This window comes from Pristiophorus japonicus, chromosome 1 (genome assembly GCF_044704955.1).
Source record: "Pristiophorus japonicus isolate sPriJap1 chromosome 1, sPriJap1.hap1, whole genome shotgun sequence".
In the NCBI taxonomy this organism is placed as follows: Eukaryota; Metazoa; Chordata; class Chondrichthyes; family Pristiophoridae; genus Pristiophorus; species Pristiophorus japonicus.
The window spans coordinates 14,317,132-15,391,526 of NC_091977.1; the positions used below are offsets into that span (position 1 = coordinate 14,317,132).

A 1,074,395-nucleotide genomic window follows, 5' to 3' on the forward strand; every position below is an offset into this window, starting at 1 on the left:
AGAGGTGGGAGGTGGGGAGAGAGGTGGGAGGTGGGGTGAGAGATAAGAGAGAGGGGGAGAGAGGTGGGAGGTGGGGAGAGAGGTGGGAGGTGGGGAGAGAGGTGGGAGGTGGGGAGAGAGGTAAGAGAGAGGGGGAGAGAGGTGGGAGGTGGGGAGAGAGGTGGGAGGTGGGGTGAGAGATAAGAGAGAGGGGGAGAGAGGTGGGAGGTGGGGAGAGAGAGGTGGGAGGTGGGGAGAGAGGTAAGAGAGAGGGGGAGAGAGGCGGGAGATGGGGAGAGAGGTAAGAGAGAGGGGGAGAGAGGTGGGAGGTGGGGAGAGAGGTGGGAGGTGGGGAGAGAGGTAAGAGAGAGGGGGAGAGAGGTAAGAGAGAGGGGAAGAGAGGCGGGAGGTGGGGAGAGAGGTAAGAGAGAGGGGGAGAGAGGTAAGAGAGAGGGGGAGAGAGGTAAGAGAGAGGGGGAGAGAGGCGGGAGGTGGGGAGAAAGGTAAGGGAGAGGGGGAGAGAGGTAAGAGAGAGGGGGAGAGAGGTGAGAGAGAGGGGGATAGAGGTAAGAGAGAGGGGGAGAGAGGTGGGAGGTGGGGAGAGAGGTAAGAGAGAGGGGGAGAGAGGTAAGAGAGAGGGAGAGAGAGGCGGGAGATGGGGAGAGAGGTAAGAGAGAGGGGGAGAGAGGTGGAAGATGGGAAGAGAGGTAAGAGAGAGGGGGAGAGAGGTAAGAGAGAGGGGGAGAGAGGTGGGAGGTGTGGAGAGAGGTGGGAGGTGGGGAGAGAGATGGAGGGGGAGAGAGGGGGGCAGGAAGAGGGAGGGTGGGGAAGCTTTTCGGGTGTAGGTCGGTGCGGGGACCGGGAGGGAGGAGGCCATTTGGCCTGGGATAGGGGCGGGGGAGCAGACTGGCAAGGCACTCGGGGCTGGGGGAGTTGGAGCTGGACTGGCAAGGGGCTCGAGGTGGGCTAGGCAAGCAGACCGGCAAGCCCTTGGGCCTGGGATAGGGGCGGGGAGCGGGACTGGCTTTAATAATTGGAGGTAAGTTGTTGCAATGTGTTTGAATGTGTTTTTAAGTTGATGCAATATGTGTTGGGAGCTGGCTGTATGTTCCACTTTCCAGCCTCAGCCCGCATTGTGTCCCTGGTTACCGTGGCAACCCGATCTTTTTGGCGCAGATCAAGGCTCCACCCCCAAAACTAAAGGACAGGTTAGGCTGTGCCAAAATGAAGAAATCCAACGGGGAAACTTAGAACATTGTTTTTGGCGTACTTGGGCCCCCAAAAAATGGGCGTAACTCTTCAAGTACGCAGGAAAAAAGCTTTGGGGAAAATTGAGCCCATAACTTCCCTCTGGAATGGCCTTGCGAACCACTCAGTATAAGGCGGCTCACCACCACCTTCTCAAGGGCAATTAGGGATGGGCAATAAATGCTGACCTTGCCAGCGACGCCCACATCCTGCGAATGAACAAAAAAAAGGAGTGAGCCATTCAGCTCCTCGAGCCTGTTCCGTAATTCAATGGGTTAGATTTTTACACTTTTGTGCAGATCGCCCAAAAATGGGCGTTATTTCCAGCGTGGGGGGGGGGTAAAAATGGGTTTTCAGATCGCCAGCTGCTCGCCCATTCTCAAAGCACCTAGTCTCCATTTTTGAAATTGGGCTTTACCGCGAGCGATATGAAATGGGCGGTAGCATTAAATGTCTCCGACCTTCTGCCGTAAAGTGTCGCCGTCCTTAGCAACGGCATGGCAACGCTCGATTCCCGTGATTCAGGAGGTCAAGGGTCATCATGACATGCGCAGAAGAGGAGACAGAGAGGGAGGGAGCTGAGAGAGACTGAAGGCGTGTCTGCTTTAGGAGGAAGGAAGGGAGACTTTAGAGCTTTAAAGCAAATTGGGAAACAAAAATTAGCTGTTGCCAGCCACATATTTGCCCGAATTTAGCCTATAGTGGAGAGAGAGGAGGAGGCGACACAGCACGCTGTGGAGACTGACGCTGGAGAGAGAAGTGAGGTGGGAGAGGAGCACATTGGAGGGCGCAAAAGAGCCAGGAGGTTCTCAGACGAGGAAAATGCCTCCCTCCTGCAGGAGGTCAAGTTACGCTGGCGTGAGCCCACCCCAAAGGCATACCAGAAGATATGGACTGAGATAGCAGAAGTGGTCTCGTCGGCGACCAACGAGTTGTGTGAGGGCAACCAATGGCGCAAACGATGGAACGACCTTGTGGGATCTGCAAGAGTATTACATTTATTTATATGAACTTATGTATTTATATAATTTGATTTGTAAGAGTCATGAGTGACTATCAGCAGATATGAGGTCTTTCACTTTTACCAGGAATGTTTTACTCAAAGCCTGCAGTCACGGTGCACGTCTTTAGGTAAAGAATGCTAATTATCATAATAATGATGATTACATCTGTCGGTTATGTGTTGTATCAGACTCTGTGACAGTACCTAGCAATGATATCACGCAATGATCTCATGCCATGTCGTCCTGTCACCAGAAAATTGTCCCAGAAATAATGCTGGCCTAATGAAAATCATTTCAATGCACCATGTGTTGATGGTCATGAAATGCGATGACTGTGATGAGTTTGATAGCGGTGGTAATTTTGTCGTGCATATGCTGTGTGTAGCGCTGGACTCATCTTGTAAGCCTAGCACCCCCTTCTCCTCTGAATAACCTCATTTGTGTTTTGCAGCTCAGCCAGCAGTGCGTCCCAAGGCAAGACCACAGTGGGGGCGCGGGACCGGACTCTCCGGACGATCCTACATCAAGTGCTGAGGAGCTCCGATTCTCGCCCGTCAATCCACTGGGTCTGTTCTCTACGGATGAGAGCGCGGACTTCGAGGAACCTGCATCGCCACGCTCCAGAAGCCATTCCACCCTAAGGCCATCGAGTGGTCCTCCGGTCATTCCCACCTCCACTCTGGAGGTACCGGCCCCAAGTACCTCACCACAGGGCACCCCATTTGTCCTCAGGATGGCGCCGACCCCGCGGAGGTTTCGTGGACGCGGCAGGTCTATCCCACGAGCGCCACATGACAGCGGAGAGATGGTACAGTTGTCCAGGAGGACTGTAGATATTGGTGACCAGCTCATCGAAGCATTGGGGGGCATATCCCAACAGCTGGCCACCACGACTGAGTACGTTCCACGGATGGCGGAGGCCCTGGATGCGATAGCCAGGAACACTGCTGGCACAGGCCACCCACTGGTCCCCGAGCGAGGCACTCCACCCCTAGGTTCCGCACCACCACTGCGAACGACAAATGAGAGCAAGGACCAAGATCCTGCTTCTGCATCAGAGAATGTTGCCCCCTCAGCATCCCCCGCTCCCGTACCCGTGCAACCACCGCCTCTGCCTTCATCCCCCCCAATGAGGCACCGCCTGAGGAGCTCCTCGGCCAGGCACCGTGGAGTGAGGAGAGGAAGGGGTAGAGGTGGGAAGAAGGAGAGGGGGGAAGGAAAGTGAGGTGCATGTCCGCAGGTGTTGGTTGTGTTATATCTCCATCTGGGTGTATGCAATTTGTTGTAATGTATGGGGGGAGGGGACCACACTCCTGCTTTGCCTTTGTATTCTGTGTTGCTGGACATGTTGAACATTTGATTGATGCCAATGGTGGAAAAAATGGGCTGTGGGCGGGAGTTGGGTGTTATTGGCTGTGATACTTATGATTTCAGACCAATGTTGGTATAAATTTTTTTTATTGAACATAGCATTGTCTCAGATAGCTGGACCATTACACACTGGTGATTCCTTAACATGAAAGGGTTAAATAAAACTTAACCAATCAATGTAAACTTTAACTGGCACCAAGGTGATGGGCACCATTGATGTCTGAGCTGCACACACACAGCAGTGTGTCAGCATTGTCACTCACAGCAATGTTCTTTCAGGCAAATCGTTCAGATATCAGCTCCTCACATAAGAGTCTTGCAGCTATGTAGCCACCACGGGGCCCTTTCCTGCGGTCTGGAGGGGGCCGTGGGCATGGTTGTATAGCCAGCCTGATTGTCTGGCCCTAGGTCAGCGTCCAGCCTCTCATCATCCTCTTCCTTTCTCTCCTGAGGTGGAGCATCAGTCCCTTCTGGCAATTCTTGGCCCCTCCTGATGGCCAGGTTGTGCAGCATGGAGCACACGACCACGAATTTACCTACTTGCTCCCCTCCTGAGTGGTCCAGACATCTGAAGCGCTGCTTAAGCACAGTTATTGTTTTCTGGACCACATTACGTGTGTCTCTGTGGCTCCGGTTGTATCGCTTCTCGGCCTCGGTGTGGATGTCATCAGCCAGGTGGCTAGGCCATATCGGTTGTCACCAATCATCCAGCATTGTCCCTGTGGCTGACTCTTAAAGATGTCAGAATCAGCGCTCTCATGCATGATGTGAGCCTCATCGAAGCTGCTCGGACATTTGACATTCACTGCCATTATGATCTGTTTGTGGTCGACAACTAGTTGGACCTTCAGGGAGTGAAATCCTTTTCTGTTACGATAAAGCTCTGGGTCCTGAGAAGGTGCATGGCGATGTGAGTGCACTGTATAGCTCCCTGTACCCTGGGGAACTTAGCAATGCAATAGAATGCTCCAGCCCTGTCAGTCTGAGCCTCCGTGGTCATGGGGGAGCTGATAATGTCCATGACCTGTGTAATGCAGTGATGGGTGGCACGGTAAGTCATAGAAACATAGAAACGTAGGGGTCAAGTTTCGGGCCGCGCCTAGAACGGCGCAGCCCCGACCTGGACGCCTGTTTTTCGCGCCTAAAAGCATGACAGAAAAATACCTCTTAATTCTCCAGCTCCTTGCTGGTCCCTGGGAGCTCGGCGCGGCGCGCACACACCAGCGGGGGGCAGAGCCACAGAGTCACGGCGATTCTGCAAGTGGAGGGGCCGGGGCTAAGTTAAATGAGGCAGCGTCGTGCCGGAAGCCCTGCGCGTGTGCGTTGGAGCGCGTGTGCATGTGCAGCAGCCCTGAAGCATTGGCACTCGGCCATTTTTAAAGGAACTTAAAGAAAAGTGCTGATTTGTCTCGTGGACCTCTGGAAAGGCTTGGGATTGAATTTTGGTGATTTTTTGGTGTCTGAAGGAGTGCTAAATCACCTGCTGAAATCAGTGAGTGCTGCTTACAGCAGGCGGTTAAGAAAGCAAATGGCATGTTGGCCTTCATAGCGAGGGGATTTGAGTACAGGGGCAGGGAGGTGTTGCTACAGTTGTACAGGGCCTTGGTGAGATCACACCTGGAGTATTGTGTACAGTTTTGGTCTCCTAACTTGAGGAAGGACATTCTTGCTATTGAGGGAGTGCAGCAAAGGTTCACCAGTCTGATTCCCGGGATGGCGGGACTGACATATCAAGAAAGACTGGATCAACTGGGCTTGTATTCACTGGAGTTCAGAAGAATGAGAGGGGATCTCATAGAAACGTTTAAAATTCTGACAGGTTAGATGCAGGAAGAATGTTCCCAATGTTGGGGAAGTCCAGAACCAGGGGTCACAGTCTAAGGATAAGGGGTAAGCCATTTAGGACTGAGATGAGGAGAAACTTCTTCACCCAGAGAGTGGTGAATCTGTGGAATTCTCTACCAAAGAAAGTTGTTGAGGCCAATTCACTAAATATATTCAAAAAGGAGTTAGCTATAGTCCTTACTACTAGGGGGATCAAGGGGTATGGCGAGAAAGCAGGAATGGGGTACTGAAGTTGCATGTTCAGCCATGAACTCATTGAATGGCGGTGCAGGCTAGAAGGGCCGAATGGCCTACTCCTGCATCTATTTTCTATGTTTCTATGTTTTCACTGCTAAACTTCCAGAACAGGTACTGCATAGGTGCATGCAAATTAAGGACTGTATGTTTTGAAAAATAAGATTGTCAATTCAATACAGCAATGGAACAACGTCCACCAAGAACAAAGAATTTCTTGCATGAGGAAGTGGAGATATTAGTCAACGCCATTGAGCAGAGATGGCAGGAGCTAGATACCAGCAACAGAGGTCGCATAAAAGTGCCACCTAAAGAAATGAAGAAACGCTGGAACCAAGTTGCAGTAGATTACTGCGCAGTGGTGCATACCAGGAGATCTGGAAGCCAGTGTAAAAGAAATGGCACGACCTTGGTCAAGTAGTTAGTGTAAGTAATGTCTTTATGTCCCATCCTGCAGAAAGACGCACTCTGTAAAAAGTTATATTTTACTCTTGGTAGAAGAAATTGGCCCATAACAAAAGGGAAGCGACTCGGACAGGAGGAGGCGTGCGCAATCTGCATCCACTGACACCCTTGGAACAGAGGGTAGCTGCTATGATGAGTCGTACATGGAGAAAAGCAATCGGTACAGCACAAGCTGGGCCCGCATGCGAGGAAGAGGGTAAGTCCTGAAAATGCATCGTGGCCCTTCAAAACAACCTGCTGCCTGGCCTGCTATGTGTGAGAGTACTCATGCCACCCATCCGGCCCCCTCCCTTGCTGTTAAACATTTGACTGTTCTGATGTATTTTGCAGAACATGATGATGATGATGCTGCCAACCCTGAGGATCCTGAAGATCCAGAACAAGAACCAGTACAACCAGATGCGTACGATCCAGACTGGATGATGGTGGCGATGACTGAAATGTCGACAGGGGAGAGCTTCCAAATTAATGTTTATGAGCCCCCATTAAGGGGCATCAGAGTTTCAACCCCTTGCATAGGTTCTGGTTCCACCTTCCATGGTTTTGATGCCCATGTTGCGGGTCCCAGTGGTGCTGCTGGTGTAATGCAGCAGTTTACAGCCAGTGCCCCACCGTCCGAGCCTGTGCCTCCCACTCGCATAGGTTCTGGTTCCACCTTCCATGGTTTTGATTCCGACGTTGTCGGTCTCAGTGGTGCAGGTGATATCATGGAGCAGTTTACACCTATTCACCCACCATCCCAGCCCGTGCCTCTCTATCTAGTATTGCTGTCTGGAACACCAAATATCCCACCATCCCAGCCCGTGCCTCTCTCTCTAGTACTGCTGTCTGGAACACCAAATATCCCACCGTCCCAGCCCACGCCTCTCTCTCTAGTACTGCTGTCTGGAACACCAAATATCCCACCGTCCCAGCACACGCCTCTCTCTCTAGTACTGCCGTCTGGAACACCAAATATCCCACCGTCCCAGCCCGCGCCTCTCTCTCTAGTACTGCTGTCTGGAACGCAGAATATCCCACCGTCCCAGCCCGCGCCTCTCTCTCTAGTACTGTCGTCTGGAACACAGAATGTCCCACCGTCCCAGCCCGCGCCTCTCTCTCTAGTACTGTCGTCTGGAACACAGAATGTCCCACCGTCCCAGCCCACGCCTCTCTCTCTAGTACTGCTGTCTGGAACACAGAATATCCCACCGTCCCAGCCCACGCCTCTCTCTCTAGTACTGCTGTCTGGAACACCAAATATCCCACCGTCCCAGCCTGCGCCTCTCTCTCTAGTACTGCCGTCTGGAACACCAAATATCCCACCGTCCCAGCCCGCGCCTCTCTCTCTAGTACTGTCGTCTGGAACACAGAATATCCCACCGTCCCAGCCCACGCCTCTCTCTCTAGTACTGCTGTCTGGAACACCAAATATTCCACCGTCCCAGCCCGCGCCTCTCTCTCTAGTACTGTCATCTGGAACACAGAATATCCCACCGTCCCAGCCCACGCCTCTCTCTCTAGTACTGCTGTCTGGAACACCGAGCGCCCCACCGTCCCAGCCCGCGCCTCTCTCTCTAGTACTGCCGTCTGGAACACAGAATATCCCACTGTCCCAGCCCACACCTCTCTCTCTAATACTGCCGTCTGGAACACAGAATATCCCACTGTCCCAGCCCGTGCCTCTATCTCTAGTACTGTCGTCTGGAACACAGAATATCCCACCGTCCCAGCCCGCGCCTCTCTCTCTAGTACTGCTGTCTGGAACACAGAATATCCCACCGTCCCAGCCCACGCCTCCCAGTGTAGTGGTGCCACGAGGCAGACCCAGGCAGAGGAGGAGGAGATTGGAGACACGCTCTGCTGAGAAGCAGCGTGCAACAGATGCGACTCAGGTTGTGGCATTGGGTATGGAGACCAATGAGCTTACCCGATCACTCATCAATACCGTCAGTGCAGTAGGTGAAGAGGTGACGGTCCTGACGGGTGAAATAGCAGTAATGACACGGGAACTTAGGGAGGAAATGTCCGAGGGAGTGCAATCGATGGCACAGGCCATCAGGGAGGGCATGCAAGTGACGGAACAGGCCCTCATGGAGGCAGCTGCTGCAATAAGGGCACACAGCCCAGCCAATCAAATGACACCCCCATGAAGAAATGAACATTCACTGAGATATGGATGAGACATGGTTGCAGCCTTTCTTTGCTGCTTTTGTTCTTGTTCTTGATGTAGCTGTAGTAGCATTTTTTAAATTGAAATTGTTTTGTAAGTTTTACAACTTATAAGTGATCTTAGGGTTTTTAAGTGATTTTATAGTGTAAATACTCTCACATTTTGTATCTTATTTAATTTTGCACCTAAAAAGTGATCCTTAAGTCTAAGTGATCCAAAGAGTGTAAGATTTTTCACATTGAAATTGTTTTGTAACTTTTGTAACTTTACAAGTTTATAAGTGATCTTAAAGTTTTTAAGTGATCTTCAAGAGTCATATTAAAAAGTAAAGTTTGATACAACAAATATTTTATTACAGTGACATTAACTTTTCAATAAAATATTTTTTCATTAAAACTGTTTCATCTTCCATTAACACAACACAACGTAGGAACAACTGCAAAGAATAAACATGTCCATGTGCAACAGTGGTCGCAGAGCCCTCAGGCATCAGTAGTTGAAGCGTTCACGGATGGCGCAAGTCTCGAGCAATTGTTAAAGGGGCACGATGGACGGCCCTCCTCCGACCTCGTGCTCCGGCATCAGGCACTTGCATGCTTTCCTGATTGTCGTTATCATCCACATCCTGGTCTTCTAAATTACTATCATCAGGCACTGGACCCTCACGTAGGTCTTCTGGTTCCACTACCAGCTCCTGCTGCCTCATGATGGCTAAGTTATGAAGCATGCAGCACACAACAGTGAAGTGACCAACAATCTGAGGAGAGTATTGCAACTGTCCTCCGGAATGGTCCAGGCATCGGAATCGCTGTTTCAATATGCCAATGGTCCTCTCAATGATGCTGCGCGTCGCAATGTGCGCCATGTTGTATTGACGGTCAGCTTCTGTCCGTGTCATGCGTATGGACGTCATGAGCCAGGTGGTCAGGCCGTACTCTTTGTCTCCCAGTAGCCAGCTCTGCCCTTCTGGCTGCTGCTCAAACAGGTCAGATAGAACACTGTCACGTAGGATGAACGCATCGTGGGTGCTGCCAGGGTATCTCGCATCGACTGACATGATGCGCTGCTTGTCGTCACACAAGAGCTGCACATTGATAGAGTGGAAACCTTTCCTATTTCGGTACTGCTCAGAATCCTCCACAGGTGCTCGCAAGGTAATGTGGGTACAATCAATGCAGCCCTGTACCTTTGGGAAGCCGGCAATCCTGAAGAAGCCCACAGCCCTCTCATGGATCGCTTGTGCGGTCATTGGGAAATTGATGAAGTCATTCCTTCGCGCATACAGTGCAGCCGTGACCTGGTAAACGCAGGCATGTATTGCACGTTGAGAGATGGTGCACACATCTCCAGTTGTAGCCTGAAACGGTCCTGAGGCATAGAAGGCAAGTGCAGCTGTTACCTTCACTTCAACAGACAAGGCAGTTGTCCTTCTGCTTCTGGGCTGCAAATCTGCTCTCAGCATATCACAGATCTCAACGACAACTTCTCTGCGAAAACGCAGCCTTTTGACACAATCAGCCTCGCTCATGTCCAGGCACGAGCACCTGGCTCGATATTGCCGACATGGGTAAGGTCTCCTGCCCATCAGCCTACGGGCTATGATGTTCCTGGTGCGGTGAGCTCCAATCAATTCTCTCCTATGCAGTGAATTGCTGGCGAACCATTGCATAATCCGTGGTGTTGACAATGCAGCACCCATTCTGCAAATTTAAGTTTCAAACTGGCTATCTGGCTGTCTCTCCCTGTCCCTGGCCGAATGGCCTCAGTCTCCCTCGCAGCTCGAAGGCTGCTTGCTGTGTCTTCGGCCCCGTCGAGTCACTGACGCCGCTCCTGTCTCCTACAGGGAAGGCCTGCCTGAAGCACTGCAGCTCGAAGGCTGCTGCTGCTTTACACAGGTAGGAATATTCAATATTTTGTCTTTGCTTTGTTTATAATTTTTTATTTAGGATGGCTCTTTATTTGTATAAGTAAGACTGTTGACTGCTTGTAGAATTTAATTACTTCCCTTCCCCCGCCACCCCCCCCCCCCCCCCCGTTCTCTACGCCTGATTTCTAAGTGTAGGCAAGGTTTTTCTGAGTGTACAAAAATCTACACTTACTCCATTCTAAGTTAGTTTGGAGTAAGTTTTCACTGCCTAAACTTTCAAAACAGGCATAAGTGTCTGGACACACCCCCTTTTGAAAAAAAAATCTGTTCCAAAATGAAACTGTTCTAACTGACTAGAACTGGAGCAAACTAAATGCCGAGAATTGCAATTTCTAAGATACTCCATTCTAAACCAGTTGCTCCAAAAAAATAGGAGCAACTCAGGCCGAAACTTCACCCCATAGAAATTAGGTGCAGGAGCAGGCCATTCGGCCCTTCGAGCCTGCACCACCATTCAATAAGATCATGGCTGATCATTCAACCTCAGTACCCCTTTCCTGCTTTCTCTCCATACCCCTTGATCCCTTTGGCCGTAAAGACCATAGCTAACTCCCTTTTGAATATATCTAACGAACTAGCATCAACAACTTTCTGCGGTAGAGAATTCCACAGGTTAACCACTCTCTGAGTGAAGAAGTTTCTCCTCATCTCGGTCCTAAATGGCTTACCCCTTATTCTTAGACTGTGACCCCTGGTTCTGGAACTCCCCAGCAACGGGAACATTCTTCCTGCCATTAACCTGTCCAATCCCGTCAGAATTTTATATGTTTCTATGAGATCCCCTCTCATTCTTCTAAACTCCAGTGGATACAGGCCCAGTTGATCCAGTCTGTCCTCATATGTCAGTCCAGCCATCCTGGGAATCAGTCTGGTGAACCTTCGCTGTACTGCCTCAATAGCAAAAATGTCCTTCCTCAGATTAGGAGACCAAAACTGAACACAATATTCCAGGTGAGGCTTCACCAAGGCCTTGTACAACTGCAGTAAGACCTCCCTGCTCCTATACTCAAATTCTCTAGCTATGAAGGCCAACATACCATTTGCCTTCTTCACCGCCTGCTGTACCTGCATGCCAAACTTCAATGACTGATGTACCATGACACCCAAGACAGAGGGCAAATCTCGACCGTAGAGGCCTGAAAGGGACCGGATGCATAGAAAGACAGTGCCGCGGTGACCTTGACCTCGACCGACACTGATGTCCTGATGGCAGGCTGCATATGTGGCCTGATTCGCTCACATATTTCATTGATCACCACCTTGTGGAAGCGCTGTTTCCGAAGGCAGGCGTGGTTGGAGACCTCTTTTCCCTTTACGTGTGGGGTGTGTATGGTCTGGCCCTCCTCCTCATTGTTGCACGTTTTAAATTGGGGACATAATGATGTGCATCACACATTGAGCCATCTGCACTCTGCAGCATCTGCGTATTACTTGATGCAGACTGAGAAATGGCTGGCCCCATTGGAATGAAAGTACAATAGCGATTGATCAGAAGCAATAATTTCTCACTAAAATACACCAAGAGTAAACCCCCAATAGTCCAGAGTCTGAAAATATGTCTGTTGAGATGGTCACTTCACCTGAGAAGAACTCCAGAGTCAATCCAAACACCTCCGAAGTTGAAGCAGCCTTTTGAATGAAGCGATCTGTGATTTTAGCAATAGCACCCACATTGCTGGCTTTAGTTCAGAACAGTTCCACTTTTTCAGAGCGGTGTTTTGGGCTCGCGATATTGTGGCCGATATGTGTGCGAGGTGGTGAAAGTGACAGCGGGCGATCTCCTGGGCGTTAGTTTCGGCAAATGTGATCTTTACGACAAAAAAAATATGGGCGGGTGGTATTATTGAAACTCGGCGTTAATTCCGTGCGGAAACTAACACTGGGCGATATTATGGGTGGGCGGGTGGTGATATTTTTTCCCGGCGTAACACACATGGGGAAAGTAACGCTCGACGATAAGTTTACGAAAAATGCCCGTCAGTTTCCATTTTGTGGCTAAATGGGCGATATAAAGTTGGAATCAATCATTAAGGATGAAATAGCAGCGCATTTGGAAAGCAGTGACAGGATTGGTCCAAGTCCACATGGATTTATGAAAGGGAAATCATGCTTGACGAATCTTCTGGAATTTTTTGAGGATGTAACTAGCAGAGTGGACAAGGGAGAACCAGTGGATGTGGTGTATTTGGACTTTCAAAAGGCTTTTGACAAGGTCCCGCACAAGAGATTGGTGTGCAAAATTAAAGCACATGGTATTGGGGGTAATGTACTGACGTGGATAGAGAACTGGTTGGCAGACAGGAAGCAGAGAGTCGGAATAAACGGGTCCTTTTCAGAATGGCAGGCAGTGACTGGTGGAGTGCCGCAGGGCTCAGTGCTGGGACCCCAGCTCTTTACAATATACATTAACAATTTAGATGAAGGAATTGAGTGTAATATCTCCAAGTTTGCAGATGACACTAAACTGGGTGGCGGTGTGAGCTGTGAGGAGGACGCTAAGAGGCTGCAGGGTGACTTGGACAGGTTAGGTGAGTGGGCAAATGCATGGCAGATGCAGTATAATGTGGATAAATGTGAGGTTATCCATTTTGGGGGCAAAAACACTGTAAAGTCCTTACTCAAGGTCACTCTATGACCTGAACCTTTATTCACATGACCAAGATGTGATGACCCTCCCTTTATATACCTGAATGACCAAGTAAGGAGTGTCTCCCACAAGTTCACCCCCGTGGTCAAGGTGTGCATTGCTTAAGTATATACAGTATTGCAGTGGTGTTACATAGAGGTTACATACATGACAAGCACGAAGGCAGAATATTATCTGAATGATGCCAGATTAGGAAAAGGGGAGGTGCAACGAGACCTGGGTGTCATGGCTCATCAAGCATTGAAAGTTGGCATGCAGGTACAGCAGGCAGTGAAGAAGGCAAATGGTACGTTGGCCTTCATAGCTAGGGGATTTAAGTATAGGAGCAGTGAGGTCTTAATGCAGTTGTACAGGGGCTTGGTGAGGCCTCACCTGGAATATTGTGTTCAGTTTTGGTCTCCTAATCTGAGGAAGGACGTTCTTGCTATTGAGGGAGTGCAGCGAAGGTTCACCAGATTGATTCCAGGGATGGCTGGACTGACATATGAGGAGAGACTGGATCAACTGGGCCTTTATTCACTGGAGTTTAGAAGGATGAGAGGGGATCTCATAGAAAAGTATAAGATTCTGACGGGACTGGACAGGTTAGATGCGGGAAGAATGTTCCCGATGTTGGGGAAGTCCAGAACCAGGGGACACAGTCTTAGGATAAGGGGTAGGCCATTTAGGACTGAGATGAGGAGAAACTGCTTCACTCAGAGAATTGTTAAGCTGTGGAATTCCCTGCCGCAGAGAGTTGTTGATGCCAGTTCATTGGATATATTCAAGAGAGAGTTAGATATGGCCCATACGGCTAAAGGGATCGAGGAGTATGGAGAGAAGGCAGGAAAGGGGTACTGAGGGAATGATCAGCAATGATCTTATTGAATGGTGGTGCAGGCTCGAAGGGCCGAATGGCCTACTCCTGCACCTATTTTCTATGTTTCTATATGGGCATTATACATCATTTCAGTGGTAACATTTGCGTTAAACGGGCGTTAAGCATGCAAAAAATTTGGAAAATCTAGCCCAATGAGATCGTGGCTGATCTGAGATCTAACTCCGTATACCTGACTTTGCCCCATATCCCTTAACACCTTTGGTTAACAGAAAGCTATCAGTCTCAGAGTTAAAATGAACAATTGACCTAGCATCAGTTGTTGTTTGCGTGGAAGAGTTCCAAACTTCAACCACCCTTTGTGTGTAGAAGTGTTTCCTAATTTCACTCCTGAAAGGTCTGGCTCTAATTTTTAGATTATGCCCCCCAGTCCTAGACTCTCCAACCAGTGGAAATCGTTTCTCTCTATCTACCCTATCTGTTGCCCTTAATATCCTGAAAACTTCAATCAGATCACCCCTTAACCTTCTAAATTCAAGGGAATTACCCTAATTTGCATAATCGCTCCTCGTAACAACCCTTGAAGTCCGGGTGTCACTCTGGTAAACCTACGCTGCACTCCCTCCAAGGTATCCTTTCTGAGGTGTTCCTTCGGGTTTCTTTATTTATTCACGGGATGTGGGAGTCGCTGGCAAGGCCAGCATTTATTGCCCATCCCTAATTGCTCTGGAGAAGGTGGTGGTAAGCCGTGTTCTTGAACCGCTGCAGTCCGTAAAAGGGTTGCCAGCCCTTGAGGGTTGCCCTGGAGTCTCCAGAAATGTACGACTAACCTCCCGGACACTCCCGAAAGAAAAGTCATAGGCACGTTAGAAAATTGTGTTTTTTAATGTTCTTTCAACACCTGTGTTTGCTAGTTACACAAAGTTTTTGGACTTGGCGGAACTAAGCTTGTTTGACCGACAGCCGAGAACCATCCAATCGGATATCGAAGAATCTGCTCGCTTCCCGATTGGCTGTGGGAAGGTGGAGTGCCTTGAGGATGGAGGTGCCGGCAACCAATGGCACCATTTCAAAGAAGAGCAGGGGGGGGAGTTCTCCCCGGTGTCCTGGCCAATATTTATCACTCAACCAACATCACTAAAACAGATTATCTGGATATTTAGCACATTGCTGTTTGTGGGAGCTTGCTGTGCACAAATTGGCTGCTGCGTTTCCCACATTACAACAGTGACTACACTTCAAAAAGTACTTCACTGGCCGTGAAGCACTTTGGCACATCCTGAACGCATGAAAGGCGCTATAGAAATGCAAGTCATTCTTTCGTATTTCATCTTTTCATGGTGCTTGAGACTTCATAATGACTTTATACACAGAGAGTCTGTATCGATTGTGGCGTGCTACATTTGGGTGTGAAACACGGACCCTGCAGGCAGTGACACTGCCAAAGACTGGAGATGTAGAGTCACAGGGCCCGAGTTTGGTCAAACCTAAGTTCCGCCCAAGTACCTTCGAAAGGACCGTTCAGATCCTGACGGTACTTTGGGCCGGAGTTTGGTGAAAAACTGGGGGGAAAATCGCCTGGTGGAAAAAAATGGGCCTTGCGCGCCGATTCTGGACAGCAGTGGGCGGTAGGTCGGATTCTGGGCGGCAAATGTAATCCTTGGCAAAGTAACGGCGAGGATAGAGTCGGGCCCAGGGAGGGGGGAGAACGGGAAATCATTTTTTTTTTTTCAAACAATTTTTAAAACCTACCAGAAACCCTTCCGAGGACCCCATCCACCTAAATCTCTGCAAAATAAATAACCTTTCCTTCCAGGTCTTCATACTCACTGTTCAGGTAAGACCTTCCTCCACGGAGCGGTCTATTCTGCTGCCGGAGCAGAGGACCACACGGACCAAACTGGGGACTCAGCGGGCGGGAGGACTCTTGTTGGCGTTGCACACCAGCGGACACTCCCCAGCGGTCTTCTCTCCCCCACCGGCGCAAGGACCTGACCAAACTCGCTCGGAGGGGAGAGTGCCCAGAAAACATCGGGACCGCCGAGTAAGTCGACCAAACTCGGGCCCTTAGAGTCTTAGAGTCATTACGGCACAGAAGGAGGACATTTGGCCCATCGAGTCCATGCCGGCTCTCTGTAGAGCAATCCAGCCAGTCCCCTTCCCCCCCGCTCTATCCCCATAGCCCTGCAGGTTTATTTCCCTCAAGTACCTTTGCAATCTTGGATCACCTCTGGTTTACGTAGGGTAGAATGTGGGAGGCCAACCAGGAGTGCATTGGAGTAGTAAAGTACATTGGAGGTAACAAAGGCACGGATGAGGGTTTCAGCAGCGGATGAGCTAAGGCAGGGCCGGAGACGGGCGATGTTACGGAGGAGGAAATAGGCGGCCTTAGTTATGCTGAGGATATGTGGTCGAAAGCTCATTTCAGGTTCAAAGATGACACCGTGGTTGTGAACCGTCTGGTTGAGCCTCAGACAGGAGTTAGGGAAAGGGATGGAGATGGTGTATCCGTGAATATTAAGCACCCATTCCTCACCATTTTCAAGCCATGTTTCCGTTATTGTCACTACAGCATATTCCCACACAGCTAATTGTGCTGTAGCTCACCAACCTTATTCACCACACTTTGTGCGCTTACATACATGCACTCTAACCCTGTCTTTGTATTCCTCATAGTCCTTCTTAGTCTGCTCCGAACTAATATACTTCTCCAGTACAATCCAACACACTCACTCCTTTATGCACCCTGTTCCTCTTTTCTACTTCGATATGCTGTTGCCCAACCCCTGCCAATTTAGTTCAAACCCTCCATCTGAACGTAAAGGCAAGTTCTTTAAGCGATTGCTCCAATACCATGTGAGAGAGGTGTGATATATGTAGGCACCTTTGGTAATGACTCCACGAGGCAGTGTATGGTACTTAAACTGTGGAGACTGTAGTCCTTTATTTGCCGCTCCTCGAGTGAGGACACCAAGCTGTGAGCTTCCTTTTATACTGGGTTACCTGCAGTGTGCAGGTAACCCTTAGGTCTCCAGCAGCAGCACCCTCTGGTGTACAGGTAAGGTGTGTACAGTGTAAGGGTACATTCAGTGTTACAGACATCACACAACAAACAAGCATGCATACATAACAACACTCCCCTCGAAGCATTTTTAATATCCTTATTGTCATGACCTGGGGAGGTGATCAGTGGTGGGCTATGGGAGGTTGTGGTGAGGGTTGTGTGGGTGCCAGGTGTGATCCCTGTACTTGAGGCTGACCTCGTATGTTTCCCCCCCCCCCCTCACGCACAGATCATGTGGGTGTCACTGTTGTGGGATCCCTCAGGGGGCTAGCCATAGCAGCGGTGGGTAGTGGTGCATAATCTGTGATGTGGGTAATTGTGTGGTGGTGGGCAGGGCCATAGGACTGGGTGGGCTCCTTGTCCTCCAATTGGGATGAGAATCTGGTCATCCCAGGGTTTGCCAGGAAAACTGGAGGGTATTGGCCTCTCGCTCCTGGTGTTGGCCCTGGTGGCCAGGGGGTGTAGGGCTGGTCCGGGGCAGGTTGCCTGTCCCAATGGGCTGTGCTGCCCATTGACCACTGTCCCTGTAGTGGGTCTGCTCCCACTGGGTGTGTGTGGGTCCTTCCAGGGGCATCACACTTGTTCCAAAGGTCCAGGCTACATGGTCTGGTAGCTAGCTGGACCTGGGGGTCTCCCACAGGGGGATTCGTCTAGCATTTGCATGGCCCCTGTGGAACCCAGTGTCCTTTAGCAGTGTCCTACCTGTATACATGACACCTTGGCTCTGATCACACATAGTCGAGCCTGCATTACTGACTGCCTTTGCATCATAAATTACAGCATTTGTATCACTTTTTGGTGTCATGGTCTCACCAGATATGGTTACATTAGGCATTTCAAACTCTCTGTCATAATCATCAAACATACCAAGCTTGTTCTTAACCTTACTTACACAAGCATTCATCTCATTTGTCACATTAGTTACACCAGTGTCACAATTCATGGTAACATTATCATACTTGCACCCTTTTACTGCATCTGTAGCTTTAAAGTCCTTGTCATCATTGAGTTGAAACTGTCCCTTTAAATTTTTTTTGTTACCGGTCCTCTTTAAGGGAGCCTTCCAGTCCGATTGGCTGCTCGGTGCCACGTGTCGCTCCTCCAACGCTGCCCCTCATGGTGCGGCCGCCATCTTCTGGCTCTCCTCCAGGTAGGCTGTGGTGGTCTTTTCTTCCTCAGGTTCGGCCATGGGCGTCGGGAATCCACTTCTTTCGACGATGTTCACCTCTTGGGAGTCCTGCCCCGGCCCGGAAGGTGGAGTTTGGGCTTTCGGTCCTGGAGATTTCATCGCGGTGTTGTAGAGTCGTCGCCGCGCAGTCGAGCTGGATGGTGGGATCTCTGGAGGCAGCGATGGATCCACGTTTGATGTCGATTGCCGGAGCCCGGAGGCCGTCGTCACTTCGACCGAATTGGACCAGGTTCATCCAATTCCTTCCCAGCAGCGTGTGACCTTCACCAGCAATGATCCACAGGAGGACTTTGTTCAACAAGCCACCCCGGGAGACCTGGACTTCCACGTTGCCAACGACCGGAATTTTACCTTTGGTGTAGGTGAGCAGCTTCACTTGGACAGGATGCAGTTTTGGTCGATTGGCGGGATTTATCCCAAGTTTTTCAAAGGTCATTTGGCTCATCAGAGACTGGCTCGCCCCTGTCTCGATCTCCATAGAAACTGGGACTCCGTCGAAGTCTACTTCCATCGTCCATGGAGAACTATCGGTGGAGCAGATATAATCTCCATACTCTTCTTCCAGGGGTTGAGCAGCTTCACCTTTATCTGTGTCAGAGCCCCGGTGATCAGCCAACTCATCAGAGATGCGATGAGTAGAGCTTTTTCTGCACATTCTTTGAAGGTGCCCTTTCTCTTTGCAGCCTTTGCAAGTGTAGTCTTTCTAGCGGCACTGGTGGGTCCTGTGGTTTCCCCCACATCGCCAGCTCGGGGCCATCCGGTTTGCCCCATGTACCGGACTCAGGGTTGCGGGACTCGGGGCAACATTTCTGCCTTTAGAAGTATCTATGCGGTGCACTGCGTTCGCCGGTTTAGAGTCCTGGGTCAGTATTCGCCTGGAGTCACCGACCGAAACCATGTGGGCCTGGCTCACTTGAATTGCTTTCTACAGGATAACTGTGATGTCTGCAGAGAGCAATTTGTGTAGGAGGCCCTCGTGGCCAATTCCAATGACAAATATGGCCCTTAGTGCTTCATTTAGGTGGTCTCCAAACTCACACGGTGCAGCTAGTCTTAAATGTGCAACATACTTAGCAATTTCTTGGCCTTCGGGTCGCCGGTAACTGTAGAACTGATGCCTGGCTGTGAGGATGCTTTCTTTTGGTTTTAGTTGCTCCTGTATAAGTGTTACAAGTTCCTCATAGCTCTTGGTGGTTGTCTTCGCTGGGACTAGCAAGTCCCTGGCGAGACAATGGATGATGGGCCCACAACTGCTAAGCAGGATGGCCCTGCGTTTGTTCGGTCGTGTAGCCTGTGTGTCCCCGTCCAGGTCGTTGGCTATGAAGAAATGTTCCAGTCTTTCTACAAAAGCATCCCGATCTTCCCCATCGGTAAATTGCTGGAAGTTGCTGAGATTCGACATGCTGAGCGTGTAGTTCGTGACCTGGTATCCTCGTCGCCAGTTGTAGTATATGTAGGCACCTTTGGCAATGACTCCATGAGGCAGGGTATGGTACTTAAACTGTGGAGACTGTAGTCCTTTATTTGCAGCTCGTCGAGTGAGGACACCAAGCTGTGAGCTTCCTTTTATACTGGGTTACCCGCAGTGTGCAGGTTACCCTTAGGTCTCCAGCAGCAGTGCCCTCTGGTGTACAGGTAAGGTGTGTACAGTGTAAGGGTACATTCAGTGTTACAGACATCATACAATAAAACAAGCATGCATATATAACAAGAGGAACATTTATTTGCCTCGCTCCGCTGTAGACAGATCCCAGTAGTGAGATATTGGGTGAAAGTACCAAATATCTCAAATGGTTTCCCAAGCAGGCAAGGAGAGTTCTCGATGCTGTTGTCAGCGTTGTGACACCAGTTCCATTTCCCTTCACTCTGAGTCTGTTTGGCAGCCCCTATCTCTCTCGCACACACTGTTATCATCATAGGCAGTCCTTGAAATCGAGGAAGACTTGCTTCCACTCTAAAAGTGAGTTCTCACGTGACTGAACAGTCCAATTCGAGAATGACAGTCTCTGTCACAGGTGGGACAGACAGTGGTTGGAGGAAAGGGTGGGTGGGGAGCCTGGTTTGCCGCACGCTCCTTCCGCTGTCTGCGCTTGATTTCTGCGTGCTTTCGGCGACGAGACTCGAGGTGCTCAGCGCCCTCCCGGATGCACTCCCTCCACTTAGGGCGGTCTTTGGCCAGGGACTCCCAGGTGCTGGTGGGGATGTTGCACTTTATCAAGGCGGCTTTGAGGGTGTCCTTGTAACGTTTCCTCTGCCCACCTGGGGCTCGCTTGCTGTGTAGGAGTTCCAAGTAGAGTGTTGGCTTTGGGAGTCTCGTGTCGGGTATGCGGACAATGTGGCCCGCCCAACGGAGCTGATCGAGTGTGGTCAGTGCTTCGATGCTGGGGATGTCGGCCTGATCAAGGACACTAATGTTGGTGCGTCTGTCCTCCCAGGGGATTTGCAGGATCTTGCGGAGACATCGTTGGTGGTATTTCTCCACACTGTGACCACAACAGCTCACCACAGGGTTTGTCGAAAGACCCATCAAAGAGTCATTCTGCCTCCTGTTGCCTACACGTAGCCACATGCAAAGCTTCCAGCAAGCAGCGGCCTCAGCCCTTTGCGCCGATCTTACACTGACATGGACAGGACTCAAAGCGACTGAGGCTCTTCTCAGCATTCTCAGCAAAACACGGTAACCTTTTAACCACTTCCCCTGCAGGGCCGGGCGCTGTAACAAGTCCCACTCCAAACACATGAGCACAAAAGGATAACAGAACTGAGAGGTTATAACCTTCAGGAAAGACTAAACAGGCTGGGGTCCTTTTCTCCAGAATAGGGAAGGCCGAGGGGAGACCTGATCGAGGTCTTTAAATGATGTGTGGAAATGTATTTGCATCTAAGCTGATACCATACGGTATTTTTGTGCCCCTTGCAATATATTACAAGAGGGAGTCCTGGTCCTTCCAGAACTTTCTGCATAAAATCAGTCAGCTTGCGTAAACAGCTAAACCTGGTTGGAGATGACTGATGGCCAGCAGACAGCTAGGAGACAAGTCATGCTGAGACAAGCACCCCCCCCCCCCCATGGTGCTCTCCTATTGTCTACACGGCAAGAGTTCCATGTCACTCCACCCTTTTCTATGTACTCAAACCACCAGCCACTATCTCTTGTAGAGACCTCATCCTTTTGATGTAAACGATAAACTGACCAGGAAATTGAACAATCCTGACACAATACAAGACATGTGATAGCCCATTACCTCATTCTCATGGAGTAATGGCCGGCTGGCCAACTGATAACCCTGACAAAAGGAAATATCTGTAAACCATGTCAGGACCAGGATATAGTAATTAACTCTTTATCTGTATTCACTGACTGTGAGACAGAGCAATACACAGGGAGAGGCCATAACTTGGGTTTTACTGTATAAATATCTTGTCAAACTGTACCATTGCGGAGGTGTTCACTTAGCCCTTGACTAAGTGTAATCTGCCCCTTGCTAGCAAGTAAATTAAAGAAACTTCTGTCGGAGCTGTAAGTGTCGGAGTCATTCTTTTCGGAGGTCGAGATTTCGACAGTTACTTCTTGGAGGTTCCACCGAGATGCATACTCTCTGCCCTGTGAGTAAAACGGATACAGGCATAGTGCCTCTCCAGTGAAAGGCTTCAGTGGCCAAAACAAGGTGAGCCTTTTGCTCACAAGAAGGTTTCTTCACTGTTGAATCGCATATGTAATCTGTTGTCCACAGGGGAGGTACTGCAATCTACAAGACTCGACATTTAAAAGCTAAAGTTATTTTTTTATAACCACTTCTTTCTCAGCTCACCAGCAGAAGAGAACGGGTTCTGAAAAAAATCTCGAAACAGCCCGGGGAAGGTTTCAGTAGGTAAGGGAGCGCTAGTCGATCGAAAAAGGTTCCTGAAGGTTCTTATATGATAAGATTTTTATTGTTTTAAAGGAAAAGCGCTAATCGATCGAAGGTTCTTATGTGATAAGATTTTTATTGTTTTTAATTCAGAAGGGGTTCTTATGTGATAAGAGTAGAGAAAAAAAAAGAAAGCGCAATCGATCAAAGGTTCTTATGTGATAAGAGTTTGGGTATGGAACCATAAGTTTTATCAGTTTTTTTATTAGGATAAGTTAAGGACTCGGTCTGTAGTGGCGTACAATGCAGACTGAGAATTTGTTTAGATAAGGTGTAAGGTTATGATTTGTGTACTCGCGGGAATATTGTTTGTTGTCCTTGTTATACTGTTGTGTGCAATATCTTTGTGAGAGATTGCCATTAGAGAAACGGGAAGAGTCACTATGGAAAATTGTGAGGGAAAAAAAAACAAGGATTGATTAAGAAAAGAAACAGTGACTGATTGATCAACTACGGTTGGTTCGTGCCAACATATCTCACACACCCAGACTGAGCCCGAATTAAGAGCCTTTTCAGGCCACGTAACGGCCAGAAGTGGGCGTAGAGAACTCGGTTGGCCGAAAGGATTGTGAGATCAGAAACTGTGGAAAATCTTAATCATCCAGAATGGGGGCTGGAGCAAGTAAACCACCACCCAAAAGGGACCCCAGCCCAATTCATGCTCCAGAATTGTGGTCAGTCTTCAATTGACCACCTAAGAGAATGGGTAAAATGGACTAAGGGTGAAAACAGGCCATTTCCACCCGATGGTTCATTTAATTTAGAGAGAACAACATGTCTTGATGAGTGTCTTATAAACAGAGATCCAGGTAGAAGAGGAAAAAAAAAGGAAAGTAATAGAAAAGGCCTGGGTTCCGATTCTTCAAGCCCATTAAAAATTAACAGAGAAGGAAATTTCAGGGGAAGAGGGAGAGAAGATGCAGGGTGGGAACAATATGATACCTGTTACAATTGTGGTCAGATTGGACACTGGGCTAGAAATTGCCGGGCAAAACAGCAACAACCAAATTATGATTGGACTCAACAGGCAGGTAATAGAGCACCCCCTCCCCCTCCAGGACCCAACCCGTATGCGACCCAAGTCCAGGTACATGCTAGACCTCAGACTCATTTCTCTGTTCAAGATCCATTTGGATCACAGAATCAAAAGCAATTCGGCCAACAACCAAATTGTCCGTATAATGATCAATGTCGCCCAATCCCAGACCCGAGTGCTGCGAACAAACAGCTACCCGTCGTTTCGTTAAATGCCATAAGAGAACCTGATAGTGACTTATGGATTAAAAAAAAAGAGAGAAGCTTTATTGAATGGAGAGAGACTTTTGTGAATGTCTTGTCTTTGAGAGTGCGTGAATGTCTTGTCTTTGAATGAGTGCTTCTGTGTTTTTTTCTCGTGTCTAGAAACCTGTTTGGAAAGGTTGTGGAGCTGCCTGTTTGTTTTAGCTCCACCCACTTTTTCAAACAAAGTGAAGTTTTTTAACCCTTCATAGTGTTGTCCTGTATGTGGGAAGTTTAAGACATTTTAAGTTAGAAGCGCAGGTGTGGATTTATTCGGATGAGAAGTTACGGAGCTAGGAAATGCACAAAGGATAGGTTTGTTGAGACCGGTGGTTAAAAGTTGTAATGCCTTGGGAAGTTGTAATGCCTTTTTTTTTTAAAAGCCTTTGTGGGTCTCTCGAGGTGCAGGCTGGGGGAGTACACTCTCATTGTCCTTGGTGTAAAATCTTGGTACAAAAGCTTCTAGCTCAGTAATAGGATTTTTTTTCGATAAAGAGTGGCAGTACAATATTTGAATTGGGATTTTGAGATATTTCAGGTGATCTCCTTGATCAACATTTTGGGTGTATTGGAAAAATCTTGGGTTTGGAAGCCTTTTAATAAGATTAGAAAACAAGTACTTTACATTCTGTGATCTGTGAATCACTATAAGCATAAATGAGAAGTCCGTGTAACACACAGATTCTTCCAGTTCAGAAGCCCACACAAATGGAGGTTTGTCCATGACCTACGAGCTGTGAATGAATCTACTATATTCTCACAATGCTTAAAGAAGGATGTGGAATGAAGTATCCCGGAATGCTTTCCAGAGTCTTAAGCAGTCCCTCACTTCAGCACCAGCACCAGATTACACTAAGCTATTCAACTTATTTGTGCATCACAAGTCGGGTTTTGCACAATCTGTTTTGACTCAGTTACATGGGGACAGGCAGCGACCGGTAGCATATTTCAGTACCCAACTAGGCCCAGTGGCACGCAGACTACCAGGATGTCTTCCTTCATTGGCAGCAGCTTATTATGCTATGCAACAGGCTCAGACAATAACTCTAAATCATCAGACCATTTTGTACATCCCACACTCTGTCGAGATTTTACTTACTAAATGTGCCACCCAACACCTAACCTCCGCAAGAACCACTAAATATGAGGTCGAACTGTTATCAAATCCGAACCTTGTAATTGCTCAGACCCGCCACCCACTATTAATGACGCGCTGGCCTTTCAGACACAGGCCAGTACGGAGGTGGTGGTGGCCTGGACAAAGGATCAATGTTATAAAAATCCAGAAGGAATATGGGTTCACCACGACGGCCGCATGGTGGCTCCCAAATCCTTACTTCCATGGATTGCCCGATGTGTTCATACATTCACACATGCAGGCAAAGGGGGATTGGCAGATTATATTTTGGCAACTTGGTATGCACCAGGTATTTCGGCAATTGCAAAACAAATCTGTGAAAATTGTGTTACCTGTCAGACAATGAATCCGGGTAAGACGGAAAAAGTAGAATCTGCCTCCCACCCAAATCCAGTCGGGCCTTTTGTACATTTACAAATGGATTTTATTGAATTACCTATGTGTATGGGATTCAAGTATGTATTAGTTATTGTAGATGTGCTCTCCAGATGGATTGAAGCCTTTCCATGTAAAAAGGCCGATGCCACTACTGTTGCTAAATGTTTGTTAAAGGAAATCGTACCGCGCTTCGGAATCCCTGCTAAGCTTTCTAGTGATAACGGGTCACATTTCACGGGAACTGTTATAAGAGAAATGTGTAAAGCTTTGCAGATTAATCAACGTTTTCATTGCAGTTATCATCCACAATCAGCTGGACTTGTTGAAAGATATAATGGAATGCTTAAAAATAAGCTGGCAAAACTATGCAATGACACTGGACTGAAATGGACAGAACTGCTGCCCTTAGCTTTGATGGTAATGCGATCTGCAACCAACAGAACAACAGGCCTGTCACCGCATGAGATAGTTATGGGACGTCCCCAACGACTACCTTTTACAGCACCATTTACTGCAAAACAAATGGACATCCACAAAATGGAGGAAAATATGTTGAATTATTGTATTGCACTAACCAAATGTATTTCCAGCTTTCATTCACAGGTAAAGGAAGCTCAAGTCAAGCCAGCGGAAGGGAAGTGTCATAATCTGGAGCCAGGGGAATTCGTTTACATCAAGATTTTTAAAAGAAAAAGCAGTCTACAGCCAAGATTCGAAGGACCATACCAGGTCTTGCTGGCGACCAATACTGCAATCAAGGTAAAGGAAAGACCAACATGGATCCACGCATCCCATTGCAAACGGGCACCCGACCAGGAGGAAGGGAAGAAGGAACCAGAGGAACAGAAAAAGGAAGACTGAATAAGGAACTGTATGGACTATGGGGACTGATGGTGCTGGGCTTGACAGGGTTTTACTTTACATTATTGATTACACCAGGGGTACAGACCCGCCACCGAAGGGAACTGCAAGTAAATTTATTTATGGCACTGAGTCATAAGTATGCTCAAGAAAGAAACTTGTCGAGTTGTTGGATATGTTCCCATGTACCTGTCCACTCCAGGGGGGGTATTCCCCTGAGATCTGTCCCCTTTAACGAATCAGAAATGGTAGAATGGTTGACAGTGCAAAATAGGACAAACCTAACTAAGGGGCCAGAAACGAAGGAGCAAACAGAATGGAGGTCGGCAGGGTGTAAACTTACAGCCTTCCAGGGATGGTACCAGCCCAATTATGATAATAACCATCAGCCTTCCTTCCTAAGTATTACTCCCGGAATAGGAAATCCTGAAGGTATAATATGCCTAGTGAGTAATGAAACTAAAGCACCAGAAATGGGATGCAGCAAGTGTTCCCAAATGACTAAATGGCATGCCACAACTAATCCCACTGAGAGAAAGATAGCAACCGTTGGCTGGACAACGGTCCATAACAAAGCCCCAGGTAAAGGGTGGGAAGGTGAGACCACTCGAGTAGGGACAGTGCGAAAGGACCAGGAGCTGACGTCCTATAATTGCACCTACTTTATTTGTGGCCATAAAGCCTACCCATGGTTACCAGCCAACTGGACAGGGTCATGTTACTTAGGATATGTGGTACCCTTTATCAGATCAGTAAAGACTCTAAGGGATGCCTATGGAAGCCATAGATTTAAACGGGATTTGAAATGGCTAAACGGAATATTCAAGGTAATGGTGCCACCCTATGGAATAGCATCGACCGAATGGCAGTTACGCGAACTGGCTAACTTAGTCGAATCAGTAGCCAATGCAACTTCCCAAGCCTTTGAAGGGATAAATGACGAAATGGTAGCTATTCGAACAGTGGCTCTCCAAAATCGTATGGCCTTAGATCATCTCCTAGCCAAGGAGGGAGGGACATGCGCATTAATAGGTGAAGAATGCTGTACGTATAGCCCAGATAAATCAGAAGAAATCGGCAGTCTAGCTGAATACATCAGGAAAAAGGTAATAGAGTATAAACAGACAGTTGGCCAGGACGGTATCACCTTGTGGGGTTGGGCATCGGGATGGTTGGGAGCCCTAGGGAAATCTGTGGGACAGGGTTTGATCATATTCCTGCTGATAGCCTTCGCCCTGTATCTATTATTTGTCGTCATTAAGTGTTGCTGTGCCAGGGTGGGAGAAACTATGTTACCTACCGAGACCACGGCTAGAGCTATGGTAGCAACAACTGCTGAAGGCTCTTGTGTGGAAATGGAAATGGAGAGACTGTACAAGATCAGAATGGATTGAGTTGTCCTTGTGAAGGAAAAAATGGGGGAATGTGGAAATGTATTTGCATCTAAGCTGATACCACACGGTATTTGTGTGCCCATTGCAATATATTACAAGAGGGAGTCCTGGTCCTTCCAGAACTTTCTGCATAAAATCAGTCAGCTTGCGTAAACAGCTAAACCTGGTTGGAGATGACTGATGGCCAGCAGACAGCTAGGAGACAAGTCATGCTGAGACAAGCACCCCCCCCCCCCCCCATGGTGCTCTCCTATTATCTACATGACACCAGTTCCATGTCACCCCACCCTTTTCTATGTACTCAAACCACCAGCCACTATCTCTTGTAGAGACCTCATCCTTTTGATGTAAACGATAAACTGACCAGGAAATTGAACAATCCTGACACAATACAAGACAGGTGATAGCCCATTACATATGATTCATGGAGTAATGGCCGGCTGGCCAACTGATAACCCTGACAAAAGGAAATATCTGTAAACCATGTCAGAACCAGGATATAGTAATTAACTCTTTATCTGTATTCACTGACTGTGAGACAGAGCAATACACAGGGAGAGGCCAGAACTTGGGTTTTACTATATAAATATCTTGTGAAGCTGTACCATTTCGGAGGTGTTCACTTAGCCCTTGACTGAGTGTAACCTGCGGCTTGCTAGCAAGTAAATTAAAGAAACTTCTGCCGGAGCTGTAAGTGTCGGAGTCATTCTTTTCGGAGGTGGAGATTTCGACAGATGTTTCGATCGGGGTGATGTGGAGATGATGTTTTAACTTGCAGGCGAGACTAAAAATAGGAGCCATAAATATAAGATCATCACTAATAAAACTAATCGGGAATTCAGGAGAAACTTCTTTACCCAGAGAGTGGTGAGAATGCGGGGAGTGTTTGAAGCAAAGGTTCACCAGACTGATACCCGGGATGATAGGACTGACATATGAAGAAAGACTGAATCGACGAGGCTTATATTGACTGGAATTTAGAAGAATGAGAGGGGATCTCATAGAAACATATAAAATTCTGACGGGATTGGACAGGTTAGATGCAGGAAGAATGTTCCCGATGTTGGGGAAGTCCAGAGCGAGGGGTCACAGTCTAAGGATAAGGGCTAAGCCATTTAGGACCGAGATGAGGAGAAACTTTTTCACTTAGAGAATTGTGATCCTGTGGAATTCTCTACCACAGAAAGTTGTTGAGGCCAGTTCGTTGGATATATTCAAAAGGGAGTTAGATGTGGCCCTTACGGCTAAAGGGATCAAGGGATATGGAGAGAAAGCAGGAATGGGGTACTGAGGTTTCATGATCAGCCATGGTCTTATTGAATGGTGGTGCAGGCTCGAAGGGCCGAATGGCCTGTACCTATTTTCTATGGTTCTATGTATCGATGCGCTTAAGGGGAAGCTGGATAAACAGAGGAGGGAGAAAGGAATAGAGGGTTATGCTTATGGGATGAGATGAACTAAGGTGGGAGGAGGCTTGAGTGGAGCATAAACACCGGCACAGAGCAGTTGGGCCTGTTTCTGTGCTGTAAATTCTATGGGTTAGAAATTCAGCTGTTCAGTGCAACCAATAGCGCCAGCGAGAGGCGCTAAGAGGCTGCTAAACCCCTCCCACCCGAGCTCCGCACCGTCAGCGCCTGCCCCGACCTTCAGTGAAGGTTTAGCCGACAGATTGCGCTGCGCTCGGTAGCCCCGCCCACTCGGTGATGTCACCCAGTGCGCCATGCGCCCGTATCGCCGCAGTTGCAGAATTCACTCTCTCGCCTGCCGTAGCGCCCAGCGTTGAGACTGGCCGGGGGGAAAGCAGTCGGCCGAGCACAGTATTGGGGAGGGGCTAGTATTGGGGAGGGGCCAGGTCCAGTATTGGGGGGAGGGGCCAGACCCAGTATTGGGGGGAGGGGCCAGACCCAGTATTGGGGGGTGGGGCCAGGCCCAGTATTGGGGGGGAGGGGCCAGACCCAGTATTGGGGGAGGGGCCAGACCCAGTATTGGGGGGAGGGCCTAGGTCCAGTATTGGGGGAGGGCCCAGTATTGAGGATGGGGCCAGACCCAGTTTTGCGGGAGGGACCAGACCTAGTATTGGGGAGGGGCCAGTATTGGGGGAGGGACCAGAATTGAGGTGGCCCAGTATTGGGGAGGGGCTGAGCATAGTATTGGGGGAGGGGCATGATTGAATTGAGTTAGTGCTCGGAGTTAGACACCGGAGCGATGTTTTATGTGGATGTTAAATCCACGTGGAGTGCCTTGTTGATCACTGAATCGCACTCTTGCTGCCAGAGACAGCGGGATTTATGCATCACTCATTGCTCATCATAACTTTGCTCAGACTGGTTGGATTCAAACCAGAAGGTTGCTAGTAACTGCTAGTAACTGCCGGTTACCCCGCACAACTGGCTCAATCCCGGTATGGGCCGGGTTTCCAGGAACCTGGTTAAGACGATCCTGGATAACTTCAGGAGCTGGTCCGGATCTGGATCCCACCCTTGTTCTGTGGCATGTTTGGTACGGGGCCGGTGGGGGTGGAAAAGCAGTAAAATAGGGTTAGAGTAGGAAGCTCTTGCTTGGGGGAGGGGGGTTGTGGGGCTAGCAGCAGCATTGGTACGGTGGGCTGAAAGGTCCCCAATTCCGTGGGCCAATATCTACACTGTCGGAACCTTGCGGGTCGACGGACGAGAGATGATTTGGCGGGCTGGCCACCACATGTCAAAACCCAACCCGTGGCTGGCCCTGTAATCTCCTGCGCTTTAACCTGACCAGCGACTGGGACGTGAGAAATCGGGTGGACGAGAGGTTGAGCTTCCTGCACACATGCTGTAGCTGACCCCGGCTCATTCCGTGAGATGCCACTGAACTTTTCAACCCAGCATCCTCGTTCCAATTGTTCCCCAAGACCCGCCCGGCAGGCTCCTTGAGGGCCTATTAATGTCCTCTCCTGCCTGCTCTTAATCAAACGTGCAGATCGCTTCCGATTTTGCATTTCCTCCCCCTCCCCTCCGCTTTCCTCTATTTACAACAAGGTTATCATAGTTCATGTATGATCACGGGTTAATCAGTAGAGTCAATTGTGCATGTACATAAGAACATAAGAAATAGGAGCAGAAGTAGGACATACGGCCCCTCAAGTCTGCATCGCCATTTAATACGATCATTGCTGATCTGATCATGGACTCAGCTCTACTTCCCTGCCCTCTCCCCATAACCCCTTATTCCTTTATCGGTTAAGAAACTGTCTATCTCTGTCTTAAATTTATTCAATGTCCCAGCTTCCACAGTTCTCTGAGGCAGCGAATTCCACAGATTTACAACTCTCTGAGAGAAGAAATTTCTCCTCATCTCATTTTTAAATGGGCGGCCCCTTATTCTAAGATCATGCCCCCTAGTTCTAGTCTCCCCCATGAGTGTTGTTGGAGCTGCACTCATCCAGGCAAGTGAAGAGTATTCCATCACACTCCTGACTTGTGCCTTGTAGTTGGTGGAAAGAATTTGTGGTGAGACATTTTCTGCAGAATACGTAACCTCTGACCCGCTCTTGTTGCCACAGTATTTATGTGGCTGGTCCAGTTACGTTTCTGGTCAATGGTGACCCCCAGGATGTTGATGGTGGGGGGTTCAGTGAGCAAAACCGGGGAGAAAATACCTAGGGATATTGCAAGAAAATTATGTGTTTTCATTTTCCTGAACACTTCTGTATATTCATTATTAAAATATTGGAGATGGGAAAAAGTATCTGCTTGACTGGGCGGGAGATCGTGTGATGAATATCTCCCACTGGAGTTGGTAACCTGTAATATATTCTTCACCACATCACAAGCACACTGCACACAAGAAAGCTCGACAGGCACTTGTCATCATGTGACTTGCATGAACTTTTTATTGTGTATGCAGTTGCATTACCACAGTAGTCCACTAGGTAGAGCAGTAGTCCACAAGGGAGAGCTCTATACTGGATGCGTCTATTTGTAGGAACTGAAATGCAGCCGTTTCTCTGATTGGCTTTCCAGACGTATTGCTGATTGGTCCCCTTGGAGAATAAGCCACACCCTGAAGTTCCTCTGGAATGTTTAACTGGAACCGTCCAGCCCAAGTTCTGAGTGAATTTCCAATTCGTAATTCGATCCATTTTGACTTCAGAAGCCACAGAGGATAGATCTCCCCATGTTCCAGCCGAAGTCCCTTACCTCAGCACAAGTGCACCCTCCTCCCCAACTGAAGACCCTTACCCAAGCGCAAGACCTTATCTCCCCCCCGCCCATAGATGGGGCAATGTGCGCGGATTGTTAACAGGTTTATTGGGCATGAAGTGAATAGTGACAGTGTCATGACTTCTGGATTTTCTCCACTCCAACAAAGCAACCATCTTCAACCAGAAGTGCTGAGTGGATGATCCATATCGGCTTCCTCCTGAGGTCCCCACCATCACAGAAGCCAGTCTTCAGCCAATTTGATTCACTCCACGTGATATCAAGAAACATGAGCGCACTGGATACAACAAAGACTATGGGCCCCGACAGCTTCCCGGCTGTTGTGCTGAAGATGTGCTCCAGAACTAGCCGTGCCTCTAGCCAAGCTGTTCCAGTACAGCTACCACACTGGCATTTACCCGACAATGTGGAGAACTGCCCAGGTATGTCCTGTCCACAAAAAGCAGGACAAAACCAATCTGGCCAATTACTGCCCCATCAGTCTACTCTCAATCATCAGCAAAGTGATGGAAGGGGTCGTCGACAGTGCTATCAAGCGGCACTTACTCACCAATAACCTGCTCACCATTGCTCAGTTTGGATGCCGCCAGGATCACTTGGCTCCAGTCCTCATTACAGCCTTGGTCCAAACATGGACAAAGGAGCTGACTTCCAGAGGTGAGAGTGGCTGCCCTTAACATCAAAGCAGCACTTGACCGAGTGTGGCATCAAGGAGCCCGAGTAAAACTGAAGTCAATGGGAATCGGGGTAACTCTCCACTGGCTGAAGTCAGACCTAGCACAAAGGAAGATGGTTCTGGTTGTTGGAGGTCAATCATCACAGCCCCAGGATATCGCTGCAGGAGTTCCTCAGGGCAGTGTCCTAGGCCCAACCATCTTCAGCTGCTTCATCAATGACCTTCCCTCCATCATAAGGTCAGAAGTGGGGATGTTCGCTGATGACTGCACGGTGTTCAGTTCCATTCACAACTCCTCAGATAATGAAGCAGTCCATGCCCGCATGCAACAAGACCTGGACAACATTCAGGCTCAGGCTGATAAGTGGCAAATAACATTCGCACCACACAAATCCCTGGTAATGACCATCTCCAACAAGCGAGAGTCTAACCACCGCCCCTTGACATTCAACGGCATTACCATCGCCGAATCTCCCACCGTCAACATCCTGGGGTCACCATTGACTAGAAACTTAACTGGACCAGCCACATAAATACAGTGGCAACAAGAGCGGGTCAGAGGCTGGGTATTCTGCAGCGAGTGTCTTAGAACAGAGGAGGCTGAGGGGAGACCTCATTGAGGTGTATAACATTTTGAGGGGCCTGGATATAGTGGATAGCAAGGGCCTATTTTCCTTTGTGGAGGGGTCAATTACGAGGTGGCATAGTTTTAAGGTGGTTGGTGGAAGATTTAGAGGGGATTTGAGGGGGGGGGCTTCTTCACGCAGAGGGTGGTGGGGGTCTGGAACTCACTGCCTGGAAAGGTGGTAGAGGCAGAAACCCTCACCACTTTTAAAAGGTGCTTGGATGGGCACTTGCAGTGCTGTAACCGGCAGGGTTACGAACCTAGAGCTGGTAAACATAGAAAACATAGAAAATAGGTGCAGGAGTAGGCCATTCGGCCCTTCTAGCCTGCACCGCCATTCAATGAGTTCATGGCTGAACATGCAACTTCAGTACCCCATTCCTGCTTTCTCACCATACCCCTTGATTCCCCTAGTAGTAAGGACTTCATCTAACTCCCTTTTGAATATATTTAGTGAATTGGCCTCAACTACTTTCTGTGGTAGAGAATTCGACAGGTTCACCACTCTCTGGGTGAAGAAATTCCTCCTCATCTCGGTCCTAAATAGCTTCCCCCTTACCCTTAGACTGTGTCCCCTAGTTCTGAACTTCCCCAACATTGGGAACATTCTTCCTGCATCTAACCTGTCTAACCCCGTCAGAATTTTAAACGTTTCTATGAGGTCCCCTCTCATTCTTCTGAACTCCAGTGAATACAAGCCCAGTTGATCCAATCTTTCTTGATATGTCAGTTCCGCCATCACGGGAATCAGTCTGGTGAACCTTCGCTGCACTCCCTCAATAGCAAGAATGTCCTTCCTCAAGTTAGGAGACCAAAACTGTACACAATACTCCAGGTGTGGCCTCACCAAGGCTCTGTACAACTGTAGCAACACCTCCCTGCCCCTGTACTCAAATCCCCTCGCTATGAAGGCCAACATGCTATTTGCTTTCTTAACCGCCTGCTGTACCTGCATGCCAACCTTCAATGACTGATGTACCATGACACCCAGGTCTCTTTGCACCTCCCCTTTTCCTAATCTGTCACCATTCAGATAATAGTCTGTCTCTCTGTTTTTACCACCAAAGTGGATAACCTCACATTTATCCACATTATACTTCATCTGCCATGCATTTGCCCACTCACCTAACCTATCCAAGTCGCTCTGCAGCCTCATAGCATCCTCCTCGCAGCTCACACTGCCACCCAACTTAGTGTCATCCGCAAATTTGGAGATACTACATTTAATCCCCTCGTCTAAATCATTAATGTACAGTGTAAACAGCTGGGGCCCCAGCACAGAACCTTGCGGTACCCCACTAGTCACTGCCTGCCATTCTGAAAAGTCCCCATTTACTCCTACTCTTTGCTTCCTGTCTGACAACCAGTTCTCAATCCATGTCAGCACACTACCCCCAATCCCATGTGCTTTAACTTTGCACATTAATCTCTTGTGTGGGACCTTGTCGAAAGCCTTCTGAAAGTCCAAATATACAACATCAACTGGTTCTCCCTTGTCCACTCTACTGGAAGCATCCTCAAAAAATTCCAGAAGATTTGTCAAGCATGATTTTCCTTTCACAAATCCATGCTGACTTGGACCTATCATATCACCTCTTTCCAAATGCACTGCTATGACATCCTTAATAATTGATTCCATCATTTTACCCACTACCGATAATTCCCTGTTTTCTCTCTCCCTCCTTTTTTAAAAAGTGGGGTTACATTGGCTACCCTCCACTCCATAGGAACTGATCCAGAGTCAATGGAATGTTGGAAAATGACTGTCAATGCATCCACTATTTTCAAGGCCACCTCCTTAAGTACTCTGGGATGCAGTCCATCAGGCCCTGGGGATTTATCGGCCTTCAATCCCATCAATTTCCCCAACACAATTTCCCGACTAATAAGGATTTCTCTCAGTTCTTCCTCCTTACTAGACCCTCCGACCCCTATTATATCCGGAAGGTTGTTTGTGTCCTCCTCAGTGAATACCGAACCAAAGTACTTGTTCAATTGGTCCGCCATTTCTTTGTTCCCAGTTATGACTTCCCCTGATTCTGACTGCAGGGGACCTACGTTTGTCTTTACTAAGTGGGATTAGACTGGATAACCTCTTGTTGGCTGGCGCAGATATAATGGTAAGTACTGCAGGGCATCTAATACGGCCAGGGTGATCTCCTGGACTAGTTTCGATCACCTGGATGGGTCGGAGATGAATTTTCCCAGATTTTCTTTCCCCAATTGGCCTGGGTATTTTTTGGCTCTCCCAGGAGATCGCATGGCTCCGGTTGGGGTGGAGTGTAAAATGTTGCGATACATGGGGTGCAGCAGTTGTGTGGGGCGGACTGGTTGAGCCGGATGCTCTTTACCTGTCCGCCATTGTTCATTGGTTTTTATGTAACCTTCAGGGGCTGTTGACCGAGGGCCGTGTGACACGTTGTCGGTCGGCCCGGACACGATGGGCCGAAATGGCTTCCTTCTGCACTGTAAATTTCTATGTTTCTATGTTTGGGATGGGCAATAAATGCCGGCCTTGACAGTGACGCCCGCATCCCAGGAACGAAGAACAAAAAAAGGAGATGTATTGGAATGGTACCAGGGATGAGGGATTTCAGTTATGTGGAGAGACTGGAGAAGCCGGGTTACTTTACTTACAGCAGAGAAGGTTAAGGGAAACTTTAATAGAGGTGTTCAAAATCGTGAAGGATTTTGATAGAATAGATATGGAGAAACGGTTTCCATTGGCAGAAGGGTCGGTAACCAGAGGATACAGATCTAAAGTAATTGGAAAAAGAACCAGAGAGGAGATTAGAAGTTTTTTACACAGAAAGTTGTGGTTATCCGAAACGCGCTGCCTGAAAGGGCGGTGGAAGCAGATTCAAAAGTAACTTTCAAAAGGGATTTGGATAAATACTTGAAAAGAAAAAAATTGCAGGGCTCTAGGGGGGAGTGAAGAGAGGAGAAGGGGTACTAATTGGATAGAGCCAGCACAGCCACAACGGGCCGAATGGCCTCCTTCTATGCTGTAAAAGACTATGATCCTTACTTTGTTCAGGACGGACAGTGGACTGGCAGGGAGGCTGTGTTTTGAGGAGGTGTCAGCCTGAGTTAGTGTGAACACAAACGTATGGCCCAGCTCGGTGCTCTGACCTCTGATACAGAATGATATGGGCTCAGGTGACACAATCCAGGCCGACACTCCCGTGCAGTATTGAGGGAGCGCCGCACTGTCGGAGGGGCAGTACTGAGGGAGCGCTTCCCTGTCGGAGGTGCCGTCTTTCGGATGAAACGTTAAACCGAGGCCCCGTCCGCGCTCTCAGGTGGACGCAAAAGATCCCACGGCACTATTCAAAGAAGAGCAGGGGAGTTCTCCCAGTGCTTAAGTCTCGAATTGCACTCCCTACCACTGACATCTCTCGCCTTTGGAAGCAAAAGTGAAAATATTACAATCAAAAATAACTTAAGCAGCGAGCTAATTTTTGCTCCCAATTAAAAAGATTTGAATTCTCTCTCACCCGCAATGTCTTTCTGTACAACAGGCGGAATTCAATAGTGGCTGAAGGGAAACGTAGCTGGCAGGCACTAGGACCCGGAGAATGCTGGTTATTTCTGGTTAAATCCTGACAAATTGTTTGCCAAGAAATTGTTAAGCTTGGGCCAGTCATTCCGTTTATTGCGGGTTAGGGAATTTTTTTTTTAACCAATTCTCTGTACCATTTATTCAGCATTTCAGTCTAACCAACAGAGAGCACTTTATACACCAAGTAAAATCTTTCCCTCATTGCAAGTTATTCGAGTCGCAGCTAAAAGTGTTTTTAATGGTGATGAGAAATTAAAACCTGGATAAAGGCGAGTCCGGTTTCAGACCTCTGGGACCTGGGTCCCAGCACAGCAAAGATGGAACGGTCCCCTGGATCCAGACGTTCCCACCCCAGCTCCTATTCCAAGTCTGGCACAAATTGCCTCTAATTCAGAACTAATTAATAATCTCATTCACCGTGTAATCTCGCACAGGGGGTGCTGATGTGGGAAAATATCGCATTAATGCACTGCTCAGAGGCTGGTGCGGGGTAAGTTGCAGGTTAGAATAAAATGTGCCGAGCTCACAATGTAATCGCGCCACACCTCAGCCTTTCCAAATTGTTCTGGATGGTGGACCACCATCAAATGCTAACTCATGCCTGGGTACCCCCTGTGAATCATGACACACCCCTGGGAACTCCCTGTTGAATGTTGGCACACTCCTGGGAACCTCCTTTGAATATTGGCACATTCCGGGGAACCCCTGTGAATATTGACACACTCCTGGGGACCCCCTGTGAATATTGGCACATTCCAGGGAACCCCTGTGAATATTGATACACTCCTGGGAACCCCCTGTTGAATGTTGGCACACTCCTGGGAACCCCCTGTGAATTTTGGCACATTCTGGGGAACTCCTGTGAATATTGGCACATTCCTGAGAACCCCCATAAATATTGGCATATTCCTGGAACCCCCTGTGAATACTGGCACATTTCTGGGAACCCCTGGGAATATTGGCATATTCCTGGGAACCCCCTGTGAATATTGGCACATTCCTGGAAACCCATCTGTGTTTTGTCTGTAATGCACTTATGAATGACTCCACGAGGCAATGTGTTGTACTCAAACTGTAGTGACCTTGGTCCTTTATTCCTAACTCCAGAGTGAGGCATAAGCATGGTGGGCAGCCTTTTATACTGGGCCCTGCACACCTATGCAGGTGACCCTCAGGTCTCCCACTGCAATGCCCTCTGGTGGACAGTCTCTGCCACAGGGGCAGGAAACCCCAGTCTCCACCAGCTGCACCCTCGAGTGGTGCCAGCATAGTATATACACAGTGTAAACCTTATTGATAGTATATCAGGTAACAAGTCTCCATTTTATGCAACTATACAGTGACTACACAGAGAGTATATCTATAGTCTGCATATATAACACTGTGAATATTGATACACTCCTGGGAATCCCCTGGGACTATTGACACACTCCTGGGAACCCTCTATGAATATTGGCACATTCCTGGAACCTCCTGTGAATATTGACATACTCCTGGGAACCCCTGTGAATATTAGCACACTCCTGGGAACCTCTATAAATATTGGCATATTCCTGGAAACCTCCTGTGAATAGTGACATATTCCAGGGAATCCCCTGTGAATATTGGCACAATCCTGGGAACCCCCTGTGAATATTGACACATTCCTGGGAACCCCCTGTGAATATTGGCACAATCCTGGGAACCCCCTGTGAATATTGACACATTCCTGGGAACCCCCTGTGAACATTGGCACAATCCTGGGAACCCCCTGTGAATATTGACACATTCCTGGGAACCCCCTGTGAATATTGGCACAATCCTGGGAACCTCCTGTGAACAGTGACATTTTCCTGGGAACCCCGTGTCCTAACTTTTAAAAGACAATCTCAGTCGGTGGTGATATTTTTTACAGGAAATATGTTTTGATAGTTTTCAGCCGTCGAAACATGTGCCAGTAAGGCAACACGCACAGAAAGATACTGAAATATGATGACCCGGGGGACAGTACGACAAGCAGTGAAATACCTGGTGTCTGTGAGTGCTAAGTGCCGACAGTAGGTGACTGAAATGTAAAACACAAGAACATAAGAAATAGGAGCAGGAGGAGGCCACTTGGTCCCCGAGCCTACTCTGCCATTCAATGAGATCATGGCTGATCTTCTACCTCATCTCCACTTTCCCGCCTGATCCCCATATCCCTCGATTCTATTTTCCCTGTTGGGCACAAGATTCACAACATGGTAAGAAATAATCCACAGTCCAAGAATATTGTGTCTAACAATGACTGGTCAGAAAGACTGCAATAGTGAGATATCACAATGTCGCAGTGGGCCAGAAATAGTACAGGTTGAACCTCTCTGGTCCGGGACTCTCTGGTCCGGAAACATCCGTGGTTCGGCATTAGTTTGTGGAACTGTCGCTTTGTAAGATTCTGCAAAACAACCACAGAGACGTGTGGCAGGGAGAATGAGAAGATGTCATGTTTAAAATGACCAACTGCAGCCAACAGCAGAGGATGATGGGACTCTGGCCACCCTGTACAGTACCAGTAACTGTACAGTGTTGCAGGGGCACGGAACCGGACGCGGGATGAGCCAGCTACCGTAAGGGGGAAGAGTGTACATGTGGTTCTTCCAGGAAAATGGATACAAGGCAACTTTATATTTTAAAAGGACATTTCTCCAGCTTTTCATGTAAAACCCTCACAGAAGAGGCAACATGTCCAGGCAAAATCTCCCCAGTAATACACAAGGCAACACAAAGGGTATCACTTTGAATAATTAAACAAAGTCCCACAGGTCTGATGCAATCATTTTGGCCAGCCCAGACAGAGTGGCACCTCTGTCGAGATAGTGAACAATTCACCCCATCAGCGAGCGACAGGATACAGGAGGTGTGGCTAATCTCCCATTCCAGACAGATTGATACACATCGAACTGCCAGTCACACCCCATTTTATTCAAGGAAGACCCAAGACAATGGCTTGCAGTTTTGGCGCGAAGATGAACGGACTATAAGAAAAAGCTGCAAAAACACACAAGGGTGTTGGAGGTTGGAGGTTGGAGTTTGGAGGTTGGAGGTTGGAGTCAGCTTTTTTGCACTGAGTTGTAGAGTTGAGTTAAGAAGGTGGGAGTCAGTTTTTGTTGTGATTGAGTTGAATTAAAGCGGAGTTGAGTCAGCTCTTCACAGGGCCCTCGCTCTGGGGAAGGTGTGCTTAACTCCAGCAGCTTTTTGCTTAGGAGCCAACCAAGAGGCAAATAGAAGAAACCGACGCAACATCGAGGAGGAAAACCGAACCGACCAACAATGTAAAACCCACCCCAGAGGGACCCCGAGCTGAAATAAGTGCCCCCAGAACCCCGGAGTTGATGGGATTGTGAGTATAGCCGAAACCCCCCTCACAGGCTCAATTTAGGATATGAATTGGTAAGAAGGGTGGAAGTGGGAGGTGGGTTTGTGTGTGGGTGGAATGTTTCAACCTCTTATCTTCCCCTTCCCTGTTGCGAGAATTTTTCGTGTTGTTGAGTGAGATTGTATCATTACTGCTATTTACGACCTCTTCCTATGCCCTCTATCTTGATGGTTACTATTCTAAATAAACAACATTAGCCATTTTGCACTCTTACCCACTGTGTCTGGTGCCACGTTACTCACCCATCCTCATAAATCACACGTACAGAACCCCAGGGGAATGTGGATTCGAACCCACACCCCAAGCTCCCCCTTACAGCTTTGCGTAGGTGGCGAAATACATGAGGCAAGTCAAACTGCAAGATTTGTTCAAGAAGGTAGCCCAGGAGAGCGGTGAACAGCAGCCTAGACTAGGTGTACGCTTATATAGCGTGTATCAGTGTAGTCATGTACTGACCTCCCGTGGGTCGGAAAATTCTCCGGTTCGCCACCAGTCAGATCCCAAGGTGCCGGACCACAGAGGTCCAACCTGTACAACATACAAGCATCTCAAGGCACTGCCCACAAACAACGTCTGTTCCTTGCTCAGTCCTGTATCCCATCCCTCATTCCTCTGACTCCAGCCCTTTGTGCATTTAAGGCGTATGGTAACACAGTGGCTATGTTACTGTTCCAGTAATCCAGAGGCCTGGACTAATTATCTGGAGACGTGAGTTCACATCCCACCACAGCAGCTGGGGAATTTAAATTCAGTTAATTAAATAAATCTGGAATAAAAAGCTAGAATCAGTAATGGTGACCATGTAATTACCGGATTGTCGTAAAAACCCAACTGGTTCACTAATGCCCTTTAGGGAAGGAAATCTGCCATCCTTACCCGCTCTGGCATACATGTGACTTCAGACCCACAGCGATGTGGTTGACTCTTAACTGCCCTCTGAAATGGCCTCGTGAGACACTCAGTTGTGTTCAAGAAGGTAATTAGAGATGGACAATAAATGCCGACCTTGGCAGTGACGCCCACATCCCGTGCTATAGATACACGCACTACATACTCCTTACATCCAAGTGTTAGAATTCACTACAGGAAGGCCAATGGTTTGAACTATTGCAATAAAGCGAACATAAACAAATAATCTAGCATATTGTAACTAGCAGAATAGATAAGTGGAAACCAGTGGATGTAATGTATTTGGATTTTCAGCAGGCATTCAATAAGGTGCCACACAAGAGGTTATTAAACATTAGGGCTCATGGGATTGGGGGTAATATACTAGCATGGATTGAGGATTGGTTAATGGACATAAAACAGAGAGTAGGAATATACAGGTTATTTTCGGATTGGCAGGCTGTAACTAGTGGGGTGCCGCAAGGATCAGTGCTGGGGCCTCAGCTATTCACAATCTATATCAATGATTTGGATGAGGGAACCAAATGTAATATATCCAAGTTTGCTGATGATACAAAGTTAGGTGGGAATGTAAGTTGTGAGAAGGATGCAAAAAGGCTTGAAGGGGATATAGACAGGCTAAGTGAGTGGGCAAGAACATGACAAATGGAATATAATGTGGAGAAATGTGAAGTTATCCACTTTGGTAGGAAAAATAAAAAAGTAGAGTATTTTTTAAATGGTGAGAGATTGGGAAATGTTGGTGTTCAGAGGGACCTGGGTGTCCTTGTACATGAATCACTGAAAGTTAACATACAGGGACAGCAAACAATTAGGAAAGTAAATGGTATGTTGGCCTTTATTACAAGAGGATTTGAGTATAAGAGTAAAGACATCTTACTGCACTTATATAGGGCCCTGGTGAGACCACACCTGGAATATTGTGTACAGTTTTGGTCTCCTTCCCTAAGGAAGGGTATACTTGCCATCGAGGGAGTGCAACAAAGGTTCATCAGACTGATTCCTGGGATGGGGGGATTGTCCTATGAGGAGATATTGAATAGACTAGGCCTATATTCTCTAGAGTTTAGAAGAATGAGAGGTGATCACATTGCAACATATAAAATTCTTACAGGGCTTGACAGGGTAGATGCAGGGAGGATGTTTCCCCTGGCTGGGGAGTCTAGAACCAGGGGTCACAGTCTCAGGATAAGGGATTGGCCATTTAGGACTGAGATGAGGAGAAATTTCACCCTGAGGGAGAAGGGGACTGAGAGACACCAGTCAGTGTACAGATATCTCCCTGTACAATTACGATCTCCGCCTAGAATTGTAATTTATTTACAAGCAATGCAATGTCTTCAGGGTACCTTCAACAGGAGAGGGGAACAAAACCAGAAATCAACAACGACTTGCATTTATATAGCACCTTTAACGTATTAAAATGTCCCCAGGTGCTTCACCGTTTCCCATTTTGATATAACGGCAGCTTTGAAACTGTTCTGAAACACTGTTGGGATAATAACAGGCAACTCAAAATAAAAGACCACTTTATAACTGTAAAGTCCTGTCCCCTCAGTACAGATTCACACGAGGCATGTAGTGAAGTCAAGGTCACTCTGGACCTGCACCTTTATCTCCAAATTTGCGGATGACACTAAGTTGGGTGGCAGTGTGAGCTGCGAGGAGGATGCTATGAGGCTGCAGAGTGACTTGGATAGGTTAGGTGAGTGGGCAAATGCATGGCAGATGGAGTATAATGTGGATAAATGTGAGGTTATCCACTTTGGTGGTAAAAACAGAGAGACAGACTATTATCTGAATGAGTAGGAAAAGGGGAGGTGCAACGATACCTGTGTCATGGTACATCAGTCATTGAAGGTTGGTATGCAGGTACAGCAGGTACTTAAGAAAGCAAATGGCATGTTGGCCTTCATAGCGAGGGGATTTGAGTACAGGGGCAGGGAGGTGTTGCTACAGTTGTACAGAGCCTTGGTGAGGCCACACCTGGAGTATTGTGTACAGTTTTGGTCTCCTAACTTGAGGAAGGACATTCTTGCTATTGAGGGAGTGCAGCGAAGGTTCACCAGACTGATTCCCGTGATGGCGGAACTGACATATCAAGAAAGACTGGATCAACTGGGCTTGTATTCACTGGAGTTCAGAAGAATGAGAGAGGATCTCATAGAAACGTTTAAAATTCTGATGGGTTTAGACAGGTTAGATGCAGGAAGAATGTTCCCATTGTTGGGGAAGTCCAGAACCAGGGGTCACAGTCTAAGGATAAGGGGGAAGCCATTTAGGACCGAGATGAGGAGAAACTTCTTCACCCAGAGAGTGGTGAACCTGTGGAATTCTCTACCACAGAAAGTTGTTGAGGCCAATTCACTAAATATATTCAAAAAGGAGTTAGATGTAGTCCTTACTACTAGAGGGATCAAGGGGTACGGTGAGAAAGCAGGAATGGGGTACTGAAGTTGCATGTTAAGCCATGAACTCATTGAATGGCGTTGCAGGCTCGAAGGACCGAATGGGCTACTCCTGCACCTATTTTCTATGTTTCTCTGTATCTATGTTTCACAGTTCTGGAATGCTGCACTTGCCTGAGACCTGTCCTTATATACCTGTCTCTTGCAAGTGCACCCCTGGTGGTAAGGTATGCTAGTGGTTACAGGTCATATCTTATTACAGTCATGTATAGCTTGATAGGATACAGTTATATATAATAATGTAAGATACATGACATCACCCTCCCCCAAGGTCTTATTGTTTTTATAGGTTCAGTCTCTCAGGAGGCGGTCTACGCTCTCGCGTGCAGCGTCTGAGTTGTGGTTCAGTTGTTTGCCTTGATGTCTGTTTTTCTTTGGGTGTGGTTGCTGGTATCTCGCCTGGGCTGTCTGTTTCGATTGGTGTGATTGTTGTTGACTCGCCTGGGCTGCCTGTTGGGATTGCCCTTTCCTCAGGTTGTTCCCTCTGTCTGTCCACCAGGTGTGGTGCGAGTTCCACATTGTAGCCTGCCTCTGGTTCTGCAGTGTTGTTGGTAAATCTGCTTTTGACTTGGTCTACATGCCTCCGGCAGGTTTTGCCATTGTCCATTTGTACTACCAGTAGCCTGTTTCCTTCCTTGCCCATTACTGTCCCTGCAAGCCATTTGGGACCCCTGCCATAGTTTAGTACAAACACTTTGTCCCCTATCTCATTCCATCTCCCCCTCGAATTTCTGTCATGGTACACAGTCAGCTTACGACGCTTTGCCTCAACGATTTTGTGCATGTCTGGGAGGATTAATAAGAGCCTTGTCTTTAAAGTCCTTTTCATCAACAGTTGCGCGAGGGGGATCCCAGTCAATGAGTGTGGACGAGATCTGTATGCCAGCAGCAGCCACGACAGGCGACCCTGCAGTGTGGGACCTTGGATTTTAAGCATGCCTTGTTTAATGATTTGCACTGCTCTCTCTGTCTGGCCGTTGGAGGCCGGCTTGAACGGTGCCGTCTTGACGTGATTGATGCCACGGTCAATTATAAAATCTTGGAATTGTGCGTTGGTGAAACACGGACCATTGTCACTGACCAATATGTCAGGGATTCCGTGCATTGCAAACATGGTTGCGAGGCTCTCCACAGTGGTGGAGGTTGTGCTCGAGTTTAAAATGGTGCATTCCACTTCCACTTTGAAAATGCATCTACAACTACGATAAACATTTTGCCCATGAATGGGCCCGCATAGTCTACGTGCACCCGCGACCACCTTTTGGTAGGCCAGGGCCAGGGGCTCAGTGGAGCCTCCCTGGGGGCATTGCTGAGTTGGGCACAAATGGTGCATCTTTGGACGCAGAGCTCCAAGTCCGCGTCAATACCAGGTCACCAGATGTGGGATCTGGCTATGGCCTTCATGAGAACAATCCCCGGGTGGAGCTCCCGGACAAATGCCTCTCTGTCTCGCAGAGGCATGACTACACGGCTGCCCCACATCAGGCAGTCTGCTTGTAGTGATAGCTCATGCATGCGCCTGTGAAAAGGTTTTAATTCCTCGGGGCAGGCATCGTGAGCCTCTGCCCAGTCACCGGTTAGGACACATCTTTTTACAAATGATAACGTGGGGTCGCTGGCCGTCCAGGCTCTGATTTGGCAAGCCGTCATGGGCGAACCTGTGGACTCAAAGGCATTGATTGCCATGACTATCTCACAGTCCTGTTCGTCAGACCCTTCCGTGGTCACCAGGGTAGCCTGCTGAGCGCGTCGGCACAGTTGTCTGTGCCTGGTCTGTGCCTTATGGTATAGTCGTAGGACGCCAGCATGAGTGCCCACCGTTGAATTCGTGCCGAGGCGTTGGCATTTATTGCCTTGCTCTCAGATAGGAGGGACGTGAGGGGCTTGTGGTCAGTTTCTAATGCGAACTTGGCCCCGAAAAGGTATTGGTGCATCTTTTTGACACCGTACACTCACGCGAGCGCCTCCTTCTCTACCATTCCGTACCCGCGCTCTGCCCGCGAAAGTGACCTGGAGACATAAGCTATGGGTTGTAATTTGCCCGCACTATTGACATGTTGCAAAACGCACCCGACCCCATATGCTGACGCATCGCATGTGAGAACTAGCTTTTTACCTGGGTCAAAGAAAGTCAAAACACTGTTGGAACACAGAAGGTTGCGTGCCTTATTGAAGGTGCGTTCCTGGGCGTCCCCCCAAAACCAATCGCATCCCTTCCTGAGTAGCACGTGGAGAGGCTCCAGCAGCGTGCTCAAGTTCTGCATAAAGTTCCCAAACGAATTGAGTAGCCCGAGAAAGGTGCGCAGTTCCGTGACATTCTAGGGTCTGGGTGCTAGGCGAATTGCTTCTGTTTTGGACTCTGTTGGGCGGATTCCATCAGCGGCAATCTTTCTGCCCAAAAATTCAACCTCGGGCGCGAGAAATAGACATTTGGATTTCTTAACTCTTAGGCCTAACCGATCCAACCGCTTTAGTACTTCCCCCAAATTACGGAGATGGGAGTCGGTGTCCCTGCCCGTGATAAGTATGTCATCTTGAAACACAACTGTCCCCGGGATAGACTTGAGCAGACTCTCCATGTTGCGCTGGAATATGGCAGCTGCCAACCTGATGCCGAATGGGCATCAATTGCACATGAAAAGGCCTCAATGTGTGTTGATGGTGGTGAGTAGCTTGGATTCCTCGGTCAATTCTTGTGTCATGTACGCAGATGTGAGGTCTAGTTTTGAGAATAGTTTACCTCCAGCCAATGTGGCAAATAAGTCCTCTGCTCTGGGCAGCGGGTACTGGTCCTGTAGGGAGACTCTGTTTATGGTAGATTTGTAGTCCCCACAGATTCGTACGGATCCATCAGGCTTCATGACTGGGACGATGGGACTTGCCCAGTCGCTAAATTCCACAGGTGATATAATGCCTTCCCGCAGAAGCCTGTCTAGTTCGTGTTCAATCTTTTCTCTCATCACATAGGCCTTGTGATGGACCGGTCTAGCATCCTGTGTGATGTAGATTTTGACTTTGGCCCCTTTGAAAGTGCCCACACCTGGCTGAAAGAGATGTTCAAATCGCTTTATAACTGTTGAGCAGGAGGTCCGTTCCTCGAATGACATGGCATGGACATCATCCCATTTTCAGTTTAGTTTTGCCAGCCAGCTTCTCCCCAGCAGTGCTGGGGGGTCTCCGGGGACAATCCACAGGGGAAGTCGGTTCACTGTCCCTTTGTGTGTGACAGAGAGCATGGCGCTGCCGAGGACTGGTACAATTTCTTTGGTATAGGTCCTTAGTTTGGTGTCGACCCTTGTGAGTTTTGGTCTGTCTCTTTTATGCGGCCACAGTTGTTCAAATTGTTGAGCGCCCATGAGAGATTGACTCGCTCCCGTATCCAGCTCCATGTTGACAGGTATCCCGTTGAGTAGGACCTTCATCATTATAGGAGGCGTCCTGTTGTAGGAGCAGCGGCCATTGATCGTGTTGACCCGCTGTACATCGGTGTCCTGGGTACTGTCCCCACCGTCTTCTGGTCCGCTTTCCGACCCATCCGATTCGTATACCAGCCGAGCTGTCGTTTTTTTGTACATGCGGGCCAAATGCCCTGTATATTCACAGTTCCTGCAAACAGCCTGCTGAAATCGACATCCCCTTGATGAGTGCCCACCCCCACACCTCCAGCACAGACTGCTTGCAAAGAATGAGCTGCGTCTGGCTGATCTCTCTTGAGCTTCTCTCAGTTTGTAGTTGATTGCTCGCATTGTGGGTTGATGAGGTGTGAACGGCCGTTCCTGTGGCCCTTGATGGCTTCTGGCACCACTGCCTGCTGTCGAGAGCCTATTCTCCCGGTTTTGTCTGTGTGTGGGGGTAGCAGCTTGTTTAATGCTGTGAACTTCTTGTTCCAATATTTTGTTAGTTGTCGTACCTGCATTGTAAATCAACCTCGTTTCTTCTTCCCCTACCAAGAATGTCTGTGAAACCAGTGCTGCTGCCTCTAAGGTCAGGTTCTTGGCCTCTATGAGCTTTCGGAATATGCCTGCGTGGCCTATTCCTTCAATGAAAACGTCTCTCAGCATTTCTCTCCTCAGTTCATCGGAGAACTTACATAAACTAGCCAACCTCCGAAGTTCCGCCACGAAGTCAGGTATGCTCTGGCCCACACAGCGTCTGTAGTTGTAGAACCTGTGTCTGGCCATGTGTAGGCTGCTCACTGGCTTCAGGTGGTCTCTTATCAGTGTGCTCAATTCTTCAAATGACTTGCTTGCTGGTTTCTCGGGTGCCAACAGATCCTTCATTAAAGCGTATGTTTTTGAGCCACAGCTGGTCAAGATATGGGCTCTTCTCTTGTCTGCCTTATCGTCGCCTAACCAGTCTTTGGTTGCAAAGCTTTGCTGGAGCCTTTCTATAAAGTCCTCCCAATTGTCTCCAGCATTGTACTTTTCATCTGATCCGTTATTCGCCATTCTGTGGATTCTGTAATCCTGTAACTTGTCGTCACTGTAAAGTCCTGTCCCCTCAGTACAGATTCACACGAGGCATGTAGTGAAGTCAAGGTCACTCTGGACCTGCACCTTTATTTCACAGCTCTGGAATGCTGCACTTGCCTGAGACCTGTCCTTATATACCTGTCTCTTGCAAGTGCACCCCTGGTGGTAAGGTATGCTGGTGGTTACAGATCATATCTTATTACAGTCATATATAGCATGTTAGGATACAGTTATATATAATAATGTAAGATACATGACAATAACAAGCCAACGAGCTTGTCACCAACTTTAACACGTACACTTTGCAGCATTAGTCTGAAATATCACTGTCCCTTTAACCATATACCACCTGTGTAATCTTATCCACAGCAGGCCTGACATGTTGGGACAATTTCTCCTGACCAGTCACCAGCCTTAGATACAATCCATCAAAATTGGAACAGGCGTTCAAAAATGAGGGGCTTTGTTCGAGTAAATAGGGAGAAAGTGTTTCCACTGGCAGGAGGGTCGGAACTAGAGGACGCAGATTTAAAATAATGAGCAAAAAGTCCAGCGAGAAGATGAGATTTTTTTAATGATCTGGAATGCGCTTCCTGAAAGAGCGGGTGATTGTTCCAAAAGGGAATTGGATCAATACTTGAGAAGGAAAACAATATCCAGGATTATGGGGAAAGAACAGGTTTTGGGGGAGTGGCACTAATTCTTTCAAAGAGCCGGTACAGGCACAATGGGCCGAATGGCCTCCTTCTGTGCTGTAATTCCAAGACAGCTTTGCTTTGTATCAGGAAGTTTCTGAATATCGACATTACATGAAATGCCTCCCTTTTCCATTAGATGTCAGCCTTTACCATCAATGCAGCAGGATTATTTGAACTCGACACCACTCATCGTCATCAGAAGCAGTCTCTCGGAATCGAGGAAGACTTGCTTCCACTCTTAGCATGAGTTCTTAGGTGGCTGAACAGTCCAATACGAGAACCACAGTCGCTGCCACAGGTGAGGCAGACAGTGGTTGAAGGAAAGGGTGGGTAGAGAGTCTGGTTTGCCGCACGCTCCTTCTGCTGCCTGCACTTGATTTCTGCATGCTCTCGACGATGAGACTCGAGGTGCTCAGCGTCCTCCCAGATGCACTTCCTCCACTTAGGATGGTCTTTGGCCAGGGACTCCCAGGTGTCAGTGGGGATATTGCACTTTATCAGGGATACTGTGAGGGTGTCCTTGTAATGTTTCCTCTGCCCTCCTTTGGCTCGTTTGCTGTGAAGGAGTTCCGAGTAGAGAGCTTGCTTTGGGAGTCTCGTGTCTGGCATGCGAACTGTCATGTATCTCACACTACTGTATATAACTGTATCTTACCACGCTATACATGACTGTAACTAGATATGACCTGTAACCACAAGCATACTTTACCACCAGGGGTGCACTTGCAGGAGACACTGCATACCTGTTCCACACAGGTATATAAAGGCAGGTCTCAGGCAAGTGTGGCACTCGAGAGCTGTGAAATAAAGGTGCAGGTCCAGAGTGACCTTGACTTCAGCATGTGCCTCGTGTAACTCTGTACTGCAGGGACAGGACTTTACAGTGGCGACGAGTTACAGGATCACAGAATCCACAGAATGGCTACCAACGGCTCAGATGAGAAATACAATGCTGGAGACAATTGGGAGGACTTTATAGAAAGGCTCCAGAAAAGCTTTGTAACCAAAGACTGGTTGGGCGACGATAAGGCAGACAAGAAAAGAGCCCATCTCTTGACCAGCTGTGGCTCGAAAACATACGCCTTAATGAAGGACCTGCTGGCACCCGAGAAACCAGCAAGCAAGTCCCATCGTCCCCGTCATGAAGCCTGATGGATCCGTACGAATCTGTGGGGATTACAAGTCTACCATAAACAGAGTCTCCCTACAGGACCAATACCCGCTGCCCAGAGCGGAGGACCTATTTGCCACATTGGCTGGAGGAAAACTTTTCTCGAAACTAGATCTCACATCTGCGTATATGACGCAAGAACTGACCGAAGAGTCTAAGCTACTCACCATCAACATACATCGAGGCCTTTTTATGTAAAATCGATGCCCATTCGGCATCAGGTCGGCAGCTGCTATATTCCAGCGCAACATGGAGAGTCTGCTCACGTCCATCCCGGGGACGGTTGTGTTTCAAGACGCCATACTCATCACGGGCAGGGACACCGACTCCCATCACCGTAATTTGGAGGAAGTACTAAGTCGATTGGATCGGGTAGGCCTAAGAGTTAAGAAATCCAAGTGTCTATTTCTCGCGCCCGAGGTTGAATTTTTGGGCAGAAGGATTGCCGCTGATGGAATCCGCCCAACAGAGTCCAAAACTGAAGCAATTCGTCTGGCACCCAGGCCCCGGAATGTCTCGGAACTGCGCGCCTTTCTCGGGCTACTCAATTACTTTGGGAACTTTATGCAGAACTTGAGCACGCTGCTGGAGCCTCTCCACATGCTACTCAGGAAGGGGTGCGATTGGTTTTGGAGGGATGCCCAAGAACGCGCCTTCAATAAGGCATGCAACCTTCTATGTTCCAACAGTGTTTTAGCCTTTTTTGACCCAGGTAAAAAGCTAGTTCTTACATTTGATGCGTCAGCGTATGGGGACGGGTGCGTTTTACAGCATGTCAATGATGCGGGTAAATTACAACCCATTGCTTATGTCTCCAGGTCACTTTCGCGGGCGGAGCGCGGGTACGGTATGGTTGAGAAGGAGGCGCTCGCGTGCGTGTACGGTGTCAAAAAGATGCACCAATACCTTTTCGGGGCCAAGTTCACGTTAGAAACTGACCACAAACCCCTCACGTCCCTGCTATGCGAGTGCAAGGCAATAAATGCCAACGCCTCGGCGCGCATTCAGCGGTGGGCACTCATGCTGGCGGCTTACGATTACACAATAAGGCACAGACCAGGCACAGACAACTGTGCTGACGCGCTTAGCGGGCTACCCCTGGCAACCACAGAAGGATCCGACGAACAGGACTGTGAGATGGTCATGGCAATCAATGCCTTTGAATTCACAGGTTCGCCCATGACGGCTCGCCAAATCAGAGCCTGGACGACCAGCGACCCCACGTTATCTCTAGTTAAAAGATGTGTTTTAACCGGTGACTGGGCAGAGGCTCGCGACGCCTGTCCCGAGGAGATCAAACCTTTCCATAGGAGCATGCATGAACTCTCACTACAGGCAGACTGCCTGATGTGGGGCAGCCGAGAGTAGTTATGCCCTTGCGAGGCAGGGAGGCGTTTGTCCGGGAGCTCCACCACGAGCACCCGGGGATCGTCCTTATGAAGGCCATAGCCAGATCCCACGTCTGGTGGCCTGGCATTGACGCGGACTTGGAGCTCTGCGTCCGGCGGTGCACCATTTGTGCCCAACTCAGTAATGCCCCCAGGAAGGCCCCCCCGAAGCCCCTGGCCCACCAAACCGTGGTCGCGGGTGCATGTAGACTATGCGGGCCCATTCATGGGCAAAATGTTCCTCGTAGTCGTTGATGCATTTTCAAGAAGGATCGAGTGCACCATTTTAAACTCGAGCACCACCTCCACCACTGTGGAGAGCCTTAGAATCATGTTTGCAACGCACGGCATTCCTGACATATTGGTCAGTGATAATGGTCCGTGCTTCACCAGCGCAGAATTTCAAGATTTTATAGTTAACCATGGTATAAATCACGTTAAGACAGCACCTTTCAAGCCGGCCTCCAATAGCCAGGCGGAGCGAGCAAATCATTAAGCAAGGCATGCTCAAAATCCAAGGTCCCACGCTGCAGAGCCGCCTGTCGCGACTGCTGCTGGCATACAGATCTCGTCCGCATTCGTTGACTGGGGTTCCCCCCGCGCAACTATTGATGAAACGGACCTTAAAGACTCGGCTCTCGTTAATCCTCCCAGACATGGATGAAATTGTTGAGGCAAAGCGCCGGAAGCTAACTGAGTACCATGACCGAAATTCAAAGGGGAGGTGGAATGAGATAGGGGACAAAGTGTTTGTACTAAACTATAGCAGGGGTCCCAAATAGCTTGCAGGGACAGTAACAGGCAAGGAAGGAAACAGGCTACTGGTTGTACAAATGGACAATGGCCAAACCTGCCGGAGGCATGTAGATCAAGTAAAATGTAGATTCACCAACAACACTGCAGAACTAGAGGCAGACTACAATGTGGAACTCACACCACACCTGGTGGACAGACAGAGGGAACAACCTGAGGAAAGGGCAGTCTCAATAGACAGCCCAGACGAGATACCAGCAATCACACCGAAAGAAAAACAGACACCAAGGCAAACAACTGAACCACAACTAAGACGCTCCACGCGAGAGCGTAGACCACCTGAGAGACTGAATCTATAAAGACAATAAGACCTTGGGGGAGGGTGAAATCATATATCTCACACTACTGTATATAACTGTATCTTACCATGCTATACATGACTGTAACTAGATATGACATGTAACCACAAGCATACTTTACCACCAGGGGTGCACTTGCAGGAGACACTGCATACCTGTTCCACACAGGTATATAAAGGCAGGTCTCAGGCAAGTGTGACTCGAGAGCTGTGAAATAAAGGTACAGTTCCAGACTGACCTTGACTTCAGCATGTGCCTCGTGTAAGTCTGTACTGCAGGGTCAGAACTTTACACGAACTATGTGGCCTGCCCAGCGGAGCTGATCAAGTGTGGTCAGTGCTTCACTGCTGGGGTGTTGACCTGGACGAGGATGCTAGCATTGGTGCATCTGTCCTCCCAGGGGATTTGTAGGATCTTGCGGAGACATTGTTGGTGGTATTTCTCCATCGACTTGAGGTGTCTACTGTACATGGTCCAAGTTTCTGAGCCATACAGGAGGGCGGGTATTACTGCAGCCCTGTAGACTATGAGCTTGGTGGCAGTTTTGAGGGCCTGGTCTTCAAACACTGTTTTCCTCAGGCGGTCGAAGGCTGCACTGGCACACTGGGGGCAGTGTTGGATCTCGTCGTCAATGCCTGCTCTTGTTGATAGGAGGCTCCCGAGAGATTGGAAATGGTCCACGTTGTCCAGGGCCGCACCGTAGATCTTGATGACTGCGGGACAGTGCTGTGTGGCGGTGACAGGCTGGTGGAGGACCTTTGTCTTACGGATGTTTAGTGTAAGGCCCATGCTTTCGTACGCCTCAGTAAATACGTCAACTATGTCCTGGAGCTCAGCCTCAGTATGTGCACAGACACAGGCGTCGTCTGCATACTGTAGCTCGACAACAGAGGTTGGGATGGTCTTGGACCTGGCCTGGAGACAGCGAAGGTTGAAAAGGTTCCCACTGGTTCTGTAGTTTAGTTCCACTCCAGCGGGGAGCTTGTCGACTGTGAGGTGGAGCATGGCAGCGAGGAAGATTGAGAAGTGGGTTGGGGCGATGACACAGCCCTGCTTGACCCCGGTCTGGATGTGGATTGGGTCTGTGATGGACCCATTGGTAAGGATCACGGCCCGTATGTCGTCGTGGAGCAGGCAGAGGATGTTGATGAACTTTTGGGGGATCCGAAGCGGAGGAGGACGCTCATAGACCCTCGCGGTTGACAGTGTCAAAGGCCTTTGTAAGGTCGAAGAAGGCCATGTATAAGGGCTGGCGCTGCTCCCTGCATTTTTCCTGCAGCTGTCGCGCTGCAAAAATCTACACCACTATTCCCTGTTCGTATCCCCGACACGGGAAACACACAGCAGGTACCGGTCAGTAACCCGAAGTCATTCTTTTTAGATGCTGACTCACTCTCTTGTATTTCCACCACTTTATCCTCTTGTTTCAGCTTTCCAGTATTTGTTTTATTTCCTTCATATTCATAAGTAGGGTGTCAGCCATGGCTCAGTGGGCAGCACACTGTCACAGGTTCGAGACCCACTCCAGGGACTTGAGCACATAATCCAGGTTGACACTCCTAATGCAGTGCTGAGGGAGTGCTGCATTGTTGGAGGTGCCGTCTTTCAGATGAAACATGAAACTGAGGGCCCGTCTGCCCTCTCAGGTGGATGTAAATGATTCCATGGGCACTATTATGAAGAAGAGCAGAGGAGTTATCCGCCGGTGTCCTGGCCGATATTTATCCCTCAACCAACATCACTTAAACAGATTATCTGATCATTATCACATTGCTGTTTGTGGGAGCTTGCTGTGCGCAAATTGGCTGCTGCGTTTCCTACATTACAACAGTGACTACACAACAATAATTTGTATTTATGTAGTGCTCTTAGAGTACTAAAATGTCCCAAGATGCTTAACAGGAGCGTTAGCAAACAAAATTTGACATTGAGCCACTTAAAGAGATATTGGGGCAGATGACCAAAAGATTGTTCAAAGAGGTCAGTTTTAAGGAGCGTCTTAAAGGAACAAAGAGAGGTGGAGGGGCGGAGAGGTTGGGAATTCCGGAGCTTGGGGTCTTGGCAGCTGAAGGCATGGTCACCGATGTTGGAGCGATTAAAATTGGGGATGCTCAAGAGGCAAGAATTAGAGGAGCGCAGACATCTCGGAGGGTTGTGGGGCTGGAGGAGAAAACAGAGATAGGGAGGGGGGCGAGGCCATGGAGGGATTTGTAAACAAGGAGGAGAATTTTGAAATCAAGACATTGCTGGCTTGAGGAGATGAATGGCCTACTCATGCTCCTATTTCTTATATTTGTAAAAATGTTTTTACGCAGCGAGTGGTTAGGATTTGGAATGTACTGCCTGATAGGGTGATGGATACAGATTCAATAGTAGCCTTCAACAGGGAATTGGAGAAAAAGTTGCAGGGATATGGGGGAACGAGCGGGGGAGGGGGACTAACTGGATTGGTTTCTGAAAGAGCCACGCAGACTCGATGGGCCGAATGGCCTCCTTCTGTGCTGCACGATTTTTTGATTCTGTGATCTCATGGCATTCACCATTAGTTAGACATTTTCTTGCAGCCTCCAGCTCGCATATAATTCATGCTGTAACTTGCTGGGCGTGCGAGCTGGTAACGGTGTGGCCAGGGCAACGGGACACTTGGGGCCTCAGTGAGTGATGGAACCAATAGTCTGTCACCTCAACCAATGGGGTTTGAGGATTGAGAAAGAAACAGGAACAAAGGAGAAAGTTTAAATTGCTCCCTCTCCTGGGCCGGATTGGCATTGCATTAACAATTATCATGTTGTTGAAAGGGTACTCGCATTGATAATTGTGAGCCTTAACTTTCTGCGGCGAGTTTAATGGGCAATTAATGTGGAGATCCAGCAAGTTCTCAACAATAACAGGGACGATGACGGCGAGATACTGTTTTTGTGAGGCAAATGGTGGATCGGCGTAAATCGACCAGAAAGTTGTGGGGATTCACAACTCACAGCGTATCTCTGCTTTGCTTGAATTTGCTGGCCGATTTGTGCATTAATAATGGCATGTGTCACTAACACGCCATTATATTCCCAGATTTGGCTTGTAGGTTTATGTATACATTGCACGAAGGAACGATGAGATAGATTCACCCCTACAATTTCCAACTCTTGTTGGGTCAGTGAATAATGGGAAAAACCAGTGGATGTGCCCACCTGCATTGTCAATGTTGGTTACATCCTAGCAGAGATTGAGCCAGAACAGGTCACCTCGCCAATGGAAACGCTACATGGTACCAGAGGACTCAACATGGAGAGGGAGAACACCACCACCAAACCATTGTAGAGGCTTGAGACAGCTGAGTGAAGTTCATCGTGCTGGAGTCACATATACACCAGCCTGGGTAAGGATGGCAGGATTCTTTCTCTAAAGGACATGAGTGAACCAGTTGGGTTTGTACAACAACCAATTGGGTTTGTACATAAGAGAAAAGACGTCTTACTGCAATTATATAGAGCCCAGGTGAGAACGCACCTGGAGTACTGTGTACAGTTTTGGTCTACTTACCTAAGGAAAGATATACTTGCCACTGAGGGAGTGCAACAAAAGTTCACCAGAGTGATTCCTGGGATGGGGAGACTGTCCTATGAGGAGAGATTGAGTGGACTAGGCCTATGTTCTCTCGAGTTTAGAAGAATGAGAGGTGATCTCAGTGAAACATACAATATTCTTACAGGGCCTGATGGGGTAGATGCAGGGAAGATGTTTCCCCGGGCTGGGGAGTCTAGAACCAGGTGTCACAGTCTCAGAATAAGGGGTCGGCTGGCTGTGGAGGCTCAGTCATTGAGTATATTTAAGACAAATAGATTTTTGGATATCTATTTGTCTTAAATATACTCAATGACTGAGCCTCCACAGCCGGCCGACCCCTTATTCTGAGACTGTGACACCTGGTTCTAGACTCCCCAGCCCGGGGAAACATCTTCCCTGCATCTACCCCATCAGGCCCTGGATATTAAAGGAATCAAGGGATATGGGGATAGTACGGGAAAGTGGAGTTGAGGTAGGAGATCAGCCATGATCTTATTGAATGGTGGAGCAGGCTCGAGGGGCCGAATGGCCTACTCCTGCTCCTAATTCTTAGAATCTTATGTAATCCAACAGCTTCATTGTTACTACTGCTTTTTAATACTGAATTCAAATTCTAAAACTGTCATAGTGGGATTTGAACTCATATCTCTAGACTAGTAGTCTAGTAACATAACAATCTTACCCCGGATCCTAGCATGCAACTACCGAAAAGCTTTCGATAAGGTCCCACATGGCAGACTGGTCACGAAAGTAAAAGCCCATGGGATCCAGGGTACAGTGGCAAGTTGGATCCAAAATTGGCTCAGAGGCAGGAAGCAAAGGGTAATGGTTGTGGGTGTTTTTGTGACTGGAAGACTGTATCCAGTGGGGTTCCGCAGGGCTCAATACTGGGTCCCTTGATTCTTGTGGTATACATCAAGGATCTAGACTAGAATGATTCTGTAGTTTAGTCCCACTCCAGCGGGGAGCTTCTTGACTGTGAGGTGGAGCATGGCGGTGAGAAAGATTAAGAGGATTGGGGCGATGACGCAGCCCTGTTTGACCCCGGTCCGGACTTGGATTGGGTCTGTGATGGATCCGTTGGTAAGGATCACGGCCTGCATGTCGTCGTGGAGCAGGCGGAGGATGGTGACGAACTTTTGGGGGCATCCAAAATGGAGGAGGAGGCTCCATAGACCCTCGTGGTTTACAGTGTCAAAGGCCTTTGTAAGGTCAAAGAAGGCCATGTATAAGGGCTGGTTCTGCTCCCTGCATTTTTCCTGTAGCTGTTACGCTGCAAAAATCATGTCCGTTGTGCCCCATAGGGGATGAAATCCTCACTGTGACTCTGGGAGGAGTTCCTCGGCCACGGGAAGAAGACTGTTGAGGAGGACTCTGACGACGACTTTCCCAGTGGCTGATAGCAGGGAGATTCCTCTGTAGTTGCCCCAGTCGGACTTGTCCCCTTTTTGAAAGATAGTCACGATTACTACATCCCTGAGATCCTCACAGTCAACAAGCTCCGCGCTGGAGTAGAACTAAACTACAGAACCAATGGGAACCTGTTCAACCTGCGCCATCTCCAGGCCAGGTCCAAGACCACCCCAACCTCTGTTGTCGAGCTAGAGCACGCGGATGACGCCTGTGTCTGCGCACATACAGAGGCTGCACTCCAGGACATAGTCGACGTATTTTCTGAGGCATACGAAAGCGTGGGCCTTACGCTAAACATCCGTAAGACAAAGGTCCTCCACCAGCCTGTCCTCACCACACAGCACTGCCCCCCAGTCATCAAGATCCATGGTGCGGCCCTGGACAACCATGGACCACTTCCCATATCTCGGGAGCCTCCTATCAACAAGAGCAGGCATCGACGACGAGATCCAACACTGCCTCCAGTGCACCAGTGCAGCCTTCGGCCACTTGAGGAAAAGAGTGTTTGAAGACCAGGCCCTCAAATCTGCCACCAAGCTCATAGTCTACAGGGCTGTAGTAATACCTGCCCTCCTGTATGGCTCAGAGATATGGACCATGTACAGAAGACTGCTTTGGGTACTGTTGAGGGGGATGACTCATCAGGGCAGGGCAGCAGCAGCCATCTCCATGGCACCATGGGTGGCTCTGCTGCACAGAAGGGCAGGAAAAAGAGTGGGAGAGCTATAGTGGTAGGGGATTCTATTGTAAGGGGAATAGATAGACGTTTCTGTGGCCGCAACCGAGACTCCAGGATGGTATGTTGCCTCCCTGGTGCAAGGGTCAAGGATGTCTTGGAGCGGGTGCAAGACATTTTGAAGGGGGAGGGTGAACAGCCAGTTGTCGTGGTACATATAGGTACCAACGATATAGGTAAAAAATGGGATGAGGTCCTACAAGCTGAATTTAGGGAGCTAGGAGTTAAATTAAAAAGTAGGACCTCAAAGGTAGTAATCTCAGGATTGCTACCAGTGCCACGTGCTAGTCAGAGTAGGAATCGCAGGATAGCGCAGATGAATACGTGGCTTGAGCAGTGGTGCAGAAGGGAGGGATTCAAGTTCCTGGGACATTGGAACCGGTTCTGGAGGAGGTGGGACCAGTACAAACTGGATGGTCTGCACATGGGCAGGACCGGAACCAATCTCCTAGAGGGAGTGTTTGCTAGTGCTGTTGGGGAGGGGTTAACCTAATATGGTAGGGGGATGGGAACCTATGCAGGGAGACAGAGAGAAGTAGAATGGGGGCAGAAGCAAAAGATAGAAAGAAGAAAAGTAAAAGTGGAGGGCAGAGAAACCTAAGGCAAAAAGCAAAAAGGGCCACATTGCAGCAAAATTCTAAAAGGGCAAAGTGTGTTAAAAAGACAAGCCTGAAGGCTCTGTGCCTCAATGCGAGGAGTATTCGTAATAAGGTGGATGAATTAACTGAACAGGCAGCAATTAATAAATATGATATAATTGGCATCACGGAGACATGGCTCCAGGGTGACCAAGGCTGGGAACGCAACATCCAGGGGTATTCAACATTCAGGAAGAGTAGACAGAAAGGAAAAGGAGGTGGGGTAGCGTTGCTGGTGAAAGAGGAAATTAATGCAATAGTAAGGAAGGACATTAGCTTGGATGATGTGGAATCTATATGGGTAGAGCTGCGGAATACCAAAGGGCAGAAAACGCTCGTGGGAGTTGTGTACTGACCACCAAACAGTAGTAGTGGGGTTGGGGACAGCATCAAACAAGAAATTAGGGATGTGTGCAATAAAGGTATAGCAGTAATCATGGGCGACTTTATCTACATATTGATTGGGCTAACCAAACTGGTAGCAATGCGGTGGAGGAGGATTACCTGGAGTGTTTTAGAGATGGTTTTCTGGATCACTATTTCGATGAACCAACTAGAGGGCTGGCCATCCTAGACTGGGTGATGTGTAATGAGAAAGGACTAATTCGCAATCTTGTTGTGCAAGGCCCCTTGGGGAAGAGTGACCATAATATGGTAGAATTCTTTATTAAGATGGAGAATGACAAAGTTAATTCAGAGACTAGGGTCCTGAACTTAAGGAAAGGTAACTTCGACGGTATGAGACGTGACTTGGCTAGAATAGACTGGCAAGTGATACTTAAAGGGTTGACGGTGGATAAGCAATGGCAAACATTTAAAGATCACATGGATGAACTTCAACAATTGTACATCCCTGTCTGGAGTAAAAATAAAACGGGGAAGGTGGCTCAATCGTGGCTAACAAGGGAAATTAAAGTAGTGTTAAATCCAAGGAAGAGGCATATAAATTGGCCAGAACCTGAGGACTGGGAGAAATTTAGAATTCAGCAGAGGAGGACAAAGGGTTTAATTAAGAGGGGAAAGTAGAGTATGAGAGGAAGCTTGCTGGGAACATAAAAACTGACTGCAAAAGTTTCTAGAGATATGTGAAGAGAAAAAGATTAGTGAAGACAAACATAGGTTCCTTGCAGTCAGATTCAGGTGAATTTATAATGGGGAACAAAGAAATGGCAGACCAGTTGAACAAATACTTTGGTTCTGTCTTCACGAAGGAAGACACAAATAACCTTCTGGAAGTACTAGGGGACCGAGGGTCTAGTGAGAAGGAGGAACTGAAGGATATCCTTATTAGGCGGGAAATTGTGTTAGGGAAATTGATGGGATTGAAGGCCGATAAATCCCCGGGGCCTGATAGTCTGCATCCCAGAGTACTTAAGGAAGTAGCTCTAGAAATAGTGGATGCATTGGTCATAATTTTCCAGCAGTCTATCGAATCTGGATCAGTTCCTATGGACTGGAGGGTAGCTAATGTAACACCACTTTTTAAAAAAGGAGGGAGAGAGAAAACGGGAAATTATAGACTGGTTAGCCTGACATCAGTAGTGGGGAAAATGTTGGAATCAATTATTAAAGATGAAATAGCAGCGCATTTGGAAAGCAGTGACAGGATCGGTCCAAGCCAACATGGACTTATGAAAGGGAAATCATGCTTGACAAATCTTCTGGAATTTTTTGAGGATGTAACTAGCAGAGTGGACAAGGGAGAACCAGTGGATGTGGTGTATTTGGACTTTCAAAAGGCTTTTGACAAGGGCCCACACAAGAAATTGGTGTGCAAAATTAAAGCACATGGTATTGGGGGTAATGTACTTACGTGGATAGAGAACTGGTTGGCAGACAGGAAGCAGAGAGTCGGGATAAACGGGTCCTTTTCAGAATGGCAGGCTGTGACTAGTGGGGTGCTGCAGGGCTCAGTGCTGGGACCCCAACTATTTACAATGTACATTCATGATTTAGATGATGGAATTGAGTGTAATATCTCCAAGTTTGCAGATGACACTAAGCTGGGTGGTGATGTGAGCTGTGAGGAGGATGCTAAGAGGCTGCAGGGTGACTTGGACAGGTTAGGCGAGTGGGCAAATACATGGCAAATGCAATATAATGTGGATAAATGTGAGGTTATCCACTTTGGGGGCAAAAACATGAATACAGAATATTATCTGAATAGCGGCAGATTAGGAAAAGGGGAGGTGCAGCGAGACCTGGGTGTCATGGTACATCAGTCATTGAAAATTGGCATGCAGGTACAGCAGGCGGTGAAGAAGGCAAATGGTATGTTGGCCTTCATAGCTAGGGGTTTTGAATATAGGAGCAGGGAGATCTTACTGCAGTTGTACAAGGCCTTGGTGAGGCCTCACCTGGAGTATTGTGTTCAGGTTTGGTCTCCTAATCTAAGGAAGGACGTTCTTGCTATTGAGGGAGTGCAGTGAAGGTTCACCAGATTGATTCCCGGGATGGCTGGACTGACATATTGGGAGAGACTGGATCGACTGGGCCTTTATTCACTGGAGTTTCGAAGAATGAGAGGGAATCTCATAGAAACATATAAAATTCTGATGGGACTGGACAGGTTAGATGCCGGAAGAATGTTCTCGATGTTGGGGAAGTCCAGTACCGGGGACACAGTCTAAGGATAAGGGGTAAGCCATTTAGGACTGAGATGAGGAGAAACTTCTTCACTCAGAGAGTTGTGGCATTCCCAGCCGCAGAGAGTTGTTGATGCCAGTTCATTGGATATATTCAAGAAGGAGTTAGATATGGCCCTTACGGCTAAAGGGATCAAGGGGTATGGAGAGAAAGCAGGAAAGGGTACTGTGGTGAATGATCAGCCATGATCTTATTGAATGGTGGTGCAGGCTCGAAGGGCCGAATGGCCTACTCCTGCACCTATTTTGTATGTTTCTATTTTTCTCAGACACCTCAAGTTGCTTGAGAAATATCACCAACGATGTCTCCGCAAGATCCTACAAATCCCCTGGGACGACAGGCGCACCAACATCAGTGTCCTCATTCAGGCTAACATCCCCAGCATTGAAGCACTGACCACACTTGATCAGTTCCGCTGGGCAGGCCACATAGTCCGCATGCCAGACATGAGACTCCCAAAGCAAGTGCTCTACTCGGAACTTCTTTTTGGCAAATGAGCCACAGGTGGGCAGCGGAAACATTACAAGGACACGCCCAAAGCCTCCCTGATAAAGTGCGACATCCTCACTGACACCTGGGAGTCCCTGGCCAAAGACCACCCTAAGGGAAGGAAGTGCATCCGGGAGGGCGCTGAGCACCTCAAGTCTCAACGGCGAGAGCATGCAGAAAACAAGCGCAGACAGCGGAAGGAGCGTGCGGCAAACCTGTCCCACCCACCCCTTCCCTCAACGACTATCTGTCCCACCTGTGACAGAGTCTGTGGCTCTCGTATTGGACTGTTCAGCCACCAAAGAACTCACTTCAGGAATGGAAGCAAGTCTTCCTCGATTCCGAGGGACTGCCTATGATGATGATGATGATGAGACTTGAATATAGAGAATATGATTAAGAAGTTTGCAGATGATACAAAAAGCGGCTGTGTGGTTGATAATGAAGAAGAAAGCTGCAGACTGCAGGAAGATATCAATGAACTGGTCAGGTGGGCAGAACAGTGGCAAATGGGATTTAATCCAGAGAAGTGCGAGGGAATGCATTTGGGAAGGGTTAACAAGGAAAGGGAATACACATTAAATGGTAGGTCTTTGAGAAGTGCAGAGGAACAAAGGGACCTGGGAGTGCATGTCCACAGATCCCTGAAGGTAGCAGGTGGTTAAGAAGGCATACAGAACGCTTGCCTTTATTAGCCGAGGCATAGAGTACAAGAGCAGGTGGGTTATGCTTGAACTGTATAAAACACTGGTTAAGCCATTGCTGGAGTACTGTATGCAGTTCTGGTCACTGCATTACAGGAAGGACGTGATTGCACTGGAGAGAGTACAGAGGAGAATCTTAGCTATGAGGACAGATTGGATAGATTGGGTTTATTCTCCTTGGAACATAAGAGGCTGAGAGGAGACCTCATTGAGGTGCATAAAATTATGAGGGGCCTAGATATAGTGGATAAAAAAGGCCTATTTCCCTTAGCAGTGGGGGTCAACAAGCAGGGGGCATAAATTTAAAGTTTAGAGGGGATTTGAGGGGAAATTTCTTCATGCAGAGGGTTGTGGGGGTCTGGAACTCACTGCCTGAAAGGGTGGTAGAGGCAGAAACCCTCACCACATTTAAAAAGTACTTGGATGTGCACTTGAAGTGCCGTAACCTGCAGGGCTACGGACCAAGAGCTGGAAAGTGGGATTAGGCTGGATAGCCTCCTGTTGGCCGGCGTGGACACGATGGACCAAAATGGCCTCCTTCCGTGCTGTAAACTTCTATGATTCTCTGATTCTATACTGATTGAAGGTTGGGCAGGAGTAACTGTTCCTACAAAAGGGTGCATTTAGATAGGCCCAATGACCTTTCTCTTCTGTACTTGACTTTGGAGCCCTCGGTTACAGAAAGACAGGAATAATAATTGATAAGAATGCCCAGAACTGAGAGGTTATAACTAGCAGGAAAAGACTGAACAGGCTGGGACTCTTTTCTCTAGAATAGAGAAGGTGGAGAAGGTGACCTGATCTTTAAAATAATGACGGGGTTTGATGGGGTAGGCATAGAGAAGATGTTTCCACTTGTAGAGGAGACCAGAACTAGGGACTATAAATATAAGATAGCCTCTAATAAATCCAATAAGGAATTCAGGAGAATCTTCTTTACCTAGAGTGGTGAGAATGTGGAACTCACTACCACAGGGAGTGGTTGCGGCGAATAACACAGATGCACTTAAGGGGAAGCTGGATAAACACACGAGGGAGAATAGAACATAGGAACAGTAGATCATTAGCCCCTCGAGCCTATTCCACCATTCAATGATCATGGCTGATCTATGACCTAACCCTAAGCAATGTCACGCATCATACCAGGGCAGTCTGAGGTGGTCACAACATAAATTGGACCATTTAACGTGAATTGCTGAGCATTTCAAACTTCATGCCCTGAAACGATTCATTAAAACAAAATTAAAATGTATCCCAGTCTGCACCAAGTTACCTGATCTCAGCCTCTCCTACCAGCAAATGGTAAGGCATGCTACAATTGGGGTATGCTGATAGGGTTAAATGAAGTAGGTTGGGAGGAGGCTTGTGTGGAGCATAAACGCCGGCATGGACCAGTTGGGCTAAATGGCCTGTTTCTGTGCTGTAAATACAATGTAAGACTCTGCTACAAATAGTGCTGTGGCATCTATTGTTTGAATAGTCCTGGAAGTGAGCTCAGCTGGATGACAGGATTGTAAAGATGTTGATTTCTGGGCTCTGGCTTTAACCCAGAGAAACTCCAGAGCAAGTGAGATTGTTTTTGGGGGTTAATGTCCATGTTTCACACATGGGATTTTAAGATATTCAGCATTAAACAAAGGCAAGCAAGTCACGCAACCTGCCAGTGGCAGTCTGAGATAGTTACAACCTAAATTGGACCATTTAATGTGAACTGCTGAGTATTTCAAACTTCATGGCCTGAAAGGATCCATTAAAACAAAATTAAAATGCATCCCAGTGTCAGCCGTGGCTCAGTGGGTAGCACTCTTGCCTGTGAGTCAGAAGGTTGTGGGTTCATAATCCCACTCCAGAGACTTGAGCACAAAAATCTAGGCTGACACTCCAGTGCAGTACTGAGGGAGTGCTGCACTGTCGGAGGTGCCGTCTTTCGGATGAGACGTTAAACCGAGGCACCGACTGCTCTCTCAGGTGGATGTAAAAGATCCCACGGCACTATTTCGAAGAAGAGCAGGGGAGTTATCTCTGGTGTCCTGGCCAATATTTACCCCTCAATCTGGTCATTATCACATTGCTGTTTGTGGGAGCTTGCTGTGCGCAAATTGGCTGCCAAGATTCCCACATTACAACAGCGACTACACTCCAAAAGTACTTCATTGGCTGTAAAGCGCTTTAGGATGTCTTGAGGTTGAGAAAAGCACTACATAAATGCATGTCTTTTTTTCTTTCAGCCTGCATTTGAGTTACCCTGATCTCAGCCTCCCCTACCAGCAAATGGCAGAGGGTGTTATAATTGGTCTTTGTGGTTAGAGAAAGGAAGCAAATATCAGATAGGGCTCCTGCTCCTGGTTGCCCACACTCACTAACTAGGTTCGCATATGGATAGCGGGCCACGTGAGCAAGGTGTCCGCAGGGTGACAGGCACCCACAGAGCTGGACCCCAGCAAAGAGTCAATGGCATCTTGGAGAGGGGACGAGGAGAAAACCGGTGAAAATGGCAAAAAGGTTGTCCCGAGTGGGACAATCGAACTAGCTCCGCCAGCCAGGTACATATCTGTAGGCTGGAGCGTTCATGATGATTATACCCAGGGTTCTTTCCCCTCCCACCCTGTTTGCACTTAATCAGAAATTGACCCTAATCTCAGTCAACGGGAACAAGTCCAGTAGTGACCAACTGTTACCTTGGAAACACGAGTGAGATTGGCTGGCGCCATGGCAGACAGCCCTATCCACGGGACACCTCATTCAGTTGCATGACTGGTCGTTATGGAACTCAGTGGACAAGTGACTTTCTCCCAGTACGACACCAAATGGGAGGAGGGGAATGTAGTTAATATTGAATAAGGCTGCAACAAAATACAAGACGATTTACTTGTCGTACGGGTGTGTAAATGGAAAATGAATTTCGCTGTAGGAAAGTGTGAGGTGGTGCATTTTCTTGGGAAGAATAAGGAGGTCACATACTCCTCGGAAAATAAGTGTCTAAATGGGCTACAGGAGCAAAGAGATCCAGGGGTACCAATACACGAAGCATTAAACATAGTGATGCATTAAACAGGGTTTGATAGGGTCGCCGTGGAGAAAGACTTGGATTTATGTAGCGCCTTTCATGACCACCGGACGTCTCAAAGCACTTTACAGCCAATGAAGTATTTTTGGAATGTAGTCACTGTTGTAATGTGGGAAACACGGCAGCCAATTTGCACACAGCAAGCTCCCACAAACAGCAATGTGATAATTGGGAGGATGTTTTCACTTGTGAGGGTTTCCAAAACTATGGGCTATAAATATAATATAATCAACAATAAATCTAATCGGGAATTCAGGAGAAACTTATTTACTCGGAGTGGCTAGAATGTGGAACTTACCATGACATGGAGTGGTTGAGGCAAATATCTGATAGGGTGAGATGTAGGGTGGGAGGATGGTCCTGAATGGACTGTTTCTGTGCTGTAAATCCCATGCAAGTTGATGCTTCAAACAGTGCAGTGGGCTGTTACTTCCACCTAGACTAATAGGTTAACAGCTCTCATACAAAAGACGACACCCCCCAAGACAACGCAGCACTCCCTCAGTACGGCACCAAGGTTGACTCAGCCAGCCTGCAGAGCTATACCCAACATATCACGGAGATAGCCACAGTGCACCTGTTCCAGCTGCAGACAACTCTGTCTCCTGTTGCCATCTGGGCAACGAATGGGAGTCAAGATAGGTGTGTAGAAGTTACAACACAATCGTATAGGAGAGGCTCGACCGACCAGCTGGTCTCTTCCTGTCCTTCGTTTTCATATGTTCCTATTAACACAATCCTTAGCACAGAGGGTATAGATTCAAAATTGCAGATGAGAAAAGGTGAATATATAGCTAAGAACAACTTCTTCAATAATCCAAGTTAGGGAGGCAGCAGAACTGGAGGATGTTATACCAATGGCGACTTGTGTGGGAAACAGAATTACTGAAGCATTCAACAGATGAACCTTAAAATTAGGTTAATATCAAGAAGCATCTCTTCACCGAAAGTGTTGTGGAAAACTCTCCCACAAAAAGCTAGGTCGATTGAAAACTTTAAAACTGAATTTTTTGTTCGGGAAAAGTATTATGGATCCAAGGCGAGTAAATGGAGTAGGCCGGCCCACACTGCGATATGTGAGCAGGTCTCCAGTCATCTTGGATAACCCTTGCCACTGGACCAAGACCTAGCTCTTTCAAGCCAGTGTGGTGGTTGGTGTGCAATGGCCACCACACGTTAAAAAAACACATGCACAGGCACCTTTCACCCTTCAGGATGTAGTTCGGGACCTGAAATATTAGGTCCTTCATTGAAATACCTGTGAACTCAACCTTTTTTGGCGTGGAAGCAAGTCATCCTCGCTTGGAGGGACTGCCTATGATGATGATGTAATTAAATGGTTGAATGGGCTCGACGGGCTGAATGGCCTCGTCCTGTTCCTCTGAAGTGGGATGAGTGTGTAGTGGGTGGAAAGTCTTTGCCCATGTTCCTGAAAATAAATAGCATGTCAGAGAGGGGGTGTCCGTTTTCATTTAAGTCATGGCCATGGGTACTTGTGGACTGCAGTTGCCTGAAGGAGCCAGAGCAATTTCCTCGGGCTTTACCCTGAAATTAGCCTTGGATTTTTTCCTCCTCGCTTCCTCCCGGTGACTGGGGGGATGGTGTATGAGGTTGCAATATCGAGACAGGACAAGCACTGATGGGTCTGATGGTCCCGCCTTTTTGTGAGCTTATAAACAATGACCGTGGTGTGAGCAAAATAATTCAACCTGTCCCATTGACTAGATTTATCGCTCTCCCTGGTGTTCTGGCCAATATTTATCCCTCAGCACCTAAAAAAGCAAGTGATCGGGCCAAACGTAGGTCCCTTGCAGTCGGATTCATGTGAATTTATAATGGGGAACAAAGAAATGGCACACCAATTGAACAAATACTTTGGTTCTGTCTTCACGAAGGAAGACACAAATAACCTTCTGGAAGTACTAGGGGACCGAGGGTCTAGTGAGGAGGAACTGAAGGATATCCTTATTAGGTGGGAAATTGTGTTCGGGAAATTGATGGGATTGAAGGCCGATAAATCCCCGGGACCTGATTGTCTGCATCCCAGAGTACTTAAGGAAGTGGCCCTAGAAATAGTGGATGCATTGGTGATCATTTTCCAACAGTCTATCTGGATCAGTTCCTATGGATTGGAGGGTAGCTAATGTAACACCACTTTTTAAAAGAGAGAGAAAATGGGTAATTATAAACCGGTTAGCCTAACATCAGTAGTGGGGAAAATGTTGGAATCAATTATTAAAGATGAACTAGCAGCGCATTTGGAAAGCAATGAGAGGATCGATTCAAGTCAGCATGGATTTATGAAAGGGAAATCATGCTTGACAAATTTGTAATTTTTTGAGGATGTAACTAGTAGAGTGGACAAGGGAGAACCAGTGGATGTGGTGTATTTGGACTTTCAAAAGGCCTTTGACAAGGTCCCACATAAGGGATTGGTGTGCAAATTCAAAGCACATGGTATTGGGGGTAACGTACTGATTGGTGAGCAAATTCAAAGCACAGGGTATTGGGGGTAACATACTGGCGTGGATAGAGAATTGGTTGGCAGACAGGAAGCAGAGAGTCGGGACAAACAGGTCCTTTTCGGAATGGGAGGCAGTGACTAGTGGAGTGCTGCAGAGCTCAGTGCTGGGACCCCAGCTCTTTACAATATATATTAATGATTTGGATGAAGGAATTGAGTGTAATATCTCCAAGTTTGCAGATGACACTAAACTGGGTGGGGGTGTGAGCTGTGAGGAGGACACTAAGAGGCTGCAGGGTGATTTGGACAGGTTAGGTGAGTGGCAGATGCAGTATAATGTGGATAAATGTGAGGTTATCCACTTTGCTGGCAAAAATACGAAGGCAGAATATTATCTGAATGGCAGCAGAGTAGGAAAGGGGAGGTACAACGAGACCTGGGTGTCATGGTTCATCAAGTCATTGAAAGTTGGCATGTAGGTACAGCAGGCTGTGAAGAAAGCAAATGGCATGTTGGCCTTCATAGCTATGGGAGAGTTATAGGAGCAGGGAGGTCTTACTGCAGTTGTACAGGGCCTTAGTGAGGCCTCAGCTGGAATAGTGAGTTCAGTTTTGGTCTCCTGAGAAAGGACGTTCTAGCTATCGAGGGAGTGCAGCGAAGGTTCACCAGACTGATTCCCGGGATGGCTGGACTGACATATGAGGAGAGACTGGATCAACTGGGCCTTTATTCACTGGAGTCTTGAAGGATGAGAGAGGGGATCTCATAGAAACGTATGAGATTCTGACGGGACTCGACAGGTTAGATGCGGGAAGAATTTTCGGGATGTTGGGGAAGTCCAGAACCAGGGGACATAGTCTTAGGATAAGGGGTAGGCCATTTAGGACTGAGAGGAGAAACTTCTTCACGCAGAGAGTTGTTAACCTGTGGAATTCCCTGCCGCAGAGAGTTGTTGATGCCAGTTCATTGGATATATTCAAGAGGGAGTTAGATATGGCCCTTATGGCTAAAGGGATCAAGGGGTATGGAGAGAAAGTAGGAAAGGGTTACTGAGTAAATGATCAGCCATGATCTTATTGAATGGCGGTGCAGGCTCGAATGGCCTACTTCTACACCTATTTTCTATGTTTCTATTATCGCACTGTTGGTTGTGGGAGCTTGCTATCAGCAAATTGGCTGCTGCGTTTCCCAACCTTCAAATGAGCACACTTCCTAAAAAATGTACTTCATTGGCTGTAAAGGCTTTGGTACTTCAGTGAAAACAACGCTGAAAAAGGTAAAAATTGGGCAATACCAGACATTTGAGTGTAAAACTGCTGAGCCCTGCCGAGAACACTCTATGGCACCAGATGGCTTTTACTTTTAGCACTGCCAAACTCCTTAATTGAAGCTATATTGCACCATTAACTGATGCTCACTGGGGACCATGTTTAGATTACATGGATGCTTTTCATTTCCCTCAACGGCCATTACAGAGAAGCGATCTTTTAATCGCCATTTCCAGAGCAGGGCTCGAACCTGGGTCCCTCGAGGGTAGAAGCAGGATCTGTGTCTCCTGGACACGTTTTAGTTTGAACTCAAGTCCGTGTCATCGTATGGAGCTGTGGGGCAACTTTAACAGCCCGTTTCATTCAAAAGCACCCAGGAGTCCACTTCATTTTTATTTTTGCTTTGTTGAAAAGGGACCAACGAGGGCAATGAAAGACACAATCTCACCTGAAATCTGAAAATCGCCATATAATACTTCAACCATTTTATTTAAACACCAGAGGTAAAAGTCAGCTATTACAATTCACCGAGCAATAATTCATTAAAACTGTACCATTTATTGTGCTTTTCATCAAAGTCCTCTAGATTTTATTTAATTTGTACCATATATGAAACTACTGTATTTAAGATCTCAGATAGGTGTCATACAGCATTATAATTCAATGAAACTTAGTAATAGCATTTACAAAATGAGACCAAAGAAAGCCTTGAATAAATAGTTTACAATCCATTAAATACAATTCAAATTATACAGAGGAAACCAAACTTTGTGCATTTTATAATCAAAGTTATCGTACTTTCTTTTTTTAAAAAAAAAGCTCTTGTATCGATATTTTTTCTAAAAAGTAAAAACGCATTGCAATGTATTCAAGTGAAGCCTGAGATTATAAGCTCGATCACATAGCGTTAATGCATGGTTATTTGGTGGCTTTCCTATAGCATTCATTCCAATAAACCACAGCTGGCCTTTAGCAGTACTCTGCTGGTCCATGTGATGTGCCATCGCCTACAGTAACGGGTGGATGAGCATCGCTGTTAATTCAGCAACAGAACTGTACTTTGTTCATATGGCATTCAAGGGCAAGGGTAGCTTGCTGAAGTTTTGCAGCTTGCTTCCAATCTGATCTGAATTCGGGAAGCTGTGCCAAAAAAGCCCACCCTGTGGCAGGACGGGGCCATGACACATTGGAGCCACACTGGCAGGATGGGCTGTTACTTCTGCAAACCCCTTGGCAGCACAGGGGTCTTGGAATGAGCCGGAGACTGGAGTGTTTGCAATAGGTCGTGAGCAGGGAGAGCAGCGATACCCCGGACGGAGGAAACCATTGCAGGCTCGCCACCCTGCAGGAAGGACAGAATCGATCAACTCGCCCGTGTCCAAACCTCCTGGTGCACTTCACAGGGAAGTTCATTAATTGTATTTGGCAAAAACCCTGCCAATCTGTTCTTTGTTGACATGCCATAGCCTCCTTTGCATTTGGAACTAGAGTTCAGCCACTTGGCATCTGCCTGTCGTGAGATCCAATTTAGGGGGGGGGGGGGGGCCTAAAATCCCACTGCAGACCAACGAGGGTCTTCAGGATTCAGAGGCTTTTAATCCTGCAGCAGGCAGTAATGGTATCAAATCTGAAAGGCTTTTGATCCACCTGAGCCAGAAGTAAGGAAGGTGACATGACTTTCCCTTATGGGGAGGATATTCCAGCCCTGGAAAAGGGCACTGCCCAGCTTTACCAGATTGATACCAGCAATGAGAAGTTATAATCAGAAGGAAGGCTCAGAAAATCTGGCACTTCTCTCATTGGAATAGAAAAGGGCAAGGGTAGGGAAGGTTCCTAAAGCGGCTTCCAAAATGTTTTTAAAACGGTAAATAGTGAGAACTGATTGGCAAATTAGTGGCATGACCTGAGGACTACCACCAAAAGTTAAAAGAATCATTTTCATAGAGGGTTATTAGAATATGGACTACAAGTGAGTATTAATACTCATTAATCTCATTGGAATCATTTAAAATGGAATTGGATACATAAAAATGGAATTGGATAAGTATTTGAAAATAAATGTATAAAAGGATAAAGGGAAATAGGAAAATGGGAGGAGAGCAGAACTAACGCTAGAGTAGATATGGTCCGAATGGCCTCCTGGGCTGATTTCTATAACAAACAAGACTTTGCTTATTCTTACATACGACATGGTCCCCGTCACAAATTTACCTACCAGCTAGAACCGATGGAAGTACAGCTAATAGCCTATTAATCGTCATATTTACCAATTATTTTTTTTAAAAACTGGTCCCAAATTTCCCACCTGAGGTTATTACTGATCCTGTTCAAAGTACACCTTCAAATTCTTTACCCCTCAGCTCAGGAAAAGCTATGCACACACCGATTTTAGCTTTCTGTTTTTAATGGAGTAAAGTTAAAGCCAGTGATGTGGTGGAGCTGCCATCTGTGCCTGCGTTAAATAGCACTCAACTGGCACCTACAGGAATACTCATTAATGCGGAGCAGCGTGCTCCGGAGACAGGAGTGTTTTGTTTGGGAGTAAACCATCACCATTACCATGCGCATTGCCTCGCTGCTCACAGAATCTGCCCTGAGTGCTCGGCTCGGGCTACATTTCCCTTGGGTTTAAGACTGCTACCGATGGCTGCTTCACCACTGAGGAAATGGAGCATTTGGTTAAATGCAGGGTTGTCTAATACATTAGGCACAAGTGGTTAATTTGGGAACCCAAATATGGCTCATTGCATTTTTGATCAGTAAATAAATGAGGAATAGACATCATCAGGAGGCATGTGGTCTCAAGATAAATCTTATTGCACAAGATAAAAGTTCACGGGGTTGGGGGTAATATGATAGGGGGCATGGATAGAGGATTGGCTAACGAACAGAAAACAGAATGTCGGGATAAATGGTTCATTCTGGAGTTGGCAATCAATAGCCAGTGGGGTGCCGCAGGGATCAGGGCTGGGACCCCAACTATTTACAATCTATATTAATAACTTGGAAGAAGGGACCGAGTGTAACGTAGCCAAGTTTGCTGACGATACAAAGATGGTGGAAAAGGCAATGTCTGAGGACACAAAAAATCTGCAAAAGGACATAGACAGACTAAGTGAGTGGGCAAAAATTTGGCAGATGGAGTATAATGTTGCAAAGTGTGAGGTCATGCACTTTGGCAGAAAAAAAATCAAAGAGCAAGTTATTATTTAAATGGAGAAAAATTGCAAAGTGCTGCAGTACATCGGGACCTGGGGGTATTTGTGCATGAAACACAAAAGATTAGTATGCAGGTACAAGCAAGTGATCAGGAAGGCCAATGGAATTTTGGCCTTTATTGTAAAGGGGATGGAGTATAAAAGCAGGGAAGTCTTGCTACAGCTATACAAGGTATTGGTGAGGCCACACCTGGAATACTGTGTGCAGTTTTGTTTTCCATATTTACGAAAGGATATACTTGCTTTGGAGGCAGTTCAGAGAAGGTTCATTAGGTTGATTCCAGAGAGGAGGGGGTTGACCTATGAGGAAAGGTTGAGTAGATTGGGCCTCTACTCATTGGAATCCAGAAGATTGAGAGGTGATCTTATCAAAATGTATAAGATTATGAGGGGGTGGATGCAGAGAAAATGCTTCCACTGATGGGGGAGACTAGAACTAGGGGACATAATAGAATAAGGGGCCGCCCATTTAAAACTGAGATGAGAAATTTATTTTCTCAGAGGGTTGTAAATCTGTGGAATTTGCTGCCTCAGAGCTGTGGAAGCTGGATATTGAATACATTTAAGACAGAAAGAGACAGTTTCTTAACCGTTAAGGGAATAAGGGGTTATGGCGAGAGGGCGGGGAAGTGGAGCTGAGTCCATGATTGGATCAGCCAAGATCATATAAAATGGCAGAGCAGGCTCAAGGGGCTGTATGACCTATTCCTGATCCTATTTCTTGTGTTTTTATATTCAATACTCATTTGCACGGCTTATGCCTGTAGACTTTAACCTTTTTCTGCGTTTCTTGGTAAAATAAGACAGACAAACAGCAGAGTGTGAAAGTATTTTTTGATCATTTTGTCCGCTTTACTTTATTTGTTAGTCCTAAATGGCCGACCAAAAAGCAGTGAGATGAGGAGTAATCATCTTCACAGAGGGTTGTGAATCTATGGAATTCTCTACCCTAAAGGGTTGTGGATGCTCACTCGTTGAGTATACTCAAGGCGGAGATCGATAGATTCTTGGATTCTAGGGAAACGAAGGGATTATGGAGATCGGGCAGGGAAGTGGAGTTGAGGTCGATGATCAGCCATGATCTTATTGAATGGTGGAGCAGGCTCGAGGGGCCGAATGTTCTACTCCTGCTCCTAATTCTCATGTTCTTAATCTGTTGAAATAGTGTGTAACATGGGTGAAAACGCCAGACTTCCGATTGATGGAAACACCAGCAACATTATATGGAGACGGGACCGGTCAACTTGACCAATCGGAATAACCGCTCCAGGCCAGCAGAAGAAAGCAAACTCAGCCAGTAATGAGCAGTTCCAACGCAGTTTCAATGGTGAAGCAGCCACTTAATTGGTTGCAGACTAAAGGAAAGGAAATGTATCCCAAGTTGCGTTTTCTCAGCAGATTGTGTGAGCAGTGAGGCAGCCATAGCAATGGGCAGGTAGTGTACAGCCATATTCTGGATGGACAGTAGGGGAGGGCCCGATGTGGATGGAGAGCAGGGGATGGGTCAGACATGTCCCGTTGAGAGAGTTAACATTCTCAGCAATTGCTCGGAGATGAATTTAAAGTACTGCTCGCAACTGCTGGTCAAAAACAGAGAAGCTGCACCAAGATGAGAGTGTCGGGTAGAATTCCAAACACTGATGAAAAAGACAGACTGTAAAGTTTTTGTACCGAAGGGTGGTCCTGTACTTTACATAAAAGCGCGATTTACTAAAATTAGCAAACGGTATTTCCGTAGCCTCACCCGTGGCTAGTCAGCGATTTCTGTTGGACAACACTGGTTAAATGGAATGCATGTGAAATTAGGGTTTGACTACTCAATCTAGAATGCAGAGAAACCGATTCAGAAACACTTTTCAGTTAATATAAAGACATTTATGTGGAACATAAGGAGCTGATTGTGGGAAAAAAAAAAACTTGAGGACCTCGGATGATGCAGTAATTAACAATTCCCTAAACAATTGCTTACAGAAAGGAAAACACAAACATCCTTTCTAATTTGCAACAGACCAATTTTGATTTAAAAAATCAAAATAAATATACTGTGTTCTATTAATTCAAAGTCACTTAATTCACATTATTTGAATTCAATTTTTTTTTGCGCAGGAATAAAGTCGACTTGAGATTATTGGGAGTGGACTGTGTACTTGCCGTTTTCTTAAACTGCACAGACATGCTCACACAAGGAGGTGGAGCTACAAGAAACACTGTCCTTATGGGACAACTCTACTGGCCGGGGAAGAACCAACAATGAACCAGCACTGGAATGCTCACTGAGCCTCAAACAAGCAGTCCAAAATTATATTTCATTATATTCAAAGCTTTAATTGTCTGGACAGGGTAGATAGAATCGGTTTCCACTGTCAGAAGGGTCGCGAACCAGAGATTTAAGATGATTTTCAAAGAACCAAGCAAGAAAAAATCCTTTTTGACGCAGCGAGTGGTTAGGATCTGGAATGCACGGCCTGAAAGGGTGGTGGAGGCAGACTCAATTTTATCTTTCAAAAGTGAGTTGGATAAGTTTTGCAGGAAAAGGGCAGGAGAGTGGGACTAGCTGAGAGGCGGCATGATTTGAACAGGCCGAATGGCCTGCTTCCGTGCTGTAACCATTCTGTGATTCTATGAAAATATGCAAAGGCATCTGCTGGACAGCGCACTCTCCCCTGTTTTGTTCTTTTTGCTCCCACTGTATTGGACAAAGTGCAGCTCAGTGATTCGGACATGGCACAAATATGTTTTACCACCCGCACAAATTAGCCTGTGATCAAACCCCAGTTAGTCCATCGGATGCTGAAGGAAAGGGATTTTCCCATTTGTAAATATCAAATGTTGTACACTTGAAAAATCAAGTAGCAAGGTTAGAAATCTGAGTTAATGCTGAAACAATTAACACAGCTCAATGATATAGTGCTCGATTTGGGGAAAGGGCCTCTGATCCGTCTGAACAGCACGGTCGGTCAAAGTCTGCCTCCTGGGTGGGGGTGGAGAGAACATCTGTACAACGTGGAGTGAGTTTTCAAAACTGTTACCAGCGCTGTAAACTATTGGAGAACAGGAATTCGGCTGCATCCCAGGCTCCATGGTAACCGCTCCAAGCCATATATTGGACAGGATCATAACAGTCAGCCTACATCCGTTCCCAGAGAAACATGTCAGTGCCAAACAGCCCAACCTGCAGCGAGCTCAGCGAGTGGGTTTACAAATACGGGTGTTAATGTGACAGGCTTTGCGAATTCAGAAACCAAAACACTGGAAACAGATTCTGTTGGGTTGCTTAATATCTCAAATGTGATTACTGACAAGACGTGTCACATACTTTCCGGTCACTATTCCAAAATTCACTTGCCACAACTGTTGTCCCGAAGCAGTTTACAGGAGATTACCGGAATACAGGTACATGAGCTGCCAACAGGCAAATCGATTGCTACTCATCTATCTCTACAGGAGCAAGAGCAGGGCATGTCACAGAAAGAAACGGGGCAGAATCTGGACCAACAGATCCAACATAATTACAGTATTTAATTTGTAGAAAAGTCACGATAACCAACACTCAAGTCAATTACGATGCCAAACACAATAAAGGAGTGGTGTGGATGGTTGATGCCTCAACAGTAAGAGAAAAGACTACTGGATTGTGCCCATGATTAGCCCCATATTCCAGTCACCCTAGCCAGGGGAGGGGGAGGGGGGGCAGGGGGGAGAGGGGCAAGGTAAACAGTGGAGATGAAATGGTCAACTGGTTTGTCCCATGATTACTCGATCTCCCAGTATCCCAGTCACAGCACTGGAATGAGATGGAACCCTTGCAGTGGCGATGGAAGAAAGGGTGAACCACCTTCGTCTAAAGGCTTAATAGCAATAGAAAGGATAATGCAAGTTCGTCTAAAGGCTTAATAGCAATAGAAAGGATAATGCAAGTTCGTCTAAAGGCTTAATAGCAATAGAAAGGATAATGCAAGTTCGTCTAAAGGCTTAATAGCAATAGAAAGGATAATGCAAGCAAATTTTAAAAAAACTTCACACCCATGCCGATATTCAACATATGGCCCTTGCTTCTTAAAGCTCTCGCACCACTGGGGGTTTTCCTCGCCTCGTGTGTGTCCTTTTGTAGACTAATTGGTAGAGATTGATTGCTGTGATGAGTGACCATCTTTAAAAAAGGGACAAGTCCAACTGCGGCAACTACAGAGGAATTTCCCTGTTATCAGCCACTGGGAAAGTCATCGCTAGAATCCTTCTAAACCGTCTTCTCCCTGTGGCTGAGGAGCTCCTCCCGGAGTCACAGTGCGGATTCCGTCCACTATGGGACACAGTGAACATGATCTTTACAGCGCGACGACTGCGAGAGAAATGCAGGGAACAGCACCCACCCTTGTACATGGCCTTCTTTGACCTCACAAAGGACTTTGACACTGTTAACCACAGGGGACTATGGAGCGTGCTCCACCGTTTCGGTTGCCTGAAAAAGTTTGTCGCCATCCTCTGCCTGCTCCATGGCGACATGCAAGCTGTGATCCTGACCAATGGATCCACCACAGACCCAATCAACATCCGAACCGGGGTCAAGCAGGGCTGCGTCATCGCGTCGACCCTCTTCTCGAGTCAATTAGGGGGAGGGTGGCAAAACGGGAGAAAAGCAGAACTTTGAAAGTTAGCTGCCTGAATATATTAATCTAGGCTGTTTCCTTGGAGGCGGGGGGGGGGAAGGAAGAGAGGAGTGGAAAGAGGAAAGGGAAGGAGATGTTTTTGAACCGTCGTTGCTAAACTTGTGTACAACACAATACTGCCAACAGAACGCCCTGCACTCCCTGAAGAACGTATGCTTTTACATTGCCTATGATCTGCATCGGAAACAGATGGGAGGTTGGAATTAACATTTACTTTGGGATAATATTCTCAAGGCTTTTGTTTCAAAGGGGCGGGGAGGAAAGTTGTCACATTCCCTTCTTCCCAAGGTTATCAAGTGGTGATAAGTCTTACAACTGCAGCAAATCCGTGGAAAATGCTTCCGAAGGTTCTCTCCACCCAGCATACTTGTCCTGTACACAGCCAAGTCCTTACAAACAAGTTTGGGAAAGGAGTTAGATATTTTTCACAGATTAAAATCCCCTACCATTAGGATTTCAGGATACACTGACTATATTGCACTAAATACAAGCCATTTCCAGCAATCTGTCTCAACATTGTCATTAACCTCCAACACTCTTCAGATGTCTGTCCCCCACAAATCATTTAAGCCACGCAGTTGTTGGATTCATGCAGTGATTGGTCACAACTGGTAAATGGATCATTGTTTTGTTGTATTATAATTGGCTCCTACAAGATTCTTTTGTTTGTTCTTAAGACAGTGTCAGTCTTCTGTCAAGTACTTTGCTTATTTTTGCAATAGAAATTACTTACAAACAAATAAAATGAGATAGGAAGGTGGTTAATTTAATGTTAATTATATGGAACTGGGCTGAACTAACTCAGACTTATGAGCTCCTTAATGGCCTAATGGGCAAAGGCACTGCCCAGTGCAGTACTGAGCTATCCAAGGCAGAACTTCCCGGGTTCAATCCCCGGTTTATGCTGAATGAGCCGATCCCAGCTGCAGTGGCAACAGTAGGGATGCTACAATTGTTTTCTCAGCTGCACAGCGCAGAGGTGGGGAGGAGGATGAGAGGAAACCCTTGCTGTGTGAAGTTTGTGGATATCAGTCAAGAGGAAGTTTGCGGTTCCGTGCTATGCCATCCAGTCAAAAAGCCAGCCAACACTCATGGTATCGGCTGACAAATGGAGAGTGGTTACTCAGGTGTGTTACCGCGTCAATGACCGTGGAACTGTATCCAGCCAAGACCAATCATCTTCAGGGGTGGGAGAACATTTTGGGTGGGGCAAGATTTCAGGCCAATGGTTCAACTGGTAAAAGCAGCATGTATCTGAGCCACGTGTGGTCACCACAGCTTTGCTTGCTGAGTTTATGCTGTTAGTGCTCAGCCACTCTAGCAGTAAGGGGCACATAAATGGTTTTAGTACCCTTTGCCTAAAGAAAAATAAATACTGTATATACTGGAACTAGACAAAATGTAAAGTTTCCAAGTTAACCATTAATTGTGCATCTGAACAGCAAGATTTTGGTTACCCATTTAAATACTGCAGTCACACACAAGTAACTACCCAACATCAATACCTTATTTAACTTCATTTCTAAACTCTTAAATTACTCTGCCAACTTTTTCTTTCCTGTTCCCAATGTGTGCGCAGCAGCTGCCATTGGGCAACCTGCTCCCAGGTTCCTGAAAGAAGGGAGCTGTCCAGGGTCCCCCCCCCGCCCTCTGATCTTTCCAGTGAGGTGATGTCTGGTGTCTGCTCAATATCCCCACCACAGCACAGTTCAGATCATGAACTCTGCAGTGTGGGCATCCAGTCACCACAATGCAGCATCAACCTGCCACACACACAAAAGGCAATGGCATCACTTGCTCGTCAAAAGTGAGAGAGAGAGAGAGAGATCCAAATCAACCGCAAAACTCAACAGGAATGTTAAAGAAAAGTGTATAGATCTCGTGTCACTTGACGCTCAGGGTGGGAGGTTTCTGCTGAAGGCAACTTGAACAGCGGCGTTACTGCAGCTCGACAGAAAATGGCATTAACTTTGAAGCAGTCCAGATAGAATTTCCCTAGAATCTCTCTCTCCTGATCGCCAACAGAAATCCAGATCGTTTCTGCTGCGATTAGATGAGCATTACCACATGAACAGTCATCAGCGTACAGAAGTAGGAACGTAAGGAAGGCCAGTATCCCAAGCCCTCCAAAAGGATCTCCCCCCCCACCCACCCCGGACTGCCTTCCTTCAGTTCAGGATATCTTTAGGCTCCGATACAAATTTGTGGAAGACCGTACCATAGCGGAACAGCTATGGAAGCTCAGTACTTCCTTTTAGCAGCTCATTATCAAAATGCATTTAAAAAAAGGTCAGTACAAAAAATTTGCACTTGGAGTAGAAGCGTCTCTCTCAGATCTACCTGGTTGGCTCTGTCGAGAAAGGCTTATCCAAATTTCCATTCCAACCAAGATAAAACCAATGCCAACCCATCTAACTGGTGGCATCCAACAGCCGCTGCGCCCATGTTGAACTAGTCCATGCGTGCCAGAACCAGACCTCTCACGCAGCAGTTATCAGATGCTAGCTTTGTCGCTGTAGAAGGGCGTCACGTGGAACATGTAGCAGTGTGTGCAGACCCGGACTGGTTTCATCTGGCCGTATCGAGGTAAGGGAGCAGAATGAGAAGAGCAACGTGAGCAGAAGATCTGTTAAATGAAAAGGCATTTAAACTTCATACACGGAGCAGAAATAGGTTAACAACCGAGCTCTGGAGGCTCCAGTAACACTTAAAATGAAGACGCGGACATACATAAATTTACATGGAATTTACAGCTGAGTCAGGCCATTCGGCCCAACTGCTCCACACGAGCCACCTCCCACCCTACTTCATCTCACCCTATCAGCGTATCCTTCTATTCCTTTCTCCCTCATGTACCTATCTAGATTCTCCTTAAATACAACCAGTCTATTTGCCTAAACTGCTCCATGTGATAGCATGTTCCACATTCCCATCACTCCATGGGTAAAGAAGTTTCTTATTGGATTTATTAGTGATATTATATTATATTTATGGCCCTTTGTTTTGGAATCCTCATATATCCATTCTGGAGCTACCTTGCCTTTATTTTTTTTTTTAAAAAACATCCATTCATTGCAACAGATGTTTCTTCTTCCACAAATCATACAATACTCTTTCATCGCAGAAGCTCGCAAGCACCATGTTTTTAGCTCAATGTGCTCAGAAGAATTGACATTAAAAAAATTCAGCTAGGCTCTAGCAGTGAGCCACAGTCTCTCCCCCCCCGCCACTCTCCTCATTTCGGTAGTTGCAATTTCTCATGTAGCATTAAAGATGCTAAAATATTTTCATTTCGAATTGTATCCTTGAACGATTTTCTGATATTTGGTTCCACAGGGGGCTGGGTGCTGGACAGTACTTCGCCCAAGTCACCATTCTTCACGTGCAAGCCCAGACAGAATGCGCAACCGGGTTGTTTTACCCATGGGAGCATCGCAGCCTAGCGGCCGCATCCGCTTCTCAGCTGGGGTTTCTAACAAAGGGTCATCGACCTGAAACGTTAACTCTGTTTCTCTCTCCACAGACGCTGAGTGTTTCTAGCACTTTTTGGCTTTTATTTCAGATTTCAGCACCCGCAGTATTTTGCTTCTCTAAATAGCAATCGGGAACCTCCCACCTGCCACAACGGCAAAGGTATGGCAGGGCCCATACCAGAGATCGGCGAACTCAGTACATTGCTAACGCGGGAGAAATTATAGCTGTTTGAGAACGGAAAAGGAGCAGTTTAAGAAAAAAAAAAAGAGTTGGGTTGATTATGCAGAACTGAAATGTGAAGATTGTTGCCGTTGGAATTTGAACTCGCGTCTCTGGATCATTAGTCCAGGCCTCTGGATTAGCAGTCCAGTAACACAACCACACCCGCTGACTCCTGATCAAGACTCCTTCGTTTGGATTCCCTCAACCAGAGAAAATAGTTTCTCTGTATCTATCCTATTGAATCGCTTTGCATTCTAACCCTCTCAAAATAAAGGTCAACACTCCATTAGCCTTTTTGATTACGTTTTGTGCCTGTGCACTAGCTTTTAGTGACTTGTGTACAAGAACATCCAAATCCCTTTGCTGCATCACAGATCTTAGTCTCTCACCATGAAGAAAATATTCCGATGTGTCTTTCTCGGATCCAAAGTTGATGATCTCATACCTGTACATTGAACTCCCATCTTTCTTTGTTCACTCACTTAATTAGTCCATGTCCCTTTGTACCTTCCTGCTCCTGTCTACACAATTTAACATCTCTTCTAATTTAGAGTCATCTGCAAACTTGAATATATAAAACTCTATTCCTTAATTCAAGTCATTAATATATAGGGTAGAAGTACAAATCCCTGAGTAACACCACGTCACCTCTGGCCAATCAGAAAAGGATATTATTATCCCTGGCTTCTACCCAATGTCCAATCCATGTCACAAGGTTACCTCTAATTCTGGGAGTTTCAATTTTTGCAAATCTCTGGTGCAGAACCATATTAAATTCCCTCTGGAAGTTCAAATAGACAACATCCATAGAGAATCTCCGATCCACCATACTCGTGATCTCCTCAATCAACTGGATTGGACAGCCATGACCTACTCTTCTCAAAGCCATGCTAACTGACTTTGATCATCTCATTCTTGTCCACGTGCTCAGTCACTCTGTCCCCGATGACAGGTTGGAGTAACTGCCCCAAAACCGATGGGTCTGCAGTTAACTGGGGTCTCTCTCTCTCTCTCTCTCTCTCTCTCTCTCTCTCTCTCTCTCTCTCTCTCTCTCTCTCTCTCTCTCTCTCTCTCTTTTGCAATTTTACAATCCAGGGGCACAATACCTGAACCTAGAGAGCTTTGTAAAATTATGACGAATGCACCTGCAATTTCCTCATTCAATACTTTTAATATTCTCAGTTGGGGTTGGGGGGGGTGACAAAGAGAACCATCAGTTCTTGGACATTTGGCTATCTTAAATCCAATAATTTTATGTCCTCAAAAATCTTGCGCCTGAAAAAGTAGGTGCATAGCCTATTTTTACAAGCGCAAATGTTTTAAAAAAACACAAACATTTCAAAATAAAGTTATTAAAACATATTTTTATTAAAAACCCTCCCCACAATGGTAAGTTTATTGAAGGAAACTTAAAAAAAAACAGGAAATTATTTTGTTTTAAGACATCAATGACTAATTTAAATGAAATAGTATAATTATTTTCTATTTTTTTTATTAGTGTTTTGGGTGTTTGGGGCTGTGTTTTGGGTGTTTCGGGCTTTATCACAATCATAGTAATATGAGGTTAGGACTCTGTGGAACTCCTATTACTATGATACTTTATCTGATTGGCTGCCCAGAGCCATGTGACTCCAGCTCTATGCCTGCACACGTGTCGACATGCACGCGCTGCGAATCGCAGCTGAATGAGGCCTCAGCATCGGAAAGTCGAACGTGGGAAGCAGCTTAAGGTAAAGTGCGTATTTTCCTCTAAAATACCCGCGGGAAGGCCAAAACGGAATTTGAGGGCCAATATGTTCATCCCACTATATTTAATATGTTGCTAACATTGACCAGAGGAAATCATGTCCTACTCTCCCCTTGCACAGTGCCCAAACTAAAATCTCTTCACTCTTTTAATCTGCTCTTGGGATGTGGGTGACTCTGGCAAGGCAGTATTTATTGCCACCCCTTGCTTGCCCCAAGGATATTAAGAAGCCAATCAAGTAGTGTGGGGCTGGAGTCACATGTAGGCCAGTCTGGGCAGTGAGAGTAGATTCCCACCCATGTTGTGTAGAGGACAGAGAGGCTGCAAAGAGATTTAGATAGGTTAAGCGAATGGGCTAAGGTTTGGCAGATGGAATACAATGTCGGAAAATGTGAGGTCATCCACCTTGGGGAAAAAAACCCAGTAAAAGGGATTATTATTTGAATGGGGAGAAATTACAACATGCTGCGGTGCAGAGGGACCTGGGGGTCCTTGTGTATGAATCCCAAAACGTTAGTTTGCAGGTACAGCAGGTAATCAGGAAGGCGAATGGAATGTTGGCCTTCATTGAGAGAGGGATGGAAAACAAAAGCAGGGAGGTCCTGCTGCAACTGTACAGGGTATTGGTGAGGCCGCACCTGGAGTACTGCGTGCAGTTTTGGTCACCTTTCTTAAGGAAGGATATCCTAGCTTTGGAGGGGGTACAGAGACAATTCACTAGGCTGATTCCAGAGATGAGGGGGTTACCTTATGATGATAGAATGAGTAGACTGGCTCTTTACTTGTTGGAGTTCAGAAGGATTAGAGGTGATCTTATAGAAACATTTAAAATAATGAAAGAGATAGACAAGATAGAGGCAGAGAGGTTGTTTCCACTGGTCGGGGAGACTAGAACTAGGGGGCACAGCCTCAAAATACGGGTGAGCCAATTTAAAACCGAGTTGAGAAGGAATTTCTTCTCCCAGAGGGTTGTGAATCTGTGGAATTCTCTGCCCAAGGAAGCAGTTGAGGCTAGCTCATTGAATGTATTCAAATCACAGATAGATTGATTTTTAACCAATAAGGGAATTAAGGGTTACGGGGAGCGGGCGGGTAAGTGGAGCTGAGTCCACGGCCAGATCAGCCATGATCTTGTTGAATGGCGGAGCAGGCTCGAGGGGCTAGATGGCCTACTCCTGTTCCTTATGTTCTTTTGTTCTTATGAAGGACATTAGTAAATCAGTTGGGTTTTTAGAACAATCTGGTGCCGTTAAGTGTCTAATTTTCTGGTGTTAGCCCAAAAATCAGCAGATTTATGAATTTGATTTCACACCTTGCCATGATGGGATTTGAACTGCTGGGTTGCACGTTCAATACCACAACCAATAGGATGCTGTACTTCGTAGCTAGGTCATGAAACAAGTCCGTCACCTAGCTCTCAATTCCAATCAGCACCACTGCCAGTGAGGGACCCGAAGATAGATCAAGTGAAACCAGATTGTTCTTTTAATGGATTTCAGAAAGAGATATTCTATTTACTTTTGTGCAGGAAACCCATTTAATTTAAAAGCTTCCATCCAAGAGCAGCGCTTAATCGATTACCTTTCCACAACTTCTGCAGTGATGCTTTCTTCGGATCACAGTGAATGGCGCCTTGCATGCAGTACAGTAGCTGCAGACTTCATCTGGTACCCATTCTGGAGGATCTATCACAAACAGGAAAAGGGGAGACTCCTTCAGTAACAGTTTTCATTCACCCAACAATGACAGCAATTTCTCCTCCCCAGCCACCACTTACTGGTGCAAACTAATGGTTGTAAACACAACATAACTACATTGCTGATCATTTAAAACTTGCGCAATCATGTAATTTAATCTTAGAATTCATCAAGTGGGACACCGCTGAATACAATTCCTTTGGAATATCTCAGGTGTCCAAATTAACAGTACGCGCCAATACATGATACTTAAAGGAGGAAAGTACGGGCGTGCGTGTGTGTATGTTGTGCATGTGTGTGTGTGTGGAGGGGTAGCGTCAGTGGAAATATACTGAATGGAATCCCTCCTATGGTAGTCAATGTAATACCTGCTCACCTCACAACAACCTAGAGTTTGAAATAGAAACCAATAATCAAGTTCTGGGGCTGCTCTAAATTGCTCACTTGGCAATCTCTGGTGAGATTATACGCCGCTTACAACGGTGAAAAGTATGCCTGGAGCAAATACCGCCCTCTCCCCACTCCCAGCTGCACTTACTTCAATTCATTTTTATAATGGACTTATTTTCATCCCTTATTTCAAAGAGCTGCTGTTCCAATACTTTCAAGATTTTCATTTGATCAGGTTCAAGTGGCGACATTCCCGTGCTGTCAGTCAAGAGGAGGGCAATCTCTGGGCCGAACAGAGTAGTGGACAAAAAAAAAATACACACAAACAAAACAGCTTTGTGCACATCTTCAGTGTTAGGGGCAGTCCGCATCCTTCACACACAGTGCCCATGTGTTTCCAGTGAGTCTAACAGTGAGCTCAAGTTATCTGGAAACAGTCCCTCTCAAACATACACAAAGTGCCTCAGTGACAGATTTGCGGTAAAATGCTGCAGATATAAAAAACAAATGCCTTCAGTGCACACAGCATACAAAACTATGGGCACAATTTTAATTTTAGTTCACAAAAGTGGAATTTCATGCCACAGTGCACATATAGCAATGCTCTTTGTTGCAATTTTTCTGTTCAATTTCCAGCCTTCGAAGCCTAAAATATTCCTGACCAAATACTCAGCATTCACAGGGGCTCCTTCAATCACATGCCTCAGTCCGCAGAATGATTACAATACAACCGAAACTGGTGCTTCAACTAAAATAACTTCTCAATCACTGCACAAAGGATCAGATTTCTGCACTCCCAAGCTCTCAGTCCAACGCAACACTAATGCTCAAGGCATCACCATTCTCCCAAGGTGGCAAGTTCACTTCTGCTAAAATAAGTTAGTCAAATGGTTTCACAGTCAGAACCTTTCACCCAAACATATTTTTTCCTGTCAATATTCTCTCCTTGTTGAGCAACAGACACTGGATTCCCTCTGATGCCTCGGCATGACATTGGACTGTTTGGGGGATTGGGGGGGGGGAAAGATTGTCACTTCCTATCCTGCACATCCTGAGGGTCGCCATTGACCAAAAACTTAACTGGACCAGCCACATAAATACTGTGGCTACAAGAGCAGGTCAGAGGCTGGGCATTCTGAGGCGAGTGTCTCACCCACTGAATCCCCAAAGCCTTTCCACAAGGCACAAATCAGGAGTCTGATGGAATACCTTTCATTTGCCTGGATGAGTGCAGCTCCAACAACACTCAAGAAGCTCGACAACATCCGGGACAAAACAGCCCGCTTGATTGGCCCCCCATCCACCATCTTAAACATTCACTCCCTCCACCACTGGTGCACAGTGGCTGCAGTGTGTACCATCTACAAGATACACTGCAGCAACTCGCCAAGGCTTCTTCGACAGCACCTCCCAAACCCGTGACCTCTACTGCCTAGAAGGTCAAGGGCAGCAGGCACATGGGAACACCATCAGCTCCAAGTTTCCCTTCCAAGTCACATATCATTCATTCGTCGTCGCTGGGTCAAAATCCTGGAACTCCCTATCTACCTGTACTGTGGGAGTACCTTCACCACACGGTGGTTCAAGAAGGCAGCTCACTACCACTTTCTCAAAGGCAAGTAGGGATGGGCAATAAATGCTGGCCTTGCCAACAACACCCACATCCCAGGAATGAAAAACCCGCAGAACTCTGCTGACACTCCCCTCCCTAACTCAGGAGCTGTGAGGCCAATTTTATCATTTACAAGGATACCACCAGGAATGCGACAGTATACAGATCAGGAAAGGATGGACAGGCTGGGTCTCTTTTCTCTTGAAAAAAAAGAAGGCTGAGGGGTATCCTAATAGAGGCCTTTAAAATTATGAAAGATTTTGATAGAGTGGATACAGAGAGAATGCTTCCACTTGTGGGGCATAGCATAACTAGAGGCCATCAATATAAAATAGTCACCAAGAAATCCAATAGGGAATTCAGAAGAAAATTCTTTACCCAAAGAGTGGTGAGAATGTGGAGCTTGCTACCACAGGGAGCGGTTGAAGTGAATAGTATAGATGCATTTAAGGGGAGGCTAGACAAGTATATGAGGGAGAAGGGAATAGAGGGTTATGCTAATAGATTTAGATGAGGAAAGACAGGAGGAGGTTCGAATGGAGCATAAATGCTGGCATGGATTGGTTGGGCCGAATGGCCAGTTTCTGTGCTGTATATCCGATATAATTCTATGTAATTCCTTCCACCATCTTGGCTAAGATCAGCTAACTCAGTACTGGTCAGACATCAAACCTGGATCATACCTGCTGTGGCTCAGTCACCATTTTAATCATAAAGCAGTTGAACCAGTGGGAGAGCCTAAAATATGTCCACACAATACAGTTCACTTTTAAACTCCTAAAAGACTAGTTCCCAATTTTTATTCTGTGTACCTCTTCATTACATGACAGTGGAGGCTGTTCTATAAGACTATGACACTCAAAGTTTATAATTGGGTCAGGCGAGACAAAAGAAAAGATGTGTTTTGAAATTAAAACAAATGTAAAGCTCCTGTATAGATTATATTGGTATTGGTGACCATCGTTAGTTTTAAGGTGAGATGTGTGCATCACTGGAACACACATGGCTCAGCTATTGGAGGCTGATCTGCATCCACTGAACTCGTAACTCAACAAGAATGTTTCACGAGAGGAGGAGGAAAGGAGAAGAAAATTGGCAGAGAAAGTTTGATAAGTGACTGAAAAAACAACCCAATGCACTTCTGGATGCAAATCAGTGCATAGTATTCGGTTTGGCCAAGCTTCAAAATGAATGGTGGTGTTATAGATACCCTAAAGATTAGTTGAGACTTAAGTTGAATATTACAAATCGGATATATAACGGAAATACACTGGCATATAATAAAAATGACTGTGCTCAGGTGGAAACTGCGCCTGTCTAGCAGAACAATCGCATTAAATTCAGCCCGAATGACCATTAAGGGTGATGCGATGCTCAAAAGGATGCTGGGTACGTTGATATTTCAATTTTCTTTGAATCATGTGACTTTCTTCAACAAATAATTGGATAGAGAGAGACCAGTGTGATCCGTGTGCTATCATGATGCTGCTCATAGACTTGCCTGGATACTATACAAATTTCTCACCTGTTGGTTGTATTCATTGCCTTAATGGTCAATCAAACCACCGCCCATGAGTTACACTTAAAATACCAGCACGGGAGATAGTTTTATGGAAGCATTGGAATAGCTTTAAAAAAAAAGAATTCATTGGATGTGGGCGTCGCAGGAAAGGCCAGCATTTATTGCCAATCCCTAATTGACCTTAGAAGGTGGTGGTGAGCTGCCATCATGAACTGCTGCAGTCTACGTGGTGAAGGTGCTGTTAGGGAGAGAGTTACAGGATTTTGACCTAGCAACGATGAAGGCGATATATTTCCAAGTCAGGTTGGAGGGGATCGTGTAGGTGATGGCGTTCCCATGCGCCTGCTGCCCTTGTCCTTCCAGGTGGGTGTTTAATTACATCAGAAATGGCATTTACAGTTGTGATTTTATATCTTGCTAAACTCTTTGTTTGACAATTAAACTGCTCTGTATTCCAGTCGACCAACTGCTTCATCATTAATTACAAGGCAAACACTGAATCTTTTGTATCTTGCTGGAACAGCCAGTAAGTCTCCCTTTATCTTGGTGAGATCCTAATTAAATATGGGGTAAGTAGTTTGAATACTATTTAAACATTAAAGCAAGAAGAGGTCACAGCAGTGTTTGAAGTTTTTGCAGCCTCAATCGGATCATGTGTAATAAATAATTGGACTAATAATGTGTGTCAGTAATGTGGATTCAAACGAGCATTAAAACCTTGTGTGTAATTATACACTGGACACTCTGGCCTTGGAACAAGCCGAGGGACGATTCACCACAAACTCACGGATGGAGGGATTAAGCTACAGGAGAGACTGGGCAAATTTGGGCGATATCCTCTGGAGGTGAGCAGATTAAATGAGACCCGACTGAATTGTATGAAGCAATGAAAAATCCCTCCAGTAGGCAAATCTAAAACAAGGGGACATAATCTTAACATTCATATTAAGCTGGCTAAAGGCAAAGCCTGAAAAAACTACTCTGACACAAAGGGTTGAGAAAATCTGCAATGCACTGTCCCAGGCACTCAAAGATGCAGAATTAATTGGCGGGATTCTTTGTAGTGCATTTGGCAGACAGCACTTTAAGAGCTGCTTGATCTGGATTTATATCTGGCAACCTTTGCTCAGCTCACCAGTCAAACAGGGTCAGAAAGAGAGCCACACACAGACATGCAATGTGACGGGGGGGGGGGGGGGGGGCGCGTGGGAGCGAGAGCGAGAGGGGGGGCGCACGGGAGCGAGAGCGAGGGGGGGGCTCGGGAGCGAGAGCACGTGTACAAATGAGAGAGAGAGAGAGAGAGAGAGACACACACAGACATGCACACAGAGTACGAGTGAAGAGAAAATGTTCAAGTGTGAGTTATCATTTAGGGGAAGAGAGTGTGCTTCAGAATGCATGTGTACAGACATGCACACATATATACATTGAAGGTAAACACCCTATTTCAATTCCAGATTTACATTGAGTTTTAGTGCGACTCTCTATTTTGCTAATGCCACAATTAAACCAAGAGTGCTTTGTGTTTTGTGCTGAAACTGCTGAAAAATATTGCCGTAGTGAATCTTCTGTAGGCAGTCATGCAAAAGTCACTGCCCGAAGGAGCTCGTACGCGTCAAATATTGAATTCCTACGGAGGGAGTGGATGCCTTAATATGTCTTTTTAACTGAAAGGAATTAAATTAGTCAAGGTCAGCGAAGATTAATGCAGTGATAACCGGTGCAGTGATCCTTCCCCTCAAAAATGGTTTACTTTATATAGTCAAAGCTGGCAAATCTGAACTATTTAGCAGGGTCAGTTCAACACCTCACTCCCCACTAAACAATACTTGCCAACTTTTCCACTGAACGACACAAGGCAAGCAAAGTGACGTGCATTTCTATGAAATCGGTCAATTGATGCCAACATTGAATGTTTGAAGGCAGTTGTCGATCCATCCATCACCAACTGTTAATACTGTGTTAACCAGTGCTTCATACTTCACCTTCAAGGTCCTCATCTCTCGCCTTGTCAGCAAGTTCAGAGGAAGAAACACTTTCTCGACATAAAGCACAGTCTTCCAGTGCAGGACTTCTCAATGTCTGGTCACCTGGAATAAAGACGCCAAAGCATTGGAGCAAACCCATGTATTAACACAAACACAATTTATTGCCTTTCTGGTCGCAAATTCAAGGACAGAACAGCTCTTTGCTGCTAATGTAATCCAGAGGCCCAAGTTTCCCCATCGGTTAACCTGCAAGCTTGTAACACTGCAATCAGCACTGGGGAACAAGAGTCTGCACAATTTACCTTCTTTGCACCTACTTCCTGCACAAGTTTCCCATTTAATTTATGGCTGGCTTTTGGAGATCAGAGGTAGGGTAAAAGAGGCATTTTTCACTATTAATTCTCTTGTAGCTAGCTTCCCCCCACTTTCATCCCTTCACGTTACCTGGATCAGATGTGGGGACTCGGTCAAGTGAAGTTGGAAAAAATACAAGTTTTAGAAACTTTTAGCCAGTCCCTTTGCAGCAGCTGAAGCAAGTGAGGAATGTGCCTGTTCAGCACCAGGAATACCTTTATGAGCGGGCCTTGCGGAAGAAATGAAGGCCAGCGCCTGCTGCCCAAGACAGCCTCAGCATACTTAGAACCACTGGAGAGGGGAGGCTTCTTACACCATGAGACAGTGTAGCATAAAAGGCAATGATATGCTTCCTCCCTGTAGGAATTCCACTAGTTAAAGGTGCCCTCTTGCAATGGCTCTTAATTAAAGCAGATCAGCCGCACAAATGGGTTTGTTCAAAACTGAAACCATATAATTTTCATAATGATTCACAAACTATTGTAGGGGTGCTCCTATTCCAATTACAGGTTGAATCTCCCTTATCTGGAATCTCAGGATCTGGCCTGTTCTGGATAAGGGATTTTTCTGGACGAGGGGTGGTCACGTTAAATTGGATGTTACAGGTACTGAGCAAGGGGATATCGGGGCTGGCTTGGGGCTTGGAGTGCGGCAGAGAGATCATGGGTAAGGGGGGGGATGCGAGGGATCAGCCAGCGATTGCGGGAGTCGGCAGCGAGGAAGGACGTCAATTTGTTCATGTCAGAGTTCTGCGCATGCGCCACCCGGTGGCCGGGAATGGTTCTGGACGAGGGGTGGTTCCGGATAAGGGAGCTCTGGATAAGGGAGGTTCAAGCTGTACTTATGCCTCCAACAGAAATCATTTATGCAGACTTAGAAAGATGTTTTATTGACTATTAATATTGATTTAGGTTGCTAAAAATCAATACATTTCAATAGCCACTGCTGGGTTACGAAGTGCATTTTAGGAATATGTTTAATGTTACACTATCCAGGAAAATATACCTAAACTCTGGAACACTCTTGCAGGTCAGTCAGCATCTGTGCAGAGAACAGACAAGTTAATGTTTCAAGTGTAAATCCTTCACCCAAATTGGCTCATTACCTTTCTTTTCTGTCCTGCTGCCCTCGTATTCTAACTTGGTTGCCATGACCTCAAACAGGGTTTTAAGGATGCTTCGCAGGTCGCTTGCATAGTTAGTTTGTAGCTGATCAGCAACACCTATGATGTTGAGAGATTTTAAAAAAATATTAAAGCAAAAATAATTTTCTGCGCAGGACTCGGAAAATAAAGAACACGGCACAACTTCTTGCTGATCAAATAAAAGTGTAGGTTATCTACCAATTTGTGATTCCACCAGTGCAATGGATCCCATCACAATAACCGTATTATTTTAAATGTCACACATGCTGTTTAGATCCAATTTACAATAGTGTATGATCCACAGACTTGCTGCCACAGTACCAAGGAACAATGCAATGCAGTAGCTAAACATACATTAAATTCGCTGATCCTAAACTAAACAACACTTTTTGTATTTATATTGCACCATTAACACAGAAGATAACATCCAGGGCACTTTTGGCACAAGAAAAAAAATGAATGTAATTCTGTTTCTTTGAAAAAGATAAAGCATATAATCTGAGCTCTACCGTTTTAACCGTCCAAATATATAACTAATAAATATTTTTAAAGTGTCACATTCTTATAAACTTGTACTACTAAAGGGTTTGGGCAGAGATTGAACAATCAAGTCCTATGATCATCAGTGATACTTGATTTTTTTTCTTCAGTAAATGCATTTGCCAAACATCTGATTTTTTTCACCCATCATGTCGTATATGAGACGCTCAACATCCTGAGAGAACTCCAAAGAAGCGGAGGTCGCATCTCATGGAGTATATACACCCTCCAGTGGGAGGGGGGAGGGTTGAGGGCAGAGGAGCTGTTTAGCAGGGGAGCTCCCTAGGGAGCTGCTATCCCGACGGCCGCCATTAAATCTTTACCAACGGATCCATTACAGACCCAATTCATGTCCGGACCGGGGTCAAGCAGGGCTGCGTCATCACCTCAACCCTCTTCTCAATCTTCCTCGCTGCCAAACTCCACCTCACAGTTGATAAGCTCCCCGCTGAGGTGGAGCTAAACTACAGAACCAGTGGGAAGCTGTTCAACCTTCACCGTCTCCAGGCCAGGTCCAAGACCACTGCAACCTCTGTCGTCGAGCTACAATACGCGGATGACACAGAGGCAACTCCAGGACATAGTCAACGTATTTACCGAGGCGTATGAAAGCATGGGCCTTACGCTAAACATTAGTAAGACAAAGGTCCTCCACCAGCCTATCCTCCCCCCCCAAACATCAAGATCCACGGCGTGGCCCTGGACAATGTAGACCACTTCCCCTATCTCAGGAGCCTCCTATCAACAAGAGCAGGCATTGATGATGAGATCCAACACTGCCTCCAGTGCAGCCTACGGCCACCTGAGGAAGAGTGTGTTTGAAGATCAGTCCCTCAAAACTGTCACCAAGCTCATGGTCTACAGGGCTGTAGTAATACCCGCCCTCCTGTATGGCTCAGACGTGGACCATGTACAGCAGACACCAAGTCGCTGGAGAAATACCACCAGCGACGTCTCCGCAAGATCCTGCAAATCCCCTGGGAAGACAGATGCACAAACATTAGCGTCCTCGCCCAGGCCAACATCTCCAGCATTGAAGCACTGACCACACTTGATCAGTTCCGCTGGGCAGGCCACATAGTCCGCATGCCAGACACGAGACTCCCAAAGCAAGCGCTCTACTCAGAACTCGTCCACGGCAAACGAGCCAAAGGCGGGCAGAGGAAACGTTACAAGGACAACCTCAAAGCCTCCCTGATAAAGTGCGACAGCTCCACTGACACCTGGGAGTCCTTGGCCATAGACCGCCCTAAGTGGAGGAAGTGATTCCGGGAGGGCACTGAACTCCTTGAGTATCGTCGCCGAGAGCATGCAGAAATCAAGCGCAGGCAGCGGAAGGAGCGTGCGGCAAACCAGGCTCCCTGCCCACCTTTTCCCTCAACGACTATCTGTCCGACCTGTGACAGAGACTGTGGTTCTCGTCTTGGACTGTACAGCCACCTAAGAACTCATGCTAAGAGTGGAAGCAAGTCTTCCTCGATTCCGAAGAACAGCCTATGATGATGATGATGATGACACCCTCCCCACTAGAACGAACCGACGCCAGATTTCAGAGAACTTGGGAATAACCAAGGCTTACAAACCCCCACATGCTTATACATGGTTACTGCTGGTGTTTGACCAGCTGAAACAGTCTAACTTACAAACAGAGCACTGGTTTTAATGCTACTTTTACCAGCTAAATGACCCGATCTGTTCAAGCATTGGCTGGAGCAGAAAGGGGAGAATCCCACAGCACAGTGACAGATCTACCCATCAATAACGCAAGTTGTTGGTCATTCAACAGTGTCCCGGAGTAGTGCAACCTGGCTGGCTCAGTTATCAGCTTACCAAAACTGCCATGGAGGACCAACACACTTCAACCTCTCATCTTTCAGAGGAAGAAACATAGAAAATAGGTGCAGGAGTAGGCCATTCAGCCCTTCTAGCCTGCACCGCCATTCAATGAGTTCATGGCTGAACATGCAACTTCAGTACCCCCTTCCTGCTTTCTCGCCATACCCCTTGATCCCCCGAGTAGTAAGGACTTCATCTAACTCCCTTTTGAATATATTTAGCGAATTGGCCTCAACAACTTTCTGTGGTAGAGAATTCCACAGGTTCACCACTCTCTGGGTGAAGAAGTTTCTCCTCATCTCAGTCCTAAATGGCTTACCCCTTATCCTTAGACTGTGACCCCTGGTTCTGGACTTCCCCAACATTGGGGACATTCTTCCTGCATCTAACCTGTCTAAACCCGTCAGAATTTTAAACATATCTATGAGGTCCCCTCTCATTCTTCTGAACTCGAGTGAATACAAGCCCAGTTGATCCAGTCTTTCTTGATAGGTCAGTCCCACCATCCCGGGAATCAGTATGGTGAATCTTCGCTGCACTCCCTCAATAGCAAGAATGTCCTTCCTCAAGTTCGGAGACCAAAACTGTACACAATGCTCCAGGTGTGGCCTCACCAAGGCCCTGTACAACTGTAGCAACACCTCCCTGCCCCTGTACTCAAATCCCCTCGCTATGAAGGCCAACATGCCATTTGCTTTCTTAACCGCCTGCTGTACCTGCATGCCAACCTTCAATGACTGATGTACCATGACACCCAGGTCTCGTTGCACCTCCCCTTTTCCTAATCTGTCACCATTCAGATAATAGTCTGTCTCTCTGTTTTTACCACCAAAGTGGATAACCTCACATTTATCCACATTATACTTCATCTGCCATGCATTTGCCCACTCACCAAACCTAGCCAAGTCACTCTGCAGCCTCATAGCATCCTCCTCGCAGCTCACACTGCCACCCAACTTAGTGTCATCCGCAAATTTGGAGATACTACATTTAATCCCCTCGTCTAAATCATTAATGTACAATGTAAACAGCTGGGGCCCCAGCACAGAACCTTGCGGTACCTCACTAGTCACCATTTACTCCTACTCTTTGCTTCCTGTCTGACAACCAGTTCTCAATCCATGTCAGCACACTACCCTCAATCCCATGTGCTTTAACTTTGCACATTAATCTCTTGTGTGGGACCTTGTCGAAAGCCTTCTGAAAGTCCAAATATACCACATCAACTGGTTCTCCCTTGTCCACTTTACTGGAAACATCCTCAAAAAATTCCAGAAGATTTGTCCAGCATGATTTCCCTTTCACAAATCCATGCTGACTTGGACCTATCATGTCACCTTTTTCCAAATGCGCTGCTATGACATCCTTAATAATTGATTCCATCATTTTACCCACTACTGAGGTCAGGCTGACCGGTCTATAATTCCCTGTTTTCTCTCTCTCCCTCCTTTTTTTAAAAAGTGGGGTTACATTCTACCCTCCACTCGATAGGAACTGATCCAGAGTCAATGGAATGTTGGAAAATGACTGTCAATGCATCCGCTATTTCCAAGGCCACCTCCTTAAGTACTCTGGGATGCAGTCCATCAGGCCCTGGGGATTTATCGGCCTTCAATCCCATCAATTTCCCCAACACAATTTCCCGACTAATAAAGATTTCCCTCAGTTCCCCTCCTTACTAGACTCTCTGACCCCTTTTATATCCGGAAGGTTGTTTGTATCCTCCTTAGTGAATACCGAACCAAAGTACTTGTTCAATTGGTCTGCCATTTCTTTGTTCCCCGTTATGACTTCCCCTGATTCTGACTGCAGGGGACCTACGTTTGTCTTCACTAACCTTTTTCTCTTTACATACCTATAGAAACTTTTGCAATCCGCCTTAATGTTCCCTGCAAGCTTCTTCTCGTACTCCATTTTCCCTGCCCTAATCAAACCCTTTGTCCTCCTCTGCTGAGTTCGAAATTTCTCCCAGTCCCCAGGTTCGCTGCTATTTCTGGCCAATTTGTATGCCCCTTCCTTGGCTTTAATACTATCCCTGATTTCCCTAGATAGCCACGGTTGAGCCACCTTCCCTTTTTTATTTTTACGCCAGACAGGAATGTACAATTGTTGTAATTCATCCATGCGGTCTCTAAATGTCTGCCATTGCCCATCCACAGTCAACCCCCTAAGTATCATTCGCCAATCTATCCTAGCCAATTCACGCCTCATACCTTCAAAGTTACCCTTCTTTAAGTTCTGGGCCATGGTCTCTGAATTTACTGTTTCATTCTCCATCCTAATGCAGAATTCCACCATATTATGGTCACTCTTCCCCAAGGGGCCTCGCACAATGAGATTGCTAATTAATCCTCTCTCATTACACAACACCCAGTCTAAGATGGCCTCCCCCCTAGTTGGTTCCTCAACATATTGGTCTAGAAAACCATCCCTTATGCACTCCAGGAAATCCTCCTCCACTGTATTGCTTCCAGTTTGGCTAGCCCAATCTATGTGCATATTAAAGTCACCCATTATAACTGCTACACCTTTATTGCATGCACCCCTAATTTCCTGTTTGATGCCCTCCCCAACATCCCTATTGGAGGTCTGTACACAACTCCTACTAATGTTTTTTGCCCTTTGGTGTTCTGCAACTCTACCCATATAGGCCTTCAATCCCATCAATTTCCCCAATACAATTTCCCGACTAATAAAGATTTCCCTCAGTTCCTCCTCCTTACTAGATCCTCTGACCTCTTTTATATCCGGAAGGTTGTTTGTGTCCTCCTTAGAAAACCTGCTAAAGACAGGTAAGGACATTGTTTATCCATTTGACAATGAACAAGTCCATGTTTGAGCCCTCAGTAGGCAGTGTACAATGTAGAACAGCCGTCCTATTCATTCGTAGGTTCAGATGCAACAATCTCTTGTGGCTTAAATTTTGATATCACACCCACACTTGGCTAGCCACCCATCACCTCATTTTCTTGAGTGTGCAATGTCACAAAAGCTACGAATCAACATGGTGTTGATGGGAATTAGAGCTTGCATCCATAATATACCCACAGACAGCATAACACAAGCTACTGAGAGAGTGCAGGTTTCAAATGAAAAGGTTACTGCCACTGGGGTTAGCAATATACAGGGGGAATGAACGGTCGTGTCAAGTACAAATCAAGTTCCTCAAGGACTGTCGGCAAGAACGTGATGAGAATGCATGCAGCATAGTCCTCTCTCCAGCAATAAAAGGTAGCTGAGACGCATCATTTTCGATGTTATTCTGGAGTTTAATAAGATTTCATATTGTTTCTTCTGAACTCAGTTATAAAAGTTGATGTCAGCTGACTTCCACACATTTCTTTAGTTATAGGTTTGAAGTGAGAAAGTGAAGGCGAGGGTAGGTTTTCCAAACAGATTGCAAACGGTACAAGAGTGATGAATCGCATTAGGCAGGTTAGGCTGCACAACAGATGCTTTGCACCGATCTTCCGATACCCACAACTGCAAACAGAGGTGAAAATATCTTGCTTTGGAAGAAGAATAGTCCTAGAGGAAGCTCCTCTTGCTGAAGAAAACTGTAACATTTGACCCGATAGCTTTATGAGGACGTGAGAGTGCCTCACTAACTGCAATATCGGATGTTGCCTTAACACCACCACAATCACAGCAAGTCCTACTTTCAGTAGCAGTGCATGAAAGGCAGCCAAAGCCTTGCCAGGGGTATTGTGAACTAACCCTAACTGATGAGTTGCAGCCATACCCACAAAGATGCCAAGCATTCCTGTAGCCCCTGGCAATAACTGGGAACGGTTTTCTCGGGGTAGACTATCCCATCGGCTGCAAGGACCTGCAGTGCAGAGCTGGCACACGCAATGATCGGAACAGCTGAAGCTTAGCTCCACCACTTTCTAGGCAATCTGCAATGCTGATTGTTGGGAACAATACCATCAAATACAAAGAGCAATCCTTCTCATGCAGCAACACCTCCACTTCAACAGGCAGAGAGGGAGTTGAGGGCTGGGCTGCTCTGTTACATGCTGCAGACTCTTCCATTTCTGCACCCCTCTTAAACCTCTGCTCCTTCAGCTTTGGCAATGACTGCTGAGTTAAGATGTCTTCTGAGGCTCTCCAAAATCTCAGAATTTTGGCCTCCAATTGTGGCACCAACCATGAGAATTAATGGCAGTCCATATATTTTACTTGCATGCAATTTTTCGCCGCTCTCAACATCTGAAGTTACACTAATGAGCGGATCTAGGAAAATTGGGTGTAAACAGCCCATTTCCACGTAAGCCTGTCCAAAATCTGCCAATTGCAGTAGTTACACCAACAAAGGAAAATCTAGACTACAGGGTTCAACTTCATTGTTGGAGAGATCAATTGTGGTTGCTGGGGGTTAATCACCTCAGCCCCAGGACATCACTGCAGGAGTTCCTCAGGGAAGTGTCCTGGGCCCTACCATCTTCAGATGCTTCATCAATGACCTTCCCTCCATCATAAGGTCAGAAGTGGGGATTTTCACTGATGATTGCACGATGTTTAGTTCATAGAAACATAGCAAATTAAGGGAAAGTCGTGTCTGACTAACTTGATTTAACTTTTTGAGATGGTAACAAGGAGGGTCAATGAGGGCAGTGCGTCTACATGGATTTTAGCAAGGCTTTTGTCAAGGTTCCACATGGCAGGCTGATCTAAGGGACAGTGGCAAAATGGATCCAAAATTGGCTCAGTGGCAGGAAGCAAAATGTAATGGTTGATGGCTGTTTTTGCAACAGGAAGGCTGTTTCCAGTGGGATTCCGCAGGGCTCAGCACGTGATCCCTTGCTTTTTGCGGTATACATCAATGATTTAAACTAAAATGTAGGGGGGGTATGATAAAGAAATTTGCAGATGCTACAAAAATTGGCCGTGAGGTTGACAGTGAGAAAAGCTTTAGACTGCAGGAAGATATTGGCTTTTTGTGGTATACTTTAAGGATCTAGATTTGAATATAGAGGGTATGATTAAGAAGTTTGCAGATGGCACTAAAATTGGCTATGTGGTTGATACTGAAGAGGAAAGTCATGGACTGCAGAAGGATATCAATCTACTGGTCGGGTGGGCAGAACAGTGGCAAATGGAATTTAATTCGGAGAAGTGTGAGGTAATAAGGAAAGGGTATACTTAGAAGTGCAGATGAACAAAGGGACCTTGGAGTGCTTGTCCACAGATCCCTGAAAGTGGATAAGGTGGTTAAGGCAGCATACGGAATGCTTGCCTATATTGGCCGAGGCATAGAATACAAGAGCAGGGAGGTTATACTTAAATTGTATAATACACTAGTTAGGCCACAGCTAGAATACTGCATGCAGTTCTGGTCGCCATATTATAGGAAGGACGTGATTGCACTGGAGAGGGTGCAGAGGAGATTTACGAGGATGCTGCCTGGAATGAAGAATCTCAACTATGAGGACACATTGGATAGGCTGGGTTTGTTCTCCTTGGAACAGAAGAGGTTCAGAGGAGACCTCTGAGGTTTATAACATTTTGAGGGGCCTGGATATAGTGGATAAGTAAGGTCCTATTTCCCTTGGTGGAGGGGTCAATTACAAGAGGGCATAGGTTTAATGTGGTTGGTGGAAGATTTAGAGGGGATTTGAGGGGAAGCTTCTTCACGCAGAGAGTTGTGGGGGTCTGGAGCTCACTGCCTGGAAGGGTGGTGGAGGCAGAAACTCTCACCACATTTAAAAGGTGCTTGGATGGGCATTTGAGGTGCCATAAACTGCAGGGTTACGGACCTAGAGCTGCTAAGTGGGATTAGATTGGAAAACCTCTTGTCGGCTGGCACAGATACGATGGTAAGTACTTCAGGGAATCTAATATGGCAAGACTGATCGCCTGGATGGGTCGGAGAGGAATTTTCCCCAGATTTTTCTCCCCTAATTGGCCTGGGTTTTTCCATCTGTTTTTTTTGCCTCTCCCAGGAGATTGCATTGCTCCAGGTGGTGTGGAGTATAAAATGTTGCGATACATCGAGTATCACAATCGTGGGGGGCCGTCTGTTTGGGCAGGATGCGGTTTACCTGTCCGCCATTGTTCATAGGTTTATATGTAACCTCCAGGGCTGCTGACCGAGGGCCGTGCGGCTTTTTGTCGGCCGGCGCGGACACGATGGGCCGAAATGGCCTCCTTCTGGCTGTAAATTTCTATATTGATGAACTGGCTAGTTGGGCAGAAAAGTGGCAAATGGAATTCAATCCGGAAAAGTGTGAGGTAATGCATTTGAGGAGGGACAACATGACAAGGAATATACAATAAATGGGAGGATACGGAGAGATGTGCAGGAACCTTGGAGTTTATGTCCACAGATCCTTAAGGGTAGCAGGACAGGTCGATAAGGTAGTCAAAAAAGCATATGGAATGTTATCCTTTATTAGCCGAGACATAGAATACAAGAGCAGGGAAGTTATGCTAGAACTGCATACAACACTATCTAGGCCACTGCTCGAGTATTGCACACAGTTCTGGTCACCACATTACAGGAAAGGTGGGATTGCACTAGAGGGTGCAGAGGAGATTTACAAGGGTGTTGCCAGGATGGGAAAATTTTAGCTCTGAGGAAAGATTGGATAGACTGGGGTTGTTTTCTTTGGAACAGAGGAGGCTGAGGGGAAATTTAATTGAGGTGTATAAAAGTATGAGGGGCCTAGCTAGAGTTGATAGGAAGGTCCTGTTTCCCTGAGCAAAGGGGTCTATAACCAGGGGGCATAGATTTAAAGTAGTTGGTAGAAGGATTAGAGGGAAGATGAGGAAAAATGAATTTCACCCAGAGAGTGGTGGGGGTCTGGAACTTATTGCCTGAAAAGGTGGTAGAGGCAGAAACCCTCATCACATTTAAAAAGGACATGGATGTTCACTAAAGAGCTGTGATCTACAGGGCTACGGACCTAGTGCTGAAAGGTGGGTAGCTCTTTTTCGACCTGCACAGACACAATGGGCTGACTGGCCTTCTTCTGTGTCGTAATTATCTATGATTCCTCAGAAAATGAAGCAGTCCATGCCCGAAGGCAGCAAGACCTGGATGACATTTAGCCTTGGGTCGATAAATGGCAAGTAACATTCGCGCCACACAAGTGCCAGGCAATGACTGTCTCCAACAAGCAAATATCTAACCACTGCCCCATGACATTCAACAGCATTACCATCGCCGAATCCCCCACCATCAACATCGTGGGGGTCGCCATTGACCAGAAACTTAACTGGACCAGCCACATAAACACTGTAGCTACAAGAGCAGGTCAGAGGCTGGGTATTCTGCAGCGACTCTCGCCTCCTGACTCCACAAAGCCTTTCCACCATCTACAAGACACAAGTCAGGAGTGTGATGGAATGCTCTCCACTTACCTGGATGAGTGCAGCTCCAACGACACTCAAGAAGCTCACACCATCCAGGACAAAGCAGCCTGCCTGACTGGCAGTACATCTACCACCTTAAATGTTCACTCCCTCCACCACCGGCGACCGTGGCTGCAGTGTACACCATCTACAAAATGCACTGCAGCAATTTGCCAAGGCTTCGACAGCACCTCGCAAACCCATGACCTCTACCGCCTAGATGGACAAGGGCAGCAGACGCATGGAAACACAACCACCTCTACGTTCCCCTCCAAGTTACACACCATTCTGACTTGGAAATATATCGACCGTTCCTTAATCGTCGCTGGGTTAAAATCCTGGAATGCCCACCTACAGCACCGTGAGAGTGCCTTCACCACACGGACTGCAGCGGTTCAAGGCGGTGGCTCAACACCACCTTCTCAAGGGTAATTAGTGATGGGTAATAAATGCCGGCCTTGCCAGCTACATCCAACCCCTAGGAACGAATATAATTTTAAAAAGATAAAACCTGGGTAATTTGTGCAGCAGCGAGAAAATCAGCAGGACCAATTTGAAAAACATGATATATTTTACTCAACGGTCCAATAAAAACAGATAACGGGGCAGCTGCAATGCAGCATATTAATATAATGGGGAGGAGGTGTAGAAAGTAAAGAATGCATGAAAGGAGAGGGCAAAGACAGGGGCAATGCAACAGGTCTGTAAGGTTATCAGATATTGGGTTTTGACTGAATAGCACAAACTAAAGTAATATTTTTGCAATACTATAAGAGTATAGATTCCCTATGAGTAGTTAACATGGGCATTTTGAAGTTCAGGCAGTGTGTCCCCAGGCCTGCAGCAATATTTGCAAGGGATCCTTCACATCATACGTTCAAAAACTCATGCTCTAACCAGCAGTCCTGAAGCACTGCAGGACACTGACATTGAGCTCAATTTTGCCCAAGTCCGTTTTCTGGCGTATTGCCGCTTATTTAGGTCCAGAAATGCTACAGAAAAACATGTCCGAACTTTCCTCAATGTTTGTACTGTAATCTGGAGCTGCGCAACGTGGCCAGTCGCCTCGGGTGGGGGGGGGGGGGGGGGAGGGGGGAGAAAAGAGGGGAGAGCCTGCGGCCTGCGCCGGAAAAAGCAGCCGGGCCTTCTGCGCATGTGCGGGGAAAGAAAACCTGACATTCTTGACGTCGCTGAAATGGCCCCGCATGCGCAGTAGAACTCCGAATTGGTAATCGGCCATTTTTAAAGAGCAAGTTGTGTATGTGTGTGCCAGGAGGAGTGCTAGTCCTACGGTCCCACTCCGTTGGGGCTCCCCGAGTGAGTGCCGATCAGTTGGCTCCCTCCCCCGCCGAGCCTCTCCGGTCCCGAATGAATGCCGGTCCAGATCCGCTTCCCGCCCCAAGCCCAGGCCGAATGGCCTCGGAATTACTTAGCTGCGCCAATTTCTTTAACTCTCCGCAAGGTCTTTCTCGAGAGGCCCAAGCAGAAATGGAGTAACTATCAGCTGGCCAAAGTTCCCTAAATGGCCAGAATTGGCGTAAGTGGCTGGTAACGCCCCCTTTTGAGGAAAAAAGAAACGTACCGAAAAAAAACATAACTAAAATGAGTTACGCTGGTGCAAATTGATTGGGGAAACTGGGGATTTTTAAGCTCGGCCAGAAAAAGCAGCCTGCTCCAAAAAAAAGCGCAAATCACTGGGGAAAATTGAGCCCCATGAAAGCAGGCCTCTCCTGTTATAGTTAGAAATTACCGGACAAATTAAAATATATTTCCCCTTGAAGTTTACCTTATTCGTCCTGGTAAAAGTAATTTCAAGCACAAGTAAACTTAACTGGTGTGAAAAGGAGGGACGGTGGGACTACAGATTTCTACAATACCAATGCGAAGGAGGAAGGGTTTCAAAAGATAATGGAAAGGTAGTCTGCCATCATGAACCACCGAGTTAGTGACTTATGATCCGATTAGGAAATAGAACCTGCTGCATGACAATCCACCATGCCATTAATTTCTGGTTTTTATACCAAATTCTCCACAAGCATGACTGTTTCACTGATCACCACACCTTTGCCAATGAGCTAACTTCCATGGTGCCTCTTCCCCTCTTCTCATTCTTAGAGAAAGTTTATTATTGTACATTTATCCATATAAAAGTCCATCTACTGTTTCTTCGTCCACTTGCATAAAATATATTTAGAAATTTGTTGGCATCAAACTGTTTAACCAAGCAATCAGTGGAATTCAAGAACATTGTTGGAACCAGAAGAGCTTATTGCACAGGAGGCGGCCATGCAGCAAAGCGGGCCATTCTCTTAGTTAAAATAAAAGAAAGAGAGAGAGTGTGCAGATACCTGCAATGCACACGAAAAGTCTGTGAATAAGATCACTGCTGCTATGGAAACGGGCCCTGATCTTTTCTCTCGTGGCAACTTTGGCAGCCAGAAGCGCAAGCTGGATCTCCTCTTGATCGACATCCTCGGAGGTGTAGGAACTTGTAGTTAGACTGCCAACGGGGCTGTAAAAACAGAGCATGTGTTAATACTGGCAAAAAAAAAACTCAAGGCCAATCATCAGCTTGGGTTTACAGCAAAGCATAATGCTGAATACACGTGCCTGCACATCAGTTTCCCTAAAGGCTTCAAACACCAGAGGTGCTGCTATTAAACATTATTAAATTAAACCCTCGACCAGAATGTGTGACTCCTACAGAAGACCCAAGAAAAGACTGGACAGCCAATCAATTCTTAGATAAAGGAGTCTAAATATAAAATTTAAGAGAACACACACTTATTTTAAAGGACCATCCCATTAAACTGAGCAAGTGGCTTCATTCACCAAGTCCTGTTCACCCATCACCCCTGTGCTCACTGATCTACATTGACTCCCAGTCCGGCAATGCCACGATTTTGAAATCATCATCTTGGTTTTCAAATCCTTCTACGGCTCTTGCCCCTCCCACCCCTCACCGAGATATCTACGCTCCTCTAATTCTGTCCGCTTGAGCAACCGATTTTAATCGCTCAACCACTGATGGACGTGCCTTCAGCTGCTGAGCCCTAAGCTCTGAGATTCCCTCCCTAAATCTCTCCACCTCTTCCTTCCTTTAAGACGCTCCTTAAATCCTCTCTCTTTGACCAAACTTTTGGTCACCTGCCAATTTCTCCTTATGTGACCTGGTGTCAAATTTTATAACATTCCTGTGAAGCTATATAACAGCAAGTACTTGTTGTTGAGATTAAAAAAAACAGAATCTACTGACCAGTAGACAAGAGCTTGTATTCAACATACTCTGAATTTTAGATGCCTTTATACTCCTTTGATCAATTCTTCATCAACATTACATGGCATCTTACCTTTATATCCTAAATCCTTAAGATCTCACGAGCCAATGTTATTTGGTTTTCTGACAGGCACCTGTATTTTTGTGACCTTGCATTATCTCCTCTTGCCCCCTCCTGTTTTTGTTACATGTTCTGAAACCATGGCAGCACACTTCTGAACAAATCTAATAGTTAAATGAAAGGGTTGCTGCTGCTTGGTCTGAGCATTGTTTCTTGAAATGTTCTTGCAACTGTCCCAAGTCTCTATTTTAGTTTCACCTCCAGAAACTGCGAGAATCGGAACGCATTTTAATAGCTCTCGTCCTTTGACTATGTCTTTCCCCAACACAGGATGTAGTTATTAATGACTGCACATTAACTTAATTGGAGAGTTCATATAATTGTTACACTTCTTTATTGCTCTACTAAAAATACTAATGAGCATACTGCATTGATCAAAAATTCAATATTGTACAACCCCAACATTAATCATTTGTATTGTGGAAATGTGTGTAAATGAGCAAATGATGCATTACAGTACAACTCCAACTGACTCCTTCACCCCATTTTCTCTGTATACTACAATAGGAAAAAATCCCCAAAGTGCTGTACCAAGAAGATTACACTTAGGGATCACATTCATTCCACTAATGGAACATTACTCTTTTAGAAGGTGATATTCCAGCTCGGTGTTAAAGCGTTGTCCTTAGATTGCTGTTTTAGTTTGCCACTAAATAATTACCACAGACCCAACAATAGTGCTTGAATATTAGCATGGTAAAATCATATTTGATGTGACTGGAATCAAGTTTTTTTCCAATTCACAGTAAAATATTTCAATGAACGGTGCTGTCAAAAAATAGTGTTAACAAAAAATACTCTGTGGATCCAGAAAATGAGTGAAATGACAGTATGACAAATCTCTGGTAATTTTATACTGCAGATTGGCCAGGTTTCAATAAAAAAAATGAAATGACTGGCTGCAGATGTAATGAAGAAATGAAAGCCTTGTGTGGCAGAATTCTGGGGTGGCGATAAGGTGAAAAATGTCAGAACATGCTATCCCAAAGAATTGCATACTTGCATATTTATTTCAAAGCTGCACAGGATTTTGTACTTAAAAAGTAAACAAAGGTCAAGACAGAAACAACGATATATAATTTGTGAACATTCAGGAGTAAAAGCAACACTGACAAACCTATTAAGACACTGAACCAGTAGCAGGTGCGTGGTGGAAACTGCTTCACAAGTTTGAAATCGACACCCACATCCCAGGAACGAAACATATTTTTTTAATAAAGTGGAGAGTATTCCATCACACTCCTGACTTGTGCCTTGTAGATGCTGGAAAGGCTTCGAGGAGTCAGGAGGTGAGATACTCGCTGCAGAATACCCAGCCTCTGACCTGCTCTGTCGGCACAGTATTTATATAGCTGGTCCAATAACGTTTCTGGCCAATGGTGACCCCCTAGGATGTAGATGGTGGGGAATTTGGCGATGGTAATTCCGTTGAATGTTAAGGGGCGGTGATTAGATGCTCCCTTGTTGGAAACAGTCACTGCCTGGCAGTGGCGCGAATGTTACTTGCTACTTATTAGACCAAGCCTGAATATCGTCCAGGTCTAGCTGCAGGCGAGCATGGACTACTCCATTATCTGAGGAGTTGCGAATGGAACAGAACAATGAAGGAGGAAAGGGCATTGATGAAGCAGCTGAAGATGGTTGGGCCAAGGACACTGCCCTGAGGAACTCTGCTAGCGACGTTTTGGGCCTGGGGTGATTGGCCTCCAACTACCACAACAAACCTCCTTTGTGCTAAGTATGACTCCAGCCAGTGGAAAGTCTTCCCCGGGGTTGGACAATGAAATCTGGCCTTGCCAGTGTTGTCAACATCCAGAGAACAAATAATACATTTTAAATAAAGCAGGAGAAAGTTCCCCTGACATGAGAAGTGAAGAAATTTGTGCTGATTTAGTGGAGAATGGGCAGAGGCTGGGATTGACAAACAATTGGAGCACAGTAGAATGAACTTTACTTGGGACTGTTCAACTCTGACTTTGCGTGCCAAGGAGCCTTCGTTCCTCAATACCAGCCCCATTTGATGTAACTATTTTTTTTAATTCTTAAAAATGATTGGTAAGTAGGAAACAGCACTACAAGTGGACATCTTTTCTGTGGAAGACCCAACCAAAGACTGTCTTTGTCTCATGTTCTTCACTGAACCCATAAAATGACCATCATTTGAAAACTTCCAACATGCGTCAATGCCAGGTAAGCTACAGATTTTAAAGACTACTTCCTATTCTGCCGTGTTCTTTTTGCTTCTATGCTCCAGAGGTAAGAAATCCAATTACAACCAAGGACTCAGTTATAATAATGCCTTAACTGGCAGGAGGAGGTGTCAATTCATTTCCTAACTTATTAATGGGCTGTCAAATTTGCTGGTTCTTTGTCTACTAGCTAGTAATAGTGACAGCAGTTCACATTGATATCAATTCTTCTGATGAACTTTTATAAAACACTGGCTCGGCCTCAACTGGAGTACTGTGTCCAAGTCTGGGCTCCGCACTTGAGGAAGAATGTGAAGGCCTTAGAGATGTTGCAGAAAAGATTTACAAGAATGATTCCAGGGATGAGGTACATCAGTTACGTGGATAGCCTGCAGGAGCTGGGGTTGTTTTCCTTCGAACAGAAGTTTGAGAGGAGATTTGATTAAGGTGTTCAAAATTATGAGGGGTCCAGACAGAGTAGATAGAGAGAAACTGTTCTCATTGGCAGAAGGGTCGAGAACCAGAGGACACAGAATAAAAGTGATTGGCAGAAGAACCAAAGGCAACATGAGGAAAAACTTTTCTACGCAGCGAGTGATTAGGATCTGGAATTCACCGCCTGAAAGGGTGGAGGAGGCAGATTCAATCATGATTTTCAAAAGGGAATTGGCCAATTGCCTGAATGAAAAACAAATCCCAGGGTTACGAGGAAAGGACGAGAGGGTGGGACTAGCTAAAGTGCTCTTGCAGAGAGCCGGCACAGGCTCGACGGGCTGAATGGCCTCCTTCTGTGCTGTAACTATTCTATGATTCTTCAGAGCATAATTTTGTATATGATGCAGCAAAATTGATTGTATTCAGTATCAAGACACTATTACATGGCAAAGTTAATAGCATGAATGAGTTTCTGGAAGTGGTGTGCCAAGGACGAACTGACAATTCTGACTGAAAAGCAGGGAGAAAAGGACAAACTAAGCTGGGAACTCCAGATCAATTTGCTACATCAATTTTTGGGAACAGGTGATGGATGGAACAGCCATTTAAGTACTCAGTATCAGCATCAAGTGTTTTCACGTCAGGTGTACCACAATAAATGCAGAGTAAAGCTTCCTCTACTGTGCCCCAATGTCATTTAATCCCAACCCTGTTGTGCATGTGAGAATGTTTCTTGTTTCCGACATCAGCCATCCTTATGACCAAGAGTGATGATTTTTGGGCCAATTTGACATGAATTATAGGTAGTTATACGCTGTACACCTTTAACCACTGGGTACCTAGCTAAAACTGGCTCAACTCATTTTAGGCAGAGCCCTTGTATTATCTCAAAACTCTGAACCATATTAAATTCCTCAAGGGTGATTGGAATTGCTGGCCTAATATTGTCCATAAGGATGGCTGGTATGAGATATTGAAAATATTCACTCTGATGCGCTTATGCAGAAATAGTTAAGTCACTTTATTGTGGCAGAGAAGTAACAACATCTCTGTATCTGTGCTATATCTAAATTGGGGATACTCAATATTTACACTGAGCACCAAATATGGAAAATGCTCCAAAATCTTGCACTGATTAGCACAAAAATTTATAAAATGGTATAAAGGGGAAAAAATGCTTCAAGTCACTTACGGGGCATGTCGTTTACAGGGCTTGATGTAATACTAATGCTTTGATATCTATTGCCAACAAGAAATAGGAGTGACAAAGACAAAAAGTAGTCCACAGTTTTGATCAATGGCCTCAATTGGTATCAAGCTCCAGTTTATAAAATTTTTTTTTTCTAAATCCTGAATAGTGAAACCAAAATCCATAAATGGTATTTCCCCCTTCCCTCATACAGAAATATTTCAACTGCATGCATAAAATGCTCTTCGAAACAGGTCAGCTCAGTATGGACTTACACCAAAGGCCAAACAGTCTGAAACCTAGGTCCCAGACTGGCTGCTCAGTAAAGCTGCAAATTGTCATACTCAAGATTTGTATGACCACGAGCGACAAGTTTGGTGCCAATTTGAAATGAATTGTGTGTAGATATATCCCACACACCCTTAACCTTTGGGAATCAGGCTTCAACTAGCTCAACTCAATAACTGGGTTGAATCTGGACAGCACAGCCTATGCTAACCCAATTTTCACTTTCCGTTAATTCTTCAGCTTGAACAGGACATTCCCTAAACGAATTTAAGAAACAAAATAATTGAGGGGGGATCAGCCCACACTCTCTGTAGAGCAAGCAGAGGAATTCAAAATCATAGGCAGGACACGAGGAAACTCCTCTGTAGATATAAAAAGACAAAGTACTGCAGATGCTGGAATCTGAAATAAAAATCTCCTCTGTAGATATAGTTGATGTAGAATTAATTTTCAGGAGTACTGGCCAGTGCCAAAGAGTAACTCAGAAGTTCAACAATATTACAGGTATTTAAATAAATTAGGAAATGTTCCTGCTCTATTCCCTTGCTCCGCTCTCACTATTGAAGTGTCCGGAAGAGGTACAGATTAACCCCATTCGCTAGACACCAAAAAAAAGTTCCTCTTTGGCACTGCTCAGCACAAAAGGCAAAAAAGGCAACAGAGGGCAGGAATAACAGTGCGGCATACAACTTACGCAACTCAACAGAATATTAACACGTTGTTATCTCGTAATAAAAAGCAACTCAAAGTTTGATTAATGACCTTGGCTAGTATTTTTCTAACAGCTGCTTGGTGTCAATTACTTGCATTTATAGATGCAAACACATGCAGAAAAATAAGTGAATCACAAGGATTCCTAATCACAGGTATGCATGCATCGCCGTAGGGGCCCATCTATACTGCGGATTCTTCCAGTAGCACCGAATTAAGACTAGAACACATACATGCAGTTCACCTTACTCACAGCTGTAGGTACTTTTTTTTTCTGAAGTCTCATTACCTCGGAGTGTATGTGCTGGAAAGACTACAGGTTGTGACAGAAACACTCTCACAGTCACTGCTGGATATGGAGCTGATGGGGGAATCTTGGATGGGATCTTGAGAACTGGAACCACATTAATGAAAACACAAGGAAAGTAAACTTAGAAAGCAACATTTTACAGCCACAGCAAGACCTGAGCCAAAAAGAAAACACATGCATCTGTGTGAATAACAAATGAAACAAAAATCTCAGTACGGAAAAGAATACAATCTCAAATCGCAATCGCAAGAAGATGAACGCATAAGCTTGCAAAGAGGGGACAGTTTTGCTCGTTGATGGAAGTCAAGTCTGCTTTGGTGGAAAGAAACTGCAAAACACATTCTTCCAATGTGCACGAAGGAGAGAAAACCATTAAACTGGGTCTGAAATTAGAAGCCATATACACCGAACAGGTTCTCAGATTTTTCCTACAGAACAACAGGTTACTTCAAATAAGTTAAGAGTTTTCTTCAGCTGTCCGCGGCAACATGTTCGGCTGCATGTGAAACCAATTAAAGAAACCTTTGTCTGAATATCGTGTTCTTTAGCAAAGGTTTGAGTTGACAAATGCCAAACGTGCAAAATGCCATGTTAAATGCCAAACGTGCAAAATTGCCGGGCAGGAAAAGATCACCTGGACCCATCAAGCTTGCCTGCACCATGATATGCTGGAGTATCACGACTAAACACTTCTTCCCTCCAGTTATGTAATCTCCTGGGAGAGGCAAAAAAAAAGATACACACATCCAGGGCCAATAAGGGAAAAAATACTCGAATATTCCTCTCCGACCCCTTCTGGCGATCACATTGACCAATTGTTACTTATAAAGACGCTTACCTTCTACATGGCTATATTGTCTATACAAAGCAATATAATTCACCATCCCCTGCCAATTCCCCTCCCCTCCCAAGTGAAGCCACACTGACCCAATCACTGCACCAGCATAGGATGTGCACCGATCATGTTAATTATTAACCCAATTATCGTGCCCCACTGTTGTAAAGCAGATCACAGACCAGGGAACAAACCTGGGACTCTCCTGGTCTGTCAGGCTCAGTTCTGCACCATGCAGTGAAATGACTCACTGGGAGAGCCCTGATTCGTAACCCAGAGATTTTTTTACTTTTATGAGAAATTCAGAGCACATCACTGAGATCTGGTCAATTTTAGAGTAAGAAAGGCAGATTTTGGGTGGAGGTGTGGCAAAGTAAGATAACTGGCAAAAGAAACAGATGCAAGAGGAGTATTTTTTAACGCAGTGAATTGTTATGCTCTGGAATTCAATGCCTGAAAGGATGATTGAAGCAAATTCAATAGTAACTTTCAAAAGGGAATTGGATAAATACTTGAAGGGGGAAAACAATGGTCTGCTTCTGTGCTGTATCATTCTATGATAATACAGAAGCTCAATGCTTATAGAAAGATGAAAATTAAGACCTAATCGCACTTGGAATTAGAACAGATGTTATCATGGTGTGCAGTTCAGCAGCAGGGACAAGGGTCCAATCTAAGTCCACAATATTGACCCCGAGCTTCTTGTTTTCGTTCTCTGCCCCACTCCCACTCGAACTGGTGTCCTCGGCCTCCAACACTGTTCCAAGGAAACTCGAGGAACAGCACTTCGTCTTTCGATTAGGCACTTTATAACCTTCTGGACTCAACATTGAGTTTAACCATTTCAAATCATAACCACTGCTCCCATCTTTTTCGGACAACAGGTACTGGTAATCGTGTTGTTGCCATTTACACCTCCTGTAGACCCATCTTTTGTTTCTTTACTTATCCCATCATCTCTCTTTTGCCATTTAATCACTCCTGCCTTCCACCCAATCAGACCTCCCCTTTTGTTCTTTCCTCGACCCCCATCTCCCGAGCTCTGCACTTGGTTAAAATCTGGTACATCTCTCTACGCTTTCCAATTCAGATGCAAGGTCATCGACCTGAAATGTTAACTGTTGCTCTCTCCACAGATGTTGCCTGACCTATTAAGTGTTTCCAGCATTTTCTGTTTTTATTTCAGATTTTGCTTTTGTTGCAATCTGCTCCAATGCACCTACTGGCAACTGGTTACACAGCGGAATTGGCAGAGGTCCGGCAAATATTTGCCCATCCTCTGTGTTAGGGGTGGCAGTGAGGAAGTGGGATGGCAATAGCTTTTTGAAAATGAACAGGAACCTGGACTAGTTAATCTGAACAGAATTATTTTATTGGCCATGGATTCCCACCATCATTTGCAGAGATCCTCACAAACATATTTTAAACTGTAAATATTGACTTGGAATTGAATTGTGAACATTTTACAAGCATGCAATTACTGCAATAGGTTTTGCACAGGTTAACCATTTACTTTTGCAGACTATATACGCCACAATAAAAGTTTAATAGCCCTTTATAGCACATGACTGAATACACAGGCTGAGATTTTTGTCACTCCAGTAATAAATTATAATTCGCAGCTACAGTCAAGGGTCATCCTGCCCAGGAGGAGGAAAAAGGAAACTAGGTTAACAGCCTCCAAGTGATTTGATTACTGTATAAAATAGCTATTTGTAAGTATCACTGCAATGCTTCCACTGGCTTACAAACTTACCAAATGAGTCACAACAGTTGCTGATTTCCCTCATCGCAGAGTAATTTGAATATCTACTAAATCTAAAGTTGCAGCCACCATATAATTAATCACCAATGAACACATAAATTCAGAGCTTGTGATAGTAATTCTGGGCTGGGGGAGGGAGTGAACATTTCAGAGATAGAGTACAGCCAGTCCATGCCAGTGTTTATGCTCCACTTAAACCTCACTCTCTTCTGCCCGCCCCCCACCATCCTCCTTCATTTAAATCTATCAGCATAACACTCTATTCCCTTCTTCCACATATGCTTGTTTAGCCTCCCCTTAAATGCATCTATACTATTCGCTTCAACTGAGGACAATGTAAAATAGAGGACAATCTCTGATGTGTCGTAAAATCTTTTCTAAATCTGATAGTGACACTAACCATATGGAGAGTCAAGTTTGAAAAAAATGCAAGGGATGAAATGCTGTTATATATTTGCAACAAGAAAATTAAGGCACATCAAGGAACCATAAAGCAAGATACCCTCCAATGTTCATTTGAATCACGTTACACTTTGTATCTTTTTTCTCAGCTCTCTAAGTTATGCCAGTGAGTGGGCAGACTACTCCAGTGCTGCTCTTCATTGATTGCTGAGTGGCGTGCAAGACTGACCCAAATGTGCCATTATCCCTTGTCCCCTGGAGGGAAGCTCCTTGATCGATCTAAAGTTGTATGAGAGAGATCAGGGACTATCTAAAGAGAGAGATTAATGGAAGGCGGGTTCAGCTCTGCATTTCACCACTCTATAGTGCAGTGCATTACACTATACCATCCCACTGCTGCCCCAGATTTTCTTCAGTTTTGAATTGCACATTGACACAATGCCACTCCAAATTGTTTCTAGTCCCTACTGTCTGGCTAATAAGGGTTCAAACCTGCTTTTGTCACTTGTCTAATGCCCAGTTGTGGCTATCCCACCCAAGTAAGGGGAGGGTGGGGGGAAAGAGAAGGGTTAGTGTGAATTTCCAAAGTCAAATTTGCTCCAAGGTGATGGAAGTTTGGAACTAAATCAATCCTTAAATGAGTCAGCAATCGAGAGTCCTGTGCCAGGCAGCTCACAGTACTCCAGTGCAGTGTTACGATTAATCAGCCAGCCTAATACTTTGAAAGGACCTGGGGCTGGGAGTATTTCCACTATACACCAAGTGACCATGCAAGCCAGTGCTCCTAGTGCAGGCGAGCCTAGCTGGACAAGCAGCTAGGTACAACCAGTGCTGTTTGGCAGGCAGTGCCGTTTCACTTGTTAAACTTGGTGCGTACTTGGGGAGTCCTGCCAACCTGCACCTACACTCTGGATTTAGATAAGCGGGGCGTGTCACTCCTTGAAGGAAGTGTGTACTCCATAGCACACAAACAAATGCTACTTGTATATTTCTCAGTAGTTTGGTTTGGAGACACTTAAGCATGGTGAGAGAGTCAGACAGATGGATTTCTGAGACAGACTCTCAGCTGACATAAAAAAAATGGTGCAGTTAAATCTAAATCTTGCTCCTGATCCACCTCATTAAATCTACACTATTTCCTGTTTAGCACCAACTGTATTACATTACACAGCATCAAATTCCAGCTGACATTCATCTGTCTGATTACATGTCTGCTCAGTGTCCTGTACCCCGATGCAATAATCTTTTGCAAACCTATGCAGTGCCCCCAATGGATTCTCAGAGCAAGCTGGAACCATTCCAGTTACACAATAGATCAGCCCAAATGGTTTGAGCATTGTGAAGTACTGAATTTTCAACCCTGTCTGCACGGATGAGCCAGCTGCACCACAACATCATTAAATGTCAATAATGGAAATGTCGGTGTCAGCCGTTGCTCAGTTGGTAGCACTCTCGCTTTTGAATTAGAAAGTTGTCACTGCAGAGACTTGAGCACATAATCGCCAGTACAGTACTGAAGGAGCTCTGCACTATCAGGATGAGATGTTAAACTGAAGCTCCATCTGTTCTCTCGGGTGGGCGTGCAAGATCCCAAGACACTATTTTGAAGAAGTGCAGGAGAGTTCTCCCCGGTGACCTGGCCATTATGTACTCCTCAAACAACATCACCAAAAACCCGATTATCTGGTCATCATCACATTGCTGTTTCTGGGACCTTGTTGTGGGCAAATTGGTTCCTGTGTTTCCCACATTACAACAGTGACTACACTTCAAAAAGTACTGTAAAGTGCTTTGGATGCCTTGAGATCATGAAACGCACTACAAAAATACAAACCAATCTTTCTTTCTTATTCATAGCAAATCAGGTGGGAGAAATTTAATTTCAACTTTTTCTGAATGATTTAGCAGCAGACCATGCACAATGGCAGGTCTACCTGGGTCAGGTTGCTATCAGCCAACTGAGAAGCACCTTACTCAGCAAGTGGACTGCCGGGGGGAAATTTGAAAAAAAACTTTGTGGTTGACACTGGAAAGGTTGCATTTCTTAACCATGTCCTGAAAAGGTGCTTAGCAATTCTGTTTTATTTACAACGGAGTGGTCACTTCAGAGAACATAGCATCAAACATAGTGCGTAGGCTAGAACAGGTTGAAGTGGCAGGCTAGTTACTCTGAAGGGCACTAGTCACTCAGTTGGGTTTTTATGTTCATCAGGCAGCTTTCTGGTGTCAGCCCACAAATTACACTGCTTTGGAAGGATTTGAACTCTCAACCTCTAGGTTTCTAATCCAGTACAGAAACTACTGCACCAGAACAAGCCAATAATCAGTGCGATGGCGGCCAGTTGAAATATGCTCATTGACATTATTAAGAGCAGCAGAGATGCAGGAACTGATCTGGGGAACACTGATTGCTACTATCTAATTAGAACTATTATTGATAAGTGCCCTCTGTAGACAATTCATTAGCTAATTTACAACCTCCTATTGATTTGAGCTTCACTTAAGCAGCAAGCCCTCTCATGGGGGACTTTATCAAGTGTGTTCCAAAAGTCCAAAATATATCACCAAGTACATTACCACTCACCAACTGAGTTACTACAATAAATATACAAGGCATGACCTCCCTTTCATCAACCCTTAGATCAATTGCCTTTTCTCGCAGATAATACACCTTAGACAATATATTCCTAAGGCAGATGTTGAACTTTGATAAGTAGGGCAACTATATACAACAATAAAATGTTATTTGCAGTTGGTGCTTGGCTCAGTGTTGACAGATGACATTCAGAGCTGCTATGTGCAAACCCGAAAGCACCCAACAGCCACAAGTGTCTGCAGTAGATGTGACTACTACTAGCGGAATAAAAAAAAACTTGACTTCAAACTTATTTTGGGAAATACCACAGAGAAGGGAGAAACCTCATGTATAATTTGGAGCCTGCCCTGGATTAATTCATTACAAGACTATTTCCCTTAGGTTCCATTTCCTTGGATGCTTTATACATGTGGCAGTTTCGGGCGAGAGAAACAGTTCCAATTTAAACATGGACAACCTTATCCGCTGCTGACAGAACTATGGGCTCAATTTTCCCCAATGCTATTTTTGGCATATTGCAAGAGTTACAGCCGTTTTTTTTGGCCCCGATTACTCCAAAAAAATAACTAGCAAGTTGCCCCATTCTATTTTTTGAAATTGGCAGCGCGCAACCCGTCCTTTAGCTTTGGGGAGTGGGGGGGGGGGGGGGGGGGGTGGTAGGCTGGAGCCTAATGTCTGTGCCGAAAAATCGATGGCACTCCCCACCCCCTTCTGTACATACGCTAAAAAAGACTTTTTTTACAATACAATATGCAATGCAGCTCAAGGACATAGAAACATAGAAAATAGGTGCAGAAGTAGGCCGTTCGGCCCTTCGAGCCTGCACCGCCATTCAATAAGATCATGGCTGATCATTACCTCAGTACCCCTTTCCTGCTTTCTCTCCATACCCCTTGATCCCCTTAGCCGTAAGGGCCACATCTAACTCCCTCATGAATATATCCAATGAACTGGCATCAACAACTCTCTGCGGCAGGGAATTCCACAGGTTAACAACTCTCTGAGTGAAGAAGTTTCTCCTTATCTCAGTCCTAAATGGCCTACCCCTTCTCCTAAGACTATGTCCCCTGGTTCTGGACTTCCCCAACATCGGGAACATTCTTTCTGCATCTAACCTGTCCCGTCCCGTCAGAATCTTATACGTTTCTATGAGATCCCCTCTCATCCTTCTAAACTCCAGTGAATAAAGGCCCAGTTGATCCAGTCTCTCCTCATATGTCAGTCCAGCCATCCCTGGATTTAGTCTGGTGAACCTTCGCTGCACTCCCTCAATAGCAAGATTGTCCTTCCTCAGATTAGGAGACCAAAACTGATTACAATATTCCAGGTGAGGCCTCACTAAGGCCCTGTACAACTACAGTAAGACCACCCTGCTCCAATACTCAAATCCCCTAGCTATGAAGACCAACATACCATTTGCCTTCTTCACCGCCTGCTGTACCTGTATGCCAACCTTCAATGACTGATGAACCATGACACCCAGATCTCGTTGCACCTACCCTTTTCCTAATCTGCCGCCATTCAGATAATATTCTGCCTTTGTGTATGTATTTGCCCCCAAAATGGATAACCTCACATTTATCCACATTATACTGCATCTGCCATGCATTTGCCCACTCGCCTAACCTGTCCCAAGTCACCCTGCAAGCCTCTTAGCGTCCTCCTCACAGCTCACACCGCCACCCAGTTTAGTCTCATCTGCAAACTTGGAGATATTGCACTCAATTCCTTCATCCAAATCGTTAATGTATGTTGTAAAGAGCTGGGGTCCCAGCACTGAGCCCTGCGGCACTCCACTAGTCACTGCTTGCCATTCTGAAAAGAACCCGTTTATCCTGACTCTCTGCTTCCTGTCTGCCAACCAGTTCTCTATCCACGTCAGTACATTACCCCCAATACCATGCGCTTTGATTTTGCACACCAATCTCTTGCGCGGGACCTTGTCAAAAGCCTTTTGAAAGTCCAAATACACCACATCCACTGGTTCTCCCTTGTCCACTCTGCTAGTTACATCCTCAAAAAATTCCAGAAGATTTGTCAAGCATGATTTCCCTTTCATAAATCCATGCTGACTTGGACCGATCCTGTCACTGCTTTCCAAATGCACTGCTATTTCATCCTTAATGATTGATTCCAACATTTTCCCCACTACTGATGTCAGGCTAACCGGTCTATAATTACCCGTTTTCTCTCTCCCTCCTTTTTTAAAAAGTTGTGTTACATTAGCTACCCTCCAGTCCATAAGAACTGATCCAGAGTCGATAGACTGTTGGAAAATGATCACCAATGCATCCACTATTTCTAGGGCCACTTCCTGAAGTACTCTGGGATGCAGACCATCAGGCCCCAGGGATTTATCAGCCTTCAATCCCATCAATTTCCCTAACACTATGTCCCACCTAATAAGGATATCCTTCAGTTCCTCCTTCTCACGAGACCCACTGTCCCCTAGTACATTCGGAAGGTTACTTGGGTCTTCCTTCGTGAAGACAGAACCGAAGTATTTGTTCAATTAGTCTGCCATTTCTTTGTTTCCCATTATAAATTCACCTGAATCCGACTGCAAGGGATCTACATTTGTCTTCACTAATCTTTTTCTCTTCACATATATACAGAAGCTTTTGCAGTCAGTTTTTATGTTCCCTGCAAGCTTCCTCTCGTACTCTATTTTCCCTCTCTTAATTAAACCCTCAGTCCTCCTCTGCTATATTACAAAATTCTCCCAGTCCTCAAGTTTGTTGCTTTTTCTGGTCAATTTATATGCCTCTTCCTTGGATTTAACACTATCCTTATTTTCCCTTGTTAGCCACGGTTGAGCCACCTTCCCCGTTTTATTTTACTCCAGACAGGGATGTACAATTGCTGAAGTTCATCCATGTGACCTTTAAATGTTTGCCTTTCCACCGTCAACCCCTTAAGTGTCACTCGCCAGTCTATTCTAGCCAATTCACGTCTCATACCATCAAAGTTACCTTTCCTTAATTTCAGGACCCTAGTCTCTGAATTAACTGTGTCACTCTCCATCTTAATAAAGAATTCTACCATATTATGGTCACTCTTCCCCGAGGGGCCTTGCACAACAAGATTGATAATTAGTCCTTTCTCATTACACATCACCCAGTCTAGGATGGCCAACCCTGTAGTTGGTGCCTCGACATATTGGTCTAGAAAACCATCCCTAATACAATCCAGGTAATCCTCCTGGCATTGCTACCAGTTTGGTTAGCCCAATCAATATGTAGATTAAAGTCGCCCATGATAACTGCTGTGCCTTTATTGCACGCGTCTCTAATTTCTTGTTTGATGTTGTCCCCAACACCTCGACTACTGTTTGGTGGTCTGTACACAACTCCCACTAACGTTTTCTGCCCTTTGGTATTCCGTAGCTCCACCCATACCGATTCCACTTCATCCAAGATAATGTCCTTCCTTACTATTGCATTAATTTCCTCTTTCACCAGCAATGCCACCCCACCTCCTTTTCCTTTCTATCTATCCTTCCTAAATGTTGAATACCCCTGGATGTTGAGTTCCCAGTCTTGGTCACCCTGGAGCCATGTCTCCGTGATCCAATTAGATCATATCCGTTAACTGCTATCTGCGCAGTTAATTCGTCCACCTTATTCCGAATACTTCTTGCATTGAGGCACAGATCCTTCAGGCTTGCTTTTTTAACACACTTTGCCCCTTTAGAATTTTGCTGTAATTTGGCCCTTTTTTTTTTGCCTTGGGTTTCTCTGCCCTCCACTTTTACTTTTCTTCTTTCTATCTTTTGCTTCTGTCCCCATTCTACTTCCCTCTGTCTCCCTGCATAGGTTTCCATCCCCCTTCCATATTAGTTTAACTCCTCCCCAACAGCACTAGCAAACATTCCACCTAGGACATTGGTTCCAGTCCTGTTCAGGTGCAGACCGTCCGGTTTGTACTGGTCCCACCTCCTCCAGAACCAGTTCCAATGTCCCAGGAATTTGAATCCCTCCCTTCTGCACCACTCCTCAAGCCACGTATTCATCTGAGCTATCCTGCGATTCCTACTCTGACTAGCACGTGGCACTGGTAGCAATCCTGAGATTACTACTTTTGAGTTCTTACTTTTTAATTTAGCTCCTAGCTCCCTAATTTCAGCTTGTAGTACCTCATGCCGTTTTTTTACCTACATCGTTGGTACCTATATGCACCACGGCAACTGGCTGTTCACTCTCCCTCTTCAAAATGTCCTGCACCTGCTCAGAGACATCCTTGACCCTTGCACCAGGGAGGTAACATACCATCCTGGAGTCTTGGTTGCAGCCGCAGAAATGTCTATCTATTCCCCTTACAATAGAATCCCCTACCACTATAGCTCTCCCACTCTTTTTCCTGCCCTCCTGTGCAGCAGAGCCACCCACGGTGCCATGAACTTGGCTGCTGCTGCTGCTCTCCCCTTATAGAAACATAGACATTGAAACATAGAAAATAGGTGGAGTAGGCCATTCGGCCCTTCTAGCCTGCACCGCCATTTAATGAGTTCATGGCTGAACATGCAACTTCAGTACCCCATTCCTGCTTTCTCACCATACCCCTTGATTCCCCCTAGTAGTAAGGACTTCATCTAACTCCTTTTTGAATATATTTAGTGAATTGGCCTCAACAACTTTCTGTGGTAGAGAATTCCACAGGTTCACTACTCTCTGGGTGAAGAAATTCCTCCTCATCTCGGTCCTAAATGGCTTACCCCTTATTCTTAGAATGTGTCCCCTGGTTCTGGACTTCCCCAACATTGGGAACATTCTTCCTGCATCTAACCTGTCTAACCCCGTCAGAATTTTAAACGTTTCTATGAGGTCCCCTCTCATTCTTCTGAACTTCAGTGAATACAAGCCCAGTTGATCCAGTCTTTCTTGATAGGTCAGTCCCGCCATCCCAGGAATCAGTCTGGTGAACCTTCGCTGCACTCCCTCAATAGCAAGAATGTCCTTCCTCAGGTTAGGCGACCAAAACTGTACACAATACTCCAGGTGTGGCCTCACCAAGGCCCTGTACAACTGTAGCAACACCTCCCTGCCCCTGTACTCAAATCCCCTCGCTATGAAGGCCAACATGCCATTTGCTTTCTTAACCGCCTGCTGTACCTGCATGCCAACCTTCAATGACTGATGTACCATGACACCCAGGTCTCGTTGCACCTCCCCTTTTCCTAATCTGTCACCATTCAGATAATAGTCTGTCTCTTTGTTTTTACCACCAAAGTGGATAACCTCACATTTATCCACATTATACTGCATCTGCCATGCATTTGCCCACTCACCTAACCTATCCAAGTCGCTCTGCAACCTCATAGCATCCTCCTCGCAGCTCACACTGCCACCCAACTTAGTGTCATCCACAAATTTGGAGATACTGTATTTAATCCCCTCGTCTAAATCATTAATGTACAGTGTAAACAGCTGGGGCCCCAGCACAGAACCTTGCGGTACCTCACTAGTCACCATTTACTCCTACTCTTTGCTTCCTGTCTGACAACCAGTTCTCAATCCATGTCAGCACACTACTCCCAATCCCATGTGCTTTAACTTTGCACATTAATCTCTTGTGTGGGACCTTGTCGAAAGCCTTCTGAAAGTTCAAATATACCACATCAACTGGTTCTCCCTTGTCCACTCTACTGGAAACATCCTCAAAAAATTCCAGAAGATTTGTCAAGCATGATTTCCCTTTCACAAATCCATGCTGACTTGGACCCATCATGTCACCTCTTTCCAAATGCACTGCTATGACATCCTTAATAATTGATTCCATCATTTTACCCACTACCGATGTCATGCTGACCGGTCTATAATTCCCTGTTATCTCTCCCTCCTTTTTTAAAAAGTGGGGTTACATTGGCTACCCTCCACTCCATAGGAACTGATCCAGAGTCAATGGAATGTTGGAAAATGACTGTCAATGCATCCACTATTTCCAAGGCCACCTCCTTAAGTACTCTGGGATGCAGTCCATCAGGCCCTGGGGATTTATCGGCCTTCAATCCCATCAATTTCCCCAACACAATTTTCCGACTAATAAGGATTTTCTTCAGTTCCTCCTCCTTACTAGACCCTCCGACCCCTTTTATATCCGGAAGGTTGTTTGTGTCCTCCTCAGTGAATATCGAACCAAAGTACTTGTTCAATTGGTCCGCCATTTCTTTGTTCCCCGTTATGACTTCCCCTGATTCTGACTGCAGGGGACCTACGTTTGTCTTTACTAACCTTTTTCTCTTTACATATCTACAGTGGTTGTATCTGTTTTGCAGGGGGATGACCGCAGGGGACCCCTGCACTACCTTCCTTGCACTGCTCTTCCTGTTGGTCACCCACTTACTATCTGGCTGTGTACCCTTTGCCTGCGGTGAGACCAACTCGCTAAACGTGCTATTCACGTCATTCTCAGCACCGTGGATGCTCCAGAGTGAATCCACCCGCAGCTCCAGTGCCGCAATGCAGTACGTCAGGAGCTGGAGGCGGATACACTTCCTGCACACAGTCGTCAGGGACACCGGATGCGTCCCACATAGTACAGAAAGAGCATAACACGTGTCCGAGCTGTCCTGTCATGACTTAACCCTTAGATTAACTTAATTTGGCAACAATGCTGAAGGTTACTTACTGATATTGAAAAGAAAAAGACAAACTACTTACCAATCACCAGCCAATCACTTACCCCCTTGGCTGTGACGTCACCTTTCGATTTCTTTCTACTTCTTTGCCTCCCTGCTGCAGCTGCACCAGCTGGCCTTTATAGGCCTCCCGAAATCCCCGGATTCGCACTGCTCCGAGCTCCCGCCTCTCCGACAGATTGCTCGATCTCCTGCTGGCCTTTACAGGCCTCCTGAAATCCCCGGATTCGCGCTGCTCCGAGCTCCCGCCTCTCCGACTGATTGCTCGATCTCCTGCTGGCCTTTATAGGACCAAGAATTTCTTACAGGATCATGTGGAGGCACTAGTTACTGTAATTGAGGCCAGATGGCACGAACTGGACACCAGCAGAGGTCACATAAAAGTTTCACTAAAAGAAATGAAGAAACACTGGAACCAACTTGCAGAAGATTACTGTGCAATGGTGACCACCCTGAGGTCTTGAGGCCACTGCAAAAAGAAGTGGCAGGACCTTGGTCATCTTTGCAGAAGAAAGTGGCACACAACAAATGGGAAAGAACTCGAACTGGAGGAGGCCCGGCAAATCTGCACCCAGTAACATCCTTGGAAGACAGAGTCGCTGCTTTAATGCATCCTGCCTGGAGAAAAGCATCCACCATTGCACAAGCTGAGCCCACATTCGAGGGAGAGGGCAATTCCTGCAAATTCCACAGTCTGACTTTGCGAAATGTTAAGTACTGTATGGGCTAGCCATGCTTCGGTTCATGGGGATAGCTCCATCAGCTACGCTTCGGTTGATGCAATGTGCTATCATTCATCGTGATCCTTCAAAATGAGCCTGCTGCCTGTGCTGTGTGAGTCTACTCATGCCACCCACCCTGCCCCTTCCTCTGCTGCTAAACATTTGTCTGTTCTGTTATATTTTGCAGAACTTGAGGCCAACCCCGACGAGGTTGAAGGCGATGCAGAAGCTGATTCAGACGCGGACGAGCCTGAAGAGAGAACATCTTCCAATCCCACCTTCCAGACCAAGAGCATGGGTGGAGGGGGGGAGGTGATGGATGAAGCCCACACTGTTGTACTCACACTGGAGGAGGTGCAGGTGCCACCCATTGAGGTGCCAGGCCCTTTCCTGAGTGGTACGAGTGTTTGGACATTCCATGGTTTCTCAGTCCGAGGCTGGGGATTCCAGTGGGGTGCAGCGAGGCACACCCAGGGCCCACCGTCCCAGGCTGCGGGTTGCAGTGGGATGCAGCGAGCCACACCCAGGTTGAAGAGGGGAAGGAGAGCTCGACAGCGCTCTCCTGAAGTGCAGGATCTAACAGATGTGAAGGAAAGAAAGGAAACAGAAGGAAAAAGATGAAATAAGAGATAATGAAAGAAAAAGTTGCATTAATATAGTGCCTCAATTCCATCTCAAAGCTGTTCACGTACAAATTACTTCGAAGTACAGTTACTACTTAACTTATAGAATCTTGCAGCACAGAAGGAGGACATTCAGCCCATCATGCATGTGTTTGCTCTTTGAAAGAGCTGTTCCATTTGTCCCACACCCCTGATCTTTTCCCATAGTTCTGCACATTTTTTCCTTTTTAAGTATATATCCGATTCCCTTTTGAAAGTCACTACTGAATTTGCTTCCTCTACCTTTTCAGGAAGTTCATTAGAGATCATAAATCTTCAAAATAAAATCTCGCTTTGTCTTTTTGCCCATTACCTTTAATCTATGTCCTCTGGTTACTGACCCACCTGCCTTATTTACTTTTGGTTAAACATGAATGAGCAAGCGATAGTTTTTTTTTTGAGATGTTGTAGAGGGAGGGATGTTGGCCAGGACACTGGGAAAACTCCTCAAACTTCTTTGAATAAAGTACTTGACCACAAATAATGTAGCAATGCTTCTCACGCCCCCCTTTAGAAGTGTTCCCCTCCCCCTCACCCAAAAAACGGTCTTTAGAATGAACTTTCTGCAACTAGGTGAAAGATCTGTGTCTGATTAAGGCAAATACAGTAACTCTGGATTTTGGCTGAATTCTACTGATATTGGCGCAGAGAATCAGTTTTTAGTACAACAGGATTGTACTCCACCAAATCTCAGTACACCCAAACTTTCGCTTTGTCGAAGGCCTCCAAAACTTGTACATTGGAGTTGGGAGTTCAACTGCCGCAAGAACAAAATAACTGGGCAAACATTCTTCTCTAACACTCTTTCTTCTATAATGTAAATGTAAATCTGGCACTACTAATTTCTTTGTAGCATACAAACAATAGAATTTCAGATTTAATATTTGTGCTTGACCTTTAAACTTGTTGTACATCACATTTTTGAACATGAATAATGAGAAAGTACAATTAGTACTCAACTAAACAGAATTTTATAGAAGAGGTGGCCATTCAGCCGCACCCATGTCATATCCCTTTAGTTCAATTCCGGTGCCCTTTTCCTGCAGCTTTTAAAAAAAATCAAAAATTATCCACTTCACTTTTTAAAAAGCTGTTAGATTCTGCATCCACTAATTTCTCATAGGGAATTACATGTCCTAACAACCCTCTGTGCAAAAAGTTCTCCCAACCCTTCATTATTTGATGACAATCTCAAATCTATGCCCACCAGTTAATGAATCAGTGCTCTCCTATTACCGCCCACACTGGACCAGCTGTGCTCTCCTATTACCGCCCACACTGGACCAGCTCCGTTGAGCGGGCCACATCGTCCGCATGCCCGACCCGAGACTCCCAAAGTAAGTGGTCTACTCAGAACTCTTCTACGGCAAGTGAGCCCCAGGTGGGCAGAGGAAACGCTTCAAGGCCACCCTCAAAGCCTCCTTGATAAATTGTAACATCCCCACCGGCACCTGGCAATCCCTGGCCCAAGACCGCCCAAAGTGGAGGACGAGCATCCGGGAGCACGCTGAGCACCTCGTGTCTTGTCGCCGAGAGCACGCAGAATCCAAGCGCAGGCAGAAGGAGCATGTGGCAAACCCGGCACCCCACCAACCCTTTCCTTCAACCACTGTCTGCCCCACCTGTGACAGAGACTAATTCCCGCATAGGACTGTACAGCCACCTGAGAACTCACTGAGTGGAAGCAAGTCTTCCTCGATTTCGAGGGACTGCCTCGGATGATGATGATGGTTCCCCTACTGGCAAAACCGTGGCCAAAAAGAAGCAAGTGGACATGCCAACTTTAATATCAAAACTGGACTCCAATAACCAACCGCAAAGAATATTTATGGGAAAGATCACAGGCGGCTAGATAAACAGAGTTTCGATAGCTATTAATTGACTTTTTCTCAGTTTCTGACACATTAGTCATGTTGCAATCTATGCTTTGTTCTCTATAAATTAGTCAAATAATGGGGCTCTAACTAGCACTTGTGAAAGCGATCTTCATAATGCATCAGTTTGACTTCAGTTTTCCGGCTTTATTTTTTATTAAATCTCACCAAGCAGCAACTGCAGACAAATTACACTAAGTGGCAACTTTCAGTTGAATTCGGTTAAAAATCTGCAGGGGATTGATGAAATCCGTGGGTCATTTTTCCATATGATTTTTGTGTATTCTTCCCTCTTTCAGTAATAAAACCACCTATACCATTAGCTTCCAATAGTAAAAAGACAAAAGGGACCAAAATGCAAATAGTAACTGATAGCTTAATTTCTGTATCCAAGATGTTGCATGCAGATAATTTGGAAAATAAGCAAATCCTGCTTATTTTCACTTTCCTCCCTCCCTTGTGTTCTTGTCTCTTGCAGGCTGATGTCATAGTACCAGATGTTATGAATATCACAAAGTATTTGTGATATTCATAACGTCTTCAAAATGACACAGAATTACATAGTACTTACAGCACAGAAACAGGCCATTCAGCCCAACTGGTCCATGTCAGTGTTAATGCTCCGCACCAGCCTCCTCCCATGCCACTTCATCTCACCCTATCTATATATCCTTCTATTCCTTTCTCCCTCATGCACTTATCTAGCTTCCCCTTAAAGGCATCTAACGTTATTCGCCTCAACTGCTCCCCATGGTACCGAGTTTCACATTCTAAACACTCCTAGGGCAAAGAAGTTTCTCCTGAATTCCTTAGTGGATTTATTAGAGACTAGCTTATATTTATGGCCCCAAGGTTTGGTCTCCCCCATCAAAGGTCACAGCCCACTCATGCACATGCAATTGAATGGAGGCCGACAGTAGCACATGTAGGTTGTTTTCCAGAGACCCCAGAGTAAAGGTATCTCAGTCTTTCCCACCAACAATGCTCACATTAGGGACTTTGCCCTACGTGAAGTTATGGGCCACGTTCCAGTCACACTGCTATTTGGAACATGGTATTAGAGCAGCTAAGTGCATACAGTAATGGGCACTGAACAGAATTAAACTAGGACAATTAACTTGATCAATATTTGGACAATGTAATGACCAGTTGGCTTGGAGGGGCAAATGGCCACTTGAGAATGGACAACCAGTTTAAAATGTGGCATTTTGGGAGATTAAAACCAGACACACTCAGTAGCTCTTTAGTTTAAATACTCAAATATTCAGGAAATCCACATGGAGATAAAATTGTCTATTTACTCATTGCTCATGCAAAACCGCAGCCATATTTCCTTTGAAGGCTTTTACTTCAAAGCGTGGGTGAGAAAACGTAATTAAGACATTCTAAAATTATACCCAAAAAGCTAATTGGCTGATTACATTTTTGAACCCAAAAGGCAAGGTTTCTGAACTGCCAGCAGCACCTTGATGTGTACAATTTAATGTTTTTATTGCTGCAGGGAACACTAAATAACTCGCATAAATTCACATGTCTAAACTGGCCCACTAGTGCCAAGCTTCTTAAATGCTGATCTCAGTTACCCTCCAACGTTATAAACATTTATTTTGTTTTACATTTAGCTGGTCTGTAAACATAGAAACATAGAGAGAGAAAATAAGTGCAGAAGTAGGCCATTCGGCCCTTCGAGCCTGCTCCACCATTCAATAAGATCATGGCTGATCATGCAACTTCAGTACCCCATTCCTGCTTTCTCTCCATACCCCTTGATCCTTTTAGTCGTAAGGGTCACATCTAACTCCCTTCTGAATATATCCAACGAACTGGCCTCAACAACTTTCTGTGGTAGAGAATTCCACAGGTTCACAATTCTCTGAGTGAAGAAGTTTCTCCTCATCTCGGTCCTAAATGGCTTACCCCTTATCCTTAGACTGTCCCCCCTGGTTCTGGACTTCCCCAACATCGGGAACATTCTTCCTGCATCTAACCTGTCCAATCCTGTCAGAATTTTATATGTTTCTATGAGAACCCCTCTCATCCTTCTAAATTCCAGTGAATATAAGCCAAGTTGATCCAGTCTTTCTTCAGACTTTAAATTTGACTTGGCTCACTGCAACTTAATATCAGGAAGTTTTTATATGGAAAGTTCATGCTGCTCGATAATGAAACATCCAATTATGCACAATCAGCTTACCATGTTATTTTCTGATCTGGTCAGCAGACGAGTCGTCTTTTCCATTACTTGGTACCACAGCATGAATTAACCACAACAGGCACACAAGGCTAGCTCACCCCACTCAAGTTCCTGTACACCATGTATAAATAATATCATTTAAATGGAAAAAAATTGCAAAGTGCTGCAGTAGAGTGGGACCTGGGAGTCCTGGTGCATGAAACACAAAAGGGTAGTATGCAGGTACAGCAAGTGATCAGGAAGGCCAATGGAATCTTGGCCTTTATTGCAAAGGGGATGGAGTAAAAAAGCAAGGAAGTCTTGCTACAATTATACAGGTTGTTGGTGAGGCCACACCTGGAATACTGCGTGCAGTTTTGGTTTCCATATTTAAGAAAGGATATACTTGCTTTGGAGGCAGTTCATAGAAGGTTCACTAGGTTGATTTCAGAGATGAGGGGAGTGACTTATGAGGAAAGGTTGAGTAGGTTGGGCCTCTACTCATTGAACATAAGAATATAAGAAATAGGAGCAGGAGTAGGCCATACGGCCCCTCAAGCCTGCTCTGCCATTTAATACGATCATGGCTGATCCGATCATGGACTCAGGTCCACTTACCTACCTGCTCTCTATAACCCCTTATTCCCTTATCGTTTAAGAGACTGTCTAGTTCGATCTTAAATTTATTCAATGTCGCAGCTTCCACAGCTCTCTGAGGCAGCGAATTCCACAGATCCACAACCCTCAGAAGAAATTCCTCTTCATCTCAGTTTTAAATGGGCGGCCCCTTATTCTAAGATTATGCCCTCTAGTTCTAGTCTCCCCCCATCAGTGGAAACATCCTCTCTGCATCCAACTTGTCAAGCCCGCTCATAATCTTACACGTTTCGATAAGATCACCTCTCATTTTTCTGAATCCCTATGAGTAGAGGCCCAACCTACTCAACCCTGCCTCATAAGTCAACCCCCTCCAGAATCAACTTAGTGAACCTTCTCTGAACTTCCTCCAAAGTAAGTATATCCATTCGCAAATATGGAAACCAAAACTGCACGCAGTATTCCAGGTGTGGTCTCACCAATACCCTGTAATAGTGTAGCAAAACTTCCCTGCTTTTATACTCCATACCCTTTGCAATAAATGCCAAGATTCCATTGGCCTTCCTGATCATTTGCTGTACCCGCATATTATCCTTTTGTGGTTCATGCACAAGTACTCCCAGGTCCCGCTGTACTGCAGCACTTTGCAATCTTTCTCCATTTAAATAATAACTTGCTCTTTGATTTTTTTTCTGCCAAAGTGCATGACCTCACACTTTCCAACATTATACTCCATCTGTCAAATTTTTGCCCACTTAGCCTGCCTATGCCCTTTTGCTGATTTTATGTCCTCCTACACATTGCTTTTCCTCCCATCTTTTTTCATCATCAGCAAACTTGGCTACGTTACACTCGATCCCTTCCTCCAAGTCATTAATATAGACTATAAATAGTTGGGGTCCCAGCATTATCCCTGTGCACTCCACTGGTTACTGATTGCCAACCCCCAACCCGAGAATGAACCATTTATCTCTACTCTCTGCTTTCTGTTTGTTAGCCAATCCTCTATCCATGCTAATATATTACACCCAACTCGGTAAACTTTTATCTTCTGCAGCAACCTTTTATGTGGCACCTTGTCAAATGTCTTCTGGAAGTCCAAATACACCACATCCACTGGTTCCCCTTTATCCACCCTGTTCGTTACATCCTCAAAGAATTCTAGCAAATTAGTAAAACATGACTTCTCCATAAATCCATACTGACTCTGCCTGACCGAATTTTGCTTTTCCGAATGTCCTGCTACTGCTTCTTTAATAATGAACTCCAACATTTTCCCAACCACAAATGTTAGGCTAACTGGTCTATAGTTTCCTGCTTTTTGTCTGCCTCCTTTTTTTTTATAAAATAGGGACTTTACATTTGCAGTTTTCCAATCTGCTGGGACCTCCCCAGAATCCAAGGAATTTTGGTAAATTACAACCAATGCATCCACTATCTCTGCCGCTACTTCTCTTAAGACCCTAGGTTGCAAGCCATCAGGTCCAGGGGATTTATCCACCTTTAGTTCCATTATCTTACTGAGTACCACCTCCTTAGTGATTGTGATTGTGTTAAGCTCCTCCCCCTCTATAGCCCCTTTACTATCCACTGTTGGAATATTGTTAGTGTCCTCTACTGTAAAGACTGATACAAAATATTTGCTCAGAGTTTCTGCCATCTCCATGTTCCCCATTACTAATTCCTCAGTCTCGTCCTCTAAGGGACCAACATTTATTCTAGCCACTCTTTTCCTTTTTAATATACCTATAGAAACTCTGTTTTTATATTTCATGCTAGTTTACTTTCATAATTTTCTTTCATTGGAATTCAGAAAAAAGAGGTGATCTTATCGAAATGTATAAGATTGAGGGGGCTTGACAAGGTGGATGCAGAGAGGATGTTTCCACTGATAGCAGAGACTAGAACTAGGGGGCATAATCTTCGAATAAGGGGCCGCCCATTTGAAACTGAGATGAGGAGGAATTTCTTCTCTCATGGGTTGTAAAGCTGTGAAATTTGCTGCCTCAGAGAATTGTGGAAGCTGGGTCATTGAATACATTTAAGACAGATAGACAGTTTCTGAACCGATGAGAATAAAGGGTTATGTGAAGCGGTCAGGAAAGTGGACCAGAGTCCATGATCAGATCAGCCATGATCGTATTAAATGATGGAGCAAGCTCGAGGGGCCATATGACCTACTCCTGCTCCTATTTCTTATGTTCTTATTTGTTTGAATTGGAGCCTTCCATGAACACACGTCAGTGTAAAACTAGAGTGAGCGCATACGCTGTAGACTCTGGTTCTGCACTGGTGTTACATCTGTATACCGTCAGAGTAAAGTGATGACATCAATGGCAGTATGAATTTACAGTACAATGCATACAAAACCTGAGGTTTCCTGAATAGGTTAATTTTGTGTACTGAATACAGCAGAGTATTTTCCTTGGCTGATTTTCCTTTAGCAGTCTGTAGCTAACGCATTCATTCGTATTACTAAAAATAAGGTATATGGCATTGAACGGCGTCCCTGAAATCTTGACATCTGAGAGTGGTGGACAAACTACATGAGTTGACTGTGGAAACTAATGAGGATCTACCCAGGTCAGTTTTGAGGCTAGGCTGCCTCTCCTTTCATGCTGCCAGAAAGCATTGCTTTAATGTGCAATACCATGCCAGCATAAAACCTGTATATGAAATATCCACTGCTGCGACGTGCTGGAATGCCGTCTGTGTTCCTGCACAAAATTTGCAAGTATAAACAGGGTATGAGAACACCAGTTTAAATTTCATCTTGTGTGTGTCAGCTGTGGCTCAGTGGGTAGCACTTTTCCTATGAGTCAGAAGGTTGCAGATTCAAGTCCCACTCCAGAGATTTGAGCACATAATCTAGGCTGAACTGTTGGAGGTGCCATCATTCAGAGGAGACATTGAACCGAGGCAGTCATCTGCCCCCTCAGATGGACGTAAAAGATCCTATGGCACTGTTTAAATTAGAGCAGGTGAGCTTTCCCCAGTGTCTTGGCCAATATGTATCTCTCAACGAACATCATTAAGAAACAGATCATCACATTGCTGTATGTGGGACCTCACCGTGTGAACATGTGCTGCTGCATTTCCTACATTACAACAGTGACTATATTTCAAAAATATATTATTGGCTGTAAAGCACTTTGGGACAGCATGAGCAAATTTGCATAGGGTAAATAAGATCAGAGAGTTAAACACGTGGCTGAGAGACTGGTGTGGGAGAAATGGATTTTGGTTCGTTGGACACTGTCACCAGTACTGGGGTAAGAGGGAGCTGTTCCATTGGGACGGGCTCCACTAAGTGCTGGGACTCGGGTCCTGACGAATCAAATAACTAGGGTTGCAGAGAGGGTTTTAAACTAATTAGTGAGGGGGGGTGGCTTCAGGTGAGTGGAAATTTAAAAGGTCAAAGAATAAGGAGAAGGCAATAGAGCAGGGTAGCACTGGGGGTAGTGAAAACCAGAGCGTGACAGGAAAAGTTCAAAATGTAACAGATTATTAAGGAAGTGTGGGGGTCGTGAAAAGGGGGAGCAGAGGAAAGAACAAAAGGGAAGCTCTGATGGGGTGGAAGGCAGGAGTGATTTAAGAGACAAGTCTATAAATAAAATATCTCAGTCCACGTACTTTGGTGTCACTTAGCTGAATGATGCTCAGGGTATGTTGTATCTAGCTCTGATTGGGTGTTAATGGTTCCCAGGAAATTTACTGCAGGAATATTGCTTCAGCTGTAGCAGTTTAATTTTTCAGGCTCTTTGCATTCATTATTTTATCACCTATTGTGGGTAGTGTTTGGCCATGTTTTCAATCAATATTGAAGGTTTGTAATGAATCAAGTTATGCAACTGGTTTATGCCTTGTATTGTGTTTGGTCAGCATAATCTAGTTATTAAACAATTGAACCACCTTGCACAAAAAATGTAGAGTTTATTGGAAAGTGTACGGCACTGAAGGGCTTTGCTCTGGAGAAACAATGTTGCCCTAACATTTGTGTTTTGAAAAGATTGATTATATTAGCTAAAAGCAGCACTGCTAGCTCGAAAGGTAAACATGCTGATTGGAAATGTATTTTTGTTGCTAAAGTACAGTGCAGAGCAGCTTCTTGAGGCCGGGAGACAGGGGTGACGGATCTCCGTCAAGGTAGTCAGCTCCTTTTGGGACCTCTGTGGATTGTGCTGGATGTTCCATATCCGTGAGCAGCTGAGCGAGAGCTGCCGCAAGTACCAGAGACAACACCAGATTCCCCCCAGGTACTCACTCAGTCACTTGCACTGGGCAAAGCTATCACAATATTCGTAACTATTTCGGGTACCTGGTGACCTGTGCTCTTCAAATTGCAGTTGATCACAGTGCCCAGTTGTGTTCTGGTAACTACCAGTTGTGTCCTGTGTGAGGGAGCTCCGAAACAGCTCAGTGCTACTGACAGGGACTGCCTGAACTAAACACATGCCCCAGTGTGTTCAGCCCAGGAGAGTGCTAACACATCCACTGAGCCCCTAGCACGAGAGTTGGGCTTGATGTTTACTGATTGTCACAGAGGCGATACAGAGCAGGTCCACAGGACTGATGCCGAGTCGTGAGGACACCGATTCACCGTGATTGGATGAAGGGAAGGAACAAGTTATCCAAGTCTGTGGTCACCACACAAGTAGCAGCAGAGCTGGTCTCCAGTTGTCTTGGTTGATCCTTGCCATTGAACCAAGGGCTCTGTCAAGCCCGTGTGGTGGCTGGTGTGCAACGGCCACCACACGTTAAAAATATTCACGCACAGCCATCTTCCACCCTTCAACATGTAGGTCAGAACCTGGAATATTAAGTCCTTCATTGAAACAATTGTGAACTCATGCCTTTTTGGTGTGGAAGCAAGTCATACTCGATACGAGGGACCGCCTAAAAAGGAAGGAAGGAAGGAAGGGACAGAATGTATAAACATAAAAATGTGTCAGAAAGTGGGTTCAAAGCAGGAAAAAATGGCATTAAAACAAATTTATAAGTTCTTTATCTGAATGCACGCAGCATTCATAACAAAATAGATGAATTGACGGCACAAATAGATACAAATGGGTATGATTTGATGGCCATTACGGAGACGTGGTTGCAAGGTGACCAAGGCTGGGAAATAAATATTCAGGGGGTATTTGACAATTCAGAAGGACAGACAGAACGGAAAAGGAGGTGGGGTAGTAAAAGATGAGATCATTAGTGATAAATGATATTGGCTCAGAAGATCAAGATGTTGAAACAGTTTGGGTGGAGATAAGGAATAATAAGTGGAAGTCACTGGTAGGGAGCCTATAGATTACGCCCAACATTAGTAATTCTGTTGGCCGGAATATAAACCCAGAAATAGTGGTGCTTGTAAAATAATCATGAGTGATTTTAACCTTCATATTGATTGGACAAAGCAAATTGGCCAGATTAGCCTTGAGGAAGAGTTCACAGAGTATCCGGAATAGTTTCCTTGAACAGTACATTGCAGAACCAATCAGGGAGCAGGCTATCTTAAATCTGGTACTGTGTAATGAGACAGGATTAATAAATGATCATCTAGTAAAGGATCCTCTAAAAATGAGTGACCATAGCATGGTTGAATTTCAAATTCAGTTGGAGGGTGAGAAAGTTAGATCTCAAACCAGTGCCCTAAGCTTAAATAAAGGAGGCTACAAAGGTATGAAAGCAGAGTTGGCTAAAGTGGACTGGGAAAATAGATTGAAGTATAGTTGGTTGATGAACAGTGGCAGACATTTAAGAAGATATTTCATAACTCTCAACAAAAATATATCCCAATGAGAAGGAAAGACTAAGAAAAGGGATAACCATCCGTGGCGAACTAAGGAAATAAGTGATGGTATCAAATTGAAAATAAGGGCATACCACGTGGCCAATACTAGTGGGAGGCCAGAGGATTGGGAAACCTTTAAAAGCCAGCAAAGAATGACAAAAAAAAAAGAGGGGGAAGATAGATTATTAAAGTAAACTGGCACAAAATCTAAAAACAGATAGTAAGAGTTTCTACAGGTGCATAAAAAGGAAAAGAGTGGCGGAAGTAAATGTTGGTCCCTTAGAGGATGAGATTGGGGAATTAATAATGGGGAACAGGGAAATCGTAGAGACTTAGAACAAATATTTTGTATCGGTCTTCACAGTAGAAGACACTAAAAATATCCCAATAGTGGACAAATCCCCATGACCCGATGGCTTGTATCCTAGGATCTTAAAAGAAGTGCCTGCAGAGATATTGAATGCATTAGTTGTAATCTACCAAAATTCCCTGGATTCTGGGGAGGTCCCAGCGGATTGAAAAACCGCAAATGTAACGCCGCTATTTAAAAAAAAAGAGGCAGACAGAAAGCAGGAAACTATAGACCAGTTAGCCTAACATCTGTTGGTAAAATGCTGGAATCAATTAAGGAAGCAATAGCAGGACATTTGGAAAGCATAATTCAGTCAAGCAGAGTCAGCATGGTTTTATGAAAGGGAAATCGTGTTTGACAAATTTGCTGGAGTTCTTTGAGGATGTAACGAGCAGGGTAGATCAGGGGGAAACCAGTGGATGTGGTGTATTTGGATTTCCAAAAAGCATTCGATAAGGTGCCACATAAAAGGTTACTGCACAAGATAAAAGCTCACGAGGTTGGGGATAATATATTAGCATGGATAGAGGATTGGCTAACTAACAGAAGAGAGAGAGTCGGGATAAATGGGTCATTTTCTGGTTGGCAAACAGTAACTAGTGAGGTGCTGCAGGGATCGGTGCTGGGGCCTCAACTATTTACAATCTATATTAATGACTTGGATGAAGGGACAGAGTGTAATGTAGCCAAGTTTGCTGATGATACAAAGATGGGTGGAAAAGCAAATTGTGAGGAGGACACAAAAAATCTTCAAAGGAATATAGACAGCCTAAGTGAGTGGGCAAAAATTTGACAGATGGAGTATAATTTTGGAAAATGTGAGATTATCCACTTAGGCAGAAAAAACAGAAAAGCAAATTATTTAAATGGAGAAAAATGTCAATGTGCTACAGTACGGAGAGATCTGGGTGTCCTTGTGCATGAAACAAAATGTTAGTACGCAGGTGCAAGTAATCAGGAAGGCAAATTGAATGTTGGCCTTTATTGCAAGGGGGATGGAGTATAAAAGCAGAGAATTCCTGCTAAAACTGTACAGGGTATTGGTAAGGCCACACCTGGAATACTGCGTAGAGTTTTGGTCTCTGTATTTAAGGAAGGATACACTTGCATTGGAGGCAGTTCAGAGAAGGTTCACTAGGTTGATTCTGGAGATGAGGGGGTTGACTTATGAAGATAGGTTGAGTAGGTTGGGCCTGTACTCATTGGAGTTGAGAAGAATGAGAGGTGATCTTATTGAAACATATAAGATAATGAGGGGGCTCAATATGGTGGATGCAGAGAGAATATTTCCACTCAGGGAAAACTAGAACTAGGAGGCATAGTCTCAGAATAAGGGTTGCCTATTTAAAACTGAGATGAGGAGAAATTTCTTCTGAGGGTTGTAAATCTGTGGAATTCTCTGCCCCAGAGAGCTGTGGAGGCTGGGTCATTGAATATATTTAAGGTGGAGATACAGATTTTTGAGCGATAAGGGAATAAAGGGTTATGGGGAGTGGGCAGGGAAGTGGAGCTGAGTCCATGATCGGATCAGCCATGATCGTATTTAATGGCGGAGCAGGTTCGAGGGGCCAAATAGCCAACTCCTGCTCCTATTTCTTATGTTCTTATGAGATCATGAAAAGCGCTATATCAATGCAAGTCTTTCTTTTCTTTCATCTAGCATCCTGGTTTAGGTTAAAAGGTGATGGGAAAGGAGTGTGAAGGGTGGAAGGTAATGGAGAGGTTTAATCAACTCAAATCGGACAAAGGCGGAAAAAGATGTCTCTTCTCGTGTTGCTCAAGTGAACAATCCTGTAGGATCAATCCAGGAACAATAATCACATCATCAGAGGAGATTCTAATGGGGATTAACCCCAATTCAATGACATGCATTAGGGGGAAAATACTTTAAGGGTTGGGAGAATACTTCAAGTTCTATTTATGTACATTTGTTTTTGATCATCCCCCTCCCTCTCCCGTTTGCAATGCTTGAGTTGCCCTGTGGCACACACAGTCACTACCTAATCTACTCCCTGGACTTGATCAATCTTTCTCTGAAACCAGCCATTACAGTAGAAGACACAGAACACATCGGAAAGAGTGGGGAACCAAGGGTCTAACGTGGAACTTAAATCTAATTAATAATAAAGAAAAAGTACTGGAGAAATTAATGGGACTAACACCCAACAAATCCCCTGGACCTGATGGCCTACATCCTAGGATTTTAAAAGAGGTAGCTGCAGAGATAGTGGATGCATTGTTTTTCATCTTCCAGAATTCCTTAGATTCAAGAACAGTCCCCGTGGATTGGACGGTAGCGAATGTAACTCTGCTACTGACGAAAGGAGCTAGAGAGAAAAGAGGAACTATAGGCCAGTTAGCCTGACATCAGTCATAATGTGTGCATGTCAGGTGTGCACGTAATGCACAAAATCATGCATGAAAGGTTAAAAAATGCTGAAACTCATCATAAAATTTCTTTCGTTTAAATAAAAACAGTGCATGTCCCTTTGGAGCAGGCTGATTGGCCCATGTACACCACCCAAGCACTGAACTCCCCAAGTCATTCGTCACAGATACTCTTCTGACTCGTCATTGCTAAGCTTGTTTAGCAAGGGCCAATCAGATCTGCAAATCATTTCAGAACAAGTACAGAAGGAAGCCATTGCACTTTCATAACCAGCCAATTATTTAAGTAACCAAGCAAGCTGAAATAATCAACAATTTAGAAGCTGATAGTCTGGAGTTGGGTTCTGGGCAAAATTTGCATATACCAGAGATGGAATATGAGCAATCCCAGTTACCGATTTCAGTGGCTGGAGCTAACCCAATGCTAACTTTTTAAAAAAATTGACCTGTGAGCAATACCACAGATTAATGAGAAAATCTACAATGTTGTATTTTGTTTGCATTGATCGTATCAGAGATCAGACATCTAAACTTTCAGCCACTTCAAGAGGTTGGGCAGTGATCAGGCAGTCAGCCGGCTTCCTCAATTTTCCAGTCATTCACGGTTAGCTCATGCACAAACAAAATGAGAATATTTAAATGGTATCAGAAAAAAAATCAAATGTGTGGTGGTAGAAATCCAGTATTAAAAAAAGGAAGACTGAAAGTTAATTATTCACCTTTAAGAAGCATGGATATATAAAGACGCTCTGCCAACAGTTGGAGGATATTCATAGCATGCTGTACAAAAGGTGTTAAAGGCTACTGACAGAATTGCTTTTCAATGCCAATCACCGTCTGTGAGGCAACCTGTTGGAAAATCATGAACTGGAATTTGGTTTAATCGTTTCCAACCTTGAATTGGGTGCCTGAGCACTCCATCTGCTGCATCATACGTTAAATATTAATCTTCAGTCACGACAAAGAAAGTATGATCAGCATCAATATATAAACCTATAAATAAACCACATCAAAGTAGGATAAGCAGCATGCTGAACAACAACTTTGGATCCCGGAGAAGGACTTTTGATCCAATACAGGTTAAATCCAAAGTCAATTATATTCCATAACAGTGTCCACTTAACTAAAAATAATGTAGAAAATCAATATAGATTTAATTTAAGCAAAATACAAATAGGCAATTTGTTGTTCAGTGTTCGAAACATAGAAATTTAAAGAGCTGGCACTGCCCTCAGTCAGCAGCCCTGTATAAACTTTCTGTGTGCACACTGCCTATAATGCATAGACCTGGATTGATTCTGTTCCATAATGGCTAATGCAATGACTGTGCACTACAAATATTAATCCAAAGCACATGAACAATCCATGGACAAACTCCTTACCCCACCCAAAAAAAAATCCAACCTACAGTTGGAGCAGTTTGAAGCGGAAAGTACAGTTACCTCTGCTCAGTTCTGCAGCCCTCCGGCAGGTCAAAAACAGCCTGTACCTTCCCATCTTCCTCCGATTCGTCATTTACTGCGTGGCTTTTAACTTGCGGCTCCTCTTTACTTTCCTTCCTCCCGATTGGCTGCCTCCTCTTTTCCGGCTTTCGCTGCTGGCAACATGCGTCCGTTTCGATTTGTTGCTCTCCTTCCTCTGTCTGTTTTCCTGAGGATTGTGCCAGGCACTTGCATTTTGAGGTTTTGTGCTCCCGTTTGCTGATGGCCCTTTCTGTCCATGATCCACTCGGGCTCTCGCTTTCTATCCTCTCCTGTGAAGCTGATACACAGTTGGGTTTATGTCGCTGACCCTCTCCTTTACATGAACTACAGTCCCGAACATCTGCAGGTTCCTTCGATGAACTGACGTCCACTGGTGCAGAGCTGTTGTCAACTCCACCGTCCGGAGTGGCAGTGCAGTGCACACAATGATTCACTCCATTTTTCACATGAGCCATGCATTGCTTTGGGGACTCGTCTGAAGAAACCGGACAGCAGATAGAATCGCAATTTATTGCACTCTCGACTTCAGAGGAGCAAGATGCACATTGGGATTTGGGGTTAAAGATAACAGTTGCAGAAATTTTCATTCCACCAGTTCTATGTGCTATTTTTTCTGCGGTTTCACTGGGTTGTACATCATCAGTGCCTGCATTCCAACCATTGATGTAAGCATTGGATTCAGTTGTATCCAAACAGTTACAATATATTTCTGCTGTGTTCTTTTCGTTTTGGTTGGCTTGCCCTTGCAGAGGTAGTGAATCGTTATTGCTTGGTCTGTGCCGTACCTCTTTTGCTTCTACGTTTTCCTCTTTGCAACTATTCCTCACCACGCTTGCATCCTCTTGTTGAAGAGGCAACTTGCCTTCCTGATCAGGTGGACAAGAATTATCAACCCAAGCAAGTGTTTCTCCTGGTGCGTCCATTCCAGCTGAGACCTCACCTGCTCCATCCAAATCATCCATGAAAAACACTCGCTCCTCTTCAGCTTCTTGCCTCACGCCAGAAAGCTCAAGGTATGATGCATTAGCAGAGACCCCTGGGTTAGAGTTGTGCTTTGACACAGTCTTGTGAGCTGGTGACTGGCACACACTCGGCGGAGAGAGCAGACAGGACATTTCATCCCCTACCCTGTGAACCATTAAGTTAAGCTGCTCCAGCTCCTCCTCGTCGTACTGCATGGAACATGCAAGTTCAGCCTCGGTATTCTCAGCTTTTACACATAGTTTATCTTGGACAAGTTCATCAGGAACTACAGACGGAGGAATGGCCGAGGGTACCTCTGGATCGGCTGTAAATTCACCGTCCTGGGATATGCAGAGGTTACGTTCAAGTGTATGTAGCTCATCCTCTGTCAAGGTCTGTAATAGGTCCCTAATTAGGGAGATGGGGGGAAAAAGAAGAATGAAGAGTGAGATGGCATTACACAAAATAATTCACTGGTTTTATCAGAAAACAGTGTTAATGGCACGAAAAATTAAATCCTAGAGGTTGAGCACTTCGAATGTCCTTGCTATACTTATCCTAGTGATGTAAGTGAAGCTCATTGATCATGTCACCTCAGTTATGCCCATCAGATTATATTCCCCGTGTATCAATGAGTCGTGGCCTTGTCTTGAGGCCAAGTAGCACTGAGCGTGCACAGAGATATATCCATCGCACCATATATTATGTACACATTCAGTGGTACACATTACAATGTCTAATAAGGTCAAATTTGCACTGGGAAGTAGCTACATGAGGCAGTTCCATTAGGTTAAGATATTTGCCAATCTTTCCAATTCTTTGTCAAATCACAAACGCCAGAGGTCACCTTGCACACATCAAGGATCACTCTGCGCCAATGCTCTTAGCCAAAAGGCCGAGAGCCACTGCACCGTTCCTGAAAGTACTGCAATACCAGGTTCGTGCCATGGAGGTGGATGGGTCAGGCCCCCCACACACCTCCGTGGAGGTGGATGGGTCAATCCACCCCACCCACCTCCTATTCCCACTGCAAACGCTATTTTGCAGCTGCCGCTGTTACTGCACAACGAGATCATCATGGATTTAACAACTGGAACCACTTTGGATGTGACAAGTGTCCACTGGGATTTTCCCATTTTATTCGAGCACTTGAAGTATAAACATAATACATGCTTATATATGGAGTTAGTTGCAACATAGAAACAGAAAATAGGTGCAGGAGTAGGCCATTCGGCCCTTCGAGCCTGCTCCACCATTCAATATGATCATGGCTGATCATGCACTTCAGTACCCCACTCCCGCTTTCTCTCTTGATCCCTTTAGCCGTAAGGGCCACATCTAACTCCCTTTTGAATATATCTAACGAACTGGCCTCAACAACTTTGTGGTAGAGAATTCCACAGGTTCACAATTCTCTGAGTGAAGACCTTTCTCCTCATCTTGGTCCTAACTGGCTTACCCCTTATCCTTAGACCGTGACCCCTGGTTCTGGACTTCCCCAACATCGGGAACATTCTTCCTGCATCTAACCTGTCCAATCTGTCAGAATGTTATATGAGATCCCCTCTCATTCTTCTAAATTCCATAAGCCTAGTCGATCCAGTCTTTCTTCATATGTCAGTCCTGTCATCCCAGGAATCAGTCTAGTGAACCTTCGCTGCACTCCCTCAATAGCAAAAATGTGCTTCCTCAGATTTGGAGACCAAAACTGTACACAATATTCAAGCTGTGGCCTCACCAAGACCCTGTACAATTGTAGTAAGACCTCCCTGCTCCTATACTCAAATGCTCTCGCTAGGAAGGTCAACATGCCATTTGCCTTCTTCACCGCCTGCTGTACCTGTATGCCAACTTTCAATGGCTGATGTACCATGACACCCAGGTCTCGTTTCATCTCCCCTTATTACTATTCAGATAATAATCTGCCTTCCTGTTTTTACCACCAAAGTGGATAACCTCATATTTATCTACATTATACTGCAGCTGCCATGTATTTGCCCACTCACCTAACCTGTCCAAGTCACCCTGCAGCCTCTTAGCGTCCTCCTCTCAGCTCACACCACCACCTAGCTTAGTGTCATCTGCAAACTTGGAGATATTACACTCAATTCCTTCATCTAAATCATTAATGTATATTGTAAATAGCTGGGGTCCCAGCACTGAACCTTGCAGTACCCCATTAGTCACTGCCTGCCATTCTGAAAAGGACCAGTTTATTCCTACTCTTTGCTTCGTGTCTGCCAACCAGTTCTCTATCCACGTCAGTACATTACCCCCATGTAGCCTGTGACAATAATTTTTCTGACATAGTACAATTACTATCGCAACGTCTGATAAATAGCAGAGTGAGCTTGAAATCCAGAACTAGTTTTCTCACAGAAGTATCAGCTTCCAATGGCAGAAGGGTCAATAACAAGAGGACACAGATTTAGGGTGATTGCCTAAAGCACCAGAGGCGACATGTGCAGAGTGGTTAGGATTTGGAACGCACTTCCTGATAAGGTGGTGGATACAGAATCAATCGGAGCCTTCAAAAGGGAATAAAATGAAACATTGAAGGAGGAACAACTGCAGGGTTATGGGAAAGAGCAGGGGGAGTGGGACTAACTGGATTGCTCCTCGAAAGAACTGGCGCAGACTTGATGAGCCGAATGGTCTCCTTCTGTGCTGTGCGATTCTATAATTCTTTGATTCTATGAAAAGAAATACATCAAAAAATACAATGGATCAGAAGTGTCCAGCAAGTACAAAACTAAAGCACTGGGGTAAGGAGCGAGGAAGCTGTGACATGGAGGGAAGCTATTCTTTCCCATGTTGCTCAAGTATACCACCCAGTGGGTAATAAAGTAATGGCATTAAGCCATTATACAGTGAGGGGTATATAAATTAACTCACCCATGATACCAATCTCTTGATTGAGAAGCAAACATCTACCACTTGCAAGTATATTTAATTTGAGCTGTAAGTTTCCAAAGCAGCACAGTTTAAATGACCCTAGGGATCAGTCAGCTCCTCTCAATAACCATGCCATCAAGCTGGAAGGGATTGTACTCATTTGAGAATACAACTGCTTATATTTCTATACGGTTCATTACCATGAAGAAATCATAGGGTAGTGGAGAACAAAAGGTCACCGAGTGGGGAATCAGAAAAGGGCAAAGTGCGGTTGAAAAGGAGGTTTTGATGGCAGAGACAGTGATGGGAAGGTGAAGCTGCTGACTACAAAGCAAGAAAGACAGACTTGCAGGGTGGTAAAAATGACTTTAAACGAATAAATAGTAAAAATAACTAAACTAATAAATGGAGGTGGGGTGGGGGCAGGGCTCAGTCAGGAAACAAATAGTAAAAATTATAGTTTAAAGATAAAAGAAAAGGGATAAGACCAGAGGTCAGATCACAAACAGTGATATAGATACTCCGGGTGAAGGGAATACTAAAATAACTGAAGTAGTTACAGCAGCAGTGACAAGAGAGAAACATATTAAGTTAAACGGTGCGAGAAGGGTAGCCTCAAGGCAGAGGACAGATTAGGGTCATTTGCCAAATAAGAGATGTTCTACTAACGCACAGAGTACAAGGAATAAACTGAGTGAATTCGAGAATCAATTACAGCTTAGAGGGTACGACATGGCTGCAAGCTGATGATTAGCAGTTAAATATTCCCGGTTATAAAAGGTCTTTAGAAGGAATAGGGAAACTGGAAGAGGAGGAGGGGTAGCCTTATTGATTTATTACACTATTACAACATTAGTGAGAGAGGATATTAGGTAAAGGAAAGCAATTAGCAGAGACTATATGGTTAGAATTGTGGAATAAGAGAGGACTTAAAATGGTAATGGGAGTTGTCTACAGGCCACCTGATAGCAGCAATGAAGTGGTGGAATGTATTAATTCAGACATGAGGGGGGCTTGTAGCAAAAGCAAAGTTGTTTCAATGGGAAGACTTCAATTTCTATATAGTGGGAAGAGCAGAGTAGCTCAAGTCAGAAAGGTGGTGAATCTCAAGTGCATTCAAGATAGATTTCTGGAGCAATATGATCTAGAACGAAGGCGGCAGGCCATACTAGATTTAGTAATGAGTAATGTGCCAGACTTGGTTAATAATCTAACAGAAAGGGAACATTTAACTAACAGTGATCATAATATGATCAAATTCAATGTTAGGTTTGAAAAGGAGAAACTTAACCATTAGTAAGATTCTAGTTTTTAAGGCGGCGATATTTTGATTCATATGGCAGCAGGCATCAATAGGACAAATTTCACCATGAATGTTCATCTTCTAGTGCTAAATGAAGGTGTGAGGGGAAACCAAAGTAGATGGTTTTTCATATTTTGGCACCGATACCAAGGAAATTACTTAGTAAAAACATAACCCACTAGCAAATTTTTTAATAGCATGCACCATCGAACAAAAAACAGAAAAAAGGGGACACAGTAGCTAATATGGCTAAAATAGTTGAGCATATGAAAAATAGCAATTTAGTCTCTACGAATGGACCAAGAAAAGCCTAAGTGGAGTCAAATTTACCTTGAGATGCATTGAGTGGCGCAACAGAGTGCCAAATTTACAAATGCACTCTGCTGGCAAAGCACATCAGAAAAATGTAGGTGGTCTCCCCACAATTTTCTGCCCACTAATCATGCCTGAGATTTCCTGTTGTGTGCTCCTCGGCAGTGAGGTTACCCAGGGAGTGAGCGTGCCTTACTATAAATCAGCCCTCGGGTGCCAAGACATGCAAAACTAACAAGAATCAAGACCAGCAAAAAAAACATGTGCCAGATTTGACAGCACTCATTTAAAATAGCCGACTGCTTGAGAAAAGTTGCAAAACTGACAGGGTCATCTGTCAAAATCTACATTAAATTGGTAAATGGAAGGTTAATGGAGATGGAACTCAGTACGGGAACAAAGCATTTGAACAAGTTGACATGAAAAGCGCATTTTGACTGACAGCATGAAAACGGGTCTAGAGAGCAAATCGTATAATGAAAATACAAGTTTAAATTGCTCATGGAAGGGCAGTTCAAAGCTATCCAATGTACAGGAATGGAGTTTGACTGGTGTCGACCAAACATGTTTATACACTACAGCTCTCTGAAATGCTCATGTGGAAATAATTTCCTTTGAAGAATGCAGTGTGCCCTTTTGGTAGAGCATCTAAATTGATGGTTTTTATATTAATCAGCTCTGCCATCTGGACAGTTTAAGACAACAGGTAGGCAATCCATAAAGAGCGGGAAGGTCGTAGGTTAGATCCCAGAAGGTGCTGGATTAGAATCATAGAATGATACAGCACAGGAGACCATTCAGCCCATCGTGCCTGTGCCAGCTCTTTGCAAGAGCTATCCAATTCGACCCACTTCCTTGTTCTTTTCCACAGCCCAGCAAATGTTTCCCCTTCAAGTATTTATCCAATTCCCTTTTCAAAATTGTTATTCAATTTGATTCCATCACCCTTTTAGGCAGTGCATTCCAGATCATATCAACTCAATTAGTTGATCCCACTCATAGCAAATGGAAGGAGTACATGCGTTATAAACTCAGTACTCTTGGGTTCCCACCCACTGCCATCAAGTGACCCCAACTAGATCGTGCAGGTTTCAGGCAAGGCCAAGATCGGCTGCAATAGTTTCTGCAGTCAAATAGACTGTTCACACTCGCATGAAGTAATGCACAATTAGCCAGGGTAATACATAGCATCTGACACCTGCAGAACTGCGTGGCAGCAATGAGCTGACAGCTACAAGAGGAGGCAGCAACAGAAGGGAGAACATTGGTGGAAAAACCAATTAGTGGAAAAGTACACTCAAGATCTACTTTGATGCTATGACGTCTACAATCCATCGCTCCCAACGTGAGATGTCCAACCATACTGGTCAACCACCACTACAATCTTGCACATTGAAGAAAATGAGGAAGCCTCACTTTAAATATGTTCAGCCACCAACAAAGACCAACTTGGAGAGCTGCCCATTACACAAGTACCTTTGGAACCAAGGGGGGAAACAATAACAAAATCAGCAGCCTGGTGTAGCAGGATGAAGGTTAAGAAAGGGAAGAATTATTCTATTGCATTCTGATTAACAGTGGTCACTGGTTTGAGATGTGAAGGGACTGATGAAATACTCTTTTGCTCATGGACTGATATATGTAATGGGACAAAAATGTAAATTAGAAAATTAGTCTTCACACCTTTTTTGCGTAGATGATGCAGATTACATTCAGTGCAACAATGGTTTACTGTTAAGAACTGGAACACGAGGCAAGTAAGACGTTTGTTAATCCTACCTTATTTTTCGCAGTAATGTGCGAAATGGTCTAAACAGGTCAGACATATCTTCTGGCTTGCGTTCCAAGTTCAAAGGTCCCTCAGGGAAAACCAATAAACCACTTAACAAAAACATTTCGGGGAGAAGATACACACAAGCACCATTAGAATTTTAAAAATGTTTGAAAATGTTACATTGCACTTAAAACAGATACATTCAATTCATGAGAGATCCAACAAATTTAAATAACCTGCACATCAAAACAGAAGATTAAATGTTGAGCAACCTGGTTATGTAATATATTTGAACAGGAATATTGATGCATGACAAGTTTTTTTCCCTATTAATTATTCATCGGACAGGTGGTTTGGGCAGTGACATTGTTGTGTATCTAGGCTCTGGCTTATCAGGCATAGCGATGTAAAATGCTGTATTTCAATATAAAATACTTCGATCATATTTCACTTTCCTCTCCATTCTCTTAATTATACTCTTCAGCAGCACTTCCTGTCTGATAGTTAAAAAAAGAAAATGTTGCAAAAATACATTTACAGCTTGGGTTTGGACAGTTAACATCATCTGCATGTAACGTTTCAGGCAGGGATATTTTACAGAGTAAGCTGGCAAAGCACCATGTGCATGGGCAGCATTGCTGCTCAAGGGGATTAGAGCAGGTTTGTTGGCAATTGTTTTGTATATCAGGCATCCTGGGCTGGATTCTCCACCCTCACACCATTCCCCCACCCCCGCACACCAGCAACCCCCCATATCTTGCTCTCCAGGGATGGAATATAGATCTCTGCCACTTCAGTTACAGAGTTCTAATCCAACATCATTGTATGGGTCAGGGGGAATTATCCAAGGCTTCGAGAGTTGTTTTGCTTCTACATGAATATCAGCAGATGCACTCATTTGGTTTCATATTTTTCCTTCCCCAGTCGCTGTTTCTCCCCTCCGATCGTCTCAAAAGAATTGAACCCTGTAAAAGGACACCATTCCATGCGAAGGGGGTGCCCCGCAGAATATCACCGAGGTGGCCAATATTTGTATGCAAGCCCTCAGCATGTTGGCAGGTTATTAGTCCAACTGAGCCTGACCTGGTGCTCGAATGATATCCACAAAAATCATCCTTCCAGCAGGGGTCAATAAATATTCATCAGAATGTAGCTCAGGCCTTACTGCAAGTGCCCTGGGGTGTAATCTGGCTGAAATGAGTCAACTCAACATAGAGCAGAGATCAAAACTGTGACGTTCCTGGTCTTCACAGCTCAGTAACTCACTGGATAAACTTACTAACCCTACCGAGCATTTGCACATGCTATGACAATTCTCCTCCACACTCCTCAAATGGCCTGAGCCCCAAGGGACAGAGCAAGTAAATTTAAACATGGCTGTTTGTGGAGATGTACAATATAGAATAGTTGAATCCTATGTCAAATGGCAGTAATAGTGGTTTCTAACCACAGAAAGTTTTGAGCCTTTATCAAAAAATAAATTTACTTGGGGATAGGTGAAATCCAGACCCATGTGATTCTATCTTTCTATCAGTGCCTGCTTTCTGAAAATATTAGCTATTCTGGTGTTCAAATGGAAACAGAAGCAGCTAACGGACTTGATTAGCAATAAGTCAGATACAAACAAGGGGCTTTAAAGATTTCCTGTGGCACAAGAGTTCAAACACTGACAGCTGGGTATGTGTTAAGACAGCTGGAGGTTTCACTGAAAGAATTGCATGTTAATCGGCGTTGCGATTCTGTGCCTAATGAAATCGTCTTTTTGGCTATTGCAAGAGTGCCTCGCACTGCACAACACAAACAGAATGTGTTGCCTGTCACATGCATGCTGATTCATGACATTATCTAATACGGCAATGTAAAGTGAGAACCCTTAATCTAAAAGGAAACAGGGCTCCAAGCAATGGAAACAAAGGAATGTACAGTATTGACCCTAATTCTGTAATCTGTGAGCACAAACCTTAACTAAAACACAGCAGGCTAGGGATTTTGATAGAGTAAATAAGGTGAAACTGTTTCCATTGGTAGGCAGTTTAGTAACAAGAGGACACAGATTTAAGGCAATTGGCAAAAGAACCAGATGGGAGATGAGAATTATCATCTTTTTTCTTTTAAAAAACACAGCAAATTATGATGATCTGGAATGGGTGGTGGAAGCAGATTCAATAGTAACTTTTAAAAGGGAAGTGGATAAATACTTGAAAAGGAAAAATTTGCAGGGGAAAGAGCAGGGAAGTGGAACAAATTGGAGAGCTCGTTCAAAGAGCCTGCACAAGCACAATGGACTGAGTGGCCTCCTTCTGTATTGTATGATTCTATGAACTCGGCGATGGACTGAATGACCTCTGGGACTGGAGTCTGAATTCAGTCCAAGACTTTGCAGTGAGGGCCCTGTAAAATGAATTGGGACAATCTTCCCGAGTTTCAAATGGGCAATGCCTCACAGCACACAACTGAACTTCACTCAGCAATCTCATTCAGGGCTGGTGTGATAAATGTAAAAATATCAGACTGCAAGAGCGGCTAGCACTGAACAACACAATCATTCAGAAACGGGCAAAGGAACACCATTCCGCATCAGCGATCTGAAGCATTAACGCTACATTTCTCTCTCCACAGATCCTGCCTGACTGGCTGAGTGTTTTCAGCATTTTCTGTTATTACCTGTATTTCAAAGCATCTGCAGTATTTTGCTATTCTGTATCGGTCTCGTCATACCCAACCTGAGAATGCTGGACTGCCAGCTGCCCAAAATGGGCAAAAATGTTCCATTCCTGGCACCAACATCCTTCACCTCGATAAGCACAAAATTACATTTTACAAAAAAATTATTATATTGGATTTATTAGTCAGAATGGTTTCAATGCCAGGGTAAATTTTATAGGAGTTTCCATTATTTAAAAAAAAATCTCAAAACTAGAACTCTTCCAGGGAACTTTTTTTGCACTAATTAGCACAGCTCATTACATGCATTATATAAAAATAGCATTAATCAATGTAGACAGGCACTTGGTAAATTGGGAGTGAATAGATTCCAAGAGCTGTCTCTCATAGCCCGTCTGGAGCGATGACCCAAGCAGAGATCTAATTACTTTCCTACAGTCTTAATGCAATATCTAGGAAAAAAAATCACCCTAAAAGTTGAAATAGATGGATGCTCCCATGTCTCAAGCTGAGTATATTTATATAGATAGTGAATCAGATTCTCTGTGCATGTATTTTTTTGTTGCCCAATAGATTGCGAGGCTAGCTTGTGCTGGGGTAGATGAGGAGGGTTGGGGGGGTGGGGGCTGCAGGTAGAGTCCTGATATGCATAAGTTGCACCGTGACAGTATGGATGGACGCGATGGACCAACTGGTCTTTTCCCCATCTGTCATCTGCATACGTTCGTGACCAGTAATGAAGGAGAGGTCTGGCTGCTCAAATGGAAGAGAAACCAGCTGACTTAATTGGCAACAAAACCAAATATGGATGAAGATAGCAAACAATTCTGAGTTCAATTTTTTCAGGCATTAGGAGCTTACCACAGCTCAAAGGCTCTATCGTGTCGAAAGAAGGGCCTTTGGTTCTTGCTCTCCTTTTATGTTGTTTTCAGGTTTACTGGTTTGGTGGTGCCCAAAGTCACTGTCGGATTGCTCTGATCAAATATTGTGCAGTTCTAAACCAGTCAATTTCTCCAAAACACATGGTAAATTTCAGGAATCTTTGAGATTTTATTCCTTTACCAGCTTGCTTGTCTAAAATTCTGCTAATCTCAGCGAGTCAGGCAGCACCTGTGGAATGAACAGTTTCGGGTCTGTGACCCCTCGTCAGAGCTGGAAAAGTTCGAGATGCAACAGATTCTTAAGGAAGTGCAGGGACACTGAAAGGGGGATGGGGAGGAAAGAACAAAAAGGGAAGGTCCCATTTTTGCCCATCATCCCTTTTGTCTCTCCAATCTCTCCCGCCTTCCACCCCATCACAGACCTTCCCTTTTGTTCTTTCCTCCCCATCCCCCTTTCAGTGCCCCTGCACTTCCTTAAAAATCTGTTCCATCTCGAACTTTTCCAGTTAACTCTAGTTTCTCTCTCCACAGATGCTGCCTGACCCGCTGAGATTTCAAGCATTTTCTGTTTTTATTGCAGATTCCAGCATCCGCAGTATTTTGCTTTTGTCTAAAATTCTATTGTCTTCTATTTTAGCGGCGTTGTTAACTGATTTATTGCAAAATAAATGTCTCTGCTGCAGGAGAGGAATTTCAGACAACCACGTTAAGTGTGGGTTTGCTCTTATCCCCAGATAACTTGACTACAATATCGTGCACATATATTAATATACAATATGATGGCATTATATATAACCCTTACACAGTCTAATAAAATTAAAATTGAGAATTAAACAGTAGGGAGTGAAGAGAAAACGCGTTTAAAAATAAAACACAATATTGTTCACTAAATTTTGTCCTAATATTTGTTGCCTTTCTTCCCCACGGTCCCCTCAACATGTACCACTCTTCAAATCAGGAGGCCTGCAAGCAACTGTAATCAACTCTCTGCCTCTTGTTGCCTTGCACCTAGATGCCAAGTAGTGCACTGGGGGGCACTCTGCTTCTGATTTTTTAATCATCTGCGAGAGCAATGCCTGACTGGCTGGATGACTCAGCTGAAATCATCAAGCACAATACTGATGGTGCTACATAAATTCAAATTGTTGTTGGTAGGTGAGATCCAGGAGAAATCTGGTCTTAAGATTATAGTACAGCATTTTGTGAAATGACAACAATTAGAACTTGCCAAATGGACTAGAACCAGCAATAGTTGCAATGTTGTAAAGAAAGCACACGTTTATTCACAACAATTATACTGTTACTTTTGCGATACATACCAGACAATGGCTAGTCTAGGAATTGTAAACATTAACGCTGGCTCGTAGTCATCAATCAAATCTTGTGTGAGGTATCCAAGCTTTAAGGCCCTATGGATAATTCCAGTTAGATTTTTGAAATACAATATAAAGTGAACAATTAAAACAGTCAAGAGCATTTCACCCCAATGTACACACAAAGGCTTCAGCTGAACATTTTTATTTCTCCTTCCCTTAGTTCTAAGCTTAATTTCAATCTTTGGAGATATTTGTAAACCAATCCCGGTGAATGTTCAAGATCTTATGGCACGATCTGAAGTGGAGCAGGAAGTCCTTGTCGTGTTCTGACCATTTCTTCACCCCCTCAAATATCACCAACAAAAAACTGACAGATCAACTGATCATTCATCTCCATGATGGTTGTGTGATTTTACTCGACCACGGGTTATGGGGAGTGGGCGGGGAAGTGGAGCTGAGTCCATGATCAGATCATGATAATGACCTCACATTTGTCTACATTGCAGTCAATGCACTTCAGTCATTCATGACATATGGCACTTTAAGCCATTTGAGAAACATGACGAGGCCTTTTCAAAACAAGTTTTTTCTCTCCCTACCATGCTTGTATTAGCCAATCAGTATCTTTATCAACCCAACTCAAGTCTGCAAAGGTGAACAGTACCTTCGAGGCATACCTTAAACATGCAGCATGTTATTAAAAAGAAAACTTGGATTTATACAGCACCTTTCATGACCCCAGGACATCTCAAAGCGCTCCAAAGCCAATGAAGTACCTTTCGAAATGTAGTCACTGTTGCAATATAGGAAACACGGCAGCCAATTCATGCACAACAAGCTCCCACAAACAGCAATGTGATAATGACCAAATAATCTTTTTTTGTGCTATGTTGATTGAGGGATAAATATTGACCAGACATAATTCCCCTGCTCTTCTTCGAAATAGTGTCATGGGATCTTTTACGTCGTCCTGAGTGGCAGACAGGGCCTTCGTTTAACGTCTCATCCAAAAAATGCTCACTACGGCACTGGGCGTGTCAGCCCAGATCTTTACCAACATTTTCCAACATTCCATTGACTCTGGATCAGTTCCTATGGAGTGGAGGGTAGCCAATGTAACCCCACTTTTTAAAAAAGGAGGGAGAGAGAAAACAGGGAATTACAGACCGGTCAGCCTGACATCGGTAGTGGGTAAAATGATGGAATCAATTATTAAGGATGTCATAGCAGTGCATTTGGAAAGAGGTAATATGATAGGTCCAAGTCAGCATGGATTTGTGAAAGGGAAATCATGCTTGACAAATCTTCTGGAATTTTTTGAGGATGTTTCCAGTAGAGTGGACAAGGGAGAACCAGTTGATGTGATATATTTGGACTTTCAGAAGGCTTTCGACAAGGTCCCACACAAGAGATTAATGTGCAAAGTTAAAGCACATGGGATTGGGGGTAGTGTGCTGACATGGATTGAGAACTGGTTGTCAGACAGGAAGCAAAGAGTAGGAGTAAATGGGGACTTTTCAGAATGGCAGGCAGTGACTAGTGGGGTACCGCAAGGTTCTGTGCTGGGGCCCCAGCTGTTTACACTGTACATTAATGATTTAGACGAGGGGATTAAATGTAGTATCTCCAAATTTGCGGATGACACTAAGTTGGGTGGCAGTGTGAGCTGCAAGGAGGATTCTATGAGGCTGCAGAGCGACTTGGATAGGTTAGGTGAGTGGGCAAATGCATGGCAGATGAAGTATAATGTGGATAAATGTGAGGTTATCCACTTTGGTGGTAAAAACAGAGAGACAGACTATTATCTGAATGGTGACAGATTAGGAAAAGGGGAGGTGCAAAGAGACCTGGGTGTCATGGTACATCAGTCATTGAAGGTTGGCATGCAGGTACAGCAGGCGGTTAAGAAAGCAAATGGCATGTTGGCCTTCATAGCGAGGGGATTTGAGTACAAGGGCAGGGAGGTGTTGCTACAATTGTACAGGGCCTTGGTGAGGCCACACCTGGAGTATTGTGTACAGTTTTGGTCTCCTAACCTGAGGAAGGACATTCTTGCTATTGAGGGAGTGCAGCGAAGGTTCACCAGACTGATTCCCGGGATGGCGGGACTGACCTATCAAGAAAGACTGGATCAACTGGGCTTGTATTCACTGGAGTTCAGATGAATGAGAGGGGACCTCATAGAAACGTTTAAAATTCTGACGGGGTTAGACAGGTTAGATGCAGGAAGAATGTTCCCAATGTTGGGGAAGTCCAGAACCAGGGGACACAGTCTAAGGATAAGGGGGAAGCCATTTAGGACCGAGATGAGGAGGAATTTCTTCACCCAGAGAGTGGTGAACCTGTGGAATTCTCTACCACAGAAAGTTGTTGAGGCCAATTCACTAAATATATTCAAAAAGGAGTTAGATGAAGTTCTTACTACTAGGGGAATCAAGGGGTATGGTGAGAAAGCAGGAATGGGGTACTGAAGTTGCATGTTCAGCCATGAACTCATTGAATGGCGGTGCAGGCTAGAAGGGCCGAATGGCCTACTCCTGCATCTATTTTCTATGTTTCTATGTTTACACTCAAGTCTCTGGAGCGGGACCTGAAATCATAACCTTCTGACAAAGGGATGCGAGTGCTACCAAATACAACAGCAAATGTTCACAAGATTTATTTCTGGGATGAGATAATTGTCCCGTAACTAGTGGAGTGCCACAGAGGATCAGTGCTGGGGCCTCAACTATTTACAATCTATATTAATGACTTGGATGAAGACACCGAGGGTAGCCAAGTTTGCAGATGATACAAAGAGAGGTGGGAAAGCATGTTGTGAGGAGGACGCAAAGAATCTGCAAAGGGATATAGATAGGCTAAGTGAGTGGGCAAAGATTTTGCAGATGGAGTATAATGAGGTTATCTACTTTGATAGGAAAAATAAAAAAGCTAATTATTATTTAAATGGGGATAGATTACAAAATGCTGAGGTACAGACGGTTCTGGGTGTCCTTGTACATGAAACACAAAGTTAGCCTGCACGTAGCAAGTAATTAGGAAGGCAAATAGAAACATAGAAACATAGAAAATAGGTGCAGGAGTAGGCCATTCGGCCCTTCTAGCCTGCACCGCCATTCAATGAGTTCATGGCTGAACATTCAACTTCAGTACCCCATTCCTGCTTTCTCGCCATACCCCTTGATCCCCCTAGCAGTAAGGACCTCATCTAACTCCTTTTTGAATATATTTAGTGAATTGGCCTCAACAACTTTCTGTGGTAGAGAATTCCACAGGTTCACCACTCTCTGGGTGAAGAAGTTCCTCCGCATCTCGGTCCTAAATGGCTTACCCCTTATCCTTAGACTGTGACCTCTGGTTCTGGACTTCCCCAACATTGGGAACATTCTTCCTGCATCTAACCTGTCTAACCCCGTCAGAATTTTATATGTTTCTATGAGGTCCCCTCTCATTCTTCTGAACTCCAGTGAATACAAGCCCAGTTGATCCAGTCTTTCTTGATAGGTCAGTCACGCCATCCCGGGAATCAGTCTGGTGAACCTTCGCTGCACTCCCTCAATAGCAAGAATGTCCTTCCTCAGGTTAGGAGACCAAAACTGTACACAATACTCCAGGTGTGGCCTCACCAATGCCCTGTACAACTGTAGCAACACCTCCCTGCCCCTGTACTCAAATCCCCTTGCTATGAAGGCCAACATGCCATTTGCTTTCTTAACCGCCTGCTGCACCTGCATGCCAACCTTCAATGACTGATGTACCATGACACCCAGGTCTCTTTGCACCTCCCCTTTTCCTAATCTGTCACCATTCAGATAATAGTCTGTCTCTCTGTTTTTACCACCAAAGTGGATAACCTCACATTTATCCACATTATACTTCATCTGCCATGCATTTGCCCACTCACCTAACCTATCCAAGTCGCTCTGCAGCCTCACAGCATCCTCCTCGCAGCTCACACTGCCACCCAACTTAGTCATCCGCAAATTTGGAGATACTACATTTAATCCCCTCATCTAAATCATTAATGTACAGTGTAAACAGCTGGGGCCCCAGCACAGAACCTTGCGGTACCCCACTAGTCACTGCCTGCCATTCTGAAAAGTACCCATTTACTCCTACTCTTTGCTTCCTGTCTGACAACCAGTTCTCAATCCATGTCAGTACACTACCCCCAATCCCATGTGCTCTAACTTTGCACATCAATCTCTTGTGTGGGACCTTGTCGAACGCCTTCTGAAAGTCCAAATATACCACATCAACTGGTTCTCCCTTATCCACTCTACTGGAAACATCCTCAAAAAATTCCAGAAGATTTGTCAAGCATGATTTCCCTTTCACAAATCCATGCTGACTTGGACCTATCATGTCACCTCTTTCCAAATGCGCTGCTATGACATCCTTAATAATTGATTCCATCATTTTACCCACTACCGATGTCAGGCTGACCGGTCTATAATTCCCTGTTTTCTCTCTCCCTCCTTTTTTAAAAAGTGGGGTTACATTGGCTACCCTCCACTCCATAGGAACTGATCCAGAGTCAATGGAATGTTGGAAAATGACTGTCAACGCATCCACTATTTCCAAGGCCACCTCCTTAAGTACTCTGGGATGCAGTCCATCAGACCCTGGGGATTTATCGGCCTTCAATCCCATCAATTTCCCCAACACAATTTCCCGGCTAATAAGGATTTCCCTCAGTTCCTCCTCCTTACTAGACCCCCCGACCCCTTTTATAACTGGAAGGTTGTTCGTGTCCTCCTTCGTGAATACCGAACCAAAGTACTTGTTCAATTGGTCCGCCATTTCTTTGTTCCCCGTTATGACTTCCCCTGATTCTGACTGCAGGGGACCTACATTTGTCTTTACTAACCTTTTTCTCTTTACATATCTATAGAAACTTTTGCAATCCGTCTTAATGTTCCCTGCAAGCTTCTTCTCATACTCCATACAATGGAATGTTGGCCTTTATTGCAAGGAACATAGGAACATAGGAAACAGGAACAGGAGTAGGCCATATGGACCCTCGAACCTGCTCATCCATTCAATAAGATCATGGACTCAGCTCCACTTCTCCGCCCACTCCCCATAACCCGTTAAAGTATGGAAGCCCTGCTACAACTGTACAGGGCGTTGGTGAGACCACACCTGGAGTACTGCATACAGTTTTGGTCTCCATATTTGAGGAATATACTTATATTGGAGGCAGTTCAGAGACAGTTCACGAGGTTGATTCCTGAGATGAAGCGGTTGTCTTATGAAGAAAGGGTGAGCAGGTTGGGCCTATACTCATTGGAGTTTAGAAGAATGAGAGGTGATCTTATTGAAATGTATACGATTATGAGGTGGCTTGACAGGGTAGATGCAGAGAGGATGTTTCCCCTCGTGGGGGAATCTAGAACTAGGGGACATAGTTTCAGAATAAGAGGCCGCCCATTTGAAACAGAATTGAGGAGGAATTTCTTCTGAGGGTCATGAATCTTTGGAATTCTCTATCTCAGAGCTGTGGAGGCTGGGTCATTGAATATATACAAGCTGGAGATAAGACAGATTTTTGAATGATTAGGGAGTCAAGGGTTATGGGGAGTGGGCAGAGAAGTGGAGTTGAGGTCAAGATAGATCAGTCATGATCTTATTAAATGGCGGAGCAGGCTCGAGAGCCTGCTCCTCCTGCTTCTATTTCTTATGTTCTTATGTCCTATGAGGAGATACTGAGCAGAATGTGCTTATTCACTGGAGTTTAGAAAAATGAGGTGATCTCATTGAAACAAAACTTAAAGGGCTTGGCAGTGTAGATGCTGGGAGTCTGTTACCCTGGATGGAGTATAGAACTATGGGTCATAGTCCTAAATGGTCGACCCCTTAACCTGGGACTGAGTTGGAGGAATTTCTTCACTCAGGGTTGCAAAGCTTTGGAATTGACTACCCCAGAGTGCTGTCGATTCTTGGTCATTGAGTATATTCAAGACTGAGATTAATAGATTTTTGGACATTAGGGAAAGCAAGGGATATGGGGCGAGGGTGAGAAAGTGGAGTTGAGATAGCGATCAGCCATAATCTTACTGAGGGTCCATATGGCCTACTCCTGCACTTATTTCTTATGCCACATAATGTTCATATGTCCATTCTATCAAAGAACGACCCGTTTGCTCTTTGCTCCCCTCCCTCTCCCTGTCTCTGCACTTGCTTAAAACCTGTAACAATTAATTCCAGTTCTGACAAAAGGTCATCAACCTGAAACGTTAACTGTTTCTCTCTCCACAGATGTTACCTGACCTGCTAAGTCAGGTATTTTCAGCATTCTCTGTTTAGATTTTTGAGTTCCAACATCTGCAGTATTTTTCCTTAAAAGTCCCTACACATGACCAAAATGCCTGTGCTCTTTCATAGCAAAAATAATGAGTGCAAAACTGTTAAAAGCCAAAAGACGCCTCAGACAGTTCCTTTGGGCCCAAGTTTCCACACGCGCCTAGAACGGCGCAGTCCCGACCTGGACGCCCGTTTTTCGCGCCACAAAGTGCGCCTAAAAAAATCCTCCGTATTCTCCACCTCTCTGCAGGTCCTCTGGCCCTCGGCGCAGCGCAGCACGAGCTGTGGGGGGGCGAAGCCAGGTCCCCGAGCCGAAAACAGTGCCGGGACCTCTTCACATGCGGGCTACAGTGGGCACGCAAATGCAGTAGCTCCAGGCGCCGAACTGTGTGGGAGGGGCCCGAAGCAGGCAGCCCCTAGCCGAATGGCCTCACTGGGGCTGCGTGAATAAGGCTCCTCCCACGGCCAGCTCCTGCTTCCCCCCCCGACCCGACACCCGCTCATCCCCCCCTTGCCTCCGGACCAGACCCGACACCCGCTTCCCCCCCCGCCCCTGGACCAGACCCAACACCCGCTCCCCGCCCCCCCTGCCTCCGGACCAGACCCGACACCCGCTTCTCCCCCCGCCCCCCCTCCCTCCCTCCCCCCCTCCCCACTGCCTCCGGACCAGACCCGACACCCGCTTCTCCCCCCGCCCCTGGACCAGACCCAACACCCGCTCCCCGCCCCCCCCGCCTCCGGACCAGACCCAACACCCGCTCCCCGCCCCCCCCTGCCTCCGGACCAGACCCGACACCCGCTTCTCCCCCCACCCCCCCCTCCCCCCTCCCCACTGCCTCCGGACCAGACCCGACACCCGCTTTCCCCCCGCTCCCTCCCCACTGCCTCTGGACCAGACCCAACACCCGCTCCCCGCCCCACCCCCCTGCCTCCGGACCAGACCCGACACCCGCTTCTCCCCCCCCCCCCCCATCCGCCTCCGGACCAGACCCGACACCCGCTTCCCCCTCCCCCCCCCAGACCAGACACCCGCTTCCCCCCCCACTGCCTCCGGACCGGACCAGACCAGACACCCACTTCCCCCGCCCCCCCCCCCACCCCTCCCCTCCCCTCCCACTGCCTCCAGACCAGACACAACACCCGCTTCCCCCCCTCCTCCCCTCTGCCTCCGGACCAGACCAGACACCCGCTTCCCCCCCCCACTGCCTCCGGACCAGACCCGACACCCGCTTCCCCCCCCCTCCCTCCCCACTGCCTCCGGACCAGACCCGACACCCGCTTCCCCCCCCTCCCTCCCCACTGCCTCCGGACCAGACCAGACACCCGCTTCCTCCCCACCCCCCTCCCTCCCCACTGCCTCCGGACCAGACCAGACACCCGCTTCCCCTCCCCCCCCACCCCACTGCCTCCGGACCAGACCAGACACCCGCTTCCCCCCCCCACTGCCTCCGGACCAGACCAGACACCCGCTTCCTCCCCACCCCCCTCCCTCCCCCCTGCCTCCGGACCAGACCAGACACCCGCTTCCTCCCCCACTGCCTCCGGACCAGACCAGACACCCGCTTCCCCACCGCCCCCCCCCACCACCTTCCTCCCTCCCCACTGCCTCCGGACCAGACCAGACACTCGCTCCCCCCCACCCCCCCGGCCTCCGGACCAGACCCAACACCCACCCGCCCGCCCCCCCCCCCCCCGTGCCTCCGGACCAGACCCTACACCCGCCCCCCCCCCCCCCCCGCCTGGACCCAACCCGAGTTCCCGCCCCCCGACTGGACCCGACCCGACCCACGCTCCTGTTCCGCCCCCCAACTGGACCCGACCCGCGCTCCTGTTCCCGCTCCCCGACCCGACCCGCGCTCCTGTTCCCGCTCCCCGACTGGACCCGACCCGCGCTCCTGTTCCCGCTCCCCCGACTGGCGCTCCCGCCCCCCGCACCCGGACTGGATCCAACCTGATCTCTCTCTCTCTCTCTCTACCGACGCCACCTACCTGTAAATCTGGTGCTGGGGACGGGCCCTGCCCGAAGTCTCGGGCCGGCCCGTTCAGCCTTCGGTCCCGAAAGGCCTGCCTGAAGCACTTTCACACAGGTAGGAAGATGGTTTATTTAATCGCTTCTTTGCTTATAAATGTGTATTCAGTTTGGATCTATTCGTATAATATTTGTAGAAGTATAAATAAGGATTTATTGTAGAATTTAATGAGTTCCCTTCCCTTCTCCTCCTCCCTCCCTCCCTCCCTCCCTCCCTCCCTCCGCCGCCCCCCCCCCCCCCCCCCCCCAGCTCGTTCTGGACGCCTAATTTGTAACCTGCGCCTGATTTTTTAATGTGTAGAACAGGTTTTTTCAGTTCTATAAAAATCTTCACTTGCTCCATTCCAAGTTAGTTTGGAGTACGTTTTCACTGTGGAAACTTTCAAATCAGGCGTCAGTGGCCGGACACACCCGCTTTTGAAGAAAAAATTCTGTTCCAAAGTAGAACTGTTCTAACTGACAAGAACTGCAGAAAAAAAAGTGGAGAATTGCGATTCCTAAGATAGTCCGTTCTCCACCAGTTGCTCCTAAAAATCAGGCGCAAATCATGTGGAAACTTGGGCCCATAGTCTTTGCAATGAGTAGCTAAGAACAGTACAGGAACATCACATGTCTGAACTCCGGCTGTGCTGTTAGCTAACCTCAACCAGAGCACTGCTAGGAGCCGACAATTAGCAGCAAAGTGTGGGCCAAGGAGAAGAAAACAGATCAGCCATGGTCTCCGTTCCTGATCGTTACCCAGCAACACCTGCAGGAAAGTACAGACAGTGGAAATTTGGAGAGAATAGGATCAGGCTCAGTTGTCATACCTTCTGTGGTTAGACAAGCTGCTGATAACTCAGGTCAAAGCTCGTGCATAAAAAATGGGTGAAGTATTGGCAATATCCAACAACCAAGCAAGCACCTGCACCTAAGCATGGTCGCCGATTGGAGCACAGGCGGGTTCATCTGGTGTCGGGACCAAGATGCAGGAGGAGAGGCGGCGGGCAGCAGAGGAATGTTGGGGGGTCCGTGGCCCAGGAGCGGCGGCGGGGGTCGTGGCCCAGGAGCGGCGGTGGGGGTCGTGGAGCCCACAAGTGAGGCAGAGACCCAGGAGCGGTGCAGAGTATAACAATAGCGGGGTTGGAGCCCAGGGAAGGTGCGACACACGCCAGTCCACACTGCGATCTATGGACAGTAGGAGTATGCGTGTGTACTAGGTCTGTGCAGCAGAGCTTGGCCTCCAGTCGTCTTGGTTAACCCTTGCTCTATCAAGCCCGTGTGGTGGCTGGTGTGCAAGAATTCACACAGACATCTTCCACCCTTCAGGATGCAGTTCAGGAAACACCTATGAACTCATCCCTTTTTGGTTTGGAAGTGGGTCACCCTCGACACGAGGGACTGCCTAATACAAAACCTAGCATGGTCCAAATAAAACATAAGACAACTATTTTGATTTTCCCCACATTTGATCGTTTCCTACATTACAACAGTGACTTCACTTCAAAAAAACTACTTAGTTGGCTGTAAAGCGCTTGGGGACTTCCTGAGGTTGTGAAAGGTGCTATATAAATACAAGTCTTTCTTTTTGATACGTCTGATTTTACACAATAATCAAAAATGATCAAAATTCCAAGGAAGAAAAATTAACCTGTTCTATTTGGAAGTCACAGCCAGTAGAAATAAATTTGTAGTGATAATTTCTTATAAACTGACCAGCAAGTTTCATGCTGGGGCTCCGGGCATGGAAAAGAAGACTGCAAAGGCAGAGACTCACTCCAAGCATGGCAGATTTTTCAATAAATCTTTGAAAGTGTCACTGAACATGAATTAGGTTCCACCACTGAAAATTAGAAGGAACCGTTGAGACTGGGAGTCAGCACTTGGCATTCTATTTCAAGGCAGAGCGAGTTCTAAAAATAATCCACTTTGACATCAAGACACTGTACAGATGGAAGCATGCACATGTGTAACCAGTCAAAGGTACGGCAAAGTGGAGAGAGAAAACAACATTCCCAAGGAGAGCGTGTAACATTCCACAAATAAACAGCACTTGAGATATGCCAACTGGTATAAATTACTCCTGTGGTGTAAGGCAGATGAAACTCAACTCCCCATTAGAATGCCAAGCATTTTCAAAGTACACTAGCAAACATTTGTTTGCACAGGGGTAATTCTCAAATTATTTTATTAATGGACTTAAATGGCAACACGTGAAGACATATTTTCATTAACCCAAAATATGGAGTCACCCATGGGAAATGGTGACCATAATCTAATTAGATTCACATTGAAACGATAAAGAAAAGTAGGAGTCTAAGACTGGATATTAGCTTATTTCAGTGGAAAGAGCCTAGCCCAGATTGGAAAATGTCAGAACCAGCCAGCAGTGAGGAGACAAGATTTGTAAGGTACATTTCCACTAGGAAGTAAAAGTGGTAATGGGCAGAAAAGTTGGCGCAAAATCAAGACTTAAAAAAGACAAGATGTAGAGTCAGTAATATATAAATTAAAATGAATAATGGTACTCGTCAGTCTTCCGTGACAGAGCACAAAGGGAGTGAAGAACATGTGCAGTTAGAAAGTAGAGGATAACAGTGCCAAGGCAAGTGAGAGGGTGGGGGAAGATAAAGTGAATGCAGTGGCTATTGTACGTAGGGCATTTCAGAAGATGTGCAATAAGGTGCCACATAAAAGATATGTTACAAAAATGAAGGCATGTGGTATTAAAGTGAATAATGTGATGCACAGGTAGAAGAATAGCTGGGGAACAGAAAGCAAGCGAGCAAATGGATTTTATTTTTACTTTTGCGGGATGTGGATAGTAGCACCCCAAGTGGCCTCTTTTGTTTTCAATTTGTACAAGTTATTTGGACATGTGCACAACAGGAATAATCAAGTTTGCAGTATCAATTTAGGAGGCATGGCAACTGAAAGGAAGAATGGAGGAGGTTACACAATGATCTCGACATGTTGGCAGAGTGCAGATGCAGCTCAATGCAGAAGAATGCGAAATGTGGGAAAAGGAACAGTAAAAAGAAGTATTCCATTGGCAAGATTCTTAACCGAGTACGGAGACAATAAAAATCCAGGGATGCAGGTGTGTAGATCTTCCAAACGTGAGTGTGCAGATGAGAAAAACTCAGACAATGGAGATTCTTGGTTTCATTCACAAGGGGGTTGGACATGAAAGTAAGGAAGTATGTATCTTGAATTTGTACCAAACATTAGTTAAGCCCTCTTATGTGCAGTTCTGAACATTCCATTATAATATTAAAACTATAAACCATTTACAGCGAAAATTCACTGGAATCAACTCGGAATGAAATGCAGTTAAGTTACCAAACAGGCAGGAAAAATTGGGTTTTTTCCTCCTCCAGTAGAGCACAGGAGGCTATGGAGGAATCTAATATAGTTTTTCAAAATGATAAAAATACTTGGATTTATATAGTGCCTTTCACAACCACCGGACGTCCCAAGAGCTTTACAGCCAATGAAGTACTTTTGGAGTGTAGTCACAGTTGTAATGTAGGAAGCAGCCAATTTGCACACAGCAAGCTCCCACAAACAGCAATGTGACAATGACCAGATAATCTGGTTTTATGTTGATTGCAGCGTAAATATTGGCCAGTACAAGGGAGATAATAGTGCCATGGGATCTTTTACGTCCACTTGAGAGAGCATATGGGGCCTCGGTTTAATGTCTTATCTCAAGTCCCTGGAGTGGGACTTGAACCCACAACCTTCTGACTCAGAGGCAAGAGTGCTACCCACTGAGCCACAGCTGACACTGAAGAAGATGGTTTTCACTGGCTAGTGAATTGATAAGAAGGGGTGCAAGACTGAGGATCATCAATCGAAGAAAAAAAAAGGGAAAATTAGAAGGCGTTTTTCCAAAGGATTAACATAACACCAATGCCTGGATCACCAACATCTATTGAAGTAGAGTTAACTGGTTACATGTAAACAAAAAAGGCAATGACTGTGGTTGCTCCAATTGAACAGCTAATATTGGCACAATAGGCAGAAAGGTTCCATTTGTGCTGTAAATTTCACTATATAATTTCGTGAAATAATGTGTGCTTTTTTTCTTTCTATTATTATAGGTAAGCGAAGGAGTTGGAAACTGAAACTAATTCTTTCCTAAAATTCAGAAGTGCACGAGTCAACCAGGATTGGAATTTCTCATTATTCTACCTTGAGGTATCACGGTGTTGGACTTCCAAGATAAAGGCTGGAAGGCAACAAATTTTTTTTTTTATAAATTCATTCTCGGGATGTAGGCATTTATCGCTGATCAACAACTGAGTGGCATGCTAGGATACTTCAAAGAGCAGTTAAGAGTCGACCATTTTAGTGTGGGACTGGAGTTACATGTAGGCCACACTTGGTAAGGACAGCAGGTATCCTTCCCGAAAGGACATTGATAAACTAGTTGTTTTTCTTTTAATGACAGTCCAACAGCTTCATGGTCACTTTTTACTCCAGCTTTAAAAAAAAAATGAATTCAGGTTGCTAGTGGGACTTGAACTCACGTTCTCTGGATTATTAGTCTAGGACTGTAGATTACTGATCCAATAACATAACCACTATGCTAACGTACGTGTGATCAACATATGTGAAGCCATCAATTTCACAGAAAAAATTGGTAACTGTACATTACATATAAGCCCAACCATGGCTCTGAGCCAACGCCTCCACTAATGCTCCTTTCCTTAACATGTCAAGAAACAATGGCCTCTACCACAACCCTTGACTGTGAAAATGAAGACTGAGTCACTGTCATTGCAAAACAATTCTTTTTTCAGTTATTATAAAAGCATAATTGCGCAGTTACAGATACTGCATACAGTTTTGGTCTCTGTATTTAAGGAAGGATGTACTTGCATTGGAGGCAGTTCAGAGAAGGTTCACTAGATTGATTCCAGAGATGAGGGGGTTGACTTATGAAGATAGGTTGAGTAGGTTGGGCCTATACTCATTGGAGTTCAGAAGAATGAGAGGTGATCTTATCGAAACATGTAAAATAATGAGGGGGCTCGACAAGGTGGATGCTGAGAAGATATTTCCACTGATAAGGGAAAGTAAAACTAGGACATAGTCTCAGAATAAGGGACCGCCCATTTAAAACTGAGATGAGGAGGAACTTATTCTCTCAGAGGGTTGCAACTCTATGGAATTCTCTACCCCAGAGAGCTGTGGAGGCTGGGTCATTGAATATATTTAAGTCGAAGATACAAATTTTTGAGCGATAAGTGAGTCAAGGGTTACGGGGAGCGGGCAGGAAAGTGGAGCCGAGTCCATGATCAGATCAGGCATGATATTAAATGGTGGAGCAGGCTCAAGGGGCCGGGTGGCCTACTCCTGCTTCTATTTCTTATGTTCTTATGTAAACAAAACATGAGGTGCCTATGTAATGAGTTTTAAATCCAAGCTATCATTAACATTCTCATTTTACAATGGTAAGCTTGTTGGGCAGGAATTTTTTTTTGCCATACTAAAATTTACTCAAGTCGTCTTGAATGTTGGTCCCTAATTATATTTGAAGCCAATAGTAATTTATTTAGTGTGGAAATGATGTCTTACATGAGTAATCCAAAACGCATTTCAGTAGGAAAGAATACTTTGCTAATAATATATAAACTGACTCCCATCCTTTACGTTCCAATAAGCCAGTGAATTATTCAGCCTCGGATATTAAAATCCTTCAGGGATGAAAGTGCTTTAACAAACTGCTAAACAATGTAGAGATACGTACCCTTATATAGTTCTGAATTCTCCCTTCCTGCTTTTGGAGTCATAATTGTAACAATTTGCATTTATGAAGTGCTTTTAACGTAGAAAAACATCCCAAGGCTCTTCACAGAAGCTTAATCAGACAAGAATGAACGCTGAGCCAAAGAAATAAATATTAGTAAAGGTAACCAAAAGCTTGGTCAGAGGTGAGTTTTAAAGTGGGGGAGAGAGAGAGGGGGAAGAGAGAGAGAGGGGGAGAGAGAGAGAGGGGGAGAGAGAGAGAGGGGGGGGGGGGGAGAGAGATAGATAGATAGAGATAGAGAGATAGATAGAGATAGAGAGGGAGATGGAGAGGGAGAGGGAGAGGGAGATAGGCTTATGAAGAGAATTTCAGAGCATAGGATGTAGCCAGCTGAAGCCATGCTGCCAATAGCGCATCAAAGGGAGTGGAACACTCATAAGGGAGCAGAGTTAAAGAAATGCAGAGTTCACAGAGGGTTGTGAGCGGTGAGGAGGATGCTAAGAGGCTGCAGGGTGACTTGGACAGGTTAGGTGAGTGGGTAAATGCATGGCAGATGCAGTATAATGTGGATAAATGTGAGGTTATCCACTTTGGGGGCAAAAATGCAAAGACAGATTATTATCTGAATGGTGACAGATTAGGAAAAGAGAAGGTGCAACGAGACCTGGGTGTCATGGTTCATCAGTCATTGGCATACAGGTACAGCAGGCAGGAAAGAAGGCAAATGGTATATTGGCCTTCATAGCTAGGAGATTTGAATATAGGAGCAGGGAGGTCTTACTGCAGTTGTACAGGGCCTTGGTGAGGCCTCACCTGGAATATTGTGTTCAGTTTTGATGATCTAATCTGAGGAAGGATGTTCTTGCTTGAGGAGTGCAGAGAAGGTTCACCGACTTATTCCCGGGATGGCTGGACTGACATATGAGGAGAGACTGGATCAACTGAGCCTGTAGTCACTGGAGTTTAGAAAGATGAGAGGGGATCTCATAGAAACATACAAGATTCTGACGGGACGGGACAGGTTAGATTCGGGTAGATTGTTCCCAATGTTGGGAAAGTCCAGAACCAGGGGACACAGTCTTAGGATAAGGGGTAGGCCATTTAGGACTGAGTTGAGGAGAAACTTCTTCACTCAGAGTTGTTAACCCGTGGAATTCCCTGCCGCAGAGAGTTGTTGATGCCAGTTCATTGGATATATTCAAGAGGGAGTTAGATATGGCCCTTACAGCTCAGGGGATCAAGGGGTATGGAGAGAAAGCAGGAAAGGGGTACTGAGGGAATGATCAGCCATGATCTTATTGAATGGTGGTGCAGGCTCGAAGGGCCCAACGGCCTACTCCTGCACCTATTTTCTATGTTTCTATGTTAACGATTAAGGTGGTGAGCCAACGAAGGGATCAAACACTGAGCTGAAAATGAAACATCTGAGGCTTTGGGGAACTCAGAGCTATTGTAGGTCAGCGGGTTCAAGGGTGATGGATGACCAGAACTTGGTGCAGGATAGGATGCAGCATAGTTCAGGATGCGCCAGCCAAGAGAGCACCGGAATAGTTGAGTCTGGAGATGACACAGGAATGGATGAGAGTTTTAGCAGTAGGTAGGGCAGAGGCAAAGGCAGCCTTTGTGATGAAGATATGGGGTTGGAAACTCAGCTCAGGATCAAGTAGGAAGTCTATTAAAGCCAAGCGATTTAGGATGGAGAGCATGAACATTTTTTTTTAAATAGAGGTCTGAGAGACTGTCAACTCTAGTACCGGAGTTAGAGATTGAAGCAGGAATCGTGTCAATATTTAAGAATAGGTTATATAGGTGGCTGATGGAAAAGGGAATGGAGGGATTTGGGAACAGAGCAGGCACATGGGATTAGGATAAACATCAACATAGATTGTTTGGGCTGAATAGCCTGTCCTTGCTGTAATTCCTATGTAATTGTATGCTTTCAAGCTACTGGTTAATGTCAAAGTACAGACATTTTGAAACAAATCTGAAGTGAAATCAGGGTGTGTTGTCCACTGCCCTCAAAACCTAAGAGCACACATGCCTCATAACTACCCCTGGCCAGAGGTGTCTGTGCTCCTCAAATTCTGCCCTCGAGCATCCCTGATTAAAGTCACTCAACCATTAGTGGCTGTGCCTTCAGCTGCCTGGGCCCTAAGCTCTGCAACCCCCTCCCTAAACCTCTCCAGCTCTCTTTCCTCCTTTAAGATGCTCCTTAAAACATACCTCTTTGACCAAGCTTTTGGTCATCTGCCGTAATTTCTTCTTGTGTGGGTCAGTGTCAAATTTATTTGTTTGGTCTTAGAACACTCCTGTGAAGTGCCTTGGGACGTTTTACTACATTAAAGGTGCTATATAAATACAAGTTGTTGTTGTTGTTTGCTAGAATTAACACCTGCTGCAATCAACAGTGTGAACATGCACAACACTGATAATGGAGATGGACATTTCGGACTAGCCAGTCAAGAATTGCACCCCCCCGCCCCCCTCCTTATTTTGCTGTTTAATTACTAACCTTTTGGATGAGATCTTAAACTGAAGTCTCGGCTGCCTGTTCAAATGTATGCAAAAGATCTTGTGGCATTTACGAAGAGCGGGAGCGCTCCCAGTGCCATAATCAAGATTAATCCCTCAATCAACCTCACTAAAAAAAAAATATTGACTGGTCATTCATTTATTTGCTATTTGTGATACCTCGCTGTGCACAAATTGGCTGCGACTACACTTCACAAGTAATTCATTGGATGTCCCTGAGGGTACAATGTGAATTGAAGTTTTTGGAAACATAGAAAATAGATGTAGGAGTAAGCCATTCGGCCCTTCAAGCCTGCACGACCATTCAATAAGAACTTAGTTTTATCCATTTTCCTCAGATTTGCATCCTACGACTGGTGTAATGTCCATTTATCCGCTCCAAACACGTGCGCCTTCTTGTTGGACTAAGCCTTAGGAGCACATGAACATCTTGAAAATCTTTTGTAGCGTAAATTCCAGAAATTAATGCCCAACCCTACGAAGATTGGAGCTCAATACACCTCCTTGCCTTAGACCTTAGTGAGATCCTCACTGCAGTACCTTCAATCTTGTGATATTTCAACTTGAGTTAAATCGTGCCTCAGATGTTTGACTTAATAATTTGTACTCCAATGGATGCAATAGTGATCTAGAGTGTGGTGTTGCCATTTGTTTTCACAATTTGTATTTTTGCTTGCTTGCCACCTCCATTTTAAATGTTGTAGCTACTGATGTGCAAATCAAAAAGCTAATAAATAAAAAAAAGATCAAAATTGACAAGAATAAGTACCCCACCCCTCGAGCTTTCCAGGCAGTCAATGAAGGCTATAAAATAAGTAAAGTATTAGTTAAAAGCCATAAGCTTAATCTTTCACAGACCACATGTAATTTTCTCATTATGGTCCCGACTCAATTTATTTAATCTTGAGGGAGATGGCTAACCACAAATCAATCTGAATGGAGATGAAGTGGTGAAGTTTCTCTCCAACCTCCTCCCCTGAAGTAACTTAGCAAATCTCCAGCATATCAAGGATGATAACTTACAATGTGCAACCTTGATCACAGAAACCTTTTCCAACAGGTCAGGAACGGAATTTCGTGTAGTGTTTGATCATCCCAAAAGAGGCGAGGGCCCAGCGGCAGCACGGGCCAGCCCACACTGCGATATGTGTGCGCACTAGGTCCGTACAGCAGAGCTGGTCTCCAGTCGTCTTGGTTAATCCTTGCCACTGGACCAAGACCTAGCTCTGTCAAGTCTGTGTGGTGGCTGGTGTGCAACAGCCACCACACATTAAAAAAAATCAACGCACAGGCATCTTCCGCCCTTCACAATGTAGTTCAGGACCTGGAATATTGGCCCTGAAATTCCAGCCTCCCCGGGTCTGTACGAAGTTTCTACGGACCCGGGAAGGCATCGGAAAAGATGGTTTTCAGCTGGAGCTTGTCAGATCCTCCGTTTCTCAGGAGCGGGATTTACCCATATCTTGCCCAGCAAATGTCTTCAAAATTCTTGCGTCCTGAAAAAAGCAGGCGCATAACCTACTTTTAAAAGGGTCAGAGTTTAAAAACATACAAATACATTAAATTTTAAAAAACATAAGTTTTTTAAATTATGGTTAAAAAAACTTAATGCGGAAAAAAAATTCAGATGTTTATTAACTTGAATTTCAATTAATTTTAATTATGAGGTGTTTATTTTGTTAAATGTGTTGAGTGTCTGTTTTTTTTCTCATTAATAGCAATGAGAACTCATAGATACGGAGTTCCCATTGCTATTAATGAGAAAGCTGTGGAATACTGTATCTGATTGACTGAGCAGTCACAGAAGAGAAGGCCTCCCCACCGGAATCGTAAACTCCTCCCAGACCACCAGGTGCTTTCATAGAAATGTTTCAGGTCGGAGGCAATTGCCCGCGGGAAGCCTCTGACCGCAATTTCTGGGCCATAAGGTCCTTCATTGAAACACCTGTGAACTCCTCACTTTTTGGCATGGAAACAAGTCATCCTCGACATGAGGGACCACCTATGATGATATATTTTTGCATTTTCAAGAGTTTACATTCACATATACTTCAAAAAACCATTTTTCAACATTACACAGTCTTTAAAGGAGCAGTACTTTGATGCATTATGAGCCTTCAACCTTGTTGAGCTTGCAGTGGGAGCAAAGCAAGCTTGTGGACAAAAGCAATTTATTCCTGGTCTCAGGGTGCAAGCGAGTTGCGAAAGAAGGTAATGCGTAGTCGTGACACTCTAAGTTGCATTTTTTTTTCTTGGGCTGCGATTAGAGTTGCTTGAACACATTATTTATCCAGCATTTTTTTTTTGAAAAGGTTAAAGGGCTACATTATCCACCCAAAATGAACTGTCTTGGGGCAATAACCAACATTTACATTCGTCTAAAATTTCTCCCTCGTTATTTTAGAGGAGGCATTAACTTTGAACTGGGTAATAGCTTTTGCTGGGAGTCTATTCCATATATCAGTAATCTGTCGGGACAGTGGGAAAGAATCTATTCTGTTCACTAGTCCTGCTGATGCTCACACATTTTGTCATTGCAGTTTGTTAAATAACTTGCTTGTCCATTATCCATTGCTTTTTATATTTGAGGATGGAATCATGATCCCTCACATGTTTTCTTCAATTAAGATACACCATGGACCAATAGCTCAAATACTTGATGCATTCATCTGAAAGTCTTCTCTCTCTGCTATTTTAGCAAAACCATTAACCAGTTCCAAATACAATGAGTTGGTGCCGCCTGTAAAATACCAGAGAGGGAAGTTTCACACTAGCATGTTAAGCTTTTGAACGCTATTACCACACAGCATAATTTGAAGACTACAGTTTCTCATGTCTCCACCTAACCTCGAGGCACAAGCACCCCCACTTGAACCGATGCCAACACATCCTTTTTAAGGTAGAGTGCCTAAACGTGCATACTACCTACTAAATTTTGAGTTTGAATGTCAGCTGTGGCTCAATGGGTAGGCACCCTCGCCTCTGAGTCAGAAGGTTATGGGTTCAAGTCCCACTCCATGAACTTGAGCACAAAAATCGACACTGACACTCCAGTGCAATGCTGAGGGAGTGCTGCACTGGCACAGGTGCCGTCGTATGGATGAGACGTTAAACCGAGGCCCCTTCTGCTCTCTCAAGTGGATGTAAAAGATCCCATGGCACTATTTCGAAGAAGAGCAGGGGAGTTATTCCCAGTGTCCTGGTCAATATTTATCCCTCAATTATCAACAGATTATCTGGTCATTATCACATAGCTGTTTGTGGGAGCTTGCTGTTTGAAAATTGGCTGCCTCGTTTCCCACATTACAAGTGACTACACTCCAAAAATACTTCATTGGCTGTAAAGCGCTTTGAGACATCCAGTGGTTGTGAAAGGTGCTATATAAATACAAGTCTTTCTTTTTTAAATGTAGCTCTAAAGTATGCAGTTTTAACAGTTGAATGTTTTGGAGATGTATTCAGACTGGATACTTTCAACAAACAATAACCAAATAAATTAATGTTAACTTATAGCAACAATATAATTGCTACATGTAAATTTAAAATAGCATACCTAGAAAAACACAAATTCTCAGATCTTACCTTTCCACTGTTTCACAGAAGAGAACAATGACCTCTTGCTGTACATAATATTCTTTAGGTGATTTCACAGGTACCATCGCAGAGACATAACTGAAAGACGAACCAAAATAATCAGAGCCCATTCTTCTCATCAACTCAATGAAACAAAGTATTAGTTGATTAGAGAGAAAAACAGGTAAAATCACACGTCAGAGGTTGTGGTGCTTCAGTTCCTTCTTATACCCATCACCATTGCACATTGAAAGTAAATTTAACCGTCTTTTAATCAAGACGTAAGGCAGTCTTCTGCTACAGTGCATTAGAAAGTAGCAAACTACTTACAGGGAAGAGACATCAGCCTTTGGAGTGTTGGGTTTCAATTACACATTGGAACGATTATGAAAGGTCCTCAAGCTGTCAACTAAACCAAACAAAATTGTTTTGGGTGATTTCTGTCCCTGCTTTCCCCCAGGTGAAGAGAGACACACTGTGGCTGACATCCAAGAGACTTGCATCAGGTGTCTTTATTTTCAAAATGCTCATCATGTAAACCCCCCCACCTCCCAAATGTGATTGTAGGCCCCCAATTCCAGACGACTCCTCATCTGACTGGCAGTTCCGGGCTTTTGTATAATGGAGATCTTTTTACCCAGCATGCAGAGCAGCGGAGAAACCTCTCTATCCCCATGATAGAGCTGTGCAAACATTCAATCCCAGAGATAGAGGGGTTACTCTGTTGCTATGAATGCTGGGTAAAGAGATTTCCATTTCCCAGTCGTTTCTTTCCCCACCCACTGCAGCCTCGAACTTACCTGCGTGCCAGTGTTTTAAGTTGTAAATAACGGTGCATTGAAGGCTGTCCGTAGCTTGTGATTTTAATGTCCCTGGTGTCAAGGGGCAGTTTGTATCTATTATAATTCAACTTATTTGAGATAGTCAGTAAGTGTCCATTTTTTGCAGGAGTCGATTTTTTGGGATGTCTGTTTGTACAGGTGTCACTGTACTTCCATACCCATTTGGTTTCATTTTAGTTGACTTGATGCTGTAAAGCATCAACAAGGATTAAAACTCTTGTGACAAAGTTAAGTAGAAGATAATTTAAACTCTTAACCTACTAATCTATCATGCTACTTGAAAGATGTTTGAGGATATAAATAGAAGGAAATCACTGCAAATTTCTAAATACTGCATACACTCAGGATATCTTGCCCAGATCAGCCAAACATACAACTGTTACTTTGCTGACACAAATCCAATCAGACCACAACTTCTCAAGTTCCCACAGAAGCAGTCAACTGCTGACCTTCAGATTTAAGTTGACTTTTTACAAATGCGATTATTGGGTCGATAGATGATTTGGAGCGGTTTACAGATAGGCTGTTAAAATCAAACAACCTGGGTTTCTCCAATGATTCTCTGTGCTTACCCATTCGTACCAGGAAGATGGCTGAAATCGTACCTGGATTTCAGCCAGGGCAGTGAGCAACCCTCGGTTGCGGGTGAGGGTGGAGTTGAACAACAACAACAACAAATATTTATATAGCACGTCGAAAGGAAAGCAGCCAGGGTTTTTGCTTCTGATTGCTCCAGAGCACCCTCTTTAAAAAACGTATGCACATGGCAGCATCAGGCTCAGTTGTGATGTTCCCATCAGTTGGATAACATGCCAACATTCAATGCAAAGATTTGCAGGTAGATAATGGTCCCTCCGTTTACAGCACAGGAGGAAACCATTCAGCCCATTGTGTTTGTGCTAGCTCTTAGATAGAATAATCTCACTGCCCTGCTCCCTCTGCATAGCCCTGCATCTTTCTCTGCTTCAAATATTTATCTGCTTTTCAAATAAAGGACTCGAGGTCTCTGCCTCAACTACTCCTTGCAATAAAGCACTTAATGCTGCAACAATCATCTGCGTAAAGAAATTTCACCTAACTTCTCATTCACAGTGACAATTTAAAATTGGTGACCCTTTACCAACTTCCACAACCTGAGGAAATAGCTTTTTTCCATCAAAATCCTCCAGAACACCCCTCATCATTCTCTGCTCCAGTGGAAATATCCCCAGTATCTCAAGTCTCCCATTGTCAGTATAGTTTCCCATCTCTGGAATTATCCTGATGTATCTATGCTGCACCCGCTCTACGGTTTCAAATATCCTTTCTATAATGGCGCACCCAAGACTGCACACACTATTCCAACAGTGGCCAAACCATTACCTTCTACAAATTTATCTCTTCTCTCTTGCACGCTATGCCCCTTTCTATAATCCCAAAATGGTCTAGCCTTCATGTACTGTTTCAGGGAATTATGTATTTGAACAGTTAAGTCACTCGATTCAGCGACACCCTTTAGCGCTTTCCTCTCATTTCCTCATTCTTCTCTACATGAAACTGCGTCTTTCCCATTTCCTTAACCTGTCTTAAGGCCTCCTAAAATCTACCTCACTCTTTGCCAAGCCCCTACTTTTGTGTCATCAGTAAAATGCAAAATTCTGTCCACGTTCAAACCAGGTCTTGGTACATAGAATAAAAGCAGACCAGGATCAGACTTCTGAAGTACACCACTGACACAATCTTTTGTTTCCCACCCACCAACCAACTTCCTATCCATGCTGCTACATTTAGACTTTTACCATTCGCCTGGAATTTTGAGAGGCGAACACCTTTCAAAAATCTATATACACTACATATATTGCATTCCCTTTAGTCATCCAAATTCATTACTTCTTCAGAAAATTAATAAATCCATCAAACATGACTTGCCTTACAGCTATGGACTCTTAACCTAAAGTTTACATGAGAAACTTAGAATGGGGAGGGATGAGGGGAAGGAAGTATTTTATTTGAAAGATGTGGCAGCTTACACCTAAGCAAGTAGCACACATATGATTCTGATAACAGCACATGTATCAAGATTGTGTTACCATAGTTCAAACTCTGCAAACAAGCCATCAAATTGTTTGAGAGACTCCTTCATTTTGTCAGTATAGATATTCAAGTCTCTCAGGCACTGGTCACGGATAACATTTCGTACTTCTTCTAGGCTGCGGGTTAAGTCTTTGGCCAAAGGTCGCATCGCCATGCTCTCTATTTCACGATTCATGATAATTGAACCAGCAGCTAAACACTGGATTTAAAAGAAATGAACAGTAAGACACTTTCCACAACAGCTTGAGCACAAATATTACATGCTTCAATAGTGATTCTTCAATTAAAATTAATGATTTGTCTAGTAAAGTTTCTGTCATTGTATTAATTACTTGTAGATAACCACAGTAATAGTCTTCAGGTCCATTTGCTTTCCTAACCAGAATCACCAGAGCACAACCACAGACTGGTCGGTATCCTGTAGATTAATCACCAAGGACATTAAGAGGTCAACTTTGGAAATGTTTTCCATTTGCAACATGCTTTCTGTCCTAAAGCTGTATGTTATTTATTCAGGACAATATAGCTTTAAAGGACAATGTTGTGGGGAGAGAAGAGATGGAAGGCAAGCTCACTTGTATATTAAAAGGCCAGTAATTTTCAGTGGCTGTTATCCTGATTAGAGGACTATTTCACCAAGCAGAGTGAGTATCCACTCATCACCAATTATTCTTAGTCATTAGATAATGGAATTATCTGTGAAATTCCCTACCGCAGAAAGTTGTTGAGGCCAGTTCGTTCGATATATTCAAAAGGGAGTTAGGTGTGGCCCTTACGGCTAAAGGGATCAAGGGGTATGGAGAGAAAGCAGGAAAGGGGTACTGAGGTTGAATGATCAGCCATGATAATATTGCATGGTGGTGCAGGTTCGAAGGGCTGAATGGCCTGCATCTATTTTCTATGTTTCTATAATGAAGATATGAATATCTACTTTCTATACAAACTGTTTTTTTTTAAATGCATGGACCAAGATAATCGGCAAACATTTTAACTGAGATACAACGACCAAGAGATGAATTACAAGGAAACAACTTACCTCGGCTCCAAACCAAAGCTGTCCTCCCAGATTATCATGCCGTATTTCCTCTGGAAACTTGACACAGAAATCCCGGTTTGCCCGTTCATTTGGGATGCATTCCTGCATGATCTGGTTGATTATATTTAACACATTATCCTATTTTTTTTTTAAAAAGAGAGAGAGCATGTCAACATATATTAACCTGCTTTAAAGTTGATTAGAAACAGATCTTCCAAAATGGATCAGCATTATAGCATCAAATTCTATTAGACAATACGTATGATATTTGTCATGTATCCCACATGGCTACTGTTGGTACTATTACAAGGTATGCCACCAGAAGGCACAGCAGTGGGAGACTTGTCGGTTACCTGTACAGGTGTGCCTGGCCTAGTATAAAAGGCAGGTCACCAGGTGTGATCCTCACTCTGGAGTTAAAAAATAAAGAACTAAGGTCACTGCAGTTCGAGTACAACATATTGCCTCGTGGAGTCATTACTGCGACATCTAAGGACACAATATATCAGTTCCTAATAATTGTATCCTTTAATATTTACAAGTTCCTGTTGTTTTTTTGTGTGCTACACGATGGCCTGCAATTCACCAGTGGATAAGACAGTTGTTCTGCAGCTTGTTATATTGCATGCTTACTGTTGGTGCAGCTTGATCTTTTATATCACAGCGACCCAAGATAATGCCAGAGGAAAAACCAAACCATCCACTAGGGTTCATTTCTAGAGGGATAGAATTTAAAAGCAGAGAAGTCATGCTAAACCTGTATAGAGCCTTGGTTAGACCACACTTGGGAGTACTATGCAGAATTCCGGTCTCCACATTATAAATAAAGGATATAAAGGCATTGGAGAAGGTACAAAAAAATTGAGGCACTGGAGAAGGTACAAAAAGATTGACTAGAATGATACCAGAAATGAAAGGCTGAACAGACTTTTCTCTCGAATGGAGAAGACTGAGGGGGTGACCTGATAGAGGTCTTAATTATGAAAGGGTTGGACAGAGTAGATGTAAAGATGTTTCCACTTGCATGTGAAACCAGAATGAGGGACCATAAATACAAGATAACAACTAATAAATCCATTAATAATTCAGGAGAAACTTCTTTACCCAGAGAATGGTTAGAATGTGAAACTCGTGGTTGAGACAAATAGCAGAGATGCATTCAAGGACAAGCTGGATAAGCACATGAGGGAAGAAAGGAATGCGTTGATGGGGTTAGCTGGAGAGATGGGAGGAGGCTGTTGTGGAGCTTAAACACCTGCATAGCTCAGTTGGGTTGAATGGCCTGTTTCTGTGCTGTAATTAGGTGGGTGGGGTGGATTGACCCATTCACCTCCACGGAGGTGTGTGGGGGGCCTGACCCATCCACCTCCATGGCACGAACCTGGTATTGCAGTACTTCCAGGAACGGTGCAGTGGCTCTCGGCCTTTTGGCTAAGAGCATTGGCGCAGAGTGATCCTTGATGTGTGCAAGGTGACCTCTGGCGTTTGTGATTTGACAAAGAATTGGAAAGATTGGCTACGAATTTAAAAAAAAATTATGCTGTAAAGTGCTCTGGAAATTAGGAGAGAGTATTTTGAGCTCCATGACACTAGGGCAAAGTTCAGATGGTTACAGGTCTGGTACTGGTGTTGGTAGAAGTGGGAGCAATTCAGGTGACTAAAGGACATCACACACAGAGCTTACCAGTATAATTTTGGAATGTTGAAGTCGGGCGCAATTTTTTTTCCATAAACATACTGGTACCAATACATTAAATATAGTAACAACTTTGATCTGTAACTGTGCAATATATACAACTAAACTGTCAGTTTGTGTCACCCACAAGAGATTTCTAATGGTTGGATTTGCTTCCCTTCTATCTCTCCCATCACCTCAACTACTGAAGATGGCGAGAACAGCTAGATCATGGAACCACCATCACCTTAAAGTCCCCTCCAAATCACACACCATTCTGACTTGGAAATACATCACCACTAATGAGATCAAAATCCTACAATTCCCGACCAAACACGATTTGCGGGAATACCATCACCACAAGGATTGCAGCAGTTCAAGATCAAGGTCCACCAACACCTTCACGGATGGGCAATAAATATGACCGTGTCAGCATCGAGAACATCCCAAGAACAAAAAGTTATTGGCCCGCACGTGATTTCATAAATGTCACTGGTGATCAGAGGCCAGAGATTCCATAGAGCTCGATTTTCTCTCGAGCTCTGCCCACAACTAGAGTGATACCAGGTCAGACAAACAAGTTTGTAATGCTCTCTGAAATATTTCCAACAGCATACGTAACACCTGGCACAGTGCAGCAGAGGCATGTAAGCAAACAAACACACCTCCAGGCATGGCTGTGGGCCACTCTACTTGGTTTACACTCCAGTGTGGCTGAAAATAAATCTGTGTCAAACAGTCGAAGACACTTGCAACGAACAACATTCACCTTTGAACTTCAAAAACATGTGTTTTATCTCTTTGCACAAATCTGCATGTAGCAAACAAATTGACAGCACCAACATTAACCTAACTTCGGTTTGTATTCTCGGTTTTCCCTCGGCTTCCTGTGAAAAAAATGATAAAGACTATATTGAACTGTACAGAGTTAACATAAGAACATAAGAAATAGGAACAGGAGTAGGCCACACGGCCCCTCGAGCCTGCTCCGCTATTCAATATCATGGCTGATCTGATCATGGTCTCAGCTCCACTTCCCTGCCTGCTCCCCATAACCCCCTTATCATTTAAGAAACTGTCTATTTCTGTCTTAAATTTATTTAATGTCCCCAGCTTCCACAGCTCTGAGGCAGTGAATTCCACAGATCCACAACCCTCAGAAGAAATTTCTCATCAGTTTTAAATGGGCGGCCCCTTATTCTAAGATCATGCCCTCTAGTTCTAGTCTCCCCCACCAGTGGAAACATCCTCTCTGCATCCACCTTGTCAAACCCCCTCAATCTTATAAGTTTCGATAAGATCACCAATCTGCCTATGTATACTGCACTAGCAATTCAGTGTGCAAAAGATATTTTGATGTGAAAGACAGTATAGAAACACAAGTATTATTTACATTATAAAAAGCATTTAAATAGTTTGGTTAACAAAAGAAAACTTCAAGAACAACTATCAGCTAGAAAGAGTTAGCTGTACTTCAGCAGAAAAAGCTGACAATGCATAGCAGGTCAGTCAATATCTGAAGAGAACAGACAAGTCAATATTTCAGGCTGGGCCCTTCTTCAGAACTCAAGAATCAAGACTGACTAGGTGTGTTTGCGCAGATTTGTACTTGTGTTTCAGGTTTCCAGGAGTTGAAGTATTGTGCTCAGTTCAAGCTTGCTATGTGACCACTGCTGCTACATCACAACAATGACTACACTTCAAAAGTACTTCATTGCTGCAAAGCGCTTTGGGACATCCCGAGGTCGTGAAAGGAGTTATATAAATGCAAGTTATTTTTTTTAGTGTGTGTAGATAAAAGATTTCAAACCAGCAACTGGAGTATATATTGTGTCAATATACTGTGTCACAAAGCAGTCAAGTGCAATACTACAGCACCCAATTTTCCAATACAGTATGAAAAATTTCAAAAAGCAGAATATATACTAACTAAAACCATTTGTAAAAAATGTTTCGCAAATCTAACCACATTTATTGCCCATTCCAGGGAATCTTGCTAGCTCACATCATAACGCACTGAGTCAACTACATAACATAGACTAGACTGGATAAAAGTGACTGATACCCTTCCCTGAAGGACATTATTGAAGCAGTTGAGTTGTTTTAATAATCCAGCAACCTTCATGACCAAGGGTCACAGTCTAAGGATAAGGGGTAAGCCATTTAGGACTGAGATGAGGAGAAACTTCTTCACTCAGAGTTGTTAACCTGTGGAATTCTCTTCTGCAGAGAGTTGTTGATGCCAGTTCGTTAGATATATTCAAGAGGGAGTTAGATATGGCCCTTAGAGCTAAAGGGATCAAGGGGTATGGAGAGAAAGCAGGAAAGGGGTACTGAGGTGAATGATCAGCCATGATCTTATTGCATGGTGGTGCAGGCTCAAAGGGCCGAATGGCCTACTCCTGCACCTATTTTCTATGTTTCTTCCAGATTAGTTCAATTCTACAACTAGCCATGATGGTTTTCAAACCTCTAAGTTGCTAGTCCAATACAATAACCACAACACTAACATTCCTACAGTTCATGCTTCCACTGATCAACTCAAGCAATCTTGCAGATTTGAACTCCATTTACACATATATGGAACCAGTTATTGACTCGTCCATTCCGCTCATCAATTATTTAGTTTTGTTTCAAAGGCGTACTCGACCAAAGTTAGCCATTAACCCAGACAAAAAGAAATTATTGCAATCTCAACACAAATCAACTGGTTAATGTTGCACCACTGAGTAGAAGAGATTAATGTGCAAAGTTAAAGCACATGGGATTGGGGGTAGTGTGCTGATGTGGATTGAGAACTGGTTGGCAGACAGGAAGCAAAGAGTAGGAGTAAATGGGGACTTTTCAGAATGGCAGGCAGTGACTAGTGGGGTACCACAAGGTTCTGTGCTGGGGCCCCAGCTGTTTACATTGTACATTAATGATTTAGACAATGGGGATTAAATGTAGTATTTTCAAATTTGCGGATGAAACTAAGTTGGGTGGCAGTGTGAGCTGCAAGGAGGATGCTATGAGGCTGCAGAGTGACTTGGATAGGTTAGGTCAGTAGGCAAATGCATGGCAGATGAAGTATAATGTGGATAAATGTGAGGTTATCCACTTTGGTGGTAAAAACAGAGAGACAGACTATTATCTGAATGGTGACAGATTAGGAAAAGGGGAGGTGCAATGAGACCTGGGTGTCATGGTACATCAGTCATTGAAGGTTGGCATGCAGGTACAGCAGTCGCTTAAGAAAGCAAATGGCATGTTGGCCTTCATAGCGAGGGGATTTGAGTACAGGGGCAGGGAGGTGTTACTACAGTTGTACAGGGCCTTGGTGAGGCCACACCTGGAGTATTGTGTACAGTTTTGGTCTCCTAACTTGAGGAAGGACATTCTTGCTATTGAGGGAGTGCAGCGAAGGTTCACCAGACTGATTCCCGGGATGGTGGGACTGACCTATCAAGAAAGACTGGATCAACTGGGCTTGTATCCACTGGAGTTCAGAAGAATGAGAGGGGATCTCATAGAAACGGTTAAAATTCTGACGGGTTTAGACAGGTTAGATGCAGGAAGAATGTTCTTAATTTTGGGGAAGTCCAGAACCAGGGGTAAGCCATTTAGGACTGAGATGAGAAGAAACTTCTTCACCCAGAGAGTGGTGAACCTGTGGAATTCTCTACCACAGAAAGTTGTTGAGGCCAATTCACTAAATATATTCAAAAAGGAGTTAGATTTGGCCCTTACTACTAGGGGGATCGAGGGGTATGGAGAGAAAGCAGGAAAGGGGTACCGAAGTTGCATGTTCAGCCATGTACTCATTGAATGGCGGTGCAGGCTCGAAGGGCCGAATAGCCTACTCCTGCACCTATTTTCTATGTTTCTATGTTTCTAAAATGTTCTGCTATTGATGGAATGAGTCAATCACATTAGTCACCAACGGTTTTAAACACACTCTTGCTATGCAACAAGTGATGCAACACAAAGAATAGAAACTGCTTTCCAAGTGTTAACTGGTTGTGAAAAAAAAAACTAAGCACCATGGCAAATCCAGTGTTAAAACATTGGTCAGTAGTGTATGACACGTGCAGAAACCATGTTGAAGAGTCTCCAAATAAAGTTACTAGCAAAATTACACCAACCTTTAGGGCTTCTCTTTACCCAACATGGTGCACACTCTCTCCCTGCAAGAGGTATCCCACTTATCCAAGTCCAGAGAGCTGAGGCACAGCCAGGGCTTAAAACAGCCAAGTGCACAGAGGGACTGCTGAAGCTAACCAGCCACAAGGCAGACTCTCCCTCCAGGCCAGTGACTGGTCAATACAGGCCACATACTGCAGCTGCTTCCCCTTTTTGCCACAAATCCACATCACAGCTTGCTCCTAGATCCCACACATACCTATCTGTGGCAAGCCACGTTATAAATTATCAGAACGTTAAGACAAAAATGTGTGTTTATGGTGTGTGTGGAACGTTAATTGGACAATGTTTCATTCTGAGCACACCAGAGGCGAAGCGGGGAGAGCGAGCGGGGAGAGCGAGCGGGGAGAGCGAGCGGGGAGAGCGAGCGGGGAGAGCGAGCGGGGAGAGCGAGCGGGGAGAGCGAGCGGGGAGAGCGAGCGGGGAGAGCGAGCGGGGAGAGCGAGCGGGGAGAGCGAGCGGGGAGAGCGAGCGGGGAGAGCGAGCGGGGAGAGCGAGCGGGGAGAGCGAGCGGGGAGAGCGAGCGGGGAGAGCGAGCGGGGAGAGCGAGCGGGGAGCGGGGAGAGCGAGCGGGGAGCGGGGAGAGCGAGCGGGGAGCGGGGAGAGCGGGGGCCGAGAGAAAGAAAGAGAGAGAGAGAGAGAGAGAGAGAGAGAGAGAGAGAGAGGAGATTGTTTGATAGTACCAATTAGATGTCTATATGTCAAAAGCCTTGTAACCCCTCAACAGCAGCATTATTTAGGTTGATAAAATCGGAGAAATGGCACTTCCTGAGATCAGGAGTTCATGTTTTTTTGAACATAAGGCAGCACCAGAGTGGGAAGTAACAATTTGATTCACCTGACGAGGGTGGTTTTGGATTGTAAAAACAGGATATAGTATTTGAGAAACAGGCTCTCAGTAGAAGTATTTTGATTCAGTCAACTGACACCTTTAAAAAGGGAAGATGATCAACATCTGTTGAGAAGAGGATTGAGGATAACTGATATATGCAAAGCATTCTTCATTTTTCCATGGGAATAGAAATGGTCATTAAAGCAGGGGATTCGTGGGTGATGTGGGAAGGAAGTCCATGGTAGTATAAATCAGAGGCTCTGGCTACAGTGGACTTGAGGTGAAAGGGTTTTTTCTCTGGAGTTTGAGGAAAGTATTTGAGCTGACCATGATACTGATTAAAGTGAGGGATAGGTAGTGAATGATCAGTTTGCAGGACAGGCAAGGCTAGTATTCTGTGCAGCTTGAACGCTGAGAGAATACTTAGAAGCAGAGGGCGTCCAGGAAAACTACAAATGCTAGAAATGTCTCCAACGGATCTGCTCAAACCTAAAAATCAACACAATAAATTGAAATATTCAGTAACAGAATCATACAGCAATGAAAAAGGCCATTCGCCCCACCATGTTTGTGCCATGCTTTGAAGGAGCTATCCAATACATCCCACTCCACTTCTCTTTCCCTATAGCCCTGCATATTTCTCCTATTCATGTATATATCCAATTTCCATTTGAAAGATATGACTGAATCTGCGCCCATTACCCTTTCAGGCAATGCATGCTATACTGTAACAACTTACTACGTGTAAATAAAAACTCAATTCCACAGGATTTTTAGCCAATTATCTTAAATCTGTGTCCTCTGGTTACCGACCCTCCTGCCAGTGGAAACAGTCTCTCCCTATTTACTGTAACAAACCACCTCAATTTTGAACACATCTATTAAAAATATATGAGCAAGAAGAGTTTCTGCCACATGCCTTCGAAAAGTGAATCAGGAAAAGCAGTGGTGACCATCCATCAAGGAAGGAAGACAGGAAGTGCAGGTAGAATGATCCCCTGCAGGTCCGGAATTGTCCAGTAATTGCTGGTGTTTCTGACGCGGTTTTCTCCGAGGAGACTGTGCTAAGGGCTTTTACATGGTAATTGGAGTTTACATTAGGAACTATGCATCAGTCTTCAGAATGTGAGACGTCAGCTGACCATAAAGTATGCCGGCGGGGGGGGGGGGGTGGGGGGTGGGGAGAGAAGAGAGGCAGGGGATATAAAAAAAAGTGTACTTAGGGTGCAGAATGTTCAGAGGCCCAGTAAGATCTATTGTGCTATTTATGAAAGAGGGGGACTGAGCAGGAGAATTGTTGGAGCAAAGTTCGAGGTAGTTTTTCTGACAAGAATTGCTTTTAGGGTATATAGGGCCCAAGTTTCGGGTGGAGTTGCTCCTAGTTTTTTGGAGCAACTAGTTTAGTTTGGAGTATGTTAGAAATTGCAATTCTCGGATATTAGTTTGCTCCAGTTCTAGTGAGTTAGTTTAGGTTGGCTTTAGGCAATATACTTTTTTTTCAAAAGGGGGTGTGTCCAGCCACTCAGGCCTGTTTTGCAAGTTTCGGCAGTGAAAACTTACTACAAACTAACTTAGGATGGAGTAAGTGTCTACTTTTATAAGTTCTGAAAAACCTTACCTAGAGTTAAGTTTAGTGCAGGCACAGCCAGAGATGGGGGGTGGGAAGCATTAAACACAAAGGACACATCAACATCACAACAGCTGGGGGTAAGGGAAGTTAGAGGATTTTCCATAAACACCTTCACAACAACATTAAAGAAGCAAAGTACATTTAAAGCACTAAACAAAGCAGTACATTTAAAGCACCAAGCACTAAACCAAGCACAAAAACTAATAAGCAATTAATTAATAAAAAATAGAAGGAACCCTGCACCGAAAGCACCAAGACCAAAGTAATAAGTAATCAATCAATAAAAAATAGAAGTCCTAACTTTATGTGAAGGGAAGGTGTCTCTGTCAGTATCTCTCTCTCTCTGTATCTGACAGTGAGGGGTGTGTGTGAGAGAGAGTGAGAGAGTGTGAGAGTGAGTGAGTGTGAGTGGTGGCTGGAAGGAGGCACCCCTGCTCTCTCCTCCAGCCCTTCGATCATTGAGTGCCCCCCAACCCACGCCCCCTCCCCCCCCTCTACGTCCCGACCCCCCCGGTATCCACGTCCCGTCTCTCTTCCTCTCTTCCCCCCCCCCCCCCCCCCGGTATCCACGTCCCGTTGTCCCGTCTCTCCTCCCCACCCCCCCCCCCCCCACGCCATTGCGCAGGCGCGCATGCTCCAGCCACGCCACGGTCCAGGAGGACCAGAGAATTGCTGCAGAATATTCCGGCACACCTTCGAGCCCAGGCAGGTCACGCAAGTCTCGGAGGTGCGCCGTTTTCACCAGACACCGAAACTTGGGCCCATAGTGTGGTGGGTGAGGAATCTTTGTGGCAGCTACATAAGAATATTTTTTGGTCGAGTATAATTGGGGAGAAAATTAAAGCTGGGGAGAAAGGTTTTGTGCAAGATAATTAGTGAATGAAAAAGAAGAAAGACCTGCATTTCTATAGCACCTTTCACAACCACCAGAATTCTCAAAGCACTTTACAGCCAATGAAGTACTTCTGGAGTGTAGTCACTGTTGTAATGTGGGAAATGCGGCAGCCAACGTGCGCACAGCAAGCTCCCACAAAAAACAACAATGCAATAACGACCAGATAATCTGTTTTTGTTTTGTTGATTGATGGATAAGTATTGACCAGGACACAGGGGTTAACTGCCCTGCTCTTCTTTAAAATAGTGTTGTGGGATCTTTTACATCCACCCGCGAGCAGGCGGGGCCTCGGTTTAACGTCTCATCCAAAAGACGGCAACTCCAACAGTGCAGCGCTCCTTCAGCACTGCACTGGAGTGTCAGCCTCGATTTATGTGCACAAGTCTCTGCTGTGGAACGTGAGCCCACAATCTTCCAACTCAGAGGCGAGTTACACTGAGCTACAGCTGACATTATAGCTTGGATTGAAGATTTTTTTTTAAAATAGCCAATCGGTAGACAGAAAAACTTGAAACATATACACTTAAATAATGAGGAAAAAACCTAAATGACCTGACCGGCAACAGATAGACAAAATATTAAGATAATCAGGCCTTCATTTCTAAATATTGCATTGTTACTACTTGAAGGATTGAGGTTACCATGGATACAAGTTATGCCAGATTCCAGATAAATAAAGTTAACTCAATTTACAGCTTAGATCTAACGAAATTACTGTATAGTTCTGATAAAAAGATAAAACATTGAGATTTCTGAAACAAAAATTGCAAATGAGTTTTCTAGTTAGATCCTCGTCAGCATCCATACAGCTCCAGAATCCACTGTGCAACCTTCAACTACATGCATCAGCTCTGCGCATTGCCACTTAATCTATATAAAAAAAAGAATTAATGATTCACTTCAAAAACGAATTCACGCATTGATCGGTTTAAAAAAAAAACCTGGCGATTGCATCGAGAGGTACAATCATTTATTTGCTCGAGTTGCAGAAGCTTGGCAGAAATCCAAACCATGACTTTATTAACCACATAGCTATGATGGATGCGCGTGGACAGTGGACTTTGCAAAACAGGCTGCATTTAATTACTTCCTTGCCCACAGTCCACAAATCCACGCAAGATTTGCAAAGGATTTACCTAAAATAGCACAATATTCCTATACCAAGGGCACAGAACAGAATCTTTCTTCAGTTTCAAAGGCCTTTATCCGAATCTCTCACAGTGGCACTGCCTTAGGGGATTCCAATCATTTCAAATAGAAGCTCAAGACAAACTTTAAAAAAAATACAGGCTTGTGCAAATCGAAGTACAGGTACAACGTTCCGAAATCCAGCTATCCAAAAACTGGCCATTTTTGAGGCAGCCAAGATGGCGACATCGGGCAGCGAGGGACGAGGAAACCGATAAAAAACGCAATGCCGGGGGCAGCAAGAATTGGGGAGGATCAGAGGGAATCGGAGGGCGGCGAGGAGTGGAGGATGGCGAGAATTGGAGGATTGGCGGGCGGCGAGAAGCGCCAATAGTGAGGTCCGAAATCCGGCAAAATCTGAAAACCAGCATGGTCTCTGTCCCGAGGTTGCTGGATTTCAGACGTTGTAGCTGTATAACAAATCAATTAATTTTCATGCATGATTTTATTAATTATAATTGTAGCATTTTATTAAAGTAATATTTGGGACACTCTGCTGATACTCAAGATATAAGGAATTAGTCATATAACAAGCTTTTCCATCATTGAATATTACCTAAACTATTTAGCTTGTACAGTTTCAAGACACTTCAGTGTTCAAAGCGCCCAGTTAAAAGTCACCATTTTTTTAAAAATCTTTGGGTTGTGGGTGTTGCTGGTAATGCCAGCATTTATTGCCCTTGAAAGGATGTTTTTTTTTCAAAAATATACTTTATTCACATAAAATTTTCACAATACATTGGAAAATAGTTCAGTACATTGCAGTCAGCAATTCGAAAAGATGATGGAAAGCCTTCATCTTGAACCCCCCAGTTCATGTGGTGAAGGAACTCCCACTGCACCGTCAGGAATTCCAGGATTTTGACCCAGCATCAGTGATGGTGATATATGTCCAAGTCAGGATGGTGTGAAACTTAGACATATCTAAAGTCTTATCAATAAAAACCAACAGCAATATACTTTAAGGGAGAAAATAGTGCAATTGTCGCAATTACCTGGCAGGAACGGAAATGGTTGACCAGCAGCGTACATCTCTGTGGGTCCTTCCGTCCATCTAAGCTGTCCAGTTCAGCTGCAACCTGATTTAGCTCTTCATCGGCATAGTAGAACTGGGCAAGAAGCTGTGGGTCTGACCTCTATGATTTAAAAGAAAACCCACAATTAACTCATTTCCAAGTCAATGGAGATGCTACCTACCTAAGAAGTCCTAGCTTTAACCAAGACTACCACCCAATTTGTTCAACAACTTTTACAGAATTTTGAAATCACAGAAAGTAAACAACCATTAATCTAGCACAGGCATCACGGGCCAAATGGCCTCCTTCTGTATTGCAAGATTCTAGGATTACTCATCAGAACACTGGCCGAAGTTAAGCGAATAATTCAGCATCTTACAGGGCAATCATTCTTATCGTCATGCGATTTTGATCAGATAAACTTACTTCATGGTTAAAAACAATGAAACTGTAAAGTATTGTTCACAATCAAACTTCTTTCAATCAGTGCATATTTTCAGTGCTTTCTTGGTCATTCTTGTCCTCAATTTCCAATCTGCAAAGATTTTCAGCTCGGTGCACAACCCATAATATTGACATTTGACACTGGTCAAGGTGGCAAAAACAGCGTGACCACTATTGATTTCCCAACCAGAATTCATGTCTTGAAGATCCCTGTTCTTCATGGTTGAGCTTAGCAGGGTATTCAACAAACTGTGCACAAATCAGCTGAGCCATTAAAACAATCCAAAATTGATTTGCACCCTTCAAACTGTGAACTTGGATTGAATTTTAAAGTGATGCCTAATCCATTTCACAAAGCATTTGTTACATTTTGGATTGTTAAATTAGATATTTACTTGGGTTCGGCATCACTGGCTACACCCATAGCCCAGATTCACTCAAGAGCCTTCCATCTTGCACCCTCCGTAAACTTCAACTCACCGGTTCATCCATCATCATAGGCGGTCCCTCGAACGAGGATGACTTGCTTCCATGAGAGTTCACAGATGTTTCCATGAAGGACCCGATGTTCCAGTCCTGAACTCCAGTGGAGGGGGTGGAAGATGCCTGTACGTGGATTTTTTTTAACGTGTGGTGACCATTGCACATCAGCCACCACACGGGCTCGACAGAGCTAGATCTTTATCCAGTGGCAAGGATTAACCAGGACTGAAGACCTGCTCTGCTGCACGGACCTAGTGCGCACACATATCGCAGTGTGGGCAGGTCCATGCAGCCCCTGGGCCCTCGGCTCTTCTGGGCCCCGTACCCTCTTTCGCCGCACCTCCGCCCACGATGTTCCGGGGCCCAGCGCTCCAGCTCTATTTATAGCCCCGACCTGCGGTGGCGTTCTCACATAGGTCGGGGGACCCATGATGTAAAGCTTTCCTTTACAAAGATGGCGACTATCAGCCTGGACCTATCACCGCGAAAACGACCCAGGGTTGCAAATTCGAGACCTGGGGTGGGATTTGGTAGAAGTATTTAAGATTAAGGGATTAGGAGTGCGTGAGGTCAAGACAAGTTTTGCAGCTGAGTAGAGAGTTCAGGAAGAAATGATTAGAGTTTCAAATGAAGAATAAAATGAAAATGGGAAATTCAGGAAACAAAATGTTAAAAGGTGTGAAACTAACTAACAGCAAAGGTAGTGAAATAAAAAGGGATGAAAGAAAGAATTACATTTATAGAGTGTTTTTCATAACCTCAGGATGATCAAGTGTGAGTTACAGACAATGAAGAACGTTTGAAGTGTCGTCATTGTTTTAATGCAGCACAGCAATGGGAGTGTTTGATGGGACAAACAGCAATGAGATGATGACCAGATAATCGATTTTGGCATAAATGGTGGCCAGGACACTGGGATAGAACTGGGGATTAAGGAAATGACAGAGAAATTAAACAAATGTTTTGTGGCTGTCTTCACAGAAGACACGAAAAACCTCCCAGAAATAGTGGAGTACCAAGAGTCGAGCGAGAATGAGGAACTGAAAGAAATTAGAATTAGTAAAAAAATAGTACTGAAGAACTTAATGGGACTGAAAGTCGATAAATCGCCTGGACATTATGGCCTACATCCCAGGGTTTTGAAAGAGGTGGCTAACGAGATAGTGGATGCATTGGTTGTCATCTTCCAAAATTCCACAGATTCTAGAACAGTTCCTGCAGATTGGAAGGTAGCAAATGTAACCCCACTATTTAAGAAAGGAAGGAGAGAGAAAACAGAACTAGAGAAGTTAGCCGGACATCAGTCGTAGGGGAAATGCTAGAATCTATTATTAAGGACCTGGTAACAGGGTACTTAGAAAAAAATAATAGGATTGTGCAGAGTCAACATAGATTTATGGAAGGGAAATCATGTTTGACAAATCTGTTAAGAGTTTCTGAGAATGTAACCGCAGAATAGATAAGGAGGAACCAGTGTATGTGATGTGTTTGGATTTTCAGAAGGCATTCGATAAGGTGCCACACAAGAGGTTATTAAACAAAATTAGGGCTCATGGGATTGGGGGTAAGATACTAGCATGGATTGAAGATTGGTTAATGGACAGAAAACAGAGATTAGGAATAAATGGGTCATTTTGGGGTTGGCAGGTTGTAACTAACGGGGTTCTGCAAGGATCGGGGCTTGGGCCCCAGCTATTCACAATCTATATCAATGATTTGGATGAGGGGACCAAATGTAATATATCCAAATTTGCTGATGATAGAAAGCTAGGTGGGAATGTAAGTTATGAGAAACATGCAAAGAGATTTCAAGGAGATATAGACAGGCTAAGTGAATGGGCAAGAACATGGCAAATGGAATATAATGTGGAGAAATGTGAAGTTATCCACTTTGGTAGGAAAAATAGAAAAGCAGAGTATTTTTTAAAATGGAGAGAGATTGGGAAATGTTGGTGTTCAGAGGGGCCTGGGTGTCTGTATTATGTGCTCAAATTTCTCGAGTGGGACTTGAACTCACGACCTTCTGACTCAGAGGTGAGTGTGTTACCCACTGAGCCACGGCCGACACGACTCGTAATCAGATTGGAAAGTTTCAGTCAACAAACAGGATACAGGGTTATTAGCTTTAGAAACAGTAGTTCGTCCATCACTCCTGTGCTCACTGACCTATATTGGCTCGCGGTCCAGCTACGCTTCAAATTTAAAATTCTGAACCTGGTCTTCAAATTTCTCCATGGCCTCACCCCTTCCCATCTCCGTAACCTCCTCCAGCCCTACAGCTCAAAACTTTGTTAGTCCAATTCTGATCTCGTGTGCATCCCGGATTTCATTCTTCCCTCCATTGGCGGATGTGCTTTCAGCTGTCTAGGCTCAGAGATCTGGAATTCCTTCCCTAAATCTTTCCGCCTTTCTCTCTCCCTTAAAACCTACGTCTTTCAACAAGCTTTTAGTAACCTTTACTAATATTTCCTTATGTGGCTCGGTCAAATCCTGTGAAACGCTGAGATATTTTACTACGTTAAAGGCGCAATATAAATACAAGTTATTGTTGTAGAGAGTGTATCTTTACCTCTCCATCATCTAGGCAAAAATAGAGAACACCCTCGCGCCACTGTGTTCCACAGTCCGAGAATATTTTGCGTAGTACAACTGACCACCTTGTTTTTGGCAAGACAGAAAAATAACGCAATTAGGTTGCGACTGGACTATAAGCCAGATTTTTGTCAACATTAAATAGGTAAGTGAACATTATGAACTAACAGTACAATTACAAACTAATATCCTCCTCAATCAAAAAAAATGTTTCCCTCAACATAAAACTGACCCTTGAAATAAACTGTCCCTTTATGTAACTGAAGTTGAATGCTATTGAAGTTACTAACCTGCAACTTCTGTGCTAGCTTCAGATTCTGAAATACTATCAATATATAGCTCCAATTTTCTTTGAACATCTAACACAAAGACATGAAATCTGTTTTTTTTTTCTGTAACTATTTAAATGGTCAGATAGGATTCAGACAGTGTTTCCCCACACCAAGTAAGCACAGGATATTTGTAACTCAATCGATTTGATCAATGGGTCAAGCCATTCCAAACAAGTCCACATCTAAGAACAATGGCACCCATTGATTCATACAACTAATCAGTATGGGATGAATACCCTTTACAGTTTGCCAAAATAGCTAGCAGTAACCATTTTTATATCTGTGTGTGCCATGAATAATGAGAAAAATCAAGTAAATAATCCATCAGACAAAAATGCTTCATTTTTGTCTGAGCGTGCAGATGGATTTTGTGTCAACGCTTCTTGCCACTTGTCTTGCATGGTCAAAAGAACTCTAAAGCTGCCTTCTAAATCAGGCTAACAGTAGCTGCCACCGCAAAGTCAAAACATCTCCCAAGCATACTCTCGAGCAGCATTCGGATAACAATCTCTACTATTGAATATCTCCAGCCTTTTCTTTTTTCAATACATTCTTACATTCTGGAATATTGAAGCTCTACAAATTTTTAGGGGACCTATTCTTCCCTTCTCTCTTTCTCCTCTTCCCCCCCCCCCCCCCCCCCAATCTCTTCCTCAACTACAAATGAAATGAATGCACCCTGGAATAACTCCAGACAGCTCCTCTACACCACAAAGTCCTGTGTGCTCAGCTGCAGCTCAACGGGTAGTGAGCTCTGAGCCAGAAGGTTGAGGGTTCTAGTCCCACTCCAGAGGCTGGAGCACAAAATCTAGGCCGAGACTCCAGTGCAGTGCTGACTGTCTGAGGTGCCATCTTTCTGATGACATTAAACCAAGGTCCTGTTTTCCTTCTCGGGTGAATTTAAAAGATCATATGGCATTTTGAGTTCTCCCCAGTATCCTGGCCAAAAATGATCCCTCCACCAACATCACGAAAAAAATGCAATCATTATCGCAAAGCCGTTTGTGGGACTTTGCTGTGCGCAAAATTGGTTACCGTGTTTCCTACATTATAATAATGACTACACTTCATAGTATTTCATTGGCTGTAAAGCGCTTTGGGACATCTGGAATTCATGAAAGGCACTATGTAAATGTAAGTCTTTCTTTTTGCCCTGGAGAGAAGGATGCCAAAAATGGCAAATCTTTGTCGGGCACTATATTCAACACCAATATAATAAAAGGTATTACAACAATGTATCTATTATTTTCAGAGAGTGTTGAGGGAACACCACTCAGCAGAAAACACACCCTCTTGACTTGCCTTCCTCTACGCTGTTTTATAATCCAGGCACCAAAACAAATAAATCAGATGAATTTGGCTTGTATTCGACTTTTCTCGCTCTCTGCCTCATGGAGAAGCTTCAACTTTGCTCTCCACCTCCACCAGTAGCCTGATTAAGACTGTGTGCCACAATTCATTGGTGCAGCATGTTTGTGCAAGCTACTCCAGACATTGAATACTTTAAGAAATGGCATAATGCCGTGAAATTAAGTGTTTGTCCAAAACAATCCTCTTCGGTTAACTTAGTATTAAACATCAACCCACTCCATAGATTAACTGTCTACTCACATACCAGAAAACAATGTAACACTATGTAAACTGGAACTGAGTATGTCCTATCCTTGGAGATAGATACCAGTTATATTATCAATTACTTTTCATCTTTCTACATGGACTTTTAATCACAAACATTTCCATTTCATGTTGGGTTCGTGTCGTATCTCCTGTACATAAACATGGGAAAGGATTCAAGGATTGGTAGGCTTTCAAAAGCTGCACATAATGAAGGTCAAAACCCAAAGGCATTGTCCTGCTAAGGTACTCATCTACTGACAATATACACATTTCTAAACTTAGTTTATGAGTTCCAGGGGGGCAAGAAAAATACTTCTATTTATTGACGTTAGATTCATAATAGAGAAGGAGGCCTAAAACGGCTAATAATTGAGAGTTGATGAAGGTAGTGTGGTTGATGTGTATTGGACTTTCAAAAGACATTTGATAAAGTGTCACTAATAGACTTGTTAGCAAAAATGAAGCCCATGGGATTATAGGGGCGCTGGAAATTGGTTATTGGACAGAAGGCAGAAAGTAATGATGAATGGTTGTGTTTCAGACTGGAGGGAAGTAAACAGTGGTGTCCTCCAGGGGTCGGTATGGTAATAAATGGTACAATTTTAAAGGGTGCAAGAACAGAGACTTTGGGATGTGCGTACACAACTCTTTAAAAGTGGCAAGATGAGTTGAGAATATTATTTTTTTTTAAAAACAGTCACAATGAGCCAAATGGCCTCCGTCTATGCTGTATCATTGTATGTTTCTATGATTCAAACTAATGTTAAGAGTATTGTTAGAAAGCTGAACATGACACTGTACATTAATTCTTAAACACAGCTTGGGTGGAGTAGACTGATGTACATACTTATTCAACAATTAAACCACCTGTAGAACAGAAACTTATTTAGTTTCCTATGTATAATTTATGACGATAGTTTCCTATGTATAATTTAAGCGATTTGGCTAACACATTTCTCCTCTTTCTATAGTTGGGGGTGGGGGGGGGGGGGAAAGGGGGCTCTCCATACCATTCATCGTCCTCAGATGTGAGGACAGACAGCCCATTCATATGCTTCCACCAGTTTCATGCTAAATCATTGTGCACTGGTCCCCCCTCCTTGAAGGATATACATGACCTTGGGTTTCTAGTTCTCCACCACAGCATAGTTCAGATTGGGAAGCAGAGTGTACCCTGAAACACACTGGGGCTACATCAGTGTTCCAATCCACTCTGTTCCATGTAAAAAAAAAAGCTTTGTTTTTCCAAAATCATATTTGCTAGTCAAACTTTATTCTAATCCTTTTCACTGCAAAATACAATTTTGTGATTTGCATTCCACATGACCAAACAATTTAAAGTGCACCACGAATGGGTGGATCTTGCCACAGGATTAACAATTCCTCTCATCATTGGGTTACACAACAGAAGCTGCATGGATTGCTTACCGTGCACTCCTAATCCTTCCAATTTTTGTAATAAATTCATTTTAGTTTGTCTTTTTTCCACATAATTCTCAAGATGTGCACGCAGCTGGTAAAACCATCATTTATTGCCTATCCCGAGAAGATGGTGGTGGACCTACTTCTTGAACTGTTGCGGTATAGTGATGTTATAACTGATTGCCCTCAAAAGCAGAACAAGTCAGTTCAGAGTCAACCAAGTTGGTATGGGACTGGAGTCACAGACAACATAAAAAGGTAGCACAACTTTATACATTAATAGTCTGTACTATTGAATACAAAATAAGCCAACACATTTAAATTATGGTTCTTATTCTACATTGTACATCTCCATTGGTACTTTTCATAAGATGCATTTAATAAATTTAATTTCATATTTACAGAGACAAAATTGCTAAAATTTTCAAACGGGTTCAAAAAACCCATCAGTTTTCCAAGGAAATTAATGAGAATGTTAATTTGCAATTACAGATCGTAGAATAGCCATTTGACACTCATTCAGTTTCTAGCTGCGAAGTAGAAGTGTAAATCTCCCCACATACAAGTGAACTATAAATACTTTTCTCTATGTAAAAAAAAATACAACATGAAGACTCATGCAATACAATAGTTTACCTGCAGATCATAACTTGAGTAATCAGGTCAGATGGAAACTGTATCCCATGAGTCTCCAGAACATTTCCTATATATGGCCAGAGACACAATCTCCACTGGATATGTTTAGCTCCAGATTGGAACTAACAGATGATACTTTCACACAATCACTGATTTTAAAAATATGGCAAGCGGTTCCAATATCTATATCAATAGTCTTTTGGTAATTGTCTCCACAAATGTGCAATTACATTTATTAAATATATCCTATAACAATAATAGCGATGTCATGATCTCAAACAAGAACCTACAATACAAGTATCCGTCAGCTCATTTTATATTCAATAGTGTAAATTTTTTAAATGGAGCCTTTTAAACACTTGAGAAATGGTGATGATAAATCACAACCACAGGTAATATGTGATTGTGATTTATCACATCAGAATTTATACAGCAGCTTTTAAACATTTTGGATCACATCAATATTCCAATATCTCCACTCAAACAGACCATAACTCACCAGTCACAGGTCACATGCTGAAGACATTTCCCCACCAGAACCTATTAAATGGCCTTGCATCAACTTGAGATGTAAAAAGGTTTTGACATTTAAAATAATTGAAGTCAATGCGAACTCAGTAATAGAGTTGTTTGAGGTGGCTGCCTTGCACGCTGTCTTTTTAAAAAACTCAGTGAAATGGTCAAGGAGATAGCATAAGAAAAAGAATGAACTGTGCAATGATGGAAACGTTAAGAGTACTTAAAAAGCTTATTACTGATACCATTCACTGCACAAATCAAGGTTCTTGACACAACCATGCTTGTAGCAGCTGTTGCTAAGTTGGACTGGCGCTGTCACAAGCAAGAGAAAATGTATATGATTTATACACATACAATTAAACAAAAACATAACGCTCATGTCAGAACAAATTTATTTCCCGGTCGCCTTTGGCAGGCCACAGTAGCCAGTGTATTAGTCTTGTATAGAGCTGCTGTACAGCAAATGGGACTGACATCCAAACCCACACCAGGTCTTGCTCACCCATCGTTTCTGTGCTCGCTGACCCACACTGGCTCCCAGTCAGCCAACGCCTCGTGTTCAAAGCCATCCATCCCGATTTTTGTAACCTCGTCCAGCCCTGCAACCCTCCAAGAATTCTGTATTCCTCCAACTTGGGACACTCGTGTTACGTTCATAATAAAGAATGAAACTGAGTACTGTGTACAATGAGCAAGTGTGACCTTAGCTCCTTTAATTAGACTCCAGAGTGCAGGTACCTCGTGGGTGGCCTGCTTATATACCATGCTCCCAAGGGATGCTGGGATCCCTTGGGACTCCAACAGGTAGGCCCTCTGGTGGTGGTGTGATACAGGTTGCCATGGGTTAAATACATAACTTGTGCATCCCCCAAACCCTTACCCCATTAGAAACCCTCACCACATTCAAAAAATATTTGCATGTACACATGAAGTGCCGTAACCTACAAGGCTATGAATCAGGAGCTGGAAAGTGGGATTAGGCTGGATAGCTCATCGTCGGCTGGTACAAACACGATGGGCCGAAATGGCCTCCTTCCGTGCTGTAAATTTCTATGATTCTATGATTAGAAGCTATGCCTTCAACTGTCACAAATGCTAAGCTCTGGAATTCCCTCCCTCAACCTCTCTGCCTCTCCTTGTTTAAGACCCTACTTAAAGACCTCTGACCACGCTTTTTGTCACCTGTCCCAACATCCTCCTTTGGTTCTAGTCAATTTTTGTCCAATTACACTCCTGTAAAGCAGCTTGGGATGTTTTCCTACATTAAAGGCGGTATATAAATGCAAGTTATTATTTTTGACATTTGTACTTTATCTATTCACAGTTACTACAAACGCTATTCACTAGTGCTGCATCATTCATATCCAGACTTCCACAGCTTCTCTGGCAGTCAGGCAGCTTGCAGCAATCTTGTCTCACTTGTATTTAGATGTTCTGCTTTTTTCCCCCCCAATTCAAATATGCAATCATCACTCAAGTGAATTCAGTCTATTTTTATAAATTGTTGCTATAAGCTGGAAGATAAACTGTTTGTCAAACCAAGCAATGTGTTAAACCAAGCAATGTGTTAAACCAAGCAATGATTTATAAGTAGTGCCACAAGGAAATGGTTATCTCCAGTAAAACAATATATGAAATCCAATGATAGGATGACAACTTCTAAATGCTTAGTGAAATTAGAAATTTTGTAAGAATGCATAACATTAGTAGAACTGATAGAAAAGGGTGCCAAAGCACATCAGTCTAAAAGTATGACAAGATTTCAGAGTTTAAATGGAGGATTATTTTTAAAGTGTGTTCTTCAAAAACAAAACTATATATGTGAGCAATATTTATAAAAAAGCTTCTTTGTGCAAAATGAGCAAACTGGATTTTGACAAGGATGTAGAAAGTGAAGAGTCACTCCTCCAATGCTGAACTAAGTTTATCTAGTGATTGGCTGAGTCATACAGACCAGGACAGTCCGAGGTTTGATCCGCAGACAGTACCGAGCAAGCTGATCTCAGCTGCGTCAGCATTAAAAGGTACCAGAATTGGCCTGAGCATCCTGGGATTCCTATTCAGTGAGCTTTGCACGTGTGGGCATTGACAAGGGCAGGACTGGATTCAGCTGCAATATTCCACAAGATCACATATCCTGGCGACATTCAGAGTCAAGACCCACACGAATAATCACTTAGGCAAAGTAGCTGAGGATGGTCTGTGCTCAAGGAACTATACCCCAATACAGAGTCAACTCAGAAGATGATAGGCAATTCTTGGTAAAAAAAAAGAACTCATCACATATACACTTCATTTACCCTTGTAAACCATTCTGAATTAGAGTGGGCATAAGGCCACAATATGCCCTTGAGTTGTACCAGAATATGCTCTTTTACTAAATATATGCTAGAATTGGTGAAACCGTAGTATCAGATTTTTAAACGAAAACTTGACATTGAATAGAAGTCCAGTTTTGAAACAAAGCACTGATATTTTATTAAATAAATTTATTAAGTGCCGTCTAGATCAAACATGGAAATCACGGGGTCGATTTTCATTTCGGGCGTCGATATAGCAGGCAGTTGGTAGGCATCTGCTTCAGTTGTCCAATGACATTGGCAGGAGCCCCGATCGATAATGGGCAGGCTCTGCCTATCGATGATTCTTGAGAGGGCAGAACATTTCAATTGCACTATGTAAAGGGGTGGGGGGGGGGGGAAAAGTGGGGCGAGATGATGATAAGATGATCTCAGAGCAGGATCATGGAAGGCCCCTGCTGGTCAAAGAAGAAAAATGTGTTGAGGGACGGGAAGAAAAACTTAAAATTCTAGCCCTAAAATCTCTCCATGACCGTGTCTCATTACATCACTGTAACCTCCTCCAACCCATGCGCCCACTTCCAGAACCCCCTGACTTTTGTCTCAATGTACAACACATTAAGCTGCGTCACACTAGAATTCCATCCCTAAAACCTTCCATCTCCCCACCTCCCCCTCTTCTTTTAAGACCCCATTTAAAATCTACCTCTCCTAATTTCTTTGTCTTCAGCATCCACTTACCCACACTTCTGGCAACAACTGTGGGATGTTTTTCTATATTAAAGATGCTATATAAATACAAGTTGCTGCAGCTGCCATGAATACAATGTATAAATTGCATAAATGGGTTCTGACCAAAATGTCAGCGATCTAAAATGTCTACTGTACATTTTTCTCTCTCAACAGATGGTATCTGACCTACCAAGTGTCTCTAACTTTTTCTGTTTTTATTTCACATTTCCAGCATCTGCAGTATTTTGCAATTGTATGTGATTTGGGGGCAGTGACTCCACCCTTGAGGGATTTGAAAACAAGGATGAGAATTTTAAAATCGAGGCTTAAATGGGAGCTAATGTAGGTCAGAGAGCACAGGGGTGATGAGTGAACAGGGCTTCGTGTGAGTTAGGACACGGGCAGCTAAGTTTTGGATGACCTCAAGTTTACATAGGGTAGATCGTGGGAGGTCAGCCAGGAGTATGTTGGAATAGTTAAGTCCAGAGATAACAAAGGCATGGATGAGGGTTTCAGAATTTGAGCTGAGGCAAGGGCAGAGACAGGCGATGCTACAAAGGTGGAAATAGGCAGTCTTACTTATGTTGGTGTGTGGTCGCAAGCTCACTTCAGGGTCAAATATGACATCAAGGTTGCGAACAGTCTGGTTCAGCCTCAGACAGATGCTAGGGAGAGGGATGGAGTCAGTGGCTAGGGAAGAGAGTTTATGGTGGGAACCAAAGACAATGCTTTTGTCGTCTCAATATTTTGTTGGAGGATATTTCTGCTTATTCAGTACTTGATGTCAGACAAATAGTCTGAAAATTTAGCAACAGTGGGGGTATCGAGAAATGTGGTGGAGGTAGAGCTGGTGTCATCGATCATCAACCGAGTAGCAAAATGTGAGAGCAGATTTGGCAACTTGGCTAGTTTGGTTTTCATTTTCACAGCTTTGGAATATAGGACCAAGAGCTGGCCATTCAGCCCCAAGTCTGTTCTGCAATCACAATGATTAGTGCAGCAAACATCGCATCCAAGATATTTTTATGGACACGGGTAGCTCGACTATACTTTGCACGAAGTGCGTAACATACCAAATCGAATCCATCATTAGCGAAGCCACCAGCTTTATCTGTTACAATGAAGGTTTCTTAGAGCTAAATCAGGTCAACCTTGTAGCAGATAGCAAGAGTGCTGATAATTGAATGCTTCACCACTTAGGGACCCTCAACATTAAGTTGTGCGATGTGCAGAGCTAGACCCATGGCCTGAAAATCACGTGTCTGACTGGAAAACCTTTCATTATTAGCCGATTGACAGCGATCTGAAGAATCTCTGATTCAGTCTGTTGGTTGTATTTGTTTCATCAATAATTTGATTACACGTGTAATGAGAGCACTATTGCAACGCCTGTACTTGGGTTCTCCCCCAATACATGTTGTAGCTATTATTCTACAACTGAAAATGTCATAAATACAAAGCTGAGTAAAAGGCAACTGAGACCATTTGGTGAAATATGGATAAGTATTAGCGATAAGCAGAAAGCTTTCAAAACTTAAAGAATTTGGAAAAATAAGAGAATGGCAAATTAAAAAAAAAGTTACAAAGTAACTACAGAACCTATGAAAAAGATTTAACATTAAACTGCTCAGAGCAGCTAAAACAGCAAAAGATGCCCCCCTTGCCCCAAGTATATTTGCAGTAAATATTTAAAGTATTGGCCAATTTAAATACCGGTGGAAAGCTTCCGGAAATAGAGAAAGGGTTAAATATTTACTTTACATGCATCTATAGAGGTGGAGGAGCCGGGAACAGAGAGGAGAGCAGAAGTTGCCCATTTTAGGTATCTACTTTCAGGAACGGACAGAAGAGCAAGACAGTGCACAAATAATAATGGATATGGTTACATAATGGCTAATTGCCATAAAAACACAATGACCGGTGTAGATAACTTGCATTTGTGCATTTTGAAAGAGGTATGAACTGAAATTAGTGAAGCTTGAACTTAAAATTTTAAGTTTACTAAAATGTTCAGGTTAACTTCCTACTGTTTGGAAAATAAATCCATTACTGATAAAAATGATCAAGGCTCATACTTGGAAGCTAGGGATCAAAGAATCTTCATCTGCAGAGACGAAATTGAGAGATATGGGGCTCAATTTTCCCCGAGCCTGTTTTCTGGTGTACTTGCCCAAAGTTGCGGCACTTCATTAGGTGAGTAGATGCGGCAGGGAAAAATCTTCGTACTTTCCCCGGTGTTTGGCCTCTAATCTGCAGCCGCACAGCGTGGCCAGTCACCTCGGGAGGGGGGGGAGGTGGAGCCTGCGTTCTGCGCTGGAGAAAGGTGCCGGGCCTTCTGCGCATGCATGTTGGAAAAAAGTGACGTTCCTGACGTCTATAAAATGGCCGCGCATACGCAATCGCGCTCCGAGTTGGCAATTGGCCATTAACCCCACACCAGAGGATTAGAAGGGATTAAGTCCACAAGAGGAAGGTATTATTTACTGATTTAATAATTGATGTTTGTTCTTGCTTTGAGTACCCCCCTCCCATTTCCTTACCGCCACTCTGGCCCCCAATGCCGGCCAGTTCACTCCCTCCCTCCACCCCGCCCCAGCCTCTCCGTTGCCTTGCCGCTGCTCTGTGGCCCCCGATGCCGGCCAGTTCGCTCCCTCCCGGTGCGTTCTCCAGCACCTAGCCCAGGCCGAGTGGCCCCCTTCCTCCCCGGTCCCAGCAACTAACTACACCCATCTCTCTCTCCTCTTCCCCACCCCCCCCTTTCCCCCCATTCTCTTTCTCCCTCCCTCACCCTCTCTCTCTCCCTCACCCTCTCTCTCTCCCCTTTCCTGCTGCTGCTGTCCTGGCATCTGCTGCACTTACCTGTGCCAATTTCTTTAACTCTCTGCAAGGGTTTTCTCGAGCAGCCCATACGCTGGCCTAAGTAGAAATGGAGTAACTATTAGCTGGCCAAAGTTGCCTAAATGACCAGAATTTGGTAGCGGGTAACGTCCCCTTTTGAGCAAAAAAAAAACCTAAGTCAGTTACACTGGTTCAAATTGATTGGGGAAACTGGGGATTTTTAATTTGGCCAGAAAAAGCAGCCTACTCAAAAAAACATAGCAAATACTGGGGCAAATTGTGGCCATTGTGAGGAAACCAATGAATAGGATCAATCAAAAAAGGATGCATTTGCTGCACCTAATGGCCCTTCCTTATTACAGGGATAAAAATTATTGTGCTTTATGTCCCATCAGTCTTCAGTGTGTCTGTAGAATGCACCATCTATGACATAACACTGACTCAATTCGCTACCCAACACATCAATCTCAACTCCAATCTACCTGGGAAATGAACGATGGTGCTGGGGTACTAGACGGTACTTTCAAAATCCTAAATTTTAAAAAAAAACATTAATTCGGGTTCAATCTGCAGCGGTTTATTTTTTTCTCCTTGTCTCTAATGGCAGCTGGTCATTATTCCACCATTCACACCCTATCTTGACTCATGTTTTTCTAACTTCTGCCATTACTATTTCAATTCAGCCCATCATCCCTTTTGTCTCTAATCTCTCCTGCCTTCCACCCTATCACAGACCTTCCCTTTTGTTCTTTCTTCCCCTCCCCCCTTCAGTGCTCGTTAAGAATCTGTTCTTTTCAAACATTCGCCAGTTCTGACGAAGGGTCGTTGACCCGAAACGTTAACTCTGCTTTCTCTCCACAGATGCTGCCTGACCCGCTGAGATTTCCAGCATTTTCTGTTTTTATTCCAGATTCCAGCATCCACAGTATTTTGCTTTTGTTTCCAAAAGGAACTTGGTAGCATTTAGCAAGGAATGAGATCAGAAGGACTGAACAGCCACTGAGGAACTATGAAGATCATATCACGAGAGCTAAAATACAATGCCTTGCACCATATTGAAAAAATAGGAAATGTAAGGATGGCAAAAAGTATCTGCCACGCTAAAATTAAGGCAGGTAACAAGAAGAAAGGTCATGAACTAGCTGGTACATTAAAAATGATTACTATGTGGTCGTAATATGGAATAGAATGTTGAAAACCTTTAAGGCCGCATGTGTTTTGAAACAGCTTGCTGAGCTCAGTCCAAAAGGTGACCATTATAGACATCACTGAGTGCAAGGCCGCTTAAAAGTATCAATAAAGCTGTAGAACCTTATAAATCAAAGCTTTATTATGTCACTTTGGTTACTATGAGGCTTGAAGAATACAAACATTACTCTGTGGAAACACAGAAAATAGGTGCAGGAGTAGGCTACTCGGCCCTTCGAGCCTGCACAACCATTCAATAAGATCATGGCTGATCATTCCCTCAGTACCCCTTTCCTGCTTTCTCTCCATACCCCTTGATCCTATTAGCCGTAAGGGCCATATCTAACTCCCTCTTGAATATATCCAATGAACTGGCATCAACAACTCTCTGTGGTAGAGAATTCCACAGGTTAACCACTCTCTGGGTGAAGAAGTTTCTCATCACGGTCCTAAATGGCTTACCCCTCATCCTTAGACTGTGATCCCTGGTTCTGGACTTCAACATTGGGAACATTCTTCCTGTATCTAACCTGTCCAGTCCAGTCAGAATTTTATATGTTTCTATGAGATCCCCTCTCATCCTTCTAAACTCCAGTGAATACAGGCCCAGTCGATCCAGTCTCTCCTCGTATGTCAGTCCTGCCATCCTGGGAATCAGTCTGGTGAACCTTCGCTGCACTCCCTCAATAGCAAGACTTCACAAACTAACTTCAACAAGAAATTCCAGACAGTTATTGCCATTCTGGATGAATGACCAAGTCATTAAGGTGGCACCTGTACAAGCCGGACAGGTTATACCTCAACAGAGCCGGGACCAATATCCTCACGGAGGGGTTTGCTAGTGCTATTGGGGAGGGCTTAAACTAGCTTGGCAGGTGGATGGGAACCTGAAAATAGATTCAGTAAGGAGGGAGTAAAGCTGAAATTAGAAAGCAAAAATAAAGAAAGTGAGTTTGAAGGAGAGAGGAAACTAGCAGGAAAAAATTGGGTAAAAAAACAAATTTAAAGGCTCTTTGTCTAAATGCACATAGCATTCGTAACAAAATAGATGAGTTGACGGCATAGATACAAATCAGTTTTGATCTGATAGCCATTACAGAAACGTGGTTGCAAGGTGACCAGGACTGGGAACTAAATATTCAGGGGTATTTAGCAATCCATAAGGACAGACAGGAAGGAAAAGGAGGTGAGGTAGCTCTGTTGATAAAGGATGGAATCACTGCAATAGTGAGAAATGATATTGGCTCAAATGATCAGGATGTTACAGTTTGGATGGAGATAAGGAAATAATAAAGGGAAAAAGTCACTGGTGGGCATAGTCTATAGGCCCCTAACAGTAGCAACTCTGTTGTATAAACTAGGATAACCCGGAGTATAAATCAGGAAATAGTGGGGGCTTATAAAAAGGGAACAACCATAATCATGGTTGATTTTAACCTCCATAGTAATTGGACAAATTAAATTGGTCTGGGTAGCCTTGAGAAGGAGTTCATAGAGTGCATAAGGACTATGTTCCTTGAGCAGTAGGCAAAAGAACCAATCAGGGGGCAGGCTATCTTAGATCTGGTTCTGTGTAATGACATAGGATTAATAAACAATTTCCTAGTAAAGGATCCCCATAGAATGGATGATCATAGCATGGTTGAATTTCAAATTCAGATGGAAGGTAACAAAGTTGGATCTCAAACCAGCGCATTAAGCTTAAATAAACAAGACTACAAAGGTATGAGGGTAGAGTTGGCTAAAGTGGACTGGGAAAATAAATTGGAGTGCAGGACAGTTGATGAACAGTGGCATACATTTCAGGATATATTTCACAACTCAAGAAAAATATATTCCAGTGAGGAGGAAAGGATATTAAAAAAAAAAGACAGCCATCCATGGCTAACTAAAGAAATAAGGGATGGTATCCAATTCAAATCAAGGGCAAACAATGTGGCCAAAACTAGTGGGAGGACAGAAGATTGGGAAGGTTTAAAAGCTAGCAAAGAATGACTAAAAAATGATTAAGAAAGGGAAGATAGACTATGAAAGTAAACTAGCACGAAATATAAAACCGGATTAGCAAGAGTTTCTATAATATATAAAAAGGGAAAAAAAAGTAGCTAAAGTAAATGTTGGTCCCTTAGAAGACGAGACCGGGGAATTCGTAATGGAGAACGTGGAGCTAGCAGAAACTCTAAACAAGTATTTTGTATCAGTCTTTACAATGTACAACCGCGTTGCACCTCATTACCAGTGCACATCTGGTCTTTTTGTACTATCACACGCCATTGACACTGCATGTTCCAGCTTCCTCCAAAACTAGTGTAGACTTGGTGTTGCATAAAAGGGCCCAAGTTTCGGCCTCAGTTGCTTCTGATTTTTTGGAGCAACTGGTGTAGAACGGAGTATCTTAGAAATTCAAATTCTCGGCATTTAGTTTGCTCCAGTTCTAGTCAGTTAGAACAGTTTCACTTTGGAACAGAATTTTTTTTTTTCAAAAGGGGGCGTGTCCGGCCACTTACGCCTGTTTTCAAAATTTCGGCAGTGAAAACTTACTCCAAACTAACTTAGAATGAAGTGAAGATTTTTGTACGCTCGAAAAAACCTTGTCTACACTTTAGAAAATCAGGCGTAGGTTACAAATCAGGCGTAGGGAATGAGAGGGGGTGTGGGGGTTTAAAGGGAAGTTTACAAACATTAAACACTTCAGTTTTACAAATAAAGAGCCATCATCAATAATAAATGATAAAAACATCAATAAATCAACCAATAAATCAATCCAAAAAAATTAAGAAATAATTTAAAAAAAACAACATTTTCTTCTTACCGACTGCAGCACCGGGAGCCCCCCCCCCCCACAGTGTGTGTCTCACTGTCTGTCAGTGTCTTTGTTTCTGACAGCGAGGGGAGGGAGGGAGGCAGAGGGATGGGGGAAGGGGGCGGGGTAAAAAGAGATGGGGGGGGGGAGGAAAGAGAAGAGATGGGGGGGGGAGGAAAGAGAAGAGATGGGGGGGGAGGAAAGAGAAGAGATGGGGGGGAGGAAAGAGAAGAGATGGGGGGGAGGAAAGAGAAGAGATGGGGGGGAAGAAAGAGAAGAGATGGGGGGGAAGAAAGAGATGAGGGGGAGAGAAGGGAAGAGATGGGGGGGGAGAAGGGAAGAGATGGGGGGGAGAAGGGAAGAGATGGGGAGGGGGGGAGGGGAGAAGGGAAGAGATGGGGGGGGTGGGGAGAAGGGAAGAGATGGGGGGGAGAAGGGAAGAGATGGGAGGGGGGGGAGAAGGGAAGAGATGGGGGGGGATAAGGGAAGAGATGAGGGGGGATAAGGGAAGAGATGGGGGGGATAAGGGAAGAGATGGGGGGGATAAGGGAAGAGATGGGGGGGATAAGGGAAGAGATGGGGGGGGATAAGGGAAGAGATGGGGGGGGGGGAGAAGGAGAGTGGGGGAAAAGGAAGGGGGGGGGGGTAGGTTGAACAGGCCGGGCCCAAGACTTCGGGCAGGGCCCGTCCCAGCACCAGATTTACAGGTAGGTGGCCTTGGGTCGGGAGAGGAGGGAGGTCGGGTTGGGAGGGAACGCGGGTTGGGTCGGGGGGGGGGGGGGGAGGAGCAGAGGGATGTCGGGTCGGATCGGTTCATGTCAGGGGCGGGGGGAGGGAGGTCAGGTTGAGTCGGGTCAGGTCCAGTCCGAGTGGGGGGAGGTGGTGGGCGCGGGTCGGGTCGGTGTCGGGAGGAAGCAGGAGTTGGGCGTGGGAGGAGCCTTATTCACGCAGCCTCGGAGGCCATTCGGCCAGGGCTAGGGGCTGCGTGCTTCGGGCCCCTCCCACACAGTTTTGGGCGCCTGGAGCTACTGCATATGCGCGCCCACTGTAGCATGCATGTGCAGAAGTCCCGGCACTGTTTTCAGCGCAGGGACCTAGCTCCGCCCCCTACAGCTCCTGCTGCGCCGCGCCGAGGGCCAGAAGGGAGCCGGAGAATTTGTAAGTTTTTTTTAGGCGCACTTTGTGGCGCGAAAAACGGGCGTCCAGGTCAGGGCTGCGCCGTTCTAGGCGCGGCTCGAAACTTGGGCCCAATGTGTGCATGTACGGAAACAGGAACTGATGGGGAACGCCTATTAAAATAGCACAGTGACTATTTGTCCCAACTCGCGCTTCTCCGGCTCCACCCACCCCCCCCCAGCGCAATTTACACTAGCCATTTTCTCCACATGCATCGGAACCGGCTCCGAACACCATGTTGCCGACTGAGCTGCCGGGCCACCGAGCCCCGAGCTCCCCGCCGGGCCACCGAGCCAGGGGGAAAGCGGTGGAGAGAGCCAGCGGGCGACCCAGTGGGGGGAGGGAGAGAGAGAGCCTGGTTTTGGTGGTTTTGGGGGGGGGGGGGGAAAGAGAGGAGGAGAAGAGAAAGAGACGGGGTGGGGGGGAAGAGGGGAGAAAGAGGAAATTCGACAAAGACAAATCACGTCCTTCCAATCCCCTTTTTAACCCACACCCGAGTGGATGAAATCCAGAAGTCGCGACACTGACATCATACCCAATAAACCTGTTAACAATCCGCATCTATGGCGGGGATGGGGAGGGGGTTAAGATTATGCGCTTCGGTAAGGGACTTAAGCTGGGGAAGGGATGCACTTGCGCTGGGGTAAGGAGGGACGTGTCCTTTCCGACTTCTGAAGTCCAAATGTATCATGTTACAATGTGCAAAGTTAGGCTGGGCGGTTCCAGTTTCACATTCCAGAGAAACGTCAGGGTGTGGCTTATCCTCCAAGGGGACCAATCAACAATAGGTCATGTGATAATGGAGAGCCAGAAAAACGCCTGCAATTCATTTAGTACAAATAAACGCACCCTTAAAATAAGTAAACAACACGAGACAATTAACCTTCCAATGTCAAAGTCTCAATGATTATGACAAACATTTAGATCAACTGCAGCAACGACAACACAAGAGGTCACTTACTCCCAACTGTATTGTCTTTCGCCCTCCATTCACCTGAATACTTCTGCAGTTGTCGATCCAAGTCCAGGGGTTAGAGACTTGAATATATCTGGTGCACAACTGGTTTAGTCATTCACTGTCAATCCCAAACTCGTGTTAGCAAGCGCAACAAGGTTCAGATAGTATATAAGTAAGTTTAATTTTTGGTACATCCAGAAATGAAAGTACAAGGCAATATACTATACAACATGCACATTTTGGTTGCTTACTTTCACGAGCATTTAATGTTTCGTGGCCACGAAATTTCCATCATTGTTCACCAAATATAAACCTTTTGCAAATTTGAAGATTCTGAAGATACTTCAAATCAACTTGATCCAGGTCGCAAGACTGCTTGAGAAAATTAGCATAAACCATAATTTTACTATTTAATGAATGCATTATGTAACCCAAAGGCAATGGAAATTTGTCAGATTTGATAGAAAAATTCACCATGCAGCCTTAGCAAAAGCTTCTCTGCATGCCATCATTATTCTTGCTTCAGGGAGCTGCATCAGACGAGCTCTGCATTTGAAGTCCAAGTGACCATTCATAGGACGAGACGGAGATGTGTGTGGACATACACGACATGAAAAATTGAATAGCATCCCAAGGAGATTTCATCATTAACCTGCAAGAGCTAGCGTTGCAGAATAAAACTCTGCTTTATACGGTGTAGGGCAAATTAATGGAGGTTGAAAGTGCAATTTTGGTCATAAAATGTTTTATCAAAAATAAACTACATTTTTGAGTTGAAGGAGCAAATTCTCAGGATTCCACATTTAAGAGTCAAAAAAATATATAGTTTGAAATATATTTCCATAAAGAATAAAAATGTTCCAAGGATACCAGTTCCATCAAACCCAGTTTGCTCAGGTTTTTATGATCTGTAATCCCAGGATGCAACTTGTGCATTGTTGCAACCAACACATGCATAAAAAAATTATTAAAAACTGCAAACAAGTAACCCCTGACGTGTGTTTGGCCAGACGCGTCATCACCACTTCTCCCGAGCCTGTATCCACTCAGTGATGGAACAGCATAGCTGGCAGGCAATCGAGTCTCTTGGTCTTGGACTCGGTAAAGTACAAAGCATTATACATCAGGATTAATAGGCATGCATTATTGAGGTAGAGGCTTTATTTATAACCCACAACTGAGAATAATTCTTCCTTAAATCCAAACTATCGGCATGAATCAGACCATGAGGGACTGGTGTGTGGATTCTCAATGAAATTTGGTTAAATTCTCAGCTGGATGAGTGTCAGCAGCTCTCTCCTGGTAGTTATTACCACACAAAAGCAGACAAGGGCACACTGGGAAGACTGTCTGGTGATGATACCTAGAGGAAATATGTTGGCTAAATGTGTATAAATACTTGTGGGGATTGAGAAAATACAATTCAAGATACTTAACCTTTCGTGCAATTCTATCCATCTCCCCCAGGTAAAATATCAGCAAGAACGTGGGAAACATGAGAAGTCTGCATTATGGAGGTTTTCGATCTACATTTGTAACTTTAGCTAGACGACTGGAGAAGAAATGTCATGCCCACGGGAGTTCAATTCAACACGTAGGGAATGCAGCTAGCCCACCCGACTGGTCCCTGTGCTGAGGAAGGTACGAGAGAAACGGTGCTACAACTAGCCAGATACAAAGGCAAATAAATACAGCAGAATCAGTAAATGGAAGACCAATGCCTAAAATTTGCCTTGCTTTCAAACTCCACATTTCATGTAGCTTCACGTTTCCACCCACACCTGCTGTTCCTCAAACACTGGGCTTCTCCTGTACCCTCCACCTTTGCCAATGATCACCATTCACTGAGCTATAGCAACTCAGTCCTCCCTGCCAAGTTCCCTCCACCTTCGCTAATTCTCTCCATGCCTTCAAAGTCCTCAAAACCTCAGTCTGTGCCTTTACCCTCTCCTCCAACTGTAACTCTTCCCATTTTTCCCCCACATTTCCCCTCCTGCTCAATGTCCAATATCTTGTCCTCTTTCAGGTAAGTAGTTGTTGTCAAACAGCTTACGGACAAAAAAAAACCACAGGGGGGCGGGACATATCACTACGGCTCTTTCGAAGAGCCAGCACAGGCACAATGGGACAGATGGCCTCCGGTGCTGCAAGTTTTGATGAATCTATGAACTTAAATATCGAAGGATGCCCCAAGGCACCTCACAGAGGCATAGAAAGACAAAATGGTTTCTGAACCAAAAGAGGAAATATTAGGTGACTAAAAGCAGCCAAAAGGGAAAGTTTTACGACGGGATCTTAAAGAAGTAGAGAGAATTAGAAAGACGGTTTGAATAGGGAATTCCAGAAAGTAGGACCATGGCAGCTAAAGGCAAGGACACTGACATGGTAAAGGGAAAGGGGGATGCACATGACTATGGGGATGGGGAGTTGCTGCACTAGAGAAAAGTACAGAATTAGAGGGCAGAAATGATATGGATTGAAAGACGAAACTTTGAAAAAACATGAGCCAATTCAACAAGCAGTGAGGTCAAGTCAGATGACCCATCAAGACGAAGAAATCATAATTATGCCAAGGACAAATTTGTCTTCCATCGCCCGGCCCCAACTCCGGAAAAAGGAGATACTGCATGAATCTATTGGAAACAAGGAGAGTTACTTTTCAGAACAGAATAGCCAAACCTAGAAAGGAAAGTGAAAATCAATGCCAATAGTGGAAAAGACAATTGAATATAATTATAAATGAAAACAGAGTCTCTAAAAACTAGTCTTCTGCTTTATCTGTTTGAGACAGTATCCCATTCTGGTTATCCTACAAGCATTAAAAGATTACATTGTCAAATCTGCAAGAATTCATTTCACAGAGGCATCGAATGTACAAATTATCGACAGCAGTAGAGCAGGTACTAAACACTGTCCCAACCCAGCATCCTGCATGACCCCCTCACTCCACGTCACTCCCCTTTGCATAACCTGATGTTGATACATGAGCATTTTTCAAGGGTATGAGGGACCAAGGCTAATGGGACTACTTGAATAGCTGTGTTAGCCAGCACTGGTAAAGAAAGACTTATATTTATATAGTGCCTTTCACAACCACCGGACGTCTCAAAGCGCTTTACAGTCAATGAAGTACCGTTTGGAGTGCAATCACTGCTGTAATATGGGAAACGCGGCAGCCAATTTGCACACAGCAAGCTCCCACATCAGCAATATGCTAATAACCAGATAAACTGTTTTTGTATGTTGATTGAGGGATCAATATTGGCCAGGACACCGGGGAGAACTCCCCTGGCTCTTCTTTGAAATAGTGCCATGGGATCTTTTGCGTCCACCTGAGCGAGCTGATAGGGCCTCGGTTTGAAGTCTCTTCCGAAAGACGGCACCTCCGACAGTGCAGCACTTCCTCAACATTGCACTGGAATGTCAACCTAGATTTTTGTGCTCAAGTTCCTGGAGTGGGACTTGAACCCACAACCTTCTGACTCAGGCAAGTGTGCTTCCCACTGAGCCACAACTGTAATGGACTGAATGCTTTCCTCCTGAGCTGTAAAATTCTACAATTTTAGTATCCCACCCATGTGTGATTATATGTCAATTGGAACGTCTATGTATGCATCTTGACTTTTACTGGACTGATTCAAAGAAACTTCGAGTTCGGACAATAGTTCTCAACAAATAAGTGAATTTGTCATCTTTTGGACGCAGGTTATTTCCAGCTTTTTCTTTATTGTTTCAGATTTCCAGTTTTGCTTTTTGTTTGTGTATGTGCCCTGCAAAACAGCATGTATACAGGTGTTCTGCATTACACCATGACCCAAGACCACATTATGTAAATTTTGCAAATTTGAAAAATCATCCAATTCCCAAGAATGACGCAATACATTGGCAAACTCCATTTCAGAGTAAGCCAAGGTATTATAACATCCAATATAACTCATGCACACTACTATCAATAGTTAAGCATTTAAGTAATGGATATGACTTGGGGATTAACCCACAGCATTGGGTTTTCCAGCCTGATGTTTCGTATTACAGTGAAAACTTATAATGGGATGTCTGGCTTGGCTATTTATTCTATGTCCTCCTGAGATGGCGAGTGGAGAAATGAGGTGCCTCCCGCAACAGATCTCGGTGGGCAGGCTGATGTGTCGTGTTCCATGGTCTGGGACTCATGGCCACAGTTGCACTTCAGATCGTCCTTCATCGTCCACTTGTGGCCACATCGTCCATGCCCTGCATGAGATCAGCGAGCGCTCCACTGTCTTCGAGGGAGGTTGAAGCCAGAGAGCTCTGCTGTTGGGACAATGATGAGGTGTTGGCCCTTTATGCTGCATGCGTTCCATGATTCCGTCCATCTCAGCATTAACGAGTGGATCACGCATGTTGTGCACCAGGACGCAAGACCAATGCCAATATTATTTTCACGTAGGTTGAGAGATGGGATGAGAGGAGGGGAAAGAGAAAAGGAGGGATGAGAGATGGGAACACTGTCAATAGGGTGGAAATACCAAAACTGACATACAGCTCGGGATGGAGGTTACAAGCTCAATAAATCATTCAATTGCTGGAGGACAGCCCCATAGAAGTCTTTTGGCGGCAGGGAAATAATGTTTCAGTGGACTTAACTCCATATATAGAACTAATGGCACAAAACCATCTTCTGAAGGGATTGTAGTTATTCTGAAATTCCATAGGTTTCATCTGCAATTAGTGCTGTTGGCCAAGACACAATGGACCAAATGGCTTCCTTCTGTGCTGTATCATTGTTTGATTCTACGACTCAGTTTTTTTAATACAATAGACAGTCATAGAATAATGAACAAAGGAATACAGTGGGTGATGTTTACCCTTAATTTCTGGATGCAGACTTTTAATCTACACTGTTACCTTTCACAAATTGAATCAAGTCAATATATCCCTTTTCCAATAGGAAAAGCTGAATTTGTTTATGAAATTTAAAATCTCAAATACTTCAAGATGACAATATTTGATGTTCAAGGGGAGAGATATTGGCACTGGAGTTTGAAGGTGTCCCATTTCAGAGATGCAGTATTACTATCAAGCACTCCGAGGTCAACAGAGTCAGATGCAGATTAAAGCTCTATTCATTTCGGTCCCCTGTAATAGACCTTGGCCACAATCGCAGAAGAGCACCCTCTACCAGACCATTATGACATATCTGTCTCCATAACAACCATAGTCAGTATGATTGCCAATTTTGTGCAAATTAGTGAGAAGGATTATATAAAAACAAAAACACGAAGGCAGATTATTATCTGAATGGTGGCAGATTAGGAAAAGGGAGGTGCAACGAGACCTGGGTGCCATGGTATATAGAAACATAGAAAATAGGTGCAGGAGTAGGCCATTCGGCCCTTCTAGCCTGCACCGCCATTCAATGAGTTCATGGCTGAACATTCAACTTCAGTACCCCATTCCTGCTTTCTCGCCATACCCCTTGATCCCCCTAATAGTAAGGACCTCATCTAACTCCTTTTTGAATATATTTAGTGAATTGGCCTCAACAACTTTCTGTGGTAGAGAATTCCACAGGTTCACCACTCTCTGGGTGAAGAAGTTCCTCCGCATCTCGGTCCTAAATGGCTTACCCCTTATCCTTAGACTGTGACCTCTGGTTCTGGACTTCCCCAACATTGGGAACATTCTTCCTGCATCTAACCTGTCTAACCCCGTCAGAATTTTAAATGTTTCTATGAGGTCCCCTCTCATTCTTCTGAACTCCAGTGAATACAAGCCCAGTTGATCCAGTCTTTCTTGATAGGTCAGTCCCGCCATCCCGGGAATCAGTCTGGTGAACCTTCGCTGCACTCCCTCAATAGCAAGAATGTCCTTCCTCAGGTTAGGAGACCAAAACTGTACACAATACTCCAGGTGTGGCCTCACCAATGCCCTGTACAACTGCAGCAACACCTCCCTGCCCCTGTACTCAAATCCCCTTGTCCTGCACCTATTTTCTATGTTTCTATGTTTCTATGTAACATGCCATTTGCTTTCTTAACCGCCTGCTGCACCTGCATGCCAATCTTCAATGACTGATGTACCATGACACCCAGGTCTCGTTGCACCTCCCCTTTTCCTAATCTGTCACCATTCAGATAATAGTCTGTCTCTCTGTTTTTACCACCAAAGTGGATAACCTCACATTTATCCACATTATACTTCATCTGCCATGCATTTGCCCACTCACCTAACCTATCCAAGTCGCTCTGCAGCCTCACAGCATCCTCCTCGCAGCTCACACTGCCACCCAACTTAGTGTCATCTGCAAATTTGGAGATACTACATTTAATCCCCTCATCTAAATCATTAATGTACAGTGTAAACAGCTGGGGCCCCAGCACAGAACCTTGCGGTACCCCACTAGTCACTGCCTGCCATTCTGAAAAGTACCCATTTACTCCTACTCTTTGCTTCCTGTCTGACAACCAGTTCTCAATCCATGTCAGTACACTACCCCCAATCCCATGTGCTCTAACTTAGCACATCAATCTCTTGTGTGGGACCTTGTCGAACGCCTTCTGAAAGTCCAAATATACCACATCAACTGGTTCTCCCTTGTCCACTCTACTGGAAACATCCTCAAAAAATTCCAGAAGATTTGTCAAGCATGATTTCCCTTTCACAAATCCATGCTCCATGGTCATTGAAAGTTGGCATGCAGCTACAGCAGGCGGTGAGGGCAGCAAATGGTATGTTGGCCTTCATAGCTAGGGGATTTGAGTATAGGAGCAGGGAGGTCTTACTGCAGTTGTATAGGGCCTTAGTGAGGCCTCACCTGGAATATTGTGTTCAGTTTTGGTCTCCTAATCTGAGGAAGGACATTCTTGCTATTGAGGGAGTGCAGCGAAGGTTTACCAGACTGATTCCCAGGATGGCAGAACTGACATGAGGAGAGACTAGATCGACTGGGCCTGTATTCACTGGAGTTTAGAAGGATGAGAGGGGATCTATAGAAACATATGGGACTGGACAGGTTAGATGCAGGAAGAATGTTCCCGATGTTGGTTAAGTCCAGAACTAGGGGACACAGTCTAAGGATAAGGGGAAAGCCATTTAGGACTGAGATGAGGAGAAACTTCTTCACTCAGAGTTGTTAACCTGTGGAATTCCCTACTGCAGAGTGTTGTTGATGCCAGTTCATTGGATATATTCAAGAGGGAGTTAGATATGGCCCTTACGGCTAAACAGATCAAGGGGTATGGAGAGAAAGCAGAAAAGGGGTACTGAGGTGAATGATCAGCCATGATCTTATTGAATGGTGGTGCAGGCTCGAAGGGCCAAATGGCCTACTCCTGCACCTATTTTCTATGTTTCTATGTTTCTATAGTAGGCTATTATGCAGAAGGATGAGATTTCCTAAACTCATTTTACATTAGTAAGATTGCTGCTAGATAGGGAGACTTTCATTCCATCAGTGCGGACTGGATTTTAATGAGGTCCTCGAGGTAAAAGCACGATGCATTACCAAACGACATCACCTAGCCTCCATGCTACGTCCAAGATCAGAGGACATAATCAGGCTTAGTTGTGACACTGTCCACTCACCACGAACTAACCGACTGACACCATCTAGGCTCACGTGAACTTAGTGGAATGAACTGCTGCCACTGCAACAAGTGATATCAATTAACGGAGATGACTGTTACAAGGATAAAACAAGAAGGTTACCTAATTTTACTATCTGTAAAAGTAAAAATGACAAATTTATTTAGAATATAGCATAATCTTTATTCTGCTTAAAATCATAACCGACTGCTTCTCTGAAAGAAAGAGATGGAGGCAGCAGAGAGAACACCACAAAACCCCTGCAGAGACAGACGAATCTACAGTCAATTTGAGGAATACAGACCAGGTACTAAATGAGTTTAATCATCATGGCAGTTCAGTGGGCTCCTGACAAGGTCACACTTCTGCTCACGTCTGAACTTTGCTTCCTCGAGAGGGTCAACCTCACCAGACCTTGGCCGAGGCAACCAGGAAGGGACCAAAGGAAATCAGTGGGGCTCACCCTCAGTTCACTTCACAGACGCACTTCAAAGACCCCCTTCTCTGCAGATTCAGTTCTTACCTAAGAAAGGATATACTTGCCATAGAGGGAGTGCAGCGAAGGTTCACCAGACTGATTCCTGGGATGGCAGGACAGTTGTATGAGGAGAGATTGGGTTGACTAGGCCTGTATTCACTAGAGTTTAGAAGAATGAGAGGGGATCTCATTGAAATGTATAAAATTCTGACTGGGTTGGATAGACTGGATGCGGGGAGGATATTTCCCCTGGCTGGGAAGTCTAGAACAAGGGGTCACAGTCTCAGGACACGGGGTAGGAAATTTAGGACCAAGATGAGGAGAAATGTTTTCACTCAGGGTGGTGAACCTGTGGAATTGTCTACCATAGAAGGCTGTGGAGACCAATTCACTGAATATATTTAAGAGGGAGATAGATAGATTTCTAGAAACAAAATACATCAAGGGGTTGAATATGGGTGTTGAGATAGAGGATCAGCCATGATCATATTAAATGGCGGTGCAGACTTGAAGGGCCGAATAGCCTACTCCTGCTCCTAATTTCTATATTCTAAACAGAATTCCAATGTATGCTGTCAGCCCAACTGTCATGTATTCAACCAGCATTGTAACCCATGTATAATCTGACCCAAGTTGTACACTGAGAACAATGACCACTAGGTGGTGAACTTGTGGGAGACACTCCTAACCTGGACCTTCAGAGATAAAAGGGGAAGCTCCACCCACTTCCATCACTTGAGTGCTAAGGAATAAAGGACAGGTCACAGACTGACCTTTTCTCAAGCATGGGCCTCGTGTGCATTTATACTGTATAGTAAGGACGTATCACCAACTGTCTTCATTTTATGCTGAATCAATAAGTCATATAAATGACCTGTGACAGTGTTTACTGAACTGAAAGAATGACTACACTACTTAACTAAAAGGCTATCATGATGATACTGCAACAATGCAATTGCTTAAACTCTTTCAAGTAGAACAATTTTGTACCCAGCATTTCAAAACAAATATTAAACATGCAACGATTAGGCTTTCAAAACAATTGAGGCTTTTCCACAGACACTCAATTGTCCTCCTTATTTCTGATGTTTTCAGAAAAGCTAACATTTCATTTCACTGCAAGAATTGCTACATTATTGTATCCACAGGTGGAGAAACATTTTATATTCCATATCACCCCGCACCGCCCTCCACCCGCCAATGGTCAATGTTGCAATATTAGGAGTCAGTATCCATAACTGATGTTGCCGACAAGTTCAATTAAAACAGAACATTAGTTCCAGAAAGAGAGCAAGGATTAGATACAATATAGGTAGCAGCCCATTTTGGTATCTGTAGATGTACAGTGAAGGGTGCAGCATAAGTGTAACATTCACTGTGCATGAACACTCGAGTCAAAATGAACGCATGTTCATTTTAAAGACATTTTTTGTCGCCCCAAAATGAATTCTCCACAGTAAAGCTATAGCTGCCATCATTGCACATTCTATCATGTTATGCCAAATAATGTCTTACTCATCAAAAAGATTTAACAGATCATTGAAAGACAAATGTATAATGCATTACAAACTCATCCTACTGCCGTAACCTTCCCAAGATTACAATTTAGTTTAGTTTAAAAAAAAAACACACTTGCAAGTTGCAATCCATGTTCAAATCAGAAAGGACACTTTCATCTGAGAACTCTGAAATGGGGGGTAGCCTGGTCAGGCAGTAGAGCACGAATATCCAAACACAGGACACAGTTCGAAGCTCTCACAAGTTGACCCTTAAAGCCCAAGCAATTTAGCCCTCGAGAAGACTATGCTTCTTAATACCCGTTTAAATTTAATGGGCCTGCAAGTTTGGGAAGGGTTGTTCTTACCAGTTATCTCACTGGCAGATCAATCCTAAATCAAAACACCAAGGTACGTTAATGTACGCAAATTAACAGCAGCGTGGATTTAAACTTAATATGCAATTTCTGCAACTCCATGATTATGCACTGCTTAGATGCACAATGACAAAAAGCGTGTAAACCTCTGCAGCAAAGACCTTGAGATTTTGGGACTGACCTGCATGGATTGCTTGGACCAACCCATAATTCTATCAAACTAGGTCATATCCAACTGAAGATTGATTGAACAACAAGCAAAGAACTGCAGTAATCTGAAACAAAACAGAAACTGCTAGAAGCATTTAGTAGTTCAGGCAAAGCTGACAGAGTCCACGGCTGAAATGTTAACTCATCTGTTCTCTCCACAGCTCACATCGATCATATAACACCTCAACCTTCCATACTCAAGGGAATACAAGCCAAGTTTATATAACCTGTCCTCATAATTTAACCCTCTCAGCTCCGGTATCATTCTGGTGAATCTGTGCTGCACATCATCCAAGGCCAATATATCCATCCTGAAATGTGCCGGCCAAAAATGAACGCAGTACTCCAAATGGGGTCTGACCACAGATCTAAACAACTGAAGCCCAACTTCCTTCCTTTGTATGCCAGTCCCCTTGAGATAAAGGCCACCATCCCATGAGCCTTTTTTTTTTAAAACTGCTTTTTATACCTATCTACTAGCTTTTAATATACAAACAGAAAATGCTGGATTTTGATTTCAGATTCCAGCATCCATAGTATATTGCTTTTGTACTAGCTTTTAATGATGTACTTGGATGCTCAAATCTCTTAGCCTCTATATCGTTCCTAGTTTCTCAATATTTAGATAATACTCCCGATTTATCTTTCTCAGGTCTAATGTGGATGACCACATACTTGCCCACGCTGAACTTCAACTGCCCGAGTTTTGTCCACTCACTTATCTGTCCAATGTCCCTTTGTAAATTCCTGCTCCCATCTGCACGATCTATTATCCCTCTTAACTTAGTACCATCTGTAAATTAGGATATACAACTCTATTCCTTCATTCAACTTATTCATAAATATGGTGTAAAGTTGAGGTCCCAAAACAGATCCCTGGGGAACACCACTTGTCGCATCCTGACAATCAAAGTGCATGCCCTTTATTCCCACTCTCAGTCTCCTACCTTCCAGCCAATTTCCAACCTTGCAAAATCAAAACCATCATGGGTTTTAAAATCATGCACTGAGGTATTCATTTTCCAACTAGTTGAACATGGTCATTAACTACTACTAGATAATGTTGCCCTCAATTTTTCACTGGTTTTCTCTCATCATTGACGTTGCTTTCCAGTTTCCTGTGGGGAGCTGCACAATATTAGCTTTGTACCTTCGGATATCAGCTGAGGTGGCATCCGTCACTCAGCGAAGTGTAGGACTGAAACTGCACCCCTTTGCACACTGCCCTACAGCAACTGCACCAGTAAGCCAATTCACACCGGAATCATGCCACATACTACTAGAATTTCAAGAAATGTAAACGCTCGCTAAAACTACAATTAAAAAGGTGAACAAGTCACTTTAAAACTAGTCTTTCACAATATCAAGACTGCATAGACTATTTTCTGGCAGAATGCAGGTCATATGCTATAACTCAGTTACAACACTCTGGGGAAAAAAACAGTGGGGTAGAATTTGCAGGCGGAGGCTTCCCGCAGGCAGATGCCTCTGACCTGCAAAAAAAAAAATGTATGAACTTACCTCATGGTCCGGGGACTTGCAGGCCTGGGCCTCCAAGCGTACACCTGTGTAGAGGCCCACATATCCCAGGAGTGTATGTGGTTCGCAAGCGCCCCGGGATCACATGAGTCAGCCCAACCAATGAAAGTAGGGGATCCCTATTTATACTTAATGGTGAATTCTATTCTTTTTTTTTTTTTACAGAGCTGCCATAAGTATGAAAGGGAATAACCCTAAAAATAGACAAATTGAGCCCAAATATTCATTAGCATCAGAAATATACCTGGTGAAATAAAACAGCAACTCAGATACTGCACTGCTGCTTTTTAAAAAAATCAGTATCCTCTCGAAGCAAGCTCTGTCCTATACATAATACTTGCTCATTTCAATGACAGAATGCCAAATATCCTCTCTTTGTCCTGCTTGCTGTTTAGAGAATTCTACATTAGCCTTGCCACTAGGAGAGAGACCCCACAAAATAATGCATTCCAACTAATCATGAGTCACAACTGGAAAAAAGGGACTTAAGGACAAAAGAATATAAGAAATAGGAGCAGGAGTAGGTCATAGGCCCCTCGAGCCTGATCCACCATTCAATAAAATCATAGCTGATCTCAAACCTCAACTCCACTTTCCTACCCTATCCCCATAACCCTTGACCCCTCGAGTCAAAACATCTATCTCAGCCTTGAATATACTCAATGACGAGCATCCACAGCTCTTTGCATAAACTCTGCTTGAGCATACCGCTGCACATTAATTCAGTATTTATTTGTAAAATCACAACTTGTACTGGAGTATGTCTATTATGTCGAAACTTGGTATAAAAGCATAAACTGCACAAGATTTTGACATCTTAAGAGTGTTTAAACTCCTGTCAAGTAAGCTGCATGCAATCATTTCTAAACAGTGCCATTTTTCACGTCTGCAATCTCATATCAGGGTCAAATCTTAGTGCGTCACTGAAACAACATCCTTTTATTGCACCCATTTTTCATTCCATTATATTGCGCAGCAGTTACAACAGTCTTCACACACCATTCACTGGAAACATGAGGTCTTATGCACACATTAGCTGCTACATCTGCCAACAGAACAGTGACTACCTTTTTAGAAGCAATGTGTTGGTTATGAGGTGCTTTGGGACATCCTGAGGACATGATAGGCATTACATAAATGAAAGCTCTTCCTTTACCATCTGCTCTTTAAGTTTTCAAACTTGCTATGCAGCACAAGTAAATTCCCTACACTGACAAAACTGATGAATATTAACACTTTGATAATGCTGGTGCAGCTTCAGCAGGGAGAGAAGGCAAAAAAGTAGAAAGAAATCGAAGGGTAACATCACAGATAAGGGGGTAAGTGATTGATGAGTAGTTGTTTCTTTTTCTTTTCTTTATCAGTAAGTAACCTTTCGCATTGTTGCTGCCAAATTAAGTTAATCTAAGGGTTAAGTCATGGCAGGAGAGCTCGGACACGTGTTATGCTCTTCTTGTGCTCTATGGGAAGTCGGGGACACTGGACATGTGCGGGAAGTGCATCCGCCTGAAGCAGCTGACAGACCGCGTTGCGGCACTGGAGCTGCAGGTGGATTTACTCTGCAGCATCCATGATGCTGAGAATGATGTGAATAGCACGTTTAGTGAGTTCGCCACACCACAGGTAAAGGGTACACAGTCAGATAGGGGATGGGTGACCAACAGGAAGAGCAGTGGATGGTAGGTAGTGCAGAGGTCCCCTGCGGTCATCCCCCTGCAAAACAGATACACCGCTTTGGGTACTGTTGACGGGGGATGACTCATCAGAGGAGAGCAGCAGCAGCAGCCAAGTTCATGGCACCATGGGTGGCTCTGCTGCACAGGAGGGCAGGAAAAACAGTGAGAGAGCTATAGTGGTAGGGGATTCTATTGTAAGGGGAATAAATAGACATTTCTGCAACCGAGACTCCAGGATGGTATGTTACCTCCCTGGTGCAAGGGTCAAAGATGTCTCGGAGCGGGTGTAGGACATTTTGAAGAGGGAGGGTGAACAGCCAGTTGTCGTGTTGCATATAGGTACCAACGATGTAGGTAAAAAACGGGATGAGGTCCTACAAGCTGAATTTAGAGAGCTAGGAGCTAAATTAAAAAGTAGGACGTCAAAAGTAGTAATCTCAGGATTGCTACCAGTGCCACGTGCTAGTCAGAGTAGGAATCGCAGGATAGCTCAGATGAATACGAGGCTTGAGGAGTGGTGCAGAAGGAAGGGATTCAAATTCCTGGGACATTGGAACCGGTTCTGGAGGAGGTGGGACCAGTACAAACCTGATGGTCTGCACCTGAACAGGACCGGAATCAATGTCCTAGAGGGAGTGTTTACTAGTGCTGTTGGGGAGGAGTTAAACTAATATGGCAGGGGGATGGGAACCTATGCAGGGAGACAGAGGAAAGTAGAATGGGGACAGAAGCAAAAGATAGAAAGAAGAAAAGTAAAAGTGGAGGGCAGAGAAACCCAAGGCAAAAAAAAAGGGCCAAATTACAGCAAAATTCTAAAGGGGCAAAGTGTGTTAAAAAGGCAAGCCTGAAGGATCTGTGCCTCAATGCGAGAAGTATTCGGAATAAGGTGGACGAATTAACTGCGTGGATAGCAGTTAACGGATATGATCTAATTGGATCACGGAGACATGGCTCCAGGGTGACCAAGGCTGGAAACTCAACATCCAGGGGTATTCAACATTTAGGAAGGATAGATAGAAAGGAAAAGGAGGTGGGGTGGCATTGCTGGTGAAAGAAGAAATTAATGCAATAGTAAGGAAGGACATTATCTTGGATGAAGTGGAATCGGTATGGGTGGAGCTACGGAATACCAAAGGGCAGAAAACGTTAGTGGGAGTTGTGTACAGACCACCAAACAGTAGTCGAGGGGTTGGGGACAGCATCAAACAAGAAATTAGGGATGCGTGCAATAAAGGTACAGCAGTTATCATGGGCGACTTTAATCTACATATTGATTGGGCTAACCAAACTGGTAGCAATGCGGTGGAGGAGGATTACCTGGAGTGTATTAGGGATGGTTTTCTAGACCAATATGTCGAGGAACCAACTACAGGGCTGGCCATCCTAGACTGGGTGATGTGTAATGAGAAAGGACTAATTAGCAATCTTGTTGTGCAAGGCCCCTCGGGGAAGAGTGACCATAATATGGTAGAATTCTTTATTAAGATGAAGAGTGACAGTTAATTCAGAGACTAGGGTCCTGAACTTAAAGAAAAGTAACTTCGATGGTATGAGATGTGAATTGGCTAGAATAGACTGGCAAGTGATACTTAAAAGGTTGACGGTGGATAGGCAATGGCAAACATTTAAAGGTCACATGGATGAACTTCAACAATTGTACATCCATGTCTGGAGTAAAAATAAAACGGGGAAGGTGGCTCAACCGTGGCTAACAAGGGAAATTAAGGATAGTGGAATCCAAGGAAGAGGCCAGAAATTGGCCAGAAAAAGCTGCAAACCTGAGGACTGGGACAATTTTGTAATACAGCAGAGGAGGACAAAGGGTTTAATTAGGAGGGGGAAAGTAGACTTTGAGAGGAAGATTGCTGGGAACATAAAAACTGACTGCAAAAGCTTCTATAGATGTGAAAAGAAAAAGATTAGTGAAAACAAACGTGGGTTCCTTGCAGTCAGATTCAGGTGAATTTATAAATGGGGAACAAAGAAATGGCAGACCAGTTAAACAAATACTTTGGTTCTGTCTTCACGAAGACACAAATAACCTTCCGGAAATACTAGGGGAACTGAGGGTCTAGTGAGGAGGAGGAACGGAAGGAAATCCTTATTAGGCAGGAAATTGTCTAGGGAAATTGATGGGATTGAAGGCCGATAAATCCCCGGGGCCTGATAGTCTGCATACCAGAGTACTTAAGGAAGTAGCCCTAGAAATAGTGGATGCTTTGGTGATCATTTTCCAATAGTCTATCAGCTCTGGATCGGTTCCTATGGACTGTAGGGTAGCTAATGTAATACCAGTTTTTAAGAAAGGAGGGAGAGAGAAAACAGGGAATTATAGAGCAGCTAGCCTGACATCAATAGTGGGGAAAATGTTGGAATCAATTATTAAAGATGAAATAGCAGCACATTTGGAAAGCAGTGACAGGATCGGTCCAAGTCAGAATGGATTTATGAAAGGGAAATCATGCTTGACAAATCTTCTAGAATTTTTTGAGGATGTAACAAGTGGACAAGGGAGAACCAGTGGATGTGGTGTATTTGGTCTTTCAAAAGGCTTTTGACAAGGTCCCACACAAGAGATTGGTGTGGAAAATGAAAGCACATAGTATTGGGGTAATGTACTGATGTGGATAAAGAACTGGTTGGCATTCAGGAAACAGAGAGTCGGGATAAACGGGTCCTTTTCAGAATGGCAAGCAGTGACAAGTGGGATACCACAGGGCTCAGTGCTGGGACCCCAGCTATTTACAATATACATTAATGATTTGGATGAGGGAAGAGTGTAATAGCTCCAAGTTTGCAGATGACACTAAGCTGGGTGACAGTGTGAGGACGCTAAAAGGCTGCAGGGTGACTTGGACAGGTTAGGTGAGTGGGCAAACGCGTGGCAGATGCAGCATAATGTGGATAAATGTGAGGTTATCCACTTGGGCGGCAAAAACACAGGCAGATTATCTGAATGGCGGCAGATTAGGAAAAGGGGAGGTGCAGCGAGACCTGGATGTCATGGTACATCAGTCATTGAAAGTTGGCATGCAGGTTCAGCAGGTGGTGAAGAAGGCAAATGGTATGTCGGCCTTCATAGCTAGGGGGTTTGAGTATAGGAGCAGAGAGGTCTTACTGCAGTTGTACAGGGCCTTAGTGAGGCCTCACCTGGAATAGTGTGTTCAGTTTTGGTCTCCTAATCAGAGGAAGAATGTTCTTGCTATTGAGGGAGTGCAGCGAAGGTTCACCAGACTGATTCCCGGGATGGCAGCACTGACATATGAGGAGAGACTGGATCGACTGGGCCTGTATTCACTGGAGTTTAGAAGAATGAGAGGGGGTCTCAGAAACATAAAATTCTGACAGGACTGGACAGCTTAGACGCAGGAAGAATGTTCCCAATGTTGGGGAAGTCCAGAACCAGGGGACATAGTCTAAGGATAAGGGGTAAGCCATTTAGGACTGAGATGAGGAGGAACTTCTTCACTCAGAGAGTTGTTAACCTGTGGAATTCCCTACCGCAGAGAATTGTTGATGCCAGTTCGTTGGATATATTCAAGAGGTAATTAGATATGGCCCTTACGGCTAAAGGGATCAAGGGGTATGCAGAGAAAGCAGGAAAGCGGTACTGAGGTGAATGATCAGCCATGCATGATCTTATTGAATGGTGGTGCAGGCTCAAAGGACTGATTGGCCTACTCCTGCACCTATTTTCTATGTTTCTATAGCAAAAGAAAAAGACCATAATCTTGTCAGTCAGTCATAGGCAGTCCCTCGAAATCGAGGAAGACTTGCTTCCACTCCTAAAGTGAGTTCTTTGGTGGCTGAACAGTCCAACACGAGAGCCACAGACCCTGTCACAGGTGGGACAAATATTCGTCGGGGAAGGCACTGATTTACCACACGCTCCTTCCGCTGCCTGCGCCTGACCTATTCATGCTCGAGGAGCTGAAGGTACTGAACTGGAAAACCCTGATGGTCAAATCACCCCATAGCTGTGACACTGAATTCAGCAAATTTGGTCATGTGTGGGCTGGCACCAGATAAAATGACAAAAACTGCCAAATTGTCATAAATACCCAACTGTCTCACAACTGTATTTGAGGAAAGGAATCCAGCTGTCACTACCTGGTTTGGGCTACACATGGCACCAGTCCAACACTACATGGATGACTTAATGCACTCTTAAGTGACCCAGCAAGTCTCACAAAAGGATAGTCAGGTACAATTTCCCTTGCCTAAATACAAATTCATTCATCATGTCCAATTCAGACACTGACCCCCAAGTTGGCTCTCTTTCAGCTTTCTCTCATTACTTGCCCTTCAACAGAAGCAGCACTGTCCTGAATCAGGCTTCTGCCTCTTCCTGATTAATTGCAATGCCATTGTTTTTCATTGCTATTAGTAATTTTTCAGTTTATACATCTTGCATCTAGAAGTTTTTTTTAAAAAAAAGTGTTTTCCTGGGATGTGGGCGTTGCTGGCAAGGCTGGCATTTATTGCCCATCCCTTCTTGAAACGCTGCAGTCCGTGTGGCGAAGGTGCTCCCACAGTACTGTTAGGGAGGGAGTTCCAGTATAAACGAAAAACCTTCTGCCAACAATCTCCATCACATCTCTATAAAATACTAAGCACTTGATCGACAAAGAAGCCATACCACACAAGCAGCTTTTCGCAGAACTTCAATGGATTATTTGAACAGGATTATGCACTTGGAATTGTCTGGAGAGAAGCGTATTCCACAGAAATAGTAGCAATCCTTGATACCATCTTATAAATAGGTTTTAGGGGGAAAAACTGACGTTGACACAAGCGCGAATTAGGAAAATGTACGAGTTCAGCAGGTTTTTTTTTACACTCAGATTTTTCAGTTATATCTCCAGGACATCTCTTAAAATAAAAAGTTGCTTGATTTAAGATGGTAATTACTGAGATCTCATTAGTGCAGAGGCCTAGGCTTTGGAAAAACTAAATTCTGAATTAGTGTGTATCTGCTGCATAGTAACTTCAGATAAATTCCAAAGCTACAAACTACCCAATTATACTGGCTCAGAATACCTTTGAAAAGTGTTAACAACCTAGTTACAAATAAAATAACAGCGGAGATATTTAAAAACTACAACTCTTGACAAGAAACCGTTTTGCATTGAACTTGCAGCATGCTAATTTTGTTTTTCTTCTTGTCAAGTTTCCCCTTCCCTCCCTTGGGCCTCAACTCCTTGCTGGGTTACATGGGCACTGTGTAACCTCCTCACCCTGTCCTAATGGTCATTATTTATGATAGCCTCCACAGTAAGTGTTGGCAGGCCAGAGGGCAGGAGTGCTGCAGCATAGATAATCATGTCCTCACCGAACATACCCATGCATTTCCAGCAAGGGTCACTGAACAGCGATTAGCAGCATGAATCTTGACAGTTATTTCCCTTCCCTAACACAGGGATCCCGAAGCAAGCTGTAATACGCCTACCACCACTCAGCTGAGATCAGCTAACAGAACAGACTGGGGATCAAACCTAGGACCACCTTGGTGTGTATTATTTTAGGGTGGCTTTGTTTCCCACATTCTCACGTCTAGGTTTGAGGCCATCACCTAGGTTATCATTGCAATTTAGTCCCGAGTATACTGGTTGCCAAAAGATGTCAACCATGAGATGTTAGCCTTTATTGCATGGGGAAGAGTGTATAATAACAGAAGTCCTGCCACAACTGTACAGGGTATTGGTGAGACCACTCCTGGAGTACTGCGTACAGTTTTGGTCTCCGAATTTAAGGAACGATATACTTGCATTGGAGGCTATTCAGAGAGGTTCACTCAGTTGATTCCGGAGATGATGGAGTTGACTTATGAAGATAGGTTGAGTCTATATTCATAAGAATGAGAGGTGATCTTATCGAAACATGTAAGATTATGAGGGGGCTCGACAAGGTGGATGCAGAGAGGACATTTCCACTCATAGGGGAAGCGAAAACTAGGGGACATAATCTCAGAATAAGGGGCCGGCTATTTAAAACTGAGATGAGGAGAAATTTCTTCTCAGAGGGTTGTAAATGTGGAATTCTCTGCCCCAGAGAGCTGTGGAGGCTGGGTCATTGAATTTATTTAAGGCGGAGATGGAAAGATTTTTAGGGGACAAGGTTATGGGGAGCGGGCAGAGAAGTGAAGCCGAGTCCATGATCAGAATCAGCCATGATCTTACTGAATGGCGGAGCAGGCTCGAGGGGTCAAATGGCCTGCTCTTATTTCTTATGTCTCTCCATTCCTGTGATTCGACTGGATATTAAAAATTACACATGTTATATTCAAAGAGCAGGCCCATATCCTGGCCAAAATTTATCCCTCAAACGACAACTACTTACGCCCTTAACGTAGTAAAGGATCACATGAGTAATCAGACAAAAATTGGCACACAGTCAATGATGATGTTAGGACAGGTCACCTGAAGCTTGGACAAAAGCAAGCTTTAAAGCATGTCTTAAAAGGTGAGAGGTGGAGAGGAAGAGGTTTAGGGAGGGAATTCCAGAGTTTGGACCTCGACAGCTAAAGCCACAGCCTCCAATGGTGGGGAGAAGAAAGTGGGACGTAGAAGAGGCTAGAGTTGGAGGAATGTAAAATTCTCAGAGGGTTGTAAGGCTGGAGGAGGTTACAGAGATAGGGAGAGACAAGGTTATGGAGGATTTGAACACAAGGACGAGAATTTTAAAATGGAGTTGTTGTTGGTCCTGGAGCCAATGAAAGTGAGCGAGCACAGGGGTGATGGATGAATGGGACGAGGTGAGAGGTAGGATACGGGCAGCGGAGTACCACATGGCTGCACAGGAATTTAAAAAAAAATGGTTGTTTCATGAGCCGACCCAACAATCGGGTGGGTCACAAAGTAATCAAATATGTTAGGTGCTTTGAGATGATCTGACATAAGCTCACATATAAATGCAAGTCTTACTTTTATTACTAGCTGAACTCACCAAATTACTGGGAACCTCTGACCTTGAAAAAATAGCTTAATAAATACTTCAGGAATTGATTTGTAATGAATATTGTGCTCCAAAGATTTGGTTGCAAAAGATGATTTTAACTCCACTTGAACCACAAATGTAGTAAAAATAATGACCTCATGAATCCACAGCAAATGAAGTATTTACAAAGAAAATTCAAGCTCTGAGTGAGTAGTCAACCATCGCAGACAAAAGGCTCCAATTACTGGTTTAATTTCCATGAAGAACTGGACTTTACTGATAGTCATTTTTAAGGAAGAATTGTCAACAAGCATTCAGCAATTAAGATAGTTGAACAATTTACATTGAGTAATGTGAAATCATCCCACCGATTAAACAAAATGGTCTAGTGCTCCCCTAATCCAACAAATCGCATCCTATTCCAGAATAGCTGACCTCGTATTTATCAGTTGCTTTCTGGGGATAAAAATTATGTTAAGCAATAACATTTGCAGTCTGATTCGTCTCCCTACAAACTTAACGGTCATCCTTCAGATGATTGCGGTGCTGTGATCTCATTGAAATACACGGGATGAAGTCAAATATTGTGTGTGAAGTTCAAGTATATTAAAAATACCATCTGAACCTCAAAACGTGATGACTGTAACGGCAACCCCAAGAATCTCTAAATGATTATGTAGTAGTCATACTCTGCGCTCATTGGATTCTGGCCTTGTGCATCCCACACTTTCTTCAGATGACCACTGATGTCCATGCCTGCATCAGTCTAGGCCACATGCTCTGGAATTCCCTCCCTAAACCTCATCTGCTCTCATTTAATACCATCCTTCAAACCTCTCTCTTTGACTCAGCTTTTAGACACCCCTTCTAATATCTCCATCTTTGGTTCGATGTCCATTTTCATCTGATTACACTCCTGGGACGTTTTTCTACGTTAAAGATGCTATTGCTCTTACTCAGGTTTTTATTTGTAGACAATGTCTTGGAAGATGCACAAAGCCAGAACGATTCATGCAGCTCATTAAAAATGTGACGATCATAATTTTATCAACTGATTACAACCAACGCTAATTAAGAAAATGTTATTAAATATCATTATTGATAGAATCTCTACACTGCATACTGGTCCATCAAAAATATTTCATTGACAGATATTTTTGGTAAATATAGGTGTGTCAGATGACAGTGTTCTACAACGGTTTAAGGTTACAGTTTTCTCAAAGGTTTCTACAGCAAACTGTACTAAAAAAATGCTGCATCTCAAAATCTGTTCCTCTCATTAGTTTTTTTCAAAAATATAAACTTTGTCTTGCTTAAACGGGTAGAGGCATGAAATGGTGTGCTTTGAGCATACTATGATCCTTTGTAATCCCCATTTAATGAAATGCCTTGTGTAATGCTTTTAATTATATGCTCCAAAAAATCCCGTGCAGTTCTTTTCAAATATATTTGTACATACACTACAAGCTGTACAATTAAATAGGTCTTCAACATTACCCGGAGCAGATTTTCTCACTCCTAGCTGCCATACAGTTGAAGATATCTTAGTTTACTATTTTACACTTGTTTGGTGTTGATTATGAATGCCAGCTTTACAAGCCCTGTTCCAATTACCTTGCACGTCAGCTAAACATATTTAACCCAAATAAATAGCCTCCAATAAAACTGCACAATGCGTATATCTGCCACTCCAAAATTTAATACAATAACTAAATATACTGCTTAATTGTTGTAGTAGGTATTCACCCATGCATTAGAATCCATGACAATTAAATTTTAAGTGCTGAATTTCATCTGAAAGCTCCAATTACATTGCTAAAATAAAAACGTTTTTTTCCAAATTTACAATTTTTATCAATTACAATACGAGATTCTCTCTTTCTGGAATGACTGGCACTGCAGTATTAACTTCAAGTCGCATTGCAATGTAGCTTGGCAAATGTCTCCATGGTAGGGAAGGAGGATAGTATAATCAGATACTAGGCTCAATATTGTTACGAAGATGTCAATAATGGTGCATGTACAAGATTTTTCCGATTGAACTATGGACAATACCTGGCAATATAATTGTGGAATAAAAATGAAAAAAAGCTGGAAATACTCAGCCGGTCAGGCAGCATCTGTCGAGAAAGAAACAGAATTAACACTTCAGGTCGATGATCTTTCGTCAAAACTGGAAAAAATGAGAGATGCAACAGATTTTAAGCAAGTGCAGGGGTCGGGAAAGGGGGGAGGGAGGAAAGAACAAAAGAAAAGATGATCAGTGATTGGGTGGAAGGCAGGAGTGATTAAATGACAAAAGGGACGATGGTGCAAAGCAAAAGGAGATGGTAATGGGACAAGTAAAGAAACAAAAGACGGGTCGAGAAAGGGTGCGAATGGGAATAGCAGAATCATTAGCAGCTGCCATCTGAAAAGAATATAGGCAGAGGTTATGATCTGAAATTGTTGAACTTGATTTCAGTACAGATACAAGTTGTTGATGTGGAATCCAGAGGCTGTACAGTGCGTAACAGAACGATAAGGTGCTGCTCCTCAAGCTTACGCCGAGCTTCGTTGGAAGAGTTATAAGGGGACGTGGACAGAGAGGTCAGAGTGGGAGTGGAGCAGAGAAGTATTTAGGGCCCTGGACGGGAGGAGTAAAAGGGCAGGTGTTGCATCTCCTGCGCTTGCACGGGAAGGTGCAGTGATGTTGGGGATGATTGAGGAGTGGATCAGGGTGCCACGGAGAGAGCAGTCCCTTTGGAATGCTGAAATGGGAGGGGAGGGGAAGCTATGTTTTGGTGGTGGATCACAAGCTGGAGGTGGCAGAGGAGGATCCGTTGAATGTAGAGGCTGGTGAGGTGAAAGGTGAGGACAAGGGAAGCCCAATCGTGGTTCTGGGAGGGAAAGGAAGGGGTGAGAGCAGAAGTGCGTGAAATGGAATGGACACGAGGACAATGTCAACCATGGTAGAAGGGAATCCTCGGTTGAGGAAGAAGACATATCAAAGCACTGGTACGAAAGGTGGCATCATCAGAACAGATGCAACAGAGACGGAGAAACTGGGAGAATGGAACAGAGTCCTTACAGGAAGCGAGGGTGGAGTGGGGGGTGGGTGGAAGGCAGTGTAGTCCAGGTAGCTGTGGGAGTCCGAGGGCTTATAGTGGATGTTTGTCGACAGCCTATCCCTAGAAATGGAGACAGAGAAATCGAGGAAGAGAATTCCCTTCAAATCTACAAGTATTGTGGATTATTGTCCAGTTTTGATTTTATAGCAAGCGACATGAATGGGTCTCCCACCCATTTAAACCGTATGACAATTAACCAAGGATTTAGACCACAAAAGTTGGAAAATACACTAAAATTTTAGTAGGCAGGAAATAAATGTTTCTGGATAACCCTACAATATATACCAGAATCATGGATAGTGCTGGAGCCGTCAGCAACAGATAGTTTTAATATTTAAATGTGGAAATGGCTACACAATTCAATCTTTGTACCCCAGATAAGCGAGCAGAGGTAGTACATTCCTAATCGCCATGTACGTTCCATTGGAGTCATCTGGAGTGCAAAAGTCAAAAAAAATTATCTGCAATAGCCTTCAGCTATTTCATAATTACATATTTATACAGGCATCAAAAAATGCTCCTCTGCATTGAGCATACTTGGCACCATCACGAGGGTTGGCACTTTGTTAATTCTATTAGATTTTGTTGGAGGCAACATATGGTTATTGAAGCTTAATCAAATGAGTACCTCAATAATTGCTTTTAAACTGCTCTTCTAATATGTTCAAAAACCTAACACTTGAGTAATTTGTAACCGTTAAATGTCTTCTTTAAACAATGAGCAGAAAACAAAATATTTGGTCGCTTAACCTAAAAAATTTAAGGAGCTTAAATACCTTCTTGGGGCAGTGATCGAAGTGACAAATAAACTTATTCTTTAATATTTCCCAAACTCTGTTCCCAATTCCTGCTTCGTACCATCATCTCCCTTTGTTAAGTAGCTTGGGTGATTCTGCTAAGCACTACACAGGCCAAATCTTCCTGGAAAATTTATGGCGTGTTAATGATGCACGTCATTATTAATGCACAAATCGGTCAGCAAGTTCAGGTGAAGAGACAAACCGCGAGTTGCAAATCTCCACAACTGGTTAATTGATTTACATTGCTCCACCATTTGCCTTATACAAATGGCAGCTCGCCATCAACCTCCATTATTTTTAATAACTCGCTGGATTTGTGCATACAATTTGCCAAAAAACTTAGGGCTCCTACTTAACAGTGCAAGTACCCTTTTAACAACAGGACAATTGTTATTGCAGGTATTATGCCAATCAACCTCTCCGGCCCAGAAAAGGAGTAATACAAGCTGTTGACTCATTGATTTGTTAAGACATTTAAAACATTTCAAATATAAATTTATTTTCTTACTTCTCATTTTTCTTCTCTCTCAATCCAATCTTTGTTCCCTCTATTCCTCTTTCTGTAGCTGACTGCACTCTAATTCACCCTCCTTCTCAGTCCTTGCTCATTTTCTCTCAATCCTTAAATCTCATTGGTTAACATAGAAAATAGTTGTAGTAGTAGGCCATTCGGCACTTCGAGCCTGCACCACCGTTCAATATGATCATGGCTGATCATTCACCTCAGTACCCCTTTCCCGCTTTCTCTCCGTACCCTTTGATCCCTTTAGCCATAAGGGCCATATCTAACTCCCTCTTGAATATATCCAATGAACTGGCATCAACAACTCTGCGGTAGGAAATTCCACAGGTCAACAGCTCTGAGTGAAGAAGTTTCTCCTCATCTCAGTCGAAAATGGCCTGCCCCTTATTCTAAGACTGTGTCCCCTGGTTCTGGACTTCCCCAACATCTGGAACATTCTTCCCTCATCTAACCTGTCCCGTCCCGTCAGAATCTTATACGTTTTTATGAGATCCCCTCTCATCCTTCTAAACTCTAGTGTATAAAGGCCCAGTTGATCCAGTCTCTCCTCATATGTCAGTCTAGGCATCCCTGGAATCAGTCTGGTGAACTTTTGCTGCACTCCCTCAATAGCAAGAACATCCTTCCTCAGATTAGGAGACCAAAACTAACAATATTCCACGTGAGGCCTCAACAAGGCCCTGTACAACTGCAGTAAGACCTCACTGCTCCGATACTCAAATCCCCTAGCTATGAAGGCCAACATGCCATTTGCCTTCTTCACCGCCTGCTGTACCTGTATGGCAACTTTCAATGACTGATGAACCATGACACCCAAGATCTCGTTGCACCTCCCCTTTTCCTAATCTGCCACCATTCAGATAATACTCTGCCCTCGTGTTTCTGCCACCAAAGTGGATAACCTCACATTTATCCACATTATACTGCATCTGCCAAGCATTATCCCACTCACCCAACCTGTCCAAACACCCTGTAGCCTCTTAGCATCCTCCTCACAGCTCACACCACCACCCAGTTTAGTGTCATCTGCAAACTTGGAGATATTACACTCAATTCCTTCATCCAAATAATTAATGCATAATGTAAGGAGCTGGGGATCCCTCAGTTACAGCCCCCCATTCCGAAAAGGACCCATTTATTCCGACTCTCTGCTTCCTGTCTGCCAACCGATTCTCTATCCACGCCAGTACATTACCCCCAGTACCATGTGCTTTGATTTTGCACACCAATCTCTCATGTGGGACCTTATCAAATGCCTTTTGAAAGTCCAAAGACACCACATCCACTGGTTCTCCCTTGTCCACTCTACTAGTTACATCCTCAAAAAATTCCAGAAGATTTGTCAAGCATGATTTCCCTTTCACAAATCCATGCTGACTTGGACTGATCCTGTCACTGCTCTCCAAATGCGCTGCTATTTCATCCTTAATAATTGACTCCAACACTTTCCCCATTACTGATATCAGGCTAACCGGTCTATAATTACCCGTTTTCTCTCTCCCTCCTTTTTAAAAAATGGTGTTACATTAGCTACCCTCCAGTCCATAGGAACTGATCCAGAGTCAATAGACTGTTGGAAAATGATCACCAATGCATCCACTATTTCTCGGGCCACTTCCTTAAGTACTCTGGGATGCAGACAATCAGGCCCCAGGGATTTATCGGCCTTCAATCCCATCAATTTCCCCAACACAATTTCCTGCCTAATAAGGATATCTGTCAGTTCCTCCTTCTCACGAGACCCTCGGTCCCCTAGTACATCTGGAAGGTCATTTGTGTCTTCCTTAGTGAAGACAGAACCAAAGTATCTGTTCAATTGGTCTGCCATTTCTTTGTTCCCCATTATTAATTCACCCGAGTCCGACTACAAGGGACCTACGTTTGTCTTCACTAATCTTTTTCTCTTCTCATATCTATAGAAGCTTTTGCAGTCAGTTTTTATGTTCCTGGCAAGCTTCCTCTCGTACTCTATTTTCCCTCTCCTAATTAAACCCTTTGTCCTCCTCTGCTGAATTCTAAATTTCTCCCAGTCCTCAGGTTTGCTGCTTTTTCTGGCCAATTTATATGCCTTTTCCTTGGATCGAACACTATCCTTAATTTCCCTTGTCAGCCACAGTTGAGCCATCTTCCGTTTTATTTTTACTCCAGACAGGGATGTACAACTGTTGAAGTTCATCCATGTGATCTATAAATGTTTGCCATTGCCTATCCACTGTCAACCCTTTAAGTAACATTTGCCAGTCTATTCTAGCCAATTCGCGCCTCATGCCATCGAAGTTAGCTTTCCTTAAGTTCAGGACCCTAGTTTCTGAATTAACTGTCACTCTCCATCTTAATAAAGAATTTTGCCATATTATGGTCACTCTTCCAAGGGGCCTCGCAAAAGATTGCTAATTAGTCCCTTCTCATTACACATCACCCAGTCTAGGATGGCCAGCTCTCTAGTTGGTTCCTCGACATATTGGTCAAGAAAACCATCTCGAATACACTCCAGGAAATCGTCCTCCACCTCATTGCTGCCAGTTTGGTTAGCCCGATCTAAATTAAAGTCGCCCATGATATCTGCTGTACCTTTATTGCACACATCCCTGGTTTCTTGTTTGATGCTGTCCCCAACCTCACTACTACTGTTTGATAGTCTATCCACAACTTCCACTAGAGTTTTCTGCCCTTTGGTATTCCGTAGCTCCACCCATACCGATTCCACACCATTCAAGCTAATGTCCTTCCTTATTATTGCATTAATTTCCTCTTTAACCAGCAACGCCACCCCAGCCCCTTTTCCTTTCTGTCTATCCTTCCTAAATGTTGAATACCCCTGGATGTCGAGTTCCCAGCCTTGGTCACCCTGGAGTCATGCCAATCACTCCGTGATGCCAATCACATCATACCCGTTAACTGCTATCTGCGCAGTTAATTCGTCCACCTTATTCCGAATACTCCTCGCATTGAGGCACAGAGCCTTCAGGCTTGTCTTTTTAACACACTTTGACTCTTTAGAATTCTGCTGTCAAGTGGCCCTTTTTGTTTTTTGCCTTGGGTTTCTCTGCCCTCCACTTTTACTCTTCTCCTTTCTATTTTTTGCTTCGGTCTCCATTTTATTCCCCTCTGTCTCCCTGCATAGGTTCCCATCCCCCTGCCATATTAATTTAACTCCTCCCAAATAGCACGAGCAAACACACCCCCGAGGACATTAGTTCCGGTCCTGCCCAGGTGCAGACCGTCCAGTTTGTACTGGTCCCACCTCCCCCAGAACCGGTTCCAATGTCCCAGGAATTTGCATCCCTCCCTTCTGCACCACTGCTCAAGTTACGTATTCATCTGAACTATCCTGAAATTCCTACTCTGACTAGCACATGGCACTGGTAGCAATCCTGAGACTACTACTTTTGAGGTCCTAATTTTTAATTAAACTGCTTGCTCCTTAAATTCATCTCGTAGGACCGCATCCCGTTTTTTACCTATATCGTTGGTACCTATATGCACCACGACAACTGGCTGTTCGCCCTCCCTTTTCAGAATGTCCTGCACCCGCTCCGAGTCATCCTTGACCCTTGCACCAGGGAGGCAACATACCATCCTGGAGTCTTGGTTGCGGCCGCAGAAACGCCTATCTATTCCCCTTACAATCGAATCCCCTATCACTATTGCTCTCCCACTCTTCTTCCTGCCCTCCTGTGTAACAGAGCCAGCCACAGTGCTATGAACCTGGCCGCTGCTGCTCTCCCCTGATGAGTCATCCCCCCCGATGAGTCATCCCCCCCAACAGTACTCAAAGCAGTGTATCTGTTTTGCAGGGGGATGACCGCAGGGAACCCCTGCACTACCTTCCTTGCACTGCTCTTCCTGTTGGTCTTCCATTCCCTATCTAGCTGTGGACCCTTTAGCTGCGGTAAGACCAACTCACTAAATGTGCTATTCACATCATTCTCAGCATCGTGCATGCTCCAGAGTGAATCCACCCGCAGCTCCAGTTTTGCAACGCGGTTCGTCAGGAGCTGGAGGCGGATACACTTCCCGCACACGTAGTCGTCAGGGGCACCGGAGGCTTCCCTCATGGTACAGGAAGAGCATAACACGTGTCCGAGCTCTCCTGCCATGACTTAACCCCTAGATTAACTTAATTTGGCAACAAGGCTAAAGGTTACTTACTGAAAAAGAAAAAGAAAAAGAAAAGCTACTTACCAATCACTTACCCCCTTGGCTGTGACATTACCTTTCGATTTCTTTCTACTTTTTTGCCTTCTCACCCCGCTGCAGCTGCACAAGCACGCCTCTCCAACCCACTCCCCGAACTGCCACCGCGTTGGGCCTTTTATAGGCCTTCCTCAGCGATCTCCTGCCTCTCCAACGCAAAAGCAAGGAGATACACCACTAGTCCTGCCATTTACTGAGGTTCCAGATGCCCCATTGCCCTCACCGTGCAGTTATCAGCTCGCACCTCCAGCAAATTAAGGCACAAATTATATTCGAGCTGACGGGTGCATGAAAAAAATCTAATTAATGGCACATGCCACGAGATACGCCCCTCAAACAAGATTTGGCACAATAAGTTTACATTGGTGCAAGCATTATTTTCGTAGATACTTATGTAATTTGTGCAAGTATTATGGACTCTCAGTAGCTGTAACAGGAGCAGCTATGACTTAAAAACAACGTACATTGCACCCGTATAACTGCATCAGTTCAAGGTTACAGCTAACAATTTAAGCATGTACGTATATAGTGTTTTAACATAGCGAATGCTCCATGGTACTTCACTTAAAATAGTGGTGGGGGAGAAAATAGACACCTAGAAGTAGAGGAGGAAGTTGGAAGGTGACCAAAGACATGGTTGAAGTGATAGTTTTTAAAGGAGGCTTTTGAAAGTGGAGAGATGTAGTAAAATGGAGGCATTTAGAAAAAAAATGCAGAGCTGCGATGGCAGGGAACCAACATAGGTCATCAAAGACAGAAGTTATGTATGGAGAAAGAGTCAGACTGAACACTGTGAGCTCAAAGTAAAGTGTGACCGTAGTCTTTCATTGCAGGTCTCCAGAGTGCCGCTCCAACCTGTGAGGCCTCCTTAAATACCTCTGCTCCCAAGGGATTATGGGATCCCTTGGGACTCCAGGGGATGAGCCTTCAGGTGGCTGTATAGAGTAAATACAAGCTTACATATATAACAGAAGTTGTGAGAGCAGGACAGGTAGAAGAGCTTTGAGCCTGTTCAACTTCATGTAGGAACACATTGCAGAAGTCAAGCCTGAAGATACAAAGGGGGAGGTGAGGATTCCAGCTGCAGTAGAGGTGGGGAAAAAGCAGAGGTCAGCAAGGTTACAAAGCTGAAAATAGGCACTGTTAGTGATGAATAGTACATGCGGTTTTGTAGCTCAATTTAGGGTCAACCAGGACACAAAAAGGCAGTCTCAGCTTGAGCAAATAAGCCAGGGAGAGGATGAGAGTACAGATTTAGTGGGAGCTGAACATGATGTCTTCAATCTTAGCAATGCTAAATGTTTTGCCTACAGAGTGATGTGAGGTAATCAGTCAAAGGCCAATCTTGGAGTTGAGGGCGATGGCAGAAAGACAGAGCAGCTATTGTTAGCAAACGTATGGAAGCTGAGCTATTAATATCAGCATGCAGTTGAGAAATAAGAGGTAGCCAAGATTGGAACCTGGGAGTGACTGTGTGGGCACGGAAGCAGAAACTATTGCAAGAGTTGTGGAACAGGTAATAGAACCATGCCAGGGCCGTACCATGGAGGGAAAACCACAGAGCAGAGGCGGAGCAGGAGGATGGAGTGTCCAATTGTGTCATAAGCCAGAGAGAGAACAAAGAGGGAATAAAGGGTAATGAGGAATGGGCAGGGAAGTGGTGCAGAGTCCATGATCAGATCAGCCATTAAATGATGGAGTAGGCTCGAGGGGCCAGGTGGCCGACTCCTGCTCCTATTTCTTATGTTCTTAGGTTCTTAATATGACAACTTCATTCCAAGAAAAACTGACTCTGGATTGCATCTATTGCGATGTTTGTTTGAACTACTAGTCGTTCATGTCAACAAATGGTCAAACGCTCCCAACTTCTCAAAGTCTGATGCATCAATAAGTTTAGCAAAATTGAATAGGCATTTTAAAATGTTTACCACCATAGCACAAAAGCAAGATTGGGAACAAAAATAACAACCCAAATTACATAGCCAAATTGAGCAATTCCACACATCACAATGGGCTCATGAAAAGTTACTGACTGAAATCTTCAAAATGGCATGCGCAAACATCCGGAACTTGCGATCTGTCAAGTTTCGCTTGGACAGATTTACCGCATCCGCTACAAAATCACTTTCGATGGCGGAGTTGGTTTATTTGCCCAACTACTGCCCACAAAACCCTTACGCCTAGTAAAAGCCGGTGTAAGGCTTTCTTTTACCAGCGTAAGCATTAAAATAAATGTAAAAATAAGATATTTAAAAAAAATATTTAAACATGCACATAACATTTAAAATCAGTTCAAGTAAATCTTGACCAATTTTAAAATGTTTACATTTATTTTTCAAAAAATTACTTTTATTTTAAATGCTTAAAGGTCTTTTAATTAATTTTGAGCATGTAACCATTTATTTGAGAATTCCTATTACGCTTATGGAGATTCCGTATATAAATGGAATCTCCGTAAGTATTTAGGAATTCCCCTTTTCGATTGGCTGGCATGGCCCATGTGACCCCCCAGGGACCGCTTGCGAACCACATACGCCCTACGATCCAGGGACCTTTACGCAGGCGTACGCCTGCAGGCCCAGAAGAGTCTGACACTCCTGAGACAGCAAGCAAGTTTGCATGTTTTTTCAGTTCGGTATGCCTGCAGTAAGCCTCCGACCGCAATTTCTAGGCCAATACCTGTAATAGAACAGAATCATAGAAATTTATAGCATGGAAGGAGGCCATTTCGGCCCATCGTGTCCATGCCGTCCGACCTCGAGCTATCCAGCCTAATCCCACTTTCCAACTCTTAGTCCGTAGCCATGTAGGTTACTGCACTTCCAACACTTTTTAAAGAGGATTTCTGCCTCTACCACCCTTTCAGTCAGTGAGTTCCAGACCCCCCAACAACCTCTGGGTGAAAACATTCCTCCTCAAATCCTCTCTAAACCTCCGACCAATTACTTTAAATCTATGCCCTCGATTGTTGACCCCTCTGGTAAGGGAAATAGGTCCTTACTATCCACTCTGTCGAGGTCCGTCACAATTTTATACACCTCAATAAGTTCTCCCCTTAGCCTCATCTGTTCCAAAGAAAACAAACCCAGCCTATCCCATCTTTCCTCATAGCCAAAATTCTCCAGTACAGCCAACATCCTCGGAAATCTCCTCTGTACCCTCTCTGGTGCAATCACATCTTTCCTGTAATGTGGTGACCAGAACTGCACGCAGTACTCTAGCTGTGGACTAACTAGTGTTTTATACAGGGACCTTGGAGTGCATGTCCACAGATCCCTGAAGGTAGTAGGCCAGGTAGATTAAGGTGGTAAGGAAGGCATACGGAATACTTACCTTTATTAGCCGAGGCACAGAATACAAGAGTAGGAAGGTTAAGTGACCATAATATGGTAGCATTCCTTATTAAGACGGAGAGTGACAAAGTTAATTCGGAAACTAGGGTCCTGAACTTAAGGAAAGATAACTTTGACGGTATGAGGTGTGAATTGGCTAGAATAGACTGGCAGAGAATACTTAAAGGGTTGACGGTGGATAAACAATGGCAAACATTTAAAGATCACATGGCTGAACTTCAGCAATTGTACATCCCTGTCTGGAGTAAAAATAAAACAGGGAAGGTGGCTCAACCATGGCTAACAAGGGAAATTAAGGATAGTGTTAAAACCAAGGAAGAGGCATATAAATTGGCTAGAAAAAGCAACAAACCTCAGGACTGGGAGAAATTTAGAATTCAACAGAGGAGGATTAAGGGTTTAATTAAGAAGGGGAAAATAGAGTAAGAGAGGAAGCTTGCAGGGAACATAAAAACTGACTGCAAAAGCTTCTATAAATATGTGAAGAGAAAAAGATTAGTAAAGACAAACGTAGGTCTCTTGCAGTCGGATTCAGTTGAATTTATAATGGGGAACAAAGAAATGGCAGACCAATTGATCCAATATTTCGGTTCTGTCTTCACAAAGGAAGATACAAATAACCTTCCGAATGTACTAGGGGACAGTGGGTCTAGTGAGAATGAGGAACTGAAAGATATCCTTATTAGGCGGGAAATTGTGTTCGGGAAATTGATGGGATTAAAGGCCGATAAATCCCCGGGTCCTGATAGTCTGCATCCCAAAGTACTTAAGGAAGTGGCCCTTGAAATAATGGATGCATTGGTGATCATTTTCCAACAATCTATCAACTCTGGATCAGTTCCTATGGACTGGAGGGTAGCTAATGTAACGCCACTTTTTAAAAAAGGAGGGAGAGAGAAAGCGGGTAATTATAGACCGGTTAGCCTGACATCAGTATTGGGGAAAATGTTGGAATCAATCATTAAGGATGAAATAGCAGCACATTTGGAAAGCAGTGACAGGATCGGACCGAGTCAGCATGGATTTATGAAAGGGAAATCATGCTCGAGGAATCTTCTGGAATTTTTGTGAGGCTGTAACTAGCAGAGTGGACAAGGGAGAACCAGTGGATGTGGTGTATTTGGACTTTCTAAAGGCTTTTGACAAGGTCCCGCACAAGAGATTTGTGTACAAAATCAAAGCGCATGGTATTGGGGGTAATGTCCTGACATGGATCGAGAACTGGTTGGCAGACAGGAAGCAGAGAGTCGGGATAAACGGGTCCTTTTCAGAATGGCAGGCAGTTATTAGTGGGGTGCCGCAGGGCTCAGTGCTGGGACATCAGCTCTTTACAATATACATTAACGATTTGGACGAAGGAATAGAGTGTAATATCTGTAAGTTTGCTGATGACACTAAACTGGGTGGCGGTGAGAGCTGTGAGGAGGACGCCAAGAGGCTGCAGGGTGACTTGGATAGATTAGGTGAGTGGACAAATACATGGCAGATGCAGTATAACGTGGATAAATGTGAGGTTATCCATTTTGGGAGCAAAAAACACGAAGGCAGAATATTATCTGAATGGTGGCAGACTAGAAAAAAAGGAGGTGCAACGAGACCTGGGTGTCATGGTTCATCAGTCACTGAAAGTGGGCACGCAGGTGGTAAAGAAGGCGAATACTTTGTTGGCCTTCATAGCTAGGGGATTTGAATAAGGAGCAGGGAGGTCTTACTGCAGTTGTACAGGGCCTTAGTGAGGCCTCACCTGGAATATTGTGTTCAGTTTTGGTCTCCTAGTCTGAGGAAGGACTTTCTTGCTATTGAGGGAGTGCAGCGAAGGTTCACCAGACTAATTCCAGGGATGGCTGGGCTGTCATATGAGGAGAGACTCGATCAACTGGGCCTTTATTCACTGGCGTTTAGAAGGATGAGAGGGGATCTCATAGAAACATACGAGATCCTGACGGGACTGGACAGGTTAGATGCAGGAAGAATGTTCTCGATGTTGGGGAAGTCCAGAACCAGGGGACATAGTCTTAACATAAGGGGTAGGCCATTTAGGACTGAGATGAAGAGAAACTTCTTCACTCAGAGTTGTTGACCTGTGCAATTCCCTGCCGCAGAGAGTTGTTGATGCCAGTTCATTGGATATATTCAAGAGGGAGTTAGATATGGCCCTTACGGCTAAAGGGATCAAGGGGTATGGAGAGAAAGCAGGAAAGGGGTACTGAAGGAATGATCAGCCATGATCTTATTGAATGGCGGTGCAGGCTCGAAGGGCCGAATGGCCTACTCCTGCACCTATTTTCTATGTTTCTATGCTGAACTGTACAGAATCATAGAAATTTAGGGATCTGTGGACAAGCAATCCAAGGTCCCTTAGTTCCTGTACCCTTCTCAGTGTCCTATCATTTATTGTGTATTTCCTTGCCTTGTTAGCCATCCCCAAATGCATTACCTCATACTTCTCGAGATTGAATTCCATTTGCCACTGTTCTGCCCACCTGGCCAGTTCATTGATATCTTCCTGCAGTCTACAGCTTTCTTATTCATTATCAACCACACAGCTGATTTTAGTATCAGCTGCAAACTTCTTAATCATACTCCCTGCATTCAAGTCTAAATCATTGCTATATACATCACAAAAAGCAAGGGACCTCGTACGGAGCCTTGCGGAACCCCACAAAAACAATCACAAAATACTGTGCACAGTATTGGTTGCCTTATTTAAAGAAGGATATACTTGCATTGGAGACAGTTCAGAGAAGGTTCACGAAGTTAATTCCTGAGATGAAGGGATTGTCATATGAATAAAGGTTGAGCAGGTTGGAGTTTAGATGACAAAGATGATCTTATTCAAGCGTATAAGATTCTGAGGGGGTAGATACAGAGTAGATGCAGAGAGAATGTTTCCTCTCATGGGGGAATCTAGAACGAGGGGGCATAGTCTCAGAATAAGGAGGCCATCCATTTAAAACAATAAATTAGGAAGAATTTCCTCTGAGGGTCGTGAGTCTTTGGAATTCTCTACCCCAGAGAGCTGTGGTGGCTGGGTCATTGAATATATTTAAAGTGGAGATAGATGGATTTTTGAGATAAGGGAGTCAGGGGTTATGGGGAGAGGGCAGGGAAGTGGAGTTGAGGGCAAGATCAGATCAACCATGATCTTATTGAATGGCGGAGCAAGTTCACGAGGCCAGATGGCCTACTTCTGCTCCTATTCATGTTCTTAAAACCACCGATCAACCATTATTCTTTGCTTGTTGCCTCAGAGTTAATTTTGGATCCAACTTGCCACTTTGCCTTGGATTCCATGGGCTTTTAATTTCGTGACCAGTCGGCCATGTGGGACCTTATCAAAAGCTTTGCTCAAATCTATATACACTACATCAAACGCACTATCCTCATCGACCCTCCTTCAGACACGACCTTACCTTAACAAATCCATGTCTTTCCAAAAGAAGAGTTATCCTGTCACTCAGAATTTTTTCCAATTAATTTTCCCACTAGAGGTTACGCTGACTGGCTGGTAATTACTCAGTCTATCCCGTTCTCCATTCTTAAACAAGGGTACAACATTAGCAGTCCTTCAGTACCACACCTGCAGCCAGAGAGGATTGTAAAATGATGGTCAGAGCCTTTGCTATTTCCTCTTTTCCTTCTCTTAACAGCTTCTCTTAATAGCTCTGTACAAGCCAGTGCTAGAAAAGTTGAATGGCATTCCCTATTAACTTTACAATTGGGATCAAAGATGAAAAAATTTAAATTCAAAGAGTAACAAAAATGCCAGTATTTGCACAATTCCATCAAAAATGTCAGAAATAAATTAAACCTTTTTTTAAAATGATTCATTTGTCCGACTATTCCCATAGCATTACATCCAGCAGGAAATAAAAATTCTCAGAAGATAACATAAGACCCTTCATTCCCTTATCGCTCAAAAATCTGTCTATCTCCACCTTAAATATATTCAATGACCCAGCCTCCACAGCTCTCTGGCGCAGAGAATTCTACAGATTTACAACCCTCAGAAGAAATTTTTCCTCGTGTCAGTTTTAAATGGGCAGCCCCTTATTCTGAGATTATGCCCCTTAGTTTTAGTTTCCCCTATGAGTGGAAATATCCTCTCTGCATCCACCTTGTCGAGCCCCCTCATTATCTTATATGTTTCGATAAGATCACCTCTCATTTTTCTGAACTCTAATGAGTATCGGCCCAACCTATCTTCATAAGTCAACCCCATTATCTCCGGAATCAACCTAGTGAACCTTTTCTGAACAGCCTCCAATGCAAGTATATTCTTCCTTAAATACGGAGACCAAAACTCTACACAGTACTCCATGTGTGACCTCACCAAGTAGGACTTCTCTGCTTCTATACTCTATCCCCCTTGCAATAAAGGCCAACATTCCATTTGCCTTCCTAATTAATTGTACTTGCATACTAACTTTGTGTTTCATGCAAAAGGACCCCCCACATGCCTCTGTACTGCAGCACTTTGCAATTTGCTCAATTTAAATTATAATTTGCTTTTCTATTTCTTCCTGCCAAAAAGTGGATATCCCCACATTATAATCCACCTGCCAAATTTTTGCTCACTCACTTAGCCTGTCAATATCCCTTTGAAGATTTCTTGTGTCCTCCTCACAATTTGCTCTCCCACCAATCTTTGTATCAGCAAACTTGGCTACATTACCCTCAGTCCCTTCATCCAAGTCAGCAATATAGATTGTAAATAGTTGCGGCCCCAGCACCGATCCCTGCGGCACCCCACTAGTTATTGTTTTACAACCGGAAAATGACCCATTTCTCCCGACTCTCGGCTAACTAACAGAAAACAAATTCTCTATCCATACTAATATATTACCCCCAACCTCATAAACTTGTATCTTGTGCAGTAACCTTTTATGTGACACCTTATCGAATGCTTCTAGAAATCCAAATACACCACATCCACCGGTTCCCCTTTATCCACTCTGCTCATTATAGAACTCCAGCAGTTTTGTCAAACGTGATTTCCCTTTCATAAAACCATGTTGACTCTGCTTAATTGAATCATGCTTTTCCAAATGTCCCACTACTGCTTCCTTAATAATGGACTCCAGTTAGGCCAACTGGGCTATAGTTTCCAGATTTCTATCTGCCTCGTTTTTTTTAAATAGAGGCATTACATTTGCGGTTTTCCAATCCGTCCAGACCGCCTCAGAATCCAGGGAATTTTGGTAGATTACAACCAATGCATCCACTATCTCTGCAGCCACTTCTTTTAAGACCCTAGGATGCAGGCCATCAGGTCCCGGGGACTTGTCCGCCTTTATATTTCGTGTTGGTTTGCTTTCATAATCTATCTTCCCTCCCTATTTTTTTTTAAATCCTTCTTTACTGGCTTTTAAAAGTTTCCCAATCCTCTGGCCTCCCACTAGTCTTGGCCACTTTGTATGCCCTGGTTTTCAATTTGATGCCATCACTTATTTCTTTAATTAACCACAGATGGTTATCCCTTCTCTTAGTGTTTCCTTCTCATTGGGATATATTTTTGTTGCGAGTTATGAAATACCTCCTTAATTGTCTACCACTTCTCATCAACCATCCCACACTTTAATCTATTTTCCTAGTCCACTTTAGCCAGCGCTGCCTTCATATCTTTGTAGTCTCCTTTGTTTAAGCTTAGGACACAGGTTTGAAATCCAATTTTCTCACCCTCCAACTGAATTTGAAATTCAACCATGTTATGATCACTCATTCCTGGAGGATCCTTTACAAGGAATCGCTCATTACACAGTACCAGATCTAAGATAGCCTGCTCCCTGGCTGGTTCTGCAACATACTGTTGAAGAAAATTATCACAGATACACTATGATCTCTTCCTCAAGGCTACGCTGGCCAGTTTGCTTTGTGCAATCAATGTGAAGATTAAAATCGCCTATGATTATTGCCGTTCCTCTTTTACAAGCCTCCATTATTTCTTGATTTATACTTCGTCCAACAGTATATAGCTAGTGTTCGGGGGCCTATAGTCTATACCCACCAGTGACTTTTTCCCCTTATTATTCCTTATCTCCACCCAAACCAATTCAACATCTTGATCTTCTGAGCCAATATCGTTTCTCACTAACGCACTGATCTCATCCTTTATTAGCAGAGCTACCCCACCTCCTTTTCCGTTGTCTGTCTGTTCTTCTGAATTGTCAAATACCCCTGAATATTTTGTTTCCAGCCTTGGTCACCTTGCAACCACATCTTTGTAACGACGATCAGATCATACCCATTTGTGCCGTTAACTCATCTATTTTGTTAAGAATGCTGAAAGAGCTTTTAACTTCATTTTTTTTTAAAAAGCCATTTTTTCCTGCTTTGACCCCACTTTGATACTTATGTTTATATATTCTGGCTCTGGTTTTCATTCCCCCCGCCAGGTGCTACCCTGCTCTATTGACGTTTCCTTATTCTTTGATTTTTTAAAACTTCTGCTCATCTGAACCCTCCGCCCCCCCCACCCCCTCACTAATTAGTTTAAGGCCCTCTCTACACAGCCCTAGTTATTCAATTCGCCTGGACGATTCATACAGGAGTTTAATTTAAATACTTATTTGATTGTAAAAAGTAAAGAGCAGTCAACGCCCTTATCAGAGTCAAATGTTCAAGTTTGATGCAGCTTTCGACATCTGTAAACTTCTAAGATAACGTACTGCCAAATGCGATATAATAGGAACTAAAAATAGCACAAGTGCAGAAGTTGACTTCGACACCCCAAAAATCAATTGCGATTTGATGTACTTGACTAAAAATACTTAATGTCCCAATTAAATCAGTGAGGCAGCACAAGAATGGTCAAATCCAATTACAATTTCAACTAGGCTGAAGTTTAATATTTTGATAGTTCAAATAACAGTGTTGATATTTGATGTCTCTAAGACAAGAGGAGACTAATTGATGTCCTGTTTCTGACTGCTCCATTTTTGATCGAGGCAGAGAAGCGGAGAGAGATCGGGGCTCAGGAGCGTCGTGATTGAGGCCCAGGAGAGGCAAGGGTTCGGGGCCCTGAAAAGGCGATGGTTCGGGGACAACACAGGCCAGCCCACACTGCACATTAAGCCCGTGCAGCAGAGCAGGTCTCCAGTCTTGGGTAATCCTTGCCACTGGACCAAGACCTAGCTCTGTCAAGCCCGTGTGGCGGCTGGTGCGTAACGGCCACCACACGTTAAAGAAATCCACGCACAGGCATCTTCCACCCTTCAACATGCAGTTCGGGATCCGGAATATTAGGTCATTCATTGAAACACCTATGAACTCATCCTTTTTTGGTGTGGAAGCAAGTCATCCTCGATACGAGGGACCGCCTAATACTATACTATACAACCAACAGAAAATTTAGTCTGATGCTGTAAGATAATACAAGTACATCAATTAAAACTTAACTGCAGCTAGTACCTTTGAAAGTTCAATATCACTGCAAAGGCACCAAATGTTGATGGGAAAAACTAGTGCCCCTCATTTTAATTAGTTAAACTTCAAAATCTTTAAACTCTTATAATGCTGCATGTTCGGTGCTTGAGCAAGCTTACAAGTGATGACAGTAATTTAAACTGAAGGTTTTTGAAGCATGTGACAACAGTAACACAAGACAAAGGGTCACATTGTACCACTTTATGATCATAGGCCCTTCTGTACTTTTCATTCTAGAAATTCCCAAATAGAAAAAGAAAAAACTGTTCGGTGTATTTTTAGCGCTGCAGATTTAATGGATGGAACGGATACTTGGACTGGCTTTACATTTATGAATTGGAGGCATGAGTGGGAGCAGGTTATGCATTTATTTCAAGTAACTTGTTGTACAAGAGGTTGGAAATCATATCAATTTTTTTTCAAGAACTGGCTAACAACCAGTGTTGTGGAATGGGAGATTTATGGAGTCAGGAGGTGGTACAGGTACATCAACTTGCTTGAGCCAGAGCGCTATATTTAGAACTCGCTGGTTTCCTTCCAATTCCCCACTGTTCAGGTGCAGGAACATAACACAATGCTGCCTGCATGCCTCAACAAGTTTGTGCACCAACTTCTGAAGTGTTGGACGCTGGTTTGGCCTCAATTTAAGTGGCTAGAGCTGGTCCAAAAAGATCATTTGCTTTGGTCACCTCAATGAATGCAGAGAAGGCAGCTCTAATGGAGATTCAGCTGTTCTTTGAGGTTTTGGAACAGAATTTGTGCAATTATAAAAACATAATAGGAACAGGAGTAGGCCATACAGCCCCTTGAGCCTGCTCCGCCATTCAATAAGATCATGGCTGATCTGATCACGGACTCAGCTCCACTTCCCTGTCCGTTCCCATAACCCCTTATCATTTAAGAAACTGTCTATTTGTCTTAAATTTATTCAATGTCCCAGCTTCCACAGCTCTGAGGCAGCAAATTCCACAGATCCACAACCCACAGGAGAAGAAATTTCTCATCTCAGTTTTAAATGGGCGGCCCCTTATTCTAAGATTATGGCCCCTAGTTCTAGTCTCCCCTATCAGTGGAAACATCCTCTCTGCATCCACCTTGTCAAGCCCCCTCATAATCTTATACGTTTTGCTAAGATCACCTCTCATTCTTCTGAATTCCAATGAATAGAGGCCCAACCTACTCAACATTTCCTCATAAGTCAACATCTCCGGAATCAACCTTGTGAACCTTCTCTGAACTGCCTCCAAAGCAAATATATTCTTTCGTAAATATGGAAAGCAAAACTGCACGCAGTATTATCAATTCTTTGTTCATATTCAAGCGCAACAATGACAGGTTTCTAATCAAGTACTTCAACATACAGTCAAGTGAGATTTTAATTCAACTGTGCTATTATCTTTGTTTGGAGACAACTCCTTTTTTCACTACAACATCACTATGGCAATAGCAATTAGTTGGACCATTCATTTCAATAACCTGTAGATACTGCCTTTGAAGTTGAATCATAAGGATACATTTTCCCACTTTTGCCGAGACCACAGTGCAAAAGAGGAAGCACATGATTTTGTACAGCTTTTGAATTTTATCTAGCACTCGTGACATGCCAAAATTTTCAGTGCTCAGCTGCTGCCAAGTTGCTGGTGTGGGGAGGCATGATGGGTCAAATGGCATCCTTCTGTGCTGTAAAATTCTACAATTCTACATGAACTAAGGTGGCCCACACTGTCTTGCCTTTTTGTTTTTTTAATGAATATTTTTGGGCCTTGTTTGTAAATTAGTTTTCTGAACCATCTTACTCCTGCAGATTTCAGCCAACTGTTCTTAATCTCCCACCTCCCCAGCAAGCAGCACAGCCAGTTTCTACCTCACATTGATGCCACACTGGCAGGTACCATGTAACAGCATTACTTTGTCAAAGGTTTTTAAATGAACTGAACTCAATCTCGTTATTGCTGCATTAACAAAGGAACTTTGGATACTTGTTTTATCCCAATTATGCTATCATACCAATATAGAATAGATCTTAGGGCGTAGCTTTGGTTCTGTGGCAACACCCGCTCCGGAGTCAAAAAGACGTGGGAATAAGCCACACTCCAGACATTTGAGCACATAATCTAGGCTGACTTCTCCGTACAGTACTGAGTGAGTGCTGACTATCGGAGGTGCTGACTTTCAGATGAGACGTTAAATGGAGACCCTGCCTGCCTCTCAAATGGACATGAAAAGATTTGGACAACCGGATTGAGTGCCATCTTATCTCATTGCTGTTTGTGGGACCTTGCTGGCTTAAACTGGCTGCTGCATTACCTACATGAAAGTGACTGCACCAAAGTAATTCAATGGCAGTTTGGGATGGCCCAAGAATGTGAAAGGTTTTATAGAAATGTCAGCTTCTCTTCTTTCCATCTACCTCGAAGATCTCGGTTGTCTCTTTTATCCAAGGGAGAAAGTCCAATTCCTCCAGTCTTTCCTCAGCGCCGGCACCATGGGGTCAGCCTTAGGGTTATGTGGGCTTCATGGTACACATACATGTGGCTAGCAAACACACAATCTTGGCTATTCCGTGCGAGCACACAATATCATAGTAGGTAAAAAACTAGTTAGCCCTCCCTCTAAAGCTCTCAGCTAGTTGCAGTGCTCATTGGGCCACCATTGTTGCCTGATTACAGCTGGAAACAAATATGCTAAGAGATGTCACTGCACGTACCACATGACCTTACATCAAAAAAAATAAATTACACCAATGCTCAACCACTCAAAATACAATGTTCAAGCATTAATGGGACACACAAGATCAGCATCAACAACCATGTATAATCCAGCACTACTTTTTAAACTGCTGATAAACAAATATTTTAAAATCAAGATAATAGGAAAAAGTAGTTGAAGGTTGGCTTAAATCAGATTTTGCGTGACCAATCCAAAATTTTAAAAAGCAGTGGGATACAACTGGTGAGATATTCTTAAGGTCAAACATGTGACATTTAGGGGTATTTAACAATTGTCAAATTGAGCAATGCACTGTTCAGAACATGTTACATGAGCACCGAGATATGGAAATCAATCATATGTCTACATATACAAAAAGTCAAAATATACTTTTTTTAAAAAAAAGATTTTTTAAACCAAATCCTCCTTTAAACAAACAGGATAAGTGTAAAGCCTTAACACTGTGCAAAGCGGTGTGGCAAGATATTCTCACTGCGCCAGATAAATAACTCGCTTACAGCTGCCATGAAGCTCACAGTCATGCCTTATTGAAATAAAATCCACATGGTGTCATAAAGTAGGCTCTGCCTCGAATCCAAGTCTTCCTCATACTTCAACATGCCAGTGATGACCCACTTAAAATAATGTTTTATTTTTAAATGGAGGGACTGTAGAGGGCAAACAGTGCCGTGATCAGCACAGCAGAGACTAGTTGACTGTCGGATCAGCCAGCACTCCTGCTTGCTTTCTCTCGAGCTACAACAGGTTTTCTACAAGTCCCTGGTATATTGCTATTATGACTAAAAAAGAATTACATAATAGAAATTGAAATAAAAATGTAAGCAGCACAATTCAATAATGGACATCCTCCCGGAGATTGCTTACCAGTAAATTTATTTCTAATCAGTTCACAATCGGATAGTGTAACCAACTATCGTTCTCTTCACATTGTATCTGGAACTCACAATTTGGAGTCAGATCTGAGATTGCTATGTGCCTTGACTCAGTGGTAGCACTCTTGCCTCAGTCAAAAAGTCGTGGGTTCAAGCCCCACTCCAAAGACGAGAGCACATAATCCAGGTCGACACTTCAGTGTAGTGCTGAAGGATGGTGTAGTGCTGCGCCATTGAAGGTGCTGTCTTTTGGGTAGGAAGTTACAACCCAAGCCTCACCTGTCCTCTCGGGTGAATATAAGAGATCAATGTGACGATTTGTACTAACAATTTTCTCGTCCTTCTGCGCCTACGCCCAAAACAGGAAGTGGGGGCCCCGAACCAGATGTGGGGCCCTGCAATTGGCCACGATGCCCGAATGAGCCGCAAGCCATTGTGCCTCCCACCGAGCTGCAAACCGCTGAGTCCTGCGCGCCCCGCCAAACCACAAGCTGCCGAGCCCTGAACCCGCTGCTGAGCCTAAAGACCCCGCAGAGCCCCGAGCCGGGAGCAGAGCAGCGGCGACAGCCAGGGGCGAGAGAGCGAGCGAGCCTGGTTTTGGGGGGGGGGGGGGGGGGTGCAGCAGGTAGAAGGGGTGAAAGTGAGGGAACTCAGGGAAGATAGGTCACGTTCTTCCAACCCCCTTTACACCCGATTTCTCGGAAAGTTTGGTGCATCAGGAACATCATTGGAGTGGATGAAATCCAGAAGTCACTATTCACTTCATACCCAATAAACCTGTTAACAATTCGCATACAATGCCCCATCTATGGCCGGGGGGGAGGGAGTTAAGGTTATGCACTTGCGCTTCGGTAAGGGACTTCGGCTGGGGGAGGGATGCACTTGCGCTGGGGTAAGGAGGGACTTCGGCTGGGGGAGGGATGTGTCCTCTCTGACTTCTGAAGTCCAAATGGATCATGTTACAATGTGCAAAGTTAGGCTGGGCGGTTCCAGTTACACATGCCAGAGAAACGTCAGGGTGTGGCTTATCCTCCAAGGGGACCAATCAGCAACAGGTCATGTGATAATGGAGACCCAGAGAAACACTGCAATTCAGTTAGTACAAATAAACATCCAGAAAAGATTCCATGGTGCTATTCAAGAACCGGGGTTTTTTCCGCCAGTGTCCTGGCCAATATTTATACCTCAACCAACATCACTAAGAACAGATTATCTGGTGATTTATCTCATTATTGATGGTGAGACCTTGCCCTACATTACACTTCAAAGAGGCTGTGAAGTGCTAAGGAACATCCTCAAGTTTGAAAGGTGCTATATAAATGCAAGTTATTTTTAACTGAGATAAGCGGACACTTGCAGATAAATTGATATAGGTGGATTAAGTGGAACTACATCATTTAGATTAACAATCTTTCAGCGGGTCAGTTTGGGGGTGGGGGCGAGAGACATGAATTTGTTAGTATCTACCCGACCTCAGTGATAGCATTGTAAACACGAGGTAGGTGGTCATGAGTTTGAGCCCGACTTGGAAATAATCTAGGTTGACACTGCAGTACAGTACTAAGGGAAGACTGCATTGCTGCAGCTGATAAACTGAGACTGCAGTTGCCTGCTCAGGTGGACCCACAGATCACAAATCACTCGAGATTCTACATCACGATTCGAAAAGTAGGAGTTCTCTCCCACTATTCTGGCCAATGGCTATCCCTTCTCCAATACCACCAAAATCAGATGACGAAGCCATATAGAAGCAGTAGAAGGCCTTTTGGCCCCTCAAGCCTGCTCTGCCATTCAATAAGATCATGGCTGATCTGATCTTGGCCTCAACTCCACTTCCCTGCCCGTTCCCATAACCCTCGACTCCCTTATCGTTCAAAAATCTGTCTACATCCACTGTAAATATATACTGAGGAGAGAGGATAAAACATTGGAACACTGAGCATTTATCACATTGCTGTCTGTGGGAGCTTGCTGTGTGCAAATTAGCTGAAACATTTGCCTACAAGACACCAGAATTAATTAATTGGCTGGAAAGCACTTTGCTATGTCTTGAGGACATAAAAGGCACTATATAAATGCAAGTTCTTTCTTCCTATTTAAAATGCGAGTAAATATTATATTGCTGTCTGTGGGAGCTTGCTGCGTGCCAACTGGCTGTCGAATTTCCGACATTGCAACAGTGGCTAGCTACACTTCAGAAAGTACCAAAAGGCTGAAATGTGCTTTGGGGCATCCGGAGGGCATGAAAGGTGCTATATAAATGCAAGTTTTTCTTTATTGAGCAAGCTCAGTAAACCTGAACCATGAGTGAAGTGCTTGAGCGCAAGTGGTCCAAATATCCAATAATCTAACCTTCAAAAGAAAGACTTTGTTTTGTCAGGAGAGCGACTGCTATACTGCTTCTTTTATAGCAATGTGATGTTGTTTCAGTTATATTGACGTGAAAGGGGCGAAAAAGATTCTGGAATGCACTAATGCCAAACAGTACATGACCCCTCCAAAAGGCATTCTGTAATGGGCTGGGTGATCTTTGGGGCATAAATCTAGTTTGGTATTGAAGACAGCTGTAAAATCGATTTAGAGCGCATCTCCAGGATACTTGATAAAGTTATGCAGAGTCTCTCTTAAATGTTGTGTTAGCGTATACTGCAACCTACATTATCGAAAGATTAAAAACTTACTAGTAGGGAAGCGATGTTCTGTTTATCTGTGTAAGCATGTATGCCTGGAAGTGTGTTGGCTGTGTGATTTGTAGCCAGTTGCGCGCAGACACCACAACAGGAGTTAGATGAAGTCCTTAGTACTAGGGGAATCAAGGGGTATGGTGAGAAAGCAGGAATGGGGTACTGAAGTTGCATGTTCAGCCATGAACTCATTGAATGGCGGTGCAGGCTAGAAGGGCCAAATGGCCTACTCCTGCACCTATTTTCTATGTTTCTATGTTTTTCTAACACGAACTTGATCTGCCGCACTCACTCGTCTCAGACCAGGAGTGCTGTATGACTGCAGCCAGATATAATCCCTTTTGCACCAATCTCTAGTTGATTAGTACAATCTGTTGACATATTTATGTTGAATTCTAAACTTAGTCGAGCGTGAAAATGCAGGATGTCAGTATGTACTAAAAACAATTGAAATCGCTCAACCAGAGGGACAGGCTCTTAAAATCAAACCAACACATCTTGAACAACAAGTTTATTGCTCATCTTACATTTTAAACTATTACTATAACATGGTATTAAATATCCTGCATACCAAACATCTTGAAGCATTCAAAAAAAACTAAAGCTATAATACTCCAGAATTGTATTGCTGCTTTTTAAATTCCTACTAACTGTAGCAGGTGGCGGCTCTGCCTTCATTGTGCGGCCTTGCTGTGCACAAATTTGCTGCCACGTTTCCCTACATTACAACAATGATTGCACTTCAAAAGTACTTCACTGGCTGTAAAGCACTTTGGGACAGACTGAGGTTGTGAAAAGCGCTGTATAAAATGAAAGTTCTTCCTTTTTTTTTAAAAAAAGAAAAGATGCCTTTCAATGCTGGTGGAATGAAATGCCCTCGACTCTTTTCTTGCAAGAATATTATTCCTTGCATAAAACATCACAATGCGAGTTGATCCGTGAGACAACGTAGCTACTTAGTTTTTTTTAGCCTTTTAGCTTTTAATTACAATTTGTCAAGACAATGGGTTCATGGAAAGCCGGCTGTTTAACCGAGTACAGAACTGAAGGGTACAACCAGAAAATTCACCGGTCTATAAATTCACACGGTTAAAGATTAGAAGTACCAGGCAATGGCCATCTCCAACAAGAAAATGGTCAATCACCTGCCAACTTTCATTAGCACCACCATTGCCAAGCTCCCCACCAACATCTTGGGGATAATGATTGCCTTGAATTAGACTAGCCGTATTACATTGGCTACAAAAGCAGAGCCGAGGCTGGGTAATCTGGGACGAATTACAGCAACGATAAGGGAAGGGGTTATGGAGAGCGGGCAGGGAAGTGGATCCAAGTCCATCATCGGATCAGCCATGATCAGATCAGCCATGATCGTATTGGCGGAACAGACTCGAGGCCATATGGCCTACTCCTGCTCCTATTTCTTATGTTCTTATGAATGGTTCACCTCCTGATCCTGCAAAACTTCATCATCCACGAGTCTCAAGTAAGGAGTGTGATGGAACAACTCAAAACTGAAGGAGCTCAACACCATCTTAGTCAGAGCAGTTCACTGCCACCAGACTAGAGATTCACCCTGGCACCACCGGCACACTGCAATTACAATACAGTGTAATTCAATTTATAGAATGCACTGCAACAACTGAAACATTCGTTAACAGCACCTCCAAGCTCTATTACAAAGAAGTACAACAGTAGCAACATTATGGGAACACCATCACCTCCAACTTTCCCTCCACATCAAACACTACACTAATAATTTTCCCTCAAGCATCAATCAAATTCTCTTGTAAATGCCCCAATTGACAGCTTCTATAGCCACTTCCAATAATGCAGATCGTATCAGTGAATAAGATTATATGGTCAAGAATTAATTGCTGTGGTATATTTTTGCTGTTAGAAATATTTAAAGCAAAAAACTTAACGTGAGAGTAAATGGGAGAGAGAAATTATATAGTCATTGAAGTGAAATAAAGTTACAAATATGAAATTGTTTTATAACAATTTTGCATTATTCAAGAGTTTTAATAAAGAAAGAATGGAAGTTAAAATAAACAAGTATATAGATATATAAATTTATACAGGGCAAATAATTTGAGATAATGTTCACATTTATCATTTGTATGGAGTATTTTGAATATTTCCATTAAAACACTAGTAGAATTTTTATACAAGATTGTGCTTATGTTGTTGAATGTCAGACACATGAATAACACAGGTAGTTGGAGCAAAGTTAGTCCAAGATTTACTTTGAGGGATATGGGGTTCTGCGAGAGGAGAAAAGGGGTGTGGGGTGTGTGTGGGGGGGGGGGGGGGGGGTGGGAGAGTGTGATAAAGAGCGAGAGCAAAAAAGCATGAGCGAGAGAGAAAGAAATAGCAAGCAAGATTGAGAGCAAGATGGCAAGAAAGAAAGAACAATCTTCAGTTGCAAGTTGAAACTCTTTCCTGCTTCCCACCGAAGTGTTTTGACTATCTTTAGCAGGGAACGGGGCAGGAGGATGACTGACTACCAAAAAACAGACTTCAAAATGTACAACTCTTCTTGGCGGATAGCCAAAGGTACAATTTAAAAATGTATTCCTTTCAAGACCCGTGCTTACAGGCCTCGGGCAGAGCTGGGAGGAGCAGAGGTCAGAATAAGTCACACAGGGCTAAGCTGATCAGTTAACTTTAAGATTTTAGGTTAAAAGTAGCATAATAGAAATAGCAGGACAGCCAAGTGTTGCAGGGAGTAAGTGACACACTTACAGGAAGTGTGCGTTATATTCAAAAGATTTTATAGATTTAAAAAATGGAGAGCGCTTTCCTTCCACCTCAATCCCACCCCCAGGCCAAGGAGCAGTCAAAGTACACATGTAGAGGAATTCATTGACACATTTGGTCAAAATGCTGTCTTTAATCCCCTCAATATTCCAGTTAACAAACTGGTACAGCTTTAATCTGGTGTGTCGAAGTTGGCAAACCACATTCCTCTTCTGCACACGCTTCCTTGTTCTTTGCAGGGGACAAACTTTGCATCAGTTTTGAACTGGATCATCCTGTTAACTGGAATTTATAAAATAACTAAGTGCATTTTATTTGTAAACAAAAGTTGAATCATGGACAGAGACAGAGAACATACCAGGAAATTATGAGAACATAGATTAAGTATTTATGATTTTGAAGACACAATGTAAGGTGGAGGGGAGAAGCTTTATTTTGTGTGCTACATGTTGTAATTTGCTGTTATTTTGTCACTCTCGAGATAAAACTGAATAGAACAATATGCACCACATGACAAGAGTACCTTCAAAATTGTAAACAATAAAATAGTTACTGGATTTAGGCTACAATTACTGTGCATATCCAGTAGCTAATCATGAGCTAACAAGCTGAAATTCAATTGGAGTTCTTCAACACCAACATAATACTAAGACTAAGGTTACAAGGCTACACTCACTGCATAATATTGCTTAGCTACTGTTTAGTGTTATTGAATTCGCATGCTTTCCTTGGAAGATCAGATGGTTTTTTTTGTATTTGTTCCTGGGATGTGGGCGTTTCTGGAAAGACCATCATTTATTGCCCATCCTTAATTGTCCTTGGGAAGATGTAGCTTCACAGGAATGTTACAAGACACAAATTTGACACTGAGCCACATAAGAAATTAGGGTAGATGACCAAAAGCTTGGTCAGAGGTAGGTTTTAGGCAGCATCTTAAAGGAGGAGAAAGAGGTAGAGAGGCGAAGAGGTTTAGGGAGGGAATTCAAGAGCTTCGAGTCAGGCAGCCAACAGTGGAGTGATTAAAATTGGGGATGTTCAAAAGGTCTGGATTGGAGGAGCACAGATATCTCGGAGGGTTGTAGGGCTGTCGGAGGTTACAGAGATATAAAGGATACTGTGTTAGAATGGGAGGTTGCACCAATAATTCTGTTGATGGTAAATTCCCAATCGCAGCTGTGCTCTGAGATAGGCTTTTATTAACCTAACACCAATTACAACTGAGTGCATTTCAGTCATTAAAAATAACATTTATAGAGTAATGATTGATCTCCCTTGGCATTGCATACGGGGAGTCATAATCACGTGCAATATTCAAATTAAACGAGGTTGGGGGTGGATAACCGGATCCAAATGATGGAACGGTGGGTTGGAAAGCAGGAGGATTGGGGGTGGTAGGGGGAGCAGGGCAGAAGAGGAGACACGCTGGGAAAGCAGTTGGGCAGGGCCAGTTTAGCGGCTCTATGTATTGGGGAAGGAAGATAGCTGGCTGCTCAATACCCCCACCCTCAATGATGGCGGAGTCCAGCACGCGAATGCAACAAAAGATAAGGCTGAAGCATTTGCAACCATCTTCAGCCAGAATTGCCAAGTGGATGATCCATAATCTGCCTCCTGCTGGGGTGCCTGCCACCACAGAAACCAGTCTTCAGCCAATTCGATGCACTCCACATGATATCCAGAATCGGCTGAGCGCACTGGATGCAGCAAGAGCCCCGACAATATCCTGCCTCTCATGCTGAAGTCTTGTGCTCCAGAACTAGCCGCGCCTCTAGCCAAGCTGTTCCAGTATAGCTACAACACTGGCATCTACCCGACAATCTGGAAAACTACCCAGGTACGTCCTGTCCACAAAAAAGCTGCACAAATCCAATCCGACCAATTACCACCCCATCAGTCTACTCTCAATCATAGCAAAGAAATGTGTTGTCGACAGTGCTATCAAGCGGCACTTACTTGCAAACAGCCTGCTCGCTAATTGGGTTTGGGTTCTACCAGGAACTCTCAGCTCCAGACCTCATTACAGCCATGGTCAAAACATGGACAAAAGAGCTAAATACCAGAGGTGAGGAGAGTGACTGCCCTTGACACCAAGGCAGAATTTGACCGAGTGTGACATCAAGTAGTCCTAGTCAAATTGAAGTCAATAGGAATCGGGGGTGGGGGGGTACTCTCCACTGGCTGGAGTCATACCTAGCACAAAGGAATATCATTGTGGTTACATCAACTCAACCTCAGGACATCGCTGCAGGAGTTCCTCAGGGCAGTTCCAAGGCTCAACCATCTTCAGCTGCTTCATCAATTATTTTCCCTCCATCATGTCAGAAATGGGGATGTTTGCTGATGACTGCACAGTGTTCAGCCATTCGCAACTCCTCAGATAATGAAGCAGTCCATGCCCGCATGCAGCAAGACCTGGGTGACATTCAGGCTTGGGCTGATGGCAAGTAACATCCACGCCACACAAGTGCGAGGCAATAACTGTCCCAACAAGCAAGAGTCTAACCACCATCGTTTGATATTCAATGGCATTACCAGCCGAATGCCCCATCAACATCCTGGGGGTCACCATTGACCAGAAACTTAACTGGACTAGCCACGTAAATACTGTGGCAAAAAGAGACTGGGTACTCTGCGGCGAGTGTCTCACTTCCTGACTTCCCCAAAGCCTTTCCACCATCTAGAAGGCATAAGTAAGGAGTGTGATGAATTACTCTAACTTGCCTGGATGAGTGCAACTCCAACAACACTCGAAATTCAACAGCATCCAAGTCAAAGCAGCCCACTTGATTGGCTCCCCATCCACCACTTTAAACAATCACTCCCTCTATTAACAACGCATCGTGGTGCAGTGTTTACCAACAACAGCTTGTATTTATATAGTTAGAGAACATTCCAAGGCACTTCCAAGGAGTTTTATGACAAAAATTTGACAGAGCAACATAAGGAGAAATGGTAGGTTTTAAGGAGGGTCTTAAAGGAGGAAAGAGAGGTAGAGAGTTACATCTACAAGATGCACGGCAGCAATTCGCCAAAGCTTTACAACAGCACCTCCCAAACCCACGACCTCTACCACTTAGAAGAACAAGGGCATCAGTCGCATGGGAACACCATCACTTCCAAGTCACACACCATCCTGGTTTGGAAATATACAAGAACATAACATAATAATTAGGAGTAGGCCATTTGGCCCCTTGAGCCTGATCCACCATTCAATAAGATCATGGCTGATCTTCTACCAAAACTCCACTTTCCTGCACTGTCCCCATATCCCATCATTCAAAAATCTATCGATCTCTGTCTTGAATATACTCAACAACTGAGCCTCCGCAGCCCTCTGGGGTAGAGAATTTTAAAGATTCACCACTGAGTGAAAAAGTTTCTCCTCATCTCAAGTCCTCAATGGCCGATCCCTTATTCTGAGACTGACTCCTAGTTCTAGACTCCCCAACTAGAGGAAACATCCACCCTGCATTTACCCTGTCAAGCCCTGTAAGAATTTTGTATGTTTCAATGAGATCACCTCTCATTCTTCCAAACTGTAGAGAATATAGGCCGAGATTACTCAATCTTTCCTCCATAGAACAATCCCCCACCATCCCAGGAATCAGTCTAGTAAACCTTTGTTGAAATCCCTCTATGGCAAGTATATCTTTACTTAGTAAGGAGACCAAAATTGTGCACAGTATTCCAGATGTGGTCTCACCAGGACCCTACATAATTGCAATAGAGGGTCAATGGTGACCCCCAGGATGATAATGCCGCTAAATATCAAAGGACGGTGGTTAGACTCTTGCTTGTTGAGGACAGTCATTGCCTCGCACTTGTGTGGCGTGGATGTTACTTGCCATCAGCCCAAGCCTGAATGTCAACCAGGTCTTGCTGCATGCGGGCATGGACTGCTTCATTATCTGAGGAGTTTCGAATGGCTGAACACTGTGCAGTCATCAGCAAACATCCCCATTTCTGACCTTATGATGGAGGGAAAATAATTGATGAAGCAGCTGAAGATGATTGAGCCTTGGAACTGCCCTGAGGAACTCCTGCAGCGATGTCCTGAGGTTGAGTTGATGCAACCACAATGATATTCCTTTGTGCTAGGTATGACTCCAGCCAGTGGAGAGTTTTTCCCCCCCTACCCCGATTCCCTTTGACTAGGACTTCTTGATGCAACACTCAGTCAAATACTGCCTTGATGTCAAGGACAGTCACTCTCACCTCACCTCTGGTATTTAGCTCCTTTGTCCATGTTTTGACCACAGCTGTAATGAAGTCTGGAGCCGAGAGTTCCTGGTGGAACCCAAACCCAATTAGCGACCAGGCTGTTGGCGAATAAGTGCCGCTTGATAGCACATTGCTTTGCTGATGATTGAGAGTACACTGATGGGGCGGTAATTGGTCGGATTGGATTTGTGAAGCTTTTTTGTGGACAGGACATACCTGGGTAGTTTTCCAGATTGTCGGGTAGATGCCAGTGTTGTAGCTATACTGAAACAGCTTGTATTTAATTCATCAATCTCTTTCATCCTGTGCAGCTAGTTCTGGAGCACAAGACTTCAGCATGACAGGCTGGATATTGTCAGGCCTCATAGCCCTTGCAGTATCCAGTGCGCTCAGCTAATTCTGGATATCATGTGGAGTGCATCGAATTGGCTGAAGACTGGTTTCTGTGGTGGAAGGCACCTCAGGAGGAGGCCGATATGGATCATCTACTTGGCAATTCTGGCTGAAGATGGTTGCAATCGCTTCAGCCTCATCGTTTGCATTCGCGTGCTGGACTCCGCCATCATTGAGGATGGGTGTGTTCATTCAGCCTCCCCTTTCCTATTTAGCAGCCAGCTATCTTCCTTCCCCACTACACAGAGCCGCTAAACTGGCTCTGGCCAACTGCTTTCCCAGCGTCTCTCCTCTTCCGCCCCGTTCCCCCCTTTGCTTGTCTTCCACCACCCCTGCCCGCCCCCCAACCACCCCCAATCCTCCTGCTTTCCAACCCACTGTTCCATCATTTGGATCCAGTTATCCACCCCCAACCTCGTTTAACTTGAATACTGCACATGATTATGACTCCCTGTATGCAATGCCAAGGGAGATCAACCATTACTCTACAAACTTTATTTTTAATGACTGAAATGCACTCAGTTGTAATTGGTGTTAGGTTAATAAAAGCCTATCTCAAAGCACAGCTGCGATTGGGAATTTACCATCAGCAGAATTATTGGTGCAACCTCCCATTCTAACACAGTATCCTCCTTATCTCTGTAACCTCCGACAGCCCTACAACGCTCCGAGATATCTGTGTTCCTCCAATCCAGGCCTTTTGAACATCACCGATTTTAATCGCTCCACCATTGGCTGCCTGATTCGAAGCTCTGGAATTCCCTCCCTAAACCTCTTCACCTCTCTACCTCTCTCTCCTCCTTCAAGATGCTGCCTAAAACCTACCTCTTTGACCAAGCTTTTGGTCATCTGCCCTAATTTCTTATTGTGGCTCAGTGTCAAATTTTTGTCTTATAACATTCCTGTGAAGTGCCTTGGGACATTTTACTATGTTAAAGGCGCTATATAAATACAAGTTGTTTGGAGCAGCTTAATAATTACCTTTCCTGTCTCAAGCTGACCCTAGATTAAAAAAATTAATGGAACTGTCAAAAATAGAATCTATGTATGCATCTCTCTAAAGCCATAGTTAGAGGAACTGCATAAAATTTCTTCATCCCCGCAGGTTGTCAGATCTTTAAATGAAATATTCTGCAAATGTGTATGAAAATGGTAATTGCTGCTGGAGAATTAGAATTTAAGCAAGATTCATACTAAAAGAATGAAGTAGAATAACGCTCAGCTGTTTAAGATTTGTGCAGTATGAAAATACATTATTGTGAAGCAGTCAAGTTGGACAATGGGCGTCACTTCATTTATGTTCAGTGGAAACATGATTGCCTTGACAAGATGTATAATCAGCCCCAAGTTAGCTGGGTTTCATACAAGTGGAGTTTTTAAAAGCCATAATATTGCACTTCCTGCACTTGTCTCTCCACTCCCCAAAAAACATGAACTTTAAAAGTAATGATGTTTGTAATGAAGACAGCACTTCAAAGAATCTTGACAGAATGCTTCAGAGGTAATTCAGATATGATTATTAAGTGACGTTATCATACATACATATGAACAATGACAGGTAAAGACCATCTGGTCCATCCAGCCTGTCCCACACAATTGCGATACCTTGTGTATCACAACATAACCGCTCCACTCCACCCCAAACCATGGGATCTCCTGAGAGGCAAAAAAAAATATTTTAAAACCCAGGCCAATTTGGGGAAAAAATTCTGGGCAATTCCTCTCCGACCCATCTAGGCGATTGCCACTAGTCCAGGAGATCACTCTGGCCATTAAATTCCCTGCAGTACCTACCTTCTGTAAGAGGTGATCTCCACCGCAACAAGAAATAAATCCAGCTTTTGCTTGAAGGAATTCAGCGAGTCTGCATGCACCACATGAAAGGGCAGCTTGTTCCAGAGGTCTACTATTCTCTGGGGAAAGAACCACCTCTTGACGTCTAATCTAGATCTAGCCTTATACAACTTCAATGCGTGTCCCCTGGTCCTGCCTAACCTATTTAATTGAAATAAACTGTCAGCTGGAACACTGTCTATTCCCAAGAATTATCTTATAAACCTTAGTCATGCCCCGCTAAGTCTACGTTGTTCTAAGGTAAAGAGTCCCAACTCTTTTAACCTATCTTGATAACCAAGATGCTTTAGACTAGGGTCTGGATTTTCGCAGACTTTGCGACTGGGTTTTCGCCGTGATTTGGCCCTCCACAGCGAAAGCCCAGTCGGCGGGATCCTCGGGCATCTCATTGCGGTGCCGCCGCCACGTACCGCCGGAGAGATGTACGACAACATGAAACACCACGGATTGCGTTACCCTCGAAATTTTCGGCACTCTCCCAACCCTTACGCCACGCCTAGAATACCGACAGGGTCAAACCTGCGGTGTAGCCCCGACAGCAGCGGTAAGTATGAAGACCTGCAAAAAGATAAGTTAAAGTTTTTATTTTTAAATTATTTTTCAGCAATTTAGTAGGTAAGGGTTTTTTGAATGCAAAAAAACATTCACAAAACAATTTTTTTTTTCCCTTCCCAAGGCTTCTCTTGCAGCGCTACCGGCCCCAGACTAAAGTTGCCGAAACTCGCGGCTTGCGCTGTGAATCCTCGTGCAATGCTGACTTTCCTGATTGCAAAGACCGAAAGTTAGGCCCAAAAACAGTAGCTCAGCGAAAACGGCAATTTTGGTGTAAAACTACCATTTTTGTCGATAACCAAAAATCTAGACCTTGGAATTAGACCTTCTGCACCTTTTCCAGAGCCTCAATATCACCCACCATGTGAGGAGAACAAAACTGCACTCAGTATCCCAAGTGCAGCTTAAGGTCTTGTACAAGGACAAGACAGTGCACCTTGTCTTATACTCAATTGTCCTATGGTTACACCCCAACACGCTATTTGCTCTAGCTAGCGCTGCACGGCATTGTTTGTGTTTTATTTTAAGGATGTCTGCACTAGAATGCCCAAATTGCTATCTCCACCATCTTTAATGCCGTTCCCTGAAGGGTGTATGAATGTTGAGCATTTGCCCTGTCCATATGCATAACACTGCACTTATTTACAGCTGTGGAGTTTCCCCATGACAAATGCTCACTTCTCCTATATTCTCACCGAGGAAGGAATTCAGTGGAGAAGTTCAGAGCTACACACAACTTCCAGTCAGTAGCGATAACTATTTACATGAATAAATTGATCCTAGAAGAATCTGCATCACTAATTTCAAAAGTCTGTACTAAACTATGAGAAGTCTCACTATCATTTTACTTTACATCAACTATGCCATTATATTAACGGAGTAGACTGAATTAACAGCAAGTATTGCAAGACTTGTGATTGAATTATATAGATCCTTCAGTCCTAATATTCATGTATGATATAATTGGCACATTTAATCTAATCAGATAAAGTTTTGATGCAAAGGACTGCATAAATTTACGTCAGATACCTAGCATTTCAATCTCTGTTCTACTATGTTCAACAGAATACACTATGGCTAGCTGAAAAATAACTGATATTTTAAACATTAGGCCAGGAATCCAGTGTCTCAATTTCTTTGCAACTAAGATTCAGAAAAGGGCAAATCAAGTTTGGTTCCAACTTACTGTTACCCAACAGTACTTGGAGAGGTTTCAGAGCACTTACAAAACTGTCAGTGCCCCCAAAAGCAATGTTGTTCATAGTTGAGAATTCATGTAGTGCCCCATGTGTTTAGGGTGGAGATTTTTTCTTGGTGGAGGGAAGAAAGCAGCCAAACTCTAGGTTCTGATTATTCCTAGCAAGGGTCCTTTGTTAAAATAGTAAAACTTAAAAAAAAATTAAATCCCAACAGTTCTAACTCAAGTGCTGCTGTCTGCTGCAGCTTGCCAGGTCTAGTTGAGAGCGTTCATCTCCAGAGATCGAATTGTATGGGTATTTTAAATTGAAAATGTGCCCTCAGCAACAGGTACCTGGTACTTCCCTGCCCAATCTCCCCTGAAGAATACACACACACACAGTTCAAAATTTCCATCCATCAATATGGGTTTGCATTTAAGACATATCCAGAATAATTTGCCAGATATTGTCACTCAATCACATCATCATCATAGGCAGTCCCTCGAAATGAGGATGACTTGTTTCCACGCCGAAAAGGGATGAGTTCACAGATGCTTCAATGAAGGACCTGATATTCCGGATCCCCGAACTACATCTTGAAGGGTGGAAGATGCCTGTGCGTGTATTTTTTTTAAACATGTGGTGAACGTTGCTCACCAGCCACCACATGGGCCTGACAGAGTTAGGTCTTGGTCCAATGGCAAGGATTAACCAAGATGACTAGAGACCAGCTCTGCTGCATGGACCTAGTGTGCACACATATCGCAGTGTGGGCTGGCCCGTGCTGCCCCACATGGCCTCACCTCTCCTGGGTCCCGATCACATCCCTCTACAAACTCTTGCCGCTCCTTTGCCACGCCTGCTTTACCTGCCCGCACTGCAGTCAGCTGTCGCCCTCCTGCAGCAGCACGCGCTTCTCTCTGCAGTGGTATGCCGCCGTACGTTGCTCCCTCTAATGGCCCCGGCCTGCTGATGGTTTTGCAGACTGGGACCGCGCCGATTTCCGGATATTATAAATCACACAAGGCACTTCCAACCATGACACCACTAAAAATCAACACCCAAAGTACATGACATCTGCCTACTTCTGAGTAGCTTATGAGAGAATCAAAAGTTACCTTTTCTAGAATGGTCCACCATCTAAAGGGGTCTAAAACCACACTCCAAGGTCAAGCTTCAGCAACTGATGTTATAGCTACTGTCCAAATACATGTAATGCACTATATACAGTATTCACTTTTGAAATATGCAATACTGTGTGCGGTGCTGCTAATGTTCATTAACCGATAGATACCAAAACCCTTTTGGGTGCTGGATGGTAAATTGGATTATAACTCTGTTCTATCCAACTGTGAAATGAGGGTTTAAATCTAGACCAGGTTGATGGGATGAAAGTCTTACAATGCTTAAACATGCCAAACGAGCAGCGACCGTCTCAATCCAATTCTTAACAGGTGCAAATCTGCATCACAAGACTATCTAAGTTGCCAGTCTCACTCAGATAGGCTAGTCTTTGCTGTGAACTGAGAGTGCAGCTGTATGTGACCAGGCAGGGTTCGATTCTGAAGGTGTTTCACTCCCAGCACGGACATCACTCACCTACAGCATCTTAAATTCATCTAGTTTACCTTATTAGAAAGCATAATTAATAGCAGCATTATCTCCAAGAACAAATGTTTTTAGTAACTGAACTAGCATCTTGCAAACCTTATCTTGTCCCCGGAGACTTATTTTTGTTTGACAGACAAAATCATTAAATGAAGTTTTCACTAAAAGCAGTTAACAGATTTGATTTAGTTTTGTGGCTCCATACATCTGAATTGAAAATTGGACAAAGTGACCAGCTTGCTTGTCTGCAGAACATAGATTAACAAAGCATTGAGGTATCATCACAGTATAACTCGTTGCTGGAAGCTGCAGCACATCACTGTTCTAGATTGCGGCTGCAAGCACTTACTACAAACTAGTCTCATTCCCTTTGTAGATACGGATTATTTTTCCCTCAATCTGTTTCAGCGAATACACTGAGGCGAACACCAAAGCAGCTTATAACAAAGCAGTCTTTATTAATTGTTTCACCGGCCGGGACTTATCAGAACAAAGGAACGCTCTCCCTCAGAGTGCGCCCACTTCCCTCGGACAAGCCCCGTTACAATGTAGGGGCGCAACAGTTATACACTTTCAGTACGTAATACAATTGAGGGGCATTCAGTTCACCCTATCCTTTGTGATCCCTCCTTCCCTTTGTCCACTCATGAGCCGATACCTGGCCTTCCTTGCCCAATTAGATACGGGCAAGTGGTTATAGCAACTGTTTTACACAAAGAGCTTTCTCACCCATTGCCTGTAAATGTTACAATTTTACTGGCATGACTAGTAACTAAGACCTTGAGCAAGTCTGTTATTTGTGCTGATGTTGTAACATTTGCAGTCTGACATTCTTTTAGTTATTCTTCCATGATTTCTTTGTTCACTTCACTGTCTCTATTGCTTATACATTTTCACACATTCTCACCTTCAACCCTTGGTCTTCACGACATTTAAAGAATATTTCAACACTTGGTCACTTTGGAACTCTCCGTTCAATATTTTAGTGTTTCAGCTCCCCAAAAATGCAATTTACTTCATAGAATCGCACAGCACAGAAGGACACCATTCAGCCCATTGTGCCTGTACTTTGAAAGAACTATCCAACAATTCACTCTTGCTCCATAGCCCAGCAAATTTCTCCTTTACATGCACAAATATCCTTTGATTAGGAAAATTGATTTTTGGCATGAATATTTCAACATTTGGTCACTTTGGAACTCCCCGTTCAATAATTTAATGTTTCAGCTCCCAAAAAGTGCTAGGCAACAGAACTTGGGTCAAAGCCCTGGCTGCAATATACTGAAAACTATGAACATTTCAAAGCTTTGGTACAAAGCATTAACATCTACAAATTACATTCTATAAAATCAATCTATAACCTTCCATGGAAATGCATACATTTCTTCAACAATATCTGTTTCTAGCATCTTGCAACTTAGGCATAGACCCCAAAATAGTAAAATAATCTGCTATGTATTAAACATGAATGAAATTACATCATCTTGAATGTTATGAACGATATCTTCACACTTAGTGTGTTACACCAGGTAAGGCACCATTGCATTTGTCTTTTGCTTAACATTATTAGAGATAGATAGACTGAGAAAAAAACACCTAAACACTAAAGCCAAACAATTAACACTTTTGTTTAAACAGCTGAATAAATATCTGAATGGGAACAGGATTAAAGCTGCTGTTATATTACACAAGACACATGGGTCTCACGCAGTTGGCTACAACCTGAAGGCAAACCTGCTGGAATCGCTAAGGAAGCAGCAAGCTGCAAGAGACTTGCACCAGGAACTGGCCGTACAGCTACTGACATGGGTCTCGCATAGTATAAATGCAATGTAAAAGAGTATATGAACAAGTAGAGATTATTAAAAACTATGTGCATACACCGATTCCCAAACTGCCATGGGAACAACCAACCAAGAATAAATACAAGCTGTGAGGTTGAACAGAGCTTATCCTAATTACCTCAGAAGTTAAAAAGCGACTTTGTAAGTTATTCCCTCAAGAGACTAAATGTGCAGTCAGTGGAAAGAGCTTGATACTGAATTATCTGTTTATTCCATGTTTCCATACATACCTTTCACTTAAATTGGACATCATAGCAGCCAAAGCTCAAATATTCTAATGCAGTGTACAAAATTTTCAATTTTTACACAAATTAGCTCATTTTCACCTAAATTTAAACTATCCTTAAAGGCCCCAAGTTTCCACACGCTACAAAACGGGCGCACCTCCGAGCTGGGCGCCCATTTTTCGCGCCGAAAAAAAAACGCGCGATTCTGGAGCGCCCTGCAGCTCCATGGCAGCTTGGCGCGGCGCCCAGGGGGGCGGAGCCTACCACTCGCGCCGATTTTGTAAGTGGGAGGGGGCAGGTACCATTTAAATTAGTTTTTTTCCTGCCGGCAACCCTGCGCGTGCGCGTTGGAGCGTTCGCGCATGCGCAGGGAGAAGGAAACATTGGCACTCGGCCATTTTTGTATTTCTTTGTAGCTGTTTAATTTTTGAACATTTTTTAATAAAAGCACATTGCACTCCCATGATCAGCACTGAGACTTCTTGCAGCAGTGAGAAGGCTGCAGGAAGCCTCAAGTTGAGGCAGCCGTTTCCCGACGGCCTCCCACCCCTGCCGTCGGGAAACGGCTGCCTCAACGTGAGGCTTCCTGCAGCCTTCTCATTTGCCCCTCCCATCGGGAACGGCTGCCTTCCACCCCCGCTGCGGTCGGTCGGCCCCTCACTCCCTCCCTCCGCCTGCAACGGCTGCCTTCTCCCCCGCTGCGGTCGGTCCCTCACTCCCGCCCTCCGTCGGGAACGGCTGCCTCCCTCCCCGCTGCCGTCGGGAACTGCTGCCTCCCCTCCCGCTGCGGTCGGTCGGCCCCTCACTCCCTCCCCCCACCCGCCGTCGGGAACGGCTGCCTTCTCCCCCGCTGCGGTCGGTCGGTCGGCCCCTCACTCCCGCCCTCCGTCGGGAACGGCTGCCTTCTCCCTCCGCTGCGGTCGGTCCCTCACTCGGCCTCCCGCCGTCGGGAACGGCTGCCTCAACTGGTGAGGCTTCCTGCAGCATTCTCCCTGGCTGAAGCACTTTCACACAGGTAGGAAGATGGTTTATTTAATCTTTTCTTTACTTATAAATTTTTATTCAGTTTGGATTTATTTGTATAATATTTGTATAAGTATAAATAAGGATTTATTGTAGAATTTAATGACTTCCCTTCCCCCCCCCCCCCCACAACCTCGTTCTGGACGCCTAATTTGTAACCTGCGCCTGATTTTTTAATGTGTAGGGATTGGGATAGGGCTTCTTCTTGGGCAGTCCCTCGTATCGAGCATGACTTGCTTCCACACCAAAAAGGGATGAGTTCACAGGTGTTTCAATGAAGGACCTAATTATTCCAGGTCCCGAACTACATGTTGAAGGGTGGAAGATGCCGGTGTGTTGGATTTTTTTTCATGTTGCACACCAGCCACCACATGGGCTTGTCAGAGCTTGGTCTTGGTCCAGTGACAAGGATTAACCAAGGCGACTGGAGACCTGCTGTGCTGCTCATCATCATCATAGTTGTGTGGTGACCACAGACTTGGATGACTTGTCTCCTTCCCTTCATCCAATCACGGTGAATCGGTGTCCTCACGACTCAGTTCATCCGATATGAAGCATCAGTCCTGTGGACCTGCTCTGTATCGCCTCTGTGACAATCAGTAAACATCAAGCCCAACTCTCGTGCTAGGGGCTCAGTGGATGTGTTAGCACTCTCCTGGGCTGAACACACTGGGGCATGTGTTTAGTTCAGGCAGTCCCTGTCCGTAGCACTGAGCTGTTTTGGAGCTCCCTCACACAGGACACTGAACTGGTAGTTACCAGAACACAACTGGGCGCTGTGATCAACTGCAATTTGAAGAGCACAGGTCACCGGGTTTACCCGAAATAGTTACGAATATTATGATAGCTTTGCCCAGTGCAAGTGATGGAGTGAGTACCTGGGGGGAGATCGAGTGTTGTCTCTGGCTCTCTGGTACTTGCGGCAGCTTTCGCTCAGCTGCTCATTGACATGGAACATCCAGCACAATCCAGAGGTCCCAAAAGGAGCCGACTACCTTGACAGAGATTGCATCAGCAGTTCCATCTCCCGGCCTCAAGAAGATGCTCTGCACTGTACTTTAGCAACCAAAAATACATTTCCAATCAGCATGTTTACCTTTCGAGCTAGCAGTGCTGCTTTTAGCTAATATAATCAATCTTTTCAAAACACAAATGTTAGGGCAACATTGTTTCTCCAGAGCAAAGCCCTCCAGTGCCGTGCAGTTTCCAATAAACTCTACATTTTTTGTGCAAGGTGGTTCAATTGTTTTCACTAGATTATGCTGACCAAACACAATACAAGTCATAAACCAGATACATAACTTGTTTCATTACAAACCTTTAATATTGATTGAAAATATGGCCAAACACTACCCACAATAGGTGATAAAATAATGAATGCAAAGAGCCTGAAAAATTAAACTGCTACAGCTGAAGCAATATTCCTGCAGTAAATTTCCTGGAAACCATTAACACCCAATCAGAGCTAGATACAACATACCCTGAGCATCATTCAGCTAAGTGACACCAAAGTACATGGACTGAGATATTTTATTTATAGTCTTGTCTCTTAAATCACTCCTGCCTTCCACCCCATCAGAGCTTCCCTTTTGTTCTTTCCTCTCCTCCCCCTTTTTACTACCCCCACACTTCCTTAATAATCTGTTACATTTTGAACTTTTCCAGCTCTGACGAAGAGTCAGACCCGAAACATTGACTGTTTCGCTCTACAGATGCTGCCTGACCCGCTGAGATTTCCAGCATTTTCTGTTTTTATTTATTTATAATCTTGTTTGCTCTGCCAGACATAGAATACCATCTTGGCTGTTTGAGAGAATCAGGAGTAGCTTTTCGATAAGGATAATGAAGTGAGCAATCCATTAATGCAATTTTCATAATGTTTCAAAATTACTACCCATTAACTTTAAATCTAAATTTATTTCGGCAATTTAAATTTAGAGCACGATTATTATACAATAGATTGCAAATGACTTGCCAATCGTCTGTCAGTGAGCATCTCGGGCAGTAAAAACGCAAGCGAGAATCTGAGAAAGTGATGTCACGGCGAGCACGGAGGAGCAGCTGAGAGCAAGTAAACCGGGTGAGTAAACAGTAAGTCATTTGTTTTTTTTAAAACAAAAGCTGCCTAGCTAATTTGAATTCAGGCCATCAATAAGCAAGTAAATGAAAAAGACAAGAGATGGCAGGGCAGGCTATGTGCCAGGACTGCAGTACATAAGTTCATGGAAAGCAAAACTCTCCTCTACCCTTCACTTCTCCCAAATTTTGCTTTCCTTCCTTTAGAAGGTCACATTTATCGAACAGACAATCTGGGAGATTGTCAGCTAAATTCACAAAACATGTTGGAACTAATTTTTCCAATTACCGCCCTGTCAGTCTCCTCCCATTCATCAATGACACGTTGGAAGGGGCCATCAAGCAACATCCACTCACCGATACAAAAGTAAAATACTGCGGATGCTGGAATCTGAAATACAAACAGAAAATGCTGGAAATACTCAGGTCAGGCAGCATCTGTGGAGAGAAACAGAGTTAACGTTTCAGGTTGACAACCCTTCGTCAGAACTCCAACTTTGTCTACTCACCAATAACCTGCTCACCAGTTGGAATTTCATCAGAGCCACTCAGCTCCGGACCTCAAGTTTGATTCAGACATGAACACAAAAGCTAAAATGCTAGAAGTGGCAAGGATAGCTGCTCTCGACATCGAGGCAACAGTCGACTATATAGCATCAAGGAACCCTTGCAAAACTGAAGTCAACGTGGGTGGAAGAAAACTGTTGTCATAACTGATGCAAATAAAGATGGTTGTTATTGTAGGAGGCCAGTCACAGCCTCACTCTGCTATTTAACAATGGTGAGAGGGAAACCAGGGAATTATCGAACAGTTAGCCTAACATCTATTGTCGGGAAACTGCTAGAGTCTGTAATTCAGGATAAGATGACTGATCATTTTGAAATTTTTCAGCTGATCAGAGAGAACCAGCATGGATTTGTAAAGGATTGCTCATGACTGATGAACCGGATTGTTTTTTTTTTGAAGAGGTGACTAAAGTAGTGGACAGGGCAATGTCTATAGAATCATAGAAATTTACATCACGGAGGGAGGCCATTTCGGCCCATCGTGTCAGTGTCGACCAAGAGGCTATCCAGCCTAATCTCACTTTCCAGCTCTAGGTCCATAGGCCTGCAGGTTATGGCACTTCAAGTGCACATCCAAGTAATTTTTTTAAAAATGTGGTGAGGGTTTCTGCCTCTACCACCCTTTCAGGCAGTGAGTTCCAGACCCCCACCACCCTCGGTGAAGAAATTTCCCCTGAAATCCCCTCTAAATCTTCTATCAATTATTTTAAATTGATGCCCCCTGGTTGTTGATCCTTCTGAAAAGGGAAATAGGCCCCTTCTATCCACCATATCTAGGCCTCTCATAATTTTATACACCTCAAGGAAAACAAACCCAGCCTATCCAATCTGCCCTCAGAGCTGAGCTTCTCCACTCGTAAATCTCCTCTGTACTCTCCAATCACATCCTTCCTGTAATGCGGTGACCAGAACTGAACGCAGTACTCTAGCTGTGGCCTAACTAGTGTTTTATACAGTTCAAGCATAACCTCCACTGCTCTTGTATTCTATGCCTTGGTTAATAAAGGCAAGCATCCCGTATGTCTTCTTAATCACCTTATCTACCTGGCCTGCTACTTTCAGGGATCTGTGGACCTGAACTCCAAGGTCCCTTTGTTCTTCTACACTTCTCAGTGTCCTACCATTTAATGTGTATTCCCTTTCCTTGTTAGCCCTCCCGAAATGCATTACCTCTCACTTCTCTGGATTAAATTCCATTTGCCATTGTTCTGCCCACCTGACCAGTAGATTGATATCTTCCTGCAGTCTACAGCTTTCTTCTTCATTATCAATCACACAGCAGATTTTAGTATCATCTGCAAACTTCTTAATCATACCCGCTATATTCAAGTCTAGATCACTGATGTATACCACAAAAAGCAAGGGACCTAGTACTAAGCCCTGCGGAACGCCACTGGATATAGCCTTCCAGTCACAACAACACCCATCAATCATTACCCTCTGCTACCTGCCTTTGAGCCAATTTTGGATCCAACTTGCCACTTTGCCCTGGATCCCATGGACTTTTACTTTCGTGACCAGTCTGTCATGTGGGAGCTTATCAAAAGCCTTACTAAAATCCACTACATCAAACGCAGTACCCTCATCGACCCTCCTTGTTATGGATGTTATTTATATGGATTTTCAGAAAGTCATTTGATAAAGTTACACAAGAGACTGTTAAAGCTGAAGTTGAAGCCCATGGAATTGAAGGCAAATTATTGACCTAGTTAGGAGATCGGATGAGCGGCCAGAGGCAGAGCAGGGATAATAGGTAGGTACTCTAATTGGCAGGATGTGACAAGTGGTGTCCTGCAGGGGCCTCAACTGTTCACTGTATTCTTTAATGACTCAGATGTTGGGATAGAAAGCCATGGTAGCAGAGTGGTTATGTTACTGGTCTAGTAATCCAGAGGCTTGGACTAATGATCCAAATACACGAGTTTGAATTCCACTAAAGCAGCTGTTAATTCAGTTAATAGTTAATAAATAGCAGTAACAGTAATGGTGACTATGAAACTATTGGATTGTCGTAAAAACCCATTTGGTTCACTAATGTCCTTCTCATCCTTACCTGATCTGGCCTATATGTGACTCCAGACCCAGATGTGGTTGACTCTGAACTGCCCTCAAATGACCCAGTAAGCCACTCAGTTGTAACCAACCGCTACGAGAAGCAAGAATAAAACCGGACGGATCACCCAGCAACAACCTGTGACTCCCTCCCTAACAGCACCGTGGAAGTACCTTCACCACGCAGACTGCAGCAGTTCAAGGCAGCGGCTCACCACCACCTTCTCAAGGGAAATTAGGGAATGGCAATAAATGCTGACCTTGCCAGCAACACACAACCCAGGAATTAATTATTTTTTAATCCAAATTTGCTGATGATACAAAGACAGGTGGCATTGTAGGCAGTGTAGATTAAAGCATATAATTACAGATAGACTAAGTGAATGGGCAGAACTGTGACAAATGGAATTCAATATGAGGTCACTTTGGACATAAAAAGGATAGAACAGGGTAATTTCTAAATGGTGCTAAAAACAGTGGAGACATGCATGACCAGGTACATAGATCATTAAAATATCATGAACAGGTACAGAAAATAATCAAAAAGGCTAATGGAATGCTGGCCTTTATATCCAGAGGTCTAGAATACAAGGGGGTAGAAGTTGTGCTGCAGCTATATAAAACCCTGGTTAGACCACACCTGGAGTATCATGAGCAGTTCTAGGCACCACACCGTAGAAAGGATATATTAGCCTTGGAGGGAGTGCAGAGTAGGTTTACCAGAATGATATCCGGACTTCAAGGGTTAAATTAGGAGAGAATACACAAACTAGGGTTGTATTCCCTGGAATTTAGAAGGATAGGGAGTGATTTGTTTGAAGTTTTCAAGACATTAAGGGATAGGGTTTTGAGAGAGAGAGAGAGAGAGAGAGAGAGAGAGAGAGAGAGAGAGAGAGAGAGAGAGAGAGAGAGAGAAAGAAATTATTTCCTCTGGTTGGGGATACCAGGACTCAGCCTAGGGGGCATAGTCTAAAAATTAAAGCCAGACCTTTCAGGAGTGAAATTAGGAAACACTTCTATGCACAAAGGGTGGTAGAAGTTTGGAACTCTCATCCACAAACGGCAATTGACGCTAGATCAATTGTTAATTTTAAATCTGAGATTGATCGATTTTTGTTAACCAAAGGTATTGAGGGATATGGGGTAAAGGCATATGGAGTTAGGTTGCAGATCTCACTGAATGTTGGAACAGGCTCGAGGGGCTAAATGGCCTCCCACTGTTCCTATGTTCAGGACATCACTGCAGGAGATAGCAGGGCAGTATCAGCCCTGCCACCAGCATCAATGACCGTACCTCCATTATAGGTCAGGATTAGAGTTATTCGTTGATGATTCCAGTGTTCAACCTACCTCACTGCCGGGACCATGCTCAGCCTTGGTTCGACAAATGTCAGGTAACAGTTATACCACAAATGAGGTCATAGTCTCAGGATAAGGGATTGGCTATTTATGACTGGAGATGAGGAGAAATTCCTTCACTCAAAAGGGTTGTGAATCTTTTGAATTCTCTACCCCAGAGGGCTGTGGATGCTCAGTTGTTGAGTATATGCAATACCGAGATCAATAAATTGTTGAGCACAAAGGGAATAAAGGAATACGGGGATAATGAAGGAAAGTGGAGCTGATATACAAGATTAGCCATGATATTATTGAATGGCGAAGATGGCGCGAGAGTCGTATGGCCAACTCCTGCTCCTAATTCTTATGTTCTTAAGTGCCAAGTAATGACAATCTTAAACACGAGAATGGCCAGTCTGACCTTCAACAGCACCATCATCAAGCCCTCCTGACCATCAACATTGACCAGAAGCAGAATTGGACCAGCCATTTTAACATGGCTACAACAGCAGGGCAGAGGCAAAGAACTTTGCAAAGTACTCTGCAAAAAAAAAAAGGGCTCACTTTTTAACCCCTCAACCTTCTCCATCATCTCGAAGGCTTAAATTATAAGTATGATGGAATATTCAACCCTTGCCTGGATGGGGCACCTGTAACAGCACTAGAAGGTCTACATTATCCAGGACAGAATAATTTATTTGATCAGTGCCTTCATCTCTAGACTCAAGATCCACCTTTTCAATCACCAGAATGCTGCGTCTGCAGTATGTACTATGTATCGACTGCAATGCAGCAACTCACCAAGGTTACTTTGACAGCACGTCTTTCCTCTGCGCCCTCTACCACCACAAAGGACAAGAGCAGAAATGATATGGGAACATCACCTCCAAGTTCCCCTTCGCATCATGTATGATCCCGACTTTGATAGAGTCACCATTCCTTCATGGTCACTGGGTCAGTATCCTAGAATTGCCAACCTAACCCCATTATGGGAGCACCATCACCACAAGGACTGAGGCAACTCAAGCAAGCCCACCACCACCTTCTCAGGGCAACTAAAAATGAACAGTAAATGTTGCATTGCCAGTATCGCCCACATTCCAAGAGCAATTTTTTTTAAATTAAGTATTGCACATTTGTTATCATTTGATACTTCCAAGAAAATGTAGTTCAGGTTGTCACTGGTCTACACAAATAAAGCCACAGATAACCAGGTAAACTTTATGCATAAAAAAGCTAAACCGAAGTATGCAGCAAGCCAAAGTTTTGTCTTGGATTCAATCCATTTGTGTCAGCTTAGCTCACAAGGTAGTACTTTTGCAGTGGGTTCAAGCCTCACTAAAATAATGGAGCATATAATCTAAGCCAATGTTGCTATGCAGTACTTGAGAAATGTTGCAACGTTAGAGGTGTTACCCTTCGAATAAGACATTTATCCAGCCTTCGTGTTCTGGTGATACACGTGGACAGAAAAGATGCCATGAAACTATTTGAAGAGGTTCGAAAATTAACTTTACCAGGTCAACATGCCTCCTTCAATCAACTGCACCCAAAATAGACCATCTAGCCATGTATCTCACTAGTGTTAATGGAATCTTGTGTGCACGACTTTACAAACAATATATGAATGACCAGAGTCTGCCTGTATAACCTCCGCAGTACTTCAATGTAATTTATTGTATGCTAAGTACTTGGGAGATTTGAGAAAATCTTTCTACAAATCAATATAAAATCTAAAAAGACCACCTTTGCAGTTTGTAATGAGAATTTCAGTAATGCTTAAGGAAAGGCGTGAAACTTTGAACTCAAATAGACCATGCAGTAAAATTATAAATGCTGTCGTTCCAATCTTGAGCTGCAGTTAGAGAATAGTTTGAGCTGTACAACATTAGCACTCAAAGCGCTAGTGTTGGAGAGTCGAAGTGCTAACAGGGCAAAAATAAACCAAATGCACATCAGCCAGATTTTATGGTGGAAACATGATTTTGGCAAAGTAAAAGGATCGAGCGGGAGAGTGGAACTAATTGGATAGCTCTTTCAAAGAGCCAACACTGGCACGATGGGAAGAATGGCCTTCTATACTATATGATTCTATGATTTTTAAAAATCTACGTTAGCACCTGTTCTCTCTCACAATTCCACTATCCCCCATTCCCTCCCCAATCCATCTCAATAAAATTAAGCCAACTAAAATATTTTGAAGCTGGTTGAACAGCTTTTGCTTTTATGTCAAACCCAGCATTAGAATAAGAATAATGTCGTTAATCACATACATTTTACAAAATTTAAATTTTGAAATAAAATGGGCAAGTTTAAACCAAATACAACTGGGCAAATAACTTCACAGTTCTTTTCCCTCCCATCAATACCATGCACCTTGCCATGATGTGGGTAAATGACCGATGCCCAGGCTTTTAGGGGTGCAGATCACCCGCTGACTTTTTCTTACCAGCATTACCTCTATCTGGCCCTCCAAACAATCCTGCTAAACCTTGGAAGCAAATTATTTAAACCAAGGCATTCTCCATAATCTGAATGTTAAGTGATGACTTCTGAAAATTCGACAAGTCCTTTTATATAAATATCACAAACTCTACTTTTACTGTGCCGCAGTAAAAGAATGAATGAGAAACCATTAAATACTTAAACTCTTCACCTGACGTAAAGTTCCAAAACACCGCCGCTGTCCTTCACTAAGTCCTGCTCACCCATCACTCCTAAATTGGATTCTGGTCTCCCAACTCAAATTTAAAATTCTCATCCAAGTGTTCAAATTCCTTCATGGCCCCTCCTCACTAGTTCGTACCTCCTCCAGCCCTACAATCCTACCCCACCTCTTTCCTCTGATTCTGTGTATCAGACCGTCCTTCACCCCACCATTGGCAGCCATACCTTCAGCCTCATTTTGGAAAGCCCACCCTAAACCCCCTCCGCCTCCTTCAAAGCCACCTCTTCAACCAAGCTTTTAGTCACCCATCCTAATGCTTTTTTCCTTACACCTCCATAGTATCCTGGCACTTTTTCCTTAATGTAAAAGGTGATATATAAATGTATGTTGTTATTGTAGTTAACTGTTAGCGCATATGGGCGAGGGGAACCTCTCATTATTTCACGGAAGTCACTCCCCCAAGTGATGTCATTGTACACATTCCTTCTGCAGTACATTAGCCATTTACAGATACACCAAACATTAGAATAGCTCGAAGCTAGTTTGCAAGCCGACAGCAGTCAGTAACTCAACAGAAAAGAATTCAATCGGTACAGAATCCCATAGCTGAGAAGTTTCCCAGACAGAGAGCCTGGTCGAACCTCACCAGCTACATTATACAACGATGATCACTTGCTTTCTGCAATGCCATTTTAGTGATGGGAGCAGCTGAGGAGTCTGTGTGTTGCTCAGAGTTTTGATTGTCATATATCTATCCTTATAACCTTCAATCTTGTTACAAAGCAGTTATTTATGTCATTACCAAGGGCGTTAACCAACATAGCATTAAGTGGCCTTTTACTGGGCGCCTTTTCTATATATCCACTATCTTCAGGATGAGAGGGTAGGGGAGAAAAAGGAAGAAAAAGAGGAAAGCGTTTCGGCTTTGAACCTGCTCCCACTTCCAAAATGGAGCACGCGTGACTCCAAGAAAAGAGCTAGATAAAATAATTTGTGCTTCATTTTTAAAGTTAAATAGATACCTTAAGCTAGATTTCTAATTAGCCACATGCTAGCCAGAGTAGGAAATCGCAGGATAGCAGATGAATACGTGGCTTCAGGAATGGTGCAGAAGGGAGGGATTCAAATTCCTGCGACATTGGAACCGGTTCTGGGGGAGGTGGGACCAGTACAAACCGGACAGGACCTGAACCAATGTCCTAGGGGAAGTGTTTGCTAGTGCTGTTGGGGAGGATTAAACTAATATGGCAGGGCAATGGGAACCTATGCAGGGAGACAGAGGGAAGTAGAATGGGGGCAGAGCAAAAGATAGAAAGAAGAAAAGTAAAAGTGGAGGGCAGAGAATCCAAAGGCAAAAAGCAAAAAGGGCCACATTACAGCAAAATTCTAAAGGGGCAAAGTGTGTTTAAAAAAAACAAGCCTGAAGGCTCTGTGCCTCAATGCGAGGAGTATGCGTAATAAGGTGGACGAATTAACTGTGCAGATAGCAGTTAACAGATATGGTGTAATTTGCATCACGGAGACATGACTCCAGGGTGACCAAGGCTGGGAACTTAACATCCAGGGGTATTCAACATTTAGGAAGGATAGACAGAAAGGAAAAGGGGGTGGGGTGGCGTTGCTGGTTAAAGAGGAAATTAATGCAAGAGTAAGGAAGGACATTAGCTTGAATGGTGTGGAATCGGTATGGGTGGAGCTACGGAATATCAAAGGGCAGAAAACTCTAGTGGAAGTTGTGGACAGACTACCAAACAGTAGTAGTGAGGTTGGGGACGGCATCAAACAAGAAATTAGGGATGCGTGCAATAAATGTACAGCAGTTATCATGGGCGACTTTAAACGACATATTGATTGGGCTAACCAAACTGATAGCAATGGTTGGGAGGAGGATTTCCTGGAGTGTATTCGGGCTGGTTTTCTAGACCAAAATGTCAAGGAACCAACTAGAGAGCTGGCCATCCTCGACTGGGTGATGTGTAATGAGAAAGGACTAATTAGAAATCTTGTTGTGCGAGGCCCCTTGGGGAAGAGTGACCATAATATGGTAGAATTCTTTACTAAGATGGAGAGTGACACAGATAATTCAGAGACTAGGGTCCTGAACTTAAGGAAAGGTAACTTCAATAGTACGAGACGTGAATTGGCTAGAATAGACTGGCGAGTGATACTTAAAGGGTTGACGGTGGATAAGCAATGGCAAACATTTAAAGATCACATGGATGAACTTCAAAATTGTACATCCCTGTCTGGAGAAAAAATAAAATGTGGAAGGTGGCTCAACTGTGCCCAAGAAGGGAAATTGAGGATAGTGTTAAATACAAGGAAGAGGCATATAATTTGGCCAGAAAAAGCAGCAAACCTGAGGACTGGGAGAATTTTATAATACAGCAGGAGGACAAAGGGTTTAATTAGGAGGAGGAAAATAAGAGTATGAGAGGAAGCTTGCTGGGAACATAAAAACTGACTGCAAAAGCTTCTGTAGCTATGGGAAGAGAAAAGATTAGTGAAGACAAATGTAGGTCCCTTGCAGTCAGATTCAGGTGAATTTATAATGGGGAACAAAGAAATGGCGGACCAGTTAAACAAATATTTTGGTTCTGTCTACACGAAGGAAGACACAAATAACCTTCCGGAAATATTAGGGGACCGAGGGTCTAGTGAAACATAGAAAATAGGTGCAGGAGTAAGGCCATTCGGCCCTTCAAGCCTGCACCACCATTCAATATGATCATAGCTGATCACTCCCTTTTTTACCCCTTTCCTGCTTTCTCTCCATACCCCTTGATCTCTTTAGCCATAAGGGCCTTATCCCTTTTGAATATATCTAACGAACTGGCATCAACAACTCTCTGCGGTAGAGAATTCCAGAGGTTAACAACTCTGAGTGAAGAAGTTTCTCCTCATCTCGGTCCTAAATGACTGTGACCCCTGGTTCTGGACTTCCCCAACATGGGTAACATTCTTCCTGCATCTAACCTGTCCAGTCAGAATTTTATATGTTTCTATGAAATCCCCTCTCATCCTTCTAAACTCCAGTGAATACAGGCCCAGTCGATCCAGTCTCTCTTCATAGGTCAGTCCTGCCATCCCAGGAATCAGTCTGGTGAACCTTTGCTGCACTCCCTCAATAGCAAGAATGTCCTTCCTCAGATTAGGAGACCAAAACTGAACACAATATTTCAGGTGAGGCCTCACCAATGCCCTGTACAACTGCAGTAAGACCTCCCTGCTCGTATACTCAAACCCCCTAGCTATGAAGGCCAACATAGTATTTGCTGAGTCATTGAGTATTTTCAGGACTGAGATAGATTTAGGGGAATCAAAGGATATGGGGATCAGGCAGGAAAATGGAGTTGATGTAGAAGTTCAGCCATGATCTTTTATTGAATGGTGGAACAAGCTTGAGGGGCCATATGGCCTTCCCTTGCTAATTCTTATGTTCTAATGTTCTTCTTCTCCTCAACCTCTCTGCAGTATTAGATCTGGTCGTTCAGGTCATCCTTCTCCATCTTCTTTCCACGGTTTTCCAGCACCATGGAACTGTCCTTGTATCTTTCCACATCTCCTCACCCCTAACCACTTATGGAGTTCCTCAGGTATCTATCTTTGCCCTGTTTCTCTGCTGCCTCTACATGCTGCCCCTCAGTGACATCTGCAGACACATTTATCAGCCTCTTTATGTATGCTGTACCTCTCACTTCCCTTGACCCCACACCTGCTTTCCGACTGCCAGAGCAGCATCAAGTGGAGAGTCAAAACTTCCTCCAACTGAATATTAAGAAACCAAAGTCATCATTTCTTCCCTCATCTCCCCATCTCATAAATTCCATTTCCTTGCCATTGAATTCATTCCCCCATTCTTACCGATTTGCATTGAATCAGGTCACAGCAGAGTTTGGCATCCAGTTTCTTTCACAGTTGAGCTTCAAACTCTACATGTTAATCGTCACTTAGACCAGTTGCCAAGGGTTCATTCTTCACCTCAGCAACACTGCCCCTTTCCACCCTCCACCAATGAAACCCCAATCTTGCCTTCATCAAATTGAGGCTTAATCATAACTTCAATAAATCTAAAACTTTGGCTATTCCATCACGTTTCAGATGGTGTACCCCTGTCCTCAACAAGCTTTAATGGCTCCTGGTGCCCCAGCATTCAATAACCAACTCCTTAGCCTTGTTTCAAATCTCTGAACAGTCTTCTCTAATCTTATGTACCAACACACATAGCGCTGTGATTGTTCTTCACTGCTTCCTCCCACTCTCTCTCCTCTACCATCATTAGCTGATCTTTGTTACTTTGACCCTGCCCTCTGGAATTATCTACCTAAACCACTTCACCATACCATTTCCCTCACCCCCTTTAAAATCCTCAATTTAAAAAAACTATGGTATAATTCCCAATTGTGTGCTGAGATAGCCGGGGGGGGGGGGGGCTATTTAACAACAAATCAAAGTACGTTTCTGTTCCTACCAATGCCATTGACACTTGCTGGAAATCACACGTGCACGGAGACAAGTTGAGAACAGGATTCGGCTCAGCTGCAATCACAAATCAAATTGACTGCCAACACTCATCGCCTGTGATCACACATGAAAAGTAACATTTGGATGCAGAAAGCAGTCAACACTTCAAAAAGGAGAAAAGTTACTTTGAAAATTATCTGCCATCATAACTTACCAAACTAAAACCTTGCCTATTCACCATCATTCTAAAGTGTACACACCAACCAGACAGCCTTGTTGCTTCATCCATTGTGTTGTGACCACAACTCTATACCATAGATTTACAAGTATGTTAGCAGAATTGAGACAATACAACGTTCAGGAAAAATTGAGCAGGCTAGGGCTCTTTTCTCCAAAAAGAAGATGACCAAGAGGAGGCCTGATTGAGGTCTTTAAAATTATGAGGGGATTCAATTGTGTAGATATGGAATAACTACGCATTTGTGGCGAGTCCAGATCAAGTGGGCATAAATAAAAGATAATAACTATGATCAAATGAAGAATTTATAAAGAATTGCGAGTGGTGAGAATGTGGAACTCGTTGCCAGGGAGTGGTTGAAGCAGATAAGACACATTAAAGGGGAGGTTTGATATATACATTGAGAATAGAAAAGAGTGATACGGGCAGGGATGGGGGATGGGTTGGAAACATAGAAAAAGGTGCAGGAGCAGGCCATTCGGCCCTTCGAGCCTGCACCAACATTCAATATGATCATGGTTGATCATGCAATTTCAGTACCCCACTCCTGCCTTCTCTCCATACCCCCTGATCCCTTTAGCCGTAAGGGCCACATCTAACTCCCTTTTGAATATATCCAATGAACTGGACTCAACTTTCTGTGGTAGAGCATTCCACAGGTTCACAATTCTCTGAGTGAAGAAGTTTCTCCTCATCTCAGTCCGATATGGCTTACCCCTTATTCTTAGACTGTGATCCCTTCCCAGACTTCCCCAACATCGGGAACATTCTTCCTGCATCTAACCTGTCCAATCCAGTCAGAAGTTTATATGTTTCTATGAGATTCCCTCTCATTCTTCTAAATTCCAGTGAATATAAGCCTCGTTGATCCAGTCTTTCTTCATATATCAGTCCTGCCATCCCGGGAATCAGTCTGGTGAACCTTCGCTGCACTCCCTCAATAGCAAGAATGTCCTTCCTCAGATTAGGAAACCAAAACTGAACACAATATTCAAGGTGTGGCCTCATTGCAGCAAGATCTCCCTGCTCCTATACTCAAATCCTCTCGCTATGAAGGCCAACATGCCATTTGCTTTCTTAACTGCCTGCTGTACCTGCATGCCTACTTTCAAATGACTGATGTACCATGATACCCAGGTCTCGTTGCATCTCCCCTTTTACTAATCTGTCACCATTCAGATAATAATCTGCCTTTTTGTTTTTGCTACCAAAGTGGATAACCTCACACTTATCCACATTATACTGCATCTGCCCATTCACCTAACCTGTCCAAGTCACCCTGCAGCCTTTTAGCATCCTCCTCACAGCTCACACTGCCACCCAGCTTAGTGTCATCTACAGACTTGGAGATTTTACATTCAATTCCTTCGTCTAAATCATTATATATTGTAAATAGCTGGGGTCTCAGCACTGAACCTTGCAGTACCCCATTAGTCACTGCCTGCCATTCTGAAAAGGACCCGTTTATTCCCACTCTTTGCTTCCTGTCTGCCAACCAGTTCTCTATTCGCGTCAATACATTACCCCCAATCCTATATGCCTTAATTTTACACACTAATCTCTTGTGTGGGACCTTGTCAAAAGCCTTTTGAAAGTCCAAATATACCACATCCACTGGTTCTCCCTTATCCACTTCACTAGTTACATCTTCAAAAAATTCGAGAAGATTTGTCAAGCATGATTTCCCTTTCATAAATCCATGCTGACTTGGAGCGATCCTGTCGCTGCTTTCCAAATGCGCTGCTATTACATCTTTAATAATTGATTCCAGCATTTTCCCAGTTACCGATGTCAGGCTAACCGGTCCATAATTCCCTGTTTTCTCTCTCCCTCCTTTTTTTTTTAAAAAGTGGGGTTACATTAGCGACCCTCCAATCCACAGGATCTGATCCAGAGTCAAATGACCATCAATGCATCCACTATTTCTAGGGCCACTTCCTTAAGTACTCTGGGATGCAGACTATCAGGCCCTGGGGATTTATCGGCCTTCAATCCCATCAATTTCCCCAACACCATTTCCTGACTAATAAGGATTTCCCTCAGTTCCTCCTTCTCGCTAGACCCTCGGTCCCCTAGTATTTTTAGGAGGTTATTTGTGTCTTCCTTCGTGAAGACAGAACCAAAGCATTTGTTTAATTGGTCTGCCATTTCCTTGTTCTCCATTATGAACTCACCTGATTCTGACTGCAAGGTACTTCACTAATCTTTTTCTCTAATTAGTCTTCACTAATCTTTTTCTCTTCACATATCTATAAAAGCTTTTGCAGTCAGTTTTTATGTTCCCAGCAAGCTTACTCTCGTACTCTATTTTCCCCCTCCTAATTAAACCCTTAGTCCTCTGCTGAATTCTAAATTTCTCCCAGTCCTCAGGTTTTCTGCTTTTTCTGGCCAATTTATATGCCCCTTCCTTGAATTTAACACTATCCCTAATTTCCCTTGTTAACCATGGTTGAGCCACCTTCCTGTCTGACGTAAAAATAAAACTGGGAAGAGGCTCATGCGGCATATAAACAGTGGCAGAAACTAGTTGGGCCAAATGGCTATAGATTATATGTAATTTTATGAAGCACACACAGAATCTTCTGTTATGTCAAGTCCCTTCAGAATGAAGCAATTGTGTTACCTCATTTACTAGATAAAATCACTATAATTATTGAATACATGCTGTAAACAAGACATGACATTTATTTAAAAGTAACTGTCAGTTACTTTCTGCATTACTCAAACAATTTGACTCGTGCATCTTTTTATTTAGTCACCTACTCCTGCATCATATCTTAATTTATAGTTTCAAATATCATCCTAAATCATCGGTTTCAGAAAAAAATGATTGATTCATTTTTACATTAGCCTGTTGTAAACATAGAACATAGATGCAGGAGTAGGCCATTCGGCCCTTCGAGCCTGCACCGCCATTCAATAAGACCATGGCTGATCACTCCCTCAGTACCCCTTTCCTGCCTTCTCTCCATATCCCTTTAGCCGTAAGGGCCATATCTAACTCCCTCTTGAATATATCCAATGAACTGGCATCAACAACTCTCTGCGGCAGGGAATTCCACAGGTTAAGAAATTTCTCCTCTTCTCAGTCCTAAATGGGCTACTCCTTATTCGAAGACTGTGTCCCATGGTTCTAGACTTGCCCAACATGGGGAACATTCTTCCCGCATCTAACCTGTCCAGTCCCGTCAGAATCTTATACGTTTCTATGAGATCCCCTCTCATCCTTCTAAACTCCAGTGAATAAAGGCCCAGTTGATCCAGTCTCTCCTCATATGACAGTCCAGCCATCCCTGGAATTAGTCTGGTGAATCTTCGCTGCACTCCCTCAATAGCAAGAACTTTCTTCCTCAGATTAGGAGACCAAACCTGAAAACAATATTCCAGGTGAGGCTTCATTAAGGCCCTGTACAACTACAGTAAGACATCCCTGCTCCTATACTCAAATCCTCTCGCTATAAAGGCCAATACCATTTGCCTTCTTCATCGCCTGCTGTACCTGCATGCCAACTTTCAATGACTGATGAACCATGACACCCAGGTCTCGTTGCACCTCCCCTTTTCCTAATCTGCCGCCATTCAGGTAATATTCTGCCTTCGAGTTTTTGCCCCCAAAATGGATAATCTCACATTTATCCACAATTTACTGCATCTGCCACGTATATGCCCACTCACCTAATCTGTTCAAGTCACCCTGCAGCCTCTTAGCGTCCTCCTCACAGCTCACACCGACACCCAGTTTAGTGTCATCTGCAAACGGAGATATTACACTCAATTCCTTCATCTAAATCGTTAATATATTGTAAAGAGCTGGGGTCCCAGCACTGAGCCCTGCTGCAGCACTCCACTAGTCACTGCCTGCCATTCTGAAAAGGACCAGTTTATCCCAACTCTCTGCTTCCTGTCTGCCAGCCAGTTCTCTATCCACGTCAGTATATTACCCAAATACCATGTGCTTTGATTTTGCACACCAATCTCTTGTGTGGGACCTTGTCAAATGCCTTTTGAAAGTCCAAATACACCACATCCACTGGTTCTCTCCCTTGTCCACTCTGCTAGATGCATCCTCAAAAAATTCCAGAAGATTCGTCAAGCATGATTTTCCTTTCATAAATCCATGCTGACTTGGACCGATCCTGTCACTGCTTTCCAAATGCGCTGCTATTTCATCCTTAATGATTGATGCCAACATTTTCCCCACTACTGATGTTAGGCTAACCGGTATATAATTACCCGTTTTCTCTCTCCCTCCCTTTTTTAAAAAGTGGTGTTACATTAGCTACCCTCCAGTCCATAGGAACTGATCCAGATTCAATAGACTGTTGGAAAATGATCACCAATGCATCCACTATTTCTAGGGCTACTTCCTTAAGTATTCTGGGAAGCAGATTATCAGGCCCCAGAGATTTATCAGCCTTCAATCCCATCAATTTCCCACCTAATAAGGATATCCTTCAGTTCCTCCTTCTCACTAGATCCACTGTCCTAGTACATTCGGAAGGTTATTTGTGTCTTCCCTCGTGAAGACAGAACCGAAGTATTTGTTCAATTGGTCTGCCATTTCTTTGTTCCCCATTATAAATTCACCTGAATCTGACAGCAAGGGACCTAAGTTTGTCTTCACTAATCTTTTTCTCTTCACATAGCTATAGAAGCTTTTGCAGTCAGTTTTTATGTTCCTTGCAAGCTTCCTCTTGTACTCTATTTTCCCCATCTTAATTAAATCCTTAGTCCTCCTCTGTTGAATTCTAAATTTCTCCCAGTCCCCAGGTTTGTTGCTTTTTCTAGCCAATTTATATGCCTCTTCCTTGGTTTTAACACTATCCTTAGTTTCCCATGTTAGCCACGGTTGAGCCACCTTCCCAGTTTTATTTTTACTCCAGACAGGGATGTACAATTGCTCAAGTTCATCTATGTGATCCTTAAATGTTTGCCATTGCTTATCCACCGTCAACCCTTTAAGTATCCTTTGCCAGTCTAGTCTAGCCAATTCACGCCTCATACCGTCGAAGTTACCTTTCCTTAAGTTCAGGACCCTATTTTCCGAATTAACTGTCACTCTCCATCTTAATGAAGAATTCTACCATATTATAGTCACTCTTCCCCAAGGGTCTCGCACAACAAGATTGCTAATTAGTCCCTTCTCATTATACATCACCCAGTCTAGGATGGCCAGCACTCTAGTTGGTTCCTCGACATATTGGTCTCGAAAACTATTCCTAATACACTCCAGGAAATCCTCCTCCAACCATTGCTACAGTTTGGTTAGCCCAATCATTATGGAGATTAAGGTCGCCCATGAAAACTGCTGTACCTTTATTGCACACTCCCTTATTTCTTGTTTGATACTGTCCCCAACCTCACTAGCGCTTTCCGCCCTTTGGTATTCCGCAGCTCCACCCATACCGATTACACATCATCCAGGTTAATGTCCCTCCTTACTATTGCATTAATTTCTTCTTTAAACAGCAACGCCACCCCGCCTCCTTTTCCTCTCTGCCTATTCTTCCTAAATGTTGAATACCCCTGGATGTTGAGTTCCCAGCCTTGGTCACCCTGGAGCCATGTCTCCGTGATGCCAATTACATCATATCCATTAACTGTACCTCTAACTAAGAGAAGTACAACACATCGAATGGGTTAAAAGGGAGAAAAATGCTTACCTAGCAAGAAATTCCTTGATTATGCAAGATAGGATTGGTTCATAAGAATGTATTCAATTGTAATTTGGAATTTTAATAAGTTTATGGGCAAACTACATATGTTCCATGTAATTATTTCAGAGCAAGAAGTGCAGAGCTGATGCAGTGCAATATGATAAAAGTATTTTTTTCTCAAATACATCTTTATATCATTATGCAGTGTCCTTGAGTCATTAGACATTTTTGATATCATGCAAATATGACCCAAGCTAATTCAATCTTGCTTGCCTGCAGTACTTCTAAAAAACAGTCCATCAGGGTTGTTTAATTCCAGTCCCATATGGGAAATTGGAACTTGTTTTAGGATTGTTTTTCCTGAAGGGAAGCGAAAAGGGCAAGCAGGCCAAAACTGCAGATTCCCGAGGATATTCATTCCTAATTCAACGCGTTTTCAGACCTTAAAATTTCCTAGCATTCGGAACAACGTTAGAAACTTGGCAGTTTCTTCTACAAAGATAGGATTCTTCGATTTGTTGGACACCCTTTTCAAAACAGAACATCTAAGTTTTGCCTTAGTGCCAGACACTGATATCTGGAAAGGAACTAAACCCAACCTCATTGCATTAAGACAGTTGCTCAACCAGTGACAAGCTGAACCTTTACTTAATCCCCAATGTGCTGTGGGAGCAGCTGATCTGATTCAAGTAAATGGCAAGAAGTGCTATAATTCATCTGGATCTCCTTTCTACATCCCCCTCATCCCACCCAAGTTAGGCAGCTTCCAAAAAAGGCTTATGACAAAGTTCCATGCAAGGATATTACTCAAATGCAAAGCTGTGGGGAATTCAGGGTAAATCCTGGGAATGGATAAGATACTAGCAGAATGGTAGGAATAAGCAATGATAGAGGAATCGTGACAGCATATGCAAGAAATGTGAGAAACAAAACTGTAGACTGCAGGAAGCTATCCAAGGACAGGTCAGGTGAGCAGAAAAATGGCAAATGGAATTAAAATCCAAAATTGGCTCAGTGGCACAAAGCAAAGGGTGTTGATGGGTGTTTTTCTGATGGGGTTCCACAGGACTCAGTACTCAGTCTTTTACGCTCTAATATACATTAATGATTTAGACTAAAATGTAGGGGGCATGATAAAAGAAATTTGCAGATGATACAAAATTGGCCATGTGGTTGATGGTGAGGAGGATAGCTCTAGATTGCAGGAAGATATTGATGAACTGGTCAGTTGGGCAGAAAAGTGGCAAATGGAATTCAATCCAGAAAAGTGTGAGGTAATGCATTTGGGGAGGGGCAACATGGCAAGGGAATACATAATAAAATGGGAGGATACCGAGAGGTGTGGAGGAACAGTGGGACCTTGGAGTATATGTCCACAGATTCTTAAAGGTAGTGGGCCTGGTAGATAAAGTCATACCTTCTTAACCACCTTAATATGCACATAGACTGGGCAAACCAAACTGGAAGCAATACGGTGGAGGTGGATTTCCTGGAGTGCATAAGGGATGGTTTTCTAGACCAATATGTCGAGGAGCCAACTAGGGGGGGGGGGAGGCCATCTTAGACTGGGTGTTGTGTAATGAGAGAGGATTAATTAGCAATCCCGTTGTGCGAGGCCCCTTGGGGAAGAGTGACCATAATATGGTGGAATTCTGCATTAGGATGGAGAATGAAACAGTTAATTCAGAGACCATGGTCCAGAACTTAAAGAAGGGTAACTTTGAAGGTATGAGGCGTGAATTGGCTAGGATTGATTGGCGAATGATACTTAAGGGGTTGACTGTGGATGGGCAATGGCAGACATTTAGAGACCGCATGGATGAACTACAACAATTGTACATTCCTGTCTGGCGCAAAAATAAAAAAGGGAAGGTGGCTCAACCGTGGCTATCAAGGGAAATCAGGGATAGTATTAAAGCCAAGGAAGTGGCATACAAATTGGCCAGAAATAGCAGTGAACCCGGAGACTGGGAGAAATTTAGAACTCAGCAGGAGGACAAAGGGTTTGATTAGGGCAGGGAAAATGGAGTATGAGAAGAAGCTTGCAGGGAACATTAAGACAGATTACATATCTATAGAAACTTTTGCAAAGAGAAAAAGGTTAGTAAAGACAAACATAGGTCCCCTGCAGTCAGAATCATGGGAAGTCATAACGGGGAACAAAGAAATGGCGGACCAATTGAACAAGAACTTTGGTTCGGTATTCACTAAGGAGGACACTAACAACCTTCCGGAGATAAAAGGGGTCAGAGGGTCTAGTAAGGAGGAGGAACTGAGGGAAATCCTTATTAGTCGGGAAATTGTGTTGGGGAAATTAATGGGATTGAAGGCCGATAAATCGCCAGGGCCTGATGGACTGCATCCCAGAGTACTTAAGGAGGTGGCCTTGGAAATAGCAGATGCATTGACAGTCATTTTCCAACATTCCATTGACTCTGGATCAGTTCCTATCGAGTGGAGGGTAGCCAATGTAACCCCACTTTTTAAAAAAGGTGGGAGAGAGAAAACAGGGAATTATAGACCGGTCAGCCTGACATCGGTAGTGGGCAAGATGATGGAATCAATTATTAAGGATGTCATAGCAGCGCATTTGGAAAGAGGTGACATGATAGGTCCAAGTCAGCATGGATTTGTGAAAGGGAAATCATGCTCGACAAATCTTCTGGAATTTTTTGAGGATGTTTCCAGTAGAGTGGACAAGGGAGAACCAGTTGATGTGGTATATTTCATTTTCAGAAGTCTTTCGACAAGGTCCCACACAAGAGATTACTGTGCAAAGTTAAAGCACATGGGATTGGGGATAGTGTGCTGACATGGATTGAGAACTGGTTGTCAGACAGGAAGCAAAGAGTAGGAGTAAATGGGTACTTTTCAGAATGGCAGGTGGTAACTAGTGGGGTACTACAAGGTTCTGTGCTGGGGCCCCAGCTGTTTACACTGTACATTAATGATTTAGACGAGGGGATTAAATGTAGTATCTCCAAATTTGCGGATGACACTAAGTTGGGTGGCAGTGTGAGCTGCGAGGAGGATGCTATGAGGCTGCAGAGAGACTTGGATAGGTTAGGTGAGTGGGCAAATGCATGGCAGATGAAATATAATGTGGATAAATGTGAGGTTATCCACTTTGGTGGTTAAAAACAGAGAGACAGACTATTATCTGAATGGTGACAGATTAGGAAAAGGGGAGGTGCAACGAGACCTGAGTGTCATGGTACATCAGTCATTGAAGGTTGGCATGCAAGTACAGCAGGCGGTTAAGAAAGCAAATGGCATGTTGGCCTTCATAGCGAGGGGATTTGAGTACAGGGGCAGGGAGGTGTTGTTACAGTTGTACAGGGCATTGGTGAGGCCACACCTGGAGTATTGTGTACAGTTTTGGTCGCCTAACCCAAGGAAGGACATTCTTGCTATTGAGGGAGTGCAGCGAAGGTTCACCAGACTGATTCCCGGGATGGCGGGACTGACCTATCAAGAAAGACTGGATCAACTGGGCTTGTATTCACTGGAGTTCAGAAGAATGAGAGGGGACCTCATAGAAACGTGTAAAATTCTGATGGGTTTAGACAGGTTAGATGCAGGAAGAATGTTCCCAATGTTGGGGAAGTCCAGAACCAGGGGTCACAGTCTAAGGATAAGGGGTAAGCCATTTAAGACCGAGATGAGGAGGAACTTCTTCACCCAGAGTGGTGAACCTGTGGAATTCTCTACCACAGAAAGTTGTTGAGGCCAATTCACTAAATATATTCAAAAAGGAGTTAGATGTAGTCCTTACTACTAAGGGGATCAAGGGGTATGGTGAGAAAGCAGGAATGAGGTACTGAAGTTGCATGTTCAGCCATGAACTCATTGAATGGCGGTGCAGGCTAGAAGGGCCGAATGGCCTACGCCTGTACCTATTTTCTATGTATACGGGCAGCTTTCTTTTATTAGCCAAGGCATAGAATACAAGAGCAGGGAAGTTATGCGAGAACTGTATACAACACGAGTTAGGCTACAGCTGGAGTACTGCGTGCAGTTCTGGTCACATTACAGGAAGGATGTGATTGCACTAGAAAGGGTGCGGAGGAGATTTACAAGGATGGTGCCATGACTGAAAAACTTTAGCTATGAAGAAAGATTGGATCGGCAGGAGTTGTTTTCCTTGGAACAGAGGCGGCTGAGGGGGGAGGGATATAATTGAGGTGAATAAAATATAGGAAGGACCTATTTCCCTTTGCAGAGGGGTCAACAACCAGGAGGCCTAGATTTAATGGTAGAAGGATTAGAGGGGAGATGAGGAAACATTTCTTCACCCAGAGGGAGGAGAGAGTCTGGAATTCTCTGTCTGAAAGGATGGTAGAGGCAGAAACCCACATCTCATTTAAAAGGTACTTGGATGTGCACTTGAAGTTCCATAACCTACAAGGCTATACACCAAGAAAGATAGCCCTTTTTCGGCCTGCACAGACATGATGGACCGAATGGCCTCCTACTGTGCTGTAAACGTCTGTTTCTATGAAATTCCAAATAAGCAATTCCCAGTTCATTCGATCATCTTTCATTTCCAGACCTCCTCTAAAACCAAATTCTCTTTTCAGTAGTTATCGATAGCACTTACACCAAGTTGGAACTGAAACCCCTCATTATCAACACATTTCAAGGTCCCTTCCCCTCTTCCTCTGCCTGTCAATTTAACAGGAGATCATAACATTTACTAACTTGCTGCACCACCAGAGTCTTCAAAGGTCCTGTTACGATACATGCAGAAGCGAGTGCAGTGTCACTGACTATGACCAACTTCAGACACATGGTTACGTAACACAAATTAAACATAAACGTGACAATTTTATGCATTAACCACAGCTCCACTTATTAGTGCACCAGCGCCATATCTAACTTAACAGGTCCCAAAAATTACAAAACGCCGAGGTTAAATCACTCCTTTACAACATTCTGCTACTTCTTGATCCTTCCAAATATCTTAGTTCTGTTCCTTATCCATGTGATCCTCTAATCTACTTATCGAATTTCTTACCTTTGATCAGGTCCAGCAGTCTCCTTTGATTTGATTGGATAAAAGTTGAAGATATTAAAGGGAACTGATGGGTAGATTTCTGCTGGTTGGAGAGTCTAGGACTTGGGCCATAGCCTAAAAATTAGAGCCATATCTTTCAGGAGAGAAATTAGAGACACTTCTACATACAAATAGTGATAGAAGTTTGGAATGCTCTTCAAAAACAGTAGTTGATGCTAGGCCAATTGTTAATTTTAAATCTGAGATTAACAGATTTTTGTTGACCAAAGGTATTAAAGGAGATGGGCAAAGACAAAAAAAGACTTATACATTGCATTTCATGACCACCAGACATCTCCAAGTGCTTTACAGCCAATTAAGTACTTTTTGGAGTGTAGTCACTGTTGTAATTTGGGAAACACAGCAGCCAATTTGCGCACAGCAAGCTCCCACAAACAGCAATGTGATGACGACCAGATAATCTGTTTTGCTATGTTGATTGAGGGATAAATATTGGCCAGGACACCGGGGATAACTCACCTGCTTGTCTTCGAAATAGTGCCATGGGATCTTTTTAACGTCACCTGAGAGCAGACGGGGCCTCAGTTTAACGTCTCATCTGAAAGACCGCACCTCCGACAATGTAGCACTCTCTCAGCACTGCACTGGAACATCAGCCTAGATTTATGTGCTCAAGTTTCTAGGAGTGGGACTTGAACCCACAACCTTCTGGTTCAGAGGAAAATGTGCTACCCACTGAGCCACAGCTGATTCAGGTATATGGAGTTAGGTCAAAGATCAGCCATGATCTCATTCAATGGTGGAACAACGGTGATGTACTGCAGCAACTCGCCAAGTCTTCTTCGACAGCATCTCCCTAATCTGCAACCTTTGCCATCAAGGGGGACAAGGGCAGCAGGCAGATGGGAACACCATCACCTGCAAGTTTCCTTCCAAAGCACACACCATCCTGACTTGGAAATATATTGCATGCCTTCATAGTCGCAGAGTCAAAATCCTAGAATTCCCTACCTACCTAACAGCACTATGGGAGTACCGTCATCACACATACTGCGGTGGTTTAATGCAGCATATCACCACCTCCTCAAGGGAAAATAATGAGCAGCAATAAATGCTGGCATTGCCTGCAAAGCCCATTAACGAGGCTTTTAAAAAATTCAGAGCTAAATGGTCTATGTTCCAGCTTGACTTCAATGCCTGCCACAAACTCCGTTTCTTTCCCAATGATTTAATTACCCTCTAACTCTGGCTGAACCATTGGTGGCTGTTCCTTAAGCTATCTGGGTCCTCAGGTCTGGAATTCCCTCCCAAATCTCTCCGTCTCTACACCTCTTTTCTTCTTTAAGACTCGCCTAAACACCTACCTCTGACCAAGCTTTTGATCACCTATCCGAATATCTCATGTGGCTCATTGCCAATTTTTGTACGATTACATTCGTCTGAAGTACCCTGTAATGTTTTCCTACATTCAAGGTCCATTATAAATGCAAGTTGTTGAACCCGTAACTATATCTTCTCCATCACAAGGACCACCTACTTCCACCTATGCAACATCCGTATGCCTCCACCCCATCCTCAGCTCTCTTGCTGCTGAAACCTTCACCCATGCCAGTGTCAGCTCCAAACCTGACTGCGTCAATATTTTGCTGGCCAGGCTCTCATCCTCTAAACTTCAGATCATTCCAAAATTCTGATACCTATATCCTAGTGCACACCAGAGTCTTGCTCTCCCATTACCCCTGCGCTTGCAGAGTTACATTAATTCTGCAACTCCTGAAATTTTAAATGACCTCTAACTTATTTTTCCTCAGTCTTCAGCCTATTGTGTAACCCCCTTCGGCTCCACTCTATTGGCAGCTATGCCTTTACTTGCCTAAACTCCTCCGTCTCTTCGCCTTCCAGAACCTCCTTAAAACCCACCTCTTTGACCAAACTCAGTCACCCATTCTTAATATCTCTATTGGCTCAGTGTACCATTTATCAGTACCATGGGATATTTTTCTACATTCAAGGCTCTATATAAATGCAAGTCTGTTGCAGAATACACACCCTTCAGATTCAGGTATATGCAAATCTAACCAGTTTGGTGACCCACCACAAGCGCTCCATTGAGACCGGTATTCTGTCTCATGGATGCTCGGGCAGCACTCAAATCATCTCAATAGCCGTGCATCATTACTACTGCTCTTCACCAATCTTAGTGATACAACACTAAAGTAACCACCAAAAACATTGGAGAGACACATGATATTTCTGTTGCAAGAATTATTTGATTAAAAAAAACACATTTTTGCCACAAGAACAGCAGTTCAACCCAGTACTTGGTCCATGAGGAATTTGAAGCATTTAAAGTGAATGCTGATAAAAAAAACTCCGCTGTTACACAACATTTCCGACGACGACGAATTTAGGAGTGTTTAAGAAAAAAGGACTGCTTACTTGCTTTACATTGGATTAGTTCTTAATCTATTCATGTTGTACACAGGCAATGAGACAGAGCTACTATTTGCAATTGTTCCAACAATTCATTTAAGAATTCTCCTGCGGACAAGACATTTTTCAACGTTTAAACTACAGGGCCTGGTAGCTCTTGCGCCACCATGTAACACAAATTCGAGCTTTCGTTTGGGGGATGATATACTTGCTCCAGAAAATTCATCCGAGATAGTATAATTGAGTTTCTTTAAAAAGTCAGGGTAAGTTTAATACACAGACCACAAGCAAATGTAGCAACTGCCTAGATAGCACTTCCCCCTTGTCCTGGTCAACTTGTACACTTACCCTTTGGGAAATCTTCTAGTGCAAAACTACTTCTTCCTGCTAACTGACGATAACAAATGCATTCATTTATCAAGAGACTCAACTCAAATTGCTTTAATAATCAGTGACATGAAGCATTTGAAAGTCTGAAATACTTAAAATGCATATTTAAACAAAGGACATGTGTGCGACGTGTAATGTCTAGCAAGGTCCACCAATCACAAGCAATACTCAAGCAAGTTACTATTTGGGATTGTGGCCTTTGGCCTACACATTAGTAAATGTTCCAGTCTAGGTGACTGAAGCCACATTTCAATGCAAAGGCAAATTGCTCCAATCTGGAATTTTAATTTACAATTTCAGACAATTACAATGGTCAGAAGGCCATTTGACTCAAAGCTCATCCACGAAAAGGAAACTACAGCTCTATCACAGCGGTGTCTAAAATGATCCCAGGGATCTTGCCTTCAGCATCACACCCAGAATTCCATTTCACAATCAATTGCTCTTGGCGCAAGTCAAATTTGGCATTTGTCTTATATAGTTACCCTTTCAGATTAACTGTTTTGAGTGCAATTGCAATAAATTAGGCAATCCAAAATATACCAGGGATTTGAGTAAATAATCAAGTCATTCACTACTTTAAACTCATGGTCCTTTGATCTAATGTTAGTTAAATTTGAAATAAAATTTCAAACTTGCATTTTCTTAAATATTTTCATTTTTTTTTTACTAATTCGAGAAAGGTCTGCATTTTTTCTATGAATACTCAAGCATAGGGCTTGCTCGAGTTCTACACCATGAGTTTTACCTATCATGTTTTCAACTGTCGAATCTATTGTATTTTATCTCAAAAACCATTTCCCTCTTGGATTAAATGTTTCTGCAGTCATTTGAGACTAATTTCAAATGTATCTGGAATCTAAGAGCCAAGATAGTTTATTGGATTAGACTGCCAAGAAATGAAGTAGTGAATAACTCATCTTACACATGCAATCTACTTTTTATTAATCAGGTCAGATTTCGTATTCTGGTGCTCAACCTGCAGTAGATTTTGGAACAGTCAATCCTATTGCAAAGTCATCGGGTCCGAAAAGGAGTTTCGATTTTTTTAAAAAGATGAATAGCAAGATTTATTCTTTCAATTGCAATTAGAGTTCAGCAGTACAATTTATTTCCCCAATAGCTTGATCTGCTTTATCATTTAACAGACCTGCTGTATAGACTAAAAATACCATCATTTTTGCTTTGATGAGAAATAGTTTCAGATGTCCACCACAGCAACAGTGAGGCTCTGGAATGGGACCCCATTAAAGCAAGCTACAATTATCGATTATAGGCAGTCCCTCGGAGTCAAGGATGACTTGCTACCACTCTAAAAGGGAGTTCTCAAGTGGCTAAAGAGTCCAATGCAGGACCTACAGTCTCAACCACAGGAGGGGCAGACAGTGGTTGAAAGAAAGAGGGGCTGGGGAGTTTGGGTTGATGCATGCTGTCTACGTTTGGTTTCTGCATGCTCTCGGCGATGAGACTCGAGGTGCTCAAAGCCCCCCCCCCCCCGGATGCTCTTCCTCCACTTTGGGCGGTCTAGAGATAGGGATTTCCCAGGTGCCGATGGGAATGTCAAAGCCTCCGCGATAAAAAAGTGTGAGGGTGTTCTTGAAGCATTTCCACTGCCCACCTGGGACTCGCTTGCCATGACGAAGCTCCAAGGAGAGCGCCTGCTTTGGGAGTCTCACGTCGGGCATGCAGACAATGTGGCCCACCCAACAGAGCTGATCGAGCATGGTCAGTGCTTTGATGCTGGGGATGTTGGCCTGATCGAGAACACTGATGCTGGTGCATCTGTCCTCCCAAGGGATTTGCAGGATCTTGCATAGGCAGCACTGTTAGCACTTTGAGATATTTGCTGTATATAGTCCATGTCTTAGCCATGTAGGAGGGCAGGTATCACTACTGCCCTGTAGACCATAAGCTTGGTGCCAGATTTGAGGTCCTGGTCTTCCAACACTTTTCCTCAGGCAACCGAAGGCTGCGCTGGTGTACTGGAGGCAGTGTTGGACCTCGTCATCGATGTCTGCCCTTGTTGATAGTAGGTGCCCGAGGTATGGAATATGGCCCACGTTGTCCAAGGCCCTGCCGTGGATTTTGATGACCGGGTGCAGTGCTGTGTGGCAGGGTCAGGTTGGTGGAGGACCTTTGTCTTGTGGATGTTTAGTGTAAGGCCCACTCGCATGCCTCGGTGAAGGTGTTGACAGTCGCAGACGCAAGCGTTGTCTGCGTACTGTAGTACAATGAATGATAAAGGTCACACAACCAGGAAACACCAAGACTGGTTTGACGAGAACATCCAGGTGCCAATAAGCGAAAGGCATTTCTGAATTTAAAGCAGCAACCAAACTAGAGAGCATTTATATAGTGTCAGCTGTGGCTCAGTGGGTAGCATGCTCACCTCTGAGTCAGGAGGTTGTAGGTTCAAGTCCAACTCCAGGGACTTGAGCACATAAATCTAGACTGACACTCCAGTGCAGTGCTGAGGGAGTGCTGCACTGTCTCCTCGTTAAACTAAGGCCCGGTCTGCTCTCAGCTTGACATAAAAGATCCTATGGCACTATTGCGAAGAACGGGGGAAGTTATCCCCGGTGTCCTGGCTAATATTTATCCCTCAATCAACATAACAAAACAGATTATTGGTCATTATCACGTTACTATTTGGAGGTGCTTGCTGTGCGTAAATTGGCTGCCGTGTTTCCTACATTACAACAGTGACTAAACTCCAAATGGACTTAATTGGCTGTAAAGTGCTTTGTGAAGTTCAAGTCTTTCTTCTTTCTTTTCTAATTAGCGCCTTTAACAGTGTAGAAAAGGCACTTTACAGAAGCGTTATCAAACAAAATTTGTCACCAAGGCTCAAGGAGACATTAGGCCAGGTCAAAGAGGTTGGTTTAAGGAGTGTCTTGGAGAAGGAAAAGTAGAGAGGTTTAAAGAGGGAATTTCAGAGATTAGGGCCTAGGCAGCTGAAGGCATGGCCACCAATGTTGGAGCGATTAAGATCAGAGATGCACAAGAGGCCAGAATTGGAGGAGCACAGAGATTCCAGTATATGACCACTTCCACAAGGTGCTCTCACACAGATGTGCTATTTAACTGCAGACCAATACAAAGCGAAGTTTAAACAAAAGCTAATACACAGGCCATCTTTCTCCCAACATGAAATATTCAGGCAGAATACAATTTTGCACATATTTAGACGCTTGCACACACCTCTTGGGTGCATACTTTACAGGTCACAATGTTCCCATAATATGCAAATATCTCACACACCAAATATCATCTCGGGTGTTGCGATTTAGGATTTATTTACACGTGAGCCAACAGCACTAGAAACACCCCTATCCAAACCCAAACCCAAATAGGACAAACGAACAAATACAGCTAGAAATAGAACAAAGCTGCCTGAGCATTATGCATCAGATTTCCAAACTCTGTGCGTCAGATATTGGCTATAATTTGGACCCAGCTGTTCTACAGGTACTACTCTCAGTTGTACCTTTAATGAATTGCAACGTAACTAACATTCAAGGTAGAAAAGGTTGTCAGCATATGCAATTGTTTTAAAACAGAACGCTAGTGTTCATCCAAGTACTTGAAAATACTAATGCTCCCTTTTAAAAGGTCTAACCATTAAACCCTAGAGAAACTTGCATTTTTCACTAACTATTTAATACAAAACGAACGTGGTTTTATAACTGTGAACAACAGTTGCTTTGAGCCAATGAATTAATTACGTTTTCCAAAATCATCCAATACCAGTAATAAAGTCTGTGGGCTAGAAATTCGGTTCTCAGCAATAACTATTTTTTCGCCAAAATAACCGTTATTGCACAGCTATGAGGCTGTAAATTCAAGGTTTAATTTGTGCAACGGTAAAAAACGGCATTGCACAAGGATTCGCGGCGCAAACCATGATCCTTGCCAACTTTAGTCCGAGGCCGACACCACTGCAAGTTGGGCTTAGGGAGGGCGGAACAACACCTAAAAATAAATTGGAAGAAAAAAAAATCACAAAATATTTACAACATTTATCTAGCGAATCGCTGCAAAAGAATTTTAAAAATAAAAACTTTAACGTAACTTTTTTGCAGGTCTTCATACTAATCGCTGCTCCAATTTTTGGCAAAAGCAATTATTTCGAGTTCTGCACGGCGGCGCTCCTCTCTCCAGCGGTATTTGAAAACTGCCGCCGCAAAACGTCTCCCAATTTTCCGCCAAAAAAGGTGAAATAGCACCAAAAACCCAGTCGCAAAATTGCCAAATTTCTAGCCCATAATCTGTTCAATTATTTGCATTTTTCAACTGCAAGAGAGTGGGAGCACAGATCATCTGTACAGAGCTTTCAAGTGACATTGTGAACAACAAGTGCTGCCCTCTCTCTACTCATTGTTCTCATTCATGTCAACACTGGAGAGCATCATGTCACCCAAGGAGAGGTTCATGCTAAGTATGCACTCCAGTCCTGCTTCTAACATTTATTTTACAGTTCTGTACGGGACCGTAGACCATGAGGGATGTCGGTGTACTAACTTTTTGCTGCCTTACTGCTCTAATTGTGCTGTAGCTTAAAAAAAAACTCTACACATGGGCTCAGCTGTCCAGCCCAGAAGGCTAAACCACCACAGGTTGAAGTTTAAGAAAAATTAAAAATTATAAATTGGAAGGAGTTAAGAACAAATATAGACTTTTGTTTCTCCATATCATTTCAGAAAATTTCCAGAATAAATTCAGAGGTGAAACAACATTCAAAAACTACCAAATAAGGCACGGAAATGCATTAGCAGAGGGATCATTCAAATCCAAAGAGGTTTTATTGTTGCCGTACAGGGCGCCATTGATTCCCTACAAGAACTCTATGCAATTCAAAAGATAGAAAGGATATTTTTGTCCTTGAGGGTATTAGGTATTTTAAGTTGTACAGAAAGATTAAGAAAGTTCTGTTTGTTCCTTTGAAAAATAATATCAAGGTGACATGTAAGAATATGATACAGGAAAAAAAATCAACACTATAGCAAAGGGTTAAACATTAGTTAGGAGTGAGAAAGAAAATCTGGTGGCATGTTTTCACCAAAATGGTAGCAAAACTGTGGAATGAATTACCAGAGAATAAACATGTGACAAATGGATCCGGAAGAGGCATCTTCAATGGCTTTGAAAGTTTATCCAACAAGACGTTGCACCATGCAGACCAGGAAGGTCCCAAGTTCAATCCCCTGTTCTGTGCTGCGTAGTTTATCTCAACCATAGTGGCAGTTGGATTGCTACAATTGTCCTCAACACCCTTGCGTTAGAGAGCGGAATGTTACCCAGGGATTTAGCTCATCAGCAGCCAGCAAACCCTGCCAGAAGTATGCGCACCAAGCCGATTGGATCAGATTAGCCATGAGGCTCTTCACAGGCATGAAGCTTGCCGGTACTCCCCATTATTAAGGCTCACACACAACTTATTCCCACTCAATATACAGTACCAAAGGCAGCCTGGCAGCTGTTGAATTGTATCCTAGCAAAGAATCACACCTTCACAACAACCGAAATCATTGAAAAGATTATAAAGAGAATGCACCACTGTTCAAAATATAGTTTTCAATTGGGTAGTCTTCTGGAGATAGAAAGAGAACTGAGTGAAAACTACATACACAAAGGCAACAGGAAAATTAAACATTGAGAATTTGAACGTAAACAGCGAGGTGAAAGGCACGGGTACATATTCAGGAAGAGGGACTACAGTGATATGACTGTACCACTTACATTCTTCCAACAAGGCTGACTCGTAAATACAAACAAGTACAAATAACTATACTGCCAAGTTAATCACTTTGGTATAAAAATGCAACATCCTGACGTAAGGCATATCATTTTTTTTTTTATATATTATTTTTTTAATGTAATCTGCATCATTCTTACCAATCACAAGTGACTCCAAACATTTGCGGTGTTGACACATTTGGAAAACTATAAATTTAGTGGCATGGGACAATTCAGTGGAATACACTATCCTTTAACAGCCACGACAGAATGACTTTGGCCTGAAATGGGAGAGTTTGGAATATCATACAAGCACTCTTGCATTCTAACAATACCATTTCCATCATCATCATCATCATCATAGGCAGTCCCTTGAAATTGAGGAATACTTGCTTCCACTCCAAAAGAGGCAGCCTTTAGTTGTACACATCAACACTTCCCTCTGCCCATCCTTCAAGGGGCCAGTGTGAACACTCAATTCAAACCATGATTTTGAAGTAATTTGCTGAGTTCAATGGTATTTTTTCATGAAAAAAACATGGCGCACTGCTTGTTGGCTGGTGCAACTGCAAAAAAAAAATGTATCCATTAATTGCAGATTTTTTAAATGGGAATCAATCATTAAACACTATCACATTAAAATTCAAGCAGTAACTCCACTGGTGGCTCAGTGTGTTTAGCCATTAAATTGCTGAGCGATATAGGTAAGCGAGGTCCATGGTTTGATCCCAATCTGTGCTGAGTTAGCTGATCATAGCCAGGACAGAGGTATGGGTATTACAATTGGACTCAACATGTAGGTTAGGTACAGAAAAGTTGAACGGGATTTGCGCTCAATTGCTATCCAGCGACAAATGCAGGAAGTGTGTACTTTGACATCAGGCAAAAAGGCAGATCAGGCTCATCAAGTAGCCTGCTGATACTCACCAGAAAGACTCTCAGGGGATTAAATGGTCACTTGGGTGAGCAATCAAGAGGGCAACAAGTACCCTGGGAACATACCTCAGCAAGCAGTCCATGCCTTGAAGAGGAGAAACTAGCAAGAAAATTAAAAACCAAAGAATATTAGCTTGCTCCCTCTAATGATACTCTCTAATTGCACAGCATTACCCAGTCTTATTTGCTGGCACCACAGCAGATGCAGCTTCACAATATGCCCTGGCAAAAAAAAAGTGTGTTAATGGTAGATTAGTTTACTGAAAATGAATGACAAATCAGTAATGCACCACAGTATTACAACTGAATCCAGGAGCTTAATTAAAATTACAAAATTAAAGCTGATCCTCCAGCTAGCACACTGTTTCATTAAACCCATGGTGTTACACAGTAGTGGGATCCAAGCATGTGCTCAGCCACTGACATACCAAGTTTCTGATCTGGCATACTGCTGAATTCCTAGGGTTCAATATGTAATGCCGCGTTTTTATAAACCCGTTTCTTATTCCAACGCATAAAATGCCTCGTTAGCTCACTGTAATAGCAGTAAAATTAGTCATCACTTCTTTATGGCTGGCAAAATCAGTTTTGCAGAGTCATCAATAGTGCACTCAAACCTATTACAAGATTTCAAGCTACTAAATATGTGGAGCCCAGTGAGATCAGCCCAGCACCAGAGTACTGATGGTTACAGTAAGCCTCATTAACTATGCAGATTTCAGGAATTGAGTTCTACATTTTATTTGCATATTCACAATTACCAATTAGCAGTTGCATACAGGGTTGTCATCCTGCCAAATCCCAGTCTGTATAACACATCAGTATTTCTATACAGCATTCGCTTTCACATGTGCTGCAAAGAATCATTTTCAGCAGTAACTTTAGTACGAATTCAAATTTAAGTAAAGAAAAAAAAAATCACAAGTCCAACACAAAGCTTTTATAGAATACTCAATGCCAATAGGTTATGCAACATCTTTCTGGATATAGACAACTAGATTCTATATTTAAATGTGATATTTTAATGTACAGGATATGTACAAAAAGCTGTAAAATAAGTTAATGTAAAGTTCAATAATTGCCCAAGTAGACTGCGTTGGTGCAACAAAATTCCAATTCAAAGTCCTATGTACAGACTTTTGTGACTTGACCAGACTAAAGGTTTTTTTGAACGGGCAACTCCAACTGCTATAAACAAAACCAACTATAAAGTCTCAAGTGTTATGATTTCAGTTCAATTAGATAAGTGGTCACTGCACATAAAGCAGGTTTTCTCGCTACAAACTGGTAATAATCTGTCGTTGCGACAGATGTACGAAGTCATTATGGAATGCTGGCTTGACAGGCTGCTCAAGCTAGATAATGATTCATTAAACAAAGAGTATCCTTGAATGAAGCGGATTGGAATGATTCAGCAGTCAGATCCCGAGAGAGGTCTTCAACCAATATAACTTTATAAAGACAAATAAAACTAACAAAAACACCAGATTTATATTCATCATATTTCCTGACCTCGAAGAACCTCATTCTCCAGTCTCTGAAAGCTACATTATTGGATGTTGTTTGTCAGGAGTCATTCCATTCACTGTCTGACTTCTCTCTTCTATTATGGTATCACTGCAGCACATTAATTCAGAATTGTAGCTTCCTTCAACAACCCAAACTGGTGTTACTCAGCAGATTACATCAGATGTGTGGCATTCTGGGCACAGTAAAAGTTGAAGGAGTTTTGGTGACAGGAAGAGAGGTGTTACGATCATTTGAAATGCCTCAAATATTGTCATGTATTATGCAAATGAAGAGACAACCGGGGGGGGGGGGGGGGGGGGGGAGGGGGGGAAGGGACGAGAGTATACACTGCTAGCCTCGAAATAACAAATGGGGAGATGGCAACAGTTATCCCATTTGGCAACACAAGCGAGTAAAGTCCTTCAGTCAATGCCTCAGGATATTTCCTTCCCACAAAAAAAAAGGGCGAAATGTTAATGAGCTCCCCTGATGGCAACAGACTACTTGGCATGACTGTCAAGGGAAACATCCAGAAATCAATTCAAATAAGTTAACGCTCTGAAGGAGAGGAATGAGAAGCCACCTGTTTTAGCATCCTTACAAGTGTCCATCCGAAATACAATTTTGACTCAAGATTCAGAAGCAGTTCCAGCTAACTTGGTAAAAAGGCTCAAGAATTTTTCGGAACAGGAAGAAGCCATTAAGCCGATCCTTTTTATTCAAAAATCAATCCCACCGATCCACCCCCTCATCACCATTACTGTTTCTGCTAACTCATTTTGCACGATATATATACTGTAGGCGTTAGTCATTTAATGAAGTGCTGTTCATACTGGGGAGCAGATAGACTGCTCCTGTGATGGCTATCAGTGAATAAGAGCTATATATCACTAATGCTTTGGCAGTTAGAAATGAACAGATTGTTTTTTTAAACTGGAACAGGGAACTTCTCAGCTGGTATGTGTAATACTGAATAATTTACTGTAAGTTCCTTTAACACGATGGTTTTATCAGCAGAAGAGAAATGTGGAAATATAAATGTTGAGTCCAGGATTCTTATTTCCATTTGATCTGAAGGATAACGGCACTGCATATCAAATTTCAGCACATTAATGGGAACAAACCACCTATAAGTCCAGATGGGAAAAGATAAAATGCCAAAGAAGAATGTGAATAGATTGTAATTTTTCCAAGACTTGATGAATCTGAAATCATTCGCTTGTTCAGTCTATTCAATGTCATAAAATTTAAATACAAAGTTTTTCAAAAAAACAGTCCGTTCTCCACACCGCCCCCAAAATTTGCTAGGCAGCTTATGTTTAGGACGGAGAACAATGTGGTTGATCTACATACCTCAACAAGTATGCTGCTCCCTAGTAAATAGATTACGCAATTCAAGTGCTTCAACACTTTACAAAAAGTCACATTTCTAGCCAAGATGAGACCGAGGATGAGAGCAGGAAATTTGAACACAAACATTGGGTTAGGTTCCAAGACTTCCAGTGTGCCACTTCAAGAAATTGAAACAAACGTAAATTGCAACAATCATTCATAATGGAACCTCACGTCTTAAGACATACTGCAATACTGTATCTACATCAGACAACCAGAGGCCAAAGGGAACATAATTACAACAGAAACCACAAGTCCCGGTGGGGGGTGGGGAGGGGGGCGTGGGATGGAATTTGCTACAAACCAGCACAACCTCAAGCACCAACGGGCAATTTAATTGCTGCCACTTTTAGAATCCCCAGAAATCTGTTACCCAGTCGCAAAGTTTTAATGCATTTCAGGTTTGGTAAACAATAGCCCTTTCATAATTCTATAGGTGCAACTCCACAAACCAAACAGCAGCACTGATGCACCTGTTTTTATGTTACACCATTTCCAAATGAAATTACTGAAGTATGTAAATGTTATCCTGAAAGAATACTCACATTAAAATATCCTTTTTGCATTTTATCTACAGGTGTAATCATTAGTTCCACGGTGCAGATTAAACATCGTTTTTATGTTTTATTTGTTTCCTTCACAAATGTCATTTTAAAATATTATACTTATTGTACTGACAGGTTTTAAAAAATATATATATTTATCTGGCATCGCTGACAAGGCCGGCAATTATTGCCCATCCCTAGTTGTCCTGGACAACTAGGGATGCTTGCTCAGCCACTTGAGGACAGTGAAGAGTCAACACGTTTATGTGGGACTGGAGTCACATATACGTCAGACCAGGTGTAGAAGTGCTCGAGTACGGATCTGCAACATTGTGGGCCACCCCAATCTGCGAGAGGACACCACCGCAGGTCAGATGTGCAAGAGCTGGTGCGTACCACGACAACTTCCAGCTTCAGCTGCGCCAAGTGTGCGACGGCTTCAAGGTGGGCGACGTTTTCAAAGCCCAGGTCGCCATTTGGAGCGTGGGCAACAATATCGGCGGGGCCCAGGTACAGCAGAGGAGTGGAAAGGTCGGAGCGGATGAGCGGCGAGAGATTGTGGTGGAGTTGTGACGAATGATTGAGGCAGAGAAGCGGCGAGAGATTAAGGCAGAAATGCGGCGGATGATCGGGGCGGAGGAGGATTGTGGCCGAGATTCAGCAAGTGATCGCAGCGGAAGTGCAGCAAATATTTGGTGCAAAGAGAGATCGTGGCGGAGGTGAGGCGAATGTTTTGTGGCGGAGGAGCGGTACGGGGCCCAGGGGCAGCACGGGCCAGCCCACACTGCGATATGTGTGCGCACTAGGTCTGTGCAGCAGAGCAGATCTCCAGTCATCCTGGTTTACCCTTGCCACTGGATAACGGCCTAGCTCTGTCAAGTCTGTGTGGTGGCTGGCATGCAACGGTCATCACATGTTAAAAAAATCCAAGCATAGGCATCTTCGACCCTTGGAGTTCAGGACTGGAATATCAGGTCCTTCATTGAAACATCTGCAAACTCATTCCTTTTGGTGTGGAAGCAAGTCATCCTCGTTCAAGGGACCGCCTATGATGATGATGTTGAGACCGGGTAAGGACAGCAGGAGAGCCGAAGCGGGGGGAGGTCGGGCAACCTGGGGGGAGGGGGGGAAAAAAAGAGGCTTCCTTCCCCGGTTTGGGATTTTACAATAATCAGACAACACATCACGGCCACTTTTACCGAAACAGGTTGAGCGTGCGAAATCTGGAATGTTCTGGAATCCGGGCCGATCCATGGCGGGTCGGCCGGAAATCAAAAAATATTCCGAAATCCAGACTCCCCCGCCTCGGCTGCCTGACCTCCTGCCGCTCAATCCCCCTCGCCCCACCCCTCGGCCGCCCTCCCCCATCCCACCCCACCCGCCCCCGACGTTGGCCGCCTGACCCACCCCCGGCTGCCCGAGAGCCCCCGCGCCCCTCCTACCTCGGCCCAGGCATTTCCGGACACGGAACGTCAGAAAGACGTTCCAAAATCGGTAAGTACCCGAAATCCAAAATGGCCCCGGTCCCAGATTTCGGACGCTCTACCGGTACCAGCTTTTTATTTTCAGATTTAAACGTAATTCATATGATCAAACTGGGATTTGAACTTATCTTCTGGATTATTAGTCCAGGCCTCTAGATTAGCAGCCCAGTTAAGAAGGAATGAACTTGCATTTTATAGCACTTTTTCAACTTGAAGACATCCCAAGGTGCTTTACAGCCAAAAGTAGTTTTTGAAATGTAGTGTAGGAAATACAGTAGCCAATTTGCAAGGTCCCACAAACAGCAATAAACTGTTTTAGTAATGTTATTTGAGGGATAAATACTGGCCAGGAAACCAGGAGAACTCCCTGCCCTTCTTCAAATTGAGCATTAGAATATTTTTCATCCACCCAAGAAGAGCAGACAGAGCCTCGGTTTAACGGCACCTCGGACAGTGCAGCATTTCCTCGGGACTGCAAGTCTTAGCCTGGATTATGTCTCTGGAGTGGACCTTGAACCCACAACCTTCTGAATCATGTGAGAGCATGACCAGCTGAGCCACGGCTGACACCTGTATACAGAACCAGGTGTTCGCTGGTCAAGATCCTCTACTCATTTATGAGTGAGAGCAATGGGAAGGAAAAAGAATGCCAAGTAGAAGCCAGACTTTAGCCACAGAAAGGAATAAAAGCTGTTATCACAGCAAGTTGCGAGTTCCGTTTGGGAGGGGGTGGAGGTGGGGGGTCAGATCCTTGATTCAAATATTCTCACTCCTTATTCCTCAACACTCTCAACTGAGTCAGAAGGTTGTGGATTCAAACCCAACTACCAAACGAAGCACCAGCTGACATGTGTGCAGTACTGAGGGAGCATATTGCATTATTAAAGGTGCTGTCTTTAGGATGAGACTTTAAACGCAGAGCCTGGCTGCCTGCTCGAGTGGACGGGAAAGATCTCACGGCATTATTTGAAGAACATGAGGCAATTCTCCATGTCCTACATCAACCTACCACTTTAAAAACATTAATTAACTGGTAATTGGTTTGTTTCCTTTTTTTTTGTATAACGATAATTGCCAAAAGGACCAAAGGAGAGATGGGGAGAAATTTATTTACACTGAGTTATGATGCTATGGAATGCACTGCTTGAAAGGACAGTGGAAGCAGATTCAACATTTAGTCATTGGAAATATACTTGAAAAGGAACTTGCAGAGCTACGGGGAAAGAGCAGGATTAATTGGATAGCTCTTGCAAAGACAAGCTCTATGGACCAAATGGCCTCCTTTTGCCATGTATAATTTTCTATGAAAACTTGTGCACAAAAACTGTCTGCTGTATTGCCTACACTTCAAAAAGTAATTCATGGTTAGAAAATGCTTTAGGACTTCCTGAGGATAACAGTGCTGTAAAAATTCAAATTTGGACCTTTTTAACCCCTCATCTCCTGAAGTGGTAGAGTTTCGCAGCCACCAGCAGCCGTCCAGTAATTCACCACAGTGGTGGTTTATCACTTGCAACACTGGACAATACCTATCAGCAAGCTATCAAATAGCAGCAACAGGGCAACCGCCAAGCTGGAACACATCCTCCCACTTCCTGCAGCAGTCAGCAAACATTCAATGTGACAGCAACCCTTGCCCTCAATCCATGAAGCAGGGTCTAATTGTAACAACCTTCCCACTGCCACATCTGCGGTTAATTAATCCATGAGTAAGACAGCCTTCTTGTCTGTATGGACAAATACCACCCTACGCCATGCATGAACTCATTTTAGTTGGAAAGTGGTAAATAATGGGAATGTTGATACAAACTTAAGTACAGAAAACTGGCAATTCAATTTACTTTATTAATAAACTATTAAAATTGAGCAACAACCAAAATTTATATAATAACTGCCCAAGAAGCAGATGATTCCCTGTTGAGGATACGATTAATGCATGTAAAGTGACAAATCTTCCACACATCTGTTTGAAGTTTGTCACATCATCATTTACATAATCCATTCAATATTTCATTTGACACACGCCATTATGTAAAAACATTCACACCAGAGCTATTCAACAGGATAGAGAATACAGATTTTGTGTCACTTGAAAAACAAGTCACTTAAAATTTTGTACTGCAAAGTATTACAGACTTATTTCATTATCTGTAAAGGGAATCAATCAATTAAACAGAAGTAGAGATCACAATAGGGAAGATACCATACTCTCATACCTGTAAATCCAACCAATTTTAGCCCTTAGACAAAAGCAAAATACTGTGGATGCTGGAAGTCTGAAATACAAACAGAAAATGCTACTCAGCAGGTCAGGCAGCAGCTGTGAAGAGAGAAAGAGTTAAGGTTTTAGGTCGATGTCCCTTCGTCAGAATTTAGCCTGTATCTTGCTAAACCATTTTGGGGAATTGAAGAAAAAAGTTTAAAAATTAATTAATCGGATGATAAAATGTATACTGGAAAATCAATTTCTATAACCACATCAGGTGAGTACGATACCTGACCTGCAAACATTTTAAATTAAATTTCTTGTAAATACTTTCACAGCAAGAATATGGCAAAGTTGTCAATTTTACTCTTCAGGCTTCACCATCAAGTGCTGTAACTAACTTGTCAAAATGTTCAGACAAAATCAGCACTGTGAACATGAACACTGCAGCTTTAAGGAGAATATTCCCACACATCTACCAAATGAAGCTTGACTAGAACAAAGACCTGGTGTGCGTCACAGCAACCATAACAGAAAAGTAAACACCAGTGGTGATATAATCCACCAAAGCAGTCTAATCCAGCAAATAGTTTTCATTAATGGTTCCTGAACCATTGACGATTCCATAATTTCAGTGCAGCTGAAATATTTATTAATATGTATTTTCTCTATCATTTTCCTTGGAGGGCAGATTTGTTTTAAACATTGCAATTGAAGGATTAATTGCAATCATAATTGCTTTTGAGGAGCAGATTTACCTGCCCTTTACTGTTGGTGTTCTTCCAAAACCCAAATCTCCACATGCAGAATTGAAAAAGCTAGACAAGTGAGATGATAATTAGATAATGCATGTATTCAGACAGGCAGTCGGTGCCAGCAGAAATTTGAGTTACAACCATTATTAAACCAAAACCTCCAAAGGTGTCTATCTATTTCCAATGTGGATATCAACAATCGGAGAAATATAAAGAAATATGCCACTTTGTTCATATTGAAACATCTCAAAATGTTTCAGGAGTTACTTCAAGTGCAGTTATTGTTATACTAGCAACCACAGCAGTCATTCAACAATCCGATAAATGACCAGTTTTTTTAAAACTGAGTTCACCTATTGCATAGTGTCCACGATTCATTAAACGATATAAAAAAGATACACGATTAACCCCATGCATGCTAACCAAGTTGCATTTGTATTGGGGTCTGGATGGTTAGCCTATTGTTTACACTTGCTTCTTGCAGTTAATTTTAATTTTTTATTTTAATTGGAAACCTCAAAAAATCTAAAAGTGCCCTAATCTTATTTCATAGCCTTACACTTGCGATTTCAGTAAAGGAAAATCAGAGATACAATGCAAACCGAAAGCACTGCAGAAGTTAACATGAATAGTTTCCCTCCCGCTAATCTCGTAAACCGCAATCGACATTTGAGCGGATTGCAGTTAAAGTTGCATTAAGGCTGCAATCACACTTTCACCCCCGTCGACGCAGGAAGAGTTGGTCTGGGTTCCCTGCACAACACTTCGCATTAAAAACACAAATCACACCGCGCTACACCAGCAACTTCAGTCAATACTAGGGAGGTGGTAATCCCCAATGCTTTCAAACAAAATTGTGAAGAGCAGACCAGGAAAAGGGAGCCAATTTAGAGCCACGCACTTAATAGAAATGATCACCCTCCATGCTGACCCTGTTGCATTTGTTTTGGGGGGCGGGGGCTGGTTAGCCTATTGTTTGCACATTGCTTCTTGCAGTTGTTAAAATTAAAAAGGGAATGGCTCGATAGATGGAAGAATAAACGCTAACAGTGCAATTGATCTGTTAACCCGTCCACATGTGCTTTTGAGTCACAGTGTGTGCGCGCTAGGACACGGAGCTCTGCACTCACCTTGGGCTTGTACAGCCACTTTCGGAACCTGTTCATGTTGCCGGCTGCTGCTGTTGGGCTCTCGCGCCCCGGGCGCGCGGTCCCCACCGCCGCTCTCCTCTCCGGTCCTGGTGAGCCAGGGGGGCCCGCTGTCAACCGACGGCCGGCCCCAACCACACGCCGCTTTTCCCCCTCCTCCCTCCTCCTCCTCCCGGTCAGCAGGCGCTATCTCTTCTGGCCGTCTCTCACGCCGCTGACATCGAAGTCGCTTCTTTTCGCTTCCGTCTTCTCCTCCTGCTCCTCCTCCTCCTCAGAAGAAGAAGAAGCGGAGGCGGAGGCACCGCCACCGACAACACCAACGCCGCCGGCTCCCGGCTGACATAACAACACCATCCCACACTGCACCACAGCCCACTCGCAGCACCGGACCGGACATGACGTCACCCCTCCCCCTCCACCACCAGAGCTCCCGCCTTTCTTCGCTGATTGGTGCCAAGCGACATCAATCATCTGAGCAAACCGCTCACGGCCGCTTGGTAGCCCCGCCCTCTCCCACAGCACCCGCCTCTTTCTGCTGATTGGCACCGCTTCCGACCAATCAGCTGGCCAAAGCGCTGACAGCCGCTTGGTAGCCCTACCCTCTCCCACAGCACCCGCCTCTTTCTGCTGATTGGCATCACTGCTGACCAATTATCTGATAAAACCACACACATCCACTCAACAGTCCCGTCCTCCCAAAGCTCCCGCCTCTATACACTGATTGGCATGTTTGCTTACCAATCAGGTTACAAACCCGCTTACAGCCACTTGGCAGCTCCGCCCGCTCCCAGAACCCCCGCCTCTCTCTGCTGATTGGCATCGCTTCTGACCAGTCAGATGACAAAACCGCTTACAGCCACTTGGCAAAAAAGTAAAGTCTGTTTTAGAAATTATTTTATTCAGCTCGCGACATAGGGATATAATTAATAAATGTTTTACATTGGGCAAAAATAAACTCCATTCTCCATCCCCGCTCTTGTCGGATCTCTGTCCACGCTTGCAGCAGGCCCACACCGTTGCCTGGAGACAGCCAAACATGCATTGAACGCAGACGCGGTACACCGCGCAATGGTCGATGGGGACTGTAGTTATTTTGCTCGAGTCCGTCGTTCATTTAAATGCAAGCACGCGGCTCTTGGACTACAGCCCCCATAGTACCCTGCGCTTAGCGAGCCCCGCCCCGCCCTCTCTCAATCCGGCTTCATTCACTTGGGGGGGTGGTAAAAACGCAGAGATTCCTAAAACTGTGAAGTAAGTGGATTGTTCTTATTTTCTCATTCATTAAAAATCATTGAGGGTTTAAAATTGGATTCGAGTAACTGTCAGATCTTTTCTCATTTGAAGTTAGTTTTTATTATCGGATTTAAAATGCCACATATTTTAACCGACTGAGTATTGACACCACGCAATTAAGGGTTGGGGTTTGGGTTAGTGGTAGGAGTTCGTGGTTCGTGGTTCGTGGTTCGGGTTATTGAGAGTTAGGGTTAGGGGTTCGGGATCAGCTAATGTAACACCACTTTTTTAAAAAGGAGTTAGATGTAGTCCTTGCTACTAGGAGGATCAAGGGGTATGGCGAGAAAGCAGGAATGGGGTACTGAAGTTGCATGTTCAACCATGAACTCATTGAATGGCGGTGCAGGCTCGAAGGGCCGAATGGCTTACTCCTGCACCTATTTTCTATGTTTCTATGAGAGAGAAAACAGAGAATTATACACCGGTTAGCCTGACATCAATAGTGGGGAAAATGTTGGAATCAATTATTAAAGATGTAATAGCAGCGCATTTGGAAAACAGTGACAGGATCGGTCCAAGTCAGCATGGATTTATGAAAGGGAAATCATAAGAACATAAGAACATAAGAATTAGGAACAGGAGTAGGCCATCTAGCCCCTCGAGTCTGCTCCGCCATTCAACAAGATCAAGGCTGATCTGGTCGTGGACTCAGCTCCACTTACCCGCCCTCTCCCCGTAACCCTTAATTCCCTTATTGGTTAAAAATCTATCTATCTTTGACTTGAAAACATTCAATGAGCTAGCCTCAACTGCTTCCTTGGGCAGAGAATTCCACAGATTCACAACCTTCTGGGAGAAGAAATTCCTTCTCAACTCGGTTTTAAATTGGCTCCTCCGTATTTTTTGAGGCTGTGCCCCCTAGTTCTAGTCTCCCCTACCAGTGGAAACAACCTCTCTGCCTCTATCTTGTCTATCCCTTTCATTATTTTAAATGTTTCTATAAGATCACCCCTCATCCTTCTGAACTCCAACGAGTAAAGACCCAGTCTACTCAATCTATCATCATAAGGTAACCCCCTCATTTCTGCAATCAGCCTAGTGAATCGTCTCTGTACCCCTTCCAAAGCTAGTATATCCTTCCTTAAGTAAGGTGACCAAAACTGCACGCAGTACTCCAGGTGCGGCCTCACCAATATCCTGTACAGTTGCAGCAGGACCTCCCTGCTTTTGTGCTCCATCCCTCTCGCAATGAAGGCCAACATTCCATTCGCCTTCCTGATTACCTGCTGCACCTGCAAACTAACTTTTTGGGATTCATGCACAAGGAGGACCTGCCGAAAGTCAGCCCGGAGGGCGGTGAAAATTTGGAAGCTCCGCTAAGCCTGGCGGAGCTGACCGGTGCCCTCGACCGGCGCTCGAGGGGAAAAACCCAGGGGCTGGGCGGGCTGACCGTGGAGTTCCACAGGGCGTTCTGGGACGTCCTGGGGAGCGACTACGCGCGGGTCCTGGGGGAAAGTCTGTCGACCGGGGAGATGCCCCTCTCTTGGCGCAGGGCAGTCATCGTCCTGCTGCCTAAGAAGGGCGATCTCCGCCTCCTTAAGAACTGGCGCCCGGTCTCCCTCCTCAGCACGGACTACAAAATCTTCGCCAGGGCGATGTCTGCTCACCTTGGCGCCGTGCTGGACCACATGATCCACCCCGACCAGTCCTACACGGTCCCGGGCCGGACAATCCACGATAACATCCATCTGGTCCGGGACCTCATCCATTGTTCCCAGGAGGCTGGTCTGTCGGTCGCCTTCCTATCCCTCGACCAAGAGAAGGCGTTCGACAGGGTGGATCACGACTATCTGCTCGGAACTCTGCGCGCTTTCGGGTTCGGGACGCATTTCGTCGCCCGGATCCGACTTTTGTACGCCGCCGCGGAGTGTCTGATTAAGGTTAACGGGTCCTTGACGGCGCCCCTTCGCTTTAGGAGAGGGGTGCGCCAGGGATGCCCCATGTCCGGCCAGTTATACGCCGTTTGCGTGGAGCCTTTCCTGCGCCTCTTGCGGACGAGGATGCGTGAGTGCCAGGAGATTTACTCGGCCTCATCCTCCGCCAGGATCAACTGGGAGAAATGTTCCGGACTCCTGGTGGGTCAGTGGCGGGTGGACTCCCTGCCGGAGGAGCTCAGGCCTTTTGCCTGGAGCACGACCCATCTCCTCTATCTGGGAGTCTACCTTAGCCCCGACGAGGGAGCCTGGCCGGCGAACTGGCAGGAGCTGGAGGCCAAGGTCGCCGCTCGCCTAGGGCGCTGGACAGGACTGCTCCGAGTGCTGTCCTACAGGGGTCGAGCGCTAGTCATAAACCAGCTGGTGGCCGCAATGTTGTGGTACCGGCTGGTCACTTTGACCCCTCCCCCTGCGTTTGTCGCCAACATACAGAAGAAGCTGGTGGACTTCTTCTGGAACAACAGGAAGCACTGGGTCTCTGCTGCGGTCCTGAGTCTCCCGCTTGAGGAGGGCGGTCAGTCGTTGGTGTGCGTCAGCGCCCAGCTCGCGACTTTCCGTCTTCAGACCCTGCAGAGATACCTTTACGTCGAGCCCCCTCCTAGGTGGTGTGCTCTGGTGAGGTATTTCTTCCGCCAGCAGCGCGACCTCAATTATGACAGGCAGCTCCTGTTTGTGAACTTGGGGGATGCCAGGACCGCCCTCCGGGAGCTGCCTGTCTTTTACAGGGACCTCATCAGGGTCTGGAACAAAGTCTCCACCAAGCGCAGCTCTCCGCCGGCTGGAGTGGCGGCCGTCCTGCAGGAGCCGCTGCTCGGGAATCCGTACCTCCACGACCGAGGTTTTATGTGGCGGTCGGAAGAGAGGGCTGTGGCTGGTGAGGTGACAAGGGTCAGGGACCTGCTCGATGGCAGAGGAGCGGGCTGGATGGCGCCAGGCACGCTGGCGCGGCGCCTAAATTCAGCCAACGTCCGCCGCGCGGCCGAAGCCATCGAGTCGCTAAAAACAGCTTTGGGCCCTGACTCTGTTAGGTGCATCGAGGAGGCTCAAGCACGTGGGGAGATCCCGTCCGAACTGACCCCCGTCCGGACGGAATTCCTCATTGGCGCCAAACCCTGGAACCTCCCTCGGGGGCCGGCGCCTCACAACTTGAGCCACCTCGGGGAAATCCCCTCCGTGCCTTTCATTTCCGCGCGGAGGGGTTTCCTGTACGGGCTGCTCCTGCACACTCTCAACTTTGCCATCCTCGCCGGCCGTCCGGACACGCCATGGCGTACCATCTTGCCGTCCGGAGGAGGCGGGGGTCCCCGATGGAGGGCACTCTATGCGGGAGTCCTCCCACTATTCATCGGGGACTTGTCCTGGAGGGTGGTGCAGGGAGCAGTGCCGTGCAACAAATTTTTAAGCCGGTTCACGGACTCCCGGGCCGCCTGCAATTTCTGCGGTCTGGAGGAGTCCGTGTTCTATGTTTTTATTGAGTGCACGAGGTTGCAACCCCTGTTTCATTATTTGAAGGGGCTGCTCCTGAAATTCTGGCTGCACTTCAGTCCCACTCTCCTGATCTTTTGTGCGGAGGGGAGCGGGTAGGTCCGAGGGCCTCCTCGTAGGACTGCTCCTGGGCATGGCCAAGGGTGCCATCAGCCGGTCCAGGCAGCGGGCGGTCGAGGGGGTCGTTCAACCTGACTGCCTGCCTCTCTTCCGCTCTTACATCCGGTCCAGGGTGTCCTTGGAGATGGAGCACGCGGTGTCCACCGGTACGCTCGCAGCCTTCCGCGAGTGGTGGGCACCGGAGGGACTGGAGTGCATCATCACGCCCGGCAACCAAATTTTAATTTGATTTTACGTTTTAAAGTTTAATTTGTTTTAATTGCCAGTACTTTTAGTGTCCCCCTCCCCTTTTATAGGGGGCACTGGAGGAAAAAATGTGATTTTAGTGCCCCAAAAAAAACCCAAAAAAAAAAGAAAAACACAAAAAAAACACAAAAAAAAGTTTTTAAAAAAAAGGGGCCTTGTAAATGTCTGGTGTGTCATCCAGGTCGGGTGGCACCGATTAATGTTTTATGTTTTCCAGATAAACTCCAAAAAGAGTTTCATGCACAAGGACCCCCAGGTCCCTCTGCACCGCAGCATGTTGTAATTTCTCCCCATTCAAATAATATTCCCTTTTACTGTTTTTTTTCCCAAGGTGGATGATCTCACACTTTCCGACATTGTATTCCATCTGCCAAACCTTAGCCCATTCGCTTAACCTATCCAAATCTCCTTGCAGCCTCTCTGAGTCCTCTACACAACCTGCTTTCCCACTAATCTTAGTGTCATCTGCAAATTTTGTTGCACTACACTCTGTCCCCTCTTCCAGGTCATCTTTGTATATTGTAAACAGTTGTGGTCCCAGCACTGATCCCTGTGGCACACCACTAACCACTGATTTCCAACCGGAAAAGGACCCATTTATCCCGACTCTCTGCTTTCTGTTCGCCAGCCAATTCTCTATCCATGCTAATACATTTCCTCTGACACCACGTACCTCTATCTTCTGCAGTAACCTTTTGTGTGGCACCTTATCGAATGCCTTTTGGAAATCTAAATACACCACATCCATCGGTACACCTCTATCCACCATGCTCGTTATATCCTCAAAGAATTCCAGTAAGTTAGTTAAACATGATTTCCCCTTCATGAATCCATGCTGCGTCTGCTTGATTGCACTATTCCTATCTAGATGTCCCGCTATTTCTTCCTTAATGATAGTTTCAAGCATTTTCCCACTACAGATGTTAAACTAACCGGCCTATAGTTACCTACCTTTTGCCTTTTGATTGACAAATCTTCTGGAATTTTTTAAGGATGTAACAAGTAAAGTGGACAAGGGATAACCAGTGGATGTGGTGTATTTGGACTTTCAAAAGGCTTTTGACAAGGTCCCACACAAGAGATTGGTGTGCAAAGTTAAAGCACATGGTATTGGGGGTAATGTATTGACATGGATAGAGAACTGATTGGCAGACAGGAAGCAAAGAGTAGGAATAAACGGGTCCTTTTCAGAATGGCAGGCAGTGACTAGTGGGGTACCGCAAGGCTCTGTGCTGGGACCTCAGCTATTTACGATATAAATTAATGATTTAGACAAAGGAATTGAATGTAATATCTCCAAGTCTGCAGATGACACTAAGCTGGATGGCAGTGTAAGCTGTGAGGGGGATGCTAAGAGGCTGCAGGGTGACTTGGACAGGTTAGATGAGTGGGCAAATGCATGGCAGATGCAGTATAATGTAGATAAATATGAGGTTATCTACTTTGGTGGCAAAAACAGGATGGCAGAATATTATCTGAATGGTGACAGATTAGGAAAAGGGGAGGTGCATCGAGACCTGGGTGTCATGGTACATCAGTTATTGAAAGTTGCCATGTAAGTACAGCAGGCGGTGAAGAAAGCAAATGATATGTTGGCCTTCATAGTGAGAGGATTTGAGTATAGGAGCAGGGAGGTCTTACTGCAGTTGTACAGGGCCTTGGTGAGGCCACACCTTGAATATTGTGTACAGTTTTGGTCTCCTAATCTGAGGAAGGATATTCTTGCTATTGAGGGAGTGCAGCGAAGGTTCACAAGAGTGATTCCCGGGATGACAGGACTGACCTATGAAGAAAGACTGAATCGACTAGGTTTATATTCACTGGAATTTAGAAGAATGAGAGGGGATCTCATAGAAACATATAAAATTTTGACGGGATTGGACAGGTTAGATGCAGGAAGAATGTTCCCGATGTTGGGGAAGTCCAGAACCAGGGGTCACAGTCTCAGGATAAGGGGTAAGCCATTTAGGACCGAGTTGAGGAGAAACTTCTTCACGCAGAGAATGGTGAACCTGTGGAATTCTCTACTCCAGAAAGTTGTTGAGGCCAGTTCATTGGATATATTCAAAAGGGAGTTATATGTGGCCCTTACAGCTAAAGGGATCAAGGGGTATGGAGAGAAAGCAGGAAAGGGGTACTGAGGTGAATGATCAGCCATGATCTTATTGAATGGTGGTGCAGGCTTGAAGGGCCGAATGGCCTACTCCTGCACCTATTTCCTATGTTTCTATGTTTCTATGTTAGTGGTTAGGGTTACTGGGAGTTAGGGTTATGAGTTAAGGTAATCGTGAGTTAATGGTTAGGGTTATTGGGAGTTGGGATCATTTGGGGTAACATGCTGAAGCTGGCAGGCCAGCAACATCGCTTGGAGTGAGTCTGGAAGTTGCTGTAAAATATGTTGTAAGTCCAATCCTGATGGTATTTATAAAGGCATGTGTGATTAAAATGGTAATATGTGCCGAGCTCAGCTCAAAAACTAACCTTCTTGGATGTCCAACTTATAATTAAACAACGTTCCCCTTTCTATGTGCTTGAGTTTAGACCGTCTGGCTGGCGGATCTGTTAAAGGTAATGTATATAATCAGAATTTCCATTAACTTCAGTTTAAATAAGCAATTGGCAAATCTTTGTACCATAGCCTTGGTAACTATTCTGCAATTCAATTTAAACACGATAATCCCGTTAAAATACAGTTATCCAAAAACATCTTGCTATCTAAAATGTACACTTCAGAAAACAACTAACATTTTAGACGAAGTCTCTCTTGCGTCTCGATGGTAGGTATATACCGCGATAAGAATGACATTTTATGCTTGCTTCAGAATTTTACACTTCAGTCAGATACTTTCAATTATGAGTTTCGCAGCAGGTGTTTATGCTCCACATGAGCTCCCTCCCACCTTACTTCATCTCACTCTATCAACATATCCTTTTATTCCTTTCTGCTGCATGTACTTATCTATCTTCTCCTGAAATGCATCTATACTATTTGCCTTAACCACTCCATCTGGTAGGGAGTGCTACATTAAGAACATGAGAACATAAGAAATAGGAGCAGGAGTAGGCTATACGGCCCCTCGAGCCTGATGGCTGATCTGATCATGGACTCAGGTCCACTTCCCTGCCTGCTCCCCATAACCCCTTATTCTCTTACCGGTTAAGAAACTGTCTATCTCTCTCTTAAATTTATTCAATGTCCCAGCCTCCACAGCTCTGAGGCGCGAATTCCACAGATTTACAGCCCTCAGAGAAGAAATTCCTCCTCATCTCAGTTTTAAATGGATGGCCCCTTATTCTAAGATTATGCCCCCGAGCTCTAGTCTCCCCTATTAGTGGAAACATCCTCTCTGCATCCACCTTGTCAAGCCCATTCATAATCTTACACGTTTCAATAAGATCACCTCTCATGCTTCTGAATTCCAATGAGTAGAGGCCTAACCTTCTCAACCTTTCCTCATAAGTCAACCCGCTTATCTCCGGAATCAACCTTGTGAACCTTCTCTGAACTGCCTCCAAAGCAAGTATATCCTTTCGTAAATATGGAAACCAAAACTGCATGCAGTATTCCAGGTGTGGCCTCCCCAATACCCTATATAATTGTAGCAAGACTTTCCTGCTTTTATACTCCATCCCCTTTGCAATAAAGGCCAAGATACCATTGGCCTTCCTGATCACTTGCTGTACCTGCATACTATTCTTTTGTGTTTCATGCACAAGTACCCCCAGGTCCCGCTGTACTGCAGCACTTTGCAATTTTTCTCCATTTAAATAATAACTTGCTCTTTGATTTTTTTCTGCCAAAGTGCATGACCTCACACTTTCCAACATTATACTCCATCTGCCATTTTGTTGCCCACTCACTTAGCCTGTCTATGTCCTTTTGCAGATTTTTTGTGTCCTCCTCACACATTGCTTTTCCTCCTATCTTTATATCATCAGCAAACTTGGCTAACTACACTTGAACCTTTCTTCCAAGTTGTTAATCTAGATTGTAAATAGTTGGGGTCCCAGCACTGATCCCTGCGGCACCCCAGTGGTTACTGATTGTCAACCCGAGAATTACCCATTTATCCCGAATCTCTGTTTTCTGTTCGTTAGCCAATCCTCTATCCATGCTAATATATTACCCCCAACCCCGTGAACTTTTATCTTGTGCAGTAACCTTTTATGTGGCACCTTGTCAAATGGCTTCTGGAAGTCAAATACACCACATCCACTGATTCCCCTTTATCCACCCTGTTCGTTACATCCTCGGAGAATTCCAGCAAATTTGTCAAACATGACTTCCCCTTCATAAATCCATGGTGACTCTGCCTGACCGAATTATGCTTTTCCAAATGTCCTGCTACTGCTTCTTTAATAATGGACTCCAACATTTTCCCAACCACAGATGTTAGGCTAACTAGTCTATAGTTTCCTGCTTTTTGTCTGCCTCCTTTTTTAAATAGGGGCGTTACATTTGCAGTTTTCCAATCTGCTGGGACCTCCCCAGAATCCAGGGAATTTTGGTAAATTACAACCAATGCATCCACCATCCCTGCCGCTACGTCTCTTAAGACCCTAGGATGCAAGCCATCAGGTCCAGGGGATTCTCGCCACTCTTTGCGTAAAGAGGTTTCTCCTGAATTCCCTATTGGATTTATTAGTGACTATCTTATATGTATGACCCCTAATTTTGAAAACGCCCACAAGTGGAAACATCTCCAGGTCTACCCTGTCCAAGGGCTCAATTTTCCCCAAAGTATTTTTTTGCCGTATTTGAAGAGTTACGCTCGATTTTTTGGGGGCCCAAGTATGCCAAAACAAAAGTGTTGTAAATTTCGCCGTTGGATCTCTTCATGTTGGCGTGGCCTAACCCGAGGGGGTTGGAGGCTTCATCTGCGCCAAAAAGATCGGGCTGCCATGGTAACCAGGGACACAACTGCAAAGTGAAGCATACAGCCACCTCCCTTGGTCACCAGTTCGGGTCTCTCTTTTTTTCTTTCTTTTCTCTCCCCCCGCTCCCGCCCACCCACCCCCACCGGACAGCCTTCCTGTGTGTGTAAACCGGGGACCGCCTCTCTCGGGACCAGGGAGACTCAGAATGGAACTGGACAGCCTTCCTGTGTGTGGGGACCAAGAGTGGGACCGGACAGCTTCGGGCGGGGCTGGAGTTAAGTTGCTGCTATGTGTTTTTCAATTCTTTCAATGTGTCCGGGCATCTGCTGCGCCACTTTCCTCAACTCTATGGAAGGTTTTACAGGACAGGCCACATACGCTGGCCTAATCAGAACTGGAGTAACTCTCAGCTGGCCAAAATGGCCAGAATTGGCGCAGGTGGCTGGTTACGCCCCCTTTGGTTGAAAAAAAAACTGACTTAAAAAATACGTAACTAACTAAATTATGCTGTTGCAAATTGATTGGGGAAACTGGGGATTTTTAAGTTAGGCCAGAAAAAGCAACCTGCTCCCAAAAAAACGGCGCAAATACTGGGGAAAATTGAGCCCTACCTCTTTCATAATTTGAAAGATCACATCATCCCTCTCTTTTATAGAGAAAAGAGCCCCAGTTTGCTCTCCACAAAGTTTATTCTGTTTGTTTTGACAGATGTACTCAGTTCTGTTATCATCCATGTTTTTTTTTGCACCTTCTCCAGTGCGTCTATAACCTTTTTATAATATGGAGATCAGAACTGTGCACAGTACTCCAAATACAAAATCAAAATACTACGGATGCTGGGAATCTGAAATAAAAACAGAAAATGCTGGTAATACTCAGCAGGTCAGGCAGCATCTTTGGAGAGAGAAACAGAACCCACGGCCTCAGGACATAGACAGGCTAAGTGAGTGGGCAAAAATTTGACAGATGGAGTATAATGTTGGAAAGTGTGAGGTTTTGCACTTTGGCAGAAAAAAACAAAGAGCAAGTTATTATTTAAATGGAGAAAGATTGCAAAGTGCTGCAGTACAGTGGGACCTGGGGGTTACTTGTGCATGAAACACAAAAGGGTAGTATGCAGGAACAGCAAGTGATCAGGAAGGCCAATGGTATCTTGGCCTTTATTGCAAAGGGGATGGAGTATAAAAGCAGGGAAGTCATTGTACAGTTAAACAGGGTATTGGTGAGGCCACTGCGTTCAGTTTTGGTTTCCATATTTAAGAAAGGATATACTTGCTTTGGAAGCAGTTCAGAGAAGGTTCACTCAGTTGATTCCGGAGATGAGGGGGTTGACTTATGAGGAAAGGTTGGGTCGCTACTCATAAGATTATAAGGGGGCTTGAGAAGGTGGACGCAGAGACGATGTTTCCTCTGATGGGGGAGACTAGAACTAGGGGGCATAATCTTAGAATCAGGGGCCGCCCATTTAAAACTGAGATGAAGAGGAATTTCTTCTCTCAGAAGGTTGTAAATGTGTGGAATTCACTGCCTCAGAGAGCTGTGGAGGCTGGCTCATTGAATAAATTTAAGACAGAGATAGACAGTTTCTTAACCAATAAGGGAATAAGAGGTTATGGGCAGCGGGCAAGGAAGTGGAGCTGAGTCCATGATCAGAGCAGCCATGATCATATTAAATGGTGGAGCAGGCTCGAGGGACCATATGGCCTCCCTGCTCCTATTTCTTATGTTCTTATGTTAATTTTCCCTAATTATTTGCACTGTTTTTTTGGTGTGCACCGTTTTTTTTTGGAGTAAATTAAAATCTCCCAAGTTTCCCCAAAATTTTTGCGCCAGCGTAATTCAGTTAGGTAAGTTTTTTTACGTTACAATTTTTTTTTGCGTCATGGGTGCGTAACCTGATGTCTGCGGCAGTTTTTCAGATTTAAGTTTAGCCAACTTACATTATTCCTAGGACAGCGTATGTGACCACTCCCAAAAAACCTGGGCACTTAAGAAAAACCAGCGCACATTAAAAAATTGGCCCAGAAAGATGCCATTGTTTCTAGGCGAAGTTTTGGAGGGAGTCAAGAAGGCAAAGAATATGCATCATAAATCTTAATTGTTTCAAAGTCAAAAGGGAGAAAATGGAAGTCTAATGCAATTCTTTAATTTTTGATTCTTTTTCAAAGTACCACGCCCCCACAAAACGTCTCCTCTCTGGGCTCGAGGTTCGGAGCGTCGGCCGGCAGAATCGCTCCCTCGCCTGGACACGGGCTCGGGGCTCGGCTTCAAAAGAAGCTGGCGGTGGGGGGGGTGGAAGCCGAACTGAACTGCCAGCCACTTATATAAGGGATGAGAAACCTTAGGTTATACAGCAGCTTCAAAAGAAGCCCAGAGCGGGGAGGTGGGGAGTGGAAACCGAGCCCCTGTGTCCGGGCGAGGGAGTGATTCTGCCAGCCGATGCTGCAACCCTCGAGCCCGGTGAGGAGATGTTAAGTGGTGGGGTGGTACTTTGGAAAAAATCAAAAATTAAAGAATTGCATTAGACTTCATTGCCCCAGATGTCTTCACTGAATACCTAGCTTCCTGTTCCTAGCAAGCCTATTGCGCATGTGCAGACAGGGTGTGGTCCATACTAGGGCGTGCACCTTGGAGAGAGAGAGGAAAGAAGGTGTGAGTGCTTTGTCCTGCTGTTTTGAGCTTCTTGCAAAGCTACAACGAAATTAAGGAAACAATATTGACAATACCATACCTCGTGCAAGCCTTCTGCATGATGGTGCTGTGGAGGAGAAGATTGATTAGGCATCATCACCTGAGGAACCTCAGAGTATGTAGGATGATGGGCAGGAGGCCTTACCCACATTGGGTATATCGAGACAGGCGTTCATACACAAGTATGTAAATTATTCAGTTATAATTTAAAATATATTTTATTCAAAAGTTTAACACTTGTTTGTACTTAACTTTAATAAAAATATTTTTGTATCAAACTTTAACGTATTCAGTTAAGCTCACTTACAAACTTTAAGATCACTTGCAAACTTTTAAACTTGTAAATTTACATCACTTACAAAAAACTTTTAATATGAGAACAGTTACATCAGTATCAACAACAACAGCAGCAGCAAAGAAAGGCTGCACCCATCTCTCCTCCACCTTATTCTAAGACTGCCTGCTGCACTTGGGCTTGGTGACTCCACCCATGCCCGCAGGAGCAGCATTTCTCGGGTTGGTACTAAGCTTATTCTTTCGAGCATCTCGGGTAATGTGCACTTCTTGATGGGGGTTGTGGGCAGGCGGAAATGTGGAAGGCCCTGCTTGGGCCTCTTCAGAGGTTGGTCTGGGGATTGGAATGGGAGTGGCAGTTGATTCTGTCAATGGCCGCGGGGTCTGGGTGTGTTCCCTTATTACAGCAGCTAACTTCGACATTCCCTCCCTCATGTGCCCCGACAGCGTCTCAACTACCTGCAACATTCCTTCCCTAATGTTCACCGACAGTGTCTCAGCTACCTGCAACATTCCCTCCCTAATGTGCCCGGACAGTGTTCCCGTTTCTTGTGAGAGTGTTGTTACTTCTCCCGACAGTCCCGATACCTCATCACCCACCCCACTGCTGGTGTCCAGGAGTGATCGTGTAAGGTCAGTGCTCTCTGCACTCACTGCCATCATCTGAACCACATCTGTTACACCCTGCACCTCAGGAGAGCGCTGTCGAGCTCTCCTTCCCCTCCTCACCCTGGGTGTGGCTCGCTGTACCCCACTGGGACCCGCAGCCTCGGACTGTGTGAAACCATGAAATGTCCCAACACTCGTACCACTCAGGAAAGGGGCTGGCACCTCAATGGATGGCACCAGCACATCCTCCAAAGTGAGTACAACAGTGGGGATTTCATCCTCCACATGCCCCTCCCCCTCACCCCCATGCTCTTGGTCTGGAAAGTCGGATTGGAAGATGTTCTCTCTTCAGGCTCGTCCACCTCTGAATCATCTTTTGCATCGGCTTCAAACTCGTCGGGGTTGGCCTCAAGTTCTGCAAAATATAACAGAACAGATAAATGGTTAGCAGCAGAGGAGGGGGCAGGGTGGGTGGTATGAGTAGGCTCACACAGCACAGGCAGCAGGCTCATTTGAAGGACCACATGAATGATAGCACATTGCATCAACTGAAGCGTAGCTGATGGAGACATCCCCATGAACCGAAGCATAGCTAGCCCATGCAGTACTTAACATTTAGCAAAGCCAGACTGTGGAATTTGCAGGACTTACCCTCTCCCTCGAGTGTGGGCCTAGCTTGTGCAGTGGTAGCTTTTCTCCAGGCAGGACCCATCAAAGCAGCGACCCTGTCTTCCAAGGGTGTCAGTGGCTGCAGATTTGCCGAGCCTCCTCCTGTTCCAGTTCTTGCTCTTTTGTTGTGTGCCACCTTCCTCTGCAAAGATGAAAATATAACTTTTTAGAGAGGGTGTCTTTCTGCTGAATGGGACATATACAGATGGTCACATTTACAATTGCAATTCCAGTGAATAAATGAAAATATTACTTGCACTAACTACTTGACCAAGGTCCTGCCACTTCTTTTTGCACTGGCCTCCAGATCTCGGGATGGTCACCATTGCACAGTAATCTTGTGAAAGTTGGTTCCAGCGTTTCTTCATTTCTTTTGGTGTAACTTTTATGTGACCTCTGCTGGTGTCCAGCTTGTGCCATCTGGCCTCAATTACAGTAACTAGTGCCTCCACTACATCCTGTGAGAAATTCTTGGTCCTCGAGCCGCGATGCATATTGCAGCTCCGATTTTAAGTTTTCACACACTACTCAGAATTAAAGTTCTCACACACAGCTGGCTCTTTAAAAATGGCTGAATGCAGACAGTGAGGTGCACTGGGCATGCCGCCCATAGCAGTCACGTAAAAAACATTTTTTTTTTTTTGCGCATGCGCAGAAGTGGGGTCATCGTTTTTTCAGCTCCACGCCCCCCCTCCCCCCCCACCCCCCCAAAGCTAAATGTCAGACTGCATGGCACCAATTTCAAAAATTAGAACGGGGAAACTTTCAAGTTTTTTTTTGGAGTAGTCGGGCCCCATAAAAATACACCAAAAAATGGCTTTGGGGAAAATTGAGCCAAGCGTTTCAGTTCGATGATCCTTCATCAGAACTGGGAAAAGTGACTAAGGATCATCGACATGAAATGTTAAATCTGTTTCTCTCTCCACAGATGCTGCCTGACCTCCTGAGTATTTTCAGCACTTTCTGTTTTTATTACAGTACAGTCCAAATGTGGTCCAACCAAAGTTCTGTATAAGTGAACTTTGAACATAACTTTTAAAGAATTCTATACACTGTAAAGTGGTTTGGTTCATTGGCTGTGTCCTTTAGATTAATATAAAGGTGGACCCTTACGATGTTACAATGCATTGACCTATATAGCCACAGAAAAGTTCTTTTGAAAGGTAACAACGCAAAATGCCACGGAACTGCAAGAGATAATTTTCTTTTCGCGATATTTACCATTCGTCAGTTTCAAGCTAATTTAGTATACTCCTACATAACGAGAGAATACGGAGGGATATACTTGCATTGGAGGCATTTCAGAAAAGGTTCACTAGGTTGATTCCTGATATGAAGGGGCTGACTTATGAAGAAAGGTTGAGCAGGTTGGGCCTATACTCATTGGAGTTTAGAAGAATGAGAGGTGATCTTATTGAAACAAATAAGATACCGAGGGGGTTCAATAAGGTAGATGCAGAGAGGATGTTTCCCCTCCTGGAGGAATCTAGAACTAGGGGGCATAGTTTCAGAATAAGGGGTCACTCATTTAAAACTGAGATGAGGAGGAATTTCATCTCTGAGAGTTGGAAATCTGTGGAATTCTCTGCCCCAAAGAGCTGTGGAGGCTGGGTCATTGAATATATTTAAGGTGGAGATAGACAGATTTTTGAATGATAGGGGAGTGAAGGATTATGGGGAGCGGGCAGCGAAGTGGAGCTGAGTCCATGATCAGATCAGCCATGATCGTATTAAATGGTGGAGCAGGCTCAAGGGGCCAAATGGCCTACTCCTGCTCCTATTTCTTATGTTCTTATCTTCTTAATAATAGCTAGTTGGTTATCATTTCAAAATGGATTCAGGTGATGTAAGTTGAAAGACTACATCGATAGATGATTGTGTTAAAATTACTCCAGCATATTATTTATTTAATATGTAAACTATGAAATTAAAAAGCGACCACTTTATTCATTTGGGGCAGAGTGATAGCACCTATTATGGGATGCCCCATTAGGAATGGTAATAGCACATTAATTGAAGTAATTATCAAGTTGATCGTCCACTTTGATTCCAGGGAGAAATAATGTGGTGAACAAGTATTTGGTTGTGGCTGGTATCGATGGTGACGGATCATGAAAAGTTTCTGTGGTGACTGAAAAAGCTGCTGTCCTCTGCATGGGGCGGTCTGGTTGGAGTCAGTCAGTTGTTGCATCTATTCTGTGGTTTGTGGTTTTCTCGATTTCTGCTCAGTTCAGCAGAGGTGTTTCTTTTGCGAGAGACTCCAGCAGACAAGCCCGTGCGCCATCCCAGCCGAGCCAGTGCCTCTGCCTCCCAGGCACCAGTGCAGGAATTACAAGCTTTAAAAATGTTCTCAAGTACTGGTACAAGTAGGCCAGCCTCAATTCATGACCAAATATGAATATCTGAAAATTATGGCAATATCCCACCTTCGTCTCATTGCTGAGTTAATTGCTATCGCCACGTTATATCAGTCAGGTGCAGGTCTCCAACTCACTGTTGTTCCACACGATCTGATAAACCATTACTCTTATTTCACTCCATAACAACATAAGGAATTGGAGCAGGAGTAGGCCGTTTGGCCCCTCGAGCCTGCTCCGCCATTCAATCTGATCATGGCTGATTTGATCTTGGCCTCAACTCCACTTCCCTGCCCGATCCCCATAACTCTTCTCTCCCTTACCATTCAGATAGCCTATTACACATTTCGGAAGTCAATCGAAGGCCGAGTCCGGAAATTAATTAATTAAATGAACTAATAAAAGATGCCGTATGTACTATGACTATAATCCAGTTTTCTGCCATGTTTTACTTAGGGACAGATTGGAATACTTCTCTCCTTTTATTGCGTATCTGAAGCTAAATTGTTGCCCAGAACTCATTCTAAACATCCTCGAGCTGTGCATTTAGTGATTCATTTAAGTAGGCTCCGCACTGAACGGTTAAGTAAGCTAAAGCGCAAACATTGCAAGCTGGTCATTTTATTTTTATGTGCACGATAGACCGCTAAAATCCCCATTCAAACTCAATCTTCAGTCAGCCAGAACATTTCTTGGCACAGCAGTTCTGCCTGCAGTGTGCAATAATTGTAATGCTGTCTTCGCAGCAGTGACATTGCAGAATAAATTAGAATAAATCCCGTGGGGGATAAATTACACTTCTATCTCTTGCCCTCTGCAAAAAGTATGTATCTTAGGCAAGTTGTGATGCAACATTGATGCTGTACTGCGTACAGTTTTGGTCTCCGTATTTAAGGAAGATATACTTGCAATGGAGGCTATTCAGAGAAGGTTCACTAGGTTGATTCCGGAGATGAGGGGGTTGACATGAAGATAGGTTGAGTAGGTTGAGCCTATACACATTGGAGTTCAGAAGAATGAGAGGTGATCTTATTGAAACATATAAGATAATGAGGGGGCCCGACAAGGTGGATGCAGAGAGGATATTTCCACTCATAGGGGAAACTAAAACTATGGGACATAGTCTCAGAATAAGGGGCCGCCCATTTAAAACTGAGATGAGGAGGAATTTCTTCTCTCAGTGGGTTGCAAATCTGTAGAATTCTCTGCCCCAGAGAGCTGTGGAGGTTGGGTCATTGAAAATATTTAAGGCGGAGATAGACAGATTTTTGAGCGATAAGAGAGTAAAGGGTTATGGGGAGCGGGCAGGGAAGTGGAGCTGTGCCCAAGATCAGATCAGCCATGATCTTAATGAATAGCGGAGCAGGCTCGAGAGGCCAAATGGCCTATTCTTGCTCCTATTTGTTATGTTCTTATGTTGTTAAAGGTAATGGAGGAGGTAATAGGACATTCCAGCACGTCGTGGAAGACATGTATACATATATGTAGAAGGGAGTGGGATCAGAAAGGCTACAAAAGTTTCCTAGCTCAGTGTTGAGTATCTTGCTTCATAAGAACATAAGAATTAGGAGTAGGAGTATGCCTTTCGGCCCTTCGAACCTGCTCCACCATTCAATAAGATCATAGCTGTTCTACCTCAACTCCACTTTCCTGCACTATTCCCATATTCCTCGAGTCCCTTAGTATCCAACTGCTTCCACTTTATAACATTAAATTGAAATAAAATTGGCCTAAGCATTACAGATATTTAATATGAGTGATGCAGAACTAAAATAGAGCTTAATCGAGATTCGGAGGTTATCATCCTCTGCCAGTGTGATGCTCAGGTCATTTCTGCATTGATCAGAGCTCCAAGGTTGTGTCTCAACCTGTAACTCTCTCCCAGAATGTTATAGGAATACAAGAGATCCATTCAGCCCATGGAACTTGTCCATTTACTATTTCAGCTCAACCAGACTGGGATCCAAATACTCCTTGAACTCTCCTAATGTCTTCCATTCCAATACCTTACAGTATCTCATTCTAGTTTATTAGCCTTTGAGTAAGGGCATTTTTCTAAGGACAGTTTACATTTTTTTTCTCACAAATTGACTTCATATGAAGCAATATTCTGGGTTCACCTTCTCTATGCAATGTAATACTTATATATGGACCACAGTGAGGTCTGGTTAAGAGAGCTTAAGCTTCTCTCGTCTTTCCTCATCACTCTTATTTTACAGTGAGATCATGCAGCATGTTATTTGCTTGTGGTAAATCTTGGCTTTGTATTGGTGTACAGGAATAATGGCTAGCAGGGCTGATTGTAACACTATCATCGAACCACAACGAACCACAAGATAAATATAATTTAAGACCATTTTAGCTCATGTGTCCATAAAGAAAACCCAGTCCCTGTATCCACCTGGTTCTTGAATGACTTGGAGGATTCCATCTCCACTGCCCAATTTGAAAGTCTGTCCCAAGTGTTGATTTCTCGTGATGAATTTAGGACTGAAATCCATTATGCCTTCTTCACACAAAGTTCATCTTCGCCAGTTTACACCTGTGTCCATATTGATCCTTGAGTTCAGATGACATCATAAATTGCTTGCGAGATTATACATGCCACCTGAACCCAAGATTAGATTCCTGCTGCTGTGGTATCTGTCAGCTGTGGCTCAGTGGGTAGCACCCTTGCTCTGAGTCAAAAGGTTGTGGATTCAAGTCCCACTCCAGAGACTTGAGCACACAAATCTAGGCTGACACTGCACTGCAGTACTCATCATCATCATAGGCAGTCCCTCGGAATCGAGGAGGACTTGCTTCCACTCCCAAAGTGAGTTCTTTGATACAGTCTGATACGAGAGCCACAGACCCTGTTACAGGTGGGACAGACATTCGTCGAGGGAAGGGGTCGGTGGGCTGGTTTTCCGCGCGCTCCTTCCGCTTGGCCTCGTCATGCTCTTTGCGTTGAGACTCGAAGAGCTCAATGCCCTCCCAGATGGACTTTCTCCACCTCGGGTGGTCTGCGGCCAGGATCTCCCAGGTGTCAGTGGTGATGTCGCACTTTACCAAGGAGGCTTTGAGGGTGTCCTTATAACATTTCCGCTGTCCTCCTTTGGCTCGTTTACCATGAAGGAGCTCCGCATAAAGCATTTGCTTAGGGAGTCTCGTAACTGGCATGCGTACTATGTGGCCTGCCCAGCTAAGCTGATAACTGCAGTACTGAGGGGGTGATCATCATCATCATCGTAGGCAGTCCCTCGGAGTCGAGGATGACTTGCTTCCACACTAAAAATTAGTTCTCAGGTGACGGTGGTTGAAGGAATGGGTGGGTAGGGGTGCCTGGCTTGCTGCACGCTCCTTCCGCCGCCGACGCTTGGCTTCAGCTTGCTCTCAGCGAAGAGATTCGAGGTATTCAGCACCTTCCCGGATGCTTTTCCTCCACTTTGGGCAGTCTTGGGCCAGGGATTCCCAGGGATGTTACATGTCCGTGGGGATGTTACATTTTTTCAAGGAGGCTTTGAGGGTGTCCTTGAATTGTTTCTTCTGCCCACCTGGGGCTCGCTTGCCATGTCAGAGGTCCGAGTAGTGTGCTTGTTTTGGAGTCTCATGTCAGGCATGCGGACGATGTGGCCCGTCCAGTGGAGCTGATTAAGCGTGGTCAGGCATCAACGACGAGGTCCATCACCGCCTTCAGTGTGCCAGTGCAGCCTTCGGTCACCTGAGGAGGAGAGTGTTTGAAGACCAGGACCTTAAATTCAGCATCAAGCTCATGGTCTACAGAGCAGCGGTGATACCCGCCCTCCTATATCGCTCTGAGACATGGACTACGTACAGCAGGCACCTCAAAAACACTGGAGAAGAACCACCAACGCTGGCTCCGCAAGATCCTGCAAATCCATTGACAGGATAGGTGCACCAACTGAGGGATTGCTGCACCGTTGGAGGGGTCGTCTTTCAGATGAGACATTAAACCGAGGTCCCAAATGATCTCTCGGGTGAATGTATAAGATCCCACGGCACTATTTTGAAGAGCAGGGGAGTTATCCTGGCCAATATTTATCCCTCAATCAGCATAACATGATCATTATCACATTGCTGTTTGTGGGAGCTTGCTGTGCGCAATTGGCTTCCGCGTTTCCTACAGTACAACAATGACTACACTTCAAAAAGTACTTCATTGGTTGTAAAGTGCTTGGGACGTCTGGTGGTCATGAAGGGCGCTATATAAATGCAAGTATTTCTTTCTGTTAATGGGTAATTTTATTTCCTTTTGGATGAACGTATGTGCCAGCAGTTCAACAAACTGTCACTGAAGTGACAATGTGCTCTGTGCCTTTGATGCATGAAGAGGTTCATACTGCAAGATTTAAGAAATCATTTTCAGTTGATTTCCAGGAAACCCTAAGCACTGTGTGCATTAAATAGTGACATTGACAAGCATATTAATGATGGTGTGTCAAAGGACTTTCAGACTCACAAGGTTATGGAAGAGATTGTGCAAGGAATTAACAAATTAAACTTGTGAAGTCATGATTGTATATCCCCCATCTTTGTAGTTTGTTCCTTAACCATTCAAAGACCTACCATAAGATGCCAGTTATATAGTGCCATTCATCACTATTTTTACTGCTACATTCCTATCCATCATATCCATGGTTTTTGATAAATAGGACAGGATGGCTCAGCCAGGAGACAGCGGCGGTGAGCTATAAACCATACAGTAAACAGCTGCTGAGATAACTGGTAACTATGGAGAGCTCAGACTATGTAATTGGACTGGAAACCGCTTCCACTGAGAAGCATCAAATCTCCTCCCTGGTCAGTCAAACATTGCAGGAGGTAGATACTTTTAAAATAAATTATATTGTATTACAATTGTAAGAATCTCAGTAAAAAAAAAATCAAAGCAGCATTTCATTATATTTTATACATTGGGTTTTCTAGTTTAGGAACTGATAACATAATATGCAAAATATAAAAGTCTGTTTTTAAAAGGCCAAGAATTAAGGAAAATTTAACATCATATTCTCACCAAGAATTCATCAAAAGTCTGTTGTTGTGAAAAATGTATTTGAACGCTCTTCCGCACGATTTACACCAGTAAACTCCCGATCAAGATGACACAAAGATTAGTGGGAAAGCGGGTTGTGTAGAGGACACAGAGAGGCTGCAAAGAGATTTAGATAGGTTAAGCGAATGGGCTAAGGTATGGCAGATGGAATACAATGTCGGAAAATGTGAGGTCATGCACCTTGGGGAAAAAAACAGTAAAAGGGAACATTATTTGAATGGGGAGAAATTACAACATGCTGCGGTGCAGAGGGACCTGGGGGTCCTTGTGCATGAATCCCAAAAAGTTAGTTTGCAGGTGCAGCAGGTAATCAGGAAGGCGAATGGAATGTTGGCCTTCATTGAGAGAGGGATGGAGTACAAAAGCAGGGAGGTCCTGCTGCAACTGTACAGGGTATTGGTGAGGCCGCACCTGGAGTACTGCGTGCAGTTTTGGTCACCTTACTTAAGGAAGGATATACTGGCTTTGGAAGAGGTACAGAGACGATTCACTAGGCTGATTCCGGAGATGAGGGGGTTACCTTATGATGATAGATTGAGTAAACTGGGTCTTTACTCGTTGGAGTTCAGAAGGATGAGGACTGATCTTATAGAAACATTTAAAATAATGAAGGGGATAGACACGATAGAGGCAGAGAGGTTGTTTCCACTGGTCGGGGAGACTAGAACTAGGGGGCACAGCCTCAAAATACGGGGGAGCCAATTTAAAACCGAGTTGAGAAGGAATTTCTTCTCCCAGAGGGTTGTGAATCTGTGCAATTCTCTGCCCAAGGAAACAGTTGAGGCTAGCTCATTGAATGTATCCAAATCACAGATAGATAGATTTTTAACCAATAAGGGAATTAAGGGTTATGGGGAGCGGGCGGGTAAGTGGAGCTGAGTCCACGGCCAGATCAGCCATGATCTTGTTGGGTGGCGGAGCAGGCTCGAGGGGCTAGATGGCCTACTTCTGTTTCTAATTCTTATGTTCTTATGTTCTTATTAATGTTGGGGAAGTCCAGAACCAAGGGTCACAACCTAAGGATAAGGGGTAAGCCATTTAGGACTGAGATGAGGAGAAACTTCTTCACCCAGAGAGTGGTGAACCTGTGGAATTCTTTACCACAGAAAGTTGTTGAGGCCAATTCACTAAATATATTCAAAAAGGAGTTAGATGTTGTCCTTACTACTAGGGGGATCAAGGGGTATGGCGAGAAAGCAGGAATGGGGTACTGATGTTGCGTGTTCAGCCATGACCTCATTGAATGGCGGTGCAGGCTCGAAGGGCCGAAAGGCCTACTCCTGCACCTATTTTCTATGTTTCTATGTTTCTAAGAGGTTCATGTTTCAATTTTTAAAATGTACTTTAATTCACATTTACAAAATAAATTACACCCAAATAACTGAAGTTCATTGTCTTTCAGTTTATTGCAAGCATTCTTTAATATGATCTCGATCGAGCTGACATTTGTGCGTTGTTGCTTAATTTAATTTATTTTTTGATCTTTTCATCAAGATCCAGTTTACATCAAGAAAATGCTGATGAACCCGCTAATCAGAGAAATATTAAGATTTGTAGAGGTTTTTTTTGTTCTTATTGAAAATATCGATATAGGCGCTGATATAATATACAGTTCCTAGACAACCATAATCCTAAAACAAGCTTGGAAGAACAGTTTGGAATTTCCATAATCTTGTGATCATTGCCCTATTTTAACACATTTAGCAAGTGGCCAGTCCTCATTGATCTCTCTCGCATCCTTGTCACTTTAGCAACATCTCTCTTCCATATAATGGTGCTACCTCCTTTATATTGCACTCAGTCCATTACATTTTCTGCATTCGGCTTATATTTTAGGCATAATCTCAGGATTCCTTGAGCAACAGTTTAATGACATCTATGCCGGGCTTTCACTTATTAATACAGTGACTGCCCGAGAACGCCGACCGATCCTTTAGACGCGACCTTCGACCTTCTGCTGATGTCACCGCCAGAAAGAGCGCATTGCACGGGAGCTTCTACGCTGCGCCCATTTAAATCAGCAGGTAGCACCAAAATACTGGTGCTGCCTGCGCTCTTTCTGCGGGCAGCCGTTAACCCTGGCTTATTGCGGCATCGCCCGTTTTTCGGGCTTTATTGAATTTCTAGGCTGTAGTTTGTAGAAAATTCAGTTAAAAAAAAATCTCTTATCCATTTTTTAGGATTAAAATTATATTATATATATAAATTTTAAAACTGTAGAAGCCGTCTAATAGTGCACTTTTCCAAACGTTTCCACTGTGTGCTTCTGCTAAATGCTGTGAATAATTGTCATTATTTTTAATGACCATTGCTTTTAAGAAAGAGAAAAATGTTGCATTTTAAGGTCTGAACCAGTTAACAATGAGGAAAGTAATAACGGGGGGAAACCCTCTTCCAGTACTCAAAACCCCCTCGACCACAATCCCTGTTTTCCCTGGATCAGAGCCACACAAACATGCTCCAATGCTTCATGATCCCAGCATACCTTTCCCAATGATTCCAAATCCCATAACATTCCCCAGTGTTCCGAGAAGCTCCCTTTCCTGGAAATCCCCCTCAAAAGATTGGCACACCCTTTGATCCTATCCCAGTACCCTGCTCGCCCCACCAAGTGCTCCCAGATCTCAGGGCTAAAACATTAGTGTCCCTGGTACTATAGCTTGGCATTGCACCCCTGTTCTTGTACAACCATTTTTATAAAACATAAAATCAAGTGGCAACTTATTAAAGGGGCATTAGAACCGACAATTTAACCAATTAAACTTGAACTAAAACTTAAATCAAATTAGAATTTGGTTGCCGGGAGTGATGATGCACTGCAGTCCCTCCTGTGCCCACCTCTTGTGGAAGGCCGCGAGCGTACCGGTGGACACCGCGTGCTCCATCTCCAGGGACACCCTGGCACGAACATACCTGTTCTCATACAACCTCTAACTGACAATGAGCACGCCACAGCATGTTTTCTCTTGTGTGTATATGTATACATATGAGAGAGAGATAACTACAAGATTCAAAATATCTTGCATCATTTCAATTTGTTAGAAAAAAGGGGAAAATATTATTTTAGTACTTTAAATTACATTGAGAGTTGTGAATTTTGTCCAACAATGATAAATCTTTAAGAAATTGGTGTCACAATGCTGTCATAATTGATTTGGCACCAAATGACGTTGGTGTCTAAAGTACTGTCATTTTATTCTTATTTTGCTGCATTCCAGACTCATTTCTATCAGTTTTACTGGATTGATCCAGTCCTGCTACTGAGTGGCAGCTGACACAGATTCTTTGCAGAACCTCATAATAACCCCAATCGAGTCATCAGTGTTCGAATATATACTGTAACTAGACCTCAGTTTCCCCCCCCGGTCTGAGCGGCAGCTGATACTAACTCCCTGCAGAACCTCATGATGCTAACCCCAATCAAGTTATCAGTGTTCGAATATATACTGTAACTAAAGCTCGATCTCCCCCCATCTGATTGCTTTCAGGGGTTGGTGCCAGGATCGGCTGCTCTTCAGTGAACAGCTGATTGCAGCATATTCGTTCATCGAAAATACCAAGTAAGCGGGAACAGTGCATTATAAATCAAGCTATTGAACTGTCTAAGGCATTTTTCTGAAACAAGAGCTCTGCATTATTTTTCAATATAATGCAGGACACCGTCTTGGCCACATGCATAAGATAGTAAGAACAGACCTTAGGGAGCAGAAACAATTCTCCAAAATTATCATATTCGGTAATAGTGCAAAATTACCATTCTTTTAAATTGTGTTTTCTAAACGGAGTGTCCACTAACACCACTGTGTCAGCCAGTGAGTTGGAGGTGGGCCAGGACTTCATAGAATCACAGAAATTTACAGCACGGAAGGAGGCCATTTTGGCCCATCGTGTCTATGCCGGCCGACCAAGAGCTATCCAGCCTCATCCCACTTTCCAGCTCTTCGTCCGAAGCCCTGTAGGTTACAGCACTTTAAGTGCACATCCAAGTATTTTTTAAATGCGACGAGGGTTTCTGCCTCTACCACCTTTTCAGGCAGTGAGTTCCAGACCCTCACAACCCTCTGGGTAAAGACGTTTCCCCATATATCTCCTCTAAACATCCCTCCAATCACTTTAAATCTATGCCCCATAGTTGTTGACCACTCTGCCAAGAGAAACAGGTCCTTCCTATCCACTCTATCCAGGCCCCTCAATCAGATCTCCCCTCAGCCTCCTCTGCTCCAAAGAAAACAAACCCAGCATCTCTAATCTTTCCTCATAGCCAAAATTCTCCAGTCCAGGCAACATTCTTGTAAATCCCCCCTGCACCCTTTCCAGTGCAATCACATCTTTCATGTAATGTGGTGACCTGAACTGCACACAGTACTCCAGCTGCAGCCTAACCGTGTTTTATACAGTTCAAGCGCAACGTCCTTGTCTTGTATTCGATGCCTCGACTAATAAAGGCAAGTATTCCATATGCCTTCTTAACCATCTTATCTACCTGGTCTGCTCCTTCAGGAATCTGTGGACCTGCACTCCAAGGTCCCTTTCTTCTTCTGCACTTTTCAATGTCGTACCATTTAATGTGTACTCCCCTGCCGCCTTAGACCTCCTCAAATGCATTACCTCACACTTATCCGGATTGAATTCTATTTGCCACTGTTCTGCCCACCTGACCAGTACATTTGTAAGTGGTTTCCCTTCGGTGTTTTTGATGTACCCCCATGTTACACTATTTCTAGACCTGGGAGTGATTTCTGTACTGAACAGATGAATGAGTCACAGACAAATACCTCGGTCTCAACCGTCAATGCTTTATTAAAGCTACCTCAACACAGCAAAACTCCGAGTAAATACAGTGATGATGCAGTTCAGTCCAATACCCTGGCGTGTCTAAACCGCTCCTATCACGAAGTACCCAACATCTAAACCCTCTGCTCGGATCCACAGTGTACCACCGAATCTATACCGACCGGCTGGACGTAACCCTATGGTCCTCGCAGCAAAACCTCCCCACTAAAGCCCTTCGAAGGCTTGGTTGGGAAAACACATGACACCTCCTCACAAAGTGGCTGTGATCTTAAAGATGCGAGGGCAAGGATGATGCTCACCGATTCGTTGGCTTACTCGTTGCTTTTCCTGGCGAAAACGTCTCTCTTCTGGTTCCGTACTGTCTATAGTATCCAAGTCCCAGTTTCAAGATTAGCTTCACATTTGAATAGCGAGGCCCTGGTTGCTTGTTGGTGGTTTCTTCTCTCGGTCCCAGATGGAGTACTCGGTCCTTGTAGAGGTGTAGCAAGCGAGTGCAAAAGAGAGAGAGCGATGACCACGCCTTTTATATCCAAAGTCTGTTTGCTTCTTCTGGCCAAATAAAGTTTTTCCTTGTTTCAAGGCTTCTGTCTGAGTGGCCCATGTGTATTCCAGTGATGGCTGGTGATGGGTTTTCGCTTCCAACCGGTCTGGGACCTAATGGCTTCTTTTTGTTCTGGTTTCTCGCCTCTCGGGGTTATCTCATCCAGGTAATGGCTTGATCATTGACCAAATATGTCTGATCTATCTCTGACGAGTTCACATTGCTTAACAATGGATCCTCCATCTTTGCCCATTACCTGTGAAGAGTTGCCTTCTCCTGACCATTGTGACTTGCTCCAGACCACCCCCCGCCCATCAGATGTGGATTTTGTGTACAGCTATTTTGTTACAACCAATCAAGTGCCCCCTGATTAAAGTGGGGTCACACACCAAGAACTTTTCAAGTGCCCCCTTGTTTTTTTTTTTGAGGGCACTACAAACACAAATTATACAAGTGCCCCCTGGCTAAAAGGGTGGGGGGGCACTAAACCCGATACAATAAACAAATTAAACTTTGGCAGTAACTTAAATCAAATCAAAACTTGGTTGCCGGGGATGATGATGCACTCCAGTCCCTCCGGCGCCCACCTGTCGCGGAAGGCCACGAGCGTACTGGTGGACACCGCGTGCTCCATCTCCAGGGACACCCTGGCTCGGTTGTAACCGCGGAAGAGAGGCAGGCAGTCGGGCTGAATGACCCCCTCAACCGTCTGCTGCCTGGACCGGCTGATGGCCCCCTTGGCCATGCCCAGGAGCAGTTCTACAAGGAGGCCTTCCGACCTGCCCGCTCCCCTCCATACAGGGGTGCCCAAAGCTCAGGAGTGTGGGATTGAAGTGCAACCAGAATTTGATGAGCAGCCCCTTCAGATATTGGAAGAGGGGCTGCAACCTCACACACTTAATATACACGTGGAACACGGACTTCTCTAGACCGCAGAAATTACAGGCGGCCTGGGAGCCCGTGAACCGACTTAAAAACTTATTGCACGGGACTGCTCCATGCAACACCTTCCAAGCCAAGTCCCCAATAAATAGAGGGAGGACTCCTGCATAGAGAGCATTCCATTGGGGACCCCTGCCTCCTCCGGATGACAAGATGGTGCGCCATGGCGTGTCCGGACAGCAGACGAGGATGGCAACGTGGAGAGTGTGCAAGAGCAGCCCGTACAGGAATCCCCTCCCTCCGCGCAGAGCTGAAAGACATGGAGGGAATTTCCTGGAGGAGGCTCAAGTTGTGAGGCGCTGGCTCCCAAAGGAGGTTTCGGGTCTTGGCGCCGATGAGGAATTCCATCCGGATGGTAATCAGTTCGGACGGGATCTCCCCACGTGCTTGAGCCTCCTCGACACACTTAACGGAGTCAGGGCCCAGCATTGTTTTTAGTGACACGATGGCATTGGCCACGCGCCGGACATCGGCCCAGGATAGGTGCCGTGCCAGCTCATCTGGCGCCATCCAGCCCGCTCCTCCGCCATCGAGCAGGTCCCTGACCCTGGTCAGCTTGCCAGCCACAGCCCTCTTGTCCACCTGCCACCTCAAACTGCGATCATGGAGGTACGGATTCCTGAGCAGCAGCTCCCGAAGGACAGCTGCCACTCCAGACGAAGAAGAACTGCGCTTGGTGGCGACTCTGTTCCAGACCCTGATGAGTTCTTGGGAAAAGACAGGCAGCCCTCGCATGGCGGTCCTGACGCCCCCCAGGCTCACAAACAGGAGCTGCATGTCGTAATTGAGGCTGTACTGCTGGCGGAAGAAATGTGTCGCCAGCGCACACCATCTAGGAAGGGGCTCGACGTACAGATATCTCTGCAGGGTCTGAAGACAGAAAGTCGCAGCCTGGGTGCTGACGCACACCAAGGCCTGACCGCCCTCCCTAAGCGGGAGACTAAGAACCGCAGCAGAGACCCAATGCTTCCTGTTGTTCCAGATGAAGTCGACCAGCTTGTTCTGTATCTTGGCGACAAACGCAGGGGGAGGGGTCAAAGTGACCAACCGATACCACAGCATAGCAGCCACCAACTGGTTTATGACCAGCGCTCATAGAAACATAGAAAATAGGTGCAAGAGTAGGCCATTCGGCCCTTCGAGCCTGCACCACCATTCAATATGATCATGGCTGCTCATGCAACTTCAGTACCCCATTCCTGCTTTCTCTCCATACCCCTTGATCCCTTTAGCCATAAGGGCCACATCTAACTCCCTTTTGAATATATCGAACGAACTGGCCTCAACAACTTTCTGTGGTAGAGAATTCCACAGGTTCACACTTCTCTGAGTGAAGAAGTTTCTCCTCATCTCGGTTCTAAATGGCTTATCCCTTATCCTTAGACTGTGACCCCTGCTTCTGGACTTCCCCAACATCGGGAACATTCTTCCTGCATCTAACCTGTCCAATCCCGTCAGAATTTTATATGTTTCTATGAGATCCCCTCTCATTCTTCTAAATTCCAGTGAATATAAACCTGGTCGATTCAGTCTTTCTTCATATGTCAGTCCTGCCATCCCGGGAATCAGTCTGGTGAACCTTCGCTGCACTCCCTCAATAGCAAGAATGTCCTTCCTCAGATTAGGAGACCAAAACTGAACACAATATTCCAGGTGAGGCCTCACCAAGGCCCTGTACAACTGCAGTAAGACCTCCCTGCTCCTATACTCAAATCCTCTCGCTATGAAGGCCAACATGCCCAATTGCCTTCTCCACCGCCTGCTGTACCAGCATGCCAACTTTCAATGATTGATGTACCATGACATCCAGATCTCGTTGCACCTCACCTTTTCCTAATCTGTCACCATTCAGATAATATTCTGCCTCCCTGTTTTTGCCACCAAAGTGGATAACCTCACATGTATCTACGTTATACTGCATCTGCCATGCATTTGCCCACTCACCTCACCTGTCCAAGTCACCCTACAGCCTCTTAGCATCCTCCTCACAGCTCATACTGCACCCAACTTAGTGTCATCTGCACATTTGGAGATATTACATTCAATTCCTTCGCTCAAATCATCAATGTATATTGTAAATAGCTGGGGGCCCAGCACTGAACCTTGCGGTACCCCACTAGTCACAGCCTGCCATTCTGAAAAGGACCCGTTTATTCCTACTCTTTGCTTCCTGTCTGCCAACTAGTTCTCTGTCCCTGTAGGACAGCACTCAGAGCAGTTCTGTCCAGCGCCTGAGGCGAGCGGTGACTTTGGCCTCCAGCTCCTGCCAGTTCGCTGGCCAGACTTCCTCGTCAGGGCTAAGGTAGACTCCCAGATAGAGGAGATGGGTCGTGCTCCAGGCAAAAGGCCTGAACTCCTCCGGCAGGGAGTCCACCTGCCACTGACCCACCAGGTGTCCAGAACATTTCTCCCAGTTGATCCTGGTGGAGGATGCAGCTGAGTAAATCTCCTGGCACTCATGCATCCTCTGCAGGTCAACGGGATCCTCGACCATGAGGAGCACATCATCGGAGTAAGCCGAGAGGACGACCTCCACGCCCGGTCCTTGCAGAGCCAGTCCCGTCAACCTTTTCCGCAAGAGGCGCAGGAAGGGCTCCACAGATATGACATATAACTGGCCGGACATGGGGCATCCCTGATGTACCCCTCTCCCAAAGCGAAGGGGCGCCGTCAAAGACCCATTAACCTTAATCAGACACTTGCGACTGCATACAAAAGTCGGATCCGAAGACGAAATGCGTCCCGAGCCCGAAAGCGCGCAGAGTTCCGAACATATACTCATGATCCACCCTGTCGAACGCCTTCTCCTGGTCTAGGGAAAGGAAGGCGACCGACAGACCAGCCCTCTGGGAATGGTGGACCAGGTCCCGGACCAGATGGATGTTGTCGTGGATTGTCGAATTTCGTGTACACCATGGAAACATACCTGGGCCCCTCCCACAATAGGCTGCCAGCTCTTTCTGCAGTGAGAAATATCAAAACGCAATGTCCAGATAATGCCCAATAATCCTTGGGGAGCCGATACTTACACGTTGACATCTTACTGCAGTCTGCAGTTTTCTTCTTCATTATCAATCACACAGACTATTTTAGTGTCATCTGCAAACTTCTTAATCATACCACCAACATTCAAGTCCAAGTCATTGATATATACCACAAAAAGCAAGGGACCCAACACTGAGCCCTGCGGAAACACCCATCAACAATTACCCTTTGCTTCCTGCCTCTGGGCCAATTTGGGGTCCAGCTTGCCAGCTTCCCGGGATCCTATGGGCTTTTATTTTCGTGACCAGTCTGCAATGTGGGACTTTATCAAAAGCTTTGCTAAAATCTATATACACTGCATCATACACACTGCCCTCATCGACCCTCTTGGTTACCTCCTCGAAAAATTCAATCACCTTAGTCAGATTCGACCTTCCCTTAACAAATCCATGCCGACTGTCCTTGATTAATCTGTGTCTTTCCAAATGAAGATTTATCCTGCCCCTCAGGATTTTTTCCAGTAATTTTCCCACCACTGAGGTTAGGCTGACTGGCCTGTAATTACTTGGTCTATCGCTTTCTCCCTTTTTAAACAAAGGTACAGCATCAGCAGTCCTCCAGTCCTCTGGCATCACACCCGTAGCCAGAGAGGACTGGAAAATGATGGTCAGTACTGTGTTCCAAACACAGATCAGACTGCACGCAGGGAGGTTAAAGTAACAGTGACCTCAGTTTTTACTAAGACACTCCAGAGTGGGGAACAGGCCTTAGAGGCTGGCTTATATACAGTGCTCCCAAGGGATGCTGGAATCACTTGGGACTTCAGGGGATGCACTCCCTGGTGGCGGAACATGGGAGTGCATGCTTTACAGATACACAACATCACTCCACCACAAAATCAAAGTGAAAACTATTTACAAGGTGAGGCGGTCGGGTGCCTTTCTTTTCCTGGTGGACCGCCTCGGTACAAATGTCTGTTCTGGTGTGTTGGCTGTGCCCTCGCTGGGCTGGCGTGTTGTTGGCCCTGCAGGGCTGCTGGGTGAGCCTGGCCTTGCTGGGCTGTTGGGCGTGATGGGTTCGATTTCCTGGTCTGGGGTGGTGTCGTTGATCCTTTGGGTGTGTGTTGTGCGCTCAAAAAAGGTGGTGTCTGCTGTGGGTTGTTCAGGGCAGTCTGTGAACCACAGCCTCGTTTGGTCCAGGTGCTTCCTGCAAATTTGTTCATTGTCTAGTTTGACTACAAACACCCTACTCCCTTCTTTAGCTATCACCGTGCCCACGATCCACTTGGGACCATGTCCATAGTTTAGCACATACACAGGGTCATTCAGATCAGTTTCCCGTGACACAGTGGCACGACCATCGTTTACATTTTGTTGCTGCTGCCTGCTCTCTACCTGATCATGCAGGTTGGGGTGAACCAGCGAGAGTCTGGTTTTAAGTGTCCTTTTCATAAGTAGCTTAGCCGGGGGCACCCCTGTGAGCGAGCAGGGTCTCGTGCAGTAGCCGAGCAGTACTCTGGACAGGCGGGTTTGGAGTGAGTCTTCTTGTGACTCGTTTAAGGCTCTGTTTGATTGTTGTACTGCCCGCTCTGCCTGCCCATTGGAGGCTGGTTTAAACGGGACCGAGGTGACATGTTTGATCCCATTGCGGGTCATGAATTCTTTAAATTCGGCACTGGTGAAACATGGCCCGTTGTCACTGACCAGTATGTCAGGCAGGCCGTGGGTGGCAAACATGGCCCTCAGGCTTTCAATGGTGGTGGTGGCGGTGGCGGTGCTTCCCGACATTATTTCACATTCAAACCATTTTGAAAAAGCATTCACCACCACAAGGAACATTTTACCGAGCAGCGGGCCCGCATAGTCGACATGGTCTGGAGGGCCAGGACCACAAACTTAGTGGTGCCTCTCTGGGCACGTTGCTCAACTGAGTACACATGCGGCATTGCCGTACACAGGACTCTAAGTCAGAGTCGATACCGGGCCACCACAAGTGGGATCTGGCTATCGCTTTCATCCCTTACTATACCCGGGTGTGTGCTGTGAAGATCCGAGATGAACCTGGCCTTTTTGGGTAGCACTATGCGGTTACCCCACAACAGGCAGTCTGCCAGAATGGACAGCTCGTCCTTTCGCCGCTGGAACGGCTTGATTAGCTCTTGCATTTCAACGGGGATGCTGGTCCAGTTCCCATGCAGTACACAGTTTTTTTTACTAGGGACAGCAGAGGATCTTGGCTGGTCCAAGTCCTAATCTGGCGGGCCGTGACATGTGATTTAACATTTTCAAACGCTTCCATGACCATCAACAAATCTGCGGGCTGCGCCACCATCAACAAGTTTGCAGACTGCGCCATTTCCACCTCCGTGGTGGGCAATGGTAGCCGACTGAGAGCATCCGCACAGTTCTCGGTGCCTGGCCTGTGGCGGATAGTATAGTTATATACTGATAACGCGAGTGCCCACCTTTGTATGCAGGCTGAGGCATGAGTATTTATCCCCTTGTTTTCAGCGAACAAGGATATGAGGGGCTTGTGACCGGTTTCCAGCTCAAATTTGAGGCCAAACAGGTACTGATGCATTTTCTTTACCCCGAACAAAGAGGCTAATGCCTCTTATTCAATCATGCTGTAGGCTCTCTCGGCCTTAGACAAGCTCCTGGAGGCATAGGCGACAGGTTGCAACTTCCCCGCAACGTTAGCTTGTTGTAATACACACCCGACTCCGTACGACGACGCATCACATGCTAGCACAAGTCTTTTACACGGGTTATACAATACAAACAGCTTGTTGGAGCATAAAATGTTTCTGGCTTTCTCAAAAGCAATTACTTGTTTTTTTCCCCATACCCAGTTCTCACCTTTATGCAATAACACATGTAGGGGCTCTAAGAGGGTGCTTAACCCCGGTAGGAAGTTACCAAAATAGTTGAGGACTCCCAGGAACGACCGCAGCTACGTGACGTTCTGTGGCCTGGGCGCGTTCCTGATAGCCTCTGTCTTGGCGTCTGTGGGCCGAATGCCATCCGCGACGATCTTTCTCCCCAAAAACTCCACTTCTGTTGCCATGAAGACATTTTGACCTCTTCAGCCGCAGCCCTACGCGATTCAGTCGCTGGAGGACCTCCTCCAGGTTTTGTAGGTGCTCGACGATGTCCCGACCTGTGACCAATATGTCGTCCTGAAAAACCGTGCGTGGTACCGACTTGAGTCGGCTCTCCATGTTTCTCTGGAAGATCGCTGCAGCCGACCGAATTCCAAACAGGCATCTGTTGTAGATGAATAGTCCCTTGTGCGTGTTGATGCAGGTGAGGCCCTTCGAAGACTCCTCCAGCTCCTGCATCATGTAAGCCGAAGTCAGGTCGAGTTTGGTGAACGTCTTGCCTCCTGCCAGCGTCGCAAATAGGTCATCTGCCTTAGGTAGCAGGTATTGGTCCTGTAGCGAGAAACGATTAATAGTTACTTTATAATCACCGCAAATCCTGACCGTACCATCACTTTTGAGTACTGGAACAATCGGGCTGGCCCACTTGCTGAATTCCACTGAGGGGATGATGCCCTCGCGTTGCAGCCTGTCCAGCTCGATTTCCACTCTCTCCCTCATCATGTGAGGTACTGCTTGCGCCTTGTGGTGAATGGGTCGTGCCTCTGGGACCAAGTGGATCCGCACCTTCGCCCCCGAAAAGTTTCCAATGCCTGGCTCAAAAAGGGAAGGAAATTTGTTAAGATCCTGGGTACATGAGGCCTCATCGACATGCAATAGCGCTCGGATGTCATCCCAGTTCCAGCGGTTTTTGCCCAGCCAGCTCCTTCCAAGCAGTGTGGGGCCATCACCCGGGACAATCCAGAGTGGCAGTTCGTGCACCGTGCCCTCGTAGGTGACCTTGACCATGGCGCTGCCCAGGATAGTGATGAGCTCTTTGGTGGTACGTTCTCAGTTTCGTGTGGATGGGGCTCAGGGCTGGTCTGAGTGCCTTGTTGCACCAGTCTCTCAAATATCTTTTTACTCATGATGGATTGGCTAGCGCCAGTGTCCAGTTCCATGGCTACGGGTAAGTCATTCAATTTTACATTTAGCATTATAGGTGGACATTTCGTCGAAAATGTGTGCACCCCGTGTACTTCAGCATCTGCCTCCTCTCTCTGAGGCTCGAAATTCCTTTGATCCACCATGGACCGATCTTCCTCTGCCACGTGGTGGTTAGCAGGTTTTGCAGAGCTTGCAGCTCGTTAGAGGTGCCCCATTGTTCCACAGCTCTTGCAAACATACCCTTTGAAGCGGCATGAATAGGCTGAATGGAAGCCTCCACAACACCAACAAGGTGTGAATTGCCTTGCATTCATCCTTTGTTGCGGATTCTGAGTCATCTGGGTCACCTGAGGCCTGCTGGGAGTTGCAGACTCGTGGTTTCTGCCCTGTACATTTCTGCTCGCAAACACAGTTCGAGTTAATTTATGAACATTGCTAGCACTTGTGTACTGAGAGATTTGTTTGGTGTTATCACTGGTGGACATAAACGCAATAGCCTTACTGAGGGTCGGTGTCTCTACAGTCAAAAGTTTTCGTAGGATGGTCTTGTGGCCAATGCCCAGTACAAAAAAGTCTCTGAGCATCTGCTCCAGGTAGCCATCAAACTCACATTGTCCTGCAAGTCGCCTGAGCTCGGCGACGTAGCTCGCCACTTCCTGACCTTTAGATCGCTGGCACTTGTAGAACCGATACCTCGCCATCAGCACGCTCTCCCTCAGGTTAAGATGCTCCCGAACCAATGTACACAGCTCCTCATACGACTAATCTGTGGGTTTCACCGGAGCCAGAAGATTCTTCATGAGGCTGTAGGTCGGTGCCCCGCAAACCGTGAGGAGGACCACTCTCCTTTTTGCAGCGCTTCCTTCTCTGTCCAGCTCATTGGCTACAAAGTACTGGTCTAGCCGTTCGACATAGGCTTCCTAGTCCTCACCCTCCGAGAACCTCTGCAGGATGCCCACAGTTTGCTGCATCTTTGCATTGGATTCGTATCCTCGTCGCCAGTTATTGTGTTCCTAACACAGATGAGACTGCACACAGAGAGGTTAAAGTAACAGTGACCTCAGTCTTTATTAAGACACTCCAGGGTGAGAAACAGGCCTGAGGGGCCGTCTTATATACAGTGCTCCCAAGGAATGCTGGGGTCCCTTGGGACTTCAGGGGATGTGCTCCCTGGTGGCGGAACATAGGAGTGCATGCTTTACAGATACACAACAGTCAGAGTCTCTGCTATTTCCTCTTTTGCTTCTCTGAACAGCCTGGGATATATTTCAGCCGGGCCTGGGGATTTATCCACTTTGAAAGCTGCTAAACCACTTAATACTTTCTTTGTCACTCTGTTTATCTCGTCTAATATTTCACACTCCTCCTCCCTCAGTGCAAAGTCTGCATCAGTCCTCTCTTTTGTGAAAACAGATGCAAAGTATTCAGTAAGAATCATACCCACATCTTCTGCCTCCAAACACAGATTTCCTTTATGGATTCTAATAGGCCCCAATCTTGCTCTTAATGTATTTATAAAACTTCTTTGAGTTTTCCCTGACTTTATTTGCCAACATTCTTTCATGCTCTCTCTTTGCTTTCCTGATATCTTTTTTAATTGCACCCCTCTACTTTTTATACCCTCGAGAGTCTCTGCAGTATTACGTTCTCTGTATCTCTTTTTTTCTTTATCTCACCCTGTATGTTCCTTGACATCCAGAGGGTTCTAGATTTGTTAACTCCACCCTTTTTCTTTAAGGGAACATACTTGCTCTGTACTCTCTGGATCTCCTCCTTGAATGCCTCCCACTACTCTGACACTGATTTACCATCAAGTAGCCGTTTCCAGTCCACTTTAGCCAAATCCCAACTCAGCTCAGCAAAATTGGCTTTACACCAATTGAGAACTTTTATTCCTAGTCTAGCTTTGTCCTTTTCCATAACTACTCTAAATCTTACTGAATTATGATCACTCGCACCAAAATGCTCTCCCACTGATATTACTTCCAGCTGCTCCTCTTCATTCCCCAAAACCAAGTCCAAAACCGCCTCCTCCCTTGTTGGGCTTGTTACATACTGGCTAAAAAGGTTCTCCTGAATGCATTTTAGAAATTCCGCACCCTCTCTACCATTCACACTGCTTTTTCTCCAGTTAATAGTTTTTGCACTTTGCAGCAATTTGCCCACATATTTGTTCTATCTCCTTCTGACTGTTTGGGGGGTCTATAGTACACTCCCAGTAGTGCGATCGCCCCTTTTTTGTTCTTTAATTCAACCCATATGGCCTCGTTTGATGATCCTTCGAACATATCATCCCTCCTCACAGCTGTAATTGTTTCTTTAATTAATACTGCGACCACCCCTCCTTTGTTACCCCCCTCTCTATCCCATCTGAAAACCCTGTAACCAGGAATGTTGAGCTGCCAAAACTGCCCTTCTTTCAGCCATGTCTCAGTGATTGAGGCAGGACCCACAGCAAACGGTCTATTTTACGGAAAATTGTATTTACTTTGCAAACTGAGTCTATTTCAATAGCACCCTGCAGCAAAAAATCTATTTAAAAAGAGACTCTACAAACTAGAGCAAAGAGAACTCACCACTACAGCAACATCTCCCAATAAAAGCAGGGGGATTTCTCCAGCTAATTGCAGGGAGTAGAGGATAATTAATAACAAATGATGTGCGTATAATCAATCTCAGTCATTTACAGCAGTGCAGTCTCCAGGCGTGATTGACTAATCTGAGGAAGGACGTTCTTGCTATAGAGGGAGTGCAGCGAAGGTTCACCAGCCTGATTCCAGGGATGGCTGGACTGACAAAAGAGGAGAGACTGGATCAACTGGGCCTTTATTCATTGGAGTTTAGAAGGATGAGAGGGGATCTCATAGAAACGTATCAGATTCTGACGGGACGGGACAGGCTAGATGCAGGAAGAATGTTCCCCGATGTTGGGGAAGTCCAGAACCAGGGGACACAATCTTAGGATAAGGGGTAGGCCATTTAGGACTGAGATGAGGAGAAACTTCTTCACGCAGAGAGTTGTTAACCTGTGGAATTCCCTGCCGCAGAGAGTTGTTGATGCCAGTTCATTTGATATACTCAAGAGGGAGTTAGATATGGCCCTTACGGCTAAAGGGATCAAGGGGTATGGAGAGAAAGCAGGAAAGGGGTACTGAGGTGAATGATCAGCCATGATCTTATTGAATGGCGGTGCAGGCTCGAAGGGCCGAATGGCCTACTCCTGCACCTATTTTCTATGTTTCTATGTTGGGGAATTCTGGACAGGAATAGCGGCATCACTATACATAGCCTTTTTTTATTTGGGTAAGCCTTCTGTGCTGTAAATGTCTACGATTCTGAGGGGGATTGACAGGGTAGATGCTGAAAGATTCTTTCCACTGGCTGGAGAGTCTAGAACTCAGGATCAACGTGTCAGGATAAGGGGTCAGCCATTTAAGACTGAGAGGAGGAGGAATTTCTTCATCCAGAGAGTTGTGAATCTTTGGAATTCTCTCCCCAAGAGGGCTGTGGATGCTGAATCGTGGATTATATTCAAGGCTGAAATTGATAGATTATTGGACTCTCGGGGATTGGGTGGGAAAGTAGAGTTGAGGTCAATGATCAGCCATGATCTTATTGAATGGCGGAGCAGGCCCGAGGGGCGTATGACCTACTCCTGCTCCTAATTCTTATGTTCTTAACAGATTCAAATTCTGATTCATGGTGATTTCAGCCAGGATGCTAGTTAGGGTGGTCTTCGTACCCCCATGATAGAAAGTGGAAATCCAAATATGGATCTACTCCAGGTTACTGTCCAGTAATACCATGTGTATGGATCTCCTATTGAGATCTCATCTCCACATTGCTAAAAGACCCAAGTTCAAGGGGATTATCCTTTAACTTAGCCTAAAATAGTTATGCTTTCAGGCTCTTTTAATGCAGATGACATAAGGCAGAAGAGCAAAATGCATGCCGTTTATGGATATTAAGTTGAGCAACACCGTTCGCAACCTTGGTTTTGTGATTAATCCCGAGATGAGTTTCCAACCAAAAATGTTTTTTATTGATATCGCTCTTGTTAAGTGCCTTAGGACGTTTTGCCACGTTAAATGTGCTATATCAATGTAAGTTATTGATATTAAATGAACCCTGAGATTAAATCAGACATTTATACTCATCAATCGAGTTTTTAGGTTGCCCTGTTTCGATCACAGATTGGTACAAAAGCAGTCATTTCTGTTCTGACTCTTGAGTACACTGAAGCTGGGAGGTGTGAGGCACCTCTAGTTGGTAATCTCTCACCACTTTCACAACAGATGTTGTAGAAACATAGGGCTAGAACCTCCACTTTTGTGCTTATCGCCCAAAAATGGGCATTATATCTGGCGTGGGCATTAAAAAAGGATATTCTGATTGCCGGCTTCTCGCCCATTCTCAAAACACCTAGTTTCCATTTTTGAAAATGGGCGTTACCGCGAGTGATATCAAATGAGTGATAGCGTTAAATTTTTTTGACCTTCTGCCGTAAAGTGTGGCCGTCCTTAGCAACAGCATGGCAACGCTCGATTCCCGCGATTCAGGAGGTCAAGGGTCATCATAACATGCGTAGAAGAGGAGACAGAGAGAGAGGGAGCTCAGAGGCACTGAAAGCATGTGTGGCTGTGGTGTATGCTTGTCTGGCTGTTATGGGAGGCACGACAAGAGATTCACCAGTAGCAAAAAGCCTACTAAGCACCAAGAACATAGTTGGCACCGAGTTTTTGTCCAACAAATAAGAAATAACATGGGAGGGATGGAGGAGGCCCTGGAGCTGGTAGCCAGGAACATTGGTGGCAGAGGGCTCCCAGTGGTCCCGGAGCGCGGCACTGCACCCCAAGGTGCCGAACTCCCATTGCCAACCACACATGAGAGCCAGCAGCAACATCTTGCTTCTGGCCCAGAGCACGTTCCCACCTTGGGACCGTCCTTTCCCGTTACCGTCCAAGCAGCGGTTCGGCCGTCACCGCCCACCCCCCAATGAAGCATCGCCTGAGGACCTCCTCGGCCAGGCGGCTTGGAGTCAGGAGGGGAAGGGGTAGAGGTGAGGAGTAGAAGCGGGAGTTGGTGGGGGGGGAGGGTTGGTTTGTACAGAAATACTAATGATTTCAGACTAATATTCAGTTTAAATGTTTTTTATTTAACAAAACCTTGTAGCGCATTGGCTCAGTTGGCTGCACCATTACACGCTGGTGATTCCTTAACATCAAAGGGTATAATCACAATTAACTTCAATCAACTTAAACTTTAATTGTCACCAAGGTGATGCCAACCATTGTTGTCTGACCTGCACACCCAGCAGTGTGCCAGCCATGTAAATAACAACAACGTTCTTTCAGGCAGAGCAATCATTGATGAGCTCCTGACGTAAGGCTCTTGCTAGGCGTAAAGCTATCATGCCACCATGGAACCTTTCATGCGGTCTACCTGGGGGTGGAGTCATGGCTTCAGTGTCAGCCTGATTGTCTGGGCCGATGTCAGCATTCGCCTCCTTGTCCTCCTCTTCCTCTCTCTGGTGAGGTGAACTGTCAGACTCATCAGACAATTCTTGCCCCTCCTGATAGCCAAGTTGTGCAGCATGGAGCACACCACCACAAATTGAGCTACCTGCTCAGGGTGGTGTTGGAGCTCGCCTCCTGAGTGGTCCAGGCATCTAAAGCGTTGCTTCAAGCACTCCAATGGTTTTCTCCACGATATTGCGAGTTGCTCTGTGGCTCTCATTGCATCACCTCTTGGCCTCGGTGTGGGTGTCAGGCAGGGGGGTCATCAGCAGGTGGCGAAGCCATATCCTTTGTCACCAAGCATCCAGCATTGACCTTGTGGCTCATTGTTAAACAAGTCAGATACAGTGCTCTCACGCAGGATGTGAGCATCATGGATGCTGCCCGGAAATTGAGCATTCAGTATAATTTGCTGGTTGGCAACCAGTTGGACATTCCGGGAGTGAAATCCCTTGCAGTTCCTGAAAACCTCAGCATTCTGAAAAGGTGCCCGGATCGCAATGTGCATACAGTCTATTGCTCCCTGCACCTTGGGGAAAGTTTGCAAATCGTGAGAATCCTAGAGCCCTCTCACTCTGTGCCTCCCTGGGTAATAGGGAAGCTGATCAAGTTCCTCCTGCGTGCATACAGTGACCTGTTTAATGCAGCGATTTGTGGCATGCTGAGAAAGTCCGCAAATGTCGCCAGCTGTGGCCTGAAAAGAACCCGAGGCGTAGAACGACAGTGCCGCGGTGACTTTGACCTCGACGGATAGTGCAGTACTGATGGTGCTGGCAGGCTGCAGATCTGCCCTTATCAGCTGGCATACCTCAGTGATAACCTCTTTTTGGAAGCGCAGTCTCCGAAGGCAGGTGGTGTCGGGCAAGTCGAGGTAAGAATGCTTCTCCTTGTACTTGCAGGGAGTGTAACGTCTGGTCTCCTCATCTGTCTGTCAACTTCTTACATTGGGCACATAATGCAATGGAGCATTCCTTCGGCGATGTCGAGTCTGCTGCATGTATTTGGTCACCAAGAGAAGGTGAGAAAGGACAGGCCCCATTGCAGTAGCTCTCTGTTTTCCACCGATTGCTCACAAACAATCCCGACAAATGTCCCGACGAAGACACCTCTTCAATTCCAATCGGTCACAGTATGTTCAGAATGTTTTTACAGATATTCACATCAACTCCAAAGACCTGCAGAGTACATCCGAACTCCGCCGAGGTTGAAGCACAGCAGCCTTTTAAAGGACGCGACATGTGATCGACACCACGGCGTCCATAACGCTGTGACGTTCCAGTTAGTTCCACTTTTTGTGGGCAGTTTTTTGGGTGAGCGATATTGTGGACGATATGTCTGCGAGGTGGTGAAATTGCCGATGGGCGATGTCCATGGCCGCTAGTTTGCTCTTTACGACAAAAAGTGGGCGGGTGGTAATATTGAATCTCGACGTTAATTCCGTGCGGAAAGTAACGCTGGCCGATATTATGGGCGTTGAATTCGCCCATTCTGCTGATTCTGCCCCCAAAAATTGGGCGGGCGGTAATATTTTTTCTCGGCATTAAGCACATGGGGAAAATAATGCTCGGCGATAAGTTTCCGAAAAATGCCCGCCAGTTTCCATTTTGTGCCAAAATGGGCGATATATGGGCATTATATGTCATTTCAGCAGTAAAATGAGCGTTAAGTATGCGTTAAGCATGCAAAAAAAGTGGAGGTTCTAGCCCATAGAAACATAGAAATCTACAGTGCAGAAGTGGGGGGTTTCGGCCCATCGTGTCCGCGCCGGCCGACAAAGAGCCACACGGTCCTCAGTCAGCAGCCCTGAAGGTTACATATAAATCTATGAACAATGAACAATGGTGGGAAGGTAAAGAGCATCCGGCCCAACCAGTCCGTCCCACAGAACTTCGACAGCCCCTGAACCACAACATTCTACACTCCACCCCAACCGGAGCCGTGTCATCTCCTGGGAGAGGCAAAAAAAACAGATAAAAAACCCAGGCCAATTGGGGAAAAAAATCTGGGAAAATTCCTCTCCGACCCATCCAGGTGAACGAAACTAGTCCAGGAGATCACCCTGGCTATATTCGATTCCCTGCAGTACTTACCATTATATCTGCGCCAGCCAACAAGAGGTTATCCAGTCTAATCCCACTAACCAGCTCTAGGTCCGTAACCCTGTAGGTGAGGGTTTCTGCATCCACCACCCTTTTAAGCAGTGAGTTCCAGACCTTCTCAACCCTCTGCGTGAAAAAGCCTCCCCTCAAATCCCCTCTAAACCTCCACCAACCACCTTAAAACTATGCCCCCTCGTAATTGACCTCTCTACCAAGGTAAATAGGCCCTTGCTATCCACTATATCCAGGCCCCTCAAAATTTTGTACACGTCAATGAAGTCTCCTCTGAACCTCCTCTGTTCCAATGAGAACAAACCCAGCCTATCCAATCTGTCCTCATAGCTAAGATTCTCCATTCCAGGCAGCATCCTCGTAAATCTCCTCTGCACCCTCTCCAGTGCAATCACGTATTTCCTATAATATGGCAACGAGAACTGCACACAGTCATCATCATAGGCAGTCCCTCGGAATCGAGGAAGACTTGCTTCCACTTTTAACATGAGTTCTTAGGTGGGACAGATAATCGTTGAGGGAAGTGGTGGGTGGGACTGGTTTGCCACACATTCTTTCCGCAACCTACGCTTGATATCTGCATGCTTTCGGCGACGAGACTCAAGGAGTCAGCGCCCTCCCGGAAGCACTTCCTCCATTTAGGGCGGTCTTTGGACAGGGACTCCCAGGTGTTGCACGTTATCAGGAAGGCTTTGAGGGTGTCCTTGTAATGTTTCCGCTGCCCACCTTTGGCTCCTTTGCTGTGAAGGAGTTCCGAGTAGAGCACTTGCTTTGGGAGTCCCGTGTCTGCCATGCGAACTATGTGGCCTGCCCAGTGGAGCTGATCAAGTGTGGTCAGTGCTTCAATGCTGGGGTGTTGGCCTGGTCGAGGACACTAACGTTGGTGCGTCCGTCCTCCCAGGGGATTTGTAGGATCTTGCGGAGACATCGTTGGTGGTATTTCTGCAGCAACTTGAGGTATCTACTGTACATGGTCCATATCGCTGAGCCATACAGGAGGGCGGGTATTACTACAGCCCTGTAGACCATGAGCTTAGTGACAGTTTTGAGGGCCTGGTCTTCAAACACTCTTTTCCTCAGGCTGCATTGGCGCACTGGAGGTGGTGTTGGATCTCGTCGACAATGCCTGCTCTTGTTGATAGGAGGCTCCCGAGATAAGGGAAATGGTCCACGTTGACCAGGGCCGCGCCGTGTGTCTTGATGACTGGGGGGGGCAGTGCTGTGCAGTGAGGACAGGCTGGTGGAGGATCTTTCTCTTACGGATGTTTAGCGTAAGGCCCATGCTTTCATATGCCTCAGTAAATACGTCGAATATGTTCTGGAGTTCAGCCTCTGTATGTGCGCAGACGCAGGCGTCGTCCGCGTACTGTAGCTCGACGACAGAAATTGGGATGGTCTTGGACCTGGCCTGGAGACGGTGAAGGTTGAACAGGTTCCCACTGGTTCTGTAGTTTAGTTCCACTCCAGTGGGGAGCTTGTTAACTGTGAGGTGAAGCATAGCAGCGACGAAGATTGAGAAGAGGGTTGGGGTGATGACGCAGCCCTGCTTGACCCTGGTCTGGACGTGGATTGGGTTTGTGATGGATCCGTTGGTAAGGATCACGGCCAGCATGTCGTTGTGGAGCAGGCGGAGGATGGTGATGAACTTTTGGGGGCATCCAAAACGGAGGAGGACGCTCCATAGACCCCCGCGGTTGACAGTGTCAAAGGCCTTTGTAACGTCGCAGAAAGCCATGTATAAGGGCTGACGCTGTTCCCTACATTTTTTCTGCAGCTGTTAAGCTGTAAAAATCATGTCTGTTGTGACCCGTAAGGGAAGAAATCTGCACTGAGACTCCAGTAGGAGCTCCTCGGCCACAGGGAGAAGACAGTTGAGGAGGACTTCAGCGATGATTTTCCCAGTGGCTGATAGCAGGGAGATTGCCGCAGTTGGACTTGTCCCCTTTTTTAAAGATGGTCACGATCACTGCATCTCTAAGATCTCCCGGCATGCTCTCCTCCCTCCAGATGAGAGAGATGAGGTCGTGCATTCGCGCCAGTAGTGCCTCTCCGCCATACTTCAGTGCCTCAGCAGGGATTCCATCCGCTCCCATAGCCTTGTTGTTTTTTAGCTGTCTTATGGCTTTTTCTATCTCGTGCAGTGTTGGGGTCTTACTGAGGTGGTGGCGAGTAGCATGCTGTGGAATGGAGTCAAGAACACTTGAGTCAAAGGCAGAGTCTCGATTGAGGAGATCTTCGAAGTGCTCCTTCCAGCGGGCCCTGACTGCCTCGGTGTCCTTGATGAGTGTTTCCCCGTTCTTGGCCAGCAGTGGGGTGGGGCCTTGGGTGTTTGGATCATCGGTGGCCTTGACTGCGATGAAGAATCCTTGCACATCTAGGCTGTCGGCCAGCTGCAGTACTCCAGCTGTGACCTCACCAGAGTATTATACAATTTAAGCATAACCTCCCTGCTCTAGTATTCTATGCCTCGACCAATAAAGGCAAGCATTCCAAATGCCTTCTTAACCACCCTATCCACCTGGCCTGCTACTTTCAGGGATCTGTGGACAAGCACTCCAAGGTCCCTTTGTTCATCTACACTTTTAAATGGCCTACCGTTTAATGTGTGTAACACCAGTCCAGTGCAAACTCACCTTTAACAAATGCAAAGGCAGTTCACCAAATCTTTTTAAACTTAGTATGGCACTTTTGAAAAATGCTGTAAAATGAAAAATCATATTGGATTGCACAGCCGCTAAGACACAAGTCCTTCACCTCTGACACCTGGAGTCAAATTTAGCTCCAGCTAATCTGATGAAAATCTTCTCTTGCTGTCTGTAAAGTTCCTGTGTGAAATGTGTTTAGGCAATTTCAATCCAGTACCCAGTGGGCATCTGCCCTACAGCTCACAAAACAGCTCCTAATTTGGCATTCATTGGCAATGCTACTCAGACATGGTTGGTATGGAAAATATGCCACACATGTGCAGTAGCTGATTCGGGAGATGCCATTCTGAGGTTGGGGCCAAGGCACATTATTGCAGCAGAGAATAGGGAGATTTTCTGTCCATGACCTAGTCATGCTTGTAGCTGACATTGGCTACCTACGCCCTAAGATCCCTCACCTTGATAAGTGCATGGTACTAGATGGCAATGGTGCCTATATTACCACAACCCACCAAACCCCAGGAGAAGAGGAGTGGAGAAGACTGGCACAAATCGAAATTGGACATGTTCATTTTAAATGCAAACTGTATCTAGGTGAAATTTCCAGCCTGGTTCCATGGCTATCAGTCTCTGTGCATATCTATGAATAATGCATACTATTTCCTGTTAATAGCATCCTCCTCACATATGCCGTGAACTATTATCTTAGTGTGAAAATAATGCTGACGCAGTTGAGTGCAACTGAAACAAAATTACCTTAAACTATGATGGCCTGTAAAGAGGCTGTCACCGCACAATGATGCATAATCTGGAGTGTTCTGTGCAGCATGTAACATATCGAGGGACTCAGGGCGTGCAGCTAGAGCTGTGTGACAGTGATATCTGTGTGTAAAATACTCTTGCTTGTGAGTCAGAGTTTGTGGGTTGAAGTCCCAATTCCAGAGACTTGAGCACATAATCCAGGCTGACGTACGAACACGGAGTTAGATGAGGTCCTTACTACTAGGGGGATCAAGGGGTATGGTGAGAAAGCAGGAATGGGGTACTGAAGTTGAATGTTCAGCCATGAACTCATTGAATGGCGGTGCAGGCTAGAAGGGCCGAATGGCCTACTCCTGCACCTATTTTCTATGTTTCTATAAGAAATAGGAGCAGGAGTAGGCCATACGGCCCCTCGAGCCTGCTCCACCATTTAATACGATCATGGCTGATCTGATCATGGACTCGGGTCCACTTTCCTGCCTGCTCCCCATAGCCCCTTATTCCCTTATCGGTTAAGAAACTGTCTATCTCTGTCTTAAATTTATTCAATGACCCAGCTTCCACAGCTCTCTGAGGCAGTGAATTCCACAAATTTACAACCCTCTGAGAGAAGAAATTCCTCCTCATCTCAGTTTTAAGTGGGCGGCCCTTTATTCTAAGATTATGCCCCCTAGTTCTAGTCTCCCCTATAAGTGGAAACATCCTCTCTCCATCCACCTTGTCAAGCTCCCTCATAATCTTATACATTTCGATAAGATCACCTCTCATTCTTCTGAATTCCAATGAGTAGAGGCCCAACCTACTCAACCGTTCCTCATAAGTCAACCCCCTCATCCCCGGAATCAACCTAGTGAACCTTCTCTGAACTGCCTCCAAAGCAATTATATCCTTTCATAAATATGGAAACTAAAACTGCACACAGTATTCCAGGTGTGGCCTCACCAATATCCTGTATAACTGTAGCAAGACTTCCCTGCTTTTATACTCCATCCCCTTTGCAATAAAGGCCAAGATTCCATTGGCCTTCCTGGTCACTTGCTGTACCTGCATACTATCTTTTTGTGTTTCATGCACAAGTACCCCCAGGTCCCACTGTACTGCAGCACTTTGCAATCTTTCTCCATTTAAATAATAACTTGCTCTTTGATTTTTTTCTGCCAAAGTACATGACCTCGCACTTTCCAACATTATACTCCATCTGCCAAATTTTTGCTCATTCACTTAGCCTGCCTATGTCCTTTTGCAGATTTTGTGTGTCCTCCTCACACATTGCTTTTCCTCCCATCTTTGTATTGTCAGCAAACTTGGCTACATTACATTCAGTCCCTTCTTCCAAGTCGTTAATATAGATTGTAAATAGTTGGGGTCCCAGCACTGATCTCTGCGGCACCCCATTAGTTACTGATTGCCAACCAGAGAATGAACCATTTATCCCAACTCTCATTTATCCCAGCATCCCTTGGGAGCACAGTATATAAGCAGGCCACCCACGAGGTATCTGCACTCTGGAACCTTAATAAAGGAGCTAAGGTCACACTTGCTCATTGTACACAGTACTCAGTCTCACCATTTATTATGAGTGTAACACAAATATACCACATCCACTGGTTTCCCTTTATCTACCCTGTTCGTTACATCCTCAAAGAATCCCAGCAAATTTGTCAAACATGACTTCCCCTTCATAAATCCATGCTGACTCTGCCTGATCGAATGTTGCTTTTCCAAATGTCCATGCTTCTTTAATAATGGACTCCAACATTTTCCCAACCACAGATGTTAGGCTAACTGGTCCATAGTTTTCCTGCTTTTTGCCCGCCTCCTTTTTTAAATAGGGGCGTTACATTTGCAGTTTTCCAATCTGCTGGGACCTCCCCAGAATCCAGGGAATTTTGGTAAATTACAACCAATGCATCCACAATCCCTGCCGCTACTTCTATTAAGACCATCAGGACCAGGGGATTTATCTGCCTTTAGTCCCATTATCTTACTGAGTACCACCTCCTTAGTGATTGTGATTGTGTTAAGTTCCTCCCCCCCTATAGTCCCTTGACTATCCACTGTTGGAATATTGTTAGTGTCCTCTACTGTAAAGACTGATACAAAATATTTATTCAGAGTTTCTGCCATCTCCATGTTCCCCATTACTAATTCCCCGGTCTCGTTCTCTGAGGGACCTGCATTTACTTTAGCCACTTTTTTCCTTTTTATATACCGATAGAAACTCTTGCTATTTGTTTTTATATTTTGTGCTCATTTATTTTCATAGTCTATCTTCCCTTTCTTAATCATTTTTTAGTTATTCTTTGCTGGCTTTTAAAAGCTTCCCAATCTTCTGTCCTTCCTCTAGCTTTGGCCATTTTGTATGTCCTTGTTTTGAATTGGATACCATCCTTTATTTCTTTAGTTAGCCATGGATGGCTATCTTTTCTTTTACACTCTTTCCTCCTCACTGGAATATATTTTTCTTGAGAGTTGTGAAATATCTCCTTATATGTACGACACTGTTCATCAACCGTCCTACACTTTAATCTATTTTCCCAGTCCACTTTAGCCAACTCTGCCCTCATATCTTTGTAGTCTCCTTTATTTAAGCTTAGTACGCTGGTTTGAGATCCAACTTTCTCACCCTCCATCTGAATTTGAAATTCAACCATGCTATGATCACTCATTCCAAGGGGACCCTTTACTAGGACATTGTTTATTAATCCTATCTCATTACCAGATCTAAGATAGTCTGCCCCCTGGTTGGTTTTGTTACATACTGCTCAAGAAACTTATGCACTCTATGAACTCTTCCTCAAGGCTACCCAGACCAATTTAATTTGTCCAATCAATGTGGACATTAAAATCACCCATGATTATTGCTGTTCCCTTTTTACAAACCCCCACTATTTCCTGGTTTATACTCCGACCAACAGAGTTCAGTGCAGTGCAGAGGGAGTGCTGCACTGTCGAAGGTGCCATCTATTGGATGAGACGTTAAATCGAGGGCCCGTTTGCCCTCTCAGGTGGTCATAAACAATCCCATGGCACTATTTCGAAGAAGAGCAGGGAGTTCTCTCTGGTGTCCTGACCTTTATCCCTCAGGCAGCGTCATTAAAAATCTATCCACATATCTACCTCATTGCTGTTTGCGGAACCTCGCAGTCTGCAAATTGGCAACCGCATTTCCTACGGTACAACAGTGACTAACTTCAAAACTACTTCACAGGCTGTAAAGTGCTTTGGGACGTCCTGAGGTTCTGAAAGGCGCTATATAAATGCAAATGCTTTATAATTAACAATGATGACCCTAAATATCATTGAGGTATTGCTGTAAGCAATGCTGTTTTCTAAGAGTTACGAAGCACACTGGATGATCCCCATTTTCCTGTTTCCTGGAACTGCGCTAAAACTTTTAATTTGAGGCCCGAGCAGTGGACGATCGAATGACGTGGCAGAATCATAAATCCAGTCCCATTCGCTATGAGCTGCAAACTGAGTAATGCTGCAGGGTTCCTCGGTGCGAGCATACCAATTGGTAACTTTGACAGTGCTGTCAGGATTGTAGACCTGAAAGAGGTAGCACAGCACTGTCAGTATCGGGTTCCTTAGGCCAATCTCACCTGTTCTTCCCAGCTGTGCCTGGTAGGGTCGATCCTCTGTGTTTCATACGAGCGGGGTCTCACCGTGTGACCTACATGCCACTTGTCATCATAGGCAGCCTTTACTTGCTCTCGCTGGTTCTCTTTTGTCAACTATGGTCCTACAGTGACTACATAGAATCATGGAAATTGTCGCCACAAAAGGAGACCATCGTGTCTGTGCCAGCTGAAAAAGAGCTACCCAGCCTAATCCCTCATTCCAGCTCCTGGTCCGTAGCCCTGTAGGTTACGGTACTTTTAAGTGCATAACACATACTTTTTAATGCAATAAGGGTTTCTGCCTCTACCACCCTTTCAGGCAGTGAGTTCTAGACCCTCACCACCCTCTGGATGAAGAAAGTTCTCCTCAACTCCCCTCTAATCCTTCTGCCAATGACTTTAAATCTATGCCCACTGGTTATTCACCTCTCTGCTAAGGTATCTGTGCCCCTGGTTATTGACCTATCTGACTTATCTCAGAAACATTATTGCTTATAAAGAGAAGAGAATATATTGGCTCAGTGGCAGCACTCTCACCTCTGAGTCAGAGAGTGATAGGTTCAAACCCCAGGCCAGAAGAGCACATAATCTATGCTGAAAGTGCAGTTCTATGTTGAGGGAGTGTTGCACTGTTCGAGGTAGCATCTTTCGGGATGAGACGTTACACTGAGGTCCCATCAATTCTGTCAGATCCCGTGGCACTATTTGAAGTAGAGCAGGGGCGTTCTTCTGCTGCCCTGACCAACATTTAGCCATCAACCAGAAACACTAAAACAGAGTATTTGGTCATTTACCTCGTTGCTGTTTATGGGATCCTGCTGTGCATAATTTGGCTGCCATGACTTCCTCCATTCCAATTGCGACTATATTTCAAAAGTACTTCAGTGTCTGTAAAGCACTGGAACTTTCTGAGGTCATGAAAGGAGCCAAATAAATGCAAGTTCTTGCTTCAGAAATATTTAATAAACATAAATATTACCTTCACATGTGAAAAAAATAATAGATATGTTTAATGTTCACCCATAACCACCCCCCTAAAAATAAAGAAAATCATATAAAATGGGGCTAAATATAATTACTGCTGGAATTAAACATCAGGATTGGGGGCATGGTGTTGAGGTCTGTCACTTTGATGGAGTACTAGAGAGTACAGTAGTCTGGTTAGGATCACCGAGACGTCGGGCTGAAGACAGACATGACTGTATAGCTCAAGAATGTGGAGAAGTCTGGTCATTGCTGAGCAGCTCTCCAGACATTCTTCCCCTCATGTTTTGCAACATTGCTTGAACCGTTCCTCTCATACCTCTTCAGGATTACCCCCCGCTCGCAACATTGACCAGTCTTTTCTCTTTACAGATGCCAACTAACCTGCTGTGTATCTCCAGCATGTTCTGTTTTTTGTTTAGATTTCCAGCGCTTGCAATTTTTTTCTGTATAATATTCCCTCCAACTGATTTGACTTTTTTTACTAACTTTTAACATGTGAAGGTCACTTTAATTTTGTTACATAATCTCTTTTTTCTCTTTTGGATCAGCCTTTAAACCGAGGCCCCGTCTGCTCTCTCAGGTGGACATTGAAGATCCCATGACACTATTTCGAAGAGCAGGGGAGTTCTCCCCAGTGTCCTTGCCAATATTTATCCCTCAATCAATATCACTAAAAAAACAGATTATCTGGTCATTATTACATTGGTGTTTGTGGGAGCTTGCTGTGCGCAAATTGCCATCTTTCCCACATTACAACAGTGACTACACTCCAAAAAGTACTTCATTGGGTGTAAAGCATTTTGGATAATGAGAGGGGCTCGACAAGGTGGATGCAGAGAGGATATTTCTACTCATAGGGGAAACTAAAACTAGGGGAGCTAGTCTTAGAATAAGGGGCCGCCCATTTAAAACTGAGATGAGGAGAACTTTCTTCTCTCAGAGGGTTGTAAATCTATGGAATTTTCTGCCCCAGAGAGCTGTGGAGGCTGAGTCATTGAATAAAGATAAGGCGGAGATAGACAGATTTTTGAGCGATAAGGGAGTAAAGGGTTATGGGCAGCGGGCAGGGAAGTGGAGCAGAGTCCATGATCAGATCAGCCATGATCTTATTAAATGGCTTAGCCGGCTCGAGGGGGCAAATTTCTTATGTTCTTATTGAACGTCCTGAGGTTGCGAAAGGCGCTATAGAAATGCAAGAATTTCTTTTTTCTTTGTTCTCTTTTTAAATAATAAGAGTTTCTAACACTATATTCTAACCAGTTCATATTTCTATTCCTATGTTCTTTTTTTGTCGTGATATTCTTCAACATCAGAATCAAGGGGACAGAGGCAGTGGGGTAGCACGTTGCCCTTTCACCTTGGCGCCTTGGCTCTGAAACCAACCCAAATTGATAGAAGAATTCTTTGCCCTTTTGTCTGAATCCTGCTGATGTGAAGTGAGTTTGGGCAGACTCAATCCAGCTCCTAGTGTGAACATAAGAACATAAGAATTTGGAACAGGAGTAAGCCATCTAGCCCCTCGAGCCTGCTCCGCCACTCAACAAGATCATGGCTGATCTGGCCGTGGACTCAGCTCCACTTACCCACCCGCTCCCCATAACCCTTAATTCCCTTATTGGTTAAAAATCTATCTATCTGTGATTTGGATACATTCAATGAGCTAGCCTCAACTGCTTCCTTGGGCAGGGAATTCCACAGATTCACAACCCTGGGAGAAGAAATTCCTTCTCAACTCGGTTTTAAATTGGCTCCCCCATATTTTGAGGCTGTGCCCCCTAGTTCTAGTCTCCCTGACCAGTGGAGACAACCTCTCTGCCTCTATCTTGTCTATCCCTTTCATTATTTTAAATGTTTCTATAAGATCACCCCTCATCCTTCTGAACTCCAACGAGTAAAGACCCAGTCTACTCAACCTATCATCATAAGGTAACCCCCTCATCTCCGGAATCAGCCTCCTCCAAAGCTAGTATATCATTCCTTAAGTAAGGTGACCAAAACTGCACACAGTACTCCAGGTGCGGCCTCACCAATACCCTGTACAGTTGCAGCAGGACCTCCCTGCTTTTGTACTCCATCCCTCTCACAATGAAGGCCAACATTCCATTCGCCTTCCTGATTACCTGCTGCACCTGCAAACCGCCTTCCGCGAGAGGTGGGCACCGGAGGGACTGGAGTGCATCATCACGCCCGGCAACCAAATTTTAATTTGATTTTACGTTTTTTAAGTTTAATTTGTTTTAATTGCCGGTGCTTTTAGTGTCCCCCTTCCCTTTTATAGGGGGCACTGGGGAAAATTGAGATTTTAGTGCCCAAAAAAAACCAAAAAAAGAAAAACACACAAAAAAATCCAAAAAAAAAGGGGAAAAAAAAAGGGCCTTGTAAATGTCTGGTGTGTCACCCAGGTCGGGTGGCACGGTTTAATGTTTTTTGTTTTGCAGATGAACTTCATGCACAAGGACCCCCAGGTCCCTCTGCATCGCAGCATGTTGTAATTTCTCCCCATTCAAATAATATTCCCTGTTACTGTTTTCTTTTCCAAGGTGCATGACCTCACATTTTCCGACATTGTATTCCATCTGCCAAACCTTAGCCCATTCGCTTAATCTATCTAAATCTCTTTGCAGCCTCTTTATGTCCTCTACACAATCCGCTTTCCCACTAATCTTTGTGTCATCTGCAAATTTTGTTACACTACACTCTGTCCCCTCTTCCAGGTCATCTATGTATATTGTAAACAGTTGTGGTCCCAGCACCAATCCCTGTAGCACACCACTAACCACCGATTTCCAACCCGAAAAGGACCCATTTATCCCGACTCTCTGATTTCTGTTAGCCAGCCAATTCTCGATCCATGCTAATACATTTCCTCTGACTCCGCGTACCTTTATCTTCTGCAGTAACTTTTTGTGTGGCACCTTATCGAATGCCTTTTGGAAATCTAAATACACCACATCCATCGGTACACCTCTATCCACCATGCTCGTTATATCCTCAAAGAATTCCAGTAAATTAGTTAAACATTCGTGTGTTCAAGCATAAGACGAACTAGATAGCTTATAAGCAGAGCCAGAGACTAATACAAAAGGAAAATATTGCAGATGGTGGAAACCTGAAATAAAAGCAGAAAATGCTGGAAACACTCAGCATGTCAGGCAACATCTGCGGAGAGAGAGAGACAGAATTAACGTTTCAGGTCGATGACCCTTCATTAGAACAGGTTGTCTATTTGATTTGGTGTTTGTGATACCCACATGAAGTGTGTGTGTATTACATTATTCTTTACTAGTTCATTGTGTTGCAATGAAGATGTTCAAAATCATGAAAGGTTTTGATAGAGTGAATAAGGAGAAGCTATTTCCAATGGAAGACGGGTCATAACCAGAGGACACAGTTTTAAGGCAATGGGCAACAGAGCCAGAGGTGAGATGAGCAATGTTCCCTCTAGTTTATTTTTGGCTGCGCAGTCCCTTTAAGTGGCTGTGTGGCCCATTCAGACTTTTGCACATGCGCGGTTTCTCCCATTTTACAAGCCGGTGAGTAGCAGACAGTAGCCGCGCAGCTTAACGGGAATGTTGGAGGTGAAGAGAATTTTTTTTCACACAGCAAGTTGTTCTGATCTGAAATGCACTCCCTGAAAGGGTGGAGGAAGCAGATTAAATAGTAACTTTCAAAAGGAAATTGAATAAATACTTGAAGGGCAAAAATCTACAGGGCTGTGGGGAAAAGAGCAGGAGAGTGGGACTAATTGGATGGCTGTACCAAAGAGTGCACAATGGGCCAGATGGTCTCATTCTGTGCTGTATCATTCTATGATTACATTGTGTTAGTTTGTTGGATAAACCTTGACAGTAAGATGCCAGCTCAGCTAATATTCACTGTTGTCTGTGAGTCAAAAGATTGTTTGTTCAAGCACCACTCCAGGGTTTGAGCATGTAATCTCAGTTTGACACTCCAATGTCGCACTGAGAGGCTGTTTCTTTGTCCATGGTGCTATCTTTTGGATGAAACTGTTTGTTCCAGTGACACTGCTCAAAGTAGAGCAGGGAATTCTTCAGTGTCTTAAAGAAAAAGAAAGACTTGCATTTATGTTGCCTCAGATCATCCTAACGTGCTTTACAACCAATGAAGTAGTTTTGGAGTGCAGTCACTGTTGTAATGTAGGACCATGGCAAACGAGCCAAAGGTGGGCAGAGGAAACATTACAAGGACACCCTCAAAGCCTCCCTGATAAAGTGCGACATCCCCACTGACACCTGCGAGTCCCTAGCCATAGACCGCCCTAAGTGGAGGAAGTGCATCCGGGAGGGTGCTGAGCTCCTCGAGTATCGTCGCCGAGAGCATGCAGAAATCAAGCGCAGGCAGCGGAACGAGCGTGCGGCAAACCAGGCTCCCTGCCCACCCTTTCCCTCAATGACTATCTGTCCCACCTGTGACAGAGACTGTGGTTCTCGTATTGGATTGTACAGCCACCTAAGAACTCATGCTCAGAGTGGAAGCAAGTCTTCCTCGATTCCGAGGGACTGCCTATGATGATGATGGTAGGAAAGAAGGCAACTAATTTGCATACAACAAGCTCCTACAAACAGCAATGAGACAATGGCCAGATAATCTGTTTTAGTGATGCTGGTTGAGGGATAAATGTTAGCCAGATCGCTGATTGGAGCGTGGGCAGGTAAAGCAGGAGCGGCGATGTCGGGGCGAAGGAGCAGCGAGAGATTGTAGAGCGACGTGATCGGGGCCCTGGCGAGGCGTGATTTCGGGGCCCAGAAGAGGCGAGGACTCAGGGGCAGCACGGGCCAGCCCACACTAGTCCGTGCAGCAGAGCTGGTTTCCAGTCGTCTTGGATAACCCTTGCTACTGGACCAAGGCCTAGCTCTGTCAAGCCCGTGTGATGGCTGGTGTGCAACGGCCACCACATGTTAAAAAAATCCACGCACAGGCATCTTCCACCCTTCAACATGTAGTTCGGGGTCTGGAATATCAGGTCCTTCATTGAAACACCTATGAACTCACCCCTTTTTGGTGTGAAAGCAAGTCATCCTCGATACAAGGGACCGCCTAAGAGAGGTTGGCCAGGACACTGTGGAGAACTCACCTGCTCTTTTTCAAATGGTGACGTGGGATCTTTTACCTCCACTTGAGAGGGCAGATAGGGCCTTGGTTTATCATCTTAGTCAATGTTCCTGTTCGACTAGCATCACCAAAAAGCAGATTAATTGGCCATTCATCTTGTTGGTGTTTGTTTGATCTTGTCACGTGCAAAATGGCTGTCATGATTGCTTACATAAACAATAGTCACTTCAAATTGATTTGTTGCATGTGAAGTACTTTGAGTTCCTGAAATATGTGACAGGATCTTGCATTATAAATATTGCAATAAACCATCTGGATGCTGCTATGCTGCGTAAAGCGAATTCTCCCCTTGACACACATTTACCCTTTCTACCCAACAGGTTCTTTCTGTTGAAGATGTCAAATTACTCGTGGCTTCTGTCAGATATTGTCCGCTTGCTGGATCAGTTTGATCCTGAAAGTTACAGCACTGATCACTTCGTAAGCGAAGCTGCTAAAAACCATCAGGTGAGGGAAGAGAGGGAAAGTGCTCACACTGAACCCATCTCTACAGCAATCTATTGGGTGCATTTCAAAAACATGAAAAGGCACTGCAGGGCTTCAAGCTCCCCTTTGCCAAATGTTATGTAAGCATTTTGTTTAGCTAATTGTTTTCTTTAACTAAAATGCTAATTCTCTGAGTCACAGTGTTAATAGAGATGTCACTGACTGCGGTTCCCGCGATGCAATTTGGTTTAATTTGCTTTTTGAAAGTCTATGAACTCATTTTATAAATTAACCCTATATTTTCCTCTATCGTTTAGTATCTGTAGAAAAAGCAAACGTGAGTAAACAGATGAGTAACGAAGAAATGTTGGGACATCCCTTTTTGTTGCCATTAATATATTGAACAACTCCCTTTTCCTTCAACTTCCTCCTGCATCTTCTTCAGCACTAAATGGCACAATGGATAGCACTCTCACTTCTGAGTGAGAAGGTTGTGGGTTTAAGTCCCGCTCCAGAGGCTTGAGCACAAAAATCTAAGCTGACACTCTGGTGCAGAACTGAGGGAGTGAGTGCTGCACTGTCAGAGGTGCCATCGTTCATTATAGAGATGTTAAACCGAGGCCCTATCTGCTCTCTCAGGTGGACGTAAAAGATCCCATTGCACTATAAAGAGCAAGGGAGTTCTCCCCAGTACAATGGCCAATATTTATCCCTCGGTCATTGTCACTAAAAGCAGATTATCTAGTCATTATCACATTGTGTTTCTGGAAACTTGCTGTGCACAATTGGGCTGCCGCGTTTCCTACATTGCATAAGAACATGATCTTTGCAGCGCAACAGCTGCAGGAAAAATGCAGTGAGCAGCGCCAGCCCTTAAACATAGCCTTTTTCGATCTTACATTTGCCTTTGACACTGTCAACCGTGAGGATCTATAGAGCGTCCTCCTCCGTTTCGGATGCCCCCAAAAGTTTGTCAACATCTTTCGCCTGCTCCACGACGATAAGCAGGCTGCGATCCTTACCAACGGATCCATTACAGACCCAATCCATGTCCGGACTGGGGTCAAACAGGGCTGTGCCATCGCTCCAACCCTCTTCTCAATCTTCCTCTCTGCCATGCTCCACATCACAGTCAACAAGCTGCCCGCTGGAGTGGAACTAAACTACAGAACCAGTGGGAAGCTATTTAACCTACAACACCTCCAGGCCAGGTCCAAGATCACCCCAACCTCTGTCGTTGAGTTACAGTACGTGGACGATGCCTGCGTCTGTGCACATTCTGAGGCTGAACTCCAGGATATAGTCGATATATTCACCGAGGCATATGAAACCATGGGCCTTACGCTTAACATCCGTAAGACCAGTCTGTCCTCGCCGCACAGCACTGCCCTCCAATCATCAAGATCCACGGTGTGGCCCTGGATAACGTGAACCACTTCCCTTATCACGGGAGCCTCTTATAATAAGAGCAGATATTGATGCAGAGATTCAACACCACCTCCAGTGTGCCAGTGCAGCCTTCGGCCGTCTGAGGAAAAGAGTGTTCGAAGACCAGGCCCTCAAATCTACCACCAAGCTCATGGTCTACAGGGCTGCTGTAATACCCACCCTCCTGTATGGATCAGAGGCATGGACGATGTACAGAAGACACCTCAAGTCGCTGGAGATATATCACCAACGATGTCTCCGCAAGATCCTGCAAATCCCCTGGGAGGACAGGCACTAATATCAGTGTCCTCGTCTAGGCTAAAATCCCCAGCATTGAAGCACTGACCACACTCAATCAGTTTTGCTGGGCAGGCCACAAAGTTCGCATGCCAGACACGAGACTCCCGAAGCAAATGCCTTATGCGGAGCTCCTTCACGGCAAACGAGCCAAAGGTGGGCAGCGGAAACGTTACAAGGACACCCTCCAAGCCTCCCTGATAAAGTGCGACATCACCACTGACACTTGGGAGTCTTTGGCCGAAGACTGCCCTAGGTTGAGAAAGTGTATCCGGGAGGGCGTTGAGCTCTTCGAATCTCAACGCCGAGAGCGTGAAGAAGTCAAGCGCAGGCAGCGGAAGGAGCGTGCGGTAAACCAGTCCCACACACCCCTTCCCTCGGCGAATATCTGTCCCACCTGTGACAGAGTCTGTGGCACTCGTATTGTATTGTTCAGCCACCAGAGAACTCACTTCAGAAGTGGAAGCAAGTCTTCCTTGATTCCGAGGAACTGCCTATGACATAAGAACATAAGAATTAGGAGCAGGAGTAGGCCGTTCGGCTCCTCGAGCCTGCTCCACCATTCAATAAGATCATGGCTGATCTTCTACCTCAACACTTTCCTTCACTGTCCCCATAATCCCTTATTCGCTTAATATTCTAAAATCTATCAAACTCTGTCTTGAATATGCTCAAACACTGAGCCTCCACAGCCCTCTGGGGTAGAGAATTCCAAAGAGTCACCACCTTTGAGTGAAGAAGTTTCTCCTCATCTCAGTCCTAAATGGCCAACCCTTTATTCTGAGACTGTAACCCCTGGTTCTATACTCCCCAGCCAGAGGGAATATCCTCCCTGCATCTACTCAGTCAAGCCCTGTAAGAATTTTGTAAGTTGCAATGAGATCACCTCTCACTCTTCTAAACTCTAGGGAATATAGGCCTAGTCTACTCAATCTCTCCTCAGAGGACAATCCCCCCATCCCAGGAATCAGTCTGGTGAACCTTCGTTGCACTTCCTCCATGGCAAGTGTTTCCTTCCTTGGGTAAGGAGACCAACGCTGTACATAATGCTCCAGGTGGAGTCTCACCAGGGCCATTAATTTCAATAAGATGTCTTTACTCTTAGATTTGGAAAGGCAAGAATTAATTAGGGACAGTCAGCACGGATTTGTTAAGGGAAGATCGTGTTTGACGAACCTGATTGAATTTTTTGAGGAGGTAACCAAAAGGGTCGATGAGGGTAGTGCATACAATGTAGTGTATATGGACTTTAGCAAGGATTTTGATAAGGTCCCACATGGTAGACTGGTTATGAAGGTTAAAGCCTATGTGATCCAGGGCAAAGTGGCAAGTTGGATCCAAAATTGGCTTAGAGGTAGGAAGCAAAGGATAATGATGTTTTTGTGACTGGAAGGATGTTTCCAGTGGGGTTCCGCAGAGCTCAGTACTGGGTCACTTGCTTTTTGAGGTATATATCAATTATTTAGATTTGAATATAGTGAGTATGATTAAGAAGTTTGCAGATTACACTAAAATTGGCTGTGTGGTTGATAATGAAGAGGAAAGTCATGGGCTGCAGGAGGATATCAATCTATTGGACAAATGGTATTTCATTCGGAGAAGTTTGAGGTAATGCACTTGGGGAGCGCTAATAAGGAAAGGGTATATACATTAAGCGTTAGGCCACTTAATAGCGTAGATGAACAAAGGGACCTTGGAGTGCTTGTCCATTGGTTGAGGGGTCAATTACGAGGGGATATAGTTTTAAGGTTGGTGGAAGGTACAGAGGGGATTTGAGGGGGGGCTTCTTCACGCAGAGGGTTGTGGGGGTCTGGAACTCACTGCCTGGAAGGGTGGTGGATGCAATTTATGCTTAAATTGTATAATACTCTGGTTAGGCCACAGCTGGAGTACTGCATGCAGTTCTGGTCGCCGTATTATAGGAAGGACGTGATTGCACTAGAGAGGGTGCAGAGGAGATTTACCTGGATGCTGCCTGGAATGGAGAATCTTAGCTATGAGGCCAGATTGGATAGGCTGGGTTTGTTCTCATTGGAACAGAGGAGGTTCAGAGGAGACCTCATTGAGGGATACAAAATTTTGAGGGGCCTGGATATAGTGGATAGTAAGGGTCTATTTCCAATGGTGGAGGAGTCAATTCCGATGGGACATAGTTTTAAGGTGGTTGGTGGAAGATTCAGAGGGGATTTGAGGGGGAGGGCTTCTTCACGCAGACGGTTGTGGGGGTCTAGAACTCACTGCCTGGAAGGGTGGTGGGTGCAGAAAACCTCACTACATTTAAAGTTGCTTGGATGGGCACTTAAAATGCCGTAACCTGCAACTGGATAACCTCTTGTTGGCTAGCGCAGATACGAAGTACGGCAGGGAATCGAATACGGCCAGGGTGATCTCCTGGATTAGTTTTGATCACCTGGATGGGTCAGAGAGGAATTTTCCCAGTTTTTTTTCCCCAATTGACCTGGGATTTTATCTGATTTTTGCCTCTCCCAGGAGATCACATGGCTCCGGTTGGGGTGGAATGTAGAATGTTTTAGTGTAAGGGCTGTCACAGTTGTGTGGGGCAGACTGGTTGGGCTGGGTGCTCTTTACCTTTCCGTCACTGTTCATTGTTCATAGGTTTATATGTAACCTTCAGGGCTGCTGACTCAGAGCCGTGCAGATCTTTGTTGGCCGGCACGGACACGATGGACTGAAATGGCCTCCTTCTGCGCTGTAAATTTCTATGTTTCTATGTTTCTTTCTCAACCTGCCCTGCCACCTTCAGCGATTTCTGCACATATACCCCCAGGTCTCTCTGTTCATGCACCCGCTTTAGGATTGTACCTTTTAGTTTATATGTCCTCTCCTCATTCGTTCTACCAAAATGTATCACTTCACACTTTTCTGTGTTAAATTTCATCTGCCACGTGTCCGCCCGTTCCACCAGCCTGTCTATGTCCTCTTGAAGTCTATCACTATCCTCCTCACTGTTCCAAGTTTTGTTTCATCTGCAAATTTTGTAATTATACTCTGTACACCCACATCAAAGTCATTAATATATATCAAGAAAAGCAGTGGTTCTAGTATCGACCCCTGGGAACACCACTAGAGAAAGTATACCTTTCTCTAGTCCATCACTACTCTCTGTTTCCTGTCACTTAGCCAATTTCGTATCCATGCTGCCACCGTCCCTTTTATTCCATGGGTTTCAGCTTTGCTGACAAGCCTATTATGTAGCACTTTATTAAACGCCTTTTTGGAAATCCATATACACCCGTCAACCACATTGCCCTCATCAACCTTCTGTTACCTCATCAGAAAACTCGATCAAATTGGTTAAACACGATTTGCCTTTAACAAAGTACAATAGCAAAATACTGCGGGTGTTGGAATCTGAAACAAAAACAGAAAATGCTGGGAACACTCAGCAGGCCAGGCAGCATAGAATTGAAAAGTAGGGAAGTTATGCTAAACCTGTATCAAACCTTGGTTAGCCCACACTTAAGTTCTGGGTACAGTTCTGGTTGCCATATTATAAAAAGGCACTGGAGAGGGTGCGGAGAAGATTTACAAGGATGATACCAGAAATGCGAAGGTTTACATATCAGGAAAGGATGAACAGGCTGGGTCTCTTTTCTTTTGAAAAAAGAAGGCTGAAGGGTGACCTAATAGAGGTTTTTAAAATTATGAAAAGTTTTGATCAAGTGGATACAGAGAGAATGTTTCCACTTGTGGGGAAGATCAAAACTAGAGGCCATCAATAGAAGATAGTCACCAAGAAATCCAATAGGGAATTCAGAAGAAAATTCTTTACCCAAAGAGTGGTGAGAATGTGGAACTCGCTGCCACAGGGAGTGGTTGGAGCGAATAGTATTGATGCATTTAAGGGGAGGCTAGACAAGCATATGAGGGAGAAGAGGTTATGCAGATAGATTTGGATGAGGAAAGACTGGAGGAGGCTCGAGTGGAGCATGGACTGGTTGGGCCGAATGACCTATTTCTCTGCTGTATATCCTGTGTAATCCTATGTAATTCTAATGGCTCAGCAAGTGTATCCTGTGAGTAGCTGAGGTTTGCAGATCAGAATGGCTCCAGTCAAACCCCATTCTGAATGGACCTAGCGAATTTCAATCAGGGCACTAGTACAAGGAGAAATTCAGCCAGGTTTCTCACTCCTGAGCCCTGGCGGAAGTGCACCGGCATTTGTGTGGATGTCAGGTGAGAACAGGATATAGTGCCTGCTTCAGTTGACTAGCCTGCGAGCATTAGCTTGTATATGAAAAATCATTACTTGTGCAAGGTACCAGCGAGCCCATGGCAGCATAACCCATCAAGGCATCAGTGCTTTCGGGAGAGGGAAAAAAAGTAGCATTCTTTGCATTATTTTAGTGACAAGTTTCTGCAGGTTCGATGTGAAATGTGAAGGATGAATACAGCAAATAGCTTGGAGCTCACAACACACTCTGTGAATTTCTAGGCCAACCAAATGTATATGATTGCTGCCCAAATGTGGCTGTTTTTCACCAGAGGCTGTGCAAATGACAGATTTTCAATCTGTGTGATAACAAATCCCCTGCCTGTAATATGATTAAAGGGGCAGTGGTTTCACAGGAAACTGGTTGGCAATCTTCTACATAAGAACATAAGAAATAGGAGCAGGAGTAGGCCATACGGCCTCTCGAGCCTGCTCCGCCATTTAATAAGATCATGGCTAATCTGATCATGGAATCAGCTCCACTTCCCCGCCCGCTCCCCATAACCCCTTATTCCCTTATCGTTTAAGAAACTGTCTATTTCTATCTTAAATTTATTCAATATCCCAGCTTCCACAGCTCTCTGAGGCAGCGAATTCCACAGATTTACAACCCGCTGAGTTACGGGATTACAGAATCCACAGAATGGCGAACAACGGATCAAATGAAAAGTACAATGCGGGAGACAATTGGGAGGACGTTATAGAAAGGCTCCAGCAAAGCTTTGTAACCAAAGACTGGTTAGGTGACGATAAGGCAGACAAGAGAAGAGCCCATCTCTTGACCAGCTGTGGCTCGAAAACATACGCTTTAATGAAGGATCTGTTGGCACCCGAGAAACCAACAAGCAAGTCGTTTGAAGAATTGAGCACACTGGTAAGAGACCACCTGAAGCCAGCGAGCAGCCTACACATGGCCAGACACAGGTTCTACAACTACAGACGCTGTGTGGGCCAGAGCATACCCGACTTCGTGGCGGAATTTCGGAGGTTGGCTAATTTATGTGAGTTCTCCGATGAACTGAGGAGAGAAATGCTGAGAGACTTTTTCATTGAAGGAATAGGCCACGCAGGCATATTCCAAAAGCTCATAGGGACCAAAAACCTGAACTTAGAGGCAGCAGCATTGGTTGCGCAGACATTCTTGGTAGGGGAAGAAGAATCGAGGTTGATTTACAATGCAGGTACGACAACTAACGAAATATCGGAATAAGAAGTTCACAGCACTAAACAAGCTGCTACCCCCACACACAGACAAAACCGGGAGAACAGGCTCTCGACAGCAGACAGAAGCCATCAAAGGCCACAGGAACGGCCGTTCACACCTCATCAACCCACAATGCGAGCAATCAACTACAAACTGAGAGAAGCTCAAGAGAGATCAGCCAGATGCAACTCATTCTTTGGGAACACTTTAAACAATAGAACAGGTCTGTGCTGGAGGTGTGGGGTGGGCACTGATCAAGGGGATGTCGATTTCAGCAGGCTGTTTGCAGAAATTGTGAAAATACAGGGCATTTGACCCGCATGTGCAAATAAACGGCAGCTCGGCTGGTATATGAATTGGATGGGTCGGAAAGCGGACCAGAAGATGGTGGGGACAGTACACAGGACACCGATGTACAGCGGGTCAACACGATCAATGGCCGCTGCTCCTACAACAGGACGCCTCTTATAATGATGAGGGTCCTACTCCGTGGGATATCTGTCAACATGGAGCTGGATACGGGAGCGAGTCAATCTCTCATGGGCGCTCAACAATTTGAACAACTGTGGCCACATAAAAGAGACAGACCAAAACTCACAAGGGTCGACACCAAACTAAGGACCTATACCAAAGAAATTGTACCAGTCCTCGGCAGCGCCATGCTCTCTGTCACACACAAAGGGACAGTGAACCGACTTCCCCTGTGGATTGTCCTCGGAAACCCCCCAGCACTGCTGGGGAGAAGCTGGCTGGCAAAACTAAACTGGAAATGGGATGATGTCCATGCCATGTCATTAGAGGAACGGACCTCCTGCTCAACAGTTACAAAACAATTTGAACATCTCTTTCAGCCAGGTGTGGGCACTTTCAAAGGGGCCAAAGTCAAAATCTACATCACACAGGATGCTAGACCGGTCCATCACAAGGCCAGAGCTGTACTCTATGTGATGAGGGAAAAGATTGAACACGCACTAGACAGGCTTCTGCGGGAAGGCATTATATCACCTGTGGAATTTAGCGACTGGGCAAATTCCATCGTCCCAGTCATGAAGCCTGATGAATCCGTACGAATCTGTGGGGACTATAAATCAACCATCAACAGAGTCTCCCTACAGGACCAGTACCTGCTGCCCAGAGCGGAGGACTTATTTGCCACATTGGCTCGAGGTAAACTTTTCTCAAAATTAGACCTCACATCTGCGTATATGACGCAAAAATTGACCGAGGAATCCAAGCTACTCACCACCATCAACACACATCGAGGCCTTTTCATGTACAATCGATGCCCATTCGGCATCAGGACGGCAGCTGCCATATTCCAGCGCAACATGGAGAGTCTGCTCAAGTCCAGTTGTATTTCAAGACGACATACTTATCACGGGCAGGGACACCGACTCCCATCTCCGTAATTTGGAGGAAGTACTAAAGCGGTTGGATCGGGTAGGCCTATGAGTCAAGAAATCCAAGTGCCTGTTTCTCGCACCAAAGGTTGAATTTTTGGGCAGAAGGATTGCCGCTGATGGAATCCGCCCAACAGGTCCAAAACAGAAGCAATTCGCCTAGCACCCAGGTCCCGGAATGTCTCAGAACTGCGCGCCTTTCTCGGGCTACTCAATTACTTTGGGAACTTTATGCAGAACTTAAGCACGCTGCTGGAGCCTCTCCATGTGCTACTCAGGAAGGGGTGCGATTGATTTTGGGGGGACGCCCAGGAACGCGCCTTCAATAAGGCACGCAACTTTCTGTGTTCCAACAATGTTTTGACTTTCTTTGATCCAGGTAAAAAGCTAGTTCTTACATGCGCGATGCGTCAGCGTATGGAGTCGGGTGCGTTTTGCAACATGTCAATAGTGCGGGCAAATTACAACCCATACCTTATGCCTCCAGGTCACTTTCGCGGGCAGAGCGCGGGTACGGAATGCTAGAGAAGGAGGCGCTCGCGTGCGTGTACGGTGGCAAAAATATGCACCAATACCTTATCGGGGCCAAGTTTGCGTTAGAAACTGACCACAAGCCCCTCACGTCCCTCCTATCCGAGAGCAAGGCAATAAACGCCAATGCCTCGGCGCGAATTCAACGGTGGGCACTCATGCTGGCGTCCTACCACTATACCATAAGGCACAGACCAGGCACAGACAACTGTGCCGACGCGCTCTGCAGGCTACCCCTGGCGACCACGGAAGGGTCTGACGAACAGGACTGTGAGATAGTCATGGCAATCAATGCCTTTGAGTCCACAGGTTCGCCCATGACGGCTTGCCAAATCAGAGCCTGGACGGCCAGCGACTCCACGTTATCCTTAGTAAAAAGATGTGTCTTAACCAGTGACTGGGCAGAGGCTCGCGATGCCTGCCCCGAGGAATTAAAACCCTTTCACAGGCGCATGCATGAGCTATCACTACAAGCAGACTGCCTGATGTGGGGCAGCTGAGTAGTCATGCCTCTGCGAGGCAGAGACGCATTTGTCCGGGAGCTCCACCGCGAGCACCCGGGGATCGTTCTCATGAAGGCCATAGCCAGATCCCACATTTGGTGGCCTGGTATTGACGCGGACCTGGAGCTCTGCGTCCGAAGGTGCACCATTTGTGCCCAACTCAGCAATGCCCCCAGGGAGGCTCCACTGAGCCCCTGGCCCTGGCCTACCAAACCGTGGTCGCAGGTGCAAGTAGACTATGCGGGCCCATTCATGGGCAAAATGTTCCTCGTAGTTGTAGATGTATTTTCAAAGTGGATCGAATGCACCATTTTAAACTCGAGCACAACTTCCACCACTGTGGAGAGCCTCGCAACCATGTTTGCAACGCATGGAATCCCTGACATATTGGTCAGTGACATTGGTCCGTGCTTCACCAGCACAGAATTCCAAGACTTTATAATTGACCACGGCACGTCAAGACGGCACCGTTCAAGCCGGCCTCCCAATGGCCAGGAGGAGAGAGCAGTGCAAATCATTAAACAAGGCATGCTTAAAATCCAAGGTCCCACGCTGCAGGGTCGCCTGTCGCGACTGCTGCTGGCATACAGATCTCGTCCGCACTTATTGACTGGGATACCCCCCGCACAACTGTTGATGAAAAGGACTTTAAAAACAAGGCTCTCATTAATCCTCCCAGACATGCACAAAATCGTTGAGGCAAAGCGCCGTATGCTGACTGAGTACCATGACAGAAATTCGAGGGGGAGTTGGAATGAGATAGGGGACAAAATGTTTGTACTAAACTATGGCAGGGGTCCCAAATGGCTTGCAGGGACAGTAACGGGCAAGGAAGGAAACAGGCTACTGGTAGTACAAATGGACAATGGCAAAACCTGCCAGAGGCATGTAGACCAAGTCAAAAGCAGATTTACCAACAACACTGCGGAACCAGAGGCAGACTATAATGTGGAACTCGCACCACACCTGGTGGACAGACAGAGGGAACAACCTGAGGAAAGGGCAATCCTAACAGACAGCCCAGGCGAGTCAACAACAATCACACCAATCGAAACAGACAGCCCAGGCGAGATACCAGCAACCACGCCCAAAGAAAAACAGACACAAAGGCAAACAACTGAACCACAACTCAGACGTTCCACGCGAGAGCGTAGACCACCTGAGAGACTGAACCTATAAAGACAATAAGACCTTGGGGGAGGGTGATGTCATGTATCTTACATTATTATATATAACTGTATCCTAACATGCTATACATGACTGTAATAAGATATGACCTGTAACCACCAGCATACCTTACCATCAGGGGTGCACTTGCAAGAGACAGGTATATAAGGACAGGTCTCAGGCAAGTGCAGCATTCCAGAGCTGTGAAATAAAGGTGCAGGTCCAGAGTGACCTTGACTTCACTACATGCCTCGTGTGAATCTGTACTGAGGGGACAGGACTTTACATGTGTCACTGGGAGGGATAAGACTCAGAAGATTCAAGTTAACACCTTATACAAGTGCAGAAGCAAAATACTGCGGATGCTGGAATCTGAAATAAAAACAGAAAATGCTGGAAATCTCAGCGGGTCAGGCCGCATCTGTGCAGGGAAACAGCATCTGCGTTTCTCTCTCTCCACAGATGCTGCCTGATCTGCTGAGATTCCCAGCATTTTCTATTTTTATACCTTATACAAGTGACCTGATGAGCTGTGCCAGTGTGATGTACATCACTGTTCCAACTGTCGGTAACGAAAATAGATTTGCCAAACATCTTTCCATGAAGACATTACCCTTTTAACCCCCCCCTCCCCCACCACAACGTTCTGTCTGATCCAATGTAGTGCTGCAGTGGACACACAACTGTTTCCATTGCCTCAATATTTGTGTTGTGTTCTCAATTCTCCCAGATCAGGAAATCCCATACATTTGTTGACCTTTATAAAAAAAATGAAAGTAATAAACAGGATGTGAATATCATATAAACTAAAAAATGGAAGTTCAGAGCTTGGAAATCAATTGACATTCATTAACTGTTATGAAGTTACCTGAAGCTGTCGATGATGCTATTGCCTGGTAACTGCTTCCTGAGTATTGATTATTCTGTACGTTGAGCATTTTGATGAAGCATTCATTACCTGTGGAGACAATCTTGCTGTGGAAACAAATGAGCTTTCAAATGGGCTACTGACGCAGCAAAACGGTTTCAGAGGGATCCTTGGTGATAAGAGTTAGTCAGTTCTTCATTGGGTCCTGAATTGTAATTCTTCAAAGTCAGAGAATGCTATCGTGGATGGAAGAAATCTATTTGGGCAGGATTTAACATCTTGTTCATCACCTCCAACACTGCAGCACTTATTCAGTACTGCACTGACGTGTAGGCTCGATTCACAAGATAACTACAGATGTAGAAGGCCATTCGGCCAATCTACTGGGATGGATGATCTAACGTCTCCCGCCACGCCCCTCCACTGTTAGCATCCAATTGTCTCTTAAATAATTCCAGGGGTCGCTGGGAATTTTACCAGTCTTCCACTGCCGGGGAACCAGTGGAACCCCCCCAGGGAAATGGTGTAGGGCTGAAAGCGGAGTTACGGCAGGAGACTGGGAGAATCCTTGCATGCTTAGGTCAAAGGTGGGTGTTATGTCTTAAATAAAGAGTCAGTCTTCAAGCTCAAAGTAACCGTTATTACAGATCTCAGAGTGCCTCTCCAGCCTGTGAGGCCTCCTTATATACACGTGCTCCCAAGGGACGTGGGATCTGGCTATCAATTTCATCATTACGATGCCTGGGTGGATGCTGTGGAGATCACTAATGAAGGTGTCCTTGCCCTTTTTTGGCACCACTACCCGATTAGCCCATAGGAGGCAGTCTGCCTGTATAGACATTTCATCTTTGCGCCACTGGTACGGCTTTATTTCTTCCTGCATCTCTAACAGGACACTAGACCAACTCACGTGGAGCACACAGTTTTTTTTACTAAGGACAATAAGGGGTCCTGGCTCGTACAGGTTATAATCTATCGGGCAGTAACAGGTGATTGCTCACTCTCGAATGCTTCCATTACCATAACTAAATCTGCGGGCTGCGCCATCTCCACCTGTGCCTGGCCTATGGCGGATGGCGTAGGTGTATGCTGACAACGTGAGCGCTCATCTCTGGATGCGGGCCGATGCATTCGTGTTTATCCCCTTACTTTCAGAAAAGAGGGATATAAGCGGCTTATGGTCGGTTTCTAATTCAAATTTGAGCCCGAATAGATATTGATGCATTTTCTTTACCTTGTAAACACACGCTAACGCTTCTTTTTCAATCATACTGTAGGCCCTCTCAGCCTTAGACAGACTTCTGGATGCATAAGCAACCGGTTGCAATTTCCCAAATTCATTAGCTTTTTGCAATACACATCCGACCCCGTATGATGACCATCACATGCTAGTACCAAACGCTTACATGGATCGTACAACACGAGCAAGTTGTTTGAACATAACAGCTTCCTAGCTTTCTCAAAGGAATTTTCTTGGCTTTTACCCCTTACCCATTCATCTCCTTTATGCAGTAAAGAGTGCAGGGGTTCTAACAATGTGCTAAGACCTGATAAGAAGTTACCAAAATAGTTCAGGAGTCCTAGAAACGACCGCAGTTCCGTCACGTTCTGTGGTCTCGGTTCATTCTTGATAGTCTCCGTCTTCGAATCGGTGGGCCTGATGCCATCCTCCACGATTCTTCTCCCCAGGAACTCCACTTCAGGCGCCAGGAAAACGCACTTCGGCGTTTTAGCCTGAGCCCCACACGATTAAACCGACTAAGAACCTCCTCCAGGTTCTGCAGGTGCTCAATGGTGTCCCGACCTGTAACCAAGATGTCGTCCTGGAAGACCATGGTGCGCGGGACCGACTTCAGTAAGCTTTCCATGTTCCTCTGGAATATCGCCGCGGCCGATCGAATCCCAAATGGGCATCTGTTGTAAATGAAGAGACCTTTGTGCGTGTTGATGCAGGTGAGGCCTTTCGACAATTCCTCCAGCTCCTGCGTCATGTAGGCCGAGGTCAAGTCCAGCTTCGTGAATGTTTTCCCTCCTGCCAGCGTCGCAAATAGGTCGTCTGCCTTTGGAAGTGGGTATTGATCCTGCAGTGAGAAACGATTGATAGTTACTTTGTAATCACCACAGTTTCTGACGGTGCCGTCACCCTTGAGGTCTGGAAACAATCGGACTGGCCCACTCATTGAATTCAATCGACGAAATGATGCCCTCTCGTTGCAGCCTGTCCAGCTCGATCTCCACCCTCTCTCTCATCATGTACTGTACCGCTCTCGCCTTGTGATGGATGGGTCACACCCCCGGAATCAAATGGATCTGCACTTTTGCTCCTTGGAACTTCCCGATGCCTAGTTCGAACAGCGAGGGGAACTTGCTTAGGACCTGGGCACATGAGGTGTTGTCCCAATTCCAGCGTATCTTTCCCAGCCAGCTCTTGCCGAACAGCGTGGGGCCATCGCCCGGTACCACCCAGAGTGGTAACTCATGCATCGCTCCCTCGTAGGAGATATTTACGGTAGCACTGCCGATTACAGGAATCAGTTCCTTTGTGTACGTTCTCAGTTTAGTACAAATGGGAGTGAGGGCTGGCCTTGAAGCCTTGCTGCACCACAATTTATGGAAAGTCTTTTTGCTCATTATGGACTGGCTTGCGCCCGTGTCCCGCTCCATGGACACCGAGAGTCCATTTAATTCAACCTTCAGCATTATCGGGGGACACTTTGTGGTAAATGTGTGCCTCCCGTATACCTCTGCCTCCTCGGTCTGAGGCTCTGGTTCGTCGTGATCCACCGTGGATCTGTCCTCCTCTGCAACATGGTTTGCAGGATTAGCAGGGTTTGCAGCTTGCCTGCACATTCGTTGGAGGTATCCCATTGTTCCATAGCCCTTGTAAACGTATCCTTTGAAGTGGCATGAATGGAAGCAAAATTAAAGCACATGGTATTGGGGGTAATGTACTGACGTGGATAGAGAACTGGTTGGCAGACAGGAAGCAGAGAGTTGGGATAAACGGGTCCTTTTCAGAATGGCAGGCAGTGACTAGTGGGGTACCACAGGACTCAGTGCTGGGACCCCAGCTATTTACAATATACATTAATGATTTGGATAAGGGAATTGAGTGTAATATCTCCAAGTTTGCAGATGACACTAAGCTGGGGGGCGGTATAAGCTGTGAGGAAGGTGCCAAAAGGCTGCAGGGTGACTTGGACAGGTTAGGTGAGTGAACAAACGTGTGGCAGATGCAGTATAATGTGGATAAATGTGAGGTTATCCAATTTGGTGGCAAAAACACGAAGACAAAATATTATCTGAATGGTGACAGATTAGGAAAAGGGGAGGTGCAACGAGACCTGGGTGTCATGGTACATCAGTCATTGAAAGTTGGCATGCAGGTACAACAGGCGGTGAAGAAGGCAAATGTTATGTTGGCCTTCATAGCTAGCGGATTTGAGTATAGCAGCAGGGAGGTCTTACTGCAGTTGTACAGGGCCTTAGTGAGGCCTCACCTGGAGTATTGTGTTCAGTTTTGGTCTTCTAATCTGAGGAAGGACGTTCTTGCTATTGAGGGAGTTCAGTGAAGGTTTACCAGACTGATTCCCAGGATGGCAGGACTGACATATGAGGAGAGACTGGATCGACTGAGCCTGTATTCATTGGAGTTTAGAAGGATGAAGGGGGATCTCATAGAAACATATAAAATTCTAACGGGATTAGATGCAGGAAGAAAGTTCCCGATGTTGGGGAAGTCCAGAACCAGGGGACATAGTCTAAGGATAAGGGGTAAGCCATTTAGGACTGAGATGAGGAGAAACTTCATCACTCAGAGAGTTGTAAACCTGTGGAATTCTCTTCCGCAGAGAGCTGTTGATGCCAGTTCATTGGATATATTCAAGAGGGAGTTAGATATGGCCCTTACGGCTAAAGGGATCAAGTAGTATGGAGAGAAAGCAGGAAAGGGGTACTGAGGTGAATGATCAACCATGATCTTATTGAATGGCGGTGCAGATTCGAAGGGCTGAATGGCCTACTCCTGCACCTATTTTCTATGTTTCAATGTTTCTATGAAACGATGATCACCCCCCGCAGCGCCAACAAGGTGTTAATGGCCTTGTATTCACCACCCTTGATGGTTGACTCTGAGTCATCTGCAGACGTGCAGTTGCAGGCGTGTAAGTCCTGCCATGTACACCTTGATTCGAAAACAACGTTACTTTGTTCACAGTACTTGCTGCAGCACTAGTGAGCTGAGAGATTTTTTTGGTATTGTCACTGGTGGCGATGAACACCTGGGCTATCGCTATGGTTTTACTCAAGGTTGGGGTCTCTACAGTCAAAACTTTGCGAAGTATTACTTCATGGCCATTGCCAAGTACAAAGAAGTCCCTGAGCATGTGCTCCAACTGTCCTTCAAATTCGCAATGTCCTGCAAGGCGCCTTAGCTCGGCGACGTAACTCGCCACTTCCTGGCCTTCAGACCTCTTGCACATGTAGAACCGCTACCTCACCATCATAACGCTTTCCTTTGGATTTAGATGCTCCCGGACCAGTGTGCACAACTCATCGTACGACTTGTCTGTGGGTTTCGCTGGAGCGAGCAGGTTTTTCATGAGACCATTCATTGGTGCCTCGCAAATGGTGAGGAGGATCGCCCTTCGTTTGGCAGCGCTCTCTTCTCCTTCCAGCTCGTTGGCCACGAAGTATTGGTCGAGTCACTCCACGAAGGTTTCCCAATCATCTCCCTCCGAAAATTTCTCCAGGATGCCCACAGTTCTCTGCATTGTTGCGGTGGGGTTCGTCATTGTTGTGGTGCGGTGCTGTATCTCGTTGACAGTTGTTATGTCTTAAATAAAGAGTCAGACTAGATACTGCAAGCTCAAAGTAAGGTGTGACCATAGTCCTTTATTACAGAGTGCGTTTCCAGTCTGTGAGGCCTCCTTATATACAGGTGCTACCAAGGAATTGTGGGATCCCTTGGGACTCCAAGGGATAAGCCCTCTGGTGGTTAGACATGGTATTTACAGGTTTACATACATAACAGTGGGAGTGCTACCACTAAACTGAGATCTAACATCCTTATACATACTCAGTGAATAGTGTTGAACTAGATAAAGTTGAAAGAAAGTAACAACTTGTATTTATAGAGCTTTTCACACCATCAGGATGTCCCAAAGCACTTCACAGCCATTGAAGTACTTTTCAAATGTAGTCACCGTTGTAATTTATGGAAACGCAGCAGCCGTTTGAACACAGCAAGCTCCCACACATAGCAATGTGATAAATGATTGGATAATCTGTTTTTAGCGATGTTGATTAAGGGATAAATATTGGCTATGACACCAGGGAGAACTCCCCTGCTGATCTCCAAGTAGTGCCATGGGATATTTTACATCCATTGAAAGGGCAGATGGGGCCACGGTTTAATATCGTGTCCAGAAGACGGTAGCTCTAACAGTGCAGCACTCCCTCACTGTTGCACTGAAGTGTTGGCCTAGATATATACTCGAATCCTGGAGTGATACTTGATTGTACGACCTTCTGACTCAATGGCGAGAGTCCTTCCACTGAGACAAGTCAGGCATGAAAACAGACCCCAATCCAATCTTAAGCAGTAGATGTTCTGACAACCAACATCTTTGAAAGAGCTATGCACACTGGCAGATGGAAGATAAATTAACTCTATTGTGAGTGATTTGAGACCAGCAAAATAGGGTTCAGGCGTGCAATAAATAGGGGATTTGTGGGGAATTGTCTGGCTGGAAAACCTTCTCAAGAACTTCACTTCTGGAAGGCTACATTTGAAAGTGTGGTGCCAGTGGCTTTATGCAAGAAAATGAAGGGGTTTAGAGTAGGGCAGCAGTGACTGCAGCAGGACCTCCACAGGCAGTGGAAGTTGACGAAAGCTGGTCTACATCTCCCGTTTACAAGAGCATTGGGGCGAGAGCCACATTATCAGCTCAAGAAGCTTGATTGTCCCGTTTACCATGAGAGGGGACACTTGGAACTGCAGAAACAGGACTGTTAAACAACACCACTGAGACTGCTTAATGTCATAGCTTGCATTATGAGACCACTTCACGCAGGCAATAGGGCCCCTCGTCTGATGCCAAATAAAGCCTAGGAGTGCCCAAGTGGCTAGACAGATATCCAGCAACTACACATTGAACCAATATCTATTTAGTCACACAAAAGGACCAAGACATAAGGCATCACAGTGGCTTAATATCAACAATATTGGTTTGACCATCAAGCAGTCACATATTAAGATGACGGTTAAAATGGACAGGTGGCTAATTGAGTTCATGCTCATTATTTACTTGTTACATCCAGTCACACAGAAAAAATGCAACCAGCAGATACTGTAGATTTATAATAATAATAACTTTTATTTATATAGCGCCTTTAATGTAGTAAAACATCCCAAAACACTTTACAACAATCTTACGTTAGATATTGAACATTGAGGGAAAGAGAGAAAAAGCACGAGAAAGAAGTGTAAAAAGAGGTTAAAGACCCGTGTCCGAAGCGGCAGCCAAAAGGCGCACGCAGATAGACACAGGCGAAAAAACTATTAAAAAAATTCAAATTACATTGTAAATAATACAATAAGGAGTATACAATAGTAAAATCAGTATAACAAAGATTAATTATAATGAAACAAAATTAAATAATTCATACCATAATTATAAATTAAGTTAAAATGAGAATATCAGCAATTGAAGCAAATTAAATCAGTTATTAGCTGTCTTTAAGATTCATTACCTGTCCAGTGATTCAATTAATATGGAAGAACCAATCACTGTCCTTCATCCTTGTGATGTCATCATTTTATTACTTTTTATTTCTCATTTTATCCTCTTGATAGGACCTGTAATAGCTCCAGCTCGAGCTGCCTCCGTTGTCAGGGACACACTGATGTTTAATTCTCCCTCCAGCTGCTCCAGGCTCAGCTGGCTCCGTTGTCAGGGAGACGCTGATCTTTAAATCTCCCTCCAGTTGCTCCAGGCTCGTGTTGCCTCCGTTGTCAGGGAGACGCTGATCTTTAAATCTCCCTCCAGCTGCTGCAGGCTTGCTCTGCCTCTGTTGTCGGTTATGACCATTAATAATTAGTTGTACATGAACAAACACAAAAAAAAGTTTCAGTTGTGGGCCATTGTGACTTTTAAGGAATGGGTTGTCTTGTTGGTGTGAAAGTTAGAGTGTGTGGTGAAAGTGGTTAAAATTGCATCTGCAGAATACACTGTATGAAATGGTGTACAGTCGTCAGTGTTCATACACGTAAGAACATAAGAAATGGGAGCAGAAGTAGGCCACCTGGCCCTTCGAGCCTGCTCCGCCATTTAATAAGATCATGGCTGATCTGATCATGGACTCAGCTCCACTCCCTTGCCCGCAACCCATAACTGTTTATGCCCTTATCGCTCAAAAATCTGTCTATCTCCACCTTAAATATATTCAATGACCCAGCATCTTCAGCTCTCTAGGGCAGAGAATTTCACAGATTTACAACCCTCAGAGAGAAGAAATTTCTCCTCATCTCAGTTTTAAATGGGCGGCCCCTTATTCTGAGACTATGTCCTCTAATTTTAGTATCCCCTATGAGTGGAAATATCCCCTCTGCATCCACCTTGTCGAGCCCCTCTCATTCTTCTGAACTCCAATGTGTATAGGTCTACTCAACCTATCTTCATAAGTCAATACCCTCATCTCCGGAATGAACCTTCTTTGAACAGCCTCCAATACAAGTATATCCTTCCTTAAATACGGAGACCAAAACTGTATGCAGTACTCCAGGATTGGCCTCACCAATACCCTGTACAGTTTTGGCAGGACTTCTCTGCTTTTATACTCTATCCCCTTGCAATAAAGGCCAATGTTCCATTTGCCTTCCTGATTACTTGCTGTACCTGCATACTAACTTTTTGTGTTTCATGCACAAGGAACCCCAGGTCCCTCTGTACTGCAGCACTTTGCAATTTTTCTTCATTTAAATTATAATTTGCTTTTCTATTTTTTCTGCCAAAGTGGATAACCTCACATTTTCCCACATTATACTCCATCTGCCAGATGTTTGCCCACTCACTTAGCCTGTCTATATCCCTTTGCAAATTTTTTGTGTCCTCCTCACAATTTACTTTCCACCCATCTTTGTATCATCAGCAAACTTGACTACATTACACTCGGTCCCTTCATCCAAGTCATTGATATAAATTGTAAATAGTTGAGGCCCCAGTACCGATCCCTGCGGCACCCCACTAGTCATTGTTTGCCAACTGGAAAATGACCCATTTATCCCAACTCTCTGTTTTCTGTTAGTTAGCCAATCCTCTATCCATGCTAATATATCATAGAATCATAGAAGTTTACAGCAAAGAAGGAGACCATTTCGGCCCATCGTGTCCATGCCGGCCAACAAGAAGCTATCCAGCCTAATCCCACTTTCCAGCTCTAGGTTCATAGCCCTGTAGGTTACGGCACTTCAGGTGCACATCCAAGTACTTTTTAAATGTGGCGAGGGTTTCTGCCTCTACCACCCTTTCAGGCTGTAAATTCCAGTCACCCACAACCCTCTGCTTGAAGAAATTTCCCCTCAAATCCCCTCTAAGCCTTCTACCAATTGCTTTAAATTTATGCCCCCTGGTGTTTGACCCTTCTCCTATGGGAAATAGGCCCTTTCTATCCACTGTATCTAGGCCCCTTATAATTGTATATACCTCAATGAGGTCTCCCCTCAGCCTTCTCTATTCCAAAGAAAACAAACCCAGCCTGTCCTCATAGCTAAAATTCTCCAGTCCAGGCAGCATCCTCATAAATCTCCTCTGTAACCTCTCCAGTGCAATCTCGTCCTTCCTGTAATGCGGTCTCCAGAACTGCACGCAGTACTCCAGCTGTGGCCTAACCAGTGTTTTATACAGTCCAAGCATAACCCCCCTTTTGGTATTCTATGCCTCGGCTAATAAAGACAAGCATTCCGTATGCCTTCTTAACCACCTTATCTACCTGGCCTGCTACCTTCAGGGATCTGTGGACATGCACTCCAAGGTCCCTTTGTTCCTCTACACTTCTCAGTATCCTACCATTTAATGTGTATTCCCTTTCCTTGTTAGCCCTCCTAAAATATATTACCTCACACTTCTCTGGCTATAAGGTCCTAATGGCCTACTTCTGCACCTATTTTCTATGTTTCTATGTTTCTATATTATCAAAAGCTTTGCTAAAATCCATATGCACTACATCATACACTCTGCCTTCATCAACCTGCCTGGTTACCTCCTCAAAAAATTCAATCAATTTATTCAGACATGACCTTCCCTTTACAAATCCATGCTGACTGTCTTTGATTAATCCATGTCTTTCTAAGCGAAGATTTTCCTGTCCTTCAGGATATTTTGCAATCATTTTCCCACCACTGAGGTTAGGCTGACTGGCTTGTAATTACTTGGTCTATCCCTTTCTCCCCTCTTAAACAAAGGTATCACATTACCCCCAACACCATGAACTTTTATCTTGTGCAGCAATTTTTTATGTCGCACCTTATCGAATGCCTTCTGTAAATCCAAATACACCATACCCACTGCTTCTCCTTTATCTACCCTGCTCGTTACATTCTCAAAGAACTCTAGCAAATTTTTCAAACATAAAACCATGCTGACTCTGCTTGATTGAATTATGCTTTTCCAAATGTCCTGCTACCGCTTCCTCAATAATGGACTCCAGCATTTTCCCAACGACAAATGTTAGGCTAACTGGTCTTTAGTTTCCTGCTTTCTGTCTGCCTCCTTTTTAAATAGGGGCATTACATTTGCGGTTTTCCAATCCGCTGGGACCGCCCTAGAATCAAGGGAATTTTGGTAGATTACTGCAGCCACTTCTTTTAAGACCCTCGGATGTAAGCCATCAGGTCCAGGGGACTTGTCCACCTTTAGTCCCATTATTTTACCGAGTACTATTTAATTAGTGACAGTGATTGTATTAAGTTCCTCCCTCCCTATAGCCCCTTGATTATCAACTATTGGGATCTTTTTCATGTCTTCTACCGTGAAGACCGATACAAAATATTTGTTCAACCTCTCTGCCATTTCCCTCTTTTCCATTATTAATTCCCCAGTTTCATCCTCTAGGGGAAACATTTACTTTAGCCACTCTTGTCCTTTTTATGTACCTGTAGAAACTCTTACTATTTGTTTTTATATTTTGTTTACTTCCATAATCTATCTTCCCTCGCTATCATTTTTTTTAGTCGTTCTTTGCTGGCTTTTAAAAGTTTCCCAGTCCTACTGCAGTTGAGAACGTGTGAAGATTACTCCACATCACGCAGTGGACTTTTTCCATTTTCTTGTCAATTTTCTCCCCCACCCTTCTGAAGGCTTCTTCGGCAGCATCTCCCAAACCAGCGACCTACACCACCTCGAAGGATAAGGGCAGCAGACACATGGGAACACCACCACCTCCAAGTTCCCCTCCAAGTCACACACCATCCTGACTTGGAAGTATATCGCCGTTCCTTCATCGTCACTGGGTCAAAATCCTGGAATTCCCTCCCTAACACCACTCTGGGAGTACCTTCACCACAAGGACTGCAGCGGTTCAAGAAGGTGGCTTACCACCACCTTCTCGAGAGCAATTAACAATAGGCAATACATTCTGGCCTTGTCAATGATGCCCACATCCCAGGAATGAATTGGGAAAAAAAGTTACCTCTCTGATCTAGGGGAACTGAAACCCACCCCTGCTCTTACCCTGGCTGAGATAAGCTAATGTAGCACAGGTCAGGGATTGAACCAAATAAAGCAGGAAAAACGTTCCTAATATATTGGAATTGCCACAGTATGTTAAAATGACCCATAACTATTCATAATATTAAATAATAAAGATTTATTTATGCAATGACTCAAAGAGTCTGGTTACTGTAAACTCACTCAGGTGCAACCTGATCCATCTTTATTCCAGCCCAAGAGTGCCAGCGTGACAAAGACACCCAGCTTATATACAGGTGACCAAGCACACGTCACATGCGTACAGCCCAATGACCTCCGACCTCCTCTGGTGTCTGGTGACCCACAAGCATTAATATATAACAATTTAATGCTAAGCTTGGTTCAAATTCTTGTGTTAGATCCTCATGCTGATAGCCCTCCACAATTTTTCTTCCAGCCTGGTCCAAGATTACATTTTGGTTAACCCAATTCTTGCATTACATCACTGATTCAAGAGTGTGAAGTCTCTTTTTAATGAAATATATTGGTGTATTTGTTAGAGCCTTATTATTATTCATCATCACTCATGATCAAACAGCAAGACAGTAGCATAATAAAAATCAGCAGTGTTTTGAACTATTTGACCCGAGCTGAGCTTCTGACCCCATATCCTCTCAATCATCAAGACTGCCTCCTGCCACTTCCGTAACATCATCCGTCTCTGCCCCTGCCTCCACTCATCTGCTGCTGAAATCCTCATCCATGCCTTTGTTGCTATTCCAGTGCTCTCCTGGCCGGCCTGCCACCTTGCAACCTCTGTAAGCTTGAGCTTGTTGAAAACATAGCTTCCAGTGTCCTACCTCGCAGCGTCAGGTTTATCCATCACCCCAGTGCTCGATTTTAAAATTCTCATCCTTCTGTTCAAATCCTTCCATGGCCTTGCCCCTTGAACCCTACTGTAATCTCGAAACTACAACCCTCTGAGATCTCTGCGCTCCTCCAATTCTGGCTTTTTCTGCATTCCCAATTTCCTTTGCTCCACCAGTGGTGGCTGTGCCATCAGCTGCCTAGGCCAAAGCTCTGAAAAACCTCCCCAAAACCAGCCTCATGACCTCTCTCTTCTCCTTTAAGATGCTCCTTAAAACCTACCTCTTCGACCAAACTTTTAGTGCTAATTGTTATGTATGTAAACTTGTAAATACCATGTCTAAACACTAGAGAGCTTATCCCCTGGAGTCACAAGGGATCCCACAATCCCTTGGGAGCACCTGTATATAAGGAGGCCTTACAGGCTGGAGAGCCACTCTGAGATCTGTAATAAAAGACTACGGTCACACCTTACTTTGAGCTTGCAATATCTAGTCTGACTCTTTATTTAACAATTAGCTACGAGATACAAATGACGAACCCCACCGCAACAATGCAGAGAACTGTGGACATCCTGGAGAAATTTTCAGAGGAAAATGATTGGGAAACCTTCGTGGAGCGACTTGACCAGTACTTCGTGGCCAACGAGCTGGAAGGAGAAGTGAACGCTGCCAAATGAAGTATGATCCTCCTCACCGTTTGCGGGGAACCTACGTATGGCCTCAAGAAAAATCTGCTCGCTCCAGCGAAACCCACAGACAAGTCGTATGATGAGTTGTGCACACTAACCGGGAGCATCTAAACCCGAAGGAAAGCGTTCTGATGGCGAGGTCTGAAGGCCAGGAAGTGGCGAGCTACGTTGCTGAGCTAAGGTGCCTTGCAGGACATTGTGAATTTGAAGGACACTTGGAACACATGCTCAGAGACTTCTTTGTACTTGGCATTGGCCATGAAGTAATACTTCGCAAAGTTTTGACTGTAGAGACCCCAACCTTGAGTAAAGCCATAACGATAGCCCAGGCGTTTATCGCCACCAGTGACAATACCAAACAAATTCCTCAGCACACGAGAGCTGCTGCAAGTACTGTGAACAAAGTAATGTTGTTTTCGAATCGAAATGTACAGGGCAGGACTTCCATGCCTGCAGCTGCACGTCCGCAGATGACTCAGAGTCCACCATCAAGGGTGGTGAATACAAGGCCATTAACACCTTGTTGGCGCTGCGAGGGTTATCATCGTTTCCATTCATGCCGCTTCAAAGGATAAGTTTGCAGGGGCTGTGAAACAATAGGACACCTCCAACGTATGTGCAGGCGAGCTGCAAACCCTGCTAATCCTGCAAGCCACCATGTTGTAGCGAAGAACTGATCCACGGTGGATCACGATGAACCAGAGCCTCAGACCGAGGAGGCAGAGGAAATGGGGTGCACACATTTACCACAAAGTTTCCCCGATAATGCTGAAGGTTGAATTAAATAGACTCTCGGTGTTCATGGAGCTGGACACGGGCGCAAGCCAGTCCATAATGAGCAAAAAGACTTTCGATAAATTGTGGTGCAGCAAGGCTTCAAGGCCAGTCCTCACTCCCATTCATACTAAACTGAGAACGTACACAAAGGAACTGATTCCTGTAATTGGCAGTGTTACCGTAAAGATCTCCTACGATGGAACGGTGTATGAGTTACCACTCTGGGTGTTACCGGGCGATGGCCCCATGCTGTTCAGCAGGAGCTGGCTGGGAAAGATACGCTGGAACTGGGACGACGTCCGAGTGCTTTCGTCCATCGACTACACCTCATGTTCCCAGGTCCTAAACAAGTTGCCCTCGCTGTTCGAACCAGACATCGGGAAGTTCCAAGCAGCAAAAGTGCAGATCCATTTGATTCCGGAGGTGCGACCCATCCATCACAAGGCGAGAGCGGTACAGTACATGATGAGAGAGAGAGGGCGGAGATCGAGCTGGTTAGGTTGCAATGAGAGGGCATCATTTCGCCGATCGAATTCAATGAGTGGACCAGTCCAATTGTCCCAGTCCTCAAGGGAGACGGCACTGTCAGAATCTGTGGTGATTACAAAGTAACGATCAATCGTTTCTCACTGCAGGATCAATACCCACTACCAAAGGCAAGCGACCTATTTGCGACGCTGGTGGGAGGGAAAATGTTCACAAAGCTGGACTTGACCTCGGCCTACATGACGCAGGAGCTGGAGGAATCATCGAAAGGCCTCACCTGCATCAACACGCACAAAGGTCTCTTCATTTACAACAGATGCCCGTTTGGGATTCAATCGGCCGTGGTGATATTCCAGAGGAACATGGAAAGCTTGCTGAAGTCGGTCCCGCGCACCATGGTCTTCCAGGACGACAGCTTGGTTACAGGTCGGGACACCGTCGAGCACCTACAGAACCTGGAGGAGGTTCTTAGTCGGCTTAATTGTGTGGGGCTCAGGCTAAAACGCTCGAAGTGCGTTTTCCTGACACCTGTAGTGGAGTTCCTGGGAAGAAGAATCGCGGCGGAGGGCATCAGGCCCACTGATTCAAAGACAGAGGCAATTAAAAACGCACCAAGACCACAGAACGTGACGGAGCTGCGGTCGTTTCTAGGATTCCTGAACTATTTTGGTAACTTCTTACCAGGTCTTAGCACATTGTTAGAACCCCTGCACTCTTTACTGCATAAAGGAGATGAATGGGTATGGGGTAAAAGCCAAGACAATTCCTTTGAGAAAACTAGGAAGTTGTTCTGTTCAAACAAATTGCTTGTGTTGTACGATCCATGTAAGCGTTTGATACTAGCATATGATGTGTCGTCGTACGGGGTCGGGTGTGTATTGCAACAAGCTATTGAATTCGCGAAATTGCAACCGGTTGCTTATGCATCCAGAAGTCTGTCTAAGGCCAAGAGGGCTTACAGTATGATCAAAAAAGAAACGTTAGCATGTGTTTACGGGGTAAAGAAAATGCATCAATATCTGTTCGGGCTCAAATTTGAATTGGAAACCAACCATAAGCCGCTTTTATCCCTCTTTTCTGAAAGCAAGGGGTTAAATACGAATGCATCGGCCCACATCCAGAGATGAGCGCTCACGTTGTCCGTATACAACTACGCCATCCGCCACAGGCCAGGCACAGAAAACTGTGTCGATCCTCTCAGCAGGCTGCCATTGCCCACCACAGGGGTGGAGATGGCACAGCCCGCAGGTTTAGTCATGGTAATGGAAGCAGTCGAGAGTGAGCAATCACCTGTTACCGCCCGACAGATTAGAACCTGGACGAGCCAGGACCCCTTACTATCCTTAGTAAAAAACTGTGCTCCACGGGAGTTGGTCTATTGTCCCGTTAGAGGAAGAAATAAAGTCATACAGCAGCGCAAAGATGAAATGTCTATACAGGCTGACTGCCTCCTATGGGGTAATCGGGTAGTGGTGCCAAAAAAGGACAGGGACACCTTCAGTAGTGATCTCCACAGCACCCACCCAGGCATCGTAATGATGAAAGCGATAGCCAGATCCCACGTGTGGTGGCCCGGTATCGATGCAGACTTAGAGTCCTGCGTGCACAAATGTAATACATGTTCACTGTTATGCAATGCACCCAGGAGGCGCCACTAAGTTTATGGTCCTGGCCTTCCAAACCGTGGTCCAGGGTCCATGTCGATTATGCAGGCCCATTCTTGGGAAAAATGTTCTTAGTTGTGGTAGATGCATATTCCAAATGGATTGAATGTGTGATAATATCAGCAAGCACGTCCGCTGCCACCATTGAAATCCTACGGGCCATGTTTGCCACGCAAGACCTGCCGGGTGTCCTTGTAAGTGACAGTGGCTGTGCTTTACCAGTGCCGAGTTCAAAGAGTTCATGACCCGCAATGGGATCAAACATGTCACATCTGCCCCGTTTAAAACAGCGTCCAATGGTCAGGCAAAACGAGCAGTTCAAACAACCAAGCAGAGCTTGAAAAGGGTAACTGAAGGCTCACTGCAGACTCGCTTATCCTGAGTCCTGTTCAGTTACCGCACAAGACATCACTCGCTCACTGGGGTCCCTCCCGCTGAACTGTTCATGAAAAGGACACTTAAGACCAGGCTCTTGTTAGCCCACCCTGATCTACACGAACAGGTAGAGAGCAGGCGGCTTCAACAGAATACATATCATGATCGTGCAAATGTGTCACGCGAAATTGAAGTAAATGATCCTGTATTTGTGTTGAACTATGGACAAGGTCCCAAGTGGATTGCTGGCACTGTTTTGACCAAAGAGGGAGTAGGGTGTTTGTGGTCAAACTTGCAAATGGACTCACCTGCAAGAAACACTTGGACCAAACCAAACTCAGATTTACGGACTATCTAGAACAACCCACAATAGACTCCACCTTTTTCGACCCTCCAACACACACACACAAGTGGCAACTGACCCAGCGGTTGACCACGAAGCAGAACCCATCACCCACAGCAACCCAGCAGGACTCACCACCCCTAACAGCTAGAAAGGCCAGCTGCGCAGCAGCCCAGCAAGGGCCCAACAACTGACTCACCAAAACCAGCATTTGCACCGAGACAATCAACCAAGGAAAGGAAGGCCCCAGATCGACTCACATTGTAAATAGTTACACTATTGACTTTGCAGGGGGAGTGTTGTTATGTATGTAAATCTGTAGATACCATGTCTAACCATCAGAGGGCTTATCCCCTGGAGTCCCAAGGGATCACATAATCCCTTGGGGTCACCTGTATATAAGGAGGCCTCACAGGTTGGAGAAGCACTCTGAGACCTGTAATAAAGGACTACGGTCACACCTTACTTTGAGCTTGCAGTATCTAGTCTGACTCTTTATTCAAGACATAACACTAATATCTCCTTCTGTGGCTTGGTGTCAAACTTTGATTGATAATCGCTCCTGTGAAGCACATTGGGATGTTTTTATTACGTTAAACACACTATATAAATACAAGTTGTTGTGTAAGGGGTTTAATGCCTTAGACACCTATGACTTAGACACCAAGGGGCATAGGAACATGAGTGTTAAAGCAGAATATAAGCCAGGAATAAGATGGCTTTGGAATCAGTTTCAGATCCAAAATATGTACTTGGAAGGTTTGTTAAATGATCGAGTTGCTTTCTGTCCTTCTGAGTACCTGTGGGGACCATGCACCACCTAAACCCAATGTTTAAAATTCCTTTAGCCCACTGTTCATTCCTGAATGCAGATTCCTGCCCCTGCCGGTGAGTGTCAGTTCTCAAACAAATTGAACTTATCATAGAATCATAGAAATTTACAGCACGGAAGGAGACCATTTCGGCCCATCGTGTCCGCGCCGGCCATCCAAGAGCTATCCAGCATAATCCCACTTTCCAGCTCTAGGTCCGTAGTCCTGCAGGTTACGGCACTTTAAGTGCACATCCAAGTATTTTTTAAACGTGCTGAGGATTTCTGCCTCTACCACCCTTTCAGGCAGTGAGTTCCATACCTCCACTTCCCTCTGGGTGAAGAAATTTCCCCTCAAATCTGTTCTACACCTCCCCCCAATTACTTTAAATCCTTCATTGTATATATCTGCAAGTATTTTTCAATTCGTAATGTGGCATACATCCCATAATGCTCCATCACCCAAGAAAGCCCTCTTGGACTCCTGTCTTTTTTCTGTTAAATCCATAAAATAAAACAATTGAAGTATGAGAAATTAAGCTTTGCTACAGGCACAGAAAAAAAACCCACTTGGTATTCAGATCAGAAATCAAGGAGCTGATTTCTGAGTAAGGTCACACCTATCAGATATGGTTTCAAATCTCATTCTATTCAACTCACTGAGGACCTTTTGTGCATCTCAGGAGGGCACTAAGGGCATTCAGTATATGAGATCCATGGATATTATTTTGTGGGTATCGAACATTATTAACAAACTGTCTCCCAGAGATCAATCTCACCTGAATCGGAAGGATCAGTTTAGTAATTCGATTGCTGAAGGACATCATTTACTGTTGCTAAAACGTTTGGGAACAGTTCAAGAGCAGGCTGGGTTTGTGGCATCTTCATCCCTCTATATGCAAAGTATTGTCTTCTTTCTGTGTATCAGGTGTCTACCACACATTTCCAGGTGATGGATGGTGATGGATGGACTTTAAGAGGAAAAATCACCTCTGTGTTTTTCCATAGTGCACTATAGCACTAAAGATGATGCAGTGCCACAGAAAGCACAAGCTGTAATTGGGCTGCTGCCAAGGAACCATCCCACAAAACGGTTAGTCAGGTAGTCACGTATCTATTGAGTCTGTTACTCCCAGTTTCCTTTGGCAACAGGTGCCTCCACACAAGCTAAGTTTGTTCACCCCTGTCTGCAGATGCGGGCATGTATGTGGTTATCAGCAGATTGGCACAGTGCACTTCATTTGCAGTCTATCCTGCCTGCCATTCCTCTTTCTGTAAGCATCTCGTATAAGGGGATTTCCTCTGGCATTGTGTACGGTGCTGGAGAACAAAATAAAACATTAGGACACAAAGTGAATCCCCACGCCTCACAAAAAAAACTGAAGAGCGATTATAAAATGTCAGCAATGCACTTGCTTTGACGTTTGTGGTGCAGGCTTGAAGGGCCGAATGGCCTATTCCTGCACCTATTTTCTTTGTTTATTTTCTATGTTACTGTGCCCTTTCTATTACCTTCTATATTTTTATCATTGCTTGGCAATTCTTGGCACCCATTTCATATCAGCATGCTTTAGAAAAACAGATGTGCAAATGATTTGCATTTATAGAGCACCTTTAACGTAATAAAACGTCTCAAGGTGTTTCACAGAGGGAATAGATGCATTTAATGGGAATGGTGATTCGTGTTAGATGAAGAAGGTGATCGGAAGCTTGTGTGGAGCATGAACACCAGCACAGTTAGGCCGAATGGCCTATTTCTTTGCTATAAATTCTATGTAATTCTATGTGAAAGACGTATTGCATGCCCAAATGTCACTAACAGTGTACAGGACATTCCTGCCCTAAACTAATATCCAACATGAAGCTCCAGCCTATTTGAGACTAATGTTTCTACCGCTGGCACTTCTCAAATTGTACTTGACGTAAAACAAGTGAAGATCCATTATCGCGCAGCTCCGGACCACTTTTACGGTCGGTAGCTTCCCATTTGCACTCGTAAACCGGGCCCTCGCGATCGGAAGACCCAGGCAAATGTGCAGTAAACAGGCAGAAGACACGCCAAGAAAAGTCATTGAACAGCAGATCCTTCAGACAGTGAGTCACCACAGCAATTAGGGGGATAGCAGGGTAAAAGTTGTAAAATTGTGGATAGAGCGACTACAACCTAATTGGTGAAGTAAGCCATTCATTGTCAGCACAGAAAACACAGTCAGCAAAGCACAATATGTACCAGGCCAAGACAGCCACAGGACTAGTCAATTAACCCAACCGGAAACACAAATAGATACTAAAAAGAAAAGGGGAGAAATTTAAATTTAAACACTTGTTGTCATCATTATTATTAAACTAATGTCTAGACACTCACTGCCAATAATCAATTATTCAAACATTTTCGAATGCTTTTATAATTTTGTTCGAAATAACCAAGAGGAAATGTTCCTATATGTTTACGAGGTCACATTTTTACAAAGAGACAAGGGGAAATCACCTTGGGGCAGGGCACAATTAAGTTGGGTCAATATTTATTCAATACTGATTCAATAGTGATTGAAAGACTGCTTTAGAGGGAGCAGCGTGCGGTGGCCCGGCCCGGAAATCGGCGCGGTCCCGGCCTGCAAGACCATCAACAGGCCGGGACCATCAGAGGGAGCAGCGTGTGGCGGCATACCACTGCAGGAGGGCGACGGCTGTGAAGCCAGGTCGCTGATTGCAGTGCGGGCACAGCAGGAGGGGCGAAGGAGCAAGAGTTTGTAGAAGGAAGTGACCGGGGCCCAGGAGAGGCGTGAGTCTGGAGCCCAGAAGAGGCGAGGGCCCAGGGGCAGCACGGACCAGCCCACACTGCGATATGTGTGTGTGCTAGGTCCGTGCAGCAGAGCTGGTCTCCAGTCGTCTTGGTTAATCCTTACCACTGGACCTAGACCTAGCTCTGTCAAGCCTGTTTGATGGCTGGTGTGCAACGGCCACCACACGTTAAAAAATCCAAGCATAGGCATCTTCCACCCTCCAAGATGTAGCTCAGGACCTGGAATATTAAAACACCTGTGAACTCATTCCTTTTTAGCGTGGAAGCAAGTCATCCTCGCTTCGAGGGATTGCCTATGATGTTGACTGATCCCTCAATCAACATCACAAAAACAGATTACCTGGTCATTATCGCATTGCTTTGTGGGAGCTTGCTGTGTGCGCAAATTGGCTGCCGCATTTCCTACATTACATCAGTGACTACACTTCAAAAAGTACTTCATTGGCTGTAAAATGCTTTGGGACGTCTTGGGGTGGTGAAAGGCGCCATATTTATTCAAAGAAGAGCCGGATGTTCTCCTCGGTGTCCTGGCCAATATTTGTCCCGCAACAAACAGATTATCTTTTAACGACTGAAACAGATGATCTGGTCCATATCTCAATGCTATTTGTGGGATCTTGTTGCGCACAAATCGGCTGCCGTGCTTCCTACATTACAACAGTGACTACACTTCTTAAAAAAAAGTACTTGATTGGATATTTGAGATCGTGAAAGGCACTATAGAAATGAAAGTTGTTCCTTCTTTCTATCTACCTGGTTTTCCCACATTCAATTACCTGGCATTGTGATTTGTCACTGTTTTATTCATTTGATACTTGAGCCAATCCAGTGCAAGTACGACTCACAATTTGCATACAGAAAAGTGTAACACCGAAGTGTGATGGACAAAACATATGCAAGACAGGAAACTTTTTTAATATATGGATATATTGATGAGCATAATCATGTATGTGTGAGCATATCCCCTGGGAGAACAGATGCACCAACGTCAGTGTTCTCGATCAGGCCACCATCCCCAGCATTGAAGCACTGACCATACTCGACCAGCTCCGTTGGACGGGCCACATTGTCCGCATGCCCGACACAAGACTCCCAAAGCAAGCGCTCTACTCGGAACTCCTAAACGGCAAGCGAGCCCCAGGTGGGCAGAGGAAACGTTTCAAGGACATTCTCAAAGCCTCCTTGATAAAGTGCAACATCCCCACCGACACCTGGGAGTCCCTGGCCAAAGACCGCCCTAAGTGGAGGAAGAGCATCTGGGAGGGTGCTGAGCATCTCGAGTCTCATCACCGAGAGCATGCAGAAAGCAAGCGCAGGCAGCAGAAGGAGCAAACCAGACTCCCCACCCACCCCTTTCCTCCAACTTCTCTCTGTCTGCCCCACCTGTCACAGAGACTGTAATTCCCGTATTGGACTGCACAGTCACCTGAGAACTCACTTTTAGAGTGGAAGCAAGTCTCGATTTTTAGCGACTGTCTATGATGTGTGAGCAAAGTAATCATTGCCTGTATACAGTGCTGTACTCAAAAGAAAATCCACATTTTGTTTATTTTTGAAACAGATTGGCAAACTTTTGGCAGTATACAAACTAACAGCAGCTCAGGTGAGTTTCAGGTACAAGAAATTCTATGAACTCAAATCATTTACGTTATAAAATGGATGCCAGACTGAGAAATTACTACTGGAATCCAACCAGACAGGGTATTGCACACATCCCAGCAACTGGTTGTGTAATGCCAGCGGCAGACGCCTCAGATCCGATCAGCCGCCCGCACTCTCAGCCTGGAGAATTCTTTGGACACTGGGCACTAATGCACTCCATCATGGAGTGGCAGGCTGTGAATTCTAAGCTGTGATTTCCCTCCTCTCCCCACTGCCGGACTGGGAGACACACTAAGTACGGGTCAGGTCATTCCTTCTGCACCTGGGTTAAATGTCAGCCCAGAGCGGCACAAGCATGACAGAGACAAATAGGGCCGAGGTAGAACCGATGCAGTTTTTCCCACAGTACACGATCGGTCGATTAGCACAGGGCACCTCAGGTACATGGTCAGAATCAGTGGCCGTGGTATTGAGTAAATTAGCTGGAAGCAAAAGACATACTTTACCAGTTCCAATTTACACAGTCCATTAACTCCATGCCGTTCAACTGAAAACGTGACTAATGATGTGCCTTCATAGTGGTATTGATTCTGGTAAATCTGTATTTACTGAGTGTGTCTCTTGCGCTTAACACAAAGCCACTGAAGTTTTATCTAAAATGCAGCTCCGGCTCCATTTACAATTTAAGACCAGCTTATTTTGCAACATCATTTTTTATTGTCAATTGTACTTTGCTTCCAGGCACAAGATGAAGCTGAACAGACGTTCCTGGTGGAAGTCCTGTCGGGCTGTTTATATTACAGGTCACTGCTCGATGTGGCAGTGAATGCATTTTATATCCGAGATGGAAAGAGCTTCCTGCGGTCGGAGTGGAACCTGTGTGTGGGTAAGGGATATTCTAGCAGTTTGTCCAAGGTCGCACTGCGGCATCTTGACCTCCCACCATCAGCTCATCCGTGCAGGCGACCAAGGTCTCGGGTTTGACCCCTGGTCTGTGTGGAGCGACCTGCTCTTGCCGGCAGTGCAGCGGCTTCAAGTCACCAAGGTCCCCACTCCCGTTCACCATGTATTGGTCCCAGCTGATGAACGGGTATGTGGATGTTGGGCGAGATCAGGATGGGGCTTGACAGTCATGCCCCTGGTGGTCACACAGCCTGGCAACATAGAATTATGTTATAGGATAGACAGCACAGAACCAGGCCATTCGGCCATGCCTTCGTTTCGCCAGTTGTCGTGGTGCATATAGGTACCAATGATATAGGTAAAAAATGGGATGAGGTCCTACAAGATGAATTTAGGGAGCTAGGAGCTAAATTAAAAAGTAGGACCTCAAAAGTAGTAATCTCAGGATTGCTACCAGTGCCACGTGCTAGTCAGAGTAGGAATCGCAGGATAGCTCAGATGAATACGTGGCTTGAGGAGTGATGCAGAAGAGAGGGATTCAAATTCCTGGGACATTGGAACCGTTTCTGGAGGAGGAGGGATCAATAAAAACCAGACAGTCTGCACTTGGGCAGGACCGGAGTCATCTGAGCCAGCCTGCGATTCCTACTCTGATGAGCACTAGCTAGTGCTGTTGGGGAGGGGTTAAACTAACAGGGCAGGGGATGGGAACCTATGCAGGGAGACAGAGGGAAGTAGAATGGGGGAAGAAACAAAAGATAGAAAGAAGAAAAATAAAAGTGAAGGGCAGAGAAACCTAAGGCAAAAAGCAAAAAGGGCCACAATATAGCAAAATTCTAAACGGGCAAAGTGTGTTAAAAAGACAAGCCTGAATGTTCTGTGCCTCAATGCGAGGAGTATTTGGAATAATGTGGACGAATTAACTGTGCAGATAGCAGTTAATGGATATGATGTAATTGGCATCACGGAGATATGGCTCCAGGGTGACCAAGGCTGGGAATTCAACATCCAGGGGTATTCAACATTTAAGAAGGTTAGACAGAAAGGAAAAGGAGGTGGGGTGGCATTGCTGGTGAAAGAGGAAATTAATGCAACAGTAAGGAAGGACATTAGCTTGGATAATGTGGAATCTGTATGGGTGGAGCTACGGAATACCAAAGGGCAGAAAACGCTAGTGGGAGTTGTGTACACACCATCAAACAGTAGTAGTGAGGTTGGGGGCAGCATCAAACAAGAAATTAGGGATGCATGCAATGAAGGTACAGCAGATATCATGGGCGACTTTAATCTACATATTGATTGGGCTAACCAAACTGGTAGCAATGTGGTGGAGGAAGATTTCCTGGAGTGTATTAGGGATGGTTTTCTAGACCAATATGTCGAGGAACCAACTAGAGGGCTGGCCATCCTAGACTGGGTGATGTATAGTGAGAAGGGACAAATTAGCAATCTTGTTGTGCGAGACCCCTTGGGGAAGAGTGATCATAATATGGTAGAATTCTTTATTAAGGTGGAGAGTGACACAGTTAATTCAGAGACTAGGGTCCTGAACTTAAGGAAAGGTAACATCGATAGTATGAGGCATGAATTGGCTAGAATAGACTGGCGAGTGATACTTAAATGGTTGACGGTGGATAGGCAATGGCAAACATTTAAAGATCACATGGATGAACTTCAGCAATTGTACATCCCTGTCTGGAGTAAAAAATAAAACTGGGAAGGTGGCTCAACCATGGTTAACAAGAGAAATTAAGGATAGTGTTAAATCCAAGGAAGAGGCATATAAATTGGCCAGAAAAAGCAGCAAACCTGAGGACTGGGAGAATTTTGTAATACAGCAGAGGAGGACAAAGAGTTTAATTAGGAGGGGGAAATAGAGTATGAGAGGAAGCTTGGTGGGAACATAAAAACTGACTGCAAAAGCTTCTATAGATATGTGAAGAGAAAAAGATTTGTTAAAACAAACGAAGGTCCCTTGCAGTCAGATTCAGTTGAATTTATAATGGGGAACAAAGAAATGGCCGACCAGCTAAACAAGTACTTTGGTTCACGAAGGAAGACACAAATAACCTTCCGGAAATACTAGGGGACCGAGGGTCTAGTGAGAAGGAGGAACTGAAGGAAATCCTTATTAGGCGGCAAATTATGTTAGGGAAATTGATGGGATTGAAGGCCAATAAATCCCCGGTGCCTGATAGTCTGCATCCCAGAGTACTTAAGGGAGTGGCCCTAGAAATAGTGGATGCATTGATGATCATTTTCCAACAGTCTATTGATTCTGGATCAGTTCCTATGGACTGGAGGGTAGTAAATGTAACACCACTTTTTAAAAAAGGAGGGAGAGAGGAAACGGGTAATTATAGACCGGTTAGCCTGACATCAGTAGTGGGGGAAATACTGGAATCAATCATTAAGGATGAAATAGCTGCACATTTGGAAAGCATTGACAGGATTGGAACAAGTCAGCATGGATTTATGAAAGAGAAATCATGTTTGAACATAAGAACATAAGAACATAAGAATTAGGAACAGGAGTAGGCCATTTAGCCCCTCGAGCCTGCTCCGCCATTCAACAAGATCATGGCTGATCTGGTCGTGGACTCAGCTCCACTTACCCGCCCTCTCCCCGTAACCCTTAATTCCCTTATTGCTTAAAATTGCTTGAAGAATCTTCTGGAATTTTTTGAGGATGTAACTAGCAGAGTGGACAAGGGAGAACCAGTGGATGTGGTGTATTTGGACTTTCAAAAGGCTTTTGACAAGGTCCCGCACAAGAGATTGGTGTGCAAAATCACAGCGCATGGTATTGGGGGTAATATACTGACGTGGATAGAGAACTGATTGGCAGATAGGAAGCAGAGAGTCGGGATAGACGGGTCCTTTTCAGTGACTAGTGGGGTGCCGCAGGGCTCAGTGCTGGGACCCCAGCTATTTACAATATACATCAATGATTTGGATGAGGAATTGAGTATAATATCTCCAAGTTTTCAGATGACACTAAGCTGGGTGGCGGTGTGAGCTGTGAGGAGGATGCTAAAAAGCTGCAGGGTGACTTGGACAGGTTAGGTGAGTGGGTAAACGCGTGGCAGATGCAGTATAATGTGGATAAATGTGAGGTTATCCACTTTGGTGGCAAAAACACGAAGGCAGAATATTATCTGAATGGTGGCAGATTAGGAAAAGGGGAGGTGGAACGAGACCTGGGTGTCATGGTACATCAGTCATTGAAAGTTGGCATGCAGGTACAGCAGGTGGTGAAGAAGGCAAATGGTATGTTGGCCTTCATAGCTAGGGGGTTTGAGTATAGGAGCAGGGAGGTCTTACTGCAGTTGTACAGGGCCTTAGTGAGGCCTCACCTGGAATATTGTGTTCAGTCTTGGTCTCCTAATCTGAGGAAGGACGTTCTTGCTATTGAAGGAGTGCAGCGAAGGTTCACCAGACTGATTCCCGGGATGGCAGGACTGACATATGAGGAGAGACTGGATCGACTGGGCCTGTATTCACTGAAGTTTAGAAGGATGAGAGGGGATCTTATAGAGACATATAAAATTCTAAAGGGACTGGACAGGCTAGATGCAGAAAGAATGTTCCCGATGTTGGGGAAGTCCAGAACCAGGGGACATAGTCTCAGGATAAGGGGTAAGCCATTTAGGACTGAGATGAGGAGAAACCTCTTCACTCAGAGAGTTGTTAACCTGCGGAATTTCCTACCGCAGAGAATTTTTGATGCCAGTTTATTGGATATATTCAAGAGGGAGTTAGATATGGCCCAGCAGATTGGAAAACTGCAAATGTAACGCCCCTATTTAAAAAAGGAGGCGGGCAAAAAGCAGGAAAACTATAGACCAGTTAGCCTAACATCTGTGGTTGGGAAAATGTTGGAGTCCATTATTAAAGAAGCATGGACATTTGGAAAAGCAACATTCGATCAGACAGAGTCAGCATGGATTTATGAAGGGGAAGTCATGTTTGACAAATTTGCTGGAGTTCTTTGAGGATGTAACGAACAGGGTGGATAAAGGGGAACCAGTGGATGTGGTGTATTTGGACTTCCAGAAGGCATTTGACAAGGTACCACAAAAAAGGTTACTGCACAAGATAAAGTTCACGGGGGTTGGGGATAATATATTACCATGGATAGAGGATTGGCTAGCTAACAGAAAACAGAGAGTGGGATAAATGGTTTATTCTCTGGTTGGCAACCAGTAACTAGTGGGGTGCCGCAGGGATCAGTGCTGGGACCCCAACTATTTACTATCTATATTAATGACTTACAAGAAAGGACCGAGTCTAACGTAGCCAAGTTTGCTGACGATACAAAGATGGGAGGAAAAGCAATGTGTGAGGAGGACACAAAAAATCTGCAGAAGGACATAGACAGGCTAAGTGAGTGGGCAAACATTTGGCAGATGGAGTATAATGTTGGAAAGTGTGAGGTCATGCACTTCAGCAGAAAAAAAATCAAAGAGCAAGTTATTATAGAAACATAGAAACATAGAAAATAGGAGTAGGCCATTCGGCCCTTCGAGCCTGCACCGCCATTCAATAAGGTCATGGCTGATCATTCCCTCAGTACCCCTTTCCTGCTTTCTCTCCATACCCCTTGATCCCCTTAGCCATAAGGGCCATATCTAACTTCCTCTTGAATATATCCAATGAACTGACATCAACAACTCTCTGCGGCAGGGAATTCCATAGGTTATCAATTCCCTGAGTGAAGAAGTTTCTCCTCATCTCAGTCCTAAATGGCCTGCCTCTTATCCTAAGAGTGTGTCCTCTCGTTCTGGACTTCCCCAACATCGGGAACATTCTTCCTGCATCTAACCTGTCCAGTCCCGTCAGAATCTTATATGTTTCTATGAGATCCCCTCTCATCCTTCTAAACTCCAGTGAATAAAGGCCCAGTTGATCCAGTCTCTCCTCATATGACAGCCCAGCCATCCCTGGAATCAATCTGGTGAACCTTCGCTGCACTCCCTCAATAGCAAGAACATCCTTCCTCAGATTAGGAGACCATAACTGAACACAATATTCCAGGTGAAGCCTCACCAAGGCCCTGTAAAAACTGCAGTAAGACCTCCTTGCTCCTATATTCAAATCCCCTAGCTATGAAGGCCTTCTTCACCGCCTGCTGTACCTGCATGCCCACTTTCAGTGACTGATGAACCATGACACCCAGGTCTCGTTGCACCTCCCCTTTTCCTAATCTGCCGTCATCGAGATAATATTTTGCCTTCGTGTTTTTGCCCCCAAAATGGATAACCACACATTTAGCCACATTATACTGCATCTGCCATGCATTTGCCCACTCACCTAACCTGTCCAAGTCACCCTGCAGCGTCTTAGCATCCTCCTCACAGCTCACACCACCACCCAGTTTAGTGTCATCCGCAAACTTGGAGGTATATTACACTCAATTCCGTCATCTAAATCGTTAATGTATATTGTAAAGAGCTGAAGTCCCAGCACTGAGCCCTGCGACACTCCACTAGTCACTGCCTGCCATTTTGAACAGGACCCGTTTATCCCGAATCTCTGCTTCCTGTCTGCCAACCAGTTCTCTATCCACGTCAGTACATTACCCCCCGATACCATGCGCTTTGATTTTGCCAATCAAAATCTCTTGTGCGAGACCTTGTCAAAAGCCTTTTGAAAGTCCAAATACACCACATCCACTGGTTCTCCCTTGTCTACTCTGCTAGTTACATCCTCAAAAAATTCCAGAAGATTCGTCAAGCATCATTTCCCTTTCATAAATCCATGCTGACTTGGTCCAATCCTGTCACTGCTTTCTAAATGCGCTGCAATTTCATCCTTAATGATTGATTCCAACATTTTCCCCACTACTGATGTCAGGCTAACCGGTCTATAATTACCCGTTTTCTCTCTCCCTCCCTTTTTAAAAAATGGTGTTACATTAGCTACCCTCCAGTCCATAGGAACTGATCCAGAATCAATAGACTGTTGGAAAATGATCACCAATGCATCCACTATTTCTAGGGCTACTTCCTTAAGTACTCTGGGATGCAGACTATCAGGCCCCGGTGATTTATTGGCCTTCAATCCCATCAATTTCCCTAACACAACTTCCCGCCTGATAAGGATATCTTTCAGTTCCTCCTTCTCACTACACCCTCGGTCCCCTCGTATTTCCGGAAGGTTATTTGTGTCTTCCTTCGTGAAGACGGAACCGAAGTATTTGTTCAACTGGTCTGCCATTTCTTTGTTCCCCATTATAAATTTCGCCTGAATCCGACTGCAAGGGTCCTACGTTTGTCTTCACTAATCTTTTTCTCTTCACATATTTATAGAAGCTTTTGCAGTCAGTTTTTGTGTTCCCTGCAAGCTTCCTTTCGTACTCAAATTCCCCCCTCTTAATTAAACCCTTAGCCTTCCTCTGTTGAATTCTAAATTTCTCCCAGTCCTCAGGTTTGTTGCTTTTTCTAGCCAAATTATATGTCTCTTCCTTGGCTTTAACACTATCCTTAATTTCCCTTGTTAGCCATGGTGGAGCCACCTTCCCTGTTTTATTTTTACTCCAGACAGGGATGACAATTGCTGAAGTTCATCCATGTGATCTTTAAATGTTTGCCATCGCTTATCCACCATCAACCCTTTAAGTATCCTTTGCCAGTCTAGTCTAGCCAATTCACGCCTCATACTGTCGAAGTTACCTTTCCTTAAGTTCAGGACCCTAGTTTCCGAATTAACTGTGTCACTCTCCATCTTAATAAAGAATTCTACCATATTATGGTCACTCTTCCCCAAGGGGCCTCGCACAACAAGATTGCTAATTAGTCCTTTCTCATTACACATCACCCAGTCTAGGATGGCCAGCTCTCTAGTTGATTCCTCGACATACTGGTCTAGAAAAACCATCCCTAATACACTCCAGGAAATCCTCCTCCACCGCATTGCTACCAGTTTGCTTAGCCCAATCAATATGTAGATTAAAGTCGCCCATGATAACTGCTGTACCTTTATTGCACACATCCCTTATTTAAATGGAGAAAGATTGCAAAGTGGTGCAGTAAAACGGAACCTGGGGGTACTTGTGTATGAAACACAAAAGGATAGTATGCAGGTACAGCAAGTGATCAAGAAGGCCAATGGTATCTTGGCCTTTATTGCAAAGGGGATGGAGTATAAAAGCAGGGAAGTCTTGCTACAGCTATACAAGGTTTTGGTGAGGCCACACCTGGAATACTGTGTGCAGTTTTGGTTTCGATATTTACGAAAGGATATACTTGCTTTGGAGGCAGTTCAGAGAAGGTTCACTAGGTTGATTCCGGGGATGAGGGAGTTGACTTATGAGGAAAGATTGAGTAGGTTGGGCCTCTACTCATTGGAGTTCAGAAGAATGAGAGGCGATCTTAGCGAAATGTATAAGATTATGAGGGGGCTTGATAAGGTGGATGCAGAGAAGATGTTTCCACTGATGGGGAAGACTGGAACTAGAGGGCATGATCTTAGAATAAGGGGCTGCCCATTTAAAACAGAGATGAGGAGAAATTTCTTCTCTCAGAGGGTTGTAAATCTGTGGCATTCACTGCCTCAGAGAGCTGTGGAAGCTGGGACATTGAATAAATTTAAGACAGACATGGACAGATTCTTAAACGATAAGGGAATAAGGCATTATGGGGAACGGGTGGGAAGTGGAGCTGAGTCCATGATCAGATCAGTCATGATCTTATTGAATGGCGGAGCAGGCTCGAGGGGCCGTACGGCCCACTCCTGTTCCTATTTCTTATGTTCTTATGTACATTTCTATGATCCTATGACACTTGCAAGAGAGATGGGGAAAAATCGCAGCAAGCGAGTGATTTTTCACTGACTGACTGAGTTCTGTGTACAATGTGAAACATGTTACTGCACAATGGGCTGGATTTTCCGGTCCCTTGCGCTCCGGGTTTCGCCCCGGAGCGGTGTGAGAGGCAGCGTTTAGGTTTCCTGCGCCCCGTCGTGAACCTCGGGCCGGGTTTTGCGGTGGCACTGAGCAGCACCGGCGGGAAGAGCTGCGCCGGGTGAGCAACGCCTCTTGTTGCGACACCAGCTGAAATTTGGCCTTTTCCCCGACCCGTCCGCCCAGAAGTGCGGCCGCAATGACCGCCTGGGAAATGAGTGCGGTCCAGCCATGCCGGCACACAGAGAGGTAAAGTACTCCGAAGGTAAGTGTGAGTGTTTGTTCTATTAATTGTTTTTAGCGATTTGTGTTGTGGTGGCGTGGGCAATGTTTTGGGAATGTTTATTTTAAGGTGCTCGCCCCCCCGCGCCCCCCCTCCCCACCCTCAGGCCTATCTCGGTGCGCACACGGCCTGGGACTTGAATTCGGCAGTTTCCAAATTTTGCGCCACGAAACGTGTACAACGCCTCCCTTAGCGCTGCATCCCCTGACACAGGCCTCAGATGTCGAAACATCCTTACCAAAGCGCAAACTCCAGGCCGGTCGCTTTCCCGCCCCGCCTCCGTTTTCACCCCGAACCAGAAAAGCCTAAAATCCAGCACAATATGTGTTACACGGTAGATACATCTGCTGTGATAATACGAGTGGAACTGGGATCTCTGAAGAGTTATAAAGCAAAGTGCCTCAAAGGGATTGTGTTTTTAATGCTGGTGTGATTAATGTACGAGTGAACACATTAAGTGGCAAGTTGGATCCATAACTGGCTTAGAGGCAGGAAGCAGAGGGTAATGGTTGATGGATGTTTTTGTGATTGGAAGGATGTTTCCAGTGGGGTTCTGCAGGGCTCAGTACTTGGGTCCCTTGCTTTTTGTGGGATACATCAATTACAGGTTGAGCTTCTAAAATCCGGAGTTCCAAAATTCGGAATGTTCCGGAATCCGGACACCGGGCCAATCCGTGTCGGGGACATCCGGAAAATGTTCTGAAATCCGGACTCCCCCGCTTTGGCGGCCCGGCCTCATCCCGGCATTCGGCAACCTGACCTCCCCCCCCCCCCCACCCCACAGCCCCCCACTTACCTCGGCCGCCCGACCTCGGCCCCTCACCTCGGCGGCACAACCTCGCCCCTTACCTCGGCCGCCCGACTTCACCTCACTCTCCTTACCTCGGCGGCCCGACCTCGGCCCCTTACCTCGGCGGCCCGACCTCGGCCCCTTACCTTGGCGGCCCGACCTCGGCCCCTTACCTTGGCGGCCCGACCTCGGCCCCTTACCTCGGCCCCTTACCTCGGCCCCTTACCTCGGCGGCCCGACCTCGGCCCCTTACCTTGGCGGCCCGACCTCGGCCCCTTACCTCGGCGGCCCGACCTCGGCCCCTTACCTCGGCGGCCCGACCTCGGCCCCTTACCTTGGCGGACCGACCTTGCCCCTTACCTCGGCGGCCCGACCTCGGCCCCTTACCTCGGCGGCCCGACCTCGGCCCCTTACCTCGGCGGCCCGACCTTGCCCCTTACCTCGACGGCCCGACCTTGGCCCCTTACCTTGGCGGCCCGACCTCGGCCCCTTACCTCGGCGGCCCGACCTTGCCCCTTACCTCGACAGCCCGACCTTGCCCCTTACCTCGGCGGCCCGACCTCGGCCCCTTACCTCGGCGGCCCGACCTCGGCCCCTTACCTCGGCGGCCCGACCTCGGCCCTTACCTCGACGGCCCGACCTCGGCCCCTTACCTTGGCGGCCTGACCTCGGCCCCTTACCTTGGCGGCCTGACCTCGGCCCCTTACCTCGGCGGCCCGACCTCGGTCCCTTAGCTCGGTGGCCCGACCTCGGCCCCTTACCTTGGCGGCCTGACCTCGGCCCCTTACCTCGGCGGCCCGACCTCGGTCCCTTAGCTCGGTGGCCCGACCTCGGCCCCTTACCTTGGCGGCCCGACCTTGCCCCTTAGCTCGGCGGCCCGACCTTGGCCCCTTACCTCGGCGGCCCGACCTTGCCCCTTACCTCGGCCCCTTACCTCGGCGGCCCGACCTCGGCCCCTTACCTCGACGGCCCAACCTTGCCCCCTTACCTCGGCGGCCCGACCTTGCCCCTTACCTTGGCCCCTTACCTTGGTGGCCCAACCTTGCCCCTTACCTTGGCGGCCCGACCTTGCCCCTTACGTCGGTGGCCCAACCTTGCCCCCTTACCTCGGCCCCTTACCTCGGCGGCCCGACCTTGCCCCCTTACCTTGGCGGCCCGACCTTGCCCCCTTACCTTGGTGGCCCAACCTTGCCCCTTACCTTGGCGGCCCGACCTTGCCCCCTTACCTTGGCGGCCCGACCTTGCCCCCTTACCTTGGCGGCCCGATCTTGCCCCCTTACCTTGGCGGCCCGACCTTGCCCCCTTACCTTGGCGGCCCGATCTTGCCCCCTTACCTTGGCGGCCCAACCTTGCCCCTAACCTTGGCGGCCCGACCTCGGCCCCTTACCTTGGCGGCCCGACCTCGGCCCCTTACCTCGGCGGCCCGACCTCGGCCCCTTACCTCGGCGGCCCGACCTTGGCCCCTTACCTTGGCGGCCCGACCTCGGCCCCTTACCTCGGCGGCCCGACCTCGGCCCCTTACCTCGACGGCCCGACCTTGCCCCTTACCTCGACGGCCCGACCTCGGCCCCTTACCTCGACGGCCCGACCTTGCCCCTTACCTCGACGGCCCGACCTCGGCCCTTACCTCGACGGCCCGACCTCGGCCCCTTACCTCGACGGCCCGACCTCGGCCCCTTACCTTGGCGGCCTGACCTCGGCCCCTTACCTTGGCGGCCTGACCTCGGCCCCTTACCTCGGCGGCCCGACCTCGGTCCCTTAGCTCGGTGGCCCGACCTCGGCCCCTTACCTTGGCGGCCTGACCTCGGCCCCTTACCTCGGCGGCCCGACCTCGGTCCCTTAGCTCGGTGGCCCGACCTCGGCCCCTTACCTTGGCGGCCCGACCTTGCCCCTTAGCTCGGCGGCCCGACCTTGGCCCCTTACCTCGGCGGCCCGACCTTGCCCCTTACCTCGGCCCCTTACCTCGGCGGCCCGACCTCGGCCCCTTACCTCGACGGCCCAACCTTGCCCCCTTACCTCGGCGGCCCGACCTTGCCCCTTACCTCGGCCCCTTACCTTGGTGGCCCAACCTTGCCCCTTACCTTGGCGGCCCGACCTTGCCCCTTACGTCGGTGGCCCAACCTTGCCCCCTTACCTCGGCCCCTTACCTCGGCGGCCCGACCTTGCCCCCTTACCTTGGCGGCCCGACCTTGCCCCCTTACCTTGGCGGCCCGACCTTGCCCCCTTACCTTGGCGGCCCAACCTTGCCCCTTACCTTGGCGGCCCGACCTTGCCCCCTTACCTTGGCGGCCCAACCTTGCCCCTTACCTTGGCGGCCCGACCTTGCCCCCTTACCTTGGCGGCCCGATCTTGCCCCCTTACCTTGGCGGCCCGACCTTGCCCCCTTACCTTGGCGGCCCGATCTTGCCCCCTTACCTTGGCGGCCCAACCTTGCCCCTTACCTTGCCCCCTTACCTCAGCGGCCCGACTTCGCTGCGGCCTGACCTCGGCCCCTCACCTCGGCGGCCCAACCTTGCCCCTTACCTCGGCCCCTTACCTCGGCGGCCCAACCTTGCCCCTTACCTCGGCCCCTTACCTTGGCGGCCCGACCTTGCCCCCTTACCGTGGCGGCCCAACCTTGCCCCTTACCTCGGCCCATTACCTCGGCGGCCCAACCTTGCCCCTTACCTCGGCCCCTTACCTCGGCGGCCCGACCTTGCCCCTTACCTCGGCCCCTTACCTCGGCGGCCCGACCTTGCCCCTTACCTCGGCCCCTTACCTCGGCCCCTTACCTCGGCGGCGCGACCTTGCCCCTTACCTCGGCCCCTTACCTCGGCGGCCCGACCTTGCCCCTTACCTCGGCGGCCCGACTTCGCTGCGGCCTGACCTCGCCCTCTTACCTCGGCAGCCCGACCTCGCCATCTTACCTCGGCGGCCAGACCTCGCCTCACCCCACCCCCCCTCGACCCCAGGCAAAGACGTTCCGAAATCCGTAAATACCCGGAATGGTCTCGGTCCCGAGATTTCCGGATTTCGGACGTCACACTGTATTTAGATTTGAACATGGGATATGATTAAGAAGCTTGCAGATGACACTAAAATTGGCTGTGTGGCTTTGATATTGAAGAGGAGTGCAGGAGGATAGCAATCTACTTGTCAGGTGAGAAGAACAGTGGCAAATGGAATTTAATTTGGAGAAGTGTGAGGTAATGCACTTGGGGAGGGTTAATAAGGAAAGGATATACACATTAAATGGTAGGCCACTTAATAGTGTAGATGAACAACAGGACCTTGGAGTTCTTGTCCACAGATCCCTGAAAGTAGCAGGCCAGGTGGATAAGGTGGTTAAGAAGGCATACGAAATGCTTGCCTTTATTGGCCGAGGCATAGAATACAAGAGCAGGAAGGCTATGCTTAAATTGTATAATACTGTGGTTAGGCTACAGCTGGAATACTGCATGCAGTTCTGGTCACCGTATTATAGGAAGAACGTGATTGCACTGGAGAGGTTGCAGAGGAGATTTACGAGGATGCTGCCTGGAATGGAGAATCTTAGCTATGAGTACAGATTGGATAGGCTGGGTTTGTTCTCCTTCGAACAGAGGAGGCTGAGAGGAGACACCATTGAGGTGTATAACTTTTGAGGGGCCTGGATATAGTCGATAACAAGAGTCTATTTCCTGTGGTGCAAGGGTAATTTACGATGGGGCATAGTTTTAAAGTGGTTGGTAGAAGGTTTAGAGATGATTTGTGGGGAAGCTTTTTCATGCAGAGGGTTGTGGAGTCTGGAACTCGCTGCCTGGAAGGGTGGTAGAGGCAGAAACCCTCACCACATTTAAAAGGTGCTTGGATTGCCACTTGAAGCGCCGTAACCTGCAGGGTTACGGACCTAGAGCTGGTAAGTGGGATTAGTCTGGATAACCTCTTGTTGGCTGGCGCAGATACGATGGTAAATACTTTAGGGAATCGAATACGGCCAGAGTGATCTCCTGGACTAGTTTCGATCGCCTGGATGGGTCGGAGTGGAATTTTCCCAGATTTTTTCTCCCTAAATTGGCCTGGGCTTTTATCTGGTTTTTGCCTCTCCCAGGAGATCGCATGGCTCCGGTTGGAATGGAGTGTAAAATGTTGCTATGCAGGGGGTGTCGCAGGTGTGTGGGGGGGATTGGTTGAGCCGGATGCTCTTTACCTTTCCGCCATTGTACATTGTTCATATTTTTATATGTAACATTCAGGGCTGCTGACCGAGGGCTGTGTGGCTCTTTGTCGGCCGGCACAGGCACGATGGGCCGAAATGGCCTCCTTCTGCGTTGCAGATTTCTATATGTTTCTATGTTTCTATTAAAAAGATCATACCTGTTGACATCCACATGTCTTCTCCGGACACACTCTCCACAATAGATGTTGGGTGAAGACAGGATGGATGCTATGCGTCTCATGGTTAAATAGCACAAGACCCAACAGATAAGTCCTGTAAATGACAGCGAGATTGAGAAATTAATACCCAAATCTAACCAGCCTATGATCTGTTGGAGGGCAGCGAGGAAGTGTGTTGCAGTAAAATGCATGAAATGACAGACAGTGCCTCATTTAAGGCAATTTTGGGGAAGAGTAGAAGGAGCACTTCTCTGCATCCGACTGACCTGAAAAAATTTATTGTTGACATTGGAAAGAGAAAAGGAAGTGAATCTTATCTTTGCTAACTCTAGCAGGAAAAAGTTAGCATGAAAATAAAGAGGTAAAATTCCTGTCTTTGCAAACCTTTAGTTAATTTCTTTACTAAAATTATTAAATATTCCCCCTCCCATGACACAAGGATTGGAGTCATAGAATCATAGAGTAGTACAGCACAGAGGAGGCCATTCGGCCCATCGAGTCTACGCTGGCTCTTTCGAAGAGCAATCCAGTTAGTACCACTTCCACGTTCTTTCCCCACATCCCTGCATTTTTTTCTTCTCACACTTTACTTTGATAAGCACAAATTCAATAACTGATCCAATTACACTTACAACAGTTGCACAGCACTTAAAATCAATCTGTAAATTGCAAATTCCTTTGGTGCTAAACTCCTTCACAGATTTAAAACCAAAGCCGTACATGATGCTAATAACATCATCTCAGTATTGTCCATCATACCATAGAATGAGACACCTGTGGAATGATAATCTGGAGTGTAAATTTGGAACTGCACTGATGTATTAACCTGTTCTCCCCATCGCGCGGTTCCTGTTTCAGAAAAGTAACTGCAGTGTGCACAAGTAGAGCTTTTATTAAATGTTCTGTTAATAGCAGACAATAAACCTCCATCCAGTTGGTCACCAATGGGACAGGTCAAAATGGTCGACTTATTGAGGTCTTTGACTCAAAGGATCTTCAGTCCTGATAGTCCTAACAGATATGCTCTTGTTATAAAAGAGCTGGAGGACGGGCCTGGGACATCGTGGCCTCCCGACCTGCGGGAGAACAGCTCCGCAGGCCGGCTATAAAAGAGCTGGAGCTGGAGCAGGGGCCTGGGACATCGTGACCCCCCGACCTGCGGGAGAACAGCTCTGCAGGACGGACTATAAAAGAGCTGGAGCAGGGGCCTGGGACATCGTGGCCTCCCGACCTGCGGGAGAACAGCTCCGCAGGACGGACTATAAAAGAGCTGGAGCAGGGGCCTGGGACATCGTGGCCCCCCGACCTGCGGGAGAACAGCTCCGCAGGACGGACTATAAAAGAGCTGGAGCAGGGGCCTGGGACATCGTGGTCCCCCGACCTGCGGGAGAACAGCTCCGCAGGACGGACTATAAAAGAGCTGGAGCAGGGGCCTGGGACATCGTGACCCCCCGACCTGCGAGAGAGCAGCTCTGCAGGTCGGGAAGTAAAAGAGCTGGAGTGGCATTCCACTTCAACCTCCAGCGCGAGCTGCTCCAAGGATTTTGAGATGGGTGACTGGGTGACGTCATCAAAACCCTGGTCGCCGTTTTGGAGTGTGGGCAGGAACATCGTCAGGGCCCAGGTACAGAGGAGTGGGAAGGTCGGGGCGGAGGAGCGGCAGGTGTTTGTGGCGGAGATGTAGCAATGAGGGTACCGGGCCCAGAAGAGGCGAGGGCCCAGGGCAGCACGGGCCAGCCCACACTGTGATATGTGAGCGCACTAGGTCCGTGCAGCAGAGCAGGTCTACAGTCGTCCTGGTTAACTCTTGCCACTGGACCAAGATCTAGCTCTGTCAAGCCCGTGTGGTGGCTGGTGTGCAACGGTCACCACACGTTAAAAAAATCCAAGCACAGGCATCTTCCACCCCCTCAATTGGAGTTCAGGACAGGAACATCGGGTCCTTCATCGAAACACCTGTGAACTCGTGGAAGCAAGTCAGACTCGTTCGAGGGACCGCCTATGATGCTCTGCTGGAAGAGTAAAACACAGCGAAAGCAGCTAGGAATAAGAAAATAAGAAGTCGCAATAAAGTAGGCCATATGGCCCTTTGAGCCCATTCAGTGAGATCATGGCTGATCATCGCCCTCAACTCCACATTCCCACCCGATCTCCATATCCCTTGATTCCCCGAGAGTTAAAAAATCTAGCGTTCATTTTAATCATTCCAGGATGTGGGCATCGCTGACAAGGCCAGCATTTATTGTCCATCCCTAATTTCCCTTGAGAAGGTGATGGTGAGCCGCCTTCTTGAACCGCTGCAGTCCTGGTGGTGAAGGAACTCCCACAGTGCTGTTAGGGAGGGAGTTCCAGGATTTTGACCCAGCGACGATGAAGGAACTGCAATATATTTCCAAGTCAGGATGGTGTGTAACTTGTGTAACAACTATTTATCTCCGCCTTGAATATACTCGAAAACTTAGCATCTGCAGCCCTCTGGGCCAGAGAATTCCAAAGATTCACAACCCTCTGAGTGACGAAATTCCTCCTCATCTCGGCCTTAAATGGCCTACCCCTTATCCTGAGACTATGCCTCCCAGGTCTAGATATTCCAGCCACGGGAAACAACTTCTCAGCATCTACCCTGTCAACACCCTTCAGAATCTTGTATGTTTCAATGAGATCACCTCTCATTCTTCTAAACTCCAGAGGGTATAGGCTCATTTTACACAATCTCGCATCATAGGACAGCCCTCTCACCTCAGAGATCAATCTAGTGCACCTTCGTTGCATCGCCTCCAAGGCAAGTATATCCGTCCACTAAGGGGCACAATGGACATGATCTTCACCGCGCGGCAAATCCAAGAGAAATGCAGGGAACAACATCAACTCCTGTTGGTCTTTTTTGACCTCACAAAGGCCTTCGACACTGTCAACTGTGTGAGATTATGGAGCGTCCTCCTCAAATTCGGCTGCCCTCAAAAGTTTGTCACCATCTTTGCCTGCTTTGCAACGACATGCAAGCAGTGATCCTGACCAACGGATCCACCATAGAACCAATTCATGTACGGACCGGGGTCAAGCAAGGCTGTGTCATTGCACCAATGCTCTTCTTGACCTTCCTTGCTGCAATGCTCCAGCTCACCCTCATTAAGCTCCCCGCTGGAGTGGAGCTAATCTACAGAATAAACGGGAAACTGTTCAACCTCCGCCACCTCCAGTCCAGATCAAAGGTCGGCCCATCCTCTGTCATTGAATTACAGTACACAGACGACGCTTGCGTCTGCGCACACTCGGAGGCCAAACACCAAGCCATCGTCAACACCTTCACTGAAGGGAGTGCATGGGCCTTACACTAAACATCCGTAAGACAAAGGTCCTCTTACCAACCTGCCCCCGCCACGCAGCACTTCTCCCCGATTATCAAAATCCACGGCACGGCCTTGGACAACGTGAACCATTTTCCATACCTCAGGAGCCTACTGTCAACAAGGGCAGACGTTGATGACGATGTCCAACACCGCCTTCATTGTGCCATTGCAGCCTTCGGTCGCCTGAGGAAGAGAGTGTTTGAAGACCAGGACCTCAAACTCAGCACCAAGCTCATGGTTTATAGAGCAGTCGTGATACCCGCCCTCCTATATACTTCAGAGACATGGACTATATATGGCAGCCACCTCAAAGCACTGGAGAAGTACCACCAATACTGCCTCCGCAAGATCCTGCAAATGCATTGGCAGGATAGGCGCACCAACGTCAGCGTTCTCGCTCAGGCCATCATTCCCAGCATCGAAGCACTGACCACGCTTGATCAGCTCCATTGGGCGGGCCACATCGTCTGCATGCCCGATAATAGACTCTCAAAACAAGCCCCAGGTGGGCAGAGAAAATGCTTCAAGGACACCCTCAAAGCCTCCTTGAAAAAGTGCAACATCCCCACCAACACCTAGGAATCCCTGGCCCAAGACTGCGCAAAGTCCGGGAAGGCGCCGAACACCTTGAGTCTCTACGCCGAGAGCAAGCTGGAACCAAGCGAAAACAGCGGAAGGAGCGCATGACAACCTAAACACCCCACCCACCCGTTCCTTCAACCACCATCTGCCCCACCTGTGACAGAGACTGTAGGTCCCACATTGGACTCATCAGTCACCTGAGAACTCATTTTTAGTGTGGAAGTAAGTCATCCTCGACTCCGAGAGACTGCCTGAGAATAAGAAGATCCTCCCTTAGATAAAGAGACCAAAACTGTGCACAGTACTTCAGGAGTGGTCTCACCAAGGCCCTGTAGCAAGACTTCTTTACTTTTATACTCCAACCCCCTTGTAATAAAGGTCAACATGCCATTTGCCTTCCTTATTGCTTGTTTTACCTGCATGCTAGCTTTCTGTGCTTCATGCACAGGGACACCCAAATCACTTTGAACACCAACATTTAAAAGTTTCTCACCATTTAAAAAATATTCTGTTTTCTATTCTTCCTACCAAAGTGAATAACCTCACAGTTCCCAACATTATACTCCATCTGCTATCTTACTGCCACTCACTCAGTCTATCTATATCCCTTTGCAGACTTTTTGTATTCTCCTCACAGCTTACTGTCCCACCAAGCTTTGTATTGTCAGCAAACCTGGATACATTACACTCAGTCCCTTCATCTAGGCCATTAATATAGTTTGTAAATAGGTGTGGCCCCAGCATTGATCCTTGCGGCACCCCACGAGTTACAACCTGCCAATGTGAAAAAGACCCGTTTATCCCTACTCTATTTTCTGTCTGTTAACCAGTCCTCTATCCATGCTACAATATACTATACTATATTACCCCCAAACGCATGAGCCCTTGTGTAATAAACCTTTATGTGGCACCTTATCAAGTGCCTTTTGGAAATCTAAATATACTACATCCACTGGTTCCCCTTTATCTACTCTGATAGTTACATCCTCAAAAAACTCTAATAAATTTGTCAAACATGATTTCCCCTTCATAAAACCATGTTGACTCTGCCGAATCAAGTTATAATTTTTTAAGTGCTCTGATACCACTTCCTAACAATGGATTCCAGCATTTTCCTTATGACTGATGGCAGTTTAACTGGCCTGTAGTTCCCTGTTTTCTCTCTCCCTCCTTTCTTGAATAACGGTGTTCTATTTGATACCTTCCAATCTACTGGGACCGTTCTACATAAGAACATAAGAAATAGAAGCAGGAGTAGGCCATTTGGTCCCTCGAGCCTGGTCCGCCATTTAATATGATCATGGCGGATCTGATCTTGGGCTCAGCTCCACTTCCCTTCACTCCCTTATCATTCAAAAATCTGTCTATCTCCACCTTAAATATATTCAAAGATCCAGCCTCCACAGCTCTCCGGGACAGAAAATTTCACAGATTTATGACCTTCTGAGAGAAGAAATTTCTCATCATCTCAGTTCTAAATGGGCAACCCGTTATTCTTAAACTATGCTCCCTAGTTCTAGAATCTAGAGAATTTTGGAAGATCAAAACCAATGCATCCACTATCTCTGCAGCCACCTCTTTTAGAACCATCGGATGTAGGCCGTCAGGTCCAGGGGATTTGTTGGCTTTTAGTCCCATTAGTTTCTCTAGTACTTTTTTTCTACTTATATTAATTACGTTAAGTTCCTCACCCTCATTAGACCCTTGTTTCCCCTCCATTTTTGATAAGATGTTTGTGTCTTCTACTGCAGAGTCAGATACAAAATATTTGTTTAACGTTTCTGCCATTTCCTTATTCCTCTTAATAATTTCTCCGGTCTCAGCCTCGAAGGGACCACTATTTACTTTTGTTACTCTCTCCAATTTACATACTTTTAGAGGGAGCACAGCGAAGGTTCAGCAGGAAAGGGATACTGAGGTGAATGATCAGCCATGATCTTTTTCATAGAATCATAGAATCATAGAAAATAGGTGCAGGAGTAGGCCATTCGGCCCTTCGAGCCTGCACCACCATTCAATAATTCCCTCAGTACCTCTTTCCTGCTTTCTCTCCATACCCCTTGATCCCTTTAGCCGTAAGGGCCATATCTAACTCCCTCTTGAATGAACTGGCATCAACAACTCTCTGCGGTAGGGAATTCCACAGGTTAACAACTCTCTGAGTGAAGAAGTTTCTCCTCATCTCAGTCCTAAATGGCCTACCCCTTATCCTTAGACGGTGTCCCCTGGTTCTGGATTTCCCCAACATCGGGAACATTCTTCCGGCATCTAACCTGTCCAGTCCCGTCAGAATCTTATATCGTTCTATGAGACCCCCTCTCATCCTTCTAAACTCCAGTGTATAAAGGCCCAGTCGATCCAGTCTCTCCTCATATGTCAGTCCAGCCATCCCGGGAATCAGTCTAGTGAACCTTCACTGCACTCCCTCAATAGCAAGAACGTCCTTCCTCAGATTAGGAGACCAAAACTGAATACAATATTCCAGGTGAGGCATTACCAAGGCCCTGTACAGCTGCAGTAAGACCTCCTTGCTCCTATACTTAAATCCCCTAGCTATGAAGAGCAACATACCATTTGCCTTCTTCATCGCCTGCTGTACCTGCATGCTAACCTTCAATAACTGATGAACCATGACACCCAGGTCTCGTTGCACTTCCCCTTTTCCTAATCTGCCGCCATTCAGATAATATTCTGCCTTCGTGTTTTTGCCCCCAAAGTGGATAACCTCACATTTATCCACATTATACTGCATCTGCCATGTATTTGCCCACTCACCTAACCTGTCCAAGTCACCTTGCAGCGTCCTCCTCACATCTCACACCGCCACCCAGTTTAGTGTCATCTGCAAACTTGGAGATATTACACTCAATTCCTTCATCTAAATCATTAATGTACATTGTAAATAGCTGGGGTCCCAGCACTGAGCCCTGCGGCACCACACTAGTCACTGCCTGCCATTCTGAAAAGGACCCGTTTATCCCGACTCTCTGCTTCCTGTCTGCCAACCAGTTCTCTATCTACTTGAGTACATTACTCCCAATACCATGTGCTTTAATTTTGCACACTAATCTCTTGTGTGGGACCTTGTCAAAAGCCTTTTGAAAGTCCAAATACACCACATCCATTGGTTCTCCCTTGTCCACTCTACTAGTTACATCCTCAAAGAATTCCAGAAGATTTGTCAAGCATGATTTCCGTTTCATAAATCCATGCTGACTTGGACTGATCCTGTCACTGCTTTCCAAATGCGCTGCTATTTCATCTTTAATAATTGATTCCAACATTTTCCCCACTACTGGTGTCAGGCTAACCAGTCTATAATTACCTGTTTTCTCTCTCCCTCCTTTTTTAAAAAGTGGTGTTACATTAGCTATCCTCCAATCCATAGGAACTGATCCAGAGTCGATAGACTGTTGGAAAATGATCACCAATGCATCCATTATTTCTTTGGCCACTTCCTTAAGTACTCTGGGATGCAGACTATCAGGCTTTATCGACCTTCAATCTCATCAATTTCCCCAACACAATTTCCCGCCTAATAAGGATATCCTTCAGTTCCTCCTTCTCACTCGACCCTCGGCCCCCTAGTACTTCCAGAAGGCTATTTGTGTCTTCCTTCATGAAGACAGAACCAAATTATTTGTTCAGCTGGTCTGCCATTTCTCTGTTCCCCATTATAAATTCACCTGATTCTGACTGCAAGGATCTACGTTTGTCTTCACTAATCTTTTTCTCTTCACATATCTATAGAAGCTTTTGCAGTCAGTTTTTATGTTCCTGGCAAGCTTCATCTCATTATTTTTCCCCTCCTAATTAAACCCTTTGTGCTCCTCTGCTGAAATCTAAATTTCTCCTAGTCCTCAGGTTTTCTGCTTTTTCTGGCCAATCTATGCCTCTTCCTTGGATTTAACACTATCCTTAATTTCCCTTGTTAGCCACGGTTGAGCCACCTTCCCCGTTTTATTTTTACTCCACACAGGGATGTACAATTGTTGAAGTTCATCCATGTGATCTTTAAATGTTTGCTATTGCCTTTCCACTGTCAATTCTTTAAGCATCATTTTGAATGGTGGTGCAGGCTCGAAGGGCCGAATGGCCTACTCCTGCACCTATTTTCTATGTTTCTATGTTTCTAAGCTTCTAAGCTCTTACAATCTTTTTTTATATTTATTGCTAGGTTCTCTCATATTCAATTTTTTTTTCCTTTTATCAATGTTAGGGTTAGGGTTAAGGTTGGCCATCCTGTGCTAGTTTTTGAAACTCTCCCAATGTACTGCCCTCTTCCAGTACTGTGAGATATCAAAGGCTGCTATGAATCTTTGTTGTAAGATTTGTAGCCATTAAATGAACAGGTTAATGGGTGGTGTGCGTTAATGCAGACAGGAGCTTCCACAATCATGTTAACAGCTGCTATATTAATGATAGAGAGAAGTAAAGCCATTACGCTCAGTCTTCAAGGGAACGAAATTCCACAGGCAGTGGTTGGGGGGTCACACAAGACAGATGTTAGTCGATAGGCGTCCATTGTCCACTCCACCCGATCCTTTTAACTCCATCAATGGAAAGAAAAATCAGCGATAAATGGTTGAAGAGAAAAAAATTGTGGGGATATGAGGAAAGAGTGGGGGAGTAGGACTAACTGGATTGCTGTTGGAAAGAGGCAGCGCTGACTCGATGGGCCAAATAGCCTCCTTCTGTGCTGTACTATTCTATGATTCAATGAGGTGAAGTGTATAACAGGTGGTCAATCCACTACTGCCTGATTTGCCGAAGTTGAATTTTACCCCTTTCCCCCCAAGACCCTTCCTTCTGCCAGAGTTCAAAATAAAATATAAATTGAGTGAAATATACCAATTTTCTTTATTAATTTTAATCACATTTAGAAATAATAAGTGCCACTGTTTTAGAATTATACTTGTCACCTTTAGATCATTGTTGAATAAAGGTTATGCTGTTCCTTAGTTTCTTTCTTTTTCTCCTCCTCTCTTAAAGATATTGACTCCTGACAAAAAAAAATAGATTATCTGGTCATTATCACATTGCTGTTTGTGGGAGCTTGCTTGTGCAAATTGGCTGCCGCGTTTCCTACTTTACAACAGTGACTGCACTCCAAAAGTACTTCATTGGCTATAAAGCGTTTTGTGATGTCCAGTGATCGTGAAAGGCGTTATATAAATCCTACTGGGATACAGTTCCACAGGCACTAGGCACCTTCAGTAACTTGGCCAAGTGAGCATTTTTTATAGCGAGTCCCAGACAGTGAGTAGCAGCGGGCTTGTTGACCATGGGATGTATTGCAGTCAAGCCTGATCCTCTTCTCACCCAATGCCCACAACGCAGATTTCTACAGGGGTCACAAGGTAGCGCTTAAATGGGAACTTTGGCTGATTATCCATCTTGCTAACCCAGCAGAGCTGAAGCCAATTGAATAGTAGTCCTGCTGCCCCAACTCAGATCAGTTATCTCAGCACACAGGTGGATTGGACCTGGGCCATTCCTGGACTGTATCGCTCAGCTGCCTACCTGATATTTTTGTTGTTTCTAAAATAACACACCTGCTCTGCTCTGTTACAGTCCTATGCTATCTTGCCACTTTTCGACTGAAAGAACTGGGCGTGACCCACTTCACCAAGATTATCAAGTCGCAGAATGTGAACAAAATGCACAAAGTGAGGATGGCATTCATTAATCTCTGGAAACACAAACTGAAGTATGTTATTTAAGAAATTAGGGCGATCAGTAATTCCATCTTTATTGTAATGATCTTTCCACAGTTCCTTAAATTCTTCTTTAATACCATGAACCTCACTACATTGATAAAGGACGAGTGGAGCCAAATATATGATGAAGCATACATAAAAGAGAAGCTGATTGATCCTCTGCTGAGGTAATTCATCGAGTTTAAGATTGTTTTTCTTTGTTGTGTCACACAGCGGATCTTCTCTTGACTGAATTTAATACTGACAACATACACACACCATTAATGTCCTAAATAGGTGTCCCTGTCCTCACTTTGCAACCAACCACACAAGATCCCGCATGCCCATCACCCTGTGCTTTAGTCTAAAAGCACTTAGGGCTAAACTTTTCTTTACTTTTCTGCGGGTTCTTAGCGATTTTCTCAGCGGTACAGCTGTTTTTCCACTCGGCGAAAGTTCCCTCTTTTGTTTTTCAATGCTATTGCCCAGGGGTCATGTTAAACCCAGCTTGAATTTTAACAGTTGCAAATTGGTCAGGTTACTCAGTGTCTGTCTGTTTGTCGGATGGACAAAACAAGCCAATGCTTGATGCATCGGCACTGACACATGCAACAAACATTTTCAGATGTGCTTCCACCAATGTCTGCTCATCTGTAATGCATCAGGACACAATGGGCCAGTGTATTTCTCTCTGGTTAACTCGAGCAAGTCTGACAAGGCCCATTGTTGGTTGAATGGAACTATTGGAATCAGCTTTGAACAAGTTACTGGCTCAGGAACAAAAATACAGAACCTAATTTATTTCTTTGTGTTTAATCCCATGATATGAAATGCTTAGAAATAAAGTTAAAGTTGTGCTTGCAGTGCAGTGCACTCACAGCAGGTAACACGGAATGTGCATTCCTCTCCACACTGTCCTTTTGGAAACAATTAGACCATTCAGTGGACAATGACACAATTCTGGTTGGATTCTGTTACCTGGTCCGTTCAAGTTAAACCAAATTGGAATGTATTAAAGATAAAGTACAGAAATAGGCAGCAGGCCCCCCATCGTCTGTAAGAGAAAAGACAGGTTTATGTTTTGGATGTAGACCCTTTGTCCGAATTGGAAATGAGGATCTGGATCAACTGGGCCTTACTGGATCAACTGGGCCTTTATACATTGGAGTTTAGAAGGATGAGAGGGAATCTCATAGAAACATATAAGATTCTGACGGGAAGGGACAGGTTAGATGTGGGTAGAATGTTCCTGATGTTGGGGAAGTCCAGAACCAGGGGACAGAGTCTGAGGATAAGGGGTAGCCATTTAGGATTGAGATGAGGAGAAACTTCTTCACTTAGAGAGTTGTTAACCTGTGGAATTCCCTGCCGAGAGAGTTGTTGATGCCAGTTCATTCGATATATTCAAGAGGGAGTTAGATATGGCCCTTACGGCTAAAGGGATGAAGGGGTATGGAGAGAAAGCGGGAAAGGGGTACTGAGGGAATGATCAGCCATAATCTTATTGAATGGTGGTGCAGGCTCGAAGGGCCAAATGGCCTACTCCTGCACCTATTTTCTATGTTTCTATGTTTCAAACCCACTAATATGGCCAAACAAAATGTAGGGGAAGACCAAGGGATGGAAGAGTCAGGAATCCGGGGTGGGATGGCTAGTTTTATCTTTCGGTGGTGGTGGAGAACTGGCAGTAGAGGGATCGGCCGCCTGTTGTACACCATGGCCGATTCTCCTTTCCATTCTAGAGAGTTAGGCAGGGTGAAAAAACAGGTGTTACCGCCACTAACTCCTGTCACAGAGAGGAAGTTAATGGGTTAAACGCCGTGGGATGTTTTTCTATGCTAAAGCTGCTATTAAATGTAAGTTGTTGTTGTTTATTAGCCTGCAAACAAACAGGAAGGGAAAGGGACAACCGTGCTTTTGAACAGGATGAAACAGACAAACTGAAATCACAATGAAAGGAAGCATAGAACTTCTCCAAGGCTGGCATTCATGAAAAAGAAATAGCAGTGAATCAGACCCCCTTCCTCACTTGCTCAGTTCCCACATTTTCAAAAGAAGTTGTCAGCTATGACTCAGTGGGCAGCACTCTCGCCTCAGAATCTGAAGATTGTGAGTTCAAGTCCTACTCCAGAGACTTGAGCTCAAAATCTGAGCTGATACACCAGTGCAGTACAAAGGGAGCCTCCGCTGCACTGTCGGAGGTACCGTCTTTCAGATGAGACGTTAAACTGAGGCCCTCTCAATCCCATGGCACTATTTTGAAGAAGAGCAAGGGAGTTATCCCTGGTGACCCTGGGAAGGTGGAGTTGAGGTGGAAGATCAGCCATGATCTTGTTGAATGGAGGAATAGGCTCAAAGTGCCAAATGGCCTACTCCTGTTCCTATTTCTTAAGTTCATATGTCCTGGCCAATATTTATCCATCAACATCACTAAAAAAAAAATATCTGGACATTATCTCATTGCTGTTTGTGAAACCTTATGTGCAAATTGGCTGCTGGGTTTCCCACATTACAACAGTGACTACACTTAAAAAGTATGTCATTGGCTATAAAGCGCTTTGGAACATCATGAGGTTGTGAAAGGCGCTATATAAATGCAAGTTTTTCTTTTTTATATTCCACGAAACATAAAAAAATAATGGTTATACGAATCATAAATGTTCTCCCTCTCTCTGTCCATGGAGTACGGTCTCATGCCAGTGTTCCTCCAACCAGCCATTATTTATGTGTGAGCTGGGAAGGTGAGTGGCAGCAGGCCAAATATCCGTGAGGAGCATCACACCAAACTTGATCCTGTCTACAAGCAATAACAACATCTTGCATTTACATAGCCCTTTTAACTTAGTAAAACACCCCAAGGCGCTTCACAGGAGCGTTATCAAACAGAATTTGACCACATAAGGAGACATTGGGACATGTCACCTAAAGTTGGTCAAAGAGGTAGGCTTTAAGAAGCGTCTTAAAGGTGGAGCGAGAGGTGAAGCGGTTTAGAGAGGGAATTCCGGAGCATACGACACACGCGTGCGTGCTCACACACTCACACATACGTAGATGTAGCAAGGTGCACTGGATATCGTTGGTGAGGCGGGAGTTCCGGGGTCGGAGCATCGGCAGGCCTACAAAAGGCCCAGAGTGTGAGCAGAGTCGGGAGTTCGTTGCTGAGACCCAGCCGGTGCAGCTGCAGCGGGGAGACAAAAAAGAAGTAGAAAGAAATCGAAAGGTGACGTCACAGCCAAGGGGGTAAGTGATTGGCTGGTGATTGGTGAGTAGCTTTTCTTTTTCTTTTCTATTTCAGTAAGTTACCTTTAGCGTTGTTGTTGCCAAATTAAGTTAATCTAGGGGTTAAGTCATGGCAGGAGAGCTCGGACACGTGTTATGCTCCTCCGCTACTATGTGGGAAATCAGGGACGCCTCCGGTGTCCCTGACGACCAAGTGTGTGGGAAGTGTATCCGCCTCCAGCTCCTGACCAACCGTGTTGCGGAACTGGAGCTGTGGGTGCATTCACTCTGGAGCATGCACGATGCTGAGAATGATATGAATAGCACATTTAGTGAGTTGGTCTTACCGCAGGTAAAGGGTACACAGCCAGATAGGGAATGGAAGACCAACAGGAAGAGCAGTGCAAGGAAGGTAGTGCAGGGGTCCCCTGCGGTCATCCCCCCTGCAAAACAGATACACCGTTTTGGGTACTGTTGAGGGGGATGACTCATCAGGGGAGGGCAGCAGCAGCCAAGTTCATGGCACCATGGCGGGCTCTGCTGCACAGGAGGGCAGGAAAAAGAGTGGGAGAGCAATAGTGATAGGGGATTCAATTGTAAGGGGAATAGATAGGCATTTCTACAGCCGCAACCGAGACTCCAGGATGGTCTGTTGCCTCCCAGGTGCAAGGGTCAAGGATGTCTCGGAGCGGGTGCAGGCATTCTGAAAAGGGAGGGTGAACAGCCAGTTGTCGTGGTACATATAGGTACCAACGATATAGGTAAAAAACGGGATGAGGTCCTAGGAGACGAATTTAGGGAGCTAGGAGTTAAATTAAAAAGTAGGACCTCAAAAGTAGTAATCTCAGGATTGCTACCAGTGCCACGTGCTAGTCAGAGTAGGAATCGCAGGATAGCTCAGATGAATACGTGGCTTGAGCATTGGTGCAGAGGGGAGGGATTCAAATTCCTGGGACATTGGAACCGGTTCTCGGGGAAGTGGGACCAGTACAAACCGGACGGTCTGCATCTGGGCAGGACCGGAACTAATGTCCTAGGGGGAGTGTTTGCTCGTGCTGTTTGGGAGGAGTTAAACAAATATGGCAGGGGGATGGGAACCTCTGCAGGGAGACAGAGGGAAATAAAATGGAGACAGAAGCAAAAGATAGAAAGGAGAATAGTAAAAGTGGAGGGCAGAGAAACCCAAGGCAAAAAACAAAAAGAGCCACTTTACAGCAGAATTCTAAAGGGTCGAAGTGTGTTAAAAAGACAAGCCTGAAGGCTCTGTGCCTCAATGCTAGGAGTATTCAGAATAAGGTGGACGAATTAACTGCGCAGATAGCAGTTAACGGGTATGATGTGATTGGCATCATGGAGACATGGCTCCAGGGTGACCAAGGCTGGGAACTTAACATCCAGGGCTATTCAGCATTTAGGAAGGATAGACAGAAAGGAAAAGGGGGTGGGGTGGCGTTGCTGGTTAAAGAAGAAATTAATGCAATTGTAAGGAAGGACATTAGCTTGGATGATGTGGAATCGGTTTTGGTGGAGCTACGGAATGCCAAAGGGCGGAAAACACTCGTGGGAGTTGTGTACAGGCCACCACATAGTAGTAGTGGCGTTGGGGACAGCATCAAACAACAAATAAGGGATGTGTGCAATAAAGGTACAGCAGTAATCATGGGTGACTTTAATCTACATATTGATTGGGCTAACCACACTGGTAGCAATGCGGTGGAGGAGGATTTCCTGGAGTGTATTAGGGATGGATTTCTGGACCAATATGTCGAGGAACCAACCAGAGAGCTGCCCATCCTAGACTGGGTCATGTGTAATGAGAAGGGACTAATGAGCAATCTTGTTGTGTGAGGCCCCTTGAGGAAGAGTGACCACAATATGGTAGAATTCTTTATTAAGATGGACAGTGAGAAAGTTAATTCAGAAACTAGGGTCTTGAACCTAAGGAAAGGTAACTTTGATGGTATGAGGCGTGAATTGGCTAGATTAGACTGGCAAATGATACTTAAAGGGTTGACGGTGGATAGGCAATGGCAAATCTTTAAAGATCATATGGACGAACTTCAACAATTGTACATCCCTATCTGGAGTAAAAATGGAACGGGTTTGGTGGCTCAACCGTGGAAATTAAGAGGGGGAAAACAAGGGAAATTAAGGATAGTGTTAAATCCAAGGAAGAGGCATACAAATTTGCCAGAAAAAGTAACAAACCGGAGGACTGGGAGAAATTTAGAATACAGCAGAGGAGGACAAAGGGTTTAATTAAGAGGGGGAAAATAGAGTACAAGAGGAAGCTTGCCGGAAACCTAAAAATTACTGCAAAAGCTTCTATAGGTATGTTAAGAGAAATAGATTAGTGAAGACCAGCGTTGGTCCCTTGCAGTCGGATTCGGGTGAATTTATAATGGGGAGCAAAGAAATGGCAGACCAATTGTACAAGTATTTTGGTTCTGTCTTCACAAAGGAAGATACAAATAACTTCCCGATGTACTAGGGGTCCGAAGGACTAGTGAGAAGGAGGAACTGAAGGATATCCTTATTAGGTGGGAAATTGTGTTAGGGAAATTGACGGGGTTGAAGGCCGATAAATCCCCAGGACCTGATAGTCTACATCCCAGAGTACTTAAGGAAGTGGCCCTAGAAATAGTGGATGCATTGGTGATAATTTTCCAACAGTCTATCAAATCTGGATCAGTTCCTATGAACTAGAGGGTAGCTAATGTAACACCACTTTTTAAAAAAGGAGGGAGAGAGAAAATGGGTAATTATAGACCGGTTAGCCTGACATCAGTAGTGGGGAAAATGTTGGAATCGATCATTAAGGATGAAATAGCAGCGCATTTGGAGAGCAGTGATAGGATTGGTCCAAGTCAGCATGGATTTATGAAAGGGAAATCATTCTTGACAAATCTTCTGAAATTTTTTGAGGATGTAACTAGCAGAGTGGACAAGGGAGAACCAGTGGATGTGGTGTATTTGGACTTTCAAAATGCTTTTGACAAGGTCCCACACAAGACATTGGTGTGAAAAATCAAAGCACATGGTATTGGGAGTAATGTACTGACATGGATAGAGAACTGGTTGGCAGACAGGAAGCAGAGAGTCGGGATAAACGGGTCCTGTTCAAAATGGCAGGCAGTGACTAGTGGAGTGTCGCAGGGCTCAGTGCTGGGACCCCAGCTCTTTACAATATATATTAATGATTTAAATGATGGAATTGAGTGTAATATCTCCAAATTCGCAGATGACACTAAACTGGGTGGCGGTGTGATCTGTGAGGAGGACACTAAGAGGCTGCAGGGTGACTTGGACAGGTTAGGTGAGTGGGCAAATACATTGCAGATGCAGTATAATGTGGATAAATGTGAGGTTATCCACTTTGGGGGCAAAAACACGAAGGCAGAATATTAGCTGAATGGCGGAAGATTAGGAAAAGGGGAGGTGCAACGAGACCTGGGTGTCATGGTTCATCAGTCATTGAAAGTTGGCATGCAGGTACAGCAGGCGGTGAAGAAGGCAAATGGCATGTTGGCCTTCATAGCGAAGGGATTTGAGTATAGGAGCAGGGAAGTCTTGCTGCAGTTGGATAGGGCCTTGGTGAGGCCCACCTGGAATACTGTGTTCAGTTTTGGTCTCCTAATCTGAGGAAGGACATTCTGGCTATTGAGGGAGTGCAGCAAAGGTTCACCAGGCTGATTCCAGGGATGGCTGGGCTGTCATATGAGGAGAGACTGGATCAACTGGGCCTTTATTCACTGGAGTTTAGAAGGATGAGAGGGGATCTCATAGAAACATATAAGATTCTGACTGGACTAGACAGGCTAGCTGCGGGAAGAATGTTCCCGATGTTGGGGAAGTCCAGAACCATGGGACACAGTCTTAGGATAAGGGGCAGGCCGTTTAGGACTGAGATGAGGAGAAACTTCTTCACTCAGAGAGTTGTTAACCTGTGGAATTCCTTGCCGCAGAGAGTTGATGCCAGTTCATTGGATATATTCAAGAGGGAGTTAGATATGGCCCTTACGGTTAAGGGGATCAAGGGGTATGGAGAGAAAGCAGGAAAGGGATACTGAAGGAATGATCAGCCATGATCTTATTGAATGGCGGTGCAGGCTCGAAGGGCCGAATGGCCTACTCCTGCACCTATTTTCTATATTTCTATGTTTCAAACAGGAGCAGAAACCCTGGTTGATTTCACTTTCCCAAAACCAGGAGCACTGAGGCAAATTGTTGCATCAGTACCATTGTCCTAGATGAGATAATCTAACTTAAGAGTTCAAAACTGATACCTACCTGTTGTGTATGGCTCAGATACTCATAATTGATATAGCGCCTTTCACGACCACTGGACATCTCAAAGTGCTTACAGCCAATGAAGTATAGTCACTGTTGTAATGTGGCAGCCAAGTTGCACACAGCAAACTTCAATGTGATAATGACCAGATCATCTGTTTTTGTTATGTTGATTGAGGGATAAATATTGACCAGGACACCAGGGATAACTCTCCTGCTCTTCTTTGAAAAAGTGCCTTGGGATCTTTTACATCCACCTGTGAGAGCAGACAGGGCCTTAGTTTAATGTCTCATCCGAAAGACGGCACCTCCAACAGTGCAGCACTCCACTGGAGTGTCAGCCTAGATTTATGTGCTCAAATTCCTGGCGTGGGACTTGAACCCACAACCTTCTGACTCAGAGGCAAGTGTGCTGCCCAGTGAGGCACAGCTGACATTTGCAGAATAAGAAGGAATCACGAGCATTTATTATAGCACCACATTACACCTTTGAAAAACATGTCAAAGTGCTTCACATTCACTTAGCGGCACTGACTATTATGTAGACAAATATGTCTTCCAGCAGAGCAAGAACCCACAAATAGCAATGAAATGAATGACCAGATTTTTATGGTATTGATTGGGAGAGGAATGTTGGCCAAGACATCAGAAGAATTTCCTGCTCTTCAAATAGTGTCAAGAGATCTTTAAAGTTCACCAAAAAAGGTTAATGGAACCAGGGTTCAACCCATTTAAAATAATGAGGTTAAAACCTCCATTAAATAGTGGAGGACGAAAATGTCACCCAAACACATGAAATGTTCTTACACTGGTATCCCACAGTATCATTTCAAGCCCAATATAAGCTGCTTCAAACAAACAAAACAAACTCCTGAAGCTGCACTTTTGAAATTTGGAAAGATTTTAGCTTCATTATCTACCCCACGACAAGATAAGTTATGTTCTGCCTTTGACACTCGTGCATGCCATTTCAGACAGACCAGACAGTGATATCAGCAGGCTTTTTGGCCAAGGGGTGTAGCATAGATTATAAGGGGGCTTGACAGGATGGATGCAAAGAGGATGTTTCTACTGATAGGGGAGACTACAACTAGAGGGCATAATCTTAGAATAAGGGGCCATCCATTTAAAACTGAGATGAGGAGGCATTTTTTCTTTCAGAGGGTTGGTTGTAAATCTGTGGAATTCGCTGCCTCAGAGAGCTGCGGAAGCTGGGACATTGACTAAATTTAAGACAGAGATAGACAGTTTCTTAACCAATAAGGGATTAAGGGGTTATGGGGAGTGGGCAGGGAACTGGACCTGAGTCCATGATCGGATCAGCCATGATCGTATTAAATGGCAGAGCAGGCTCGAGGGGCCGTATGGCCTACTCCTGCTCCTATTTCTTATGTTCTTATGTTCTTATGTAACCAATCCTCTTTTCGGCCGATGCCCATAATGCACAGGGGTTACCAGAGGTCATGAGATAGCGATAAAGTGGGAACCTTGGCTGGTTATTCTTCTTTCTAACCCAGTGGAGATGAAGCCAATTGAACACCAGTTCCACTGCTCCAACCAAGATCAGCTAACTTTTTCTGTACATGTTACAAAAAATGTGCAAGTTCCACTCAGGGATATGGGGAAAGAGCGGGAGAGTGGGACTAACTGGATTGCTCTTCAAAAGAGTCAGTGCAGACTCGATGAGCCGAATGACCTGCTGCTGTGCTGTACGATTCTATGATTCTATGTGTTCACCATGCTGCTCTGTTCTCTCGTTTATGTCTCTTTGTTAAAGATGGCAGCCGGATATCCACAACCTCATTGACCACTTGGCCAACATGCTGGCTAATAAGGTCACCCATAAAAAGGAGAGCCAACCTGTGACAGTACCAAAAGAGTTTAACATCACCAAACCTAAACCACGCTCCATTCCAATGCCTGAGGAAATTCCTATGCTGGAAATACATAGAAAGGTAAGTCTGGTGGGTGCCCATCTGTCTTCACTGGAGACTGGCATGAGAGAGGGAAAATAAAATGACGTAATACAACTGCTTTTCTGTTTTGAGATTTTTTGGTCAACTCATGTCCTCTTCTCCTTTCCTGAAAATGCTGATTCCTTTTTGGGGTGAGTAGATCGTCCTTTGGTGCCTTGACCAAGTGGCCATTATTTATGTGTGAGTCTTGATGGTGAATGTTGGCAGGCCATTTAATCATAGCAGGACCCAATCTTCCCTCACCCAATAGGGCATCTCAAAGTGATCAGGAGTGTACCTTTTGCTAATGTTTCCCTCTCGAACTCAGAGGCACTAAGACGAATTGAAGAGCTCCTGCCACCGCCCGTTGAGATCAGCTCGCTCAGTGCAGGCCAGGGATTAAACTTGGACTTGCCTGGTCTGTCTGGCTTACTTACCAGGTGCCTTTCCATCTATTCAGCGCTGGATGACTGTAATATGGGTGTTTGATTAAAAAATCTTGGGCAATGGCGAGCAACACCAGAAGATCATGGAGCAAATGACTACCATGGGGAAAAAGTGAAAGCACAGATGTGAACAGGTAATGGAGCCTGATTGGTATGCAGATAGTCCTTGCAAGAAAAAAAGTCTGTTTATCCGTTTAGACCTCTCTTGCCCCTGTTATCTGCTCCTCTCAGACCATCTGACTTGAGAGGGACAAGGCACAAGGGATAACTTCTACAGGGGGATACTCAACCAGAGGAAAATGTGGCAGAAGGCACTATGACATCTTCCACTTATTTCCGTGTAATTTCAATGCCTATGCCCCTCGGAGGAAGCCCTGGAAATCCAGGGCAATGTAAACGGTGGGTAGAAACGCCAAGAAACAGGCCTTTGCTCCATTTCCTCGCCCTTGCTCCTGGGAGCTGAACCTTGCCCAGGCGTAGAGGAGAGGAATATCCAGGCCCAAATCTCCAGGGGTCATATTGAAATTGCCCAAGTCAGGCTGCACCTGAACCACTGCATACAGTTTTCATCATCAGCCCACAAGGAGGTCACCCAGTTCCTGGAGGCATTGCAGAGAGTGACAAGACTGATTGAGTGTTAGAGTGAAAAACGACTTAATAATCTAGCCGCGTTCTTCAGCTTGAAAAGAGATGTCTCAGAGGGGACGTTATAGGGATGTGAGCTACATAAAGGGCTACAAAAACAAACGTTGAATCACATCAGGCAGGCCATCGCCACAGGACAAGGAGGCACAGGTTTATGGTTGTGAAAGACAGAAGCTAGGCAATATTTCTTTACGCAGAAGGTGATGAACAGCGAGTACGTGTCGCCAGGAATGATGGTTGATGCCAGGAGATTGAACATATTTAGCAAGCTGCTAATTCGATCATGATAAGATTGGTACTGGAAGGATGAGATCAAACGGGATGAAGGACCTTCTTCATCCAAACGTATCTTATTGTTCATGTAAAGTCCTGTCCCCTCAGTACAGATTTACACGAGTGAAGTGAAGTCAAGGTCACTCTGGACCTGCACCTTTATTTCACAGCTCTGGAATGCTGCACTTGCCTGAGACCTGTCCTTATATATCTGTCTCTTGCAAGTGCACCCCTGGTGGTAAGGTATGCTGGTGGTTACAGGTCATATTTTATTACAGTCATGTATAGCATGTTAGGATACAGTTATATATAATAGTGTAAGATACATGACATCACCCTCCCCCAAGGTCTTATTGTGTTTATAGGTTCAGTCTCTCAGGTGGTCTACGCTCTCGCGTGGAGCATCTGAGTTGTGGTTCAGTTGTTTGCCTTGATGTCTGTTTTTCTTTGGGTGTGGTTGCTGGTATCTCGCCTGGGCTGTCTGTTTCGATTGGTGTGATTGTTGTTGACTCGCCTGGGCTGTCTGTTGGGATTGCCCTTTCCTCAGGTTGTTCCCTCTGTCTGTCCACCAGGTGTGGTGCGAGTTCCACATTGTAGTCTTCCTCTGGTTCCGCAGTGTTGTTGGTAAATCTGCTTTTCACTTGGTCTACATGCCTCCGGCAGGTTTTGCCATTGTCCATTTGTACTACCAGTAGCCTGTTTCCTTCCTTGCCCGTTACTGTCCCTGCAAGCCACTTGGGACCCCTGCCATAGTTTAGTACAAACACTTTGTCCCCTATCTCATTCCATCTCCCCCTCGAATTTCTGTCATGCTACTCAGTCAGCTTATGGCGCTTTGCCTCAACGATTTTGTGCATGTCTGGGAGGATTAATGAGAGCCTTGTTTTTAAAGTCCTTTTCATCAACAGTTGTGCAGGGGGGATCTGTATGCCAGCAGCAGTCACGACAGGCGACCCTGCAGTGTGGGACCTTGGATTTTAAGCATGCCTTGTTTAATGATTTGCACTGCTCTCTCCTCCTGGCCGTTGGAGGCCGGCTTGAACGGTGCCGTCTTGACGTGATTTATGCCGTGGTCAATTATAAAGTCTTGGAATTCTGCGCTGGTGAAGCACGGACCATTGTCACTGACCAATATGTCAGGGATTCCGTGCGTTGCAAACATGGTTGCGAGGCTCTCCACAGTGGTGGAGGTTGTGCTCGAGTTTAAAAAGGTGCATTCGATCCACTTTGAAAATGCATCTACAACTACGATAAACATTTTGCCCATGAATGGGCCCGCATAGTCTACGTGCACCCGCGACCACGGTTTGGTAGTCCAGGGGCTCAGTGGAGCCTCCCTGGGGGCATTGCTGAGTTGGGCACAAATGGTGCACCTTCGGACGCAGAGCTCCAAGTCCGCGTCAATACCAGGCCACCAGGCGTGGGATCTGGCTATGGCCTTCATGAGAACGATCCCCGCGTGCTCCAGGACAAATGCCTCTCTGCTTTGCAGAGGCATGACTACTCGGCTGCCCCACATCAAGCAGTCTGCTTGTAGTGATAGCTCATGCATGCGCCTGTGAAAGGGTTTTAATTCCACGGAGCAGGCATCGCGAGCCTCTGCCCAGTCACCGGTTAGGACACATCTTTTTACAAAAGATAACGTGGGGTCGCTGGCCGTCCAGGCTCTGATTTGGCGAGCCGTCATGGGCGAACCTGTGGATTGAAAGGCATTGATTGCCATGACTATCTCACAGTCCTGTTCGTCAGACCCTTCCGTGGTCGCCTGCTGAGCGCGTCGGCACAGTTGTCTGTGCCTGATTGTGTAGTCGTAGGACGCCAGCATGAGTGCCCACCGTTGAATTCGCGCCGAGGCATTGGCGTTTATTGCCTTGCTCTCAGATAGGAGGGACGTGAGGGGCTTGTGGTCAGTTTCTAACGCGAACTTGGCCCCGAAAAGGTATTGGTGCATCTTTTTGACACCATACACGTCCGCGAGCGCATCCTTCTCTACCATTCCGGACCCGCGCTCCGCCCGCGAAAGTGACCTGGAGGCATAAGCTATGGGTTGTAATTTTCCCGCACTATTGACATGTTGCAAAACGCACCCGACCCCATACGCTGATGCATCGCATGTGAGAACTAGCTTTTTACCTGGGTCAAAGAAAGTCAAGAACACTGTTGGAACACAGAAGGTTGCGTGCCTTATTGAAGGCGCGTTCCTGGGCGTCCCCCCAAAACCAATCGCACCCCTTCCTGAGTAGCACGTGGAGAGGCTCCAGCAGCGTGCTTAAGTTCTGCATAAAGTTCCCAAAGTAATTGAGTAGCCCGAGAAAGGCGCGCAGTTCTGAGACATTCCGGGACCTGGGTGCCAGGCAAATTGCTTCAGTTTTGGACTCTGTTGGGCGGATTCCATCAGCGACAATCCTTCTGCCCAAAAATTCAACCTCGGGGGCGAGAAACAGGCACTTGGATTTCTTGACTCGTAGGCCTACCCGATCCAACCGCTTTAGTACTTCCTCCAAATTACGGAGATGGGAGTCGGTGTCCCTGCCCGTGATAAGTATGTCGTCTTGAAATACAACCGTCCCCGGGATGGACTTGAGCAGACTCTCCATGTTGCGCTGGAATATGGCAGCTGCCGACCTGATGCCGAATGGGCATCGATTGTACATGAAAAGGCCTCGATGTCTGTTGATGGTGGTGAGTAGCTTGGATGCCTCGGTCAATACTTGCGTCATATACGCAGATGTGAGGCCTAATTTTGAGAAAAGTTTACCTCCAGCCAATGTGGCAAATAAGTCCTCCGCTCTGGGCAGCGGGTACTGGTCCTGTAGGGAGACTCTGTTTATGGTAGATTTGTAGTCCCCACAGATTTGTACAGATCCATCAGGCTTCATGACTGGGACGATGGGACTTGCCCAGTCGCTAAATTCCACAGGTGATATAATGCCATCCCGCAGAAGCCTGTCTAGTTCGTGTTCAATCTTTTCTCTCATCACATAGGGTACAGCTCTGGCCTTGTGATGGACCGGTCTAGCATCCTATGTGGTGTAGATTTTGACTTTGGCCCCTTTGAAAGTGCCCACACCTGGCTGAAAGAGATGTTCAAATCGCTTTATAACTGTTGAGCAGGAGGTCCGTTCCTCTAATGACATGGCATGGACATCATCCCATTTCAAGTTTAGTTTTGCCAGCCAGCTTCTTCCCAGCAGTGCTGGGGGGTCTCTGGGGACAATCCACAGGGGAAGTCGGTTCACTGTCCCTTTGTGTTTGACAGAGAGCATGGCGCTGCCGAGGACTGGTACGATTTCTTTGGTATAGGTCGTTAGTGTGGTGTCGACCTTTGTGAGTTTTGGTCTGTCTCTTTTATGCGGCCACAGTTTTCAAATTGTTGAGTGCCCATGAGAGATTGACTCGCTCCCATATCCAGCTTCATGTTGACAGATATCCCGTTGAGTAGGACCCTCATCATTATAGGAGGCATCCTGTTGTCGGAGCAGCGGCCATTGATCGTGTTGACCCGCTGTACATCGGTGTCCCGGGTACTGTCCCCACCATCTTCTGGTCCGCTTTCCGACTCATCCGATTCGTATACCAGCCGAGCTGCCGTTTTTTTGCACATGTGGGCCAAATGCCCTGTATATTCACAATTTCTTCAAACAGCCTGCTGAAATCGACATCCCCTTGACGAGTGCCCACCCCCACACCTCCAGCACAGACCTGTTCTATTGTTTAAAGTGTTCCCAAAGAATGAGCTGCGTCTGGCTGATCTCTCTTGAGCATCTCTCAGTTTGTAGTTGATTGATCGCATTGTGGGTTGATGAGGCGTGAACGGCCGTTCCTGTGGCCCTTGATGGCTTCTGCCTGCTGTCAAGAGCCTGTATTCCCGGTTTTGTCTGTGTGTGGGGGTAGCAGCTTGTTTAGTGCTGTGAACTTCTTCTGATATTTCGTTAGTTGTCGTACCTACATTGTAAATCAACCTCGTTTCTTCTTCCGCTACCAAGAATGTCTGTGCAACCAGTGCTGCTGCCTCTTAGGTCAGGTTCTTGGTCTCTATGAGCTTTCGGAATATTCCTGCATGGCCTATTCCGTCAATGAAAAAGTCTCTCAGCAGTTCTCTCCTCAGTTCATCGGAGAACTCACATAAACTAGCCAACCTCCGAAGTTCCGCCACGAAGTCGGGTATGCTCTGGCCCACACAGCATCTGTAGTTGTAGAACCTGTGTCTGACCATGTGTAGGCTGCTCGCTGGCTTCAGGTGGTCTCTTACCAGTGTGCTCAATTCTTCAAACGACTTGCTTGCTGGTTTCTCGGGTGCCAACAGATCCTTCATTAAAGCTTTTGTTTTTGAGCCACAGCTGGTTAAGAGATGGACTCTTCTCTTGTCTGCCTTATCGTCGCCTAACCAGTTATTTCACAGCTCTGGAATGCTGCACTTGCCTGAGACCTGTCCTTATATACCTGTCTCTTGCAAGTGCACCCCTGGTGGTAAGGTATGCTGGTGGTTACAGGTCATATCTTATTATAGTCATGTATAGCATGTTAGGATACAGTTATGTATAATAATGTAAGATACATGACAGTTCACATGCGTGATCTCGTTTGTCAGGGGGTCCTTGATTATACTCAGGCAAGGTTCAGTTATCACTGGCATCAATTTTACTGGGGTCACGACAGCTTTTTACAGGGTTAATAGAAGTAAAGAGGTGGCTGTGACTGATTTTTCTTGATGTTATTCACACAATAGGGGTGATTTTCCACTGGATTCCCTGGGCACAGACCCAGGAAAATCTCCGAATTAATCATAAAGGAAGGAAAATGTGGTGGGTTCCTTTCATGGGCATGATATTGCAGTGTGCCTGTGTGCAGACTCAGGAAAGTCTCCACTAATGTCATTTACAACAGTCATAGTCATATTATAACATAACTCACTTCGTTCTCAAACAGTCAGCATCAAATATAATTGGAATGTAGCAGTGAGAAAGGGAGCTTTTTTTTTACAGCTTCACAAACTAGAATCCACTGTGGAGGTGGATTGATGGGGAGAAAGATAAAGGAAAAGGAATGTGGATAAACAAACCCACTAACCATCTAAATTAAGAAATAATTACTGATTCCGTTTAAAGTTAGATTAAAATTTAATCGGGGAGTCGGGACGAAGTGTTTTGGGGGGACGAGAAATAGAAGCCACCAGGAACCAGCACTGCCTCACTGACAGTGATTCAAACACAGACCTCACCAATTTATGTAACCTACCGATCACAGATTTTTAAGAGTGTAACTTGCTACTGTTGAAATATTCACTGCACATCAATTCCTATCAGAGTGCAATGTTGACCAACACCTGCTGGCTGCTTGTTCTGAGTATTCACAGGACAAAAACACTCTTCCCAACATTGACTACAAATTAAGGCTTGTCATTCTTGGAACTGCAGGAGTTGAAGATTCAGCTCAGAACTTAAAATCTCTAATTGAATAGCTATTGTTTCAATATTAAAATAGAGCAGGAGCAACTTCTTCACCAAGAAAATTGAAAGACTTGCATTTATGCAGCACCGAATCCTTTCTCTCAGAATGTTCCCAAAACACTTAATCGTAGAATCATAGAATGGAAGGAGGCCATTCGGCCAGTCGAGCCCTTTCCCCGTAGCCGTGAATTTTCTTTTCCTTCAGGTACTTAGCTAACTCCCTTTTGAAATCTGTGATTGAGTCTGCCTCCACCACCCTTTCAGACAGTGCATTCTAGATCCTAACCACTCACTGCGTAAAAAAGTTTACCCTCATATCGTCTTTGTTTGTTTTGCCAATCACCTTAACTCTGTGACCTCTGGTTCTCGACCCTTCTGCTAATGGGAACAGTTTCTCTCTGTCTAATCTATTGGACCCCTCACGATTTTAAACACCTCTATGAAATCTCCTTTCAGCCTTCTCTCCTTGAAGGAGAACAACCCCAGCTTCTTCAGTCTATCCACGTAACTGAAGTCCCTCATCCCTGGAACGATTCTTGTAAATCTTTTCTGCACCCTCTCGGATTTACAATCACTGTTGTTATGTAGCAGCCATTTAGTACACTGAGATCTATGGCCAGTTAATCTGTTTTTAGTAGTGTAGGTTAAGGGTAGAATGTTGGTCAAGACCAAGTTCACCCCCTTGGTTACACGTGCATGACCGTGAGCAGATAACATAGAACCTTTTATCCAGTCCATTAATGTCTTTGATTTCTGACTGGTAAAATCAATAGTGATTGGCAGCATTATCAATCAATTGGAAACTAGATAGGTCCATGGTCAACTAACAGATATGTTCTCGTGCTGTTTCGAAATACTGCGCAGCCCCCATAAAATGGCTATGTGATCGGTTTCTGAACTGTGTCCCAGCATTTGAAAACTCCCACCATACAGGGCGGGTTCCTGATCTCAGCTGGCCCATCTGGGAGGGGTGCTTAGTTCCATCATGGCACTTCCTCCCAGGGTGGGAGAGAAAGTGTCCTTGCAGTCAATTACCCAGATTGTGTGTATTTTAAGGATCTCTGGTTCAAGTGGATTTATGGATTTGAAAATAAGATGGCAAATCATTCTTGAGATTCATATTGCGAAGCTTGAGTTGCTAAAAGTGAGGTTATGTTTGAGATCTAAGATTGTGTAAGGGGCCTCTTACTGATGCTAAATGATAATACAAGTGTCTCGATCTCTTCTGCTGCAGGCATTTATCAGTTTTATCTGAAATAATGAAATACACGGCAACATCATGTGAGCACTGGTTAGCCTTGCAATCATAAACTGATGGATTGTCACAGTACCTGATTCTTGGCCTTATCTTTTACCTTATTCACCATTTACTTCTAACTCTTTTAATGCAAAAAAAAGATTCCAGGGCTCAGGGACATCTTGAAGATATTGTTGCTTTAGGAATTAAAGGCAAACATTGTGGTTTAATCAATATCTTCCCTCTCCTCCCAACCCCACCCCCAAACTGCGTAATTAAATAGTGATGGCACCTTTCTAGTCGAGGGTTGAAGCTGATAGCAGAGGCACGCCCAGGATCTGACCTTTCGGGAAGTGGCACACAAAACTGTTGATCTGCAAATCCACTGTCAGATCTAACAACTCTTGTCATGCAAGATAAACTGCGAGAGCCAGATCCGCATTGATGCACCCTACCACAGTCAGATCCCAGTATTACACGGCAGAACTCAGCAGGGTGAAGGGGAATGACACCCAGCAATGCATCTAAAAGGGGGAGTGTGACGCACAGAGTTCCCTTTCCTGGGACTAGTGTATGTGGTAGCTGCGTATTGTGAGAGTTTTCAAATGGTGGAGCATGGTACAGAAACCGATCACATAGCCATTTTATGGGGACTTGGCAGTATTTTTGAAACAAGGGAAGGCATGAGCACATATCTGTCAGTTAACCACCCTTTGCCCTTCCCATGGATCTGTCTAGTTTCCAATTGACTGATATCATCATCATAGGCAGTCCCTCGAAATGAGGATGACTTGCTTCCACTCCGAAAAGGGATGAGTTGACAGGTGTTTCAATGAAGGACCTAATATTCCAGGTCCCGAACTACATCTTGAAGGGTGGAAGATGCCTGTGCATGGATTTTTTTAACGTGTGGTGGCTGTAGCTTGACAGAGCTAGGTCTTGGTCCAGTGGCAAGGATTAACCAAGACAACTGGAGACCAGCTCTGCTGCACGGACCTAGTGGGCACACATATCACAGTGTGGGCTGGGCCCGTACTGTCCCTGGGCCCTCGCCTCTTCTGGGCCTGATCACATCCCTGTACGAACTCTTGCCGCTCCTTCGCCCCGACCTCGCTGCTCCTGCTGTACCTGCCTGCACTGCAATCGGCCATTGCCCTCCTGCAGCAGCACGCGCTGCTCCCTGACATGGCATACCGCCGCACGCTACTGATTGATAATGTCGTCAATCACTATTGATTTACCAGACAACCAAATGGGTGATCTTAAAGCAAATGCGCTAAAATCTAATGCTCACTAATTTGACTGTTGTGGTGTGGGGCTGTCAGTGTGACAGAAAATTATTTGCAACAGCAGAATGTGCGGTTTGAAATCACTTTGTTCCGGTGCAAATGGAATCCAACCCCTGGCAAATTCAGCAAATGCGCAACAGAATGATCTTGACTCTTGCTTCCTCATTAAAAACCAACGCTGTTGGAAAAGAAACCCCACACCGTTAGCATATGCTAGCTGCTGTGGTATCTGTAGCCACACAAAGCTAGAATAAAGAGAGGTAATATTGGAGGAAACATGAGATATTGCGGCAGCTTTTCGAGGAGTGTGTGGGTGCAGGTCACTCGAGTTGAACATTCAGCTGCTGCAATGGAATGTTATTTTAAAATTTTAAACCACCATCTACTATAATTGAAACAGAAAATGTTCAAAAAACTCAGCAGGTCGTAGGAACATAGGAACAGGAGGAGGCCATTTAGCTCTTTGAGCCTGTTCCACCATATAATGAGATCAATGCTGATTTGTGACCTAACTCCATATGCCTTTGCCCCATATCCCTTAATACATTTGGTTTACAAAAGTCTTATCAATCTCAAATTTAAAATTAACAATTGACCTTGCATCAACTTTTCATTCCTGGCATGTGGACATTGCTGGCAAAGCCAGCACATACTTTTCATCCCTAATCGCCTTTGAAAAGGTGGTGGTGAGCCGCCTTCTTGAACTGCTTCTATATGCCGGTACAGTGATGGTACTCCAACAATGCTGTTGGGGGGGTGTTCCAGGACTTTGACCCAATGAGATGAAGGAACAGTGATTATATTTCCAAGTCAGGATGGTGTGATTTGGAGGGGAACTTGGAGGTGATGGTGTTCCCATTTCAGAATGGTTGCGCGTAAATCAAAACCAATAAATGGCTGAAGTGATATTAACAAGAGACAACAGGAAGGAGCACAAAAGCTAACACTGTAGGAATCCAGCAGGTTAAGGAGACACAAAGCAGGCCAACACCAATGGTCCCTGTTATTTTTAAGGCGCTGCGCAAGCCATTAAAATACCGAGCATGTGCAGATTTTGCCTGGAAAAGCCGGCTGCGTGGGTTCCCTGGAGCGCTGTGCGGTCACGCAGCTTAAAGGAAACATTGGCTGACACAATTTCACACCTACTCTATGCCCTCCCACGCACCAAGTCCTGCTGTCTTTTAAAATGTCTTTAATGTCTTTTCATTATGCTTCTTATTGTCTTGTTGAAACCACAATGGGGAATTGTGCTCTGTTTTCTCGACAGGAACCTCGTGAAAAAGTTGGGAAAATGATTCGTGGCTGGTAAAATGCTGCTTAAATACCTTTAAACACCTTCTTAAGTATTTGAATTGGCTCACCCGCTGCTTAGTACCAAGTCTGCAAAGTGCAGGCAGACCTTGCACTTGGGAAACTTGCACAGAGGCTGGTTCAGAGCGGGACACCACCCCACTGTTAATCTTTTGGATTTTGACAACGGAACTGCCCTCTGAGTGCCGGCAAAATCCAGTTCCCCATGACTGAATGAAAAAAAAACTTTAGTGAATCATCTGTCATTGCCTTGGATATCTCTTGTCTTTGAGTTTTGTAGCATGTACTTCGGAACAAGTTGCTAGCACATGATCTTCCAGCAAACCTCTGTTCATGACCATCTACCATCCTCTCAAATTGTTCTATGTGCTGTCGTTAATAATTCTGACACTTTGCTTTCCATTAACTAGGGAGTTCTCCGGGACTCTGATCTTTCACGCACTCTTTTTTAAAAATCAGTGATCTCTCCTCCACTCATCATCCAATTTTATCCACTCTTCAGTGGATAGTTTCACTTTGTATTCATGAATTTTATTTAGATCACTTGCCCTCAGTGCTCTGTCACAGCAAGATGGATGGATCAGTACATCTCGACCCCCGTTCCCTTCATCATCATCATCATCATAGGCAGTCCCTCGGAATCAAGGAAGACTTGCTTCCACTCCTGAAGTGAGTTCTTTGGTGGCCGAACAGTCCAATACGAGAGCCACAGACTCTGTCACAGGTGGGAAAGATCTTCATTAAGGGAAGGGGTGGATGGCTCTTTCCGTTACCTACGCTTGATTTCTGCATGCTCTTGGCGTTGAGACTTGAAGTGCTCAGCGCCCTCCCGGATGCACTTTCTCCACTTAGAGCGGTCTTTGGCCAGAGACTTCCAGGTGTCAGTGGGCATGTCGCACTTTATCAGGGAGGCTTTGAGGGTGTCCTTGTAACGTTTCCGCTGCCCACCTTTGGCTCCTTCAACAAAACAATGAAAGTCTTGTGTCTTTCAATTTTTCACGGGTATCTTTTGTTCAGTCTTTAAAGACATGTTCCTTTATTGAACTGAGGAGGTTTATATTGGCAGTTTAGTAAAGATTTTTTTAAAAGCTTTATACGCAGTTCAAAATATGTTATACTTTGAAAAAAATTAAAAGGTGTTACTTGTGTTCAGAAGTTCATTGGATTGGAAACTTACTTCCTGAATCGACCAGTCCCTTTGGAGAGATTAATATATGTTAGTTCATAGACAGGGAATGGATGAATTCATTATCTCGAATGTGATCCATCAGGGAACATTTTGAAAGGAAGGCTGTTGGTGTCTCGAATGTAACACCTGTAACATGAAAGGTTTATTTTGCCATAAAGACACTGCCATAGGTACTCATCTTCATTTCCCTGTTTCACACTCCCTATACTTAATGAGTCAGCCGAAAAGGGGCTCAATGGATTCATCACCACACAACATTCCATCAGAGGTTTAGTTACAAGTTATTGGACTTGGAGGATATTGTGTAAGTCAAATATTGTTTTGCTTTTTACTTCTGGTTTTATGCTTCTGTGCAACTATCTTTCTTGTAAATAAATTAGACTACTCATTTAGCCTGAACAGTACAATCTGACTGTGATATTTAGAATGTGGTGGGCAACCAATATTATCTCCAGTGTGCAGAGTATAATTGTTAGATCTTTGGCATACTATTCTACTCATGGCACTCATAAAGTAGCAAGTTTTAGTTCATTTTTGACATAAACATGATTTTAAAAAATGTGAGAAAGCTTGAATTGTAACAACTGCTGCAAACATTTTGGTCAGTCTATCTCTGAATTTTCTTCCCTCACTTCTCCAAAGTTGAAATTTGCTACCCTAGACACTGGCCCTCCTCTCTGTCGCTTGCTCCAACTATACATTCTCTCCCAAGATGTCAAAATTACGGAACAGCTTACCCCACACCTTCTTCATATAATTTATTGTGGGCTGGATTTTCCAGTCCTTTGCACTCTGGGTTTCGCCCCGGGGCGGTATGAAAGGCGGCGATGAGGTCACCAGGGCCTCACCGCAATCCTCCGGTCGGAGTGCAAGGTACTCCAAAAGTAAGTGCAAGTGTTTTTTGTTGTAATTTTTTGTGCGATTTGTTGTGGTGGTGTAGGCAATATTTAAGGAATGTTTTTATGGGTTTGGTTTGAGGTTCCCTGCCCCCCCACCACCAGGCCTCTCTCGGAGTACTCCAGTTTAGCTCAGGACTTTCACTTCCTTGCGCCAGGAGAGGTGTATAACGCCTGCCTTAGCGCTGCGCCCCCTGACGCTGGGCCCAGGTGCCAAACTTAAATACTAAAGCGCAAACTATTCCCAGCCACTAACTTTCCCGTCCCGTTCCACCATTATTGCCTCGAAATTAGAAAAGTCTAAAATCCAGCCCATAATCAACATTTCCTCATTTACCCTGTTTCTTCGCCTCTTGTGAAGAGTGGAGGTGTCCTGCAATATGGGTTAAGGCCTATCTCCTTGGCTTCTCAATACCAAATGCTAGATCAAATGCTTTTTTAATAAGGCTTGACAACTGCAAAGAAAGAAAGAAATTGCTTTTACATTGCGCCTGTCAGGTCCTCAAGACGCCCCAAAGATAATCAGTTACTTTTCGAGTACTGTCGCTGTGGTCAGCACGGGCCAGCCCACACTGTGACCTATGGATAGCAGGAGCATGCGTGTGTACTGGGTCTGTGCAGCAGAGCTTGGTCTCCAGTTGCCTTGGTTAACCCTTGCCACTGGATCAAGGCCTAGCTCTGTCAAGGCTGTGTAGTGGCTGGTGTGCAAAAAGCCACCCCACATTAAAAGAATCCATGCACAGGCATCTTCCACCCTTCAGTATGTAGTTCGGGACCTAGATTGTCAGGTCCCTCATTGAAACACCTGTGAACTCATCTATTTTTGGTGTGGAAGCAGGTCATTCTCGATACGAGGGACTGCCTAATACGATACTGTAGGCAACCCACCTGTGCAGAGCAAGCCACAGACAGCAAATTAGATAAACGGCCAGTTCATCCGCTTCAGTAGTTTCTGTCCGAGGGATGAATTTAGGCCAGGACACCAGGAGAACTCCCTGTGCCCCTCTTCAAACAAGGTTCCAACAATGCAGTTACAATTTAGGTTTTGGTCAGCAGATATTTTAATAAAAGAAACATCATTAATAGTCGGTATACACACGGCCGCCTCAGTCGGAATCGGTGCATTCACCTGTTACCACAACAGTGACTACACTTCGGAGGGATTAATCGGCTGTAAAGCGCATTGGGACATCCGGAGATCGTGAAAGGCGCTGTATAAATCCAAGTTATTTTTCTTTATTATCTTATTATAATTACTCTTCGTGCACCTGCGTCCTTTGCTGTTTTCCAAACAGGGTTTTTGTAAGTCAATAATACTGAGAAACCTGTGTTGTTATCAGCATGCCTCGGCAGCTGAGCAATTTTATGACCATAATCAGTTTAAGTAAATAACGCTCTTATTAAGAAATGAGCTTACAACACTCAAATGTTTCATTAATTATGATCCTTTATTCATTATAACAGAATTTAAAAGTAAAAAAAAAATGATGTTTGCAATCATTCTGTCAGATTTTTATGATGAGAACAGCACGACTGAGCAAAAGTGACTTGTTGAGCCAACATAGGATGCCACGCATGAGGAGCCCTGTCACTGTTCTCTCCAAGGCCCATTAATCTTGGGAGCTGTGAGGCGCAGGTATATTACTGCAAAGCACGACAGGATTGATGCTGTGCTGCAGAGATCTGTCAGGAGTCCTGAGAACAGCAGCCCAGAAAGTCTCGGCCTCCCGCTACAATCTCCATGTGCCGGTGAGAGGGAGCGATAGCAGACCTCAAAGGGCAGGGGGGAAAAAAACAAGGAGGAAAATAAATGTACATATTTTATAAAACTAAAATATGAATCTGAGCTGTGCAGTCAGATTCAGACAGACTCTGCTCACCGTGAAAGAGCTATCCAATTTAGACCCGCTCACCTGCTCTATGCCCCCATAGCCCTGCAAATTTTACCCCTTTTAAAACAAATGACATTAGCTGGGAGCGTGCTGGAGGAAGGAACACTGAGAAGGGGCATCGCAGGTTAACGCCCGCATTAAAATAGCAAAAAAAACAATTCAGAACAAAGAGGAATTTAGTGTAAGTGTCACTTGGAAGATCTAACCTGGGATATAAACACTGTGGATGGGGGTCATCATAGGCAGTCCCTCGGAATGGAGGAAGACTTGCTTCCACTCCTAAAGTGAGTTCTTTGATGGCTGAACAGTCCAACACGAGAGCCACAGACTCTGTCACAGGTGGGACAGACATTCGTAGGGGGAAGGAGGGGTGGGGGGGTGGCACTGATTTACCACACGTTCCTTCCGCTGCCTACGCCTGACCTCTTCACGCTCGCAGCGTTGAGATTCGAAGAGCTCAACGCCTTCCTGGATGCACTTTCTCCACCGAGGGCAGTCTTCGGCCAGTGTCTCCCAGGTGTCAGTGGTGATGCCGTACTTCACCAGGGAGGCTTTAACGGTGTACTTGTAACGTTTCCGCTGCCCGTTTGCCAAGAAGAAGCTTTGCATAGAGCAATTGCTTAGGGAGTCTCGTATCCGGCATGCGGACTAAGTGGCCTGCCCAGTGAAGCTGATCGAATGTGGTTAGTGTTTCAATACTAGGGATGTTAGCCTGGGCGAGGGCACTGATGTTGGTGCGTCTGTCCTCCCAGGAGATTTGCAGGATCTTGAGGAGACATTGTTGGTGATATATCTATAGTGTCTTATGTAAGTCGTCCATGCCTCTGATCCATACAGGAGGGCGGGTATTACTATAACCCTGCAGACCATGAGCTTGGTGGCAGGTTTGAGGGCCTGGTCTTCGAACACTCTTTTCTTCAGGCGGCCGAAGGCTGCACTGGCGCATTGGAGGCGATATTGAATCTCCGCATCAATGTCTGCCTTTGTTGACAAGAGGCTCCCGAGGTATGGGAAATGGTCCACGTTGTCGAGGGCCGTGCCGTGAATCTTGATGACTGGGAGGGGCAGTGCTGTGCAGCGAGGACAAGCTGGTGGAGGACCTTTGTCTTACAGATGTTAAGCGTAAGGCCCATGCTTTCATATGCCTTGGTGAATACATCGACTATATCGTGGAGTTCAGCCTCAGAATGTGCGCAGACGCAGGCGTCGTCCGCGTACTGTAGCTCAATGACAGAGATTTGGGTAATCTTGGACCTGGCCTGGAGGCGGCGTAGGTTAAACAGCTTCCCAACAATTCTGTGGTTTAGTTCCACTCCAGTGGGAAGCTTGTTGACAGTGAGGTGGAGCATGGCAGTGAGGAAGATTGAGGAGAGGGTTGGAGCGATGACGCAGCCCTGTTTGACCCCGGTTCGGACGTGAAATGGATCTGTAATGGATCCGCTGGTAAGGATCACAGCTTGCATGTCGTCATGGAACAGGCGAAGGATGTTGACAAACTTTTGGGGGCACCCAAAATGGAGGAGGATGCTCCATAAGCCCTCATGGTCGACAGTGTCAAAGGCCTTTGTAAGATTGAAAAAGGCCATGTATAAGGGCTGGCGTTGCTCCCTGCATTTTTCCTGCAGTTGTCGTGCTGCAAAGATCATGTCCGTTGTTCCCCATAGGGGACGAAATCCACACTGTGACATGGGAGGAGCTCCTCGGCCTCAGGGAGAAGACGGTTGAGGAGAACTCTAGCGACAACCTTCCCAGTGGTTGATAGCAGGGTGATTCCCCTGTAGTTGCTGCAGTCGGATTTGTTCCCCGTATTTAAAATGGGCACAATCACTGCATCTCTGAGATCTCCCGGCATGCTCTCCCCCCTCCAAATGAGAGAGATGAGGTCATGTATCCCCTCCATGGATGGGAGTGGAGTGTCTGTGGTTGAGGTCACCATGCATGGACTGTGGAAGGAGTGGGCTTGATGGGCTCAATGACCTTTTCTCAATGACCAAGCTTGCTTATGTCACTATGCACTTAAAGCTTTAGATGACGCTATAAACTGCTTCCTCTCACAGGTTATGAGCCTAAGCCCTCAAGGCCTTGAACAGATTCCCCCACGCTGAGCTCTAAGCTATTAATATATAACAATGGCTCAGACATTACAATAGACAGCTGGGCCTCTCCAGGTGGCTTGACACTTCAGTGGTTTCAAAACATGCCATGCCCTCTCAACCCAGGGAACCCATCGAAATTAAATACACTGCATTCGACTGCTGTGGCTCATTAGTGCATGTAAAGTTCAGGAAGTATCAGTATTTGCTCTCACGTGGTGATGAAGTCCCTCAGTCCCAAAGGTGACATCTGTATTAAAAATAACATCATTCTGCTCCTCGTTTTTTGTCTTGCAGGCCACAAGACTTGTAAACAAAACTAAAGCCTATGGGATTAAAGGGACAGTTGCAGTGTATGTGTGAAATTGGCTGAGGGACAAAAAGTCAAAGGATCAGGAGAAGGCAATAGAGTAGGGTAGCACTGATGGAAATGAAAAACAGAGTGTGCCAGGAAGGGAGAGAATGTATAAACATATCAGAAAGTGGAGTCAAAGCAGGAAAAAATGGTGAAAAATAAATTTAAAAGCTCTTTATCTGAATGCATGTAGCATTTGTAACAAAATAGATGAGTTGATGGCACAAATAGATACACATGGGTATGATCTGATAGCCATTACAGAGACGTGGTTGCAAAGTGACCTGGACTGGGAATTAAATATTCAGGGATATTTGACAAGGACAGACAGAAATGAAAAGGAGATGCGGTAGCACTGTTAATATAGGATGAGATCAGTGCGTTAGTGAGAAACGATATTGGCTCAGAAGATCAAGATGTTGAATCAGTTTGGGTGGAGATAAGAAATAATAAGGGGAAACAGTCGCTGGTGGGCGTAGTCTATAGGCCCCCTAACAGTAGCTACACTGTTGGACGGAATATATATCAAGAAATAATGGAGGCTTGTAAAAAAGGAATGGCAATAATCATGGGCGATTTTCACCTTCATATTGATTGGACAAAGCAAATTGGCCAGGGTAGCCTTGAGGAAGAGTTTACATAGTGTATCCGGGATAGTTTCCTTGAACAATACGTTGCAGAAGGCTATCTTAAATCTAGTACTGTGTAATGAGACATGATTGATAAATGATCTCCAAGTAAAGGATCCTCTCGAAATAATATGGTTGAATTTCAAATTTAGTTGGAGGGTGAGAAGGCTGGATCTCAGACTAGTGTCCTAAGCTTAAATAAAGGAGACTACAAAGGTATGAAGGCAGAGTTGGCTAAAGTGGACTGGGAAAATAGATTAAAGTATGGGATGGTTGATGAGCAGTGGCAGACATTTAAGGAGATACTTCATAACTCGCAACAAAAATAGATCCCAATGAGAAGCAAATACTATAAGAGAAGGGATAACCATCTGTGGCTAACTAAGGAAGTAAGGGAAACAAGAGCATATAATGTGGCCAAGACACGTGCGAAGCCAGCAAAGAATGACTAAAAAAACGATAAAGAGAGGAAAGACAGATTATGAAAGTAAATTTGCACGGAATATAAAAGCTGATCGTAAGAGTTTCTACAGGAACATAAAAAGGAAAAGAGTGGTTAAAGCAAATGTTGGTCCCCTCGAGAATGAGACTGGGGAATTAATAATGAACAGGGAAATGGCAGAGACTTTGAACAAATATTTTGTATCGGTCTTCACGGTAGAAGACACTAAAAACATCCCAAGAGTGGATAATCAAGGGGCGAGAGAGAGGGAGGAATCACTATCACTAATGAAGTAATTCTTGGTAAAATAATGGGAATAATGGCGGACAAGTCCCCTGGACCTGATAGCTTTCATCCTAGGGTCTTAAAAGAAGTGGTTGCAGAGATAGTGGATGCATTGGATGTAATCTAACCAAATTCCCTGGATTCTAGGGCGGTCCCAGCGGATTGGAAAACCGCAAATGTAATGTCCCTATTTAAAAAAGGAGCCAGACAAAAAGCAGGAAACTATAGACCAGTTAGCCTAACATCTGTTGTTTGGAAAATGCTGGAGTCTATTATTAAGTAGTGGGACATTTGGAAAAGCATAATTCAATCAAGCATAGTCAGCATGTTTTTATGAAAGGGAAATCATGTTTGACAAATTTGCTGGAGTTCTTTGAAGGTGGCAGTGTGAGCTGCGAGGAGGATGCTGTGAGGCTGCAGAGTGACTTGGATAGGTTAGGTGAGTGGGCAAATGCATGGCAGATGAAGTATAATGTGGATAAATGTGAGGTTATCCACTTTGGTGGTAAAAACAGAGAGACAGACTATTATCTGAATGGTGATAGGTTAGGAAAAGGGGAGGTGCAACGAGACCTGGGTGTCATGGTACATCAGTCATTGAAGGTTGGCATGCAGGTACAGCAGGCGGTTAAGAAAGCAAATGGCATGTTGGCCTTCATAGCGAGGGGATTTGAGTACAGGGGCAGGGAGGTGTTGCTACAGTTGTACAGGGCCTTGGTGAGGCCACACCTGGAGTATTGTGTACAGTTTTGGTCTCCTAACTTGAGGAAGGACATTCTTGCTATTGAGGGAGTGCAGCGAAGGTTCACCAGACTGATTTCCGGGATGGCGGGACTGACCTATCAAGAAAGACTGGATCAACTGGGCTTGTATTCACTGGAATTCAGAAGAATGAGAGGGGACCTCATAGAAACGTTTAAAATTCTGATGGGTTCAGACAGGTTAGATGCAGGAAGAATGTTCCCAATGTTGGGGAAGTCCAGAACCAGGGGTCACAGTCTAAGGATAAGGGGTAAGCCATTTAGGACCGAGATGAGGAGAAACTTCTTCACCCAGAGAGTGGTGAACCTGTGGAATTCTCTACCACAGAAAGTTGTTGAGGCCAATTCACTAAATATATTCAAAAAGGAGTTAGATGAAGTCCTTACTACTAGGGGGATCAAGGGGTATGGCGAGAAAGCAGGAATGGGGTACTGAAGTTGCATGTTCAGCCATGAACTCATTGAATGGCGGTGCAGGCTCGAAGGGCCGAATGGCCTACTCCTGCACCTATTTTCTATGTTTCTATGTAATGAGCAGAGTGGATAAGGGGGAACCAGTGGATGTGGTAAATTTGGATTTCTAGAAGGCATTCGATAAGGTGCCACATAAAAGGTTACTGCACAAGATAAAAGTTCACGGGGTTGGGGGTAATATATTAACATGGATAGAGGATTGGCTAACGAACAGAAAACAGAGAGTCGGGATAAATGGGTCATTTTCCGGTTGGCAAACAGTGACTAGTGGAGTGCCGCAGGGATCAGTGCTGGGGCATCAACTATTTACAATCTATATTCATGACTTGAATGAAGGGACCGAGTGTAATGTAGCCAAGTTTGCAGATGATACAAAGATGGGTGGGAAAGCAAATTGTGAGGAGGACACAAAAAATCTTCAAAGGAATATAGACAGGCTAAGTGAGTGGGCAAAAATATGGCAGATGGAGTATAATGTTGGAAAATGTGAGATTATCCACTTTGGCAGAAAAAAATAGAAAAGCAAATTGTAATTTAAATGGAGAAAAATTGCCAAGTGCTGCAGTGCAGAGGGACCTTGTGCATGAAACACAAAAAGTGAGTATGCAGGTACGCCAAGTAATCAGGAAGGCAAATGGAACGTTGGCCTTTATTGCAAGCGGGTAGATTATAAAAGCAGACAAGTCCTGTTACAACTGTACAGGATATTGGTGAGGCCACACCTAGAGTTCTGCACACAGTTTTGGTCTCTGTATTTAAGGAAGGATATATTTGCATTGGGGGCTGATCAGAAAAGGATCACAAGGTTAATTCCGGAGATGAGGGGGTTGACTTATGAAGATAGGTTGAGTAGGTTGAGCCTATACATTGGAATTCAGAAGAATGAGAGGTGATCATATTGAAACACATAAGATAATGAGGGAGCTCGACAAGGTGGATGCAGAGAGGATATTTCCACTCATAGGGGAAATGAAAACTAGGGGACTTAGGGGCCGAAATTCATCAGCCCACCGCCCGCTGCTGCCGACTGCCGCCCACTCCCGGCAACATTCCTCCTGAAGATCTGCCCAGTGCCACTTTGGAGGTGGTCGAGCGGGCGGGAGGAGAGTGATGCCGGCTGGCCGAGTGGCACAACTGACCTCCCGCCCGCTGAGCGCCCAGATTCCTGCGGGCGGGACTCGGCGGCAGAATGGGGGTGGCCCGCTGGCTGCAGGCTTGTCTGTCCCCGACGGTATTCTGAAGAATCTTAAAAAAAAGCTACATGAACATTTAAAAAACATTTTTCAACAGTGACTTACCTGCCTGAAGGTCTTCGGATAGTTTTTGTATTTTTTATTGGTGATTTTTTTGGTCAGGTCTTCGATCCTCCATGGGCCCGACGTCATCCTCGGCAGCACTTGGGCGGCAACTGCCTCTGCCACTGAGAATGAGACCTCCCGCCCGCTGCTGCCCAGATTGGCGGCATGCATCGTCCATTTGCTACCCGCCGACCTTCGAGGGACCTCGGCCATGAATATCTCCGCCAAAGTACCGTCCGGTACCTCGGCAGCCATCGGCAGCACTTGGGCGGATGGAGGCATTGATGAAAATTGGCCCCATAGTCTCAGAATAAGGGGCGGCCCATTTAAAACTGAGCTGAGGAGGAATTTCTTCTCTCAGAGGGTTGTAAATCTGTGGAATTCTCTGCCCCAGAGAGCTGTGGAGGCTGGGTCATTGAATATATTTAAGGCAGAGATAGACAGATTTTTGAACGATAAGGGAATAAAGGGTTATGGGGAGCGGGCAGGGAAGTGGAGCTGAGTCCATGATCAGATCAGCCATGATCTTATTGAAGGGTGGAGCAGACTTGAGGGGCCGGGTGGCCTACTCCTGCTCCTATTTCTTATGTTCTTATGTTCTTTAGTAATGATGAATGGCTGTTTTTCAGACTGGTGGGCGTTATACAGTGGTGTTCCCCAGGGATCAGTATTTGGACCACTGTTCTTTTTGATACATATTAATGACTTGGACTTGGGTATACAGGGCATTGTTTAAAAGTTTGCAGATGACACAAAACACAGAAATGTAGTAAACAATGAACAGGATAGTAGGAGACCAGGAGGACAAAGTCTGGTGATATTAGCAGACACGTGGCAGATGAAATTTAACACACAGAAGTGTGGTGATGTATTTTGATGGGAAGGATGAGGAGAGGCAATATGATCTAAATTTACAATTTTAAAGAGGGTGCAGGGACAGAGAAATCTGTGAGTTGTATGTACACAAATCTTTGAAGGTAGCAGGACAAGTTGAGAAAGATATGGGATCCTTGGCTTTATTCATTGAGGCGTAGAGTACAAAAGCAAGGAAGTTATGCTAAACCTTTATAAAACACAGGTTAAGCCTCAACTGGAGTATTATGTCCAATTTTGGGCACCTCTCTTTAGGGAGGCTGTCAAGGCTTTGGAGAGGATGTAGAACAGATTTACTAGAATGGTACCAGGAATGAGGGACTTCAGTTATATGGAAAGACTAGGGACGCTGGGGTTGTTCTCCTTGGAGCAGCGGAAGGTTAAGAGGAGATTTTATAGAAGTGTTCAAAATCATCAAGGGTATTGATAACGAACAAGGAGAAATTGTTTCCAGTGGCAGAAGGGTCCGTAACCAGAGGACACATATTTAAGGTCATTGGCAAAAGAACCAGAGGTGAGATGAGAAGATTTTTTTACTCAGCGAGTTGTGGTGATTGGAACGCGCTGCCTGAAAGGGCGGTGGAAGCAGATTCAACAATAAATTTCAAAAGGGATTTGGATAAATACTTGAAGGGCAAAAATTTGCAGGGCTATGGGGAAAGGGCAGAGGAGTGGGACTAATTGGATCGCAGTTAGTCTTAGAATCATAGAATGATACAGCCTCCTTCTGTGCTGTATCATTCTATGATTCTAAGACTAATTGCCCACTGCAGAGGCCTTGTTCTTGACAGTCCCTTTATTGTTAGCCAAGATTGGAGACTAGCCAAGTGGGAAAAGTGCAGTTTCTTGAGACTACAGAACTGATTTTAGGTATGCGTGCTCCCGATGCAGATCCCCGCCTAGCAGAAGTGAAAATCTGTGAATCAGAGCACACTGTTATTCAAAAAAATCAGTAGGAGTACGATATGAGTTCCATATGTGTTATGTATTGATGCTTGGGGTCACCAGATACTAGAGGGCGCCACTGTCGGAGGTCATCAGGCTGTATGCACGTGTGCGTGGTCACTGGTATATAAGCGTGGGCACCAGGTCACGCGGGTATTTTGGGTGCGAATAAAGTTGGATCAGGTTTACACCTGAGGCAGTTTACAGTAACGAAACTCTTTGAGTTATTACATTTGACGACGAGGTAACTTAAGAACCTTCGCAATGGGCACTATTGGAATGCTGGAGAGATTTGTGGAGGGCGAGGATTGGGCAGATTTTGTCGACCACCTGGATCAGTATTTTGTGGCTATCAAAATGGAGGGAGAGACTGACGCAATTCGGCACAGGATGGTTTTCCTCACCGTTTGTGGTCTGAAAATTTATGGCCTCATGAAGAACCTTCTCTCGCCTTTACGTCCAATGGACAAAGAGTACAGTGATTTGTGTGCTTTGGTGCATGACCATCTTAAGCCAAAAGAGGGGATCATCATCTCACGCTATCACTTCTATACGCATGTTCGTGCTGAGGGCCAGGATGTGTCGGGATTCGTCACCGACCTGCGACGTCTGGCTGAGCCGTGTAAGTTCGGGAACATGTTGGAAGACATGTTGCGAACTTTCTTCGTGATAGGTATCAACCATGATGTGATTCTCCAGAAGTTATTGGCCGAAGAGAAGCTGGACTTGAGAAAGGCCATCGTAACTGCCCAGGCATGCTTGACGACTGATGATAATTTAAGGCAGATATCATCGAAGAGTCGGAGCTCCACGGCAGGTACTGTAAACAAGATTGTGTCATCTGGCAGAGCTGCTTATGGCAGGGCCGACTCGACTGCTTCTGTGAAACCTGCAGCTGCTCAGAATCTGCCAACTGGTACGAATCTGATTTCACCCTGTTGGCATAGTGAGGGCAATCAAAGGCCTCATCAGAGTTGGTTTAAACAACACTCCTGTAATGGCTATTCGAAAGTGGAGCATCTTCAGAGAATGTGTCCACAACTGAGGAAGCGTGCTGCTGCTCATCACATTGTTGATGATGACCAGTCTAGTGCTGGCCTGGATACACAACCCGAGGAGGAAGTGTATGGTCTGTATTCGTTCTTGGCAAAGAGCCAGCCGATAATTGTTAATATGAAGCTGAATGGCGTGCCTGTATCAATGGAGCTGGTCAAGGGTGCAAGTCAATTGATAATAAGCCAAAGGACATTCAACAAGCTGTGGGACACTGAGGCTGTGAAGCCTAGGTTGAGTCCAATCAATGCCAAGTTGCGTACCTATACTAAGGAACTCATACCGGTGATTGGCAGTGCAGTAGTCAAGGTGTCATATGATGGTGTGGTTCAAGATCTACCATTATGGATCGTTCCAGGTAATGATCCAACGCTGTTCGGCAGGAATTGGCTCGAGAAAATCATGTGGAACTGGAATGATATCAAAGCATTGTCCTCGGTTGATGACACTTTGTGTGCTCAAGTGTTGAAGAAGTTTCCTTCTTTGTTTGAACCGGGCATTGGTAATTTTACTGGAGCCAAGGTGGAGATTCACCTGGATTCTGATGCAAAGCCTATCTATCATAAAGCTCGGTCTGTTCCTTATATGATGAGGGAGAAGGTTGAAATTGAGCTTGACAGACTCCAACGTGAAGGGGTCCTATCATCGGTCGAGTTTAACGAGTGGGCCAGTCCCATTGTTCCTGTGTTGAAGAGTGATGCCACTGTCAGGATTTGTGGAGATTACAAGGTTACGATTAATCGATTTTCGAAACAGGATCAGTATCCGTTACCGAAGGCTAATGACCTGTTCGCCATGCTAGCTGGTGGAAAGTCGTTCACTAAACTAGATCTGACATCGGCCTTTTTGACACAGGAGCTTGTCGGCACTTCAAAGAAACTCACCTGCATCAACACCCATAAAGGACTGTTTGTCGACAACAGGTGTCCTTTTGGAATTCGTTCGGCTGCAGCCATATTTCAGAGGAATATGGAGAGTCTACTGAAGTCCATTCCTAGAACTGTCGTGTTTCAAGATGACATTCTGATCACAGGTCACGACACTGCTGAACATCTGAACAATCTTGAAGAAGTCCTACATCGTCTGGACAAAGTGGGACTCAGACTGAAACCTTCGAAATGTGTCTTCATGGCACCTGAAGTTGAATTCCTGGGGAGGAAGATTGCTGCTGATGGCATCAGGCCCACTGATTCGAAAACCGAGGCCATCAAAAATGCACCCAGGCCGCAGAATGTGACGGAGCTATGTTCATTCCTTGAGCTACTCAACTACTTCGGTAATTTCTTACCCAGACTGAGCACTTTTTTAGAGCCACTACACGTGCTACTCAGAAAAGGCAACAACTGGGTCTGGGGTGTGTTTCAAGTTAGAGCCTTTCAGAAAGCTAAGAATCTGCTCTGTTCAAACAAGTTGCTTGTTCATTATGATCCGTGTAAGCGTCTTGTATTGGCCTGTGATGCTTCATCATATGGGGTTGGCTGTGTACTCTAACAAGCAAATGAGTCGGGTAAGCTACAACCTGTTGCGTATGCTCTGAGAAGTTTATCAAAAGCGGAAAGAGCTTACAGCATGGTAGAAAAAGAAGCTTTGACCTGTGTGTATGGGGTCAAAAAGATGCATCAATACCTGTTTGGTCTTCGTTTTGAACTCGAAACTGATCACATGCCACTCATTTCATTGTTTTCGGAAAACAAAGTTATTAATACCAATGCATCATCCCGTATTCAGAGGTGGGCGTTGACATTGTCTGCCTATGATTATGTTATTCGTCATAGACCTGGTACTGAGAATTGTGCCAATGCACTAAGTCGTCTGCCCTTAGCCACACCTGATATGGAGATGCCTCAACCTGCAGATTTACTGTTAGTAATGGATGCTTTTGAGAGTGAAGGAACTCCTGTCACTGCTCAACAAATTAGGATCTGGACCAGTCATGACCCTATTTTATCAGTTGTGAAACGTTGTGTCCTCAGTGGTGATTGGTCTGCAATACCTATGGAGATCTGTGATGAGACCAAACCTTACAACCGTTGCAAAGATGAGCTGTCCATTCAATCAGATTGTTTACTGTGGGGTACTCGTGTCATCATGCCGAAGAAAGGTGGAGAAAAATTTGTACGTGAACTATATAGCACTCATCCCGGTATTGTCATGATGAAAGCCATTGCTAGGTCTCATGTATGGTGGCCTGGAATTGGCTCTGATCTGGAATCATGTGTACATCAGTGCAATACTTGCATGCAGCTAAGTAAAGTACCAGTGGAATCACCACTGAGTTTTTGGTCGTGGCCATCTAAACCATGGTCAAGAATCCACATGGATTTTGTGGGCCTTTTCCTGGAAAAGATGTTTTTTGTTGTGGTGGATGCATATTCAAAATGGATAGAGTGTATAATTATGTCATCCAGCACGTCTACAGCTACTATTGAAAGCCTTCGTGTCATGTTTGCTACTCATGGTATTCCTGACATTGTTGTCAGCGATAACGGATCTTGCTTCACATGTCTTGAGTTTCAGGAGTTCATGAAACTCAAAGGTATTAAACATGTGAGGTCAGCCCCATTCAAACCTGCTTCTAATGGTCAAGCAGTCCGTCCTGTTCAAATGATCAAGCAAAGTATGAAATGTGTAATTCAGGGTTCACTGCAGACTCGTTTGTCATGTATATTGCACAGTTACAGGACAAGACCTCATATGCTTACTGGAGTTTTCCCTGCTGAACTACTGATAAAGTGAAATCTCAAGACCAAGCTTTCTCTTGTTCATCCTGAGTTGAATGATCGTGTTGAAAATAGACGTCAAAGTCAGCAATGGTATCATGATCGTGCTGCTGTGTCACGTGACATCCCTGTCAACAATCGGTTTACGTATTGAACTGTGGTCAAGGTCCAAAGTGAATCGCCGGTACTGTTACAGCCAAGGAGGGCAACAGAGTGTTTATTGTCGTGCTCAAGAATGGGCAAACATGCAGGAAACATGTTGATCAGGTCAAACTGCGGCACACGGATGAACTGGAACCATTTGAGGAAGATGCAGTCAGTGACCAATCAACCCATGTTCATTCATCGGAGGATTCTGCTGTCATTATTGAATCTGGACCTTCAGTCTCTGATGTGGTTATTTCCACTCCCATCAGATCGACTACTCAGCCTTCAGTCACAACTGACTCACAACCCTCGCCCAGAACTAAAGTTGAAATGAGACGATCAACTCGTAAGTGGAAAGTCCCAGACCGTCTTAATTTGTAAAGAGACTGATATTAAGATCTTGAAAGGGGGATATTGTTATGTATTGATGCTTGGGGTCATCAGACACCAGAGGGCGCCACTGTCGGAGTTCATCGGACTGTATGCGCGTGTGCGCGGTCACTGGTATATGAGCGCGGGTACCAGATCACGCGGGTACTTTGGGCGCGAATAAAGTTGGATCAGGTTTACACCTGAGGCAGTTTACAATGTGAGTGAGGCTCCATGCCGGGATAGTGCCTATCTAAAATGGGTCCTTCATACCAGAATGAGCCAAGACCCTCAAGATACCAGCTGTCCTTTTTTGGGATCAAAACAGGAAGTTTATAAATCAGAAAACCTTGGGACCAATGTACAAAACAAAAGGTACGGGATTATAAATAAATCATATATACAACCATCTTCTCAAAGAACATTGTTAAAAGGCACCACAACCACAGCATCTCCTCCCCCATGGACTCATTTAATAGTCTGCAAGGGACAAAGGCAACTGAAGACACCCTCAATCAGCTCCTCATCAGTATGGAGAGACAGTGAAGTGCTTCCGGTACAAAGCAAGGAATTGTGCCAAGCCAGATCTTGGTTTTATTGGTTTAACACAAACTTTGGAGCTTGTATTTAGGGATAATTATTGGGTTTAGGTCAGATTGAAAATATGATCCGAAGCTTAGAAATAAATTTGTGCGTGAAATAGGCCCAAGATCAGAGGGCAGCTCAGGTTCTGCTAATGGAGCCAATGTAACCAAAACAGTACTGCATTTACAGCTGCTGACTTGAGAGGCAGAATGTGACAGTCAAGTACAAAACTAAATTAAGTTGCAGAAATGGGTACTGGGTTCAGATGGTCCCAATGTTATGCTTAAGGTCATATGAGCATGCAAGTTGGAGAACGCCTATTAAATCATATTTTCCACTGCTCCCGACTAATAGTTTCCATGTGGTCTGAGGGTGAGTGGATGTAGCTGTTATACTGTTGCCCGACAGAAGAGAAATTTTTAAAGTGGTGATTGAAATCACCAACATTGTCTTGCTGTGTTTTGCAACTTTAGTTCAAGGAATTCACAAGCAGGAATATTTAGAGCTCAAAAGCACAACTGTAATAGCTCAAACGATTAACCCATAGGGATGTATTTTGTGATTAATACCCAGGCACACTGAGATTCCCAGCAAAAGAACTTGGAAAATGCATTATTTTATAAAGAAGTATTTTATAAATACAATATTTTATAAATGCAGTATTTTACAAGACTGAGAAAGGGAAGACAGAGGTAACCTGATAAAAGGTCTTTAAAATTATGAAGGCGTTTCATTGAGTAGAAGTAGAGTTGTTTCCATTTGTGGGGGAGTCCAATACTAGGGGTCATAAAAAATAAGATAGTCACAAATAAATCCAATAAGGAATTTAGGAGAAACTTCTTTACCCAGAGATTGGTTAGAATATGGAACTCACTTCCATATGGATTAGTTGAGGTGAATGGCAAAGGTGCATTTAAGATAAGTACCTAAGGGAGAAAGGAATAGAAGGATAGTGATAGGGTGAGATGGTGGGAGGGAGCTCATGTGGAGCACAAATACCGGCATAGAGCAGTTGGGCCGAATGGCCTGTTGCTGTGTTGTTCACTGTATATAACTCCTTGAGTAGTCGGGCAAAGCACAAATATAGATTATCATCATCCGACTACATTAATTGGATTAAGTGTTTCCTTTGATTAGTGGCAATGGGATCTTTAATATCCATCTGAAGAAGGGTAAGATGGAAATAATTTACTGCAGAAAAATCAGAAATGTAAGAATATGGTAGGGAGCGTTACACAGATCAGCTTATTTAAAATGAACAAGAAATATTTTTTGTAATTTTTTTCCCCCTTTTATGAAGTGTATATTTGTTAACACCAGTGACGTGGTAAAAGACCGCATTGAATCTGAGGTTTCAGACCAAAAGAAAAAAAAACTAATGCCGTAAATAGCAGCCGTGCGTGTTGGAAGGTAAAAAGAAACACAATGTAAATGCTGAAAGTGTAAAATGAGAACAGAAAGTGCTGGAGGTTAGCAGCGTTCATGTGGGACCCTTCGTCAGGACTGGAGAAAGAAGCCCAAGACTGCATGGGAGGAGGTGTCCTTTGAGTGCTATGGATCTGTTGTTACTGGAGATACTGAGCGCAGAAATAGTCCCGCTGTGATTCTGAACCAGAGGAAATCTTACCTTCCACGTTTACAAGGGAAGAACTTGCATTTACATAGAGACTTACCGGCTGGCTTTTTCTGCGTCTGCATTCGCCAGCCCACGATTCTCCTGCCAATTAAAATGAGTGGGGTGGGGGGAGGTTTGTGGGGGCAAATTCCCCTCCCCCCCTCCTCGCCAGCTTCATGTACCATGAATTACTTTGGAGTGTAGCTACTGCTATACAAGTGAAATACGGCAGCCGTTTTCACACAGCAAGTTCGCACAAAAAATTAGATAAATGACCAAGTCAATCTTATTATTTACATCGTGGTGGTGATGGCTGGAGAGGAAACCGTTGAACCAGGACACCAGGAGACGTCCTGCTCATCCAGATAATGCCATGGGATCTTTTACATCCACTGATTCCCAAAGGGAGGCACCCCCAATGACATCGCTCCCTCAGTAACCGCACTAACTCAGCCTAGATGCAGATAGGTTGAGTAGGTTGGGCCTATACTCATTGGAGTTCAGAAGAATGAGAAATGATCTTATCGACACATATAAGATAATGAGGGGGCTCGACAAGGTGGATGCAGAGAGGATATTTCCACTCATAGGGGAAACTAAAACTAGGGGGCATAGTCTCAGAATAATGGGGGGGGCCCAAGTAAAACTGAGATGAGGAGGAATTTCTTCTCTCAGAGGGTTGAAAATCTATGGAATTCTCTGCCCCAGAGAGCTGTGGATCATTGAATATATTTAAGGCAGAGATAGACAGATTTTTGAGCGATGGGAATAAAGGGTTATGGGGAGTAGGCAGGGAAGTGGAGCTGAGTCCATGATCAGATCAGCCATGATCTTATTGAAAGGTGGTGCAGGCTCGAGGGGCCAGATGGCCTACTCCTGCTTCTATTTCTTATGTTCTCGTGTAGATTATATGCTCGAGTCCTGCCGTGGAGCTTAAACCCGCAGTAGTCTGACTCGGACGCGAGGCTGCGACCCACTGAGACAAGCTGTCACTTTGGGTGTGTTTGAAAGGTTTTCAAAAGGACTGTTTGCAGAGATCTTTTTTTTTAAAATCTGGTTGACGTCGAACTGTTTGAAATCCCGACAGGTTTATTTTCCTTGTCAGGATGCACTGATTTGATCTGTCGCTAAAATCTCTGACCCATTTTTCAGAATTGTGCAACAGCAAAACAATTCTGTAGCCAATTGTTGATGGATAAGTGACCTGATCGAGGTCTTTAAGATTATGAAAGGGTTTGATAGGGTAGACATAGAGAAGATGTTAACGGGAGAGACCAAAATTAGGGGCCACAAGTAAATCCAATTGAGAATTCAAGAGAAACTTCTTCACCCAGAGAGTGGGATGTGGGTGTTGCTGGCAGGGCCGGCATTTATTGCCCATCCCTAATTGCCCTTGAGAAGGTGGTGATGAGCCACTTTCTTGAACTGCTGCTGTTTTTTGTAGCGGTTTGGTACAGCTGAGTGGCCTGTTAGGCCATTTCAGAGGGCAGTTAAGAGTCAACAACATTGCTGTGGGTCTGGAGTCACATATAGGCCAAACCAGGTAAGGGCAGCAGATTTCCTTCCCTAAAGGACATCAGTGAACCAGATGAGTTTTTACGACAACCAGTGGTTTCATGGTCACCATTACTAGCTTTTTATTCCAGATTTATTTAAGTAACTGAATTTAAATGTTGAGGTGACTAGAGTAGATGTATTTAAGGGGAAGCTAGATAAGCACAAGAGGAAGAAAGGAATAGAAGGATATGCTGATAGGGATAGATGAAGACGTTTGGGAGCAGGCTTGAGTTGAGCATTGTAGTGTATTTGCTTCATGGATTTGGATCCAATGATTTAGGTGAAGGAATTGAGTGCAATATCTCCAAGATTGCAGATGACACTAAACTGGGTGGCGGTGTGAGCTGTGAGGGGGACGCTAAGAGGCTGCAGGGTGACTTAGACAGATTAGGTGAGTGGACAAATGCATGGCAGATGCAGTATAATGTGGATAAATGTGAGGTTGTCCACTTTGGGGGCAAAAACACGAAGACAGAATATTATCTGAATGGTGGCAGATTAGGAAAAGGGGAGGTGCAACGAGACCTGGGTGTCATGGTTCATCAGCCATTGAAAGCTGGCATACAGGTGCAGCAGGCAGTGAAGAAGGCAAATGGTATGTTGGCCTTCATAGCTAGGGGATTTGAGTATAGGAGCAGGGAGGTCTTACTGCAGTTGTACAGGGCCTTGGTGAGGCCTCACCTGGAATATTGTGTTCAGTTTTGGTCTCCTAATCTGAGGAAGGACGTTCTTGCTATTGAGGGAGTGCAGCGAAGGTTCACCAGACTGATTCCAGGGATGGCCGGACTGACATATGAGGAGAGACTGGATCAACTAGGCCTTTATACATTGGAGTTTAGAAGGATGAGAGGGGATCTCATAGAAACATACAAGATTCTGACAGGACGGGACAGGTTAGATGCGGGTAGATTGTTCCCGATGTTGGGGAAGTCCAGAACCAGGGGACACAATCTTAGGATAAGGGGTAGGCCATTTAGGACTGAGATGAGGAGAAACTTCTTCACTCAGAGAGTTGTTAACCTGTGGAATTCCCTGCCGCAGAGAGTTGTTGATGCCAATTCATTGGATATATTCAAGAGGGAGTTAGATATGGCCCTTCCGGCTAAAGGGATCAAGGGGTATGGAGAGAAAGCAGGAAAGGGGTACTGAGGGAAAGATCAGCCACGATCTTATTGAATGGTGGTGCAGGCTCGAAGGGCCGAATGGCCTACTCTTGCACCTATTTTCTATGTTTCTATGTTCTCTGCTTAAGAATTCACAGCTACACATTTGCTGTAAAGAACTAGCTGGTTTATTAGCAAAGGTTTAACAATCAAACTGAACACTACCAGTTCATCCATCAGGCTCACAACTGCACACCTCATCGTGGAGAACCTGAACTCAATTAACTGGGGTTTTATTGAGTCTTGTGAACAGCATGTGACTGGCTAAGCCACTTGCAGTGTAACAGCTCCACAACTCTTTTTGGGGGCAAACATAAACATTAAATCAAGTGCCCCCCTAACAGCTCCACAAGTCTGAGAGCATGCTCACAGGTGCATACATTACGAAGGCGTGTTTCTGTGCAGTAAATATTTTGTAATACCCTTTCAAATGGACTAATGGATTTGCTTTATAACTTTGCTGATATTTCAGGCAGGTGTAGTCTCAGTTTCATTGTTCTCTCTTCTGTAATTCAGATTCCCAGAAGCACGTACGAACCTCCCAAAGAGGAGCAACTGCTGAAAGAACGTAAGAAGAAAAATCGCCAACATGCAGAGGTTTGGATGCTTTCGTTTTCTTACTCTCGCTAATTTTCTTCCCTCTATAGCTGCTCTGCTGATTGCTTCGACTGTGCACAGAGGTGTAGTCCCCTGGGTTCCGTGGGATCCAGGCATTCACCAGCACCTCATTATTCACAGGCTAGCCCAAATGGGGAGTGCCGGAAGGCTATTTGCCAATGGTGGCCACCACAGCCGAGCCCTTTCCTATCCTCGGTCAACATCCACACACCCACATTTCCCCCAGGCGTCACTGGTTGAATTTCCCCTTCCTAATACATTGGCGATGAGGTCAATTGTAGTGCTCCTTATCACTGTCCCAACAGGTATCACTGACTCAGCACAGACCAGGGATTGAACCCAAGGCGTTCCTTGTTTAAATGGCACGAGCTCTTCATTGAGTAAACTCTCTGGGGTTAAAAATTCATCTGAGCCATTTTCGGGGCCAAGACGCTGCGTGGTTAACGAGCGCCCAAAGCAGAAGGCCCGATAATTATTAGTAAAATGACCCTCGGGCCTCATAAGCAAACGTGTGGAGAGCTGCCGGTGCTGGTCGCACCACCACAGGCAGCTCGCCCAATGGGAGAACCCCATTGAGGGCCGCCTGCCAAACTGGCAGTTGCCCCTCAGGTCAGTCCAGGCAAGGGGCGGGGAGCGGGGTGCGAGGAAGTAGGAAAGGGGTACGGGGAGGGGCATGATCATGATACCTGTGGAGTGGGGAGAGAACTCCTGCTCCTTCTGGCTCCACAGGAAGGGAAAATCATTTCAATACTTATTTTCAGTTGGTGGCCTTGGGAATTCTTTGGCCCAAAGCCTGCCCCGCTCATCGGAACAAGAGGGCCTTCAACAGGCTTCAGGCTCCTCATTAACAGATTCAAGAGGCTGAACACTTTGACGCCTGAATTTATAATTGTGCAAATATGCTTGTCGCCCAAAACAGCTCCCACCAATTTCTACCCCGCTGAACCATAAAGTGAGCCAAAGGTTCGACATTTTTAAAATTTCAAATAAAATAAATAGGGAAACAGAGGGGGCGAAATTGCCCCTTTTTGTGCTGCCCTCAGCACCTCAGAGGGAATGTGAAACACTTTTCGCCCGGGGTGAGTGGGGGAGGGGGGGCTGTTCCCGGCTCCCGGGAAATTGCCCGAGCATTAGCCAAGGCGCTACTTTCTCAGAGTCTGATCTTGACGATGTTCTACTCAAATTTCACCCCAAAATATCCCAGCAGTAAAGAACAAGAACCATAAAATGCAACTATTAAAAAGATAAGGGGCTGGTTGTGCGGCGGCCCGGGCCGCTAACCTATTAGCAATATGCAACAGTGTGTCTCTTTAACCAACCAGAATAAGAACATAAGAAACAGGGAGCAGGAGTCGGCCATTTGGCCCCTTGAGGCCGCTCCACCATTCAATAAGATCATGGCTGATCTGATCTTGGCCTCAACTCCACTTTTCTGTCCACTCCTCATAACCTTTGACTTCCTTATCGTTCAAGAATCTGTCTATCTCAGCCTTGAATATATTCAATGATCCAGCCTCCACAGGTCTCTGGGGCAGAGAATTCCAAAGATTCACAACCCTCTGAGATAAGCAATTCCTCCTCACCTCCGTCTTAAATGGGCAACTCCTTATTCTGAAACTCTGTCCCCTAAATCTAGGTTTCCCCATGAGGGGAAACATCCTCTCAGCCTGTCAAGCCTCCTCTGAATCTTATATGTTTCAATAAGATCACCTCTCAATCTTCTAAACACCGATGAGTACAGGCCCAACCTGCTCTACCTTTCCTCATAAGACAATCCCTGCATCCCAGGAATCAACCTAGTGAACCTTCTCTGAACTGTCTCCAATGCAAGTATATCCCTCTTTAAATAAGGAGACCAAAACTGTACGCAGTATTCGAGGTGTGGTCTCACCTACGCCCTGTACAGTTGTAGCAGGACTTCCCTACTTTTATACTCTATCCCCCTTGGACGAGGACACCCAGATCCCTCTGTACCGCAACATTTTGTAGTCTCTCTCCATTTAAATAATAATTTGCTTTTCTATTCTTCCTACCAAAGTGGATAACCTTACATTTTCCCACATTATACACCACCTGCTAATTTTTTTCCCACTCACTTCGCCTTACTATATCCCTTTGCAGATTCATTGTGTCCTCCTCACAACTTGCTTTCCCACCTATCTTTGTATCGTCAGAAAATTTGGCTACATAAACATTGAAGAACCCTCACTGAGACACGCAGTCCAAAGAAAGAAATATAAATGATAAAAGTCAATGTAAAATCATGTGCAGAAAGCAAAATAAAATGAGGGAAAGATGGGATTAAGAGAGAGATCAAAGAGACAGAAAGAAAATGTTAACTTTTAATTCTTTTTAAATCTCTTAACAATAACTAAAATTCTGAAGGAATGAGATTCCACACTTATAAAAATGTAATTTTCAGTGCCAGAGAGGTTGTTTGATACTAATTAAGACTTAGCACGCCATTAAAAATTCTCTTACACCTGAATGCACCAGCCCTAACATTTTCTCGCATGTTTAGTGGGTAACTAATGGGTAAGTACAGCAATTTCACTCACTTCAGGGGCCTGAAATTCATCGACATACCGCCCACTACCCCCGACATACCGCCCGGCGGAAAATTCATCAATGACATACCGCCCATGCAGATCGCTTACATACCGCCCAAAAGTGCAAAATTCATGACATACCACCGACATACCGCGGAAATGCATACCGTCCTGGAGAAGGTGCTTTTAAGTGGATCTTAAGTGGGCGGTATGTACACAGAGCTGACAGGTTTGTTTGATATTACACAGATCTTTATAGTTCTCCAGAGTTTGATGTATTTTTAAATGGATTGTAGTATTTTCTAGTGTTAGGCAATAATTTAAATGGTCTAATAAAGCCTTATTTACTCCTTTATTGATGAACTATAATAAAAAATGTATTAGTCTCTCTCACCCCACAGTCTCTCACCCCCCCAGACTCTCTCATCCCCCCAGTCTCTCTCACCCCGCCAGTCTCTCTCACCACCCCCAGTCTCTCTCACACCCCCAGTCTCTCTCACACCCCCAGTCTCTCTCACCACCCCAGTCTCTCTCACCCCCCCCAGTCTCTCTCACACCCCCAGTCTCTCTCACACCCCCAGTCTCTCTCACACCCCCAGTCTCTCTCACCCCACCAGTCTCTCTCACCACCCCCAGTCTCTCTCACACCCCCAGTCTCTCTCACCCCCCCAGTCTCTCTCACACCCCCAGTCTCTCTCACACCCCCAGTCTCTCTCACACCCCCAATCTCTCTCACACCCCCAGTCTCTCTCACCCCACCAGTCTCTCTCACCACCACCAGTCTCTCTCACCACCCCAGTCTCTCTCACCCCCCCAGTCTCTCTCACACCCCCAGTCTCTCTCACCACCCCCAGTCTCTCTCACACCCCCAGTCTCTCTCACACCCCCAGTCTCTCTCACCCTGCCAGTCTCTCTCACCCCGCAAGTCTCTCTCACCACCCCCAGTCTCTCTCTCTCTCTCCCACCCCCGCCCCCACCCAGTCTCTCTCTCTCTCAGCCCCAGTCTCTGAAACCCCCCCCGCCAGTCTCTTCCGCTCCCACAGCGATCTTTTCCCCCACAGCAATCTCTCACCCACCCCCCCGCAACGATCTCATGCAGCCCCACAGCTATCTCACCCCCCCCCCCCCACCCAGTGATCTCATGCCCCCTCAAAGCGATCTCTCCACCCTCCCACCCCCCCCCACACCCCCACAGCGCTCTCAGGCTGGTAGTCCCTGGCCTCTTGTTGGTGCCTCTCGGGAGGGCGGAGCTTGAGAGCCGCACGTGCGTGCGCATAACTCGGGAGCCGAAATTTCCTGAGTCAAAAAGCCTCCTCCGTCGCACACCGCCCACTGCACTCCGCTCCCGCCCACTCTGCTCAGTTTACCGCCAAAAAAAGTGGGATGAAATTCCTGCCTACTCGGCCCCAGCAGTACCGGGTGGTAAAAAATGACTCACCACCCGGGAACCGCCGAAAAACACCAATTTCGTCCCCATGCGTTTTAATGATGCATCTATCGATGAGATACAGGTGTAGCACAGCTTACGCAGGAGCAGGGGAAATCGGGCAGCAACTTATGATTTCCTTGTTCAACTACACGTGTGTGGACGCCAGAAGTTGCTGTCTGATGCAGTCCATAATAACAGTGAGTGTTGACAGCCACACCGTTATGATTACCGCCTCCGCGGTGCCTCCGCAAGATCCGACAAATCCCCTAGGAGGACAGACGCACCAACATTAACGTCCTCGACCAGGCCAACATTCCCTGCATTGAAGCACTGACCTCACTTGATCAGCTCTGCTGGGCAGGCCACATCGTTCGCATGCCAGACACGAGACTCCCAAAACAAGCACTCTACTCGGAACTCCTTCACAGCAAACGAGCCAAAGGTGGGCAGAGGAAACGTTACAGGGACACCCTCAATGCCTCCCTGAAAAAGTGTAACATCCCCACCGACACCTGGGAGTCCCTGGCCAAAGACCGCCCTACGTGGAGGAAGTGCATCCGGGAGGGGCGCTGAGTCTCTTCGCCCCAAGAGCATGCAGAAATCAAGCGCAGGCAGCAGAAAGAGTGTGCGGCAAACCTGTCCCACCAACCCTTTCCCTCAATGACTATCTGTCCCACCTGTGACAGGGACTGTGGTTCTCGTATTGGACTGTTCAAGCAACTAAGGACTCATTTTTAGCAAGTCTTCCTCGATTCCGAGGGACTGCCTATGATGATGATATGATTACTGCAAAATCCAAGCCATTGAGTTCGTATGGCACTCTTCTGTCCACTAATTGGTTAACATTTCCATTAAGATAGCAGAGGACCGTCCCAGCAATGCATTCAGCATTCCCTAATATCACCACAGTAACTTCTAGCCTCAAAGGTATCATTTGAATGGTCCATATTTTCCAGCAGACCTCCTCTTTTCAGCACTTCAAGAGGTTATTAAAATTAAACTTGGCTGTGGTGCAACACTCAATGCCTGATTGTTCCTAAGCACAGAAATTGTTCCGTGATCCAGGTTGACGTCCGAAATCCGGAGTTCTGAAATTCGCAATATTCCAAAATCCAGACACCACGTTGATCTATGGAGGGGTTGTCCGGAATCTGGAAAATGTTCCGAAATCCGGACATTTTTTTAAAATGGCAATAGCGGTATTTTTTTCACCAAAAATATCACAATCACTCTGCTGCAAGTTGGGCTGAGAGAGAGGGAAAAACACCCCCAAAAAATTCCAAAATACAAAAATTCACAAAACATTCACAAACCCTTACCTTCTAAATCGTTGAAAAAGAATTTAAAAATAAAAACTTTAACTTACCTTTTTTGTAGATCTTCAACGCAGGTTTTTACCGACTCCCCCTCCGCCGCCCCAGACCCTCCCTCTGCTGACCCTCCACTGCCTCGGAACCTCCGCTGACCCTCCCTCCGCCCCGGAACCTCTGCCGACCCTCCACCACCCCGGGCCCTCTGCTGACCTCTCTCCGCCCTTCCCCCTCCCTCCGCCCCAGAACCTCCGCCGACTCTCCGCCACCCCGGACCTTCCACCACCCTAGACCCTCCACCGATCCTCCGCCGCTCCTACCTCCGCCCTTCCCCCCATCGCTGTCCCAGGCCCTCCGCCGACCCTCCCTCCGCCGCAGCCCCTCCGCAGACCCTCCCTCCACCCCTGGCCCTCCGCTGACCCTCCCTCCAACCCGGAACCTCCATCGACCCTCCCTCCACCCCTGGCCCTCCGCCAACCCTCCCTCCGTTCACCCTCCACCACCCCAGACCCTCCATCGCCGCCCTGGACCTTCCGCTGCCCGCTGCAGCACCCTTACCTCAGCCCAGCTTTTTCTGGATTCGGGTCATCGGAAATACATACCGAAATCCGGAAATACCAAAATCCGGTACGGCTTCAATTCTGAGATTTCCGGATTTGGAATGCTCTACCTGTATTGACACTTGAATTAATTTGTTTGTCATTTTAACCTTAATGTGGTTAACCCATTTTTAGGATTCAATTCCAGACGAGTGACCCGTGTAACGTTAGCTAGAGATCAGGTCATTCAAATATAGCTCCTTAAAAGAAACAATTACTGTAAATATGGTTTAGCATAGATTGTTTGGGCAAGGATTGAACATCAACACTATCATATCCCCAGCAGTTCCTGTTGCACTTTCTCATGATCACTAGCGATTCCTGCCATAGTGTGCCAGTGCCTGCTTACAGTGAGCACGATGAGTGGTAAGTGGTGCCGTTCACATTTGGTTTGAGTGTTGCTTTGTGAAGAGAGCAGATGGGATATAATGAGTAATTAGACACACTGGGTGCTGCATTATCATTGCACAGAATCACAGAGAAATTATAACACGGAAACAGGCTGTTCAGCCCAAGCAATCTGTGTTGGTGTTAATCCTCCACATCAATGTTCCCATGTGCCCGCTCTGTTTTCATATCCCTTTATCCCCCTTTTCCTTCAACCATCTATCGAACCTATTCTCAAATGATGACCTGGTCTCAGCTGCAATCACTATCTGTGGTAGTGCATTCCACAACCATCTATGTACAACATATTAATCTGATATCTCTGTCCCCTTGGTCTAGTCCCACTCAATCACTGGAATCTGTCTGTTTCTATCTGTTCAGTCCCATTCTTTCATCATTTTAAACCCCTCTCTCAAATAACGTCTTAATCTCTTGTGTTCTAATGGAAACAACCCCATTACCCCTCTGTCAGCAAACTACAGGCACTGTTATTGATCTGTTCACAGTCACTGTGTCAACACATAGATGAAGCTCATTTAGGGCTATGTTACAAGCCTGCGCTGCCACAGGAGCCACACGGAATAAGGTGCAAAATCATAGGCAGCGCACGTGCTGCCAGGGAACGAGTCTCCCTATCAGCAGCACAGAGGCAGTGAATTATCCCTATTCTGCAGTACCTGAAAAACATATTACCAGCTCTGTGCTCTTCTGCAACCTGCCCGTTCTCCACACAGTCCAAGTTCCATCGCCCAAGCAAATCTCTAATAACTTGCTCATTTAAGTGTAAGTTGTCTCATGACTGGCTGGTGTCTGTGAGCTGTTGCACTCTGCCAACTCCAATTATACGTAAGTTTAACCTTTAATCATAAGAGCAGTCGGGATTGAGATGGGGTGCTTTGGTCCATGGAAATTTCTTCACGCAGCACATTTTCTCTTACATCAGAGTATGAATAAGGTAACGTGTAGAATTTTCATTTCTACTGCCTCACGCACTGCAGCCTTGCTAACATTTCTTTGTGTCAGTATAACAACTACTCCTTTCTTTGATGGCCATATATAAAGAAAAATAAGGACAGACTTGCATTTATATAGCACCTTTCATGAACCAGCCGTCCCGAAAAGCTTTACAGCCGATTAAGTACTTTTTGAAGTGTAGTCATTGCTGCAATGTAGGAAACACAACAGCCAATTTGCGCACAGCAAGCTCCCACAGAGTATGGTAGGGATCTGGAACTCACTGCCTGAAAGGGTGGTAGAGGCAGAAACCCTCACCACATTTTAAAAATACTTGGATGAGCACTTAAAGAGCCGTAACCTACAGGGCTACAAACCAAGAGCTGGAAAGTGGGATTAGGCTGGATAGTGACCAGATAATGTTTTTGTGACGTGGATTGAGGGATAAATATTGGCTGAGACACCAGGGATAAGAACCCTACTCTTAGAATCATAGAATCATAGAAAAATTATAGCACGGAAGGAGGCCATTTGGCTCATCGTATCCGTGCCGGTTGAAAAAGAGCTATCCAGCCTAATCCCACTTTCCAGCTCTTGGTTCGTAGCCCTGAAGGTTACGATTCTTTAAGTGCACATCCAAATACTATTTAAATGTGGTGAGGGTTTCTGCCTCTACCACCCTTTCAGGCAGTGAGTTCCAGATCCCACCACCCTCTGGGTGAAGACATTTTCCCTCATCTCCCCTCTAATCCTTCCACCAACTATTTTAAATCTATGCCCCCTGGCTCTTGACTCCTCTGCTAAGGTAATTGGTCCTTCCTATCCACTCGATCTAGGTAATTTATAATTTTACACACCTCAATTAAATCTCCTTTCATTCTCCTCTGTTCCAAGGAAAACAACCCCAGCCTAATCTTTCCTCATAGCTAAAGTTTTCCTGACTGCATCCTTGTAAATCTCCTCTGCACCCTTTCTAGTGCAATCATATCCTTCTCCTAATGTGGTGACCAGAACTGCACGCAGTACTCCAGCTGTGGCCTAACGAGTATTGTCTACTGTTCTAGCACAACTTTCCTACCCTTGTATTCTATGCCTCGGCTAATAAAGGGAAGCATTCTATATGCCTTTTTAACCACCTTATTGACCTGTCCTGCTACTTTTAAGGATCTGTGGACATATAAATAATAAAAATAACTTTTATTTATATAGCGCTTTTAATGTAGTAAAACATCCCAAAGTGCTTCACAGCAGTGTTACAAGACAAATATTCCAAGGTCCCTCTGTTCCTCCACACCTGTCAGTATCCTCCCATTTATTGTGTATTCTCTTGCCTTGTTGTCCCTTCCCAAATGCTTTACCTCACACTTTTACGGATTGAATTCCATTCACCTCTTCGAAATAGTGCCATGGGATTATTTAAGTCCACCTGAGAGAGCAGCCGGTACCTCGGTTTAATGTCTCATCTGAAAGACAGCACCTCTGACAGTGCAGCACTCCCTTAGTACAGCATTGGGAGTGTCAGCCTAGATTTTTGTGCTCAAGTCTCTGGAGCGGGGCTTGAACCCACAACCTTCTGACTAAGAGGCAAGTGTGCTACCAACTGAGCCACGACTGACACTTAGCTGTATTGTACAGCTACATTACAGTAATATTTGAGTGTTATTTCCAACAGCCGAACCTTTAGACATCCATTCGCTATGATACTTATGCAGCTGTTGATCTGCTCAACTTCATCTCACCAACACCTTTGATGCCATTATCTTCAGCAAATCTTTCAGTCTCTCCCATCCTGGTTGTTCTCCCTTGCATGGCCAACATCCTCACTCTTCTCAGGTCCAAAGGGCACAAATTTGAGCCTTATCTGGTGTATATCTGATTTAGCCATCAATTATCAGATCTGACTGGACCACATCAAGCACTATCAGGCCGTGCTCTCATCTGCCAAACCCCACCCCCCTTACTGCGGAGTCATCCTGGAGAGCAAAGATAACCCCAGCTTCTTTTGTCCACTACTAAACATCTCCTGGCCCTCCCCCAAGGCTCCCCCTTGCCCCAGCCTTGAACCCGTGTCTTTCTCTAGTTTCTCTCCTATCTCCCCTCTTGTTCGTCAGACCCACGAGTTGGTCCCTTGACCCCATTCCCACTAAGCTGCCGATGGCTAACTTTCTATCCTGGCCTCCCTGCTGGTTGACATTGTAACTGGTTCCCTCTCTTCAGGTGCTATTCTCCTCCTTTTCAAAACCGCTGTCATCACCCTTCCCTCAAAAAAAAACCCATGCTCGACCCCTCTCTCCTTGCAAACTACCGCTCCATCTCCAACCTCCCTTTTGTCTCCAAAGTCCTGGAATGTGGTGCCAAATCTGTGTCCGTCCTTCCCGCAATCTCACATTCCTGAATTTCTCCAGTCAGGTTTTTGCAGCTGCCACATTACTGGAATGGCTCTAATCGTAGTCATAGGTGACATCCTCTGTGACTGTACTGTGCTTCACTCCTCCCTTGATAGAAATCTCGTGGATATGAAAATCGCCACATGAATGTCTGTTTGTCCTTCCTCTCTCACGTTCTGTTGTGCCATTCTCTCCATATTTTTCTTTGATACTGCCACCATTTAAATTGTTCAGCAGCTGCTTGACAAGTGTTAAAGGATTAAGACGCAACTTCATCATGATTGGCCGCTATTACTTCAGTAGCAAAATGGCGTTATATGTTACAAAGAGGCAGAAATGGTGGTCGTTTACGTTCAGATACTGCCTGAACAGTCAGTGCTCATTTTCACCCATTTTTTTCCAGAAGAAAATATGGCCCCAAATGACTAGAGATTGCAGTCATTTTGATTATGGCACTTATTTCCAATAACAATTGTTCCACTTTGATATGTATTCAGTAAATTCAAAGCTTCAGAATTCTGCGTATATCTCAACATCATTACCATGCTAAAAACCTAAATATCAGTTGATTTTTTACTTGCAGTTTTTATACTCCTCTTCTTCCCACACAAGGACTGAAGCTCATGTTAATCTACAATCATTAAAAGAGGGTCCGTTGTAATCTCCTGAACCATTAATACAATGACAGCAGGTCTTGTGCTAGAACAGGAGAGATGTCGATGATCCCGTTACACTATCTACGAACTCCTGAACATTTTAACAAGGTGGCGGTAGGTCTTGTGAGAGCAGCAGAGTGGTGTTCCTGAGTGGGCTGTATTTTGTTCCTAACACAGATGAGACTGCACACAGGGAGGTTAAAGTAACAGTGACCTCAGTCTTTATTAAGACACTCCAGAGTGAAAAACAGGCCTTATATACAGTGCTCCCAAGGGATGCTGGGATCCCTTGGGACTTCAGGAGATGCACTCCATGGTGGCGGAACATGGGAGTGCATGCTTTACAGATACACAACATCACTGTCCCCGCAAAGTCAAAGTGAAAACTATTTACAAGGTGAGGCGGTCGGGAGCCTTTCTTTCCCTGGTGGACCGCCTCATTTCTGGTGTGTTGGCTTTGCCCTCACTAGGCTGGCGTGTTGGCCCTGCAGGGCTGCTGGGTGAGCCTGGCCTTGCTGGGCTGTTGGGCGTGATGGGTTCGATTTCCTGGGTCTGGGGTGGTGTCGTTGATCATTTGGGTGTGTGTTGTGGGCTCGAAAAAGTTGGTGTCTGCTGTGGGTTGTTCAGGGCAGTCTGTGAACTGCAGCCTCGTTTGGTCCAGGTGCTTTCTGCAAATTTGTTCATTGTCTAGTTTGACTACAAACACCTTACTCCCGTCTTTAGCTATCACCGTGCCCGCGATCCACTTGGGACCATGTCCAAAGTTTAGCACATACACAGGATCATTCAGATCATTTCCCGTGACACAGTGGCGTGACCATCGTTTACATTTTGTTGCTGCCGCCTGCTCTCTATCTGATCATGCAGGTTGGGGTGATCCAGCGAGAGTCTGGTTTTAAGTGTCCTTTTCATGAGTAGCTCAGCCGGGGGCATCCCTGTGAGCGAGTGGGGTCTCGTGCGGTAGCTGAGCAGTACTCGGGACAGGCGGGTTTCGAGTGAGCCTTCTGTGACTCGTTTAAGGCTCTGTTTGATTGTTTGTACTACCTGCTCTGCCTGCCCATTGGAGGCTGGTTTAAATGGAGCCGAGGTGACATGTTTGATCCCATTGCGGGTCGTGAAACATGGCCCGTTGTCATTGACCAGTATGTCAGGCAGGCCGTGGGCGGCAAACATGGCCCTCAGGCTTTCAATGGTGGCGGTGGCCGTGCTTCCCGACATTATTTCACATTCAATCCCATTTTGAAAAAGCATCCACCACCACCAGGAACATTTTACTGAGAAACGGGCCCGCATAGTCGACGTGGATCCTGGACCATGGTCTGGAGGGCCAGGACCACAAACTTAATGGTGCCTCTCTGGCGCGTTGCTCAACTAAGCACACACGCTGCATTGCCGTACATAGGACTCTAAGTCAGAGTCGATACCAGGCCACCACACGTGGGATCTGGCTATCGCTTTCATCATCATCAGGGCGTGTGCTGTGGAGATCCGAGATGAACGTCTCCCTGCCCTTTTTGGGTAGCGTTACGCGGTTACCCCACAACAGGCAGTCTGCCTGAAGGGACAGCTCGTCCTTTCGCTGCTGAAATGGCTTGATTAGCTTTTGCATTTCAACGGGGATGCTGGCCCTGCTCCCATGCAGTACACAGTTTTTTTACTAGGGACAGCAGAGGATCTTGGCTGGTCCAAGTCCTAATCTGGCGGGCCGTGACAGGTGATTTATCATTTTCAAACGCTTCCATGATCATCAACAAGTCTGCGGGCTGCGCCACCATCAACAAGTTTGCAGGCTGCACCATTTCCGCCCCCAAGGTGGACAATGGTAGCCGACTGAGAGCATCCGCACAGTTCTCGGTGCCTGGCATGTGGCGGATGGTATAGTTATACGCTGATAGCGCGAGTGCCCAACTTTGAATGTGGGCTGAGGCATTAGTATTTATCTCCTTGTTTTCAGCGAACATGGATATGAGGGGCTTGTGATCGGTTTCCAGCTCAAATTTGAGGCCAAACGGGTACTGATGCATTTTCTTTACCCCAAACACACACGCTAATGCCTCTTTCTCAATCGTGTTGTAGGCCCTCTCAGCCTTAGACAAGCTCCTGGAGGCATAGGCGACAGGTTGCAACTTCCCCGACGCTGTACGACGACACATCACCTGCTAGCACAAGTCTTTTACACGGGTTATACAATACAAGCAGCTTGTTGGAGCATAAAATGTTTCTGGCTTTCTCAAAAGCAATTACTTGGTTTTTTTCCCCATACCCAGTTCTCACCTTTATGCAATAACACATGTAGGGGCTCTAAGAGGGTGCTTACCCCGGTAGGAAGTTACCAAAATAGTTGAGAAGTCCCAGGAACGACCGCAGCTCCATGATGTTCTGTGGCCTGGGCGCGTTCCTGATAGCCTCTGTCTTGGCGTCTGTGGGCTGAATGCCGTCCGCCGCAATCTTTCTCCCCAAAAACTCCACTTCTGTTGCCATGAAGACGCATTTCAACCTCTTCAGCTGCAGCCCTACACGATCCAGTCACTGGAGGACCTCCTCCAGGTTTTGTAGGTGCTCGACGATGTCCCGACCCGTGACCAATATGTCGTCCTGAAAAACCACCATGCGTGGTACCGACTTGAGTAGGCTCTCCATGTTTCTCTGGAAGATCGCTGCACCCGACCGAATTCCAAACAGGCATCTGTTGTAGGTGAACGGTCCCTTGTGCGTGTTGATGCAGGTGAGACCCTTCAAAGACTCCTCCAACTCCTGCGTCATGTAGGCCGAAGTCAGGTCGAGCTTGGTGAACATCTTGCCTCCTGCCAGTGTCGCAAATAGGTCGTTTGCATTGGTAGTGGGTATTGATCCTGAAGCGAGAAACGATTAATAGTTACTTTATAATCGTCGCAAATCCTGATCGTGCCATCACTTTTGAGTACTGGAACATTCGGGCTGGCTCACTCGCCGAATTCCACTGGGGAGATGACGCCCTCGCGTTGCAGCCTGTCCAGCTCAATTTCCACTCTCTCCCTCATCGCCTTGTGGTGAATGGGTTGTGCCTCTGGGACCAAGTGGATCCGCACATTCGCCCCGGAAAAGTTTCCAATGCCTGGCTCAAAAAGGGAAGGAAATTTGTTAAGAACCTGGGTACATGAGGCCTCATCGACATGTGATAGCGCTCGAATGTCATCCCAGTTCCAGTGGATTTTGCCCAGCCAGCTCCTTCCAAGCAGTGTGGGGCCATCACCCGGGACAATCCAGAGCGGCAGTTTGTGCACCGTACCCTCGTAGGTGACCTTGACCATGGCGCTGCCCAGGACAGTGATAAGCTCTTTGGTGTACATTCTCAGTTTCGTGTGGATGGGGCTCAGGGCTGGTCTGAGTGCCTTGTTGCACCATAGTCTCTCAAACATCTTTTTACTCATGGTGGATTGGCTAGCGCCAGTGTCCAGTTCCATGGCTACAGGTAAGCCATGCAATTTTACATTTAGCATTATAGGTGGACATTTCGTCGAAAATGTGTGCACCCCGTGTACTTCAGCATCTGCCTCCTGTTTCTGAGGCTCAAAATTGCTTTGATCCACCATGGACCGATCTTCCTCTGCCACGTGGTGGTTAGCAGGTTTTGTAGAGAAGCTCGTTGGAGGTGCCCAATTGTTCCACAGCTCTTGCAAACATACCCTTTGAAGCGGCATGAATAGGCTGAATGGAAGCCTCCACAACGCCAACAAGGTATGAATTGCCTTGCATTCATCCTTTGTTGCGGACTCTGAGTCATCTGGGTCACCTGAGGCCTGCTGGCAGTTGCAAACTCGTGGTTTCTGCCCTGTACATTTTTGTTCGCAAACACAGTTCCAGTTAATTTATGAACATTGCTAGCACTTGTGTGCTGAGAGATTTGTTTGGTGTTATCACTGGTGGACATAAACACCTGTGCTATCGCAATGGCCTTACTGAGGGTCGGTGTCTCTCCAGTCAAAAGTTTTTGTAGGATGGTCTCGTGGCCAATGCCCAGGACAAAAAAGTCTCTGATCATTTTCTGCAGGTAGCCATCAAACTCACATTGTCCTGCAAGTCGCCTTAGCTCGGCGACGTAGCTCGCCACTTCCTGACCTTCAGATCGCTGGCACTTGTAGAACCGATACCTCGCCATCAGCACGCTGTCCCTCAGGTTAAGATGCTCCAGAACCAGTGTACACAGCTCCTCATACAATTTATCTGTTGGTTTCACCAGAGCCAGAAGATTCTTCATGAGGCTGTAGGTCGGTGCCCCGCAGACCGTGAGGAGGACCGCTCTCCTTTTTGCAGCGCTTCTTTCTCCGTCCAGCTCATTGGCTACAAAGTACTGGTCTAGCTGTTCGACATAGGCTTCCCAGTCCTCACCCGCCGAGAACTTCTCCAGGATGCCCACAGTTTGCTGCATCTTTGCATTGGATTCGTATACTCGTCGCCAGTTATTGTGTTCCTAACACAGATGAGACTGCACACAGGGAGGTTAAAGTAACAGTGACCTCAGTCTTATTAAGATACTCCAGAGTGAGGAACAGGCCTTAGGAGCCGGCTTATATACAGTGCTCCCAAGGGATGCTGGGATCCCTTGGGACTTCAGGGGATGCACACCCTGGTGGCGGAACATGGGAGTGCATGCTTTACAGATACACAACAGGCTGCAGTCTGTGCTGGTTATCATTCAGGCGCAGGGCTCAGAATCATTTTCTCCGTCTACTCTGCAGCACCACTCTGCATAGCGAAGTAACACTTGATGGGTTTTCATTTAACAGTATTTCCACGCTCCCCACACCACCCACTTCAGCTTCAAACCACATGGGTTGTAGATCTCACACTTCATCAAACCTTAAATTGTACTGTCATATGAACACTGTGTGGAACAGATTGACGTTAGGTGAAGCATCAAACCCATGTGAATGTTTTTCTGCTTTCTCACTCGTTTGTCTGCCAGTTTTGTCCCTTCTCCTAGTTTTCTTCTGATGGCATTGACTCCTTGCTGTAGTTTGATTCTGATCATTCTTGCCGCACTCCTGTCCCTACCCACTCAATTACCTCATTCAAGTGACTACCTTTTATCATAGGACATTTACAGCACGGAAGGAGGCCATTTCAGCCCATTCCGCGCCGGCCAACCAAGAGCTATCCAGCCTAATCCCACCTTCCTGCTCTACGTCCGTAGCCCTGTAGGGTACGGCACTTCAAGTGCACTTCCAAGTATCTTTTAAATGTGGTGAGGGTTTCTGCCTCTACCACCCTTTCAGGCAGTGTTCCAGACCCCCACCACCCTCTGGGTGAAAGAATTTCCCTTCATGTCTCTTCTAAACCTCCACCAATTTATGTGTTAGTCTATACAGTCCGCTGTATTTTTGTCGATACATTTGTTTCAAGAGGATGAGATTTTAACTCTTACCGCCCAGCAGTTAAAATTTCACCAGGTTACTTATCTGTCAGAAAGCCGCCTGGATCCGGTCACGTCCAATTTTAACCTGAACGTTTTATTACGTTGTTGTTGTTGAAGAACAGGTGGCAAAGACACCCGCCTGAGGCTGGCAGGGTCCTAACTGACATATGCAGATCAGGGTTTGACCATGTTAAATGCACCCCGACATCACCCCTGTGCTCGCTGATTGACATTGGCTGCCAGTCTGGCAACAACCCCATACAATTCTCATCCTTGTGTGCTGATCCCATCATGGCCTTGCCCCTCCCCATCTCTGTCAGCTCCTCCAGCCCTATAACCCTCCGAAGTCTCTGCGTTCCTCCTATTCTGCCCTCCTGAGCATCCCCAATTTTAATCGCTCCACCATTGGTGACTGTGCCTTCTGTTGCCTTGGCCCCCAAGCTCTGGAATTCCCTGCCTAAACCACTCCGCCTCTCTACATTTCTTTCCTCCTTTAAGATGCTCCTTAAAACCTACCTCTTTGACTTAACTTTGGTCACCTGGCCCAATATCTCCTTACGTGGCTCGGTGTCCAGTTTTGTTTGATAACACTGCTGTGAAGCACCTTGGGACATTTTTACTAGATTAGTGTAAGTTATGTTATTCGGGCCTGAGCCAGGTGAAGTTGCTGCAGCTTTACTGCCAGGCTGAAGTAGGACTGAATGGAATTGGGACGTAAAAGATTAGGGCGAGAAATTCCCCAGCCTGTCAATATTTGATAAATAATTACATATAGTGAATAAATAAAAATAATAACTTCTCCATTTTTTATGGGGGTAAATTTGGCCACAAAATATACCTGTCCTTAAAAAAAACGGCGTTGCACGACGATTGACTTTGAAAACCGTGATCTCGGCAACTTTACCCCGAGGCTTATCAACGGCAAAAATACAGGCCCTGGGAGGGGAAAAAACATAAAAAGAAATTGCAAAAGACAAAAATTCAAAAATCACTAAACATTTACAAGAGCCTCAACTAAGTAATTGCTGCAAAAGAATTAAAAAATGAAAACTTTAACTCACCTTATTGTCAGGTCTTCCTACTTACCGATGCTTCTGAGGCTGCAACGTCCGCTTTTCTCGTGAGGTTTCTGTTCATCCCAAAGTGGATTTACCGAATGGCCAAACGTAGGCAGTGCATTTTTCTTTTGCATTACACCAGGGCGATCCGCTTTTTGTTAAGAACACCATTCTTAAGGTTTGGGGAATTTTCTGCATTTCATTTTAAGAACAAAAAAGCACTTTTAACGCGGAAAAAAATCGCGTTAAAACGTGCGTTCGGCTGGGGAAATTCTAGCCCGAAGTTTCTTACTCTCTTCATGGGGCCAGGAGGTGTGGGAGTGCTCCCATAAAGAAAGTTTAGGCCAACATCTCCACCATTGCCTCCCCTGATACTCTCTGGAACCCCCTTCCTCTGCAGCCTGTAGGTCGCCTTGGGCCGCCCAATCGTCATGTGTCCAGCAGCGCTTCCCGCCTCGACGGGCGGCATGGCAATGAGGTCCAGTGGCTAAAACTGGTGTGGTTTCACGCTGCCACCGGGCGGATAGTAAATTAACCCGAAGGGCCTCCTTCTGTGCTGTACTGTGATTCTATAATCGACTCCCACAGTTTCCCGCTGGGCGTTAAAATCAACCATGAAGAATCTATAAATGCACTGTTTGTAAATGTATTTACAGATTCGTTAAAGCTAATGGCCAGAAGAGACTATTGCGGAGTATGTGTTGGGAGGCCAGCCCTGACCCTCCCCTCTCCTGACGCCCAGATACACACATTTCCTTCTCTTGATTGCATTGGGAACCCTTGGCGCCCATTTAGAACTAAGATGAGGAGGAATTTCTTCTCTCAGAGGGTCGTAAATCTGTGGAATTTTCTGCCCCAGAGAGCTGTGGAGGCTGGGTCATTTGAATATATTTAAGGTGGAGATAGACAAATTTTTGAGCAATAAAGGAATAAAGGGTTACGGGGAGCGGGCAGGGAAGTGGAGCTGAGCCCAAGATCAGATCAGCCATGATCTTATTAAATGGTAGAGCAGGCTCGAGGGGCCAAATGGCCTACCCCTGCTCCTATTTCTTATGTTCTTATGTCCTTGCAGAGTTTTTCATCCCTAACCCAGAGACAGTATGTCCCACTCTAGCTTCTATATTAATTTTCTTACAAGATTTTTTAAGTAGCCCTTGAGATAAGGAGAGTGAGTCGACAGTATTGGGAAGTGACTATCCCAGCAGTTTTTGGATGTTAAGGGAATCAAGGGATATGGGAACAGTGCAGGAAAGTGGAGTTGAGGTAGAAGATTAGCCATGATCTTATTGAATGGCGGAGCAAGCTTAGATGCCGAATGGCCTACTCCTACTCCTAATTCTTATGTTCTTATGTTCATCTGAAGCTGGACGAAGAGGCCCCTGCCACCAAGACCTGTAAATGAAGGGAAGTTCCTAGTCTGCAGGAAAGGATCCTGAAAAAAGCCACTCAAATTAAAAAAGAGAAAGGAATTGCCAGGACACAAGCTATAAAAGACCTGAAAGGCACAATATTGGGATTAAATAATGTCCTTGGCATTATAGATGTTGAATGCTTCAAGCTGGGTGGAGAATCAGCCATGTAGCTCCTTGTGCTTTCATCACTTTGAGCTAGATATCTCAGCTTGCGATAATTGAGTATTGATTAGAACTTGACCTTTGCTGCCTCATGCTGAACGAATGGAACAGGCTGTGATGGGAATGGAGGTGAGCAAAAAAAACCTATCCTTGCACGGCCCTGATAACCAGTCATAAACTGCACTTTCTTCTCTCTTAGGAGCACCTCATAGAAGCCAATATTAGCCTGTTCCGGTGTGCCAACCCACAGGAGTACAACTATAAAAAGGTACAGTGTACATTTTATTCATAATTTGGAAAGTGCACGTGGAGCAACTTGCTGCTCATGGGCAGGGAGACACTTGAAAGTGCTTTACATTGAATGCCGCAGGGGACGGGAAAAGGGAGGCCCAGGATGCGGGAAGTACCATAGAAAGAGGTTTTTAAGAGGCTTTCGAAAGGGAGGTGGCAAGGCCGAGGAAAACCAGCAGGAAGTTTGAGAGGACAGGAGAGTAGCAGTGGGAGTAGGACAAAGAGAGGCCCAGTTTTAGAGAGTAGAATGCACGCAGCGATATAAAGGAGCGCAGAGCAAACTAATGGAGAAAGTTCAGAGTGAGGATGAGAATTTTCAAATCAACTCATAAGGGTCTGGGGAAGTACTGGGCCATGGAGAGGATGAGGATTTGATGGGAGTGTGGGATTTTGTGAGGATGAGGACACAGCATTTTCATTGAATTGAACTTGCGGAGGATTTAAGATGGGAAAACTTGTTGGGAGGTGTTAGTCAAACCTTGAGTCCATGAAGGCATGGACTACAACTTTTGCAGTGAAGGGCACAACATTGCAGAGGTAAAAGGAAGTGAGCTTGGTATAAGCGTGGATGCGGAGCTGAATTTAAGCTTGGGTTGAGGAAAACGCTAAGGTTTTACTAAGGGACCGAGGGTCTAGTGAGAAGGAGGAACTGAAGGATATCCTTATTAGGCGGGAAATTGTGTTAGGGAAATTGATGGGATTGAAGGCCGATAAATCCCCGGGGCCTGATAGTCTGTGTTAGCGTTAGTGTTTTCTCAGAAGAATCACTCAACACTCAGAGTCGGTTACAACGCCGTCGCGGCCTTTATTAACGCTCAGCGGGGAGGAAGTCTCAGGACTGTATCCAGGCTTCTCTCCACAGAACAAAGGGTTACGTGCACTTTTATATGTTTCACAACAGTTACAAACAGTTTACTACAGTTACACAGCCCATCACGGCTGGACACAAGCCAATCACAACGATTATAGATTACATATAGGTTCTTTTAACCCAATAAAATTCCCCTGGTGTCTCAGTAACCATATGTTCGGTTATTGTCAGCTTGGGCTGATTGATGACTTTACTACAGGAGATAGGTTCTCTCCCTATTTCTTTCTTCTTGGAGAAATAATTGGTTTATAACCTTGTTTACAGGAGATGGGTTCCCTTCTTATCTCTTTCTTCCTGGGGAATTAATTGGTTTATGGCCTTGTTTACGGGAGATGGGTTCTCTCCTCATCCTGCATCCAAGGCATTCCTATAGTGGGCCTCACAGGGTTATTGCTCGGTCATTGAACATTCAACAGTTCACAGCTTGACTACCTGATTTCCCATCATTTTATGTGTGGCCACTTTAAACTTATATGCGGTTAGATATATCGAGCAGGTGCCTAATGCCTAGTGTTCTGGTATATTCTAAAGGTGCCTACCTCCTACAACAGTCTGCACCCCAGAGTATTTAAGGAAGTGACCCTAGAAATAGTGGATGCATTGGTGATCATTTTCCAACAATCTATCGACTCGGGATCAGTTCCTATGGACTGGAGGGTAGCTAATGTAACACCACTTTTTAAAAAGAGAGGGAGAAGAAAGCGGGTAATTATAGACCGGTTAGCCTGACATCAGTGGTGGGGAAAATGTTGGAATCAATTGTTAAAGATGAAATAGCAGCGCATTTGAAAAGCAGTGACAGGATCGGTCCAAGACAGCATGGATTTATGAAAGGGAAATCATGCTTGACAAATCATCTGGAATTTTTTGAGGATGTAACTAGTAGAGTGGACATGGGAGAACCAATGGATGTGGTGTATTTGGACAAGGTCCCACACAAGAGATTGGTGTGCAAAATCAAAACACATGGTATTGGGGGTAATATACTGATGTGGATAGAGAACTGGTTGGTAGACAGGAAGCAGAGAGTCGGGATAAACGGGTCCTTTTCAGAATGGCAGGCAGTGACTAGTGGAGTGCCGCAAGGCTCAGTGCTGGGATCCCAGCTCTTTACAATACACATCAATGATTTGGATGAAGGAATTGAGTGTAATATCTCCAAGTTTGCAGATGCAAACTGGATGGCGGTGTGAGCTGTGAGGGGGGAGCGCTAAGAGGCTGCAGGGTGACTTGGACAGGTTAGGTGAGTGGGCAAATGCATGATAGATGCAGTATAATGTGGATAAATGTGAGGTTATCCACTTTGGGGGCAAAAATGCGAAGACAGAAAATTATCTGACTGGTGGCAGATTAGGAAAAGGGGAAGTGCAATGAGATCTGGGTGTCAAGGTTCATCAGTCATTGAAAGTTGGCATACAGGTACAGCAGGCGGTAAAGAAGGCAAATGGTATGTTGGCCTTCATAGCTAGGGGATTGAGTACAGGAGCAGGGAGGTCTTACTGCAGTTGTACAGGGCCTTGGTGAGGCCTCACCTGAAATATTGTGTTCAGTTTTGGTCTCCTAATCTGAGGAAGGATTTTCTTGCTATTGAGGGAGTGCAGCGAAGGTTCACCAGACTGATTCCCAGGATGGCTGGACTGACATATGAGGAGAGACTGGATCAACTGGGCCTTCATACATTGGAGTTTAGAAGGATGAGAGGGGATCTCAGAAACATACAAGATTCTGACGGGACAGGACAGGTTAGATGCGGGTAAATTGTTCCCAATATTGGGGAAGTCCAGAACCAGGGGACACTGTCTGAGGATTAGGGGTAGGCCATTTAGGACTGAGATGAGGAGAAACTTCTTCACTCAGAGAGTTGTTAACCTGTGGAATTCCCTGCCGCAGAGAGTTGTTAATGCAAGTTCATTGGATATATTCAAGAGGGAGTTAGATATGGCTCTTACGGCTAAGTGGATGAAGGGGTATGGCGAGAAAGCAGGAAAGAGGTACTGAGGGAATGATCAGCCATGATCTTATCGAATGGCGGTGTAGGCTCGAAGCGCAAAATGGTCTACTCCTGCACCTATTTTCTATGTTTCTATGTTTCTATGTTTCTCACTTCTTGACTCAGCCTGAGGTGGTAGCTGCGATTGTTCATGGAATCAAGATCAGAGGCATGCAAGTGTTGGTCGGAGCCAAAGAGGACATTGTCAGTATTGCTAGCATTAAGCTGGAACATGCTTTAACTCATTCAGTCATGATGTGATACAGGGATTGGAGAGAACCAGGATAGAGCAATGGCGACCGTGGCAGGGGACTATAGAGGAAGAGGCATTGGAGGTGGTTGGAATGGTCAACTGTAGCAATACTGCCATCACAGTACTCTGGATAGAAAGTCAACCTGACTGGAAGGCCTCAAACTGGGACAGATGAGAGCCCAGTAATGCACAGCTGGGCAGCAGTCCCAGGAAACTCTGCACCCTGGGCTGGCCAGTGCTTGTTCACATTCTTGCTGATACAAAGTGATACTGCAGCAGATCTTGAAAACTGAAATAAACCTAATGTACGAACAGTGAAACTTTAAATGCACTATAGTGTATAGTGTACACAACATATTATGTCATGTTAATATTTGGTGCCATCGCTAAAATGAATGTGTCCTGGCTGCAAATCTTTGTTCATTTAAATTATTTCGTTATTTTTAACCAATAGTCAAAATCTGACAGCCAAAGTGGGAGCCAGCAGGCATAAATCAAACCACCTTCACTTTTCTAGATCTTGCCTACAGTAGGAAATTAGCAGTATCAATAAAATTCTGTTCAGTGTGATACACAGTTGTGTGGTCTTCGTATTCCGGTACGACGGTCCCAGGACACACGGTGTGACGGTCCCAGGACACACGGTGTGACGGTCCCAGGACACACGGTGTGACGATCCGTGGACACACGGTGTGACGGTCCCAGGACACCCGGTGTGACGGTCCCAGGACACACGGTGTGACGGTCCGTGGACACACGGTGTGACAGTCCCAGGACACACGGTGTGACGGTCCCAGGACACACGGTGTGACCGTCCCAGGACACATGGATTGACGGTCCCAGGACACACAGTGTGACGGTCCCAGGACACACGGTTTGATGGTCCCAGGACACACGGTGTGACGGTCCGTGGACCCACGGATTGACGGTCCCAGGACACACGGTGTGACGGTCCGTGGACACATGGATTGACGGTCCCAGGACACACGGTGTGACGGTCCCAGGACACAGGGTTTGACGGTCCCATGACACACGGTGTGGGTGTGACGGTCCCAGGACACAGGGTTTGATGGTCCCAGGACACAGGGTTTGACGGTCTCAGGACACACGGTGCGACGGTCCCAGGACACACGGTGCGACGGTCCCAGGACACACGGTGTGACGGTCCGTGGACATGCGGTGTGACATTCCGTGGACACACGGTGTGACGGTCCCAGGACACACGGTGCGACGGTCCCAGGACACACGGTGCGACGGTCGCAGGACACGCGGTGTGACGGTCCCAGGACACGCGGTGTGACGGTCCGTGGACACGCGGTGTGACAGTCCATGGACACACGGTGTGACGGTCCCAGGACACACGGTGTGACGGTCCCAGGACACACGGTGTGACGGTCCTTGGACACACGGTGTGACGGTCCCAGGTCACACGGTGTGACGGTCCGTGGACACACGGTGTGACGGTCCCAGGACACAGGGTGTGACGGTCCCAGGGCACACGGTGTGACAGTCCGTGGACACACGGTGTGACGGTCCCAGGACACACAGTGTGACGGTCCATGGACACACGGTGTGACAGTCCCAGGACACACGGTTTGACCGTCCCAGGACACACGGATTGACGGTCCCACGACACACGGTGTGACGGTCCCAGGACACACGGTTTGACGGTCCCAGGACACATGGTGTGACGGTACCAGGACACACTGTGTGACGGTCCCAGGACACACGGTGAGACGGTCCGTGGACACACGGTGCGAAGGTCCCAGGACACACGGTGCGACTGTCCCAGGACACACGGTGTGACGGTCCGTGGACACACGGTGTGACGGTCCGAGGACACTCGGTATGACGGTCCCAGGGCACACGGTGTGACGGTCCGTGGACACACGGTGTGACGGTCCGTGGACACACGGTGTGACATTCCGTGGACACACGGTGTGACGGTCCCAGGACACACGGTATGACGGTCCGTGGACATGCGGTGTGACATTCCGTGGACACACGGTGTGACGTTCCCAGGACACACGGTGTGATGGTCCCAGGACACACGGTATGACGGTCCGTGGACACACGGTGTGACGGTCCCAGGACACACGGTGCGACGGTCCCAGGACACACGGTGTGACGGTCCGTGGACATGCGGTGTGACATTCCGTGGACACACGGTGTGACGGTCCCAGGACACACGGTGCGACGATCCCAGGACACACGGTGCGTCGGTCGCAGGACACGCGGTGTGACGGTACCAGGACACGCGGTGTGACGGTCCGTGGACACACTGTGTGACGGTCCCAGGACACACATTGTGACGGTCCGTGGACATGCGGTGTGACATTCCGTGGACACACGGTGTGACGTTCCCAGGACACACGGTGTGATGGTCCCAGGACACACGGTATGACGGTCCGTGGACACACGGTGTGACGGTCCGTGGACACACGGTGTGACGGTCCCAGGACACGCGGTGTGACGGTCGCAGGACACGCGGTGTGACGGTCCCAGGACACACGGTATGACGGTCCCAGGACACACGGTGTGACGGTCCTTGAACACACAGTGTGACGGTCCCAGGACACACGGTGTGACGGTTCCAGGACACACGGTGCGACGGTCCGTGGACACACGGTGCGACGGTCCGTGGATACACGGTGCGACTGTCCCAGGACACACGGTGTGACGGTCCGTGGACACACGGTGTGACAGTCCCAGGACACACGGTGTGACGGTCCGTGGACACACGGTGTGACGGTCCCAGGACACACGGTGTGACGGTCCCAGGACACACAGTGTGCCGGTCCGTGGACACACGGTGTGACGGTCGCAGGACACACGGTATGACGGTTCGTGGACACACGGTGTGACGGCCGCAGGACACACGGTGTGACGGTCCCAGGACACACAGTGTGACGGTCCGTGGACACACGGTGTGACGGTCCCAGGACACACGGTGTGATGGTCCGTGGACACACGGATTGACGGTCCCAGGACACACGGTGTGACGGTCCGTGGACACATGGATTGACCGTCCCAGGACACACGGTGTGACGGTCCCAGGACACAGGGTTTGACGGTCCCATGACACACGGTGTGGGTGTGATGGTCCCAGGACACAGGGTTTGATGGTCCCAGGACACAGGGTTTGACCGTCCCAGGACACACGGTGCGACGGTCCCAGGACACACGGTGTGACGGTCCGTGGACATGCGGTGTGACATTCCGTGGACACACGGTGTGACGGTCCCAGGACACACGGTGCGACGATCCCAGGACACACGGTGCGTCGGTCGCAGGACACGCGGTGTGACGGTACCAGGACACGCGGTGTGACGGTCCGTGGACACGCGGTGTGACAGTCCGTGGACACACGGTGTGACGGTCCCAGGACACACGGTGTGACGGTCCCAGGACACACGATGTGACGGTCCTTGGACACACGGTGTGACGGTCCCAGGACACACGGTGTGACGGTCCGTGGACACACGGTGTGACGGTCCCAGGACACACGGTATGACGGTCCGTGGACACATGGATTGACGGTCCGTGGACACACGGTGTGACGGTCGCAGTACACACGGTGTGACGGTCCCAGGACACACAGTGTGACGGTCCGTGGACACATGGATTGACGGTCCCAGGACACACGGTGTGACGGTCCCAGGACACAGGGTTTGACGGTCCCATGACACACGGTGTGGGTGTGACGGTCCCAGGACACAGTGTTTGATGGTCCCAGGACACAGGGTTTGACGGTCTCGGGACACATGGTGCGACGGTCGCAGTACACACGGTGTGACGGTCCCAGGACACACAGTGTGACGGTCCGTGGACACATGGATTGACGGTCCCAGGACACACGGTGTGACGGTCCCAGGACACAGGGTTTGACGGTCCCATGACACACGGTGTGGGTGTGACGGTCCCAGGACACAGTGTTTGATGGTCCCAGGACACAGGGTTTGACGGTCTCGGGACACACGGTGCGACGGTCCCAGGACACACGGTGCGACGGTCCCAGGACACACGGTGTGACGGTCCGTGGACACACGGTGTGACGGTCCGTGGACACACGGTGTGACGGTCCGTGGACACACGGTGTGACGGTCCCAGGACACACGGTATGACGGTCCCATGGCACACGGTGTGACGGTCCATGGACACACAGTGTGACGGTCCCAGGACACACAGTGTGACATTCCGTGGACACACGGTGTGACGGTCCCAGGACACACGGTGTGACATTCCGTGGACACACGGTGTGACGGTCCCAGGACACACGGTGTGACATTCCGTGGACACACGGTGTGACGGTCCCAGGACACACGGTGTGACGGTCCCAGGACACACGGTGTGACATTCCGTGGATACACGGTGCGATTGTCCCAGGACACACGGTGTAACGGTCCATGGACACACGGTGTGACAGTCCCAGGACACACGGTGTGACGGTCCGTGGACACACGGTGTGACAGTCCCAGGACACACGGTGTGACGGTCCGTGGACACGGTGTGACGGTCCCAGGACACACGGTATGACGGTCCGTGGACACACGGTGTGACGGTCGCAGGACACACGGTGTGACGGTCCCAGGACACACAGTGTGACGGTCCGTGGACACACGGTGTGATGGTCCCAGGACACACGGTGTGACGGTCCGTGGACACACGGATTGACGGTCCCAGGACACACGGTGTGACGGTCCGTGGACACATGGATTGACGGTCTCAGGACACACAGTGTGATGGTTCCAGGACACACGGTGTGACGGTCCCAGGACACAGGGTTTGACGGTCCCAGGACACAGGGTTTGACGGTCCCAGGACACACGGTGCGACGGTCCCAGGACACACGGTGCGACGGTCCCAGGACACACGGTGTGACGGTCCGTGGACATGCGGTGTGACATTCCGTGGACACACGGTGTGACGGTCCCAGGACACACGGTGCGACGGTCCTAGGACACACGGCGTGACGGTCCGTGGACACACGGTGTGACGGTCCGTGGACATGCGGTGTGACATTCCGTGGACACACGGTGCGACGGTCGCAGAACACGCGGTGTGACGGTCCCAGGACACACGGCGTGACGGTCCGTGGACACGCGGTGTGACAGTCCGTGGACACACGGTGTGACGGTCCCAGGACACACGGTGTGACGGTCCCAGGACACACGGAGTGAGGGTCCTTGGACACACGGTGTGACGGTCCCAGGACACACGGTATGACAGTCCCAGGACACACGGTGTGACGGTCCCAGGGCACACGGTGTGACAGTCCGTGGACACACGGTGTGACGGTCCCAGGACACACGGTGTGACGGTCCGTGGACACACGGTGTGACAGTCCCAGGACACACAGTTTGACCGTCCCAGGACGCACGGATTGATGGTCCCAGGACACACGGTGTGACTGTCCCAGGACACACGGTTTGACGGTCCCAGGACACATGGTGTGACGGTACCAGGACACACTGTGTGACGGTCCCAGGACACACGGTGAGACGGTCTGTGGACACACGGTGCGACGGTCCCAGGACACACGGTGCGACTGTCCTTGGACACACGGTGTGAGGGTCCTTGGTCACACGGTGTGACGGTCCCAGGACACACGGTATGACGGTCCCAGGACACACGGTGTGACGGTCCCAGGGCACACGGTGTGACAGTCCGTGGACACACGGTGTGACAGTCCCAGGACACACAGTTTGACCGTCCCAGGACGCACGGATTGATGGTCCCAGGACACACGGTGTGACGGTCCCAGGACACACGGTTTGACGGTCCCAGGACACATGGTGTGACGGTACCAGGACACACTGTGTGACGGTCCCAGGACACACGGTGAGACGGTCCGTGGACACACGGTGCGACGGTCCCAGGACACACGGTGCGACTGTCCCCGGACACACGGTGTGACGGTCCGTGGACACACGGTGCGACTGTCCCAGGACACACGGTGTGACGGTCCCCGGACACACGGTGTGACGGTCCGTGGACACACGGTGTGACGGTCCCAGGACACACGGTGTGACGGTCCGTGGACACACGGTGTGACGGTCCGTGGACACACGGTGTGACGGTCCGAGGACACTCGGTATGACGGTCCCAGGGCACACGGTGTGACGGTCCGTGGACACATGGTGTGACGGTCCGTGGACACACGGTGTGACGGTCCGTGGACACACGGTGTGACGGTCCCAGGACACACGGTATGACGGTCCCAGGGCACACGGTGTGACAGTCCATGGACACACGGTGTGACGGTCCCAGGACACACAGTGTGACGGTTCGTGGACATGCGGTGTGACATTTCGTGGACACACGGTGTGACGGTCCCAGGACACACGGTGTGACGGTCCGTGGACACACGGTGTGACGGTCCGTGGACACACGGTGTGATGGTCCCAGGACACACGGTATGACGGTCGCAGGGCACACGGTGTGACGGTCCGTGGACACACGGTGTGACGGTCCCAGGACACACGGTGGGACGGTCCCAGGAGACACGGTGCGACGGTGCCAGGACACACGGTGCGACGGTCCCAGGACACACGGTGTGACGGTCCGTGGACACACGGTGTGACGGTCCCAGGACACACGGTGTGACGGTCCGTGGACACACGGTGTGACGGTCCCAGGACACACGGTGCGACGGTGCCAGGACACACGGTGCGACGGTCCCAGGACACACGGTGCGACGTTCCCAGGACAAACGGTGTGACGGTCCGTGGACACGCGGTGTGACGGTCCGTGGACACACGGTGTGACGGTCCGTGGACACACGGTGTGATGGTCCCAGGACACACGGTGTGACGGTCCGTGGACACACGGTGTGACGGTCCCAGGACACACGCTGTGACAGTCCCAGGACACACGGTGTGACGGTCTGTGGACACACGGTGTGACAGTCCCAGGACACACGGTGTGACGGTCCGTGGACACACGGTGTGACGGTCCCAGGACACACGGTGTGACGGTCCCAGGACACACAGTGTGACGGTCCGTGGACACACGGTGTGACGGTCGCAGGACACACGGTATGACGGTCCGTGGACACACGGTGTGACGGTCGCAGGACACACGGTGTGACGGTCGCAGGACACACGGTGTGACGGTCGCAGGACACACGGTGTGACGGTCCCAGGACACACAGTGTGACGGTCCGTGGACACACGGTGTGACGGTCGCAGGACACACGGTATGACGGTCCGTGGACACACGGTGTGACGGTCGCAGGACACACGGTGTGACGGTCCCAGGACACACGGTGTGACGGTCCGTGGACACACGATGTGACGGTCCCAGGACACACGGTGTGACGGTCCGTGGACACACGGATTGACGGTCCCAGGACACACGGTGTGACGGTCCGTGGACACATGGATTGACGGTCCCAGGACACACGGTGTGACGGTTCCAGGACACACGGTGCGACGGTCCCATGACACACGGTGTGACGGTCCCAGGACACAGGTTTTGACGGTACCATGACACACGGTGTGGGTGTGACGGTCCCAGGACACAGGGTTTGATGGTCCCAGGACACAGGGTTTGACGGTCTCAGGACACACGGTGCGACGGTCCCAGGACACACGGTGCGACGGTCCCAGGACACACGGTGTGACGGTCCGTGGACACGCGGTGTGACATTCCGTGGACACACGGTGTGACGGTCCCAGGACACACGGTGCGACGGTCCCAGGACACACGGTGCGACGGTCGCAGGACACGCGGTATGACGGTCCCAGGACACACGGTGTGACGGTCCATGGACACGCGGTGTGACAGTCCGTGGACACACGGTGTGACGGTTCCAGGACACACGGTGTGACGGTCCGTGGACACACGGTGTGACGGTCCCAGGACACACGGTGTGGCGGTCCCAGGGCACACGGTGTGACATTCCATGGACACACGGTGTGACGGTCCCAGGACACACGGTGCTACGTTCCCAGGACACACGGTGTGACGGTCCCAGGACACACGGTGTGACGGTCCCAGGACACACGGTGTGGCGGTCCCAGGACACACGGTGTGACGGTCCGTGGACACGCGGTGTGACGGTCCGTGGACACACGGTGTGACGGTCCCAGGACACACGGTGTGACGGTCCCAGGACACACGGTGTGACGGTCCCAGGACACACGGTGCGACGGTCCCAGGACACACGGTATGACGGTCCCAGGGCACACGGTGTGACGGTCCATGGACACACAGTGTGACGGTCCCAGGACACACAGTGTGACATTCCGTGGACACACGGTGTGACGGTCCCAGGACACACGGTGTGACGGTACCAGGACACGCGGTGTGACAGTCCGTGGACACACGGTGTGACGGTCCCAGGACACAGGGTTTGACGGTCCCATGACACACGGTGTGGGTGTGATGGTCCCAGGACACAGGGTTTGATGGTCCCAGGACACAGGGTTTGAACGTCCCAGGACACACGGTGCGACGGTCCCAGGACACACGGTGTGACGGTCCGTGGACATGCGGTGTGACATTCCGTGGACACACGGTGTGACGGTCCCAGGACACACGGTGCGACGATCCCAGGACACACGGTGCGTCGGTCGCAGGACACGCGGTGTGACGGTACCAGGACACACGGTGTGACGGTCCGTGGACACATGGATTGACGGTCCGTGGACACACGGTGTGACGGTCGCAGTACACACGGTGTGACGGTCCCAGGACACACAGTGTGACGGTCCGTGGACACATGGATTGACGGTCCCAGGACACACGGTGTGACGGTCCCAGGACACACGGTGTGACGGTCCGTGGACACACGGTGTGACGGTCCCAGGACACACGGTATGACGGTCCGTGGACACATGGATTGACGGTCCGTGGACACACGGTGTGACGGTCGCAGTACACACGGTGTGACGGTCCCAGGACACACAGTGTGACGGTCCGTGGACACATGGATTGACGGTCCCAGGACACACGGTGTGACGGTCCCAGGACACAGGGTTTGACGGTCCCATGACACACGGTGTGGGTGTGACGGTCCCAGGACACAGTGTTTGATGGTCCCAGGACACAGGGTTTGACGGTCTCGGGACACACGGTGCGACGGTCCCAGGACACACGGTGCGACGGTCCCAGGACACACGGTGTGACGGTCCGTGGACAAGCGGTGTGACATTCCGTGGGCACACGGTGTGACGGTCCGTGGACACACGGTGTGACGGTCCGTGGACACACGGTGTGACGGTCCCAGGACACACGGTATGACGGTCCCATGGCACACGGTGTGACGGTCCATGGACACACAGTGTGACGGTCCCAGGACACACAGTGTGACATTCCGTGGACACACGGTGTGACGGTCCCAGGACACACGGTGTGACATTCCGTGGACACACGGTGTGACGGTCCCAGGACACACGGTGTGACATTCCGTGGACACACGGTGTGACGGTCCCAGGACACACGGTGTGACGGTCCCAGGACACACAGTGCGACGGTCCGTGGATACACGGTGCGATTGTCCCAGGACACACGGTGTAACGGTCCATGGACACACGGTGTGACAGTCCCAGGACACACGGTGTGACGGTCCGTGGACACACGGTGTGACAGTCCCAGGACACACGGTGTGACGGTCCGTGGACACGGTGTGACGGTCCCAGGACACACGGTATGACGGTCCGTGGACACACGGTGTGACGGTCGCAGGACACACGGTGTGACGGTCCCAGGACACACGGTGTGACGGTCCGTGGACACACGGATTGACGGTCCCAGGACACACGGTGTGACGGTCCGTGGACACATGGATTGACGGTCTCAGGACACACAGTGTGATGGTTCCAGGACACACGGTGTGACGGTCCCAGGACACAGGGTTTGACGGTCCCAGGACACAGGGTTTGACGGTCCCAGGACACACGGTGCGACGGTCCCAGGACACACAGTGTGACGGTCCGTGGACACACGGTGTGATGGTCCCAGGACACACGGTGTGACGGTCCGTGGACACACGGATTGACGGTCCCAGGACACACGGTGTGACGGTCCGTGGACACATGGATTGACGGTCTCAGGACACACAGTGTGATGGTTCCAGGACACACGGTGTGACGGTCCCAGGACACAGGGTTTGACGGTCCCAGGACACAGGGTTTGACGGTCCCAGGACACACGGTGCGACGGTCCCAGGACACACGGTGCGACGGTCCCAGGACACACGGTGTGACGGTCCCAGGACACAGGGTTTGATGGTCCCAGGACACAGGGTTTGACGGTCCCAGGACACACGGTGCGACGGTCCCAGGACACACGGTGTGACGGTCCGTGGACATGCGGTGTGACATTCCGTGGACACACGGTGTGACGGTCCCAGGACACACGGTGCGACGGTCCTAGGACACACGGTGCGACGGTCGCAGAACACGCGGTGTGACGGTCCCAGGACACACGGCGTGACGGTCCGTGGACACGCGGTGTGACAGTCCGTGGACACACGGTGTGACGGTCCCAGGACACACGGTGTGACGGTCCCAGGACACACGGAGTGAGGGTCCTTGGACACACGGTGTGACGGTCCCAGGACACACGGTATGACAGTCCCAGGACACACGGTGTGACGGTCCCAGGGCACACGGTGTGACAGTCCGTGGACACACGGTGTGACGGTCCCAGGACACACGGTGTGACGGTCCGTGGACACACGGTGTGACAGTCCCAGGACACACAGTTTGACCGTCCCAGGACACACGGATTGATGGTCCCAGGACACACGGTGTGACTGTCCTAGGACACACGGTTTGACGGTCCCAGGACACATGGTGTGACGGTCCCAGGACACACGGTGTGACGGTCCGTGGACACACGGTGTGACAGTCCCAGGACACACAGTTTGACCGTCCCAGGACACACGGATTGATGGTCCCAGGACACACGGTGTGACTGTCCTAGGACACACGGTTTGACGGTCCCAGGACACATGGTGTGACGGTACCAGGACACACTGTGTGACGGTCCCAGGACACACGGTGAGACGGTCTGTGGACACACGGTTTGACGGTCCCAGGACACATGGTGTGACGGTACCAGGACACACTGTGTGACGGTCCCAGGACACACGGTGAGACGGTCTGTGGACACACGGTATGACGGTCCCAGGACACACGGTGTGACGGTCCCAGGGCACACGGTGTGACAGTCCGTGGACACACGGTGTGACGGTCCCAGGACACACGGTGTGACGGTCCGTGGACACACGGTGTGACAGTCCCAGGACACACAGTTTGACCGTCCCAGGACGCACGGATTGATGGTCCCAGGACACACGGTGTGACGGTCCCAGGACACACGGTTTGACGGTCCCAGGACACATGGTGTGACGGTACCAGGACACACTGTGTGACGGTCCCAGGACACACGGTGAGACGGTCCGTGGACACACGATGTGACGGTCCCAGGACACACGGTTTGACGGTCCGTGGACACACGGTGCGACGGTCCCAGGACACACGGTGTGACGGTCCCCGGACACACGGTGTGACGGTCCGTGGACACACGGTGTGACGGTCCCAGGACACACGGTGTGACGGTCCGTGGACACACGGTGTGACGGTCCGTGGACACACGGTGTGACGGTCCGAGGACACTCGGTATGACGGTCCCAGGGCACACGGTGTGACGGTCCGTGGACACATGGTGTGACGGTCCGTGGACACACGGTGTGACGGTCCGTGGACACACGGTGTGACGGTCCCAGGACACACGGTATGACGGTCCCAGGGCACACGGTGTGACAGTCCATGGACACACGGTGTGACGGTCCCAGGACACACAGTGTGACGGTTCGTGGACATGCGGTGTGACATTTCGTGGACACACGGTGTGACGGTCCCAGGACACACGGTGTGACGGTCCGTGGACACACGGTGTGACGGTCCGTGGACACACGGTGTGATGGTCCCAGGACACACGGTATGACGGTCGCAGGGCACACGGTGTGACGGTCCGTGGACACACGGTGTGACGGTCCCAGGACACACGGTGGGACGGTCCCAGGAGACACGGTGCGACGGTGCCAGGACACACGGTGCGACGGTCCCAGGACACACGGTGTGACGGTCCGTGGACACACGGTGTGACGGTCCCAGGACACACGGTGTGACGGTCCGTGGACACACGGTGTGACGGTCCCAGGACACACGGTGCGACGGTGCCAGGACACACGGTGCGACGGTCCCAGGACACACGGTGCGACGTTCCCAGGACAAACGGTGTGACGGTCCCAGGACACACGGTGTGACGGTCCGTGGACACACGGTGTGACGGTCCCAGGACACACGCTGTGACAGTCCCAGGACACACGGTGTGACGGTCTGTGGACACACGGTGTGACAGTCCCAGGACACACGGTGTGACGGTCCGTGGACACACGGTGTGACGGTCCCAGGACACACGGTGTGACGGTCCCAGGACACACAGTGTGACGGTCCGTGGACACACGGTGTGACGGTCGCAGGACACACGGTATGACGGTCCGTGGACACACGGTGTGACGGTCGCAGGACACACGGTGTGACGGTCCCAGGATGCACAGTGTGACGGTCCGTGGACACACGATGTGACGGTCCCAGGACACACGGTGTGACGGTCCGTGGACACACGGATTGACGGTCCCAGGACACACGGTGTGACGGTCCGTGGACACATGGATTGACGGTCCCAGGACACACGGTGTGACGGTTCCAGGACACACGGTGCGACGGTCCCATGACACACGGTGTGACGGTCCCAGGACACAGGTTTTGACGGTACCATGACACACGGTGTGGGTGTGACGGTCCCAGGACACAGGGTTTGATGGTCCCAGGACACAGGGTTTGACGGTCTCAGGACACACGGTGCGACGGTCCCAGGACACACGGTGCGACGGTCCCAGGACACACGGTGTGACGGTCCGTGGACACGCGGTGTGACATTCCGTGGACACACGGTGTGACGGTCCCAGGACACACGGTGCGACGGTCCCAGGACACACGGTGCGACGGTCGCAGGACACGCGGTATGACGGTCCCAGGACACACGGTGTGACGGTCCATGGACACGCGGTGTGACAGTCCGTGGACACACGGTGTGACGGTTCCAGGACACACGGTGTGACGGTCCGTGGACACACGGTGTGACGGTCCCAGGACACACGGTGTGGCGGCCCCAGGGCACACGGTGTGACATTCCATGGACACACGGTGTGACGGTCCCAGGACACACGGTGCTACGTTCCCAGGACACACGGTGTGACGGTCCCAGGACACACGGTGTGACGGTCCCAGGACACACGGTGTGGCGGTCCCAGGACACACGGTGTGACGGTCCGTGGACACGCGGTGTGACGGTCCGTGGACACACGGTGTGACGGTCCCAGGACACACGGTGTGACGGTCCCAGGACACACGGTGTGACGGTCCCAGGACACACGGTGTGACGGACCCAGGACACACGGTGCGACGGTCCCAGGACACACGGTATGACGGTCCCAGGGCACACGGTGTGACGGTCCATGGACACACAGTGTGACGGTCCCAGGACACACAGTGTGACATTTCGTGGACACACGGTGTGACGGTCCCAGGACACACGGTGTGACGGTCCCAGGACACACAGTGCGACGGTCCGTGGATACACGGTGCGACTGTCCCAGGACACACGGTGTAACGGTCCATGGACACACGGTGTGACAGTCCCAGGACACACGGTGTGACGGTCCGTGGACACACGGTGTGACAGTCCCAGGACACACGGTGTGACGGTCCGTGGACACACGGTGTGACGGTCCGTGGACACACGGTGTGACGGTCCCAGGACACACGGTATGACGGTCCCAGGACACACGGTGTGATGGTCCGTGGACACACGGTATGACGGTCCCAGGGCACACGGTGTGACGGTCCATGGACACACAGTGTGACGGTCCCAGGACACACAGTGTGACGGTCCGTGGACACATGGATTGACGGTCTCAGGACACACGGTGTGATGGTTCCAGGACACACGGTGTGACGGTCCCAGGACACAGGGTTTGATGGTCCCAGGACACAGGGTTTGACGGTCCCAGGATACACGGTGCGACGGTCCCAGGACACACGGTGTGACGGTCCGTGGACATGCGGTGTGACATTCCGTGGACACACGGTGTGACGGTCCCAGGACACACGGTGCGACGGTCCTAGGACACACGCGCAGGACACGCGGTGTGACGGTCCGTGGACACACGGTGTGACGGTCCGTGGACACACGGTGTGATGGTCCCAGTACACACGGTATGACGGTCGCAGGGCACACGGTGTGACGGTCCGTGGACACACGGTGTGACGGTCCCAGGACACACGGTGGGACGGTCCCAGGAGACACGGTGCGACGGTCCCAGGACACACGGTGTGACGGTCCGTGGACACACGGTGTGACGGTCCGTGGACACACGGTGTGACGGTCCCAGGACACACGGTGTGACGGTCCGTGGACACACGGTGTGACGGTCCCAGGACACACGGTGCGACGGTGCCAGGACACACGGTGCGACGGTCCCAGGACACACGGTGCGACGTTCCCAGGACAAACGGTGTGACGGTCCCAGGACACACGGTGTGACGGTCCGTGGACACACGGTGTGACGGTCCCAGGACACACGCTGTGACAGTCCCAGGACACACGGTGTGACGGTCTGTGGACACACGGTGTGACAGTCCCAGGACACACGGTGTGACGGTCCGTGGACACACGGTGTGACGGTCCCAGGACACACGGTGTGACGGTCCCAGGACACACAGTGTGACGGTCCGTGGACACACGGTGTGACGGTCGCAGGACACACGGTATGACGGTCCGTGGACACACGGTGTGACGGTCGCAGGACACACGGTGTGACGGTCCGTGGACACACGGATTGACGGTCCCAGGACACACGGTGTGACGGTCCGTGGACACACGGTGTGACGGTCCGTGGACACACGGTGTGACGGTCCCAGGACGCACAGTGTGACGGTCCGTGGACACACGATGTGACGGTCCCAGGACACACGGTGTGACGGTCCGTGGACACACGGATTGACGGTCCCAGGACACACGGTGTGACGGTCCGTGGACACATGGATTGACGGTCCCAGGACACACGGTGTGACGGTTCCAGGACACACGGTGCGACGGTCCCATGACACACGGTGTGACGGTCCCAGGACACAGGTTTTGACGGTACCATGACACACGGTGTGGGTGTGACGGTCCCAGGACACAGGGTTTGATGGTCCCAGGACACAGGGTTTGACGGTCTCAGGACACACGGTGCGACGGTCCCAGGACACACGGTGCGACGGTCCCAGGACACACGGTGTGACGGTCCGTGGACACGCGGTGTGACATTCCGTGGACACACGGTGTGACGGTCCCAGGACACACGGTGCGACGGTCCCAGGACACACGGTGCGACGGTCGCAGGACACGCGGTATGACGGTCCCAGGACACACGGTGTGACGGTCCATGGACACGCGGTGTGACAGTCCGTGGACACACGGTGTGACGGTTCCAGGACACACGGTGTGACGGTCCGTGGACACACGGTGTGACGGTCCCAGGACACACGGTGTGGCGGCCCCAGGGCACACGGTGTGACATTCCATGGACACACGGTGTGACGGTCCCAGGACACACGGTGCTACGTTCCCAGGACACACGGTGTGACGGTCCCAGGACACACGGTGTGACGGTCCCAGGACACACGGTGTGGCGGTCCCAGGACACACGGTGTGACGGTCCGTGGACACGCGGTGTGACGGTCCGTGGACACACGGTGTGACGGTCCCAGGACACACGGTGTGACGGTCCCAGGACACACGGTGTGACGGTCCCAGGACACACGGTGTGACGGACCCAGGACACACGGTGCGACGGTCCCAGGACACACGGTATGACGGTCCCAGGGCACACGGTGTGACGGTCCATGGACACACAGTGTGACGGTCCCAGGACACACAGTGTGACATTCCGTGGACACACGGTGTGACGGTCCCAGGACACACGGTGTGATGGTCCCAGGACACACAGTGCGACGGTCCGTGGATACACGGTGCGACTGTCCCAGGACACACGGTGTAACGGTCCATGGACACACGGTGTGACAGTCCCAGGACACACGGTGTGACGGTCCGTGGACACACGGTGTGACAGTCCCAGGACACACGGTGTGACGGTCCGTGGACACACGGTGTGACGGTCCGTGGACACACGGTGTGACGGTCCCAGGACACACGGTATGACGGTCCCAGGACACACGGTGTGATGGTCCGTGGACACACGGTGTGACGGTCCCAGGACACACGGTGTGACGGTCCCAGGACACACAGTGTAACGGTCCCAGGACACACGGTATGACGGTCCGTGGACACACGGTGTGACGGTCGCAGGACACACGGTGTGACGGTCCCAGGACACACAGTGTGACGGTCCGTGGACACACGGTGTGACGGTCCCAGGACACACGGTGTGACGGTCCGTGGACACACGGATTGACGGTCCCAGGACACACGGTGTGACGGTCCGTGGACACATGGATTGACGGTCTCAGGACACACGGTGTGATGGTTCCAGGACACACGGTGTGACGGTCCCAGGACACAGGGTTTGATGGTCCCAGGACACAGGGTTTGACGGTCCGTGGACACACGGTGCGACGGTCCCAGGACACACGGTGCGACTGTCCCAGGACACACGGTGTGACGGTCCCCGGACACACGGTGTGACGGTCCGTGGACACACGGTGTGACAGTCCCAGGACACACAGTTTGACCGTCCCAGGACGCACGGATTGATGGTCCCAGGACACACGGTGTGACGGTCCCAGGACACACGGTGTGACGGTCCCAGGACACACGGTTTGACGGTCCCAGGACACATGGTGTGACGGTACTAGGACACACTGTGTGACGGTCCAAGGACACACGGTGAGACGGTCCGTGGACACACGGTGCGACGGTCCCAGGACACACGGTGCGACTGTCCCAGGACACACGGTGTGACGGTCCCCGGACACACGGTGTGACGGTCCGTGGACACACGGTGTGACGGTCCCAGGACACACGGTGTGACGGTCCGTGGACACACGGTGTGACGGTCCGTGGACACACGGTGTGACGGTCCGAGGACACTCGGTATGACGGTCCCAGGGCACACGGTGTGACGGTCCGTGGACACACGGTGTGACGGTCCGTGGACACACGGTGTGACGGTCCGTGGACACACGGTGTGACGGTCCCAGGACACACGGTATGACGGTCCCAGGGCACACGGTGTGACAGTCCATGGACACACGGTGTGACGGTCCCAGGACACACAGTGTGACGGTTCGTGGACATGCGGTGTGACATTTCGTGGACACACGGTGTGACGGTCCCAGGACACACGGTGTGACGGTCCGTGGACACACGGTGTGATGGTCCCAGGACACACGGTATGACGGTCGCAGGGCACACGGTGTGACGGTCCGTGGACACACGGTGTGACGGTCCCAGGACACACGGTGGGACGGTCCCAGGAGAAACTGTGCGACGGTCCCAGGACACACGGTGCGACGGTGCCAGGACACACGGTGCGACGGTCCCAGGACAAACGGTGTGACGGTCCCAGGACACACGGTGTGACGGTCCGTGGACACACGGTGTGACGGTCCCAGGACACACGGTGCGACGTTCCCAGGACAAACGGTGTGACGGTCCCAGGACACACGGTGTGACGGTCCGTGGACACACGGTGTGACGGTCCCAGGACACACGGTGTGACAGTCCCAGGACACACGGTGTGACGGTCCGTGGACACACGGTGTGACAGTCCCAGGACACACGGTGTGACGGTCCGTGGACACACGGTGTGACAGTCCCAGGACACACGGTGCGACGGTCCCAGGACACACGGTGCGACGTTCCCAGGACAAACGGTGTGACGGTCCCAGGACACACGGTGTGACGGTCCGTGGACACACGGTGTGACGGTCCCAGGACACACGGTGTGACAGTCCCAGGACACACGGTGTGACGGTCCGTGGACACACGGTGTGACAGTCCCAGGACACACGGTGTGACGGTCCGTGGACACACGGTGTGACGGTCCCAGGACACACGGTGTGACGGTCCCAGGACACACAGTGTGACGGTCCGTGGACACACGGTGTGACGGTCGCAGGACACACGGTATGACGGTCCGTGGACACACGGAGTGACGGTCGCAGGACACACGGTGTGACGGGCCCAGGACACACAGTGTGACGGTCCGTGGACACACGGATTGACGGTCCCAGGACACACGGTGTGACGGTCCGTGGACACATGGATTGACGGTCCCAGGACACACGGTGTGACGGTTCCAGGACACACGGTGCGACGGTCCCATGACACACGGTGTGACGGTCCCAGGACACAGGTTTTGACGGTACCATGACACACGGTGTGGGTGTGACGGTCCCAGGACACAGGGTTTGATGGTCCCAGGACACAGGGTTTGACGGTCTCAGGACACACGGTGCGAAGGTCCCAGGACACACGGTGCGACGGTCCCAGGACACACGGTGTGACGGTCCGTGGACACGCGGTGTGACATTACGTGGACACACGGTGTGACGGTCCCAGGACACACGGTGCGACGGTCCCAGGACACACGGTGCGACGGTCGCAGGACACGCGGTATGACGGTCCCAGGACACACGGTGTGACGGTGCATGGACACGCGGTGTGACAGTCCGTGGACACACGGTGTGACGGTTCCAGGACACACGGTGTGACGGTCCGTGGACACACGGTGTGACGGTCCCAGGACACACGGTGTGGCGGTCCCAGGGCACACGGTGTGACATTCCATGGACAAACGGTGTAACGGTCCCAGGACACACGGTGCTACGTTCCCAGGACACACGGTGTGACGGTCCCAGGACAACGGTGTGATGGTCCCAGGACACACGGTGTGGCGGTCCCAGGACACACGGTGTGACGGTCCGTGGACACGCGGTGTGACAGTCCGTGGACACACGGTGTGACGGTCCCAGGACACATGGTGTGACGGTCCCAGGACACACGGTGTGACGGTCCTTGGACACACGGTGTGACGGTCCCAGGACACACGGTGTGACGGTCCCAGGGCACACGGTGTGACATTCCGTGGACACACGGTGTGACGGTCCCAGGACACACGGTATGACGGTCCGTGGACACACGGTGTGACAGTCCCAGGACACACAGTTTGACCGTCCCAGGACACATGGATTGACGGTCCCAGGACACACGGTGTGACGGTCCCAGGACACACGGTTTGACGGTCCCAGGGCACATGGTGTGACGGTACCAGGACACACTGTGTGACGGTCCCAGGACACACGGTGAGACGGTCCGTGGACACACGGTGCGACGGTCCCAGGACACACGGTGCGAATGTCCCAGAACACACGGTGTGACGGTCCCAGGACACACGGTGTGACGATCCGTGGACACACGGTGTGACGGTACCAGGACACACTGTGTGACGGTCCCAGGACACACGGTGAGACGGTCCGTGGACACACGGTGCGACGGTCCCAGGACACACGGTGCGAATGTCCCAGGACACACGGTGTGACGGTCCCCGGACACACGGTGTGACGGTCCGTGGACACACGGTGTGACGGTCCGAGGACACTCGGTATGACGGTCCCAGGGCACACGGTGTGACGGTCCGTGGACACACGGTGTGACGGTCCGTGGACACACGGTGTGACGGTCCGAGGACACTGGGTATGACGGTCCCAGGGCACACGGTGTGACGGTCTGTGGACACACGTTGTGACGGTCCGTGGACACACGGTGTGACGGTCCATGGACACACTGTGTGACGGTCCCAGGACACACGGTGAGACGGTCCGTGGACACACGGTGCGACGGTCCCAGGACACACGGTGCGAATGTCCCAGGACACACGGTGTGACGGTCCCCGGACACACGGTGTCACGGTCCGTGGACACACGGTGTTACGGTCCCAGGACACACGGTATGACGGTCCCAGGGCACACGATGTGACGGTCTGTGGACACACGTTGTGACGGTCCGTGGACACACGGTGTGACGGTCCGTGGACACACGGTGTGACGGTCCCAGGGCACACGGTGTGACAGTCCATGGACACACGGTGTGACGGTCCCAGGACACACAGTGTGACGGTCCGTGGACACGCGGTGTGACATTCCGTGGACACACGGTGTGACGGTCCCAGGACACACGGTGTGACAGTCCGTGGACACACGGTGTGACGGTCCCAGGACACACGGTGTGGCGGTCCCAGGACACACGGTGTGACGGTCCGTGGACACGCGGTGTGACGGTCCGTGGACACACGGTGTGACGGTCCCAGGACACACGGTGTGACGGTCCCAGGACACACGGTGCGACGGTCCCAGGACACACGGTATGACGGTCCCAGGGCACACGGTGTGACGGTCCATGGACACACAGTGTGACGGTCCCAGGACACACAGTGTGACATTCCGTGGACACACGGTGTGACGGTCCCAGGACACACGGTGTGACGGTCCCAGGACACACAGTGCGACGGTCCGTGGATACACGGTGCGACTGTCCCAGGACACACGGTGTAACGGTCCATGGACACACGGTGTGACAGTCCCAGGACACACGGTGTGACGGTCCGTGGACACACGGTGTGACAGTCCCAGGACACACGGTGTGACGGTCCGTGGACACACGGTGTGACGGTCCGTGGACACACGGTGTGACGGTCCCAGGACACACGGTATGACGGTCCCAGGACACACGGTGTGATGGTCCGTGGACACACGGTATGACGGTCCCAGGGCACACGGTGTGACGGTCCATGGACACACAGTGTGACGGTCCCAGGACACACAGTGTGACATTCCGTGGACACACGGTGTGACGGTCCCAGGACACACGGTGTGACGGTCCCAGGACACACAGTGTAACGGTCCCAGGACACACGGTATGACGGTCCGTGGACACACGGTGTGACGGTCGCAGGACACACGGTGTGACGGTCCCAGGACACACAGTGTGACGGTCCGTGGACACACGGTGTGACGGTCCCAGGACACACGGTGTGACGGTCCGTGGACACACGGATTGACGGTCCCAGGACACACGGTGTGACGGTCCGTGGACACATGGATTGACGGTCTCAGGACACACGGTGTGATGGTTCCAGGACACACGGTGTGACGGTCCCAGGACACAGGGTTTGATGGTCCCAGGACACAGGGTTTGACGGTCCCAGGATACACGGTGTGACGGTCCGTGGACATGCGGTGTGACATTCCGTGGACACACGGTGTGACGGTCCCAGGACACACGGTGCGACGGTCCTAGGACACACGCGCAGGACACGCGGTGTGACGGTCCCAGGACACACGGTGTGACGGTCCGTGGACACGCGGTGTGACAGTCCGTGGACACACGGTGTGACGGTCCCAGGACACACGGTGCGACGGTCCGTGGACACACGGTGTGACGGTCCCAGGACACACGGTGTGACGGTCCGTGGACACACGGTGTGACAGTCCCAGGACACACAGTTTGACCGTCCCAGGACGCACGGATTGATGGTCCCAGGACACACGGTGTGACGGTCCCAGGACACACGGTTTGACGGTCCCAGGACACATGGTGTGACGGTACCAGGACACACTGTGTGACGGTCCCAGGACACACGGTGAGACGGTCCGTGGACACACGGTGCGACGGTCCCAGGACACACGGTGCGACTGTCCCAGGACACACGGTGTGAGGGTCCTTGGACACACGGTGTGACGGTCCCAGGACACACGGTATGACGGTCCCAGGACACACGGTGTGACGGTCCCAGGGCACATGGTGTGACAGTCCGTGGACACACGGTGTGACGGTCCCAGGACACACGGTGTGACGGTCCGTGGACACACGGTGTGACGGTCCCAGGACACACGGTGTGACGGTCCGTGGACACACGGTGTGACAGTCCCAGGACACACAGTTTGACCGTCCCAGGACGCACGGATTGATGGTCCCAGGACACACGGTGTGACGGTCCCAGGACACACGGTTTGACGGTCCCAGGACACATGGTGTGACGGTACTAGGACACACTGTGTGACGGTCCCAGGACACACGGTGAGACGGTCCGTGGACACACGGTGCGACGGTCCCAGGACACACGGTGCAACTGTCCCAGGACACACGGTGTGACGGTCCCCGGACACACGGTGTGACGGTCCGTGGACACACGGTGTGACAGTCCCAGGACACACAGTTTGACCGTCCCAGGACGCACGGATTGATGGTCCCAGGACACACGGTGTGACGGTCCCAGGACACACGGTTTGACGGTCCCAGGACACATGGTGTGACGGTACCAGGACACACTGTGTGACGGTCCAAGGACACACGGTGAGACGGTCCGTGGACACACGGTGCGACGGTCCCAGGACACACGGTGCGACTGTCCCAGGACACACGGTGTGACGGTCCCCGGACACACGGTGTGACGGTCCGTGGACACACGGTGTGACGGTCCCAGGACACACGGTGTGACGGTCCGTGGACACACGGTGTGACGGTCCGTGGACACACGGTGTGACGGTCCGAGGACACTCGGTATGACGGTCCCAGGGCACACGGTGTGACGGTCCGTGGACACACGGTGTGACGGTCCGTGGACACACGGTGTGACGGTCCGTGGACACACGGTGTGACGGTCCCAGGACACACGGTATGACGGTCCCAGGGCACACGGTGTGACGGTCCATGGACACACGGTGTGACGGTCCCAGGACACACAGTGTGACGGTTCGTGGACATGCGGTGTGACGGTCCCAGGACACACGGTGTGACGGTCCGTGGACACACGGTGTGACGGTCCGTGGACACACGGTGTGATGGTCCGTGGACACACGGTGTGACGGTCCGTGGACACACGGTGTGATGGTCCCAGGACACACGGTATGACGGTCGCAGGGCACACGGTGTGACGGTCCGTGGACACACGGTGTGACGGTCCCAGGACACACGGTGGGACGGTCCCAGGAGAAACTGTGCGACGGTCCCAGGACACACATTGTGACGGTCGCAGGACACACGGTGTGACGGTCCGTGGACACACGGTGTGACGGTCCCAGGACACACGGTGTGACAGTCCCAGGACACACGGTGTGACGGTCCGTGGACACACGGTGTGACAGTCCCAGGACACACGGTGTGACGGTCCGTGGACACACGGTGTGACGGTCCCAGGACACACGGTGTGACGGTCCCAGGACACACAGTGTGACGGTCCGTGGACACACGGTGTGACGGTCGCAGGACACACGGTATGACGGTCCGTGGACACACGGAGTGACGGTCGCAGGACACACGGTGTGACGGGCCCAGGACACACAGTGTGACGGTCCGTGGACACACGGATTGACGGTCCCAGGACACACGGTGTGACGGTCCGTGGACACATGGATTGACGGTCCCAGGACACACGGTGTGACGGTTCCAGGACACACGGTGCGACGGTCCCATGACACACGGTGTGACGGTCCCAGGACACAGGTTTTGACGGTACCATGACACACGCTGTGGGTGTGACGGTCCCAGGACACAGGGTTTGATGGTCCCAGGACACAGGGTTTGACGGTCTCAGGACACACGGTGCGAAGGTCCCAGGACACACGGTGCGACGGTCCCAGGACACACGGTGTGACGGTCCGTGGACACGCGGTGTGACATTATGTGGACACACGGTGTGACGGTCCCAGGACACACGGTGCGACGGTCCCAGGACACACGGTGCGACGGTCGCAGGACACGCGGTATGACGGTCCCAGGACACACGGTGTGACGGTCCCAGGACACACGGTGTGACGGTCCATGGACACGCGGTGTGACAGTCCGTGGACACACGGTGTGACGGTTCCAGGACACACGGTGTGACGGTCCGTGGACACACGGTGTGACGGTCCCAGGACACACGGTGTGGCGGTCCCAGGGCACACGGTGTGACATTCCATGGACAAACGGTGTAACGGTCCCAGGACACACGGTGCTACGTTCCCAGGACACACGGTGTGACGGTCCCAGGACAACGGTGTGACGGTCCCAGGACACACGGTGTGGCGGTCCCAGGACACACGGTGTGACGGTCCGTGGACACGCGGTGTGACAGTCCGTGGACACACGGTGTGACGGTCCCAGGACACATGGTGTGACGGTCCCAGGACACACGGTGTGACGGTCCTTGGACACACGGTGTGACGGTCCCAGGACACACGGTGTGACGGTCCCAGGGCACACGGTGTGACATTCCGTGGACACACGGTGTGACGGTCCCAGGACACACGGTATGACGGTCCGTGGACACACGGTGTGACAGTCCCAGGACACACAGTTTGACCGTCCCAGGACACATGGATTGACGGTCCCAGGACACACGGTGTGACGGTCCCAGGACACACGGTGAGACGGTCCGTGGACACACGGTGCGACGGTCCCAGGACACACGGTGCGAATGTCCCAGGACACACGGTGTGACGGTCCCAGGACACACGGTGTGACGATCCGTGGACACACGGTGTGACGGTACCAGGACACACTGTGTGACGGTCCCAGGACACACGGTGAGACGGTCCGTGGACACACGGTGCGACGGTCCCAGGACACACGGTGCGAATGTCCCAGGACACACGGTGTGACGGTCCCCGGACACACGGTGTGACGGTCCGTGGACACACGGTGTGACGGTCCGAGGACACTCGGTATGACGGTCCCAGGGCACACGGTGTGACGGTCCGTGGACACACGGTGTGACGGTCCGTGGACACACGGTGTGACGGTCCGAAGACACTGGGTATGACGGTCCCAGGGCACACGGTGTGACGGTCTGTGGACACACGTTGTGACGGTCCGTGGACACACGGTGTGACGGTCCATGGACACACTGTGTGACGGTCCCAGGACACACGGTGAGCCGGTCCGTGGACACACGGTGCGACGGTCCCAGGACACACGGTGCGAATGTCCCAGGACACACGGTGTGACGGTCCCCGGACACACGGTGTCACGGTCCGTGGACACACGGTGTTACGGTCCCAGGACACACGGTATGACGGTCCCAGGGCACACGATGTGACGGTCTGTGGACACACGTTGTGACGGTCCGTGGACACACGGTGTGACGGTCCGTGGACACACGGTGTGACGGTCCCAGGGCACACGGTGTGACAGTCCATGGACACACGGTGTGACGGTCCCAGGACACACAGTGTGACGGTCCGTGGACACGCGGTGTGACATTCCGTGGACACACGGTGTGACGGTCCCAGGACACACGGTGTGACAGTCCGTGGACACACGGTGTGACGGTCCCAGGACACACGGTATGACGGTCCCAGGGCACACGGTGTGACGGTCCGTGGACACACGGTGCGACGGTCCCAGGACACATGGTGCGACGGTCCCAGGACACACGGTGCGACTGTCCCAGGGCACACGGTGTGACATTCCGTGGACACACGGTGTGACAGTCCGTGGACACACGGTGTGACGGTCCCAGGACACACGGTGTGACAGTCCCAGGACACACGGTGTGACGGTCCCAGGACACACGGTATGACGGTCCCAGGACACACGGTGTGACATTCCGTGGACACACGGTGTGACAGTCCGTGGACACACGGTGTGACGGTCCGTGGACACACGGTGTGACGGTCCGAGGACACTCGGTATGACGGTCCCAGGGCACACGGTGTGACGGTCCGTGGACACACGGTGTGACGGTCCGTGGACACACGGTGTGACGGTCCCAGGACACACGGTATGACGGTCCCAGGGCACACGGTGTGACAGTCCATAGACACACGGTGTGACGGTCCCAGGACACACAGTGTGACGGTTCGTGGACATGCGGTGTGACATTTCTTGGACACACGGTGTGACGGTCCCAGGACACACGGTGTGACGGTCCGTGGACACACGGTGTGACGGTCCGTGGACACACGGTGTGACAGTCCCAGGACACACGGTGTGACGGTCCGTGGACACACGTTGTGACGGTCCCAGGACACACGGTGTGACGGTCCCAGGACACACGGTGTGACGGTCCCAGGACACACGGTGTGACGGTCCGTGGACACACGGTGTGACGGTCGCAGGACACACGGTATGACGGTCCGTGGACACACGGTGTGACGGTCGCAGGACACACGGTGTGACGGTCCCAGGACACACAGTGTGACGGTCCGTGGACACACGGTGTGACGGTCCCAGGACACACGGTGTGACGGTCCGTGGACACACGGATTGACGGTCCCAGGACACACGGTGTGACGGTCCGTGGACACATGGATTAACGGTCCCAGGACACACGGTGTGACGGTTCCAGGACACACGGTGTGACGGTCCCAGGACACACGGTGCGACGGTCCCATGACACACGGTGTGACGGTTCCAGGACACACGGTGTGACGGTCCCAGGATACATGGTGTGACGGTCCGTGGACACACGGTGCGACGGTCCCAGGACACACGGTGTGACGGTCCCAGGACACACGGTGTGACGGTCCGTGGACACACGGTGTGACGGTCCGAGGACACTCGGTATGACGGTCCGTGGACACACGGTGTGACGGTCCGTGGACACACGGTGTGACGGTCCCAGGACACACGGTATGACGGTCCCAGGGCACACGGTGTGACAGTCCATGGACACACGATGTGACGGTCCCAGGACACACAGTGTAACGGTCCGTGGACACTCAGTGTGACGGTCCCAGGACACACGGTGTGACGGTCCCAGGACACACGGTGCGACGGTCCGTGGACACACGGTGCGACGGTCCGTGGATACACGGTGTGACGGTCCCAGGACACACGGTGTGACGGTCCGTGGACACACGGTGTGACGGTCCCAGGACACACGGTGTGACGGTCCCAGGGCACACGGTGTGACAGTCCGTGGACACATGGTGTGACGGTCCCAGGACACACAGTGTGACGGTCCGTGGACACACGGTGTGACAGTCCCAGGACACACAGTTTGACCGTCCCAGGACACAGGGTTTGACGGTCCCATGACACACGGTGTGGGTGTGACGGTCCCAGGACACAGGGTTTGATGGTCCCAGGACACAGGGTTTGACGGTCTCAGGACACATGGTGCGACGGTCCCAGGACACACGGTGCGACGGTCCCAGGACACACGGTGTGACGGTCCGTGGACATGCGGTGTGACATTCCGTGGACACGCGGTGTGACGGTCCCAGGACACACGGTGCGACGGTCCCAGGACACACGGTGCGACGGTCCCAGGACACACGGTGCAACGGTCGCAGGACAAGCGGTGTGACGGTCCGTGGACACGCGGTGTGACAGTCCGTGGACACACGGTGTGACGGTCCAAGGACACACGGTGCGACGGTCCCAGGACACACGGTGCGACGGTCCCAGGACACACGGTGCGACGGTCGCAGGACAAGCGGTGTGACGGTCCGTGGACACGCGGTGTGACAGTCCGTGGACACACGGTGTGACGGTCCCAGGACACACGGTGTGACGGTCCCAGGACACACGGTGTGACGGTCCTTGGACACACGGTGTGACGGTCCCAGGACACACGGTGTGACGGTCCCAGGACACACGGTGTGACGGTCCTTGGACACACGGTGTGACGGTCCCAGGACACACGGTGTGACGGTCCTTGGACACACGGTGTGACGGTCCCAGGACACACGGTGTGACGGTCCCAGGACACACGTTATGACGGTCCGTGGACACACGGTGTGACGGTCCCAGGACACACGGTGTGACGGTCCCAGGGCACACGGTGTGACAGTCCGTGGACACACGGTGTGACGGTCCCAGGACACACAGTGTGACGGTCCGTGGACACACGGTGTGACAGTCCCAGGACACACAGTTTGACCGTCCCAGGACACATGGATTGATGGTCCCAGGACACACGGTGTGACGGTCCCAGGACACACGGTTTGACGGTCCCAGGACACACGGTGTGACGGTCCGTGGACACATGGATTGACGGTCCCAGGACACACGGTGTGACGGTCCCAGGACACAGGGTTTGATGGTCCCATGACACACGGTGTGGGTGTGACGGTCCCAGGACACAGGGTTTGATGGTCCCAGGACACAGGGTTTGACGGTCTCAGGACACACGGTGCGACGGTCCCAGGACACACGGTGCGACGGTCCCAGGACACACGGTGTGACGGTCCGTGGACATGCGGTGTGACATTCCGTGGACACACGGTGTGACGGTCCCAGGACACACGGTGCGGCGGTCCCATGACACACGGTGTGACGGTCCCAGGACACACGGTGCGGCGGTCCCATGACACACGGTGCGACGGTCGCAGGACACGCGGTGTGACGGTCCCAGGACACGCGGTGTGACGGTCCGTGGACACGCGGTGTGACGGTCCGTGGACACGCGGTGTGACGGTCCTTGGACACACGGTGTGACGGTCCCAGGACACACGGTGTGACGGTCCCAGGGCACACGGTGTGACATTCCGTGGACACACGGTGTGACGGTCCCAGGACACACGGTATGACGGTCCGTGGACACACGGTGTGACAGTCCCAGGACACACAGTTTGACCGTCCCAGGACACATGGATTGACGGTCCCAGGACACACGGTGTGACGGTCCCAGGACACACGGTTTGACGGTCCCAGGGCACATGGTGTGACGGTACCAGGACACACTGTGTGACGGTCCCAGGACACACGGTGAGACGGTCCGTGGACACACGGTGCGACGGTCCCAGGACACACGGTGCGAATGTCCCAGAACACACGGTGTGACGGTCCCCGGACACACGGTGTGACGGTCCGTGGACACACGGTGTGACGGTCCGAGGAAACTCGGTATGACGGTCCCAGGGCACACGGTGTGACGGTCCCAGGACACACGGTGTGACGATCCGTGGACACACGGTGTGACGGTACCAGGACACACTGTGTGACGGTCCCAGGACACACGGTGAGACGGTCCGTGGACACACGGTGCGACGGTCCCAGGACACACGGTGCGAATGTCCCAGGACACACGGTGTGACGGTCCCCGGACACACGGTGTGACGGTCCGTGGACACACGGTGTGACGGTCCGAGGACACTCGGTATGACGGTCCCAGGGCACACGGTGTGACGGTCCGTGGACACACGGTGTGACGGTCCGTGGACACACGGTGTGACGGTCCGAGGACACTGGGTATGACGGTCCCAGGGCACACGGTGTGACGGTCTGTGGACACACGTTGTGACGGTCCGTGGACACGCGGTGTGACGGTCCATGGACACACTATGTGACGGTCCCAGGACACACGGTGAGACGGTCCGTGGACACACGGTGCGACGGTCCCAGGACACACGGTGCGAATGTCCCAGGACACACGGTGTGACGGTCCCCGGACACACGGTGTCACGGTCCGTGGACACACGGTGTGACGGTCCCAGGACACACGGTATGACGGTCCCAGGGCACACGATGTGACGGTCTGTGGACACACGTTGTGACGGTCCGTGGACACACGGTGTGACGGTCCGTGGACACACGGTGTGACGGTCCCAGGGCACACGGTGTGACAGTCCATGGACACACGGTGTGACGGTCCCAGGACACACAGTGTGACGGTCCGTGGACACGCGGTGTGACATTCCGTGGACACACGGTGTGACGGTCCCAGGACACACGGTGTGACGGTCCCAGGACACACGGTATGACGGTCCCAGGGCACACGGTGTGACGGTCCGTGGACACACGGTGCGACGGTCCCAGGACACATGGTGCGACGGTCCCAGGACACACGGTGCGACTGTCCCAGGGCACACGGTGTGACATTCCGTGGACACACGGTGTGACAGTCCGTGGACACACGGTGTGACGGTCCGTGGACACACGGTGTGACGGTACCAGGACACACGGTGTGACAGTCCGTGGACACACGGTGTGACGGTCCCAGGACACACGGTATGACGGTCCCAGGACACACGGTGTGACATTCCGTGGACACACGGTGTGACAGTCCGTGGACACACGGTGTGACGGTCCGTGGACACACGGTGTGACGGTCCGAGGACACTCGGTATGACGGTCCCAGGGCACACGGTGTGACGGTCCGTGGACACACGGTGTGACGGTCCGTGGACACACGGTGTGACGGTCCCAGGACACACGGTATGACGGTCCCAGGGCACACGGTGTGACAGTCCATAGACACACGGTGTGACGGTCCCAGGACACACAGTGTGACGGTTCGTGGACATGCGGTGTGACATTTCTTGGACACACGGTGTGACGGTCCCAGGACACACGGTGTGACGGTCCGTGGACACACGGTGTGACGGTCCGTGGACACACGGTGTGACAGTCCCAGGACACACGGTGTGACGGTCCGTGGACACACGTTGTGACGGTCCCAGGACACACGGTGTGACGGTCCCAGGACACACGGTGTGACGGTCCCAGGACACACGGTGTGACGGTCCGTGGACACACGGTGTGACGGTCGCAGGACACACGGTATGACGGTCCGTGGACACACGGTGTGACGGTCGCAGGACACACGGTGTGACGGTCCCAGGACACACAGTGTGACGGTCCGTGGACACACGGTGTGACGGTCCCAGGACACACGGTGTGACGGTCCGTGGACACACGGATTGACGGTCCCAGGACACACGGTGTGACGGTCCGTGGACACATGGATTAACGGTCCCAGGACACACGGTGTGACGGTTCCAGGACACACGGTGTGACGGTCCCAGGACACACGGTGCGACGGTCCCATGACACACGGTGTGACGGTCCCAGGACACACGGTTTGACGGTCCCAGGACACATGGTGTGACGGTACCAGGACACACTGTGTGACGGTCCCAGGATACATGGTGTGACGGTCCGTGGACACACGGTGCGACGGTCCCAGGACACACGGTGTGACGGTCCCCGGACACACGGTGTGACGGTCCGTGGACACACGGTGTGACGGTCCCAGGACACACGGTGTGACGGTCCGTGGACACACGGTGTGACGGTCCGAGGACACTCGGTATGACGGTCCGTGGACACACGGTGTGACGGTCCGTGGACACACGGTGTGACGGTCCCAGGACACACGGTATGACGGTCCCAGGGCACACGGTGTGACAGTCCATGGACACACGGTGTGACGGTCCCAGGACACACAGTGTAACGGTCCGTGGACACTCAGTGTGACGGTCCCAGGACACACGGTGTGACGGTCCCAGGACACACGGTGCGACGGTCCGTGGACACACGGTGCGACGGTCCGTGGATACACGGTGTGACGGTCCCAGGACACACGGTGTGACGGTCCGTGGACACACGGTGTGACGGTCCCAGGACACACGGTGTGACGGTCCCAGGGCACACGGTGTGACAGTCCGTGGACACACGGTGTGACGGTCCCAGGACACACAGTGTGACGGTCCGTGGACACACGGTGTGACAGTCCCAGGACACACAGTTTGACCGTCCCAGGACACATGGATTGACGGTCCCAGGACACACGGTGTGACGGTCCCAGGACACACGGTTTGACGGTCCCAGGACACACGGTGTGACGGTCCGTGGACACACGGATTGACGGTCCCAGGACACACGGTGTGACGGTCCGTGGACACATGGATTGACGGTCCCAGGACACACGGTGTGACGGTCCCAGGACACAGGGTTTGACGGTCCCATGACACACGGTGTGGGTGTGACGGTCCCAGGACACAGGGTTTGATGGTCCCAGGACACAGGGTTTGACGGTCTCAGGACACACGGTGCGACGGTCCCAGGACACACGGTGCGACGGTCCCAGGACACACGGTGTGACGGTCCCAGGACACACATTGTGACGGTCCGTGGACACACGGTGTGACAGTCCCAGGACACACAGTTTGACCGTCCCAGGACACATGGATTGATGGTCCCAGGACACACGGTGTGACGGTCCCAGGACACACGGTGCGACGGTCCCAGGACACACGGTGTGACGGTCCGTGGACACACGGTGTGATGGTCCCGGGACACACGGTGTGACGGTCCGTGGACACACGGTGTGACAGTCCCAGGACACACAGTTTGACCGTCCCAGGACACACGGATTGACGGTCCCAGGACACACGGTGTGACGGTCCCAGGACACACGGTTTGACGGTCCCAGGACACATGGATTGACGGTCCCAGGACACACGGTGAGACGGTCCGTGGACACACGGTGCGACGGTCCCAGGACACACGGTGCGACTGTCCCAGGACACACGGTGTGACGGTTCCCGGACACACGGTTTGACGGTCCCAGGACACACGGTGAGACGGTCCGTGGACACACGGTGTGACGGTCCCAGGACACACGGTGTGACGGTCCGTGGACACACGGTGTGACGGTCCGAGGACACACGTTGTGACGGTCCGTGGACACAAGGTGCGACGGTCCGTGGATACACGGTGCGACTGTCCCAGGACACACGGTGTGACGGTCCGTGGACACACGGTGTGATGGTCCGTGGACACACGGTGTGATGGTCCGTGGACACACGGTGTGACGGTCCGAGGACACTCAGTATGACGGTCCGTGGACACACGGTGTGACGGTCCGTGGACACACGGTGTGACGGTCCCAGGACACACGGTGTGACGGTCCCAGGACACACGGTGCGACGGTCCGTGGACACACGGTGCGACGGTCCGTGGATACACGGTGTGACGGTCCCAGGACACACGGTGTGACGGTCCGTGGACACACGGTGTGACGGTCCCAGGACACACGGTGTGACGGTCCCAGGGCACACGGTGTGACAGTCCGTGGACACACGGTGTGACGGTCCCAGGACACACAGTGTGACGGTCCGTGGACACACGGTGTGACAGTCCCAGGACACACAGTTTGACCGTCCCAGGACACATGGATTGACGGTCCCAGGACACACGGTGTGACGGTCCCAGGACACACGGTTTGACGGTCCCAGGACACACGGTGTGACGGTCCGTGGACACACGGATTGACGGTCCCAGGACACACGGTGTGACGGTCCGTGGACACATGGATTGACGGTCCCAGGACACACGGTGTGACGGTCCCAGGACACAGGGTTTGACGGTCCCATGACACACGGTGTGGGTGTGACGGTCCCAGGACACAGGGTTTGATGGTCCCAGGACACAGGGTTTGACGGTCTCAGGACACACGGTGCGACGGTCCCAGGACACACGGTGCGACGGTCCCAGGACACACGGTGTGACGGTCCCAGGACACACATTGTGACGGTCCGTGGACACACGGTGTGACAGTCCCAGGACACACAGTTTGACCGTCCCAGGACACATGGATTGATGGTCCCAGGACACACGGTGTGACGGTCCCAGGACACATGGTGCGACGGTCCCAGGACACACGGTGCGACGGTCCCAGGACACACGGTGTGACGGTCCGTGGACATGCGGTGTGACATTCCGTGGACACGCGGTGTGACGGTCCCAGGACACACGGTGTGACGGTCCCAGGACACACGGTGCGACGGTCCCAGGACACACGGTGCGACGGTCCCAGGACACACGGTGCGACGGTCCCAGGACACACGGTGCAACGGTCGCAGGACAAGCGGTGTGACGGTCCGTGGACATGCGGTGTGACAGTCCGTGGACACACGGTGTGACGGTCCAAGGACACACGGTGCGACGGTCCCAGGACACACGGTGCGACGGTCCCAGGACAAGCGGTGTGACGGTCCGTGGACACGCGGTGTGACAGTCCGTGGACACACGGTGTGACGGTCCCAGGACACACGGTGTGACGGTCCCAGGACACACGGTGTGACGGTCCTTGGACACACGGTGTGACGGTCCCAGGACACACGGTGTGACGGTCCGTGGACACACGGTGTGACGGTCCCAGGACACACGGTGTGACGGTCCCAGGGCACACGGTGCGACGGTCCCAGGACACACATTGTGACGGTCCGTGGACACACGGTGTGACAGTCCCAGGACACACAGTTTGACCGTCCCAGGACACATGGATTGATGGTCCCAGGACACACGGTGTGACGGTCCCAGGACACACGGTTTGACGGTCCCAGGACACACGGTGTGACGGTCCGTGGACACATGGATTGACGGTCCCAGGACACACGGTGCGACGGTTCCAGGACACACGGTGCGACGGTCCCAGGACACACGGTGTGACGGTCCGTGGACATGCGGTGTGACATTCCGTGGACACACGGTGTGACGGTCCCAGGACACACGGTGCGGCGGTCCCATGACACACGGTGCGACGGTCGCAGGACACGCGGTGTGACGGTCCCAGGACACGCGGTGTGATGGTCCGTGGACACGCGGTGTGACGGTCCGTGGACACGCGGTGTGACGGTCCTTGGACACACGGTGTGACGGTCCCAGGACACACGGTGTGACGGTCCGTGGACACACGGTGTGACGGTCCCAGGACACACGGTGTGACGGTCCCAGGGCACACGGTGTGACTGTCCGTGGACACACGGTGTGACGGTCCCAGGACACACAGTGTGACGGTCCCAGGACACACGGTTTGACCGTCCCTGGACACATGGATTGACGGTCCCAGGATACACGGTGTGACGGTCCCAGGACACACGGTTTGACGGTCCCAGGACACATGGTGTGACGGTACCAGGACACACTGTGTGACGGTCCCAGGACACACGGTGAGACGGTCCGTTGACACATGGTGCGACGGTCCCAGGACACACGGTGCGACTGTCCCAGGACACACGGTGTGACGGTCCCCGGACACACGGTGTGACGGTCCGTGGACACACGGTGTGACGGTCCCAGGACACACGGTGTGACGGTCCGTGGACACACGGTGTGACGGTCCGTGGACACACGGTGTGACGGTCCGAGGACACTCGGTATGACGGTCCCATGGCACACGGTGTGACGGTCCGTGGACACACGGTGTGACGGTCCGTGGACACACGGTGTGACGGTCCCAGGACACACAGTGTGACGGTCCGTGGACAGGCGGTGTGACATTCCGTGGACACACGGTGTGACGTTCCCAGGACACACGGTGTGACGGTCCGTGGACACACGGTGTGACGGTCCGTGGACACACGGTGTGATGGTCCCGGGACACACGGTGTGACGGTCCGTGGACACACGGTGTGACAGTCCCAGGACACACAGTTTGACCGTCCCAGGACACACGGATTGACGGTCCCAGGACACACGGTGTGACGGTCCCAGGACACACGGTTTGACGGTCCCAGGACACATGGATTGACGGTCCCAGGACACACGGTGAGACGGTCCGTGGACACACGGTGCGACGGTCCCAGGACACACGGTGCGACTGTCCCAGGACACACGGTGTGACGGTTCCCGGACACACGGTTTGACGGTCCCAGGACACACGGTGAGACGGTCCGTGGACACACGGTGTGACGGTCCCAGGACACACGGTGTGACGGTCCGTGGACACACGGTGTGACGGTCCGAGGACACACGTTGTGACGGTCCGTGGACACAAGGTGCGACGGTCCGTGGATACACGGTGCGACTGTCCCAGGACACACGGTGTGACGGTCCGTGGACACACGGTGTGATGGTCCGTGGACACACGGTGTGATGGTCCCAGGACACTCGGTATGACGGTCCCAGGGCACACGGTGTGACGGTCCGTGGACACACGGTGCGACGGTCCCAGGACACACGGTGTGACGGTCCCAGGACACACGGTGCGACTGTCCCAGGACACACTGTGTGACGGTCCCAGGACACACGGTGGGAAGGTCCGTGGACACATGGATTGACGGTCCCAGGACACACGGTGCGACGGTTCCAGGACACACGGTGCGACGGTCCCAGGACACACGGTGTGACGGTCCGTGGACATGCGGTGTGACATTCCGTGGACACACGGTGTGACGGTCCCAGGACACACGGTGCGGCGGTCCCATGACACACGGTGCGACGGTCGCAGGACACGCGGTGTGACGGTCCCAGGACACGCGGTGTGATGGTCCGTGGACACGCGGTGTGACGGTCCGTGGACACGCGGTGTGACGGTCCTTGGACACACGGTGTGACGGTCCCAGGACACACGGTGTGACGGTCCGTGGACACACGGTGTGACGGTCCCAGGACACACGGTGTGACGGTCCCAGGGCACACGGTGTGACTGTCCGTGGACACACGGTGTGACGGTCCCAGGACACACAGTGTGACGGTCCCAGGACACACGGTTTGACCGTCCCTGGACACATGGATTGACGGTCCCAGGATACACGGTGTGACGGTCCCAGGACACACGGTTTGACGGTCCCAGGACACATGGTGTGACGGTACCAGGACACACTGTGTGACGGTCCCAGGACACACGGTGAGACGGTCCGTTGACACATGGTGCGACGGTCCCAGGACACACGGTGCGACTGTCCCAGGACACACGGTGTGACGGTCCCCGGACACACGGTGTGACGGTCCGTGGACACACGGTGTGACGGTCCCAGGACACACGGTGTGACGGTCCGTGGACACACGGTGTGACGGTCCGTGGACACACGGTGTGACGGTCCGAGGACACTCGGTATGACGGTCCCATGGCACACGGTGTGACGGTCCGTGGACACACGGTGTGACGGTCCGTGGACACACGGTGTGACGGTCCCAGGACACACAGTGTGACGGTCCGTGGACAGGCGGTGTGACATTCCGTGGACACACGGTGTGACGTTCCCAGGACACACGGTGTGACGGTCCGTGGACACACGGTGTGACGGTCCGTGGACACACGGTGTGATGGTCCCGGGACACACGGTGTGACGGTCCGTGGACACACGGTGTGACAGTCCCAGGACACACAGTTTGACCGTCCCAGGACACACGGATTGACGGTCCCAGGACACACGGTGTGACGGTCCCAGGACACACGGTTTGACGGTCCCAGGACACATGGATTGACGGTCCCAGGACACACGGTGAGACGGTCCGTGGACACACGGTGCGACGGTCCCAGGACACACGGTGCGACTGTCCCAGGACACACGGTGTGACGGTTCCCGGACACACGGTTTGACGGTCCCAGGACACACGGTGAGACGGTCCGTGGACACACGGTGTGACGGTCCCAGGACACACGGTGTGACGGTCCGTGGACACACGGTGTGACGGTCCGAGGACACACGTTGTGACGGTCCGTGGACACAAGGTGCGACGGTCCGTGGATACACGGTGCGACTGTCCCAGGACACACGGTGTGACGGTCCGTGGACACACGGTGTGATGGTCCGTGGACACACGGTGTGATGGTCCCAGGACACTCGGTATGACGGTCCCAGGGCACACGGTGTGACGGTCCGTGGACACACGGTGCGACGGTCCCAGGACACACGGTGTGACGGTCCCAGGACACACGGTGCGACTGTCCCAGGACACACTGTGTGACGGTCCCAGGACACACGGTGGGAAGGTCCGTGGACACACGGTGCGACGATCCCAGGACACACGGTGCGACGGTCCCAGGACACACGGTGCGACGGTCCCAGGACACACGGTGCGACGGTCCCAGGACACACGGTGCGACGTTCCCAGGACACACGGTGTGACGGTCCCAGGACACACGGTATGACGGTCCCAGGACACACGGTGTGGCGGTCCCAGGACACACTGTGTGACGGTCGCAGGTCACGCGGTGTGACGGTCCCAGGACACACGGTGTGACGGTCCGTATACACGCGGTGTGACAGTCCGTGGACACACGGTGTGACGGTCCCAGGACACACGGTGTGACGGTCCTTGGACACACGGTGTGACGGTCCCAGGACACACGGTGTGACGGTCCTTGGACACACGGTGTGACGGTCCCAGGACACACGGTATGACGGTTCCAGGACACACGGTGTGACGATCCCAGGGCACACAGTGTGACAGTCCGTGGACACACGGTGTGACGGTCCGGGGACACACGGTGTGACGGTCCGTGGACACACGGTGTGACAGTCCCAGGACACACAGTTTGACCGTCCCAGGACACATGGATTGACGGTCCCAGGACACACGGTGTGACGGTCCCAGGACACAAGGTTTGACGGTCCCAGGACACAAGGTTTGACGGTCCCAGGACACATGGAGTGACGGTACCAGGACACACTGTGTGACGGTCCCAGGACACACGGTGAGACGGTCCGTGGACACACGGTGCGACGGTCCCAGGACACACGGTGTGACGGTCCCCGGACACACGGTGTGACGGTCCGTGGACACACGGTGTGACGGTCCCAGGACACACAGTGTGACGGTCCGTGGACAGGCGGTGTGACATTCCGTGGACACACGGTGTGACGTTCCCAGGACACACGGTGTGACGGTCCGTGGACATACGGTGTGACGGTCCGAGGACACTCGGTATGACGGTCCCAGGGCACACGGTGTGACGGTCCGTGGACACACGGTGTGACGGTCCGTGGACACACGGTGTGACGGTCCCAGGACACACGGTGTGACGGTCCCAGGGCACACGGTGTGACGGTCCATGGACACACGGTGTGACGGTCCCAGGACACACAGTGTGACGGTCCGTGGACACACAGTTTGACGGTCCGTGGACACACGGTGCGACGGTCCCAGGACACACGGTGCGACGGTCCGTGGACACAAGGTGCGACGGTCCGTGAATACACGGTGCGACTGTCCCAGGACACACGGTGTGACGGTCCCAGGACACACGGTGTGACGGTCCCAGGACACACGGTGTGACGGTCCATGGACACACGGTGTGACGGTCCCAGGACACACGGTGTGACGGTCCATGGACACACGGTGTGACGGTCCCAGGACACACGGTGTGACGGTCCCAGGACACACGGTGTGACGGTCCCAGGACACGGTGTGACGGTCCTTGGACACACGGTGTGACGGTCCGTGGACACACGTTATGACGGTCCCAGGACACACGGTGTGACGGTCCTTGGATACACGGTGTGACGGTCCCAGGACACACGGTGTGACGGTCCCAGGACACACGGTGTGACGGTCCCAGGACACACGGTATGACGGTCCCAGGACACACGGTGTGATGGTCCGTGGACACACGGTATGACGGTCCCAGGGCACACGGTGTGACGGTCCATGGACACACAGTGTGACGGTCCCAGGACACACAGTGTGACATTCCGTGGACACACGGTGTGACGGTCCCAGGACACACGGTGTGACGGTCCCAGGACACACAGTGCGACGGTCCGTGGATACACGGTGCGACTGTCCCAGGACACACGGTGTGACGGTCCGTGGACACACGGTGTGACAGTCCCAGGACACACGGTGTGACGGTCCGTGGACACACGGTGTGACGGTCCCAGGACACACGGTATGATGGTCCGTGGACACACGGTGTGACGGTCGCAGGACACACGGTGTGACGGTCCCAGGACACACAGTGTGACGGTCCGTGGACACACGGTGTGACGGTCGCAGGACACACGGTGTGACGGTCCCAGGACACACAGTGTGACGGTCCGTGGACACACGGTGTGACGGTCCCAGGACACACGGTGTGACGGTCCGTGGACACACGGATTGACGGTCCCAGGACACACGGTGTGACGGTCCGTGGACACATGGATTGACGGTCTCAGGACACACGGTGTGATGGTTCCAGGACACACGGTGTGACGGTCCCAGGACACAGGGTTTGATGGTCCCAGGACACAGGGTTTGACGGTCCCAGGATACACGGTGCGACGGTCCCAGGACACACGGTGCGACGGTCCCAGGACACACGGTGCGACGTTCCCAGGACACACGGTGTGACGGTCCCAGGACACACGGTATGACGGTCCCAGGACACACGGTGTGGCGGTCCCAGGACACACTGTGTGACGGTCGCAGGTCACGCGGTGTGACGGTCCCAGGACACACGGTGTGACGGTCCGTATACACGCGGTGTGACAGTCCGTGGACACACGGTGTGACGGTCCCAGGACACACGGTGTGACGGTCCTTGGACACACGGTGTGACGGTCCCAGGACACACGGTGTGACGGTCCTTGGACACACGGTGTGACGGTCCCAGGACACACGGTATGACGGTTCCAGGACACACGGTGTGACGATCCCAGGGCACACAGTGTGACAGTCCGTGGACACACGGTGTGACGGTCCGGGGACACACGGTGTGACGGTCCGTGGACACACGGTGTGACAGTCCCAGGACACACAGTTTGACCGTCCCAGGACACATGGATTGACGGTCCCAGGACACACGGTGTGACGGTCCCAGGACACAAGGTTTGACGGTCCCAGGACACAAGGTTTGACGGTCCCAGGACACATGGAGTGACGGTACCAGGACACACTGTGTGACGGTCCCAGGACACACGGTGAGACGGTCCGTGGACACACGGTGCGACGGTCCCAGGACACACGGTGTGACGGTCCCCGGACACACGGTGTGACGGTCCGTGGACACACGGTGTGACGGTCCCAGGACACACAGTGTGACGGTCCGTGGACAGGCGGTGTGACATTCCGTGGACACACGGTGTGACGTTCCCAGGACACACGGTGTGACGGTCCGTGGACATACGGTGTGACGGTCCGAGGACACTCGGTATGACGGTCCCAGGGCACACGGTGTGACGGTCCGTGGACACACGGTGTGACGGTCCGTGGACACACGGTGTGACGGTCCCAGGACACACGGTGTGACGGTCCCAGGGCACACGGTGTGACGGTCCATGGACACACGGTGTGACGGTCCCAGGACACACAGTGTGACGGTCCGTGGACACACAGTTTGACGGTCCGTGGACACACGGTGCGACGGTCCCAGGACACACGGTGCGACGGTCCGTGGACACAAGGTGCGACGGTCCGTGAATACACGGTGCGACTGTCCCAGGACACACGGTGTGACGGTCCCAGGACACACGGTGTGACGGTCCCAGGACACACGGTGTGACGGTCCATGGACACACGGTGTGACGGTCCCAGGACACACGGTGTGACGGTCCGTGGACACACGGTGTGACGGTCGCAGGACACACGGTGTGACGGTCCGTGGACACACGGATTGACGGTCCCAGGACACACGGTGTGACGGTCCCAGGACACACGGTGTGACGGTCCCAGGACACACGGTGTGACGGTCCGTGGACACACGGTGTGACGGTCGCAGGACACACGGTGTGACGGTCCGTGGACACACGGATTGACGGTCCCAGGACACACGGTGTGACGGTCCGTGGACACACGGTGTGACGGTCCCAGGACACACGGTGTGACGGTCCCAGGACACACGGTGTGACGGTCCGTGGACACACGGTGTGACGGCTCCAGGACACACGGTGTGCCGGTCCCAGGACACACGGTTTGACGGTCCCAGGACACACGGTGCGACGGTCCCAGGACATACGGTGCGAAGGTCCCAGCACACTTGGTGCGACGGTCCCAGGACACACGGTGCGACGATCCTAAGACACACGGTGTGACGGTCCCAGGACACACGGTGTGACGGTCCCAGGACACACGGTGTGACGGTCCGTGGACACACGGTGTGACGGCTCCAGGACACACGGTGTGACGGTCCGTGGACACACGGTGTGACGGTCCCAGGACACACGGTGTGACGGTCCCAGGACACACGGTGTGACGGTCCATGGACACACGGTGTGACGGTCCGTGGACACACGGTGTGACGGTCCCAGGACACACGGTGTGACGGTCCCAGGACACACGGTATGACGGTCCCTGGACACACGGTGTGGCGCTCCCAGGATACACGGTGTGACGGTCGCAGGATACGCGGTGTGACGGTCCCAGGACACGTGGTGTGACAGTCCGTGGACACACGGTGTGATGGTCCCAGGACACGTGGTGTGACAGTCCGTGGACACACGGTGTGACGGTCCGAGGACACACAGTGTGACGGTCCGTGGACACACGGTGTGACGGTCGCAGGACACACGGTGTGACTGTCCGTGGACACACGAATTGACGGTCCCAGGACACACGGTGTGACGGTCCGTGGACACACAGATTGACGGTCCCAGGACACACTGTGTGACGATCCCAGGACACACGGTGCGACAGTCCCAGGACACACGGTGTGACGGTCCCAGGACACACGGTGTGACGGTCCCAGGACACACGGCGTGACGGTCCGTGGACACACATTGTGACGGTCGCAGGACACACGGTGTGACGGTCCGTGGATACACGGTGTGACGGTCGCGGGACACACGGTGTGACGGTCCCAGGACACACGGTGTGACGGTCCCAGGACACACGGATTGACGGTTCCAGGACACACGGTGTGACGGTCCGTGGACACACGATGTGACGGTCCGTGGACACACGGTGCGACGGTCCCAGGACACACGGTGCGACGGTCCCAGGACACACGGTGCGACTGTCCCAGGACACACGGTGTGACAGTCGCAGGACACACGGTGTGACGGTCCGTGGACACACGGTGCGACGGTCCCAGGACACAAGGTGTGACGGTCCCAGGACACACGGTGCGACTGTCCCAGGACACACTGTGTGACGGTCCCAGGACACACGGTGTGATGGTCCCAGGACACATGGTGTGATGGTTCCAGGACACACGGTGTGACGGTGCCAGGACACACGGTGTGACAGTCCCAGGACACACGGTGTGACGGTCCGTGGACCCACGGTGTGACAGTCCCAGGACACACGGTGTGACGGTCCCAGGACACACGGTGTGACGGTCCATGGACACACGGTGTGACGGTCCCAGGACACACGGTGTGACGGTCCCAGGACACACGGTGTGACGGTCGCAGGACACACGGTGTGACGGTCCCAGGACACGCGGTGTGACAGTTCGTGGACACACGGTGTGACGGTCCCAGAACACACGGTGTGACGGTCCGTGGACACACGGTGTGACAGTCCGTGGACACACGGTTTGACGGTCCCAGGACACACGGTGTGACGGTCCGTGGACACACGGTGTGACGGTCCCAGGACACACGGTGTGACGGTCCCAGGACACACGGTGTGACGGTCCGTGGACACACGGTGTGACGGTCCCAGGACACACGGTGTGACGGTCCGTGGATACACGGTGTGACGGTCCCAGGACACACGGTATGACGGTCCCAGGACACACGGTGTGGCGGTCCCAGGACACACGGTGTGACGGTCGCAGGACACACGGTGTGACGGTCCCAGGACACACGGTGTGACGGTCCGTGGACACGCGGTGTGACAGTTCGTGGACACACGGTGTGACGGTCCCAGAACACACGGTGTGACGGTCCGTGGACACACGGTGTGACAGTCCGTGGACACACGGTGTGACGGTCCCAGGACACGTGGTGTGACAGTCCGTGGACACACGGTGTGACGCTCCCAGGACACACGGTGTGACGGTCCTTGGACACACGATGTGACGGTCCATGGACACACGGTGTGACGGTCCCAGGATACCCCACGGTGTGACGGTCCGTGCACACACGGTGTGACGGTCCCAGGATACCCCACGATGTGACGGTCCGTGGACACACGGTGTGACGGTCCCAGGATACCCCACGGTGTGACGGTCCGTGGACACACGGTGTGATGGTCCCAGGACACACGGTGTGCCGGTACGTGGACACACGGTGTGACGGTCCCAGGACACACGGTGTGACGGTCCCAGGACACACAGTGTGACGGTCCGTGGACACACGGTGTGACGGTCGCAGGACACACGGTGTGACGGTCCGTGGACACACGGATTGACGGTCCCAGGACACACGGTGTGACGGTCCGTGGACACACGGTGTGACGGTCCCAGGACACACGGTGTGACGGTCCCAGGACACACGGTGTGACGGTCCGTGGACACACGGTGTGACGGCTCCAGGACACACGGTGTGCCGGTCCCAGGACACACGGTTTGACGGTCCCAGGACACACGGTGCGACGGTCCCAGGACACACGGTGCGAAGGTCCCAGCACACTTGGTGCGACGGTCCCAGGACACACGGTGCGACGATCCTAGCACACACGGTGTGACGGTCCGTGGACACACGGTGTGACGGTCCCAGGACACACGGTGTGACGGTCCCAGGACACACGGTGTGACGGTCCGTGGACACACGGTGTGACGGCTCCAGGACACACGGTGTGACGGTCCCAGGACACACAGTTTGACGGTCCCAGGACACACGGTGCGACGGTCCCAGGACACACGGTGTGACGGTCCATGGACACACGGTGTGACGGTCCGTGGACACACGGTGTGACGGTCCCAGGACACACGGTGTGACGGTCCCAGGACACACGGTATGACGGTCCCTGGACACACGGTGTGGCGGTCCCAGGATACACGGTGTGACGGTCGCAGGATACGCGGTGTGACGGTCCCAGGACACGTGGTGTGACAGTCCGTGGACACACGGTGTGACGCTCCCAGGACACACGGTGTGACGGTCCTTGGACACACGATGTGACGGTCCATGGACACACGGTGTGACGGTCCCAGGATACCCCACGGTGTGACGGTCCGTGCACACACGGTGTGACGGTCCCAGGATACCCCACGATGTGACGGTCCGTGGACACACGGTGTGACGGTCCCAGGATACCCCACGGTGTGACGGTCCGTGGACACACGGTGTGATGGTCCCAGGACACACGGTGTGCCGGTACGTGGACACACGGTGTGACGGTCCCAGGACACACGGTGTGACGGTCCCAGGACACACAGTGTGACGGTCCGTGGACACACGGTGTGACGGTCGCAGGACACACGGTGTGACTGTCCGTGGACACACGAATTGACGGTCCCAGGACACACGGTGTGAAGGTCCGTGGACACACAGATTGACGGTCCCAGGACACACTGTGTGACGATCCCAGGACACACGGTGCGACAGTCCCAGGACACACGGTGTGACGGTCCATGGACACACGGTGTGACGGTCCCAGGACACACGGTGTGACGGTCCCAGGACACACGGTGTGACGGTCCGTGGACACACATTGTGACGGTCGCAGGACACACGGTGTGACGGTCCGTGGATACACGGTGTGACGGTCGCAGGACACACGGTGTGACGGTCCCAGGACACACGGTGTGACGGTCCCAGGACACACGGATTGACGGTTCCAGGACACACGGTGTGACGGTCCGTGGACACACGATGTGACGGTCCGTGGACACACGGTGCGACGGTCCCAGGACACACGGTGCGACGGTCCCAGGACACACGGTGCGACTGTCCCAGGACACACGGTGTGACAGTCGCAGGACACACGGTGTGACGGTCCGTGGACACGCGGTGTGACAGTCCGTGGACACGCGGTGTGACGGTCGCAGGACACGCGGTGTGACGGTCCGTGGACACGCGGTGTAACTGTCCGTGGACACACGGATTGACGGTCCCAGGACACACGGTGTGACGGTCCGTGGACACATGGATTGACGGTCCCAGGACACACGGTGTGACGGTCCCAGGACACACGTTGCGACGGTCCCAGGACACACGGTGTGACGGTCCGTGGATACACGGTGTGATGGTCCCAGGACACACGGTATGACGGTCCCAGGACACACGGTGTGACGGTCCCAGGACACACGGTGTGACGGTCCCAGGACACACGGTGTGACGGTCCCAGGACACACGGTGTGACGGTCCGTGGACACACGGTGTGACGGTCCCAGGACACACGGTGTGACAGTCCGTGGACACACGGTGTGACGCTCCCAGGACACACGGTGTGACGGTCCGTGGACACACGGTGTGACGGTCCCAGGACACACGGTGTGACGGTCCCAGGACACACGGTGTGACGGTCCGTGGACACACGGTGTGACGGCTCCAGGACACACGGTGTGACGGTCCCAGGACACACGGTGTGATGGTCCGTGGACACACGGTGTGACGGTCCCAGGACACACGGTGTGACGGTCCCAGGACACACGGTGTGACGGTCCGTGGACACACGGTGTGACGGCTCCAGGACACACGGTGTGACGGCTCCAGGACACACGGTGTGACGGTCCCAGGACACACGGTTTGACGGTCCCAGGACACACGGTGCGACGGTCCCAGGACACACGGTGTGACGGTCCGTGGACACACGGTGTGACGGTCCGTGGACACACGGTGTGACGGTCCCAGGACACACGGTGTGACGGTCCCAGGACACACGGTATGACGGTCCCAGGACACACGGTGTGGCGGTCCCAGGATACACGGTGTGACGGTCGCAGGATACGCGGTGTGACGGTCCCAGGACACGTGGTGTGACAGTCCGTGGACACACGGTGTGACGCTCCCAGGACACACGGTGTGACGGTCCTTGGACACACGATGTGACGGTCCATGGACACACGGTGTGACGGTCCCAGGATACCCCACGGTGTGACGGTCCGTGCACACACGGTGTGACGGTCCCAGGATACCCCACGATGTGACGGTCCGTGGACACACGGTGTGACGGTCCCAGGATACCCCACGGTGTGACGGTCCGTGGACACACGGTGTGATGGTCCCAGGACACACGGTGTGCCGGTACGTGGACACACGGTGTGACGGTCCCAGGACACACGGTGTGACGGTCCCAGGACACACAGTGTGACGGTCCGTGGACACACGGTGTGACGGTCGCAGGACACACGGTGTGACGGTCCGTGGACACACGGATTGACGGTCCCAGGACACACGGTGTGACAGTCCGTGGACACACGGTGTGACGGTCCCAGGACACACGGTGTGACGGTCCCAGGACACACGGTGTGACGGTCCGTGGACACACGGTGTGACGGCTCCAGGACACACGGTGTGCCGGTCCCAGGACACACGGTTTGACGGTCCCAGGACACACGGTGCGACGGTCCCAGGACACACGGTGCGAAGGTCCCAGCACACTTGGTGCGACGGTCCCAGGACACACGGTGCGACGATCCTAGCACACACGGTGTGACGGTCCGTGGACACACGGTGTGACGGTCCCAGGACACACGGTGTGACGGTCCCAGGACACACGGTGTGACGGTCCGTGGACACACGGTGTGACGGCTCCAGGACACACGGTGTGACGGTCCCAGGACACACGGTTTGACGGTCCCAGGACACACGGTGCGACGGTCCCAGGACACACGGTGTGACGGTCCATGGACACACGGTGTGACGGTCCGTGGACACACGGTGTGACGGTCCCAGGACACACGGTGTGACGGTCCCAGGACACACGGTATGACGGTCCCTGGACACACGGTGTGGCGGTCCCAGGATACACGGTGTGACGGTCGCAGGATACGCGGTGTGACGGTCCCAGGACACGTGGTGTGACAGTCCGTGGACACACGGTGTGACGCTCCCAGGACACACGGTGTGACGGTCCTTGGACACACGGTGTGACGGTCCCAGGATACCCCACGGTGTGACGGTCCGTGCACACACGGTGTGACGGTCCCAGGATACCCCACGATGTGACGGTCCGTGGACACACGGTGTGACGGTCCCAGGATACCCCACGGTGTGACGGTCCGTGGACACACGGTGTGATGGTCCCAGGACACACGGTGTGCCGGTACGTGGACACACGGTGTGACGGTCCCAGGACACACGGTGTGACGGTCCGAGGACACACAGTGTGACGGTCCGTGGACACACGGTGTGACGGTCGCAGGACACACGGTGTGACTGTCCGTGGACACACGAATTGACGGTCCCAGGACACACGGTGTGACGGTCCGTGGACACACAGATTGACGGTCCCAGGACACACTGTGTGACGATCCCAGGACACACGGTGCGACAGTCCCAGGACACACGGTGTGACAGTCCATGGACACACGGTGTGACGGTCCCAGGACACACGGTGTGACGGTCCCAGGACACACGGTGTGACGGTCCGTGGACACACATTGTGACGGTCGCAGGACACACGGTGTGACGGTCCGTGGATACACGGTGTGACGGTCGCAGGACACACGGTGTGACGGTCCCAGGACACACGGTGTGACGGTCCGTGGATACACGGTGTGACGGTCGCAGGACACACGGTGTGACGGTCCCAGGACACACGGTGTGACGGTCCCAGGACACACGGATTGACGGTTCCAGGACACACGGTGTGACGGTCCGTGGACACACGGTGCGACGGTCCCAGGACACACGGTGCGACGGTCCCAGGACACACGGTGCGACTGTCCCAGGACACACGGTGTGACAGTCGCAGGACACACGGTGTGACGGTCCGTGGACACGCGGTGTGACAGTCCGTGGACACGCGGTGTGACGGTCGCAGGACACGCGGTGTGACGGTCCGTGGACACGCGGTGTAACTGTCCGTGGACACACGGATTGACGGTCCCAGGACACACGGTGTGACGGTCCGTGGACACATGGATTGACGGTCCCAGGACACACGGTGTGACGGTCCCAGGACACACGTTGCGACGGTCCCAGGACACACGGTGTGACGGTCCGTGGATACACGGTGTGATGGTCCCAGGACACACGGTATGACGGTCCCAGGACACACGGTGTGACGGTCCGAGGACACACGGTGCGACTGTCCCAGGACACACTGTGTGACGGTCCCAGGACACACGGTGTGACGGTCCCAGGACACACGGTGTGACGGTCCGTGGACACACGGTGTGACGGTCCCAGGACACACGGTGTGACGGTCCCAGGACACACGGTGTGACGGTCCCAGGACACACGGTGCGACGGTCCCAGGACACACGGTGCGACGATCCCAGGACACACGGTGCGACGGTCCCAGGACACACGGTGTGACGGTCCGTGGACACACGGTGTGACGGTCCCAGGACACACGGTGTGGCGGTCCCAGGGCACACGGTGTGACATTCCGTGGACACACGGTGTGACGGTCCCAGGACACACGGTATGACGGTCCCAGGATACACGGTGTGGCGGTCCCAGGATACACGGTGTGACGGTCGCAGGATACGCGGTGTGACGGTCCCAGGACACGCGGTGTGACAGTCCGTGGACACACGGTGTGACGCTCCCAGGACACACGGTGTGACGGTCCGTGGACACACGGTGTGACGGTCCCAGGACACACGGTGCGACGATCCCAGGACACACGGTGTGATGGTCCGTGGACACACGGTTGGACGGTCCCAGGACACACGGTGTGACGGTCCCAGGACACACGGTGTGACGGTCCGTGGACACACGGTGTGACGGCTCCAGGACACACGGTGTGACGGCTCCAGGACACACGGTGTGACGGTCCCAGGACACACGGTTCGACGGTCCCAGGACACAGGGTTTGACGGTCCCAGGACACAGGGTTTGACTGTCCCAGGACACATGGTGCGACGGTCCCAGGACACACGGTGTGACGGTCCGTGGACACACGGTGTGACGGTCCGTGGACACACGGTGTGACGGTCCCAGGACACACGGTGTGACGGTCCCAGGACACACGGTATGACGGTCCCAGGACACACGGTGTGGCGGTCCCAGGACACACAGTGTGACGGTCCGTGGACACACGGTGTGACGGTCGCAGGACACACGGTGTGACGGTCCGTGGACACACGGATTGACGGTCCCAGGACACACGGTGTGACGGTCCCAGGACACACGGTGTGACGGTCCCAGGACACACGGTGTGACGGTCCGTGGACACACGGTGTGACGGTCGCAGGACACACGGTGTGACGGTCCGTGGACACACGGATTGACGGTCCCAGGACACACGGTGTGACGGTCCGTGGACACACGGTGTGACGGTCCCAGGACACACGGTGTGACGGTCCCAGGACACACGGTGTGACGGTCCGTGGACACACGGTGTGACGGCTCCAGGACACACGGTGTGCCGGTCCCAGGACACACGGTTTGACGGTCCCAGGACACACGGTGCGACGGTCCCAGGACATACGGTGCGAAGGTCCCAGCACACTTGGTGCGACGGTCCCAGGACACACGGTGCGACGATCCTAAGACACACGGTGTGACGGTCCCAGGACACACGGTGTGACGGTCCCAGGACACACGGTGTGACGGTCCGTGGACACACGGTGTGACGGCTCCAGGACACACGGTGTGACGGTCCGTGGACACACGGTGTGACGGTCCCAGGACACACGGTGTGACGGTCCCAGGACACACGGTGTGACGGTCCATGGACACACGGTGTGACGGTCCGTGGACACACGGTGTGACGGTCCCAGGACACACGGTGTGACGGTCCCAGGACACACGGTATGACGGTCCCTGGACACACGGTGTGGCGCTCCCAGGATACACGGTGTGACGGTCGCAGGATACGCGGTGTGACGGTCCCAGGACACGTGGTGTGACAGTCCGTGGACACACGGTGTGATGGTCCCAGGACACGTGGTGTGACAGTCCGTGGACACACGGTGTGACGGTCCGAGGACACACAGTGTGACGGTCCGTGGACACACGGTGTGACGGTCGCAGGACACACGGTGTGACTGTCCGTGGACACACGAATTGACGGTCCCAGGACACACGGTGTGACGGTCCGTGGACACACAGATTGACGGTCCCAGGACACACTGTGTGACGATCCCAGGACACACGGTGCGACAGTCCCAGGACACACGGTGTGACGGTCCCAGGACACACGGTGTGACGGTCCGTGGACACACATTGTGACGGTCGCAGGACACACGGTGTGACGGTCCGTGGATACACGGTGTGACGGTCGCAGGACACACGGTGTGACGGTCCCAGGACACACGGTGTGACGGTCCCAGGACACACGGATTGACGGTTCCAGGACACACGGTGTGACGGTCCGTGGACACACGATGTGACGGTCCGTGGACACACGGTGCGACGGTCCCAGGACACACGGTGCGACGGTCCCAGGACACACGGTGCGACTGTCCCAGGACACACGGTGTGACAGTCGCAGGACACACGGTGTGACGGTCCGTGGACACACGGTGCGACGGTCCCAGGACACAAGGTGTGACGGTCCCAGGACACACGGTGCGACTGTCCCAGGACACACTGTGTGACGGTCCCAGGACACACGGTGTGATGGTCCCAGGACACATGGTGTGATGGTTCCAGGACACACGGTGTGACGGTGCCAGGACACACGGTGTGACAGTCCCAGGACACACGGTGTGACGGTCCGTGGACCCACGGTGTGACAGTCCCAGGACACACGGTGTGACGGTCCCAGGACACACGGTGTGACGGTCCATGGACACACGGTGTGACGGTCCCAGGACACACGGTGTGACGGTCCCAGGACACACGGTGTGACGGTCGCAGGACACACGGTGTGACGGTCCCAGGACACGCGGTGTGACAGTTCGTGGACACACGGTGTGACGGTCCCAGAACACACGGTGTGACGGTCCGTGGACACACGGTGTGACAGTCCGTGGACACACGGTTTGACGGTCCCAGGACACACGGTGTGACGGTCCGTGGACACACGGTGTGACGGTCCCAGGACACACGGTGTGACGGTCCCAGGACACACGGTGTGACGGTCCGTGGACACACGGTGTGACGGTCCCAGGACACACGGTGTGACGGTCCGTGGATACACGGTGTGACGGTCCCAGGACACACGGTATGACGGTCCCAGGACACACGGTGTGGCGGTCCCAGGACACACGGTGTGACGGTCGCAGGACACACGGTGTGACGGTCCCAGGACACACGGTGTGACGGTGTGGACACGCGGTGTGACAGTTCGTGGACACACGGTGTGACGGTCCCAGAACACACGGTGTGACGGTCCGTGGACACACGGTGTGACAGTCCGTGGACACACGGTGTGACGGTCCCAGGACACGTGGTGTGACAGTCCGTGGACACACGGTGTGACGCTCCCAGGACACACGGTGTGACGGTCCTTGGACACACGATGTGACGGTCCATGGACACACGGTGTGACGGTCCCAGGATACCCCACGGTGTGACGGTCCGTGCACACACGGTGTGACGGTCCCAGGATACCCCACGATGTGACGGTCCGTGGACACACGGTGTGACGGTCCCAGGATACCCCACGGTGTGACGGTCCGTGGACACACGGTGTGATGGTCCCAGGACACACGGTGTGCCGGTACGTGGACACACGGTGTGACGGTCCCAGGACACACGGTGTGACGGTCCCAGGACACACAGTGTGACGGTCCGTGGACACACGGTGTGACGGTCGCAGGACACACGGTGTGACGGTCCGTGGACACACGGATTGACGGTCCCAGGACACACGGTGTGACGGTCCGTGGACACACGGTGTGACGGTCCCAGGACACACGGTGTGACGGTCCCAGGACACACGGTGTGACGGTCCGTGGACACACGGTGTGACGGCTCCAGGACACACGGTGTGCCGGTCCCAGGACACACGGTTTGACGGTCCCAGGACACACGGTGCGACGGTCCCAGGACACACGGTGCGAAGGTCCCAGCACACTTGGTGCGACGGTCCCAGGACACACGGTGCGACGATCCTAGCACACACGGTGTGACGGTCCGTGGACACACGGTGTGACGGTCCCAGGACACACGGTGTGACGGTCCCAGGACACACGGTGTGACGGTCCGTGGACACACGGTGTGACGGCTCCAGGACACACGGTGTGACGGTCCCAGGACACACGGTTTGACGGTCCCAGGACACACGGTGCGACGGTCCCAGGACACACGGTGTGACGGTCCATGGACACACGGTGTGACGGTCCGTGGACACACGGTGTGACGGTCCCAGGACACACGGTGTGACGGTCCCAGGACACACGGTATGACGGTCCCTGGACACACGGTGTGGCGGTCCCAGGATACACGGTGTGACGGTCGCAGGATACGCGGTGTGACGGTCCCAGGACACACGGTGTGACGGTCCGTGGACACACGGTGTGACGGTCCCAGGACACACGGTGTGACGGTCCCAGGACACACGGTATGACGGTCCCTGGACACACGGTGTGGCGGTCCCAGGATACACGGTGTGACGGTCGCAGGATACGCGGTGTGACGGTCCCAGGACACGTGGTGTGACAGTCCGTGGACACACGGTGTGACGCTCCCAGGACACACGGTGTGACGGTCCTTGGACACACGATGTGACGGTCCATGGACACACGGTGTGACGGTCCCAGGATACCCCACGGTGTGACGGTCCGTGCACACACGGTGTGACGGTCCCAGGATACCCCACGATGTGACGGTCCGTGGACACACGGTGTGACGGTCCCAGGATACCCCACGGTGTGACGGTCCGTGGACACACGGTGTGATGGTCCCAGGACACACGGTGTGCCGGTACGTGGACACACGGTGTGACGGTCCCAGGACACACGGTGTGACGGTCCCAGGACACACAGTGTGACGGTCCGTGGACACACGGTGTGACGGTCGCAGGACACACGGTGTGACTGTCCGTGGACACACGAATTGACGGTCCCAGGACACACGGTGTGACGGTCCGTGGACACACAGATTGACGGTCCCAGGACACACTGTGTGACGATCCCAGGACACACGGTGCGACAGTCCCAGGACACACGGTGTGACGGTCCATGGACACACGGTGTGACGGTCCCAGGACACACGGTGTGACGGTCCCAGGACACACGGTGTGACGGTCCGTGGACACACATTGTGACGGTCGCAGGACACACGGTGTGACGGTCCGTGGATACACGGTGTGACGGTCGCAGGACACACGGTGTGACGGTCCCAGGACACACGGTGTGACGGTCCCAGGACACACGGATTGACGGTTCCAGGACACACGGTGTGACGGTCCGTGGACACACGATGTGACGGTCCGTGGACACACGGTGCGACGGTCCCAGGACACACGGTGCGACGGTCCCAGGACACACGGTGCGACTGTCCCAGGACACACGGTGTGACAGTCGCAGGACACACGGTGTGACGGTCCGTGGACACGCGGTGTGACAGTCCGTGGACACGCGGTGTGACGGTCGCAGGACACGCGGTGTGACGGTCCGTGGACACGCGGTGTAACTGTCCGTGGACACACGGATTGACGGTCCCAGGACACACGGTGTGACGGTCCGTGGACACATGGATTGACGGTCCCAGGACACACGGTGTGACGGTCCCAGGACACACGTTGCGACGGTCCCAGGACACACGGTGTGACGGTCCGTGGATACACGGTGTGATGGTCCCAGGACACACGGTATGACGGTCCCAGGACACACGGTGTGACGGTCCCAGGACACACGGTGTGACGGTCCCAGGACACACGGTGTGACGGTCCCAGGACACACGGTGTGACGGTCCGTGGACACACGGTGTGACGGTCCCAGGACACACGGTGTGACGGTCCCAGGACACACGGTGTGACGGTCCCAGGACACACGGTGCGACGGTCCCAGGACACACGGTGCGACGATCCCAGGACACACGGTGCGACGGTCCCAGGACACACGGTGTGACGGTCCGTGGACACACGGTGTGACGGTCCCAGGACACACGGTGTGGCGGTCCCAGGGCACACGGTGTGACATTCCGTGGACACACGGTGTGACGGTCCCAGGACACACGGTATGACGGTCCCAGGATACACGGTGTGGCGGTCCCAGGATACACGGTGTGACGGTCGCAGGATACGCGGTGTGACGGTCCCAGGACACGCGGTGTGACAGTCCGTGGACACACGGTGTGACGCTCCCAGGACACACGGTGTGACGGTCCGTGGACACACGGTGTGACGATCCCAGGACACACGGTGTGATGGTCCGTGGACACACGGTTGGACGGTCCCAGGACACACGGTGTGACGGTCCCAGGACACACGGTGTGACGGTCCGTGGACACACGGTGTGACGGCTCCAGGACACACGGTGTGACGGCTCCAGGACACACGGTGTGACGGTCCCAGGACACACGGTTCGACGGTCCCAGGACACACGGTGCGACGGTCCCAGGACACACGGTGTGACGGTCCGTGGACACACGGTGTGACGGTCCGTGGACACACGGTGTGACGGTCCCAGGACACACGGTGTGACGGTCCCAGGACACACGGTATGACGGTCCCAGGACACACGGTGTGGCGGTCCCAGGACACACGGTGTGACGGTCGCAGGACACACAGTGTGACGGTCCGTGGACACACGGTGTGACGGTCGCAGGACACACGGTGTGACGGTCCGTGGACACACGGATTGACGGTCCCAGGACACACGGTGTGACGGTCCCAGGACACACGGTGTGACGGTCCCAGGACACACGGTGTGACGGTCCGTGGACACACGGTGTGACGGTCGCAGGACACACGGTGTGACGGTCCGTGGACACACGGATTGACGGTCCCAGGACACACGGTGTGACGGTCCGTGGACACACGGTGTGACGGTCCCAGGACACACGGTGTGACGGTCCCAGGACACACGGTGTGACGGTCCGTGGACACACGGTGTGACGGCTCCAGGACACACGGTGTGCCGGTCCCAGGACACACGGTTTGACGGTCCCAGGACACACGGTGCGACGGTCCCAGGACATACGGTGCGAAGGTCCCAGCACACTTGGTGCGACGGTCCCAGGACACACGGTGCGACGATCCTAAGACACACGGTGTGACGGTCCCAGGACACACGGTGTGACGGTCCCAGGACACACGGTGTGACGGTCCGTGGACACACGGTGTGACGGCTCCAGGACACACGGTGTGACGGTCCGTGGACACACGGTGTGACGGTCCCAGGACACACGGTGTGACGGTCCCAGGACACACGGTGTGACGGTCCATGGACACACGGTGTGACGGTCCGTGGACACACGGTGTGACGGTCCCAGGACACACGGTGTGACGGTCCCAGGACACACGGTATGACGGTCCCTGGACACACGGTGTGGCGGTCCCAGGATACACGGTGTGACGGTCGCAGGATACGCGGTGTGACGGTCCCAGGACACGTGGTGTGACAGTCCGTGGACACACGGTGTGATGGTCCCAGGACACGTGGTGTGACAGTCCGTGGACACACGGTGTGACGGTCCGAGGACACACAGGGTGACGGTCCGTGGACACACGGTGTGACGGTCGCAGGACACACGGTGTGACTGTCCGTGGACACACGAATTGACGGTCCCAGGACACACGGTGTGACGGTCCGTGGACACACAGATTGACGGTCCCAGGACACACTGTGTGACGATCCCAGGACACACGGTGCGACAGTCCCAGGACACACGGTGTGACGGTCCCAGGACACACGGTGTGACGGTCCCAGGACACACGGCGTGACGGTCCGTGGACACACATTGTGACGGTCGCAGGACACACGGTGTGACGGTCCGTGGATACACGGTGTGACGGTCGCAGGACACACGGTGTGACGGTCCCAGGACACACGGTGTGACGGTCCCAGGACACACGGATTGACGGTTCCAGGACACACGGTGTGACGGTCCGTGGACACACGATGTGACGGTCCGTGGACACACGGTGCGACGGTCCCAGGACACACGGTGCGACGGTCCCAGGACACACGGTGCGACTGTCCCAGGACACACGGTGTGACAGTCGCAGGACACACGGTGTGACGGTCCGTGGACACACGGTGCGACGGTCCCAGGACACAAGGTGTGACGGTCCCAGGACACACGGTGCGACTGTCCCAGGACACACTGTGTGACGGTCCCAGGACACACGGTGTGATGGTCCCAGGACACATGGTGTGATGGTTCCAGGACACACGGTGTGACGGTGCCAGGACACACGGTGTGACAGTCCCAGGACACACGGTGTGACGGTCCGTGGACCCACGGTGTGACAGTCCCAGGACACACGGTGTGACGGTCCCAGGACACACGGTGTGACGGTCCATGGACACACGGTGTGACGGTCCCAGGACACACGGTGTGACGGTCCCAGGACACACGGTGTGACGGTCGCAGGACACACGGTGTGACGGTCCCAGGACACGCGGTGTGACAGTTCGTGGACACACGGTGTGACGGTCCCAGAACACACGGTGTGACGGTCCGTGGACACACGGTGTGACAGTCCGTGGACACACGGTTTGACGGTCCCAGGACACACGGTGTGACGGTCCGTGGACACACGGTGTGACGGTCCCAGGACACACGGTGTGACGGTCCCAGGACACACGGTGTGACGGTCCGTGGACACACGGTGTGACGGTCCCAGGACACACGGTGTGACGGTCCGTGGATACACGGTGTGACGGTCCCAGGACACACGGTATGACGGTCCCAGGACACACGGTGTGGCGGTCCCAGGACACACGGTGTGACGGTCGCAGGACACACGGTGTGACGGTCCCAGGACACACGGTGTGACGGTCCGTGGACACGCGGTGTGACAGTTCGTGGACACACGGTGTGACGGTCCCAGAACACACGGTGTGACGGTCCGTGGACACACGGTGTGACAGTCCGTGGACACACGGTGTGACGGTCCCAGGACACACGGTGTGACGATCCGTGGACACACGGTGTGACGGTCCCAGGACACACGGTGTGACGGTCCGTGGACACACGGTGTGACGGTCCCAGGACACATGGTGTGAAGGTCCGTGGACACACGGTTTGACGGTCCCAGGACACATGGTGTGACGGTCCCAGGACACATGGATTGACGGTCCCAGGACACACGGTGTGACGGTCCCAGGACACACGGTTTGACCGTCCCAGGACACATGGATTGACGATCCCAGGACACACGGTGTGACGGTCCCAGGACACACGGTGTGACGGTCCCAGGACACATGGTGTGACGGTACCAGGACACACGGTGTGAAGGTCCCAGGACACACGGTGTGACGGTCCGTGGACACACGGTGTGACGGTCCCAGGACACACGGTGTGACGGTCCCAGGACACATGGATTGACGATCCCAGGACACACGGTGTGACGATCCCAGGACACACGGTGTGACGGTCCCAGGACACACGGTGTGACGGTCCCAGGACACATGGTGTGACGGTACCAGGACACACGGTGTGAAGGTCCCAGGACACACGGTGTGACGGTCCGTGGACACACGGTGTGACGGTCCCAGGACACACGGTTTGACGGTCCCAGGACACACGGATTGACGGTCCCAGGACACACGGTGTGACGGTCCGTGGACACACGGATTGACGGTCCCAGGACACACGGTGTGACGGTTCCAGGACACACGGTGTGACGGTCCCAGGACACACGGTGTGACGGTCCCAGGACATATGGTGTGACGGTCCCAGGACACAGGGTTTGACGGTCCCAGGACACACGGTGTATGTGTGGGTGTGACGGTCCCAGGACACACGGTGCGACGGTCCCAGGACACACGGCGCGACGGTCCCAGGACACACGGTGTGACGGTCCCAGGACACAGGGTTTGACGGTCCCAGGACACACGGTGTGACGGTCCCAGGACACACGGCGTGACGGTCCCAGGACACACGGTGCGATGTTCCGTGGACACACGGTGTGACGGTCCCAGGACTCACGGTGTGACAGTCCGTGGACACACGGTGTGACGGTCCGTGGACACACGGTGTGACGGTTCCAGGACACACAGTGTGACGGTCCGGGGACACACGGTGTGACGGTCCGTGGACACACGGTGTGATGGTCTGTGGACACACGGTGTGACGGTCCCAGGACACACGGTGTGACGGTCCGTGGACACACGGTGTGACGGTCCCAGGACACACGGTGTGATGGTCCGTGGACACACGGTGTGACGGTCCCAGGACACACGGTATGACGTTCCCAGGACACACGGTGTGGCGGTCCCAGGACACACGGTGTGACGGTCGCAGGACACGCGGTGTGACGGTCCCAGGACACACGGTGTGACGGTCCGTGGACACGCGGTGTGACAGTTCGTGGACACACGGTGTGACGGTCCCAGAACACACGGTGTGACGGTCCGTGGACACACGGTGTGACAGTCCGTGGACACACGGTGTGACGGTTCCAGGACACACGGTGTGACGGTCCGTGGACACACGGTGTGACGGTCCCAGGACACACGGTGTGACGGTCCCAGGACACACGGTGTGACGGTCCGTGGACACACGGTGTGACGGTCCCAGGACACATGGTGTGAAGGTCCGTGGACACACGGTTTGACGGTCCCAGGACACATGGTGTGACGGTCCCAGGACACATGGATTGACGGTCCCAGGACACACGGTGTGACGGTCCCAGGACACACGGTTTGACCGTCCCAGGACACATGGATTGACGGTCCCAGGACACACGGTGTGACGGTCCCAGGACACACGGTTTGACGGTCCCAGGACACATGATGTGACAGTACCAGGACACACTGTGTGACGGTCCCAGGACACATGGTGTGACGGTCCCAGGACACACGGATTGACGGTCCCAGGACACATGGTGTGACGGTCCGGGGACACACGGTGTGACGGTCCGTGGACACACGGTGTGATGGTCTGTGGACACACGGTGTGACGGTCCCAGGACACACGGTGTGACGGTCCCAGGACTCACGGTGTGACAGTCCGTGGACACACGGTGTGACGGTCCGTGGACACACGGTGTGACGGTTCCAGGACACACAGTGTGACGGTCCGGGGACACACGGTGTGACGGTCCCAGGACACACGGTGTGATGGTCCGTGGACACACGGTGTGACGGTCCCAGGACACACGGTATGACGTTCCCAGGACACACGGTGTGGCGGTCCCAGGACACACGGTGTGACGGTCGCAGGACACGCGGTGTGACGGTCCCAGGACACACGGTGTGACGGTCCGTGGACACGCGGTGTGACAGTTCGTGGACACACGGTGTGACGGTCCCAGAACACACGGTGTGACGGTCCGTGGACACACGGTGTGACAGTCCGTGGACACACGGTGTGACGGTTCCAGGACACACGGTGTGACGGTCCGTGGACACATGGTGTGACGGTCCCAGGACACACGGTGTGACGGTCCCAGGACACACGGTGTGACGGTCCGTGGACACACGGTGTGACGGTCCCAGGACACATGGTGTGAAGGTCCGTGGACACACGGTTTGACGGTCCCAGGACACATGGTGTGACGGTCCCAGGACACATGGATTGACGGTCCCAGGACACACGGTGTGACGGTCCCAGGACACACGGTTTGACCGTCCCAGGACACATGGATTGACGGTCCCAGGACACACGGTGTGACGGTCCCAGGACACACGGTGTGACGGTCCGTGGACACACATTGTGACGGTCGCAGGACACACGGTGTGACGGTCCGTGGATACACGGTGTGACGGTCGCAGGACACACGGTGTGACGGTCCCAGGACACACGGTGTGACGGTCCCAGGACACACGGATTGACGGTTCCAGGACACACGGTGTGACGGTCCGTGGACACACGATGTGACGGTCCGTGGACACACGGTGCGACGGTCCCAGGACACACGGTGCGACGGTCCCAGGACACACGGTGCGACTGTCCCAGGACACACGGTGTGACAGTCGCAGGACACACGGTGTGACGGTCCGTGGACACACGGTGCGACGGTCCCAGGACACAAGGTGTGACGGTCCCAGGACACACGGTGCGACTGTCCCAGGACACACTGTGTGACGGTCCCAGGACACACGGTGTGATGGTCCCAGGACACATGGTGTGATGGTTCCAGGACACACGGTGTGACGGTGCCAGGACACACGGTGTGACAGTCCCAGGACACACGGTGTGACGGTCCGTGGACCCACGGTGTGACAGTCCCAGGACACACGGTGTGACAGTCCCAGGACACACGGTGTGACGGTCCATGGACACACGGTGTGACGGTCCCAGGACACACGGTGTGACGGTCGCAGGACACGCGGTGTGACGGTCCCAGGACACGCGGTGTGACAGTTCGTGGACACACGGTGTGACGGTCCCAGAACACACGGTGTGACGGTCCGTGGACACACGGTGTGACAGTCCGTGGACACACGGTTTGACGGTCCCAGGACACACGGTGTGACGGTCCGTGGACACACGGTGTGACGGTCCCAGGACACACGGTGTGACGGTCCCAGGACACACGGTGTGATGGTCCGTGGACACACGGTGTGACGGTCCCAGGACACACGGTGTGACGGTCCGTGGATACACGGTGTGACGGTCCCAGGACACACGGTATGACGGTCCCAGGACACACGGTGTGGCGGTCCCAGGACACACGGTGTGACGGTCGCAGGACACACGGTGTGACGGTCCCAGGACACACGGTGTGACGGTCCGTGGACACGCGGTGTGACAGTTCGTGGACACACGGTGTGACGGTCCCAGAACACACGGTGTGACGGTCCGTGGACACACGGTGTGACAGTCCGTGGACACACGGTGTGACGGTCCCAGGACACACGGTGTGACGATCCGTGGACACACGGTGTGACGGTCCCAGGACACACGGTGTGACGGTCCGTGGACACACGGTGTGACGGTCCCAGGACACATGGTGTGAAGGTCCGTGGACACACGGTTTGACGGTCCCAGGACACATGGTGTGACGGTCCCAGGACACATGGATTGACGGTCCCAGGACACACGGTGTGACGGTCCCAGGACACACGGTTTGACCGTCCCAGGACACATGGATTGACGATCCCAGGACACACGGTGTGACGGTCCCAGGACACACGGTGTGACGGTCCCAGGACACATGGTGTGACGGTACCAGGACACACGGTGTGAAGGTCCCAGGACACACGGTGTGACGGTCCGTGGACACACGGTGTGACGGTCCCAGGACACACGGTTTGACGGTCCCAGGACACACGGATTGACGGTCCCAGGACACACGGTGTGACGGTCCGTGGACACACGGATTGACGGTCCCAGGACACACGGTGTGACGGTTCCAGGACACACGGTGTGACGGTCCCAGGACACACGGTGTGACGGTCCCAGGACATATGGTGTGACGGTCCCAGGACACAGGGTTTGACGGTCCCAGGACACACGGTGTATGTGTGGGTGTGACGGTCCCAGGACACACGGTGCGACGGTCCCAGGACACACGGCGCGACGGTCCCAGGACACACGGTGTGACGGTCCCAGGACACAGGGTTTGACGGTCCCAGGACACACGGTGTGACGGTCCCAGGACACACGGCGTGACGGTCCCAGGACACACGGTGCGACGTTCCGTGGACACACGGTGTGACGGTCCCAGGACTCACGGTGTGACAGTCCGTGGACACACGGTGTGACGGTCCGTGGACACACGGTGTGACGGTTCCAGGACACACAGTGTGACGGTCCGGGGACACACGGTGTGACGGTCCGTGGACACACGGTGTGATGGTCTGTGGACACACGGTGTGACGGTCCCAGGACACACGGTGTGACGGTCCGTGGACACACGGTGTGACGGTCCCAGGACACACGGTGTGATGGTCCGTGGACACACGGTGTGACGGTCCCAGGACACACGGTATGACGTTCCTAGGACACACGGTGTGGCGGTCCCAGGACACACGGTGTGACGGTCGCAGGACACGCGGTGTGACGGTCCCAGGACACACGGTGTGACGGTCCGTGGACACGCGGTGTGACAGTTCGTGGACACACGGTGTGACGGTCCCAGAACACACGGTGTGACGGTCCGTGGACACACGGTGTGACAGTCCGTGGACACACGGTGTGACGGTTCCAGGACACACGGTGTGACGGTCCGTGGACACACGGTGTGACGGTCCCAGGACACACGGTGTGACGGTCCCAGGACACACGGTGTGATGGTCCGTGGACACACGGTGTGACGGTCCCAGGACACATGGTGTGAAGGTCCGTGGACACACGGTTTGACGGTCCCAGGACACATGGTGTGACGGTCCCAGGACACATGGATTGACGGTCCCAGGACACACGGTGTGACGGTCCCAGGACACACGGTTTGACCGTCCCAGGACACATGGATTGACGGTCCCAGGACACACGGTGTGACGGTCCCAGGACACACGGTTTGACGGTCCCAGGACACATGATGTGACAGTACCAGGACACACTGTGTGACGGTCCCAGGACACATGGTGTGACGGTCCCAGGACACACGGATTGACGGTCCCAGGACACACGGTGTGACGGTCCGGGGACACACGGTGTGACGGTCCGTGGACACACGGTGTGATGGTCTGTGGACACACGGTGTGACGGTCCCAGGACACACGGTGTGACGGTCCCAGGACTCACGGTGTGACAGTCCGTGGACACACGGTGTGACGGTCCGTGGACACACGGTGTGACGGTTCCAGGACACACAGTGTGACGGTCCGGGGACACACGGTGTGACGGTCCGTGGACACACGGTGTGATGGTCTGTGGACACACGGTGTGACGGTCCCAGGACACACGGTGTGACGGTCCGTGGACACACGGTGTGACGGTCCCAGGACACACGGTGTGATGGTCCGTGGACACACGGTGTGACGGTCCCAGGACACACGGTATGACGTTCCCAGGACACACGGTGTGGCGGTCCCAGGACACACGGTGTGACGGTCGCAGGACATGCGGTGTGACGGTCCCAGGACACACGGTGTGACGGTCCGTGGACACGCGGTGTGACAGTTCGTGGACACACGGTGTGACGGTCCCAGAACACACGGTGTGACGGTCCGTGGACACACGGTGTGACAGTCCGTGGACACACGGTGTGACGGTTCCAGGACACACGGTGTGACGGTCCGTGGACACATGGTGTGACGGTCCCAGGACACACGGTGTGACGGTCCCAGGACACACGGTGTGACGGTCCGTGGACACACGGTGTGACGGTCCCAGGACACATGGTGTGAAGGTCCGTGGACACACGGTTTGACGGTCCCAGGACACATGGTGTGACGGTCCCAGGACACATGGATTGACGGTCCCAGGACACACGGTGTGACGGTCCCAGGACACACGGTTTGACCGTCCCAGGACACATGGATTGACGGTCCCAGGACACACGGTGTGACGGTCCCAGGACACACGGTTTGACGGTCCCAGGACACATGATGTGACAGTACCAGGACACACTGTGTGACGGTCCCAGGACACACGGTGTGACGGTCCCAGGACACACGGATTGACGGTCCCAGGACACACGGTGTGACGGTCCGTGGACACACGGATTGACGATCCCAGGACACACGGATTGACGGTCCCAGGGCACACGGTGTGACGGTTCCAGGACACACGGTGTGACGGTCCCAGGACACAAGGTGCGACGGTCCCAGGACACACGGCGTGACGGTCCCAGGACACACGGCGCGATGGTCCCAGGACACACGGCGTGAAGGTCCCAGGACACAGGGTGTGACGGTCCCAGGACACAGGGTTTGACGGTCCCAGGACACAGGGTTTGACGGTCCCAGGACACACGGTGTGACGGTCCCAGGTCACACGGCGTGACGGTCCCAGGACACACGGTGCGACGTTCCGTGGACACACGGTGTGACGGTCCCAGGACTCACGGTGTGACAGTCCGTGGACACACGGTGTGACGGTCCATGGACACACGGTGTGACGGTTCCAGGACACACCGTGTGACGGTCCGGGGACACACGGTGTGACGGTCCGTGGACACACGGTGTGACGGTCTGTGGACACATGGTGTGACGGTCCCAGGACACACGGTGTGACGGTCCGTGGACACACGGTGTGACGGTCCGTGGACACACGGTGTGACGGTCCCAGGACACACGGTTTGACGGTCCCAGGACACACGGATTGACGGTCCCAGGACACACGGTGTGACGGTCCCAGGACACACGGTGTGACGGTCCCAGGACATATGGTGTGACGGTCCCAGGACACAGGGTTTGGCGGTCCCAGGACACACGGTGTGGGTGTGGGTGTGACGGTCACAGGACACAGGGTTTGACGGTCCCAGGACACACGGTGTGACGGTACCAGGACACACGGTGTGACAGTCCCAAGACACACGGTGTGACGGTACCAGGACACACGTTGTGACGGTCCCAGGACACAGGGTTTGACGGTCCCAGGACACAGGGTTTGACTGTCCCAGGACACATGGTGCGACGGTCCCAGGACACACGGTGTGACGGTCCGTGGACACACGGTGTGACGGTCCGTGGACACACGATGTGACAGTCCCAGGACACACGGTGTGACGGTCCGTGGACACACGGTGTGACGGTCCGTGGATACACGGTGTGACGGTCCCAGGACACACGGTGTGACGGTCCGTGGACACACGGTGTGACGGTCCCAGGGCACACGGTGTGACGGTCCCAGGACACACGGTGTGGCGGTCCCAGGACACACGGTGTGACGGTCCCAGGACACACGGTGTGACGGTCCGTGGACACACGGTGTGACGGTCCGTGGACACACGGTGTGACGGTCCCAGGACACACGGTTTGACGGTCCCAGGACACACGGATTGACGGTCCCAGGACAACACGGTGTGACGGTCCGTGGACACACGGATTGACGGTCCCAGGACACACGGTGTGACGGTCTCAGGACACACGGTGCGACGGTCCCAGGACACACAGTTTGACGGTCCCTGGACACACGGTGTGACGGTCCCAGGACAAACGGTGTGACGGTCCCAGGACACACGGTGCGACGGTCCCAGGACACACGGTTTGCCGGTCCCAGGACACACGTTGTTGGTGTGACGGTCCCAGGACACACGGTGTGACAATCCCAGGACACACGGTGTGACGGTCCCAGGACACACGGTTTGACGGTCCCAGGACACACGGATTGACGGTCCCAGGACACACGGTGTCACGGTCCCAGGACACACGGTGCGACAGTCCCAGGACACGCGGTGTGACAGTCCGTGGACACGCGGTGTGGCGGTCCCAGGACACACGGTGTGACGGTCCGTGGACACACGGTATGACGGTCCGTGGACACACGGTATGACGGTCCCAGGACACACGGTGTGACGGTCCCAGGACACACGGTATGACGGTCCCAGGACACACGGTGTGGCGGTCCCAGGACACACGGTGTGACGGTCGCAGGCCACACGGTGTGACGGTCCCAGGACACACGGTGTGACGGTCCATGGACACACGGTGTGACGGTCCCAGGACACACGGTGTGTCGGTCCATGGACACACGGTGTGGCGGTCCCAGGACACACTGTGTGACGGTCCGTGGACACACGGTGTGACGGTCCCAGGACACACGGTGTGACGGTCCATGGACACACAGTGCGACGGTCCCAGGACAAACGGTGTGACGGTCCGTGGACACACGGTGTGACGGTCCCAGGACACATGGTGTGACGGTCCCAGGACTCACGGTGTGACGGTCCGTGGATACACGGTGTGACGGTCCCAGGACACACGGTGTGATGGTCCGTGGACACACGGTGTGACACACTGTGTGACGGTCCCAGGACACACGGTGTGACGGTCCCAGGACATACGGTGTGATGGTCCCAGGACACACTGTGTGACGGTCCCAGGACACACGGTGTGACGGTCCGTGGACACACGGTATGACGGTCCCAGGACACATGGTGTGACGGTCCCAGCATACACGGTGTGACGGTCCCAGGACACACGGTATGACGGTCCCAGGACACACTGTGTGACTGTCCGTGGACACACGGTATGACGGTCCCAGGACACACAGTGTGACGGTCTGTGGACACACGGTGTGACGGTCCTAGGACACACGGTGTGACGGTCCGTGGACACACGGTGTGACGGTCCCAGGACACACGGCGTGACGGTCCCAGGACACACGGCGTGACGTTCCGTGGATACACGGTGTGACGGTCCCAGGACACACGGTGTGATGGTCCGTGGACACACGATGTGACACACGGTGTGACGGTCCCAGGACACACGGTGTGACGGTCCCAGGACACACGGTGTGACGGTCCGTGGACACACGGTATGACGGTCCCAGGACACATGGTGTGACGGTCCCAGCATACACGGTGTGACGGTCCCAGGACACACGGTATGACGGTCCCAGGTCACACTGTGTGACTGTCCGTGGACACACGGTATGACGGTCCCAGGACACACAGTGTGACGGTCTGTGGACACACGGTGTGACGGTCCGTGGATACACGGTGTGACGGTCCCAGGACACACGGTGTGACGGTCCGTGGACACACGGTGTGACGGTGTCAGGGCACACGGTGTGACGGTCCCAGGACACACGGTGTGGCGGTCCCAGGACACACGGTGTGACGGTCCCAGGACACACGGTGTGACGGTGTCAGGGCACACGGTGTGGCGGTCCCAGGACACACGGTGTGGCGGTCCCAGGACACACGGTGTGACGGTCCCAGGACACACGGTGTGACGGTCCATGGACACACGGTGTGACGGTGTCAGGGCACACGGTGTGGCGGTCCCAGGACACACGGTGTGACGGTCCCAGGACAACACGGTGTGACGGTACGTGGACACACGGATTGACGGTCCCAGGACACACGGTGTGACGGTCTCAGGACACACGGTGCGACGGTCCCAGGACACACAGTTTGACGGTCCCTGGACACACGGTGTGACGGTCCCAGGACAAACGGTGTGACGGTCCCAGGACACACGGTGCGACGGTCCCAGGACACACGGTTTGCCGGTCCCAGGACACACGTTGTTGGTGTGACGGTCCCAGGACACACGGTGTGACAATCCCAGGACACACGGTGTGACGGTCCCAGGACACACGGTTTGACGGTCCCAGGACACACGGATTGACGGTCCCAGGACACACGGTGTCACGGTCCCAGGACACACGGTGCGACAGTCCCAGGACACGCGGTGTGACAGTCCGTGGACACGCGGTGTGGCGGTCCCAGGACACACGGTGTGACGGTCCGTGGACACACGGTATGACGGTCCGTGGACACACGGTATGACGGTCCCAGGACACACGGTGTGACGGTCCCAGGACACACGGATTGACGGTTCCAGGACACACGGTGTGACGGTCCGTGGACACACGATGTGACGGTCCGTGGACACACGGTGTGACGGTCCCAGGACACACGGTTTGACGGTCCCAGGACACACGGATTGACGGTCCCAGGACACACGGTGTGACGGTCCCAGGACACACGGTGTGACGGTCCCAGGACATATGGTGTGACGGTCCCAGGACACAGGGTTTGGCGGTCCCAGGACACACGGTGTGGGTGTGGGTGTGACGGTCACAGGACACAGGGTTTGACGGTCCCAGGACACACGGTGTGACGGTACCAGGACACACGGTGTGACAGTCCCAAGACACACGGTGTGACGGTACCAGGACACACGTTGTGACGGTCCCAGGACACAGGGTTTGACGGTCCCAGGACACAGGGTTTGACTGTCCCAGGACACATGGTGCGACGGTCCCAGGACACACGGTGTGACGGTCCGTGGACACACGATGTGACAGTCCCAGGACACACGGTGTGACGGTCCGTGGACACACGGTGTGACGGTCCGTGGATACACGGTGTGACGGTCCCAGGACACACGGTGTGACGGTCCGTGGACACACGGTGTGACGGTCCCAGGGCACACGGTGTGACGGTCCCAGGACACACGGTGTGGCGGTCCCAGGACACACGGTGTGACGGTCCCAGGACACACGGTGTGACGGTCCGTGGACACACGGTGTGACGGTCCGTGGACACACGGTGTGACGGTCCCAGGACACACGGTTTGACGGTCCCAGGACACACGGATTGACGGTCCCAGGACAACACGGTGTGACGGTCCGTGGACACACGGATTGACGGTCCCAGGACACACGGTGTGACGGTCTCAGGACACACGGTGCGACGGTCCCAGGACACACAGTTTGACGGTCCCTGGACACACGGTGTGACGGTCCCAGGACAAACGGTGTGACGGTCCCAGGACACACGGTGCGACGGTCCCAGGACACACGGTTTGCCGGTCCCAGGACACACGTTGTTGGTGTGACGGTCCCAGGACACACGGTGTGACAATCCCAGGACACACGGTGTGACGGTCCCAGGACACACGGTTTGACGGTCCCAGGACACACGGATTGACGGTCCCAGGACACACGGTGTCACGGTCCCAGGACACACGGTGCGACAGTCCCAGGACACGCGGTGTGACAGTCCGTGGACACGCGGTGTGGCGGTCCCAGGACACACGGTGTGACGGTCCGTGGACACACGGTATGACGGTCCGTGGACACACGGTATGACGGTCCCAGGACACACGGTGTGACGGTCCCAGGACACACGGTATGACGGTCCCAGGACACACGGTGTGGCGGTCCCAGGACACACGGTGTGACGGTCGCAGGCCACACGGTGTGACGGTCCCAGGACACACGGTGTGACGGTCCATGGACACACGGTGTGACGGTCCCAGGACACACGGTGTGTCGGTCCATGGACACACGGTGTGGCGGTCCCAGGACACACTGTGTGACGGTCCGTGGACACACGGTGTGACGGTCCCAGGACACACGGTGTGACGGTCCATGGACACACAGTGCGACGGTCCCAGGACAAACGGTGTGACGGTCCGTGGACACACGGTGTGACGGTCCCAGGACACATGGTGTGACGGTCCCAGGACTCACGGTGTGACGGTCCGTGGATACACGGTGTGACGGTCCCAGGACACACGGTGTGATGGTCCGTGGACACACGGTGTGACACACTGTGTGACGGTCCCAGGACACACGGTGTGACGGTCCCAGGACATACGGTGTGATGGTCCCAGGACACACTGTGTGACGGTCCCAGGACACACGGTGTGACGGTCCGTGGACACACGGTATGACGGTCCCAGGACACATGGTGTGACGGTCCCAGCATACACGGTGTGACGGTCCCAGGACACACGGTATGACGGTCCCAGGACACACTGTGTGACTGTCCGTGGACACACGGTATGACGGTCCCAGGACACACAGTGTGACGGTCTGTGGACACACGGTGTGACGGTCCTAGGACACACGGTGTGACGGTCCGTGGACACACGGTGTGACGGTCCCAGGACACACGGCGTGACGGTCCCAGGACACACGGCGTGACGTTCCGTGGATACACGGTGTGACGGTCCCAGGACACACGGTGTGATGGTCCGTGGACACACGATGTGACACACGGTGTGACGGTCCCAGGACACACGGTGTGACGGTCCCAGGACACACGGTGTGACGGTCCGTGGACACACGGTATGACGGTCCCAGGACACATGGTGTGACGGTCCCAGCATACACGGTGTGACGGTCCCAGGACACACGGTATGACGGTCCCAGGTCACACTGTGTGACTGTCCGTGGACACACGGTATGACGGTCCCAGGACACACAGTGTGACGGTCTGTGGACACACGGTGTGACGGTCCGTGGATACACGGTGTGACGGTCCCAGGACACACGGTGTGACGGTCCGTGGACACACGGTGTGACGGTGTCAGGGCACACGGTGTGACGGTCCCAGGACACACGGTGTGGCGGTCCCAGGACACACGGTGTGACGGTCCCAGGACACACGGTGTGACGGTGTCAGGGCACACGGTGTGGCGGTCCCAGGACACACGGTGTGGCGGTCCCAGGACACACGGTGTGACGGTCCCAGGACACACGGTGTGACGGTCCATGGACACACGGTGTGACGGTGTCAGGGCACACGGTGTGGCGGTCCCAGGACACACGGTGTGACGGTCCCAGGACAACACGGTGTGACGGTACGTGGACACACGGATTGACGGTCCCAGGACACACGGTGTGACGGTCTCAGGACACACGGTGCGACGGTCCCAGGACACACAGTTTGACGGTCCCTGGACACACGGTGTGACGGTCCCAGGACAAACGGTGTGACGGTCCCAGGACACACGGTGCGACGGTCCCAGGACACACGGTTTGCCGGTCCCAGGACACACGTTGTTGGTGTGACGGTCCCAGGACACACGGTGTGACAATCCCAGGACACACGGTGTGACGGTCCCAGGACACACGGTTTGACGGTCCCAGGACACACGGATTGACGGTCCCAGGACACACGGTGTCACGGTCCCAGGACACACGGTGCGACAGTCCCAGGACACGCGGTGTGACAGTCCGTGGACACGCGGTGTGGCGGTCCCAGGACACACGGTGTGACGGTCCGTGGACACACGGTATGACGGTCCGTGGACACACGGTATGACGGTCCCAGGACACACGGTGTGACGGTCCCAGGACACACGGTATGACGGTCCCAGGACACACGGTGTGGCGGTCCCAGGACACACGGTGTGACGGTCGCAGGCCACACGGTGTGACGGTCCCAGGACACACGGTGTGACGGTCCATGGACACACGGTGTGACGGTCCCAGGACACACGGTGTGTCGGTCCATGGACACACGGTGTGACGGTCCCAGGACACACGGTGTGACGGTCCCAGGACACACGGTGTGACGGTCCGTGGACACACGGTGTGACGGTCCATGGACACACAGTGCGACGGTCCCAGGACAAACGGTGTGACGGTCCGTGGATACACGGTGTGACGGTCCCAGGACACATGGTGTGACGGTCCCAGGACTCACGGTGTGACGGTCCGTGGATACACGGTGTGACGGTCCCAGGACACACGGTGTGATGGTCCGTGGACACACGGTGTGACACACTGTGTGACGGTCCCAGGACACACGGTGTGACGGTCCCAGGACATACGGTGTGATGGTCCCAGGACACACTGTGTGACGGTCCCAGGACACACGGTGTGACGGTCCGTGGACACACGGTATGACGGTCCCAGGACACATGGTGTGACGGTCCCAGCATACACGGTGTGACGGTCCCAGGACACACGGTATGACGGTCCCAGGACACACTGTGTGACTGTCCGTGGACACACGGTATGACGGTCCCAGGACACACAGTGTGACGGTCTGTGGACACACGGTGTGACGGTCCTAGGACACACGGTGTGACGGTCCGTGGACACACGGTGTGACGGTCCCAGGACACACGGCGTGACGGTCCCAGGACACACGGCGTGACGTTCCGTGGATACACGGTGTGACGGTCCCAGGACACACGGTGTGATGGTCCGTGGACACACGATGTGACACACGGTGTGACGGTCCCAGGACACACGGTGTGACGGTCCCAGGACACACGGTGTGATGGTCCCAGGACACACGGTGTGACGGTCCCAGGACACACGGTGTGACGGTCCGTGGACACACGGTATGACGGTCCCAGGACACATGGTGTGACGGTCCCAGCATACACGGTGTGACGGTCCCAGGACACACGGTATGACGGTCCCAGGTCACACTGTGTGACTGTCCGTGGACACACGGTATGACGGTCCCAGGACACACAGTGTGACGGTCTGTGGACACACGGTGTGACGGTCCTAGGACACACGGTGTGACGGTCCGTGGACACACGGTGTGACGGTCCCAGGACACACGGCGTGACGGTCCCAGGACACACGGCGTGACGTTCCGTGGACACACGGTGTGACGGTCCTAGGACACACGGTGTGACGGTCCGTGGACACACGGTGTGACGGTCCCAGGGCACACGGTGTGACGGTCCATGGACACACGGTGCGATGGTCCCAGGACACACGGTGTGACGGTCCCAGGACACACGGTGCGACGGTCCATGGACACACGGTGTGACGGTCCATGGACACACGGTGTGACGGTCCCAGGACACACGGTGTGACGGTCCGTGGACACACGGTGTGACGGTTCGTGGACACACGGTGTGACGGTCCCAGGACACATGGTGTGATGGTCACAGGACACACGGTGTGACGGTCCCAGGACGCACGGTGCGATGGTCCAAGGATCCCAGTTTTGTTCTGCTGTCCAGAGGAGGTGCAGTGTGACGGCTCAGTACCTCTGCACAGGGAAGAAAACACAAGGGCAGATCAGCCTGGGATGATGCACTTGACTGGCAGCCAGCTGAAGAAAGAACTCGCATTTTATAGTGCCTTTCTCAACATCTTAGAACACTTCACAGTCAATTAATTTACTTTTAGTCGCTGTTCTGCTGGGAAATGCTGCAACCAGTTATTCTGTTTTATTGCTGTTGGCCGAGAGATAAATTTTGGCAAGGATGCTTCCCTTGTGCTTTGAATAATGCAATTGAATCTTTTCTATCCACCTGAGGGGCGGACGGGGCCTCGGTTTAATATTGCATCTCAAAGACGGCACATCCGACAGTTGAACACTCCTTCAGTACCACACTGGAGTGTCAGCCTAGATTATGTGCTCAATTCTCTGGAGTGGGGTTTGAACTTACGACCTTCTGACTTAAGGGATGAAAGTGCTACCTGCTAAGCCATGGGTGACAGAGGAGTATTCGAGGCTCGGGTGCAGATCACCTGCCCATCTCAATAGAGGAATGCCAAGTTAGTATTAGATCAAAGGAAGATGGTTAGAATGGTGCCAAAAAGAGTAGTAAGCCTGAGGATTGCGAGGATTTTAGAATTCAGCAAAGGAGCACCAAGAAATTGATAAGGAAGGACAAAACAGGATTAGAAAGTAAATTAGCAAGGGATATCAAAAGATTGTAAACATTTTGAGAGGTATGTAAATTGGAAGACATTAGTGAAAGTAAACGTGGGCCCATTAGAGGCAGAGACAGGAGAAATTTTAATGGGCAATACGGAAATAGCAGAGACATTAAACAAATACTTTGTATCTGTCTTCACGGTAGAAGACACAAAAAGCATTCTAAAAATAATGCGAACTAAGGGTCTAGACAGAATGAGGAACTTAAAGAAATCAATATAGGTAAAGTCAGAGGGCTCAATTTTCCCCAATTATCTGCACCATTTTCTTGGCGTGCACCATTTTTTGGGGAATAAATGCAAATCTCCAAGTTTCCCCAAAATTTCTTGCGTAATTCATTTTGGGAGGATTTTTTAGGAATTGATTTGTTTTACCTCATTGGGGGCGTAGCCCGCGCCAATTCTGGCCATTTAAACACGTTTGGTCAGCTCTGATTTACTCCAATTTTTCTCAGGGCGGCGTATGTGACATAGAAACACAGAAACATAGAAACATAGAAAATAGGTGCAGGAGTAGGCCATTCGGCCCTTCTAGCCTGCACCGCCATTCAATGAGATCATGGCTGAACATGCAACTTCAGTACCCCATTCCTGCTTTCTCGCCATACCCCTTGATCCCCCTAGTATTAAGGACTACATCTAACTCCTTTTTGAATATATTTAGTGAATTGGCCTCAACAACTTTCTGTGGTAGAGAATTCCACAGGTTCACCACTCTCTGGGTGAAGAAGTTTCTCCTCATCTCGGTCCTAAATGGCTTTCTCCTTATCCTTAGACTGTGACCACTGGTTCTGCACTTCCCCAACATTGGGAACATTCTTCCTGCATCTAACCTGTCTAAACCCGTCCCAGAATTTTAAACGTTTCTATGAGATCCCCTCTTATTCTTCCGAACTCCAGTGAATACAAGCCCAGTTGATCCAGTCTTTCTTGATATGTCAGTCCCGCCATCCCGGGAATCAGTCTGGTGAACCTTCACTGCACTCCCTCAATAGCAAGAATGTTCTTCCTCAAGTTAGGAGACCAAAACTGTACACAATACTCCAGGTGTGGCCTCACCAAGGCCCTGTACAACTGTAGTAACACCTCCCTGCCCCTGTACTCAAATCCCCTCGCTATGAAGGCCAACATATCATTTGCCTTCTTCATCGCCTGCTGTAGCTGCATGCCAACCTTCAATGACTGATGTACCATGACACCCAGGTCTCGTTGCACCTCCCCTTTTCCTAATCTGTCACCATTCAGATAATAGTCTGTCTCTCTGTTTTTACCACCAAAGTGGATAACCTCACATTTATCCACATTATACTTCATCTGCCATGCATTTGCCCACTCACCTAACCTATCCAAGTCGCTCTGCAGCCTCATAGCATCCTCCTCACTCTGGAAAAACATTCTGGGCAGTTAACAAAATCGGCGCAGGTAAGAGAATCAGTGCAGCAGATGCAGTTCTATACAGCAGCAGCAGAGAGGGGCGAGAGGGGGAGAGGAGAGAGTGGGGGGTGGGGTGGCAGGGACAGAGTGGGTGAGCGTAGAGGGGGGATGGGGGGGAAGAGGACAGAAGAGAGGGAGGGAGGGGAGAGGGGCGTAGAGAAGAAAGGTGAGAGGGGGAGGGAGGCCTTTCGGCCAGGGTTAGGAGCGGTACCATGGGCTGTGTGGAGGGAGCAGCGCGAGCTGGTGCAGGAGGGCAACGGCAGTGAAGAGTTAGATGTGGCTCTTACGGCTAAAGAGATCAAGGGGTATGGAGAGAAAGCAGGAATGGGGTACTAAAGTTGCATAATCAGCCATGATCATATTGAATGGCGGTGCAGGCTCGAAGGGCCGAATGGCCTACTCCTGCACCTATTTTCTATGTTTCTATGACATCATCAAGGTTCAGGTCGGTGATTGAAATGTGGGCAGACACAGCTGGAGCGACGAGATCGGGGCGAAGAGTGGCGAGAGACTGTAGAGGGACGTGATTGGGGCCCAAGAGAGGCGTGAGTTCGGGACCAGGGGCCCAGGGACAGCACGGGCCAGCCACACTGCGATAAGTGTGTGCACTGGGTCCGTGCAGCAGAACTGGTCTCCAGTCATCTTGGGTAATCCTTGCCACTGCACCAAGACCTAGCTCTGTCAAGCCCCTGTGGTGGCTGGTGTGCAACGGCCACCACACGTTAAAAAAATCCATGCACAGGCATCTTCCACCCTTGAGGATGTAGTTTGGGTCCTTCATTGAAACACCTGTGAACTCATCCTCTTTTGGCGTGGAAGTAAGTCATCCTCGTTTCGAGGGACCGCCTATGATGATGAGGACAGCAAATGATATGTTAGATTTTGTTACAAAGGGATTAGAGTATAAGAGTAAAGAAGTCTTAGTACAATGATACAGGGTATTGGTGAGGCCACACCTGCAGTACTGTGTACAGTTCTGGTCTCCTTACCGAGAAGGAGTTCACTAGATTGGTTCCTGGGATGAGGGGATTGTTTTATGAGGAGAGATTGACTAGACTGGGTCGAGTTTAGAAGAATGAGAGGTGATCTAATTGAAACATATAATATTAATGATGAGAAAATGTTTCCCCTGGCTAGGGAATCTAGAACACGGGGTCACAGTCTCAGAATAAGGGGTCGGCCATTTAGGACTGAGATAAGGAGAAATTTCTTCACTCAGCGGGTTGTGAATCGTTGGAATTCTCTACCTCAGAGAGTTCTGTCATTGAGTATATTCAAGACAGAGGTCGATAAATTTGTGGGATTTAAGGGATATGGGGATAGCGTGGGAAGGTGGAATTGAGGTAGAAGATGATCTCATTGAATGGCAGAGCAGGCTCGAGGGGCCAAATGGACAACTCCAGCTCCAGTTCTTATGTTCTTAATCTCAGTCAACAAATGTCCCCCTTAGTGCTTTATGTCGGAGGGATATAAAGAATGAGATAGAAGAATGGTTATTTCATCAGGTAAACCAATCACGTTGTTGAAATGAATAAATGGCTTCATGTCGGCTTATCTCTCTTTATTTTTTGCGAATCCAATTACAGTTGCCAAGTTTGGCTGCCATTAATTTATTTACAGTAGCATAATGGAAAAGTCAATAATATTGATGAATTGACTGCTTCTGAACTTGATCACTGGCCATAGGTTTAAATCCTGGGGTTATTTTTCACCCAGCTGCAAGGAGGACAGCCCCAGGAAGCAGGTACTGCCTTGGTCTATTTCAGTTTCCACAGATCACAGAGGCTGGACTAGCCCCCCCCCCCCCGCCCCCAACCCGCCCCTGCTCTCAGTAAAGGAAGGGAGGCTATGGAAAAGCACAGAGTCCAAGTGAAATCGAAGTGCCAAGCTAAAATGGGATTTTTATCGAATATTATAGACAAAGGCTGCAATCCTGCGTCTATGTGCCAAGAATGAGTCCAATACTCGAAGGTTTAATGAAAGTTAAACTCACGGCCAACACTAAGATGCGCTCGCAGAAGAGCAGCATGTTAACAGCCAGTTAACTCAACCTTCCGATCTCTTCCCTTTCATCTCCCCGCTCACATTACAATGCCCCCCTTTTTATACCTTTCTAACATGATCTCGAATGCACTTTGCATCTGGGACTATTTCCACGAGATAAGAGGAGGCTAAATAAGGCTTTTTGTGAAGTGATAAGAAAAAATGAGTGGAGCAAAACAATTTCCTGTGGTTGGGGATGTACACAAGAGTGATGTAGAATGATGGGAGGGGGGGTAACCTTCGATGCCTTCCCCAAGGGTGTGACCATAACTGTGAAGTCACTGTATGGAACGGTACCCATCACAGCCATTTGGAGCATCAGTACCATGCCTCTGCTCAGTGCTACCCCCACTCCCCTTGGCCTTCCAGTGAGAGAAAAGTAGGAGGTGGGATTATACCATTCACCCTAATAATAGGAAGACAATAAATGTGCCAGTTCTTTTAACTTTTTTAATAATTGTTCAAACACAGATATTTATTAACTCTTGCACCCCTGACACATGGTAAGGAAGGAGCATCTAATTGTGCAGAAGTAGGTGTTGGGACACTGGACTTGCCAAGTGTCTGGTTTATGACTGGAAGTTCTTTTATAAAATGGGCTGTCCAGAAATTGCAAAAGTCCATTTTTCCCACATACTTCAGTCTCTCATGATGTTTAGTACTTAGTTTCAAGGTTACCAAGGTCTTCAATTAATTTTCAACATCACCCGAATAAAATTAATAAAAGTAAAATTAAGAAAACCCTAAGATGTTCTATAAATATATTAAGAGTAAGAGGGTAACTAAAGAAAGCGTAGGGCCTATTAGAGACTACGAGAGTAATCTTTGTGTGGAAGTGAAAGATGTTGGTAGGGTTCTTAACGAATACTTTGCATCTGTTTTCACAAAGGAAAGAGGCAATGCAGATACTGCTATTATAAGAACATAAGAATTAAGAACAGGAGTAGGCCATCTAGCCCCTCGAGCCTGCTCCGCCATTCAACAAGATCATGGCTGATCTGGCCGTGGACTCAGCTCCACTTACCCGCCCTCTCCTCGTAACCCTTAATTCCCTTGTTGGTTAAAAATCTATCTATCTGTGACTTGAATACATTCAATGAGCTAGCCTCAACTGCTTCCTTGGGCAGAGAATTCCACAGATTCACAACCCTCTGGGAGAAGAAATTCCTTCTCAAATTGGTTTTAAATTGGCTCCCCCGTATTTTTAGGCTGTGCCCCCTAGTTCTAGTCTTCCCGACCAGTGGAAACAACCTCTCTGCCTCTATCTTGTCTATCCCTTTCATTATTTTAAATATTTCTATAAGATCACCCCTCATCCTTCTGAACTCCAATGAGTAAAGACCCAATCTACTCAATCTATCATCATAAGGTAACCCCCTCATCTCCGGAATCAGCCGAGTGAATCGTCTCTGTACCCGCTCCAAAGCTAGTATATCCTTCCTTAAGTAAGGTGACCAAAACTGCACGCAGTACTCCAGGTGCGGCCTCACCAATCCCTATACAGTTGCAGCAGGACCTCCCTGCTTTTGTACTCCATCCCTCTCACAATGAAGGCCAACATTCCATTCGCCTTCCTGATTACCTGCTGCACCTGCAAACTAACTTTTTGGGATTCATGCACAAGGACCCCCAGGTCCCTCTGCACCGCAGCATGTTGTAATTTCTCCCCATTCAAATAATATTCCCTTTTACTGTTTTTTTTTCCAAGGTGGAAAACCTCATATTTTCCGACATTGTATTCCATCTGCCAAACCTTAGCCCATTTGCTTAACCTATCTAAATCTCTTTGCAGCCTCTCTGTGTCCTCTGCACAACCCGCTTTCCCACTAATCTTTGTGTCATCTGCAAATTTTGTTACACTACACTCCATCCCCTCTTCCAGGTCATCTATGTATATTGTAAACAGTTGTGGTCCCAGCACCGATCCCTGTGGCACACCACTAACCACCGATTTCCAACCCGAAAAGGACCCATTTGTCCCGACTCTCTGCTTTCTGTTAGCCAGCCAATTTTCGATCCATGCTAATACATTTCCTCTGACTCCGCATACCTTTATCTTCTGCAGTAATCTTTTGTGTGGCACCTTATCGAATGCCTTTTGGAAATCTAAATACACCACATCCATCGGTAAACCTCTATCCACCATGCTCGTTATATCCTCAAAGAATTCCAGTAAATTAGTTAAACATGATTTCCCCTTCATGAATCCATGTTGCGTCTGCTTGATTGCACTATTCCTATCTAGATGTTCGCTATTTCTTTTTTAATGATAGCTTCAAGCATTTTCCCCACTACAGATGTTAAACTAACCGGCCTATAGTTACCTGCCTTTTGTCTGCCCCCTTTTTGAAACAAAGGCATTACATCAGCTGCTTTCCAATCCGCTGGTACCTCCCCAGAGTCCAGAGAATTTTGGTAGATTATAACGAATGCATCTGCTATAACTTCCGCCATCTCTTTTAATACCCTGGGATGCATTTCATCAGGACCAGGGAACTTGTCTACCTTGAGTCTCATTAGCCTGTCCAGTATTACCTCCCTAGTGATAGTGATTATCTCATGGTCCTTCCTTCCCATATTCCCGTGACCAGCAATTTTTGGCATGGTTTTTGTGTCTTCCACTGTGAAGACCAAAGCAAAATAATTGTTTTAAGGTCTCAGCCATTTCCACATTTCCCATTATTAAATCCCCCTTCTCATCTTCTAAGGGACCAACATTTACTTTAGTCACTCTTTTCGGTTTTATATATCGGTAAAAGCTTTTACTATCTGTTTTTATGTTTTACGCAAGTTTACTTTCGTAATCTACCTTTCCTTTCTTTATTGCTTTCTTAGTCATTCTTTGCTGTCGTTTAAAATTTTCCCAATCTTCGAGTTTCCCAGTAATCTTGGCCACCTTATACGCATTGGTAATTAATTGATACTCTCCTTTATTTCCTTGGTTATCCACGGCTGGTTATCCCTTCTCTTACCGCCCTTCTTTTTCACTGGAATATATTTTTGTTGAGCACTATGAAAGAGCTCCTTAAAAGTCCTCCACTGTTCCTCAATTGTGCCACCGTTTAGTCTGTGTTCCCAGTCTACTTTAGCTAACTCTGCCCTCATCCCACTGTAATCCCCTTTGTTTAAGCATAGTACGCTCGTTTGAGACACTACTTCCTCACCCTCAATCTGTATTACAAATTCAACCATACTGTGATCACTCATTCCGAGAGGATCTTTGACTAGGAGATCGTTTATTATTCCTGTCTCATTACACAGGACCAGATCTAAGATAGCTTGCTCCCTTGTAGGTTCTTTAAAATACTGTTCTAAGAAACAATCCCGTATGCATTCTATGAATTCCTCCTCAAGGCTACCCCGTGCGATTTGATTTGACCAATCGATATGTAGGTTAAAATCCCCCATGATTACTGCCGTTCCTTTTTCACATGCCTCCATTATTCCCTTGATTATTGTCCGCCCCACCGTGAAGTATTTGGGGGCCTATAAACTACGCCCACCAGTAACTTTTTTCCCTTACTATCTCTAATCTCCACCCACAATTATTCAACATTTTGTTCATTAGAGCCAATATCGTCTCTCACAACTGCCCTGATATCATCCTTTATTAACAGAGCTACCCCACCTCCTTCTTCTCTATCTTTCCGAATTGTCAGATACCCCTGTATGTTTAATTCCCAGTCTTGGCCACCCTGCAACCACGTTTCTGTAACGGCCACCAAATCATACCCATTTGTAATGATTTGTGCCGTCAACTCATTTACTTTATTTTGAATGTTGCGTGCGTTTAGGTAGAGAGTTTTAATACTAGTTTTTAAACCATGATTTTTAGTTTTTACCCCTCCTGCAGCCCCTTTATCTTCATACATATTGTCGTTTCCTATCACCTTGTGGTTTACACTTACCCCAGTGCTACTCTGCTCTGTTGCCTGCTGCCTTTTGTATTCTTTCTTGGGGTCCTGTTCATCTGAGCTCTCACCCACTCTAACTAGCTCAGAGCCCTCTCCTGGGTTCCAAATATTCCTCGCATTGAGGCACCGAGCTTTCCTGCTTGCCTTTTTATTACACTTTAACCCTTTAGAATTTTGCTGTACAGTGGCCCTTTTTGTTTTTTGCCTTGGGTTTCTCTGCCCTCCACGTTTACTCATCTTTCTGTCTTTTGCTTCTGTCTTCATTTTGTTTCCCTCTGTCTCCCTGCATTGGTTCCCATCCCCCTGCCATATTAGTTTAACTCCTCCCCAACAGCACTAGCAAACACTCCCTCTAGGACATTGATTCCGGTCCTGCCCAGGTGCAGACCGTTCGGTTTGTACTGGTCCCAACTCCCCCAGAACCGGTTCTAATGCCCATGGAATTGATGAGGAGTGTGATATTCTGGATGAAATAAATATAGTGAGAGAGGAAGTATTAAGAGGTTTAGCAACGTTGAAAGTAGATAAGTCCCCAGGCCCGGATGAAATGCATCCCAGGCTGTTGAGCGAAGTAAAAGAGGAAATAGCAGAGGCCGTGACCATCATTTTCCAGTCCTCTTTGGATCTGGGCATGGTGCCGGAGGATTGGAGGACTGCTAATGTAGTACCCTTGTTTAAGAAGGGAGAAAGGGATAGGCCAAGTAATTACAGGGCTGTCAGCCTAATCTCAGTGGTGGGAAAATTATTGGAAAAAATCCTGAAAGACAGGATAAATTGACATTTGGAAAAGCAAGGATTAATTAGGAACAGTCAGCACGGATTTGTTAAGGGAAGATCGTGTTTGACTAACCTGATTGAATTTTTTGAGGAGGTAACCAAGAGGTCGATGAGAGTAGTGCGTACTATGTAGTATATATGGACTTTAGCAAGGCTTTTGATAAGGTCCCACATGGTAAACTGGTCGAAGGTTAAAGCCCATGGGATACAGGGCAAAGTGACAAGTTGGATCCAAAATTGGCTTAGAGGTAGGAAGCAAAGGGTAATGATTGATGGATGTTTTTGTGACTGGAAGGATGTTTCCAGTGGGGTTCGGTAGGGCTCAGTACTGGGTCCCTTGCTTTTTGTGGTATATTTCAACGATTTAGATTTGAATATCGAGAGTATGATTAAGAAGTTTGCAGATGACACTAAAATTGGCTATGTGGTTGATTACGAAGAGGAAAGTCATGGGCTGCAGGAAGATATCAATCTACTGGTTAGGTGGACAGAGCAGTGGCAAATGAAATTTAATTCAGAGAAGTGTGAGGTGATGCACTTTGGGCGGGTTAATAAGGAAAGGGTATACACATTAAGCGGTGGGCCACTTAAAAGAGTAGATGAACAAAGGGACGTTGGAGTGCTTGTCCACGGATCCCTGAAAGTAGCAGGCCAGGTGGATAAGAAGGCATACGGAATGCTTGCCTTTATTGGCCAAGGCAGAGAATATAAGTGCAGGGAGGTTATGCTTAAATTGTATAATACTTTGGTTCGATCACAGCTGGAGTACTGCGTGCAGTTCTGGTCACCTATTATAGGAAGGACGTGATTGCACTAGAGAGGGTGCAGAGGAAATTTACTAGAATGCTGCCTAGAATGGAGAATCTTAGCTATGAGGACAGATTGGATAGGCTGGGTTTGTTCTCATTGGAACCGAGGAGGTTGAGCGGAGACCTCATTGAGGTGTACAAAATATTGAGAGGCCTGGACATAGTGGATAGCAAGGGTCTATTTCGATTGGTGGAGGAGTCTATTGTGAGGGGGCATAGTTTAAAGGTGGTTGGTGGAAGGTTTAGAGGGGATTTGAGGGGGGGCTTCTTTACGCAGAGGGTTGTGGGGATCTGAAACTGGCTGCCTGGAAGAATGGTGTATGCAGAAACCTTCACCACTTTTAAGAGATGTTTGGATGGGCAGTTAAAGTACAGTAACCTACAGGGTTACAGACTTAGAGCTGGTAATTGGGATTAGACGAGATGACCTTTTGTTGGACATAAGAACATAAGAGCATAAGAATTAGGAACAGGAGTAGGCCATCTTGCCCCTCGAGCCTGCTCCGCCATTCAACAAGATCATGGCTGATCTGGCCATGGACTCAGCTCCACTTACCCGCCCGCTCCCCGTAACCCTTAATTCCCTTGTTGGTTAAAAATCTATCTATCTGTGACTTGAATATATTCAATGAGCTAGCCTCAACTGCTTCCTTGGGCAGAGAATTCCACAGATTCACAACCCTCTGGGAGAAGAAATTCCTTCTCAACTCGGTTTTAAATTGGCTCCCCCGTATTTTGAGGCTGTGCCCACTAGTTCTAGTCTCCCCTACCAGTGGAAACTATCTCTCTGCCACTATCTTGTCTATCCCTTTCATTATTTTAAATGTTTCTATAAGATCACCCCTCATCCTTCTGGACTCCAACGAGTAAAGACCCAGTCTACTCAATCTATCATCATAAGGTAACCCCCTCATCTCCGGAATCAGCCGAGTGAATCGTCTCTGTACCCGCTCCAAAGCTAGTATATCCTTCCTTAAGTAAGGTGACCAAAACTGCACGCAGTACTCCAGGTGCGGCCTCACCAATACCCTGTACAGTTGCAGCAGGACCTCCCTGCTTTTGTCCTCCATCCCTCTTGCAATGAAGGCCAACATTCCATTCGCCTTCCTGATTACCTGCTGCACCTGCAAACTAACTTTTTGGGATTCATGCACAAGGACCCCAGATCCCTCTGCACCTCAGCATGTTGTAATTTCTCCCCATTCAAATAATATTCCCTTTTACTGTTTTTTTCCCAAGGTGGATGACCTCGCACTTTCCGACATTGTATTCCATCTGCCAAACCTTAGCCCATTTGCTTAACCTATCCAAATCTCTTTGCAGCCTCTCTGTGTCCTCTATACAACCCACTTTCCCCCTAATCTTTGTGTCATCTGCAAATTTTGTTACACTACACTCCATCCCCTCTTCCAGGTCATCTATGTATATTGTAAACAGTTGTGGTCCCAGCACCGATCCCTGTGGCACACCACTAACCACCGATTTCCAACCCGAAAAGGACCCATTTGTCCCGACTCTCTGCTTTCTGTTAGCCAGCCAATTCTCGATCCATGCTAATACATTTCCTCTGACTCCGCATACCTTTATCTTCTGCAGTAACCTTTTTTGTGGCACCTTATCGAATGCCTTTTGGAAATCTAAATACACCACATCCATCGGTACACCTCTATCCACCATGCTCGTTATATCCTCAAAGAATTCCAGTAAATTAGTTAAATATGATTTCCCCTTCATGAATCCATGCTGCATCTGCTTGATTGCACTATTCCTATCTAGATGTCCCGCTATTTCTTCCTTAATAATAGTTTCAAGCATTTTCCCCACTACAGATGTTAAACTAACCGGCCTATAGTTACCTGCCTTTTGTCTGCCCTCTTTTTTAAACAGAGGCATTACATTAGCTGCTTTCCAATCTGCTGGTACCTCCCCAGAGTCCAGAGAATTTTGGTAGATTATAACGAATGCATCTGCTATAACTTCCGCCATCTCTTTTAATACCCTGGGATGCATTTCATCAGGACCAGGGGACTTGTCTACCTTGAGTCTCATTAGCCTGTCCAGCACAACCCCCCTAGTGATCGTGATTGTCTCAAGGTCCTCCCTTCCCACATTCCTGTGACCAGAAATTTTTGGCATGGTTTTTGTGTCTTCCACTGTGAAGACCGAAGCAAAATAATTGTTTAAGGTCTCAGCCATTTCCACATTTCCCATTATTAAATCCCCCTTCTCATCTTCTAAGGGACCAACATTTACTTTAGTCACTGTTTTCCATTTTATATATCTGTAAAAGCTTTTACTATCTGTTTTTATGTTTTGCGCAAGTTTACCTTCATAATCTATCTTTCCTTTCTTTATTGCTTTTTTAGTCATTCTTTGCTGTTGTTTAAAATTTTCCCAATCTTCTAGTTTCCCACTAACCTTGGCCACCTTATACGCATTGGTCTTTAATTTGATACTCTCCTTTATTTCCTTGGTTATCCACGGCTGCTTATCCCTTCTCTTACCGCCCTTCTTTTTCACTGGAACATATTTTTGTTGCGCACGATGAAAGAGCTCCTTAAAAGTCCTCCACTGTTCCTCAATTGTGCCACCGTTTAGTCTGTGTTTCCAGTCTACTTTAGCCAACTCTGCCCTCATCCCACTGTAGTCCCCTTTGTTTAAGCATAGTACGCTCGTTTCTGACCCAACTTCCTCACCCTCAATCTGTATTACAAATTCAACCATACTGTGATCACTCATTCCGAGAGGATCTTTTACTAGGAGATCGTTTATTTTTCCTGTGTCATTACACAGGACCAGATATAAGATAGCTTGCTCCCTTGTAGGTTCTGTTACATACTGTTCTAAGAAACAATCCCGTATGCATTCTTTGAATTCCTCCTCCAGGCTACCCCGTGCGATTTGATTTGACCAATTGATATGTAGGTTAAAATCCCCCATGACTACTGCCGTTCCTTTTCACATGCCTCCATTATTCCCTTGATTATTGCCCGCCCCACCGTGAAGTTATTATTTGGGGGCCTATAATCTACGCCCACCAGTGACTTTTTCTCCTTACTGTCTCTAATCTCCACCCACAATGATTCAACATTTTGTTCATTCGAGCCAATATCGTCTCTCACAACTGCCCTGATATCAACCTTTATTAACAGAGCTACCCCTCCTCCTTTTCTTTCTTGTCTATCTTTCCAAATCGTCAGATACCCCTGTATGTTTAATTATCAGTCTTGGCCACCCTGCAACCATGTTTCTGTAATGGCCACCAAATCATACCCATTTGTAATGATTTGTGCCGTCAACTCATTTATTTTATTTCGAATGCTACGTGCGTTTAGGTAGAGTGTTTTAATCCTAGTTTTTAAACCATGATTTTTAGTTTTGACCCCTCCTGCAGCCCCTTTATATTCAGTGGCCCTTTTTGTTTTTTGCCTTGGGCTGCTCTGCCCTCCACTATTACTCATTCCTTTCTGTCTTTTGCTTTTGTCTCCTTTTTGTTTCCCTCTGTCTCTCTGCATTGGTTCCCATCCCCCTGCCATATTAGTTTAACTCCTCCCCAACAGCACTAGCAAACACTCCCCCGAGGACATTGGTTCCGGTACTGCCCAGGTGCAGACCGTCCGGTTTGTACTGGTCCCACCTCCCCCAGAACTGGTTCCAATGCCTCAGGAATTTGAATCCCTCCCTACTGCACCACTGCTCAAGCCACGTATTCATCTGAGCTATCCTTCGATTCCTACTCTGACTAGCACGTGGCACTGGTAGCAATCCCGAGATTATTACTTTTGAGGTCCTACGCTTTAATTTAGCTCCTAGCTCCTTAAATTCGTCTCGTAGGACCTCATCCCTTTTTTTACCTATATCTTTGGTACCAATGTGCGCCACGACAACTGGCTGTTCACCCTCCCTTTTCAGAATGTCCTGCACCCGCTCCGAGACATCCTTGACCCTTGCACCAGGGAGGCAACATACCATCCTGGAGTCTCGGTTGCGGCCGCAGAAACGCCTATCTATTCCCCTTACAATCGAATCCCCTATCACTATCGCTCTCCCACTCTTTTTCCTGCCCTCCTGTGCAGCAGAGCCAGCCACGGTGCCATAAACTTGGCTGCTGCTGCCCTCCCCTGATGAGTCATCCCCCTCAACAGCACTCAAAACGGTGTATCTGTTTTGCAGGGGGATGACCGCAGGGGACCCCTGCACTACCTTCCTTGCACTGCTCTTCCTACTGGTCTTCCATTCCCTAACTGGCTGTGGACCCTTCACCTGCGGTAAGACCAACTCGCTACACGTGCTACTCACGTCATTCTCAGCATCGTGGATGCTCCAGAGTGAATCCACCCTCAGCTCCAATTCCACAACGCGGACCGTCAGGAGCTGGAGGCGGATACACTTCCCGCACACGTAGTCGTCAGGGACACCGGAAGTGTCCCTGAGTTCCCACATGGTACAGGAGGAGCATATCACGTGACCGAGCTCTCCTGCCATGACTTAACCCTTAGATACACTTAAATTGACAACAACAATGTTAAAGTTTACTCACTGTTACAGAAGAGAAAAAAGAAAAACTACTCATCAATCACCAGCCAATCACTTACCCCCTTGGCTGTGACGTCACCTTCCTATTTCTTTCTACTTCGTTTTTGCCTTCTCCCTGTAGCTGCACAAGCTCCGCCTTTTATAGGCCTCTCCAATCCCTGGACTCACGCCTCAGCGACCACGAACACCCGCTGCCTCTAGCGGCCTTTTATAGGTCTCTCCAATCCCTGGACTCACGCCTCAGCGACCACGAACTCCCGCTGTCTCTCGCGGCCTTTTATAGGCCTCTCCGATCCCTGGACTCGCAGATATAATGGTAAGTACTGCAGGGAATAGAAAACGGCCCTCCTGGACTAGTTTCAATCGCCTGGATGAATCGGAGAGGAATTTTCCGAGATTTTTTCTCCCTCAATTGGCCTGGGCTTTTATCTGGTTTTTGCCTCTCCCAAGAGATCACATGGCTCCGGTTGGGGTGGAATGTAGATATTTTCAGTATAAGGGGTGTTGCAGTTGTGTAAGGCAGACTGGTTGGTCTGGGTGCTCGTTACTGTTCCGCCATTGTTCATTGTTCAAAGGTTTATATGTAACCTTCAGGGCTGCTGACTGAGGGTCGTGCGGCTCTTTGTCGGGCGGCGTGGACATGATGGACCAAAATGGCCTTTCTGCGCTATAAATTTCTATGCTTCTATAAAGCGAAGAACCCAAGCTGTAATCACTCATTTGGCCCAAGCCCTGTCCTCCCTCCTGCCCAGGAAATGCTGAACTACACTTTCACACAGTTTGGTGCTCGGCTTCACCTGCAAACCATCCTGGCAACTACTGGGTTGACTGACTCGAGTGCCCACTTGTTCTGTGGGAAACCCTTGGTTGATAACAGACTCTGCTTCAGTCACTCAGGTGTCACTAAGATACAATGACAATCCCAAGGTTTAACCTTTGCCTGAAATATATTAATGATTACAGTCAACAGGGAATTACGATTTACGAACTGATAAACTGCTTCCTATCAGATGCAATGGTGAAGCATTCCCCCGCCTCCTCTGTCATCTTCTGCTGGTTGGGCTCTTCAGACCTCACTTTCTTTTTTTCAGGCAATCCACTGAATCTTTTTCCAAAGGAAAGTATCGGCAGGTAAGGGAAGCTTTGGTGATGCCATAACCCAGGCTTCCTGGCTTCCTGCTCCTGCGCTGTTGTGTTGGGTGTCAACCTGGTCACCAGCCAGCAGCAGTTATATTGTACTATATTATAGTGATACCCGCCCTCCTGTATGGCTCAGAAACGTGGACCATATACAGCAGAAATCACAAATCGCTGGAGAAATACCACCAAAGATGTCTCCACAAGGTCCTGAAAATCCCCTGGGAGGATAGACGCACCAACGCTAGTGTTCTCAATCAAGCCAACATCCCCAGCATCGACTAGCTTCGTTGGGCGGGCCACATTGTCCGCGTGCCCAACACAAAACTCCCAAAGCAAGCGCTCTACTTGGAACTCCTACACGACAGGTGGACAGAGGAAATGTTTCAAGACACCCTCAAAGCCTCCTTGATAAAGTGCAACATCCCCACCGGCACCTGGGAATCCCTGACCAAAGACCGCCCTAAGTGGAGGAAGAGCATCCAGGAGGGCGCTAAGCACCTCGCATCTCATTGCCAAGATCATGCAGAAATCGGTGCAGGCAGTAGAAGGAATGTGCGGCAAACCAAACTCCCCACCCACCCCTTTCTTCAACCACTGTCTGTTTTAACTGTGACAGAGACTGTAATTCCCGTATTGGATTGTACAGTCACCTGAGAACTCGCTTTTAGAGTGGATGCAAGTCTTCCTCGATTTTGAGGAACTGCCTATGATGATATTGTACATGTGACTCTGAGTTGGACTCTTGTTAATGATGGGCTTAAAACCGTTGTTCAATGGTCCCTCATATTTCTGGTCTCATCACCTATATCTGCTTTACATTGCCAGTTCTGCTGGTCAGAACCAAACCAGGGAGCTCTTTTATACTATGCTGAGGGGAGGATGGGGGGCTCGACATTTCACAACTGAATGGTCAGTGAAATCTTGCATGCATGATGTACACATAGCTCCATGTAACCTGAGAATTTAACATTTCATTTTGAGTAGTGATTCATCGTTAACTTTAAAGGTGAGTGTTCCCCATTTATAGATCCACTGACAGCCATGTCTCTTCCACATTCAACCTCTTAATTATACATTGAAGCATAAGACAGAATCTAACAAAGTGCAATGACCCTTTCAAAAGTCTGCTCCCACCACCTACACAAGTGAATTACAGTCAAGCACGGTATTGAAGTACAAACGTTTGCAGGATTATCTCTCACAGATGTTTTCTGTTGCTATAGTTACTTACTCGTCTTCCTTTGTAACCCTGACAGCACATTAAGTCTGAAATTATGAAGGAGGAAGAGGCCAAGAAGAAATCTAAAGCTCCAAAAGTACGACCGATCCCTGCACAGATAGTAAGTCTCCATGGATTATTTTAAACAGGACAATGCCTCTGCTAAAATAACTAACAAAGAAATGTCATTAAAACATATTTAGTGTCTATGTGCTAATATCGCAATCAGTAACCTCTGGCCTGTCATGTTAAAATGGGCTCTGTATTGAATCTTACAGGAATTTGCAGACCAGTGATTATAGGAGATAATGCTTTGTGATGGTAAACTGAACTTTGACAGTAAACTTGCCAAAGTTGTCCTCAGTGCCCTAGAAGGGAGTAGCCAGCCAGAGCTCCCCTGACTGATAGACACCCATTAACTGACTTATAATGGATTGTCTAGAGATTCCCCCATTGATCCCTGCGGGAAGCGAAGAAAGGGCAATAGCTTAGCTGTGATGATCCACACAGTCAAATAGCTCACGCACAGTCACTGTCCGGGCTCAACCTTAAAAAGAGGGCGTGGTTACTAGTGGAGCTGTACCCCAGGGTGAGTCACTGTAAATTAGAATGGGAAAACTGGGGGAAGACAGAATATTTACAAAATCGATCTTCTGTGTTGCACATGGGGAGTGAGGACAACGTGTAGTCTTCGGGTGAAGGGACTCGAAGGCGGAGAATAATTGGACCAGGACACCCAGACATAATTCATCCCGTTTTAAAGTCTTATGCATTGTGTCCTTATTTAAAGTAGTTTGACAAAAATGATGGCATTTTGGGAAGCAGAGGAGCAGAGTGGGTTGCAGCGGATATGTTGCAGCACAGGTATTTCCCTGCAGTACAGGCGGAGGAGCGGGAAGATGCAAACCTGAGGCACTGCAATGTATTACTGGTAGGAAGGTAATCACCGATGTTTACAGAGCAGTTTCCAATAAAAGTGCGTCCATTGGACTGTATAATGGAAAAGCAAACTGACAGGACATGTACACAGATATAAGATATAAGCATCTCAACAACTTAGACATTTCACAAGCAAATATTCACTTCATTTATACCAGATAGTAAACAGTGTCTATGGAACTGTACCCATCAAGGACTCTATGACTTCCGGAGGGCAGGGTGGTGGCAGAGGACAAGACTGAATTCAGAGACCTCAGAGCAGGCAGCGTTAATCTGCAGCGGAAGATTTGGTGATCTGGACACCAAGTCACACAAATGCAAGATCACCGTGATCCACACACATGCCTATTAAGCAAAACTTCTACCAGAACACCAGACATAGAGTGAGAATGAGAGGTGATCTCATTGAAACATACAAAATTCTTACAGGGCTTGACAGGATAGATGCAGGAAGGATGTTTCCTCTGGCTGGGGAGTCTAGAACCAGGGGTCACAGTCTCAGAATAAGGGGTTGGCCATTTAGGACTGAGATAAGGAGAAATTTCTTCACTCAGCGGGTGGTGAATCTTTGGAATTTTCAACCCCGGAGGGCTGTAGATGCTCAGTCTTTGAGTGTATTCAAGACAGAGATCGATAGATTTTTGGATATTAAGGGATATGGGGACAGTGCAGGAAAGTGGAGTTGAGATAGAAGATCAGCCATGATCTTATTGAATGGCGGAGCAGGCTCGAGGGGCCAAACAGCCTATTCCTGCTCCTAATTTTTATGTTCTTAAGTCACAAATACTGAACTACACTGTCTTGTGTCGACCTTCATTTACATCCCACCCTTTGAGGGGAAAAAATAAATACTTAGTAAATTGAGAATCAAGAAATATAAAACTGCTTGCTTCATTACTTAGAAACTGTATTGAATGACTACAAAGGAGAAGATATAGAGCAACTAAGAGAGGAGCATAGGAACAGGAGGAAGCCATTCAACCCCTCGAGCATGTTCTACCATTCAATTAGATCATGGCTGATCCGTACCTCAGCTCCATTTACTCCCCTTTGATCCATATCCCCTGATACCCTTACCCAACAACAGTCTGTAGATCTCAGTCTTGAAAATTTCAATTGATGCTCTGTGATCACATGGCTCCGGTTGGGGTGGAGTGTAGAATGTTTCAGTATAAGGGGTGTCGTAGTTGTGTGGGGCGGACTGGTTGTGCTGGGTGCTCTTTACCTTCCCGCTATTGTTCATTGTTCAAAGGTTTATATGTGACCTTCAGGGCTGCTGACTGAGGGCCGTGTGGCTCTTTGTCAGCCAGCGCGGACACGATGGGCTGAAATGGCCTCCTTCTGCACTGCAGATTTCTATGTTTCTATGTTTTCTATGACGCCAGCCCCCGCCAGCAGCCACTGTCTTTGGGGGAGTGTGCCAAATTTCCACTACCCTTAGTGTGAAAAAAAACACTTCCTGATTTCACTCCTGAATGGCCTAGTTCTAATTTTTGAGCCCTCGTGTTGTGGATTCCTCCACCTGAGGCAATAGCTTGTCTGTAATAACTCTGTCAAATGTTTTTGTCATTTTAATCACCTCAATTGTGAACATACGAACAATGACAGATAGGTAAAGGCCACCTGGTCCACCCAGCCTGCTCCACACAATTGCGATACCTTGTGTATCACAACATCTTCACTCCACCCCACGTGAAACCATGTGATCTTCTGGGAGAGGCAAAAAAACATTAAAATCCCAGGCCAATTTGGGGTGGAGGTGGGGGTGGGGGGGAATCTGGAAAATTCCTCTCTGATCACCTTAATCTTCTAAATTTAAGGGGATACAAGCCAAGTTTATGCAACCTGTCCTCATAATTTAACTTTAAGCCCTGGTATCACACTTTTGTCATTTTAATCACCTCGATTACGAACATACAAACAAAGTCAGACAGGTAAAGGCCATCTGGTCCATCCAGCCTGTCCCACACAATTGTGATACCTCCAAGACCAATATGTCCTTCCTGTGATGCAGTGCTCTGAAGTGAATGCAGTACTCCTGATAGGATCTGACCAAGGCTATGTGCAACTGAAGCATCACTCCCTCCCATTATCTCAGTTTTCCAGTATTTGTGGATTTTTTTTTTTATATATACCTCGATTCGTTCCTGTTCATCGTTTCATCTTCCCAGTGAAAGCAATTTTGAAAGTGCTCGTTTCCCTTTTACTGGGTTAGGTGCAGCCCTGAGAGACAGTGTTTACAGCCTCTTGCCTATCAATAACCCTGCCCGCGGTGGGCTGAAATGAGTTTTATGTGTTTTAAAATCCATTTCAGTCTTCCAATGGAGCAGAGTGACCATTAATACGGAGGAAAAAAGATGTTATTACATCAACAGTTTGAAAAGTGCCCTAATTTTCTGAGCTCTCCTGGTGCAGTGTTGATATTTCAAGCTTACTGTGTATTTTCTGGCTGGAGCAGTCAGCCGTGCAAAGTCACAATCTGCTAATCAAAAGTTGCAAGCAGCTTCTCTAACTCAGTCAGTGAGCAGCATTCACTCGGAGACATGTTACCACTGTTTAAAGGAACCAGTGCTGGCTGTTTTACTTTCCATTCCTTATTTTAGACCTTGGGCTTTAACAATGAGTTGCGATGACACACTTTCTGATGAGTGTCGCTGCTCACGATGTGGAATACTGAAGCTAATGTGACCAAGTAGCAATGTCCTTTTAAAGATGGAGTGGTTTATAGAAACACAATTAATAATTTAAATAAAAATCCTCAGAACATGAAGGGTTTAGATAGAGTAAATAAAGAGAAACTGGATGCAGAGAGGATGTTTCCACTGAAAGGGGATGTTACATTTAGAATAACTCCACAAGACTGCACATCTTAAGCTCAAACTGCTGTGACCTTGGTCTCTTTATTGTAACTCCAGAGTGAGTAGGCAGCATGGTAGTCTGCCTTTTATACCTGCTTGCCCAGGGTGTGCACGTGACCCTTGGGTCTCCCATAGATGCGCCCCCTGGTGGCAAGACTTACACTTTGGTTGTGTTTACATACATAACATCATTCCCCCGGCCCCCCAAAGTCTTATGTACAAGTTATTTACAAGTTGAGGCGATCCGGGGCTCTGCGTTCCCGGGTTGATCGCCTGAGTTGAAGTCCTGGCAATGGGTGAGTCAGTCGGATCGTTGTTGCGCTGCGGTGTGGCTGGTCTGATCAGACTGTCGGGCATGGTGGGTTCATCCTCGTGGTTGACCGCGAGGTCGGTTGGTGGTTGGGTGTGTGTGTGTGGATCAATGATGATAATGTCCTCTTCAAACTGTTCTTAGTTGTCAGTGAACTGCAGTTTGGTCTGATCCAAGTGCTTTCTGCACGTTTGTCCATTCAAAAGTTTGACAACAAACACTCTATTCCCCACCTTGGCTAACAGTGCCAGCAACCCATTTGGGACCATGACCATGATTAAGAACAAACACAGGATCATTAACTTCAATGTCGCGTGATACAGCTGCGCGATCGTGGTACATGTTATGCCGGTAACGCCGGGTTTCTCCATGATCATTGAGATCCGGGTGGACTAAGGAGAGCCTGGTTTTGAATGCTCTCTTCATTAGCAATTCTGCAGGGGGAACCCCGGTAAATGACTGGGGTCGCATGCGGTAGCTGAGCAGAATCCAAGATAACCAGGTCTGCAGGGAACCGTCTGTCACACGTTTCAAGCTCTGCTTGATGGCTTGAACTGCCCGTTCCGCTTGACCATTGGATGCGGGCTTAAATGGCGCAGACCTGACATGCTTGATGCCATTGCGGGTCATGAACTCATTGAATACCGAGCTGGTGAAGCATGGTCCATTGTCACTAACAAGGACGTCGGGCAAACCATGGGTGGCGAATATGGCCCAGAGGCTTTCAATGGTGGCAGTGGACATACATGATGACATTATTATACAGTCAATCCATTTAGAGTAAGCGTCCACTGTTACTAGGAACATCTTTCCTAGAAAGGGGTCAGCGAAATCTACGTGGATCCTTGACCACTGTCTGAGGGGCCATGACCACAGACTCAGTGGGGCCTCACTTGGTGAGTTGCTCAACTGCGAGCAAGTGTTACATTGGTGTATGCATGACTCCAATTCCGAGTCAATGCCGGGCAACCAAACATGCGACTTGGCGATAGCCTTCATCATGACTATGCCTGGGCGGTTATTGTGAAAGTCGCGTATAAACGTTTCCCTGCCTTTTTCTGGCAAAATTACATGAATCCCCCATGGGAGGCAGTCCGAATGGATGGACATTTCATCTTTGCATCGGTGGAACGGCTTAACTTCGTCTTGCATTTCCCCTGGGACCGCTGACCAGCTCCCATTGAGGACGCAGCTTTTTACTAGTGATAGTACAGAGTCCTGGCTAGTCCAGGTCCTGATTTGACGAGCCATGAGGGGTGAACCCTCACTCTCAAAAGCATTCATTACAAGGAGCAAGTCTGCGGGCTGCGCCATTTCCACCCCGGTGGTGGTCAACGGTAGCCGACTGAGGGCATCCGCACAGTTCTCAGTGCCTGGTCTGTGGCGGAATACATAGTCATACACAGATAATGTTAGTGCCCATCTTTGGATGCGGGATGAAGCATTGGTGTTAATACCTTTGCTTTCTGAGAACAATGAAATGAGCGGCTTGTGGTCGGTTTCAAGCTCGAATCGGAGCCCAAATCGGAATTGGTGCATTTTCTTAACCCCGTATACGCATGCTAATGCTTCTTTCTCAACCACACTGTAGGTTCTTTCAGCCTTGGATAAGCTTCTGGACACATATGCAACCGGTTGCAGTTTGCCTGACACATTGGCTTGCTGTGACACACAACCGACCCCGTACGAAGATGCATCACAAGCCAGTACTAAACGTTTACAGGGGTCATACAATACAAGTAACTTGTTAGAACACAACAGGTTTCTGGCCTTATTAAAGGCTGTCTCTTGAGATTTACCCCAAACCCAGTCATCACCCTTGCGTAGCAATAAATGCAATGGTTCCAGCAAAGTGCTCAACCCGGTTAGAGAGTGACCAAAATAGTTGAGGAGTCCCAGGAATGAACGCAGCTCCGTCACATTCTGTGGTCTGGGTGCATTCTTGATGGCCTCCGACTTGGAGTCCGTGGGTCTGATGCCGCCCACCGCAATCTTTCTCCCCGGAAATTTGACCTCTGGCACCAGGAAAACACACTTGGACCGTTTCAGCCTAAGTCCCACTCTGTCCAGTTGCTTGGGAACCTCATCCAGGTTGTGCAAGTGTTCGGTGGTGTTGCGGCCAGTGATCAAGATGTCATCTTGGAACCACGGTGCGCGGAAACTATTTCAACAGACTCTCCATGTTCCTCTGGAAGATGGCCGCCACCGAGCGAATCCCAAAGGAGCATCTATGGTATGTGAACAGTCCTCTGTGCGTGTTGATGCACGTTAATTTTTTTGAAGTTTCAGCCAGCTCCTGTGTCATATAAGCAGAGGTTAGATCCAGCTTGGTGAACGACTTCCCCCCTGCTAGTGCTACAAAGAGGTCATCCGCCTTGAGTAGCGGGTACTGGTCCTGTAACAAGACTCAGTTGATCGTTACCTTGTAGTCCCCACAGATTCTGACCATCCCTTCGCTCTTCAACACTGGCACAATTGGACTGGCCCACTCGTTGAACTCGATTGGCGATATGATCCCCTCTCGTTGAAGTCTGTCCAGCTCGATCTCGACTTTCTCTCACATCATGTATGGAACCGCTCGGGTCTTGTGATGAACGGGTCGTGCATCAGGGACTAGATGGATCTGCACTTTGGCGCCTGTGAAGTTGCCGATGCCTGGCTTGGATAATGATGGGAATTTGTTTAGCACTTGGACGCAAGAGGCATCATCCTACGAAGACAGTGCTTTGATGTCGTCCCAGTTCCATCGGATCTTTCCTAGCTAGGTTCTGCCGAACAGCGTTGGGCCATCGCCTGGTACAATCCATAGTGGTAAATCATGCACAGCTCCATCGCACGATATCTTCACTGCCGTACTGCCAATAACTGGTATGAGCTCTTTGGTGTAAGTGTGCAGCTTGGTGTGGATCGGGCTTAGTTTTGGCCTTTGGGCCTTGTTGCCCCGCAGCTTCTCAAAAGCCTTCTGGCTCATAATTGACTGATTTGCCCCCGTGTCCAATTCCATGGAAACTGGAATGCCGTTTAATTTGACTTTTAATATTAGCGGAGGGCTTTTGATGGTAAAGGTGTGTACCCCATTCACTTCCTCTTCAGCCTCGGGTTGAGTTGCCTCTCTTACTCGTTCAGCGTGATTCGCGCTAGATCGGTCATCTTCTGCCAACTCTGCCATGTGGTGAGTCACAGCACATCTGCACATTCGCTGGAGGTGCCCATTGTGCCACAGCCCTTGCACACGTAGTGCTTGAATCGACATTGGTGGGCTCGATGATTACTCCCGCAGCGCCAACATGGTGCTAATGGATTCGCATTCATGCCCCATGGTGGGCTCTGAGTCATCCTAGGTCTGGCCTCTGCGGGCGTGTAGCCCTGTCATGTACAGTTCTGCCTGCTGAAGGCGTTATTTTATGCATAGTACTTGCCGGTGAGTTCTGATGCTGCAATGATATGTGTTTAGTGTTATCGTTCGTGGACATAAAAGCCTGGGCTATCGTGATGGCCTTGATCCGATCTAGGGATTCGGCAGACAGCAGTTTGCGAAGAATGACCTCATGGCCGATTCTAAGCACGAAAAAGTCCCGCAACACTTCCCCCAAAAATCCAGCAAATATGCACTGTCCCGCAAGGCATCTTAGGTCGACGACATAGCTCGCCATGTCCTGACCCTCGGAGCGGTGGTGCGTATAAAAGCGATACCTGGCCATCAAGATGCTCTCCTTCGGCTTGAGGTGTTCCCGAACCAGCGTGCACAGCTCTTCATATGTCTTCTCCGTTGGTTTCGTCGGTGCTAGCAGATTTTTGATGAGGCCATATATCGTGGACCCGCAAACGGTGAGGAGAATCGCCCTGCGCTTGACCGCGGTTTCTTCCTTTCCCAGCTCGTTGGCCACGAAATACTGGTCAAGACACTCAACGAAGGTTTCCCAATCGTCACCCACAACAAATCTCTCAAGAATACCAATGGCAGCCATAACTGCGTAAAAGTTTGTGATCTATTACTCATCGTCAATTGTTACGTTTAGAATAACTCCACAAGACTGCACATCTTAAGCTCAAACTGTTGTGACCTTGGTCTCTTTATTGTAACTCCAGAGTGAGGAGTCAGCATGGTAGTCTGCCTTTTATACCTGCTTGCCCGGGGTGTGCACGTGACCCTTGGGTCTCACACAGGTGCGCCCCCTGGTGGCAAGTCTTACACTTTGGTAGTGTTTACATACATAACAGGGGAGACTAGAACTAGGGGGCATAGTCTTAGAATAAGGGGCTGCCCATTTAAAACTGAGATGAGGAAGAATTTCTTCTTTCAGAGGGTTGTAAATCTGTGGAATTTGCTACCTCAGAGAGCTGTGGAAAGTGGGACATTGAATAAATTTAAGACAGAGATAGACTCTTACCTATAAGGGAATAAGGGGTTATGGGGAGCGAGCAGGGAAGTATGCTGGAATCTGGAATAAAAACAGAAAATGGTGGAAATCTCAGCAGGTCAGGCAGTATCTGTGGAGAAAAAGCAGAGTTAAGGGGCCCAAGTTTCGAGGCGTGCCTAGAACGGCGCAGTCCCGACCTGGATGCCCGTTTTTCGCGCCACAAAGTGCGCCTAAAAAAAACCACCATATTCTCCACCTCCCTGCAGGTCCTCTGGCCCTTGGCGCAGCGCAGCAGGAGCTGTAGGGGGCGGAGCCAGGTCCCTGCGCTGAAAACAGTGCCGGGACCTCTGCACATGCGCGCTACAGTGGGCACACATGTGCAGTAGCTCCAGGCGCCCGAAACTGTGTGGGAGGGGCCCGAAGCACGCAGCCCCTAGCCCTGGCCGAATGGCCTCACTGGGGCTGCGTGAATAAGGCTCCTCCCACGGCCAGCTCCTGCTTCCTCCCGGCCCGACTCGACTCCCGCTTCCTGCCCCCAGACCGGACCCGACACCGACAGACTCCCACTCTCCCCCCCCCCCCCCGCCCCCCGACTCCCGCTTCCGCCGCCCCTCCCCCCTCCCCCCGCACCTCCGGACCCGACCCGACTCCCGCTTCCCCCCCCCCCCCCCCGCCCCCGGACCGGATCCGACACCCGCTCCCCCCACCCCCGGACCGGACCCGACACCCGCTCCCCCCCCCGCCTCCGGACTGGATCCGACCTGACCTCCCTCCCCCCGACCTGACCTCCCTCTCCCTCCCTCCCTCCCTCCCCCCGACCCGAACCGAACCGACCTCCCTCCCACCACTTCCCCGACCCGACCCAACGCCACCTACCTGTAAATCTGGTGCTGGGGACGGGCCCTGCCCGAAGTCTCGGGCCCGGCCCGTTCAGCCTCCCTCCCCCTTCTCCTTCCCTCCCACCCCCCACCCCCCCAAATCTCCTTCCCCCCCACCTCCCCAATCTCCTTCCCCCCAATCTCCTCCCCCCCCAATCTCCTTCCCCTCCCCAATCTCCTTCCCCCCTCCCCAATCTCCTTCTCCCCCCCAATCTCCTTTCTCCCCCTTCTCCTCTCCCCCCTTCTCCCCTCCTCCCTTCTCCCCCCTTCTCCCCCCTTCCCCCCTTCTCCCCCTCCCCCCTTCTCCCCATCCCTCCCCCTTCTCCCCATCCCTCCCCCTTCTCCCTCATCCCTCCCCCTTCTCCCCCTTCCCTTCCCTCCCTCTGCACCCCTCCCTCTCTCCCTCTACCCCACTCCTCCCCCTCCCCTCGCTGTCAGAAACACAGACACTGACAGACAGAGAATGAGAGACACAGACAGACATACAGAGAGATAGAGACACTGACAGAGACACACTGGTGGGGGGGGGCATCCCAGCACGCTGTTGGAGGGCTCCCGGTGCTGCAGTCGGTAAGTAGAAAATGTTTTATTTATTGATTTTTTAAAAAAAATTATTTCTTATTAATTTTTTTTGATTGATTTATTGGTTGATTTATTGATGTATTTATCATTTATTATTGATGATGGCTCTTTATTTGTAAAACTGAAGTGTTTAATGTTTGTAAACTTCCCTTTAAACCCCCCCCCCCATTCCCTACGCCTGATTTGTAACCTATGCCTGATTTTCTAAAGTGTCGACAAGGTTTTTTCGAGCGTACAAAAATCTTCACTTACTCCATTCTAAGTTAGTTTGGAGTAAGTTTTCACTCACGAAACTTTGAAAACAGGCGTAAATGGCCGGTCACGCCCCCTTTTGAAAAGAAAATTCTGTTCCAAAGTGAAACTGTTCTACCTGACTAGAACTGGAGCAAACTAAATGTGGAGAATTCCGATTTCTAAGATACTCCATTCTACACCAGTTGCTCCTAAAAATCAGGAGCAAATCATGTGGAAACTTGGGGCCAAGGTTTCGGGTCAATCCCGACCCGAAACGTTAACTCTGCTTCTTCTCCACAGATGCTGCCTGACCTGCTGAGATTTTCAGCATTTTCTGTTTTCATTCCAATTGCTGAAGGGTTGATAATGAGAGAGCACAGATTTAAGGTGATTGGCAAAGGAACCAGAGGCAACAGGAGGTAAAAATATTTTACACGGCGAGTTGTAGTGATCTGGAATGCATTGCCTCGTAGGATGGTGGAAGCAGATTCAATCGTAGTTTTCAAAAGGGAATTGGATAAATATCTGAAGGAGAAAATATTTCAGGGATATGGGCAAAGAGCGGGGGAGTGGGACTAACTGGATTGCTGTTCGAAAGAGCCAGTGCAGACTCTATAGACTAACTGGCCTTTTCTATGCTGTCCTATTCTATGTAACTTGTGAGCAGCTACTGGTAACAGCTCTCTGCCTAGTGAGGGCTCAAACCCATGCCTGTTGGTTAGTTAAAGAGCAAGTAGTGGCTAGCCTCTGGAGGAGGGGGGAGAAATAAGCACATCATCATCATCATAAGTAGTCCCTCAAAATCGAGGAAGACTTGCTTCCACTCTAAAAGTGAGTTCTTAGGTGACTGTACAGTCCAATACGGAAATTACAGTCTCTGTCACAGGTGGGACAGACAGTCGTTGAAGGAAAGGGTGGGTGGGAAGTCTCGTTTGCCACATGCTCCTTCCGCTGCCTGAGCTTGGTTTCTGCATGCTCTCGGTGACGAGACCCGAGGTGCTCAGCGCCCTCCTGGATGCACTTCCTCCACTTAGGGCGGTCTTTGTCAATGGGGATGTTTTATTAAGCACATTGGGAGTGAAAGTGGTCTTCACCAATAGCACGAACCAGGCTCATTGCAATTCAGCAGCCCGTGTTGCCCCACACCCGATGGACATTTCACCGAAACGGCGTAAAAGATCGAGGAAATTCGAGCACAGCGTCAAAGTGAGAATTTCCTCAATCTCCTGTACTGAAAATTGGCACTGTACCATACTTGTTTCAGCGCAAGCTTTCAGGAAATTCTGAGCCTTATAACTGACAAAGATCAGTGTAACTCCTAAGCATCCCTACTGCATTGAAACTAATACACTGTCCAATACTCTCATCTTGCTCCCAGTTGAAATAAGGGGCAAAGTTTCCTCCTTGGCAAGTCTACCACCAAAGTGGCACTGGAACTGCACTTCTATCCATCAGAGTTACTCTGTCAAGGACCACCCCCCGATTTTCCTCAGGGCACCTTCATTAAGTATTTATGTTGGGCTCCTCCTGCTTTTGCCTCCGACCTCTACAGGTTCTCAGATTGCTGGCTGCTGCTCTCTAGCATGAGCCTTGGGGTAATGAGGTGGTATTTCCTTGTCTTTGGTTATGGTCCATTTCTCATGTGAGAGGAAAAGCCCACAGTGTGTGAAGGCACTCTAAGTGCCATCATATGGAATGAAACCAAGGCATTAAACGGCACTCATTAATGGGGGGCCGGGGGCGGGGAGGGGGGGTTTGCAGGGGAAGGGAGGTAAACTGTTGCAGCAGCTGGAAGGGCCAAGCAACCCTTGTGTGTCTGTCACAATCTGGTTCAATGCAATGTCTGAGGCTGCTGCTTCTCCAGGGGCACCGAGCTCACAACTATAGACTTCAGCCGAGCTGTAACTGTCTGCTATCCAACAAAGGAAGACTCAGCTTTTAGACCCCAAGGGAAGAAGAGCCATGAAGGGCCTGATCCAGGCCCCATGGAAGGAGGTGCTCCTGGCACTGGCTGCCCCCTTTAGCAGCGCCGTACGCCTATTCAATGTCAGAGGTTGGCCAGGATAATGGGCAGTCATACTTTGAATGAATGCACTATTATAAACATCTTTCTCAGTTGCAGCTACCTTCCCCTCAAAGCGTTGAACACCACTTGTAACATTGAGCCTGCAGCACAGTACTCTTCAGGCCTTCACACTTCCTTCCTTCCACAAGTGTTCCTGTACTTGCAGCCCAACACATAGCGAAGCGGTGAAAGACGCGCGTGATTTGTAACACATATCGCCTGTTCTCACCCCCTTTAAGAAATGCTTTGCGACACCTGTGTTTTATTCCATATGATGGCAGGCTGATTAGCTTCAGACTCTGTACTTCCCTCTTAAAGACAAAATGGCCCATAACCAAAGACAATAAAATGGCAACCTCTGTACCACAAGGCTCCAACTGGAGATCACCAGTCAGCTGGTGGTCTGTAGATACTCCCACGATTTCTTTCACCCCTCCATTGGAGGCCGTGCCTTCAGCTGCCTGAACCAAAGCTCTGATAAACCTTGCCTAAAGTTCTCCGCCTCTATTTCTCCTTAAAGACGATCCTAAAACCTACCTCTTTGGCCAAGCTTTTGATCGCCTGCCCTAATATCTCCATATATATTATATGTTTTCTCTGATTACACTCCTGCGAAGCACCTTGGCAGTTTTACTACGTATAAAAGCAAGTTGCTATTGTAGAAGTTGGAGGCTGGGATTGAAACGGGATCCACCAGTAGGCAACAAGGGGGGAGCATTGTGATCGCAAAGAATAGGAAGGTTGTTAGATACTTTTCCGGGAAATGATTTTGTCCCTGACAGACTGTGCGTGGAACAAGTTGGGCCAAGTTGGGTGAATGGCAGCCCGAAGGAGCAGTAACATATTAACCAGATGGGACCCTCGTCAGTTGTAGAGATGAGCTACATGTTCACGAGACAATAAGTGGAGTTTATTGCTGAAGGCACTCTGTGATGGATGGATTCATTTAGCAATGGACTTGGATCCTAGTTAGCTGAGAGTCCTCCTTATGAGCTGTGCCCACAGCTGCCTGGCAGCTGGCTCAACTCAGTTATTGATACATGAGTGAGGCACAGCTCTCTGAAGCATTGTCAAGGCATTGTCCTGAAATCACCCTACTTGGGTTTGCAGACAGGGAGCCATGGGGAAATAGGAACATAAGAACAGGAGTCGGGCATTCAAGCCTTTCAATTAGATTATAAGTATGTAAACCTGTAAATACCATGTCCAACCACCAGAGGGTTTATCCTCTGGAGTCCCAAGGGATCCCACAATCCCTTGGGAGCACCTGTATATAAGGAGGCCTCACAGGCTGGAGAGGCACTCTGAGATCTGTAATAAAGGACTATAGTCACACCTTACTTTGAGCTTGCAGTATCTAGCCTGACTCTTTATTCAAGACATAACAACTGGCGAAGAGATACAGATGATGAACCCCACCGCAACAATGCAGAGAATCATAGGCATTCTGGAGAAATTTTCAGAGGGAGATGATTGAGAAACCTTCGTGGAGCGACTTGACCAATACTTCGTGGCCAACGAGCTGGAAGGAGAAGTGAACGCTGCCAAACGAAGGGCGATCCTCCTCACCGTTTGCGGGGCACCAACGTATGGCCTCATGAAAAACCTGCTCGCTCCAGCAAAACCCACGGAAAAGTCGTACGATGAGTTGTGCACACTGGTCCGGGAGCATCTGAACCCGAAGAAAAGCGTTCTGATGGCGAGGTATCGGTTCTACACGTACACAAGGTCTGAAGGCCAGGAAGTGGCGAGCTACGTTGCTGAGCTAAGGCACCTTGCAGGACATTGCGAATTTGAACGACACTTGGAGCACATGCTCAGGAACTTCTTTGTACTTGGCATTAGCCATGAAGTAATACTTCGCAAACCTTTGACTGTAGAGACCCCAACCTTGAATAAAGCTATAGCGATAGCCCAGGAGTTTATCGCCACCAGTGTCAATGCCAAACAAATTTCTCAGCACACTAGTGCTGCTGCAAGTACTGTGAACAAAGTAATGCTGTTTCGAATCGAAATGTACAGGGCAGGACTTCCATGCCTGCAGCTGCACGTCCGCTGATTACTCAGAGTCCACCATCAAGGGTGGTGAATACAAGGCCATTAACACCTTGTTGGCGCTGCGGGGGTGATCATCATTTCCATTCATGCCGCTTCAAAGGATACGTTTGCAAGGGCTATGGAACAATGGGACACCTCCAACGCATGTGCAGGCAAGCTGCAAACCCTGCTAATCCTGCAAACCACCATGTTGCAGAGGAAGACAGATCCATGGTGGATCACGACAAACCAGAGCCTCAGACCGAGGAGGCAGAGGTATATGAGGTACACACATTTACCACAAAGTGTCCCTCGATAATGCTGATGGTTGAATTAAATGGACTCTCAGTGTCCATGGAGCTGGACACGGGCACAAGCCAGTCCATAATGAGCAAAAAGACTTTCGATAAATTGTGGTGCAGCAAGGCCTCAAGGCCAGTCCTGACTCTCGTTCGCACTAAACTGAGAACGTACATAAAGGAACTGATTCCCGTAATCAGCAGTGCTACCGTAAAGGTCGCCTACGAGGGAGCGGTGCACGAATTACCACTCTGGGTGGTACTGGGCGATGGCCCCATGCTGTTCGACAGGAGCTGGCTGGGAAAGATGCGCTGGAAATGGGATGACGTCTGAGCGCTTTCGTCCGTCGACGACACCTCATGTGCCCAGGTCCTAAACAAGTTCCCCTCGCTGTTCGAACCAGACATCGGGAAGTTCCAAGGAGCAAAAGTGCAGATCCATTTTATTCCGGGGGCGCTACCCATCCATCACAAGGCGAGAGCGGTACCTTACATGATGAGAGAGAGGGTGGAGATCGAGCTGGTCAGGCTGCAATGAGAGGGCATCATTTCACCGATCAAATTCAATGAGTGGACCAGTCTGATTGTTCCAGTCCTCAAGGAGACGGCACCGTAAGAATCTGTGGTGATTACAAAATAACGATCAATCGTTTCTCACTGCAGGATCAATACTCACTACCAAAAGCAGATGACCTATTTGCGTCGCTGGTGGGAGGGAAAACGTTCACGAAACTGGACTTGACCTCGGCCTACATGACGCAGGAGCTGGAGGGATCATCGAAAGGCCTCATCTGCATCAACACGCACAAAGGTCTCTTCATTTACAACAGATGCCCATTTGCCGCGGCGATATTTCAGAGGGACATGGAACGCTTGCTGAAGTCAGTCCCGCCCACCGTGGTCTTCTAGGACGACATCTTGGTTACAGGTCGGGATACCGTTGAGCACCTGCAGAACCTGGAGGAGGTTCTTAGTCGGCTCAATCATGTGGGGCTCAGGCTAAAATGCTCAAAGTGTGTTTTCCTAGCGCCTGAAGTGGGGAGAGGAATCACGGCAAACGGCATCAGGCCCACCGATTCGAAGACAGAGGCAATCAAGAATGCACCGAAACCACAGAAGGTGACGGAGCTGCAGTCGTTTCTAGGACCCCTGAACTATTTTGGTAACTTCTTACTGGGTCTTAGCACATTGTTAGAACCTCTGCACTCTTTACTGCGTAAAGGAGATGAATGGGTATGGGGTAAAAGCCAAGAAAATGCCTTTGAGAAAGCTAGGAAACTGGTAGCAATGCGGTGAAGGAGGATTTCCTGGAATGTATTGGGGATGGTTTTCTAGACCAATATGTCGAGGAACCAACCAGGGAGCTGGCCATCCTAGACTGGGTGATGTGTAATGAGAGAGGACTAATTAGCAATCTTATTGTGCGAGACCCCTTGGGGAAGAGTGACCATAACATGGTAGAATTCTTTATTAGGATGGAGAGTGATACAGTTAATTCAGAAACTAGGGTCCTGAACTTAAGGAAAGGTAACTTCAATGGTTTGAGTCGTGAATTGGCTAGAATAGAATGACAAATGAAACTTAAAGGGTTGACGGTGGATAGACAATGGCAAACATTTAAAGGTCACATGGATGAACTTCAACAATTGTACATTCCTGTTTGGAGTAAAAATAAAACGGGGAAGGTGGCTCAACTGTGGCTAACAAGGGAAATTAAGGATAGTGTTAAATCCAAGGAAGAGGCATATAAATTGGCCAGGAAAAGCAGCAAACCTGAGGACTGGGAGAAATTTAGAATTCAGCAGAGGAGGACATAGGGTTTAATTAAGAGGGAGAAAATAGAGTACGAGAAGAAGCTTGCCCGGAACATAAAAACTGACTGCTAAAGCTTCTATAGATATGTGAAGAGAAAAAGATTAGTGAAGTCAAACGTAGGCCCCTTGCAGTCGGATTCAGGTGAATTTATAATGGGAACAAAGAAATGGCAGACCAATTGAACAAATACTTTGGTTTTGTCTTCACGAAGGAAGACATAAATAACCTTCCGAAAGTACAAGGGGACCGAGGGTCCAGTGAGAAGGAGGAACTGAAGGATATCCTTATTAGGCGGGAAATTGTGTTAGGGAAATTGATGGGATTAAGGCCGATAAATCCCCGGGACCTGATAGTCTGCATCCCAGAGTACTTGAGGAAGTGGCCCTAGAAATAGTGGATGCATTGGTGATCATTTTCCAACAGTCTATCAATTTAGGATCAGTTCCTATGGACTGGAGGGTAGCTAATGTAACACCACTTTTTAAAAAGGGAGGGAGAGAGAAAGCAGATAATTATAGACCGGCTAGCCTGACATCAGTGGTGGGGAAAATGTTGGAATCAATTATTAAGGATGAAATAGCAGCGTATTTGAAAAGCAGTGACAGGATCAGTCCAAGTCAGCATGGAATTATGAAAGGGAAGTCATGCTTGACAAATCTTCTGGAATTTTTTGAGGATGTAACCAATAGATTGGACAAGGGAGAACCAGTGGATGTGGTGTATTTGGACTTTCAGAAGGCTTTTGACAAGGTCCCACACAAGAGATTGGTGTGCACACTCAAAGCACATGGTATTGGGGGTAATATACTGATGTGGATAGGGAACTGGTTGGCAGACAGGGAGCAGAGAGTCGGGATAAATGGGTCCTTTTCAGAATGGCAGGCAGTGACCAGTGGAGTGCCGCAGGGCTCAGTGCTGGGACCCCAGCTCTTTACAATATACATCAATGATTTGGATGAAGGAATTGAGTGTAATATCTCCAAGTTTGCAGATGACACTAAACTGGGTGGCGGTGTGAGCTGTGAGGGTGACTTAGACAGATTAGGTGAGTGGACAAATGCATGGCAGATGCAGTATAATGTGGATAAATGTGAGGTTATCCACTTTGGGGGCAAAAACACGAAGACAGAATATTTTCTGAATGATGGCAGATTAGGAAAAGGGGAGGTGCAACGAGATCTGGGTGTCATGGTTCATCAGTCATTGAAAGTTGGTATACAGGTACAGCAGGCGGTAAAGAAGGCAAATGGTATGTTGGCCTTCATAGCTAGGGGATTTGAATATAGGAGCAAGGAGGTCTTACTGCAGTTGTACAGGGCCTTGGTGAGGCCTCACCTGGAATATTGTGTTCAATTTTGGTCTCCTAATCTGAGGAAGGACGTTCTTGCTATTGAGGGAGTGCAGACTGATTCCCGGGATGGCCGGACTGACATATGAGGAGAGACTGGATCAACTGGGCCTTTATACATTGGAGTTTAGAATGATGAGAGGGGATCTCATAGAAAAATACAAGATTCTGACGGGACGGGACAGGTTAGACGTGGGTAGATTGTTCCTGATGTTGGGGAATTCCAGAATTAGGGGACACAGTCTTAGGATAAGGGGTAGGCCATTTAGGACTGAGATGAGGAGAAACTTCTTCACACAGAATGTTGTTAACCTGTGGAATTCCCTGCCGCAGAGAGTTGTTGATGCCAGTTCATTGGATATATTCAAGAGGGAGTTAGATATGGCCCTTATGGCTAAAGGGATCAAGGGGTATGGGGAGAAAGCAGGAAAGGGGTACTGAGGGAATGATCAGCCATGATGTTATTGAATGGTGGTGCAGCCTCGAGGGGCCGAATGGTCTACTCCTGCACCTATTTCTATGTTTCTATATTTATGTTCAAACAAATTGCTTGTGTTGTATGATCCATGTAAACGTTTGGTACTAGCATGTGATGCATCGTCGTCTGGGGTCAGGTGTGTATTGCAACAAGCTAATGAATTTGGGAAATTGCAACCGGTTGCTTATGTATCCAGAAGTCTGTCTAAGGCTGAGAGGGCCTACAATATGATCGAAAAAGAAGTGTTAGCGTATGTTTACGAGGTAAAGAAAATGCATCAATATCTATTCAGCTCAAATTTGAATTGAAAACCGACCATAAGCCACTTATATCCCTCTTTTCTGAAAGCAAGGGGATAAATACGAATGCATCGGCCTGCATCCAGAGATGGGCGCTCACGTTGTCCGCATACAACTACGCCATCCGCCATAGGCCAAGCACAGAAAACTGTGCCGATGCTCTCAGTAGGCTACCATTGCCAGCACAGGGGTGGAGATGGCACAGCCCGCAGATTTAGTTATGGTAATGGAAGCATTCAAGAGTAAGCAATCACCGCCCGACAGATTAGTACTTGAACGAGCCAGGAACCCTTACTGTCCTTAGTAAAAAACTGTGTGCTCCACAGGAATTGGTTTAGTGTCCCGTTAGATATGCAGGAAGAAATAAAGTCATACAGCAGTGCAGAGATGAAATGTCTATACAGGTAGACTCCTACTCTGGGGTAATCGGGTAGTGGTGCCAAAAAAGGACAGGGACACCTTCAGTAGTGATCTCCACAGCACCCACCCAGGCATCGTAATGATGAAAGCGATAGCCAGATCCCACGTGTGGTGGCCCGATATCGATGCAGACTTAGAGTCCTGCGTGCACAAATGCAATACATGTTCCCAGTTAAGCAATGCACCCAGGGAGCCGCCATTAAGTTTATGGTCCTGGTCCTTCAAACTGTGCTCCAGGGTCCATGTCGACTTTGCAGGCCCATTCTTGGGAAAAATTTTATTAGTGGTTGTAGATGCATACTCCAAATGGATTGAATGTGTGATAATGTCGGCAAGCACATCTGGTGCCACCATTGAAAGCCTATGGGCCATGTTTGCCATGCACGGCCTGCCGGGTGTCCTTGTGAGTGACAATGGGCCGTGCTTTACCAGTGCCGAGTTCAAGGAGTTCATGACCCACAATGGGATCAAACATGTCACATCTGCCCCATTTAAACCAGCGTCCAATGGTCAGGCAGAACGAGCAGTGCAAACAATCAAGCAGAGCTTGAAAAGGGTAACTGAAGGATCACTGCAGACTTGCTTATCCCGAGTCCTGTTCAGTTACCGCCCAAGACCCCACTCGCTCACTGGGGTCCCTCCCGCTGAACTGCTCATGAAAAGGGCACTTAAGACAAGTCTCTCGTTAGTCCACCCTGATCTGCACGAACAGGTAGAGAGCAGACGGCTTCAACAGAATACATATCATGATCGCGCAAATGTATCACATAAAATTGAGATAAATGATCCTGTATTTGTGTTGAACTCTGGACAAGGTCCCAAGTGGCTTCCTGGCACTTTTTTGGCCAAAGAGAGGAGTAGTGTGTTTGTGATCAAACGCTCAAATGGACTCACCTGCAGGAAACACTTGGACCAAACCAAACTCAGATTCACGGGCTATCCAGAACAACCCACAATAGACTCTACCTTTTTCAACCCTCCAACACACACACACACACACAAGTGGCAACCGACCCAGCGGTTGACCACGAAGCAGAACATGTTGATTTCTGGATTCTTTTACCTCAATCTGGTTCAGCAAAATTACTGAAACGAATACCGTTTGTGCTTTAAACAAAGCAAGCTTTTATTTAAAAAGCAAATCCTGATCGGGGACTTTATCAGACAGAAGGAATGCAAGTCTGTTCGAACGCACTCACTTCCTACAGACAAAGTGACGTTACATTGTAAAGGCACGATGGTTATACATTTTCGGCAAAAGATAACAAGATAGGGCTAGAGTGACATCCTAGTCCAGCCTATCCTCTTAGATCCCTCTTTCCCTTTGTCCACTCATAAGCCGACCTAAGTATGGTCTGATTTTAAACAAAGACCTTCTGTTAATGTTTCAGGTTAATAACATGATTTAATAAGACCTTGAGGTTTTTCTGCAAGCTGTGGGTTTTGTTTCAATACGTGTTAGTGTTGTAACATTTCGCAGTCTCGAGTCTGAGATGTCATGGCTATTCCTCCATGAATTCTTTGTTAGCTTATACTGTCCCTATACAATTCCCACGTTCTCAACGTCAATGTCTCTATACATTTTTAAACATTCACAAACCCATCACCCGCAGCAGCCCAGCAGGACTCACCACCCCCAGCAGCCAGCAAAGCTGCACAGCAGCCTAGCGAGGGCCCAACAAATGACTCACAAAAACCAGCATTTGCACCGAGATGATCAATAAGGAAAAGGAAGGCCCCAGATCAACTCACATTGTAAATAGTTACACTTTTGTCTTGGGGGGGCGGAGGGGGGGTGGTGGGGGGGAGTGTTGTTATGTATGTAAACCATAAATACCATGTCCAACCACCAGAGGGCTTATCCCCTGGAGTCCCAAGAGATCCCACAATTCCTTGGGAGCACCTGTATATAAGGAGGCCTCACAGGCTGGAGAGGCACTCTGAGATCTGTAATAAAGGACTACGGTCACACCTTACTTTGAGCTTGCAGTATCTAGTCTGACTCTTTATTCAAGACATAACAATAAGAACATAAGAAATAGGAGCAGGAGTAGGCCATTTGGCCCCTCGAGCCTGATCTGATCATGAACTCAGCTCCACTTCCCTGCCCGCTCCCCGTAACCCTTTATTCCTTTATTGCTCAAAAATCTGTCTATCTCCGCCTTAAATATATTCAATGACCCAGCCTCCACAGCTCTCTGGGGCAGAGAATTCCACAGATTTACAACCATCTGAGAGAAGAAATTCCTCCTCAACTCAGTTTTAAATTGTCGATCCCTTATTCTGAGACTATGCCTCCTAGTTTTAGTTTCCCCTATGAGTGGAAATATCCCCTCTGCATCTGTCTTGTTGAGCCTCCTCGTTATCTTATAAGTTTTAAGAAGATCAGCTTTCATTCTTCTGAACTCCAATGAGTATAGACCCAACCTATCCAACCTATCTTCTTTAGTTAAGTCCTTCATCTCCGGAATCAACCGAGTGAACTTTCTCTGAACAGCCTCCAATGCAAGTATATCCTTCCTTAAATACGGAGACCAAAACTGTACGCAGTACTCTCGGTGTAGCCTCACCAATACCCTGTACAATTGTAGCAGGACTTCTCTGCTTTTATACTCTATCCTCCTTGCAATAAAGGCCAACATTTTATTTGCCTTCGTGATTATTTGGTACAGGTACAGTGATCATGGTTGATCTGTATCTCGACTCCATCTACCTGCCATGGCTCCATATCCCTTGATAACCTTGCCGAACATAAATCTGTCGTTCTCACTTGAAAACCTTTCCACTGCCCTTTGTGTGTCAACAGATAGGAGGCCAGATGTTGCTTAAAATGCCCGATGAGTCTGGCATCTCTGAAATGGTCCTCCAGATCCTCCTCCTCTTCTTCCTCATGCCAAAGAAATAAGATGCCTGAACGAAACCCCATTGCTTTCCAAGGTCCAAAAGTCAGCAATAAGCTCCAGAAAAATAAACAAGGGCCACCTGCCCAATGAACTATTGCAGCAGGAGCTAGCTCCAGCTCCATTCTAGCCTTCAAGAACTCTTTAAGAACCCTTTTCTAGGTGGCCAACCGCAAGCAAACCCAAATGCCTCTTTGACATTCATTCTGATTCAGAGGTGGGCTGAAAGGAGTGTGACAGTGAGAGCACAGGAACAAAGTGTTTGCTCTGCTAACATCTATGAGCGAGAAACAGACAGTGACAGGTAAAGAGAAAGATTAGAATTCTTTATTGTAAAAAAAAGTTGAGGTATTGAAGTAAACAAAACTTTTTGAGATGTACGGTAGCATAGTGATAATGTTACTGGACTAGTAATCCGGAGACGTGAATTCAAATCCTGCCATGGCAGCTGTGGAATTTAAATTTAGAATTAAAGAGCTTTTATCAGTAATAGTGACATGGAACTACCTTGTTGTGCTTGTCATAAAAACCCATCTGGTTCACTCTCGGGAAGGAAATCTGCCGTCCTTACCTGGGCCTATATGTGACTCCAGACCCACAGCAATGTGGTTGACTCTTAACTGCCCTCTGAAAAGGCCTAGCAAGTCACTCAGCTGTATTCAAGAAAGCGGCTCACCACCACCTTATCGAGAGCAATTAGGAATGGACAATAAATGCTGACCTTGCCAGCGACGCCCACATCCCGTGAATTAATTTTTTAAATATAGATAGGGAGGGAGAGGAAAGGAGATGAACAAATTGAGGGCCAGGGTTCTCTAGCCTCTCACCAACCACCCTTAGAGGGAGCAATTGACAGTGGAGGCAACAGATGGAGGGTTAAGGGTGAGATGAGTGGCACCCACAGCGAAGAAAATGACAAGAGGGCTTGCGTTGTACCCGTTTTCAGGCATAAAATGGGTGCAACATTTGGCAAATGTAGTAGTGGAACAGCCATCTGCTTTGAGTGAGCATTCACGCCACTGTTAACTTCATGAGGGCCCTTTTTATCGGCATCCCCTGTGGCCGCCTAAAAGTTGAATACAAATCTCCACGTTAAAATAGAAAAAGATACATTATAAATAATAATAGTAGGTACCAGAGAAGGAACGATTTAAACTGTTGAGTCCCATTCATGCATGTAATAAACTGTTGTTAGGGATTTTAAAAATGTCAAAATGAACATTTAAAAATGTTTTTCCTTGCTTTTTTTTTCTGTCTTTTTTCTCTCCTAATCCAATCTTTCCCTCTTTTTATTTCTCTTTCGGTACCTGATTTGACGATAATTATCCCACTCTAATTCCTTCCTCTCTCCGTTATTCCTCTGTATCTTTTGCAATCCTTAAATCTCATTGGTTAGGGAGATAGACTTTTGGTCCTGTCGTTCAACGAGGTCCCGATGCCCATTATCAGATTGCACATCCAGCAAGCTACGGTGCAAAAAACCTCGAGCTGAATGGTGCAGGAATAAGTCGAACTAACGGCGCACGTCATGAGGTGCTCGGCTCCAGAAAGATTTGGCCCGTAATGATGTTTTTGATTAGTTTACCGACCTGCAAACACTTCCAGGCATTTTTCACATAGTTTTCATGCCCAGATTCGCAGTTAACCAGACCACTTTTTCTTCTTCAATGAAGCCCGCCATTAGTCAGTCAGGGTGGTTGTTGCAGCCACGATATGCACTCGGTAAGTCCTGAACATGGATTGATACAACAAATGAGCAAACAATGAATTGAACAATGCATGCCTTTTCTCTTGTCAAACAGATGGAAAATATTCCAATAAAATTGAACACAGCAGCCATTCTGAGGGAGAACGTCCTCTACCAGCGCAGAGTGAAAAAAGAACTGGAAAGGTAGCGCGCCTTCAGCGCTCTCGTTATGTTGGGTTTCATGGCATTCTAGTGTTACCAGCGGTGAACAGTCAATGATCGAGGCCCGAGGCCCAATATCGAGTGTACCTCGTACTTGGATGCAGAGGGCCAAGGCACCCATGATATTGGGCCTGGGGCCTCATTGGTATCGAGCCGATGAACTGTAGACACCTAATAAGCGACCCCTGGCAGCTCGCTGCTGATGACGAATTGCAGACCGGGGCCACTGCGACACCCACAGCGGCCCTCAGGTAAGTGGTTCAAAGGGGCCGGGAAGAGGGGTGCAATCGGGGACTGGGGTGACCAGGAAGGTCGGGGATCGAGTTGGGTGGGTTAGCGAACGGTGGCCTGGAGGGAGGACAGGATGAGTGGGGTGGTGGCGGTGATCGGGAGTTGGTGGGGTGTGTTGGGGGTGGTGGGTTTGTCAGCCTTTTCTGACCTTGACGGTTCGAATCGTCCCATTTCCTGGTGCTAGGGCTTGGAATTATTTAGGGGATGTGGTAGATGTAGACAGACAACTGTTTGGTGCAAGAACAAATATTTTTTTTAGAAAATAGCACACCACACTAATTAACTTAATAGCATATAACAAAATGTACAGAAAAAGGGGGAAAACATATACGCAACAGGAACAGAGGTTATGCAGTGAAAAAGAAAACACCTCCCACCACTACACTAACTAAGTTAGGCTCTGAAATTGCAGGGACTATGCTCACCAAAGGATTTCTCCACAGTTTAGACCAGTTGCACACTGCTTTCTCTCTCCTCGATCTTGTGAATTGTTTGGCTGGTTGCGGTGTCTTCAGTATTAACACTGGTCGATGTTTTGATGGTAAATAAGTTTTTTCCTTGAGTCAGTGCTGGATGATTGTTGGTTTTTCAGTGACTCCGAGGCTTCTTGTTAGGTTCTTCTTGTTGTGTTGCTGTAACTTCGTGTGGCAAGTTAGATGTTTCAAAGTCAGAGTCAAAGAGCCCAGCGTCCAAGTGCTTTTCCAGAGTGTTCTCGGGTACGTTTCTTCAAAAGTGTTTCCTCAGCCCAAAAATTACCACCCAAGCTACCAGCAAGGCCCCCAGTTATACCTGAGAGGCTGCTTAAACTTTTGCGGCAAAACTCGGGTGCACAATTGATTTTTGAAGACTGCTTTTGTGCGATTTTGGCAGGCTGATCAACTCTAATGTGATCCCTTTGTGAGAATTTTGATGGGCTGATCAAGCATTAGAATGATACAAGATTCCCAAAGGTGTTGATGGGGTTTTCGAATGGTGCTGTTAGAATGTAATCAGGTCTTGATATTGTCCATTGTGTGTTTTGCTGATGCCAGGATTTTTCTGTATAGCCGTTTTAAGAACTATTAAAATATGTATGTATCTGGGTCCCTGGTAAGAGGGTTTTTGGTAGACTGCTAATGTCTCCCTAGGGCCTGCCTCCCAGGTGGGTTAGCAGCCCTGTAAGTATCCCATTTCCCTATGCAGACCCAGCATACAATTTAAAATGTCCAAACACAATCTAAAAGGCTCTAGTTTAGTCCAAAGGCTCCTAATAGTGAGATATTTCTGTCCACATTTCTCCTCTAAAAGTCTAACACAGTTCCCTTTTAAATTCCAGACACATGTCCATTGAGACGGGAGTCCCAGAATTTTCTGAATCTTACGGGTGGGGGGAAAAGAGTGCTGGTGACCTGGGAGGGTCAAAGTCACGATGGGGGTATAGCGATGGCCGGCAGAGCCCAGCATCCTTTTAATGTGGGGTCAGGAGGAGCACATTCAGGCAAGTATATTTTAAACAGAAATTGTTGGAAATACTCAGCAAGTTAGGCAGCATCTGTGGAGCGAGAAACAGAGTTAATGGTTCAGGTCGATGACCGTTCATCAGAACTGGAAGCAGTTAGAGACAGTTATTGAAAGTTGGCATGCAGGTACAGCAGGCGGTGAAGAAGGCAAATGGCATGTTGGCCTTCATAGCTAGGGGATTTGAGTATAGGAGCAGGGAGGTCTTACTGCAGTTGTACAGGTCCTTGCTGAGGCCTCACCTGGAATATTGTGTTTAGTTTTGGTCTCCTAATCTGAGGAAGGATGTTCTTGCTATTGAGGGAGTGCAGCGAAGGTTCACCAGACTGATTCCCGGGATGGCTGGACTGACATATGAGGAGAGACTGGATCAACTGGGCCTTTATACACTGGAGTTTAGAAGGATGAGAGGGGATCTCACAGAAACATATAAGATTCTGATGGGACTGGACAGGTTAGATGCAGGAAGAATATTCCCGATGTTGGGGACGTCCAGAACCAGGGGACACAGTCTTAGGATAAGGGGTAGGCCATTTAGGACTGAGATGAGGAGAAACTTCTTCACTCAGAGCGTTGTTAACCTGTAGAACTCTCTACTTCAGAGAGTTGTTGATGCCAGTTCATTGGATATATTCAAGAGGGAGTTATATATGGCCCTTGCGGCTAAAGGGATCAAGGGGTATGGAGAGAAAGCAGGAAAGGGGTACTGAGGGAATGATCAGCCATGATCTTATTGAATGGTGGTGCAGGCTCGAAGTGCCGAATGGCCTACTCCTGCACCTATTTTCTATGTTTCTATGTAACCGATTTTAAGCAAGTGCAGGGGCAGGGAAGTGGGGGGAGAGGAGGAAAGGACAAAAGGATAGGGTGCAAGGCAGGAGTGAGAAAAGGGATGATTGTACAAAGCAAAAGGAGTTGATAATGGAACAAGTAATGGAACAAAAAGTGGTTCTAGAAGAGCTTTAAATGGGAATGGCAGAATTATCAACAGCTGCCATGTGAAAATAGGCAAGCGAGCCCCAGGTGGGCAGAGGAAACGTTACAAGGACACCCTCAAAGCCTCCCTGAAAAAGTGCAACATCCCCATTGACACCTGGGAGCCCCGGAAGTGCATCCGGGAGGGCGCTAAGCGCCTTGAGTCTCATTGCCGAGAGCATGCAAAAATCAAGCGCAGGCAACGGAAGGATCGTGTGGCAAACCTGTCCCACCCTCCCTTTCCCTCAACAACTATCTGTCCCACCTGTGACAGGGACTGTGGTTCTCGTATTGGACTGTTCAGCCACCTAAGGACTCATTTTAAGAGAGGAAGCAAGTCTTCCTCGATTCCGGGGGACTGCCTATGATGATGATGAGGGGTAGAGGTTATGGTCTGAAATTGTTGAACTCTATGTTGAGTCCAGAAGGTTGTAAAGTGCCTAATAAAAAGATGAGGTGCTGTTAGAATCATGGAAATTCACAGCACAGAAGGAGGCCATTTCGGCCCATCGTGTCTGTGCCGGCCGACAAAATCCAGCCTCATCCCACTTTCCAGCTCTTGGTCCGTAGCCCTGTTGGTTACGGCACTTCAAACGCACATCCAAGTATTTTTTACATGTGGTGAGGATTTCTGCCTCTCCCACCCCTTCAGGCAGTAAGTTTCAGACCCCCACCACCCTCCGGGTGAAGGAATTGCCCCGTAAATCCCCTCTGAACCTTCTACCAATTACCTTAAATCTATGCCCCCTGGTTGTTGACCCCTATGCTAAGGAAAATAGGTCTTTCCTATCTACTCTATCTCGGCCCCTCATAATTTTATACCTTTCAATAAGGTCTCCCCTCAGCATGCTTTGTTTCAAAGAAAACAACCCCAGCCTATCCAATCTTTCCTCATAGCTAAAATTCTCCAGTCCATGCAACATCCTCGTAAATCTCCTCTGTATCCTCTCGAGTGCAATCACATCTTTCCTGTAATGTGGTGACTAGAAATGCACGCAGTACTCGAGCTGTGGCCTAACTAGTGTTTTATACAGTTCAAGCATAACCTCCCAGCTCTTGTATTATGCCTTGGCTAATAAAGGCAAGTATTCCGTATGCCTTCTTAACCACCTTATCTACCTGACCTGCTACCTTCACAGATCTGTGGACATGCACTCCAAGGTCCTTTTGATCCTCTACATTTCTCAGTGTCGTACCTTTTAATGTGTATTCCTTGCCTTGTTAGCCCTCCCCAAATGCATTACCTCACACTTCTCCGTATTGAATTCAATTTGCCACTTACCTGACCAGTTCATTGATATCTTCCTTCAGTCGACAGCCGCCTTCTTCATCAACCACACAGCCAATTTTAGTATCGTCTGCAAACTTCTTTATCATACCCTCTATGTTCAAGTCCAAATCATTGATACATCATCATAGGCAGTCCCTCGGAGTCGAGGATGACTTGCTTCCACACTAGAAATGAGTTCTCAAGTGACTGAAGAGACCGATGCGGTGGGGCAGATGGTGGTTGAAGAAACGGGTGGGTGGTGTGCCTGGGTTGCTGCATGCTCCTTCCGCTGTTGATGCTTGGCTGCAGCTTGCTCTCAGCGAAGAGACTTGAGGTGTTCAACACCTTTCCAGATGCTTTTCCTCCAAATTGGGCGGTCTTGGACCAGGGATTCCCAGGTGTCGGTGGGGATGTTACATTTTTTCAAGGAGGCTTTGAGGGTGTCCTTGAAGCAGTTCCTCTGCCCACCTGGGGCTCGCTTGCTGTGTCGGGGCTAAGAGTAGAGCGCTTGCTTTGGGAATCTCGTGTCAGGCATGTGGATGATGTGGCCCATCCCGCGGAGCTGATCGAGTGTGGTCAGTGTTTCGATGCTGGGGATGTTGGCCTGAGCGAGGACACTGACGTTGGTGCACCTATCCTGCCAATGGATTTGCAGGATCTTGCGGAGGCAGCATTGGTGGTACTTCTCCAGTATTTTGAGGTGCCTGCTGTACATTGATATATTGATATTGTTATATATCGCATAAAGCAAGGGACCTAGTACTGAGCCCTGTGGAACCCCACTGGAAACAGTCTTCCAGTCACAAATACACCCATCAACCATTACCTTTTGCTTCCTTCCTCTAAGCCAATTTTGGATCCAACTTGCCACTTTTCCCTAGATCCCATGGGCTTTTACTTTCGTGACCTTATCAAAAGCCTTGCTAAAATCCATATACAGTACATCAAATGCACAACATTAATCGACCCTCCTTGTTACCTCCTCAAAAAATTCAATCAAGTTAGTCAGGCATGACCTTCCCTTAACAAATCCATGCTGACTGCCCTTGATTAATCCATGTCTTTCTAAATGAAGATTTATCCTGTCCCTCTGAATTTTTTCCAATAATTTTCTCACCACCGAGCTTAGGCTGTTTGGCCTGTAATTACTTGGTCTATCTCTTTTTAAACAAAGGTACAATGTTAGCAGTCCTCCAGTCCTCCGGCACCACACCGGTGGATTGGCAAATGATGGTCAGAGCCTCTTTTGCTTCTCTTTTGCTTCCCTTAAAAGCCTGGAATACATTTAATTTAGGCATGGGGATTTATCCATTTTCACAGCTGTTCCTCGAGCTTACGTTGAGCATCTTTGGAATAGTGTAAGAGGCCGAGGACAGAGAGATCAGAGTGGGAATGGAGTGGAGAATTAAAGTGACGGGAGACCAGAAGCTCAGGGTCACACTTGCGGACTGAATGGACGTGTTCCGCAAAGTGGTCACCCAATCTGCGTTTGGTCTCCCCAATGTGTTATGTCCTTAATACTCTTATGAATGACTCCACGAGATCTAGTATTGTACTTGAGCTGTTGTGACCTTAGTCCCATTTATTGTAACTCCAGAGTGAGGCACAAGCATGGTGGGCAGCCTTTTATACTGGGCCCTGCACACCTATGCAGGTGACCCTCAGGTCTCCCACCACAGTGCCCTCTGGTGGCACACCTTATGTGACTATACAGTTAGTATACATGGTCTACATACATGACATCACTTCCCCCCAAGTCTTTAATGCAAATTGACTCATATATTGATGGTGACCTGGGCTTTGCTCTTTCTGGTTGACCATTGGAGGGTCACTTCTAGCTTGGGTGGGTTGGTAATGAGATTTGTTACCAATGGAGGTCCCCGTGGTTTCTGGTTGTGAGTCCATGCCTACTCCATTCTCCCCCCCACACAGAGATCATGCTGATGGCCCGTTACATGCAAGTTGCATTCAAGTTCATCACATGAATTTTATATTTACAGTTGGGTGGATTACAGTTGTTTCTTTTTGTGTGGTACATTTACATGATCAGTACAGGTATATCAGTACAGGTACATAAGGACTGTCTAGTTCCAGCACGGCTGGATGAGATCCGGGTCGTCTGGTGGCAGCGCAGCGCCCCATGCTAGTGGGTCTGTGGGCGAGGTGAACTCATTTTGCTCGAGTTGCCGGAGCTCAGGGCTCTTGCCATTACTCCTAGTGTCGGGCAAGCCTAAAGACAGCTGATGTGTCTGTAACCTCCCTGTCCTTTTCGTTTGCACAGTGTCGTTGCTGTTCCCTGGGAAGCGGTCTGAGCAAGTGAGCGTTTTGTCTAAGCCACGGTGGGGCTGCCTTGTCTTGTCTAGCAGTTCGCAGGGGACTGCTGACTCGCTTTCCTTGAGGGCACCATTGTGAGCACTCTCTAGTTTGGGATCCTGGCTGGTCCAGGTTCCGCTCGAAGGAGCCATTGTGGGTGACCCTTCGCTCTTGGGCATTGCCGTGGTGGCAAGTGGGTTTGTGGGCTGCGTCTTTTCCACCCGGGTGGTGTGCGACAGTAGCCGACTGGAACATGGGCGCAGTTTACTGTTTCTGGCCCATGGCGGTTCATGCCATCGGGTGCCTGCAATGTTAAACCGATCTGAGGCAGGGTATCGCTACCGGTGTCTCTGCTCTCCTGGGATCGTTTACTCTGCGGCTTGTCTACTTCTGTCAGCTGTGGGGACACTTTATGATTCATCGTTCAGGTCCCGGGGACACAGGCTACAGCATTGGGTAGCCCGCTGGACCTGTGTACGACCGTTAGGTGTTCGCCCACTACATTGGCTGATTACAATTTGCACCTGACATCGCTCAACATTTTGCTCGTTACAGCTGGACTTTTACATTGGTTACCAATTTCAAACAGTTCATTCAAAAATGGCGGGTTGCTGGCCTCCTTTAAAATGGCCTTACTACTTTACCCCAATCGTCTTCCTTGTGTGGAACCACGTGTCATTGCTCCATTAGCGCTGCACCTCGTGGTTTGGATGCCATCTTTTCCCTGTCCATGATGTCCGCTGCTGCGATCTTCTTTCCCAGGGATTCTGCCACTGAAGCTGGGAAGGCGCCCTCGGATCCAATCTTCCTCCCCAGGAGTCCTGCCACTGAATCCGGGAAGGTGCCCTCGGATCCAATCTTCCTCCCCAGGAGTCCTGCCACCGAAACCGGGAAGGTGCGTTCGGGTCTCGGCCGGATCATCACCACACAGTCGTGATGAGTGGTCTGTGCCTCGGGGGCTGCACGGATCTGCTCTCCGGTGCCTGGTCCAACCGAAGGTGGGGGCTTGCTCTGCCTCTGAGCACGGGGGACGTCGATCGCCGGAGGGATGAAGTCTTCCCAGTTCCAATGAATCTTCCCCATCCATCTTCTTCCAAGTATCGTTGGTCCATCACCTGAAACAATCCAGAATGGTAAATTGTGCACCACGCCATCATGGGATATACTTACATCCGCACTCCCAACAACTGATATCAGTTCCTTGATGTAGGTGCGCAGCTTTGCCTGAATCGGGACCAGCTTGGGTCGTTCAGCTTGATCATTCCATAGCCTCTCAAAGGCATTAATGACTGACTCGCCCTCTTGTCCACTTCCATGAAGACTGGAACGCCATTTATCTCGACTTCCATTATCATTGGAGCACAATCTGTGGTGCAGGTATATACTCCATACACTTCGTCCTGGGACTGAGCTGCCTCTCGAGCCATCTCCTCGTAATCCGCGCTGGATTCACAGCCATCTGCTGACTCCTCTTCAACGTGGTGAATCACAGCTCTTTTGCACATTCACTGGAGGTGGCCCTTTGTGCTGCAGCCTTTGCACACATAGTCTCTGACCCGACACTGATGAGTCCTGTGATTACCTCCTCAATGCCAGCATGGGGCTACTCGAGTTACGTTTGCACCCCTCGGCAGATTCTGGGTTAAAGGACTCAGGAGCCTGTATGCTCTTCCCTGGGCAGATTCACGTTCAACAATTCTGCCTGTGAAAGACGCCATTCTATTTACAGTACTTGTCGGGTTTGAGTCCTGAGAGTGAGTCAACATCTGCTTGGAGCTGCAGCTTGAGGTCATAAACGCCTGGCTGATGCTGATGGCCTTCTACAGAGTGACAGTGGTTTCGACAGACAGTAGCCTGTGAAGAAGGGCCTCATGACCGATGCCAATTACGAAGATGTTCCACAACGCATCGGCGAGAGATGCGCCGAATTCACACGGTCCTGCCAGCCTCCTGAGGTCGGCAGCGTACTTCGCGATTTCCTGGCCCTCGGGGCGGAGGTGTGTATAAAATCGATGCCTGGCCGTGAGGATGCTCTCCTTCGGTTTGAGTTGGTCCCAAATTAGCACTTTCAGCTCCTCGTATGACTCTGGTGCATGTAAGTCCCTGACGAGGCTGTAGACCGCAGGCCCACAACTGGTCAACAGGATAGCTCTGCGCTTATCTGCCAGTGTGGCCGGATCATCGCCTACCAGGTCGTTTGCTACGAAATATTGGTCAAGCCGCTCCGTAAAGGCTTCCCAATCTTCACCATCTGAGAACTTTTCTAATGCATCAATGTTAGTCATTTTTGTGTGAAAGTTCGTAATCTCGTCACCGGTTGTTATGTCTTTAATATTGTTATGAATGACTCCACGAGGTCTAGTATTATACTTGAGCTGTTGTGACCTTAGTCCCATTTATTGTAAATCCAGAGTGAGGCACAAGCATGGTGGGAAGCCTTTTATACTGGGCCCTGCACACATATGCAGGTGACCCTCAGGTCTCCCATTGCAGTGCCCTCTGATGGCACACCTTATGTGACTATACAGTTAGTATAGATGGTCTACATACATGACACAATATGAGCAGCGAATACAAATTGCAGGAAATACAAGTAAATCGCTGTTTCACCTGTAATGCATGTTTGGGGACCTGGATCATGGGAAGCGAGAAGGTAAAAGGGCAGGTGTCGCATCTCTTGCACTTGCACGGGGAGGTGCCGTGAGATGGGGAGGGGGTGTTAGGGATGATTCAGAGTAGACCAGGGTGTCACAGAGGGAGCGGTCCCGTCAGAATGCAGAAAGGGAAGGGTTGGATGTGTTTGGAGGTGGGATCATGGTTGAGGAAATGGTGAAAGATGATCCGTTGAATGTGGAGGCTCAACAGGCCAAATGATCTCCTTCTGTGCTGTAACCATTCTATGATTCCATGGTGGGGTGAAAGGTGAGGACAAGGGAAATCCTGTCGTGGTTCTTGGAGGGAGGGGTGAGAGCAGAAATGCAGGAAATGGAACAACACAGTCGAGGGCCATGTCAACCACGGTAGAGGACAAGACATATCGGAAGACATATGGAAGGTGGCATCATCAGAACAGATGTGACAGACATGGAGAAACTGGGAGAATGAAATAGAATCCTTACAGAAAGCGGGGTGGAAGGAAGTGTAGTCCAGGTAGCTGTGGGAGTCAGTGGGCTTATAGTGGATGTTTGCTGATAGCCTATCCCCAGAAATGGAGACAGAGAAGTCGAGGAAGGGAAGAGTAGATCTTGGGAAAGAGGTAGAAGCGGGCGGTGTGGGGTTGGTGGACTGAGGTTGCCGGCCGTGGAGCGAAGATTCCCAGAGGAGATGAGGTCTTGGAAACGATGGCTTGATTTTTGGTAGTGGGGTCATGAGGTAGGAGGAGGTACCCACAAGGGTCCTAGCATCATCTACCTTTTTGTGGGATATGTGGAGCATTCCTTGTTCCAGTCCTATTCGGGTCCCCTCCCTCATTTTTTCTTTTCCGGTACATTGATGACTGTATCGGTACCGTTTCCTGCTCTCGCCCTAAACCGTAAAATTTCATTCACTTTGCTTCCAATTTCCACATTTCCCTCCCCTTTATTTGGTCTATCTCCGACTCTTTCCTTTTCTTCCACCCCTCCCTGCTTTCCCTGCCTCTGCACTTGCTTAAAAGCTGTTACATCTCTAACTTTTTTCAGTTCTGATGAAAGGTCATCGACCTGAAACGTTAACTTGGTTTCTCTCTCCATGGAAGCTGCCTGACCTGCTGAGTATTTCCAGCATTTTCTGTCTTTATTTCAGATTTCCATCATCCACAGTATTTTGCTTAAGTATATTTTAAACACTTACCTTGTTGATTACGGCCTGCAGGGTTCCTTTAAGGACTACATGTTAGAATGTATGTAAACCGGGTTTTCCTCAAAGCAGCCAGCATCTGCTGCCTTATAGCAAACCAATATTGCAGAGGAGGCTTGAAACAGGCGCGGGCCCTCATTTTCAAAGGGCCTAACGCCTGTTTCAGGAATGGGCCCTGGGCGTCAATTTATTTGCCGACACTAATATGGCAGATGTGCACTTCCGGCTTGTAATGTGTACGCTTCCTACCTGCCATATTGGAAGCCTAGTGGCTGTTTAGTACCTGCAAATTTATAGGCCTTCAGTTTTGAACTCGATAGCCTTTCTCGTGTGATAATGACTCTGAGTCTTAATCAACCAAAGTCATTCAGAACATTGGATTATTGCAAAATCCTAATGAGATTCCTCAGTGCTATGTCACACAAGAAAGCCTCCAATAGCCTATCCAAAACTCTGCTGCCTGTGTTCTAACTCACACCAAGTCCCGCTCACCCATCACCCCTGTACTCGCTGACCTACACTGGCTCCTGGTTAAGCAACGCCTCAGTTTTAAAACTCTCATCCTTTTTTTTCAAATCCCTCTGTTATGTATGAATAACGAGTCTGACTGGATGCTGTGAGCTCAAAGTGTGACCTTAGTCTTTTATTGCAGGTCTCCAGAGTGCCTCTCCAGCCTGTGGGGCCTCTTTAAGTACCTGTGCTCCCAAGGGATTGTGGGATCCCTTGGGAATCCAGAGGATGAGCCCTCTGGTGACTATACAAAATATATACAAGTTTACATATATAACAGCACTCCCCCCCCCACCCACCCCCAAAGTCAACAGTGTAACTATTTACAAGGTGAGTCGATCTGGGGCCTTTCTTTCCCTGGTTGATCGACTCAGTGCAAATGCTGGTTTTGGTGAGTGGTTTGTTGGGCCCTTGCTGGGCTGCTGTGCAGCTGGCCTTGCTGGGCTGCTTGATGTGGTGGGTCCTGCTGGGCTGCTACGGGTGATGGGTTCTGCTTCATGCCAACCGTGGTGACGGTTGCCACTGGTGTGCATGTTTGGGGGGTCAAAGAAGGTAGGGTCCAAAGTGAGTTGCTCAGGATAGTCCATGAATCTGAGTTTGATTTTGTCCAAGTGTTTCCGGTGAATGAGTCCATTTGAAAGTTTGACCCGAAACACCCTGCACTCTTTGGCTGGGGAGCCACTTGGGACCTTGTCCATAATTCAACACAAAGACAGGATCATTGATTTCAATTTCACGTGACACATTTGCGCTATCGTGATATGTTCTTTATTGAAGCTGCCTGCTCTCTATGTTGATCAGGATGATCAGGATGTTCATGTTGATCAGGATGAACTAACGAGAGCCTTGTCTTAAGTGTCCTTTTCATGAGCAGGTGGAATCCCAGTGAGCGAGTGGGGTCTCGTGTGGTAACTATGCAGGACTCGGGATAGGCAAGTCTGCAGTGAACCTTCAGTTACCCTCTTCAAGCCCTGCTTGATAGTTTGCAATGCTCTCTCTGCCTGACCATTGGATGCTGGTTTGAACGGGACAGATGTAACACGTTTGATCCCATTATGGGTCATGAACTATTTGAACTCAGCACTGGTGGAACATGGCCCGTTGTCGCTCACGAGGACATCAGGCAGTCCATGCGTGGCAAACATGGCCCGCAGGCTTTCAGTGGTGGCAGCAGACGTGCTTGCCGGCATTGTCTCACATTCAATCCATTTGGAGTACGCATCTACAACCACTAGGAACATTTTATCCAAAAACCGGCTTGCATAGTCGACGTGGACCCTGGACCACGGTTTGGAGGGCCAGGACCATAAATTTAGTGGCACCTCCCTGGGTGCATTGCTTAACTGGGAACATGTATTACATTTGTGCACGCAGGACTCTAAGTCTGCATCGAAATCCGGCCACCACACGTGGGATCTGGCTATCGCTTTCACCATTACGATGCTTGGATGGGTACTGTGGAGATCACTAATGAAGGTGTCCCTGCCCTTTTTTGGCAGCATTACCCGATTATCCCATAGGAGTCAGCCTGTATAGACATTTCATCTCTGCGCTGCTGGTACGGCTTTATTTCTTCCTGCATCTCTAACGGTACACTAAACCAACTCCCGTGGAGCACACAGTTTTTTACTAAGGACAGTAAGGGGTCCTGGCTCATTCAGGTTCTAATCTGTCGGACGGTGATTGCTCACTCTCGAATGCTTCCATTACCATAACTAAATCTGCGGGCTGTGCCATCTCCACCCCCATAGTGGGCAATGGCAGCCTACTGAGTGCATTTGCACAGTTTTCTGTGCCTGGCCTGTGGTGTAGTTGTATGAGACAACGTGAGCGCCCATCTCTGGATGCGGGCCGATGCATTCGTATTTATCCCCTTACTTTCAGAAAACAGGGATATTAGTGGCTTATGGTCAGTTTCCAATTCAAATTTGAGCCTGAACAGAAATTAATGTATTTTCTTTACCCCATAAACACACGCTAACGCTTCTTTTTCAATCATGCTGTAGGCTCTCTCAGCCTTAGACAGACTTCTGGATGCAGAAGCAACCGGTTGCAATTTACCAGATTCATTAGCTTGTTACAACACACACCCGACGCCGTACAATGACGCATCACATGCTAATACCAAATGCTTACATGAATCGTACAACGCAAGCAATTTATTTGAGCATAACAATTTTCTAGCTTTTATAAAGACAGTTTCTTGGCTTTTTCCCCATACCCATTCGTCTCCTTTACACAGTAAGGTGTGCAGTGATTTTAACAGTGTGCTGAGACCCGGTAAGAAGTTACCAAAATAGTTCAGGCGTCCTAGAAACGACCGCAGCTCCGTCACGTTCTGTGGCCTCGGTGCGCTCTCGATTGCCTCCGTCTTCGAATCGGTGGGCCTGATACCGTCTGCCGCGATTCTTCTCCCCAGGAACTCCACTTCAGGCGCCAGGAAAATGCACTTCGAACGTTTTAACCTGAGCGCCACGCGGTTGAATCGACTAAGAATCTTCTCCAGGTTCTGCAGATGCTCGACTGTCTCCCGACCTGTAACCACGATGTCATCCTGGAAGACCACCGTGCGCAGGTCCGACTTCAGTAAGCTTTCCATGTTTCTCTGGAATATCGCCGCAGCTGATCGAATTCCAAACGGGCATCTGTTATAAATGAACAGACCTTTGTGCATGTTGATGCAGGTGAGGCCCTTTGATGATTCCTCCAGCTCCTGCGTCATGTGGGCCGAGGTCAAGTCCAGCTTCGTGAGCGTCTTTCCTCCCGCCAGCGTCGCAAATAGGCCGTCTGCGTTTGGTACCAGGTATTGGTGCTGCAGGGAGAAAAGATTGATGGTTACTTTGTAATCACCACAGATTCTGACGGTGCTGTCTCCCTTGAGGACTGGAACAATCGAACTGGCCCACTCTTTGAATTCGATCGACGAAATGATGCCCTCTCGTTGCAGCTGGTCTAGCTCGATCTCTACCCTTTCTCTCATCATATACGGTACTGCTCTCGCCTTGTGATGGATGGGTCCCGTCCCCGGAATTAGGTGTATCTGCACTTTTGCTCCTTGGAACTTCCCGATGCCTGGTTCAAACAGCGAAGGGAACTTGTTTAAGACCTGGGCACACAAAGTGTCGTCGTCCCAGTTCCAGCGTATGTTTCCCAGCCAGCTCCTGCCGAACAGCGTGGGACCATTGCCCAGTACCACCCAGAGTGGTAGCTTGTGCACCGCTCCATCATACAGTAGCACCGCGGATTACGGGAATCAGTTCCTTTGTGTAAGTTCTCAGTTTCGTGCGAATGGGAGTCAAGACTGGCCTTCAGGCCTAGCTGCACCACAATTTTTTGAAAGTCTTTTTGCTCATAATGGACTGGCTCGCATTCGTATCCAGCTCCATTGACACCGGGAGTCCATTTAATTCAATCTTCAGCATTATTGGGGGACACTTTGTGGTAAATGTGTGCACCCCATTTACCTCTGCCTCCTCGGTCTGAGGCTCTGGTTCGTTGTGATCCACCGTGGATCTGTTCTCCTCTGCAACATGATGGTTTGCAGGATTAGCAGGGTTTGCAGCTCGCCTGCACATATGTTGGAGGTGTCCCATTGTTCCACAGCTCTTGCAAATGTACCCTTTGAAGCGGCATGAATGGAAACGATGATCACCCCCGCAGTGCCAACAAGGTGTTAATGGCCTTGCACTCTGAGACATCTGCGGACGTGTAGCTGCAGGCATGTGGGGCCTGCCCGGTACGTTGATTTGAAAACAACATCACTTTGTTCACAGTACTTGTAGCAGCACTCGTGTGCTGAGAGATTTGCTTAGTATTGTCACTGGTAGCCATGAATGCCTGGGTTATTGCTATGGCCTTACTCAAGGTTGGGGTCTCTACAGTCAAAAGTTTGCCAAGTATCACTTCATGGCCAGTGCCAAGTACGAAAAAGTCTCTGAGCGTGTGTTCCAAATGTCCTTCAAATTCGCAATGTCCTGCAAGGCGTCTTAGCTCGGCGACATAACTCGCCACTTCCTGGCCTTCAGACCATTTGTAGGTGTAGAACCGGTACCTCGCCATCAGAACGCTTTCCTTCGGGTTCAGATGCTCCCGGACCAGTGTGCACAAATCATCATAGGATTTTTCTGTGGGTTTCGCTGGAGCAAGCAGATTTTTCATGAGGCCATACGTTGGTGCCCCGCAGGCGGTGAGGAGAATCGCCCTTCGTTTGGCAGCGTTCGCTTCTCCTTCCAGCTCGTTGGCCACGAAGAATTGGTCGAGTCACTCCACAAAGGTTTCCCAATCATCTCCCTCTGAGAATTTCTCCAGGATGCCTACTGTTCTCTGCATCGTTGGGTTCGTCATCTGTATCTCATCGCCAGTTGTTATGTATGAATAACGAGTCTGACTGGATGCTGTGAGCTCAAAGTAAAGTGTGACCTCAGTCTTTTATTGCAGGTCTCCAGAGTGCCTCTCCAGCCTGTGAGGTCTCCTTAAGTACCTGTGCTCCCAAGGGATTGTGGGATCCTTTGGGAGTCCAGGGGATGATCCCTCTGGTGGCTACACAAGGTATAGACAAGTTTACATATATAAAACCCTCCATGGCCTCGCTATTCCCTATCTCTGTAACCTCCTCCAGCCCCACAACCCTCTGAGATCTCTGCGCTATATAAATGCAAGTTGGAGGCAGGAGGTCATGTGATGAAGCCTCCAGGAATTTGTTCAATCCAAGTCACTGGATTGCAATCAGCAGTGGGAATCTAGGCAGGTATTTAGTTTCCAGCCTCCCTAACCCAGGAGAGCCAAGGACAATCATAACACTGCTGCTGCTGCCTTGGCTGGAAACCCAGCTAACTCAGCACAAGTAGGTATTGAACCTGAGACCTTCCCAGTCTGAATGGCTCAGTTCCAACTACCAGCTTTTAAAAGTTGCAATCAAAATTAATTACACTGTTCAAAAAATCTCAGTCAGCATTGAAAAAACATGCTTAGTCACGTACAGGATAGCAAGGCCAAATTTAACACTCTCTCCCGGTGTAAACTGGATGGAAATGCCATCGGATCACTACCGCCGTGTTTATGCGAACCAAACTGGTAGCAATACAGTGGAGGAGGATTTCCTGGAGTGTATAAGGGATGGTTTTCTAAACCAATATGTCGAGGAACAAACTAGAGAGCTGGCCATCCTAGACTGGGTGTTGTGTAACGAGAGAGGATTAATTCGCAATCTTTTTGTGCGAGGCCCCTTGGGGAAGAGTGACCATAATATGGTACAATTCTTCATTAAGATGGAGAGTGAAACAGTTAATTCAGAGACTAAGATCCTGAACTTAAAGAAAGGTAACTTTGATGGTATGAGACGTGAATTGGCTCGGATAGACTGGCGAATGATACTTAAAGGGTTTACGGTGGATAGGCAATGGCAGACATTTAAAGATCACATGGATGAACTTCAACAACTGTACATCCCTGTCTGGTGTAAAAATAAAACGGGGAAGGTGGCTCAATCGTGGCTAACAAGGGAAATTAGGGATAGTGTTAAATCCAAGGAAGAGGCATATAAATTGGCCAGAAAAAGCAACAAACCTGAGGACTGGGAGAAATTTAAAATTCAGCAGAGGAGGACAAAGGGTTTAATAAGGAGGGGGGAAATACAGTATGAGAGTAAGCTTGCAGGGAACATAAAAACTGACTGCAAAAACTTTGATAGCTATATGAAGAGAAAAAGATTAGTGAAGACAAATGTAGGTCCCTTGCAGTCAGGATCAGGTGAATTTATAATGGGGAACAAAGAAATGGCAGACCAATTGAGCAAATACTTTGGTTCTGTCTTCACTAAGGAAGACACAAATAATCTTCCGGAAATACTCGGGGATCGAGGGTCTAACGAGGAGGAACTGAAGGAAATCCTTATTAATTAGGAAATTGTGTTCGGAAAATTGATGGGATTGAAGGCTGATAAATCCCCAGGGCCTGATAGTCTGCATCCCAGAGTACTTAATGAAGTGGTACTAGAAATAGTGGATGCATTGATGGTCATTTTCCAACATTCTATAGACTCTGGATCAGTTCCGATGGATTGGAGGGTAGCTAATGTAACACCACTTCTTAAAAAAGGAGGGAGAGAGAAAACAGGGAATTATAGACCGGTTAGCCTGACATCGGTAGTGGGGAAAATGTTGGAATCAGTTATTAAAGATGTAATAGCAGCGCATTTGGAAAGCAGTGACAGGATAGGTCCAAGTTAGCATGGATTTATGAAAGGGAAATCATGCTTGACAAATCTTCTAGAATTTTTGGATGATGTAACTAGTAGAGTGGACAGGGGAGAACCAGTGGATGTGGTGTAATTGGACTTTCAAAAGGCTTTTGACAAGGTCGCATACGAGAGATTAGTGTACAAAATTAAAGCACATGGTATTGGGGATAATGTATTGACGTGGATAGAGAACTGGTTGGCAGAGTAAGAGCAAAGAGTAGGAATAAATGGGTCCTTTTCAGAATAGCAGGCAGTGACTAGTGGGGTACCGCAAGGTTCAGTGCTGGGACCCCCAGCTATTTACAATATACAATGATTTGGACGAAGGAATTGAATGTAATATCTTCAAGTTTGCAGATGACACTAAGCTGGGTGGCAGTGTGAGCTGTGAGGAGGATGCTAAGTAAATTTTAGTAAGTAAATTAATTTAAGTCATGGCAGGAGAGCTCGGACCCGTGTCATGCTCCTCCTGTGCTATGTGGGAAGTCAGGGACACTGGAAGTGTCCCTGACTACTATGTGTGCGGGAAGTGTGTCCAGCTGCAGCTCCTGACAGACCGCATGACGGCACTGGAGCTGCGGATGGATTCACTCTGGGGCATGCGTGATGCTGAGAATGTTGTGGATAGCACATTTAGTGAGTTGGTCACACTGCAGGTAAGGGTTAGGACAGATAGTGAATGGGTGACCAAGAGACAAGGCAAGAGCAGGAAGGTAGTGCAGGAGTCCCCTGCGGTCATGTCCCTCCAAAACAGATATACCGTTTTGGATACTGTTGGGGGAGATGACTTACGAGGGGAAGGCACCAGCAGCCAGGTTCATGGCACCATGGGTGGCTCTGCTGCACAGAAGGGCGGGAAAAAGAGTGGGAGAGCTATAGTGATAGGGGACTCTATTGTAAGGAGAATAGATAGGAGTTTTTGTGGCCGCAATTGTGACTCCAGGATGGTATGTTGCCTCCCTGGTGCAAGGGTCAAGGATGTCTCAGAGCAGCTGCAGCGCATTCTGGAGAGGGAGGGTGAACAGCCAGTTGTCGTGGTACATGTAGGTTCCAACGATATAGGTAAGAAGCGTGAAGAGGTCCTACAAGCTGAATTTAGGGAGCTAGAAGTTAAATTAAAAAGTAGGACCTCAAAGGTAGTAATCTCTGGATTGCTACCAGTGCCAACTGCTAATCAGAGTAGAAGGAGCAGGATAGTTAGAATAAATACGTGGCTTGAGCAGTGGTGCAAGAGGGAGGGATTCAAATTCCTGGGAGATTGGAACCAGTTCTGGGGGAAGAGGGACCTGTACAAAAGGGACGGTCTGCACTTGGGCAGGACTGGAACTGATGTCCTGGGGGTAACATTTGCTAATGCAGTTCGGGGGTGTTTAAACTAATATGGCAGGGGAATAGGAAGCTATGCAGCAAGACAGGGCGAAGTAATATGGAGTCAGAAACAGATGGTAGAAAGGTAAAAAGCAATAGTGGAAGGCCGAGTAAACAAAGGCAAGAAACAAAAAGGGCCACACTACATCATTATTCTAAAAGGACAAAGGGTGTTAAAAAACAAGCCTGAAGGCTTTGTGTCTTAATGCAAGGAGTATCCGTAATAAGGGGGATGAATTAACTGTGCAAATAGATGTTAGCAGATATGATGTGATCGGGATTACAGAGACGTGGCTCCAGGATGATCAGGGATGGGAACTCAACATCCAAGAGTATTCAACATTCAGGAAGGATAGAATAAAAGGCAAAGGAGGTGGGGTAGCATTGCTGGTTAAAGAGGAGATTAATGCAATAGTTAGGAAGGACATTAGCTTGGATAATGTGGAATCTATATGGGTAGAGCTACAGAACACCAAAAGGGCAAAAAACGTTAGTCGGAGTTGTGTACAGATCTCCAAACAATAGTAGTGATGTTGGGGAGGGCATCAAACAGGAAATTAGGGATGCATGCAATAAAGATGCAGCAGTTATCATGGGTGACTTTAATATGCATATAGATTGGGCTAACCAAACTGGAAGCAATACGGTGGAGGAGGATTTCCTGGAGTGCATAAGGGATGGTTTTCTAGACCAATATGTCGAGGAACCAACTAGGGGGGAGGCCATCTTAGACTGGGTGTTGTGTAATGAGAGAGGATTAATTGGCAATCTCGTTGTGCGAGGCCCCTTGGGGAGGAGTGACCATAATATGGTGGAATTCTACATTAGGATGGAGAATGAAACAGTTAATTCAGAGACCATGGTCCAGAACTTAAAGAAGGGTAACTTTGAAGGTATGAGGCGTGAATTGGCTAGGATAGATTGGCGAATGATACTTAACGGGTTGACAGTGGATGGGCAATGGCAGACATTTAGAGGCCGCATGGATGAACTACAACAATTGTACATCCCTGTCTGGTGTAAAAATAAAAAAGGGAAGGTGGCTCAACCGTGGCTATCAAAGGAAATCAGTGATAGTATTAAAGCCAAGGAAGTAGCATACAAATTGGCCAGAAGACCTAGATGAGGAGAAACTTCTTCACCCAGAGAGTGGTGAACCTGTGGAATTCTCTACCACAGGATGTTGTTGAGGCCAATTCACTAAATATATTCAAAAAGAAGTTAGATGTAGTCCTTACTACTAGGGGGATCAAGGGGGTATGGCGAGAAAGCAGGAATGGGGTACTGAAGTTGCATGTTCAGTCATGAACTCATTGAATGGCGGTGCAGGCTCGAAGGGCCGAATGGCCTACTCCTTCCTGCACCTATTTTCTATGTTTCTAAATAGCAACGAACCCGGGGACTGGGAGAAATTTAGAGCTCAGCAGAGGAGGACAAAGGATTTGATTAGGGCAGGGAAAATAGAGTACGAGACGAAGCTTGCAGGGAACATTAAAACAGATTGCAAAAGCTTCTATAGATATGTAAAGAGAAAAAGGTTAGTAAAGACAAATTTGGTCCCCTGCAGCCAGAATCAGGGGAAGTCATAACCGGGAACAAAGAAATGGCAGACCAATTGAACAAGTACTTTGGTTCGGTATTCACTCAGGAGGACACAAACAACCTTCTGGATATAAAAGGGGTCAGAGGGTCTAGTAAGAAGGAGGAACTGAGGAAAATCCTTATTAGTCGGGAAATTGTGTTGGGGAAATTGATGGGATTGAAGGCCGATAAATCCCCAGGGCCTGATGGTCTGCATCCCAGAGTACTTAAGGAGGTGGCCTTGGAAATAGCGGATGCATTGACAGTCATTTTCCAACATTCCATAGACTCTGGATCAGTTCCTATGGAGTGGAGAGTAGCCAATGTAACCCCACTTTTTAAAAAAGGAGGTAGAGAGAAAACAGGGAATTATAGACCGGTCAGCCTGACATCGGTAGTGGGTAAAATGATGGAATCAATTATTAAGGATGTCATAGCAGAGTATTTGGAAAGAGGTGACATGATAGGTCCAAGTCAGCATGGATTTGTGAAAGGGAAATCATGCTTAACAAATCTTCAGGAATTATTTGAGGATGTTTCCAGTAGAGTGGACAAGGGAGAACCAGTTGATGTGGTGTATTTGGACTTTCAGAAGGCTTTCGACAAGGTCCCACACAAGAGATTAATATGCAAAGTTAAAGCACATGGGATTGGGGGTAGTGTGCTGACGTGGATTGAGAACTGGTTGGCAGACAGGAAGCAAAGAGTAGGAGTCAATGGATACTTTTCAGAATGGCAGGCAGTGACTAGTGGGGTACCGCAAGGTTCTGTGCTGGGGCCCCAGCTGGTTACATTGTAAATTAATGATTTAGACGAGGGGATTAAATGTAGTATCTCCAAATTTGCGGATGACACTAAGTTGGGTGGCAGTGTGAGCTGCGAGGAGGATGCTATGAGGCTGCAGAGTGATTTGGATAGGTTAGGTGAGTGGACAAATGTGTGGCAGATGAAGTATAATGTGGATAAATGTGATGTTATCCACTTTGGTGGTAAAAACAGAGAGACAGAATATTATCTGAATGGTGACAGATTATGAAAAGGGGAGGTGCAACGAGACCTGGGTGTTATGGTACATCAGTCATTGAAAGTTGGCATACAGGTACAGCAGGCGGTGAAGAAAGCAAATGGCATGTTGGCCTTCATAGCGAGGGGATTTGAGTATAGGAGCAGGGAGGTCTTACTGCAGTTGTACAGGGCCTTGGTGAGGCCACACCTTGAATATTGTATGCAGCTTTTGTTATGCTCATAATAAAGTGATACAACTGAGTACTGTATGCAATGTGTAAGTGACTTTAGCTCCTTTAATTAAACTTGAGTGCCGGTACAGCGTGGGAGGTATGCTTATGTACAGTGCTCCCAAGGGATGCTGGGATCCCTTGGGACTCCAACAGGTAGGCCCTCTGGTAGTGGTAGATACAGGTTGTCTAGGGTCACATACATAACATCACTCCCTCCCAAAGTCAATAGTACACTTATTTACAGGGTGAGACGATCTGGGGCTTTTTGCTCCCTTGTCGATCGTCTCAGTACAGGTGTGGGTGAGTTGGTTGTTTCTTCGCTGGGCTGCTGGGCAGCTGGCCTTGCAGGGCTGCTGGGGATGGTGAGTTCAGCTTCGTGGTCAACCCTGATGTCGATTGCCACTTGTGTGTGTGTTGGAGTTGGTGGTGTCCTCTTTAGGTTGCTTGGGGCTGTTTGTGAATCGCAATTTGGTTTGGGCCAAATGCTTTCTGCATGTTAGTCCATTGGCCAGTTTGACCTGAAACACCCTACTCCCTTCTTTGGCTATGACCATTTGGGACCATGTCCATAGTTGAGTACAAATACAGGGTCATTGACTTCAATATCGCGTGACAAGTTTGCGCGATCATGGTACATGCTTTGTTGATGCTGTATGTCTTCGACGTGATCTTGGAGATCAGGATGGACTTGTTTTGAGCGGCCGTCTCATGAACAGCTCGGCTGGTGGAGCCCCGGTGAGTGAGTGGGATCTGAACAGGACTCGGGACAGGCGGTTCTACAGAGAGCTTTCCGACACACGTTTCAAGTTTTGCTTGATGGTTTGGATTGCCCGTTCTGCCTGGCCGTTGGATGTGAGCTTCAACGGGGCAGATGTGACGTGCTTGATCTCATTGCAGGTCATGAATTCTTTGAATTCAGCGCTGGTGAAATATTGTCGCTCACAAGGACATCAGGCAGGCCGTGTGTGACAAACATGGCTTGTAGGCTTTCGATGGCGGCATTGGACGTACTTATACGCATTATTACAGATTCAATCCATTTTGAATAAGCATCCACAACAGCCAAGAACATTTTGCCGAGGAATGGACCCGCAAAGTCAACGTGGATCCGAGACGGTTTGGTGGGCCAAGACCACAAACTTAGCTGTGCCTCTCTGGGTGCATTGCTCAGTTGAGAGCAAGTGTTGCGTTGGCACACGCATGACTCTCGGTCTGAGTCGATGCCGGGCCACCACACATTGGATCTGGCTATGGCGTTCATAATTACTACGTATTGTGTTCCTAACACAGATGGGACTGCACACAGGGAGGTTAAAGTAACAGTGACCTCAGTCTTTATGAAGACACTCCAGAGTGAATAACAGGCCTGAGGGGCCGGCTTATATACAGTGCTCCCAAGGGATGCTGGAATCCCTTGGGACTTAAGGGGATGCACTCTCTGGTGGTGGAACATGGGAGTGCATGCTTTACAGATACACAACTCCCCCCCCAATAGTGAAAACTATTTACAAGGTGAGGCGGTCGGGAGCCTTTCTTTCCCTGGTGGACCGCCTCGGTACAAATGTCTGTTCTGGTGTGTTGGCTGTGCCCTCGCTGGGTTGGCGTGTTGTTGGCCCTGCAGGGCTGCTGGGTGAGCCTGGCCTTGCCAGGCTGTTTGGCGTGATGGGTTCGATTTCCTGGTCTGGAGTGGTGTCGTTGATCCTTTGGGTGTGTGTTGTGCGCTCGAAAAAGGTGGTGTCTGCTGTGGTTTGTTCAGGGCACTCTGTGAACTGCAGCCTCTTTTGGTCCAGGTGCTTTCTGCAAATTTGTCCATTGTCTAGTTTGACTACTAACACCCTACTACCTTCTTTAGCTATCACCGTGCCCACGATCCACTTGGGACTATGTCCATAGTTTAGCATATACACAGGGTCATTCAGATCAATTTCCCGTGACACAGTGGCGTGACCTTCGTTTACATTTTGTTGCTGCCGCCTGCTCTCTACTTGATCATGCAGGTTGGGGTGAATCAGTGAGAGTCTGGTTTTAAGTGTCCTTTTCATCAGTAGCTCAGCCGGGGGCACCCCTGTGAACGAGTGGGGTCTCGTGCGGTAACGGAGCACTACTCGGGACAGGCGGATTTGGAGTGAGCCTTCTGTGACTCGTTTAAGGCTCTGTTTGATTTTTTGTACTGCCCGCTCTGCCTGCTCATTGGAGGCTGGTTTAAACAGGCCGAGGTGACCCATTGCGGGTCATGAATTCTTTAAATTCGGCATTGGTGAAACATGGGCCGTTGTCACTGACCAGTATGTCAGGCAGGCCGTGGGTGGCAAACATGGTCCTCAGGCTTTCAATGATGGCGATGGCGGTGCTTCCCGACATTATTTCACGTTCAATCCATTTTGAAAAAGCATCCACCACCACCAGGAACATTTTACCGAGAAACGGGCCCGCATAGTCGACATGGATCCTTGACCATGGTCTGGAGGGCCAGGACCACAAACTTAGTGGTGCCTCTCTGGTCGCGTTGCTCAACTGAGCACACACACTGCTTGCCGTCCATAGGACTCCAAGTCAGAGTCGATAACGGGCCACCACACGTAGGGTCTGGCTATCGCTTTCATCATTACTATACCCGGATGTGTGCTGTGGAGATCCGAGTTGAACGTCTCCCTGCCCTTTTTGGGTAGCACTACGCGGTTACCCCACAACAGGCAGTCTGCCTGAATGGACAGCTCGTCCTTTCGCCATTGGAACGGCTTGATTAGCTCTTGCATTTCAACAGGGATGCTGACCCAGCTCCCAAGCGGTACACAGTTTTTTACTAGGGACAGCAGAGGATCTTGGCTGGTCCAAGTCCTAATCTGGCGGGTCGTGACAGGTGATTTATCATTTTCAAACGCTTCCACGACCATCAACAAGTCTGCGGGCTGCGCCACCATCAACTAGTTTGCAGGCTGCGCCATTTCTACCCCCGTGGTGGGCAATGGTAGCTGACTGAGAGCATCCGCACAGTTCTCGGTGCCTGGCCTGTGGCGGATGATATAGTTATACGCTGATAGCGCAAGTGCCCACCTTTGTATGCGGGCCGAGGCATTAGTATTTATCACCTTGTTTTCAGCGAACAGGGATGTGAGGGGCTTGTGATCGGTTTTCAGCTCAAATTTGAGACCAAAGAGGTACTGATGCATTTTCTTTACCCCGAACACACACGTTAATGCCTCTTTCTCAATCATGCTGTAGGCTCTCTCGGCCTTCGACAAGCTCCTGGAGGCATAGGCGACAGGTTGCAACTTCCCCGCAATGTTAGCTTTTTGTAATACACACCCGACTCCGTACGAAGACGCATCACATGCTAGCACAAGTCTTTTACACGGGTTATACAATACAAGCAACTTGTTGGAGCATAAAATGTTTCTGGCTTTCTCAAAAGCAATTACTTGTTTTTTTTCCCCATACCCAGTTCTCACCTTTACGCAATAACACATGTAGGGGCTCTAAGACGGTGCTTAACCCCGGTAGGAAGTTACCAAAATAGTTAAGGAGTCCCAGGAACGACCGGAGTTCCGCAAAGACTCCACTTCTGTTGCCATGAAGACGCATTTCGACCTCTTCAGCCGCAGCCCGACGCGATCCAGTCGCTGGAGGATCTCCTCCATGTTTGTAGGTGCTCGACGGTGTCCCGACCCGTGACCAATATGTTGTCCTGAAAAACCACCGTGCATGGTACCGTCTTGAGTAGGCTCTCCATGTTTCTCTGGAAGATCACTGCAGCCGACCGAATTCCAAACGGGCATCTGGTGTAGATGAACATTCCCTTGTGCGTGCTGATACAGGTGAGGCTCTTCGAAGACTCCTCCAGCTCCTGCGTCATGTAGGCCGAAGTCAGGTCGAGCTTGGTGAACGTCTTGCCTCCTGCCAGCGTCGCAAATAGGTCGTCTGCCTTAGGTAGCGGGTATTAGTCCTGTAGCGAGAAACGATTAATAGTTACTTTATAATCGCCGCTACTGGAGTACTGGAACAATCGGGCTGGCCCACTCGCTGAATTCCACTGGGGAGATGATGTCCTCGCATTGCAGCCTGTCCAGCTCTATTTCCACTCTCTCTCTGATCATGTGAGGTACCGCTCGCGCCTTGTGGTGAATGGGTCGTGCCTCTGGGACCAAGTGGATCCATACCTTCGCCCCGGAAAAGTTTCCAATGCCTGGCTCAAAAAGGGAAGGAAATTTGTTAAGGACCTTGGTACATGAGGCCTACATGTGGTAGCGCTCGGATGTCATCCCAGTTTCAGTGGATTTTGCAGCCAGCTTCTTCCAAGCAGTGTGGGGCCATCACCCGGGACGATCCAGAGTGGCAGTTCGTGCACCGTACCCTCGTAGGTGACCTTGACCATGGCGCTGCCCAGGACAGTGATAAGCTCTTTGGTGTACGTTCTCAGTTTCGTGTGGATGGGGCTCAGGGTTGGTCTGAGTGCCTTGTTGCACCACAGTCTCTCAAACATCTTTTTACTCATGATGGATTGGCTAGCGCCAGTGTCCAGTTCCATGGCTACGGGTAAGCCATTCAATTTTACATTTAGCATTATAGGTGGACATTTTGTCGAAAATGTGTGCCTCCTCTCTCTGAGGCTCAAAATTGCTTTGATCCACCATGGACCGATCTTCCTCTGCCACGTGGTGGTTAGCAGTTTTTGCAGAGCTTGCAGCTCGTTGGAGGTGCCCCTTTGTTCCACAGCTCTTGCGAAGATACCCTTTGAAGTAGCATGAAGTAGCCTTAGTGGACGGAATCCGCATTGCGACTCTGGAAGGAGAAATTCAGCCACAGGGAGAAGACGATTGAGGAGGATTCTTGCAATGACTTTCCCAATGGCCGACAGCAGGGAAATCCCTCTGTAGTTACCGCAGTAGGACTTGTCTCTGTTTTTGAAGATGGTCACAATTACGGTACCTCTGAGATCGCCTAGCATGCTCTCCTCCTTCCAGATAAGAGAGATGAGGTTATGCATACATGCCACTAGTGCTTTTCCGCCATACTTTAGTTCCTTGGCGGGGATTCCATCTACTCCCGAGGTCTTGTTGTTCTTGAGCTGACGGATGGCCTTTTATAATAACACTCAAGATGCTTGACACCATCCAGGACAAAGCAGCTCATTTGATTGGCACCCCATCCACCACCTTAAACATTCACTCCCTCCGCCACCGGTGCACCGTGACTGCAGTGTGTACGATCTTCAAGATGCACAGCAGCAACTCGCCATGGCTTCTACCGCCTAGAAGACAAGGGCAGCAGGCGCATGGAATCACCACCACCTCCAAATTCCCATCCAAGTCACACACCATCCTGACTTGGAAATGTAACATTGTTCCTTCATTGTCACTGGGTCCAAATCCTGAAACTCCCTCCCTAACAGCACTGTGGGAGCATCTTCACCACACGGACTGCAGCGGTTCAAAAAGGCGGCTCACCACCACCTTCTCAAGGGCAATTATAGATGGGCAATTAATGCTGGCCTTGTTAGCGATGCTCACAATCCATGAATTAATCAAAAAGAAACTCCATGGCCGTTCTATCCTGCAACTACCAGAATGGTCAAAGACGAACTGGACTGATTTTGGTCTTTTCTCGTCTGGCAATTCATATGTTCCGAATTAATGGACCATGCTCTGCACATGCTAAACTCGTCTGCACCAGATGGTGAGTGGTATAACCAGCGGCCTTTAAAAGGCAATGGAAGGCCACGCACAAAACTGTTCAGTTAATGTTGTCACTGTACAGCAGACCATAGTGCATGAATTATTTGAAGAAGAAACACTGGGTGGTTGGCTCTTCAGAAGAGCAGACCTGTCCTCTGGATCCATGGCTAATGACCCCACTCAGACATGCCCTAACAGCAGAGAAGCACCTTGGCCTGTTCCTCAGCTGTCACCAATGTTTCAAGCGGGACATGCAAGAGGGTGCAGCAGTTCCCAACTCAGACTTGTGTCATGGTCGTTGTGCCACACAGGAAGATGTGTGCAAAAGTGAGGAGCAAATTCGCCCTTGTCTTATTCTTGACACCAGACAACTTACTCCTCTTCTGCTGCCAGGTATATGAGGGAGTCAGATGATTTCTGGGGCTTTCAGGCTCAAATATGGCCACCATTCATTGATGCATCTCCTGCAACAGTTTGGCAGGGGGATGGGCACCAGGATGTAGTATCAGAAAGGAGCAACATGGTGCACAAAAGAGTGGGAGATACAGATAGCACTAGAGTGAGAGACCATATGGTAATAGGTTTCGTCTCCAGGCCAGATCCAAGACCACCCCAACCTCTGTTGTTGAGCTACAGTTTGCGGACGACGCCTGCGTCTGCGCACATACACAGACTGCACTCCAGGACAGAGTCGACGTATTTACTGAGGCGTACGAAAGCATAGGCCTTACGCTAAACATCCGTAAGACAAAGATCCTCCACCAGCCTGTCCTCACCGCATAGCACTGTCCCCCAGTCATCAAGATCTGTGGCGCGGCCCTGGACACCGTGGACCACTTCCCATATCTCGGGAGCCTCCTATCAACAAGAGCAGGCATTGACGACGAGATCCAACACCTCCTCCAGTGCGCCAGTGCAGCCTTCGGTTGCCTGAGGAAAAGAGTACTTGAAGACCAGGCCCTCAAAACTGCCACCAAGCTTATGGTCTACAGGGCTGTAGTAATACCTGCCCTCCTGTATGGCTCAGAAACTAGGACCATGTACAGTATACACCGCAAGGAGAAATATCACCGACAATGTCTCCGCAAGATCCTACAAATCCCCTGGGAGGACAGGCGCACCAACATCAGCGTCCTCATTCAGGCTAGCATCTCTAGCATTGAAGCACTGACCACACTCGATCAGCTCTGCTGGGCAGGCCACATAGTCCGCATGCCAGACACGAGACTCCCAAAGCAAGTGCTCTACTCGGAGCGCCTTCATGGCAAATGAGGCAAAGGTGGGCAGCGGAAATGCTACAAGGACACCCTCAAAACCTCCTTGATTAAGTGGAACATCCCCACCGACACCTGGGAGTCCCTGGCCAAAGACTGTCCTAAGTGGAGCAAGAGCATCCAGGAGGGCGTTGAGCACCTCGAGTCTCGTCGCTGAGAGCATGCCGAAAGCAAGCACAGGCAGCGGAAGGAGCATGCAGCAAACTAGGCACCCCACCCACCCTTTCCTCCAACGACTGTCTGTCCAACCTGTGACAGAGACTGCAGTTACCGTATTGGACTGTTCAGTCACCTGAGAACTCACTTTTCGAGTGGAAACAAGTCTTCCTCGATTTCGAAGGACTGCCTATGATGACGAGATATAGGTGAGAACCAGGATGAATACAGAAAGTTCAGAGGGGAAGTGAAAGGAAATAAGAGGGGCAAAGAGGGAGTATGAGAATAGACTGGCAGCTAACAAAAAGGAATCCAAAAATCTTCTATAGGCATATAAATAGTGGAAGGATGGGGTCAATTAGAGACCAAAAATGAGACCTAGGCATGGAGGCAGAGGGCATGGCTGAGGTACTAAATGAGTACTTTGCATCTGTCTTTATCATAGAAACATAGAAAATAGGTGCAGGAGTAAGCCATTCGGCCCTTCGAGCCTGCACCACCATTCAATAAGATCATGGGTGATCATTCTCTCAGTACCCCTTTCCTACTTGATCCCCCTTGATCCCCTTAGCCATAAGGGCCATATCTAACTCCCTCTTGAATATATCCAATCAACTGGCATCAACAACTCTCTGCTGTAGAGAATTCCACAGGTTAACAACTCAGTGAAGAGGTTTCTCATCATCTAGGTCCTATATGGCCTACCCCTTATCCTAAGACTGTGTCCCCTGGTTCTGAACTTCCCCAACATCGGGAACATTCTACCCTCATCTAACCTGTCCTGTCCCGTCAGAATCTTATATGTTTCTATGAGATCCCCTCTCATCCTTCTAAACTCCAATGTATAAAGACCTAGTTGATCCAGTCTCTCCTCATATGTCAGTCCAGCCATCCCGGGAATCAGTCTGGTGAACCTTCGCTGCACTCCCTCAATAGCAAGAACGTCCTTCCTCAGATTAGGAGACCAAAACCGAACACAATATTCCAGGTGAGGCCTCACCAAGGCCCTGTACAACTGCAGTAAGACCTCCCTGCTCCGATACTTAAATCCCCTAGCTATGAAGGCCAACATACCATTTGCCTTCTTCACCGCCTGCTGTACCTGTATGCCAACTTTCAATGACTGATGAATCGTTGCACCTCTCCTTTTCCTAATCTGCCGACATTCAGCTAATATTCTGTCTTCAAGTTTTTTCCCCCAAAGTGGATAACCTCACATTTATCTACATTATACTGCATCTGCCATGCATTTACCCACTCACCTAGCCTGTCCAAGTCACCCTGCAGCCTCTTAGTGTGCCCCTCACAGCTCACACCGCCACCCAGTTTAGTGTCATCTGCAAACTTGGAGATATTACACTCAATTCCTTCATCTAAATCGTTGATGTATATTGTAAAGAGCTGGGGTCCCAGCACTGAGCCCTGCGGCACTCCACTAGTCATTGCCTGCCATTCTGAAAAGGACCCGTTTATCCCGACTCTCTGCTTCCTGTTTGCCAACCAGTTCTCTATCCACGTCAGGACATTACCCCCAATACCATGTGTTTTGATTTTGCACACCAATCTTTTGTGTGGGACCTTGTCAAAAGCCTTTTGAAAGTCCAAATACACCACATGCACTGGTTCTCCCATGTCCACTCTACTAGTTACATCCTCAAAAAACTCCAGATTTGTCAAGCCTGATTTCCCCTTCATAAATCCATGCTGACTTGGCCCGATCCCATCACTGCTTTCCAAATGTGCTGTTATTTCATCCTTAATAATTGATTCCAACATTTTCCCCACTACTTAGCCTTTTCTGACCTTGACGGTTCGAATCGTCCCATTTCCTGGTGCTAGGGCTTGGAATTATTTAGGGGATGTGGTAGATGTAGACAGACAACTGTTTGGTGCAAGAACAAATATTTTATTTAGAAAATTGCACACCACATTAATTAACTTAATAGCATATAACAAAATGTACAGAAAAAGGAGGAAAATGTATATGCAACAGGGACAGAGGTTATGCAGTGAAAAAAAAAAGCTCCCACCACTACACTAACTAAGTTAGGCTCTGAAATTGCAGGGACTATGCTCACCAAAGGATTTCTCCACAGTTTAGACCAGTTGCACACTGCTTTCTCTCTCCTCGATCTTGTGAATTGTTTGGCTGGTTGCGGTGTCTTCAGTATTAGACTGGTCGACGTTTTGATGGCAAATAAGTTTTTTCCTTGAGTCAGTGCTGGATGATTGTTGGTTTTTCAGTGACTCCGAGGCTTCTTGTTAGGTTCTTCTTGTTGTGTTGCTGTAACCTCGTGTGGCAAGTTAGATGTTTCAAAGTCAGAGCCCAGCGTCCAAGTGCTTTTCCAGAGTGTTCTCGGGTACGTTTCTTCAAAAGTGTTTCCTCAGTCCAAAAATTACCACCCAAGCTACCAGCAAGGCCCCCAGTTATACCTGAGAGGCTGCTTAAACTTTTGTGGCAAAACTGGGTGCACAATTGATTTTTGATGACTGCTTTTGTGCGATTTTGGCAGGCTGATCAACTTTAATGTGATCCCTTTGTGAGAATTTTGATGGGCTGATTAAGCATTAGAATGATACAAGATTCCCAAAGGTGTTAATGGGGTTTTCGAATGGTGCTGTTAGAATGTAATCAGGTCTTGATACTGTCCATTGTGTGTTTTGCTGATGCCAGGATTTTTCTGTAGAGCTGTTTTAAGAACTATTAAAATATGTATGTATCTGGGTCCCTGGTAAGAGGGTTTTTGGTAGACTGATAATGTCTCCCGAGGGCCTGCCTCCTAGGTGGGTTAGCAGCCCTGTAAGGATCCCATTTCCCTATGCAGACCGGGCATACAATTTAAAATGTCCAAACTCAATCTAAAAGGCCCTAGTTTAGTCCAAAGGCTCCTAATAGTGAGATATTTCTGTCCACATTTCTCCTCTAAAAGTCTAAGACAGTTCCCTTTTAAATTCCAGACACATGTCCACTGAGACAGGAGTCCCAGAATTTTCTGAATCTTACAGGTGGGGGGAAAAGAGTGCTGGTGACCTGGGGGTATAGCGATGGCCGGCAGAGCCCAAAATCCTTTTAATGTGGGGTCAGGAGGAGCACATTCAGGCAAGTATATTTTAAACAGAAATTGTTGGAAATACTCAGCAGGTTAGGCAGCATCTGTGAAGCGAGAAACAGAGTTAATGGTTCAGGTCGATGGCCCTTCATCAGAACTGGAAACAGTTAGAGACAGTCATTGAAAGTTGGCATGCAGGTACAGCAGGCGGTGAAGAAGGCAAATGGCATGTTGGCCTTCATAGCTAGGGGATTTGAGTATAGGAGCAGGGAGGTCTTACTGCAATTGTACAGGGCTTTGCTGAGGCCTCACCTGGAATATTGTGTTCAGTTTTGGTCTCCTAATCTGAGGAAGGGTGTTCTTGCTATTGAGGGAGCGCAGCGAAGGTTCACCAGACTGATTCTTGGGATGGCTGGACTGGCATATGAGGAGAGACTGGATCAACTGGGCCTTTATACACTGGAATTTAGAAGGATGAGAGGGGATCTCACAGAAACATATAAGATTCTGACGGGACTGGACAGGTTAGATGCGGGAAGAATATTCCCGATGTTGGGGAAGTCCAGAACCAGGGGTCACAGTCTTAGGATAAGGGGTAGGCCATTTAGGACTGAGATGAGGAGAAACCTCTTCACTCAGAGAGTAGTTAACCTGTAGAATTCCCTACCAGAGAGTTGTTGATGCCAGTTCATTGGATATATTCAAGAGGGAGTTAGATATGGCCCTTGCGGCTAAAGGGATCAAGGGGTATGGAGAGAAAGCAGGAAAGGAGTACTGAGGGAATGATCATTATTGAATGGTGGTGCAGGCTCGAAGGGCCGAATGGCCTACTCCTGCACCTATTTTCTGTGTTTCTATGTTTACTGATGTCGGGCTAACCGGTCTATAATTACCCGCTTTCTCTCTACCTACCTTTTTAAAAAGTGGTGTTACATTAGCTACCCTCCAGTCCATAGGAACTGATCCAGAGTCTGTTGGAAAATGAAGGAAGAAGATGCTGCCAAAGTCATAGTGAAAAAGGAGGTAGTTCAGATATTGGATGAGATCAAAATTGATAAAGAGAAGGATGTTCTAGAAAGGCTGGCCTTAAAGTAGATAAGATGGGAATGCATCCTAGGATGCTGAGGAAAGTAAAGGTGGAAATTGCGGAGATACTGGCCATAATCTTCCAATCCTCCTTGGATATGGAGGTGGTACCAGAGGACTGGAGAATTGCAAATGTTACAACCTTGTTCAAAAAAGGTATAAGGATAAACCCGGCAACTGCAGGCCAGTCAGCTTAACCTCGGTAGTAGGGAAACTTTTAGAAACGATAACCCTGGACTAAAGTAACAGTCACATGGACAAGTGTGGATGGACTTGTTGTGTTCCTAACACAGATGAGACTGCACACAGGGAGGTTAAAGTAACAGTGACCTCAGTCTTTCTTAAGACACTCCAGAGTGAGTAACAGCCCTTAGGGGCCGGCTTATATACAGTGCTCCCAAGGGATGCTCGGATCTTGGGACTTAAGGGGATGAGCTCCCTGGTGGCGGAACATGGGAGTGCATGGTTTACAGATACACAACATCACTCCCCCCCGCCAAAGTCAAAGTGAAAACTATTTACGAGGTGAGGCGGTCGGGAGCCTTTTTTTCCCTGGTGGACCACCTCGGTACAAATGTCTGTTCTGGTGTGTTGGCTGTGCCCTCGCTGGGCTGGCGTGTTGTTAGACCTGCAGGGCTGCGAGGTGAGCCTGGCCTTGCTGGGCTGTTGGGAGTGATGGGTTCGATTTCCTGGTCCGGCATGGTGTCGTTGATCCTTTGGGTGTGTGTTGTGGGCTCGAGAAAGGTGGTGTCTACTGTGGGTTGTTCAGGGCAGTCTGTGAACCGCAGCCTCCAGATGCTTTCAATTTGTCAATTGTCTAGTTTGACTCCAAACACCTTACTCCCTTCTTTAGCTATCACCGTGCCCGCGATCCACTTGGAACCCTGTCCATAGTTTAGCACATAGACAGGGTCATTCAGATCAATTTCCGATGACACAGTGGCACCACCATCGTTTACATTTTGTTGCTGCCGCCTGCTCTCTATCTGATCATGCAGGTTGGGGTGAACCAGCGAGTGTCTGGTTTTAAGTGTCCTTTTCATGAGTAGCTCAGCTGGGGGCATCCCTGTGAGCGAGTGGGGTCTCGTGCAGTAGCCGAGCAGGACTCGGGACAGGCGGGTTTGGAGTGAGCCTTCTGTGGCTCATTTAAGGCTCTGTTTGATTGTTTTTACTGCCTGCTCTGCCTGCCCACGGGGCCGAGGTGACATGTTTGATCCCATTGCGGGTCATGAATTCTTTAAATTCGGCACTGGTGAAATATGGCCCGTTGTCACTGACCAGTATGTCATGCAGGCCGTGGGTGGCAAACATGGCCCTCAGGCTTTCAATGGTGCCTGTGGGAGTAATTCCCGACATTATTTTACGTTCAATCCATTTTGAAAAAGCATCCACCACTACCAGGAACATTTTACCGAGAAACAGGCCCACAGAGTCGACATGGATCCTCAACCATGGTCTGGAGGGCCAGGACCACAAACTTAGTGGTGTCTCTCTGGGCACGTTACTCAACTGAGCACAAACGCTGCATTGCAGTACACAGGACTCTACGTCAGAGTCGATACCGGGCCACCACACGTGTGACCTGGCTATCGCTTTCATCATTACTATACCCGGGTGTGTGCTATGGAGATCCGAGATGAACATCTCCCTGCCCTTTTTGGGAAGCACTACGTGTTTACCCCACAACAGGCAGTCTGTCTGAATGGGCAGCTCGTCCTTTCACCGCTGGAACGGCTTGATTGGCTCTTGCATTTCAATGGGGATGCTGGCCCAGCTCCCATGCAGTACACAGTTTTTTTACTCGGGACAGCAGAGGATCTTGGCTGCTCCAAGTCCTTATCTGGCGGGCCGTGACGAGTGATTTATCATTTTCAAATGCTTCCATGACCATCAACAAGTCTGCGGGCTGCGCCACCATCAAGTTTGCAGGCTGTGCCATTTCCACCCCCGTGGTGGGCAATGGTAGCCGACTGAGAGCATCCGCACAGTTCTTGGTGCCTGGCCTGTGGCGGATGGTATAGACATAGAAACATAGAAAATAGGTGCAGGAGTAGGCCATTCGGCCCTTCGAGCCTGCACCGCCATTCAATGAGTTCATGGCTGAACATGCAACTTCAGTACCCCATTCCTGCTTTCTCACCATACCCCTTGATTCCCCTAGCAGTAAGGACTTCATCTAACTCCTTTTTGAATATATTTAGTGAATTGGCCTCAACAACTTTCTGTGGTAGAGAATTCCACAGGTTCACCACTCTCTGGGTGAAGAAATTCCTCCTCATCTCGGTCCTAAATGGCTTACCCCTTATCCTTAGTCCCCTGGTTCTGGACTTTCCCAACATTGGGAACATTCTTCCTGCATCTAACCTGTCTAACCCCGTCAGAATTTTAAACGTTTCTATGAGGTCCCCTCTCATTCTTCTGAACTCCAGTGAATACAAGCCCAGTTGATCCAGTCTTTCTTGATAGGTCAGTCCCGCCATCCCGGGAATCAGTCTGGTGAACCTTCGCTGCACTCTCTCAATAGCAAGAATGTCCTTCCTCAGCTTAGGAGACCAAAACTGTACACAATACTCCAGGTGTGGCCTCACCAAGGCCCTGTACAATTGTAGCAACACCTCCCTGCCCCTGTACTCAAATCCCCTCGCTATGAAGGCCAACATGCCATTTGCTTTCTTAACCGCCTGCTGTACCTGCATGCCAACCTTCAATGACTGATGTACCATGACACCTAGGTCTCTTTGCACCGCCCCTTTTCCTAATCTGTCACCATTCAGATAATAGTCTGTCTCTCTGTTTTTACCACCAAAGTGGATAACCTCACATTTATAGTTATATGTTAATAGCGTGAGTGCCCACCTTTGTATGCGGGCTGAGGCATTAGTATTTATCAGCGAACAGGGATATGAGGGGCTTATGATCGGTTTCCAGTTCAAATTTGAGGCCAAACACGTACTGAGGTATTTTCTTTACCCCGAACACACATGCGAATGCCTCTTTCTCAATCATGCTGTAGGCCCTCTGGCCTTAGACAAGCTCCTGGAAGCATTGGCGACAGGTTGCAACTTCCCTGCAATGTTAGCTTGTTGTAATACACACCCGACTCCATACGACGACGCATCACATGCTAGCATGAGTCTTTTACACGGGTTATACAATACGAGCAGCTGTTGGAGTATAAAATGTTTCTGGCTTTCTTAAAAGCATTTACCCATACCCAGTTCTCACCGTTGCGCAATAACACATGTAGGGGCTCTAAGAGGGTCCTTAACCCCGGTAGGAAGTTACCAAAATAGTTGAGGAGTCCCAGGAACGACCGCAGCTCCGTGACGTTCTGTGTCTGGACGCGTTCCTGATAGACGCCAAGACAGAGGCTATGGGCCGTGATCTTTCTCCCCAAAAACTCCACTTCTGTTGCCATGAAGACGCATTTCGACCTCTTCAGCTGCAGCCCTACGCAATCCAGGTTTTGTAGGTGCTCGACGGTGTCCCGACCCGTGACCAATATGTCGTCCTGAAAAATCACCGTGCGTGGTACCGACTTGAGTAAGCTCTCCATGTTTCTCTGGAAGATCGCTGTAGCCGACCAAATTCCAAACGGGCATCTGTTGTGGATGAACAGTCCCTTGTGCATGTTGATGCAGGTGAGGCCTTTCCAAGACTCCTCCAGCTCCTGCGTCATGTAGGCCGAAGTCAGGTCGAGCTTGGTGAACGTTTTGCCTCCTGCCAGCGTCGCAAATAGCTCGTCTGCCTTAGGTAGCGGGTATTGGTCCTGTAGCGAGAAACGATTAATAGTTACTTTATAATCGCCGCAAATCCTGACCGTGCCATCACTTTGAGTACTGGAACAATCGGGCTAGCCCACTCGCTGAATTACACTGGTGAGATGATGCACTCACGTTGCAATCTGTCCAGCTCAATTTCCACTCTCTCCCTCATCATGTGAGGTACCACTCGCGCCTTGTGATGAATGGGTCATGCCTCTGGGACCAAGTGGATCTGCACCTTCGCCCGGAAAAGTTTCCAATGCCTGGCTCAAAAAGGGAAGGAAATTTGTTAAGAACCTGGGTACATGAGGCCTCATCGACATGTGATAACGCTCGGATGTCATCCCAGTTCCAGCGGATTTTGCCCAGCCAGCTCCTTCCAAGCAGTGTGGGCCATCGCCCGGGACAATCCAGAGTGGCAGTTCGTGCACCATGCCCTCGTAAGTGACCTTGACCATGGCGCTGCCCAGGACAGTGATAAGCTCTTTGGTGTACGTTCTCAGTTTCATGTGGATGGGGCTCAGGGCTGGTCTGAGTGCCTTGTTGCACCACAGTCTCTCAAACATATTTTTACTCATGATGGATTGGCTAGCGCCAGTGTCCAGTTCCATGGCTATGGTTAAGCCATTCAATTTTACGTTTAGCATTATAGGTGGACATTTTGTCGAAAATGTGTGCACCCCGTGTACTTCAGCATCTGCTTCCTCTCTCTTGGGCTCAAAATTGCTTTGATCCACCATGGACCGATCTTCCTCTGCCACGTGGTGGTTAGCAGTTTTTGCAGAGCTTGTAGCTCGTCTGCAAGCTCGTTGGAGGTGCCCCATTGTTCCACAGCTCTTGCAAACATACCCTTTGAAGTGGCATGAATAGGCTGGATGGAAGCCTCCACAACGCCAACAAGGTGTGAATTAGGAATGCATGCAATAAAGGTGCAGCAGTTATCATGGGTGACTTTAATATGCATATAGATTGGGCTAACCAAACTGAAAGCAATACGGTGGAGGAGGATTTCCTGGAGTGCATAAGGGATGGTTTTCTAGACCAATATGTCGAGGAACCAACTAGGGGGAAGGCCATCTTAGACTGGGTGTTGTGTAATGAGAGAGGATTAATTGGCAATCTCGTTGTGCGAGGCCCCTTGGGGAGGAGTGACCATAATATGGTGGAATTCTACATTAGGATGGAGAATGAAACAGTTAATTCAGAGACCATGGTCCAGAACTTAAAGAAGGGTAACTTTGAAGGTATGAGGCGTGAATTGGTTAGGATAGATTGACAAATGATTCTTAAGAGGTTGACTGTGGATGGGCAATGGCAGACATTTAGAGACTGCATGGATGAACTACAACAATTGTACATTCCTGCCTGGCGTAAAAATAAAAAAGGGAAGGTGGCTCAACCGTGGCTATCAAAGGAAATCAGGGATAGTATTAAAGCCAAGGAAGTGGCATACAAATTGGCCAGAAATAGCAGCGAACCCAGGGACTGGGAGAAATTTAGAACTCAGCAGAGGAGGACAAAGGGTTTGATTAGGGCAGGGAAAATAGAGTACGAGAGGAAGCTTGCAGGGAACATTAAGACGGACTGCAAAAGCTTCTATAGATATGAAAAGAGAAAAAGGTAGGTCCCCTGCAGTCAGAATCAGGGGAAGTCATAACGGGGAGCCAAGAAATGGCAGACCAGAGAAACATAGAAAATAGGTGCAGGATTAGGCCATTCGGCCCTTCTAGCCTGCACCGCCATTCAATGAGTTCATGGCTGAACATGCAACTTCAGTACCCCATTCCTGCTTTCTCGCCATACCCCTTGATCCCCCTAGCAGTAAGAACTTCATCTAACTCCTTTTTGAATATATTTAGTGAATTGGCCTCAACAACTTTCTGTGGTAGAGAATTCCACAGGTTCACCACTCTCTGGGTGAAGAAGTTTCTCTTCATCTCGGTCCTAAATGGCTTACCGCTTATCCTTAGACTGTGACCTCTGGTTCTGGACTTCCCCAACATTGGGAACATTCTTCCTGCATCTAACCTGTCTAAACCCGTCAGAATTTTAAATGTTTCTATGAGGTCCCCTCTCATTCTTCTGAACTCCAGTGAATACAAGCCCAGTTGATCCAGTCTTTCTTGATAGGTCAGTCCCGCCATCCCGGGAATCAGTCTGGTGAACCTTCGCTGCACTCCCTCAATAGCAAGAATGTCCTTCCTCAGGTTAGGAGACCAAAACTGTACACAATACTCCAGGTGTGGCCTCACCAATGCCCTGTACAACTGTAGCAACACCTCCCTGCCCCTGTACTCAAATCCCCTTGCTATGAAGGCCAACATGCCATTTGCTTTCTTAACCGCCTGCTGCACCTGCATGCCAACCTTCAATGACTGATGTGCCATGACACCCAGGTCTCGTTGCACCTTCCCTTTTCCTAATCTGTCACCATTCAGATAATAGTCTGTCTCTCTGTTTTTACCACCAAAGTGGATAACCTCACAATTGAATCCCTTATCACTATCGCACTCCCACTCTTTTTCCTGCCCTCCTGTGCAGCAGAGCCAGCCACGGTGCCATGAACTTGGCTGCTGCTGCCTTCCCCTGATGAGTCATCCCCCTCGACAGTACTCAAAGCAGTGTATTTGTTTTGCAGGGGGATGACCGCAGGGGACCCCTGCACTACCTTCCTTGCACTACTCTTCCTGCTGGTCTTCTATTCCCTAGCTGGCTGTGGACCCTTCTCCTGCGAGCAATTGAACAAGTACTTTGGTTCAGTATTCACTAAGGAGGACACAAACAACCTTCCGGATATAAAAGGGGTCAGAGAGTCTAGTAAGAAGGAGGAACTGAGGGAAATCCTTATTAGTCGGGAAATTGTGTTGGGAAAATTGATGGGATTGAAGGCCGATAAATCCCCAGGGCCTGATGGACTGCATCACAGAGTACTTAAGGAAACATAGAAAAAACATAGAAACATAGAAAATAGGTGCAGGAGTAGGCCATTCGGCCCTTCGAGCTGACACCACCATTCAATAGGATCATGGCTGATCATTCACTTTAGTACCCCTTTCCTGCTTTCTCTCCATACCCCTTGATCATCTTGGCCGTAAGGGCCAGATCTAACACCCTCTTAAATATATCCAATCAACTAGCATCAAGGTGGCCTTGGAAATAGCGGATGCATTGACAGTCATTTTTCAACATTCCATAGACTCTGGATCAGTTCCTATGGAGTGGAGGGTAGCCAATGTAAACCCACTTTTTAAAAAAAGTAGGGAGAGAGAAAACAGGGAATTATAGACCGGTCAGTCTGACATCGGTAGTGGGTAAAATGATGGAATCAATTATTAAGGATGTCATAGCAGTGCATTTGGAAAGAGGTGACATGATAGGTCCAAGTCAGCATGAATTTGTGAAAGGGAAATCATGCTTAACAAATCTTCTGGAATTTTTTGAGGATGTTTTCAGTAGAGTGGACAAGGAAGAACCAGTTGATGTGGTGTATTTGGACTTTCAGAAGGCTTTCGACAAGGTCCCACACAAGAGATTAATGTGCAAAATTAAAGCACGTGGGATTGGGGGTAGTGTGCTGACATGGATTGAGAATTGGTTTTCAGACAGGAAGCAAAGAGTAGGAGTAAATGGATACTTTTCAGAATGGCAGGCAGTGACGAGTGGGGTACTGCAAGGTTCTGTGCTGGGGCCCCAGCTGTTTACACTGTACATTAATGATTTAGACGAGGGGATTAAATGTAGTATCTCCAAATTTGCGGACGGCACTAAGTTGGGTGGCAGTGTGAGCTGCGAGGAGGATGCTATGAGGCTGCAGAGTGACTTGGATAGGTTAGGTGAGTGGGCAAATGCATGGCAGATGAAGTATAATGTGGATAAATGTGAGGTTATTCACTTTGGTGGTAAAAACAGAGAGACAGACTATTATTTGAATGGTGACAGATTAGGAAAAGGGGAGGTGCAACGAGAACCTTCTTCACCCAGAGACTGGTGAACCTGTGGAATTCTCTCCCACAGAATGTTGTTGAGGCCAATTCACTAAATATATGCAAAAAGGTGTCATGGTATATCAGTCATTGAAGGTTGGCATGCAGGTACAGCAGGCGGTTAAGAAAGCAAATGGCATGTTGGCCTTCATAGCGAGGGGATTTGAGTACAGGGGCAGGGAGGTGTTACTACAGTTGTACATGGCCTTGGTGAGGCCACACCTGGAGTATTGTATACAGTTTTGGTCTCCTAACTTGAGAAAGGACATTCTTGCTATTGAGGGAGTGCAGCGAAGGTTCACCAGACTGATTCCTGGGATGGCGGGACTGACATATCAAGAAAGACTGGATCAACTGGGCTTGTATTCACTAGAATTCAGAAGAATGAGAGGTGATTTCATAGAAACGTTTAAAATTCTGACGGGTTTAGACAGGTTAGATTCAGGAAGAATGTTCCCAATGTTGGGGAAGTCCAGAACCAGGGGTCACAGTCTAAGGATAAGGGGTAAGCCATTTAGGACCGAGATGAGGAGAACCTTCTTCACCCAGAGACTGGTGAACCTGTGGAATTCTCTCCCACAGAATGTTGTTGAGGCCAATTCACTAAATATATTCAAAAAGGAGTTCGATGTAGTCCTTACTACTCGGGGGATCAAGGGGTATGGCGAGAAAGCAGGAATGGGGTACTGAAGTTGCATGTTCAGCCATGAACTCATTGAATGGCGGTGCAGGCTAGAAGAGCGTACTATACCGATTTTCTATGTGTATGTCTAATTGCCTTGCATTCATCCTCTGTTGGGGACTCGGAGTCACCTGGGTCACCTGAGGCCTGCTGGCAGTTACAGACTCGTGGTTTCTGCCCTGTATATTTCTGCTCGCAAACACTGTTCCAGTTAATTTATGAACATTGCTAGCACTTGTGTGCTGAGAGATTTGTTTGGTGTAATCACTGGTGGACATAAACGCCTGTGCTATCGCAATGGCCTTACTGAGGGTCGGTGTCTCTACAGTCAAAAGTTTTCGTAGGATGGTCTTGTGACCAATGCCCAGTACAGAAAAGTCTCTGAGCATTTGCTCCAGGTAGCCATCAAACTCACATTGTCCTGCAAGTCGCCTTAGCTCGGCGACGTAGCTCGCCACTTCCTGACCTTCAGATCGCTGGAATGTATAGAACCGATACCTCGCCATCAGCACGCTCTCCCTCAGGTTAAGATGCTCCCGAACCAATGTACACAGCTCCTCATACGACTTATCTGTGGGTTTCAACGGAGCCAGAAGATTCTTCATGAGGCTGTAGGTCGGTCCTTCTCCATCCAGCTCGTTGGCTACAAAATACTGGTCTAGCCATTCGACATCGGCTTCCCAGTCCTCACCCTCCCGAGAACTTCTCCAGGATTCCCACAGTTTGCTGCATCTTTGCGTTGGATTCGTATACTCGTCGCCAGTTGTTGTGCTCCTAACACAGATGAGACTGCACACAGAGAGGTTAAAGTAACAGTGACCTCAGTCTTTATTAAGACACACCAGAGTGAGTAATAGGCCTTAGGGGCCGGCTTATATACAGTGCTCTCAAAGGATGCTGGGATCCCTTGGGACTTCAGGGGATGGCGGAACATGGGAGTGCATGCTTTACAGATCCACAACAGGATTGATTAAGGAAAGCAGACACGGATTTGTTAATGGCAAATCGTGTTTAACTAACTTGATTACATTTTTTGATGAGGTTCAACACTGCCTCCAGTGCACCAGCAGAAAGGGTTGATGAAGGCAATGCAGTTGATGTGGTGTATATGGACTTCCAAAAAGCGTTTGATAATGTGTCACATAATAGGCTTGCCAGCAAAGTTGAAGGCCATGGAATAAATGGGATAGTGGCAGCATGGATACAAAATTGGCTAAGTGACAGGAAACAGAGAGCAGTGATGAACATTTTATATTTCGAACTGGAGGAAGTATACAGTGGTGTTCCTCAGGGGTCGGTAGTAGGATCACTGCTTTTCTTGATATATATTAATGATTTGGATTTAGGTATTCAGGGTACTATTTCAAAATTGCAGATAACACAAAACTTGCAAGTATCGTGAGCAGTGAGGTGGATAGGGTTACACTTCAAGAGGACTTGAACAGGCTGGTGGAATGGACGGATATGTGGCAGATGAAGTTTAACTCAGAAAAGTCTGAAGTGATGCATTTTGGCAGGAAGAACGAGGAGAGGCAATATAAACTAAAGGGTACAATTGTAAGGAGGATGCAGGAACAGGGAGATCTGGTGGTATATGTGCACAAATCGTTGAAGGTGGCAGGGCAGTTGAGAAAGTGGTTAAAAAAGCGTACGGAATCCTAGACTTTATAAATGGAGGCATGGAGTACAAAAGCAAGGAAATTATGATGAACCTTTATAAAACTGGAGTCCAATTCTGGGCACTTTAGGAAGAATGTGAAGGCCTTAAAAGAGGGTGCAGAAAAGATTTACGAGAATGATTCCAGGGATGAGGGACTTCAGTTATGTGGATAGAATGGAGAAACTGGAGTTGTTCTCCTTAGAGCAGAGAAGATCGAGAGGAGCTTTGATAGAGGTGTTCAAAATCATGAGGTGGTTTAGACAGAGTAGATCGTGAGAAATTGTTCCAATTGGCGGAAGGGTCGAGAACCAGAGGATACAGATAATGGGCCCAAGTTTCAGGCCGGGCCTAGAACGGCGCAGCCCCGACCTGGACGCCCATTTTTCGCGCCACAAAGAGCGCCTAAAAAAAACTTACAGATTCTCCGGCTCCCTGCTGGTCCTCCAGCACGAGCAGTTGGAGGCGGAGCTAGGTCCCTGCGCTGAAAACAGTGCCGGGACCTCTGCACATGCGCGCTACAGTGGGCACGCAAGTGCAGTAGCTCCAGGTGCCCAAAACTGTGTGGGAGGGGCCCGAAGCACGCAGCCTCTAGCCCTGGCCGAATGGCCTCACTGGGACTGCGTGCATAAGGCTGCCTCCCACTCCCAGCTCGTACTTCCTCCCGACCCGACTCGACTCGACTCCCGCTCCCCCCCCCCCCCCGGACCCGACCCGCGCTCCCCCCCCCCACCCACCCCCCGATCTGACCTCCCTCTCCCTACCTCCCTCCCCCCCGACCTGAACCGAACCGACCTCCCTCCCACCACCCCCCCCAACCCGACCCGTGCTCCCGACACTCCCCCCCCACACCCGGACCCGACCCGACCCTACCCAAGCCGACCGCGCTCCCCCACCCGACCTGACCTCCCTCTCCCTCCGGCCCGAACCAAACCGACCCCTCTCCGCCCCCCCGACCCGACCCGCGCTCCCGACCCCGGACCCGACCCGACCCAACGCCAACTACCTACCTGTAGATCTGGTACTGGGGACGGGCCCAGCCCGTTCAGCACCTTCCCCCTTCTCCTTTCCCCCTCCTCTTCTCCTTTCCCCCCTTCTCCTTTCCCCCTTCTCCTTTCCCCCCTTCTCCTTTCTCCCCCCTTTCCCCTTCTCCTCTTGCCCCCCTTTCCCCTTCTCCTCTCCCCCCTTTCCCCTTCTCCTCTCCCCCCCTTTCCCCTTCTCCTCTCCCCCACCTTCTCTCCCCCTTCCCACCCCCATCCCTCCCCCTTCCCTCCCTCCCCATCGCTCCCCCTTCCCTCCCCTCCCCTCCCCGGCCCCCTCTCTCTCCCTCTACCCCCCTCCTCCCCCTCCCCTCGCTGTCAGAAACACAAAACACTGACAGACAGAGAGTGAGAGACACACAGACAGACAGGGAGATAGAGACACTGACAGAGACACACTGGGGGGCATCCCAGCACGCTGTTGGAGGGCTCCCGGTGCTGCAGTCGGTAAGTAGAAAATGTTTTATTTATTGATTTTAAAAATATATATATTTCTTATTAATTTTTTTTGATTGATTTATTGGTTGATTTATTGATGTATTTATCATTTATTATTGATGATGGCTCTTTATTTGTAAAACTGGTGTTTAATGTTTGTAAACTTTCCTTTAAACTCCCCCCCCCCATTCCCTACGCTTGATTTGTAACCTACGCCTGATTTTCTAAAGTGTAGACAAGGTTTTTTCGAGCATACAAAAATCTTCACTTACTCCATTCTAAGTTAGTTTGGAGTAAGTTTTCACTGACGAAATTTTGAAAACAGGCTTAAGTGGCCGGACACGTCCCCTTTGGAAAAAAAAATTCTGTTCCAAAGTGAAAATGTTCTAACTGACTAGAACTAGAGCAAACTAAATGCTGAGAATTTGAATTTCTAAGATACTCCGTTCTACACCAGTTGCTCCAAAAAATCAGGAGCAACTGAGGCCGAAACTTGGGCCCTTAAGGTGATTGGCAGAAGATCCAAAGGCGACATGAGGAAAATCTTTTTTACACAGCGAGTGGTTAAGATCTGAAATGGGCTGCCTGAAAGGCTGTTGGAGGCAAATTCGATCGTGGCTTTCAAAAGGGAATTAGATAAGTATCTGGAGGAAAAATATTTGCAGGGCTACGGGGACTGGTGGCTATTCGGCGGGGGGGGGGGGGGGGGGGGGCGGGGTGCGGCGGCATTAGGCCTGGGATAGCAGCGGCATCAGGGGCGGGGGCCATTCGGCCTGGGATAGCAGGGGCGGGGCCATTTGGCCTGGGATAGCAGCGGCAGCGGGGGCCATTCGGCCTGGGATAGCAGCAGGGGGGACGGCATTAGGCCTGGGATAGCAGCGGCAGCGGAGCCCATTCGGCCTGGGATAGCAGCGGGGGGCGGCATTAGGCCTGGGATAGCAGGGGCGGGGGCCATTCGGCCTGGGATAGCAGCGGGGGCCATTCGGCCTGAGATAGCAGCGGCACCGGGGGCCATTCGGCCTGGGATAACAGCTGTGGCCGGGGGCCATTCGGCCTGGGATAGCAGCGGGGGGGGGGGGGGCATTCGGCCTGGGATGGCAGCGGGGGCGGGGGCCATTCGGCCTGGGATAGCAGCGGGGGCCGTTCGGCCTGGGATAGCAGCGGAGGCCATTCAGCCTGGGATAGCAGCGACACGGGGGGGGCGCGGGGCCATTCGGCCTGGGATAGCATCGGCACCGGGGGCAGGGGCCATTCGGCCTGGGATAGCAGCGGCGCCGGGGGGCATTCGGCCTGGGATAGCAGCTGGGGCGGGGCCATTCGGCCTGGGATAGCAGCTGGGGTGGGCCATTCGGCCTGGGATAGCAGCGGCACGGGGGGGGGGCGGGGGCCATTCGGCCTGGGATACCGGCAGTACTGGGGGTGGAGGCCATTAGGCCCGGGATAGCAGCGGCACTGGGGCTCTACAATTGCTTATGTCTTGCTGCATCTTGTATGTTTCACTTTGCAGCCTCAGCCCTTCAGTGTGTCCCTCGTTACCCTGGCAACCTCAATTTTTCAGCGCATACCTTCAGCTCTACCCATAGAGGTTAAGGACAATCTGCGCTGCTCCAAAATGAAAGTGTATTCCGGCGAAACTTGCAACTTTTTTTTTGCCGCAGTGGCCACTAAAAAAATTGGACGTACCTCTACTACAACTGCGGCAAAAATCGGCAATGTGGAAAATTGGCTTCATTACCCCGCATCCCCTTTAACGAGCTAGGTTTGGAAATAGTAAAATAAGCGTGATGAATGTAACTGTAAATGTCTGTAGTTCTACAATAAGACTTCCTTGAAGTAGGATAGTCGACGCCAGCTTTGGTGGTTAAACCATGGGGCCCAGATAGAAGGGCCAAATAGCCTACTCCTGCTCCTATTTCTTATTTTTCTTATGACCATCAAAACCATAACAAGATCTTCTGTTATGGCCATTGCAGAATTGATCATCTAATAGAAGGAGGTCACGATCCCTCCAAGTATGAGGAATGGCAGAGGCAGAAGGATGAGCAGCTTATGGAGCAACAGCTGGCAGATGCAGAACGGCGTCGTCTTGAAGGAAAAATCTTTTTCGAGGACGCAATACTGGCACGGCAGGCGAGAATTGAGGAGAACAAGAGGAAAACAGCCCAGCAGAAAGAGGAGGTACTGAGTCATTCCGTTGCGTCGATGTTTATTAGATTATGTTATTCACGCCTTGTATAAATATTATGGTAATCATAAGGGTCTGTTCTTTCACGAGAACCTTCTGTAATGGGGAATGCCTCAGTGTTTTGAATACTGGGTGGTTTAGTGGATCAGGCACTGATGTTTCACCTCTGGGACCCAAGTTTGAATCCAGCACCGACTAATGAGAAAAATGAAAGCCTGCTTTGTCCACTAGCTTTAAGGATCCCATGTGAAATGGATTGGAGCAGTATTAATCCATGTTCCAAGTGGGCTTGGGCGCAAAATTGGTTAGAGAGGCCGAAAAGTGGCTGGTGTGGGAAATTGGGAAAAATGTCACACTGGGACAATGTCGGGGGGGGGGGGAGGGTAACTTTACAAGGCTGACAGAAAATTAAGGCCAGCATGCCTATGATTTCACGGTGTACATGGCCAACTCTCTTGAAAAGAGAAGGTTGAAGGGTGACCTTTAAAATTATGAAAGGCTTTGATAGACTAGACAGAGAGAGAGAGGGAGAGAGAGAGAGTGTGTTTCCACTTGTGGGGAAGAGCAAAACTAGAGGCCATCAATATAAGATAGTCACCAAGAAATCAAATAGGGAATTTAGAAGAAACTTCTTTCCCCAAAGAATGGTGAGAATGTGGAACTCGCTACCACAGGAGTGGTTGATGTGAATAGTATAGATGTATTTAAGGGGAATGTAGACAGGGAGAGCAGGGCAGTAGGATTTTATTATGGACAGCTCTCGCGAGAGCAGGGATTGACATGATGGGCTGAATTAGTTGCCCTGAGCTGTAAATTTTTATAGTTGTTATGGTAAGACTATCCTAGATACTTTCTATAGGACGTTACCTGGCACCAGCCTTAGCTGTTAAACTATGGGACTCAGATAGGACTGTGGATTAGCTGGAGGAGATCAAAGAACATTCTCTCCAAGGCAGAAGGAATACTTGCACACAAACTTAGGTAAAGAAATACAAACAATCTGACTGCACTGTGGATGTGACTTAATAACTGACACCATGGCTGAGATAATTCATACCGTGATGGGAAACTTCTATTTGACACTGAGTAATTGCATCATAAATTGGCACAGACACAATGGGCCAAATGGCCTCCTCCTATGCTGAAATTTCTGTGATTAGCCCAGTCACACTTCTGACCTGGATTTTGAGACTGCAATTGGCTGAAAGAAAATGCTTTCAACCAATTCGAGAACAATTTCTGTGATTGAACAATGGGATTTGGGACACAGTGGGAGATTAAATAAAAGTAAATATAGAAGATACTTTAGATGGCACCAAAGTCAAAATAAATCTCATTAAAAGTAGTGGAGAGAATAGAGCAGTGCAGAATATAAAGGAGGAAAAGGAAGATGGGGTGGGAGTAATGCATTATTTTTTTTAGTTCTTATTTAAAATTGATTTTTATTGTGCAAGGTTAACATAATAAAACTAGTCTTCTCATTTCTAACTGTAATATTAGGGTCTGCTTCAGTATCATTATGCATGAACTAATATTTTTTAAGAAATGACCAGCACAAAGAGACTGCCATTTTACTGGACCTGTCTATAATCCAAGGAAGAATGTAAAAAATCCAGTCATTTAAGTGTCAATAAAACCAATCAAGATTATGAGGGGAATTGACAGGGCAGATGCTGAGAGGATGTTTCCCCAGGCTGAAGAGCCCAGAACCAGGGGTCACAGTCTCAAGATAAGGGGTCAGCCATTTAAGACTGAGATGATGAAGAATTTCTTCAGTTAGAGGGTGGTGAATCTTTGGAATTCTCTGCCCAAAAGGGCTGTGGATGCTGAGTCGCTGAGTATATTCAAGACTGAGCTAGATAGATTTTTGGACTCTAGGGGAATTGAGATGTATGGAGATTGGGTGGGAAAAGTGGAGTTGAGGTAGAAGATCAGCCATGATCTCATTGAATGGCAGAGCAGGCTTGAGGGATTGAAAGGCCTACTTCTGCTCCTAATTATTAGGAAAATACTAACACTGTACTCCTCAAAGAATACAGGACTTTTTATATCTTAAATATCTTTCATTTCAGGCAGCAGAATTAATGCAGAAATATACAGAGAAACGACGTCAGGAAGAGAAGGAGATGAAAGAGCGGGTGGAACGGATGATAAAAGGGCGAGGTGACATAAAGCAACAAAAATTGAATATGCAGGAATATAAGCAGAAGATGGGTATGTGGAGTAAATATAATTCACGGTGTGGAATGCTATGCATCATTCTCTCTCTCCTTTTTAAAATCCATACTGCCTTTCCAGGTTCTTTATGCAAGGCATTTTTATATGTGTGTCATGGAATTACTTCGAATTTACAGCGCAGAAACAAGCCATTCAGCCCAACTGGTCTATGCCGGTGTTTATGCTCTACACAATCCTCCTCCCACCCCTCTCATCTAACCCTATCAATATATTGCATATTCTTCTACCCCTTTCTCCCTCCTGATTATCTAGCTTTCCCTTAAATGCATCTATACTAGGCACCTCAATTACTCCATGCAGTAGCGAGTTGAACAGCCCGGCCCCCTTGTTTTGGACTCACCCCACTAGAGGAAATTGTTTCTCTAACTATCCAACCGAATCCATTAATCATCTTAAAATATCTCAATTAGATCACCCCTAATGATCTTCAAGGTAACTGATCCCGTCTGGGATTGATACCTTTATTTCGGTCAGCCTCGGACTGTCCGACAGCCCAGTACAGAACCTATACTGACTCAATGCTGAAGTTATGTCATCAATGGACGAGGGAGCTCTAAATGATGGCAGTGTCAAGGTTAAGAAATAGTAATGGGTGATTTGCTGTAGGTGGCAACATAAAAATCAGAATAGATGAATGTCCTTTGCTGCAGTTATTCTGTTCTAAATCTAGAATGGGCAGCAATAAAACATGACATCTAGTGTCTGATTGCAGTCCTGCAGGAAATGAAGATAGGAAATAAAACAGTAAGATGAATCTTTTGAGTTACATAGCTTTGTTGCTTAAGCAATTTTCTCTCCTTCTCCTTATGTGGGTCCCCCTGCACTATGAGCATTCCAGGTTGACATTTTCACCCAGACTGGAATTGCTATAAAACCTGGCTCAATGAGGCCTCCCTTGCTCCCTGTAAGAAAGCGGGTGAACTCTGCTTACTGCTTGCTTATGGCAGCACCAGTGAGATCAAGATCTCAATAGGTAAGTTGTCGGTACCGTGAACTTGTGTCTGACCACTCTGTACCCCTCCCCCCCCCTCCCCCCACACGTTAAAAAAACCACGCACAGGTATCTTCCACCCTTCAAGATTTAATTCGGGACCTGGAATTTTAGTTCCTTCATTGAAACACCTGTGAACTTCTTGATGTGGAAGCAAGTCATCCTCGATTCGAAGGACTGCCTATGATGATGATGAACCCTCCCCCCACAAAACTGAGCCTTACTTCACCGTGACTCGCACAAGTTCTACATTTTTCAATCAACAGAATTACACACATCTCACTGCGCAATGAGAATCCGGAGACATTTCCTTAGCTTCTATATAAGCATCGATATTACAGTACATTATTGTTATAGATGTAAACCTGTAAATACCTTGTTTAACCACCAGAGGGCTCATCCCCTGGAGTCCCAAGGGATTCCACAATCCCTTGGGAGCACCTGTACTTAAGGAGGCCTCATAGGCTGGAGAGGACTCTGGAAACTTGCAATAAAAGACTAAGGTCACACTTTATTCTGAGCTTACAGTATCTGGTCAGACTCTTTATTCATACACTACAATTATAAATATGTAATTAATATTAGTTTTAGTTTTCTTTCCTCAGGTACTGTTCCTCTTTTCCAAAACCGCTGTCGGCAACCCTCCTAAAAAAAAAACTACCCTCATCCCCTATGTCCTTGCAAAATACTACCCCATCTCCAACCACCCCATCTCCAACCTCCACTTCCTCTCCTAAGTCTTTGAATGTGTTGTTGTCTCCCAAACCTGCGGCCATCTTTCCCGCAACTCCATGAGTGGATCTCTCCAATTCGGCAGGAGTGGGGGGCTATTACAGAGATGGAGGTAGACGGTCTTTGTGATGGAGAGATGGATATGTGGTTGGAGGCTCAGCACGGTGTTGAATAGGAGGCTAAGTCCAAGGATGCAAAATAGGATGCAAACAGTCCGGTTCAACCCGAGACTGAAGGGTGATTTGATCAGGAGCCTTTCCTGAGGCTCTTCCGCCATTCAATTACATGATGCCTGATCTAGAAACATAGAAACATAGAAAATAGGTGCAGGAGTAGGCCATTCGGCCCTTCGAGCCTGCACCGCCATTCAACAAGATCGTGGCTGATCACCCACCCCAGCACCTCCCCCCCACGCCCCCTCCACACACCCCACAACCCCCCCCCCCACCGCCAGCCGCAAGGACCACATCCAACTCCCTCCCGAATACTTCCAATGAACTGGCATCAGCAACTCTCCGCGGCAGGGAACCCCACAGGCCAACAACTCCCCGAGTGAAGAAGTCTCTCCCAATCCCAGCCCCAAACAGCCCAACCCCCATCCCAAGAGCGTGCCACCCCCCGGCATCTGTACCTCAACTCCATTTTCCAGCCTTTGATCCAGATTACATTACCCAACAACAATCTATTGATCTCAGTCTTGAATATTTCAGTTGACCCCCAGCACAAAGCAAGCGCTCTACTCGGAGCTCCTTCATGCAAACGAGCCAAAGGTGGGCAGCGGAAACGTTACAGGGACATCCTCAAAGCCTCCCTGATAAATTGCAACATCCCCACTGACACCTGGGAGTCCCTGGCCCAAGACTGCTCTAAGTGGAGAAAGTGCATCCGACAGGGTGCTGAGCACCTCGAGTCTCAATGCCGATAGCATGTAGAAATCAAGTGTAGGCAGTGGAAAGAGCGCGCGGCAAACCTGTCCCACCCACCCCTTCCCTCAACGACTATCTATTCCACCTGTGACAGTCTGTGGCTCTCATATTGGACTGTTCAGCCACCAAAGAACTCACTTCAGGAGTGGAAGCAAGTCTTCCTCGATTCCGAGGGACTGCCTATGATGATGATGATGAATTTTGCGGGAAGAGAATTCCAGATTTCCACTACCTTCCTTGGTGTGAAAATGTAGTCCCCGATTTCACACCTGAATGTCCTAAATCTAACTTACATTAAATTCTCTGAGAAAATAATTTCTCTATATCGACTCTATCAAACCCTTTATCATTTTAAACATCTTGATTAGATCATCTTCACTGGGAATGTCAGCTCAGCAAAGCACCAGCGGAATCGCCGCTGAGTCTGTGGTCGTGGCTGTCAAAACCATGGTCCAAGATCCAGATTCAGTAGCATCTGGAAGAGGTTCTACATCGACATTGTCCAGACGATGTAGAACCTCTTCCAGATTGTTCAGATGTTCCTCAGAGTCACGACCTGTGATCAGGATGTCATCTTGGAACACGACGGTGTGGGAATGGACTTCAGTAGACCCTCCATGTTCCTCTGAAATATTGCTGCAGCCGAGCGAATTCCAAAAGGGCACCTGTGATAAATAAACAGTACTTTTTGCGTGTTAATGCACGTAAGTCTCTTCGACGTCTCGACAAGCTCCTGTATCATGTAGGCCGACATCAAGTCCAGTTTGGTGAACGACTTCCCCCCGGTTAGCGTTGCAAACAAGTCATCAGCCTTCGGTAACGGGTACTGATCCTGTTTCAAAACTCTATTGATCGTAGCCTTGTAGTCTCCACAGATTCTGACTGTGCCATCATTTTCAGCACAGGAACAATGGGGCTGGCCCATTCTTTAAATTCAACCGGTGATACGATCCCTTTACGCTGGAGTCTGTCCAGTTCGATTTTGACCTTATCCCTCATCATATACTGTACTGCCCGAGCTTTATGATGGACTGGTCGTGCATCCAAGTGCACATGGATCTGCACCTTGGCTCCCGTGAAGTTGCTAATGCCTGGTTCAAACAGCAAGCGGAACTTGCTCAGTACTTGGGCACATATATCTTCCTCCGACGACAATGCCTTGATGTCGTTCCAGTCACATCTGATTTTTTCAAGCCAGTTCCTGCCGAACAGCGTTGGGCCATTGTCTGGGACATTCTATAGCGGTAACCCGTGAACCACACCGTCATACAACACTTTAATTGTGGCACTGCTAATCACCGTTATGAGTTCTTTGGTGTATGTGCATAACTTGGCATTAACTGGACACAGCCTGGGCCTCACAGCCTTAATATCCCATAGCTTGTCGAATGCCCTCTGGCTCATTATTGATTGACTCGCTCCAGTGTCCAGTTCCATCGATACCGACACCCCATTAAATTTCACGTTGTTCATTATCGGTTTGCTCTTAGTTAGGAATGAGTACAGTCCATACACTTCCTCCTCTGGTATCTCATATTGCATATCCGGATCCCCGCTAGTCTGACCATCATCCTCCATGTGGTGTGTTGCAGCACGCTTGCTCATCTGCGGACACTTGTGCTGGAGATGCCCCACTCTCAGACAGCCTTTGCAACTATATTGCTTAAATCGGCACTGCTGGTGCCGGTGATTTCCCCCACAACGCCAACATGGAGAAATCGGATGCATTCCCACTGGTGGACTTTGGGCAGCCACAGGTTTCGCGTACGCAATCGGGTACGCCCTGCTCTGTGCTGCTCTGCCGAACGCCGAATCAATCATATTTACAGTACTTGCCGAGTTTTGATTTTTCATTGATATCTGCTTTAGACTTCTATCCGTCGTCATGCATGACTGAGCGATAGTGATGGCCCTGTTCAAGTCCAACGTCTCCACCGCAGGATCACCCTGTGGTTGATGCCGATTACAAAGACGTCCCGCAGCATGTCTGCCAACACAGCCCCAAACATACACGCTCCCGCTAGATTTCTCAGGTCGGCAACCAATTCCGCCACATTCTGGCCCTCTGAGTGAACGTGTGTATAAAATCTCTATCTCGAGATGATGATGCCTTTGTCTGGCTTAAGGTGGTCCTGTACCAGTGTACACAATTCTTCATGTGTCTTCTCTGTTGGACTCACAGGCAGGAGTAGATTCCTTATCAGGCCTACCCGACTGCGTACGCGAAACCTGTTGGTGCCCAAAGTCCACCAGAGGGAATGCATTCGGTTTCTCTGTGTTGGCGTTGTGCGAGAAATATGGACCACAAACCGTGAGGAACACTGCCGGGAGCTGATCTGAGTCACCGACCTCCTCCATTTTGTTGGCCACGAAGAACTGGCTCAAACGGCTCACAAAGTCTGCCCAATCTTCTCCTTCCACAAATTGCTCCAACAATCCAATTGTGCTCATTTTTGCTTGCAAAGGTTCTTGTTACCTCGTCGCCAAATGTTGTGTATGCAATAACTGTTAGACTGAGTACTGTTTAACTCCAAGAGATATAACCTTGGCTCTGCTTTATTAAGGCCCAAAGTGACTAATATTCAAAATGGCTGGCCTTTTATACTTGGGCTGCACACACGTGCATGCAGCCGAATGGCCTCCAACAGTGACGCCATCTAGTGGCTAGTGATCCCAAAAGTAGATACATGACAGCTCACACGTCTGAAAGGATCAATCGAAGAGATGGCAGAGTAATGCATAGACAGAGACAGAGGAGGCGAGCATACAGCCAACAAAGGTACTTGGAAAAGCAATCTTATCTCAACTTGTCTGAAAACACGTGTCTTAGGAGGCTGCGCCTCCGGAAGGAGGTCATCGATGAGATTTGCGAGCTCATCAAGGGGGATTTGCAGCCTTCCAGCACCATCAGAACCACACTGTCCATTGATGTAAAGGTTACTGCAGCACTAGCCTTCTACACATCGGGATCCTTTCAGGCTTCACCTGGCGACATCTGTCGTATCTCTCAGCATGCCACACGCTGCTGCATTCGGCAGGTGACTGAAGCCCTTTACGCTCACAGAATGAATTTTATAAGCTTCCCTATGACCAGGGAGGCACAGACCGGGCGGGCTTTGGGTTTCTCCAGAATAGCAAAGTGCAGGGAGCAATACACTGCACGCACATCGCCCTGAAAGCACCTTTATAGAAAGCGGAGGTGTTTCATAACAGAAAAGGATTCCACTCGCTAAATGTGCAGCTTGTTGTTGACCACAGCCAACTCATTTTGACAGTTAATGCTACATTTCCTGGCAGCATCCATGATGTGCACATCCTGCGTGAGAGTGTTATCACTGTTTGTCAATCAGCCAGAAGGTCACGGTTGAATGCTGAGGGATAAGGGATATGGCCTTGCCAGCTGGCTGATGACCTCACTGCGTAATCCCATCACTCAAGCAGAGAAACATTGCAACAAAAGCCATATTGCGACACGGAATATCGTCGAGAAGATAATTGGAGTCCTAAAGCAGCCCTTCAGATGCCTGGACCACTCTGGTGGCAGCCTACAGTACCACCCTGACCAGGTCGCTGAGTTTATTGTGATATGTTGCATGATACATAACCCAGCAATAAGGAGAGGACAGCAAATGCCTGATGGGGTTGCAGGTCCACCTCCAGAAGGAGGGGAGACGGAAGAGCCACCCGGCGAGGAGCAAGAGGAGGAAGAAGAGGAGACTGATGAGGACCTCAGGGAGGACCAGCCTGGCGATGTAGCCATGGTCCTACCACTGCCAGCCCCCACAGAAGAACAGTACCTCGTGGGAGTTACGCGGCTGCAAAGCTGTTGCGCCAACAGCTGATAAATGAACGCTTTGCATGAACTTACATTGGGGATCGTCGCATTTACATTTAGATTAACCAATTACATTTATACAAAAGTTGCAGTTACATTGAGTTACGTTTTAGCCTTGCCTGCACTGGCCTGGCCTTTGTAGTGCAGCATTTGCATTAATGCTTAACTTAAGTAATGTTATTACAAGAGAAAAAAGATGTTAAATTATTCAAAATGCTGAAGTTAACTAACCTTATCAGAGAATGCACAACAATTGTTAAAATCATTAACAAAATTTATTGCAAACAGAATCCTTTTCAAACACCCTCCTCCTCCCCCCCACACCGCCCCCCCCGCCAACTATGAACAAACATTTTAAACAATTTAACATACAATGAACAATGATCTTTCCTCTCACCCCTGTCTCTACCTTCCTCCTCTCTCTCTACCCCTCCCTGTGCCTTCTGCGCATGTGTGGATGACCCCTGACCTCCCACACATGCGCAGAAACCCGTTGCTAGGGAAGCTTTTACTTTCCACATCGCTGGCCATTCAGTGGACGAACGTCACATCACTGACATTTCGGATCGCCCATTTCACATTGCTGGCCTATCGCTGAGTGGAAAATCGCTCCAAAAAATTGTACGATGTTCCAGTGATCAGTAATGCTGAGACGTCGTACATCGCTGGTACATTGCCCAGCAAAGTGGAAAGACTAGCCCATAATATGTGCATATTTTACACATTAGCTGTATTTATAAATGCATATCCTTTCGTCTTTTCTCTTTCTTAGGCAGTCCCTCGGAGTTGAGGATGTCTTGCTTCTGCACTAATGAGTTCTCAGGTGACTGATGAGTCCAATGTTGGACCTACAGTTTCTGTCACAGGTGGGGGCAGATGGTGGTTGGAGGGAAGGGTGGGTGGGATGCTTGGGTTGCCGTGCGCTCCTTCCGCTGTTTGCGCTTAGCTTCCGCTTGCTCCTGGTGAAGAAATTCGAAGTTTTCGGCACCTTCCCGAATGCTTCTCCCTCCACTTTGAGTGGTCTTGGGTCAGGGATTCCCAGGTGTCAGTGGGGATGTTGCACTTTTTCAAGGAGGCTTTGAGGGTATCTATTTACTAATAGACCTAACACAGTACATTGCAATCCTGGCTGGCTTTGTCCTGAGAAGACCAAACAACGGTGTTGATAGATAATTAGTAAGTACCCGTACCTGATGATAATGTTTTCTATCAGCCAAAGAGATGAATAAGGAAACAGCAGAAATACTTCAGCAGCTCTTGGAGAAGGCTAACGAAGAAATTAGGAAAAGATCTGAGCTGATCCATGAAATCCGGGCAATGCAAACACTGCCAACACTTAAACACAACTTTCTGGACTTATCAAAAGTAAGTGGCAATTGTCAAAAACTGAAGTGCAACTTTGTGATTAGTTACAGGAACATTTGTTCTTTAATGTGGAAATAGTTATGTGCATGTATGCCTTAAAGAAATAACCATTCTTGGAACCACAAAGGTTTACAGCGCAGAAGGCCATTCAGCCCACGTGTCTTTGTCAGCTCATTGCTCGAGCAATCCAAAATGAATTCCACTGCCCTAGTCTCTCCCCATAGTTCTGTACCTTTAAGTTGTTAGCCCTGGCTCAGAAGAGAAGGTAGCGCCCTCACCTCTGAGTCATGAAGGTTGTGGGTTCACTCCAGAGACTTGAGCACAAAAATCGAGGCTGACACTCCAGCGCAGTCCTGCAGGAGTGCTGCACTGTCGGAGGTGCTGTTTTTTTGGATGAGACATTTAACCGACGCCTCGTCTGCTCTTTAAGGTGTATGTAAATGATCCCAGTGCACTATTTCAAAGAAGAGCAGGGAGTTATGCCCGGTGCCTTGGCCAATATTTATCCTTCATTTGGCATCACTAAAAAAACAGATTATCTGGTCATTATCACATTGTTGTTTGTGGGAGCTTGCTGTGCACAAATTATCTGTCACGTTTCCTACATTACAACAGTGACTACACTTCAAAAGGACTTCATTGGCTGTAAAGCGCTTTGGGATGTCCGGTGATCGTGAAAGGCGTTATATAAACACAAGTCTTTACATTTTTGAAAAGCAAAGAAAAAAATAGATTCAATTTTCACAAACGCTGTAAAGGTCTCTACCTCAACTGCTCCCTGTGGCCAAACATTCTATGATCCAACAGCTCTCTGTGTAAAGAAATTGCTCACGACCTCTCTCCCCACTCTCTTCGTGACAATATTAAATTGATGATCCAGCGTGACTGACTTCTCAAACAGAGGGAATAATCTTTCTCCGTTCACTCTATCAAAACCCTTTGTAATTTAAAAAAAAGTCCATTCGATTTCTTTGCAGCCTCTGTCCCAGTGGAAATAGTCACATTATTTCAAATCTCTACTTATAATTATAGTTTCCGTCTTTGACATCGCCATGCTGTGTCTGTGCCATAAGATCACTGGGGCTTTAATGTTCTTCTGTTTCATTGTAAGAGGTCAACTCCTTGCCAGGGTACAGTTTCATGCGAGATGGTCGTACCCTGCCCAAATGGCCATGTCTAATCCCTCAGTGATTGTTGACAAGCTAGTCGACAATGGGTGAGTGACATTACAGTCACGTCTGACCATGTCCACATACTTCCCACAGCCGTCACTCGATAATAATCAGCAGTGAGAATTCATAAAATCATATAAATTTACAGCACAGAAGGAGGCCATTTTAGCCCGCTGTGCCCATGCCAGCCGACCAAGAGCTAATCCCACTTTCCAGCTCTTGGTCCGTAGCCCTGTAGGTTACGGCACTTTAAGTGCACATCCAAGTACTTTTTAAATGTGGTGAAGGTTTCTGCCTCTACCACCCTTTCAGGCAGTGAGTTCCAGATCCCCACCACCCTCTGGGTGAAGACATTTCCCCTCATATCTCCTCTAAACCTTCTTCCAATTACTTTAAATCTATGTCCCCAGGTTGTTGATCCCTCTGCCAAGGGAAACAGGTCCTTCCTATCCACTCTATCCAGGCCCCTCACAATTTTATACACCTCAATCAGGTCTCCCCTTAGCTTCCTCTGTACCAAAGAAAACAGACCCAGCATTTCCAATCTTTCCTCATAGCCAAAATTCTCCAGTCCAGGCAATATTCTTGTAAATCTCCTCTACACCCTTTCCAGTGCAATCACATCTTTCCTGTAATGTGGTGACCAGAACTGCACATAGTACTCCAGCTGCTGCCTAACCAGTGTTTTATACAGTTAAAGCATAACCTCCTTGCTCTGGCGTAGAACGTGATTGAACATGTGGGGGCATTCATAGATATAAAATCATCATCATCGGCAGTCCCTCGAATCGAGGATGACTTGCTTCCACACCAAAAAGGGATGGGTTCACAGGACCTACTATTCCAGGTCCCAAACTACATGTTGAAGGATGGAAGATGCCTGTGCGTGGATTTTTTTAACGTGTGGTGACCGTTGCACACCAGCCACCACACGGGCTTGACAGAGTTAGATCTTGATCCAGTGGCAAGGATTAAAAATAGAATCACTGTGAATGCTAAAAATGTGAAATTAAAACACAAGATGCTGGAAATCACCATCAGAGGCAGTCCCTCGGAATCGAGGAAGACTTGCTTCCACTCTTAAAATGAGTCCTTAGGTGGCTGAACAGTCCAATACGAGAGCCACAGTCCCTGTCACAGGTGGAACAGATAGTCGTTGACAGTGGGACAGATTTGCCGCACGCTCTTTCCACTGCCTGCGCTTGATTTCTGCATGCTCTCGGCGATGAGACTCGAGGTGCTCAGCTCTCTCCTTGATGCACTTCCTGCACTGAGAGTGGTCTTTGGCCAGGGACTGGAAATGCACAGCAGATCCATTGCCATTTGAAAGTAATAAAGATGGATTCATGTTTCAGATGGAGCACCTTCACTGTGCTGAATCCTGAAATTGTCTTTTCTTTACCAGACAGGAACCTGCTGTAATTCCAGCATTTTCTGTTTTTATTACCCCGTCAGGTACAATCTTGATTAAACTCATAGTCAAGGTCCCTCTGCTCTGGTCCAACATCATACCTGAACCTTAGTCTCAGTGGATTACCTGTAATCCTTGGCTCTATTAGTCGGAAGCTCAGGGATTCAACCTCACTTCTAAATGGGCCAAGTGGCCTCCTTCTGTGCTGTAAAATTCTGTGATTGTAAACTTTATTTGTTGTTCAGTTTTATATGCACCACTCCCACGCAGCAAAGAAATGCTAATACATTTTAATGAAAGGTGTAGAGTGATTTATACAGATCTTGACGAGAATACGAATTATACTTTATCCAGTAACAGTATCTATTTACAAATTAAACACAAAGTCGTACATTCTACATTAACTCTATTGTTTATTAACAAACTCAACATAATGCAGAATAGCAATTACGTTCGGCACACTAATGGACACACTCATTATGACAAATGTCTTGCAAAGGTTTTGTCCAAAACAGGTGTTAAATGGGTGATCCTAGGGGAAAATCTTGCCCATTGTCTTTTGTCTGTTTAAACACAATTATTTTAACTGGAAAGGAACGCCCAGTGATTTTTTCATAAAAGAACCTACATTTATATTGTGCCTTTCACTTTCTCAGGTCATCCCAAGGTGCTTTACAGCCATTGAATTTGCTTTTGAAGTGCATTTACTATTGTTATCTAGGCAAACAATGTATGCAGAAGGTCCCACAAACAGCAAACCAGATAAATAACTATTTAATTTGTTTTTGATGATGTTGGTTGAAGGATAAATGTTGGTCAGGACACTGGGGAGAATTCCCCTGCTCTTCTTTGAAATAGTGTCGTGGGTTCTCACTTCGAATAACGCAGCACTCTACTGAAGTTTCAAGTCCTGCAATAGAGCTTGAACCACAACCTTTTGACTCGGAGGCAAGAGCACTTTCGCTAAGCCAAGTTGACATTTTTAATAGCCACCTTGCAGGTGCAGAATTTGTTTTTATTATTTGTTCTTGGGATGTGGGTGTCACTGGCAAGGCCGGCATTTATTGCCCATCCCTAATTTCCCTGGAGAAGGTGGTGGTGAGCTGCCTTCTTGAACCCCTGCAGTCCTTGAGGTGAAGATACTCCCACAGTGTTGTTAGGGAGGAAGTTCCAGGATTTTGACCCAGCGACAATGAAGGAACGGCGATATATTTCCAAGTCAGCAGGGGAACTTGGAGGCAGTGGTGTTCCCATGCGCCTGCTGCCCATGCCCTTCTAGGTGGTAGAGCTGTAGTGCATCTTGTAGATAGTACACACTGCAGCCACGGTGCGTTGGTGGTGGATGGGGTGCCAATCAAGCGGGCTCTTAGATGGTGTTGAGCTTCTTGACTGTTGTTGGAGCTGCACTCATCCAGGCAAGTGGACAGTATTTTATCATACACCTGACTTGTACCCTGTAGATGGTGGAAAGGCTTTGGGGAGTCAGGAGGTGAGACACTCGCCGCAGAATACCCAGCCTCTGACCAGCTTTTGTTGCCACAGTATTTATCTGCCTGGTCCAGTTGAGTTTCTAGTCAAAGGTGACCCCCGGGATGATGATGTTGGGGGATTCAGCGATGGTAATGCCGTTGAATGTCAAGGGGTGGTGGTTCGAGTCTCATTGCCTGACACTTGTGTGGCGCAAATGTTACTTGCCACTTATTAGCCCAACTCTGAATGTCATCCAGGTCTTGCTGCTCCATTATCTGAGGAGTTGCGAATGGAACTGAACACTGTGCAATCATCAGCGAGCATCCCCAATTCTGACTTTATGATGGAGGCAAGGTCATTAATAAAGCAGCTGAGATGGTTGGGCCTGGGACACTGCCCTGAAGAAGCCCTGCAGCGATGTCCTGGGGCAAAGTTGAAAGTTAACCACTTTATTTTGTTCTTACTTGTATTAAGGATTGCCCCTGTAATTTTAGCTCAAAATGCCAAAACAGATTTGCCCTAAAAAAACTTTCTTAGAACATTGAGTGAAATCAGAAAGAAATGTAAATACTATCACTACGACTGTTCAATGCCTAATTTGTGCGAATTTACTTAATTAGACTGTTATTAATTCATATGATTTGACAAGGTGCCACATAAAAGGTTACAGCACAAGATAAAAGTTCACGGGGTTGGGGGTAATACATTAGCATGGATAGAGGATTGGCTAACTATCAGAAAACAGAGCCGGGATAAATGGTTCATTCTCTGTTGGCAATCAGTGGGGTGCCGCAGGGATCAGTGCTGGGACCCCAATTATTCACAATCTATGTTAATGACTTGGAAGAAGGAACTGAGTGTAACGTAGCCAAGTTTGCTGACGATACAAAGATGGGAGGAAAAGCAATGTGTGAGGAGGACACAAAATCTGCAAAAGGACATAGACAGGCTAAGTGAGTGGGCAAAAATTTGTCAGTTGGAGTATAATGTTGGAAAGTGTGAGGTCATGCATTTTGGCAGAAAAAAATCAAAGAGCAAGTTATTATTTAAATGGAGAAAGATTGCAAAGTGCTGAGTATAGCGGGAGCTAGGGGTACTTATGATTGAAACACAAAAGGATAGTATGCAGGTACAGCAAGGTGATCAGGAAGGCCAATGAAATCTTGGCCTTTATTGCAAAGGTGATGGAGTATAAAAGCAGGGAAGTCTTACTACAGCTATGCAGGGTATTGGTGAGGCCACACCTGGAATACTGTGTGCAGTTTTGGTTTCCATATTTACAAAAAGATATACTTACTTTGGAGGCAGTTCAGAGAAGGTTCACAAGGGTGATTTCAGAGATGAGGGGGTTGATTTATGAGGAAAGGTTGAGTAGGTTGGGCCTCTACTCATTGGAGTTCAGAAGAATGAGAGGTGATCTTATCAAAATGTATAAGATTATGAGGGGGCTTGACAAGGTGGATGCAGCGAGGATTTTTCCACTGATGGGGGAGACTAGAACTAGGGGGCGTGATCTTAGAATAAGGGGCCGCCCATTTAAAACAGAGATGAGGAGAAATTTATTCTCCCGGAGGGTTGTAAATCTGTGGAATTCACTGCCTCAGAAAGCTGTGGAAGCTGGGACATTGAATAAATTTAAGACAGAAATAGACAGTTTCTTAAACAATAAGGGGATAAGGGGTTATGGGGAGCGGGCAGGGAAATGGAGCTGAGTCCATGATCAGATCAGCCATGATCTTATTGAATGGCGGAGCAGGCTCAAGTGGCCATATGGCCTACTCCTGCTACTATTTCTTATGTTCTTACATGATGTGGTCCTAACTCACCTGGAACTCATGTCATTGAATCATAGCCAGCTGGTCATAACCTTTTGCACGAGATGTCAATACTCGAGTTACGAGAACGCTTGGGACTGTTGAAGGAGGCACAATTTAAGGCCGAGGAAGATAAACGAGACCGGATCCTGAATGAGAAACAAGCAAAAGAGCAGCTCCTTCTGGATAAATTGGAACAGATCTCCCTGCACAGAGAAGCTTTGAGCAAGAAAGTGGTGCTCAGGCATAGGTACGTGATCAAAGCAATGCTCAAGAACAAGCATGTGATCAAAGCAAGTTTTCTAGGTTATCATATCTGTAATTTGATAAACCATTTATTTTCCACTTCTCCAAAAGATACCCTCTAAAAGCAAGTTGTATACAAACAAGATTGATTCCTGGGATGAGAGGGTTGTCCTCTGAGGAAGAATTGAGTAGATTGGGCCTATACTCTCTGGAGTTTAGAAGAATGAGAGGACATCTCATTGAAAAATAGAATATTGTTACATGGCACTGACAGGATAGATGTTGAGAGGTTGTTTTCCCTGGCTGGGGAGTCTAGAACTAGAGGGCAAAATCTCAGGATAATGCATAGGCTGCTTAAGACTGAGATGAGGAGGAATTTCTTCCATGAAGGATTGTGCATTTTTGAATTCTCTACCCCAGAGGGCTGTGGATTCTGAATCATTTATTACATTCAAGGCTGAAATTGATAGATTTTTGGATTCGTGGGGAATCAAGGGATATGGAGATTTGGCGGGAAAGTGAAGTTGAGGTTGAAGATAAGCCATGATCTTACTGAATGGCGGAGCAGGCTCGAGAGGCCGTATGGCCTACTCCTGCTCATAATTCTCATGTTCCTATGCTCTTAATGCAGTCACGTGGTAGGTAATGCAAATAATAGTACTATTTAAGTTCATCAGTTTCCTTTGTTTTGTTTTTGCTTAAGTTCTTTATTAGTTGTGCCCCTTTAAAAAAGGGGAGCCTTTTATTAGTTTCTTGTTTGCTGATTGCTGGGGCAACCTAATGGATTCATTAAAAAAGGCATGAAGTATAATGTACAGTCCTACAAAGAAACAGCAGGTAAACACAGCTTAAAGTATAGTTCATTGTGTTTGTGCCACAGTTCATTGACTGCGGAAACTGGTTTCCATTGACCCCTCACTGTGAAAAACAATCATAAATCTGTGTTTTCCTTTCAATATAGCGAAGAGGAATTGAAAAAACGTAAGTCATCATCCAAACGCATAGAAACCAAACAGCAGTTGGCTGAGCTTCAAAAGAAACTAGAAGAAAAGAAAAAGGAGCATAATAAACTGATCAAAATACGAAAGAAGACCACGCGAGAAAATGTAAAAAGAGAAGAGGGCAGCTCGACTGAACAGAGGGTAATACAACTCGCAGGAGTCCTTTGTTGATAATCAGAAGCAGTCTTTTTTCAGAAACTTCCTTCTAAAATTTATTTTTAAAAAAACTAAAGGACAGTTAAAGGTTGTAATGTATACCCTTCATGAGTTCTTTGCTTAAGAATTCATAGCAACATATTGCTATTAAGAACTAGTTAGTTTATTAGCAAAAGGTTTAACAATTACACTACACATTACCAGTTCATCTACAAGGCTCACAACCACCTTCCTCATCATGGATCCCCTGAATCCAACTGGCTGGGGTTTTATTGAGTCTCGTGGACATCTAAGCCACTCCCAACACAACAGCTCTACAACTATTTTGGTAGAGCGTTAAACAAGTGCCCCCTTTTGTAAGGGCACAAAAACCACAAGTTAACATTAAAGTGAACCTTGACAAATCAAATTAAATTAAAATGTTGTTCCCTGTTGAAATAATGCACTCCAGACCCTCTGGTGCCTACCTCTCGCAGAAGGTCGCGAGCGTACCGGTGCACACCGTGTGCTCCATCTCCAGGGACACCCTGGTGTGAACGTAACCGTGGAAGAGAGGCAGTCAGGCTGAACGACCCCCTCAACCGCCCACTGCCTGGACCCCTTAATGGCCACCTTGGCCAGTGTTATATCTATAATGTACTTATGAATGACTCCACGAGGCAATGTGTTGTACTCAAACTGTAGTGACCTTGGTCCTTTATTCGTAACTCCAGGGTGAAGCACAAGCATGGTTAGCAGCCTTTTATACTGGGCCCTGCGCACCTATGCAGGTGACCCTTAGGTCTCCCACCGCAGTGCCCTCTGGTGAACAACCTCTGCCACAGGAGCGAAACACCAGTCTCCACCAGTTGCACCCTCTAGTGGTGCCAGCATTGTATATACACAGTATATTGGGTAACAAGTCTCCATCTTATGCAACTATACAGTGACTACACAGAGAGCAGTCACTGTATAGTTGCATAAGATGGAGACTTGTTACCCGATGTACTATCAATAAGAGTATCTATAGTCTAATATATATATAACAGCCAGGCCCAGGAGCAGACCTACGAGGAGGCCCTCCGACCTGCCCACTCCCCTCCGCACCGGGTAACCAAAGATCAGAAGCATCGGCCTGTTGTGTATCTGTAAAGCATGCACTCCCATGATCCGCCACCAGAGAGCTCATCCCCTGAAGTCCCAAGGGATCCCAGCATCTCTTGGGAGCACTTTATATAAGGCCTGTTCCTCACTCTTATTAAAGACTGAGGTCACTGTTATTTTAACCTCCTTGTGCGCAGCCTCATCTGTGTTAGGAACACAATAACTGGCGACGAGAATACGAATCCAACGCAAAGATGCAGCAAACTGTGGGCATCCTGGAGAAGTTCTCGGAGGGTGAGGACTGGGAAGCCTATGTCGAATGGCTAGACCAGTACTTTGTAGCCAACGAGCTGGACGGAGAAGGAAGCGCTGCAAAAAGGAGAGCGGTCCTCCTCACAGTCTGCGGGGCAGCCTCATGAAGAATCTTCTGGCTCCGGTGAAACCCACAGATAAATCGTATGAGGAGCTGTGTACTGTGATTCAGGAGCATCTTAACCCGAGGGAGAGCGTGCTGATGGCGAGGTATCAGTTCTACACGTGCCAGCGATCTGAAGGTCACGAAGTGGCGAGCTATGTCGCCGAGCTAAAAAGCGACTTGCAGGACAATGTGAGTTTGATGGCTACCTGGAGCAAATGTTCAGAGACTTTTTTGTACTGGGCATTGGCCACGAGATCATCCGATGAAAGCTTTTGACTGTAGAGACACTGACCCTCAGTAAGGCCATTGCGATAGCACAGGCGTTTATGTCCACCAGTGATAACACCATACAAATCTCTCAGCACACAAGTGCTAGCAATGTTCATAAATTAACTGGAACTGTGTTTGCGAGCAGAAATGTACAGGGCAGAACCCACGAGTCTGCAACTGCCAGCAGGTCTCAGGTGACCCAGATGACTCAGAGTCCCCAACAAAGGATGAATGCAAGGCAATTCACACCTTGTTGGCGTTGTGGAGGCCTCCATTCAGCCTATTCATGCCGCTTCAAAAGGGTATGTTTGCAAGAGCTGTGGAACAATGGGGCACCTCCAACGAGTTTGCAAACGAGCTGCAAGCTCTGCAAAACTTGCTAACCACCACGTGGCAGAGGAAGATCGGCCCATGGTGGATCAAAATAATTTCGAGCCTCAGTGAGGAGGCAGATGCTGAAGTACACGGGGTGCACACATTTTTGACGAAATGTCCACCTATAATGCTAAACGTAAAATTGAATGGCTTACCCGTAGCCATGGATCTGGACCCTGGCGCTAGCCAATTCATCATGAGTAAAAAGATGTTTGAGAGACTGTGGTGCAACAAGGCATTCAGACCAGCCCTGAGCCCCATCCACACGAAACTGAGAACGTACACCAAAGAGCTTATCACTGTCCTAGGCAGCGCCATGGTCAAGGTCACCTTCGAGGACACGGTGCATGAACTGCCGCTCTGGATTGTCCCGGGTGATGGCCCCACACTGCTTGGAAGGAGCTGGCTGGGCAAAATCCGCTGGAACTGGGATGACATCCGAGTGCTATCACATGTCGATGAGGCCTCATGTACCCAGGTTCTTAACAAATTTCCTTCCCTTTTTGAGCCAGGCATTGGAAACTTTTCCGGGGCAAAGGTGTGAATCCACTTGGTCCCAGAGGCACGCCCCATTCACCACAAGACATGAGCGGTACCTCACATGATGATGAGGGAGAGAGTGGAAATCGAGCTGGACAGGCTGCAACGCGAGGGCATCATCTCCCCAGTGGAATTCAGTGAGTGGACCAGCCCGATTGTTCCAGTACTCAAAAGGGATGGCACGGTCAGGATTTGCGGCGATTATAAAGTAACTATTAATCGTTTCTCGCGACAGGACCAATACCCGCTACCTAAGGCAGACGACCTATTTGCGACACTGGCAGGAGGCAAGACGTTCACCAAGCTCTACCTGACTTCGGCCTACATGACGCAGGAGCTGGAGTCGTCGTCTTTGCAGGGCCTCACCTGCATCAACACGCACGAGGGACTATTCATCTACAACAGATGCCCGTTTGAAATTCGGTCGGCTGCAGCGATCTTCCAGAGAAACATGGAGAGCCTACTCAAGTCAGTAGTACACACGATGGTCTTTCAGGACGATATATTGGTCACGGGTCGGGACACCACAGAGCACCTACAAAACCTGGAGGAGGTCCTCCAGCGACTGGATCGCGTAGGGCTGCGGCTAAAAAGGTCGAAATGCGTCTTCATGGCAACAGAAGTGGAGTTTTTGGGGAAAAAGATCGCGGCGGACGGCATTCGGCCCACAGACGCCAAGACAGAGGCTATCAGGAACGCGCCCAGGCCACAGAATGTCACGGAGCTGCGGTCGTTCCTGGGACTCCTCAACTATTTTGGTAACTTCCTACCGGGGTTAAGCACCCTCTTAGAGCCCCTACATGTGTTATTGCGTAAAAGGCGAGAACTGGGTATGGGGAAAAAACAAAGTAATTGCTTTTGAGAAAGCCAGAAACATTTTCTGCTCCAACAAGCTGCTTGTATTGTATAACCCGTCTAAAGGATTTGTGCTAGCATGTGACACGTCGTTGTACGGAGTCGTGTGTGTATTACAACAAGCTAACGTTGCGGGGAAGTTGCAACCTGTCGCCTATGCTTCCAGGAGCTTGTCCAAGGCCGAGAGAGCCGACAGCATTATTGAGAAAGAGGCTTTAGCGTGTGTGTTCGGGGTAAAGAAAATGCATCAGTACCGGTTTGGCCTCAAATTTGAGCTGGAAACTGATCACAAGCCCTTCACATCCCTGTTCACTGAAAGCAAGGGGATAAATACTAATGCCTCAGCCCGCACACAAAAGGTGGGCACTCGCGCTATCAGCATATAACTATATCATCCGCCACAGGCCAGGCACCGAGAATGGTGCGGATGCTCTCAGTCGGCTACCATTGCCCACCATGGGGGTGGAAATGGCGCAGCCTGCAAACTTGTTGATGATGGCGCAGCCCGCAGACTTGTTGATGGTCATGGAAGCATTTGAAATGATAAATCACCTGTCACGGCCCGCCAGATTAGGACTTGGACCAGCCAAGATCCTCTGCTGTCCCTAGTAAAAAACTGTGTACTGCATAGGAGCTGGGCCATCATCCCCGGTGAAATGCAAGAGCTAATCAAGCCGTTCCAGCGGCGAAAGGACGGGCTGTCCATTCAGGCAGATTGCCTGTTCTGGGGTAACTGCGTAGTGCTACCAAAAAATGGCAGAGAGACATTCATCTCAGATCTCCACAGCACACACCCGGGTATAGTAATGATGAAAGCGATAGCCAGATCCCACGTGTGGTGGCCCCGGTATCGACTCTGACTTAGAGCCCTGTGTACGACAATGCAGCGTATGTGCTCAGTTGAGCAATGCGCCCAGAGAGGCACCACTAAGTTTATGGTCCTGGCCCTCCAGACCATGGTCGAGGATCCATGTCGACTATGCGGGCCCGTTTCTCGGTAAAATGTTCCTAGTGGTGCTGGATGCTTTTTCAAAATGGATTGAATGTGAAATAATGTCGGGAAGCACCACCACCGCCACCATTGAAAGCCTGAGGACCATGTTTGCCACCCACGGCCTGCCTGACATACTAGTCAGTGACAACGGGCCATGTTTCACCAGTGCCGAATTTAAAGAATTTATGACCCGCAATGGGATCAAACATGTCACCGCGGCCCCATTTAAACCAGCCTCCAATGGGCAGGCAGAGCGGGCAGTACAAACAATCAAACAGAGCCTTAAACAAGTCACAAAAGGCTCACTCCAAACCCGCCTGTCCCGAGTACTGCTCAGCTACCGCACGAGACCCTGCTCGCTCACAGGGGTGCCCCAGCTGAGCTACTGATGAAAAGGACACTTAAAACCAGACTTTCGCTGGTTCACCCCAACCTGCATGATCAGGTAGAGAGCAGGCGGCAGCAACAAAATGTAAACGATGGTCGCGCCACTGTGTCACGGGAAATTGATCTGAATGAACCTGTGTATGTGCTAAACTATGGATATCGTCCCAAGTGGATTGCGGGCACAGTGATAGCTAAAGAAGGGAATAAAGTGTTTGTAGTCAAACTAGACAATGGACAAATTTGCAGAAAGCACCTGGACCAAACGAGGCTGCGGTTCACAGACTGCCTTGAACAACCCACAGCAGACACCACCTTTTTCGAGCCCACTTAACACACCCAAAGGATCAACGACACCACGCCGGACCAGGAAATCGAACCCATCACGCCCAACAGTGCAGCATGACCTAGCAGCCATGCAGGGCTAACAACACGCCAGCCCAGCGAGGACACAGCCAACACACCAGAACAGTCATTTGTACTGAGGCGGTCCACCAGGGAAAGAAAGGCTCCCGACCACCTCACCTTGTAACTAGTTTTCACTTTGACTTTGGCGCGGGGGGGGAGTGATGTTGTGTATCTGTAAAGCATGCACTCCCATGTTCTGCCACCAGGGAGCTCATCCCCTGAAGTCCCAAGGGATCGCAGCATCCCTTGGGAGCACTGTAGATAAGCCGGCCCCCCAATGCCTGATCCTCACTCTGGAGTGTGTTATTAAAGACTGAGGTCACTGTTACTTTGACCTCCCTGTGTGCAGTCTCATCTGGGTTAGGAACACAATACAGCCAAAATTTAAGGAGCAGCCACTTTAAATAATTGAAGAGGGGCTGCAACCTGACACATTCAGTGTACACATGGAACACGGACTCTTCCAAATCACAGAAATTACAGGCAGCCTGGGAGTCCGTAAATCTACTTAAAAACCCAGCCAAGTCCCCAAAAAATAAAGGCAGGACTCCCGCATAGAGAGCACTCCAGTGGGGACCCCCGCCTCCTCCAGACGGCTAGATGGTTCACCATGTCGTGTCCGGACGGCAGACGAGGATGGCAAAGTGGAGTGTGTGCAAGAGCAGCACATAAGGAATCCCCTCCACGCAGAACTGAAAGGCACGGAGGGGATTTCCCGGAGGAGGTTCAAGTTGTGATGTGCCGGCTCCAGAGGGAGGTTTCGGGGCTTAGCGCCGATGAGGAATTCCGTCCAGATGGGGGTCAGTTCGGACGGGCTCACCCCACGTGCTTGAGCCTCTTCGACGCACCTCGTGGAGTCAGGACCCATTGGCATTTTTAGTGACTCGATGGCATTGGCCACGAGCCGTACGTTGGCACAACAGCTCTACAAACCTGTGAGCATACTCACTGGTGCATACATTACAAAGGCTAATCCAACAAAAAAAACTTAAAGGAGATGGGACTGTGTCAAATTTAATTTGAAGCATAAAGTCCACTCCAAAAAATAATCAAAAAAAAGAGAGGATGAATTTAAGAAGAATCCAGCACAAAGCCACATTGTTCCAATGAAGGCAGGTTATACAGATTTAAAATCGAGTTTAGATCCAGACTTAGTTACCTCGCATATATAATTAAAATATGTTCTTTTAGAGATCATACCAGTGACACCAAAGTGACCTGATATGATCCCATGGGCCTATATTCTAGAGTTTAGAAGAATGAGAGGTGATATCTTTGAAACATACAAGATTCTGAGGGGGATTAACAGGGTCTAGATGCTAAGAGATTGTTTCCCCTGGCTAGAGAATCTAGAACTAGGGGGCATTATCTCAGAATAAGGGGTTGGCCATTTAGGACAGAGATGAGGAGGAATTTCTTCACCCAGAGGGTTGTGAATCTTTGGAATTCACTACCCTAAAGGGCTAGAGTCATTAAGTATATTCAAAGCTGAGAAAGATTGATTTTTGGACTGTAGGAGCATCAAGTTTTTGGATCGGGCAGGAAAGTGGAGTTGAGGTATAAAATGAGCCATGATCTTATTTAATGGTGGAGCAGAAGTGAGGTGCCATATGGCCTACTCCTGCTCCTAATTCTTATGTTCTTAAATACGCATCATCAACTTATGTATTCTACACATATCCTCCTCAAACTTAGATAGATAGAGATATAGAGATAGAGAGATAGAGAGATAGAGAGAGAGATAGAGAGATAGATAGATAGAGAGATAGAGAGAGAGATAGATAGATAGATAGATAGATAGAGAGAGAGAGAGAGACAGACAGACAGAGAGACATCACTCAATTTGAGTTTGGCCACCATTCATGATCTAAGGACTGACCATCTGACCTCAACTCTGGGTGGGCTGTCACCTCCTGCAGCTGAACATTGACAAGACTGAAGCCATCTTGATTGGCTCTTGACAGCACCGACATGCCTCAGGCTCTGAATCCATGAACCTACCGAGTTTGCTCTCAGAATGAATCCAACTGTACTAAGTATTGTAGAACTGTTTGTCCCTGAGCTGAGTGTCATACCACACCTCTGGTCTACTGGTAAGCCCATCTCCCCTCTCCCTCACCCCATCCACCACCTCAGTGGACATTGCCTTCTTTTGTCCTTACTTAGCTCCTTTTTCATACTTTCATCACGTTGAGAACTGTTTGTTCCCCTCTTCAACTCTCGGATCGGGGAATCCTCCAAATACCATCCGGCTTCATCAATTGCTGTCTCCACTGGGTCAGCTAATACTGCCCTCCCATCTCCTTCACAGGACGCGGGGCGGTAGGTGCCCTCGAAACATAGAAACATAGAAACATAGAAACATAGAAAATAGGTGCAGGAGTAGGCCATTCGGCCCTTCCAGCCTGCACCGCCATTCAATGAGTTCATGGCTGAACATTCAACTTCAGTACCCCATTCCTGCTTTCTCGCCATACCCCTTGATCCCCCTAGCAGTAAGGACCTCATCTAACTCCTTTTTGAATATATTTAGTGAATTGGCCTCAACAACTTTCTGTGGTAGAGAATTCCACAGGTTCACCACTCTCTGGGTGAAGAAGTTCCTCCGCATCTCGGTCCTAAATGGCTTACCCCTTATCCTTAGACTGTGACCTCTGGTTCTGGACTTCCCCAACATTGGGAACATTCTTCCTGCATCTAACCTGTCTAACCCCGTCAGAATTTTATATGTTTCTATGAGGTCCCCTCTCATTCTTCTGAACTCCAGTGAATACAAGCCCAGTTGATCCAGTCTTTCTTGATAGGTCAGTCCCGCCATCCCGGGAATCAGTCTGGTGAACCTTCGCTGCACTCCCTCAATAGCAAGAATGTCCTTCCTCAGGTTAGGAGACCAAAACTGTACACAATACTCCAGGTGTGGCCTCACCAATGCCCTGTACAACTGTAGCAACACCTCCCTGCCCCTGTACTCAAATCCCCTTGCTATGAAGGCCAACATGCCATTTGCTTTCTTAACCGCCTGCTGCACCTGCATGCCAACCTTCAATGACTGATGTACCATGACACCCAGGTCTCTTTGCACCTCCCCTTTTCCTAATCTGTCACCATTCAGATAATAGTCTGTCTCTCTGTTTTTACCACCAAAGTGGATAACCTCACATTTATCCACATTATACTTCATCTGCCATGCATTTGCCCACTCACCTAACCTATCCAAGTCGCTCTGCAGCCTCACAGCATCCTCCTCGCAGCTCACACTGCCACCCAACTTAGTGTCATCCGCAAATTTGGAGATACTACATTTAATCCCCTCATCTAAATCATTAATGTACAGTGTAAACAGCTGGGGCCCCAGCACAGAACCTTGCGGTACCCCACTAGTCACTGCCTGCCATTCTGAAAAGTACCCATTTACTCCTACTCTTTGCTTCCTGTCTGACAACCAGTTCTCAATCCATGTCAGTACACTACCCCCAATCCCATGTGCTCTAACTTTGCACATCAATCTCTTGTGTGGGACCTTGTCGAACGCCTTCTGAAAGTCCAAATATACCACATCAACTGGTTCTCCCTTATCCACTCTACTGGAAACATCCTCAAAAAATTCCAGAAGATTTGTCAAGCATGATTTCCCTTTCACAAATCCATGCTGACTTGGACCTATCATGTCACCTCTTTCCAAATGCACTGCTATGACATCCTTAATAATTGATTCCATCATTTTACCCACTACCGATGTCAGGCTGACCGGTCTATAATTCCCTGTTTTCTCTCTCCCTCCTTTTTTAAAAAGTGGGGTTACATTGGCTACCCTCCACTCCATAGGAACTGATCCAGAGTCAATGGAATGTTGGAAAATGACTGTCAACGCATCCACTATTTCCAAGGCCACCTCCTTAAGTACTCTGGGATGCAGTCCATCAGGCCCTGGGGATTTATCGGCCTTCAATCCCATCAATTTCCCCAACACAATTTCCCGGCTAATAAGGATTTCCCTCAGTTCCTCCTCCTTGCTAGACCCCCCGACCCCTTTTATAACCGGAAGGTTGTTCGTGTCCTCCTTCGTGAATACCGAACCAAACTATTATGCTCGCTCGGGTCTCCACCATTTTCGCATTCGCAGCTTAGATATTCCTTTCTCTGGAGCTTTATTATGGTTCTGCTCATCAGCAAGATGCTGATCCAGCGTCAGAACAGTCCTTGCTGCGCCGGGTGCCTGAAATCGCCAGTTTTCTGCTGCTTTCCTGGCTGCTATTAGCTGCTCTGTAAATTCTGATACTTCTCTATCTCTAGCCTCAGCCTCTTCTAACTTTTGAATTACCAGCATTATTATTCTTCTTCTTAGGCAGTCCCTCGGAGTTGAAGAGGACTTGCTTCCACACTAAAAATGAATTCTTGGGTGACTGATGAGTCCAATGCGGGACCTACAGTCTCGGTCACAGGTGGGCAGATGGTGGTTGAAGGTATGGGTGGGTGGTGTGCTTAGGTTGTCGTGTGCTCCTTCGGTTTGTGTTTGGCTTCCACTTGCTCCCGGCGAAGGGACTTGAAGTGTTTGGCACCTTCCCGAATGCTTCTCCTCCACTTTGTGCAGGGATTCCCAGGTGCCGGAGGGGCTGTTGCATTTTTCTCAAGGAGGCTTTGAGAGAGTGTCCTTGAAGCGTTTCCTCTGCCCACTTGGGGCTCGCTTGTCATGTCAGAGTTCTGAGTAGAGCACTTGTTTTGGGGGTCTTGTATGCGGACGATGTGGCCTGTCCATTGGAGCTGATCGAGCGTGGTCAATGCTGGCCTGAGCGAGAACACTGATGGATTTGCAGGATCTTGCGGAGGCAGTGTTGGTGGTACTTCTGCAGTGCTTTGAGGTGCCTGCTGTACATAGGCCATGTCTCTGAAGAATATAGGGGGGTAGGTATCACTACTGCTCTGTAGACCATTAGCTTGGTGCCGGGTTTGAGGTCCTGGTCTTCAAACACTCTCTCCCTCAGGCAACCGAATGCTGCGCTGGCACACTGAAGTGTTGGACCTCATCGGCGATGTCTGCGCTTGTTGACAGTAGGCTCCCGAGGTATGGGAAATGGTCCATGTTGTCCAAAGCCTCGTCGTGGATTTTGATAATCGGGGAGCAGTGCTGTGTGGTGGTGTCAGGTTGGTAGAGGAACTTTATCTTACGGATATTTAGTGTAAGGCCCATGCTCCCTTACGCTTCGGTGAAGGTGTTGACGATGGTTTGGAGTCCGACCTCCGAGTGTGCGCAGATGCAAGTGTCGTCTGCATACTATAATCAGTGACAGGATGGGCCGACCTTGGATCTTGACTGGAGGTGGCAGAGGTTGAACAGTTTCCAGTTTGGTCTGTAGATTAGCTCCACTCCAGCGGGGAGCTTACTGAGGGGGAGGTGGAGCATTGCAGCAAGGAAGATCGAGAAGAGCATTAGTGCGATGGTGCAGCCTTGCTGGACACCGGTCCGGTCGTGAATTGGGTCTGTGGTGGATCCGTTGGTCAGGATTACGGCTTGCATTCCATTTTCCTTCCTGATTATGCAGGTACAGCAACTACTTATTGTTATGTCTGTAATGTACTTATGAATGCCTCCATGAGGCAATGTGTTGTACTCAAACTGCAGTGATCTTGATCTTTTATTCGTAACTCCAGAGTGAGGCAGCTGCATGGTGGCTACCCTTTTATACAGCCTCTGCCACCAGGGCAGGAAACCCTGGTCTCCACCAGTTGCACCCTCTAGTGGTGCAAGATAGTATATGCACAGTGTAAACCTTATTGATAGTACATCAGGTAAGCAAGTCTCCATTTTATTCAACTGTACAGTGACTACACGAGAGTATATCTATAGTCTGCATAAATAACATCACTGTCCCCGAAGTCCTTTGTGCCAATTACTTTTGCACTATGTGCTCTGGCTTAGCTCTCCACAGACTTAAGTGTCAATTGCCCTTGCATCTTGGCTGTGCTTTGGCTTGGATCTCCCCCTGTTAACCCCAAGTCATTTTGCCACAACTTTGGGTACCAGTTTGGATGGTTCGATGATGAAGTGGAGGTTCCAGTGGGTTCTGGGTGTGATCCATGTGCCCATGGCTACATACATCCATTCCGCCCCCCCCCCCCACCATCCCCACACAGCGCCAATATACAGGATCAAAAACAGTGCAAGTACAAAGAAATAATTTTTTTTGACAGTTTGTATCGTGACTTACATTTGTTACATTTTGCGGTCATGCGCCGAGATTGGGTAGATTGCATTCATGGTTCAGTCATGGTCAGTACTGAGGTAGCAGTACAGGTATGTGAGGACGCTGGTTCCAGAGCAACCAGACGGGGTCCTAGTAGTCTGATGGTGGCGCTGCGCCGCCTGCTAGCGGGGTGGGCTAGGTTCGCTCACCTTGCCAGGACTCGGGACCTTTGCCATTGCCTAGTGGTGGGCAGAGCCACAGATGTGTGTGTGACCTCCCTGTCCTCCTTTGAGGGCTGCATAATCTTCTGCCTGCTCTCTAACGGTGTTGGGAACCTGGCTGTTCCAGGTCCCGTTTGGGGAACTCGTTGGTTCTGACCTTTTGCTCCTGGGCATGGCCGAGATAGTGACTGGTCTGGGGGCTGCACCGTCTCCACCCGGGTGGTGGGCAACGGCGGTTGACTGTGCGTTTTGGCGCTGTTTTAGTTTCCAGGTTCGTGGCAAATAGTGCCATCAGGTGCCTGCAGTGTGGGATAGACCTCGGGCAGGGTATCAGGATCAGTGCCTTTACCCTCCCGAATTCGCTCACTTGCTACTTTTGGGGACACTCTATTCCCGACATCACGCAACAATATTTTGTTTTTTACATTAGGAATATACCGACATCTCGCAACAACATTTTGTTCACAATCTTAATGGGTTTGTTACATTGATTGCCATGCATACAATATCTCTTCAAGTTCAGTTGATTGCAGGTCCCCTTTAAGAGAACCCTGCTGGCTTTACCCCAATCAAATCCTTTGTTAGACACCATGTGTTAGTCCCTCAGCATTGTACCTCATGGTATGGCCGTGGCAATCTTTTTTTTCAGCCATTCTGAGACGACATCCTGCCTCTGTCCAAGAGGTCGACCGCTTTGATCTTTCTCTCCCGCGATTCTGCCACAAAAGCTGGAAGAGTGCCTGTGAATTTGATCTTCCTCCCCAGGAGTCCTGCCACTGGAGCCGGGAAGGTACTTTTAGGTCGTTCCGGTCGGATCATTGCCACGCAGTCGTGATGAATGGTCTGTGCCTCAAGTGCTGCACTGGTCTGTTCTCTGGTGCCTGGCCCAAGGGAAGGTGAGGTTTTGCTCTGCCTCAGAGCATGGGGGACATCGATTGCTGGAGTGAAGAGGTCTTCTCATTTCCACTGGATCTTCCCCATCCACCTTCTCGGAGTAGCGTTGGACTATCACCTGCAACAATCCACAGAGGTAACTTGTGCACCACGCCATTATGGATTTCACTTACATCCGCACTACCAAGGACTGGGATCAGCTCCTTGGTGCAGGTGCGCAACTTTTCCTGTACTGGAACCAGCTCAGGTCGTTTTTAAATCCAAAGCCTCTCAAAAGGTATCCTGGATCATCAATGACTGGCTCGCTCCCGTATCCACTTCCATGAAGGCTGGAACACCGTTTATCTCGATTTCCATTGAGGACAATCGGTGAAGCAGGTATACACTCCATACACCACTTCTTGGGGCTGAGCTGCCTCTCTGGTCAAATGATCATACTCCCGCTGGATTCAAAGTCATCTACCAACTCCTCTGCTAGACGGTAAGTCATATTTCTTTTATACATACGCTGGAGGTGGCCCTTCGTGTTACAGGCTTTGCATACGTACACGCTGGTGAGCCCTATGGTTTCCTCCGCCACGCCAGCATGATGCTACTCGATTAGCACCCCACGGCGGACTCTGGAACCCTGAGATCTGTGCTCTCTGCCCTGGGCAGTCTTGGCTGTGAAAGGCACCATTCTGTGCATAATACTTGCTGGGTGAGTCCACAGGATGAATAATTTGCTTGGTGCTGCCAGTCGATGTCATGAACGCCTGACTGATGCTGATGGCCTTCTGCAAGTTGACTGTGGTGTCGGCAGATAGCTCGTGAAGGAGGCCTTCATGGCCAATTCTCACAACGAAGATGTCTCCCAATGCTTCAAAGTGGTGCCAAAATCACACGGTGCCGCAAATCTCCTGAGGTCGGCAGCATATTTTGCAATCTCCTGGCCCTCAGGTCTGCGGTGAGTGCAGAATCTGTGCCTGGCCGTGAGGATGCTCTCTTTTGGTTTTAGTTGGTTGCGAATTAGTTCAGTCAGCTCATCATATGTCTTATCCTTGACCTTCGTGGGTGACAGCAAGTCCCTGACGAGGCGGTAGACCTCGGGCCCACAACTGGTCAGCAGTATAGCCTTGCGTTTCTCCGCCAATGCGTCCGTCTCCCCTGCCAGGTCGTTTGCCACGAAATATTGCTCGAGCCTTTCCGTGAAGGCATCCCAATCATCACCCTCTGCAAAGTCTTTGTGTGCCAAAGGTAGCCATAATCGCGTGAAAGTCTGTATACTCGTTGCCAGTTATTATGTCTGTAATGTACTTATGAATGACTCTACAAGGCAATGTGTTGTACTCAAACTGTAGTGACCTTGGTCCTTTATTCGTAACTCCAGAGTGAGGCAGCCACATGGTGGCTCCCCTTTTATACAGCCCCTGCCACCAGGGCAGGAAACCCCGGTCTCCGCCAGTTGCACCCTCTAGCGGTGCCAGCATAGTATATACACAGTGTAAACCTTATTGATAATACATCAGGTAAACAAGTCTCCATCTTATGCAACTGTACAGTGACTACACAGAGAGTATAACTATAGTCTTCATAGATAACACTAACTTTTTGTGTTTCATGCACAAGGATCCCCAGATCACTCTGTACTGCAGCATTTTGTAATTTCTCTCCATTTAAATAATAATTTGCTTTTTTATCTTTCCTGCCAAAGTGGACAACCTCACACCTTTCCATATTATATTCCATCTGCCCACTCATTTAGCCTATCGATATCCTTTTGCAGATTTTTTGTATCCTCCTCACAACTTGCTTTCTCACCCATCTTTGTATCATCAGCAAACTTGACTACATTACACTCGGTCCCTTCATCCAAGTCATTAATATAGATTGTAAATAGTTGAGGCCTCAGCACTGATCCCTTTGGCACCCCACGTTTGCCAACCAGAAAATGACCCATTTATCCTGACCTTCTGTTAGCCAATCCGCTATCCATGCTAGTATATTACCCCCAACCTCGTGAGTTTTTATCTCTTGCAGTAGCCTTTTATGTGGCACCTTATCGAATGCCTTCTGGAAATCCAAATACACCACATCTACTGGTGAACCTGTGGAATTCTCTACCACAGAAAGTTGTGGAGTCCAGTTCATTGGATATATTCAAGAGGGAGTTAGATCTGGCCCTTACGGCTAAGGGGATCAGCGGTTATGGAGAGAAAGCGGGAGTGGGGTACTGAAGTTGCATGATCATATTGAATGGCGGTGCAGGCTCGAAGGGCCGAATGGCCTGATCCTGCACCTATTTTCTATGTTTCTATGTTTCCCCTTATCCACCCTGCTTGTTATATCCTCAAAGAACTCCAGTAAATTTGTCAAACATGATTTCCCTTTCATAAAACCATGATGACTCTGCTTCACTGTATTATGTTTTTCCAAATGTCCTGCTACTGCTTCCTTAATAATGGACTCCCAGCATTTTCCCAACAACAGATGTTAGACTAACTGGTCTCCTGCTTTCTGTCTGCCTCCAAACCGCTAGGTCCTCTCCAGAATCCATTTGGGTAGATTATAACCAATGCACTGAGGTTGAATGATCAGCCATGATCTTATTGAATGGCGGTGCAGGCTCGAAGGGCCGAATGGCCTGGTCCTGCACATAATTTCTATGTTTCTGTTTCTATCCACTATCTCTGCAGCCACTTCTCTTAAGATCCTAGGATGCAAGCCATCAGGTCCAGGCAATTTGTCCACCTTTACTCCCATAATTTTACTGAGTACTTTTTTTTTAGTGATGATGATTGTTTTAAGTTCCTCCCTCCCTGTAGCCCCTTGATTATCCATTATTGGGATGTTTTTAGTGTCTTCTACCGTGAAGACCGATACAAAATATTTGTTCAAAATCTTTGCTGTTTTCCTGTTCCCATTATTAATTCCCCAGTCTCATCCTCTAAGGGACTAACGTTTACTTTAGCTACTCGCTTCCTTGTCATATAACTGTAGAAGCTCTTACTATCTTTTTTTGTTTCTTGCTAGTTTACTCTCAATCTATCTTTCCTCTCTATTTTTTTTTTAAGTCATCCTTTGCTGGTTTTTAAAAATTTCCCAATCCTCTGGCCTCCCACTAATCTTGGCCACTTTCTATGCCATTGTTTTCAAATTGATACCATTCTTTACTTCCTTAGTTAGCCACGGATGGTTCTCACTTCTCTTATTCTTTCCTTCTCACTGGAATATATTTTTGTTGAGAGTTATGAATTATCTCCTTCAATGTCTGCCACTGCTAATCAACCATTTTACAAATTCATCTATTTTCCCAGTCCACTTGAACCAACTCTGCTTTCATACCTTTGCAATCGCCTTTATTTACAATCAGCACACTGGTTTAAGTTTCGACTTTACATAAGAACATAAGAACATAAGCATTAGGAACAGGAGTAGGCCATCTAGCCCCTCGAGCTTGCTCCGCCATTCAATAAGATCATGGCTGATCTGGCCGTGGACTCAGCTCCACTTACCCGCCCACTCCCCGTAACCCTTAATTCCCTTATTGGTTAAAAATCTATCTATCTGTGACTTGAATACATTCAATGAGCTAGCCTCAACTGCTTCCTTGGGCAGAGAATTCCACAGATTCACAACCCTCTGGGAGAAGAAATTCCTTCTCAACTCGGTTTTAAATTGGCTCCCCCGTATTTTGAAGCTGTGCCCCCTAGTTTTAGTCTTCCCGACCACTGGAAACAACCTCTCCACCTCTATCTTGTCTATCCCTTTCATTATTTTAAATGTTTCTATAAGATCACCCCTCATCCTTCTGAACTCCAACGAGTAAAGACCCAGTCTACTCAATCTATCATCATAAGGTAACCCCCTCATCTCCGGAATCAGCCGAGTGAATCGTCTCTGTACCCCCTCCAAAGCCAGTATATCCTTCCTTAAGTAAGGTGACCAAAACTGCACGCAGTACTCCAGGTGTGGCCTTACCAATACCGTATACAGTTGCAGCAGGACCTCCCTGCTTTTGTACTCCATCCCTCTCGCAATGAAGGCCAACATTCCATTTGCCTTCCTGATTACCTGCTGCACCTGTAAACTAACTTTTTGGGATTAAGGACCCCCAGGTCCCTCTGCACCGCAGCATGTTGTAATTTCTCCCCATTCAAATAATATTCCCTTTTACTGTTTTTTTTTCCCCCAAGATGGATGACTTCACACTTTCTGACATTGTATTCCATCTGCCAAACCTTAGCCCATTCGCTTAACCTATCTAAATCTTTTGCAGCCTCTCTGTGTCCTCCACACAACCCGCTTTCCCACTAATCTTTGTGTCATCTGCAAATTTTGTTACACTACACTCTGTCCTCTCTTCCAGGTCATCTATGTATATTGTAAACAGTTGTGGTCCCAGTGTTAATTCCTGGATTCTTTTACTTCAATCTGGTTCAGTAAAATTACTGAGTCGAATACCTCTTGTGCTTTGAACAAAGCAGTCTTTATTACCGGCCAGTAAGACCTATCAGACAGAAGATATACTCTCTGGATAGAGCGTACACACTCCCTACGGATAGGTGAAGTTACATCGTAAAGCGTTAACAGTTATACAGTTTTGAAATCAGATAACAAAATACAAATGGATTGACAGTCTAACTCAGCCACTCATTAGTCAATCTATATGAGATGTTCTTCTTGAAAGCTCAAGTATTGCCTCTAAATGTTTCAATCTAATGGTGTGACTATTTACTGAGACCTTGCAATTCTGCAGATGTATTTCATGTTACAATTATATATTATTGGCAGGATTAGTGACTTGAAACCTTGAGACAGACTGTTAGCTATGCTGATGTTGCACTATTTGCAATCTGACATTCTCCCAGCTATTCTTCCATGGCTTATACATTTTCATATATCCCGTTTACTTTACTGTCCTTAATTCCATATATTCCGTTCAGATATCCACATCCCCCCTTTTATCATTCTATGATAACATTTAGGATCATTCTATGAGTATTGCATTGTTGAGTAGTTCTCTAGTTTGTTGGATCATAACCCGGGAACCCTTGACCACAAGAGGGTCTGCTAACCTTGTCATTGCTTTACAGCAGAGGTTAAGGCAACCAACAATCAAACAGCAGGTAATTATTATGAGGAGAACAATTGCCCCATGTATTAGATAGGATCTCCAAGATCCACCCAGAAACCAATCAAACCTGCTAAGTTCTTTTGCTGGTGTGGATAACTTTTTCACCTCCCTCCTTATGTGATCGGCAAGGTGGGTTATGTTTTCTGAACTATCAGGAATGTAAGTGCAACATTCAGATCCTATCAGGGCACACGTTCCCCCTTTCTCAGCTAACAGGTAATCGAGGGCCATTCGGTTTTGTAATGCTACGGTCCTTATCGCTACCATTTCAGCTGTGATGCCCTCCAGAGCCTCAGCAGTGCGGTTAGCTACCTGTTCCAATATCGTTTCTTTGAATCCATCTAACAGTCTCAGTTAGGGTCAGGGGAACGGTGCGCAAAGGAATTCCCCCTTTGGAATGTATAGGGATATGTGAACACACCCAGCATCTAGTGAAGTGCCCTTTTTCCGCATAAACGCAAGACATATACAAAAAGGTGTTTACATAGAAACATAAACATAGAAAATAGGTGCAGGAGCAGGCCATTCAGCCCTTCTAGCCTGCACCGCCATTCAACGAGTTCATGGCTGAACATGAAACTTCAGTACCCACTTCCTGCCATCACGCCATACCCCTTGATCCCCCGAGTAGTAAGGACTTCATCTAACTCCCTTTTGAATATATTTAGTGAATTGGCCTCAACTACTTCCTGTGGTAGAGAATTCCACAGGTTCACCACTCTCTGGGTGAAGAAGTTTCTCCTTATCTCGGTCCTAAATGGCTTACCCCTTATCCTTAGACTGTGACCCCTGGTTCTGGACTTCCCCAACATTGGGAACATTCTTCCTGCATCCAACCTGTCCAAACCCGTCAGAATTTTAAACGTTTCTATGAGGTCCCCTCTCACTCTTCTGAACTCCAGTGAATACAAGCCCAGTTGATCCAGTCTTTCTTGATAGGTCAGTCCCACCATCCCGGGAATCAGTCTGGTGAATCTTCGCTGCACTCCCTCAATAGCAAGTATGTCCTTCCTCAAGTTAGGAGACCAAAACTGTACACAATACTCCAGGTGTGGCCTCACCAAGGCCCTGTACAACTGTAGCAACACCTCCCTGCCCCTGTACTCAAATCCCCTCGCTATGAAGGCCAACATGCCATTTGCTTTCTTAACCGCCTGCTGTACCTGCATGCCAACCTTCAATGACTGATGTACCATGACACCCAGGTCTCGTTGCACCTTCCCTTTTCCTAATCTGTCACCATTCAGATAATAGTCTGTCTCTCTGTTTTTACCACCAAAGTGGATAACCTCACATTTATCCACATTATACTTCATCTGCCACGCATTTGCCCACTCACCTAACCTATCCAAGTCACTCTGTAGCCTCATAGCATCCTCCTCGCAGCTCACACTGCCACCCAACTTAGTGTCATCCGCAAATTTGGAGATACTACATTTAATCCCCTCGTCTAAATCATTAATGTACAATGTAAACAGCTGGGGCCCCAGCACAGAACCCTGCGGTACCCCACTAGTCACTGCCTGCCATTCCGAAAAGTACCCATTTACTCCTACTCTTTGCTTCCTGTCTGACAACCAGTTCTCAATCCACGTCAGCACACTACCCCCAATCCCATGTGCTTTAACTTTGCACATTAATCTCCTGTGTGGGACCTTGTCGAAAGCCTTCTGAAAGTCCAAATATACCACATCAACTGGTACTCCTTTGTCCACTTTATTGGAAACATCCTCAAAAAATTCCAGAAGATTTGTCAAGCATGATCTCCCTTTCACAAATCCATGCTGACTTGGACCTATCATGTCACCATTTTCCAAATGCGCTGCTATGACATCCTTAATAATTGATTCCATCATTTTACCCACTACTGAGGTCAGGCTGACCGGTCTATAATTCCCTGCTTTCTCTCTCCCTCCTTTTTTAAAAAGTGGGGTTACATTGGCTACCCTCCACTCGATAGGAACTGATCCAGAGTCAATGGAATGTTGGAAAATGACTGTCAATGCATCCGCTATTTCCAAGGCCACCTCCTTAAGTACTCTGGGATGCAGTCCATCAGGCCCTGGGGATTTATCGGCCTTCAATCCCATCAATTTCCCCAACACAATTTCCCGACTAATAAAGATTTCCCTCAGTTACATGGAGCTCTCGCCTTTGTCTTCCTTCCCGTGCACCAAAACTGTCATATATCAACACTATTATGCAGACAGTAGCATACAGACACAGTCTCATCTTATAAATAGTCCAATTATTTAGCTGATAAAAAGAGTTCTGTTTTCACGTTTCCCTTCAGGTCTCCGTCAGTGTATTTGGCTGTCTGACAGGTAAGAGTTCAAACTGATCCTCCTTCAACTGCCTTGTTCAGCTATAGGGAGGAGGAGATCTGGAACAGAAACAGGAATTAGACTAACCAGCAAAATTTGTTTAAATGGTGATGAGCTTGCAGTGGTGCAGGTGAACCCAGGCACTTTTCCCCTCAACCTTGGCTGCAGTGGGGGTAGTGAGTGATACCTAAAAAGGCCCCTCCTATTGTGGCTCTAATCCCTTCCGAATCCATACTTCCCTGGTGCCACGAGGGACAATTCGGGTAAAACTGGGAGGTCGAGGTGAGCATCTTGAACCTGGTTGTGAACTAGTCGCAGAGCCTGAGTCAGAGAAAGAACATAGGTGGTCATCAGTCCAGCTGAGATCTCATATCTAGGAACAATTTCCCTCATTAACACCTTAACAACAGTCTGAGTCTTATTGTCCAGGTTAGGGTAGGCTTCAATCCATCTGCTAAACACATCTACTATTACTAACACATATCTGTAACACTGAACTTTTTGCAACTCAATGTAGTCCAACTGAAATGTCTCAAAGGGACCTTCGGGTAGGGGCGTTTTACCCCAATCACAGGGGACTCCCTTCCCTGGATTATGTTGCTGGCCAACCAGGCAACGACTACTGATGTTCTGGGTGAGCGCCTGGAGTTTAGGGTGCCACCAAGTAGCCAAAAGTATGTCACTCGTGGTCCTTGCTCCACAATGAGTAGCAAAATGCAGACATTCTATAACCCATGAGGCCAACTCGTCAGACATGCAAGTCTGTTCCGTGGGAGTGGTCCAGAGTTTAGAAACATTGTCATAAGTACATGCATAATATTTCCACAACAGTTTATCTTTTTCAGGAGCGTCCCCCTGTGCTTTTATAACATCTTGGATGGTTGGCATTGGTTTTTCCGAGGCTAACTTATCCTTCGCAGGATTTTTAGTCTGACTCATAATTTTGGGCACTACCATCTGTTGGTCACGAGAGGCCTGTTTGGCCTCTTGGTCAGGACAACGATTCCCTATATCAACCAGAGAATTTCCGGTAGGTTGGGCGGTACATTTGACAATGGCAATGCGTTTGGGGAACATGAGGGCTTGCAACAAATCAGATACTAGCTGTTTGAGATATCTCATTCCCCTGTGAGGTTAGGAATCCCCTATTTTTCCATAATTGTCCGAAATCATGCGCCACCCCAAAGGCATACCTAGAGTCGGTATAGATATTGACTTTGAGATCTTTGGCCAAGATACAGGCTTGGGTGAGGGCGAATTGTTGAGCAGAATTCCAAGACCTGATTCTCCTGGTTTACTATGGCGTATCCTGAGATTCGTGTATCTTCTGGATTAATAGAAGTACTTCCGTCAACATACATAAACAATCATGACTGGGTTCTTCCTCATCTTGGGGTGGCTCAGTAAGAATACAGTCTGGATCTTCCATCAACTAAATCTTCCCTGACTGATGTGGCCTCTTAAATTAAAGATAAGCAATCATGACTGGGTTCTTCCTCATCTTGGGGTGGCTCAGTAAGAAAACAGGCCGGATTAATTGCAGTACAGTGCCGAAAAGTCAGTTTAGGATTGCCTGTGATTTCAGTGGGTTCTGTCGGATAGAGGGCCAGTCCACATTGCCCTGCACTGGGATCTCAATTAATGGGAGTATAACCCACTTCGGAGGGGTCCTCTGCCCACACATGAGGATCCACATAGTCAGGTATGTCCGAGCCAGTATGATGCTGTAGAGTCGTTAAGACCTTCTCGGGGTCCCCATGAAATTGGACTGTTCGGCCATGTTTTACGATTTGCACATCCCGGCTGGTAGGGTCAGCCTCATCTATGGCCTTGCGTACCATAACTCCCAAATCTTTAGCATGGTGAGGGGCTAATACTTCACGAGCAATATGCGGTGCCATTGTTAGGGGCTGTTTCCACAGATTCTTATCCACTTCCACAAAATCTGCCTCTCTTTCCAGTCCAGTCACTCTAGCCCTTAATAGAATTCCCTTCACTTCCCCTTCGTGATCCTGATAAAAGTTCTGCAGGTCCTGATTCTTTCCACTGGGATCGTATGCTAGGGTCACGTGATGGGGTGCCTGCGGCAGGTCCAGAGACCACCACTGAGGGGTTCTAGTGGTATAATACTGCCGCTTAAGGGTTTCCTGTTTTACAATAATCCCATTATCTCCACACTCCAAATGCAACTGGAATTTGCAAAGGAGGTCTCTAGCCATCAAGTTACAGTCCAGATTGGTTGTGATAACAACTCGATGTTCCACCGATTCTTCCTGGTAACCCATTTTAACCGGTTCTGACACTGGGAATGTCGAGATTTGTCCCAGGAATCCTGAAAGTTCCTGTGTTTCAGTAGAAGCAGGGAGTTTAAGCTTTGATTGTACAGAAGACATGAAGGCTCCCGTATCTATCAAAAAGGGTTGCCACTCATTCAGAATGGGTTCGTCGTCCGGGGAAGATCCCTGCACAATCAAGCTGCGTAGTCAATCGGGGGACAATTGAACAAAGGGGTTGTTCTGGGAGAAGTTAGTGTAAGATCCTCCTCTCCCCCCTTGCCCCCCTCCTCTTCCTCCTCTTCCTTTTCCATGCTGACGGTAGGGGCAATTTTTATTCCAATGTCCTTCCTGCCCACAATTAAAACAGTCAATTCCTCTTACCCAGTCCCGGCCTCTTCCCATACCATGCCGGGGACAATAGGGAGGTTTATTAGCAGGGCTCGGGCCGTTTGGTTGTTTAGTATAACCGTATCCTTGCTTATCCATCCAATCCTGTATGCAACACTGCGGTTCTATTGATCCTTCCTCCCGAGATGGCTCTTCCTTTCTAGTCACGTATTCAGTCTTGACCCGGGTTGGGGGCGCACCTCCCCCCTCCCCTTTCTTTTTCTGCCAATAATATCTAACTGCCCTTTCCATCTGTCCGGATAGCGTGAGCAATCAAATAGTTGTTTGAAGATCACAGACATCTATAGAGAGGTGGTCTGCAGCTTGTTGTGCATCAGAGTTTGGCATTGGTCTGACAGGGAATTGGTGTCGGGACTTTGGGATCTTGGAAATCATTTCTAGGCCGGAGGATGTTTCAGAACTGTCTGACTGCTTGACAGTTCTGCGTCTTGATCGGCGGGGGTGTTTGCTATGTCTTTCACAACTTGGACTGGTAGGTTGACTAGAAGATTTACGGGACTGTTTGTGATGTTGAGATATAGTTCTGCCCTTTCGAGTGTGAGATCTGGTCCTTTCGGCTATATTGCCTGTGAACTGGGGGTCCGAATCGCTATCAGAGGATGAGGAGTCAGTTTGGGTTTGTTGCTTTGGTGATATGTGGTTGTTCCTAACTCTTTTTACCGGAGTGTTAGGTGGAGGGTGTTGGGAAGAGGACTGGAGCAAGAGGCCAGGGGGTGCGGGAGGCGCTGTTGGGCGCTGAGTCAGTGGCCACTCATCAATTTCATCATCAGCCTCGGTTAACACAAAGCCAGCCATTTTAACTTGTAGTTGATCAATACCTTTCTCAGAGGTCCCAGAGGATCTCTTAGCAAGTTTCTCGTGCGCACATTCATTCTTTTTTTTTAAAGACGTCTACAGTTTTAACATGTGTTCCCTCTGTCAATGCAAGTCCTAATTTAATAGCATTTGTTTGCCAACTCGATAGAAGTGATGCATCTTTTAATTTCTGACAATAATGTCGCCAGGTTGCAATTAAATTTTTTTATCCCCTTTTCCTCGTCCCCTTCTCCAAATTAATCCCTGTGCTTTTTTTTTACCTCTACGCTTCTAGTGTCACTTAGAGGCCACTGGTCATCCCCTAATAATTTGTTCAGGGCTCCTGATAATTTTCTAAAGTCTTCAGCTCTTTCAGGGAATTCCTCACATAGCTTTTGTAGCGGATTATCCGCATCCGTGGTTTTATCTAACTGATTACCCATTTTCACACTGCCCCTCGTATTACTGTGTCGCTACGCGTTCGTGTCGTCATGCAATTTAAACAAACTTAAAAATAGACACAGACTTTACAGAACTAACACGGACTTTAACTAACTCCAAATAACCAAACTTTACTAATGGTAACACTTACCCGCGTCGCCGCGCGATTTCAATACTAAACTACCACGTCGCCTCGCAGTTCACGTCGCCGCGCAATCCGCGTTGCCTCGCAGTTCACGTCGCCGCGCAATCCGCGTCGACCCGTGGCTCGCGTCGCCGCGCGAGTTAAGATACTTTAAACTTTAAAAGATAAACAAGGACTTCTAACACTTACCCGCGTCGCCGCGCGGTTCGCGTCGCCGCGCGATTTCAATACTTAAAACTTTACTTAAAACTCTAAACACTTTAAGACTTACAGACTTACTGCCATTAGCACTGACTTTCGCGATTCGCGTTGCTGCGCCTCTGCGTCACTACGCGTCGGCGTCACTGTGCGTTTACGTCACCGCGTGTCTACGTCACTGCGCGTTGACGTCACTGCGCGTTCGCTTCACTGCACGTTTACGTCACTACGCGTTCGCTTCGGCCCTACCTTCCGAGTTGCTGCGGGGGTTTTTTTTTTAAATTCAATCAGAGCCTAGACGGGCCAAGTGATATTCAAGGTCCCTTCGTCGTACCTGAGTTGAACACCTATCCTCTATTTAAATCCCCATTTTATTCCCTGTGAGCATAATTTTCTAATTTTGATTTCTTATGAGCCTCAATTAATTTCTTTTAGTCTCCAAATTTCCCTATCCTTTCGCGTTACTGCGCAGTTTAAATCCAATCAGTCAATGAAAGCCCTAATTTAATGGAGTTTTTCTGCCAACTGGACAGGAGTGATTTTTTTTTTTACTGCAGTGGAATTTTTTCCATAATTTAAAATCTCAGAACAATTTTTTTTTTAGCACCTATTTAGTACGTTACTTTTTTTGTATAACTAGAGAGAAGTCTGGCACGTAGGCTGTGGACTGCTTTTCGTTATCTCAATTGTTCCAGCCTCAAGGTCGTGTTATTTAATATAATTTTTTTTTTTTAAATCCTTTTGAATCCATCTCAGTTGTTTTGCTGTGCCTTCTCTGAATGTTTGCTTTCAACAAGTTTTTCTTTTTTTTTTAACCACCGGGACCATGTAATTTTTTCTTTTTTAACAAATCTATCCTTTGGGCATTTCCTGGCTCCGCAACTTATCATCCGAATATACGTAATTCAATAAGGTTCACACTCTTAAACTTCCCACATACAGGACAACACTACGAAGGGTTAAAACAAACTTTCATTCTGTTTGAGATAAAACAAACCACAACTCCCCGGCTTTTTTTTTTACAGTAAAAGTCACAGAAGCATTTCTCATTTAAACAGACATTCACAAGAGTCTCTTTTCTTTCCTATTAAATTTTTTTGGATCCATGATTGATCATCTATCCCTATCTAGCTCTAACTATCTTTCCAAGTCGCCGCTTGGTTTGCGTCATCGCGCAATTTCCCTATCTCTATCCCTATTCTAAGTTTGAAAGGTATTCACCAGATTGTCCTGGATCTCGTTCAGACACTACCTGAGAACCAGCGAGTGGCTAAACTTTCCTCAGACTTTTGAAACCGGGGGAAACTGGAGCAGTATTGAAATAATACTCACTCCAGTGGCCATTTTCCCCTCGTCTCGTCCAAGGCTAGTCTGGCTCTTAATTCGCAAGTTTTCGGCAGTCGTTCGTTGAGATCCCACTTCTGACACCAAATGTTAATTCCTGGATTCTTTTACTTCAATCTGGTTCAGTAAAATTACTGAGTCGAATACCTCTTGTGCTTTGAACAAAGCAGTCTTTATTACCGGCCAGTAAGACCTATCAGACAGAAGATATACTCTCTGGATAGAGCGTACACACTCCCTACGGATAGGTGAAATTACATCGTAAAGCGTTAACAGTTATACAGTTTTGAAATCAGATAACAAAATACAAATGGATTGACAGTCTAACTCAGCCACTCATTAGTCAATCTATATGAGATGTTCTTCTTGAAAGCTCAAGTATTGCCTCTAAATGTTTCAATCTAATGGTGTGACTATTTACTGAGACCTTGCAATTCTGCAGATGTATTTCATGTTACAATTATATATTATTGGCAGGATTAGTGACTTGAAACCTTGAGACAGACTGTTAGCTATGCTGATGTTGCACTATTTGCAATCTGACATTATCCCAGCTATTCTTCCATGGCTTATACATTTTCATATATCCCGTTTACTTTACTGTCCTTAATTCCATATATTCCGTTCAGATATCCACACCAGCACTGATCCCTGTGGCACACCACTAACCACTGATTCCCAACCCGAAAAGGACCCATTTATCCAGACTCTGCTTTCTGTTCGCCAGCCAATTCTCTATCCATGCTAATACATTTCCTCTGACTCCGCATACCTCTATCTTCTGCAGTAACCTTTTGTGTGGCACCTTATCGAATGCCTTTTGGAAATCTAAATACACCACATCCATCGGTACACCTCTATCCACCATGCTCGTTATATCCTCAAAGAATTCTAGTAAATTAGTTAAACATGATTTCCCCTTCATGAATCCATGCTGCGTCTGCTTGATTTGCACTATTCCTATCTAGATGTCCCGCTATTTCTTTCTTAATGATAGTTTCAGGCATTTTCACCACTACAGATGTTAAACTAACCGGCCTATAGTTACCTGCCTTTTGTCTGCCCCCTTTTTTAAACAGAGGTGTTACATTAGCTGCTTTCCAATCCGCTGGTACCTCCCCAGAGTCCAGAGAATTTTGGTAGATTATAACGAATGCATCTGCTATAACTTCCGCCATCTCTTTTAATACCCTGGGATGCATTTCATCAGGACCAGGGGACTTGTCTACCTTGAGTCCCATTAGCCTATCCAGCACTACCCCCCTAGTGATAGTGATTGTCTCAAGGTCCTCCCTTCCCACATTCCTATGACCAGCAATTTTTGGCATGGTTTTTGTGTCTTCCACTGTGAAGACCGAAGCAAAATAATTGTTTAAAGTCTCGGCCATTTCCACATTTCCCATTATTAAATCCCCCTTCTCATCTTCTAAGGGACCAACATTTACTTTAGTCACTCTTTTCCATTTTATATATCTGTAAAAGCTTTTACTATCTGTTTTTATGTTTTGCGCCAGTTTACCTTCGTAATCTCTTTCCTTTCTTTATTGCTTTTTTAGTCATTCTTTGCTGTTGTTTAAAATTTTCCCAATCTTCTAGTTTCCCACTAACCTTGGCCACCTTACACGCATTGGTCTTTGATTTGATACTCTCCTTTATTTCCTTGGTTATCCACGGCTGGTTATCCCTTCTCTTACCACCCTTCTTTTTCACTGGAATATATTTTTGTTGCGCACTATGAAAGAGCTCCTTAAAAGTCCTCCACTGTTCCTCAATTGTGCCATCGTTTAGTCTGTGTTTCCAGTCTACTTTAGCCAACTCTGCCCTCATCCCACTGTAGTCCCCTTTGTTTAAGCATAGTATGCTCGTTTCTGACACAACTTCCTCACCCTCAATCTGTATTACAAATTCAACCACACTGTGATCACTCATTCCGAGAGAATCTTTTACTAGGAGATCGTTTATTTTTCCTTTCTCATTACACAGGACCAGATCTAAGATAGCTTGCTCCCTTGTAGGTTCTGTAACATACTGTTCGAAGAAACAATCCCGTATGCATTCTATGAATTCCTCCTCCAGGCTACCCCGTGCGATTTGAGTTGACCAATCAATATGTAGGTTAAAATCCCCCATGACTACTGCCGTTCCTTTTTCACACGCCTCCATTATTCCCTTGATTATTGCTCGCCCCACCGTGAAGTTATTATTTGGGGGCCTATAAACTACGCCCACCAGTGACTTTTTCCCCTTACTATCTCTAATCTCCATCCACAATGATTCAACATTTTGTTCATTCGAGCCAATATCGTCTCTCACAACTGCCCTGATATCATCCTTTATTAACAGAGCTACCCCACCTACTTTCCCTTCTTGTCTATCTTTCCGAATCGTCAGATACCCCTGTATGTTTAATTCCCAGTCTTGGCCACCCTGCAACCATGTTTCTGTAATAGCCACCAAATCATACCCATTTGTAATGATTTGTGCCGTCAACTCATTTATTTTATTTCGAATGCTACGTGCGTTTATGTAGAGTGTTTTAATCCTAGTTTTTAAACCATGATTTTTAGTTTTGACCCCTCCTGCAGCCCCTTTATATTCAGTGGCCCTTTTTGTTTTTTGCATTGGGTTTCTCTGCCCTCCACTTTTACTCATCTCCTTTCTGTCTTTTGCTTTTGTCTCCTTTTTGTTTCCCTCTGTCTCCCTGCATTATTTCCCATCCCCCTGCCATATCAGTTTAACTCCTCCCCAACAGCACTAGCAAACACTCCCCCTAGGACATTGGTTCCGGTCCTGCCCAGGTGCAGACCGTCCGGTTTGTACTGGTCCCACCTCCCCCAGAACTGGTTCCAATGCCCCAGGAATTTGAATCCCTCCCTGCTGCACCACTGCTCAAGCCACATATTCATCTGCGCTATCCTGCGATTCCTACTCTGACTAGCACGTGGCACTGGTAGCAATCCTGAGATTACTATTTTTGAGGTCCTACTTTTTAATTTAGCTCCTAGCTCCTTAAATTCGTCTCGTAGTATCTCATCCCTTTTTTTACCTATGTCGTTGGTACCAATGTGCACCACGACAACTGGCTGTTCTCCCTCCCTTTTTAGAATGTCCTGCACCCGATCAGAGACATCCTTGACCCTTGCACCAGGGAGGCAACATACCATCCTGGAGTCTCGGTTGCGGCTGCAGAAACGCCTATCTATTCCCCTTACAATCGAATCCCCTATCACTATCGCTCTCCCACTCTTTTTCCTGCCCTCCTGTGCAGCAGAGCCAGCCACGGTGCCATGAACCTGGCTGCTGCTGCCCTCCCCTGATGAGTCATCCCCCTCAACAGTACTCAAAATGGTGTATCTGTTTTGCAGGGGGATGACCGCAGGGGACCCCTGCACTACCTTCCTTGCACTGCTCTTCCTGCTGGTCTTCCATTCCCTAGCTGGCTGTGGACCCTTCAGCTGTGGCAAGACCAGGTCGCTACACGTGCTACTCACGTCATTCTCAGCATCGTGGATGCTCCAGAGTGAATCCACCCTCAGCTCCAATTCCGCAACGCGGACCGTCAGGAACTGGAGGCGGATACACTTCCCGCACACGTAGACGTCAGGGACACCAGAAGTGTCCCTGAGTTCCCACATGGTACAGGAGGAGCATATCACGTGACCGAGCTCTCCTGTCATGACTTAACCCTTAGATACACTTAAATTGGCAACAACAATGTTAACAGGTTACTTACTGTTATAGGAGAGAAAAAAGAAAAACTACTCACCAATCCAGCCAATCACTTACCCCCTTGGCTGTGACGTCACCTTTCTGTTTCTTTCTACTTCTTCTTTGCCTTCTCCCTGTAGCTGCACAAGTACGCCTCACCAACAGACTCACACTGCTCCCGATTGCCGCCGACGCTGGGCCCCGGACTCCCTGCTGTTCCTTTTATAGTCCTCACCAACGGACCTCCTCGACGCTGCTCCCGACTGCCGCCGACGCCCTTCAAGCCTGCACCGCCATTCAATATGATCATGCAACTTCAGTACCCCACACTCGCTTTCTCTCCATATACCCCCTGATCCGCTCAGCAGTAAGGGGCACATCTGACTCCCTCTTGACTATATCCAACGAACCGGACTCCATAACTTTCTGTGGTAGATAATTCCACAGATTCACCACTCTCTGGGTGAAAACGTTTCTCCTCATCTCGGTCCTATATGGCTTACCCCTTATCCTTAGACTGTGACCCCTGGTTCTGGACTTCCCCAACATCAGGAACATTCTTCCTGCATCTAACCTGTCCAGTCCCGTCAGAATTTTATATGTTCCTATGATATCCCCTCTCATTCTTCTAAATTCCAGTGAGTATAAGCCTAGCCAATCCAGTCTTTCCTCATATCAGTCCTATATGGCTTACCCCTTATCCTTAGACTGTGACCCCTGGTTCTGGACTTCCCCAACATCAGGAACATTCTTCCTGCATCTAACCTGTCCAGTCCCGTCAGAATTTTATATGTTCCTATGATATCCCCTCTCATTCTTCTAAATTCCAGTGAGTATAAGCCTAGCCAATCCAGTCTTTCCTCATATCAGTCCTGCCATCCCAGGAATTAGTCTGGTGAACCTTCGCTGCACTCCCTCAATAGCAATCATGTCCTTCCTCAGATTAGGAGACCAAAACTGCACACAATACTGAAGGTGTGGTCTCACCAAGGCCCTGTACAACTGCAGTAAGACCTCCCTGCTCCTATACTCAAATCCTCTCGCTATGAAGGCTAGCATGCCATTTACTTTCTTTACTGCCTGCTATACCTGCATGCCTACCTTCAGTGACTGATGTACCATGACACCCAGGTCTCTTTACACCTCCCCTTTTACTAATCTGTCACCATTCAGATAATAATCTGCCTTCCTGTTTTTGCCCCCAAAGTGGATAACCTCACATTTATCCACATTATACTACATCTGCCATGCATTTGCCCATTCACCTAACCTGTCCAAGTCACCCTGCAGTCTCTTAGCATCCTCCTCACAGCTCACACTGCCACCCAGTTTAGTGTCATCTGCAAACTTGGAGATATTCCATTCAATTCCTTTGTCTAAATCATTAATGTATATTGTAAATAGCTGGGGTCCCAGCACTGAACCTTGTGGCACTAGTCATTGCCTGCTATTCTGAAAAGGACCCGTTTATTCCCACTCTTTGCTTCCTGTCTGCCAACCATTTCTCTATCCACGTCAATACATTACCCCCAATACCATGTGCCTCAATTTTGCACACTAATCTCATGTGGGACCTTGTCAAAAGCCTTTTGAAAGTCCAAATACACCACGTCCACTGGTTCTCCCTTGTCCACTCTACTAGTTACATCCTCAAAAAACTCTCGAAGATTTGTCAAGCATGATTTCCCTTTCATAAATCCATGCTGAATTGGACCGATCCTGTCACTGCTTTCCAAATGTTCTGCTATTACATCTTTAATAATTGATTCCATCATTTTCCCCACCACCGATGTCAAGCTAACCGGTCTATAATTCCCTGTTTTCTCTCTCCCTCCTTTTTAAAAAAAAGTGGGGTTACATTAACTACCCTCCAATCCATAGGTACTGATCCAGAGTCCATAGAATTTTGGAAAATGATCACCAATGCATCTACTATTTCTAGGGCCACTTCCTTAAGTACTCTGGGATGCAGATTATCAGGCCCTGGGGATTTATTAGCCTTCAATTCCATCAGTTTCCCTAACACCATTTCCTGACTAATAAGGATTTCCCTCAGTTCCGCCTTCCTGCTAGACCCTCGGTCCCCTAGTATTTTCGGGATGTTATTCGTGTCTTCCTTAGTGAAGACAGAACCAAAGTATGTGTTCAATTGGTCTGCTTTTTTCTTGTTCCCCATTATGAATCCACCTGATTCTGACTGCAAGGGGCCTACATTGGTCTTCACTAATCTTTTTCTCTTCACATAGCTATAGAAGCTTTTGCAGTCAGTTTTTATGTTCCCTGCAAGCTTCCCCTCATACTCTATTTCCCCCCTCCTAATTAGACCCTTAGTCCTCCTCTGCTGAATTCTAAATTTCTCCCAGTCCTCAGGTTTGCTGCTTTTTCTGGCCAATTTATATGTCTCTTCCTTGGATTTAACACTATCCCTAATTTCCCTTGTTAGCCATGGTGGAGCCACCTTTTCCGTTTTATTTTTACGCAAGACATGAATGTACAATAATTGTAATTCATCCATGAGATCTTTAAATGTCTGCCATTGCCTATCCACCATCAACCCTTTAAGTATCATTTGCCAGTCTATCCTAGTCAATTCACGTCTCATACCATCGAAGTTTCCTTTCTTTAAGTTCAGGACCCTAGTCTCCGAGTTAACTGTGACGCTCTCCATCTTAATGAAGTATTCTACCATATTATGGTCACTCTTCCCCAAGGAGCCACGCACGACCAGATTGCTAATTAATCCTCTCTCGTTACACAAGACCCAGTCTCGGATGGCCTGCTCTCTAGTTGGTTCCTTGACATATTGGTCGAGAAAACCATCCCTTATACACGTCAGGAAATCCTCCTCCACAGTATTGCTACCAGTTTGGTTAGCCCAATCAATATGTAGGTTAAAGTCACCCATGATAATTGCTGTACCCTTATTGCACGCGTCCCTAATTTCCTGTTTGATGCCATCTGCAACCTCCCTACTACTGTTTGGTGGTCTGTACACAACCACAACTATCATTTTCTGCCCTTTGGTGTCTCGCAGCTCTACCCATTTGGGGCCCAAGTTTCGGGTGGAGTTGCTCCTAGTTTTTTGGAGCAACTAGTTTAGTTTGGAGTATGTTAGAAATTGCAATTCTCGGATATTAGTTTGCTCCAGTTCTAGTGAGTTAGTTGAGGTTGGCTTTAGGTAAGGTACTTTTTTTTCAAAAGGGGGCGTGTCCAGCCACTCAGGCCTGTTTTGCAAGTTTCGGCAGTGAACTAACTTAGAATGGAGTAAGTGTCCACTTTTGTAAGTTCTGAAAAACCTTACCTAGAGTTAAGTTTAGTGCAAGCACAGCCAGAGACGGCAGGTGGGAAGCATTAAACACAAAGGACACATCAACATCACAACAGCGGGGGGTAAGCGAAGTTAGAGGATTTTCCATAAACACACTAAGCACTAAACAAAGCAGTACATTTAAAGCACCAAGCACTAAACAAAGCACAAAAAGTAATAAGCAATTAATTAATAAAAAATAGAAGGAACCCTGCACCTAAAGCACCAAGACCAAAGTAATAAGTAATCAATCAATAAAAAAATAGAAGTCCTACCTTTATGTGAAGGGAAGGTGTCTCGGTCAATGTCTCTCTCTGTAGTGTATCTCTCTCTCTCTGTATCTGACAGTGAGGGGTGCGGGGGGGGTGGGTGGATGTGTGTGTGTGTGTGGGGGGGTGGTGTGTGTGTGTGTGTGTGTGTGTGTGGGGGGGTGGTGTGTGTGTGTGTGTGTGTGTGTGTGTGTGTGTGGGGGGGGGGTGCGCGTGGGTGGGGGGGTGGGTGCGGTATGTGTGGGGCGGGTGTGTGCAGGGGGGTGTGTGTGGGGGGGGTGTGTGTGTGGGGGTGGTGTGTGTGTGGGGGTGGTGTGTGTGTGGGGGGGGTATGTGTGTGGGGGGGGGGTATGTGTGTGGGGGGGGGGTATGTGTGTGGGGGGGGTATGTGTGTGGGGGTGGTATGTGTGTGGGGGGGGGTGTGTGTGTGTGGGGGGGGTATGTGTGTGGGGGGGGGGTATGTGTGTGGGGGGGGGTGTGTGTGTGGGGGGGGTGGTGTGTGGGGGGGATGTTTGTGGGGGGGGGTGTGTGTGGGGGGGAGTGTGTGTGGGGTGGGTGTGTGTGGGGGGGGTGGTGTGTGGGAGGGGGGTATGTAAGGCTGGGGGGGAGGGTGTGTGAGGCTGGAGGGGGGGGGGGGTGTGTGGGTGTGTGAGGGGCGAAGAGGCTGGAAGGAGGCACTCCTGCTCTCTCCTCCGGCCCTTCGATCATTGAGTGCCCCCCAACCCACACTCCTCCATCCCTGTTGCCACGCTCTTCCCCCCCCCCCCCCCCCCCGTACCTACGCTCCCCTTCCCCCCCGGTACCCACGCTTCCCTTCCCCCCCCCCGGTACCCACGCTCCCCTTCCCCCCCCCCGGTACCCACGCTCTCCCGAGCCATTGCGCAGACGCACATGCTCCAGCGCGCCTGCGCAACGCTGCCGGCTCTGAGAAGAAGGCATGATCCCTAGCCCCGCCCCCCCCTTGCAGGCAGTCTCCTCCCCAGGGAGACTACGCCACTCCACACCATGGTTCCGGAGGACCGGAGAATTGCTGCAGAATATTCCGGCGCACCTTCGAGCCCAGGCAGGTCACGTAAGTCTCGGAGTTGCGTCGTTTTCACCAGATGCCGAAACTTGGGCCCATAGATTCTACATCATCCAAGCTCATGTCCTTCCTTGCGAATGCATTAACCTCCTCTTTCTTTTCCTTCCCCACGCTACCCCACTTCCTTTTCCTTCCTGTCTATCCTTCCTGAATATTGAATACCCCTGGATGTTGAGTTCCCAGTCTTGGTCACCCTGGAGCCACGTCTCCATAATCTCAATTACATCATATCCATTAATTCGTCCACCTTATTACGAATGCTCCTCGCATTGAGACTCAGAGCCTTCAGGCTTGTTTTTTTAACGCTCTGTCCTTTTAGAATTGTTATAATGTAGCCCTTTTTGATTTTAGCCCTTGATTTCTCTGCCCTCCAAACTTGCTTTTCTCCTTCCTACCTTTTGCTTCTGCCCCCTTTTTACTTCCCGCTGCCTCCCTGCATAGGTTCCTACCCCCCTGCCGTATTAGTTTAAACCCTCCCCAACAGCACTAGCAAACACTGCGCCTACGACATAGGTTCCGGTCTTGCCCAGGTGCAGACCGTCCGGTTTGTACTGGTCCCACCTCCCCCAGAACCGGTTCCAATGCCCCAGAAATTTAAATCCCTCCTCCTTGCACCATTCCTCAAGCCATGTATTAATCTGAACTATCCTGCGATTCCTACGCTGACTAGCACTTGGCACTGGTAGCAATCCTGAGATTACTACCTTTGAGGTCCTACTTTTTAAATTTAACTCCTAGCTCCCTAAATTCAGTTTGTCGGATCTCATCCTGTTTTTTACCTATATTGTTGGTACCTATATGCACCACAACAGCTGGCTGTTCCCCCTCCCCCTCCAGAATGCGCTGCAGCCGCTCCAAGACATCCTTGACCCTTGCACCAGGGAGGCAATATACCATCCTGGAGTCTAGTTTGCGGCCGCAGAAACGCCTGTCTGTTGCCCTTACAATGGAATCCCCTATCACTATAGCTCTGTCGCTCTTTTTCCTGCCCTCCTGCGCAGCAGAGCCACCCATGGTTTGTGATAATCATCTTCTGGGAGTGCTCATCTTTTCCTACCTGGAGGCAGACAGCATCATTTATTTGCTTCAACAGCACCATCTAGTGTCTATTTTCACACTGTTGTATATCATCTGCAAAACATACTGTTACTCAGAATTAAAGCAGCAAGCAGCACTTTCTTGCATACATTTTCCAAATTTTATAATTTATTTTTCTCCCTTTCCTCACCCATTACTGTAGTCTTCGCAGACCTAATTTGGCTCCCAGTCCCCCAATGCCTCAGATTTTGAGTTCTCACCCTTATGTTTAGATCCCTTTTATCTTTTTTTAGAAATTTACAGTGCAGGAGGGGAGTGTGTCTGTGTCAATCAAAAAAGAGCTATCCAGCCGAATCCCACTTTCTAGCTCTTGGTCCATAGCCCCTGAGATTACGGCACTTCAAATGAATATCCACGTATATTTTAAATGCAATGAAGGTTTAAGCCTCTACCACCCTTTCATGCAGTGAGTTCTAGACTCCCACCACCCTCTGGATGAAAAAAGTTATCAACTCCCCTCTAATTCTTCGACAGTTAAATTTAAAATCAATGCCCGCTGGTTAATGATCCTCTCTGCCCTGCTTTGGCTCAGCATCCAGCTGTGTCTCTCCCTAATTTTGTAACTGCCCTCCACACTCCCCGTACCTCTGATTCTGGCCTCTTATAATGCCTCCATCCCTTCGCCCCCACCATGGTCAGCCGTGCCTTCAGCCACTCAGGCCCTATGCTCTCTCTAAATCCCTCGGCCCCATCTGCTTTAAGATCCTCCTTAAACCACCTCTTTGACTAAACTTTTGGTCATCACTTCGAACATCCTTTTCAAGAACATAAGAACAAAGAGGAGTAGGCCATTCGGCCCCTCGAGCCTGCTCCACCATTCAGTGAGATCATGGCTGATCTTCTACCTCAACTCCATTTTCCTGCACTATCCCCGTATCCCTCGATTCCCTTAATATCCAAAAATCTATCAATTTCTGGCTTGAAAGACTGAGCCTCCACAGCCCACTGTGGTAGAGAATTCCAAAGATTCACCACCCTCTGAGTGAAGAAGTTTCATCTCATCTCAGTCCTAAATGTCTGACCCCTTATTCTGAGACTGTGACCCTTGGTTCTAGACTCCTGCATCTACCTTGTCAAGCCCTGTAAGAATTTTGTGTTTCAATGAGATCACCTCTCATTCTTCGGAACTCTAGAGAATATAGGCCTAATCTAGTCAATTGCTCAGCATCATTATTTTGATTATACCTGTGAACCGCCTGGAGGTGTTTTTCTGTGCTAAAGATGCCATATAAATGCAAACTGGTGTTGATTCTTACCCAGAGATTCCAGCTGGAAAAGTCCCTGTGTTGTGAGGTGAGAAGAACTAGCTTGGCTGTGATGGTTCCTGGTACACAGTGACCAAATTCTTTATATGCAAGCTGAGAAAGCAGGCTATTTCACCATTGGTTATCACAGTTGAACATTATCTGATCCTCGCCCAAAGTAGACTGGATAGCAATCATACGAACTACGACAGGTAAAGACTATCTGATTCATCGAGCCTGTTCCACACAATTGCGATAGCTTATGTATCACAACATATCCACTCCACCCCACCTGAACTCATATCATCATAGCCGGTCTCTCAAAGCGAGGATGACTTGCTTCCACGCCAAAAAGGAATGAGTTGGCAGGTGTTTCAATGAAGGATCTAATATTCAAGATCCCGAACTACATCTATGATCCTCTCGGGAGAGGCAAAAAAACACATTAAAAACCCAGGCCAATTTGTGAGAAAAAAAAAGAGGGAAATTCCTTTCCGACCCATCTAGGTGATCGAAACGAGAGCAGGAGATCACTCTGGCCTTGAATTCCCTGCAGTACCTACCTTCTGCAAGAGGTGATCTCCGCCGCAGCCAGAAACAAATCCAGCTTTCACAAAGGAATTCAGCGAGTCTGCATCCACCACATAAAACGACAGTTTGTTCCAGCGGTCTACTATTCTCTGGGAAAAGAACCACCTCCTGACGTCTAACCTAGATCTAGCCCTATACAAATTAAATTTGTGACCCCTGGTCCTGCTTAACCTATTTAGTTGAAATAAACTGTCAGCTGGAACACTGTCTATTCCCTTTAGCGCCTCAGTTTCGGGTGGAGTTGTTCCAATTTTCTTGGAGCAACTAGTTTAGTTTGGAGTATCTTAGAAATCGCAATTCTCGGCACTTAGTTTGCTCCAGTTCTAGTGAGTTAGTTTAGGATCATTTTAGTTGAGGTATTCTTTTTCAAAAAAGAGGGTGTGTCCAGCTACTTAGGCCTGTTTTGCAAGTTTTGGCAGCGAAAAATTACTCCAAACTAACTTAGAATGGAGTAAGTGTCCACTTTTGTAAGCTGAAAAACCTTACCTAGAGTTAAGTTTAGTGCAGGCTCAGCCAGAGACGGGTGAGAAGCATTAAACACAAAGGACACATCAACATCACAACGGCGGGGGGGAAAGGAAGTTAGAGGATTTTCCAAAGCACTAAACACCTTCACAACAACATTAAAAGAAGCAAAGTACATTTAAAGCACTAAGAAAAATAGAAGGAACCCTGCACCTAAAGCACCAAGACCAAAGTAATAAGCAACCAATCAATAACAAATAAAAAATAGAAGTCCTACCTTTTTGTGAAGGAAAGGTGTTTCTGTCAGCCTTTCTCCGTGTCTCTGTCTCTTTGTTTCTGACAGTGAGGGGTGGAATTGGGGGTGGTGGGGAGGAGGAGGGAGGGGTGAGGCTGAACGGAGGCACCCCTGCTCTCTCCTCCGTCCCTCCGATCATTCTTAACCCCGGACCCTCACTCCTCCGGCCCCCCCCAATTGGTATAGGCACCTCTGCTCTCCCCTCCAGCCCACCGATTATTTTTAACCCCGGACCCTCACTCCTCCGGCCCCCCAATTGGTATAGGTTATAGGTACCCCTACTCTCTCCTCCGGCCCTCCGATCATTTCAAGCGCACCCCAACCCACGCTCCTCCATCCCTTCCCATACTTCTCTCCCACCGATCACCTCCCCGGTCCGCACACCATTCAAAGACAGACTGGGGGAAAAACGCCCTGCTGAGCCATGGAGCCCAACGTGCATGCGCAATGCTGCCGGCACTCAGAAGAACGCTGATTCCTAGCCTCGCCCCCCCCTGCTGGCTGCGATCGAATTGCTCCGCCCCAGAGAGACTCCGCTGCGCCACGCCACGCTCCAGGACGACCGGAGAATTCCCCGGGAGGATTTCGGCGCACTTTTTTTCCCCCAGACAGGTTACGTAAATCACGGCGGTGCGCCATTTTCAGCAGCATCGGAAACTTGGGCCCAAAATCTTATAAACCTCAATCATATCCTCCCTAAGTCTACGCTGCTCTAAGGTATAGAGTTCCAACTCTTTTAGCCTATCTTGATAACGAAGATGCTTTAGACTTGGAATGAGTCCAGTGGCTCTCTTCTGTACACTTTCCAGATCCATCATGTGAGGAGGATGGAGGAACCGTGACTGATGACTTCCTCCTTAGCCGAGGGAGACTAATGCAGGTGTAGTACCCCAACTGCCAGCTGATCAAGATCAGCTAACTCACCTGTGGACGAGGCATCAAATGTATAATCACTGGGCCTGAATTACTTTGTATCACACTGCATGATGTATTTACCGAATGAGTCAGTAGGGGGACTCTCAATTTTAACATGTAAATAACAAAGACGTCACCAATGATATAAATACTTTAAAATCAGTGACCTAGTTGGTACATTGAGTTAATACACTGGTCTTTGACCTCAAAGTGTCTCCTATCAGTTAGCTGTAAAGATCTACGTGAAATAAGTATCTCGGTCCAATTCAGAGTGGCCTTGAGCCTAATTTAGTGTTGAACTGCCCCGAACAACACTAAATTAGCTGTGTCACTACAGGATAGACAAATATTGAAATCTACAAGGTAATGTTGAGGTGGGTGGAGACCAGGATTTTGGATTGCTCTAGCAACGAGCCAGCATAGACCCAGTGGGCCGAATGGCCACTTCCTCATGTGCTGTAAGCTTCTCTGGTTTGAGAAGTGCAAATGTCCTGTTGCCATAGTCGGGGAAGCTCACTTGACTTTGAGGTCGATGCACGCCATGGGGAAAAGGGAGATTTATCCTGCATCTAACCACACAGTACCTGAGATCTAAAAGTTACTTAGTTTCACAGGATTAACATCCCTCCTCTTGATAAAAATTCAGTAGAATAATCACAGATGGCGGTCACATCTGGTATATCTAATGGAATGTTTGTGTACAATTCTGTCTAGAGATTAAAGGAAGAACGTTGGTGGAGGAACCTGGAAACTAGCCGTGAACACAATGTCGAGCGGTTTAAACTTCGTAGCATGGCCGCTCAAGCGGCTGAGAAAGCATCCTAGTGCACTTCTGCTCAGTGGAGCGGGTGGTACATCATGACAGACAGGACATTTCCCCGAAACCCACTCCAAGCTAAATCTGCACTCTACCTTGAAGTAGTAATGTTATAATATATTTGTTGTTACAAAAACACCATGTAATAATGTTCCCAATAAATGTCATTTTAGTTCATAAGATAATTAAAATCTGCATCGGTTACGGTTTTAATACGCAACAGAAAACTTACAAATACAAAATTCTGATGAAAGGTCACAGACCTGAAATGTTAACTCTGTCTCCCCACACATTCTGAGTATTTCCAGCATTTTCTGTTCCTATTACAATTGAAAGTATGTACTGCAAGGAAACAGCTTTTGTGGACATATTTGTTGTCAATCTCTTTTAGCTGGGCTTTGTACAGATACTGTTGTGATAGTGCTTTTAAACTGTGACCCATGTCCATTAACAGCATTTATTCCTAGTCTTGCTAACCTTGTTTTTAATTGAATTGTAATTGCTTTCCCCCAGAAGGGGCTGGTGGAATATAATCAGTGAATCTGTCCAGCTGGTAACAACGTCAGCATTCATTAGTGCTATTGGCCAAACAGTTTCTTGGAATGTGTTCAAGAGCGGACAAAATTACCATATTTTGCGTAACAATTCTGATTGTACGATTCCCAGACCTTAAAATAATTTTGATGTCAGTTTCCGATTTAGGGACTTGTGGATATGCATAAAAACAGTATAAACAGAAAGAAACCCTTTGTATTCCCTCACCCATGGAATGAGTTTATTATTGGACAATATGATTATTGGTTCTCCATAAACACAGAGATTTGCAAAGAACTGTAACTTCAACCATGGCACAAAATGATTTAGCAGATGGTATTTAAACAGCACAATAATTTGTTAAAAAAAAAGACATTATGTATTATCTACACAGTGCTCACATTATTTTCAATTAACTCCTTGAATACGAAAGATACCAGCTTTATGATTACCAAACTATTACAAAGTAGTCATAAGAATGAACCAACATGCATTTCTAACACAGACATTATAATGTCAACTCAAAGAAACATGTAATACAGCAGTTTCTTTTGCCTACCATAGAATGTTTATTTTTCTCTCTTAGATTCATACATCACATACAATGACTCAGGTCAGAGGGTGGGCATTGGATTAAGTCCCACTTCTTTGACACTATGTGCCTTGTAACTGGTTGCATTAAATCTGATTTTATTTTCCGTACTCTAAGGTGGAGAGAGCAAAGCACTTGGACATCTGCAAATGAATGAACGCATAATCAGGAAGTTACAGCAGAGCAGAACTGCGCATAAATCCAAACGACCCATCAAAGAAAAAGACTTGCATTTCTATAGCGCCGTTCACGACCACCGGAAGTCCCAAAGCGCTTTACTGCCAATTAAATACTTTCTGATGTGTAGTCACTGCTGTAATGGAAACACGGCAGTCAATTTTCACACAGCAAGCTCCCACAAACAGCAATGAAATAATGCCCAGATAATCTGTTTTAGTGATGTTGTTTGGAGTGATAAATAAATAGTGACCAAGACACTGGGGATAACACCCCTGCTCTTCTTCAAAAGGGCCTGAGAGGGCACGTCTCATCCGAAAGACAGCACTTCTGATGGTGCAGCACTCCCTCAGCGTTGCACTGGAGTGTCAGCCTGGATTTTTTTGTGCTCAAGTCTCTGGATGGGACTTGAACCCACAACCTTCTGACTCGGAGGCAAGGGTGCTACTCGTCATCATCATAGGCGGTCCCTCGAACGAGGATGACTTGCTTCCACATGAGTTCACAGATGTTTCAATGAAGGACCCGATGTTCCAGTCCTGAACTCCAATTGAGGGGGTGGAAGATGTCTGTGCGTGGATTTTTTTTAAACGTGTGGTGACCATTGCACATCAGCCACCACATGGGCTCGACAGAGCTAGGCCTTTATCCAGTGACGACTGGAGACATGCTCTGCTGCACGGACCTAGTGTGGGCAGGTCCGTGCTGCCCCTGGGCCCTCGCCTCTTCTGGGCCCCGTACCCTCATTGCCGCACCTCTGCCACAATCTCTCGCCACTTCTCTGCCACAAACATTCACCGTACCTCAGGCCACGATCTCTCACCATTCCTCCGCCTAGTAAATATCAGCAGAAACCTACCTCAACTGTTCACCTGCTCCGTGTGTGGGAAGGGATTTAATCGATCAACCACCCTGCTGACACACCAGCGAGTTCAGGGGTGCAGGGTTTAGATTCTGATCTTGATCAGATCCAGGAGCTAATTTAGCTGAGGTGATAGTGGGGACACTATAATTGGTTTCATCATCCCTGGGCTAGGGAGCACATTTGAGAAGAGCTTCCACTTCTGACCATTATCCAATGACCTCTGCTGGAAGTGTTCATGTATGGACATCAGGTGAGGGGAGAATCATACTTGGCTATGGTGCCCCACAGGGTTTAATTCCCTGACAATATTTACTTTCTAGACTCGGTAGCGGGGAAGCTTTTAGAAACGATAATCACGGGACAAAATTAAGTCACTTGGACAAGTGTGGATTAATTAAGGAAAGCCACACAGATTTGTTAAAGTCAAATCATGTTTAACTAACTTGATTGAGTTTTTTTGATGAGGTAACAGAGGGTTGATGGGTGCAATGTGGTTGATGTGGCGTTTGATAAAGTGCCACATAATAGGCTGCCAGCAAAGTTGTAGCTCATGGAATAAAAGGGACAGTGCCAACATGGATGCGAAATTGGCTAAGTGACAGGAAACAGAGTAATGGCAAACGGTTGTTTATCGGACTGGAGGAAAGTACACAGTACGCTTTCCCTTGGATTGGTACTAGGACCACTGCTTTTCTTGATATACATCAATGACTTGGACTTGGGCGTACAGGTCACAATTTAAAAATTTGCAGATGACACAAAACTTGGAAGTGTAGTGAACAGTGAGGAGGACAGTGAAAGAATTTAAGAGGACATAGACAGGCTGGTAGAATGGACGGACACATGATGAAATTCAAAGCAGAAAAGTGTGAAGTGATACATTTTGGTAAGAAGAATGAGGAGAGGCAATATAAACTAAAGAGTACATTTCTAAAGGGGGTGCATGAACAGGTATATGTGCACAAATTGTTGAAAATGGCAGGGCAAGTTGAGAAAGTGGTTAAAAAAGCAGTCTAGATTCTGGGCTTCAAAAATAGAGGCATAGAGTACAAAAGCAAGGAAGTTATGATGAACCTTTATAAAACACTGATTCGGCCTCAACTGGAGTATTGTATCCACTTCTGGGCACCGCACTTTAGGAAGATATGAAGGCTTTAGAGATTTACAAAGACTGGTTCAACAACAGAAACTTGTATTTATATAGCGCCTTTAACAAAGTAAAACATCCCAAGCTGCTTCATGGGAGAAGGGGAGGGGGGGGGTGGAGAAGGGGAGGGGGGGGGGGTGGAGAAGGGGAGGGGGGGGGTGGAGAAGGGGAGGGGGGGGGTGGAGAAGGGGAGGGGGGGGGTGGAGAAGGGGAGGGGGGGGGTGGAGAAGGGGAGGGGGGGGGTGGAGAAGGGGAGGGGGGGGGGGGAGAAGGGGAGGGGGGGGGTGGAGAAGGGGAGGGGGGGGGTGGAGAAGGGGAGGGGGGGGGTGGAGAAGGGGAGGGGGGGGGTGGAGAAGGGGAGGGGGGGGGTGGAGAAGGGGAGGGGGGGGGTGGAGAAGGGGAGGGGGGGGGTGGAGAAGGGGAGGGGGGGGGTGGAGAAGGGGAGGGGGGGGGTGGAGAAGGGGAGGGGGGGGGTGGAGAAGGGGAGGGGGGGGGTGGAGAAGGGGAGGGGGGGGGTGGAGAAGGGGAGGGGGGGGGTGGAGAAGGGGAGGGGGGGGGTGGAGAAGGGGAGGGGGGGGGTGGAGAAGGGGAGGGGGGGGGTGGAGAAGGGGAGGGGGGGGTGGAGAAGGGGAGGGGGGGGGTGGAGAAGGGGAGGGGGGGGGTGGAGAAGGGGAGGGGGGGGTGGAGAAGGGGAGGGGGGGGTGGAGAAGGGGAGGGGGGGTGGAGAAGGGGAGGGGGGGTGGAGAAGGGGAGGGGGGGTGGAGAAGGGGAGGGGGGGGGTGGAGAAGGGGAGGGGGGGGTGGAGAAGGGGAGGGGGGGGGTGGAGAAGGGGAGGGGGGGGGTGGAGAAGGGGAGGGGGGGGGTGGAGAAGGGGAGGGGGGGGGTGGAGAAGGGGAGGGGGGGGGGGAAGGGGAGGGGGGGGGTGGAGAAGGGGAGGGGGGGGGTGGAGAAGGGGAGGGGGGGGGTGGAGAAGGGGAGGGGGGGGGGTGGAGAAGGGGAGGGGGGGGGTGGAGAAGGGGAGGGGGGGGGTGGAGAAGGGGAGGGGGGGGGTGGAGAAGGGGAGGGGGGGGGTGGAGAAGGGGAGGGGGGGGGTGGAGAAGGGGAGGGGGGGGTGGAGAAGGGGAGGGGGGGTGGAGAAGGGGAGGGGGGGTGGAGAAGGGGAGGGGGGGTGGAGAAGGGGAGGGGGGGTGGAGAAGGGGAGGGGGGGTGGAGGGGGGGGAGGGGGGTGGAGAAGGGGAGGGGGGGTGGAGAAGGGGAGGGGGGGTGGAGAAGGGGAGGGGGGGTGGAGAAGGGGAGGGGGGGGTGGAGAAGGGGAGGGGGGGGGTGGAGAAGGGGAGGGGGGGGGGGTGGAGAAGGGGAGGGGGGGGGTGGAGAAGGGGAGGGGGGGGGTGGAGAAGGGGAGGGGGGGGGGTGGAGAAGGGGAGGGGGGGGTGGAGAAGGGGAGGGGGGGGGTGGAGAAGGGGAGGGGGGGGGTGGAGAAGGGGAGGGGGGGGGGTGGAGAAGGGGAGGGGGGGGTGGAGAAGGGGAGGGGGGGGTGGAGAAGGGGAGGGGGGGGTGGAGAAGGGGAGGGGGGGGTGGAGAAGGGGAGGGGGGGGTGGAGAAGGGGAGGTGGGGGTGGAGAAGGGGAGGTGGGGGTGGAGAAGGGAGGTGGGGGTGGAGAAGGGGAGGTGGGGGTGGAGAAGGGGAGGTGGGGGTGGAGAAGGGGAGGTGGGGGTGGAGAAGGGGAGGTGGGGGTGGAGAAGGGGGGGTCCTTACTACACAGTATAAATGCACACGAGGCCTATGCTTGAGAGGTCAGTCTGTGACCGGTCCTTTATTCCTTAGCACTCAAGTGATGGAAGTGGGTGGAGCGTCCCCTTTTATACCTGAAGGTCCAGGTTAGGAGTGTCTCCCACCTAGTGGTCAGTGTTCTCACGGTGTACAACTTAGGTCAGTTTATACATGGGTTACAATGCTGGTTGAATACATGACATCACCTCCCCCCCCCAAAGTCTTATTGGGATCACAGGTTGAGTCTCTCTGGTGGTTTACGCTCCCTTCTGGAGCGCCTGAGTTGGGGCTCCAGTTGTTGGGCGCTGGCTTGAGTGTCTGCTGTTTGCAGTGCCTCAGGCCTGTCCGGACTGCCCAGTGACTGGGCTCTCCTCCCTTTGGTTCCGGTGTTCGGTCACCTGTGATGGAGTGAACTCTATCGATATCTTCCTGCTTCTTCTATGGGGTTGCTGAACCTCCTTTTTGTTTGATCCACATGTTTGCGGCAGATTTGTCCATTGGTAAGTTTAACTACCAGAATCCTATTTCCCTCTTTGGCAACCACAGTGCCTGCGAGCCATTTGGGCCCTGCAGCGTCGTTGGACAAAAACAGGATCATTTACATCAATACATCGCGCCCTCGCATTCCTGTCATGGTAGCGATATTGTGACTGGCGCCTGCTCTCGACAATTTTTTTCATGGTGAGGTGTATAAGGGATAATCGGGTTTCGAGCGTCCTTTTCATTAGTAGCTCTGCGGGTGGAACCCCTGTGAACGAGTGTGGTCGGGATCTATAGGCCAACAGAAGGTGTGATAAGCGGTTTTGTTGGGAACCTTCTTGGAATCTGAGCATCCCCTGTTTGATTATCTGCACTGCTCGTTCTGCCTGGCCGTTTGAGGCCGGCTTGAACGGTGCCGTTCTAACATGGTTAATTCCATTGCCTGCCATGAAGTCCTGGAATTCAGTTCTTGTGAAGCACAGGCCATTGTCGCTGACCAAGATGTCCGGTAGACCGTGGGCGGCGAACATTGCCCGTAGACTTTCTACCGTGGCAGAAGATGTGCTTGAATTTAAAATGTCACACTCGATCCATTTGGAGTAGGCATCTACTACAACCAAAAACATTTTCCCCATGAAAGGACCTGCGTAGTCCACATGGATGCGTGACCAAGGCTTGGCGGGCCATGGCCAGGGGCTAAGGGGGGCTTCCCTGGGCGCATGGCCCAGCTGGGCACACTTGTTGCACCTGCGAACACAAAGTTCCAGATCTGCGTCTATCCCTGGCCACCAAACGTGTGACCTGGCAATTGCCTTCACCGTGACAATTCCCGGGTGCCCATTGTGGAGTTCTCTGATGAACACCTCTCTGCCCATTTGGGGCATGACTACGCGGTTTCCCCCCAGTAGGCAATCGGCCTGAATCGAGAGTTCATCCTTGCGCCTGTGAAATGGTTTAAATTTCTCAGGGCATGCCCTGTACGTGGCTGCCCAGTCCCCATTCAGGACACATTTCTTGACGAGACAATAGCGGGTCTCCATTTGTCCAGACTTTAATCTGACAGGCTCACCCGTGACAGCCTTCGCTTCCGAAAGCTTCAACAGCCATGACCATCTCAGCACCATGCTCGGTAGCCCCCTCAGTGGTGGCTAGTGGGAGCCTGCTGAGCGCATCGGCGCAGTTTGCGGTGCCCGGTCTGTGCCGAATTGTGTAGTCATAGGCAGCTAACGCGAGTGCCCACCTCTGTATGCGGGCCGATGCGTTTGCATTTATGGCCTTGTTGTCGACCAAAAGGGACGTTAGGGGTTTGTGATCTGTCTCCAGCTCAAATTTCCTGCCAAACAGGTACTGGTGCATTTTCTTTACCACATATACACATGCGAGCGCCTCCTTTTCTACCATCCCGTAGCGCCTTTCTGCCTGGGACAGACTCCTGGAGGCATAAGCTACCGGCTGTAACTGACCCTTGGCATTGACATGCTGCAACACACACCCGACACCATAGGACGACGCATCGCACGTTAACACAAGTTTCTTACATGGGTCATATAGCGTTAACAGATTGTTGGAACATAACAAATTGCGTGCTCTATTAAAAGCCCTTTCCTGGCTGTCCCCCCAGACCCATTCGCGACCTTTGCGTAGGAGCACATGTAGCGGCTCTAGCTGCGTGCTCAATTTGGGAAGAAAGTTATCAAAATAGTTCAGGAGCCCCAGAAACGAACGCAGCTACGTCGTGTTACAGGGTCTGGGTGCTCTCTGGATCGCTTCAGTCTTGGATGCAGTAGGCCTGATCCCGTCTGCTGCTACCCTCATCCCCAGGAATTCTACCGCTGGAGCTAGGAAGACGCACTTCGCCTTTTTCAGTCGCAGACCTGCCCGGTCCAGTCTGCGTAGCACCTCCTCCAGGTTGTGGAGGTGTTCTTCAGTATCGTAACCCGTAATGAGGATGTCGTCCTGAAAAACCACTGTCCCTGGAATCGACTTGAGGAGGCTTTCCATATTTCATTGGAAGATTGCGGCGGCCGATCAAATCCCGAACGGACATCTGTTGTACTCAAACAACCCCTTGTGTGTCGTGATGGTGGTCAGCTTCTTCGACTCACTCGCCAGCTCCTGGGTCATGTAAGCTGAGGTCAGGTCCAATTTTGAAAAAAGTTTGCCACCGGATAGCGTCGCAAAGAGGTCCTCCGCTCTCGGTAGCGGGTACTGGTCTTGGAGTGACACCCGATTGATGGTGGCCTTGTAATCGCCACATATCCTGACCGACCCATCCGCCTTGAGCACCGGCACAATCGGGCTCGCCCAGTCACTGAATTCGACTGGCGAAATGATGCCTTCCCTCAACAGGCGGTCCAATTCGCCTTCTATCTTTTCCCGCATCACGTACGGCACCGCTCTGGCCTTGTGGTGTACTAGTCTGGCGTCCGGGTTTATGTGAATCACTACCTTGGCCCCCATGAAAGTGCCAATGCCGGGTTGAAATAATGTGTCAAATTTATCCAGGACCTGTGAGCATGATAGTCGCTCCACAGAGGAAATTGCATTGACATCGCCCCATTTCCAGTTCATGACAGCAAGCCAACTCCTCCCCAGTAGTGCGGGACCGTCCCCTGGGACAATCCAGAGTGGCAACCTGTTCTCCGAATCTTTGCGGGTCACGACTATCGTGGCGCTGCCGAGCACCGGAATGATCTGCTTTGTGCAAGTCCGTAGCTGTGCGTCAATCGGCGATAATTTTGGCCTCCTGGCCTTGGACGCCCACAGCTTTTCGAACTGTTTGATACCCATCAGGGACTGGCTGGCACCATGTCTAACTCAATTGATACTGGGATGCCATTGAGGAGCACTTTCATCATTATCGGTGACGTCCTGGTGTATGAACTGTATACGTGCTCCACATGAACTCGCTGAACTTCAGTTTCCAGCGATTTCCCCCAGTGTCCATTTCTGCAGGAAAAGAAGAAGGGAGGGAGGGGGGGGAATGAGGGAGGGGGGGGAATGAGGGAGGGGGGAGGGGGGGGGAATAAGGGAGGGGGGAGAATAAGGGAGGGGGGAGAATAAGGGAGGGGGGAGGGGGGGGGAATAAGGGAGGGGGGGGAATAAGGGAGGGGGGAGGGGGGGAATAAGGGAGGGGGGGGAATAAGGGAGGGGGGAGGGGGGGGAATAAGGGAGGTGGGAGGGGGGGGAATAAGGGAGGGGGGAGGGGGGGGGAATAAGGGAGGGGGGAGGGGGGGGGGAATAAGGGAGCACGGGTCGGGTCAGGTCCAGGTGGGGCGGGTGAGGGGGGTCTGGAGAGCGTGTCGAGCGGGGGTTTGGGCGGAGGGAGGTCAGGTCCAGTCCGGCAGTGGGGGAGACGGGACGGGACAGCGCAGTTTGTGGGCGGGTGGGGGGGGGGGGGAGGAAGGAGGTCAGGTCGTGGGAGGGGGGGGTGGGGGGAGCACGGGTCGGGTCCGGTCCAGTCCGGGAAGCGGGAGTCGAGTCGGGTCCGGTCGGGAGGAAGCAGGGGCTGGCCATGGGAGGCAGCCTTATCCACGCAGCCCCAGTGAGGCCATTCGGCCAGGGCTAGGGGCTGCGTGCTTCGGGCCCCTCCCACACAGTTTTGGGCGCCTGGAGCTACTGCACATGCACGCCCATTGTAGCGTGCCTGTGCAGAGGTCACGGCACTGTTTTCAGCGCAGGGACCTAGCTCCGCCCCCCCACAGCTCGTGCTGCGCCGCGCCCAGCTCCAGAGGACCTGCAGGGAGCCGGAGAATAGGCAAGCTTTTTTAGGCGCACTTTGTGGCGCGAAAAACGGGCATCCAGGTCAGGGCTGCGCTGTTCTCGGCGCGGCCCAAAACTTGGGCCCTCTGAAGGGGAAGTCATAGAAACATAGAAAATAGGTGCAGGAGTAGGCCTTTCAGCCCTTCGAGCCTGCACCGCCATTCAATGAGTTCATGGCTGAACATGCAACTTCAGTGCCCCATTCCTGCTTTCTCGCCATACCCCTTGATCCCCCTAGTAGTAAGGACTATATCTAACTCCTTTTTGAATATATTTAATGAATTGGCCTCAACAACTTTCTGTGGTAGAGAATTCCACAGGTTCACCACTCTCTGGGTGAAGAAGTTTCTCCTCATCTCAGTCCTAAATGGCTTACCCCTTATCCTTAGACTGTGACCCCTGGTTCTGGACTTCCCCAACATTGGGAACATTCTTCTTGCATCTAACCTGTCTAAACCCGTCAGAATTTTAAACGTTTCTATGAGATCCCCTCTCATTCTTCTGAACTCCAGTGAATACAAGCCCAGTTGATCCAGTCTTTCTCGATAGGTCAGTGCCACCATCCCGGGAATCAGTCTGGTGAACTTTCGCTGCACTCCCTCATAGCAAGAATGTCCTTCCTCAAGTTAGGAGACCAAAACTGTACACAATACTCCAGGTGTGGTCTCACCAAGGCCCTGTACAACTGTAGCAATACCTCCCTGCCCCTGTACTCAAATTCCCTCGCTATGAAGGCCAACATGCCATTTGCTTTCTTAACTGCCTGCTGTACCTGCATGCCAACCTTCAATGACTGATGTACCATGACACCCAGGTCTCGTTGCACCTCCCCTTTTCCTAATCTGTCACCATTCAGATAATAGTCTGTCTCTGTTTTTGCCACCAAAGTGGATAACCTCACATTTATCCACATTATACTTCATCTGCCATGTATTTGCCCACTCACCTAACCTATCCAAGTCACTCTGCAGCCTCATAGAATCCTCCTTGCAGCTCACACTGCCACCCAACTTAGTGTCATCCGCAAATTTGGAGATACTACGTTTAATCCCCTCGTCCAAATCATTAATGTACAATGTAAACAGCTGGGGCCCCAGCACAGAACCTTGCGGTACCCCACATAGTCACTGCCTGCCATTCTGAAAAGTACCCATTTACTCCTACTCTTTGCTTTCTGTCTGACAACCAGTTCTCAATCCATGTCAGCACACTACCCCCAATCCCATGTGCTTTAACTTTGCACATTAATCTCTTGTGTGGGACCTTGTCAAAAGCCTTCTGAAAGTCCAAGTATACCACATCAACTGGTTCTCCCTTGTCCACTCTACTGGAAACATCATCAAAAAATTCCAGAAGATTTGTCAAGCATGATTTCCCTTTCACAAATCCATGCTGACTTGGACCTATCATGTCACCTCTTTCCAAATGCGCTGCTATGATATCCTTAATAATTGATTCCATCATTTTACCCACTACTGATGTCAGGCTGACCGGTCTATAATTCCCTGTTTTCTCTCTCCCTCCTTTTTTTAAAAAGTGGGGTTACATTGGCTACCCTCCACTCGATAGGAACTGATCCAGAGTCTATGGAATGTTGGAAAATGACTGTCAATGCATCCGCTATTTCCAAGGCCACCTCCTTAAGTACTCTGGGATGCAGTCAATCAGGCCCTGGGGATTTATCGGCCTTCAATCCCATCAATTTCCCCAACACAATTTCCCGACTAATAAGGATTTCCCTCAGTTCCTCCTTCTTACGAGACCCTCTGACCCCTTTTATATCCGGAAGGTTGTTTGTGTCCTCCTTAGTGAATACCGAACCAAAGTACTTGTTCAATTGGTCTGCCATTTCTTTGTTCCCCATTATGACTTCCCCTGATTCTGACTGCAGGGGACCTACATTTGTCTTTACTAACCTTTTTCTCTTTACATATCTATAGAAACTTTTGCAGTCCGTCTTAATGTTCCCTGCAAGCTTTCTCTCGTACTCTATTTTCCCTGCCCTAATCAAACCCTTTGTCCTCCTCTGCTGAATTCTAAATTTCTCCCAGTCCCCAGGTTCGCTGCTATTTCTGGCCAATTTGTATGCCACTTTCTTGGCTTTAATACTATCCCCGATTTCCCTTGATAGCCACGGTTGAGCCATCTTCCCTTTTTTACTTTTACGCCAGACATGTTTGACAAATTTTGCTGGAATTCTTTGAGGATGTAACAAACAGGGTGGATAAAGGGGAACCAGTGGATGTAGTGTATTTGGACTTCCAGAAGGCATTTGACAAGGTGCCACATAAAAGGTTAGTGCACAAGATAAAAGTTCACGAGGTTGGGGGTAATATATTAGCATGGATAGAGGATTGGCTAACTAACAGAAAACGGAGAGTCAGAATAAATGGTTCATTCTTGGGTTGGTAATCAGTAACCAGTGAGGTGCCGCAGGGATCAGTGCTGGGACGCCAACTATTTAAAATCTATATTAACAATTTGGAAGAAGGAACAGAGTGTAATGTAGCCAAGTTTGCTGACAATACAAAGGTAGGAGGAAAAGCAATGTGTGTGGAGGACACAAAAAATCTGCAAAAGGACATAGACAGTCTAAGTGAATGGCCGAAAATTTGGCAGATGGAATACAATGTTGGAAAGTGTGAGGTCATACACTTTGACAGAAAGAAATCAAAGAGCAAGTTAATATTTAAATGGAGAAAAATTGCAAAATGCTGCAGTACAGCAGGACGTGGAGGTACTTGTGCATGAAATTCAATTGGTTTTAGGTCACCGTGACATGGGTTTCTGTACAAATAAAAGGTTTTGCCGAGCACATTTACAAGAAACAGTGCCCCTTTGAAAATACCATCACATTACAGAACAAAAAATTACCATTTTGTGACGCTAACATCGACTGGTTAGTAAGTTTAGCGCCTAGCAATAATTAGCGCCGACGACCACGAGCTTCAGTATTAGCGGCCCAAGAGGGAAGTGGGGTGCACACTTCCCTCGGGGCGATACAGTCGACAAGCGGGGAACTAAAGTCAGAGTGCTGATCAAGTTGCGACGCTCTAATCCAGAGAGTTATCAGACAAAGTAATGCGTGAGGAGCGCACACAAAATCTGCAAAAGGACAGACAGGCTAAGTGAGTGGGCAAAAATTTGGCAGATGGAGTATAATGTTGGAAAGTGTGAGGTCATGCACTTTGGCAGAAAAAAAAATCAAAGAGCAAGTTATTATTTAAATGGAGAAAGATTGCAAAGTGCTGTAGTGCAGCAGGACCTGGGGGTACTTGTGCATGAAACAAAAAAGGTTAATATGCAGGTACAGCAAGTGATCAGGAAGGCCAATGGAATTTTGGCCTTTATTGCAAGGGGATGAAATATAAAAGCAGGAAAGTCTTGCTAGTGACACAAGCCACACCTAGAATACTACGTACAGTTTTGGTTTCCATATTTATGAAAGGATATACTTGCTTTAGAGGCAGTTCAGAGAAGGTTCACAAGGTTGATTCTGGAGATGAGGGGGTTGACTTATGAGGAAAGGTTGAGGAGGTTGGGCCTCTACTCATTGGCATTCAGAGGAATGAGAGGTGATCTTATCGAAACGTGTAAGAGGGGGCTTGACAGGGTGGATGCAGAGAGGATGTTTCCACCGATAGGGGAGACTAGAACTAGGGGGCATAATCTTAGAATAAGGGGCCACCCATTTAAAACTGAGATGAGGAGGAATTTCTTCTTTCAGAGGTTTGTAAATCTGTGGAATTCACTGCCTCAGAGAGCTGTGGAAGCTGGGACATTGAATACATTTAAGACAGGTATAGACAGCTTCTTAATCGATAAGGAATTAAGGGGTTATGGGGCGCGGGCAGGGAAGTGGAGCCGAGTCCATGATCAGATCAGCCAAGATCGTATTAAATGGCGGAGCAGGCTCAAGGAGCCATATGGCCTCCTCCTGCTCCTATTTCTTATGTTCTTATTATGTGCCAGATGGGTTTTTATGACAATCCAGTAGCTTCATGGGCTCTATTACTGATATTAGCTTTATAATTCCAGAATGATTTAATTAACTAAATTTAAATTCCCCAGCTGCTGTGTCTCCGGATCATTGCAAATGTTACACCATTATTCAAAAAAAGGGTGTAAAGCTAAACCCAGCAACTACAGACCAGTCAGTTTAACCTCAGTAGTGGGGAAGCTTTTAGAAACCGTAATCAGGGACAAAATTAACAGTTACTTGGATAGGTGTTGATTAATTAAGGGAAGCAAGTATGGATTTGTTAAAGGCAAATCGTATTTCACCAACTTGATCGAGTTTTTTTGATGAGGTTACAGAGAGGGTTGATAAGGGCAATGCGATTGAAGTGGTGTAAATGGATTTCCAAAAGGCGTTAGACAAAGTGCCACATAATAGGCTTACCAGCAAAGTTGAAGCCCATGGAATAAAAGGGATGTGGCAGCATGGATACAAAATTGGCTAAGTGACAGTCAACAGAGTAGTGGTGAACCGTAGTTTTTAAAGACTGGAGGAAGGTATACAGTGGTGTTCCCCGGGGGTCGGCACTAGGACCACGGCTTTTCTTGATATATATTAATGACTTGGACGTGGGTAAATAGGGCACAAATGCAAAATCTGCAGATGACACAAAACTTGGAAGTATAGTGAACAGTGAGGAGAGTGATAGACTTCAGGAAGATTGGTGAAATGGGTGGACATGTGGCAGATGAAATTTAACGCAGAAAAGTGCAAAGTGATACATTTTGCTCGAAAGAATGAGAGGACATATAAACTAAAGGGTACAATCCTAAAGGGGGTGCATGAACAGAGTGACCTAGTGGTATGTGTGCATAAATCATTGAGGGTGGCAGGGCAGGTTGAGAAAGCGGTTAAAAAGGCTTACAGGGATTCTGGGCTTCATAAATAGAGGTGTAGAGTACAAAAGTGTGGAAACTATTATGAACCTGTATGAAACACTGGCTCGGCTACAACTGGAGTATTGTGTCCAATTCTGGGCACCACACCAGGAAGGATGTGAAGGCCTTGGAGAGGGTGCAGAAAAGATTTCAAAGAATGATTCCAGGGATGAGGGACTTCAGTGACATGGATAGAATGGAGAAGCTGAGGTTGTTCTCCTTGGAGCAGAGAAGATGGAGAGGAGATTTGAGAGAGCTGTTCAAAATCATGAGGGGTCTAGACAGAGTAGATAGAGAGAAACTGTTCCAACTGGCAAAGGGTCACGACCCAGAGGACATATATTTAAGGTGATTGGCAGAAGAACATTAGAAATAGGAGCAGGAGTAGGCCACCTGGCCCCTCGAGCCTGCTCTGCCATTAAATAAGATCATGACTGATCGGATCATGGACTCAGCTCTACTTCCCTGCCTGCTCCTCATAACCTTTTACTCCGTTATCACTCAAAAGTCTGTCCATCTCCACCTTAAATATATTCATTGACCCAGTCTCCACTGGAGTTCTCTGTCCCAGAGAGCTCCATTGATTTACAACCCTCAGAAGAAATTTCTCCACATCTCAGTTTTAAAAGGGGAACCCCTTATTCGGAGACTATGTCTCCTAGTTTTAGTGTTCCCTATGGGTGGAAATGTCCTCGCTGCATCCACCTTGGTGAATCCCCTCATTATCTTACATGTTTCACTAAGATCACCTTTCATTCTTATGAACTCCAATGAGTATAGGCCCAAGCTACCTTAAAATCAACCCCTTCATCTCCGGAATCAAAGGCGAGAAAACTTTTTTATAAACGCAACGAGTGGTTAAAATTTGGAGTGCACTGCCTGAAAGGGTGGTGCAGGCAGACTCAATCCTATCTTTCAAAAGGGAGTTGGAAACATAAAAAATAGTTGCAGAAGTAGGCCATTCGGCCCTTCGAGCCTGCACCACCATTCAATAAGATCATGGCTGATAAGTTGGATAAGTACCTGAGGGAAAACAAATTGCAGGGCTACACAGGGAAAGGGCAGGGAGAGTGGGACTAGCAGAGAGTCACCACAGGCTGAACGGGCCAAATGGCCTGCTTCTGTGCTGTAACCATTCAAAGAAATTGGTGGTGGGGGGGGGGGGGAAAGAGGTTTAGAGGGGATTTGAGGGAAACTTTTTTACCACCAGAGGGGGGTCTGGAACTCACTACCTGAAAGGGTGGTAGAGACAGGAACCCTCACCACATTTTAAAAAGTACTTGGATATGCATTTGAAGTGCCGTAACCTACAGGGGGAAGTGGAATTAGGCTGGATAGCTCTTGGTCGGCCGGCACAGACACGATGGGCCGAAATGGCCTCCTTCCCTGCTGCAAACTTCTATGGTTGTAGTCCAGGCCTCTGGATTACTGATATAAAAACAGAAAATTCTGGAAAAACTCAGCAGGTCAGGCAACACCTGTGGATTTACTGGTCCAGTAACATGACCACTGTGCCACCGTTTCCCCCCCAACCTCATTAGCTGACCTGGTGCTGCCAATGGCCCAGAAGGCGGGTGATTGACAATAATGAGATGCAGTCACAGCCCCTCTCCTCTCCTCTCTCTTGCGGGACAGCGGCCTAACTTTCCACGCCTCCCCGCGGACTTCACGCTCCTCATAGAATATTTGATCAATATCAATTAAAAAAAATACCTGTCGGGTGGATGCGTCTGAAGCATTCCTCACCCTCACCCTCACCCTCACCCTCACCCTCACCCTCACCCTCACCCCCTACCGACCTACCGACCGAATGGAAATTTCCAGAAACGCTTCCCTCAACTGTCAAACGGTCAGCCGGGACGTCTGGCGCCGAGCGGGAGCGTCTGGGAGTTGTAGTCTCGGTGGGCGGGCCTTTCGCTTTTAACTCCAAACAATCCCACAATACCGCGCGTGACCTTTCTCTGACCCCCGCCCCCTCCGCCAACCGATTTCAAGCATCCCGGCGGCGCGATTGGACCAGCCAACGGCCGACCAATCGGCAGAGAGGGGCGGGGTTTTTTCCGCATCCGAGTCACGTGAGAGGCGACCTCCTTTCATCCGCTGCCCTCCACTCGGCTGTTTAACGACTTCCTCTTTTATTTTTTTTGAATGGTGACTGGATTTTTCTTTCAGACTTTCTTCCGTTGTGTGTGTATAAATAACAATGATAATAATTGCCGTTGCCTTCCTCGCCAGCGCCAGAGTGTTTTAGGTGTTGGTTCGCTTCGGACGGGCAGCCCTCTGCAGGGAAAAGCTGTGTGCCACTGTGTGTTGCCTGGATTTGCTGCCTGCTCGTCTGTAAAGGTTCCCTGACATGGATTAGGCCTCACCAGGTGGTACCCCACCACAGATCATAGAAAGCTCTTCTGTGTGAGTGCACCTGTGTCTGAAACATCTCTTAATACCCACAGAATATGTGTTGTGTAGTAAGTTTGTGTGTGGTTTTGTTTAAATGGTTAGATTTTGACTATTTTTAATGGTTTTAATATTTACTAGAATGGTTCCAGGGATGAGGCACTTTGGTTACGTGGATAGACTTGGAGAAGCTGGGGTTGTTCTCCTTTAGAGCAAAGACGGTTGAGAGGAGATTTGATGGAGGTGTTCAAAATCATGGTCCCTTGCAGTCGGACTCAGGTAAATTAATAATGGGGAACAAAGAAATGGCAGACCAATTGAACAAATACTTTTGGTTCTGTCTTCATGAAGGAAGACACATTATCACCTTCTGGAAATACTAAGGGACCAAGGGTCTAGTGAGAAGGAGGAACTGAAGGAAATCCTTATTAGTCGGGAAATTGATGGGATTGAAGGCCGATAAATCCCCAGGGCCTGATAGTCTGCATTCCAGAAAACTTAAGGAAGTGGACCTAGAAATAGTTGATGCATTGATGATCATTTTCCAACAGTCTATTGACTCTGGATCAGTTCCTATGGATTGGAGGGTAGCTAATGTAACACCACTTTTTAAAGAAAGGAGGGAGTGAGAAAATGGGGAGTTATAGACCGGTTAACCTGACATCAGTAGTGGGGAAAATATTGGAATCAATTATTAAGGATGAAATAGTGTATTTGGAAAGCAGTGACCGGATCGGTCCAAGTCAGTATGGATTTATGAAAGGGAAATCATGCATGATAAATCTTCTAGAATTTTTTGAGGATGTAACTAGTAGAGTGGACAAGGGAGAACCAGTGGTGGATGTGGTGTATTTGGACTTTCAAAAGGCTTTTGACAAGGTCCCACACAAGATTAGTGTGCAAAATTAATGCACATGGTATTGGGGGTAATGTATTGACGTGGATAGAGAACTGATTGGCAGACAGGAAGCATAGAGTAGGGATAAACGGGTCCTTCTCAGAATGGCAGGCAGTGACTAGTGCGGTGCCGCAGGGCTCAGTGCTGGGACCCCAGCTATTTACAATATACATCAATGATTTAGATGAAGGAATTGAATGTAATATCTCCAAGTTTGCAGATGATGCTAAGCTGGGTGGCGGTGTGAGCTGTGAGGAGGATGCTAAGAGGCTGCAGGGTGACTTAGATAGTTTAGGTGAGTGGGAAAATGCATAGCAAATGCAGAATAATGTGGGTAAATGTGAGGTTATCCACTTTGGTGGCAAAAACACAAAGGCAGAATATTATTTGAATGGTGGCAGATTAGGAAAAGGGGAGTTGCAATGAGTCCTGGGTGTCATGGTACATCAGTCATTGAAAGTTGGCATGCAGGTACAGCAGGTGGTGAAGAAGACAAATGGCATGTTGGCCTTCATAGCTAGTGGATTTGAGAATAGGAGCAGGGAGGTCTTAATGCACTTGCATAGGGCCTTGGTGAGGCCTCACCTGGAATATTGTGTTCAGTTTTGGTCTCCCTAATCTGAGGAAGGACGTTCTTGCTATTGAGGGAGTGCAGCGAAGATACACCGGACTGATTCCTGGGATGGCTGGACTGACATGTGAGGAGAAACTGGATCGACTGGGCCTGTATTCACTGGAGTTTAGTAGAATGAGAAGGGATCTCATAGAAACATATAAAATTCTGATGGGATTGGACAGGTTAGATGCAGGAAGAATGTTCCTGATGTTGGGGAAGTCCAGAACCAGGGGTCACAGTCTTAAGGGTAAGGGATAAACAAACCGTTTAGGACTGAAATGAGGAGAAACTTCTTCACTGAGTTGTTAACCTCTGAATTCCCTACCACAGAGAGTTGTTGATGCCAGTTCATTAGATATATTCAAGAGGGAGTTAGATATGTCCCTGACGGCTAAAGGGATCAAGGGGTATGGAGAGAAAGCAGGAAAGGGGTACTGAGGTGAATGATCAGCCATGATCTTATTGAATGTTGGTGCTGGCTCGAAGGGCAGAATGCACCTATTTTCTACGTTTCTAATGTTAAGGGTCGAAAACCAGAGGACACAGATTTAAGGTGATTGGCAAAAGATTCAAAGGCAACATGAGGAATATTTTCTTTAGGCAGCGAGTGGTTTGGATCAGGAATGCACTGCCAGAAAGAGCGGTGGAGGCTTTTTAAAGGAGGTTGGATAAGTACCTGAGAAAAACATTTGCAGGGCTATGAGGAAAGGGGCGGGGGAGTGGGACTAGCTGAAGGTCTCTTGCAGAGAGCCGGCACGGGCACGACAGGCCAAATGGTCTCCTTCTGTCCTGTTACCATTCTGTGATTCTATAGGAGATGCAATATTGTTTTTTCTGAGAAATATGTTTTTTTGTGTGTATATCAGGTTTGGAATTTGTAGTTTTATTTGGTCATGTTGCATTGTTATTCAAGCACTTTTTGTGATCTGTTCCCATGCCATTGCTTTTAGTAACAACTTTTAGTAACAACTTTGACTAATTTATTTAATGTTTGACTTTTAGGCTGCATTTGCACTGTGTAACCTTTAGTGCTGGCGCTGAGCAGCACTGCCAAAGATCAATTGTACACGTGCAAGTACAGCCGAAGACAAATAGTGGAGTTTTTAAAAAAAAGAAGAGTGCTGGAAGAATTCATTCAGTGTTAGCTTTTGTTTCACATGTAACGTGTTCACAGAGCAGGATCCAATTTAGAAACTCCAGTGCAGGAGGGTGCCATTTATGGGCCTGATTCTATTAAGGCTTTTTGCTTCATGGAGATATCTCGTCCATTTTAGTGCTGTTGCTATACTCTAACCTTTCTTCTCTTGTACATCGATCGCCTCCAAATGCCATCCTAACCAATCTTCTTCCTAACTGTAATCTCACTCCCTTCAAATTGAGACCCATTCTTTTTCATCCTCTGTATTCTTTCTTGGGACCTCAAAACTGCAGAGCCATGGTTTGCTGGGTCCTCTCTCTCTCTCCTACCATCAACAGGCTTTATAATGCAAGTGTTCCCAATCACTGCTTCCTGACTTCCCATGATTTCTCTCAGCCTTGGGATGGCCTGTATGATGCACCAAGGCTTCTCAATTTAAGAAAATCTTTCTTTCTCTATACTGTGATGCTGACAATGTTTCAGTCATAAAACTACTCCAACATGAGGATTAATTTTATTGCTGTCATTAGCCCTAAATTAAACAGGCAATGAATGCACCCTTGCATAAAAATCAAACCCTTCAACTATATTTGTTGTCTGGCCCCTTTTAACTTTACTCTTCTCGTTGGTCTAATTGTTTTTTATTTAATATGTTTGACTTGCTGTTTGTTTTCGGCCTCCCTGCTGTCACTGTTCATTTTCAAGGTTTGTTTTCAGCTTTAGTGGCTGGTCTTTCAGCCAATGAGAAGCCTAGATTAAGGTGACTGCGTTCTAGATATGGTATGGTCGATCTTTGGAATGTACATTGCATCTGTGCTGTAGCCTAGAGAGTGTAGAGTGTGGAATTTTCTGGCAGATTGGAAAGTCCCAGGTTAATTCCGTGCTGATCTTCACCTGGACAGAGTTCCGAGTGCTACAGCTAACTTTAGCGTTGTTGTGGGGAGAAGGTAATCAAGCAAGGATTTTATTCCTGATCGCTGACCACCGCTAACAGTACACCTGGGTGGTCATCAAGTGAGAACAATACTGAGTCAGCAGTGATAATCTAGCCCCACCTACGCCCTGCACATGTCTATATACTGGAGCATATGCAGGCCACTTGGACAAGGTACCAGCGGCCTCCTGGGACAGTCACAAACTATTGAGTCTCTGTCTTCAAGAGGGAAGAAAATTGACAAGAATTTTTAAAAAACATGCAGCTTTGAAATTTTTTTTTTAAGCATCTGTCTTGTCTATCTCAAGGTGAATTCATTTTGAGTTTTAAAGCCAACTAAAGCAATGTTTATGCTAATATTGTAACCCTGAGGTGGGAGTTTGCTGAGGGGTTAATTTTGTCTCTTGGGATTGGCACTCCAAGCTTACCATTGGTGCAAAGTGAAATCACCTTTTTGCACGGACATCACAGTTGAAGTCTGAATGCCGCTTTAGCTTGGCGTTAATGCCGTTATGTGCAGGGAGTTTCCAGGGAGGTTGGTTCAAAGATTCCATAAGCAAAAAGAAGTGTGTTTTTTTTTTTATTGACTATGCCACCATATTGGTCTGGACGAGTGATTTTGAAATGTTACAAAACCTTCATGTCCCGACAATCAGGAAGTTAAGAGTGCCTTGTTGTAATCAAAGTGGTAGGCACTCGGTCCAGGAGGAAACTCTTTTCCCAGATGGAAATTAAGCCTGGGCCTTCTGTGTTTGTCTTTGATCCCTTGAAGTCCCTCCAGAGTTGAGGATTGTGCCTAATGTATCAATGCCTAAAGGAGATAGCTGATAATTCAGGTTAGAAATACGAGAAACCCAACGTATGGGCAGAGGTGCAAAGCGTAATAGTGGGCATATGACATTTTGCATGCTGTCCCCACTGAAGTGTAGTTAGCCCATGAGTACAGTTATAAATGTTGTCTTTCAACACTCAAGTCACGTCCCTGAAGGGATCCTTTGAGTGTAGTGGTGCTCTGTAATTTACTTGTAGGTTGAGGTCTGTTTGGAAATGAGAACATTCTAAGAACATAAGAAATAGGAGCATGAGTAGGCCATTTGGCTCCTCGAGCCTGCTCCGCCATTCAATAAGATCATGGCTGATCTGATCATGGACTCAGCTCCACTTCCCTGCCCGATAGATATGAATATAGAAGATTCCACTAGAAGTGAATTGGATTGATTGTGACTGTTCCTGTAGCATATCGGTATGAATGCATTCGGTCCAGTGACAACATTTTAAGGTGGTGGTGCTTGGGTGGGGTAAGATTGTAAATCAAAGAAACATAATGCAGGTGTGTCAAGTCTCTCTGTTGTGAGCAGTCTTGCAATCTGATTCTAAAATGGACTTTTTGTCGTTGATGTAGTTTTGTTTTCTTGATTTGAATATCAAAGCTTTTTTTTCCTTTTTGATAACACAGTGAAACAGAATGTGAATAAGGATGCGGTCATGGTTGTTGACCATGAATGGTTTGGGCGGGGGTGGGGGGGAGACCCGCTCTTTCTTTGGTCCTGTCCGTCCAGTCATCATTGGCTTCTCCCTTCCCCCGAAGGGAGAACTTAAACCTTTCTTGTAAATCCGCGCTGCCTCGACCTGTCCTCCAGCCATCCATTCCAGCAGTGCCTTTCGATTAATTGACCCTGGCTTCCTGTGCGCACCCTGTTCCTGCTCTGCTCCTCCGTTGTGTCTGGGACACCCTCAACATCTCTCTTTTCCCCCCCCCCCCCCCCCCCCCCCCCAACTGTTTATATATGACCTCCTCAAAACCTACCTCTTCACCATCAATCGCCCACCAATCCTTTTTGCTACAGCTCCATGTGCATTTTACTTCTGCAAAGCACCTTGGGGCATTTACTAGGCTAAAGGTGCTTTATAAACATACATACGCACAGGCGCTATCAATTGCAGCCATTCAACAATGGAATAAAACTGCCACACTTCCCTGCCTCTTTCTTTCTCTCCACGCCCCCCTCCCCCCCCCCCCCCCCCAACCCTCTCTCTGTTTATGCACTCCCTTTAAAATTTACAAATTGGTTCATATTGCCCCTCCTAATTCTTCCTACAAAAATATATCACTTTACAATTGAGTTAAATTTCATCTGCCATATGTCTGCCCATTTCATCAGTCTGTATGTCCTCCTGAAGTCTCTTTTTTTTTAAAAAAAAATTCATGGGATGTGGGCATCGTTGGCATAGCCAGCATTTATTGCCCATCCCTAATTGCCCTCGAGGTGGTGAGCTGCCTTTCCTGAACCGCTGCAATCCGTGTGGTGAAGCAGTGAAAACTGCAGATTGAACACCCAGATATAGAACATCTTTCTTGGAACATAGAAAATAGGTACAGGAGTAGGCCATTCGGCCCTTTGAACCTGCACCACCATTCAATAAGATCATGGCTGATCATTCACCTCAGTACCCCTTTCCTGCTTTCTCTCCATACCCCTTGATCCCTTTAGCCGTAAGGGCCATATCCAACTCCCTCTTGAATATATCTAATGAACTGGCATCAACAACTTTCTGTGGTAGAGAATTCCACATGCTCACAACTCTGGGTGAAGAAGTTTCTCCTCATCTCAGTCCTATATGGCTTACCCTTTATCCTTAGACTGTGTCCCCTGGTTCTGGACTTCCCTGATATCGGAGACATTCTTCCTGCATCTAACCTGTCCAGTTCCGTCAAAATGTTATGTTTCTATGAGATCCCCTCGCATTCATCTAAATTCCAGTGACTATAAGCCTAGTCGATCCAGTCTTTCCCAGGATGGCAGGACTGACATATGAAGAATCAGTCTGGTGAACCTTCGCTGCCCTCCCTCAATAGCAAGAATGTCCTTCCTCAGATTAGGAGACCAAAACTGTACACAATATTCAAGGTGTGGCCTCACCAAGACCCTGTACAACTGCAGTAAGATCTCCCTGCTCCTATACTCCAATCCTCTCGCTATGAAGGCCAACATGCCACTTGCCTCCTTCACTGCCTACTGTACCTGCATGCCTACCTTCAATGACTGATATACCATGACACCCAGGCCTCGTTGCACCTTCCCTTTTACTAATCCGTCACCATTCAGATAATCTGCCTTCCTGTTTTTACCACAAGTGGATTACCTCATATTTATCTACATTATACTGCATCTGCCATGCATTTGCCCATGCACCGAACCTGTCCAAGTCACCCTGCAGCTTCTTGGCATCCTCCTCACAGCTAACCCAGCTGAGTATCATCTGCAAATTTGGAGATAATACATTCAATCCCTTTGTCTAAATCATTAATATATATTGTAAATAGCTGGGTTCCTAGCACTGAACCCTGCCGTACCCCACTAGTCACTGCCTGCCATTTTGAAAAGGACCAGTTTATTCCTACTCTTTGCTTCCTGTCTGCCAGCCATTCTCTATCCACGTCAATACATTACCCCCAATACCATGTGCTTTAATTTTGCACACTAATCTCTTGTGTGGGACCTTGTCAAAAGCCTTTTGAAAGTCTAAATACACCACATCCACTGGCTCCCCCTTGTCCACTCTACTCGTTACATCCTCAAAAAATTCCAGAAGATTTGTCGAGCATGATTTCCCTTTCATAAATCCATGCTGACTTGGACCGATCCTGTCACTGCTTTCCAAATGCGCTGCTATTACATCTTTAATAATTGATTCCAGCATTTTTCCCACTGCTGATGTCAGGCTAACCAGTCTATAATTCCCTGTTTTTTCTCTCCCTTTTTTAAAAAGTGGTGTTACATTAGCTACCCTCCAGACCATAGAAACTGATCCAGAGTCTATAGAATGTTGGAAAATGAAACAGTGCAGGGTGAGACAGATTCTAAGTTTCAATCTCTGGTCTATGCAGGGCAGCAGTGAAGAATGAAGAAACTTGCATTTATATAGTGCCTTTCACATCTTTACAGCCAATTAATTAGTGTTGAAGTGCAGTCCCAGTTGTAAGCGAATGTGGCAGAGAATTTGCGCACAGCAAGATCCCGCAAGCAATAATTGGACAAATAAAACATCCTGAACCGCTGCAATCTATGTGGTGAGGCTGTGAAATCTGTGCAGAATGAATACCCAGAAATAGAGCCTCTTGGAATAGTGCGGGATGAGACAGTTCATCTGTTTTAGTGATGTTGGTTGAGGGATAAATGTTGGCTTGGGCACCAGGAGAACTTCACTGCTCTTTTTTGAATAATGCCATGAGATCTTGTGTTCACCTGAACAAGGTGGGGCTTCAATTTAACATCTAATCTGCAAGATGACACCTCCAGCAGTGTTTGTGGAATGGGGCTTGAACCCACGACCTTCTGACTTGGATGAGAGTATTCTCAACTGAGCAAAACTGACCAGGTAGCCACCGTAACAGGTTGCAACAGCTTGAGTTAGGGAAGAGAGAGGTTCCTGATGGCTATGCAGTGACCATCTGTAGAAGTGCAATTGTGCGGATACTCGCTTGGGCTAGTTGGGCTTGGATGTGACGCTGGATAGCCTTTTAGCACTTGAGCAAGGATCTGGGAGAAGCAATCACCTGTGGGACTGAACCGAACCCCAGTGTGGGTCATCGGGAGAGAGGGCGGGGTGGAAATTGGTGACGGAATTTAGACTTTTTGATGATGAAGGAAAATACGTACTTTAGGAAGATTGGTGAAGGTGCTTTCTACAGAAAAATAATTCACAGGACAGGAAAAGTTGCCCTGCAAAAATCCAGATTTAAGCATGGAAGGTGTCCCAACAAAATTACTGGTCCCACTAGCTTCATTCCAACCATTAACTTGCTTTTTTTTACATTTTTAAAAAATTTGTTCATGGGATGGGCGTCGCTGGCAAGGCCGGCATTTAATGCCCATCCCTAATTACCCTTAAGGTGTCAGCCTGTAATTATACATTGTGAGAAATGCAGCATAACGTGCAGTATAATGTGTCCTTGTGAAGGTGATTGTGACGTTGTTAATGATTACACAGTTCGAGATTCTTGCCCCTTTCTGTGTGGGAAAGGACTCAAGTCTGACCTTCTCATCAACTTTATCTTCCAAGTTGAACTAAGGTATCGAGACTAGTACTTTCACACTCAATGTGCTTCTACTCCAGACCCCTCAAACAGTCTTGAACGTAGAAACAGGAGTGGGCTATCCAGCCCCTCAAGCCTGTTCTGAGCCATCCAATTAGATCATGTCTGATCTGTACTTCTCCATTTACCTACCTTTGCTCCATATCCCTTGATACCCTTACCCATCAAAAATGTAACGATCTCAGTCTTGATAATTTCAACTGAGCCCGCAGCTGCCACAGCCTTTTGGGGGAGAGGTTCAGATTTCCATTACTCTCTCTGTGGGGGAGGGAGTGCTTCCTGAATGGCCTAACTCTAAATTTGCAATGTTTCAAGTTTCCCTATTTGTATTTCCTCATCCAAGGCAGCGACCAAATGAATTTGCGGTGTATCCTCCACTGTCTCAATATGCACACATTACTCCAGCTGTAACACAGATTTACCATTCCATCTCGCCTGTTAAAGAAACTATTACAGCGGTGAGGAGGGATGATATGTTAGAGGAATTATTAATTGAGGCCATATAGGTCGAATTGAAAAAAGGGACGATCACCCTGCAGAGCGTGTATTAGAGACCCCCAAAAAGTGGGAGGGAGATAGAGGAGGAAATATGTAGGCAAATTGCTGTGAAGTCTAAAAACCATAGGGTAGTAACCATAGATTTAACTATCCAAATATTGATTGGGACAAATTTAGTGTGAAGGGTATAGAGGGTGAGGAATTCTTGAAATGCATTCAAGAGAACTTTTTTTAGTCAGTATGTAGCAGGCCCAACACGAGAGGGGGCGGTCTTGGATTTAGTTTTGGGGAATGAAGCTGGGCAGGTTGAAGGAGTATTAGTGGGGGAGCACTTGGGTGCCAGTGACCATAATTCAGTCAGATTCAAGTTGGTTATGGATAAGTACAAGAATAGGCCTGGAATAAAAGTTCCGAATTGGGGAAAAGCTAATTTTGCTCAGTTGTGGAGTGATTTGGCCATAGTGGACTGGAAACAGCTACTTTTGGGTAAATCAGTGTCGGAAACAGTGCGAGGCATTGAAGGAGGAGATCCGAAAGGTTCAGGTCAAACGTGCCCTTAAAGGAAAAAAGCTGGGAAAAATAATTCTAGAGCTTCCTGGATGTGTAAGGACTTACAGGGGAGGATTAAGAAAAAAAGGGATGCTTATGACACATCAACGGCTGAATACTTTAGAATCTTTAGAGGAATATAGAAAGATAAGAGGTAAAATTAAAAAGGATATTAGGAATGCTAAGAGAGAGCATGAGAAATTCTTGGCCAGTAAAATTAAGGAAAACCCTAAGATGTTCTATAAATATATTAAGAGTAAGAGGGTAACTAAGGAAAGGGTAGGGCCTATTAGCGATCATGAGGGTAATCTTTGTGAGGAGGCGGAAGATGTTGGTAGGGTTCTTAATGAATACTTTGCATCTGTTTTCACAAAGGAAAGGGGCAATGCAGATACTGCTGTAGAGGAGGAGTTTGATATTCTGGATGAAATAAATATCGTGAGGGAGGAAGTATTAAGGGGTTCAGCAGCTTTGAAAGTAGATAAGTCCCCAGACCTGGATGAAATGCATCCCAGGTTGTTGAGCGAAGCAAAAGAGGAAATAGTAGAGGCCTTGACCATCATTTTCCAGTCCTCTTTGGATCGAGGCATGGTGCCGGAGGATTGGAGAACTGCTAATGTAATACCCTTGTTTAAGAAGGGAAAAAAGGAAAGGCCGAGTAATTACAGGCCTGTCAGCCTAACCTCTGTGGTGGGAAAATTATTGGAAAAAATCCTGAAAGACAGGATAAATCTGCATTTGGATAGGCAGCATGGATTTGTTAAGGGAAGATCGTGTTTGACTAACCTGATTGAATTTTTTGAGGAGGTAACCAAGAGGGTCGATGAGGGTAGTGCGTATGATGTAGTGTATATATGGACTTTAGCAAGGCTTTTGATAAGGTCCCGCATGGTAGACTGGTCATGAAGGTTAAAGCCCATGGGATCCAGTGCAAAGTAGCAAGTTGAATCCAAAATTGGCTTGGAGGTAGAAAGCAAAGGGTAATGATTGATGGATGTTTTTGTGACTGGAAGGATGTTTCCAGTGGTGTTCTGCAGGGCTCAGTATTGGATCCCTTGCTTTTTATGGTATATATCAACAATTTAGATTTTAATATAGGGAGTATGATTAAGAAGTTTGCAGACAACACTAAAATTGGCTGTGTGGTTGATAATGAAGGGGAAAATCATGGGCTGCAGGAGGATATTAATCTACTGGTCAGGTGGGCAGAGCAGTGGCAAATGGAATTTAATTCAGAGACGTGTGAGGTGATGCACTTTGGGAGGGCTAATAAGGAACGGGTATACACTAAGCAGTAGGCCACTTAATAGTGTAGATGAACAAAGGAACCTTGGAGTGCTTGTCCACAGATCCCTAAAAGCAGCAGGCCAGGTGGATAAGGTGGTTAAGAAGGCATATGGAATGCTTGCCTTTATTGGCTGAGGCATAGAATATAAAAGCAGGGAGGTTATGCTTGAATTGTATAATACTTTGGCTAGGCCACAACTGGAGTACTGCGTGCAGTTCTGCTCGCCGTATTATAGGAAGGACGTGATTGCATTAGAGAGGGTGCAGAGGAGATTTACTAGGAAGCTGCCTGGAATGGAGAATCTTCGTTATGATGACAGATTGGATAGGCTGGGTTTGTTCTCATTGGAGCAGAGGAGGTTGAGAGGAGACCTCATCGAGGTGTACAAAATATTGAGGGGCCTGGACATAGTGGATAGTAAGGGTCTATTTCCATTGGTGGAGGGGTCTATTACAAGGGGGCATAGTTTTAAGGTGGTTGGTGGAGGGTTTAGAGGGGATTTGAGCGGGGGCTTCTTTACGCAGAGGTTTGAGGGGAACTGGAACCCGCTGCCTGGAAGAGTGGTGGATGCAGAAACCCTCACCACTTTTAAGAGATGGTTCAATGGGCACTTAAAGTGCCGTAACCTGCAGGGTTTGGATTGGACTAGATGACCTTTTGTTGGACGGCGCAGATATAATGGTAAGTACTGCAGGGAATAGAATGTGGCCAGGGTGATCTCCTGGACTAGTTTCGATCGCCTGGACGGGTCCGAAAGGAATTTTCCCAGATTTTTTTCTCCCTAAATTGGCCTGGGTTTTTCTCTGGTTTTTGCCTCTCCTAGGAGATCTCATGGAGTGTAGAATGTTTCAGTATAAGGAGTGCTGCAGTGGTGTGAGGCAGACTGGTTAGGCTGGGTTCTCTTTGCCTTTCCGCCATTGCTCAGGGTTTGTATGTAATCCTTAGGGCTGCTGACCAAGGGCCGTACAGCTCCTTTGTAGGCCGGCGAGGACATGATGGGCCAAAATGGTCGCCTCCTGCATTGTAAGTTTCTATGTTATGCTCTACACCTCTTTCCATAAATGGCAGTCCATCAGCTTCTTTATGTCCTGATCCACTTGAGATGCTGCTTTGAATGCATTGTGAACCTGAACCCCTAAATCCCGAGAATTAGGGGAGGCGATAGATTAGAAGAATTGTGGAGGGGGGTGCAGGGGGGCTGGTGATGGAAGTCGTAGGAGAATAATCAGGGAGTGTACAAAGACATTAATAAGAGCCCTCCCCCCACCCCCCGCCCCAAAAGATTCTGTGCAGCCAGTCGCTTCCCAATTGGAGGCCCTGCTTCCCCTAACAAATGTTCCACCCTGAGCTAGAGATCTCTGCTCCCTGCCCCAGAAAACTCTGGTGCGAGAAAGACAGTCACAGGCCACGAAACATCATGAGATGGGACCATTTATCAATTCATCTCCCATGGAATGTACGTGGGCTTAAAACCAAGTCTAGTCTTCAGGTGATGTGTGGTCAGAGGGCAGTGGGTAATTGGACCAGGGTGCACAGTGTAATTGTCATTATTTTAATAATATACTTCTCTATATTCTCATTTCTGGTTAAATAACAGAACGTGAGAGGAGAATTGGAGTTGGCTGGAGCATTATGATGCTCAGTTACCTGTCTTGTGTTGCAGTGTCGACATGAAAATTGTAGACATTAAAATAGCCGGGGGTATTTCCCTGGATAGAATTGGAAACCTCAATGGATAGGATTGCTGGTCTGGATGACACCCACCCAAGGATGCTTACAAAGATGGAACGTGTGCTTTACAAGCTCCTTGCCCATCTCTAACAGTTCGCTGACGTTTAGTTGATGGACAGGAAGAGTTAGTGTAAAGAAGTGTTGCTGGGATTGGCGAAGATGTGGAGGTGGTGTGCCGCAGGGTCCACATTTGACCTCTGGTGTTGATGTAGATGATTTAGCCGTGGGCATGGGGAGCAAACAGTGGAGCGGACTGATAACTAAACAGAACTTCAGGAGGGAATCGGCAGATGGCAGATACAATTTGTTGTGAGGTGTGGGGTGATGTGTTTTGAAGGGAGAAAGCAAGACTGAAATTGTGTGCATGCAGTCAGTGGGAAGATAGTGAAGGGTGTGGATGAACAGGGAGACCTAGGGGTTCAAATGCATCACTTTCTGAAAGCGTGCAGGTCGATCAAGCCATTTTATTTTAAAGGCCCACAGCATTTTGTGTTTAACCAGTAGGAGCATAGATTACAAGTAGGAGGGTTGAATGATAAACATGTACAAGCATTGGTTTGGTACCCCATTATGAGGAGACACTTGAGGCATTGGGATTATTTCCACCCAAGCGGAGAAATTTGAAACTGAAACTTAAAAAAGGAGGGAGAGAGAAAACAGGGAATTATAGACCGGTCAGCCTGACCTCAGTAGTGGGTAAAATGATGGAATCAATTATTAAGGATGTCATAGCAGTGCATCTGGAAAATGGTGACATGATAGGTCCAAGTCAGCATGGATTTGTGAAAGGGAAATCATGCTTGACAAATCTTCTGGAATTTTTTGAGGATGTTTCCAGTAAAGTGGACAAAGGAGAACCAGTTGATGTGGTATATTTGGACTTTCAGAAGGCTTTCGACAAGGTCCCACACAAGAGATTAATGTGCAAAGTTAAAGCACATGGGATTGGGGGTAGTGTGCTGACGTGGATTGAGAACTGGTTGTCAGACAGGAAGCAAAGAGTAGGAGTAAACGGGTACTTTTCAGAATGGCAGGAGTGCCGCAAGGTTCTGTGCTGGGGCCCCAGCTGTTTACATTGTACATTAATGATTTAGACGAGGGGATTAAATGCAGTATCTCCAAATTTGCGGATGATACTAAGTTGGGTGGCAGTGTGAGCTGCGAGGAGGATGCTATGAGGCTGCAGAGTGACTTGGATAGGTTAGGTGAGTGGGCAAATGCATGGCAGATGAAGTATAATGTGGATAAATGTGAGGTTATCCACTTTGGTGGTAAAAACAGAGAGACAGACTATTATCTGAATGGTGACAGATTAGGAAAAGGGAAGGTGCAACGAGACCTGGGTGTCATGGTACATCAGTCATTGAAGGTTGGCATGCAGGTACAGCAGGCGGTTAAGAAAGCAAATGGCATGTTGGCCTTCATAGCGAGAGGATTTGAATACAGGGGCAGGGAGGTGTTGCTACAGTTATACAGGGCCTTGGTGAGGCCACACCTGGAGTATTGTGTACAGTTTTGGTCTCCTAACTTGAGGAAGGACATTCTTGCTATTGAGGGAGTGCAGCCAAGGTTCACCAGACTGATTCCTGGGATGGCGGGACTGACCTATCAAGAAAGATTGGATCAACTGGGCTTGTATTCACTGGAGTTCAGAAGAATGAGAGGGGACCTCATAGAAACGTTTAAAATTCTGACGGGTTTAGACAGGTTAGATGCAGAAAGAATGTTCCCAATGTTGGGGAAGTCCAGAACCAGGGGTCACAGTCTGAGGATAAGGGGTAAGCCATTTAGGACCGAGATGAGGAGAAACTTCTTCACCCAGAGAGTGGTGAACCTGTGGAATTCTCTACCACAGAAAGTAGTTGAGGCCAATTCACTAAATATATTCAAAAGGGAGTTAGATGAAGTCCTTACTACTCGGGGGATCAAGGGTTATGGCGAGAAAGCAGGAAGGGGGTACTGAAGTTTCATGTTCAGCCATGAACTCATTGAATGGCGGTGCAGGCTAGAAGGGCTGAATGGCCTGCTCCTGCACCTATTTTCTATGTTTCTATGATACGTCCTTACTATACAGTATAAATGCACATGAGGCCCATACTTGAGAGAAGGTCACTCTGTGATCAGTTACCTTTATTACTAAGACCTCAAGTGATGAAGGTGGGTGGAGCTTCCCCTTTTTACCTGAAAGTCCAGGTTAGGAGTGTCTCCCACAAGTTCGCCCCTTGTGGTCACTGTTCTCAAGGTGTACAACTTAGGTCAGCTTATACATGGGTTACAATGATCGTTGAATACATGACAGAAATGGTTTTTAAAATTTGACGGGTTTTGACAGTGAATAGACTATTTCTTCCGTATGGGGAATTGTTGATAAGTTGTCACTGAAATTGGGAGACATTTCTTTACACAGAGTTGGTTGTTAGAGCATGGACTGCTTTGCTATGGGGAATAATTGAGGCAGAGACCATTACATCGTTTAAGACAAAAAATGGAGCAATATTTGAATCCTTGGAAGATTCAAGACCGCGGGGAGAAAGTGGGGCAGCGAGCTTAGTTTTGGATTGCCCTAGCAAACAGCCATCACAGACACGATGGTCTGAATGGTTTCCTTCTGTGTTGTAAGCATCTCTGGTTCTCATCCCAACTAATGTCTTGCCTGAGGACCACTATCCAGGTAATTGAACTGCAGAATGATGGGACACAGGTGTGTGTCTGCAATTTCCCCCCACGCAGTGAGCTGCTTTCAAGCATGCCATTGTGGGCAGTTGCCATGGAAATCAGACATGTCCCCACAGGAAGAGAGGGTGGGGGGGAATACAAAGGGCCAATAATTCTAGGTTAACGGGGGCTGGTAATTTTTTTTAGAAGCTGGGATGATGCTATCCATGCTATCGAGATAAAGCAGGAAAAGGGTACTGAGGTGAATGATCAGCCATGATCTCATTGAATGGTGGTGCAGGCTCGAAGAGCCGAATGGCCTACTCCTGCACCTATTTTCTGTGTTCTATGTTCTATCTACTACCATTTTCCTTGCTGGAGAGCAAGCAAAGGAGTGTGCATGAAGAAATAACTTTTGTTTATATGTTGTCTATTGTGACCTCCGGATGCTCCCAAGTACTTCATAGTCAATGAAGTACTTAGGAAGTGTAATCCGTGTTGTGATGTAGGGAAACGTGGCAGCCATTTTGCACACAACAAGGTCCCACAAACAGCAGCAAGCTAAATGACCAGATAATCTGTTTTGGTGATGTTGGTTGAGTGATAAATATTGGCCACGGTGCTGCATCTGATAGCAAGGAAGACTGAATGGAGACACAGACCTATGAAGGAGAGTTGATCTGCCGATAGTCCCTGTGCCATATTGAATGCCATTGATCTGTCTGTTGATCCGATCAGAAAATTGACTTTTCAACAGGAGTTTTGATTACAAAGAGAGCTGTCGTGTTAAATTGGAAAGGCCAGATTGAGATATGTCATCACTGCATGGGTGGTTGTCCATTTTTGGAACACAAGCTTCCTGAATTTAGAGAAACTGAAAGTAAATTGAAACTTTTAGGCGGGAGAATGAGTGTGTTGCCAGGGCCTTCCTCCAGCAGGAAGTTCCCCTCTCTTCCCCACCCCCCTGCTCTGCCTCTGAAGAGATGTAATACATTGCCCTAGTAAGATTCACAAGGTTATAGGAATTATTGGGTAACAAGGGTGAGCAACACATTGTGACATCATTTTATGCAATGAAGATGAGGCCCTAGTCTAGTCTGAAAACAAGGTAATACAATGGGATTTATATAGGTTATCTGTGGAAGTCTCTAAATGTGGTATCCTTGGCTTTGGTAACTTATTTCTCCTTCTGGGCTTAATAAAGGCTGTGGTCATGCAGCTTCTAGGGCTGAAAAACCAAGTCATCTGTTCCAAACCTCGGTCAAATGCAGCAGTTGCGCTAGCCACCTCAATTGCCTGCTCACGGCAGACAAAAAAGATTCCTCGACACTATTCAAAGAGCAGTGGTATTCTCCTCGTATTCTGTCCACTATTTGTACCTCAATCAACCTCGCCAAAGCAAAAATATCTGGTCATTTTATGTCTGCTGATTGTGGGACCTTGCTGTGTGCCAAATGTCTGCCACGTTTCCCACATTGCAACAGAAACTACAAAAGTACTTTGGCTGTAAAGCGCATTGGGACATCATCATCATAGGTGATCCCTCGAACGAGGATGACTTGCTTCCACATGAGTTCACAGATGTTTCAATGAAGGACACGATGTTCCAGTCCTGAACTCCAGTTGAAGGGGTGGAAGATGCCTGTGCGTGGATTTTTTTAACGTGTGGTGACTGTTGCACATCAGCCACCACACGGGCTCGACAGAGCTCGGCCTTTATCCAGTGGCAAAGGTTAACCAGGACGACTGACTGGAGACCTGCTCTGATGTATTGAGGTTGTGAAAGGTGCTGGTTTCAATTAATGTTCTTTCTTGCACTGGAGGATGATCCAAAATTGTTCCCATTGCTTTGCAGCCTTTTCTAATCCCAGAAACGTTTCAAGTACAATTGCACTTTAGCCTGGGCATCTCACTGGCAATGGTTACAAATGTAGGCTTGTGTTTCCCTGTTATTTTCACCAGACAGGAGTGAGCTCGTGTATTGTGCCCTAGGTTGCTACACATGTGTGAAGCATTTTTGAAAAATATGTTTAATTTTGAATTTACAAGCTGCTAGGAAACGCAATGGGACATGGATCAAAGGCAGATAAATGGAGTTGAGATCAGCATGATCTAATTGGATGGTGGAAGGGGCTTCTATGGCTCCTATTCCTATCTTCAATGTTCAGTCAAGTATTTTTAAAAATTTGGGTTGTGCAAACACGGCACGAGCTCGACAGGCCAATGGCCTTTGTGCTGTAACCATTCTATGAAATGTTCCAATTGTATTATTACATTTAAACTATTGAAATGTTAAATTAATTTATTTTATAACTTATTTGGAGAGAAGTGTGAAATGGAACTGGAGTTTTTTTTCAGGTGTATATTTTCCCTTCTATTTTGAGAGGATGTGTATTTTTCTGCTTCATTTTGACTGGAGATGTAATGTATTTTCCCTCCATTTTGAAGGGCGGTGTATTTTCCACCTCTCTCTATTCACTCTGTATTTGCCCCGCCCAGCTCCTGGCTGGCTCACAGTGCTGCAAGTGCTGACTGCCCTTCAATACCTCAGCCAACTGCCCAATTACACTTCTTCTTAAATGTTTTACGTCTTGGTCTTTCTTAAGTTGTGATTCTTTGGGCAACAGGTGATCTGATCCTGAACTCTTGCCCTGCCTCTCTTCAGCCATTTGCTCGTAGGGCCATCAGCAGCTTGACTTGCCTCTTTTCCCCCATCCCCTTTCCTTTAGGATGTCCCCAGCACGGCCAATGCTTGGAAAGGTCAGGAATTTCCTGATGAACGTCATCGCAGTGTAACCTACTGCAGTAAAGTGATGCCTTCCTTAAGTTTGTTGGAAGCTGTGCCATTGAGGGCAGCACTCAACCCTGGCAGCATGATAAAGCCCCACCCTAATAAGTACCAACTGTGCCTCAGTTGGTAGCACTCTTTGCCTCTGCCTCTGAGTCAGAGGTTGTGGATTCAAGTGCCACTCCAGAGACTTGAGCTCAAAAATCTAGGCTGACACTTCCAGTGCAGTACTGAGGGAATGCTGCACTGTTCGAGGTGCCGTCTTTCGGATGAGTCATTAAACCCAGGCCCTGTCTACCCTTGGGTGGATGTAAAAGATCCCATGGTACTATTTTTTGAAGAAGAGAAAGGGAGTTCTGGTGCCCTGGCCAATATTTATCCCTCAACCAACATCACTAAAACATATTGTCTGTTTGTTGGAGATTACTGTGTGAAAATTGGCTTCTGCGTCTTTTACATTACTAGGATGACTGCACTGTAAAGCACTTTGGGAGGTCCTGAGGTTGTGAGCGGTGCTAGATAAATGCAAGTTCTTTCTTTTCTTTTTAATACAGCATACCCCCATGTCCTGTCCTGCACTACGTTCTGGCAGATTGCCTCTTCTAAAGCATTGTCTGCTTATCAAAGATACTGAATCTCATTTGACGGAGCAAAGGACATTTTAATACTAACTATAAATTAAAGAAAGCTGGATCCACTGAGTCGACGGGCGGGCCCATCAGAAGTTAAGCATTGGATTGGAAGACATCCCTTAAGCATAAATCACCTCAACTTTTGTCTTAATTTTAATTTCAGAACGCAATGAGCACAGTAAGTACTAACACTCACTTATAAAACAGTCTGTGTCCTAACTTGGCTATCTTGTTTTTGCAGCTGAACCCCACACTCTAGGTTTTTTGATCATCAGTAAATGTTCCTTTACGATTTTTTTTTAAAAAGCTGCCAGGATTTACTGTTTTGTGTAAAATCCATATTCTGGGATGTGAATTTATATAATCTTCCTGTCCCTCCTTCTCGAGTTTAGCGACGCGTCACAAATAGTGTAACGATGCAAAGCTATTTTCCAATGGGAGGAATCTGAAAATAAAAGGGAACGACGCTGAGAGAGGAAAGCAGACAGTTGAGAGAAGACCTGAAGTTCAAGGAAGCAAAGAAAGTGAAACTGATCACTGCATGAATGTTGGCTTCCCGATTTATAGAGCAGACAGTCCAGAAAAAGCTTCAGGCTGATGCAGTGCTGGTTGAATCTGCTCTTTTATTGTTATGCTTTTCACTACTGCGAAATGGTGGGCTTTACATTCTTTCTAAGAAAAGATTTTTAACTATTAAGCAGGCAAGTTTGGAGAAAGAACAAGTACCAAATTCTACAAGTTGTTTTGTAGCTTGCTGCTTGAAATGGTGATTCTACTGTCGGTAGCCTGCCACGGTATTGCTTTCTTAAGTTTTGGTACACTGTTGTATTCCAGATGAGGGATGGCTTTGCTGGGCGATGGGACAGTCTGCCACGTTAGCCATTTAAAATCAAAGTCAAGCAGGGTGTAGCATGGGTGAGATGCAGCGTTAAGTTCCTGCACTGGTCAGCAATGCGCTTTAGCCTTCAACATCAGAAAAGCCGCACCAGCCCCTGCCCTATGACCCAGTTTGGTGCCACACTGGGACAGTTTTGCATTGTACACTTGTACTCGCCTGGGTTGGAACTTGCCAAACTAATTTAGCAGCCTTAGCCCCTAAACAAATACATGCTTTAGAAATAAAAACAGAGAATGCTGGCAATCTCAGCGGGTCAGGCAGCATCTGTGGAGAGAAAAACAAAGTTAATGTTTTGGGTTGCCGGCCCTTCATCAGAATTACTGAATGTTTGAAAAGATCACTTGCTTAAGCACTGAAGGGGGGAGGGGAAGAAAGAACAAAAGGGAAGATCTGTGATAGGGTGGAAGGCAGGAGAGATGAGAGCGACAAAAGGGATGATGGCCAAATTGAAATGGTAATGACAGAAGTCATAAAAAGGTTAATCTGGATAGGTCATTACTACGCCATTCGTGCCCTATCCAAATTAACCTTTTTCTGACTTCTCCTTTAACTCCACTCACTTCCTCCAAATTAAAGGTGTTGCTGTGGGAACCCGCATGGGCCCTAGCTATGCCTGCCTTTTCGCGGGATATGTGGAACATTCTTTGTTCCAGTCCTAGTTGGGTCCCCTCCCTTGCCTCTTTTTCCGGTATGTTGATGACTGTATCGGTGCCATTTCTGCTCTCGCCCTGAACTTGAAAATTTAATTCACTTCACATCCAATTTCCACCTTTCCCTCTCCTTCACATGTTCCATCTCCAACTCTTCCCTTTCCTTGCTCGACTTCTCCGTCTCGATCTCTCGGGATAGGTTTTCGGCCAGTATCCACTATAAGCCCACTGACTCCCACAGCTACCTGGACTACACTTCCTCCCACCCTGCTTCCTGTAAGGACTCCATTCCTTGAATCCTAATTTCTCTGTCTCTGCTGCATCTGCTCTGACGACGCCACCTTTCTCACGAGTGCCTCTGACATGTCTTTTTCCTCAACCAAGGATTCCCCTCCACCATGGTTAACATGGCCCTCGACTGTGTCCGTTCTATTTCCCGCACCTCTGCTCTCACCCCTTCCCCTCCCTCAGAGCCATGACAGGGTTCCCCTTGTCCTCACCTTTCACCCCACCAGCCTCCAAGTTCAACGGATCATCCTCCGCTATTTCCGCCAGCTCCAGTGTGACCTCACCACCAATCACATCTTCCGCTCTCAGCATTCTGAAGGGGCTGCTCCCTCCGCGATACCCTGGTCCATTCTGCAGTCACCCCCTCCCCTTCCCACGGCACCTTCCTGTAGAAGCGCAGGAGATGCAACACCTACTCTTTTACCTCCTCCCTTCCCACTATCCAGGGCCCCAAATACTCCTTCCAGGTGAAACAGCGATTTACTTGTACTTCTTTCAATGTAGTATACTGTATTCACTGCTCGCAATGTGGTCTTCTCTACGTTGGGGAGACCAAGTGTAGATTGGATGACCGCTTTGCGGAACACCTCCGTTCAGTCTGCAAGTGTGACCCTGAGCTTCCGGTCGCCTGTCACTTTAATTCTCCACTGCATTCCCACTCTGACTTCTCCGTCCTTGGTCTCCTACACGTTAAAAGAATTCACGCACAGTCATCTTCCACCCTTTAAAATGAGTTCATCAGTCAACAGAGTACTCATTTTTAGTGTGGAAGCAAGTCATCCTCAACCCTAAGGGACTGCCTATGATGATGCTGAGCTAGTCAAGTATTGTTCCTTTGACAACTCTTAAATTATATGTTTGACAGTCTAGAAAACTGGCCACTTCCTGGTGAATACTCCCTCTTGCCCAAGCCAGTTGCAAAGTCATCCTCTGGAGAAACCTCCAAGCTGATTTAAAATGAATCTCTCAATTGAAAGACCAAAGTTCTGGATGTCAATTATCAGACTGGCTCCTGTCAAAAGTAATTTAGATTCTATTGTACTTTGACTTCATAGTGGACGCTATAATAAGATACTTTTTTAGGTTGAATGAGAACAGTTTATGGGAGAGGTGTTGGCAATCATTTATAACCATTCCAAATACTCTGTTTATATTTGTGATTGTTGGACTAGCCTTAGAATCGCAGAATGGTTACAGCACAGAAGGCGGCCAATCGGCCCGTCGAGCCCAGGCCGACTCTCAGCTAGTCCCAGTCACCCGCCCTTTCCCCACAGCCTTGTCATTTGTTCACCTTCAGATACTTATCTAACTCCTTTTTGAAAGATAAAATTGAGTCTGCCTCCACCACCCTTTCAGGCAGCACATTCCAGATCCTAACCACTCGCTGCGTTTTTAAAAAAAAAGTTTTTTTTCTTACGTTCTTTTGCCAATCACCTTAAATCTGTGTCCTCTGGTTCTCAACCCTTCTGTCAATGGGAACAGTTTCTATCTACCCTGTCCAGACCCCTCATGATTTTGAGCTCCTCTGCCATCTCTGCTCCAATGAGAACAACCCCAGCTTCTCCAGTCTAGCCACGTAACTGAAGTCCCTCACCTCTGGAATCATTCTCGTAAATCTTTTCTAAACCCTCTCTAAAGCCTTCACATCCTTCCTAAAGTGTGGTGACCAGAATTAGACACGGTACTTCAGTTGGGGCCAAACCAATGTTTTATACGGGTTCATCATAATTACCACACTTTTGTACTCTACCTCTATTTATGAAGCCCAGGATCCTGTAAGCATTGCAGAGTTATGTTGACTAAAATGTTCAATTAAAATACTTAACTTAAGGAATTAGATGTAGTCCTTACTACTAGGGCGATCAAGGGGTATGGTGAGAAAGCAGGAACGGGGTACTGAAGTTGCATGTTCAGCCATGAACTAATTGAATGGCGGTGCAGGCTAGAAGGGCCGAATGGCCTACTCCTGCACCTATTTTCTATGTTTCTATGTTTCTATGTTACACTGTTCCAACGAAGCTCGAGGAACAGCACCTCATCTTTTGTTTCGGCACTTTACAACCTTCTGGACTCAACATCGAGTTCAACAATATCTGAGTGTAACCACTGCCAACCTTTGGCTCCCTTTCCCCTCCTTTCCCCCCCACCCAACCCAAAGTCTGTTTCTTTTTTTCCTCCTTGTCTTTAATGGCAGCTGGTCATTATCCTGCCATTCACACCCTATCTTGACTAATGTTTTTCTAACTCCTGGCATTACTATTTGAAGTTGGCCCATCATCCCTTTTCTGTCTCTAATCTCTCAGGCCCCCTGCCTTCCACCCTATCACAGACCTTCCCTTTTGTTCTTCCCCTCCCTCCTTCAGTGCTTCTTAAGAATCCGAACACACTCCAGTTCTGACGAAGGGTCATTGACCCGAAACGTTAACTCTGCTTCCTTTCCGCAGATGCTGCCTGACCCGCTGAGATTGCCAGCATTTTCTGTTTTGATAACTGATGTAGCCGCTGGAAACTCGCTGTTGGTTAGCTGCATGTTGGTTCTAGATGGTTTATCGCCATCCATCCCCAAGTTTTCTAACTTGCCCCAAAGCTATCTGGATTTAGTTTAACTGGCTGTGTCCCACTAGGGGAGAGAGTGTGCTTTATAATAGGCAAACAGAAACTTGGTTTGTTTTTCCTTGCTCGTGATGATGGGTTGCTGCATGATTCAGATAAAAAGACGTTGAATCCTTTGCCAGTCCACTCATTACAATACTTTCCAAGAGCAGGTTCAAGGATCCTCCCCAGAAGAATATCGAAAGCAGTACTGTCTACTGGGGGTGGTTGAATTGGGATCTCAAATGTGGAGTAGCATTGAGATTAGATGGTGGTCTTCTTTTTTTGCCTATTTTCTCCCCTCTCCATTGGAAGCTGAGGACTAGAGGGAAGGGGAGGGCTTGATTATCTGTCTTTCCTTCGTCAAATCCCAAAGCAGGAAGGATCTTTCTGGAGAGTCTTTCTGGATGAAAGTCGGTGAAAGGCATGGAACCTAAATGGTTGTAGACTTGCTTCAATCAGCCTATTGAGACTGGGGTGGGGGGGAGATTTGGCAATAGGTTTAAAAAAAAAAAATTAGAACGTTGGTGACACTGGCAAGGCTGTACTTACTGCTCCTCCCCAAGGGCACTGACACTGACCCACATAGCATGGGACTGAAGACAAATGTCAGCCAAACCAGGTAGGAGTGGCTAGTTTTATCAACTTGGCTTTCCACGTTTAAGAATTTGAACCTCTCTGCTCCTTTTTGTTTAATGTATCTGTCCGCTCCTTGTTCTTCCTTCCAAATTGTATCCCCTTTCATTTCTCCACGTGAAAGCGGTTTGATTGTTTAAAAAAAAAATACCAGATTTTTTTAAATTAATTTGAACTCCTGAGCTCTCTCTGGTTAGTCTAGTACCGTGGCCAGGAGGGTATTTGCTTATACTGTGTGCATGCTAATTCTAACTACACAAAATATCATTTGTGACCTTCTACGTACTGGATTAAACCCAGTTGTGTATATGTGTGGATGGAAACAGAATATTTGAAATCTGGCGACATTAAAAACATAGCCTCTCCATAACCACACGACCTACCATGTAATGCTGGATCCAGTCAGCTGCTACACCCTTCCAACACATCACCTTTTCTCATTTGTATTTAATGCTGTTTTCTCTTTGTATAATTATTTGACAAGCAGTTGTAATCCAATGTCAGGAGGTGAGATGAAACAACTTCATGCTTCCCATTTCTTCACAGAATCTTGCACAGAAGGAGGCCATTCGGCCCATCATGCCTGTGCTGGCTACTTTAAAAGCTGTCCAATTAGAACCACTGCCCTGCTCTTTTCCCCATAGCCCTTCAAATTTTTCCTTTTCAACTATATATCCAATTCCCTTTTGAAAGTTACTATTGAATATGCTTCCACCGCCCTTTCAGACTGTGCATTCCAGATCATCATCATAAAATGATGTACAAGATCATGTGTAAAAAATGTTATCCTCATCACCCCAATGGATCTTTTGCCAGTTATCTTCCGTGTCCTCTGGTTACCAACCCACCTGCCAGTGGAAGCAGTTTCTCCTAAGTTACTATGTCAAAACTGCCATTGTTTTGAACACATCTTGTAAACCTCCCCTTAACCTTCTCTGTTCTAAGGAGAACAATCCCAGCTTCTCCAGTCTCTTCACATAACTCAAGTCACTCATCCCTGGTACCATTCTGGTAAATTGCACCCTCGCCGAGGGCTATTGGGAAAGACAAGGGTGAAGAAAGACCATTCTACCCGACTGAGCTCATCCTTCCAGTGCCTCGTGTCTAACTGTGCTCTGAATGCCTCTTAAAGCCTGCACTTTTGCTGTCCTGTCCAGCACATTATTCCAGGCATTCATGTGAAGGATATACTTCCGATACTTGGCTGAAGTTTATTTTTTACCATCTAGTCCTACTTGGTAATATATTCTGAATTTACCTCCTCTAAATCACTAACATTTCCTGTACTTTAACAAGGGCAATCCTTAACCGTCTCTTCGCTAAACTGCAGAAATTGAGTTATTTTGCAGGGCTAGTCCAAAATTCACTGCCAGGAAAACACTTTTATTTGAAGAATTGATGGGAGACAAGGTTACACAGAAAAGGAGAAAGTTAAGCAACGGGTCATGCACGTCCCATAATCTGCAAAGTATGGATTGCTTTATATTTTCAGACACACAGAAAACGCAGGATGATCCCTTCTCAGCAAACCAGAGGGGTGCGTCGCCGTCACAGATCAGCGGAACCAGCTGAGCCAGAGGCAGAAATCGTAGAGACCGGTAAGTAGCAATGTTTGTTTGCACCAAATCTGCTCGTGGGTGAGCCTAAGCCAATGGAAGATCGGCAGTAAAAGCGTCCCTGTTTAAGTGCTTGGCGGTAAAATTGTGACACATGTTCATTTTGCTTTTACATGGAGTGGACCAGTGCACATTTAAACTTGACCGCCCTTTTGGGCAGAGTTGTGCTCGCAGCTGTGAAGCAGGGTTTGAAAGTTGTGTGTGTAATACTGCATTGAGTTTAGATGAATGCGAGGTGATCTCATTGAAACATAGAAGATACTGAGGGGGAATGACCGGATAGATGCTGAGAGGCTGTTTCCCCTGGCTAGAGAGTCTAGAACTAGGAGGCACAGTCTCTGGATAAGGGGTCAGCCATTTTAAAATTGAGCTGAGGGGGAATTTCTTCACGCAGGGCTGTGCATCTTTGAAATTCTCTACCCCAAAGGACAGTGGATGCTGAATTGTTGACTATATTCAAGGCTGAGAGAAATTTTGGGGCTTTAGGTGAATCAAGGGATATGGGGATGGGGCGGGTAAGTGGAGTTGAGGACAAGCACTGCAGACGGAGCAGCAAAATATTTACTCCAGACTTCCAGTTGGTGGTTCTGTTACAGCGGGTGGGAGAGGAGAGATTTTTCACGTTGAAGTACTTGTACCTATAATAAGGTCAGCTGGATGTGGCAATTTCTCTATTTGAAGCATCTGACTGAATAGTTTGTTCTTTGGTTCACATTTGCATTGGCGATGCAAATTATCGTCTGCAATTCCGTGCAGGTGGAGCATCTTCAGGAGGGTTTTCTTAACCTGCAGACATGAGCGTGCAAGTTGTGCACATGCGTGAGCAATAATTTGCCATTTGGCTGTCTATTGTGTAAGTTCCAGCTCTGGTGTAAACAATGATATGGTAGCTGCAGCCCAGTTAAAATAGAACAGGTTACAATTATTGTGAGGCAGATGGAAACACTGCATTGGACACACTACATGCTAATTTAGTCAAACGTTCTACTCCAATACTGTGATCTGTCAGCACAGATGAATGCCTGCATTTATTTTTAAACCTAGGGAGGGGATGGCAGTGGAGAAATTATACATAGCTACGCTTTCCCCTCCAAGTCACACAACATCCTGACTTGGAAGTATATCGTCGCTAGGTCAAAATCCTGCAACTCACTCCCACAGTGCTGTTCGGGAGGATCTTCACCACAAGGACTGCAGTGGTTCAAGGTGGCGGCTCACTACCACCTTCTCCAGGGCAATTGGGGATGGGCAATAAATGCTGGCCTTGCCTGTGACACCCAAATCCCAGAAACGAATAATAAAAAAGGTGCAAAACTTGAGAAGAATTGCATAGACTTTGCAGCACAGAAACATACCATTCGGCCAAAAATGAAATTGCAGGAATATAAACACAAGATGGATATGTGGAGTAAACCTAATTCACAATGTGGAATGCTATGGGTCATTCTTTTTTTCCCCTTCTAAAATCCCTACTCTGGGTTCTTCCTGTAAGGCACTTTTATATCCCAAAGAGCAGTGGTGAACTGCATACCCGTGTGTCATATTTAGAATTGTACAACACAGAAACAGATCATGCGGCCCTACTGGTCCATGCTGGTGTTTATGTTCCACACGAGCTTCCTCCCACTCTTCATCTAACCCCATCAACATATCCTTCTATTTCTTTCATGTACCTACCTATCTAGCATTCCCTTAACTGCAGAGTCGCCTCAACTACTCCTTGTGGTAGCACGTTCTGATTTCTGGGTAAATAAGTTTCTCCTGAATTCCATATTGGATTTATCAGTGACTATCTTATATTTATGGCTGCTAGTTTTGGATCCCCCCCCCCCCCCCCCCCCCGCCTCAAGTGGAAACATCGTCTCTATGTCTATCCTATCAAACCCTGTCAATTTTACTGACCTCTATTAGGTCACCCTTCTCCTTTCTAGAGAAAAGAACCACAGCTTATCGGTCTTTCCTAATGGTTCTGGTATTATCCTTGGAATGAACAGAGACTGATGGCTCAGTGGCTGAAGGATTCACTCTTTAATCTTGCACAGATTGATGGGACAAGTGTCCCCTCTACCACATGTGAATGTCCCAAGGTCAATCTCAGACACCACTTAGTGGATGAGCGTTCACACTGTTAAGCTATCAGTAATTTGAGACATGTTCCTGTAATGTATGCTCACAGGTTTGTAGAGCTGTTGCATTGTGAGTGGCTTAGCCAGTCACGTGATGTTCACAAGACTCAAAAAACCCAAGTCAGTTGAGTCTTGGTCATCTACAATGAGGTATGCAGTTGTGAACCTAGTGGATGAGCTGGTAATGTGTAGTTTGATAAACCTTTAATAAACCAACTAGTTCTTAATAGCAATGTGTTTCTATGAATTCTTAAGCAAAGAACCCATGAAGTAAATACATTACAATTCCTACAAAGGGGGAGATAGGATTAGGGGGAAAAAAAGTCACACTTGCACATTACGAAGTGATCTATTTCCAGTGGTGCAAAGAAGCCCAGTAGGGGATTTAACCAAAGTTTTTAGAATTATGAAGGGTTTCCATCGGGTGAATAGGGAAAGACTGCTTCCAGTGGTTTGGGGACGATGGATCATTAATTGAAAATTATCACGAGATTGAAGGGAGAGGTTAGGTGAAATTTCTTCTCAGTAGAGCATGGAAGCTTAACCACAGGGCGTAGTTTAGAATGAGGGAAAATTGGCTGAATATTTGAAGCTGAGGCAGATAGAGTGCTATGGGGAGAGAGCAAGGCAGTGGGGTTAGTTTTGGATTGTTGGGCTGGATATTGTAAATTTCTGGTTCATAGGGCCCGAGCTGCATAAGTTCCGAGAACGGCGCAGTCCCGACCTGGATGCCCGTTTTTCGCGCCACAAAGTGCGCCTAAAAAAAACCTCCAGATTCTCCACCTCCCTGCAGGTCCTCTGGCCCTCGGCGCAGCGCAGCAGGAGCTGTAGGGGGCGGAGCCAGGTCCCTGCGCCGAAAACAGTGCCGGGACCTCTGCACATGCGCGCTACAGTGGGCACACAAGTGTGGGAGGGGCCCGAAGCACGCAGCCCCTAGCCCTGGCCGAATGGCCTCACTGGGGCTGCGTGAATAAGGCTCCTCCCATGGCCAGCTCCGGCTTCCTGACGACCCGACTCAACTCCCGCTTCCCACCTCCAGACCGGACCCGACACCGACAGACTCCCGTCCCGCCCTTGGATCCGACACCGACCCTCCCCCCCCCACCCCCCGGACTGGACCCGACCCGACTCCGACTCCCGCTCCCCCTCCCCCCGGACTGGATCCGACCTGACCTCCCTCCCCCCGACCCGAACCAAACCGACCTCCCTCTCCCTCCCCGCGACCTGACCTCCCTCTCTCCCTCCCTCCCTCCCTCCGACCCGAACCGAACCGACCTCCCTCCCACCACCCCCCCCGACCCGACCCAACGCCACTTACCTGTAAATCTGGTGCTGGGGAATTCTCGGGCCCGGCCCGTTCAGCCTCCCTCCCCCTTCTCCTTCCCCCCCCCCCCCCCCCCATCTCCTTTTCCTTCCCCCCCCCACCCCCCCAATCTCCTTTTCTTCCCCCCCATCTCCTCTTTCTCCCCCCTCCTCCCCTCGCTGTCAGAGAGATCGAGACATACTGTGTGGGGGGGGGGATGCATCCCAGCACGCTGTTGGAGGGCTCCCGGTGCTGCAGTCGGTAAGTAGAAAATGTTTCATTTATTGATTTAAAAAAATAAAAAAAAATTATTTCTCTTTAATTTTTTTGATTGATTTATTGGTTGATTTATTGATGTATTTATCATTTATTATTGAAGATGGCTCTTTATTTGTAAAACTGAAGTGTTTAATGTTTGTAAACTTCCCTTTTTAAACCCCCCCCCCCCATTCCCTACGCCTGATTTGTAACCTACGTCTGATTTTCTAAAGTGTAGACAAGGTTTTTTCGAGCGTACAAAAATCTTCACTTACTCCATTCTAAGTTAGTTTGGAGTAAGTTTTCACTGACGAAACTTTGAAAACAGGCGTAAGTGGCCGGACGCGCCCCCTTTGGAAAAAAAAATTCTGTTTCAAAGTGAAACTGTTCTAACTGACTCGAACTGGAGCAAGCTAAATGACGAGAATTCTGATTTCTAAGATACTCCGTTCTACACCAGTTGCTCCTAAAAATCAGGAGCAAATCATGTGGAAACTTGGGGCCATAGGTTCTGGACTTGTGGTTAAGGCTCAGGTGCAGAGAAAAGAAACAGCCTTTATGTAGTGCCTCTTATGGATGCTGAACATCCCAAAGTGCTTTACAACCAACAACTTACTTTTTGAAGTATGGTCACTCTTGTAATGTAGGCAACATAGCAGACAATCTGTGCACAGCAAGCTCCCACAAAGAGCAATGTGATTAATGACCTGATGATCTATTTTAGTGATGTTGGGTGAGGGATAAGTATTGGCCAGGACAGCGTCTTCAAATCGTGCCGTGGGATCTTTTGCGCCAATCTGAGAGCAGAGAAGGGCTCAGTTTAACGTCTCCTCTGAAAGACGGCAGCACTCGCTCAGTACTGGGTTATGTGCTCAAGTCTTTGGATTGGGACTTGAACCCACAACCTTCTGACTCGGAGATGAAGAGCTCTACCATTGAGCCAAGGCTGACCCTGTAATACTGTTGCAGAAATAGTGATGGATTTAAATGAACAGCTGTTCCATTTCCCAAAATCAACATCCCTTGCACTGAATGCAACCTCCTGCCTCCTCCCCCCACCAAACCAAAAGAAGCAAAGTCTGCACACTGCCCCCTGACTTCAGATTTTTATTGGAGAATAGATTTGGATGTTGCACCCTTTAATAAACAGTAAAGGTGAGACTACTCTGTGGAATGAACAACATTGCAACTCTGTCTGGAGCTGTATGGTTGGTTGGATAGATGCAGTACTACTGTTACGGTGACTTATTTCGGGAGCGGCAAGTTGCAACACCAGTCTGATGCCCCCTGAACCAGTGGGTGTGATGTCCCTCCGCAGAATGAGTTCCTGATCTTGTGTAAGACCATAGAGATGCCCCCGCCCCCCCCCCCCCCCCTTCAACAACTCTGTTGGCTGATTTTAATGGCATAGCATCAATTACCCCTCAGCCATAGATGGTGCAGACACCAGTGAAAGAGGAAAAATGGCTGAGGGCAATGGGGAGAAAAGCTTTTAATCGAAAACTAGGCTTGCTGTATTAACTCCTATGTAAGCCACGCTTGGTTTTAAAACACAACATATCTGATTAAACTGGGACATCAAGCCTTTGGCATTAGGAGTACTGAAGTTGGGGTGCAGCCTATGGATGGGTGTGGCCTTTTTGTGCATCAATATCATACTTCTATGCTGTAGGATTATTGTATATCCATCTATGTTCTTGAGCTGTAATTGGCCAACAATTCCAGCCTCCCCGGATCCGTACGGAGTTCCTACGGACCTGGGAAGGAATCGGAAATGCCGGTTTCCAGCTGCGCATGTGCTGGAAACCAGCATTTCTGATCTGTCAAGTTTCTGGCATCTCTGGAGTGAGGACATTTGTAAATGTAAATTTCCGATATTTACGCTTACAAATGTCCTCAAAAATCTCGCGCCTGAAAACACAGGCGCATAGCCTATTTTTACAGGCGCAAGTGTTTTTAAAAAAAAACATATAAAAATAGTTATTAAAACATATTTTATCATTTAAAAACCCTCCCCACAACAGTGTGTTTTTAAAAAACTTTTTTAAAAGCGGGAAATTTTAAGACATCAATAACTTTAATTTAAATGAATGTAGTGTAAATATTTTCTCATTAGTGTTTTGTGTGTTTGTTTCCGGCTCTATCACATCATAGTAATAATAGTTTAGAACCCTGCGGAACTCCTATTACTATGATACTTTACCTGATTGGCTGCCCAGAGCCATGTGATTCCAGTTGTAGGCCTGCGCACGCGTCAACGTGCACATGCTGCGACTGGCAGTCAGGAGAGGCCTCAGCATCGGAAAGTCGAACGTGGGCAGCAGCTTAAGGTAGGTGGGTATTTTTTCTCTAAAATGCCTGCGGGAAGGCCCAAACGGAATTTCAGGGCCGTTGTGGTTTTTAAATCCAAAATTAAACTTGGCCGCATAATTGTAAAACCACTCTCTCTTCTTTTGGACCCCTCAGGTGCAGAGGTAGTTGACCTGACCTGTGAATCCACTGAACCTGTAGTTGTTGACCTAACCAATAATGATTCTGTTGAGGTAAGTGGCGCTGTGCTCGAAGACGCCTGGCTTTTCACGTTTACAGTGGCTGACTGGTCTATTGGTTGAATTTGAAGATGCTGTGAAGAATGAAGGAGAAGCTCGCCGCACAATGACGACAGGGCACAAATTTGCCAGATGAAGTATATGTTGGGAAAATGTGAGGTTATCCACTTTGGCAGAAATAAAAGAAAAGCAAATTATAAATTAATGGAGAAAAATTGCAAAGTGCTGCAGTACAGAGACCTGGGTGTCCTTGTGCATGAAATACAAAACGTTACAGATACAGCAAGTAATCAAAGGCAAATAGAATGGTGGCCTTTATTGCAAGGGGGATAAATTTACTTCAAGATATACCATTTGAGAACACACATACACAGACGATGACTGACGTAGAGAGCCTTCGCCTCCAATCACCATATACGGCAGCGTGGTTTCAGCTGCCTAGCAACTGTCCAGTCCAAAACCTGTGTGCTGGCAGTGGTGTGTGGTAGATCTGGAAAGGGGGGTTCGCAGTAAGTAAAATTTGGGAACCTCTGGTCTAAGACTACGGTTTTCATGTCTGTCACAAGTGTATAACACACGGAGCAGCCTTAAAACCTTGACCATTCCCTCCCTGTTCATCTCAGACTTGGAAGAGATTAGCAATAAGTGTCGATTCCAGACCTGGGATTTTTCCTATTACCAACATCATTTGGAGGATTCGCCCACTCGTGGGCCATGCAAGCCCAAATACCATGGGTACGGTAGAGTAGTGGTCATGATACTGGACTAGTAATGCAGAGGCTTGCATTACTAATACACAGAATGGGAGTTCACATCTCACTGTCAATTTGATTGTTTGAATTGAGGTTTTTTTTAAACTGGAAATAAAATGCAGGTATCTGTAAAAACTGACTATGAAGCTATAGGAATGTCGTATAAACCCAATTGGTTCACTATGGTCATTTTTAGGGAAGGAAACTTGCTGTCATTACCAATGTTCCCTCTAAATATTTTTCGTGCGTGGTCCCTTTAACTAGCTGCACAGCCCATTCAACTGCGCATGCGCAGTTTCTTCCATTTTAAAACCTCCAGACCACTGCGTGCCCGTGCAGCTTAGCGGGAACATTGATCATTACCCGATCTGGCCAATGTGTGACTCCAGTCCCACATCAACATGTTTGACGCTTCAATGCCCTCTGAAGTGGCCTCTCCAGCCACTCTGTTCATCCCCTAGGTGCTCTACTATCATTGCTGGCCTTGCCAGTGACATCCAAATCCCAAATGAATAAAAAATATAATCATCCAAATTGCTAAGTTCATCTCCTAATACTTGGGTTAGGGAGACTGTCAGTGGGATACACTCCAAGGCCCTTAACCAAGGCTACAAAGCATTGTTCTTTAATCTAACGTATTCTGCTTCATTTCTCCACTACAGTCTGTAATTAGTTGTTGTCGGTTTGAAGCACTGAAAACACAGAATTAAACTACCTGTTTTGGTTAAGTTAAAAAATTGGGTGATTTTGCCCTTTACCATGTGCTTCAGGTGTGCCCCACTGAAATGGACTTGAACATAAGAAATAGGAACAGGAGTAGGCCATACGGCCCCTCGAGCCTGCTCCGCCATTTTTTTACGATCTTGGCTGAGCCGATCATGGACTCGGGTCCACTTCCCTGCCCGCTCTCCATAACCCCTTATTCCCTTATCGGCTAAGAAACTGTCTCTCTGTCTTAAATTTATTCAATGATCCACAGCTCTCTGAGGCAGTGAATTCCACAGATTTACAACCCTCAGAGGAAATTCCTCCTCATCTCAGTTTTAAATGGGCAGCCCCTTATTCTAAGATCATGCCCTCTAGTTCTAGTCTACCCCATCAGTGGAAACATCCTCTCTGCATCCACCTTGTCAAGCCCCCTCATAATCATATACGTTTCGATAAGATCACCTCTCATTCTTCTGAATTCCAATGAGTAGAGGCCCAACCTACTCAACCTTTCCTCATAAGTCAACCCCCTCATCTCCGGAATCAACCAAGTGAACCTTCTCTGAACTGCCTCCTAAGCAAGTATATCCTTAAATATGGAAACTAAAACTGCACGCATTATTCCAGGTGTGGCCTCACCAATTATAACTGTAGCAAGACTTCCCTGCTTTTATACTCCATCTCCTTTGCAATAAAGGCCAAGATACCATTGGACTTCCTGATCACTTGCTGTACCTGCATGCTAACCTTTTGTGTTTCATGCACAAGTATCCCCAGGTCCTGCTATACTGCAGCACTTCGCAATCTTTCTCAATTTAAATAATAACTTGCTCTTTTATTTTTTTTCTGCCAAAGTGCATGACCTCACACTTTCCAACATAATACTCCATCTGCCAAATTTTTGCCCACTCACTTAGCCTGTTTATGTCCTTTTGCAGATTTTGTGTCCTCCTCACACATTGCTTTTCCTCCCATCTTTGTATCGTCAGCAAACTTAGCTACGTTACACTCAGTCCCTTCAAAGGAGGGTGGGGGGGAAAGTACAGTATATCTTTACCACCGTATTCAATAATGCAAAGGAATGTACTGGGAATCTGTAAATAAGTTTGCCAATTTTCTGCTGTTTTCTCTTTGCTCCTTGGTGATACTTGGCAGTGCAGAGAAATGCAAGCAGTGGCTTGTAGAACAAAGCTACCAGCTTTGATTAAATTTACATTTGCTGCATCTTGCCTTTGTCTAATCTACTTCTCTTTTTTTTTTTCATCCTAACGTTGTGCATTGTCCAGATCGTGGATGAAGGTGAGTTCAGGAAACACAGAAATTTCTCGTACTGATTCATTCAATGTAAACTCTGCAAAAAAAAAAAAAAAATCAACACTTTTTATGTTCAGGGAGTGAATGTGAAATAGCTGTTCGATTCCAAGTATTAGTGGCATCTCTCACTCCATTCAATGCAAAACTTCAGCCTCTTTCCCTTGCTTATGTTTGTTCCTGTGGTTTTCCCATACAATGATGGTCCCTGCACACCAAAAGTAATTAATTGTGTCAAGTGCTTTTGAGCCGTTTTAATGGCGTAATCAAAGCTCAACATAAATGCAAGCTGCCACCTTAATCTACCCTTCCCATTGTCGTTCCACTGTTGTTGATGTTGTAGTGCTGCCCGAACCTGTTTTGTTACCCGATCAATAATCCACATTAAATGGGAAGATGCTATTTGGGACGGTCATTAACAGTCCAATCTCTTTGCAAAATCCTACGGGTTAAGCATTATGCAGCACATTGTTTAGAGAATAATTTGGCACCATCTGTGACTGCCTCTTATCCCCTTCTCTCAAAAGCATACTGTTGATAAAGATGAAAATTGGACTCTTTTTTTTTTGGTTTATGTACATGGAACTTTGATTCCCGCCCCCCCCCCCCCCCACCCGCTGTGTACTCTTTATATTCTGTGAAAATTGACATTAATGGATAAATTGGATTTTAGCACTACCGCAGGTGGTGGCTCTTTTGTTCACTTTCATTTGATTTTTTTCTCTTTTGCAATACTCTGTCACAGTTTCATTAGAATGAGCTTGCGCTGATGTGTTTTCCACAAAGATATTAGAATGAAAAGCTTTCGACAACAGAATCCGAGTTTTGTATGGTGCTAACTTGATCGCACACAAATGTCACCATCAAAAACGTTACAAGCTGGGCGGGGGTGGGGCAGGGGGATGAGAAGGGATTGTGCGTGTGTCTGCATTCTTCACAAACTGAGTTCCATGTTAGTGCCACTTTCTCTCCAGCCAATAAAGCAACTAGTCAGAATGTGTATTTATGTTTTATTTTCTCCGTCTCTCGCGCATGCTCTTTCTCCTTATTTCTCTCCTTTCTCTTTGCTTTCTCTCTCATTTCTCCTTTCTCTCTCTGTCTTTGTCTCTCTCTCTCTCTCTCTCTCTCTCTCTCTCTCTCTCTCTCTCTCTCCCCAACCCCCTCTTTGATCTTCAAAGAGAAATACCCAGGAAATTGGTCTGAATAATAGAACATTCTTGCCATTTTCCTTTTGCAGACCTCTCCTCTTCAAATAGTCAGCCAAGTTCTGCCGAAGATCAGCCAGGCAGAACCCAGTCAGACAGCTGTATTCTCTGCAGTGACGAAGAAGATGCCAGAGCAGATGGGAGCAGCAGCCTGTCTATAACAAGTGCAGCAGATGTACCTCAGGGAAATCGTCTTCATCCCGCCTTGTGTAACAAAGAGTTAAGGTAAAAGAAAGGCTTGCATTTCTATAACGCCTTTCACGACTTCCCAAAGCACTTTACAGCCAATCGATAACTTCTGACGTATAATCACTGTTGTAATGTAAGACACGTGGCAGCCAATTTGCGCACAGCAAGATCCCACAAACAGCAATGTGGTTGTGGCCAGATAATCTGTTTTAATGATGGTTGAGGTTTGATGATCAATGATATTGGCCAGGGTACCGGGGTGTACTCCCCTGCCATGGGATCTTTTACATCCACCTGAGAGCAGACGGGGCTTCGGTTTAATATCTCATCCAAAAGACGGTACCTCCGACGGTGCAGCACTCCCTCAGCACTACACTGGAGTGTCCGCCTGGATTCCGTGCTGATATCTCTAGAGTGGGGCTTGAACCCACAACCTTCTGACAGAAGCGAGTGTGCTACCCACTGAGCCATGGCTGACATCAAACCATTCCTGGTTATCCATGTTTCAGTCCCGAGAGGCGATTTGTCTTTTATTGCACCGTTCACTGTTTCCCAGCTGAAAGGGTAGGGATAAGCAAACCTGATTCCAGGCCTCTGGCAGCCTGTGAAAAGGAGCTGCCGCCTCCTGCCACGTGGAGGACTGCGGAGTGCTGGCTGGCAGCTCCTCAAAGCGCAGACTGAATCCCGACTTGACTTTCTTTGTGGGGCATCATGTGACAGCTCACTGACCTATTGGTAAGCCCACATGACATCGCCCAAATATAAAGTGGAGAATTTATCTGTTGGATGGTGCAAGTAATCTGCAGTACAGTTTGCTGATTTTAAAATGCTTCGGCAGCTGGACTCATCCCAAGATCCTGGAAGAGCCCGTTGAAATCCTTAGTCACTCAAGCCACAGCCAGCTATGCCATAAGGGCACGAAGCTGGGCTTAAGGACTGCCTGGGTCCCAGTGGACCTGTGCCGGATTAGACAGGGTGTCCCGGGGCGGGGGCGGGGGGGGGGGGGAGAAAGGGGAAGAGAGTGAGACTTACGGGCCTTTTAAAGAAAATAAGTGGAGAAATTTGTTTTAAACGTTTTTCACGCACGACCCCTTCACAAAAAGGTAGACTTGGAGCACAAAGATTCTTTCTGGGTGGTGTGCATCCTCCTCCACCCAGCCAAGTATGGCCACCTCCACTGGACATCACAACAATGAGTGTCCTTGATGCGTCCTATTGGCAAGGATGCCCACCTTTGGCTCTTGCACAGCCCTCCTCTGTCTGCTGGCTTTAAAGCGTTCAACCCAGTTCCCATGCGGGTCAGCGCAACACTGCCTCTGATTTGGTGCTAAATTGGTGGCAGAAATTTTGATACATGATGCTGCGATTCGGACACTCTGCCTCCCCCCCCTCCCCCCCCCCCAATCTGTTGTAATCCCGTTTACCTTCTCGTTGCTTCAAGTGTTTTATCTAATTCCTCTTGGATGTCGTGACCTATTACACTCAGTTGCTATGTTTGGTCCCACCATTCCTGGGCTGGGCAGTTGGTCGCTTCAACCAGTAAATGGCCTTGGCTTGCTGATGTAGAAAGGCCATTTGGACAAGCTACTGCAGATCTTTTGGAGACAAAGCTCAGCATAGGTGTGCAGGAAAGATTAGTGACGGTAGCTGTAATGTATGCACCTGTGAGTATGCTCACAGGTTTGTAGAGCTGTTGCATTGTGACTGGCTTAGCTAGTAACGTGATGTTCACAAGACACATGAGGTATGCAGCTGAGCCTAGTGGATGAACTGGCAATGTGTAGTGTGATAAAATTTTGTTCATAAACCAACTAGTTCTTAATAGCATTGTAAGAACTCGTGAAGGAAATGCATTACAATAGCAGTAACTCTCTGTACATGTAATCAGAATAAATGTTTACTGTACTACTTTTGGACAGATCTGATAAAAACATTTTGTTCGCCGCAGGACTTCCTCAGGAACCATTAGTTGCCCCATATGTATGGATGGTTACACAGAGGTAAGCTGACATTTGTGGAGGAATGAAATTGTTCTGTCTCCCTTATAGAATGATACAAGAGTGAAGGTTCTTTGATACAGCCCACTCTTCTGCTCTTACCCCACAGCCCTGTAACTTTTTCCCTTCAAGTACTTATTCAGTTCTCTTTTTAAAGTTATTATTGAATCTGCTTCCACCATTCTTTCAGACTGCATGCCAGGTCACAACAATTGGCTTTTTTTAAAGCTGCCTCATGTCCCCTCTGATTCCTTTGCCAGTCACTTTAAATCTGTGTCCTCTGATTACTAATCCTTCTGCCACTGAAAACAGTTTCTCTCTGTCTACTCTGTCCAGACCCCTGTTCATAGAATCATAGAAATTTACAGCACGGAAGGAGGCCATTTTGGCCCATTGTGTTCACGTCGGCTGACCAAGAGCTATCCAGCCTCATCCCACTTTCCCGCTCTTGGTCCATAGCCCTACAGGCTATGGCACTTCAAATGCACATCCAAGTATTTTTTAAATTCGGTGAGGGTTTCTGCCTCTACCACCCTTTCAGTGAGTTCCAGACCCCCACCACCCTCTGGGTGAAGAAATTTCCCCTCCTATCTCTAAACCTCCCACCAGTTACTTTAAATCTATACCCCCTTGTTTTTGATCCTTTTGCCAAGGGAAACAGGTCCTTCCTATCCACTCCCCTCAATTTTATATACCTCAATCAGGTCTCCTCTTAGCCTCCTGTTCCAAAGAAAACAAACCCAGCATCTCCAATCTTTCCTCATTGCCACAATTCTCCAGTCCAGGCAACATTCATGATTTGAATGCATGGAATCATAGAATGGTTACAGCACCGAAGGAGGCCATTCGGCCCGTTGAGCCCGTGCTGGCTCTCAGCAAAAGCACTTCAGCTAGTCCCGCTCCCTCGCCCTTTCCTCGTGGCCCTGAAATTTGTTTTTTGTTCAGGCAATTGGACAATTCCCGTTTGAAAGCCATGATTGAATCTGCCTCCACCGCCCTTTCAGGCCGTGCATTCCAGATCCTAACCACTCGCTGCGTAAAAACGTTTTTCTCATGTCGCCTTTGGTTCTGCCAATCACCTCAAATCTGTGTTCTCTGATTCTCGACCCTTCTGCTAATGGGAACAGTTTTTCTCTACTATTGTCTAGATTCCTCGTGATTTTAAACACTTCTATTAAATCTCCTCCTGACCTTCTCTGCTCTAAGGAGAATCTCAGCTTCTCCAGTCTATCTACATAATTGAAGTCTCTCATCCTGGAACCATTCTTGTCAATTTTTGCTGCACCCTCTTCTAAGGCCTTTACATTTTTCCTAAAGTGTGGTGCCCAGAATGGGACATAATACTTCAGTTGAGGCCGAACCAGTGTTTTATACAGGTTTTTCATCATTTCCTTGCTTTTGTATTCTATGCCTCTGTTTATGAAGTCCAGGATCCCGCATGCTTTTTTTAACCACTTTCTCAACCTGCCCTGCCACCGTTAAATGATTTGTGCACCCCTTTAGAATTGTACGCTTTAGTTTATATTGCCTCACATTTTGGTAGGAATAACAAGGAATCACTTCACACTATATTCTGCGTTAAATTTCATCTGACACGTGTCCGCCCATTCAATCAGCCTGTCTCTGCCTTCAAGAAGGCAATCACTCTCCTTCACACTGTTCACTATACGTCCAAAGTTTTTGTGACCTCTGCAAATTTTGAAATTGTGCCCCTCTACACCCAAGTCCAAGTCACTAATGTATATCAAGAAAAGCAGTGGTCCTAGTGTCAACCCTTGGGGAACACCACCGTAAACCTTTCTCCAGTCCGAAATACAACTGTTCACCACTACTGTTTCCTGTCACTGAGACAATTTTGTATCCATGTTGCCACTGTCCCTTTTATTCTATGGACTTAGGCTTACCAGCAAAGTTTATTATGTGGCACTTTATCAACGCCTTTTGGAAGTTCATGTACACCACATCAACCGCATTGCCCTCATCAACCCTCTCTTACCCCATCATAAAACTCAATCAAGTTAGTTAAACACGACTTGCCTTTAACAAATACATGCTGGCTTTCCTTAATTAATCCACACTTGTCCAAGTGACAATTTTGTCCTGGATTATAGTTTCTAAAAGCTTCCCCACCACTGAGGTTAAACTCACTGGCCTGTAGTTGCTGGGTTTGTCCTTGCACCCTTTTTTGATCAATGGTGTAACATTTGAAATTCTCCAGTCCTCTGGCACCAGTCCCATATCCAAGGATTTGAATATTATGACCTGTACCTCCACAATTTCCACCTTTTTTTCCTTCCATCAGTATCCTAGGACGCATCCCTTCTGGTCCTGGTGGCTTATCTACTTTAAGTACAGCCAGTCTTTCTAGTACCTCTATCATTTTTTTTTTTTATCCCATCCAGTATCTCAAATACCCTCTTCACTGACTTTGGCAGCATCTTGGTAAAGACAGATGCAAAGTACTCATTTAGTACCTCAGCCATTCCCTCTACCTCTATGCCTAGGTCTCCTTTTTGGTCCCTAATCAGCCCCAGCCCTCCTTTTACTACCCATTTACTGTTTATATGCCTATAGAAGACTTTTGGATTCCCTTCATGATGGCTGCCAATCTATTTTCATATCCTCTCTTTGCTGCTTTTATTTCCTTTTTCACTTCCCCTCTGAACTTTCTGTATTCAGCCTGGTTCTCACTTGTATTCTCAACCTGACACCTGTCGTATGCCCCCTTTTTCTGCTTCATCTTACTCTATCTTACTCTCTATCTCTCTCTCTCTCTCGTCATCCAGGGAGGTCTGACTTTAGTTGCCCTACATTTCCCCTTCGTGGGAATGTACCTCGACTGTACCCGAACCATCTCCTCTTTAAAGACAGCCCATTGTTTTGCTTGCCAGTCTTTGATTCCAATTTACCCAGGCCAGATCTATTCACAACCCATTGAAATTGGCCTCCCTCCAATTAAGTATTTTTACTCTAGATTGCTCCCTGTCCTTTTCCATAGCTAGTCTAAACCTTATGATACTGTGATTACTGTTCCCTTGCTGTAACCTGACCCACCTCATTCCCCAGAACCAGCAATGCCTCCTTCCTCGTTGGACTGGAAACGTACTGATCAAGACAGTTCTCCTGAAGATGCTTCAGAAATTCTTCCTTTTATATCTTTCCCACTAGTTGGCGGCCCATAGAATAAACCGAGTAGTGCAATGGTGCTTCCATTGTTTCTGAATCTAACCAAATAGATTATGTCCTTGACCCCTCTAGGACATCCTCTTCTATCAAATCTCCTCTTAATCTCTGCTTTAAGGAGAACTACTCTAGCTTCTCCATATAACTGAAGTCCCTCAACCTTGGTAGCATTCTAGTTAATCTCTTCTGCATCCTCTTCAAGGCTTGACATCCTTCCTAAAATGTGGTGCCCAGAATTGAACACACTACTCCTGCTGAGGCCTAACCAGTGTTTTATTTAAGGTGGTTCATAATGTTCTTGTTTTTGTACTCGAGAGTCAAGGATCCCAGATACTTTTTTCACAGCCTTCTAAACATGTCCTGCCACCTTCAAAGAAAGAAAGACTTGCATTTATATAGCACCATTCACAACTTTAGCTGTAAAGTGCTTTACAACATCCCAATGTAGCACTTTTGAATTGTAGTCACTGGTAATGTGGAAAACGCAGACAAGGTTCCACAAACATCAATGTGATAATGACCTGATAATTTGTTTTAGTGATGGAATATTGGCCAGGACATCTGCAATCCAGGACATCCACCACTCCTCTTCGAATATTGACCGTGGGATCTTGTACGCCCATCTGAGAGGGCAGATGGAGCCTCGTTTTAACGTCTCATCCAAATGACGGCACCGCTGACAGTGCAGCACGCCCTCAGTACTGCACTGGGGTGTCAGCCTAGATTTTTGTGCTCCAGTCTCTGGAATGGGACTTGAATCTGCAATTTTCTGACTGAGGCGGGAGTGCTACCCGAGCCCAGGCTAACGCACAAGGTTATGAAATGGCACCCAAAATGGCGCAGCTGAGATTGGGCTTGCTGTGTACTAAATGGTGACCACATTTGCCTACACAGCAGTCGCTGCATTTGGCTCTCGGTCATTGTACGGGACGCACTGAGGTATGAGACGTAGCAAATTTGCATTTATACAGTGCTCTTCGTGTCCTTGGGTTATTCCAAAGCCAGTAATATTTTTGAGCATCACTGTTACTTGAGCAAACCCAGCAGCTAATTTGCTCACAGTAACATTGAAAATAGAATAAATGACCAATAATCTGTCTATCGGTGGTGATGGTTGAGGGATGAATGTTGGACATTAACTCCCCTGTTGTTCTTTGAACAATGCCATGAGATCTCTTAAATCCACCTCCCCAAGTAGATGGGGCCTCAATTTAACATCTCCTCTGAAAGGCAGCACCTCCAACAATGCAGTGCTCCCTCAGTACCTCACTGAGGTAAAGGGGTGTGTCGGCTTGGCTCTGGTGGTGGTACTCTTGCCCGAGTCCAAAGGCTGTGGATTCAAGTCCCACTCCAGGACTTGAGCATGTAAAGTAGGCTATCAATTCAGTGCAGTACTGAGTGAGTGTTGCAAGTGCCGCCTCTCGGACTGATCTAATGACACTGTTTTGAAGAAGAGCGAGGGACGTTCTCCATGTCCTGGCCGATATTTATATTTCAATCAACACCTAAGACTGATGTACTGGTCACACAATTCTGTTGTCTTTTTTTGTGGCATCTTAATACATGCAAATTGGCTGCTGCGTTTGCTTAATTAGCAGTCACCACACTGTAATCTAAAATGGTTGAGCCATCCTGAGGGTGAGAAAGTGCTATATAAATGCATATGTGTTTGTTCTTTGTGAAAGTCTTTTGCTTTAAGACTAACATTGAGTCATTTTGTTTTATGCTGTGCCGGTAACATAGATTTGGTTGGTCAGAGTACCTGTGTATGTGAGCTGGTTGAATCTGCATCAGTCAAGGGTGCTCCTTCACACTGTCTGGCTCAGTATCATCTTCCCCCTCATCCCTCATCACTCAAATGCTGTTCAGAAAAAAAACAGCAGTTATATGGATGCCAATGACTTGCTGTAGTAAAGGTGCTGATGGATGGATATGCTGTAACTCTGCTTGCGTAAACTTCTAAGTTTTTGATGAGATTCAGTAACAATCCTAAAGCATGGTGTTATTTCCAAATCTCCGACCGTCACACTCTGAATTTAAAGCCTGTGCGTGTTGGGGTATAAATGTTTGTATGCATTTCCCTAGTCTGCTATTTTAACAGAAATGTGCAATGTTTTTATATTTTATTGCCTTCCTGTAAAATAGCAGACAAAAGAATTGCACTTTAGTATTAATGTATTATTCAAGTGAACTAATTTTGCAGTTTTTAAACTATAGAATAGTTTAGGGGATCGGACGGAGACACACAAATCGGCCTCCATCTAATTCAGTGGAGGAACAGGCTCGAGGGGCTGAATGGCCTCCTCCTATGGTCGTCTTCAGGCTGGAAAGACTGTTGTCAACTCTGATAATGCAGCACTCCCTCAGCACCTAAATTGGCTCACGTCCTGGGGTGAGATTCAGAATATCCTGACTCGGAGAAAGAGAAATTCGCATGGTGGTGTTTCAAAGTCACCTTGTGTAATTGCTGCTGTTGGTGGAAGATTTCACAAACAAATTATTTTTTTTTTTTTGGTCCTTGCTTAGATTGTCCAAAGTGGAAGGCTTATCGTCTCCACTAAATGTGGTCACGTCTTCTGCAGCCAGTGCATCCGGGACTCTCTCAAAAATTCACACACATGTCCGACCTGCAGGAAGAAACTGAACTCGCGACAGTACCACCCGATTTATATTTGACCACGGAGGCGTCTTCCCGAACTTTATTTACCCGACCCAGTGTCGGCCGCCTTGGAATCGTTCCCCTTGCGTTCTTCACCTTTACTCCCACAGCAACGGGCGCCCCCTGCTGGAGACCGAAACGCGTCTGCAGGACACACGTGCCATCAGCTGACCATCCGTCACCATCTGATCCTGTCTGCTTGCTGTAGTTTTGAACGGTGTGGGGGGCCTGGGGAGGGAGGGGGAATGGTGAGAAATAAAACAAAGCACCAGCATATTCCAGTCACCAACTAAGTTCAAATGTGTGTTTTGTATGTGTTTCTATTTTTTTTTTTTCCTCTCCCCTCTTCCCTCCACCATCTTCCCCCTCCCACCCCAGGTCAGTGACAGGTTATCACTGGATGAGGTGCTGTCGGTCTTGTGTCCACGATTAACACTGCTCTGTAAAAGTGATCTTGCACCTTGTTGATTTGCAGCCCATTTTTAGCAAATCTGCCTTGCCAATCTACAGATCAACTCTCCTCAGGACTTCTGAATAACCACCACTTGCCTGGTTCCTGCTTGGGTCACTGTTGCTTGGCAGATGGTGCCTTTTTTTTAAAAATTGCAGCTAAGAGTGCAGAGTGTGCTGCAGAGTGTGCCACGATGGTACTGTGCTGTGTGAACGGTGAGAGGGGAGGGGCGGAGCACAATTTGAAGGTTACATGAGGAACACAAGCATTTAATTATTCTCCTACTCAGGAAATCTCTGAAAGCCTTACACGTGCTGAAGGTTGGGTTTCATGAGTTGATGTTTGCCGAGGGCTCGAAATACTCTCTGCATGATTTCAGGTTTCCCCTGTGTTTTGGGAATGTCTTGCCTTTTTTTTTCCTTTAAATTAATCTTTTATCCATAAACTGGACATCTGAAGCACCAGTATCTTTGACCCAAAGTTCGTGCGTGAGGCTGCTCCTAGTCTGTGACACGATGGCTATCTGGGAAATGCAGCTTTGTACTGAAACCGATCAAATTTGACCAGTTGAAATTCAGATATCTTTAAAAAAAGAATAAAGATGAAATTAGTTTTTAAAAATGTAACAATGAAAGTATTTTGAGTAATTGGTGAATTGTTTATTTTCATTGTCTGTGAATCTTTGTGGAGTGTGATGTGCTTTATTTGTGTTGAATACCAGACTACCCATAATGTTCTGTGTCTAACCTCTGTGCCAATAGGAATACTGTGTTTTTACCCAAAGGTTCTGGAAAAAGGATGGGGGCTAACCACAACTAATAAAAACAATATTAGTCCCTGAAGTATTTTCTCCCCATTTAGTCTCCTTTTTTCAAGTGAATTTTTCCCTCCCTTTACTTGACTGCTGTTTGGGCATTTTCCTGATCTTATGTGTGATCCAAGCCTATTGCTTTTGTTTCGTTAGAGGCCAAGCACAAGGTCATTATGTTCGGTTCTTGTTGAGTTGCTCTGAGCACTGGTGTTTCCTGAGCGACAGGCATGTACCCTCCCCACATACAAATCCTGGAGTCTTCGCTCCTATACCTACTGCGTTCTGTCTTAAGGCAGCTCGGCAATGAAGGAGTGTGCACTCTGATTGAAGAGCATCAAAGACATTTTTTATAAGTCTCCACTTAAAAGTAAACCAACGGAAACGGATTCCCTTCATAGCATCATCGAAGAATTGTGTCACGCAAGAAGCCCATCGTGTCTCTGCAGGTCGAAAAAAAAGCTGCTCTGCCTAATACTGCCTTCTAGCACTAGGTCCGTACCTCTGTAGGTTACGGCTCTTAAGTACACATCCAAGTATCTTTCAAATGTGATGAGGGTTTCTGTGTCTACCACCCTTTGAGGCAGTGAGTTCCAGACCCCCACCACCCTCTGGGTGAATAAATGTTTCCTCATCTCCCCTCCTTTCCTCGGTTATTGACCACGTTGCTAAGGGAAATAGGTCCTTCCTGTCCACTAATTTTATACACCTCAATTAAATCTCCCCTCAGCCGCCTCTGTTCCAAGGAAAACCCCAGCCTATCCAGTCTTTCTTCCGAGCTAGTTTTCTAGTCCTGGCAACATCTGCGTAAATCTCCTCTGCACCCTTTCTAATGCAATCCAATCCTTTTGCCTGTGGGAATTGTATGTTACTATTGCGGCTGATTCCACTACCCTTTCGGGCAGTACATTCCAGATAATCGCAACTCATTGCCTTTTTTACTAAAAAAAAAAGTTTCCTCATGGCACCTCTGGTTCTTTTGTCTGTGTGCTCTGGCTATCAACCTTTCTGCCACTGGAAACCGTTTTTCATTATTTACTCTATCAAAACCATTCATGACTTTGGACACCGCGATCAAATCTCTCAACCTTCTCTGCTCTAAGAAGAAGCCCCAGTTTCTCCAGTCTCTGCATATAACTGAAGTCCCTCATTGCTGATACCATTCTAGTAAATCCCTTCTGCACCCTCTCCAAGGCCCTGACATCCTTCCTTAAATGTGGTTAAGCATGTGGTTAAATGAAGCACTGACCACGCTCGATCAGCTTCGCTGGGCAGGCCACTATAGTACACATGCCAGATACGAGACTCCCTAAGCAAATGCTTTATGTGGAGCTTCCTTCATGGTAAACGAGCCCAAGGAGGACAGTGGAAACGTTATAAAGACACCCTCAAAGCCTCGCTGGTAAAGTGCGACATCACCACTGACACCTGGGAAACCCTGGCCGCAGACCGCCCGAGGTGGAGAAAGCCCGTCGGGGAGGGCGTTGAGCTCTTTGAGTCTCAACGCAAAGAGGGTGAAGAGGCCAAGCGCAGGCAGCGGAAGGAGCGCGCGGCTAACCAGCCCCACCGACCCCTTCCCTCGACGAATGTCTGTCCCACCTGTAACAGGGTCTGTGGCGCTCGTATCAGACTGTATCAAAGAACTGACTTTGGGAGTGGAAGCAAGTCTCCTCGATTCCGAGGGACTGCCTATGATGATGAAAACGTAGTGCCTAGAATTAAACAATACTCCAACTGAGGCCAAACCAGTGTTTTATACAGGTTTAGCATAACTGCCTTGTTTTTGTACTCTATGCCTCTTAGTAAAGCCAAGGATTTCATATGCTTTTTTCAACAGCCTTATCAACTCGTCCTGTCCCCCGCTCTCTCTTCATGCACCTCCTTTAAAATTTATCATTGCTTCTCCTAATTCTTCCTGCCAAGATACATCACTTCATAATTCTGTGTGTTAAATTTCATCTGCCATATGTCTTCCCATTTCACCAGTCTGTCAATGTCTGCCTGGAGTCTGATTTTTTTTTTGTTATTCGTTCATGGGATGTGGGCAAGGCCAGCATTTATTGCCCATCCCCAATTTTCCTTAAGAAGGTGGTGCTGAGACACCATCTCAGAAGTTAATTAAGAGTCAACCACATTGCTGTGGGTCTGGAGTCACATGGGCCAGACCAGGAAAGGACAGCAGATTTCCATCCTTATAGGACATCAGTAAACAAGATGTGTTTTTATGACAATCAGATAGTTTTATGGATACCATTACTGATGCTAGCTTTTTAATGCAGATTTATTTAATTAACGAAACTTAAATTCCCCAGTTGCCATGGTGGGATTTGAACTCTTACGAGGGGCTAGGTGGCCTACTCCTGTTCCTAATTCTTATGTTCTAAGAAGTAGGAGCAGGAATAGACCATTTGGCCCCTCGAGCCTGCTCTGCCATTTAATACGATCATGGCTGATCCAATCATGGACTCGGGTCCACTTCCCTGCCCGCTCCCCATAACCCCTTATTTTCTTATCGGTTAAGAAACTGTCTATCTCTGTTTTAAATTTATTCAATGTCCCAGCTTCCACAGCTCTCTGCGGCAGCGAATTCCGCAGATCCACAACCCTCTGAGAAAAGAAATTCCCTCCTCATCTCAGTTTTAAATGGGCGGCTCCTTATTCTAAGATCATGCCCTCTAGTTCTAGTCTCCCCCATCAGTGGAAACATTCTCTCTGCATCCACCTTGTCAAGCCCCCGCATAATCTTATACGTTTCAATAAGATCACCTCTCAATCTTCTGAATTCCAATGAGTAGAGGCCCAACCTACTCAATCTTTCCTCATAAGTCAACCCCTTCATCTCTGGAATCAACCTAGTGAACCTTCTCTAAACTGCCTCCAAAGCAAGTATATCCTTTCGTAAATACAGAAACCAAAACTGCACACAGTATTCCAGGTGTGGCCTCACCAATACCCTGTATAACTGTAGCAAGACTTCCCTGCTTTTATACTCCATCTCCTTTGCAATAAAGGCCAAGATTCCATTGGCCTTCCTAATCACTTGCTGTATCTGCATACTATCCTTTGGTGTTTTATGACAAGTACCCCCAGGTTCCACGGTACTGCAACACTTTGCAATCTTTCTCCATTTAAATAATAGCTTGCTCTTTGATTTTTTTTCTGCCAAAGTGCATGACCTCACACTTTCCAACATTATACTCCCATCTGCCAAAGTTTTGCTGACTCACTTTGCTTATTTGTCCTTTTGCAGATATTTTGTGACCACACATTGCATTTCATCCCATCTTTGTATCGTCAGAAAACTTGGCTACGTTACACTCAGTCCCTTCTTCCAAGTCATTAATATAGATTGTAAATAGTTGGGGTCCCAGCACTGATCCCTGCGTCACCCCACTAGTTACTGATTGCCAACTTGAGAACCATTTATTCCAACTCTCTGTTTTCTATTAGTTAGCCAATCCTCTATCCATGCTAATATATTACCCCCATCTCCGGGAACTTTTAACTTGTGCAATAAGCTTTTATGTGGCACCTTGTCAAATGCCTTCTGGAAGTCCAAATACACCACATCCACCGGTTCCCCTTTATCCACCCTGTTCGTTACATCCTCAAAGAATTCCAGAATTCTTGTCTCCGGATTATTAGGCGAGGCCTCTGAATTACTAGTCCAGTAGCATAACTGCCATGTTATTATCCGCCTCATTGTTTACTACATTTGAGTTTTGTCAGTTGCAAAATTTGAAATTTGCCCTGTGTATCCAGGTCCAGGTCCACCTCATCTTGAGCAAGGAAGAAGAGAAAATTCTTGAGTTTGTAAACAGCATGGACTCAACAGGAGCAAGGCACAAATTCTATGAGTGCTTAGCAGCATCTTAAAATATATGAAATATAGAAATGTTACTGCCAAGTATATCACTAAAGAAGTAGTACTCAGTAAAAGCGGACAAGTCCCTAGGACCTGATGGCTTACATCCTAGGGTCTTAAAAGAAGTGGCTGCGGAGATAGTGGATGCATTGGTTGGGATCTAACCAAATTCCCTGGATTCTGGCGCGGTCCCAGTGGATTGGAAAACAGCAAATGTAATGCCCCTATTTTAAAAAATGAGGCAGACAAAAAGCAGGAAACTATGGACCGGTTAGCCTAAGATCTGTCGTTGGGAAAATGCTGGAGTCCATTTTTAAGGAACATTTGGCAGGACATTTGGAAAAGCATAATTCAATTAAGCAGAGTCAGCATGGTTTTATGAAAGGGAAATCATGTTTGACAAATTTGCTGGAGTTCTTTGAGGATGTAATGAGCAGGGTAGATAAAGGGAATCCAGTGGATGTGGTGTATTTGGATTTCCAGAAGGCATTCGATAAGGTGCCACATAAAAGGTTATTGCACAAGATAAAGATTCATGGGTTGGGGGAATATATTAGCATGGATAGAGGATTGGTTAACTAACAGAAAACAGAGAGTCGGGATAAATGGGTCATTTTCTCGTTGGCAAACAGTAATTAGTGGAGTGCTGTAGGGATCAGTGCTGGGGCCTCAACTATTTATAATCTATATTAATGACTTGGATGAAGGGACCGAGTGTAATGTAGCCAAGTTTGCTGATGATACAAAAATGCGTGAGAAAGCAAATTGTGAGGAGGACACACAAAATCTGCAAAGGGCTCAGTGAGTGGGAAAAAATTTGGCAGATGGAGTATAGTGGGAAAATGTGAGGTTATCCACTTTGGAAGAAAAAATAGAAAAGCAAATTATAATTTAAATGGAGAAAAATTGCAAAATGCTGCAGTACATGGGGGTTCTTGAGCACGAAACACAAAAAGTGAGTATGCAGGTACAGCAAGTGATAAGAAGGCAAATGGAAAAATGGAATGTTGGCCTTTATTGCAAGGGGGGATAGAGTATAAAAGCAGAGAAGTCCTGCTACATCTGTACAGGGTATTGGTGAGGCCACACCTAGAGTATTGTGTACAGTTTTGGTCTCCATATTTAAGGAAAGATATACTTGCATTGGAGGCTGTTCAGAGAAGGTTCACTAGGTTGATTCCGGAGATAAGGGGGTTGACTTATGAAGGTAGGTTGGGCTTATACTCATTGGGGTTCAGAAGAATGAGAGGTGATCTTATCGAAACATGTAAGATAATGAGGGGCTAGACAAGGTGGATGCAGGAAGGATATTTCCACATAGGGGAAACAAAAACTAGGGGACATAGTCTCAGAATAAGGGCCACCCATTTAAAACGGAGCCGAGGAGGAATTTCTTCACTCAGAGGGTTGTAAATCTGTGGAATTCTCCGCCCCAGAGAGCTGTGGAGGCTGGGACATTAAATATATTTAAGGCGGAGATAGACAGATTTTTGAGCGATAAGGGAATACGGGCAGGGAAGTAGAGCTGAGTCCATGATCAGATCAACCATGATCTTATTAAATGGTGGAGCAGGCTCGAAGTGTCAGGTGGCCTACTCCTGCTCCTATTTCTTAGGTTCTTATGTTATGTTCTTAACATTTATCCAGCATGATCATATTTATCAGCCACCAGATGGAGCAATTACAATGCATTGTGTCGCCACTTTGTGTTCCATCTCACATTGCTGCCCCTGTTGAAGAACACTTTGGGCCCAAGTTTTGGCCTCAGTTGCTCCTGATTTTTTGGAGCAACTGGTGTAGAACGGAGTATCATAGAAATTCAAATTCTCGGCATTTAGTTTGCTCCAGTTCTAGTCAGTTAGAACAGTTTCACTTTGGAACAGAATTTTTTTTTCAAAAGGGGGCGTGTCCGGCCACTTACGCCTGTTTTCAAAGTTTCGGCAGTGAAAACTTACTCCAAACTAACTTAGAATGGAGTAAGTGAAGATTTTTGTACGCTCGAGAAAACCTTGTCTACACTTTAGAAAATCAGGCGTAGATTACAAATCAGGCGTAGGGAATGGTGGGGGGGGGGGGGGTTTAAAGGGAAGTTTACAAACATTAAACTTCAGTTTTACAAATAAAGAGCCATCATCAATAATAAATGATAAAAACATCAATAAATCAACCAATAAATCAATCAAAAAAAATTAAAGAGAAATATATATTTTTTTAAATCAATAAATAAAACATTTTCTACTTAACGACTGCAGCACCGGGAGCCCTCCAACAGCGTGCTGGGATGCCCCCCCAGTGTGTCTCTGTCAGTGTCTTTATCTCTCTGTCTGTCTGTCTGTGTGTGTCTCTCATTCTCTGTCTGTCAGTGTCTGTGTTTCTGACAATGAGGGGAGGGGGAGGAGCGGGGTAGAGGGAGAGAGGGGGAGGGATGGGGGAGAAGGGGGAGTGGGGGGAGAGAAGGGGGGAGGAGGAGAGGGGAAAGGGGGGGAGGGGAGAGGGGAAAGGGGGGAGGAGAGGAAAAGGGGTGGGGAAGGAGAAGGGGGGGAAAGGAGAAGGGGGGAGGCTGAACGGGCCGGGCCCAAGACTTCGGGCAAGGCCCGGTCCCCAGCACCAGATTTACAGGTAGGGGGCGTTGGGTCGGGTCGGGGGGAGCGCGGGTCGGGGTCAGGAACGCGGGTCGGGTCCGGGGGGGGGCGGTCGGGAGCACGGGTCGGGGGGGGAGGATGGAGGTCGGGTTGGTTCGGGTAGGGAGGGAGCGCGGGTCGGTTCGTGTCGGGGGGGTGGGGGGTTCGGGAGCGCGGGTTGGGTCCAGTCCGGGGGGTCGGGTCGGGTCCGGTCCAGGGGGTCGGCTTCGGTCTGGTCCGGGGGCGGGAAGCGGGAGTCGAGTCGGGTCGGGAGGAAGCAGCGGCTGGGCATGGGAGGCAGCCTTATCCACGCAGCCCCAGTGAGGCCATTCGGCCAGGGCTAGGGGCTGCGTGCTTCAGGCCCCTCCCACACAGTTTTGGGCGCCTGGAGCTACTGCACATGCGCGCCCACTGTAGTGCGCATGTGCAGAGGTCCCGGCACTGTTTTCAGCGCAGAGACCTGGCTCCGCCCCCTACAGCTCATGCTGCGTCGCGCCCAGCTCCAGAGGACCAGCATGGAGCTGGAGAATACGGAAGTTTTTTTTAGGCGCACTTTGTGGTGCGAAAAACAGGGCTGAAACTTGGGCCCTTTATATCTAACCCAGCTCCAATTACTCTCTGGCATTCTTCAGAACAGTAGTTATCTCCTGCGCCAATAGAATCAGAAAATTACGACACAGGAGGCCATTTTCCCCAACGTGTCCGTGCCGGTTGAAAAAGAGCTACCCAGCCACATCCCACCTTCAAGCTCTTTAAGGGCACATCCAAGTACTTTTTAAATGTGGTGAGGGTTTCTGCCTGAGGCAGTGAGTTCCAGACCCCCATCACCTTCTGGGTGAAAAATCTTTTCCTCATCTCCCCTCTAATCCTTCTACCAATTACTTTAAATTTATGCCCCCTGGTTATTGACCCCTCTGCTAAGGGAAATAGGTCCTTCCTATCCACTTTATCTAGGCCCCTCATAATTTTATGCACGTCAATTAAATCTCACCTCGGCCTCCTCTGTTCCAAAGAAAACAACACCAGCCTATCCGATCTTTCCTCATAGCTAAAGTTCTCCAGTCCTGGAAACATCCTCGTAAATCTCCTCTGTACCTTCTCTAATGCGATCACATTTTTCCTGTAGAATTGAAAGAAATACTTGCATTTATATGACACCTTGGGCGCATTACAGCCAATTAAGTACTTTTAGAAGTGTAGTTATAATGAAGGCAGTGCTGTACCCAAGTTGTGCACAACAAACTCCCAGAAACTGTAATGTGATAATGATCAGATAATCTGTTTTTAGGTGTTGATTGAGCGACACTGGGGAGAACCTTCATCCCTGCTGTCCTTAGAAATAGTGCCGTGGGATCCTCTAAATCCACCTTAGAGGGCAGATGGGTTGTCATCCCTAAGACGTCACCTCTGACACTGCTGCACTGGAGTGTCAGCTTAGATATGCCAGTGGTGTATGCGACAGCAGACCTGGAACAGACTCCTGTGGAGCTCCATTACTCACTGCTCCCAGATAGAGCTGATTCCAATTTATTGTCGTTTTTGCTTACCTCTGTCCTACCAGTTTTCAACTCAGTTTGGCAATTTTCCAATAGTGCCAGGACACTTAACTCCTGTTAAAAGTCTCACATGTGGAACTTTATCAAATGTCTTCTGCCAATCCAAGTAAATTATATCCGCTGGGCAGCCTACCTTTGGTATTTTAGTTACCTTCTCCTGAATTCCAGCAGATTAGTGATGCCGCCCCGTTGCTTCTAAATCCATGCTGACACCTTAAGGCTTTGGTACAAAGAATATCTCGTGACCCATGTATAGACCTTAGGCATTTCCCTACAATCTCCAGGCTCATACATTTTCTTTTACAATTGGGATAACTTCATACCGTCCAGTACAGGCGTACAGCTCCAGTGCTTAAAACTCCTCAAACTATCAATCAGAGGTTTACTTTTCCAATTTTTTGCTAGCATTAATTATAGGGCTAACAGATAGACTGTTTATAAAATAAGTCAAGTTCAAGTCCAACAGTGGCAATGCATTCTTCACAAAAGCAAGACTTGCATTTATATAGCGCCTTACACAAGTTCGGGACTTCCCAAAGCGCTTTACAACCAATGAAGTACTTTTGAATTATATTCACTGTTATGACGTAGGAAATGCAGCAGCCAATTTGCGCACAGCAAGCTCTCACAAACAGCAATGTGATAATGACCAGATAATCTGTTTTTAAGTGCTGTTAATTGAGGGATAAATATTGGCCAGGACACCGGGAATAACTTCCCTGCTCTTCTTCGAAATAGTGCGATTGGATCTTTTACGTCTACCTGAGAAAGCAGACAGGGCCTCCATGCAACGTCTCATCCAAAAGACAGCACTTCCGACAGTGCAGGGCTCCCTCAGCACTGCACTGGAGTGTCAGCCTAGATTTTTGAGCTCAGGTCTCTGGAGTGAGATTTGAACCATAACCTTCTGATTCAGAGGTGAGGGTGCTACCCACTGAGCCACAGCTGACAGAAAAAAATGTGGCAGCCTTTTGGTGATTTGTTTAAGCAGAGAAGTTTCAATCATGCCCTGTCAGACATGAGGAAATTCAATTGGTTTTAGGTCACCGTGACATGGATTTCTGTACAAATAAAAGGTTTTGCCGAGCACATTTACAAGAAACAGTGCCCCTTTGAAAATACCATCACATTACAGAACAAAAAATTACCATTTTGTGACGCTAACATCGACTGGTTAGTAAGTTTAGCGCCTAGCGATAATTAGCGCCGACGACCACGAGCTTCAGTATTAGCGGCCCAAGAGGGAAGTGGGGTGCACACTTCCCTCGGGGCGATACAGTCGACAAGCGGGGCACTAACGTCAGACTGCTGATCAAGTTGCGACGCTCTAATCCAGAGAGTCATCAGACAAAGTAATGTGTGAGGAGGACACAAAATCTGCAAAAGGACATAGACAGGCTAAGTGAGTGGGCAAAAATTTGGCAGATGGAGTATAATGTTGGAAAGTGTGAGGTCATGCATTTTGGCAGAAAAAAATGAAAGAGCAAGTTATTATTTAAATGGAGAAAGATTGCAAAGTGCTGCAGTATAGCGGGGACCTGGGGGTCCTTGTGATTGAAACACATAGTATGCAGGTACAGCAAGTGATCAGGAAGGCCAATGGAATCTTGGCCTTTATTGCAAAGGAGATGGAGTATAAAAGCAGGGATGTCTTGCAGTTATACAGGGTATTGGTGGAGGCCTCTCCTGGAATACTGCGTACAGTTTTGGTTTCCATATTTACGAAAGGATATACTTGCTTTGGAGGCAGTTCAGAGAAGGTTCACTAGGTTGATTCCAGAGATGAGGGGGTTAACTTATGAGGAAAGGTTGAGTAGGTTGGGCCTCAACTCATTGGAATTCAGAAGAATGAGAGGTGATCTTATCGAAATGTATAAGATTATGAGGGGGCTTGACAAGGTGGATGCAGAGGATGTTTCCACTGATGGGGGAGACTAGAACTAGGGGGCATGATCTTAGAATAAGGGGCCGCCCATTTAAAACTAAGACGAGGAGAAATTTCTTCTCTCAGAGGGTTGTAAATCTGTGGAATTCGCTGCTTCAGAGAGCTGTGGAAGCTGAGACATTGAATAAATTTAAGTCAGAAATAGACAGTTTCTTAAACGATAAGGGGTTATGGGGAGTGGGCGGGGAAGTGGAGCTGAGTCCATGATCAGATCAGCCATGATCTTATTGAATGGCGGAGCAGGCTCAAGGGTCCGTATGACCTATTCCTATTCCTATTTCTTATGTTATTATATACTGGCGCCTTCTGGTTCTTAAAGGGGAGGTTTAATAATGCTGCACAGCCTCAATCTCACCATTGCAGTCTGTGCACTGGGCTTTGAAAGAGCATCATGGCAGCGCGGAGGCCTCACCAGACAGTTCTCCGCCTCGTGACGATGCTCTGGTGGCGGCGGTGGAGAGGCGAAGAGCTTCCATGTTTGCGGACAGCGGCAGGTGGCCACTGCCAAATGTTTTCCGAAGACTTTGGAGGGAGCTGGCATAGTACGTCTCCACGAGAAGCGTGGTGGACAGTAGTGCCACCCAATGTAGGAAGAAGTTCAATGACTTGACTCGGTTGGTCAGGGTGAATACATTCTTCAAAAACCTCGACATGCCACTGTGTGAACCTTACTATTTGCACACACTGTACAAACCACCACATCCCAGTACTCGCCCACCAACTGTGCCCACCTAATGAAAGTGACATCTGCAATCTCACACCTTGCATACATTAACAGCTATTCAAGTACGGCAGGCACATGTGACAAACACATAATTGCACACTCACTCACACGCTTTCCTTTTTCTTGCAGGCCAAGCTTGCTCATAACAGGCATGTGCAGCTACGCATGGGAGGAGGTCAGGCGGATCTCAGGCCTCTTACAGACCTGGAGGAGCGAGTGCACTGAATAATTGGGCCACAACTTGTGGGCACTGCAGCACTTGGTGAGGCCAACCCTCCGGGGACAATAACGTTATTTTCATCACCTCTCCCTCTTCTCTCATATCTCTTCCCCCTCACACCACAAGCCTTTCCCACTTTCCATCTAAGTATTCTGTCTCCATTCCTTGCTCCCTTTCTGCGCCCCCCCCCCCCCCCCCGCCCCTCTGAATTTAACCACACTCTTGTTCCTTTATGCTTTCAGATAATCATGCACCACCACAGGAGCCTATCCCTCAGCCTCCCAGTGGCAGAGATGCGGGAGAGGAGGTGGAAGGAGACGAGATAGCAACACTGCCTGCGTCTGCAGAGTACGCTGGCTCGGACAGTGGGGCGACGATGTCGCTGGAGGAGGCAATGTTCGAGGGCTCTGATGTGGGTGCCCAGTGGCATGCAGCAATGCCACGGGGAAAGGGAAGCTCGGCGGCCATCTCCCCGGAGGGGTGCAATTAAAAAGGAAATTAGGAAAGCAGAGAGAGAGCATGAAAAAATGTTGGCAAGTAAATTCAAGGAAAACCCAAAAATGTTTTATAAATATATTCAGCACAAGAGGATAACTAAAGAAAGAGTAGGGCTTATTAGATACCACAAAGATAATCTGTGTGTGGAGGCGGAAGACGTGGGTAGGGTTCTTAATGAGTACTTTGCATCTGTTAGTTCATTAATATTTCACCGATGCAGACATTGCAATCGGTGAAATATTAATGAATTAACATAGTGAGAGAGGAAGTATCAGGGGGTTTAGCAGCTTTGAAAGTGGATAAATCCCCAGGCTCGGATGAAATGTATCCCAGACTGTTAAGAGAAGCAAAAGAGGAAATAGCAGAGTCTCGGACCGTCATTTTCCAATCCTCTCTGGCTATAGATGTGCTGGAGGACTGCTAATATTGTACTCTTGTTTAGAAAGAGAGAAAGGGATAGACCGTGTAACAAGGAGAGTCGATGAGGGTATTGCATATGATGCAGTGTATATGGATTTTAGCAAGGTTTTTGATAAGGTCGCACATGGCAGACTGGTCACGAAAGTAAAAGCCCATGGGATCCAAGACAAAGTGGCAAGTTGGATCCAAAATTGGTTCAGAGGCAGGAAGCAAAGGGTAATGTGACTGGAAGGCTGTTTCCAGTGGGGTTCCGCAGGGCTCAGCACTAGGTCCCTTGCTTTTTGTGGTATATATCAATGATTTAGACTTAAATGTAGAGGATATGATGAAGAAGTTTGTAGATGATACAAAAATCGGCTGTGTGATTGATAATGAAGAAGAAAGCTGTAGACTGCAGGAAAATATCAATGAACTGGTCAGTTGGGCAGAACAGTGACAAATGGAATTCAATCTGGAGAAGTGTGAGGTAATGCATTTGGGGAGGGCTAACAAGGCAAGGAATACACATTCAATGGTAGGACACTGAGAAGTGTAGAGGAATAAAGAGATGTGGAATGAATGTCCACAGATCCCTGAAGGTGGTTAAGAAGGCATACGGAATACTTGCCTTTATTAGCTGAGGCATAGAATACAAGAGCAAGGACATTATGCTTGAACTGTATAAAATACTAGTTAGGCCACAGATTGAGTACTGCGTGCAGTTCTGATCACCACATTACAGGAAAGATGTGATTGCTCTAGAGAGGAGATTTACGAGGACGTTGCCTTGACTGGAGAATTTTAACTATGAGGGAAGATTGGACAGGCTGGGTTTGTTTTCTTTGGAACAGAGGGGGCTGAGGGGAGAACTTATAGAGGTGTATTAAAGTATGAGGGGACTGGATAGGGTGGATAAGAAGGATCTATTTCCCTCAGCAAAGGGGTCAACAACCAGGGGGCATAGATTTAAAGTAAATGGGAGGAGGTTTAGAGGGGATTTGAGGGGAAATTTCCTCACCCAGAGGATGGTGTGGTTCCAGAACTCACTGCCAGAAAGGGTGGTAGAGGCAGAAATCCTCACCACATTTAAAAAGTACTTGGATATGCAGTTGGAGTGTCGTAACCTACAAGGCTCTGGACCAAGAGCTGGAAAGTGGGGTTAGGCTGGATAGCTCTTTGTTGGCCAGCGCAGACACAATGGGCCAAAATGGCCTCCTTCCGTGCTGTAAATTTCTATGATTTTATAAGTTATGCTCAACAGGACTCAGATGAGGACCTTGATGTGGAGGCTTTGGCCAGACGGTCAATGAGGATGCACAGTGAGCTTCTGGTACAATGGCAAGGGTACCTGAGAGCATGGATGCACTTGCTATGAGCTCGGAGGAGTCCGCCTCAAGCATTGCACTTGTCTCACAGCACACACTTGAGCCCAACATTGGCAGTTTGCAAAGGCTGGTAGACTTGCAGAGAGACGATGGAGATCCGGACCTCATGCCGCGAGTCATGGATGAGGTGGCAGCAGCTATTGCAGCACAGGCCGAAGCAACGCAACGGCTTAGTGCTGTAATGGAGTCAGTGGTTGGTGGCACCCAAACTCAGTCTACTCTCATGCAGACTCAGATTGATGCCATGCAAGCGTTGATCATCTCTGAGTTCCGCCCAGTCCAACCGGGATCTCACGGTGCCGAAGCAGGCCAGCAATCTGTGCCCGGGGGAGTGTCAGTCGAACTGGAAGGTGCTGTCCTCTCTCAGGATGGCCGCATTCTGGCTCCCGCCACTGCCACTTCCCCACTACACTTGCCGCTGTCTGCACCCCAGCCATTCGAGACGGCTGCCGCCCATGCTGAGGTGGTGCAGTCCGCAGACGGGCCGTCCAGGCTCAGAGCTGGTCGAGGGCGTCCTGCTAGGCCATCTGCAGTCTCTGTCGCAGACTTAGCAACCTTCCACCAGCCTTGCTGCAAGCACTGGGGCCACATTAAGGAGGAACAATAGTGCTGGGAGAGAGGAGGAAAGCAAAGGGGAGAGAAAGAAGTAAAAAAAAGGCCCATAAGGCACAGTTTGTTTCTATAAATGTTTTTTTTTTACATCGTTACCTTCAGTGTTTGTAAATATATTGTGGCTGTTGGTTGTGGGTTGGGTTGTTTCAAAGGAGAGGGTTGTCTGTAAATATATTGTTACTGTTGGTTGTGGATAATAGTTGATGGAAGAGAGTTGGGGGTGATATTAAATTGTTCATTTGACGTTTCAATTTTTGTGATGTTTCTCATTTGACCCTTGCAGGGTGATAGGGGCTACAATCGGCACATAGTGATGTGTTTGTGCTACGCAATTGCCATGTGATTTCTGCTTTACTGGAATCGCTGTCTCATGGGGCGCATTGAAAGGCTCCCTCCTCCATTGCTGCTGCTCCTCCTCTTCATCCTCCTCATCCTCCACCTCCTGTTCCTCCTCTCCCTCTTCCTCCTCCTGTGGTGGACCTGCAATCCCTGGTGGCAACGGCTGGTGCCTCAGAATGGCAGGTTGTGCAGCATCTAGCACACAACGATGAAAAGAGAGACTCGATCAGGGCAGTACTGCGGGGCTCCTCCAGAGCGGTCAAGGCAGCGGAACCGTTGTTTTAACCCCCCCAATAGTCTGCTCAATGAGGTTCCTGGCGCTCATTATATGCATGCTGAGCAGGAGTGTTGGGTTTGCGGAGAGGTGTCATCAGTCAGGTGGCGAGTGGTCTGTCGCAGGATGAATGCATCGTGGCCGCTGCCAGGTTAGCGGGCATTGACGGCGAGGATAAGCTGCCTGTGGTCGCACACCAACTGAACGTTTAGTGAGTGGTAGCCTTTGCGGTTACGGAATCCCTCTGCATTGTGATGAGGCGCCCGCAATGCCCCATGGGCGCAGTCAATAGGGCCCTGAACCATGGGAAAGCCCTCTATCCTTGCAAAGTCACATGAGCGTCCCTCCTGGTTCTCACTGGCCATGACAAATGAGATGTACTCTGTTCTCCGACTGCAGAGAGCATCAGTCACCTCCCAGACACAGCAATGGACGGCGAACTGTGAAACGTTTGCAATTTCCCCCGCGGTAGCCTGGAAGGAGCCGCTAGCATAGAAATGGAGAGCCACTGTGACCGTAACTGCCACTGAGAGACAGGTCCTGGTCCTGATCTGAGGCTGGAGGTCTGGCTGCAGGAGGTGGCAGAGCTCTGTGACCACCTCCTTGCTGAAGCGCAGCCTTCTAAGGCACTGCTGCTCTGAGAGATGAATGTCGGAGAGGTGCTCCCGGGAAACCCTGGGCGGGTAAGGCCTCCTGTTGCGATATCTGCAGGCCCTCTTCCTGCCTCTGGCTACATGTGGCACGATCTGTCTCTGCAGCCACCACCTCCGAACTAGATTGCTGGACGGCGGTGGAGCCAGCACAGTCCCCAAGCAGCAGACCACTCCAGGGAGCAGCGTGTGCTGCTGCAGGAGGGCTATTATGTCTGTAGTGTACTTATGAATGATTCATAGAACATAAGAACATAAGAATTAGGAACAGGAGTAGGCCATCTAGCCCCTCGAGCCTGCTCCGCCATTCAACAAGATCATGGCTGATCTGGCCGTGGACTCAGCTCCACTTACCCGCCCGCTCCCCGTAACCCTTAATTCCCTTATTGGTTAAAAATCTATCTATCTGTGACTTGAATACATTCAATGAGCTAGCCTCAACTGCTTCCTCGGGCAGAGAATTCCACAGATTCACAACCCTCTGGGAGAAGAAATTCCTTCTCAACTCGGTTTTAAATTGGCTCCCCCGTTTTTTGAGGCTGTGCCCCTAGTTCTAGTCTCCCTGACCAGTGGAAACAACCTCTCTGCCTCTATCTTGTCTACCTCTTTTATTATTTTAAATGTTTCTATAAGATCTCCCCTCATCCTTCTGAACTCCAACGTCTTGAAAAAAATCTTTTTCACTTGGAATCTCCTTGTATTCGCTATGGCCCTTGGAAAGCCATTCCTGTTTCTGATGCTGTGCTCCTTTCATTGATTCAAGCCTCCTTTGACTAGAAATTTTAAAATTTACTCCTGCAAGAGGGAAAGTATTCAGGAGAGGAAGGGGAGAAAAAAATATTTTGCTAATATTTCTCAATCTATAAGGTAACCCCCTCATCTCCGGAATCAGCCTAGTGAATTGTCTCTGTACCCCCTCCAAAGCTAGTATATCCTTCCTTAAGTGAGGTGACCAAAACTGCACGCAGTACTCCAGGTGCGGCCTCACCAATACCCTGTACAGTTGCAGCAGGACCTCCCTGCTTTTGTACTCCATCCCTCTCGCAATGAAGGCCAACATTCCATTCGCCTTCCTGATTACCTGCTGCACCTGCAAACTAACTTTTTGGGATTCATGCACAAGTACCCCCAGGTCCCTCTGCACCGCAGCATGTTGTAATTTCTCCCCATTCAAATAATATTCCCTTTTACTGTTTTTTTTCCCCAAGGTGGATGACCTCACATTTTCCGACATTGTATTCCATCTGCCAAACCTTAGTCCATTCGCTTAACCTATCTAAATCTCTTTGCAGCCTCTCTGTGTCCTCTACACAACCCGCTTTCCCACTAATCTTTGTGTCATCTGCAAATTTTGTTACACTACACTCTGTCCCCTCTTCCAGGTCATCCACGAGGCAATGTGTTGTACTCAAACTGTAGTGACCTTGATCCTTTACTCGTAACTCCAGAGTGAGGCAACCGCATGGTGGCTCCCCTTATATACTGCCCCTGCCACCAGGGCAGGAAACCCCGGTCTCCACCAGTTGCACCCTCTAGTGGCGCCAGCTTGTATATACACAGTGTAAACCTTATTGATAATACATCAGGTAAACAAGTCTCCATCTTATGCAACTGTACAGTGACTACACAGAGAGTATATCTATAGTCTGCATATATAACAAGGGCAATGGCTGATTGCAGTGTGGGCAGGTACAGCAGAGAAACCCAAGGCAAAGAACAAAAAGGGCCATTGTACAGCAAAATTCTAAAAGGACAGAGGGTGTTAAAAAAACAAGCCTAAAGGCTTTGTGTCTTAATGCAAGGAGTATCCGCAATAAGGTGGATGAATTAACTGTGCAAATAGATGTTAACAAATATGATGTGATTGGGATTACGGAGACGTGGCTCCAGGATGATCAGGGCTGGGAACTCAACATCCAGGGGTATTCAACATTCAGGAAGGATAGAATAAAAGGAAAAGGAGGTGGGGTAGCATTGCTGGTTAAGGAGGAGATTAAGGCAATAGTTAGGAAGGACATTAGCTTGGATGATGTGGAATCTATATGGGTAGAGCTGCAGAACATCAAAGGGCAAAAAACGTTAGTGGGAGTTGTGTACAGACCTCCAAACAGTAGTAGTGATGTTGGGGAGGGCATCAAACAGGAAATTAGGGGTGCGTGCAATAAAGGTGCAGCAGTTATAATGGGTGACTTTAATATGCACATAGATTGGGCTAACCAAACTGGAAGCAATACAGTGGAGGAGGATTTTCTGGAGTGCATAAGGGATGGTTTTTTAGACCAATATGTCGAGGAACCAACTAGGGGGGAGGCCATCTTAGACTGGGTGTTATGTAATGAGAGAGGATTAATTAACAATCTCGTTGTGCGAGGCCACTTGGGGAAGAGTGACCATAATATGGTGGAATTCTGCATTGGGATGGAGAATGAAACAGTTAATTCAGAGACCATGGTCCAGAACTTAAAGAAGGCTAACTTTGAAGGTATGAGGCGTGAATTGGCTGGGATGGATTGGCAAATGATACTTAAGGGGTTGGCTGTGGATGGGCAATGGCAGACATTTAGAGACCGCATGGATGAACTACAACAATTGTACATTCCTGTCTGGCATAAAAATAAAAAAGGGAAGGTGGCTCAACCGTGGCTATCAAGGGAAATCAGGGATAGTATTAAAGCCAAGGAAGTGGCATACAAATTGGCCAGAAATAGCAGCGAACCTGGGGACTGGGAGAAATTTAGAACTCAGCAGAGGAGGACAAAGGGTTTGATTAGGGCAGGGAAAATGGAGTATGAGAAGAAGCTTGCAGGGAACATTAAGACGGATTGCAAAAGTTTCTATAGATATGTAAAGAGAAAAAGGTTAGTAAAGACAAACGTAGGTCCCCTGCAGTCAGAATCAGGGGAAGTCATAACGGGGAACAAAGAAATGGCGGACCAATTGAACACGTACTTTGGTTCGGTATTCACGAAGGAGGACACGAACAATCTTCCGGTTATAAAAGGGGTCGGGGGGGTCTAGCAAGGAGGAGGAACTGAGGGAAATCCTTATTAGCCGGGAAATTGTGTTGGGGAAATTGATGGGATTGAAGGCCGATAAATCCCCAGGGCCTGATGGACTGCATCCCAGAGTACTTAAGGAAGTGGCCTTGGAAATAGTGGATGCGTTGACAGTCATTTTCCAACATTCCATTGACTCTGGATCAGTTCCTATGGAGTGGAGGGTAGCCAATGTAACCCCACTTTTTAAAAAAGGAGGGAGAGAGAAAACAGGGAATTATAGACCGGTCAGCCTGACATCGGTAGTGGGTAAAATGATGGAATCAATTATTAAGGATGTCATAGCAGTGCATTTGGAAAGAGGTGACATGATAGGTCCAAGTCAGCATGGATTTGTGAAAGGGAAATCATGCTTGACAAATCTTCTGGAATTTTTTGAGGATGTGTCCAGTAGAGTGGATAAGGGAGAACCAGTTGATGTGGTATATTTGGACTTTCAGAAGGCGTTCGACAAGGTCCCACACAAGAGATTGATGTGCAAAGTTAGAGCACATGGGATTGGGGGTAGTGTACTGACATGGATTGAGAACTGGTTGTCATACAGGAAGCAAAGAGTAGGAGTAAATGGGTACTTTTCAGAATGGCAGGCAGTGACTAGTGGGGTACCGCAAGGTTCTGTGCTGGGGCCCCAGCTGTTTACACTGTACATTAATGATTTAGATGAGGGGATTAAATATAGTATCTCCAAATTTGCGGATGACACTAAGTTGGGTGGCAGTGTGAGCTGTGAGGAGGATGCTGTGAGGCTGCAGAGCGACTTGGATAGGTTAGGTGAGTGGGCAAATGCATGGCAGATGAAGTATAATGTGGATAAATGTGAGGTTATCCACTTTGGTGGTAAAAACAGAGAGACAGACTATTATCTGAATGGTGACAGATTAGGAAAAGGGGAGGTGCAAAGAGACCTGGGTGTCATGGTACATCAGTCATTGAAGGTTGGCATGCAGGTGCAGCAGGCGGTTAAGAAAGCAAATGGCATGTTGGCCTTCATAGCAAGGGGATTTGAGTACAGGAGCAGGGAGGTGTTGCTACAGTTGTACAGGGCATTGGTGAGGCCACACCTGGAGTATTGTGTACAGTTTTGGTCTCCTAACCTGAGGAAGGACATTCTTGCTATTGAGGGAGTGCAGCGAAGGTTCACCAGACTGATTCCCGGGATGGCGGGACTGACCTATCAAGAAAGACTGGATCAACTGGGCTTGTATTCACTGGAGTTCAGAAGAATGAGAGGGGACCTCATAGAAACGTTTAAAATTCTGACGGGGTTAGACAAGTTAGATGCAGGAAGAATGTTCCCAATGTTGGGAAAGTCCAGAACCAGAGGTCACAGTCTAAGGATAAGGGGTAAGCCATTTAGGACCGAGATGCGGAGGAACTTCTTCACCCAGAGAGTGGTGAACCTGTGGAATTCTCTACCACAGAAAGTTGTTGAGGCCAATTCACTAAATATATTCAAAAAGGAGTTAGATGAGGTCCTTACTACTAGGGAGATCAAGGGGTATGGCGAGAAAGCAGGAATGGGGTACTGAAGTTGAATGTTCAGCCATGAACTCATTGAATGGCGGTGCAGGCTAGAAGGGCCGAATGGCCTACTCTTGCACCTATTTTCTATGTTTCTATGTTTCTATGAGCGGCAAGGTCGGGGCGAAGCAGCGGCAAGAGTTCGTAGAGGGATGTGATCGGGGCCCAGGAGAGGCAAGAGTTTGGGGACAGAGGCAAGAGTTCGGGGCCAGAAGAGATGTGGGCCCAGAGTGCGCACGGGCCAGCCCACATTGTGATTGTGTGCGCACTAGGTCTGTGCAGCAGAGCTGGTCTCCAGTCGTCTTGGTTAATCCTTGTCACTGGACCAAGACCTAGCTCTGTCAAGCCAGTGTGGTGGCTGGTGTGCAACGGCCACCACACATTAAAAACATCCACCCACAGGCATCTTCCACCCTTCAGAATGTAGTTCGGGATTCGGAATATCATTGAAACACCTGTGAACTCATCCGTTTTTCAGCGAGGAAGCAAGTCATCCTTGTTTCGAGGGACTGCCCATGATGATGATGATGATGGCAGAAATGGGAGAAAAGAGCAGGTCTAAATGTTCAGAGAAATACAAGTGACAGAGACTGTAAGAGCAGCAACAAAGCAAGGATGTAGATATTGTGAAAGCAAGTCAAAACATTATCTGACAAGCTAGGAATGGATCTGACCTCCCAATGACCCAGTTGCTCATGCCTTTAAATAGTGCCCCAGCAGCGGCAATCTCAGGTACGAACACCTGCTTTTTCTGGTGTGATCAGTGCCAGGCGGTAAGTTAGGGGAAGCGCCTGAATTTTGTGTCCGGGCCACTAACGTAGCATTGCACACTCATTAACGTCACAGTCTCAGTGGCGCTACAGGGCCAGGCACTAATTGGTAGCACCGCTGCTAAAAGCCACCTGAATTTCCGGGCGGGCGCTAACAGGAGGCGCTAAAGTAACTCATTTGTAGCGCATTATGAGTTTCTCTACATTTAAACGGTCGCTGCACCAAAGAAAAAGTAATTCAAGGTGATTTGAGATGTCTCATAGAAACATAGAAACATAGAAAATAGGTGCAGGAGTAGGCCATTCAGCCCTTCGAGCCTGCACCACCATTCAATATGATCATGGCTGATCATTCACCTCAGTACCCCTTTCCTGCTTTCTCTCCATAATCCCTTGATCCCTTTAGCCGTAAGGGCCATATCTAACTCCCTCTTGAATATATCCAATGAACTGGCATCAATAACTCTCTGAGGCAGGGAATTCCACAGGTTAACAACTCTCTGAGTGAAGAAGTTCCTCCTCATCTCAGTCCTAAATGGTCTACCCCTTACCCTAAGATTGTATCCCCTGGTTCTGGACTTCTCCAATATCGGGAACATTCTTCCCGCATCCAACCTGTCCCGTCCCGTCAGAATCTTATACATTTCTATGAGATCCCCTCTCATCCTTCTGAACTCCAGTGTATAAAGGCCTAGTTGATCCAGTCTCTCCTCATATGTCAGTCCAGCCATCCCTGGAATCAGTCTGGTGAACCTTCGCTGCACTCCCTCAATAGCAAGAACGTCCTTCCTCAGATTAGGAGACCAAAACTGAACACAATGGCCCCAAGTTTCCACATGATTTGTTCCTGATTTTTAGGAGCAACTTGTGTAGAACGGAGTATCTTAGAAATCGGAATTCTCGTCTTTTAGTTTGCTCCAGTTCTAGTCCGTTAGAACAGTTTCACTTTGGAACAGAATTTTTTTTTCAAAAGGGGCGTGTCCGGCCACTTATGCCTGATTTCAAAGTTTCGTGAGTGAAACTAACTTAGAATGGAGTAAGTGAAGATTTTTCTACGCTCGAAAAAACCTTGTCTACACTTTAGAAAATCAGGCGTAGGTTACAAATTAGGCATAGGGAACGAGGTGGGGGGGGGGAGGGGGGGGAAAGGGAAGTCATTAAATTCTACAATCAATCCTTAGTTATACTTATACAAATATTATATAAATAAATCCAACCTGAATAAAAATTTATAAGCAAAGAAAAGATTAAATAAACCATCTTCCGACCTGTGTGAAATAGCATCAGCCTTCGAGCTGCTGTACTTCAGGCAGGCCTTTCATGTTGGAGACAGGCAGCGGTGTGGCGTCAGTGTCTCGACGGCAGCGGCAGCAAGCTTCGAGCTGAGTTGCAGTGCTTGAGGCAGGCCTTCATTCTCTTCGTGGCTGGACGGACCCGAGGCCATTCGGCCATGAGATATCAGTGGTGTCAGTGGCTGGCCGGCAGCCGAAGAATCAACGCAGGACACACGCAGCTCATTGAGGTGCTTGAGGCCATTCAGCCACGCTTTAGGGGCGGCGTCAGTGGCTCAACAGCAGCCGAAGATATAGCAGCAGCCTTCGAGCTGTGAGGGGGACTGAGGCCAATTGAACAGGGAGAGGCAGCCACATCGACAGTTTTATATTTAAATTTGCAGAATGGATGCTGCATTGTCAACACCACGTATTATTGCGAAGTTGAATTGGCACTCTTATTTCTCCAAACACACAGTCCTTAATTTGCATGCACCAATGCAGCACCGGTTCTGCAAGTTTAGCAGTGAAAAGCTGAACTCACTGATTTCAGCAGGTGATTTATTCAGCAGTGCTGCTAAAAGCACTCCCTCACACACAGAAATATCAAAAAAAATTAAATTACAAGCCTTTGCAGGGGTCCAAGAAACAAATCTTCACTTTTTCTGCAGTATCTTTAAAAATGGCCGAGTGCCAATGTTTGTGTGAGACTGCACGTGCGCGCACGCTCCAACGCGCAGGGTTGCTGGCACCACGAAGGCTAATTTAAATTGTACCCGCCCCCTGCTACTTAGAAAATCGGCGCGAGTGTTAGGCTCCGCCCCCTGCTGCGAAGAGTGCGCCGCTCCAAGCAGACATCGAGCTCCAAGGAGCTCGAGAATATTGGACTTTATTTTAGGCGCAATTTTCGGCGCGAAAAACAGGCGCCCAGCTCGGAGGTGCGCCGTTTTCGCCGCGGGACGAAACTTGGGGCCAATATTCCAGATGAGGCCTCACCAAGGCCCTGTACAATTGCAGTAAGACCTCCCTACTCCGATGCTCAAATTCCCTAGCTATGAAGGCCAACATGCCATTTGCCTTCTTCACCGCCTGCTGTACCTGCATGCCAACCTTCAATGACTGATGTACCAGGACACCCAGGTCTCCTTGCACCTCCCCTTTTCCTAATCTGCCACCATTCAGATAATATTCTGCCTTCGTCTTTTTACCACCAAAGTGGATAACCTCACATTTATCCACATTATACTGCATCTGCCATGCATTTGTCCACTCACCTAACCTGTCCAAACCACCCTGTAGCCTCTTAGCATCCTCCTCACAGCTCACACCGCCACCCAGTTTAGTGTCATCGGCAAACTTGGAGATATTACACTCAATTCCTTCATCCAAATCATTAATGTATAATGTAAAGAGCTGGAGTCCCAGCACTGAGCCCTGCGGCACTCCACTAGTCACTGCCTCCCATTCCGAAAAGGACCCATTTATCCCGATTCTCTGCTTCCTGGCTGCCAACCAATTCTCTATCCACGCCAGTACATTACCCCCAGTACCATATGCTTTGATTTTGCACACCCGTCTCTTATGTGGAACATTGTCAAAGGCCTTTTGAAAGTCCAAATACACCACATCCACTGGTTCTCCTTGGCCACTCGACTAGTTACATCCTTAAATTCCAGAAGATTTGACAAGCATGATTTCCCTTTCACAAATCCATGCTGACTTGGACCGATCCTGTCACTGCTTTCCAAATGCGCGCTGCTATTTCATCCTTAATGATTGATTCCAACATTTTCCCTACTACTGATGTCAGACTAACCGGTTTATAATTACCCGTTTTCTCTCTCCCTCCAGTCCATAGGAACTGATCCCGAGTCGATAGACTGTTGGAAAATGATCACTAATGCATCCACTATTTCTAGGGCCACCTCCTTAAGTACTCCGGGATGCAGACAATCAGGCCCCAGGGATTTATCAGCCTTCAATTTCCCGCCTGATAAGGATATCCTTCAGTTCCTCCTTTTCACTAGACCCTCGGTCCCCTCGTACATCCGGAAGGTCATTTGTGTCTTCCTTCATGAAGACAGAACCAAAGTATTTGTTCAATTAGTCTGCCATTTCTTTGTTCCCCATTATTAATTCACCTGAGTCCGACTGCAAGGGACCTATGTTTGTCTTCACTAATCTTTTTTTCTTCACATATCTATCGAAGCTTTTGCAGTCAGTTTTTATGTTCCCGGCAAGCTTCCTCTCGTACTCTATTTTCCCCCTCCTAATTAAACCTTTGTCCTCCTCTGCTGAATTCTAAATTTCTCCCAGTCCTCAGGTTTGCTGCTTTTTCTGGCCAATTTATATGCCTCTTCCTTGGATCTAACACTATCCTTAATTTCCCTTGTTAGCCACGGTTGAGCCATCTTCCCTGTTTTATTTTTACTCCAGACAGAGATGTACAACTGTTGAAGTTCATCCATGTGATCTTTAAATGTTTGCCATTGCCTATCCACTGTCAACCCTTTAAGTATCACTCGCCAGTCTATTCTAGCCAATTCATGTCTCATACTATCAAAGTTAGCTTTCCTTATGTTTAGGGCCCTAGTTTCTGAATGAACTGTGTCACTCTCCATCTTAATAAAGAATTCTACCAAGGGGCTTAGCACAACAAGATTGCTAATTAGTCCCTTCTCATTACACATCACCCAGTCGAGGATGGCCAGCTCTCTAGTTGGTTCCTCGACATATTGGTCTAGAAAACCATCCCTAATACACTCCAGGAAATCCTCCTCCACCACATTGCTACCAGTTTGGTTAGCCCAATCTATATGTAAATTAAAGTCGACCATGATAACTGCTGTACCTTTATTGCACACATCCCTTATTTCTTGTTTGATGCTGTCTCCAACCTCACTACTACTGTTTGGTGGTCTGTACACAACTCCCACCAGCGTTTTCTGCCCTTTGGTATTCCGCAGCTCCACCCATACCGATTCCACATCATCCAAGCCAATGTCTTTCCTTACTATTGGATTAATTTCCTCTTTAAGCAGCAACGCCACCCCGCCTCCTTTTCCTCTCTGTCTATCCTTCCTAAATGTTGAATACCGCTGGATATTGAGTTCCCAGCCTTGGTCACCCGGAGCCATGTCTCTGTGATGCCAATTACATCATACCCATTAACTGCTATCTGCACAGTTAATTCGTCCACCTTATTCCAAATGCTCCTCGCATTGAGGCACAGATCCTTCAGGCTTGTCTTTTTAACACACTTTGCCCCTTTAGAACTTTGCTGTAATGTGGCCCTTTTTATTTTTTGCCTTGGGAGTCTCTGCCCTCCACTTTTACTATTCTCCTTTCTCCTTTGCCTCTGTCTCCCTCTTGTTTCCCTCTGCCTCCCTGCATAGGTTCCCATCCCCCTGCCATATTAGTTTAACTTTTCCCCAACAGCACTAGCAAACACTAGGACATGAGTTCCGGTCCTGCCCAGGTGCAGACCGTCCGGTTTATACTGGTCCCTCCTCCCCCAGAACCGGTTCCAATGCCCCAGGAATTTGAATCCCTCCCTTCTGCTCAAGCCACGTATTCATCCGAGCTATCCTGCGATTCCTACTCTGACTAGCACGTGGCACTGGTAGCAATCCTGAGATTACTACTTTTGAGGTCCTACTTTTTAATTTAGCTCCTAGCTCCCTAAATTTGTCTCGTAGGACCTCATCCCGTTTTTTTATCTATATCGTTGGTACCTATGTGTACCACAACAACTGGCTGTTCACCCTCCCTTTTGAGAATGTCCTGCACCCGCTCCGAGACATCCTTCACCCTTGCACCAGGGAGGCAACATACCATCCTGGAGTCTTGGTTGCGGCCGCAGAAACGCCTATCTATTCCCCTTACAATTGAATCCCTTATCACTATAGCTCTCCCACTCTTTTTTCTGCCCTCCTGTGCAGCAGAGCCACCCACGGTGCCATGAACTTGGCTGCTGCTGCCCTCCCCTGATGAGTCATCCCCCTCAACAGTATCCAAAGCAGTGTATCTGTTTTGCAGGGGGATGACCGCAGGGGACCCCTGCACTACCTTCCTTGCTCTGCTCTTCCTGTTGGTCACCCATTTACTATCTGGCTGTGTACCCTTTACCTGCGGTGAGACCAACTCACTAATCGTGCTATTCACGTCATTCTCAGCATCGTCTCGGCGTGATGAAGCGCTGTATTATTATGGTCAATGTGTAGTGTATGGAGAAAGAGTCAGATTGAACACTGTGAGCTCAAAGTGTGACTGTAGTCTTTTATTGCAGGTCTCCAGAGTGCCTCTCCAATCTGTGAGGCCTCCTTAAATACCTGTTCTCCCAAAGGATTGTGGGATCCCTTGGGACTCCAGGGGTTGAGCCCTCTGGTGGCTGTACAGAGTAAATACAAAGTCCACATATATAACAACACTCCCCCCGCAAAGTCAATAGTGTAACTATTTACAACTATTTATGAGTCGATCTGGGGCCCTTCTTGCCCTGGTTGATCTTCTCGGTTTGAAAGCTGGTGTTGTTGAATCATTTGTTGGGCCCTCGCTGGGCTGCTGTGCAGCTGGCCTTGCTGGACTGCCTGGTGTGTTGGACCATGCAGGACTGCTGTGGATGATGGGTTCTGCTTCGTGGTCAACTGTGGTGCCGGTTGCCACTGGTGTGTATGTTGGGGGATCAAAAAATGTAGGGTCCAAGGTGGGTTGCTCAGGATAGTCTGTGAATCTGAGTTTGATTTGGTCCAAGTGTTTCCGGTGAATGAGTCCATTTGAAAGTTTGACTCGAAACACCCTGCTCCCCTCTTTGGCCACGACAATGCCGGGAAGGCACTTGGGAACTTGTCCATAATTTAATACAAATACAGGATCATTGATTTCAATCTCGCATGACACATTTGCGCTATCATGGTATGCACTTTGTTGAAGCCGCCTGCTCTCTACCTGTTCATGTAGATCAGGGTGAACTAACGAGAGCCTTGTCTTAAGTGCTCTTTTCATGAGCAGTTCAGCAGGTGGGATCCCAGTGAGTGAGTGGGGTCTCGTGCGGTCGCTAAGCAGGACTTGGGATCGGCGATTCTGCAGTGAGCCTTCAGTTACCCTCTTCAAGCCTTGCTTGATGGTTTGCACTGCTCTCTCTGCCTGACCATTGGACGCTGGATTAAATGGGGCAGATGTGACATGTTTGATCCCGTTACGGGTCATGAATTCTTTGAACTCAACACTGGTAAAACATAGCCCGTTGTCGCTCAACAGAACATCGGGTAAGCCGTGTGTGGTAAACATGGCCCGCAGGCTTTTAGTGGTGGCAGCGGATGTGTTAGCCGACATTATCTCACATTCAATCCACTTGGAGTATGCATCTACAACCACAAGGAACATTTTCCCCAAGAACGGGCCTGCATCGTCGATGTGTACCCTAGACCACGGTTTGGAGGGCTAAGACCATAAACATACTGGCGCCTCCCTGGGTACATTGCTTAACTGCGAGCATTTATTACATCTGTGAACGCAGGTCTCTAAGTCCGCATCGATACTGGGCCACCACACGTGGGATCTGGCTATCGCTTTCATCATTACGATGCCTGGGTGGGTATTGTGGAGGTTATTGATGAAGGTGTCTCTGCCTTTCTTGGGGACCACTACTCGATTGCCCCACAGAAGGCAGTCTGCCTGTATAGACATTTCATCTCTGAGCCGCTGGAACGGCTTTATCTCTTCCTACATTTCCACTGGGACACTGGACCAGCTCCCGTGAAGCACACAGCTTTTGACTAGAGAGGAGGGTCGTGGCGTGTCCAGGTTTTGATCTGCCAGGCAGTGACGGGTGATTGCTTCCATAACCATGGCTAGACCTGCAGGCTGTGCCATTTCCACCCCCATGGTGGGCAATGGCAACCTACTGAGAGCATCGCGCAATTTTCTGTGCTTGGTATTTATCCCTTTACTCTTGGAAAACAGGGATATGAGTGGCTTATGGTCAGTTACCAATTCGAATTTTAGCCCAAACAGGTATTGATGCATTTTCTTTACCCCATAGACACATGCTAACGCTTCTTTTTCAATCATGCTGTAGGCTCTCTCAGCCTTAGACAGACACCTGAATGCATAAGTAACCGGTTGCAGTTTCCCGAAATCATTAACTTGTTGCAATACACACCCGACGCCATATGATGACACATCACATGCTCGTACCAAACACTTACATGGATCATACAACACAAGCAATTTATTTGAGCATAACAATTTTCTCGCTTTTACAAAGGCATTTTCTTGTCTTTTGCTCCAAACCCATTCGCCCCCTTTTTGTAGTAAGACATGTAGTGGTTCTAGCAGTGTGCTGAGACCCGGTAAGAAGTTATCAAAGTAGTTCAAGAGTCCCAGAAACGACCACAGCTCCGTCACGTTCTGTGGCCTCGGTGCGTTCTCGATTGCCTCCGTCTTCGCGTTGGTGGGCCTGATGCCATCCACCGCAATCCTCCTTCCCAGGAACTCCACTTTAGGCACCAGGAAAATGCACTTCGAGCGATTTAACCTGAGCCCCGCGCGGTTGAGTCAACTAAGAACCTCCTCCAGGTTCTGCAGCTGCTCGACTGTGTTCCGACCTGTAACCAAGATGTCGTCCTGGAAGACCACGGTATGCGGGACCGACTTCAGTAAACTTTCCATGTTTCTCTGGAATATTGCTGCCGCTGATCAGATTCCAAACGGGCATCTGTTATAAACAAAAAGACCATTGTGTGTGTTGATGCAGGTGAAGGCCTTTGATGATTCCGCCAGTTCCTGCGTCATGCAGGCTGAAGTCAGATCCAGCTTCGTGAACATCTTTCCTCCCGCCAGCATTGCAAAGAGGTCGTCGGTCTTTGGTAGTGGGTATTAGTCCTGCAGGGATAAACGATTGATAGTTACTTTGTAATCGCCACAGATTCTGACGGTGCCGTCTCCCTTGAGGACTGGGACAAAAGGACTGGCCCACTCGCTGAACTCGATCGGTGAGATGATGCCCTCTCTTTCTAGCCGATCTAGCTCGATCTCTACTCTTTCTCTCATCATGTACGGTACTGCTCTCGCCTTGTGATGGATGGGTCGCGCCCCCAGAATTAGATGGATCTGCACTTTTGCTCCTTGGAATTTTCTGGTGCCTGGTTCGAACAGCGAAGGAAATTTGTTTAAGACCTGTGCACACGAAGTGTCGTCAGCGGGCGATAGCGTCGGACGTCGTCCCAGTTCCAGCGTGTCTTTCCCAGCCAGTTCCTGCCGGGCAGCGTGGGACCATCGCCCGGTACCATCCAGAGTGGTAGCTTGTGCATCACTCCATTGTAGAAGACCTTTACGGTAGCACTGACGATTACAGGAATCAGTTCCTTAGTGTAAGTTCTTAGTGCGAACTGGAGTTAAGACTGGCCTTGAGGCCTTGTTCCACCACTACCTTTCGAAAGTCTTTTTGCCCATGATGGACTGGCTCGCGCCTGTGTCCAGCTCCATTGGCACTGGGAGTCCATTTACTTCAACATTCAGCATTATCGGGGGACAATTCGTGGTGAATGTGTGCACCCCATGTACCTCTGCCTCCTCTATCTGAGGCTCTGGTTCATCGTGAACCTCCGTGGATCTGTCCTCCTCTGCAACGTGGTGGTTTGCAGGTTTAACAGGCTTTGTAGCTCGCCTGCACACTCGTTGGAGATGTCCCATTGTTCCAAAGCCCTTGCAAACGTACTCTTTGAATCGGCATGAATGGAAATGATGATCACCCCCGCAGCGCCAACAAGGTGTTAATGGCCTTGCATTCATCAGGTGTACTCAGTCATCTGAGGACGTGCAACTGCAGGTATGTGTGATCTGCCCTGTACGTTACGATTCGAAAACAACATCACTTATAGCAGCACTTATGTGCTAAGAGATTTGCTTCGTATTGTCACTGGTGGCAATGAACGTCTGGGCTATCGCTATGGCCTTACTCAAGGGTGGGGTCTCTACAGTCAAAAATTTGCAAAGTATGGTTTCGTGGCTAATGCCAAGTATGAAAAAGTCTCTGAGCATGTGCTCCAAATGTTCTTCAAATTCGCAATGTCTTGCAAGGCATCTTAGCTCGGCAACATAACTCGCCACTTCCTGGCCTTCAGGCCTTTTGTAAGTGTAGAACCGGTACCTCGCCATCAGAACGCTTTCCTTCGGGTTCAAATGCTCTTGGACCATTGTGCACAAATCATCGTACGATTTCTCCGTGGGTTTCGCTGGAGTGAGCAGATACTTCATGAGGCCATACGTTGGTGCCCCACAGATGGTGAGGAGGATCGCCCTTCGTTTGGCAGCGCTCTCTTCTCCATCTAGCTCATTGGCCACGAAGTATTGGTCGAGTCGCTCCACAAAAGTTTCCCAATCATCTCCCTCTGAAAATTTCTCCAGGATGCCCACTGTTCTCTGTATCTTTGGGTTCGCTATCTGCATCTCATCGCCAGTTGTAGTGTATGGAGAAAGAGTCAGACTGAACACTGTGAGTAAAGTGTGACCTTCGTCTTTTATTGCAGGTCTCCGGAGTGCCTCTCCAACCTGTGAGGCCTCCTTAAATACCTCTGCAGCAGGGAGGGATTCAAATTCCTGGGGCATTGGATCCAGTTCTGGGGGAGGTGGGACCAGTACAAACCGGACGGTCTGCACCTAGGCAGGACCGGAACCAATGTCCTAAGGGGAATGTTTGCTAGTGCTGTTGGGGAGGAGTTAAACTAATATGGCAGGGGGATGGGAACCAATGCAGGGAGACAGAGGGATACAAAAAGCAAAAGATAGAAAAGAGATGAGTAAAAGTGGAGGGCAGAGAAACCCAAGGCAAAAAACAAAAAGGGCCACTGAATGTAAAGGGGCTGCAGGAGGGGTCAAAACTAAAAATCATGGTTTAAAAACTAGTATTAAAACACTCTACCTAAACACACGCAGCATTCGAAATAAAGTAAATGAGTTGACGGCACAAATCATTACAAATGGGTATGATTTGGTGACCATTACAGAAACGTGGTTGCAGGGTGGCCAAGACTAGGAATTAAACATACAGGGGTATCTGACGATTCGGAAAGATAGACAAGAAGGGAAAGGAGGTGGGGTAGCTCTGTTAATAAAGGATGATATCAGGGCAGTTGTGAGAGACAATATTGGCTCTAATGAACAAAATGTTGAATCATTGTGGGTGGAGATTAGAGATAATAAGGGGAAAAAGTCACTGGTGGGCGTAGTTTATAGGCCCCCAAATAATAACTTCATGGTGGGGCGGGCAATAATCAAGGGAATAATGGAGGCATGTGAAAAAGGAACGGCAGTAATCATGGAGGATTTTAACCTACATATCGATTGGTCAAATCAAATCACACGGGGTAGCCTGGTTGAGGAATTCATAGAATACATACAGGATTGTTTCTTAGGTCAGTATGTTACAGAACCTACAAGGGAGCAAGCTATCTTAGATCTGGTCCTGTGTAATGAGACAGGAATAATAAACGATCTCCTAGTAAAAGATCCTCTCAGAATGAGTGATCACAGTATGGTTGAATTTATAATACGGATTGAAGGTGAGGAAGTAGTGTCTCAAACGAGCTTACTATGCTTAAACAAAGGTGACTACAATGGGATGAGGGCAGAGTTGGCGAAAGTATACTGGAAACACAGACTAAACGGTGACACAATTGAGGAACAGTGGAGGACTTTTAAGGAGCTCTTTCATAGTGCTCAACAAAAATATATTCCAGTGAAAAAGAAGGGCGGTAAGAGAAGGGATAACCAAGGAAATAAAGGAGAGTATCAAATTAAAAACCAATGCATATAAGGTGGCCAAGGTTAGTGGGAAAATTGAAGATTGGGAAAATTTTAAACAACAGCAAAGAATGACTAAGAAAGCAATAAAGAAAGGAAAGATAGATTTTGAAGGTAAACTTGCGCAAAACATAAAAACGGATAGTAAAAGCTTTTACAGATATATAAAACGGAAAAGAGTGACTAAACTAAATGTTGATCCCTTAGAAGATGAGAAGGGGGATTTAATAATGGGAAATGTGGAAATGGCTGAGACCTTAAAACAATTATTTTTCTTCGGTCTTCACAGTGGAAGACACAGAAACCATGCCAGATATTGCTGGTCACAGGAATGTGGGAAGGGAGGACCTTGAGACAATCACTATCACTAGGGGGGTAGTGTTGGACAGGCTAATGGGACTCAAGGTAGACAAGTCCCCTGGTCCTGATGAAATGCATCCCAGGGTATTAAAAGAGATGGCGGAAGTTATAGCAGATGCATTCGTTATAATCTACCAAAATTCTCTGGACTCTGGGGAGGTACCAGCGGATTGGAAAGCAGCTAATGTAACGCCTCTGTTTTTTTTTTAAAAAAGGGGGCAGATAAAAGGCAGGTAACTATAAGCCGGTTAGTTTAACATCTGTAGTGGGGAAAATGCTTGAAACTATCATTAAGGAAGAAATAGCGGGACATCTAGATAGGAATAGTGCAATCAAGCAGACGCGGCATGGATTCATGAAGGGGAAATCATGTTTAACTAATTTACTGGAATTCTTTGAGGATATAACGAGCATGGTGGATAGAAGTGTACCGATGGATGTGGTGTATTTAGATTTTCAAAAGGCATTCGATAAGGTGCCACACAAAAGGTTACTGCAGAAGATAAAGGTACGCAGAGTCAGTGGAAATGTATTAGCATGGATAGAGAATTGGCTGGCTAACAGAAAGCAGAGAGTCAGGATAAATGGGTCCTTTTCAGGTTGGAAATCGGTGGTTAGTGGTGTGCCACAGGGATCGGTGCTGGGACCACAACTGTTTACAATATACATAGATGACCTGGAAGAGGGGACAGAGTGTAGTGTAACAAAATTTGCAGATGACACAAAGATTAGTGGGAAAGCGGGTTGTGTAGAGGACACAGAGAGGCTGCAAAGAGATTTAGATATGTTAAGCGAATGGGCTAAGGTTTAGCAGATGGAATACAATGTCGGAAAGTGTGAGGTCATCCACCTTGGGAAAAAAAACAGTAAAAGGGAATATTATTTGAATGGGAAGAAATTACAACATGCTGCGGTGCAGAGGGACCTGGGGGTCCTTGTGCATGAATCCCAAAAAGTTAGTTTGCAGGTGCAGCAGGTAATCAGGAAGGCAAATGGAATGTTCGCCTTCATTGCGAGAGGGATGGAATACAAAAGCAGGGAGGTCTTTCTGCAACTGTATAGGGTATTGGTGAGGCTGCACCTGGAGTACTGCGTGCAGTTTTGGTCACCTTACTTAAGGAAGGATATACTAGCTTTGAAGGGGGTACAGAGACGATTCACTCGGCTGATTCCGGAGGTGAGCGGGTTACCTTATGATGATAGATTGAGTAGACTGGGTCTTTACTCATTGGAGTTCAGAAGGATGAGGAGTGATCTTATAGAAACATTTAAAATAATGAAAGGGATAGACAAGATAAAGGCAGAGAGGTTGTTTCCACTGGTCGGGGAGACTAGAACTAGGGGGCACAGTCTCAAAATACGGGGGAGCCAATTTAAAATCGAGTTGAGAAGGAATTTCTTCTCCCAGAGGGTTGTGAATCTGTGGAATTCTCTGCCCAAGGAAGCAGTTGAGGCTAGCTCATTGAATGTATTCAAGTCACAGATAGATAGATTTTTAACCAATAAGGGAATTAAGGGTTATGGGGAGCGGGCGGGTAAGTGGAGCTGAGTCCACGGCCAGATCAGCCATGATCTTGTTGAATGGCGGAGCAGGCTCGAGGGGCTAGATGGCCTACTCCTGTTCCTAATTCTTATGTTCTTATGTTCTTCTGTTCAAAGGATTGTGGGATCCCTTGGGACTCCAGAGGATGAGCCCTCTGGTGGCTATACAGAGTAAATACAAGTCCACACATATAACAGTTGTTCCCTGGAAAGAAATGCAGTGTGAAAGAGTGTTAATAAAATGAGTTGGGAAAATCACTTCCAAAGGACGACAAATGCATGCACGTGTTGAAATACACGTGGGCATTCAAAGTGTAATAAAAATTTACTTAAAATTTTTTGATGCTTTAGAAACACATGTATCAGTTTGTACTTCTGTCCCCTGAAGTAAAATAATGCAGTATACTGGTTTCATCGCACCATCCACGTCTGCAGCACAGAAAGCGGCCATTCAGCCCATCGGGCCTGTGCCAGCTCTTTGCTAGGGCAATCCAAAATTAACCCGACTGCCCTGCTCTCTCCCCTGAGCCCTGTATCTTACTCTGCTTCAAACTAGGGCATCATAGGTGGTGGTGGTGAGGGTGTAGCTGAGCAGATCAGTAGCTGCAGAGATGTAGTGAATGGAGGGCCAAAGGCTGGAAAGTTGGGGTTTCGTGAGTGCAGTTGTGAGAGAGTCGGGAGAGAGTTTTTTCAGGGCGGATACAGAAGGAAGTAGGATTGCGGGGAAGCATGGAAGGGGGAGAGCGATACGAGGAAGTGGTCAGAGATGGCCTTATTTGTGCACGATGGGCGTAGCATCCACAGGGTCAGCGCTGGGGGAGGGGAGTGGGTGAGTTGGATGGGGAGAAGATTGAAAAGATTAGCCCCCAGTGGGAATGAAGGTTGGAGAGAGAACCTTTCTCCTCACTCTTTTGCTGATGTTAAATTGTTGACCCCTCGTCACTGACTCTACCACCAGAGGGAAATATTTTCCCTGTTCACTCTATCAAAGCCCTTTTTAATTTCAGAAAAATATCCATTAAATCTCCTCTTAGCCTTCCCTGCTCCAGTGGAAACTGACTCAAGTCTCTCCACCAAACCGGCATCACCCTGGTGAAACTATTTCCTCTGATGGGGAAGAGTCCAGAACAACGGGGCATAACCTTAAAATTTGAGCCAGGCCATTCAGGGGTGATGTCAGGAGGCATTTCTTCACATAAAGGATAGTGGAAATCTGGAACTCTCTCCCAAAAAGCTGTTCAGGCTGGGGGTCAGTTGAAACTTTCATCACTGAGATTGATAGATTTTTGTTAGGTAAGGGTATTAAGGGTTACGGAACCAAGGCGGGTACATGGAGTTCAGATACTGATAAGCCATGATCTGATTGAACGGCGGAGCAGGCTCATGGGACTGAATGGCCTCCTCCTGGTCCTATATTTTTATAGTCTGTGCTCTATTGGACAGATTTTCGAGAGGTTTGCGACCAGGTTTTCGTCGCGATTTGACCCTCCGCGGGATGTTTCCAGTAGAGTGGACAAGGGAAAACCAGTTGATGTGGTGTATTTGGACTTTCAGAAGGCTTTCGACAAGGTCCCACACAAGAGATTAATGTGCAAAGTTAAAGCACATGGGATTGGGGGTAGTGTGCTGACGTGGATTGAGAACTGGTTGGCAGACAGGAAGCAAAGAGTAGGAGTAAATGGGTACTTTTCAGAATGGCAGGCAGTGACTAGTGGGGTACCGCAAGGTTCTGTGCTGGGGCCCCAGCTGTTTACATTGTACGTTAATGATTTAGACGAGGGGATTAAATGTAGTATCTCCAAATTTGCGGATGACACTAAGTTGGGTGACAGTGTGAGCTGTGAGGAGGATGCTATGAGGCTGCAGAGCGACTTGGATAGGTTAGGTGAGTGGGCAAATGCATGGCAGATGAAGTATAATGTGGATAAATGTGAGGTTATCCACTTTGGTGGTAAAAACAGAGAGACAGACTATTATCTGAATGGTGACAGATTAGGAAAAGGGGAGGTGCAACGAGACCTGGGTGTCATGGTACATCAGTCATTGAAGGTTGGCATGCAGGTACAGCAGGTGGTTAAGAAAGCAAATGGCATGCTGGCCTTCATAGCGAGGAGATTTGAGTACAGGGGCAGGGAGGTGTTACTACAGTTGTACAGGGCCTTGGTGAGGCCACACCTGGAGTACTGTGTACAGTTTTGGTCTCCTAACTTGAGGAAGGACATTCTTGCTATTGAGGGAGTGCAGCGAAGGTTCACCAGACTGATTCCCGGGATGGCGGAACTGACATATCAAGAAAGACTGGATCAACTGGGCTTGTATTCACTGGAGTTCAGAAGAATGAGAGGGGATTTCATAGAAACGTTTAAAATTCTGACGGGTTTAGACAGATTACATGTATGAAGAATGTTCCCAATGTTGGGGAAGTCCAGAACCAGGGGTCACAGTCTAAGGATAAGGGGAAAGCCATTTAGGACCGAGATGAGGAGAAACGTCTTCAGCCAGAGAGTGGTGAACCTGTGGAATTCTCTACCACAGAAAGTTGTTGAGGCCAATTCACTAAATATATTCAAAAACGAGTTAGATATAGTCCTTACTACTAGGGGGATCAAGGGGTATGGCGAGAAAGCAGGAATGGGGTACTGAAGTTGCATGTTCAGCCATGAACTCATTGAATGGCGGTGCAGGCTCGAAGGGATGAAAGGCCTGCTCCTGCACCTATTTTCTATGTTTCTATGTTTCTATCCTCGGGTACCTGTTTGCGGCGACGCTTCCAAGTACCGCTGGGGAGAGGTGCGCCGACGTGCAACCACTCGGATTGCGATCGAGTTTTGGCTCTCTCCTGACCCAGAATAGCGACAGATCAAACCTGCCGGTGCTGCCCTGCCAGCAACCTGCAAAAAAGGCAAGTTAAAGTTTTTTTTTTTTTTGCAGCGATTACGTAGTTAAGCGTTTTTTGGAATGTTTTTGGGATTTTTTTTTTTCCCTCCCAAGGCCTCACTCGCAGCACTCCCGACCCCGCACTAAAGTTGGCGAGGATCGGGCTTTTGCGACGAGAACACTTGTGCAGCGCCTCCCTTTGCGGCAGACCCAGAGGCTGAAAGTTAGGCCTTAAAACGTTAGCGCAGTGAAAACGTTAATTTTCACTTGTCGCTTGCATTTTCGCCGAAAAACCCTGAAAGCTGAAAATCGGGCCCCAAGTCTTCAATGTCCCAAAATCGGGCGAGTACTACAACGGGAGGACAATCTGCTCTGTCACATTCTCTTCCAGGCTGTGCAGGCGAAAAATCGACTGTCGAGAAATTAAACTGTTGGCTCGCCTGTCATTTTCAAACGTATCCCTTTCTCCTTTACTGAACGACGGGGTGGGGGGCGGAGGCAGAGGCGTGGATGGGGCAACTCTTGGCACAAGTCCTGCTTCCAAAGATTTTTCTTCTTACTCTCCCAAATCTTCCATTTCTACCCCATTTATAATTTTCATTGATTCCTTATGTCCCTGTCGGCGGGACACCCGATCTTCAGCTGTCAGTAGCTGGTCCGCCACCTCTCTCTCCGCCTGTCTTGGACTTGCAGTTAGCTGGCATGGTGTGTGGGCGAGGGTGAGGGGGCTTGGCCTCCTCTGCCCACTTGCCCAACTGGCATCCTGCCCGGGGCTTCTACCTGAATCACTAACCCTGGCAGTGAATCCCACCGCCTCACAACACTCTGTGTGCGAAGAGATTGCTCCTATTCTAAATCTCTTACATTGAATCTGGTCTCTATGGCTCCTCGTTCTAGGTCCCTCAACTACTGGAAACAGTCTGCTTCTATCTACCCTGTTCCATTCTTTCATCATTTTAAACACTTCTATTACATCATTGCTCGCTGACCGACATTCGCTCTCAGTTAAGCAATGCCTCGATTTTAAAATTCTCATCCTCGTTTTCAAATCCCTCCCTATCTCTGTAACTTTCTCCAGCCCTACAACCAATGTTCCCCCTAATTTTATTGTTGGTGTGCGCGGCATGCGTGAAACAGTTCCGCGCATGCGTGAAACTTAACATTGAAAAATCGGTCCCGGGCTGCGTGGGACCAGTGAACAGCCATGCAGTTTATAGGGAATGTTGCCTAAAACCTCCGAGAGCTCTGCACCCCACCAATTCTGGCTTCTTTCGCAGCCCTGATTTTCTTTGCTGGCCATGCCTTCAGTTGCTTAGGTCCCAAGCTCTGAAATTCTCTCCCTAAACCTCTCCGCCTATCTCTCCTCCTTTAAGATGCTGCTTAAAACCTACCTCTGTGACCAAGCTTTTGGTCATCTGCCCTCATTTCTCATGTGGCTCGGTGTCAGGTTTTGTTTGTTAACGCTCCTGTGAAGCATCCTGGGATTTTTTATTACATTAAAGGCGCTATATAAATGCAAGTTAATGTTGTTATTGGTATTTCCTCATTTAGACAGCATCCCAGTCAACCTGCATTACACCCTCTCCAAAGCCTCAATATCCTTTTTCTGTAGCCCGATACTGCACACAGTATTCGAACGGAGATCATATTAACGTTATATATAGGCTCATCATCACCTATTGGCTTTTATATTCTCTATTCCTTGTGATAAAAGCTAGAATTTTATTAGCTTGCTTTTACGGCCTTATCAACCTGAGGTGTTGCCTTGATTGTCTCATGAAGCTGTTCCCCCAAATCCCTCTGCTGCCCCAGAGCCCCGAACTTGCTTGTACTCAGTATTATTACTGCTGTCATTTATCACTGCTGAAATGTACCATCGCACGCGTACTGACACTGAATTCCATCTGAATGTACTCTTCAGTACATTCCCCCGTCTTGTATCCTTTTGGTCTTTGAAAGAATTAACTATACCCCCTGAAGATATAGCACCACTCAATCTCACCTTCGCAGGGACTGACCCACGGAACAAACCCCTGCCAGTTTGGGACTAAGTGAGCAAGATCACACAAAGGTGCCACAGCTTAGCTGCTATTAGAATAGGTGCAATAGGCTGAGTTAGAGTAAAAGGTTTGAATTTATACAGTGCCATCTCAGGACATCCCCACGCACTTCACAGAATACTTTGGAGTGTAGTCACTGTCGTAATGCAGGAAACACGGCAGCCAATTTGCGCACAGCAAGCTCCCACAAACAGCAATGAATGTGATAATGACCAGATAATCTGTTTTTTTTAATGATAGAGACAGAAATGCTGGAAACACTCAGCAGGTCAGTAAGCACCTGTGGAGAGAGAAACAGAGTTAACGTTTCAGGTCGATGACCTTTCGTCAGAACCTGAAACGTTAACTCTGTTTCTCTTTCTCCACAGATGCTGCCTGACCTGCTGAGTATTTCCAGACTTTTCTGTTTCTATTTCAGATTTACAGCATCCACAATATTTTGCTTTTTATTGGTGCTTTTTAGTGATGTTGGTTGACAGATTAATATTCGCCAACACACCGCTCTTCTTCGAAAGATTACCATGAGATCTTTTACACCTGAGAGGGCAGACTGGCCTCGGTTTAATATCTCATCCAAAAGACAGCACCTGCAACAGTGCATCAATCCCTCAGCACTGCATTGGGAGTATCAGCCTGGATTTTGCACTTAAGTCCCTGGAGCAGGACTTGAACTTACAACCTTCTGACTCAAAGGCAAGAGTGCTACCCACTGAGCCACAGCTGACACTCATGATAAATTATAGGCTCTGTGAATGCTTGATGCTAACACTGGGTGCCTGAAATGAGAAAATGTTCCATTCCCCAGCACGAACATTCCTTGAATTGATGAATACAAGAACTCACTATATATTTTTTTAAGAAACAAAATCCCAAATTTGGCTCAATTTTCATTGGTCCAGCTTCTTCATCCTTGAAAAGAATAAATATCAAAATAGTCAGAGATAGCCATAGGGATCTTTAAACCTCTTAAACCTTTGACACAAAGCTTGATTCTCAGGGTGAGAAAGGATTAGAACTTTAATGAAAAGACTACAAAACAATGCTGTAATTATCTTCCAAATACTGATATCACTAACTTATTGGAGACTGAGTATCAGCTGTAATGAAGTATTATGTTCTTGCTTAGAATCACGGAATCAAACAGCACAGAATCGTGTCTGCTGGCCCTTTGAATTAGTCCCATATTCCTGCTCTTTCCCTTTAACTGCAAATTTTTCCCCCTCAAGTATTTATCCAGATTCCTTTCGGAAGCTTCCACCACCCTTTCAGGCAGCACATTCCAGATCACAACAACGCGCTGCGTAAAAATAATTCTCTTCATCTCCCCCTCTGGTTCTTTTGCCAATCAACTTAAATCTGGGTCCTCTGGTTATCGACCCTTCTGCCACTGGAAACGGATTCTCCCTCTTCACTCTATCAAATCCAAATTGGCCCCTGTGTTTCCTACATTACAACAGTGACTACACTTCAGAAAATACTTCATTGGCTATGCAGCTCAGTCTTCGAACGCCTGAGAAAAAGTGTTCAAAGACCAGGATCTCCAACCCGGTACTAAGCTCATGGTCTACAGAGCAGTAGTGATACCCGCCCTTCTGTATGCTTCAGAGACATGGACGATGTACAGCAGGCACCTCAAAGCACTGGAGAAGTACCACCAACGCTGCCTCCGCAAAATCCTGCAAATTTATTGGCCAACATCCCCAGCATCGACACATGTCCAATACTAGACTCCCGAAAAAAGCGCTGTACTCCGAGCCACATCACGGCAGGCGAGCTCCAGGTGGGCAAAGAAAACGCTTCATGGACACCCTCAAAGCCTCCTTGAAAAAATGTAACATTCCCACTGACTCTTGGGAATCCCTGGTCCAAGACCGCTCAAATTGGAGGAGAAGCATCCGAGAAGGTGTCGAACACCTCGAGTCTCTTCGCCGGGAGCACACGGAAGCCAAGTGCAAACAGCGGAAGGAGCGTATGACAAATCAAGCACCCCACCCACCCGTCCCTCCAACCACCGTCTGCCCCACCTGTGACAGAGACTGTAGATCCCACATTGGTCTCATCAGTCACCTTAGAACTTGTCATGTATGTAACCTTCATGTAACAACACTGCAATACTGTGTATACTTGAGAAATGCACACCTTGACCACAGGGGGTGAACTTGTGGGAGACACTCCTCACCTGGTCATCCAGGTATATAAAGGGAGGTCCCACGCAGGGTCATCACTTCTTGGTCCTGTGAATAAAGGTGCAGGTCACAGAGTGACGTTGTCCATAGAATGTGCCTCGTGTGCATTTGTGGTATTGTGTAAGGACTTTACAGTGGCGACGAGAAATGGGAATCAACGACCCACGAGAATGGCCACCGGTAGCACAGAGGAACGGTACTGTGTTGGTGAGGACTGGGACGATTTCATTGAAAGGCTCCAGCAAGCTTTGTCACGAAGGACTGGCTGGGAGATGCAGCGGCCAACAAGCGAAGGGCTCATATCCAGCTGTGGATCTAAGACTTACGCGCTCATGAAAGACCTGCTAGCACCCGAGAAGCCGGCGGACAAAACTGAAGAGATCAGCAAACTAATCAGTGAGCACCTCAAACCGGCGAGCAGCATACACATGGCCCGACACAGATTTTATACCCACCGACGTCGGGAAGGACAGAGCATACCGGACTTCGTTGCGGACCTCCGGCGCTTGGCCAGCCTCTGTAAGTTCACAGACGCCTGCAGGGGGGAGATGCTAAGGGATTTTTTTATTGAGGGCATCGGTCATGCCAGGATTTTCAGAAAGTTAATCAAGACCAAGGACTTGACCTTGGAAGCGGCGGCGTTGCTGGCTCAGACTTTTATGGCGGGGGAGGAGGAAACCAAGACAATATACACGCGCAACTCTGACTCCAACGTGGAGTTGGATCAGGGGTTAGGGTTAGGGTTAGGGTTAGGGTTAGGGTTAGGGTTCAGCAGGCAGGCAAGGGCTGTTCGACACACCCCAGGCAGCAATAGACCCCACAACAGGTTTTCAACACAGACAACGGCAGGCTGAACGGACATTTACGCCATCCCAGTGGACAATGCGTTCTGGGATGGGGCCATTGACACCCACTAACAGGGTGATCAAGAGCAGTCAAAGGGACAATCAGCGAGGAATGCCTGGTAGCAGCTCTTTTGTTTACAACAATGGGAATCTCAGTTCATGCTGGAGGTGTGGGGGCAGACACGCTGCTAGGACTTGCAGGTTTCAACAGTTCGCCTGCAGAAATTGTAACCTCACTGGCCATTTAGCCAGAATGTGCAGGAAGCCTGCGACCAGGATAATTTACAAGGCGGATGGACCAGAAGAGGGGTCCGGCAACACATCGGAGTTGCGTTCATTTCTGGGACTCTTGAACTATTTCAGGAACTTTCTGCCGAACTTAAGCACATTGTTGGAGCCGCTACACGTGCTCCTGTGTAACGATTGCGATTGGTTTTGGGGGGACTGTCAAGAACGGGCTTTCAATCGGGCGCGTAAACTACTGTGTTCAAATAAGTTGTTGACCCTGTACAACCCCTGTAAGAAATTGGTTCTGACATGTGATGCATCGTCCTATGTGGTTGGGTGCATGTTGCAGCAGGGCAATGCTGAGGGGCAACTCCAACCTGTGGCTTATGCCTACAGGTCGCTTTCTCAAGCAGAACGTGGATATGGGATGGTTGAAAAGGAAGCACTCACATGTGTCTATGGGGTGAAAAAGATGCATCAGTACCTTTTTGGCAGGAGTTTCGAATTAGAAACGGACCACAAGCCGGTAACATCCCTGTTGTCAGACAGCAAGGCTGTCAATGCCAATGCGTCAGCTCGCATACAGCGATGGATTCTCACGCTGGCTGCGTATGACTACACCATCCGGTACCGGCCGGGCACTGAAAATTGCACTGACGCACTCAGCAGGCTTCCAGTGGCCACCACTGAGGGAGCAGCGGAACAAAGTGCTGAGATGATCATGGCCATTGATGCCTTTGACAGCGCAGGCTCCCCCATCACAGCCCGCCAGATCAAAATCTGGACCAACAGAGATCCCCTCCAATCTTTGATTCAGAAATGTGTCCTGGCTGGGGATTGGGCGCCCGCACACGGAGCATGCCCTGAGGAGGTCAGACCGTTTCACAGGCGGATGAATGAGCTCTCCATCCAAGCCGACTGCCTACTATGGGGCAGCCGGGTAGTCATGCCCTAGAGGGGCAGAGAAGCTTTCATCAGGGAACGTCATAGCAAGCACCCAGGCTTCGTGCTGATGAAGGCCATTGCCCGGTCACATGTTTGGTGGCCGGGAATTGATTCAGACCTGGAACACTGTGTTCGCAGGTGCACGACATGTGGTCAGCTGGGAAATGCCCCCAGTAAGGCCCCGCTCAGCCCGTGGCCCTGGCCCACCAGACCATGGTCACGCATTCACGTAGACATAGAAACACAGAAACATAGAAAATAGGTGCAGGAGTAGGCCATTCGGCCCTTCGAGCTTGCACCGCCATTCAATGAGTTCATGGCTGAACATGCAACTTCAGTACCCCATTCCTGCTTTCTCGCCATACCCCTTGATCCCCCTAGTAGTAAGGACTACATCTAACTCCTTTTTGAATATATTTAGTGAATTGGCCTCAACAACTTTCTGTGGTAGAGAATTCCACAGGTTCACCACTCTCTGGGTGAAGAAGTTTCTCCTCATCTCGATCCTAAATGGCTTACCTCTTATCCTTAGACTGTGACCCCTGGTTCTGGACTTCCCCAACATTGGGAACATTCTTCCTGCATCTAACCTGTCTAAACCCATCAAAATTTTAAACGTTTCTATGAGATCCCCTCTCATTCTTCTGAACTCCAGTGAATACAAGCCCAGTTGATCCAGTCTTTCTTGATATGTCAGTCCCGCCATCCCGGGAATCAGTCTGGTGAACCTTCACTGCACTCCCTCAATAGCAAGAATGTCCTTCCTCAAGTTAGGAGACCAAAACTGTACACAATACTCCAGGTGTGGCCTCACCAAGGGACTGTACAACTGTAGCAACACCTCCCTGCCCCTGTACTCAAATCTCCTCGTTATGAAGGCCAACATGCCATTTGCTTTCTTAACCGCCTGCTGTACCTGCATGCCAACCTTCAATGACTGATGTACCATGACACCCAGGTCTCGTTGCACCTCCCCTTTTCCTAATCTGTCACCATTCAGATAATAGTCTGTCTCTCTGTTTTTACCACCAAAGTGGATAATCTCACATTTATCCACATTATACTTCATCTGCCATGCATTTGCCCACTCACCTAATCTATCCAAGTCACTCTGCAGCCTCATAGCATCCTCTTCGCAGCTCACACTGCCACCCAACTTAGTGTCATCCGCAAATTTGGAGATACTACATTTAATCCCCTCGTCTAAATCATTAATGTATAATGTAAACAGCTGGGGCCCCAGCACAGAACCTTGCGGTACCCCACTAGTCACTGCCTGCCATTCTGAAAAGTACCCATTTACTCCTACTCTTTGCTTCCTGTCTGACAATCAGTTCTCAATCCATGTCAGCACACTACCCCCAATCCCATGTGCTTTAACTTTGCACATTAATCTCTTGTGTGGGACCTTGTCGAAAGCCTTCTGAACGTCCAAATATACCACATCAACTGGTTCTCCCTTGTCCACTCTACTGGAAACATCCTCAAAAAATTCCAGAAGATTTGTCAAGCATGATTTTCCTTTCACAAATCCATGCTGACTTGGACCTATCATGTCACCTCTTTCCAAATGCGCTGCTATAACATCTTTAATAATTGATTCCATCATTTTATCCACTACTGAGGTCAGGCTGACCGGTCTATAATTCCCTGTTTTCTCTCTCCCTCCTTTTTTAAAAAGTGGGGTTACATTGGCTAGCCTCCACTCCATAGGAACTGATCCAGAGTCAATGGAATGTTGGAAAATGACTGTCAATGCATCCGCTATTTCCAAGGCCACCTCCTTAAGTACTCTGGGATGCAGTCCATCAGGCCCTGGGGATTTATCGGCCTGCAATCCCATCAATTTCCCCAACACAATTTCCCGACTAATAAGGATTTCCCTCAGTTCCTCCTCCTTACTAGACACTCTGACCCCCTTTATATCCGGAAGGTTGTTTGTGTCCTCCTTACTGAATACCGAACCAAAGTACTTGTTCAATTGGTCTGCCATTTCTTTGTTGCCCGTTATGACTTCCCCTGATTCTGACTGCAGGGGACCTACATTTGTCTTTACTAACCTTTTTCTCTTTACATATCTATAGAAACTTTTGCAATCCGTCTTAATGTTCCCTGCAAGCTTCTTCTCGTACTCTATTTTCCCTGCCCTAATCAAACCCTTTGTCCTCCTCTGCTGAGTTCTAAATTTCTCCCAGTCCCTGGGTTCGCTGCTATTTCTGGCCAATTTGTATGCCACTTCCTTGGCTTTAATACTATCCCTGATTTCCCTTAATAGTCACGGTTGAGCCACCTTCCCTTTTTTATTTTTACGCCAGACAGGGATGTACAATTGTTGTAGTTCATCCATGCGGTCTCTAAATGTCTGCCATTGCCCATCCACATTCAACCCCTTAAGTATCATTCGCCAATCTATCCCAGCCAATTCACGCCTCATACCTTCAAAGTCACCCTTCTTTAAGTTCTGGACCATGGTCTCTGAATTAACTGTTTCATTCTCCATCCTAATGCAGAATTCCACCATATTATGGTCACTCTTTCCCAAGGGGCCTCGCACAACGAGATTGCTAATTAATCCTCTCTCATTACACAACACCCAGTCTAAGATGGCCTCCCCCCTAGTTGGTTCCTCGACATATTGGTCTAGAAAACCATCCCTTATGCACTCCAAGAAATCCTCCTCCACGGTATTGCTTCCAGTTTGGTTAGCCCAATCTATGTGCATATTAAAGTCATCCATTATAACTGCTGCACCTTTATTGCATGCACCCCTAATTTCCTGTTTGATGCCCTCCCCAACATCACTACTACTGTTTGGAGGTCTGTACACAACTCCCACTAACGTTTTTTGCCCTTTGGTGTTCTGCAGCTCTACCCATATAGATTCCACATCATCCAAGCTAATGTCCTTCCTAACTATTGCATTAATCTCCTCCTTAACCAGCAATGCCACCCCATCTCCTTTTCCTTTTATTCTATCCTTCCTGAATGTTGAATACCCCTGGATGTTGAGTTCCCAGCCCTGATCATCCTGATGCCACGTCTCTGTAATCCCAATCACATCATATTTGTTAACATCTATTTGCACAGTTAATTCATCCACCTTATTACGGATACTCCTTGCATTAAGACACAAAGCCTTCAGGCTTGTTTTTTTAACACCCTTTGTCCTTTTAGAATTTTGCTGTACAGTGGCCCTTTTTGTTCTTTGCCTTGGGTTTCTCTGCCCTCCACTATTCCTCATCTCCTTTCTGTCTTTTGCTTTTGTCTCCTTTTTGTTTCCCTTTGTCTCCCTGCATTGGTTCCCATCCCCCTGCCATATTAGTTTAACTCCTCCCCAACAGCACTAGCAAACACTCCCCCTGGGACATTGGTTCCGGTCCTGCCCAGGTGCAGACCATCCGGTTTGTACTGGTCCCACCTCCCCCAGAACCGTTTCCAATGCCCCAGGAATTTGAATCCCTCCCTGCTGCACCACTGCTCAAGCCACGTATTCAATTTATTTTTACATTTTGGTGCAAAACTTCAAGCAGAATTCATAGGATCATAGGAACAGGAGGAGGCCATTCAGCTCCTCGAGCCTGTTCCATCATTCTGTTAAGAAAATAAGAAATAGGAGCAGGAGTTGGCCATTCGGCCCCTCGAGCCTGCTCCACCATTCAACAAGATCACGGCTGATCTGATCATGGACTCAGGTCCACTTCCCTGTCAGCTCCCCATAACCCCTTATTCTCTTATCACTTAAAAATCTGTCTTTCTCTGCCTTAAATACACTCAACGATCCAATGCCTTTTGGAAATCCAAATACACCACATCCACTCTACTCATTACATTCTCAAAGAACTCCAGTAAATTTGTCAAACATGATTTCCCTTTCATAAAACCATGCTAACTCTACTTGATTGAATTATGCTTTTCCAAATATCCTGCTACTACTTCCTTAATAATGAACTCCAGCATTTTCCCAACGAAAGATGTTAGGCTAACTGGTCTATAAATTCCTGCTTTCTGTCAGCGTCCTTTTTTAAATAGGGACGTTACATTTTCAGTTTTGCAATCTGCTGGGACCTCCCCAGAATCCAAGTAATTTTGGTAGATTACAACCAATGCACCCACTATCTCTGCAGCCACTTCTTTTAAGACTCTAGGATGCAAGCCATCAGGTCCAGGGGACTTGTCTGCCTTTAGTCCCATTATTTTACCAATTACTACTTCTTTAGTGATAGTGATTGTATTAAATTCCTTCCTCCCTATAGCCCCATGATTATCCACTATTGGGATATTTTTGGTGTCTTTTACCATGAAGAACGATACAAAATATTTGTTCAAAGTCTGTACCATTTCCCTGTTCCGCATTATTAATTCCCCAGTCTCATCCTCTAAGGGACCAACATTTACTTTAATCATTCTTTTCCTTTTTATGTACCTGTAGAAACTCTTACTATCTGTTTTTATATTTTGTGCGAGGTTACTTTCATAATCTATTGTCCCTTTCTTTTTTTTTAGTTCTTTGCTGGCTTTTAAAAGTTTCCCAATCCTCTGGCCTCCTCCGAATCTTGGCCACATTGTATGCCCTTGTTTTCAATTTGATACCATCCCTTATTTCCTTCGTTAGCCATGGATGGTTATCCTTTCTCTTACAGTCTTTCCTTCTCATTGGAATATATTTTTGTTGAGAGTTATGAAATATCTCCTTAAATGTCTGCCACTGCTCATCAACCGTCCTACACTTGAATCTATTTTCTCAGTCCACTTTAGCCAACTCTGCCTTCATACCTCTGTAATCTCCTTTATTTAAGCTTAGGGCACTGGTTTGAGATCCAACTTTCTCAACCTCCAACTGAATTTGAAATTCAACCATGTTATGATCACTCTTTCCTCGAGGATCCTTTACTAGGAGATCATTTATTAATCCTGTCTCATTACACAGTACCAGATCTAAGATAGCCTGCTCCCTGGTTGATTCTGCAACATACTGTTCAAGGAAACTATCCCGGATATACTTGGATCCCGGATAGCTATGTGACAAAGTGTCAGTGGGTTCACATCATGGCTGATCTGATTCACAGCCAAGCCCACTATGTAATTGAGCCAGGCCCCCTCCAAGCAGACATAAATGTGCCAAATATATTTTTGTGTTCAGTGCTTTTTGCTTTTGTTTCAATTGTTAAATAAATAGCTATGTGACAAGGTGTCAGTGGGTTCAGGTCCCACTCCAGAGACTTGAGCATATTCTCTGGACTGACACTCCAGTGCAGTGCTGAGGGAGTGCTGCACTGTTGGAGGTGCTGTCTCTCAGGGCAGATGTTAACCCGAGGCCGCGTCTGCCCCCTCAGGTGGACGGAAGAGATCCCTTGGCCACTACTTAGCAAAAGAGCAGGGACGTTCTCCCCGGTGTCCTTTCCAATTTCCCTCCCATATGCTGAGCTGCCATCCCAATTCTCTCCAGTTGATAAAGTGACTATTGTGACCCAGGTCTGTTTAGGTAGTGCTGATGTCACAAGTGATTTGCCTCTGAAGGTGCAGGTATCTGAAACTGGCAATTGATTATATCAGCATCAAGAGTGAAAGTTAGACTGATCAGTTATGCTTGAAAGGGAGTTAATCCGGCAGAGGCACGATGAGCTGAATGGCCTCCTTCTGTGCTCCATGATTCTATGGGTTTCCACCGCCCTCCCCATCGCCTTAATGAGCTGATGTTGAAAACTCTTGCTGCTCTGTCATGAGGTGCTTGGTGACTTGTAAGATCCACAAGTCAATTTAATCTGCAAAAATTGAAGTTGTGAATTTTTAGCCTCACGTTAGGAACTCTCATTTATTGTCACTTCCTTGCTGTGTGTGTGCTGCCTTGATCCGGGGGGGGTTTTGGGGTCTCAGGCTAAAGCCTCCTTGGGAGCGGGGGGCAAAGGCGGAAATGACATCAGGACAGTCAATAATCCCAATAGTAATGGCAGCCACGAGACTGCATTAGCTCCAGTAACTCCTCCACGGGCTTTATTATCTTCACACATTCCACACGACAGAGAGAGAGAGAGATAGGTTAACAACAGAGTGAGGCACTTAAGTGATTATTGGAAACCAAACTGCCAGTTCAGTGCTCCCTCTTACAGGCTCTTTTCAGAGGCTGCTATGTGTTCTCGAGGATAACTAACATCTAATAAGTTATATGAGCCAAATTACCCATTCTCTCGCATTTGATGAAAGTCCCAATCCCCACTGAAGAAGCAGATGCCAATCTAATCTAAATATTTCTCAACAAGCTGCAGATGAGATCTTATGCTGCCAGTAACTGCTCTTTGATTTGATCTTTCAGCGATTTACTTACTATTGAAAGGCCCAGCAGGCTCAAACTTACAATCATTTTCTATCACGGCTGAAAACCTGATGACAATTGACTCGGTCCTAAATCCAGGTCACTTTTACTCTTCCAGAATATTCGGACAATTATTTTTAAAAAATGTACATGGTATTACGATTTTCCTTCATGTCGAAAAATTACATCATCCCCCTCCCCCTCTCCTGCTCCCTTCCCCTCTCCCCAGCCCCATTAAACCCACTCCTCCCCCCACTCTCCCCTTCTCCTCCACACTCTCCACATCTCCCCCACACTCTCCCTCCTCCCCCACGCTCTCCCCTCTCCCCCACACTCTCCACCTCTCCCACCACATTCTCCCCTTCTCCCCCACTCTCCCCCTACACTCTCCCCTTCTCCCCCACACTGTCCCCCGACACTCTCCCTCTCTCCCCCCCCACACTCTCCCCTCTTCCCCCATACTCTACCCTCTCCCCCAAACTCTCCCCTCTCCCCCCACACTCTCCCCCTCTCCCCCAAAACTCTCCTCCACACTCTTCTCCCCTCTCCCTCTGGCAGAGCCGATCCCGTCAGTATCCCACTGGGTGGAGATTGGTTAAACTGAGCATGCCCTCCCAATCCCATCCCCCATTTGTTTGCCCATCTGCCAGCGAAGTCACAGGGGAAGTTCTGGCAGTAGTAGCAGGACATTTGGATAAACAAAATTTGGTCAGGCAAAGTCAGTATGGATTTATGAAGGGGAAGTCATGTTTGACAAATTTGCTGGAATTCTTTGAGGATGTAACGAACAGGGTGGATAAAGGGGAACCAGTGGATGTGGTGTATTTGGACTTTCAGAAGGCATTTGACAAGGTGCCACACAAAAGATTACTGCACAAGATAAAAGGGGTTGGGGGTAATATATTAGCACGGATAGAAGATTGGCTGACAACTGAAAACAGAGAGTCGGGATAAATGGTTCGTTCTCTGGTTGGTATTCAGTAACGAGTGGGGTGCCGCAGGGATCAGTGCTGGGACCCCAACTATTTACAATCTATATTAACGACTTGGAAGAGGGGATTGAGTGTAATGTAGCCAAGTTTGCTGACGATACAAAGATGGGAGGAAGGGCAATGTGTGAGGAGGATATAAAGATGTTGCAGGAGGACATAGACAGACTAAGAGAGCGGGCAAGAATTCGGCAGATGGAGCATAATTTTGGAAAGTGTGAGATCGTTCACTTTGGCAGAAAAAAAATCAAAGAGCAAGTTATTATTTAGAAAGATTGCAAAGTGCTGCAGTACAGCAGGATCTGGGGGTACTTGTGCATGAAACACAAAAAGATAGTATGCAGGTACAGCAAGTGATCAGGAAGGCCAATGGAATCTTGGCCTTTATTGCAAAGGGGATCGAGTATAAAAGAAAGGCGGTAAGAGAAGAGATAACCAGCCGTGGATAACCAAGGAAATAAAGGAGAGTATCAAATCAAAGACCAACGCGTATAAGATGGCCAAGGTTAGTGGGAAGCTAGAGGATTGGGAAAATTTTAAACAACAGCAAAGAATGACTAAAAAAGCAATAAAGAAAGGAAAGATAGATTTTGAAGGTAAACTTGCGCAAAACATAAAAACAGATAGTAAAAGCTTTTACAGATATATAAAATGGGAAAGAGTGACTAAAGTAAATCTTGGTCCCTTCGAAGATGAGAAGGGGGATTTAATAATGGGAACTGTGGAAATGGCTGAGACCTTAAACAATTATTTTGCTTCGGTCTTCACAGTGGAAGACACAAAAACCATGCCAAAAATTGCTGGTCACGGGAATGTGGGAAGGGAGGACCTTGAGACAATCACTATCACTAGGGGGTAGTGTTGGACAGGCTAATGGGACTCAAGGTAGACAAGTCCCCTGGTCCTGATGAAATGCATCCCAGGGAGTTAAAAGAGATAGCGGAAGTTATAGCAGATGCATTCGTTATAACCTATCAAAATTCTCTGTACTCTGGGGAGGTACCAGCGGATTGGAAAGCAGCTAATGTAACGCCTCTGTTTAAAAAAGGGGGCAGACAAAAGGCAGGTAACTATAGGCCGGTTAGTTTAACATCTGTAATGGGGAAAATGCTTGAAACTATTATTAAGGAAGAAATAGCGGGACATCTAGATAGGAATAGTGCAATCAGGCAGACGCAGCATGGATTCATGAAGGGGAAATCACGTTTAACTAATTTACTAGAATTCTTTGAGGATATAACGAGCATGGTGGATAGAGGTGTACCGATGGATGTGGTGTATTTAGATTTCCAAAAGTCATTCGATAAGGTGCCACACAAAAGGTTACTGCAGAAGATAGAGGTACGCGGAGTCAGAGGAAATGTATTAGCATGGATAGAGAATTGGCTGGCAAACAGAAAGCAGAGAGTCGGGATAAATGGGTCCTTTTCGGGTTGGAAATCGGTGGTTAGTGGTGTGCCACAGGGATCGGTGCTGGGACCACAACTGTTTACAATATACATAGATGACCTGGAAGAGGGGACAGAGTGTAGTGTAACATAATTTGCAGATGACACGAAGATTAGCGGGTTGTGTAGAGGACACAGAGAGGCTGCAAAGAGATTTGGATAAGTTCAGCTAATGGGCTAAGGTTTGGCAGATGGAATACAATGTCGGAAAGTGTGAGGTCATCCACCTTGGGAGAAAAAACAGTAAAAGGGAATATTATTTGAATGGGGAGAAATTACAACATTCTGAGGTGCAGAGGGACCTGGGGGTCCTTGTGCACGAATCCCAAAAAGTTAGTTTGCAGGTGCAGCAGGTAATCAGGAAGGCAAATGGAATGTTGGCCTTCATTGCGAGAGGGATGGAGTACAAAAGCAGGGAGGTCCTTCTGCAACTGTATAGGGTATTGGTTAGGCCGCACCTGGAGTACTGCGTACAGTTTTGGTCACCTTACTTAAGGAAGGATATACTGGCTTTGGAGGGGGTACAGAGACGATTCACTAGGCTGATTCCGGAGATGAGGGGGTTAACTTATGATGATAGACTGAGTAGACTGGGTCTATACTTGTTGGAGTTCAGAAGGATGAGGAGTGATCTTATAGAAACATTTAAAATAATGAAAGGGAAAGACAAGATAGAGGCAGAGAGGTTGTTTCCACTGGTCGGGGAGACTAGAAGTAGGGGGCACAGCCTCAAAATACGGGGGAGCCAATTTAAAACCGAGTTGAGAAGGAATTTCTTCTCCCAGAGGGTTGTGAATCTGTGGAATTCTCTGCCCAAGGAAGCAGTTGAGGCTAGCTCATTGAATGTATTCAAGTCACAGATAGATAGATTTTTAACCAATAAGGGAATTAAGGGTTACGGGGAGAGGGCGGGTAAGTGGAGCTGAGTCCACGGCCAGATCAGCCATGATCTTATTGAATGGCGGAGCAGGCTCGAGGGGCTAGATGGCCTACTCCTGTTCCTAATTCTTATGTTCTTATGTAAAAGCAGGGAAGTCTTGTTGCAGTGTACAGGGTATTGATGAGACCACACCTGGAATACTGCGTGCAGTTTTGGTTTCCATATTTACAAAAGGATATACTTGCTGTGGAGGCAGTTCAGAGAAGGTTCATTAGGTTGATCCTGGGGATGAGTGGGTTGACTTATGAGGAAAGGTTGAGTAGGTTGGGCCTCTACTCATCGGAATTCAGAAGAATGAGAGGTGATCTTATCGAAATGTATAAGATGATGAGAGGGCTTGACAAGGTGGATGCAGAGAAGATGTTTCCACTGATGGGGGAGTCTAGAACTAGAGGGCATGATTTTCGAATAAGGGTCTGCCCATTTAGAATTGAGATGAGGAGAAATTTCTTCTCTCAGAGGGTTGTGAATCTGTGGAATTCGCTGCCTGAGAGCTGTGGAAGCTGGGACATGAAATAAATTTAAGACAGAAATATACAGTTTCTTAAATGATATGGGGATAAGGGGTTATGGGGAGTGGGCAGGGAAGTGGACCTGAGTCCATGATCGGATCAGCCATGATTGTATTAAATGGCGGAGCAGGCTCAAGGGGCCTTATGGGCTACTCCTGCTCCTATTTCTTATGTACTTATGTAATAGTGTTGCTGTTTGTGGAGGGAGAGGGGCCAGGAGGGAATTAAACAAGTCAAGTAATGAGAGGATGGATTAGGGTCTCAAAAAACTCAGGGAGAGGTGGGGCAGAGGTGGAGAGATGAGGAGATGGGGAATTTGCTGCCTCAGAGAGCTGTGGAAGCTGGGTCATTGAGTAAAGTGCTGCAGTTCAGAGGGACTGAGAGGTCCTTGTGCATGAAACACAAAAAGTTAGTCTGCAGGTACAGAAAGTAATCAGGAAGGTAAATGGAATGATGGCCTTTATTGCAAGGGGGATAGAATATAAAAGCAGAGAAGTCCTGCTGCAACTGTACAGAGTATTGGTGAGGTCACACCTAGAGTACTGTCTACAGTTTTGGTCTCCGTATTTTAGGAAAGACGGTTCACTAGGTTGATTCCAGAGATGAGGGGGTTGACTTATGAAGATAGGTTGAGCTTATACACATTGGAGTTCAGAAGAATGAGAGGTGATCTTATCGAAACATATAAGATAATGAGGGGGCTTGACAAGGTGGATGCAGAGAGGATATTTCCACTCATAGGGGAAACTAAAAATAAGGGGCCGCCCATTTAAAATTGAGGTGAGGAGGAATTTCTTCTCTCAGAATCTATGGCATTCTCTGCCCCAGAGAGCTGTGGAGGCTGGGTCTTTGAATATATTTAAGGCAGAGATAGACAGATTTTTGAGCAATAAGGGAATAAAGGGTTATGGGGAGCAGGTAGGGAAGTGGAACTGAGTGCATGATCAGATCAGCCATGATCTTATTTGATATATATAGAAGAACTCCACGAGGCTGAGTACTGTGAGCTAAATTTAGTGTGACCTTAATCTTCTTTATTACAAGTCCAGAGTGCCTAAACAACATGGCAGCCAACCTTTTATACTGGCCCTGCACTGTGCAGGTGACCATTAGGACTCCAACAGTCGCACCCTCTGGCGGCAAGTACCACATAGTTAAATACATAACATCACTCCCCCCAAAGTCTTCGGTACAATTTATTTACAAGTTGAGGCGATCCGGAGACCTTCGCTCCCTGATTGATCATCTAAGTTCAAACCCTGGCATGTGTGAGTTGGTCGGACCATTGCTGTACTGCACCGCGCCTGGTCTGACCGGACTGTCAGGAATGGTGGGTTCATCCTCGTGATTGACAGTGAGGTCGATTGCTGGTTGGGTATGTGTTGGTGGATCGTGGATGATGATGTCCTCTTCAAGTTGTTCCTGGTTGTCAATAAATCACAATTTGGTCTGATCTAAATGTTTTCTGCACATTTGGCCATTTAACAGTTTGATTATAAACACCCTATTCCCTTCCTTGGCCAAAACAGTGCCAGCAACCCACTTGGGACCATGACCATAATTCAGGACAAACACAGGGTCGTTAACATCAATGTCACGTGAAACAGCCGCGCCGGGTTTCCACGTGATCATTAAGATCCGGGTGGACTAAGGAGAGCCTGGTTTTGAGGGCTCTCTTCATTAGCAATTCTGCCGGGGGAACCCCTGTGAGCGAGTGGAGTCGCGTCCTGTAACTGAGCAGAATGCGAGGCAAGCAGGTCTGCAGGGAGCCATCCGTCACACGTTTCATGCTCTGCTTGATTGCCCGCTCCGCTTGACCATTAGACGTGGGTTTAAACGGAGCAGACCTGACATGCTTGATGCCATTGCGGGCCATAAACTCGTTGAAGTCCAAGCCGGTGAAACACGGTCCGTTGTTGCTGACAAGGACGTTGGGCAAGCCATGGGTGGCGATCATGGCCCGGAGGCTTTCAATGGTGGCTGTGGACATGCTGGATGACATGATTACGCATTCAATCCATTTGGAATAAGTGTCCACTACTACTAAAAACACCTTTCCTAGAAAGGGGCCGGCAAAAGTTATGTGGATCCTGGTCCACAGTTTGGAGGGTCATGACCACAGACTCAGTGGAGCCTCCCTTGGTGCATTGCTCAGTTGTGAGCAAGTGTTGCACTGATGCACGCATGACTCCAAGTCCGAGTCAATGATCGGTCACCAAACATGCGACCTGGCAATTGCCTTTATCATGACAATGCCTGGGTGGATACTGTGTAGGTTGCGTATAAACGTTTCCTTGCCTTTTTTTGGCAAAACCACGCGATTACCCCATAAGAGACAATCCGATTGGATGGACATTTCAGCTTTGCGTCGGTGAAATGGCTTAATTTCATCTTGCATTTTCCTGGGAACGGCCGACCAGATCCCATTTAGGACACAACTCTTTACTAATGAGAGCACAGGATCCTGGCTGGTTAGGTCCTGATCAGGTTGAGAATGTGGGAAAATGTATAGAGACAGTGAAGTTGAGAATGTGGGAAAATGTATAGAGACAGTGAAGTGAACAAAGGATTCATGGAAGAATAGCATTAAGAATGTCAGACTGCAAATGTTACAACATTGACACAAATAACAGATTGCTCAAGGTCTTGCTAGTCACACCAGTAAACTTGAAACAATAACAAGGGTGAGAAAACAGTAAAAACAGTTGCTGTTACACATAACCACTTGCCCATACCTAATTGGGCAAGGAACGCCAGATGTCGGCTCATGAGTGGACAAAGGGAAGGAGGGATCATAAGAGGATAGGGTGAACTGAATGTCAATCAATTGTATCATGTATCGAAAGTGTATAACCGTTGCGCCCCTACATTGTAACCGGACTTGTCCGTGGGAAGTGAGTGCACTCTAAAAGGAGAGCGTTCCTTCGTTCTGATAAATCCCGGCCGGTGAAACATTTAATAAAGTCTGCTTTGTTATAAGCGGCTACGGTGTTCGACTCAGTGAATTCGCTGAACCAGATTGAGGGAAAAGAATCCGTATTAACATTTGGTGTCAGAAGTGGGATCTCAACAGATGACTACCGAAAACCTGCGGATTAAGAGCCAGACTAGCCTTGGACGAGACGGGAGGAAAGTAGCCACTGGAGCGAGTATACTTTAAATACCACTCCAGTTTCCTTCGGTTTCAAAAGTCTGAGGAAAGTTTGGCCACTCGCTGGTTCTCAGGTAGCGTCTGAACGAGATCCAGGACAATCTGGCAAATACCTTCTAAACTTAGGATAGGGAACGATAGGGAAATCGCGCGGCGACGTGAACCGCGCGGCGACACGGAAGGATAGGGAAATCTGGAACCTAGAACAAATTAAGTAAGGCTTAGGTTAGGGGAATCTGGAACCTAGAACAAATTAAGTAAGGCTTAGAATAGGTAAATCTGGAACCTAGAACAAATTAAGTAAGGCTTATTGCACGGCGACGCAAACAGGAAAACCGCGCGGCGACGCGGAGGGATAGACAATCGCGCGAACCACGGGGCGACGCGGAGGTTAGGGAATTATGTAAAATTAAGCTGCGGTGCGACGCGGGACTGTGTAAATTTAAAATTGTACTTATTCCAGGTACGACGTCGATCTTGTATATCACTTGGTCCGCCTAGGCTCTGGATAAGATAACTTAAACCACCGTGGGGCGACGCGGGGACAATCAGGACTAATTAGGACCCTGATCCTACGCGGGGCGATGCGAGGATGGGTAATTTAGATAAAACTACGAATTCCCTGAAAGATCATGGATCCAAAAATAGAGCCGGCAAAAAAAAAAATTAATAGGAAAGAAGAGAGACTTTTGTGAACGTCTGTTTTAAATGAGAAGTGTTTATGTGATTTTGACTGTGGATATGAAAGCCTGTTTGGGAAACCGGGGAGTTGTGGTTTGTTTTAGCTCCACCCACTGTTTCAAACAGAGTGAAAAACAATTTAACCCTTCGTAGTGTTGTCCTGTATGTGGGAAGTTTAAGAGTGTGAACCTTATTGAATTACATTTTAAGTTAGGAACGCAGGTGTGGATATATTCGGATGCTAAGTTACGGAGCTAGGAAATGCACAAAGGATAGGTTTGTTGAGTAAAAGTTAAAAAATACAAGGTCCCGGTGGTTGAAAAAAAAAGAATTTATTTGACACGCTCACTTACTTGTCGAAAGAAAACATGCAATGATTGATTACATTGGGTTGAAAGACATAAATTTAGTCTCGGAATGAGATAAAGAATGCCTTTTAAAAAAAAAGCTTCTAAGCTCAAAAAAAGTTTTAAATAAAGATTGAAATTACAAAGTTTGAATTGGAATTTTGAGATATTCAGAGAAGGCACAGCAAAATACTGAGGTGGATTCAAAAAAAAAATTATTATATTAAATCTGCAGTTTAGAAGAGACAGTGTAACACGACCTTGAGTCTGGAACAATTGAGATAACGAAAAACAGCCCTCACAGCCTACATGCCAGACTTCCCTCTAGTTATGGAAAAGACGGAAAAAAAGACGCAACCTTGAAAGAAAACAAATTGAACGAATTTGAAAGAAAGTGTCTTCGATTGTCTGAGATTTTAAATTAACAAATTTACCGAGACCCGAGCCCTCGGTGTAAAATACAAAACCTAATTTGAAGAAAGGAGATCTTAGAAAAAAAGACGTAACGTACTGAAAGGTGCTGAAAGGAAAAAAAGTGTTCTGAGATTTTAAATTATGAGGAAGTTCCACTGCAGTTTGAAAAGATGCATCACTTCTGTCGAGTTGGCAGGAGAACGCCACTAAATTAGGGATCTCATTAATGGAAGGAGGACATGTTAAAACCGTAGACGTCTTAAGGAAAGAGTGCGCACACGAGAAACATACTAAGCGTTCCACTGGGACCTCTGAGAAAGGTATCGGTAGACTACGTAGTCAAATGGTTGACTTTGCATTGACCGAGGCTGATGACGAAATTGAATTTCAGTAAACAAATAGCTATTAAAAATGTGTGGTCTCGTTTTAAATCAATTAAAAAAAATCTTTGGCAAGTACTTGAATTAGAAGTTTAAAAAAATTGGAGTTTAATCTAAATGCTGCCTTTCCTGATGAGAAGACTTTTATTATGACGGCTTTACTAATGATTTCTGCTGTTTAACGGATTCCTAATTTCTAAGCAAGTTTTGAAGGCACAAAGACTTTTTTTCAGATGATTACGTGAAGTCACGTAATGACATCAGGTCTTCTTACAAACCTGTAAAGGAGTTAACCCTTTCCATTGGCAGCCATTTTATACTGAACATTATTAATTTGGATTTCTTAACAGAAAAAAGACTCACCTAACAGAGGAAATGGTGCGCCAAGCTATAGACAAGGCTGACCCTACCAGCCCGGATTTGCAGATTGTAAAACATGGCCGAACAGTCCAATTCCACAGGGTCGAGGAAGCGGGAGCTCGGAGCAGCGCGAGTCCGGGGTCGGCGAGAGGCCTATAAAGGCCAGCGGGAGCTCGGAGCAGTCAGTCGAGGAGGCGGGAGCTCGGAGCAGCGCGAGTCCGGGGTCGGCGAGAGGCCTATAAAGGCCAGCGGGAGCTCGGAGCAGTCAGTCGAGGAGGCGGGAGCTCGGAGCAGCGCGAGTCCGGGGTCGGCGAGAGGCCTATAAAGGCCAGCGGGAGCTCGGAGCAGTCAGTCGAGGAGGCGGGAGCTCGGAGCAGCGCGAGTCCGGGGTCGGCGAGAGGCCTATAAAGGCCAGCGGGAGCTCGGAGCAGTCAGTCGAGGAGGCGGGAGCTCGGAGCAGCGCGAGTCCGGGGTCGGCGAGAGGCCTATAAAGGCCAGCGGGAGCTCGGAGCAGTCAGTCGAGGAGGCGGGAGCTCGGAGCAGCGCGAGTCCGGGGTCGGCGAGAGGCGTACCGGTACAGCTACAGGGAGAAGGCAAAAAAACAAAGGTGACGTCACAGCCTAGGGGGTAAGTGATTGGCTGGTGATTGGTGAGTAGTTTTTCTTTTTCTTCTTATATTGGTCAGTAACTTTTAACATTGTTATTACCAGTTTAAGTGTATCTAAGGGTTAAGACATGGCAGGAGAGCTCGGTCGGGTGTTATGCTCCTCCTGTACCATGTGGGAACTCAGGGACGCTTCCGGTGTCCCTGACGACTATGTGTGCGGGAAGTGTATCCGCCTCCAGCTCCTGACGGTCCGCGTTACGGAATTGGAGCTGAAGGTGGATTCACTCTGGAGCATCCACGATGCTGAGAATGACGTGAGTATCACGTGTAGTGAGTTGGTCTTACCGCAGGGAAAGGGTCCACAGCCAGATAGGGAATGGAAGACCAGCAGGAAGAGTAGAGCAAGGAAGGTAGTGCAGGGGTCCCCTGCGGTCATCCCCCTGCAAAACAGATACACCGCTTTGGGTACTGTTGAGGGGAATGACTCATCAGGGGAGGGCAGCAGCAGCCAAGTTCATGGCACCGTGGCTGGCTCTGCTGCACAGGAGGGCAAGAAAAAGAGTGGGAGAGCGATAGTGATAGGGGATTCAATTGTGAGGGGAATAGATAGGCGTTTCTGCGGCCGCAACCGAGACTCCAGGATGGTATGTTGCCTCCCTGGTGCAAGGGTCAAGGATGTCTCGGAGCGGGTGCAGGACATTCTGAAATGGGAGGGAGAACAGCCAGTTGTCGTGGTGCACATTGGTACCAACGACATAGGCAAAAAAAGGGATGAGGTCCTACGAAACGAATTTAAGGAGCTAGGAGCTAAATTAAAAAGTAGGACCTCAAAAGTAGTAATCTCGGGATTGCTACCAGTGCCACGTGATAGTCAGAGTAGGAATCGCAGGATAGCGCAGATGAATACGTGGCTTGAGCAGTGGTGCAGCAGGGAGGGATTCAAATTCCTGGGGCATTGGGACCGGTTCTGGGGGAGGTGGGACCAGTACAAACCGGACGGTCTGCACCTGGGCAGGACTGGAACCAATGTCCTCGGGGGAGTGTTTGCTAGTGCTGTTGGGGAGGATTTAAACTAATATGGCAGGGGGATGGGAACCAATGCAGGGAGACAGAGGGAAACAAAAAGGAGCCAAAAGCAAAAGACAGAAAGGAGATGAGGAAAAGTGTAGGGCAGAGAAACCCAAGGCAAAGAACAAAAAGGGCCACTGTACAGCAAAATTCTAAAAGGACAAAGGGTGTTAATAAAACAAGCCTGAAGGCTTTGTGTCTTAATGCAAGGAGTATCCGCAATAAGGTGGATGAATTAATTGTGCAAATAGATGTTAACAAATATGATGTGATTGGGATTACGGAGACGTGGCTCCAGGATGATCAGGGCTGGGAACTCAACATTCAGGGGTATTCAACATTCAGGAAGGATAGAATAAAAGGAAAAGGAGGTGGGGTAGCATTGCTGGTTAAAGAGGAGATTAATGCAATAGTTAGGAAAGACATTAGCTTGGATGATGTGGAATCTATATGGGTAGAGCTGCAGAACACCAAAGGGCAAAAAACGTTAGTAGGAGTTGTGTACAGACCTCCAAACAGTAATAGGGATGTTGGGGAGGGCATCAAACAGGAAATTAGGGGTGCATGCAATAAAGGTGTAGCAGTTATAATGGGTGACTTTAATATGCACATAGATTGGGCTAGCCAAACTGGAAGCAATACGGTGGAGGAGGATTTCCTGGAGTACATAAGGGATGGTTTTCTAGACCAATATGTTGAGGAACCAACTAGGGGGGAGGCCATCTTAGACTGGGTGTTGTGTAATGAGAGAGGATTAATTAGCAATCTCATTGTGCGAGGCCCCTTGGGGAAGAGTGACCATAATATGGTGGAATTCTGCATTAGGATGGAGAATGAAACAGTAAATTCAGAGACCATGGTCCAGAACTTAAAGAAGGGTAACTTTGAAGGTATGAGGCGAGAATTGGCTAGGATAGATTGGCGAATGATACTTAGGGGGTTGACTGTGGATGGGCAATGGCAGACATTTAGAGACCGCATGGATGAAGTACAACAATTGTACATTCCTGTCTGGCGTAAAAATAAAAAGGGGAAGGTGGCTCAACCGTGGCTATCTAGGGAAATCAGGGATAGTATTAAAGCCAAGGAAGTGGCATACAAATTGGCCAGAAATAGCAGCGAACCTGGGGACTGGGAGAAATTTAGAACTCAGCAGAGGAGGACAAAGGGTTTGATTAGGACAGGGAAAATGGAGTACGAGAAGAAGCTTGCAGGGAACATTAAGGCGGATTGCAAAAGTTTCTATAGGTATGTAAAGAGAAAAAGGTTGGTGAAGACAAACGTAGGTCCCCTGCAGTCAGAATCAGGGGAAGTCATAACGGGGAACAAAGAAATGGCGGATCAATTGAACAAGTACTTTGGTTCGGTATTCACTAAGGAGGATACAAACAACCTTCCGGATATAAAAGGGGTCAGAGGGTCTAGTAAGGAAGAGGAACTGAGGGAAATCTTTATTAGTCGGGAAATTGTGTTGGGGAAATTGATGGGATTGAAGGCAGATAAATCCCCAGGGCCTGATGGCCTGCATCCTAGAGTACTTAAGGAGGTGGCCTTAGAAATAGCGGATGCATTGACAGTCATTTTCCAACATTCCATTGACTCTGGATCAGTTCCTATGGAGTGGAGGGTAGCCAATGTAACCCCACTTTTTAAAAAAGGAGGGAGAGAGAAAACAGGGAATTATAGACCGGTCAGCCTGACCTCAGTAGTGGGTAAAATGATGGAATCAATTATTAAGGATGTCATAGCAGTGCATCTGGAAAATGGTGACATGATAGGTTCAAGTCAGCATGGATTTGTGAAAGGGAAATCATGCTTGACAAATCTTCTGGAATTTTTTGAGGATGTTTCCAGTAAAGTGGACAAAGGAGAACCAGTTGATGTGGTATATTTGGACTTTCAGAAGGCTTTCGACAAGGTCCCACACAAGAGATTAATGTGCAAAGTTAAAGCACATGGGATTGGGGGTAGTGTGCTGACGTGGATTGAGAACTGGTTGTCAGACAGGAAGCAAAGAGTAGGAGTAAACGGGTACTTTTCAGAATGGCAGGCAGTGACTAGTGGAGTGCCGCAAGGTTCTGTGCTGGGGCCCCAGCTGTTTACATTGTACATTAATGATTTAGACGAGGGGATTAAATGCAGTATCTCCAAATTTGCGGATGATACTAAGTTGGGTGGCAGTGTGAGCTGCGAGGAGGATGCTATTAGGCTGCAGAGTGACTTGGATAGGTTAGGTGAGTGGGCAAATGCATGGCAGATGAAGTATAATGTGGATAAATGTGAGGTTATCCACTTTGGTGGTAAAAACAGAGAGACAGACTATTATCTGAATGGTGACAGATTAGGAAAAGGGAAGGTGCAACGAGACCTGGGTGTCATGGTACATCAGTCATTGAAGGTTGGCATGCAGGTACAGCAGGCGGTTAAGAAAGCAAATGGCATGTTGGCCTTCATAGCGAGGGGATTTGAATACAGGGGCAGGGAGGTGTTGCTACAGTTGTACAGGGCCTTGGTGAGGCCACACCTGGAGTATTGTGTACAGTTTTGGTCTCCTAACTTGAGGAAGGACATTCTTGCTATTGAGGGAGTGCAGCGAAGGTTCACCAGACTGATTCCCGGGATGGCGGGACTGACCTATCAAGAAAGATTGGATCAATTGGGCTTGTATTCACTGGAGTTCAGAAGAATGAGAGGGGACCTCATAGAAACGTTTAAAATTCTGACGGGTTTAGACAGGTTAGATGCAGAAAGAATGTTCCCAATGTTGGGGAAGTCCAGAACCAGGGGTCACAGTCTGAGGATAAGGGGTAAGCCATTTAGGACCGAGATGAGGAGAAACTTCTTCACCCAGAGAGTGGTGAACCTGTGGAATTCTCTACCACAGAAAGTAGTTGAGGCCAATTCACTAAATATATTCAAAAGGGAGTTAGATGAAGTCCTTACTACTCGGGGGATCAAGGGTTATGGCGAGAAAGCAGGAAGGGGGTACTGAAGTTTCATGTTCAGCCATGAACTCATTGAATGGCGGTGCAGGCTAGAAGGGCTGAATGGCCTGCTCCTGCACCTATTTTCTATGTTTCTATGTTTCTATGTTTCTATGACCCCGAGAGGGTCCTAACGACTCTGCAGCATCATACTGGCTCTAACATACCTGACTATGTGGATCCTGTGAAGGCCTACAGAGTCAGTACCTGTAGGCCTTCACTTACCAGGGACAGCAATATACCTGGACTAGACTTCCCCAAGGGTTCATCCATTCCCCGACCTTATTCTCACGGTGCCTGCAGAGACAGTTACAGTCCCTCACGCTGACTAAGGGATCCACTTTGATTCAGTATGTGGATGATTTACTGGTAGCCAGCGCAGATGAACCAAGTAATCAGGAGGATGCTAATCAGTTACTGAATTACTTGTCCTCCCTGGGATACATAGTTTCCCCATCAAAGGTCAAAATTGGCCAGTCTCAAGTCAAGTTTCTTGGGATCATTTTATCAGGCATCCACCGAGCCTTGGAGGCTAGCCGAGTCAAACCCATTTGCCAGTTTCCAGTCCCTAGCACGGCTAAACAAATGCGACAGTGGTTGGGGATGATCAATTACTGTAGATCCTGGATCCCTAATGTTGCCCTGATGACTAAGCACCTCACACCGTATACAAATAAAGAAGGCAGCTTTGAAATAAAAACCGCAGACGTCCAAGCCTTTAAGGAACTAAAGACAGCCCTGCTGCAAGCTCCAGCTTTGGGCCGGCCCCTCTATGACCGGCCCTTTCAACTGTATTGTACGATCCTGAAAGACTGTGCTACCGCTGTCTTAACTCAGAAACACGGGGATAAGCATAGGCCTGTTGCCTACTACTCCTCCAAATTAGACCCCGTTGCCTTGGGGCACCCTGTATGTACTCAAATATTAACCGCCATCTACAATAGCCTTCAATCCGCCGCCAACCTTACCCTCCAGCAGGATATTGTTGTATACACCTCTCACTCCGTAGCTGCCCTCCTGGGTCAACTGCAGACTCAACACCTTACCATGGCCAGGCAAAGCAGATATGAGATCTACCTACTAAATAATCCTAAGCTGACCTTTCGGCACTGTACTGCCATTAATCCGGCCTGTTTTCTTACCGAGCCACCCCAAGATGAGGAAGAACCAAGTCATGACTGTTTATCTTTAACTCAAGAAGCTACCTCGGTCAGGGAAGATTTAGCTGATGTACCAATGGAGGACTCCGACTGTATTATGTATGTTGACGGAAGCTCTTCCATTGCCCCAGAAGGCGGACGAATTTCGGGATACGCCATAGTAAACCAGGAGAATCAGGTCTTGGAATCCTCTGCCTTTGAAACCGCCTATTCCGCCCAACAAGCTGAACTATTCGCCCTCACCCGAGCCTGTATCTTGGCTAAAGACCTCAAGGTCAATATCTATACCGACTCTAGGTATGCCTTTGGGGTAGCCCATGATTTCGGACAATTATGGAAAAATATGGGATTCCTAACCTCACATGGGAATGAGATATCCCATAGGCAACTAGTATCTGACTTGTTGCAAGCCTTCATGCTCCCCAAGCGCATTGCCATTGTTAAATGTACCGCCCACACCACCGGAAAATCCCAGGTTGATATAGGAAACCACTGTGCTGACAGAGAGGCCAAACAGGCCTCTCGTGGACAACAAATGGTAGTGCCCAGAATGATGAGTCAAACTAAAAATCCTGCAAAGAATAAGTTAGCCTCGGAAAAACCAATGCCAACCATCCAAGATGTCATTAAAGCACAGAAGGACACTCCTGAAAAAGATACACTGTTGTGGAAAGATTATGGATGTACTTATGACAATGTTTCTAAACTCTGGACCACTCCCGCGGAACAGACTTGCATGTCTGACGAGTTGGCCCTATGGGTTATTGAATGTATACACTTTGCTACTCATTGTGGAGCAAGGACAACAAGTGACACACCAGAAGGTCCCTTTGAGACCTTGCAGTTGGACTACATTGAGTTGCAAAGAGTTCAGTGTTACAAATATGTGTTAGTAATAGTAGATGTGTTTAGCAAATGGATCGAAGCCTACCCTACCCTGGACAATAAGGCTCAAACTGTTGTTAAGGTATTAATGAGGGAAATTGTTCCTAGATATTGTATCCCAGCTCGACTGAGTTCCGATAATGGCCCTCACTTTATTGGCCAAGTTAACAAAGAATTCTGTTCCCAGATGCGCATTAACCAGCAGCTGCATTGTGCCTACCGACCCCAAGCTGCGGGACTAGTTGAACGTGCTAATCAAACTCTTAAAACCAAGCTTGCAAAACTGGTAGCATCGACCGGACTTAATTGGCTCAAACTCCTTCCTATAGCCCTATTCAAGATCCGAACTACTCCCACCGGTAAGGCTAGACTGACCCCCGCTGAGGTCATTTATGGTAGGCCCCTTAGGACCCCCTGGAATCAGAATGACCCCTCCACTGTCCAATTCCACCACATGACTGAGGAAATGACCACCTATGTTCTTTCTCTGACTCAGGCTCTGCGAATAGCCCACAACCAGGTTCGAGATGCTCACCTCGACCTCCTAGTTTTACCCGAATCGTCCCTCGTGGCACCAGGGAAGTATGTCCTGATTAAGAAATGGATTCGGAAGGGATTGGAGTCACGATGGGAGGGGCCTTTTCAGGTGTTACTTACTACCCCCACTGCAGCTAAGGTTGAGGGGAGAAGTGCCTGGGTTCACCTGCACCACTGCAAGCTCACCATCCTCTAACGAACCTATTTTACTGGTTATTCTAACTCCTGTTTCTGTTCCAGACTTCCTCTTCTCCATAGCTGAATAAGGTCCTTCCTAGGAGCATCCTGACTAACCGAGTGGGTCCCGAGGAGAACAGTTTGAACCCCTGCCCGTAGTGATAGACAACCAGCTACACCGACGGTGACCTGAGAAGAGAAGCGAGAAAACCGAACTCTTTGAATCAGCAAAATATTCGGACTATTTATCCTTGTCCATAGAGACGCTACAAAAAACATTTTGTTCCCGAGTAATTATTAACCTAGAGCGATAAGATGAAACTGTGTCTGTGTGCCACAGTCTGTATAGTAGCGTTGGTGTACATCAGGTGTGGCACATGGGAGGGGAGACTGAAGCGAGAGCTCCATGTAAACACCTTTTTGTATATGTCTTATGTTTATGCGCAAAATGGGAACTTTTATAGATGCTGGGTGTGCTCACATATCCCTATACATTCCAAAGGGGGAATTCCTTTGCGCCCCGTTCCACTGACCCTAACTGAGACTGTCAAGTGGCTTCTGAGCCAGACTAGCATGAGTGGAGGGGGGCCAATGCAAATACGAAAGATGAAAGGCGGGTCAAGAGAGGGGTCACGGAGGGCAGGAGGAGCATCATACCGTTACCGTGTGGACAACCACGGGGACGTCACTAAGTGGGAGAGTGCTGGGTACCCCATTAGTCAAACGTTCCAGGGATGGTACCAACCACCCTATGACCGTAAAAAGGAACCCTTATTCTTAGTCCTTACTAATATCTCGGGGATCGGGAGGCCAACCGGGAACATATGTTTAACTCGAAATTTTGTGTGCGGGCATAGGGCATATCCCTGGTTGCCTAGGCGATGGACAGGGTCCTGCTATCTGGGATATGTGGTGCCATTTGTGCGGCAAACACGTACCCTGGCGGAAGCACATGCCTCCAGCCGACACAGGCGAGCCCTCACCCCTGCCGAAAGGTTCTTTGGGGTCATGATGTTCCCATTCGGGATAGGACGCACCATGGATGAAGTACAGAACCTAGAGAGGGTATTGGAACAGATAGCTAACTATACTGCTGAAGCTCTGGAGGACATCACGGCTAAAATGGTAGCAATGCGAACCGTAGCATTACAAAACCGAATGGCCCTCGATTATCTGTTAGCTGAGAAAGGGGGAACGTGTGCCCTGATAGGATCTGAATGTTGCACTTACATTCCCGATAGTTCAGAAAACATAACCAATCTCGCTGATCACATAAGAAGGGAGGTAAAGAAGTTATCCACGCCAGCAGGAGGATCTAGCTGGTTTGATTGGCTATTAGGTGGATCCTGGGGATCCTATCTAATGCATGGGGCAATTATTCTCATCGTAGTAATAATTACCTGTTGCTTGATTGTTGGTTGCTTTAACTTTTGTTGTAAAGTCATGATGGCAAGGTTAGCAAACCCTCTTGTGGCCATGGGCTCCCGGGTTATGATCCAGTAAACTAAAAACCTACTCGACGAGGGGGATCAGGAAAGAGAATGCGAACGGCTGAATGCGATACTCCTGGAATAATCCTAAAGGTTATCATGGAATGATAAAAGGGGGGAATGAGAATGTGGGAAAATGTATAGAGACAGTGAAGTTGAGAATGTGGGAAAATGTATAGAGACAGTGAAGTGAACAAAGGATTCATGGAAGAATAGAATTAAGAATGTCAGACTGCAAATGTTACAACATTGGCACAAATAACAGATTGCTCAAGGTCTTGCTAGTCACACCAGTAAACTTGAAACAATAACAAGAGTGAGAAATGCTCTTTGTGTAAACACTTGCCCATACCTAATTGGGCAAGGAAGGCCAGATGTCGGCTCATGAGTGGACAAAGGGAAGGAGGGATCATAAGAGGATAGGGTGAACTGCATGTCAATCAATTGTATCATGTATCGAAAGTGTATAACCATTGCGCCCCTACATTGTAACCGGACTTGTCTGTGGGAAGTGAGTGCACTCTAAAAGGAGAGCGTTCCTTCGTTCTGATAAGTCCCGGCCGGTGAAACATTTAATAAAGTCTGCTTTGTTATAAGCGGCTACGGTGTTCGACTCAGTGAATTCGCTGAACCAGATTGAGGGAAAAAATCCGTATTAACAAGGCGAGCCATGACGGGTGACCCATCGCTCTCAAAAGCATCCATGACCAGTAGCAAGTCTGCGGACTGCGCCATTTCAACCCCAGTGATGGGTAATGGTAGCCGGCTGAGAGCATCGGCACAGTTTTCAGTGCCTGGTCTGCGGCGGATAACATTGTCATAATTGGATAATGTTAGTGCCCATCTTTGGATGCGGGACGAAGCATTGGTGGTTATACCTTTGCTCTCTGAAAACAGCGAAATGAGCGGCTTGTGGTCAGTTTCATGCTCAAACCGAAGTCCAAATAGGTATTAGTGCATTTTCTTAACCCCATATACACATGCTAACGCCTCTTTCTCGACCATACTGTAGGCTCTCTCAGCCTGAGACAGACTTCTTGACATGTATGCAATCGGTTGGAGGTTGCCTGGTACATTGGCTTGCTGTAACACACAGCCGACCCCATACGATGAGGCGTCACAAGCTAGCACTAAACGTTTACATGGGTCATAGTGTACAAGTAACTTATTTGAACATAGCAGACTCCTGGCCTTCTCAAAGGCTGTGTCTTGAGATTTGCCCCAAACCCAGTCATCACTCTTACTTTGCAACATGTGCAAAGGCTCTAACAACGTGCTCAACCCGGGTAGAAATTACCAAAATAGTTGCAGAGTCCCAGGAGCGAACTCAGCTCCGTCACATTCTGTGGTCTGGGTGCATTCTTGATGGCCTCTGTCTTTGAGTCCGTGGGCCTGATGCCGTCTGCTGCAATCTTTCTCCCCAAAAATTCAACTTCCAGGAAAACACACTTGGAGCATTTCAGCCTGAGTCCCGCTTTGTCTAGGCGACTTAGAACCTCGTCCAAGTTGTGTAGGGTTCGATGGTGTCACGACCGGTCAGGATGTCGTCTTGAAACACAAGGGTGCGCAGGACAGATTTCAGCAAACTCTCCATGTTTCTCTGGAAAACAGCTGCAGCCAAGCGAATCCCAAAAGGGCACCTGTGGTATATAAACAGCCCTTTGTTTGTATTGATGCATGTCAGTCTTTTTGAAGATTCAGCCAGCTCCTGTGTCATGTAGGCGGAAGTTAGGTCCAACTTGGTGAACGACTTCCCCCCCGCTAATGTTGCGAACTGGTCATCCACCTTGGGCAGCGGGTACTGGTCCTGTAGTAAGACTTGGTTAATCGTTACCTTGTCGTCTGCACAGATTCTGACCGTCCCATCGCTTTTCACCATCAGAACAATTGGACTGGCTCACTCGTTGAACTCGACTGACGATATGATTCCTTCGCATTGGAGTCTGCCCAGTTCGATCTCGACTTTCTCCCTCATCATGTATGGAACCACCCGAGCCTTGTGATGGACAGGCCGTGCATCGGGGCCTAGATGGATCTGTACTTTGGCGCCTGTGAAGTTGCAGATGCCTGATTCGAATAGCGAGGGAAATTTGCTCAGCACTTGAACACACGAGGCGTCATCCACTGGAGATAGTGCTTTGATATCATTCCAATTCCATCTGACCTTTTCTAGCCAACTTCTGCCGAACGCGTTGGGCCATTGCCTGGAACAATCCACAATGATAGGTCATGCACAGCTCCATCATATGATACCTTCACTGCTGCACTTCCAATGACTGGTACGAACTCTTTGGTGTCGGTACGCAGCTTTGTATTAATCGGGCTCAGTTTGGGCCTTTGTGCCTTATTGCCGCACAGTTTCTCGAAAGCCTTCTGGCTCATTATTGACTGACTCGCACCCGTGTCCAACACCATAGATACTGAAACTCCATTTAATTTGGCTTTCAGCATTATAGAAGGGGTCTTGGTGGTTAAGGTATGTACCCCATACACTTCTTCCTCGGTTGAGTTGCCTGTGCTGCGTGATCCGCGCCAGATCGATCATCCTCTGCCACGTGGTGTGTTGCAGCACGTTTGCACATTCGCTGGAGGTGACCCATTGTTGTGCAGATTTTGCACACGTAGTGCTTGAATCGACATTGATGGGCCCGATGGTTACCCTCGCAGTGCCAACACGGTGCTAATGGATTCACATTCACTCCCGATGGTGGACTCTGAGTCATCACAGGTCTTGCAGCCGCAGAAGTATAGGCCCTGCCGTATGCAGTTCGGCCTGCTAATAAACGTCATTTTATGCCGGTGAGCTTCGATGTTGAGAAGATATTTGTTGGGTGTTATCGTCCACGGCCAGGCATGCCTGGGTGATTGCGATGGCCATGCTCAGGTCTAGGGTTTCGGCAGCCAGCAGCTTTCGAAGAATGACCTCATGGCTGATGCCAAGCACGAAAAAGTCCCGCAGCATTTCCCCCAACACAGCTCCAAAATCGTAAGGTCCCGTGAGGCGCTTCAGGTCGGCGATATAATCTGCCACGTCCTGGCTCCCGGAGCGATGGTGCGTGTAAAAATGATACCTGGCCATGAGGATACTCTCCTTCGGCTTGAGGTGATCCCTAACCAGCGTGCACAACTCTGTATATTCCTTCTCCATTGGTTTTGATGGTGCAAGCAGATTTTTGATGAGGCCGTATATTTTAGGCCCACAGACAGTGAGGAGAACAGCCCTGCGCTTGACTGCATTAGTGACCCCTTCCAGCTCGTTGGCCACGAAGTACTGGTCGAGATGCTCGACGAAGGCTTCCCAATCATCACCCTCTACGAATCTCTCTAATATTCCAATGGCAGCCATGGTTGCATGAAGGCTCGTATTCTGTTACTCGTCGCCAATTGTTATGAATAGAAGAACTCCACGAGGCTGAGTACTGTGAGTTAAACTAAGTGTGACCTTAGTCTTCGTTATTACAACACCAGAGTGTCTAAACAACATGGCAGCCAACCTTTTATACTGGCCCTGCACGTGTGTGCAGGTGACCATTAGGACTCCAACAGTCGCGCCCTCTGGTGGCAAGTATTACATAGTTACAAACTTAACATTATTGAATGGCGGAGCAGGCTCAATGGGCCAAATGGCCTAATCCAGCTCCTATTTCTTATGTTCTTAGGTGCGGGAGATAAGCAGAGGTGGGCCAGAGGTTGATTAACACTTACAAACATACGAACAATGACGGACAGGTAAAGACCATCTGGTCCATTGAGCCTGGTCCAGACAATCGTGATACCTTGTGTATCACAACATATACACTCCACCCCACTTGAAACCATGTGATATCCTGGGAGAGGCAAAAAAAGATTTAAAATTCCAAGCCAGTTTGGGGGGGGGGGGGGGGAAATCTGGGAAATTCCTCCCTGACCCATCTAGGCGATCAAAACTAGTCAAGGAAAACTCTCTGACTCTGAATTTCCTGCAGTGCCTACCTTCTGTAAAAGGTGATCTCCACCCCAGCTAAAAACAAAACCAGCTCTCACTTGAAGAAATTCAGCGAGTCCACACCAACCACCCGGAAGGCATCCTACTCCAGAGGTCCCCTATTATTTTGACCCACCAAAGCCTTAATGTCAAGCAGGTTGTTGCAAAGTGTAGCAGCAGCTTCGGAGTCCATGGGCAATGGAAGGGTGGGCTCTGTGTATTCCCAAACTAATATAGTAAGGTGGAAAGGGTAAGACAGACAGCGCAGCTCACTACACAGGTTAAGGCCTTCAGGATTTGAATATAACGTAAGAAATAAGAGCAGTATACTATTCGGCCCTTCTACCCTGCTAGTCTAATATGTTAGTGGGCTCTTGCAACGCATTTCTGGCACTCAACAACAACAACTTGTATTTATATAGCGCCTTTAACATAGTGAAACGTCCCAAGGTGCTTCACAGGAGTATTACACAATCAAAATTTGACATTGAACCGCATGAGTAGAAATTAGCGCAGGCTTGGTCAATTACATATATTTTAAGGAGCGTCTTGAAGGAGGAAAGAGAGGTAGAGAAGTTTAGGCAGGGAATTCCAGAGCTTGAGGCCCAGGCAACAGAAGGCACGACCACCAATGGTTGAGTGATTATAATCAGGGATGCACAAGAGGGCAGAATTAGAGGAGCACAGACATCTCTGGGTGTTGTGGGGCTGGAGAAGATTGCAGAGAGAGGGGCGAGGCCATGGAGGATTTGAAAATAGGATGAGAATTTTTAAATCAAGGCGTTGCTTAACCAGAAGCTGGTGTAGGTCAGTGAGCACAGGGGTGATGGGTGAGTGGGACTTAGTGCGAGTTAGGACATTGGCAAGCTGAGTTTTGGATCACCCCTAGTCATTCACTAGATACGAGACAAAGCATGCTATCTGATAGGTTAACTCTATCACCTCTAGCCTGCAACTTCTCTGTCTCCAGTGCAACCTTTCTTGTCACTCCCTATTTATCAACACTACTGTGATTGTATCTCTATGATCTTTCTTGTTCCTTCTAAAAACACCAAATGATATAATCCTATATCTTCACTGCGCTTAAACCAAAACTCATTACATCCATCTTCTACTTTAGCTCATTCTATCCCAGAAACTCCTTACTTCCCTCAATCTTGAGTGTTATGTTTTTAAAGGATCATCTTCGTGCTCAGTACCAAGAGAAGCTCTCGCTGCCCATGAACTGAAGGATGACCTTGTACACATAATATCTGGTAATATAGCATTGCCTGTGGGTCAGACAAGGTACGCTATTGGCTTTGGTCATTGGGAATGACATGGATCCTCTTGTGTCCTCCTAGACTCTGGATAATAGAAGAATGATCAATCGATCAGACCAAGTGACTTAGACTATAAACTACAAGTTCGGGAAATGTCAGCCGTGGCTCAGTGGATAGCCTCTGAGTTAGAAGGTTGTGAGTTTAAGTCCATCACCAAAGACTTTAGCACATAATCCAAATGGACTCTCCCAGTGCAGTATTGAGGGTGGACTTAAAAAATCCCATGGCACTATTTTAAAGAGCAGGGGAGTTCTCCCCGGTGTCCTGGTCAATATTTATCCCTCAACCAACATCACTAAAAACAGATTATCTTGTCATTGTCTCATTACTGTTTTTAGGAGCTTGCTGTGTGCAAATTGGCTGCCATGTTTCCTACATTACAACAATGACTAACTTCAAAAGTACTTCATTGGCTATAAAGCACATTGGGGCATTGTTAAAGGCACTATACAAATGAAAGTCTTTGATATAGTGTAATGGGATGAAGCAAAGGACTGCTGTAGGGCACAGTGAGAATTACTTCCCGCTCCTTCAGAAGTTTAAGCTGAAACAAAGGAAATCAAAACAATATTTTTTTCAGAATTAAATAAAGATGGCAATCATCTACAGGATTTTAAAAAAATAGACCGCTGCTACTAGCATCATATATCGGCCAGACTGGGTAAGGATGGCTAGTTTCTTTCCCTCAAGCAAACTTACCTGATAATTGTCAGCCGTGGCTCAATGATAGCACTTTCCCCTCAGAGTCTGAAGGTTGTAGGTTCAAGCCCCACTCCAGACATGAGCACATAAATCTCAGCTGACACTCCCAGTGTGGTACTGAGGGAGTGCTGCACTGTTGGAGGTGCTGTCTGAGGCCCTGTCTGCTCTCTCAGGTGGACGTAAAAGATTCCACAGTCACTATTTTGAAAAAGAGCAGGTGAATTCTCACCGGTCAATATTTATCCCTCAACCAACAGTCATTTGGTCATTTATCTCATTGATGTTTGTGGGAGCTTGCTGTGTGCAAATTGGCTGCCGTGTTTCCTACATTACAGCAGGAGTGACTACACGTTTAAAAGTACTTCATTGGCTGTAAAGCGCTTTGAGACGTCTGGTGGTCGTGAAAGACGCTGTGTCAATGTCAGGTCTTCCTTTACTGTGAGATATTTGCTCAATGATTTACACTACTGGCTTGTTTACACCAATCATGGCTGCCCACAGTGTTTGGTCTTTAACTAAAGCAACAGAGATTTCTGCTACTTCAAAGGCTTGTTGCGCGATTCTCACCTTTACTAAGCACACATACCAACCAATAACGTGTGCCTTAACTTGCCTTCAGTCCTCTCTTAAGAACGAGTCCTCCCCATCGCTCAGGCATAAAATAAATGGTTACATGGGCTGCCTCGGTACTCACTCTGGCCTGGAATGAGTGGTGCGGGGGGCGGGGAGATACAAGCAAGGAGAAGGGAAAAAACCCTTTAAAAGGAATCTTATCCCCCCCAAAAAAAGATATTTACAGAATGTGTTAACAGCAAAGATATTGTTCACTTATCTCTCCATTATTTCCATTGATTGCATATCTCACAAATTACTGGTAAAGAAAAATGTGATTCATAAACAAAAGCAAAGTGGTTATTAGGAACAATAGAGGTTTAAATGATCTGGCTTTCTGGGTGGAACGGACCTGCGTAAAGGATCCTTTTTGGTCGCCTTTATTTAACCATCGACTGGAGATTTCTTTCATTTCCTGCCACCCACTGTTCTTCATTATAGTCCTTTTCAATCCTGCCTGTTGAACTCTCTGGGGATTATAATAATCACAGGGAAAGGCTGCCTCAGCTTTTACACATGCAGATCAAATTCATTCTCAATCTGCTCAATTTTTACCTTTCTCCCCACCCCCCCACATAGATGTATAATTGCAGGCGAAGCCCCCTTCAAAAAAAAATTACACAGAATTATTTTCCAAATCGTAACGTGTATTTTTTAAAATACAAATGAACGTAAAATCCAACAAATATCATCTTTCTACTCTCGGCGTGTTATCTATGACTGATATACAATTAGTATATATAAGAAATTGATGAGGAGATGATGGGTGATTTACTGTTGTACTCTAATAGTCTACATTACATTGTGTTACTCTAGTCACAATTGTATTTTATATGCAGTATGTGACCATTCACTTCGATGACACGTTTGTCAATGCAGAGCACAGAAATAAACAACATCACCCACATTTCTCAATTTATCCAAAATAATAAATATATATATTTTTACTTCCTAACAGCTATAAAGTCAAGCCAGACAGCATTTCTTATTACTCTGTCAAGCTGCCATCAAACCCTCTGCGTCACTGTCGGGAGGTTATATAATGTTTCTAGGAGCCCATGTCCCGATTAATATTCAGAATCCAGCCTGGTTGGATTCCCCGCGATTGGCTCAGTGTGTGGCTACAAACCGGAAGGGTCCCAGGTTTGATATCTCCCATTTTCTGCTGAATTAGCTGTTCTCAGCTCTTGGCAGTAGAGGAACTACAATCTGGTTTGTTGTCATTCTTGGGATGTAGGTGTCACTAGCATGGCTGGTATTTATTGCCCATTCCCAAAATTGCCCTTGTGTCAGCTGTGGCTCAGTGGGTAACACACTCACCTCTGAATCATGAAGGTTGTGGGTTCAAGTCCCACTCCAGAAACTTGAGCACATAAATCTAGGCTGACACTATACTGTAGTGCTGAGGGAGAGCTGCACTGTTGGTGATGCTATCCTTTGGATGAGATGTTAAACTGAGGCCCTGTCTGCCTTCTCAGGTGAATGTAAAAGATCCCATGGCACTATTTCAAAGAAGAGCAGGTGAGTTATCCCTGGTGTCCTGGACAATATTTATCCCTCAATCAACATAACAAAATCCCCAGATTATTGGGTCATTATCACATTGCTGTTTGTGGGAGCTTGCTGTGCACAAGTTGACTGCCGTGTTTCCCACATTACAACAGTGAGTACATTCCAAAAGTACTTCATTGGCTGTAAAGCGCTTTGAGACGTCCAGTGGTCGTGAAAGGTGCTATATAAATGAAAGTCTTACTTTTTTTTCTGGTGTTGGGACTTCTAGCGGTTTTGAGTGGCTTACTAGGCCAATTCAAAGGATAGTTAAAAGTCAACCAGATTGGTGTTGGACTGGAGTCACATACAGGCCAGACCGGGTAAGGACGGCAGGTTTCCTTCCCTAAAGGACATTAGTGCACCAATTGGGTTTTTACAACAATCTGACAGCTTTATGGTCACGTTTACTGATACTAAGTTACTTATTTTTTTAATTGCCAGATTTCATATTTTCAAATTGCCAAGACAGGATTTGAAATCCCTTACTCTGGATTATTAATCCTTCAAGATTCCATTGGTACAGCAAGTGATCAGGAAGCCCAATGGAATCTTGACCTTTATTGCAAAGGGGATGGTGTATAAAAGCGGGGAAGTCTTGTTACAGCTGTACAAGGTATTGGTGAGACCACACCTGGAATACTGCATGCAGTTTTGGTTTCCACATTTATGAAAGGATATACTTGCTGTGGAGGCAGTTCAGAGAAGGTTCACTAGGTTGAGCCCAGGGATAAGTGGGTTGACTTCTGAGGAAAGGTTGAGTAGGTTGGGCCTCTACTCATTGGAATTCAGAAGAATGAGAGGTGATCTTATCGAAACGTATAAGATGATGAGGGGGCTTGACAAGGTGGATGTAGAGAGGATGTTTCCACTGGTGGGGGAGACTAGAACTAGACGGCATGATCTTAGAATAAGGGGCCGCCCATTTAAAACTGAGATGAGGAGAAATTTCTTCTCGGAGAGGGTTGTAAATCTGTGGAATTCGCTACCTCAGAGAGCTGTGGAAGCTGGAATATTAAATAAATTTAAGACAGAAATAGTTTCTTAAACGATAAGGGGATAAGGGATTATGGGGAGCGGGCGGGGAAGTGGAGCTGAGTCCATGATCAGATCAGCCATGATCTTATTGAATGGCTTGAGGGGCCTTATGGCCTACTTGTTGTGTATGGAGAAAGAATCAGACTGAACACTGTGAGCTCAAAGTAAAGTGTGAACTTAGTCTTTTATTGCAGGTCTCCAAAGTGCCTCTCCAACCTGTGAAGCCTTCTTAAATACCTGTGCTCCCAAGGGATTATGGGATCCCTTGGGACTCCGTGGAATGAGCCCTCTGGTGGCTGTACAGAGTAAATACAAGTCCACATATATAACACTACTCCTGCTCCTATTTCTTATGTTCTTATGTTTTTATGATTACAAGTCCAGTAAACACTTCGTTACCATACCCTTTGTTGACTTCAAGGCCTCGTGGTTAAAGAGAGGTGATGCGGTGAAAATCAACCAGCTCCTGATTGCCATCCAGCAACCCTTGCTGTAAAGTGGTGTGTGGAAGTTTGGTCAAAACAGGATCTCACTCAGCTCAGTTCATACAGCAACTTAGATTGAGGTACCAAAGGCTACCATTGCCGATGGAACTGTTACTGCACGAGGGAGTCATCATCTTCAGGAGGTGAAGGGGGAGGGAAAAAAATCCAACCATGGCTCAGTGGGCAGCACTCTCTAGGTGGGAGGGGCATGGAGTGAGCAGGCGCTGCTGGGTGTTTGATTAATGCTGGGAGTTGGAGTGAGTTTGTAAAAAGTTGGTGGTGGGTTTTTGGGTTGTTTTTTCAAGTTTTAGGGCCTTTTTGGCCCATAGACAGCAGCCATGTGGCTGCTAAGGAGTCCGGAGTACCAGGCCCCTCAGTGGATAATGTTCCCAGAATGAATTTAATCAGGGGAGAAAATGTTGGGGGTAGGGAGAATCAGCCATGATCATATTGAATGGTGGTGCAGGCCCGAATGGCCTACTCCGGCACCTATTTTCTAAAAGGCCCAAAGATTTGGGCCAGGATCCCAGGAGCTTTGGAAAAGAAAACACGGTGGTGGTTCAATGTGAGGATAAAGAGCTTGGGATATTATCCAGGCCGTACATGAGGACTACGGCGAGGGAAGCTGCTTTGCCTGCCAACCAAAGCCGAATGTTGGGTTCGAGGTGATGGTCAGTGGCCGAGAGGAGGTGGAAAGATTTTTACTAAGTTTGAAGGTTGGTGATAAGTTCGTGGATATATCTCTGCTGTATTCTGCCGGTTTATATTGAGGACGATGTACTAATAAAAAAGTTGGAGATGTGGGACATTAAAATTTGCTCGGCAATAAAGAGGAGATACTATCCAGGAACATGGGTAGCAGATGGAACCCGTTATGTAAAGGTGCGGATCTCAGAGAGGGTGAAGTCATTACCCTACAGCATGAAATTTGAGACAAGACAAGGAGAGGGTGCAAGTGGCAGGAACCTTAAAGGGACAGCAGGATGGGAGCGGGGAGACAAAGACACCAAAAGGGAGCAAGATAGGTGTTATATATGTGGACTTGTATTTACTCCATACAGCCACCAGAGAGCTCATTCCCCAGAGTTCCAAGGAATCCCATAATCGCGTGGGAACACAAGTATTTAAGAAGGCTTCACAGGTTGGAGAGGCACTCTGGAGACTTACTTTGAGCTCACAGTGTTTAGCCTGGCGACGAGATACAGATAGCGAACCCAAAGATGCAGAGAACAGTGGGCATCCTGGAGAAATTTTCGGAGGGAAATGATTGGGAAACCTTTGTGGAGCAACTCGACCAATACTTCATGGCCAACGAACGAGATGGGGAAGGGAGCGCTGCCAAATGAAGGGCGATCCTCCTCACTGTCTGTGGGGCACCAACGTATGGCCTCATGAAGAATCTGCTCACTCCAGCGAAACCCAGGGAGAAATCGTACGACGATTTGTGCACACTGGTCCGAGAGCATTCGCACCTGAAGGAAAGCGTTCTGATGTCGAGGTACCGGTTCTCCACCTACAAATGATCTGAAGGCCAGAAAGTGGCGAGTTATGTCGCTGAGCTAAGACGCCTTGCAGGACATTGCGAATTTGAAGGACATTTGGAGCACATGCTCAGAAACTTTTTCGTACTTGGAATTGGCCACGAAACCATACTTCGCAAACCTTGAGTAAGGCCATAGCGATAATCCAGGCATTCATAGCCACCAGTGACAATACGAAGCAAATCTCTCAGCACACAAGTGCTGCTACAAGTACTGTGAGCAAAGTGATGTTGTTTTCAAATCGTAACGTACAGAACAGGTCATACATACCTGCAGCTGCACGTCCGCAGATGTCTCAGAGTCCACCATCAAGGGTGATGAATGCTGCGTGGGTGATCATCATTTGCATTCATGCCGATTCAAAGGATACGTTTGCAAGGGCTGTGGAACAATGGGACACCTCCAACGAGTGTGCAGGTGAGCTGCTAAGCCTGCTAAACCTGCAAACCACCATGTTGTGGAGGAGGATCACGACGAAACAGAGCCTCAGATAAAGGAGGCAAAGGTATATGGGGTGCACACATAGTCACCACGAATTGTCCCCCGATAATGCTGAATGTTGAACTAAATGGACTCCCGGTGTCAATGGAGCTGGCTGGGAAAGATACGCTGGAACTGGGACGACATCCGAGCGCTATCGCCTGCTGATGACACTTTGTGTGCCCAGGTCTTAAATAAATTTCCTTCGCTGTTCGAACCAGGCATCGGGAAATTCCAAGGAGCAAAAATGCAGATCCACCTAATTCCGGGGGCGCGACCCATCCATCACAAGGCGAGAGCAGTACCGTACATGATGAGAGAAAGAGTAGAGATCGAGCTAGATCGGCTAGAAAGAGAGGGCATCATCTCACCGATCGAGTTCAGCGAGTGGGCCAGTCCTATTGTCCCAGTCCTCAAGGGAGATGTCACCGTCAGAATCTGTGGCGATTACAAAGTAACTATCAATCGTTTCTCCCTGCAGGACCAATACCCACTACCAAAAGCCGAGGACCTCTTTGCAATGCTGGCAGGAGGAAAGATGTTCATGAAGCTGGATCTGACTTCAGCCTACATGATGCAGGAACTGGAGGAATCATCGAAGGCCCTCACCTGCATCAACACGCACAAAGATCTTTTTGTTTATAACAGATGCCCGTTTGGAATCCGATCAGCGGCGGCGATATTCCAGAGAAACGTGGAAAGTTTACTGAAGTCGGTCCCGCACACCATGGTCTTTCAGGACGACATCTTGGTCACAGGTCGGAACACAGTCGAGCATCTGCAGAACCTGGAGGAAGTTCTTAGTCGACTCAACCGCGTGGGGCTCAGGTTAAAATGCTCGAAGTGTGTTTTCCTGGCGCCTGAAGTGGAGTTCTTGGGAAGGAGGATTGCGGCGGACGGCATCAGGCCCACCAATGCGAATCGAGAACGCACCGAGGCCACAGAACGTAACGGAGCTGCGGTCGTTTCTGGGACTCCTGAACTACTTTGATAACTTCTTACCGGGTCTCAGCACACTGCTAGAACCACTACATGTCTTACTACGAAAAGGGGGCGAATGGGTTTGGGGCAAAAGCCAAGAAAATGTCTTTGTAAAAGCGAGAAAATTGTTATGCTCAAACAAATTGCTCATGTTGTATGATCCATGTAAGTGTTTGGTACTAGCATGTGATGCGTCGTCATATGGCGTCGGGTGTGTATTGCAATAAGCTAATGATTTCGGGAAACTGCAACCGGTTGCTTATGAATCCAGGAGTCTGTCTAAGGCTGAGAGAGCCTACAGCATGATTGAAAAAGTGTTAGTGTGTGTCTATGGGGTAAAGAAAATGCATCAATACCTGTTTGGGCTCAAATTCGAATTGGAAACTGACCATAAGCCACTCATATCCCTGTTTTCCGAGCGTAAAGGGATAAATACCAATGCATCGGCCCGCATCCAGAGATGGCCGCTCACGTTGTCTGCATACAACTACGCTATCCGCCACAGGCCAGGCACAGAAAACTGCGCCGGTGCTCTCAGTAGGCTGCCATTGCCCACCACGGGGGTGGAAATGGTGCAGCCCGCAGATCTAGCCATGGTTATGGAAGCATTTGAGAGTGAGCAATCACCCATCACTGCCCGGCAGATCAAAACCTGGACAAGCCAGAACCCCTTATTATCTCCAGTCAAAAGCTATGTGCTTCACGGGAACTGGTCCAGTGTCCCAGTGGAAATGCAGGAAGAGAGAAAGCTGTTCCAGCAGCGCAAAGATGAAATGTCTGTACAGGCAGACTGTCTTCTGTGGGGCAATCGAGTACTGGTCCCCAAGAAGGGCAGAGACACCTTCATCAATGACCTCCACAGTACCCACCCAGGCATCGTAATGATGAAAGCGATAGCCAGATCCCACGTGTGGTGGCCCAATATCGATGCGGGCTTAAGAGTTCTGCGTTGACAGATGTAATACATGCTCGCAGTTAAGCAATGTACCTAGGGAGGTGCCGCTAAGTTTATCGTCTTGGCCCTCCAAACTGTGGTCTAGGGTACACGTCGACTATGCAGGCCCGTTCTTGGGTAAAATGTTCCTTGTAGACGCATACTCCAAGTGGATTGAATGTGAGATAATGTCGGCTAGCACGTCCGCTGCCACCACTGAAAGCCTGCGAGCCATGTTTGCCACTCACGGCTTACCCGATGTCCTGGTGAGCAACAACGGGCCATGTTTTACCAGTGCTGAGTTCAAAGAATTCATGACCCATAACGGGATCAAACATGTCACATCTGCCCTGGGGGGGAGTGCGGTGGGGTGGCATCATGTGGAAAGGGAAAGATTAGTGAGGGGCAGAAGGAGGGAGAAATGGCAGCTCCTCGGCCTAAACCTAATGTAAGGAAAAGGCTGAAACTGCAGGGAAGGTTCAAACAGGAGGTGAAAAAGAGCCGGAAGCTGCAGGAGAAAGCAACAGCTGTCCGGAAAGTTGGGTAGGAGCATGAGAGGAGGGAACAGCCGGAGATTAAATGATTGGGGTGGGGGTGGGATTATCAGGCACACTTCCTTTATTCGCAGCCATGATTACATTGGTCTCGATTAATGTGAACGGACTGCGGGGGAAGAGGAGATTGCAGCAGTTGTTGCAGTGTTTTGCAGTGTGTTGCAGTGCATACAAATGGTCAAAACTAGTGGGAGGACAGAAGACTGGAAAGCTTTTAAAAGCCAGCAAAGAACGACAAAAAAATGATTAAGAAAGGGAAGGTGGACAATGAAAGTAAACTGGTGCAAAATATGAAAAAGAAAAGGGAAATTAAAAGAAATGTTGATCCCTTAGAGGACAAGACCGGGGAATTAGTAATGGGGAACATGGTGATGGCAGAAACTCTGAACAGATATTTTGATTCAGTCTTTACGGTAGAGGACACTAACAATATTCTGACAGTGGATAGTCAAGGGGCTATAGGAGATGGGGTTGGGGCGGGGGGGGGGGAAGAACTTAACACAATCACAATCACTAAGGAGGTGGTACTCAATAAGATAATGGGACGAAAGGCAGATAAATCCCCTGGATCTGATGGCTTGCATCCTAGGGTCTTAAGAGTAGTCGCGGCAGGGATAGTGGATGCATTGGTTGTAATTTACCAAAATTCCCTGGATTCTGGGGAAGTCCCAGTAGATTGGAAAGCTGCAAAACGCCCCTATTTAAAAAGGAGGCAGACAAAAAGCAGGAAACTATAGACCAGTTAGCCTAACATCTGTCGTCGGGTAAATGTTGGAATCCATTATTAAAGAAGCAGGACATTTGGAAAAGCAAAGTTCGGCCAGGCAGAATCATCAAGGATTTATGAAAGGTAAGTCATGTTTGACAAATTTGCTGGAGTTCCTTGAGGATGTAACGAACAGGGTGGATAAAGGGGAACCAGTGGATGTGGTGTATTTGGACTTCAAGGTGCTACACAAAAGATTATTGCACAAGATAAAAGTTCACGGGGTTGGGGGTAATATATTAGCATGGATAGAGGATTGGCTATCTAACAGAGAACAGATAGTCAGGATAAATGGTTCATTCTCTGGTTGTCAACCAGTAACTAGTGGGGTGCCGCAGGGATCAGTGCTGGGACCCCAACTATTTACAATCTATATTAACGTCTTGGAAGAAGGGACTGAGTGTAACGTAGCCACATTTGCTGATGATACAAAGATGGGAGGAAAAGCAATGTGTGAGGAGGACACACAAAATCTGCAAAAGGACATAGACAGGCTAAGTGAGTGGGCAAAAATTTGGCAGATGGAGTATAATGTTGGAAAATGTGAGGTCATGCACTTTGGCAGAAAAAAATCAAAGAGCAAGTTATTATTTAAATGGAGAAAGATTGCAAAGTGCTGCAGTACAGCGGGACCTGGGGGTACTTGTGCATGAAACACAAAATGTCCTTAGATGCTCTATTAATGACTCCATGAGGCAATGTGTTGTACTTGAACTGTAGTGACCGTAGTCCTTTATTTGTTAACTCCAGAGTGAGGATCACACCTGTTGGCCTGCCTTTTATACTAGGCCAGGCACACCTGTACAGGTAACCAACAAGTCTCCCACTGCTGTGCCCTCTGGTGGCACACCTTGTGATAGTACCAACAGTAGCCATGTCGGATACATGACATCATTCTCCCCCAAGCCTTTAGTGCAAATCGCATTTGCATTGATTGTGTTCTGGTCTTAGCTCTACCTGATTGACCCATGGCAGGTCGTTTCAATCTATAGTGAGTGGTTGGTGCAGTCGAGTGCTGGTGGTTACTGTTTGTGTGTGTCCATGACTACTCCATTATCCCTCCCTCCTGCTCACCACCCGCCCCCCCCCACCAACCCCACCCCGCCACATATAGATTATGCCGGAGGCTCATTGCATTCATATACATTCAAGTTCAGAAAAACAAGTTTGCATTACATTTGTGGTTCTGTTATGAGACAAGTACTTTAGACTGGTGAGATACATTATCGATGCGGTGACCGGTGCGTAAGGACAAACTAGTTCCAGAACTGATGGATGGTGTCCCTGCAGTCTGGTGGTGCCGTGGTGCCCAGTGCTGGCAGTGGGAACCCGGGTGGCTCACGTTGCCTGCTTTTGGGGCTGTTGGCGTGGTTCCTAGCATCGGGCAGGTTCACAGATGCCTGTGACCTGCCTGTCCTATCTTTGCGCCCTGGGTCACTGCTGCTCTCTGAGGAGCTGTCGTCTCGCAGTGCACAGGGGACTGCTGACTCGCTGGCCTGGGCACTGATTGGTTTGGGAACCTGGCTGGTCCCGGTCCCCTTTGGGGGGACTGTAGCAAGTGACCCTTCGTTTCCACATATGGCCTTGGTGGCGATGGGGTCTGGGGACTGCGCCCTTTAGCACAGTTTGCTCTTTCAGGCTCCTGGCGGTTGGTGCCATCGGGTGCTTGAGAGGTGGAGCTGATCAGGGGCAGCGTATCGATACCGGTGCCATTGCCCTGCTGAGGTTGCTTGCGCTACAGCTCGTGTGTATTGGCTGCTTGTGGCCACCATCCATGGTGGCCACAAGCAGCCAATACACAAGAGTGTGGCCACAAGCAGCCAATACACACGAGCTGTCGAGCAAGTGACCTCAGCAGGGCAACGGCACCGGTATCGATACCCTGCCCCTGATCAGCTCCACCTCTCAAGCACCCGCTACATTGGCTGCGTGCAGTTGAAATCCTACATCGCACAACTTTTCATTACTTATTATGGATACTCTGTAGCTCTGATTGCGATCGCGCAACTTTTCCTTGCTTATTGCCTGTACACAACTCTGATCGGCAGTTACACATTTTTTCTCTAACTGTCATGTATCCTACCTGGCTACTGTTGGTACTATCACAAGATGTGCCACAAGAGGGCACAGCAGTGGGAGACCTGTAGGTTACCTGTACAGGTGTGCCTGGCCTAGTATAAAAGGCAGGCCACCAGGTGTGATCCTCACTCTGGAGTTAACAAATAAAGGACGAAGGTCACAACAGTTCAAGTGCAACACATTGCCTCGTGGAGTCATTGCTAGAGCATCTAAGGACACTACAATTGGCGACAAGATTACGAACTTTCGCCTGAAAATGGCTACACTTGGTACGTTGCAGCAGTTCACCGATGGTAATGATTGGGACGCCTTTGTGGAGAGGCTCGAACATTTCTTCACAGCAAACGACCTGGCAGGAGACGACCCGGCCACACTGGCTGATAAACGCAGAGCTATCTTGCTAACCAGTTGTGGGCCCATCGTCTGTGGCCTCGTCAGGGACTTGCTGGCACCAGCGAAGACAACGCCCAAGTCGTACAAGGAGCAACTCAAGCCGAAAGAGAGCATCCTCACAGCCAGACACCGGTTCTACACCCACCGATGGCCTGAAGGCCAGGAAGTCACGAAGTACGCTGCAGACCTCAGGAGGCTGGCGGCACCGTGCCAGTTCGGCAACCACCTCAACGAAGCGTTACGGGACATTTTTGTCATTGGAATTGGCCATGAGGGCCTTCTTCATAAGCTACTGTCAGCAGATACCACAGTCACACTGCAGAAGGCCATTTCTGTGAGCCAGTCATTCATGACCTCGACTTGCGGCTCTAGGCAGATGACTCACTCTCAGGACTCAAACCCGGCTGATACTGTGCACAGAGTGCCGCCGTTTAGAGGCTGGACTGTAGAGCGCGAACCCTCTCAAGGAAGAGAGAACAGGCTCCCGAGCCCCTTAACTCATAGTCCGTCGAGGGGGGCTAATCGAGTAGCACCATGCTGGCATTGCGGAGGGGATCACAGGGCTCACCAGCGCCACGTTAAGTACTATGTATGCAAAGGCTGCAGCAAAAAGGGCCACCTCCAGCGAATGTGTAAGAGAAACATGACTCACTGTGTCGATGAAGAGTCTGCAGATGGCCAGGAATCCAGTGCGGATTATGAATCGATAGGCAGAGAGGCAGCCCACTCCCACGGGGAGGTACATAGCATGTTTACCTGCACCACCGAGTGTTCCCCGCTGAGGATGGAAGTCGAAATAGAGGTCGTTCCAGTCTTCATAGAAATGGACACGGGAGTGAGCCAGTCAGTGATGAATCAGGAAGCCTTTGAGAGGCTATGGGACAATCAAGCTGAACGACCCGAGTTGGTCCCGGTTCAAGCAAAGCTGCGCACCTATAACCAATGAAATCATCCCAGTCGTTGGTAGCGCGAATGTACAGGTACTCCATGATGGCGTGGTGCACAAGTTACCACTGTGGATTGTTGCAGGTGATGGACCAATGCTGCTTGGCAGAAGGTGGATGGAGAAGATCCATTGGAAATGGGAAGACTTCACCTCTCCAACGATCGAAGCCCCTGCGCTCAGAGGCAAAGCAAGCCCTCACCTGAGGTTGGATCCGGCACCCGAGACACAGATTGCTCAGCATGACTGCGTGGAGATGATCCAGCTGAGATGACCTGAACGCACCTTCCAGGCTCCAGTGGCAGGACTCCGGAGGAAGAAAATTGGATCCAAATGCAACTTCCCAGCTTCAGAGGCAGAACCGCAGGAGAAGAGGATCACCGCAGTCGACATCGTGGCTGGAGGAAAGATGGCGCCCAAACCATGAGGTGATGCGCTGAAGATAAAGATGGCGGTGGCCAGACCACGAGGTGCAGTGCTGATGAAGCACCAAACGGAGAAGCGGATTGGGGTAAAGAAAGCAAGGCTCTCTTCAAGGAGGCCAGCAATCCACCACAATTAAAGGGACAGTTCCACACACTTAAGCAATGTAATAGTAATTGTAAGTCAGAAAAAAAGTGTAATTGATCATGTAAAATGTGCAATTGATAATCTGAATTGTGTACATACATCCAGCGAGGAAAATTTGCGCGATTATGTAAAATGTGTGATTGATGATCTGAACAGTACACATACAACCAGCGAGAAAAAGTCACTCGATCGCAATCGGACCCACAGTGTGTCCAGCATAAGTAAGAAAAAGTCGTGTGGTGCAGGGTTTCAACGGGCAGACACCCATCGGGAGCACACAGCTCCAGCGAGCTACCCAATGCTGTAGCCGGTGTCCCGGGGACCAGAGTCATGCACCATGGAGTATGGCCACAAGCAGCCGACACACACGAGCTGAAGAGCAAACGACCTCAGCAGGGCAACGGCACCGGTATCAATACCATGCCCCTGATCGGCTTCACCTCTCAGGCACCCAATGGTACCAACTGCCACGAGCCTGAAGGAGCTGACTGTACTAAGGCGTAGTCCCCAGACCCCATCACCACCAAGGCCATACCCGTAGATGTAGGGTCACCCGTCACAGTTCCCCCAAAGGAAACAGGCACCAGCCAGGATCCCAAACCAAACAACGCCCAGGCCAGCGAGTCAGCAGTTCCCTGTGCACTGCTAGACGACAGCTCCTCAGGAAGCAGCAGCCACCCGGGGCGCAAAGAAAGGACAGGGAGGTCACAGGCATCTGTGAACCGGCCCGACGCTAGGGACCACGGCAACAGCCCTGAGAGCAGGCTACGCGAGCCAACCGGGTTCCCACTGCCAGCACCGGGCATTGAGCTGCCACCAGACTGCAGGGACACAACCCAGCAGCTCCAGAACTAGCTTGTCCTCACGTACCGGTCACTGCATCGATAAGGCATCTAATTTACCTGTCGCACCACTGAACCACAAATATAATGCAAAACCCACTTTCCTGAACTTGAGTGTACATGAATGGTAGGAACCCCCGCCATAATCAATGTGGGGGGGGTGGGTGGGAGAATGGAGTGGTCAGGGGCACACACACACAAACAGCAACCACCAGCACCCTACCGCACCAACCACTCACCCAAGATTGAAATGACCTGCCAAGGGTCAAGCAGACAGAGCCCACATAGAGCTAAGCCCAGGGCACAGTCAATGCAGAGGCGATTTGCACGAAAGGTTCAGGGGGGGGAGTGATATCATGTGTCCTACATGTCTACTGTTGGTACTATGACAAGGTGTGCCACCAGAGGGCACAGCAGTGGGAGACTTGTAGGTTACCTGTACAGGTGTACCTGGCCTAGTATAAAAGGCAGGCCATCAGGTGTAATCCTCACTCTGGAGTTAACTAATAAAGGACTAAGGTCACTACAGTTCAAGTACAACACATTGCCTCGTGGAATCATTGCTGGAGCATCTAAGGACACAACACTAACTTACAGTTGCTATTACATTGCTTGAGTGTGTGGAACTGTCCCTTTAATTATAGTGGGTTGCAGGTCTCCTTTAAGAGAGCCTTGCTTGCTTTACCCCAATCCTCTTCTCCGTTTGGTGCCACGTGTTGCTCCATCAGCGCTGCACCTCGTGGTCTGGCCGCAGCCATCTTTTTCTTCAGCGCCACACCTCGTGGTTTGGGTGCCATCTTTCCTCCATCCACGATGTCGACTGTGGTGATCCTCTTCTCCCCGGGTTCTGCCACCGAAGCTGGGAGGTCACCTCTGGATCCGATTTTCTTCCTCCGGAATCCTGCCACTGGAGCCTGGGAGGTGCGTTTGATCGTCTCAGCTGGATCATCTCCACACAGTCGTGCTGAGCGGTCTGTGCATCGGGTGCTGCGCTTGTTTGCTCTCTGGTGCCGGGTCCACTCTCAAGTGAGGGCTTGCTGTGCCTCCGAATGCAGAGGACGTCGATCGCTGGAGGTTGAAGTCTTCCCATTTCCAATGGATCTTCTTCATCCACCTTCTGCCGAGCAGCGTTGGTCTATCACCTGCAACAATCCACAGAGGTAACTTGTGCACCGCGCCATCATGGAGTACCTTTACGTTCACACTACCAATGACTGGGATAAGTTCATTGGTGTAGGTGCGCAGCTTTGCCTGAACCGGGACAAATTCAGGTCGTTCAGCTTGATTGTCCTATAGCCTCTCAAAGGCTTCTTGATTCATTACTGACTGGCTCGCCCCCGTGTCCACGTCTATGAAGAATAAACGACATATATCTCGACTTCCATCTTCAGCGGGGAACACTCAATGGTGCAGGTAAACATGCTATATTCCTCATCGTGGGGCTGAGCTGCCTCTCTGCCTATCGTTTCATAATCCGTACTGGATTCATGGCCATCTGCACTCTTCATCGACACAGTGAGTCATATTTCTCTTACACATTCGCTGGAGTTGGCCCTTTGTGCTGCAGCCTTTGCATACATAGTCTTTAAAGTGGCACTAATGAGCCCTGTGATTTCCTCCACAACGCCAGCATGGTGCTACTCGAGTAGCTGCCCTCGGCGGACTCCGAGTTAAGGGACTCGTAGTTAAGGGACTTGTAGGCCTATTCTCTCTTCCCTGAGAGGGTTCATGCTCTACAGTCCATCCTCTAAACAGTGCCACTCTGTGCACAGTACCTGCCGGGTTCGAGTCCTGAGGGTGAGTCATCTGCCTAGAGCCGCAGGTCGAGGTCATGAATGCCTGGCTCACAGAGATGGCCTTCTCCAGTGTAACTGTGGCATCTGCCAACAGTAGCTTATGAAGAAGGCCCTCATGGCCAATTCCAACAACAAAAATGTCCCGCAGCTCTTCATTGAGGTGGTTGCCGAACTCGCACGGTGCCGCCAGCCTCCTGAGGTCTGCGGCGTATTTTGTGATTTCCTGACCTTCAGACCGTCGGTGGGTGTAGAACCGGTGTCTGGCTGTGAGGATGCTCTCCTTGGGCTTGAGATGCTCATGGATCAGGGTTACGAGCTCCTCATATGTCTTGGTCGTTGTCTTCGCTGGTGCTAGCAAGTCGCTGATGAGGTCATAGATGGTGGGCCCACAACTGGTTGGCAAGATAGCTCGGCGCTTATCAGCCAGTGTGGCTGGATCGTCTCCTGCCAGGTCGTTTGCTGTGAAGAAATGGTCGAGCCTATCCACAAAGGCATCCCAATCATCACCATTGGCGAACTGCTGCAACGTACCAAGGGTAGCCATTTTCGCGTGAAAGTTCGTAATCTCGTCGCCAATTGTTATGCCCTTAGATGCTCTATTAATGACTCCACGAGGCAATGTGTTGTACTTGATCTGTAGTGACCTTAGTCCTTTATTTGTTAACTCCAGAATGAGGATCACACCTGGTGGCCTGCCTTTTATACTAGGCCAGGCACACCTGTACAGGTAACCTACAAGTCTCCCACTGCTGTGTCCTCTAGTGGCACACCTTGTGATAGTACCAACAGTAGACATGTAAGATACTTGACACAAAAGGACAGTATGGAGGTACAGCAGGTGATCAGGAAGGCCAATGGTATCTTGAGCTTTTTTGCAAAGGGGATGGAGTACAAAAGCAGGGAAGTCTTGCTACAGCTATACAGGGTATTGGTGAGCCCACATGTGGAATACTGTATGCAGTTTTGGTTTCCATATTTACGAAAGGATATACTTGCTGTGGAGGCATTTCAGAGGAGGTTCACTAGGTTGATTCCGGAGATGAGGGGGTTGACTTATGAGGGAAGGTTGAGTAGGTTGGGCCTCTACTCATTGGAATTCAGAAGAATGAGAGGTGATCTTATCGAAACGTGTAAGATTATGAGGGGGCTTGACAAGGTGGATGCAGAGAGGATGTTTTCATTGATGGAGGAGACTAGAACTCGAGGGCATAATCTTAGAATAAGGGGCCGTCCATTTAAAACAGAGATAAGGAGAAATTTCTTCTCTCAGAGGGTTGTAAATCTGTGGAATTCGCTGCCTCAGAGAGCTGTGGAAGCTGGGACATTGAATAAATGAATAATAAGTGGATAAGAGGTTATGGGGAGCGGGCGGGGAAATGGAGCTGAGTCCATGACCAGATCAGCCATGATCTTATTGAATGGTGAAGCAGGCTCAAGGGGCCATATGGCCTACTCCTGTTACTATTTCTTATGTTCTTATGTTTTAAAGGCAACGACCTGTTGCGTCTGCAAGAAACCTTTTGGGATGAAGATATCCTAGAAAGAGTCAGAAGGTTTGGTTATGATCAATTTTTAAAGCACAATAGATGAATATATGTTGCAGGAGACAAATTAAACTACAGGGGGTTTTGATGTTAACGTGTGTTGGAGGAACGCCTGTGCAGAGTGGCGGAAAGGATTTGTATGATATAAAGGAATGATCATGATGTTGTAAATGTTTTTAATGTTGAATAAATTATTTTTATTTAAAAATGCAGGTAGCACTCTTGCCTCGGAGTCAGAAGGTTGTGGGTTCAAGTCTGACTCCAGAGACTTGAGCACAAAATCTAGGCTGACACTTCATTGCAACGCTGAGGGAGCGCTGCACTGTCGGAGGTGCCGTCTTTCAGATGAGAAGTTAAACTGAGGCCCCATCTGCTCTTTCAGGTGGACGTAAAAGATCCCATGGTGGCGCTTTGAAAATTCTCAGTCTTTGGCTATGTTTCCAACCATCGTTCTTGCACCAGCATCATTCAGATTGAATTGGCATGCCAAGGTATTGAGTGTTTAGAACTAAAGAGAGCTTGCTGCTCTTACAGAGTAGAAGTGAATGGATAATATAATCAATCCCATCACTTATTGAATTGGTCTTATTTTCTATATTCATGCAAGGCCGTCATTTATTGCTCATCCCTAGTTGAATTTGAGAAGGTGGTGGTGGGAAATTCTGCTTGAATCACTGAGGTCCGTGTGGTGAAGGTGCTCCCACAGTGCTGTTCGGGAGGGAGCTCTAGAATTTTGAACCAGCGATGATGAAGGAACAGCCAATATATGTCCAAATCAGGATAGTGTATGACTTGGAGGGGAACTTGGAGGTGATAATATTTCCATGCACCTGCTGCTGTTGTCCTTCCAGGTGGCGGAAGGTCATGGGTTTGGGAGATCTTCTCAAAGTTAAAGATAATATAACATTAGTCTGCCCACTTCTTGCCATTCAGATGGAGAGTTAATCACTTAGTAGAGGATAGCATTACAAGCAAAGAGATCAGAACATTCGAGGATATGCACCAAGGCAATAAGGAATGGCATGTCCCACTGAGTGACTCTTGTACAGGTAGTGCACGGAAAAGACAAACATCCGCTCTTGTGGCCTCTGAGGAAGCTGTGTGGCAATTTAATCACTTCCTAGATACATCACAAAGGTTTCGTTTCGCAAGGATATGGGATGCTGTTCCAATTGAAGACTCTAAAAATGTTGGGAGAGACTGCTGGAAATGTATCCATAAGTGAGAACAGGATCAAGCTTGGCTTCACGGTTAAGTAAACCATTAGCATTCAATCTGCAAGCTCAGATATCAATAATGGCCACTTAGATCAAAGACGGGATAATGGAGTTCAGAGACTAGGGTCTTGAACTTAAGGAAAGGTAACTTTGATGGTATGAGATGTGAATTGGCTAAAATAGACTGGCGAATGATACTTAAAGGTGGATAGGCAATGGCAGACATTTAAATATGACATGGATGAACTTCAACAATTGTACATCCCTGTCTGGAATAAAAATAAAATGGGGAAGGTGACTCAACCATGGCTAACAAGGGAAATTAGGGATAGTGTTAAATCCAAGGAAGAGGCATATAAATTGGCCAGAAAAAGCAGCAAACCTGAGGACTATGAGAAATTTAGAATCCATCAGGGAGGAGCAAAGTGTTTAATTAGGAGGGGGAAAATAGAGTATGAGAGGAAGCTTGCTGGGAACATAAAAACTGACTGCAAAAGCTTCTGTAGATATGTGAAGAGAAAGAGATTAATGAAGACAAATGAAGATCCCATGCAGTCCGAATCAGGTGAATTTATAATGGGGAACAGAGAAATGGCAGACCAATTGAACAAATACTTTGATTCTACCTAGACGAAGGAAGAACGAATAACCTTCCGGAAATACTAGCAGACCGAGGATCTAACGAGAAGGAAGAACTGAAGGAAATCCTTATTAGTCAGGAAATTGTATGAGGGAAATTGATGGGATTGAAGGCCGATAAATCCCCGGGCCTGATAGTCTGCATCCCAGAGTACTTAAGGAAGTGGCCCGAGAAATAGTGGATGCACTGGTGATCATTTTCCAACAGTCTATCGACTCTAGATCAGTTCCAATGGACTGGAGGGTAGCAAATGTAACACCACTTTTTAAAAAAGGAGGGAGAGAGAAAACGGAGAATTATAGACCAGTTAGCCTGACATTGGTAGTGGGGAAAATGTTGGAATCAATTATTAAAGATGAAATAGCAGCGCATTTGGAAAGCAGTGACAGGATCGGTCCAAGTCAGCATGGATTTATGAAAGGGAAATCATGCTTGACAAATCTTCTAGAATTTTTTGAGGATGTAACTAGTAGAGTGGACAAGGGAGAACCAGTGGATATGGTGTATTTGGACTTTCAAAAAAAACTTTTGACAAGGTCCCACACAAGAGATTGTTGTGCAAAATTAAAGCAAGTGGATAGAGAACTCGTTGGCAGACAGGAAGCAGAGAGTCAGGATAAACGGGTCCTTTTCAGAATGGCAGGCAATGACTAGTGGGGTGCCACAGGGCTCAGTGCTGGGACCCCAACTATTTACAATATACATCAATGATTTAGATGAAGGAATTGAGTGTAATATCTCCAAGTTTGCAAATGACATTAAGCTGGGTGGCGGTGTGAGCTGTGAGGAGGATGCTAAGAGGCTGCAGGGTGACTTGGACAGGTTAGGTGAGTAGGCAAATTCATGGCAGATGCAGTATAATGTGGATAAATGTGAAGTTATCCACTTTGGTGGCAAAAACATGAAGGCAGAATATTATATCAATGTCGGCAGATTAGGAAAAGGGGAGGTGCAGCGAGACCTGGGTGTCATGGTACATCAGTCATTGAAAGTTGTCATGCAGGTATAGCAGGCGGTGAAGATGGCAAATGGCATGTTGGCCTTCATAGGTAGGGGATTTGAGTATAGGAACAGGGAGGTCTTACTGCAGTTGTACAGGGCCTTGCTGAGGCCTCACCTGGAATATTGTGTTCAGTTTTGGTCTCCTAATCTGAAGGACATCCTTGTTATTGAGGGAGTGCAGCGAAGGTTCACCAGACTGATTCCCGGGATGGCAGGACTGACATATGAGGAGAGACTGGATCAACTGGGCCTGTATTCACTGGAGTTTAGAAGAATGAGAGGGGATCTCATAGAAACATATACAATTCTGATGGGACTGGACAGGGTAGATGCAGGAAGAATGTTCCCGATGTTGGGGAAGTCCAGAACCAGAGGTAACAGTCTAAGGATAAGGGGTAAGCCATTTAGGACCGGAGATGAGGAGAAACTTTTTCACTCAGAGAATTGTGAACCTGTGGAATTCTCTACCACAGAGAGTTGTTGATGCCAGTTCATTAGATATATACAAGAGGGAGTTAGATATGGCACTTATGGCTAAAGGGATCAAGGGGTATGGAGAGAAAGCAGGAAAGGGGTACTGAGGTGAATGATCAGCCATGATCTTATTGAATGGTGGTGCAGGCTCGAAGGGCCGAATGGCCTACTCCTGCACCTATTTTCTATGTTTCTATGTTTACAGATCAACCATGAGCTAACAGAATGGTGGAAAATGCTCGAGGGTCTGAAAGGTCTGTTCCTATGCTCTTCGGGAGAGAAGGGAGAAAAGTTGGTAACAAGCTAATGGACAATTATCTCCGCTGCAATGTTAGTTTCACGAAAATGGCATCTTGCCCTTAATCTCATGTGAAGTTGCTGCATTTGCACATTAATTATCCATTAAACTCGTCACGGAAAGTATTTTTCTCACTTTTCCTTTCTCTCTCGCTCTTAATTCAATTTTTCTTTTCTTCTCTTTATTTTTCTTTCTGTACCTGATTTGACTCAATCACCCTCAGTCCGAGCACTGTTTATTTCTCAATCCTTCAATCTTATTGGTTAAGGAGAGAGACTGTTGGTCCCGTCGTTCACCGTCTTTCCGATGAGATGTTAAACCGAGGTCCCGACTGCTCTCCTAGGTGGACGTAAAAGAGCCCATGGCACTATTTTGAAGATGAGCAGGGGGGTTCTCCCCGGTGTCCTGGTCAATATTTATACATCAATCAACATTATTAAAAGAGATTATCACATCATTATCACATTGCTGTTGATAAGGTTGCTGGAGGCCCCAACCTGCGTGAGAACACCAGCGGCAGGTCGGGGCCATAAAAGGAACGGAGGTGAGCGGCCTCGGGAGCAGCGTGGAGGCATACTACTTCTGGGAGCAGTGCGAGCTGGTGCAGGAGTGAAAGCTGGTGCAGGAGTGAAAGCTGGTGCAGGAGGGCGACGGCAGCGAAGAGTCAGCAAGGTCCAGGTCGGTGATTGGAGTGTGGGCAGGTACAGCAGGAGCGGCGAGAGACTGTGGAGGGATCCAGGGGAGGCGTGAGTTCGGTGCCAGGGGCCCAGGGGCAGCAAGGGCCAGCCCACACTGCGATATGTGTGCGCACTAGGTCCGCGCAGCAGAGCTGGTCTCCAATTGTCTTGGTTAACCCTTGCAACTGGACCAAGACCTAGCTCTGTGAAACCCGTGTGGTGGCTGGTGTGCAACGTCCACACTTTAAAACAATCCACGCACAGGCATCTTCCACTCTTGAGGATGTAGTTCAGGTTCTTCATTCGAAACACCTTTGAACTCATCCTTTTTTGGCGTGGAAGCAAGTCATCCTTGTTTCGAGGGACCGCCTATGATGATGATGATGTTGATAAGAGCTTGCTGTGCACAAATTGGCTGCTGCGTTTCCCACATTACAACACTTCAAAAGTTCTTCACAGGATCTGTGTAAACATGGCCAGCAACTGGTATCCCCTTAACCAATCAGATTAGTGAATCGTTAATGAGAAGCACAGAGTATGATCAGTTAGGGTCAGTTAAGAATATTGAATTCAATATCAAATCAGGTACAGAAGGGAGAGAAAGATTTGATTGATTGAGTTCCAAAAAATTATTTAAAATTTGTTATTTCTTTAAATTTCCAACAATAATTAAAATCTGAAAGAATGAGACTCCACGTTTGTAGAAGTTAATTTTCCGTGCCAGAGAGGTCATTTGGCCATAACTAAGACTTACCACGCTGTTAAAAGTGTACCTACACTGGAATGGGCAAGCCCTAACTTTTACTGACAAGTTTAGTTCGTGTCTATGAGTTAAGTACAGCAACTTCACAACGTTTCATCTGTTTCAATGGTGAATCAGACATTTTTGGGAAGCTTCTGGAGGAATGTCGCGTATCGGACAGCAGCTTCCGAATTTCCACATTTTAACTGCGCATGTGTTGCTGCCAGAAGTTGCTGTTCGATTGCCACGTAAATAAAGATGAGTGTTGCTAGTTAGCCCCACTATTATTTCTAACCGCAAAATCTGGCCCATTGTTTACTATTTTGTGAAGTGAAAGTCAAAAGAGATCATTCATAAATCTACAAACTACATTAAACTGGAGGGCGGGGAGGTTGAAATGTATTAAGCTGCCAGGGACTTAAAAAAACGGCTCAATAAAATCTTAAATCGGGCAAAGCAGTGACAGATGAAATCTAATACAGATTGTGTAAGGTTGTCAGGGAAAATGGATGGAATAAGCACACAATGGAACGTGCATCACAAAGACCGCCTACTCCCACTACCGCCCCTGCCTCAGCCCATCTTCTGCTGAAAGTCTCATCCAGGACTTTGTGGTAGCGTGTTCCACATTCTAACCACTCTCTGGGTAAAGACGTTTCTCTTGAATTCCCTGTTGGATTTATTGGTGACTATTTATATATTTATGGCCTCTAGTTTTGGTCTCCTCCACAAGTGTACACATCTTCTCTACATCTACCCCACCAAACCCTTTCAGAATCTTAAAGACCTCAATCAATTACCCCTTGGCCTTCTCTTAACCCCAGCCTCTTCAATCTTCCCATACAGGTATAATCTCTTAGTTCTGGTATCATCCTTGTAAATCTTTTGTTTCACCTTCTCCAGTGCTTCTATCATTTTTACAATATGGAAACCAGCACCATGTACAATATTCCAAGTGTGGTCTGACCAAGCTTCCGTAACAGTTTAACATCATTTCTCGGCTTTTCAAATCTATCCCTCTGGAAATGAATCAAAGTGCTATGCTTGCTTTGTTTAATGGCCTTATTAAGCTGAGTCGCTACTTTTAGTGATTTGTGTATGCATCCCTAGATCACTGTTACTCAACCCCATTGAGACACTTATTTTCCAAGAAGTATGTGGCATCCTTATTCATCCTACCAAAATGCATCACTTCACACTTATCTATATCGAAATTCATTTGACAATTACATGCTTATCCTGCAAGTTTATTAATGTCTTCCTGCATTTTGTCACAGTCCTCCTCTGTATTAACTACACGCCTAATTTGGTGTCGTCCGCAAATTCTGAAATTGTACATAGAAATATAGAAAATAGGTGTAGAGGTAGACCATTCGGCTCTTTGGGCCTGCACCACCATTCAATATGATCATTGCTGATCATTCCCTCAGTACCCCATTCCTGCTTTCTCTCCATAACCCTTGATCCCTTTAGCCGGAAGGGCCACATCTAACTCCCTTTTGAATATATCTAACGAACTGGCCTCAACAACTTTCTGTGGTAGAGAATTCCACATGCTCACAACTCTCTGAGTGAAAAAGTTTCTCCTCATCTCGGTCCTAAATGGCTTACTCCTTATCCTTAGGCTGTGACCCCTGGTTCTGGACTTCCCCAACATCGGGAACATTCTTCCTGCCAATCTAACCTGTCCAGTTCCATCAGAATTTTATATGTTTCTATGAGATCCCCTCTCATTCTTCTAAATTCCAGTGAAAATAACTTAGTCGATCCGGTCTTTCTTCATATGTCAGTCCTGTTACTTCCGATTCCCGAGTCCAAGTCATGTATGTAAATGATGAACAACAGTGGTCCCAGGCACCGAACCTTGTGGAACATCACTGTTGCACCTTTTGCCAGTCTGAGTAACTACCTGTAACCCTGCTCTCTGTTTCATCTCGTTCTTTGCCTCAGCATCAATTGTTGTCTGATGATGCCTCTGTGGGGTTCTTTGGGGTTCTACATTCAAGCTGCTATATAAATGCAAGTTGTTGTTGTAGAAATGGGTAAATGGTAACTGGGACTGATGGTAAATTTGGCACTTAACGTGTCACATCATAGTGAGGCAACAATAAACAAAGAGAATATTAACATATGAAAAAGATCAGCTGGTCCATTAAGCCTGTCCCTAATCAGCATGGTGCCAACTCACACCGGAAATCCATCCACCCCACCTTCCCCTTCATGCAATCATGCAAATTGCTAGGGGAGGGGGGGAAAAAAGCTCAGGCCATTGTCAGATATTAACTCTGGAAAATCTATATATATATATATATGGAACGCACTGCCTGATGGTGGTGGAAACAGATTCAATAGTAGCTTTCAAAATGGAGAATATTGCAGAGCTATGGGGCAAGCGCAGGGGAGCGGGATTAATGTGATCGCTCTTTCAAAGAGCCAGCACAGGCACGATGGGTCGAATGGCCTCCTTCAGTGCTGAAAGATTCTAAAATTCCTGTCTGACCCTCTCAGGCAATCAAGCCACCTCCAGGACACAGAATTGTCAATTATATTTCTAGGTCAGTTGATTGCAAGTGTGCGGATGTCATGCCGAAATGTACAGAGTCTTGGTCAAGATTGCGGTCTGGTCGTCAAGATACAAAAGAAACATTCAAACCATGAGCATAGGCTCAAGGCTGATCTCTAGTGCCACAGAATGGAGTTGTGAGGGAAAACTGAAGAAACTGAGGCTGTTCAGTCTTGAAAAAAGGTGACTGAGAGGGACCTTATCGAAAGATATTTCATGGCATAAATAAGGTTAACATGGAGCACCACTGGAAGGAATTCCAGGGGACTTAAGTCAACATTGGTAAAAGGAAGTTTAGGGCAGATGTTTGGAAGAACTTCATGCAAGTTGTGGCTCAGTGGGTAGACTCAGATTTCAGATTTATGAGATTTCAGCTCATAATCCAGGCTGACATGCCCAACGCAGAACTGTCAGAAGTGCTGTTTTCTGATGAGACGTTAAACCGAGGCCCCATCTGCCCTCTCAGGTGGACGTAAAAGATCCCACGGTACTATCTGAAGAAGAGCAGGCGAGTTATCCCTGGTGTCCTGGGCAATATTTATCCCTCATCCAACACCTAAGACAGGTGATCTGGCAATTTATTTCATTGCTGGGAGCTTGCTGTGAGCAAATTGGCTGCCTCATTTCCTACATTACAACAGTGACTACACTCCAAAAGGTGCTTAAGTGACTATAAAGTGCTTTAGAACATCATGAGGTTGTGAAAGGTGAAAATGAAAGCATTTTTTAAAATTTATTTTCAAAAAGTCTTCCTACTGGCCTCCTTCTGTGCTTTAAATTTCCAGGACTCTTCTTTGAGTAGTGGAGACGGGAACCTGAGACTAATTAAAGTTTCCGTTATGGGGGAAATGCAGGGCTTTTTCCTGGATGGATGAGGCAAGATGGGCTGAACAGCCTCCCTCATCTCTACAGTATTAATTTAGTGATCCTGTGATATGTGAATAATGACCAGTTTATTTCCTCAGTTTTTTTTCCCGAAGTATGTGCAAAAGACATGCAGCCTTACCATGAACAACATTTATCTGGGACATTCCCTGGAATTCTCATCTGGATGTCTATTTGGTGAACTCAGATTCTGACCTCGGGCCACTCAACATCATAAACTTCACAACAGTCGTAAATCTTCCCTCATAAACCAGATAAAGAATTTTCCATTTCTTTGGAGAGCGGAGGAAAGGGGGCAGGTTAATGAAAAATAAGAGATGTCTTGCGACGTCAGGTCTATAAATAATTTCTGACACTTAAAATTCAAAGCTTATGTTACAATTAAATCATTTTAGTTTTTCCATGAACCTTTCAATGAAATATTCTGTACCTAGACTGGGGATTTGGAGTATTTGAGAGATAATCTTCAAAGAGCCTTTTCTCATCTTAGACTTTTTGTTATGTTCTTACTTATTTGGTGGCGAAATCTAGTCATTTTCTGCTTATGTAAAAGGCCGCTGTAATTTATACATCTCTGCACTGCCAATATAAATTACATATTTTTAATCAGAAATGAGCATCTCACCAGTAAAATAGCCTCTTAACTTGGCTCTTACTTGATGGTAGGTGGAAACACAAATGACAAGAAAAACTAGAATGGTACACGGCATAAAACTCAGATAAAACACACTGTACAAGTACAATACAGAGAGTGCAATGCCCCAGACACACAAAACTACAACTCCCATTGTGCTTTGGGCATGACCATGGGAGGAGCTTTTTCATGGATTGATAGCTGCAATGCATTGTGTGAATGGAGTTCACTTCTCCCATTGTGCCAACCAAAGATATAAAAGCAATGGAGGCAAGTCAAGTGGGGGGAATAAAGCAAGGTGTAAATAAAGAGAATGGCAGAAAAGCCACTTGGTTTCAAGGGTATGGTAGCACAGTGGTTATGTTACTGGGCCAGTAATCCAGAGGCTTGGATTAATAATCTCGAGACAGGAGTTCAAATCCCACCATAGCAACTGGGAGAATTTAAAGTCAGTTCATTAAATAAATCTGGAATGAAAATGCTAGTATCAGTAATGGTGACCATAAAGCAACTGGATTGTTGGAAAAACTTAACTGGTTCACTAATTTCCTATAGGGAAGGAAATCTGCTGTCCTTACCTGGCCTGGTCTGTACTTCAGACCCACAGCAATATGGTTGACTCTAAACTGCCTTCTGAAATGGCCTAGCAAGCCACTCAGTTGTATCAAACTGCTATAGCAAAGTCAGCACTGTGGGAATACCTTCACCACATGAACTACAGCGATTCAAAGTAATTAGGGATGGGCAATACATGCTGGCCTAGCCAGTGACACACACATCCAATGAAAAAAAATATGAACAGAAGGATCAGCCATGACTCTGCAATTGGCTTTAGTTGACCTGAACTAGGAAGGGTAAAATCAACCAGGATTTCGGCTCCTGGTCGTTATCTAGTACCGCTCTGTTGGTAAGTGTGTGTGTGGACTTTTGACGAGGACAGGGCCAATACCATCCCATCGGCTATTCGTCCCTTCTTGGGCCGAATATGTATTGTGCGTCTTGCACACGAATAAGGGGTCACTTGGATGAGACACCTGGTGGAATGGTACCCCAGCAAGGAGGATGAGGGGGAATGGGCGGAAAAAAACAAGAGGCCTAGGGGAGGGAAAGGGGGAGTGAGGGGAAAAAAGGTCTACAATGACCATGATTGGCGGGTGAGGGGGGGTGGTAGAGGGGTGAGAATAGACAGCACAGGAGGAGGCCATTTGGCCCATTGTCCTTTTTGAAAGAGTTATCCAATTAGTTCCATTCCCATGTCTTTCCTCATAGCCCTGCATCTTATTCCCCTTCAAGTATTTATCCAATTTGCTTTTGAAAGTTACTATCGAATCTGCTCCCACCACCCTTTCAAGCAGCACATTCCAGATCATCATAACTCGAGCACAAAAAAAAATCTTCTCATCTGGCCTCTACTTCTTTTGCCAATTACCTTAAATCTGTGTCCTCTGGATTCCTTATTTACTCTATCAAAACCAGTCATGATTTTGAACACCTCTATAATAAAAATGAAGAAAAAATGGGTAAAGCAATAAGACCTTGGGGAGAAAAGGACCGAGGCCAAGGGTGAAGAAAAGATAATACTGAGGGAAGAGGGGGAGCTAAAGAATGGGGCTCAGGGATAGACTTAAGGGGAAGAAAAATATGGACTTAGAAGCTTACGAGGGGAAAAGACCGAGAGGCTTAAGGGGAAATGCTTAAGGAAAGACTAAAAGGCCTGGTGCAGGGAGGCCAAGAGGTCAAAGGGAGAAAACACTAAGAGGCCTAGAGGGAGAAAAGATTTAAAATCCATGGGGCGTGGGGGAGGAAAGAAAAGACTAAAAGGTCTCGGGGGAGAGAAAAGACTGAGAGAGAAAAGCCTGGGGGGGGGGGGGGGGGGAGAGAAAAGACTAAGTGGTCTGGGGGGTAGGGGGACGGGACTAAATGGTTGAGGAGAAAGAGAAAAGACTGAGAAAGGCCTAGGAGGTGAGAAAAGACTAAGTAGTCTAGGGGGGAGAAAAAACTGAGAGGTCTCGAGGGAGAAAAGACTGAGAGGTCTAGGGGGAGAAAAGACAGAGAGAGATAGGCCTAGGGGGCGAGAAAAGACTAAGTGGTCGAGGGAAAAGAGAAAAGACAGAGGTTTGGGGGTAGAAAAGACTGAGAGGTCTAGGGGGTGAAAAGACTGAAAGAGAAAGGCCTAAATGGTCGAGGGAAAAGAGAAAAGACAGAGGTTTTGGGGTAGAGAATGAAAGGGATTGACAGGCCAGGGTGGGGGGAGGGGAAGTGGGAGGTAAAGGACTCCAATGCCCAGGATGCCGCGCGGCGGGCGGCGCAGGCGCGCGGAGGGTGTGAGGAGCCGGCGCGGGGGCCGCCGGGACAGGGCCCGCACTCTCCGCCATATTGGAATCGGTTCGGATCCTGTCAGAGAGAGAGAGAGAGAGAGCCGAACCGGGCCGGGCAGCGGAGCGGCTCTCACACCTCCCCTCCCCTCCATCCCGCCCTCCTCCTCACCGCCACAAAACCCCGCAACCATATCATCCGGGGGAAGAGGGGGGGGCAAAAGAAAAGAGACAGACAGACAGAGAGAGAGAGAGAGGGAGGGAGGGAGTGTGTGTGTGTGTGTGGGGGAAAGGAAAGAAGCCCCTTAAAAAAAAAAGAAGAGACGATCCCCCCTCTCCCCTCCTCCCAGCCTTCAGCCTCCGGCTGGATCCAGCGACCTCCTCCCACTTCACACCGCCACCGAGTCCGAAAAGGAAAAAAATGAGCCCGGCCGACGCCAAGCGAGCGAAAAGGAGGAAAAATAAGCGGGGCGGCGGCAAGACGGTGAGCCGTCAACAAAAAGCCTTGACGCCTTCGGCCAGCAATGGGAGCAGCGGCGGCGGGACCAACGGCACTTTACACGGGGAGGTAAACCATGGGGGCATCAGATATCGAGCTCTCTCCTTTCTCTCTCTCTCTATTTATATATATATCCCTATCATATGGGGCGCCCGATTTTAAAGGAAGCAAAAGAAATTCAGCCGGTCTCACACACACACACACACACACACACAGAGGGGGGAGAGGGACATGTAAAGGGCGTTGTAAACTCAGCCTCAGTCTCTAGGCCTTTGGTACCTGCAACTCCAACTCCCAAGTCAAGATCCCTCACAATGTAAAATAATGAACCCCCCGCCACCACTATCACTCCCCCACTAGGCGCAAGTTACATCTATTTAATACAAGCTTGCTCGATTGAGTGCACCCTGGTAGCTAACTTGAGATTTTTTCTCCCTTTAACTCTCTCTCACGCACACACACACACCACACACACAAAGTACTTGGCACTATTATATCCATAGAATATATTCATGAATTCCCACCCCCTCCTCAGAGGTGCAGTCTGATCATCTCTTAATTTCATATGGTTTTAATTTGTAGACTGTATTAATTTTTATGTTTACATACACATATATTTTCCACAATTCAAGAGTGGTTTATTTGGATGTATGTGCTTTTCATTATATTTGATGGTCTGTATTTCAAGTGTGTTTTATTTTTCCCTTGATCAGTGTTTTTATTGGTAGTGTACACAGTACTGTATGGAGAATTACATTTAGAATAATGTATTTTATTTCACATAACTACAGTAAACTCATCAGGAATGCTTATTGTGGCTATTTCAGTGCTATTTTGGAGGAAATTGCTTCAGAGAAATGTCAAATTTGGTGGTGGATGCAGAATATAAAGTTTAAGGAAGATTTTTGCAAAGAAAAACATTGCACCAGGACTACTGGCAATACACCCCCTTATCAACATTATGGGTAGTGAAATGTCTGTCAATCAAATTTACAAAGTGATTGAAGCGTGCACTGTTGTCTGGCAGTAAAATGTTTTACTTAAACTTTAGCGCAGATCTTGGCAGAAGGTAACTTTCTAATGGGAACTCCGATTTTGTACACAAAGTCGACTTTTTGAGCGTAATTCTGATCTCAAGGAAAGCTGTATTCGATTTTCCAGTTTGAAATAAGTGATCCACGTCGAACAAAGAGTGCTGTGATTTTTAGAAGTGAAGCGAGAAGTAAAACTAATAGGCAAAAATTTGCCACTGAGCCAAAGGAGATGATGTGAGGAGGGGTGACAGTCACAGAGGTAGGCTTTGAAGAGGGTCTTTTTAAGGAGAAGCAAGAGTCGGCGGTTTAGGGAGGGAATTCCAGAGTGACAGCTGCAGGCCTAGCTGCCATTGCTGGGGAGAAGACAGTCAAGGGTTATGGGGAGCGGGCAGGGAAGTGGAGTTGAGGCCAAGATCAAAAGGTTTGATTAGGGCAGGGAAAATAGAGTACGAGACGAAGCTTGGAGGGAACATGAAGACGGACTGCAAAAGTTTCTATCGATATGTAAAGAGAAAAAGGTTAGTAAAGACAAATGTAGGTCCCCTGCAGTCAGAATCAGGGGAAGTCATAATGGGGAACAAAGAAATGGCAGACCAATTGAACAAGTACTTTGGTTCAGTATTCACTAAGGAGGACACAAACAACCTTCCGGATATAAAAGGGGTCAGAGGGTCTAGTAAGGAGGAGGAACTGAGGGAAATCCTTATTAGTCGGGAAATTGTGTTGGGGAAATTGATGGGATTGAAGGCCGATAAATCCCCAGGGCCTGATGGACTGCATCCCAGAGTACTTAAGGAGGTGGCCTTGGAAATAGCGGATGCATTGACAGTCATTTTCCAACATTCCATAGACTCTGGATCAGTTCCTATGGAGTGGAGGGTAGCCAATGTAACCCCACTTTTTAAAAAAGGAGGGAGAGAGAAAACAGGGAATTATAGACCGGTCAGCCTGACATCGGTAGAGGGTAAAATGATGGAATCAATTATTAAGGATGTCATAGCAGCGCATTTGGAAAGAGGTGACATGATAGGTCCAAGTCAGCATGGATTTGTGAAAGGGAAATCATGCTTGACAAATCTTCTGGAATTTTTTGAGGATGTTTCCAGTAGAGTGGACAAGGGAGAACCAGTTGATGTGGTGTATTTGGACTTTCAAAAGGCTTTCGACAAGGTCCCACACAAGAGATTAATGTGCAAAGTTAAAGCACGTGGGATTGGGGGTAGTGTGCTGACGTGGATTGAGAACTGGTTGGCAGACAGGAAGCAAAGAGTAGGAGTAAATGGGTATTTCTCAGAATGGCAGGCAGAGACTAGTGGGATACCGCAAGGTTCTGTGCTGGAGTCCCAGCTGTTTACATTGTACATTAATGATTTAGACGAGGGGATTAAATGTAATATCTCCAAATTTGCGGATGACACTAAGTTGGGTGGCAGTGTAAGCTGCGAGAAGGATGCTATGAGGTTGCAGAGTGACTTGGATAGGTTAGGTGAGTGGGCAAATGCATGGCAGATGAAGTATAATGTGGATAAATGTGAGGTTATCCACTTTGGTGGTAAAAACAAAGAGACAGAATATTATCTGAATGGTGACAGATTAGAAAAAGGGGAGGTGCAATGAGACCTGGGTGTCATGGTACATCAGTCATTGAAGGTTGGCATGCAGGTACAGCAGGCAGTTAAGAAAGCAAATGGCATGTTGGCCTTCATAGCGAGGGGATTTGAGTACAGGGGCAGGGAGGTGTTACTACAGTTGTACAGTGCCTTGGTGAGGCCACACCTGGAGTATTGTGCACAGTTTTGGTCTCCTAACTTGAGGAAGGACATTCTTGCTATTGAGGGAGTGCAGCGAAGGTTCACCAGACTGATTCCCGGGATGGCGGGACTGACCTATCAAGAAAGACTGGATCAACTGGGCTTGTATTCACTGGAGTTCAGAAGAATGAGAGGGGATCTCAGAAACGTTTAACATTTTGATGTGTTCAGACAGGTTAGATGCAGGAAGAATGTTCCCAATGTTGGGGAAGTCCAGAATCAGGAGTCACAGTCTAAGAATAAGGGGTAGCCATTTAGGACTGAGATGAGGAGAAACTTCTTCACCCAGAGAGTGGTGAACCTGTGGAATTCTCTACCACAGAAAGTTGTTGAGGCCAATTCACTAAATATATTCAAAAAGGAGTTAGATGTAGTCCTTACTACTAGGGGGATCAAGGGGTATGGCGAGAAAGCAGGAATGGGGTACTGAAGTTGCATGTTCAGCCATGAACTCATTGAATGGCGGTGCAGCTCGAAGGGCTGAATGGCCTACTCCTGCACCTATTTTCCATGTTTCTATCGGTTCAGCCATGATATTGAATGATGGAGCAGGATCGAGGGGCCAATTGACTTACTTCTGCTCCTATGTCTTGTGTTATGTTATGCATAAGAGGCCAGAGTTGGAGGAACGCAGAGTTCTTAGAGGGATGGAGAGAGGTGATTTGAACACGAGGATGAATATTTTAAATTCAAGGTGGACTGGGAGTCAATATAAGTCATCGAGCACAGGGATGTTGGGTGTACGGGACTTGGTGCGAGATAGGATGCAGGCAGCAGAGTTTTGGATGCGCCCAGGTTTATGGAAGATGCAAGGCTGGCCCAGAGAGCATTGGGATACCGCAGGGTTCGGTTGCTGGGCCCTCAACTATTTACAATCTATATTAATGACTTGGATGAAGGAGTGTAATTTAACAAAGTTTACTGATGGGAAAACAAACTGAGGAGGACACAAAAAATCTGCAATGGGCAAACATTTGGCAGATGGAGTACAATGTGGGAAAATGTGAAGTTACCCACTTTGGCAGAAAAAACAGAAAAGCAAATTATAATTTAAATAAAGAAAAATTGGCAAGTGCTGCAGTACAGAGGGACCTGGGGGCCCTTGTGCATGAAACACAAAGTTAGTATGCAGGTACAGCAAGTGATCAGGAAAGCAAATAGAATGTTGGCCTTTATTGCAAGGGGGATAGAGTATAAAAGCAGAGAAGTCCTGCTACAACTGTACAGGGTATTGGTGAGGCCACACCTAGAGTACTGTGTACAGTTTTGGTCTCCGTATTTAAGGAAGGATATACTTTCATTGGAGGCTGTTCAGAGAAGGTTCACTAGGTTGATTCCAAAGATGAGGGGGTTGACTTATGAAAGGTTGAGTAGATTGGGCCTATAATCATTGGAGTTCAGAAGAATTAGATAATCTTATCGAAACATATAAGATAATGAGGGGGCTCGACAAGGTGGAAGCAGAGAGGATATTTCTACTCATAGGGGAACCTAAGGAATAAGGAGCCGCCATTTAAAACTGAGATGAGGAGGAATTTCTTCTGAGGGTTGTAAATCTATGGAATTCTCTGCCCCAGAGAGCTGTGGAGGCTGGGTCTTTGAGTATATTTAAGCGGAGATAGACAGATTTTTGAGCGATAAGGGAGTAAAGGGTTATGGGGAGCGGGCAAGGAAGTGGAGCTGAGTCCATGATCAGATCAGCCATGATCTTATTAAATGGCGGCGTAGGCTTGAGGGGCCAAATGGCCTACTCCTGCTGCTATTTCTTATGATCTTATGGACTAGTCATGTCTGGTGGTCATAAAGGCATGAATAAGGGTTTCAGCGGCAAACGGGGCTGAGCGGAGACAGGTGATGTTACGGAGATGGAAGCAGGTGGTCTTTGTAATGGAGATGTCAGTGAGCTTCGGTGTAGGTATCGTGAATTTGCATATGACAGTCCAGACATTTCCTACCTATAAAGTAGCAATATTTCGGGTTACAAAATAACTAAAATATAATTTGTTAGTGTTGACTATTTGTTGCAGCTTCCCCTTTATATTCATTGCAAACAATCTCTTGAAAAGGCAGTCTTTCATTTCTGACATAGTCTTACAGACATACGCATCCAACTTAGTCACTTTGCAAGTTATTTAGCACATCTGTTCCTCCCCCCCTCCCCCCAACCCCCCAGGGGCAGTCTCTAATAGTTTGTGTACACAGGTATTGGAAATGACATAATTTCATGCCCTAACATAGAATGGTTTAATAGTTATTTTGCTTAAATGTCGTCTTTTATGTTTTACATTTTATATTCTATTCCGCATTTTTTTTAAGTTCGCTATTTGGATCCTACTTAATATTTTTATACTTAAGCCCTAATTAATAATTTCTTAAGTTAGATGAGCCTTGAAGACCTACCTTTTTGTCATGAGTTTCCTTTGTTAATTCTATTTAAACCAGTTTATTAAGCTTGTTTCCCTATTTCGATCATTGAGAGATGAGCTACTTGATTTGGAATAATTTGTGTAATTTTAACTTGTCTATCTTAATAAATCTTGTACATTTTGCATATATGTATATTGGGGCTGTTATCATCAGTTATTTTTGCTAATATAAATTGTTGGGCGCACAATTAAATAGAAACTGATGTGTGAGGGAAAGCAACAAAGAAGCTGTATGATTTCTCGAGACACGGGATCCTTCTGCAAGGCGGTTGAGATTCTCGCAGGTGTGCTGCGTAATAGAGAATTTAAAATGAGGGGAAAAAATAAACTATGCAGGAAAAGTTTCCGTTTGCCTGCTTTTGCTTCTGGTGGATTGAAGAATTGACTGATCAGTCAATTACCATTGTACTATACATTACCAGAAATCCTGTTGTGTAGAATGTGCACGTTGTGACTGGTTATTTGCAACAGCCATTTCATGTTAATGGGTCACCGTGTGGCTAATTGAAATCACTTTGGGATCTGGGAATCTGCTGGCTCCCAAAATGACACAGAATTTTAAAATAATTTATTCAGGTATCTGAAGCTGACTTTCAAAGATTAGTGTAGATAGTTTGTATACTCGAATGCCCATTGTCAATCTAAGGGTCTGCATGGCATCATCATTTTTCGGCTGACACTCATGCTCAGTACTTTTGTGTGTGCATTTAAAGGTTTAAATGGTCCAGATCAGCGATGATCTACTTGAATGGTGGCGCAGGCTCGAGGGGCTGAACGGCCGACTCCTGTTCTTGTGTTTGAAAAGAGCACTTTTGAATATGAGATACTGTGAATTTACAACACTTTTTGAGTGGTACAGTATAAACATCAACAGAAACTCTTGGCTATTTTGATTTATATTTCCAACATTACTTGTGGTTTCTATGTAATTTTCTGACCAAAATAGCACAATTTCATACTAGTCTAGTTTCTCTAACTCTAAAAGATCACATCCGCACCGAGAAATCTTACATTTGCGTTATGTTGGTTTGCTGGGAAATATAATCGAGTAATGTAATAATGTTATACTGCAGTGCTTGCCCTGCAATGCTGCTGTTTAAATAGAGCATTTTTCCTCTTTCCACACTTCAATTTTCCGATCGTACCAACAAAGTTAATGCATCAGAAGAAATCAGTCTATTCAGCACGGCTCAGTGGGTAGCACTCTCGCCTCTGAGTCAAATGGTTGAGGGTTTCCCACAATACAACAGTGACTACACTACATACTTCGTTGGCTGTAAAGCGCTTTGAGACGTCCGGTGGTCGTGGAAGGTGCTATATAAATGCAAGTTTTTCAAGTCTTTCTTTTTCAATCCCACTCTAGAGGCTTGAGCACAAAAATTTAGGCTGACACTCCAGTCCAGTACTGAGGGAGTGCTGCACTGTTGGATGTGCCGTCTTTCAGATGAAAGGTTAAACCGAGGCTCCATCTAATCTTTGGTGGATGTAAAGATCCCATGGCACTATTTCGAAGAAGAGCAAGGGGAGTTATCCCCGGTGCCCTGGCCAATATTTAGCCTTCATCCAACTTAACAAAAACAGTCTAGTCATTATAACATTGTTGTTTGTGGGAGTTTGCTGTGCACTGATTGCCGTGTTTCCTGCATTGCAAAAGTGACTACACTTCAATTGTATGTAAAGCGCTTTGGGACGTTGAGAAAGGCGATATATAAATGCAAGCCTGTCTTTTATTGCAGTATTATGCAGTTTTGGGTACTTCAGGATAGGCGCCATGGAAAAGGTACAATTTCGATTCATCAGAATGATGCTGGGTAAAATTTAGAGTTGTATTCACCGAAACTGAAAAAGCTATGGTAGAGGGAAGGGGTAGCGAATAGAAGTGTTGAAAATTTGAGAGGATTTTAGAGAGAAAATAGTGAAAGATAATTTTCACTGGCTCGTGGTTCAGTAATAATAGGGCATAAAACCCAGGATTTGTACATAAGCATAAAGGGGGAGATCAGAAAAAATAAGAACATAAGAAATAGGAGAAGGGCCCCTCGAGCCTGCCCCGCCATTTAGTAAGATCATGGCTGATATTCGACCTCAACTCCACTTTCCTGCCCGATCTCCAGATCCCTTGATTCCCCGAGAGTCCAAAAATCTGTCTATCTCAGTCTTGTATATACTCAACGATTGAGCACCACAGCTCTCTGGGGTAGAGAGGTCCAAAGATTCACAACCCTTTGACTGAAAATATTTCTCCTCATTGCAACTGTGCCTGCACTTCAAAAGTACGTAATTGGCTGTAAAGCGCTTTAGGGCATCCTGAGGTCGTGAAAGGCGCTATATAAATGCAAGTCTGTCTTTCAGCTCTGCCCTAAATGGCTGACTCCTTATCCTGAGAGCATGACCCCTAGATCTAGACTCTTCAGCCAGGGGAAGCATGTATTCACGCAAAGGTTCATTAGGAAAGAGAATCGCAAGTGGTTAGAAACATAGAAAATAGGCCATTCGGCCCTTCGAGCCTGCGCCACCATTCAGTAAGATCGTTCCTTCAGTACCCCTTTCCTGCTTTCTCTCCTTAACCCTTGATCCCTTTAGCCGTAAGGGCCATATCTAACTCCCTCTTGAATATATCCAATGAACTGGCATCAACAACTCTCTGCGGCAGGGAATTCCACAGGTTAACAACTGAGTGAAGAAGTTTCTCCTCATCTCAGTCCTAAATGGCCTGCCCTTATCCTAAGACTGTGTCCCCTGGTTCTGGACTTCCCCAACATCGGGAACATTCTTCCCGCATCTAACCTGACCAGTCCCGTCAGATTTGTATATGTTTCTATGAGATTCCCTCTCTTCCTTCTAAACTCCAGTGTATAAAGGCCCAGTTGCTCCAGTCTCTTCTCATATGTCAGTCCTGCCATCCCGGGAATCAGTCTGGTGAACCTTCGCTGCACTCCCTCAATAGCGTCCTTCCTCAGGTTGGGAGACCAAAACTGAACACAATATTCTAGGTGGGGGCTCACCAAGGCCCTGTACAACTGCAGTAAGACTTCCCTGATCCTATACTCAAATCCCCTTGCTATGAAGGTCAACATACCATTTGCCGCCTTCACTGACTGCTGTACCTACATGCCAACTTTCAAGGACTGATGAACCATGACACCCAGGTCTGCTGCACCTCCCCTTTTTCTAATCTGTCTTCGTGTTTTTGCCCCAAAGTGGATAACCTCACATTTATCCACATTATACTACATCTGCCATATATTTGCCCATTCGCCTAACCTGTCTAAGTCACCCTGCAGCCTCTTAGCGTCCTCCTCACAGCTCACACCGCCACCCAGTTTAGTGTCATCTGCAAACTTGGAGATATTACACTCAATTCCATCATCTAAATCATTAATATATATTGTAAGGAGCTGGGGTCCCAGCACTGAGCCCTGCAGCACTCCAGTAGTCACTGCCTGCCATTCTGAAAAGGACCAGTTTATCCCGACTCTCTGCTTCCTGTCTGCCAACCAGTTCTCTATCCACGTCAGTATATTACCCCCAATACCATGTGCTTTGATTTTGCACAACCATCTCTTGTGTGGGATCTTGTCAAAAGCCTTTTGAAAGTCTAAATACACCACATCCACTGGTTCTCCCTTGTCCACTCTAGTTACATCCTCAAAAGATTCCAGAAGATTTGTCAAGCATGATTTCCCTTTCATAAATCCATGCTGACTTGGACCAATCCTATCACTGCTTTCCAAATGCGCTGCTATTTCATCTTTAATGATTGATTCCAACATTTTCCCCACTACTGATGTCAGGCTAACCGGTCTATAATTACCCGTATTCTCTCTCCCTCCTTTTTTAAAAAGTGGTGTTACATTAGCAACCCTCCAGTCTATGGGAACTGATCCAGAGTCGATAGACTGCTGGAAATTTATCACCAATGCATCCACTATTTCTAGGGCCACTTCCTTAACTACCCTGGGATGTAGATTATCAGGCCCTAGGGATTTATCGGCCTTCAATCCTGTCAATTTCCCTAACACAATTTCCTGCCTAATAAGGATATCCTTCAGTTCCTCCTTCTCACTACACCCTCGGTCCCCTAGTACATCCGGAAGGTTATTTGTGTCTTCCTTTGTGAAGACAGAACCAAAGTACTTGTTCAATTGGTCTGACATTTCTTTGTTCCCCATTATAAATTCACCGAATCCGACTGCAAGGGACCTACGTTTGTCTTCACTAATCTTTTTCTCGTCACATATCTATAGAAGCTTTTGCAGTCATTTTTTATGTTTCCGGCAAGCTTCCTCTCGTACTCTATTTTCCCCCTCTTAATTAAACCCTTTGTCCTCCTCTGCGGAATCCTAAATTTCTCTCAGTCCTCTGGTTTGCTGCTTTTTCTGGCTAATTTGTATGCCTCTTCCTTGAATTTGACACTATCCTTAATTTCCCTTATTAGCCACGGTTGAGCCACCTTTCCCATTTTATTTATTTTTATTCCAGACAGGAATGTTAATGAAGCAGAGTCAGTTATCGTATCAAAGAGGTAATTAGATAAATGTTTGAAGAATATCTAAGGGTACAGGCAAAGAGCGGAAAAGCAGGATTAGAATAGAGAGCTCCGGTGATAAGCTAACATTGGAATTGGTACAATGGGTCAAATGATCTGCACTGAAATTTCTCTTGGTCGGTGTGTAGCTCTTAATTCTGACTGCCAGGGTATGCATTTATGAAGTGGCACTGCACCCTTTTCTTGGAGAACAATAGTGTCAGATTCCTTATAGAAATGAACTGAATTCGCTTAACACATACACTCTTGTTACCTAGAATTGTCCTTTAATTAAGTATGAAGGTAATAATTATACCTTGTGGTTTAGATTAAGTCATTGATTCTAATTAGGGCTAATATCCTCATCTGACACATTCTGCTGCTGGGTACCTCAAGACGTCGAGTTGATGTAACTTTGTAAATTTTTCTGTTTTCAGTTTAACTGGTGGCTAATAATTTGTGGAAAATAAAATCGCTCAAAGCGTCGGATGACAATGAAAGTGAAAATACAGTAACGTTCAGTTTCACAGGGTAAAAATGGAAAATCCTCATGTTCTGTAAGAAATTCCACATGTAAGTCCTGTCACTTGAATGCAAAACTGGACTTCAGTTACATTTGTAGGTTTGCAAGAACCATGTGCTGAATAGGTCAGGTGGTGATCCATCAGTGAGAAACCTTCAGAAATGTGGAGCCTGCATCCTGTATCACGAACAGCTTTATTACTCCTTCACTGTTCTCATTTTGCTGCACTTGGTAGAGCTGCCATGTAACCAATCAAATCCAATTTAAAAATAGTATAATGTAAGGAGGATTGTACTTCAGTCATGTGATTTTTATATCCTCAGAAGACTTGACTCTTTTATAGGTGCACAAAGGGAAGTTATATCACAGAATCTAGGAACACAGCATGGGAGGGAGAAACCATTGCACTCGATTCATGAAATCAATGTTTTAAAAGCAAAATTCAAACTGTACTTTGTCTCTTGCATTTCTCAACTGCTTTCAACAACACATATTTTGTGCCCAGTTTTCCCTAATTTCCTCCTGATGTCCGAAACCACGAAGCCTTACTCAGCAGAGACTGCGTGATCTAAGCTCTGACTGCCGTCGGTGCTAATCCTTTGACAGAAGGCTCATCATCATAGGCAGTCCCTTGGAATCAAGGAAGACTTGCTTCCACTCTTAGCATAAGTTCTTGGGTGGCTGTACAGTCCAATATGAGAACCACAGTCTCTCACAGGTGGGGCAGATAGTCGTTGAGGGAAGGGGTGGGTGGGACTGGTTTGCCGCACGCTCTTTCCACTGCCTGCACTTGATTTCTGCACGCTCTCAGCGCTCTCCCGATGCACCTCCTCCACTTTGGACGGTCTTTGGCCAGGGACTCCCAGGTGTCGGTGGGGATGTTGCACTTTATCAGGGAGGCTTTGCGGGTGTCCTTGTAACGTTTCCGCTGCCCACCTTTGGCTCGTTTGCCGTGAAGGAGTTCCGAGTAGAGCGCTTGCTTTGGGAGTCTAGTGTCTGGCATACGAACTATGTGGCCTGCCTAGCGGAGCTGATCAAGCGTGGTCAGTGCTTCGATGTTGGCCTGGTCGAGGATGCTAATGTTGTTGCGTCTGTCCTCCCAGGCGATTTGTAGGATGTTGCGCAGACATTGTTGGTAGTATTTCTACAGCGACTTGAGGTGTCTACTGTACATGGTCCATGTTTCTGAGCCATACAGGAGGGCGGGTATTACTACAGCCCTGTAGACCATGAGCTTGGTGGCAGTTTTGAGGGCCTTTTCCTCAGGCGTCCAAAGGCTGCACTGGAGGCGGTGTTGGATCTCATTGTCAATGCCTGCTCTTGTTGATAGGAGGCTTCCGAGATATGGAAAGTGGTCCACGGTGTCCAGGGCAGCACCGTGGATCTTGATGACTGGGGGATAGTGCTGTGCGATAAGGACAGGCTGGTGGAGGACCTTTGTGTTGCTGATGTTTAGCATAAGGCTCATGCTTTTGTACGCCTCAGTAAATACGTCGACTCTGTCATGGTATGTCAGGTCATCTGCTGAAACCCTTATCGATTCCTTTGTTACCTCTAGGCTCGACTGTTCCAGTGCTCTGGTGGCCAGTATCCCACCTTGAACCTCCCCCCATATAAACTTGAGCTTGTCCAAAACTCTGCTGCTTGTATCCTATTATTTAGCACGTGGTATCCTGTTCATCCATATCCTTTGTGCTCGCTGACCTACATTGGCGCCTAGGCCTGCAATTCTTCGATTTAAAAATTCTCATCTTTGTCAAATCCCTCCATTGCCTTGCCCTATCTCTGTAATCTCCTCCAGCCCCACAAACCTCCGAGATCTCTGCACTCCTCCAATTCTGGCCTCTTGCGCAAGCCCGATTTTCATTGCTCCACCATTGGTGGCCGTGCCTTCAGCTGCCTGAACCCTAATCTCTGGAATTCCCTCCCTAAATCTCTCCGCCTCTCTAGCTCTCTCCTGCTTTAAGACAATTCTTTAAAATTAGCTCGTTGAACAAGCTTTTGGTCACCTGTCCTAATGTCTCCTTATGTGGCTCGGTGTCAGATTTGATTGATAACGTTCTTGGAACGTTTTATTAAAGGTGCTATATAAACGTGTTGTTGCCTGCTTATTGTGATGTAGGCAGGATAAATCTGCTCTGTGGCATTGCAGTTTGAGGGGAACATCTAGTAACCACAGCGATTGGCCCTTGGTAGCGGGAAGTCATGTCATGTTCCCGGCTTATGGAGTGGCAGCAACTGTGGAAGTCATTAACTCAACCTGTACCACTCTTCTATACCAAGGACAAGTGTGGAGATGAGTGGTATTGAGGGTCTTGGAAGGGTTATGCATTTAAATTAAAATGGCGACGTGAATGATTGGTCTCATTGAACATTTGGATACTATCTATGCTGTAGATATATTCAACGTAATGTTTGGCAGTTTGAAGTATTCCCCTATTAATTTTCTTCAGAGTATATTTGTACACTGTCTTCCCCACACCCCTTCATGTCAACCATGTTTTTCTAGATGTCCTTCTAGAGTGGATTGCACATTGAAGAGATCTCTATTCAAAAATGAATAAGACTTACGAATGTGTTAAATGCTGGAATGCAAAACATTGACTGTGAGCTAGCTGAATGGACTAATTTCAGGGCCTTGATGTCCTTTCGAGAAAGAAATCTGCTGTCCTTACGCGGTCTGGTCTATGTGCGAGTACAGACCCACAGTAATGTGGTTGCTTCTTAACTGCCCTCTCAGGTGGACGTAGAAGATCCCAAGGTACTATAGCAAAGAATGCAGTGGAGTTATCCCAGGTGTCCTGGTCAATATTTATCCCTCAACCAATGTTGCTAAAACAGATGTATCTGGTCATTATTTCATTGCTGCTTGTTGGGCCTTGCTGTGTGCAAATTGGCTGCCGCGTTTCCTACATTACAACAATGACTACACTTCAAAAAGTACTTCATTGGCTGTAAAGTGCTTTGGGACATCCTGTGGTCGTGAAAGGCGCTGTAAAAGTCTTTCTTTCCCATTCCCAGAATACAAAACTGCCATGAATTTGACACCAATCTCACGTATTGTAGCCACAAAGATGGCTATCAATAGGAACTTGTCGTAAGGAATGCTCTATTGAGGTTGTGGCAGTGGGAGGTTTAGTCTGCACCTAACCTGTGTTGAACTTGACTTAGTGTTTGAGGCTACAACTATGCATTTGATCATCTAATACCATGGGACTGGACTGGGACCTTTCTATTCTGTACCACTCTATCACACTAAGAAGTATATTTATCCACAGAACCATTAGGGAGACTCTAAATACATTTTGTAGAATGGTTAATGCTCTTCGTAATGACTACTTTTGAATGGATCACTGCATGATGAGTTTTAGCAACTGAATCCATGCTCGTGCTATATTTGCTGCTTCTTAGGCAGTCCCTCGGAGTCGAGGATGACTTGCTTCCACACTAACATGAGTTCTAAGGTGGCTGATGGAGTCCGATGCCAGATCTCCAGACGCTGTCACAGGTGGGGCAGGTTTTTTGCTGCCTGGTGCATATTTATCAACATTCGGCTTCAACCTGGCATCGTATAACAGTAATATATTATACATGCATGTAAAATGCAGGGATTTAGAAATAATTTGAGCAAAATTAATTCTTTGATGAATTAGCGGAGAGGGTTGATGAGGGTAGTGCAGTTGGTGTTGTGTACATGGACTTTCAAAAGTCGTTTGATATAATAGCAAAATTGAAGCCCGTGGGATTAAAGAGGCAGCGGTTACGCGGATACGAAGTTGGCTAAGGGACAAAGCTGAGAGTAGTGGAATGGTTGTTTTTTTAGACTGGAGGGAATTGAGCAGTTGTTCGGACCAATGTTAATGCCCTGGGTTGGGTATACCGGGCATAATTTCAAAGTTTGCAGATGACATGAAACTCTGAAATGTAGTAAACAGTGAGGAGTATAGCAACATATTTCAGTCGGACATCGACAAACTGGTCAAATGGACTGACACAAGGCAGATGAAATTTAGTGCAGAGAATTGTGAAGTCATTAATTTTGGTACAGGTGAGACGTCCGAAATCCGGAAACCTCTGGACCGAGGCCGTTCCGGGTATTTCCGGATTTCGGAACGTCTTTGCCTGGGCCGAGGAGGGTAGGTGGTGGGTGGGCGGGCTGCTGGAGTTCTGGGGTTGGTCGGTCGGGCCGGGGCCGAGATCGGGCGTCTCTGTCGGGCCTCGGTCGGGCGGCAGGAGGTGGGGCTGAGGCGGGGGGAGGCTGGGTGCCTGGAGGTCGGGCCAAGACAGGGGGGTGGGGGGGGGGGGAGGTGGGGAGTCCGGATTTCGCAACATTTTCCAGACGACCACGGATCGGCCCGGATTCTGGAACTCGGGATTTTGGGTGTCTCGCCTGTATAAAGAATAATTTTAAAGGAGGTGCTGGAACAGAGAGAGCTGGGGGTGTTCGTACACGTCATTGGAGGTGGCAGGTCAAACTGAGAAGGCTGTAAAAAAGGCATACGGAATTCTTGGCTTTAGAAATCGAGACAGAGTAGAAAAGCAAGGAAGATATATTAAATAAAACAGAAAATGCTGGCAATATTCAGCAGGTCAGGCAGTATCTATGGAGAGAGAGTAAAACGTTAACTCTGTTTCTCTCTCTGCACAAATGCTGCCTGACCTGCTGAGTATTTCCGCATTTTCTGTTTTTATTTCAGATTTCCAGCATCTACAGTATTTTGCTTTTGTAGAAGTTAATATTAAATCTTTAGACCACACTAGTTCGGCCCCAGTGTCTGCTTCTGGGCATCACACTTTAGTAATGTAGAGGAGAGAAGCTAGAGTTATTTTCCTTGGAGCAGAGAAGGTTAAGAGTAGATTTGAGAGGTGTTCAAAATCATGAAGGGTTTTGATCGAGTAAAGGAGGAGAAACTGTTTCCATTGATAGGACCAGGGGCAACATGGGGAAAAAATGTTTACTCAACGAGTTCTGATGATCCGGAATGCACTGCCTGAAGGGGCAGATTCAGTAGTAACTTTCAAAAGGGAATGGAATAAATACTTGAAGGGGAAACATTTCCAGAACTGTGGGGAAAGAGCAGCAGAGTGGAACGAATTGGATATCTCTTTCCAAGAGCCAGCACGTGCACAATGGACCGAATGGCCTCTTTCTGTGCTGTTTGATTCGAACCAGGTTTTCCACTTTATTTTCACATACCAAAATTGAAAATGCCAAATTGAAACCATTTGTTGGGTAATGCTGATCTATTGGCTATTTCCACTGTGTCTGTGATTTCACACCATTAACTAACGTCACAGCCAAGAAATAAGTTTGCAGGTGAGTGCAGCACAGTTGTCTTGCTCTGCTTTCATTACCTGTGCAACACTGCTGATGCTACATCCTGTTACTGCTACCGCTCTATTTTCCAGATAACAGCGATAACTGCAAACGTTCATTTACTTTACACGGTGGGCAATGTTTATAGCCTAATGAAAAATATGGCAAAAATGACTTGATGGACACACTGGTAACTGTGACTCTAAATCTGCTTTCAACTGGAAGTCCCTATGCAATGAGTTATAAACAGGAATGGACAATAAGTGTTTGGAACATTGCTCTAACACTTCCACCACATTATTCAAGGACTCTTATTTGAGTGTGCCGTAACAGAAAACGTAACAGAGGGCATGTAGAAATACTTTTAAGTCTCTCCTGAAACCATTTGAAATTAAAAGACTGTTACCTAATCGAGCAGGGGGTGATGGTGGGGGTCAGATCAGATGCCTTTGGTTGTAAAACTAACTTCTATCTATCTGAATCCCAGGCTTGAACTTGTTCTCAGGCATTTTCTATGTGGAAGCAGTGTCTAAGCTTTTATCTCATGGGTCACATCGGTGTATGTCACAGAGTCCGAGAGGTCCGATGTTACATTTATTTCCATCTTTTCTTTAATATGTTTGTATCTCAAGTTGCTGATACTAATAGTTTTTGGGTTCTAATTTAGGATTCACTGAGTTGTTAACCTGTGGAATTCTCTACCGCAGAGAGTTGTTGAGGCTAGTTACGGCTAAAGGGGTATGGAGAGAAAGGAAAGGGGTACTGAGGTGATGATCAGCCATGATCTTATTGAATGGTGGTGCAAGCTCGAAGGGCCGAATGGCCTACTCCACCTATTTTCTATGTTTCTAATGAAGCAATGGTGCTCAGAACAGCTCTTTCCAAAAATCCAAGCCCACAAAATGCAAACAGGACAACCCAGAAAATTAGCAATCTTTAAGAACGGGTAGGACTGAGTTGCCTGTCCCTCAAGGGCTGATTGGCAGAGTGAACAGCCCCGCTCCAAGAATCTTGGTTAAGTATAGCATTGGGTCCAAGTGGGCATTATTCATGTGTATGCCTTGGCAGTTAGTGCTGGTGAACTGTTTGAACACGGATGGAGGCCAATTCTTGTGCCGTCTTGGATGTGGTCAGCTAACTCCAAGGACCTGATGTGTATGACTCAGCTATTCATTGGATAAGTGCTCTAAGCCATCAGGCTGTGCCCATTATACTTTGTGAAGTACTGCAGTAAATATCATGGAATAAATCAAACAAAGTATTCTGTAGTTATATGCAGGAAAAATTTGTCCAAACGCAACTTGTAGAACTCACTAATATATTTCTGGTGTACTGGCCTTCCATTTGAAGTTTAAAAAAAACATTGAAGGGCCAAAGTGTATACTTCAGGATAAACCATGATTGAAAGTCAAAGAGAAAATGAAATATATCAGGAGGTAATGGTTGGATGAGGCCAAGCCTGTTTTAAAATCCTGGAGATTGTTGGTGGAAGGGAAGACTGAAGGAAGTAAGGAGTTTCACAGTTTTGCGTTCTTCAGAAAGATTAGTTAGAGTAGGCTGGACAGTGAACCTTGATTGCAACAGAGTGGATGGAGGATGGTTGTATAAGATTTATTTTCAGCTTATTGGGAACCTGGGAGGAAAGCTCAGAGGAACTGGTCATAGCATTCTCAACAAAATGGAGCAAGGCCAAAAGATTGCAATGATTGGGAAAGGTTTCAGGGTTTTGGTGAGAGAGATTTCCTATCAGATGAGTGTTTTTGTTTCCTGTCCAGGAGTTTGAGAAATTCTTCGCAGTATCCAAGTCTTGGGCAGACTTCGACTAATATCACAGCTTGTGAAAAGTGATTATTGGCTCAGCTTCCATGCTGTCACTGACATGTTGCAAGCCAACCAGTGGAAAAGACTTGCATTTATATAGCGCCTTTCACGACCATAGGGCGTCCCAAAGCGCTTTACAGCCAATGAAGTACTTTTTGAAGTGTAATCACTGTTGTAATGTAGGAAACCTGGCAACCAATTTGCGCACCGCAATCTCCCACAAACAGTAATATGATAATGATCGGATAATCTGTTTTTGTTAGGTTGATCGAGGGATAAATATTGGCCAGGACACTCCCTTGCTCTTCTTTGAAATAGTGCCATGGGATCTTTTGCGTACAAGTTTATGTCTACCTAGTAATAATCACTGTCCTCTGACTTAAAGGACAAGCGGGCCATTGCCGATGATCCTTAGCAGCCAGATGTTAGGAGGTTGATGAGTGTTGTCGAGGTTGTTAACCCCCCCCCCCCCTTTCCCCCCCCTTTTTTTTTCATTTTGTAGAATAATTGTGATTGCCTGGGAAATTGCACATGTATCACACTTAAGTATTGGCCCCTTTCATCATTGTAGAGTTAGGGAGAGATGGGAAATACTGCTTTTTTTTTTCCTCCTATGTTATTCTTTCCTCAGTTCGGCGCTACTCCATGCATCTTTCAGCTAAGAGGATGGCAGCTAATGCGGTCATCAGCACCTGTTGCTCTTGGCACTGGCCAGTGGGGTGGTATGCAAGAGTTTGCTGGATTACCCCTTGCTGTGATACAGAAATGCATCTACTTAGTGCCTCCCAAGAGATGCCCCCACTGAGATTTGGAACGTACTCAGAGAGCAGGTTTAAGGTGCACTAATCTGTGCTGCAGCTCATTAATTAACTATCAGCCAGCCTACTGGAAGTGTTCATTTTTAAAATGTTCTTCTCTAATGGCCTCAGCAGAATTTCAGAAGACTGAATATTTAAATGTCCCTGCAGTGTCGGGTAGCTCATAAAGAGCTAACAAATACAAGAAGATGGCAGTAGTTCAAGAGTTGCCAGCTCTCCAAATCTGTCCTTTTACACAGTATTTCACACACTTTTGTTTACAAATTGACAGCATATTTTTTTCATGCAGCTAGTTCCTGACTTGACAGTTGCGAGAAATGAGTGTCGCAGGATTGATGTCACTGTGATCAGTAAACGTAGAGGATCTTGTGAACTCTGAAGTTTTGTTTTGGTGGGAAGGTTGCAACTGTCTTTTGTGCTAAATTTTCAATCTAAGTTGTAAATCACAGTTAGATAATCATCCAGTTGCTGAGTTTTAGACATTTGCAAGCTACTGATTACTGAATAAATGATGAAGCCGTGAGCCATAGCGAATCTTGGTAGGGGAGCTGATTTGGCACAGTGCAGTCTTCCACAACAAATCCTGTTCATTTCTGCACTTGCAGCATGCAGCAGGTTTGCTGTCCAACTATCACAATTTTGCATAAAAGGTCCCGGAGCCAGTGGAAATGCCAGGTTCCGAGTGACCGATAACCTGTCGCGTGCCGCAGTCAATCACTTTCACAGGGATGGGGCAGTTTTTTTTTCTCTGTTTTTTCATTTGTTTGGCACGTTGGTACCAAAATACCGTAGCAAAAACATTTGCATCAAAATGTTTTAACCCTGAGTTAATATGCTTCTTGCCGTGGGACTTTTTTCTACATTCAGGGCACCATATAACTGCAAATTGTTGACCTGTGTTTCTGTTAATTCATCACTTTAAATTGATCCCATTGCTACTGCCACCAGTAGTACTGCACCCTTGTGTCAACCAGGCCAAACTACTCTCCTGCTACAGTCAAGAGTTTGGAAATTCAAAATGTAGTACAGAACTTTGAAACACCCACCATACTGAAATCTTGAGTAAACACTAAAACTACAAGCATTTAACAGCTTGCTTGCTTTGTTTTTTTGGGAGGGGTGGGAGCAGCTACTTGGGAATAGAACTTTTTCTTTTGAAATGATTGGACTCAAAATTAAGACCGCAGAACTGCTGGATTGCTAGTGCCAGCTGGTACACAGTGGGTGGTGGATTCAAGTCCCGCTCCAGAGACGCAAGGATAAAAATCTAGATTTGACACTCCAGTGTCGTACCAAGGGAGCGCGCGCTGTCGGAGCTGTCGTCTTTCAGATGGGACATTAAACTGAGAGTCTGCTCTCTCAGGTGGACGTAAAAGATCCCACTACACTGCTCCGAAGAAGAGCAGCGGAGTTATCCCCGGTGTCCTGGAAAATATTTATCCCTCAATCAACATCACTAAAACAGATTATCGGGTCATTATCACATTGCTGTTTGTGGGAGCTTGCTGTCCGCAGATTGGCTGCTGGGTTTCCTACATTACAACAGTGACTACACTTCAAAACAAAAAGGTACATCACTGGCTATAAAGTGCTTTGGGATGTCAGGTGGTCGTGAAAGGCGCTATATAAATGCAAGTCTTCAAAAAACACTTCAGTAACAATTTTGCAGAAAGGCTCCACAGAGTCGTTCCCCGTATGTGTCTGAGGACATTCACTGGTCAGTCAGGCTAGTCACTTCCTTGCTGTCACTGGTTGGTTAAAAGTACCATAGCCATTTTCAGACTTGGCATCAAGTTCTTTTTAAGTTGAATTGTATTTATCATGTTTTTATTCCAGCTGCAAGTAAATTGATAATGCAAGGAATTGTTAAAGATTGGGAGTGAGTGACAAACCTGTAATTTATTATGAGGGTTTAGATATCATCCGACATCTTTGTTTTTGCAATTTTCTCTTCGTTTGTTTTCTCCTCTGTTAAAGACCAGTCACACTTGGGTACGCTTTCACGGGTACTGGCGGCGCTCTGGTACTTTCACCCGAGTGTGTGTGCTTTGCTTCTGAGCTGAAGGCATCATCATCATAGGCAATCCCTCGGAATTGAGGAAGACTTGCTTCCACTCCTGAAGTGAGTTCTTTGATGGCTGAACAGTCCAATACGAGAGCCACAGACTCTGTCACAGGTGGGCCAGATAGTCTTTGAGGGAAGGGGTGGGTGGGACTGGTTTGCGGCACGCTTCTTCCGCTGCCTGCACTTTCTGCATGCTCTCGGCATTGAGACTCGGTGCTCAGCGCCCTTCCGGATGCACTTTCTCCACTTAGGGCGGTCTTTGGTCAGGGTCAGTGGGGATGTCGCATTTTATCAGGGAGGCTTTGAGGGAGTCCTTATAACGTTTCCGCTGCCCACCTTTGGCTTGTTTGCCGTGAAGGAGCTCCTCATAGAGCACTTGCTTTGGGAGTCTCGTGTCTGGCTTGCGAACTATGTGGCCTGTCAAGCGAAGCTGATCGAGTGTGGTCAGTGCTTCAATGCTGGGGATGTTAGCCTGGACGAGGACACTGATGTTGGTGCGTCAGTCCTCTCAGGGGATTTGAAGAATCTTGCAGAGACATCGTTGGTGATATATCTCCAATGACTTGAGGTGTCTTCTGTACATCGTCCATGCCTCAGAGCCATACAGAAGGGCGCGTATTACTACAGCCCTGCAGACCATGAGCTTGGTGGTAGATTTGAGGGCCTGGTCTTCGAACACTTTTCCTCAGGTGGCTGAAGGCCACACTGGAGTGGGTGTTGAATCTCCGCATCAACGTCTGCTTTTGTTGACGTGAGGCTCCCGAGGTATGGGAAATGGTCCAAGTTGTCAAGGGCCTTGCCATGGATCCTGATGACTGGGGGGCAGTGCTGTGCGGTGAGGACAGGCTGGTGGAGGACCTTTGTCTTACAGATGTTTAGCGTAAGGCCCACACTTTCATATGCCTCAGTAAATACATCGACTATATCCTGGAGTTCAGCCTCAGAATGTGCACAGACGCAGGCGTCGTCCGCATACTGTAGCTCAACGACACGAGGTTGGGGTGATCTTGGATCTGATCTGGAAGCAGCGTAGGTTAAACAGCTTCCCACTGGTTCTGCAGTTTAATTCCACTCCAGCGGGGAGCTTATTGTCTGTGAGGTGGAGCATGGCAGCGAGGAAGATTGAGCAGTGGGTTGGAGCAATGACTCAGCCCTGTTTGACCCCGGTCCGGATGTGGATTGGGTCTGTAATAGATCCGTTTAAGGATCGCGGCCTGCATATCGTCGTGGAGCAGGTGAAGGATGTTGACAAATTTTTGGGGGCATCCGAAACGGAGGAAGACTCTCCATAGATCCTCGTAGTTGACAGTGTCAAAGGCCTTAGTAAGGTCGAAGAAGGCCATGTATAAGGGCTGGCACTGCTCCCTGCATTTTTCCTGCAGCTGTCGCGCTGTAAGCATCATGTCTGTTGTGCCTCGTAGTGGACGAAATCCGCACTGATACTCCGGGAGGAGCTCCTCGGCCATAAGGAGTAGATGGTTGAGGATAACTCTAGCGACAACTTTCCCAGTGGCTGATAGCAGGGAGATCCTCCTGTAGTTGTCGCACTCGGACTTGTCCCCTTTTTTAAAGATGGTCACGATCACTGCATCTCTCAGATCTCCCAGCATGCTCTCCTCCCTCCAGATGAGAGAGATAAGGTCATGTATCCATGCCAACTGCACCTTTCCGCCATACTTTAGCACCTCAGCAGGGATTCCATACGCTCCCGTAGCCTTGTTGTTCTTGAGCTGTTTTATGGCTTTTCCTACCTCGTGCAACGTTGGGGTTTCACTGAGGTGGTGGCGGGTCGCATGCTGCGGGATGAAGTTGAGAACACTTGAGTCTCTATTGAGGAGATCTTCGAAGTGCTCCTTCCAGCAGGCCCTGACAGCCTCGCTGTCCTTGATGAGTGTTTCCCCGTGCTTCGCCAACAGTGGGGTGGGGCCTTGGGAGTTTGGATCTTAGGTAGCCTTGACTGCGATTGAACACAGAAACATAGAAAATAGGTGCAGGAATAGGCCATTCGGCCCTTCAAGCCTGCACCGCCATTCAATGAGTTCATGGCTGAACATGCAACTTCAGGACCCCATTCCTGCTTTCTCGCCATACCCCTTGATCCCCCTAGTAGTAAGGACTACATCTAACTCCTTTTTGAATATATTTAGTGAATTGGCCTCAACAACTTTCTGTGGTAGAGAATTCCACAGGTTCACCACTCTCTGGGTGAAGAAGTTTCTCCTCATCTCGGTCCTAAATGGCTTACCCCTTATCCTTAGACTGTGACCCCTGGTTCTGGACTTCCCCAACATTGGGAACATTCTTCCTGCATCTAATCTGTCTAAACCCGTCAGAACTTTAAACATTTCTATGAGATCCCCTCTCATTCTTCTGAACTCCAGTGAATACAAGCCCAGTTGATCCAGTCTTTCTTGATATGTCAGTCCCGCCATCCCAGGAATCAGTCTGGTGAACCTTCGCTGCACTCCCTCAATAGCAAGAATGTCCTCCCTCAAGTTAGGAGACCACAACTGTACACAATACTCCAGGTGTGGCCTCACCAAGGCCCTGTAGAACTGTAGTAACACCTCCCTGTAGTAACAAAAGACCAGGAGCAGTGCGAGTTCGGCGAGAGGCGTGGCTTGTGCAGCTACAGGGGGAAGGCAAGGAAGAAGTAGAAAGAAATAGATAGGTGATGTCACAGCCAAGGGGGTAAGTGATTGGCTGGTGATTGGTGAGTAGTTTTTCTTTTTTCTCCTCTATATCAGTGAGTAACTTGTAGCATTGTTGCCAATTTAAGTGTATCTAAGGGTTAAGTCATGGCAGGAGAGCTCAGACACGTGATATGCTCCTCCTGTACCATGTGGGAACTCGGGGACACTTCCGGTGTCCCTGACGACTACGTGTGCGGGAAGTGTATCCGCCTCCAGCTCCTGACCGTCCGCGTTGTGGAATTGGAGCCGAGGGTGGATTCACTCTGGAGCATCCACGATGCTGAGAATGACGTGAGTAGCACGTGTAGCGAGTTGGTCTTACCGCAGGTAAAGGGTCCACAGCCAGATAGGGAATGGAAGGCCAGCAGGAAGAGCAGTGCAAGGAAGGTAGTGCAGGGATCCCCTGCCGTCATCCCCCTGCAAAACAGATACACTGCTTTGAGTACTGTTGAGGGGGATGACTCATCAGGGGAGGGCAGCAGCAGCCAAGTTCATGGCACCGTGGCTGGCTCTGTTGCACAGGAGGGCAGGAAAAAGAGTGGGAGAGCGATAGTGATAGGGGATTCAATTGTAAGGGGAATAGTTAGGCGTTTCTGCGGACGCAACCGAGACCTCAGTATGGTATGTTGCCTCCCTGGTGCAAGGGTCAAGGATGTCTCTGAGCGGGTGCAGGACATTCTGAAAAGGGAGGGTGAACAGCCAGTTGTCGTGGTGCACATTGGTATAGGTAAAAAAAGAGATGAGGTCCTATGAGACGGATTTAAGGAGCTAGGGGCTAAGTTAAAACATAGGACCTCAAAAGTAGTAATCTCTGCATTACTACCAGTGCCACGTGCTAGTCAGAGTAGGAATCGCAGGATAGCTCAGATGAATACGTGGCTTGAGCAGTGGTGCAGCAGGGAGGGATTCAAATTCCTAGGTCATTGGAACCGGTTCTCGGGGAGGTGGGACCAGTACAAACTGGACGGTCTGCACCTGGGCAGGACTGGAACCAATGTCCTAGGGGCAGTGTTTGCTAGTGCTGTTGGGGAGGAGTTAAACTAATATGGCAGGGGGATGGGAACCAATGCAGGGAAACGGAGGGAAACAAAATGGAGACAGAAGCAAAAGACAGAAAGGGGATGAGTAAAAGTGGAGGGCAGAGAAACCCAAGGCAAAAAACAAAAAGGGCCACTGTACAGCAAAATTCTAAAGGGTCAAAGTGTAATAAAAAGGCAAGCCTGAAAGCTCGAAGCCTCAATGCGAGGAGTATTCGGAACCTAGGAGAGGGCTCTGAGCTAGTTAGAGTGGGTGAGAGCTCAGATGAACAGGACCCCAAGAAAGAATGCAAAAGGCAGGAGGCAACAGAGCAGAGTAGCACTGGGGTAAGTGTAAACCACAAGGTGAGCGGAAGGGACAATATGTATGAATATAAAGGGGCTGCAAGAGTGGTCAAAACTAAAAATCATGGTTTAAAAACTAGTATTAAAACAGTCTACCTAAACGCACGCAGCATTCGAAATAAAGTAAATGAGTTGATGACACAAATCATTACAAATGGGTATGATTTGGTGGCCATTACAGAAATGTGGTTGCAGGGTGGCCAAGACTGGGAATTAAACATACAGGGGTATCTGACAATTCGGAAAGATCGACAAGGAGGTGGGGTAGCTCTGTTAATAAAGGATGATATCAGGGCAGTTGTGAGAGACGATATTGGCTCTAATGAACAAAATGTTGAATCATTGTGGATGGAGATGAGAGATAGTAAGGGGAAAAAGTCACTGGTGGGCGTAGTTTATAGGCCCCCAAATAATAACTTCACGGTGGGGCGGGCAATAATCAAGGGAATAATGGAGGCATGTGGAAAAAAAAAAGGAACGGCAGTAATCATGGGGGATTTTAATCTACATATTGATTGGTCAAATCAAATTGCACGGGGTAGCCTTGAGGAGGAATTCATAGAATGCATACGGGATTGTTTCTTAGAACAGTATGTTACAGAACCTACAAGGGAGCAAGCTATCTTAGATCTGGTCCTGTGTAATAAGACAGGAATAATAAACGATCTCCTATAAAAGATCCTCTCGGAATGAGTGATCACAGTATGGTTGAATTTGTAATACAGATTGAGGGTGAGGAAGTAGTGTCTCAAACGAGCGTATTATGCTTAAACAAAGGGGAATACAGTGGGATGAGGGCAGAGTTGGCTAAAGTAGACTGGGAACACAGACTAAACGAGGGCACAATTAAGGATCAGTGGAGGACTTTTAAGGAGCTCTTTCATAGTGCTCAACAAAAATATATTCCAGTGAAAAAGAAGGGCGGTAAGAGAAGGGATAACCAGCCGTGGATAACCAAGGAAATAAAGGAGAGTATCAAATTAAAAACCAATGCGTATAAGGTGGCCAAGGTTAGTGGGAAACTAGAAGATTGGGAACATTTTAAACGACAACAAAGAATGACTACGAAAGCGATAAAGAAAGGAAAGATAGATTACAAAAGTAAAATTGCGCAAAACATAAAAACAGATAGTAATAGCTTTTACCGATATATAAAATGGAAGAGAGTGACTAAAGTAAATGTTGGTCCCTTAGAAGATGAGAAGGGGGATTTAATAATGGGAAATGGCTGAGACCTTAAACAATTATTTTGCTTCAGTCTTCACAGTGGAAGACACAAAAACCATGCCAAAAATTGCTGGTCACGGGAATGTGGGAAAGGAGGACCTTGAGATAATCACTATCACTCGGGGGGTAGTTCTGGACAGGCTAATGGGACTCGAGGGAGACAAGTCCCCTGGTCCTGATGAAATGCATCCCAGGGTATTAAAAGAGATGGTGGAAGTTATAGCAGATGCATTCGTTATAATCTACCAAAATTCTCTGGACTCTGGGGAGGTACCAGCGGATTGGAAAGCAGCTAATGTAACGCCTCTGTTTTTATAAAAAAAAAAGGGGGCAGACAAAAGGCAGGTAACTATAGGCCGGTTAGTTTAACATCTGTAGTGGGGAAAATGCTTGAAGCTATCATGAAGGAAGAAATAGCGGGACATCTAGATAGGAATAGTGCAATCAAGCAGACGCAACATGGATTCATGAAGGGGAAATCATGTTTAACTAATTTACTGGAATTCTTTGAGATATAACGAGCATGGTGGATAGAGGTGTGCCGATGGGTGTGGTGTATTTAGATTTTCAAAAGGCATTCGATAAGGTGCCACACAAAAGGTTACTGCAGAAGATAAAGATACGCGGAGTCAGAGGAAATGTATTAGCATGGATAGAGAATTGGCTGGCTAACAGAAAGCAGAGAGTCGGGATAAATGGGTCCTTTTCGGGTTGGAAATCGGTGGTTAGTGATTTGCCACAGGGATCGGTGCTGGGACCACAACTGTTACAATATACATAGATGACCTGGAAGAGGGGACAGAGTGTAGTGTAACAAAATTTGCAGATGACACAAAGATTAGTGGGAAAGCGGGTTGTGTCGAGGACAGAGAGGCTGCAAAGAGATTTAGATAGGTTAAGCGAATGGGCTAAAGTTTGGCAGATGAAATACAATGTTGGAAAATGTGAGGTCATCCACCTTGGGGGGGAAAAAAAACAGTAAAAGGGAATAATATTTGAATGGGGAGAAATTATAACATGCTGCGGTGCAGAGGGACCTGGGGGTGCATGAATCCCAAAAAGTTAGTTTGCAGGTGCAGCAGGTAATCAGGAAGGCGAATGGAATGTTGGCCTTCATTGCGAGAGGGATGGAGTCCAAAAGCAGGGAGGTCCTGCTGCAACTATACAGGGTATTGGAGTACTGCATGCAGTTTTGGTCACTTCACTTAAGGAAGGATATACTAGCTTTGGAGACGATTCACTAGGCTGATTCCGGAGTTGAGGGGGTTATCTTATGATGATAGATTGAGTAGACTGGGTCTTTACTCGTTGGAGTTCAGAAGGATGAGGGGTGATCTTATAAAAACATTTAAAATAATGAAAGGGATCGACAAGATAGAGGCAGTGAGGTTGTTTCCACTGATCGGGGAGACTAGAACTAGGGGGCACAGTCTCAAAATACGGGGGAGCCAATTTAAAACCGAGTTGAGAAGGAATTTCTTTTCCCAGAGGGTTGTGAATCTGTGGAATTCTCTGCCCAAGGAAGCAGTTGAGGCTAGCTCATTGAATGTATTCAAATCACAGATAGATAGATTTTTAACCAATAAGGAAATTAAGGGTTATGGGGAGTGGGCAGGTAAGTGGAGCTGAGTCCACGGCCAGATCAGCTATGATCTTGTTGAATGGCGGAGCAGGCTCGAGGGGCTAGATGGCCTACTCCTGTTCCTAATTCTTATGTTCTTATGTTCTTATGTTCTTATGTTCTTATGTTCTTATGTTCTTATGTTCTTATGTTCTTATGTTCTTATGTTCTTATGTTCTTATGTCCCTGCCCCTGTACTCTCATTCCCTCGCTATGAAGGCCAACATGCCATTTGCTTTCTTAACCGCCTGCTATACCTGCATGCCAACCTTCAATGACTGATGTACCATGACACTCAGGTCTCGTTGCACCTCCCCATTCCTAACTTATCACCATTCAGATAATAGTCTGTCTCTCTGTTTTTACCACCAAAGTGGATAACCTCACATTTATCCACATTATACTTCATCTGCCATGCATTTGCCCACTCACCTAACCTATCCAAGTCACTCTGCAGCCTCATAGCATCCTCCTCGCAGCTCACACTGCCACCCAACTTAGTGTCATCCACAAATTTGGAGATACTACATTTAATCCCCTCGTTTAAATCATTAATGTGCAATGTAAACAGCTGGGGCCCCAGCACAGAACCTTGCGGTACCCCACTAGTCACTGCCTGCCATTCTGAAAAGTACCTATTTACTCCTACTATTTGCTTCCTGTCTGCCAACCAGTTCTCAATCCACGTCAGCACACTACCCCCAATCCCATGTGCTTTAACTTTGCACATTAATCTCTTGTGTGGGACCTTGTCGAAAGCCTACTGAAAGTCCAAATACACCACTGGTTCTCCCCTGTCCACTCTACTGGAAACATCCTCAGAATCCTCGCATATCATGGATGTCGGCCAGTTGTTGTATCTCCTATGCTTTCTCCATCCACCACCTGTTCTTTAGGTCTCTGTTTTTTTGTTGGACCTCAGCCTTGAGTCGCCTGTAATTTGCTTTGCTGCTCCCGAGTTGGGTTGTTGCTTGATGTTCAGAAATGCTCTGAGCTTGCGATCTCCTGATCATTTTCATCAAACCAGTCCTGGTGTTTTCTTGTTGAGTGACGGGCACTTGTTATGGAGGCCTGGAGGGAAGACGAAGCGCTGTGGGCATTCAGCATCTCGGGATCATCAAGGTACGCCAGGTTAGCTGTGAGGGGCTGGCTGTATAGGGTTGTCTTAGCTGGGTCTTTAAGTGCCCCAGCATTGACTTTTTTGCGGCACTGCTTCTGCTGTCCCCTCTGCTTTGGGGCCATGTTAATGTCGATGATTGATCGGATTAGGCGGTAGTCTGCCAGCAGTCGTCAGTTCCCGTCATGGCGCGGGTGATGCTCACATCCTTGTGATCCCTGGCTTAGACGATGACATAGTCGAGCACGTGCCAGTGTTTGGATCGAGGGTGTTGCCACGATGCCCTGTATTTGTCCCTCTGGTGGAACAGGGTGTTGGTGATGTGGAATTCATCACCAACATTTTGTAGCCTTTTTGTCAGGAGTAGGGTACCGCTGGAGTTGGCTTTCCCTGTTCCCTCTCTGCCAATCACGCCTCCCCAGAGGGCTGTGTCTTTGCCGACCCTGGCGTTGAAGTCACCTAGGAGGATCAATTTGTCGCCCGCGGAGACACGGGACAGGGATGTTTCGAGGTTAGAATAAAAACCCTCTTTGGCCTCATCCGTTGCATCGAGTGTTGGGGCGTACGCACTGATGACTGTGGCGCATTGGTTCCGGGATAGGGTGAGTCGGAGAGTCACGAGGCGTTCGTTAACCCCGTGGGGAGAGTCTTTGAGGCAGTCGACCAGCTCATTTTTGATGGCGAAGCCAACTCTGTGAAGGCGGCGTTCTTCCTCTGGTCTTCCTTTCCAGAAAAAGGTGTAACCTCCACCTTGTTCCTTGAGCTGGCCTTCCCCTGCCCACCGGGTCTCGCTTAGGGCGGCGATGTCGATGTCAAAGCGTCTAAGTTCCCAGGCGACTATGACGGTGTGGCGTTCTGGCCTGTCGATGTTGGAGTTGTCCATGAGGGTCCTGATGTTCCAGGTCCCGATCTTCATGTTAATGAAGTGGTAGATGCCTGTGCGTGAGTTCTTTTAACGTGGGGTGGGCCGCTGCACACCGGCAACCACATCGGCTTGACAGAGCCAGGTCTTGGTCTAGTGACAAGGGGGTCCAAGACGACTGGAGACTGGCACTGCTGTATGAGCCTAATTGCCTATGCGAGATGTTGGCCGCAAGCTCGACACCGAGTAGCGCCCTTGATGGTCGGTGGCCCAAGGCTTGGTAGGGGCAGGCATTAGGAAGGTCAGTTGTCCGCTGGAGTTCCGAGGGATGTTTTTAAAAGTTTCTTCCAAAGTTTTCCAAAGTTATTTAAAAGTTTCTCCGGAGGTTTCAAAAGAAAATTCTTCAAGTTGTTTAAAAGTTTAAAAATTTTCCCAAGTTGTTTAAAAAGTTTCTCAAGTTGATTAAAAGTTTAAAAGTAGATTAAAAGTTAATTAAAAGTCTAAAATGTAAGTCAGTAGTCTACAGCACAGTAAGTGTTCACCGCTAACTACCTAGGGTAGGTACAGCCTGTTGTTGTGCCGGGCCGGCTGGCTGAAGAGACCCGGAGTGTGAGGCTGGGCCCAGCCCTCCAGCCGAAGGGACCCGGAGTGCGTCGTTGGGTCAAGCCCTCCGGCCAAAGGGACCCGGAGTGCGTCATTGGGTCAGGCCCTCTGGCCGAAGGGACCTGGAGTGCGAGGCTGGGTCAGACCGGCTGGCCGAAGGGACCTGGAGTGTGTCGTTGGGCCGGGCCCTCTGGCCGAAGGGACCTGGAATGCATCGTTGGGCCGGGCTGGTTGGCCGAAGGGACCCAGAGTACGTAGTTGGACTGGGCCGCACTCTGGGAGGTGCTCCTTCAGTACGGCCCCTCCGACAGTGTAGCGCTCCCTCAGTACTGCCCATTGAAGGTAGTGAGTCAATGACAGCAGAATATTTGACTTTACTGGGATGGGAAGGGATACGCATCATATTTGAGCCCGATACCCAGCTGGTTTACGAATGTCCTTTAGGGAAGGAAACCTGTTATCCTTCATCCTCGATTCTGAGGGACTGCCTATGATGAAGTCTTGCTTCCACTCTAAAAGTGAGTTCTCGGGCGACTGTACAGTCCAATGCGGGAATTACAGTCTCTGTCACAGGTGGGGCAGACATTGGTTGAGGGAAAGGGTGGGTGGGGAGTCTGGTTTACCGCACGCTCCTTCTGCTGTCTGCGCTTGATTTCTGCGTGCTCTCGGCGACGAGACTCGAGGTGCTCCGCGCCCTCCCGGATGCTCTTCCTCCATTTTTGGTGGTCTTAGGCTGCCCTTTCCCTGTATATGATTCCAGTCCCACACCAGTGTGGTTGACTCAGGGAATTGAATTTATACTTGAAAAGTCAGTATTTGCAGGCTATGGGGAAAGAGCAGGGGGAGTGGGACTGATTGATGAGCTCTTTTAAAGAGCCGATACGATGAGCCGAGTGGCCGGTTTTTAGGTACATAGGAACAGGAAGAGGCCATTCAGTCCCCAGAGCCTATTCCACCATTCAGTTAGATCATGGCTGATCTGTATCTTAACTTTATTTATCCACTTGGTTCCCTAACCCTTAATACCTTTGCATAACAAAAATCTACCAATCTTGGTTCTGAAATTTTCAGTTGACTCCCATGCTCAACAGCTTTTTAGGGTAGAGAGTTCCAGATCTCCACTACTCTTTGTGAAGAATTGCTTCCTGACATCTCCCCTGAACAGCCTAGCTCCTATATTTAAGGTTATGCTTCCTTTATCTGGACCCTCCAAACAGTGGAAATAGTCTCCCTCTCCCCCCTAGTCTCTCCCTCTCCCCCCTAGTCTCTCCCTCTCCCCCCCTAGTCTCTCCCTCTCCCCCCTAGTCTCTCCCTCTCCCCCCTAGTCTCTCCCTCTCCCCCCTAGTCTCTCCCTCTCCCCCCTAGTCTCTCCCTCTCCCCCCTAGTCTCTCCCTCTCCCCCCTAGTCTCTCCCTCTTCCCCATTAAATTAATCTTCAATGAAGGGAATAAAAGCCTTGTCTATGCAACCTGTCTTCATAATTTAACTTTGTTATCTCTGGTGTCCCCCAAGAATGTAGCCTTGGCCCCCTCCTATTTCTCACCTACATGTTGCGCGACATCATTCAAAACCACAGCATCAGTTTCCACATGTATACTGATGACACCCAGCTCTACCTCACCACCACTTCTCTCGACCCTTCCACAGTCTCTAAATTATCAGACTGCTTGTCCGACATCCAGTTCTGGATGAGCAAAAATTTTCTCCACTTGAATATTGGGGAGTCCGAAGCCACTGTTTTCAGTCCCCGCCACAAACTCCGTTCCCTAGCCACTGACTCCATCCCTCTCTCCAGCTCCTGTCTGAGGCTGAACCAGACTGTTCGCAACCTTGGCGTCATATTTGACCCTGAAATTAGCTTTCAACCACATCTGCAGCACAACTAAGACCGCCTATTTCCTACTCCGTAACATCACCTGTTCCGTCCTTGTCTCAGTTCATCCGCAGCTGTAACCCTCAACCATGCTTTTGTTACCTCTAGACTTGACTATTCCAACGTACTCCTGGCTGGCCTCCCACATTCTACCCTACATAAACTGGAGGTGATCCAAAAGTCGGCAGCCCGTGTCCTAACTCGCACCAAGTCTCGCTCACCCATCACCCCTTTGCTCTCTGACCTACATTAGCTTCCGGTTAGGCAACGCCTCGATTTCAAAATTCTCAAACTGGTTTTCAAATTCCTCCATGGCCTCGCCCCTCCCTATCTTTGTAATCTCCTCCAGCCCCACAACCCCCTGAGATGTCTGCGCTTCTCAAATTCTGCCCTCTTGAGCATCTCTGATTATAATCGCTCAACCATTGATGGCCATGCCTTCTGTTGCCTATGCCCCAAGCTCTGGAACTTCCTCCCTAAACCTCTCCGCCTCTCTACCTCTCTTTCTTCCTTCAAGATGCTCCTTAAAGCATACCTCTTTGACCAAGCTTTTGGTCACCTGCCCTAATTTCTCCGTTTGCGGCTCGGTGTCAAATTTTTTATCTCGTAATACTCCTGTGAAGAACCTTGGGACGTTTTACTGTGTTAAAGCTGCTATATAATTACAAGTTGTTAACACTTTTAGCCCCTTTCTATGATTTCCGACTCTTAACTGCCCCCTGAAGTGGCCTAGCAGGCTCCTCAATTGTATCAAACCGCTACAAAGGAGGAGGTCCACCACCACATTCTCAAGGCAATTAGGAACGGACAAGGCCAGCGATGTCAATGAAGGATTTTGAAGTGTAGTTGCTGTTGTAATGTAGGAAACGTGGCTGCTAATTTACAGACAGCAAAGTCCCACAAACAGCAATGCGATGATGACCAGATAATTTGTTTTAATGATGTTAGTTGAGGGATAAATATTGGCCAGGACACTTGGGGGAACTCCCCAGTGGTGCAACTTGTGGGCTAGTTAGTGATTACTCTTTCATTAGGGATGGGAAAGGCCTTTGATGGGGAGTGAGGAGTGCATATTTCTGCTGCCAGGAGATAAATGTGTTTCCCTCGTGTACCATACTTGTACAGTAATTAAATGTGTGTATGTAATGGTTCAGGTAGAGGTCTGTCTCTGGGCTTATCCACCACTGGGCAGGAGCAGGAGAGGATCCAACTGACACAAAAAGCAAGTTCTGCTGAGTCTTGTGAATGTGCTGTCAACCATTTAACCAAAAACGTGGAAGTTTCTAAGCACAAATTTCTGTTGCCTCCTGAGTTGCTTCATAATGCAGACATTGATGGGTCTGGGAGGCCTCCCGACAGGTAAATTGAGTAATGTTTTTGTCTTTATTGTGTTACTAATTGTATTTCCAGTGCTGTTTCTCAGCTGAGTGACAATCCAAAATGGATTTTCAAGAAGTATTTGGTACAATTTCATAGGTTCTCTTCGGACTGTTTGCTGACTGCAGTGTTATTTTCCACTGAGATTTGCACCAACTTTTCTGACTCGATACTTCCCTACTTGTTCAGTTGGGAGTTGTTGGCTCAAATTTCATAGTCATAAAAGATCAGGTTCAAGTGAGACAAGACTGAAAAAAAATTGGTGGTGTTTTGGTCGCAGTGTGATTTGTGCAAGAGATGGAGGACATTTGTCTATATAGTAAATCGCCTGAGGTGCTGCTTACTAAATGACGGGATGGTTGTTTTATAAGGACAGGAGCATTGCATCATGTCTGTTGCCTTAATTCTATAAAGCCTAATCAATATTAACTAAACAATAGCTGATACCATTCAAATGCTAATCAGGATTGTGATCAAAACCCTAGCTTTGTCTGTGGGAAAGTCAATTAGGAGCCTGCAGATATTGTGACCGTGGTACTGTATCTTCTGTCCCTAAAGAATTTTTTTGTAAATTCCAAAGTGCCTTTATCTACACTTTTACACAGAAAGCATTGTTAGAGGTATTTCATAGAGTATATTATTGTTTAGATAAATGTAATTTTTATAAGATTGCATTCCCATGGATTCATATCCCACACCTCAGGAGAGGTGAGTGGTCCCTGTTGATCAGCACAGACCATACCATGAACTGGGAGCTCTGGGTATATATACGGCTCAGCTGCAAGCTGACTTCACCAACTGAACAAATTAGGGAGCTCCACACACTCAACAGGAAACAGACTAGCACTGGACGGGTCATTCAATGGAACACCGCTGATGCTTGTGTGTGTATCCGATTGTTTTTATAACTGAAACATGATTCCGTTAATGATAGTAAGAGCAGGATAAAACATAAATTGGGGAGAAGAAAGCACTGTCATTATTGGCAAAGAAAGACTTGCATTTGTATAGCACCTTTCACGACCACCGGACGTCCCAAAGCACTTTATAGCCAATGAAGTACTTTTACTTTTGAAGTGTAGTCACTGTTGTTATGTAGGAAATGCAGCAGCCAATTTGCACACAGCAAGCTCATGCAAACAGCAATGTGATAATGACCAGATAATCTGTTTTAGCGATGTTGATTGAGGGATAAATATTGGCCAGGCCAAATATTGCATATTGTATCAATCAGTGTAATGAAGGGAAACTGGACCAGCTTGGTACTGTTTATATTTTTGAAAACATGAGAGCAAAGATCCTGGCAGAATATTATCTTTAATTTGAAGATCTGATCTGTCGTCTGTTCAAAAAAAAAATATTTGTCTGCACCTTGGTTATATTGCAAAGTCCGTCAATAGAAATTTTCTTTTGATTTGGTTTGAATTGTTTTCCCCTTTTTCGTTTGTTTGAATGCAGCTATGGAGGGATTTGTAAACAAGGATGAGAATTTTTAAATCGAGGCGTTGCTGGACCAGGAGACAATATAGGTCAGTGAGCGCATGGGGGAGCATGGCTTGGTGCGACTAAGGATATGGGCAGGAGAATTTTGGATGTGATAAAATCGAGTCTAGAGGTAACAAAGGCATGGGTGAGGTGATGACTGTTTCTTCTGCCCCCCCCCCCCTCCCCCTCCCCCCTCCCCCTCCCCCTCCCCCCATGACTGATGCTTGCCTGCACTCATTCCTTCCCCGCAGTAGCAGGGCCGAGATCAGGAAGTCAACAGAGCTGAATCTCGCCACTGAGAGACTGCAGGCCCCCTGACGTGCAACTCAAAATATACTTGAGCATAGATGTAGCAGGGCATAAACATTCACACTAAATTTAGAAATTAGGTGATCTGACATAAATGGTGTCCTGGCCAAGCCCTTAATCAACATCACAAAAACTGATTGTCTGGTCATTATCACATTGCTGTTTGTGGGAGCTTGCTGTGCGTAAATTGGCTGCTGCGTTTCCCACATTGCAACAGTGATTACACTCCAAAAAGTACTTCATTGGCAGTAAAGGGCTTTGGGATGTCGTGAGATTGCGAAAGGTGCAGTAGAAATGCAAGTCTTTTCAAATGTTTCTGGGTTACTCATGGGTTGGCATTAGGACTGAACAATTGCAATGAAATGGGATTGTGACAACAGTCTCCAGTTTGCACTGTGGAACACTGTCCCTCTGATTTGTTTTCTGTTCAGAAAAAAAGTGCTATGACTGTCTCTGGGATGTTATGCACAAAAGTGCAGCACTCAGGCAGCAAATCGTACTACACGAGGTAAAGGTTTGCCCTAGTAATGGAGAATCTTCATGGTTGTGCTTATTTTTTGAATCACTCCGATACTGTTCTCGAGTGTAATGAATGCCAATTATACCGTCTCAACTTTCAAAGATACTGTCAATCTGAGCACATATATTGCTGTATACATTCGTATTTAAGGTGGCCCCCCCTCCACTTTCAATGCCCAGTGATCTCATTTTTGTGTCAGCTGTGGCTCAGTGGGTAGCAGCCTCGCCTCTGAGTCAGAAGCTCTGGAGTAGGTTCAAGTCCCACTCCAGAGGCTTGAGCACAAAAATCTAGGTTGTTGCTCCAGTGCTGCACTGTCATAGATGACATCTTTTGGATGAGATATTATATAGAGGTCCTGTCTGCTCTCTCCGGTGGATGTAAAAGATCACATGGCACTATTGTGAAGAGCATGGGAGTTATCCCCGGTGCCTTGGCCAATATTTATTCCTCAATCAACATAACACATTGCTGTATGTGGGAGCTTGATGTCTGCAAATTGGCTGCTGCGTTTCTTACATTACCACAGTGACTACACTTCAAAACGTACTTCATTGGCTGTAAAGCGCTTTGAGACAACCGGTGGTTGTGAAAGGCGCTATAGAAATGCAAGTCTTTAATTTCTTTACTGCAATATATGTAGCATCGTATGTTCACTCATTTGATTTTGAAATTTGATCTTAATTTATATTTATTAAAAAAATATTCACTTCATATATGTGTGTGCTTAAAAATTCTGCCATTCACTTGTTAGACCTGAAATTGGATAGATTCCAATAATCTACATCCCGGTGGAGATAATCTCTATTATTCTCCTTGCACAGCAGGTAGAATATTGCCAGGCCAGAACTTGTCTTTTACCAGAAGTTGCGAACATGTTTTCTTCACTCAGCTGCAGAGAACCTGATGCAAATATAACCTGTCTTGGTAAACTAGTTATATAGTCATTAGGAAGGTCTATGGTTTGACTGAGTAAGCCGATTGCAGCCGGGCAGCATTTAGAATGCTACATTTAGGTTTGTGGTGGGGCTGGGAGAATTGGATAGGGTTCCTGCTGCTCTTCACTGCCTCATGACCCTTGCTGGAAAGTGTGGGGATGTTGAGTAAGACCAGGATCAGTGGTGATGTCCCTGCTGTAGCATGGACTAATACAGCACCGTTCAGGGTTGCATGCAATAAAGGTGCAGCAGTTATCATGGGTGACTTTAATATGCATATAGATTGGGCTAACCAAACTGGAAGCAATACAGTGGAGGAGGATTTTCTGGAGTGCATAAGGGATGGTTTTCTAGACCAATATGTCGAGAAACCAACTAGGGGAGAGGCCCTCTTAGACTGGGTGTTGAGTAATGAGAGAGGATTAATTAGCAATCTTGTTGTGCGAGGCCCCTTGGGGAAGAGTGACCATAATATGGTGGAATTCTACATTAGGATGGAGAATGAAACAGTTAATTCAGAGACCAAGGTCCAGAACGTAAAGAAGGGTAACTTTGAAGGTATGAGGCGTGAATTGGCTAGGATAGATTGGCAAATGATTCTTAAGGGGTTGACTGTGGATGGGCAATGGCAGACATTTAGAGACTGCATGGATGAACTACAAGAATTGTACATCCCTGTCTGGCGTAAAAATAAAAAAGGGAAGGTGGCTCAACCGTGGCTATCAAGGGAAATCAGGGATAGTATTAAAGCCAAGGAAGTGGCATACAAATTGGCCAGAAATAGCAGCGAACCCAGGGACTGGGAGAAATTTAGAACTCAGCAGAGGAGGACAAAGGGTTTGATTAGGGTAGGGAAAATAGAGTACGAGAGGGAGCTTGCAGGGAACATTAAAACGGACTGCAAAAGCTTCTATAGATATGTAAAGAGAAAAAGGTTAGTAAAGACAAACATAGGTCCTCTGCAGTCAGAATCAGGGGAAGTCATAACGGGGAACAAAGAAATGGCAGACCAATTGAACAAATACTTTGGTTCGGTATTCACTAAGGAGGACACAAACAACCTTGCGGATATAAAAGGGGTCAGAGGGTCTAGTAAGAAGGAGGAACTGAGGGAAATCCTTATTAGTCGGGAAATTGTGTTGGAAATTGAAGGCCGATAAATCCCCAGGGCTTGATGGTCTGCATCCCAGAATACTTAAGGAGGTGGCCTTGGAAATAGCGGATGCATTGACAGTCATTTTCCAACATTCCATAGACTCTGGATCAGTTCCTATGGAGTGGAGGGTAGCCAATGTAACCCCACTTTTTAAAAAAGGAGGGAGAGAGAAAAAAGGGAATTATAGACCGGTCAGCCTGACATCGGTAGAGGGTAAAATGATGGAGTCAATTATTAAGGATGTCATAGCAGCTCATTTGGAAAGAGGTGACATGATAGGTCCAAGTCAGCATGGATTTGTGAAAGGGAAATCATGCTTGACAAATCTTCTGGAATTTTTTGAGAATGTTTCCAGTAAAGTGGACAAGGGAGAACCAGTTGATGTGGTGTATTTGGACTTTCAGAAGGCTTTCGACAAGGTCCCACACAAGAGATTAATGTGCAAAGCTCATGGGATTGGGGGTAGTGTGCTGACATGGATTGAGAACTGGTTGGCAGACAGGAAGCAAAGAGTAAGAGTAAATGGGTACTTTTCAGAATGGCAGGCAGTGACTAGTGGGGTACCGCAAGGTTCTGTGCTGGGGCCCCAGCTGTTTACATTGTACATTAATGATTTAGACGAGGGGATTAAATGTAGTATCTCCAAATTTGTGGATGACACTAAGTTGGGTGGCAGTGTGAGCTGCGAGGAGGATGGTATGAGGCTGCAGAGTGACTTGGATAGGTTAGGTAAGTGGGCAAATGCATGGCAGATGAAATATAATGTGGATAAATGTGAGGTTATCCACTTTGGTGGTAAAAACAGAGAGACAGACTATTATCTGAATGGTGACGGATTAGGAAAAGGGGAGGTGCAATGAGACCTGGGTGTCATGGTACATCAGTCATTGAAGGTTGGCATGCAGGTGCAGCAGGCGGTTAAGAAAGCAAATGGCATGTTGGCCTTCATAGTGAGGGGATTTGAGTACAGGGGCAGGGAGGTGTTACTACAGTTGAACAGGACCTTAGTGAGGCCACACCTGGAGTATTGTGTACAGTTTTGGTCTCCTAACTTGAGGAAGAACATTCTTGCTATTGAGGGAGTGCAACGAAGGTTCACCAGACTGATTCCTGGGATGGCGGGACTGACCTATCAAGAAAGACTGGATCATCTGGGCTTGTATTCACTGGAGTTCAGAAGAATGAGAGGGGATCTCAAAGAAGCGTTTAAAATTCTGACGGGTTTAGACAGGTTAGATGCAGGAAGAATGTTCCCAATGTTGGGGAAGTCCAGAACCAGGGGTCACAGTCTAAGAATAAGGGGTAAGCCATTTAGGACCGAGATGAAGAGAAACTTCTTCACCCAGAGAGTGGTGAACCTGTGGAATTCTCTACCACAGAAAGTTGTTGAGGCCAATTCACTAAATATATTCAAAAAGGAGTTAGATGTAGTCCTTACTACTGGGGGGATCAAGGGGTATGGCGAGAAGGCAGGAATGGGGTACTGAAGTTGCATGTTCAGCCATGAACTCATTGAATGGCCTACTCCTGCACCTATTTTGTATGTTTCTTTGGCCACCGGACATCCCAAATGAAGTATTTTGAAGTGTAGTTACTGTTGTAATGTCGGAAACGCAGCAGCCAATTTGCGCAAAGCAAGCTCCCACAAACAGCAGTGTGATAATGACCAGATAATCTGTTTTTGTGGTGGTGTTTTTGAGGAATCAATATTGGTTAGGACACCAGGGATAATGTTTCTGCTCTTCAAAGTAGTGCTGTAGGATCTTTTACGTCCAGCTGAGAGAGCAGACGGGGCTTTGGTTTAACATCACATTCGAAAGACAGCACCTCTGACAGTACAGCGCTCCCTCAGCACTTCACTGGAGTATCAACCTAGACTTTTGCACTGGAGTGGGACTTGAACCCACAATCTTCTGACTCGGAGGTGAGGGTGTGACCAGCTGACACTCGCTGTCTCGTCTCGTGTGAAGTCTGGCCACTTTGAAGCACTGGAGAGCACTGTGCCTCAAACTGTGCATAGCAAGTATCAGCACCTTCAGGAACGGAAGGCGAACATTTCGTGAGGTGGACTGTAGGACTGAATTGTTGCAATTATGCTGAAACTATGGCCCCAAGTTTCCACATGCTACAAAACGGGTGCCCCTCCGAGCTGGGCGCCCGTTTTTTGCGCCGGAAAAAAACGCGCAATTCTGGAGCGCCCTGCAGCTCCATGTCTGCTTGGCGCGGCGCCCAGGGGGCGGAGCCTACCACTTGCGCTGATTTTGTAAGTGGGAGGGGGCGGGTATCATTTAAATTAGTTTTTTTCCTGCCGGCAACCCTGCGCGTGCGCGTTGGAGCGTTCGCGCACGCGCAGTGTGAAGGAAACATTGGCACTCGGCCATTTTTGTAGTTCTTTGTAGCTGTTTAATTTTTGAACATTTTTTAATAAAAGCACATTGCCCTTCCATGATCAGCACTGAGGCTTCTTGCAGCAGTGAGAAGGCTGCAGGAAGCCTCAAAGTTGAGGCAGCTGTTTCCCGACGGCCTCCCCCCCCCCGGACAGAAACGTTATAAGGACACCCTCAAAGCCTCCCTGATAAAGTGTGACATCTCCACTGACACCTGGGAGTACTTGGTCAAAGACTACCCAAAGTGGAGAAAGTGCATCCGGGCGGACGCTGAGCTCCTTGAGTATCGTCGCCGAGAGCGTGCAGAAATCAAGCGCAGGCAGCGGGAAGAGCGTGCGGCAAACCTGTCCCACCCACCCACCCTTTTCCCTCAACGAATATCTGTCCCACCTGTGACGGAGTCTGTAGCTCTCGTATCGGACTGTTCAGCCACCAAAGAACTCACTTCAGGAGTGGAAGCAAGTCTTCCTCGATTCTGAGGGGATGCCTATGATGAAACTCCAATGAGTATAGGCTCAACCTTTCTTCATAAGACACGTTCCTATGTTCCCTGGTAACAAGACACCAGTGTGCCACTCTAAGTATGAATTTGATATATTGCGAGTTCTTTACTAGCCAAAACCTAACTGTACGTGTAAGTCCCAGTATCCTAAAAGAACCCAGTGTAGGAACAAGGTTGTCTTATTCAATGTTCCTTAAACATAGTAAAATGCCTGGAAGCGCTTTGAGGAGGAATGGTTGCCAAGTAGTACAGTAATAGAACAATTAGGACAAATGGCTGAAGGCAACATTTAGTAGAAGCTTTTAAATGTGGAGAAGTGGGTTGCAAGGTGAAGAGATTTAATGAGTAAATTGCAGAGAGTAGGGCAGAGGCAGCTGAAGTTTCTGCCGCTAATGATATCGACAGACCAGTGTCAGAGGATCGAAGGGCAATTTTGGGCCAGTAGGTTGCCGATGTAGGATTATAAAGTAAAATGGGAATTTTTAATTTGGTGCATTGAGGGACATTACACTAACGGAGGGATAATTAATGAATTTGTGTAAGAAAGAATGCGGGTGTTAAGAATATTGGACGAGTTGGAGTTTGTGTAGGTTAGGGCGTGGGAGGCCAGTGAGGAGGGCATTGGAGAAGGTCTGGGGGTAGCCAGAACATTCGTAAGTGTCTTGGCAGTGGCACTAGTGATGAAGTAAGTGCGGAGGTGAGCAGTGTTGTGGAAATGGCATTCTTGATGATGAATTTGAAGTTCAGTTACAGCTGGTTCGACTGAAAGCAGCAACCTGAGAGGGACATGAAATCAGGGACTGGGTGATGAGATGTTGGCAGGACCTGAGCAGAATATCTTGGTTCTTTCTACTGCGAAATTGGAGGAAGTTCTGCCTCATTTAAGACTTGATGCATTCGTTGACCATGTCTGCTGTTGTGGAGGGAGGAGGAGCAGGGATAATGTACCATAGTGGCAATCAGAGAGTAGTTGTCATTGGAGATTTTGACCCAAGGCATTCTGAGTGCTTCGACAACATATCCTAATGTCTCCGTATGTGGCTCGGTGTAGAATTTTGTCTGATAATGCTCCTGCGAAGCGTCTTGGGACGTTTTGCCACGGTAAAGGAGCCATATAAATGCAAGTTGTTGGGCAAGGATTTGAAGAGGGGATGGTGAGAGAGGTGAGTACTGAGCTCGGTGGCAATGATGAATTCAAGGACCTTGTAGAAGAAGGTGAGATTTGAAAAAGTGGAGCCAAGGATGGGTTTGTTGATGGAGTGCGAAAGAGGTTACAATGCAGATTTGAAAAAACATGTTGCGCAGAGGGAGCAGGTATAGAAGGATGTCTTGTGACTCGGCAGTATTTTATCTGGTTTCTTTTAGTTCATGTTTTCCTTATTTTCTATTCCTTTCATTTTCCATTCAGTATTAATCTTGGACATAAAACTGTGAAGACTGAGGAGATAATTGATGCTTCTCATTCGTCCCCACCCCTCCCTGATTTACAGTCTGAATTTCAGTACGTGCATTGACGAGTCTCTCAGATTTCCAAGTAGTTTCATTAGGGTAAGGTAATGTAGTTATTGTACTAAACTAGCAAATCAAACATTGAGAGTTGAAATACCTCCATTGCAAGTTATGAAATTGAATTCAGTAAATCTTCTAACTTTTGTGTCCTAGTACCAGACCAGAAAAACAACGAGTTGTTGTAAAATCCCAACTGAAAGGGGACCTGCCACCCTATAGCCATATTCTGCATGTTATGCCAGTTTCACACCATGTGGTTGATGCTTGATGCCGACTGAAGCCACTCAGTTATAAAAACTATTCACCGCAATAGAGTACCAGGGACAGGCAATAAATGCAGCTTTGCCCACATCCTGAGAACAAGTTTCTGCTTGTCAGAAAGCTAAAACAGGTGCCAGAGCTTGGGCTAATGGAAGCTTTGTTCTCTGGATTAAAAACTATTATACTGGCATCATGTCCTGAACTAAATCCAGTTCTCTGTTATCTCTGCTGACCTGCACTGCTGACCAGTCCCCCAGCCCATGAACTTCAAAATCTTTCTTCATGTTTACATGTACCCTAGGCCAGCCAAACCTCTGCGGCCTCTTCTCATTCTACATCCAACTTGCACCCTCTGCTCCTCAGACTTTGGCTTGCTGTACACCGCTCCTTCTTTGCACTTCTCCATCAGTGGCAGAGCCTTCAGCCATCTTGCTCTCTGAGATACTCCTTAAACCCTTGCTTGTATCTCATTCCACCTTCAAAAGCCTGAGGGTGCTTCAACCTTGGGAGTGGGGCCCCGAATTCTTTACCCCACTCCTGTGCAGTTTCATTTTCCCCATTGTGAAGCACTTTTCTGTAGAAAAGAGATGGTTGCGAGGTGACCTGATCGAGCTATTTTAAGATTATAAATGGGTTTGATAGAGTAGACGTAGAGATGATGAGTGCAAAACCAGGGGCCATAAATATAAAATAGTCACTAAAATCCAATAGGGAATTCAGGAGGAACTTCTTTACCCAGAGAGTGGTTAGAATGTGGAACTTGCTACCACAGGGAGTAATTGAGGCGAATAACGTAGATGCATTTAAGGGGAAGCTGGATAAGTACATGAGGGAGAAGGAATAGAAGGATCTGCTGATGGGGTTAGATGAAGTAAGGTGAGAGGAGGCTCTAGTGGAGCATAAAAGCTGTCATGGGCTAGTTGAGCCGAATGGCCTGTTTCTGTGCTGTGCATTCTATAACCTCAGGGTGGCTCATTGTGCTAAAGGTGTTTAATACATTTTTCGAATTTGCTTAAAAGTATTACACATGCCCAATATTGATATCCATCTTGCTTTGGTCATGATGCTTAAATTAACACCCAGCAGAATTCCGGAAAGATATGAACATTATACTATACGCCTACCTGCGCATTTAAATTACAGGTTGAACCTCCCTTATCCGGGACTCCCTCATCTGGCACCACCCCTCATCCGGCACCATTCCCGACCGCTCCAATATCAACAAATTGAAGTCCTTCCTCGTTGCTGACCCCCGCAATCGCTGGCCTGACCCCGCCCTGCCCCCCCACCCCACAATTTCTCTGCCGCACTCTTAGCCCCAAACCAGCCAGTCCCGATTTCCCCTTGCTCAGTACCTGTACCATCCAATTTAACATGAGTTTTGAAAGAGTAAATATGGAGAAACTATTTCTAGTGGCAAAAGGGTCGGTGACCAGAGTTATGGTAATTGGCTAAAGAACCAGGGGTGACATGAGGAAACATTTTCTTAATGCAACGAGTTATGATGATGTGGAATGCCCCGCCTGAAGGGGTCTGGCAAAATCCCTTATCCGGCACAGGCCAGGTCCTGAGGGTGCCGGATAAGAGGTTCAACCTGTTTTGGTGTTTCGGTCTCTTGCAGTTTAAAAAAAAAAAGAATCTCTTGTTAGACTGTCTGCTAATTAAGATCACAGTTCCGGGAAACAGTCATGATCAGAAGACTTGATGCTTTGTCCTCATTGAGTATGTTGACAACTTTAATATTTTATGGTATTTTCACTGTCCGCTTTGAATAATGTGCTTGGATGACAAAACACAGCAGCTAGTCTGGACACGAGCATTCGATTATGTATTTCATTATCTGGCAAGTAGGCTGATGATGAGTTTTTAATGCATTGGGACGCAGAGGTCAGTCGAGAAGTTTTTTAATATGGGGTTCAAAATCTCTGTAGGCCCATTGTGCACCACCTATAAACTTTTGGCTCCAGTGGCACAGGATTTCATAGAATCACACAATACAGAAGGAGGCCATTTGGCCCATTGTGCAGGCGCTGACTCTTTGAAAGAGTGACCCAATTAGTGCCTTCCCCATATAGCCCTGCAAATTTTTACCCTTCAAATATTTATCCAATTCCCTTTCGAGTTACTACTGAATCTGCTTCCAGCACTCCTTCAGGCAGGGCACTCCACATCATAACTCGTTGCATTAAAAAATTTTTTCCTCATGTCACTGTAACTCTGGCCCTCTGGTTACTGACCCGTTTGCCACTAGAAACAGTTCTCCATATTTTCTCTTTCAAAACTCTTCATGATTATGAACACCTCTGCCAGATTTCCTCTTAACTTTCTCTGCTCCAAGGAGAACAACCTCAGCTTCTCCAGTTGAGTTGCAGTGTATTGTGGTGCATCTGATTTCTGCCAGGAGGTGGTGCAATGACAAAGTGAGAACTACTTTGTCGTGTGGTTACGTTTGAGAAACATCGTGCCAGTGGCCACACTTGACTGAGCGGCAGATTCTGTGTGCTGCACTACACTGTGGAACCAAGGCAGGCGTAATAGTAAATCTGCACTCCAGAGTTAGCTGATTGTAGGCTTGGACAGCTCACTTCTACAGCAGATTGATTGTTAAAAACAGCACGGGCATTTGATGCAAAAGGAAAACTTGGGGTGGTAACAAGGTAGGGAAAAAAAAGTGTAGGAAATTCAATTTCAGGAAAGAGTGTGCCGCACAAGAAAAGTGACACTAAAGCCATCAAAATACAAAGACAAAAAAGTGACGTGAACCCATATGGCAAAGTCCGGAATGCCATTGGGCTTATTCGGTATAATAATTGGTGGAATATTACATTCAAGCCAATATTTTCATAAAGTCTTGCGTACTTCTTGCGAAAAACTCTTCATTCCACACCTCAGAGATTCGCACCGCTGCCAGCTGTGTAAGCTCAAAGAGCTTCCTCTTGACATATGATTTAGGAAGGACAGTGCATAATTGTACAGCTGCATGTTTTCCACAGTTTGAGGAGACAGGATGAGGGATTTTCCTGGTTCTGTGCCTATGTGCACTGAATATACGAACATCCAGGTGCGCAGCAGTGAAAGGATCTGAGTGCACGGCTGTAAAAGGAGCCCACCAGCTTTTCCCCCGCCGTTTACATTATTGGGAGAAAATTGGATGTGTCCCTTTACAGATGTATACCATACTTTCCTGATATCCACTGCACGTGGGATTACCCAGGCAAATCTCCACTGATCAAACTTCACAGGATTTAAAAAAAAAAATCTATCTCTGGATGTGGGCATCGCTGGCAAGGCCAGGATTTATTGCCCATCCCTAATTGCCCTTGAGATGGTGGTGAGCCGCCGCCTTGAACCGCTGTAATCCATCGTAGCAGTTTTTTTCTCCTACGACTGAGTGACTTGCAAGTGGCCATTTCAGAGGGGCAGTTAAGAGTCAACCATATTACTGTGTCCCACCTGTGACAGGGACTGTGGCTCTCGTATCGGACTGTTCAGCCACCCCAGGACTCATTTTAAGAGTGGAAGCAAGTCTTCCTCGATTCCGAGGGACTGCCTATGATGATGATGATGACTGGGTTTGGAGTCACATATCGGCCAGACCGGGTAAGAGCAGCAGGTTTCTAAGGATATTAATGAACCTATTGGACTTTACTTGCATTTCATTCCATCAAAACTGCCTCGCCTTGACCCACTTTGTGAACTTGAACGGGAACCCGAGCGAGAACCTGAACGAGAATTTGGTCCAGAGAAGCCACCTGCGTTGTAAGGGTAATTAACTCCTTTAGTAGAAAACGATGCTGCTTCTAGCATCCGCAAGCCAGTTTTGCCTTCAACCATAGAATGATCTACTGCCTCTTTATATGAAATCTTCAATTTTGTTTTGGAGCAGGTTAGACTTTTTGAATGGCTACTGGTGTCTTGCAGTTTCTGACCCATTTATTTAATTGAATTTAAGTTTCCAAACTGTGGTTGGATTTGAACTCTAGTCTCCAGAATACTAATCGTAACCATACAGAAGGTATAAGAACATAAGGAATAGTTCTAGATTTGGGTTGTACCTGATCACATTTTGAGTGTATAGCACGGAGGTGAAGTTCTGATAATTACAAGTCTGACATTGGTGGTTGTGATGGAGTTGCAGTGCATAACGTTAAAGCATTGGCTTAAATGTAATGTATTTGTCTGTTATTAAAAATAAGTAAATAAAAAATAATGCATAGTGATGACACTGGACATCCTAGCATTGTTTTCCAGATTTTGCACAGGGTGGTTCCAACATAGTCAGACTCTCCACTCACTAGTGTTACTGTTTTGGGCTCGATCTTGATTTGGTTGCCTCACTTTTAGTAGGAAGAACTATAGAAATGGGTGAAGCCAGCTGCTAAGTTCTACTCTGCTATCTACTGCCATTTATAGCTTGGCTTTACTAAAGGCGCTTTTATATTGCACCAGGTTCTCGAATTTTACCTCTTGGATGGCCAACTGCAAATCAAATGTGCAGCACCAAGCCAAATGTACAATGCTCAGCCAATGGAAAAGTGTATTAAAAGATGTATTTAAAAGAATCCCTTTCTGTCCTAATTAAGGGTGTTCCTCCTTGTAGCTCATCGGTAGACTTGTACTGACGGGACCCAGAGAGATAGCTGCATTAGCGTACTGTCCCAAACAAGCTAGATTGTGTAGATTTGGGACGAAGACTAAGTTGGGAGGAAAAGCAGAGGGAGGGCAGCTCATGAAAAAAAATGGTGCACATCATTCAGTGGCTTCCTACAAGAATTAATAATAGCCACTGGTTTACCTGGCGATAAAAATATACTGCAACAAATAGGTTGTCAGTACACCCAGGTCTACATTGTTCGATTTGATGGCAAAACATAAAAGATATTTGAAACTGTTGTCAAAGACATTGCTGAATGTGAGTGTCAAACAGTTCAGCATTTATTATTGTGCATAAGTACCAGATTCAGCAATACTTCTGCATACTTGGTTTCTGTCTTCCTCCTTGCACATTTAGACAGGAGAGCATGTACTGACAATCACATTGAGGCAATTAACACAAAGGCTATATGGTTTTGAGATTTGCAGGATGCATGCGGACGGGTTAAAGGTCTCTGCCGAATGCCCTGTTTTGGCAGTCTCGTCTAGTTCCTGGTGGGCATGGACCCACAGCAGAAAACCTAACTATTAATTTGGCAATCTCTATCCAAAGCTGAGAAAGTATTTTTTATGCCGCGACTTATGGTCTGGAATGTGCTGCATGAAAGGGTGGTAGAAGCAGATTTGATAGTAACTTTCAAAAGGAAATTGGATAAATACTGGAAAAGGAAAAAATTGCAGGGCTACAGGGAAAGAGAGGTGGGGCGGGGGGAGTGTGGGGGGAATAATTGGATAGTTTTTCCAAAGAGCTGGCACAGGCATGGTGAGTCGAATGGCCTTCTCTGTGCTGTGATTCTAGAAAGAGCGTAACTCTATTTAATTAAGTTATACCTAATTTAGGAATGCTAGATTGCTGAAATGGAAAGTGTTTGATTTCCTTTGCCTTGTTGAGCCCAAGAACTCATTACGAGGGATGATGCTCTTGACCACCCAACTTCTCTTCCTTCGGCTTTTACTTGCGAACATCAACCAATTTCTATCCTCTGGCATCTTCCATATACCCTTCAAAACAACAGTCTTCACCTACTTGTCAAAAGAGATGCTCCACCTGCTCTAACATCCTATTTCAAATCTTTACATCTTGCCTAGTCCTACAATGTGCTACTGCTTCATTACTACACATTCCCTGTTTGAAACTTGAAGCCACAACCTTCTCTGAGGCAAGAGTGCTATCCACTGAGCCTTGGTTGCTAGTGCACCCTGGGCTTTACCCTTGGTGCATATTGATGCCACTCAGCTTTATCTTTCTGCTTCCTCTTCATTCCAGAGCTGTTCAACTCTCTAGCTGCCTGTCCAATATTAAATCTCTCAAAAGTTCATTCGGTTTAATGTAGGCAAAACTGAAGCTTTTAACTTGGTGCCTATGTGCCTACCCTGGAGGCCACCTTGGATTAAGTTTGCTAGTGCAGAACTGGCTGTATTGCTGGATCCTGAGCTGAGATACCTTTTCTATATTTGTTTCCATCACTGTGACCTGCCTTGCAAAGGGGCAATCCCGAAGGAGATGGATGACGGTCTCGCCTGCACCACAGCCAACTCGGGGGCAGAGTGCCGTGTCTCTGAAACCCCGGCTGTGCATGAAGGATCTGACGTGTAGGGCCCTTCTCACCGCCAACCAAGCTACGTCTTGGTGCTTGTGTGAAAGCTCTGGCGATGAGACATTCTGCCAAACGAGTTCGACAGTCTGCTCGGGGAACCGTCTGCTCTGTTTGTTGGTTATCTTCCAGGTAGTTTTCCAAGCCCTTTTGGTTGTCTTGATGCCTCTCTGAGGCTAGTGAATGCTTAAAGTGACGGTAGTCTTTCTGTTTGTCTTGGACTTGCTGAATGGCTAATTTCCACGTGAGAAACAGTGGCCTGAGTACTTGACTGTCAAGTGTTTCTCCACTTAGATGATAGGACAAGATAGGACTGAATTGACAAATAACTGCGCACCTGAAACATTTTATAGTTAAACAGTTAAGGGGAAATGATTCCTTTTACAGTAAAACTAGTATTCATGTTGACAAAACTACAGATTGCCGAGCATCCACAATAACACAGGCTCTGCTCACTGTCTCTGATTACCAGCACTTTAAACATTTAGAATTGACATTCAACAGGAGCTCAATTGCGTTCTGCACAATGCAAAATCGAGATTAAAAGAGTGAACCAGGCAATTGTGAAGTTACAAGACAGCACCGTACAATAAAATCCCAGTAACACTTAACACAGAACTGTCAAGAGTCTTAAAAAGCATGCAGATCAGTTAATGCACAGTCTGGTTAGTGCAGTTCAGCAGATTTCGCTTTTTCCTTGATGTGTGAAGAAGATTTCAGTCTTTGATTCAGGTATTCAGTTTATAACTTCATTGTGTATTGTCTTGAAAATACAGTTTAATTGCTCGATTGTATTTACACCTATAATTCTGCTTTAATATTTATAATAATGCTGTTGATGCATGGAAACATAAGATTTCCTAAATGTGTTTTGTGTAGGTTTGCTATCTCAAAATGTTGAGTTTCTGTTGCTGGTGATTAAGATGATAAGAAAAGGCCATTGATTCCGCTGCCCTGTTGTGTTGGTTCATGTTCAAGACCCCCACAGGCCACAGTTTAACTTCCTCTTGTCTGAATCACTGTTGAAACAAGAATGTGTCCGTTTCTTTCTTCAGTACTTCAGTAGAGTCTGCCTTCACTGCTGCAATTGGCAGTCTCCTTTTTAATTCTTGTAGAATTATATTGGCAGCAAGGAGAACAGATTTAGCTCCTTATTTAAATCTCCTATTGTAAAGAATTGTACCACCTTTTTGCGTTTTGATCCCTTTCCAATGTTTGTTTGCAGTTAATGTAATTGCACACCACTGCAGTCTGAACAGCGCACTTTAATCCACTTTCACACCGATGGTGTGTAATTGGTGCTGGGTGCCCAGTACAGCCAACCATAATATAAAGGAAGTGAACTCTGGCATCTGGGATGTGACTTTTAATGGGTTCTGAGAACCGAGATGGGATTGTTTCGATTGGCGCTTTAATTTGGAATGGAGGCATACATGTGAGGCTCATGGGTCCTTGCTTGAGTGTTGCTATCCTGGTACCCTGACAGCAATGTAAAAGAACCTGGGTTGACGCGTCCTATTTTTGGACTTGCACTCCCTGATGTTCAGTTTGCTGTGGCAGCTGGTGTCGCACAGTGAGATAGCACGTTGCAAAAGACTAAACATCTTTTTCAAAGCCGCAACTACAGTTCTGCTTGATTGAAAGCAGAATGACAGTTTTAATTGCTTTCAACATTTAGCCAATTAGTTCACCAAACTCTCTCTCCCCCTGCACCTTATTTAATTATGCTTTTTGTGATCAGATCTGCTAATTTAGCACCTTGGGTATCTCAGTAAGTGGTACTTGCCACTCATTTGCTTACTTGCTTTCGTTGTGTATGGTTATACTGTGTGCTGAGGGAGTGCTGCACTGCCAGAGGTGCCGTCTTTTGGATGAGGTCCAGTCTACTCTCAGGTGGACGTAAAAGATCCCATGGCACTATTTTTAAGATCAGGGGAGTTATCCCTGGTGTCCTGGCCAATATTTATCCCTCAATCAACATAACAAAAACTGATTATCTGGTCATTATCACATTGCTGTTTGTGGGAGCTTGTTGTGCACAAATTGTTGCCGCGTTTCCCACATTACAACAGTGACTACACTCCAAAAGTAGTTCATTGGCTGTAAAACACTTTGGGACATCTGGTGGTCGTGAAAGGCGCTATATAAATGCAAGTCTTTTTTTCTTTTTACCTGTCTGAGGCTGGCAGCTGCAGCGTACAGATCACTGTCGTCTTGCCTTGTTGTGAATTGCATTCTAGTGGCTAGTAAGAGAATTCTGCATGCAAGATGGGAGCATCCACTTTTCCGAAACTTTTATAAAAAAAAAACTCGAGTTAATAATGTATCCAGATATTCCAGTTTTTAAACGGGCTTTGATGCCATACTTCTGTTATATTCCAAACGGTGCGAAGCAGAGGTGGTGTAAAACATTGATTTGTGACATCAGGAAAAAGCCCAGGACCTCCACAATTGGATCTTCAAAAGGAAGCTAATATGAGGGGGGAGAAGTGACGTTGAGAGTTCCCTCACAACGACCATCCAGGAACCAAACATGGCAAAATGGCTCAGCCGGTCCCCCCTCCGTGAGCAGACGGTAGGGTTAGGATTTACGAAGGGCGAGACCAAGTGGCTTCTTCATCTCCACTGATCCCGAGATCTCATCTCTCCACCTGCCCCAAAATTGGCTCGTCATGTCCCCCCAAAAAAACATGTTGGAGCTCTTGCTGAATGAATCCAACCAGAAAACGATGTTCCGCCGCCTTGCTTGCAAGCCACCGACTTCCTGTGCACCCGGTAAGGGGGTCTCGCATTGCTGCATTTTAGAATCTGACTGGGGCTATTGCTGTGTGTCAACACAAAATGATTGCAGTTACAAGGCAACAGTGTGTTCCAGAATGTTTGATTTCATCCTTAGTGGGACATGTTTCCCTATGTGTCCCTACGGTCGCCCCTGCAGCTCTCCAAGTTTAACTTTGCACAGGTATTGAAACTTAAGACTTTGCGTGTGCATGCACAAGTACATACTTGAGTGTTCATGTGGAGTTGAGAACCATTTGGCAGCTGCACAACACAACATTTGTGATGCTGCCTTTGCACCTGATTGTTGCAAATGAGCAGGAAAGGAATTTGAAAGAGTTCCTGCACTAAATTGGTCAATTACATTTTTACAATGTCATTCACTCACCCCACATCCCGGATCCTATCCAGTCAATTTAGTTTCATGCTTGCCACTATCATTTAATGTGTCCCTCCTCTTCAGTACTGCTGATACCATCGCACTTTCATCCTCTCCAATATCATCCTCTCGCCAAAACCCTGGCATGGATTTCTTCCTTGTAACTATGCTCTAATTTCTCCTATAACTCCGAAATAAAGGCCCTTCAATCCGACCGCTTCCCTGCCTACAGCACCAAGACTGTCTTGGTCAGAGTGATGAATCACGCCCGGCGTGACTGCAACCATGGCTCACTGTGCCGTTTTATCCTTGGCATTTCCTCTGTCTTTGACACTCCGCCCTCATCCTCCACACACTGCTCGCTCACTGTTGCAGTTCCACCTGCCGTTACAAATGCATGAACTCTGGGTGAAGGTATCCTGTGGTTACGCTCGAGTTCACTGGGTCGCCCAGGCACAGTGAATATTTGAAAAGGTGTTGGGTGAACAGCACAGATATAAAAGAATCTGCCTGATTTTTCCTCCATTTAATGAGAGTAAATCGGTCGGGTTCCTTTCAGAGGCTTGCACTCAGACTGTGGAATCGGAAGATTTGGTGGGTCAATCAGCTTTATTTGTATTCGTCATTTCCACTTTTTGGGTGGAGTTGGGCCTGTAACTATACTGAGTGTCTACTGGCTGAATTCTTTAAAGCACACATACCCTCCGCTGTCAAACATGATCCCAACTCTCTGTGAATTATTTGCCAATTATTTTCTTGATAGAAAAAGACTGGCAAGTTTAAATGTTTTTTTGGTTCTGTTTTTGATCAGCTGTTCCTTAACTAATGTCAAATGCTGGCGAAGCCAGAATTTATTGCCCATGCTAATTGCCCTCGAAGGTGGCGGTGAGCGGCCTTCTTGAACCACTTTTGACCGCTTCTATGCGCTGCTTTAATGTGCCAATGCGACGGGCATGAACTGACTGCATCCAGCATTGTTGCTGGACTAGGTGAATGAGAATTGGTAGCTGGCTTCACGTCAAAATGTTCTTGGTGCTTTCACACTGCAAATGATTTCGGTTTTGCACCAACGCCAAACTTGTGGCATGTAAATAGGCAGTTGATGCGCGAACTGACTCCAAAGTAAATTGGAATGACGCTCCCTGACTCCAGATGGATGGACTCGAGACATGGGCTGATTTTCCACTACTCTACAGCTGTTTTAGTGCTGCCAGCTCCCAATGTACGGATCTTGCACATCCGGCAGCAATACCAATCAATGTTCCCTCTGCTGTGTGGCCACACAGCTCTGTGCCAGTCCTGCACAGCCTGGGACTGGCTTTTTCAATGTCAAAAAACTGCACTGTAGACCCAAAAAGAAAAATTAAGGGGTCATTGATGCCAATATAAATCTGCCAGACTGATTAGGCCACAGTGACTGGGAGTCATGACAGCCCCCAGCCTTAGTGAATATGGCAAGCTTGCTTTGCACTTGGCTCCTGTATGCAAGATCCACGCTTTGGGAGCTGGCAGCAAGCACTAGTATGGTACAATTATAAAAGCAACCAGTTATAGTGAAATAAAAACAGAAAAGACTGGAAATCTCAGCGGGTCATGCAGCATCGAGAGAAACCGAGTTGACGTTTTGGTCGCTGACCCTTTGTCAGAACTGGTGAAACACTCCATCCTCCAACCCGAGTTATGTTTTTAGATGGTTTGTGGTTTTGTCTGAAAGTCTCCGTGTTTACATGGTGTTTACAGCACAAAAACGTGTCATTCGGCCCAACAGGTCTATGCCGGTGTTTAAAAAAATTTGTTCATAGGATGTGGGTGTCGCTGGCAAAGCCAGCATTTACTGCCTATCCTAATTGCCCTTGAGAAAGTGGCAGTGAGCGGCCTTCTTGAACCGCTGCAGTCCATGTGAAGGTTCTCCCACAGTGCTGTTAGGATTTTGACCCAGCGACAACGAAGGGGAACAACGATATATTTCCAAGTAAGGGTGGTGTGTGGCTTGGAGGGAAACATGGAGGTGATGTGTCAGCTGGTGTTTATGCTACACACTAGCTTCCTCCCATTTACTTCATGTCATGTCATTTAAAAAAAAATTCAACTATATCTTTTTAAAGAGCCACTTGACGTGTTCTGCTTGAGTTGTACTAGGGTGGTGAGATTTGGCAAGTCATGCAGCTGTCTGCTAACCAGGCTGCTGCTACTATCTTCCCACAAGGGTTTTTAAGAAGTTTGTGCTTGTTGTACTGAGGGAGCGCTGCAGTGTCGAAGAAAGAAAGACTTGCATTTATATAGTGCCTTTCGTGACCACCAGACATCTCGAAGCACATTTGAGCCAATGATGTTCTGTTGAAGTGCAGTCACTGTTGTATTGTAGGAAATGCGGAAGCCAATTTGCGCACAGAAAGCTCCCACAAACAGCAATGTGATAATGACCAGATAATCTCCTCTATGATGTTGATTGAGGGCTAAATATTGACCAGGACACTGGGGAGAACTCCCTAGCTCCTCTTCAAAATAGTGCAATGGGAATTTTACATCCACCCGAGAGAGCAGACGGGGTCTCGGTTTAACGTCTCATCTGAAAGTCGGCACCTCCGACAGTGCAGCATTGCACTGGTGTGTCAGTCTGGATATCTGTGCTCAAGTCTCTGGAGTGAAACTTTAATCCACAACCTTTTGACACTGGCTGAAGGTGCCGTCTTTCGATGAGACATTAAACTCGGGTGACGGAAAAGGTCCCATGGCACTATTTGAAGAGAGAGTTCTCCCAATGTCCTAAGCAATATTTATCCCTCGACCAACATCATCAGAAATACATAATTTGGTCGTTAATCTCTTTGATGGTTGTGGGACCCCACTACTCACAAATCGGCTGAGGCATTTCCTATCTTACAGCAGTGACTACACCTCACAAGCAACTAATGAGCTGTGAAGTGATTTGGGACGTCTTGAGGTCATGAAAGATGATATATAAATGTAAGATATTTTAAATGTGCAGTTAATGAGATCTCTGCATTTCTTTAACCCCCATTCAATTTAGTATTGAGCATTTATATTGTGCTATAGAATTAGTACTGCGAAGGATGACTGTTATCTGGGTAGTACGTTGTGCAATGTCAATGCAGGAATATCTACTTTTCCACATTAACAATGCAGTTGTCCCTCGTTAGTGTTGGAACTAATTGGATTGAGCGGTCCCAGTGTTGAATCCGACAATAAATTCACCACCTTTGTTGTACGCTCCAGAGACTTGTGCACAAAAATCTTAGCTGACACTCCAGTGCAGTACTGAGGGAGCACTAGAGGTGCTGTCTTTCGGATGAGACGTTTAACCTGCAGGTCGACGTAAAAAATCCCAAGGCACTATTTCGAAGAAAGCAGGGAAGTTCTCCTGGTGTCTTTGCCACTATGTATCCCTCGATCAACATCACTGAAACAGATTATCTGGTCATTATCACATTGCTGTTTGTGGGAGCTTGCTGTGTGCAAATTGGCTGCTGTGTTTCCCACACTACAACAGTGACTATACTCCAAAAGTGCTTCATTGGCTGTAAAGTGCTTTGGGATGTCCGGTGGTTGTGAAAGGTGCTATATAAATGCAAGTCTTCCTTTTTTTCTTTTTAAATATTGCATGTTTATTTCCTATCATTTTTAGAGATGGCATCCCAAAAGGCTGTGCAGTACAAAACTGGAAGCCAAACGCATGAAAAGCTGTAATTTGTAATTTTAGTTTCCCTCAAAGCAGTGACTTGTTGATGTCCGTGTCAGCTTGGCATGTATTGGGAGCCCCCTCGTCTGAGTACTTCATTGGCTGTAAAGTGCACTGGGACGTCCTGAGGTAGTGAAAGGCGCTATATAAATTCCAAGTCCCTTCCTTTTAAATTCATTACTTGCCTGAAATAAAGCTTTTGAAATTCAATCTTCAGTCTCCTTCAAAATCTTTTGGGGAAAAACTGAAGAAATTCTCAAAAGACAAGGGGCGCACCCTTCTACTGACAATTTCAATGGACATAGATTTAAAGAAATTGGCAGAAGGATTAGAGGGAAGTTGAGAAGAAATTGTTTCACCCAGAGGGTGGTGGGGGTCTGGAACTCACTGTCTGAAAGGGTGGTAGAGGCAGAAACCCTCATTGCATTTAAAAAGTACTTGGACGTGCACTTTAGCTGCTGTAACCTACGGGTCTACAGACCAAGAGCTGGAAAGTGTGATTAGGCTGGGTAGTTTTTTTGGCTGGCACAGACACACGATGGGCCAAATGGCCTCCTTCCGTGCTGTAAACTTCTATGATGCTGTGAAAGTATAGACAAGATAATTCGGGTGTTGAATTTCATTATTATTTTGGAATATGTATGTTTCGTTAGTTTGTTGTCGACCATATTTTGGACATTGTAGGAGAAATGCTGACTGGGTACAGCCAGCTCTATTAGCTATCCAGGCAATTCATTGAATGATCTCCCACATTGGCAGATTTTACATAGGGTGCATAGACATAGAGGAAAGTGCAAGACCAGAAGAGAGTCCACAGTCCATTTGACTGGTCCCAAACAATAATACCTCCACCTACTTCCCTCAAGTATTTCTCCAGCATCCCGGTGTAATCCATTCCATATCATCACTGCCCTCTAAGTTAGTTACATTTGAACTGTGCACCTCTCCTCTTCTAAACTTAAACACATTATTAGGGTTCAATTTGAATCATAAATTTACCATTAGCCTTCTCTTTTTGAGAGTAAAAATAACTGTCAACCTTTCCAATTTATCCAGTAACATTGGAAGAGTAAGAGAAAAATATAGAACTTGCATTTATATAGGGCCTTTTATGATCTCAATATCCCAAAACACTTTGCAGCCAATAAAACACTTTTTAGTGCAGTCACTGTTGTAATGTAGGAAACGTGGCAGCCAATTTACACACAGCAAGCTCCCACAAAACAGCAATGTGATAATAACCAGATACTCTGTTGATTGAGTGATAAATATTGGTCAGAACAGCGGGGCTAAATCCCCTGGGATCTTTTGCGCCCACCTGAAATGGCAGACGTGGCCTCAGTTTAACATCTCATCTGAAAGGTGACCACTGCACTGGGAGTGTCAGTCTAGATTTTTGTGCTCAAGTCTGTGGAGTGAGTGTGGAACCCACAACCTTCTGACTCAGAGCCAAGAGTGCTACCCTCTGAGCCACAGCTAACACTAGTAGCTCCAGATCCTTCTGTGTTGTGTCCTGCAGCCTAGAGCCATTTAGTTTATAGTCCCACTGTTTATTTCCCCTCCCTAGTCTCTCTTTCATGCTTTTGTCTATAGTAAACGGCATTTGTCATTCATCAGTTCACTTTCACTTTCCCAACCTATCCAGATTCTTTTATATTCGGTTTGCCTATTGTTTAAGGAACCCCCCCTTCCCCCATTTGGTGTCATCTGCAAACTTAGCTTTGTCTCTGTCCGTGGCTCCAGGCTGTTCATACACACTTCAAACAGCAACGGCCCAGTACTGATCCCGAGTGACACCCTGCTAGTCAACCCTCTGCATGTTAACTCGGTTCCATTCACAGCCACCTTTTTCTTTCTCTGGTTTTGGCAGCACGCCTCAGAAGCTTACGTCCAACTTAAAAAGAAAAAAAAGAAAGACTTGTATATTATGCTTTTCATGACCACCGGACGTCACAAAGCGTGTTACAGCCAATTAAGTACTTTTGAAGTGTAGTCACTGTTGTAATGTGGGAAACGTGGCAGCCAATTTGCGCACAGCAAGTTCCCACAAACAGCAATGTGATAATGACCAGATAATCTGTTTTTTGTTATGGTGACTGAGGGATAAATATTGGCCAGGACACTGGGGCTAACTCCCCTGCTTTTAGAAATAGTGCTGTGAGATGTTTTTCGTTCAACAGAAAGGAGAGATGGTGTCTCGGTTTAACGTCTCATCCGAAATCCATATTCTCTCTCTCTTTTTCTCCTCCTCTCTCTTTCTCTTGTTCCGCCTCTCTTTATCTTTCTCTCTCTCTCTCTCCGCCTCTCTCTTTCTCTCTCTCTCTCTCCGCCTCTCTCTCTCTCTCTCTCTCTCTCTCTCTCTCTCTCTCTGCCTCTCTCTTTTTCTCTCTCTCTCTCTCCGCCTCTCTCTTTCTCTCTCTCTCTCTCTCTCTCTCCGCCTCTCTCTTTCTCTCTCTCTCTCTCTCTCCGCCTCTCTCTTTCTCTCTCTCTCTCCGCCTCTCTTTCTCTCTTTTTCTCTCTTTTCTCTCTTTTTCTCTCGCTCGCTCTCTCGCTCGCTCTCTCGCTCGCTCTCTCGCTCGCTCTCTCGCTCGCTCGCTCTCTCGCTCGCTCTCTCGCTCGCTCTCTCGCTCGCTCTCTCGCTCTCTCTGTCCGCCTTTCTTTCTCTCTCTCTCTCTCTCTCTCTCTCTCTCTCTCTCTCTCTCTCTCTCTCTCTCTCCGCCTCGCACGCACACACATGTCCCTTCACCTGTATCTTCAGCTCGGGTTCTGCTCGATTTTGACGCGAACAAAATTTAGTATTTGATGCATTAAGGGGAAGCTACATAAACACACGAATAGAGGTTATGCCTCAGCTCCCAAAGTGTGATCATGATAAGGTGTTCCACCTTTGATCGCTAGCGATATTGGAGCTGGCATAACTGTTGATTGGGGAGGGTGATGCCGAAGGAAGGATATACTTGCCCTAGAAGGTTCGCTAGATTAATTCCTTGGAGGAGAGGGTTGTTATGAGGAGAGATTGAGTAGATTGGGCCTCTACTCTCTGGCGTCTTGAAGGAGGAGAGGTGATCTCATTGAAATGTATAAGATTCTGAGGGGGATTGACAGGGTAGATGCTGAGAGATTGTTACCCCTGGCTGGAGAGTCTAGAACTAGGGGTCATTGTGTCAGGATAAAGGGTCAGCCCTTTAGAACTGCGATGAAGAATTTCTTCAGAGAGTTGCTAATCTTTGAAATTCTCTACCCCAGAGGGTTGTGGATGCTCAGTCGTTGAGTATATTTAAGGCTGAGAGCGGTAGATATTTGAACTGTTTGGGAATCGAGAGGTATGGGGATTGGGTGGGAAAGTGGAGTTGAGGTCGAAGATCAGCCATGATCTTATTGAATAGCGGACTCGAGGGGCCGTATAGCATACTTCTGCTTCTGTGTCCTTGCGTGATGCATGCGGTTGTATTGTCGAACAACTAGGGGAGCATTGTTGGTCTTGGGCTTTTCCAACGTTTGTATTTGAACAGAGATTTTAATCCATTGTAAAATTGACCTGTTAACACCTGCATTATGATAGTGGGAAAAAAAAATTTATGCATGCTATTATTGCCGCATAATTAGAAGGCATTTGACCTGCTGATGACTTTGTCTTAATTAAACTGCAGAAATAGTTTTTCTTTATTTCTGGCTGTTTTCATTTGGTATGGCTGTGTTGCTGATCAGCGAAACCAAGCTTCAAAAAGGAATGAATGTATGCTCGATGTACTTTGCTTGCCTGCATGCAGTAGGACTTCCTGGCTAACCTATTTCTACATTACTGTGCTGCTTACTGCAGAATTTGGTCAAATATCTTCACAGGCTTGAATTGTAGCTTCTCTTGCAATCCAGCTCTCGGCATCAATGGTCTTGTTCTTTTCCAATGTTTGTATTTTAACAGAGCTGTTAACCCGCTGTAAAATTAGCCTGCATTAAATAGTGGAGAAAGGATATTTATGCAAAGGCTGAATTATATTTCTTGCCTCTGTTAGAAAAGCGGACTAGTTCAAGTTGTGCAATGTTTAAAATTTGTGGAGTAACTGATAATTTGGAGTGTGTTACAAGGTTTAGTTCTGATGATGTCTGAACCATAATAGCAAGGCTCAATAGTTTATAACATCATCTGACTCACTCAAAGATATTTATCTTGCAACACACTCGTGACACCTGTTTCTTATGGCTGTAGGCTATCCCTTTTGAAGTTTAATTTGAGTTGAATTAGACGTGGTGGTGCTGGCAAATGTGTTGCATGTTCAGTAAGAAACTTGCATTTTTTTTATTGAGTGAAACACAACCTTATTTACTTCTTGCGGAGGAATCTTCCGGTTAAGAAATCTCGTGGCGTATCATATCATATCACCATGTGTACTTCTTTGCTTTTCTTTGGGGCACAATAAAGCTGCAACTGTTGTAAGTACAAACGGCTGCTTCAAGCTCATCTAGAAATCACCCTCTTTGCTTTTATTTCTGACTTGGAGTCAGGGGGTTTGTGCAGACTCCAAGGTCTAACTCTTAAAAGTGTACAGCTTGGCTTGTGTTTGGGTAGCATGGACTAATGTAGTTAAATCCCCCTCCACCCCAACGTGTATCGAAGTGGATGCCCGGTACTACAATTCTCTTGCCTTTAGACTTCACCTGCATTGCTTTTATTCAGCTCCCAAGCATCTTTTGTGCTGTGTGAACTGACAGTTTTATAGAGGGCTCTTGCAACATACCCTCTTAGCTGAGCGTGTGCACTGTATCGTGCAGGCCGCGAACAAGCTTTTGCACTGGTAATGCTGCGCATGCGTAGACATTTAAAGGGTCCGCGCATTGAAATAAACAAGGCGCAACAAAGCGCAGCTCCGCGGGAACAGTGGTCCCCTGCAAAGATCAAAATACTCGTAGGGATCCCTTGCCAATACTGATTTCCACCCAGCGGTCCTTATCCTAACTTGTAAAAGATCCTGCACGCTATCAAAAAGAAAATACAGCTATCGTAGAAAATGTTTTTTTTATTAGTACACAGCAACAGAAACCACATGCTGTAAGCAGGAAAAAAACGCACGCAGTTTAGAATTCTTGAGACACTGCTTGCAGCATATGGTATTACAGGTTCCAGACCTATAGAAATGTAATGACATGTGGGATCCCGCAGGGATTTCATTTTCTAACCTATGCTCTAGAAGCTTTTTGCCCAACAAGCTAGTAAAGCAGGCAGGTGACCACCGTTTAGGATTTTAGCCAGTGACAGTACATCACAGACTGTGGGAATAATCCCATGAGACTTGTGCTCATTTTCTCTTCTGACGGTGGAACATTTACACTGACTTTCTGTGTCGTCGGATTGCTTTTTCAAACCTTAAGATTTTTTTTTCAGTGTTGCATCTGCTTGCTATTCCAGCAACTAAGATTTACAGTACACAAAATGCAATGCACAAACCCCGTGATAGATGTTCTTGTTAGATTCTGGGAGAGCAGGCAGATTATAGAAACTGCACATGCAGATTTGAAAAGCCCCGTATCAAAGCTGTGTCATCAAAACCATTCATTATGTTGCACAGGCCTATTCATGCTGCCAGGTGCTCAATGCTGGGAACGTTGTCAATACAACAAGTCAGCTTTAGTAGAGACACAGTCACTTTTGCTTCTGTAAGCCTTGAATATTAGCTCCTCGAAATTTGCCTCAATTTTTTCCTCAAGACGCACTGTATTAAATATTGGCAGCAGTACTGTTGTCTGTCTGACTGACTCCTAGATAGCCTTTCTTTCAATATTTTCCTCTTTCTTTCTCTTTCTGTCTTTTTTTTTGTATCAGTCTCTTTTCTCTCTTCCTATCTCATTTTCCTCTCTCTCTCCGTGTCTCTGTCTCGGCCTCTCCGTGTCTCTGTCTCGGCCTCTCCGTGTCTCTGTCTCGGCCTCTCCGTGTCTCTGTCTCGGCCTCTTGCTCTCTCTCTCTCTCTATCTCCGTGTCTGCGTGGCTCTCTCTCGCTCCACTCCCACTTCTTCGAGGTCAGTGGGCACACACGCCTTTCCACTCAGAAGTTTGGGAGGGTTTGAACTATAAACCCCTCCACAATCCCGGCGCTGACACCATCCCTCTCCCTAGCATCTATCTGAGGCTAAACCAGACTGTTCGCAACCTAGGTGTCATATTTGACCCTGAAATGAGTTTCTGGCCAAATATCTGCGGCATAGCTAAAATTGTCTCTTTCCACCTCCGCCCCTGCCTCAGCTCTTCGGCTGCTGAAACCCTCATCCATGCCTTTATTACCTCTAGACTTGCCGACACCAACATTCTACACTACGTAAACTTGAGGTCATCCAACACTCGGCAGCCCGTGTTCTAACTCGCACCAAGTTCCGCTCACCCATCACCCCTGTACTCACTGACCTACAATTGTCTCTTGGTTAAGCAATGCCTCGATTTCAAAATTCTCATTCTTGTTTACAAATCCCTCCATGGCCTCGCTCCTCCCCTATCTCTGTAATCTCCTTCAGCCTCAATCCCACGAGATGTCTGCACTCCTCAAAATCTGCTCTCTTGAGAATCCCTGATTATAACCATCGGTGGCCGTGCCTTCAGCTGCTTGGAGCCCTAAGCTCTGGAATTCCCTCCCTAAATTGCTCCGCCTCGCTTACCTATCTTTCCTCCTTTAAGATGCTCCTTAAAACCTACCTCTTTAACCAAGCCTTTGGTCATCTGCTGTAATTTCTTATGTGGCTGTCGAATGTATCTGTTTGGTCTTTATAACACTGCTGTGAAGCGCCTTGGAGGTTTTACTACGTTAAAGGTGCTATATAAATAAAGGTGGTTGTTTCAGGCAGGGGAATGATGGTGTGTGGGGGTTGCCGTACAATGCACCCTGCTTACTAATAAGGCTGCTGACGAGGCAAATAACATCATAACATAGAAACTGTTTCAGGAAGGAGAAGACCCTTGGTCTATCTAGCCCACTTACCAACACTAAAAGAAAAAGAAAGACTTGCATTTATATAGTGTCTTTCACAACCTCAGGAGGTTACTTTTGAAATGTAGTCACTGTTGTAATTTGCGCACAGCAAGGTCCCACAAACAGAAATGTGATGATCAAATAATCTGTTTTTTAGTGATGTTGATTGAGGGATAAATATTGTCTTATAAACACTGCTGTGAAGCACCTTGGGACGTTTTATTACATTAAAGGCGCTATATAAATAAACGTTGTTGAGCACCATCGGAGCAGGCTGGGGAACGGAAAGATTAGCGTGGCAGCCTAGCCCAGCAGTTTGCGCAGCCCCCGGCCTATGAGCACCATTGGAGCAGGCAGGGGAGCGGAAGGAGCAGTGTGGCAGCCTAGACTAGCAGTCTGTGCGGCCCCTGGCCTGCGAGCACCATCGGAGCAGTGTGGCAGCATATCACTCCAGGGAGCAGCACGTGCTGGAGCAGGAGAGCAACAGCAGTGAAAAGGGACCTCACCAAGATCCAGGTCCGTGATTGGAGCGTGGGCAGGTACATCAGGAGGGGCGGGATCGGGCGAAGGAGCGGCGAGAGACTGTAGAGGGACGTGATCGGGGCCTAGGAGAGGCGTGAGTTCAGGGCCCAGAAGAGGCGAGGGCCCAGGGGCAGAACGGGTCAGCCCACACTGCGATATGTGTGCGCACTAGGTCCGTGCAGCAGAGCAGGTCTCCATTATAATGCATGGCAGATGTAGTATAATGTGAGGTTATCCACTTTGGGGGCAAAAATGCGAAGACAGAATATTATCTGAATGGTGGCAGATTAGGAAAAGGGATGTGCAACAAGACCTGGGTGTCATGGTTCATCAGTGATTGAAAGTTGGCATACAGGTGCAGCAGGCGGCAAATGGTATGTTGGCCTTCATAGCTAAGGGATTTGAGTATAGGAGCAGGGAGGTCTTACTGCAGTTGTACAGGGCCTTGGTGAGGCCTCACCTGGAATATTGTGTTCAATTTTGGTCTCCTAATCTGAGGAAGGACGTTCTTGCTATTGAGGGAGTGCAGTGAAGGTTCACCAGACTGATTTCCGGGATGGCTGGACTGACATATAAGGAGAGACTGGATCAACTGGGCCTTTATACATTGGAGTTTAGAAGGATGAGTGGGGATGTCATAGAAACATACAAGATTCTGACGGGACGGGACAGGTTAGATGCGGGTAGATTGTTCCCGATGTTGGGGGAGTCCAGGACCAGGGGACACAGTCGAAGGATAAGGGGTAGGCCATTTATGACTGAGATGAGGAGAAACTTTGTCACCGAGTTGTTAACCTGTGGATTTCCCTGCCGCAGAGAGGTGTTGATGCCAGTTCATTGGGATAAATTCAAGAGGGAGTTAGATATGGCCCTTACGGCTAAAGGGATCAAGGGGTATGGAGAGAAAGCAGGAAAGCGGTACTGAGGGAATTATCAGCCATGACCTTATCGAATGGTGGTGCAGGCTCGAAGGGCCGTATGGCCTACTCCTGCACCTATTTTCTATGTTTCTATGTTTCAGTCATCTTGGTTAATCGTTACTACTGGACCAAGACCTAGCTCTGTCAAGCCCGTGTGGTGGCTGGTGTGCAACGGTCACCATACGTTAAAAACATCCACGCACAGGCATCTCCCACCCTTCAAGATTTAGATCGGACCTGGAATTTGAAGTCCATCATTGAACTTTTTGACATGGAAGCACGTCATCCTTGATTCGAGGGACTGCCTATGATGATGATGATGATGTTGTTATAGTGCTGGTTGGCTGAAGACATAATACAAGTAGCTGTTACCATGATGTAAGCTTCTCATCCAGGAATTTTCTTGAAGTGGATGCAGTTTCCAGAAAGTTTAAAATGTTTAAAATGCAGTTTAACTACATTGCACAATATCTGCTTTTAAAACGAGGAGTGAGGAATTCAATGTAGTTGATGGGGCACTCGTGGTTTCCATAAAGCCCAGAGGTCCTCAAATCCAAGTTCAGGCGCCTTGCTTTCTCTTTCTGAAGGTATGGGGCGTGATGCGTATAGACCATTCATAATTTTATTTCATACTTTGTTTATTTGTACATTCTATTGAGTTTGCATCACTTTGAGAGAGCCAGGAAATAGAGTTTAACAATAAAACACCATTATCACCAGACTGAGCATCTCCTGATAGCACAGTTGTAATTGTAATGATGGTGGGTAGTGACTTTATTTTTACCATCACAAAGCAACCTTGCTGTAGGGGCTCGCCCCACTCCACCTCCAGAAGCAGTGACCAAGAACCTGAATGCTGGATTCTTTAGTTGGACTTTCAACTTCTGCTAACCACCCCTTACGAAAAAAAGATTAATTTAAAAAAAAAAACAAATAAAAAAAACTGCAGATATGACTTGAAGAATCCAGTGCAGCTATTTTATTAACTACTCATTAGTGTATGTCGGCATCAAAACCTGATGATGAGGGCTATGCAGAGCAAGGAGCAAATCGCCATTTGCTGAGTTAAAATGTTGAGGAAGAAGGACGGATTGCTGATTGATGTGGGACACAGTGGAGAATGGAAATATCCTTCGCAAAAAAACCTATAGCACTTGTAATCCATCGAAGACCAGACTGGTGGAAGTGGGCAGAGGTAAATGAGCGTGTATTCTGGTACGCATTTAAAAAATAAAAGTGTTTTCCCTGCACCTTGGATTCAGTTTGGATGTAAGGCCTTGGAAAGCGATTTTCTGTAGTATGATCGCAGACACTCCACCCCCTCCCTCCCCCCCATCCCCCACTGTCAGCTGCACTCAATTATAAATGATCTGACTAGTATGGAGTCAGCGTGAATGAAAACGTGGGTCTGTGAATCTGTCCTTTGCCTAATCGCCTCCTGTTGTAGCAAGCTAGCAGCGTGTAGCCAGTCCCGTGTGTCTGCAGTCCTTCTAATGCAAATGCAAATTGGCTCTTTGTATTTCGTATCGGAGGCCAGCAGGCCTATATAGACTAGCACTCGACAAATATAAATTGGGTGAGCACGGTGCGCAGAGGTCAGCGTCACAAGACCTTTTTTTTTTTAAAAAAAAGAGGCATGTTCAAGGCATCTCAAGTAATGACTAGGGAGGCAAATAAGGTAACACACGCAACTACGCTGCTCGATTTGACTGCTTTCAAAGTTCTACTTTGAGGCAGTTGATCTCCAGGTGTGGATATAAGTGTGTGAAATAAATGAGTTGTTGCACAGTGATGGGCAAAGCCAGTCCTCACCTGTTTCTTAGGCCTATTGATTGACCAGCACTCTATTGAATTTCTGACAACGCTGACTGCATCACTGCATGCTTGAAAGGAAATCACTTGGGTTTTGTCCATTATATTATAATGTTTTTGCTTCAGCCTGTGTCTGACTTCTGATTTTTTTATTGTTGTGGCAGTCTTTGCATTGATACTCTGAGCACGTTGGCATTTTCCAGGCACAACCAGATTTTTATTAGAAACATACATGATAAAAGTCCAAAACACAACCCCTCCATGACATGGATAATGTTTTATAGAGTCATACAGCACAGGAGGAGGCCAGTCGGCCAATCGTGCTTGTGCAAGTTCTTTTGAAAGGGCTGTCCAATTTTTCCACTTGCCAGCGCTTCCCCCATAGCTCAGCAAATGTTTCCCTTCAAGTATTCATTCTCCTTTAATCACTTATTTTGAAGGAGACCACCCCACCGAGCATGGCTGAATGTTATAGCCTCAGGAGAATTTTGATTTTTAAAAAATCTTTCCTCACCGATTTTCTCTCCTAAATTTCCTTTCCATCCTCTCCTTGTTGGGCTATGGTTCCACAGGCACCATGTGCCCTCCAGTATCTTGCCCAGAGGGCACTGTACACTTGTGGACATGTTGACAGTCGGTATTGGCAAGCTATTGAACTATGGAAGGCATGGTAGACAAACCTAAGGATGCCACCAAAGATCCACATATCACATTGTAATGCTCCTTAACTTTTGATCAGCTCGGTACAGACTGGAGATTATATTTGAGACTGTCATCATGTATATTGCTATTGAGGGAGTGCAGCGAAGGTTCACCAGACTGATTCCTGGGATGACAGGACTGACCTATGAAGAAAGACTGGATCGACTAGGCTTGTATTCAATGGAATTTAGAAGAATGAGAGGGGATCTCATAGAAACATATCAAATTCTGACAGGATTGGACAGGTTAGATGCAAGAAGAATGTTCCCGATGTTGGGGAAGTCCAGAACCAGGGGTCCCAGTCTAAGGATAAGGGGTAAGCCATTTAGGACCGAGATGAGGAGAAACGTCTTCACTCAGAGAATTGTGAACCTGTGGAATTCTCTACCACAGAAAGTTGTTGAGGCCAGTTCGTTGGATATATTCAAAAGGGAGTTAGATGTGGCCCTCACGGCTAAAAGGATCAAGGGATATGGCGAGAAAGCAGGAATGGAGTACTGAAGTTGCATGATCAGCCATGATATTGAATGGTAGCGCAGGCTCAAAAGGCCGAATGGCCTACTCCTGCACCTATTTTCTATGTTTCCTATTTTCTATATCCTCAGCTGCCCACTGGATAAATTCACTGACCTATTTGACAAACTCCAGATTGGGTGTTTTTTCTTCTTTCATCACTTATTAGTGCAGAGATCCTTCTGTTGGATCTTTTGTTTTTAGTCCATATAAATAACACCATTGATGGGGAACACTGAATCTCCTCCATGTGGGAAAACCCGATGTAATGGCCTTGCATTGGAAGCCAGTCTGGAGTCACGGTGTTGTGTGTGTTTTCTATGGAGCTGTTTCCAGATACTAAGGTAGCTGAGAAATGGGCGAGGTGAGGGTGTGGGTGGGAGGGACGTCGTGGGGAAACCGGACTTGGTTTTTAAAAAAATTATAAACGATCAAAATTATCCTAAGGTTAATATTTCCTTTTTAAAAAAAAAAACAGGGGAATTCTTTGAACAAAATGAGGCAGAAGTTGAATATCGAAAGATGACTTTGTATGACACACACCGCTGGGATGGGGTGGGAGGAACAAATTGTCTTTCTGCAGTGGAGAAACGGAACTGTGTGTGTGCGTGTTAGATATGTGGGGGGTGAGAATTTTGTACATTTTGGTAGACAAGGGGAGGATTTTGAGCAAGGAGATCTCTCCCTACACGTTTCCGCATTAATGCAACAGGAGTGGAGGTGAGTGACTACTCATGTTCCCTGGCCCATTGCATACACCGAGTGGTTAGATGATTCAAACTGGGCTAATCATTCACTTTGTAGAAATAAGTCGAGCAGCTCATGGGGTCCGTAGACCCTTTTAATCAACCTCTATATGGGAAAGGATTACAATCTGACAGAGCAGACAATGCAAAAGAGTTCAGTAAGAGTAAAAAAGTGATCAATCCAAAACCAATACAGATTTAGGAGAGACAAGTTATGTCTAACATTTATTGTAATTCCTGAAGGAGTTGAGAGAATTGGAGGATGAGAGTAATGTGGTTGACCTTGTATATTGACTATAGGCAATTGATTTGCCCCCTGAGGCTTGTGGCTAAACACCAACTTGTATTTATATAGCGCCTTTAATGTAGTGAGACGTCACAAGGCGCTTCACGGGAGTATTATAAGACTAAAAATTTGACACCGAGCCACAAAAGGAGAAATTAGGGCAGGTGACCAAAAGCTTGGTCAAAGAGGTCGTTTTAAGGAGTGCCATGAAGGAGGAAAGATAGGCTAAGGCAGGGAATTCCAGAGCTTGGGGCCTCGGCAACAGAAGGCACAGCCACCAATGGTTGAGCGATTATAATCTGGGATGTTCAAGAGGGCAAAATTAGAGGAGCGCAGAAATCTCGGGGGGTTGTGGGGCTGGAGGGAGATTACAGAAATAGGGAGGGGAGGCCATGGAGGGATTTGAAAACAAGGATGAGAATTTTGAAATCGAGGCGTTGCTTAACCAGGAGCCAATGTAGGTTAGCGAGCACAAGGGTGATGGGTGAACGGGACTTGGTACGAATTAGCACATGGGCAGCCGAGTTTTGTATCACCCGTGTTGACATAGGGTAGAATGTGGGAGGCCAGCCAGGAGTTCATTGGAATAGTCAAGTTTAGAGGTAACTGGCATGGATGAGGGTTTCAGTAGTGGATGAGCTGAGGCAAGGACGGTGACTGACGGAGGTGGAAATAGTTGGTCTCAGTTGTGCTATTTAAAGTAATGCTTATAAAGTAAATGTCTTGGGATAAATAAAGTTTTTTTTGGATAATAAATCGACTATAACAGGAAAAGGAAGTTACCAAAGAAATGTTTTAAAATTATTGAATGTGCAATACCACATTATTATAAACTATGGAAGCCACTTAGCAGAAGACAGGGCAAATTTGGCTTAGCATGATACATCAAGTCAGAAGGCTGTAGGTTTGAGTGTCACTCCAGGTCTTGTGGCAGCTCAGTAGGTCGCACCCTCGCCTCTGAGTCAGAAAGTTGTGGATTCAACTCCCACTCCAGAGACTTGAGCACACAAATTTAGGCTGACACTCCAGTGCAGTACTGAGGGAGTGCTTCACTGTCGGAGGGGTCGTCTTTTGGATAAGACGTTAAATCCAAGGCTCCGTCTGCTCTCTCTGGTGGAGGTAAAAGATTCCACAGCACGCTTTCGATGAAGAGCACTAGCCAATATTTATCCCTCAATCAACATCACAAAAAACAGATTACCTTGTCATTATCACATTGCTGTGTGTGGGAGCCTGCTGTGCTCAAATTGGCTGCCCTGTTTCTCACTTTACAACAGTGATTACACTTCAAAAGTATTTAATTGATTGTAGAGCGCTTTGGGATGTCCTGAGGTGATGAAAGGCGCTATATAAATGCAAGTCTTTTTTTCTCTCTGGTCTATCGGTGGTTATCCGGTTCTCACAATGATGAGGATTCCTCACCTTGCAGCCTATCTGCCAGATTGCAGGTTCCCCAAACAGATCTTTTGCTCACATTACTGAGCGATTCTTTGCTGATGCCACTGTTCACGGGGTGATTGTTTGGTACGACATTCTATTCCAACTCAGTGGAGAGAGAGTATCTCCTATCTGAGACCTAATCAACACTTACCCAGGCTCATTAATTCAAACAGTCACTGATGTCATCCTCTGGGCCTTCACATCTGTCACTTTCTGTTCTGGTGCATATGTGTGAGTAACAGAGCTCAGTATAGTAGCAGAGAACCCTAAAGTTGAAGATAAGATGCACTCCTTCTGATGTGTGCGAGCTGTTAACTTCCACAGCATTAGTCAGATCAGTGGAAATGAAGAAGAACTGTTTGGAAATAATTTTTTCTAACCGGCAAATAGAAACACTATTGTGCGAACCATATAGAAACCGCTGTGGCAAATAAGTGAAGATCTGAAAAGGAGAGTGCGAGAGGCTCGTGCCCATTTCTTGCACTGATGCTAAGAACTAGACATCGACAGAAAACAACTTATTTATACAGTGCCTTTAACGTAATAAAATGTCCCAAGGCGCTTCACAGGAGCATTTCAAAACAACATTTGACACTGAGCCACATAAGGAGAAATTAGGACAGATGCTTGGTCAAAGAGGTAGGTTTTAAAGAGTATATTACAGGAGGAGAGCGAGGTAGAGAGACTGAGAGATTTAGGGAGGGAATTCCAGAGGCTAGGGCTGAAGGCATGGCCACCAATGATGGAGTGATTATACTCGGCGATGCTCAAGAGGCCACAATTGGAGGAGCGCAGACATCTCTGGGAGGGGTGGGGGGTGGTGGAGGAGATTAGAGATAGAGGGGGGCGAGGCCATGAAGGGGTTTGAAAACAAGGATGTGAATTTTGAAATCGAGGCGTTGTTTAACTGGGAGCCAATGTACGTCAGCGAGCACAGGGGTGATAGGTGAGCGGAACTTGGTGCGAGTTAGGACACTGGCAGCAGAGTTTTGGATGAGCTTAAGGCTGGATGCTTTTGGGATATGATGTGTAAAGGGTATGTTGTACATCAGCTAGGATGACAGCAGTGAAAGAAGTTGTACTGGGTGTTACTGTGCTGTATTCACCAGGCTCTTGTCAGCTGCTTTGAGTATCTATCCATAAGTGTCTGTCTGGAAGGGTCTATTATCATCGATGTTCCTTGCATAAACATAACCTTACCACCTCTACCACTTCCTCCTCCCTATTTTCTTTTCCCTTGTTTTTTAAAAATAAAATACTTTGTTCCAGTTGCTCTATTCCCAGGAACTGAAGCTTGTGTAAGGGTTATTCAGGGTTGGTGTTCACAGTACAGGGAGACCTCTTGTGGATGTTTTTCTTCTCACTCTCGTCCCTCCTGCCCCCATCTCTGGCCATACGAGCATAGGTTTAACTCCTCACTCTGTGCAAACCATCCGGCCGATAAATAGCAATTATGATTTGTAACATCCCTGTTGAAGACTAAGACAAAACAATGCATAAGACTTATGGTTGCTGGTGGTGCATTTACACTCTGACAGTGTCTCAGCCATGCGATTTCTGCTGTGCTGAAGTGCTAAAATTGGAGTGTAAACACAGTTATATTAGCCAACTAATTCCTGATTGCATGTCAAACTGGAAAATGAAACCTCAGTAGCAAATGGCTGACTGGTCTACCGTAGGTTCTTGTCGCAGGGCAGTTACGTAACGTCATGACCAACGTGTCACTGGGGCCAAAAAGACTCTTCAGAAAGAGGAAGTGAGATCAGGTTTGGAAGAGCCAGTGTAAATCAGCTCCCCAAATCCTCTCTTAGGCAGTCCCTCGGAGTCGAGGATGACTTGCTTCCACATTAAAAATGAGTTCTCAGATGACTGACTAGTCCCTCAGTCTCTGTCACAGGTGGGGCAGGCGGCGGTTGAAGAAACAGGTGGGTGAGGTGCTTGGGTTGCCGTGCGCTCCTTCCACTGTTTACGCTTGGCTTCCGCTTGCTCCCGGCGAAGAGACTCGAGGTGTTTGGCGCCTTCCCGGATGTTTTTCCTCCACTTTGAGCGGTCTTGGGACAGGGATTCCCAGGTGTCGGTGGAGATGTTGCACGTTTTCAGCCTTTGAAGGTATCCTTGAAGCGTTTCCTCTGCCCACGTGGGGCTTGCTTGCTGTGTCAAAGTTCTGAGTAGAGCACTTGTTTTGGGAGTCTCGTACCGGGCATGCGGACAATACGGCCTGTCCAACAAAGCTGATGGAGCGTGGTCAGTGTTTCGATGCTGGGGATATTGGCCTGAGCGAGAACACTGACGTTGGTGCACCTATCCTGCCAATGGATTTGCAAGATCTTGCGGAGGCAGCGTTGGTGGTACTTCTCCAGTGCTTTGAGGTGTCTACTGTACATATCTCTGAAGCATATTGGAGGCGGTTATCACTACTGCTCTGTACACCATTAGCTTGGTGCCGGGTTTAAGGTCCTGGTCTTCAACCACTTTTTTCCTCAGGCGGCCGAAGGCTGCACTGACACACTTAAGGCAGTGTTGGACTTCATCATCGACATCTGCCCTTGTTGACAGTAGGTTCCCAAGGCATGGAAAATGGCCCACGTTGTCCAAGGCTTCGTCGTGGATTTTGATGGTGGGGTGGGGGGGGGGGGGGGGTAGTGCTGTGTGGTGGCGGAAGGTTGGTAGAGGACCTTTCTCATACGGATGTTTAGTGTAAGGCCCATGCTCTTGTACGCTTCGGTGAAGGTTTTGATGATGGCTTGGAGTTCGGCCTCTACGAGTGTGTGCAGAAGCAAGCATCGTCTGCATATTGTAATTCAATGACAGAGGATGGGACGACCGTAGATCTTGCCTGGAGGCGGCAGAGCTTGAACAATTTTCCATTTGTTCTGTAGATTAACTCCATTCCAGCGGGGAGCTTACTGAGGGTGAGATGGAGCATTGCAGCAAGGAATATCGAGAAGAGTTGATCCCGGTCCAAACATGAATTGGGTCTGTGGTAGAACCGTTGGTCAGGATCATTGCTCGTTGTGAAGCAGGCGAAGGATGGTGACAAACTTTTGAGGGCAGCCGAATTTGACGAGGTTGTTCCATAACCCCTCATGGTTGACAATGTCGAAGGCCTTTGTGAGGTCAAAGAAGGCCATGTATAAGGATTGGTGCTGTTCCCTGCATTTCTCTTGGATTTGCTGTGCGGTGAAGATTATGTCCATAGTGGATGGAATCCGCATTGCGACTCTGGGAGGAGCTCTTCAGCCCCACAGGGAGGAGGTGATTGAGGAGGATTCTTGTAATGACTTTCCCAGTGGCAGACAGCAGGGAAACTCTTCTGTAATTACCGCAATCGGACTTGTCGTCTTTCTTGAAGATGATCAAGATTACGGCATCTCTGAGATCCCCGGCATACTGTCCTCCTTCCAGATAAGAGAAATGAGATCATGTATTCACGCCAATAGTGCTTCTCTGCCATTATTTAGTGCTTTGGCGGGTATCCATGTGCTCCTGAGGCCTTGTTCTTCAGTTGTCGAATGGCCTTTTCAACCTCATGTCAGGCTGGGCTTGTGCTGAGATGGTGGCGAGTAGCATGCTGCGGGATGGAGTCGAGGACACTAACGTTGAAGTCAGAATCTGGGTTAAGGAGATCTTTAAAGTGCTCCTTCCAGTGGGCACTGACTGTACACCTCTGTCCTTGATGAGTACACCTCCATTCTTGGCCCGTAGTGGGGTAGGACCTTGGGCGCTTAGGCCGTAGGTGGTCTTGACTGCGCTAAAGAATCCTCGCACGTCGTGGTTGTCAGTTGGTTACTGGATCTACTGCTCTTTCTCCACCCACCATCTGTTGTTTAGTTGTTCGAGTTTTTTGTTGGACCTCGGCCTTCAGACGTCTATAGAGCTGCTTTCTTGCACTCTAGTTGTGTTGCTGTTTCCAGATCAAGAATAACTTGCGCTTGCGGCTTATTAGCTCCTGGATCTCCTGGTCATTCTCATCGAATCAGTTTTGATGGTTCCTGTGGAGTGACCGAGCATCTCTTCACAGCTGCTAATTATGGCAGACCAGGCACTGTGTACACTCTGCATCTCTGGGTCACTGGGAGTCGTCGGGTTGGCAGAGAGGCGCTGGCTGAATAGGGCTTTCTTAGTAGGGTCTTTGAATGCTTCAGCATTGATTTTCCTATGGCATTGTTTCTGTCGCTGTTTTGGGGCTACGTTGATAGTGATGACAGAGTGGATTGCGGGGTGGTCCGTCCAGCAGTCGTCCACTCCTGTCATGGTGCGGGTGATGCGCACGTCCTTGCGATCCCTCGCTCGGTCGATTACTTAGTCTAGCAGATGCCAGTGCTTGGAGCGAGGGTGTTGCCATGAAGCCTTATACTTGTCTCTCTGATGGAACAAGGTGTTGGTTATAACAAGGCCATGTTCTAAACATTTCATCTGGAGGAGGGTATCGTTGGAGTTGGTTTTCCCTACCCCCTCTCTGCCGATAACACATCCCCAAAGGTCTGTCCTTTCCAACTCCGGCGTTAAAGTCGCTAAGGAGGATCAGCTTGTAGCCCGTTGGGACTCGGGACAGGGATTGTTCAAGGCTAGTGTAGAATTCCTCTTTGGTCTCGTCTGTAGCTTCCAGTGTTGGGGCCTATGCGCTGCAGACCGTAGAGGACTGGTTCCAGGCAAGGGTGAGCTGAAGAGTCGTGATGCATTCGTTTATCCCGCAGGGGGTATCTCTGAGATGGCTAACTAGCTCATTTTTTATGGCGAAGCCTAACCCATGGAGGTGGCATTCTTCTTTCGGTTTATCTTTCCAGAAGAAGGTGTAGCCACCACCTTGTTCTTTGAGCTGGCCTGCCCCTGCTCGCCGGGTCTTGCTTAGGGTGTCTATGTCGAAACATCTGAATTTGCAGGCAACGATTCCGGTCTGTCGCTGTTGGGGTTGTCTGAGGGTCCTGACGCTCGAGGTCCCGAACTTAATTTTGAAGGTGGAAGATGTCTGTGTGAATTCTTTTAACATGGGGTGGCCGTTGCATACCAGCTACCACATGAGCTTGGCAGAGCAAGGTCTTGGTCCAGTGGCAAGGGGATCCAAGACAACTGGAAACCAGGCTGGGTCTAGTACATGCACGCACGCACACTTCACATTGACACTGTAGTTATAGTATACATGACGACTGAAGTTTAATCTCTCCACCATTGGCAGTCGTACCTTCAGCTGCCTAGGCCCTAAACTCTGGAATTTCCTCCCTAAACCTCTCCAACTCTCCACCTCACTACCTCTCTTTCCTCCCTTAAGATTCTCCTTAAAACCTACATCTTTGATTAATCTTTTTGTCACCTAACCTATCCTTATACAGCCATATGTGGTTCCAGACATACAACATGCAGTATGAGTGCACCAGGAGAATATCAGTGGAGAAAGTGTGTTCGAGTTAGCAGAAAAGCCCGAACAACTCTCTCTGCACTTGTCAGCTGTGGCTCAGTTGGTAGCATCCTCGCCTCTAAGTCAGAAGGTTGTGGGTTTACGTCCCACTCCAGAGACCTGAGCACAAAAATCGAGGCCGACACTCCAGTGCAGTGCTGAGGGAGTGCTTCACTCGAGGTGCCGTCTTTCGGATGAGATGTTAAACTGAGGCCCCGCTTACCCTCTCAGGTAGACATAAAAGATCCTATGGCAATATTTTGAAGAATAGCAGGGAAGTTATCCCTGGTGTCCTGACCGATATTTATCTCTCAATCAATATCTGGGCATTATAACATTGCTGTTTGTGGGAGCTTGCTGTGCACGAATTGGCTGCCGCGTTTTCTACATTACAACAGTGACTGCACTTAAAAACAATTGCTTCATTGGTTGTAAATCGCTTTGGGCCATCCTGAGGTCATGAAAGGTGGTGTATAATGCAAGTCTGTCTTTTTGTATCTCCACTGTAAGGATTTTGAATTTTGTGGAAAGGAGAGATTTAAGAGGGCTATTGTTGATGCTGTAGCCTTACTGGGGGATAAATCCTAAATCAGATCAAGATTGCTTCATGTCCGCAACTTGAGATAAATTCAGATTGATTGAAATATGGATTAATGGGTAGCTTAGGTGCATGAGATGGACCCTCACACCATCATATACACCTAAGCATACAATAGATTCTGACACGCTATCATGTGCTTCGGTGCATACAAGAACCCAGGAGGATCTATTGTATTAACCCGAGTGGCCCATGAAGACAAAAATCTTTGACTCTCCTGAATCTGAGAGTGGCAGAGAAGTAGAGAGTTACAGGAGGAGAGGGATGCAGCTTTTTAAAATGTTAATTGTGAGCAACGGCATGAATAAGCAAGCCGAACCATTCTTCACAGTGAATAATACTGCATAGAGGTTTAGAGCTGGACAGCAATGACTGGCTGCTCAGTCCAGGCAATACTGTCTTTGGTGTGGGTTGGGTACAAGTGCATAAATGTGTTTTGTAAGTAGGAGAAGGCACTGAATTACCAAAAGCCCTTGCTAGCTTGAGTCTTGCAGGTAGATCCTGGGTTGATGCACCTGCTGTACATGTGCCTTTACATTGCGGCACCGGCACTGGAAGAACTGTGTGGCAGAGTACTGGATTATGAAGCTAGTGGTTATGAGTGTCCAGTTGTAAAACTGAATTCAATAAATGTGGTAATTTCTGGCCTAGCTCCAGGTAAAGGAATCATGAAAGCTGCCCAATTCCAACTGGTTCACGACTGTCCTTCAGGGAAGGGAACCTCCTACCCGGTCTGTCGCGGGGGTAACTCCTGTACTTCACTGTGGTTCATTCTTCATTCCCTCTAGCTAGGGATAGGCAATAAATGCTGCCTTGTCACATCCTAATAAAGTCAAAGAAATATCCTCCTACCGCCAATCACTCCCATTTCACCCTGGTGCCGGCAAAAGCAAAGCTGGTGAATCTGGTGCCAGCTCGCAAGCCTCCAAGTAGGACTTTGCTGAGGCTGGAACCACATAAGCCGAGCGATTGTATGTTTCCGACATGCTTCTTAACTGAGGCGACCCATGCACGTGTCCTTTGCTGTAGTTTAAAAAAAAAACGCAAGTGTTTTAGTCCTTCAGATTAAGCACAGAGGCTAGAGAAATGGACAAAAATAGCTACGGGTGAAGGTAAGAAACCCAAATCGCTCTTCCAAAAGAGAGGGAAAAGGGGAGTAGGAGATAGAAGAAATGAAATAAATTTAAAGAATTTTTTTCTAAAACAGTGTTTTAGAATATTTCATTGCATGCAGAACTGTCAGCGTTCTAAAGTTCCACTCATTACAACAGTGACCACACTTCAAAAGCATTTAATTGGCTGTAAAGTGCTTTGGGTCATGAAAGGCATCGTATAAATGCAAGGTCTTTCTTTTCAAGATGTACGTAGAAGTTACAATACGGAAACATTCAGCCCAACCAGTCCGTGTCTGTCTGCATTTACTCTTCATGCAAGCACACCGCCTGAATCACGTTTACTACCCTGTTCCCAGATCCCTCATCCTTCGGCCACCTATGCAATGTGGTCTTGAATGTTGACACAGTTTCCGTTTCGATCACTAGCCCTGGAAGAAGCTGGAGATAGTGAAGGAAAGTTGGGAGCGATGTTCCGTTTGGGAATCGGTTCAGAAAGCTCCCCAATGTAGTGTCAAGACTGTCCAATATATCGATTCGTTTCAATGACCATAGTGATCTCTTTGAAATGTTCAGGTCCGGCACTGTACAACTTTTGTAAAGATATGTTTTAACATGTATAGTAGTATTTCAAAGAGACTGTTACATTGCCATTTAAACCAGTTAATTGCAATTGATCACTTGCAGTCACTGTCTGAATTGGCTTTAATAGCATTTGTTAATAAGCTCGACTCCACAAACAAGTTAAAGTGAAAGGCTAAATTTAAAATAATCAGCCCTTATTTGCAGTGTTAGTAAAAGTGACTGACGTTAGCATGATCATTTGTCTTGTAATTGAAGCTGTTGAATTTCCCTCCGAAACATGTATATAATCAAAACAATACAAAGACAGAAGTTTCTGTCAGAAATGGTGTTGGACAATGTTGCTTATTTTTTTTTAAATTCTGCACATGAAGTGACTTCATCCTCAGGATGGGGTCAGATTTATGGTGGAGGATAATTTCAAGCCTGCATTTGAGGTCACTAACATTTTGCACTGTCTACCTAATGTCTTGTCCACCATTACTCTATACGTTGGAGTATAACATGTTCTTGCTCAACTTTTGGACAATGTTTGAATGAAAAACATGTATAATACTTAGATTTACAATAAAGCAGAGAATTTACAGAAAAGCCCTACCCCTCCTGGATACATAGAAACTAGTCAGTGGGAATTGAACTGTTCTGAGACCTTCCCCATTGTGCTCCTAACATCGGACTGCTGGCTTCATTGGGGAGGGTGAGGGCGTGGTCAGATTGAAGGTGAAGGAACCGTGCCATCTATTGTGAAATGTTGCTTTTCAGAAGTTGAAAATACAACCGTTCCAAAGCCTGCCTATTATATGGCCTGTCTGGATCTGCTGAATATAGGAGTGCATAAAGTTTGTTTTAGCTGGGTAAATTATTGTGAAATGCATTGTCGTCTTCCGCAAGTGGAGCTGCAATATTTTGTGTAACTCCAGAGGGCCTCTAGTGGCAGCTAGCTGTGCAGCATTGCACAAACAAACGGCTTGCATTCAAAGCCCTTGACGCAGAAAGACATCCCAAAGGGACTTCACAAAGGCAGAATCAGACGCAAATGGACATTGAGCCAAAGAAAGGAGATATTAGGACGGGGTGACCAAAATCTTTTCGGAGGTGTTTTAAGGAGGGTCAGAGCAGGAGAGGAAGATGCCGAGGGGTTTAGGGAGGGAATTCCAGAGCGCAGGGCCTAGAAGATCGACACTGGGGGAATGGGGGAAGGGTGGCATGCTCAAGAGGCCAGAGTCAGAGGAATTGCAGTAATTATATAAAAAGGGATGGGGGAAGCCATGATGGGATTTAAAGACAATGAGAATTTTAAATTGCCAGCGATGTGGGACTGGGAGTCAGTGTTGGTCAGCGAAGACAGGAGTGTGTGGACCAGACTTGGTATGGACAGCAGTGTTTTGGATCAGCTGATGTTTAGAGAGTGGAGGATGGTCAGGAAAGAATTGGAATAAAAACAGAAAATACTGGAAATCTCAGCGGGTCAGGCATCATCTGTGGAGAGAAACCAAATTAACTTTTTAGGTCGTTGACCCTTTGTCATCAACCTGAAATGTTAACTCTATTTATCTCTCTCTCCACAGATGCTGCCTGAACCGCTGAGATTTCCAGCATTTTCTGTTTTTATTTCAGATTGCGGCATCCACAGTATTTTGCTTTTGAATTAAAGAATTGGAATCATTGATGCTGTGGGTTTCAGCAGAAGTGGTGATGCGGGGGTGGGTGATATTATGGAGGTGGAAGTAGGTAGTCTTTGTAATTGAGAGGTTCCGGGAATGGAATCTCAACTCTGAGTTGAATAGGATACTGAGCTTGCAAACATTCCAGTTTAACCCGACACAGTGGCTGGGGTTGGGGTATGGAATCGTTGGCCAGGGTATGGAGTTTGTGGATGAGGGCCAAAGGCTATGGCTTCGGTTGCCAACATTTAACTGGAGAAAATTGCAGCTCATCCAAGACTGGATTTCGGAGGAGGAGTCTGACAACACAGAGGCAGCAGGGTTGTGAGAGCTGCGTGTCGTCAGCGTACATGTGTAAGCTGACCCCCCATGTCTTTGGATGATGTTTGCAAGGGGCAGCATATGCGGTGAGGGAAGCAGCCCAAGAATTCATTCTTGGGGGAAACTCCAAAGGTAACGATTCAGGAGAGGAAGAGAAGGCATTGCTGGAGATGCTGTGATTGGAATCAAATGTGAGCAGTCCCACTGAGCGGACAGCGGAGGAGTGACATTGGAGGAGGATGGTGTGGTCAACCATGTCAGGCTGCAACAAGCAGAGAGGGACGAGGAGGGATAGTTTACCATGGTCCCAGTCACACAGGATGGTTTGTTTAAGTGAGTTACATTTTCTGTGACTACATTGGGTGGTTTAGTGATGTAATCGGATGCGTTGTAATTTATTTTGTTACAAAACAATATTGAGATTGGAGGTGCAGAACGCAATACAATATTTCGGCCCTCTGCAAGGCACATGCCTAATAAATAGTGTCTCACTGCAAATGTGAAGCTTGAATTATTTCATCACCACCGTCCTGAAAATTGATGCATGATCACTTTTTATTGTTTAAAGTACATAGTGTAATGCTTAGCTTTGTCAGAGTTAGCTGCCTTGCTTGTATTCGGTTGTTTTGTGATGGTGTTAAAGCACCAATGAGTGCAGTGATGCGATAATATGTCTTAGACTCACCAGTTTGATTTGGATAAAGAAGCTCCTTTGGCCTGTTGAATCTCATCCTTTATGAATACCATCTCTACCATCTTTCACTGCGGGTAAATGAAGTTAGGATACAGATCAGCCATGATCTCATTGAATGGCGGAACAGGCTCGAGGGGCTGAATGGCCTCCTCCTGTTCCCGAGATAGGCTTCAGCCAGGAAAGACACCCATCTAATGTTGTCAACTCTGATAATGCAGCACTCTCTCAGTACTGCTCAGTACCTAACTTGGCTTGCATCCTGGTGTGAGACTCGACTTCAGAATCTTCTGACCCAGAAAGAAAGGGAGTACTGCAGCTGCTAGAAATCAAGCAAAAAAACACCAGAAATGAGTCGCAGGTCAAACATCCTCTGAAGAGAATGGACCAGTTTCGGGTGTGAACCCTTGTGTTTTGAACTAGTCAGTATCTGAAATGTGAACTTGCCCGTTCTCTCCACCGATGCTGACCCAGGTTTGAGTATTGCTGATCTGCCGTTCGCATTATAAGCGGTATTTGGAATCTGAAGGTTTGCAGCATGACCTGACTGGTCCCAAAGTAGTACCATCTTTTAGTCGTAGGTCAATACTGAAAATATGATTGACATGCCTATACTTTCGGTCCTTTATATTGTTGCAGCACTGCTGCCAATGGTAGCCCGAACTCAGCAGCTAAAAGAAGTAATCCTACTGCCACCCAACTAGCTCAAGAGGCGGCCTTCCAAGATTCTCAGAAGGGGACAGTGCCCCATTACTGAAGCACAACTCCTGGATCTAAGAACATAAGAAATAGGAGCAGGAGTAGGCCATTTGGCCCCTCGAGTCGAGTCACTTAAGATCATGGCTGATCTGATCATGGACTCAGCTCCACTTCCCTGCCTGATCCCAATAACCCTTTATTCCTTTATCTCTGCCTTAAATATATTCAATGACCCAACCTCTACAGCTCTCTGGGGCAGAGAATTCCAAAGATTTACAACCCTCCTGAGAAGAAATTCCTCCTCATCTCAGTTCTAAATGGGTGGCCCCTTATTCTGAGACTATGTCCCCTAGTTTTAATTTCCCCTGAGTGGAAATATCCTCTCTGCATCCACCTTGTCAAGCCCCCTCATTATCTTATATGTTTCAATAAGATCATCTCTCATTTTTCTGAACTCCAATGAGTATAGGCCCAAACTATCTTAAGTCAACCCCCTCATCTCCGGAATCAAACTAGTGAACCTTCTCTGAACAGCCTCCAATGCAAGTATATAATTCCTTAAATATGGAGACCAAAACTGCAGTACTCTAGGTGTGGCCTCATCAATACCCTGTACAGTTGTAGCATGACTTTTTTACTTTTATACTCTATCCCCCTTGCAATAAAGGCCAACATTCCATTTGCCTTCCTGATCACTTGTACCTGCATACTAACCTTTTGTGTTTCATGCACAAGGTCCCTCTGTACTGTAGCACTTTGCAATTTTTCTCCATTTAAATTAGAATTTGCTTTTCTATTTTTTTTCTGCCAAAGTCTGATTACCTCACATTTTCCCACATTATACTTAACCTGCCAAATTTTTGCCCACTCACTTAACCTATCTATATCCCTTTGGGAATTTGTTGTGTCCTCCTCACAATTTGCTTTCCCACCCATTTTTCTGTCATCAGCAAACTTGGCTACATTACACTCGGTCCCTTCATCCAAGTCATTAATATAGATTGTAAATAGTTGAGGCCCCAGCACCGATCCCTGCGGCACCCCACTAGTTACTGTTTGCCAACTGGAATATGACCTATTTATCCCGACTCTCTGTTTTCTGTTAGTTAGCCAATCCTCTATCCATGCTAATATATTATCCCCAACTCCGTGAACTTTTATCTTGTGCAGTAATCTTTTATGTGGCACCTTATTGAAGCAGAAACACCCGCTGATTTCCCCCCCGCCCTCATTAGTCTAGCGTGTTGTGGCCACTTGTTACATCGCTAATGCCACCCTAGATCAGAGTTTACTCTGCATAGATCAGGGGTTGAATGTTTGGCGTTCCTCAGCTGTGTAGCTCAGTTTAAAAAAAATATTCATTCATGGGATGTGGGCGTCACTGGCAAGGCCAGCATTCATTGCTCATCCCTAATTGCCCTCAAAAGTGGTGGTGAGCCGCCATTTCGGAGGGGCAGTTAAGAGTCAAACATTGTGGATCTGGAGTCACATATAGGCCAGACCGGGTAAGGACAACACTTTTCCTTCTGTAAAGGACATTGGTGAACTAGTTGGGTTTTTAATACAATCCGGTAGTTTCATGGTCACATTGATACTATCCAGATTTATTTAATTAACTGAATTTAAATTCCCCAGCTGCCGTGGTGGGATTTGAACTCATTCATCCAGGCCTCTGGATTACTAGTCCAGTAACATAGCCACTATGCTGCTGTACCCTCCATGTCAGTGCTTTTTACCCAGTAAACCATATCGTTTCAGAGGAATTTGTTGCTCAAGAAACTGCAGCACAAAATCAACTCTAACCAAACAAGTGATGGGTTTGCTGACATAATATTTTTACCACGCTCCAATCATAGCAGATATAGCAGGAGCGGCAAGGTCGGGGCGAAGGAGTGGCGAGAGTTGTAGAGGGACGTGATCGGGGCCCAGAAGAGGCGAGGGCCCAGGGGCAGCATGGGCCGGCCCACACTGCGATACGTGTGCGCACTAGGTCTGTGCAGCAGAGCAGGTCTCCAGTCGTCTTGGTTAATCCTTGCCACTGGACCAAGACCTAGCTCTGTCAAGTCCGTGTGGTGGCTGGTGTGCAACGGTCACCACACATTAAAGAAATCCAAGCATAGGCATCTTTCACCCTTCAAGATTTAGTTCGGACCTGGAATTTTAGGTCCATCATTGAAACATCTGTGAACTTTTTGACGTGGAAGCAAGTCATCCTGGGTTCGAGGGACTGCCTATGATGATGATGATGATTTTTACCAGCCTGCCAAATAGTAAGCCATATGTCGGTTTTAAAATATCCTCCATTGAGTAACAATGCTGCTCTGCAAGAATCGGGCAGTGCTGAGATAGCCATGGGGTGTCCATTGCTGCCACTTGGCAGCCTGATTGAGGCCACACTCGTATTTGTGAAAACAGCTCTCAGTGGGGGGCGTCTGGAATATAGGCCCTGCTCTCCGTTCTGTGGACCTCTTTACCCACATGTGTGATACATGCGTGAACACGCATACTGCTGCGTGCGTACAGTTTTTAATCTGACTGCTGTAGCTCCTCCCTCCCAACCCCCCCCCCCCCCCCCAAATGGTTTGGAACATTTATATAGAACAGCAAATATAAAACCACTTGGGCTGGTGGGTACAAGCAATGGCCTGATTCTGTTTACAATGCTGTTTCCAAGAGTGGAGTGAGACACACTGCACTTCCCAGAGGGGAAATGGACCTGGGTGGACAAGGAACATGTAGATATTCAAAGAATTTTTAATAAGAGCTCTGCTCCTTTATAAACCGAGCAGTTTTCTGAATAATTTGGGCCAAAATTAGAATCTTGGGAACAAATGCTGCAGTATTCCTTTTAAATTTGTTAAATGGATAGCTATTATTTTAAAACTGCTTTGTTGTATTTTTTTAAAATTCTGGTTTGCAAGAAGCAAGGGAAATTGAAATCCGCAGAAATAAAGGGATTTAATTGACTTTTTCCCTGCTGAATTTTTTTTGCTTTTGATCCTGCTTTATGCATTCCCAGACGTATTCCTAATACCTTGCTGTGCTGAAGAACAGAACAGATGGCTCTGTCTCACACTTGTTTTTTTTCTCCTTTTTCTGCTAATTTCTCCCCTCTCCCGAAGGTGTTGACTCCTTGTTGATGTACGTTGATGAAATTGATCGCTATGCACCATCTCCACCAAATGTGAATTCTTTTTTTTTTCCCCCCCCACACGTCTGAGGATGTACGTTTTCTTGTCGGCAGGATATTCAATCATTCCGGCATTATCAAAGCTGAGCCCAGTCCTGTTCTCATTTACCATCTGTTCTCCTCTCCCTTCCAACAGGGAATCCAATCTTTTTTTTGTTCCCCACGCCTCACTCAAACCCAGAGACACGAAGGCCAAATAAAGCACATCTATCTCCCCCCCCCGCCCCCCGGGTTGGTCTGAAACAAGTTGACTCAGCACAGAGTGGGGATCAAACCTGGAACATTCCTAGTCTCCAGTCGTCTGGGGCCCATGCGCTGGTATTCTTTAAAGCCCATCTTTTACAACAAGATTTTGATCACCCTTGCTAATATCTCCTCTGGCTTGGTTGGCACTGTTTTGTTTACACCTCTATGAAGAGCTTTGGGAGGTTTACTAAGTGAAAGGCACTATTTAAATTCTTGTAGTATGACTGAGCTAGTCGGTGCCCTAACCAGCTGAACCATCGGGGGAGGCGGGGGGAGTCAGCTTATAACTTCAGGTTGTACATTTTCATTTTTGAATAGCTGTGAAATAACTACTTAGCATAATGACGAGGGATAATTAAAATAAATATTTTTTGACTATTCATGAATTTCCAGAAGCATTGTGGGTGTGAGATGAGGAATAGAACACTTTCCTGCTGTCTGAACACCACTCATCCAATAACGATATTTCTGGCTCTGGCTGATCCAGATTTTCTGTGACACCTGATCTGCGATTGCTCAGACTTTCAATGCACAAATTTGCAGCAATTGGTGCGATGTGGCAAGTGTCGAAATTCGGCACACCAAATTGCTTGCGCTACATTTGGATCCATCATGCTAGGGTTAAATACGGGAAGGGAGAGGCGGTTGATTGACATAGTAAGTAAATGAAACCCTCGCTACGAGTTTAACTATACTGCTTCGTGTTTTAGTTAGAAAGGTTTGCATTTGTCCCCTCAGTGCAGGGATGTGACTTGTTTCTGTAAATTCCATCTGAGTTCAATTCAGAAGACGACACACTGCAAAGCAGTGTGTGTATCTTGTAATCTAAATACAGGTGTATGATTAATGGCATCAACTGTTAATGGCATTTAATTTATAAATTATTCTTACTCCTCATTGAAAGTTGACTAGTGCATTCATAGAATGGACCTATGTTGATGGATTTCATCATCAAATATGTATTGATACCCATCTGGAAGGAACTGAGACTCACTTTTAGATGCATTTGATTGCAAATTATAGATCTCAGTGCTAGATATGCTTGTTTGCCTAATTGTCTACAGTTAACATAAAATATTACACTAAATATGTATTATATTTTCCTTTTTGTTCTACCTGACTTGTATTTAGGCCACTTGGTATTGCAGAAGTGTTTGAAGTAGAAATGGTGGAGTAATATGGTGAGTCTTCCTTAATCCTACAAGAGCAGGGAAGTTAGGTTAGAACTGTATACAACACTAGTTAGGCCACAGCGTGAGTACTGTGTGCGCAGTTCTGGTCACCACATTACAGGAAGGTGTGATTGCTCTAGAGAAGGGTGCAGGACTGGAGAATTTTAGCTATAAGGAAAGATTGGATAGGCTGGAGTTTTCCTTGAAACAGAGGAGGCTGTGGGGAGATAAAATTAAGAGGGGCTTGGTTAGAGTGGATAGGAAGGCGCTATTTCCCTGAGCAGAGGGGCCAATAACCAGGGGGCATCAGTTTAAAGTAATTGGTGCAAGGATTAAGAGGGGAGATGAGGAAACATTTTTTCTCAGAGGGTGGTGGGGGGTCTGGAACTCACTGCCTGAAAGGGTGCTAGAGGCTGAAACCCTCAACACATTTAATAGGTATGTGGAAGGGCCGAACCTACCAGGGCTACGGACCTAGTGCTGGAAAGTCATCATCATAGGCAGTTCCTGAAATCAAGGAAGACTTGCTTCCACTCCAAAAGTGAGTTCTCAGGTGACTGTACAGTGCAATTCGGGAATTACAGTTTCTGTCTGTCTTACCTGCGACAGTCGTTGGAGGAAAGGATGGGTGGGGAGTCTGGTTTGCCGAAAGCTTCTTCCGCTGCCTGCGCTTGTTTTCTATATGCTCTCGGCGATGAGACTTGAGGTGTTCAGCGCCCTTCTGGATGCTCTTACTCCACTTTGGGTGGTCTTTGGCCAGGGACTCCCAAATGTCGGTGGGGATGTTGCAATTTATCAAGGAGGCTTTGAAGGTGTCCTTGAAACGTTTCCTCGTGCCGTGTAGGAGTTCCGAGTAGAGCGCTTGCTTTGGGAGTCTTGTGTCTGGCATGTGGACAATGTGGCCCGCCCAACGGAGCTGGTCGAGTGTGGTCAGTGCTTCGACGTTGACCTGATCGAGAACACTGACGTTGGTGTGTCTGTCCTCCCAGGAGATTTGCAAGATCTTGCGGGGGCATCGTTGGTGGTATTTCTCCAGGATTTGAGGTGTCTACTGTATATGGTACACGTCTCTCCGCCATACAGGAGGGCGGGTATCACTACAACCCTGTAGACCATAAGTTTGGTGCCAGGTTTGAGGGCCTGATCTTCGAACACACTTCCTCAGAAGGCTGTGCTGGCGCACTGGAGGCGGTGTTGAACCTAGTCGTCGACGTCTGTCCTTGCTGATAATAGGTTCCCGAGGTATGGAAAGTGGTTCATGTTGTCCAGGGCCGCGCCGTGGATCTTGATGACTGGAGGGCAGTGCTGAGTGACTGGGTCAGGTTGGTGGAGGACCTTTGTCTTACGGATGTTTCGTGTAAGGCCCATGCTTTCGTACGCCTCGGTGAAGATGTTGACGATTACTTGGAGTTCAACCTCTGTGTGCAGACGCAAGCATCGTCTGCGTACTGTAGTTCAACGACAGAAAATGGGATGGTCTTGGATCTGGTCTGGAGGCAACGAAAGTTGAACAGGTTCCCACTGGTTCTATAGTTTAGTTCCACTCCAGCGGAGAGCTTGTTGAGTGTGAGGTGGAGCATTGCAGCGAAGAAGATCGAGAAGAAGTTGGCGTGATGTCACAGCCCTGCTTGACCCCGGTTCGGACGTTGATTGGGTCTGTGGTGGATCCGTTGGTCAGGATCACGGCTTGCATGTCGTCGTGGAGCAGGCGGAAGATGGTGACAAACTTTTGGGGGCAGCTGAAACGGAGGAGGACGCTCCGTAGTCCCTCGTGGGTAAGAGTATCAAAGGCCTTTGTAAGGTCAAAGGAGGCCATGTACAGGGGTTGGTGCTGTTCCCTGCATTTCTTTTGCAGTTGTCGCGCCGTAAAGATCATGTCTGTTGTGCCCCGTAGTGGACGGAATCCGCATTGTGACTCCGGGAGGAGCTCCTCAGCCACCGGGAGAAGACAGTTGAGAAGGATTCTAGCGATGACTTTCCCAGTGGCTGACAACAGGGAGATTTCTCTGTAGTTGCCGCAGTCGGACTTGTCCTCTTTTTTTAAAAAAAAGATGGTCACGATTACTGCATCTCAGATCTCCCGGCATGCTCTCCTCCTTCCAGATGAGAGAGATGAGGTTGTGCATTCGTGCCAATAATGCCTCTCCGCCATATTTTAGTGCCTCAGTGGGGATTCCATCTGCTCCCATTGCCTTGTTGTTCTTGAGCTGATTGGTCTTTTCTTCCTTCGTGTAGGGCTGGGGTTTTGCTGAGATGGTGGTGGGTAGCATGCTGCGGGATGGAATTGTGAGGATACTCGTGTCAAAGGCAGAGTCTCGATTAAGGAGATCTTGGAAGTGCTCCTTCCAGCTGGTCCTGACTGCTTTGGTGTCCTTGATGAGTGTCTCCCCGTTCTTGGCCAGCCTTGGGTGCTTGGGCCGTAGGTGGATTAGACTGCGGTGAAGAATCCTCGCACATCATGGCTGTCGGCCGGCTGCTGAATCTCCTGTGCTTTCTCCATCCACCATCTATTCTTCAGGTCGCGGCATTTTTGTTGGACCTCGGCCGTAAGCCGCCTGTAAAGCTGCTTTGCCGCTCCCGAGTTGGGTTATTTTAGGTTCAGAAATGCCCTGCACTTGCAATTTATTAGCTCTTGGATCTCCTGCTCATTCTCATCAAACCAGTCTTGGTGTTTCCAGGTTGAGTGACCGAGCATCTCTTCGCAGGCACTGGTTATGGTGGCCTGGAAGGCAGACCAAATGCTGTGGCCACTCTGCGTCTCGGGGTCATCTAGGGTCGCCAGGTTAGCAGTGAGGCGCTGGCTGTATAGGGCTCTCTTAGCTGGGCCTTTGAGTGCCCCAGTGTTGTTTTTTTTCTACGGCATTGCTTCTGTTGCCATCGTCGCTTTGGGCTATATTGATGATGACGGAGCAGATTAAGCGGTGGTCTGTCCAGCAGTCGTTGGCTCCTGTCATGGCGCGGGGGATGCCCACCTCCTTGCAATCTCTTGCTCGAACGATGATGTAGTCGAGCAGGTGCCAATGCTTGGAGTGGGGGTGTTGCCACGATGCCTTGTACTTGTACTCTGGTGGAACAAGGTGTTGGTGATAAGGTCGTGTTCTAGGCATTTTGTCAGGAGCAGGGTACCACTGGAGGTGGGATGAGGTTGTGACTCTCTTTCGACCACCTCCTGTATCATCATTTTCTATGATTCTAATTACAGTCCAGGGAAGATTCCACAGCACCAGTGGCAGCGCAGAAACAACTGTGCACGCAAGTTTTGAAAATGTATTTATTTCAGTGCCACAATAGCGACACTTATTCCTGATGGTTGCAGATTTCTTGGTGACTGGAAAAGATTTGTAAAATTGAGTCTGTGGAAGCTGTAACGCAGGTCTGCATGGATGGGCTGAATGTCGAGCCTGAGTTAACCCTGAAAACGTTGGCTCAGCCACATAGTTTGCGACTGGAGTCACATGTAGACTGGTGTAGGGATGGTAGGTTCTCTTCCCCAAAAGAACATTAGTAAATTATATATTATCATTTTCTGATGTCAGTCACAAATCAGCAGATTTGTTCTGAATTCTCTGTTACTGATTGCTAGTCCAGTACCAAAACTACTTTGACCCACGATGTCACAAAAATATATGTTTAGTGTACTCCTTTCAGGAATAGATATGATTGGAATCGAGGCTCCAGCAATTGCCTGAAGCTGAACAGCGTTCCATTTTCAGGTGCAAATTGTCAGGTTTTTCTCCCATCTACCCAATGGTCTGTGGGTAAAGGTGCTGTCCAGTGCAGCAAAGCTACAATTCCCATGGTTGATCCCCAGTCTGCGCAGCTATTTTCTCTTGGGGCAATGGTATTCCGTAGCCCTTCCCCCATCACTGTGCTCTCGTTCCGAGCCTTCTGTCCACTGTTGTGTTCCGGTGCTCCTTGCTCCTCTTCTCCACCTCCTCCTCGAGCTGTTCTCACTTCCCGGCTTCTGCTTCCCACCCCTTCCCCTGCTGGAGTGCTGCCCAACCCTCTTGCTGTGCACCATTCTCCGGCATGGATTGAGGCAGCGCTGCACGACATAATCGCCCGCTCCTGACTTCAGATTAATGTCCCGGGCCAGCTCGCTTCATTTCTTGTATTTTAAAGATAAAATGATGTGAATCGTTTTGTAAGTGGGAGTGCTTTGTAGCAGATGGTTTTGTTGTGTGTGATGCTGTATTTTGGTTGGGTTGGGAAGACCAGCTGAAGGTGTCCCTAGAGGAGCCCGTGACATCAGCAGTCACGTCAATTAACACCCATTTTGCATCCAGGTGGTGGATTTAAGTTGCTGTAATCGTGCCACTTAAATCACTATATTTGGAGCGGACTTTCCATTTTCTTGGGCTGCTGGGTGAAGATCGACATTTCCTATTCGTGTTGTTTTTTTTCGTGAAGGTGATGAGGCGGCAGGAAGAGGGTGGCGGCAGCGGTGAAAGATTAATTAAGCCCCAACTGAAAAGACATTAGCAATATCTCTGCCATTTTTGGCCAAATTCGCATTCGCCAAAGCAGCATGGAGATGTGGGAGACGAGATGGGTGGCTATGTGAATGTATAAATAGGAGTCACAATAGTATTGACTCAAAATCTGTCAAAAGTCAGGTGAAATCTTCTTCTTTCAGCTCTTCAAATTTAAAGTGTCTTTTTCTATTTTCCCCACTACATTGAATTAAAAAATTGAATATTTTTTGGAAATGTCACGCAGTTACAATTCACATTACAAACTGGGGCAAATCCCTCGTGTCTCTTTCAGCTATCAGCGATAAGCACAGCCCATGATTTTAAATGTTGTGAACGGTCAAAAAAAAGCTATTGCATCTTCAATATTGAGCCGCCTTTTCGACGGTGGAACTTTTACTTAACAGCCACGTTTGTAATCCTGTCACTGTATTGTGACTATCTTTTAAGTGATTTGACACACATTCCTTTCTTTTGCTGAAATAAAGTTATGGGAGCAGTGGTTTGTTACTGGACCAGTAATCTACAGACCTGGACCACAGATCGGGAGACACAAGTTCAGATCCCCCTACGGCAGCTGGGGAATTTAAATTCAGTTAATTAAATAAATCTGGAACAAAAAAAATAGTACCAGTAATTGTGACCATGAAGCTGCCAGATTGTTGTAAAACCCCATCTGGTTCACTAATGTCCTTTAGGGAAGGAAATCTGCCGTCCTTACCCTTCCTTGCGTGTCATCATAGGCAGTCCCACGAAACGAGGATGCCTTGCTTCCAAGCCGAAAAGGGAGGAGTTCACAGGTGTTTCAATGAAGGACCTGATATTCTGGATCCTGAACCACATCTTGAAGGGTAGAAGATGCCTGTGTGTGGATTTTTTTAACGTGTGGTGGCCATTGCACCCCAGCCACCACACTGGCTTGACAGAGCTAGGTCTTGGTCCAGTGGCAAGGATTAACCAAGACGACTGGAGACCAGCTCTGCTGCACTGGCCCAGTGCACGCACACATCGCCCCTGGGCTGGCCCGTGATTCCCCTGGGGCCCTTGCTTCTTCTAGACCCCGAACTCTCGCCTCTCCTGGGCCCTGATCACATCCCTCTACGAACTCTTGCCGCTCCTTCGCCCTGACCACGCCACTCCTGCTGTACCTGCCGTCGCCCTCCTGCAGCAGCACGCACTGCTTCCTGCAGTGGTATGCCGCAACACGCTGCTCCCTCAGCAGGCCGGGACCGTGCCGATTTCCCTTACGTGTATTCCAATGTGGCTGACTCAGGCCATTTCAGAGGGCAGTTAGCAAGCCACTTCGTTATGCCAAGCTGCTACAAAGGATTATAACAGCACCTTCACCACATGGACTGCAGCGGATCAAGATGGCGGCTCACCACCACCTTAAGGATGGGCAGTAAATGCCGGCCTTACCAGTGAAGCCCACAAATTAATATAAAAAAAACTGTCCACAGGTTCTGATTTTATACCCTCTACATTTTAAAAAAAACCTTTTTGTCCTCACCCCCCCAAAGATGATTACATCTTGCCTGGTGTGTCAGCAGTGCTGATATTTTGCCCAAGTGATTGCATGAGTGCGGACCCAGGCAGTGGGAGTCAATAGGCTATTTGACCATGAAGTACATTCATCATCATAGGCGGTCCTTCGAACGAGGATGACTTGTTTCCACATGAGTTTAGACGTTTCAATGGAGGACCCGATATTCCAGTCCTGAACTCCAATTGAAGGGTGGAAGATGTCTGTGAGCGGATTTTTTTTAACGTGTGGTGACCGTTGAACATCAGACACCACACGGGCTTGTCAGAGCTAGGCCTTTATCCAGTGGCATAGGTTAACCAGGACAACTGGAGACCTGCTCTGTTGCACGGACCTAGTGCTCACACATATCGAAGTGTGGGCCGGCCCGTGCTGCCGCTGGGCCCGCTTCTCTTCTGGGTCCCATACCCTCATTTGCTGCACCTCCGCCGCGATCTCTCGCCGCTCCTCCGCCGCGATCTCTCGCCGCTCCTCCGCCGCGATCTCTCGCCGCTCCTCCGCCGCGATCTCTCGCCGCTCCTCCGCCGCGATCTCTCGCCGCTCCTCCGCCGCGATCTCTCGCCGCTCCTCCGCCGCGATCTCTCGCCGCTCCTCCGCCGCGATCTCTCGCCGCTCCTCCGCCGCGATCTCTCGCCGCTCCTCCGCCGCGATCTCTCGCCGCTCCTCCGCCGCGATCTCTCGCCGCTCCTCCGCCGCGATCTCTCGCCGCTCCTCCGCCGCGATCTCTCGCCGCTCCTCCGCCGCGATCTCTCGCCGCTCCTCCGCCGCGATCTCTCGCCGCTCCTCCGCCGCGATCTCTCGCCGCTCCTCCGCCGCGATCTCTCGCCGCTCCTCCGCCGCGATCTCTCGCCGCTCCTCCGCCGCTCCTCCGCCGCGATCTCTCGCCGCTCCTCCGCCGCGATCTCTCGCCGCTCCTCCGCCGCGATCTCTCGCCGCGATCTCTCGCCGCTCCTCCGCCGCGATCTCTCGCCGCGATCTCTCGCCGCTCCTCCGCCGTACCTGGGCCCCGCCGATGTTAGTGCCCACGCTTCAAACAGCGACCTGGGTTTTGATGACATCGCCCACCTCGAAATCGTCGCACACTTGGAGCAGTTCGCGCTAGAAGTTGTGGTATATTGCTCCAGCTCTTTTTATAGCCCGACCTGCGGAGGTATTCTCTCGCAGGTTTGTAGGGGCAGGGCGGGCCACGAAGTGTATTACAGCTAAGCCCGATGCTGCATTTTTCCAGCAGGGGTCACAGGCTAATGAAGAGGCGCAGGAGTCCATTGCTGTTACATCACCGTCTGCAGCCAGGGTGGGGTAGCTGTTGTCGCCCAGGCTGAGATACATTAACCGCACAAGCTGTTGGGAGTGGCTAAAGAAAAATCTTGTTGTCTGCCTGTCACTGCTAGCTTTCATCTGTTCTCCAACTTGGTCTCAATTTTATAGTTGGTGCCCTTTAAACATTTATTTCATGTTTCTTGTTTAATTTCCAGACGCACCCTCTTCCCTCCTCCTCACTGTGTTGAAATCGAGTTAGTGCAACTTGTTCTGTCTCAGGACTCCTCCCTTACGTTTCTATGAAAACTGAAGCTCTGTATCATCTAATCACTACCCGATTTAGCTCCTTCCTTGCTCTCTTCAACACTAGTGTTGTCATGCATTCCGGGTCTTGACACTGCACCTAGATTTTTCAATTTAAGCAATACTAATTGTTAACTAACTTGTCAACGAATCAGCCGTTGTGTACATATAACGATGCTACAGAATAGTTCGATTCCATCGCTGAATATAGGAACATAAGAGTAGGCCATTGAGCCCCTCGAGCCTGCTCTGCCATTCAGTGAGATCATGGGTGATCTGTGACCTAACTCCAAATACCTGCCTTTGGCTCATATCCCTTAATACCCTTGGTTAACAGAAAGATATCAATCTCCAATTTAAAATTAACAATTGATTTAGCATCAGTTGCTGCTTGTGGAAGAGACTTCCAACTTCTACCACCCATTGTGTGTAGAAGTGTTTCCTAATTTCATTCCTGAAAGGCCTGGCTTTAATTTTTAGATTATATCCCCTAGCTCTAGAATCCCCAATATCAAACGCAAAATGCTGCAGATGCTAGAAATCTGGAAAAAAAATGTTGGAGACGCTCAGCAGTCAGGCAGCATCTGTGGAGAGAGAAACAGAGTTAACGTTTCAGGTCAAAGACCGTTTATTAAAACTCTCTTTCTGTAGATAAATTACATTTAATTTCCACCTTTTTAAGTTGGTCTCAATTTTGTAAACAAGTGGGTGCGAGGCGCTCCCCCCTGAGTTGGGGCGAGGCGGCGGCCCCCCCCCCGAGTTGGGCCGAGGCAGGCCCCCCCCCCCCCCCCCCCCCCCCCCCCCCCCCCGAGTTGGGGCGAGGCGGGGCCTGAACGGACTGGGATGCACTGTGCAAGGTTGTGACAAGTGATCAATGACTTATGCTTGCGTGACTGCTTACGTTGATGGATTGATCAGTGGCTTGTCTGTGGAGTACATTCTGAGCTGAATCCAGGAACTTTGTTATTTATTTGATGACGAAAGTACTGAATGTTTGTACCCTGAGCTCTTTTACAAGCTCCACAAATAGTCCTGCTATGACCCTTCATTAAAATTGGGGAAAGTATTTTTAAACTGAGGGTGTGAGAAATTCTGGTACTATTTCCAAACGCTCAGCAGTGCAATTGGAATTTCTCTCCCCTTTTTATAAACCTTGGTTGTCTCTGCACCATGAGCGTTGTGACACCAGGGTGAAATACTAGTGCTTCGGTGAATGTTATCTGTGGTGACGAATTAAGAGAACCACACAAGAAGTGCATTGACAGAACTCTGAAGCGTCTTGGCGCAGGACCATGGTTTTCTGTAGATTTAGTGCCACACCTCAAATAAAGCCTGATGATTACACTGGCATTGCGAGCACTGATGCTGATTCACTAATTGAATAGAGATGTTGAATCTGCTGAATGGAAACCATCATGTGAAATGCACCAATACAGTGGAACCTGAAGTCTGTAGAAAGTTTTATTTGAGATAGTTACATAAATGTGTTTTTGAAAGCTGCATGAATGATTTGAGAGCTGAAAACTGGATTGATTAATCCTAATTGTTGAGTTTTTAACTTAATCTTTCCTTTATGAAGCGGGCGGTAGATGAATCGAAGTACTTCACATTTTCTATTTTCTCTCTTTCCTCTTCATTGCCTGGTCTTTCTCCCTCAAAAAAAATAAACAAAATCTGAGACTTTGATCCTTCACTGAACAGGAATGTTTGGAACAGTATCCTGCTTCAACATCTAAAGTGCAATGTTCCCCAATATTAGCAGCTTCATTTGTTTAGAGAGGCATTTTCACTGGTGTACGGTTGCCAGCTCTGGTTGGATGTATTTCTGGATCACGTGACTTCTGGGATGGGGAGTAAGGAGAGTGAGAAACAAAGCCCTTGTGACTTGGAGTTTAGGGGCCCAAATTTCCCCAGGAATTGCTCCGTTTATTTGGGAGCTATTGTGTCTAAGCACTCTAGTAATGACTCCAACGAGGTAAGGTATTGTACTTGAACTGTTGTGGCCTTAGTCCAGTTATTGCAGCGACTGAATGAGGGTACAGTAAGGTGGGCTCCCTTATTATACTTGGTTACCTGCAGTGTGCAGGTGACCCCAAGGTCTCCACCAATTGCACTCTCTGGTGGTACAGGCATAGTGTATACAGTGTGAAGATACACTGTACATTGAGTGTACAGGGTACATACATACACAACAGGAAATACTTGATTTTCCTGGAGTATCTTTTTAGTTGCAATTCTGGCCATTTAATTTGCACCAGTTTGGTGAGTTGGTTAGGTTTTTTTAGTTTTGTTTTTTTTTCCAAAAGGGGGCGTTCCCAACCACTTATGCCTGTTTTGGCCATTTAAGCAAGTTTGGCAAAATATACTGGAGTAAGAACGGGATCTTGAAAATCTCTGCTGTTGCAGAAAGGTTCAGGAATAAAAGGATGGATTGCCTACCAGGCCACCCCACTCTTCCTCTCCTGTCTCGGTACATGAGCCTCAGCTGCACCTGAGCACTGAACTCCTTTAATAAAGATGGGGCGAATTCTGCTGCGCAGAGCAGTCTGGGTAGGGTGCACCTCCATTGGAAGGGAAAAGTGCAGAAGGAAAAATAATTTTTTTTGTGATTATGTTCATGCTGGGGATTGGAGAAAAGTGCATGTAGAGAAAGGAGTGTGGGTGGAGTGATAATATATAAAGTAGAAGATCCCAGCAGGTTCCATATACGATGGCACAAGTGGAAGGGATTTAGCTTGTACGCCAGCAGCTCTTGCGCCAGACGTATACAAGCGCCAACTACAGCCACTTCTCCCAGGAGCTCAGTCTTCCAAACTGGGAGACTCCGGGACAATCTGCGAGAGTTAGCAATCATACACTAGTCTTGACAGCGGTGAAAATTCCTCGCACATCATGGTTGTTGGCCAGCTGCTGAATCTCCTGTGCTTTCTCCACCCACCATCTATTCTTTAGGTCGTGGTTTTTTTTTTACATAGAAACATAGAAAATAGGTGCAGGAGTAGGCCATTCGGCCCTTCGAGCCTGCACCGCCATTCAATGAGTTCATGGCTGAACATGCAACTTCAGTACCCCATTCCTGCTTTCTCGCCTTACTCCTTGATCCCCCTAGTAGTAAGGACTACATCTAACTCCTTTTTGAATATATTTGGTGAATTGGCCTCAACAACTTTCTGTGGTCGAGAATTCCACACGTTTACCACTCTCTCGGTGAAGAAGTTTCTCCTCATCTCGGTCCTAAATGGCTTACCCCTTATCCTTAGACTGTGACCCCGGTTCTGGATTTACCCAACATTGGGAACATTCTTCCTGCATCTAACCTGTCTAAACCCATTAGAATTTTAAACGTTTCTTTGCGATCCCCTCATTCTTCTGAACTCCAGTGAATACAAGCCCAGTTGATCCAGTCTTTCTTGATATGTCAGTCCCGCCATCCCGGGAATCAGTCTGGTGAACCTTCACTGCACTCCCGCAATAGCAAGAATGTCCTTCCTCAAGTTAGGAGACCAAAACTGTACACAATACTCCAGGTGTGGCCTCACCAAGGCCCTGTACAACTGTAGCAATACCTCCCTGCCCCTGTACTCAAATCCCCTCGCTATGAAGGCCAACATGCCATTTGCTTTCTTAACTGCCTGCTGTACCTGCATGCCAACCTTCAATGACTGATGTACCATGACACCCAGGTCTCGTTGCACCTCCCCTTTTCCTAAGCTGTCACCATTCAGAAAATAGTCTGTGTCTCTGTTTTTACCACCAAAGTGGATAACCTCACATTTATCCACATTATACTTCATCTGCCATGCATTTGCACACGCACCTAACCTATCCAAGTCACTCTGCAGCCTCATAGCATCCTCCTCGCAGCTCAAACTGCCACCCAACTTAGTGTCATCCGCAAATTTGGAGAAACTACATTTAATCCCCTCGTCTAAATCATTAATGTACAATGTAAACAGCAGGGGTCCCAGCACAGAACCTTGCGGTACCCCACTAGTCACTGCCTGCCATTCTGAAAAGTACCCATTTACTCCTACTCTTTGCTTCCTGTCTGACAACCAGTTCTCAATCCAAGTCAGCACACTACCCCCAATCCCATGTGCTTTAACTTTGCACATTAATCTCTTGTCGAAAGCCTTCTGAAAGTCCAAATATACCACATCAACTGGTTCTCCCTTGTCCACTCTACTGGAAACATCCTCAAAAAATTCCAGAAGATTTGTCAAGCACGATTTCCCTTTCACAAATCTGACTTGGACCTATCATGTCACCTCTTTCCAAATGCGCTGCTATGACATCCTTAATAATTGATTCCATCATTTTACCCACTACCGATGTCAGGCTGACCGGTCTATAATTCCCTGTTTTCTCTCTCCTTTTTTAAAAAGTGGGATTACATTGGCTACCTTCCAGTCCATAGGAACTGATCAGAGTCTATGAAATGTTGGAAAATGACTGTCAATGCATCCACTATTTCCAAGGCCACCTCCTTAAGTACTCTGGGATGCAGTCCATCAGGCCCTGGGGATTTATCGGCCTTCAATCCCATCAATTTCCCCAACACAATTTCCCGACTAATAAGGATTTCCCTCAGTTCCTCCTTCTTACTAGACCCTCTGACCCCTTTTATATCTGGAAGGTTGTTTGTGTCCTCCTTAGTGAATACCGAACCAAAGTACTTGTTCGATTGGTCTGCCATTTCTTTGTTCCCCGTTATAACTTCCCCTGATTCTGACTGCAGGGGACTTGCATTTGTCTTTACTAACCTTTTTCTCTTTACATATCTATAGAAACTTTTGCAGTCCATCTTAATGTTCCCTGCAAGCTTCCTCTCGTACTCTATTTTCCCTGCCCTAATCAAACCCTTTGTCCTCTTCTGCTGAATTCTAAATTTATCCCAGTCTCCGGGTTCACTGCTATTTCTGGCCAATTTGTATGCCACTTCCTTGGCTTTAATACTATCCCTGATTTCCCTTGATAGCCACGGTTGAGCCACCTTCCCTTTTTTATTTTTACGTCAGACAGGCCTTAAGCCATCTGTAAAGCTGCTTTGCTGCTCCCGAGTTGGGTTGTTTTCAGTTCAGAAATGCCCTGCACTTGCGATTTATTAGCTCTTGGATCTCCTGGTCATTCTCATCAAACCAGTCCTGGTGTTTCCTATTTGAGTGACTGAGTGTCTCTTCGCAGGCACTGGTTATGGTGGCCTGGAGGGTGGACCAAGCGCTGTGGGCACTCGATGTGGTCGGGCCACACTGTCCACATGCCCGACACACGACTCCCAAAGCAAACTCTCTGTCGTAACTCCTACATGGCAAGTGAGCCCCAGGTGGGCCGAGGAAACATTTCAAGGACACTCTCAAAGCCTCCTTGATAAAGTGCAACATCCGGGAGAGCGCTGAGCACCTTGAGTCTTGTCGCCTAGAGCATGCAAAATCAAGCGCAGATAGCGGAAGGAGCGTGCGGCAAACCAGGCTCCCCACCCACCCTTTCCTTCAACCACTGTCTGTCCCACCTGTGACCGAGACTAATTCCCGTATTGGACTGTAGTCACCTGAGAACTCACTTTTGGAGTGGAAACAAGTGTTCATCGATTTCAAGGGACTGCCTGTGATGACACTCATCTCTGGGCATGGTGCGGGACTAGCTGTGTTCATGCTGACTCCTTTCTCCTGCTTTGCAATATGTTTTACTCTAGCCATAGAAAAGAAGCACCCTTTCATCGTCCTGCTATAGGAGTACTTTTTGGTTGTCCGCTTTGTTTATTTAATATCCAGTGCCAACCAGGCGCCTCCTATTCTCGGCACAGCCCAGTTCCTGAAGAAATGTACAACTGGTTCCCGCCGTTCCCAGTGCACATCACTTTGTTGTGTCAGGCCTCCATTATCGGATTTAGTCTTGTTTCCTTCCTTTTTCCTGACATGGTGGCTTGGCTCGTCACTACTCTAGCCGGTTAGCCCATCGGAGCAGGGGTGGGGATGGTTACCAGGTCAGTTTGCTACAGTAGAAATGCTGGTTTCGATATACTAATTTGTGTCCCACAGGTCGCGTCATTGCTCATATAATTACAGGTATCACCGCGATGATGCCTTGTGCACTTCCCTCAGCCCTCCATTAGCAGCTATGCTTTCAGCCACTCTATAATCCCCATTGCCTCTCCACCAATGTATCCGCTAACTTTTATTTGAGTACGCAGCGCCTTTAATAGACCGTGCGGCCCATTCAATTTCTCACAGATGCACGTTTTTTTTCAATTGTAAAGCCATTGAGCAGCCTGCACGAGATCTTCAGATCGCTGCCCGGCCATGCAGCTTAATGGGAACATTGCTTCCACCGCGCGCTCTTTTTAAGACCCTCCTTAAAACTCATCTCTCTGACCAAGCTTTTGGTTACCCCCAACCTTTGGGCCCAACATCTGTTTTTTCCTCTGAAGTGCTTGGGAGAATTTTCTATATTTAAGGTGTGCTGAGTTATCATCCTGCCCAGGAGCTGGTGTTTTTTCCCTCATTTATCCAGCACAGGCAAACAAAATCAGACGATGCACCCGGCCAATACCGATTCTGTATTCAGTTCATTACTTTTCACGCCATTCTGTGTTACCACTCGGATTTCACTGAAGCTTAACAGTGGTTGTGTGAAATTTCATACCAATGTCCAATTGAAGTGCGAAAAACACGCAGGAAAACAATGAATCTACTTTGTTCTTCCAAATATGGCTTGTAACTGGAGAGAGTATTTCGGGCTGTGTGACTGGGTGGAGTACAAATGGGTATAGGTCTGCCACTGGTGGTGACGGTAGCAGTGGGAACAATTTGAGATGTTGAATTAGGAGCATCAACGCAGAAATAAAACCACATTGGTGCAACATGACAATGCCTGTGTTAGTCCCTGCGCTCTAAATAAACCCTGTTGACAATATTGCAATTAATATCAGTGTGATGAGCAGTGCTATATTTTAGATCAGTGGAGCATTTTTATGTAAGTTTACTGCTTCACATACAGCTGCTGAAAATCGTGCTAGCTGCTTCTGCAACCAGTCTGAGCAGGTGATCTGGCGCCTGAGGCAGCGAGATTGCAATTTACGGCAGAACTATAAGGCATTTCTGTTGTGGCGTCGTATTGAGAACTACATTGATACTGTTCAAACTCGTTTCACTGTCAGAGCTGCCGTCTTTCGGATGAGACGTTAAACCGAAGCCCCATCTGCTCTCTCAGGCGGATATAAAAGATTTCGAAGCAGTCTGTCTTTCTTTCACATAGGATCCTTATAATCTGAACGGTTAAGGGCTTTCATCAAATGTTCCCTCTTATTTTCTTGGGGGTGTGTGGCCTATTCACAGCAAAACTTTACATTGAGAAAGTCGGTCCCGGATTGTGCCGGGTAGGGAACATTGCTTCCATCCCATCAGGCTGTACTGGATGTGAAGTCAGATTCCAGAGGCAAATTCATTCAGTTCTGATCCAGAGAATCAGTCAGTCTTGTCTCCCATTCTTTCCTGAGTAATTTTAAGCCCCTTATGTGATTCATGTGATTCCTTGTTTATGAAAGACTTACTTTTATATTGCACCTTTTTCGACCTCTGGTCGTCCCAAACGCTTTACAGCCAATGAAGTACTTTTGAATGTGTACTAACTGTTGTAATGTAGGAAACGCAGCAGCCAATTATGCACAGCAAGCTCCCACAAATAGCAATGTGACGATGAGCAGATAAACTGTTTTTTGTTGTGTTGATTGACGGATAAATATTGACCCGGGCACTGGGGATAACTCCCCTGCTCTGCTTCGAAATGGGATCTTTTACGTCCACCTGAATATTTGCTCCGGTTTGGGGTGAGCAAAGCTCAAGTGCAGACACCCGACTCTGAACCTCTGAGTGTCATGTTTTGCTGCACCTTTTGTGTATCTGGTTCTTTTTAGAAATCCAATTTAAAAAAAATTCTCTGATACACTGTCTCCAAACCCAATTCTCCGAAGCTACAATCAAAAGGGCTAATGAACTGTTAATGGCCTTCACCTCGGGGGCAGGAATACAAAGGGGAGGAAGTGTTGCTTCAGTTGTATCGAGCGATGGCCAGACCCCATCTGGAGTATGTGTTCAGTTTTGGGCACCGCACTTCAGGCGGGATATATTAGTCTTGGAGGGGATGCAATGCTGATTAACCAGAATAATACTAGGGCTTAGAGGGTTAACTTACCAGGACAGGTTGCAGAAATGTCGCTTGTATTTCCTAGAGTGTAGGAGATTGAGGGGTGATCTGATTGAAGTATGTAAAATGTCAGAGGATCCGATGGGGTAGGTGTAGAGAAACTATTTGTTGTGGTGGGGGAATCTTAAGGGGACAGAACCTTAGAGCCAGGCCATTTAGGAGAGAAACGTGGAAGCACCTTGTAGACATCCAGAATTCATTCTCCCAAAACGCTGTGATTGCTGGTACAATTAGAGCTTTCAAGATCGAGATCAGTAGTTTTATTTGTTAGTTATCCGGGGATATGGAGTGGGTAAAAGGTTGAGGTGCAGATCAGCCATGATAGAGTTGAATGGTGGATCAGGCTGAATGGCCTCCTCCTATTCCTGTGTTCCTAACCTGTAAGAAAGGGGTTATGTTTGAACTGTATAAAACACTAGTTAGGCCACAGCTGGAGTACTGTGTGCAGTTTTGCTCACGCATTACAGGAAGGACGTGATTGCACTGGAGAGGGTACAGAGGAGATTTATGAGGATGTTGCCGGGAGTTGAGAATCGAAGCCACGAGGACAAATTAGATAGGCTGGATTTGTTTTCATTGGAATAGAGGAGGCTGAGGGGAGATCTCATTGAGGTGTATAAAATTGAGGGGCCTCGATATAGTGGATAGAAAGGGCCTATTTCCCTTAGCAGAGGGGTTAACAACCAGGGGGCATAAATTGAAAGTAATTGGTAGCAGGTTTAGAGGGGATTTGAGGGGAAATTTCTTCACGCAGAGTTGTGGAGGTCTGGAACTCACTGTCTGAAAGGGTGGTAGAGACAGAAACCCTCACCACATTTAAAAAGTACTTGGATATGCACCTGAAGTGCCGTAACCTGCAGGGTTAGCCACTTGTTGGCCGGCATGGACACGATGGGTTGAAATGACCTCCTTCCGTGCTGTAAACTTCCATGATTCTATGAAATTCTTTATAACCTGGCAACATGCGTGTGCAGAGATCATGTTGTTTTCATATATCCTACATGGTTACTGCTTGAACTATTACAAGGTATGCCACCAGAGGGCACTGCAGTGGGAGACTTGTAGGTTACCTGTACAGTATAAAAGGCAGGCCACCATGTGTGATCCTCACTCTGGAGTTACATTAAATGGACTAAGGTCACTACAGTTCAAGCACAACACATTGTCTTGTGGAATCATTATCAGAGCATCTGAAGACATAACAGTTTGTTCATGTCCAGGATATCTAGGTTCCTCCAATTCGGGCTCTTTTGCATCTCCAATTTTAATCGCTCCGCCATTGGCAGTCGTACCTTCAGCTGCCTAGGCCCTAAGCTCTGGAATTTCCTCCCTAAACTGTTAATACAGATTCTTTTTCCCTCAATCTGTTTCAACGAATACACTGACGCGAACACCTTCTTGCCTTTTCTGTAAAAGGCCTTTATTCAAGATTCTCCGGCCGGGACTTGTCAAGAGAAAGGAACACTCTCAATGAACACCTTCCTCTGGACAAGCCCCTTTTCAGCGCGAAACAACAACAGTTATACATTTTCAAAACAGAACACATTTGATTAGCACTTGGTCTATCCAATCCCTTTCTGCGTCCCCCCCGAGTACGTCCAATGGCAGGCAAGAAAGTCTCCCAATTAGGGCTGGTGTCAGGGTCAGGTTAGTTATAGCTTCGCTACACTGTCTTCCCTTATCAGTAAAGAACCCAATTAGTTTTCCTTCCTCCTCATCAGTAAAAGCCATTACTTTTTCCCCTCCTATCTGGGATTGCTTTCTTTCTTTGTGCCGCCTTGCGTCTTTCTCATGACCCGTGTTTAACCTCAACCTCAACTCGTCGATTCTGCAGTTGTCTGCATCTTGACATTTCTTTAGCTATTTTCCCATGATTCCCTATTTCCATCCTTTTGCCACATTCTCTATCCACCTACCACATTCGCAACCCTTCTTTACACATTCTCATTTCCCCCCTTTTATCATTCCATTATAACCCTGGTGCTTATTCCAGGAGTATCGCATTCAGCCGTTCGCACTCTCTTTCCTGATCCTCCTGGTTGTCTGTGAGTCCGCCTCGAGCCTCTTCGCAAGGTCTTATCAATGTCTGTTTAGGTTCTCACATCGTATCCTGTGGAATATTATTGAATTGATAACTTCTGGAGCCTTGGTACCAGGCCGAAGAGAGGCCTTTTACCTCCTTATGGGCCAGTGCAGGAACCAGCACTTTAACCCTTGTCCCGCTGGTACCCCTAATGCCAAATTTCTCTTACAATTCCCTCCTTTTGGCCCTTGGCTATACGCCAAGCTGGCCATATTTCCCAATAACTATCTCCCTGTAGGCAAGTTCCAGATAGGTTCGTTCAACTGGGTGGCCATCTCCCAAGCTTCGGGACCTTCTGAAACCTTCCCACAGAGTTATACAAGGTAAGTCCTTCCTGTAGGACTGCTTAAATTTTCATCTCTTATGTCCTTAATCATAGTGCGTGCCCTGACTTATCGTTTGGTCTGTTTAATTCGTGCACATGTTAATCCCATCATGACCATCAGAACTAGACCCTGTATTACTACAAGTACATGTGATATTATTCTTATCCATGGGTGAATTTGAATATTAAGTCCTATGTCCCACAGCTTTGAGTACCAGGGCTGATCAGCCAGCATTGCGTTAGTGTCTCTCTGTAAGTTGTCTATTTCTTCCATCAGCCGGACATACTGTCGTCTTTGATTCTGGATTCCTTGCACCAAACATAATCCTCATTTAATTCCGGTATCTGTTTGCCTTGCGGTTCCCATACCGCCTCTTCGTACCCTTCTCGGAGGGTATCCGTGATTGTTCCGTGGATGATTTCCGTTGTCTTGGGATATATGTGGTATCCATTTACATCTATTTTTCCCATTGGCCTGAAACACAAGTTAGGGTTGGTGATGACACGGGGTGACTCCTCCCCTGGTCTTAATCGTCGGGTTGGCTGCTCCTGTGCTCCATTCCCTTGTGGAGCAGCGATTGTTTCGGAATCGTGTTTGAGAGGAGTGATACTCAGCATGCATCTGTTTGTTTGGTGGAATCTGCAATCATCATTCGTCATTCGTGGCGTACCTTGACATAAAACCACTTGGTTAATTTTATAGCAGTCAGTTATGTCAATGCCTTTGGTACTATTGTTAATTTTAACCACCCGTCTGGCAGGCTGATGGTAACGTAACTGAGTTTGGTTTCTCACTTCACCAATATTATCGATCTGATATAAGGGGTCTCCCTTTGTTACATCATACTGTGGTATGGACAACATAAATCCGATCATATTCACCCGCCCAGTAATACATCTGAATTTCGGCACCCATGCGTGACTATTCCTTCGTACCTCGCATGTGTTGTTCATTTTTTTTATCTAGAGTCCAATTGTTAAGTATGCTGTTCGGAATCCAATCTGGTATGTCTCCATTCTGGAGTTGCTCCAAATTATGTTGTACCTCACTTAATATCCAGGCCCCATACCCGGAGCAAACTATCTCAGCCTGTAATCGTTTACTTATATCTTTCCCCATTGCGTGGATCAATTTTATTGTCTTGGCATGTTTCTGTAATGTATTGTAACAGTTCCCCTTCCACGCCATCTCCCAACCGCGCTTGTAGGGCTTGGTTATCTAAGTCCCTCCCCACTAAACCACTCAAGACTACGCCATTAAGTTGTTAACCCGGTCGTATATTGCATACTGGCCTATGGAATTCATTGTCGTAACCCCTGCCGCATAACCCGTGCCTAGTGTTTCCAGTATTCCCCTTTTTGTTCGACCTTGCCCTGTTCCATTTCTGACATTAAATCTCAGGGTAGTGGGTTCCGGGCCTTCGAGGATCCGTTGTGCCAGGCTCTGGTATAGACTTATAGTTTCATTCCCACAGAAGCTAGGAAAAATGATATCCATTAGGTTTAGGATAAGTAGTTGCTGACGCACCCCAAATTATATCCTTTCTTTAGATTCTTTTATTACTAGCCACTTCTTTGGCTCCAGTCTTTATGGACGGGCATGTGGGAGGAGGATGTGTGGTGGTACTGTAAAGAGTTGTAGTTCCCAGAGTGGTTGTTGGAGCAACGGTGGTGGATCTATTCCGGACTCGAATGTCCCAACACCACTGATCTGTACCCACATACTGGAGGTCGGGCATGTTCTCCAACTGGTATCCCCTGGTTGAGGTCTCCCTGGGCAAAGACAGGCGTGCACCTTATATTCCAGAGACCTCCCTTGGTCTTAATTTTATCCCACCTGCCAGTTTTCCTAAACATCCTGGGGTCCCACCCCCTTTTTGCTCCGTTCTGTTCCCACCCTTCTGTTTCTTGCGGGGTGGATTTGGCTGCTTGTTTGCAGCTTCGTCCGCCCAGGCATGAGCTTCTAGAATTGAAATTCCATCCAGTTGGATTTCTGCGTCCTTCCCCTTTTGGTCCTATGAACTTGCTCCTGTCCTCGGAATCTACTGGCGCCCATGGCATCAGCAGCCTGCTGCAATACAACCTTACTTAATACACTATACATAGCCATGCGTTAAAATAAGTTCTGTCCTTGCTCCAGTCCTTGGCTGCTGGGATGCATATTTTGGCAGTCAAATTAAACAAAGCTAGTTCATGTAGTTGTGTCTTTCCTGCATGTGCTATATCTCTCGTAGTCCATCTGTATTATCCAGTGCCTGCGTGGGCCTCAAGGTCCCCAGTATCCTGAATCTCCAGAGTCGAAGTAGCTGCTGCGGTCCCATCTCGGTGAGTGTTTTATCTGCAAATTTTAAACAGATAGCCTGGTCGTCACCAGGTGTTAGGTTCTGGTCTACTCATCTTTTATCCATGTATGTTGCGGTCACTCTGTGAAATAAGGTTAGGTTGGGTTTGTAGACTACACTTACCCACTGTGGAGTACATTGGCTCTATTGCCATAGGTGATGGTGCTATGGCTGCGCACTGCACTATCCGTCTGGCCCCGTTTTAAAAAAAAAAAATCTCTTCCAGCTTAATTTATCTTAGCTTTTAACTCTTGAATTTGTTTTGTTTACGTATCTTTCTTTTATTTGTATCAGGCGAGTATTATTACATAGGCTAGTTCTGTTTTTATTTTTATTCTGACTATTGTACCATTTCCTCTGTTAGGTGAGTCTTTTTTATTCTATTAAGAAATCCAAATGAATAATGTCCAATATAAAACAGCTGTCAACGGAAAGGGTTAACTCCTTTACAGGTTTGTAAGAAAGCCTGATGTTATTACGTGACTTCACGTAATCATCCAAAATTTTTTTTTTAAGTCTTTGTGCCTTCAAAACTTGCTTAGAAATTAGGAATCCGTTAAAACAGCAGAAATCATTAGTAAAGCCGTCATAATAAAAGTCTTCTCATCAGGAAAGACGGCATTTTAGAGTAAACTCCAATGTTTTCTTAACTTCTAATTGCCAAAGATTTTTTTTTGATTGATTTAAAACGAGACCACACATTTTTAATAGCTATTTTGTTTACTGAAATCCAATTTTCACATACGCTGTGTACATTCTAACATTTCGTTTTATTTTACGGTCCTGTTCACTGAGCAAATCTTGTGTTTTATTTCTCTCAGCACAAAATCTAAACATCTGTGCCAGTTCCATTTTCTATAAGAATTTTAAAATTTAGTAAGATTCTCTAATTCCCAGTTCTTTCTGTGCTGAGTTCGCATAGCTTAGATCATTTCTCCTCGTTATTTTCAAAACCCTCCTGCTTGTTTAGACTGTTCGGGACTTTTCTTGATAAACAATGTCCATTTTGGAAATCTTTCAAACTGCAGTGAAACTTTCTCGTAATTTAAAATCATCATCAATGGAGAGTGTCTTTTACCTCTTCCAATTTTTTTTCCCCTTTTCCCAATTAAACCAATATCTTTTTCACAGCAAACATCAACTAGTATTTAGTAAGTCTTTTTCCATCGCAAACACATTTTGTTTCAGCACTTATTTAGTACGTTACATCTTTTTTAAAACCTTTTAGTTTTATATCTCCTTTTTACTTTAAGAGATCAGATTTAATTTAATAATTTTTTTTTTTAGTTTAAATCCACCTCAGTATTTTGCTGTGCCTTCTCAATATCTCAAAATCACAATTCAAATGTTGTAATTTCAATCTTTATTTAAAACTTTTTTTGAGCTGGAAGCTTTTTTTAAAAGGCATTCTTTATCTCATTCCGAGACTAAATTTATGTCTTTCAACCCAATGTAATCAATCCATTTCCTAGCTCCATAACTTATCATCCGAATAAATCCACACCTGCGTTTCTAACTTAAAATGTCTTAAAACTTCCCACATACAGGACAACACTACAAAGGGTTGAAAAAACTTTCACTCTGTTTGGAGAAGTGGGTGGAACTAAAATAAAGAAACAGCTGCTCCACTCTTCCAAACAGGCTTTTAAAACATGAAAACATAAAAATTCATTCCGCATTCAAAAAATCACACAAGTACTCTCATTCAAAAACAGATATTCACAAAAGTCTCTCTTCATTCAACAAAGCTTATTAATTAATTTTTTTCTTTGGCCGGCTCTATTTTTGGATCCATGATTGCCCATTCCCGCGGTAAAGAAATATTTTATCCTTACACAATTCCTTTTATCCTTACACAGTTCCTCACGTCGCCCCGCGATTTAGTTTTACACAATTTCCCTTTTCTTCCGCGTCTCCCCGCGGTGTTCCTATTCGCGTCGCCCCGCGATAGTCTATTTCCCTATCCCTCCGCGTCACCCCGTGGTGTTCCTATTCGCGTCGCCCCGCGATAGTCTATTTCCCTATCCCTCCGCGTCGTCCCGCGGTTTTCCTATTCGCGTCGCTGCGCGATAGTTTATTTAAGTCCAATCAGCGCCTAGACGGACTAAGTGATATACAAAGTCGACGTCGTACCTGACTTGGACACTTATTTCCCAAGTTAAAAGGTATTCGCCAGATTGATCGGACGCTACCTGAGAACCAGCGAGTGGCAAAACATTCTTCAGACTTTTGGGACTGGAGGGAACCGAAGTGGTGTTTTTAAAAAGTACTCACTCATGTGGCCATTTTCCTCCCATCTCGTTCGAGGCTAATTCGGCTCTTAATTCGCAAGCTTTCGGCAGTCGTCCGTTGAGATCCCACTTCTGACACCAAATGTTAATACGGATTCTTTTTCCCTCAATCTGTTTTAGTAAATACACTGACGCGAACACCTTCTTGCCTTTTCTGTAAAAGACCTTTATTGAAGATTCTCCGGCCGGGACTTGTCAAGACAAAGGAACACTCTCAATCAGAGCCAGTTTACCTTCCTCTGGACAAGCCCCTTTTCAGCGCGAAACAACAACAGTTATACATTTTCAAAACAGAACACATTTGATTAGCACTTGGTCTATCCAATCCCTTTCTGCGTCCCCCCCGAGTACATCCAATGGCAGGCAAGAAAGTCTCCCAATTAGGGCTGGTGTCAGGGTCAGGTTAGTTATAGCTTCGCTACACTGTCTTCCCTTATCAGTAAAGAACCCAATTAGTTTTCCTTCCTCCTTATCAGTAAAAGCCATTACTTTTTCCCCTCCTATCTAGGATTGCTTTCTTTCTTTGTGCCGCCTTGCGTCTTTCTCATGACCTGTGTTTAACCTCAACCTCAACTCTTGGTAACCCCTTTTTCTTTCTGTCGATTCTGCAGTTGTCTGCATCTTGACATTTCTTTAGCTATTTTCCCATGATTCCCTATTTCTATCCTTTTGCCACATTCTCTATCCACCTACCACATTCGCAACCCTTCTTTACACATTCTCAAAATCTCCCCCTCTACACTTCTCTCTACCTTTTAAGATGCTCCTTAAAACCTACCTCTTTACCCAAGCTTTTGGTCACCTGTCCTAATATCTCCTTATGTGGCTCATTGTCAAATTTTGTTTGATAATGCTCCTCTGAAGAACCTTAGGATTCAGCTGTAGCTCAGGTGGTAGCACCTTGACTCTGAGTCAGAATGTTGTGGGTTCAAGTCCCGCTCGAGACTTGAACACACAAATCTAGGCTGACACCCCAGTGCAGTGCTGAGGCAGCGCTGCATTGTCGGAGGTGCTGTCTTTTGTCGGAGATGTTAAACCGAGGTCCCGTCTACTCTCTCAGGTGGACGTAAAAGATCGCATGGCCCTATTTCGAAGAAGAGCAGGGAAGTTCTCATCAGTGTTCTGACCAATATTTATCCCTCAATCAACATCAGTAAAACAGATTTTCTGGTCATTATCACATTGCTGTTTGTGGAAGCTTGCTGTGCACAACAGTGACTACACTACCAAAAAATTATTTAATTGACTGGAAAGCTCTTTTGGGACGTCCCGTGGTCATGGAAGACGCTATGTAAATGCAAGTCTTCCTTTTACTCGTTAAAGACTATACAAATGCATTGTTCATGTTGATTGCTTCAGTGCCAATTCCCTTTGCTGTCGCATACCATGGATGTAAAAGATCTAAGCAGTCTGTGCCAAGCCTCTGCTAGTGGCTGTCTGGAAAAGCCTTCCGATTACCTCCTCTCTGGGGAATGTGGTGCTGAGAATATCAGCGTCACTCGCCCTTTCGAGTTATCTGACTGATTGTAGGAGTTGGGTCTTAAAAGCTGCACCCGTTAATTTTCCAATGTCGTGAGGATATTTCAAATGCACAGCAGTTGGCTAACATGTTTATAGCATTTCAACTGAGTGAAGCAGTCTTTTCTATACGTAGCTATGGTTCTCGTTCAGGTCAGAGTAACCTGAATTTGGTTCTTTGTATGGCTGCGTGAGGCTTGTAAATTTGGAGACCAGGTTAACAGCAAACTCTATCTTTAATATCACAGCCATCTGCATTTGTCCTGAGCAAATGAGGATTAAAAATCTATAGTGTGCAGACAATATCATGTTTAAAGAGGAGAGGTAAATCTAAGGGGGCAATATTTGTTCAAAGTAATCCCCCTTTTTTAATGGAAGAAATTCACCAGAGAACATATTCAGTATTAAAGACATCAATGTTCTTGCAACGGTTTTTGCATCAGGTTCTCCCTTCCTGCTTGCTGCTCTGTTGACTTCACTGATCTGGATTGCCCCAAAGCAGTGGCCGAGGAGACAAGGCAAGTTGAGCAACTCTCGGGATGGGTTGAAGTTTAAATACTGGGCCGTGGGAGAACGGCTTGGAATAGTTTAAATGCTGGGCCGTGGGAGGATGGCTTGAATAGTTTAAATGCTGGGCCGTGGAGGATGTCCGAGTGAGACACATTGAGTGGAAGTTTGAGACACTTATGCATATCTTCCAGCAGGAGTGACGCAAGGGGTATGGCAGGAGGGTGCCTGGAAAATGCAATCAAAATAAATGTCAAATGGTTAGCTGGAACTTTTATTTTAAGTCTCGGTGCGTGCAATATTCTGTTGCGCAGGAGGATATGTAGAACAGAGCGCCTCTGAAGATTGTCCAAACATAACATAACTACACTTGTCTTCCAACATTGAAAGGCCTTCCCTCAAATAAATCTTTTTCCACACTGCATTGTGAAAGTCATGTATCTGTGGATGGTATTCGCTTTCCTACAAATGGGAATATAAATTTTCTGCTGTTTTCCTTCCCGTGCCTTAAACAGTGGAGCACTGAGCCTATCCAAGTGTAAAAACATCGGTTTTATTAAAAGCATCTGTTTTAAGTTCAACTCTTTACAGCAGAAACTTCTGCTGACCTTTCAGTGGCAGATGCCTGGTTCCTGATGGAATGGGGACAAACAATCCCTTACTTGAACTGTGACGCCAATTACCTTATGTTTGACAGGATAATGGGCTGATGAGTTCGGAGGATGTGGTCTGGTCCAAACTTTGCATTTGGCAAAGTTTGTATTCAGCCTGCGCTGCTGAATATATCGAAGTAGAAAGGCAGCATAAGAATATACATGTAGTAGAAAGTACTTGCTACCCCATCCATTTATGAAATAGTCATGTAATCATTAAACATTGTTAATTTTGTTTTTCTGTCTTTGTGTATGTGTATTGCATTGTCTTTCTTTTTACTTTCTCTCTCTCCTCATCTCCGCCCCCCCCCCCCCCCCTCAATTGAGGGAGTTGGGCTTCAATCTTGGTGACAAAGAAATCTGTGAGTTCCTCTCGTGTTGTTGCAGGGGAGGATGGGGGGAAGAGGGGTATACGTAGATGGTTGGAAATGGAGAGTAGAAGCTGGGAGTCATCTTCAATCTGCAGGATTATCTTGGAGTAGTGGGCACTTTGGGCAGAGGAGAATGATGCTCAGTCATGCTTTTGTGGTGATCTATGGCCACTCGGCTCCAGACCTCATTACAGCCTTGGTCCAAACATGGACAAAAGAGCTGAATTCTAGAGGTGAGGTGAGAGTGACTGCTCTTGACATCAAGGCAGCATTTGACCAAGTGTGGCACCAAGGAGCCCTGGAAAAACTGAAGTCAACGGAAATCAGGGTGTGGGGGGGGGGGAGGTTGCGGGGGAGGAAACTCGCCACTGGCTGGAGTCATACCTAGCACAAAGGAAGGTGGTTGTTGGAGGTCATACATCGCAGCCCTAGGACATCGCTGCAGGAGTTCCTCAGGGCAGTGTCCTCGGCCCAACCATCTTTAATTGCTTCGTCAATGACTTTCCCTCCATCATAAGGTCAGAAGTGGGGGTGTTCGCTGATGATTGCAGTGTTCCGTTCCATTCGCGGCTGCTCAGAAAATGAAGCAGTCCATGCCCATATGCAGCAACATCTGGACGACATTCAGGCTTGGGCTGATAAGTGGCAAATAACATTCGCGCCACACAAATGCCAGGCAATGACCATCTCCAACAAGTGAGCGCCTAACCACCTCTCCATAATATTCAACAGCATTATCATCGGCGAATCCTCCACCATCAATATCCTGCAGGGGGCGGGGGGGGGGTCACCATTGACCAGAAACTTAACTGGACCTGCCACATAAATACTGTGACAACAAGAGCAGGTCAGAGGCTGTGTATTCTGCGGCGAGTATCTCGCCTCCTGACTCCCCAAAGCCTTTCCACCATCTACAAGGCACAAGTTAAGAGTGTGATGCAATGCTTTTTACTTGGCTGGATGAGTGCCGCTCCAACAACACTCAAACTCGACACCATCCAGGACAAAGCAGCCCGCTTGATTGGCACCCCATCCACCACCTTAAACATTCACTCCCTCCACCACTGGCGCCCTGTAGCTGCAGTGTGTGCCATCTACAAGATGCAGTGTAGTGACTCACCAAGGCTTCTGCAGCACCTCACAAACCCGTGACCTCTACAATCTAGAAGGACAAGGGCAGCAGGCACAAGGAAAGATCTTCGCCTGCAAGTTCCCCTCCAAGTCGCACACCATCATTTCTTGGAAATGTATTGACGTTCGTTCATTGTAGCTGGATCAAAATTCTGGAACTCCCTCACTAACAGCACTGCGGAAGTACCTTGACCACATGGGCTGCAGTGGTTCAAGAAGGCGGCTCACCACCATCTTCTTGAGGGTAATTAGGGATGAGCAATAAATGCAGGCCTTGCAAGCAATGCCCACATCCTGGAACAAATAAACAAAACCCAGCTGTATGCAGATAATGTCCAAGTCTGCACCCCTTGGACTTGAGGGAGCAAAAATTGGGGCTCCGTTACAATGGTCAAACAGAGTTCAAAATCCTCTTTGTAGATTTCTCCAAAGCCTCAAAGTTCCTCTATATCCTGCACCGAACCTATGTCTAGTTCATTCCCTTTAGTCTTCTAACTCGTGTATCCACCCCTTCCGTTATCATCATCATCCATCATCATCATCATCATCATAGGCAGTCCCTCGGAATCGAGGAAGACTTGCTTCCATTCCTGAAGTGAGTTCTTTGGTGGCTGAACAGTCCAATACGAGAGCCACAGACTGTCACAGATAGTCGTTGAGGGAAGGGGTGGGTGGGACTGGTTTGCCGCACGCTCTTTCCACTGTCTGCGCTTGTTTTCTGCATGCTCTCGGCGTTGAGACTCGAGGTGCTCAGCGCCCTCTCGGATGCACTTCCCCCACTTAGGGTGGTCTTGGGCCAGGGACATCCAGGTGTCAGTGGGGATGTTGCACTTTATCAGGGTGTCCTTGTAGCATTTCCGTTGCCCACCTTTGGCTCGTTTGCCGTGAAGAAGTTCCGCGTAGAGCACTTGCTTTGGGAGTCTCGTGTCTGGCATGCGGACTATGTGGCATGCCCAGCGGAACTGATCGAGTGTGGTCAGTGCTTCAATGCTGGGGATGTTAGCCTGAATGAGGAAGCTGATATTGGTGCGCCTGTCCTCCCAGGTGATTTGTAGGATCTTGTGGAGACATCGTTGGTGATATTTCTCCAGCGACTTGATGTGTCTACTGTATATGGTCCATGTTTCTGAGCCATACAGGGGGGTAGTATTGCTACATCCCTGTAGACCATGAGCTAGTGGCAGTTTTGAGGGCCTGGTCTTCAAACACACTTTCCCTCAGGCGGCCGAAGGCTGCACTGGCGCATTGGAGGTGGTGTTGGATCTCGTCGTCAATGCCTGCTCTTGCTGATAGGAGGCTCCCGAGATATGGGAAGTGGTCCACGGTGTCCAGGGCCGCGCTGTGGATCTTGATGACTGGGGGGCAGTGTTGTGCGATGAGGACAGGCTGGTGGAGGACCTTTGTCTTACGGATGTTTAGCTTAAGGCCCATGCTTTCGTACGCCTCAGTAAATACTTCGACTATGTCCTGGAGTGCAGCCTCTATGTGCGCAGAAGCAGGCGTCGTCCGCATGCTCTAGCTCGACGACAGAGGTTGGGGTGGTCTTGGATCTGGCCTGGAGATGGCGCAGGTAGCTCTACCATTGATGGCAGCCACTTCTGCCCTACTCCATGCTTAAAACCCTCCCTCTTGCAACTTCTCTCCCTGACTTCAAAAGCTTACTCAAAAAAATATATATATTTGACTCATCTGTCCTTTCTAATTCCCGGTGTCTATTTCTGTGGAGTGCCTTGAGACAGTTAGTGTGTTAGCTGTAGTTGTGAAAACAACCTCTGTTTGACAGCCTGGCCTAGCGCTTGTACATACAGTACCTGTAACAATTTGTGGATGATATAAAAGTAAGCAGAGAGAAACCTACCTGGACACTGGACACTGGTTATCGCAGTCACGTTCAGGGCCTGGCTTGTTCATGACCAGCTGGCTGTATATCACAAGTGATTGGGGGTATGAGGTATGCAGTGCGACAGTCTGAGAAAATAGATTTTGTAAGTCGTCGCATAATTGCACTTACAAGTAATACTGTAGCCTTTACAGTAACCTTTGTTCACCTTCTGGACCACATGCCATTGAGCTCCAGGGGCCACATATAAAATTTAAATTCAAGTGCCCATTCATTTGCCTATATCTCGTTGTCAATAGTGATGTTTCTTATTTAGGATTCCTCCACCAATGAGGCCACCAGTGTTGAGACACCTTTTCCAGATTCTGTGGCCACAAAACTCCCAACAACAAACGAACGAATGAATACGAAGTATAAGCACAACTCGGACTGCGTTGCCTGGGCTTCAGATTGCAGCAATTTGCACAGAGGGGTGAAGTGTGCACACCCCTGCCGTAGTATATGACATCTGTCCGTAGCAGAGCAAATTATCGCTCAATGATGGCAAAGTATGAGTGAGGATGCTTACATTTTGCTAAAAATAGATTTGAGGGTGTTTTTTAAGCTTGTATCTGTAACTGATGTGCAGATTACAGTAGTTCCCAGACTGAAATAGTGCCCTCAGGCTCCCGCTCTGGGTATTAACATTCACTCCCAAGTTCTTTCAGTAATCTTTGTCAGTAGCAGACACTTGGGCTTCGGTTGCATAACTACACTGCAGTGTTGCAGTACGAGCACTATGTGTAATTGGACTAAAGCAGCATTGAAGGTGGGGTGAGAGAGACTATGTACTGATCTTGTAAATTGAATCAAATGGTGCTCGACTGCTTTTCAAGGTGTATGAAGTTCTAACCTCCGCTAATCAGAACATTCCAAAATTGTTACAAAGTGTTGCTGTGGGTTTGACCATGCTGCATTGTGTTCTGTCAGATTAGTAAAATAAGTAGCTCGGTGGTGGGAATGAATGATCTTAAATCGATATAAGATAGCAGTGGGCGGCCTTGGCACTACTGGTTGAACACTAATTTGTACAGGTTCAATTTTTCGTTTGCTCGGAAGTGTGCTTTTTAAAAAAAAATTACAGTAAAACTTGTTTCCTCACTGTTAACAGTAATTTACAGCATTTTGATGTAACATTGAGACAAACACACTGGACTCCGTCTGCACTTTGCCATTTTAGCACTTCATCATCATCGACTGTCCCTCGAACAGGGATGACTTGCTTCCACGAGTTCACAGGTGTTTCGATGAAGGACCCGAACTCCAATTGAAGGGGTGGAAGATGCCTGTGCGTGAATTTTTTTTAACTTGTGGTGACCGTTGCACATGATCCACCACACGGGCTTGACCGAGCTAGGTCTTGGTCCAGTGGCAAGGATAAACCAAGACGACTGGAGACCTGCTCTGCTGCACGGACCTAGTGTGCACATATAGCGCAGTGTGGGCTGGTCCGTGATGCCCATGGGCCCTCGGCTCTTCTGGGCCTGTACCCTCATCTGTCGCACCTCTGTCACGATCTCTCACCGCTCATCCGTCCCGACCTTCCCACTCCTCTCTACCTGGGTCATGATGATGTTCCTGCCCACGCTCCAAAATGGCGACCAGGGTTTTGATGATGTCACCCAGTCATCCATCTCAAAATCGGCGCACTTGTGATCCATATGAAAACCCAACTCCTTAAATGTCCTCCTCCTGTCTGCCTAATTAGGTGCCTGCTATAAGGTACCATGCCACTATTCAATAACTGGAGCAATGAGATGTTCCATGTCGTGGCCAACAGCCCTCCCTTCCAGTGGTACCTCCAAAATCAGATTAAGTGCTCATTCACCTCATTGCTATTCCTGGGGTATTGCTGGCACAGAATGGCTACCACATTACTTTAGAAAGTAATTCATTATGTAAAATACTCAGACATGTTAACACAGTTAAAATTTATAAATGCATTTTTGCCGCCGCCTCTGTTTGCCTGTCTCCTCAAGTTGCCATCAGCAATGACATATCTGTAACCACGAGAGTTGTACAGCTCAAAATGCTTTTCCAAACAGAGCCCTTATTTGAAAAGAAGCAAATATACAAAAAATTCACAACCACTGTTGGTGTTAGCAGTGTGGGCTGGCCCGTGATGCCCATGTGATACCACTGTTGGTATCATCTCTTGTTAATGTAAGTTCAACCCCATAACAGAGACTTGATCGCATAATATGGCCTAGCACTTCAGTACAGTACTGAGGGAGGGCTGCTCTATTTGAGGTCCATCTTTTAGAAACATAGAAATTTACAGTGCAAAAGGAGGCCATTTTGGCCCATCATGTCTGCGCCCGACAAAGAGCCGCACAGCCCTTGGTCAGCAGCTCTAAAGGTTACACATAAACCTATGAACAATGGTGGAAAGGCAAAGAGCACCCAGCCCAACCAGTCCACCTCACAACTGCAACACCCCCTATACTGAAACATTCTACACTCCACTCCAACCGGAGCCATGTGATCTCCTGGGAGAGGCAAAAACCAGATTAAAAACCCAGTCCAAATGGGGAGAAAAAATCTGGGAAAATTCCTCTCCGACCCATCCAGGAGATCACCCTGGCCCTTTTCTATTCCCTTCAGTACTTACCATTCATCATCATTATCATAGGCAGTCCCTCGGGATCAATGAAGACTTGCTTCCACTCTTAGCATGAGTTCTTAGGTGGCTGTACAGTCCAATACGAGAACCACAGTTTCTGTCACAGATAGTCGTTGAGGGAAAGGGTGGGCAGGGACCCTGATTTGCCGCACGCTCATTCCGCTGCCTGCGCTTGATTTCTGCATGTTCTCGGTGACAATACTCTGAGCACAGCGCCCTCCCGAATGCACTTCCTCTACTTAGGGCGGTCTATGGCCAAGAACTCCCAGGTGTCAGTGGGGATGTCGCACTTTATCAGGGAGGCTTTGAGGGTGTCGTGCTTTGAGGGTGTCCTGTAACGTTTCCTCTGCCCGCCTTTGGCTCGTTTGCCATGGACGAGTTCCGATTAGAGTGCTTGCTTTGGGAGTCTCGTGTCTGGCATGTGAACTATGTGACCTGCCCAGCAGAGCTGATCAAGTGTGGTCAGTGCTTCAATGCTGGGAATGTTGGCCTGGACGAGGACGCTAATGTTTGTGCAGGATCTTGCGGAGACATTGCTGGTGGTATTTCTCCAGCGACTTGAGGTGTCCACTGTAATGGTCCACGACTCTGAGCCATACAAGAGGGCGGGTATTACTACGGCCCTGTAGACCGTTTGGTGACAGGTTTGAGGGACTGATCTTCAAACACTCTTTTCCTCAGGCGGCCAAAGGCCGCACTGGAGGCAATGTTGGATCTCATCATCAATGCCTGCACTTGTTGATAGGAGGCTCCCGACATAGAAGTGGTCCACGTTGTTCAGGGCCACGCCGTGGATCTTGATGTTTAGGGGCAGTGCTGTGCGGCGAGGACAGGCTGGTGTAGGACCTTTGTCTTACTAATGTTTAGCGTTAAGGCCCATGCTTTCAAATGATTCGGTAAATACGTCGACTATGTCCTGGAGTTCAGTCTCTGTGTGCACAGACGCAGGCGTCATCTGCGTACTGTAGCTCGACTACAGAGGTTGGAGTGGTCTTGGACCTGGCCTAGAGATGGCTTAGGTTGAACAGCTTCCCACTGCTATTGTAGTTTAGCTCCACTCCAGCGGGGAGCTTATCAACTGTGAGGTGGATCATAGCAGCAAGGAAGATTGAGAAGAGGGTTGGGGCGATGACGCAGCCCTGCTTGACCCCAGTCCGGACATGAATTAGGTCTGTGATGGATCCGTTGGTAAGGATCACGGCCTGCATGTCGTCGTGGAGCAGCGGAGTATGGTGACGTACCTTTTGGAGGCATCCGAAATGGAGGAGGATGCTCCATAGACCTTTGCCTTTGTAAGGTCGAAGAACGCCATCCATAAGGGCTGGCGCTGTTCTCTGCATTTTTCCTGCAGCTGTCGCGCTAAAAAAAATCATGTCAGTTGTGCCCCGGAGGGGACGAAATCCGCACTGTGACTCTGAGAGGAACTCCTTGCCCACGGGGAGAAGACGATTGAGGAGGATTCTCAACGACTTTCCCAGTGGTTGATAGCAGGGAGATTACCCTGTAGTTGCCGCAGTCGGACTTGTCCCCTTTTTTAAAGATGGTCACGATCACTGCATCTCTTAGATCTCCCGACATGCTCTCCTCCCTCCAGATGAGAGACATGAGGTCGTGCATTCGCACCAGTAGTGCCTCCCTGCCATACTTCAGTGCCTCAGCAGGGATTCCATCCGCTCCTGTAGCCTTGATTTTTAGCTGTCTTGTGGCCTTTTCTACCTCATGCAGTGTTGGGGTCTCACTGAGGTGGTGGCGGGTAGCATGCTGCGGAATGGAGTCGAGAACAGTCGAGTCAAAGGCAGAGTCTCGGTTGAGGAGATCTTCGGAGTGTTCCTTCCAGCGGGCCCTGACTGCCTCGGTGTCCTTGATGAGTGTTTCCCTGTTCTTGGCCAGGAGTGGGGTCCGTATGTGGCCTTGACTGCGGTGAAGAATCCTCGCACATCATGGCTGTCGGCCAGCTGCTGTATCTCCTGTGCTAAAGCACTTACCATTATATCTGCGCCGACCAACAAAATTCCTCTCCCAATTACCAGCACTAGGTCCGTAACCCTGCAGGTTACGGCACTTCAAGTGCCCATCCAACCATCTCTTAAAAGTGGTGAGGGTTTCTGCATCTACCACTCTTCCAGGCAGTGAGTTCCAGACCCCCACAACCTTGTGTAAAGAAGACCCCCCTCAAATCCCCTCGAAATCTTCCGCCAACCACCTCAAAACTATGGCCCCTCGTAATCGACCCCTGCACCAATGGATGAGACAGTAAATCGATGCCCGCAGCCTGCCTGTTCAGGTGGACGTAAAAGATGCTGTGGCACTATTCAAAGAAGAGCATGGGGTTCTCATTTTCTCACCAACATTTATCTCTCAACCAACATCACTAAAACAAATTATTTGGACATTTCATCATAGTCACAGGCAGTCCCTTGAAATCGAGGAAGACTTGCTTCCACTCTAAAAGTGAGTTCTCAGGTGACTGAACAATCCAATACGGGAATTACAGTCTCTGTCACAGGTGGGACAGACAGTGGTTGAAGGAAAGGGTGAGTGGGACTGGCATTGCTGTGGGTGGCACTTTGTTGTGTGAAATTTGGCTGCTGTGTTTTCCTACATTGCAACAGTAACTACACTTAAAAAAAACAATTACTGGGCTGTAAAGTGTTTTAGGACATCCTGAGGGTGGTACTTTGTTTTAGCTAGGAGGAAAGATTGGATAGGCTAGCTTGTTTTCTTTGGAACAGAGGAGGCTGAGGGAAAACTTATATAGGTGTATAATATTGAAGGGCCTAGATAGTGGATAGGAAGGACCTAGTTCATTAGCAGAGAGGTCAATAACCGGGGGCATAGATTTAAAGTAATTGGTAGAAGGATTAGAGGGGAGTTGACGGGAAATGTTTTCACCCAGAGAGTGGTGGGGGCCTTGAACTCGATGCCTGAAAGAGTGGTAGAGGCAGAACCCTCATCGCATTTAAAAAGTACTTGGATGAGCACTTGAAGTGCCGTAACCTATAGGGATGCGGTCCTAGAGCTGAAAAGTGGGGTTAGGCTGGATAGCTCTTTCCCGGCCGGCACAGACAATGGACCAAATGGCCTCCTTCTGTGCTGTAAATTTCTAAGATTCACTTATGAAAAATGCTATATAAATGCAAGTTCAGTCTTTTTTCTTTACTGAAATCTTAGTGAATATTTTGCAATTTATTCAAAATTTGCTGTTAATTTTCTGTAAGTCTGGCTGAGTGGGACTTAAAGTTCTCCCGTGCCTTCTAATAGTCTAGTACCTGTACTCTGGAAATATCCAATAGATGTGTGATAGCAGGCAGGAAGCCTGTTTCTATAAGCACCAACTTATCATATATATGTGCCTGAATTTAGAATATGGGAATTGCAGTTTATAAGTTGGCGTCTTGCCTTTCAGATGATGCAGCTTATTTGGAAGCTGACTAGTAGAGTGCCGCAGGGCTCAGTGCTGGGACCTCAGCTCTTTACAATATACACCAATAATTTGGATGAAGGAATTGAGTGTAATATCTCCAAGTTTGCAGATGACACTAAACTGGGTGGCAGTGTGAGCTGTGAGGGGGAGGCTAGGAGGCTGCAGGGTGACTTGAACAGGTTAGGTGAGTGGGCAAATGCATGGCAGATGCAGTATAATGTGGATAAATGTGAGGTTATCCACTTTGGGGGGGCCAAAACACTGAAGGCAGAATATTATCTGAATGGCGGCAGAATATTATCTGAATGGCGGCAGATTAGGAAAGGGGGAGGTGCAATGAGACCTGGGTGTCATGGTTCATCAGTGATTGAAAGTTCGTATACAGGCACAGCAGGCGGTGAAGAAGGCAAATGGTATGTTGGCCTTCATAGCTAGAGGATTTGATATAGGAGCAGGGAGGTCTTACTGCAGTTGTACAAGGCCTTGGTGAGGCCTCACCTGGAATATTGTGTTCAGTTTTGGTCGTCTAATCTGAGGAAGGACGTTCTTGCTATTGAGGGAGTGCAGCGAAGGTTCACCAGACTGATTCCAGGGATGGCTGGACTGACATGTGAGGAGAGACTAGATCAACTGGACCTTTTATACATTGGAGTTTAGAAGTATGAGAGGGGATCTCATAGAAACATATAAGATTCTGACGGGACAGGACAGGTTGGATGCGGGTAGAATGTTCCTGATGTTGGGGAAGTCCGGAACCAGGGGACACAGTCTTAGGATAAGGGGTAGGCCATTTAGGACTGAGATGAGGAGAAACTTCTTCACTCAGAGAGTTGTTAACCCGTGGAATTCCCTGCCGCAGAGAGTTGTTGATGTCAGTTCATTGGATATATTCAAGAGGGAGTTAGATATGGCCCTTATGGCTAAAGGGATCAAGGGGTATGGAGAGAAAGAAGGAAAGGAGTACTGAGGGAATGACCAGCCATGATCTTATTGAATGGTGGTGCAGGCTTGAAGGCCTGCTCCTGCACTTATTTTCTATGTTACTATGTTACTATGAATGCAACCTAAAACAATGTCTCATTCTTAATTAAACTATGGGGCGTTCCCCAAATATGAAGCTGGAAGGGAAATTCAAGGTTCCCACTGCCTCCTTGTGCCCTTAACTGCCTTTGCCTCCCATCCCCTCATGGTTTCCCTCTCCCTCCTGCCCCAGGCCTGAGCACCCATACCCTTCACACTACACTCCCTTTGACCAGTGTTTGCTTACCCTGAATGTACATTTTTTTCTTGCCAATCCTTCCGACCTCCACCTACCTCTGCCTCAAGGACCCAAATCCACCTCCTGTACTCCCATCTTTTTTTTATTATTATTGTTGAATTTTATTACTCCTATGTTCATGCTTTCCTACCAGTTTTAAAAATTCATTCTCTGGATGTGGGTATTGCTGACGAGGTTGGCATTTATTGCCCATCCCTGGTTCCCCCTCCCCCGTGAAGGAGGTGGGTCGTTTTCTTGAACCGCTGTATGCCCTGTGGTTCTTTGTAGTGGTTTGAAACAACTGAGTGGCTTGTGTGGCCACTCCAGAGTTCCACGTTGATATAGGACTGAAGCTACATAGAGCCCAGACCGGGTAAGGATAAGAACATAACGTAAGAAATAGGAGCAGGAGTAGGCCATATAAGCCCCTCGAGCCTGCTCTGGCATTCATTATGATCATGGCTGATCTGATCATGGTCTCGGCTCTGCTTCCCTGCTAGCTCCCCATAACCCCTTATCCCCATATCGGTTAAGAAACTATCCATTTCGGTCTTAAATTTATTCAATGTCCGAGCTTCCACAGTTCTGAGGCAGCGAATTCCACAGATCCACAACCCTCAGAAGAAATTTCTCCTTATCTCAGTTTTAAATGGGTGGTCCCTTATTCTAAGATTGTGCCCTCTAGTTCTAGTCTCCCCCATCAGTGGAAATATCCTCTCTGCATCCACCTTGTCAAGTCCCCTCATAATCTTATATTTCGATAAGATCAGCTCTCATTCTTCTGAATTCCAATGAGTAGACGCCCAACCTACTGAACCTTTCCTCATGTCAACCCTCTCATCTCCGGAATCAACCTAGTGAACCTTCTCTGAACTGCCTCCAAAACAAGTATATCCTTTTGTAAATATGGAAACCAAAACTGCACGTAGTATTCCAGGTGTGGCCTCACCAATACCTTATATAACTGTAGCAAGATTTTCCTGCTTTTATACTCCATCCCCTTTGCAATAACGATGGCAGGTTTCCTTTGCTAAAAGGACATTAGTGAACCGGTTGAATTTTTATAATTTAACAGCTTCATGGTCACTTTTATGATACTACCTTTTTTATTTCCAGATAGTTCAAATTCTTAAACTGTTATGGTGGGATTTGAACTCGCATTCTCTGGATTGCTGGTGCAGTAACGGAACCACTACACTTCTCATGTCCTCCTGCTGCTTCTCGCACCAAACGTCCATATCTTCTCCACCATGCTGCTCCACACTGCATATGTGTGTGCACTAGGTCCGTGCAGCAGAGCAGGTCTCCAGTCGTCCTGGTTCAAACCTTGCCACTGGATAAAGGCCTAGCTCTGTCGAGCCCGTATGGTGGCTGATGTGCAACAGTCACCACACGTTAAAAAAATTCACGCACAGGCATCTTCCACCCCCTCAATTGGAGTTCAGGACTGGAACATCGTGTCCTTCGTTGAAACATCTGTGAACTCTTGTGGAAGCAAGTCATCCTCGTTCGAAGGACCGTCTATGATGATGATGGCTATTTTTATGTCTACCATCTAGCCTCCATCAATGTCACTCATTCCTATTGAGACAAGTTACACCCCCAGCACTACCAAACCCAGCACCACCTACCAAACCTAGCACCTCCCACCTAGGAACACTTAAACCAAAGAGCCTCTACCTCGGGCAAATCCCGTACACCCCCTCAACCCCATCTATCCACTTTTATTGTACACCTCCTCCCAGCCACTTTCAACTGTTGACATCTTCCATTGTATTCTACAGTGGAATTTGGACATTAAATTTATAAATAACCAACGCTGCTCGTTTATGTATTTCATGGAAAAATGGTCAAAGTTGCCATTTTTGATCCCCAAAATACTCTGTAGTGCAAACCCAATTTACATTTTGTGGCTGTAAACCGGTGGTATTCGATAATACATTGCCCGTTACGTGGAATAACGTATACCCCTTTTGTTATAACGCGGCGTGTCCTCTGACTCTCCACGAGCATTTCCATGGAAGATCTGCGAGCGCAGATAGCACTGACTTTGTTCCCCTCCTTGGCTTTGAGACACGGAGGTGACTTGTAACGTTCCTGGCATTGCTGTGGCTGAGACTAGTAAACGCAGCGCAGACCATGGGATCATGCTGGGGCCTTCCTGACCTGCAGCCAAATAGAATGAGGATGCTGTGATTTCAACCTCTAAACTTTCCATTTTAAAGTGCTTTTGTGTAGGAAAATAAGGGTGGAAATCAAGTTGAAAGGTTTGCAATGAAAAATATTCCCTCTAAATATTTTTTTTTAGCTCAGAGGTATATAATGGGCTCAGTAGGTCAGTGGACAGTACTGTGGTACTGAGTCATACAGATTAAAAAGCTTCCACCTTAAATCAGCAATCTGTGCTGTGTTAATTGATCTTGGTTACTAAGGGCACCACGTAAGTCTTCCTCATCCTTGGGCTACAATAGGAGCAAAATCAGAGCTCCTACTCCTGATTATTACGGACTGATCCCTGTTGGAAAAATGCAGGTGTCGATTGAGGACTGGATTGGGTTCTGCTGTGGAGCCTCATGTCTTTGGCAAAAAAAAGTGTGCTGACACCGTCTGGACTCCTGCATGAGTAATGGCCACTTAGTATGTCTGTGCCGACAGGAGGGGAGCGGAGTAAATTGGCTGGGGAAAGAAATGTTTTATATACCTGTACAAGGATTGTCTTAGTGTAGAGCATGAAGTATTTATTTTTGCATTTTTGAACAGCAACTTGTCTTCATTTTCTGATGTAGTAATGCTTCAAACAACGAACAGCCCCTGGTTCATGTTGAATTGCTGCAGTACAGTCTGCAGTACAAGCCTGAATCATGCCTTTTCACTTTCAGGTTTATTTTTATTCCTTGCATACTATTTTGAAACCTTCAGATTTTCTCGCGATTTTCCAGTTCATATCTTGACTTATCTATTTGTGACGGCCCTGATATTTAAATGTGTTGTCTTAAAAAAATAAACCGGCTTCAAGGCAAAACAGTCACTGCTGTGTGGGTTGTCTCCTGGAAGCAAATTCAATCATTTTTCATCTATGCAGTGCCTTTCACTCTTCGGGATGTTCCAGAATGCTTCACAGCCAATCAATTGTTGACTGGTTTTGTAGGCAAATGCCATTTTGTACAATGAGTGTTGGCCACTTAAGAGTTTTATGCTGACCCGCTTTTGAAACCTAGGTCAAGTTCCACAATGCAGGGAACGTTGAAACGCTGATCCAAAGCTGCTGCCAGAAAAATGGTCTCGATGGGCTAGGTGAATAAAATATAGAAACATAGAAAATAGGTGCAGGAGTAGGCCATCTGGCCCTTCGAGCCTGCACCACCATTCAATAAGATCATGGCTGATCATTCCCTCAGTGCTCCTTTCCTTCTTTCTCTCCATACCCCTTGATCCCTTTAGCCGTAAGGGCCATATCTAATTCCCTTTTGAATATATCCAATGAACTGGCATCAACAACTCTGCGATAGGGAATTCCACAGGTTAACAACTCTCTGAGTGAAGAAGTTTCTCCTCATCTCAGTCCTAAATGGCCTACCCCTTATCCTAAGATTGTGTCCCCTGGTTCTGGACTTCCCCATCATAGGGAACATTCTTCCCGCGTCTAACATGTCCAGTCCTGTCAGAATTTTGTAAGTTTCTGAAATCCCCTCTCATCCTTCTAAAGTCCAGTGTATAAAGGCCCAGTTGATCCAGTCTCTCCTCATATATGTCAGTCCCGCCATCCCAGGAATCAGCCTGGTGAACCTTTGCTGCGCTCCCTCAATAGCAAAAATGTCCTTCCTCAGATTAGGAGACCAAAACTGAACTTTCAATGATTGATGAACCATGACACCCAGGTCTCGTTGCACCTACCCCTTTCCTAATCTGCCGCCATTCAGATAATATTCTGCCTTCGTGTTTTTTCCCCCAAAGTGGATAACCTCACATTTATCCACATTATACTGCATCTGCCATGCATTTGCCAACTCACCTAACCTGTCCAAGTCACCCTGCAGCCTTTTAGCGTCCTCCTCACAGCTCACACCGCCACCCAGTTTAGTGTCATCTGCAAACTTGGAGTTATTACACTCAATTCCTTCATCTAAATCATTAATGTATATTGTACATAGCTGGAGTCCCAGCACTGAGCCCTATGGCACTCCACTAGTCACTGCCTGCCATTCTGAAAAGGACCCGTTTATCCCGACTCTGCTTCCTGTCTGCCAACCAGTTCTCTATCCACGTCAGTACATTACCCCCAATACTATGTGCTTTGATTTTGCACACTAATCTCTTGTGTGGGACCTTGTCAAAAGCCCTTTGAAAGTCTAAATACACCACATCCACTGGTTCTCCCTTGCTCACTCTACTAGTTATATCCTCAAAAAATTCCAGAAGATTTGTCAAGCATGATTTCCCTATGCTGACTTGGACTGATCCTGTCACTGCTTTCCAAATGTGCTGCTATTTCATCTTTAATAATTGATTCCAACATTTTCCCCACTACCGATGTCAGGCTAACCGGTCTATAATTACCCGTTTTCTCTCTCCCTTTTTAAAAAAGTGGTGTTACATTAGCTACCCTCCAGTCCATAGGAACTGATCCAGAGTCGATAGACTGTTGGAAAATGATCACCAATGCATCTACTATTTCTAGGGCCACTTCCTTAAGTACTCTGGGATCCAGACTATCAGGCCCCGGGAATTTATCAGCCTTCAATCCCATCAATTTCCCTAACACAATTTCCTGACTAATAAGGATATCATTCAGTTCAACTTGTTGGGGGAGAAAAAAAGTTGGCCACCTCAAAATGTAACTGTGCACGCCTAGGAGCTGGGTAAAGCTAGACTCATGAGGACAGTGGTGGTATATGATTTCATTCCTCCTTCTTTCTGCCAATTCACTCTGCCCCCACTCCTCCTCCTCCTCCTCCTCCCTTGTAGCTGCAGGCTCCAAACAGAGTGTGGTCCACAAGGACCGTAGTCTTCCAAAGTGCCTCCCTAGTGGCTGTTGTATCAAACCCTACCAAATAGTATTGTGGGAGCATCTTCTCGAGGGTATCTAGGAGTGGCCATCGAAGCTCACCTCCCGAGAGTGAATTTTTAAAAACAAATTCTGTACTGGTGAGCTACCTGTAGTGTATGAATAAAGAGTCTGACCAGATACTGTGAGCTGAAAGTAAAGTGTGACCGTAGTCTTTTATTGCAGGTCTCCAGAGTGCCTTTCCAACCTGTGAGGCCTCCTTAAGTACAGGTGCTCCCAAGAGATTGTGGGATCCCTTGGGACTCCAAGGGATGAGCCGTCTGGTGGTTAAACAAGGTATTTACAGGTTTACATATGTAACACTACCAGTCACTGTTGGATCTTGGTTACTTAGGGCGCTGCACAAGTCCTCAGTATCCTTAGGCTAGAATAGGAGAAAAATCAATCGGAGTTCTCACTCCTGAATATTATCTGCTGATCCTTTTTGGGAAAGTGCAGAGGTCGATTTAGGACAGGATTGGGTTCTGCTGTGATGCTTCATGTATTTGAACAGCGCGCTGACACTGGTCTCCTGCATGCGTAATAAGGGGCTTGACAGGGTAGATGCTGGGAGGATGTTTCCCCCTGACTGGAGCGTCTAGAACCAGGGGTCATGGACTCAGGATAAGGGGTCAGCCTTTTAGGACTTGGAGAAGGAATTTCTTAAAGGCTTGTGAATCTTTGGAATTCTCTACCCCAGAGGGCTGTAGAGGCTCAGTCGTTGAGTATATTCAAGGCTGAGATGGGTAGATTTTTTGGACTCTGAGAATCAAGGGATATAGGGATAGCACAGGAAAGTGTTGAGGTTGAAGATCGGCCATGATCTTATTGAATGGCGGAGCAGGCTCGAGGGGCCGAATGGTCTACTTCTGCACCTAATTCTTGTGTTAAGTTCTTAATGGCCGATGCTGGAGGTGGAGTTTGCCTCATTTTACTGTAGTGGAAGTCCCTAATGGCACACTGTCAGTGACAGAATGCTTGAAACGACTTTGCTGGTTGTTTTAAAATTCTCTTCACAATGGATGTTGGTAGAATTTGTTTGAAATCTGGGGCTTATCTTTCGGATGCCTTTAAATTATGAGTAATGGTATTGGTTGTACTGAGCATAAAACTCTGCAGAATTTCTACTGATGAACTAAAGGGTCTTAACGTCGTCGTCTTTGTTGCATTCTTCCTTTGTATTAACTACACCTCCCAATATTGGATTAGCTCTTCAGTTCAGTAGTTGTATTTAAATAGGGCCCTTTCACTTGGTGATTGGTAGCTGGGATACCACTGTAGCCCAGTATTAGTGCCTTGTTTTCTGTGAGAGAAAGTGAGTAAAGGAGAAGGGGCAGCACCGAACTCCAACTCCGCCAACATCCCACACCTCGAGAGGTTGTGACTGGAGTTTTGAGTTGTGCAGTGCAGGGCTCAATGTGAAGGGACACGGGGCTGTGATGTACACTATGAATAATATTGTAATAAATTAATGACACAAGATCTCAAGAGCACTTAATAAACCTACCTTTTTTTCCCCCGTTTCACCCATCACCCCTGTGCTCGCTGATCTACATTGTCTCCTGGTTAAGCAACGTCTCAAAATTCTCATCCTTGTTTACAAATCCCTCTAAGGCCTCGCCCCTCCCTTATCTCTGTAATTTCTTCCAGCCTCACAACCCCACAAGATGTCTACCCTCTTCTAATTCTGCCCTCTTGAGCATCCCTGATTATAACTGCTCAATCATCGGTGACCGTGCCTTCAGCTGCCTGGGCCCTAAGCTCTCCGCCTCTCTTACCTCTCTTACCTCTCTTACCTCTCTTTCCTCCTTTAAGACACTCCTTAAAACCTATCTCTTTGACCAAGCTTTTTGTCATCTGCTGTAATTTCTTATGTGGCTCAGTGTCAAATGTATCTGTTTGGTCTTTGTAACACTGCTGTGAAGCGCCTTGGGAGGTTTTACTACGTTAAAGGTGCTATATAAATAAAGGTGGTTGTTTCAGGCAGGGGAATGATGGTGTGTGGGGGTTGCCTTGTACAATGCACCCTGCTTACTAATAAGGCTGCTGACGAGGCAAATAACATCGTAACATAGAAACTGTTTCAGGAAGGAGAAGACCCTTGGTCTAGCTAGCCCACTTACCAACACTAAAAGAAAAAGATTTATATAGTGCCTTTCACAACCTCAGGAGGTTACTTTTGAAGTGTAGTCACTGTTGTAATGTAGGAAACCGAGCAGCTAATTTGTGCACAGCAAGGTCCCACAAGCATAAATGTGATGATGATTAGATAATCTGTTTTTTTTTAGTGATGCTGATTGAGGGATAAATATTGTCTCAGGCACTAGGAGAACACTCGTGCTCCTCTTCGAAATAGGGCCATGGGATTTTTTAACATCTTCCTGAGAGCGAGCAGATGGGGTCTTGGTATAATCTTCCATCTGACAGTGCAGCACTCACTCAGTACTGCTTTGTGCTCCAGTTTCTGGAGTGGGACTTGAACCCATAACCTTCTGAGGCAGGGCGAGGGTGCTGCCAGCTGAGCCACAGCTGACACTATTGGTGTAACGCGATAATGTATAGCACCATCTAGCTAGGAGCTGTATTGAGAGAGAGAGGGTCTGTGAAGGAACGCCATCTTAAGCTCCACATGGCTGTCTGAGATCTCCCAAATAAATAGTTAAGTTGAACTAAGAGTATTCAAGAGACTATAAAATACATGGTGTCAGAAGTTGAGACTTCCGCTTTCATCGAACCTATCCAAGACCAAAATATTGGAACTGTAAACTTTTTCGAGCCGATCGGAATAGACCTTAAACAGTACGGTACAGACCGTGCTTCCTACAAGTTGCGCGTGGATCCGTGAAGGGCGATAAATAGTTATTGCTTGTGAAATAATCTACAGGTATTAGTGAAGTAAATTAATAAAGTGGCAAGTTATTGTAGAGTATTTCTACAAATACATGGCCATGATACTTTACTATTGTTCTCGGCCTCTGGGTATTTGAACTGTATACTCAAAGTCCTAAACTGCAGCGAGCTACCGTGACCACCACGGTGCCAACTCCCGTGCACATTCCTCTCCCACCTCCAGGTGACTGGTGATTTGAAAGCCAACTGGAAAAAAAATTCTAACAGCTGTGGGACAGCTATGAAATTATTCCGAATATTGTGGAAAAACCAGATAGAGTTAAAGTTGCCATTGGCAGTGATGCCCTAGATATCTTCTCTACAAATCAGAGGAAGTCGAGCAGGAAATTGATATTATTTTGAAGCTCTGGGAAGAGCACTGTAAAGGTAAAAGCAACATCATATTGAAACATATAAGATAATGAGGGGGCTCGGCAAGATGGATGCAAAGAGGATATTTCCACTCATAGATGAAACTAAAACTAGGGGACATAGTCTCAGAATAAGGGGCCACCCATTTAAAACTGAGATGAGGAGGAATTTCTTCTCTGAGGGTTCTTTCTGGAATGTCGTAGGTTTCGGCATGACAAAGTACTTTGCAAAATTCTTGACAGATCTTTCAGACCTCAGCGAGCCTCTTGACAGCTTACTCATAAAGACACGGTCTGGAAATGGTCTGAAGGGCAAATCTTTTGAAGCTATCAAACAACACGCGACAGATTCTCCGGTGCTCAGGTGCTTTGACCGCAAACTTGCAATCAAAGGTCAAGGAGATGCTTCGAGCAAGGGTCTTGGGTTCGTCCTTCTGCAACAGGGACAACCAATTGCATACGTGAGCCGAGCGCTCACTCCAGGCGCCCACATGGTGGACTTTCTCCCACTTTCCAAACAAGGACTGACTACCATACAATGTGCAACTGCAAGCGACTCCACACTACAACTGGTCATACAACAAATCACAACGGGATGGCCAGAAACGACACATGAATGCCCGCCTGAAACGCATGCATACTTCAAAGTTTGTTACAAACTCACAACGCAGAATGGCATAGTCTTCAAAGGCTATTGCTGTGTCATACCAAAATCCCTGAGATCTAACATTCGTCAGCGACATTCGTCACACTGACATCGAGAGCACTCTTCGACGTGCCAGAGAATCTGTTTACTGGCCAGGACTGAACAGTGACTTAAAAGACTATATTTCAAAGTGTGAAACACGTAACACCTATCAATCGAGCCAACTAAAAGAACGATTGATAAGTCATGACCTTCCTCAGAGACTGTGGGAAAAGATTGGTTGTGACATATTCACACCCGATGGCAAAGACTACATATGCACAGTGGACTACTTCTCGGACTATTTTGAGATAGACAATCTGCATGGAAAGAAAGATGCCACTGTCATTGTCAAACCCCTCAAACACTTCTCTAACCACGGTATTCCAGACAACGTTCAATCTGACAATGGACCTCCCTTCAACCCAACAGTTAACAAACTTTGCCACAGAATATGGATTCAATCATGCAGCAAGCTCACCAGAATATCCACAAAGCAACGGAAAGGTTGAGAACGCAGTTAAGCTCAAGAAGACAAATAAAGACTGGTAACTTCTACATGAACCTCCTCATCTGGCGAAACACACCAACTGAAGGCCTTGATAGTTCGTCAGCACAACGCTTACTCGGTCACCACACAAAGACAAGCGTCCCAATCGCAAATGAACTACTCAAACCAAGAATCATACACGACATCATTGTCAACAAAGAAAGGAACCATGCCAAACAAGCACACTACCACAACAGAGGTGTTGCAGCACTTGCGGGTCGGGCCGCCTCACGCTACTCCCTCCAATGGCCTCGGCCTGCTGATGGCCTTGATTGGAGGGAGCAGCGTGCTGTGGCCCGGCCCGGAAATCGGCGCAGTTCCCGGTCCCGGCCTGCAAGACCATCAGCAGGCTGGGGCCATTGGAGGGAGCAGCGTGTGGCGGCATACCACTGCAGGTAGCAGCGGTGCTGCTGCAAGAGGGCAACGGCTATGAAGCCAGGTCGCTGATTGCCGTGCTGGCAGGCACAGCAGGAGGGGCGAAGGAGCGGCAAGAGGGAAGTGACCGGGGCCCAGGAGAGTCGTGAATCTGGGGCCCAGAAGAGGCGAGGGCCCAGGGGCAACACTGGCCAGTCCACACTGCGATATGTATGCGCGCTCGGTCTGTAACTGGAGACCAGCTCTGCTGCATTCTTGGTCTAGTGGCAAGGAGTAACCAAGACCTAGCTGGTGTGCAACGGCCACCACAACTTAAAAAAAAAAATCCACGCACAGGCATCTTCCACCCTTCATGATGTAGTTCGGGATCTGGAATATTAGGTCTTTCATTGAAACACCTATGAACTCATCCCTTTTTGGCTTAGAAGCAAGTCATCCTCACTTCGAGGAACTGCCTATGAGGACAGCACTTTCGATACTGCAGGGAGGAGAATCAGTGGCCCAAGTTTTGGGCCACGCCTAGAATGGCGCAGCCCCGACCTGGACGCCCGTTTTTCGCGCCACAAAGTGCACTTAAAAAATACTTACCTATTCTCCGGCTCCCTTCTGGAGCTGGGCGCGGCACAGCACGAGCTGTGGGGGGTGGAGCCAGGTCCCTGCGCTGAAAATAGTGCCGGGACCTCTGCACATGCGTGCTACAATCCCTAGCCCTGACCGAATGGCCTCACTGGGGCTGCGTGAATGAGGCTGCACCTCCCACGCCCTCCTCCTGGCCGGACCCGGTCCAACCCATGGGCACCTACCTGTAAATCCGGTGCTGGGCCTGAAGTCTTGGGCCCGGGCTCGGCCTGGCCTGTTTAGCCTCTCTCTCCTCTCACCCTCCCCCTTCTCTCCCCCCCCCCCTTCCCCCCCCATCTCTCCACCCATCTCCCCTCCCTTCTCTCCTTCCACCCCATCCCCCCCTTCTCTCCCTCCCTCCCTTCCCCCTCCCTTCTCTCCCTCCCTTCCCCCCCCCTTCTCTCCCTCCCTTCCCCCCCCTTCTCCCCCTTCTCCACCTCCCTTCCCTTCCCCCCCTCCCTTCCCCCCCCTCCCTTCCCCCCCCTCCCTTCCCCCCCCTCCCTTCCCCCCCCTCCCTTCCCCCCCCCTCCCTTCCCCCCCTCCCTTCCCCCCCCTCCCTTCCCCCCCCTCCCTTCCCCCCCTCCCTTCCCCCCCTCCCTTCCCCCCCTCCCTTCCCCCCCTCCCTTCCCCCCCTCCCTTCCCCCCCCTCCCTTCCCCCCCTCCCTTCCCCTCCTCCCTTCCCCCCCCTCCCTTCCCCCCCCTCCCTTCCCCCCCTCCCTTCCCCCCCCTCCCTTCCCCCCCCTCCCTTCCCCCCCTCCCTTCCCCCCCTCCCTTCCCCCCCCTCCCTTCCCCTCCTCTTCCCCCCCTTCTCTTCCCTCCCTCCCTCCTCCCCCTTCTCTCTCCCTCCCCCGCCTTCTCTCTCCCTCCCTCCCCCCTTCTCTCCCTCCCTCCCCCCTTCTCTCCCTCCCTCCCCCCTTCTCTCCCTCCCTCCCCCCTTCTCTCCCTCCCTCCCCCCTTCTCTCCCTCCCTCCCCCCTTCTCTCCCTACCTCCCGCCCCCCCCTCCCTCCCCCCTTCTCTCCCTCCCTCCCCCCTTCTCTCCCTCCCCCCTTCTCTCCCTCCTCCCCCCCTTCTCTCCCTCCTCCCCCCCTCCTCTCCCTCCTCCCCCCCTCCTCTCCCTCCCCCCCTCCCTTCTCTCCTTCCCCCCCCCCCCCCCCCCTCCCCTCGCTGTCAGAAACACAGACATTGACAGACAGAGAGTGAGACACATACAGACACAGAGATAGAGACACACTGCGGGGCTGTTGGAGGGCTCCCGGTGCTGCAGTCGGTAAGTAGAAAATGTTTTATTTATTGATTTTTAAAAATTTTTTTTAAAAGTTTTTATTTTTTTTTGGTTGATTTATTGATGTATTTAGCATTTATTATTGATGGCTCTTTATTTGTAAAACTGAAGTGTTTAATGTTTGTAAACTTCCCTTTTAAACAACCCCCCCCGCCCCCCCAAATTCCCTACGCCTGACTTGTAACCTATGCCTGATTTTCTAAGTGTAGACAAGGTTTTTCTGAATGTACAAAAATCTACACTTACTCAATTCTAAGTTAGTTTGGAGTAAGTTTTCACTGCCTAAACTTTCAAAACGGGCGTTAGTGGCCGGACTCGCCCCCTTTTGGAAAAAAAATCTGTTCCAAACTGAAACTGTTCTAACTGACTAGAACTGGAGCAAACTAAATGCCGAGAATTGCAATTTCTAAGATACTCCATTCTAAACCAGTTGCTCCAAAAACACAGGAGCAACTCTGATCAAAACGTGGCCCCATAGAGACTCAACATGAGAAAGCGAAGAGTAGCAAAAAGCTCTGGTTCAGAAACAAGTCGGCACTTGGTCATATCAGGTCATTACAGATGATGACCGTGAGTATCGCAGAAATAGGAAACATCTGAGAAAGAGCGGCGAGACATTCATCGAAACTCCAGAGATCTCGGGGACACCCACAGACAATTCAATGCCAATGCAGCCAACTAACACGCGAAACAGCACTTCAACGACAACACGTGAAAACAGGAATATGTTGCCTAATATTTCCCCTCAGAGCACTGATAAAGGGACTAAAGCGATCAGTGCACAGAACACAACTGAAACAACCAGTTTGAGGCGAAGCAACAGAATCCGCACAACACCAAAATACATGGAGCACTATGTACAGAAATAAGAAATCATGGACACTGGACACTTGGATAAAGAATTAATAAGACAAAGTTTTGTTAAACTTGTAGTTATTTCATACATGTATTCATGAGAAGTTAACTACCCGTTTATATTGAAGCTAACTTTAAGTAATTTTTGTTTCTTATGAAAGAAAAGGTGTAATGAGATAATGTATAGCGCCATTTAGATAGGAGGTATCGATATACTGTACAGCACCCTCTAGCTCGGAGGTATAGTGAGCTGTATTAAGAGAGAGGGTCTGTGAAGGAACGCCATCTTAAGCTCCACATGTCTGTCTGAAATCTCCCAAATAAATATAGTTGAACTAAGAGTGTTCAAGAGACTATAAAATACAGTGGGAGAGTCATTCTAAGCACGTTCCTCACTTGGGAGAGTAAATCCAATATGGACAGGTTGAACCTGTTTCCATGTGGTGGCTTCTATGTATTTAATTTATTTCAGTGCTATGATTAGAGCATGTGGAGCTCATGGGCGCCCCCTAAAGGTCTATATACATCTTCCTTTCATTTACAACACGCAACAATAAATTTAAACTCTTTCTGCCGACCCATTCAATTAAATAGCGATGTCACTGAAGGAAAGGCCATAACGTGTTCCGTACACATGAGGCTGGATTGACTGTCCTTGAAACCAGGGATGGGAAGTAACTTGGTGGTGGAACTGCAGAAAGCTTCAATGTAAGTGGATTGGACGGTTCAACCAGCTGCATTCAAAAAGTCAAATAATCCTTCATCTGAAAATGACTTGCTTCAAATATTCTGTGGGGGGAAAGAAAATGGGAATGAATCAGCACAAGAAAATGCATAGATTTTCAAAAACAAAAACAAGCATACAGGGCCTGGAATTAGCTGCTTTATCTGCATTGCCAATTAGTTAGGGTGGGAAGTCGGCTATCCGTTGGATGAATTGTGTGCTGTCTCTCTAAGACTGAACCGTGCGGCACTGCTAGTGTATGTGAAGAAAAGAAATTGGGATTTCATGCGATAGCGGTTTCCCACAAAACAGAAAAGCCCTGTGGGGATATATACAAAGGCTGCCTACAGAAGGCTAGTAGGGAATTGGATAAGCTGTTTCCAAATCGACATGCCTCGTCCTCTCCAATAAAAGCTGCGTCACTATTTACTCAGCTTTAATAAGCCCAGGGCATCCTGATTTACTGAACCTGCAGTAAAATGTTTCCGAATGGAAATTTTAATTGAGATTACCCAGTTCACCCCCGCCCCTCTGGCACATCCGTTTCGCTATCAAACTGCTCCTACTTTTCATTTGCATTGCAGATAGGTCCTTAATGCAGTGTGTCTGCAGTGCAAGTTAAAATACGTGCATGCTTCAGTGGAAGAACCTAATTACTTAAAATAAAGGGCACTGTGCCAAGTACTAGTGTTGTCACTTGGCTTACTTGGCACAGTGGTATGGGAAAAATCATAGTTTGGTGTTGTGGCAATACATGTCTTGTGCGATATTCTTCACCTGTCTCATATTCTACTATTGCAGCAAAAGATCAGGAGCGAGTACTTCACAGTGTTAACACCCCTCGGGTGCTTTCCCCACGTTTGAAGTGGAAAAATCTGTCATTGTACTGCCGGCTGATTGTCGCACTAAGAATATTTCACATGACCATTATACTTTCTGAAATCCCAGTGACACAACTGGATGCAGATTGACTGGGCAGCACACTTGAGTCAGGTGTTTCACCTGCACATCCTCCGTTTGAATCCAGCTTGGAATATTGAGTTAGATAGCTCCACTTTGAACGCCATTTTTAAACAATAACGACTTGCATTTATATCACCTTTAAAACTTCCTAAATCCTTTAACCAGTTCCTCTTGTGCAGGACTCCCGCAAATCCAATAAATTAATGTCTGCATTGTAATGAGGGGAAGGCGAAAGCGTTTGACGAATACTATCTCGCTCTATGTTGGCAGGTTTACACTGCGTGTAATCGGCAGCGATCTGATTTCCTCTAAGTATTGGAGTGACGTTGTAAATGGCCAGTGCGTGCACAGGGATGAGGGGAGACTTGAGTAGTTTAGGCTTTTTTTCAGCAGAGAAGGTTAAGAGGTAATCTGATGATGGTCTTAAGAGTTATAATAAGGTAAATTGTTTCCACTGGTCAGTGAGCAAGCCAAAAAAATTAAGGTAATTAAAAGGGAGGTAAGAAAAAAAAATCTTCACACCAGAGGGTGGCTGGAATGCTGAATTCTCTGCTGCAATACATTGCTGAAGCAGCGTCTAATTTATTTATTTAAAAAGGAAAATTACATGCTCTCTTAAAAACAGGAGCAATAAAGGGTATCGGCAGCAGCGAGATTAGACTTTGGTGGCTCTTGCAGAGTAAAGCACCCACACAGACTTGATGGCCTGTTTCCCTGTTGAAACATTCTATGATTTCACCTGCCTACACACTTAAGTCTGCTGACCTACTTGGAGGGGGCGGGATGCAAACCAAGAAAGATGGGGTGTATAAAATGTGTACAGTGATCAGTGGGATTTCAGGGAGGTGTCATGGATATATGAAACATTAGCTACGACAAAACCCGTAGTAAAATGATAGATTATAGAGAGGGTACAGAGGAGATTTATGAGGATGTTGCCTGGACTGGAGAATTTGAGTATGAGAAAAGATTGGATAGTCTAGGTTTGTTTTCTTTGGAACAGAGGAGGCTGAGGGGAGACCTTATTGAGGTGTATAAAATTATGCGGGGACCTAGATAGAGTGGATAGGAAGGACCTATTTCCCTTGGCAGAGGAGTCAACAACCAGGAACTGTAGATTTAAAGTAATTGGTAGGAGGTTTAGAGGGGATTTGAGGGCAATTTATTTCACCTAGAGGGTAGTGGGGGTCTGGAACTCACTGCCTGAAAGAGTGGTAGAGGCAGAAACCGTCGCCACATTTTAAAAACTACTTGGATGTGCACTTGAAGTGTCGTAACCTACAAGGCTATGAACCAAGAGCTGGAAAGTGGGATTAGGCTGGGTAGCTTTTTGTTGGCCAGCACGTACACGATGGGCCAAAATGGTCGTCTCCTGTGCTGTAAATTTCTATGATTAAAAGATTCAGCTGTTCTACAGTAAAGAGGATGAACTTTTCGGGCAGATCGAAGAAGCTGGAACATTACTATCAAAAATGAAGGGGCACTTTGTCATGAAAAATATTAAATGGTACAGATAAAGTGAACCCAGACATTACTTCAAAGTAAGGACAGAAATGGGAATTGGTGAAAGGTAAATTTAGAATGGGTATTACAAAAAATGACTTCAATCAGAGTGATCCATATTTGCAATAATCCATAAAGAAAAATCCTTGGTTAAAAAGACAGAAGTTATTCAAAGTACAACAGATGCCATGGTTGGGAGTATTAAAGAAAAATTAGACTTATTTATATAGTGCTTTTCATGACCACTGGACGTCCCAACGCACTTTACAGCCAATGAAATACTTTTTGAAGTGTAATCACCGTTGTAATGTAGGAAACACGGCAGCCAATTTAGGCACAGCAAGGTACCACAACCAGCAATGTGATAATGAGCGGATAATCAGTTTTTACTGAGGGATAAATATTGGTCAGGGCACCAGGAAAATCTCCTCCTCTTCGAATTATTCCCATGGTATATTTTACGTCTACCCAAGAGAGCAGACGGAGCCTCAGTTTAACATCTCATCCGAAAGACAACATCTCTAACTATGCAGCACTCCCTCAGTACTGCACCAGGAGTGTCAGCCTAGATGTTGTGCTCAATATTCTGGAGTGGGACTTGAACCCACAACCTTCTGACTCGGAGGCGAGGGTGCTACCCACTAAGCCACGGCTGACACTGCTAGTTAATATAGCAGCAGGTTGAGCTTTGATGGGTTGAACGGCCTTTCTTGCCTGCGCTTTATATACTAAGCAATTCTTTGTAGATTTTTTTTGTGACATCACTTGTCTCTGGGTTTCCAGTTTATATTTCCGACAACGAAAACATTTTACAGAAAAGATTTAGTTATTTGTTACAGTTGGATTATCTCTGGCAGGTCAACATTTGTGTTTGAAGGTGTGTTGGTAAGAATAGCACCAGTAGGCGATTGTACTATTTGTTCAGTGGCTGCAGCCACAGTACTGTTTACTACGGCACTGGTTTCCATTGTATATCTTATTGGCACAGCTTTTATCTTTGTGGTTAACAATGTGTATATCACAAATCACTACAGAGCCACAGTGCAGATAAAGCTGAGTGAATTATGGTGGAGGCACTTTATGTAGCATAATGCCACAGCATTGATTTACATTGATGTTTTTACCAAGTTTTCTTCACTGATTTACCTGCTGCAGTTACTTTCGGAACCCTAGGTTTAGATGATGCAAATGTCTTTTTGCCTTTCTTATTTTCAAGAGGTTGCTGAAAAGCCACCCGCTCGCCCATCCCAACTCCAGCCAAACCAGGGTGCTTAGGCAACAAGTTACAATCCCAACTGCCATCCAACCACGATCAGCAAACTCTGCTCCAGTCAAAACTGGGGCCTTTGAGGGCTGCATAGTCCAAAGGACCAGGACTAGGCTGTTCTGTCCCCGGAGCCTATTTTGCCATTCAATTTGGTCATGGCTGATCTGTATCTCAATTTAATTTATCCGCCTTGGTTACATATCCTTTATCTAACAAAAATCTAAAGATCTCCGTTTTGAAATTTTCAACAGCGGAAATAATGGAGGCTTTGACGATCATTTTCCAATCCTCTCTGGCTTCAGGTGTGGTGCCAGAGGCCTGGAAGACTGCGAATGTGGTACCTTTGTTTAAGAAGGGAGAAAGAGATAGACCGAGTAATTACAGGCTAGTCAGACTAACCTCGGTGGTGGGAAAATTATTGGAAAAAATCCTGAAGGACAGGATAAACCTTCACTTAAAATGACACGGATTAATCAAGGACAGTCAGCACGGACTTGTGAAGGGTGGTTGTTTCAAAAAATTTGATTGAATTTTTCGAGGAGCTAACCAGGAGGGTCGATGAGGGCAGTGCGTATGATGTAGTGTATATGGATTTTAGCAAAGCTTTTGTTAAGATCCCACATGGCAGACTGGTCGCAAAAGTAAAAATCCAGGGCAAAGTGGCAAGTTGGATCCAAAATTGGCTCAGAGGCAGGAGGCAAAGAGCAATGATTGATGCAAAAGCAAAATACTGTGGATGCTGGAATCTGGAATAAAAACAGAAAATGCAGGACATCTCAGCAGGTCAGGCAGCATCTGTGGAGAGGAAGCAGCAGTAACGTCTTGGGTCGATGACCCTTCGTCACAACTGGCGAATGTTCGAAAAGAGCACATTCTTAAACAGGGGAAGAAGAGGGGAAAGGCGTTTTTGCGACTGGAAGGATGTTTCCAGTGTGGTTTCGCAGGGCTCAGTACTAGGTCCCTTGCTTTTAGTGATATACATCAGTGATCTAGACTTGAATATTGTGGGTATGAATAAGAAATTTGCAGATGATACTAAAATCGGCTGTGTGGTTGATAATGAAGAAGAAAGCTGTGGACTGCAGGAAGATATCAATCAACTGGTCAGGTGGGCAGAACAGTGGCAAATGGAAATTAATCCAGAGAAGTGTGAGGTAATGCATTTCGGGAGGGCTAACAAGGAAAGGGAATACACATTAAATGGTAGGATACTGAGGAGTGTAGAGGAACAAAGGGACCTTAGGGTGCATGTCCACAGATCTCTGAAAGTAGCAGGCCAGGGAGATAAGGTGATTAAGAAGGCATACCAGAATGCTTGCTTTATTAGCCGAGGCATAGAATACAAGAGCGGGAGGGGATTATGCTTGAACTGTATAAAACACTAGTTAGGCCACAGCTGGAGTACTGCATGCAGTTTTGGTCACTGCATTACAGGAAGGACGTAATTGCACTGGAGAGGGTACAGAGAAGATCTACGAGGATGTTGCCGGGAGTGGAGAATCTTAAGCTATGAGGGCACATTGGATAAGCTGGGTTTGTTTTCATTGCAACAGAGGAGACTGAGGGGAGACCTCATTGAGGTGTATAAAATTGAGGGGCCTAGATGTGGTGGCTAGAAAGGGCCTATTTTCCTTAGCGCAGTGGCCAACAACCTGGGAGCATAAATTTAAAGTAATTGTTAAAAGGTTTAGAGGGGATTTGAGGGGAAGTTTCATCACGCAGAGGGTTGTGGGGGTCTGGAACTCACTGTTTGAAAGGTTGGTAGAGGCAGAAACCCTCATCACATTTTAAAAACTACTTGGATGTGCACCTAAAGTGCTGTAACCTGCAGGGTTAACCTGCCGAAATGGCCTCCTTCCGTGCTGTAAACTTCTGATTCTATGATTTGGGGGGGGGGGACTATCCTTCAGGGTAGATATTTGCTGGACTAAGGCTGCCGAGCCAGGAAGCACAACTGCATTTGATTTGTTTCCCCCATTTGCGTTTGTACAGGTATAGCGTCTGTATCGCCTCCCTCCCTCTCTCCCTCGCTCCTTCTCGTGTCTCGAAGCATTATCACCTAAAGTGAATTACGTTGAAGTCGAGTGACCCTTGTTGTTTGGCAAACATGGCAGGTGTTTTGCACCAGCAATATATTGATTTAAGGGAGGAATGTTGACCAGAACACCACCAAGAACTTCCTGGTGTTTAGTGGAAAAGGTATTAGGCGATCTTTTATATCAGACGGAAAGGCTTGAGGTTCAGACGTTTCCACTATGATTGTGGCGGAGGGCTGGCGTCTGAGAAGACTTGAGTACATTCTTCGGTAGTGTTCGAGCTAGAGAGGTGTGTTGAGGTTGAGAAAATTGCCGATGAGTCAGGATGATGCCGGGGATAAACTATAGCAATGAGAAGAGACTTGAGATACTGGGATTTCTACTGGACCAGAGAAGGATGAGAAGAGATTTAATACAGCTTTTTAAAATTAGGACCTTCCTTCCATCATAAGGTCAGAAGTGGAGATATTTGCTGATGGTTGCACAGTGTACCAATAAGAATAGAGGTTAGGAGAAATTTCTTTACATAGGGAATGGTTGCGGCAGAGACCCTTGGGAAAATTGGATAAATATTTGAAGAGGAAAATACAGGGCTATGGGGAGAAGAGTGGAGCAGTGGGATTTGTTGGGATTGCTCAGAAATTTAATGCTGACAAAATTGCCTGAGAGCAAATTTACTATGCTGCATGTGATTCTCTAGTGACTAACCTGGTTAGCTTTCTAATGCTTTGTTTTGTTCATGTGTGTCAATATTTTGTGTTTTGCAGGTTTCCATAAATGGCACACAGCTGTCAGATGGGTCTATGGGGTCAGAGTTCACAGGGGTCTCTCAGGTAGGCCGAGCTGTACATTTTATCTTTCAGGTTTTTGCAAATTGGTTTAACAGTTTATGGATATGATGGGCTTCAGCGAGATTTGATTTTTTTTTTTAATTCTGAGTGGCAGGGCCATTTTTATTGTTCACACTTCGTGGTCCCGAGTAGATGGTGGGCGTTTAAAACATAGGGATTATTTGTGCAACTGAGTGGCATATGGTAAGTCAACCACATCGTGCATGGCTAGAGGATTTCAACTGATGAACTTTGGGTTGCTAGTCCAATATCAGGACCACCACACTACTGTGCCTACTATGTCCCAGACTATTGCTACCAGGACCACTGTGTCTACGTTGTCCCAGACTATTGCTGTCAGGACCACCACACTACTGTCTATGATGTCCCAGACTATCGCTACCAGGACGGACCATCACACTACTGTGCCTACGATGTCCCAGACTATCGCTACCAGGATGGACCATCACACTACTGTCTACGATGTCCCAGACTATCGCTACCAGGATGGACCATCACACTACTGTGTCTACGATGTCCCAGACTATCGCTACCAGGATGGACCATCACACTACTGTGTCTACGATGTCCCAAACTATCGCTACCAGGATGGACCATCACACTACTGTGTCTACGATGTCCCAGACTATCGCTACCAGGATGGACCATCACACTACTGTGCCTACGATGTCCCAGACTATCGCTACCAGGATGGACCATCACACTACTGTCTACGATGTCCCAGACTATCGCTACCAGGATGGACCATCACACTACTGTGTCTACGTTATCCCAGACTATCGCTACCAGGACCACAACACTACTATGCCTACGATGTCCCAGACTATCGCTACCAGGATGGACCATCACACTACTGTCTACGATGTCCCAGACTATCGCTACCAGGATGGACCATCACACTACTGTGCCTACGTTGTCCCAGACTATCGCTACCAGGACCACCACACTACTGTGCCTACGATGTCCCAGACGATCACTAGTTCCAGCTCTGCAAGAATTCAGTTTCCAGGAGATCCATGAAGTTGTCATGTTACCAGCAGTATTTTGTAATCCTACAATTTTCCATCAGGGCCATGGTCCTCTGGATTATGGCCTGTCACATTCTGTTTTTATTCTTGGCGATTCTGCTATCTACATCTGTGTTCCTGGATCGCATTTTGTTTCCTTCTTTACCAGCTCTGAGCCAACAGGAGCAGAGCAGATTGTTGCCTCATCCAGCTCTAAACATTCGTCACCTTCCTAAATAACTTTGAGTATTGTCAGATTGCCACCAAGTTTGTACACTATTTTGATCGTGCTTCAAAGTTCCCTTAGATTATTAATACATGTTTACTGTATTTCCAGCTTCCTGCAGAACACGAGCAATTTATTTCAACTTCACTGTATTCACTCCAGGGTTGTAGATGTCCCCACGAAACACGTAGCTCCTTGGTTGTTTGATCTAATCTCCTTCACCTGGGGATGAAACCATGGCAAAGGTTGCTTGGAAAAACGAGTAGGAGAGTAGGAGAAATCTCAGCTATACTTCCACTGTGAGCTTCTCGGAGAAATTAGAGATGGACTGTAAATGTGGCCATGTCTATTTTACTCAAATTTTGAGAACAAATATAAACACATCTGTGTGATATCTTCACAGAACACAGCACACACAACTTCCTAACATGGCAGGCAGCTCTCTCGGAAGTCTCTGGAATTGCCTGGTTTTGTTTATTATTAACCCTGCACTTGCAGTACACAATACGTCCACATCCACAGCGTGGAGCTACAAACAATTCAAACTTACAGACATTACACTTCTCCCTCCTTAATGAAGAAGCCATCATAACAGCATCATACATAACTTTCATGTTTATACATAACACAGGATATAACTTTTTTTTCCATATTTACAAATTTAACTTTACCACTTGTTTTCTGTTTCGAAGAGGAGACCTTCGCTCTCGAACAGAACCTTCCAAACATGGTGTCGATTTCACACTCATTCGAGGCTCATCCTGAGGAACGTTTTCCCCCACAGAATTTCCTTGATTTTCATTTGAACTCACTCTAACTTCAGGCTCTTTGTTTTCCTGACTCGGACTCGGACTTTCATTCTGATTCTCTCCTGGATTTGTTTCCAGTACATTGGATTTAGGATTTGCTACTGGTGTATCAAAACTATCTGATGAGTCAGAAATAATTGAATCATTTCCACCTTCAACTCCTTCCATGTCTGTAGGTAAAAGATGATCAATATGAACAAACCTAACCTGTCCATTATCAAACATCTTTACCAAATATATTCGAGGATCACATATCTTCACCACTCATCCTGGTCACCACTTTAACCATTTATGGTGATGGTTCTTCACTCTCACCTTCTGGTTTAATTTCACACTCTACCTTTATCATGATTCTCTTTCTGTCTTAATTGTGTCTCTTCTACGGACTGCAAAATTTGGCGTTAACAACAAGAATCTGGTTCGTGGCTGTCGTTTGAGAAACAACTCTGCTGGTGTTCTACCAGTAGTTGTATGAGGAGTATTTCGATATGTAATCAAAAAATTAGCCAATTTGTGATCCAATGACGACTGTTGTTTCCTTGGATTTGGATCTAACATTTGTTTTATGACAGCACGTTTTACAATTTGTGCAGTGCGCTCTGCTGCACCATTCGAAGCAGGATGGTGTGGTGGAACCTTGCTATGTTTCACACCATTTTTGCTTGTGAATTGTGCAAATTCTTCTGAACGAAATTGTGGTCCATTATCCGAAACAATTTCTTCAGGGAGGCTAAATGCAGAAAATCATTTTCGTAAAATGTCCAATGTTTTACTTGTTGTTATTTTCCACATTGGAAACACCTCAACCCACTTTGGATGGCTATCAATCACAATGAACAATTGTTGTCCTTCTAACTGAGCAAAATCAATATGTAGCCTTTGCAACACCTTGGGAGGCCATTTCCATGGCTGTAATGGTGGTGGTTGCTTGCTTACCGATTGATATGTCTTACACTGACTCACGATGTACTCTATATCTTTATCAAGGCCTGGCCACCATAATTAACTGCATGCAAAACTCTTGGTCAAGAACATTCCCAGGTACTGGTCATGGAGGTCTCCTAATAATTTGGACCTGAATTTATTTGGTATAACCACTCTTGCATCCCACATGATACAATCTTTATCTACTGATAATTCATTCCTACGAATGAAGAATGGATGTGTATCTTTGTCTACTCTGTACCCTAAGTACTCCACTGAGTTTTTAAATAACTCACACTTATGAGCAGACACTAGTACTCTGTGCTTCTCTAGCTGTTTGAGGACTTCATTCAATATGTTATTATGAATTTGCCTATTTGGTGCTGAAATTAGTATGTCATCCAAATAACATACTACCCCTTCAATACTTTGCAAAATCTGGTTCATCACCCCTTGGACTATGGCAGGGGCGGAAGACACTCCAAACGGTAGCCTATTAAATTGATATAGATGAGTATTTATAGTCAAACATGATTTGGACTCCTCATCTAGTTCAAGCTGTAAATAGGCATTCGTAAGATCCAGTTTTGAGAAGATCTGACCACCACCTGTCAGTGTTGTGAACAAATCTTCAATATTCGGCAATGTATTGGGGGTATTAACCTCTAGAATCTGGTTTACGGTTACTTTATAATCACCACACAATCTTACCTTACCATCGGACTTGGGTTACAACAAAATGGGTGTGGACCAATTACATTGATCTATCTTACAAATAATGTTCTCAGTCTCCAGTCTTTTGAGTTCTTGCTCAACTTTCTCCTTGAGTGCATATGGTACGGAACGTGGCTTGGAGTAAACCGATCTAGCGTCCTTCTGTACCCTGACACTCGCTTTGAAGCCTTGGATCGGACTGCCCATTTCACAGAACACCTTCGGATACTTCTTGATAACCTCATCTGTTGATGAAAATCTCGCTTCCACACAAAATCTTACTCCAATCCAGCTTCAGTGAGCTCAACCAATTTCTTCCTAGTAAGGCCGGCTTGTCTCCTTTCACTACTATTAGAGGCAAGTTCTGAAATTGATCTTTATATTTCACCGGTACGGTGATACGACTTACCACAGGAATTTTCTCTCCTGAGTAGCGTCGCAGCTCTATCTTGGATTTCTCCAGTTGAAAATCACGCAATTTGTTGCGATATAGTGACTCCGGTACTACACTCACGGATGCACCCGTGTCAATTTCCATTGGTATCTTGAATCTATGTGGATTTTGATGCTTTCCAAATCGCTGTCCGTTAACCTCGTGCTCCTGATGACGTGTAATTCTAACATCTCCTCGCCTGTTGTTGTTCTTCCATGCTGTGTAGTCTCTTTGGATTTCTACTCATAGCTTTGAACGCTAGACTCATAGCTTTAAAAACTGGTTTACCCTTCAGTCGGCATGCCTTCGCAAGATGTCCAGTCTTCCTGCAAAAGAAACACTCTGCCTTCACGTATGGACAACTTTGAGCAATGTGTTGTCCCAGGCACCTATAGCACGACTTCGACGCTCTGGTAGAATTTCCAGTTTCTGAGACTTTTGGCCATGCCTGTCTTTTACCTTGAACCTGCAGATGATTTACCTCGGTTGACTGACGACCGTAATTATTATTTAATTCTCAGGAATATTTTTCGGCCATGCCCATCGACCTCGCTGTCTGACAAGCAATCTCAAAAGTCAAGTCATCCGTCGTCAATAACTGCCTTCTGATCGCATAATTTTTCACCCCACAAACAAAACGATCCCGTAATACTCGGTTTTGAAAGTTTCCAAAATTACAGTGCATCGATAGCTTTTTTTAATGCAACGATGTAATCACTGGTACTTTCATCAATCTTTTGATTCCGAATCCCGAAACGATAGCTTTCAGCAATTTCTAATGGTTTGGGGTTATAGTGCTGCTCCAGCTTGCTTCTAAGCATTGTGTCAGGCACAAGCAGATTTACAACGGTTTTGTATAATGTCGGAACTGCCTCCGATAAGAAGATCGCTTTCTTACGTTCCAACACAGCCCAGTTCTGGACTGCATTGTCTAGAACTTTCGATTGTTATTTGCAGTGAAATACATTTCTAGTCGATCCACATACGCTTTAAAATGTTCCTGGTCGTGTCTATATTCACCCAAATATCCCAATACATCTGCCATTTTAATCTCTAGCTGTTCACACCATGTGCTGTATTTTCCCTCGGATTTTTTGTAGCTTTTTTCCAAAGACACAAACTTCCAAAGTGTCTCTGACGGCTGGCTGAATCCTTCAACAAAAATTAAGCTTTAAATCATCCGAAAAATCCCATCTTCCGTCGCCAAATGTGATATCTTCACAGAACACAGCACACACAGCTTCCTAACATGGCAGGCAGCTCTCTCGGAAGTCTCCGGAATTGCCTGTTTCTGTTTATTATTAACTCTGCACTTGCAGTACACAATATGTCCACATCCACATGTGTGGAGCTACAAACAATTCAAGCTTACAGGCATTACAATCTGTATTGCATTTTGCAAAGTCCATTGATGGAATGTTATCTCCCTGATGTGAAGAAAATGTATCTGCTTACTCCTGCACTCAATCCCAGTGATGAAGAGCAGAATTCTTGATGAGAATGAAAGACTTGCATTTAGATAGCGCCTTTCATGACCACCAAACATCTCAAAGCACTTTATAGCCAATGAAGTACTTTTCGAGCGTAGTCACTGTTGTAATGTGGGAAACACGGCAGTCAATTTGCACACAGCAAGTGCCACAAACAGCAATGTGATAATGACCAGATAATCTGTTTTTGTTGTGTTGATTGAGGGAGAAATATTGGCCAGGTCACTGGGATAACTCCCCTGCTCCTCTTCAAAATAGTGCCACGGGATCTTTTACGTCCATCTGAGGGAGCACATGGGGTCTCGGTTTAACATCTCATCTGCAAGGCAGCACCTCCGACAGTGCGGCACTCCCTCAGCACTGCACTGGAATGTCAGCCTAGATTTATGTGCTCAAGTCCTTGGAGTGGGACTTGAACCCACAACCTTCTGACTGAGCCACAGCTGACAATTGAGTAACCTTGTCTATAACAGACTCTGGTCAAACATGTCAATCCTTTCTAAAATGGACTGTAACAGTATCATAAAAGTTTCTAGTACCTCGACCAGATCTTCATGTTAATAGTAGGAGCATTAACTACTGCAGCTCACCATTCTGTTTCATTTCAGAAAGGACTGGATTGAGAGTGCTATACTAATGGAGCTGCCATCTTTTGATGCGATGTTAACAGTCCTGTCTGCTCTCTCAGCGGCATAAAAGATCCCATGGCACTATTTTGAAGAGCAGGGGAGTTCTGAGCTAACATCTGACCCTCAACCAACATCACTAACAGATTATCTGGTCATGAACTCATTGCTGTTTGTGGGACCTTGTTGTGCGCAAATTGGCTAGAGTGCTTCCCACATTACAATAGTGACTACGCTTCAACAGTACTTACTTGGCTGTCAAGCGCTTTTGGATGTCCTTAGGTCGTGAAAGGCGCTATATAAATGCATGCCTTTTGCTTTTCCACTGTTCCACTGTCTTTTCCCCTTCCTTTTCCTTCCACACCACTTCACTGTGGAGGCAGGGCCTCAGCCATGTTGCCCCAACACTCGAGAAATGACTCACTAAACCCCTCCACTTTACACGTCTCACTATCTTCAAAAGTCTCTTTCAGATGAGGCGTTAAATCGAGGCCCATCTGGTGTCTCAAATAGACGTAAAAAATCTCATGATGCTATTTCATGGGGGGGGTTACTCTGGTGTCCTGGCCAATATTTATCTCTCAACCAACATCGCTTCTAAAAAAAAACACAGATTATCAGGTCATTATCACATTGCCAGTTTGTGGCAACTTCCTGTGTGCAAATTGGCTGCTGCGTTTCCTATGTTACAACATGAAAGCACTTCATTGGCTGTAAAGCGTTTTGGGATGTTCTGTGGTTTTGAAAGATGCTACATAAATCCAAGTCTTTCTTTTAAAGTCTACCATTTCAACCGTGATTTCCGTTACTTTCTAGTTTCCCTCCTATTTGTTCAGACCACCCCTGCCCCTCCCAAATTCTGAGTGCCGTAGGACATTTTACATCGGATTACATATGATATATGGCACAGAAACAGGCTTTTCAGCCCAACCAGTCCATCATCATCATAGGCAGTCCCTCGAAATCGAGGAAGACTTGCTTCCACTCAAAGTGAATTCTTGGGTGACTGAACAGTCCAATACGGGAATTACAGTCTGTCACAGGTGGGACAGACAGTGGTTGAAGGAAAGGGTGGGTGGGACTGGTTTGCCGCATGCTCATTCCGCTGCCTGCGCTTGATTTCTGCATGCTCACGGCGATGAGACTCGAGGTGCTCAACGCCCTCCCGGATGCACTTCCTCCACTTGGGGAGTCTTTGGCCAGGGACTCCCAGGTGTCGGTGGGGATGTTGCACTTTATTAGGGAGGCTTTGAGGGTGTTCTTGAAACGTTTTCTCTGCCCACCTTGGGCTCGTTACCGTGTAGGAGTTCCAAGTGTGCCGCAGTTTATGCTCCACTTGAGCTTCCTCACGTCTTTCCTCCTCTAAATCCATCAGCATAACCCTCTATTCCCTTCTCTCCCATAAGTTTGTCGAGCCTCCCCTTAAATGCATCAATACTATTCGCTTCAACCACTCCCTGTGGTAGCGAGTTCCACATTCTCACCACTCTTTGGGTAAAGAAGTTTCTTATGAATACCCTATTTGATTTCTTGGTGACTATCTTATATTGATGGCCTTTAGTTATGCTCTTCCCATAAGTGGAAACATTCTCTCTCTCCACTCTATCAAAACCTTTCATTATTTTAAAAACCTCTGGGTCACCCCTCAGCCTTTTTACAAGAGAAAAGAGACCCAGCCTGTGCATCCCTTTCCTGATATGTATACCCTCACATTTCTGATATCCTTGTAAATCTTCTCTTCACCCCCTCCAGTGCCTCTATAACCTTTTTATAATATGGCGACCAGAACTGTACGCAATACTCGAAGTGTGGTCTAACCAAGGTTCGATACAGGTTTCACATAATTCCCTACTTTTCAATTCAATCCCTCTAGAAATAAACCCTATTGCTTGATCTGCTTTTTTTTAATGGCTTTGCTAACCTGTCGCAACTTTTAGTAATTTGTGTATTTGTAGTCCAAGATCCCTTTGTTCCTCTACCCCACTTAGACACGGACCCTCCAAGTAATAAGTGACCTCCCTATTCTTCTTACCAAAATGTAATACCTCACATTTATATGTGTTGAACTTCATTTGTCAATTATATGCCCATTCTGCAACTTTATTAATGTCGTCCTGTAATTTATTGCAGTCCTCCTCAGTATTGACTATCTTCCCCCCCCGCCACCAATTTGGTGTCATCCGCAAATTTAGAAATTGTGTTTTTGATTCCAAAGTCTAAATCATTAATATAAATTATGAACAACAGTGGTCCCAGCATCTCTGACCTTGTTCACCAGTCTATTATGAGGTACCTTATCGAAGGCCTTTTGAAAATCTAGATAAATTACGTCTACCTTATTACCCTTGTCTACTCTCTGTTACCTCATGAAAAAATTCAATGAGGTTGGTCAAGCAAGACTTTCCCTTTTGAAATCCATGGTGACTATTCATTGTTATATTTTTGGTTTCTAATTCTTCTTTTTTCTCCTTTAGTAGGGATTTCATTATTTTTCCCACCACCGATCTTAAGCTGACTGGTCTATAATTCCCTGGACATGTTATATAACCCTTCTTCAACATAGGTATTACGTTAGCTGTCTGCCAGTGCTCTGGCACTGCACCCATGTTCTAACTAATTATTAAATACGTGTAGTGTTGAAATATAAATGTAAATTATTGCTTGGAAAAGAAAGATACATTTCAGTTTGTACAATGGGGAGCAAATGAAGAGAAACAAAAATTGGCACTAACTTTTCCCTTTGTGCTGCTCATTCATCCGAGCCAGCTCACTCTACAATCGAGAGACCTGGAGAGCAAAATCTATTGTCTGAGGACTGGAGACAATCTGGCATTTTCCTTCTGTGTACCTTGGGGAGAGGTGCACATGTGATCAGTTTGGTTTATACTTGCCAGGCTGCACACCGTGGATGAATGGCCGACTGAACAAGAAAATTGTACATACTTGGATGGCTTCTCCCCACTTTTGTTGTCCAAACATCTGCGGCCACAGTTTTGTTCTGGATAATCGAACGCCAATCAATCATGTTTCTGCCAAGTCTTGAAGCTGAATATATTTGCACTTTAGTGCCTCAAAGCAGTTCATTATTTTGAAACTAATTTTGCAGAAACGCAAAAAATAAAATTTGCACTAAGTAATTTTCGACAGATGTTCAGGTCCGTACTTTCATCTTTGAAGTTGGGCCGTCATCAGTCCACTAAGTGGTGTATTCTTCCTTCCTCCCCATCCCAAAATGTGGTAGTATTGTTACTAGGCTGCAATAATACACTGGGTGTAGGAAGTTGTGTACGTGCATTTTAATGTTGTGCAATACGCTTCATGCGTGCTGCTACTCAATTTATCACCTCGCATGTCTATCAGCACCAGGGAAACACCTGCAACTCCCTGGTGCTGTACTCCTTAAAAAGATTTCTCCCGACACTGTCCAAATCAGAACGAGAAAATCTACAGTTGTTCTTTCACGATTGAAGTGGACGCAGCATGAAAATTTCATATGTGCATTATTGAGCTTTGTTGAAATCTGCATTGTGTTGGGTGCTTGGGGAGAGAGGCTGAGCCATGGCTTTTGAGATTTTCAATCACACCTGCCAAACTGCAATCCAGTCCCAGAACACACAAGCTATTCATTAGGGCTCTCGGAAACTCTTTATATAAAAAAAAAATTCACTTTTTTTTTTGTTTTGGTTCTTTTACAAGAACTTTCCTTGGCTACATTTAATTGGCCAGCCTGCAAAATAATACACTATTTCCATCGCCACTGAAATAATTTATATCTGAAATTTCACTACCTTGTCGGTAATACAAGCACCAAAAAAATACACTCCTTTTCTTTCTCCTCCATTCATTTTCCACTCAAAAGTGAATACGCTGTCCTACAACAGGTAAAAGCCGCCTTCGGTCACCGCCACATTAAGAACGCACCGCCATGTAAAAGGTGCTCTTCCATGTTTGTTATATTTAAGATCTCCTGAGTTCTGCAGTCACGGCTGCTCTTTATACAGATATAAGTTTGTCTACTTAACGACATTTCACACTAAAACGAATTGCCTTTTAATTTACTACATTCATTGAAGATTCTTGCAGGTTTTACTTGCTTTGATGTTTGAAAGTGATTGGCACCACATTACTCAACACCAGCAACTCGTACTTGTACTTATTTATTGTTTTTCTACTTAAAGGCAATCAAGATATGTAATTTTCATATTCAGTATTTTCATATTCAATATCCGACAAGAATGCCCCAGCCTGGTCAGTTCTTTGGTCGATGCACGATTAAAATCTGTACTCCCTTGCACCATCCCAGGAGGTGGCACCCATGACATTTTTATTGTCCAACATTGCATGATTTCCCACTTCAGTATCAATGATGGGGCTCACCAGAACTATCTGATTTATTGGATGATAATTCTTCTTGTAACCCTCTTGATTTTTTGATGCAACAAAATGTCCGGGCCTTGGCTGCTCTGCAAAGCAGAATGAGAACTGAATGCAAGGAATGACTGCTTGCAAAAGGTAGCACTGACCAACCAGTATCCTGAGTTAGCGTGGGACCAGAGCCATATTTAATAGATTAGAAAGGATGGCAGGCTCCCTTCCCTGAAGGACAGTAGTGAAGATTCTGGAGTTTTTTGGCCTGGAAAGTTTGTTATTTCTCTGTTGCTAGCTCCATAATTGCCTAATTTATCACATCTTCCCATGGTAGGATTTGAACCTGGGACCTCTGCACATTTAGTGCAGCACTCTTAGCACTAGCCTACTGAACCCTATCTTTGATGACCACTTAGCTTAGTATGCCTATGTCTGAAGATAAATTCTTTCTACCTTCCCTATTTAGACTTTCTTAATGCTAATCTTGAGATGATGTCCCTGAATAACAATTCATTGAACAGTGGAAATAATCTTTCCCTACTTGCTCCCTCAAATCCTCCTTTATTTTTGAACATTCAACACAACTTGTATTTATATAGCACCTTTAACGTAGTAAAGTCCAAGGCGATTCACAGGAGAGTTATAAGACACCGAGCCACACAAGTAGAAATTACAGCAGATGACCAAAAGTTTGGTCAAAAAGGTAGGTTTTTAAGGGGCGTCTTAAAGGAGGAAAGAGAGGTAGAGAGGCGGAGAGGTTAAGGGTGAGAGTTTGAGCTTGGGGCCATTTCTAGCAGATCCAACCCTAGCCTCTGCTCCAGTGTGTTCAGTTCTGAGCTGTCGGACCCATTTGAACTTTTTAACTTTGTGATCTAAAAATTATTGTAGATTTGAGGTGGTCACCTTGTATTTTGTGGCCTGATTGGTGAATGTCTTCCCTTGAAGCTGCCTACCAGGGATCTCCTTGGAAGACTGCCTGCCTTCATTCAGCTTTGTTTTCATGAAACAGTTTCAAGACAACAGATACTTTGTTTCACCTGTGCTCCAAATGGCCTGAGTATTTGGTTCAGAGTGTCCCTTTCAATTTGTTGTGTGTGATGGTTGATTTAGAAAGAATGAGTTTACATCTGAGGGAACTGGTTTTCTCCATTCTTTGAAGACTGGTACATCTTGGAGCTTTCTAATAAATACATGACTGACTTTTACAATCTCTTGCTGTCTCTGGTCGAATGACGACTGTATGGCTTGGAACAATACCTGACCAAAATAGGCATCTATGGCTCAAAAGTTACTGGAGCAGTCTTCCTAGCAATGTTCCCCCTAATTTTAAATTTGGGTGCTGGTCCTGATAACTTGGCGTGGCCCATTTAAAGTTTCTCCCATGTGCGAAATTTCACACCGGAAAAGTCGATCCTGGGCTGCGTGGGACTGGCGGGCAGCCAAGCAGCTTAGAGAGAATGTTGGTCCCTAGCTGTTTCTCCCTGTTGGGTGATTGTGCATTGGTTTGCATGTGGAGATTGAACTATGTACACAGAATGAGACGACCATATTTGCTGTAGGTAATCTTATGTTCTGGTCCATACACACTTGGGCAAATAATTTACTTCAGTCCTGGATACAAATTATAAGATTGGTTATTTTAACAGGCGCACTTAGAAATCCTGATTAATTGGTTGTACATTTATCATCATCTGTGAAAAGTGTTTTTGAAAGTAAGGGCAGTAAAAACTTCATGGTTGTATTTGTTCCAAAATTGAAATGTACTGTTAGTGATTACAGTTTTAATTGGAAAGCTGAAATTTATTGTCTGATGAGCTGCCAACTTTTTATAAATCCAAAAACCAATGTACAAAATTCATAATCTTCAAATTAGTTCAAAATGGAATGGCGCCATATATTGGAACTCCTTTGCAATGGTTTCATGTGGCTCTCTCTCCATTGAGGACGTTTCCAATCTCTGCTGTGATAATATCATGCACTTCACTGACAGCGCTGGAGAGAGTGTCAAGAATCTTCAGCACAGGAGAAAACCATTAGCACAATGCTGCCTTATTTTGAAAATCAGTTCCACCTAAACTGCCTTCTCACCACATTCCCTCAATCTGTTCTGCCATCAAATTGTTTTCTGAATCCATTTATACTGATCCATCGGTTAACTGGCCCCATAACCCCAGTACCCATTGGAAAGGTGACTTGTGTTTCCCAGAGCGAGCCTTTGGCTTAGTGGTCGCATTCCCATCTCTGGTTCAAACCCCATTCCAGACACACCTGGCAAGTGGAGCTCTGAATTCTGGATTGCCGCCCAGTGGGATATCCGTGTCCGGTGGGTATGGGAGTTTGGATGTGTCGCTGGGTCACTTCACTCAGGACAAAAGAGGGAAAATGCGATTTCGACACTCGTTTGAAAATCGGGTTGATTAAAATCCGACGGATTGGTTGTGTTTTATAGCTCCAGGAGCAACTGGCTAATCGATTGCAGAGTTGTGCAAGTCTTAAAACTCTGCACAACGGCATGAGCAAGCGTGACCAGGCGGCTTAAGCATCCCACGCTCGATCTGAGACTTAAATGTGACGTACTAGCCCACTGATTTGTGTTTCACTTGGGAAAATGGAGGTAATTGGAAAATACGATCTCGGAATACCAAAAACGGAGTGACTCTTGCCAACAACTGGAGCTGCGCAGAAGCATACTGCACATTTATCTGGGACGGGAAGCTTTTTTTTCCTGACAGAACATTGTTGACCAGCATTTTTTTCTCCCAGCCCGCTCCCTCCCGTGATGAGCCGTCAGCGCGCATGCGCAGTCTGCTTCCGGTTCGTTGGCAGCAGTCGCGTCCTACCAAAAAATACTGGCATCCCAAATAATTAAAATAAATTTGGCTGGGTCAGTCACTGAGGAACAGTGAACCAGATGATGTGTAACGATGTAAATGTTTTGAGGTTTTTGTTTTGCCTCCTGCTGATAAATTCACTTACTGTTTTGCTCTATTGCAGACGCCCTTCACTTTTGGTCTGGGTCAGAGGGCACCGTACTCAACAGGAGAACGATGTCTTCTGTGTCGAAGTGAACGCAAAGACTCTTCACTCTCGGAGAGTGGGATTACAAACCCAAACAAAATGGCACTTTCTACATCCCCAAAAACAAATAGCATGTTGCACCTTCTGCTCTGGGTGTGTCCGGACTGCAGGCGTACGGTTGAAAAGGATGATCGGCAGGTTTCTCTGGAGCAATCTCTAGTGGTAAGTAGGGATGGTTTACTGTTTTGTTTTCAGCCTGACTCGTTTGATTAGTTAAAGAAAAAACTTTTCTAAATGTATGTGCTTTGGAACGTCTAATTATTTTGTTTCCAGTTCCTTTTTCACCCCACGCTCGCATCACTACCTGCTCCCCCCCCCGTCCCCGTCCCCAAACTTGGTTTCATATATCGAGCTAGAAGAAAAATGTTTGACAAACTTCATAAGACCATCATTTAGTGTATAAAGTGAGGAAGTTTGTCCTTTCTCTCTCTGCCTTGAAATTGCACAGTGTGATATTAATGATCACAATAACATGCTTTTGTTAAAATAACGAATAACGGAATTTGATATAAATATGTTTGTTACTAATATCAGTGATTTCAGGCCCGTGTGTTTGCAGTGTATATTGAAATATTACAGAATGAAATAACCAAGTAAGCACATTATTCAGAGTCACTGCTGGAATAAATGTCTCCAGTGTAAGATCTTTCAAGATTGTACAAACCCAAAACATTCAGATAAGTTGAGCAGCATCTGTGGGAACATGAATAGGCCATTCCGCCCCTTAAGCTTTTTGTGCCAAACTATTAGGCCGTGGCCAATATCTACCTGTACAACACATACCCGCCGTCACTCTCTATCCCTTGCTGAACAAAAATCTATTGCTGTCAGTCCTGCATCTTCAGCATTTTGGGGAGAGTTCCAGATTTCCACTACCCTTTGTGTGAAAAGGTGCTTCTTCATGTCACTCCTAAAAGACCTAGCTCTAATTTTAAGCTTGTGACCTTTTGTTCTGCCACTAGAGGAAATAGTTTCTCCACATCTACCCTATCGAACCCCTTTATAATTTTAAACTCCTTGTTTTGATTACCCTTCACCCGTGTAAACTCGAGGGAATGCAAACCAGGTTTATACAACCTGCCCTCAGAAGGATAACCCTTTAAGCCATGCTATGAATCTGCACTGTACCCTCTCCAAGACCAATATATCCTCCCTGAGGTGCTCTGCCCAGAACTGAAAGCAGTGCTGCAGATGGGGTCTGACCAAGCCTCACTTCCTCCCCTTTGTATTCCAGCCCCCTTGAGATAATGACCAACATTATATTAGCCATTTACCTTTTTGTACCTGTGATTTGTGTACATGGACACCCAAATCTCTTTGCTGCTCCACAGTTCCTAGCCTCTCCATTAAGAAACTATTCCGATTTCTCTTCCTTGGATCCAAAGTGGATGGCCTCAAAAAAGGTTCAAGATTAGTCAGGCATGACGTATGTACCATACACAAATCCATGCTGACTCTCTGATCAGCTCATACTTGTCCAAGTGCGAAGCCACTCTCCCTAAAGTTCCTCATAATTGATAAACTGACAGGTCTGTAATTTCCTGGTTTTTCTCTCCCTGCCATTGTAAATAAAGGTGTGACATTTGCAATTACCAATCCAAAGGCACAATTCCCAAATCTAGAGAGCTTTGGAAGATTCTGACCAACTCATCTGCAATAGCGTTGTTTTTGAGATCGCAGCTTGTTTTTACCTTGAGCTCTTAGTAAACTGACCTAGTTACTAGAGTAAGATGAGAAGTAATTTGTGATACTCCCTGGAGTGTATTAAAATGCTGAAGTTTCTTCATGCTTGGCAATAGAATGTGTTTTGGCATCAAACGCTCACAGTCCAATTGCAGAATAAGGCTTCCTATGCTGTGTTCCAACAGTATTTCTTAATCCCAGACTCCGACGATGGGAATCCTCTCGTGAGTGAGATTGCCAGTTTTATGCAAACTTAAGACGTGAATTGATAGTACTCGAGCTTGAATGACGCAGGGTCCCTTGCAACTACTAAATGAAGGAGGCTTTTATCCCATTAGCATGGGCTGCGTTTGAACTACAGGTTATACCTCTCCAGTCCGGGACACACACATCGGGAAACATCCGTGGTTCGGCATTAGTTGAGCCTGAGGGAATGGTGGGTTTGTTTGTTTGTTTATTTATTTATTTTTAAAAGTTTTCATCGGCTGCAATGGCTGCCAGCAGTGTGTTTGGCGAGCGGCTGATGTCTGTCAGTCAGTCGGTGAGTGCATGCTGAGGGAGCCGCCAACAGAGTGCCAGCACGCACTCGCACAGACACAAGCCCGGGCGCTGTTCACCGGTACCGTTAAGCGAGACCTCCCGTAGTCCGGGAAATTCTCTGTTCCGGCACTAGTCAGGTCCCGAGGGTGCCGGACTGGAGAGTTACAACTGTATTACCTTGAGGTAGGAAAGCCAAGTCTATTGACTCGCTACACCAGCTGGTCCGGTTCCTGCTGAGTGCTCTGAGTTCGAGCTGTTTGGTAGATGAATTTGCCTCCTCACGCAGCACTCTACGTCACTAAGATTGTCGCTTCTCCCTGTGCCATGTGGGTAGAATGTACTGCAATCACCATGGTCTGTAAAGAATTTGGCTCATGAGTGACTTTGTGAATAGAAATACAATGGACTGTACTATTAATTGTACCGATACAAAGCACAGACCCAAAGGTAATAGTACCCATTATGAAGTGCTGGAATGATCAAGATGTGGGAGGGTCAAATGCAAAGTTACAGGTTGGGGCTCCTGAACTACAAGCTACGGAAAATGTCGAAGAGAATTTTTTCCCCTTGCCTGCTATTACATTTTCCTCAATAACAACAGCAACTTATATTTATTTAACATGAGTATTATGAGATTAAAAATTTAGCAATATGTCAGATTTCCTTTAAATTCATGGGAACATTTAACTTTGGGGCATAGAAACTTTAAGTGACAGTTCATGTTTAAACCTTTATCAAATTTCATATTATCCAGTTCTGCTATCTATTATATAAAATGAAACTCTCTCAACGCGAAGAATAATGTTATGAAATAACCTGTGTGGATGTGGCACGGGTCCAGGGTCAGGTTTAGGCTGTGATTCTGCTCCTTTCCCCATGATCGAATGTTGAGGCCATGGGTTGCTATGGAAGCAAGAGCTAAATGGGGCAAATGCCACTCCTCTCTCTCTCTCTCTCTCTCTATATACTTGTCTCTGTGAACAACCTGCCAGGGCTAGCTGTCTGAACTGTCACATGAAGAATGGCCACTTGGGTAGGGTACCAGCAAACACCTGTGGGACTGCAGTCCAGTTAGCACCTTCGAGAGAGGTGGGGAAAGAAAGAAAGAAAAACTTGCATCTATACAGCGTCCCAAAGCACGTTACAGCCAATTAAATACTTTTGGAGTGTAGTCACTGTTGTAATGTAGGAAACGCAGCAGCCAATTTGCGCACAGCAAGATCTCAAACAACAATGTGAGAATGACCGGAATCTGTTTGTGATATTGATTGAGGGATAAATATTGGCCATGACACTGGGGATAACTCCACTGCTCTTCAAAATAGCGTCATGGGATCTTTTACCTCAACCTGAGAGAGCAGACGGTGCCTCGGTTTAACGTCTTATCCGAAAGACGGCACCTCTGATACTGCAGTGCAACACTGAGGGAGCGCTGCAATGTCAGCATGGATTTTTGTGCTCAAATCTCTGGAGTGGGACTTGAACCCAAAAGCTTCTAACTGAGGTGAGGGTGCTACCCACTGAGCCACAGCTGTCATCTTGTCTTTTGTGTAACTGCTATTTGTGACCGTTTGATTACCCACTTACAAAGAGCTGTAAATTGATTGCTCTCAGGACAAGCACATGAAGGGGTGGTGGCAGTGGGCGAGTGGAGAGAGAGATATATGAAGCGTGATTTTTGCTATATTCTTCAGTGGGCAAATTATCAAGATTCCTCTGAACGCTGGAAAATAAATGAGCACTTAAGAGCATGGACTGATCAGAGTTAGTCAGTTTAGATTTATGGGGGGCGGGGGTTGGGGGGGGGGAACTTTGACCAACTCGATGCAATTTTTTGAAGGAATAATTTAGATAGAAGGATGCAATAGATGTATCTGACATAGACTTCCAGAAAATATTTGAAGTGCTGCATGAGAAATTTGTTGACAAAATTCAGAGAAAGTGGCAGTGTGAAGAGAGAGCTGGTTGAAAGACAGAGTAGAAGGTTGTGATAAATATATATTTATTCGGCTGGCAGTCTGTGGACAGTGTGGTGTGCCAGGCATCAGCATTGGGCCATTTTTCTTCGACATGTTTATATAAATGATCTGGATTTAAAATGAAAGAAAGACTTGCATTTATATAGCGCCTTTCATGACCACCGAAAGTCTCAAGGCACTTCACAACCAGTGAAATACTCTTGGAGTGTAGTCATGTTGTAATGTGGGAGACGCGACAGCCAATTTCCACACAGCAAAGCAATATGATAATGACCAGATAATCTGTTTCAGTGATGTTGATTGCGGGATAAATATTGGCCAGAACACTGGGGAGAACTCCCCTGCTCTTCGAAATAGTGCCATGGAATCTTTTACGTTCACCTGTAAGCAGACGGGCCTCAGTTTGAACAACTCATCCGAAAATGGCACCTTCGACAGTGCAGCACTGCACTGGAGTGTCAAACTTAGATTTATGTGCTCAAGTTCCTGGAGTGGGACTTGAACCCACAACCTTCTGACTCAGGCGGGTGTGCTCCCCACTGAACCACAGCTGACAAAAGGGTGTGAATATCAAAGTTTGCTAATACAAGTTGAACTTCCCTTATTCGGAACCCTCAGGACCTGGCTTGTTCTGGATAAGACATTTTTCTGGATGAGGGGTGGTCACGTTAAATTGGATGGTACAGGTACTGAGCAAGGGGATATTGGGGCTGGCTGGCTTGGAGCTGGGAGTGCGGAAGAGAGATCATATGGTGGGGTGGGGGTGCGGTGGATCGCGGGGTCAGCAGCGAGGAAGGACTTCAATTTGTTCATGTTGGAGTTCTGCACATCCACCACCCGGTGACCGGGAATGGTTCTGGACGAGGGGTGGTTCTGGATAAGGGAGGTTCAACCTGTACTGAGAGAGTAACATTGCCAGGAAGACTGGAGGGCACTACAGGGAACATAGGCTTGCAGGGAACATAAAAACTGACTGCAAAAGCTTTTATACATATGTGAAGAGAAAAAGATTAGTGAAGACTAATGTAGGTCCCTTGCAGTCAGAATCAGGTGAATTCATAATGGGGAACAAAGAAACGGCAGACCAATTGAACGAATATTTTGGTTGTGTCTTCACCTAAGGAAGACAGGAATAACCTCCTGAAAATACTAAGGGTTACTGCAGAAGATAAAGGTACGCGGAGTCAGAGGAAATGTATTAGCATGGATAGAGAATTGGCTAACTAACAGAAAGCAGAGAGTCAGGATAAATGGGTCCTTTTCAGGTTGGCAATCAGTGGTTAGTGGTGTGCCACAGGGATCGGTGTTGGGACCACAACTGTTTACAATATACATAGATGACCTGGGAGAGAGGGACAGAGTGCAGTGCAACAAAATTTGCAGATGAGACAAAGATTAGTGGGAAAGCGGGTTGTGTAGAGGACACAGAGAGGCTGTAAAGAGATTTAGATAGGTTAAGCGAATGGGCTAAGGTTTGGCAGATGGAATACAATGTCGGAAAATGTGAGGTCATCCACCTTGGGTGAAAAAAAAAGGGAATATTGTTCGAATGGCGGTGCAGAGGGACCTGGGGGCCCTTGTGCATGAAACTCTTTTTGGTCGAATGGCGGTGCAGAGGGACCTGGGGGCCCTTGTGCATGAATCCCAAAAAGTTAGTTTGCAGGTGCAGCAGGTAATCAGGAAGGCAAATGGAATGTTGGCCTTCATTGCGAGAGGGATGGAGTACAAAAGCAGGGAGGTCATGCTGCAACTGTACAGGGTATTGGTGAGGCCGCACCTGGATAACTGCGTGCAGTTTTGGTCACCTTACTTAAGGAAGGATATACTAGCCTTCGAGGGGGTACAGAGACGAATCACTAGGCTGATTCCGGAGATGAGGGGGTTACCTTCTGATAGATTGAATAGGCTGGGTCTTTACTCGTTGGAGTTCAGAAGGGTGAGGGGTGATCTTATAGAAACATTTAAAATAATGAAAGGGATAGACATGATAGAGGCAGAGAGGTTGTTTCCACTGGTCGGGGAAACTAGAACTAGGGGGCACAACCTCAAAATACTGGGGAGCCAATTTAAAACCGAGTTGAGAAGGAATTTCTTCTCCCAGAGGGTTGTGAATCTGTGGAATTCTCTGCCCAAGGAAGCAGTTGAGGCTAGCTCATTGAATGCATTCAAATCACAGGTAGATTTTTAACCAATAAGGGAATTAAGGGTTATGGGGAGTGGGCGGGTAAGTGGAGCTGAGTCCACGGCCAGATCAGCCATGATCTTGTTGAATGGCGGAGCAGGCTTGAGGGGCTAGATGGCCTACTCCTGTTCCTAATTCTTATGTTCTTATGGACCGAGGGTCCAGCGAGGAGGAGGGAACTGAGGGAAATCCTTATTAGTCAGGAAATGATGTTGGGGAAATTGATGGGATTGAAGGCTGATAAATCCCCAGGACCTGATGGTCTGCATTCCAGAGAACTTAAGGAAGTGGCCCTAGAAATCGTAGATGCATTGGTGGTCATTTTCCAACATTCCATGGACTCTGGATCAGTTCCTATAGATTAGAGGATAGCTAATGTAACCCCACTTTTTAAAAAAGGAGGGAGAGAGAAAACAGGAAATTATAGACTGATTAGCCTGACATTGGTGGTGGGGAAAATGCTGGAATAAATTATTAAAGATGTAATAGCAGTGTATTTGGAAAGCAGTGACATGATCGGTCCAAGTCAGCATGGATTTATGAAAGGGAAATAATGCTTAACAAATCTTGTAGAATTTTTTGAGGATGTAACTAGTAGAGTGGACAAAGGAGAACCAGTGGATGTGGTGTATTTGGACTTTCAAAAGGCTTTTGACAAGATCCCACACGAGATTAGTGTGCAAAATTAAGACACATGGGATTGGGGGTAATGTATTGACGTGGTTAGAGAACTGGTTGGCAGACAGGAAGCCAAGAGTGGGAATATACTGGTCCTTTTCAGAATGGCAGGCAGTGATTAGTGGGGTACCGCAAGGTTGAGTGCTCCCAGCTATTTACAATATACATTAATGATTTAGATGAAGGAATTGAGTGTAATATATCCAAGTTTGCAGAAGACACTAAGCTGGTTGGGAGTGCGAGCTGTGAGGAAGATGCTAAGAGGCTGCAGGGTGACTTGGACAGGTTAGGTGAGTGGGCAAGTGCATGGCAGATGCAGTATAATGTGGATAAGTGTGAGATTATCCAGTTTGGTGGCAAAAACAGGAACGCAGATTATTATTTAATGGTGACAGGTTAGTAAAAGGGGTGGTGCAATGAGACCTGGGTGTCATGGTACATCGGTCATTGAAAGTAGGCATGCAGGTACAGCAGGCAATAAAGAAAGCAAATGGCATGTTGGCCTTCATAGCGAGAGGATTTGAGTATAGGAGCAGGGAGGTTTTACTGCAGTTGTATAGGGCCTTGGTGAGACCGCACCTTGAGTATTGTGTGCAGTTTTGGTCTCCTAATCTGAGGAAGGACATTCTTGCTATTGAGGGAGTGAAGCGGAGGTTCACCAGACTGATTCCCAGGGTGGCAGGACTGACGTATGAAGAAAGACTGGATTGACTAGGCTTATGTTCACTGGAATTTAGAAGAATGAGAGGGGATCTCATAGAAGCATATACAATTCTAACGGGATTGGACAGATTGGATGCAGGAAAAGTGTTCCCGATGTTGCGGAAGTCCAGAACCAGGGGTCACAGTCTAAGGATAAGGGCTAAGCCATCTAGGACCGAGATGAAGAGAAACTTTTTCACCCAGCGAATTGTGAACCTATGAAATTCTCTACCACAAGTTGTTGAGGCCAGTTCATTGGATATATTCAAAAGGGAGTTAAATGTGGTCCTTACGGCTAAAGGGATCAGAGAGTATGGAGAGAAGGCAGGAATGGGGTACTGAAGTTGCATGATCAGCTGTGATCATATTGAACGGTGGTGCAGGCTTGAAGGGCCGAATAATCTGCCCCTGCACCTATTTTCGATGTTTCGATGTTACAGGAGAACGTAAACAGGCTGGCAGAATAGGAAAATAGCACCAACTTACATTTGTATCACACCTTTAACATAATGAATGTCCCAAGGAGTTTCTCAATAGGCATCGGGAAGGAGAAGAATAAAAGGTGACAAAGTTTGATCGAAGAGAGAGGTTTTGATGAGTTGTTTTAAAGTTGACGAGAGACGCTACCACCAATGATGGGGTGAAGGGAGTGCATTGCATATACAACCAGATTCAGAAGAGCAGAGCACTCAAGGTCACTTCAAGACGAGAGGGTTTTGCAGAGATAGGATGGTACGAGGCCATGGAGTGATGTGGGCAAGGATTTTGATTTTAATGCATTGATGAAGGTGACATGACTGAGGAGCAGCATGTAGATAAGGAATGAGTGGAGGGGTCAGTCTTGATTACATGCACACTGGCTTTATCGGGCCAGCTCCTGCTCTATTGCCCAGCAAACTCGAGAGAAGACACAAGTCTGGAGTTTTCCATCCATGTTAATTTAAATCCGACTGTAGCCTTGTGAAATAAATGGGTTTCTAAAGTAACACCAATTGGAAAATCCAGGCTCGGGGGTTTTGGCAGCATTTGTGCTTTTTTTGATGCAACACAAATTTCCAGCGGTGAAAGATTTCCAGTAAAACCGGGGTTTTGATCATGGTGCTGAAAAAGCCAATCAGCTAGGTTCTTTAACGATACTTGTTAAATATACCGCTTTGGATATTGTTGGGGGAGATGGCTCACCAGGGGAAGGCAGCAGCAGCCAAGTTCATGGCACCATGGGTGGCTCTGCTGCACAGGAGGGCAGGAAAAAGAGTGGGAGAGCTGTAGTGATAAGGGCTTATATTGTAAGGGGAATACATAGGCGTTTCTGCAGTCGCAACCGAGACTCCAGGATGGTGTGTTGCCTCCCTGGTGCAAGGGTCAAGGATGTCTCGGAGCGGCTGCAGGGCATTCTGGAGCGGGAGGGTGAGCAGCCAGTTGTCGTGGTGCATATAGGTACCAACGATATAGGAAAAAGGCGGGATGAGGTCCTACAAGCTGAATTTAGGGAGCTAGGAGTTAAATTTAAAAAGTAGGAACTCAAAGGTAGTAATCTCAGGATTGCTACCAGTACCACGTGCTAGTCAGAGTAGGAATTGCAGGATAACTCAGATGAATACGTGGCTTGAGGAGTGCCGCAAGAGAGTCGGATTCAAATTCCTGGGACATTGGAACCGGTTTTGGGGGAGGTGGGACCAGACAAACATGACGGCCTGCACCTGGGCAGGACCGGAACCAATGTCCTCGGGGGAGTGTTTGCAAGTGCTGTTGGGGAGGGGTTAAACTAATATGGCAGGGGGATGGGAACCTATGCAGGGCGACAGAGGGAAATAAAATGGAGGCAGAAGCAAAAGATAGAAAGGAGAATAGTAAAAGTGGAGGGCAGAGAAACCCAAGGCAAAAATCAAAAAGGGCCACATTACAGCAAAATTCTAAAGGGACAAAAAGTGCTAAAAAGTCAAGCCTGAAGGCTCTGTGCCTCAATGCGAGGAGTATTTGTAATAAGGTGGATGAATTAACTGCGCAGGCAGCTATTAACGATTATGATATAATTGGGATTACGGAGACATGGCTCCAGGGTGACCAAGGCTGGGAACTCAACATCCAGGGGTATTCAACATTTAGGAAGGACAGACAGAAAGGAAAAGGAGGTGGGGTGACGTTGCTGGTTAAAGAGGAAATTAATGCAATAGTAAGAAAGGACATTAGCTTGGATGATGTGGAATCTGTATGTGTAGAGCTGCGGAATACCAAAGGGCAGAAAACGCTAGTGGGAGTTGTGTAAAGACCATCAAACAGTCGTAGTGAGGTTGGGGATGGCATCAAACAAGAAATTAGGGATGCTTGCAATAAAGGTACAGCAGTTATCATGGGCGACTTTAGCCTACATATAGATTGGGTTAACCAAGTTGGTAGCAATGCGATGGACGAGGATTTCCTGGAGTGTATTAGGGATGGCTTTCTCGACCAATATGTCGAGGAAACATATTTCTATAAATATGTGAAGAGAAAAAGATTAGTAAAGACAAATGTAGGTCCCTTGCAATCGGATTCCGGTGAATTTATAATGGGGAACAAAGAAATGGCAGACCAATTGAACCAATACTTCGGTTCTGTCTTCACAAAGGAAGATACACAAATCTGTCCGAATGTACTAGGGGACAGTGGATCTAATGACAATGAGGAACTGAAAGATATCCTTATTAGGCGGGAAATTGTGTTAAGGAAATTGATGGGATTAAAGGCCAATAAATCCCCGGGTCCTGATAGTCTGCATCCCAGAGTACTTAAGAAAGTGGCCATAGAAATAGTGGATGTATTGGTGATCATTTTCCAACAATCTATCGACTCTGGATCAGTTCCTATGGATTGGAGGGTAGCTAATGTAACGGCACTTTTTAAAAAAGGATGGAGAGAAAGCGGGTAATTATAGACCGGTTAGCCTGACATCAGTAGTGGGGAAAATGTTGGAATCAATTTTTAAGGATGAAATAGCAGCCCATTTGGAAAGCAGTGACCGAGTCAGCACGGATTTATGAAAGGGAAATCATGCTTGACGAATCTTCTGGAATTTTTTGAGGATGTAACTCGTAGAGTGGACAAAGGAGAACCAGTGGATGTGGTGTATTTGGACTTTCAAAAGGCTTTTAACAAGGTCCCGCACAAGAGATTGGTGTACAAAATCAAAGCGCATGGTATTGGGGGTAATGTACTGACGTGGATAGAGAACTAGTTGGCAGACAGGAAGCAGAGAGTCGGGATAAACGGGTCCTTTTCAGAATGGCAGGCAGTGACTAGTGGGGTGCCGCAGGGCTCAGTGCTGGGACCCCAGCTATTTACAATATACATTAACGATTTGGATGAAGGAATAGTGTAATATCTCCAAGTTTGCGGATGACACTAAACTGGGTGGTGGTGAGAGCTGTGAGGATGACGCGAAGAGGCTGCAGGGTGACTTGGACAGATTAGGTGAGTGGGCAAATACATGGCAGATGCAGTATAATGTGGATAAATGTGAGGTTATCCATTTTGGGGGCAAAAACACGAAGGCAGAATATTATCTGAATGGCGGCAGACTAGAAAAAGGGGAGGTGCAACGAGACCTGGGTGTCATGGTTCATCAGTCACTGAAAGTGGGCACGCAGGTACAGCAGGCGGTAAAGAAGGCTAATGGTGTTGGCCTTCATAGCTAGGGGATTTGAATATAGGAGCAGGGAGGTCTTACTGCAGTTGTACAGGACCTTGGTGAGGCCTCACCTGGAATATTGTGTTCAGTTTTGGTGGTCTTGTCTGAGGAAGGACGTTCTTGCTATTGAGGGAGTGCAGCGAAGGTTCACCAGACTGATTCCAGGAATGGCTGGGCTGTCATGAGGAGAGACTGGATCAACTGGGCCTTTATTCACTGGCGTTTAGAAGGATGAGAGAGGATCTCATAGAAACATATAAGATTCTGACGGGACGGGACAGGTTAGATGCGGAAAGAATGTTCTTGATGTTGGGGAAGTCCAGAACCAGGGGACATAGTCTTAGGATAAGGGGTAGGCCATTTAGGACTGAGCTGAGGAGAAACTTCTTCACTAAGAAAGTTGTTGACCTGTGGAATTCCCTGCCGCAGAGTTGTTGATGCCAGTTCATTGGATATATTCAAGAGGGAGTTAGATATGGCCCTTACGGTTAAGGGGATCAAGGGTTATGGAGAGAAAGCAGGAAAGGAGTACTGAAGGAATGATCAGCAATGATCTTATTGAATGGCGGTGAAGGCTTGAAGGGCTAAAAGTGCTACTCCTGCACCTATTTTCTATGTTTCTATGAAACAACTAGGGAGCTGGCCATCCTAGACTGGTTGTTGTGTAATGAGAGAGAGGACTAATTAGCAATCTTGTTGTGCGAGGCCCCCTGGGGAAGAGTGACCATGATATGGTAGAATTCTTTACTAAGATGGAGAGTGACAGTGTTAATTCAGTCTAGGGTCCTGAACTTGAAAGATAACTTGGATGGTATGAGATGTGAATTGACTACAGTAGACTAGCAAATGATACTTAAAGGGTTGACAGTGGATAGGCAATGGCAGACATTTATAGATTACATGGATGAACTTAAAAAATTGTCTGGAATAAAAATAAAACGGGGAAGGTGTCTCAACCGTGGCTAACAAGGGAAATTAAGGATAGTGTTAAATCCAAGGAAGAGGCATATAAATTGGCCAGAAAAAGCAGCAAACCTGAGGACTGGGAGAAATTTAGAAATCAGCAGAGGAGGACAAAGGGTCTAATTAGGAGGGGGAAAATAAAGTATGAGAGGAAGCAGGGAGGCAGATTCTATTTTTTCCGTCTTACCCGGATTCATTGTCTGACAGGTAACACAATTTTCACAGATTTGTTTTGCAATTGCCGAAATACCTGGTGCATACCAAGTTGCCAAAATATAATCTGTCATTCCCCCTTTGCCTGCATCTGTGAATGTATGAACACATCGGGCAATCCATGGAAGTAAGGATTTGGGCACCACCACGCAGCCGTCATGGTGAACCCATATTCCTTCTGGATTTTTATAACATTGATCCTTCGTCCAGGTCAACTTCTCCTCCGTACTGGCCTGTGTCTGAAAGGTCAGCACCTCATTAATAGTGGGTGGCGGGTCTGAGCAATTATAAGGTTCTGATTTGATAACAGTTCGACCTCCTATTTAGTGGCTCTTGTGGAGGTTAGGTGCTGGGTAGCACATTTAGTAAGTAAAATCTCGACAGAGTGTGGGATGTATAGAATGGTCTGATGATTTAGAGTTATTGTCTGAGCCTGTTGTATAGCATAATAATCTGCTGCCAATGAAGGAAGACATCCTGGTAGTCCGCGTGCCACTGGGCCTGGTTGGGTATTGAAATATGCTACCGGTCGCTGCCTCTCCCCATGTAACTGAGTCAAAACAGATTGTGCAAAACCCGATTTTGTGATTCACAAATAAGTTGAATAGCTTAGTGTAATCTGGTAATCCCAAGGCTGGTGCTGAAGTGAGGGACTGCTTAAGACTCTGGAAAGCATTCCGGGATACTTCATTCCAAATCCTCCTTTTAGCATTGTGAGAATATAGTAGATTCATTCACAGCTCGTAGGTCATGGACAAACCTCCATTTGTCACTATTGGGCTTCTGAACTGGAAGAATCGGTGTGTTACACGGACTTCTCATTTATGCTTATAGTGATTAACAGATAACAGAATGTAAAGTACTTGTTTTATAATTTTATTAAAAGGCTTCCAAACCCAAGATTTTTCCAATACACCCAAAATGTTGATCAAGGAGATCACCTGAAATATCTCAAAATCCCAATTCAACTATTGTACTGCCACTCTTTATCAAAAAAACAAATCCTCTTACTAAGCTTAGAAGCTTTCGCGTCAAGATTTTACATCAAGGACAATTGGGAGTGTACTCCCCAGCCTGAACCTCGAGAGACCCACAAAGGCTTTTTAAAAAAAAAAGCATTCCAACTTCCCTTCCCCGTTCTTTATCTTACTCCTAGACTAAATTTATGTCTTTCATACCAATATAATCAATGATTGCGTGTCTTCTTTCGACAAGTAAGTAAGCGTGTCAAATAAATTCTCTTTTTAACCACCGAGACCATGTCTCAACAAACCTATCCTTTGTGCATTTCCTAGCTCCGTAACTTCTCATCCGAATAAATCCACACCTGCGTTTCTAACTTAAAATGTCTTAAACTTCCCACATACAGGACAACACTATGAAGGGTTAAAAAACATCACTCTGTTTGAAAAAGTGGGTGGAGCTAAAACAAACAGGCAGCTCCACAACCTTTCCAAACAGGTTTCCAGACACGAGAAAAAAAACACAGAAGCACTCATTCAAAGACAAGACATTCACGCACTCTCAAAGACAAGACATTCACAAAAGTCTCTCTCCATTCAATAAAGCTTCTTTTTATTTTGGCCAGCTTTATTTTTTTTTTAATCCATAAGTCACTATCAGGTTCTCTTTTTTTTTTTCATATTGAGTTACTTCCTCTGTTAATTTTACACGGGCTTGAAGAATCGGAACCCAGGCCTTTTCTATTACTTTCCTTTTTTTTTCCTACGTGGATCTCTGTTTATAAGACACTCCTCTAGACATGTTGTTCTCTCTAAATTAAATAAACCATCGGGTGGAAATGGCCTGTTTTCACCCCCTTAGTCCACTTTACCCATTTTGTTTTGGTCAATTGAAGACTGACACCAATTCTGGAGCATGACATAGGCTGGTGTGCCTTTTGTGGTGGTTTAACTTACTCCGGCACCCATTCTGGATGATTAAGATTTTCCACAGTTTCTGATCTCACAATCCTTTCGGCCAACCGAGTTCTCTGCGCCCACTTCTGGCCGTTACGTGGCCTGAAAAGGCTCTTAATTCGGGTGTGTGAGATATGTTGGCACGAACCAACCGTAGTTGATCAATCAGTTACTGTTTCTTTTCTTAATCAATCCTTGTTTTTCCCGAATCACAATTTTCTCTAGTGACTCTTCCCGTTTCTCTAATTGCAATGTCGCACAAAGGTATTGCACACAACAGTATAACAAGGACAGCTAGGACAAACAATATTCACACGAGTATACAAATCATAACCTTAAACTTTATCTAAACAAATAATCAATTCTCAGTCTGCGTTGTACGCCACTACAGACCGAGTCCTTAACTTATCCTAATAAAACTTATGGTTCCATTACCCTAACTCTTATCACATAAGAACCTTCGATCGATTAGCGCTTTTTTTTTCTAATCTTATCACAAGAACCTTTAAGTACCTTTTTTTTTTTCCCCCTAATAGCGCCGTTTTCCACCTTACCTACTGAAACCTTCCCCGGGCTGTTTCGAGATTTTTCCAGAACCAGTTCTCTTCTGCTTGCGAGCTGAGAAAGAAATGGTTATAAAAAATAACTTTAGCTTTTAAATGTCGAGTCTCGTAGATTGCAGTACTTCCCCTGTGGACAACAGATTACATATGCGATTCAACAGTGAAGAAACCTCTTGTGAGCAAAAGGCTCACCTTGTTTTGGCCACTGAAGCCTTTCACTGGAGAGGCACTATGCCTGTATCCGTTTTACTCACAGGGCAGAGAGTATGCATCTCGGTGGAACCTCCAAGAAGTAACTGTCGAAATCTCGACCTCCGATAAATGACTCAGACACCTTCAGCTCCGGCAGAAGTTTCTTTAATTTACTTGCTAGCAAGGGCAAGGTCACACTCAGTCAATGGCTAAGTGAACACCTCCGAAATGGTATAGTTTCACGAGATATTTATATAGTAAAACCCAAGTTATGGCCTCTCCCTGTGTATTGGCTCTGTCTCGCAGTCAGTGAATACAGATAAAGAGTTAATTACTACGTCCTTGTTCTGACATGGTTTCCAGATATTTCCTTTTGTCAGGGTTATTAGTTGGCCAGCCGGCCATTACTCCATGAGAGTGTGGTATTACCTGTCTTGCATTGTGTCCAGTTTCCTCATCAGTTATCTTTTTGCATCAAATGGATGAGGTCTCTACAAGAGATAATGGCTGGTGGTTTGAGCACTTCGAAAAGGGTGGGGTGGCATGGAACTGGTGTCGTATAGACAATAGGAGAGCACCATGGGTGGTACTTGTCTCAGCAGGACTTGCCTCCTAGCTGTCTGGTGGCAATCAGCCCTTTCAAGCCAGGTTTAGCTGTTTATGCAAGCCGACTGCTTTGTGCAGAAATTTCTCGAAGGACCAGGACTCCATTTTGTTATATATTAAAAAGGGCACAAAAATACCGTGTGGTATCAGCTTAGATAAAAATACATTTCCACATAGCAGCGCATTTGGAAAGCAATGACAGGGTCGGTCCAAATCAGCATGGATTTATGAAAGGAAAATCATGCTTGACAAATCTTCTAGAATTTTTTGAGGATCTAACTCGTAGAGTGGACAAGAGAGAACCAGTGGATGTGGTGTATTTGGACTTTCAAAAGGTTTTTGACAAGGTCCCACACACGAGATTGGTGTGCAAAATCAAAGCGCATGGTATTGGGGGTAATGTACTGACGTGGATAGAGAATTGGTTGGCAGACAGAAAGCAGAGAGTCGGAATAATCAAGTCCTTTTCAGAATGGCAGGCAGTGACCAGTGGGGTACTGCAGGGTTCAGTGCTGGGACCCCAGCTATTTACAATATACATCAATGATTTAGATGAAGGAATTGAGTGTAATATCTCCAAGTTTGCAGATAACACTAAGCTGGGTGGCGGTGTGAGCTGTGAGGAGGATGCTAAGAGACTGCAGGGTGACTTGGACAGGTTAGGTGAGTGGGCAAATACATGGCCGATGCAGTATAATGTGGATAAATGAGAGGTTATCCACTTTGGTGGCAAAAACAGGAAGACAGAATATTATCTGAATGATGACAGATTAGGAAAAGGGGAGGTGCAACGAGACCTGGGTGTCATGGTACATCAGTTATTGAAATTTGGCGTGCAGGTACAGCAGGCGGTGAAGAAGGCAAATGGCATGTTGGCCTTCATAGCTAGAGGATTTGAGTATAGGAGCAGGGAGGTCTTACTGCAGTTGTACAGAGCCTTGGTGAGGCCACACCTGGAATATTGTGTTCAGTTTTGGTCTCCTAATCTGAGGAAGGAAGTTCTGCTATTGAGGGAGTACAGCGAAGGTTTACCAGATTGATTCCCGGAATGGCAGGACTGACCAATGAGGAGAGACTGGATCAACTGGGCTTGTATTCACTCAGAAGAATGAGAGGGGATCTCATAGAAACATATAAAATTCTGATGGGATTGGGCAGGTTAGAGGCAGGAAGAATGTTCCCGTTGTTGGGGAGGTCCAGAACCAGGGGTCACAGTCTAAGAATAAGGGGTAAGCCATTTAGGATTGAGATGAGGAAAAACTTCTTCATTCAGAGAGTGGTTAACCTGTGGAATTCTCTACCGCAAAAAGTTGTTGAGGCGAGTTCGTTCGATATATTCAAAAGGTAGTTAGATATGGCCCTTATGGCCTCAGGGATCAAGGGGTATGGAGAGAAAGCAGGAAAGGGGTACTGAGGTTGAATGATCAGCCATGATCTTAGTGAATGGCGGTGCAGGATCGAAGGGCCGAATGGCCTGGTCCTGCACCTAATTTCTATGTTTCTATATTCTGGGATACCTGTGAACTGTGTTGGCAGAACCAGGCTGGTGCATCAGCAGAATGAATTTTGCCCATAGTAGAGGGAGGAATTTGTTGTCGATAAGAGATTTTCTCTGCCACTATGGAAAAACTGTAGCTTCCATTGTCACCTCGACATTAGATTGCTGCAAGTAGGCAGGAGGGCATGTAGCACGATAGTCAGTGAGCAGTCTCCATGCAAGGCACCATTTCTGGGCACTATGAAAATGAGACTCAAATATTCACTAATTTTTTTCTTGACCATTAAAAGCAAAGGTTAAATAAAGGACCCATTGAAAGATTCTTTTGCGCTCTACTTGACAAACTAGAAACCTTTTCATGTGTTTGGCAGCTCCAGTGCACGGCTGAGAGGCTGTAGAATTCTTGATGTTGACGGCTCTGGGATTATATGCTGATTTCTGCCCTGCTGATGTCTCCAGTGCTCCGTGCATAAATCTTTCTTGGCTGTTTGGAAATTCTGCCGCGAGTTGTCTTTCAGTTTCTCGCTGGGTTTAGATCCTGTTGCCTAGTTCAATCATTGATTGTTACCTCGTGGCATTAACATTCCCTTGTGATGCCATGTTCATTTTTTAATAAACAATCTTTACATCTGGGCCCCTTGTAGGTGTACAGCAGGTTACTAGACTCATGTCTGCTGCTGACATTTCTCCTGGCAGGAGTTTTGCAATGAATGTTAGTGTTTTGACACCAGGTTTAACTGGCAGTGCTGCGCATGTCCCTCCTGTCCCTTGTTTTTATTTACATTAGGTTAGTTGGGTTTTTGAGTAGTTTCTTGGGCCAATTGGCTGTCTGAGCTTTGTATTAAGGGCTTTCTGATTGCATTTTAATGGGCAGTACCCTTGGGCCTCACTTCTCTGCAAGTTGAGCTGGGTTGTTGAGGCTCTATTTTGCATCACTGAGTTGCCTAAATCTTAAAGGTTTTGTTCTACCACTAGATGAGATGTGATTAGTTTTATTCACTAAATTCTTGATCATGCATATATTTCAAGCCAGTTAAATCCATTTTTCATTTCTTCTCTTCCCCTGGTGTTGGTCCATTTGTGTGACCTTTTCAAATAACTTTTTAAAAAGTACATATTTTTGATGAGGAAACATTTTCTCTCGGGAACCCATAGTCTGCATCAACTACTCTTGACGTCGGGCACTGTACTGACAGATGGCAGAGTGGCGTTCCTTCGACTTCTTTTCCAATTTCATGTTGGACCATTCCAACCAGCTGAAATCTTTCATGCAACAAAACGGCAGCAGTAATAACAACTTGCATTTATGTAGCTGTTGTAACAACGTCAAACTTCCAAAGTTACTTCATGGGAAACAAAATTTGATACCGCCAGATAACCAAAAGCTTGGTTAAAGAGGGAAGTTTTAAGGATAGTCTTAAAGGAAGAGAGAGAGGCAACAAGGTTTAGGGAGGGAATTCCAGAGCTTAGGCTGCTAAAACGTCGTAAGCAGCTGATTTTGAAGAGTGGGAGCTAAGCGGTCTGGATACTGGGCCAGAAGTGAGGCTCGAAGCACAGCTCGGGGCATCGAGTTCAATTTAAGCAAGCAGACAAAGAACAAAGCAATAAGTGTCTGGAAATTAGGGTTTGAGCCTAGACCCAAAGTCTGAACGGCCAGCGTCTGACTATTTGCATCCCCCAATCCTGCTAGCTTAGTTTTCCAATCAGGGCGTTTCCGTGCTCTCATTGCAGCTCTGTGTTCATCGATGCTTTTTCTTACATGGCATTACACGGAATTATACAGAGTTATTCACTTATTTGGGAGAGGCTCTGCCTTTTGGTTTTCCTAAATATGTTACGTAGATGATCTGTTTCTTCTTAGTGCTCCATACTCGTGCCCCTCTAATGTACCTTTGAAATTTTACCAGCAATGCTGCTTATATAGATGGTTTTCACACTCTTCTGCTTTAGATTTTGGTTGTGCCTCACCAGTTTCCTCAAATTATCCGGGCTAGCTGTAAAATTAATTTTCTTTTACTGCCTTACTTTTACTCAAGCTTTCATGCATCTACATTTCAGTTTATTTCACTACCCTCCTGCTCCAGATGTTTTGATGCTGATGCAAACATAGGTGTGGAATAATCATAAACAGTCATTTCGACATGCACCCTGAGTACTGTCGTTTCAGTGAAGTCATTAGGTTGCTCAATCATGAAGGCTGGTAGGAAAGGCAACTTCAGTTTGTCTTGTATCATGTCTTTCGGAGGAGGCCCTCGGGTGGATGGAAAAGATCCCATCACATTATTCAAGGAAGAGCAGGGGAGTTATCCCCGGTATCCTGGCCAATATTTATCTTTCAACCAGCATCACGAAAACAGATGATCTGGTCATTTATCTCCTTGCTGTTTGTGGGAGCTTGCTGTGTGCAAATTGGCTGCCGTGTTTTCTGCATTACTTCTGAAATGTTGTAACTGTTGCAGTTAATTGGTTGAAAAGCGCTTTGGCACTTCCTAAGGACGTGAAAGGTGCTCTGTAAATTTAAGTTTTTCTTATTTTAATTGCAAACAAAACTTTCAGATTTAAGCTGTGCTGTGAGCTGAAGAAATACTCAAGAAATCCATGCAGAAATCGCATGCTTAATTTATGGCTTGATTTGTAATCTTCTATAATGACACATTCAGTGTGTTGCTTGTGTAGTTCTGATATCGCAGATGAGGCGAGGATGCTCCATTGAGACTCACTCCCATCTGCTTTCTCGCGGTACGCTTTGTGATGAGTGAAAGCTGGTTGTGAGCAACTGTCTGTTCGCGTTTGGCTTGTTGTCTGTTCTCGTAATTGTATAATAGCAAAGGGATTTAGTCAGCAGTGCAAGCCCGATAAAATCATGCTCGGGATTTCCCCAAGAGCAACCCAACCCCAGTCCTGTCTCCAGCTCCGCCCATATGTGTTCCTTGCAGTGTGCCTCTTTTTCCTCCTCCCCTTTTAATAGTAGGGAAGCTTTAAGGCAAGTACAATGGTTGGTTTACTGCATTCTCTCAATGTATCGTGCCACATTGTTCATTTTCCAGCATCGCATGTGTGTATTTTGCTGAGATCTGGATTCGAACTGGCATAACCTTCATCACTAGTGCATTGTTACTTTTACTTAAAGTTAACTGTATGAACTCTGTTGTACACAGAGTCTTTCTGTTGCTGAAGTTGATGCTCTCTGTGACGTGATTGGTTTCAGCCACTGTACCAATGTTGACTTGATTTGGTCCTGTTACCATCTTAGAAGCATAGAAAGTTACAGCACGGAAGGAGGCCATTTCGGCCCTTTGTGTCCGCACCGGCCAACAAAGAGCTATCCAGCCTAATCCCATTTTCCAGCTCTTGGTCTGTAGCCTGTAGGTTACGGTACTTCAAGTGCACATCCAAGTACTTTTTAAATGTGGTGAAGGTTTCTGCCTCTACCACTCTTTCAGGCAGTGAGCTCCAGACCTCCACCACCCTCTGGGTGAAGAAATCTCCCCATAAATCCCCTTTAATTCTGTGCCCCTGATTGTTGACCAGGGAAATAGGTATGTCCTATCCACTCTTTCTAGGTTCCTCATAATTTTATACACCTCAATGAGGTCTCCTCTCAGCTTTCTCTGTTTCCAAGAAAACAACCCCAGCCTATCCAATCATTCCTCATAGCTCAAATTCTCCAGTCCAGGCAACACCCTCATAAATCTCCTCTGTACCCTCTCTAGTGCAATCACATTTTTCCTGTGGTGACCAGAACTGCACGCAGTACTCTAGCTGTGGCCTAACTAGTGCTCTTCTATTCTATGCTTCGGCTAATAAAGGTGTATGCCTTCTTAACCTCCTTTTCTACCTGGCTTGCTACCTTCAGGGATCTGTGGACCTGCACTCCAAGGTCCCTTTGTTCCTCTATACTTCTCAGTGTCCTACCATTTAATGTATATTCCCTTTCCTTGTTAGCCCTCCCAAATGCATTACCTCACATTTCTCGGGATTGAACTTCATTTGCCACTGTTCTGCCCACCTGATCAGTTCATTGATATTTTCCTGCCGTCTACAGCTTCTTCATTATCAATCTTGCAGCCGATTTTAGTATCACCTGCAAACTTTTTAATCATATCCCCTGCATTCAAGTCTAAATCATTGATATATACCACAATAAGCAAGGAACCTAGTACTGAGCCCTGTGGAACTCCACAGGAACCAGCCTTCCAGTCACAAAAACACCCATCAACCATTACCCTTTGCTTCCTGCCTCTGAGACAATTTTGGATCCAACTCGCCACTTTACCCTGGATCCCATGGGCTTTTACTTTTTTGACCAGTCTGCCATGTGGGACCTTATCAAAAGCCTTAAAATCCATATACAACACATCAAACACACTACCCTCATCGACCCTCCTTGTTACCTCTTCATAAAATTCAATCAAGTTAGTTGGACACGATCTTCCTTTAACACACCCATGCTGACTGTCCTTCATTAATCCGTGTCTTTCTAAATCAAGACTTCTACTGTCCCTGAGGATTTTCTCCAATTATTTTCTCACCACTGAGGTTAGGCTGAAGGGTCTGTAATTACTCTGTCTATTCCTTTCTCCCTTTTTAAATAAAGGGTTTCATGGTGTGTCTAATGGTGTCTCTCACGTTGGTGTATTCTCTGTCATAACTTGTATGATTAGTGTAATCTCCACCTAAACCTCTGCCCCACCCTGTAACTGCCTCTATCTCTCTCCCCCACTCCCTTTTCCCAGCCGTGGTTTGTTTCCTGGCCTCATTATTGGGCTACTTGGCCCCACTGTCAGATGCTTCAGGCTCGTGTAATGTAGTTTGCTGATGATACAAAGATAGCAAATTGTGAGGAGGTCACAAAAAAATCTGCAAAGGGATATAGATAGGCTAAGTGAGTGGGCAAAAATTTGGCAGTATAATGTGGGAAAGTATGAGGTTATCCATTTTGGCAGGAAAAATAAAAAAGCAGATTATTATTTAAATGGCGAGAAACTACAAAATGCTGCAGTTCAGAGGGACCTGGGCGTCCTTGTGCATGAAACACACAAAGTTAGTATGCAGGTACAGCAAGTAATTAGGAAGGCAAGGGGGATAGAGTATTAAAACAGAGATGTCCTGCTACAACTGTACAGGGTATTGGTGAGATCACACCTAGAGTGCTGCATACTGTTTTGGTCTCCGTATTAAGGAAGGATATACTTACATTGGAACTGTTCAGAGAAGGTTCACTCGGTTGATTATGGAGATGAGGGGGCTGACTTATGAGGTTAGGTTGGGCCTATACACATTGGAGTTCAGAAGAATGAGTGGTGATCTTATTGAAACATGTAAGATACTGAGGGGGCTCGACAAGGTGAATGCAGAAAGGATATTTCCACTCGTGGGGGAATCCAGAACTAGGGGGCACAGTTTAAGAATAAGGAGTCGCCCATTTAGAACTGAGAAGAGGAGGAATGTCTTTGAGGGTTGTAAATCTGTGGAATTCTCTGCCCAGAGAGCTGTGGAGGCTGGGTCATTGAATATATTTAAGGTGGAGCTGGACAGATTTCTGATCGATAAGGGAGTGAAGAGTTATGGGGAGCGGGCAGGGAAGTAGAGCTGAGCCCGAGATCAGATCAGCCATGATCTTATTAAATGGCGGAGCAAGCTCGAGAGGCCTAATGGCCTACTCCTGCTCCAAATTCTTATGTTTAAAATGGGTCCATTTCTGCACTAACTCAAACTTCTAAGAAGTTAAGAAATAGGAGCAGGAGTAGGCCGTTCGAGCCTGCTCCGCCATTTAACAAGATCATGACCGACCTTCTACCTCAATTCCACATTCCTGTCCTATCCCCATATCCCTTGATTTCCTTAGTGTCCAAGAATCATCGATCTCTATCTTGAATATACTGAACGACTGAGCATCCACAGCCCTCTGGGGTAGATAATTCCAAAGATTCACAACCCTCTTGAAGAAATTTCTCATCAGCTCAATCCTAAATGGTCGACCCCTTAGCCTGAGATTATGATCGCTAGTTCTACACTCCAGAGGACATAACCTTTCAGCATCTACCTATCAATCCCTCTCAGAATGTTATACATTTCAATGAGATCACCCCTTGTTTTTCTAAACATTAGAGAATATCGTCCCATTCCATTCAATCTCTCCTCGTAGGTCAACTCTCTTATCACAGGAGTCAATCTAGTGAGCCTTCATTGCAAGTATATCCTTCCTTGGATAAGGAGACCAAAACTGTGCACAATACTCCAGTTGTGGTCTCACCAAACCCCTATATAATTGCAGCAAGACTTCCTTACTCCAACTCCCTTGCAATAAAGGCCAACATACCATTAGCCTTCCTAATTGCTTGCTTTGCCTACATGTTAACTTTCTGTGATTTATGTACAATGACACCCAAATCCCTCTGCTTACCAACATATGCTAGTCACTCTCTCCTTTTTAAAAAATGTAGATACTGTTTATCTATTCTTCCTACCAAAGTGGATAATTTCACATTTCTCCACATTATACTCCATCTGCTACCTTCTTGCCCACTTGCATAACCTGTTTATATCCCTTTGCAGGCTCGTTTGTGTACCTTCTCGCAGCTTACTTTCCCACCTAGCTTTGTATCGTCAGCAAACTTAGATACATTACACTCGGTGCCCTCACCTAAGTAATAGAAATTGTAAATAGCTGAGGCCCAAACACTGATCCTTTCGGCACTCTACTAGTTACAGCCTTCCAACCCGAAAATGACACGTTTATTGCGACTATTTTCTGTCCTGTAACTAATCCTCAATCCATGCTAGTATATTACCCCCAATCCTATGAGCCCTAATCTTGTGTAACAACTTCTTGTGTGGCACCTTTATAGAATGCCTTTTGAAAATCCAAAAATGCTACATCTACTGGTTCCCCCTTATCTACTCTGCTAGTTATTACCTCAAAAAACCTCTAAATTTGTCGGAACACTATATTCCTTTCATAAAACGATGTTGACTTTGCCAAATCATATGATTTTCTAAGTGCTGTGTTACCACATCCCTATGATAGATTCTAGTATTTTCCCAACTACTGATGTCAGGTTAACTGGCTTATAGTTCCCTGTTTTCTCTCTCCCTCCTTTGTTGAAAAGCAGGGTTACGTTTGCTACCATGGGGATTGTTCCAGAATCTAGGGAATTTTGGACGATCAAAACCAATGCATCCAATATCTCTGCAGCCACCACTTTTAGAACCGTCTGATGTAGGCCATCAGGTCCAGGGGATTTTTCGGCTTATAGTCCCATTAATTTCTCCAATACTTTGCTTTACTAATGTTAATTACCTTAAATTCCTCACTCTTATTAGACCCTTGGTTCCTCATTATTTTTGCCATTAACTGGTTGCTCGCACTCTGTCGATTTGATACTTTATCCAGCCATCGGCTTTTGTTCCCCAAAATAGTGTCTGCAAGGCATAAAGCACTCCGAAATGTTGGATGTTTGATTATTATTTGGTGCACTAGTATACTGCTTAATTACTAATGCAGTTTTTGCAATAAGTAATAGTTGGCATTCCAGTTAATCTGTTTTTGTTGGTGATTGGAGAAATGTTAACCAGGAGAACTTTGCTCTACAAATTTAACCTTGTGGCCTTTAATGTCCACCTGAACCACCCGAACTGGCAGACAGCCGAGATATAGGGCCCAAGTTTCGGGCCGCGCCTAGAACAGTGCAGCCCCGACCTGGACGCCTGTTTTTCGCGCTACAAAGTGCGTCTAAAAAAAACGTACCTATTCTCCGGCTCCCTTTGGAGCTGGGCGCGGCGCAGCACGAGCTGTGGGGGGCGGAGCCAGGTCCCTGCGCTGAAAACAGTGCCGGGACCTCTGCACAGGCATGCTACAGTGGGCGTGCATTTCAGTAGCTCCAGGCGCCCAAAACTGTGTGGGTGGGGCCTGAAGCACGCAGCCCCTAGCCCTGGCCGAATGGCCTCACTGGGGCTGCGTGGATAAGGCTTCTCCCACGCCCAGTTTATGCTTCCGACCGGGACTTGACTCCCGCTACCGGCTCCCTGCTCCCGACCTCCTCCTCCTGCCCCCACTCCCCTCCGCCCCCCCTCCCACTACCGACCTCCGCTCTTCCCGAACCCCCCGGACCCGCCACCACCTGCCTGTCAATCCGGTAAATCTAAGCCCGAGGTCTTGGGCTGGGCAGGGCCCGTTCAGCCTCCTTCTCTCTCTCTCTCTCTCTCTCTCTCTCTCTCTCTCTCTCCTCCCTTCTCTTCCCCCCCCCCCACCCCTCCCCTTCTCTACTCTTCTCCCCCACCCCAGACACCGCCCCACCTCAACCCACGCCCCACCTCAACCCACGCCCCACCTCAACCCACGCCCCTCCTCAACCCACGCCCCTCCTCAACCCACGCCCCTCCTCAACCCACGCCCCTCCTCAACCCACGCCCCTCCTCAACCCACGCCCCTCCTCAACCCACGCCCCTCCTCAACCCACGCCCCTCCTCCACCCACGCCCCTCCTCCACCCACGCCCCTCCTCCACCCACGCCCCTCCTCCACCCACGCCCCTCCTCAACCCACGCCCCTCCTCAACCCACGCCCCTCCTCAACCCACGCCCCTCCTCAACCCACGCCCCTCCTCAACCCACGCCCCTCCTCAACCCACGCCCCTCCTCAACCCACGCCCCTCCTCAACCCACGCCCCTCCTCAACCCACGCCCCTCCTCAACCCACGCCCCTCCTCAACCCACGCCCCTCCTCAGCCCACGCCCCTCCTCAGCCCACGCCCCTCCTCAGCCCACGCCCCTCCGCAGCCCACGCCCCTCCTCAACCCACGCCCCTCCTCAACCCACGCCCCTCCTCAACCCACGCCCCTCCTCCACCCACGCCCCTCCTCCACCCACGCCCCTCCTCCACCCACGCCCCTCCTCCACCCACGCCCCTCCTCCACCCACGCCCCTCCTCCACCCACGCCCCTCCTCCACCCACGCCCCTCCTCCACCCACGCCCCTCCTCCACCCACGCCCCTCCTCCACCCACGCCCCTCCTCCACCCACGCCCCTCCTCCACCCACGCCCCTCCTCCACCCACGCCCCTCCTCCACCCACGCCCCTCCTCCACCCACGCCCCTCCTCCACCCACGCCCCTCCTCCACCCACGCCCCTCCTCCACCCACGCCCCTCCTCCACCCACGCCCCTCCTCCACCCACGCCCCTCCTCCACCCACGCCCCTCCTCCACCCACGCCCCTCCTCCACCCACGCCCCTCCTCCACCCACGCCCCTCCTCCACCCACGCCCCTCCTCCACCCACGCCCCTCCTCCACCCACGCCCCTCCTCCACCCACGCCCCTCCTCCACCCACGCCCCTCCTCCACCCACGCCCCACCTCCACCCACGCCCCTCCTCCACCCACGCCCCTCCTCCACCCACGCCCCTCCTCAACCACGCCCCTCCTCAACCCACGCCCCTCCTCAACCCACGCCCCTCCTCAACCCACGCCCCTCCTCCACCCACGCCCCTCCTCCACCCACGCCCCTCCTCCACCCACGCCCCTCCTCCACCCACGCCCCTCCTCCACCCACGCCCCTCCTCAACCCACGCCCCTCCTCAGCCCACGCCCCTCCTCAGCCCACGCCCCTCCTCAGCCCACGCCCCTCCTCAGCCCACGCCCCTCCTCAGCCCACGCCCCTCCTCAGCCCACGCCCCTCCTCAGCCCCACGCCCCTCCTCAGCCCACGCCCCTCCGCCGCCCACGCCCCTCCGCCGCCCACGCCCCTCCTCCGCCCACGCCCCTCCTCCACCCACGCCCCTCCTCCACCCACGCCCCTCCTCCACCCACGCCCCTCCTCCCACCCACGCCCCTCCTCCACCCACGCCCCTCCGCCACCCACGCCCCTCCGCCACCCACGCCCCTCCGCCACCCACGCCCCTCCTCCACCCACGCCCCTCCTCCACCCACGCCCCTCCTCCACCCACGCCCCTCCTCCACCCACGCCCCTCCTCCACCCACGCCCCTCCTCCACCCACGCCCCTCCTCCACCCACGCCCCTCCTCCACCCACGCCCCTCCTCCACCCACGCCCCTCCCTCCACCCACGCCCCTCCTCCACCCACGCCCCTCCTCCACCCACGCCCCTCCTCCACCCACGCCCCTCCTCCACCCACGCCCCTCCTCCACCCACGCCCCTCCTCCACCCACGCCCCTCCTCCACCCACGCCCCTCCTCCACCCACGCCCCTCCTCCACCCACGCCCCTCCTCCACCCACGCCCCTCCTCCACCCACGCCCATCCTCCACCCACGCCCCTCCTCCACCCACGCCCCTCCTCCACCCACGCCCCTCCTCCACCCACGCCCCTCCTCCACCCACGCCCCTCCTCCACCCACGCCCCTCCTCCACCCACGCCCCTCCTCCACCCACGCCCCTCCTCCACCCACGCCCCTCCTCCCACCCACGCCCCTCCTCCACCCACGCCCCTCCTCCACCCACGCCCTCCTCCACCCACGCCCCTCCTCCACCCACGCCCCTCCTCCACCCACGCCCCTCCTCCACCACGCCCTCCTCCACCCACGCCCCTCCTCCACCCACGCCCCTCCTCCACCCACGCCCCTCCTCCACCCACGCCCCTCCTCCACCCACGCCCCTCCTCCACCCACGCCCCTCCTCCACCCACGCCCCTCCTCCACCCACGCCCCTCCTCCACCCACGCCCCTCCTCCACCCACGCCCCTCCTCCACCCACGCCCCTCCTCCACCCACGCCCCTCCTCCACCCACGCCCCTCCTCCACCCACGCCCCTCCTCCACCCACGCCCCTCCTCCACCCACGCCCCTCCTCCACCCACGCCCCTCCTCCACCCACGCCCCTCCTCCACCCACGCCCCTCCTCCACCCACGCCCCTCCTCCACCCACGCCCCTCCTCCACCCACGCCCCTCCTCCACCCACGCCCCTCCTCCACCCACGCCCCTCCTCCACCCACGCCCCTCCTCCACCCACGCCCCTCCTCCACCCACGCCCCTCCTCCACCCACGCCCCTCCTCCACCCACGCCCCTCCTCCACCCACGCCCCTCCTCCACCCAGGCCCCTCCTCCACCCAGGCCCCTCCTCCACCCAGGCCCCTCCTCCACCCAGGCCCCTCCTCCACCCAGGCCCCTCCTCCACCCAGGCCCCTCCTCCACCCAGGCCCCTCCTCCACCCAGGCCCCTCCTCCACCCAGGCCCCTCCTCCACCCAGGCCCCTCCTCCACCCAGGCCCCTCCTCCACCCAGGCCCCTCCTCCACCCAAGCCCCTCCTCCACCCAGCCCCCTCCTCCACCCACGCCCCCTCCTCCACCCACGCCCCCTCCTCCACCCACGCCCCCTCCTCCACCCACGCCCCCACCTCCACCCACGCCCCCACCTCCACCCACGCCCCCACCTCCACCCACGCCCCCACCTCCACCCACGCCCCCTCCTCCACCCACGCCCCCTCCTCCACCCACGCCCCCTCCTCCACCCACGCCCCCTCCTCCACCCACGCCCCCACCTCCACCCACGCCCCTCAGAAACACAGAGACACACACACACACACACAGACACGGGGCGGGTGGTCTGCGTCCCAGCATGCTATAAGAAGACTCCTGGTGCTGCAGCCGGTAAGTAGAAAATGTTTTGTTTTATTGATTTTTTACATTTTTTATTTATTTATTTATTTTTTGATTGATTTATTGATGTATTGATCATTTATTATTGATGGCTCTTTATTTGTAAAACTGAAATGTTTAATGTTTGTAAACTTCCCTTTAAACCCCGCCCTTTCCCTACGCCTGATTTGTAATCTACGCCTGATTTTCTAAGTGTAGACAAGGTTTTTCTGAGCGTACAAAAATCTACACTTACTCCATTCTAAGTTAGTTTGGTGTATGTTTTCACTGCCTAAACTTTCAAAACGGGCATAAGTGGCCGGACACACCCCCTTTTTGGAAAAAAAATCTCTTCCAAACTGAAACTGTTCTAACTGACTAGAACTGGAGCAAACTAAATGCTGAGAATTGCAATTTCTAAGATACTCCATTCTAAACCAGTTGCTCCAAAAAAACAGGAACAACTCAGGCCGAAACTTGGCCCCTTAATAACTCGCCCAAAGGCAACAATGCAACACTCCCTCAGCACTGCACTGCACAGCACAAGAGTGTTGGTCTAGGTTGTGATATAAAATCCTAGAAATTATGGTGAGAGGACCAAGCCAGGTCGATACCCTTGATCACTGGGGATTTTTCTGTTGTGTTTGATGATGATTGCTGCGTGTAGCTTCATTTTGTCAGGTGTTTTCTGATTCCCTCTGATTCCATTTTATTTCTGTTTCTCTGTGACTAAAGAACCAAGACTTCTTATTGCATATGCCAGTGGCTAATAATGGAGCACCCCAGGACTCGATAGGTGGAAGACTGGCTGTCGGAGTACAGTCTGCACCCGGGACAGACGTAAACACCCCCGCACCTTCAGAAATAGCTTGCAACTGTGAGGCTTGCAATGAGCGCAGGTAAGTGACTCTTTGTTACTGTTTATATGAGAAAAGATGTCTACTCTCCCACCTAGACAGTCAAAAGAATCTGCTCGCACTCTGTCAGGGCTCACACTTGGAGCAAGACACTGAAAGGCACGTGCAGAATCGTATCCTTGCAAGCAGTTAATGACTTCAGAACAGGATGGTGGGGAAAAATAAGAAATTTCTTCGGAAAGGTCTTTTGATGCAATACAACACTCCTAAATAAAGATGGTGTATGTTGCCACACTTGTAGAAACCACCAAGTTATTTGAGTTCTGTTCTGTTGTCCACAATTTTGGTCTCCTTATCTAAGGAAGGATATACTTACATAAGAACATAAGAAATAGGAGCAGGAGTAGGCCATATGGCCCCTCAAGCCTGCTCCGCCATTTAATACGATCATGGTTGATTCGATCATGGACTCGGGTCTACTTCCCTGCCCACTCCCCATAACCCCTTATCAGTTAAGAAACTGTCTATCTCTGTCTTTCTTCCTCACTGGAATATATTTTTATTGAGAGTTACGAAATATCTCCTTAACTGTACGCCACTGTTCATCAACTTTCATCTATTTTCCCAGTCCACTTTATCCAACTCTGCCCTCATATCTTTGTAGTCTCCTTTATTAGTACGCTGGTTTGAGATCCAACTTTCTCACCCTCCATCTGAATTTGAAATTCAACCATGTTATGATCACTCATTCCAAGGGGACCCTTTATTAGGAGATTGTTTATTAATCCTATCTCATTGCACAGGACCAAATCTAAGATAGCCTGCCCCCTGGTTGGTTCCATTACATACTGCTCAAGGAACCCATCGCTTATGCACTCTATGAACTCTTCCTCAAGGCTACTTAGACCAATTTGATTTGTCCAATCAATATGGAGGTTAAAATCACCCAAGATTATTACTGTTCCCTTTTTACAAGCCCTCACTATTTCCTGGTTTATACTCCAACCAACAGAGTTGCTACTGTTAGGGGGCCTATAGACTACACCCACCAGTGATTTTTTTCCCCTTATTATTCCTTATCTCCATCCAAACTGTTTCTTCATCATCATCTTCATCATCATCATCATCATCATCATAGGCAGTCCCTTGGAATCGAGGAAGACTTGCTTCCACTCCTGAAGTGAGTTCTTTGGTGGCTGAACAGTCCAATATGAGAGCCACAGACTCTGTCAACATCCTGATCATTTGAGCCAATATAGTTTCTCACTATTGCTGTAATTCCATCCTTTAACAATAGAGCTACCCCACCTCCTTTTCCTTTCTGTCTGTCCTTCCGAATTGTCAAGTACTCCTGAATATTTAGTTCCCAGTCTTGGTCACCTTGCAATCACGTCTCTGTTATGGCTACCAGATCATAGCCATTTGTAACTATTTGTGCCAAAAACTCATCTAATTTGTCATGAATGCTGCATGCATTCAGATAAAGAGCTTTTAAATGTGTTTTCTTACCATTTTCTCCTGCTATGGCCCCAGTTTTTGATACTCATGTTTATAGATTGTCTCTTAGATTTACTAGAATGATTGATTCCTGGGATGAGAGGGTTGTCCTTTCAGGAAAGGTTGAGAAGATTAGGCCTGTACACTCAAATTTAGAAGAATGTGAGGTGATCTTATTGAAATATGCAAGATTCTGAGGGGGATTGACAGGGTAGATGCTGAAAGATTGTTTCCCCTGGCCGGGGAGTCTAGAAGTAGGGGCATAGTCTCAGGATAAGGGGTCGGCCTTATTGGAATTCTCTACCCCAAAGGGCTGTGGATGCTGAATCGTTGAATATATTGAAGGCTGAGATATAGATTTTTGGACTTTAGTGGAATCAAGGGATATGGGGATTGGATGGAAAAGTGGAGTTGAGGTCGAGGATCAGCCATGGTCTTATTGAATGGCAGAGCAGGCTCGAGTAGCCGTATGGCCTACTCCTGCTCGTAATGCTTCTGCTCTTGAGCAGTTTTCTTTGATCTGAAATCGTAAAACAAATCTGATTTATATTCCAATCCAATGTAGTGTTGGACGTAGGTTAGATCTCATCTATTATCACTTTCAATTATTCAGTACTGCATTTCCCCCTCATCCCACGGAACCCAATCAGTAGCCAATGAATCCATTGTGACTACGGTCAGAGATGTACGTATCTCCTTCAGTACCCTAAAGTATATGCTGTCTCTCCCCCAGAGAATTTGTTCGTCTTCAGTCCTTTTATTGAGTACCTACTCCAGACTGAGTTTTAAAAATCCTTTAGGATATGCAGTGCACTACGATAATCAGTATTTTTCAACCCATTGAATAGTTGTACTGTACAAAATAATCATTGAATAATTTACTGCTTTCCCATCATTTTCAGTTTCTCTGCTGCTTTTATCCTTCAGATGTTTAACTTCCCCATAACCAATCCTTTATAATTATAGTGATAAAATGTTTTTTACTATGCTTAACATCTTTGTCTGTGTTTCCCTCCAGTGCCCTGTTGCAACTCAATTACCATTTTTAGCCTGCTGTAATTTCAATAATCCTTCATTTTATTTTCTTGTCTGCATTGTATATGTTTTTCTTATTTCCATTTTGATTTCCCCCCCTCCCCCTCTCCATTTTGGATACGGCTTGCTTATCCAGCTTATTTTTCTTTATACTTGTCTTGCAAAATTAATAATTTTAAAGCTTTCTAATTTCTCCTGAACCAATCTATCTTTCCGTGTTGAATACCATTTTGTTTGGACCTTATTCCATTTGAAATTTGCTTGCATGCAATAATATATTTCTTCCTTGGCCCTCGCTACTGTTGTTTGCCATATTATCTACGATTTGATCGTATTGGTCACTTGTCACAAGACTTCTGGTACTTTTATATATGGTGGAGGACATGCTGATAACTTGTCCGAACCAGACCTAGATGCAAGTTGAGTCCAGTGGCAAGAGTGCCTATCGAACAAACTGCTCTGTCCTGGATGGCCAGATCTCCTCTTAACCTTGTTTGCTCGAATGAAAGGAGCCCCAGTTTCTCTAGTCTCTCCACATAACTATAAAGCGCCCCATCCCATTTACGGATGAAGTGAAACTCTTCTGCCCCCGCGCCATGGCCTTGCTATCCTTCCTAAAGTAAGGTGCACAAACCAGGACACGGTATTCCAACTGCGTCCTATCTGGCAGAGCTGAAGTATATAAATGTCGGCCTGTTGATCCCTGCCCTGAACTGTCACATTTATCTCACTGATCCCTCCTGCACACAGCTTGTGTAATTGAGGCCTGGAAGCCCACTCTCCAAGTATGCATTAAGGTAGATTGCAGCCCTACCCAACCTTGTCTGTCTAGGCTGCAGTATTGGGCCATTTGCCTTTTTGTAGTGAAATGTTGAACAGTTGATCCATCATTTATGCAATAATAGAAGGGAAGGGAAGTATTTGTCAGGTAGAGACGGCTGGTTCCGAAGTTTTCTGTATTCTATAGTACTTTGTGTAGACGTGGTTATGCAAGGCGTTGAATCATCAATGTAGCTCTGCATGTTTAGAGGTTCTTGTGCTATTGTGCATTGGGAAGAGGGGTTCCCAGACCAACCAAAGGAGGGAGTAGAGGTCATGAGCGAAGATGTGGACTGGATTTATGGAAGGGGTGGTGAGGGAACATTGAGCCCAAGTTTCGAGCCGCGCCTAGAACGGCGCAATCCCGACCTGGACGGCCGTTTTTCGAGCCACAAAGTGCGCCTAAAAAAACCCTCCGTATTCTCCACCTCCCTGCAGGTCCTCTGGCCCTTGGCGCAGCGCAGCAGGAGCTGTAGGGGGCGGAGCCAGGTCCCTGCGCTGAAAACAGTGCCGGGACCTCTGCACATGCGCGCTACAGTGGGCACGCAAGTGCAGTAGCTCCAGGCGCCCGAAACTGTGTGGGAGGGGCCCGACGCACGCAGCCCCTAGCCCTGGCTGAATGGCCTCACTGGGGCTGCGTGAATAAAGCTCCTCCCACGGCCAGCTCCTGCTTCCTCCCGGACCGGCCCGACACCCGCTCTCTCTCTCGCTCTCTTTCCCCCCCCCCCCCCCCCCCCCCCCCCCCCCCGCGACACCCACTCCCCCCCGGACCGAGCCCGACACCCGCTCCCTCCTCCTCCTCATCCTTCCTCCCCACCCCCCCCCCCAGTCTCCGGACTGGATCCGACCTGACCTCCCTCCCCCCGACCCGAACCTCCCTCCTTCCCACCACCCCCCTGACCCGACCCAACGCCACCTACCTGTAAATCTGGTGCTGGGGACGGGCCCTGCCGGAAGTCTCGGGCCCTGCCCGTTCAGCCTCCCTCCCCCTTCTCTTTCCCCCCCCCCCCAATCTCCTTTTCTCCCCCCCCCAATCTCCCTTCTCCCCCCCCCCCAATCTCCCTTCTCCCCCCCCCCCATCTCCTTCCCCCCCCCCCCCAATCTCCTTCCCCCCCCCCAATCTCCTTCCCCCCCCCCAATCTCCTTCCCCCCCCCCCAATCTCCTTCCCCCCCCCCAATCTCCTCCCCCCCCCAATCTCCTCCCCCCCCCAATCTCCTCCCCCCCCCCAATCTCCTCCCCCCCTCCCAATCTCCTCCCCCCTGCCCCAATCTCCTCCCCCCTGCCCCAATCTCCTCCCCCCTGCCCCAATCTCCTCTCCCCCCCCCAATCTCCTCTCCCCCCCCCAATCTCCTCTCCCCCCCCCAATCTCCTTTCCCCCCCCCAATCTCCTTTCCCCCCCCAATCTCCTTTCCCCCCCCAATCTCCTTTCCCCCCCCCAATCTCCTTTCCCCCCCCCAATCTCCTTTCCCCCCCCCAATCTCCTTTCCCCCCCCCAATCTCCTTTCCCCCCCCCAATCTCCTTTCCCCCCCCCAATCTCCTTTCCCCCCCCCAATCTCCTTTCCCCCCCCCAATCTCCTTTCCCCCCCCCAATCTCCTTTCCCCCCCCCAATCTCCTTTCCCCCCCCCAATCTCCTTTCCCCCCCCAATCTCCTTTCCCCCCCCCAATCTCCTTTCCCCCCCCCAATCTCCTTTCCCCCCCCCAATCTCCTTTCCCCCCCCCAATCTCCTTTCCCCCCCCAATCTCCTTTCCCCCCCCCATCTCCTTTCCCCCCCCCAATCTCCTTTCCCCCCCCCCCCAATCTCCTTTCCCCCCCCCAATCTCCTTTCCCCCCCCCAATCTCCTTTCCCCCCCCCAATCTCCTTTCCCTCCCCCCAATCTCCTTTCCCCCCCCCAATCTCCTTTCCCCCCCCCAATCTCCTTTCCCCCCCCCAATCTCCTTTCCCCCCCCCAATCTCCTTTCCCCCCCCCAATCTCCTTTCCCCCCCCCAATCTCCTTTCCCCCCCCAATCTCCTTTCCCCCCCCAATCTCCTTTCCCCCCCCAATCTCCTTTCCCCCCCCAATCTCCTTTCCCCCCCCAATCTCCTTTCCCCCCCCAATCTCCTTTCCCCCCCCAATCTCCTTTCCCCCCCCCCAATCTCCTTTCCCCCCCCCCAATCTCCTTTCCCCCCCCCCAATCTCCTTTCCCCCCCCCCAATCTCCTTTCCCCCCCCAATCTCCTTCCCCCCCCCCAATCTCCTTCCCCCCCCCCCAATCTCCTTTTCCCCCCCCCAATCTCCTTTTCCCCCCCCCAATCTCCTTTACCCCCCCCCAATCTCCTTTGCCCCCCTCCGTCTCCTTTGCCCCCCTCCGTCTCCTTTGCCCCCCTCCGTCTCCTTTGCCCCCCTCCGTCTCCTTTGCCCCCCTCCGTCTCCTTTGCCCCCCTCCGTCTCCTTTGCCCCCCTCCGTCTCCTTTGCCCCCCTCCGTCTCCTTTGCCCCCCTCCGTCTCCTTTGCCCCCCTCCGTCTCCTTTGCCCCCCTCCGTCTCCTTTGGCCCCCTCCGTCTCCTTTGGCCCCCTCCGTCTCCTTTGCCCCCCCCCCCCCGTCTCCTTTGCCCCCCCCCCCCCCCGTCTCCTTTGCCCCCCCCCCCCCCGTCTCCTTTGCCCCCCCCATCTCCTTTCTTCCCCCCCCCCCTCCCCCCCTCTCTCCCTCTGTTCCTCCCCCTCTCTCCCTCTGCTCCCCCCCCTCCTCCCCCTGTCAGAAACACAGACACTGACAGATAGAGAATGAGAGACACACACAGACAGACAGACAGAGAGATAGAGACACTGACAGAGACACACTGGGGGGCTGGGGGCATCCCAGCACGCTGTTGGAGGGCTCCCGGTGCTGCAGTCGGTAAGTAGAAAATGTTTCATTTATTGATTAAAAAAAAAAATTATTTCTTATTAATTTTTTTTGCTTGATTTATTGGTTGATTTATTGATGTATTTATCATTTATTATTGATGATGGCTCTTTATTTGTAAAACTGAAGTGTTTAATGTTTGTAAACTTCCCTTTAAACACCCCCCCCCTCCCCCCCCAACCATTCCCTACGCCTGATTTGTAACCTACGCCTGATTTTCTAAAGTGTAGACAAGGTTTTTTCGAGCGTACAAAAATCTTCACTTACTCCATTCTAATTTAGTTTGGAGTAAGTTTTCACTGACGAAACTTTGAAATCAGGCGTAAGTGGCCGGACACGCCCCCTTTTGAAAAAAAATTCTGTTCCAAAGTGAAACTGTTCTAACTGACTAGAACTAGAGCAAACTAAATGACGAGAATTCCGATTTCTAAGATACTCCGTTCTACACCAGTTGCTCCTAAAAATCAGGAACAAATCATGTGGAAACTTGGGGCCATAGTGTGGCTGAAATGTGAATAGGTTTTCTAGGATTGGAAACTTCCTCCTGTTCAGTGCCACCTTTAGCCATATTTTATTCTGCACAAAATATGATTTCTCCCCTTCCCCTCCTTGTTCGTAACAACTTCTTCCACTCCAGGGAAACAAAAATGACAGGTTTTACCGACTTGCTGTTTATAATCTGTCAATCTTCACCGGCAAGAACTAGTGTATAGTTTTAGGTTTTGTTTAGGGTACAGTTATGCAATGTTGCTCATTTAAGAGTGTGAGGCATTTTCTCAAATCTTAACCTTTTTAATATATCACTGTCTTTAAAAACAAAAGTTCTGCTCGACCAATCTTCAATCTGAGTTACTCTGGATGTAATCTGGAGTGGTGACTGTTAATCTAGAGTGTACTAAATTGGAATGTGTTTCCTGACATCAGCCCTGCATGGATTGGCTCTAATTTCAAGGTTAATGCCCCCTTGTGCTGGTCTCCTTCCACCAGAGGAAATAGTTTATTTCTATCTACCCCATCTTAAACACCTCAATTGGATCACCCTTCTATACTGAAGATAATACAAGCCTAGTCCTGTGCAACCTGTTTAACTTTTTTAGCCTTTATCTTATTCTGGTGAATCGGCGCTACAGTTCTTCCAAAGACATGATCCTAATTCTGCACCTTCAACAGCACCTGAACCGAGGTCACAGGAGCTGAAAATGGGAGCTGACAGTATGCTGGTTGATTTAAAAAGTAGCGATGGAATTTCGATGGCTGGTCTGCAGAGTACTGCTCTCTTGGAGCTTCAGCATCCGCTGAAAAGTGCCTTAAAGACATCACACATGAGTAGTTCAATTCACCCATGGGCCTTGTTTTGCAAATAGGATCCAGTAGGTTCATTTAAAGGAAAAGGCTGCTTGAAATTGGGTATCTTTCCTCCTCGAGGATCGCAGTGATAGTTATTGAATCGACTCATTCTTTGCAGAGAAATATCGGCAGAGAACGAGCGAGAATCTCAGCAGCTTCAGCATTATTGGTCAGAGGTACGTTACATGGTTCGATGTATTTATCGTCAAGCTGGGACACCGTTGGCTGATGATCAGGACCAATCGCTGGTGCCAGATAAGGAGGGAATGAAAGAGCTGGTAGACAGGTAAGTGATATATGACTTAATTAATCAAATATTTATTGCGCAACTGGTTGAACTGACCATAGTGGCAGGGAATGTAGACAAAGTCACCCCAATCTGACTATATTTGGAATCGGGTTTGCTCTCTGTGTAAAGTGATGCACGTTACATTTTCCAGTGTTTGAGTACTTAATGAGTGAGCAGCCTTTAATGTGCAGCTCACCTGTAGAGTTTGTGACTACAATATCTGTGTCAGAAGTTACTCTGTTAACTGATTTAAATACTGAAAATATCATAGAATCATACAGCACAGAAGGAAGCCATTTGGCCCATTGTACCTGTGCCGACTCTCTGAACGAGCGATCCAATTCATCCCACTCCCTTGCCTCACAGCCCTGCAAATTATTTCTGGTCATTCTTCCTGTGTGAGATTAGACACCGATTGTAGGGGAGTAACTGATTCATAGAATAGAACCATAGAATCGTTACAGCATAATAGGAGCACATCAAGCCCGTGCCGGCTCTCTGCAAGAGCACTTCAGGTAGTCCCAATTCCCATCCTTTCCCTGTAACCCTGTAATTTGTTTTTCTTTCAGGTACTTGTCTAATTCCTTTCTGATTGGATCTGCCTCCACCAGGCTTTCAGGCAGTGCATTCCAGATTCGAACCACTAAGTTTTTCCTCATGTTCCTTTTGGATCTTCTGCCAATCACCTTAAATCTGTGTCCACTGGTTCTCAACCCTTCCGCCAATGGGAACAGTTTCTCTCTTATCTAATCTGTCTAGACCTCTCAATTTTGAACAACTCTGTCAAATCTTCTCTACTCTGAGGAGAACAACCCCAACTTCTCCAGTCTATCCACGTAACTGAAGTGCTTCATCCCTGGAACCATTCTTGTAAATCTTTTCTGCGCCCTCTCTAAGGTCTCCACATCCTTCCTAAAGTGCGGTGTCCAGAATTAGACACAGTACTTTAGCTAAGGTCGAACCATGCTTTTATAAAGGTTCATCACTTCCTTGCTTCCTTGCTTTTGTACTCAATGCCTCTATTTATAAAGCCCAGGATCCCATATGCTTTTTTAAACACTTTCTCAACCCGCCCTGCAACCTTCAACAATTTTTGCACATATACCCTCCTGGTCTCTCTGTTCGTACACCCTCTTTAGAGATGTACTCTTGTGTTTATGTTGCCACTCATTCTTCCTACCAAAATGTATCACTTCACACTTTTCTGTGTTAAATTTCATCTGCCACATGTCTGCCCATTCCACCAGCCTGTCTGTCCCCTTGAAGTCTATCCCTATCCTTCTCATTGTTCACTGTACTTCCAAATTTTGTGTTATCTGCAAATTCTGAAATAGTGCCCTGTACACCTAAGTCAAGGTGTATCAAGAAAAGTAGTGGTCCTAGAACTGATCCCTGGGGAACACCACTGTCTACCTTCCTCCAGTCCGAAAATCAACCATTCACTACTACGTTCTGGTTCCTGTCACTGAGCCAATTTTGTATCCATGCTGCCACTGTCACTTTTATTCCATGGGCTTCAACCTTGCTGGCAAGCCTATTCTGTGGCACTTTATCAAACGCTCTTTGGAAGACCATGTATACATCAACCGTATTGCTCTCATCAACCCACTCTGTTACCTCATCAAAACAATCAAGTTAGTTAAACATGATTTGCCTTGAAGAAATCCGTGCTAGCTTCTCTTAATTAATCCAAACTTGTCCAAGTGTCTGTTGATTTTGTCCCAGATTATTGTTTCTAAAAGCTTCCCGACCACTGAAGTTAAGCTGACTGGCCTGTAGTTGCTGGGTTTGTCCTTGCACCCTTTTTTTTTTTGAACAAGGGTGTAACATTTGCAATTTTCTTCTGGCACCACCGCCGTATCCAAGGAAGATTGGAAGGTTATGGCCAGTTTCTCCGCAGTTTCCATCTTAACTTCCCATAGCATCCAAGGACGCATCCCATCCGGTCCTGGTGACTTATCTACCTTAAGTACAGCCAGCCTTTCTAGTACCTCAATCAGTTATTATCCCATCCAATATCTCAACTACCTCCTCTTTCACTATGACTTTGGCAGCATCATCTTCCTTGGTAAAGACAGATGCAAAGTACTCATTTAGTACCTCAGCCATTCCCTCTGCCTCTATGTGTAGGTCTCCTTTTTGGACCTTAATCGGCCCCACCCCCCCTCTTACTACTCGTTTACTATTTATATGCCTGTAGAAGACTTTTGGATTCCCTTTTATGTTAGCTGCCATTCTATTCTCATACTTTCTCTTTGCCTCTTATTTCTTTTCTCACTTCCCCTCTGAACTTTGTACTCTCAACCTGACCCTTGTTTTGTCTTACTCTCTATCTCTTTTGTCATAAGGGAGTTCTGGCTTTGGATGCACTACTTTTCCCCCTCGTTGGAACGTACCTCAACTGTACCCGAACCATCTCCCCTTTAAAGGCAGCCCATTGTTCAATTACAGTTTTTCCTATCTATCATTGATTCCAATTTACCCGGGTCAGGTCCGTTCTCATCCCACTGAAATTGTCCCTCCTCCAGTTATGTATTTTGACTGTAGATTGCTCTTTGTCCTTTTCATAGCTAACCTAAACCTTATGATAACGTGATCACTGTTCCCTAAATGTTCCCTGACTGAACTTTGATCCACTTGACCTATCTCATTCCCCAGAACCAGATCCAGCAATGCCTCGTTCCTCATTGGGCCGGAACCATACTGATCAAGAAAGTTCTCCTGAACATACTTCAGAAATTCTTCCCCCTCTCTGCCCTTTATTACTATCCAAGTCTATATTGAGATATTTAAAATCTCCCATTATCACTGCTCCATATAATTCTTACACCTCTCCGTAATTTCCCTGCAAATTTGCTCTATATATAAAATTATTGGAAAAAATTCTGAAGGACAGGATAAATCTTCATTTAGAAAGACACAGATTAATCAAGGACAGTCAACACGATTTGTTAAGGGAAGGTCATGTCTGACTAACTTGATTGAATTTTTTGAGGTGGTAACAAGGAGGGTCGATGAGGGTAGTGCGCTTTTAGCAAGGCAATTGGTAAGGTCCCACATGGCAGACTGGTCACGAAAGTTAAAGTCCATGGGATCCAGGGCAAAGTGGCAAGTGGGACCTTCTCAAAAATTGGCTCAAAGGCAGCAAGCAGAGGGTAATGGTTGATGGGTGTTTTTGTGACTGGAAGGCTGTTTCCAATGGGGTTCCTCAGGGCTCAGTACTCGGTCCCTTGCTTTTTGTGGCATACATCAATGATCTAGACTTAATCATACCCCCTATATTCAAGAAGTTTGCAGATGATACTAAAATCGGCTGTGTGGTTGATAATGAAGAAAGCTGTAGATTTCAGGAAGATATCGATCAGGTGGGCAGAACAATGGCAAATGGAATTCAATCCTTAGAAGTGTGAGGTAATGCATCTGAGGAGGGCTAACAAGGAAAGGGAATACACATTGAATGATATCACACTGAGAAATGTAGAGGAACAAAGGGACCTTGGAGTGCATGTCCACAGATCCCTGAAGGTAGCAGGCCGGGTAGATAAGGTGGATAATAAGGCATACGGAATGCTTGACTTTATTAGCCGAGGCATAGAATACAAGGGCCGGGGGCGGGGGGTGGGGGCGGTGCTGTTATGCTTGAACTGTTTCAAAGACTAGTTAGGCCACAGCTAGAGTACTGCGTGCAGTTCTGGTCACCGCTTTACAGGAACGATGTGATTGCACTGGAGAGCGTACAGAGGATATTATGAGGATGTTGGTGGGAATGGAGAATCTTAGCTATGAGGACAGATAGGATAGGCTGGGTTTGTTTTCCTTGGAACAGAGGAGACCTCATTGAAGTGTGTAAAATTATGAGGGGTCTAGATAGAGTGGATAGAAAGGGCCTATTTCCCTTAGCAGAGGGGTCAACAACCAGGGGGCATAAATTTAAAGTAATTGATAGAAGGTTTAGAGGGGATTTGAGGGGAAATTTCTTCACCCAGAAGGTTGTGGGGGTCTGGAACTCACTGCCTGAAAGGGTGGTAAAGACAGAAACCCTCACCACATTTTAAAAAGCACTTGGATGTGCACTTGAAGTGCTGTAAGCTGCAGGGCTATGGACCTAGAGCTGGAAAGTGGGATTAGGCTGGATAGCCTCTTGTTGGCTGGCATGGACACGATGGGCAGAAATAGCCTCCTTCTGTGCTGTAAACCTCTAAGTGTATGATATCCTTCCCTCTCATAGGTGGGCTAAGAGTACACCTAGTAGTGTAATGGCACCTCTCTTGTTTCTTAACTCTACCCAAATAGATTCTGTCCTTGACCCCCTCCAGGATATCCTCTCCAGAGCTGTAATATTCTCCTTAATCAATACTGCCACCCCACCTCCTCTCTTTCCTTCCCTATCTTTCCTGAACATGATGTATCCAGGAATATTTAGTCCCCAATCCTGCCCTTTTTTGAGCCAGGTCTCGGTTATCACCACCACATTATATTCCCATGTGGCTATTTGCACCTGCAGCTCACCTTATTTACCACACTTCGTGCATTTACATACATGCACTATCTTAGACCTCCTTGTATTCTCTTAGTCTGACCCCACCTATCTCTTACTCTGGTGCTATCTGTATCTCCCACTCTCTTGTGCACCATTTTTCTCCTTTCTAATAGTACATCATGGTGGTGGTACCCAACCCCCTGCCAAATTAGTTTAAACCATCCCCAACAGCATTAGCAACCCCCCCCCCCCGCCCCCCCCTCCCCCCCCCAATGAGCATATTGATCTCGGCTCTGTTGAGGTGACACCCATTAGGCCTGAAGAGGCTCCACCTCCCCCAGAGTTGGTCGTAATGTCCCAGGAATGTAAGCCCTCCCTCCTGCACCATCTCACTAGCCACGCATTCATCTGCTTTATCCTTCTATTTCTAAACTCACCAGCACGTGGCACTGGGAGTAATCTGGAGGTTACTACCTTTTGAGGTCCCGCTGTTTAATCTCTTTCCTGGCTCCCTTAAATCTGCCTGCAGGACCTCATTCCTCTTTCTGTCAATGTCGTTGATGCCGATATGGACCACATTCTGGCTGTTCACCCAATGCACTGCAGTGATGCCAGCTGCTGCTCAAGTTCTGAAACCCACAACTTGAGCTCTTCCAGTTGATGACACTTCCTGCACATGTGGTTGTCCAAGACACGGGAAGCGTCCTGGAATTCCCACATGGCACAGGTTGTGCATCCATAGGAACTGAGCACAATCCTGATCTGCAGCAGCTACTCTAATGGGAAACTAACCATTTCTTTCTCTCTCTCTCTCTCTCTCTCTCTCTCTCTCTCTCTATAAAAGTCAACTTTGCAAAATGGTCCCAGCGCCGCAGTCCAGGCAGGCCTCCTATCTTTAGTGCAGCACTATCTTCGTCAGAAAGCTAATTGCTTGTAGAACATTCACCACAGGTTAAAACTAACCAAATGTGTTGTGCCATAGACTAGTACGTGATGCTGGGACTTCCACTTGAGTGAGCAGAGCAAGATATCAGTATTTCCTTTTCATTTTCTCTGAGCTGATAACTTGATCTAATTCAAAGCTCCTGTTTACTAAAGAGTAATGCAATCTTTACAGTATTCTGGTTGATGATTCTTACATTAAAATTAAGGTGAAGCTATTAAATTGTCAATATATAACTTAAAATTATGGCTTAATTGAACTAAAACACAGTTTTTATATAATTTTAATTACTTAAAACAACAGCAATGAGACTAGTCCCAAGCATGGAGGATTAGCTATGAGGAAAGATTAGAGAAAGGATGATGTATTTAAATAGCACCTTTAATGTCTTTAAGATGTGCCAAAGTGCTCACATCCAATGAAGTATTTTTGAAGTGTACCTGCCATTTTAATGTCGGAAAATGTGGTAGCCAATTTGCATTCAACATGATGCCACTGTATGTATATATGTATGTGATTTCAGTTCCACACAACAGGCACGTTTATGGTGAGATTATTACTTCATGAATGTGTGAAAAGTGGGTGGAAGCCTCTGAGATATTTTGGCCTCCTGCGCACCGCCCAATTTTAATCGCTTCGCCATGGGTGGCCGTGCCGTCAGCTGCAAGGCCTTAGCTCTGGTATTCTGTCCCTAAACCTCTTGGCCTCTCTACCTCTCTCTCCTCGTTTTAAGACGCTCCTTAAATCCTACCTCTTTGACCAAGCTTTTGGTCATCTGCCCTAATATCATCATGTGTGGCTTTGTGTGCAAATTTTGTTAAATAATGCTTCTGTGAAGTGCCTTGGGACACTTTAGTACATTAAAGACACTATATAAATGCAAGTTGTTGTAGAAATGCTCATCGGTGCTCGCTCAGTTTAGCGTACTGCCAGAGGGGGAGCTGTTTCCTCCCCCTCAAACCTGTGGGTGCTGAGGCCAATGAAAGCACTGCTTACTGCTGCATCAAATGCAATCAGTTATCTCCGTACTGATCGTCCTGGGAGCTCTCTGCTCTCTCTGGCTGAGCTGAGCCAAGAGGGTACTGAGCAAAAACTTAAATCTCATTATTATTCGAGGTTGGACTTGAACACGGGTGGAAGGTCTGCGTTCTCTTGCTTATGCTAACAGATGCATTTCTTGGCGATGAAAAATAGTTCTAAATTGGAAAAGCAAAAAGAATTAATTAACAGCACTTGTGCATAAGGGAAAATTACACAATGTCTTAATAAATTTGTAAACTGCATTCTCGAAAGGTCATTCTAAGAATAAAATGTACTGAAGCAACCTTGTGAAACCTGTCGGGAAAGGAAATGCAAAATACTATTAATGCTGAAATGATAGAATCATACAGCACAGAAGGAGGCCATTCAGCCCATTGTGCCAGTGCCAGCTCTTTGAAAGGGCTATCCAACTAGTCACGCACTCCTGCCCCTCCCACGTAGCCCTGCTAATTTTTCCCTTTCAAGTACATTCCCTTTCGGAGGTTACTGTGCAATTGGCTTCTATCACTTTTCCGGGCAGTGCATTCCAGATCATCATAACTCGCTGTGTAAAAAAAAAAAAAAAACTCTCCTCCTCTCCCATCTTGCTTTTTTTTCCAATTACCTTAAATCTGTGACCTCTGGCTACTGTCCACCCACTGTCATTGGAAACCGTTTCTCTCTATCAAAGCCCATCATAACATGTCTATTAAATCTGAAACAAAAACGAGAAATGCTGGAAGGACTCGGCAGATCAGTAAGCATCGGTACAGAGACAGATGAATTAACGTTTCAGGTGTGGAGCCTTTGACAGAACTGGAAGAAATTGCAGATGAGCATTTTAAAACAAGCAAAGGGAAGGGAGCGGCAAATGCACGCGCATCCAAACAGATTTGCCTGTAAAGTGGAAAACAGGAAGTGGTTAAATGGCTGAAACAATATTAACATGAGACAATGGGAGAGCTAGAATCATAGATAGTACAGCACAGAATCTGCACTGGCTCTATCAAAGAGCAATCCAGTTAGTCCCACTCCCCGGCTCTTTCCCCACATCCCTGCATGTTTTTCTCCTAAAAGTATTTATCAATTTCTCTTGAAGGCTACTATTGAATCTGTATCCGCCACCCTATCAGGCAGTGTATTCCAAATCCTAATCACTCGTGTGAAAAAGTGTTTCCTCATGTCGCTTCTGCTTTTGCCAATCACCATCTGCGCCCTCTGGTTATCAAACCTGTGGAAACCATTTCTCTTTATTTACTCTATCTAAACGTTTCATGATTTTAAACACCTCTATCAAATCTCTTCTTGGCCTTCTCTGCTCCAAGGCGAGCAACCCCAGCTTCTCCAGTCTATCCACATATCTGTAATCCCTCATCCCTGGAACCATTCTTGTAAATCTCTTCTGTACCGTACCCTCGCCAAAGCCTTTACGTCCTTCCTAAAGTGTGGTGCCCAGAATTGGACACACTACTCCAGCTGGGGCCGAACAAGTATAACTTCTTGGCCTTTGTACTCTATGCCTCGATTTATAAAGCCCAGGATCTCATCTGCTTTATTAACTGCTTTGTTAACCTGTTCTGCCACCTTCAAAGATTTGTGTACTTGCACCCCCAGGGCTCTGTTCTTGCACCCCAGGTCGCTCTGTTTTTGCACCCCCTTTAAAGTTGTACCTTTTTTAGATTTTGTTTTAACTCTTCATTCTTCATATCAAAATGTATCACTTTTCCACGTTGAATTTTACCTGATGTAAGAAATGGAAGACATTTACACGAGGCAGAGAAGGTGAATAGCCGAGGGTCGGGCAGGTCAAAATGGAAGCACGTAAAAGTAGAAAAACCGTGGCAAATTGGCCACCTTTTAGAAATGTGGTTGGACTTGGTTTTGAACGAAGGGTACAGTGCTTTATGAAAAATGAAGTTTAGCACAGAACAATCAGCTTCCAGGAAAGGTTATTTTAAAGTTTGCAAATAAAACCTGACGGGCTGTGCAGCTTTGTACGAGAACGCATTCTACCCCAGAGCAGCAGTAGCCTGGCTTGTCGTCCCGGTTCCTCACTGGATAGTTTCCCAACATGAGGAGGAGCTGTAGAATTTATTTCCATCGACAATATTCTGCAGGAAGGGGGGTTGCAATTCGGGTGCACTCTGCCAACACTTTACCTGCACACACATCCAAGTGTTGCGCATACATGTATCTCATTTAGTTATAAACTTAGGATACAAAAGTTAATAAATCGAGAATCTCATGGTAGTATTGGTTGAATCGCAAGACTAGTCTTTCCTCTTTCCATGTTGTCTCCCCTCAGGCTCGAGCATGTTTCTGGATGTGCTTTCCTGCTGTTCTCCAGTTGCACGGTTAGCTCGATTTTGAATAGTTTGCTCTGTTAAGCCCCATTTGTTTAACGCAAAGTTCTTCTAACCTAGCCAACTACATTAAATGATACAAAACAAAATACGTTTATACTTGCAGCAAAAGGCAACTTGCATTAGCAGTACCTGATGAACTAAAACTTGGCCTCATACATGTAGTGAATGGGATGCAGCATGTCTCGGGGCTCACCAGCTCTCCTCTTGCTCTCTAACTCCAGTACCTTATTTCTAATGTTCCCTGGGTTTGCTTAATTATTTTTATACAGAGGTACAATTTTTTTTAATGAAAAAAATCAAGACTTGTAATAAATCATTAATGTGCGTTACTGTTTTTTTTTTGTTCCTTCGGCCTTAGGCTATGTGAACGGGACCCATACCAGCTGTACCAACGCTTAGAGCAGCAGGCCAGGGAATATGTTCTAGAAATGAAGGTACGCTTACTGCGACATCTGTCACTGGGATCCAAAGTCACAACTGTGGTGCAGGGCCCGCCGCAGGCTCATCAGTTCATCTCGCTCCTCCTGGAGGAATACAGCGCACTCTGTCAAGCTGCTCGCACAATCAGCACCTTCCTTGTCACGCTGGTAAGTTGCAAAAACAAGCCGTTGCCATAACTCTGCGCGCGGGGGCAAAGATATGTATGCCTCGAGACATTCCCAAACAACGACCGGCAGGAAAAGACCAGCAGGTCCTCCAGGCCTGCCAGGCACGTCCATGATATCCGGAGCCTCGTGATCAGCCGCATCCCATCCCCCAGCCTCCGCCCAAACGTGACATTTATCTCTTTACTTTCCAAAAGTGTATGATACTGAAATGTCAAATTGTCGCGATACTGTTGACTTGGATAGTGACCCGAAAACGTGGGATTAGTTTCAAATATTTGAGTGGTTAAAATTGTCTTCTTTAGCTTAGTGCTCGTTCGGGTGTGGAATGGGACTTCATACAATCATAGAATTTTGTAACACAGAAGGAGGTTGTTCACTTGTGCCAGTTCCCTGATGGAACTATCCATTTAGTCCCATTTGCCTGCCCATTCCCCATATTTTTCTTTTTAAAATACTGATCAATTTCTCTCTTCTAAGGTATTGTAGATTCTGCTTTCACCCATGTTTCTGGTAAAGCGTTCCATGTCCCAACAACCTCTGCACAAAAGAATCCTCAAATCCCTACAGTTGGTAACTTACTGACAAGTAGAAATAATTTCCCACCATCTATTTGATTAAAAAGCTTCCTAATTCTGAACACTACCTATTAGATGTCCTCTTAAACTTCTCTATTCTAGTGAAAAAAGAGCTCCAGTTTCTCTAGTCTTTCCTCATAATTAAATCTCATTCCTGGGATCATCTCAGTGAATCTCTTCTGCAGTCTCTCCATGGCATTAACATCCTTCCTAAAGTAGGGCACCCAAAAATGGACAAAACATTCTCACCGCAGCCCAACCGATGATTTGACAGATTTAGCATTATCGCTTTGCTTTTGCACTCTATGACCCTCTTTACAAATCTTAGGACCTTGTATTTCTTTTTGCAACTTTCTCAATTTGCCTTTCCACTTAAACATTTGTGTTTCTGAACCCCTAAGTTTTTATGCTCCTAAACACTTCTGCCATGTTCTGTTTATGGCTTCTTATGCTGCTTCCCAAAGTGTGTCACCTCATATGCCATCGATCTGCCCAGTTTGCTAATCAGCCTCTGTTCTGCTGAAGTCACTTGCAGTGCTCTGCAGCATTAACCACAATCCCTAGTTTTGTTCTCCTGTTGTCCTGGCCAATGTTGATCCTCCAACCAACATTATCACAAAACAGATCATCTGGTCATTTGTCCGTTTGATATGTGTACAGATTGGCTGCCACATTTGTTGACAAAATTGCAGGTAAGCAAAAACAGATACACCGCTTTGGGTACTGTTGAGGGGAATGACTCATCAGGGGAGGGCAGCAGCAGCCAAGTTCATGGCACCGTGGCTGGCTCTGCTGCACAGGAGGGCAAGAAAAAGAGTGGGAGAGCGATAGTGATAGGGGATTCAATTGTGAGGGGAATAGATAGGCGTTTCTGCGGCCGCAACCGAGACTTCAGGATGGTATGTTGCCTCCCTGGTGCAAGGGTCAAGGATGTCTCGGAGCGGGTGCAGGACATTCTGAAATGGGAGGGAGAACAGCCAGTTGTCGTGGTGCACATTGGTACCAACGACATAGGTAAAAAAAGGGATGAGGTCCTACGAAACGATTTTAAAGAGCTAGGAGCTAAATTAAAAAGTAGGACCTCAAAAGTAGTAATCTCGGGATTGCTACCAGTGCCACGTGATAGTCAGAGTAGGAATCGCAGGATAGCGCAGATGAATACGTGGCTTGAGCAGTGGTGCAGCAGGGAGGGATTCAAATTCCTGGGGCATTGGGACCGGTTCTGGGGGAGGTGGGACCAGTACAAACCGGACGGTCTGCACCTGGGCAGGACCGGAACCAATTTCCTAGGGGGAGTGTTTGCTAGTGCTGTTGGGGAGGATTTAAACTAATATGGCAGGGGGATGGGAACCAATGCAGGGAGACAGAGGGAAACAAAAAGGAGACAAAAGCAAAAGACAGAAAGGAGATGAGGAAAAGTGGAGGGCAGAGAAACCCAAGGCAAAGAACAAAAAGGGCCACTGTACAGCAAAATTCTAAAAGGACAAAGGGTGTTAATAAAACAAGCCTGAAGGCTTTGTGTCTTAATGCAAGGAGTATCCGCAATAAGGTGGATGAATTAATTGTGCAAATAGATGTTAACAAATATGATGTGATTGGGATTACGGAGACGTGGCTCCAGGATGATCAGGGCTGGGAACTCAACATTCAGGGGTATTCAACATTCAGGAAGGATAGAATAAAAGGAAAAGGAGGTGGGGTAGCATTGCTGGTTAAAGAGGAGATTAATGCAATAGTTAGGAAAGACATTAGCTTGGATGATGTGGAATCTATATGGGTAGAGCTGCAGAACACCAAAGGGCAAAAAACGTTAGTAGGAGTTGTGTACAGACCTCCAAACAGTAATAGGGATGTTGGGGAGGGCATCAAACAGGAAATTAGGGGTGCATGCAATAAAGGTGTAGCAGTTATAATGGGTGACTTTAATATGCACATAGATTGGGCTAGCCAAACTGGAAGCAATACGGTGGAGGAGGATTTCCTGGAGTGCATAAGGGATGGTTTTTTAGACCAATATGTTGAGGAACCAACTAGGGGGGAGGCCATCTTAGACTGGGTGTTGTGTAATGAGAGAGGATTAATTAGCAATCTCATTGTGCGAGGCCCCTTGGGGAAGAGTGACCATAATATGGTGGAATTCTGCATTAGGATGGAGAATGAAACAGTAATTTCAGAGACCATGGTCCAGAACTTAAAGAAGGGTAACTTTGAAGGTATGAGGCGTGAATTGGCTAGGATAGATTGGCGAATGATACTTAGGGGGTTGACTGTGGATGGGCAATGGCAGACATTTAGAGACCGCATGGATGAATTACAACAATTGTACATTCCTGTCTGGCGTAAAAATAAAAAGGGGAAGGTGGCTCAACCGTGGCTATCTAGGGAAATCAGGGATAGTATTAAAGCCAAGGAAGTGGCATACAAATTGGCCAGAAATAGCAGCGAACCTGGGGACTGGGAGAAATTTAGAACTCAGCAGAGGAGGACAAAGGGTTTGATTAGGACAGGGAAAATGGAGTACGAGAAGAAGCTTGCAGGGAACATTAAGGCGGATTGCAAAAGTTTCTATAGGTATGTAAAGAGAAAAAGGTTGGTGAAGACAAACGTAGGTCCCCTGCAGTCAGAATCAGGGGAAGTCATAACGGGGAACAAAGAAATGGCAGACCAATTGAACAAGTACTTTGGTTCGGTATTCACTAAGGAGGATACAAACAACCTTCCGGATATAAAAGGGGTCAGAGGGTCTAGTAAGGAGGGGGAACTGAGGGAAATCTTTATTAGTTGGGAAATTGTGTTGGGGAAATTGATGGGATTGAAGGCCGATAAATCCCCAGGGCCTGATGGACTGCATCCTAGAGTACTTAAGGAGGTGGCCTTGGAAATAGCGGATGCATTGACAGTCATTTTCCAACATTCCATTGACTCTGGATCAGTTCCTATGGAGTGGAGGGTAGCCAATGTAACCCCACTTTTTAAAAAAGGAGGGAGAGAGAAAACAGGGAATTATAGACCGGTCAGCCTGACCTCAGTAGTGGGTAAAATGATGGAATCAATTATTAAGGATGTCATAGCAGTGCATCTGGAAAATGGTGACATGATAGGTCCAAGTCAGCATGGATTTGTGAAAGGGGAATCATGCTTGACAAATCTTCTGGAATTTTTTGAGGATGTTTCCAGTAAAGTGGACAAAGGAGAACCAGTTGATGTGGTATATTTGGACTTTCAGAAGGCTTTCGACAAGGTCCCACACAAGAGATTAATGTGCAAAGTTAAAGCACATGGGATTGGGGGTAGTGTGCTGACGTGGATTGAGAACTGGTTGTCAGACAGGAAGCAAAGAGTAGGAGTAAACGGGTACTTTTCAGAATGGCAGGCAGTGACTAGTGGAGTGCCGCAAGGTTCTGTGCTGGGGCCCCAGCTGTTTACATTGTACATTAATGATTTAGACGAGGGGATTAAATGCAGTATCTCCAAATTTGCGGATGATACTAAGTTGGGTGGCAGTGTGAGCTGCGAGGAGGATGCTATTAGGCTGCAGAGTGACTTGGATAGGTTAGGTGAGTGGGCAAATGCATGGCAGATGAAGTATAATGTGGATAAATGTGAGGTTATCCACTTTGGTGGTAAAAACAGAGAGACAGACTATTATCTGAATGGTGACAGATTAGGAAAAGGGAAGGTGCAACGAGACCTGGGTGTCATGGTACATCAGTCATTGAAGGTTAGCATGCAGGTACAGCAGGCGGTTAAGAAAGCAAATGGCATGTTGGCCTTCATAGCGAGGGGATTTGAATACAGGGGCAGGGAGGTGTTGCTACAGTTGTGCAGGGCATTGGTGAGGCCACACCTGGAGTATTGTGTACAGTTTTGGTCTCCTAACTTGAGGAAGGACATTCTTGCTATTGAGGGAGTGCAGCGAAGGTTCACCAGACTGATTCCCGGGATGGCGGGACTGACATATCAAGAAAGATTGGATCAACTGGGCTTGTATTCACTGGAGTTCAGAAGAATGAGAGGGGACCTCATAGAAACGTTTAAAATTCTGACGGGTTTAGACAGGTTAGATGCAGAAAGAATGTTCCCAATGTTGGGGAAGTCCAGAACCAGGGGTCACAGTCTGAGAATAAGGGGTAAGCCATTTAGGACCGAGATGAGGAGAAACTTCTTCACCCAGAGAGTGGTGAACCTGTGGAATTCTCTACCACAGAAAGTAGTTGAGGCCAATTCACTAAATATATTCAAAAGGGAGTTAGATGAAGTCCTTACTACTCGGGGGATCAAGGGTTATGGCGAGAAAGCAGGAAGGGGGTACTGAAGTTTCATGTTCAGCCATGAACTCATTGAATGGCGGTGCAGGCTAGAAGGGCTGAATGGCCTGCTCCTGCACCTATTTTCTATGTTTCTATGTTTGTTAGCACTTTGCAACATCCTGCACAATAAATGCAAGTTCTGTTCTCTGAAAGCTGAGCCATAGTACTCAACCATTCCTTCATTCTCCATGTGAAAGATTTGCCTTTTCATTTCTGATCCATTCTACCCTTCAGGAACACAAGGACAGGGCGAGGCCATTCAGCCCATCTAGTCTGCTCCTCCATTCAATTAGAAACATAAATAAAAGCAAAATAAAAAAAAAACTGTGATTGTTGGAAATCTGAAATAAAAACAGAAAATGTTGGGAAACACTCAGCAGGCCAGGCAGCATCTGTGGAGAGAGAAACGGAGTTGCCCTAACTCTGTAAACTATTCCTCATTTTTTTTTTAATAATCTCGTTCTAGTTTATTTTATTAGCTACCAATCCTTCATGCCTCCTTTCTAATCTTTTTTAATTTCAACTCTATTTTCTATACTTCACTCGATTTTATTTTGTATGATAAGCCCCTCACTTTGTTGTGTGTCTCTTTATTAATGCTCATTTTAATTTAACTTAAATCTACTCATCCAAGGAATTTCAGCTTATGCGCAGCCTTCTTTGCTCCATGATCATCCTTGTGAAAGTTTACCATGTTTGTCCTCTTGTCTTGTCTGCCAGACTTTCCAGTTTATTTTGACTAGCTCCCTTTCTCTGTTGTTAAAATGAGAAAATCAGCAACTGAAGCAAATTAAATCAGTTATCAGCTGTCTTTGAGATTCATTCCCTGTCCAGTGATTCAATTAATCTGGAAGAACCAATCACTGTTCTCCATCCTTGTGATGTCATAATTTTATTACTTTTTATTTCTCATTTTGTCCTCTTGATAGGACCTGTAATAGCTGCAGGCTGGAGCTGCCTCCGTTGTCAGCAAGATGATGATGTTTAAATTTCCCTCCAGCTGTTCCAGGCTCGTGCTGCTTCTGTTGTCAGGGAGATGTTGATGGTTAAATCTCCCTCCAGCTGCTCCAGGCTCGCACTGCCTCCATTGTCAGCGAGACGCCGATGTTTAAATCTCCCTCCAGCTGCTCCAAGCTCGTGCTGCCTCCGTTGTCAGGGAGACACTAATCAATGAATAGTCAGCATGAATTTCAAAAGTGAAAGTCTTGCCTCACTTAATTTTTCGAAGAGGTAACAGAGAGTAGATAAGGATAATGCAGTCAATGTAATTTATCTAGATTTTCAAAAGGCCTTCGATGGACAAGGTCATGGAATGTGGAGTCAGGACAAGTAGCAGAATGAATCGCGAGCTGGCTTCAAGACAGAAAGCAGAAAGTAAATAAGGATAACCAAAAGGTAGCTATTCACAGTGGCAGAAGGTGGGTTGTGATGTTCTACAAGAATCAGTGCAGGGACCACAGTTGTTCACCACTTGTATCAACGATTTAGATATTGGAATCAAAAACACAATTTCTAATTTTGCGAATTACACTAAATTGGGGGTGAGAGTCAATACTGAGGAAAACAGCATCAAATTATAGGAGGACAATTAAACTTGCAGAATGGCCATATAATTAGCAAATGAAGTTCAGCACAGATAAATGTGAGGTATTAGATTTTTGGTAGGAAGAATAGGGAGGTGCCAGTCTAGGGGCAGGGATCTCTGAGTACAAATACACAAATCACTAAAGCAAACCAAGCACGAGGGTTTATTTTTAGAAGGATAGAATTGAAAAGTAGAGAAGTAACACTAATCCTGTATTGAACCTTGGTTAGACCACACTTGGCGTACTGCCAACAGTTCTGGTTGTTCTGTTTAAAAAAAAAAGGATATAGACGGACTGGAGAGATGCTCAGAAGATTTACATGGTGATACCGGAAGTGCGAGGGTAGACATATCGGGGAAGGATGAACAGGCTGGGTCTCTCTTCTCTTGGTGGGGGGGGGGGAGGCGGGGGCGGGGGGAGGCTGAGGGGTTACCTAATAGAGGTCTTTAAAATTATAAAAGGTTTTGTTAAAGAGCAGATGCAGAGAGAATGGGCCCAATTTTCCGCCCTATGTTTTAAAAAAAAGGCTCACCTTATCTTTCTGGAATAAAAAGGGCAGCGAGAACGTACCTTTGTGATTCTCCGGTCTCCTCAGGACGTCTTCGTGCTCGGCGTGGCGCAGCACGAGGGGTCGGGAGCGGAGCCAGGTCCCGGTACTGAAAACAGTGCTGGGACCTCTACATACATGCTAGAGTGTGCGCGCATGTGCAGTAGTTCCTCTCCCCTGAGGCTGCATGGGAGGAGCCTGAAGCACACCGGCCCTAGCCTTGGCAGAATGGGCTCCCCGGGCGAAGATTGGGACTCGGGCCTCCCTCCCGTTCAGCCCCCGCCCCCCCTCCCATTCATC

General features: G+C 46.9%; 4 protein-coding genes across 10 annotated transcripts in view; 3 read left to right on the forward strand and 1 right to left on the reverse strand.

The window, feature by feature from the left end:
* Positions 1 to 78,616: 78,616 nt before the first annotated feature.
* Positions 78,617 to 309,412, reverse strand: zfyve28 (zinc finger, FYVE domain containing 28). 4 transcript variants are annotated; one of them, XM_070877664.1, is made up of 14 exons: positions 309,044 to 309,412; positions 184,755 to 184,895; positions 173,358 to 173,495; positions 172,318 to 172,520; positions 169,416 to 169,505; positions 149,233 to 149,322; positions 144,374 to 144,475; positions 137,080 to 138,492; positions 108,826 to 108,930; positions 102,675 to 102,838; positions 90,556 to 90,672; positions 89,094 to 89,198; positions 83,469 to 83,572; positions 78,617 to 79,070 (listed from the first exon to the last, which is right to left on the reverse strand). In XM_070877664.1, the coding sequence occupies exons 1-14, from the start codon at positions 309,077 to 309,079 to the stop codon at positions 78,939 to 78,941; spliced, it is 2,940 nt and encodes a 979-aa protein (XP_070733765.1). In that variant the 5' UTR covers positions 309,080 to 309,412; the 3' UTR covers positions 78,617 to 78,938. The 4 variants fall into 4 exon arrangements, with proteins under 4 accessions (XP_070733765.1, XP_070733771.1, XP_070733778.1 ...); XM_070877670.1 differs by lacking the exon at positions 108,826 to 108,930; XM_070877677.1 differs by lacking the exons at positions 137,080 to 138,492; positions 144,374 to 144,475.
* An 854-nt stretch (positions 309,413 to 310,266) lies between these two features.
* Positions 310,267 to 702,352, forward strand: cfap99 (cilia and flagella associated protein 99). 2 transcript variants are annotated; one of them, XM_070893926.1, is made up of 17 exons: positions 310,271 to 310,312; positions 334,182 to 334,253; positions 365,080 to 365,206; positions 398,666 to 398,810; positions 421,666 to 421,760; positions 421,866 to 421,978; positions 431,077 to 431,254; positions 463,763 to 463,843; positions 482,362 to 482,430; positions 574,979 to 575,062; positions 598,567 to 598,655; positions 644,567 to 644,771; positions 646,851 to 646,992; positions 654,714 to 654,865; positions 660,771 to 660,982; positions 661,940 to 662,120; positions 701,497 to 702,352. In XM_070893926.1, the coding sequence occupies exons 3-17, from the start codon at positions 365,096 to 365,098 to the stop codon at positions 701,605 to 701,607; spliced, it is 1,968 nt and encodes a 655-aa protein (XP_070750027.1). In that variant the 5' UTR covers positions 310,271 to 310,312; positions 334,182 to 334,253; positions 365,080 to 365,095; the 3' UTR covers positions 701,608 to 702,352. The 2 variants fall into 2 exon arrangements, with proteins under 2 accessions (XP_070750111.1, XP_070750027.1); XM_070894010.1 differs by lacking the exon at positions 334,182 to 334,253 and having other exon boundaries at positions 310,267 to 310,312.
* A 15,528-nt stretch (positions 702,353 to 717,880) lies between these two features.
* On the forward strand, positions 717,881 to 763,254 carry rnf4 (ring finger protein 4). 3 transcript variants are annotated; one of them, XM_070877696.1, is made up of 8 exons: positions 717,881 to 717,973; positions 736,964 to 737,219; positions 743,598 to 743,703; positions 749,875 to 749,951; positions 752,704 to 752,716; positions 753,966 to 754,158; positions 756,071 to 756,122; positions 761,829 to 763,254. In XM_070877696.1, the coding sequence occupies exons 2-8, from the start codon at positions 737,211 to 737,213 to the stop codon at positions 761,976 to 761,978; spliced, it is 600 nt and encodes a 199-aa protein (XP_070733797.1). In that variant the 5' UTR covers positions 717,881 to 717,973; positions 736,964 to 737,210; the 3' UTR covers positions 761,979 to 763,254. The 3 variants fall into 3 exon arrangements, with proteins under 3 accessions (XP_070733797.1, XP_070733800.1, XP_070733792.1); XM_070877691.1 differs by lacking the exon at positions 717,881 to 717,973 and adding an exon at positions 717,980 to 718,231; XM_070877699.1 differs by lacking the exon at positions 736,964 to 737,219 and having other exon boundaries at positions 717,890 to 717,973.
* Positions 763,255 to 864,843: 101,589 nt separating this feature from the next.
* Positions 864,844 to 1,074,395, forward strand: part of fam193a (family with sequence similarity 193 member A) — a 292,373-nt gene continuing 82,821 nt past the window's right edge. Inside the window, exons 1-6 of the mRNA XM_070877089.1 lie at positions 864,844 to 865,322; positions 1,006,199 to 1,006,264; positions 1,019,874 to 1,020,119; positions 1,049,665 to 1,049,828; positions 1,057,490 to 1,057,657; positions 1,066,828 to 1,067,056. Of these exons, the coding sequence (XP_070733190.1) occupies positions 865,176 to 865,322; positions 1,006,199 to 1,006,264; positions 1,019,874 to 1,020,119; positions 1,049,665 to 1,049,828; positions 1,057,490 to 1,057,657; positions 1,066,828 to 1,067,056 (1,020 nt within the window). The 5' untranslated portion in view covers positions 864,844 to 865,175. The remainder of the gene's footprint in view (positions 865,323 to 1,006,198; positions 1,006,265 to 1,019,873; positions 1,020,120 to 1,049,664; positions 1,049,829 to 1,057,489; positions 1,057,658 to 1,066,827; positions 1,067,057 to 1,074,395) is intronic.

What these genes read in the sequence shown, in the direction of transcription:
- zfyve28 (XM_070877664.1), bottom strand. Translation starts at nt 309,079, where the DNA reads ATGAACAGGTTCCGAAAGTGGCTGTACAAGCCCAAG. An exon ending in ACATTACTGCGAAAAATAAG is followed by an intron (nt 138,493 to 144,373) that starts GTAGGATTAACA and finishes CTCCCTAATTAG; the next exon opens with GGACCTATTACAGACCTTGA. An exon ending in GGCTGCAGAACTGAGCAGAG is followed by an intron (nt 108,931 to 137,079) that starts GTAACTGTACTT and finishes ATGTGGTTCCAG; the next exon opens with TTCTCAAGATCCCATCCAAG.
- rnf4 (XM_070877696.1), top strand. An exon ending in GGCAGAAATCGTAGAGACCG is followed by an intron (nt 743,704 to 749,874) that starts GTAAGTAGCAAT and finishes TGGACCCCTCAG; the next exon opens with GTGCAGAGGTAGTTGACCTG. An exon ending in GTATGGATGGTTACACAGAG is followed by an intron (nt 756,123 to 761,828) that starts GTAAGCTGACAT and finishes GTCCTTGCTTAG; the next exon opens with ATTGTCCAAAGTGGAAGGCT.
- cfap99 (XM_070894010.1), top strand. Translation starts at nt 365,096, where the DNA reads ATGTCAAATTACTCGTGGCTTCTGTCAGATATTGTCCGCTTGCTGGAT. An exon ending in TGCTGGAAATACATAGAAAG is followed by an intron (nt 431,255 to 463,762) that starts GTAAGTCTGGTG and finishes TCTGTAATTCAG; the next exon opens with ATTCCCAGAAGCACGTACGA. An exon ending in GGAATATAAGCAGAAGATGG is followed by an intron (nt 646,993 to 654,713) that starts GTATGTGGAGTA and finishes GTTTTCTATCAG; the next exon opens with CCAAAGAGATGAATAAGGAA.